Here is a 1140657-nt window from a genome sequence, read left to right on the forward strand (position 1 = left end):
CACAGGTCTGTCACACCTGCCAACATGTTTTGAGTCAGTCCTCGTGTGACCATCGAGTCAGTGCAAGGGAGTCAGGTGTGTCGGGACATCGGGGGTCTTTTGAAATGGTGACAGGACCCCTGGAGTTCCTCTCGAGTGTCAAGTGGAGACCGCCTCCTCTTGAGGTGCGATGGCAATGCCGGGATTCCCTCCCCGATGAAGAGGGAAATGGACGGATCTTGGAGTTCCTCTGGGGCGTCCACAGGGGAGTCAGGTCCTCTTCTCGTGTAAAGCCATGCAAAACCCCTCTCATCTCGAGCTGGAAAAGCAGTGTCAGTCTTCCTGTCGGGTTGACCTTAAGGATCAGTGGCTTCATCTCGAGGAGCCACAGGGCTCTGACACCTGCCATCGTGTTTTTAGTCAGTCCTCTGGGTGACCGTCGAGTCCGTGCAGGGGAGTCAGTTTTCTCTGGAGTGCACTGGGACATCGGGTGTCTTTTGAAATGGTGGCACGACTCCTGGAGTTCCTCTCGAGCGTCAAGTGGAGACTGCCTCCGCTTGAGGAGCGACGGGAACACTGGTATTCCCTCCCTGACGAAGCAGGGAAATGGACCCTCCTCTCGGGATGAGGAAGGAGAAACGGGGTTCTTCTTGAGTTGTGGAGGGACGCACGGTGTTCCTCTCAAGTGCTGACATGCATGTCAGGGAACGACCTGAGTGGCCTCAAGGGTGTCAAGTACCCTTTCTGGGCTCTGGAGGGAAGGTGGGATTTCTCACGAAATGCCACAGCTGAAAATGGCCTCAGCTCGCGTTGATAGGAGAATCTCCTGGTTTTTCTCGAGTAGCGGCAGGGTCCCTCTCGAGTTACGACGAGGACTTCAGGTACTCACTCGTGGGGCCTCACGGAGGTCCAGTCTCCACGCGAGTCGCAAGGGTCCCCTCAGAATTCCTCTGCAGTCGTTGCTGGACCGAGGTCCTCATCTGGAGTTGAGGTTGGAAACTCAGGGTTCCTCACCAGGGCCGACATTGAACTCGGGGTTTTCCTGTGGCATCCACAGGGGAGTCAGGGCTTCGTCTCGTGTGGAGCCATACAAGTTCGCTCTCCAGTCGCAGTGGAAAATCAGTGTCAGGCTTCCTGTCGGGTTGACCATAGGGATCGGTGGCTTTCTCTCAAGGGGCCACAGGGCTCTCACACCTGGCGTCATGTTCTGAGTCAGTCCTCGGGGTGACCATGGAGTCAGTGTAGGTGAGTCAGGTGTGGCTGGACTGCACTGGGACATCGGGGGTCTTTTGAAATGGTGGCACGACCCCTGGAGTTCCTCTCGAGTGTCAAGTAGAGACCGCCTCCTCTTGAGATGCGAGAGGAAAGCCAGGATACATTACCCGACGAGGCAGGGAAATGGACCCACCTCTCCGGATGAGGAGGTAGAACCGGGGCTATTCTTCAGTTGCGGCGGGATGCTCGGTGTTCTTCTTGAGTGCAGACGGGGATGTCGGGGAAATTCTTGAGTTGTCTCAAGGGTGTCAAGGACCCTTTCGGGGCTCAGGAGGGAAAGTGGGATTTCCCTCAAGATGCTGCAGCGGAAAAGGGCCTCAGCTCGCGTGGAGGGGAGAATCTCCTGGTTTTCATCACGTTGCAGAGGAGTTCCTCTCGAGTTACGACGGGGACCTCAGGGACCCACTCGTGGGGCCTCAGGGAGGTCCACTCTCCATGCGAGCCGCGATAGGCCCCTCGGGATTCCTCTGCAGTCATTGCCAGGACCGAGGTCCTCATCTGGAGGTGAGGCTGGAACCTCAGGATTCCTCTCCAAGGCCGACATGGATCTCGGGGATCCTCTGGGGCATCCACAGGGGAGTCAAGCATCGTCTCGTGTGGAGCCATGCAAGCTCGCTTTCATCTCCAGCCGGAAAAGCAGTCTCAGGCTTCCTGTCTGGTTGAACATAGGGATCGGTGGCTTTCTCTCGAGGTGCCACAAGGCTGTCACAACTGCCATCGTGTTTAGAGTCGGTCCTCAGGGTGACTGTCGAGTCAGTGCATGGCAGTCAGGTGTATCTGGAGTGCACTGGGACATCAGGGGTCTTTTGAAACAGTGGCACGACACCTGGAGTTCTTCTCGAGGGTAAGGAGGGGACCGCCACCTCTTGAGGTGTGCCGGGAACCCCGGGATTCCCTCCCCAAAGTAGCAGGGTAATGAACCCTCCTCTCGGGATGAGGAGGGAGAACTGGGGCTCTTCTTCAGTTGTGCCCGGAAACTCGGTGTACCTCTCGAATGCAGACGTGGATGTCAGGGAACTGCTTGAATTGCCTCAAGGGTGCCAAGGAACCTTTCGGGGCTCAGGTGGGAAGGTGGGATTTCTCTTGAGATGCCGCAGCGGAAAAGGGCTTCAGCTCGCCTTGAGGGGAGAATCTCCTGGTTTTTCTTGACTTGAGGCGTAGTTCCTCTCGAATTAAGACCTGGACCTCAGGGACCAGCTCGTGGTGGCTTAGGGAGGTCCAGTCTCCTCGCGATTCACGAGGGGCCCCTAGGGATTCCTCTGCAGTCGCTGCTGGAGCAGAGGTCCTCATCTGAAGTTGAGGCTGAAACCTCAGGGTTCCTTCCCAGGGCCGACTCAGATCTTGGAATTCCTCTGGGGCGTCCTCAGGGGAGTCAGGTCCTCGTCTCGTGTAAAGCCATGAAAAAACCCTCTCCTCTAGAGCCGGAAAAGCAGTGTCAGGCTTCCTGTCGTGTTGACCATAAGGATCATTTGCTTCCTCTCTAGGAGCCACAGGGCTCTGACACCTGTCATCGTGTTTTGAGTCGGTCCTCTGGGTGACCATCGAGTCCTTGCAGGGGAGTCAGTTGTGTCTGGGATGCACTGGGACATTGGGGGTCTTTTGAAATGGTGGCACGACTCCTGGAATTCCTCTTGAGCGTCATGCGGAGACCACCTCTGCTTGAGTAGCGACGGGAACACCGGGATTCCCTCCTCGACTAAGTAGGGAAACGGACCCTCCTCTCGGGATGAGGAAGGAGAAACGGGGTTCTTCTTGAGTTATGGCGGGACACACGGTGTTCCTCTTGAGTGCTGACGTGCATGTCAGGGAACAACCTGAGTGGCCTCAAGGGTGTCAAGGGCCTTTTCTGGGCTTAGGAGGGAAGGTGGGATTTCTCGTGAAACACCACAGCTGAAAACGGCCTCAGATCGTGTTGACAGGAGAATCTCCTGGTTTCTCTCGAGTGGCGGTGGGGTTCCTCTTGAGTTACAAGGAGGACTTCAGGTACTCACACGTGGGGCCTCAGGAAGGTCCAGTCTCCACGCAAGTCACGAGGGTCCCCTCGGAATTCCTCTGCAGTAGCTGCCGAGGCAGAGACGCTCATCTGGAGATGAGGCCAGAACCTCAGGGTTCCTCATCATGGCCGACATTGAACTCAGTGTTTTCCTGAGGCGTCCACAGGAGAGTCAGGGCCTCGTCTCGTGTGGAGCCATGCAAGTTCGCTCTACACTCAAGCCGGAAAATCAGTGTCAGGCTTCCTGTCGGGTTGACCATAGGGATTGGGAGCTTTCTCTCAAGGGCCCACAGGGCCTGCCATAGTGTTTTGATTCGGTCCGCGGGGTGACCATGGAGTCGGTGTAGGGGTGTCAGGTGTGTCTGGACTGCACTGGGACATCGGGGGTCTTTTGAAATGGTGGCACGACCCCTGGAGTTCCTTCCAGTGTCAAGTAGAGCCCGACCATCTTGAGATGTGAGAGGAATGCCGGGATACCTTCCCTGACGAAGCATGGAAATGGACCCACCTCTCGAGATGAGGAGGTAGAACTGGGGCTCTTCTTGTGTTGTGGTGGGACGCTTGGTGTTCTTGAGTGCAGACGGGGATGTCGGGGAAATTCTTGAGTTGCCTCAAGGGTGTCAAGGACCCTTTCGGGGCTCAGGAGGGAAGGTGGGATTTCTCTCGTGACGCTGCAGCAGAAAAGGGCCTCAGCTCGCGTTGAGGGGAAAATCTCCTGGTTTACGTCACGTTACGGAGCAGTTCCTCTCGAGTTACGATGGGAACCTCAGGGACCAGCTCGTGGGGTCTCAGGGATATCCTCTCTCCATGCGAGTCGCGATGGGCCCCTCGGGATTCCTCTGCAGTCGCTGCCAGGGCCGAGATCCTCATCTGGAGGTGAGGCCGGAACCTCAGAGTTCCTCTCCAAGGCCGATAAGGATCTCAGAGTTCCTCTGGGGCGTCCACAGGAGAGTCAAGCATCGTCTCGTGTGGAGCCATGCAAACTCGCTCTCATCTCCAGCCAGAAAAGCAGTCTCAGTCTTCCTGTCTGGTTGAACATAGGGATCAGTGGCTATCTCTCCAGGTACCACAAGGCTGTCACAACTGCCATTGTTTTTTGATTCGGTCCTCAGGGTGACCGTCGAGTCAGTGCATGGCAGTCAGGTGTATCTGGAGTGCACTGGGACATTGGAGGTCTTTTGAAATGGTGGCACGACACTTGGAGTTCCTCTCGAGCATCATGAGGGGACTGCCACCTCTTGAGGTGCGACAGGAACTCCAGGATTCCCTCCAAAAAGTAGCAGAGAAAAGGACCCTCCCCTCGGGATGAGGAGTGAGGTCCGGGGCTCTTCTTCAGTTGTGCCCGGAACCTCAGTGTACCTCTCAAATGCAGACGGGGATGTCGTTGAACTTCTTCAGTTGCCTCAAGGGTGTCAAGGACCCTTTCGGGGCTCGGGGGAAAGGTGGGATTTCTTTTGAGACACCACTGGGGAAAAGGGTCTCAGCTCACATTGAGGCGAGTATCTCCTGTTTGAACTCGAATTGAAGCAGGGTTCCACTCAAATTATGACGGGGACATCAAGGACTCACTCGTGGGGCATCAGGTAGGGCCAGTCTCCATGTGAGTCGCGAGGGGACCCTCGGAATTCCTTTGCAGTCGCAGCCGGGCCGGAGGTCCTCATCTGGAGTTGAGGCTGGAACCTCAGGCTTCCTCTCCAGGGCCAACATGGATCTCGGTGTTCATCTGGTGCATCCACAGGGGACTAAGGACTCGTCTCATGTGGACCCATGTAAGTCCGCTCTGCTCTCGAGCCAGAAAAGCAGTGTCAAACTTCCTGTCATGTTGACAATAGGGATCGGTGGCTTTCGCTCGAGGCACCACAGGGCTTTCACACCTGACATCTTGTTTTAAGTCGGTCCACGGGGTGAACATCGAGTTATTTCAGGGGAGTCAGGTGAGTCTGGAGTGCACTGGAACATCAGGGGTCTTTTGAAATGGTGGCACAGACCCTGGAGATCCTCTCGACCGTCAGTCGGAAACAGCCTCCTCTTGAGGTGCGACCGTAACTCTGGGATTCCCTCTCCGATGAAGCAGGGAATTGGACCCTGTTCTCGGGATGAGGAGGGAGAACCGGTGCTCTTCTTGAATTGTGGCAGGACCCTCGGTGTTCCTCTCGGGTGCAGATGAGGGTGTTGGGGAACTTCTTGAGTTGCCTCAAGGGTGTCAAGTACCCTTTCGGGGCTCAGGAGGGAAGGTCGGATTTCTCTCAAGATGCTGCATCGGAAAAGGGCCTGAGCTGGAGTTGAGGGGAGAATCTCCTTGTTGTTCTCGAGTTATGACGGGGTTCCTCTCGAGTTATGGTGACAAACTCTCGAGTTAGGACGCGGACTTCAGGGACCCGCTTGTGTGGCCTCAGGGAGGTCCAGTCTCCACGCGAGTTGCAAGGGGCCCCTTGGGATTCCTCTGCAGTCGCTGCCTGGCCCAAGGTCCTCATTTGGAGTTGAGGGCGGAACCTCAGGCTTCCTCTCCTGGGCTGACATGGATTTTGGGGTTCTTCTGGGGTGTTGACAGGGGAATCAGGCCTCATCTTGTGTGGAGCCATGCAAGTCCACTCTCCTCTCGTGCCGGAAAAGCAGTGACATGTTTCTAGTTGGGTTGACCATACGGATCAGTGGCTTTCTCTGGAAGCACCGCAGGGCTGTCACACCTGTCATTGTGTTTTGAGTTGGTCCTCGGCGTGACCGTCGAGTCAGTGCAGGGGAGTCAGGTGTGTCTGGAGTGCACTGGGACATCAAGGGTCTTTTGAAATGGTGGCACGACCCCTGGAGTTCCTCTCAAGCATCAAGTGGAGACTACCTCCTCTTGAGGTGCGATGGGAACACCAGATTTCCTCCCCATTGAAGCAGGGAAATGGACCATCCTCTCGGGATGAGGAGGGAGAACAGAGGCTCTTCTTGAATTGTGGCGGGACCTTCAGTGTTCGTCTCGAGTGCAGACGGTGATGTCACGGAACTTCTTCATTTGCCTCAAGGATGTCAAGGACCCTTTCGGGGCTCAGGAGGGAAGATCGGCTTTCTCTTGAGATGCAGCAGCAGAAAAGGGCCTCAGCTCACGTTGAGGGGAGAATCTTCTCGTTGTTCTCGAGTTGCAGTGGGGTTCCTCATGAGTTAAGATGGGGACCTCAGGGACCCACTCTTGGGGCCTCAGGGAGGTCCAGTCTCCAGGCGAGTCGCGATGGGACCCTCGGGATTCCTCTGCAGTCACTGCTGGGGACGAGGTCCTCATCTGGAGTTGAGGCCAAAACCTCAGGTTACCTCTCCAGGGCCAATGTGGATCTCGGGGTTCTTCTATAGCATACACAGGGGAGTCAGGCCACGTCTCGTGTGGAGCCATGCAAATATCCTCTCCTCTTAAGCCGGAAAAGCAGTGTCAGGCTTCCTGTCGGGTTGACTATAGGGAGCGGTGGCTTTCTCTCAAGGCGTCACAGGGCTGTTACTTCTGCCATCGGGTTTTGAGTCAGTCCTTGGGTGACCATCAAGTCAGTGCAGCGGAGTCAGGTGTGTCTGGACTGCACTGGGACATCGGGGGTCTTTTGAAATGGTGGCAAGACCCCTGGAGTTCCTCTCAAGCGTCAAGTGGAGACCGCCTCCTCTTGAGGTGCGACGGCAATGCCGGGATTCCCTCCCCGACGAAGCAGGGAAATGGATCCTCCTCTCAGAATGAGGATGGAGAACCAGGGCTCTTTTTGAGTTGTTGAGGGACCCTCGGTATTCCTCTTGATTGCAGACGTGTATGTTGGGGAGTTTCTTGAGTTGCCTCAAGGGTGTCAAGGACCCTTTCGGGGCTCAGGAGGGAAGGTGGGATTTCTCTCGAGACGCCAATGCGAAAAAGGTCCTCAGCTCGCGTTGAGGGGAGAATCTCCTGGTTTTTCTCGAGTTGTGTTGAGGTTCCTCTCGAGTTACAACTGGGAGCTAAGGAACCCGCTTGTGGGCCTCAGGGAGATCCAGTCTCCACCAAGTCACGAGGGCCTCTTTGGGATTCCTCTGCAGTCGCCGCCAGGCCCCAGGTCCTCATCTGGAGTTGAGGGCGGAAACTCAGGGTTCCTCTCCAGGGCCAACATATATCTCAGGATTCCTCTGGGGCGTTCACAGGGGAATCAGTCCTTGTCTTTTGTGGAGCCATGCAAGTCTGCTGTCCTCTCGCATCGGAAAAGTAGTGACACGCTTCCTGTTGTGTTGACCATAGGGATCGGTGTCTTTCTCTAGAGACGCCAAGGGCAGACACACCTGCCATTTTGTTTTGACTGGACCTCGGCGTGACCGCCGAATCAGTGCAGGGGAGTCATGTGTGGCTGGACTGCACTGGGACATCGGGGGTGTTTTGCAATGGTGGCACGACCCCTGGAGTTCCTCTCGAGGGTGAAGTGGAGACTGCCTCCTCTTGAGGTGCGACGGGCATGCCGGACTTCCCTCCCTGTTGAAGCAGGGAAATGGACCCTCCTCTCAGGATGAGGAGGGAGAACAGAGGCTCTCCTTGAAATGTGTCGGGACCCTCGGTGTTCCTCTCAAGTGCAGACGGGGATGTCGGGGAACATCTTGAGTTGCCTCAAGGGTGTCAAGGACCCTTATGCGCCTCAGGAGGGAAGGTGGGGTTTCTCTTGAGACGCTGCAGCGGAAAAGGGCCTCAGCTCGGGTTGAGGGGAGAATTGCCTTGTTGTCCTCGAGTTGCGGTGGTGTTCCTTTCGAGTTAAGATGGGGACCTCAGGGACCCGCTCTTGGGGCCTCAGGGAGGTCCAGTCTCCACGCCAGTCACAATGGGACCCTCCAGATTACTCTGCAGCCGCTGCCAGGGCCGAGGTCCTCATCTGGAAGTGAGTCCTGAAACTCAGGGTTCCTCTCCAAGGCCTACATGGATCTCGGGGTTCCTCTGGGACGTCCACAGTGGAGTCAGTCTTCTAATGTGGAGCCACGTAAGTTTGAGTCCTCCCCAACTGGAAAAGCAGTGTCAGGCTTCCAGTCTGGATGACCATAGGGATCGTTGGCTTTCTCTCGAGGAACCACAGGCCTGTCACAACTGCCATCGTATTTAGAGTCGGTCCTCGTCGTAACCGTCGAGTCAGTGCACGGCAGTCAGGTGTGTCTGGAGTGCACCTGGACATCAGGGGTCTTATGAAACAGTGGCATGACACCTGGAATTCCTCTCGAGCGTCAAGTGGAGACTGCCTGCTCTTGAGATGCCCTGGGAACGCCGAGATTCCCTCCCCAACGAACCAGGGAAACGAAACCTCCTCTCGGGAGGAGGAAGGAGAACCGGGGCTCTTCTGGAGTTGTGGCCAGAACCTTGGTGTTCCTCTCAAGTGCAGAAGGGGATGTCGGGGAACTACTTGAGTTACCTCAAGGGCGTCAAGGTCCCTTTCGGGGCTCAGGAGGGAAAATGGGATTTTGCTTGAGACGCTGCAGCGAAAAAGTGCCTCAGCTCACTTTGAGGAGAGAATCTTCATGTTTTTCTTGAGTCGCGGCAGGGTTCCTCTCGAGTTAGGATGGGGATATCAGCAACCCGCTCGTGGGTCCTCAGGGAGGTCCAGTCTCCACGAGAGTCGTGATGGGCCCCTCGGGATTCCTCTGAAGTCACTATCGGGGCCGAGGTCCTCATTTGGAGTTGAGGGTGGAACCTCAGGTTACCTCTCCATGGCCGACATGGATCTTGGGGTTCCTCTGTAGCTTCCACAGGGGAGTCAGGCCTCGTCTCGTGTGGAGCCATGCAAATCCACTCCCCTCTCAAGCCGGAAAAGCAGTGTGAGGCTTCCTGTCGAGTTGACTATAGGGATTGGTGACTTCCTCTCAAGGCGCCACAGGGCTGTCACTCCTGCCATCATCTTTTGAGTCAGTCCTCGGGTGACCGTTGAGTCAGATCAGGGAGTCAGGTGTGTCTGGAGTGCACTGGGACATCGGAGGTTTTTTGGAAATGGTGGCACGACCCCTGAGTTCCTCTCGAGCATCAAGTGGAGTCCGCCTCCTTTTGAGGTTCGACGGGTACACCGGGATTCCCTCCCTGAAGAAGCAGGGAAACGGACCCTCCTCTCTGGATGAGGAGGGAAAACCGGGGCTCTTCTTGAGTTCTCGCGGGACCCTCGGCATTGCTTTCGATTGCAGATGGGGATGTCGGGGAGCTTCTTGAGTTGCCTGAAGGGTGTCAAGAACTCTTTCGGGGCTCAGGAGGGTAGGTGGAATTTCCCTCGAGACACCGACGTGGAAAAGGACCTCAGCTAGCTTTGAGGGTAGAATCTTCTGGTTTTTCTCGAGTGTCGGCGGGGTTCCTCTCGAGTTACGTTGGGATCTAGGGACCAGCTTGTGGGGCCTCGGACGTTCAGTCTCCACGGACTCTCGAGTGGCCCCTCGGGATTCCTCCGCAGTCGCTGCTGGGGCAGTATTCCTCATCTGGAGTTGAGGCCGGAACCTCAGGGTTCCTCTCCAGGAACGACACGGATCTCAGAGTTCCTCTAGGCCGTCCACAGGGGAGTCAGGTCCTCGTCTCGTGTAAAGCCATGAAAAAACTCTCTCCTCTCGAGCCAGAAAAGCAATGTCAGGCTTCCTGTTGGGTTGACCATAAGGATCACTTGCTTCCTCTCGAAGAGCCACAGGGCTCTGACACCTGCTATCGTGTTTTTAGTCGGTCCTCTGGGTGACCGTCGAGTCCGTGCAGGGGAGTCAGTTGTGTCTGGAGTGCACTGGGACATCGGGGTCTTTTGAAATGGTGGCATGATCTCTGGTGTTCCTTTCAAGCGTCAAGTAGAGACCGCCTCCTCTTGAGATGCAAGAGGAGCACCGGGATACCTTCCCCTACGAAGCAGGGAAACGGACCCACCTCTCAGGATGAGGAGGGAGAACCGGGGCTCTTCTTAAGCTGTGGCGGCACGCGCGGTGTTCCTCTCAAGTGCAGTTGGGGATGTCGGGAACTTCTTGATTTTCCTCAAAGGTGTCTAGGACACTTTTTGGATCTCAGAAGTGAAAGTGGGATTTCTCTCAAGACGCCGCAGTGGAAACGGTCATCAGCTCGCGTTGAGGGGAGAATCTCCTGGTTTTTCACTAGATGCGGCAGGGTTACTATCGAGTTACGGTGGGGACCTCAGGAACCCGCTCGTGGGGCCTCAGGGAGGTCCAGTCTCCACCCGACTGGCGAGGGGCCCATCGGGATTCCTCTGCAGTCGCTGCCGGGGCAGAGGTCCTCATCTGGAGTTAAGGCCAGAACCTCAGGTTTCCTCTCCAAGGCCGACATGGATCTCGGTGTTCCTCTGGGTCGTCTACAGTAGAGTCATGCCTCATCTCGTGTGGAGCCATGCAAGTCCGCTCGCCTCTCGAGCCCGCAAAGTAGTGTCAGGTTTCCTTTCTTGTTGACCTTAGGGATTGGTGGCTTTCTTTCCAGGCGCCACAGGGCTGTCACACCTGCCATCATGTTTTGAGTCGGTCCTCGGGGTTACAGTCTAGTCAGTGCAGTGGAGTCAGGTGTGTCTGGAGTGCTCTGGGACATCGGGTGTGTTTTGAAATTGTGGCACGAACCATGGAGTTCCTCTCGAACGTCAAGTGGAGACCACATCCACTTGAGGTGCGACGGGAACTCTGGGATTACCTCCTCGATGAAGCAGGGAAACAGACCCTCTTCTTGGGATGAGGAAGGAGAACCGGGGCTCCTCTTGAGTTGTGGCATGACCCTCGGTGTTCCTCTCGATTGGAGACGGGTATATCGGGGATTTTCTTAAGTTCCAGCAAGGGTGTGAAGGACCCATTTAAGGTACAAGAGGGAAGGTGTGATTTCCCTCGAGACGCCACAGAGGAAAAGGGCCTCATCTCGCCTGGAAGGAGAATCTCCTGGTTTCTCTCGAGTTCCGGCAGGTCCCTCTCCGGTTACGATGGGGACCTCAGGGACCCACTCGTGTGGCCTGGGGAAAGGCCAGTCTCCATGGGAGTTGCGACGGGCCTCTCGGGATTCCTCTCCAGTCGGTGCCAGGTCCTAAGTCCTTGTCTGGAACTGAGGCTGGAACCTGAGGTTTCCTCTCCAGTGATGACATGGATCTTGGTGTTCTTCTAGAGTTTCCACCAGGAAGTCAGGCCTCGTCTCGAGTGCAGATGTGCACGTCCGCTTTCCTCCCGTGTTCCTCCCGTGTTGTAGCAGCAGTGTCAGGCTTCACGTCGAGTTGACACAGAGATCTGTGGCTTTCCCTCGGGGAGCCACAGGGCTGTCAAACGTGCCACCGTGGTGTAAGTCAAAACTCGGGGTGACAGTCGAGGCAGTGCAGGAATATCAGGTTCATCTGGAGTGGACTGAGACATTTTGGGGTCTTTGGGAATGGTGGCACGACTCCTGGAGTTCCTCTCGAATTTCCTGTTGAAAGGCCTCCTCTTGAGATGCGACGGGAACGCCGGGAATCCTTTCCCAACATAGCAGGGAAAGGAACCCTAATCTTGAGCTGAGGATGCGACAATGGGGCTCCTCTTGAGTTGTGGTGGGACCATCGGTGTTCCTCTCGAGTGGAGACGATTATGTCAGGGAACTTCTTGAGTTGCAGCAAGGGTGTGTAGGACCTTTTCCAGGTTCAAGAGGCAAGGTGTGATTTCCCTCGAGACATTGCAGCGGAAAAGGGCCTCATGTCTCCTGGAGGAGAGAATCTCCTGGTTTTTCTCGAGTTAAGGCAGGTTCCTCTGGAGTTACGACAGGGACCTCAGGGACCCTCTCGTGTGGCCTCCGGAAAGGCCAGTCTCCATGCAAGTTGCAAGGGGCCGCTCTGGATTCCTCTCCAGTCATCACCGGGTCCTAAGTCCTCATCTGGAGCTGAGGCCATAACCTTAGGATTCCTCTTAAGGTCTGACACAGATCTTGGTGTTCCTCTGGCGTCTCCACAGGGGAGTCAGACCTCATCTCGAGTGGAGACATGCACGTCCGCTCTCCTCCTGAGCGGTAGCAACTGTGTCAGGCTTCCCGTCGAGGTGACACAGGGATCTGTGGTTTTCGCTCGAGGTGCCAGAGGGCTGTCTCACATGCCACCATGGTGTGAGTCGTTATTCGGGGTGACAGTCGAGGCAGTGCAGGGAAATCAGGTTCATCTGGTGTGGACTGAGACATTTGGGGGTCTTTGGGAATGGTGGCACGTCCCCTGGAGTTCCTCTCGTCTTTCCTAATGAGAGCGCCTCCTCTTGAGATGCGACAGGAACGCTGGGAATCCTTCCCTGACGAAGCAGGGAAAGGAACCCTCATCTTGAGCTGAGGAAGCAAAAACGGGGCTCCTCTTGTGCCGGGGGCCAGCGTGAGGAATCCTGCTCGTGACAAGGTCATAAGGAAGGAAGCCTGACAAAACGCAAGGACGTGATCAGGTTTCAGGGGTTCCCCCTGGAATTTCCTGAGCATCCACCCCCCAAAAAATAAGAATCTGTTTGCCTTTCCACTCTTCTAATATTCTCTGGAAAAAGTCAAATCAGGGCTTTAGTATTCTGCATTTGAAAGGAATGTTTCAGTTATACCCCTCTGATAGCTCTCTAGCTTGACTAACATGTTCCCCAGACTTCTTACAGCTTGTGAATTGCTTATAGCCCCCCAACTGTGAGATGCACAAAGCTTAAAAGCATCTTAAGGATACAGAGCCTTTTCTAAAGAGTTAAAAATCATATTGGTGATGGGTTTTCACTGTTGACTCAATGATTGCCACCAGGCCTCCTTATTCTTTATCTTTTAGGCACCTAGGAGGATGTTAATCAATGTAAACAGGATATGAAAAAAAGATATATAGTAGTTTTGATGTTAGCAACACTAGACTTTTGAGTTAATTACTTTTCTTTTGTTATAAATCACTGTACTCCTTTCACTTGTTATAAATTGCTGTATCTTTGCTATGTAAGAATGTAACTTTATTTAGTGCTTTCTGAGAGTCGCACCAGACTTTGGGAAGATCAACACAAATAAGTCTTCTAGTTAACAAACTCTTATCAGAAAAAAAGGCTGCAAAATGTTAATTGGCACTTTTTGGCCAGAAGATGATGTAAATCACCTAAGACTTGTGTATACAATTAGGTATGTAGAGAGAAAAGCCTGCTTTTGATAAGAATCTGGGCTGCTAACACTGCATAACTGTGTTACCCATTGATCTCCATATATTACCAAAAGTATAAAAAGCCTTGTGAACAATAAAGGATGGACCAGTTTCTCAAGTAGGGTCATCAGCCCTATTGCTCCGAACATCTAGGGTCATCAGCCCTATTGTTCCCCCAGTGTTGAGTGTTCAGGATGGATAGGACCCCGCTCAGGGTGCCTCGGACCTCCCTGTAGGATAGACAGGGTGAGTAGGAGTGGGAAGTGTTGAAGGATTTAAGAGAAACTTGGTTCTCTAGAGGTTGAAAGAAACCTGCTATCTTAGGGTTGAAAAGAAAACCCCCATCGCCAACGGTAAAACCCTTGATGAGACAGAGTTCTGTAAGACTTAATTTTCTGACATGGGTAGCAGTGAATCAAAAGAAAGACAGCTTTTTATAGGAGTAATCTTGCAGTTGCTAACTAAACGAGGAATTAAAGTTAAGAAATCAAATGTTCATTCATTTTTTTCATTTGTACAAGAACAGTGTCCTTGGTTTCCAGAAAAGGGCACTGTTAACTTAGATACTTGGGAGAGCATAGGGAAACAATTAAAAACTTACCATGCTGAACATGGCTCAGAAAATGTGCCTACTGACGCCTTTTCCTTATGGGATATAATTAGGGACGCTCTAGACCCTACCCCTGAATCTGAAAAATTACGTCTTTAAGAGAAAAGTGCAGAGAAACAGGTATCTATCAAAGAGGAGAGTGAGGAAAAGGAGGCTATATCTAGCTATCGGCAGTTGAATGAAATGTTAGCTGCAATGACTGCCCAGGAAAAGGTAAAAGATAGAGATAAGAAAAAAGACCAGTTTTCAGATGAGGAAGATTTGGAAGAGGAAGTAATTCAAGATCATTCTGATGAGGATTGGCCTTTATTAAATAAAGATGCTCCAAGGAGTTTAAGAAAAACTTCCCCAACCAGACCACCTGCTCCCAGGAATTCAAGAGAAATTTCCTCAATTAAGCCTTCTGCTTCCAGAGGCTCAAGAGAAATGTCCCCTATCAGGTCATATGCATCTAGGAGCTTAAGGCAGACATCCCCAGATAAAACATCCATAAGATCTAAACACCAAACAGATAAGTAATCCCCAAAGTATGAAGAAAGTGACATAGGACACAGCTTGCCCCGCCCTCCCTATAAGGGTGAGGGGCCTCCACTAGAAGTTCCCCAAAGAAGGGTTTTCTCTAGCCCCAATGATGAATTTGTCCCCCACCTTGAGGCTTGTTTCCCCATAATATTTGATGGAAGTGGTGGGGGAAGAGACCCCCACTGGGAACCCATTCCAATGAAAATGATTAAAGAACTCAAACAGGCTTGTGCTTTGTATGGGCCTAAAACCCCATACACTGTATCACTTGATAGAGGCTTTAGCAGGCAGATGGATGACACCCCATGACTGGAAGACAGTCGCTAAAGCTTGTCTGTCTGGAGGGCAATATGTACTTTGGAGAGCTGAATATGAAGATCTTGCCCCAAAACAGGCTGATTCTAACCAAAAATATGGCCCAAGATATATTGTAAAAAGTATGTTGGCAGGGACTAATGATTTTGGAACACTTAGAGATCAGATGGGATTAGACAGAAACACTTTAGACCAAGTAACCGCCTGCACCCTTGGGGCTTGGCGCTTGTTGCCTGAAGGGAAAGAATCAACCTCTTCTCAAACGTTAAACAAAAACTAGAGCCATATGAGGACTTTATATCAAGACTTGCAGAGGCAATCCACAGAGCAATTTCCAATACTGAGGCGGCTGGAATACTGATAAAACAACTGGCATTTGAAAATGCTAATTCTACCTGCCAGGCCATTCTACGTCCTATTAAAAAAAAAAAAACTGGGCAAATAATAGATTATATCAGGCAATGTGCAGATGTAGGACCAGCAATGATGCAGGGCGTTGCCATAGCTGCAGCCATAAAGGGAAATTCCTATCAGCAGACAGTACAGTCCTTTTTTACAAACAGGAATAACCCGTCAGAGTCATTCCAGTAGTCCAGGCCAGAATATTGGTTTATCCAAGGCCTGCTTCTCTTGCGGACAGGAGGGGCACTTTGTGCGCGCTTGTCCCCAAAAAGCAGCCGGTTCTTCTCTGTCAAATTCTGCCTCCCCAGCTGTGTCTGCTAATCTCCCTAAGTCTCTCTGCCCTCGCTGTCAAAGAGGATATCATTGGGCAAGAGACTTCAGGTCAAGATTCCATAGAAATGGAACTCCTTTGGGCCCCAACCAGCAGTCGAAACGGATTGAGGGGCCAGCCCCAGGCCCCGACAACAATTGGGGCAGCCTCACTGAACCCATTCATTCCCTTTGTCCCGTCGCAGAACTCATCAGAGCAACCCCAGGCAGTGCAGGACTGGACCTCAGTTCCACCACCTCAACAATATTAACACCAGACAGACCCACTATAAAAATCCCTACAGGAGTTAAAGGCCCATTACCGACAGGTTTAGTGGGGATTATATTAGGCAAAAGTTCCTTAGCTATGCAAGGTCTCACAATTATCCCTGGAGTAGTTGACTCAGATTATACAGGAGAAATCCACATAATGATTTCACCCCCAACAAAAACTTTCCAAATTCATCAGGGACAAAGAATAGCACAGCTTTTGCTTTTGCCTCACTGTGCTGCCATAGGGCACACAGCTACTCAGAGTGAAAGGCAGGAGAAAGGATTTGGGTCTAGTGATATGGTTTTTTGGATAACAGAAATTACTCAGAAACGTCCTATGAAAACTATTCTGATTAATGGCAAGGCTATTGCGGGGTTATTAGACACAGGAGCAGATGCTTCTTGCATTTCAGGAAAAGACTGCCCCAGCTCCTGTCCCACACATACTACTGAAAATAACTTGGTGGGGATAGGAAGAGCCCCCACAGTGGCTAAAAGTGCAAAAATTTTATATTGGCAATTTGAGGATACCTGTGGAACTTTCCAACCTTATGTTGTACCTTTGCTCCCCTTACCCTGTGGGGGAGAGACATGCTGTCTCAAATGGGAGTGTTACTTTTTAGCCTTGATGATAAAGTGATCTCTCAGATGTTACAGATGGGCTATCATCCATCAAGAGGATTGAGTAAACAACAGACAGGAATAATCGAGCCAATTTGCCCAACTCCTCATAAGCTACGCGCTGGATTGGGATATCCAAATTTATAATGGAGGTCATTGTTTTTGCTGCCGACCCCATTACATGGAAATCTCAGGATCCGGTGTGGGTGGAACAATGGCCTCTGCCTAAAGAAAAATTACTGGCAGCTAAAGCGTTAATCTTTGAACAACTAGAAATGGGACATATTGAGACCTCCAATAGCCCCTGGAACACTCCTATTTTTGTCATTTAGAAAAAATCTGGTAAATGGCGACTTTTACAGGATTTGAGAGCTATTGATGCCACCATGGAGGACATGGGGGCCTTACAGCCTGGGCTCCCTTCTCCAGAGGGAATATAATATAATATAATATAATTGTGATTGATTTACAAGATTGTTTTTTCACTATTCCCTTAAATCCTGAGGATAAAAAGCGATGCCTTTAGTCTGCCATCAGAGAATCTTAAACAACCTTACTTACGGTTTCAGTGGAAGGTTTTGCCTCAGGGAATGAAAAATAGCCCCGCCTTATGCCAGAAATTTGTTAATGCCGCTCTAGAAGATACTAGGATTAAATATGAACAGGTATATATGATTCACTATATGGATGATATTTTAATAGCTCATCCTGATAGAACTCATTTGCAAACTGTCCTCCAGGATCTGACCCAGACATTGACAGACAGAGGTCTAAAAATTGTCCCGAAATAATTCAAATCAATCCACCCATAACTTACTTAGGAAGAATCATAAATTTGGAAACAGTGACTCATGCCCCGCTGCAATTGAGAAAAGACCATCTTATTACTTTATATGATTATCAAAAACTTTTAGGTGATGTTAATTGGATTAGACCATATTTAAAATTAACCACTGCTGAACTGAAACCTCTTTTTAACATCTTACGCGGGGATCCTGATCCAACTTCTAAAAGACAATTAACAACTGAGGCTCAGGAAGCCCTAGGCAAAGTAGAAGCAGCCTTATCGAATAGTTATGTAAAAAGAATTGATTTGACGATGACTTGGCAGTTCCTTTGTCTAGCTACTCCAACAACGCCTACGGGAGTTCTGTGGCAAAGCGGCCCTTTAAAATCTATCCATCTTCCCGCCCAAGCTAAAAAAGTCGTGGCTTCTTATCCCGGTCTAATTGCCACATTAATACTAAAAGGAAGGAAGCGGAGCATTGAATTGTTGGGTAAGGAGCCATCAGAGATTGTAATTCCATATAATAAGGAGCAGCTTGATGCACTTCTAATGTTTGATGATGATTGGCAGATTGCTATAGGGAACTATTGTGGTCAAATTTTGCATCATTTAGCCTCGCATGTTTTGCTAAATTTCATGTCCAAACATCCAGTTATTTTCCCTGTCAGATGTAAACAGTTCTCTATTCCAGATGCTCAGATAGCCTTTACTGATGGATCAGCTAAAGGTAAAGCCTCTATAGTCACAAGAGATCATCAGAAAGTTTTGGAAACAAAAGAAACTTCAGCTCAAAGAGCTGAAATCACAGCTGTTATTGAGGCTTTTGTTATGTTTGCAGAGGAGGAATTTAATCTTTACTCTGACTCTCAGCATGTGGTCAGGCTGTTTCCACATATTGAGACTGTAGTTCTGCCCGAAAAGAAAACTGCTATCTTCGATTTATTAATTAGACTGCAGCAGCAAATTTGGAAAAGAAATTGGGCATTCTTTATCGGCCACATTCGGGCTCATTCCGGTCTGCCTGGCCCTTTAAATGCCCTTAATGATCTGGTAGATTCGCTAACCAGGATTTCAGTAGCTTCTGTTTTCGAAGAAGCCTGAGCTTCTCACTCACTTCATCATCAGAATGCCACTGCCTTAGGATACCAGTTTCAAATTCCTCGAGAATCTGCCCGAGAGATTGTTCGCCCCTGTTTACATTGTCCTACTACCATGAATGCTTTGCCTCTGGGATTTAACCCTCGCGGTCTCAAACCTAATGCATTCTGGCAAATGGATGTAACCCATGTCTCTTCATTTGGAAAATTTTCTTTTGTTCATGTAACTGTGGATACCTTTTCTCATGTTATTATTGCTACTGCTCGTACAGGGGAAGCAGTTAAAGATGTAATACAATATCTTTTTACATGTTTTTCATATCTGGGCTTGCCAAAGTCTTTAAAAACTGATAATGCCCCTGCTTACACTTCTAAATCTTTTCAGCAATTCTGTACAAGGTTTCAAATTAAACATAACACCAGCATCCCTTATAATCCGTAGGGACAAGCCATCATGGAAAGAGCACATCAAACACTGAAAATCCCTATTCAAAAACTAAAAGAAGGGGAATTTAAATATAGTTACCCCCATCAGATTTTGCAACATGCTCTTTTCGTAATAAATAACTTAAATGCTGATTCATCCGGAAACACTGCAATGCTTCGCCATTGGTGCCCGGAGCAATTGAATGCAAAACCATTAGTAAAATGGAGGGACCTTCTCTCCGCACAACGGAAAGGTCCTGACCCCTTATTAACCAGTGGGCGAGGGTATGCTTGTATTTTTCCACAGGACGCAGACTCTCCAATTTGGGTTCCAGACAGACTGATTCGCCATGTCTCAGCTCCCCAGATACCAGATTCCCCCGCCACCGCGATCTCTAAAGAGGAAGAAGCCTCTTCCCCAGCTCCCTCCACCAGCACGGGAAGCGCCGCTGACCCCGGGACAGCTGACATCAGAGATCCCGGATGAGCAAGGAGTGGAGCCACCCACTGGACAGATGTCACGACTTCAGATACGGGATATTGCTCCTCCTAATTTTTTGCCTCGCAGGAGTCCACTAGGACGCCCAGCTCAGTCAACCCAACTAGCCTCCATACCCACCTGGGGACAGATTAAGGCGCTCTGTCACCAGGCACAGGGGATAATTTCCCTACAGGGATCTTCAGTCTCTCCTGAAAAGGTGTTATTTGCCATGCTTGCTTTGCTCTCTTGCCAGGTAAGAGCCTCTCCCATTCCAACCAAATATTGGGCGTTTCTCCCGGATCCTCCAACTTTCCAAGTTGTTACTTGGAACAGTGACCCCATACGGGTTAATACAGACCAATCTCGCCTTTTGGGAGGATCTTATACTTCCTATATAAAAGACCAATACCCTATTAATTTCAATTATACCTTTAAAGGACTAGCAGATGATTTCCTGTTTGCTTTAGTTTTCCTTCTGGCCATACAGGAAACTTCATTACCAAGAGAGGATGCGTTGGAGCCTCTACAAAAGCAGTTATGACAGATTCCCCAACCTCTAAATTTGCATCTAAAGGGGATCGGTCTGTTTGGATATTACAAACTCGTATGCCTGGGGTCCTTGACCCCTATAAGTCCTTGTCTCTCAAAGCTCCATCAGAATATCCAAATTGTGATGATGTTGCTCCCTCAGATGTCATATGGAAAACTATAGATGATCATTCAGGATATCCGACTGAGAAATCTTGTACTTATAATTCGAGAATTGATTACAGAATACAGGGAGGAAGAAATTGTACAATTCAGGACTGGAGCAACGCAAATCCAGGTCAGGACCCTGAGTCTGACAATGGCTCTTTATCAATAGATTGAACAATTGGAAAGAATATTCAGTTCCTTGGCCGTTAGTCTCCACTAGATGGCATCATAATCAATTTGTTCCCCCTATGCTGTCTTATACGGCTAAAGGTAAAACCTTTTGGCAGCCAGAAATTTGGAAAGCCCTTGCCGCTACCGCCCCTATTATTTTAACCCGATCAAAAAATACCTCTATTTACTCTATTTTAGCTTGTCTACCCTCTCCTTATGTTTTTCTTTTCACTGATTCTGGAAGACTTAACATACGATTAAATTATACAGGTGGCCCCCATGTAGTATCTTGTGAACAATGTATGCTTTCATCCTGCTTAACTCCTCAATATAATGTTTGCTCTTTCATGGTTTTAAAACGTCTGCCCTATCTCATGGTACCTGTAACTGTAGCCACGTATTGGTATGATAACCATGGCCTAGCTGTGCTGCAACAGCTACAAGATTTAATGCAGACACGACGGTTTGTGGGCTTACTTATTTTGGGAATATCAGCTTTGATAACTGCAATTACTTCTGTTACTGTGGCGGCATTATCACTGTCTCAACGAATGGATACCGCCCAATATGTTGATACTGTATCCAAAAAATGTTTCTTTAACGCTGGCAACACAGGAAGTTATAGAGAAGAAGCAATAATGCATATTGGGACTGAATTACAGAGTCTGAAAATAAAAATGGCTCTTTCATGTCATGCCAAATACCGGTGGATATGTGTTACATACCTGAAAGTAAACGAGACAGATTTTGAATGGGAAAGAATCAAAAATCATATTTTAGGTGTTTGGAACAGCTCAGATATTAGCTTAGACATAGGGAGACTTCACAATCAGATTCAGACCTTGGAACACTCCCGATTAGATTTTACTGCCGCAGGAGAACCCAATGACTTTTTCCACACCTTCTCTGACTTCATTTCTGGAAAGACTATTCTGTCTACGGTTTCTAGTTATGTTGCTGTGGGTGCCATAATCTTGCTCCTCATAATCATTCTTCCTTGTATTGTCAGGATTCTTCAGCAGAACATTGAGAATCTTGCAACTGAACTGCACCTGGTTTTTTTAAAAAGTAATAAAAAAGGGGGAGATGCCAGGGGCCAGTGTAAGGAATCCCGCCTGTGACAAGGTCATAAGGAAGGAAGCCTGACAAAATGCAAGGACGTGATCAGGTTTCAGGGGTCCCCCCTGGAATTTCCTGAGCATCCACCCCCCGAAAAATAAGAATCTGCCTGCCTTTCCACTCTTCTAATATTCTCTGGAAAAAGTCAAATCAGGGCTTTAGTCTTCTGCATTTGAAAGGGATGTTTCAGTTATACCCCTCTGATAGCTCTCTAGCTTGCCTAACAGGTTCCCCAGACTTCTTATAGCTTGTGAATTGCTTACAGCCCCCCAACTGCGAGATGCACAAAGCTTAAAAGCATCTTAAATATACAGAGCCTTTTCTAAAGAGTTAAAAATCATATTGGTGACGGGTTTTCACTGTTGACTCAATGATTGCCACCAGGTCTCCGTATTCTTTATCTTTTAGGCACCTGGGAGGATGTTAATCAATGTAAATGGGATATGGAAAAAGATATATAATAGTTTTGATAGTAGCAACACTAGACTTTTGAGTTAATTACTTTTCTTTTGTTATAAATCACTGTACTCCTTTCACTTGTTATAAATTGCTGTATCTTTGCTATGTAAGAATGTAACTTTATTTAGTGCTTTCTGAGAGTCGCACCAGACTTTGGGAAGATCAACACAAATAAGTCTTCTAGTTAATAAACCCTTATCAGAAAAAGGCTGCAAAATGTTAATTGGCACTTTTTGGCCAGAAGATGATGTAAATCACCTAAGACTTGTGTATACAATTAGGTATGCAGAGAGAAAAGCCTGGTTTTGATAGGGATCTGGGCTGCTAACGCTGCATAACTTTGTGTTACCCATTGATCTCCATGTATTACCAAAAGTATAAAAAGCCTTGTGAACAGTAAAGGATGGACCAGTTTCTTGGACTAGTCTCTCAGCCTAGTTTCTTGAGAATCTGGCTCCCCCCGTGTCTCTCTCTCTCTCTTTTTTTCCCTCTCCTCTTTTATCCTCTTTACTTTAATTTCAGGCTGAATACCCATCTGGAGTGGGGCGGCTCACCAAGTCTACTTACATGCCCTGGCTTTTAAGACCCGTGAGAAAGGGAGCCTAAGGTGGGGCACCCTTCGATAATCAGGTGGGCGCCGGTGGCCCAAAGTAGATGGTGCAAGCTCCTTGTCTGGAACTTTATTGGCCTTCCCCATAAGCCAAGTTCTTCAGCCTTCTTTCTCCACTAAAGTCTCCTACTATAATACTGTTTCTTAATCTAATCTTATATTAATAAACAAATAAGTCTTTCCTCGCCAGCACCATCCCAACGTCGAATACCCTGGTTTCAACAGGGCTGGACCACGGCACTCTTGAGTTGTGGCAGGACCCTCGGTATTCCTCTCGAGTGGAGACGATTATGTCGGTGAACATCTTGAGGTGAACTAAGGGTGTGAAGGACCCTTTCAAGGTTCAAGAGGGAAGGTGTGATTTCCCTCGAGAGGCCACAGCAGAAAAGGGCCTCATCTCACCTGGAGGGGACAAGCTCCTGGTTTTTCTTGAGTTGCGGCAGGTTCCTCTTGAGTTACGACGAGGACCTCAGGGACCCGCTCGTGTGGCCTTAGGAAAGGCCAGTTTCCATGCGAGTTGAGAGGGGCCTCTCAGGATACCTCTCCAGTCGGTGCCGGGTCCTAAGTCCTCATCTGGAGCTGAGGCTGGAACCTGAGGTTTCCTCTCCATTGCTGCCTGGGGTTCCTTTGGAGTCTCCACAGGAGACTCAGGCCTAGTCTCGAGTGGAGACATGGATGTCTGCTTTTCTCCCGAGCTGTGGCAGCAGCGTCAGGCTTCCCGTCGAGTTGAAACAGGGATCTGTGGCTTTCCATCAAGGTGCCACAGGGCTGTCACACGGGCCACTGTGGTGTGAGTCGATGCTCACGGTGACAGTCAAGGCAGTGCAGGGAAATCCGGTTCATCTGGAGTGGACTGAGATATTTAGGGGACTTTTGGAATGGTGGCACGACCCCTGGAGTTCCCCTCGACTTTCATGTGGAGAGTGCCTCCTCTTGAGATGTGACAGGAACGCCGGGAATCCTTTCCTGAAGAAGCAGGGATAGGAACCCTCATCACGAGCTGAGGAGGGGGAAATGGGGCTCTTCTTGAGTTGTGGCAGGACCATCGTTGTTCCTCTCGAGTGGAGACCAGTATGTCGGGTAACTTCTTGAGCTGAAGCAAGGGTGTGAAGGATCCTTTCGAGGTCCAAGAGGGAAGGTGTGATTTCCCTCGAGATGCCGCAGCGGAAAAGGGCCTCATCTCGACTGGAGGGGAGAACTTCCTGGTTGTTCTTGAGATGCTGCAGGTTCCTCTCGAGTTACACCAGGGACCTCAGGGACCTGCTCATGTGGCTTCAGGAAATGCCAGTCTCCATGCGAGTTGCCAGGGGCCTCTCGGAATTCCCCTCCAGTTGGTGCCGTGTTCTAAGGCCTCGTCTTGAGCCGAGGCCGGAACTTGAAGTTTCCTCTCCAGTGCTGACATGGATCTTGAGATTCCTCTGGAGTCTCCACAGGGAGACATGAACATCCACTTTCCTCCCGAGCTGTGGCAGCAGTGTCAGGCTTCCCGTCGAGTTGACACAGGGATCTGTGGCTTTCCCTTGAGGTGCCACATGGCTGTCACAACTGCACCCGTGGTGCGGGGTGATCCTCGGGGTGACAGTCGAGGCAGTGCAGGGAAATCAGGTTCTTCTGGAGTGGACTGAGACATTTGGGGGTCTTTTGGAATGTGGTCCACTGGAGAAGGTAATGGCAAGGCAGTTCAATATTCTTGCCTTGAGAACCCAATGAACAGTATGAAAAGGCAAAATGATAGGATACTGAAAGAGGAACTCTCCAGGTCATTAGGTGCCCAATGTGCTACTGGAGACCAGTGGAGAAATAACTTCAGAAAGAATGAAGGGATGGAGCCAAAGCAAAAACAATACCCAGTTGTGGATGTGACTGGTGATAGAAGCAAGATCCAATGCTGTAAATAGCAATATTGCTTAGGAACCTGGAATGTCAGGTCCGTGAATCAAGGCAAATTGGAAGTGGTCAAACAAGAGATGGAAAGGGTGAACGTCGACATTCTAGGAATCAGTGAACTAAAATGGACTGGAATGGGTGAATTTAACTCAGATGACCATTATATCTACTACTGTGGGCAGGAATCCCTCAGAAGAAATGGAGTAACCATCATGGTCAACAAAAGAGTCCGAAATGCAGTACTTGGATGCAATCTCAAAAACGACAGAATGATCACTTTTCGTTTCCAAGGCAAACCACTGAATATCATAGTAATCCAAGTTTATGCCCCAACCAGAAACGCTGAAGAAACTGAAGCTGAACAGTTTTATGAAGACTTACAAGACCTTTTAGAACTAACACCCAAACAAGATGTCCTTTTCATTATAGGGGACTGGAATGCAAAAGTAGGAAGTCAGGAAACACCTGGAGTAACAGGCAAATTTGGCCTTGGAATGCAGAATGAAGCAGGGCAAAGACTAATAGAGTTTTGCCAAGAAAATGCACTGGTCATAGCAAACACCCTCTTCCAACAACACAAGAGAAGACTCTATATACATGGACATCACCAGATGGTCAACACTGAAATCAGATTGATTATATTCTTTGCAGCCAAAGATGGAGAAGCTCTATACAGTCAACAAAAACAAAACCAGGAGCTGACTGTGGCTCAGATCATGAGCTCCTTATTGCCAAATTCAGACTGAACTTGAAGAAAATAGGGAAAACCGCAAGACCATTCAGGTATGACCTAAATCAAATCCCTTGTGATTAAACAGTGGAGGTGAGAAGTAGATTTAAGGGCCTATATCTGATAGATAGAGTGCCTGATGAACTATGGAAAGAGGTTCGTGACATTGTACAGGAGACAGGGATCAAGATCATTTCATTGAAAAGAAATGCAAAAAAGCAAAATGGCTGCCTGGGGAGGCCTTACAAATAGCTGTGAAAAGAAGAGAGGCAAAAAGCAAAGGAGAAAAGGAAAGATACAAGCATACGAATGCAGAGTTCCAAAGAATAGGAAGAAGAGAGAAGAAAACCTTCTTCAGCGATCAATGCAAAGAAATAGAGGAAAACAACAGAATGGGAAAGACTAGAGAGCTCTTCAAGAAAATTAGAGACACCAAGGGAACATTTCATGCAAAGATGGGCTCGATAAACGACAGAAATGGTATGGACCTAACAGAAGCAGAAGATATTAAGAACAGGTGGCAAGAATAAACAGAAGAACTGTACAAAAAAGATATTCACGACCCAGATCATCATGATGATGTGATCACTAATCTAGAGCCAGACATCTTGGAATGTGAAGTCAAGTGGGCCTTAGAAAGCATCACTACGAACAAAGCTAGTGGAGGTGATGGAATTCCAGTTGAGCTGTTTCAAATCCTGAAAGTGCTGTGAAAGTGCTGCACTCAATATGCCAGCAAATTTGGAAAAGTCAGCAGTGGCCACAGGACTGGAAAATGTCAGTTTTCATTCCAATTCTAAAGAAAGGCAATGCCAAGGAATGCTCAAACTATGGCACAATTGCACTCATCTCACAGGCTAGTAAATTAATGCTCAAAATTCTCCAAGCCAGGCTTCAGCAATATGTGAACCATGAACTCCCTGATGTTCAAGCTGGTTTTAGAAAAGGCAGAGGAACCAGAGATCAAGTTGCCAACATCTGCTGGATCATGGAAAAAGCAAGAGAGTTCGAGAAAAACATCTATTTCTGCTTTATTGACTATGCCAAAGCCTTTGACTGTGTGGATCACAATAAACTGTGGAAAATTCTGAAAGAGATGGGAATATCAGACCACCTAACCTGCCTCCTGAGAAATCTGTATGCAGGTCAGGAAGCAACAGTTAGAACTGGACATGGAACAACAGACTGGTTCCAAATAGGAAAAGGAGTACGTCAAGGCTGTATATTGTCACCCTGCTTATTTAACTTCTATGCAGAGTACATCATGAGAAACACTGGACTAGAAGAAACAAGCCAGAATCAAGATTGCCGGGAGAAATATCAATAACCTCAGATATGCAGTTGACACCACCCTTATGGCAGAAAGGGAAGAGGAGCTAAAAAGCCTCTTGATGACAGTGAAAGAGGAGAGCGAAAAAGTTGGCTTAAAGCTCAACATTCAGAAAACGAAGATCATGGCATCTGGTCCCATCACTTCATGGGAAATAGATGGGGAAACAGCAGAAACAGTGTCAGACTTTATTTTGGGGGGCTCCTGAATCACTGCAGATGGTGACTGCAGCCAAGAATTTAAAAGACGCTCACTCCTTGGAAGAAAAGTTTAGATAAACCTAGATAGTATATTCAAAAGCAGAGACATTAATTTTCCAACTAGGTTCCGTCTGGTCAAGGCTATGGTTTTTCCTGTGGTCATGTATGGATGTGAGAGTTGGACTGTGAAGAAGGCTGAGCGCCAAAGAATTGATGCTTTTGAAATGTGGTGTTGGAGAAGACTCTTGAGAGTCCTTTGGACTGCAAGGAGATCCAACCAGTCCATTCTGAAGGAGATCAACCCTGGGATTTCTTTGTAAGGAATGATGCTAAAGCTGAGGCTCCAGTACTTTGGTCACCTCATGCGAAGAGTTGATTCATTGGAAAAGACTCTGATGCTGGGAGAGATTGGGGGCAGGAGGAGAAGGGGACGACCGAGGATGAGATGGCTGGATGGAATCACGGACTCGATGGACGTGAGTCTGAGTGAACTTTGGGAGATGGTGATGGACAGGGAGGCCTGGCGTGCTGCAATTCATGGGGTCGCAAAGAGTCGGACACGACTGAGCGACTGAACTGAACTGAACTGAACTGAACATGGAATGGTGGCACGACATCAAGGGTTCCTCTCAACTTTCCTGTGGAAGGCGCCTCCTCTAGAGATGCGATGGGAACGCAGGAAATCCTTTCCCAATGAAGCAGTGAAAGAAACCCTCATCTCGAGTGGAGGAGGGGGAAACGGGGCTCTTCTTGAGTTGTGGCGGGACCCTCGGTGTTCCTCTCGAGTGGAGACCAGTATGTTGGGGGACTTCTTGTGTTGCTGCAAGGGTGTGAAGGACCCTTTCGAAGTTCAAGAGGGAAGGTGTAATTTCCCTTGAGTCGCCGCAGCAGAAAAGGGCCTCATCTCGCCTGGAGGGGAGAACCTCCTTGTTTTTCTCGAGTTGAGGCAGGTTCTTCTCGAGTTACGACGGGGACCTCAGGGACCCGCTCTTGCAGCCTCAGGAAAGGCTAAACTCCATTCGAGTTGTGAGGGGCCTCTCGGGATTCCTCTCCAGTCAGTGCCGGGTCCTAAGTACTCACCTGGAGCTGAGGTTGGAACCTGAAGTTTTCTCTCCAGTGCTGACATGGATCTTGGTGTTCCTCTGAAGTCTCCACAGGGGAGTCAGTTCTCATTTCGAGTGGAGACATGCATGTATGCTTTCTTCCCAAGTCGTAGCAGCAGGGTCACGTTTCTCAGCGAATTGACACAGGAATCTGTGGCTTTCCCTCGAGTTGCCACAGGGCAGTCACACGTGCCACCATGGTGTGAGTCCATAGTCGGGGTAACAATCGAGGCAGTGCAGTGAAATCAGAATCATCTGGAGTGGACTGAGACATTTGGGGGTCTTTTGGAATGGTGGCACGACCCCTGGAATTCCTCTCGACTTTCCTGTGGAGAGCACCTCCATTTGAGATGTGCAGTAATGCCGGGATCCATTCCTGATGAAGCAGGGAAAGGAACCCTCATCTCAAGCTGAGCAGGGGCAAATGGTTCTCCTCTTGAGTTGTGCCGGGAACCTCGATGTTCCTCTCGAGTGGAGACAGGTATTTCGGGGAACTTCTTGAGTTACAGCAAGGGTGTGAAGGATCCCTTCGAGGTTCAGGATGGAAGGTGTGATTTCCCTTGAGACGCCGCAGCAGAAAAGGGCCTCATCTTGCATGGAGGGGAGAACTTCCTGGTTTTTTTTTTTTTCGAGTTGCCGCAGGTTCTCCTCGACTTAGGACGGGGAGCTCAGGGACCCGCTTGTGTCACCTCTGGAGAGGCCAGTCTCCATGCAAGTTGCGAGGGGCCTCTCGGGATTCCTTCCACTTGGTGCCGGGTCCTAAGTCCTCCTCTTGGGATGAGGCCGGACCCTGAGGTTACCTCTCCAGTGCTGACATGGATCTTGGTGTTCCTCTGGAGTCTCCACAGGGGAGTCAGGCCTTGTCTCGAGTGGAGACATGCATGTCAGCTTTCCTCCCCAGCTGTAGCAGCAGTGTCACGCTTCCCATCGAGTTGACACAGGAATATGTGGTTTTCCCTCGAGGCTTTCCCACAGGGCTTTCACACGTGCCACCGTGATGTGAGTCGTTACTTGGTGTGATAGTCGAGGCAGTGCAAGGAAATCAGGTTCATCTGGAGTGGACTGAGACATTTGGGGGTCTTTAGGAATTGTGGCACGACCCCTGGAGTTCCTCTTGACATTCCTGTTGAGAGTGCCTGCACTTGAAATGTGACGGGAAAGCCAGGAATCCTTCCCCTATGAGGCAGGGAAAGGAACCCTCCTCTCGAGTTGAGTAGGCGGAAACGGGGCTCCTCTTGAGTTGTGGCGGGACGCTCGGTGTTCCTCTCGAGTGAAGAAGGGTATGTCGGGGAACTTCTTGTGTTGCAGTAAGGGTGAGAAGACCCTTTCGAGGTACAAGAGGTAAGGTGTGATTTCCCTCGATACGCCAGAGCAGAAAAGGGCCTCATCTAGCCTGGAGGGGAGAACCTTCTTGTTTTGCTCGAGTTGCGGCAGCTTCCTCTCCAGTTATGACGGGGACCTCACGGATCAGGTCGTGTTGCCTCTGGAAAGGCCAGTCTCCATGTGAGTTGCTAGGGGCCTCTCGGGATTCCCCTCAAGTCGGTGCCGGGTCCTAAGTCCCTGTCTGGAGCCGTGGCCGGAACATGAGGCTTCCTCTCCAATGCTGACATGCATTTTGGGGTTCCTCTGGAGTCTCCACAGGGGAGTCAGGCCTCGTCTTGAGTGGGGACATGCACGTCCACTTTCCTCCCCAGCGGTAGCAGCAGTGTCAGGCTTCCTGTTGCATTGACACAGGGATCTGTGTCTTTCCCTCGAGGCTTTCCCACAGGGCTCTCACACGTGCCACCGTGGTTCGAGTCTATATTCCGTGTTACAGTCGAGGCAGTGTAGGGAAATCAGGTTCCTCTGGAGTGGACTGAGATATTTGGGGGCCATTTGGAATGGTGGCACCCCCCTGGAGTTCCTCTCGACTTTCCTATGGAGAGCGCCCTTCTCTTGAGATGCGACGGGTACGCCGGGAATCCTTTCCAGACGAAGCAGGGAAAGGAACCGTCATCTTGAGCGGAGGAGGGGGAAACGTGCTTCTCTTGAGTTGTGGCAGGAACTTTGGTGTTCCTCTTGAGTGGAGACGTGTATGTCAGGGAACTTCTTGAGTTGCTGCAAGGGTGTGAAGGATCCTTTCGAGGTTCAAGAGGGAAGGTGTGATTTCCCTTGAGACGCCGTACTGGAAAAGGGCCTCATCTTGCCTGGAGGGGAGAACCTCCTGGATTTTCTCGAGCTGTGGCACGTTCCTCTTGAGTTACGACGGGGATCTCAGGGACTGGTTCGTGTGGCCTCAGGAAAGGCCAGTCTCCATACGAGTTGCGAGGGGCCTCTCAGGATTCCTCTCCAGTCGGTGCCGGGTCCTAAGTCCTCGTCTGGAGCCCAGGCCAGAACCTGAGTTTTCCTCTTCAGTGGGTAACAGGTAGAAAGGCCAGGGGTCTCCAAATGGAGGAAATAGCCTGCAAGTGTCGGACATTCTTATCTCTCTTAAGTGGCATAGGAAACAAAGTAGCGATATTTTTTCCTTCTCTATACAAATTTAAAAGGGAGTTTCTCTTAAAATTCTGTGTTGTCATGACACCTGGTTTCACCTGAGGTTAACCAATGCCTTTTTCTTATGGAAATGTTTATCTTAGGCTATGCTAATGTACTATGCATTTACCCCAAACTCTGTCTTCAAGTCGGTTCTGCCTTTTGGCTCAGAACCTACTTGATAAACCAGTTTGTTATTCTCTGATATTGTTCCTCTAATCTATGTAAATAACACTATTTGTATAGTGCTCTGCCCTTCTCAAGATTCAAGTTAATCCTTTTATGGCCCAAGATGAACCATTTCCAGCCAAGATTATTCCGAAATACATCCTATGGATGAGGGGCCTGGTGCCATTCTAAGTTTTGAGACATTCCTTTCTTTCATTAACAGACTGCTGATAACTATATAACATCCAGCTAAAGACTAGCAGGGGGTTACTCTTTCTGCCCCCTTCTGATGCCTATATCAGAAGCTTTCTCTATCTCCTTTATACTTTAATAAAACTTTGTTACACAAAAGCTCTAAGCGATCAAGCCTCGTCTCTGTCCCCTGATTGAATTCTTCTCCTCCGGGGTCCAGGAATCCCAGCGTCATAATTCAACAACAAGCTTTCATTTTGGGGGCTCATCCGGGATCCTTCAGGACAAGGTAAGGATGCTTAGAGCTCTAGTTCATTGTTCTCTTAGTTAACACGTTTTCTGCTGTGCTTTACTAACTCTACGGTGTGCTTGTGTGTGAATGACATGCCCTGTGTGAAGCAAGTGAGGAGCCCTGCTCTGCGGTTCCACGGTGATCTCATACGGCTTATGGAAGAAACCTGTCGGGGGTTTCTACTGACCTGCCAAGGCCAAGAGGCACCCAATGTCTCCTTTGGGAACAGACCAGAAATGGGCAAAGCGTGTGGACCGAACTCTCCTTTCTCAGTCACACTTTTTGGTCTCTTTGACCATTTCCTAACTCCTTGGGAATTAGAAATACTAACCTAATCTATTGGATCTTAGAATTTCAAGGTCTTGTGATCTATACTGTTACTGTGTACTGTGGCTTAGGTCCCAAACTTGGATTGGTAGTCAAGAAAGTGCCTAGCCTCACTAGGAATCAAAAGTTTGGAAGCTAGATGGAGCTTTAGCCCCAAGAACATCTCAGAGGTTAAAGGTTACTCAGATTGGGACTGCAATGGGTTTTTTCCCTTTGGTAACACTGGCTCTTAGTGGACCAGAGGAGGCTCTTATACTGGTGTGGTGATGCTTGAAGAGAACATCCCAGCGTTATGTTCATACCATTCTTATTGTGGTCAGGAATATACTCAGGGTCGTGCACAGGCACTCAGGTGACGAATGTTTTCCCCAGTGGTCTTAGCTTGGGAGGCATTCCGGAAGGTTACTCTGATTGCACCCCGGGTGGCATCAGAGGCAAGCAAGGTTAAAGGTGAAGAACGGGATGTCAGGTAGAGATGCTATCAGGTCTACCCTGGTACATCCCCACCCCATCTCGGTGATAGAACCGGGAGGGTCGAGACGGTGCCTGCGTCGGTAAGGGACCAGGCTAGACCAGGGACTAAGTCTGACCAGGAAGGAAAAGCTTTCGGTATAAAGTCTGTCTACACCCCCATCTAGAGCAGGGAGGGACGCCTCCGGTAGAAAAATGGCTCTGGTTGCTTTTTTTCTCTCTTACAGATGGGAGCTAACAATTCCAGCCTCACTCCTTTGAACTGTATCCTGAAAAACTGGGATAGATTCGATCCCCAGGCCTTAAAGAAGACACACCTGGTCTTCCTATATGATACTGCATGGCCACGGTATCCATTGGAGGACAGCAAACGGTGGCTGGTTGGAGGGTCTCTTAAGTATAATACTGTTTTACCATTAGACCGGTTCTGTAAGGAACAAGGGAAATGGGTATAAGTAGCATATGTGTTGCCCTTTTTCTCTCTGCGAAATATGCCAGACTTATGTCCTAAGGGTATAGATTTGTGCGTGAAACCTTCAGCTCCCTCCTGTCCTCCTACTTTGCCCCCATGCCTGGGGATCCAAGCTGAGCTAACTGAAATCCAGAAAACCCCCTCAAAACGGCTGCTTTGGTCTCAGTGGAAACCCAAACTGAGATTCAAACTGCTTTGGTCTCAGTGGAAATCCAAACTGAGATTCAAACCGCTTTGGTCTCAATGGAAACCCACACTGAGATTCAAACTGCCCACATGGAGGTCCAAACAACTCCTGTCCCAGTATGACCTCAGAGTACTCTGGTTTCAGTAGAAACTCAGACCATCGAAGTTAGAGATGAGATGGAGGACAGGAGACAAAGAGAAAAAGAAAAGCAGGTTTCTCCAGTCTATCCCTGGGATCATATGCGCAGAGCAGCCACAGAGACTGAGGAACAGCCACACAAGCTGTTGCCTCTTTATGAAACACCCACCGGGAGAAATAATCAGTCCATGAGAGTTAGTAAGCCTTTTTCTTATCAAGAAATACAAAGAATCAAGGAGGATCTGGGAGACTATTTAGAGGACCCAGAAAAATATATTAGAGCCTTTAAAGGTGTTACTCTGCTTTATGACCTTACTTGGAAGGATGTGATGTATATCTTGGGACAAACGCTGAGTCCCGACTCAAAGACTCGAGTTTTGGGTAAAGCGGTTGCTTATGGAGATGAATGGCTTGGTAATGAATCAGTAGGGAAGAGGGAGGATGAGATAGTGGCCCTCCCCACTGGGAATCAGGTGGTCCCAATTATAGAACCAGACTGGGACTACAACACAGCTAAAGGAAGATGGGATCAGAGTCATTTTGTCAGATGTATTCTTGAAGGACTCAGGCAGGTGCGTTCTAAGCCTTTAAACTATAGCAAACTGGCAGACATAGAACAGGAGGAGAAGGAAGCTCCTGGTAAATTCCTAGATAGACTAAGAGAAGCTCTTCGCAGATTCACTGAGATTGATCCCGAAAGTGAAGAAGGAAAAGTGATTTTAAAAGATAGATTTATCACTCAGTCGGCTCCAGATATCCACCATAAGCTACAAAAACGGGCGTTTGGATCAAATCAGTCTTTAGATACTCTGTTAAAACTGGCTCAGATGGTCTATTACGGTAGGGAATATGAGGAAAAGAAAGAAAGGCAAAGAAAGACAAAGGAAAAGGCGGAAGCCTTCGCAATGGCTATGAAAAACTCTCTTAAACAGCCGGAGAAAAATGCCCAGCGGGACCCAGGTGAAAAGGGATGGGCTTGCTATTCCTGTGGAAAGGAGGGGCACCTCAAGCGGGATTGCCCTCAGGCATCTTAGCCGCCCCCGGCTCCATGTTCGGTCTGCAAAGGACCAAACTGGAAGAGAGACTGCCCTCAGAGGCGTAGGTCTCCGGGGTCAGACTCTCAAGACAATCAGGACTGAAGGTGCCCGGGGGTCCCCACACATGCTCCTGTCCTAATTACACCTGAGGAACCCCGGGTATTAATAATTGTGGGGGATCAATCCATCGATTTCCTTTTAGATACTGGGGCAACTTACTCTGTGCTTATTGAAGCCCCTGGCCCACTTTCTTCCCGATCTGCTTCCATAATGGGACTGTCTGGACGAGCCAAAAGGTATTATTTCAGTTATTCTTTATCTTGGCAACTGGGATTCTGTGCTATTTTCACATGAGTTTCTGATCGTGCCAGAATCTCCCTCACCCCTTTTGCGGAGGGATATACTGAGCAAGGTCCATGCCTCTGTTTTTATGAATATGGAGCCCTCCCTTTCTCTTCCTCTAGTTGAACAAAATGTAAATCCTAGAGTATGGGCTGATGGAAAATCTGTGGGTCGAGCACAAAATGCTATTCCTGTAGTTGTCAAGCTCAAAGACCCACACTTATTTCCACATAAGAAGCAGTATCCTCTAAAACCTGAGGTTAAGGAAGGGTTAAAACCCATCATTGAAAATTTAAAGGAAAAGGGACTATTAATTCCCTGTAACAGTCCCTGCAACACTCCTATTTTGGGTATAAAGAAATCAAACGGTAAATGGAGACTAGTTCAAGATTTACATATAATAAATGAGGCTGTAGTTCCTTTACACCTCATGGTGCCCAATCCTTATACTCTATTGTCTGAAATTCCTGAACGAGCCAAATATTTCTCAGTAATTGATTTAAAAGATGCCTTCTATTCAGTGCCTTTTGCGGAGGAAAGCAAATTTCTATTTGCCTTTGAAGACCCTACGCAGCCATCTTCTCAGTTAACCTGGACAGTTTTGCCCCAGGGATTTCGTGACAGTCCTCATTTATTTGGACAAAGTTTGTCACGGGATCTCCAAAACTTTAATAGCTCTGAAGCAGTGGTGTTACAATATGTAGATGATATTTTGCTCCGTGCTGAGACAGAGGAAGCTTGTTTGCGAGCCTCAGAAGATTTCTTAAACTTTCTGGCAGGCCGTGGTTACAAGGCATCAAGAGAAAAGGCTCAGCTTTGTCAACAATCAGTTAGATATCTGGGCCTAGTCATATCAGAGGGGACTAGGGCCATAGGCCCTGAGAGAATTAAGCCTATACTAAATCATCCCCTACCTATGACTTTAAGACAATTGAGAAGATTTGGGGGAATCACAGGTCGCATTTGGATTCCAGGTTATGGGGAACTTGCCCGGCCTTTATATAAACTTATAGCTGAAACTCAGCAGGCCCAAACTGACAAACTGGTTTAGTCACCAGAAACTCGAAAGGCTTTTAAGGTTCTTCAGACTGCTCTCCTGCAAGCTCCTGCTCTGAGCTTGCCTACACGGTCAGAATTTAATTTGTTTGTCACCGAAAGGAAAGGTATGGCCTTGGGAGTTTTGACACAACCCTGAGGGCCTCACCAGCAACCTATTGCTTATCTAAGCAGAGAATTAGATGTAATTTCACGTGGGTGGCCCCACTGCCTAAGAGTAATTGGGGCAGCGGCTTTATTAGCACCTGAAGCTTTAAAAATAATTAATGGATGAAACATTACTGTACTGACTTCTCATGATGTGAGTGGAATCTTAAATTCTAAGGTTAATATTTGGATGACAGACAGTAGGCTTCTTAAATATCAGTCATTGTTGTTAGAAGGACCAGTAACTAAGCTTAAAGTTTGTGGAAATTTAAATCCTACCACTTTCCTTCCTGAGAAGGAAAATGAAACACCTGATCACGATTGTTCTCAATTCCTAACTTTAAACTATGCAGTTCTGGAAGATCTAGTGGATACCCCATTAGACAATCCTGACCTGGAAATATTTACAGATGGCAGTTCTTTTGTTTGGGATGGAAAGCGTAAAGCAGGTTATGCTGTGGTGACTGCTGAACAGGTTTTGGAAGCAAAATCTCTCCCCCAGGGAACCGATGCTCAGTTAGCAGAGCTTGTGGCTCTGACCCGAGCTCTAGAATTAAGCAAAGGGCAGAGGGTAAATATCTACACGGATTCTAAATATGCTTATTTGACTTTACATGCTCATGCTGTAATATGGAAAGAAAGAAAGTTTAAAACAGCAACAGGTGAACCTATTAAGCATTTCAGAGAGATCAAGAGACTTTTAAATGCTATATATTGTCCTAAAGAAGTAGCTGTTATGCATTGCAAAGGGCACAGCAGGGATGAGAGTAAAGTAGCCGAAGGTAATCAGTTGGCTGACTGTCAAGCCAGAAAAGTGGCACTTTACGAAACCCCTTCACTGCAGACGCCTTTGATCTGGACAGGTTCTGTGGAACAGGAAAAACCACAATATACTGAGGAAGAATTAGAAAGATATAAAAAAAAGAGGAGCACAGATTACTGATAAAGGATGGTTACAGTCTGAGGATGGATGATTAATAATTCCTGAAAATGCTCAATGGAAAATTCTTAAGGGTTTACATCAGAGTTTTCATTTGGGTGCAGAGAGTACTTACCAAATGGCTTCTCGTTTGTTTGAAGGTAAAAATGTAATGAAAACTTTAAAGAATATTATCAAAAGATGTGAGGTTTGTCAGAAAAATAACCCAAAGACTGAAAAGCTTGCAAAATCTGGATTACAAAGAAGTGGGAAGTGTCTGGAGAGGACTGGGAAATTTATTTCACTCATATGCTAAAAGCTAATGGCTATTCTTGCTTACAAATTTGGGTAGATACTTTTACTGGATGGATTGAAGCTTTTCCCTGTCGTAGTGAACAGGCTAAGGAGGTTATAAAGATCTTAATCCATGAAATTATCCCCAGGTTTGGGCTGTCACGGAGCCTTCAGAGTGACAATGGCTCCGCCTTTAAAGCTGCTGTAACTCAGGGGGTATCTAAAGCTCTAGGAATAGAATATCACTTACACTGTTCCTGGAGACCCCAATCCTCAGGAAAGGTTGAAAAAGCTAATGATATTATCAAAAGATATCTGTGCAAATTAACTCAAGAGACGCAGGACAATTGGATTAAAATCCTACCCATAGCTTTAATGAGGGCTCGAACTGCCCCCAGAAAGGAGGGACTATCCGCCTTTGAATGTATTTATGGAAGGCCTTTCTTATGCACAGACATTGTTATAGACCCTGAAGCCTTGGAATTAACTAGTTATGTAAATCAGCTCTCAGCTTTTCAACAGGCATTAACAGAATGCAGGGAGATGACTCCTGACCCCGCCTCTGGGTCAAGCAAGTCTCTATTTGAGCCAGGAACTGAGGTCCTCATAAAACCTTTGGGATCTGGGGGCCCATCCCTCGAGCCCCTCTGGGAAGGCCCTTACCAGGTTATTCTTTCTTCTCCCACAGCTGTCAAAGTGCCAGGAATTGATTCGTGGGTACATCACGCTCGAGTAAAGAGGTGGCACCCTGAACAAAACTAAATGACATCTTTTTATGTCTTTATTTTCTATGCTCTGACTTTGTACTTTTCAGATGGGCCTGATAACCTATGTGAGCTTACTTCTGCTCACTCCAAATATCCTGGGTCTGCAGTTTGATCCTCAGGACAATGCCTTCCTGTCCTGGGCTCACTCCTACGCTGCATTCCACAATCGGTCTAACTGCTGGGTCTGTGGAACACTCCCCTCTTCATCAGTGGAAGGCTTCCTGTGGTGGAAATCTCCACTTCAAGGAAAAGACTTTGCCAAGTGTGTAAATACCTTCGACAACAATTACATATGATGCCTCTTCTTCATCTGATGACATCTACCAAGCCTAAAATGGACTGGTGCAGCACTTTGTACTTTAACTGTGGACATAATGTGACTTTTAATTTTGATTATACATTGTCTCGGTTCAATGACTATTTTGCTACACTTACGGCAAATAGGTCTAGATCTAATGGTTTTTTACATGACGTTTATCAAATATGGAATGAGGTTATGTGGCTAACTCCAGAAAAAGGACTTTTAATATCTACTGCCCCAAATGCTGGGAACAAACAGAGCCATCCCCAAAAGTTAGCCAACAACTGAATTACAATGATTGGAAACAATTGGGGTTTTTGCCTCAGGAAAGATGCAACGTAATCATTCCCGTGTTTTCCAACCCCAGTTCAGGTTCTCCCTTTGTGTGGCCGGGCACTAATTGGGACTGGATATCTCAGTCATGCTGGCTTGCTCCAAATGGGACTTATTGGATATGTGGCTCTTACCTATGGGCATGGCTTCCCCCTGGTTGGATAGGGAGATGCACCCTGGGTCTAGCCTTTACTCCCGGCTTTATATTTTCAGAGCTCCCAGAAAAGCCTGCTAATTTACCCCACCATAAAACTCGGTGGGCAAGGTCTGCATTTCACTGGTATGATTATTTGGCTGCAGTCTTTGTTCCCTCTTTGGGAACTACAGTTGTTATGCTATGAGTAGATGCTTTGACTAATTTTACTCAACAGGCATTACAAGATTCTCAAAAGGCTATTTCAGCTCTTAATGCTGAACAAGCACAAATTAAAAAGGTGGTTTTTACAAAACAGATTGGCTTTAGATATTCTGAGAGCTGCACAAGGAGGAACGTGTGCTATTATTCATACCCAATGCAGTACAAATATACCTGATATGAGCATGAATGTTACATATTTTACTAAACACATGAACAAGATGATTGAGGCCATGGATACTCCTGAAGCCTCAATTGCCTCACTTTGGGAGAGGTTAACTAGTTCCCCATGGTGGACAACTATCTTAATTACAATAATTCTGATTGTTTTGTTTTTATTGTTTGCTCCCTGCATCTGTAACTGTATAACTGGATTTGTTTCTAGCTGCATGAAAGCGTTCAAGTTACAAATGGTTGCTCAAACTCCTGCTACTGTTGCAGCTGCCTCCAACTACTATTTGGGGCCCCTGAATCAGATATCCTCAATATGAGGATTAGGAGAATATGTTGCCCCCCCAATTTAGGGACAATGCCCCTTCTCATCTCCGCAGCAGTTAAGGAATGAAAACGACACCCCTCTTCCCTAGGCAACATAATTCTCCTAAAAGAAAAGGGGGAATGAGAGAGTAACAGGCAGGAAGGCCGGGGTCTCCAAATGGAGGAAATAGCCTGCAAGTGTCAGACATTTTTATCTCTCTTAAGCGGCAGGAGGAAACGAAGTAGTGATTTTTTTTCCTTCTCTATACAAATTTAAAAGGGGGTTTCTCTTAAAATTCTGTGTTGTCATGACACCTGGTTTCACCTGAGGTTAACCAATGCCTTTTTCTTATGGAAATGTTTACCTTAGGCTATGCTAATGTACTATGCATTTACCCCAAACTCTGTCTTCAAGTCGGTTCTGCCTTTTGGCTCAGAACCTACTTGATAAACTAGTATTTTATACTCTGATATTGTTCCTCTAATCTATGTAAATAACACTATTTGTATGGTGCTCTGCCAATCTTCAAGATTCAAGTTAATCCTTTTATGGCCCAAGATGAACCATTTCCAGCCATGATTATCCCGAAATACATCCTATGGGTGAGGGGCCTGGTGTCATTCTAAGTTTTGAGACATTCCTTTCTCTCATTAACAGAATGCTGATAACAATATAACATCCACCTAAAGACTGGCAGGGGGGGTACTCTTTCTGCCCCCTTCTGATGCCTATATCAGAAGCTTTCTCTATCTCCTTTATACTTTAATAAAACTTTGTTACACAAAAGCTCTGAGCGATCAAGCCTCGTTTCTGGCCCCGGATGAATGCTTCTCCTCTGGGGACCAAGAATTCCGGCTTGATAATTCAACAACAACCTTTCACTCTCCAGTGCTGACATGGATCTTGGGCTTCCTCTGGAGTCTCCACACGGGAGTCAGGCCTCGTCTCGAGTGGAGACATGCACGTCCTCTTTCCTCCCGAGCTGTAGCAGCTGTGTCCGTCTTCCCGTTGAGTTGACACAGGGATCCGTGGCTTTCCCTAGAGGCTTTCCCACAGGGCTGTCACACGTGCCACTGTGGTGTGAGTTGACACTCGGGGTGACAGTCGAGGCAGTGCAGGGAAGTCAGGTTCCTCCGGAGTGGACTGAGATACTTGGGGGTCTTTTGGAATGGTGGCATGACCCCTGGAGTTCCTCTCGACTTTCCTGTAGAGAGCGCCTCCTCTTGAAATGCGACGGAAACGCCTGGGATCCTTTCCCAACGAAGCAGGGAAAGGAACCCTCATCTTGAGCGGAGGACAGGGAAATGGGGCTCTTCTGGAGTTTGGTGGGAACATCGGTGTTCCTCTCGAGTGGAGACGGGACTGTCCGGGAACTTCCTGAGTTGATGCAAGGATGTGAAGGACCCTTTCGAGGTTCAAGAGGGAAGATGTGATTTCCCTCGAGACGCTGCAGTGAAAAAGGGCCTCATCTCGCCTGGAGGGGAGAACCTCCTGGTTTTTCTTGAGTTGAGGCAGGTTCCTCTCGAGTTACGATGGGTACCTCAGGGACCCGCTCCTGCGGCCTCAGGAAAGGCCAGTCCTCCATGCTGAGGTTTCCTCTCCATTGCTGACATGGAACTTGGGGTTCCTATGGAGTCTCCACAGAGGAGTAAGGCCTCATCTCGAGTGCAGTCATGCACATCACTTTCCTCCCAAGCTGTAGCAGCAGTGTCAGGCTTCCCGTGGAGTTGACACAGGGGTCTGTGGCTTTCCTACAGGACTGTCACACGTTCCACCGTGGTGTGAGTCGATACTCGGGGTGACAGTCGAGGCAATGCAGGGAAATCAGGTTCCTCTGGAGTGTATTGAGACATTTGGGGGCCTTTTGGAATGGTGGTACGACCCCTGGAATTCCTCTCAACTTTCCGGTTGAGAGTGCCTCCTCTTGAGATTCGTCGGGAACTCTGGGAATCCTTTCCCAACGAAGCAGGGAAAGGAACTCTCATCTCGAGCAGAGGAGTTGAAGACGGGGCTCCTCTTGACTTGTGGCAGGACCCTCAGTGTTCCTCTCAAGTGGAGATGGGTATGTCGGGGAACTTCTTGAGTTGCAGCAAGGGTGTGAAGGACCCTTTCGAGGTTCACGAGGGAAGGTTTGATTTCCCTTGAGACGTTATGGCAGAAAAGAGCCTTATCTCGCCTGGAGGGGAGAACCTCCTGGTTTTTCTCGAGTTGCGGCAGGTTCCTCACGAGTTTCGACGGGGACACCAGGGACCTGCTCGTGTGCCTCAGGAAAGTCTAGTCTCCATGCGGGTTGCAAGAGGCCTCTCGGGATTCCTCTCCAGTCGGTGCCTGGTCCTAAGTCCTCATCTGGAGCCGAGGCCAGAACCTGAGGATTCCTCTCCAGTGCTGACATGGAACTTGGGGTTACTTTGGAGTCTCCACAGGGGAGTCAGGCCTCATCTCGAGTGGAGACATGCACGTCCTGTTTCCTCCCAAGCTGTAGCAGCAGTGTCCAGCTTCCTGTCGAGTTGACACAGGGATTTGTGGCTCTCCCTCTAGGCTTTCCCCCAGGGATGTCACACATGCCACCGTCGTGTGAGTCGATACTCGGGGTGACAGTCGAAGCAGTGCAGGGAAATCAGGTTCATCTGGAGTGGACTGAGACATTTGGAAGTCTTTTGGAATGGTGGCACGACCCCTGGAGTTCCTCTCGATTTTCCTGTTGAGAGCGCCTCCTCTTGAGATGCGACGGGAACACCGGGAATCCTTTCACGACGAAGCAGGGAAATGAAACCTGATTTCGACTGGAGGAGGGGAAAACGAGGCTCCTCTTGAGTTGTGGCGGGACCCTCGGTGGTCGTCTCGAGTGGAGACGTGTATGTCAGGGAACTTCTTGTATTGCAGCCAGGGTGTGAAGGACCCTTTCGAGGTTCAAGAGGGAAGTTGTGATTTCCCTTGAGAAGCCGCAGTGGAAAAGGCCTCATCTCGCCTGGAGGGGAGAACCTCCTGGCTTTTCTCGAGTCACAGCAGGTTCCTCTCGAGTTATGATGGGGACCTCAGGGACCCGCTCGTGTAGCCTCTGGAAAGGCCAGTCTCCATGCAAGTTTCGAGGGGCATCTTGGAATTCTTCTCCAGTCGGTGCCTGGTCCTAAGTCCTCCTCTGGAGCCGAGGCTGGACCCTGAGGTTTCCTCTCCAGTGCTGACATGGATCTTCAGGTTCCTCTGGAGTTCCACAGGGGAGTCAGGCCTCATCTCGAGTGGAGACATGCACATCCGCTTTTCTCCCGTGATGTTGCAACAGTGTCAGTCTTCCCATCTTGTTGACACATGAATCTTTGTCTTTCCCTCGAGGTGCCACAGGGCTGTCACACGTGCCACCATGGTGTGAGTTGATACTCGATGTGACAGTCGAGGCAGTGCAGGGAAATCAGGTTCATCTGCAGTGGACTTAGACATTTGGTGGTGTTTTGGAATGGTGGCATGCCGGAGGCCAGAGTGAGGAATTCCATCCCTGACAAGGTCATGGGGCAGAGATCTGATGGGCAGGGTCGAGTCAGATCTCAGGTTTTCCCCCTGGCATTTCCTGAGCATGATCCCCCCAAAATAAGAATCTGCCTGCTTTTCCGCTCTTCTGACATTCTCTGGAAAAAGTCAATTCAGGGCTTTTGTCTTCTGCATTTGAAAGAGTGTTTCAATCCAAAAACCCCTCTGATGGCTTTCTAGCCTGCCTGCAGGACTCGTACAGCTGCGCATGTGATTGTTTGAGGCCTCCTGACCGCAGAAGGCACAGGAAGCTTTAAACATCCTAGGAATGTAGGGATTTCCAAGGAGTGAAAATCATTAGAATAGGACTGATTAAAAGTTTCATTTGTTGAGCCAATACTTGCTGCCAAATTTTCATATCCTTTATTTTTAGATATAGTTGGTATATAGAAAAACAAGTACTAGACCTGATATTTTATTAGCAACATTAGATCTTTGAGTTAAGTACCTTCTTTGTTATAACCCACTGTGCCTTTGTTCTATAGAGATGTAACTTTAGTGCTTTAAGGAGATGCAGATTAAAGAAAAATACTTCAGGGAAAACGAGATTAGCATTCATTAAGAAAGAGAGCCAAAAAAGTGTTAGCAAGCCTCCTGGCCAGAAGATAATGTAAATCACCTGAGACCTTTTGTATAGAAAAAAGATATACAGAAAGGGTCAGGACTGCTGCCCCTGCGTGACTCTGTATCTTCCATTATGTAAAATTTAGGGTATATAAACACGTTTTAAATAATAAAGTTGGAGGGGGTTTTTGAAAAAGCCTGACCTTCCCCGTGTCGATTCTTTCTTGCTTCCTCCCTCTCCTTGTCAGGCTGATCCCTTGGAACGTGGAGGCTCACTGTGTCTACTTACTTGTCCCGGCTTCTAAGATCCATAATAGAGAGAGCCCAAGGCGGGGCACTCTCTGATATTCAAATGGGCGCCGGCGGCCTAACGTAGACCGTGCAAGTTCCTTGTCCGGAACTTGATTGGTTTTCCACATAAACCAAGTTAATCAGCCTCTTTTCTCCACTAAATTTTCCTACTACACTATTTCTTCCTAATCTAATATTATATTAATAAATAAATAAGTTTCTTCCTCGCCTACTCCGTCTCTCCTTCGAATCATCCTGGTTCCACCAGGGCTGGATCCCAGCATGGGCACGACCCCAGGAGTTCTTCTTGACTTTCGTGTTGAGAGTGCCTCCTTTTGAGATTCTACGGGAAGTTTCCCGAGGAAGCAGGGAAAGGAAACCTCATCTCGAGCTGAGGATGGGAAAACTGGGCTCCTCTTGACTTGTGGCAGGACCCTCAGTGTTCCTCTCGAGTGGAGACAGGTATGTCAGGGAACTTCTTGAGTTGAAGCAAGGGTATGAAGGACCCTTTGGAGATTCAAGAGGGGAAGTATGATTTGCCTCGAGATGCCGCAGCAGAAAAGGGCCTCATCTCACCTGGAGGGGAGAATCTCCTGGTTAGTTTTTGAGTTGCGGAAGGTTCCTCTGGAGTTACGATGGGACCTCAGGGTCCCGCTCAAGTGGTCTAAAGAAAGGCCAGTCTCCATGCGAGTTGCAAGGGGCCTCTCGGGATTCGTCTCTAGTCGGTGCCAGGCCCTAAGTCCTCATCTGGAGCAGAGGCCGGAACCTGAGGTCTCCTCTCCAGTGCTGACATGGATTTTGTGGTTCCTCTGGAGTCTCCACAAGGGAGTCAGACCTCGTCTCGAGTGGAGACATGCACCTCCGCTTTCCTCCCAAGCTGTAGCAGCAGTGTCAGGCTTCCCGTGGAGTTGAGACGGGGATCTGTGGCTTTCACTCGAGGTGCCACAGGTCTGTCACACGTGCCACCGTGGTGAGAGTCAATACTCGAGGAGACATTCGAGGCAGTGCAGGGAAATCAGGTTCATCTGGAGTGGACTGAGACATTTGGGAGTCTTTTGGAATGGTGGCACGACCCCTGGAGTTCCTCTTGACTTACCTGTGGAAAACGCCTTCTCTTGAGGTGCGACGGGAACAATGGGATTCCTTCCCTGATGAAGCAGGGAAACAGACCCTCCTCTCGGGATGAAGAGGGAGAACCGGGGCTCTTCTTGAGTTGCGGTGGGACCCTCGGTGTTCTTCTTGAATGCAAACGGTATATCGGGGAACTTCTTGAGCTGCCTCAAGGGTGTCAGGGAAACTGTCTGGGCCCAGGAGGGAAGGTGGGATTTCTCTCGAGATGCCACAGCGGAAAAGGGCCTCAGCTCCCATTGAGGGGAGAATCTCTTGGTTTTTCTGTAGTTGCGGTGGGGTTCCCCTCGAGTTAAAACGGGGACCTCAGGGACCCGCTCGTGGGGCCTCAGGGCAGTCCAGTCTCCACGCGAGTTGCGAGGGGCCCCTCAGGACACCTCTGCAGTTGCTGGCAGGCCAGAGGTCCTCATCTGGAGTTGAGGCCGGAACCTCAGTGTTCCTCTCCATGGCCGACATGGATCTCGGGGTTCCTGTGGGGCGTCCACAGGGGAGTTGGGGCCTTATCTCGTTTGGAGGCATGCTGGTCCGCTCTGCTTTTGAGCCAGAAAAGCAATGTAAGTTTTCCTGTTGACTTAACCATAGGGATCGGTGGCTTTCTGTTGTGGCACCATAGGGCTATCACACCTGCCACGTGTTTTGAGTAGGTCCTCAGGGTGACCGTCGAGTCTGTGTGGGGGAGTCAGGTGTGTCTGGAGTGCACTGGGACATCAGGGTTCTTTTGAAATTTTGCCACGATATCCTCTTGACCGACAAGTGGAGACCATCTCATGTTGACGAGCGACGGGAACTCTGGGATTTCCTTCCCGACGAAGCAGGGAAAGTGACCCTCCTCTCGGGATGAGGAGGGAGAACCGGGGCTCTTCTTGTGTTGTGGCAGGACCCTCGGTGTTCCTCTCGAGTGCAGACATGGATGTTGGGGAACTTCTTGAGTTGTCTAAAGGGTGTCAAGGAACATTTCAGGACTCTGGAGGAAAGGTGGCATTTCTCTCGAGACACTGCAGCGGAAAAGGGCCTCACCTCGCGTTGAGGGGAGAATCTACTGGTTTTTCTCGAGTTGAGGCACGGTTCCTCTCTAGTTATGACAGGCAACTCAGGGAGCTGCTCGTGGGGCTTCACGGAGGTCCAGTCTCCACGAGAGTCGCGAGGGGCCATTCGGGATTCCTCTGCAGTTGCTGCCAGGGCCAAGGTCCTCATCTGGAGTTGAGGCCGGAACCTCAGGGTTCCTCTCAAGGGCTGACATCGATCTCGGGGTTCCTCTGGGGCTTCCACAGGGGACTCAGGGCCTCGTCTTGTGTGGAGCCATGCAAGTCTGCTCTCCTCTCGAGTGGGAAAAGCAGTGTCAGCCTTCCTATCGGGTTGACTGTAGGGATCAGTGGCTTTCTCTCGAGGCACCACAGGGCTGTCACACCTGCCATCGTGTTTTGAGTCGGTGCTCGGGGTGACCATCGAGTCAGTGCAGGAGAGTCAAGTGTGTCTGAAGAGCACTAGGACATTGGGGGTCTTTTGAAATGGTGGCATGACCCCTGGAGTTCCTCTCGAGCATCAAGTGTAGAGTGCCTCTTCTTGAGGTGCGACAGGAAAGCCGAGATTCCCTCCCCGACGAAGCAGGGAAACGGACCCTCCTCTGAGGACGAGGAGAGAAAACTGGGGCTCTTCCTGAGTGTGGCGGGACCCTGGATGTTATCTGGAGTTTAGACGGGGATGTTGGGAAACTTCTTTAGTTGCCTGAAGGGGGTCAAGGGGCATTTCGGGGCTCTGGAGGCAAGGTGGGATTTCCCTTGAGACGCTGCAGCAGAAAAGGGCCTCAGCTCACGTTGAGGGGAGAATCTCATGGTTTTTCTCGAGTTGCGGCTGGGTTCCTCTAGAGTTAAGACGGGGACCTCAGGGACCCGCTCGTGGGGCATCAGGGAAGTCCAGTCTCCACGGGAGTCGCGAGGGGAACCTCAGGATTTCTCTGCAGTCACTGCGGGGGCCGAGGTCCTCATCTGGAGTTGAGGCCGGAACCTCAGGTGTCCTCAACAGGGCCGACATGAAATTCGTGGTTCCTCTGGGGCATCCACAGGGGAATCAGGGCCAAGTCTGGTGTGGAGCTATGCAAGTCAGCTCTCCTCTAGAGCCGGAAAAGCAGTGCCAGGCATCCTGTAGTGTTGAACATAGGGATCTGTGGCTTTGTCTCGATGTGCCACAGAGCTGTCACACCTGCCATCGTGGTTTGAGTCGGTCCTCGGGGTGACCATCGAGTAAGTGCAGAGGAGTCAGGTGTGTCTGAAGTGCACTGGGACATCAGGGGTATTTTGCATTGGTGGCACGACCCCTGGACTTCCTCTTGAGTGACAAGTGTAACCGCCTCCTCTTGAGGTGGGACGGGAATGCTGGGATTGCCTCCCCGACAAATCAGGGAAACTGACCCTCATCTCGGGATGAGGAAGGAGAACAGGGGCTTTTCTTGAGTTGAGGCGGGACCTTCGGTGTTCCTGTGGACTGCAGACGAGGATGTGGGGGAACTTCTTGATTTGCATCAAGGGTGTCAAGGACCCTTTCGGTGCTCATGAGGGAAGGTGGGATTTCTCGTGAGATGCCGCGGTGGAAAAGGGCCTCAGCTGGCATTGAGGGGAGAAGCTCCTGGTTTTTCTGCAATTGCGGCGGGTTCCTCTCGAGTTACGATGGGGACCTCAGGGACCCGCTCGTGGGGCCTGAGAGAGGTCCAGTCTCCATGCGAGTCGTGAGGGTCCCCTCGGGATTCCTCTGCAGTTACTGTCAGGACCGAGGTCCTCATCTGGAGTTGAGGCTCTAACCTCAGGGTTCCTCTCTAGGGTCGACATGGATCTCTGGGTACCTTTGGGGAGTCCACAGGGTTGTCAAGGCCTCATCTCGTGTGGAGCCATGCAAGTCCGCTCACCTCTCAAGCTGGAAAAGCAGTGTCCATCTTCCTGTAGGGTTGACCATAGGTATCGGTGGCTTTCTCTCGAGGTTCCACAGGGCTGTCACACTTGCCATCGTGTTTTGAGTCAGTCCTCGGGGTGACCTTCGAGTCAGTGCAGGGGAGTCAGGTGTGTCTGAAGTGCACTGGGACATTGGGGGTCTTTGAAGTGGTGTTACAAACCCTGGAGTTCCTCTCGAGCATCAAGTGGAGACTGCCTCCTTTTGAGGTGCAATGGGAACACCAGGATTCCCTCCCCGAGAAGCAAGGAAATGTACTGTCCTCTCGGGATGAGGAGGGAGAACCGGGGCTCTTCTTGAGTCGTGGCAGGACCCTCGGTGTTCCTCTCGAGTGCAGACGGGGATGTGGGGAACTTCTTGAGTTGCCTCAAGGGTGTCACGGACCCTTTCGAGGCTCAGAGGGAAAGTGGGATTTCTCTTGAGACGCTGCAGTGGAAAAGGTCCTCATCTCACACTGAGGGAGAATCACCTGGTTTTTCTTGAGTTGCAGCGGGGAACTTGGTATAATTCTTGAGTTACAACGGTGACGTCAGAGACCCACTCATCTTGTTTCAGAAAAGTCCAGTCGCCATGCGAGCTACACAGGGCCTCTCGGGATTCCTCTCCAGTCGCTGCGAGGTCCTAGGTTCTCATCTGGAGCTCACGCCTGAACCTAGGATTCCTCTCCAGCGCTGACATGGTGTTGGGGTTTCTATGGAGTTTCAGCAGGGGAGTTTGGCCTCATCTCGTTTTGAGACATGTAAGTCAGCTTTCCTCTTGAGCTGTAACGGTAGTGTCAGGCTTCCTGTTGAGTTGACATAAGGATCTGTGGCTTTCTCTCAATGTGTCTCAGGGCTGTCATACATGCCATCTTGTTTTCAGTCGATACTCAGGGTGACAGTCGAGTCAGTGCAGGGAATCAGGTGTATCTGGGGTGGATTGGGACATCGGGTGCTGGGGTCCAGCCCTGGTGGATCCAGGGAATTCGAAGGGGAGCCCAAGTTGGTGTCTTAAAAAAAATATTTAATTAGAAATATAAAGATTAGGAAAAGATAGTATAGTTGGAAAATTTGTGGAGAAAAGTGGCTGAATACCTTGGGTTATGCAGATAGCTAATAAAACTCCGAGATAAGAGGTTTGCACCATCTATGTAGGCCACCAGCACCCGCTTGAATAGTGTAGGGTGCCCCGCCTTGGGCTCCCTGTCACGTGGGTCTTAGAAGCCAGGGCAAGTAAGTAGACATGGTGAGCTTCCACGCCCCAGATGGAAATTCAGCCTGAAAAGGAGTGGGAATGAGAGGGATAAAGAGAGACAGCGAGAGTCAACACAGGAGAAACCAGTCTTTCCAGTGACTGGCCCATCTTTTATTGTCCACAAAGCCTTTGATCCTTTTGCTTGTACATAGAGATCAATGGATAATACAAAATTATGCAGCATCAGCAGCCCTGACTCTTATCGAGACCAGGCTTTCTCTCTGCATACACAGCTGTATACACAAGTCTTAGGTGATTTACATCATCTTCTGGCCAGAAGGCCAATTAACATTTACAGCCCTTTTCTGATAAGGGTCTGTCAACCAGAAAACTTATTTGCCTTAATAGTGTTGTTCTTCCCAAAGTCTGGTGCCACTCTCAGAAGGCACTAAATAAATTTACATTCTTACATAGCAAGGATACAACTATTTATAACAAGGAAATTGGATTACTGTGAATTCATTAACTCAATAGTCTAGTGTTGCTAACATTAAAAACTACTGTATTCCTTTTTCTATATCCCAATTACATTGATTAATATCCGTCAGGTGCCTAAAAGATAAAGAATATGGAAGCCTTGCAGCAGTCATTGACTCAACAGTGGAACCCATCACCAATATAATTTCTAGCTTTTAGAATAGGCTGTATATCTTTAAGATGTTCTAATCTGCATGCCTCTCATGGTTGTGGGGCTGTAAACAATTCACAAGTTGTAAATGTCTGGGGGAAACTGTCAGGTAAGTTAGAGAGCCATCAGAGGGATTTGAGCTGAGCCACTCCTTTCATATGCAGTAGACCTGCTGCAGCTCTAAGTTAACTTTTTCCAGAGAAAGGTGGTTGGGGATAGCCCCCTATAATACAGAAGAGAATAGTATAGCAGACAGTAAACAGACAGATTTTGGTTTCAGGGTAGATGCTCAGGCAGAGGACCCCTTGAGACCTGACTCACTCTGCCCTGTCAGGTCTCTCCGCATTTTCTTGTCATGGGTGGGATCTCCCATGCTGGCTCCCAGCATCTCCCCCCTTTATTTCTTAAGACAGCAACATGTAGTTCAGTTGTGAGCTTCTGAATGTCTGAAGAAGAATCCTCACAATAAAGGAAAAATGATTATGAGAAGCAAAAGGAGAGCACCTGTGGGGCCCTACGTGGGAAACCTTTTAAAAAAGAGGCTAGCTTTTGCGGTTGGAAGCCAAGATGGCGTCCGGCGGAAGAGATAGGGGCGTGGTCTATGTTAAAACTTTTGATTGGCTCTCTTGATTTCCGTGCACGTGGACAGCATGTGATAACCATAGACTCCTGTTACAATGAAGCATATGACGACTTGACCTTTAACGTGATTGGTGTAACTATGGCATATTATAATTTGACCTTTAACGTGATTAGTGCAACTATGGGAGGTCCCTCACAGAACCCCCTTGCTTGCCTATATAAACCAAGAATTTGTGGCAATAAAGCAGAACTGCTCATACGGAACCCCTGTCGCGTCTGATCATCTCTCACTCAATGAGGGGCTGGGTTGGTGGACAGCAGGCTCACCTCTCCTCGGGACCCCTCGGCTTTGCTGCGGGAAGTTCCACTGCCTCTCTCTTTCTGCGGAGCGCCCCCCACAGAAACTGGCACCCAACGTGGGGCACGCGAAGTGGACGGATGGAGGTGGTGTCACCGTGCCGCTTTGAAAGAGGAGCGACGAAGGACCCTAGGCTGGTCGCAGTGTGGAGCTCCCCTTTAGAGGAGTATCACCTGAGGTAATCCGGATTTCAAGGTGAGTCCCCCTCTGCTTTGGGGGAAGTGGCAAAAAACTCTCCTGACTTCTTTTTTTTTCTGATCTGTCCTTAATTCCTTTTTCTGGAGTTTCAGTGAACAGGCGAACGGTTGTGGAGGCAATTGATAAGTCCTGGCTAGGGCCACTCTCTGGCGGACTTTGAAGGCCCTGCAACAAGAGAGCCTCAGTAACTAGAGCCCGACTGGGTGAAACTCTCCTTTAATCTTTCTTCACTGAGGACGTGGCCTAAAATCTTCCTTGTAGGCATGGGTCAGGCACTTAAAGACCATTAGGGTGCCTGCCACTTGAAGACTCCTGTGACAGGATAAGGGGGTCATGGAACAGGCTAGAAACCTCTAGGGTGCCCGCCCCCAGCAAGAAAACTTCCGTGCAACAACACAGGCACATAAACAGTTTCAAAAGCATACCACAAGCCCAGCTTTCTGGCCACCACCACTCCCGGTAGGATTTTTGGTGGGTGTCCTTAGTGACTTTTCTTTCTACTCTCTTGGCAGCATGGGAAATAATATTGGGAAATCTGATGAGCCCGCACTCAGGGCACTGAGATATATGCTCATAAGCAGGGGACTTGAGATTTCTGATGCCCAGGCCATTAAGGTCTGGGGGACCATTGTACAGTTAGCTCCCTGGGTTGCTTTGGCCAGTCTGTTTCTTGGGACACTTGGGATGGAGTACAAACCCTTGCTAGGCAGCGAGAGGTTCAAAACGGTGAGGAGCCCCCCTTAGGGTTCTGTTTGACCATTTTGGCCCTCAAGCTCTGATTTTCACGGAGCGAGGAGCATGTCACTGATACGGGTACCCCCAATTCAAAATCAGAAAAACAATGGGAAAAATTTGACGAGGAACGAGTCTTGTCGGACCAAAATATAGCAAAAGAGACTATAGGGAATAAAGACTCTAGAGCGAATAGTGGGCCATGGGAGCCTTTTAGGGATAATAAAGGGGCAGAAGAGAATAGAGACCCCTCTGATGCCCCGAGACTGGGAGCCCAGGAGAGAGATCTGTGCCTCTCCCTGCCTCCTCCATTTGATGAAGTTTCAGGAGCACCTTGGGTGGGAAAGACAATGAGGTCACCTTGGAAAGGGAGAACCTATCCCGGGGACCCTTGGGGATCCTCGCTGCCCTTTATTGGCCTGACTCAAGCATTTCCTGTAAACGTTAACCCGGGGGGGGGGAATAGGCCAGCAGCCTGGTACCCCTGGGAGGCCAATGGTTTAAAAGAGCTCAAAAAGGCAGTGGCAGAGGATGGCCCAAACTCCCTGTGGGCAGAAACTATTCTCCAGGGCCTGGCTCATCAACCTTGTACGACCCAAGACTTGAAGATGCTATGTAAGGCAGTGTTTCCCAGCAATACCTATATCAAATGGTGTGCCTTTTTCAAGGAAGAGTGTCATACTCAGGCAGAAAGAAATCAAGCTGCCAACCCTGCTATCCCAGTGACTTTTGGGATGTTGTCAGGGACGGCAGATCAATGGAGTATGGGACCTCAACAGGCCACCATTCCTACTCCTTATACAGATCAGGTGCAGTCCATATGTCTGGCTGCCTGGAAAAAGCTTGCAGAGGGCCCCAGTGAGCCCCCTATATCGGGCATCACTCAAAAAAATAGTGAAGACCTCTCCACCTTCATAGATTGGGTGGAAAAGAGTATTCAGAGAAAATTCCCTCCGGGGCCCCTGAGAGATCAATTTGTTAGGCTATTAGTCTGGGAAGGGATGAACTCAGACCATAAGTTGGCTTGCGCAGGACAGAAAGACCGCTCTATGGAGCGATGGATTATAGCCACCAAAGACATGGGGACACAGAGCCATCAGACCCACTACTTGAATGAGTTAACCCCATTTATGTACACAATCTTAGGGGTCATCAAAATTTACCTGGATTGCTTTCAATGGGAAATTCCCTGGCCGATAGAGCGGCCTCTCTTACAATCCAAGCTTGTAACTTACAAGATGCTTATGATCTTCACAATCTTACTCATATAAATTGGAGAGGGCTACATAAAAGGTTTCCACAGATCCCTATTAGAGAATTAAAGAAAATTATACATACTTGTAAATCCTGTCTTCCTTATTTACAAGTACCGCATTTACAGCCCCCAGGAGTAAACCCTCAAGGGCTAAAACCCAGTGTGCTATGGCAAACTGATGTGACCCATTATTCTCTTTTTGGAAAACTTAAGTATGTTTTTGTTTCTATTGACACTTACTCGCATGACTGCTGGGCTACTGCCCACACAGGAGAAAAAGCAAAACATGCTCAAAGCCTTTTTTTTATAATGTTTTGTGACGTTGGGCCTACTCCATCAAATAAAAACACATAATGGCCCTTGCTTCATCAGCCAGAGCTTACAGAAATTCTTCCAACAATGGCACATTCGTCATAATACCGGAATCCCATATAACCCCCAGGGACAAGCCATAATTGAGCACCACCATCAAAATTTAAAGGCTCAATTACAAAAACAAAAAGGGGGAATAAGCCCTCACCAGCAACTTGGAATGGCACTCTTTACACTAAACATTTTAAATTTTTCAAAAAATGAACCGATACCATGTTTTCAAAAACATTGGTCTAACCAAGAAATAAAACCTGAAATACAAGTGAGATGGAAAGACCCCATCACTGTCCAGTGGAAGGGGCCTGATCCACTCCTTACAATGGGAAGAGGATTCGGATGCATATTCCCCATTGGGGACTCCAGCCCTATATGGGTGCCAGCAAGGAATCTTAAAGTTACACCACAAGAGAGAGGTCAAATCTCAAAATCTGACACAGATTAAAGAGACACTCATATATTGAGCCCAAGAACAAAAAGTTCTGGAGGCGATCTTTTCTTTCCTTTCAGATCATCAATCTGGCAACCCCGGTGGACACTGCTCCTGGCGATTGTTGGATTACCTATCCTCTCCTTACTGAACTTCGTCATTGCCACAGCTGTGCTACAGTTTTTAGAATCTTTAAAGTCTGGGTTTAATGACACACAAGGCCATCAACCATGAGGGTACAACAGTGTCAGCATCCATGCTGAGAATTCAACAAGCTCAGACCATCAAGGTTATAAACAACATATCCACTGTCTCTGCCCAAGGATTTCAAACCAGCTCGAACACCTGAGATTCGCCATAACGGGACTCCAACAACAGCTTGATCTCCACACCACAGTGATCAAGACATTGAGTGTCTTGGCGTGCATAGACTGCGATGTGAGATACCCCAGCTTTTGTTTGACAGCTTTTCCAGTGTTAAATGACTCGAACAGGTGAAAAAAGGGAGAAACGGATCTATGGGACTGGGTACAAAGTCCATTTACCTGGTTTAAACATGCCTTCTATTTGCTTGTTTTTGTTATTTTGTTTGTTGTAATGTTAAAGGTAAAAAATCTCACAGCCCGCAATAGGCGCTTACAGTAAAAAATAGTTATGCTTGCCCAGGTCATGGAAAAGGAGCCCCACGTTAGGCACCCACAAAACCCCTGGATTAATTTAGCCCTTCAAGAGATTAACTGAGACAGATAAATAGAGTTCTAGATACCCATCATCTAAAGAGATTCCGCCTAGCCCCCAAGAGGTGGCTGGATAGCCAATGACGGGTAAGACCCTCAGAGGAGGGCATCCTAAGACAGGCACAGCCACAAGAGGGGCTGGCGAGGCTGGAGGTTGGCCACCTACAGCTCTACGCCTTGCTCTACAGAACATCAATACAAATGTCTCGAAGGCTTAAATAAAATTAAAAAGGGGGAGATGTGGGGCCCTACGTGGGAAACCTTAAAAAAAAGGGGCTAGCTTTTGTGGTTGGAAGCCAAGATGGCGTCCGGCGGAAGAGATAGGGGCGTGGTCTATGTTAAAACTTTTGATTGGCTCTCTTGATTTCCGTGCACTCGGACAGCGCATGATCACCCTAGACTCCTGTTACAATGAAGCGTATGACGACTTGACCTTTATCGTGATTGGTGTAACTATGGCATATTATAATTTGACCTTTAACGTGATTGGTGCAACTATGGGAGGTCCCTTGCACAACCCCCTTGCTTGCCTATATAAACCAAGAGTTTGTGGCAATAAAGCGGAACTGCTCAGATGGAACCCCTGTCTCGTCTGATTGTCTCTCGCTCACCGAGGGGCTGGGTTGGCAGACAGCAGGCTCACCTCTCCTCAGGACCCCTCGGCTTTGCTGAGGGAAGTTCCACTGCCTCTCTCTTTCTGTGGAACACCCCCCACAAGCACCCACAGCGGCATAGCCAAAAATAGTAGACAAAATGTTCTTCCCCGAAATAAAGTTGGAGAAAGTGTGGAAAAAGTCATTAGCTGCTCCTGCAGCAGTAAAATCCAATCGGAAATTTTCCATGGCCTGTATCTGATTATGAAGTTTCCCTAAATCTAAACCAATATCTGAGCTGTTCCAAACACCTAAAATAAGATTTTTCAACATATTGGGCAGTATGCACTTGTTGAGTCAATGATATTGCTGCCAAAGTAACAGTAACAGTAATAGTGAGAGTAACAGTAGCAGTAACAGTAGTAATTGTTGTTATTAAAGCTGAATTCCCTAAGATTAGTAAGCCCACAAATCATCTTGATCGCATTAAATCTTGTTGTTTTAACACAGCAAGACCATTATTATCATACCAATAAGTAGTTACAGTTACAGGCACCATAATATAGGGTGGACATTTTAACACCACAAAAGAACAAACATATTGAAGAGTTAATCGAAATGAAAGCATACATTGTTCACAAGCCACTACTTTAGGTCCATTTGTACATTAAGTTTTCCGGAATCATTGGTGAAAAGAAATACATAAGGAACGGGTAGACAAACCAAAACAGAATAAGTAGAATTATTTTCTGGTCGGAGTTCATTCTGCAGCAGCTCTGTCAGTCCCGCTGGGATGTCGATGTTTATCTTGCCTCTCCTGCCGGCGGTCACAGTGCACTGGGTCCCATCAGTGAGGCTGGCCCTGCCCGCGGCTCCCGGTGTGTGGCTGTTTCGTACGGTGGCGGAGGCAGAGGAGTTCCCATTTTGTTTTTTGTGGTCGTGGCAGTGGAGGAACCAGGTGCCTGGGGGACTGCGACATGACGAATCAGCCTGTCTGGGATCCAAATTGGCGAATCTGCGTCCTGTGGAAAAAATACAAGCACATCCTCGACCGCCAGTTAATAATTGGTCGGGACCTTTCCATTGTCCGGAGAGGAGGTCCTTCCACTTTACCAACGGCTTTGCATTTTGTTCTTCCATACGAATCAGCATTTAAATTATCTATTACAAAGACAGCATGTTGTAAAATCTGATGGGGGGAACTATATGTATTTATATATGGCAATAAGAATAAACTTATTGACATATAATATATATAAATTAATATGCTTGAATTAATCTTTATAATTAACATATTAATTAATATATATTGCAGCAATACAACATGCACACAACTAATACCAACCAACACAAACCAATGCACTCTAATAATATATGTCACACACACACAATATAATTATACAGTATATATAATATGTTATCACAGCACACCAACCTATATCAATCAATATCAGCCACATACATATTATATTACCACAATATATATATTATATATATAATATAATTATACAGTATGTATTTAATATATATAGTATGCATATTAATTTATATACAAATTAAGTATAAATTTATAAATAGAATTAGGTATATCTATATTATATTTTATTTATACCCATACCTAACTAGTCAAACTGTAATTAGGTAAATATATTTATATTATGTATTTATAACAATACATAAAATATTGTTAACTATACCGCCTATTGATAACTAAGAAATTGTGAAATCCCTTTTCCGAGCAACTCCTATTTGAGACCGCACATCCCTCCCCCATACGGTAAAGGGGAGCGAAGGAACTACATAGACTTAGGGAAGTTTCACAGGTATCCTCAAACTGCCTATTTAATATTTTTGCGTGTTTAACTACTGTGGGGGCTTGAGGGCAAATGAAACAAAATTTGACCCCTGAAGTCTATCAGGGCAACTTGCCAATCATCACTATTTTGTAAAAGACTTGCAGTTGATCCTCCTTGAATGGAATTAATATATTTGCTACTTCTTTTCTAAAAAGTTCCACACTTCTTTTTCTTCGTTTTAAAATTAATTGTGCCACTGGGATAAGATGAAAGTCTTTTTCTTGGGGTCACTGGTAGATGGAACCAATGGGCCTTCTTGTCACAAGCATCCTGTAGGTGTATGTTTTGTGGCAAGAATAATTTAATCTCATCTTTTGGTAATATTAATCTTAATTAACTGATCATTTAAAGCCTCATCCACTTTAACAAGAGCCGACACTGTCTCATTATTCAACTTTCTCTTAGAACTGGGATTAGGATTGTGTTTTAAGCAATCAAACAAAAGGCTTTAAATCTGCAGTAGTCAGTTTCAAATGTGGGCGTGTCCAATTAATATCCCCTAATAATTTTTGGAAATCATTTAAAGTTAGTAAACAATCTCTCTGCAGCTTCAAAGGGACATTATCAGTTTTCAAAACTTTTGGCAGACCTAACTATGAGAAGCAAATAAAGAGGTGTTGCACACTAACTTTATAAGCTTCTCCAGTTATCCTTCCATAACCCAAATCTGGTCTATAGCTTTTTAGATGACAAGCAACCATCTAATCTTTGCTTGAATACTTCCAGCAACGGGGAACTCACTACTTGCCAAGGTTTTCAACTCTCCCTTACTTTCTCCTCTGCAGCATTCCCAACCCGCATATCACTTTCTCTAATCCCACCAACTCATTTTCAGTAGTATGTGTTGGCCAGGAGCTGGGACAGTCTTTCCCAGCAATGCAAGAATCGTCTGTTCTAGAGTCTAACAGCCCTGACATTTTATATCCTTGAATTAAAAGATCTTTTAAAGGCCTAGAAGCTGTAATTCCCTGCACCCAAAAAGCTAGATCACTAGATCCAAATATTCTGAGGCCCCTAGCTTGAGAAGTCACATTTTTGCTTGTCTAATACGGTAAAGGCAAAAGCTGTGTTATTCTTAATCTTTATTATTTTGCACAGTTTTAGTAGGTGGAGAGACCAAAACTGTAATTTTTCAGTATAATCAGAATCTACTACACCAGACACCACCAAAATTCCTTGAATAGAAAGCAAGCAACGCCCTAGCACAAGTCCTACAATGCCCTCAGGCAGGGGGTCAGCCACTCCCATTGGAATCAGAGTAACCGGCACATCAGGAGTTAATATTGTTTGGGTAGTGGAGCTGAGGTCCAGTCCTAAGCTACCTGGGGTTGATTGGCATGGCTTGTTGTCTCTGTTTAGCAGGACATTGCTGGCAAAAATGTTATATTTGGCCATAAGAGAAACATTTTATTTGTAGAATCCTTTTTATTATGATTATTTTTCTTTCTTTCTCTCTCTCTCTCTTTTTTTTTTTTTGCTTGGGCGAGGCCCACCTTGAGGGGTTTTTATGCAAGTACCAGTCTCTGTTTTAAAAGCTCCTTTGTTAAAAAATATTCCCCTATCTTTTTCAACCTTAAGGAATGTTCTGGGAGGATTTGGATGCAAAGTTGGGAGTTTTTAAGCCCTGGGGAGGCACAAGCAGAGGTGGGGTGGTCGCCTTAAATCAGAAAGTGTTGGATAAATTTTTAAAGGTTTGCATAGCTGGGGAGGGGGCTCGCCAGGGCGCTCCAGCCACAGCGTCCTGTAAACCCTCTCCTTCCTCAGGAGGTAGAGCACAATATCCCTCCTTTTCTTCATCAATTGCAGGAAATATGATCTGCTCAGAAGATGGAGAGCCATTAAAATCCACCGCTATAGCCTCTCCCATAGGCTATCTAACAGCTTCATGACGGGGGTCCAGAACATTTCTAATCATATTCCACGGAGCAAAAGCATTTACAAGCCCATGCAAAGTATAATAAGTTTTTAGCTGTTTTGCTAGCTTCACCCAAGTATCTAAATTAACAGTGCCCTTTTCTGGAAACCAAGGACATTGCTCTTATACAAATTTAAAAAAGAATTGAACACTAACTTTTTTAACTTTAATTTTTCTTTTGTTTAAGAGTTGCAAAATTAGTTCTAGGAAGAGTTGTCAGTCTTTTAACTCACTGTTACCCGTGTCAGAAAATTAAGATTTATCGAAATGTCTGCCTTGTCAAGGGTTTTACCTTAGCCAAGGGGGGTTTTCATCTCTACCCATAAAAGACTGCCTTGTCAAGGTTTCTATCCTTGCCAAAAGGGGTTTCCTTCAACCCGTAGAAAGTCTGCCTTGTCAAGGTTTCTACCCTTGCCAAGGGGGGTTTATTTCAACCCGTCTACCCTTCATTAAGGGGGGGGTTTCTTTCAACTCGTCAGTTTCTTTCAACCCTTAAACACTTCCCTCTCCTTCTAACCGTACCTGTCGTATGCAGGGGTGTCCTAGGAACCTGAGTGGCATCCTATCCATCCTGAATTGCTGAGCACTTCTGAGACCTACCTTCAAATAGCCTGTTCTGGGTGCCACTTGCCAGGGTTCAGCCCCAGTTGATCCAGGGAATTTGAAGGGGAGACGGAGATAGCATCTTAGAAAACATTATTTCATTAGAAACATAAAGATCAGAATAGAATAGTATAGTAGGAAAATTAGTGGAGAAAAGATGCTGAATACTTTGGGTTACATGGATAGCTAATAAAACTCCGAGACAAGAGGTTTGCACCATCTACGTAAGCCACTGGTGCCCACTTGAATAGCGGAGGGTGCCCCACCTTGGGCTCCCTGTCTCGTGGGTCTTAGAAGCCAGGGCAACTAAGTAGACATGGTGAGCCCCCATGCCCAGATGGAAATTCAGCCTGTAAAGGAGAGGGAGGGAGAGGGAGAAAGAGAGAAAGAGAGTCGACACGGGGGAAACCAGTCTTTCCAGTGACTGGCCCAACTTTTATTGTCCGGAACAGCTCTTTATAATTTTGGGTGTACATAGAGATCAATGGATATTACAAAATTATGCAGCATCAGCAGCCCTGACTCTTATCGAGACCAGGCTTTCTCTCTATATACCTAGCTGTATACACAATTCTTAGGTGATTTACATCATTTTCTGGCCAGAAGGCCAATTAACATTTTATGGCCCTTTTCTGATAAGGGTCTGTCAACCAGAAAACTTATTTGCCTTAATAATGTTGTTCTTCCCAAAGTCTGGTACCACTCTCAGAAAGCATTAAATAAATTTACATTCTTACATAGCAAGGACACAACCATTTATAACAAGGAAAGTGGAGTACAGTGATTTATAACAAAGAGAAAATTCATTAACTCAAAAGTCTAGTGTTGCTAACATTAAAACTACTGTATTCCTTTTTCTATATCACAATTGCATTGATTAATATCCTTCAGGTGCCTAGAAGATAAAGAATATGGAGGCTTGGCCGCAGGCTTTGACTCAACATTGAAACCCGTCCCCAATATAATTTCTAGCATTTTAGGAAAGGCTCTATATCTTTAAGATGCTTTAAGCTGCCTGCCTTTCATGGTAGGGGGGCTGTAAACAATTCACAAGTTGTAAAAGTCCGGGGGAACCTGTCAGGCAAGGTAGAGAGCCATCAGAGGGTTTTGAGCTGAGACACTCCTTTCATAGGCAGGAGACCAGTTGGAGCCCTAACTTAACTTTTTCCAGAGAAAGGTGGTTGGGGATAGCCCCCTGTAATGTCAGAAGAGTATACTATAGCAGACAGTAAACAGACAGATTTTGGTTTGGGGGTAGATGCTCAGGCAGAGGACCACTTCAGACCTGACTCGCCTTGCCCCTTCAGGTCTCTCCCCAAGAACTTGTCATGGATGGGATCCCCCGTGGTGGCTCCCGGCAATTGGGGTCTTTTGGAATGGTGGCACGATCCCTGGCATTCCTCTCGACTTTCAAGTTGAGACCGCCTCCTCTTGAGCTGCCACTGGAAGGCCGGGATTCCTATCCCAACGAAGCAGGGAAATAGACACTCATCTCAAGATGAGGAGGGGAAAACAGGGCTCTTTTCGAGTTGTGGCAGGACCCTCGGTGTTCCTCTCGAGTGGAGACGGGTATGTCGGGGAACTTCTTGAGTTGCATCAAAGCTGTCAAGGACGCTTTCAAGGCTCACGAGGGAAGGTGGGAGTTCTCTCGAGACGCCGCAGTGGAAAAGGGCCTCATTTCGCTTGGAGGGGAAGATCTCCTGGTTTTTCTCGAGTTGCTGCAGGAAATTTGGGGTTCCTCTCGAGTTACGACGGGGACCTCAGGGAACCGCTGTTGTTGCCTCAGGCAAGTCCAGTCTCCATTCGAGTTGCGAGGGGTCTTTCGTGATTCCTCTCCAGTCACTGATGGGTCCTATGTCCTCATCTGGAGCTGAGGCCGGAACCCAGGTTACCTCGCCAGTTCTGACATGGATTTCCGGGATCCTATGGAGTTTCAAAAGGTGAGTAAGGCCTCGTCTACTGTGGAGATGTGCAGGTCCGCTTCCCTCTTGAGCTATAACACCAGTGTCAGGCTTCCTGTCGAGTTGACATCGGGATCGGTGGCTTTCTCTCAAGGTGCCACAGAGCTATCACACCTGGCATCATGTTTTGAGACCATCCTTGTGGTGACCGTGGAGTCAGTGCAGGGGAGTCAGGTGTATCTGCAGTGGACTGGGACATCGGGGTCTTTTGGAATGGCGGCACGACCCCTGAATTTCCTCTCGAGGGTCAATTTGAGACCGCCTCTTCTTGAGGTGTGATGGGAATGCCAGAATTCCTTCCCCGCAGAAGCACGGAAATGGACCCTCATCTCGAGATGAGGAGGGAAAACCGGGAATCTTCTTGAGTTCTGATGGGACCCTCGGTGTTCCTCTCAAGTGGAGAAGGGTATCTCGGGGAACTTTTGAGTTACCTCAAGCCTGTCAAGGACCCTTTCCAGGCTCAGGAGGGAAGGTGGCTTTTCTCTAGAAATGCCGCAGCGGAAAAGGGCCTCATCTCGCGTTGAGGGAAGAAACTCCTGGTTTTTCTCGAGTTACAGCCGTAAACTTGGAGTTTCTCTTGAGTTATGATGGGGACCTCAGCGACCTGCTCCTGTGGCCTCAGGAAAGTCTACTCTCCTTGCGAGTTGCGAGAGGCCACTCGGGATTCCTCTGCAGTCTCTGCCGGGGCTGAGGTCCTCATCTGGAATTGAGGACAGAACCTCAGGGTTCCTCTCCAGTGTTGACATGGATCTCGGTGTTCCTCTGGAGTTTCCACAGGGAATTCAGGCCTCGTTTCGTGTAGGGACATGCAATTCCACTTTCCTCTCCAGCTGGAAAAGCAGTGTCAGGCTTCCTGTCGAGTTGACATAGGGATAGGAGGCTTTCTGTTGAGGTGCCACAGGTCTGTTCACACCTGTCATCGTATTTGGAGATGATCCTCGGGGTTACCGTCGAGTCAGTGCCAGGGAGTCAGGCGTATCTGGAGTGGATTGGGGCATCGGGGTCTTTTGGAATGGTGGAAAGACCCCTGGAGTTCCTGTCGAGTGTCAACTTGAGACCGCCTCCACTTGAGATGAGATGGAACACAGGGATACCTTTCCCGACGAAGCAGGGAAATGGACCCTCATGTCGAGATGAGGAGGGAAAACCAGGGCTCTTCTTGAGTTGTGGTGGGACCCTCGGTGTTCCTCTAGAGTGGAGATGGGTATGTTGGGGAACTTCTTGAGTTACCTCAAGGATGTCAAGGACCCTTTCGAGGCTAAAGAGGGAAGGTGGGATTTCTCTCGAGACACCACAGCGGAAAAGGGCCTCATCTCGCGTTGAGGGGAGAATCTCCTGCTTTTTCTCAAGTTGTGGCAGGAAACTACAGGTTCCTCTCAAGTTACGACAGGGACCTCAGGGAGCCGCTCATGTAGCCTCAGGAAAGTCCAGTCTCCATGCGAGTTGCGAGGGGCCTCTCGGCATTCCTCTCCAGTCACTGCTGGGGCCGAGGTCCTCATCTGGATTTGTGGCCTGAACCCTAGTGTTCCACTCCAGTGCTGACATGGATCTTGGGGTTCCTCTGGAGTTTCCACATGGGACTCAGGCCTCGTCTCGTGTGGAGACATGCAAGTCTGCCTCCTCTCCAGCTGGAAAAGCAGTGTCAGGCTTCCTGTCATGTTGACATAGGGATCAGTGGCTTTCCCTCGAGGTGCCACAGAGCTGTCACACGTGCCATCTTATTTTGAGTTGATACTGGGTGTGACAGTTGAGTCAGTGCCGGGGAATCAGGTGTATGTCGAGTGGATTGGGACATCGGGGTCTTTTGGAATGGTGGCATGGCCCCTAGAGTTCCTCTCGACCTTCAAGTTGACACCTCATCCTCTTGGGGTACAATGGGAACGCTGGGATTCCTTTCCAAGTGAAGCAGGGAAATGTACCCTCATCTCCAGATGAGGAGGCAAATCGGGGCTCTTCTTGAGTTGTGCCGGGACCCTCGGTGTTTCTCTCGAGTAGAGACGGCTATGTCGGGGAACTTCTTGAGTTGCATCAAGGGTGCCGACACACCCATCGGGGAACTTCTTGAGTTGGATCAAGGGTGTCAAGGACCCTTCTGAGGCTCAAGAGAGAAGGTGCGATTTCTCTCGAGACCCTGCAGCAGTAAAGGGCCTCATCTCGCATTGAGGGGAGAATCTCCTGGTTTTTCTCGAGTTGCAGCAGGAAACTTGGGGTTCCACTCGAGTTACAAAGGGGACCTCAGTACCTGCTCGTGTTGCCTCAGGAATGTCCAGACTCCATGCGAGTTGCGAAGGGCCTCTCGGGATACCTCTCCAGTCGGTGCCGGGTCCTAGGTCCTCATCTGGAGCTGAGTCTGAAAACTGAGGGTTCCACTCCCATGCTGATATGGATCTCCGGGTTTCTTTGGAGTTTCCACAGGGGAGTTAGGCCTTGTCTCATGTGGAGACAGGCAAGTCCGCTTTCCTCCCAAGCTTTAACAGTAGTGTCAGGATTCCTGTTGAGTTGACATAAGGATCTGTGAATATCTCCCTAGGTGCCACAGGGCTGTCACACGTGCCATCATGGTGTGAGTCAATACTCGGGGTGACAGACGAGTCAGTGAGGTGGAATCAGGTGTATCTGGAGTGAACTGGGACATCGGGGTCTTTTGGAATTGTCACACGATCCCTGGAGTTCCTCTCAACTTTCAAGTTGAGACCGTCTACTCTTGAGGTTTGACGGGAATGCCAGGATTCCTTTCCCGACGAAGCAGGAAAACGGATCCTAATCTCGAGATGAGGAGGGAAAGACGGGGCTCTTCTTGAGTCGTGGAGGAACTTCGGTGTTCCTCTCATGTGGAGACGGGTATGTTGGGGAACTTCCTGAGTTGCATCAAGGGTGTCAAGGCCCATTACGAGGCTCAAATGGGAAGGTGGGATTGCTCTCGAGACACCGCTGTGAAAAAGGGCCTCATCTCCCATTGATGTGAGAATCTCCTGCTTTTTCTCGAGTTGCGGCAGGAAACTTGGGGTTCCTCTCGAGTTATGACGGGGACCTCAGAAACTCACTCGTGTTGCTTCAGGAAAGTCCAGTCTCCATGCGAGTTGCAGGGGGCCTCTCGGGATTCCTCTCCAGTCTATGCCAGGTCCTAGGTCCTCCTCTGGAGCTGACATCAGAACCTCAGGGTCTATCTCCAGTGCTGACATGGATCTCAGGGTTCCTATCAAGTTTCAACACAGGAGTCAGGCCTCCTCTCCCTGAAGAAATGCAAGTCTGCTTTCCTCTCAAGCTGTAACAGCAGTGTCAGGCTTCCTGTCGAGTTGATATAGGGGTCTGTGGCTTTGTCTCGAGGTGCCACAAGGGTGTCACACGAGCCATCGTGTTTTGAGTCAATACTTGGGGTGACAATCGAGACAGTGCAGGGGAATCAGGTGTATCGGAAGTGTATTGGGATATTAGGATCTTTGGAATGGTGGCACGACCACTGGAGTTCCTCTCGACTTTGAAGTTGAGACCGCCTCCTCTTGATGTGTGATCGGAACGCCGGAATTCTTTTCCCGATGAAGCAGGGAAATGGACCGTCATCTCGAGATGAGGAGGGAAAAACGGGGCTCTTCTTGAGTTGTGGAGGGACCCTCGGTGTTCCTCTCGAGTGGAGACGGGTATGTCGGGGAAATTTTTGAGTTGCTTCAAGGGTGTCAAGGACCCTTTCAAGGCTCAAGAGTGAAGGTAGGATTTCTCTCAAGACACCAAAGTGGATAAGGGGATAAACTCGCGTTGAGGGGAGAATCTCTTGGTTTTTCTCAAGTTGCGGCAGGAAACTTTGGGTTCCTCTCGACTTATGACCGTGACCTCAGGGACCCACTCGTGTGGCCTCAGGAAAGTTCAGTCTCCATTAATGTTGCAAGGGACCTCTCGAGATTCCTCTCCAGTAGGTGCCAGGTCCTATGTCCTCCTCTGGAGCTGAGGCTGGAATATCAGTGTTCCTCTCCAGTGCTGACATGGATTTCGGGGTTCCTATGAAGTTTCTACAGGGGATTCAGGCCTCCTCTAGTGAGAAGACATGCAAGTCTGCTTTCCTCTCGAGTTATGACTGTAGTTCAGGCTTCCTTTCTAGTTGACATAGGGATTTGTGGCTTTCTCTCAAGATGCCACAGGGCTGTCATACATGCCATCGCATTGTGAGTCAATACTCAGGGTGACAGTTGAGTCAGTGCAGGAGAATCAGGTGTATCTGGAGAGGATTCGGACTTTTAGGTCTTTTGGAATGGTGGCATGACCCCTGGCGTTCATCTCGACTTTAAAGTTGAGACCACCTACTCTTGAGGTGCGATGGGAACGCTGGGATTCCATTCTCGACGAAGCAGGAAAATGAACCCTCATCTCGAGATGAGGATGGAAAAACAGGGCTCTTCTTGAGTTGCGGTGGGACCCTCAGTGTTCCTCTCAAGTGGAGATGGGTATGGCGGGGAACTTGTTGAGTTGCATCAAAGGTGTCAAGGATCCTTTTGAGGCTCAAGATGGAAGGTGGGATTTCTCTAGAGATGCCACAGTGGAAAAGGGCCTCATCTCCCGTTGAGGGGAGAATCTCCTGGTTTTTCTCGAGTTGTGGCAGGAAACTTGGGGTTCCTCTCGACTTACGACGGGGACCTCAGGCACATGCTTGTGTGACTCAGGAAAGTCCAGTCTCCATGCGAGTTGCCAGGATCCTCTCGGGATTCTTCTCCAGTCGGTGCCAGATCCTAGATCCTCCTAAGGATCTGAGGCCAGAACTTCGGGTTTCCTCTCCAGTGCTAACATGGATCTCGGGATTCCTATGGAGTTTCAACAGGGGTGTCAGGCCTCGTCTCGTGTGGAGACATGCAAGTCCGCTTTCCTCTCGAGCTGCAACAGTAGTGTCAGTCTTCCTGTCGAGTTGACATAGGGATCTGTGTCTATCTCTTGAGGTGCCACAGGGCTGTCACACTTGCCATTGTATTGTGAGTCGATACTCAGGGAGACAGTCCAGTCAGCAGGGGAATCAGGTGTATCTGGAGGGGAATGGGACATTGGGGTCTTTTGGAATGGTGGCACGATGGCTGGAGTTCCTCTTGACTTTCAAGTGGAGACCGCCTCCACTTGAGGTGCAATGGGAACACCGGGATTCCTTTCCCAAAGAAGCAGGAAAATGGACCCTCATCTCAAGATGAGGTGGGAAAAACAGGGCTCTTCTTTAGTTATGGCAGGATCCTCGGTGTTCCACTCAAATGGAGATGGGAATGTCGGGGAACTTGTTGAGTTACATCAAGGGTGTCAAGGATCCTTTTGAGGCTCAAGATGGAAGGTGGGATTTCTCTAGAGACGCCACAGTGGGAAAGGGCCTCATCTCGTGTTGAGGGGAGAATCTCCTGGTGTTTCTCCAGTTGCAGCAGGAAACTTAGGGTTCCTCTCGACTTACGACGGTGACCTCAGGGACCCTCTCGTGTGGCCTCAAGAAAGTCCACTCTCCATCCGTGTTGAGGGGCCTCTCGGGATTCCTCTCAAGTCAGTATTGGGTCTGAGGTCCTCATCTGGAGCTGAGTCTGGAACCTCAGGCTTCCTCTCCAGTGCTGACATGGATCTCGGGGTTCTTATGTAGTTTCCACAGGGGAGTCAGGCCTCGTCTCGTGTGGAGACATGCAACTCAGCTTAACTCTCGAGCTGTAACTGTACTGTCAGGCTTCCTGTCATGTTGACCTTAGGATCTGTGGCTTTCTCTCAAGGTGCCACAGGGCTGTCACACGTGCCATCATGTTTTGTGTCGACACTCGGGGTGAGAGTCGAGACAGTGCAGGGGAATCTGGAGTATCTGGAGTGGATTTGGACATTGGGGTCTTTTGGAAGGGTGGCATGATCCCTGGAGTTCCTCTCGACTTCAAGTTCAGATCGCCTGTTCCTGAGGTGTGACTGAACGCCTGGATTCATTTCCCGAAGAAGCAGGGAAATGGACCCTCTTCTCGAGATGAGGAGGGAAAAACGGGACTATTCTTGAGTTGAGGTGGGACCCTCAGTGTTCCTCTCGGTTGCAGATGGGTATGTCGGGGAACATCTTGAGTTGCATCAAGTGTGTCAAGGACCCTTTTGAGGCTCAAGAGGGAAGGTGGGATTTTTCTTGAGAGGCAGCAGCAGAAAAGGCATCTCGCATTGAGGGGAGAATCTCCTGGTTTTTCTCGAGTTGCGGTAGGAAACCTGGTGTTCCTCTCGACTTAAGACATGGACCTCAATGACCCGGTCGTGTTGCCTCTGGAAAGTCCAGTCTCCATGCAAGTTGCGAGGGACCTCTCAGGATCCCTCTTCAGTCAGTTCCGGGTTCTAGGTCCTCATCTGGAGCTGAGGCCAGAACCTCAGGTTTCCTCTCCAGTGCTGACATGGATCTCGGGGTTCCTATGGAGTTTCAACAGGGCAGTCAGGCCTCGTCTGCTGTGGAGACATGCAAACCCGCTTTCCTCTCCAGCTATAACAGTACTGAATGGCTTCCTGTCAAGTTGACATAGGGATCTGTGGCTTTTTCTCGAGGTACCACAGGGCTGTCACACGTGCTATTTTGTTGAGTCGATACTCAGTGTGACACTCGAGTCAGTGCAGGGGAATCACGTGTATCTGGAGTGGGTTGGAACATCGGGGTCTTTTGCAATGGTGGCACGACCCCTGGAGGTCCTCTCGACTTTCAAGTGGAGACCACCTCCTCTTGAGGTGCGACGGGAATGCCGGGATTCCTTTCTCGGCGAAGAAGGGAAATGGACCCTCATCACGAGGTCAAGAGGGAAAAACGAACTCTTCATGATTTGTGGCAGGACCCTCAGTGTTCCTCTCGAGTGGAGACGGGTATGTCAGGCAACTTCTTGAGTTGCATCAAGGGTGTCAAGGACCCTTTCTGTCGGGGTCCAGCCCCGGTGGATCCAGTGTAATTTGAAGTGGAGATGGTGTGGCAAGGAAACACTTATTTATTTAGAAATATAAAGAGAGATTAGGAAGAAATAGTGTAGTGGGAAATTTAGTGGAGAAAAGATGCTGAATAACTTGGTTTACATGAAAACTAATAAAATTCCAAGACAAGGAACATGCACTGTCTATGTTAAGCCACCAGCACCCACTGGAATAGCTGAGGGTTCCCCATCTTACACTCCCTCTCCCGTGGATCTTAAAAGCCAGGTAAGTAAGTAGACTCAGAGAGCCTCCACGCCCCACATAGGAATTCAGCCTGAAAAGAAGAGGGATGGAGGACAGAGAGAGAGAGAGACTCGACACGGGGGAAACCAGTCTTTCCAGTGACTGGCCCATCCTCTATTGTCCGGAAAGGACTTATATACTTTTGATTTTACATAGAGATCAATGGATAATACAAAATTATGCAGCATCAGCAGCCCTGACTCTTACGGAGGTCGGGCTTTCTCTCTGCATACCTAGTTGTATACATGTCTTAGGTGATTTACATCATCTTCCAGCCAGAAGGCCAATTAGCATTTTACAGCCCTTTTCTGTTAAGGGTAATAGTGTTCTTCTTCCCAAAGTCTGGTGCCACTCTCAGAAAGCACTAAATAAAGTTACATTCTTCCATAGCAAGGGCACAACAATTTATAACAAGGAAAAGGTGTACAGTGATTTATAACAAAGAGAAAAGTAATTAACTCAAAAGTCTAGTGTTGCCAACATCAAAACTACTATATTCCATTTTCTGCATCCTGTTTACGTTGGCTAATATCCTCCCAGGTGGCTAAAAGATAAAGGATATGGAGGCCTGGCGGCAAACATTAACTCAACAATGGAACCCTTCACCAAATAAATTCTTAGATCTAAAAGGCTCTGTATCTCTAAGGTGTTTTAAGCTTCGTGCCTCTCATGGTTGGGGGCTGTAAACAATCCACAAGTTTTAAAGGTCTTGGCAGACTGGACAGATAAGTTAGAAAGCCATCAAAGGGATTTAAACTGAGACATTCTTTTTATATGCAGGAGACTGTAAACTGGAGCTCTGAATTAACTCACTCGGGGATAGCACCCTGTTATGTCAGAAGAGTATTGTATAGCAGACAGTAAACAGACATATTTCGGTTTCAGGGTAGATGCTCAATCAGAGGACCCATGGAGACCTGATTCACCTTGCCCATCAGGCCTCTCCACATGACCTTGTCATGGGTGAGATCCCCTGTGCTGGCTCCCAGCATCTCCCCCTTTTTTATTTCTTAAGACAGCCAGATGTAGTTCAGTTGTGAGCTTCTGAACGCTCTGTCGAGGAATTCTGAGAATACAAGGAAGAATAATTATGAGAAGCAGAATCACAGTATCTACAGCAGTATAGCTAAAAATAGTAGATAGAATGTTTTTTCCAGAAATAAATTTAGAGAAGGTGTGGAAAGAGTCATTAGCTGCTCCTGTGGCAGTAAAATCTAATCGGGAGTGTTCCAAGGTCTGAATCTGATTATGAAGTTTCCCTAAGTCTAAACTAATATCTGAGCTATTCCAAACACCTGAAATATGATTTTTTAACATATTGGGCAGTATGTACTTGTTGAGTCAATGATATTGCTGCCACAGTAACAATAACAGTAATAGTAACAGTAACAGTTGTTGTTATTAAAGCTGAATTCCCTAAGATTAGTAAGCCCACAAATCATCTTCATAGCATTAAATCTTGTAGTTGTTTTATCACAGCAAGACCATAATTATCATACCAATGAGTAGTTACAGTTATGGGCACCATAAGATAGGGTGGACATTTTAACACCACAAAAGAGCAAACATTATATTGAGGAGTTAAACAAGATGAAAGCATGCATTGTTCACAAGACACTACATTAGGTCCACCTGAAAGATTCATTCGTATATTAAATCTTCTGGAGTCATTAGTGAAAGGAAAAACTTAAGGAGAGGATAAACAAGCCAAAATAGAGTAAACAGAGTTATTTTCCAGTCGGAGTTTGTGCTGCAGCAGCTGTCAGTCCCGCCAGGATCTCGATGTTTATCTTGCCTCTCCTGCTGGCGCACACGGCAGCCAAGCGAGCACAGACTGACGCTGGCGGGGCTACTGGCTGCGAGCGTGGTGCACTGAGTCCCGTGAGTCAGTCAGGCTGCCCTCTCCCCCCATGGCTCCCAGCACATGGCTGTTTAATGCGGCAGCGGTGGCAGAGGAACCAGGTGCCTGGGGGACTGCAACATGACGAATCAGCCTGTCCAGGATCTAAATTGGTGAATCCGTGTCTGGTGGAAAAAATACAAGCACATCCTTGACCACCAGTTAATAATGGGTCCCCGTCGTAACTCGAGAACACCTGCTGCAACTGGGGAAAATGCAGGAGGTTCTCCCCTCCAGGCGAGATGAGGCCCATTTCCGCTGAGACGCCCCGAGGCTAATCACACCTAATCTCTGGAACTTCGAAAGGGTCCTTCACACCCTTGCTGCAACTCAAGAAGTTCTCCGACATACCCGTCTCCACTCGAGAGGAAGCACGAGGGTCACGCCCACATCCAGAGGAGCCCCGTTTCCACCTCGTAGCTCGAGATGAGGGATCATTTCCCTGCTTCGTCGGGAAAGAATTCCCGGCGTTCCCCTCACATCTCAAGAGGAGGCGCTCTCAATAGGAAATGCAAGAGGAACTCCAGGGTCGTGCCACCATTCCAAGAGTCCCCCATATGTCTCAGTCCATTCCAGAGGAACCTCTTTTCCCTTCACTGGCTCGTCTTTCACGCTGAGGATCGACTCACACCATGGTGGCACATGGCACAGTCCTGTGGGAAAGCTTCATGGGAAAGCCTCGAGGGAAAGCCACAGATCCCATGATTCACGTGACAGGAAGCGTGACACTGCTGCTACAGCTCGGATGGAAAGCGCATGTGCATGCCCCCACTCGAGACAAGGCCTGACTCCCCTGGGGAGACTCCAGAAGTACCCCAAGATCCATGTCAGCACTGGAGAGGAATCCTCAGGTTCCGGCCCCGACTCTACACAAGGTCTTAGGCCTCGGCATCGATGGGAGAGGAATCCCCAGAGGCCTCCTAGCAACTCACATGGGGACTGGCCTTTCCTGAGGCCACCCGAGTGGGTCCCTGAGGTCCCCGTAGTAACTCGAGAACACCTGCCCCAACTTGAGAAAATCCAGGAGGTTCTACCCTCCAGGCGAGATGAGGCCCATTTCCGCTGAGGCGTCTAGAGGCTAATCACACCTAAGCTCTGAAACTTCGAAAGGGTCCTTCACACCCTTGCTGCAAGTCAAGAAGTTCCCCGACATACCTGTCTCCACTCGAGATGAAGCACCGGGGTCCTGCCCAGATTCAGAGGAGCCCAGTTTCCACCTCGTAGCTCGAGATGAGGGATCCTTTCCCTGGTTCGTTGGTTAAAAATTCCCCGCGTTCCCGTCGCATCTCAAGAGAAGGCGCTCTCCAAAGGAAAGGTGAGAGGATTTCCAGGCTTGTGCCACCATTTTAAGAGTCACCCAGAATTCGCAGTCCATTCCAGAGGAACCTGTTTTCTGTGCACTGTCTCGACTTTCTCGCCGAGGATCGACTTACACCACGGTGGCTCAGGGCACAGCCCTGTGGGAAAGCCTCTTGGGAAAGCCTCGAGGGAAAGCTACAGATCCCTTGATCCACGTGACGGGAAGCGTGGCACTGCTGCAACAGCTCGGGAGGAAAGCGCACGTGCATGCCCCCACTCGAGACGAGGCCTGACTCCCCTGAGGAGCCTCCAGAAGTACCCCAAGGTCCATGTCGGCACGGGAGAGGAATCCTCAGATTCCGACCCCGACTCCACACACGGTCTTAGGCCCCGGCATCGACGGGAGATGATTCCCGAGATGCTCCCTAGTAACTCTCATGGGGACTGACCTGTTCTGAGGCCACCGGAGCGGGTCCCTGAGGTCCCGTTCGTAACTCGAGAACACCTGCTGCAACTCGAGAAAATCCAGGGGGTTCTCCCCTCCAGCCGAGATGAGGCCAATTTCCGCTGAGGCGTCTAGAGCCTAATCACACCTAACCTCTGGAACTTCGAAAGGGTCCTTCACACCCTTGCTGCAACTTAAGAAGTTCTCCGACATACCCGTCTCCACTCAAGAGGAAGCACGAGGGTCCCGCCCACATCCAGAGGAGCCCCGTTTCCGCCTCGTAGCTCGAGATGAGGGATCATTTCCCTGCTTCTTCGGGAAAGAATTCCCGGCATTCCGGTCGCATCTCAAGAGGAGGTGCTCTCAACAGGAAAGGCGAGAGGAACTCCAGGGTCGTGCCACCATTGTAAGAGTCCCCCAGATGTCTCAGTCCATTGCAGAGGAACCTCTTTTCCTTTCACTGGCTCGTCTTTCAGGCCGAGGATGGACTCACAGCACGGTGGCACGTTGCACAGCCCTGTGGGAAAGCCTCGTGGGAAAGCCTCGACGGAAAGCCACAGATCCCTTGATCCACGTGACAGGAAGCGTGACACTGCTGCTAAAGCTCGGGAGAAAAGCTCACGTGCATGCCCCCACTCGAGACGAGGCCTGACTCCCCTGGGGAGACTCCAGAAGTACCCCAATACCAATGTCAGCACTGGAGAGGTATCCTCAGGTTCCGGCCCCGACTCCACAAAAGGTCTTAGGCCCCGGCATCGACAGGAGAGGAATCCCGAGATGTCAACTAGCAGCTCGCATGGGGACTGGCCTTTCCTGAGGCCACAAGAGCGGGTCCCTGAGTTCCCCATCGCAACTCGAGAACCCCTGCCCCAACTCGAGAAAATCTAGAAGGTTCTCCCCTCCAGGTGAGATGAGGCCCATTTCTGCTGAGGCGTCTCGAGGCTAATCACACCACAACTCTGTAACTTCGGAAGGGTCATTCACACCCTTGCTGCAACTTCAGAATTTCCCCGACATACCCGTCTCCACTCGAGAGGAAGCAAGAGGGTCCCGCCCACATCCAGAGGAGCCCGGTTCCCACCTCGTAGCTCGAGATGAGGGATCCTGTCCCTGCTTCATCGGGAAAGAATTCCTGGCGTTCCCGTCGCATTTCAAGAGGAGGCGCTCTAAACAGCAACGTCGAGAAGAAATCCAGTGTCGTGCCACCATTCCAAGAGTCCCCCAGATGTCTCAGCCCATTCGAAAGGAACCTCTTTTCCCTGCACTGCCTCGACGTTCATGCCGAGGATCGACTCACATCACGGTGGCACATGGCACAGCCCTGTGGGAAAGCCTCGTGGGAAAGCCTCGAGGGAAAGCCACAGATCCATTGATCCAAGTGACGGGATGCGTCACACTGCTGCTACAGCTCAGAAGGAAAGCGCACGTGCATGTCCCCACTCTAGACGAGAATTGACGCCCCTGGGGAGTCTTCAGAAGGACCCCAAGATCCATGTCAGCACAGGAGAGGAATCCTCAGGTTCCGGCCCCGACTCCAAACAAGGTTTTGGGCCTGGAATCGACGGAAGAAGAATCCCGAGATGCCCCCTAGCAACTCGCATGGGGAATGGCCTTTCCTGAGGCCACCAGAGCGGGTCCCTGAGGTCCCCGTCGTAACTCGAGAACACCTGCCGCAACTCGAGAAAATTCAGCAGGTTCTCCCCTCCAGGCGAGATGAGGCCCATTACCGCTGAGGCGACTCTAGGCTAATCACACCTGACCTCTGGAACTTCGAAAGCGTCTTTACAACCTTGTTGCAACTCAAGAAGTTCCTGGACATCCCCGTCTCCACTCGAGAGGAAGCACGAGGGTCCCGCCCACATCCAGAGGAGCCCTGTTTCCACCTCGTAGCTCCAGATCAGGGATCCTTTCCCTGCCTCGTCGGGAAAGAAATCCCGGGGTTCCTGTCGCATCTCAAGAGGAGGCGCTCTCAACAGGAAAGGCGAGAGGAAATCCAGGGTCGTGCCACCATTGTAAGAGTCCCCCAGATGTCTCAGTCCATTCCAGAGGAACCTCTTTTCCATTCACTGGCTCGTCTTTCACGCCGAGGATTGACTCACACCATGGTGGCACGTGGCACAGCCTTGTGGGACAGCCTCGTGGGAAAGTCTCGAAGGAAAGCCACAGATCCGTTGATCCACGTGACGCGAAGCGTGACACTGCTGCTACAGCTCGGGAGGAAAGCGCACGTGAATGTCCCCACTCGAGACGAGGCCTGACTCCCCTGGGGAGACTCCAGAAGTACCCCAAGATCCATGTTAGCACTGGAGGGGAATCCTCAGGTTTTGGCCCCGACTCCACACAAGGTCTTAGGCCCCGGCATCGACGGGAGAGGAATCCCGAGATGCCCCCTAGCAACTCGCATGGGGAATGGCCTTTCCTGAGGCCACAAGAGCGGGTCCCTGAGGTCCCCGTCGTAACTCAAGAACACCTGCCTCAACTCGAGAAAATTCAGCAGGTTCTCCCCTCCAGGCGAGATGAGGCCCATTTCCACTGAGGCGACTCGAGGCTAATCACACCTGACCTCTGGAACATCGAAAGTGTCTTTACAACCTTGCTGCAACTCAAGAAGTTCCTGGACATCCCCGTCTCCACTCGAGAGGAAGCACGAGGGTCCCGCCCACATCCAGAGGAGCCCCGTTTCCACCTCGTAGCTCCAGATCAGGGATCCTTTCCCTGCTTCGTCGGGAAAGAAATCCCGGCGTTCCTGTCGCATCTCAAGAGGAGGTGCTCTCAACTAGAAAGGCGAGAGGAAATCCAGGGTCGTGCCACCATTGTAAGAGTCCCCCAGATGTCTCAGTCCATTCCAGAGGTACCTCTTTTCCGTTCACTGGCTCGTCTTTCACGCCGAGGATTGACTCACACCACGGTGCCACGTGGCACAGCCTTGTGGGACAGCCTCGTGGGAAAGTCTCAACGGAAAGCCGCAGATCCCTTGAACCGTGTGACGGGAAGCGTGACACTGCTGCTAAAGCTCGGGAGAAAAGCGCACGTGCATGCCCCCACTGGAGACGAGGCCTGACTTCCCTGGGGAGACTCCAGAAGTACCCCAATACCAATGTCAGCACTGGAGAGGAATCCTCAGGTTCCGGCCCCGACTCCACAAAAGGTCTTAGGCCCCGGCATCGACAGGAGAGGAATCCCGAGATGTCCCCTAGCATCTCGCATGGGGACTGGCCTTTCCTGAGGCCTCTAGAGAGGGACCCTGAGGTCCCTGTCGTAATTTGAGAACACCTGCCGCAACTCGAGAAAATCCAGGAGGTTCTCCCCTCCAGGCGAGATGAGGCCCATTTCCGCTGAGGCGTCTCGAGGCTAATCACACCTAAACTCTGGAACTTTGAAAGGGTCCTTCTCACCCTTGCTGCAACTCAAGAAGTTCCTCGACATACCCGTCTCCACTCGAGAGGAAGCACGAGGGTCCCGCCCACATCCAGAGGAGCCCCGTTTCCGCCTCGTAGCTCGAGATGAGGGATCCTTTCCCTGCTTCGTCGGAAGAGAATTCCCGGCGTTCCCGTCGCATCTCGAGAGGAGGCCCTCTCAACAGGTATGGCGAGAGGAACTCCAGGGTCGTCCCACCATTCCAAGAGTCCCCCATATGTCTCAGTCCATTCCAGTGGGTCCTCTTTTCCCTGCACTGCCTCGACATTCACGCCGAGGATCGACTCACACCACGGTGGCACGTGGCACAGACCTGTGGGAAGGCCTCGTGGGAAAGCCTCGATGGAAAGCCACAGATCCCTTGATCCACGTGACGGGAAGCTTGACACTGCTGCTACAGCTGGGGAGGGAAGCGCACCTGCATGCCCCCACTCGAGACGAGGCCTGACTCCCCTGGGGAGACTCCAGAAGTACACCAAGATCCATGTAAGCACTATAGACGAATCCTGAGGTTCTGGCCCCGACTCCACACAAGGTCTTAGGCCCCAGCTTCGAAGGGGGAGGAATCCCGAGATGCCCACTAGAAACTCGCATGGGGACTGGCTTTTCCTGAGGCGTTCAGAGAGGGTCCCTGAGGTCCCCGTCGTAGTTCGAGAACACCTGCCACAACTCGAGAAAATCCAGGAGGTTCTCCCCTCCAGGAGAGATGAGGCCCATTTCCGCTGAGGCGTCTCGAGGCTAATCACACCTAACCTCTGGAATGTCGAAAGGGTCTTTCACACCCTTGCTGCATCTCAAGAAGTTCCCTGACTTACCCGTCTTCACTCGAGAGGAAGCACGAGGCTCCCGCCCACATCCAGAGGAGCCTCGTTTCCGCCTCGTAGCTCGAGATGAGGGATCTTATCCCTGCTTCGTCGGAAGAATTCCCGGCGTTCCCTTCGCATGTCAAGTGCAGTCACACACAACAGGAAAGGCGAGAGGAACTCCAGGGTCGTGCCACCATACCAAGAGTCCCCCAGATGTCTCAGTCCATTGCAGAAGAATCTCTTTCCCCTGCACTGCCTCGACTTTCACGCAGAGGATCGAATCACACCACGGTGGCACGTGGGACAGCCATGTGGGAAAGCCTCGTGGGAAAGCCTCGACGGAAAGCAACAGATCCCTTGATCCACTTGACCCGAATCGTGACACCTCTGCTACAGCTCGGGAGGAAAGCGCACGTGCATGCCCCGACTCGAGACGAAGCCTGACTCCCCTGGGGGTACTCCAGAAGTACCCCAAGATCCATGTCAGCAATGGAGAGGAATCCTCAGGTTCCAGCCCTGACTCCACACAAGGTTTTAGGCCCCGAAATCCACAAGAGAGGAATCCCAAGATGAACACTAGCAATTTGCATGGGGACTGGGCTTTCCTGAGGCCACCAGAGCGGCTTCCTGACTTCCCGTTGTAATTCCAGAGCACCTGCCACAACTCGAGAGATTCCAGGAAGTCCTCCCCTCCAGGCGAGATGACGCCCATTTCCACTGAGGCGTCTCGAGGCTAAAAACATCTAACCTCTGGAACACCGAAAGGGTCCTTCACACCCTAGCTGCAACTCAAGAAGTTCCCCGACATACCCGTCTCCACTCGAGAGGAAGCACGAGGGTCCCGCCCACATCCAGAGGAGCCCCGTTTCTGCCTCGTAGCTCGAGATAAGGGATCCTTTCCCTGCTTCGTCGGGAAAGAATTCCCGGCGTTCCCGTCGCATCTCAAGAGGAGGCGCTCTCAACAGGAAAGGCGAGAGGAACTCCAGGGTCGTGCCGCCATTCCAAGAGTCCCCCCGGTATCTCAGTCCTTTCCAGAGGAGCCTCTTTTCCCTGCACTGGCTCGTTTTTCTCGACGAGGATCGACTCACACCACGGTGGCAAGTGGAACAGCCCTGTTGGAAAGCCTCGTGGGAAAGCCTCGAAGGAAAGCCACAGATGCCATGATCCATGCGACGGGAAGTGTGACACTGCTGCTACAGCTCGGGAGGAAAGCGCACGTCCATGCCCCAGCTGAGACGAGGACTGACTCCCCTGGGGAGACTTGAGAAGTACCGCAAGTTCCAAATCATCACCGGAAAGGAATCCTCAGATTCTGTCCACAACTTCACACAAGCTCTTAGGCACGTGCATCGACGGGAGAGGAATCCGGAGATGCCCCCTATCAACTCGCATGGGGACTGCCTTTTACTGAGGCCAACAAAGCAGGTCCCTGAGGTCCCCGTCGTAACTCGAGAACACCTGCCGCGTCTTGAGAAAATCCAGGAAGTTCTTCCCTCCAGGCCAGATGAGGCAAGTTTCCGGTAAGGTGCCTCAAGGCTAATCACACCTAACCTCTGAAAGTTCGAAAGGGTCCTTCAAACCCTTGCTGCAACCCAAGAAGTTCCCCGACATACCCGTCTCCACTTGAGAGGAAGTACGAGGGTCCCGTCCACATCCAGAGGAGCCCCGTTTCGGCCTCCTGACTCGAGATGAGGGATCCTTTCGCTGCTTCGTCGGGAAAGAATTCCCGGCGATCCCGTCCCATCTCAAGAGGAGGCGCTCCCAACAGGAAAGGCCAGAGGAACTCCAGGGTCGTGCTTCCATTCCAAGAGTCCCCCAGATGTCTCAGTCCTTTCCAGAGGAACCTGTTTCCCTGCACTGGCTCGTCTTTCACGCCGAGGATCGACTCACAGCACGGCGGCACGTGGCACATCCCTGTGGGAAAGCCTCGTGGGAAAACCTCAAGGAAAAGCCACAGATCCCATGATCCACGTGACGGGAAGCGTGACACTGCTGCTACAGCTCGGTAGGAAAGCACACGTGCATACCCCCAAAAGAGACAAGGCCTGACTCCCCTGGGGTGACTTCAGAGGTACCCCAAGATCCATGACAACACTGGAGAGGAATCCTCAGGTTCCGGCCCCGAATACGCACAAGGTCTTAGAATCCGGCTTCGACGGGAGAGCAAACCCGAGATGCCCCCTAGCAACTCGCATGGGGACTGGCCTTTCCTGAGGCCACCAGAGCGGGTCCCTGAGGTCCCGGTCGTAACTCGAGAAGACCTGCCGAAACTCGAGAAAATCCAGGAGGTTCTCCACTCCAGGAGAGATGAGGCCCATTTCCGCTGAGGCGTCTCGAGGCTAATCACACCTAACCTCTGGAATGTCGAAAGGGTCCGACACACCCTTCCTGCAACTCAAGAAGTTCCCCGACATACCCGTCTCCACTCGAGAGGAAGCACGAGGGTCCCGCCCACATCCAGAGGAGCCCTGTTTCCGCCTCGTAGGTTGAGATGAGGGATCCTTTCCCTGCTCCTTAGGGAAAGAATTCCCAGCGTTCCCGTCGCATCTCAAGAGGAGGCACTCACAACAGGAAAGGCGAGAGGAACTCCAGGGTCGTGCCACCATTCCAAGAGTCCCCCAGATGTCTCAGTCCATTCCAGAGGAAACTCTTTTCCCTTCACTGGCTCCTCTTTCACGCCGAGGATCGACCCACACCACGGTGGCACGTGGCACAGCCCTGTGGGAAAGCCTCCTGGGAAAGCCTCGAGGGAAAGCCACAGATCCCTTGATCCACGTGACGGGATGAGTGACACTGCTGCTACAGCTTGGGAGGAAAGCACACGTGCATGCACCCACACGAGACGAGGCCTGACCCCCCTGGTGAGATTCCACAAGTACCCAAGGATCCATATCGGCACTGGAGAGGAATCCTCAGGTTCCAGCCCCGACTCCACACAAGGTCGTAGGCCCCGGCATCGACAGGAGAGGAATGCCTAGAGGCCCCCTAGCAACTCGCATGGGGACTGGCCTGTCCTGAGGCCACAAGAGCGGGTCCCTGAGGTCCCCGTTGTAACTCGAGAACACCTGCCACAACTCGAGAAAATCCAGGAGGTTCTCCCCTCCAGGCGAGATGAGGCCCATTTCCTCTGAGGCGAATAGAGGGTAATCACATCTAAACTCTGGAACTTTGAGAGGGTCCTTCACACCTTGCTGCAACTCGAGTAGTTCCTCGACAGACCCGTCTCTACTGGAGAGGAAGCACGAGAGTCCCGCCCACATCCAGAGGAGCCCCGTTTCCGCTTCGTAGCTTGAGATGAGGGATCCTTTCCCTGCTTCGTCGGGAAAAATTTCCCGGCGATTCCGTCTAATCTCAAGAGGAGGCGCTCTCAAGAGGAAAGGCCAGAGGAACTCCAGAGTCATGCCACCATTCAAAGTTTCCCGCAGAGGTCTCAGTCCTTTCGAGAGGAACCTCTTATCCCTTCACTGGCTCGTCTTTCACGACGAGGATCGAACCACACCACGGTGGCACGTGGCACAGCCCTGTGGGAAAGCCACGTGGGAAAGCCTCGAGGGAAAGAGACAGATCCTTTGATCCACGTGACGGGAAGCGTGACACTGCTGCTAAAGCTCGGGAGGAAATCGCCCGTGCAGGCACCCACACGAGACGAGGCCTGACCCCCCTGGTGAGATACCAGAAGTACCAAAGGATCCATGTCGGTACCGGAGAGGAATCCTCAGGTTCCGGCCCGACTCCACACAAGTCTTAGGCCCCAGCATCGACGGGAGAGGAATCCCGAGATGGCCCCTAACAACTCGCATGGGGACTGGCCTTTCCTGAGGCCACCAGAGCGGGTCCCTGAGGTCCCCATCGTAACTCGAGAAGACCTGCCGCAACTCGAGAAAATCCAGGAGGTTCTCCCCGCCAGGCGAGATGAGGCCCATTTCCGCTGAGGCGTCTCGAGGCTAATCACACCTCACCTCTGGAACTTCGAAAGGGTCCTTCACACCCTTGGTGCAAATCAAGAAGTTCCCCGACATACCCGTGTCCACTCGAGAGGAAAAACGAGCGTCTCGCCCACATCCAGAAGAGCCCCGTTTCCGCCTCGTAGCTCGAGATGAGGGATCCTTTCCCTGCTTCGTCGGGAAAGAATTCCCAGCGTTCCCGTCGCATCTCAAGAGGAGGGCCTCTCAACGGGAACGGCGAGAGGAACTCCAGGGTCGTGCCACCATTCCAAGAGTCCCCCAGATGTCTCAGTCCATTGCCGAGGAACGTCTTTTCCCTTCACCGGCTCGTCTTTGACGCCGAGGATCGACTCACACCAAAGTGGCACGTGGCACAGCCCTGTGGGAAAGCCTCGTGGGAAAGCCTCGAGGGAAAGCCTCGAGGGAGAGCCGCAGATCCCTTGATCCACGTGACAGGAACCGTGACACTACTGCTGCAGCTCGCGAGGAAACGAACGTACAGGCCCTCACACGAGTCGAGGCCTGAGTCCCCTGGGGAGACTCAGAAGTACCCCAAGATCCATGTCAACACTGGAGAGGAATCCTCAGGTTCCGGCCCTGACTCAACACAAGGTGTCAGGCCCAGGCATCGACGGGAGAGGAATCCCGAGATGGCCCCTAGCAACTCGCATGGGGACTGGCCTTTCCTGAGGCCAGCAGAGCGGGTCCCTGAAGTCCCCATCGTAACTCGAGAAGACCTGCCGCAACTCGAGAAAATCCAGCAGGTTCTCCCCTCCACGCGAGATGAGGCCCATTTCCGCTGAGGCGTCTCGAGGCTAATGACACCTCACGTTTGGAACTTCGAAAGGGTCCTTCACAGCCTTGGTGCAAATCAAGAAGTTCCCCGACATACCCGTCTCCACTCGAGAGGAAACACGAGGGTCCCGCCCACATCCAGAGGAGCCCCGTTTCCCCCTCGTAGCTCGAGATGAGGGATCCTTTCCCTGCGTAGTCGGGAAAGAATTCCCAGCGTTCCGTCGCATCTCAAGAGGAGGCCCTCTCAACAGGAACGGCGAGAGGAACTTCAGGATCGTGCCACCATTCCAAGAGTCCCCCAGATGTCTCAGTCCATTCCAGAGGAACCACTTTTCCCTTCACCGGCTCGTCTTTGACGCCGAGAATCGACTCACACCAAGGTGGCACGTGGCACAGCCCTGTGGGAAAGCCTCGTGGGAAAGCCTCGAGGGAAATCTTCGAGGGAGAGCCGCAGATCCCTTTATCCACGTGACAGGAAGCATGTCACTGCTGCTGCAGCTCGGGAGGAAAGCACACGTGCATGCCCCCACTCGAGACGAGGCCTGGTTCCCCTGGGTAGACTCAGAAGTACCCCAAATCCATGTCAACACTGGAGAGGAATCCTCACGTTCCTGCCCCGACTCCACACAAGGTCTTAGGCCCTGGCATCGACGGGAGAGGAATCCCGAGATGGCCCGTAGCAACTCGCATGGAGACTGGCCTTTCCTAAGGCCACCAGAGCGGGTCCCTGAGGTCCCCGTCGTAACTCGAGAAGACTTGCCGCAACTGCAGTAAATCCAGGAGGTTCTCCCCTCCAGGTGAGATGAGGCCCATTTCCGCTGAGGCGTCTCGAAGCTGATCACACCTCACCTCTGGAACTTCCAAAGGGTCCTTCACACCCTTGGTGCAAATCAAGAAGTTCCCCGACATACCCGTCTCCACTCGAGAGGAAACACGAGGGTCCCGCCCACATCCAGAGGAGCCCCATTTCCGCCTCGTAGCTCGAGATGAGGGATCCTTTCCCTGCTTCGTCGGGAAAGAATTCCCGGCGTTCCCGTCGCATCTCAAGAGGAGTCCCTCTCAACAGGAACGGCGAGAGGAACTCCAAGGTCGTGCCACCATTCCAAGAGTCCCCCAGATGTCTCAGTCCATTCCAGAGGAACCTCTTTTCCCTTTACCGTCTCGTCTTTGACGCCGAGGATCGACTCACACCGAGATGGCACGTGGCACAGCCCTGTGGGAAAGCCTCGTGGGAAAGCCTCGAGGGAAAGCCTCGAGGGAGAGCCGCAGATCCCTTGATCCACGTGACAGCAAGCGTGACACTACTGCTGCAGCTCGGGAGGAAAGCGCACGTGCATGCCCCCACTTTAGACGAGGCCTGAGTCCCCTGGGGAGACTCAGATATACCCCAAGATCCATGTCAACAGTGGATCAGTATCCTCAGGTTCCGGCCCCGACGCCACACAAGGTCTCAGGCCCCGCCATCGACGGGAGAGGAATCCCGAGATGGCCCCTAGCATCTCGCATGGGGACTGGACTTTCCTGAGCCAACCAGAGCGGGTCCCTGAGGTCCCCGTCGTAACGCGAGAAGACCTGCCGCAACTCGAGAAAATCCAGGAGGTTCTCCCCTTCAGGCGAGATGAGGCCCATTTCCACTGCGGCATCTAGAGGCTAATCACACCTCACCTCTGAAACGTCCAAAGGGTCCTTCACACCCTTGGTGCAACTCAAGAAGTTGACCGACATACCCGTCTCCACTCGAGAGTAAACACGAGGGTCCCGCCCACATCCAGAGGAGCCCCGTTTCTGTCTCATAGCTCGAGATGAGGGACCCTTTCCCTGCTTCGTCGGGAAATAGTTCCCGGCGATCCCGTCGCATCTCAAGAGGAGGCCCTCTCAACAGGAACGGCGAGAGGAATTCCAGGGTCGTGCCACCATTTCAAGAATCCCCCAGATGTCTCAGTCCATTCCAGAGGAACCTCTTTCCCCTTCACCGGCTGGTCTTTCACGCCGAGGAGCGACTCACACCAAGGTGACACGTGCCACAGCCCTGTGGGAAAGCCTCGAGGGAAAGCGTCGAGGGAAAGCCTCGAGGGAAAGCCACAGATCCCTTGATCCACGTGCCAGGAAGCGTAACACTACTGCTGCAGCTCGGGAGGAAAGCGCACGTGCATGCCCCCACTCGAGACGAGGCCTGACTCCCCTGGGGAGACTCAGAGCAACACCAAGATCCAAGTCAACACTGGAGAGGAATCCTCAGGTTCCGGCCACGACTCCACACAAGGTCTTAGGCCCCGGCATCGACGGGAGAGGATTCCCGAGATGGCCTCTAGCAACTCGCATGGGGACTGGCCTGTCCTGAGGCCACCAGAGCGGGTCCCTGAGGTCCCCGTCGTAACTCGAGGAGACCTGCCGCAACTCGAGAAAATCCAGAAGGCCCTCCCCTCCAGGCGAGATGTGGCCCATTTCCGCTGAGGCGTCTCGAGTCTAATAACACCTCACTCCTGGAACTTCGAAAGGGTCCTCACAGCCTTGGTGCAACTCAAGAAGTTCCCCGACATACCCGTCTCCACTCGAGAGGAAATACGAGGGGCCCCCCCACATCCAGAGGAGCCCCGTTTCCGCCTCCTTTCTCGAGATGAGGGATCCTTTCCCTGCTTCATCGGGAAAGAATTCCCGGCGTTCCCATCGCATCTCAAGAGTAGGCCCTGTCAACAAGAACGGTGAGAGGAACTCCAGGGTCGTGTCACCATTTCAAGTGTCCCCCGATGTCTCAGTCCATTCCAGAGGAACCTCTTTTCCCTTCACCGGCTCGTCTTTCACGCCGAGGTTCGACTCACACCAAGGTGGCACGTGGCACAGCCCTGGGGGAAAGCCTCGTGGGAAAGCTTCGAGGGAAAGCCTCGAGAGAAAGACACAGATCCCTTGATCTACGTGCCAGGAAGCGTGACACTACTGCTGCAGCTCGGGAGGAAAGCGCACGTTCATGCCCCCACTCGAGACGAGGCCTGACTCCCCTGGGGAGACTCAGAGGCACCCCAAGATCCATGTCAGCACTCGAGAGGAATCCTCAGGTTTCGGCCCGACTCCAAAAAAGGTCTTTGTCCCCGGCATCGATGGGAGAGGAATCCCGAGATGGCCCCTAGCAACTCGCATCGGGACTGGCCTTTCCTGAGGCCACCAGAGCGGGTCCCTGAAGTCCCCATCGAAACTCGAGAAGACCTGCCACAACTCGAGTAAATCCAGGTGGTTCTCCCCTCCAGGCGAGTTGAGGCCCATTTCCGCTGACGCGTCTCGAGGCCAATCACACCTCACCTCACCTCTGGAACTTCGAAAGGGTCCTTAACACCCCTGGTGCAACTCAAGAAGTTCCCCGACATACCCGTCTCCACTCGAGAGGAAACACGAGGGTCCCGCCCACATCCAGAGGAACCCCGTTTCCGCCTCGTAGCTCGAGATGAGGGATCCTTTCCCTGCTTCGTCGGGAAATAGTTCCCGGCGATCCCGTCGCATCTCAAGAGGAGGCCCTCTCAACAGGAACGGCGAGAGGAATTCCAGGGTCGTGCCACCATTTCAAGAATCCCCCAGATATCTCAGTCCATTCCAGAGGAACCACATTCCCTTCACCGGATCGCATTTCACGCCGAGGATAGACTCACACCAGGTGGCACGTGGCATAGCCCTGTGGGAAAGCTTCGTGCGAAAGCCTCGAGGGAAAGCCACAGATCCCTTGATCCACGTGACAGAAGGCGTGACACTACTGCTGCAGCTCGGGAGGAAAGCTCAAGGGCATGCCCCCACTCGAGACGAGGCCTGACTCCCCTGGGGAGACTCAGAAGCACCCCAAGATCCATGGCAACACTGGAGAGGAATCCTCAGGTTCCGGCCCCGACTCCACACAAGGTCTTAGGCACCGGCATCGACGGGAGAGGAATCCCGAGATGGCCCGTAGCAACTCGCATGGGGCCTGGCCTTTCCTGAGGCCACCAGAGCGGGTCCCTGAAGTCCCCATCGAAACTCGAGAAGACCTGCGGCAACTCGAAAAAATCCAGGAGGTTCTCCCATCCAGGCGAGATGAGGCCCATTTCCGCTGAGGCGTCTCGAGGCTGACCACACCTCAGCTCTGGAACTTCGAATGGGACCTTCACACCCTTGGTGCAAATCAAGAAGTTCCAAGACATACCCGTCTCCACTCGAGAGGAAACACGAGGGTCCCGCGCACATCCAGAGGAGACCCGTTTCCGCCTCATAGCTCGAGATGAGGGATCCTTTCCCTGCTACGCCGGGTTCCCGTCGCATCTCAAGTGGAGGCCCTCTCAACAGCAACGGCGAGAGGAACTCCAGGGTCGTGCCACCATTCCAAGAGTCCCCCAGATGTCTCAGTCCATTCCAGAGGAACCTCTTTTCCCTTCACCGGCTCGTCATTCATGCCGAGGATCGACTCACACCAAGGGGGCACGCGGCACAGCCCTGTGGGAAAGCCTCTTGGGAGAGCCTCGAGGGAAAGCCTCGAGGGAAAGCCAAAGAAGCCTTGATCCACGTAAAAGGAAGCGTGACCCTACTGCTGCAGCTCGGGAGGAAAGCGCACGTGCATGCCCCCACTCGAGTCGAGGCCTGACTCCCCTGGGGAGACCCAGAGACACCCCAAGATCCATGTTAACACTGGAGAGGAATCCTCAGGTTCTGGCCCCAACTCCACACAAGGTCTTACGCCCCGGCATCGACGCGAGAGGAATCCCGAGATGGCCCCTAGCAACTCGCATGTGGACAGGCCTTTCCTCAGGCCACCAGAACGGGTCCCTGAGGTCCCCGTCGTTACTCGAGAAGACCTGCCACAACTCGAGAAAATCCAGGAGGTTCTCCCCTCCAGGCGAGATGAGGCCCATTTCCGCTGAGGCGTCTCGAGGCTAATCACAAATCACCTCTGGAACTTAGAATGGATCATCCACAGCCTTGGTGCAACACAAGAAGTTTCCCGATATACCCGTCTCCACTCGAGGGGAAACACGAGGTTCCCGCCCACATCCACAGGAGCCCCGTTTCCGCCTCGCAGCTCGAGATGAGGGATCCTTTCCCTGCTTCGTCGGAAAAGAATTCCAGGCATTCCCGTCGCATCTCAAGAGGAGGCCCTCTCAACAGGAACGGCGAGAGGAACTCCAGGGTCGTGCCACCATTCCAAGAGTCCCCCAGATGTCTCAGTCCATTCCAGAGGAACCACTTTTCCCTTCACCGGCTCGTCTTTGACGCCGAGGATCGACTCACACCAAGGTGGCACGTGGCACAGCCCTGTGGGAAAGCCTCGAGGGAAAGCCTCGAGGGCAAGCCACAGATGCCTTTTTCCACGTGCGAGGAAGCGTGACACTACTGCTTCAGCTCGGGAGGAAAGCGCACGTGCATGCACCCACTCGAGACAAGGCCTGACTCCCCTGGGGAGACTCAGCGGTTCCCCAAGATCCATGTCAACACTGGAGAGGAATCCTCAGGTTCCGGCCCCGACTCCACACGAGGTCTTAGGCCCTGGCATCGACGGGAGAGGAATCCTGAGATGGCCCTTAGCAACTCGCATGGGGACTGGTCTTTCCTGAGGCCACCAGAGCGGGTACCTGCGGTCCCGGTCGCAACTCGAGAAGACCTGCCGCAACTCGAAAAAATCCAGGAGGTTCTCCCCTCCAGGCGAGATGAAGCCCATTTCCGCTGCGGCGTCTCGAGGTAATCACAACTCACTTCTGGAACTTCGATAGGGTCCTTCACACCCATGATGCAACTCAAGAAGTTCCCCGACTTACTCGTCTCCACTCGAGAGGAAACACGAGAGTCCCGCCCACATCCAGAGGAGCCCCGTTTCTGCCTCGTAGCTCGAGATGAGGGATCCTTTCCCTGCTTCGTCAGGAGAGAATTCCCCGGGTTCCCGTCGCATCTCAAGTGGAGGCCCTCTCAACAGGAACAGCGAGAGGAACTCCAGGGTCGTGCCACCATTCCAAGAGTCCCCCAGATGTCTCAGTCCATTCCAGAGGAACCTCTTTTCCTTCACCGGCTCGTCTTTCACGCCGAGGATCGACTCACACCAAGGTAGCACGTGGCACAGCCCTGTGGGAAAGCCTCGTAGGAAAGCCTCGAGGGAAAGCCTCGAGGGAAAGGCACAGATCCCTTGATTCACGTGCCAGGAAGCGTGACCCTACTGCTGCAGCTCGGGAGGAAAGCGCACCTGCATGCCCCCACTCGAGATGAGGCGTGACTCCCCTGGGGAGACTCAGAGGCTCCCCTGATCCATGTCAACACTGGAGAGGAATCCTCAGGATCCGGTCCCGACTCCACACAAGGTCTTAGGCCCCGGCATCGACGGGAGAGGAACCCCGAGATGGCCCCTAGCAAGTCGCATGGGGACTGGCCTTTCCTGAGGCCAGCCGAGCGGGTCCCTGAGGTGTCCGTCGTAACTCGAGAAGACCTGCCGCAACTCGAGAAAATCCAGGAGGTTCTCCCCTCCAGGCGAGATGAGGCCCATTTCCAATGAGGCGTCTCGAGGCTGATCAAACCTCACCTCTGGAACTTCGAAAGGGTCCTTCACAGCCTTGGTGCAAATGAAGAAGTTCGACGACATACCGGTCTCCATTCGAGAGGAAACACGAGGGTCCCGCCCTCATCCAGAGGAGCCCTGTTTCGGCCTCGTAGCTCGAGATGAGGGATCCTTTCCCTGCTTCGTCGGGAAAGAATTCCCGGCGTTCCCGTCGCATCTCAAGAGGAGGCCCTCTCAACAGGAACGCCGAGAGGAACTCCAGGGTCGGGCCACCATTCCAAGAGTCCCCCAGATGCCTCAGTCCATTCCAGAGGAACCTATTTTCCCTTCACCGGCTCGTCTTTCACGCCGAGGATCTACTGACACCAAGGTGGCACGTGGCACAGCCCTGTGGGAAAGCTTCGTGGGAATGCCTCGTGGGAAAGCCTCGAAGGAAAGCCACAGATCCCTTGATCCACGTGCCAGGTAGCGTGACACCACTGCTGCAGGTCGGGAGGAAAGCGCACGTGCATGCCCCCACTCGAGACAAGGCCTGACTCCCCTGGGGAGACTCAGAAGCACCCCTAGATCCATGTCAACACTGGAGACGAAACCTCAGGTTCCGGCACTGACTCCACACAAGGTCTTAGGCCCCGGCATCGACGGGAGAGGAATCCCGAGATGGCCCCTAGCAACTCGCACGGGGAATGGCCTTTCCTGAGGCCACCAGAGCGGGTCCCTGAGGTCTGCTTCGTAACTCGAGAAGACTTGCCACAACTCGAGAAAATCCAGGAGGTTCTCCCCTCCAGGCGAGATGAGGACCATTTCCGCTGAGGCGTCTCGAGGCAGATCACACCTCACCTCTGGAACTTCGAAAGCGTCCTTCACACCCTTGGTGAAACTCAAAAAGTTCCAAGACATACCGATCTCCACTCGAGAGGAAACACGAGGGTCCCGCCCTCATCCAGAGGAGCCCCGTTTCCGCCTCGTAGCTCGAGATGAGGGATCCTTTCCCTGCTTCTTCGGGAAAGAATTCCGGGCCTTCCGGTCGCATCTCAAGAGGAGGCCCTCTCAACAGGAACGGCGAGAGGAACTCCAGGGTCATGCCACCATTCTAAGAGTCCCCCAAATGTCTCAGTCCATTCCAGAGGAAACTCTTTTCCCTTCACCGGCTCGTCTTTCACGCCGAGGATCGACTCACACCAAGGTGGCACGTGGCACAGCCCTGTGGGAAAGCCTCGTAGGAAAGCCTCGAGGGAAAGCCTCAAGGGAAAGGCACAGATACCTTGATTCACGTGCCAGGAAGCGTGACCCTACTGCTGCAGCTCGGGAGGAAAGCGCACGTGCATGCCCCCACTCGAGATGAGGCGTGACTCCCCTGGGGAGACTCAGAGGCTCCCCAAGATCCATGTCAACACTGGAGAGGAATCCTCAGGTTCCGGCCCCGATTCCACACAAGGTCTTAGGCCCCGGCATCGACAGGAGAGGAATCCCGAGATGGCCCCTAGCAAGACGCATGGGGACTGGCCTTTCCTGAGGCCAGCCGAGCGGGTCCCTGAGGTCCCCGTCGTAACTCGAGAAGACGTGCCGCAACTCGAGAAAATCCAGGAGGTTCTCCCCTCCAGGCGAGATGAGGCCCATTTCCGCTGAGGCATCTCGAGGCTAATCACACCTCACCTCTGGAACTTCGAAAGGGTCCTTCACAGCCTTGGTGCAACTCAAAAAGTTCCCCGACATACCCGTCTCCTCTCGAGAGGAAACACGAGGGTCCCGCCCACATCCAGAGGAGCCCCGTTTCCGCCTCGTAGCTCGAGATGAGGGATCCTGTCCCTGCTTCGTCGGGAAAGAATTCCCGGCGTTCCCGTCGCATCTCAAGAGGAGGCCCTCTCAACAGGAACGGCGAGAGGAAATTTAGGGTCGTGCCACCATTCCAAGAGTCCCCCAGATGTCTCAGTCCATTCCAGAGGAACCTCTTTTCCCTTCACCGGCTCGTCTTTCACGCCGAGGATCGACTTACACCAAGGTGGCACGTGGCTCAGCCCTGTGGGAAGGCCTCGTGGGAAAGCCTCGTGGGAAAACCTCGAGGGAATGCCACAGATCCCTTGATCCACGTGCCAGGAAGTGTGACACCACTGTTGCTGATCGGGAGGAAAGCGCACGTGCATGCCCCCACTCGATACGAGGCCTGACTCCCCTGGGGAGACTAAGAGGCACCCCACGATCCATGTCAACACGGGGGAGGCATCCTCAGGTTCCGGCCCCGACTCCACACAAGGTCTTAGGCCCCGGAATGGACGGGAGAGGAATCCCGAGATGGCCCCTAGCAACTCGCAAGGAGACTGGCCTTTCCTGAGGCCACCAGAGCGGGTCTCTGAGGTGCCCGTCGGAACTCGAGAATAACTGCCGCAACTCGAGAAAATCCAGGAGAGTCTCCCCTCCAGGCGAGATGAGGCCCATTTCCGCTGAGGCGTCTCGAGGCTAATGACACCTCACGTTTGGAACTTCGAAAGGGTTCTTCACAGCCTTGGTGCAACTCAAGAAGTTCCAAGACATACCGATCTCCACTCGAGAGGAAACACGAGGGTCCCGCCCTCATCCAGAGGAGCCCCGTTTCGGCCTCGTAGCTCGAGATGAGGGATCCTTTCCCTGCTTCGTCAGGAAAGAATTCCCGGCGTTCCCGTCGCATCTCAAGAGGAGGCCCTCTCAACAGGAACGGCGAGAGGAACTCCAGGGTCATGCCACCATTCCAAGAGTCCCCCAAATGTCTCAGTCCATTCCAGAGGAACCTCTTTTCCCTTCACCGGCTCGTCTTTCACGCCGAGGATCGACTCACACCAAGGTGGCACGTGGCACAGCCCTGTGGGAAAGCCTCGTAGGAAAGCCTCGAGGGAAAGCCTCGAGGGAAAGGCACAGATCCCTTGATTCACGTGCCAGGAAGCGTGACCCTACTGCTGCAGCTCGGGAGGAAAGCGCACGTGCATGCCCCCACTCGAGTTGAGGCGTGACTCCCCTGGGGAGACTCAGAGGCTCCTCAAGATCCATGTCAACACTGGAGAGGAATCCTCAGGTTCCGGCCCCGACTCCACACAAGGTCTTAGGCACCGGCATCGACGGGAGAGGAATCCCGAGATGGCCCCTAGCAAGTCGCATGGGGACTGGCCTTTCCTGAGGCCACCAGAGCGAGTCCCTGAGGTCCCCGTCGTAACTCGAGAAGACCTGCCGCAACTCGAGAAAATCCAGGAGGTTCTCCCCTCCAGGCGAGATGAGGCCCATTTCCGCTGAGGCGTCTCGAGGCTGATCACACCTCACCTCTGGAACTTCGAAAGGGTCCTTCACAGCCTTGGTGCAACTCAACAAGTTCCCCGACATACCCGTCTCCTCTCGAGAGGAAACACGAGGGTCCCGCCCACATCCAGAGGAGCCCCGTTTCCGCCTCGTAGCTCGAGATGAGGGATCCTGTCCCTGCTTCTTTGGAAAAGAATTCCCGGCGTTCCCGTCGCATCTCAAGAGGAGGCCCTCTCAACAAGAACGGCGAGAGGAACTCCAGGGTCGTGCCACCATTCCAAGATTCCCCCGGATGTCTCAGTCCATTCCAGAGGAACCTCTTTTCCCTTCACCGGCTCGTCTTTCACGCCGAGGATCGACTTACACCAAGGTGGCACGTGGCACAGCCCTGTGGGAAGGCCTCGTGGGAAAGCCTCGTGGGAAAACCTCGAGGAAAAGCCACAGATCCCTTGATCCACGTGCCAGGAAGTGTGACACCACTGCTGCTGATCGGGAGGAAAGCGCACGTGCATGCCCCCACTCGAGACGAGGCCTGACTCCCCTGGGGAGACTAAGAGGCACCCCAAGATCCATGTCAACACGGGGGAGGAATCCTCAGGTTCCGGCCCCGACTCCACACAAGGTCTTAGGCCCCGGAATGGACGGGTGAGGAATCCCGAGATGGCCCCTAGCAGCTCTCAAGGAGACTGGCCTTTCCTGAGGCCACCAGAGCGGGTCTCTGAGGTGCCCGTCGGAACTCGAGAATAACTGCCGCAACTCGAGAAAATCCAGGAGAGTCTCCCCTCCAGGCGAGATGAGGCCCATGTCCACTGCGGCGTCTCGAGGCTAATCACACCTCACCTGTGGAACTTCGAAAGGGTCCTTCAAACCCTTGGTGCAACTCAAGAAGTTCCCCGACATACCCGTCTCCACTCGAGAGGAAATACGAGGGTTCCGCCCACATCCAGAGGAGACCAGTTTCCGCCTCATAGCTCGAGATGAGGGATCCTTTCCCTGCTTCGTCGGGAAAGAATTCCCGGCGTTCCCGTCGCATCTCAAGAGGAGGCCCTCTCAACAGGAACGGCGAGAGGAACTTCAGGGTCATGCCACCATTCCAAGAGTCCCCCAAATGTCTCAGTCCATTCCAGAGGAAACTCTTTTCCCTTCACCCGCTCGTCTTTCACGCCGAGGATCGACTCACACCAAGGTGGCACGTGGCACAGCCCTGTGGGAAAGCCTCGTGGAAATCCTCGTGGGAAAGCGTCGAAGGAAAGCCACAGATCCCTTGATCCACGTGCTAGGAAGATTCACACCACTGCTGCTGCTCGGGAGGAAAGCGCACGTGCATGCCCCCACTCGAGACAAGGCCTGACTCCCCTGGGGAGACTCAGGAGCACCCCTAGATCCATGTCAACAGTGGAGACGAAACCTCAGGTTACGGCACCGACTCCACACAAGGTCTTAGGCCCCGGCATCGACGGGAGAGCAATCCCGAGATGGCCCCTAGCAACTCGCACGGGGAATGGCCTTTCCTGAGGCCACCAGAGCGGTTCCCTGAGGTCTGCTTCGTAACTCGAGAAGACTTGCCGCAACTCGAGAAAATCCAGGAGGTTCTCCCCTCCAGGCGAGATGAGGACCATTTCCGCTGAGGCGTCTCGAGGCAGATCACACCTCACCTCTGGAACTTCGAAAGCGTCCTTCACACCCTTGGTGAAACTCAAGAAGTTCCCCGACACACCCGTCTCCACTCGACACGAAACACGAGGGTCCCGACCACATCCAGAGGAGCCTCGTTTCCGCCACGTAGCTCGAGATGAGGGATCCTTTACCTGCTTCCTCGGGAAAGAATTCCCGGCTTTCCCGTCCCATCTCAAGAGGAGGCCCTCTCAACAGGAACGGCGAGAGGAACTCCAGGGTCGTGCCACCATTCCAAGAGTCCCCCAGATGTCTCAGTCTATACCAGAGGAACCTTTTTTTCCTTCAGTGGCTCGTCTTTCATGCCGAGGATCGACTCACACCAAGGTGGCACGTGGCACAGCCCTCTGGGAAAGCCTCGTGGGAAAGCCTAGAGGGAAAGCCTCGAGAGAAAGCCACAGATCCCTTGATCCACGTGCCAGGAAGCGTGACCCTACTGATGCAGCTCGGGAGGAAAGAGCACGTGCATGCCCCCACTCGAGATGCTGCCTGACTCCCCTCGGGAGACACAGAGGCACCCCAAGATCCATGGCAACACTGGAGAGGAATCCTCAGGTTCCGGCCCCGACTCCACACAAGGTCTTAGGCCCCGGCATCGACGGGAGAGGAATCCCGAGATGGCCCCTAGCAACTCGCATGGGGACTGGCCTTTCCTGAGGCCACCAGAGCGGGTCCCTGAGGTGTCCGTCGTAACTCGAGAAGACCTGCCGCAACTCGAGAAAATCCAGGAGGTTCTCCCCTCCAGGCGAGATGAGGCCCATTACCGCTGAGGCGTCTCGAGGCTCATCACACATCACCTCTGGAACCTAGAAAGGGTCCTTCACAGCCTTGGTGCAACTCAAGAAGTTCCCCGAATTACACGTCTCCACTCGAGAGGAAACATGAGGGTCCCGCCCACCTCCAGAGGAGCCCCGTTTCCGCCTCGTAGCTCGAGATGAGGGATCCTTTCCCTGCTTCCTCGCGAAAGATTTCCCGGCGTTCCCGTCGCATCTCAAGAGGAGGCCCTCTAAACAGAAACGGCGAGAGGAACTCCAGGGTCGTGCCACCATTCCAGGATTCCGCCAGATGTCTCAGTCCATTCCAGAGGAACCAATTTTCCCTTCACCGGCTCGTCTTTCACGCCGAGGATCGAATCACACCAAAGTGGCACGTGGCACAGCCCTGTGGGAAAGCCTCATGGGAAAGCCTCGAGGGAAAGCCACAGATCCCTTGATCCACTTTCCTGGAAGCGTGACCCTACTGCTGCAGCTCGGGAGGAAAGAGCACGTGCATGCCCCCACTCGAGACGAGGCCTGACTCCCCTGGGGAGACTCAGAGGCACCGCAAGATCCATGTCAACATGGGAGAGGAATCCTCAGGTTCCGGCCCCGACTCCACACAAGGTCTTAGGCCCCGGCATCGACGGGAGAGGAATCCCGAGATGGCCCCTAGCAAGTCGCATGGGGACTGGCCTTTCCTGAGGCCAGCAGAGCGGGTCCCTGAGGTGCCCGTCGTAACTCGAGAAGACCTGCCGCAACTCGAGAAAATCCAGGAGGTTCTCCCCTATAGGCGAGATGAGGCCCATTTCCGCTGAGGCGTCTCGAGGCTAATGACACCTCACGTTTGGAACTTCGAAAGGGTTCTTCACAGCCTTGGTGCAACTCAAGAAGTTCCAAGACATACCGATCTCCACTCGAGAGGAAACACGAGGGTCCCGCCCTCATCCAGAGGAGCCCCGTTTCGGCCTCGTAGCTCGAGATGAGGGATCCTTTCCCTGCTTCGTCAGGAAAGAATTCCCGGCGTTCCCGTCGCATCTCAAGAGGAGGCCCTCTCAACAGGAACGGCGAGAGGAACTCCAGGGTCATGCCACCATTCCAAGAGTCCCCCAATGTCTCAGTCCATTCCAGAGGAACCTCTTTTCACTTCACCGGCTCGTCTTTCACGCCGAGGATCGACTCACACCAAGGTGGCACGTGGCACAGCCCTGTGGGAAAGCCTCGTAGGAAAGCCTCGAGGGAAAGCCTCGAGGGAAAGGCACAGATCCCTTGATTCACGTGCCAGGATGCGTGACCCTACTGCTGCAGCTCGGGAGGAAAGCGCACGTGCATGCCCCCACTCGAGATGAGGCGTGACTCCCCTGGGGAGACTCAGAGGCTCCTCAAGATCCATGTCAACACTGGAGAGGAATCCTCAGGTTCCGGCCCCGACTCCACACAAGGTCTTAGGCACCGGCATCGACGGGAGAGGAATCCCGAGATGGCCCCTAGCAAGTCGCATGGGGACTGGCCTTTCCTGAGGCCACCAGAGCGGGTCCCTGAGGTCCCCGTCGTAACTCGAGAAGACCTGCCGCAACTCGAGAAAATCCAGGAGGTTCTCCCCTCCAGGCGAGATGAGGCCCATTTCCGCTGAGGCGACTCGAGGCTGACCACACCTCACCTCTGGAACTTCGAAAGGGTCCTTCACAGCCTTGGTGCAACTCAAGAAGTTCCCCGACATACCCGTCTCCTCTCGAGAGGAAACACGAGGGTCCCGCCCACATCCAGAGGAGCCCCGTTTCCGCCTCGTAGCTCGAGATGAGGGATCCTGTCCCTGCTTCTTTGGAAAAGAATTCCCGGCATTCCCGTCGCATCTCAAGAGGAGGCCCTCTCAACAAGAACGGCGAGAGGAACTCCAGGGTCGTGCCACCATTCCAAGAGTCCCCCGGATGTCTCAGTCCATTCCAGAGGAACCTCTTTTCCCTTCACCGGCTCGTCTTTCACGCCGAGGATCGACTTACACCAAGGTGGCACGTGGCACAGCCCTGTGGGAAGGCCTCGTGGGAAAGCCTCGTGGGAAAACCTCGAGGAAAAGCCACAGATCCCTTGATCCACGTGCCAGGAAGTGTGACACCACTGCTGCTGATCGGGAGGAAAGCGCACGTGCATGCCCACACTCGAGACGAGGCCTGACTCCCCTGGGGAGACTTAGAGGCACCCCAAGTTCCATGTCAACACCGGGGTGGAATCCTCAGGTTCCGGCCCCGACTCCACACAAGGTCTTAGACCCCGGCATCGATGGGAGAGGAATCCCGAGATAGCCCCTAGCAACTCGAACGGGGACTGGCCTTTCCTGAGGCCACAAGAGCGGGTCCCTGAGGTCCCCATCGTAACTCGAGAAGACCTGACGCAACTCAAGGAAATCCAGAAGGTTCTCCCCTCCAGGCGAGATGAGGCCCATTTCTGCTGAGGCGTCTCGAGGCTAATTACACCTCACCTCTGGAACTTCGAAAGGGTCCTTCACAGCCTTGGTGCAACTCAAGAAGTTCCCCGCCATATCCGTCTCCACTCGAGAGGAAACACGAGGATCCCTCCCACAAGCAGAGGAGCCCCGTTTCCACCTCGTAGCTTGAGATGAGGGATCCTTTCCCTGCTTTGTCGGGAAAGAATTCCCGGCGTTCCCGTCGAATCTCAAGAGGAGGCCCTCTCAACAGGAACGGCGAGAGGAACTCCAGGGTCGTGCCACCATTCCAAGAGTCCCCAGATGTCTCAGTCCATTCCAGAGGAACCTCTTTTCCCTTCACCGGCTCGTCTTTCACGCCGAGGATCGACTCACACCAACGTGGCACGTTTCACAGCCCTGTGGGAAAGCCTCGTGGGAAAGCCTCGAGGTAAATCCTCGAGGGAAAGACACAGATCCCTTGATCCACGTGCCATGAAGCGTGACCCTACTGCTGCAGCTCGGGAGGAAAGCGCACGTGCATGCCCCCACTCGAGACGAGGCCTGACTCCCCTGGGGAGACTCAGAGGCACACCAAGATCCATCTCAACAATGGAGAGGAATCCTCAGGTTCCGTCCCCGACTCCACACAAGGTCTTAGGCCCCGGCATCGACGGGAGAGGAATCCCGAGATGGCCCCTAGCAAGTCGCATGGGGACTTGCCTTTCCTGAGGCCAAAAGAGCGGGTCCCTGAGGTTCCCGTCGTAACTCGAGAACACCTGCCGCAACTCGAGAAAATCCAGGAGGTTCTCCCCTCCTGGGGAAATGAGTCCCATTTCCTCTGAGGCGTCTCGAGGCTTATCACACCTCACCTCTGGAACTTCGAATGGGTCCCTGTCACCCTTGGTGCAAATCAAGAAGTTCCCCGACATACCCCTCTCCACTCGAGAGGAAACACGAGGGTCCCGCCCACATCCAGAGGAGCCCCGATTCGGCCTCGTAGCTCGAGATGAGGGATCCTTTCCCTGCTTCGTCGGGAAAGAGTTCCCGGCCTTCCCGTCGCATCTCAAGAGGAGGCCCTCTCAACAGGAACGGCGAGAGGAACTCCAGGGTCGTGCCACCATTCCAAGAGTCCCCCAGATGTCTCAGTCCATTCCAGAGGAACCTCGTTTCCCTTCACCGGCTCGCATTTCACACCGAGGATCGATCACTGCAATGTGGCACGTGGCACAGCCCTGTGGGTAAGCCTCGTGGGAAAGACTCGAGGGAAAGCCACAGATCCCTTGATCCACGTGACAGTAAGCGTGACAGTACTGCTGCAGCTCGGGAGGAAAGCACACGTGCATGCCCCCACTCGAGACGAGGCCTGACTCCCCTGGGGAGACTCAGAAGCACCCCAAGAAACATGGCAACAATGGAGAGGAATCCTCAGGTTCCGGCCCCGACTCCACACAAGGTCTTAGGCCCCGGCATGGCCGGGAGAGGAATCCCGAGAGGGCCCATAGCAACTCGCATGGGGACTGGCCTTTCCTGAGGCCACCAGAGCGGGTCCCTGAGGTCCCCGTCGTAACTCGAGAAGACCTGCTGCAACTCGAGAAAATCCAGGAGGTTCTCCCCTCCAGGCGAGATGAGGCCCATTTCCGCTGAGGCGTCTCGAGGCTGATCACACCTCACCTCTGGAAATTCGAAAGGGTCCTTCACACCCTTGGTGCAAATCAAGAAGTTCCCCGACATACCCGTCTCCACTCGAGAGGAAACACGAGGGTCCCGCCCACATCCAGAGGAGCCCCGTTTCCGCCTCGTAGCTCGAGATGAGGGATCCTGTCCCTGCTTCTTTGGAAAAGAATTCCCGGCGTTCCCGTCGCATCTCAAGAGGAGGCCCTCTCAACAAGAACGGCGAGAGGAACTCCAGGGTCGTGCCACCATTCCAAGATTCCCCCGGATGTCTCAGTCCATTCCAGAGGAACCTCTTTTCCCTTCACCGGCTCGTCTTTCACGCCGAGGATCGACTTACACCAAGGTGGCACGTGGCACAGCCCTGTGGGAAGGCCTCGTGGGAAAGCCTCGTGGGAAAACCTCGAGGAAAAGCCACAGATCCCTTGATCCACGTGCCAGGAAGTGTGACACCACTGCTGCTGATCGGGAGGAAAGCGCACGTGCATGCCCCCACTCGAGACGAGGCCTGACTCCCCTGGGGAGACTAAGAGGCACCCCAAGATCCATGTCAACACGGGGGAGGAATCCTCAGGTTCCGGCCCCGACTCCACACAAGGTCTTAGGCCCCGGAATGGACGGGTGAGGAATCCCGAGATGGCCCCTAGCAGCTCTCAAGGAGACTGGCCTTTCCTGAGGCCACCAGAGCGGGTCTCTGAGGTGCCCGTCGGAACTCGAGAATAACTGCCGCAACTCGAGAAAATCCAGGAGAGTCTCCCCTCCAGGCGAGATGAGGCCCATGTCCACTGCGGCGTCTCGAGGCTAATCACACCTCACTTGTGGAACTTCGAAAGGGTCCTTCAAACCCTTGGTGCAACTCAAGAAGTTCCCCGACATACCCGTCTCCACCCGAGAGGAAATACGAGGGTTCCGCCCACATCCAGAGGAGACCAGTTTCCGCCTCATAGCTCGAGATGAGGGATCCTTTCCCTGCTTCGTCGGGAAAGAATTCCCGGCGTTCCCGTCGCATCTCAAGAGGAGGCCCTCTCAACAGGAACGGCGAGAGGAACTTCAGGGTCATGCCACCATTCCAAGAGTCCCCCAAATGTCTCAGTCCATTCCAGAGGAAACTCTTTTCCCTTCACCCGCTCGTCTTTCACGCCGAGGATCGACTCACACCAAGGTGGCACGTGGCACAGCCCTGTGGGAAAGCCTCGTGGAAATCCTCGTGGGAAAGCGTCGAAGGAAAGCCACAGATCCCTTGATCCACGTGCTAGGAAGATTCACACCACTGCTGCTGCTCGGGAGGAAAGCGCACGTGCATGCCCCCACTCGAGACAAGGCCTGACTCCCCTGGGGAGACTCAGGAGCACCCCTAGATCCATGTCAACAGTGGAGACGAAACCTCAGGTTACGGCACCGACTCCACACAAGGTCTTAGGCCCCGGCATCGACGGGAGAGGAATCCCGAGATGGCCCCTAGCAACTCGCACGGGGAATGGCCTTTCCTGAGGCCACCAGAGCGGTTCCCTGAGGTCTGCTTCGTAACTCGAGAAGACTTGCCGCAACTCGAGAAAATCCAGGAGGTTCTCCCCTCCAGGCGAGATGAGGACCATTTCCGCTGAGGCGTCTCGAGGCAGATCACACCTCACCTCTGGAACTTCGAAAGCGTCCTTCACACCCTTGGTGAAACTCAAGAAGTTCCCCGACACACCCGTCTCCACTCGACACGAAACACGAGGGTCCCGACCGCATCCAGAGGAGCCTCGTTTCCGCCACGTAGCTCGAGATGAGGGATCCTTTACCTGCTTCCTCGGGAAAGAATTCCCGGCTTTCCCGTCCCATCTCAAGAGGAGGCCCTCTCAACAGGAACGGCGAGAGGAACTCCAGGGTCGTGCCACCATTCCAAGAGTCCCCCAGATGTCTCAGTCTATACCAGAGGAACCTTTTTTTCCTTCAGTGGCTCGTCTTTCATGCCGAGGATCGACTCACACCAAGGTGGCACGTGGCACAGCCCTCTGGGAAAGCCTCGTGGGAAAGCCTAGAGGGAAAGCCTCGAGAGAAAGCCACAGATCCCTTGATCCACGTGCCAGGAAGCGTGACCCTACTGATGCAGCTCGGGAGGAAAGAGCACGTGCATGCCCCCACTCGAGATGCTGCCTGACTCCCCTCGGGAGACACAGAGGCACCCCAAGATCCATGGCAACACTGGAGAGGAATCCTCAGGTTCCGGCCCCGACTCCACACAAGGTCTTAGGCCCCGGCATCGACGGGAGAGGAATCCCGAGATGGCCCCTAGCAACTCGCATGGGGACTGGCCTTTCCTGAGGCCACCAGAGCGGGTCCCTGAGGTGTCCGTCGTAACTCGAGAAGACCTGCCGCAACTCGAGAAAATCCAGGAGGTTCTCCCCTCCAGGCGAGATGAGGCCCATTACCGCTGAGGCGTCTCGAGGCTCATCACACATCACCTCTGGAACCTAGAAAGGGTCCTTCACAGCCTTGGTGCAACTCAAGAAGTTCCCCGAATTACACGTCTCCACTCGAGAGGAAACATGAGGGTCCCGCCCACCTCCAGAGGAGCCCCGTTTCCGCCTCGTAGCTCGAGATGAGGGATCCTTTCCCTGCTTCCTCGGGAAAGATTTCCCGGCGTTCCCGTCGCATCTCAAGAGGAGGCCCTCTAAACAGAAACGGCGAGAGGAACTCCAGGGTCGTGCCACCATTCCAGGATTCCGCCAGATGTCTCAGTCCATTCCAGAGGAACCAATTTTCCCTTCACCGGCTCGTCTTTCACGCCGAGGATCGAATCACACCAAAGTGGCACGTGGCACAGCCCTGTGGGAAAGCCTCATGGGAAAGCCTCGAGGGAAAGCCACAGATCCCTTGATCCACTTTCCTGGAAGCGTGACCCTACTGCTGCAGCTCGGGAGGAAAGAGCACGTGCATGCCCCCACTCGAGACGAGGCCTGACTCCCCTGGGGAGACTCAGAGGCACCGCAAGATCCATGTCAACATGGGAGAGGAATCCTCAGGTTCCGGCCCCGACTCCACACAAGGTCTTAGGCCCCGGCATCGACGGGAGAGGAATCCCGAGATGGCCCCTAGCAAGTCGCATGGGGACTGGCCTTTCCTGAGGCCAGCAGAGCGGGTCCCTGAGGTGCCCGTCGTAACTCGAGAAGACCTGCCGCAACTCGAGAAAATCCAGGAGGTTCTCCCCTATAGGCGAGATGAGGCCCATTTCCGCTGAGGCGTCTCGAGGCTAATGACACCTCACGTTTGGAACTTCGAAAGGGTTCTTCACAGCCTTGGTGCAACTCAAGAAGTTCCAAGACATACCGATCTCCACTCGAGAGGAAACACGAGGGTCCCGCCCTCATCCAGAGGAGCCCCGTTTCGGCCTCGTAGCTCGAGATGAGGGATCCTTTCCCTGCTTCGTCAGGAAAGAATTCCCGGCGTTCCCGTCGCATCTCAAGAGGAGGCCCTCTCAACAGGAACGGCGAGAGGAACTCCAGGGTCATGCCACCATTCCAAGAGTCCCCCAATGTCTCAGTCCATTCCAGAGGAACCTCTTTTCACTTCACCGGCTCGTCTTTCACGCCGAGGATCGACTCACACCAAGGTGGCACGTGGCACAGCCCTGTGGGAAAGCCTCGTAGGAAAGCCTCGAGGGAAAGCCTCGAGGGAAAGGCACAGATCCCTTGATTCACGTGCCAGGATGCGTGACCCTACTGCTGCAGCTCGGGAGGAAAGCGCACGTGCATGCCCCCACTCGAGATGAGGCGTGACTCCCCTGGGGAGACTCAGAGGCTCCTCAAGATCCATGTCAACACTGGAGAGGAATCCTCAGGTTCCGGCCCCGACTCCACACAAGGTCTTAGGCACCGGCATCGACGGGAGAGGAATCCCGAGATGGCCCCTAGCAAGTCGCATGGGGACTGGCCTTTCCTGAGGCCACCAGAGCGGGTCCCTGAGGTCCCCGTCGTAACTCGAGAAGACCTGCCGCAACTCGAGAAAATCCAGGAGGTTCTCCCCTCCAGGCGAGATGAGGCCCATTTCCGCTGAGGCGACTCGAGGCTGACCACACCTCACCTCTGGAACTTCGAAAGGGTCCTTCACAGCCTTGGTGCAACTCAAGAAGTTCCCCGACATACCCGTCTCCTCTCGAGAGGAAACACGAGGGTCCCGCCCACATCCAGAGGAGCCCCGTTTCCGCCTCGTAGCTCGAGATGAGGGATCCTGTCCCTGCTTCTTTGGAAAAGAATTCCCGGCATTCCCGTCGCATCTCAAGAGGAGGCCCTCTCAACAAGAACGGCGAGAGGAACTCCAGGGTCGTGCCACCATTCCAAGAGTCCCCCGGATGTCTCAGTCCATTCCAGAGGAACCTCTTTTCCCTTCACCGGCTCGTCTTTCACGCCGAGGATCGACTTACACCAAGGTGGCACGTGGCACAGCCCTGTGGGAAGGCCTCGTGGGAAAGCCTCGTGGGAAAACCTCGAGGAAAAGCCACAGATCCCTTGATCCACGTGCCAGGAAGTGTGACACCACTGCTGCTGATCGGGAGGAAAGCGCACGTGCATGCCCACACTCGAGACGAGGCCTGACTCCCCTGGGGAGACTTAGAGGCACCCCAAGTTCCATGTCAACACCGGGGTGGAATCCTCAGGTTCCGGCCCCGACTCCACACAAGGTCTTAGACCCCGGCATCGATGGGAGAGGAATCCCGAGATAGCCCCTAGCAACTCGAACGGGGACTGGCCTTTCCTGAGGCCACAAGAGCGGGTCCCTGAGGTCCCCATCGTAACTCGAGAAGACCTGACGCAACTCAAGGAAATCCAGAAGGTTCTCCCCTCCAGGCGAGATGAGGCCCATTTCTGCTGAGGCGTCTCGAGGCTAATTACACCTCACCTCTGGAACTTCGAAAGGGTCCTTCACAGCCTTGGTGCAACTCAAGAAGTTCCCCGCCATATCCGTCTCCACTCGAGAGGAAACACGAGGATCCCTCCCACAAGCAGAGGAGCCCCGTTTCCACCTCGTAGCTTGAGATGAGGGATCCTTTCCCTGCTTTGTCGGGAAAGAATTCCCGGCGTTCCCGTCGAATCTCAAGAGGAGGCCCTCTCAACAGGAACGGCGAGAGGAACTCCAGGGTCGTGCCACCATTCCAAGAGTCCCCAGATGTCTCAGTCCATTCCAGAGGAACCTCTTTTCCCTTCACCGGCTCGTCTTTCACGCCGAGGATCGACTCACACCAACGTGGCACGTTTCACAGCCCTGTGGGAAAGCCTCGTGGGAAAGCCTCGAGGTAAATCCTCGAGGGAAAGACACAGATCCCTTGATCCACGTGCCATGAAGCGTGACCCTACTGCTGCAGCTCGGGAGGAAAGCGCACGTGCATGCCCCCACTCGAGACGAGGCCTGACTCCCCTGGGGAGACTCAGAGGCACACCAAGATCCATCTCAACAATGGAGAGGAATCCTCAGGTTCCGTCCCCGACTCCACACAAGGTCTTAGGCCCCGGCATCGACGGGAGAGGAATCCCGAGATGGCCCCTAGCAAGTCGCATGGGGACTTGCCTTTCCTGAGGCCAAAAGAGCGGGTCCCTGAGGTTCCCGTCGTAACTCGAGAACACCTGCCGCAACTCGAGAAAATCCAGGAGGTTCTCCCCTCCTGGGGAAATGAGTCCCATTTCCTCTGAGGCGTCTCGAGGCTTATCACACCTCACCTCTGGAACTTCGAATGGGTCCCTGTCACCCTTGGTGCAAATCAAGAAGTTCCCCGACATACCCCTCTCCACTCGAGAGGAAACACGAGGGTCCCGCCCACATCCAGAGGAGCCCCGATTCGGCCTCGTAGCTCGAGATGAGGGATCCTTTCCCTGCTTCGTCGGGAAAGACTTCCCGGCCTTCCCGTCGCATCTCAAGAGGAGGCCCTCTCAACAGGAACGGCGAGAGGAACTCCAGGGTCGTGCCACCATTCCAAGAGTCCCCCAGATGTCTCAGTCCATTCCAGAGGAACCTCGTTTCCCTTCACCGGCTCGCATTTCACACCGAGGATCGATCACTGCAATGTGGCACGTGGCACAGCCCTGTGGGTAAGCCTCGTGGGAAAGACTCGAGGGAAAGCCACAGATCCCTTGATCCACGTGACAGTAAGCGTGACAGTACTGCTGCAGCTCGGGAGGAAAGCACACGTGCATGCCCCCACTCGAGACGAGGCCTGACTCCCCTGGGGAGACTCAGAGGCACCGCAAGATCCATGTCAACATGGGAGAGGAATCCTCAGGTTCCGGCCCCGACTCCACACAAGGTCTTAGGCCCCGGCATCGACGGGAGAGGAATCCCGAGATGGCCCCTAGCAAGTCGCATGGGGACTGGCCTTTCCTGAGGCCAGCAGAGCGGGTCCCTGAGGTGCCCGTCGTAACTCGAGAAGACCTGCCGCAACTCGAGAAAATCCAGGAGGTTCTCCCCTATAGGCGAGATGAGGCCCATTTCCGCTGAGGCGTCTCGAGGCTAATGACACCTCACGTTTGGAACTTCGAAAGGGTTCTTCACAGCCTTGGTGCAACTCAAGAAGTTCCAAGACATACCGATCTCCACTCGAGAGGAAACACGAGGGTCCCGCCCTCATCCAGAGGAGCCCCGTTTCGGCCTCGTAGCTCGAGATGAGGGATCCTTTCCCTGCTTCGTCAGGAAAGAATTCCCGGCGTTCCCGTCGCATCTCAAGAGGAGGCCCTCTCAACAGGAACGGCGAGAGGAACTCCAGGGTCATGCCACCATTCCAAGAGTCCCCCAATGTCTCAGTCCATTCCAGAGGAACCTCTTTTCACTTCACCGGCTCGTCTTTCACGCCGAGGATCGACTCACACCAAGGTGGCACGTGGCACAGCCCTGTGGGAAAGCCTCGTAGGAAAGCCTCGAGGGAAAGCCTCGAGGGAAAGGCACAGATCCCTTGATTCACGTGCCAGGATGCGTGACCCTACTGCTGCAGCTCGGGAGGAAAGCGCACGTGCATGCCCCCACTCGAGATGAGGCGTGACTCCCCTGGGGAGACTCAGAGGCTCCTCAAGATCCATGTCAACACTGGAGAGGAATCCTCAGGTTCCGGCCCCGACTCCACACAAGGTCTTAGGCACCGGCATCGACGGGAGAGGAATCCCGAGATGGCCCCTAGCAAGTCGCATGGGGACTGGCCTTTCCTGAGGCCACCAGAGCGGGTCCCTGAGGTCCCCGTCGTAACTCGAGAAGACCTGCCGCAACTCGAGAAAATCCAGGAGGTTCTCCCCTCCAGGCGAGATGAGGCCCATTTCCGCTGAGGCGACTCGAGGCTGACCACACCTCACCTCTGGAACTTCGAAAGGGTCCTTCACAGCCTTGGTGCAACTCAAGAAGTTCCCCGACATACCCGTCTCCTCTCGAGAGGAAACACGAGGGTCCCGCCCACATCCAGAGGAGCCCCGTTTCCGCCTCGTAGCTCGAGATGAGGGATCCTGTCCCTGCTTCTTTGGAAAAGAATTCCCGGCATTCCCGTCGCATCTCAAGAGGAGGCCCTCTCAACAAGAACGGCGAGAGGAACTCCAGGGTCGTGCCACCATTCCAAGAGTCCCCCGGATGTCTCAGTCCATTCCAGAGGAACCTCTTTTCCCTTCACCGGCTCGTCTTTCACGCCGAGGATCGACTTACACCAAGGTGGCACGTGGCACAGCCCTGTGGGAAGGCCTCGTGGGAAAGCCTCGTGGGAAAACCTCGAGGAAAAGCCACAGATCCCTTGATCCACGTGCCAGGAAGTGTGACACCACTGCTGCTGATCGGGAGGAAAGCGCACGTGCATGCCCACACTCGAGACGAGGCCTGACTCCCCTGGGGAGACTTAGAGGCACCCCAAGTTCCATGTCAACACCGGGGTGGAATCCTCAGGTTCCGGCCCCGACTCCACACAAGGTCTTAGACCCCGGCATCGATGGGAGAGGAATCCCGAGATAGCCCCTAGCAACTCGAACGGGGACTGGCCTTTCCTGAGGCCACAAGAGCGGGTCCCTGAGGTCCCCATCGTAACTCGAGAAGACCTGACGCAACTCAAGGAAATCCAGAAGGTTCTCCCCTCCAGGCGAGATGAGGCCCATTTCTGCTGAGGCGTCTCGAGGCTAATTACACCTCACCTCTGGAACTTCGAAAGGGTCCTTCACAGCCTTGGTGCAACTCAAGAAGTTCCCCGCCATATCCGTCTCCACTCGAGAGGAAACACGAGGATCCCTCCCACAAGCAGAGGAGCCCCGTTTCCACCTCGTAGCTTGAGATGAGGGATCCTTTCCCTGCTTTGTCGGGAAAGAATTCCCGGCGTTCCCGTCGAATCTCAAGAGGAGGCCCTCTCAACAGGAACGGCGAGAGGAACTCCAGGGTCGTGCCACCATTCCAAGAGTCCCCAGATGTCTCAGTCCATTCCAGAGGAACCTCTTTTCCCTTCACCGGCTCGTCTTTCACGCCGAGGATCGACTCACACCAACGTGGCACGTTTCACAGCCCTGTGGGAAAGCCTCGTGGGAAAGCCTCGAGGTAAATCCTCGAGGGAAAGACACAGATCCCTTGATCCACGTGCCATGAAGCGTGACCCTACTGCTGCAGCTCGGGAGGAAAGCGCACGTGCATGCCCCCACTCGAGACGAGGCCTGACTCCCCTGGGGAGACTCAGAGGCACACCAAGATCCATCTCAACAATGGAGAGGAATCCTCAGGTTCCGTCCCCGACTCCACACAAGGTCTTAGGCCCCGGCATCGACGGGAGAGGAATCCCGAGATGGCCCCTAGCAAGTCGCATGGGGACTTGCCTTTCCTGAGGCCAAAAGAGCGGGTCCCTGAGGTTCCCGTCGTAACTCGAGAACACCTGCCGCAACTCGAGAAAATCCAGGAGGTTCTCCCCTCCTGGGGAAATGAGTCCCATTTCCTCCGAGGCGTCTCGAGGCTTATCACACCTCACCTCTGGAACTTCGAATGGGTCCCTGTCACCCTTGGTGCAAATCAAGAAGTTCCCCGACATACCCCTCTCCACTCGAGAGGAAACACGAGGGTCCCGCCCACATCCAGAGGAGCCCCGATTCGGCCTCGTAGCTCGAGATGAGGGATCCTTTCCCTGCTTCGTCGGGAAAGACTTCCCGGCCTTCCCGTCGCATCTCAAGAGGAGGCCCTCTCAACAGGAACGGCGAGAGGAACTCCAGGGTCGTGCCACCATTCCAAGAGTCCCCCAGATGTCTCAGTCCATTCCAGAGGAACCTCGTTTCCCTTCACCGGCTCGCATTTCACACCGAGGATCGATCACTGCAATGTGGCACGTGGCACAGCCCTGTGGGTAAGCCTCGTGGGAAAGACTCGAGGGAAAGCCACAGATCCCTTGATCCACGTGACAGTAAGCGTGACAGTACTGCTGCAGCTCGGGAGGAAAGCACACGTGCATGCCCCCACTCGAGACGAGGCCTGACTCCCCTGGGGAGACTCAGAAGCACCCCAAGAAACATGGCAACAATGGAGAGGAATCCTCAGGTTCCGGCCCCGACTCCACACAAGGTCTTAGGCCCCGGCATGGCCGGGAGAGGAATCCCGAGAGGGCCCATAGCAACTCGCATGGGGACTGGCCTTTCCTGAGGCCACCAGAGCGGGTCCCTGAGGTCCCCGTCGTAACTCGAGAAGACCTGCTGCAACTCGAGAAAATCCAGGAGGTTCTCCCCTCCAGGCGAGATGAGGCCCATTTCCGCTGAGGCGTCTCGAGGCTGATCACACCTCACCTCTGGAAATTCGAAAGGGTCCTTCACACCCTTGGTGCAAATCAAGAAGTTCCCCGACATACCCGTCTCCACTCGAGAGGAAACACGTGGGTCCCTCCCTCATCCAGAGGAGCCCCGTATCCGCCTCGTAGCTCGAGATGAGGGATCCTTTCCCAGCATCATCGGGAAAGAGTTCCCGGCCTTCCCGTCGCATCTCAAGAGGAGGCCCTCTCAACAGGAACGGCGAGAGGAACTCCAGAGTGGTGCCACCATTCCAAGAGTCCCGCAGATGTCTCAGTCCATTCCAGAGGAACCTCTTTTCCCTTCACCGGCTCGTCTTTCACGCCGAGGATCGACTCACACCAAGGTTGCACTTGGCACAGCCCTGTGTGAAAGCCTCCTGGGAAAGCCTCTAGGGAAAGCTTCGAGGGAAAGCCACAGATCCTTTGATCCTCGTGACAGGAAGCGTGACACTACTGCTGCAGCTCGGGAGGAAAGCGCACGTGCATGACCCCACTCGAGACGAGGCCTGACTCCCCTGGGGAGACTCAGAAGCACCCCAAGATCCATGGCAACACTGGAGAGGAATCCTGAGGTTCCGGCCCCGACTCCACACAAGGACTTAGACCCCAGCATGGACGGGAGAGGAATCCCGAGATGGCCCCTAGCAACTCGCATGGGGACTGTCCTTTCCTGAGCCCACCAGAGCGGGTCCCTGATGTTCCCGTCGTAACTCGAGAAGACCTGCCGCAACTCGAGAAAATCCAGGAGGTTCTCCCATCCAGGCGAGATGAGGCCCATTTCTGCTGAGGCGTCTCGAGGCTGATCACACCTCACCTCTGGAACTTCGTAAGGGTCCTTCACACCCTTGGTGCAAATCAAGAAGTTCCCCGCCATATCCGTCTCCACTGGAGAGGAAACACGTGGGTCCCTCCCTCATCCAGAGGAGCCCCGTATCCGCCTCGTAGCTCGAGATGAGGGATCCTTTCCCAGCATCATCGGGAAAGAGTTCCCTGCCTTCCCGTCGCATCTCAAGAGGAGGCCCTCTCAACAGGAATGGCGAGAGGAACTCCAGAGTGGTGCCACCATTCCAAGAGTCCCGCAGATGTCTCAGTCCATTCCAGAGGAACCTCTTTTCCCTTCACCGGCTCGTCTTTCACGCCGAGGATCGACTCACACCAAGGTGGCATGTGGCATAGCCCTGTGGGAAAGCCTTCTGGGAAAGCCTCTAGGGAAAGCTTCGAGGGAAAGCCACAGATCCTTTGATCCTCGTGACAGGAAGCGTGACACTACTGCTGCAGCTCGGGAGGAAAGCGCACGTGCATGACCCCACTCGAGACGAGGCCTGACTCCCCTGGGGAGACTCAGAAGCACCGCAAGATCCATGGGAACACTGGAGAGCAATCCTCAGGTTCCGGCCCCGACTCCCCACAAGGTCTTAGGCCCCGGCATGGCTGGGAGAAGAATCCCGTGAGGACCCCTAGCAACTCGCATGGGTACTGGCCTTTCCTGAGGCCACCAGAGCGGGTCCCTGAGGTCCCCGTCGTAACTAGAGAAGACCTGCCGCAACTCGAGAAAATCCAGGAGGTTCTCCCCTCCAGGCGAGATGAGGCCCATTTCTGCTGAGGCGTCTCGAGGCTGATCACACCTCACCTCTGGAACTTCGAAAGGGTCCTTCACACCCTTGGTGCAAATCAAGAAGTTCCCCGACATACCCGTCTCCACTCGAGAGGAAACACGAGGGTCCCGCCCTCATCCAGAGGAGCCCCGTATCCGCCTCGTCGCTCGAGATAAGGGATCCTTTCCCAGCATCATCGGGAAAGAATTCCCGGCTTTCCCGTGGCATCTCAAGAGGAGGCCCTCTCAACAGGAACGGCGAGAGGAACTCCAGGGTCGTGCCACCATTCCAAGAGTCCCCCAGATGTCTCAGTCCATTCCAGAGGAACCTCTTTTCCCTTCACCGGCTCGTCTTTCACGCCGAGGATCGACTCACAGCAATGTGGCATGTGGCACAGCCCTGTGGATAAGGCTCGTGGGAAAACCTCGAGGGAAAGCCACGAGGGAAAGCCACAGATCCCTTGATCCACGTGACAGGAAGCGTGACACTACTGCTGCAGCTCGGGAGGAAAGCACACGTGCATGCCCCCACACGAGACGAGGCCTGACTCCCCTGGGAAGACTCAGAAGCACCCCAAGTTCCATGGCAACACTGGAGAGGAATCCTCAGGTTCCGGCCCCGACTCCACCCAAGGTTTTAGGCCCCGGCATCGACGGGAGAGGAATCCCGAGAGGGCCCCTAGCAACTCGCATGGGGACTGGCCTTTCCTGAGGCCACCAGAGCGGGTCCCTGAGGTCCCCGTCGTAACTCGAGAAGACCTGCCGCAACTCGAGAAAATCCAGGAGGTTCTCCCCACTAGGCGAGATGAGGCCCATCTCCGCTTAGGCGTCTCGAGGCTGATCACACCTCACCTCTGGAACTTTGAAAGGGTCCTTCACACCGTTGGTGGAAATCAAGAAGTTCCCCGACATACCATTCTCCACTCGAGAGGAAACACGAGGGTCCCGCCCTCATCCAGTGGTGCCCTGTCTCCGCCTCGTAGCTCGAGATGAGGGATCCTTTCCCTGCTTCGTCTGGAAATAGTTCCCGGCGTTCCCGTCGCATCTCAAGAGGAGGCCCTCTCAACAGGAACGGCGAGAGGAACTCCAGGGTCGTGCCACCATTCCAAGAGTCCCCCAGATGTCTCAGTCCATTCCAGAGGAACCTCTTTTCCCTTCACCGGCTCGTCTTTCACGCCGAGGATCGACTCACACCAAGGTGGCACGTGGTACAGCCCTGTGGCAAAGACTCGTGGGAAATCTTCGAGGGAAAGCCTCGAGGGAAAGCCACAGATCCCTTGATCCACGTGACAGGAAGCGTGACACTACTGCTGCAGCTCGGGAGGAAAGCGCACGTGCATGCCCACACTCGAGACGAGGGCTGACTCCCCTGGGGTGACTCAGAAGCACCCCAAGATCCATGTCAACACTGGAGAGCAATCCTCAGGGTCCGTTCCAGACTCCACACAAGGTCTTAGGCCCCGGCATGGCCGGGAGAGGAATCCCGAGATGGCCCCTAGCAACTCGCATGGGGACTGTCCTTTCCTGAGCCCACCAGAGCGGGTTCCTGATGTCCCAGTCGTAACTCGAAAAGACCTGCCGCAGCTCGAGAAAATCCAGGAGGTTCTCCCCTCCAGGCGAGATGAGGCCCATCTCCGCTTAGGCGTCTCGAGGCTGTTCACACCTCACCTCTTGAACTTCGAATGGGTCCCTCACACCCTTGGTGCAAATCAAGAAGTTCCCCGACATAACCCTCTCCACTCGAGAGGAAACACGAGGGTCCCGCCCACATCCAGAGGAGCCCCGTTTCCGCCTCGTAGCTCGAGATGAGGGATCCTCTCACTGCTTAGTCGGGAAAGAGTTCCCGGCCTTCCCGTCGCATCTCAAAAGGAGGCCCTCAGAACAGGAACGGCGAGAGGAACTCCAGGGTCGTGCCACCATTCCAAGAGTCCCCCAGATGTCTCAGTCCATTCCAGAGGAACCTCTTTTCCCTTCACCGGCTTGTCTTTCAGGCCGAGGATCGACTCACACCAAGGTGGCACGTGGCACAGCCCTATGGGAAAGCCTCGTGGGAATGCCTCGAAGGAAAGCCTCGAGGGAAAGCCACAGATCCCTTGATCCACGTGACAGGAAGCGTGACACTACTTCTGCAGCTCGGGAGGAAAGCGCACGTTCATGCCCCCACCCGAGACGACGCCTGACTCCCCTGGGGAGACTCAGAACTACCCCAAGGTCCATGTCAACACTGGAGAGGAATCCTCAGGTTCTGGCTCCGACTCCAGACAAGGTCTTAGGCCCTGGCATGGACGGGAGACGAATCCCGAGAGGGCCCCTAGCAACTCGCATGGGGACTGGCCTTTTCTGAGGCCATCAGAGTGGGTCCCTGAGGTCCCCGTCGTAACTCGAGAAGACATGCCGCAACTCGAGAAAATCCAGGAGGTTCTCCCCTCCAGGCGAGATGAGGCCCATCTCTGCTGAGGCGTCTCGAGGCTGATCACACCTCACCTCTGGAACTTCGAAAGGGTCCTTCACACCCTTGGTGCAAATCAAGAAGTTCCCCGACATAGCTGTCTCCACTCGAGAGGAAACACGAGGGTCCCGCCCTCATCCAGAGGTGCCTCGTTTCCGCCTCGTAGCTCGAGATGAGGGATCCTTTCCCTGCTTCCTAGGGAAAGATTTCCCGGCCTTCCCGTCGCATCTCAAGAGGAGGCCCTCTCAACAGGAACGGCGATAGGAACTCCAGTCTCGTGCCACCATTCCAAGAGTCCCCCAGACGTCTCAGTCCATTCCAGAGGAACCTCTTTTCCCTTCACCGGCTCGTCTTTCACTCTGATGATCGACTCACATCAAGGTGGCACGTGGCACAGCCCTGTGGGAAATCCTCGTGGGAAAGCCTCGAGGGAAAGCCACAGATCCCTTGATCCACGTGACAGGAAGCGTGACACTACTGCTGCAGCTCGGGAGGAAAGCGCACGTGCATGACCCCACTCGAGACGAGGCCTGACTCCCCTGGGGAGACTCAGATGCCCCCCAAGATCCATGTCAACACTGGAGAGGGATCGTCAGGTTCCAGCCCCGACTCCACACAAGGTCTTAGGCCCCGGCATCGACGGGAGAGGAATCCCGAGATGGCCCCTTGCAACTCGCATGGGGACTGGCCTTTCCTGAGGCCACCAGAGCGGGTCCCTGAGGTCCCCGTCGTAACTCGAGAAGACCTGCCGCAACTCGAGAAAATCCAGGAGGTTCTCCCCTCCAGGCGAGATGAGGCCCATTTCCGCTGAGGCGTTTCGAGGCTAATCACACCTCAGCTCTGGAACTTCGAAAGTGTCCATCACAACCCTTGGTGCAACTCAGGATTTTCCCCTACATACCCGTCTCCACTCGAGAGGAAACACGAGGATCCCGCCCACATGCAGAGGAGCCCTGTTTCCGCCTCGTAGCTCGACATGAGGGATCCTTTCCCTGCTTCATCGGGAAAGAATTCCCGGCGTTCCCGTCGCATCTCAAGAGGAGGCCCTCTCAACAGGAACGGCGAGAGGAACTCCAGGGTCGTGCCACCATTCCAAGAGTCCCCCAGATGTCTCAGTCCATTCCAGAGGAACCTCTTTTCCCTTCAGTGGCTCGCCTTTCACGCTGAGGATCGACTCACACCAAGGTGGCATGTGGCATAGCCCTGTGGGAAAGCCTTGTGGGAAAGCCTCTAGGGAAAGCTTCGAGGGAAAGCCACAGATCCTTTGATCCTCGTGACAGGAAGCGTGACACTACTGCTGCAGCTCGGGAGGAAAGCGCACGTGCATGACCCCACTCGAGACGAGGCCTGACTCCCCTGGGGAGACTCAGAAGCACCCCAAGATCCATGGCAACACTGGAGAGGAATCCTGAGGTTCCGGCCCCGACTCCACACAAGGACTTAGACCCCAGCATGGACGGGAGAGGAATCCCGAGATGACCCCTAGCAACTCGCATGGGGACTGTCCTTTCCTGAGGCCACCAGAGCGGGTCCCTGATGTTCCCGTCGTAACTCGAGAAGACCTGCCGCAACTCGAGAAAATCCAGGAGGTTCTCCCCTCCAGGCGAGATGAGGCCCATTTCCGTTAAGGCGTCTCGAGGCTGATCACACCTCACCTCTGGAACTTCGAATGGGTCCCTGTCACCCTTGGTGCAAATCAAGAAGTTCCCTGACATACCCCTCTCCGCTCGAGAGGAAACACGAGGGTCCCGCCCACATCCAGAGGAGCCCCGTTTACGCCTCGTAGCTCGAGATGAGGGATCCTTTCCCTGCTTCGTCGGGAAAGACTTCCCGGCCTTCCCGTCGCATCTCAAGAGGAGGCCCTCTCAACAGGAACGGCGAGAGGAACTCCAGAGTGGTGCCACCATTCCAAGAGTCCCCCAGATGTCTCACTCCATTCCAGAGGAACCTCTTTTCCCTTCACCGGCTCGTCTTTCACGCCGAGGATCGACTCACACCAAGGTGGCACGTGGCACTGCCCTGTGGGAAAGCCTCGTGGGAAAGCCTCTAGGGAAAGCTTCGAGGGAAAGCCACAGATCCTTTGATCCTCGTGACAGGAAGGGTGACACTACTGCTGCAGCACGGGAGGAAAGCGCACGTGCATGACCCCACTCGAGACGAGGCCTGACTCCCCTGGGGAGACTCAGAAGCACCCCAAGATCCATGGCAACACTGGAGAGGGATCCTCAGGTTTCGGCTCCGACTCCACACAAGGTCTGAGGCCCCGGCATGGATGGGAGAGGAATCCCTAGATGGCCCGCAGCAACCTGCACGGGGACTGGCCTTTCCTGAGGCCACCAGAGTGGGTCCCTGAGGTCCCCGTCGTAACTCGAGAAGACCTGCCGCAACTCGAGAAAATCCAGGAGGTTCTCCCCTCCAGGCGAGGTGAGGCCCATTTCCGCTGAGGCGTCTCGAGGCTGATCACACCTCACCTCTGGAACTTCGAAAGGGTCCTTCATACCCTTGGTGCAAATCAAGAAGTTCCCCGACATACCCGTCTCCACTCGAGAGGAACCACGAGGGTCCCGCCCTCATCCAGAGGTGCCTCTTTTCCTCCTCGTAGCTCGAGTTGAGGGATCCTTTCCCTGCTTCCTCGGGAAAGAGTTCCCGGCCTTCCCGTCGCATCTCAAGAGGAGGCCCTCTCAACAGGAACGGCGAGAGGAACTCTAGGTTCGTGTCACCATTCCAAGAGTCCCCCAGATGTCTCAGTCCATTCCAGAGGAACCTCTTTTCCCTTCACCGGCTCGTCTTTCACGCCGAGGATAGACTCACACCAAAGTGGCACGTGGCACAGCCCTGTGGGGAAGGCTCGTGGGAAATCCTCGAGGGAAAGCCTCTTGGGAAAGCCACAGATCCCTTGATCCACGTGACAGGAAGCGTGACACTACTGCTGCAGCTCGGGAGGAAAGCGCACGTGCATGCCCCCTCTCGAGATGAGGCCTGACTCACCTGGGGAGACTCAGAAGCACCACAAGGTTCATGGCAACACTGGAGAGCAATCCTCAGGTTCCGGCCCCGACTCCACACAAGGTCTTAGGCCCCGGCATGGCTGGGAGAAGAATCCCGAGAGGACCCCTAGCAACTCGCATGGGTACTGGCCTTTCCTGAGGCCACCAGAGCGGGTCCCTGAGGTCCCCGTCGTAACTAGAGAAGACCTGCCGCAACTCGAGAAAATCCAGGAGGTTCTCCCCTCCAGGCGAGATGAGGCCCATTTCTGCTGAGGCGTCTCGAGGCTGATCACACCTCACCTCTGGAACTTCGAAAGGGTCCTTCACACCCTTGGTGCAAATCAAGAAGTTCCCCGACATACCCGTCTCCACTCGAGAGGAAACACGAGGGTCCCGCCCTCATCCAGAGGAGCCCCGTATCCGCCTCGTCGCTCGAGATAAGGGATCCTTTCCCAGCATCATCGGGAAAGAATTCCCGGCTTTCCCGTGGCATCTCAAGAGGAGGCCCTCTCAACAGGAACGGCGAGAGGAACTCCAGGGTCGTGCCACCATTCCAAGAGTCCCCCAGATGTCTCAGTCCATTCCAGAGGAACCTCTTTTCCCTTCACCGGCTCGTCTTTCACGCCGAGGATCGACTCACAGCAATGTGGCACGTGGCACAGCCCTGTGGATAAGGCTCGTGGGAAAACCTCCAGGGAAAGCCACGAGGGAAAGCCACAGATCCCTTGATCCACGTGACAGGAAGCATGACACTACTGCTGCAGCTCGGGAGGAAATCACACGTGCATGCCCCCACACGAGACGAGGCCTGACTCCCCTGGGAAGACTCAGAAGCACCCCAAGTTCCATGGCAACACTGGAGAGGAATCCTCAGGTTCCGGCCCCGACTCCACCCAAGGTTTTAGGCCCCGGCATCGACGGGAGAGGAATCCCGAGAGGGCCCCTAGCAACTCGCATGGGGACTGGCCTTTCCTGAGGCCACCAGAGCGGGTCCCTGAGGTCCCCGTCGTAACTCGAGAAGACCTTCCGCAACTCCAGAAAATCCAGGAGGTTCTCCCCACTAGGCGAGATGAGGCCCATCTCCGCTTAGGCGTCTCGAGGCTGATCACACCTCACCTCTGGAACTTCGAAAGGGTCCTTCACACCGTTGGTGGAAATCAAGAAGTTCCCCGACATACCATTTTCCACTCGAGAGGAAACACGAGGGTCCCGCCCACATCCAGTGGTGCCCTGTCTCCGCCTCGTAGCTCGAGATGAGGGATCCTTTCCCTGCTTCGTCTGGAAATAGTTCCCGGCGTTCCCGTCGCATCTCAAGAGGAGGCCCTCTCAACAGGAACGGCGAGAGGAACTCCAGGGTCGTGCCACCATTCCAAGAGTCCCCCAGATGTCTCAGTCCATTCCAGAGGAACCTCTTTTCCCTTCACCGGCTCGTCTTTCACGCCGAGGATCGACTCACACCAAGGTGGCACGTGGTACAGCCCTGTGGCAAAGACTCGTGGGAAATCCTCGAGGGAAAGCCTCGAGGGAAAGCCACAGATCCCTTGATCCACGTGACAGGAAGCGTGACACTACTGCTGCAGCTCGGGAGGAAAGCGCACGTGCATGCCCACACTCGAGACGAGGGCTGACTCCCCTGGGGTGACTCAGAAGCACCCCAAGATCCATGTCAACACTGGAGAGCAATCCTCAGGGTCCGTTCCAGACTCCACACAAGGTCTTAGGCCCCGGCATGGCCGGGAGAGGAATCCCGAGATGGCCCCTAGCAACTCGCATGGGGACTGTCCTTTCCTGAGCCCACCAGAGCGGGTTCCTGATGTCCCAGTCGTAACTCGAAAAGACCTGCCGCAGCTCGAGAAAATCCAGGAGGTTCTCCCCTCCAGGCGAGATGAGGCCCATCTCCGCTTAGGCGTCTCGAGGCTGTTCACACCTCACCTCTTGAACTTCGAATGGGTCCCTCACACCCTTGGTGCAAATCAAGAAGTTCCCCGACATAACCCTCTCCACTCGAGAGGAAACACGAGGGTCCCGCCCACATCCAGAGGAGCCCCGTTTCCGCCTCGTAGCTCGAGATGAGGGATCCTCTCACTGCTTAGTCGGGAAAGAGTTCCCGGCCTTCCCGTCGCATCTCAAAAGGAGGTCCTCAGAACAGGAACGGCGAGAGGAACTCCAGGGTCATGCCACCATTCCAAGAGTCCCCCAGATGTCTCAGTCCATTCCAGAGGAACCTCTTTTCCCTTCACCGGCTTGTCTTTCAGGCCGAGGATCGACTCACACCAAGGTGGCACGTGGCACAGCCCTATGGGAAAGCCTCGTGGGAATGCCTCGAAGGAAAGCCTCGAGGGAAAGCCACAGATCCCTTGATCCACGTGACAGGAAGCGTGACACTACTTCTGCAGCTCGGGAGGAAAGCGCACGTTCATGCCCCCACCCGAGACGACGCCTGACTCCCCTGGGGAGACTCAGAACTACCCCAAGGTCCATGTCAACACTGGAGAGGAATCCTCAGGTTCTGGCTCCGACTCCAGACAAGGTCTTAGGCCCTGGCATGGACGGGAGACGAATCCCGAGAGGGCCCCTAGCAACTCGCATGGGGACTGGCCTTTTCTGAGGCCATCAGAGTGGGTCCCTGAGGTCCCCGTCGCAACTCGAGAAAATCCAGGAGGTTCTCCCCTCCAGGCGAGATGAGGCCCATCTCTGCTGAGGCGTCTCGAGGCTGATCACACCTCACCTCTGGAACTTCGAAAGGGTCCTTCACACCCTTGGTGCAAATCAAGAAGTTCCCCGACATAGCCGTCTCCACTCGAGAGGAAACACGAGGGTCCCGCCCTCATCCAGAGGTGCCTCGTTTCCGCCTCGTAGCTCGAGATGAGGGATCCTTTCCCTGCTTCCTAGGGAAAGATTTCCCGGCCTTCCCGTCGCATCTCAAGAGGAGGCCCTCTCAACAGGAACGGCGATAGGAACTCCAGTCTCGTGCCACCATTCCAAGAGTCCCCCAGACGTCTCAGTCCATTCCAGAGGAACCTCTTTTCCCTTCACCGGCTCGTCTTTCACTCTGATGATCGACTCACATCAAGGTGGCACGTGGCACAGCCCTGTGGGAAATCCTCGTGGGAAAGCCTCGAGGGAAAGCCACAGATCCCTTGATCCACGTGACAGGAAGCGTGACACTACTGCTGCAGCTCGGGAGGAAAGCGCACGTGCATGACCCCACTCGAGACGAGGCCTGACTCCCCTGGGGAGACTCAGATGCCCCCCAAGATCCATGTCAACACTGGAGAGGGATCGTCAGGTTCCAGCCCCGACTCCACACAAGGTCTTAGGCCCCGGCATCGACGGGAGAGGAATCCCGAGATGGCCCCTTGCAACTCGCATGGGGACTGGCCTTTCCTGAGGCCACCAGAGCGGGTCCCTGAGGTCCCCGTCGTAACTCGAGAAGACCTGCCGCAACTCGAGAAAATCCAGGAGGTTCTCCCCTCCAGGCGAGATGAGGCCCATTTCCGCTGAGGCGTTTCGAGGCTAATCACACCTCAGCTCTGGAACTTCGAAAGTGTCCTTCACAACCCTTGGTGCAACTCAGGATTTTCCCCTACATACCCGTCTCCACTCGAGAGGAAACACGAGGATCCCGCCCACATGCAGAGGAGCCCTGTTTCCGCCTCGTAGCTCGACATGAGGGATCCTTTCCCTGCTTCGTCGGGAAAGAATTCCCGGCGTTCCCGTCGCATCTCAAGAGGAGGCCCTCTCAACAGGAACGGCGAGAGGAACTCCAGGGTCGTGCCACCATTCCAAGAGTCCCCCAGATGTCTCAGTCCATTCCAGAGGAACCTCTTTTCCCTTCAGTGGCTCGCCTTTCACGCTGAGGATCGACTCACACCAAGGTGGCACGTGGCACAGCCCTGTGGGAAAGCCTCGTGGGAAAGCCTCGAGGGAATGCCACAGATCCGTTGATCCACGTGCCAGGAAGCGTGACACTACTGCTGCAGCCCGGGAGGAAAGCGCACGTGCATGCCCCCACTCGAGACGAGGCCTGACTCCCCTGGGGAGTCTCAGTGGCACCCCAAGATCCATGGCAACACTGGAGAGGAATCCTCAGGTTCCGGTCCCGACTCCACACAAGGTCTTAGGCCCCGGCATGGATGGGAGAGGAATCCCGAGATGGCCCACAGCAACTCGCATGGGGACTGGCCTTTCCTGAGGCCAGCAGAGCGGGTCCCAGAGGTCCCCATCGTAACTCGAGAAGACCTGCCGCAACTCGAGAAAATCCAGGAGGTTCTCCCCTCCAGGCGAGATGAGGCCCATTTCCGCTGAGGCGTCTCGAGGCTGATCACACCTCACCTCTGGAACTTCGAAAGGGTCCTTCACACCCTTGGTGCAAATCAAGAAGTTCCCCGACATACCCGTCTCTACTCGTGAGGAAACACGAGGGTCCCTCCCACATCCAGAGGAGCCCCGTTTCCGCCTCGTAGCTCGAGATGAGGGATCCTTTCCCTGCTTCTTCGGGAAAGAGTTCCCGGCCTTCCCGTCGCATCTCAAAAGGAGGTCCTCAGAACAGGAACGGCGAGAGGAACTCCAGGGTCGTGCCACCATTCCAAGAGTCCCCCAGATGTCTCAGTCCATTCCAGAGGAACCTCTTTTCCCTTCACCGGCTTGTCTTTCAGGCCGAGGATCGACTCACACCAAGGTGGCACGTGGCACAGCCCTATGGGAAAGCCTCGTGGGAATGCCTCGAAGGAAAGCCTCGAGGGAAAGCCACAGATCCCTTGATCCACGTGACAGGAAGCGTGACACTACTTCTGCAGCTCGGGAGGAAAGCGCACGTTCATGCCCACACCCGAGACGACGCCTGACTCCCCTGGGGAGACTCAGAACTACCCCAAGGTCCATGTCAACACTGGAGAGGAATCCTCAGGTTCTGGCTCCGACTCCAGACAAGGTCTTAGGCCCTGGCATGGACGGGAGACGAATCCCGAGAGGGCCCCTAGCAACTCGCATGGGGACTGGCCTTTTCTGAGGCCATCAGAGTGGGTCCCTGAGGTCCCCGTCGTAACTCGAGAAGACATGCCGCAACTCGAGAAAATCCAGGAGGTTCTCCCCTCCAGGCGAGATGAGGCCCATCTCTGCTGAGGCGTCTCGAGGCTGATCACACCTCACCTCTGGAACTTCGAAAGGGTCCTTCACACCCTTGGTGCAAATCAAGAAGTTCCCCGACATAGCCGTCTCCACTCGAGAGGAAACACGAGGGTCCCGCCCTCATCCAGAGGTGCCTCGTTTCCGCCTCGTAGCTCGAGATGAGGGATCCTTTCCCTGCTTCCTAGGGAAAGATTTCCCGGCCTTCCCGTCGCATCTCAAGAGGAGGCCCTCTCAACAGGAACGGCGATAGGAACTCCAGTCTCGTGCCACCATTCCAAGAGTCCCCCAGACGTCTCAGTCCATTCCAGAGGAACCTCTTTTCCCTTCACCGGCTCGTCTTTCACTCTGATGATCGACTCACATCAAGGTGGCACGTGGCACAGCCCTGTGGGAAATCCTCGTGGGAAAGCCTCGAGGGAAAGCCACAGATCCCTTGATCCACGTGACAGGAAGCGTGACACTACTGCTGCAGCTCGGGAGGAAAGCGCACGTGCATGACCCCACTCGAGACGAGGCCTGACTCCCCTGGGGAGACTCAGATGCCCCCCAAGATCCATGTCAACACTGGAGAGGGATCGTCAGGTTCCAGCCCCGACTCCACACAAGGTCTTAGGCCCCGGCATCGACGGGAGAGGAATCCCGAGATGGCCCCTTGCAACTCGCATGGGGACTGGCCTTTCCTGAGGCCACCAGAGCGGGTCCCTGAGGTCCCCGTCGTAACTCGAGAAGACCTGCCGCAACTCGAGAAAATCCAGGAGGTTCTCCCCTCCAGGCGAGATGAGGCCCATTTCCGCTGAGGCGTTTCGAGGCTAATCACACCTCAGCTCTGGAACTTCGAAAGTGTCCTTCACAACCCTTGGTGCAACTCAGGATTTTCCCCTACATACCCGTCTCCACTCGAGAGGAAACACGAGGATCCCGCCCACATGCAGAGGAGCCCTGTTTCCGCCTCGTAGCTCGACATGAGGGATCCTTTCCCTGCTTCGTCGGGAAAGAATTCCCGGCGTTCCCGTCGCATCTCAAGAGGAGGCCCTCTCAACAGGAACGGCGAGAGGAACTCCAGGGTCGTGCCACCATTCCAAGAGTCCCCCAGATGTCTCAGTCCATTCCAGAGGAACCTCTTTTCCCTTCAGTGGCTCGCCTTTCACGCTGAGGATCGACTCACACCAAGGTGGCACGTGGCACAGCCCTGTGGGAAAGCCTCGTGGGAAAGCCTCGAGGGAATGCCACAGATCCGTTGATCCACGTGCCAGGAAGCGTGACACTACTGCTGCAGCCCGGGAGGAAAGCGCACGTGCATGCCCCCACTCGAGACGAGGCCTGACTCCCCTGGGGAGTCTCAGTGGCACCCCAAGATCCATGGCAACACTGGAGAGGAATCCTCAGGTTCCGGTCCCGACTCCACACAAGGTCTTAGGCCCCGGCATGGATGGGAGAGGAATCCCGAGATGGCCCACAGCAACTCGCATGGGGACTGGCCTTTCCTGAGGCCAGCAGAGCGGGTCCCAGAGGTCCCCATCGTAACTCGAGAAGACCTGCCGCAACTCGAGAAAATCCAGGAGGTTCTCCCCTCCAGGCGAGATGAGGCCCATTTCCGCTGAGGCGTCTCGAGGCTGATCACACCTCACCTCTGGAACTTCGAAAGGGTCCTTCACACCCTTGGTGCAAATCAAGAAGTTCCCCGACATACCCGTCTCTACTCGTGAGGAAACACGAGGGTCCCTCCCACATCCAGAGGAGCCCCGTTTCCGCCTCGTAGCTCGAGATGAGGGATCCTTTCCCTGCTTCTTCGGGAAAGAGTTCCCGGCCTTCCCGTCGCATCTCAAAAGGAGGTCCTCAGAACAGGAACGGCGAGAGGAACTCCAGGGTCGTGCCACCATTCCAAGAGTCCCCCAGATGTCTCAGTCCATTCCAGAGGAACCTCTTTTCCCTTCACCGGCTTGTCTTTCAGGCCGAGGATCGACTCACACCAAGGTGGCACGTGGCACAGCCCTATGGGAAAGCCTCGTGGGAATGCCTCGAAGGAAAGCCTCGAGGGAAAGCCACAGATCCCTTGATCCACGTGACAGGAAGCGTGACACTACTTCTGCAGCTCGGGAGGAAAGCGCACGTTCATGCCCACACCCGAGACGACGCCTGACTCCCCTGGGGAGACTCAGAACTACCCCAAGGTCCATGTCAACACTGGAGAGGAATCCTCAGGTTCTGGCTCCGACTCCAGACAAGGTCTTAGGCCCTGGCATGGACGGGAGACGAATCCCGAGAGGGCCCCTAGCAACTCGCATGGGGACTGGCCTTTTCTGAGGCCATCAGAGTGGGTCCCTGAGGTCCCCGTCGTAACTCGAGAAGACATGCCGCAACTCGAGAAAATCCAGGAGGTTCTCCCCTCCAGGCGAGATGAGGCCCATCTCTGCTGAGGCGTCTCGAGGCTGATCACACCTCACCTCTGGAACTTCGAAAGGGTCCTTCACACCCTTGGTGCAAATCAAGAAGTTCCCCGACATAGCCGTCTCCACTCGAGAGGAAACACGAGGGTCCCGCCCTCATCCAGAGGTGCCTCGTTTCCGCCTCGTAGCTCGAGATGAGGGATCCTTTCCCTGCTTCCTAGGGAAAGATTTCCCGGCCTTCCCGTCGCATCTCAAGAGGAGGCCCTCTCAACAGGAACGGCGATAGGAACTCCAGTCTCGTGCCACCATTCCAAGAGTCCCCCAGACGTCTCAGTCCATTCCAGAGGAACCTCTTTTCCCTTCACCGGCTCGTCTTTCACTCTGATGATCGACTCACATCAAGGTGGCACGTGGCACAGCCCTGTGGGAAATCCTCGTGGGAAAGCCTCGAGGGAAAGCCACAGATCCCTTGATCCACGTGACAGGAAGCGTGACACTACTGCTGCAGCTCGGGAGGAAAGCGCACGTGCATGACCCCACTCGAGACGAGGCCTGACTCCCCTGGGGAGACTCAGATGCCCCCCAAGATCCATGTCAACACTGGAGAGGGATCGTCAGGTTCCAGCCCCGACTCCACACAAGGTCTTAGGCCCCGGCATCGACGGGAGAGGAATCCCGAGATGGCCCCTTGCAACTCGCATGGGGACTGGCCTTTCCTGAGGCCACCAGAGCGGGTCCCTGAGGTCCCCGTCGTAACTCGAGAAGACCTGCCGCAACTCGAGAAAATCCAGGAGGTTCTCCCCTCCAGGCGAGATGAGGCCCATTTCCGCTGAGGCGTTTCGAGGCTAATCACACCTCAGCTCTGGAACTTCGAAAGTGTCCTTCACAACCCTTGGTGCAACTCAGGATTTTCCCCTACATACCCGTCTCCACTCGAGAGGAAACACGAGGATCCCGCCCACATGCAGAGGAGCCCTGTTTCCGCCTCGTAGCTCGACATGAGGGATCCTTTCCCTGCTTCGTCGGGAAAGAATTCCCGGCGTTCCCGTCGCATCTCAAGAGGAGGCCCTCTCAACAGGAACGGCGAGAGGAACTCCAGGGTCGTGCCACCATTCCAAGAGTCCCCCAGATGTCTCAGTCCATTCCAGAGGAACCTCTTTTCCCTTCAGTGGCTCGCCTTTCACGCTGAGGATCGACTCACACCAAGGTGGCACGTGGCACAGCCCTGTGGGAAAGCCTCGTGGGAAAGCCTCGAGGGAATGCCACAGATCCGTTGATCCACGTGCCAGGAAGCGTGACACTACTGCTGCAGCCCGGGAGGAAAGCGCACGTGCATGCCCCCACTCGAGACGAGGCCTGACTCCCCTGGGGAGTCTCAGTGGCACCCCAAGATCCATGGCAACACTGGAGAGGAATCCTCAGGTTCCGGTCCCGACTCCACACAAGGTCTTAGGCCCCGGCATGGATGGGAGAGGAATCCCGAGATGGCCCACAGCAACTCGCATGGGGACTGGCCTTTCCTGAGGCCAGCAGAGCGGGTCCCAGAGGTCCCCATCGTAACTCGAGAAGACCTGCCGCAACTCGAGAAAATCCAGGAGGTTCTCCCCTCCAGGCGAGATGAGGCCCATTTCCGCTGAGGCGTCTCGAGGCTGATCACAGGTCACCTCTGGAACGTCGAAAGGGTCCTTCACACCCTTGGTTCAAATCAAGAAGTTCCCCGGCATACCCGTCTCCACTCGAGAGGAAACACGAGTGTCCCGCCCTCATCCAGTGGTGCCCCGTTTCCGCCTCGTAGCTCGAAATGAGAGATCCTTTCTCTGCTACGTCGGGAAAGAGTTCCCGGCATTCCCGTCGCATCTCAAGGGGAGGCCCTCTCAACAGGAACGACGAGAGGAACTCCAGGTTCAGGCCAAAATTCCAAGAGTCCCCAAGATGTCTCAGTCCATTCCGGAGGAACCTCTTTTCCCTTCACCGGCTAGCCTTTCACGCCGAGGATAAACTCACACCAAGGTGGCACGTGGCACAGCCCTGTGGGTAAGCCTCCTGGGAAAGCCTCGAGGGAAAGCCACAGATCCCTTGATCCACGTGCCAGGAAGCGTGACACTACTGCTGCAGCTCGGGAGGGAAGCGCACGTGCATGCCCACACTCGAAACGAGGGCTGACTCCCCTGGGGAGACTCAGAAGCACCCCAAGATCCATGTCAATACTGGAGAGCAATCCTCAGGGTCCATTCCCGACTCCACACAAGGTCTTAGGCCCCGGCATGGCCGGGAGAGGAATCCCGAGATGGCCCCTAGCAACTCGCATGGGGACTGTCCTTTCCTGAGGCCACCAGAGCGGGTCCCTGATGTCCCCGTCGTAACTCGAAAAGACCTGCCGCAACTCGAGAAAATCCAGGAGGTTCTCCCCTCCAGGCGAGATGAGGCCCATCTCCGCTTAGGCGTCTCGAGGCTGATCACACCTCACCTCTTGAACTTCGAATGGGTCCCTCACACCCTTGGTGCAAATCAAGAAGTTCCCCGACATAACCCTCTCCACTCGAGAGGAAACACGAGGGTCCCGCCCACATCCAGAGGAGCCCCGTTTCCGCCTCGTAGCTCGAGATGAGGGATCCTCTCACTGCTTCGTCGGGAAAGAGTTCCCGGCCTTCCCGTCGCATCTCAAAAGGAGGCCCTCAGAACAGGAACGGCGAGAGGAACTCCAGGGTCGTGCCACCATTCCAAGAGTCCCCCAGATGTCTCAGTCCATTCCAGAGGAACCTCTTTTCCCTTCACCGGCTTGTCTTTCACGCCGAGGATCGACTCACACCAAGGTGGCACGTGGCACAGCCCTATGGGAAAGCCTCGTGGGAATGCCTCGAAGGAAAGCCTCGAGGGAAAGCCACAGATCCCTTGATCCACGTGACAGGAAGCGTGACACTACTTCTGCAGCTCGGGAGGAAAGCGCACGTGCATGCCCCCACCCGAGACGAGGCCTGACTCCCCTGGGGAGACTCAGAAGTACCCCAAGGTCCATGTCAACACTGGAGAGGAATCCTCAGGTTCCGGCCCCGACTCCACACAAGGAGTTAGGCCCCGGCATCCATGGGAGAGGAATCCCGAGATGGCCCCTAGCAACTCGCATGGGGACTGTCCTTTCCTGAGGCCACCAGAGCGGGTCCCTGATGTCCCCGTCGTAACTCGAAAAGACCTGCCGCAACTCGAGAAAATCCAGGAGGTTCTCCCCTCCAGACGAGATGAGGCCCATCTCCGCTTAGGCGTCTCGAGGCTGATCACACCTCACCTCTGGAACTTCGAAAGGGTCCTTCACACCCTTGGTGCAAATCAAGAAGTTCCCCGACATAGCCGTCTCCACTCGAGAGGAAACACGAGGGTCCCGCCCTCATCCAGAGGTGCCTCGTTTCCGCCTCGTAGCTCGAGATGAGGGATCCTTTCCCTGCTTCCTAGGGAAAGAGTTCCTTGCCTTCCCGTCACATCTCAAGAGGAGGCCCTCTCAACAGGAACGGCGAGAGGAACTCTAGGTTCGTGCCACCATTCCAAGAGTCCCTCAGATGTCTCAGTCCATTCCAGAGGAACCTCTTTTGCCTTCACCGGCTCGTCTTCCACGCCGAGGATCGACTCACAACAAGGTGGCACGTGGCAGAGCCCTGAGGGAAAGCCTCGTGTAAAGCCTCGAGGGAAAGCCTCGATGAAAATCCACGAGGGAAAGCCACAGACCCCTTAATACACGTGACAGGAAGCGTGACACTACTCCTGCAGCTCGGGAGGAAATCGCACGTGCATGCCCCCACTCGAGACGAGGCCTGACTCCCCTGGGGAGACTCAAAAGCACCCCAAGAACCATGGCAACACTGGAGAGGAATCCTCAGGTTCCGGCCCCGACTCCACACAAGGTCTTAGGCCCCGGCATCGACGGGAGAGGTATCCCGAGTGGGCCCCTAGCAACTCGCATGGGGACTGGCCTTTCCTGAGGCCACCAGAGCGGGTCGCTGACGTCCCCGTCGTAACTCGAGAAGACCTGCCGCAACTCGAGGAAATCCAGGAGGTTCTCCCCTCCAGGCGAGGTGAGGCCCATTTCCGCTGAGGCGTCCTGAGGCATATCACACCTCACCTCTGGAACTTCGAAAGGATCCTTCACACCCTTGGTGCAAATCAAGAAGTTCCCCGACATACCCGTCTCCACTCGAGAGGAAACACGAGAGTGCCACCCACATCCAGAGGAGCCCCGTTTCCGCCTCATAGCTCGAGTTGAGGTATCCTTTCCCTGCTTCGTCGGGAAACAGTTCCCGGCGTTCCCGTCGCATCTCAAGAGGAGGCCATCTCGACAGGAACGGCAAGCGGAACTCCAGGGTCGTGCCACCATTCCAAGAGTCCCCCAGATATCTCAGTCCATTCCAGAGGAACCTCTTTTCCCTTCACCGGCTCATCTTTCACGCCGAGGATCGACTCACACCAAGGTGGCACGTGGCACAGCCCTGTGGGAAAGCCTCGTGGGAAAGACAAGAGGAAAAGCCACAGATCCCTTGATCCACGTGACAGGAAGCGTGACACTACTGCTGCAGCTCGGGAGGAAAGTGCACGTGCATGCCCCCACTCGAGACGAGGCCTGACTCCCCTGGGGAGACTCAGAAGTACCCCAAGGTCCATATCAACACTGGAGAGGAATCCTCAGGTTCTGGCTCCGGCTCCACACAAGGTCTTAGGCGCTGGCATGGACGAGAGAGGAATCCCGAGAGGGCCCCTAGCAACTCGCATGGGGACTGGCCTTTTCTGAGGCCACCAGAGTGGGTCCCTGAGGTCCCCGTCGTAACTCGAGAAGACATGCCGCAACTCGAGAAAATACAGGAGTTTCTCCCCTCCAGGAGAGATGAGGCCCATTTCCACTGAGGCGTCTCGAGGCTGATCAAACCTCACCTCTGGAACTTCGAAAAGGTCCTTCACACCCTTGGTGCAAATCAAGAAGTTCCGCGACATACCCGTCTCCACTCGAGAGGAAACACGAGGGTCCCGCCCTCATCCAGAGGTGCCTCGTTTCCGCCTCGTAGCTCGAGATAGGGATCCTTTCCCTGCTTCCTAGGGAAAGATTTCCCGGCCTTCCCGTCGCAACTCAAGAGGAGGCCCTCTCAACAGGAACGGCGAGAAGAACTCTTGGTTCGTGCCACCATTCCAAGAGTCCCTCAGATGTCTCAGTCCATTCCAGAGGAACCTCTTTTGCCTTCACCGGCTCGTCTTTCACGCCGAGGATAGACGTACACCAAGGTGGCAGGTGGCACAGCCCTGTGGGAAAGCCTCGTGGGAAAGCCTCGAGGGAAAGCCTCGAGGGAAAGCCACAGATCCTTTGATCCACGTGACAGGAAGCGTGACACTACTGCTGCAGCTCGGGAGGAAAGCACACGTGATGCCCCCACTCGAGACGAGGCCTGACTCCCCTGGGGAGACTCAGAAGCACCCCAAGATCCATGGCAACACTGGAGAGGAATCCTCAGGTTCCGGCCCCGACTCCACACAAGGTCTTAGGCCCCGGCAAGGACGGGAGAGGAATCCCGAGAGGTCCCCTAGCAACTCGCATGGGGACTGGCCTTTCCTGAGGCCACCAGAGCGGGTCCCTGAGGTCCCCGTCGTAACTCGAGAAGACCAGCCGCAACTCGAGAAAATCCAGGAGGTTTTCCCCTCCAGGGGAGATGAGGCCCATTTCCGCTGAGGCGTCTCGAGGCTGATGACACCTCACGTCAGGAACGTCGAAAGGGTCCTTCACACCCTTGGTGCAAATCAAGAAGTTCCCCGACATACCCGTCTCCACTCGAGAGGAAACACGACGGTCCCGCCCACATCCAGAGGAGCCCCATATCCGCCTCGCAGCTCGAGATGAGGGATCCTTTCCCTGCTTCGTCGGGAAAGAGTTCCTGGCGTTCCCGTCGCATCTCAAGAGGCGGCCTTCTCAACAGGAACGGCGAGAGGAACTCCAGGGTCGTGCCACCATTCCAAGAGTCCCCCAGATGTCTCAGTCCATTCCAGAGGAACCTCATCTCCCTTCAACGGCTCGCCTTTCACGCCGAGGATCGACTCACACCAAGGTGGCACGTGGCACAGCCCTGTGGGAAAGACTCGTGGGAAAGCCTCGAGGGAAAGCCACAGATCCCTTGATCCACGTGACAGGAAGCGTGACACTACTGCTGCAGCTCGGGAGGAAAGCGCACGTGCATGCCCACACACGAGACGAGGCCTGACTCCCCTGGGGGGACTCAGAGGCACCCCAAGATCCATGGCAACACTGGAGAGGAATCCTCAGGTTCCGAACCCGACTCCACACAAGGTCTTAGGCCCCGGCAATGACGGGAGAGGAATCCCGAGATGGCCCCTAGCAACTCGAATGGGGACAGGCCTTTCCTGAGGCCACCAGAGCGGGTCCCTGAGGTCCCCGTTGTAACTCGAGAAGACCTGCTGCAACTCGAGGAAATCCAGGAGGTTCTCCCCTCCAGGTGAGATGAGGCCCATTTCCGATGAGGCCTCTCAAGGCTGATCACACCTCACCTCTGGAACTTTGAAAGGGTCCTTCACACCCTTGGTGTAAATCAAGAAGTTCCCCGACATACCCGTTTCCACTCGAGAGGAAACACGAGGGTCCCGCCCACATCCAGAGGAGCCCCGTTTCCGCCTCGTAGCTCGAGATGAGGGATCCTTTCCCTGCTTCGTCGGGAAAGAGTTCCCGGCCTTCCCGTCGCATCTCAAGAGGAGGCCCTCTCAACAGGAATGACGAGAGGAACTCCAGGGTCGTGGCACCATTCCAAGAGTCCCCCAGAGGTCTCAGTCCATTCCAGAGGAAACTCTTTTCCTTCAACGGCTCTTCTTTCATGCCAAGGATCGACTCACACCTAGGTGGCACGTGGCACAGCCCTGTGGGAAAGCCTCGTGGGAAAGCCTCAAGGGAAAGCCTCGAGGGAAAGCCACAGATCACTTGTGCCACGTGACAGGATGCGTGACACGCCTGCTGCAGCTCGGGAGGAAAGCGCACGTGCATGCCCCCACTCGAGACTAGGCCTGACTCCCCTGGGGAGACTCAGAAGCACCCCAAGATCCATGGCAACACTGGAGAGGAATCTTCAGGTTCCGGCCCCGACTCCACACAAGCTCTTAGGCCCTGGCATGGACGGGAGAGGAATCCCAAGAGGGCGCCTAGCAACGCGCATGGGGACTGGCCTATCCTGAGGCCACCAGAGCGGGTCCCTGAGGTCCCCGTCGTAACTCTAGAAGACCAGCCGCACCTCAAGAAAATCCAGGAGGTTCTCCCCTCCAGGCGAGATGAGGCCCATTTCCGCTGAGGCCTTTCGAGGCTAATCACACCTCAGCTCTGGAACTTCGAAAGGGTCCTTCAAACCCTTGGTGCAACTCAAGATGTTCCTCGACATACCCGTCTCCACTCGAGAGGAATCACGAGGGTCCCGCCCACATCCAGAGGAGCCCCGTTTCTGCCTCGTAGCTCAAGATGAGGGATCCTTTCCCTGCTTCGTCGGGAAAGAATTCCCGGCGTTCCCGTCGCATCTCAAGAGGAGGCCCTCTCTACAGGAATGTCGAGAGGAACTCCAGGGCCCTGCCATCATTCTAAGAGTCCCCCAGATGTCTCTGTCCATTCCAGAGGAACCTCTTTTCCCTTCACCAGCTCGTCTTTCACACCGAGGACCGACTCACACAAAGGTGGCACATGGCACAGCCCTGTGGGAAAGCCTCGTGGGACAGCGTCGAGGGAAAGCCTCGAGGGAAAGCCACAGATCCCTTGATCCACGTGCCAGGAAGCGTGGCACTACTGCTGCAGCTCGGGAGGAAAGTGCACGTGCCTGACCCCACTCGAGACGAGGCCTGACTCCCCTGGGGAGGCTCAGATGCCCCCCAAGATCCATGTCAACACTGGAGAGGAATCGTCAGGTTCCGGCCCCGACTCCAGACAAGGTCTTAGGCCCCGGCATCGACCGGAGAGGAATCCTGAGATGGAACCTAGCAACTCGCATGGGGACTGGCCTTTCCTGAGGCCACCAGAGCGGGTCCCTGAGGTCCCCGTCGTAACTCGAGAAGACCTGCCGCAACTCGAGAAAATCCAGGAGGTTCTCCCCTCCAGGCGAGATGAGGCCCATTTCCGCTGAGGCGTTTCGAGGCTAATCACACCTCAGCTCTGGAACTTCGAAAGGGTCCTTCACAACCTTTCGTGCAACTCAGGATTTTCCCCTACATACCCGTCTCCACTCGAGAGGAAACACGAGGATCCCGCCCACATGCAGAGGAGCCCTGTTTCCGCTTCGTAGCTCGACATGAGGGATCCTTTCCCTGCTTCGTCGGGAAAGAATTCCCGGCGTTCCCGTCGCATCTCAAGAGGAGGCCCTCTCAACAGGAACGGCAAGAGGAACTCCAGGGTCGTGGCACCATTCCAAGAGTCCCCCAGATGTCTCAGTCCATTCCAGAGGAACCTCTTTTCCCTTCACTGGCTCGTCTTTCACGCTGAGGATCGACTCACACCAAGGTGGCACGTGGCACAGCCTTGTCGGAAAGCCTCGTGGGAAAGCCTCGAGGGAAAGCCACAGATCCCTTGATCCACGTGCCAGGAAGTGTGACACTACTGCTGCAGTTCGGGAGGAAAGCGCACGTGCATGCCCCCACTCGAGACGAGGCCTGACTCCCCTGGGGAGTCTCAGTGGCACCCCAAGATCCATGTCAACACTGGAGAGGAATCCTCAGGTTCCGGCCCCGACTCCACACAAGGTCTTAGGCCCCGGCAATGACGGGAGAGGAATCCCGAGATGGCCCCTAGCAACTCGAATGGGGACAGGCCTTTCTGAGGCCACCAGAGCGGGTCCCTGTGGTCCCCGTTGTAACTCGAGAAGACCTGCTGCAACTCGAGGAAATCCAGGAGGTTCTCGCCTCCAGGTGAGATGAGGCCCATTTCCGATGAGGCCTCTCAAGGCTGATCACCCCTCACCTCTGGAACTTTGAAAGGGTCCTTCACACCCTTGGTGTAAATCAAGAAGTTCCCCGACATACCCGTTTCCACTCGAGAGGAAACACGAGGGTCCCGCCCACATCCAGAGGAGCCCCGTTTCCGCCTCGTAGCTCGAGATGAGGGATCCTTTCCCTGCTTCGTCGGGAAAGAGTTCCCGGCCTTCCCGTCGCATCTCAAGAGGAGGCCCTCTCAACAGGAATGACCAGAGGAACTCCAGGGTCGTGGCACCATTCCAAGAGTCCCCCAGAGGTCTCAGTACATTCCAGAGGAAACTCTTTTCCTTCAACCGCTCTTCTTTCATGCCGAGGATCGACCCACACCTAGGTGGCACGTGGCACAGCCCTGTGGGAAAGCCTCGTGGGAAAGCCTCAAGGGAAAGCCTCGAGGGAATGCCACAGATCCCTTGTCCCACGTGACAGGATGCGTGACACGCCTGCTGCAGCTCGGGAGGAAAGCGCACGTGCATGCCCCCACTCGAGACTAGGCCTGACTCCCAAGGGGAGACTCAGAAGCACCCCAAGATCCATGGCAACACTGGAGAGGAATCTTCAGGTTCCGGCCCCGACTCCACACAAGCTCTTAGGCCCCGGCATCGACGGGAGAGGAATCCCGAGATGGCCCCTTGCAACTCGCATGGGGACTGGCCTTTCCTGAGGCCACCAGAGCGGGTCCCTGAGGACCCCGTCGTAACTCGAGAAGACCTGCCGCAACTCGAGAAAATCCAGGAGGTTCTCCCCTCCAGGCGAGATGAGGCCCATTTCCGCTGAGGCGTTTCGAGGCTAATCACACCTCACCTCTGGAACTTCGAAAGGGTCCTTCACAACCTTTCGTGCAACTCAGGATTTTCCCCTACATACCCGTCTCCACTCGAGAGGAAACACGAGGATCCCGCCCACATGCAGAGGAGCCCTGTTTCCGCCTCGTAGCTCGACATGAGGGATCCTTTCCCTGCTTCGTCGGGAAAGAATTCCCGGCGTTCCCGTCGCATCTCAAGAGGAGGCCCTCTCAACAGGAACGGCGAGAGGAACTCCAGGGTCGTGCCACCATTCCAAGAGTCCCCCAGATGTCTCAGTCCATTCCAGAGGAACCTCTTTTCCCTTCACTGGCTCGCCTTTCACGCTGAGGATCGACTCACACCAAGGTGGCACGTGGCACAGCCCTGTCGGAAAGCCTCGTGGGAAAGCCTCGAGGGAAAGCCACAGATCCGTTGATCCACGTGCCAGGAAGCGTGACACTACTGCTGCAGCCCGGGAGGAAAGGGGACGTGCATGCCCAAACACGAGACGAGGCCTGACTCCCCTGGGGAGTCTCAGTGGCACCCCAAGATCCATGGCAACACTGGAGAGGAATCCTCAGGTTCCGGTCCCGACTCCACACAAGGTCTTAGGTCCCGGCATGGATGGGAGAGGAATCCGGAGATGGCCCACAGCAACTCGCATGGGGACTGGCCTTTCCTGTGGCCAGCAGAGCGGGTCCCAGAGGTCCCCATCGTAACTCGAGAAGACCTGCCGCAACTCGAGAAAATCCAGGAGGTTCTCCCCTCCAGGCGAGATGAGGCCCATTTCCACTGCGGGGTCTCGAGGCTGATCACACCTCACATCTGGAACTTCCAAAGGGTCCTTCACACCCTTGGTGCAAATCAAGAAGTTCCCCGACATACCCGTCTCCACTCGTGAGGAAACACGAGGGTCCCTCCCACATCCAGAGGAGCCCCGTTTCCACCTCGTAGCTCGAGATGAGGGATCCTTTCCCTGCTTCTTCGGGAAAGAGTTCCGGGCCTTCCCGTCGCATCTCAAGAGGAGGCCCTCTCAACAGGAACGGCGAGAGGAACTCCAGGGTCGTGCCGCCATTCCAAGAATCCCCCAGATGTCTCAGTCCATTCCAGAGGAACCTCTTTCCCTTCACCGGCTCGTCTTTCACGCCGATGATCGACTCACACCAAGGTGGCACGTGGCACAGCCCTGTGGGAAATCCTCGTGGGAAAGCCTCGAGGGAAAGCCACAGATCCGTTGATCCACGTGACAGGAAGCGTGACACTACTGCTGCAGCTCGGGAGGAAAGCGCACGTGCATGCCCCCACTCGAGTTGAGGCCTGATTCCCCTGGGGAGACTCAGAAGCACCCCAAAATCCATGGCAACAATGGAGAGGAATCCTCAGGTTCCGGCGCCGACTATACACAGGGCCTTAGGCCCCGGGATGGACGGGAGATGAATCCCAAGAGGGCCCTTAGCAACTCGCATGGGGACTGGCCTTTCCTGAGGCCACCAGAGCGGGTCCCTGAGGTCCCCGTCGTAACTCGAGAAGACCTGCCGCAACTCGAGGAAATCCAGGAGGTTCTCCCCTCCAGGCGAGATGAGGCCCATTTCCGCTGAGGCGTCTCGAGGCTGATCACACCTCACCTCTGGAACTTCGAAAGGGTCCTTCACACCCTTGGTGCAATTCAAGAAGTTGCTCGATATACCCGTCTCCACTCGAGAGGAAACACGAGGGTCCCGCCCTCATCCAGAGGAGACCCGTTTCCGCCTCGTAGCTCGAGATGAGGGATCCTTTCCCTGCTTCCTCGGGAAAGAGTTCCCGGCGTTCCTGTCGCATCTCAAGAGGAGGCCCTCTCAACAGGAACGCCGAGAGGAACTCCAGGGTGGTGCCACCATTCCAAGAGTCCCCCAGATGTCTCAGTCCATTCCAGAGGAACCTCTTTTCCCTTCACCGGCTCGTCTTTCACGCTGAGGATCGACTCACACCAAGGTGTCACGTGGCACAGCCCTGTGGGAAAGCCTCGTGGGAAAGCCACAGATCCCTTGATCCACGTGAAGGAAGCGTGACACTACTGCTGCAGCTCGGGAGGAAAGCGCACGTGCATGCCCCCACTCGAGACGAGGCCTGACTCCCCTGGGGAGACTCAGAAGCACCCCAAGATCCATGGCAACACTGGAGAGGAATCCTCAGGTTTGGGCCCCGACTCCACACAAGGTTTTAGGCCCCTAAATCGACGGGAGAGGAATCCCGAGAAGGCCCATAGCAACTCGCTTGGGGACTGGCCTTTCCTGAGGCCACCAGAGCGGGTCCCTGAGATCCCCATCGTAACTCGAGAAGACCTGCCGCAACTCGAGAAAATCCAGGAGGTTCTCCCCTCCAGGCGAGGTGAGGCCCATTTCCGCTGAGGCGTCTCGAGGCTGATCACACCTCACCTCTGAAACTTCCAAAGGGTCCTTCACACCCTTGGTTCAAATCAAGAAGTTCCCAGGCATACCCGTCTCCACTCGAGAGGAAACACGAGTGTCCCGCCCTCATCCAGTGGTGCCCCGTTTCCGCCTCGTAGCTCGAAATGAGAGATCTTTCTCTGCTTCGTCGGGAAAGAGTTCCCGGCATTCCCGTCGCATCTCAAGGGGAGGCCCTCTCAACAGGAACGGCGAGAGGAACTCCAGGTTCAGGCCAAAATTCCAAGAGTCCCCAAGATTTCTCAGTCCATTCCGGAGGAACCTCTTTTCCCTTCACCGGCTAGCCTTTCACGCCGAGGATAAACTCACACCAAGGTGGCACGTGGCACAGCCCTGTGGGAAAGCCTCGAGGGAAAGCCTCGAGGGAAAGCCACAGATCCCTTGATCCACGTGACAGGAAACGTGACACTACTTCTGCAGCTCGGGAGGAAAGCGCACGTGCAAGCCCCCACTCGAGACAAGGCCTAACTCCCCTGGGGAGACTCAGAAACAACCCAAGATCCATCGCAACACCGGAGAGGGATCCTCAGGTTCCGGCCCCAACTCCACACAAGGACTTAGGCCCCAGCATGAACGGGAGAGGAATCCCGAGATGGTCCCTAGCAACTCGCATGGGGACTGGCCTTTCCTGAGGCCACCAGAGCGGGTCCCTGAGGTCCCTGTCGTAACTCGAGAAGACCTGCCGCAACTCGAGAAAATCCAGGAGGTTCTCCCCTCCAGGCGAGGTGAGGCCCGTTTCCGCTGAGGCCTCTCGAGGCTGATCACACCTCACCTCTGGAACTTCGAAAGGGTCCTTCACACCCTTGGTGCAAATCAAGAAGTTCCCCGACATACCCGTCTCCACTCGAGAGGAAACACGAGTGTCCCGCACTCATCCAGTGGTTCCCCGTTTCCGCCTCGTAGCTCGAGATGAGGGATCCTTTCCCTGCTTCCTCGGGAAAGAGTTCCCGGCGTTCACGTCGCATCTCAAGAGGAGACCCTCTCAACAGGTACGGCGAGAGGAACTCCAGGGTCGTGCCACCATTCCAAGAGTCCCCCAGATGTCTCAGTCCATTCCAGATTAACCTCTTTTCCCTTCACCGGCTCGTCTTTCACGGCGAGGATCGACACACCAAGGTGGCACGTGGCACAGCCCTGTGGGAAAGCCTCGTGGGAAAGCCTCAAGGGAAAGTCTCAAGGGAAAGCCACAGATCTCTTGATACATGGGCCAGGAAGCGTGACACTACTGCTGCAGCTCGGGAGGAAAGCGCACGTGCATGCCCCCTCTGGAGACGAGGCCTGACTCCCCTGGGGAGTCTCAGTGGCACTCCAAGATCCATGTCAACACTGGAGAGGATTCCTAAGGTTCCGGCCCCGACTCCACACAAGGTCTTAGGCCCCGGCATCGACGGGAGAGGCAACCCGAGCGGGCCCCTAGCAACTCGCATGGGGACTGGCCTTTCCTGAGGCCACCAGAGTGGGTCACTGAGGTCCCCGTCGTAACTCGAGAAGACCTGCCGCAACTCGAGGAAATCCAAGAGGTTCTCCCCTCCAGGCGATATGAGGCCCATTTCCGCTGAGGCGTCTCGAGGCTGATCACACCTCACTTCTGGAACTTCGAAAGGGTCCTTCACACCCTGGGTGCAATTCAAGAAGTTGCTCGATATACCCGTCTCCACTCGAGAGGAAACACGAGGGTCCCGCCCTCATCCAGAGGAGACCCGTTTCCGCCTCGTAGCTCGAGATGAGGGATCCTTTCCCTGCTTCCTCGGGAAAGAGTTTCCGGCGTTCCAGTCGCTTCTCTAGAGGAGGCCCTCTCAACAGGAACGCCGAGAGGAACTCCAGGGTGGTGCCACCATTCCAAGAGTCCCCCAGATGTCTCAGTTCATTCCAGAGGAACCTCTTTTCCCTTCACCGGCTCGTCTTTCACGCTGAGGATCGACTCACACCAAGGTGGCACGTGGCACAGCCCTGTGGGTAAGCCTCCTGGGAAAGCCTCGAGGGAAAGCCACAGATCCCTTGATCCACGTGACAGGAAGCGTGACACTACTGCTGTAGCTCGGGAGGAAAGCGCACGTGCATGCCCCCACTCGAGACGAGGCCTGACTCCCCTGGGGAGTCTCAGTGGCACCCCAATATCCATGTCAACACTGGAGAGGAATCCTCAGGTTCCGGCCCCGACTCCACACATGGTCTTAGGCCCCGGCATCGACGGGAGAGGAATCCCGAGATGGACCCTAGCAACTCGCATGGGGACTGGCCTTTCCTCAGGCCACCAGAGAGGGTCCCTGAGGTCCGTGTCGTAACTCGAGAAGACCTGCCGCAACTCGAGAAAATCCAGGAGGTTCTCCCCTCCAGGCGAGATGAGGCCCATTTCCGCTGAGGCGTCTCGCGGCTAATCACACCTCACCTCTGGAACTTCGAAAGGGTCCTTCAAACCCTTGGTGCAACTCAAGATGTTCCTCGACATACCCGTCTCCACTCGAGAGGAATCACGAGGGTCCCGCCCACATCCAGAGGAGCCCCGTTTCCGCCTCGTAGCTCGAGATGAGGGATCCTTTCCCTGCTTCGTCGGGAAATAGTTACCGGCGTTCCCGTGGCATCTCAAGAGGAGGCCCTCTCAACAGGAATGTCGAGAGGAACTCCAGGGCCCTGCCATCATTCCAAGAGTCCCCCAGAAGTCTCTGTCCATTCCAGAGGAACCTCTTTTCCCTTCACCAGCTCGTCTTTCACGCCGAGGATCGACTCACACCAAGGTGTCACCTGGCACAGCCCTGTGGGAAAGCCTCATGGGAAAGCCTCAAGGGAAAGCCTCGAGGGAAAGCGACAGATCTCTTGATCCACGTGCCAGGAAGCGTGGCACTACTGCTGCAGCTCGGGAGGAAAGCGCACGTGCATGACCCCACTCGAGACGAGACCTGACTCCCCAGGGGAGACTCAGATGCCCCCCAAGACCCATGTCAACACTGGAGAGGAATCGTCAGGTTCCGGCCCCGACTCCACACAAGGTCTTAGGCCCCGGCATCGACGGGAGAGGAATCCTGAGATGGCCCCTAACACCTCGCATGGGGACTGGCCTTTCCTGAGGCCACCAGAGCGGGTCCCTGAGGTCCCCGTCGTAACTCGAGATGACCTGCCGCAACTCGAGAAAAGTCAGGAGGTTCTCCCCTCCAGGCGAGATGAGGCCCATTTCCGCTGAGGCATTTCGAGACTAATCACACCTCAGCTCTGGAACTTCGAAAGGGTCCTTCACAACCTTTCGTGCAACTCAGGAATTTCCCCTACATACCCGTCTCCACTCGAGAGGAAACACGAGGATCCCGCCCACATGCAGAGGAGTGCTGTTTCCGCCTCGTAGCTCGACATGAGGGATCTTTTTCCTGCTTCCTCGGGAAAGAGTTCCCGGCGTTCCCGTCGCATCTCAAGAGGAGGCCCTCTCAACAGGAACGGCGAGAGGAACTCCAGGGTCGTGCCACCATTCCAAGAGTCCCTCAGATGTCTCAGTCCATTCCAGAGGAACCTCTTTTCCCTTCAGTGGCTCGTCTTTCACGCTGAGGATCGACTCACACCAAGGTGGCACGTGGCACAGCCCTGTGGGAAAGCCTCGTGGGAAAGCCTCAAGGGAAAGCCTGGAGGGAAAGCCACAGATCTCTTGATCCACGGGCCAGGAAGCGTGACACTACTGCTGCAGCTCGGGAGGAAAGCGCACGTGCATGCCCACACTCGAGACGAGGCCTGACTCCCCTGGGGAGTCTCAGTGGCACCCCAAGATCCATGTCAACACTGGAGAGGAATCCTCAGCTTCCGGCCCCGACTCCACACAAGGCCTTAGGCCCCGGCATGGACGGGAGAGGAATCCCGAGATGGCCCCTAGCAACTCGCATGGGGTCTGGCCTTTCCTGAGGCCACGAGAGCGGGTCCCTGAGGTCCCCATCGTAACCCCAGAAGAGTGGCCGCAACTCGAGAAAATCCAGGAGGTTCTCCCCTCCAGGCGAAATGAGGCCCATTTGCGCTGAGGCGTCTTGAGGCTGATCACACCTCACCTCTTGAACTTCGAAAGGGTCTTTCACACCCTTGGTGTAAATCAAGAAGATCCCCAACATACCCGTCTCCACTCGAGAGGAAACACGTGGGTCCCGCCCACATCCAGAGGAGCCCCGTTTCCACCTCGTAGCTCGAGATGAGGAATCCTTTCCCTGCATCGTCGGGAAAGAATTCCTAGCGTTCCCGTCGCATCTCAAGAGGAGGCACTCTGAACAGGAACTGCGAGAGGAACTCCAGGGTCGTGCCACCAATCCAAGAGTCCCCCAGATGTCTCAGTCCATTCCAGAGGAACGTCTTTTCCCTTCATCGGCTCATCTTTCACGCCGAGGATCGACTCACACCAAGGTGGCACGTGGCACAGCCCTGGTGGAAAGCCTCGTGGGAAAGCCTCGAGGGAATTCCTCCAGGGAAAGCCTCACGGGAAAGACACAGATCCCTTGATCCACGTGCCAGGAAGAGTGACACTACTGCTGCAGCTCGGGAGGAAAGCGCACGTGCATGCCCCCACTCGAGACGAGGCCTGACTCCCCTGGGGAGACTCAGAAGCACCCGAAGATCCATGGCAACACTGGAGAGGAATCCTCAAGTTCCGGCCCCGACCGCACACAAGGTCTTAGGCCCCGCCATCGACGGGAGAGGAATCCCGAGATGTCCCCTAGCAACTCGCATGGGGACTGGCCTTCCTGAGGCCACCAGAGCCGGTCCCTGAGGTCCCCGTCGTATCTCCAGAAGACCTGCCGCAACTCGAGAAAATCCAGGAGGTTCTCCCATCCAGGCGAGATGAGGCCCATTTCCGCTGAGGCGTCTTGAGGCTGATCACACCTCACCTCTGGAACTTCGAAAGGGTCCTTCACACCCTTGGTGCAAATCAAGAATTTCCCCGACATACCCGTCTCCACTGGAGAGGAAACAGGAGGGTCCCACCCACATCCAGAGGAGCCCCGTTTCCGCCTCGTAGGTCGAGATGAGGGATCCTTTCCCTGCTTCGTCGGGAAAGAGTTCCCAGCGTTCCCGTCGCATCTCAAGAGGAGGCACTCTGAACAGGAACGGCGACAGGAACACCAGGGACGTGCCACCATTCCAAGAGTCCCCCAGATGTCTCAGTCCATTCCAGAGGAATGTCTTTTCCCTTCACCGGCTCATCTTTCACGCCGAGGATCGACTCACAGCAAGGTGGCACGTGGCACAGCCCTGTGGGAAATCCTGGAGGGACAGCCTCGATGGAAAGCCACAGACCCCTTGATCCACCTGACAGGAAGCGTGACACTACTGCTGCAGCTCGGGAGGAAAGCGCACGTGCATTCCCCCACTCGAGACGAGGCCTGACTCCCCTGGGGAGACTCAGAAGCCCCCCAAGATCCATGTAAACACTGGAGAGGAATCCTCAGGTTCCGGTCCCGACTCCACACAAGGTCTTAGGCCCCGGCATGGATGGGAGAGGAATCCCGAGATGGCCCACAGAAACTCGCATGGAGACTGGCCTTTTCTGAGGCCCCCAGAGCGGGTCACTCAGGTCCCTGTCGTAACTCCAGAAGACCTGCCGCAACTGGAGAAAATCCAGGACGTTCTCCCCTCCAGGCGAGATGAGGGCCATTCCGTTGAGGCGTCTCGAGGCTGATCACACCTCACCTCTGGAACTTCGAAAGGGTCCTTCACACCCTTGGTGCAAATCAAGAAGTTCCACGACATACCCGTCTCCACTTGAGAGGAAAGACGAAGGTCCCGCCCTCATCCAGTGGTGCCCCGTTTCCGCCTGGTAGCTCGAGATGAGGGATTCATTCCCTGCTTCGTCAGGAAAGAGTTCCCGGCTTTCCCATCACATATCAAGAGGAGGCAATCTCAACAGGAACGGCGAGAGGAACTCCAGGGTCGTGCCAACATTCCAAGAGTCGCCCAGATGTCTCAGTCCATTCCAGAGGAACCTCTTTTCCCTTCACCGGCTCGTCTTTCACGCCGAGGATCGACTCACACCAAGGTGACACGTGGCACAGCCCTGTGGAAAGCCTCGTGGGAAAGCCTCCAGGGAAAGCCTCGAGGGAAAGCCACAGATCCCTTGATCACGTGACAGGAAGCGTGACACTACTGCTGCAGCTCGGGAGGAAAGCGCACGTGCATTCCCCCACCCGAGATTAGGCCTGACTCCACTGGGGAGACTCAGAAGCTCCCCAAGATCCATGGCAACACTAGAGCGGAATCCTCACGTTTCGGTCCCGACTCCACACAAGGTCTTAGTCCCCGTCATGGATGGGAGAGGAATCCCGAGATGGCCCACGGCAACTCGCATGGGGACTGGCCTTTCCTGAGGCCAAAAGAGCGGGTCCCTGAGGTCCCCGTCGTACCTCGAGAAGACCTGCCGCAACTCGAGAAAATCCAGGAGGTTCTCCCCTCCAGGCGAGATGAGGCCCATTTCCGCTGCGGCGTCTCGAGGCTAATCACACCTCACCTCTGGAACTTCGAAAGGGACCTTCACACCCTTGGTGCAACTCAAGAAGTTCCCCGACATACCGGTCTCAACTCAAGAGGAAACACGAGGGTCCCGCCCACATCCAGAGGAGCCCCGTTTCCGCCTCATAGCTCGAGATGAGGGATCCTTTCCCTGCTTCTTCGGGAAAGAATTCCCGGCGTTCCCATCGAATCTCAAGAGGAGGCCCTCTCAACAGGAACGGCGAGAGGAACTCCAGGGACGTGCCACCATTCCAAGAGTCCCCCAGATGTCTCAGTCGATTCCAGAGGAACCTCTTTTCCCTTCACCGGCTCGTCTTTCACGCCGATGAACGACTCACACCAAGGTGGAACGTGGCACAGCCCTCTGGGAAATTCTCCTGGGAAAGACTCAAGAGAAAGCCACAGATCACTTGATCCACGTGCCAGGAAGCGTGACACTACTGCTGCAGCTTGGGAGTAAAGCGCACGTGCATGCCCCCACTCGAGACGAGGCCTGACTCCCCTGGGGAGACTCAGAGGCACCCCAAGATCCATGTCAACACTGGAGAGGAATCCTCAGGTTCCGGCCCTGACTCCACACAAGGTCTTAGGCCCCAGCATCGACGGGAGAGGAATCCCGACATGGCCCCTAGCAACTCGCATGGCGAGTGGCCTTTCCTGAGGCCACGAGAGCGGATCCCTGAAGTCCCCGTCGTAACTCGAGAAGACCTGCCACAACTCGAGAAAATCCAGGAGGTTCTCCCCTCCAGGCGAGATGAGGCCCATTTCCGCTGCGGCGTCTCGAGGCTAATCACACCTCACCTCTGTAACTTCGAAAGGGTCCTTCACACCCTTGGTGCAACTCAAGACGTTCCCCGACATACCCGTCTCCACTCGAGAGGAAACAGGAGGGTCGCGCCCACATCCAGAGGAGCCCCGTTTCCGCCTCGTAGCTCGAGGTGAGGGATCCTTTCCCTGCTTCGTCGGGAAAGAATTCCCGGCGTTCCCGTCGCATCTCAAGAGGAGGCCCTCTCAACAGGAACGGCGAGAAGAACTCCAGGGTCGTGCCACCATTCCAAAAGTCCCCCAGATGTCTCACTCCATTCCAGAGGAACCTGTTTTCCCTTCACTGGCTCGTCTTTCACGCCGAGGATCGACTCACACCAAGGTGGCACGTGGCACAGCCCTGTGGGAAAGCCTCGTGGGAAAGCCTGGAGGGAAAGCCTCTAGGGAAAGCCACAGATCCCTTGATCCACGTGCCAGGTAGCGTACACCAGTGCTGCTGCTCGGGAGGAAAGCGCACGTGCATGTCCCCACTCGAGACGAGGCCTGAATCCCCTGGGGAGACTCAGAGGCACCCCAAGATCCATGTCAGCACGGGAGAGGAATCCTCAGGTTCCGGCCCCGACTCCACACAAGGTCTTAGGCCCCGCCAGCGACGGGAGAGGGATTCCGTGATGGCCCCTAGCAAGTTGCACGGGGACTCGCCTTTCCTGAGGCCACCAGAGTGGGTCCCTGATGTCCCCGTCGTAACTCGAGAAGACCTGCCGCAACTAGAGAACATCCAGGAGGTTCTCCCCTCCAGGCGAGATGAGGCCCATTTCCGCTGCGGCATCACGAGGCTAATCACACCTCACCTCTGGAACTTCGAAAGGGTCATTCACAGCCTTGGTGCAACTCAAGAAGTTCCCCGACATACCCGTCTCCACTCGAGAGGAAACACGAGGGTCCTGCCCACATCCAGAGGAGCCCCGTTTCCGCTTCGTAGCTCGAGATGAGGGATCCTTTCCCTGCTTCCTCGGGAAAGAATTCCCGGCGTTCCCGTCGCATCTCAAGAGGAGGCCCTGTCAACAGGAACGGCGAGAGGAACTCCAGGGTCGTGCCACCATTCCAAGAGTCCCCCAGATGTCTCAGTCCATTTCTGAGGAACCTCTTTTCCCTTCATCGGCTCGTCTTTCACGCCGGTGATCGACTCACACCAAGGTGGCACGTGGCACAGCCCTGTGGGAAAGCCTCGAGGAAAGACACAGATCCCTTGATCCACGTGACAGGAAGCGTGACACTACTGCTGCAGCTCGGGAGGAAAGCACACGTGCATGCCCCCACTCGAGACGAGGCCTGACTCCCCTGGGGAGTCTCAGTGGAACCCCAAGATCCATGTCAACACTGGAGAGGAATCCTGAGGTTCTGGCCCCGACTCCACACAAGGTCTTAGGCACCGGCATCGACGGGAGAGGAATCCTTAGATGGCCCCTAGCAACTCGCATGGGGACTGGCCTTTCCTCAGGCCACCAGAGCGGGTCCCTGAGGTCCGCGTCGAAACTCGAGAAGACCTGCCGCAACTCGAGAAAATCCAGGAGGTTCTCCCCTCCAGGCGAGATGAGGCCCATTTCCGCTGAGGCGTCTCGCGGCTAATCACACCTCACCGCTGGAACTTCGAAAGGGTCCTTCAAACCCTTGGTGCAACTCAAGATGTTCCTCGACATGCCCGTCTCCACTCGAGACGAATCACGAGGGTCCCGCCCACATCCAGAGGAGCCCCGTTTCCGCCTCGTAGCTCGAGATGAGGGATCCTTTCCCTGCTTCGTCGGGAAAGAATTCCCGGCGTTCCCGTCGCATCTCAAGAGGAGGCCCTCTCTACAGGAATGTCGAGAGGAACTCCAGGGCCCTGCCATCATTCCAAGAGTCCCCCAGATGTCTCTGTCCATTCCAGAGGAACCTCTTCTCCCTTCACCAGCTCGTCTTTCACGCCGAGGATCGACTCACACCAAGGTGGCACGTGGCACAGCCCTCTGGGAAAGCCTCGTGGGAATGCCTCGAGGGAAAGCCTCGAGGGAAAGCCACAGATCCCTTGATCCACGTGACAGGAAGCGTGACACTACTGCTGCAGCTCGGGAGGAAAGCGCACGTGCATGCCCCCACTCGAGACGAGGCCTGACTCCCCTGGGGAGACTCAGAAGCACCCCAAGATCCATGGCAACACTGGAGAGGAATCCTCAGGTTCCGGCCCTGACTCCACACAAGGTTTTAGGGCCTGGCATCGACGGGAGCGGAATCCCGAGATGGCCCCTAGCAACTCGCATGGGGACTGGCCTTTCCTGAGGCCACCAGAGCGGGTCCCTGAGGTCCCCGTTGTAACTCGAGAAGACCTGCCGCAACTCGAGAAAATCCAGGAGGTTCACCCTCCATGCGAGATGAGGCCCATTTCCGCTGAGGCGTCTCGAGGCTGATCACACCTCACCTCTGGAACTTCGAAAGGGTCCTTCACACCCTTGGTGCAATTCAAGAAGTTCCCCGACATACCCATCTCCACTCGAGACGAAACACCGGGGTCCCTCCCTCATCTAGTGGTGCCCCGTTTCCGCCTCGTAGCTCGAGATGAGAGATCCTTTCCCTGTATCGTCGGGAAAGAGTTCCCGGCGTTCCCGTCGAATCTCAAGAGGAGGCCCTCTCAACAGGAACGGCGAGAGGAACTCCAGGTTGGTGCCACCATTCCAAGAGTCCCTCAGATGTCTCAGTCCATTCCATAGGAAACCTTTCTCCCTGCACCGGCTCGTCTTTCACGCTGAGGATCGACTCACACCAAGGTGGCACGTGGCACAGCCCTGTGGGAAAGCCTCGTGGGAAAGCGTCGAGGGAAAGCCTCGATGGAAAGCTACAGATCCCTTGATCCACGTGCCATAAAGCGTGACACTACTGCTGCAGCTCGGGAGGAAAGCGCACGTGCATGCCCCCACTCGAGACGAGGCCTGACTACCCTGGGGAGTCTCAGTGGCACCCCAAGATCCATGTCAACACTGGAGAGGAATCCTCAGGTTCCGACCCCGACTCCACACAAAGACTTAGGCCCCGGCATCGACGGGAGAGGAATCCCGAGATGGCTCCTAGCACCTTGCATGGGGACTGGCCTTTCCTGAGGCCACCAGAGCGGGTCCCTGAGGTCCCCGTCGTAACTCGAGAAGACCTGCCGCAACTGGAGAAAATCCAGGAGGTTCTCCCCTCCAGGCGAGATGAGGCCCATTTCCGCTGAGGCGTTTCGAGGCTAATCACACCTCAGCTCTGGAACTTCGAAAGGGTCCTTCACAGCCTTGGTGCAACTCAAGAAGTTCCCCGACATACCCGTCTCCACTCGAGAGGAAACCCGAGGGTCCCGCCCACATCCAGAGGAGCCCCGTTTCCGCCTCGTAGCTCGAGGTGAGGGATCCTTTCCCTGCTTCGTCGGGAAAGAATTCCCGGCATTCCCGTCGCATCTCAAGAGGAGGCCCTCTCAACAGGAACGGCGAGAGGAACTCCAGGGTCGTGCCACCATTCCAGGAGTCCCAGAGATATCTCAGTCCATTCCAGAGGAACGTCTTTCCCTGCACTGTATCGTCTCTCACGCCGAGGATCGACTTACACTACGGTGGCACGTTGCACAGCCCTGTGGGAAATCCTCGTGGGAAAGCCTCGAGGGAAAGCCACAGATCCCTTGATCCACGTGACGGGAAGAGTGACACCGCTGCTCCAGCTCGGGAGGAAAGCACACGTGCATACCCCCACTAGAGACGAGGCCTGACTCCCCTGGGGAGACTCCAGAAGTATCCAAAGATCCATGTCAGCACTGGAGAGGAATCCTCAGGTTCCTGCCCCGCCTCCACACAAGGTCTTAGGGCCCGACACCGACGGGAGAGGAATCCCGAGATGCCCCCTAGCAAGTCGAATCGGGAGTGTCCTTTCTTGAGGCCACAAGAGCGGGTCCGTGAGGTCCCTTTCGGAACTCGAGAACACCTGCTGCAACTCGAGAAAATCCAGGAGGTTCTCCCCTCCAGGCGAGATGAGGCCCATTTCCATTGAGGCGTCTCGAGAATAATCACACCTAATCTCTGGAACATCGATAGGGTCCTTCACACCCTTCCTGCAACTCAGGAAGTTCCCCGAAATACCCGTCTCCACTCGAGAGGAAGCAAGAGGGTCCCGCCCACATTCAGAGGAGCCCCGTTTCCGCCTCGTAGCTCGACATGAGGGATCCTTTTCCTGCTTCGTCGGGAAAGAATTCCCAGCGTTCCCTTCACATCTCAAGAGGAGGCGCTCTGAACAGGAAAGGCCAGAGGAACTCCAGGGTCGTGTCACCATTCCAAGAGTCCCCCAGATGTCTCAGTCCATTCCAGAGGATCCTCTTTTCCCTTCTCTGGCTCGTGTTTCACGCCGAGGATAGACTCACCCCACGGTGGCACGTGGCACAGCCCTTTGGGAAAGCCTCGTGGGAAAGCCTCGCGGGAAAGCCTCGAGGGCAAGCCACAGATCCCTTGTTCCACATGACGGGAAGCGTGACACTGCTGCTACAGATCAGAAGGAAAGCAGACGTGCATGCCCCCACTCGAGATGAGGCTTCACTCCTCTGGAGAGACTCCAGAAGTACTCTAATATCCATGTCCGCACTGGAGAGGAATCCTCAGTTTCCGGCCCCGATTCAACACAAGGTCTTAGGCCCCGGCATCGCCGGGGAGGGAATCCCTAGAGGCCCCCTAGCAACTCGCCTGGGGACTGGCCGTTCCTGAGGCCACCAAAGCGCGTCGCTGAGGTCCCCGTCGTAACTCAAGAACACCTGCTGCAACTCGAGAAAGTCCAGGAGGTTCTCCCCTCCAGGCGAGATGAGGCCCATTTCCGCTGAGCGCCTCGAGGCTAATCACACCTAACGTCTGGAACTTCGAGAGGGTCACTCACACCCTTGCTGCAGTTCAAGAAATTCCTCGACATACCCGTCTCCACTCGAAAGGAACTACGAGGGTCCTGCCCACATCCAGAGGAGAACCGATTCCGCCTCGTAGCTCGAGATGAGGGAACCATTCCCTGCTTCGTCGGGAAAGAATTCCCGGCGTTCCCATCGCATCTCAATAAGAGGCGCTCTCAACAGGAAAGGCGAGAGGAATTCCAGGTTCGTGTCACCATTCCAGGACTCACCCAGATGTCTCAGTCCATTCCAGAGGAACCTCTATTGCCTGCACTGGCTCGTCTTTCACGCCGAGGATAGACTCACACCGCGGTGGCACGTGGCACAGCCCTGTGGGAAATCCTCGTGGGAAAGCCTCAAGGGAAAGCCACAGATCCCTGGATCCACGTGACGAGAAGCGTGACACTGCTGCTACAGCTTGGGAAGAACGCGCAAGTGCATGCCTCCACGCGAAAAGAGGCCTGACTCCCCTGTGGAGACTCCAGAAGTACTCCAAGGTCCATGTTCGCACTGGAGAGGAATCCTCAGCTTCCGAACCCGAGTACACACAAGGTCTTAGGCCCCGGCATCGAAGGGAGAGGAATCCCGAGTGGCCCCATAGCAACTCGCATGGGGACTGGCCTTTCCTGAGGCCACCAGAGCGGGTCCCTGAGGTCCCCGTCGTAACTCGAGAAGACCTGCCGCAACTCGAGAAAATCCAGGAGGTTCACCCTCCATGCGAGATGAGGCCCATTTCCGCTGAGGCGTCTCGAGGCTGATCACACCTCACCTCTGGAACTTCGAAAGGGTCCTTCACACCCTTGGTGCAAATCAAGAAGTTCCCCGACATACCCATCTCCACTCGAGAGGAAACACGAGGGTCCCGCCCTCATCCAGTGGTGCCCCGTTTCCGCCTCGTAGCTCGAGATGAGAGATCCTTTCCCTGTATCGTCGGGAAAGAGTTCCCAGCGTTCCCGTCGCATATCAAGAGGAGGCCCTCTCAACAGGAATGGCGAGAGGAACTCCAGGTTGGTGCCACCATTCCAAGAGCCCCCAGATGTCTCAGTCCATTCCAGAGGAAACTTTTCTCCCTGCAACGGCTCGTTTTTCACGCTGAGGATCGACTCACACCAAGATGGCACGTGGCACAGCCCTGTGGGAAAGCCTCGTGGGAAAGCCTCGAGGGAAAGCTACAGATCCCTTGATCCACGTGACAGGAAGCATGACACCACTGCTGCAGATCGGGAGGAAAGCGCGCGTGCATGCCCCCACTCGAGACGATGCCTGACTCCCCTGGGGAGACTCAGAAGCACCCCAAGATCCATGGCAACACTGGAGAGGAATCCTAAGGTTCTGGCCCCAACTCCACACAAGGTTTAGGCGCCGGCATCGACGGGAGAGGAATCCCGAGATGGCCCCTAACAAGTCGCATGGGGACTGGCCTTTCCTGAGGCCACCAGAGCGGGTCCCTGAGGTCCCCGTCGTAACTCGAGAAGACCTGCCGCAACTAGAGATAATACAGGAGGTTCTCCCCTCCAGGCGAGGTGAGGCCCGTTTCCACTGAGGCGTCTCGAGCCTGACCACACCTCACTTCTGGAACTTCGAAAGGGTCCTTCACACCCTTGGTGCAAATCAAGAAGTTCCCCGACATACCCGTCTCCACTCGAGGGGAAACACGAGGGTGCCGCCCACATCCAGAGGAGCCCCATTTCCGCCTCGTAGCTCGAGATGAGGGATCCTTTCCCTGCTTCGTCGGGAAAGAGTTCCAGGCGTTCCCGTCGCATCTCAAGAGGAGGCCCTCTCAACAGGAACGGTGAGAGGAACTCCAGGGCGGTGACACCATTCCAAGAGTCCCCCAGATGTCTCAGTCCATTCCAGAGGAACCTCTTTTCCCTTCACCGGCTCGCCTTTCACGCCGATGATAAACTCACACCAAGGTGGCACGTGGCACAGCCCTGTGGGTAAGCCTCGTGGGAAAGCCTCGAGGGAAAGCCACAGATCCCTTGATCCACCTGATTGGAAGCGTGACACTACTGCTGCAGTTCGGGAGGAAAGCGCACGTGCATGCCCCAACTCGAGACGAGGCCTGACTCCCCTGGGGAGACTCAGAAGCACCCCAAGATCCATGGCAACACTGGAGAGGAATCCTCAGGTTCTGGTCCTGACTCCACACAAGGTCTTAGGCCCCGGCATCGACGGGAGAGGAATTCCGAGAGGGCCCCTAGCAACTCGCATGGGGACTGGCCTTTTCTGAGGCCCCCAGAGCGGGTCACTGAGGTCCCTGTCGTAACTCGAGAAGACCTGCCGCAACTGGAGAAAATCCAGGACGTTCTCCCCTCCAGGTGAGATGAGGGCCATTCCGCAGAGGAGTCTCGAGGCTGATCACACCTCACCTCTGGAACTTCGAAAGGGTCCTTCACACCCTTGGTGCAAATCAAGAAGTTCCACGACATACCCGTCTCCACTTGAGAGGAAAGACGAGGGTTCCGCCCTCATCCAGTGGTGCCCCGTTTCCGCCTCGTAGCTCGAGATGAGGGATTCATTCCCTGCTTCGACAGGAAAGAGTTCCCGGCCTTCCCATCACATATCAAGAGGAGGCCCTCTCAACAGAAACGGCGAGATGAACTCCAGGGTCGTGCCAACATTCCAAGAGTCGCCCAGATGTCTCAGTCCATTCCAGAGGAACCTCTTTTCCCTTCACCGGCTCGTCTTTCACGCAGAGGATCGACTCACACCAAGGTGGCACGTGGCACAGCCCTGTGGAAAGCCTCGTGGGAAAGCCTCGAGGGAAAGCCTCGAGGGAAAGCCACAGATCCCTTGATCACGTGACAGGAAGCATGACACTACTGCTGCAGCTCGGGAGGAAAGCGCACGTGCATTCCCCCACTCGAGATTAGGCCTGACTCCACTGGGGAGACTCAGAAGCTCCCCAAGATCCATGGCAACACTGGAGCGGAATCCTCACGTTCCGGTCCCGACTCCACACAAGGTCTTAGGCCCCAGCATGGATGGGAGAGGAATCCCGAGATGGCCCACAGCAACTCGCATGGGGACTGGACTTTCCTGAGGCCACCAGAGCGGGTCCCTGAGGTCCCCGTCATAACTCGAGAAGACCTGCCGCAACTCGAGAAAATCCAGGAAGTTCTCCCCTCCAGGCGAGATGAGGCCCATTTCCGTTGAGGCGTCTCGAGGCTGATCACACCTCACCTCTGGAACTTCGATAGGGTCCTTCACACCCTTGGTTGAAATCAAGAAGTTCCCCGACATACCCGTCTCCACTCGAGAGGATACACGATGGTCCCGCCCTCATCCAGAGGAGCCCCGTTTCCGCCTCGTAGCTCGAGATGAGGGATCCTTTCCCTGCTTCGTCGGGAAAGAATTCTTGGCATTCCCGTCGCATCTCAAGAGGAGGCCCTCAAACAGGAACGGCGAGAGGAACTCCAGGTTCGTGCCACCATTCCAAGAGTCCCCCAGATGTCTCAGTCCATTCCAGAGGAACCTCTTTACCCTTCACCGGCTCGTCTTTCACGCCGAGGATAAACTCACACGAAGGTGGCACGTGGCACAGCCCTGTGGGTAAGCCTCGTGGGAAAGCCTCGAGGGAAAGCCACAGATCCCTTGATCCACGTTCCAGGAAGCGTGACACTACTGCTGCATCTCGGGAGGAAAGCGCGCGTGCATGCCCCCACACGAGATGACGCCTGACTCCCCTGGGGAGTCTCAGTGGCACCCCAAGATCCATGTCAACACTGGAGAGGAATACTCAGGTTCCGGCCCCGACTCCACACAAGGTCTTAGGCCCCGGCATCGACGGGAGAAGAATCCCGAGATGGCCCCTAGCAACTCGCATGGGCACTGGCCTTTCCTGAGGCCACCAGAACGGGTCTCTGAGGTCCCCGTCGTAACTCGAGAAGACCTGCAGCAACTCGAGAAAATCCAGGAGGTTCCCCCTCCAGGCGAGATGAGTCCCATTTCCGCTGAGACGTCTCGAGGCTAATCACACCTCAACTCTGGAACTTCGAAAGGGTACTTCACACCCTTGGTGCAACTCAAGAAGTTCCCCGACATACCTGTCTCCACTCGAGAGGAAACACGAGGGTCCCACCCACATGCAGAGGAGCCCCGTTTCCGCCTCGTAGCCCGACATGTGGGATCCTTTCCCTGCTTCGTCAGCAAAGAATTCCCGGCGTTCCCGTCGCATCTCAAGAGGAGGCCCTCTCAACAGGAACGGCGAGAGGAACTCCAGGGTCGTGCCACCATTCCAAAAGTCCCCAAGATGTCTCAGTCCTTTCCAGAGGAACCTCTTTTCCCTTCACCGGCTCGTCTATCACGCCGAGGATCGACTCACACCAAGGTGGCACGTGGCACAGCCCTGTCGGAAAGCCTCGAGGGAAAGCCACAGATCCCTTGATCCACGTGCCAGCAAGCGTGACACTACTGCTGCAGCTCGGGAGGAAAGCGCACGTGCATGCCTCCACTCGAGACGAGGCCTGACTCCCCTGGGGAGACTCAGAGGCACCACAAGATCCATGTCAACACTGGAGAGGAATCGTCATGTTCCGGTCCCGACTCCACACAAGGTCTTAGGCCCCGGCATCGACGGGAGAGGAATCCCGAAATGGCCCCTAGCAACTCGCATGGGGACTGGCCTTTCCTGAGGCCATCAGAGCAGGTCGCTGAGGTCCCGTAGTAACTCGAGAAGACCTGCCGCAACTCGAGAAAATCCAGGAGGTTCACCCCTCCAGGCGGGGTGAGGCCCATTTCCGCTGAGACGTCTCGAGGCTAATCACACCTCAACTCTGGAACTTCGAAAGGGTACTTCACACCCTTGGTGCAACTCAAGAAGTTCCCCGACATACCCGTCTCCACTCGAGAGGAAACACGAGGGTCCCACCCACATGCAGAGGAGCCCCGTTTCCGCCTCGTAGCCCGACATGTGGGATCCTTTCCCTGCTTCGTCAGCAAAGAATTCCCGGCGTTCCCGTCGCATCTCAAGAGGAGGCCCTCTCAACAGGAACGGCGAGAGGAACTCCAGGGTCGTGCCACCATTCCAAAAGTCCCCAAGATGTCTCAGTCCTTTCCAGAGGAACCTCTTTTCCCTTCACCGGCTCGTCTATCACGCCGAGGATCGACTCACACCAAGGTGGCACGTGGCACAGCCCTGTGGAAAGCCTCGTGGGAAAGCCTCGAGGGAAAGCCTCGAGGGAAAGCCACAGATCCCTTGATCACGTGACAGGAAGCATGACACTACTGCTGCAGCTCGGGAGGAAAGCGCACGTGCATGCCCCCACTCGAGATTAGGCCTGACTCCACTGGGGAGACTCAGAAGCTCCCCAAGATCCATGGCAACACTGGAGCGGAATCGTCATGTTCCGTTCCCGACTCCACACAAGGTCTTAGGCCCCGGCATGGATGGGAGAGGAATCCCGAGATGGCCCACAGCAACTCGCATGGGGACTGGCCTTTCCTGAGGCCACCAGAGCGGGTCCCTGAGGTCCCCGTCATAACTCGAGAAGACCTGCCGCAACTCGAGAAAATCCAGGAGGTTCTCCCCTCCAGGCGAGATGAGTCCCATTTCCGTTGAGGCGTCTCGAGGCTGATCACACCTCACCTCTGGAACTTCGATAGGGTCCTTCACACCCTTGGTTGAAATCAAGAAGTTCCCCGACATACCCGTCTCCACTCGAGAGGATACACGATGGTCCCGCCCTCATCCAGAGGAGCCCCGTTTCCGCATCGTAGCGCGAGATGAGGGATCCTTTCCCTGCTTCGTCGGGAAAGAATTCTTGGCATTCCCGTCGCATCTCAAGAGGAGGCCCTCTCAACAGGAACGGCGAGAGGAACTCCAGGTTCGTGCCACCATTCCAAGAGTCCCCCAGATGTCTCAGTCCATTCCAGAGGAACCTCTTTTCCCTTCACCGGCTCGTCTTTCATGCCGAGGATAAACTCACACGAAGGTGGCACGTGGCACAGCCCTGTGGGTAAGCCTCGTGGGAAAGCCTCGAGGGAAAGCCACAGATCCCTTGATCCACGTGACAGGAAGCGTGACACTACTGCTGCATCTCGGGAGGAAAGCGCGCGTGCATGCCCCCACACGAGATGACGCCTGACTCCCCTGGGGAGACTCAGAATCACCCCAATATCCATGGCAACACTGAAGAAGAATCCTCAGGTTCCGGGCCCGACTCCACACAAGGTCTTAGGCCCCGGCATCGACGGGAGAGGAATCCCGAAATGGCCCCTAGCAACTCACATGGGGACTGGCCTTTCCTGAGGCCATCAGAGCAGGTCGCTGAGGTCCCGTAGTAACTCGAGACGACCTGCCGCAACTCGAGAAAATCCAGGAGGTTCACCCCTCCAGGAGAGGTGAGGCCCATTTCCGCTGAGGCGTCTCGAGGCTGATCACACCTCACCTCTGGAACTTCGAAAGGGTCCTTCACACCCTTGGTTGAAATCAAGAAGTTCCCCGACATACCCGTCTCCACTCGAGAGGAAACACGAGGGTCCCGCCCTCATCCAGAGGAGCCCCGTTTCTGCCTCGTAGCTCGAGATGAGGGATCCTTTCCCTGCTTCATCGGGAAAGAGTTCCCGGCCTTCCCATCGCATCTCAAGAGGAGGACCTCTCAACAGGAACGGCGAGAGGAACTCCAGTGTCGTGCCACCATTCCAAGAGTCCCCCAGATGTCTCAGTCCATTGCTGAGGAATCTCTTTTACCTTCATCGGCTCGTCTTTCACGCCGAGGATCGACTCACAGCAAGGTGGCACGCGGCACAGCCGTGTGGGAAAGCCTCGTGGGAAAGCCTGGAGGGAAAGCCTCGAGGGAAAGCCACAGATCTCTTGATCCACGGGCCAGGAAGCGTGACACTACTGCTGCAGCTCGGGAGGAAAGCGCACGTGCATGCCCCCACTCGAGACGAGGCCTGACTCCCCTGGGGAGTCTCAGAGGCACACCAAGATCCATGTCAACACGGGAGAGGAATCCTCAGGTTCCGGCCCCGACTCCACACAAGGTCTTAGGCCCCGGGATTGACGGGAGAGGAATCCCGAGATGGCCCCTAGCAACTCGCATGGGGACTGGCCTTTCCTGAGGCCACCAGAGCGGGTCCCTGAGGTCCCCGTCGTACCTCGAGAAGACCTGCCGCAACTCTAGAAAATCCAGGAGGTTCTCCCCTCCCGGCGAGATGAGGCCCATTTCCGCTGCGGCGTCTCGAGGCTAATCACACCTCACCTCTGGAACTTCGAAAGGGCCCTTCACACCCTTGGTGCAACTCAAGAAGTTCCGCGACATACCCGTCTCAACTCAAGAGGAAACACGACGGTCCCGCCCACATCCAGAGGAGCCCCGTTTCCGCCTCATAGCTCGAGATGAGGGATCCTTTCCCTGCTTCTTCGGGAAAGAATTCCCGGCGTTCCCGTCGCATCTCAAGAGGAGGACCTCTCAACAGGAACGGCCAGAGGAATTCCAGGATCGTGCCACAATTCTAAGAGTCCCCCAGATGTCTCAGCCCATTCCCGAGGAACCTCTTTTCCATTTTTCGGCTCATCTTTCACACCGAGGATCGACTCACACTAAGGTGGCACGTGGCATAGCCCTGTGGGAAAGCCTCGTGGGAAAGCCTGGAGGGAAAGCCTCGATGGAAAGCCACAGATCCCTTGATCCACGTGCCAAAAAGCGTGACACTACTGCTGCAGCTCGGGAGGAAAGCGCACGTGCATGCCCCCACTCGAGACGAGGCCTGACTCCCCTGGGGAGTCTCAGTGGCACCCCAAGATCCATGTCAACACTGGAGAGGAATACTCAGGTTCCGGCCCCGACTCCACACAAGGTCTTAGGCCCCGGCATCGACGGGAGAAGAATCCCGAGATGGCCCCTAGCAACTCGCATGGGGACTGGCCTTTCCTGAGGCCACCAGAACGGGTCTCTGAGGTCCCCGTCGTAACTCGAGAAGACCTGCAGCAACTCGAGAAAATCCAGGAGGTTCCCCCTCCAGGCGAGATGAGGCCCATTTCCGCTGAGGCGTCTCGAGGCTAATCACACCTCAACTCTGGAACTTCGAAAGGGTACTTCACACCCTTGGTGCAACTCAAGAAGTTCCCCGACATACCCGTCTCCACTCGAGAGGAAACACGAGGGTCCCACCCACATGCAGAGGAGCCCCGTTTCCGCCTCGTAGCTCGACATGTGGGATCCTTTCCCTGCTTCGTCAGCAAAGAATTCCCGGCGTTCCCTTCGCATCTCAAGAGGAGGCCCTCTCAACAGGAATGGCGAGAGGAACTCCAGGGTCGTGCAACCATTCCAGAAGTCCCCAAGATGTCTCAGTCCTTTCCAGAGGAACCTCTTTTCCCTTCACCGGCTCGTCTATCACGCCGAGGATCGACTCACACCAAGGTGGCACGTGGCACAGCCCTGTCGGAAAGCCTCGAGGGAAAGCCACAGATCCCTTGATCCACGTGCCAGCAAGCATGACACTACTGCTGCAGCTCGGGAGGAAAGCGCACGTGCATGCCTCCACTCGAGACGAGGCCTGACTCCCCTGGGGAGACTCAGAGGCACCACAAGATCCATGTCAACACTGGAGAGGAATCGTCATGTTCCGGTCCCGACTCCACACAAGGTCTTAGGCCCCGGCATCGACGGGAGAGGAATCCCGAAATGGCCCCTAGCAACTCGCATGGGGACTGGCCTTTCCTGAGGCCATCAGAGCAGGTCGCTGAGGTCCTGTAGTAACTCGAGAAGACCTGCCGCAACTCGAGAAAATCCAGGAGGTTCACCCCTCCAGGCGGGGTGAGGCCCATTTCCGCTGAGGCGTCTCGAGGCTAATCACACCTCAACTCTGGAACTTCGAAAGGGTACTTCACACCCTTGGTGCAACTCAAGAAGTTCCCCGACATACCCGTCTCCACTCGAGAGGAAACACGAGGGTCCCACCCACATGCAGAGGAGCCCCGTTTCCGCCTCGTAGCTCGACATGTGGGATCCTTTCCCTGCTTCGTCAGCAAAGAATTCCCGGCGTTCCCGTCGCATCTCAAGAGGAGGCCCTCTCAACAGGAACGGCGAGAGGAACTCCAGGGTCGTGCCACCATTCCAAAAGTCCCCAAGATGTCTCAGTCCTTTCCAGAGGAACCTCTTTTCCCTTCACCGGCTCGTCTATCACGCCGAGGATCGACTCACACCAAGGTGGCACGTGGCACAGCCCTGTGGAAAGCCTCGTGGGAAAGCCTCGAGGGAAAGCCTCGAGGGAAAGCCACAGATCCCTTGATCACGTGACAGGAAGCATGACACTACTGCTGCAGCTCGGGAGGAAAGCGCACGTGCATTCCCCCACTCGAGATTAGGCCTGACTCCACTGGGGAGACTCAGAAGCTCCCCAAGATCCATGGCAACACTGGAGCGGAATCGTCATGTTCCGGTCCCGACTCCACACAAGGTCTTTGGCCCCGGCATGGATGGGAGAGGAATCCCGAGATGGCCCACAGCAACTCGCATGGGGACTGGCCTTTCCTGAGGCCACCAGAGCGGGTCCCTGAGGTCCCCGTCATAACTCGAGAAGACCTGCCGCAACTCGAGAAAATCCAGGAGGTTCTCCCCTCCAGGCGAGATGAGTCCCATTTCCGTTGAGGCGTCTCGAGGCTGATCACACCTCACCTCTGGAACTTCGATAGGGTCCTTCACACCCTTGGTTGAAATCAAGAAGTTCCCCGACATACCCGTCTCCACTCGAGAGGAAACACGAGGGTCCCGCCCTCATCCAGAGGAGCCCTGTTTCTGCCTCGTAGCTCGAGATGAGGGATCCTTTCCCTGCTTCATCAGGAAAGAGTTCCCGGCCTTCCCGTCGCATCTCAAGAGGAGGACCTCTCAACAGGAACGGCGAGAGGAACTCCAGGGTCGTGCCACCATTCCAAGAGTCCCCCAGATGTCTCAGTCCATTGCTGAGGAATCTCTTTTACCTTCATCGGCTCGTCTTTCACGCAGAGGATCGACTCACAGCAAGGTGGCACGCGGCACAGCCGTGTGGGAAAGCCTCGTGGGAAAGCCTGGAGGGAAAGCCTCGAGGGAAAGCCACAGATCTCTTGATCCATGGGCCAGGAAGCGTGACACTACTGCTGCAGCTCGGGAGGAAAGCGCACGTGCATGCCCCCACTCGAGACGAGGCCTGACTCCCCTGGGGAGACTCAGAAGCACCCCAAGATCCATGTCAACACGGGAGAGGAATCCTCAGGTTCCGGACCCGACTCCACACAAGGTCTTAGGCCCCGGCATTGACGGGAGAGGAATCTCGAGATGGCCCCTAGCAACTCGCATGGGGACTGGCCTTTCCTGAGGCCACCAGAGCGGGTCCCTGAGGTCCCCGTCGTACCTCGAGAAGACCTGCCGCAACTCTAGAAAATCCAGGAGGTTCTCCCCTCCAGGCGAGATGAGGCCCATTTCCGCTGCGGCGTCTCGAGGCTAATCACACCTCACCTCTGGAACTTCGAAAGGGCCCTTCACACCCTTGGTGCAACTCAAGAAGTTCCCCGACATACCCCTCTCCACTCGAGAGGAAACACGAGGGTCGCGCCCACATCCAGAGGAGCCCCGTTTCCCCTCATAGCTCGAGATGAGGGATCCTTTCCCTGCTTCTTCGGGAAAGAGTTCCCGGCCTTCCTGTCGCATCTCAAGAGGAGGCCCTCTCAACAGGAACGGCGAGAGGAACTCCAGGGTCGTGCCACCATTCCAAGAGTCCCCCGATGTCTCAGTTCATTCCAGAGGAACCTCTTTTCCCTTCACCGGCTCGTCTTTCACGCCGATGATCGACTCACACCAAGGTGGCAAGTGGCACAGCCCTGTGGGAACGCCTCGTGGGAAAGCCTCGAGGGAAAGCCACAGATCCCTTGATCCACGTGACAGGAAGCGTGACACTACTGCTGCAACTCGGGAGGAAAGGGTACGTGAATGCCCCCACTCGAGACGAGGCCTGACTCCCCAGGGGAGACTCAGAAGCACCCCAAGATCCACGGCAACACTGGAGAGGAATCCTCGGGTTCGGCCCCGACTCCACACAAGGACTTAGGCCCCGGCATGGACGGGAGAGGAATCCCGAGAGGGCCCCTAGGAACTTGCATGGGGACTGGCCTTTCCTGAGGGCACCAGAGCGGGTCCCTGAGGTCCCCGTCGTAACTCGAGAAGACCTGCCGCAACTCGAGAAAATCCAGGAGGTTCTCCCCTCCAGGCGAGATGAGGCCCATTTCCGCTGAATCGTTTCGAGGCTAATCACACCTCAGCTCTGGAACTTCGAAAGGGTCCTTCACACCCTTGGTACAAATCAAGAAGTTCCCCAACATACCCGTCTCCACTCGAGAGGAAACACGAGGGTGCCGCACACATCCAGAGGAGCCTCGTTTCCGCCTCGCGTAGCTCGAGATGAGGGATCCTTTCCCTGCTTCTTCCGGAAAGAATTCCCGGCCTTACCGTCGCATTTCAAGAGGAGGCCCTGTCAACAGGAACGGCGATAGGAACTCCAGGTTCGTGCCACCATTCCAAGAGTCCCCCAGATGTCTCAGTCCATTCCAGAGGAACCTCTTTTCCCTTCACCGGCTCGTGTTTCTCGCCGATGATCAACTCACACCAAGGTGGCACGTGGCAGAGCCCTGTGGGAAATCCTCGTGGGAAAGCCTCGAGGGAAAGCCACAGATCCCTTGATCCACGTGACAGGAAGCGTGACACTACTGCTGCAGCTTGGGAGGGAAGCGCACGTTCATGTCCCCCTCGAGTCGAGGCCTGACTCCCCTGGGGAGACTCAGAAGCACCCCATAATCCATGGCAACACTGGAGAGGAATCCTCAGGTTCCGGCCCTGACTCCACACAAGATCTTAGGCCTCGGCATGGACGGGAGAGGAATCCCGAGAGGGCCCCTAGGAATTCCCATGGGGACTGGCCTTTCCTGAGGCCACCAGAGCAGGTCCCTGAGGTCCCCGTCGTAACTCGAGAAGACCTGCCGCAACTCGAGAAAACCCAGGAGGTTCTCCCCTCCAGGCGAGGTGAGGCCCATTTCCGCTGAGGCGTCTCGAGGCTGATTCCACCTCACCTCTGGAACTTTGAATAGGTCCTTCACACCCTTGGTGCAAATCAAGAAGTTGCTCGACATACTCGTCTGCACTCGAGAGGAAAGATGAGCGTCACGCCCACATCCAGAGGAGCCCCGTTTCCGCCTCGTAGCTCGAGATGTGGGATCCTTCCCCTGCTTCGTTGGAAAAGAGTTAGCGGCCTTCCCGTCGAATCTCAAGAGGAGGCCCTCTCAACAGGAACACCGAGAGGAACTCCAGGGTCGTGCCACCATTCCAAGACTCCCCCAGATGTTCAGTCCATTCCAGAGGAACCTCTTTTCTCTTCACCGGCTCGTCTTTCACGCCGAGGATCGACTCACACCAAGGTGGCACGTGGCACAGCCCTGTGGGAAAGCGTCGTGGTAAAGCCTCCAGGGAAAGCCTCGAGGGAAAGCCACAGATCCCTTGATCCACGTGCCAGGAAGCGTGACACTACTGCTGCAGCTCGGGAGGAAATCGCACGTGCATTCCCCCACTCGAGACGAGGCCTGACTCCCCTGGGGAGACTCAGAAGCACCCCAAGATCCATGGCAACACTGGAGAGGAATCCTCAGGTTCCGGTCCCGACTCCACACAAGGCCTTCCGCCCCGGGATGGATGGGAGAGGAATCCCGAAATGGCCCCTAGCAACTCGCATGGGGACTGGCCTTTCCTGACGCCACCAGAGCGGGTCCCTGAGGTCCCCGTCGTAACTCGAGAAGAACTGCCGCAACTCGAGAAAATCCAGGAGGTTCTCCCCTTCAGTCGAGATGAGGCCCATTTCCACTTAGGCGTCTCGAGGCTGATGACACCTCACGTCTGGAACTTCGAAAGGGTCCTTCACACCCTTGGTGCAAATCAAGAAGTTCCCCGACATACCCGTCTCCATTCGAGAGGAAACACGAGGGTCCCGCCCTCATCCAGAGGAGCCCCGTTTCCGCCTCGTAGCTCGAGGTGAGGGATCCTTTCCCTGCTTCATCGGGAAAGAATTCCCGGCGTTCCCGACGCATCTCAAGGGGAGGCCCTCTCCACAGGACGGCGAGAGGAACTCCAGGGTCGTGCCACCATTCCAAGAGTCCCCCAGATGTCTCAGTCCATTCCAGAGGAACCTCTTTTCCCTTCCCGGGCTCGTCTTTCACGCCGAGGATCGACTCACACCAAGGTGGCACATGGCACAGCCCTGTGGGAAAGCCTCGTGGGAAAGCCTCCAGGGAAAGTCACAGATCCCTTGATCCACGTGCCAGGAATCGTGACACTACAGCTGCAGCTCGGGAGGAAAGCGCACGAGCATGCCCCCACTCGAGACGAGGCCTGACTCCACTGGGGAGACTCAGAGGCACCCCAAGATCTATGTCAACACTGGACAGAAATCCTCAGGTTCCGGCCCCGACTCCACACAAGGTCTTAGGCCCCGGCATCGACGGGAGAGGAATCCCGAGATGGCACCTAGCAACTAGCATGGGGACTGGCCTTTCCTGAGGCCACCAGAGCGGGTCCCTGAGGTCCCCGTTGTAACTCGAGAAGACCTGCCACAACTCGAGAAATCCAGGAGGTTCTCCCCTCCAGTCGAGATGAGGCCCATTTCCGCTGAGGCGTCTCGAGGCTAATCACACCTCACTTCTGGAACTTCGAAAGGGTCCTTCACACCCTTGGTTCAAGTGAAGAAGTTCCCCGACATACCCGTCTCCACTCGAGAGGAAACACGAGGGTCCCACCTACATCCAGAGGAGCCCCGTTTCCGCCTCGGAGCTCGAAATGAGGGATCCTTTCCCTGCTTCGTCGGGAAAGAATTCCCGGCGTTCCCGTCGCATCTCAAGAGGAGGCCCTCTCAACAGGAACGGCGAGAGGAACTCCAGGGTCGTGCCACCATTCCAAGAGTCCCCCAGATGTCTCAGTCCATTCCAGAGGAACCTCTTTTCCCTTCTCAGGCTCGTCTTTCACGCCGAGGATCGACTCACACCAAGGTGGCACGTGGCAGATCCCTGTGGGAAGCCTCGTGGGAAATCCTGGAGGGAAAGTCTCGAGGGAAAGCCACAGATCCCGTGATCCACGTGCCAGGAAGCGTAACACTACTGCTGCAGCTCGGGAGGAAAGCGCACGTGCATGCCCCCACTCGAGACGAGGCCTGAGTCCCCTGGGGAATCTCAGTGGCACCCCAAGATCCATGTCAACACTGGAGAGGAATCCTCAGGTTCCGGCCCCGACTCCACACAAGGTCTTAGGCCCCTGCATCGACGGGAGAGGAATCCTGAGATGGCCCCTAGCAACTCGCATGGGGACTGGCCTTTCCTGAGGCCACCAGAGCGGGTCCCTGAGGTCCCCGTCGTAACTCGAGAAGACCTGCCACAACTCAAGAAAATCCAGGAGGTTCTCCCCTCCAGGCGAGATGAGGCCCATTTCCGCTGAGGCGTCTCGCGGCTTATCACACCTCACCTCTGGAACTTCGAAAGGGTCCTTCACACCCTTGGTGCAACTCAAGATGTTCCTCAACATACCCGTCTCCACTCGAGAGGAATCACGAAGGTCCCGCCCACATCCAGAGGAGCCCCGTTTCCGCCTCGTAGCTCGAGATGAGGGATCCTTTCCCTGCTTCTTCGGGAAAGAATTCCCGGCGTTCCCGACGCATCTCAAGAGGAGGCCCTCTCAACAGGAACGGCGATAGGAACTCCAGGGTCGTGCCACCATTCCAAGAGTCCCCCAGATGTCTCAGTCCATTCCAGAGGATCCTCTTTTCCCTTCCCCGGCTCGTCTTTCACGCCGAGGATTGACTCACACCAAGGTGGCACGAGGCACAGCCCTATGAGAAAGCCTCGTGGGAAAGCCTCGAGGGAAAGCCTCGAGGGAAAGCCACAGATCCCTTGATCCACGTGCCAGAAAGCATGGCACTACTGCTGCAGCTCGGGAGGAAAGCACACGTGCATGCCCCCACTCGAGACTAGGCCTGACTCCCCTGGGGAGACTAAGAGGCACCCCAAGGTCCATGTCAACACTGGAGAGGAATCCTCAGGTTCCGGCCCCGACTCCACACAAGGTCTTAGGCCCCTGCATCGACGAGAGTGGAATCCCGAGATGGCCCCTAGCAACTCGCATGGGGACTGGCCTTTCCTGAGGCCACCAGAGCGGGTCCCTGAGGTCCCCGTCATAACTAGAGAAGATCTGCCGCAACTCGAGAAAATCCAGGAGGTTCTCCCCTCCAGGCGAGATGAGGCCCATTTCCGCTGATGCGTCTCGAGGCTAATCACACCTCACCTCGGGAACTTCGAAAGGGTCCTTCACACCCTTGGTGCAACTCAAGAAGTTCCCCAACATACTCGTCTCCACTCGAGAGGAAACACAAGGGTCCCGCCCACATGCAGAGTAGCCCTTTTTCCGCCTCGTAACTCTAGATGAGGGATCCTTTCCCTGCTTCGTCGGGAATGAATTCCCGGCGTTCTCGTCGCATCTCAAGAGGAGGCCCTCTCCACAGGGTCGACGAGAGGAACTCCAGGGTCATGCCACCATTCCAAGAGTCCTCCAGATGTCTCAGTCCATTCCTGAGGAATCTCTTTTCCCTTCATCGGCTCGTCTTTCACGCCGAGGATCGACTCACACCAAGGTGGCACGCGGCAGAGCCCTGTGGGAAGCCTCGTGGGAAAGCCTCGAGGGAAAGTCTCGAGGGAAAGCCACAGATCCCTTGATCCACGTGCCATGAAGCGTGACACTACTGCTGCAGCTCGGGAGGAAAGCGCACTTGAATGCACCCACTCGAGACGAGGCCTGACTCCCCTGGGGGGATTCAGAAGCACCCCAAGATCCATGCCAACACTGGAGAGGAATCCTCAGGTTCCGGCCCCGACTCCACAAAGGTCTTAGGCCTCGGCATGGACCTCAGAGGCATCCCGAGATGGCCCCTAGCAACTCGCATGGGGACAGGCCATTCCTGAGGCCACCAGAGCGGGTCCCTGTGGTCCCCGTAATAACTCGTGAAGACCTGCCGCAACTCGAGAAAATCCAGGAGGTTCTCCCCTCCAGGCGAGATGAGGCCCATTTCCGCTGAGTCGTCTTGAGGCTGATCACATCTCAACTCTGGAACTTCGAAAGGGTCCTTCATACCCTTGTTGCAAATCAAGAAGTTCCCCGACATACCCGTCTCCACTCGAGAGGAAACCCGAGGGTCCCTCCCACATCCAGAGGAGCCCCGTTTCCACCTCTTGGCTCGAGATGAGGGATCCTTTCCCTGCTTCGTCGGGAAAGCGTTCCCAGGGTTCCCATCGCATCTCAAGAGGAGGCCCTCTCAACAGGAAGGGCGAGAGGAACTCCAGGGTAACGTGCCACCATTCCAAGAGTCCCCCAGATGTCTCAGTCCATTCCAGAGGAATCTCTTTTCCCTTCACCGGCTCGTCTTTCACGCCGAGGATCGACTCACACCAAGGTGGCACGTGGCACAGCCCTGGGGGAAAGCCTCGTGGGAAAGCCTCGATGGAAAGACGCAGATCCCTTGATCCACGTGACAGGAAGTGTGACACTACTGCTGCAGCTCGGGAGGAAAGCACACGTGCATGCCCCCACTCGAGACGAGGCCTGACTCCCCTGGGGAGACTCCGAAGCACACCAAGATCTACGGCAACACTGGAAAGGAATCCTCAGGTTCTGTCCCCAACTCCACACAAGGTCTGAGGCCCCGGCATGGACAGGAGAAGAATCCCGAGAGGGCCCCTAGCCACTCGCATAGGGACTGGCCTTTCCTGAGGCCACCAGAGCGGGTCCCTGAGGTCCCCGTCGTAACTCGAGAAGACCTGCCGCAACTCGTGAAAATCCAGGAGGTTCTCCCCTCCAGGCGAGATGAGGCCCATTTCTGCTGAGGCGTCTCGAGGCTGATCACACCTCACCTCTGGAACTTCGAAACGGTCCTTAACACCCTTGGTGCAAATCAAGAAGTTCACCGACTTACCCGTCTCCACTCGAGAGGAAACACGAGGGTCCCGCCCTCATCCAGAGGAGCCCCGTTTCCGCCTCGTAGCTCGAGATGAGGGATCCTTTCCCTGCGTCGTCGGGAAAGAGTTCCCCGCGTTCCCGTCGCATCTCAAGAGGAGGCCTTCTGAACAGGAACAGCGAGAGGAACTCCAGGGTCGTGCCACCGTTCCAGGAGTCCCCCAGATGTGTCAGTCCATTCCAGAGGAACCTCTTTTCCCTTCACCGGCTCGTCTTTCACGCCAAGGATCGATTCACACCAAGGTGGCACGTGACACAGCCCTGTGGGAAGGCCTCGAGGGAAAGCCTCGAGGGAAAGACACAGATCCCTTGATCCACGTGCCAGGAAGCGTGACACTACTGCTGCAGCTCGGGAAGAAATCGCACGTGCATTCCCCCACTCGAGACGAGGCCTGACTCCCCTGGGGAGACTCAGAAGCACCCCAAGATCCATGGCAACACTGGAGAGGAATCCTCAGGTTCTGGCCCCGACTCCACACAAGGCCTTCCGCCCCGGGATGGATGGGAGAGGAATCCCGAAATGGCCCCTAGCAACTCGCATGGGGACTGGCCTTTCCTGAGGCCATCAGAGCGGGTCGCTGAGGTCCCGTAGTAACTCGAGAAGACCTGCCGCAACTCGAGAAAATCCAGGAGGTTCACCCCTCCAGGCGGGGTGAGGCCCATTTCCGCTGAGGCGTCTCGAGGCTGATCACACCTCACATCTGGAACTTCGAAAGGGTCCTTCACACCCTTCGTGCAAACCAAGAAGTTCCCCGACATACCCGTCTCCACTCGAGGGGAAACACGAGGGTGCCGCCCACATCCAGAGGAGCCCCGTTTCTGCCTCGTAGCTCGAGATGAGGGATCCTTTCCCTGGTTCGTCGGGAAAGAGTTCCAGGCGTTCCCGTCGCATCTCAAGAGGAGGCCCTCTCAACAGGAACGGCGAGAGGAACTCCAGGGCGGTGCCCCCATTCCAAGAGTCCCCCAGATGTCTCAGTCCATTCCAGAGGAACCTCTTTTCCCTTCACCGGCTCGCCTTTCACGCCGATGATAAACTCACACCAAGGTGGCACGTGGCACAGTCCTGTGGGTAAGCCTCGTGGGAAAGCCTCGAGGGAAAGCCACAGATCCCTTGATCCACCTGATAGGAAGCGTGACACTACTGCTGCAGTTCGGGAGGAAAGCGCACGTGCATGCCCCAACTCGAGACGAGGCCTGACTCCCCTGGGGAGACTCAGAAGCACCCCAAGATCCATGTAAACACTGGAGAGGAATCCTCAGGTTCTGGCCCTGACTCCACACAAGGTCTTAGGCTCCGGCATCGACGGGAGAGGAATTCTGAGAGGGCCCCTAGCAACTCGCATGGGGACTGGCCTTTTCTGAGGTCCCCAGAGCGGGTCACTGAGGTCCCTGTCGTAACTCGAGAAGACCTGCCGCAACTGGAGAAAATCCAGGACGTTCTCCCCTCCAGGTGAGATGAGGGCCATTCCGCTGAGGCGTCTCGAGGCTGATCACACCTCACCTCTGGAACTTCGAAAGGGTCCTTCACACCCTTGGTGCAAATCAAGAAGTTCCACGACATACCCGTCTCCACTTGAGAGGAAAGACGAGGGTCCCGCCCTCATCCAGTGGTGCCCCGTTTCCGCCTCGTAGCTCGAGATGAGGGATTCATTCCCTGCTTCGTCAGGAAACAGTTCCCGGCCTTCCCATCACATATCAAGAGGAGGCCCTTTCAACAGGAACAGCGAGAGGAACTCCAGGGTCGTGCCACCATTCCAAGAGTCGCCCAGATGTCTCAGTGCATTCCAGAGGAAACTCTTTTCCCTTCAGCGGCTCGTCTTTCACGCCGAGGATCGACTCACACCAAGGTGGCACGTGGCACAGCCCTGTGGGAAAGCCTCGTGGGAAAGCCTCGAGGGAATGTCTCGACGGAAAGCCACAGATCCCTTGATCCACATGACATGAAGCGTGACACTACTGCTGCAGCTTGGGAGGAAAGCGCACGTGCAAGCCCCCACACGAGACGAGGCCTAACTACCCTGGGGAGACTCAGAAACACCCCAAGATCTATCGCAACACCGGAGAGGGATCCTCAGGTTCCGGCCCCGACTCCACACAAGGACTTAGGCCCCAGCATCGACGGGAGAGGAATCTGGAGATGGTCCCTAGCAACTCGCATGGGGACTGGCCTTTCCTGACGCCACCAGAGCGGGTCCCTGAGGTCCCCGTCGTAACTCGAGAAGAACTGCCGCAACTCGAGAAAATCCAGGAGGTTCTCCCCTTCAGTCGAGATGAGGCCCATTTCCACTTAGGCGTCTCGAGGCTGATCACACCTCACTTCTGGAACTTCGAAAGGGTCCTTCACACCCTTGGTGCAAATCAAGAAGTTCCCCGACATACCCGTCTCCATTCGAGAGGAAACACGAGGGTCCCGCCCTCATCCAGAGGAGCCCCGTTTCCGCCTCGTAGCTCGAGGTGAGGGATCCTTTCCCTGCTTCGTCGGGAAAGAATTCCCGGCGTTCCCGACGCATCGCAAGGGGAGGCCCTCTCCACAGGGACGGCGAGAGGAACTCCAGGGTCGTGCCACCATTCCAAGAGTCCCCCAGATGTCTCAGTCCATTCCAGAGGAACCTCTTTTCCCTTCCCCGGCTCGTCTTTCACGCCGAGGATCGACTCACACCAAGGTGGCACATGGCACAGCCCTGTGGGAAAGCCTCGTGGGAAAGCCTCCAGGGAAAGTCACAGATCCCTTGATCCACGTGCCAGGAATCGTGACACTACAGCTGCAGCTCGGGAGGAAAGCACACGAGAATGCCCCCACTCGAGACGAGGCCTGACTCCACTGGGGAGACTCAGAGGCACCCCAAGATCTATGTCAACACTGGACAGGAATCCTCAGGTTCTGGCCCCGACTCCACACAAGGTCTTAGGCCCCGGCATCGACGGGAGAGGAATCCCGAGATGGCACCTAGCAACTAGCATGGGGACTGGCCTTTCCTGAGGCCACCAGAGCGGGTCCCTGAGGTCCCCGTTGTAACTCGAGAAGACCTGCCGCAACTCGAGAAATCCAGGAGGTTCTCCCCTCCAGTCGAGATGAGGCCCATTTCCGCTGAGGCGTCTCGAGGCTAATCACAGCTCACTTCTGGAACTTCGAAAGGGTCCTTCACACCCTTGGTTCAAGTGAAGAAGTTCCCCGACATACCCGTCTCCCTCGAGAGGAAACACGAGGGTCCCGCCTACATCCAGAGTAGCCCCGTTTCCGTCTCGTAACTCGAAATGAGGGATACTTTCCCTGCTTCGTCGGGAAAGAATTCCCGGCGTTCCCGTCGCATCTCAAGAGGAGGCCCTCTCAACAGGAACGGCGAGAGGAACTCCAGGGTCGTGCCACCATTCCAAGAGTCCCCCAGATGTCTCAGTCCATTCCAGAGGAACCTCTTTTCCCTTCACCGGGTCGTCTTTCACGCCGAGGATCGACTCACACCAAGGTGGCACGTGGCACTGCCCTGTGAGAAAGCCTCGTGGGAAAGCCTCGAGGGAAAGCCTGCAGGGAAAGCCTCAAGGGAAAGCCACAGATCCCTTGATCCACGTGACAGGAAGCGTGACACTACTGCTGCAGCTCGGGACGAAAGCGCACGTGCATGCCCCCTCTCCAGACAAGGCCTGACTCCCCTGGGGATGCTCAGAAGCACGCCAAGATCCATGGCAACACTGGAGAGGAATCCTCAGGTTCCGGCCCCGACTCCACACAAGGTCTTAGGCCCCGCCATCGAAAGGAGAGGAATCCCGAGATGGCCCCTAGCAACTCGCATGGGGACTGGCCTTTCCTGAGGCCACCAGAGCGGGTCCCTGAGGTCCCCGTCGTAACTCGAGAAGACCTGCCGCAACTCGAGAAAATCCAGGAGGTTCTCCCCTCCAGGCGAGATGAGGCCCATTTCCGCTGAGGCGTCTTGAGGCTGATCACACCTCACCTCTGGAACTTCGAAAGGGTCTTTCACACCCTTGGTGTAAATCAAGAAGATCCCCAACATACCCGTCTCCACTCGAGAGGAAACACGAGGGTGCCGCCCATATCCAGAGGAGACCCGTTTCCGCCTCGTAGCTCTAGATGAGGGATCCTTTCCCTGCTTCCTCGGGAAAGAGTTCCCGGCGTTCCTCTCGCATCTCAAGAGGAGGCCCTCTCAACAGGAACGGCGAGAGGAACTCCAGGGTCGTGCCACCATTCCAAGAGTCCCGCAGATGTCTCAGTCCATTCCAGAGGAACCTCTTTTCCCTTCACCGGCTCGTCTTTCACGCCGAGGATCGACTCACACCCAGGTGGCACGTGGCACAGCCCTGGGGGAAAGCCTCGTGGGAAAGCCTCGAGGGAAAGCCTCGAGGGAAAGCCTCAAGGGAAAGCCACAGATCCCTTGAACCACGTGACAGGAATCGTGACACTACTGCTGCAGCTCGGGAGGAAATCCCACGTGCATGCCCCCTCTCGAGACGGGGCCTGACTCCACTGGGGAGACTCAGAAGCACCCCAAGATACACGCAACACTGGAGAGGATTCCTAACCTTCGGGCCCCGACTCTACACAAGGACTTAGGCCCCGGCATGGACGGAAGTGGAATCCCGAGATGGCCCCTAGCAACTCGCATGGGGACTGGCCTTTCCTAAGGCCACTAGAGCGGGTCCCTGAGGTCTCCGTCGTAACTCGAGAAGACCTGCCGCAACTCGAGAAAATCCAGGAGGTTCTCCCGTCCAGGCGAGATGAGGCCCATTTCTGCTGAGGCGTCTCGAGGCTGATCACACCTCACCTCTGCAACTTCGAAAGAGTCCTTCACACCCTTGGTGCAAATCAAGAAGTTCCCCGACATACCAGGCTCCACTAGAGAGGAAACACGAGGGTTCTGCGCACATCCAGAGGCGCCCCATTTCCGCCTCATAGCTCGAGATGAGGGATCCTTTCCCTGCTTCGTCGGGAAAGAATTCTCGGCGTTCCCGTCGCATCTCAAGAGGAGGCCCTCTCAACAGGAACGGCGAGAGGAACTCCAGGGTCGTGCCACCATTCCAAGAGTCCCCCAGATATCTCAGTCCATTCCAGAGGAACCTCTTTTCCCTTCACCGGCTCGTCTTTCACGCCGAGGATGGACTCACACCAAGGTGGCACGTGGCACAGCCCTGGGGGAAAGCCTCGTGGGAAAGCCTCGAGGGAAAGCCTCCAGGGAAAGCCACAGATCCCTTGATCCACGTGATAGGAAGCGTGACACTACTGCTGCAGCTCGGGAGGGAAGCGCACGTTCATGTCCCCCTCGAGTCGAGGCCTGACTCCCCTGGGGAGACTCAGAAGCACCCCAGGATACATGTCAACACTGGAGAGGAATCCTCAGGTTCCGGCCCCGACTTCACACAAGGTCTTAGGCCCCGGCATGGATGGGAGAGGAATCCCGAGATGGCCCCTAGCAACTCGCATGTGGACTGGCCTTTCCTGAGGCCACCAGAGCGGGTCCCTGAGGTCCCCGTCGTAACTCGAGAAGACCTGCCGCAACACGAGAAAATGCAGCAGGTTCTCCCCTCCAGGCGAGATGAGGCCCATTTCCGCTGAGGCGTATCTAGGCCAATCACACCTCACCTCTGGAAATTCGAAAGGGTCCTTCACACCCTTGGTGCAAATCAAGAAGTTCCCCGACATACCCGTCTCCACTCGAGAGGAACCACGAGGGTCCCACAAACATGCAGAGGAGCCCCGTTTCCGCCTCGTAGCTCGAGATCAGGGATCCTTTCCATGCGACGTCAGGAAAGAATTCCCTTCATTCCCATCGCATCTCAACAGGATGCCCTATCAACAGGATCGGCGAGAGGATCTCCAGGGCCGTGCCACCATTCCAAGAGTCCCCCAGATATCTCAGTGCATTCCAGAGGAACCCCTTTTCCCTTCACTGGCTCGTCTTTCACGCTGAGGATCGACTCACACGAAGGTGGCACGTGGAACAGCCCTGTGGGAAAGCCTCGTGGGAAAGCCTCGAGGGAAAGCCTCGAGGGAAAGCCACAGATCCCTTGATCCACGTGACAGGAAGCGTGACACTACTGCTGCAGCTCGGGAGGAAATCTCACGTGCATGCCCACACTCGAGACGAGGCCTGACTCCCCTGGTGAGACGCAGAAGCACCCCAAATTCCATGGCAACACTGGAGAGGAATCCTCAGGTTCCCGCCCTGACTCCACACAAGGTGTTAGGCCCCGGCCTGGACGGGAGAGGAATCCCGAGTTGGCCCCTAGCAACTCGCATGGGGACTGGCTCTTCCTGAGGCCACAAGAGCGGTTCCCTGACGTCCACGTCATAACATGAGAAGACCTGCCGCAACTCGAGAAAATCCAGGAGGTTGTCCCCTCCAGGCGAGATGAGGCCCATTTCCGCTTAGGCGTCTGAAGGCTGATTACACCTCACCTCTGGAACTTCGAAAGGGTCCTTCACACCCTTGGTGCAAATCAAGAATTTTCCCGACATACCCGTCTCCACTCGAGAGGAAACACGAGGGTGCCGCCCACATCTGGAGGAGCCCCGTTTCCGCCTCATAGCACGAGATGAGGGATCCTTTCCCTGCTTCGTCGGGAAAGAATTCCCGGCATTCCCGTCGCATCTCAAGAGGAGGCCCTCTCAACAGGAACGGCGAGAGGAACTCCAGGGTCGTGCCACCATTCCAAGAGTCCCCCAGATGTCTCAGTCCATTCCAGAGGAACCGCTTTTCCCTTCACCGGCTCGTCTTTCACGCCGAGGATCGACTCACACCCAGGTGGCACGTGGCACAGCCCTCTGGGAAAGCCTCGTGGGAAAGCATCGAGGGAAAGCCACAGATCCCTTGATCCACGTGACAGGAAGCGTGACACTACTGCTGCACCCAGGGAGGAAAGCACACGTGCATGCCCACACTCGAGATAAGGCCTGACTCCCCAGAGGAGAGTGAGAGGCACCCCAAGATCCATGGCATCACTGGAGAGGAATCCTCAGGTTCCGGCCCCGACTCCACACAAGGTCTTAGGCCCCGGCATGGACGGGAGAGGATTCCCGAGATGGCCGCCAGCAACTCGCATGGGGACTGGCCTTTCCTGAGGCCACAAGAGCGGGTCCCTGAGGTCCCCTTCGTAACTCCAGAAGACCTTCCGCATCTCGAGAAAATCCAGGAGGATCTCCCCTCCAATCGAGATGAGGCCCAATTCCTCCGAGGCGTCTCGAGGGTGATCACACCTCACCTCTGGAACTTCGAAAGTGTCCTTCACACCCTTGTGCAAATCGAGAAGTTTCCCGACATACCCGTCTCCACTCGAGAGGAAACACGAGGGTCCCCCACACATCCATAGGAGCCCCGTTTCCGCCTCGTAGCTCGAGATGAGGGTTCCTATCAATGCTTCGTCTGGAAGGAGTTCAAGGCCTTCCCATCGCAATTCAAGAGGAGGCCCTCTCAACAGGAACGGGGAGAGGAACTCCAGGGTCGTGCCACCATTCCACGAGTGCCTCAGATGTCTGAGTCCACTCCAGAGGAACCTCTTTTCCCTTCACCGGCTCGTCTTTCACGCCGAGGATGGACTCACACCAAGGTGGCACGTGGCACAGCCCTGTGGGAAAGCCTCGTGGGAAAGCCTCGAGGGAAAGCCTCGAGGGAAAGCCACAGATCCCTTGATCCACGTGACTGGAAGCGTGACACTACTACTGCATCTCCGGAGGAAAGCGCATGTGCATGCCCACACTCGAGACGAGGCCTGACTCCCCTGAGGAGACTCAGAGGCACCCCAAATCCATGGCAACACTGGAGAGGAATCCTCAGGTTCCGGGCCCGACTGCACACAAGGTCTTAGGCCCCGGCATCGACGGGAGAGGAATCCCGAGATGGCCCCTAGCAATTCGCATAGGGAGTGGCCTTTCCTGAGGCCACCAGAGCGGGTCGCTGAGGTCCCCGTCGTAACTCGAGAAGACCTGCCGCAACTCGAGAAAATCCAGGAGGTTCTCCCCTCCAGGCGAGGTGAGGCCCATTTCCGCTGAAGCGTCTGGAGGGTGATCACACCTCACCTCTGGAACTTCGAAAGTGTCCTTCACACCCTTGGTGCAAATCAAGAAGTTCCCCGACATACCCGTCTCCACTCGAGAGGAAACACGAGGGTCTCGCCCACATCCAGAGGAGCCTCGTTTGAGCCTCGTAACTCAAGATGAGGGATCCTTTCCCTGCTTCGGCGGGAAAGAGTTCCCGGCGTTCCCGTCGCATCTCAAGAGGAGGCCCTCTCAACAGGAACGGCGAGAGGAACTCCAGGGTCGTGCCACCATTCCAAGAGTCCCCCAGATGTCTCAGTCCATTCCAGAGCAACCTCTTTTCCCTTCACGGGCTCGTCTTTCACGCCGAGGATCAACTCACACCAAGGTGGCTGGTGGCACAGCCCTGGGGGAAAGCCTCGTGGGAAAGCCTCGAGGGAAAGCCTCGAGGGAAAGCAACAGATCCCTTGATCCACGTGACAGGAAGCGTGACACTACTGCTGCAGCTCGGGAGGAAAGCGCACGTGCATGCCCCCACTCGAGATAAGGCCTGACTCCCCTGGGGAGACTCAGAAACACCCCAAGATCCATGGCAACACTGGAGAGGAATCCTCAGGTTCTGGCCCCGACTTCACACAAGGTCTTAGGCCCCGGCATCGACGGGAGAGGAATCCCGATATAGCCCCTAACAACTCGCAAGGGGACTGGCCTTTCCTGAGGCCACCAGAGCGGGTCCATGAGGTCCCCGTCGTAACTCGAGAAGACCTGCCGCAACTCGAGAAAATCCAGGAGGTTCTCCCCTCCAGGCGAGATGAGGCCCATGTCCGCTGAGCCGTCTCGTGGCTGATCACACCTCACCTCTGGAACTTCCAAAGGGGCCTTCACACCCTTGGTGCAAATCAAGAAGTTCCCCGACATACCCGTCTCCACTCGAGAGGAAACACGAGGGTCCCGCCCTCATCCAGTGGTGTCCCGTTTCCGCCTCGTAGCTCGAGATGAGAGATCCTTTCCCTGCTTCGTCGGGAAAGAGTTCCCGGCGTTCCCGTCGCATCTCAAGAGGAGGCCCTCTCAATTGGAACTACGAGAGGAACTCCAGGTTCGTGCCACCATTCCAAGAGTCCCTCAGATATCTCAGTCCATTCCAGAGGAACCTCTTTTCCCTTCACGGGCTCGTCTGTCAAGCCGAGGATCGACTCACACCAAGGTGGCACGTGGCACAGCCCTGTTGGAAAGCCTCGTGGGAAAGCCACAGATCCCTTGATCCACGTGACAGGAAACGTGACACTACTGCTGCAGCTAGGGAGGAAAGCGCGCGTGCAAGCCCCCACTCAAGACGAGGCCTTACTCCCCTGGGGAGACTCAGAAGCACCCCAAGATCCATGGCAACACTGAAGAGGAATCCTCAGGTTCCGGCCCCGACTCAACACAAGGTGTTAGGCCCGGCATGGATGGGAGAGGAATCCCAAGATGGCCCCTAGGAACACGCATGGGGACTGGCCTTTCCTGAGGCCACCAGAGCGGGTCCCTGAGGTCCCCGTCGTACCTGGAGAAGACCTGCCGCAACTCGAGAAAATCCAGGAGATTCTGCCCTCCAGCCGACCTGAGGCCCATTTCTGCTGAGGCGTCTCCAGGCTGATCACACCTCACCTCTGGAACTTCGAAAGGGTCCTTCACACCCTTGGTGCAAATCAAGAAGTTCCCCGACTTACCCGTCTCCACTCAAGAGGAAACACGAGGGTCCCGCCCACATCCAGACGAGCCCCGTTTCCGCCTCGTAGCTCGAGATGAGGGATCCTTTCCCTGCTTCCTCGGGAAAGAGTTCCCGGCGTTCCCGTCGCATTTCAAGAGGAGGCCCTCTCAACAGGAACGGCGAGAGGAATTCCAGGGTCGTGCCACATTTCGAAGAGTCCCCCAGATGTCTCAGTCCATTCCAGCGGAACCTCTTTTACCTTCACCGGCTTGCCTTTCACGCCGAGCATAAACTCACACCAAGGTGGCACGTGGCACAGCCCTGTGGGTAAGCCTCGAGGGTAAGCCTCGAGGGAAAGCCACAGATCCCTTGATCCACGTGACAGGAAGCGTGACACTACTGCTACAGCTCGGGCGGAAAGCGCAGGTGCATGCCCCCACGCGAGACGAGGCCTGACTCCCCTGGGGAGACTCAGAAGCACAACAAGATCCATGGCAACACTGGAGAGGAATCGTCAGGTTCCAGCCCCGACTACACACAAGGTCTTAGGTCCCGGCATCGACGGGAGAGGAATCCCGAGATGGCCCCTAGCAACTCGCATGGGGACTGGCCTTTCCTCAGGCCACCAGAGCTGGTCGCTGAGGTCCCCGTCGTAACTCGAGAAGACCTGCCGCAACTCGAGAAAATCCAGGAGGTTCTCAGCTCCAGTCGAGTTGAGGCCCATTTCCGCTGAGGCGTCTCGAGGCTGATCACACCTCACCTCTGAAACTTCGAAAGGGTCCTTCACACCCTTGGTGCAAATCAGGAACTTCCCCGACATACCCGTCTCCACACGAGAGGAAACACGAGGGTGCCGCCCACATCCAGAGGAGCCCCGTTTCCGCCTCGTAGCTCGAGATGAGGGATCCTTTCCCTGTTCGTCGGGAAAGAGTTCCCGGCGTTTCTGTCGCATCTCAAGAGGAGGCCCTCTCAACAGGAACGGCGAGAGGAAATCCAGTGTAGTGCCACCATTCCAAGAGTCCCCCAGATGTCTCAGTCCATTCCAGAGGAACCTCTTTTCCCTTCACCGGCTCGTCTTTCACGCCGAGGATCGACTCTCAGCAAGGTGGCACGTGGCACAGGCCTGTGAGTAAGCCTCGTGGGAAAGCCTCGAGGGAAAGCCACAGATCCCTTGATCCACGTGACAGGAAGCGTGACACTACTGCTGCAGCTCGGGAGGAAAGCACACGTGCATGCCCCCACTCGAGACGAGGCCTGACTCCCCTGGGGAGACTCAGAAGCACCCCAAGATCCATGGCAACACTGGAGAGGAATCCTCAGGTTAGGGCCCCGACTCCACACAAGGTGTTAGGCCCCGGGATGGATGGGAGAGGAATCCCGAGATGGCCCCTAGGAACTCGCATGGGGACTGGCCTTTCCTGAGGCCACCAGAACGGGTCCCTGAGGTCCCTGTCGTAACTCGAGAAGACCTGCCGCAACTCGAGAAAATCCAGGAGGTTCTCCCCTCCAGGCGAGATGAGGCCCATTTCCACTTAGGCGTCTCGTGGCTGATCACACCTCACCTCTGGAACTTCCAAAGGGGCCTTCACACCCTTGGTGCAAATCAAGAAGTTCCCCGACATACCCGTCTCCACTCGAGAGGAAACACGAGGGTCCCGCCCTCATCCAGTGGTGTCCCGTTTCCGCCTCGTAGCTCGAGATGAGAGATCCTTTCCCTGCTTCGTCGGGAAAGAGTTCCCGGCGTTCCCGTCGCATCTCAAGAGGAGGCCCTCTCAATTGGAACGACGAGAGGAACTCCAGGTTCGTGCCACCATTCCAAGAGTCCCTCAGATATCTCAGTCCATTCCAGAGGAACCTCTTTTCCCTTCACGGGCTCGTCTGTCAAGCCGAGGATCGACTCACACCAAGGTGGCACGTGGCACAGCCCTGTTGGAAAGCCTCGTGGGAAAGCCACAGATCCCTTGATCCACGTGACAGGAAACGTGACACTACTGCTGCAGCTAGGGAGGAAAGCGCGCGTGCAAGCCCCCACTCAAGACGAGGCCTTACTCCCCTGGGGAGACTCAGAAGCACCCCAAGATCCATGGCAACACTGAAGAGGAATCCTCAGGTTCCGGCCCCGACTCAACACAAGGTGTTAGGCCCGGCATGGATGGGAGAGGAATCCCAAGATGGCCCCTAGGAACACGCATGGGGACTGGCCTTTCCTGAGGCCACCAGAGCGGGTCCCTGAGGTCCCCGTCGTAACTGGAGAAGACCTGCCGCAACTCGAGAAAATCCAGGAGATTCTGCCCTCCAGCTGACCTGAGGCCCATTTCTGCTGAGGCGTCTCCAGGCTGATCACACCTCACCTCTGGAACTTCGAAAGGGTCCTTCACACCCTTGGTGCAAATCAAGAAGTTCCCCGACTTACCCGTCTCCACTCAAGAGGAAACACGAGGGTCCCGCCCACATCCAGACGAGCCCCGTTTCCGCCTCGTAGCTCGAGATGAGGGATCCTTTCCCTGCTTCCTCGGGAAAGAGTTCCCGGCGTTTCCGTCGCATCTCAAGAGGAGGCCCTCTCAACAGGAACGGCGAGAGGAAATCCAGTGTAGTGCCACCATTCCAAGAGTCCCCCAGATGTCTCAGTCCATTCCAGAGGAACCTCTTTTCCCTTCACCGGCTCGTCTTTCACGCCGAGGATCGACTCTCAGCAAGGTGGCACGTGGCACAGGCCTGTGAGTAAGCCTCGTGGGAAAGCCTCGAGGGAAAGCCACAGATCCCTTGATCCACGTGACAGGAAGCGTGACACTACTGCTGCAGCTCGGGAGGAAAGCACACGTGCATGCCCCCACTCGAGACGAGGCCTGACTCCCCTGGGGAGACTCAGAAGCACCCCAAGATCCATGGCAACACTGGAGAGGAATCCTCAGGTTAGGGCCCCGACTCCACACAAGGTGTTAGGCCCCGGCATGGATGGGAGAGGAATCCCGAGATGGCCCCTAGGAACTCGCATGGGGACTGGCCTTTCCTGAGGCCACCAGAACGGGTCCCTGAGGTCCCTGTCGTAACTCGAGAAGACCTGCCGCAACTCGAGAAAATCCAGGAGGTTCTCCCCTCCAGGCGAGATGAGGCCCATTTCCGCAAAGAGGTCTCGAGGCTGATCACACGTCACCTCTGGAACTTCGAAAGGGTCCTTGACACCCTTGGTGCAAATCAAGAAATTCCCCGACATACCCGTCTCCACTCGAGAGGAAACACGAGGGTCCCGCCCTCATCCAGAGGAGCCCCGTTTCCGCCTCGTAGCTCGAGATGAGGGATCGTTTCCCTGCTTCGTCGGGAAAGAGTTCCCGGCCTTCCCCTCGCATCTCAAGAGCAGGCCCTCTCAACAGGAACGGCGAGAGGAACTCCAGGGTCGTGCCACAATTCCAAGAGTCCCCCAGATGTCTCAGTCCATTCCATAGGAACCTCTTTTCCCTTAACCGGCTCGTCTTTCACGCCGAGGATCGACTGACACCAAGGTGGCAGGTGGCATAGCCCTGTGGGAAAGCCTCGAAGGAAAGCCTCGAGGGAAAGCCACAGATCCCTTGATCCACGTGACAGGAAGCGTGACATTACTGCTGCAGCTCGGCACGAAAGCGCACGTGCATGCCCCCACTCGAGACGAGGCCTGACTCCCCTGGGGAAACTCAGAAGCACCCCAAGATCCATGGCAACACTGGAGAGGAATCCGCAGGTTCCGACCCCGACTCCACACAAGGACTTAGGCCCCAGCGTGGACGGTAGAGGAATCCCGAGATGGCCCCTAGCAACTCGCATGGGGACTGGTCTTTCCTGAGGTTACCAGAGCGGGTCCCTGATGTCCCAGTCGTAACTCGAGAAGACCTGCCACAGCTCAAGAAAATCCAGGAAGTTCTCCCCTCCTGGCGAGATGAGGCCCATTTCTGCTGAGGCGTCTCGAGGCTGATCACACCTCACCTCTGGAAATTCGAAAGGGTCCTTCACACCCTTGGTGCAAATCAAGAAGTTCCTCGACATATCGCTCTGCACTCCAGAGGAAACACGAGGGTCCCGGCCACATCCAGAGGAGCCCCGTTTCCGCCTCGTAGCTCGAGATGAGGGATCCTTTCCCTGCTTCCTCGGGAAAGAGTTCCCGGCGTTCCGGTCCCTTCTCAAGAGGAGGCCCTCTCAACAGGAACGGCGAGAGGAACTCCAGGGTGGTGCCACCATTCCAGGAGTCCCCCAGATATCTCAGTCCATTCCAGAGGAACCTCTTTTCCCTTCACCGGCTTGCCTTTCACGCCGAGGATAAACTCACACCAAGGTGGCACGTGGCACAGCGCTGTGGGTAAGCCTCGTGGGAAAGCCTCGAGGGAAAGCCTCGAGGGAAAGCCACAGATCCCTTCATCCACGTGTCAGGAAGCGTGACACTACTGCTGCAGCTCGGGAGGAAAGCGCACGTGCAAGCCCACACTCGAGACGAGGCCTAACTCCCCTGGGGAGACTCAGAAACACCCCAAGAGGCATGGCAACACTGGAAAGGGATCCTCAAGTTCCGACCCCAACTCCACACAAGGACTCAGGCCCCGGCAAGGACGGGAGAGGAATACCGAGATGGTCTCTAGCAACTCGCATGGGGACTGGCCTTTCCTGAGGCCACCAGAGCGGGTCCCTGAGGTCCCCGTCGTCACTCGAGAAGACCTGCCCAAACTCGAGAAAATCCAGGAGGTTCTCCCCTCCAGGCGAGATGAGGCCCATTTCCGCTGAGGCGTCTCGAGGCTGATCACACCTCACCTCTGGAACTTCGAAAGGGTCCTTCACACCCTTGGTGCAAATCAAGAAGTTCCCCGACATACCCGTCTCCACACGAGAGGAAACACCAGGGTCCAGCCCTCATCCAGAGGAGCCACGTTTCCTCCTCGTAGCTCGAGATGAGGGATCCTTTCCCTGCTTCGTCGGCAAAGAGTTCCCTGCATTCCCGTCGCATCTCAAGAGGAGGCCCTCTCAACAGGAACGGCGAGAGGAATTCCAGGGTCGTGCCACCATTCGAAGAGTCCCCCAGATGTCTCAGTCCATTCCAGCGGAACCTCTTTTCCCTTCACCGGCTTGCCTTTCACGCCGAGGATAAACTCACACCAAGGTGGCACGTGGCACAGCGCTGTGGGTAAGCCTCGTGGGAAAGCCTCGAGGGAAAGCCTCGAGGGAAAGCCACAGATCCCTTGATCCACGTGTCAGGAAGCGTGACACTACTGCTGCAGCTCGGGAGGAAATCGCACGTGCATGCCCCCACTCGAGATAAGGCCTGACTCCCCTGGGGAGACTCAGAAGCACCCCAAGATCCATGGCAACACTGGAGAGGAATCCTCAGGTTCTGGCCCCGACTTCACACAAGGTCTTAGGCCCCGGCATCGACGGGAGAGGAATCCCGATATAGCCCCTAACAACTCGCAAGGGGACTGGCCTTTCCTGAGGCCACCAGAGCGGGTCCATGAGGTCCCCGTCGTAACTCGAGAAGACCTGCCGCAACTCGAGAAAATCCAGGAGGTTCTCCCCTCCAGGCGAGATGAGGCCCATGTCCGCTGAGCCGTCTAGTGGCTGATCACACCTCACCTCTGGAACTTCCAAAGGGGCCTTCACACCCTTGGTGCAAATCAAGAAGTTCCCCGACATACCCGTCTCCATTCGAGAGGAAACACGAGGGTCCCGCCCTCATCCAGTGGTGTCCCGTTTCCACCTCGTAGCTCGAGATGAGAGATCCTTTCCCTGCTTCGTCGGGAAAGAGTTCCCGGCGTTCCCGTCGCATCTCAAGAGGAGGCCCTCTCAATTGGAACGACGAGAGGAACTCCAGGTTCGTGCCACCATTCCAAGAGTCCCTCAGATATCTCAGTCCATTCCAGAGGAACCTCTTTTCCCTTCACGGGCTCGTCTGTCAAGCCGAGGATCGACTCACACCAAGGTGGCACGTGGCACAGCCCTGTTGGAAAGCCTCGTGGGAAAGCCACAGATCCCTTGATCCACGTGACAGGAAGCGTGACACTACTGCTACAGCTCGGGAGGAAAGCGCAGGTGCATGCCCCCACGCGAGACGAAGCCTGACTCCCCTGGGGAGACTCAGAAGCACAACAAGATCCATGGCAATACTGGAGAGGAATCGTCAGGTTCCGGCCCCGACTACACACAAGGTCTTAGGTCCCGGCATCGACGGGAGAGGAATCCCGAGATGGCCCCTAGCAACTCGCATGGGGACTGGCCTTTCCTCAGGCCACCAGAGCTGGTCGCTGAGGTCCCCGTCGTAACTCGAGAAGACCTGCCGCAACTCGAGAAAATCCAGGAGGTTCTCCCCTCCAGTCGAGTTGAGGCCCATTTCCGCTGAGGCGTCTCGAGGCTGATCACACCTCACCTCTGGAACTTCGAAAGGGTCCTTCACACCCTTGGTGCAAATCAGGAACTTCCCCGACATACCCGTCTCCACACGAGAGGAAACACGAAGGTGCCGCCCACATCCAGAGGAGCCCCGTTTCCGCCTCGTAGCTCGAGATGAGGGATCCTTTCCCTGTTCGTCGGGAAAGAGTTCCCGGCGTTTCCGTCGCATCTCAAGAGGAGGCCCTCTCAACAGGAACGGCGAGAGGAAATCCAGTGTAGTGCCACCATTCCAAGAGTCCCCCAGATGTCTCAGTCCATTCCAGAGGAACCTCTTTTCCCTTCACCGGCTCGTCTTTCACGCCGAGGATCGACTCTCAGCAAGGTGGCACGTGGCACAGGCCTGTGAGTAAGCCTCGTGGGAAAGCCTCGAGGGAAAGCCACAGATCCCTTGATCCACGTGACAGGAAGCGTGACACTACTGCTGCAGCTCGGGAGGAAAGCACACGTGCATGCCCCCACTCGAGACGAGGCCTGACTCCCCTGGGGAGACTCAGAATCACCCCAAGATCCATGGCAACACTGGAGAGGAATCCTCAGGTTAGGGCCCCGACTCCACACAAGGTGTTAGGCCCCGGGATGGATGGGAGAGGAATCCCGAGATGGCCCCTAGGAACTCGCATGGGGACTGGCCTTTCCTGAGGCCACCAGAACGGGTCCCTGAGGTCCCTGTCGTAACTCGAGAAGACCTGCCGCAACTCGAGAAAATCCAGGAGGATCTCCCCTCCAGGCGAGATGAGGCCCATTTCCGCTGAGCCGTCTCGTGGCTGATCACACCTCACCTCTGGAACTTCCAAAGGGGCCTTCACACCCTTGGTGCAAATCAAGAAGTTCCCCGACATACCCGTCTCCACTCGAGAGGAAACACGAGGGTCCCGCCCTCATCCAGTGGTGTCCCGTTTCCGCCTCGTAGCTCGAGATGAGAGATCCTTTCCCTGCTTCGTCGGGAAAGAATTCCCGGCGTTCCCGTCGCATCTCAAGAGGAGGCCCTCTCAATTGGAACGACGAGAGGAACTCCAGGTTCGTGCCACCATTCCAAGAGTCCCTCAGATATCTCAGTCCATTCCAGAGGAACCTCTTTTCCCTTCACGGGCTCGTCTGTCAAGCCGAGGATCGACTCACACCAAGGTGGCACGTGGCACAGCCCTGTTGGAAAGCCTCGTGGGAAAGCCACAGATCCCTTGATCCACGTGACAGGAAACGTGACACTACTGCTGCAGCTAGGGAGGAAAGCGCGCGTGCAAGCCCCCACTCAAGACGAGGCCTTACTCCCCTGGGGAGACTCAGAAGCACCCCAAGATCCATGGCAACACTGAAGAGGAATCCTCAGGTTCCGGCCCCGACTCAACACAAGGTGTTAGGCCCGGCATGGATGGGAGAGGAATCCCAAGATGGCCCCTAGGAACACGCATGGGGACTGGCCTTTCCTGAGGCCACCAGAGCGGGTCCCTGAGGTCCCCGTCGTAACTGGAGAAGACCTGCCGCAACTCGAGAAAATCCAGGAGATTCTGCCCTCCAGCTGACCTGAGGCCCATTTCTGCTGAGGCGTCTCCAGGCTGATCACACCTCACCTCTGGAACTTCGAAAGGGTCCTTCACACCCTTGGTGCAAATCAAGAAGTTCCCCGACTTACCCGTCTCCACTCAAGAGGAAACACGAGGGTCCCGCCCACATCCAGACGAGCCCCGTTTCCGCCTCGTAGCTCGAGATGAGGGATCCTTTCCCTGCTTCCTCGGGAAAGAGTTCCCGGCGTTTCCGTCGCATCTCAAGAGGAGGCCCTCTCAACAGGAACGGCGAGAGGAAATCCAGTGTAGTGCCACCATTCCAAGAGTCCCCCAGATGTCTCAGTCCATTCCAGAGGAACCTCTTTTCCCTTCACCGGCTCGTCTTTCACGCCGAGGATCGACTCTCAGCAAGGTGGCACGTGGCACAGGCCTGTGAGTAAGCCTCGTGGGAAAGCCTCGAGGGAAAGCCACAGATCCCTTGATCCACGTGACAGGAAGCGTGACACTACTGCTGCAGCTCGGGAGGAAAGCACACGTGCATGCCCCCACTCGAGACGAGGCCTGACTCCCCTGGGGAGACTCAGAAGCACCCCAAGATCCATGGCAACACTGGAGAGGAATCCTCAGGTTAGGGCCCCGACTCCACACAAGGTGTTAGGCCCCGGCATGGATGGGAGAGGAATCCCGAGATGGCCCCTAGGAACTCGCATGGGGACTGGCCTTTCCTGAGGCCACCAGAACGGGTCCCTGAGGTCCCTGTCGTAACTCGAGAAGACCTGCCGCAACTCGAGAAAATCCAGGAGGTTCTCCCCTCCAGGCGAGATGAGGCCCATTTCCGCAAAGAGGTCTCGAGGCTGATCACACGTCACCTCTGGAACTTCGAAAGGGTCCTTGACACCCTTGGTGCAAATCAAGAAATTCCCCGACATACCCGTCTCCACTCGAGAGGAAACACGAGGGTCCCGCCCTCATCCAGAGGAGCCCCGTTTCCGCCTCGTAGCTCGAGATGAGGGATCGTTTCCCTGCTTCGTCGGGAAAGAGTTCCCGGCCTTCCCCTCGCATCTCAAGAGCAGGCCCTCTCAACAGGAACGGCGAGAGGAACTCCAGGGTCGTGCCACCATTCCAAGAGTCCCCCAGATGTCTCAGTCCATTCCATAGGAACCTCTTTTCCCTTCACCGGCTTGCCTTTCACGCCGAGGATAAACTCACACCAAGGTGGCACGTGGCACAGCGCTGTGGGTAAGCCTCGTGGGAAAGCCTCGAGGGAAAGCCTCGAGGGAAAGCCACAGATCCCTTGATCCACGTGTCAGGAAGCGTGACACTACTGCTGCAGCTCGGGAGGAAAGCGCACGTGCAAGCCCACACTCGAGACGAGGCCTAACTCCCCTGGGGAGACTCAGAAACACCCCAAAATGCATGGCAACACTGGAAAGGGATCCTCAGGTTCCGACCCCAACTCCACACAAGGACTTAGGCCCCGGCAAGGACGGGAGAGGAATACCGAGATGGTCTCTAGCAACTCGCATGGGGACTGGCCTTTCCTGAGGCCACCAGAGCGGGTCCCTGAGGTCCCCGTCGTCACTCGAGAAGACCTGCCCAAACTCGAGAAAATCCAGGAGGTTCTCCCCTCCAGGCGAGATGAGGCCCATTTCCGCTGAGGCGTCTCGAGGCTGATCACACCTCACCTCTGGAACTTCGAAAGGGTCCTTCACACCCTTGGTGCAAATCAAGAAGTTCCCCGACATACCCGTCTCCACACGAGAGGAAACACCAGGGTCCAGCCCTCATCCAGAGGAGCCACGTTTCCTCCTCGTAGCTCGAGATGAGGGATCCTTTCCCTGCTTCGTCGGCAAAGAGTTCCCTGCATTCCCGTCGCATCTCAAGAGGAGGCCCTCTCAACAGGAACGGCGAGAGGAAATCCAGTGTAGTGCCACCATTCCAAGAGTCCCCCAGATGTCTCAGTCCATTCCAGAGGAACCTCTTTTCCCTTCACCGGCTCGTCTTTCACGCCGAGGATCGACTCTCAGCAAGGTGGCACGTGGCACAGGCCTGTGAGTAAGCCTCGTGGGAAAGCCTCGAGGGAAAGCCACAGATCCCTTGATCCACGTGACAGGAAGCGTGACACTACTGCTGCAGCTCGGGAGGAAAGCACACGTGCATGCCCCCACTCGAGACGAGGCCTGACTCCCCTGGGGAGACTCAGAATCACCCCAAGATCCATGGCAACACTGGAGAGGAATCCTCAGGTTAGGGCCCCGACTCCACACAAGGTGTTAGGCCCCGGGATGGATGGGAGAGGAATCCCGAGATGGCCCCTAGGAACTCGCATGGGGACTGGCCTTTCCTGAGGCCACCAGAACGGGTCCCTGAGGTCCCTGTCGTAACTCGAGAAGACCTGCCGCAACTCGAGAAAATCCAGGAGGATCTCCCCTCCAGGCGAGATGAGGCCCATTTCCGCTGAGCCGTCTCGTGGCTGATCACACCTCACCTCTGGAACTTCCAAAGGGGCCTTCACACCCTTGGTGCAAATCAAGAAGTTCCCCGACATACCCGTCTCCACTCGAGAGGAAACACGAGGGTCCCGCCCTCATCCAGTGGTGTCCCGTTTCCGCCTCGTAGCTCGAGATGAGAGATCCTTTCCCTGCTTCGTCGGGAAAGAATTCCCGGCGTTCCCGTCGCATCTCAAGAGGAGGCCCTCTCAATTGGAACGACGAGAGGAACTCCAGGTTCGTGCCACCATTCCAAGAGTCCCTCAGATATCTCAGTCCATTCCAGAGGAACCTCTTTTCCCTTCACGGGCTCGTCTGTCAAGCCGAGGATCGACTCACACCAAGGTGGCACGTGGCACAGCCCTGTTGGAAAGCCTCGTGGGAAAGCCACAGATCCTTGATCCACGTGACAGGAAACGTGACACTACTGCTGCAGCTAGGGAGGAAAGCGCGCGTGCAAGCCCCCACTCAAGACGAGGCCTTACTCCCCTGGGGAGACTCAGAAGCACCCCAAGATCCATGGCAACACTGAAGAGGAATCCTCAGGTTCCGGCCCCGACTCAACACAAGGTGTTAGGCCCGGCATGGATGGGAGAGGAATCCCAAGATGGCCCCTAGGAACACGCATGGGGACTGGCCTTTCCTGAGGCCACCAGAGCGGGTCCCTGAGGTCCCCGTCGTAACTGGAGAAGACCTGCCGCAACTCGAGAAAATCCAGGAGATTCTGCCCTCCAGCTGACCTGAGGCCCATTTCTGCTGAGGCGTCTCCAGGCTGATCACACCTCACCTCTGGAACTTCGAAAGGGTCCTTCACACCCTTGGTGCAAATCAAGAAGTTCCCCGACTTACCCGTCTCCACTCAAGAGGAAACACGAGGGTCCCGCCCACATCCAGACGAGCCCCGTTTCCGCCTCGTAGCTCGAGATGAGGGATCCTTTCCCTGCTTCCTCGGGAAAGAGTTCCCGGCGTTTCCGTCGCATCTCAAGAGGAGGCCCTCTCAACAGGAACGGCGAGAGGAAATCCAGTGTAGTGCCACCATTCCAAGAGTCCCCCAGATGTCTCAGTCCATTCCAGAGGAACCTCTTTTCCCTTCACCGGCTCGTCTTTCACGCCGAGGATCGACTCTCAGCAAGGTGGCACGTGGCACAGGCCTGTGAGTAAGCCTCGTGGGAAAGCCTCGAGGGAAAGCCACAGATCCCTTGATCCACGTGACAGGAAGCGTGACACTACTGCTGCAGCTCGGGAGGAAAGCACACGTGCATGCCCCCACTCGAGACGAGGCCTGACTCCCCTGGGGAGACTCAGAAGCACCCCAAGATCCATGGCAACACTGGAGAGGAATCCTCAGGTTAGGGCCCCGACTCCACACAAGGTGTTAGGCCCCGGCATGGATGGGAGAGGAATCCCGAGATGGCCCCTAGGAACTCGCATGGGGACTGGCCTTTCCTGAGGCCACCAGAACGGGTCCCTGAGGTCCCTGTCGTAACTCGAGAAGACCTGCCGCAACTCGAGAAAATCCAGGAGGTTCTCCCCTCCAGGCGAGATGAGGCCCATTTCCGCAAAGAGGTCTCGAGGCTGATCACACGTCACCTCTGGAACTTCGAAAGGGTCCTTGACACCCTTGGTGCAAATCAAGAAATTCCCCGACATACCCGTCTCCACTCGAGAGGAAACACGAGGGTCCCGCCCTCATCCAGAGGAGCCCCGTTTCCGCCTCGTAGCTCGAGATGAGGGATCGTTTCCCTGCTTCGTCGGGAAAGAGTTCCCGGCCTTCCCCTCGCATCTCAAGAGCAGGCCCTCTCAACAGGAACGGCGAGAGGAACTCCAGGGTCGTGCCACCATTCCAAGAGTCCCCCAGATGTCTCAGTCCATTCCATAGGAACCTCTTTTCCCTTCACCGGCTTGCCTTTCACGCCGAGGATAAACTCACACCAAGGTGGCACGTGGCACAGCGCTGTGGGTAAGCCTCGTGGGAAAGCCTCGAGGGAAAGCCTCGAGGGAAAGCCACAGATCCCTTGATCCACGTGTCAGGAAGCGTGACACTACTGCTGCAGCTCGGGAGGAAAGCGCACGTGCAAGCCCACACTCGAGACGAGGCCTAACTCCCCTGGGGAGACTCAGAAACACCCCAAAATGCATGGCAACACTGGAAAGGGATCCTCAGGTTCCGACCCCAACTCCACACAAGGACTTAGGCCCCGGCAAGGACGGGAGAGGAATACCGAGATGGTCTCTAGCAACTCGCATGGGGACTGGCCTTTCCTGAGGCCACCAGAGCGGGTCCCTGAGGTCCCCGTCGTCACTCGAGAAGACCTGCCCAAACTCGAGAAAATCCAGGAGGTTCTCCCCTCCAGGCGAGATGAGGCCCATTTCCGCTGAGGCGTCTCGAGGCTGATCACACCTCACCTCTGGAACTTCGAAAGGGTCCTTCACACCCTTGGTGCAAATCAAGAAGTTCCCCGACATACCCGTCTCCACACGAGAGGAAACACCAGGGTCCAGCCCTCATCCAGAGGAGCCACGTTTCCTCCTCGTAGCTCGAGATGAGGGATCCTTTCCCTGCTTCGTCGGCAAAGAGTTCCCTGCATTCCCGTCGCATCTCAAGAGGAGGCCCTGTCAACAGGAACGGCGAGAGGAACTCCAGGGTGGTGCCACCATTCCAAGAGTCCCCCAGATGTCTCAGTCCATTCCAGAGGAACCTCTTTTCCCCTCACCGGCTCGTCTTTCACGCCGAGGATCGACTCACACCAAGGTGGCACGTGGCACAGCCCTTTGGGAAAGCCTCGTGGGAAAGCCTCGATGGAAAGCCTCGAGGGAAAGTCACAGATCCCTTGATCCACGTGACAGGAAGCGTGACACTACTGCTGCAGCTCGGAAGGAAAGCGCACGTGCATGTCCCTACTCGAGACGAAGCCTGACTCCCCTGGGGAGACTCAGAAACAAACCAAGATTCATGGCAACACTGGAGAGGAATTCTCAGGTTACAGGCCCGACTCCACACAAGGTCATAGGCACCGGCATGGACGGGAGAGGAATCCTGAGATGGCCCCTAGCAACTCGCATGGGGACTGGCCTTTCCTGAGGCCACCAGAGCGTTTCCCTGAGGTCCCCGTCGTAACTCGAGAAGACCTGCCGCAACTCGAGAAAATCCAGGAGGTTCCCCCTCTAGGCGAGATGAGGCCCATTTGCGCTGAGGCATCTCGAGGCTGATCACACCTCACCTCTGGAACTTCGAAAGGGTGTTTCACACCCTTGGTGCAAATCAAGAAGTTCCCCGACATACCCGTCTCCACACGAGAGGAAACACGAGGGTGCCGCCCACATCCAGAGGAGCCCCGTTTCCGCCTCGTAGCTCGAGATGAGGGATCATTTCCCTGTTCATCGGGAAAGAGATCCCGGCGTTTCCTTCGCATCTCACGAGGAGTCCCTCTCAACAGGAACGGCGAGAGGAACTCCAGGTTCGTGCCACCATTCCAAGAGTCCCCCAGATGTCTCAGTACATTCCAGAGGAACCTCTTTTCCCTTCACCGGTTCGTCTTTCACGCCGAGGATCGACTCTCAGCAAGGTGGCACCTGGCACAGCCCTGTGGGTAAGCCTCGTGCGTAAGCCTCGTGGGAAAGCCTCGAGGGAAAGCCACAGATCCCTTGATCCACGTGACAGGAAGCGTGACACTACTGCTGCAGCTCGGGAGGAAAGCGCACGTGCATGCCCCCACTCGAGACGACGCCTGACTCCCCTGGGGAGACTCAGAAGCACCCCAAGGTCCATAGCAACACTGGAGAGGAATCTTCAGGTTCCGGCCCCGACTCCACACAAGGTCTTAGGCCCCGGCATGGATGGGAGAGGAATCCCGAGATGGCCCCTAGGAACTGGCATGGGCACTGGCCTTTCCTGAGGCCACCGGAGCGGGTCCCTGAGGTCCCCGTCGTATCTCGAGATGACCTGCCGCAACTCGAGAAAATCCAGGAGGTTATCCCCTCCAGGCGAGGTGAGGCCCATTTGCGCTGAGGCATCTCGAGGCTGATCACACCTCACCTCTGGACTTCGAAAGGGTCCTTCACACCCTTGTTGCATATCAAGAAGTTCCCCGACATACCCGTCTCCACTCGAGAGGATTCACGACGGTCCCTCCCACATCCAGAGGAGCCCGGTTTCCGCCTCGTAGCTCGAGATGAGGGATCCTTTCCCTGCTTCCTCGGGAAAGAGATCCCGGCCTTTCCTTCGCTTCTCAAGAGGAGGCCCTCTCAACAGGAATGGCGAGAGGAACTCCAGGGTCGTGTCACCATTCCAAGAGTCACCCAGATGTCTCAGTCCATTCCAGAGGAACCGCTTTTCCCTTCACCGGGTCGTCTTTCACGCCGAGGATCGACTCACACCAAGGTGGCACGTGGCACAGCCCTGTGGGAAAGCCTCGTGGGAAAGCTTCTAGGGATAGCCTCGAGGGAAAGCCACAGATCCCTTGATCCACGTGACAGGAAGCATGACACTACTGTTGCAGCTCGGGAGGAAAGCGCACGTGCATGCCCCCACTCGAGACGAGGCCTGACTCCCCTGGGGAGACTCAGAGGCACCCCAAGATCCATGGCCACACTGGAGAGGAATCCTCAGGTTTCGGCCCCGACTCCACACAATGTCTTAGGCCCCGGCATTGACGGGAGAGGAATCCCTAGATGGCCCCTAACAACTCGCATGGGGAATGGCCTTTCCTGAGGCCACCAGAGCGGGTCGCTGTGGTCCCCGTCATAACTCGAGAAGACCTGCCGCAACTCGAGAAATCCAGGAGGTTCTGCCCTCCAGGCGAGATGAGGCCCATTTCCGCTGAGCTGTCTCGAGGCTGATCACACCTCACCTCTGGAACTTCAAAAGGGTCCTTCACACCCTTGGTGCAAATGAAGAAGTTCCCCGACATACCCGTCTCCACTCGAGAGGAAACACGAGGGTGCCGCCCACATCCAGAGTAGCCCCGTTTCCGCCTCGAAGCTCGAGATGGGGGATCCTTTCCCTGCTTCGTCGGGAAAGAGTTCCCGGCCTTCCCGTCGCATCTCAAGAGGAGGCCCTCTCAACAGGAACGGCGAGAGGAACTCCAGGGTCGTGCCACAATTCCAAGAGTCGCCCAGATGTCTCAGTAAATTCCAGAGGAACCTCTTTTCCCTTCAGGGGCTCGCCTTTCACGCCGAGGATAAACTCACACCAAGGTGGCACGTGGCACAGCCCTGTGGCTAAGCCTCGTGGGAAAGCCTCAAGGGAAAGACACAGATCCCTTGATCCACGTGACAGGAAGCGTGACACTACTGCTGCAGCTCAGGAGGAAAGCGCGCGTGCATGTCCCCACTCGAGATGACGCCTGACTCCCCTGGGGAGTCTCAGAAGAACCCCAAGATCCATGGCAACACTGGAGAGGAATCCTCAGGTTCCGGCCCCGACTCCACACAAGGTCTTAGGCCCCGGCATGGATGGGAGAGGAATCCCGCGATGGCCCCTAGGAATTCGCATGGGGATTGGCCTTTCGTGAGGCCAGCAGAGCGGGTCCCTGACGTCCCCGTCGTTACTCCATAATACCTGCCACAACACGAGAAAATCCAGGAGGTTCTCCCCTCCAGGCGAGATGAGGCCCATTTGCGATGAGGCCTCTCCAGGCTGAGCACACCTCACTTCTGGAACTTCGAAAGGGTCCTTCACACCCTTGGTGCAAATCAAGAAGTTACCCGACATAAGCGTCTCCACTCGACAGGATACACGACGGTCCCTCCCACATCCAGAGGAGCCCCGTTTCCGCCTCGTAGCTCGAGATGAGGGATCCTTTCCCTGCTTCCTCGGGAAAGTGTTCCCGGCCTTCCCGTGGCATCTCAAGAGCAGGCCCTCTCATCAGGAATTGCGGGAGGAACTCAAGTGTCGTGTCACCATTCCAAGAGTCACCCAGATATCTCAGTCCATTCCAGAGGAACCTCTTTTCCCTTCACTGGCTCGTCTTTCACGAAGAGGATCGACTCACACCAAGGTGGCACGTGGCACAGCCCTGTGGGAAAGTCTCGAGGGAAAGCCACAAATCCCTTGATCCACGTCACAGGAAGCGTGACACTACTGCTGCAGCTCGGGAGGAAAGCGCACGTGCATGCCCCCACTCGAGACGAGGCCTGACTCCCCTGGGGTGACTCAGAAGCACCCCAAGATCCTGGGCAACACTGGAGAGGAACCCTCAGGTTCCGGCCCCTACTCCACACAAGGTCTTAGGCTCCGGCATCGACGAGAGAGGAATCCCGAGAGGGCCCCTAGCAACTCGCATGGGGACTGGCCTTTCCTGAGGCCACCAGAGTGGGTCGTTGTGGTCCCCGTCGTAAGTCGAGAAGACCTGCCGCAACTCAAGAAAACCCAGGAGGTTCTCCCCTCCAGGCGAGGTGAGGCCCATTTGCGCTGAGCCGTCTCGAGGCTGATCACACCTCACCTCTGGAACTTCGAAAGGGTCCTTCACACCCTTGGTGCAAATCAAGAAGCTCACCGACATACCCGTCTCCACTCGAGAGGAAACACGAGGGTTCCGCCCACACCCAGAGGAGCCCCGTTTCCGCCTCGTAGCTCGATATGAGGGATCCTTTCCCTGCTTTGTCGGGAAAGAGTTCCCGGCCTTCCCGTCGCATCTCAAGAGGAGGCCTTCTCAACAGGAACGGCGAGAGGAACTGCAGGGTGGTGCCACCATTCTAAGAGTCCCCCAGATGTCTCAGTCCATTCCAGAGGAACCTCTTTTCCCTTCTCCGGCTCGTCTTTCATGCCGAGGATCGACTCACAGTAAGGTGGCAGGTGGCACAGCGCTGTGGGTAAGCCTCGTGGGAAAGCCTCGAGGGAAAGCAACAGATCCTTTGATCCACGTGACAGGAAGCGTGACACTACTCCTGCAGCTCGGGAGGAAAGCGCTCGTGCATGCCCCCACTCGAGACGAGGCCTGAATCCCCTGGGGAGACTCAGTAGCACCCCAAGATCCATGGCAACACTGGAGAGGAATCCTCAGGTTCCGGCCCCGACTCCACACAAGGTCTTAGGCCCCGGCACCGACGGGAGAGGAATCCCGAGATGGCCCATAACAACTCGCATGGAGACTGGCCTTTCCTGAGGACACCAGAGCGGGTCCCTGAGGTCCCCGTCGTAACTCGAGAAGACCTGCCCAAACTCGAGAAAATCCAGGAGGTTCTCCCCTCCAGGCGAGATGAGGCCCATTTCCGCTGAGGCGTCTCGAGGCTGATCACACCTCACCTCTGGAACTTCGAAAGGGACCTTCACACCCTTGGTGCAAATCAAGAAGTTCCCCTACATACCCGTCTCAACTCGAGAGGAAACACGAGGGTCCCGCCCACATCCAGTGGAGCCCCGTTTCCAACTCGTAGCTCGTGATGAGGGATCCTCTCCCTTCTTTGTCGGGAAAGATTTCCCGGCGTTCCCATCGCATCTCAAGAGGAGGCCCTCTCAACAGGAACGGCGAGAGGAACTCCAGGGTCGTGCCACCATTCCAAGAGTCCCACAGATGTCTCAGTAAATTCCAGAGGAACCTCTTTTCCCTTCAGCGGCTCCCCTTTCACGCCGAGGATAAACTCACACCAAGGTGGCACGTGGCACAGCCCTGTGGGTAAGCCTCGTGGGAAAGCCTCGAGGGAAAGCCACAGATCCCTTGATCCACGTGACAGGAAGTGTGACACTACTGCTGCAGCTCAGGAGGAAAGCCCGCGTGCATGTCCCCACTCGAGATGACTCCTGACTCCCCTGGGGAGACTCAGAAGCACCCCAAGATCCATGGCAACACTGGAGAGGAATCCTCAGGTTCCGGCCCCGACTGCACACAAGGTCTTAGGCCCCGGCATGGATGGGAGAGGAATCCCGCGATGGCCCCTAGGAATTCGCATGGGGACTGGCCTTTCCTGAGGCCAGCAGAGCGGGTCCCCGAGGTCCCCGTCGTTACTCGAGAATACCTGCCACAACACGAGAAAATCCAGGAGGTTCTCCCCTCCAGGCGAGATGAGGCCCATTTGCGCTGCGGCCTCTCCAGGCTGAGCACACCTCACTTCTGGAACTTCGAAAGGGTCCTTCACACCCTTGGTGCAAATCAGGAAGTTCCCCGACATACCCGTCTCCACTCGAGAGGATACACAACGGTCCCTCCCACATCCAGAGGAGCCCCGTTTCCACCTCGTAGCTCGAGATGAGGGATCCTTTCCCTGCTTCCTCGGGAAAGTGTTCCCGGCCTTCCCGTGGCATCTCAAGAGGAGGCCCTCTCAACAGGTATGGCGAGAATAACTCCAGGGTCGTGTCACCATTCCAAGAGTCACCCAGATATCTCAGTCCATTCCAGAGAAACCTCTTTTCCCTTCACTGGCTCGTCTTTCACGCCGAGGATCGACTCACACCAAGGTGGCACGTGGCACAGCCCTGTGGGAAAGTCTCGAGGGAAAGCCACAGATCCCTTGATCCACGTCACAGGAAGCGTGACACTACTGCTGCAGCTCACGAGGAAAGCGCACGTGCATGCCCCCAATCGAGACGAGGCCTGACTCCCCTGGGGAGATTCAGAAGCACCCCAAGATCCATGGCAACAAGGAGAGGAATCCTCAGGTTCCGGCCCCGACTCCACACAAGGACTTAGGCCCCAGCTTCGACGGGAGAGGAATCCCGAGAGGGCCCATAGCAACTCGCATGGGGACTGGCCTTTCCTGAGGCCACCAGAGCGGGTCGCTGTTGTCCCCGTCGTAACTCGAAAAGACCTGCCGCAACTCGAGAAAATCCAGGAGGTTCTCCCCTCCAGGCGAAGTGAGGCCCATTTGCGCTGAGCCGTCTCGAGGCTGATCACACGTCACCTCTGGAACTTCGAAAGGGTCCTTCACACCCTTGGTGCAAATCAAGAAGCTCCCCGACATACCCGTCTCCACTAGAGAGGAAACACCACGGTCCCGCCCTCATCCAGAGGAGCCCCTTTTCGGCCTCGTAGCTCGAGATGAGGGTTCCTTTCCCTGCTTCGTGGGGAAAGCGTTCCCGGCCTTCCCGTCGCATCTCAAGAGTAGGCCCTCTCAACAGGAATGGCGAGAGGAACTCCAGGGTCGTGTCACCATTCCAAGAGTCACCCAGATGTCTCAGTACATTCCATAGGAACCTCCTTTCCCTTCACCGGCTCGTCTTTCACGCCGAGGATCGACTCACACCAAGGTGGTACGTGGCACAGCCCTGTGGGAAAGCCTCTTGTGAAAGCTTCGAGGGAAAGCCTCGAGGGAAAGCAACAGATCCCTTGATCCACGTGACAGGAAGCATGACACTACTGCTGCAGCTCGGGAGGAAAGCGCACGTGCATGCCCCCACTCGAGACGAGGCCTGACTCCCCTGGGGTGACTCAGAAGCACCCCAAGATCCATGGCAACACTGCAGAGGAACCCTCAGGTTCCGGCCCCTACTCCACACAAGGTCTTAGGCCCCGGCATCGACGAGAGAGGAATCCCGAGAGGGCCCCTAGCAACTCGCATGGGGACTGGCCTTTCCTGAGGCCACCAGAGTGGGTCGTTGTGGTCCCCGTCGTAAGTCGAGAAAACCTGCCGCAACTCGAGAAAACCCAGGAGGTTCTCCCCTCCAGGCGAGGTGAGGCTCATTTGCGCTGAGCCGTCTCGAGGCTGATCACACCTCACCTCTGGAACTTCGAAAGGGTCCTTCACACCCTTGGTGCAAATCAAGAAGCTCACCGACATACCCGTCTCCACTCGAGAGGAAACACGAGGGTTCCGCCCACACCCAGAGGAGCCCCGTTTCCGCCTCGTAGCTCGAGATGAGGGATCCTTTCCCTGCTTTGTCGGGAAAGAGTTCCCGGCCTTCCCGTCGCATCTCAAGAGGAGGCCTTCTCAACAGGAACGGCGAGAGGAACTGCAGGGTGGTGCCACCATTCCAAGAGTCCCCCAGATGTCTCAGTCCATTCCAGAGGAACCTCTTTTCCCTTCTCCGGCTCGTCTTTCATGCCGAGGATCGACTCACAGTAAGGTGGCAGGTGGCACAGCGCTGTGGGTAAGCCTCGTGGGAAAGCCTCGAGGGAAAGCAACAGATCCTTTGATCCACGTGACAGGAAGCGTGACACTACTCCTGCAGCTCGGGAGGAAAGCGCTCGTGCATGCCCCCACTCGAGACGAGGCCTGAATCCCCTGGGGAGACTCAGTAGCACCCCAAGATCCATGGCAACACTGGAGAGGAATCCTCAGGTTCCGGCCCCGACTCCACACAAGGTCTTAGGCACCAGCATGTATGGAAGAGGAATCCCCTGATGGCCCCTAGCAACTCGCATGGGGACTGGCCTTTCTTGAGGCCACCAGAGCGGGTCCCTGAGGTCCCCGTGGTAACTCGAGCAGACCTGCGGCAACTCGCGAAAATCCAGGAGGTTCCCCCTCCACGCGAGATGAGGCCCATTTCCGCTGAGGCTTCTCGAGGCTAATCACACCTCACCTCTGGAACTTCGAAAGAGTCCTTCTCACCCTTGGTGCAACTCAAGAAGTTCCCCGACATACCCGTCTCCACTCGAGAGGAAACACGAGGGTCCCGCCCACATCCAGAGGAGCCCCATTTCCGCCTCGTAGCTCGAGGTGAGGGATCCTTTCCCTGCTTCGTCGGGAAAGAATACCCGGCATTCCCGTCGCATCTCAAGAGGAGGCGTCTCAACAGGGTCGGCGAGAGGAACTCCAGGGTCGTGCCACCATTCCAAGAGTCCCCCAGATGTCTCAGTCCATTCCAGAGGAACCTTTTTCCATTCACCGGCTCGTCTTTCACGCCAAGGATCGACTCACACCAAGGTGGAACGGGAACAGCCCTCTGGGAAAGCCTCGTGGGAAAGCCTCGAGGGAAAGCCTCGAGGGAAAGCTACAGATCCCTTGATCCACGTACCAGGCAGCGTGACAATAGTGTTGCAGCTCGGGTGGAAAGTGCACTTGCCTGCCCCCACTTGAGATGAGGCCTGACTCCCTTCGGAGACTCAGAGGCACCCCAAGATCCATGTGAACACTGAAGAGGAATCCTCAGGTTCCGGCCCCGACTCCACACAAGGTCTTAGGCCCAGGCATCGACGGGAAAGGAATCCCGAGATGGCCACTAGCAACTCGGATGGGGACTGGCCTTTCCTGAGGCCACCAGAGCGGGTCCCTGAGGTCACCGTCGTAACTCGAGAAGACCTGCCGCAACACGAAAAAATCCAGGAGGTTCTCCCCCCCAGGCGCGATGAGGGCGATTTCCGCTAAGTCGTCTCCAGGATAATCACACCTCACCTCTGGAACTTCGAAAGGGTCTTTCACACCCTTGGTGCAAATCAATAAGTTCACCGACATACCCGTCTCCACTGGAGAGAAAACACGAGGGTCCCGCCCACATCCAGAGGAGCTCCGTTTCCGCCTCGTACCTCGAGATGAGGGATCCTTTCCCTTCTTCGTTGGTTAAGAATTCCCGGTGTTCCCGTCGTATCTCAAGAGGAGGCCCTCTCAACAGGGACGGCGAGAGCAACTCCAGGGTCGTGCCACAATTCCAAGAGTCCCCCAGATGTCTCAGTGCATTCCAGAGGAACCTCTTTTCCCTTCACCGGCTCGTCTTTCACGTCGAGTATCGACTCACACCATGGTGGCACGTGGCACAGCCCTGTGGGATAGCCTCGTGGGAAAGCACTGAGCGAAAGCCACAGATCCCTTGATCCACGTGCCAGGAGGCGGGACACTACTGCTGCAGCTCGGGAGGAAAGCGCACGTGCATGCCCCCACTCGAGACGAGGCCTGACTCCGCTGGGGAGACTCAGAATCACCCCAAGATCCATGGCAATACTGGAGAGGAATCCTCAGGTTCCGGCCCCTACTCCACACAAGGTCTTAGGCACCAGCATGGACGGAAGAGGAATCCCGAGATGGCCCCTAGCAACTCGCATGGGGACTGGCCTTTCTTGAGGCCACCAGAGCGGGTCCCTGAGGTCCCCGTGGTAATTCGAGCAGACCTGCCGCAGCTCGCGAAAATCCAGGAGGTTCCCCCTCCAGGCGAGATGAGGCCCATTTCCGCTGAGGCGTCTCGAGGCTAATCACACCTCACCTCTGGAACTTCGAAAGAGTCCTTCACACCCTTGGTGCAACTCAAGAAGTTCCCCGACATACCCGTCTCCACTCGAGAGGAAACACGAGGGTCCCGCCCACATCCAGAGGAGCCCCGTTTCCGCCTCGTAGCTCGAGGTGAGGGATCCTTTCCCTGTTTCGTCGGGAAAGAATACCCGGCAATCCCGTCGCATATCAAGAGGAGGCCCTCTCAACAGGGACGGCGAGAGGAACTCCAGGGTCGTGCCACCATTCCAAGAGTCCCCAGATGTCTCAGTCCATTCCAGAGGAAACTTTTTCCATTCACCGGCTCGTCTTTCACGCCGAGGTTCGACTCACACCAAGGTGGCACGTGGCACAGCCCTGTGGGAAAGCCTCGGGGGAAGCTTCGAGTGAAAGCCTCGTGGGAAAGCCTCGAGGGAAAGCCACAGATCCCTTGATCCACGTGACAGGAAGCGTGACACTACTGCTGCAGCTCGGGAGTAAAGTGCACGTGCATGAGCCAACCCGAGACGAGGCCTGACTCCCTTGGGGAGACTCAGAAGCACCCCAAGACCCATGGCAACACTGGAGAGGAATCCTCAGGTTTTGGCCCCGACTCCACACAAGGTCTTAGGCCCCGGCATCGAAGGGAGACGAACCCGAGAGGGCCCCTAGCAACAAGCACGGGGACTGGCCCTTCCTGAGGCCACCAGAGCGGGTCCCTGATGTCCCCGTCGTAACTCGAGAAGACCTGCCGCAACTCGAGAAAATCCAGGAGGTTCTCCCCTCCAGGCGAGATGAGGCCCATTTCCGCTGAGGCGTCTCGAGGCTGATCACACCTCACCTCTGGAACTTCGAATGGGTCCCTCTCACCCTTGGTGCAAATCAAGAAGTTCCCCGACATACCCCTCTCCACTCGAGAGGAAACACGAGGGTCCCGCCCTCATCCAGAGGAGCCCCGTTTCCGCCTAGAAGCTCGAGATGAGGGATCCTTTCCCTGCTTCGTCGGGAAAAATTTCCCGGCCTTCCCGTCGCATCTCAAGAGGAGGCCCTCTCAACAGGAACGGCGAGAGGAACTCCAGGGTCGTGCCACCATTCCAAGAGTCCCCCAGATGTCTCAGTCCTTTCCAGAGGAACATCTTTTCCCTACACCGGCTCGTCTTTCACGCCGAGGATCGACTCACACCACGGTGGCACGTGGCACAGCCCTGTGGGAAAGCCTCGTGGGAAAGCCTCTAGGGAAAGCTTCGAGGGAAAGCCACAGATCCTTTGATCCACGTGACAGGAAGCGTGACACTACTGCTGCAGCTCGGGTGGAAAGCGCACGTGCATGACCCCACTCGAGACGAAGCCTGACTCCCCTGGGGAGACTAAGAAGCACCCCAAGATCCATGGCAACACTGGAGAGGAATCCTGAGGTTTCGGACCCGACTCCACACAAGGACTTAGACCCCAGCATTGACGAGAGAGGAATCCCGAGATGGCCCCTAGCAACTTGCATGGGGACTGGCTTTTCCTGAGGCCAGCAGAGCGGGTCCCTGAGGTCCCCGTCGTAACTCGAGAAGACCTGCCGCAACTCGAGAAAATCCAGGAGGTTCTCCCCTCCAGGCGAGATGAGGCCCATTTCCCCTGAGGCGTCTGGAGACTGATCACACCTCAACTCTGGAACTTCGAAAGGGTCCTTCACACCCTTGGTGCAAATCAAGCAGTTCCCCGACATACCCGTCTCCACTCGAGAGGAAACACGAGGTCCCGCCCACATCCAGAGGCGCCCTGTTTCCGCCTCGTAGCTCGAGACGAGGTATCCTTTCCCTGCTTCGTCTGGAAAGAGTTCTCGGCGTTCCCGTCGCATCTCAAGAGGAGGCCCTCTCAACAGGAACGGCGAGAGGAACTCCAGGGTCGTGCCACCATTCCAAGAGTCCCCCAGATGGCTTAGTCCATTCCAGAGGAAACTCTTTTCCCTTCACCGGCTCGTCTTTCACGCCGAGGATCGACTCACACCAAGGTGGCATGTGGCACAGCCCTGTGGGAAAGCCTTGTGGGAAAGCCTGGAGGGAAAGCCACAGATCCTTTGATCCACGTGACAGGAAGCGTGACACTACGGCTGCAGCTCGGGAGTAAAACGCACGTGCATGCGCCAACCCGAGACGAGGCCTGACTCCCCTGGGGAGACTCAGAAGCACCCCAAGATCCATGGCAACACTGGAGAGGAATCCTCAGGTTTTGGCCCCGACTCCAAACAAGGTCTTAGGCCCCGGCATGGCTGGGAGAGGAATCCCGAGAGGAACCCTAGCAACTCGCATGTGGACTGGCCTTTCCTGAGGCCACCAGAGCGGGTCCCGGAGGTCCCCGACGTAACTCGAGAAGACCTGCCGCAACTCGAGAAAATCCAGGAGGTTCTCCCCTCCAGGCGAGATGAGGCCCATTTCCGCTGAGTCGTCTCGAGGCTGATCACACCTCACCTCTGGAACTTCGAAAGGGTCCTTCACACCCTTGGTGCAAATCAAGAAGTTCCCCGACATACCTGTCTCCACTCGAGAGGAAACACGAGGGTCCCGCCCTCATCCAGAGGAGCCCCGTATCCGCCTCGTCGCTCGAGATGAAGGATCCTTTCCCAGCATCATCGGGAAAGAATTCCCGGCTTTCCCGTCGCATCTCAAGAGGAGGCCCTCTCAACAGGAACGGCGAGAGCAACTCCAGGGTCGTGCCACCATTCCAAGAGTCCCCCAGATGTCTCAGTCCTTTCCAGAGGAACATCTTTTCCCTACACCGGCTCGTCGTTCACGCCGAGGATCGATTCACACCAAGGTGGCACGTGGCACTGCCCTGTGGGAAAGCCTCGTGGGAAAGCCTCTAGGGAAAGCTTCGAGGGAAAGCCACAGATCCTTTGATCCTCGTGACAGGAAGCGTGACACTACTGCTGCATCTCGGGAGGAAAGCGCACGTGCATGACCCCACTCGAGACGAGGCCTGACTCCCCTGGGGAGACTCAGAAGCACCCCAAGATCCATGTCAACACTGGAGAGGAATCCTGAGGTTCCGGCTCCGACTCCACACAAGGACTTAGACCCCAGCATGGACGGGAGAGGAATCCCGAGATGGCCCCTAGCAACTCGCATGGGGACTGGCCTTTCCTGAGGCCACCAGAGCGGGTCCCTGAGGTCCCCGTCGTAACTCGAGAAACCTGCCGCAACTCGAGAAAATCCAGGAGGTTCTCCCCTCCAGGAGAGATGAGGCCCGTTTCCGCTGAGGCGTCTCGAGGCTGATCACACCTCACATCTGGAACTTCGAATGGGTCTTTCACACCCTTGGTGCAAATCATGAAGTTCCCCGACATACCCGTTTCCACTCGAGACGAAACACGAGGAACCCGCCCACATCCAGAGGAGCCCCGTTTCCACCTCGTAGCTCGAGATGAGGGATCCTTTCCCTGCTTCGTCGGGAAAGAATTCCCGGCGTTCCCGTCGCATCTCAAGAGGAGGCCCTCTCAACAGGAACGGCGAGAGGAACTCCAGGGTCGTGCCACCATTCCAAGAGTCCCCCAGATGTCTCAGTCCATTCCAGAGGAACCTCTTTTCCCTTCACCGGCTCCCATTTCACGCCGAGGATCGACTCACACCAAGGTGGCACGCGGCACAGCCCTGTGGGAAAGCCTCATGTGGAAGCCTCGAGGGAAAGCCTCGAGGGAGAGCCACAGATCCCTTGATCCAAGTGACAGGAAGCGTGACACTACTGCTGCAGCTCGGGAGGAAAGCGCACGTGCATGCCCGCACTCGAAACGCAGCCCGATTCCGCTGGGGAGACTAAGAAGCACCTCAAGATCCATGGCAACACTGGAGAGGAATTCTCAGGTTCCGGCCCCGACTCCACACAAGGTCTTAGGCCCCGGCATGGACGGGAGAGGAATACCGAGATGGCTCCTAGCAACTCACATGGGGACTGGCCTTTCATGGGGCCATCAGAGCGCGTCCCTGAGGTCCCCGTCGTAACTCGAGAATACCTGCTGCAACTCGAGAAAATCCTGGAGGTTCTCTCCTCCTGGCGAGATGAGGCCCATTTCCGCTGAGGCGTCTCGAGGCTGATCACACCTCACCTCTGGAAGTTCGAAAGGATCCTTCACACGCTTGGTGCAAATCAAGACGTTCCCGACATATCCGTCTCCACTCGAGACGAAACATGAGGTTCCCGCCCACATCCAGAGGAGCCCCGTTTCTGCCTCGTAGCTCGAGATGAGGGATCCCTGCCCTGCTTCGTCGGGAAAGAGATACCGACATTCCCGTAGCATCTCAAGAGGAGGCCCTCTCAACTGGAACGGCGAGAGGAACTCCAGGGTCGTGCCACCATTCCAAGAGTCCCCCAGATGTATCAGTCCATTCCAGAGGAAACTCTTTTCCCTTCACCGGCTCGTCTTTCACGCCGAGGATCAACTCACAACAAGGTGGCACGTGGCACAGCCCTGTGGGATAGCCTCGTGGGAAAGCCTCGAGGGAAAGCCTGGAGGGAAAGCCACAGAACCCTTGATCCACGTGACAGGAAGCGTGACACTCCTGCTGCAACTCGGGAGGAAAGCACACGTGCATGCCCACACTCGAGACGAGGCCTGACTCCCCTGGGGAAAATCCGAAGCACCTCAAGATCCATGGCAACACTGGAGAGGAATCCTCAGGTTCCGGCCCCGACTGCACAGAAGGAGTTAGACCCCGGCCTGGACGGCAAAAGAGTCCCGAGATGGCCCCAAGCAACGCGCATGGGGACTGGCCTTTCCTGAGGCCACCAGAGCGGGTCCCTGAGGTCCCCGTCGTAACTCGAGAAGACCTGCCGCAACTAGAGAAAATCCAGGAGGTTCTCCCTTCCAGGCGAGATGATGCCCATTTCAGCTGAGGCGTCTCGAGGCTGATCACACCTCACCTCTGGAACTTCGAAAGGGTCCTTCACACCCTTGGTGCAAATCAAGAAGTTCCCCGACATACCCGTCTCCAATCGAGAGGAAACACGAGGGTCCCGCCCTCATCCAGAGGAGCCCTGTTTCCCCCTCGTAGCTCGAGATGCGGGATCCTTTCCCTGCTTCGTCGGGAAAGAGTTACCGGCGTTCCCGTGTCATCTCAAGAGGAGGCCCTCTCAACAGGAACGGCGAGAGGAACTCCAGGGTCGTGTCACCATTCCAAGAGTCCCCCAGATGTCTCAGTCCATTCCAGAGGAACCTCTTTTCCCTTCACCGGCTCGTCTTTCACGCCGAGGAACAAGTCACGGCAAGGTGGCACGTGGCACAGCTCTGAGGGAAAGCCTCGTGGGAAAGCCTCGAGGGAAAGCCTCGAGGGAAAGCCACAGACCCTTGAGCCACGTCAAAGGAAGCATGACACTACTGCTGCAGCTCGGGAGGAAAGCGCACGTGCAAGCCCCCATTCGAGACGCGGCCTGACTCCCCTGGGGAGACTCAGAAGCACCCCAAGATCCACGGCAACACTGGAGAGGAATCCTCAGGGTCCGGCCCCGAATCCACACAAGGTCTTAGGCCCCGGCATGGACAGGAGAGGAATCCCGAGATGGCCCCTAGCAACTCGCATGGGGACTGGCCTTTCCTGAGGCCACCAGAGCGTGTGCCTGAGGTCCCCGTCGTAACTCGAGAAGACCTGCCGCAACTCGAGAGAATCCAGGAGGTACTCCCCTACAGTCGAGATAAGGCCCATTTCCGCTGAGGCGTCTCGAGGCTGATCACACCTCAAATCTGGAAATTCGAACGGGTCCTTCACACCCTTGGTGCAAATGAAGAAGTTCCCCGACATACCCGTCTCCACACGAGAGGAAACATGAGGGTCCCGCCCACATCCAGAGGAGTCCCGTTTCCTCCTCGTAGCTCGAGTTGAGGATCCTTTCCCTGCTTCGTCAGGAAAGAGTTCCCGGCCTTCCCGTCGCATCTCAAGAGGAGGCCCTCTCAACAGGAAAGGCGAGAGGAACTCCAGGGTCGTGCCACAATTCCAAGAGTCCGCCAGATGTCTCAGTCCATTCCAGAGGAACCTCTTTTCCCTTCACCGGCTCGTCTTTCACGCCGAGGAACAACTCACGCCTGATGGCACGCGGCACAGCCCTGTGGGAAAGCCTCATGTGGAAGCCTCGAGGGAAAGCCTCGAGGTAAAGCCACAGATCCTTTGATCCACGTGACAGGAAGCGTGACACTACTGCTGCAGCTCGGGAGGAAAGCGCACGTGAATACCCCCACTCCAGACGAAGCCTGACTCCGAAGGGGAGGCTAAGAAGTACCCAAAGATCCATGGCAACACTGGAGAGGAATTCTCAGGTTCCGGCCCCGACTCCACACAGTCTTAGGCCCTGGCATGGACGGGAGAGGAATATCGAGATGGCCCCTAGCAACTCGCATGGGGACTGGCCTTTCATGGGGCCATCAGAGCGGGTCCCTGAGGTCCCCGTCGTAACTCGAGAAGACCTGCCACAACTCGAGAAAATCCAGGAGGTTCTCCCCTCCAGGCGAGATGAGGCCCATTTCCACTGAGGCGTCTCGAGGCTGATCACACCTCACCTCTGGAACTTCAAAAGGGTCCTTCACACCCGTGGTGCAAATAAAGAAGTTCCCCGACATACCCGTCTCCACTCGAGAGGAAACACGAGGGTGCCGCCCACATCCAGAGGAGCCCCGTTTCCGCCTCGCAGCTCGAGATGAGGGATTCTTTCCCTGCTTCGTCGGGAAAGAGTTCCCGAGGTTCCCGTCGCATCTCAAGAGGAGGCCCTCTCAGCAGGAACGGCGAGAGGAACTCCAGGGTCGTGCCACCATTCCAAGAGTCCCCCAGATGTCTCAGTCCATTCCAGAGGAACCTCTTTTCCCTTCACCGGCTCGTCTTTCACGCCGAGGATCGACTCACACCAAGGTGGAACGTGGCACAGCCCTGTGGGAATGCCTCGTGGGAAAGGTTCGAGGGAAAGCCTCCAGGGAAAGCCACAGATCCCTTGATCCACGTGACAGGTAGCGTGACACTACTGCTGCAGCTCCGGAGGAAAGCGCACATGCAAGCCCCCATTCGAGACGAGGCCTGACTCCCCTGGGGAGACTCAGAAGCACCCCAAGATCCATGGCAACACTGCAGAGGGATCCTCAGGTTCCGGCCCCGACTCCACACAAGGTCTTAGGCCCCGGCATGGACGGGAGAGGAATACCGAGATGGCCCCTAGCAACTCGTATGGGGACTGGCCTTTCATGGGGCCATCAGAGCGGGTCCCTGAGGTCCCCGTCGTAACTCGAGAATACCTGCTGCAACTCGAGAAAATCCAGGAGGTTCTCCCCTCCAGGCGAGATGAGGCCCATTTCCGCTGAGGCGTCTGGACGCTGATCACACCTCACCTCTGGAACTTTGAAAGGGTCCTTCACACGCTTGGTGCAAATCAAGAAGTTCCCGACATACCCGTCTCCACTCGAGAGGAAACATGAGGGTCCGGCCCACATCCAGAGGAGCCCCGTTTCCGCCTCGTAGCTCGAGATGAGGGATCCCTGCCCTGCTTCGTCGGGAAAGAGATACCGGCATTCCCGTAGCATCTCAAGAGGAGGCCCTCTCAACAGGAATGGCGAGAGGAACTCCAGGGTCGTGCCACCATTCCAAGAGTCCCCCAGATGACTCAGTCCATTCCAGAGGAACCTCGTTTCCCTTCACCGGCTCGTCTTTCACGCCGAGGATCGACTCACACCAAGGTGGCACGTGGCACAGCCCTTTGGGAAAGCCTCGTGGGAAAGCCTCGAGGGAAAGCCGCAGATCCCTTGATCCACGTGACAGGAAGCGTGACACTACTGCTGCAGCTCGGGAGGAAAGCTCACGTGCATGCCCCCACTCGAGACGAGGCCTGACTCCCCTGGGGAGACTCAGAAGTACCCCAAGATCCATGTCAACACTGGAGAGGAATCCTCAGATTCAGGCCCTGACTCCACACAAGCTCTCAGGCCCCGGCATTGGCGGGAGAGGAATCCCAAGATGGCCCCTAGCAACTCGCATGGGGACTGGCCTTTCCTGAGGCCACCAGAGCGGGTCCCTGAGGTCCCCGTCGTAACTCGAGAAGACCTGCCGCAACTCGAGAAAATCCAGGAGGTTCTCCCCTCCAGGCGAGATGAGGCCCAATTCCGCTGAGCCGTCTCGAGGCTGATCACACCTCACCTCTGGAACTTCGAAAGGGTTGTTCACACCCTTGGTGCAAATCAAGAAATTCCCCGACATACCCGTCTCCACATGAGACGAAATTCGAGGGTGCCGCCCACAGCCAGAGGAGCCCCGTTTCCTCCTCATAGCTCGAGATGAGGGATCTTGTCCCTGCTTCGTCGAGAAAGAGTTCTCGGCGTTTCCGTCACATTTCAAGAGGAGACCCTCTAAACAGGAAAGGCAAGAGTAACTCCAGGTTCGTGCCACCATTTCAAGAGTCCCTCAGATGTCTCAGTCCATTCCAGAGGAACCTCTTTTCCCTTCTCCGGCTCGTCTTTCACGCCGAGGATCGACTCACACCAAGGTGGAACGTAGCACAGCCCTGTGGGAAAGCCTCGTGGGAAAGCTTCAAGGGAAAGCCTCGAGGGAAAATCACAGATCCCTTGATCCACGTGACAGGAAGCGTGACACTACTGCTGCAGCTCGGGAGGAAAGCGCACGTGCATGCCCCCACTCGAGACGAGGCCTGACTCCCCTGGGGAGACTCAGAAGCACCCCAAGATCCATGGCAACACTGGAGAGGAATCCTCAGGTTCTGTCCCCGACTCCACACAAGGGCTTAGTCCCCGGCACCGACGGGAGAGGAATTCCGAGATGGCCCCTAGCAACTCACATGGGGACTGGCCTTTCCTGAGGCCACCAGAGCGGGTCCCTGATGTCCCCGTCGTAACTCGAGAAGACGTGCCGCAACTCGAGAAAATCCAGGAGGTTCTCCCCTCCAGGCGAGATGAGGCCCATTTCCGCTCAGACGTCACAAGACTTAGCACACCTCACCTCTGCAACTTCGAAAGGGTCCTTCACACCCTTGGTGCAAATCAAGAAGTTCCCCGACATACCCGTCTCCACTCGAGAGGAAACACGAGGGTGCCGCCCATTTCCACAGAAGCCCTGTTTCCGCCTCGTAGCTCGAGATGAGGGATCCTTTCCCTGCTTCATCGAGAAAGAGTTCCCAGCCTTCCCGTCGCATCTCAAGAGGAGGCCCTCTCAACAGGAACGGCGAGAGGAACTCCAGGGTCGTGCCACCATTCCAAGAGTCCCCCAGATGTCTCAATCCATTCCAGAGGAACCTCTTTTCCCTTCACCGGCTCGTCTTTCACGCCGAGGAAACACTCACACCAAGGTGGCACGTGGCACAGGCCTGAGTGAAAGTCTCGTGGGAAAGCTTCGAGGGAAAGCCTCGAGGGAAAGCCACAGATCCCTTGATCCACGTGACAGGAAGCGTGACACTACTGCTGCAGCTCGGGAGGAAAGCGCACGTGCATGCCCCCACTCGAGACGAGGCCTGACTCCCCTGGGGAGACTCAGAAGCACCCCAAGATCCATGGCAACACTGGAGAGGAATCCTCAGTTTCCGGCCCCGACTCCACACAAGGTCTTAGGCCCCGGCATGGATGGGAGAGGAATCCCGAGAAGGCCCATTGTAATTCACATGGGGACGGGCCTTTCCTGACGCCTCCACAGCTGGTCCCCGAGGTCCCCGTCGTAACTCGAGAAGACCTGCCGCAACTCGAGAAAATCCAGGAGGTTCTCCCTTCCAGGCTAGATGATGCCCATTTCCGCTGAGGCATCTCGAGGCTGATCACACCTCACCTCTGGAACTTCGAAAGGGTCCTTCACACCCTTGGTGCAAATCAAGAAGTTCCCCGAAATACCCGTCTCCACTCGAGCGGAAACACGAGGGTCCCGCACTCATCCAGAGGAGCCCCGTTTCCGCCTCGTAGCTCCAGATGAGGGATCCTTTCCCTGCTTCGTCGGGAAAGAGTTCCCGGCGTTCCCGTCGCATCTGAAGTGGAGGCCCTCTCAACAGGAACGGCGAGAGGAACTCCAGGGTCGTGCCAACATTCCAAGAGTCCCCCAGATGTCTCAGTCCATTCCAGAGGAATTTCTTCTCCCTTCACCGGCTCGTCTTTCACGCAGAGGATCGACTCACACCATGGTGGCACGTGGCACAGCCCTGTGGGAAAGCCTCCTGGGAAAGAGTCGAGGGAAAGCCTCGTGGGAAAGCCTCTTGGGAACGCCTCGAGGAAAAGCCTCGTGGGAAAGCCTCGAGGGAATGCCTCGAGGGAAAGCCACAGATCCCTTGATTCACACTACAGGAAGCGTGACACAACTGCTGCAGCTCGGGAGGAAAGCGCACGTGCATGCCCCCACTCAAGAGGAGGCGAGACTCCCCTGGGCAGACTCAGAAGCACCCCAAGATCCATGGCAACACTGGAGAGGAATCCTCAGGTTCCGGACCCGACTCCACACAAGGTCTTAGGCCCCAGCATGGAAGGGAGTGGAATCCCGAGATGGCCCCTAGCAACTCGCATGGGGACTGGCCTGTCCTGAGGCCACCAGAGCGGGTCCCTGAGGTCCCCGTCGTAACTCGAGAAGACCTGCCGCAACTCGAGAAAATACAGTAGGTTCTCCCCTCCAGGCGAGATGAGGCCCATTTCCGCTGAGGCATCTCGAGGCTGATCACACCTCACCTCTGGAACTTCGAAAGGGTCCTTCACACCCTTTGTGAAAATCAAGAAGTTCCCCGACATACCTGTGTCCACTCGAGAGCACACACGAGGGTCCCGCCCACTTCCAGAGGTGCCCCGTTTCCGCCTCGTATCTCGAGATGAGGGATCCTTTCCCTGGTTAGTCGGGAAAGAGTTTCCGGCTTTCCCGTCGCATCTCAATAGGAGGCCCTCTCAACAGGAACGGCGAGAGGAACTCCAGGGTCGAGCCACCATTCCAAGAGTTCCCCAGATGTCTCAGTCGATTCCAGAGGAACCACTTTTCCCTTCACCTGCTCGTCTTTCACGCCGAGGATCCACTCACACCAAGGTGGCACGTGGCACAGCCCTGAGTGAAAGCCTCGTGGGAACGCTTCGAGGGAAAGCCACAGATCCCTTGATCCACGTGACAGGAAGCGTGACACTACTGCTGCAGCTCGGGAGGAAGGCCCACGTGCATTCCCCCACTCGAGACGAGGCCTGACTCCCCTGGGCAGACTCAAAGGCACTCCAATATCCATGGCAACACTGGAGAGGAATCCTCAGGTTCCGGCCCCGACTCCACACAAGGTCTTAGGTCCCGGCATGGACAAAAGTGGAAAGCCGCGATGGCCCCTAGCAACTCGCATGGGGACTGGCCTTTCCTGAGGCCACCAGAGTGGGTCCCTGAGATCCCCGTTGTAAGTCGAGAAGACCTGCCGCATCTCGAGAAAATCCAGGAGGTTCTCCCCTCCAGGCGAGATGAGGCCCATTTCCGCTGAGGCGTCTCCAGGCTGATCACACCTCACCTCTGGAACTTCGAAAGGGTCCTTCACACCCTTGGTGCAAATCAAGTAGTTCCCCGACATTTCCGTCTCCACTCGAGAGGAAACACGAGGGTCCCGTCCACATCCAGAGGCGCCCTGTTTCCGCCTCGTAGCTCGAGATGAGGGATCCTTTCCCTGCTTCGTCGGGAAAGAGTTCCCAGCCTTCCCGTCGCATCTCAAGAGGAGGCCCTCTCAACAGGAACGGCGAGAGGATCTCCAGGGTCATGCCACCATTCCAAGAGTCCCCCAGATGTCTCAGCCCATTCCAGAGGAACCTCTTTTCCCTTCACCGGCTCGTCTTTCAGGCCGAGGATCGACTCACACCAAGGTGGCACTTGGCACAGCTCTGTGGGAAAGCCTCGTGGGAAAGCCTCGAGGGACAGCCTCGAGGGAAAGCCACAGATCCCTTGATCCAAGTGACAGGAAGCGTGACACTACTGCTGCAACTCGGGTGGAAACCGCACGTGCATGCCCCCACTCGAGACGAGGCCTGACTCCCCTGGGGAGACTCAGAAGCACCCCAAGATCCATGGCAACAGTGCAGAGGAAACCTCAGGTTCCGGCCCCGACTCCACACAAGGTCTTAGGCCCCGGCATGGACGGGAGAGGAATCCCGAGATGGCCCCTAACAACTCTCATGGGGACTGGCCTTTCCTGAGGCCAACAGAGCGGGTCCCTGAGGTCCCCGTCGTAACTCGTGAAGACCTGCCGCAACTCGAGAAAATCCAGGAGGTTCTCCCCTCCAGGCGAGATGAGGCCCATTTCCGCTGAGCGTCTCGAGGCTGATCACACCACACCTCTGGAACTTCGAAAGTGTCCTTCTCCCCCTTGGTGCAAATCAAGAAGTTCCCATACATACCCGTCTCCACTCGAGAGGAAACACGAGAGTGCCGCCCTCATCCAGAGGAGCCCCGTTTCCGCCTCGTACCTCGAGATGAGGAATCCTTTCCCTGCTTCGTCGGGAAAGACTTCCCGGCGTTTCCGTCTCATCTTAAGAGGAGGCCTTCTCAACAGGAACGGCGAGAGGAACTCCAGGGTCGTGCCACCATTCCAAGAGTCCCACAGATGTCTCAGTCCATTCCATAGGAACCTCTTTTCCCTTCACCAGCTTGCCTTTTATGCCGAGGATCGACTCACACCAAGGTGGCACGTGGCACAGCCCTGTGGGAAAGCCTCGTGGGAAGGCCTCGAGGGAAAGCCACAGATCACTTGATCCACGTGACAGGAAGCGAGAAACTACTGCTACAGCTCGGGAGGTAAACGCACGTGGATGCCCCCACTCGGGATGAGGTCTGACTCCCCTGGGGAGACTCAGAAGCACCCCAAGATCCATGGCAACACTGGAGAGGAATCGTCAGGTTCCGGCCCCGACTCCACACAAGGTCTTAGGCCCCAGCATGGTCGGGAGAGGAATCCCGAGAGGGCGCCTAGCAACTCACATGGGGACTGGCCTTTCCTGAGGCCACCAGAGTGGGTCCCTGAGGTCCCCGTCGTAACTCGAGAAGACCTGCCGCAACTCGAGAAAATCCAGGAGTTTCTCCCCTCCAGGCGAGATGAGGCCCATTTCCGCAGAGGCATCTCTAGCCTGATCACACCTCACCTCTGGAACTTCGAAAGGGTACTTAACACCCCTGGTGCAACTCAAGAAGTTCCCCGACATACCCGTCTCCACTCGAGAGGAAACACGAGGGTCCCGCCCACATCCAGAGGAACCCCGTTTCCGCCTCGTAGCTCGAGATGAGGGATCCTTTCCCTGCTTCGTCGGGAAATAGTTCCCGGCGATCCCGTCGCATCTCAAGAGGAGGCCCTCTCAACAGGAATGGCGAGAGGAATTCCAGGGTCGTGCCACCATTTCAAGAATCCCCCAGATATCTCAGTCCATTCCAGAGGAACCACATTCCCTTCACCGGATCGCATTTCACGCCGAGGATAGACTCACACCAGGTGGCACGTGGCATAGCCCTGTGGGAAAGCTTCGTGCGAAAGCCTCGAGGGAAAGCCACAGATCCCTTGATCCACGTGACAGAAGGCGTGACACTACTGCTGCAGCTCGGGAGGAAAGCTCAAGGGCATGCCCCCACTCGAGACGAGGCCTGACTCCCCTGGGGAGACTCAGAAGCACCCCAAGATCCATGGCAACACTGGAGAGGAATCCTCAGGTTCCGGCCCCGACTCCACACAAGGTCTTAGGCACCGGCATCGACGGGAGAGGAATCCCGAGATGGCCCGTAGCAACTCGCATGGGGCCTGGCCTTTCCTGAGGCCACCAGAGCGGGTCCCTGAAGTCCCCATCGAAACTCGAGAAGACCTGCGGCAACTCGAAAAAATCCAGGAGGTTCTCCCATCCAGGCGAGATGAGGCCCATTTCCGCTGAGGCGTCTCGAGGCTGACCACACCTCAGCTCTGGAACTTCGAATGGGACCTTCACACCCTTGGTGCAAATCAAGAAGTTCCAAGACATACCCGTCTCCACTCGAGAGGAAACACGAGGGTCCCGCGCACATCCAGAGGAGACCCGTTTCCGCCTCATAGCTCGAGATGAGGGATCCTTTCCCTGCTACGCCGGGTTCCCGTCGCATCTCAAGTGGAGGCCCTCTCAACAGGAAAGGCGAGAGGAACTCCAGGGTCGTGCCACCATTCCAAGAGTCCCCCAGATGTCTCAGTCCATTCCAGAGGAACCTCTTTTCCCTTCACCGGCTCGTCATTCATGCCGAGGATCGACTCACACCAAGGGGGCACGCGGCACAGCCCTGTGGGAAAGCCTCTTGGGAGAGCCTCGAGGGAAAGCCTCGAGGGAAAGCCAAAGAAGCCTTGATCCACGTAAAAGGAAGCGTGACCCTACTGCTGCAGCTCGGGAGGAAAGCGCACGTGCATGCCCCCACTCGAGTCGAGGCCTGACTCCCCTGGGGAGACCCAGAGACACCCCAAGATCCATGTTAACACTGGAGAGGAATCCTCAGGTTCTGGCCCCAACTCCACACAAGGTCTTACGCCCCGGCATCGACGCGAGAGGAATCCCGAGATGGCCCCTAGCAACTCGCATGTGGACAGGCCTTTCCTCAGGCCACCAGAACGGGTCCCTGAGGTCCCCGTCGTTACTCGAGAAGACCTGCCACAACTCGAGAAAATCCAGGAGGTTCTCCCCTCCAGGCGAGATGAGGCCCATTTCCGCTGAGGCGTCTCGAGGCTAATCACAAATCACCTCTGGAACTTAGAATGGATCATCCACAGCCTTGGTGCAACACAAGAAGTTTCCCGATATACCCGTCTCCACTCGAGGGGAAACACGAGGTTCCCGCCCACATCCACAGGAGCCCCGTTTCCGCCTCGCAGCTCGAGATGAGGGATCCTTTCCCTGCTTCGTCGGAAAAGAATTCCAGGCGTTCCCGTCGCATCTCAAGAGGAGGCCCTCTCAACAGGAACGGCGAGAGGAACTCCAGGGTCGTGCCACCATTCCAAGAGTCCCCCAGATGTCTCAGTCCATTCCAGAGGAACCACTTTTCCCTTCACCGGCTCGTCTTTGACGCCGAGGATCGACTCACACCAAGGTGGCACGTGGCACAGCCCTGTGGGAAAGCCTCGAGGGAAAGCCTCGAGGGCAAGCCACAGATGCCTTGTTCCACGTGCGAGGAAGCGTGACACTACTGCTTCAGCTCGGGAGGAAAGCGCACGTGCATGCACCCACTCGAGACAAGGCCTGACTCCCCTGGGGAGACTCAGCGGTTCCCCAAGATCCATGTCAACACTGGAGAGGAATCCTCAGGTTCCGGCCCCGACTCCACACGAGGTCTTAGGCCCTGGCATCGACGGGAGAGGAATCCTGAGATGGCCCTTAGCAACTCGCATGGGGACTGGTCTTTCCTGAGGCCACCAGAGCGGGTACCTGCGGTCCCGGTCGCAACTCGAGAAGACCTGCCGCAACTCGAAAAAATCCAGGAGGTTCTCCCCTCCAGGCGAGATGAAGCCCATTTCCGCTGCGGCGTCTCGAGGTAATCACAACTCACTTCTGGAACTTCGATAGGGTCCTTCACACCCATGATGCAACTCAAGAAGTTCCCCGACTTACTCGTCTCCACTCGAGAGGAAACACGAGAGTCCCGCCCACATCCAGAGGAGCCCCGTTTCTGCCTCGTAGCTCGAGATGAGGGATCCTTTCCCTGCTTCGTCAGGAGAGAATTCCCCGGGTTCCCGTCGCATCTCAAGTGGAGGCCCTCTCAACAGGAACAGCGAGAGGAACTCCAGGGTCGTGCCACCATTCCAAGAGTCCCCCAGATGTCTCAGTCCATTCCAGAGGAACCTCTTTTCCTTCACCGGCTCGTCTTTCACGCCGAGGATCGACTCACACCAAGGTAGCACGTGGCACAGCCCTGTGGGAAAGCCTCGTAGGAAAGCCTCGAGGGAAAGCCTCGAGGGAAAGGCACAGATCCCTTGATTCACGTGCCAGGAAGCGTGACCCTACTGCTGCAGCTCGGGAGGAAAGCGCACCTGCATGCCCCCACTCGAGATGAGGCGTGACTCCCCTGGGGAGACTCAGAGGCTCCCCTGATCCATGTCAACACTGGAGAGGAATCCTCAGGATCCGGTCCCGACTCCACACAAGGTCTTAGGCCCCGGCATCGACGGGAGAGGAACCCCGAGATGGCCCCTAGCAAGTCGCATGGGGACTGGCCTTTCCTGAGGCCAGCCGAGCGGGTCCCTGAGGTGTCCGTCGTAACTCGAGAAGACCTGCCGCAACTCGAGAAAATCCAGGAGGTTCTCCCCTCCAGGCGAGATGAGGCCCATTTCCAATGAGGCGTCTCGAGGCTGATCAAACCTCACCTCTGGAACTTCGAAAGGGTCCTTCACAGCCTTGGTGCAAATGAAGAAGTTCGACGACATACCGGTCTCCATTCGAGAGGAAACACGAGGGTCCCGCCCTCATCCAGAGGAGCCCTGTTTCGGCCTCGTAGCTCGAGATGAGGGATCCTTTCCCTGCTTCGTCGGGAAAGAATTCCCGGCGTTCCCGTCGCATCTCAAGAGGAGGCCCTCTCAACAGGAACGCCGAGAGGAACTCCAGGGTCGGGCCACCATTCCAAGAGTCCCCCAGATGCCTCAGTCCATTCCAGAGGAACCTATTTTCCCTTCACCGGCTCGTCTTTCACGCCGAGGATCTACTGACACCAAGGTGGCACGTGGCACAGCCCTGTGGGAAAGCTTCGTGGGAATGCCTCGTGGGAAAGCCTCGAAGGAAAGCCACAGATCCCTTGATCCACGTGCCAGGTAGCGTGACACCACTGCTGCAGGTCGGGAGGAAAGCGCACGTGCATGCCCCCACTCGAGACAAGGCCTGACTCCCCTGGGTAGACTCAGAAGCACCCCTAGATCCATGTCAACACTGGAGACGAAACCTCAGGTTCCGGCACTGACTCCACACAAGGTCTTAGGCCCCGGCATCGACGGGAGAGGAATCCCGAGATGGCCCCTAGCAACTCGCACGGGGAATGGCCTTTCCTGAGGCCACCAGAGCGGGTCCCTGAGGTCTGCTTCGTAACTCGAGAAGACTTGCCACAACTCGAGAAAATCCAGGAGGTTCTCCCCTCCAGGCGAGATGAGGACCATTTCCGCTGAGGCGTCTCGAGGCAGATCACACCTCACCTCTGGAACTTCGAAAGCGTCCTTCACACCCTTGGTGAAACTCAAAAAGTTCCAAGACATACCGATCTCCACTCGAGAGGAAACACGAGGGTCCCGCCCTCATCCAGAGGAGCCCCGTTTCCGCCTCGTAGCTCGAGATGAGGGATCCTTTCCCTGCTTCTTCGGGAAAGAATTCCGGGCCTTCCGGTCGCATCTCAAGAGGAGGCCCTCTCAACAGGAACGGCGAGAGGAACTCCAGGGTCATGCCACCATTCTAAGAGTCCCCCAAATGTCTCAGTCCATTCCAGAGGAAACTCTTTTCCCTTCACCGGCTCGTCTTTCACGCCGAGGATCGACTCACACCAAGGTGGCACGTGGCACAGCCCTGTGGGAAAGCCTCGTAGGAAAGCCTCGAGGGAAAGCCTCAAGGGAAAGGCACAGATACCTTGATTCACGTGCCAGGAAGCGTGACCCTACTGCTGCAGCTCGGGAGGAAAGCGCACGTGCATGCCCCCACTCGAGATGAGGCGTGACTCCCCTGGGGAGACTCAGAGGCTCCCCAAGATCCATGTCAACACTGGAGAGGAATCCTCAGGTTCCGGCCCCGATTCCACACAAGGTCTTAGGCCCCGGCATCGACAGGAGAGGAATCCCGAGATGGCCCCTAGCAAGACGCATGGGGACTGGCCTTTCCTGAGGCCAGCCGAGCGGGTCCCTGAGGTCCCCGTCGTAACTCGAGAAGACGTGCCGCAACTCGAGAAAATCCAGGAGGTTCTCCCCTCCAGGCGAGATGAGGCCCATTTCCGCTGAGGCATCTCGAGGCTAATCACACCTCACCTCTGGAACTTCGAAAGGGTCCTTCACAGCCTTGGTGCAACTCAAAAAGTTCCCCGACATACCCGTCTCCTCTCGAGAGGAAACACGAGGGTCCCGCCCACATCCAGAGGAGCCCCGTTTCCGCCTCGTAGCTCGAGATGAGGGATCCTGTCCCTGCTTCGTCGGGAAAGAATTCCCGGCGTTCCCGTCGCATCTCAAGAGGAGGCCCTCTCAACAGGAACGGCGAGAGGAAATTTAGGGTCGTGCCACCATTCCAAGAGTCCCCCAGATGTCTCAGTCCATTCCAGAGGAACCTCTTTTCCCTTCACCGGCTCGTCTTTCAAGCCGAGGATCGACTTACACCAAGGTGGCACGTGGCTCAGCCCTGTGGGAAGGCCTCGTGGGAAAGCCTCGTGGGAAAACCTCGAGGGAATGCCACAGATCCCTTGATCCACGTGCCAGGAAGTGTGACACCACTGTTGCTGATCGGGAGGAAAGCGCACGTGCATGCCCCCACTCGAGACGAGGCCTGACTCCCCTGGGGAGACTAAGAGGCACCCCACGATCCATGTCAACACGGGGGAGGAATCCTCAGGTTCCGGCCCCGACTCCACACAAGGTCTTAGGCCCCGGAATGGACGGGAGAGGAATCCCGAGATGGCCCCTAGCAACTCGCAAGGAGACTGGCCTTTCCTGAGGCCACCAGAGCGGGTCTCTGAGGTGCCCGTCGGAACTCGAGAATAACTGCCGCAACTCGAGAAAATCCAGGAGAGTCTCCCCTCCAGGCGAGATGAGGCCCATTTCCGCTGAGGCGTCTCGAGGCTAATGACACCTCACGTTTGGAACTTCGAAAGGGTTCTTCACAGCCTTGGTGCAACTCAAGAAGTTCCAAGACATACCGATCTCCACTCGAGAGGAAACACGAGGGTCCCGCCCTCATCCAGAGGAGCCCCGTTTCGGCCTCGTAGCTCGAGATGAGGGATCCTTTCCCTGCTTCGTCAGGAAAGAATTCCCGGCGTTCCCGTCGCATCTCAAGAGGAGGCCCTCTCAACAGGAACGGCGAGAGGAACTCCAGGGTCATGCCACCATTCCAAGAGTCCCCCAAATGTCTCAGTCCATTCCAGAGGAACCTCTTTTCCCTTCACCGGCTCGTCTTTCACGCCGAGGATCGACTCACACCAAGGTGGCACGTGGCACAGCCCTGTGGGAAAGCCTCGTAGGAAAGCCTCGAGGGAAAGCCTCGAGGGAAAGGCACAGATCCGTTGATTCACGTGCCAGGATGCGTGACCCTACTGCTGCAGCTCGGGAGGAAAGCGCACGTGCATGCCCCCACTCGAGTTGAGGCGTGACTCCCCTGGGGAGACTCAGAGGCTCCTCAAGATCCATGTCAACACTGGAGAGGAATCCTCAGGTTCCGGCCCCGACTCCACACAAGGTCTTAGGCACCGGCATCGACGGGAGAGGAATCCCGAGATGGCCCCTAGCAAGTCGCATGGGGACTGGCCTTTCCTGAGGCCACCAGAGCGAGTCCCTGAGGTCCCCGTCGTAACTCGAGAAGACCTGCCGCAACTCGAGAAAATCCAGGAGGTTCTCCCCTCCCGGCGAGATGAGGCCCATTTCCGCTGAGGCGTCTCGAGGCTGATCACACCTCACCTCTGGAACTTCGAAAGGGTCCTTCACAGCCTTGGTGCAACTCAACAAGTTCCCCGACATACCCGTCTCCTCTCGAGAGGAAACACGAGGGTCCCGCCCACATCCAGAGGAGCCCCGTTTCCGCCTCGTAGCTCGAGATGAGGGATCCTGTCCCTGCTTCTTTGGAAAAGAATTCCCGGCGTTCCCGTCGCATCTCAAGAGGAGGCCCTCTCAACAAGAACGGCGAGAGGAACTCCAGGGTCGTCCCACCATTCCAAGATTCCCCCGGATGTCTCAGTCCATTCCAGAGGAACCTCTTTTCCCTTCACCGGCTCGTCTTTCACGCCGAGGATCGACTTACACCAAGGTGGCACGTGGCACAGCCCTGTGGGAAGGCCTCGTGGGAAAGCCTCGGGGGAAAACCTCGAGGAAAAGCCACAGATCCCTTGATCCACGTGCCAGGAAGTGTGACACCACTGCTGCTGATCGGGAGGAAAGCGCACGTGCATGCCCCCACTCGAGACGAGGCCTGACTCCCCTGGGGAGACTAAGAGGCACCCCAAGATCCATGTCAACACGGGGGAGGAATCCTCAGGTTCCGGCCCCGACTCCACACAAGGTCTTAGGCCCCGGAATGGACGGGAGAGGAATCCCGAGATGGCCCCTAGCAGCTCTCAAGGAGACTGGCCTTTCCTGAGGCCACCAGAGCGGGTCTCTGAGGTGCCCGTCGGAACTCGAGAATAACTGCCGCAACTCGAGAAAATCCAGGAGAGTCTCCCCTCCAGGCGAGATGAGGCCCATGTCCACTGCGGCGTCTCGAGGCTAATCACACCTTACCTCTGGAACTTCGAAAGGGTCCTTCAAACCCTTGGTGCAACTCAAGAAGTTCCCCGACATACCCGTCTCCACTCGAGAGGAAATACGAGGGTTCCGCCCACATCCAGAGGAGACCAGTTTCCGCCTCATAGCTCGAGATGAGGGATCCTTTCCCTGCTTCGTCGGGAAAGAATTCCCGGCGTTCCCGTCGCATCTCAAGAGGAGGCCCTCTCAACAGGAACGGCGAGAGGAACTTCAGGGTTATGCCACCATTCCAAGAGTCCCCCAAATGTCTCAGTCCATTCCAGAGGAAACTCTTTTCCCTTCACCCGCTCGTCTTTCACGCCGAGGATCGACTCACACCAAGGTGGCACGTGGCACAGCCCTGTGGGAAAGCCTCGTGGAAATCCTCGTGGGAAAGCGTCGAAGGAAAGCCACAGATCCCTTGATCCACGTGCTAGGAAGAGTGACACCACTGCTGCTGCTCGGGAGGAAAGCGCACGTGCATGCCCCCACTCGAGACAAGGCCTGACTCCCCTGGGGAGACTCAGGAGCACCCCTAGATCCATGTCAACAGTGGAGACGAAACCTCAGGTTACGGCACCGACTCCACACAAGGTCTTAGGCCCCGGCATCGACGGGAGAGCAATCCCGAGATGGCCCCTAGCAACTCGCACGGGGAATGGCCTTTCCTGAGGCCACCAGAGCGGTTCCCTGAGGTCTGCTTCGTAACTCGAGAAGACTTGCCGCAACTCGAGAAAATCCAGGAGGTTCTCCCCTCCAGGCGAGATGAGGACCATTTCCGCTGAGGCGTCTCGAGGCAGATCACACCTCACCTCTGGAACTTCGAAAGCGTCCTTCACACCCTTGGTGAAACTCAAGAAGTTCCCCGACACACCCGTCTCCACTCGACACGAAACACGAGGGTCCCGACCACATCCAGAGGAGCCTCGTTTCCGCCACGTAGCTCGAGATGAGGGATCCTTTACCTGCTTCCTCGGGAAAGAATTCCCGGCTTTCCCGTCCCATCTCAAGAGGAGGCCCTCTCAACAGGAACGGCGAGAGGAACTCCAGGGTCGTGCCACCATTCCAAGAGTCCCCCAGATGTCTCAGTCTATACCAGAGGAACCTTTTTTTCCTTCAGTGGCTCGTCTTTCATGCCGAGGATCGACTCACACCAAGGTGGCACGTGGCACAGCCCTCTGGGAAAGCCTCGTGGGAAAGCCTAGAGGGAAAGCCTCGAGAGAAAGCCACAGATCCCTTGATCCACATGCCAGGAAGCGTGACCCTACTGATGCAGCTCGGGAGGAAAGAGCACGTGCATGCCCCCACTCGAGATGCTGCCTGACTCCCCTCGGGAGACTCAGAGGCACCCCAAGATCCATGGCAACACTGGAGAGGAATCCTCAGGTTCCGGCCCCGACTCCACACAAGGTCTTAGGCCCCGGCATCGACGGGAGAGGAATCCCGAGATGGCCCCTAGCAACTCGCATGGGGACTGGCCTTTCCTGAGGCCACCAGAGCGGGTCCCTGAGGTGTCCGTCGTAACTCGAGAAGACCTGCCGCAACTAGAGAAAATCCAGGAGGTTCTCCCCTCCAGGCGAGATGAGGCCCATTACCGCTGAGGCGTCTCGAGGCTCATCACACATCACCTCTGGAACCTAGAAAGGGTCCTTCACAGCCTTGGTGCAACTCAAGAAGTTCCCCGAATTACACGTCTCCACTCGAGAGGAAACATGAGGGTCCCGCCCACCTCCAGAGGAGCCCCGTTTCCGCCTCGTAGCTCGAGATGAGGGATCCTTTCCCTGCTTCCTCGGGAAAGATTTCCCGGCGTTCCCGTCGCATCTCAAGAGGAGGCCCTCTAAACAGAAACGGCGAGAGGAACTCCAGGGTCGTGCCACCATTCCAGGATTCCGCCAGATGTCTCAGTCCATTCCAGAGGAACCAATTTTCCCTTCACCGGCTCGTCTTTCACGCCGAGGATCGAATCACACCAAAGTGGCACGTGGCACAGCCCTGTGGGAAAGCCTCATGGGAAAGCCTCGAGGGAAAGCCACAGATCCCTTGATCCACTTTCCTGGAAGCGTGACCCTACTGCTGCAGCTCGGGAGGAAAGAGCACGTGCATGCCCCCACTCGAGACGAGGCCTGACTCCCCTGGGGAGACTCAGAGGCACCGCAAGATCCATGTCAACATGGGAGAGGAATCCTCAGGTTCCGGCCCCGACTCCACACAAGGTCTTAGGCCCCGGCATCGACGGGAGAGGAATCCCGAGATGGCCCCTAGCAAGTCGCATGGGGACTGGCCTTTCCTGAGGCCAGCAGAGCGGGTCCCTGAGGTGCCCGTCGTAACTCGAGAAGACCTGCCGCAACTCGAGAAAATCCAGGAGGTTCTCCCCTATAGGCGAGATGAGGCCCATTTCCGCTGAGGCGTCTCGAGGCTAATGACACCTCACGTTTGGAACTTCGAAAGGGTTCTTCACAGCCTTGGTGCAACTCAAGAAGTTCCAAGACATACCGATCTCCACTCGAGAGGAAACACGAGGGTCCCGCCCTCATCCAGAGGAGCCCCGTTTCGGCCTCGTAGCTCGAGATGAGGGATCCTTTCCCTGCTTCGTCAGGAAAGAATTCCCGGCGTTCCCGTCGCATCTCAAGAGGAGGCCCTCTCAACAGGAACGGCGAGAGGAACTCCAGGGTCATGCCACCATTCCAAGAGTCCCCCAATGTCTCAGTCCATTCCAGAGGAACCTCTTTTCACTTCACCGGCTCGTCTTTCACGCCGAGGATCGACTCACACCAAGGTGGTACGTGGCACAGCCCTGTGGGAAAGCCTCGTAGGAAAGCCTCGAGGGAAAGCCTCGAGGGAAAGGCACAGATCCCTTGATTCACGTGCCAGGATGCGTGACCCTACTGCTGCAGCTCGGGAGGAAAGCGCACGTGCATGCCCCCACTCGAGATGAGGCGTGACTCCCCTGGGGAGACTCAGAGGCTCCTCAAGATCCATGTCAACACTGGAGAGGAATCCTCAGGTTCCGGCCCCGACTCCACACAAGGTCTTAGGCACCGGCATCGACGGGAGAGGAATCCCGAGATGGCCCCTAGCAAGTCGCATGGGGACTGGCCTTTCCTGAGGCCACCAGAGCGGGTCCCTGAGGTCCCCGTCGTAACTCGAGAAGACCTGCCGCAACTCGAGAAAATCCAGGAGGTTCTCCCCTCCAGGCGAGATGAGGCCCATTTCCGCTGAGGCGACTCGAGGCTGACCACACCTCACCTCTGGAACTTCGAAAGGGTCCTTCACAGCCTTGGTGCAACTCAAGAAGTTCCCCGACATACCCGTCTCCTCTCGAGAGGAAACACGAGGGTCCCGCCCACATCCAGAGGAGCCCCGTTTCCGCCTCGTAGCTCGAGATGAGGGATCCTGTCCCTGCTTCTTTGGAAAAGAATTCCCGGCATTCCCGTCGCATCTCAAGAGGAGGCCCTCTCAACAAGAACGGCGAGAGGAACTCCAGGGTCGTGCCACCATTCCAAGAGTCCCCCGGATGTCTCAGTCCATTCCAGAGGAACCTCTTTTCCCTTCACCGGCTCGTCTTTCACGCCGAGGATCGACTTACACCAAGGTGGCACGTGGCACAGCCCTGTGGGAAGGCCTCGTGGGAAAGCCTCGTGGGAAAACCTCGAGGAAAAGCCACAGATCCCTTGATCCACGTGCCAGGAAGTGTGACACCACTGCTGCTGATCGGGAGGAAAGCGCACGTGCATGCCCACACTCGAGACGAGGCCTGACTCCCCTGGGGAGACTTAGAGGCACCCCAAGTTCCATGTCAACACCGGGGTGGAATCCTCAGGTTCCGGCCCCGACTCCACACAAGGTCTTAGACCCCGGCATCGATGGGAGAGGAATCCCGAGATAGCCCCTAGCAACTCGAACGGGGACTGGCCTTTCCTGAGGCCACAAGAGCGGGTCCCTGAGGTCCCCATCGTAACTCGAGAAGACCTGACGCAACTCAAGGAAATCCAGAAGGTTCTCCCCTCCAGGCGAGATGAGGCCCATTTCTGCTGAGGCGTCTCGAGGCTAATTACACCTCACCTCTGGAACTTCGAAAGGGTCCTTCACAGCCTTGGTGCAACTCAAGAAGTTCCCCGCCATATCCGTCTCCACTCGAGAGGAAACACGAGGATCCCTCCCACAAGCAGAGGAGCCCCGTTTCCACCTCGTAGCTTGAGATGAGGGATCCTTTCCCTGCTTTGTCGGGAAAGAATTCCCGGCGTTCCCGTCGAATCTCAAGAGGAGGCCCTCTCAACAGGAACGGCGAGAGGAACTCCAGGGTCGTGCCACCATTCCAAGAGTCCCCAGATGTCTCAGTCCATTCCAGAGGAACCTCTTTTCCCTTCACCGGCTCGTCTTTCACGCCGAGGATCGACTCACACCAACGTGGCACGTTTCACAGCCCTGTGGGAAAGCCTCGTGGGAAAGCCTCGAGGTAAATCCTCGAGGGAAAGACACAGATCCCTTGATCCACGTGCCATGAAGCGTGACCCTACTGCTGCAGCTCGGGAGGAAAGCGCACGTGCATGCCCCCACTCGAGACGAGGCCTGACTCCCCTGGGGAGACTCAGAGGCACACCAAGATCCATCTCAACAATGGAGAGGAATCCTCAGGTTCCGTCCCCGACTCCACACAAGGTCTTAGGCCCCGGCATCGACGGGAGAGGAATCCCGAGATGGCCCCTAGCAAGTCGCATGGGGACTTGCCTTTCCTGAGGCCAAAAGAGCGGGTCCCTGAGGTTCCCGTCGTAACTCGAGAACACCTGCCGCAACTCGAGAAAATCCAGGAGGTTCTCCCCTCCTGGGGAAATGAGTCCCATTTCCTCTGAGGCGTCTCGAGGCTTATCACACCTCACCTCTGGAACTTCGAATGGGTCCCTGTCACCCTTGGTGCAAATCAAGAAGTTCCCCGACATACCCCTCTCCACTCGAGAGGAAACACGAGGGTCCCGCCCACATCCAGAGGAGCCCCGATTCGGCCTCGTAGCTCGAGATGAGGGATCCTTTCCCTGCTTCGTCGGGAAAGACTTCCCGGCCTTCCCGTCGCATCTCAAGAGGAGGCCCTCTCAACAGGAACGGCGAGAGGAACTCCAGGGTCGTGCCACCATTCCAAGAGTCCCCCAGATGTCTCAGTCCATTCCAGAGGAACCTCGTTTCCCTTCACCGGCTCGCACTTCACACCGAGGATCGATCACTGCAATGTGGCACGTGGCACAGCCCTGTGGGTAAGCCTCGTGGGAAAGACTCGAGGGAAAGCCACAGATCCCTTGATCCACGTGACAGTAAGCGTGACAGTACTGCTGCAGCTCGGGAGGAAAGCACACGTGCATGCCCCCACTCGAGACGAGGCCTGACTCCCCTGGGGAGACTCAGAAGCACCCCAAGAAACATGGCAACAATGGAGAGGAATCCTCAGGTTCCGGCCCCGATTCCACACAAGGTCTTAGGCCCCGGCATGGCCGGGAGAGGAATCCCGAGAGGGCCCATAGCAACTCACATGGGGACTGGCCTTTCCTGAGGCCACCAGAGCGGGTCCCTGAGGTCCCCGTCGTAAGTCGAGAAGCCCTGCCGCAACTCGAGAAAATCCAGGAGTTTCTCCCCTCCAGGCGAGATGAGGCCCATTTCCGCAGAGGCATCTCTAGCCTGATCACACCTCACCTCTGGAACTCCGAAAGGGTCCTTCACACCCTTGGTGCAAATCAAGAAGTTCCCCAACATACCCGTCTCCACTCGAGAGGAAACACGAGGATCCCGCCCACATCCAGAGGAGCCCCGTTTCCGCCTCGTAGCTCGAGATGAGGGATCCTTTCCCTGCTTCGTCGGGAAAGAATTCCCGGCATTCCCGTCGCATCCCAAGAGGAGGACCTCTCAACAGGAACGGCGAGAGGAACTCCAGGGTCGTGCCACCATTCCAAGAGTCCCCAAGATGTCTCAGTCCATTCCAGAGCAACCTCTTTTCCCTTCACCTGCTCGTCTTTCACGCCGAGGATCGACTCACACCAAGGTGGCAGGTGGCACAGCCCTGTGGGAAATCCTCGTGGGAAAGCCTGGAGGGAAACCTTGAGGGAGAGCCGCAGATCGCTTGATCCACGTGACAGCAAGCGTGACACTACTGCTGTAGATCGGGAGGAATGTGCACGTGCATGCCCCCATGAGATGAGGCCTGAGTCCCCTGGGGAGACTCAGAGGTACCCCAAGATCCATGTCAACACTGGAGAGGAATCCTCAAGTTCCGGCGCCGACTCCACACAAGGTCTTAGGCCCCGGCATCGACGGGAGAGGAATCCCGAGATGGCCGATAGCAACTCGCATGGGGACTGGCCTTTCCTGAGGCCACCAGAGCGGGTCCCTGAGGTCCCCGTCGTAAGTCGAGAAGCCCTGCCACAACTCGACAAAATCCAGGAGGTTCTCCCCTCCAGGCGAGGTGAGGCCCATTTCCGCTGAGGCGTCTCGAGGCCAATCACACCTCACCTCTGGATCTTCGAAAGGGTCCTTCACACCCTTGCTGCAAATATAGAAGTTCCCCGACATACCCGTCTCCACTCGAGAGGAAACAGGAGGGTCCTGCCCACATCCAGAGGAGCCCCGTTTCTGCCTCGTAGCTCGAGATGAGGGATCCTTTCCCTGCTTCGTCGGGAAAGATTTCCCGGCGTTCTCGTCGCATCCCAAGAGGAGGTCCTCTCAACAGGAACGGTGAGAGAAACTCCAGGGTCGTGCCACCATTCCAAGAGTCCCCAAGATGTCTCAGTCCATTCCAGGGGAACCTTTTTTCCCTTCACCGGCTCGTCTTTGACGCCGAGGATCGACTCACACCAAGGTGGCACGTGGCACAGCCATGTGAAAAAGCCTCGTGGGAAAGCCTCGAGGGAAAGCCTCGAGGGAGAGTCGCAGATCCCTTGATCCACGTCACAGGAAGAATGATACTACAGCTGCAGTCGGGAGGAAAGCACACGTGCATGCCCCCACTCGAGACGAGACCTGAGTCCCCTGGGGAGACTCAGAAGTACCCCAAGATCCATGTCAACACTGGAGAGGAATCCTCAGATTCAGGCCCCGACTCCACACAAGCTCTCAGGCCCCGGCATTGGCGGGAGAGGAATCCCAAGATGGCCCCTAGCAACTCGCATGGGGACTGGCCTTTCCTGAGGCCACCAGAGCGGGTCCCTGAGGTCCCCGTCGTAACTCGAGAAGACCTGCCGCAACTCGAGAAAATCCAGGAGGTTCTCCCCTCCAGGCGAGATGAGGCCCAATTCCGCTGAGCCGTCTCGAGGCTGATCACACCTCACCTCTGGAACTTCGAAAGGGTCGTTCACACCCTTGGTGCAAATCAAGAAATTCCCCGACATACCCGTCTCCACATGAGACGAAATTCGAGGGTGCCGCCCACAGCCAGAGGAGCCCCGTTTCCTCCTCATAGCTCGAGATGAGGGATCTTGTCCCTGCTTCGTCGAGAAAGAGTTCTCGGCGTTTCCGTCACATTTCAAGAGGAGACCCTCTAAACAGGAAAAGCAAGAGTAACTCCAGGTTCGTGCCACCATTTCAAGAGTCCCTCAGATGTCTCAGTCCATTCCAGAGGAACCTCTTTTCCCTTCTCCGGCTCGTCTTTCACGCCGAGGATCGACTCACACCAAGGTGGAACGTAGCACAGCCCTGTGGGAAAGCCTCGTGGGAAAGCTTCAAGGGAAAGCCTCGAGGGAAAATCACAGATCCCTTGATCCACGTGACAGGAAGCGTGACACTACTGCTGCAGCTCGGGAGGAAAGCGCACGTGCATGCCCCCACTCGAGACGAGGCCTGACTCCCCTGGGGAGACTCAGAAGCACCCCAAGATCCATGGCAACACTGGAGAGGAATCCTCAGGTTCTGTCCCCGACTCCACACAAGGGCTTAGTCCCCGGCACCGACGGGAGAGGAATTCCGAGATGGCCCCTAGCAACTCACATGGGGACTGGCCTTTCCTGAGGCCACCAGAGCGGGTCCCTGATGTCCCCGTCGTAACTCGAGAAGACGTGCCGCAACTCGAGAAAATCCAGGAGGTTCTCCCCTCCAGGCGAGATGAGGCCCATTTCCGCTCAGACGTCACAAGACTTAGCACACCTCACCTCTGCAACTTCGAAAGGGTCCTTCACACCCTTGGTGCAAATCAAGAAGTTCCCCGACATACCCGTCTCCACTCGAGCGGAAACACGAGGGTCCCGCACTCATCCAGAGGAGCCCCGTTTCCGCCTCGTAGCTCCAGATGAGGGATCCTTTCCCTGCTTCGTCGGGAAAGAGTTCCCGGCGTTCCCGTCGCATCTGAAGTGGAGGCCCTCTCAACAGGAACGGCGAGAGGAACTCCAGGGTCGTGCCAACATTCCAAGAGTCCCCCAGATGTCTCAGTCCATTCCAGAGGAATTTCTTCTCCCTTCACCGGCTCGTCTTTCACGCAGAGGATCGACTCACACCATGGTGGCACGTGGCACAGCCCTGTGGGAAAGCCTCCTGGGAAAGAGTCGAGGGAAAGCCTCGTGGGAAAGCCTCTTGGGAACGCCTCGAGGAAAAGCCTCGTGGGAAAGCCTCGAGGGAATGCCTCGAGGGAAAGCCACAGATCCCTTGATTCACACTACAGGAAGCGTGACACAACTGCTGCAGCTCGGGAGGAAAGCGCACGTGCATGCCCCCACTCAAGAGGAGGCGAGACTCCCCTGGGCAGACTCAGAAGCACCCCAAGATCCATGGCAACACTGTTGAGGAATCCTCAGGTTCCGGACCCGACTCCACACAAGGTCTTAGGCCCCAGCATGGAAGGGAGTGGAATCCCGAGATGGCCCCTAGCAACTCGCATGGGGACTGGCCTGTCCTGAGGCCACCAGAGCGGGTCCCTGAGGTCCCCGTCGTAACTCGAGAAGACCTGCCGCAACTCGAGAAAATACAGTAGGTTCTCCCCTCCAGGCGAGATGAGGCCCATTTCCGCTGAGGCATCTCGAGGCTGATCACACCTCACCTCTGGAACTTCGAAAGGGTCCTTCACACCCTTTGTGAAAATCAAGAAGTTCCCCGACATACCCGTGTCCACTCGAGAGCACACACGAGGGTCCCGCCCACTTCCAGAGGTGCCCCGTTTCCGCCTCGTATCTCGAGATGAGGGATCCTTTCCCTGGTTAGTCGGGAAAGAGTTTCCGGCTTTCCCGTCGCATCTCAATAGGAGGCCCTCTCAACAGGAACGGCGAGAGGAACTCCAGGGTCGTGCCACCATTCCAAGAGTTCCCCAGATGTCTCAGTCGATTCCAGAGGAACCACTTTTCCCTTCACCGGCTCGTCTTTCACGCCGAGGATCCACTCACACTAAGGTGGCACGTGGCACAGCCCTGAGTGAAAGCCTCGTGGGAACGCTTCGAGGGAAAGCCACAGATCCCTTGATCCACGTGACAGGAAGCGTAACACTACTGCTGCAGCTCGGGAGGAAGGCCCACGTGCATTCCCCCACTCGAGACGAGGCCTGACTCCCCTGGGCAGACTCAAAGGCACTCCAATATCCATGGCAACACTGGAGAGGAATCCTCAGGTTCCGGCCCCGACTCCACACAAGGTCTTAGGTCCCGGCATGGACAAAAGTGGAAAGCCGCGATGGCCCCTAGCAACTCGCATGGGGACTGGCCTTTCCTGAGGCCACCAGAGTGGGTCCCTGAGATCCCCGTTGTAAGTCGAGAAGACCTGCCGCATCTCGAGAAAATCCAGGAGGTTCTCCCCTCCAGGCGAGATGAGGCCCATTTCCGCTGAGGCGTCTCCAGGCTGATCACACCTCACCTCTGGAACTTCGAAAGGGTCCTTCACACCCTTGGTGCAAATCAAGAAGTTCCCCGACATTTCCGTCTCCACTCGAGAGGAAACACGAGGGTCCCGTCCACATCCAGAGGCGCCCTGTTTCCGCCTCGTAGCTCGAGATGAGGGATCCTTTCCCTGCTTCGTCGGGAAAGAGTTCCCAGCCTTCCCGTCGCATCTCAAGAGGAGGCCCTCTCAACAGGAACGGCGAGAGGATCTCCAGGGTCATGCCACCATTCCAAGAGTCCCCCAGATGTCTCAGCCCATTCCAGAGGAACCTCTTTTCCCTTCACCGGCTCGTCTTTCAGGCCGAGGATCGACTCACACCAAGGTGGCACTTGGCACAGCTCTGTGGGAAAGCCTCGTGGGAAAGCCTCGAGGGACAGCCTCGAGGGAAAGCCACAGATCCCTTGATCCAAGTGACAGGAAGCGTGACACTACTGCTGCAACTCGGGTGGAAACCGCACGTGCATGCCCCCACTCGAGACGAGGCCTGACTCCCCTGGGGAGACTCAGAAGCACCCCAAGATCCATGGCAACAGTGCAGAGGAAACCTCAGGTTCCGGCCCCGACTCCACACAAGGTCTTAGGCCCCGGCATGGACGGGAGAGGAATCCCGAGATGGCCCCTAACAACTCTCATGGGGACTGGCCTTTCCTGAGGCCAACAGAGCGGGTCCCTGAGGTCCCCGTCGTAACTCGTGAAGACATGCCGCAACTCGAGAAAATCCAGGAGGTTCTCCCCTCCAGGCGAGATGAGGCCCATTTCCGCTGAGCGTCTCGAGGCTGATCACACCACACCTCTGGAACTTCGAAAGTGTCCTTCTCCCCATTGGTGCAAATCAAGAAGTTCCCATACATACCCGTCTCCACTCGAGAGGAAACACGAGAGTGCCGCCCTCATCCAGAGGAGCCCCGTTTCCGCCTCGTACCTCGAGATGAGGAATCCTTTCCCTGCTTCGTCGGGAAAGACTTCCCGGCGTTTCCGTCTCATCTTAAGAGGAGGCCTTCTCAACAGGAACGGCGAGAGGAACTCCAGGGTCGTGCCACCATTCCAAGAGTCCCACAGATGTCTCAGTCCATTCCATAGGAACCTCTTTTCCCTTCACCAGCTTGCCTTTTATGCCGAGGATCGACTCACACCAAGGTGGCACGTGGCACAGCCCTGTGGGAAAGCCTCGTGGGAAGGCCTCGAGGGAAAGCCACAGATCACTTGATCCACGTGACAGGAAGCGAGAAACTACTGCTACAGCTCGGGAGGTAAACGCACGTGGATGCCCCCACTCGGGATGAGGTCTGACTCCCCTGGGGAGGCTCAGAAGCACCCCAAGATCCATGGCAACACTGGAGAGGAATCGTCAGGTTCCGGCCCCGACTCCACACAAGGTCTTAGGCCCCAGCATGGTCGGGAGAGGAATCCCGAGAGGGCGCCTAGCAACTCACATGGGGACTGGCCTTTCCTGAGGCCACCAGAGTGGGTCCCTGAGGTCCCCGTCGTAACTCGAGAAGACCTGCCGCAACTCGAGAAAATCCAGGAGTTTCTCCCCTCCAGGCGAGATGAGGCCCATTTCCGCAGAGGCATCTCTAGCCTGATCACACCTCACCTCTGGAACTTCGAAAGGGTCCTTCACACCCTTGGTGCAAATCAAGAAGTTCCCCAACATACCCGTCTCCACTCGAGAGGAAACACGAGGGTCCCGCCCACATCCAGAGGAGCCCCGTTTCCGCCTCGTAGCTCGAGATGAGGGATCCTTTCCCTGCTTCGTCGGGAAAGAATTCCCGGCATTCCCGTCGCATCCCAAGAGGAGGACCTCTCAACAGGAACGGCGAGAGGAACTCCAGGGTCGTGCCACCATTCCAAGAGTCCCCAAGATGTCTCAGTCCATTCCAGAGCAACCTCTTTTCCCTTCACCGGCTCGTCTTTCACGCCGAGGATCGACTCACACCAAGGTGGCAGGTGGCACAGCCCTGTGGGAAATCCTCGTGGGAAAGCCTGGAGGGAAACCTTGAGGGAGAGCCGCAGATCGCTTGATCCACGTGACAGCAAGCGTGACACTACTGCTGTAGATCGGGAGGAAAGTGCACGTGCATGCCCCCATGAGTTGAGGCCTGAGTCCCCTGGGGAGACTCAGAGGTACCCCAAGATCCATGTCAACACTGGAGAGGAATCCTCAAGTTCCGGCGCCGACTCCACACAAGGTCTTAGGCCCCGGCATCGACGGGAGAGGAATCCCGAGATGGCCGATAGCAACTCGCATGGGGACTGGCCTTTCCTGGGCCACCAGAGCGGGTCCCTGAGGTCCCCATCGTAAGTCGAGAATCCCTGCCACAACTCGACAAAATCCAGGAGGTTCTCCCCTCCAGGCGAGATGAGGCCCATTTCCGCTGAGGCGTCTCGAGGCCAGTCACACCTCACCTCTGGATCTTCGAAAGGGTCCTTCACACCCTTGCTGCAAATATAGAAGTTTCCCGACATACCCGTCTCCACTCGAGAGGAAACAGGAGGGTCCTGCCCACATCCAGAGGAGCCCCGTTTCTGCCTCGTAGCTCGAGATGAGGGATCCTTTCCCTGCTTCGTCGGGAAAGATTTCCCGGCGTTCTCGTCGCATCCCAAGAGGAGGTCCTCTCAACAGGAACGGTGAGAGGAACTCCAGGGTCGTGCCACCATTCCAAGAGTCCCCAAGATGTCTCAGTCCATTCCAGGGGAACCTTTTTTCCCTTCACCGGCTCGTCTTTGACGCCGAGGATCGACTCACACCATGGTGGCACGTGGCACAGCCATGTGAAAAAGCCTCGTGGGAAAGCCTCGAGGGAAAGCCTCGAGGGAGAGTCGCAGATCCCTTGATCCACGTCACAGGAAGAATGATACTACAGCTGCAGTCGGGAGGAAAGCACACGTGCATGCCCCCACTCGAGACGAGACCTGAGTCCCCTGGGGAGACTCAGAAGTACCCCAAGATCCATGTCAACACTGGAGAGGAATCCTCAGATTCAGGCCCCGACTCCACACAAGCTCTCAGGCCCCGGCATTGGCGGGAGAGGAATCCCAAGATGGCCCCTAGCAACTCGCATGGGGACTGGCCTTTCCTGAGGCCACCAGAGCGGGTCCCTGAGGTCCCCGTCGTAACTCGAGAAGACCTGCCGCAACTCGAGAAAATCCAGGAGGTTCTCCCCTCCAGGCGAGATGAGGCCCAATTCCGCTGAGCCGTCTCGAGGCTGATCACACCTCACCTCTGGAACTTCGAAAGGGTCGTTCACACCCTTGGTGCAAATCAAGAAATTCCCCGACATACCCGTCTCCACATGAGACGAAATTCGAGGGTGCCGCCCACAGCCAGAGGAGCCCCGTTTCCTCCTCATAGCTCGAGATGAGGGATCTTGTCCCTGCTTCGTCGAGAAAGAGTTCTCGGCGTTTCCGTCACATTTCAAGAGGAGACCCTCTAAACAGGAAAGGCAAGAGTAACTCCAGGTTCGTGCCACCATTTCAAGAGTCCCTCAGATGTCTCAGTCCATTCCAGAGGAACCTCTTTTCCCTTCTCCGGCTCGTCTTTCACGCCGAGGATCGACTCACACCAAGGTGGAACGTAGCACAGCCCTGTGGGAAAGCCTCGTGGGAAAGCTTCAAGGGAAAGCCTCGAGGGAAAATCACAGATCCCTTGATCCACGTGACAGGAAGCGTGACACTACTGCTGCAGCTCGGGAGGAAAGCGCACGTGCATGCCCCCACTCGAGACGAGGCCTGACTCCCCTGGGGAGACTCAGAAGCACCCCAAGATCCATGGCAACACTGGAGAGGAATCCTCAGGTTCTGTCCCCGACTCCACACAAGGGCTTAGTCCCCGGCACCGAAGGGAGAGGAATTCCAAGATGGCCCCTAGCAACTCACATGGGGACTGGCCTTTCCTGAGGCCACCAGAGCCGGTCCCTGATGTCCCCGTCGTAACTCGAGAAGACCTGCCGCAACTCGAGAAAATCCAGGAGGTTCTCCCCTCCAGGCGAGATGAGGCCCATTTCCGCTCAGACGTCACAAGACTTAGCACACCTCACCTCTGCAACTTCGAAAGGGTCCTTCACACCCTTGGTGCAAATCAAGAAGTTCCCCGACATACCCGTCTCCACTCGAGAGGAAACACGAGGGTGCCGCCCATTTCCACAGAAGCCCTGTTTCCGCCTCGTAGCTCGAGATGAGGGATCCTTTCCCTGCTTCATCGAGAAAGAGTTCCCAGCCTTCCCGTCGCATCTCAAGAGGAGGCCCTCTCAACAGGAACGGCGAGAGGAACTCCAGGGTCGTGCCACCATTCCAAGAGTCCCCCAGATGTCTCAATCCATTCCAGAGGAACCTCTTTTCCCTTCACCGGCTCGTCTTTCACGCCGAGGAAACACTCACACCAAGGTGGCACGTGGCACAGGCCTGAGTGAAAGTCTCGTGGGAAAGCTTCGAGGGAAAGCCACAGATCCCTTGATCCACGTAACAAGAATCGTGACACTACTGCTACAGCACGGGAGGAAAGCGCACGTGCATGCCCCCACTCGAGATGAGGCCTGACTCCACTGGGGAGACTCAGAAGCACCCCAAGATCCATGGAAACACTGGAGAGGAATCCTCAGGTTCCGGCCCCGACTCCACACAAGGTCTTAGGCCCCGGCATGGACGGGAGAGGAATCCAAAGATGGCCCCTAGCAACTCGCATGGGGACTGGCCTCTCCTGAGGCCACCAGAGCGGGTCCCTGAGGTCCCCGTTGTAACTCGAGAAGACCTGCCGCAACTCGAGAAAATCCAAGAGGTTCTCCCCTCCAGGCGAGATGAGGCCCATTTCCGATGAGGCGTCTAGAAGCTGATCACACCTCACCTCTGGAACTTCGAAAGGGTCCTTCACACCTTTGGTGCAAATCAAGAAGTTCCCCGACATACCCGTCTCCACTCGAGAGGAAACACGAGGGTCCCGCCCACATCCAGAGGAGCCCCGTTTCCGCCTCGTAGCTCGAGATGAGGGATCCTTTCCCTGCTTCATCGGGATAGAATTCCGGCATTCCCGTCGCATCTCAAGAGAAGGCCCTCTCAACAGGAACGGCGAGAGGAACTCCAGGGTCGTGCCACCATTCCAAGAGTCCCCCAGATGTCTCAGTCCATTCCAGAGGAACCTCTTTTCCCTTCACCGGCTCGTCTTTCACGCCGAGGATCGACTCACACCAAGGTGGCACGTGGCACAACCTTGTGAGAAAGCCTCGTGGGAAAGCCTCGAGGGACAGTCTCGAGGGAAAGCCACAGATCCCTTGATCCACGTGCCAGGAAGCGTGACACTACTGCTGCAGCTCGGGAGGAAAGCGCACGTGCATGCCCCCACTCGAGGCGAGGCCTGACTCCCCTGGGGAGACTAAGAAGCACCCTAAGATCCATAGCAACACTGGAGAGGAAACCTCAGGTTCCGGCCCCGACACCACACAAGGTCTTAGTCCCCGTCATTGACGGGAGAGGGATCCCGAGATGGCCCTTAGCAACTCGCATGGGGACTGGCCTTTCGTGAGGCCACCAGAGCGGGTCCCCGAGGTCCCCGTCGTAACTCAAGAAGACCTGCCGCAACTCGAGAAAATCCAGGAGGTTCTTCCCTCCAGGGGAGATGAGGCCCATTTCCGCTGAGGCGTCTCGAGGCTGATCACACCTATCCTCTGGAAGTTCGAAAGGGTACTTCACACCCTTGGTGCAAATCAAGAAGTTCCCCGACATACCCGCCTCCACTCGAGAGGAAACACGAGGGTCCCGCCCACATCCAGAGGAGCCCCGTTTCCGCCTCGTAGCTCGAGATGAGGTATCCTTTCCCTGCTTCGTGGGGCAAGAGTTCCCGGCGTTCCCCTCGAATCTCAAGAGGAGGCCCTCTCAACAGGAAAGGCGAGAGGAACTCCAGGGTCGTGCCACCATTCCAAGAGTCCCCCAGATATCTCAGTCGATTCCAGAGGAACCTCTTTTCCCTTCAGCGGCTCGCCTTTCCCGCCGAAGATCGACTCACACCAAGGTGGCACGTGGCACAGCCCTGTGGGAAAGCCTCGTGGGAAAGCCTCGAGAAAAGCCACAGATCCCTTGATCCACGTGATAGGAAGCGTGACACTACTGCTGCAGCTCGGGAGGAAAACGCACGTGCATGCCCCCACTCGAGACGAGGCCTGACTCCCCTGGGGAGACTCAGAGGCACCCCAAGATACATGGCAACACTGGAGAGGAATCCTCAGGTTCCGGCCCCGACTCCACACAAGGTCTTAGGCCCCGGCATGGACGGGAGAGGAATCCCGAGATGGAACCTAGCAACTTGCATGGGGACTGGCCTTTCCTGAGGCCAACAGAGCGGGTCCCTGAGGTCCCCGTCGTAACTCGAGAAGACCTGCCGCAACTCGAGAAAATCCAGGAGGTTCTCCCCTCCAGGCGAGATGAGGCCCATTTCCGCTGAGCGTCTCGAGGCTGATCACACCACACCTCTGGAACTTCGAAAGTGTCCTTCTCCCCATTGGTGCAAATCAAGAAGTTCCCATACATACCCGTCTCCACTCGAGAGGAAACACGAGAGTGCCGCCCTCATCCAGAGGAGCCCCGTTTCCGCCTCGTACCTCGAGATGAGGAATCCTTTCCCTGCTTCGTCGGGAAAGACTTCCCGGCGTTTCCGTCTCATCTTAAGAGGAGGCCTTCTCAACAGGAACGGCGAGAGGAACTCCAGGGTCGTGCCACCATTCCAAGAGTCCCCCAGATGTCTCAGTCCATTCCATAGGAACCTCTTTTCCCTTCACCAGCTTGCCTTTTACGCCGAGGATCGACTCACACCAAGGTGGCACGTGGCACAGCCCTGTGGGAAAGCCTCGTGGGAAGGCCTCGAGGGAAAGCCACAGATCACTTGATCCACGTGACAGGAAGCGAGAAACTACTGCTACAGCTCGGGAGGAAAACGCACGTGGATGCCCCCACTCGGGATGAGGTCTGACTCCCCTGGGGAGGCTCAGAAGCACCCCAAGATCCATGGCAACACTGGAGAGGAATCGTCAGGTTCCGGCCCCGACTCCACACAAGGTCTTAGGCCCCAGCATGGTCGGGAGAGGAATCCCGAGAGGGCGCCTAGCAACTCGCATGGGGACTGGCCTTTCCTGAGGCCACCAGAGCGGGTCCCTGAGGTCCCCGTCGTAACTCGAGAAGACCTGCCGCAACTGGAGAAAATCCAGGAGTTTCTCCCATCCAGGCGAGATGAGGCCCATTTCCGCAGAGGCATCTCTAGCCTGATCACACCTCACCTCTGGAACTTCGAAAGGGTCCTTCACACCCTTGGTGCAAATCAAGAAGTTCCCCAACATACCCGTCTCCACTCGAGAGGAAACACGAGGGTCCCGCCCACATCCAGAGGAGCCCCGTTTCCGCCTCGTAGCTCGAGATGAGGGATCCTTTCCCTGCTTCGTCGGGAAAGAATTCCCAGCGTTCCCGTCGCATTCCAAGAGGAGGACCTCTCAACAGGAACGGCGAGAGGAACTCCAGGGTCGTGCCACCATTCCAAGAGTCCCCAAGATGTCTCAGTCCATTCCAGAGCAACCTCTTTTCCCTTCACCGGCTCGTCTTTCACGCCGAGGATCGACTCACACCAAGGTGGCAGGTGGCACAGCCCTGTGGGAAATCCTCGTGGGAAAGCCTGGAGGGAAACCTTGAGGGAGAGCCGCAGATCGCTTGATCCACGTGACAGCAAGCGTGACACTACTGCTGTAGATCGGGAGGAAAGTGCACGTGCATGCCCCCATGAGATGAGGCCTGAGTCCCCTGGGGAGACTCAGAGGTACCCCAAGATTCATGTCAACACTGGAGAGGAATCCTCAAGTTCCGGCGCCGACTCCACACAAGGTCTTAGGCCCCGGCATCGACGGGAGAGGAATCCCGAGATGGCCGATAGCAACTCGCATGGGGACTGGCCTTTCCTGAGGCCACCAGAGCGGGTCCCTGAGGTCCCCGTCGTAAGTCGAGAAGCCCTGCCGCAACTCGACAAAATCCAGGAGGTTCTCCCCTCCAGGCGAGATGAGGCCCATTTCCGCTGAGGTGTCTCGAGGCCAATCACACCTCACCTCTGGATCTTCGAAAGGGTCCTTCACACCCTTGCTGCAAATATAGAAGTTCCCCGACATACCCGTCTCCACTCGAGAGGAAACAGGAGGGTCCTGCCCACATCCAGAGGAGCCCCGTTTCCGCCTCGTAGCTCGAGATGAGGGATCCTTTCCCTGCTTCGTCGGGAAAGATTTCCCGGCGTTCTCGTCGCATCCCAAGAGGAGGTCCTCTCAACAGGAACGGTGAGAGGAACTCCAGGGTCGTGCCACCATTCCAAGAGTCCCCAAGATGTCTCAGTCCATTCCAGGGGAACCTTTTTTCCCTTCACCGGCTCGTCTTTGACGCCGAGGATCGACTCACACCAAGGTGGCACGTGGCACAGCCATGTGAAAAAGCCTCGTGGGAAAGCCTCGAGGGAAAGCCTCGAGGGAGAGTCGCAGATCCCTTGATCCACGTCACAGGAAGAATGATATTACAGCTGCAGTCGGGAGGAAAGCACACGTGCATGCCCCCACTCGAGACGAGACCTGAGTCCCCTGGGGAGACTCAGAAGTACCCCAAGATCCATGTCAACACTGGAGAGGAATCCTCAGATTCAGGCCCCGACTCCACACAAGCTCTCAGGCCCCGGCATTGGCGGGAGAGGAATCCCAAGATGGCCCCTAGCAACTCGCATGGGGACTGGCCTTTCCTGAGGCCACCAGAGCGGGTCCCTGAGGTCCCCGTCGTAACTCGAGAAGACCTGCCGCAACTCGAGAAAATCCACGAGGTTCTCCCCTCCAGGCGAGATGAGGCCCTATTCCGCTGAGCCGTCTCGAGGCTGATCACACCTCACCTCTGGAACTTCGAAAGGGTCGTTCACACCCTTGGTGCAAATCAAGAAATTCCCCGACATACCCGTCTCCACACGAGACGAAATTCGAGGGTGCCGCCCACAGCCAGAGGAGCCCCGTTTCCTCCTCATAGCTCGAGATGAGGGATCTTGTCCCTGCTTCGTCGAGAAAGAGTTCTCGGCGTTTCCGTCACATTTCAAGAGGAGACCCTCTAAACAGGAAAGGCAAGAGTAACTCCAGGTTCGTGCCACCATTTCAAGAGTCCCTCAGATGTCTCAGTCCATTGCAGAGGAACCTCTTTTCCCTTCTCCGGCTCGTCTTTCACGCCGAGGATCGACTCACACCAAGGTGGAACGTAGCACAGCCCTGTGGGAAAGCCTCGTGGGAAAGCTTCAAGGGAAAGCCTCGAGGGAAAATCACAGATCCCTTGATCCACGTGACAGGAAGCGTGACACTACTGCTGCAGCTCGGGAGGAAAGCGCACGTGCATGCCCCCACTCGAGACGAGGCCTGACTCCCCTGGGGAGACTCAGAAGCACCCCAAGATCCATGGCAACACTGGAGAGGAATCCTCAGGTTCTGTCCCCGACTCCACACAAGGGCTTAGTCCCCGGCACCGACGGGAGAGGAATTCCGAGATGGCCCCTAGCAACTCACATGGGGCCTGGCCTTTCCTGAGGCCACCAGAGCGGGTCCCTGATGTCCCCGTCGTAACTCGAGAAGACGTGCCGCAACTCGAGAAAATCCAGGAGGTGCTCCCCTCCAGGCGAGATGAGGCCCATTTCCGCTCAGACGTCACAAGACTTAGCACACCTCACCTCTGCAACTTCGAAAGGGTCCTTCACACCCTTGGTGCAAATCAAGAAGCTCCCCGACATACCCGTCTCCACTCGAGAGGAAACACGAGGGTGCCGCCCATTTCCACAGAAGACCTGTTTCCGCCTCGTAGCTCGAGATGAGGGATCCTTTCCCTGCTTCATCGAGAAAGAGTTCCCAGCCTTCCCGTTGCATCTCAAGAGGAGGCCCTCTCAACAGGAACGGCGAGAGGAACTCCAGGGTCGTGCCACCATTCCAAGAGTCCCCCAGATGTCTCAATCCATTCCAGAGGAACCTCTTTTCCCTTCACCGGCTCGTCTTTCACGCCGAGGAATCACTCACACCAAGGTGGCACGTGGCACAGGCCTGAGTGAAAGTCTCGTGGGAAAGCTTCGAGGGAAAGCCACAGATCCCTTGATCCACGTAACAAGAATCGTGACACTACTGCTACAGCACGGGAGGAAAGCGCACGTGCATGCCCCCACTCGAGATGAGGCCTGACTCCACTGGGGAGACTCAGAAGCACCCCAAGATCCATGGAAACACTGGAGAGGAATCCTCAGGTTCCGGCCCCGACTCCACACAAGGTCTTAGGCCCCGGCATGGACGGGAGAGGAATCCAAAGATGGCCCCTAGCAACTCGCATGGGGACTGGCCTCTCCTGAGGCCACCAGAGCGGGTCCCTGAGGTCCCCGTTGTAACTCGAGAAGACCTGCCGCAACTCGAGAAAATCCAAGAGGTTCTCCCCTCCAGGCGAGATGAGGCCCATTTCCGATGAGGCGTCTAGAAGCTGATCACACCTCACCTCTGGAACTTCGAAAGGGTCCTTCACACCTTTGGTGCAAATCAAGAAGTTCCCCGACATACCCGTCTCCACTCGAGAGGAAACACGAGGGTCCCGCCCACATCCAGAGGAGCCCCGTTTCCGCCTCGTAGCTCGAGATGAGGGATCCTTTCCCTGCTTCATCGGGATAGAATTCCGGCATTCCCGTCGCATCTCAAGAGAAGGCCCTCTCAACAGGAACGGCGAGAGGAACTCCAGGGTCGTGCCACCATTCCAAGAGTCCCCCAGATGTCTCAGTCCATTCCAGAGGAACCTCTTTTCCCTTCACCGGCTCGTCTTTCACGCCGAGGATCGACTCACACCAAGGTGGCACGTGGCACAACCTTGTGAGAAAGCCTCGTGGGAAAGCCTCGAGGGACAGTCTCGAGGGAAAGCCACAGATCCCTTGATCCACGTGCCAGGAAGCGTGACACTACTGCTGCAGCTCGGGAGGAAAGCGCACGTGCATGCCCCCACTCGAGGCGAGGCCTGACTCCCCTGGGGAGACTAAGAAGCACCCTAAGATCCATGGCAACACTGGAGAGGAAACCTCAGGTTCCGGCCCCGACACCACACAAGGTCTTAGTCCCCGTCATTGACGGGAGAGGGATCCCGAGATGGCCCTTAGCAACTCGCATGGGGACTGGCCTTTCGTGAGGCCACCAGAGCGGGTCCCCGAGGTCCCCGTCGTAACTCGAGAAGACCTGCCGCAACTCGAGAAAATCCAGGAGGTTCTTCCCTCCAGGGGAGATGAGGCCCATTTCCGCTGAGGCGTCTCGAGGCTGATCACACCTCACCTCTGCAACTTCGAAAGGGTCCTTCACACCCTTGGTGCAAATCAAGAAGCTCCCCGACATACCCGTCTCCACTCGAGAGGAAACACGAGGGTGCCGCCCATTTCCACAGAAGACCTGTTTCCGCCTCGTAGCTCGAGATGAGGGATCCTTTCCCTGCTTCATCGAGAAAGAGTTCCCAGCCTTCCCGTTGCATCTCAAGAGGAGGCCCTCTCAACAGGAACGGCGAGAGGAACTCCAGGGTCGTGCCACCATTCCAAGAGTCCCCCAGATGTCTCAATCCATTCCAGAGGAACCTCTTTTCCCTTCACCGGCTCGTCTTTCACGCCGAGGAATCACTCACACCAAGGTGGCACGTGGCACAGGCCTGAGTGAAAGTCTCGTGGGAAAGCTTCGAGGGAAAGCCACAGATCCCTTGATCCACGTAACAAGAATCGTGACACTACTGCTACAGCACGGGAGGAAAGCGCACGTGCATGCCCCCACTCGAGATGAGGCCTGACTCCCCTGGGGAGACTCAGAAGCACCCCAAGATCCATGGAAACACTGGAGAGGAATCCTCAGGTTCCGGCCCCGACTCCACACAAGGTCTTAGGCCCCGGCATGGACGGGAGAGGAATCCAAAGATGGCCCCTAGCAACTCGCATGGGGACTGGCCTCTCCTGAGGCCACCAGAGCGGGTCCCTGAGGTCCCCGTTGTAACTCGAGAAGACCTGCCGCAACTCGAGAAAATCCAAGAGGTTCTCCCCTCCAGGCGAGATGAGGCCCATTTCCGATGAGGCGTCTAGAAGCTGATCACACCTCACCTCTGGAACTTCGAAAGGGTCCTTCACACCTTTGGTGCAAATCAAGAAGTTCCCCGACATACCCGTCTCCACTCGAGAGGAAACACGAGGGTCCCGCCCACATCCAGAGGAGCCCCGTTTCCGCCTCGTAGCTCGAGATGAGGGATCCTTTCCCTGCTTCATCGGGATAGAATTCCGGCATTCCCGTCGCATCTCAAGAGAAGGCCCTCTCAACAGGAACGGCGAGAGGAACTCCAGGGTCGTGCCACCATTCCAAGAGTCCCCCAGATGTCTCAGTCCATTCCAGAGGAACCTCTTTTCCCTTCACCGGCTCGTCTTTCACGCCGAGGATCGACTCACACCAAGGTGGCACGTGGCACAACCTTGTGAGAAAGCCTCGTGGGAAAGCCTCGAGGGACAGTCTCGAGGGAAAGCCACAGATCCCTTGATCCACGTGCCAGGAAGCGTGACACTACTGCTGCAGCTCGGGAGGAAAGCGCACGTGCATGCCCCCACTCGAGGCGAGGCCTGACTCCCCTGGGGAGACTAAGAAGCACCCTAAGATCCATGGCAACACTGGAGAGGAAACCTCAGGTTCCGGCCCCGACACCACACAAGGTCTTAGTCCCCGTCATTGACGGGAGAGGGATCCCGAGATGGCCCTTAGCAACTCGCATGGGGACTGGCCTTTCGTGAGGCCACCAGAGCGGGTCCCCGAGGTCCCCGTCGTAACTCGAGAAGACCTGCCGCAACTCGAGAAAATCCAGGAGGTTCTTCCCTCCAGGGGAGATGAGGCCCATTTCCGCTGAGGCGTCTCGAGGCTGATCACACCTATCCTCTGGAAGTTCGAAAGGGTCCTTCACACCCTTGGTGCAAATCAAGAAGTTCCCCGACATACCCGCCTCCACTCGAGAGGAAACACGAGGGTCCCGCCCACATCCAGAGGAGCCCCGTTTCCGCCTCGTAGCTCGAGATGAGGTATCCTTTCCCTGCTTCGTCGGGGAAGAGTTCCCGGCGTTCCCCTCGAATCTCAAGAGGAGGCCCTCTCAACAGGAAAGGCGAGAGGAACTCCAGGGTCGTGCCACCATTCCAAGAGTCCCCCAGATATCTCAGTCGATTCCAGAGGAACCTCTTTTCCCTTCAGCGGCTCGCCTTTCCCGCCGAAGATCGACTCACACCAAGGTGGCACGTGGCACAGCCCTGTGGGAAAGCCTCGTGGGAAAGCCTCGAGAAAAGCCACAGATCCCTTGATCCACGTGATAGGAAGCGTGACACTACTGCTGCAGCTCGGGAGGAAAACGCACGTGCATGCCCCCACTCGAGACGAGGCCTGACTCCCCTGGGGAGACTCAGAGGCACCCCAAGATACATGGCAACACTGGAGAGGAATCCTCAGGTTCCGGCCCCGACTCCACACAAGGTCTTAGGCCCCGGCATGGACGGGAGAGGAATCCCGAGATGGAACCTAGCAACTTGCATGGGGACTGGCCTTTCCTGAGGCCAACAGAGCGGGTCCCTGAGGTCCCCGTCGTAACTCGAGAAGACCTGCCGCAACTCGAGAAAATCCAGGAGGTTCTCCCCTCCAGGCGAGATGAGGCCCATTTCCGCTGAGCGTCTCGAGGCTGATCACACCACACCTCTGGAACTTCGAAAGTGTCCTTCTCCCCATTGGTGCAAATCAAGAAGTTCCCATACATACCCGTCTCCACTCGAGAGGAAACACGAGAGTGCCGCCCTCATCCAGAGGAGCCCCGTTTCCGCCTCGTACCTCGAGATGAGGAATCCTTCCCCTGCTTCGTCGGGAAAGACTTCCCGGCGTTTCCGTCTCATCTTAAGAGGAGGCCTTCTCAACAGGAACGGCGAGAGGAACTCCAGGGTCGTGCCACCATTCCAAGAGTCCCACAGATGTCTCAGTCCATTCCATAGGAACCTCTTTTCCCTTCACCAGCTTGCCTTTTACGCCGAGGATCGACTCACACCAAGGTGGCACGTGGCACAGCCCTGTGGGAAAGCCTCGTGGGAAGGCCTCGAGGGAAAGCCACAGATCACTTGATCCACGTGACAGGAAGCGAGAAACTACTGCTACAGCTCGGGAGGAAAACGCACGTGGATGCCCCCACTCGGGATGAGGTCTGACTCCCCTGGGGAGGCTCAGAAGCACCCCAAGATCCATGGCAACACTGGAGAGGAATCGTCAGGTTCCGGCCCCGACTCCACACAAGGTCTTAGGCCCCAGCATGGTCGGGAGAGGAATCCCGAGAGGGCGCCTAGCAACTCGCATGGGGACTGGCCTTTCCTGAGGCCACCAGAGCGGGTCCCTGAGGTCCCCGTCGTAACTCGAGAAGACCTGCCGCAACTCGAGAAAATCCAGGAGTTTCTCCCCTCCAGGCGAGATGAGGCCCATTTCCGCAGAGGCATCTCTAGCCTGATCACACCTCACCTCTGGAACTTCGAAAGGGTCCTTCACACCCTTGGTGCAAATCAAGAAGTTCCCCAACATACCCGTCTCCACTCGAGAGGAAACACGAGGGTCCCGCCCACATCCAGAGGAGCCCCGTTTCCGCCTCGTAGCTCGAGATGAGGGATCCTTTCCCTGCTTCGTCGGGAAAGAATTCCCAGCGTTCCCGTCGCATCCCAAGAGGAGGACCTCTCAACAGGAACGGCTAGAGGAACTCCAGGGTCGTGCCACCATTCCAAGAGTCCCCAAGATGTCTCAGTCCATTCCAGAGCAACCTCTTTTCCCTTCACCGGCTCGTCTTTCACGCCGAGGATCGACTCACACCAAGGTGGCAGGTGGCACAGCCCTGTGGGAAATCCTCGTGGGAAAGCCTGGAGGGAAACCTTGAGGGAGAGCTGCAGATCGCTTGATCCACGTGACAGCAAGCGTGACACTACTGCTGTAGATCGGGAGGAAAGTGCACGTGCATGCCCCCATGAGATGAGGCCTGAGTCCCCTGGGGAGACTCAGAGGTACCCCAAGATCCATGTCAACACTGGAGAGGAATCCTCAAGTTCCGGCCCCGACTCCACACAAGGTCTTAGGCCCCGGCATCGACAGGAGAGGAATCCCGAGATGGCCGATAGCAACTCGCATGGGGACTGGCCTTTCCTGAGGCCACCAGAGCGGGTCCCTGAGGTCCCCGTCGTAAGTCGAGAAGCCCTGCCGCAACTCGACAAAATCCAGGAGGTTCTCCCCTCCAGGCGAGATGAGGCCCATTTCCGCTGAGGCGTCTCGAGGCCAATCACACCTCACCTCTGGATCTTCGAAAGGGTCCTTCACACCCTTGCTGCAAATATAGAAGTTCCCCGACATACCCGTCTCCACTCGAGAGGAAACAGGAGGGTCCTGCCCACATCCAGAGGAGCCCCGTTTCCGCCTCGTAGCTCGAGATGAGGGATCCTTTCCCTGCTTCGTCGGGAAAGATTTCCCGGCGTTCTCGTCGCATCCCAAGAGGAGGTCCTCTCAACAGGAACGGTGAGAGGAACTCCAGGGTCGTGCCACCCTTCCAAGAGTCCCCAAGATGTCTCAGTCCATTCCAGGGGAACCTTTTTTCCCTTCACCGGCTCGTCTTTGACGCCGAGGATCGACTCACACCAAGATGGCACGTGGCACAGCCATGTGAAAAAGCCTCGTGGGAAAGCCTCGAGGGAAAGCCTCGAGGGAGAGTCGCAGATCCCTTGATCCACGTCACAGGAAGAATGATATTACAGCTGCAGTCGGGAGGAAAGCACACGTGCATGCCCCCACTCGAGACGAGACCTGAGTCCCCTGGGGAGACTCAGAAGTACCCCAAGATCCATGTCAACACTGGAGAGGAATCCTCAGATTCAGGCCCCGACTCCACACAAGCTCTCAGGCCCCGGCATTGGCGGGAGAGGAATCCCAAGATGGCCCCTAGCAACTCGCATGGGGACTGGCCTTTCCTGAGGCCACCAGAGCGGGTCCCTGAGGTCCCCGTCGTAACTCGAGAAGACCTGCCGCAACTCGAGAAAATCCAGGAGGTTCTCCCCTCCAGGCGAGATGAGGCCCTATTCCGCTGAGCCGTCTCGAGGCTGATCACACCTCACCTCTGGAACTTCGAAAGGGTCGTTCACACCCTTGGTGCAAATCAAGAAATTCCCCGACATACCCGTCTCCACACGAGACGAAATTCGAGGGTGCCGCCCACAGCCAGAGGAGCCCCGTTTCCTCCTCATAGCTCGAGATGAGGGATCTTGTCCCTGCTTCGTCGAGAAAGAGTTCTCGGCGTTTCCGTCACATTTCAAGAGGAGACCCTCTAAACAGGAAAGGCAAGAGTAACTGCAGGTTCGTGCCACCATTTCAAGAGTCCTTCAGATGTCTCAGTCCATTGCAGAGGAACCTCTTTTCCCTTCTCCGGCTCGTCTTTCACGCCGAGGATCGACTCACACCAAGGTGGAACGTAGCACAGCCCTGTGGGAAAGCCTCGTGGGAAAGCTTCAAGGGAAAGCCTCGAGGGAAAATCACAGATCCCTTGATCCACGTGACAGGAAGCGTGACACTACTGCTGCAGCTCGGGAGGAAAGCGCACGTGCATGCCCCCACTCGAGACGAGGCCTGACTCCCCTGGGGAGACTCAGAAGCACCCCAAGATCCATGGCAACACTGGAGAGGAATCCTCAGGTTCTGTCCCCGACTCCACACAAGGGCTTAGTCCCCGGCACCGACGGGAGAGGAATTCCGAGATGGCCCCTAGCAACTCACATGGGGACTGGCCTTTCCTGAGGCCACCAGAGCGGGTCCCTGATGTCCCCGTCGTAACTCGAGAAGACGTGCCGCAACTCGAGAAAATCCAGGAGGTTCTCCCCTCCAGGCGAGATGAGGCCCATTTCCGCTCAGACGTCACAAGACTTAGCACACCTCACCTCTGCAACTTCGAAAGGGTCCTTCACACCCTTGGTGCAAATCAAGAAGTTCCCCGACATACCCGTCTCCACTCGAGAGGAAACACGAGGGTGCCGCCCATTTCCACAGAAGCCCTGTTTCCGCCTCGTAGCTCGAGATGAGGGATCCTTTCCCTGCTTCATCGAGAAAGAGTTCCCAGCCTTCCCGTCGCATCTCAAGAGGAGGCCCTCTCAACAGGAACGGCGAGAGGAACTCCAGGGTCGTGCCACCATTCCAAGAGTCCCCCAGATGTCTCAGTCCATTCCAGAGGAACCTCTTTTCCCTTCACCGGCTCGTCTTTCACGCCGAGGATCCACTCACACCAAGGTGGCACGTGGCACAGGCCTGAGTGAAAGTCTCGTGGGAAAGCTTCGAGGGAAAGCCACAGATCCCTTGATCCACGTAACAAGAATCGTGACACTACTGCTACAGCACGGGAGGAAAGCGCACGTGCATGCCCCCACTCGAGATGAGGCCTGACTCCACTGGGGAGACTCAGAAGCACCCCAAGATCCATGGAAACACTGGAGAGGAATCCTCACGTTCCGGCCCCGACTCCACACAAGGTCTTAGGCCCAGGCATGGACGGGAGAGGAATCCAAAGATGGCCCCTAGCAACTCGCATGGGGACTGGCCTCTCCTGAGGCCACCAGAGCGGGTCCCTGAGGTCCCCGTTGTAACTCGAGAAGACCTGCCGCAACTCGAGAAAATCCAAGAGGTTCTCCCCTCCAGGCGAGATGAGGCCCATTTCCGATGAGGCGTCTAGAAGCTGATCACACCTCACCTCTGGAACTTCGAAAGGGTCCTTCACACCTTTGGTGCAAATCAAGAAGTTCCCCGACATACCCGTCTCCACTCGAGAGGAAACACGAGGGTCCCGCCCACATCCAGAGGAGCCCCGTTTCCGCCTCGTAGCTCGAGATGAGGGATCCTTTCCCTGCTTCATCGGGATAGAATTCCGGCATTCCCGTCGCATCTCAAGAGAAGGCCCTCTCAACAGGAACGGCGAGAGGAACTCCAGGGTCGTGCCACCATTCCAAGAGTCCCCCAGATGTCTCAGTCCATTCCAGAGGAACCTCTTTTCCCTTCACCGGCTCGTCTTTCACGCCGAGAATCGACTCACACCAAGGTGGCACGTGGCACAACCTTGTGAGAAAGCCTCGTGGGAAAGCCTCGAGGGACAGTCTCGAGGGAAAGCCACAGATCCCTTGATCCACGTGCCAGGAAGCGTGACACTACTGCTGCAGCTCGGGAGGAAAGCGCACGTGCATGCCCCCACTCGAGGCGAGGCCTGACTCCCCTGGGGAGACTAAGAAGCACCCTAAGATCCATGGCAACACTGGAGAGGAAACCTCAGGTTCCGGCCCCGACACCACACAAGGTCTTAGTCCCCGTCATTGACGGGAGAGGGATCCCGAGATGGCCCTTAGCAACTCGCATGGGGACTGGCCTTTCGTGAGGCCACCAGAGCGGGTCCCCGAGGTCCCCGTCGTAACTCGAGAAGACCTGCCGCAACTCGAGAAAATCCAGGAGGTTCTTCCCTCCAGGGGAGATGAGGCCCATTTCCGCTGAGGCGTCTCGAGGCTGATCACACCTATCCTCTGGAAGTTCGAAAGGGTCCTTCACACCCTTGGTGCAAATCAAGAAGTTCCCCGACATACCCGCCTCCACTCGAGAGGAAACACGAGGGTCCCGCCCACATCCAGAGGAGCCCCGTTTCCGCCTCGTAGCTCGAGATGAGGTATCCTTTCCCTGCTTCGTCGGGCAAGAGTTCCCGGCGTTCCCCTCGAATCTCAAGAGGAGGCCCTCTCAACAGGAAAGGCGAGAGGAACTCCAGGGTCGTGCCACCATTCCAAGAGTCCCCCAGATATCTCAGTCGATTCCAGAGGAACCTCTTTTCCCTTCAGCGGCTCGCCTTTCCCGCCGAGGATCGACTCACACCAAGGTGGCACGTGGCACAGCCCTGTGGGAAAGCCTCGTGGGAAAGCCTCGAGAAAAGCCACAGATCCCTTGATCCACGTGATAGGAAGCGTGACACTACTGCTGCAGCTCGGGAGGAAAACGCACGTGCATGCCCCCACTCGAGACGAGGCCTGACTCCCCTGGGGAGACTCAGAGGCACCCCAAGATACATGGCAACACTGGAGAGGAATCCTCAGGTTCCGGCCCCGACTCCACACAAGGTCTTAGGCCCCGGCATGGACGGGAGAGGAATCCCGAGATGGAACCTAGCAACTTGCATGGGGACTGGCCTTTCCTGAGGCCAACAGAGCGGGTCCCTGAGGTCCCCGTCGTAACTCGAGAAGACCTGCCGCAACTCGAGAAAATCCAGGAGGTTCTCCCCTCCAGGCGAGATGAGGCCCATTTCCGCTGAGCGTCTCGAGGCTGATCACACCACACCTCTGGAACTTCGAAAGTGTCCTTCTCCCCATTGGTGCAAATCAAGAAGTTCCCATACATACCCGTCTCCACTCGAGAGGAAACACGAGAGTGCCGCCCTCATCCAGAGGAGCCCCGTTTCCGCCTCGTACCTCGAGATGAGGAATCCTTTCCCTGCTTCGTCGGGAAAGACTTCCCGGCGTTTCCGTCTCATCTTAAGAGGAGGCCTTCTCAACAGGAACGGCGAGAGGAACTCCAGGGTCGTGCCACCATTCCAAGAGTCCCCAAGATGTCTCAGTCCATTCCAGGGGAACCTTTTTTCCCTTCACCGGCTCGTCTTTGACGCCAAGGATCGACTCACACCAAGGTGGCACGTGGCACAGCCATGTGAAAAAGCCTCGTGGGAAAGCCTCGAGGGAAAGCCTCGAGGGAGAGTCGCAGATCCCTTGATCCACGTCACAGGAAGAATGATACTACAGCTGCAGTCGGGAGGAAAGCGCACGTGCATGCCCCCTCTCGAGACGAGACCTGAGTCCCCTGGGGAGACTCAGAAGTACCCCAAGATCCATGTCAACACTGGAGAGGAATCCTCAGATTCAGGCCCCGACTCCACACAAGCTCTCAGGCCCCGGCATTGGCGGGAGAGGAATCCCAAGATGGCCCCTAGCAACTCGCATGGGGACTGGCCTTTCCTGAGGCCACCAGAGCGGGTCCCTGAGGTCCCCGTCGTAACTCGAGAAGACCTGCCGCAACTCGAGAAAATCCAGGAGGTTCTCCCCTCCAGGCGAGATGAGGCCCAATTCCGCTGAGCCGTCTCGAGGCTGATCACACCTCACCTCTGGAACTTCGAAAGGGTCGTTCACACCCTTGGTGCAAATCAAGAAATTCCCCGACATACCCGTCTCCACATGAGACGAAATTCGAGGGTGCCGCCCACAGCCAGAGGAGCCCCGTTTCCTCCTCATAGCTCGAGATGAGGGATCTTGTCCCTGCTTCGTCGAGAAAGAGTTCTCGGCGTTTCCGTCACATTTCAAGAGGAGACCCTCTAAACAGGAAAGGCAAGAGTAACTCCAGGTTCGTGCCACCATTTCAAGAGTCCCTCAGATGTCTCAGTCCATTGCAGAGGAACCTCTTTTCCCTTCTCCGGCTCGTCTTTCACGCCGAGGATCGACTCACACCAAGGTGGAACGTAGCACAGCCCTGTGGGAAAGCCTCGTGGGAAAGCTTCAAGGGAAAGCCTCGAGGGAAAATCACAGATCCCTTGATCCACGTGACAGGAAGCGTGACACTACTGCTGCAGCTCGGGAGGAAAGCGCACGTGCATGCCCCCACTCGAGACGAGGCCTGACTCCCCTGGGGAGACTCAGAAGCACCCCAAGATCCATGGCAACACTGGAGAGGAATCCTCAGGTTCTGTCCCCGACTCCACACAAGGGCTTAGTCCCCGGCACCGACGGGAGAGGAATTCCGAGATGGCCCCTAGCAACTCACATGGGGCCTCGCCTTTCCTGAGGCCACCAGAGCGGGTCCCTGATGTCCCCGTCGTAACTCGAGAAGACGTGCCGCAACTCGAGAAAATCCAGGAGGTGCTCCCCTCCAGGCGAGATGAGGCCCATTTCCGCTCAGACGTCACAAGACTTAGCACACCTCACCTCTGCAACTTCGAAAGGGTCCTTCACACCCTTGGTGCAAATCAAGAAGTTCCCCGACATACCCGTCTCCACTCGAGAGGAACCACGAGGGTGCCGCCCACATCCAGAGGACCCCTGCTTCCGCCTCGTAGTTCGAGGTGAGGGATCCTTTCCCTGCTTGGTCGGGCAGGAGTTCCCGGCCTTCCGGTCGCATCTCAAGAGGAGGCCCTCTCAACAGGAACGGCGAGAGGAACTCCAGGGTCGGGCCACCATTCCAAGAGTCCCGCAGATGTCTCAGTCCATTCCAGAGGAACCTCTTTTCCCTTCACGGGCTCGCCTTTCATGCCGAGGATAAACTCACACCAAGGTGGCACGTGGCACAGCCCTGTGGGAAAGCCTCGAGGAAAAGCCACAGATCCCTTGATCCACGTGACAGAAAGCGTGACACTACTGCTGCAGCTCGGGAGAAAAGCGTACGTGCATGCCCCCATACGAGATGAGGCCTGATTCCCCTGGGGAGACTCAGAAGCACCCCAAGATCCATGGCAACACTGGAGAGGAATCCTCAAGTTTTGGCCCCGACTCCACACAAGGTCTTAGGCCCAAGCATCGACGGGATAGGAATCCCGAGATGGAACCTAGCAACTTGCATGGGGACTGGCCTTTCCTGAGGCCACCAGAGCGGGTCCCTGAGGTCCCCGTCGTAACTCGAGAAGACCTGCCGCAACTCGAGAAAATCGAGGAGGTTCTCCCCTCCAGGAGTTTTAAGGCCCATTTCCGCCGAGGCGTCTCGAGGCTGATCACACCTCACCTCTGGAACTTCGAAAGGGTCCTTCACACCCTTGGTGCAAATCAAGAAGTTCCCCGACATACCCGTCTCCACACGAGAGTACACACGAGGGTGCCGCCCACATCCAGAGGAGCCCCGTTTCCGCCTCGTAGCTCGAGACGAGGGATCCTTTCCCTGCTTCGTCGGGAAAGAGTTCCCGGCCTTCCCGTCGCATCTCAAGAGGAGGCCCTCTCAACAGGAACGGCGAGAGGATCTCCAGGGTGGTGCCACCATTCAAAGAATCCCCCAGCTGTCTCAGTCCATTCCAGAGGAACCTCTTTTCCCTTCACCGCTCGTCTTTCATGCGAAGGATCGACTCACAGCAAGGTGGCACGTGGCACAGCCCTGTGGGTAAGCCTCTTGGGAAAGCCTCGAGGGAAAGCCACAGATCCCTTGATCCACGTGACGGGAAGCTTGACACTACTGCTGCAGCTCGGGAGGAAAGTGCACGTGCATGCCCCCACTCGAGACGAGGCCTGACTCCCCTGGGGAGACTCAGAAGCACCCCAAGATCCATGGCAACACTGGAGAGGAATCCTCAGGTTCCGGCCCCGACTCCACACAAGGTCTTAGGCCCCGGCATGGACGGGAGAGGAATCCCGAGAGGGCCCCTATCAACTCCCATGGGGACTGGCGTATCCTGAGGCCCCCAGAGCGGGTCCCTGAGGTCCCCGTCGTAACTCGAGAAGACCTGCCGCAACTCGAGAAAATCCAGGAGGTTCTCCCCTCCAGGCGAGATGAGGCCCATTTGCGCTGAGGCGACTCGGGGCTGATCACACCTCACCTCTGGAACTTCGAAAGGGTCCTTCACACCCTTGGTGCAAATCAAGAAGTTTCGCGACATACCCGTCTCCACTCGAGAGGAAACACGAGGGTCCCGCCCACATCCAGAGGAGCCCCGTTTCCACCTCGTAGCTCGAGATGAGGGATCCTTTCGCTGCTTCGTTGGGAGAGAATTCCCGGCGTTCCCGTCGCATCTCAAGAGGAGGCCCTCTCAACAGGAACGGGGAGAGTAACTCCACGGTCGTGCCACCATTCCAAGAGTCCCCCAGACGTCTCAGTTCATTCCAGTGGAACCTCTTTTCCCTTCACCGGCTCGTCTTTCACGCCAAGGATCGACTCACACCAAGGTGGCACGTGGCACAGCCCTGTGGGAAAGCCTCGTGGGAAAGCCTCGAGGGAAAGTCACAGTTCCCTTGATCCACGTGCCAGGAAGCGTGACACTACTGCTGAAGCTCGGGAGGAAAGCGCACGTGCATGCCCCCACTCGAGACGAGGCCTGAGTCCCCTGGGGAGACTCAGAAGTACTCCAAGATCCATGTCAACACTGGATAGGAATCCTCAGGTTCCGCCCCCGACTCCACACAAGGTCTCAGGCCCCGGCATCGACGGGAGAGGAATCCCGCGATGGCTCCTAGCACCTCGCATGGGGACTGGCCATTCCTGAGGCCACCAGAGCGGGTCCCTGAAGTCCCGGTCGTAACTCGAGAAGACCTGCCGCAACTCGAGAAAATCCAGGAGGTTCTCCCCTCCAGGCAAGATGTGGCCCTTTTCCACTAAGGTGTCTCGAGGCTATCCACATCTCAACTCTGGAACTTCGAAAGGGTCCTTCACACCCTTGCTGCAAATCTAGAAGTTCCCCGACCTACCCGTCTCCACTCGAGAGGAAACACGAAGGTCCCGCCCACATCCAGAGGAGACGCGTTTCCGCCTCGTAGCTCGTGATGAGGGATCCTTTCCCTGCTTCTTCGGGAAAGAATTCCCGGCCTTCCCGTCGCATCTCAGGAGGAGGCCCTCTCAACAGGAACGGCGAGAGGATCTCCAGGGTCATGCCACCATTCGAAGAGTCCCCCAGCTGTCTCAGTCCATTCCAGAGGAACCTCTTTTCCCTTCACCGGCTCGTCTTTCACGCCGAGGAACGACTCACACTACAGTGGCACTTGGCACAGCCCTGTGGGAAAGCCTCGTGGGAAATACTCGAGGGAAACCCTCGAGGGAAAGCCACAGATCCCTTGATCCACGTGACAGGAAGCGAGACACTACTGCTGCAGCTCGGGAGGAAAGCGCACGTGCATGCCCCCACTCGATACGAGGCCTGACCAGCTGGGGAGACTCAGAGGCACCCAAAGATCAATGTCAACACTGCAGAGGAATCCTCAGGTTCTGGCCCCGACTCCACACAAGGTCTTAGGCCACAGCATGGAAGGGAGAGGAATCCCAAGGTGGCCCCTAGCAACTCGCATTGGGACTGGCCTTTCCTGAGGCCACCAGAGCGGGTCCCTGAGGTCCCCGTCCTTAGTCGAGAAGACCTGCCGCAACAGGAGAAAATCCAAGAGGTTGTCCCCTCCAGGCGACGTGAGACTCATTTACGCTGAGGCGTCTCGAGGCTAATAACACGTCACCTCTGGAACTTCGAAAGGGTCCTTCACACCCTTGGTGCAAATCAAGAAGTTCCGCGACATACCCGTCTCCACTCGAGAGGAAACACGAGGGTCCCGCCCACATCCAGAGGATCCCCGTTTCGGCCTCGTAGCTCGAGATGAGGGATCCTTTCGCTGCTTCGTTGGGAGAGAATTCCCGGCGTTCCCGTCGCATGTCAAGAGAAGGCCATCTCAACAGGAAAGGAGAGAGGAACTCCAGGGTCGTGCCACCATTCCAAGAGTCCCTCAGATGTCTCAGTCCATTTCAGAGGAACCTCCTTTCCCTTTACCGGCTCGCCTTTCAGGCCGAGGATAAACTCACACCAATGTGGCACGTGGCACAGACCTGTGGGTAAGCCTCGTGGGAAAGCCTCGAGGGAAAGCCACAGATCCCTTGCTCCACCTAATGGGAAGGTTGACACTACTGCTGCAGCTCGGGAGGAAAGAGCACGTGCATGCCCCCCTCGAGACGAGGATTGACTCCCCTGGGGAGACTCAGAATAACCCCAAGATCCATGGCAACACTGGAGAGGAATCCTCAGGTTCCGAACCCTACTCCACACAAGCTCTTAGGCCCCGGCATGGACGGGAGAGGAATCCTGAGACGGCCCCTAGCAACTCGCATGGGGACTGGCCTTTCCTGAGGCACCCAGAGCGGGTCCCTGAGGTCCCGGTCGTAAATCGAGAAGACCTGCCGCAACTCGAGAAAATCCAGGAGGTTCTCCCCTCCAGGCGATATGAAGACCATTTCGGCTGAGGCGTCTCGAGGCTAATGACACCTCACCTTTGGAACTTCGAAAGGGTCCTTCACACCCTTGGTGCAAATCAAGAAGTTCCCCGACATACCCGTCTCCACTCGAGAGGAAGCACGAGGGTCCCGCCCACATCCAGAGGATCCCCGTTTCCGCCTCGTAGCTCGAGATGAGGGATCCTTACACTGCATCGTCGGGAAAGAGTTCCCGGCGTTCCCGTCTCATCTCAAGAGGAGGCCCTCTCAACAGGAACGGCGAGAGGAACTCCAGGGTGGTGCCACCATTCCAAGAGTCCCCCAGATGTCTCAGTGCATTCCAGAGGAACCTCTTTTCCCTTCACCGCCTCGTCTTTCACGCCAAGGATCGTCTCACAACAAGGTGGCACGTGGCACAGCCCTGTGGGAAAGCCTCGTGGGAAAGCCTGGAGGGAAAGCCTCGAGGGAAAGCCACAGATCCCTTGATCCACGTGATGGGAAGCTTGACACTACTGCTGCAGCTCGGGAGGAAAGTGCACGTGCATGCCCCCACTCGAGACGAGGCCTGACTCCCCTGGGGAGACTCAGAAGCACCCCAAGATCCATGGCAACACTGGAGAGGAATCCTCAGGTTCCGGCCCCGACTCCACACAAGGTCTTAGGCCCCGGCATGGACGGGAGAGGAATCCCGAGAGGGCCCCTAGCAACTCGCATGGGGATTGGCCTTTCCTGAGGCCCCCAGAGCGGGTCCCTGAGGTCCCCGTCGTAACTCGAGAAGACCTGCCGCAACTCGAGAAAATCCAGGAGGTTCTCCCCTCCAGGCGAGATGAGGCCCATTTCCGCTGAGCGTCTCGAGGCTGATCACACCACACCTCTGGAACTTCGAAAGTGTCCTTCTCCCCATTGGTGCAAATCAAGAAGTTCCCATACATACCCGTCTCCACTCGAGAGGAAACACGAGAGTGCCGCCCTCATCCAGAGGAGCCCCGTTTCCGCCTCGTACCTCGAAATGAGAAATCCTTTCCCTGCTTCGTCGGGAAAGACTTCCCGGCGTTTCCGTCTCATCTTAAGAGGAGGCCTTCTCAACAGGAACGGTGAGAGTAACTCCAGGGTCGTGCCACCATTCCAAGAGTCCCACAGAAGTCTCAGTCCATTCCATAGGAACCTCTTTTCCCTTCACCAGCTTGCCTTTTACGCCGAGGATCGACTCACACCAAGGTGGCACGTGGCACAGCCCTGTGGGAAAGCCTCGTGGGAAGGCCTCGAGGGAAAGCCACAGATCACTTGATCCACGTGACAGGAAGCGAGAAACTACTGCTACAGCTCGGGAGGAAAACGCACGTGGATGCCCCCACTCGGGATGAGGTCTGACTCCCCTGGGGAGGCTCAGAAGCACCCCAAGATCCATGGCAACACTGGAGAGGAGTCATCAGGTTCCGGCCCCGACTCCACACAAGGTCTTAGGCCCCAGCATGGTCGGGAGAGGAATCCCGAGAGGGCGCCTAGCAACTCGCATGGGGACTGGCCTTTCCTGAGGCCACCAGAGCGGGTCCCTGAGGTCCCCGTCGTAACTCGAGAAGACCTGCCGCAACTCGAGAAAATCCAGGAGTTTCTCCCCTCCAGGCGAGATGAGGCCCATTTCCGCAGAGGCATCTCTAGCCTGATCACACCTCACCTCTGGAACTTCGAAAGGGTCCTTCTCACCCTTGCTGCAAATATAGAAGTTCCCCGACATACCCGTCTCCACTCGAGAGGAAACAGGAGGGTCCTGCCCACATCCAGAGGAGCCCCGTTTCTGCCTCGTAGCTCGAGATGAGGGATCCTTTCCCTGCTTCGTCGGAAAAGATTTCCCGGCGTTCTCGTCGCATCCCAAGAGGAGGTCCTCTCAACAGGAACGGTGAGAGGAACTCCAGGGTCGTGCCACCATTCCAAGAATCCCCAAGATGTCTCAGTCCATTCCAGGGGAACATTTTTTCCCTTCACCGGCTCGTCTTTGACGCCGAGGATCGACTGACACCAAGGTGGCACGTGGCACAGCCATGTGAAAAAGCCTCGTGGGAGAGCCTCGAGGGAAAGCCTCGAGGGAGAGTCTCAGATCCCTTGATCCACGTCACAGGAAGAATGATACTACAGCTGCAGTCGGGAGGAAAGCGCACGTGCATGCCCCCACTCGAGACGAGACCTGAGTCCCCTGGGGAGACTCAGAAGTACCCCAAGATCCATGTCAACACTGGAGAGGAATCCTCAGATTCAGGCCCCGACTCCACACAAGCTCTCAGGCCCCGGCATTGGCGGGAGAGGAATCCCAAGATGGCCCCTAGCAACTCGCATGGGGACTGGCCTTTCCTGAGGCCACCAGAGCGGGTCCCTGAGGTCCCCGTCGTAACTCGAGAAGACCTGCCGCAACTCGAGAAAATCCAGGAGGTTCTCCCCTCCAGGCGAGATGAGGCCCAATTCCGCTGAGCCGTCTCGAGGCTGATCACACCTCACCTCTGGAACTTCGAAAGGGTCGTTCACACCCTTGGTGCAAATCAAGAAATTCCCCGACATACCCGTCTCCACACGAGACGAAATTCGAGGGTGCCGCCCACAGCCAGAGGAGCCCCGTTTCCTCCTCATAGCTCGAGATGAGGGATCTTGTCCCTGCTTCGTCGAGAAAGAGTTCCCGGCGTTTCCGTCACATTTCAAGAGGAGACCCTCTAAACAGGAAAGGCAAGAGTAACTCCAGGTTCGTGCCACCATTTCAAGAGTCCCTCAGATGTCTCAGTCCATTCCAGAGGAACCTCTTTTCCCTTCTCCGGCTCGTCTTTCACGCCGAGGATCGACTCACACCAAGGTGGAACGTAGCACAGCCCTGTGGGAAAGCCTCGTGGGAAAGCTTCAAGGGAAAGCCTCGAGGGAAAATCACAGATCCCTTGATCCAATTGACAGGAAGCGTGACACTACTGCTGCAGCTCGGGAGGAAAGCGCGCGTGCATGCCCCCATTCGAGACGACGCCTGACTCCCCTGGGGAGACTCAGAAGCACCCCAAGATCCATGGCAACTCTGGAGAGGAATCCTCAGGTTCTGTCCCCGACTCCACACAAGGGCTTAGTCCCCGGTACCGACGGGAGAGGAATTCCGAGATGGCCCCTAGCAACTCACATGGGGACTGGCCTTTCCTGAGGCCACCAGAGCGGGTCCCTGATGTCCCCGTCGTAACTCGAGAAGACGTGCCGCAACTCGAGAAAATCCAGGAGGTTCTCCCCTCCAGGCGAGATGAGGCCCATTTCCGCTCAGACGTCACAAGACTTAGCACACCTCACCTCTGCAACTTCGAAAGGGTCCTTCACACCCTTGGTGCAAATCAAGAAGTTCCGCGACATACCCGTCTCCACTCGAGAGGAAACACGAGGGTCCCGCCCACATCCAGAGGAGCCCCGTTTCCGCCTCGTAGCTCGAGATGAGGGATCCTTTCGCTGCTTCGTTGGGAGAGAATTCCCGGCGTTCCCGTCGCATGTCAAGAGAAGGCCATCTCAACAGGAAAGGTGAGAGGAACTCCAGGGTCGTGCGACCATTCCAAGAGTCCCTCAGATGTCTCAGTCCATTTCAGAGGAACCTCCTTTCCCTTTACCGGCTCGCCTTTCAGGCCGAGGATAAACTCACACCAAGGTGGCACGTGGCACAGACTTGTGGGTAAGCGTCGTGGGAAAGCCTCGAGGGAAAGCCACAGATCCCTTGATCCACGTGACCGAAAGCGTGACACTACTGCTGAAACTCGGGAGGAAATCGCACGTGCATGCCCCCGCTCGAGACGAGGCCTGACTCTCCTGGGGAGTCTCAGAAGCACCCTAACATCCATGGCAACACTGGAGAGGAATCCTCACGGTCCGGCCCCGACTCAACACAATGTCTTAGGCCCCGGCATCGACGGGAGAGGAATCTCGAGATGGCCCCTAGCAACTCGCATGGGGACTGGCCTTTCCTGAGGCCACCTGAGCGGGTCGCTGAGGTCCCCGTCGTAACTCGAGAAGAAATGCCGCAACTCGAGAAAATCCAGGAGGTTCTCCCCTCCAGGCGAGGTGATGCCCATTTCCGCTGAGGCGTCTCGAGTCTGATCAAACCTCACCTCTGGAACTTCGAAAGGGTCCTTCACACCCTTCGTGCAAATCAAGAAGTTCCCCGACATACCCGTCTCCACTCGAAAGGAAACACGAGGGTGCCGCCCACATCCAGAGGAGCCCCGTTTCCGCCTCATAGCTGGAGATGAGGGATCCTTTCCCTGCTTCCTCGGGAAAGAGTTCCCGGCGTTCCCGTCGCATCTCAAGAGGAGGCCCTCTCAACAGGAACGGCGAGAGGAACTCCAGGGTCGTGCCACCATTCCAAGAGTCCCCCAGATGTCTCAGTCCATTCCAGAGGAACCTCTTTTCCCTTCACCGGCTCGTCTTTCACGCCGAGGATCGACTCACACCAAGGTGGCACGTGGCACAGCCCTGTGGGAAAGCCTCCTGGGAAAGCCTGGAGGGAAAGCCTCAAGGGAAAGCCACAGATTCCTTGCTCCACGTGACAGGAAGCGTGACACTACTGCTGCAGTTCGGGAGGAAAGAACATGTGCATGCCCCCCTAGAGACGAGGATTGACTCCCCTGGGGAGACTCAGAAGAACCCCAAGATCCATGGCAACACTGGAGCGGAATCCTCAGGTTCCGGACCCTACTCCACACAAGTTCTTTGGCCCCGGCATGGACGGGAGAGGAATCCCGAGACGGCCCCTAGCAACTCGCATGGGGACTGGCCTTTCCTGAGGCCCCCAGAGCAGGTCCCTGAGGTCCTCGTCGTAAATCGAGAAGACCTGCCGCAACTCGAGAAAATCCAGGAGGTTCTCCCCTCCAGGCGAGATGGGGCCCATATCCGCTGAGGCGTCTCGAGGCTGATCACGCGTCACCTCTGGAACTTCGAAAGGGTCCTTCACACCCTTGGTGCAAATCAAGAAGTTCCCCGTCATACCCGTCTCCACTCGAGAGGAAACACGAGGTCCCGCCCGCATCCAGTGGTGCCCCGTTTCCACCTCGTAGCTCGAGATGAGGGATCCTTTCCCTGCTTCGTCTGGAAAGAGTTCCCGGCGTTCCCGTCACATCTCAAGAGGAGGCCCTCTCAACAGGAACGGCGAGAGGAACTCCAGGTTTGTGCCACCATTCCAAGAGTCCCTCAGATGTCTCAGTCCATTCCAGAGGAACCTCTTTTCCCTTCACCGACTCGTCTTTCATGCCGAGGATTGACTCACACCAAGGTGGCACGTGGCACAGCCCTGTGGGAAAGCCTCGTGGGAAAGCCTCGAGGGAAAGCCTCAATGTAAAGCCACAGATCCCTTGCTCCACGTGACAGGAAGCGTGACACTACTGCTGCAGTTCGGGAGGAAAGAGCACGTGCATGCCCCCCTCGAGACGAGGATTGACTCCCCTGGGGAGACTCAGAATAACCCCAAGATCCATGGCAACACTGGAGAGGAATCCTCAGGTTCCGAACCCTACTCCACACAAGCTCTTAGGCCCCGGCATGGACGGGAGAGGAATCCCGAGACGGCCCCTAGCAACTCGCATGGGGACTGGCCTTTCCTGAGGCACCCAGAGCGGGTCCCTGAGGTCCCGGTCGTAAATCGAGAAGACCTGCCGCAACTCGAGAAAATCCAGGAGGTTCTCCCCTCCAGGCGATATGAAGACCATTTCAGCTGAGGCGTCTCGAGGCTAATCACACCTCACCTTTGGAACTTCGAAAGGGTCCTTCACACCCTTGGTGCAAATCAAGAAGTTCCTCGACATACCCGTCTCCACTCGAGAGGAAGCACGAGGGTCCCGCCCATATCCATAGGAGCCCCGTTTTCGCCTCGTAGCTCGAGATGAGGGATCCTTACCCTGCTTCGTCGGGAAAGAGTTCCCGGCCTTCCCGTCGCATCTCAAGAGGAGGCCCTCTCAACAGGAACGGCGAGAGGAACTCCAGGGTCGTGCCACCATTCCAAGAGTCCCCCAGATGTCTCAGTTCATTACCTCTTTTCCCTTCACCGGCTCGTCTTTCACGCCGAGGATCGTCTCACAACAAGGTGGCACGTGGCACAGCCCTGTGGGAAAGCCTCGTGGGAAAGCCTGGAGGGAAAGCCTCGAGGGAAAGCCACAGATCCCTTGATCCACGTGATGGGAAGCTTGACACTACTGCTGCAGCTCGGGAGGAAAGTGCACCTGCATGCCCCCACTCGAGACGAGGCCTGACTCCCCTAGGGAAACTCAGAAGCACCCCAAGATCCATGGCAACACTGGAGAGGAATCCTCAGGTTCCGGCCCCGACTCCACACAAGGTCTTAGGCCCCGGCATGGACGGGAGAGGAATCCCGAGAGGGCCCCTAGCAACTCGCATGGGGATTGGCCTTTCCTGAGGCCCCCAGAGCGGGTCCCTGAGGTCCCCGTCGTAACTCGAGAAGACCTGCCACAACTCGACAAAATCCAGGAGGTTCTCCCCTCCAGGCGAGGTGAGGCCCATTTCCGCTGAGGCGTCTCGAGTCTGATCACACCTCACCTCTGGAACTTCGAAAGGGTCCTTCACACCCTTGGTGCAAATCAAGAAGTTCCCCGACATACCCGTCTCCACGAGAGAGGAAACACGAGGGTGCCGCCCACATCCAGAGGAGCCCCGTTTCCGCCTCATAGCTGGAGATGAGGGATCCTTTCCCTGCTTCGTCGGGAAAGAGTTCCCGGCCTTCCCGTCGCATCTCAAGAGGAGGCCCTCAAACAGGAACGGCGAGAGGAACTCCAGGGTCGTGCCACCAATCCAAGAGTCCCCCAGATGTCTCAGTCCATTCCAGAGGAAACTCTTTTCCCTTCACCGGCTCGTGTTTCACTCCGAGCTTTGACTCACACCAAGGTGACACGTGGCACAGCCCTGTGGGAAAGCCTCGTGGGAAAGCCACAGATCCCTTCATCCACGTGACAGGAAGCGTGACACTACTGCTGCAGCTCGGGAGGAAGGCCCACGTGCATTCCCCCACTCGAGACGAGGCCTGACTCCCCTGGGCAGACTCAAAGGCACTCCAATATCCATGGCAACTCTGGAGAGGAATCCTCAGGTTCCGGCCCCGACTCCACACAAGGTCTTAGGCCCCGGCATGGACAAAAGTGGAAAGCCGAGATGGCCCCTAGCAACTCGCATGGGGACTGGCCTTTCCTGAGGCCACCAGAGTGGGTCCCTGAGGTCCCCGTTGTAAGTCGAGAAGACCTGCCGCAACTCGAGAAAATCCAGGAGGTTCTCCCCTCCAGGCGAGATGAGGCCCATTTCCGCTGAGGCATCTCCAGGCTGATCACACCTCACCTCTGGAACTTAGAAAGGGTCCTTCACACCCTTGGTGCAAATCAAGAAGTTCCCCGACATTTCCGTCTCCACTCGAGAGGAAACACGAGGGTCCCGCCCACATCCAGAGGCGCCCCGTTTCCGCCTCGTAGCTCGAGATGAGGGATCCTTTCCCTGCTTCGTCGGGAAAGAGTTCCCAGCCTTCCCGTTGCATCTCAAGAGGAGGCCCTCTCAACAGGAACGGCGAGAGGAACTCCAGGGTCGTGCCACCATTCCAAGAGTCCCCCAGATGTCTCAGCCCATTCCAGAGGAACCTCTTTTCCCTTCACCGGCTCGTCTTTCATGCCGAGGATCGACTCACACCAAGGTGGCACGTGACACAGCCCTGTGGGAAAGCCTCGTGGGAAAGCCTCGAGGGACAGCCTCGAGGGAAAGCCACAGATCCCTTGATCCAAGTGACAGGAAGCGTGACACTACTGCTGCAACTCGGGAGGAAACCGCACGTGCATGCCCCCACTCGAGACGAGGCATGACTCCCCTGGGGAGACTCAGAAGCACCCCAAGATCCATGGCAACACTGCAGAGGAAACCTCAGGTTCCGGCCCCGACTCCACACAAGGTCTTAGGCCCCGGCATGGACGGGAGAGGAATCCCGAGATGGCCCCTAACAACTCTCATGGGGACTGGCCTTTCCTGAGGCCAACAGAGCGGGTCCCTGAGGTCCCCGTCGTAACTCGTGAAGACCTGCCGCAACTCGAGAAAATCCAGGAGGTTCTCCCCTCCAGGCGAGATGAGGCCCATTTCCGCTGAGCGTCTCGAGGCTGATCACACCACACCTCTGGAACTTCGAAAGTGTCCTTCTCCCCATTGGTGCAAATCAAGAAGTTCCCATACATACCCGTCTCCACTCGAGAGGAAACACGAGAGTGCCGCCCTCATCCAGAGGAGCCCCGTTTCCGCCTCGTACCTCGAGATGAGGAATCCTTTCCCTGCTTCGTCGGGAAAGACTTCCCGGCGTTTCCGTCTCATCTTAAGAGGCGGCCTTCTCAACAGGAACGGCGAGAGGAACTCCAGGGTCGTGCCACCATTCCAAGAGTCCCACAGATGTCTCAGTCCATTCCATAGGAACCTCTTTTCCCTTCACCAGCTTGCCTTTTACGCCGAGGATCGACTCACACCAAGGTGGCACGTGGCACAGCCCTGTGGGAAAGCCTCGTGGGAAGGCCTCGAGGGAAAGCCACAGATCACTTGATCCACGTGACAGGAAGCGAGAAACTACTGCTACAGCTCGGGAGGAAAACGCACGTGGATGCCCCCACTCGGGATGAGGTCTGACTCCCCTGGGGAGGCTCAGAAGCACCCCAAGATCCATGGCAACACTGGAGAGGAGTCATCAGGTTCCGGCCCCGACTCCACACAAGGTCTTAGGCCCCAGCATGGTCGGGAGAGGAATCCCGAGAGGGCGCCTAGCAACTCGCATGGGGACTGGCCTTTCCTGAGGCCACCAGAGCGGGTCCCTGAGGTCCCCGTCGTAACTCGAGAAGACCTGCCGCAACTCGAGAAAATCCAGGAGTTTCTCCCCTCCAGGCGAGATGAGGCCCATTTCCGCAGAGGCATCTCTAGCCTGATCACACCTCACCTCTGGAACTTCGAAAGGGTCCTTCTCACCCTTGCTGCAAATATAGAAGTTCCCCGACATACCCGTCTCCACTCGAGAGGAAACAGGAGGGTCCTGCCCACATCCAGAGGAGCCCCGTTTCTGCCTCGTAGCTCGAGATGAGGGATCCTTTCCCTGCTTCGTCGGAAAAGATTTCCCGGCGTTCTCGTCGCATCCCAAGAGGAGGTCCTCTCAACAGGAACGGTGAGAGGAACTCCAGGGTCGTGCCACCATTCCAAGAGTCCCCAAGATGTCTCAGTCCATTCCAGGGGAACATTTTTTCCCTTCACCGGCTCGTCTTTGACGCCGAGGATCGACTGACACCAAGGTGGCACGTGGCACAGCCATGTGAAAAAGCCTCGTGGGAGAGCCTCGAGGGAAAGCCTCGAGGGAGAGTCTCAGATCCCTTGATCCACGTCACAGGAAGAATGATACTACAGCTGCAGTCGGGAGGAAAGCGCACGTGCATGCCCCCACTCGAGACGAGACCTGAGTCCCCTGGGGAGACTCAGAAGTACCCCAAGATCCATGTCAACACTGGAGAGGAATCCTCAGATTCAGGCCCCGACTCCACACAAGCTCTCAGGCCCCGGCATTGGCGGGAGAGGAATCCCAAGATGGCCCCTAGCAACTCGCATGGGGACTGGCCTTTCCTGAGGCCACCAGAGCGGGTCCCTGAGGTCCCCGTCGTAACTCGAGAAGACCTGCCGCAACTCGAGAAAATCCAGGAGGTTCTCCCCTCCAGGCGAGATGAGGCCCAATTCCGCTGAGCCGTCTCGAGGCTGATCACACCTCACCTCTGGAACTTCGAAAGGGTCGTTCACACCCTTGGTGCAAATCAAGAAATTCCCCGACATACCCGTCTCCACACGAGACGAAATTCGAGGGTGCCGCCCACAGCCAGAGGAGCCCCGTTTCCTCCTCATAGCTCGAGATGAGGGATCTTGTCCCTGCTTCGTCGAGAAAGAGTTCCCGGCGTTTCCGTCACATTTCAAGAGGAGACCCTCTAAACAGGAAAGGCAAGAGTAACTCCAGGTTCGTGCCACCATTTCAAGAGTCCCTCAGATGTCTCAGTCCATTCCAGAGGAACCTCTTTTCCCTTCTCCGGCTCGTCTTTCACGCCGAGGATCGACTCACACCAAGGTGGAACGTAGCACAGCCCTGTGGGAAAGCCTCGTGGGAAAGCTTCAAGGGAAAGCCTCGAGGGAAAATCACAGATCCCTTGATCCAATTGACAGGAAGCGTGACACTACTGCTGCAGCTCGGGAGGAAAGCGCGCGTGCATGCCCCCATTCGAGACGACGCCTGACTCCCCTGGGGAGACTCAGAAGCACCCCAAGATCCATGGCAACTCTGGAGAGGAATCCTCAGGTTCTGTCCCCGACTCCACACAAGGGCTTAGTCCCCGGTACCGACGGGAGAGGAATTCCGAGATGGCCCCTAGCAACTCACATGGGGACTGGCCTTTCCTGAGGCCACCAGAGCGGGTCCCTGATGTCCCCGTCGTAACTCGAGAAGACGTGCCGCAACTCGAGAAAATCCAGGAGGTTCTCCCCTCCAGGCGAGATGAGGCCCATTTCCGCTCAGACGTCACAAGACTTAGCACACCTCACCTCTGCAACTTCGAAAGGGTCCTTCACACCCTTGCTGCAAATCTAGAAGTTCCCCGACCTACCCGTCTCCACTCGAGTGGAAACACGAGGGTCCCGCCCACACCTAGAGGAGCCCCGTTTCCGCCTCGTAGCTCGAGATGAGGGATCCTTTCCCTGCTTCTTTGGGAAAGAATTCCCGGCCTTCCGGTCGCATCTCAAGAGGAGACCCTCTCAACAGGAACGGCGAGAGGAACTCCAGGGTCGGGCCACCATTCCAAGAGTCCCGCAGATGTCTCAGTCCATTCCAGAGGAACCTCTTTTCCCTTCACCGGCTCGCCTTTCACGCCGAGGATAAACTCACACCAAGGTGGCACGTGGCACAGCCCTGTGGGAAAGACTCGAGGAAAAGCCACAGATCCCTTGATCCACGTGACAGGAAGCGTGACACTACTGCTGCAGCTCGGGAGGAAAGCGCACGTGCATGCCCCCACTCGAGACGAGGCCTGACTCCCCGGGGGACACTCAGAGGCACCCAAAGATCAATGTCAACACTGCAGAGGAATCCTCAGGTTCTGGCTCCGACTCCACACAAGGTCTTAGGCCACAGCATGGAAGGGAGAGGAATCCCAAGGTGGCCCCTAGCAACTAGCATTGGGACTGGCCTTTCCTGAGGCCACCAGAGCGGGTCCCTGAGGTCCCCGTCCTTAGTCGAGAAGACCTGCCACAACACGAGAAAATCCAGGAGGTTATCCCCTCCAGGCGACGTGAGACTCATTTCCGCTGTGGCGTCTCGAGGCTAATCACACGTCACCTCTGGAACTTCGAAAGGGTCCTTCACACCCTTGGTGCAAATCAAGAAGTTCCGCGACATACCCGTCTCCACTCGAGAGGAAACACGAGGGTCACGCCCACATCCAGAGGAGCCCCGTTTCCGCCTCGTAGCTCGAGATGAGGGATCCTTTCGCTGCTTCGTTGGGAGAGAATTCCCGGCGTTCCCGTCGCATGTCAAGAGAAGGCCATCTCAACAGGAAAGGTGAGAGGAACTCCAGGGTCGTGCGACCATTCCAAGAGTCCCTCAGATGTCTCAGTCCATTTCAGAGGAACCTCCTTTCCCTTTACCGGCTCGCCTTTCAGGCCGAGGATAAACTCACACCAAGGTGGCACGTGGCACAGACCTGTGGGTAAGCCTCGTGGGAAAGCCTCGAGGGAAAGCCACAGATCCCTTGATCCACGTGACCGGAAGCGTGACACTACTGCTGAAACTCGGGAGGAAATCGCACGTGCATGCCCCCGCTCGAGACGAGGCCTGACTCTCCTGGGGAGTCTCAGAAGCACCCTAACATCCATGGCAACACTGGAGAGGAATCCTCAGGGTCCGGCCCCGACTCAACACAATGTCTTAGGCCCCGGCATCGACGGGAGAGGAATCTCGAGATGGCCCCTAGCAACTCGCATGGGGACTGGCCTTTCCTGAGGCCACCTGAGCGGGTCGCTGAGGTCCCCGTCGTAACTCGAGAAGAAATGCCGCAACTCGAGAAAATCCAGGAGGTTCTCCCCTCCAGGCGAGGTGATGCCCATTTCCGCTGAGGCGTCTCGAGTCTGATCAAACCTCACCTCTGGAACTTCGAAAGGGTCCTTCACACCCTTCGTGCAAATCAAGAAGTTCCCCGACATACCCGTCTCCACTCGAAAGGAAACACGAGGGTGCCGCCCACATCCAGAGGAGCCCCGTTTCCGCCTCATAGCTGGAGATGAGGGATCCTTTCCCTGCTTCCTCGCGAAAGAGTTCCCGGCGTTCCCGTCGCATCTCAAGAGGAGGCCCTCTCAACAGGAACGGCGAGAGGAACTCCAGGGTCGTGCCACCATTCCAAGAGTCCCCCAGATGTCTCAGTCCATTCCAGAGGAACCTCTTTTCCCTTCACCGGCTCGTCTTTCACGCCGAGGATCGACTCACACCAAGGTGGCACGTGGCACAGCCCTGTGGGAAAGCCTCCTGGGAAAGCCTGGAGGGAAAGCCTCAAGGGAAAGCCACAGAATCCTTGCTCCACGTGACAGGAAGCGTGACACTACTGCTGCAGTTCGGGAGGAAAGAACATGTGCATGCCCCCCTAGAGACGAGGATTGACTCCCCTGGGGAGACTCAGAAGAACCCCAAGATCCATGGCAACACTGGAGCGGAATCCTCAGGTTCCGGACCCTACTCCACACAAGTTCTTTGGCCCCGGCATGGACGGGAGACGAATCCCGAGACGGCCCCTAGCAACTCGCATGGGGACTGGCCTTTCCTGAGGCCCCCAGAGCAGGTCCCTGAGGTCCTCGTCGTAAATCGAGAAGACCTGCCGCAACTCGAGAAAATCCAGGAGGTTCTCCCCTCCAGGCGAGATGGGGCCCATATCCGCTGAGGCGTCTCGAGGCTGATCACACCTCACCTCTGGAACTTCGAAAGGGTCCTTCACACCCTTGGTGCAAATCAAGAAGTTCCCCGTCATACCCGTCTCCACTCGAGAGGAAACACGAGGTCCCGCCTGCATCCAGTGGTGCCCCGTTTCCGCCTCGTAGCTCGAGATGAGGGATCCTTTCCCTGCTTCGTCTGGAAAGAGTTCCCGGCGTTCCCGTCACATCTCAAGAGGAGGCCCTCTCAACAGGAACGGCGAGAGGAACTCCAGGTTTGTGCCACCATTCCAAGAGTCCCTCAGATGTCTCAGTCCATTCCAGAGGAACCTCTTTTCCCTTCACCGACTCGTCTTTCATGCCGAGGATTGACTCACACCAAGGTGGCACGTGGCACAGCCCTGTGGGAAAGCCTCGTGGGAAAGCCTCGAGGGAAAGCCTCAATGTAAAGCCACAGATCCCTTGCTCCACGTGACAGGAAGCGTGACACTACTGCTGCAGTTCGGGAGGAAAGAGCACGTGCATGCCCCCCTCGAGACGAGGATTGACTCCCCTGGGGAGACTCAGAATAACCCCAAGATCCATGGCAACACTGGAGAGGAATCCTCAGGTTCCGAACCCTACTCCACACAAGCTCTTAGGCCCCGGCATGGACGGGAGAGGAATCCCGAGACGGCCCCTAGCAACTCGCATGGGGACTGGCCTTTCCTGAGGCACCCAGAGCGGGTCCCTGAGGTCCCGGTCGTAAATCGAGAAGACCTGCCGCAACTCGAGAAAATCCAGGAGGTTCTCCCCTCCAGGCGATATGAAGACCATTTCAGCTGAGGCGTCTCGAGGCTAATCACACCTCACCTTTGGAACTTCGAAAGGGTCCTTCACACCCTTGGTGCAAATCAAGAAGTTCCTCGACATACCCGTCTCCACTCGAGAGGAAGCACGAGGGTCCCGCCCATATCCAGAGGAGCCCCGTTTTCGCCTCGTAGCTCGAGATGAGGGATCCTTACCCTGCTTCGTCGGGAAAGAGTTCCCGGCCTTCCCGTCGCATCTCAAGAGGAGGCCCTCAAACAGGAACGGCGAGAGGAACTCCAGGGTCGTGCCACCAATCCAAGAGTCCCCCAGATGTCTCAGTCCATTCCAGAGGAAACTCTTTTCCCTTCACCGGCTCGTGTTTCACTCCGAGCTTTGACTCACACCAAGGTGACACGTGGCACAGCCCTGTGGGAAAGCCTCGTGGGAAAGCCACAGATCCCTTCATCCACGTGACAGGAAGCGTGACACTACTGCTGCAGCTCGGGAGGAAGGCCCACGTGCATTCCCCCACTCGAGACGAGGCCTGACTCCCCTGGGCAGACTCAAAGGCACTCCAATATCCATGGCAACTCTGGAGAGGAATCCTCAGGTTCCGGCCCCGACTCCACACAAGGTCTTAGGCCCCGGCATGGACAAAAGTGGAAAGCCGAGATGGCCCCTAGCAACTCGCATGGGGACTGGCCTTTCCTGAGGCCACCAGAGTGGGTCCCTGAGGTCCCCGTTGTAAGTCGAGAAGACCTGCCGCAACTCGAGAAAATCCAGGAGGTTCTCCCCTGCAGGCGAGATGAGGCCCATTTCCGCTGAGGCGTCTCCAGGCTGATCACACCTCACCTCTGGAACTTCGAAAGGGTCCTTCACACCCTTGGTGCAAATCAAGAAGTTCCCCGACATTTCCGTCTCCACTTGAGAGGAAACACGAGGGTTCCGCCCACATCCAGAGGCGCCCCGTTTCCGCCTCGTAGCTCGAGATGAGGGATCCTTTCCCTGCTTCGTCGGGAAAGAGTTCCCAGCCTTCCCGTTGCATCTCAAGAGGAGGCCCTCTCAACAGGAACGGCGAGAGGAACTCCAGGGTCGTGCCACCATTCCAAGAGTCCCCCAGATGTCTCAGCCCATTCCAGAGGAACCTCTTTTCCCTTCACCGGCTCGTCTTTCACGCCGAGGATCGACTCACACCAAGGTGGCACGTGGCACAGCTCTGTGGGAAAGCCTCGTGGGAAAGCCTCGAGGGACAGCCTCGAGGGAAAGCCACAGATCCCTTGATCCAAGTGACAGGAAGCGTGACACTACTGCTGCAACTCGGGAGGAAACCGCACGTGCATGCCCCCACTCGAGACGAGGCATGACTCCCCTGGGGAGACTCAGAAGCACCCCAAGATCCATGGCAACACTGCAGAGGAAACCTCAGGTTCCGGCCCCGACTCCACACAAGGTCTTAGGCCCCGGCATGGACGGGAGAGGAATCCCGAGATGGCCCCTAACAACTCTCATGGGGACTGGCCTTTCCTGAGGCCAACAGAGCGGGTCCCTGAGGTCCCCGTCGTAACTCGTGAAGACCTGCCGCAACTCGAGAAAATCCAGGAGGTTCTCCCCTCCAGGCGAGATGAGGCCCATTTCCGCTGAGCGTCTCGAGGCTGATCACACCACACCTCTGGAACTTCGAAAGTGTCCTTCTCCCCATTGGTGCAAATCAAGAAGTTCCCATACATACCCGTCTCCACTCGAGAGGAAACACGAGAGTGCCGCCCTCATCCAGAGGAGCCCCGTTTCCGCCTCGTACCTCGAGATGAGGAATCCTTTCCCTGCTTCGTCGGGAAAGACTTCCCGGCGTTTCCGTCTCATCTTAAGAGGAGGCCTTCTCAACAGGAACGGCGAGAGGAACTCCAGGGTCGTGCCACCATTCCAAGAGTCCCACAGATGTCTCAGTCCATTCCATAGGAACCTCTTTTCCCTTCACCAGCTTGCCTTTTACGCCGAGGATCGACTCACACCAAGGTGGCACGTGGCACAGCCCTGTGGGAAAGCCTCGTGGGAAGGCCTCGAGGGAAAGCCACAGATCACTTGATCCACGTGACAGGAAGCGAGAAACTACTGCTACAGCTCGGGAGGAAAACGCACGTGGATGCCCCCAATCGGGATGAGGTCTGACTCCCCTGGGGAGGCTCAGAAGCACCCCAAGATCCATGGCAACACTGGAGAGGAGTCGTCAGGTTCCGGCCCCGACTCCACACAAGGTCTTAGGCCCCAGCATGGTCGGGAGAGGAATCCCGAGAGGGCGCCTAGCAACTCGCATGGGGACTGGCCTTTCCTGAGGCCACCAGAGCGGGTCCCTGAGGTCCCCGTCGTAACTCGAGAAGACCTGCCGCAACTCGAGAAAATCCAGGAGTTTCTCCCCTCCAGGCGAGATGAGGCCCATTTCCGCAGAGGCATCTCTAGCCTGATCACACCTCACCTCTGGAACTTCGAAAGGGTCCTTCTCACCCTTGCTGCAAATATAGAAGTTCCCCGACATACCCGTCTCCACTCGAGAGGAAACAGGAGGGTCCTGCCCACATCCAGAGGAGCCCCGTTTCTGCCTCGTAGCTCGAGATGAGGGATCCTTTCCCTGCTTCGTCGGAAAAGATTTCCCGGCGTTCTCGTCGCATCCCAAGAGGAGGTCCTCTCAACAGGAACGGTGAGAGGAACTCCAGGGTCGTGCCACCATTCCAAGAGTCCCCAAGATGTCTCAGTCCATTCAAGGGGAACATTTTTTCCCTTCACCGGCTCGTCTTTGACGCCGAGGATCGACTGACACCAAGGTGGCACGTGACACAGCCATGTGAAAAAGCCTCGTGGGAGAGCCTCGAGGGAAAGCCTCGAGGGAGAGTCTCAGATCCCTTGATCCACGTCACAGGAAGAATGATACTACAGCTGCAGTCGGGAGGAAAGCGCACGTGCATGCCCCCACTCGAGACGAGACCTGAGTCCCCTGGGGAGACTCAGAAGTACCCCAAGATCCATGTCAACACTGGAGAGGAATCCTCAGATTCAGGCCCCGACTCCACACAAGCTCTCAGGCCCCGGCATTGGCGGGAGAGGAATCCCAAGATGGCCCCTAGCAACTCGCATGGGGACTGGCCTTTCCTGAGGCCACCAGAGCGGGTCCCTGAGGTCCCCGTCGTAACTCGAGAAGACCTGCCGCAACTCGAGAAAATCCAGGAGGTTCTCCCCTCCAGGCGAGATGAGGCCCAATTCCGCTGAGCCGTCTCGAGGCTGATCACACCTCACCTCTGGAACTTCGAAAGGGTCGTTCACACCCTTGGTGCAAATCAAGAAATTCCCCGACATACCCGTCTCCACACGAGACGAAATTTGAGGGTGCCGCCCACAGCCAGAGGAGCCCCGTTTCCTCCTCATAGCTCGAGATGAGGGATCTTGTCCCTGCTTCGTCGAGAAAGAGTTCCCGGCGTTTCCGTCACATTTCAAGAGGAGACCCTCTAAACAGGAAAGGCAAGAGTAACTCCAGGTTCGTGCCACCATTTCAAGAGTCCCTCAGATGTCTCAGTCCATTCCAGAGGAACCTCTTTTCCCTTCTCCGGCTCGTCTTTCACGCCGAGGATCGACTCACACCAAGGTGGAACGTAGCACAGCCCTGTGGGAAAGCCTCGTGGGAAAGCTTCAAGGGAAAGCCTCGAGGGAAAATCACAGATCCCTTGATCCAATTGACAGGAAGCGTGACACTACTGCTGCAGCTCGGGAGGAAAGCGCGCGTGCATGCCCCCATTCGAGACGACGCCTGACTCCCCTGGGGAGACTCAGAAGCACCCCAAGATCCATGGCAACTCTGGAGAGGAATCCTCAGGTTCTGTCCCCGACTCCACACAAGGGCTTAGGCCCCGGTACCGACGGGAGAGGAATTCCGAGATGGCCCCTAGCAACTCACATGGGGACTGGCCTTTCCTGAGGCCCCCAGAGCGGGTCCCTGATGTCCCCGTCATAACTCGAGAAGACGTGCCGCAACTCGAGAAAATCCAGGAGGTTCTCCCCTCCAGGCGAGATGAGGCCCATTTCCGCTCAGACGTCACAAGACTTAGCACACCTCACCTCTGCAACTTCGAAAGGGTCCTTCACACCCTTGCTGCAAATCTAGAAGTTCCCCGACCTACCCGTCTCCACTCGAGTGGAAACACGAGGGTCCCGCCCACACCTAGAGGAGCCCCGTTTCCGCCTCGTAGCTCGAGATGAGGGATCCTTTCCCTGCTTCTTCGGGAAAGAATTCCCGGCCTTCCGGTCGCATCTCAAGAGGAGACCCTCTCAACAGGAACGGCGAGAGGAACTCCAGGGTCGGGCCACCATTCCAAGAGTCCCGCAGATGTCTCAGTCCATTCCAGAGGAACCTCTTTTCCCTTCACCGGCTCGCCTTTCACGCCGAGGATAAACTCACACCAAGGTGGCACGTGGCACAGCCCTGTGGGAAAGCCTCGAGGAAAAGCCACAGATCCCTTGATCCACGTGACAGGAAGCGTGACACTACTGCTGCAGCTCGGGAGGAAAGCGCACGTGCATGCCCCCACTCGATACGAGGCCTGACTCCCCGGGGGACACTCAGAGGCACCCAAAGATCAATGTCAACACTGCAGAGGAATCCTCAGGTTCTGGCTCCGACTCCACACAAGGTCTTAGGCCACAGCATGGAAGGGAGAGGAATTCCAAGGTGGCCCCTAGCAACTAGCATTGGGACTGGCCTTTCCTGAGGCCACCAGAGCGGGTCCCTGAGGTCCCCGTCCTTAGTCGAGAAGACCTGCCACAACACGAGAAAATCCAAGAGGTTATCCCCTCCAGGCGACGTGAGACTCATTTCCGCTGTGGCGTCTCGAGGCTAATCACACGTCACCTCTGGAACTTCGAAAGGGTCCTTCACACCCTTGGTGCAAATCAAGAAGTTCCGCGACATACCCGTCTCCACTCGAGAGGAAACACGAGGGTCCCGCCCACATCCAGAGGAGCCCCGTTTCCGCCTCATAGCTCGAGATGAGGGATCCTTTCGCTGCTTCGTTGGGAGAGAATTCCCGGCGTTCCCGTCGCATGTCAAGAGAAGGCCATCTCAACAGGAAAGGTGAGAGGAACTCCAGGGTCGTGCGACCATTCCAAGAGTCCCTCAGATGTCTCAGTCCATTTCAGAGGAACCTCCTTTCCCTTTACCGGCTCGCCTTTCAGGCCGAGGATAAACTCACACCAAGGTGGCACGTGGCACAGACCTGTGGGTAAGCCTCGTGGGAAAGCCTCGAGGGAAAGCCACAGATCCCTTGATCCACGGGACCGGAAGCGTGACACTACTGCTGAAACTCGGGAGGAAATCGCACGTGCATGCCCCCGCTCGAGACGAGGCCTGACTCTCCTGGGGAGTCTCAGAAGCACCCTAACATCCATGGCAACACTGGAGAGGAATCCTCAGGTTCCGGCCCCGACTCCACACAAGGTCTTAGTCCCCGGCATGGACGGGAGAGGAATCCCGAGAGGGCCCCTAGCAACTCGCATGGGGATTGGCCTTTCCTGAGGCCCCCAGAGCGGGTCCCTGAGGTCCCCGTCGTAACTCGAAAAGACCTGCCGCAACTCGAGAAAATCCAGGAGGTTCTCCCCTCCAGGCGAGTTGAGGCCCATTTCCGCTGAGGCGTCTCGAGTCTGATCACACCTCACCTCTGGGACTTCGAAAGGGTCCTTCACACCCTTGGTGCAAAGCAAGAAGTTCCCCGACATACCCGTCTCCACTCGAAAGGAAACACGAGGGTGTCGCCCACATCCAGAGGAGCCCCGTTTCCGCCTCATTGCCGGAGATGAGGGATCCTTTCCCTGCTTCGTCGGGAAAGAGTTCCCGGCGTTCCCGTCGCATCTCAAGAGGAGGCCCTCTCAACAGGAACGGCGAGAGGAACTCCAGGGTCGTGCCACCATTCCAAGAGTCCCCCAGATGTCTCAGTCCATTCCAGAGGAACCTCTTTTCCCTTCACCGGCTCGTCTTTCACGCCAAGGATCGACTCACAACAAGGTGGCACGTGCACAGCCCTTTGGGAAAGCCTCGTGGGAAAGCCTCGAGGGAAAGCCTCAAGGGAAAGCCACAGATCCCTTGCTCCACGTGACAGGAAGCGTGACACTACTGCTGAAGTTCGGGAGGAAAGAGCACGTGCATGGCCCCCTCGAGACGAGGATTGACTCCCCTGGGGAGACTCAGAAGAACCCCAAGATCCATGGCAACACTGGAGAGGAATCCTCAGGTTCCGGACCCTACTCCACACAAGTTTTTAGGCCCCGGCACGGACGGGAGAGGAATCCCGAGACGGCCCCTATCAACTCGCATGGGGACTGGCCTTTCCTGAGTCCCCCAGAGCGGGTCCCTGAGGTCCCCGTAATAATTCGAGAAGACCTGCCGCAACTCGAGAAAATCCAGGAGGTTCTCCCCTCCAGGCGAGATGAGGCCCTTTTCCGCTGAGGCGTCTCGAGGCTGATCACACCTTACCTCTGGAACTTCGAAAGGGTCCTTCACACCCTTGGTGGAAATCAAGAAGTTCCCCGACATACCCGTCTCCACTCGAGAGGAAACACGAGGGCCCCGCCCTCATTCAGTGGTGCCCCGTTTCCGCCTCATTGCTCGAGATGAGGGATCCTTTCCCTGCTTCGTCTGGAAAGAGTTCCCGGGGTTCCCGTCGAATCTCAGGAGGAGGCCCTCTCAACAGGAACGGCGAGAGGAACTCCAGGTTTGTGCCACCATACCAAGAGTCCCTCAGATGTCTCAGTACATTCCAGAGGAACCTCTTTTCCCTTCACCAGCTTGTCTTTCACGCCGAGGATCGACTCACACCAAGGTGGCACGTGGCACAGCCCTGTGGGAAAGCCTCGTGGGAAAGCCTGGAGGGAAAGCCTCAAGGGAAAGCCACAGATTCCTTGCTCCACGTGACAGGAAGCGTGACACTACTGCTGCAGTTCGGGAGGAAAGAACATGTGCATGCCCCCCTAGAGACGAGGATTGACTCCCCTGGGGAGACTCAGAAGAACCCCAAGATCCATGGCAACACTGGAGCGGAATCCTCAGGTTCCGGACCCTACTCCACACAAGTTCTTTGGCCCCGGCATGGACGGGAGAGGAATCCCGAGACGGCCCCTAGCAACTCGCATGGGGACTGGCCTTTCCTGAGGCCCCCAGAGCAGGTCCCTGAGGTCCTCGTCGTAAATCGAGAAGACCTGCCGCAACTCGAGAAAATCCAGGAGTTTCTCCCCTCCAGGCGAGATGGGGCCCATATCCGCTGAGGCGTCTCGAGGCTGATCACACCTCACCTCTGGAACTTCGAAAGGGTCCTTCACACCCTTGGTGCAAATCAAGAAGTTCCCCGTCATACCCGTCTCCACTCGAGAGGAAACACGAGGTCCCGCCCGCATCCAGTGGTGCCCCGTTTCCGCCTCGTAGCTCGAGATGAGGGATCCTTTCCCTGCTTCGTCTGGAAAGAGTTCCCGGCGTTCCCGTCACATCTCAAGAGGAGGCCCTCTCAACAGGAACGGCGAGAGGAACTCCAGGTTTGTGCCACCATTCCAAGAGTCCCTCAGATGTCTCAGTCCATTCCAGAGGAACCTCTTTTCCCTTCACCGACTCGTCTTTCATGCCGAGGATTGACTCACACCAAGGTGGCACGTGGCACAGCCCTGTGGGAAAGCCTCGTGGGAAAGCCTCGAGGGAAAGCCTCAATGTAAAGCCACAGATCCCTTGCTCCACGTGACAGGAAGCGTGACACTACTGCTGCAGTTCGGGAGGAAAGAGCACGTGCATGCCCCCCTCGAGACGAGGATTGACTCCCCTGGGGAGACTCAGAATAACCCCAAGATCCATGGCAACACTGGAGAGGAATCCTCAGGTTCCGAACCCTACTCCACACAAGCTCTTAGGCCCCGGCATGGACGGGAGAGGAATCCCGAGACGGCCCCTAGCAACTCGCATGGGGACTGGCCTTTCCTGAGGCACCCAGAGCGGGTCCCTGAGGTCCCGGTCGTAAATCGAGAAGACCTGCCGCAACTCGAGAAAATCCAGGAGGTTCTCCCCTCCAGGCGAGATGAGGCCCATTTCCGCTGAGGCGTCTCGAGGCTGATCACACCTCACCTCTGGAACTTCGAAAGGGTCCTTCACACCCTTGGTGCAAATCAAGAAGTTCCCCGACATACCCGTCTCCACACGAGACGAAATTTGAGGGTGCCGCCCACAGCCAGAGGAGCCCCGTTTCCTCCTCATAGCTCGAGATGAGGGATCTTGTCCCTGCTTCGTCGAGAAAGAGTTCCCGGCGTTTCCGTCACATTTCAAGAGGAGACCCTCTAAACAGGAAAGGCAAGAGTAACTCCAGGTTCGTGCCACCATTTCAAGAGTCCCTCAGATGTCTCAGTCCATTCCAGAGGAACCTCTTTTCCCTTCTCCGGCTCGTCTTTCACGCCGAGGATCGACTCACACCAAGGTGGAACGTAGCACAGCCCTGTGGGAAAGCCTCGTGGGAAAGCTTCAAGGGAAAGCCTCGAGGGAAAATCACAGATCCCTTGATCCAATTGACAGGAAGCGTGACACTACTGCTGCAGCTCGGGAGGAAAGCGCGCGTGCATGCCCCCATTCGAGACGACGCCTGACTCCCCTGGGGAGACTCAGAAGCACCCCAAGATCCATGGCAACTCTGGAGAGGAATCCTCAGGTTCTGTCCCCGACTCCACACAAGGGCTTAGGCCCCGGTACCGACGGGAGAGGAATTCCGAGATGGCCCCTAGCAACTCACATGGGGACTGGCCTTTCCTGAGGCCCCCAGAGCGGGTCCCTGATGTCCCCGTCATAACTCGAGAAGACGTGCCGCAACTCGAGAAAATCCAGGAGGTTCTCCCCTCCAGGCGAGATGAGGCCCATTTCCGCTCAGACGTCACAAGACTTAGCACACCTCACCTCTGCAACTTCGAAAGGGTCCTTCACACCCTTGCTGCAAATCTAGAAGTTCCCCGACCTACCCGTCTCCACTCGAGTGGAAACACGAGGGTCCCGCCCACACCTAGAGGAGCCCCGTTTCCGCCTCGTAGCTCGAGATGAGGGATCCTTTCCCTGCTTCTTCGGGAAAGAATTCCCGGCCTTCCGGTCGCATCTCAAGAGGAGACCCTCTCAACAGGAACGGCGAGAGGAACTCCAGGGTCGGGCCACCATTCCAAGAGTCCCGCAGATGTCTCAGTCCATTCCAGAGGAACCTCTTTTCCCTTCACCGGCTCGCCTTTCACGCCGAGGATAAACTCACACCAAGGTGGCACGTGGCACAGCCCTGTGGGAAAGCCTCGAGGAAAAGCCACAGATCCCTTGATCCACGTGACAGGAAGCGTGACACTACTGCTGCAGCTCGGGAGGAAAGCGCACGTGCATGCCCCCACTCGATACGAGGCCTGACTCCCCGGGGGACACTCAGAGGCACCCAAAGATCAATGTCAACACTGCAGAGGAATCCTCAGGTTCTGGCTCCGACTCCACACAAGGTCTTAGGCCACAGCATGGAAGGGAGAGGAATTCCAAGGTGGCCCCTAGCAACTAGCATTGGGACTGGCCTTTCCTGAGGCCACCAGAGCGGGTCCCTGAGGTCCCCGTCCTTAGTCGAGAAGACCTGCCACAACACGAGAAAATCCAAGAGGTTATCCCCTCCAGGCGACGTGAGACTCATTTCCGCTGTGGCGTCTCGAGGCTAATCACACGTCACCTCTGGAACTTCGAAAGGGTCCTTCACACCCTTGGTGCAAATCAAGAAGTTCCGCGACATACCCGTCTCCACTCGAGAGGAAACACGAGGGTCCCGCCCACATCCAGAGGAGCCCCGTTTCCGCCTCATAGCTCGAGATGAGGGATCCTTTCGCTGCTTCGTTGGGAGAGAATTCCCGGCGTTCCCGTCGCATGTCAAGAGAAGGCCATCTCAACAGGAAAGGTGAGAGGAACTCCAGGGTCGTGCGACCATTCCAAGAGTCCCTCAGATGTCTCAGTCCATTTCAGAGGAACCTCCTTTCCCTTTACCGGCTCGCCTTTCAGGCCGAGGATAAACTCACACCAAGGTGGCACGTGGCACAGACCTGTGGGTAAGCCTCGTGGGAAAGCCTCGAGGGAAAGCCACAGATCCCTTGATCCACGGGACCGGAAGCGTGACACTACTGCTGAAACTCGGGAGGAAATCGCACGTGCATGCCCCCGCTCGAGACGAGGCCTGACTCTCCTGGGGAGTCTCAGAAGCACCCTAACATCCATGGCAACACTGGAGAGGAATCCTCAGGTTCCGGCCCCGACTCCACACAAGGTCTTAGTCCCCGGCATGGACGGGAGAGGAATCCCGAGAGGGCCCCTAGCAACTCGCATGGGGATTGGCCTTTCCTGAGGCCCCCAGAGCGGGTCCCTGAGGTCCCCGTCGTAACTCGAAAAGACCTGCCGCAACTCGAGAAAATCCAGGAGGTTCTCCCCTCCAGGCGAGTTGAGGCCCATTTCCGCTGAGGCGTCTCGAGTCTGATCACACCTCACCTCTGGGACTTCGAAAGGGTCCTTCACACCCTTGGTGCAAAGCAAGAAGTTCCCCGACATACCCGTCTCCACTCGAAAGGAAACACGAGGGTGTCGCCCACATCCAGAGGAGCCCCGTTTCCGCCTCATTGCCGGAGATGAGGGATCCTTTCCCTGCTTCGTCGGGAAAGAGTTCCCGGCGTTCCCGTCGCATCTCAAGAGGAGGCCCTCTCAACAGGAACGGCGAGAGGAACTCCAGGGTCGTGCCACCATTCCAAGAGTCCCCCAGATGTCTCAGTCCATTCCAGAGGAACCTCTTTTCCCTTCACCGGCTCGTCTTTCACGCCAAGGATCGACTCACAACAAGGTGGCACGTGCACAGCCCTTTGGGAAAGCCTCGTGGGAAAGCCTCGAGGGAAAGCCTCAAGGGAAAGCCACAGATCCCTTGCTCCACGTGACAGGAAGCGTGACACTACTGCTGAAGTTCGGGAGGAAAGAGCACGTGCATGGCCCCCTCGAGACGAGGATTGACTCCCCTGGGGAGACTCAGAAGAACCCCAAGATCCATGGCAACACTGGAGAGGAATCCTCAGGTTCCGGACCCTACTCCACACAAGTTTTTAGGCCCCGGCACGGACGGGAGAGGAATCCCGAGACGGCCCCTATCAACTCGCATGGGGACTGGCCTTTCCTGAGTCCCCCAGAGCGGGTCCCTGAGGTCCCCGTAATAATTCGAGAAGACCTGCCGCAACTCGAGAAAATCCAGGAGGTTCTCCCCTCCAGGCGAGATGAGGCCCTTTTCCGCTGAGGCGTCTCGAGGCTGATCACACCTTACCTCTGGAACTTCGAAAGGGTCCTTCACACCCTTGGTGGAAATCAAGAAGTTCCCCGACATACCCGTCTCCACTCGAGAGGAAACACGAGGGCCCCGCCCTCATTCAGTGGTGCCCCGTTTCCGCCTCATTGCTCGAGATGAGGGATCCTTTCCCTGCTTCGTCTGGAAAGAGTTCCCGGGGTTCCCGTCGAATCTCAGGAGGAGGCCCTCTCAACAGGAACGGCGAGAGGAACTCCAGGTTTGTGCCACCATACCAAGAGTCCCTCAGATGTCTCAGTACATTCCAGAGGAACCTCTTTTCCCTTCACCAGCTTGTCTTTCACGCCGAGGATCGACTCACACCAAGGTGGCACGTGGCACAGCCCTGTGGGAAAGCCTCGTGGGAAAGCCTGGAGGGAAAGCCTCAAGGGAAAGCCACAGATTCCTTGCTCCACGTGACAGGAAGCGTGACACTACTGCTGCAGTTCGGGAGGAAAGAACATGTGCATGCCCCCCTAGAGACGAGGATTGACTCCCCTGGGGAGACTCAGAAGAACCCCAAGATCCATGGCAACACTGGAGCGGAATCCTCAGGTTCCGGACCCTACTCCACACAAGTTCTTTGGCCCCGGCATGGACGGGAGAGGAATCCCGAGACGGCCCCTAGCAACTCGCATGGGGACTGGCCTTTCCTGAGGCCCCCAGAGCAGGTCCCTGAGGTCCTCGTCGTAAATCGAGAAGACCTGCCGCAACTCGAGAAAATCCAGGAGTTTCTCCCCTCCAGGCGAGATGGGGCCCATATCCGCTGAGGCGTCTCGAGGCTGATCACACCTCACCTCTGGAACTTCGAAAGGGTCCTTCACACCCTTGGTGCAAATCAAGAAGTTCCCCGTCATACCCGTCTCCACTCGAGAGGAAACACGAGGTCCCGCCCGCATCCAGTGGTGCCCCGTTTCCGCCTCGTAGCTCGAGATGAGGGATCCTTTCCCTGCTTCGTCTGGAAAGAGTTCCCGGCGTTCCCGTCACATCTCAAGAGGAGGCCCTCTCAACAGGAACGGCGAGAGGAACTCCAGGTTTGTGCCACCATTCCAAGAGTCCCTCAGATGTCTCAGTCCATTCCAGAGGAACCTCTTTTCCCTTCACCGACTCGTCTTTCATGCCGAGGATTGACTCACACCAAGGTGGCACGTGGCACAGCCCTGTGGGAAAGCCTCGTGGGAAAGCCTCGAGGGAAAGCCTCAATGTAAAGCCACAGATCCCTTGCTCCACGTGACAGGAAGCGTGACACTACTGCTGCAGTTCGGGAGGAAAGAGCACGTGCATGCCCCCCTCGAGACGAGGATTGACTCCCCTGGGGAGACTCAGAATAACCCCAAGATCCATGGCAACACTGGAGAGGAATCCTCAGGTTCCGAACCCTACTCCACACAAGCTCTTAGGCCCCGGCATGGACGGGAGAGGAATCCCGAGACGGCCCCTAGCAACTCGCATGGGGACTGGCCTTTCCTGAGGCACCCAGAGCGGGTCCCTGAGGTCCCGGTCGTAAATCGAGAAGACCTGCCGCAACTCGAGAAAATCCAGGAGGTTCTCCCCTCCAGGCGATATGAAGACCATTTCAGCTGAGGCGTCTCGAGGCTAATCACACCTCACCTTTGGAACTTCGAAAGGGTCCTTCACACCCTTGGTGCAAATCAAGAAGTTCCCCGACATACCCGTCTCCACTCGAGAGGAAGCACGAGGGTCCCGCCCATATCCAGAGGAGCCCCGTTTCCGCCTCGTAGCTCGAGATGAGGGATCCTAACCCTGCTTCGTCGGGAAAGAGTTCCCGGCGTTCCCGTCACATCTCAAGAGGAGGCCCTCTCAACAGGAACGGCGAGAGGAACTCCAGGGTCGTGCCACCATTCCAAGAGTCCCCCAGATGTCTCAGTCCATTCCAGAGGAACCTCTTTTCCCTTCACCGACTCGTCTTTCATGCCGAGGATTGACTCACACCAAGGTGGCACGTGGCACAGCCCTGTGGGAAAGCCTCGTGGGAAAGCCTCGAGGGAAAGCCTCAATGTAAAGCCACAGATCCCTTGCTCCACGTGACAGGAAGCGTGACACTACTGCTGCAGTTCGGGAGGAAAGAGCACGTGCATGCCCCCCTCGAGACGAGGATTGACTCCCCTGGGGAGACTCAGAATAACCCCAAGATCCATGGCAACACTGGAGAGGAATCCTCAGGTTCCGAACCCTACTCCACACAAGCTCTTAGGCCCCGGCATGGACGGGAGAGGAATCCCGAGACGGCCCCTAGCAACTCGCATGGGGACTGGCCTTTCCTGAGGCACCCAGAGCGGGTCCCTGAGGTCCCGGTCGTAAATCGAGAAAACCTGCCGCAACTCGAGAAAATCCAGGAGGTTCTCCCCTCCAGGCGATATGAAGACCATTTCAGCTGAGGCGTCTCGAGGCTAATCACACCTCACCTTTGGAACTTCGAAAGGGTCCTTCACACCCTTGGTGCAAATCAAGAAGTTCCCCGACATACCCGTCTCCACTCGAGAGGAAGCACGAGGGTCCCGCGCATATCCAGAGGAGCCCCGTTTCCGCCTCGTAGCTCGAGATGAGGGATCCTTACCCTGCTTCGTCGGGAAAGAGTTCCCGGCGTTCCCGTCGCATCTCAAGAGGAGGCCCTCTCAACAGGAACGGCGAGAGGAACTCCAGGGTCGTGCCACCATTCCAAGAGTCCCCCAGATGTCTCAGTCCATTCCAGAGGAACCTCTTTTCCCTTCACCGCCTCGTCTTTCACGCCAAGGATCGTCTCACAACAAGGTGGCACGTGGCACAGCCCTGTGGGAAAGCCTCGTGGGAAAGCCTGGAGGGAAAGCCTCGAGGGAAAGCCACAGATCCCTTGATCCACGTGATGGGAAGCTTGACACTACTGCTGCAGCTCGGGAGGAAAGTGCACCTGCATGCCCCCACTCGAGACGAGGCCTGACTCCCCTAGGGAGACTCAGAAGCACCCCAAGATCCATGGCAACACTGGAGAGGAATCCTCAGGTTCCGGCCCCGACTCCACACAAGGTCTTAGGCCCCGGCATGGACGGGAGAGGAATCCTGAGAGGGCCCCTAGCAACTCGCATGGGGATTGGCCTTTCCTGAGGCCCCCAGAGCGGGTCCCTGAGGTCCCCGTCGTAACTCGAGAAGACCTGCCGCAACTCGAGAAAATCCAGGAGGTTCTCCCCTCCAGGCGAGGTGAGGCCCATTTCCGCTGAGGCGTCTCGAGTCTGATCACACCTCACGTCTGGAACTTCGAAAGGGTCCTTCACACCCTTGGTGCAACTCAAGAAGTTCCCCGACATACCCGTCTCCACGAGAGAGGAAACACGAGGGTGCCGCCCACATCCAGAGGAGCCCCGTTTCCGCCTCATAGCTGGAGATGAGGGATCCTTTCCCTGCTTCGTCGGGAAACAGTTCCCGGCGTTCCCGTCGCAACTCAAGAGGAGGCCCTCTCAACAGGAATGGCGAGAGGAACTCCAGGGTCGTGCCACCATTCCAAGAGTCCCCCAGATGTCTCAGTTCATTCCAGGGGAACCTCTTTTCCCTTCACCGGCTCGTCTTTCACGCCGAGGATCAACTCACACCACGGTGGCACGTGGCTTAGCCCTGTGGGAAAGCCTCGGGTGAAAGCCTCGAGGGACAGCCTCGAGGGAAAACCACAGATCCCTTGATCCAAGTGACAGGAAGCATGACACTACTGCTGCAGCTCAGGAGAAAAGCGCACGTGCATGCCCCCACTCGAGATGAGGCCTGACTCCCCTGGGGAGACTCAGAAGCACCGCACGATCCATAGCAACACTGGAGAGGAATCCTCAGGTTCCGGCCCCGAATCCACACAAGGTCTTTGGCCCCGGCATCGACGGGAGAGGAATCCCGAGATGGCCCCTAGCAGCTCGCATGGGGACTGGCCTTTCCTGAGGCCAACAGAGCGGGTCCCTGAGGTCCCCGTCGTAACTCGAGAAGACCTGCCGCAACTCGAGATAATCCAGGAGGTTCTCCCCTCCAGGCGAGATGAGGCCCATTTCCGCTGAGGCGTCTCGAGGCTGATCACACCTCACCTCTGGAACTTCGATAGGGTCCTTCACACCCTTGGTGCAAATGAAGAAGTTCCCCGACATACCCGTCTCCACTCGAGAGGAAACACGAGGGTGCCGCCCATTTCCACAGAAGCCCTGTTTCCGCCTCGTAGCTCGAGATGAGGGATCCTTTCCCTGCTTCATCGAGAAAGTGTTCCCAGCCTTCCCGTCGCATCTCAAGAGGAGGCCCTCTCAACAGGAACGGCGAGAGGAACTCCCGGGTCGTGCCACCATTCCAAGAGTCCCCCAGATGTCTCAGTCCATTCCAGAGGAACCTCTTTTCACTTCACCGGCTCGTCTTTCACGCCGAGGATCCACTCACTCCAAGGTGGCACGTGGCACAGCCCTGAGTGAAAGTCTCGTGGGAAAGCTTCGAGGGCAAGCCACAGATCCCTTGATCCACGTAACAAGAATCGTGACAGTACTGCTACAGCACGGGAGGAAAGCGCACGTGCATGCCCCCACTCGAGACGAGGTCTGACTCCACTGGGGAGACTCAGAAGCACCCCAAGATCCATGGAAACACTGGAGAGGAATCCTCAGGTTCCGGCCCCGACTCTACACAAGGTGTTAGGCCCCGGCATGGACGTGAGAGGAATCCCGAGATGGCCCCTAGCAACTCGCATGGGGACTGGCCTTTCCTGAGGCCACTAGAGCGGGTCCCTGAGGTCCCCGTCGTAACTCGAGAAGACCTGCCAAATGGAGAAAATCCAGGAGGTTCTCCCCTCCAGGCGAGATGAAGCCAATTTCCGCTGATGCATCTCGAGGCTGATCACAGTTCACCTCTGGAACTTCGAAAGGGTCCTTCACACCCTTGGTGCAAATCAAGAAATTCCCCAACATACCCGTCTCCACTAGAGAGGAAGCACGAGGGTCCCGCCCACATCCAGAGGAGCCCCGTTTCCGCCTCGTAGCTCGAGATGAGGGATCCTTTCCCTGCTTCGTCGGGAAAGAATTCCCGGCGTTCCCGTCGCAACTCAACAGGAGTCCCTCTCAACAGGAATGGCGAGAGGAATTCCAGGGTCGTGCCACCATTCCAAAAGTCCCCCAAATGTCTCAGTCCATTCCAGAGAAACCTCTTTTCCCTTCACCGGCTCGTCTTTCACGCCGAGGATCGACTCACACCAAGGTGGAACGTGGCACAGCTCTGTGCGATAGACTCGTGGGAAAGCCTCGAGGGAAAGCCTCGAGGGAACGCCGCAGATCCCTTGATCCACGTTACAGGAAGCGTGACACTACTGCTGCAGCACGGGAGGAAACCACACGTGCATGCCCCCACTCTAGACGAGGCCTGACTCCCCTGGGGAGACTCAGAATCACCCCAAGATCCATGGCAACACTGGAGAGGAATCCTCAGGTTCCGAACCCTACTCCACACAAGGTCTTAGGCCCCGGCATCGACGGGAGAGGAATCCAAAGATGGCCCCTAGCAACTCGCATGGGGAATGGCCTTCCCTGAAGCCTCCAGAGCGGGTCCCTGAGGTCCCCGTCGTAACTCGAGAAGAACTGCGGCAATTCGAGAAAATCCAGGAGGTTCTCCCCTCCAGGCGAAATGAGGCCCATTTCCGCTGAGGCGTCTCGAGCCTGATCACACCTCACCTCTGGAAGTATGAAAGGGTCCTTCACACCCGTGGTGCAAATCAAGAAGTTCCCCGACAAACCCGTTTCCACTCGAGAGGAAACACGAGGGTCCCGCCTTCATCCAGAGGAGCCCCGTTTCCTCCTCGTAGCTCGAGATGAGGACCCTTTCCCTGCTTCGTCGGGAAAGAGTTCCCGGCCTTCCCGTCGCATCTCAAGAGGAGGCCCTCTCAACAGGAACGGCGAGAGGAACTCCAGGGTCGTGCCACCATTCCAAGAGTCCCCCAGATGTCTCAGTTCATTACCTCTTTTCCCTTCACCGGCTCGTCTTTCACGCCGAGGATCGACTCACACCACGGTGGCACGTGGCTTAGCCCTGTGGGAAAGCCTCGGGTGAAAGCCTCGAGGGACAGCCTCGAGGGAAAGCCACAGATCCCTTGATCCAAGTGACAGGAAGCATGACACTACTGCTGCAGCTCAGGAGAAAAGCGCACGTGCATGCCCCCACTCGAGACGAGGCCTGACTCCCCTGGGGAGACTCAGAAGCACCCCACGATCCATAGCAACACTGGAGAGGAATCCTCAGGTTCCGGCCCCGAATCCACACAAGGTCTTTGGCCCCGGCATCGACGGGAGAGGAATCCCGAGATGGCCCCTACCAGCTCGCATGGGGACTGGCGTTTCGTGAGGCCACCAGAGCGGGTCCCCGAGGTTCCCGTCGTAACTCGAGAAGACCTGCCGCAACTCGAGAAAATCCAGGAGGTTCTTCCCTCCAGGCGAGATGAGGCCCATTTCCGCTGAGGCATCTCGAGGCTGATCACACCTATCCTCTTGAAGTTCGAAAGGGTCCTTCACACCCTTGGTGCAAATCAAGAAGTTCCCCGACATACCCGCCTCCACTCGAGAGGAAACACGAGGGTCCCGCCCACATCCAGAGGAGCCCCGTTTCCGCCTCGTAGGTCGAGATGAGGGATCCTTTCCCTGCTTCATCGGGCAAGAGTTCCCGGCGTTCCCCTCGAATCTCAAGAGGAGGCCCTCTCAACAGGAAAGGCGAGAGGAACTCCAGGGTCGTGCCACCATTCCAAGAGTCCCCCAGATATCTCAGTCGATTCCAGAGGAACCTCTTTTCCCTTCAGCGGCTCGCCTTTCCCGCCGAGGATCGACTCACACCAAGGTGGCACGTGGCACAGCCCTGTGGGAAAGCCTCGTGGCAAAGCCTCGAGAAAAGCCACAGATCCCTTGATCCACGTGATAGGAAGCGTGACACTACTGCTGCAGCTCGGGAGGAAAACGCACGTGCATGCCCCCACTCGAGACGAGGCCTGACTCCCCTGGGGAGACTCAGAGGCACCCCAAGATCCATGGCAACACTGGAGAGGAATCCTCAGGTTCCGGCCCCGACTCCACACAAGGTCTTAGGCCCCGGCATGGACGGGAGAGGAATCCCGAGATGGAACCTAGCAACTTGCATGGGGACTGGCCTTTCCTGAGGCCAACAGAGCGGGTCCCTGAGGTCCCCGTCGTAACTCAAGAAGACCTGCCGCAACTCGACAAAATCCAGGAGGTTCTCCCCTCCAGGCGAGATGAGGCCCATTTCCGCTGAGACGTCCCGAGGCTCATTACACCTCACCTCTGGAACTTCGAAAGAGTCCTTCACACCCTTGGTGCAAATCAAGAAGTTCCCCGACATACCCGTCTCCACTGGAGAGGAAACACGAGGGTCCCGCCCACATCCAGAGGAGCCCGGTTTCCGCCTCGTAGCTCGAGATGAGGGATCCTTTCCCTGCTTCTTCGGCAGAGAATTCCCGGCGTTCCCGTCGCATCTCAAGAGGAGGCCCTCAAACAGGAACGGCGAGAGGAACTCCAGGGTCGTGCCACCAATCCAAGAGTCCCCCAGATGTCTCAGTCCATTCCAGAGGAACCTCTTTTCCCTTCACCGGCTCGTGTTTCACTCCGAGCTTTGACTCACACCAAGGTGACACGTGGCACAGCCCTGTGGGAAAGCCTCGTGGGAAAGCCACAGATCCCTTCATCCACGTGACAGGAAGCGTGACAGGACTGCTGCAGCTCGGGCGGAAGGCCCACGTGCATTCCCCCACTCGAGACGAGGCCTGACTCCCCTGGGCAGACTCAAAGGCACTCCAATATCCATGGCAACACTGGAGAGGAATCCTCAGGTTCCGGCCCCGACTCCACACAAGGTCTTAGGCCCCGGCATGGACAAAAGTGGAAAGCCGAGATGGCCCCTAGCAACTCGCATGGTGACTGGCCTTTCCTGAGGCCACCAGAGTGGGTCCCTGAGGTCCCCGTTGTAAGTCGAGAAGACCTGCCGCAACTCGAGAAAATCCAGGAGGTTCTCCCCTCCAGGCGAGATGAGGCCCATTTCCGCTGAGGCGTCTCGAGGCTGATCACACCTCACCTCTGGAACTTCGAAAGAGTCCTTCACACCCTTGGTGCAAATCAAGAAGTTCCCCGACATTTCCGTCTCCACTCGAGAGGAAACACGAGGGTCCCGCCCACATCCAGAGGCGCCCCGTTTCTGCCTCGTAGCTCGAGATGAGGGATCCTTTCCCTGCTTCGTCGGGAAAGAGTTCCCAGCCTTCCCGTTGCATCTCAAGAGGAGGCCCTCTCAACAGGAACGGCGAGAGGAACTCCAGGGTCGTGCCACCATTCCAAGAGTCCCCCAGATGTCTCAGCCCATTCCAGAGGAACCTCTTTTCCCTTCACCGGCTCGTCTTTCACCCCGAGGATCGACTCACACCAAGGTGGCACGTGGCACAGCCCTGTGGGAAAGCCTCGATGGACAGCCTCGAGGGAAAGTCACAGATCCCTTGATCCAAGTGACAGGAAGCGTGACACTACTGCTGCAACTCGGGAGGAAACCGCACGTGCATGCCCCCACTCGAGACGAGGCCTGACTCCCCTGGGGAGACTCAGAAGCACCCCAAGATCCATGGCAACACTGGAGAGGAATCCTCAGGTTCCGGCCCCGACTCCACACAAGGTCTTAGGCCCCGGCATCGACGGGAGAGGAATCCAAAGATGGCCCCTAGCAACTCGCATGGGGAATGGCCTTCCCTGAAGCCTCCAGAGCGGGTCCCTGAGGTCCCCGTCGTAACTCGAGAAGAACTGCGGCAATTCGAGAAAATCCAGGAGGTTCTCCCCTCCAGGCGAGATGAGGCCCATTTCCGCTGAGGCGTCTCGAGCCTGATCACACCTCACCTCTGGAAGTATGAAAGGGTCCTTCACACCCGTGGTGCAAATCAAGAAGTTCCCCGACAAACCCGTTTCCACTCGAGGGGAAACACGAGGGTCCCGCCTTCATCCAGAGGAGCCCCGTTTCCTCCTCGTAGCTCGAGATGAGGACCCTTTCCCTGCTTCGTCGGGAAAGAGTTCTCGGCCTTCCCGTCGCATCTCAAGAGGAGGCCCTCTCAACAGGAACGGCGAGAGGAACTCCAGGGTCGTGCCACCATTCCAAGAGTCCCCCAGATGTCTCAGTTCATTACCTCTTTTCCCTTCACCGGCTCGTCTTTCACGCCGAGGATCGACTCACACCACGGTGGCACGTGGCTTAGCCCTGTGGGAAAGCCTCGGGTGAAAGCCTCGAGGGACAGCCTCGAGGGAAAGCCACAGATCCCTTGATCCAAGTGACAGGAAGCATGACACTACTGCTGCAGCTCAGGAGAAAAGCGCACGTGCATGCCCCCACTCGAGACGAGGCCTGACTCCCCTGGGGAGACTCAGAAGCACCCCACGATCCATAGCAACACTGGAGAGGAATCCTCAGGTTCCGGCCCCGAATCCACACAAGGTCTTTGGCCCCGGCATCGACGGGAGAGGAATCCCGAGATGGCCCCTACCAGCTCGCATGGGGACTGGCGTTTCGTGAGGCCACCAGAGCGGGTCCCCGAGGTTCCCGTCGTAACTCGAGAAGACCTGCCGCAACTCGAGAAAATCCAGGAGGTTCTTCCCTCCAGGCGAGATGAGGCCCATTTCCGCTGAGGCATCTCGAGGCTGATCACACCTATCCTCTTGAAGTTCGAAAGGGTCCTTCACACCCTTGGTGCAAATCAAGAAGTTCCCCGACATACCCGCCTCCACTCGAGAGGAAACACGAGGGTCCCGCCCACATCCAGAGGAGCCCCGTTTCCGCCTCGTAGGTCGAGATGAGGGATCCTTTCCCTGCTTCGTCGGGCAAGAGTTCCCGGCGTTCCCCTCGAATCTCAAGAGGAGGCCCTCTCAACAGGAAAGGCGAGAGGAACTCCAGGGTCGTGCCACCATTCCAAGAGTCCCCCAGATATCTCAGTCGATTCCAGAGGAACCTCTTTTCCCTTCAGCGGCTCGCCTTTCCCGCCGAGGATCGACTCACACCAAGGTGGCACGTGGCACAGCCCTGTGGGAAAGCCTCGTGGGAAAGCCTCGAGAAAAGCCACAGATCCCTTGATCCACGTGATAGGAAGCGTGACACTACTGCTGCAGCTCGGGAGGAAAACGCACGTGCATGCCCCCACTCGAGACGAGGCCTGACTCCCCTGGGGAGACTCAGAGGCACCCCAAGATCCATGGCAACACTGGAGAGGAATCCTCAGGTTCCGGCCCCGACTCCACACAAGGTCTTAGGCCCCGGCATGGACGGGAGAGGAATCCCGAGATGGAACCTAGCAACTTGCATGGGGACTGGCCTTTCCTGAGGCCAACAGAGCGGGTCCCTGAGGTCCCCGTCGTAACTCAAGAAGACCTGCCGCAACTCGACAAAATCCAGGAGGTTCTCCCCTCCAGGCGAGATGAGGCCCATTTCCGCTGAGACGTCCCGAGGCTCATTACACCTCACCTCTGGAACTTCGAAAGAGTCCTTCACACCCTTGGTGCAAATCAAGAAGTTCCCCGACATACCCGTCTCCACTGGAGAGGAAACACGAGGGTCCCGCCCACATCCAGAGGAGCCCGGTTTCCGCCTCGTAGCTCGAGATGAGGGATCCTTTCCCTGCTTCTTCGGCAGAGAATTCCCGGCGTTCCCGTCGCATCTCAAGAGGAGGCCCTCAAACAGGAACGGCGAGAGGAACTCCAGGGTCGTGCCACCAATCCAAGAGTCCCCCAGATGTCTCAGTCCATTCCAGAGGAACCTCTTTTCCCTTCACCGGCTCGTGTTTCACTCCGAGCTTTGACTCACACCAAGGTGACACGTGGCACAGCCCTGTGGGAAAGCCTCGTGGGAAAGCCACAGATCCCTTCATCCACGTGACAGGAAGCGTGACAGGACTGCTGCAGCTCGGGCGGAAGGCCCACGTGCATTCCCCCACTCGAGACGAGGCCTGACTCCCCTGGGCAGACTCAAAGGCACTCCAATATCCATGGCAACACTGGAGAGGAATCCTCAGGTTCCGGCCCCGACTCCACACAAGGTCTTAGGCCCCGGCATGGACAAAAGTGGAAAGCCGAGATGGCCCCTAGCAACTCGCATGGTGACTGGCCTTTCCTGAGGCCACCAGAGTGGGTCCCTGAGGTCCCCGTTGTAAGTCGAGAAGACCTGCCGCAACTCGAGAAAATCCAGGAGGTTCTCCCCTCCAGGCGAGATGAGGCCCATTTCCGCTGAGGGGTCTCGAGGCTGATCACACCTCACCTCTGGAACTTCGAAAGAGTCCTTCACACCCTTGGTGCAAATCAAGAAGTTCCCCGACATTTCCGTCTCCACTCGAGAGGAAACACGAGGGTCCCGCCCACATCCAGAGGCGCCCCGTTTCTGCCTCGTAGCTCGAGATGAGGGATCCTTTCCCTGCTTCGTCGGGAAAGAGTTCCCAGCCTTCCCGTTGCATCTCAAGAGGAGGCCCTCTCAACAGGAACGGCGAGAGGAACTCCAGGGTCGTGCCACCATTCCAAGAGTCCCCCAGATGTCTCAGCCCATTCCAGAGGAACCTCTTTTCCCTTCACCGGCTCGTCTTTCACGCCGAGGATCAAATCTCACCAAGGTGGCACGTGGCACAGCCCTGTGGAAAAGCGTCGTGGGAAAGCCTCGAGGAGAAGCCTCGAGGGAAAGCCACAGATCCCTTGATCCACGTGACAGGAAGCGTGACACTACTGCTGCAGCTCGGGAGGAAAGCACACGTGCATGCCCCCACTCGAGACGAGGCCTGACTCCCCTGGGGAGACTTAGAAGTCCCCCAAGATCCATGTCAACACTGCAGAGGAATCCTCAGGTTCTGGCCCCGACTCCACACATGGTCTTAGGCCCCGGCATCAATGGGAGAGGAATCCCGAGAGGGCCCCTAGCAACTCGCATGGGGACTGGCCTTTCCTGAGGCCATAAGAGCGGGTCCCTGAGGTCCCTGTCGTAACACGAGAAGACCTGCCGCAACTCGAGAAAATCCAGGAGGTTCTCCACTCCAGGCGTGATGAGGCCCATTTCCGCTTAGGCGTCTCGAGGCTGATCACACCTCACCTCTCGAACTTCGAAAGGGTCCTTCACACCCTTGGTGCAAATCAAGAAGTTCCCGGACATACCCGTCTCCACACGAGGGGAAACACGAGGGTGACGCCCACATCCAGAAGAGCCCCGTTCCGGCCTCGGAGCTCGAGATGAGGGATCCTTTCCTTTGTTCGTCGAGAAAGAGTTCCCGGCCTTTCCGTCGCACCTCAAGAGGAGGCCCTCTAAACAGGAACAGCGAGAGGAACTCCAGGCTCGTGCCACCATTCCAAGAGTCCCCCAGATGTCTCAGTCCATTCCAGAGGAACCTCTTTTCCCTTCACCGGCTCGTCTTTCACGCCGAGGATCGACTCACCCCAAGGTGGCACGTGGCACAGCCCTGTGGGAAAGCCTCGTGCGAAAGCCTCGAGGAAAAGCCTCGAGGGAAAGCCACAGAACCCTTGATCCACGTGAGATGAAGCGTGACAATACTGCTGCAGCTCGGGAGGAAAGCACACGTGCATGCCCCCACTCGAGACGAGGCCTGACTCCCCTGGGGAGACTCAGAAGCACCCCATGATCCGTGGCAACACTGGAGAGGAATCCTCAGGTTCCGGCCCCGACTCCACACAAGGTCTTAGGCCCCGGCATGGACGGGAGAGGAATCCCGAGATGGCCACTAGGAATTCGCATGGGGACTGGCCTTTTCTGAGGCCACCAGAGCGGGTCCCTGAGGTCCCCGTCGTAACTCGAGAAGACCTGCCGCAACTCGAGAAAATCCAGGAGGTTCTCCCCTCCAGCGAGATGAGTCCCATTTCTGCTGAGGCATCTCGAGGCTGATCACACCTCACCTCTGGAACTTCGAAAGGGTCCTTCACACCCTTGGTGCAAATCAAGAAGTTCCCCGACATACACGTCTCCACTCGAGAGGAAACACGAGGGTCCCGCCCACATCCAGAGGAGCCCTGTTTCGTCCTCGTAGCTCGAGATGAGGGATCCTGTCCCTGCTTCCTCGGGAAAGAGTTCCCGGCGTTCCCGTCGCATCTCAAGAGGAGGCCCTCTCAACAGGAAAGGCGAGAGGAACTCCAGGGTCGTGCCACCATTCCAAGAGTCCCCCAGATGTCACAGTCCATTCCGGAGGATCCTCTTTTCCCTTCACCGGATCGCCTTTCACGCCGAGGATAAACTCACACCAAGGTGGCACGTGGCACAGCCATGTGGGTAAGCCTCGTGGGAAAGCCTCGAGGGAAAGCAACAGATCCCTTGATCCACGTGACAGGAAGCGTGAATCTACTGCTGCAGCTCGGGAGGAAAGCGCGCGTGCATGCCCGCCTCGAGGGAAAGCAACAGATCCCTTGATCCACGTGACAGGAAGCGTGAATCTACTGCTGCAGCTCGGGAGGAAAGCGCGCGTGCATGCCCCCACTCGAGACGACGCCTGACTCCCCTGGGGAGACTCAGAAGCACCCCAAGATCCATGGCAACACTGGAGAGGAATCCTCAGGTGCCTGCACCGACTCCACACAAGGTCTTAGGCCCCGGCATGGTCGGGAGAGGAATCCCGAGATGGCCCCTAGCAACTCGCATGTGGACTGGCCTATACTAAGGCCACCAGAGCGGGTCCGTGAGGGCCCCGTCGTAACTCGAGAAGACGTGCCGCAACTCGAGAATATCCAGGAGGTTCTCCCCTCCAGGAGTGATGAGGCCCATTTCCACTGAGGCGTATCGAGGCTGATCACACCTCACCTCTGGAACTTCGAAAGGGTCCTTCACACCCTTGGTGCAAATCAAGAAGTTCCCCGACATACCCGTCTCCACTCGAGAGGAAACAAGAAGGTGCCCCCACATCCAGAGGAACCCCGTTTCCGCCTCGTAACTCGAGATGAGGGATCCTTTCCCTGCTTCGTCGGGAAAGAGTTCCCGGCGTTCCCGTCGCACCTCAAGAGGAGGCCCTCTCAACAGGAACGGCGAGAGGAACTCCAGGGTCGTACCACCATTCCAAGAGTCCCGCAGATGTCTCAGTCCATTCCAGAGGAAACTCTTTTCCCTTCAGCGGCTCGTCTTTCACGTCGAGGATCGACTCACACCAAGGTGGCACGTGGCACAGCCCTGTGGGAAAGCCTCGTGGGAAAGCCTCCAGGGAAAGCCTCAAGGGAAAGCCACAGATCCCTTGATCCACATGACAGGAAGTGTGACACTACTGCTGCAGATTGGGAGGAAAGCGAACGTGCATGCCCCCACTGAGACGAGGCCTGACTCCCCTGGGGAGACTCAGAAGCACCCCAAGATCCATGGCAACACTGGAGAGGAGCCCTCAGGTTCCGGCCCCGACTCCACACAAGGTCTTAGGCCCCGGTATGGACGGCAGAGGAATCCCGAGATGGCCCCTACCAACTCGCATGGGTACTGGCTTTTCCTGAGGCCGCCAGAGCGGGCCCCTGAGGTCCCCGTCGTAACTCGAGAAGACCTGCTGCAACTCGACAAAATCCAGGAAGTTCTCCCCTCCAGGCGAGATGAGGCCCATTTCCGCTGAGGCGTCTCGAGGCTGATCACACCTCACCTCTGGAATTTCGAAAGGGTCTTTCACACGCTTGGTGCAAATCCAGAAGTTCCCCGACATTCCCGTCTCCACTCGAGAGGAAACACGAGGGTCCCGCCCACATCCAGAGGAGCCCTGTCTCTTCCTCGTAGCTCGAGATGAGGTATCCTTTCCCTCCTTCGTCGGGAAAGAGTTCCCGGCGTTCCCGTCGCATCTCAATAGGAGGCCCTCTCAACAGGAACAGCGAGAGGAGCTCCAGGGTCGTGCCACCATTCCAAGAGTCCCCCAGATGTCTCAGCCCATTCCAGAGGAACCTCTTTTCCCTTCACCGGCTCGTCTTTCACCCCGAGGATCGACTCACACCAAGGTGGCACGTGGCACAGCCCTGTGGGAAAGCCTCGATGGACAGCCTCGAGGGAAAGTCACAGATCCCTTGATCCAAGTGACAGGAAGCGTGACACTACTGCTGCAACTCGGGAGGCAACCGCACGTGCATGCCCCCACTCTAGACAAGGCATGACTCCCCTGGGGAGACTCAGAAGCACCCCAACATCCATGGCAACACTTCAGAGGAAACCTCAGGTTCCGGCCCCGACTCCACACAAGGTCTTAGGCCCCGGCATGGACGGGAGAGGAATCCCGAGATGGCCCCTAACAACTCTCATGGGGACTGGCCTTTCCTGAGGCCAACAGAGCGGGTCCCTGAGGTCCCCGTCGTAACTCGTGAAGACCTGCCGCAACTCGAGAAAATCCAGGAGGTTCTCCCCTCCAGGCGAGATGAGGCCCATTTCCGCTGAGCGTCTCGAGGCTGATCACACCACACCTCTGGAACTTCGAAAGTGTCCTTCTCCCCATTGGTGCAAATCAAGAAGTTCCCATACATACCCGTCTCCACTCGAGAGGAAACACGAGAGTGCTGCCCTCATCCAGAGGAGCCCCGTTTCCGCCTCGTACCTCGAGATGAGGAATCCTTTCCCTGCTTCGTCGGGAATGACTTCCCGGCGTTCCCGTCTCATCTTAAGAGGAGGCCTTCTCAACAGGAACGGCGAGAGGAACTCCAGGGTCGTGCCACCATTCCAAGAGTCCCCAAGATGTCTCAGTCCATTCCAGGGGAACCTTTTTTCCCTTCACCGGCTCGTCTTTTACGCCGAGGATCGACTCACAACAAGGTGGCACGTGGCACAGCCATGTGAAAAAGCCTCGTGGGAAAGCCTCGAGGGAAAGCCTCGAGGGAGAGTCGCAGATCCCTTGATCCACGTCACAGGAAGAATGATACTACAGCTGCAGTCGGGAGGAAAGCGCACGTGCATGCCCCCTCTCGAGACAAGACCTGAGTCCCCTGGGGAGACTCAGAAGTACCCCAAGATCCATGTCAACACTGGAGAGGAATCCTCAAATTCAGGCCCCGACTCCACACAAGCTCTCAGGCCCCGGCATTGGCGGGAGAGGAATCCCAAGATGGCCCCTAGCAACTCGCATGGGGACTGGCGTTTCCTGAGGCCACCAGAGCGGGTCCCTGAGGTCCCTGTCGCAACTCGAGAAGACCTGCCGCAACTCGAGAAAATCCAGGAGGTTCTCCCCTCCAGGCGAGATGAGGCCCAATTCCGCTGAGCCGTCTCGAGGCTGATCACACCTCACCTCTGGAACTTCGAAAGGGTCGTTCACACCCTTGGTGCAAATCAAGAAATTCCCCGACATACCCGTCTCCACACGAGACGAAATTCGAGGGTGCCGCCCACAGCCAGAGGAGCCCCGTTTCCTCCTCATAGCTCGAGATGAGGGATCTTGTCCCTGCTTCGTCGAGAAAGAGTTCCCGGCGTTTCCGTCACATTTCAAGAGGAGACCCTCTAAACAGGAAAGGCAAGAGTAACTCCAGGTTCGTGCCACCATTTCAAGAGTCCCTCAGATGTCTCAGTCCATTCCAGAGGAACCTCTTTTCCCTTCTCCTGCTTGTCTTTCACGCCGAGGATCGACTCACACCAAGGTGGAACGTAGCACAGTCCTGTGGGAAAGCCTCGTGGGAAAGCTTCAAGGGAAAGCCTCGAGGGAAAATCACAGATCCCTTGATCCACGTGACAGGAAGCGTGACACTACTGCTGCAGCTCGGGAGGAAAGCGCACGTGCATGCCCCCACTCGAGACGAGGCCTGACTCCCCTGGGGAGACTCAGAAGCACCCCAAGATCCATGGCAACACTGGAGAGGAATCCTCAGGTTCTGTCCCCGATTCCACACAAGGGCTTAGTCCCCGGCACCGACGGGAGAGGAATTCCGAGATGGCCCCTAGCAACTCACATGGGGACTGGCCTTTCCTGAGGCCACCAGAGCGGGTCCCTGATGTCCCCGTCGTAACTCGAGAAGACGTGCCGCAACTCGAGAAAATCAAGGAGGTTCTCCCCTCCAGGCGAGATGAGGCCCATTTCCGCTCAGACGTCACAAGACTTAGCACACCTCACCTCTGCAACTTCGAAAGGGTCCTTCACACCCTTGCTGCAAATCAAGAAGTTCCCCGACATACCCGTCTCCACTCGAGTGGAAACACGAGGGTCCCGCCCACACCTAGAGGAGCCCCGTTTCCGCCTCGTAGCTCGAGATGAGGGATCCTTTCCCTGCTTCTTCGGGAAAGAATTCCCAGCCTTCCAGTCGCATCTCAAGAGGAGGCCCTCTCAACAGGAACGGCGAGAGGATCTCCAGGGTCATGCCACCATTCGAAGCGTCCCCCAGCTGTCTCAGTCCATTCCAGAGGAACCTCTTTTCCCTTCACCGGCTCGTCTTTCACGCCGAGGATCGACTCACACTACAGTGGCACTTGGCACAGCCCTGTGGGAAAGATTCGTGGGAAATACTCGAGGGAAAGCCTCGAGGGAAAGCCACAGATCCCTTGATCCACGTGACAGGAAGGGTGACACTACTGCTGCAGCTAGGGAGGAAAGCACACGTGCATGCCCCCACTCGAGACGAGGCCTGACTCCCCTGGGGAGACTCAGAGGCACCCCAAGATCCATGTCAACACTGGAGAGGAATCCTCAGGTTCCGGCCCCGATTCCACACAAGGTCTTCGGCCCCGGCATCCACGGGAGAAGAATCCTGAGATGGCCCCTAGCAACTCGCATGGGGACTGGCGTTTCCTGAGGCCACCAGAGCGGGTCCCTGAGGTGCCCGTCGTAACTCGAGAAGACCTGCCCCAAGTCGAGCAAACCCAGTAGGTTCTCCCCTCTAGGCGAGATGAGGCCCATTTCCGCTGAGGCATCTCGAGGCTGATCACACCTCACCTCTGGAACTTCGAAAGGGTCCTTCACACCCTTGGTGCAACTCAAGAAGTTCCCCGACATACCCGTCTCCACTCGAGAGGAAACACAAGGATCCCGCCCACATCCAGAGGAGCCCCGTTTCCGCCTTGTAGTTCGAGATGAGGGATCCTTTCCGTGCTTCGTCGGGAGAGAATTCCCGGCGTTCCCGTCGCATCTCAAGAGGAGGCCCTCTCAACAGGAAGGGCGAGAGGAACTCCAGGGTCGTGCCGCCATTCCAAGAGTCCACCAGATTTCTCAGTCCATTCCAGAGGAACCTCTTTTCCCTTCACCGGCTCGTCTTTCACGCCGAGGATCGACTCAAACCAAGGTGGCACGTGTCACAGCCCTATGGGAAAGCCTCGTGGGAAAGCCTGGAGGGAAAGCCTCGACGGAAAGCCACAGATCCCTTGATCCACGTGCCAGGAATCGTGACACTACTGCTGCAGCTAGGGAGGAAAGCACACGTGCATGCCCCCACTCGAGACGAGGCCTGACTCCCCTGGGGAGACTCAGAGGCACCCCAAGATCCATGTCAACACTGGCGAGGAATCCTCAGGTTCCGGCCCCGATTCCACACAAGGTCTTCGGCCCCGGCATCCACGGGAGAGGAATCCCGAGATGGCCCCTAGCAACTCGCATGGGGACTGGCGTTTCCTGAGGCCACCAGAGCGGGTCCCTGAGGTGCCCGTCGTAACTCGAGAAGACCTGCCGCAACTCGAGCAAACCCAGTAGGTTCTCCCCTCTAGGCGAGATGAGGCCCATTTCCGCTGAGGCGTCTCGAGGCTGATCACACCTCACCTCTGGAACTTCTAAAGGGTCCTTCACACCCTTGGTGCAAATCAAGAAGTTCCCCGACATACCCGTCTCCACAGGAGAGGAAACACGAGGGTGTCGCCCACATCCAGAGCAGCCCCGTTTCCGCCTCGTAGCTCGAGATGAGGGATCCTTTCCCTGTTCGTTGGGAAAGAGTTCCCGGCGTTTCCGTCGCATCTCAAGAGGAGGCCCTCTCAACAGGAAAGGCGAGAGGAACTCCAGGGTAGTGTCACCATTCCAAGAGTCCCCCAGATGTCTCAGTCCAATCCAGAGGAACGTCTTTTCCCTTCACCGGCTCGTCTTTCACGCCAAGGTTCGACTCACACCAAGGTGGCACGTGGCACAGCCCTGTGGGTAAGCCTCGTGGGAAAGCATCGAGGGAAAGCCACAGATCCATTGATCCACGTGACAGGAAGCGTGACACTACTGCTGCAGCTCGGAAGGAAAGCGCACGGGCATGCCCCCAACTCGAGACGAGGCCTGACTCCCCTGGGGAGTCTTAGAAGCATGCCAAAATCCATGGCAACACTGGAGAGGAATCCTCAGGTTCTGGCCCCGACTCCACACAAGGTCTTAGGCCCTGGCATCAATGGGAGAAGAATCCCGAGAGGGCCCCTAGCAACTCACATGGGGACTGGCCTTTCCTGAGGCCACCAGAGCGAGTCCCTGAGGTCCGCGTCGTAACTCGAGAAGACCTTCCTCAACTCGAGAAAATCCAGGAGGTTCTCCCCTCCAGGCGAGATGAGGCCCATTTCCGCTGAGGCGTCTCGAGGCTGATCACACCTCACCTCTGGAACTTCGAAATGGTCCTTCACACCCTTGGTGCAAATCAAGAAGTTCCCCGACATACCCGTTTCCACTCGAGAGGAAACACGAGGGTCCCGCCCTCATCCAGTGTGCCCCGTTTCCGCCTCGTAGCTCGAGATGAGGGATCCTTTCCCTGCTTCATCGGGAAAGAGTTCCCGGCGTTCCCGACGCATCTCAAGAGGAGGCCCTCTCAACAGGAACGGAGAGAGGAACACCAGGTTCGTGTCACCATTCCAAGAGTCCCTCAGATGTCTCAGTCCAATCCAGAGGAACGTCTCTTCCCTTCACCGGCTCGTCTTTCACGCCGAGGATCGACTCACATCAAGGTGGCACGTGGCACAGCCCTGTGGGAAATCCTCGTGGGAAAGCCTGGAGGGAAAGCCTCGAAGGAAAGCCACAGATCCCTTGATCCACGTGACAGGAAGCGTGACAGTACTGCTGCAGCTCGGGAGGACATCGCACTTGCATGTCCACACTCGAGACGAGGCCTGAATCCCCTGGGGAGACTAAGAAGCACCCCAAGATCCATGGCAACACTGGAGAGGAATCCTCAGTTTCCGGCCCGGGTCCACACAAGGACTTAGGCCCCGGCATCGACCTGAGAGGAATCCCGAGATGGCACCTAGCAACTCGCATGGGGACTGGCCTTTCCTGACGTCACCAGAGCGGGTCCCTGAGGTCCCCGTCGTAACTCGAGAAGACCTCCCGCAACTCGAGAAAATCCAGGAGGTTCTCCCCTCCAGGCGAGATGAGGCCCATTTCCGCTGAGGCGTCTCGAGGCTGATCACACCTCACCTCTGGAACTTCGAAAGGGTCCTTCACACCCTTGGTGCAAATCAAGAAGTTCCCCGACATACCCGTCTCCACTCAGCGGAAACCCGAGGTTCCCGCCCACATCCAGAGGAGCCCCGTTTCCGCCTCGTAGCTCGAGATGAGGGATCCTTTCCCTGCTTCTCGGGAAAGAGTTCCCAGCGTTCCCGTCGCATCTCAAGAGGAGGCCCTATCAACAGGAACGGCGAGAGGATCTCCAGGGTCGTACCACCATTCCAGGAGTCCCCCAGATGTCTCAGTCCATTCCGGAGAAACCTCTTTTCCCTTCACCGGCTCGTCTTTCACGCCGAGGATCGACTCACACCCAGGTGGCACGTGGCACAGCCCTGTGGGAAAGCCTCGTGGGAAAGCCTCGAGGGAAAGCCACAGATCCCTCGATCCACGTGACAGGAAGCGTGACACAACTGCTGCAGCTCGGGAGGAAAGCGCACGTGCATGCCCCCACTCGAGACGAGGCCTGACTCCCCTGGGGAGACTCAGAAGCACCACAAGATCCATGGCAACACTGGAGAGGAATCCTCAGGTTCCGGCCCCGACTCCACACAAGGTCTTAGGCCCCAGCATGGACGGTAGAGGAATCCCGAGAGGGCCCTTAGCAACTCGCATGGGGACTGGCCTTTCCTGAGGCCACCAGAGCGGGTCCCTGAGGTCCCTGTCATAAATCGAGAAGACCTGCCGCAACTCCAGTAAATCCAGGAGGTTCTTCCCTCCAGGCGAGACGAGGCCCATTTCCGCTGAGGCGTCTCGAGGCTGATCACACCTAACCTCTGGAACTTCGAAAGGGTCCTTCACACCCTTGGTGCAAATCAAGAAGTTCCCCGACATACCCGTCTCCACTCGAGAGGAAACACGAGGTTGCCGCCCACATCCACAGGCGCCCTGTTTCCGCCTCGTAGCTCGAGATGAGGTATCCTTTCCGTGCTTCCTCGGGAAAAAGTTCCCGGCCTTCCCGTCGCATCTCAAGAGGAGGCCCTCTAAACAGGAACGGCGAGAGGAACTCCAGGGTCGTGCCACCATTCCAAGAGTCCCCCAGATGTCTCAGTCCATTCCAGAGCAACCTCTTTTCCCTTCACCGGCTCGTCTTTCACGCCGAGGATCGACTCACACCAAGGTGGCACGTGGCACAGCCCTGAGGGAAAGCCTCGTGGGAAAGCCTCGAGGGAAAGCCACAGATCCCTTGATCCACGTGACAAGAAGCGTGACACTACTGCTGCAGCTCGGGAGGAAAGCGCACGTGCATGCCCCCACTCGAGACAAGGCCTGACTTCCCTGGGCAGACTCAGAAGCACCCCCAAGATCCATGGCAACACTGGACAGGAATACTCAGGTTCCAGCCCCGACTCCACACAAGGTCTTAGGCCCCGGCATCGACGGGAGAGGAATCCCGAGAGGGCCCCTAGCAACTCGCATGGGGACTGGCCTTTCCTGAGGACACCAGAGCGGGTCCCTGAGGTCCCTGTCGTAACACGAGAAGACCTGCCGCAACTAGAGAAAATCCAGGAGGTTCTCCCCTCCAGGCGAGATGAGGCCCATTTCCGCTGAGGCGTCTCGAGGCTGATCACACCTCACCTCTGGAGCTTCGAAAGGGTCCTTCACACCCTTGGTGCAAATCAAGAAGTTCCCCGACGTACCCGTCTCCACTCGAGAGGAAACACGAGGGTCCCGCCCACATCCAGAGGAGCCCAGTTTCCGCCTCGTAGCTCGAGATGAGGAATCCTTTCCCTGCTTCGTTGGGAAAGAGTTCCCGTCGTTCCCGTCGCATCTTAAGAGGAGGCCCTATGAACAGGAACGGCGAGAGGAACTCCAGGGTCGTGCCACCATTCCAAGAGTCCACCAGATGTCTCAGTCCATTCCAGAGGAACCTCTTTTCCCTTCACCAGCTCGCCTTTTCGCCGAGGATCGACTCACACCAAGGTGGCACGTGGCACAGCCCTGTGGGAAAGCCTCGTGGGAAAGCCTCGAGGGAAACCACAGATCCCTTGATCCACATAACCGGAAACGTGACGCTACTGCTGCAGCTCGGGCGGAAATCGCACGTGCATGCCCCCACTCCAGACGAGGCCTGAGTCCCCTGGGGAGACTCAGAAGCACCCCAAGATCCAAGGCAACACTGGAGAGGAAACCTCAGGTTCCGGCCCCGAATCCACTCTAGGTCTTAGGCCCCGGCATGGACGGGAGAGGAATCCCGAGATGGCCCCCAGCAACTCGCATGGGGACTGGCCTTTCCTGAGGCCACCAGAGCGGGTCCCTGAGGTCCCCGGTGTAACTTGAGAAGACCTGCCGCAACTCGGGAAAATCCAGGAGGTTCTCCCCTCCAGGCGAGATGAGGCCCATTTCCGCTGAGGCGTCTCGAGGCTGATCACACCTTACGTCTGGAACTTCGAAAGGGTCCTTCACAGCCTTGGTGCAAATCAAGAAGTTCCTCGACATACCCGTCTCCACTCGAGAGGAAACACGAGGGTCCCGCCCACATCCAGAGGAGCCCCGTTATCGCGACGTAGCTCGAGATGAGGGATCTTCTCCCTGCTTCGTCGGGAAAGAGTTCCCGGCCTTCCCGTCGCATCTCAAGAGGAGGTCCTCTCAACAGGAACGGCGAGAGGAACTCCAGGGCTGTGCCACCATTCCAAGAGTCCCTCAGATGTCTCAGTCCATTCCTGAAGAACCCCTTTTCCCTTCACCGGCTCGTCTTTCACGCCGAGGATCAAATCTCACCAAGGTGGCACGTGGCACAGCCCTGTGGAAAAGCGTCGTGGGAAAGCCTCGAGGAGAAGCCTCGAGGGAAAGCCACAGATCCCTTGATCCACGTGACAGGAAGCGTGACACTACTGCTGCAGCTCGGGAGGAAAGCACACGTGCATGCCCCCACTCGAGACGAGGCCTGACTCCCCTGGGGAGACTTAGAAGTCCCCCAAGATCCATGTCAACACTGCAGAGGAATCCTCAGGTTCTGGCCCCGACTCCACACATGGTCTTAGGCCCCGGCATCAATGGGAGAGGAATCCCGAGAGGGCCCCTAGCAACTCGCATGGGGACTGGCCTTTCCTGAGGCCATAAGAGCGGGTCCCTGAGGTCCCTGTCGTAACACGAGAAGACCTGCCGCAACTCGAGAAAATCCAGGAGGTTCTCCACTCCAGGCGTGATGAGGCCCATTTCCGCTTAGGCGTCTCGAGGCTGATCACACCTCACCTCTCGAACTTCGAAAGGGTCCTTCACACCCTTGGTGCAAATCAAGAAGTTCCCGGACATACCCGTCTCCACACGAGGGGAAACACGAGGGTGACGCCCACATCCAGAAGAGCCCCGTTCCGGCCTCGGAGCTCGAGATGAGGGATCCTTTCCTTTGTTCGTCGAGAAAGAGTTCCCGGCCTTTCCGTCGCACCTCAAGAGGAGGCCCTCTAAACAGGAACAGCGAGAGGAACTCCAGGCTCGTGCCACCATTCCAAGAGTCCCCCAGATGTCTCAGTCCATTCCAGAGGAACCTCTTTTCCCTTCACCGGCTCGTCTTTCACGCCGAGGATCGACTCACCCCAAGGTGGCACGTGGCACAGCCCTGTGGGAAAGCCTCGTGCGAAAGCCTCGAGGAAAAGCCTCGAGGGAAAGCCACAGAACCCTTGATCCACGTGAGATGAAGCGTGACAATACTGCTGCAGCTCGGGAGGAAAGCACACGTGCATGCCCCCACTCGAGACGAGGCCTGACTCCCCTGGGGAGACTCAGAAGCACCCCATGATCCGTGGCAACACTGGAGAGGAATCCTCAGGTTCCGGCCCTGACTCCACACAAGGTCTTAGGCCCCGGCATGGACGGGAGAGGAATCCCGAGATGGCCACTAGGAATTCGCATGGGGACTGGCCTTTCCTGAGGCCACCAGAGCGGGTCCCTGAGGTCCCCGTCGTAACTCGAGAAGACCTGCCGCAACTCGAGAAAATCCAGGAGGTTCTCCCCTCCAGCGAGATGAGTCCCATTTCTGCTGAGGCATCTCGAGGCTGATCACACCTCACCTCTGGAACTTCGAAAGGGTCCTTCACACCCTTGGTGCAAATCAAGAAGTTCCCCGACATACACGTCTCCACTCGAGAGGAAACACGAGGGTCCCGCCCACATCCAGAGGAGCCCTGTTTCGTCCTCGTAGCTCGAGATGAGGGATCCTGTCCCTGCTTCCTCGGGAAAGAGTTCCCGGCGTTCCCGTCGCATCTCAAGAGGAGGCCCTCTCAACAGGAAAGGCGAGAGGAACTCCAGGGTCGTGCCACCATTCCAAGAGTCCCCCAGATGTCACAGTCCATTCCGGAGGATCCTCTTTTCCCTTCACCGGATCGCCTTTCACGCCGAGGATAAACTCACACCAAGGTGGCACGTGGCACAGCCATGTGGGTAAGCCTCGTGGGAAAGCCTCGAGGGAAAGCAACAGATCCCTTGATCCACGTGACAGGAAGCGTGAATCTACTGCTGCAGCTCGGGAGGAAAGCGCGCGTGCATGCCCCCACTCGAGACGACGCCTGACTCCCCTGGGGAGACTCAGAAGCACCCCAAGATCCATGGCAACACTGGAGAGGAATCCTCAGGTGCCTGCACCGACTCCACACAAGGTCTTAGGCCCCGGCATGGTCGGGAGAGGAATCCCGAGATGGCCCCTAGCAACTCGCATGTGGACTGGCCTATACTAAGGCCACCAGAGCGGGTCCGTGAGGGCCCCGTCGTAACTCGAGAAGACGTGCCGCAACTCGAGAATATCCAGGAGGTTCTCCCCTCCAGGAGTGATGAGGCCCATTTCCACTGAGGCGTATCGAGGCTGATCACACCTCACCTCTGGAACTTCGAAAGGGTCCTTCACACCCTTGGTGCAAATCAAGAAGTTCCCCGACATACCCGTCTCCACTCGAGAGGAAACAAGAAGGTGCCCCCACATCCAGAGGAACCCCGTTTCCGCCTCGTAACTCGAGATGAGGGATCCTTTCCCTGCTTCGTCGGGAAAGAGTTCCCGGCGTTCCCGTCGCACCTCAAGAGGAGGCCCTCTCAACAGGAACGGCGAGAGGAACTCCAGGGTCGTACCACCATTCCAAGAGTCCCGCAGATGTCTCAGTCCATTCCAGAGGAAACTCTTTTCCCTTCACCGGCTCGTCTTTCACGTCGAGGATCGACTCACACCAAGGTGGCACGTGGCACAGCCCTGTGGGAAAGCCTCGTGGGAAAGCCTCCAGGGAAAGCCTCAAGGGAAAGCCACAGATCCCTTGATCCACATGACAGGAAGTGTGACACTACTGCTGCAGATTGGGAGGAAAGCGAACGTGCATGCCCCCACTGAGACGAGGCCTGACTCCCCTGGGGAGACTCAGAAGCACCCCAAGATCCATGGCAACACTGGAGAGGAGCCCTCAGGTTCCGGCCCCGACTCCACACAAGGTCTTAGGCCCCGGTATGGACGGCAGAGGAATCCCGAGATGGCCCCTACCAACTCGCATGGGTACTGGCTTTTCCTGAGGCCGCCAGAGCGGGCCCCTGAGGTCCCCGTCGTAACTCGAGAAGACCTGCTGCAACTCGACAAAATCCAGGAAGTTCTCCCCTCCAGGCGAGATGAGGCCCATTTCCGCTGAGGCATCTCGAGGCTGATCACACCTCACCTCTGGAATTTCGAAAGGGTCTTTCACACGCTTGGTGCAAATCCAGAAGTTCCCCGACATTCCCGTCTCCACTCGAGAGGAAACACGAGGGTCCCGCCCACATCCAGAGGAGCCCTGTCTCTTCCTCGTAGCTCGAGATGAGGTATCCTTTCCCTCCTTCGTCGGGAAAGAGTTCCCGGCGTTCCCGTCGCATCTCAATAGGAGGCCCTCTCAACAGGAACAGCGAGAGGAGCTCCAGGGTCGTGCCACCATTCCAAGAGTCCCCCAGATGTCTCAGCCCATTCCAGAGGAACCTCTTTTCCCTTCACCGGCTCGTCTTTCACCCCGAGGATCGACTCACACCAAGGTGGCACGTGGCACAGCCCTGTGGGAAAGCCTCGATGGACAGCCTCGAGGGAAAGTCACAGATCCCTTGATCCAAGTGACAGGAAGCGTGACACTACTGCTGCAACTCGGGAGGCAACCGCACGTGCATGCCCCCACTCTAGACAAGGCATGACTCCCCTGGGGAGACTCAGAAGCACCCCAACATCCATGGCAACACTTCAGAGGAAACCTCAGGTTCCGGCCCCGACTCCACACAAGGTCTTAGGCCCCGGCATGGACGGGAGAGGAATCCCGAGATGGCCCCTAACAACTCTCATGGGGACTGGCCTTTCCTGAGGCCAACAGAGCGGGTCCCTGAGGTCCCCGTCGTAACTCGTGAAGACCTGCCGCAACTCGAGAAAATCCAGGAGGTTCTCCCCTCCAGGCGAGATGAGGCCCATTTCCGCTGAGCGTCTCGAGGCTGATCACACCACACCTCTGGAACTTCGAAAGTGTCCTTCTCCCCATTGGTGCAAATCAAGAAGTTCCCATACATACCCGTCTCCACTCGAGAGGAAACACGAGAGTGCTGCCCTCATCCAGAGGAGCCCCGTTTCCGCCTCGTACCTCGAGATGAGGAATCCTTTCCCTGCTTCGTCGGGAATGACTTCCCGGCGTTCCCGTCTCATCTTAAGAGGAGGCCTTCTCAACAGGAACGGCGAGAGGAACTCCAGGGTCGTGCCACCATTCCAAGAGTCCCCAAGATGTCTCAGTCCATTCCAGGGGAACCTTTTTTCCCTTCACCGGCTCGTCTTTTACGCCGAGGATCGACTCACAACAAGGTGGCACGTGGCACAGCCATGTGAAAAAGCCTCGTGGGAAAGCCTCGAGGGAAAGCCTCGAGGGAGAGTCGCAGATCCCTTGATCCACGTCACAGGAAGAATGATACTACAGCTGCAGTCGGGAGGAAAGCGCACGTGCATGCCCCCTCTCGAGACGAGACCTGAGTCCCCTGGGGAGACTCAGAAGTACCCCAAGATCCATGTCAACACTGGAGAGGAATCCTCAAATTCAGGCCCCGACTCCACACAAGCTCTCAGGCCCCGGCATTGGCGGGAGAGGAATCCCAAGATGGCCCCTAGCAACTCGCATGGGGACTGGCGTTTCCTGAGGCCACCAGAGCGGGTCCCTGAGGTCCCTGTCGCAACTCGAGAAGACCTGCCGCAACTCGAGAAAATCCAGGAGGTTCTCCCCTCCAGGCGAGATGAGGCCCAATTCCGCTGAGCCGTCTCGAGGCTGATCACACCTCACCTCTGGAACTTCGAAAGGGTCGTTCACACCCTTGGTGCAAATCAAGAAATTCCCCGACATACCCGTCTCCACACGAGACGAAATTCGAGGGTGCCGCCCACAGCCAGAGGAGCCCCGTTTCCTCCTCATAGCTCGAGATGAGGGATCTTGTCCCTGCTTCGTCGAGAAAGAGTTCCCGGCGTTTCCGTCACATTTCAAGAGGAGACCCTCTAAACAGGAAAGGCAAGAGTAACTCCAGGTTCGTGCCACCATTTCAAGAGTCCCTCAGATGTCTCAGTCCATTCCAGAGGAACCTCTTTTCCCTTCTCCTGCTCGTCTTTCACGCCGAGGATCGACTCACACCAAGGTGGAACGTAGCACAGTCCTGTGGGAAAGCCTCGTGGGAAAGCTTCAAGGGAAAGCCTCGAGGGAAAATCACAGATCCCTTGATCCACGTGACAGGAAGCGTGACACTACTGCTGCAGCTCGGGAGGAAAGCGCACGTGCATGCCCCCACTCGAGACGAGGCCTGACTCCCCTGGGGAGACTCAGAAGCACCCCAAGATCCATGGCAACACTGGAGAGGAATCCTCAGGTTCTGTCCCCGATTCCACACAAGGGCTTAGTCCCCGGCACCGACGGGAGAGGAATTCCGAGATGGCCCCTAGCAACTCACATGGGGACTGGCCTTTCCTGAGGCCACCAGAGCGGGTCCCTGATGTCCCCGTCGTAACTCGAGAAGACGTGCCGCAACTCGAGAAAATCAAGGAGGTTCTCCCCTCCAGGCGAGATGAGGCCCATTTCCGCTCAGACGTCACAAGACTTAGCACACCTCACCTCTGCAACTTCGAAAGGGTCCTTCACACCCTTGCTGCAAATCAAGAAGTTCCCCGACATACCCGTCTCCACTCGAGTGGAAACACGAGGGTCCCGCCCACACCTAGAGGAGCCCCGTTTCCGCCTCGTAGCTCGAGATGAGGGATCCTTTCCCTGCTTCTTCGGGAAAGAATTCCCAGCCTTCCAGTCGCATCTCAAGAGGAGGCCCTCTCAACAGGAACGGCGAGAGGATCTCCAGGGTCATGCCACCATTCGAAGCGTCCCCCAGCTGTCTCAGTCCATTCCAGAGGAACCTCTTTTCCCTTCACCGGCTCGTCTTTCACGCCGAGGATCGACTCACACTACAGTGGCACTTGGCACAGCCCTGTGGGAAAGATTCGTGGGAAATACTCGAGGGAAAGCCTCGAGGGAAAGCCACAGATCCCTTGATCCACGTGACAGGAAGGGTGACACTACTGCTGCAGCTAGGGAGGAAAGCACACGTGCATGCCCCCACTCGAGACGAGGCCTGACTCCCCTGGGGAGACTCAGAGGCACCCCAAGATCCATGTCAACACTGGAGAGGAATCCTCAGGTTCCGGCCCCGATTCCACACAAGGTCTTCTGCCCCGGCATCCACGGGAGAAGAATCCTGAGATGGCCCCTAGCAACTCGCATGGGGACTGGCGTTTCCTGAGGCCACCAGAGCGGGTCCCTGAGGTGCCCGTCGTAACTCGAGAAGACCTGCCCCAAGTCGAGCAAACCCAGTAGGTTCTCCCCTCTAGGCGAGATGAGGCCCATTTCCGCTGAGGCATCTCGAGGCTGATCACACCTCACCTCTGGAACTTCGAAAGGGTCCTTCACACCCTTGGTGCAACTCAAGAAGTTCCCCGACATACCCGTCTCCACTCGAGAGGAAACACAAGGATCCCGCCCACATCCAGAGGAGCCCCGTTTCCGCCTTGTAGTTCGAGATGAGGGATCCTTTCCGTGCTTCGTCGGGAGAGAATTCCCGGCGTTCCCGTCGCATCTCAAGAGGAGGCCCTCTCAACAGGAACGGCGAGAGGAACTCCAGGGTAGTGTCACCATTCCAAGAGTCCCCCAGATGTCTCAGTCCAATCCAGAGGAACGTCTTTTCCCTTCACCGGCTCGTCTTTCACGCCAAGGTTCGACTCACACCAAGGTGGCACGTGGCACAGCCCTGTGGGTAAGCCTCGTGGGAAAGCATCGAGGGAAAGCCACAGATCCATTGATCCACGTGACAGGAAGCGTGACACTACTGCTGCAGCTCGGAAGGAAAGCGCACGGGCATGCCCCCAACTCGAGACGAGGCCTGACTCCCCTGGGGAGTCTTAGAAGCATGCCAAAATCCATGGCAACACTGGAGAGGAATCCTCAGGTTCTGGCCCCGACTCCACACAAGGTCTTAGGCCCTGGCATCAATGGGAGAAGAATCCCGAGAGGGCCCCTAGCAACTCACATGGGGACTGGCCTTTCCTGAGGCCACCAGAGCGAGTCCCTGAGGTCCGCGTCGTAACTCGAGAAGACCTTCCTCAACTCGAGAAAATCCAGGAGGTTCTCCCCTCCAGGCGAGATGAGGCCCATTTCCGCTGAGGCGTCTCGAGGCTGATCACACCTCACCTCTGGAACTTCGAAAGGGTCCTTCACACCCTTGGTGCAAATCAAGAAGTTCCCCGACATACCCGTCTCCACTCAGCGGAAACCCGAGGTTCCCGCCCACATCCAGAGGAGCCCCGTTTCCGCCTCGTAGCTCGAGATGAGGGATCCTTTCCCTGCTTCTCGGGAAAGAGTTCCCAGCGTTCCCGTCGCATCTCAAGAGGAGGCCCTCTCAACAGGAACGGCGAGAGGATCTCCAGGGTCGTACTACCATTCCAGGATTGCCCAGATGTCTCAGTCCATTCCGGAGAAACCTCTTTTCCCTTCACCGGCTCGTCTTTCACGCCGAGGATCGACTCACACCCAGGTGGCACGTGGCACAGCCCTGTGGGAAAGCCTCGTGGGAAAGCCTAGAGGGAAAGCCACAGATCCCTCGATCCACGTGACAGGAAGCGTGACACTACTGCTGCAGCTCGGGAGGAAAGCGCACGTGCATGCCCCCACTCGAGACGAGGCCTGACTCCCCTGGGGAAACTCAGAAGCACCCCAAGATCCATGGCAACACTGGAGAGGAATCCTCAGGTTCCTGGCCCGACTCCACACAAGGTCTTAGGCCCCGGCATGGACGGGAGAGGAATCCCGAAATCCCCCTAGCAACTCGCATGGGGACTGGCTTTTCCTGAGGCCACCAGAGCGGATCCCTGAGGTCCCCGTCGTAATTCGAGAAGACCTGTTGCAACTCGAGAAAATCCAGGAGGTTCTCCCCTCCAGCCGATATGAGGCCCATTTCCGCTGAGGCGTCTCGAGGCTGATGACACCTCACCTCTGGAACTTCGAAAGGGTCCTTCACACCCTTGGTGCAAATCAAGAAGTTCCCCGACATACCGCTCTCCACTCGAGAGGAAACACGAGGGTGCCGCCCACATCCAGAGGACCCCGTTTCCGCCTTGTAGCTCGAGATGAGGGATCTTTTGCCTGCTTCGTCGGGAAAGAGTTCCCTGCGTTCCCGTCGCATCTCAAGAGGAGGCCCTCTCAACAGGAACGGCAAGAGGAACTCCAGGGTCGTGCCACCATTCCAAGAGTCCCCCAGATGTCTCAGTCCATTCCAGAGGAACCTCTTTTCCCTTCTCCGGCTCGACTTTCATGCCGAGGATCGACTCACACCAGCGTGGGGCGTGGCACAGCCCTGTGGGTAAGCCTCGTGGGAAAGCCTCGGGGGAAAGTCACAGATCCCTTGATCCACGTGACAGGAAGCATGACACTACGGCTGCAGCTCGGGAGGAAAGCGCACGTGCATGCCCCCACTCGAGACGAGGCCTGACTCCCCTGGGGAGACTCAGAAGCACCACAAGATCCATGGCAACACTGGAGAGGAATCCTCAGGTTCCGGCCCCGACTCCACACAAGGTCTTAGGCCCCAGCATGGACGGTAGAGGAATCCCGAGAGGGCCCTTAGCAACTCGCATGGGGACTGGCCTTTCCTGAGGCCACCAGAGCGGGTCCCTGAGGTCCCTGTCATAAATCGAGAAGACCTGCCGCAACTCCAGTAAATCCAGGAGGTTCTTCCCTCCAGGCGAGACGAGGCCCATTTCCGCTGAGGCGTCTCGAGGCTGATCACACCTAACCTCTGGAACTTCGAAAGGGTCCTTCACACCCTTGGTGCAAATCAAGAAGTTCCCCGACATACCCGTCTCCACTCGAGAGGAAACACGAGGTTGCCGCCCACATCCACAGGCGCCCTGTTTCCGCCTCGTAGCTCGAGATGAGGTATCCTTTCCGTGCTTCCTCGGGAAAAAGTTCCCGGCCTTCCCGTCGCATCTCAAGAGGAGGCCCTCTAAACAGGAACGGCGAGAGGAACTCCAGGGTCGTGCCACCATTCCAAGAGTCCCCCAGATGTCTCAGTCCATTCCAGAGCAACCTCTTTTCCCTTCACCGGCTCGTCTTTAACGCCGAGGATCGACTCACACCAAGGTGGCACGTGGCACAGCCCTGAGGGAAAGCCTCGTGGGAAAGCCTCGAGGGAAAGCCACAGATCCCTTGATCCACGTGACAAGAAGCGTGACACTACTGCTGCAGCTTGGGAGGAAAGCGCACGTGCATGCCCCCACTCGAGACGAGGCCTGACTTCCCTGGGGAGACTCAGAAGCACCCCCAAGATCCATGGCAACACTGGACAGGAATACTCAGGTTCCAGCCCCGACTCCACACAAGGTCTTAGGCCCCGGCATCGACGGGAGAGGAATCCCGAGAGGGCCCCTAGCAACTCGCATGGGGACTGGCCTTTCCTGAGGACACCAGAGCGGGTCCCTGAGGTCTCTGTCGTAACACGAGAAGACCTGCCGCAACTAGAGAAAATCCAGGAGGTTCTCCCCTCCAGGCGAGATGAGGCCCATTTCCGCTGAGGCGTCTCGAGGCTGATCACACCTCACCTCTGGAGCTTCGAAAGGGTCCTTCACACCCTTGGTGCAAATCAAGAAGTTCCCCGACGTACCCGTCTCCACTCGAGAGGAAACACGAGGGTCCCGCCCACATCCAGAGGAGCCCAGTTTCCGCCTCGTAGCTCGAGATGAGGAATCCTTTCCCTGCTTCGTTGGGAAAGAGTTCCCGTCGTTCCCGTCGCATCTTAAGAGGAGGCCCTATGAACAGGAACGGCGAGAGGAACTCCAGGGTCGTGCCACCATTCCAAGAGTCCACCAGATGTCTCAGTCCATTCCAGAGGAACCTCTTTTCCCTTCACCAGCTCGCCTTTTCGCCGAGGATCGACTCACACCAAGGTGGCACGTGGCACAGCCCTGTGGGAAAGCCTCGTGGGAAAGCCTCGAGGGAAACCACAGATCCCTTGATCCACATAACCGGAAACGTGACGCTACTGCTGCAGCTCGGGCGGAAATCGCACGTGCATGCCCCCACTCCAGACGAGGCCTGAGTCCCCTGGGGAGACTCAGAAGCACCCCAAGATCCAAGGCAACACTGGAGAGGAAACCTCAGGTTCCGGCCCCGAATCCACACTAGGTCTTAGGCCCCGGCATGGACGGGAGAGGAATCCCGAGATGGCCCCCAGCAACTCGCATGGGGACTGGCCTTTCCTGAGGCCACCAGAGCGGGTCCCTGAGGTCCCCGGTGTAACTTGAGAAGACCTGCCGCAACTCGGGAAAATCCAGGAGGTTCTCCCCTCCAGGCGAGATGAGGCCCATTTCCGCTGAGGCGTCTCGAGGCTGATCACACCTTACGTCTGGAACTTCGAAAGGGTCCTTCACAGCCTTGGTGCAAATCAAGAAGTTCCTCGACATACCCGTCTCCACTCGAGAGGAAACACGAGGGTCCCGCCCACATCCAGAGGAGCCCCGTTATCGCGACGTAGCTCGAGATGAGGGATCTTCTCCCTGCTTCGTCGGGAAAGAGTTCCCGGCCTTCCCGTCGCATCTCAAGAGGAGGTCCTCTCAACAGGAACGGCGAGAGGAACTCCAGGGCTGTGCCACCATTCCAAGAGTCCCCCAGATGTCTCAGTCCATTCCTGAAGAACCCCTTTTCCCTTCACCGGCTCGTCTTTCACGCCGAGGATCAAATCTCACCAAGGTGGCACGTGGCACAGCCCTGTGGAAAAGCGTCGTGGGAAAGCCTCGAGGAGAAGCCTCGAGGGAAAGCCACAGATCCCTTGATCCACGTGACAGGAAGCGTGACACTACTGCTGCAGCTCGGGAGGAAAGCACACGTGCATGCCCCCACTCGAGACGAGGCCTGACTCCCCTGGGGAGACTTAGAAGTCCCCCAAGATCCATGTCAACACTGCAGAGGAATCCTCAGGTTCTGGCCCCGACTCCACACATGGTCTTAGGCCCCGGCATCAATGGGAGAGGAATCCCGAGAGGGCCCCTAGCAACTCGCATGGGGACTGGCCTTTCCTGAGGCCATAAGAGCGGGTCCCTGAGGTCCCTGTCGTAACACGAGAAGACCTGCCGCAACTCGAGAAAATCCAGGAGGTTCTCCACTCCAGGCGTGATGAGGCCCATTTCCGCTTAGGCGTCTCGAGGCTGATCACACCTCACCTCTCGAACTTCGAAAGGGTCCTTCACACCCTTGGTGCAAATCAAGAAGTTCCCGGACATACCCGTCTCCACACGAGGGGAAACACGAGGGTGACGCCCACATCCAGAAGAGCCCCGTTCCGGCCTCGGAGCTCGAGATGAGGGATCCTTTCCTTTGTTCGTCGAGAAAGAGTTCCCGGCCTTTCCGTCGCACCTCAAGAGGAGGCCCTCTAAACAGGAACAGCGAGAGGAACTCCAGGCTCGTGCCACCATTCCAAGAGTCCCCCAGATGTCTCAGTCCATTCCAGAGGAACCTCTTTTCCCTTCACCGGCTCGTCTTTCACGCCGAGGATCGACTCACCCCAAGGTGGCACGTGGCACAGCCCTGTGGGAAAGCCTCGTGCGAAAGCCTCGAGGAAAAGCCTCGAGGGAAAGCCACAGAACCCTTGATCCACGTGAGATGAAGCGTGACAATACTGCTGCAGCTCGGGAGGAAAGCACACGTGCATGCCCCCACTCGAGACGAGGCCTGACTCCCCTGGGGAGACTCAGAAGCACCCCATGATCCGTGGCAACACTGGAGAGGAATCCTCAGGTTCCGGCCCCGACTCCACACAAGGTCTTAGGCCCCGGCATGGACGGAAGAGGAATCCCGAGATGGCCACTAGGAATTCGCATGGGGACTGGCCTTTCCTGAGGCCACCAGAGCGGGTCCCTGAGGTCCCCGTCGTAACTCGAGAAGACCTGCCGCAACTCGAGAAAATCCAGGAGGTTCTCCCCTCCAGCGAGATGAGTCCCATTTCTGCTGAGGCATCTCGAGGCTGATCACACCTCACCTCTGGAACTTCGAAAGGGTCCTTCACACCCTTGGTGCAAATCAAGAAGTTCCCCGACATACACGTCTCCACTCGAGAGGAAACACGAGGGTCCCGCCCACATCCAGAGGAGCCCTGTTTCGTCCTCGTAGCTCGAGATGAGGGATCCTGTCCCTGCTTCCTCGGGAAAGAGTTCCCGGCGTTCCCGTCGCATCTCAAGAGGAGGCCCTCTCAACAGGAAAGGCGAGAGGAACTCCAGGGTCGTGCCACCATTCCAAGAGTCCCCCAGATGTCACAGTCCATTCCGGAGGATCCTCTTTTCCCTTCACCGGATCGCCTTTCACGCCGAGGATAAACTCACACCAAGGTGGCACGTGGCACAGCCATGTGGGTAAGCCTCGTGGGAAAGCCTCGAGGGAAAGCAACAGATCCCTTGATCCACGTGACAGGAAGCGTGAAACTACTGCTGCAGCTCGGGAGGAAAGCGCGCGTGCATGCCCCCACTCGAGACGACGCCTGACTCCCCTGGGGAGACTCAGAAGCACCCCAAGATCCATGGCAACACTGGAGAGGAATCCTCAGGTGCCTGCACCGACTCCACACAAGGTCTTAGGCCCCGGCATGGTCGGGAGAGGAATCCCGAGATGGCCCCTAGCAACTCGCATGTGGACTGGCCTATACTAAGGCCACCAGAGCGGGTCCGTGAGGGCCCCGTCGTAACTCGAGAAGACGTGCCGCAACTCGAGAATATCCAGGAGGTTCTCCCCTCCAGGAGTGATGAGGCCCATTTCCATTGAGGCGTATCGAGGCTGATCACACCTCACCTCTGGAACTTCGAAAGGGTCCTTCACACCCTTGGTGCAAATCAAGAAGTTCCCCGACATACCCGTCTCCACTCGAGAGGAAACAAGAAGGTGCCCCCACATCCAGAGGAACCCCGTTTCCGCCTCGTAACTCGAGATGAGGGATCCTTTCCCTGCTTCGTCGGGAAAGAGTTCCCGGCGTTCCCGTCGCATCTCAAGAGGAGGCCCTCTCAACAGGAACGGCGAGAGGAACTCCAGGGTCGTACCACCATTCCAAGAGTCCCGCAGATGTCTCAGTCCATTCCAGAGGAAACTCTTTTCCCTTCACCGGCTCGTCTTTCACGTCGAGGATCGACTCACACCAAGGTGGCACGTGGCACAGCCCTGTGGGAAAGCCTCGTGGGAAAGCCTCCAGGGAATGCCTCAAGGGAAAGCCACAGATCCCTTGATCCACATGACAGGAAGTGCGACACTACTGCTGCAGATTGGGAGGAAAGCGAACGTGCATGCCCCCACTGAGACGAGGCCTGACTTCCCTGGGGAGACTCAGAAGCACCCCAAGATCCATGGCAACACTGGAGAGGAGCCCTCAGGTTCCGGCCCCGACTCCACACAAGGTCTTAGGCCCCGGTATGGACGGCAGAGGAATCCCGAGATGGCCCCTACCAACTCGCATGGGTACTGGCTTTTCCTGAGGCCGCCAGAGCGGGCCCCTGAGGTCCCCGTCGTAACTCGAGAAGACCTGCTGCAACTCGACAAAATCCAGGAAGTTCTCCCCTCCAGGCGAGATGAGGCCCATTTCCGCTGAGGTGTCTCGAGGCTGATCACACCTCACCTCTGGAATTTCGAAAGGGTCTTTCACACGCTTGGTGCAAATCCAGAAGTTCCCCGACATTCCCGTCTCCACTCGAGAGGAAACACGAGGGTCCCGCCCACATCCAGAGGAGCCCTGTCTCTTCCTCGTAGCTCGAGATGAGGTATCCTTTCCCTCCTTCGTCGGGAAAGAGTTCCCGGCGTTCCCGTCGCATCTCAATAGGAGGCCCTCTCAACAGGAACAGCGAGAGGAGCTCCAGGGTCGTGCCACCATTCCAAGAGTCCCCCAGATGTCTCAGCCCATTCCAGAGGAACCTCTTTTCCCTTCACCGGCTCGTCTTTCACCCCGAGGATCGACTCACACCAAGGTGGCACGTGGCACAGCCCTGTGGGAAAGCCTCGATGGACAGCCTCGAGGGAAAGTCACAGATCCCTTGATCCAAGTGACAGGAAGCGTGACACTACTGCTGCAACTCGGGAGGAAACCGCACGTGCATGCCCCCACTCGAGACAAGGCATGACTCCCCTGGGGAGACTCAGAAGCACCCCAACATCCATGGCAACACTGCAGAGGAAACCTCAGGTTCCGGCCCCGACTCCACACAAGGTCTTAGGCCCCGGCATGGACGGGAGAGGAATCCCGAGATGGCCCCTAACAACTCTCATGGGGACTGGCCTTTCCTGAGGCCAACAGAGCGGGTCCCTGAGGTCCCCGTCGTAACTCGTGAAGACCTGCCGCAACTCGAGAAAATCCAGGAGGTTCTCCCCTCCAGGCGAGATGAGGCCCATTTCTGCTGAGCGTCTCGAGGCTGATCACACCACACCTCTGGAACTTCGAAAGTGTCCTTCTCCCCATTGGTGCAAATCAAGAAGTTCCCATACATACCCGTCTCCACTCGAGAGGAAACACGAGAGTGCTGCCCTCATCCAGAGGAGCCCCGTTTCCGCCTCGTACCTCGAGATGAGGAATCCTTTCCCTGCTTCGTCGGGAATGACTTCCCGGCGTTCCCGTCTCATCTTAAGAGGAGGCCTTCTCAACAGGAACGGCGAGAGGAACTCCAGGGTCGTGCCACCATTCCAAGAGTCCCCAAGATGTCTCAGTCCATTCCAGGGGAACCTTTTTTCCCTTCACCGGCTCGTCTTTTACGCCGAGGATCGACTCACACCAAGGTGGCACGTGGCACAGCCATGTGAAAAAGCCTCGTGGGAAAGCCTCGAGGGAAAGCCTCGAGGGAGAGTCGCAGATCCCTTGATCCACGTCACAGGAAGAATGATACTACAGCTGCAGTCGGGAGGAAAGCGCACGTGCATGCCCCCTCTCGAGACGAGACCTGAGTCCCCTGGGGAGACTCAGAAGTACCCCAAGATCCATGTCAACACTGGAGAGGAATCCTCAAATTCAGGCCCCGACTCCACACAAGCTCTCAGGCCCCGGCATTGGCGGGAGAGGAATCCCAAGATGGCCCCTAGCAACTCGCATGGGGACTGGCGTTTCCTGAGGCCACCAGAGCGGGTCCCTGAGGTCCCTGTCGTAACTCGAGAAGACCTGCCGCAACTCGAGAAAATCCAGGAGGTTCTCCCCTCCAGGCGAGATGAGGCCCAATTCCGCTGAGCCGTCTCGAGGCTGATCACACCTCACCTCTGGAACTTCGAAAGGGTCGTTCACACCCTTGGTGCAAATCAAGAAATTCCCCGACATACCCGTCTCCACACGAGACGAAATTCGAGGGTGCCGCCCACAGCCAGAGGAGCCCCGTTTCCTCCTCATAGCTCGAGATGAGGGATCTTGTCCCTGCTTCGTCGAGAAAGAGTTCCCGGCGTTTCCGTCACATTTCAAGAGGAGACCCTCTAAACAGGAAAGGCAAGAGTAACTCCAGGTTCGTGCCACCATTTCAAGAGTCCCTCAGATGTCTCAGTCCATTCCAGAGGAACCTCTTTTCCCTTCTCCTGCTCGTCTTTCACGCCGAGGATCGACTCACACCAAGGTGGAACGTAGCACAGTCCTGTGGGAAAGCCTCGTGGGAAAGCTTCAAGGGAAAGCCTCGAGGGAAAATCACAGATCCCTTGATCCACGTGACAGGAAGCGTGACACTACTGCTGCAGCTCGGGAGGAAAGCGCACGTGCATGCCCCCACTCGAGACGAGGCCTGACTCCCCTGGGGAGACTCAGAAGCACCCCAAGATCCATGGCAACACTGGAGAGGAATCCTCAGGTTCTGTCCCCGATTCCACACAAGGGCTTAGTCCCCGGCACCGACGGGAGAGGAATTCCGAGATGGCCCCTAGCAACTCACATGGGGACTGGCCTTTCCTGAGGCCACCAGAGCGGGTCCCTGATGTCCCCGTCGTAACTCGAGAAGACGTGCCGCAACTCGAGAAAATCAAGGAGGTTCTCCCCTCCAGGCGAGATGAGGCCCATTTCCGCTCAGACGTCACAAGACTTAGCACACCTCACCTCTGCAACTTCGAAAGGGTCCTTCACACCCTTGCTGCAAATCAAGAAGTTCCCCGACATACCCGTCTCCACTCGAGTGGAAACACGAGGGTCCCGCCCACACCTAGAGGAGCCCCGTTTCCGCCTCGTAGCTCGAGATGAGGGATCCTTTCCCTGCTTCTTCGGGAAAGAATTCCCAGCCTTCCAGTCGCATCTCAAGAGGAGGCCCTCTCAACAGGAACGGCGAGAGGATCTCCAGGGTCATGCCACCATTCGAAGCGTCCCCCAGCTGTCTCAGTCCATTCCAGAGGAACCTCTTTTCCCTTCACCGGCTCGTCTTTCACGCCGAGGATCGACTCACACTACAGTGGCACTTGGCACAGCCCTGTGGGAAAGATTCGTGGGAAATACTCGAGGGAAAGCCTCGAGGGAAAGCCACAGATCCCTTGATCCACGTGACAGGAAGGGTGACACTACTGCTGCAGCTAGGGAGGAAAGCACACGTGCATGCCCCCACTCGAGACGAGGCCTGACTCCCCTGGGGAGACTCAGAGGCACCCCAAGATCCATGTCAACACTGGAGAGGAATCCTCAGGTTCCGGCCCCGATTCCACACAAGGTCTTCGGCCCCGGCATCCACGGGAGAAGAATCCTGAGATGGCCCCTAGCAACTCGCATGGGGACTGGCGTTTCCTGAGGCCACCAGAGCGGGTCCCTGAGGTGCCCGTCGTAACTCGAGAAGACCTGCCCCAAGTCGAGCAAACCCAGTAGGTTCTCCCCTCTAGGCGAGATGAGGCCCATTTCCGCTGAGGCATCTCGAGGCTGATCACACCTCACCTCTGGAACTTCGAAAGGGTCCTTCACACCCTTGGTGCAACTCAAGAAGTTCCCCGACATACCCGTCTCCACTCGAGAGGAAACACAAGGATCCCGCCCACATCCAGAGGAGCCCCGTTTCCGCCTTGTAGTTCGAGATGAGGGATCCTTTCCGTGCTTCGTCGGGAGAGAATTCCCGGCGTTCCCGTCGCATCTCAAGAGGAGGCCCTCTCAACAGGAAGGGCGAGAGGAACTCCGGGGTCGTGCCGCCATTCCAAGAGTCCACCAGATTTCTCAGTCCATTCCAGAGGAACCTCTTTTCCCTTCACCGGCTCGTCTTTCACGCCGAGGATCGACTCAAACCAAGGTGGCACGTGTCACAGCCCTATGGGAAAGCCTCGTGGGAAAGCCTGGAGGGAAAGCCTCGACGGAAAGCCACAGATCCCTTGATCCACGTGCCAGGAATCGTGACACTACTGCTGCAGCTAGGGAGGAAAGCACACGTGCATGCCCCCACTCGAGACGAGGCCTGACTCCCCTGGGGAGACTCAGAGGCACCCCAAGATCCATGTCAACACTGGCGAGGAATCCTCAGGTTCCGGCCCCGATTCCACACAAGGTCTTCGGCCCCGGCATCCACGGGAGAGGAATCCCGAGATGGCCCCTAGCAACTCGCATGGGGACTGGCGTTTCCTGAGGCCACCAGAGCGGGTCCCTGAGGTGCCCGTCGTAACTCGAGAAGACCTGCCGCAACTCGAGCAAACCCAGTAGGTTCTCCCCTCTAGGCGAGATGAGGCCCATTTCCGCTGAGGCGTCTCGAGGCTGATCACACCTCACCTCTGGAACTTCGAAAAGGTCCTTCACACCCTTGGTGCAAATCAAGAAGTTCCCCGACATACCCGTCTCCACAGGAGAGGAAACACGAGGGTGTCGCCCACATCCAGAGCAGCCCCGTTTCCGCCTCGTAGCTCGAGATGAGGGATCCTTTCCCTGTTCGTCGGGAAAGAGTTCCCGGCGTTTCCGTCGCATCTCAAGAGGAGGCCCTCTCAACAGGAAAGGCGAGAGGAACTCCAGGGTAGTGTCACCATTCCAAGAGTCCCCCAGATGTCTCAGTCCAATCCAGAGGAACGTCTTTTCCCTTCACCGGCTCGTCTTTCACGCCAAGGTTCGACTCACACCAAGGTGGCACGTGGCACAGCCCTGTGGGTAAGCCTCGTGGGAAAGCATCGAGGGAAAGCCACAGATCCATTGATCCACGTGACAGGAAGCGTGACACTACTGCTGCAGCTCGGAAGGAAAGCGCACGGGCATGCCCCCAACTCGAGACGAGGCCTGACTCCCCTGGGGAGTCTTAGAAGCATGCCAAAATCCATGGCAACACTGGAGAGGAATCCTCAGGTTCTGGCCCCGACTCCACACAAGGTCTTAGGCCCTGGCATCAATGGGAGAAGAATCCCGAGAGGGCCCCTAGCAACTCACATGGGGACTGGCCTTTCCTGAGGCCACCAGAGCGAGTCCCTGAGGTCCGCGTCGTAACTCGAGAAGACCTTCCTCAACTCGAGAAAATCCAGGAGGTTCTCCCCTCCAGGCGAGATGAGGCCCATTTCCGCTGAGGCGTCTCGAGGCTGATCACACCTCACCTCTGGAACTTCGAAATGGTCCTTCACACCCTTGGTGCAAATCAAGAAGTTCCCCGACATACCCGTTTCCACTCGAGAGGAAACACGAGGGTCCCGCCCTCATCCAGTGTGCCCCGTTTCCGCCTCGTAGCTCGAGATGAGGGATCCTTTCCCTGCTTCATCGGGAAAGAGTTCCCGGCGTTCCCGACGCATCTCAAGAGGAGGCCCTCTCAACAGGAACGGAGAGAGGAACACCAGGTTCGTGTCACCATTCCAAGAGTCCCTCAGATGTCTCAGTCCAATCCAGAGGAACGTCTCTTCCCTTCACCGGCTCGTCTTTCACGCCGAGGATCGACTCACATCAAGGTGGCACGTGGCACAGCCCTGTGGGAAATCCTCGTGGGAAAGCCTGGAGGGAAAGCCTCGAAGGAAAGCCACAGATCCCTTGATCCACGTGACAGGAAGCGTGACAGTACTGCTGCAGCTCGGGAGGACATCGCACTTGCATGTCCACACTCGAGACGAGGCCTGAATCCCCTGGGGAGACTAAGAAGCACCCCAAGATCCATGGCAACACTGGAGAGGAATCCTCAGTTTCCGGCCCGGGTCCACACAAGGACTTAGGCCCCGGCATCGACCTGAGAGGAATCCCGAGATGGCACCTAGCAACTCGCATGGGGACTGGCCTTTCCTGACGTCACCAGAGCGGGTCCCTGAGGTACCCGTCGTAACTCGAGAAGACCTCCCGCAACTCGAGAAAATCCAGGAGGTTCTCCCCTCCAGGCGAGATGAGGCCCATTTCCGCTGAGGCGTATCGAGGCTGATCACACCTCACCTCTGGAACTTCGAAAGGGTCCTTCACACCCTTGGTGCAAATCAAGAAGTTCCCCGACATACCCGTCTCCACTCAGCGGAAACCCGAGGTTCCCGCCCACATCCAGAGGAGCCCCGTTTCCGCCTCGTAGCTCGAGATGAGGGATCCTTTCCCTGCTTTGTCGGGAAAGAGTTCCCAGCGTTCCCGTCGCATCTCAAGAGGAGGCCCTCTCAACAGGAACGGCGAGAGGATCTCCAGGGTCGTACCACCATTCCAGGAGTCCTCCAGATGTCTCAGTCCATTCCGGAGAAACCTCTTTTCCCTTCACCGGCTCGTCTTTCACGCCGAGGATCGACTCACACCCAGGTGGCACGTGGCACAGCCCTGTGGGAAAGCCTCGTGGGAAAGCCTCGAGGGAAAGCCACAGATCCCTCGATCCACGTGACAGGAAGCGTGACACTACTGCTGCAGCTCGGGAGGAAAGCGCACGTGCATGCCCCCACTCGAGACGAGGCCTGACTCCCCTGGGGAAACTCAGAAGCACCCCAAGATCCATGGCAACACTGGAGAGGAATCCTCAGGTTCCTGGCCCGACTCCACACAAGGTCTTAGGCCCCGGCATGGACGGGAGAGGAATCCCAATATCCCCCTAGCAACTCGCATGGGGACTGGCTTTTCCTGAGGCCACCAGAGCGGATCCCTGAGGTCCCCGTCGTAATTCGAGAAGACCTGTTGCAACTAGAGAAAATCTAGGAGGTTCTCCCCTCCAGCCGAGATGAGGCCCATTTCCGCTGAGGCGTCTCGAGGCTGATGACACCTCACCTCTGGAACTTCGAAAGGGTCCTTCACACCCTTGGTGCAAATCAAGGAGTTCCCCGACATACCGCTCTCCACTCGAGAGGAAACACGAGGGTGCCGCCCACATCCAGAGGAGCCCCGTTTCCGCCTTGTAGCTCGAGATGAGGGATCTTTTGCCTGCTTCGTCGGGAAAGAGTTCCCGGCGTTCCCGTCGCATCTCAAGAGGAGGCCCTCTCAACAGGAACGGCAAGAGGAACTCCAGGGTCGTGCCACCATTCCAAGAGTCCCCCAGATGTCTCAGTCCATTCCAGAGGAACCTCTTTTCCCTTCTCCGGCTCGACTTTCACGCCGAGAATCGACTCACACCAGCGTGGGGCGTGGCACAGCCCTGTGGGTAAGCCTCGTGGGAAAGCCTCGGGGGAAAGTCACAGATCCCTTGATCCACGTGACAGGAAGCGTGACACTACGGCTGCAGCTCGGGAGGAAAGCGCACGTGCATGCCCCCACTCGAGACGAGGCCTGACTCCCCTGGGGAGACTCAGAAGCACCACAAGATCCATGGCAACACTGGAGAGGAATCCTCAGGTTCCGGCCCCGACTCCACACAAGGTCTTAGGCCCCAGCATGGACGGTAGAGGAATCCCGAGAGGGCCCTTAGCAACTCGCATGGGGACTGGCCTTTCCTGAGGCCACCAGAGCGGGTCCCTGAGGTCCCTGTCATAAATCGAGAAGACCTGCCGCAACTCCAGTAAATCCAGGAGGTTCTTCCCTCCAGGCGAGACGAGGCCCATTTCCGCTGAGGCGTCTCGAGGCTGATCACACCTAACCTCTGGAACTTCGAAAGGGTCCTTAACAGCCTTGGTGCAAATCAAGAAGATCCCCGACATTCCCGTCTCCACTCGAGAGGAAACACGAGGGTCCCGCCCACATCGAGAAGAGCCCCGTTTCCGCCTCGTAGCTCGAGATGAGGGATCCTTTCCCTGCTTCGTCGGGAAAGAGTTCCCGGGCTTTGTGTCGCATCTCAAGAGGAGGCCCTCTCAACAGGAACGGCGAGAGGAACTCCAGGGTCCTGTCACCATTCCAAGAGTCCCCCAGATGTCTCAGTCCATTCCAGAGGAAACTGTTTTTCCTTCACCAGCTCGTCTTTCACGCCGAGGATGGACTCACACCAAGGTGACACGTGGAACAGCCCTGTGGGAAAGCCTCGTGGGAAAGCCTCGGGGGACAGCCTCGAGGGAAAGCCGCAGATCCCTTGATCCACGTGATAGGAAGCATGATACTACTGCTGCAGATCGGGAGGAAAGCGGACTTGCATGCCCCCACTCGAGACGAGGCCTGACTTCCCTGGGGAGTCTCAGAAGCACCCCAAGATCCATGGCAACACTGGAGAGGAATCCTCAGGTTCCGGCCCCGACTCCACACAAGGTCTGAGACCCCGGCATGGACGGGAGAGGAATCCCGAGAGGGCCCCTAGAAACTCGCATGGGATTTGGCCTTTCCTGAGGCCACCAGAGCGGGTCGCAGATGTCCCCGTCATAACTCGAGAAGACTTGCCGCAACTCGAGAAAATCCAGGAGCTTCTCCCCTCCCGGCGAGATGAGGCCCATTTGCGCTGAGGCGTCTCGAGGCTGATCACACCTCACCTCTGGAACTTCGAAAGGGTCCTTCACACCCTTGGTGCAAATCCAGAAGTTCCCCGACATATCCGTCTCCACTCGAGAGGAAACACGAGGGTCCCGCCCACATTCAGAGTAGCCCTGTTTCTTCTTCGAAGCTCGAGATGAGGGATCCTTTCCCTCCTTCATCGGAAAAGAGTTCCCGGCGTTCCCGTCGCACCTCAATTTGAGGCCCTCTCAACAGGAACAGCGAGAGGAGCTCCAGGGTCCTGCCACCATTCCAAGAGTCCCCCAGATGTCTCAGTCCACTCCAGAGGAACGTCTTTTCCCTTCACCGGCTCGTCTTTCACGCCGAGGATCGACTCACACCAAGGTGGCACGTGGCACAACCCTGTGGGTAAGCCGTGTGGGAAAGCCTCGAGGGAAAGCCTCGAGGGAAAGCCACAGATCCCTTGATCCACGTGACAGGAAGCGTGACACTACTGCTGCAGCTCGGGAGGAAAAAGCAGATGCATGCCCCCACTCGAGACGAGGCCTGACGTGCCTGGGGAGACTCAGAAGCACCCCAAGATCCATGGCAACGCTGGAGAGGAATCCTCAGGTTCCGGCCCCGACTCCACACAAGGCCTGAGGCCCCGGCATGGACGGGAGAGTTATCCCGAGATGGCCCTTAGCAGCTCGCATGGGGACTGGCCTTTCCTGAGGCCACCAGAGCGGGTCCTGGAGGTCCCCGTCGTAACTCGAGAAGACCTGCCGCAACACGAGAAAATCCAGGAGGTTCTCCCCTCCAGGCGAGATGAGGCCGATTTCCGCTAAGGCGTCTGGAGGCTATCCACACGTCATGTCTGGATCTTCGAAAGGGTCTTTCACACCTTTGAGCAACAGAAGAAGTTCCCTGATATACCCGTCTCCACTTGAGAGGAAACACGAGGGTCCCGCCCAGATCCAGAGGAGCCCCGTTTCCACCTCGTAGCTCGAGATGTGGGATCCTTTCCCTGCTTCAACGGCAAAGAGTTCCCGGCGTTCCTGTCGCATCTCAAGGGGAGGCCCTTTCAACCGGAACGGCGAGAGGAACTCCCGGGTCGTGCCACCATTCCAGGAGTGCCCAAGATGACTCAGTCCATTCCAGAGGAAACTCTTTTCCCTTCACCGGCTCGTCTTTCACGCCGAGGATCGACTCACACCAAGGTGGCACGTGGCACAGCCCTGTAGGAAAGCCTCGTGGGAAAGCCTCCAGGGAAAGCCTCGAGGGAGAGCCGCAGATCCCTTGATCCACGTGACAGGAAGCGTGACACTACTGCTGCAGCTTGGGAGGTAACCGCACAGGCCTGCCCCCACTCGAGACGAGGCCTGACTCCCCTGGGGAGACTCAGAAGTACCCGAAGATTCATGGCAACACTGGAGAGGAATCCTCAGGTTCCAGGCCCGACTCTACACAAGGTTTTAGGCCCCGACATGGATGGAGAGGAATCCCGAGATGGACGCTAGCAACTCGCATGGGGACTGGCCTTTCCTGAGGCCACCAGAGCGGGTCCCAGAGGTCCCCTCGGAACTCGAGAAGACCTGCCGCAACTCGAGAAAATCCAGGAGGTTCTCCCCTGCAGGCGAGATGAGACCGATTTCCGCTAAGGCGTCTCGAGGCCAATCACACCTCACCTCTGGAACTTCGAAAGGGTACTTCACACCCAAGGTGCAACTCAAGAAGTTCCCCGACATACCCGTCTCCACTCGAGAGGAAACACCAGGGTCCCGCCCACATCCAGAGGAGCCCCGTTGCCGCCTCGTAGCTCGAGATGAGGGATCCTTTCCCTGCTTCGTCGCGAAAGAGTTCCCGGCGTTCCCGTCGCATCTCAAGAGGAGGGCCTGTCAACAGGAACGGCAAGAGGAACTCCAGGGTCCTGCCACCATTCCAACAGTCCCCCAGCTGTCTCAGTCCATTCCAGAGGAACCTCTTTTCCCTTCACGGGCTCGTGTTTCACCCCGAGGGTCCACTCACCCCAAGGTGGCACGTGGCACAGCCCTTTGGGAAAGCCTCTTGGGAAAGCCTCGAGGGAAAGCCCAAGGGAAAGCCACAGATCCCTTGATCCACGTGACAGGAAGCGTGACACTACTGCTGCAGCTCCTGAGGAAAGCGCACGTGAAAGCCCCACTCGAGACGAGGCCGAACTCCCCTGGTGTGACTCAGAAAAACCCAAAGATCCATGGCAACACCAGAGAGCGATCCTCAGTTTCCCGCCCCGACTCCACACAAGGACTTAGGCCCCGGCATGGACGGGAGAGGAATCCCGAGATGGCCCCTAGCAACTCGCATGGGGACTGGCCTTTCCTGAGGCCACCAGAGCGGGTCCCTGAGGTCCCCGTCGTAACTCGAGAAGACCTGCCGCAACTCGAGAAAATCCAGGAGGTTGTCCCCTCCAGGCGAAATGAGGCCCATTTCCGCTGAGGCGTCTTGAGGCTGATCACACCTCACCTCTGGAACTTCGAAAGGGTCTTTCACACCCTTGGTGTAAATCAAGAAGACCCCCAACATACCCGTCTCCACTCGAGAGGAAACACGAGGGTGCCGCCCATATCCAGAGGAGCCCCGTTTCCGCCTCGTAGCTCGAGATGAGGGATCCTTTCCCTGCTTCCTCGGGAAAGAGTTCCCGGCGTTCCTGTCGCATCTCAAGAGGAGGCCCTCTCAACAGGAACGGCGAGAGGAACTCAGGGTCGTGCCACCATTCCAAGAGTCCCCCAGATGTCTCAGAACATTCCAGAGGAACCTCTTTTCCCTTCACCGGCTCGTCTTTCACGCCGAGAATCGACTCACACCAAGGTGGCACGTGGCACAGCCCTGAGGGAAAGCCTCGTGGGAAAGCCTCGAGGGAAAGCCACAGATCCCTTGATCCACGTGACAAGAAGCGTGACACTACTGCTGCAGCTCGGGAGGAAAGCGCACGTGCATGCCCCCACTCGAGACAAGGCCTGACTTCCCTGGGGAGACTCAGAAGCACCCCCAAGATCCATGGCAACACTGGACAGGAATACTCAGGTTCCAGCCCCGACTCCACACAAGGTCTTAGGCCCCGGCATCGACGGGAGAGGAATCCCGAGAGGGCCCCTAGCAACTCGCATGGGGACTGGCCTTTCCTGAGGACACCAGAGCGGGTCCCTGAGGTCCCCGTCGTAACACGAGAAGACCTGCCGCAACTAGAGAAAATCCAGGAGGTTCTCCCCTCCAGGCGAGATGAGGCCCATTTCCGCTGAGGCGTCTCGAGGCTGATCACACCTCACCTCTGGAGCTTCGAAAGGGTCCTTCACACCCTTGGTGCAAATCAAGAAGTTCCCCGACGTACCCGTCTCCACTCGAGAGGAAACACGAGGGTCCCGCCCACATCCAGAGGAGCCCCGTTTCCGCCTCGTAGCTCGAGATGAGGAATCCTTTCCCTGCTTCGTTGGGAAAGAGTTCCCGTCGTTCCCGTCGCATCTTAAGAGGAGGCCCTATGAACAGGAACGGCGAGAGGAACTCCAGGGTCGTGCCACCATTCCAAGAGTCCACCAGATGTCTCAGTCCATTCCAGAGGAACCTCTTTTCCCTTCACCAGCTCGCCTTTTCGCCGAGGATCGACTCACCCCAAGGTGGCACGTGGCACAGCCCTGTGGGAAAGCCTCGTGCGAAAGCCTCGAGGAAAAGCCTCGAGGGAAAGCCACAGAACCCTTGATCCACGTGAGATGAAGCGTGACAATACTGCTGCAGCTCGGGAGGAAAGCACACGTGCATGCCCCCACTCGAGACGAGGCCTGACTCCCCTGGGGAGACTCAGAAGCACCCCATGATCCGTGGCAACACTGGAGAGGAATCCTCAGGTTCCGGCCCCGACTCCACACAAGGTCTTAGGCCCCGGCATGGACGGGAGAGGAATCCCGAGATGGCCACTAGGAATTCGCATGGGGACTGGCCTTTCCTGAGGCCACCAGAGCGGGTCCCTGAGGTCCCCGTCGTAACTCGAGAAGACCTGCCGCAACTCGAGAAAATCCAGGAGGTTCTCCCCTCCAGCGAGATGAGTCCCATTTATGCTGAGGCATCTCGAGGCTGATCACACCTCACCTCTGGAACTTCGAAAGGGTCCTTCACACCCTTGGTGCAAATCAAGAAGTTCCCCGACATACACGTCTCCACTCGAGAGGAAACACGAGGGTCCCGCCCACATCCAGAGGAGCCCTGTTTCGTCCTCGTAGCTCGAGATGAGGGATCCTGTCCCTGCTTCCTCGGGAAAGAGTTCCCGGCGTTCCCGTCGCATCTCAAGAGGAGGCCCTCTCAACAGGAAAGGCGAGAGGAACTCCAGGGTCGTGCCACCATTCCAAGAGTCCCCCAGATGTCACAGTCCATTCCGGAGGATCCTCTTTTCCCTTCACCGGATCGCCTTTCACGCCGAGGATAAACTCACACCAAGGTGGCACGTGGCACAGCCATGTGGGTAAGCCTCGTGGGAAAGCCTCGAGGGAAAGCAACAGATCCCTTGATCCACGTGACAGGAAGCGTGAAACTACTGCTGCAGCTCGGGAGGAAAGCGCGCGTGCATGCCCCCACTCGAGACGACGCCTGACTCCCCTGGGGAGACTCAGAAGCACCCCAAGATCCATGGCAACACTGGAGAGGAATCCTCAGGTGCCTGCACCGACTCCACACAAGGTCTTAGGCCCCGGCATGGTCGGGAGAGGAATCCCGAGATGGCCCCTAGCAACTCGCATGTGGACTGGCCTATACTAAGGCCACCAGAGCGGGTCCGTGAGGGCCCCGTCGTAACTCGAGAAGACGTGCCGCAACTCGAGAATATCCAGGAGGTTCTCCCCTCCAGGCGAGATGAGGCCCTTTTGCGCTGAGTCGTCTTGAGGCTGATCACACCTCACCTCTGGAACTTCGAAAGGGTCCTTAACAGCCTTGGTGCAAATCAAGAAGATCCCCGACATTCCCGTCTCCACTCGAGAGGAAACACGAGGGTCCCGCCCACATCGAGAAGAGCCCCGTTTCCGCCTCGTAGCTCGAGATGAGGGATCCTTTCCCTGCTTCGTCGGGAAAGAGTTCCCGGGCTTTGTGTCGCATCTCAAGAGGAGGCCCTCTCAACAGGAACGGCGAGAGGAACTCCAGGGTCCTGTCACCATTCCAAGAGTCCCCCAGATGTCTCAGTCCATTCCAGAGGAAACTGTTTTTCCTTCACCAGCTCGTCTTTCACGCCGAGGATGGACTCACACCAAGGTGACACGTGGAACAGCCCTGTGGGAAAGCCTCGTGGGAAAGCCTCGGGGGACAGCCTCGAGGGAAAGCCGCAGATCCCTTGATCCACGTGATAGGAAGCATGATACTACTGCTGCAGATCGGGAGGAAAGCGCACTTGCATGCCCCCACTCGAGACGAGGCCTGACTTCCCTGGGGAGTCTCAGAAGCACCCCAAGATCCATGGCAACACTGGAGAGGAATCCTCAGGTTCCGGCCCCGACTCCACACAAGGTCTGAGGCCCCGGCATGGACGGGAGAGGAATCCCGAGAGGGCCCCTAGAAACTCGCATGGGATTTGGCCTTTCCTGAGGCCACCAGAGCGGGTCGCAGAGGTCCCCGTCATAACTCGAGAAGACTTGCCGCAACTCGAGAAAATCCAGGAGCTTCTCCCCTCCCGGCGAGATGAGGCCCATTTGCGCTGAGGCGTCTCGAGGCTGATCACACCTCACCTCTGGAACTTCGAAAGGGTCCTTCACACCCTTGGTGCAAATCCAGAAGTTCCCCGACATACCCGTCTCCACTCGAGAGGAAACACGAGGGTCCCGCCCACATACAGAGTAGCCCTGTTTCTTCTTCGTAGCTCGAGATGAGGGATCCTTTCCCTCCTTCATCGGAAAAGAGTTCCCAGCGTTCCCGTCGCACCTCAATTTGAGGCCCTCTCAACAGGAACAGCGAGAGGAGCTCCAGGGTCCTGCCACCATTCCAAGAGTCCCCCAGATGTCTCAGTCCACTCCAGAGGAACGTCTTTTCCCTTCACCGGCTCGTCTTTCACGCCGAGGATCGACTCACACCAAGGTGGCACGTGGCACAACCCTGTGGGTAAGCCGTGTGGGAAAGCCTCGAGGGAAAGCCTCGAGGGAAAGCCACAGATCCCTTGATCCACGTGACAGGAAGCGTGACACTACTGCTGCAGCTCGGGAGGAAAAAGCAGATGCATGCCCCCACTCGAGACGAGGCCTGACGTGCCTGGGGAGACTCAGAAGCACCCCAAGATCCATGGCAACGCTGGAGAGGAATCCTCAGGTTCCGGCCCCGACTCCACACAAGGCCTGAGGCCCCGGCATGGACGGGAGAGTTATCCCGAGATGGCCCTTAGCAGCTCGCATGGGGACTGGCCTTTCCTGAGGCCACCAGAGCGGGTCCTGGAGGTCCCCGTCGTAACTCGAGAAGACCTGCCGCAACACGAGAAAATCCAGGAGGTTCTCCCCTCCAGGCGAGATGAGGCCGATTTCCGCTAAGGCGTCTGGAGGCTATCCACACGTCATGTCTGGATCTTCGAAAGGGTCTTTCACACCTTTGAGCAACAGAAGAAGTTCCCTGATATACCCGTCTCCACTTGAGAGGAAACACGAGGGTCCCGCCCAGATCCAGAGGAGCCCCGTTTCCACCTCGTAGCTCGAGATGTGGGATCCTTTCCCTGCTTCAACGGCAAAGAGTTCCCGGCGTTCCTGTCGCATCTCAAGGGGAGGCCCTTTCAACCGGAACGGCGAGAGGAACTCCCGGGTCGTGCCACCATTCCAGGAGTGCCCAAGATGACTCAGTCCATTCCAGAGGAAACTCTTTTCCCTTCACCGGCTCGTCTTTCACGCCGAGGATCGACTCACACCAAGGTGGCACGTGGCACAGCCCTGTAGGAAAGCCTCGTGGGAAAGCCTCCAGGGAAAGCCTCGAGGGAGAGCCGCAGATCCCTTGATCCACGTGACAGGAAGCGTGACACTACTGCTGCAGCTTGGGAGGTAACCGCACAGGCCTGCCCCCACTCGAGACGAGGCCTGACTCCCCTGGGGAGACTCAGAAGTACCCGAAGATTCATGGCAACACTGGAGAGGAATCCTCAGGTTCCAGGCCCGACTCTACACAAGGTTTTAGGCCCCGACATGGATGGAGAGGAATCCCGAGATGGACGCTAGCAACTCGCATGGGGACTGGCCTTTCCTGAGGCCACCAGAGCGGGTCCCAGAGGTCCCCTCGGAACTCGAGAAGACCTGCCGCAACTCGAGAAAATCCAGGAGGTTCTCCCCTGCAGGCGAGATGAGACCGATTTCCGCTAAGGCGTCTCGAGGCCAATCACACCTCACCTCTGGAACTTCGAAAGGGTACTTCACACCCAAGGTGCAACTCAAGAAGTTCCCCGACATACCCGTCTCCACTCGAGAGGAAACACCAGGGTCCCGCCCACATCCAGAGGAGCCCCGTTGCCGCCTCGTAGCTCGAGATGAGGGATCCTTTCCCTGCTTCGTCGGGAAAGAGTTCCCGGCGTTCCCGTCGCATCTCAAGAGGAGGGCCTGTCAACAGGAACGGCGAGAGGAACTCCAGGGTCCTGCCACCATTCCAACAGTCCCCCAGCTGTCTCAGTCCATTCCAGAGGAACCTCTTTTCCCTTCACGGGCTCGTGTTTCACACCGAGGGTCCACTCACCCCAAGGTGGCACGTGGCACAGCCCTTTGGGAAAGCCTCTTGGGAAAGCCTCGAGGGAAAGCCCAAGGGAAAGCCACAGATCCCTTGATCCACGTGACAGGAAGCGTGACACTACTGTTGCAGCTCCTGAGGAAAGCGAACGTGAAAGCCCCACTCGAGACGAGGCCGAACTCCCCTGGTGTGACTCAGAAAAACCCAAAGATCCATGGCAACACCAGAGAGCGATCCTCAGTTTCCCGCCCCGACTCCACACAAGGACTTAGGCCCCGGCATGGACGGGAGAGGAATCCCGAGGTGGCCCCTAGCAACTCGCATGGGGACTGGCCTTTCCTGAGGCCACCAGAGCGGGTCCCTGAGGTCCCCGTCGTAACTCGAGAAGACCTGCCGCAACTCGAGAAAATCCAGGAGGTTGTCCCCTCCAGGCGAAATGAGGCCCATTTCCGCTGAGGCGTCTTGAGGCTGATCACACCTCACCTCTGGAACTTCGAAAGGGTACTTCACACCCTTGGTGTAAATCAAGAAGACCCCCAACATACCCGTCTCCACTCGAGAGGAAACACGAGGGTGCCGCCCATATCCAGAGGAGCCCCGTTTCCGCCTCGTAGCTCGAGATGAGGGATCCTTTCCCTGCTTCCTCGGGAAAGAGTTCCCGGCGTTCCTGTCGCATCTCAAGAGGAGGCCCTCTCAACAGGAACGGCGAGAGGAACTCAGGGTCGTGCCACCATTCCAAGAGTCCCCCAGATGTCTCAGAACATTCCAGAGGAACCTCTTTTCCCTTCACCGGCTCGTCTTTCACGCCGAGGATCGACTCACACCCAGGTGGCACGTGGCAAAGCCCTGGGGGAAAGCCTCGTGGGAAAGCCTCGAGGGAAAGCCTCCAGGGAAAGCCTCAAGGGAAAGCCACAGATCCCTTGATCCACGTGACAGGAAGCGTGACACTACTTCTGCAGCTCGGGAGGAAAGCGCACGTGCATGCCCCCACCCGAGACGAGGCCTGACTTCCCTGGGGAGACTCAGAAGCACCCGAAGATCCATGGCAACACTGGAGAGGAATCCTCAGGTTCCGGCCCCGACTCCACACAAGGTCTTAGCCCCGCCATCGACGGGAGAAGAATCCCGAGATGGCCTCTAGCAACTCGCATGGGGACTGGCCTTCCTGAGGCCACCAGAGCCGGTCCCTGAGGTCCCCGTCGTATCTCGAGAAGACCTGCCGCAACTCGTGAAAATCCAGGAGGTTCTCCCCTCCAGGCGAGATGAGGCCCATTTCTGCTGAGGCGTCTCGAGGCTGATCACACCTCACCTCTGGAACTTCGAAAGGGTCCTTCACACCCTTGGTGCAAATCAAGAATTTCCCCGACATACCCGTCTCCACTCGAGAGGATACACGAGGGTCCCGCCCACATCTAGAGGAGCCCCGTTTCTGCCTCGTAGCTCGAGATGAGGGATCCTTTCCCTGCTTCGTCGGGAAAGAGTTCCCATCGTTCCCGTAGCATCTCAAGAGGAGGCACTGTGAACAGGAACGGCGAGAGGAACTCCAGGGTCGTGCCACCATTCCAAGAGTCCCCCAGATGTCTCAGAACATTCCAGAGGAACCTCTTTTCCCTTCACCGGCTCGTCTTTCACGCCGAGGATCGACTCACACCCAGGTGGCACGTGGCAAAGCCCTGGGGGAAAGCCTCGTGGTAAAGCCTCGAGGGAAAGCCTCCAGGGAAAGCCTCAAGGGAAAGCCACAGATCCCTTGATCCACGTGACAGGAAGCGTGACACTACTTCTGCAGCTCGGGAGGAAAGCGCACGTGCATGCCCCCACCCGAGACGAGGCCTGACTCCCCTGGGGAGACTCAGAAGCACCCGAAGATCCATGGCAACACTGGAGAGGAATCCTCAGGTTCCGGCCCCGACTCCACACAAGGTCTTAGGCCCCGCCATCGACGGGAGAGGAATCCCGAGATGGCCTCTAGCAACTCGCATGGGGACTGGCCTTCCTGAGGCCACCAGAGCCGTTCCCTGAGGTCCCCGTCGTATCTCGAGAAGACCTGCCGCAACTCGAGAAAATCCAGGAGGTTCTCCCCTCCAGGCGAGATGAGGCCCATTTCTGCTGAGGCGTCTCGAGGCTGATCACACCTCACCTCTGGAACTTCGAAAGGGTCCATCACACCCTTGGTGCAAATCAAGAATTTCCCCGACATACCCGTCTCCACTCGAGAGGAAACACGAGGGTCCCGCCCACATCCAGAGGAGCCCCGTTTCTGCCTCGTAGCTCGAGATGAGGGATCCTTTCCCTGCTTCGTCGGGAAAGAGTTCCCAGCGTTCCCGTAGCATCTCAAGAGGAGGCCCTCTCAAGAGGAACGGCGAGAGGAACTCCAGGGTCGTGCCACCATTCCAAGATTCCCTAGATGTCTCAGTCCATTCCAGAGGAACGTCTTTTCCCTTCACCGGCTCGTCTTTCACGCCGAGGATCGACTCACACCAAGATGGCACGAGGCACAGCCCTGTGGGAAATCCTGGAGGGTCAGCCTCGATGGAAAGCCACAGACCCCTTGATCCACCTGACAGGAAGCGTGACACTACTGCTGCAGCTCGGGAGGAAAGCGCACGTGCATGCCCCCTCTCGAGACGAGGCCTGACTCCCCTGGGGAGGCTCAGAAGCACGCCAAGGTCCATGGCAACACTGGAGAGGAATCCTCAGGTTCCGGCCCCGACTCCACACAAGGTCTTAGGCCCCGGCATGGACGGGAGAGGAATCCCGAGATGGCCCCTAGCAACTCGTATGGGGACTGGCCTTTCCTGAGGCCACCAGAGCGGGTCCCTGAGGTCCCCGTCGTAACTCGAGAAGACCTGCCGCAACTCGAGAAAATCCAGGAGGTTCTCCCCTCCAGGCGAGATGAGGCCCATTTCCGCTGAGGCGTCTCGAGGCTGATCACACCTCACCTCTGGAACTTCGAAAGGGTCCTTCACACCTTTGGTGCAAATCAAGAATTTCCCCGACATACCCGTCTTCACTCGAGGGGAAACACGAGGGTCCCGCATACATCCAGAGGAGCCCCGTTTCCGCCTCGTAGCTCGAGATGAGGGATCCTTTCCCTGCTTCGTCGGGGAAGAGTTCCCAGCGTTCCCGTAGCATCTCAAGAGGAGGCACTCTGAACAGGAACGGCGAGAGGAACTCCAGGGTCGTGCCACCATTTCAAGATACCCTAGATGTCTCAGTCCATTCCAGAGGAACGTCTTTCCCCTTCACCGGCTCGTCTTTCACGCCGAGGATCGACTCACACCAAGGTGACACGTGGCACAGCCCTGTGGGAAATCCTGGAGGGAAAGCCTCGATGGAAAGCCACAGACCCCTTGATCCACCTGACAGGAAGCGTGACACTAATGCTGCAGCTCGGGAGGAAAGCGCACGTCCATGCCCCCTCTCGAGACGCGGCCTGACTCCGCTGGGGAGGCTCAGAAGCACGCCAAGGTCCATGGCAACACTGGAGAGGAATCCTCAGGTTCCGGCCCCCACTCCACACAAGGTCTTAGGCCCCGGCATGGACGGGAGAGGAATCCCGAGATGGCCCCTAGCAACTCGCATGGGGACTGGCCTTTCCTGAGGCCACCAGAGCGGGTCCCTGAGGTCGCCGTCGTAACTCGAGAAGACCTGCCGCAACTCGAGAAAATCCAGGAGGTTCTCACCTCCAGGTGAGATGAGGCCCATTTCTGCTGAGGCGTCTCGAGGCCAATCACACCTCACCTCTGGAACTTCGAAAGGGTCCTTCACACCCTTGGTGCAAATCAAGAATTTCCCCGACATACCCGTCTCCACTCGAGAGGAAACACGAGGGTCCCGCCCACATCCAGAGGAGCCCCGTTTCTGCCTCGTAGCTCGAGATGAGGGATCCTTTCCCTGCTTCGTCGGGAAAGAGTTCCCAGCGTTCCCGTAGCATCTCAAGAGGAGGCACTGTGAACAGGAACGGCGAGCGGAACTCCAGGGTCGTGCCACCATTCCAAGATTCCCTAGATGTCTCAGTCCATTCCAGAGGAACGTCTTTTCCCTTCACCGGCTCGTCTTTCACGCCGAGGATCGACTCACACCAAGATGGCACGAGGCACAGCCCTGTGGGAAATCCTGGAGGGTCAGCCTCAATGGAAAGCCACAGACCCCTTGATTCACCTGACAAGAAGCGTGACACTACTGCTGCAGCTCGGGAGGAAAGCGCACGTGCATGCCCCCTCTCGAGACGAGGCCTGACTCCCCTGGGGAGGCTCAGAAGCACGCCAAGATCCACGGCAACACTGGAGAGGAATCCTCAGGTTCCGGCCCCGACTCCACACAATGTCTTAGGCCCCGGCATGGACGGGAGAGGAATCCCGAGATGGCCTCTAGAAACTCGCATGGGGACTGGCCTTTCCTGAGGCCACCAGAGCGGGTCCCTGAGGTCGACGTCGTAACTCGAGAAGACCTGCCGCAACTCGAGAAAATCCAGGAGGTTCTCCCCTCCAGGCGAGATGAGGCCCATTTCCGCTGAGGCGTCTTGAGGCTGATCACACCTCACCTCTGGAACTTCGAAAGGGTCTTTCACACCCTTTGTGTAAATCAAGAAGATCCCCAACATACCCGTCTCCACTCGAGAGGAAACACGAGGGTGCCGCCCATATCCAGAGGAGCCCCGTTTCCGCCTCGTAGCTCAAGATGAGGGATCCTTTCCCTGCTTCCTCGGGAAAGAGTTCCCGGGGTTCCTGTCGCATCTCAAGAGGAGGCCCTCTCAACAGGAACGGCGAGAGGAACTCCAGGGTCGTGCCACCATTCCAAGAGTCCCCGAGATATCTCAGTCCATTTCAGAGGTACCTCTTTTCCCTTCACCGGCTCGTCTTTCACGCCGAGGATCGACTCACACCCAGGTGGCACGTGGCACAGCCCTGGGGGAAAGCCTCGTGGGAAAGCCTCGAGGGAAAGCCTCTAGGGAAAGCCTCAAGGGAAAGCCACATATCCCTTGATCCACGTGACAGGAAGCGTGACACTACTGCTGAAGCTCGGGAGGAAAGCGCACGTGCATGCCCCCACTCAAGACGAGGCCTGACTCCCCTGGGGAGACTCAGAAGCACCCGAAGATCCATGGCAACACTGGAGAGGAATCCTCAGGTTCCGGCCCCGACTCCACACAAGGTCTTAGGCCCCGCCATCGACGGGAGAGGAATCCCGAGATGGCCTCTAGCAACTCGCATGGGGACTGGCCTTCCTGAGGCCACCAGAGCCGTTCCCTGAGGTCCCCGTCGTATCTCGAGAAGACCTGCCGCAACTCGAGAAAATCCAGGAGGTTCTCCCCTCCAGGCGAGATGAGGCCCATTTCTGCTGAGGCGTCTCGAGGCTGATCACACCTCACCTCTGGAACTTCGAAAGGGTCCTTCACACCCTTGGTGCAAATCAAGAATTTCCCCGACATACCCGTCTCCACTCGAGAGGAAACACGAGGGTGCCGCCCACATCCAGAGGAGCCCCGTTTCTGCCTCGTAGCTCGAGATGAGGGATCCTTTCCCTGCTTCGTCGGGAAAGAGTTCCCAGCGTTCCCGTAGCATCTCAAGAGGAGGCCCTCTCAAGAGGAACGGCGAGAGGAACTCCAGGGTCGTGCCACCATTCCAAGATTCCCTAGATGTCTCAGTCCATTCCAGAGGAACGTCTTTACCCTTCACTGGCTCGTCTTTCACGCCGAGGATCGACTCACACCAAGATGGCACGAGGCACAGCCCTGTGGGAAATCCTGGAGGGTCAGCCTCGATGGAAAGCCACAGACCCCTTGATTCACCTGACAGGAAGCGTGACACTACTGCTGCAGCTCGGGAGGAAAGCGCACGTGCATGCCCCCTCTCGAGACGAGGCCTGACTCCCCTGGGGAGGCTCAGAAGCACGCCAAGATCCACGGCAACACTGGAGAGGAATCCTCAGGTTCCCGCCCCGACTCCACACAATGTCTTAGGCCCCGGCATGGACGGGAGAGGAATCCCGAGATGGCCCCTAGCAACTCGCATGGGGACTGGCCTTTCCTGAGGCCACCAGAGCGGGTCCTTGAGGTCCCCGTCGTAAATCGAGAAGACCTGCCGCAACTCGACAAAATCCAGGAGGTTCTCCCCTCCAGGCGAGATGAGGCCCATTTCCGCTGAGGCGTCTCGAGGCTGATCACACCTCACCTCTGGAACTTCGAAAGGGTCCTTCACACCCTTGGTGCAAATCAAGAATTTCCCCGACATACCCGTCTCCACTCGAGAGGAAACACGAGGGTGCCGCCCACATCCAGAGGAGCCCCGTTTCTGCCTCGTAGCTCGAGATGAGGGATCCTTTCCCTGCTTCGTCGGGAAAGAGTTCCCAGCGTTCCCGTAGCATCTCAAGAGGAGGCACTGTGAACAGGAACAGCGAGAGGAACTCCAGGGTCGTGCCACCATTCCAAGATTCCCTAGATGTCTCAGTCCATTCCAGAGGAACGTCTTTTCCCTTCACCGGCTCGTCTTTCACACCGAGGATCGACTCACACCAAGATGGCACGAGGCACAGCCCTGTGGGAAATCCTGGAGGGTCAGCCTCGATGGAAAGCCACAGACCCCTTGATTCACCTGACAGGAAGCGTGACACTACTGCTGCAGCTCGGGAGGAAAGCGCACGTGCATGCCCCCACCCGAGACGAGGCCTGACTCCCCTGGGGAGACTCAGAAGCACCCCAAGATCCATGGCAACACTGGAGAGGAATCCTCACGTTCCGGCCCCGACTCCACACAAGGTCTTAGCCCCGCCATCGACGGGAGAGGAATCCCGAGATGGCCTCTAGCAACTCGCATGGGGAATGGCCTTCCTGAGGCCACCAGAGCCGGTCCCTGAGGTCCCCGTCGTATCTCGAGAAGACCTGCCGCAACTCGAGAAAATCCAGGAGGTTCTCCCCTCCAGGTGAGATGAGGCCCATTTCTGCTGAGGCGTCTCGAGGCTGATCACACCTCACCTCTGGAACTTCGAAAGGGTCCTTCACACCCTTGGTGCAAATCCAGAAGTTCCCCGACATACCCGTCTCCACTCGAGAGGAAACACGAGGGTCCCGCCCACATCCAGAGGAGCCCCGTTTCTGCCTCGTAGCTCGAGATGAGGGATCCTTTCCCTGCTTCGTCGGGAAAGAGTTCCCAGCGTTCCCGTAGCATCTCAAGAGGAGGCACTGTGAACAGGAACTGCGAGAGGAACTCCAGGGTCGTGCCACCATTCCAAGATTCCCTAGATGTCTCAGTCCATTCCAGAGGAACGTCTTTTCCCTTCACCGGCTCGTCTTTCATGCCGAGGATCGACTCACACCAAGATGGCACGAGGCACAGCCCTGTGGGAAATCCTGGAGTGTCAGCCTCGATGGAAAGCCACAGACCCCTTGATTCACCTGACAGGAAGCGTGACACTACTGCTGCAGCTCGGGAGGAAAGCACACGTGCATGCCCCCTCTCGAGACGAGGACTGACTCCCCTGGGGAGGCTCAGAAGCACGCCAAGATCCACGGCAACACTGGAGAGGAATCCTCAGGTTCCGGCCCCGACTCCACACAATGTCTTAGGCCCCGGCATGGACGGGAGAGGAATCCCGAGATGGCCTCTAGAAACTCGCATGGGGACTGGCCTTTCCTGAGGCCACCAGAGCGGGTCCCTGAGGTCCCCGTCGTAACTCGAGAAGACCTGCCGCAACTCGAGAAAATCCAGGAGGTTCTCCCCTCCAGGCGAGATTAGGCCCATTTCCGCTGAGGCGTCTTGAGGCTGATCACACCTCACCTCTGGAACTTCGAAAGGGTCTTTCACACCCTTGGAGTAAATCAAGAAGTTCCCCAACATACCCGTCTCCACTCGAGAGGAAACACGAGGGTGCCGCCCATATCCAGAGGAGCCCCGTTTCGGCCTCGTAGCTCAAGATGAGGGATCCTTTCCCTGCTTCCTCGGGAAAGAGTTCCCGGGGTTCCTGTCGCATCTCAAGAGGAGGCCCTCTCAACAGGAACGGCGAGAGGAACTCCAGGGTCGTGCCACCATTCCAAGAGTCCCCGAGATGTCTCAGTCCATTCCAGAGGAACCTCTTTTCCCTTCACCGTCTCGTCTTTCACGCCGAGGATCGACTCACACCCAGGTGGCACGTGGCACAGCCCTGGGGGAAAGCCTCGTGGGAAAGCCTCGAGGGAAAGCCTCCAGGGAAAGCCTCAAGGGAAAGCCACAGATCCCTTGATCCACGTGACAGGAAGCGTGACACTACTGCTGCAGCTCGGGAGGAAAGCGCACGTGCATGCCCCCACTCGAGACGAGGCCTGACTCCCCTGGGGAGACTCAGAAGCACCCGAAGATCCATGGCAACACTGGAGAGGAATCCTCAGGTTCCGGCCCCGACTCCACACAAGGTCTTAGACCCCGCCATCGACGGGAGAGGAATCCCGAGATGGCCTCTAGCAACTCGCATGGGGACTGGCCTTCCTGAGGCCACCAGAGCCGGTCCCTGAGGTCCCCGTCGTATCTCGAGAAGACCTGCCGCAACTCGAGAAAATCCAGGAGGTTCTCCCCTCCAGGCGAGATGAGGCCCATTTCTGCTGAGGCGTCTTGAGGCTGATCACACCTCACCTCTGGAACTTCGAAAGGGTCTTTCACACCCTTGGTGTAAATCAAGAAGACCCCCAACATACCCGTCTCCACTCGAGAGGAAACACGAGGGTGCCGCCCATATCCAGAGGAGCCCCGTTTCCGCCTCGTAGCTCGAGATGAGGGATCCTTTCCCTGCTTCCTCGGGAAAGAGTTCCCGGCGTTCCTGTCGCATCTCAAGAGGAGGCCCTCTCAACAGGAACGGCGAGAGGAACTCAGGGTCGTGCCACCATTCCAAGAGTCCACCAGATGTCTCAGAACATTCCAGAGGAACCTCTTTTCCCTTCACTGGCTCGTCTTTCACGCCGAGGATCGACTCACACCCAGGTGGCACGTGGCACAGCCCTGGGGGAAAGCCTCGTGGGAAAGACTCGAGGGAAAGCCTCCAGGGAAAGCCTCAAGGGAAAGCCACAGATCCCTTGATCCACGTGACAGCAAGCGTGACACTACTTCTGCAGCTCGGGAGGAAAGCGCACGTGCATGCCCCCACCCGAGACGAGGCCTGACTCCCCTGGGGAGACTCAGAAGCACCCCAAGATCTATGGCAACACTGGAGAGGAATCCTCAGGTTCCGGCCCCGACTCCACACAAGGTCTTAGCCCCGCCATCGACGGGAGAGGAATCCCGAGATGGCCTCTAGCAACTCGCATGTGGACTGGCCTTCCTGAGGCCACCAGAGCCGGTCCCTGAGGTCCCCGTCGTATCTCGAGAAGACCTGCCGCAACTCGAGAAAATCCAGGAGGTTCTCCCCTCCAGGTGAGATGAGGCCCATTTCTGCTGAGGCGTCTCGAGGCTGATCACACCTCACCTCTGGAACTTCGAAAGGGTCCTTCACACCCTTGGTGCAAATCAAGAATTTCCCCGACATACCCGTCTCCACTCGAGAGGAAACACGAGGGTCCCGCCCACATCCAGAGGAGCCCCGTTTCTGCCTCGTAGCTCGAGATGAGGGATCCTTTCCCTGCTTCGTCGGGAAAGAGTTCCCAGCGTTCCCGTAGCATCTCAAGAGGAGGCACTGTGAACAGGAACGGCGAGAGGAACTCCAGGGTCGTGCCACCATTCCCAGATTCCCTAGATGTCTCAGTCCATTCCAGAGGAACGTCTTTTCCCTTCACCGGCTCGTCTTTCACGCCGAGGATCGACTCACACCAAGATGGCACGTGGCACAGCCCTGGGGGAAAGGCTCGTAGGAAAGCCTCGAGGGAAAGCCTCGAGGGAAAGCCACAGATCCCTTGATCCTCGTGACAGGAAGCGTGACACTACTGCTGAAGCTCCTGAGGAAAGCGCACGTGAAAGCCCCACTCGAGACGACGCCTAACTCCCCTGGGGTGACTCAGAAACACCCAAAGATCCATGGCAACACCAGAGAGCGATCCTCAGTTTCCCGCCCCGACTCCACACAAGGACTTAGGCCCCGGCATGGACGGGAGAGGAATCCCGAGATGGCCCCTAGAAACTCGCATGGGGACTGGCCTTTCCTGAGGCCACCAGAGCGGGTCCCTGAAGTCCCCGTCGTAACTCGAGAAGACCTGCTGCAACTCCAAAAAATCCAGGAGGTTCTCCCCTCCAGGCGAGATGAGGCCCATTTCCGCTGAGGCGTCTTGAGGCTGATCACACCTCACCTCTGGAACTTCGAAAGGGTCTTTCACACCCTTGGTGTAAATGAAGAAGACCCCCAACATACCCGTCTCCACTCGAGAGGAAACACGAGGGTGCCGCCCATATCCAGAGGAGCCCCGTTTCCGCCTCGAAGCTCAAGATGAGGGATCCTTTCCCTGCTTCCTCTGGAAAGAGTTCCCGGGGTTCCTGTCGCATCTCAAGAGGAGGCCCTCTCAACAGGAACGGCGAGAGGAACTCCAGGGTCGTGCCACCATTCCAAGACTCCCCCAGATGTCTCAGTCCATTCCAGAGGAACCTCTTTTCCCTTCACCGGCTCGTCTTTCACGCCGAGGATCGACTCACACCAAGGTGGCGCTTGGCAGAGACCTGTGGGAAAGCCTCGTGCGAAACCCTCGAGGGAAAGCCACAGATCCCTCGATCCACGTGACAGGAAGCGTGACACTACTGCTGCAGCTCGGGAGGAAAGCTCAAGTGCATGCCCCCACTCGAGACGAGGCCTGACTCCCCTTGGGGAGACCCCAAGATCCATGGCAACACTGGAGAGGAATCCTCAGGTTCCGGCCCCGACTCCACACAAGGTCTTAGGCCCCGGCATGGACGGGAGAGGAATCCGGAGAGGGCCCCTAGCAACTCGCATGGGGACTGGCCTTTCCTGAGGACATCAGAGCGGGTCCCTGAGGGCACTGTCATAACTGGAGACGACCTCCCGCAACTCGAGAAAATCCAGGAGGTTCTCCAATCCAGCCGAGATTAGACCCATTTCCGCTGAGGCGTCTCGAGGCTGATCACACCTCACCTCTGGAACTTTGAAAGGGTCCTTCACACCCTTGGTGCAAATCAAGAAGTTCCCCGACATATCCGTCTCCACTTGAGAGGAAACACGAGGTTGCCGCCCACATCCAGAGGCGCCCTGTTTCCGCCTCGTAGTTCGAGATGAGGGATCCTTTCCCTGCTTCGTCGGGAAAGAGTTCCCGGCGTTCCCGTCACATCTCAAGAAGAGGCCCTCTCAACAGGAACGGAGAGAGGAACTCCAGGGTCGTGCGACCATTCCAACAGTCCCCTAGATGTCTCAGTCCATTCCAGAGGAGCCTCTTTTCCCTTCACCGGCTCGTCTTTCACGCCGAGGATCGACTCACACCAAGGAGGCACATGGCACAGCCCTGTGGGAAAGCGTCGTCGGAAAGCCTCAAGGGAAAGCCTCGAGGGAAAGCCACAGATCTCATGATCCACGTGACAGGAAGCGTGACACTACTGCTGCCGCTCGGGAGGAAAAAGCAGATGCATGCCCCCACTCGAGACGAGGCCTGACGTGCCTGGGGAGACTCAGAAGCACCCCAAGATCCATGGCAACGCTGGAGAGGAATCCTCAGGTTCCGGCCCCGACTCCACACAAGGCCTTAGGCCCCGGCATGGACGGGAGAGTTATCCCGAGATGGCCCTTAGCAGCTCGCATGGGGACTGGCCTTTCCTGAGGCCACCAGAGCGGGTCCTGGAGGTCCCCGTCGTAACTCGAGAAGACCTGCCGCAACTCGACAAAATCCAGGAGGTTCTCCCCTCCAGGCGAGATGAGGCCGATTTCCGCTAAGGCGTCTCGAGGCTATCCACACGTCATGTCTGGATCTTCGAAAGGGTCTTTCACACCTTTGAGCAACAGAAGAAGTTCCCCGATATACCCGTCTCCACTTGAGAGGAAACACGAGGGTCCCGCCCAGATCCAGAGGAGCCCCGTTTCCGCCTCGTAGCTCGAGATGTGGGATCCTTTCCCTGCTTCAACGGGAAAGAGTTCCCGGCGTTCCTGTCGCATCTCAAGGGGAGGCCCTTTCAACCGGAACGGCGAGAGGAACTCCCGGGTCGTGCCACCATTCCAGGAGTGCCCCAGATGACTCAGTCCATTCCAGAGGAACCTCTTTTCCCTTCACCGGCTCGTCTTTCACGCCGAGGATCGACTCACACCAAGGTGGCACGTGGCACAGCCCTGTAGGAAAGCCTCGTGGGAAAGCCTCCAGGGAAAGCCTCGAGGGAGAGCCGCAGATCCCTTGATCCACGTGACAGGAAGCGTGACACTACTGCTGCACCTTGGGAGGTAACCGCACAGGCCTGCCCCCACTCGAGACGAGGCCTGACTCCCCTGGGGAGACTCAGAAGCACCCGAGGTTTCATGGCAACACTGGAGAGGAATCCTCAGGTTCCAGGCCCGACTCTACAAAAGGGTTTAGGCCCCGGCATGGACGGGAGAGGAATCCCGAGATGGACGCTAGCAACTCGCATGGGGACTGGCCTTTCCTGAGGCCACCAGAGCGGGTCCCAGAGGTCCCCTCGGAACTCGAGAAGACATGCCGCAACACGAGAAAATCCAGGAGGTTCTCCCCTGCAGGCGAGATGAGACCGATTTCCGCTAAGGCGTCTCGAGGCCAATCACACCTCACCTCTGGAACTTCGAAAGGGTACTTCACACCCAAGGTGCAAATGAAGAAGTTCCCCGACATACCCGTCTCCACTCGAGACGAAACACCAGGGTCCCGCCCACATCCAGAGGAGCCCCGTTGCCGCCTCGTAGCTCGAGATGAGGGATCCTTTCCCTGCTTCGTCGGGAAAGAGTTCCCGGCTTTCCCGTCACATCTCAAGGGGAGGCCCTGTCAACAGGAACGGCGAGAGGAACTCCAGGGTCGTGCCACCATTCCAACAGTCCCCCAGCTGTCTCAGTCCATTCCAGAGGAACCTCTTTTCCCTTCACGGGCTCGTGTTTCACCCCAAGGGTCCACTCACCCCAAGGTGGCACGTGGCACAGCCCTTTGGGAAAGCATCGTGGGAAAGCCTCGAGGGAAAGCCTCCAGGGAAAGCCTCAAGGGAAAGCCACAGATCCCTTGATCCACGTGACAGGAAGCGTGACACTACTGCTGCAGCTCGGGAGGAAAGCGCACGTGCATGCCCCCACTCGAGACGAGGCCTGACTCCCCTGGGGAGACTCAGAAGCACCCGAAGATCCATGGCAACACTGGAGAGGAATCCTCAGGTTCCGGCCCCGACTCCACACAAGGTCTTAGGCCCCGCCATCGACGGGAGAGGAATCCTGAGATGGCCTCTAGCAACTCGCATGGGGACTGGCCTTCCTGAGGCCACCAGAGTCGGTCCCTGAGGTCCCCGTCGTATCTCGAGAAGACCTGCCGCAACTCGAGAAAATCCAGGAGGTTCTCCCCTCCAGGCGAGATGAGGCCCATTTCTGCTGAGGCGTCTCGAGGCCGATCACACCTCACCTCTGGAACTTCGAAAGGGTCCTTCACACCCTTGGTGCAAATCAAGAATTTCCCCGACATACCCGTCTCCACTCGAGAGGAAACACGAGGGTCCCGCCCACATCAAGAGGAGCCCCGTTTCCGCCTGGTAGCTCGAGATGCGGGATCCTTTCCCTGCTTCCTCGGGAAAGAGTTCCCGGGGCTCCTGTCGCATCTCAAGAGGAGGCCCTCTCAACAGGAACGGCGAGAGGAACTGCAGGGTCGCGCAACCATTCCAAGAGTCCCCCAGATGTCTCAGTGCATTCCAGAGGAACCTCTTTTCCATTCACGGGCTCGTGTTTCACACCGAGGATCCACTCACCCCAAGGTGGCACGTGGCACAGCCCTTTGGGAAAGCCTCGTGGGAAAGCCTCGAGGGAAAGCCTCGAGGGAAAGCCACAGATCCCTTGATCCACGTTACAGGAAGCGTGACACTACTGCTGAAGCTCCTGAGGAAAGCGCACGTGAAAGCCCCACTCGAGACGAGGCCTAACTCCCCTGGGGTGACTCAGAAACACCCAAAGATCCATGGCAACACCAGAGAGCGATCCTCAGTTTCCCGCCCCGACTCCACACAAGGACTTAGGCCCCGGCATGGACGGGAGAGGAATCCCGAGATGGCCCCTAGCAACTCGCATGGGGACTGGCCTTTCCTGAGGGCACTAGAGCGGGTCCCTGAGGCCGCCATCGTAACTCGAGAAGACCTGCCGCAACTCGAGAAAATCCAGGGGGTTCGCCCCTCCAGGCGAGATGAGGCCCATTTCCGCTGAGGCGTCTTGAGGCTGATCACACCTCACCTCTGGAACTTCGAAAGGGTCTTTCACACCCTTGGTGTAAATGAAGAAGACCCCCAACATACCCGTCTCCACTCGAGAGGAAACACGAGGGTGCCGCCCATATCCAGAGGAGCCCCGTTTCCGCCTCGTAGCTCAAGATGAGGGATCTTTTCCCTGCTTCCTCGCAAAAGAGTTCCCGGCGTTCCTGTCGCATCTCAAGAGGAGGCCCTCTCAACAGGAACGGCGAGAGGAACTCAGGGTCGTGCCACCATTCCAAGAGTCCCCCAGATGTCTCAGTCCATTCCAGAGGAACCTCTTTTCCCTTCACCGGCTCGTCTTTCACGCCGAGGATCGACTCACACCCAGGTGGCACGTGGCACAGCCCTGGGGGAAAGCCTCGTGGGAAAGCCTCGAGGGAAAGCCTCCAGGGAAAGCCTCAAGGGAAAGCCACAGATCCCTTGATCCACGTGACAGGAAGAGTAACACTACTTCTGCAGCTCGGGAGGAAAGCGCACGTGCATGCCCCCACCCGAGACGAGGCCTGACTCCCTTGGGGGGACTCAGAAGCACCCGAAGATCCATGGCAACACTGGAGAGGAATCCTCAGGTTCCGGCCCCGACTCCACACAAGGTCTTAGCCCCGCCATCGACGGGAGAGGAATCCCGAGATGGCCTCTAGCAACTCGCATGGTTACTGGCCTTCCTGAGGCCACCAGAGCCGGTCCCTGAGGTCCCCGTCGTATCTCGAGAAGACCTGCCACAACTCGAGAAAATGCAGGAGGTTCTCCCCTCCAGGCGAGATGAGGCCCATTTCTGCTGAGGCGTCTCGAGGCTGATCACACCTCACCTCTGGAACTTCGAAAGGGTCCTTCACACCCTTGGTGCAAATCAAGAATTTCCCCGACATACCCGTCTCCACTCGAGAGGAAACACGAGGGTCCCGCCCACATCCAGAGGAGCCCCGTTTCCGCCTCGTAGCTCGAGATGAGGGATCCTTTCCCTGCTTTGTCGGGAAAGAGTTCCCAGCGTTCCCGTAGCATCTCAAGAGGAGGCACTGTGAACAGGAACGGCGAGAGGAATTCCAGGGTCGTGCCACCATTCCAAGATTCCCTAGATGTCTCAGTCCATTCCAGAGGAACGTCTTTCCCCTTCACCGGCTCGTCTTTCACGCCGAGGATCGACTCACACCAAGGTGACACGTGGCACAGCCCTGTGGGAAATCCTGGAGGGAAAGCCTCGATGGAAAGCCACAGACCCCTTGATTCACCTGACAGGAAGCGTGACACTACTGCTGCAGCTCGGGAGGAAAGCGCACGTGCATGCCCCCTCTAGAGACGAGGCCTGACTCCCCTGGGGAAGCTCAGAAGCACGCCCAGATCCACGGCAACACTGGAGAGGAATCCTCAGGTTCCGGCCCCGACTCCACACAATGTCTTAGGCCCCGGCATGGACGGGAGAGGAATCCCGAGATGGCCCCCAGAAACTCGCATGGGGACTGGCCTTTCCTGAGGCCACCAGAGCGGGTCCCTGAGGTCCCCGTCGTAACTCGAGAAGACCTGCCGCAACTCGACAAAATCCAGGAGGTTCTCCCCTCCAGGCGAGATGAGGCCCATTTCCGCTGAGGCATCTTGAGGCTGATCACACCTCACCTCTGGAACTTCGAAAGGGTCTTTCACATCCTTGGTGTAAATCAAGAAGATCCCCAACATACCCATCTCCACTCGAGAAGAAACACGAGGGTCCCGCCCTCATCCAGAGGAGCCCCGTTTCGGCCTCGTAGCTCGAGATGAGGGATCCTTTCCCTGCTTCCTCGGGAAAGAGTTCCCGGCTTTCCTTTCGCATCTCAAGAGGAGGCCCTTTCAACAGGAACGGCGAGAGGAACTCCAGGGTCGTGCCACCATTCCAAGAGTCCCCCAGATGTCTCAGTCCATTCCAGAGGAACCTCTTTTCCCTTCACCGGCTCGTCTTTCACGCTGAGGATCGACTCACACTCCAGTGGCACGTGGCACAGCCCTGGTGGAAAGCCTCGTGGGAAAGCCTAGACGGAAAGCCTCCAGGGAAACCCTCAAGGGAAAGCCACAGATCCCTTGATCCACGTGACAGGAAGCGTGACACTGCTGCTGCAGCTCGGGAGGAAAGCGCACGTGCAAGCCCCCACTCGAGACGAAGCCTGACTCCCCTGGGGAGACTCAGAAGCGTCCGAAGATCCATGGCAACACTGGAGACGAATCCTCAGGTCCCGGCCCCGACTCCACACAAGGTCTTAGGCTCCGCCATCGACCGGAGAGGAATCCCGAGATGGCCCCTAGCAACTCGCATGGGGACTGGCCTTCCTGAGGCCACCAGAGCCGGTCCCTGAGGTCCCCGGCGTATCTCGAGGAGACCTGCCGCAACTCGAGAAAATCCAGGAGGTTCTCCCCTCCAGGCGAGATGAGGCCCATTTCTGCTGAGGCGTCTCGAGGCTGATCACACCTCACCTCTGGAACTTCGAAAGGGTCTTTCACACCCTTGGTGCAAATCAAGAATTTCCCCGACATACCCGTCTCCACTCGAGAGGAAACACGAGGGTCCCGCCCACATCCAGAGGAGCCCCTTTTCCGCCTCGTAGCTTAAGATGAGGGATCCTTTCCCTGCTTCCTCGGGAAAGAGTTCCCGGCGTTCCTGTCGCATCTCAAGAGGAGGCCCTCTCAACAGGAACGGCGAGAGGAACTCCAGGGTCGTGCCACCATTCCAAGACTCCCCCAGATGTCTCAGTCCATTCCAGAGGAACCTCTCTTCCCTTTTTCGGTTCGTCTTTCACACCTAGGATCGACTCACACCCAGGTGGCACGTGGCACAGCCCTGGGGCAAAGCCTCGTGGGAAAGCCTCGAGGGAAAGCCTCCAGGGAAAGCCTCAAGGGAAAGCCACAGATCCCTTGATCCACGTGACAGGAAGCGTGACAGTACTGCTGCAGCTCGGGAGGAAAGCGCACGTGCATGCCCCCACTCGAGACGAGGCCTGACTCCCCTGGGGAGACTCAGAAGCATCCGAAGATCCATGGCAACACTGGAGAGGAATCCTCAGGTCCCGGCCCCGACTCCACACAAGGTCTTAGGCCCCGCCATCGACCGGAGAGGAATCACGAGATGGCCCCTAGCAACTCGCATGGGGACTGGCCTTTCCTGAGGCCACCAGAGCGGGTCCCTGAGGTCCCCGTCGTAACTCGAGAAGACCTGCCGCAACTCGACAAAATCCAGGAGGTTCTCCCCTCCAGGCGAGATGAGGCCCATTTCCGCTGAGGCGTCCTGAGGCTGATCACACCTCACCTCTAGACATTCGAAAGGGTCTTTCACACCCTTGGTGTAAATCAAGAAGATCCCCAACATACCCGTCTCCACTCGAGAGGAAACACGAGGGTCCCGCCCTCATCCAGAGGAGCCCCGTTTCGTCCTCGTAGCTCGAGATGAGGGATCCTTTCACTGCTTCTTCGGGAAAGAGTTCCCGGCGATCCTGTCGCATCTCAAGAGGAGGCCCTCTCAACAGGAACGGCGAGAGGAACTCCAGGGTCGTGCCACCATTCCAAGAGTCCCCCAGATGTCTCAGTCCATTCCAGAGGAACCTCTTTTCCCTTCACCGGCTCGTCTTTCACGCCGAGGATTGACTCACACCCAGGTGGCACGTGGCACAGCCCTGGGGGAAAGCCTCATGGGAAAGCCTAGACGGAAAGCCTCCAGGGAAAGCCTCAAGGTAAAGCCACAGATCCCTTGATCCACCTGACAGGAAGCGTGACACTGCTGCTGCAGCTCGGGAGGAAAGCACACGAGCATGCCCCCTCTCGAGACGAGGCCTGACTCCCCTGGGGTGGCGCAGAAGCACGCCAAGATCCATGGCAACACTGGAGAGGAATCCTCAGGTTCCGGCCCCGAATCCACACTAGGTCTTAGGCCCCGGCATGGACGGGAGAGGAATCCTGAGATAGCCCCCAGCAACTCGCATGGGGACTGGACTTTCCTTAGGCCACCAGAGCGGGTCCCTGAGGTCCCCGTCGTAACTCGAGAAGACCTGCCGCAACTCGAGAAAATCCAAGAGGTTCTCCCCTCCAGGCGAGATAGGCCCTTTTCCGCTGAGGCGTCTTGAGGCTGATCACACCTCACCTCTGGATCTTCGAAAGGGTCCTTCACACCCTTGGTGCAAATCAAGAATTTCCCCGACATACCCGTCTCCACTCGAGAGGAAACACGAGGGTCCCCCCCACATCCAGAGGAGCCCCTTTTCCGCCTCGTAGCTCGAGATGAGGGATCCTTTCCCTGCTTCCTCCGGAAAGAGTTCCCTTCATTCCTGTCGCATCTCAAGAGGAGGCCCTCTCAACAGGAACGGCGAGAGGAACTCCAGGGTCGTGCCACCATTCCAAGACTCGCCCAGATGTCTCAGTCTAATCCAGAGGAACCTCTCTTCCCTTTTTCGGCTCGTCTTTCACACCTAGGATCGACTCACACCCAGGTGGCACGTGGCACAGCCCTGGGGCAAAGCCTCGTGGGAAAGCCTCGAGGGAAAGCCTCCAGGGAAAGCCTCAAGGGAAAGCCACAGATCCCTTGATCCACGTGACAGGAAGCGTGACACTACTGCTGCACCTCGGGAGGAAAGCGCATGTGCATGCCCCCACTCGAGACGAAGCCTGAGTCCCCTGGGGAGACTCAGAAGCATCCGAAGATCCATGGCAATACTGGATAGGAATCCTCAGGTCCCGGCCCCGACTCCACACAAGGCCTTAGGCTCCGCCATCGACCGGAGAGGAATCCCGAGTTGGCCCCTAGCAACTCGCATGGGGACTGGCCTTCCTGAGGCCACCAGAGCCGGTCCCTGAGGTCCCCGTCGTATCTCGAGGAGACCTGCCGCAACTCGAGAAAATCCAGGAGCTTCTCCCCTCCAGGCGAGATGAGGCCCATTTCCGCTGAGGCGTCTCGAGGCTAATCACACCTCACCTCTGGAACTTCGAAAGGGTTCTTCACACCCTTGGTGCAAATCAAGAATTTCCCCGACATACCCGTCTCCACTCGAGAGGAAACACGAGGGTCCCGCCCACATCCAGAGGAGCCCCTTTTCCGCCTCGTAGCTCGAGATGAGGGATCCTTTCCCTGCTTTCTCGGGAAAGAGTTCCCAGCGTTCCCGTCGCATCTCAAGAGGAGGCACTCTGAACAGGAACGGCGAGAGGAACTCCAGGGTCGTGCCACCATTCCAAGACTCCCCCAGATGTCTCAGTCCATTCCAGAGGAACATCTTTTCCCTTCACCGGCTCGTCTTTCACGCCGAGGATCGACACACACCAAGGTGGCACGAGGCACAGCCCTGTGGGAAATCCTGGAGGGACAGCCTAGATGGAAAGCCACAGACCCCTTGATCCACCTGACAGGAAGCGTGACACTACTTCTGCAGCTCGGGAGGAAAGCGCACGTGCATGCCCCCTCTCGAGACGAGGCCTGACTCCCCTGGGGATGCTCAGAAGCACCCCAAGATCCATGGCAACACTGGAGAGGAATCCTCGGACTCCGGCCCCGACTCCACACAAGGTCTTAGCCCCCGGCATGGACGGGAGAGGAATCCAGAGATGGCCCCTAGCAACTCGCATGGGGACTGGCCTTTCCTGAGCCCACCAGAGCGGGTCCCTGAAGTCCCCGTCGTAACTCTAGAAGACCTGCCGCAACTCGAGAAAATCCAGAAGGTTCTCCCCTCCAGGCGAGATGAGGCCCATTTCCGCTGAGGCGTCTTGAGGCTGATCACACCTCACCTCTGGAACTTCGAAAGGGTCTTTCACACCCTTGGTGTAAATCAAGAAGATCCCCAACATACCCGTCTCCACTCGAGAGGAAACAGGAGGGTCCCGCCCACATCCAGAGGAGCCCCGTTTCCGCCTCGTAGCTCGAGATGAGGGATCCTTTCCCTGTTTCCTCGGGAAAGAGTTCCCGGCGTTCCTGTCGCATCTCAAGAGGAGGGCCTCTCAACAGGAACGGCGAGAGGAACTCCAGGGTGGTGCCACCATTCCAAGAGTCCCCCAGATGTCTCAGTCCACTCCAGAGGAACCTCCTTTCCCTTCACCGGCTCATCTTTCACGCCGAGGATCGACTCACACCCAGGTGGCACGTGGCACAGCCCTGGGGCAAAGCCTCGTGGGAAAGCTTCGAGGGAAAGCCTCCAGGGAAAGCCTCAAGGGAAAGCCACAGATCCCTTGATCCAGGTGACAGGAATCGTGACACTACTGCTGCAGCTCGTAAGGAAAGCGCACGTGCATGCCCCCACTCGAGACGAAGCCTGACTCCCCTGGGTAGACTCAGAAGCACCCGAAGATCCATGGCAACACTGGAGAGGAATCCTCAGGTCCCGGCCCCGACTCCACACAAGGTCTTAGGCTCCGCCATCGACCGGAGAGGAATCCCGAGATGGCCCCTAGCAACTCGCATGGGGACTGGCCTTCCTGTGGCCACCAGAGCCGGTCCCTGAGGTCCCCGTCGTATCTCGAGAAGACCTGCCACCACTCGAGAAAATCCAGGAGGTTCTCCCCTCCAGGCGAGATGAGGCCCATTTCCGCTGAGGCGTCTCGAGGCTGATCACACCTCACATCTGGAACTTCGAAAGGGTCTTTCACACCCTTGGTGTAAATCAAGAAGATCCCCGACATACCCGTCTCCACTCGAGAGGAAACACGAGGGTCCCGCCCACATCCAGAGGAGCCCCGTTTCCGCCTCGTAGGTCGAGATGAGGGATCCTTTCCCTGTTTCCTCGGGAAAGAGTTCCCGGTGTTCCTGTCGCATCTCAAGAGGAGGCCCTCTCAACAGGAACGGCGAGAGGAATTCCAGGGTCGTGCCACCATTCCAAGACTCCCCCAGATTTCTCAGTCCATTCCAGAGGAACCTCTTTTCCCTTCACCGGCTCTTCTTTCACGCCGAGGATCGACTCACACCCAGGTGGCACGTGGCACAGCCCTGGGGGAAAGCCTCGTGGGAAAGCTTCGAGGGAAAGCCTCCAGGGAAAGCCTCAAGGGAAAGCCACAGATCCCTTGATCCACGTGACAGCAAGCGTGACACTACTGCGGTAGCTCCGGAGGTAAGCGCACGTGCATGCCCCCACTCGAGACGAGGCCTGACTCCCCTGGGGAGACTCAGAAGCACCCGAAGATCCATGGCAACACTGGAGAGGAATCCTCAGGTTCCGGCCCCGACTCCACACAAGGTCTTCGGCCCCGCCATCGAAGGGAGAGGAATCCCGAGATGGCCCCTCGCAACTTGCATGGGGACTGGCCTTCCTGAGGCCACCAGAGCCGGTCCCTGAGGTCCCCGTCGTATCTCGAGAAGACCTGCCGCAACTCGAGAAAATCCAGGAGGTTCTCTCCTCCAGACGAGATGAGGCCCATTTCTGCTGAGGCGTCTCGAGGCTGATCTCACCTCACCTCTGGAACTTCGAAAGGGTCCTTCACACCCTTTGTGCAAATGAAGAATTTCCCCGACATACCCGTCTCCACTCGAGAGGAAACACGAGGGTCCCGCCCACATCCAGAGGAGCCACGTATCCGCCTCGTAGCTCGAGATGAGGGATCCTTTCCCTGCTTCCTCGGGAAAGAGTTCCCGGCGTTCCTGTCGCATCTCAAGAGGAGGCCCTCTCTACAGGAACGGCGCGAGGAACTCCAGGGTGGTGCCACCATTCCAAGAGTCCCCCAGATGTCTCAGTCCATTCCAGAGGAACCTCTTTTCCCTTCACCGGCTCGTCTTTCACGCCGAGGATCGACTCACACCCAGGTGGCACGTGGCACAGCCCTGGGGGAAAGCCTCGTGGGAAAGCTTCGAGGGAAAGCCTCCAGGGAAACCCTCAAGGGAAAGCCACAGATCCCTTGATCCACGTGACAGCAAGCGTGACAGTACTGCGGCAGCTCCGGAGGAAAACGCACGTGCATGCCCCCACTCGAGACGAGGCCTGACTCCCCTGGGGAGACTCAGAAGTACCCGAAGATCCATGGCGACACTGGAGAGGAATCCTCAGGTTCCTGCCCCGACTCCACACAAGGTCTTCGGCCCCGCCATCGAAGGGAGAGGAATCCCGAGATGGCCCCTAGCAACTCGCATGGGTACTGGCATTCCTGAGGCCACCAGAGCCGGTCCCTGAGGTCCCCGTCGTATCTCGAGAAGACCTGCCGCAACTCGAGAAAATCCAGGAGGTTCTCCCCTCCAGACGAGATGAGGCCCATTTCTGCTGAGGGGTCTCGAGGCTGATCTCACCTCACCTCTGGAACTTCGAAAGGGTCCTTCACACCCCTGGTGCAAATCAAGAATTTCCCCGACATACCCGTCTCCACTCGAGAGGAAACACGAGGGTCCCGCCCACATCCAGAGGAGCCCCGTTTCCGCCTCGTAGCTCGAGATGAGGGATCCTTTCCCTGCTTCCTCGGGAAAGAGTTCCCGGCGTTCCTGTCGCATCTCAAGAGGAGGCCCTCTCAACAGGAACGGCGAGAGGAACTCCAGGTTCGTGCCACCATTCCAAGACTCCCCCAGACGTCTCAGTCCATTCCAGAGGAAACTCTTTTCCCTTCAACGGCTCGTCTTTCACACCTAGGATCGACTCACACCCAGGTGGCACGTGGCACAGCCCTGGGGCAAAGCCTCGTGGGAAAGCCTCGAGGGAAAGCCTCCAGGGAAAGCCTCAAGGGAAAGCCACAGATCCCTTGATCCACGTGACAGGAATCGTGACACTACTGCTGCAGCTCGGGAGGAAAGCGCACGTGCATGCCCCCACACGAGACGAAGCCTGACTCCCCTGGGGAGACTCAGAAGCATCCGAAGATCCCTGGCAACACTGGAGAGGAATCCTCAGGTCCCGGCCCCGACTCCACACAAGGTCTTAGGCTCCGCCATCGACCGGAGAGGAATCCCGAGGTGGCCCCTAGCAACTCTCATGGGGACTGGCCTTCCTGTGGCCACCAGAGCCGGTCCCTGAGGTCCCCGTCGTATCTCGAGGAGACCTGCCACAACTCGAGAAAATCCAGGAGGTTCTCCCATCCAGGCGAGATGAGGCCCATTTCCGCTGAGGCGTCTCGAGGCTGATCACACCTCACCTCTGGAACTTCGAACGGGTCCTTCACACCCTTGGTGCAAATCAAGAATTTCCCCGACATACCCGTCTCCACTCGAGAGGAAACACGAGGGTCCCGCCCACATCCAGAGGAGCCCCGTTTCTGCCTCGTAGCTCGAGATGAGGGATCCTTTCCCTGCTTCGTCGGGAAAGAGTTCCCAGCGTTCCCGTCGCATCTCAAGAGGAGGCACTCTGAGCAGGAACGGCGAGAGGAACTCCAGGGTCGTGCCACCATTCCAAGACTCCCCCGATGTCTCAATCCCTTCCAGAGGAACGTCTTTTCCCTTCACCGGCTCGTCTTTCACGCCGAGGATCGACTCACACCAAGGTGGCACGAGGCACAGCCCTGTGGGAAATCCTGGAGGGACAGCCTCGATGGCAACCCACAGACCCCTTAATCGACCTGACAGGAAGCGTGACACTACTTCTGCAGCTCGGGAGGAAAGCGCACGTGCATGCCCCCTCTCGAGACGAGGCCTGACTCCCCTGGGGAGGCTCAGAAGCACGCCGAGATCCATGGCAACACTGGAGAGGAATCCTCAGGTTCCGGCCCCGACTCCACACAAGGTCTTAGTCCCCGGTATGGACGGGAAAGGAATCCCGAGATGGCCCCTAGCAACTCGCATGGGGACTGGCCTTTCCTGAGGCCACCAGAGCGGGTCCCTGAGGTCCCTGTCGTAACTCGAGAAGACCTGCCGCAACTCGAGAAAATCCAGGAGGTTCTCCCCTCCAGGCGAGATGAGGCCCATTTCCGCTGAGGCGTCTTGAGGCTGATCACACCTCACCTCTGGAACTTTGGAAGGGTCTTTCACACCCTTGGTCTAAATCAAGAAGATCCCCAACATACCCGTCTCCACTCGAGAGGAAACACGAGGGTCCCGCCCACATCCAGAGGAGCCCCGTTTCCGCCTCGAAGCTCGAGATGAGGGATCCTTTCCCTGCTTCCTCGGGAAAGAGTTCCCGGCGTTCCTGTCGCATCTCAAGACGAGGCCCTCTCAACAGGAACGGCGAGAGGAACTGCAGTGTCATGCCACCATTCCAAGACTCCCCCAGATGTCTCAGTCCATTCCAGAGGAACCTCTTTTCCCTTCCCCTCCTCGTCTTTCACACCTAGGATGGACTCACACCCAGGTGGCACGTGGCACAGCCCTGGGGCAAAGCCTCGTGGGAAAGCCTCGAGGGAAAGCCTCCAGGGAAAGCCTCTAGGGAAAGCCACAGATCCCTTGATCCACGTGACAGGAAGCGTGACACTACTTCTGCAGCTCGGGAGGAAAGCGCACGTGCATGCCCCCACCCGAGACGAGGCCTGACTCCCCTGGGGAGACTCAGAAGCACCCCAAGATCCATGGCAACACTGGAGAGGAATCCTCAGGTTCCGGCCCCGACTCCACACAAGGTATTAGCCCCGCCATCGACGGGAGAGGAATCCCGAGATGGCCTCTAGCAACTCGCATGGGGACTGGCCTTCCTGAGGCCACCAGAGCCGGTCCCTGAGGTCCCCGTCGTATCTCGAGAAGACCTGCCGCAACTCGAGAAAATCCAGGAGGTTCTCCCCTCCAGGTGAGATGAGGCCCATTTCTGCTGAGGCGTCTCGAGGCTGATCACACCTCACCTCTGGAACTTCGAAAGGGTCCTTCACACCCTTGGTGCAAATCAAGAATTTCCCCGACATACCCGTCTCCACTCGAGAGGAAACACGAGGGTCCCGCCCACATCCAGAGGAGCCCCGTTTCTGCCTCGTAGCTCGAGATGAGGGATCCTTTCCCTGCTTCGTCGGGAAAGAGTTCCCAGCGTTCCCGTAGCATCTCAAGAGGAGGCACTGTGAACAGGAACGGCGAGAGGAACTCCAGGGTCGTGCCACCATTCCAAGAGTCCCCCGATGTCTCAATCCATTCCAGAGGAACGTCTTTTCCCTTCACCGGCTCGTCTTTCACGCCGAGGATCGACTCACACCAAGGTGGCACGAGGCACAGCCCTGTGGGAAATCCTGGAGGGACAGCCTCGATGGCAACCCACAGACCCCTTAATCGACCTGACAGGAAGCGTGACACTACTTCTGCAGCTCGGGAGGAAAGCGCACGTGCATGCCCCCTCTCGAGACGAGGCCTGACTCCCCTGGGGAGGCTCAGAAGCACGCCGAGATCCATGGCAACACTGGAGAGGAATCCTCAGGTTCCGGCCCCGACTCCACACAAGGTCTTAGGCCCCGGTATGGACGGGAAAGGAATCCCGAGATGGCCGCTAGCAACTCGCATGGGGACTGGCCTTTCCTGAGGCCACCAGAGCGGGTCCCTGAGGTCCCTGTCGTAACTCGAGAAGACCTGCCGCAACTCGAGAAAATCCAGGAGGTTCTCCCCTCCAGGCGAGATGAGGCCCATTTCCGCTGAGGCGTCTTGAGGCTGATCACACCTCACCTCTGGAACTTTGGAAGGGTCTTTCACACCCTTGGTCTAAATCAAGAAGATCCCCAACATACCCGTCTCCACTCGAGAGGAAACACGAGGGTCCCGCCCACATCCAGAGGAGCCCCGTTTCTGCCTCGAAGCTCGAGATGAGGGATCCTTTCCCTGCTTCCTCGGGAAAGAGTTCCCGGCGTTCCTGTCGCATCTCAAGACGAGGCCCTCTCAACAGGAACGGCGAGAGGAACTCCAGGGTCGTGCCACCATTCCAAGACTCCCCCAGATGTCTCAGTCCATTCCAGAGGAACCTCTTTTCCCTTCCCCTCCTCGTCTTTCACACCTAGGATGGACTCACACCCAGGTGGCACGTGGCACAGCCCTGGGGCAAAGCCTCGTGGGAAAGCCTCGAGGGAAAGCCTCCAGGGAAAGCCTCTAGGGAAAGCCACAGATCCCTTGATCCACGTGACAGGAAGCGTGACACTACTTCTGCAGCTCGGGAGGAAAGCGCACGTGCATGCCCCCACCCGAGACGAGGCCTGACTCCCCTGGGGAGACTCAGAAGCACCCGAAGATCCATGGCAACACTGGAGAGGAATCCTCAGGTCCCGGCCCCGACTCCACACAAGGTATTAGCCCCGCCATCGACGGGAGAGGAATCCCGAGATGGCCTCTAGCAACTCGCATGGGGACTGGCCTTCCTGAGGCCACCAGAGCCGGTCCCTGAGGTCCCCGTCGTATCTCGAGAAGACCTGCCGCAACTCGAGAAAATCCAGGAGGTTCTCCCCTCCAGGTGAGATGAGGCCCATTTCTGCTGAGGCGTCTCGAGGCTGATCACACCTCACCTCTGGAACTTCGAAAGGGTCCTTCACACCCTTGGTGCAAATCAAGAATTTCCCCGACATACCCGTCTCCACTCGAGAGGAAACACGAGGGTCCCGCCCACATCCAGAGGAGCCCCGTTTCTGCCTCGTAGCTCGAGATGAGGGATCCTTTCCCTGCTTCGTCGGGAAAGAGTTCCCAGCGTTCCCGTAGCATCTCAAGAGGAGGCACTGTGAACAGGAACGGCGAGAGGAACTCCAGGGTCGTGCCACCATTCCAAGATTCCCTAGATGTCTCAGTCCATTCCAGAGGAACGTCTTTTCCCTTCACCGGCTCGTCTTTCACGCCGAGGATCGACTCACACCAAGATGGCACGAGGCACAGCCCTGTGGGAAATCCTGGAGGGTCAGCCTCGATGGAAAGCCACAGACCCCTTGATTCACCTGACAGGATGCGTGACACTACTGCTGCAGCTCAGGAGGAAAGCGCACGTGCATGCCCCCTCTCGAGACGAGGCCTGACTCCCCTGGGGAGGCTCAGAAGCACGCCAAGATCCACGGCAACACTGGAGAGGAATCCTCAGGTTCCGGCCCCGACTCCAAACAATGTCTTAGGCCCCGGCATGGACGGGAGAGGAATCCCGAGATGGCCTCTAGAAACTCGCATGGGGACTGGCCTTTCCTGAGGCCACCAGAGCGGGTCCCTGAGGTCGCCGTCGTAACTCGAGAAGACCTGCCGCAACTCGAGAAAATCCAGGAGGTTCTCCCCTCCAGGCGAGATGAGGCCCATTTCCGCTGAGGCGTCTTGAGGCTGATCACACCTCACCTCTGGAACTTCGAAAGGGTCTTTCACACCCTTGGTGTAAATCAAGAAGTTCCCCAACATACCCGTCTCCACTCGAGAGGAAACACGAGGGTGCCGCCCATATCCAGAGGAGCCCCGTTTCCGCCTCGTAGCTCAAGATGAGGGATCCTTTCCCTGCTTCCTCGGGAAAGAGTTCCCGGGGTTCCTGTCGCATCTCAAGAGGAGGCCCTCTCAACAGGAACGGCGAGAGGAACTCCAGGGTCGTGCCACCATTCCAAGAGTCCCCGAGATGTCTCAGTCCATTCCAGAGGAACCTCTTTTCCCTTCACCGTCTCGTCTTTCACGCCGAGGATCGACTCACACCCAGGTGGCACGTGGCACAGCCCTGGGGGAAAGCCTCGTGGGAAAGCCTCGAGGGAAAGCCTCCAGGGAAAGCCTCAAGGGAAAGCCACAGATCCCTTGATCCACGTGACAGGAAGCGTGACACTACTGCTGCAGCTCGGGAGGAAAGCGCACGTGCATGCCCCCACTCGAGACGAGGCCTGACTCCCCTGGGGAGACTCAGAAGCACCCGAAGATCCATGGCAACACTGGAGAGGAATCCTCAGGTTCCGGCCCCGACTCCACACAAGGTCTTAGACCCCGCCATCGACGGGAGAGGAATCCCGAGATGGCCTCTAGCAACTCGCATGGGGACTGGCCTTCCTGAGGCCACCAGAGCCGGTCCCTGAGGTCCCCGTCGTATCTCGAGAAGACCTGCCGCAACTCGAGAAAATCCAGGAGGTTCTCCCCTCCAGGCGAGATGAGGCCCATTTCTGCTGAGGCGTCTCGAGGCTGATCACACCTCACCTCTGGAACTTCGAAAGGGTCTTTCCCACCCTTGGTGTAAATCAAGAAGACCCCCAACATACCCGTCTCCACTCGAGAGGAAACACGAGGGTGCCGCCCATATCCAGAGGAGCCCCGTTTCCGCCTCGTAGCTCGAGATGAGGGATCCTTTCCCTGCTTCCTCGGGAAAGAGTTCCCGGCGTTCCTGTCGCATCTCAAGAGGAGGCCCTCTCAACAGGAACGGCGAGAGGAACTCAGGGTCGTGCCACCATTCCAAGAGTCCCCCAGATGTCTCAGAACATTCCAGAGGAACCTCTTTTCCCTTCACTGGCTCGTCTTTCACGCCGAGGATCGACTCACACCCAGGTGGCACGTGGCACAGCCCTGGGGGAAAGCCTCGTGGGAAAGCCTCGAGGGAAAGCCTCGAGGGAAAGCCACAGATCCCTTGATCCACGTGACAGGAAGCGTCACACTACTGCTGAAGCTCCTGAGGAAAGCGCACGTGAAAGCCCCACTCGAGACGACGCCTAACTCCCCTGGGGAGACTCAGAAACACCCAAAGATCCATGGCAACACCAGAGAGCGATCCTCAGTTTCCCGCCCCGACTCCACACAAGGACTTAGGCCCCGGCATGGACGGCAGAGGAATCCCGAGATGGCCCCTAGAAACTCGCATGGGGACTGGCCTTTCCTGAGGCCACCAGAGCGGGTCCCTGAGGTCCCCGTCGTAACTCGAGAAGACCTGCTGCAACTCCAAAAAATCCAGGAGGTTCTCCCCTCCAGGCGAGATGAGGCCCATTTCCGCTGAGGCGTCTTGAGGCTGATCACACCTCACCTCTGGAACTTCGAAAGGGTCTCTCACACCCTTGGTGTAAATGAAGAAGACCCCCAACATACCCGTCTCCACTCGAGGGGAAACACGAGGGTGCCGCCCATATCCAGAGGAGCCCCGTTTCCGCCTCGTAGCTCGAGATGAGGGATCCTTTCCCTGCTTCCTCGGGAAAGAGTTCCCGGCGTTCCTGTCGCATCTCAAGAGGAGGCCCTCTCAACAGGAACGGCGAGAGGAACTCAGGGTCGTGCCACCATTCCAAGAGTCCCCCAGATGTCTCAGAACATTCCAGAGGAACCTCTTTTCCCTTCACTGGCTCGTCTTTCACGCCGAGGATCGACTCACACCCAGGTGGCAAGTGGCACAGCCCTGGGGGAAAGCCTCGTGGGAAAGCCTCGAGGGAAAGCCTCGAGGGAAAGCCACAGATCCCTTGATCCACGTGACAGGAAGCGTCACACTACTGCTGAAGCTCCTGAGGAAAGCGCACGTGAAAGCCCCACTCGAGACGACGCCTAACTCCCCTGGGGAGACTCAGAAACACCCAAAGATCCATGGCAACACCAGAGAGCGATCCTCAGTTTCCCGCCCCGACTCCACACAAGGACTTAGGCCCCGGCATGGACGGCAGAGGAATCCCGAGATGGCCCCTAGAAACTCGCATGGGGACTGGCCTTTCCTGAGGCCACCAGAGCGGGTCCCTGAGGTCCCCGTCGTAACTCGAGAAGACCTGCTGCAACTCCAAAAAATCCAGGAGGTTCTCCCCTCCAGGCGAGATGAGGCCCATTTCCGCTGAGGCGTCTTGAGGCTGATCACACCTCACCTCTGGAACTTCGAAAGGGTCTCTCACACCCTTGGTGTAAATGAAGAAGACCCCCAACATACCCGTCTCCACTCGAGGGGAAACACGAGGGTGCCGCCCATATCCAGAGGAGCCCCGTTTCCGCCTCGAAGCTCAAGATGAGGGATCCTTTCCCTGCTTCCTCTGGAAAGAGTTCCCGGGGTTCCTGTCGCATCTCAAGAGGAGGCCCTCTCAACAGGAACGGCGAGAGGAACTCCAGGGTCGTGCCACCATTCCAAGAGTCCCCGAGATGTCTCAGTCCATTCCAGATGAACCTCTTTTCCCTTCACCGGCTCGTCTTTCACGCCGAGGATCGACTCACACCCAGGTGGCACGTGGCACAGCCCTCGGGGAAAGCCTCGTGGGAAAGCCTCGAGGGAAAGCCTCCAGGGAAAGCCTCAAGGGAAAGCCACAGATCCCTTGATCCACGTGACAGGAAGCGTGACACTACTGCTGCAGCTCGGGAGGAAAGCGCACGTGCATGCCCCCACTCGAGACGAGGCCTGACTCCCCTGGGGAGACTCAGAAGCACCCGAAGATCCATGGCAACACTGGAGAGGAATCCTCAGGTTCCGGCCCCGACTCCACACAAGGTCTTAGACCCCGCCATCGACGGGAGAGGAATCCCGAGATGGCCTCTAGCAACTCGCATGGGGACTGGCCTTCCTGAGGCCACCAGAGCCGGTCCCTGAGGTCCCCGTCGTATCTCGAGAAGACCTGCCGCAACTCGAGAAAATCCAGGAGGTTCTCCCCTCCAGGCGAGATGAGGCCCATTTCTGCTGAGGCGTCTCGAGGCTGATCACACCTCACCTCTGGAACTTCGAAAGGGTCTTTCCCACCCTTGGTGTAAATCAAGAAGACCCCCAACATACCCGTCTCCACTCGAGAGGAAACACGAGGGTGCCGCCCATATCCAGAGGAGCCCCGTTTCCGCCTCGTAGCTCGAGATGAGGGATCCTTTCCCTGCTTCCTCGGGAAAGAGTTCCCGGCGTTCCTGTCGCATCTCAAGAGGAGGCCCTCTCAACAGGAACGGCGAGAGGAACTCAGGGTCGTGCCACCATTCCAAGAGTCCCCCAGATGTCTCAGAACATTCCAGAGGAACCTCTTTTCCCTTCACTGGCTCGTCTTTCACGCCGAGGATCGACTCACACCCAGGTGGCACGTGGCACAGCCCTGGGGGAAAGCCTCGTGGGAAAGCCTCGAGGGAAAGCCTCGAGGGAAAGCCACAGATCCCTTGATCCACGTGACAGGAAGCGTCACACTACTGCTGAAGCTCCTGAGGAAAGCGCACGTGAAAGCCCCACTCGAGACGACGCCTAACTCCCCTGGGGTGACTCAGAAACACCCAAAGATCCATGGCAACACCAGAGAGCGATCCTCAGTTTCCCGCCCCGACTCCACACAAGGACTTAGGCCCCGGCATGGACGGCAGAGGAATCCCGAGATGGCCCCTAGAAACTCGCATGGGGACTGGCCTTTCCTGAGGCCACCAGAGCGGGTCCCTGAGGTCCCCGTCGTAACTCGAGAAGACCTGCTGCAACTCCAAAAAATCCAGGAGGTTCTCCCCTCCAGGCGAGATGAGGCCCATTTGCGCTGAGGCGTCTTGAGGCTGATCACACCTCACCTCTGGAACTTCGAAAGGGTCTCTCACACCCTTGGTGTAAATGAAGAAGACCCCCAACATACCCGTCTCCACTCGAGAGGAAACACGAGGGTGCCGCCCATATCCAGAGGAGCCCCGTTTCCGCCTCGAAGCTCAAGATGAGGGATCCTTTCCCTGCTTCCTCTGGAAAGAGTTCCCGGGGTTCCTGTCGCATCTCAAGAGGAGGCCCTCTCAACAGGAACGGCGAGAGGAACTCCAGGGTCGTGCCACCATTCCAAGAGTCCCCGAGATGTCTCAGTCCATTCCAGAGGAACCTCTTTTCCCTTCACCGGCTCGTCTTTCACGCCGAGGATCGACTCACACCCAGGTGGCACGTGGCACAGCCCTGGGGGAAAGCCTCGTGGGAAAGCCTCGAGGGAAAGCCTCCAGGGAAAGCCTCAAGGGAAAGCCACAGATCCCTTGATCCCCGTGACAGGAAGCGTCACACTACTGCTGCAGCTCGGGAGGAAAGCGCACGTGCATGCCCCCACTCGAGACGAGGCCTGACTCCCCTGGGGAGACTCAGAAGCACCCGAAGATCCATGGCAACACTGGAGAGGAATCCTCAGGTTCCGGCCCCGACTCCACACAAGGTCTTAGACCCCGCCATCGACGGGAGAGGAATCCCGAGATGGCCTCTAGCAACTCGCATGGGGACTGGCCTTCCTGAGGCCACCAGAGCCGGTCCCTGAGGTCCCCGTCGTATCTCGAGAAGACCTGCCGCAACTCGAGAAAATCCAGGAGGTTCTCCCCTCCAGGCGAGATGAGGCCCATTTCTGCTGAGGCGTCTCGAGGCTGATCACACCTCACCTCTGGAACTTCGAAAGGGTCTTTCCCACCCTTGGTGTAAATCAAGAAGACCCCCAACATACCCGTCTCCACTCGAGAGGAAACACGAGGGTGCCGCCCATATCCAGAGGAGCCCCGTTTCCGCCTCGTAGCTCGAGATGAGGGATCCTTTCCCTGCTTCCTCGGGAAAGAGTTCCCGGCGTTCCTGTCGCATCTCAAGAGGAGGCCCTCTCAACAGGAACGGCGAGAGGAACTCAGGGTCGTGCCACCATTCCAAGAGTCCCCCAGATGTCTCAGAACATTCCAGAGGAACCTCTTTTCCCTTCACTGGCTCGTCTTTCACGCCGAGGATCGACTCACACCCAGGTGGCACGTGGCACAGCCCTGGGGGAAAGCCTCGTGGGAAAGCCTCGAGGGAAAACCTCGAGGGAAAGCCACAGATCCCTTGATCCACGTGACAGGAAGCGTCACACTACTGCTGAAGCTCCTGAGGAAAGCGCACGTGAAAGCCCCACTCGAGACGACGCCTAACTCCCCTGGGGTGACTCAGAAACACCCAAAGATCCATGGCAACACCAGAGAGCGATCCTCAGTTTCCCGCCCCGACTCCACACAAGGACTTAGGCCCCGGCATGGACGGGAGAGGAATCCCGAGATGGCCCCTAGAAACTCGCATGGGGACTGGCCTTTCCTGAGGCCACCAGAGCGGGTCCCTGAGGTCCCCGTCGTAACTCGAGAAGACCTGCTGCAACTCCAAAAAATCCAGGAGGTTCTCCCCTCCAGGCGAGATGAGGCCCATTTCCACTGAGGCGTCTTGAGGCTGATCACACCTCACCTCTGGAACTTCGAAAGGGTCTCTCACACCCTTGGTGTAAATGAAGAAGACCCCCAACATACCCGTCTCCACTCGAGGGGAAACACGAGGGTGCCGCCCATATCCAGAGGAGCCCCGTTTCCGCCTCGAAGCTCAAGATGAGGGATCCTTTCCCTGCTTCCTCTGGAAAGAGTTCCCGGGGTTCCTGTCGCATCTCAAGAGTAGGCCCTCTCAACAGGAACGGCGAGAGGAACTCCAGGGTCGTGCCACCATTCCAAGAGTCCCCGAGATGTCTCAGTCCATTCCAGAGGAACCTCTTTTCCTTTCACCGGCTCGTCTTTCACGCCGAGGATCGACTCACACCCAGGTGGCACGTGGCACAGCCCTGGGGGAAAGCCTCGTGGGAAAGCCTCGAGGGAAAGCCTCCAGGGAAAGCCTCAAGGGAAAGCCACAGATCCCTTGATCCACGTGACAGGAAGCGTGACACTACTGCTGCAGCTCGGGAGGAAAGCGCACGTGCATGCCCCCACTCGAGACGAGGCCTGACTCCCCTGGGGAGACTCAGAAGCACCCGAAGATCCATGGCAACACTGGAGAGGAATCCTCAGGTTCCGGCCCCGACTCCACACAAGGTCTTAGACCCCGCCATCGACGGGAGAGGAATCCCGAGATGGCCTCTAGCAACTCGCATGGGGACTGGCCTTCCTGAGGCCACCAGAACCGGTCCCTGAGGTCCCCGTCGTATCTCGAGAAGACCTGCCGCAACTCGAGAAAATCCAGGAGGTTCTCCCCTCCAGGCGAGATGAGGCCCATTTCTGCTGAGGCGTCTCGAGGCTGATCACACCTCACCTCTGGAACTTCGAAAGGGTCTTTCCCACCCTTGGTGTAAATCAAGAAGACCCCCAACATACCCGTCTCCACTCGAGAGGAAACACGAGGGTGCCGCCCATATCCAGAGGAGCCCCGTTTCCGCCTCGTAGCTCGAGATGAGGGATCCTTTCCCTGCTTCCTCGGGAAAGAGTTCCCGGCGTTCCTGTCGCATCTCAAGAGGAGGCCCTCTCAACAGGAACGGCGAGAGGAACTCAGGGTCGTGCCACCATTCCAAGAGTCCCCCAGATGTCTCAGAACATTCCAGAGGAACCTCTTTTCCCTTCACTGGCTCGTCTTTCACGCCGAGGATCGACTCACACCCAGGTGGCACGTGGCACAGCCCTGGGGGAAAGCCTCGTGGGAAAGCCTCGAGGGAAAGCCTCGAGGGAAAGCCACAGATCCCTTGATCCACGTGACAGGAAGCGTCACACTACTGCTGAAGCTCCTGAGGAAAGCGCACGTGAAAGCCCCACTCGAGACGACGCCTAACTCCCCTGGGGAGACTCAGAAACACCCAAAGATCCATGGCAACACCAGAGAGCGATCCTCAGTTTCCCGCCCCGACTCCACACAAGGACTTAGGCCCCGGCATGGACGGGAGAGGAATCCCGAGATGGCCCCTAGAAACTCGCATGGGGACTGGCCTTTCCTGAGGCCACCAGAGCGGGTCCCTGAGGTCCCCGTCGTAACTCGAGAAGACCTGCTGCAACTCCAAAAAATCCAGGAGGTTCTCCCCTCCAGGCGAGATGAGGCCCATTTCCGCTGAGGCGTCTTGAGGCTGATCACACCTCACCTCTGGAACTTCGAAAGGGTCTCTCACACCCTTGGTGTAAATGAAGAAGACCCCCAACATACCCGTCTCCACTCGAGAGGAAACACGAGGGTGCCGCCCATATCCAGAGGAGCCCCGTTTCCGCCTCGAAGCTCAAGATGAGGGATCCTTTCCCTGCTTCCTCTGGAAAGAGTTCCCGGGGTTCCTGTCGCATCTCAAGAGGAGGCCCTCTCAACAGGAACGGCGAGAGGAACTCCAGGGTCGTGCCACCATTCCAAGAGTCCCCGAGATGTCTCAGTCCATTCCAGAGGAACCTCTTTTCCCTTCACCGGCTCGTCTTTCACGCCGAGGATCGACTCACACCCAGGTGGCACGTGGCACAGCCCTGGGGGAAAGCCTCGTGGGAAAGCCTCGAGGGAAAGCCTCGAGGGAAAGCCTCAAGGGAAAGCCACAGATCCCTTGATCCACGTGACAGGAAGCGTGACACTACTGCTGCAGCTCGGGAGGAAAGCGCACGTGCATGCCCCCACTCGAGACGAGGCCTGACTCCCCTGGGGAGACTCAGAAGCACCCGAAGATCCATGGCAACACTGGAGAGGAATCCTCAGGTTCCGGCCCCGACTCCACACAAGGTCTTAGACCCCGCCATCGACGGGAGAGGAATCCCGAGATGGCCTCTAGCAACTCGCATGGGGACTGGCCTTCCTGAGGCCACCAGAGCCGGTCCCTGAGGTCCCCGTCGTATCTCGAGAAGACCTGCCGCAACTCGAGAAAATCCAGGAGGTTCTCCCCTCCAGGCGAGATGAGGCCCATTTCTGCTGAGGCGTCTCGAGGCTGATCACACCTCACCTCTGGAACTTCGAAAGGGTCTTTCCCACCCTTGGTGTAAATCAAGAAGACCCCCAACATACCCGTCTCCACTCGAGAGGAAACACGAGGGTGCCGCCCATATCCAGAGGAGCCCCGTTTCCGCCTCGTAGCTCGAGATGAGGGATCCTTTCCCTGCTTCCTCGGGAAAGAGTTCCCGGCGTTCCTGTCGCATCTCAAGAGGAGGCCCTCTCAACAGGAACGGCGAGAGGAACTCAGGGTCGTGCCACCATTCCAAGAGTCCCCCAGATGTCTCAGAACATTCCAGAGGAACCTCTTTTCCCTTCACTGGCTCGTCTTTCACGCCGAGGATCGACTCACACCCATGTGGCACGTGGCACAGCCCTGGGGGAAAGCCTCGTGGGAAAGCCTCGAGGGAAAGCCTCGAGGGAAAGCCACAGATCCCTTGATCCACGTGACAGGAAGCGTCACACTACTGCTGAAGCTCCTGAGGAAAGCGCACGTGAAAGCCCCACTCGAGACGACGCCTAACTCCCCTGGGGTGACTCAGAAACACCCAAAGATCCATGGCAACACCAGAGAGCGATCCTCAGTTTCCCGCCCCGACTCCACACAAGGACTTAGGCCCCGGCATGGACGGGAGAGGAATCCCGAGATGGCCCCTAGAAACTCGCATGGGGACTGGCCTTTCCTGAGGCCACCAGAGCGGGTCCCTGAGGTCCCCGTCGTAACTCGAGAAGACCTGCTGCAACTCCAAAAAATCCAGGAGGTTCTCCCCTCCAGGCGAGATGAGGCCCATTTCCGCTGAGGCGTCTTGAGGCTGATCACACCTCACCTCTGGAACTTCGAAAGGGTCTCTCACACCCTTGGTGTAAATGAAGAAGACCCCCAACATACCCGTCTCCACTCGAGAGGAAACACGAGGGTGCCGCCCATATCCAGAGGAGCCCCGTTTCCGCCTCGAAGCTCAAGATGAGGGATCCTTTCCCTGCTTCCTCTGGAAAGAGTTCCCGGGGTTCCTGTCGCATCTCAAGAGGAGGCCCTCTCAACAGGAACGGCGAGAGGAACTCCAGGGTCGTGCCACCATTCCAAGAGTCCCCGAGATGTCTCAGTCCATTCCAGAGGAACCTCTTTTCCCTTCACCGGCTCGTCTTTCACGCCGAGGATCGACTCACACCCAGGTGGCACGTGGCACAGCCCTGGGGGAAAGCCTCGTGCGAAAGCCTCGAGGGAAAGCCTCCAGGGAAAGCCTCAAGGGAAAGCCACAGATCCCTTGATCCACGTGACAGGAAGCGTGACACTACTGCTGCAGCTCGGGAGGAAAGCGCACGTGCATGCCCCCACTCGAGACGAGGCCTGACTCCCCTGGGGAGACTCAGAAGCACCCGAAGATCCATGGCAACACTGGAGAGGAATCCTCAGGTTCCGGCCCCGACTCCACACAAGGTCTTAGACCCCGCCATCGACGGGAGAGGAATCCCGAGATGGCCTCTAGCAACTCGCATGGGGACTGGCCTTCCTGAGGCCACCAGAGCCGGTCCCTGAGGTCCCCGTCGTATCTCGAGAAGACCTGCCGCAACTCGAGAAAATCCAGGAGGTTCTCCCCTCCAGGCGAGATGAGGCCCATTTCTGCTGAGGCGTCTCGAGGCTGATCACACCTCACCTCTGGAACTTCGAAAGGGTCTTTCCCACCCTTGGTGTAAATCAAGAAGACCCCCAACATACCCGTCTCCACTCGAGAGGAAACACGAAGGTGCCGCCCATATCCAGAGGAGCCCCGTTTCCGCCTCGTAGCTCGAGATGAGGGATCCTTTCCCTGCTTCCTCGGGAAAGAGTTCCCGGCGTTCCTGTCGCATCTCAAGAGGAGGCCCTCTCAACAGGAACGGCGAGAGGAACTCAGGGTCGTGCCACCATTCCAAGAGTCCCCCAGATGTCTCAGAACATTCCAGAGGAACCTCTTTTCCCTTCACTGGCTCGTCTTTCACGCCGAGGATCGACTCACACCCAGGTGGCACGTGGCACAGCCCTGGGGGAAAGCCTCGTGGGAAAGCCTCGAGGGAAAGCCTCGAGGGAAAGCCACAGATCCCTTGATCCACGTGACAGGAAGCGTCACACTACTGCTGAAGCTCCTGAGGAAAGCGCACGTGAAAGCCCCACTCGAGACGACGCCTAACTCCCCTGGGGTGACTCAGAAACACCCAAAGATCCATGGCAACACCAGAGAGCGATCCTCAGTTTCCCGCCCCGACTCCACACAAGGACTTAGGCCCCGGCATGGACGGGAGAGGAATCCCGAGATGGCCCCTAGAAACTCGCATGGGGACTGGCCTTTCCTGAGGCCACCAGAGCGGGTCCCTGAGGTCCCCGTCGTAACTCGAGAAGACCTGCTGCAACTCCAAAAAATCCAGGAGGTTCTCCCCTCCAGGCGAGATGAGGCCCATTTCCGCTGAGGCGTCTTGAGGCTGATCACACCTCACCTCTGGAACTTCGAAAGGGTCTCTCACACCCTTGGTGTAAATGAAGAAGACCCCCAACATACCCGTCTCCACTCGAGAGGAAACACGAGGGTGCCGCCCATATCCAGAGGAGCCCCGTTTCCGCCTCGAAGCTCAAGATGAGGGATCCTTTCCCTGCTTCCTCTGGAAAGAGTTCCCGGGGTTCCTGTCGCATCTCAAGAGGAGGCCCTCTCAACAGGAACGGCGAGAGGAACTCCAGGGTCGTGCCACCATTCCAAGAGTCCCCGAGATGTCTCAGTCCATTCCAGAGGAACCTCTTTTCCCTTCACCGGCTCGTCTTTCACGCCGAGGATCGACTCACACCCAGGTGGCACGTGGCACAGCCCTGGGGGAAAGCCTCGTGGGAAAGCCTCGAGGGAAAGCCTCCAGGGAAAGCCTCAAGGGAAAGCCACAGATCCCTTGATCCACGTGACAGGAAGCGTGACACTACTGCTGCAGCTCGGGAGGAAAGCGCACGTGCATGCCCCCACTCGAGACGAGGCCTGACTCCCCTGGGGAGACTCAGAAGCACCCGAAGATCCATGGCAACACTGGAGAGGAATCCTCAGGTTCCGGCCCCGACTCCACACAAGGTCTTAGACCCCGCCATCGACGGGAGAGGAATCCCGAGATGGCCTCTAGCAACTCGCATGGGGACTGGCCTTCCTGAGGCCACCAGAGCCGGTCCCTGAGGTCCCCGTCGTATCTCGAGAAGACCTGCCGCAACTCGAGAAAATCCAGGAGGTTCTCCCCTCCAGGCGAGATGAGGCCCATTTCTGCTGAGGCGTCTCGAGGCTGATCACACCTCACCTCTGGAACTTCGAAAGGGTCTTTCCCACCCTTGGTGTAAATCAAGAAGACCCCCAACATACCCGTCTCCACTCGAGAGGAAACACGAGGGTGCCGCCCATATCCAGAGGAGCCCCGTTTCCGCCTCGTAGCTCGAGATGAGGGATCCTTTCCCTGCTTCCTCGGGAAAGAGTTCCCGGCGTTCCTGTCGCATCTCAAGAGGAGGCCCTCTCAACAGGAACGGCGAGAGGAACTCAGGGTCGTGCCACCATTCCAAGAGTCCCCCAGATGTCTCAGAACATTCCAGAGGAACCTCTTTTCCCTTCACTGGCTCGTCTTTCACGCCGAGGATCGACTCACACCCAGGTGGCACGTGGCACAGCCCTGGGGGAAAGCCTCGTGGGAAAGCCTCGAGGGAAAGCCTCGAGGGAAAGCCACAGATCCCTTGATCCACGTGACAGGAAGCGTCACACTACTGCTGAAGCTCCTGAGGAAAGCTCACGTGAAAGCCCCACTCGAGACGACGCCTAACTCCCCTGGGGTGACTCAGAAACACCCAAAGATCCATGGCAACACCAGAGAGCGATCCTCAGTTTCCCGCCCCGACTCCACACAAGGACTTAGGCCCCGGCATGGACGGCAGAGGAATCCCGAGATGGCCCCTAGAAACTCGCATGGGGACTGGCCTTTCCTGAGGCCACCAGAGCGGGTCCCTGAGGTCCCCGTCGTAACTCGAGAAGACCTGCTGCAACTCCAAAAAATCCAGGAGGTTCTCCCCTCCAGGCGAGATGAGGCCCATTTCCGCTGAGGCGTCTTGAGGCTGATCACACCTCACCTCTGGAACTTCGAAAGGGTCTTTCACACCCTTGGTGTAAATGAAGAAGACCCCCAACATACCCGTCTCCACTCGAGAGGAAGCACGAGGGTGCCGCCCATATCCAGAGGAGCCCCGTTTCCGCCTCGAAGCTCAAGATGAGGGATCCTTTCCCTGCTTCCTCTGGAAAGAGTTCCCGGGGTTCCTGTCGCATCTCAAGAGGAGGCCCTCTCAACAGGAACGGCGAGAGGAACTCCAGGGTCGTGCCACCATTCCAAGAGTCCCCGAGATGTCTCAGTCCATTCCAGAGGAACCTCTTTTCCCTTCACCGGCTCGTCTTTCACGCCGAGGATCGACTCACACCCAGGTGGCACGTGGCACAGCCCTGGGGGAAAGCCTCGTGGGAAAGCCTCGAGGGAAAGCCTCCAGGGAAAGCCTCAAGGGAAAGCCACAGATCCCTTGATCCACGTGACAGGAAGCGTGACACTACTGCTGCAGCTCGGGAGGAAAGCGCACGTGCATGCCCCCACTCGAGACGAGGCCTGACTCCCCTGGGGAGACTCAGAAGCACCCGAAGTTCCATGGCAACACTGGAGAGGAATCCTCAGGTTCCGGCCCCGACTCCACACAAGGTCTTAGACCCCGCCATCGACGGGAGAGGAATCCCGAGATGGCCTCTAGCAACTCGCATGGGGACTGGCCTTCCTGAGGCCACCAGAGCCGGTCCCTGAGGTCCCCGTCGTATCTCGAGAAGACCTGCCGCAACTCGAGAAAATCCAGGAGGTTCTCCCCTTCAGGCGAGATGAGGCCCATTTCTGCTGAGGCATCTTGAGGCTGATCACACCTCACCTCTGGAACTTCGAAAGGGTCTTTCCCACCCTTGGTGTAAATCAAGAAGACACCCAACATACCCGTCTCCACTCGAGAGGAAACACGAGGGTGCCGCCCATATCCAGAGGAGCCCCGTTTCCGCCTCGTAGCTCGAGATGAGGGATCCTTTCCCTGCTTCCTCGGGAAAGAGTTCCCGGCGTTCCTGTCGCATCTCAAGAGGAGGCCCTCTCAACAGGAACGGCGAGAGGAACTCAGGGTCGTGCCACCATTCCAAGAGTCCCCCAGATGTCTCAGAACATTCCAGAGGAACCTCTCTTCCCTTTTTCGGCTCGTCTTTCACACCTAGGATCGACTCACACCCAGGTGGCACGTGGCACAGCCCTGGGGCAAAGCCTCGTGGGAAAGCCTCCAGGGAAAGCCTCCAGGGAAAGCCTCAAGGGAAAGCCACAGATCCCTTGATCCACGTGACAGGAAGCGTGACAGTACTGCTGCAGGTCGGGAGGAAAGCGCACGTGCATGCCCCCACTCGAGACGAAGCCTGACTCCCCTGGGGAGACTCAGAAGCATCCGAAGATCCATGGCAACACTGGAGAGGAATCCTCAGGTCCCGGCCCCGACTCCACACAAGGTCTTAGGCTCCGCCATCGACCGGAGAGGAATCCCGAGATGGCCCCTAGCAACTCGCATGGGGACTGGCCTTCCTGAGGCCACCAGAGCCGGTCCCTGAGGTCCCCGTCGTATCTCGAGGAGACCTGCCGCAACTCGAGAAAATCCAGGAGGTTCTCCCCTCCAGGCGAGATGAGGCCCATTTCCGCTGAGACGTCTCGAGGCTGATCACACCTCACCTCTGGATCTTCGAAAGGGTCCTTCACACCCTTGGTGCAAATCAAGAATTTCCCCGACATACCCGTCTCCACTCGAGAGGAAACACGAGGGTCCCCCCCACATCCAGAGGAGCCCCTTTTCCGCCTAGTAGCTCGAGATGAGGGTTCCTTTCCCTGCTTCCTCGGGAAAGAGTTCCCGGCATTCCTGTCGCATCTCAAGAGGAGGCCCTCTCAACAGGAACGGCGAGAGGAACTCCAGGGTCGTGCCACCATTCCAAGACTCGCCCAGATGTCTCAGTCCAATCCAGAGGAACCTCTCTTCCCTTTTTCGGCTCGACTTTTACACCTAGGATCGACTCACACCCAGGTGGCACGTGGCACAGCCCTGGGGCAAAGCCTCGTGGGAAAGCCTCGAGGGAAAGCCTCCAGGGAAAGCCTCAAGGGAAAGCCACAGATCCCTTGATCCACGTGACAGGAAGCGTGACACTACTGCTGCAGCTCGGGAGGAAAGCCCACGTGCATGCCCCCACTCGAAACGAAGCCTGAGTCCCCTGGGGAGACTCAGAAGCATCCGAAGATCCATGGCAATACTGGATAGGAATCCTCAGGTCCCGGCCCCGACTCCACACAAGGTCTCAGGCTCCGCCATCGACCGGAGAGGAATCCCGAGATGGCCCCTAGCAACTCGCATGGGGACTGGCCTTCCTGAGGCCACCAGAGCCGGTCCCTGAGGTCCCCGTCGTATCTCGAGGAGACCTGCCGCAACTCGAGAAAATCCAGAAGGTTCTCCCCTCCAGGCGAGATGAGGCCCATTTCCGCTGAGGCGTCTTGAGGCTGATCACACCTCACCTCTGGAACTTCGAAAGGGTCTTTCACACCCTTGGTGTAAATCAAGAAGATCCCCAACATACCCGTCTCCACTCGAGAGGAAACAGGAGGGTCCTGCCCACATCTAGAGGAGCCCCGTTTCCGCCTCGTAGCTCGAGATGAGGGATCCTTTCCCTGTTTCCTCGGGAAAGAGTTCCCGGCGTTCCTGTCGCATCTCAAGAGGAGGGCATCTCAACAGCAATGGCGAGAGGAACTCCAGGGTGGTGCCACCATTCCAAGACTCCCCCAGATGTCTCAGTCCATTCCAGAGGAACCTCTTTTCCCTTCACCGGCTCGTCTTTCATACCTAGGATCGACTCACACCCAGGTGGCACGTGGCACAGCCCTGGGGCAAAGCCTCGTGGGAAAGCCTCGAGGGAAAGCCTCCAGGGAAAGCCTCAAGGGAAAGCCACAGATCCCTTGATCCAGGTGACAGGAATCGTGACACTACTGCTGCAGCTCGGGAGGAAAGCGCACGTGCATGCCCCCACTCGAGACGAAGCCTGACTCCCCTGGGGAGACTCAGAAGCACCCGAAGATCCATGGCAACACTGGAGAGGAATCCTCAGGTCCCGGCCCCGACTCCACACAAGGTCTTAGGCTCCGCCATCGACCGGAGAGGAATCCCGAGATGGCCCCTAGCAACTCGCATGGGGACTGGCCTTCCTGTGGCCACCAGAGCCGGTCCCTGAGGTCCCCGTCGTATCTCGAGGAGACCTGCCACCACTCGAGAAAATCCAGGAGGTTCTCCCCTCCAGGCGAGATGAGGCCCATTTCCGCTGAGGCGTCTCGAGGCTGATCACACCTCACATCTGGAACTTCGAAAGGGTCTTTCACACCCTTGGTGTAAATCAAGAAGATCCCCGACATACCCGTCTCCACTCGAGAGGAAACACGAGGGTCCCGCCCACATCCAGAGGAGCCCCGTTTCCGCCTCGTAGGTCGAGATGAGGGATCCTTTCCCTGTTTCCTCGGGAAAGAGTTCCCGGTGTTCCTGTCGCATCTCAAGAGGAGGCCCTCTCAACAGGAACTGCGAGAGGAATTCCAGGGTCGTGCCACCATTCCAAGACTCCCCCAGATGTCTCAGTCCATTCCAGAGGAACCTCTTTTCCCTTCACCGGCTCGTCTTTCACACCTAGGATCGACTCACACCCAGGTGGCACGTGGCACAGCCCTGGGGCAAAGCCTCGTGGGAAAGCCTCGAGGGAAAGCCTCCAGGGAAAGCCTCAAGGGAAAGACACAGATCCCTTGATTCACGTGACAGGAAGCGTGACACTACTGCTGCAGCTCGGGAGGAAAGCGCACGTGCATGCCCCTACTCGAGACGAAGCCTGACTCCCCTGGGGAGACTCAGAAGCATCCGAAGATCCCTGGCAACACTGGAGAGGAATCCTCAGGTCCCGGCCCCGACTCCACACAAGGTCTTAGGCACCGCCATCGACCGGAGAGGAATCCCGAGATGGCCCCTAGCAACTCGCATGGGGACTGGCCTTCCTGTGGCAACCAGAGCCGGTCCCTGAGGTCCCCGTCGTATCTCGAGGAGACCTGCCACAACTCGAGAAAATCCAGGAGGTTCTCCCATCCAGGCGAGATGAGGCCCATTTCCGCTGAGGCGTCTCGAGGCTGATCACACCTCACATCTGGAACTTCGAAAGGGTCCTTCACACCCTTGGTGCAAATCAAGAATTTCCCCGACATACCCGTCTCCATTCGAGAGGAAACACGAGGGTCCCGCCCACATCCAGAGGAGCCTCGTTTCCGCCTCGTAGCTCGAGATGAGGGATCCTTTCCCTGCTTCGTCGGGAAAGAGTTCCCAGCGTTCCCGTCGCATCTCAAGAGGAGGCACTCTGAGCAGGAACGGCGAGAGGAACTCCAGGGTCTTGCCACCATTCCAAGACTCCCCCAGATGTCTCAGTCCATTCCAGAGGAACGTCTTTTCCCTTCACCGGCTCGTCTTTCACGCCGAGGATCGACTCACACCAAGGTGGCACGAGGCACAGCCCTGTGGGAAATCCTGGAGGGACAACCTCGATGGAAACCCACAGACCCCTTGATCCACCTGACAGGAAGCGTGACACTGCTGCTGCAGCTCGGGAGGAACGCGCACGTGCATGCCCCCTCTCGAGACGAGGCCTGACTTCCATGGGGAGGCTCAGAAGCACGCCGAGATCCATGTCAGCACTGGAGAGGAATCCTCAGGTTCCGGCCCCGACTCCACACAAGGTCTTAGGCCCCGGTATGGACGGGAGAGGAATCCCGAGATGGCCGCTAGCAACTCGCATGGGGACTGGCCTTTCCTGAGCCCACCAGAGCGGGTACCTGAGGTCCCCGTCGTAACTCGAGAAGACCTGCCGCAACTCGAGAAAATCAAGGAGGTTCTCCCCTCCAGGCGAGATGAGGCCCATTTCCGCTGAGGCGTCTTGAGGCTGATCACACCTCACCTCTGGAACTTCGGAAGGGTCTTTCACACCGTTGGTCTAAATCAACAAGATCCCCAACATACCCGTCTCCACTCGAGAGGAAACACGAGGGTCCCGCCCACATCCAGAGGAGCCCCGTTTCCGCCTCGTAGCTCGAGATGAGGGATCCTTTCCCTGCTTCCTCGGGAAAGAGTTCCCGGCGTTCCTGTCGCATCTCAAGAGGAGGCCCTCTCAACAGGAACGGCGAGAGGAGCTCCAGGGTCGTGCCACCATTCCAAGACTCCCCCAGATGTCTCAGTCCATTCCAGAGGAACCTCTTTTCCCTTCCCCGGCTCGTCTTTCACACCTAGGATGGACTCACACCCAGGTGGCACGTGGCACAGCCCTGGGGCAAAGCCTCGTGGGAAAGCCTCGAGGGAAAGCCTCCAGGGAAAGCCTCAAGGGAAAGCCACAGATCCCTTGATCCACGTGACAGGAAGCGTGACACTACTGCTGCAGCTCGGAAGGAAAGCGCACGTGCATGTCCCCACTCGAGACGAAGCCTGACTCCCCTGGGGAGACTCAGAAGCACCCGAAGATCCATGGCAACACTTGAGAGTTATCCTCAGGTCCCGGCCCCGACTCCACACAAGGTCTTAGGCTCCGCCATCGACCGGAGAGGAATCCCGAGATGGCCCCTAGCAACTCGCATGGGGACTGACTTTCCTGAGGCCAACAGAGCCGGTCCCTGAGGTCCCCGTCGTATCTCGAGGAGACCTGCCACAACTCGAGAAAATCCAGGAGGTTCTCCCCTCCAGGCGAGATGAGGCCCATTTCCGCTGAGGCGTCTCGAGGCTGATTACACCTCACCTCTGGAACTTCGAAAGGGTCCTTCAAACCCTTGGTGCAAATCAAGAATTTCCCCGACATACCCGTCTTCACTCAAGAGGAAACACGAGGGTCCCGCCCACATCCAGAGGAGCCCCGTTTCCGCCTCGTAGCTCGAGATGAGGGATCCTTTCCCTGCTTCGTCGGGAAAGAGTTCCCGGCGTTCCTGTCGCATCTCAAGAGGAGGCCCTCTCAACAGGAACGGCGAGAGGAACTCCAGGGTCTTGCCACCATTCCAAGACTCCCCCAGATGTCTCAGTCCATTCCAGAGGAACCTCTTTTCCCTTCAACGGCTCGTCTTTCATACCTAGGATCGACTCACACCCAGGTGGCACGTGGCACAGCCCTGGGGCAAAGCCTCGTGGGAAAGCCTCGAGGGAAAGCCTCCAGGGAAAGCCTCAAGGGAAAGCCACAGATCCCTTGATCCAGGTGACAGGAAGCGTGACACTACTGCTGCAGCTCGGGAGGAAAGCGCACGTGCATGCCCCCACTCGAGACGAAGCCTGACTCCCCTGGGGAGACTCAGAAGCACCCGAAGATCCATGGCAACACTGGAGAGGAATCCTCAGGTCCCGGCCCCGACTCCACACAAGGTCTTAGGCTCCGCCATCGACCGGAGAGGAATCCCGAGATGGCCCCTGGCAACTCGCATGGGGACTGGCCTTCCTGTGGCCACCAGAGCCGGTCCCTGAGGTCCCCGTCGTATCTCGAGGAGACCTGCCACCACTCGAGAAAATCCAGGAGGTTCTCCCCTCCAGGCGAGATGAGGCCCATTTCCGCTGAGGCATCTTGAGGCTGATCACACCTCACCTCTGGAACTTCGAAAGGGTCTTTCACACCCTTGGTGTAAATCAAGAAGATCCCCGACATACCCGTCTCCACTCGAGAGGAAACACGAGGGTCCCGCCCACATCCAGAGTTGCCCCGTTTCCGCCTCGTAGGTCGAGATGAGGGATCCTTTCCCTGTTTCCTCGGGAAAGAGTTCCCGGTATTCCTGTCGCATCTCAATAGGAGGCCCTCTCAACAGGAACGGCGAGAGGAATTCCAGGGTCGTGCCACCATTCCAAGACTCCCCCAGATTTCTCAGTCCATTCCAGAGGAACCTCTTTTCCCTTCACCGGCTCATCTTTCACGCCGAGGATCGACTCACACCCAGGTGGCACGTGTCACAGCACTGGGGGAAAGCCTCGTGGGAAAGCTTCGAGGGAAAGCCTCCAGGGAAAGCCTCAAGGGAAAGCCACAGATCCCTTGATCCACGTGACAGCAAGCGTGACACTACTGCGGCAGCTCCGGAGGAAAGCGCACGTGCAGGCCCCCACTCGAGACGAAGCCTGACTCCCCTGGGGAGACTCAGAAGCACCCGAAGATCCATGGCAACACTGGAGAGGAATCCTCAGGTTACGGCCCCGACTCCACACAAGGTCTTCGGCCCCGCCATGGAAGGGAGAGGAATCCCGAGATGGCCCCTAGCAACTCGCATGGGGACTGGCCTTCCTGAGGCCACCAGAGCCGGTCCCTGAGGTCCCCGTCGTATCTCGAGAAGACCTGCCGCAACTCGAGAAAATCCAGGAGGTTCTCCCCTCCAGACGAGATGAGGCCCATTTCTGCTGAGGCGTCTTGAGGCTGATCTCACCTCACCTCTGGAACTTCGAAAGGGTTCTTCACACCCTTTGTGCAAATAAAGAATTTCCCCGACATACCCGTCTCCACTCGAGAGGAAACACGAGGGTCCCGCCCACATCCAGAGGAGCCACGTATCCGCCTCGTAGCTCGAGATGAGGGATCCTTTCCCTGCTTCCTCGGGAAAGAGTTCCCGGCGTTCCTGTCGCATCTCAAGAGGAGGCCCTCTCTACAGGAACGGCGAGAGGAACTCCAGGGTGGTGCCACCATTCCAAGAGTCCCCCAGATGTCTCAGTGCATTCCAGAGGAACCTCTTTTCCCTTCACCGGCTCGTCTTTCACGCCGAGGATCGACTCACACCCAGGTGGCACGTGGCACAGCCCTGGGGGAAAGCCTCGTGGGAAAGCTTCGAGGGAAAGCCTCCAGGGAAACCCTCAAGGGAAAGCCACAGATCCCTTGATCCACGTGACAGCAAGCGTGACACTACTGCGGCAGCTCCGGAGGAAAACGCACGTGCATGCCCCCACTCGAGACGAGGCCTGACTCCCATGGGGAGACTCAGAAGCACCCGAAGATCCATGGCAACACTGGAGAGGAATCCTCAGGTTCCGGCCCCGACTCCACACAAGGTCTTCGGCCCCGCCATCGAAGGGAGAGGAATCCCGAGATGGCCCCTAGCAACTCGCATGGGGACTGGCCTTCCTGAGGCCACCAGAGCCGGTCCCTGAGGTCCCCGTCATATATCGAGAAGACTTGCCGCAACTCGAGAAAATCCAGGAGGTTCTCCCCTCCAGACGAGATGAGGCCCATTTCTGCTGAGGCGTCTCGAGGCTGATCTCACCTCACCTCTGGAACTTCGAAAGGGTCCTTCAAACCCTTGGTGCAAATCAAGAATTTCCCCGACATACCCGTCTTCACTCAAGAGGAAACACGAGGGTCCCGCCCACATCCAGAGGAGCCCCGTTTCCGCCTCGTAGCTCGAGATGAGGGATCCTTTCCCTGCTTCCTCGGGAAAGAGTTCCCGGCGTTCCTGTCGCATCTCAAGAGGAGGCCCTCTCAACAGGAACGGCGAGAGGAACTCCAGGGTCTTGCCACCATTCCAAGACTCCCCCAGATTTCTCAGTCCATTCCAGAGGAACCTCTTTTCCCTTCAACGGCTCGTCTTTCATACCTAGGATCGACTCACACCCAGGTGGCACGTGGCACAGCCCTGGGGCAAAGCCTCGTGGGAAAGCCTCGAGGGAAAGCCTCCAGGGAAAGCCTCAAGGGAAAGCCACAGATCCCTTGATCCAGGTGACAGGAAGCGTGACACTACTGCTGCAGCTCGGGAGGAAAGCGCACGTGCATGCCCCCACTCGAGACGAAGCCTGACTCCCCTGGGGAGACTCAGAAGCACCCGAAGATCCATGGCAACACTGGAGAGGAATCCTCAGGTCCCGGCCCCGACTCCACACAAGGTCTTAGGCTCCGCCATCGACCGGAGAGGAATCCCGAGATGGCCCCTAGCAACTCGCATGGGGACTGGCCTTCCTGTGGCCACCAGAGCCGGTCCCTGAGGTCCCCGTCGTATCTCGAGGAGACCTGCCACCACTCGAGAAAATCCAGGAGGTTCTCCCCTCCAGGCGAGATGAGGCCCATTTCCGCTGAGGCGTCTCGAGGCTGATCACACCTCACCTCTGGAACTTCGAAAGGGTCTTTCACACCCTTGGTGTAAATCAAGAAGATCCCCGACATACCCGTCTCCACTCGAGAGGAAACACGAGGGTCCCGCCCACATCCAGAGTTGCCCCGTTTCCGCCTCGTAGGTCGAGATGAGGGATCCTTTCCCTGTTTCCTCGGGAAAGAGTTCCCGGTATTCCTGTCGCATCTCAATAGGAGGCCCTCTCAACAGGAACGGCGAGAGGAATTCCAGGGTCGTGCCACTATTCCAAGACTCCCCCAGATTTCTCAGTCCATTCCAGAGGAACCTCTTTTCCCTTCACCGGCTCATCTTTCACGCCGAGGATCGACTCACACCCAGGTGGCACGTGTCACAGCACTGGGGGAAAGCCTCGTGGGAAAGCTTCGAGGGAAAGCCTCCAGGAAAAGCCTCAAGGGAAAGCCACAGATCCCTTGATCCACGTGACAGCAAGCGTGACACTACTGCGGCAGCTCCGGAGGAAAGCGCACGTGCAGGCCCCCACTCGAGACGAAGCCTGACTCCCCTGGGGAGACTCAGAAGCACCCGAAGATCCATGGCAACACTGGAGAGGAATCCTCAGGTTACGGCCCCGACTCCACACAAGGTCTTCGGCCCCGCCATCGAAGGGAGAGGAATCCCGAGATGGCCCCTAGCAACTCGCATGGGGACTGGCCTTCCTGAGGCCACCAGAGCCGGTCCCTGAGGTCCCCGTCGTATCTCGAGAAGACCTGCCGCAACTCGAGAAAATCCAGGAGGTTCTCCCCTCCAGACGAGATGAGGCCCATTTCTGCTGAGGCGTCTTGAGGCTGATCTCACCTCACCTCTGGAACTTCGAAAGGGTCCTTCACACCCTTTGTGCAAATCAAGAATTTCCCCGACATACCCGTCTCCACTCGAGAGGAAACACGAGGGTCCCGCCCACATCCAGAGGAGCCACGTATCCGCCTCGTAGCTCGAGATGAGGGATCCTTTCCCTGCTTCCTCGGGAAAGAGTTCCCGGCGTTCCTGTCACATCTCAAGAGGAGGCCCTCTCTACAGGAACGGCGAGAGGAACTCCAGGGTGGTGCCACCATTCCAAGAGTCCCCCAGATGTCTCAGTGCATTCCAGAGGAACCTCTTTTCCCTTCACCGGCTCGTCTTTCACGCCGAGGATCGACTCACACCCAGGTGGCACGTGGCACAGCCCTGGGGGAAAGCCTCGTGGGAAAGCTTCGACGGAAAGCCTCCAGGGAAACCCTCAAGGGAAAGCCACAGATCCCTTGATCCACGTGACAGCAAGCGTGACACTACTGCGGCAGCTCCGGAGGAAAACGCACGTGCATGCCCCCACTCGAGACGAGGCCTGACTCCCATGGGGAGACTCAGAAGCACCCGAAGATCCATGGCAACACTGGAGAGGAATCCTCAGGTTCCGGCCCCGACTCCACACAAGGTCTTCGGCCCCGCCATCGAAGGGAGAGGAATCCCGATCTGGCCCCTAGCAACTCGCATGGGGACTGGCCTTCCTGAGGCCACCAGTGCCGGTCCCTGAGGTCCCCGTCATATATCGAGAAGACTTGCCGCAACTCGAGAAAATCCAGGAGGTTCTCCCCTCCAGACGAGATGAGGCCCATTTCTGCTGAGGCGTCTCGAGGCTGATCTCACCTCACCTCTGGAACTTCGAAAGGGTCCTTCAAACCCTTGGTGCAAATCAAGAATTTCCCCGACATACCCGTCTTCACTCAAGAGGAAACACGAGGGTCCCGCCCACATCCAGAGGAGCCCCGTTTCCGCCTCGTAGCTCGAGATGAGGGATCCTTTCCCTGCTTCGTCGGGAAAGAGTTCCCGGCGTTCCTGTCGCATCTCAAGAGGAGGCCCTCTCAACAGGAACGGCGAGAGGAACTCAGGGTCGTGCCACCATTCCAAGAGTCCCCCAGATGTCTCAGAACATTCCAGAGGAACCTCTTTTCCCTTCACTGGCTCGTCTTTCACGCCGAGGATCGACTCACACCCAGGTGGCACGTGGCACAGCCCTGGGGGAAAGCCTCGTGGGAAAGCCTCGAGGGAAAGCCTCGAGGGAAAGCCACAGATCCCTTGATCCACGTGACAGGAAGCGTCACACTACTGCTGAAGCTCCTGAGGAAAGCGCACGTGAAAGCCCCACTCGAGACGACGCCTAACTCCCCTGGGGTGACTCAGAAACACCCAAAGATCCATGGCAACACCAGAGAGCGATCCTCAGTTTCCCGCCCCGACTCCACACAAGGACTTAGGCCCCGGCATGGACGGGAGAGGAATCCCGAGATGGCCCCTAGAAACTCGCATGGGGACTGGCCTTTCCTGAGGCCACCAGAGCGGGTCCCTGAGGTCCCCGTCGTAACTCGAGAAGACCTGCTGCAACTCCAAAAAATCCAGGAGGTTCTCCCCTCCAGGCGAGATGAGGCCCATTTGCGCTGAGGCGTCTTGAGGCTGATCACACCTCACCTCTGGAACTTCGAAAGGGTCTCTCACACCCTTGGTGTAAATGAAGAAGACCCCCAACATACCCGTCTCCACTCGAGAGGAAACACGAGGGTGCCGCCCATATCCAGAGGAGCCCCGTTTCCGCCTCGAAGCTCAAGATGAGGGATCCTTTCCCTGCTTCCTCTGGAAAGAGTTCCCGGGGTTCCTGTCGCATCTCAAGAGGAGGCCCTCTCAACAGGAACGGCGAGAGGAACTCCAGGGTCGTGCCACCATTCCAAGAGTCCCCGAGATGTCTCAGTCCATTCCAGAGGAACCTCTTTTCCCTTCACCGGCTCGTCTTTCACGCCGAGGATCGACTCACACCCAGGTGGCACGTGGCACAGCCCTGGGGGAAAGCCTCGTGGGAAAGCCTCGAGGGAAAGCCTCCAGGGAAAGCCTCAAGGGAAAGCCACAGATCCCTTGATCCACGTGACAGGAAGCGTGACACTACTGCTGCAGCTCGGGAGGAAAGCGCACGTGCATGCCCCCACTCGAGACGAGGCCTGACTCCCCTGGGGAGACTCAGAAGCACCCGAAGATCCATGGCAACACTGGAGAGGAATCCTCAGGTTCCGGCCCCGACTCCACACAAGGTCTTAGACCCCGCCATCGACGGGAGAGGAATCCCGAGATGGCCTCTAGCAACTCGCATGGGGACTGGCCTTCCTGAGGCCACCAGAGCCGGTCCCTGAGGTCCCCGTCGTATCTCGAGAAGACCTGCCGCAACTCGAGAAAATCCAGGAGGTTCTCCCCTCCAGGCGAGATGAGGCCCATTTCTGCTGAGGCGTCTCGAGGCTGATCACACCTCACCTCTGGAACTTCGAAAGGGTCTTTCCCACCCTTGGTGTAAATCAAGAAGACCCCCAACATACCCGTCTCCACTCGAGAGGAAACACGAGGGTGCCGCCCATATCCAGAGGAGCCCCGTTTCCGCCTCGTAGCTCGAGATGAGGGATCCTTTCCCTGCTTCCTCGGGAAAGAGTTCCCGGCGTTCCTGTCGCATCTCAAGAGGAGGCCCTCTCAACAGGAACGGCGAGAGGAACTCAGGGTCGTGCCACCATTCCTAGAGTCCCCCAGATGTCTCAGAACATTCCAGAGGAACCTCTTTTCCCTTCACTGGCTCGTCTTTCACGCCGAGGATCGACTCACACCCAGGTGGCACGTGGCACAGCCCTGGGGGAAAGCCTCGTGGGAAAGCCTCGAGGGAAAGCCTCGAGGGAAAGCCACAGATCCCTTGATCCACGTGACAGGAAGCGTCACACTACTGCTGAAGCTCCTGAGGAAAGCGCACGTGAAAGCCCCACTCGAGACGACGCCTAACTCCCCTGGGGTGACTCAGAAACACCCAAAGATCCATGGCAACACCAGAGAGCGATCCTCAGTTTCCCGCCCCGACTCCACACAAGGACTTAGGCCCCGGCATGGACGTGAGAGGAATCCCGAGATGGCCCCTAGAAACTCGCATGGGGACTGGCCTTTCCTGAGGCCACCAGAGCGGGTCCCTGAGGTCCCCGTCGTAACTCGAGAAGACCTGCTGCAACTCCAAAAAATCCAGGAGGTTCTCCCCTCCAGGCGAGATGAGGCCCATTTGCGCTGAGACGTCTCGAGGCTGATCACACCTCACCTCTGGATCTTCGAAAGGGTCCTTCACACCCTTGGTGCAAATCAAGAATTTCCCCGACATACCCGTCTCCACTCGAGAGGAAACACGAGGGTCCCCCCCACATCCAGAGGAGCCCCTTTTCCGCCTCGTAGCTCGAGATGAGGGTACCTTTCCCTGCTTCCTCGGGAAAGAGTTCCCGGCATTCCTGTCGCATCTCAAGAGGAGGCCCTCTCAACAGGAACGGCGAGAGGAACTCCAGGGTCGTGCCACCATTCCAAGACTCGCCCAGATGTCTCAGTCCAATCCAGAGGAACCTCTCTTCCCTTTTTCGGCTCGACTTTTACACCTAGGATCGACTCACACCCAGGTGGCACGTGGCACAGCCCTGGGGCAAAGCCTCGTGGGAAAGCCTCGAGGGAAAGCCTCCAGGGAAAGCCTCAAGGGAAAGCCACAGATCCCTTGATCCACGTGACAGGAAGCGTGACACTACTGCTGCAGCTCGGGAGGAAAGCCCACGTGCATGCCCCCACTCGAAACGAAGCCTGAGTCCCCTGGGGAGACTCAGAAGCATCCGAAGATCCATGGCAATACTGGATAGGAATCCTCAGGTCCCGGCCCCGACTCCACACAAGGTCTCAGGCTCCGCCATCGACCGGAGAGGAATCCCGAGATGGCCCCTAGCAACTCGCATGGGGACTGGCCTTCCTGAGGCCACCAGAGCCGGTCCCTGAGGTCCCCGTCGTATCTCGAGGAGACCTGCCGCAACTCGAGAAAATCCAGAAGGTTCTCCCCTCCAGGCGAGATGAGGCCCATTTCCGCTGAGGCGTCTTGAGGCTGATCACACCTCACCTCTGGAACTTCGAAAGGGTCTTTCACACCCTTGGTGTAAATCAAGAAGATCCCCAACATACCCGTCTCCACTCGAGAGGAAACAGGAGGGTCCCGCCCACATCTAGAGGAGCCCCGTTTCCGCCTCGTAGCTCGAGATGAGGGATCCTTTCCCTGTTTCCTCGGGAAAGAGTTCCCGGCGTTCCTGTCGCATCTCAAGAGGAGGGCCTCTCAACAGCAATGGCGAGAGGAACTCCAGGGTGGTGCCACCATTCCAAGACTCCCCCAGATGTCTCAGTCCATTCCAGAGGAACCTCTTTTCCCTTCACCGGCTCGTCTTTCATACCTAGGATCGACTCACACCCAGGTGGCACGTGGCACAGCCCTGGGGCAAAGCCTCGTGGGAAAGCCTCGAGGGAAAGCCTCCAGGGAAAGCCTCAAGGGAAAGCCACAGATCCCTTGATCCAGGTGACAGGAATCGTGACACTACTGCTGCAGCTCGGGAGGAAAGCGCACGTGCATGCCCCCACTCGAGACGAAGCCTGACTCCCCTGGGGAGACTCAGAAGCACCCGAAGATCCATGGCAACACTGGAGAGGAATCCTCAGGTCCCGGCCCCGACTCCACACAAGGTCTTAGGCTCCGCCATCGACCGGAGAGGAATCCCGAGATGGCCCCTAGCAACTCGCATGGGGACTGGCCTTCCTGTGGCCACCAGAGCCGGTCCCTGAGGTCCCCGTCGTATCTCGAGGAGACCTGCCACCACTCGAGAAAATCCAGGAGGTTCTCCCCTCCAGGCGAGATGAGGCCCATTTCCGCTGAGGCATCTCGAGGCTGATCACACCTCACATCTGGAACTTCGAAAGGGTCTTTCACACCCTTGGTGTAAATCAAGAAGATCCCCGACATACCCGTCTCCACTCGAGAGGAAACACGAGGGTCCCGCCCACATCCAGAGGAGCCCCGTTTCCGCCTCGTAGGTCGAGATGAGGGATCCTTTCCCTGTTTCCTCGGGAAAGAGTTCCCGGTGTTCCTGTCGCATCTCAAGAGGAGGCCCTCTCAACAGGAACTGCGAGAGGAATTCCAGGGTCGTGCCACCATTCCAAGACTCCCCCAGATGTCTCAGTCCATTCCAGAGGAACCTCTTTTCCCTTCACCGGCTCGTCTTTCACACCTAGGATCGACTCACACCCAGGTGGCACGTGGCACAGCCCTGGGGCAAAGCCTCGTGGGAAAGCCTCGAGGGAAAGCCTCCAGGGAAAGCCTCAAGGGAAAGACACAGATCCCTTGATTCACGTGACAGGAAGCGTGACACTACTGCTGCAGCTCGGGAGGAAAGCGCACGTGCATGCCCCTACTCGAGACGAAGCCTGACTCCCCTGGGGAGACTCAGAAGCATCCGAAGATCCCTGGCAACACTGGAGAGGAATCCTCAGGTCCCGGCCCCGACTCCACACAAGGTCTTAGGCTCCGCCATCGACCGGAGAGGAATCCCGAGATGGCCCCTAGCAACTCGCATGGGGACTGGCCTTCCTGTGGCAACCAGAGCCGGTCCCTGAGGTCCCCGTCGTATCTCGAGGAGACCTGCCACAACTCGAGAAAATCCAGGAGGTTCTCCCATCCAGGCGAGATGAGGCCCATTTCCGCTGAGGCGTCTCGAGGCTGATCACACCTCACCTCTGGAACTTCGAAAGGGTCCTTCACACCCTTGGTGCAAATCAAGAATTTCCCCGACATACCCGTCTCCATTCGAGAGGAAACACGAGGGTCCCGCCCACATCCAGAGGAGCCCCGTTTCCGCCTCGTAGCTCGAGATGAGGGATCCTTTCCCTGCTTCGTCGGGAAAGAGTTCCCAGCGTTCCCGTCGCATCTCAAGAGGAGGCACTCTGAGCAGGAACGGCGAGAGGAACTCCAGGGTCTTGCCACCATTCCAAGACTCCCCCAGATGTCTCAGTCCATTCCAGAGGAACGTCTTTTCCCTTCACCGGCTCGTCTTTCACGCCGAGGATCGACTCACACCAAGGTGGCACGAGGCACAGCCCTGTGGGAAATCCTGGAGGGACAACCTCGATGGAAACCCACAGACCCCTTGATCCACCTGACAGGAAGCGTGACACTGCTGCTGCAGCTCGGGAGGAACGCGCACGTGCATGCCCCCTCTCGAGACGAGGCCTGACTTCCATGGGGAGGCTCAGAAGCACGCCGAGATCCATGTCAGCACTGGAGAGGAATCCTCAGGTTCCGGCCCCGACTCCACACAAGGTCTTAGGCCCCGGTATGGACGGGAGAGGAATCCCGAGATGGCCGCTAGCAACTCGCATGGGGACTGGCCTTTCCTGAGCCCACCAGAGCGGGTACCTGAGGTCCCCGTCGTAACTCGAGAAGACCTGCCGCAACTCGAGAAAATCAAGGAGGTTCTCCCCTCCAGGCGAGATGAGGCCCATTTCCGCTGAGGCGTCTTGAGGCTGATCACACCTCACCTCTGGAACTTCGGAAGGGTCTTTCACACCGTTGGTCTAAATCAACAAGATCCCCAACATACCCGTCTCCACTCGAGAGGAAACACGAGGGTCCCGCCCACATCCAGAGGAGCCCCGTTTCCGCCTCGTAGCTCGAGATGAGGGATCCTTTCCCTGCTTCCTCGGGAAAGAGTTCCCGACGTTCCTGTCGCATCTCAAGAGGAGGCCCTCTCAACAGGAACGGCGAGAGGAGCTCCAGGGTCGTGCCACCATTCCAAGACTCCCCCAGATGTCTCAGTCCATTCCAGAGGAACCTCTTTTCCCTTCCCCGGCTCGTCTTTCACACCTAGGATGGACTCACACCCAGGTGGCACGTGGCACAGCCCTGGGGCAAAGCCTCGTGGGAAAGCCTCGAGGGAAAGCCTCCAGGGAAAGCCTCAAGGGAAAGCCACAGATCCCTTGATCCACGTGACAGGAAGCGTGACACTACTGCTGCAGCTCGGAAGGAAAGCGCACGTGCATGTCCCCACTCGAGACGAAGCCTGACTCCCCTGGGGAGACTCAGAAGCACCCGAAGATCCATGGCAACACTTGAGAGTTATCCTCAGGTCCCGGCCCCGACTCCACACAAGGTCTTAGGCTCCGCCATCGACCGGAGAGGAATCCCGAGATGGCCCCTAGCAACTCGCATGGGGACTGACTTTCCTGAGGCCAACAGAGCCGGTCCCTGAGGTCCCCGTCGTATCTCGAGGAGACCTGCCACAACTCGAGAAAATCCAGGAGGTTCTCCCCTCCAGGCGAGATGAGGCCCATTTCCGCTGAGGCGTCTCGAGGCTGATTACACCTCACCTCTGGAACTTCGAAAGGGTCCTTCAAACCCTTGGTGCAAATCAAGAATTTCCCCGACATACCCGTCTCCACTCAAGAGGAAACACGAGGGTCCCGCCCACATCCAGAGGAGCCCCGTTTCCGCCTCGTAGCTCGAGATGAGGGATCCTTTCCCTGCTTCATCGGGAAAGAGTTCCCGGCGTTCCTGTCGCATCTCAAGAGGAGGCCCTCTCAACAGGAACGGCGAGAGGAACTCCAGGGTCTTGTCACCATTCCAAGACTCCCCCAGATGTCTCAGTCCATTCCAGAGGAACCTCTTTTCCCTTCAACGGCTCGTCTTTCATACCTAGGATCGACTCACACCCAGGTGGCACGTGGCACAGCCCTGGGGCAAAGCCTCGTGGGAAAGCCTCGAGGGAAAGCCTCCAGGGAAAGCCTCAAGGGAAAGCCACAGATCCCTTGATCCAGGTGACAGGAAGCGTGACACTACTGCTGCAGCTCGGGAGGAAAGCGCACGTGCATGCCCCCACTCGAGACGAAGCCTGACTCCCCTGGGGAGACTCAGAAGCACCCGAAGATCCATGGCAACACTGGAGAGGAATCCTCAGGTCCCGGCCCCGACTCCACACAAGGTCTTAGGCTCCGCCATCGACCGGAGAGGAATCCCGAGATGGCCCCTGGCAACTCGCATGGGGACTGGCCTTCCTGTGGCCACCAGAGCCGGTCCCTGAGGTCCCCGTCGTATCTCGAGGAGACCTGCCACCACTCGAGAAAATCCAGGAGGTTCTCCCCTCCAGGCGAGATGAGGCCCATTTCCGCTGAGGCGTCTCGAGGCTGATCACACCTCACCTCTGGAACTTCGAAAGGGTCTTTCACACCCTTGGTGTAAATCAAGAAGATCCCCGACATACCCGTCTCCACTCGAGAGGAAACACGAGGGTCCCGCCCACATCCAGAGTTGCCCCGTTTCCGCCTCGTAGGTCGAGATGAGGGATCCTTTCCCTGTTTCCTCGGGAAAGAGTTCCCGGTATTCCTGTCGCATCTCAATAGGAGGCCCTCTCAACAGGAACGGCGAGAGGAATTCCAGGGTCGTGCCACCATTCTAAGACTCCCCCAGATTTCTCAGTCCATTCCAGAGGAACCTCTTTTCCCTTCACCGGCTCATCTTTCACGCCGAGGATCGACTCACACCCAGGTGGCACGTGTCACAGCACTGGGGGAAAGCCTCGTGGGAAAGCTTCGAGGGAAAGCCTCCAGGGAAAGCCTCAAGGGAAAGCCACAGATCCCTTGATCCACGTGACAGCAAGCGTGACACTACTGCGGCAGCTCCGGAGGAAAGCGCACGTGCAGGCCCCCACTCGAGACGAAGCCTGACTCCCCTGGGGAGACTCAGAAGCACCCGAAGATCCATGGCAACACTGGAGAGGAATCCTCAGGTTACGGCCCCGACTCCACACAAGGTCTTCGGCCCCGCCATCGAAGGGAGAGGAATCCCGAGATGGCCCCTAGCAACTCGCATGGGGACTGGCCTTCCTGAGGCCACCAGAGCCGGTCCCTGAGGTCCCCGTCGTATCTCGAGAAGACCTGCCGCAACTCGAGAAAATCCAGGAGGTTCTCCCCTCCAGACGAGATGAGGCCCATTTCTGCTGAGGCGTCTTGAGGCTGATCTCACCTCACCTCTGGAACTTCGAAAGGGTCCTTCACACCCTTTGTGCAAATCAAGAACTTCCCCGACATACCCGTCTCCACTCGAGAGGAAACACGAGGGTCCCGCCCACATCCAGAGGAGCCACGTATCCGCCTCGTAGCTCGAGATGAGGGATCCTTTCCCTGCTTCCTCGGGAAAGAGTTCCCGGCGTTCCTGTCGCATCTCAAGAGGAGGCCCTCTCTACAGGAACGGCGAGAGGAACTCCAGGGTGGTGCCACCATTCCAAGAGTCCCCCAGATGTCTCAGTGCATTCCAGAGGAACCTCTTTTCCCTTCACCGGCTCGTCTTTCACGCCGAGGATCGACTCACACCCAGGTGGCACGTGGCACAGCCCTGGGGGAAAGCCTCGTGGGAAAGCTTCGAGGGAAAGCCTCCAGGGAAACCCTCAAGGGAAAGCCACAGATCCCTTGATCCACGTGACAGCAAGCGTGACACTACTGCGGCAGCTCCGGAGGAAAACGCACGTGCATGCCCCCACTCGAGACGAGGCCTGACTCCCATGGGGAGACTCAGAAGCACCCGAAGATCCATGGCAACACTGGAGAGGAATCCTCAGGTTCCGGCCCCGACTCCACACAAGGTCTTCGGCCCCGCCATCGAAGGGAGAGGAATCCCGAGATGGCCCCTAGCAACTCGCATGGGGACTGGCCTTCCTGAGGCCACCAGAGCCGGTCCCTGAGGTCCCCGTCATATATCGAGAAGACTTGCCGCAACTCGAGAAAATCCAGGAGGTTCTCCCCTCCAGACGAGATGAGGCCCATTTCTGCTGAGGCGTCTCGAGGCTGATCTCACCTCACCTCTGGAACTTCGAAAGGGTCCTTCAAACCCTTGGTGCAAATCAAGAATTTCCCCGACATACCCGTCTTCACTCAAGAGGAAACACGAGGGTCCCGCCCACATCCAGAGGAGCCCCGTTTCCGCCTCGTAGCTCGAGATGAGGGATCCTTTCCCTGCTTCGTCGGGAAAGAGTTCCCGGCGTTCCTGTCGCATCTCAAGAGGAGGCCCTCTCAACAGGAACGGCGAGAGGAACTCCAGGGTCTTGCCACCATTCCAAGACTCCCCCAGATTTCTCAGTCCATTCCAGAGGAACCTCTTTTCCCTTCAACGGCTCGTCTTTCATACCTAGGATCGACTCACACCCAGGTGGCACGTGGCACAGCCCTGGGGCAAAGCCTCGTGGGAAAGCCTCGAGGGAAAGCCTCCAGGGAAAGCCTCAAGGGAAAGCCACAGATCCCTTGATCCAGGTGACAGGAAGCGTGACACTAATGCTGCAGCTCGGGAGGAAAGCGCACGTGCATGCCCCCACTCGAGACGAAGCCTGACTCCCCTGGGGAGACTCAGAAGCACCCGAAGATCCATGGCAACACTGGAGAGGAATCCTCAGGTCCCGGCCCCGACTCCACACAAGGTCTTAGGCTCCGCCATCGACCGGAGAGGAATCCCGAGATGGCCCCTAGCAACTCGCATGGGGACTGGCCTTCCTGTGGCCACCAGAGCCGGTCCCTGAGGTCCCCGTCGTATCTCGAGGAGACCTGCCACCACTCGAGAAAATCCAGGAGGTTCTCCCCTCCAGGCGAGATGAGGCCCATTTCCGCTGAGGCGTCTCGAGGCTGATCACACCTCACCTCTGGAACTTCGAAAGGGTCTTTCACACCCTTGGTGTAAATCAAGAAGATCCCCGACATACCCGTCTCCACTCGAGAGGAAACACGAGGGTCCCGCCCACATCCAGAGTTGCCCCGTTTCCGCCTCGTAGGTCGAGATGAGGGATCCTTTCCCTGTTTCCTCGGGAAAGAGTTCCCGGTATTCCTGTCGCATCTCAATAGGAGGCCCTCTCAACAGGAACGGCGAGAGGAATTCCAGGGTCGTGCCACTATTCCAAGACTCCCCCAGATGTCTCAGTCCATTCCAGAGGAACCTCTTTTCCCTTCACCGGCTCATCTTTCACACCGAGGATCGACTCACACCCAGGTGGCACATGTCACAGCACTGGGGGAAAGCCTCGTGGGAAAGCTTCGAGGGAAAGCCTCCAGGGAAAGCCTCAAGGGAAAGCCACAGATCCCTTGATCCACGTGACAGCAAGCGTGACACTACTGCGGCAGCTCCGGAGGAAAGCGCACGTGCAGGCCCCCACTCGAGACGAAGCCTGACTCCCCTGGGGAGACTCAGAAGCACCCGAAGATCCATGGCAACACTGGAGAGGAATCCTCAGGTTACGGCCCCGACTCCACACAAGGTCTTCGGCCCCGCCATCGAAGGGAGAGGAATCCCGAGATGGCCCCTAGCAACTCGCATGGGGACTGGCCTTCCTGAGGCCACCAGAGCCGGTCCCTGAGGTCCCCGTCGTATCTCGAGAAGACCTGCCGCAACTCGAGAAAATCCAGGAGGTTCTCCCCTCCAGACGAGATGAGGCCCATTTCTGCTGAGGCGTCTTGAGGCTGATCTCACCTCACCTCTGGAACTTCGAAAGGGTCCTTCACACCCTTTGTGCAAATCAAGAATTTCCCCGACATACCCGTCTCCACTCGAGAGGAAACACGAGGGTCCCGCCCACATCCAGAGGAGCCACGTATCCGCCTCGTAGCTCGAGATGAGGGATCCTTTCCCTGCTTCCTCGGGAAAGAGTTCCCGGCGTTCCTGTCGCATCTCAAGAGGAGGCCCTCTCTACAGGAACGGCGAGAGGAACTCCAGGGTGGTGCCACCATTCCAAGAGTCCCCCAGATGTCTCAGTGCATTCCAGAGGAACCTCTTTTCCCTTCACCGGCTCGTCTTTCACGCCGAGGATCGACTCACACCCAGGTGGCACGTGGCACAGCCCTGGGGGAAAGCCTCGTGGGAAAGCTTCGAGGGAAAGCCTCCAGGGAAAGCCTCAAGGGAAAGCCACAGATCCCTTGATCCACGTGACAGCAAGCGTGACACTACTGCGGCAGCTCCGGAGGAAAACGCACGTGCATGCCCCCACTCGAGACGAGGCCTGACTCCCATGGGGAGACTCAGAAGCACCCGAAGATCCATGGCAACACTGGAGAGGAATCCTCAGGTTACGGCCCCGACTCCACACAAGGTCTTCGGCCCCGCCATCGAAGGGAGAGGAATCCCGAGATGGCCCCTAGCAACTCGCATGGGGACTGGCCTTCCTGAGGCCACCAGAGCCGGTCCCTGAGGTCCCCGTCATATATCGAGAAGACTTGCCGCAACTCGAGAAAATCCAGGAGGTTCTCCCCTCCAGACGAGATGAGGCCCATTTCTGCTGAGGCGTCTCGAGGCTGATCTCACCTCACCTCTGGAACTTCGAAAGGGTCCTTCAAACCCTTGGTGCAAATCAAGAATTTCCCCGACATACCCGTCTTCACTCAAGAGGAAACACGAGGGTCCCGCCCACATCCAGAGGAGCCCCGTTTCCGCCTCGTAGCTCGAGATGAGGGATCCTTTCCCTGCTTTGTCGGGAAAGAGTTCCCGGCGTTCCTGTCGCATCTCAAGAGGAGGCCCTCTCAACAGGAACGGCGAGAGGAACTCCAGGGTCGTGCCACCATTCCAAGACTCCCCCAGATTTCTCAGTCCATTCCAGAGGAACCTCTTTTCCCTTCAACGGCTCGTCTTTCATACCTAGGATCGACTCACACCCAGGTGGCACGTGGCACAGCCCTGGGGCAAAGCCTCGTGGGAAAGCCTCGAGGGAAAGCCTCCAGGGAAAGCCTCAAGGGAAAGCCACAGATCCCTTGATCCAGGTGACAGGAAGCGTGACACTACTGCTGCAGCTCGGGAGGAAAGCGCACGTGCATGCCCCCACTCGAGACGAAGCCTGACTCCCCTGGGGAGACTCAGAAGCACCCGAAGATCCATGGCAACACTGGAGAGGAATCCTCAGGTCCCGGCCCCGACTCCACACAAGGTCTTAGGCTCTGCCATCGACCGGAGAGGAATCCCGAGATGGCCCCTAGCAACTCGCATGGGGACTGGCCTTCCTGTGGCCACCAGAGCCGGTCCCTGAGGTCCCCGTCGTATCTCGAGGAGACCTGCCACCACTCGAGAAAATCCAGGAGGTTCTCCCCTCCAGGCGAGATGAGGCCCATTTCCGCTGAGGCGTCTCGAGGCTGATCACACCTCACCTCTGGAACTTCGAAAGGGTCTTTCACACCCTTGGTGTAAATCAAGAAGATCCCCGACATACCCGTCTCCACTCGAGAGGAAACACGAGGGTCCCGCCCACATCCAGAGTTGCCCCGTTTCCGCCTCGTAGGTCGAGATGAGGGATCCTTTCCCTGTTTCCTCGGGAAAGAGTTCCCGGTATTCCTGTCGCATCTCAATAGGAGGCCCTCTCAACAGGAACGGCGAGAGGAATTCCAGGGTCGTGCCACTATTCCAAGACTCCCCCAGATGTCTCAGTCCATTCCAGAGGAACCTCTTTTCCCTTCACCGGCTCATCTTTCACGCCGAGGATCGACTCACACCCAGGTGGCACGTGTCACAGCACTGGGGGAAAGCCTCGTGGGAAAGCTTCGAGGGAAAGCCTCCAGGGAAACCCTCAAGGGAAAGCCACAGATCCCTTGATCCACGTGACAGCAAGCGTGACACTACTGCGGCAGCTCCGGAGGAAAGCGCACGTGCAGGCCCCCACTCGAGACGAAGCCTGACTCCCCTGGGGAGACTCAGAAGCACCCGAAGATCCATGGCAACACTGGAGAGGAATCCTCAGGTTACGGCCCCGACTCCACACAAGGTCATCGGCCCCGCCATCGAAGGGAGAGGAATCCCGAGATGGCCCCTAGCAACTCGCATGGGGACTGGCCTTCCTGAGGCCACCAGAGCCGGTCCCTGAGGTCCCCGTCGTATCTCGAGAAGACCTGCCGCAACTCGAGAAAATCCAGGAGGTTCTCCCCTCCAGACGAGATGAGGCCCATTTCTGCTGAGGCGTCTTGAGGCTGATCTCACCTCACCTCTGGAACTTCGAAAGGGTCCTTCACACCCTTTGTGCAAATCAAGAATTTCCCCGACATACCCGTCTCCACTCGAGAGGAAACACGAGGGTCCCGCCCACATCCAGAGGAGCCCCGTTTCTGCCTCGTAGCTCGAGATGAGGGATCCTTTCCCTGCTTCGTCTGGAAAGAGTTCCCAGCGTTCCCGTCGCATCTCAAGAGGAGGCACTCTGAGCAGGAACGGCGAGAGGAACTCCAGGGTCGTGCCACCATTCCAAGACTCCCCCAGATGTCTCAATCCATTCCAGAGGAACGTCTTTTCCCTTCACCGGCTCGTCTTTCACGCCAAGGATTGACTCACACCAAGGTGGCACGAGGCACAGCCCTGTGGGAAATCCTGGAGGGACAGCCTCGATGGCAACCCACAGACCCCTTGATCCACCTGACAGGAAGCGTGACACTACTTCTGCAGCTCGCAGGAAAGCGCACGTGCATGCCCCCTCTCGAGACGAGGCCTGACTCCCCTGGGGAGGCTCAGAAGCACGCCGAGATCCATGGCAACACTGGAGAGGGATCCTCAGGTTCCGGCCCCGACTCCACACAAGGTCTTCGGCCCCGCCATCGAAGGGAGAGGAATCCCGAGATGGCCCCTAGCAACTCGCATGGGGACTGGCCTTCCTGAGGCCACCAGAGCCTGTCCCTGAGGTTCCCGGCGTATCTCGAGAAGACCTGCCGCAACTCGAGAAAATCCAGGAGGTTCTCCCCTCCAGACGAGATGAGGCCCATTTCTGCTGAGGCGTCTCGAGGCTGATCTCACCTCACCTCTGGAACTTCGAAAAGGTCCTTCACACCCTTTGTGCAAATAAAGAATTTCCCCGACATACCCGTCTCCACTCGAGAGGAAACACGAGGGTCCCGCCCACATCCAGAGGAGCCACGTATCCGCCTCGTAGCTCGAGATGAGGGATCCTTTCCCTGCTTCCTCGGGAAAGAGTTCCCGGCGTTCCTGTCACATCTCAAGAGGAGGCCCTCTCTACAGGAACGGCGAGAGGAACTCCAGGGTGGTGCCACCATTCCAAGAGTCCCCCAGATGTCTCAGTCCATTCCAGAGGAACCTCTTTTCCCTTCACCGGCTCGTCTTTCACGCCGAGGATCGACTCACACCCAGGTGGCACGTGGCACAGCCCTGGGGGAAAGCCTCGTGGGAAAGCTTCGAGGGAAAGCCTCCAGGGAAAGCCTCAAGGGAAAGCCACAGATCCCTTGATCCACGTGACAGCAAGCGTGACACTACTGCGGCAGCTCCGGAGGAATACGCACGTGCATGCCCCCACTCGAGACGAGGCCTGACTCCCCTGGGGAGACTCAGAAGCACCCGAAGATCCATGGCAACACTGGAGAGGAATCCTCAGGTTCCAGCCCCGACTCCACACAAGGTCTTCGGCCCCGCCATCGAAGGGAGAGGAATCCCGAGATGGCCCCTAGCAACTCGCATGGTTACTGGCATTCCTGAGCCCACAAGAGCGGGTCCCTGAGTTCCCCGTCGTATCTCGAGAAGACCTGCCGCAACTCGAGAAAATCCAGGAGGTTCTCCCCTCCAGACGAGATGAGGCCCATTTCTGCTGAGGCGTCTCGAGGCTGATCTCACCTCACCTCTGGAACTTCGAAAGGGTCCTTCACACCCTTTGTGCAAATAAAGAATTTCCCCGACATACCCGTCTCCACTCGAGAGGAAACACGAGGGTCCCGCCCACATCCAGAGGAGCCCCGTTTCCGCCTCGTAGCTCGAGATGAGGGATCCTTTCCCTGCTTCCTCGGGAAAGAGTTCCCGGCGTTCCTGTCGCATCTCAAGAGGAGGCCCTCTCAACAGGAACGGCGAGAGGAACTCCAGGGTCGTGCCACCATTCCAAGAGTCCCCCAAGATGTCTCAGTCCATTCCAGAGGAACCTCTTTTCCCTTCACTGGCTCGTCTTTCACACCTAGGATCGACTCACACCCAGGTGGCACGTGGCACAGCCCTGGGGCAAAGCCTCGTGGGAAAGCCTCGAGGGAAAGCCTCCAGGGAAAGCCTCAAGTGAAAGCCACAGATCCCTTGATCCACGTGACAGGAATCGTGACACTACTGCTGCAGCTCGGGAGGAAAGCGCACGTGCATGCCCCCACTCGAGACGAAGCCTGACTCCCCTGGGGAGACTCAGAAGCATCCGAAGATCCCTGGCAACACTGGAGAGGAATCCTCAGGTCCCGGCCCCGACTCCACACAAGGTCTTAGGCTCCGCCATCGACCGGAGAGGAATCCCGAGATGGCCTCTAGCAACTCGCATGGGGACTGGCCTTCCTGTGGCCACCAGAGCCGGTCCCTGAGGTCCCCTTCGTATCTCGAGGAGACCTGCCACAACTCGAGAAAATCCAGGACGTTCTCCCATCCAGGCGAGATGAGGCCCATTTCCGCTGAGGCGTCTCGAGGCTGATCACACCTCACCTCTGGAACTTCGAATGGGTCCTTCACACCCTTGGTGCAAATCAAGAATTTCCCCGACATACCCGTCTCCACTCGAGAGGAAACACGAGAGTCCCGCCCACATCCAGAGGAGCCCCGTTTCCGCCTCGTAGCTCGAGATGAGGGATCCTTTCCCTGCTTCGTCGGGAAAGAGTTCCCAGGTTCCCGTCGCATCTCAAGAGGAGGCACTCTGAGCAGGAACGGCGAGAGGAACTCCAGGGTCGTGCCACCATTCCAAGACTCCCCCAGATGTCTCAGTCCATTCCAGAGGAACGTCTTTTCCCTTCACCGGCTCGTCTTTCACGGCGAGGATCGACTCACACCAAGGTGGCACGAGGCACAGCCCTGGGGGAAAGCCTCGTGGGAAAGCTTCGAGGGAAAGCCTCCAGGGAAAGCCTCAAGGGAAAGCCACAGATCCCTTGATCCACGTGACAGCAAGCGTGACACTACTGCGGCAGCTCCGGAGGAAAACGCACGTGCATGCCCCCACTCGAGACGAGGCCTGACTCCCCTGGGGAGACTCAGAAGCACCCGAAGATCCATGGCAACACTGGAGAGGAATCCTCAGGTCCCGGCCCCCACTCCACACAAGGTCTTAGGCTCCGCCATCGACCGGAGAGGAATCCCGAGATGGCCCCTAGCAACTCGCATGGGGACTGGCCTTCCTGAGGCCACCAGAGCCGGTCCCTGAGGTCCCCGTCGTATCTCGAGGAGACCTGCCACCACTCGAGAAAATCCAGGAGGTTCTCCCCTCCAGGCGAGATGAGGCCCATTTCCGCTGAGGCGTCTCGAGGCTGATCACACCTCACCTCTGGAACTTCGAAAGGGTCTTTCACACCCTTGGTGTAAATCAAGAAGATCCCCGACATACCCGTCTCCACTCGAGAGGAAACACGAGGGTCCCGCCCACATCCAGAGTTGCCCCGTTTCCGCCTCGTAGGTCGAGATGAGGGATCCTTTCCCTGTTTCCTCGGGAAAGAGTTCCCGGTATTCCTGTCGCATCTCAATAGGAGGCCCTCTCAACAGGAACGGCGAGAGGAATTCCAGGGTCGTGCCACTATTCCAAGACTCCCCCAGATTTCTCAGTCCATTCCAGAGGAACCTCTTTTCCCTTCACCGGCTCATCTTTCACGCCGAGGATCGACTCACACCCAGGTGGCACGTGTCACAGCACTGGGGGAAAGCCTCGTGGGAAAGCTTCGAGGGAAAGCCTCCAGGAAAAGCCTCAAGGGAAAGCCACAGATCCCTTGATCCACGTGACAGCAAGCGTGACACTACTGCGGCAGCTCCGGAGGAAAGCGCACGTGCAGGCCCCCACTCGAGACGAAGCCTGACTCCCCTGGGGAGACTCAGAAGCACCCGAAGATCCATGGCAACACTGGAGAGGAATCCTCAGGTTACGGCCCCGACTCCACACAAGGTCTTCGGCCCCGCCATCGAAGGGAGAGGAATCCCGAGATGGCCCCTAGCAACTCGCATGGGGACTGGCCTTCCTGAGGCCACAAGAGCCGGTCCCTGAGGTCCCCGTCGTATCTCGAGAAGACCTGCCGCAACTCGAGAAAATCCAGGAGGTTCTCCCCTCCAGACGAGATGAGGCCCATTTCTGCTGAGGCGTCTTGAGGCTGATCTCACCTCACCTCTGGAACTTCGAAAGGGTCCTTCACACCCTTTGTGCAAATCAAGAATTTCCCCGACATACCCGTCTCCACTCGAGAGGAAACACGAGGGTCCCGCCCACATCCAGAGGAGCCCCATTTCTGCCTCGTAGCTCGAGATGAGGGATCCTTTCCCTGCTTCGTCTGGAAAGAGTTCCCAGCGTTCCCGTCGCATCTCAAGAGGAGGCACTCTGAGCAGGAACGGCGAGAGGAACTCCAGGGTCGTGCCACCATTCCAAGACTCCCCCAGATGTCTCAATCCATTCCAGAGGAGCGTCTTTTCCCTTCACCGGCTCGTCTTTCACGCCGAGGATTGACTCACACCAAGGTGGCACGAGGCACAGCCCTGTGGGAAATCCTGGAGGGACAGCCTCGATGGCAACCCACAGACCCCTTGATCCACCTGACAGGAAGCGTGACACTACTTCTGCAGCTCGGGAGGAAAGCGCACGTGCATGCCCCCTCTCGAGACGAGGCCTGACTCCCCTGGGGAGGCTCAGAAGCACGCCGAGATCCATGGCAACACTGGAGAGGGATCCTCAGGTTCCGGCCCCGACTCCACACAAGGTCTTCGGCCCCGCCATCGAAGGGAGAGGAATCCCGAGATGGCCCCTAGCAACTCGCATGGGGACTGGCCTTCCTGAGGCCACCAGAGCCGGTCCCTGAGGTTCCCGGCGTATCTCGAGAAGACCTGCCGCAACTCGAGAAAATCCAGGAGGTTCTCCCCTCCAGACGAGATGAGGCCCATTTCTGCTGAGGCGTCTCGAGGCTGATCTCACCTCACCTCTGGAACTTCGAAAGGGTCCTTCACACCCTTTGTGCAAATCAAGAATTTCCCCGACATACCCGTCTCCACTCGAGAGGAAACACGAGGGTCCCGCCCACATCCAGAGGAGCCACGTATCCGCCTCGTAGATCGAGATGAGGGATCCTTTCCCTGCTTCCTCGGGAAAGAGTTCCCGGCGTTCCTGTCGCATCTCAAGAGGAGGCCCTCTCTACAGGAACGGCGAGAGGAACTCCAGGGTGGTGCCACCATTCCAAGAGTCCCCCAGATGTCTCAGTCCATTCCAGAGGAACCTCTTTTCCCTTCACCGGCTCGTCTTTCACGCCGAGGATCGACTCACACCCAGGTGGCACGTGGCACAGCCCTGGGGGAAAGCCTCGTGGGAAAGCTTCGAGGGAAAGCCTCCAGGGAAAGCCTCAAGGGAAAGCCACAGATCCCTTGATCCACGTGACAGCAAGCGTGACACTACTGCGGCAGCTCCGGAGGAATACGCACGTGCATGCCCCCACTCGAGACGAGGCCTGACTCCCCTGGGGAGACTCAGAAGCACCCGAAGATCCATGGCAACACTGGAGAGGAATCCTCAGGTTCCAGCCCCGACTCCACACAAGGTCTTCGGCCCCGCCATCGAAGGGAGAGGAATCCCGAGATGGCCCCTAGCAACTCGCATGGTTACTGGCATTCCTGAGCCCACAAGAGCGGGTCCCTGAGTTCCCCGTCGTATCTCGAGAAGACCTGCCGCAACTCGAGAAAATCCAGGAGGTTCTCCCCTCCAGACGAGATGAGGCCCATTTCTGCTGAGGCGTCTCGAGGCTGATCTCACCTCACCTCTGGAACTTCGAAAGGGTCCTTCACACCCTTTGTGCAAATAAAGAATTTCCCCGACATACCCGTCTCCACTCTAGAGGAAACACGAGGGTCCCGCCCACATCCAGAGGAGCCCCGTTTCCGCCTCGTAGCTCGAGATGAGGGATCCTTTCCCTGCTTCCTCGGGAAAGAGTTCCCGGCGTTCCTGTCGCATCTCAAGAGGAGGACCTCTCAACAGGAACGGCGAGAGGAACTCCAGGGTCGTGCCACCATTCCAAGAGTCCCCCAAGATGTCTCAGTCCATTCCAGAGGAACCTCTTTTCCCTTCACTGGCTCGTCTTTCACACCTAGGATCGACTCACACCCAGGTGGCACGTGGCACAGCCCTGGGGCAAAGCCTCGTGGGAAAGCCTCGAGGGAAAGCCTCCAGGGAAAGCCTCAAGGGAAAGCCACAGATCCCTTGATCCACGTGACAGGAATCGTGACACTACTGCTGCAGCTCGGGAGGAAAGCGCACGTGCATGCCCCCACTCGAGACGAAGCCTGACTCCCCTGGGGAGACTCAGAAGCATCCGAAGATCCCTGGCAACACTGGAGAGGAATCCTCAGGTCCCGGCCCCGACTCCACACAAGGTCTTAGGCTCCGCCATCGACCGGAGAGGAATCCCGAGATGGCCTCTAGCAACTCGCATGGGGACTGGCCTTCCTGTGGCCACCAGAGCCGGTCCCTGAGGTCCCCTTCGTATCTCGAGGAGACCTGCCACAACTCGAGAAAATCCTGGACGTTCTCCCATCCAGGCGAGATGAGGCCCATTTCCGCTGAGGCGTCTCGAGGCTGATCACACCTCACCTCTGGAACTTCGAATGGGTCCTTCACACCCTTGGTGCAAATCAAGAATTTCCCCGACATACCCGTCTCCACTCGAGAGGAAACACGAGAGTCCCGCCCACATCCAGAGGAGCCCCGTTTCCGCCTCGTAGCTCGAGATGAGGGATCCTTTCCCTGCTTCGTCGGGAAAGAGTTCCCAGGTTCCCGTCGCATCTCAAGAGGAGGCACTCTGAGCAGGAACGGCGAGAGGAACTCCAGGGTCGTGCCACCATTCCAAGACTCCCCAGATGTCTCAGTCCATTCCAGAGGAACGTCTTTTCCCTTCACCGGCTCGTCTTTCACGGCGAGGATCGACTCACACCAAGGTGGCACGAGGCACAGCCCTGGGGGAAAGCCTCGTGGGAAAGCTTCGAGGGAAAGCCTCCAGGGAAAGCCTCAAGGGAAAGCCACAGATCCCTTGATCCACGTGACAGCAAGCGTGACACTACTGCGGCAGCTCCGGAGGAAAACGCACGTGCATGCCCCCACTCGAGACGAGGCCTGACTCCCCTGGGGAGACTCAGAAGCACCCGAAGATCCATGGCAACACTGGAGAGGAATCCTCAGGTTCCGGCCCCGACTCCACACAAGGTCTTCGGCCCCGCCATCGAAGGGAGAGGAATCCCGAGATGGCCCCTAGCAACTCGCATGGGGACTGGCCTTCCTGAGGCCACCAGAGCCGGTCCCTGAGTTTCCCGTCGTATCTCGAGAAGACCTGCCGCAACTCGAGAAAATCCAGGAGGTTCTCCCCTCCAGACGAGATGAGGCCCATTTCTGCTGAGGCGTCTCGAGGCTGATCTCACCTCACCTCTGGAACTTCGAAAGGGTCCTTCACACCCTTTGTGCAAATCAAGAATTTCCCCGACATACCCGTCTCCACTCGAGAGGAAACACGAGGGTCCCGCCCACATCCAGAGGAGCCACGTATCCGCCTCGTAGATCGAGATGAGGGATCCTTTCCCTGCTTCCTCGGGAAAGAGTTCCCGGCGTTCCTGTCGCATCTCAAGAGGAGGCCCTCTCTACAGGAACGGCGAGAGGAACTCCAGGGTGGTGCCACCATTCCAAGAGTCCCCCAGATGTCTCAGTCCATTCCAGAGGAACCTCTTTTCCCTTCACCGGCTCGTTTTTCACGCCGAGGATCGACTCACACCCAGGTGGCACGTGGCACAGCCCTGGGGGAAAGCCTCGTGGGAAAGCTTCGAGTGAAAGCCTCCAGGGAAACCCTCAAGGGAAAGCCACAGATCCCTTAATCCACGTGACAGCAAGCGTGACATTACTGCGGCAGCTGCGGAGGAAAAGGCACGTGCATGCCCCCACTCGAGATGAGGCCTGACTCCCCTGGGGAGACTCAGAAGCACCCGAAGATCCATGGCAACACTGGAGAGGAATCCTCAGGTTCCGGCCCCGACTCCACACAAGGTCTTCGGCCCTGCCATCGAAGGGAGAGGAATCCCGAGATGGCCCCTAGCAACTCGCATGGGTACTGGCATTCCTGAGGCCACCAGAGCCGGTCCCTGAGGTCCCCGTCGTATCTCGGGAAGACCTGCCGCAACTCGAGAAAATCCAGGAGGTTCTCCCCTCCAGACGAGATGAGGCCCATTTCTGCTGAGGCGTCTCGAGGCTGATCTCACCTCACCTTTGGAACTTCGAAAGGGTCCTTCACACCCTTTGTGCAAATCAAGAATTTCCCCGACATACCCGTCTCCACTCGAGAGGAAACACGAGGGTCCCGCCCACATCCAGAGGAGCCCCGTTTCCGCCTCGTAGCTCGAGATGAGGGATCCTTTCCCTGCTTCCTCGGGACAGAGTTCCCGGCGTTCCTGTTGCATCTCAAGAGGAGGCACTCTGAGCAGGAACGGCGAGAGGAACTCCAGGGTCGTGCCACCATTCCAAGAGTCCCCCAGATGTCTCAGTCCATTCCAGAGGAACCTCTTTTCCCTTCACCGGCTCGTCTTTCACGCCGAGGATCGACTCACACCAAGGTGGCACAAGGCACAGCCCTGTGGGAAATCCTGGAGGGACAGCCTCGATGGAAAGCCACAGACCCCTTGATCCACCTGACAGGAAGCGTGACACTGCTGCTGCAGCTCGGGAGGAAAGCACACGAGCATGCCCCCTCTCGAGACGAGGCCTGACTCCCCTGGGGTGGCGCAGAAGCACGCCAAGATCCATGGCAACACTGGAGAGGAATCCTCAGGTTCCGGCCCCGAATCCACACTAGGTCTTAGGCCCCGGCATGGACGGGAGAGGAATCCTGAGATAGCCCCCAGCAACTCGCATGGGGACTGGACTTTCCTTAGGCCACCAGAGCGGGTCCCTGAGGTCCCCGTCGTAACTCGAGAAGACCTGCCGCAACTCCAGAAAATCCAGGAGGTTCTCCCCTCCAGGCGAGATGAGGCCCATTTCCGCTGAGGCGTCTTGAGGCTGATCACACCTCACCTCTGAAATTTCGAAAGGGTCTTTCACACCCTTGGTGTAAATCAAGAAGATCCCCAACATTCCCGTCTCCACTCGAGAGGAAACACGAGGGTCCCGCTCACATCCAGAGGAACCCCGTTTCCGACTCTTAGCTCGAGATGAGGGATCCTTTCCCTGCTTCCTCGGGAAAGAGTTCCCGGCGTTCCTGTCGCATCTCAAGAGGAGGCCCTCTCAACAGGAACGGCGAGAGGAACTCCAGGGTCGTGCCACCATTCCAAGACTCCCCCAGATGTTTCAGTCCATTCCAGAGGAACCTCTCTTCCCTTTTTCGGCTCGTCTTTCACACCTAGGATCGACTCACACCCAGGTGGCACGTGGCACAGTCCAGGGGCAAAGCCTCGTGGGAAAGCCTCGAGGGAAAGCCTCCAGGGAAAGCCTCAAGGGAAAGCCACAGATCCCTTGATCCACGTGACAGGAAGCGTGACAGTACTGCTGCAGCTCGGGAGGAAAGCGCACGTGCATGCCCCCACTCGAGACGAAGCCTGAGTCCCCTGGGGAGACTCAGAAGCATCGGAAGATCCATGGCAACACTGGAGAGGAATCCTCAGGTCCCGGCCCCGACTCCACACAAGGTCTTAGGCTCCGCCATCGACCGGAGAGGAATCCCGAGATGGCCCCTAGCAACTCGCATGGGGACTGGCCTTCCTGAGGCCACCAGAGCCGGTCCCTGAGGTCCCCGTCGTATCTCGAGGAGACCTGCCGCAACTCGAGAAAATCCAGGAGGTTCTCCCCTCCAGGCGAGATGAGGCCCATTTCCGCTGAGACGTCTCGAGGCTGATCACACCTCACCTCTGGATCTTCGAAAGGGTCCTTCACACCCTTGGTGCAAATCAAGAATTTCCCCGACATACCCGTCTCCACTCGAGAGGAAACACGAGGGTCCCCCCCACATCCAGAGGAGCCCCTTTTCCGCCTCGTAGCTCGAGATGAGGGATCCTTTCCCTGCTTCCTCGGGAAAGAGTTCCCGGCATTTCTGTCGCATCTCAAGAGGAGGCCCTCTCAACAGGAACGGCGAGAGGAACTCCAGGGTCGTGCCACCATTCCAAGACTCGCCCAGATGTCTCAGTCCAATCCAGAGGAACCTCTCTTCCCTTTTTCGGCTCGTCTTTCACACCTAGGATCGACTCACACCCAGGTGGCACGTGGCACAGCCCTGGGGCAAAGCCTCGTGGGAAAGCCTCGAGGGAAAGCCTCCAGGGAAAGCCTCAAGGGAAAGCCACAGATCCCTTGATCCACGTGACAGGAAGCGTGACACTACTGCTGCAGCTCGGGAGGAAAGCGCACGTGCATGCCCCCACTCGAGACGAAGCCTGAGTCCCCTGGGGAGACTCAGAAGCATCCGAAGATCCATGGCAATACTGGATAGGAATCCTCAGGTCCCGGCCCCGACTCCACACAAGGTCTTAGGCTCCGCCATCGACCGGAGAGGAATCCCGAGTTGGCCCCTAGCAACTCGCATGGGGACTGGCCTTCCTGAGGCCACCAGAGCCGGTCCCTGTGGTCCCCGTCGCATCTCGAGGAGACCTGCCGCAACTCGAGAAAATCCAGGAGCTTCTCCCCTCCAGGCGAGATGAGGCCCATTTCCGCTGAGGCGTCTCGAGGCTAATCACACCTCACCTCTGGAACTTCGAAAGGGTTCTTCACACCCTTGGTGCAAATCAAGAATTTCCCCGACATACCCGTCTCCACTCGAGAGGAAACACGAGGGTTCCGCCCACATCCAGAGGAGCCCCTTTTCAGCCTCGTAGCTCGAGATGAGGGATCCTTTCCCTGCTTCCTCGGGAAAGAGTTCCCAGCGTTCCCGTCGCATCTCAAGAGGAGGCACTCTGAACAGGAACGGCGAGAGGAACCTCAGGGTCGTGCCAGCATTCCAAGACTCCCCCAGATGTCTCAGTCCATTCCAGAGGAACCTCTCTTCCCTTTTTCGGCTCGTCTTTCACACCTAGGATCGACTCACACCCAGGTGGCACGTGGCACAGCCCTGGGGCAAAGCCTCGTGGGAAAGCCTCGAGGGAAAGCCTCCAGGGAAAGCCTCAAGGGAAAGCCACAGATCCCTTGATCCACGTGACAGGAAGCGTGACACTACTGCTGGAGCTCGAGAGGAAAGCGCACGTGCATGCCCCCACTCGAGACGAAGCCTGACTCCCCTGGGGAGTCTCAGAAGCATCCCGAAGATCCATGGCAACACTGGAGAGGAATCATCAGGACCCGGCCCCGAATAAACACAAGGTCTTAGGCTCCGCCATCGACCAGAGAGGAATCCCGAGATGGCCCCTAGCAACTCGCATGGGGACTGGCCTTCCTGAGGCCACCAGAGCCGGTCCCTGAGGTCCCCGTCGTATCTCGAGGAGACCTGCCGCAACTCGAGAAAATCCAGGAGCTTCTCCCCTCCAGGCGAGATGAGGCCCATTTCCGCTGAGGCGTCTCGAGGCTAATCACACCTCACCTCTGGAACTTCGAAAGGGTTCTTCACACCCTTGGTGCAAATCAAGAATTTCCCCGACATACCCGTCTCCACTCGAGAGGAAACACGAGGGTCCCGCCCACATCCAGAGGAGCCCCTTTTCCGCCTCGTAGCTCGAGATGAGGGATCCTTTCCCTGCTTTCTCGGGAAAGAGTTCCCAGCGTTCCCGTCGCATCTCAAGAGGAGGCACTCTGAACAGGAACGGCGAGAGGAACTCCAGGGTCGTGCCACCATTCCAAGACTCCCCCAGATGTCTCAGTCCATTCCAGAGGAACGTCTTTTCCCTTCACCGGCTCGTCTTTCACGCCGAGGATCGACACACACCAAGGTGGCACGAGGCACAGCCCTGTGGGAAATCCTGGAGGGACAGCCTAGATGGAAAGCCACAGACCCCTTGATCCACCTGACAGGAAGCGTGACACTGCTGCTGCAGCTCGGGAGGAAAGCGCACGTGCATGCCCCCTCTCGAGACGAGGCCGGACTCCCCTGGGGAGGCTCAGAAGCCCGCCGAGATCCATGGCAACACTGGAGAGGAATCCTCGGGCTCCGGCCCCGACTCCACACAAGGTCTTAGCCCCCGGCATGGACGGGAGAGGAATCCCGAGATGGCCCCTAGCAACTCGCATGGGGACTGGCCTTTTCTGAGCCCACCAGAGCGGGTACCTGAGGTCCCCGTCGTAACTCGAGAAGACCTGCCGCAACTCGAGAAAATCAAGGAGGTTCTCCCCTCCAGGCGAGATGAGGCCCATTTCCGCTGAGGCGTCTTGAGGCTGATCACACCTCACCTCTGGAACTTCGGAAGGGTCTTTCACACCGTTGGTCTAAATCAACAAGATCCCCAACATACCCGTCTCCACTCGAGAGGAAACACGAGGGTCCCGCCCACATCCAGAGGAGCCCCGTTTCCGCCTCGTAGCTCGAGATGAGGGATCCTTTCCCTGCTTCCTCGGGAAAGAGTTCCCGGCGTTCCTGTCGCATCTCAAGAGGAGGCCCTCTCAACAGGAACGGCGAGAGGAACTCCAGGGTCTTGCCACCATTCCAAGACTCCCCCAGATTTCTCAGTCCATTCCAGAGGAACCTCTTTTCCCTTCACCGGCTCGTCTTTCACACCTAGGATCGACTCACACCCAGGTGGCACGTGGCACAGCCCTGGGGCAAAGCCTCGTGGGAAAGCCTCGAGGGAAAGCCTCCAGGGAAAGCCTCAAGGGAAAGCCACAGATCTCTTGATCCACGTGACAGGAAGCGTGACACTACTGCTGCAGCTCGGGAGGAAAGCGCACGTGCATGCCCCCACTCGAGACGAAGCCTGACTCCCCTGGGGAGACTCAGAAGCACCCGAAGATCCATGGCAACACTGGAGAGGAATCCTCAGGTCCCGGCCCCGACTCCACACAAGGTCTTAGGCTCCGCCATCGACCGGAGAGGAATCCCGAGATGGCCCCTAGCAACTCGCATGGGGACTGGCCTTCCTGAGGCCACCAGAGCCGGTCCCTGAGGTCCCCGTCGTATCTCGAGGAGACCTGCCGCAACTCGAGAAAATCCAGGAGGTTCTCCCCTCCAGGCGAGATGAGGCCCATTTCCGCTGAGACGTCTCGAGGCTGATCACACCTCACCTCTGGATCTTCGAAAGGGTCCTTCACACCCTTGGTGCAAATCAAGAATTTCCCCGACATACCCGTCTCCACTCGAGAGGAAACACGAGGGTCCCCCCCACATCCAGAGGAGCCCCTTTTCCGCCTCGTAGCTCGAGATGAGGGATCCTTTCCCTGCTTCCTCGGGAAAGAGTTCCCGGCATTCCTGTCGCATCTCAAGAGGAGGCCCTCTCAACAGGAACGGCGAGAGGAACTCCAGGGTCGTGCCACCATTCCAAGACTCGCCCAGATGTCTCAGTCCAATCCAGAGGAACCTCTCTTCCCTTTTTCGGCTCGTCTTTCACACCTAGGATCGACTCACACCCAGGTGGCACGTGGCACAGCCCTGGGGCAAAGCCTCGTGGGAAAGCCTCGAGGGAAAGCCTCCAGGGAAAGCCTCAAGGGAAAGCCACAGATCCCTTGATCCACGTGACAGGAAGCGTGACACTACTGCTGCAGCTCGGGAGGAAAGCGCACGTGCATGCCCCCACTCGAGACGAAGCCTGAGTCCCCTGGGGAGACTCAGAAGCATCCGAAGATCCATGGCAATACTGGATAGGAATCCTCAGGTCCCGGCCCCGACTCCACACAAGGTCTTAGGCTCCGCCATCGACCGGAGAGGAATCCCGAGTTGGCCCCTAGCAACTCGCATGGGGACTGGCCTTCCTGAGGCCACCAGAGCCGGTCCCTGTGGTCCCCGTCGCATCTCGAGGAGACCTGCCGCAACTCGAGAAAATCCAGGAGCTTCTCCCCTCCAGGCGAGATGAGGCCCATTTCCGCTGAGGCGTCTCGAGGCTAATCACACCTCACCTCTGGAACTTCGAAAGGGTTCTTCACACCCTTGGTGCAAATCAAGAATTTCCCCGACATACCCGTCTCCACTCGAGAGGAAACACGAGGGTTCCGCCCACATCCAGAGGAGCCCCTTTTCAGCCTCGTAGCTCGAGATGAGGGATCCTTTCCCTGCTTCCTCGGGAAAGAGTTCCCAGCGTTCCCGTCGCATCTCAAGAGGAGGCACTCTGAACAGGAACGGCGAGAGGAACCTCAGGGTCGTGCCAGCATTCCAAGACTCCCCCAGATGTCTCAGTCCATTCCAGAGGAACCTCTCTTCCCTTTTTCGGCTCGTCTTTCACACCTAGGATCGACTCACACCCAGGTGGCACGTGGCACAGCCCTGGGGCAAAGCCTCGTGGGAAAGCCTCGAGGGAAAGCCTCCAGGGAAAGCCTCAAGGGAAAGCCACAGATCCCTTGATCCACGTGACAGGAAGCGTGACACTACTGCTGGAGCTCGAGAGGAAGCGCACGTGCATGCCCCCACTCGAGACGAAGCCTGACTCCCCTGGGGAGTCTCAGAAGCATCCCGAAGATCCATGGCAACACTGGAGAGGAATCATCAGGACCCGGCCCCGAATCCACACAAGGTCTTAGGCTCCGCCATCGACCAGAGAGGAATCCCGAGATGGCCCCTAGCAACTCGCATGGGGACTGGCCTTCCTGAGGCCACCAGAGCCGGTCCCTGAGGTCCCCGTCGTATCTCGAGGAGACCTGCCGCAACTCGAGAAAATCCAGGAGCTTCTCCCCTCCAGGCGAGATGAGGCCCATTTCCGCTGAGGCGTCTCGAGGCTAATCACACCTCACCTCTGGAACTTCGAAAGGGTTCTTCACACCCTTGGTGCAAATCAAGAATTTCCCCGACATACCCGTCTCCACTCGAGAGGAAACACGAGGGTCCCGCCCACATCCAGAGGAGCCCCTTTTCCGCCTCGTAGCTCGAGATGAGGGATCCTTTCCCTGCTTTCTCGGGAAAGAGTTCCCAGCGTTCCCGTCGCATCTCAAGAGGAGGCACTCTGAACAGGAACGGCGAGAGGAACTCCAGGGTCGTGCCACCATTCCAAGACTCCCCCAGATGTCTCAGTCCATTCCAGAGGAACGTCTTTTCCCTTCACCGGCTCGTCTTTCACGCCGAGGATCGACACACACCAAGGTGGCACGAGGCACAGCCCTGTGGGAAATCCTGGAGGGACAGCCTAGATGGAAAGCCACAGACCCCTTGATCCACCTGACAGGAAGCGTGACACTGCTGCTGCAGCTCGGGAGGAAAGCGCACGTGCATGCCCCCTCTCGAGACGAGGCCGGACTCCCCTGGGGAGGCTCAGAAGCCCGCCGAGATCCATGGCAACACTGGAGAGGAATCCTCGGGCTCCGGCCCCGACTCCACACAAGGTCTTAGCCCCCGGCATGGACGGGAGAGGAATCCCGAGATGGCCCCTAGCAACTCGCATGGGGACTGGCCTTTCCTGAGCCCACCAGAGCGGGTACCTGAGGTCCCCGTCGTAACTCGAGAAGACCTGCCGCAACTCGAGAAAATCAAGGAGGTTCTCCCCTCCAGGCGAGATGAGGCCCATTTCCGCTGAGGCGTCTTGAGGCTGATCACACCTCACCTCTGGAACTTCGGAAGGGTCTTTCACACCGTTGGTCTAAATCAACAAGATCCCCAACATACCCGTCTCCACTCGAGAGGAAACACGAGGGTCCCGCCCACATCCAGAGGAGCCCCGTTTCCGCCTCGTAGCTCGAGATGAGGGATCCTTTCCCTGCTTCCTCGGGAAAGAGTTCCTGGCGTTCCTGTCGCATCTCAAGAGGAGGCCCTCTCAACAGGAACGGCGAGAGGAACTCCAGGGTCTTGCCACCATTCCAAGACTCCCCCAGATTTCTCAGTCCATTCCAGAGGAACCTCTTTTCCCTTCACCGGCTCGTCTTTCACACCTAGGATCGACTCACACCCAGGTGGCACGTGGCACAGCCCTGGGGCAAAGCCTCGTGGGAAAGCCTCGAGGGAAAGCCTCCAGGGAAAGCCTCAAGGGAAAGCCACAGATCTCTTGATCCACGTGACAGGAAGCGTGACACTACTGCTGCAGCTCGGGAGGAAAGCGCACGTGCATGCCCCCACTCGAGACGAAGCCTGACTCCCCTGGGGAGACTCAGAAGCACCCGAAGATCCATGGCAACAGTGGAGAGGAATCCTCAGGTCCCGGCCCCGACTCCACACAAGGTCTTAGGCTCCGCCATCGACCGGAGAGGAATCCCGAGATGGCCCCTATCAACTCGCATGGGTAGTGGCCTTTCTGTGGCCACCAGAGCCGGTCCCTGAGGTCCCCGTCGCTCTCGAGGAGACCTGCCACCACTCGAGAAATTCCAGGAGGTTCTCCCCTCCAGGCGAGATGAGGCCCATTTCCGCTGAGGCGTCTCGAGGCTGATCACACCTCACCTCTGGAACTTCGAAAGGGTCTTTCACACCCTTGGTGTAAATCAAGAAGATCCCCGACATACCCGTCTCCACTCGAGAGGAAACACGAGGGTCCCGCCCACATCCAGAGGAGCCCCGTTTCCCGCCTCGTAGGTCGAGATGAGGGATCCTTTCCCTGTTTCCTCGGGAAAGAGTTCCCGGTATTCCTGTCGCATCTCAAGAGGAGGCCCTCTCAACAGGAACGGCGAGAGGAATTCCAGGGTCGTGCCACCATTCCAAGACTCCCCCAGATTTCTCAGTCCATTCCACAGGAACCTCTTTTCCCTTCACCGGCTCGTCTTTCACGCCGAGGATCGACTCACACCCAGGTGGCACGTGGCACAGCACTGGGGGAAAGCCTCGTGGGAAAGCTTCGAGGGAAAGCCTCCAGGGGAAGCCTCAAGGGAAAGCCACAGATCCCTTGATCCACGTGACAGCAAGCGTGACACTACTGCGGCAGCTCCGGAGGAAAGCGCACGTGCATGCCCCCACTCGAGACGAAGCCTGACTCCCCTGGGGAGACTCAGAAGCACCCGAAGATCCATGGCAACACCTGAGAGGAATCCTCAGGTTACGGCCCCGACTCCACACAAGGTCTTCGGCCCCGCCATCGAAGGGAGAGGAATCCCGAGATGGCCCCTAGCAACTCGCATGGGGACTGCCTTCCTGAGGCCACCAGAGCCGGTCCCTTAGGTCCCCGTCATATCTCGAGAAGACCTGCCGCAACTCGAGAAAATCCAGGAGGTTCTCCCCTCCAGACGAGATGAGGCCCATTTCTGCTGTGGCGTCTCGAGGCTGATCTCACCTCACCTCTGGAACTTCGAAAGGGTCCTTCACACCCTTTGTGCAAATATAGAATTTCCCCGACATACCCGTCTCCACTCGAGAGGAAACACGAGGGTCCCGCCCACATCCAGAGGAGCCACGTATCCGCCTCATAGCTCGAGATGAGGGATCCTTTCCCTGCTTCCTCGGGAAAGAGTTCCCGGCGTTCCTGTCGCATCTCAAGAGGAGGCCCTCTCTACAGGAACGGCGAGAGGAACTCCAGGGTGGTGCCACCATTCCAAGAGTCCCCCAGATGTCTCAGTCCATTCCAGAGGAACCTCTTTTCCCTTCACCGGCTCGTCTTTCACGCCGAGGATCGACTCACACCCAGGTGGCACGTGGCACAGCCCTGGGGGAAAGCCTCGTGGGAAAGCCTCGAGGGAAAGCCTCCAGGGAAACCCTCAAGGGAAAGCCACAGATCCCTTGATCCACGTGACAGCAAGCGTGACACTACTGCGGCAGCTCCGGAGGAAAACGCACGTGCATGCCCCCACTCGAGACGAGGCCTGACTCCCCTGGGGAGACTCAGAAGAACCCATGGCAACACTGGAGAGGAATCCTCAGGTTCCGGCCCCGACTCCACACAAGGTCTTCGGCCCCGCCATCGAAGGGAGAGGAATCCCGAGATGGCCCCTAGCAACTCGCATGGGGACTGGCCTTCCTGAGGCCACCAGAGCCGGTCCCTGAGGTCCCCGTCGTATCTCGAGAAGACCTGCCGCAACTCGAGAAAATCCAGGAGGTTCTCCCCTCCAGGCGAGATGAGGCCCATTTCTGCTGAGGCGTCTCGAGGCTGATCTCACCTCACCTCTGGAACTTCGAAAGGGTCCTTCACACCCTTTGTGAAAATAAAGAATTTCCCCGACATACCCGTCTCCACTCGAGAGGAAACACGAGGGTCCCGCCCACATCCAGAGGAGCCCCGTTTCCGCCTCGTAGCTCGAGATGAGGGATCCTTTCCCTGCTTCCTCGGGAAAGAGTTCCCGGCGTTCCTGTCGCATCTCAAGAGGAGGCCCTCTCAACAGGAACGGCGAGAGGAACTCCAGGGTGTGCCACCATTCCAAGACTCCCCCAGATGTCTCAGTCCATTCCAGAGGAACCTCTTTTCCCTTCACTGGCTCGTCTTTCACACCTAGGATCGACTCACACCCTGGTGGCACGTGCAACAGCCCTGGGGCAAAGCCTCGTGGGAAAGCCTCGAGGGAAAGCCTCCAGGGAAAGCCTCAAGGGAAAGCCACAGATCCCTTGATCCACGTGACAGGAATCGTGACACTACTGCTGCAGCTCGGGAGGAAAGCGCACGTGCATGCCCCCACTCGAGACGAAGCCTGACTCCCCTGAGGAGACTCAGAAGAACCCGAAGATCCCTGGCAACACTGGAGAGGAATCCTCAGGTCCCGGCCCAGACTCCACACAAGGTCTTAGGCTCCGCCATCGAAGGGAGAGGAATCCCGAGATGGCCCCTAGCAGCTCGCATGGGGAGTGGCCTTCCTGTGGCCACCAGAGCCGGTCCCTGAGGTCCACTTCGTATCTCGAGGAGACCTGCCACAACTCGAGAAAATCCAGGAGGTTCTCCCATCCAGGCGAGATGAGGCCCATTTCCGCTGAGGCGTCTCGAGGCTGATCACACCTCACCTCTGGAACTTCGAAAGGGTCCTTCACACCCTTGGTGCAAATCAAGAATTTCCCCGACATACCCGTCTCCACTCGAGAGGAAACACGAGGGTCCCGCCCACATCCAGAGGAGCCCCGTTTCCGCCTCGTAGCTCGAGATGAGGGATCCTTTCCCTGCTTCGTCGGGAAAGAGTTCCCAGCGTTCCCGTCGCATCTCAAGAGGGGCACTCTTAGCAGGAACGGCGAGAGGAACTCCAGGGTCGTGCCACCATTCCAAGACTCCCCCAGATGTCTCAGTCCATTCCAGAGGAACGTCTTTTCCCTTCACCGGCTCGTCTTTCACGCCGAGGATCGACTCACACCAAGGTGGCACGAGGCACAGCCATGGGGGAAAGCCTCGTGGGAAAGCTTCGAGGGAAAGCCTCCAGGGAAAGCCTCAAGGGAAAGCCACAGATCCCTTGATCCACGTGACAGCAAGCGTGACACTACTGCGGCAGCTCCGGAGGAAAACGCACGTGCATGCCCCCACTCGAGACGAGGCCTGACTCCCCTGGGGAGACTCAGAAACACCCGAAGATCCATGGCAACACTGGAGAGGAATCCTCAGGTTCCGGCCCCGACTCCACACAAGGTCTTCGGCCCCGCCATCGAAGGGAGAGGAATCCCGAGATGGCCCCTAGCAACTCGCATGGGGACTGGCCTTCCTGAGGCCACCAGAGCCGGTCCCTGAGGTTCCCGTCGCATCTCGAGAAGACCTGCCGCAACTCGAGAAAATCCAGGAGGTTCTCCCCTCCAGACGAGATGAGGCCCATTTCTGCTGAGGCGTCTCGAGGCTGATCTCACCTCACCTCTGGAACTTCGAAAGGGTCCTTCACACCCTTTGTGCAAATCAAGAATTTCCCCGACATACCCGTCTCCACTCGAGAGGAAACACGAGGGTCCCGCCCACATCCAGAGGAGCCCCGTTTCCGCCTCGTAGCTCGAGATGAGGGATCCTTTCCCTGCTTCCTCGGGAAAGAGTTCCCGGCGTTCCTGTTGCATCTCAAGAGGAGGCCCTCTCAACAGGAACGGCGAGAGGAACTCCAGGGTCGTGCCACCATTCCAAGACTCCCCCAGATGTCTCAGTCCATTCCAGAGGAACCTCTTTTCCCTTCACCGGCTCGTTTTTCACGCCGAGGATCGACTCACACCCAGGTGGCACGTGGCACAGCCCTGGGGCAAAGCCTCGTGGGAAAGCCTCGAGGGAAAGCCTCCAGGGAAAGCCTCAAGGGAAAGCCACAGATCCCTTGATCCACGTGACAGGAATCGTGACACTACTGCTGCAGCTCGGGAGGAAAGCGCACGTGCATGCCCCCACACGAGACGAAGCCTGACTCCCCTGGGGAGACTCAGAAGCATCCGAAGATCCCTGGCAACACTGGAGAGGAATCCTCAGGTCCCGGCCCCGACTCCACACAAGGTCTTAGGCTCCGCCATCGACTGGAGAGGAATCCCGAGATGGCCCCTAGCAACTCGCATGGGACTGGCCTTCCTGTGGCCACCAGAGCCGGTCCCTGAGGTCCCCTTCCTATCTCGAGGAGACCTGCCACAACTCGAGAAAATCCAGGAGGTTCTCCCATCCAGGCGAGATGAGGCCCATTTCCGCTGAGGCGTCTCGAGGCTGATCACACCTCACCTCTGGAACTTCGAAAGGGTCCTTCACACCCTTTGTGCAAATCAAGAATTTCCCCGACATACCCGTCTCCACTCGAGAGGAAACACGAGGGTCCCGCCCACATCCAGAGGAGCCCCGTTTCCGCCTCGTAGCTCGAGATGAGGGATCCTTTCCCTGCTTCGTCGGGAAAGAGTTCCCAGCGTTCCCGTCGCATCTCAAGAGGAGGCACTCTGAGCAGGAACGGCGAGAGGAACTCCAGGGTCGTGCCACCATTCCAAGACTCCCCCAGATGTCTCAGTCCATTCCAGAGGAACGTCTTTTCCCTTCACGGGCTCGTCTTTAACGCCGAGGATCGACTCACACCAAGGTGGCACGAGGCACAGCCCTGTGGGAAATCCTGGAGGGACAGCCTCGATGGAAACCCACAGTCCCCTTGATCCACCTGACAGGAAGCGTGACACTACTTCTGCAGCTCGGGAGGAAAGCGCACGTGCATGCCCCCTCTCGAGACGAGGCCTGACTCCCCTGGGGAGGCTCAGAAGCACGCCGAGATCCAAGGCAACACTGGAGAGGAATCCTCAGGTTCCGGCCCCGACTCCACACAAGGTCTTCGGCCCCGCCATCGAAGGGAGAGGAATCCCGAGATGGCCCCTAGCAACTCGCATGGGGACTGGCCTTCCTGAGGCCACCAGAGCCGGTCCCTGAGGTCCCCGTCGTATCTCGAGAAGACCTGCCGCAACTCGAGAAAATCCAGGAGGTTCTCCCCTCCAGACGAGATGAGGCCCATTTCTGCTGAGGCGTCTCGAGGCTGATCTCACCTCACCTCTGGAACTTCCAAAGGGTCCTTCACACCCTTTGTGCAAATAAAGAATTTCCCCGACATACCCGTCTCCACTCGAGAGGAAACACGAGGGTCCCGCCCACATCCAGAGGAGCCACGTATCCGCCTCGTAGCTCGAGATGAGGGATCCTTTCCCTGCTTCCTCGGGAAAGAGTTCCCGGCGTTCCTGTCGCATCTCAAGAGGAGGCCCTCTCTACAGGAACGGCGAGAGGAACTCCAGGGTGGTGCCACCATTCCAAGAGTCCCCCAGATGTCTCAGTCCATTCCAGAGGAACCTCTTTTCCCTTCACCGGCTCGTCTTTCACGCCGAGGATCGACTCACACCCAGGTGGCACGTGGCACAGCCCTGGGGGAAAGCCTCGTGGGAAAGCCTCGAGGGAAAGCCTCCAGGGAAAGCCTCAAGGGAAAGCCACAGATCCCTTGATCCACGTGACAGGAAGCGTGACACTACTGCTGCAGCTCGGAAGGAAAGCGCACGTGCATGCGCCCACTCGAGACGAAGCCTGACTCCCCTGGGAAGACACAGAAGCACCCGAAGATCCATGGCAACACTGGAGAGGAATCCTCAGGTCCCGGCCCCGACTCCACACAAGGTCTTAGGCTCCGCCATCGACCGGAGAGGAATCCCGAGATGGCCCCTAGCAACTCGCATGGGGACTGACTTTCCTGAGGCAACCAGAGCCGGTCCCTGAGGTCCCCGTCGTATCTCGAGGAGACCTGCCACAACTCGAGAAAATCCAGGAGGTTCTCCCCTCCAGGCGAGATGAGGCCCATTTCCACTGAGGCGTCTCGAGGCTGATCACACCTCACCTCTGGAACTTCGAAAGGGTCCTTCAAACCCTTGGTGCAAATCAAGAATTTCCCCGACATACCCGTCTTCACTCAAGAGGAAACACGAGGGTCCCGCCCACATCCAGAGGAGCCCCGTTTCCGCCTCGTAGCTCGAGATGAGGGATCCTTTCCCTGCTTCCTCGGGAAAGAGTTCCCGGCGTTCCTGTCGCATCTCAAGAGGAGGCCCTCTCAACAGGAACGGCGAGAGGAACTCCAGGGTCTTGCCACCATTCCAAGACTCCCCCAGATTTCTCAGTCCAGTCCAGAGGAACCTCTTTTCCCTTCACCGGCTCGTCTTTCACACCTAGGATCGACTCACACCCAGGTGGCACGTGGCACAGCCCTGGGGCAAAGCCTCGTGGGAAAGCCTCGAGGGAAAGCCTCCAGGGAAAGCCTCAAGGGAAAGCCACAGATCTCTTGATCCACGTGACAGGAAGCGTGACACTACTGCTGCAGCTCGGGAGGAAAGCGCACTTGCATGCCCCCACTCGAGACGAAGCCTGACTCCCCTGGGGAGACTCAGAAGCACCCGAAGATCCATGGCAACACTGGAGAGGAATCCTCAGGTCCCGGCCCCGACTCCACACAAGGTCTTAGGCTCCGCCATCGACCGGAGAGGAATCCCGAGATGGCCCCTAGCAACTCGCATGGGTAGTGGCCTTCCTGTGGCCACCAGAGCCGGGCCCTGAGGTCCCCGTCGTATCTCGAGGAGACCTGCCACCACTCGAGAAAATCCAGGAGGTTCTCCCCTCCAGGCGAGATGAGGCCCATTTCCGCTGAGGCGTCTCGAGGCTGATCACACCTCACCTCTGGAACTTCGAAAGGGTCTTTCACACCCTTGGTGTAAATCAAGAAGATCCCCGACATACCCGTCTCCACTCGAGAGGAAACACGAGGGTCCCGCCCACATCCAGAGTTGCCCCGTTTCCGCCTCGTAGGTCGAGATGAGGGATCCTTTCCCTGTTTCCTCGGGAAAGAGTTCCCGGTATTCCTGTCGCATCTCAAGAGGAGGCCCTCTCAACAGGAACGGCGAGAGGAATTCCAGGGTCGTGCCACCATTCCAAGACTCCCCCAGATTTCTCAGTCCATTCCAGAGGAACCTCTTTTCCCTTCACTGGCTCGTCTTTCACGCCAAGGATCGACTCACACCCAGGTGGCACGTGGCACAGCCCTGGGGGAAAGCCTCGTGGGAAAGCTTCGAGGGAAAGCCTCCAGGGAAAGCCTCAAGGGAAAGCCACAGATCCCTTGATCCACGTGACAGCAAGCGTGACACTACTGCGGCAGCTCCGGAGGAAAGCGCACGTGCATGCCCCCACTCGAGACGAAGCCTGACTCCCCTGGGGAGACTCAGAAGCACCCGAAGATCCATGGCAACACTGGAGAGGAATCCTCAGGTTACGGCCCCGACTCCACACAAGGTCTTCGGCCCCACCATCGAAGGGAGAGGAATCCCGAGATGGCCCCTAGCAACTCGCATGGGGACTGGCCTTCCTGAGGCCACCAGAGCCGGTCCCTTAGGTCCCCGTCATATCTCGAGAAGACCTGCCGCAACTCGAGAAAATCCAGGAGGTTCTCCCCTCCAGACGAGATGAGGCCCATTTCTGCTGAGGCGTCTCGAGGCTGATCTCACCTCACCTCTGGAACTTCGAAAGGGTTCTTCACACCCTTTGTGCAAATAAAGAATTTCCCCGACATACCCGTCTCCACTCGAGAGGAAACACGAGGGTCCCGCCCACATCCAGAGGAGCCACGTATCCGCCTCGTAGCTCGAGATGAGGGATCCTTTCCCTGCTTCCTCGGGAAAGAGTTCCCGGCGTTCCTGTCGCATCTCAAGAGGAGGCCCTCTCTACAGGAACGGCGAGAGGAACTCCAGGGTGGTGCCACCATTCCAAGAGTCCCCCAGATGTCTCAGTCCATTCCAGAGGAACCTCTTTTCCCTTCACCGGCTCGTCTTTCACGCCGAGGATCGACTCACACCCAGGTGGCACGTGGCACAGCCTTGGGGGAAAGCCTCGTGGGAAAGCCTCGAGGGAAAGCCTCCAGGGAAACCCTCAAGGGAAAGCCACAGATCTCTTGATCCACGTGACAGCAAGCGTGACACTACTGCGGCAGCTCCGGAGGAAAACGCACGTGCATGCCCCCACTCAAGACGAGGCCTGACTCCCCTGGGGAGACTCAGAAGAACCCGAAGATCCATGGCAACACTGGAGAAGAATCCTCAGGTTCCGGCCCCGACTCCACACAAGGTCTTCGGCCCCGCCATCGAAGGGAGAGGAATCCCGAGATGGCCCCCAGCAACTCGCATGGGGACTGGCCTTCCTGAGGCCACCAGAGCCGGTCCCTGAGGTCCCCGTCGTATCTCGAGAAGACCTGCCGCAACTCGAGAAAATCCAGGAGGTTCTCCCCTCCAGACGAGATGAGGCCCATTTCTGCTGAGGCGTCTCGAGGCTGATCTCACCTCACCTCTGGAACTTCGAAAGGGTCCTTCACACCCTTTGTGCAAATCAAGAATTTCCCCGACATACCCGTCTCCACTCGAGAGGAAACACGAGGGTCCCGCCCACATCCAGAGGAGCTCCGTTTCCGCCTAGTAGCTCGAGATGAGGGATCCTTTCCCTGCTTCCTCGGGAAAGAGTTCCCGGCGTTCCTGTCGCATCTCAAGAGGAGGCCCTCTCAACAGGAACGGCGAGAGGAACTCCAGGGTGTGCCACCATTCCAAGACTCCCCCAGATGTCTCAGTCCATTCCAGAGGAACCTCTTTTCCCTTCACTGGCTCGTCTTTCACACCTAGGATCGACTCACACCCAGGTGGCACGTGGCACAGCCCTGGGGCAAAGCCTCGTGGGAAAGCCTCGAGGGAAAGCCTCCAGGGAAAGCCTCAAGGGAAAGCCACAGATCCCTTGATCCACCTGACAGGAAGCGTGACACTGCTGCTGCACCTCGGGAGGAAAGCACACGAGCATGCCCCCTCTCGAGACGAGGCCTGACTCCCCTGGGGTGGCGCAGAAGCACGCCAAGATCCATGGCAACACTGGAGAGGAATCCTCAGGTTCCGGCCCCGAATCCACACTAGGTCTTAGGCCCCGGCATGGACGGGAGAGGAATCCTGAGATAGCCCCCAGCAACTCGCATGGGGACTGGACTTTCCTTAGGCCACCAGAGCGGGTCCCTGAGGTCCCCGTCGTAACTCGAGAAGACCTGCCGCAACTCCAGAAAATCCAGGAGGTTCTCCCCTCCAGGCGAGATGAGGCCCATTTCCGCTGAGGCGTCTTGAGGCTGATCACACCTCACCTCTGAAATTTCGAAAGGGTCGTTCACACCCTTGGTGTAAATCAAGAAGATCCCCAACATTCCCGTCTCCACTCGAGAGGAAACAAGAGGGTCCCGCTCACATCCAGAGGAACCCCGTTTCCGACTCTTAGCTCGAGATGAGGGATCCTTTCCCTGCTTCCTCGGGAAAGAGTTCCTGGCGTTCCTGTCGCATCTCAGAGGAGGCCCTCTCAACAGGAACGGCGAGAGGAACTCCAGGGTCGTGCCACCATTCCAAGACTCGCCCAGATGTCTCAGTCCAATCCAGAGGAACCTCTCTTCCCTTTTTCGGCTCGTCTTTCACACCTAGGATCGACTCACACCCAGGTGGCACGTGGCACAGCCCTGGGGCAAAGCCTCGTGGGAAAGCCTCGAGGGAAAGCCTCCAGGGAAAGCCTCAAGGGAAAGCCACAGATCCCTTGATCCACGTGACAGGAAGCGTGACACTACTGCTGCAGCTCGGGAGGAAAGCGCATGTGCATGCCCCCACTCGAGACGAAGCCTGAGTCCCCTGGGGAGACTCAGAAGCATCCGAAGATCCATGGCAATACTGGATAGGAATCCTCAGGTCCCGGCCCCGACTCCACACAAGGTCTTAGGCTCCGCCATCGACCGGAGAGGAATCCCGAGTTGGTCCCTAGCAACTCGCATGGGGACTGGCCTTCCTGAGGCCACCAGAGCCGGTCCCTGAGGTCCCCGTCGCATCTCGAGGAGACCTGCCGCAACTCGAGAAAATCCAGGAGCTTCTCCCCTCCAGGCGAGATGAGGCCCATTTCCGCTGAGGCGTCTCGAGGCTAATCACACCTCACCTCTGGAACTTCGAAAGGGTTCTTCACACCCTTGGTGCAAATCAAGAATTTCCCCGACATACCCGTCTCCACTCGAGAGGAAACACGAGGGTTCCGCCCACATCCAGAGGAGCCCCTTTTCAGCCTCGTAGCTCGAGATGAGGGATCCTTTCCCTGCTTCCTCGGGAAAGAGTTCCCAGCGTTCTCGTCGCATCTCAAGAGGAGGCACTCTGAACAGGAACGGCGAGAGGAACTCCAGGGTCGTGCCAGCATTCCAAGACTCCCCCAGATGTCTCAGTCCATTCCAGAGGAACCTCTCTTCCCTTTTTCGGCTCGTCTTTCACACCTAGGATCGACTCACACCCAGGTGGCACGTGGCACAGCCCTGGGGCAAAGCCTCGTGGGAAAGCCTCGAGGGAAAGCCTCCAGGGAAAGCCTCAAGGGAAAGCCACAGATCCCTTGATCCACGTGACAGGAAGCGTGACACTACTGCTGGAGCTCGAGAGGAAAGCGCACGTGCATGCCCCCACTCGAGACGAAGCCTGACTCCCCTGGGGAGTCTCAGAAGCATCCCGAAGATCCATGGCAACACTGGAGAGGAATCATCAGGACCCGGCCCCGAATCCACACAAGGTCTTAGGCTCCGCCATCGACCAGAGAGGAATCCCGAGATGGCCCCTAGCAACTCGCATGGGGACTGGCCTTCCTGAGGCCACCAGAGCCGGTCCCTGAGGTCCCCGTCGTATCTCGAGGAGACCTGCCGCAACTCGAGAAAATCCAGGAGCTTCTCCCCTCCAGGCGAGATGAGGCCCATTTCCGCTGAGGCGTCTCGAGGCTAATCACACCTCACCTCTGGAACTTCGAAAGGGTTCTTCACACCCTTGGTGCAAATCAAGAATTTCCCCGACATACCCGTCTCCACTCGAGAGGAAACACGAGGGTCCCGCCCACATCCAGAGGAGCCCCTTTTCCGCCTCGTAGCTCGAGATGAGGGATCCTTTCCCTGCTTTCTCGGGAAAGAGTTCCCAGCGTTCCCGTCGCATCTCAAGAGGAGGCACTCTGAACAGGAACGGCGAGAGGAACTCCAGGGTCGTGCCACCATTCCAAGACTCCCCCAGATGTCTCAGTCCATTCCAGAGGAACGTCTTTTCCCTTCACCGGCTCGTCTTTCACGCCGAGGATCGACACACACCAAGGTGGCACGAGGCACAGCCCTGTGGGAAATCCTGGAGGGACAGCCTAGATGGAAAGCCACAGACCCCTTGATCCACCTGACAGGAAGCGTGACACTGCTGCTGCAGCTCGGGAGGAAAGCGCACGTGCATGCCCCCTCTCGAGACGAGGCCGGACTCCCCTGGGGAGGCTCAGAAGCCCGCCGAGATCCATGGCAACACTGGAGAGGAATCCTCGGGCTCCGGCCCCGACTCCACACAAGGTCTTAGCCCCCGGCATGGACGGGAGAGGAATCCCGAGATGGCCCCTAGCAACTCGCATGGGGACTGGCCTTTCCTGAGCCCACCAGAGCGGGTACCTGAGGTCCCCGTCGTAACTCGAGAAGACCTGCCGCAACTCGAGAAAATCAAGGAGGTTCTCCCCTCCAGACGAGATGAGGCCCATTTCTGCTGAGGCGTCTCGAGGCTGATCTCACCTCACCTCTGGAACTTCGAAAGGGTCCTTCACACCCTTTGTGCAAATAAAGAATTTCCCCGACATACCCGTCTCCACTCGAGAGGAAACACGAGGGTCCCGCCCACATCCAGAGGAGCCACGTATCCGCCTCATAGCTCGAGATGAGGGATCCTTTCCCTGCTTCCTCGGGAAAGAGTTCCCGGCGTTCCTGTCGCATCTCAAGAGGAGGCCCTCTCTACAGGAACGGCGAGAGGAACTCCAGGGTGGTGCCACCATTCCAAGAGTCCCCCAGATGTCTCAGTCCATTCCAGAGGAACGTCTTTTCCCTTCACCGGCTCGTCTTTCACGCCGAGGATCGACTCACACCCAGGTGGCACGTGGCACAGCCCTGGGGGAAAGCCTCGTGGGAAAGCCTCGAGGGAAAGCCTCCAGGGAAACCCTCAAGGGAAAGCCACAGATCCCTTGATCCACGTGACAGCAAGCGTGACACTACTGCGGCAGCTCCGGAGGAAAACGCACGTGCATGCCCCCACTCGAGACGAGGCCTGACTCCCCTGGGGAGACTCAGAAGCATCCGAAGATCCCTGGCAACACTGGAGAGGAATCCTCAGGTCCCGTCCCCGACTCCACACAAGGTCTTAGGCTCCGCCATCGACTGGAGAGGAATCCCGAGATGGCCCCTAGCAACTTGCATGGGACTGGCCTTCCTGTGGCCACCAGAGCCGGTCCCTGAGGTCCACTTCCTATCTCGATGAGACCTGCCACAACTCGAGAAAATCCAGGAGGTTCTCCCATCCAGGCGAGATGAGGCCCATTTCCGCTGAGGCGTCTCGAGGCTGATCACACCTCACCTCTGGAACTTCGAAAGGGTCCTTCACACCCTTGGTGCAAATCAAGAATTTCCCCGACATACCCGTCTCCACTCGAGAGGAAACACGAGGGTCCCGCCCACATCCAGAGGAGCCCCGTTTCCTCCTCGTAGCTCGAGATGAGGGATCCTTTCCCTGCTTCGTCGGGAAAGAGTTCCCAGCGTTCCCGTCGCATCTCAAGAGGAGGCACTCTGAGCAGGAACGGCGAGAGGAACTCCAGGGTCGTGCCACCATTCCAAGACTCCCCCAGATGTCTCAGTCCATTCCAGAGGAACGTCTTTTCCCTTCACCGGCTCGTCTTTAACGCCGAGGATCGACTCACACCAAGGTGGCACGAGGCACAGCCCTGTGGGAAATCCTGGAGGGACAGCCTCGATGGAAACCCACAGTCCCCTTGATCCACCTGACAGGAAGCGTGACACTATTTCTGCAGCTCGGGAGGAAAGCGCACGTGCATGCCCCCTCTCGAGACGAAGCCTGACTCCCCTGGTGAGGCTCAGAAGCACGCCGAGATCCATGCCAACACTGGAGAGGAATCCTCAGGTTCCGGCCCCGACTCCACACAAGGTCTTCGGCCCCGCCATCGAAGGGAGAGGAATCCCGAGATGGCCCCTAGCAACTCGCATGGGGACTGGCCTTCCTGAGGCCACCAGAGCCGGTCCCTGAGGTCCCCGTCGTATCTCGAGGAGACCTGCCGCAACTCGAGAAAATCCAGGAGCTTCTCCCCTCCAGGCGAGATGAGGCCCATTTCCGCTGAGGCGTCTCGAGGCTAATCACACCTCACCTCTGGAACTTCGAAAGGGTTCTTCACACCCTTGGTGCAAATCAAGAATTTCCCCGACATACCCGTCTCCACTCGAGAGGAAACACGAGGGTCCCGCCCACATCCAGAGGAGCCCCTTTTCCGCCTCGTAGCTCGAGATGAGGGATCCTTTCCCTGCTTTCTCGGGAAAGAGTTCCCAGCGTTCCCGTCGCATCTCAAGAGGAGGCACTCTGAACAGGAACGGCGAGAGGAACTCCAGGGTCGTGCCACCATTCCAAGACTCCCCCAGATGTCTCAGTCCATTCCAGAGGAACGTCTTTTCCCTTCACCGGCTCGTCTTTCACGCCGAGGATCGACACACACCAAGGTGGCACGAGGCACAGCCCTGTGGGAAATCCTGGAGGGACAGCCTAGATGGAAAGCCACAGACCCCTTGATCCACCTGACAGGAAGCGTGACACTGCTGCTGCAGCTCGGGAGGAAAGCGCACGTGCATGCCCCCTCTCGAGACGAGGCCGGACTCCCCTGGGGAGGCTCAGAAGCCCGCCGAGATCCATGGCAACACTGGAGAGGAATCCTCGGGCTCCGGCCCCGACTCCACACAAGGTCTTAGCCCCCGGCATGGACGGGAGAGGAATCCCGAGATGGCCCCTAGCAACTCGCATGGGGACTGGCCTTTCCTGAGCCCACCAGAGCGGGTACCTGAGGTCCCCGTCGTAACTCGAGAAGACCTGCCGCAACTCGAGAAAATCAAGGAGGTTCTCCCCTCCAGACGAGATGAGGCCCATTTCTGCTGAGGCGTCTCGAGGCTGATCTCACCTCACCTCTGGAACTTCGAAAGGGTCCTTCACACCCTTTGTGCAAATAAAGAATTTCCCCGACATACCCGTCTCCACTCGAGAGGAAACACGAGGGTCCCGCCCACATCCAGAGGAGCCACGTATCCGCCTCATAGCTCGAGATGAGGGATCCTTTCCCTGCTTCCTCGGGAAAGAGTTCCCGGCGTTCCTGTCGCATCTCAAGAGGAGGCCCTCTCTACAGGAACGGCGAGAGGAACTCCAGGGTGGTGCCACCATTCCAAGAGTCCCCCAGATGTCTCAGTCCATTCCAGAGGAACCTCTTTTCCCTTCACCGGCTCGTCTTTCACGCCGAGGATCGACTCACACCCAGGTGGCACGTGGCACAGCCCTGGGGGAAAGCCTCGTGGGAAAGCCTCGAGGGAAAGCCTCCAGGGAAACCCTCAAGGGAAAGCCACAGATCCCTTGATCCACGTGACAGCAAGCGTGACACTACTGCGGCAGCTCCGGAGGAAAACGCACGTGCATGCCCCCACTCGAGACGAGGCCTGACTCCCCTGGGGAGACTCAGAAGCATCCGAAGATCTCTGGCAACACTGGAGAGGAATCCTCAGGTCCCGTCCCCGACTCCACACAAGGTCTTAGGCTCCGCCATCGACTGGAGAGGAATCCCGAGATGGCCCCTAGCAACTTGCATGGGACTGGCCTTCCTGTGGCCACCAGAGCCGGTCCCTGAGGTCCCCTTCCTATCTCGAGGAGACCTGCCACAACTCGAGAAAATCCAGGAGGTTCTCCCATCCAGGCGAGATGAGGCCCATTTCCGCTGAGGCGTCTCGAGGCTGATCACACCTCACCTCTGGAACTTCGAAAGGGTCCTTCACACCCTTGGTGCAAATCAAGAATTTCCCCGACATACCCGTCTCCACTCGAGAGGAAACACGAGGGTCCCGCCCACATCCAGAGGAGCCCCGTTTCCTCCTCGTAGCTCGAGATGAGGGATCCTTTCCCTGCTTCGTCGGGAAAGAGTTCCCAGCGTTCCCGTCGCATCTCAAGAGGAGGCACTCTGAGCAGGAACGGCGAGAGGAACTCCAGGGTCGTGCCACCATTCCAAGACTCCCCCAGATGTCTCAGTCCATTCCAGAGGAACGTCTTTTCCCTTCACCGGCTCGTCTTTAACGCCGAGGATCGACTCACACCAAGGTGGCACGAGGCACAGCCCTGTGGGAAATCCTGGAGGGACAGCCTCGATGGAAACCCACAGTCCCCTTGATCCACCTGACAGGAAGCGTGACACTATTTCTGCAGCTCGGGAGGAAAGCGCACGTGCATGCCCCCTCTCGAGACGAAGCCTGACTCCCCTGGTGAGGCTCAGAAGCACGCCGAGATCCATGCCAACACTGGAGAGGAATCCTCAGGTTCCGGCCCCGACTCCACACAAGGTCTTCGGCCCCGCCATCGAAGGGAGAGGAATCCCGAGATGGCCCCTAGCAACTCGCATGGGGACTGGCCTTCCTGAGGCCACCAGAGCCGGTCCCTGAGGTCCCCGTCGTATCTCGAGAAGACCTGCCGCAACTCGAGAAAATCCAGGAGGTTCTCCCCTCCAGACGAGATGAGGCCCATTTCTGCTGAGGTGTCTCGAGGCTGATCTCACCTCACCTCTGGAACTTCGAAAGGGTCCTTCACACCCTTTGTGCAAATAAAGAATTTCCCCGACATACCCGTCTCCACTCGAGAGGAAACACGAGGGTCCCGCCCACATCCAGAGGAGCCACGTATCCGCCTCGTAGATCGAGATGAGGGATCCTTTCCCTGCTTCCTCGGGAAAGAGTTCCCGGCGTTCCTGTCGAATCTCAAGAGGAGGCCCTCTCTACAGGAACGGCGAGAGGAACTCCAGGGTGGTGCCACCATTCCAAGAGTCCCCCAGATGTCTCAGTCCATTCCAGAGGAACCTCTTTTCCCTTCACCGGCTCGTCTTTCTCGCCGAGGATCGACTTACACCCAGGTGGCACGTGGCACAGCCCTGGGGGAAAGCCTCGTGGGAAAGCTTCGAGGGAAAGCCTCCAGGGAAACCCTCAAGGGAAAGCCACAGATCCCTTGATCCACGTGACAGCAAGCGTGACACTACTGCGGCAGCTCCGGAGGAAAATGCACGTGCATGCCCCCACTCGAGATGAGGCCTGACTCCCCTGGGGAGACTCAGAAGCACCCGAAGATCCATGGCAACACTGGAGAGGAATCCTCAGGTTCCGGCCCCGACTCCACACAAGGTCTTCGGCCCCGCCATCGAAGGGAGAGGAATCCCGAGATGGCCCCTAGCAACTCGCATGGGGACTGGCATTCCTTAGGCCACCAGAGCCGGTCCCTGAGGTCCCCGTCGTATCTCGAGAAGACCTGCCGCAACTCGAGAAAATCCAGGAGGTTCTCCCCTCCAGACGAGATGAGGCCCATTTCTGCTGAGGCGTCTCGAGGCTGATCTCACCTCACCTCTGGAACTTCGAAAGGGTCCTTCACACCCTTTGTGAAAATAAAGAATTTCCCCTACATACCCGTCTCCACTCGAGTGGAAACACGAGGGTCCCGCCCACATCCAGAGGAGCCACGTATCCGCCTCGTAGCTCGAGATGAGGGATCCTTTCCCTGCTTCCTCGGGAAAGAGTTCCCGGCGTTCCTGTCGCATCTCAAGAGGAGGCCCTCTCTACAGGAACGGCGAGAGGAACTCCAGGGTGGTGCCACCATTCCAAGAGTCCCCCAGATGTCTCAGTCCATTCCTGAGGAACCTCTTTTCCCTTCACCGGCTCGTCTTTCACGCCGAGGATCGACTCACACCAAGGTGGCACGAGGCACAGCCCTGGGGGAAAGCCTCGTGGGAAAGCTTCGAGGGAAAGCCTCCAGGGAAACCCTCAAGGGAAAGCCACAGATCCCTTGATCCACGTGACAGCAAGCGTGACACTACTGCGGCAGCTCCGGAGGAAAACGCACGTGCATGCCCCCACTCGAGATGAGGCCTGACTCCCCTGGGGAGACTCAGAAGCACCCGAAGATCCATGGCAACACTGGAGAGGAATCCTCAGGTTCCGGCCCCGACTCCACACAAGGTCTTCGGCCCCGCCATCGAAGGGGGAGGAATCCCGAGATGGCCCCTAGCAACTCGCCTGGGTACTGGCATTCCTGAGGCCACCAGAGCCGGTCCCTGAGGTCCCCGTCGTATCTCGAGAAGACCTGCCGCAACTCGAGAAAATCCAGAAGGTTCTCCCCTCCAGACGAGATGAGGCCCATTTCTGCTGAGGCGTCTCGAGGCTGATCTCACCTCACCTTTGGAACTTCGAAAGGGTCCTTCACACCCTTTGTGCAAATAAAGAATTTCCCCGACATACCCGTCTCCACTCGAGTGGAAACACGAGGGTCCCGCCCACATCCAGAGGAGCCACGTATCCGCCTCGTAGATCGAGATGAGGGATCCTTTCCCTGCTTCGTCGGGAAAGAGTTCCCAGCGTTCCCGTCGCATCTCAAGAGGGGCACTCTGAGCAGGAACGGCGAGAGGAACTCCAGGGTCGTGCCACCATTCCAAGACTCCCCCAGATGTCTCAGTCCATTCCAGAGGAACGTCTTTTCCCTTCACCGGCTCGTCTTTCACGCCGAGGATCGACTCACACCAAGGTGGCACGAGGCACAGCCCTGGGGGAAAGCCTCGTGGGAAAGCTTCGAGGGAAAGCCTCCAGGGAAACCCTCAAGGGAAAGCCACAGATCCCTTGATCCACGTGACAGCAAGCGTGACACTACTTCTGCAGCTCGGGAGGAAAGCGCACGTGCATGCCCCCTCTCGAGACGGGGCCTGACTCCCCTGGGGAGGCTCAGAAGCACGCCGAGATCCATGCCAACACTGGAGAGGAATCCTCAGGTTCCTGCCCCGACTCCACACAAGGTCTTCGGCCCCACCATCGAAGGGAGAGGAATCCCGAGATGGCCCCTAGCAACTCGCATGGGGACTGGCCTTCCTCAGGCCACCAGATCCGGTCTCTGAGGTCCCCGTCGTATCTCGAGAAGACCTGCCGCAACTCGAGAAAATCCAGGAGGTTCTCCCCTCCAGACGAGATGAGGCCCATTTCTGCTGAGGCGTCTCGAGGCTGATCTCACCTCACCTCTGGAACTTCGAAAGGGTCCTTCACACCCTTTGTGAAAATAAAGAATTTCCCCGACATACCCGTCTCCACTCGAGAGGAAACACGAGGGTCCCGCCCACATCCAGAGGAGCCCCGTTTCCGCCTCGTAGCTCGAGATGAGGGATCCTTTCCCTGCTTCCTCGGGAAAGAGTTCCCGGCGTTCCTGTCGCATCTCAAGAGGAGGCCCTCTCTACAGGAACGGCGAGAGTAACTCCAGGGTGGTGCCACCATTCCAAGAGTCCCCCAGATGTCTCAGTCCATTCCAGAGGAACCTCTTTTCCCTTCACCGGCTCGTCTTTCACGCCGAGGATCGACTCACACCCAGGTGGCACGTGGCACAGCCCTGGGGGAAAGCCTCGTGGGAAAGCTTCGAGGGAAAGCCTCCAGGGAAACCCTCAAGGGAAAGCCACAGATCCCTTGATCCACGTGACAGCAAGCGTGACACTACTGCGGCAGCTTCGGAGGAAAACGCACGTGCATGCCCCCACTCGAGACGAGGCCTGACTCCCCTGGGGAGACTCAGAAGCACCCGAAGATCCATGGCAACACTGGAGAGGAATCCTCAGGTTCCGGCCCCGACTCCACACAAGGTCTTCGGCCCCGCCATCGAAGGGAGAGGAATCCCGAGATGGCCCCTAGCAACTCGCATGGGTACTGGCATTCCTGAGGCCACCAGAGCCGGTCCCTGAAGTCCCCGTCGTATCTCGAGAAGACCTGCAGCAACTCGAGAAAATCCAGGAGGTTCTCCCCTCCAGACGAGATGAGGCCCATTTCTGCTGAGGCGTCTCGAGGCTGATCTCACCTCACCTCTGGAACTTCGAAAGGGTCCTTCACACCCTTTGTGCAAATAAAGAATTTCCCCGACATACCCGTCTCCACTCGAGAGGAAACACGAGGGTCCCGCCCACATCCAGAGGAGCCCCGTTTCCGCCTCGTAGCTCGAGATGAGGGATCCTTTCCCTGCTTCCTCGGGAAAGATTTCCCGGCGTTCCTGTCGCATCTCAAGAGGAGGCCCTCTCAACAGGAACGGCGAGAGGAACTCCAGGGTCGTGCCACCATTCCAAGACTCCCCCAAATGTCTCAGACCATTCCAGAGGAACCTCTTTTCCCTTCACTGGCTCGTCTTTCACACCTAGGATCGACTCACACCCAGGTGGCTCGTGGCACAGCCCTGGGGGAATGCCTTGTGGGAAAGCCTCGAGGGAAAGCCTCCAGGGAAAGCCTCAAGGGAAAGCCACAGATCCCTTGATCCACGTGACAGGAATCGTGACACTACTGCTGCAGCTCGGGAGGAAAGAGCACGTGCATGCCCCCACTCGAGACGAAGCCTGACTCCCCTGGGGAGACTCAGAAGCATCCGAAGATCCCTGGCAACACTGGAGAGGAATCCTCAGGTCCCGGCCCCGACTCCACACAAGGTCTTAGGCTCCGCCATCGACCGGAGAGGAATCCCGAGATGGCCCCTAGCAACTCGCATGGGGACTGGCCTTCCTGTGGCCACCAGAGCCGGTCCCTGAGGTCCCCTTCGTATCTCGAGGAGACCTGCCACAACTCGAGAAAATCCAGGAGGTTCTCCCATCCAGGCGAGATGAGGCCCATTTCCGCTGAGGCGTCTCGAGGCTGATCACACCTCACCTCTGGAACTTCGAAAGGGTCCTTCACACCCTTGGTGCAAATCAAGAATTTCCCCGACATACCCGTCTCCACTCGAGAGGAAACACGAGGGTCCCGCCCACATCCAGAGGAGCCCCGTTTCCGCCTCGTAGCTCGAGATGAGGGATCCTTTCCCTGCTTCGTCGGGAAAGAGTTCCCAGCGTTCCCGTCGCATCTCAAGAGGAGGCACTCTGAGCAGGAACGGCGAGAGGAACTCCAGGGTCGTGCCACCATTCCAAGACTCCCCCAGATGTCTCAGTCCATTCCAGAGGAACGTCTTTTCCCTTCACCGGCTCGTCTTTCACGCCGAGGATCGACACACACCAAGGTGGCACGAGGCACAGCCCTGTGGGAAATCCTGGAGGGACAGCCTAGATGGAAAGCCACAGACCCCTTGATCCACCTGACAGGAAGCGTGACACTACTTCTGCAGCTCGGGAGGAAAGTGCACGTGCATGCCCCCTCTCGAGACAAGGCCTGACTCCCCTGGGGAGGCTCAGAAGCAGGCCGAGATACATGGCAACACTGGAGAGGAATCCTCAGGTTCCGGCCCCGACTCCACACAAGGTGTTAGGCCCCGGTATGGACGGGAGAGGAATCCCGAGATGGCCGCTAGCAACTCGCATGGGGACTGGCCTTTCCTGAGCCCACCAGAGCGGGTCCCTGAGGTCCCCGTCGTAACTCGAGAAGACCTGCCGCAACTCGAGAAAATCCAGGAGGTTCTCCCCTCCAGGCGAGATGAGGCCCATTTCCGCTGAGGCGTCTTGAGGCTGATTACACCTCACCTCTGGAACTTCGGAAGGGTCTTTCACACCCTTGGTCTAAATCAAGAAGATCCCCAACATACCCGTCTCCACTCGAGAGGAAACACGAGGGTCCTGCCCACATCCAGAGGAGCCCCGTTTCCGCCTCGTAGCTCGAGATGAGGGATCCTTTCCCTGCTTCCTCGGGAAAGAGTTCCCGGCGTTCCTCTCGAATCTCAAGAGGAGGCCCTCTCAACAGGAACGGCGAGAGGAACTCCAGGGTCGTGCCACCATTCCAAGACTCCCCCAGATGTCTCAGTCCATTCCAGAGGAACCTCTTTTCCCTTCCCCGGCTCGTCTTTCACACCTAGGATGGACTCACACCCAGGTGGCACGTGGCACAGCCCTGGGGCAAAGCCTCGTGGGAAAGCCTCGAGGGAAAGCCTCCAGGGAAACCCTCAAGGGAAAGCCACAGATCCCTTGATCCACGTGACAGCAAGCGTGACACTACTGTGGCAGCTCCGGAGGAAAACGCACGTGCATGCCCCCACTCGAGACGAGGCCTGACTCCCCTGGGGAGACTCAGAAGCACCCGAAGATCCATGGCAACACTGGAGAGGAATCCTCAGGTTCCGGCCCCGACTCCACACAAGGTCTTCGGCCCCGCCATCGAAGGGAGAGGAATCCCGAGATGGCCCCTAGCAACTCGCATGGGGACTGGCCTTCCTGAGGCCACCAGAGCCGGTCCCTGAGGTCCCCGTCGTATCTCGAGAAACCTGCCGCAACTCGAGAAAATCCAGGAGGTTCTCCCCTCCAGACGAGATGAGGCCCATTTCTGCTGAGGCGTCTCGAGGCTGATCTCACCTCACCTCTGGAACTCCGAAAGGGTCCTTCACACCCTTTGTGCAAATAAAGAATTTCCCCGACATACCCGTCTCCACTCGAGAGGAAACACGAGGGTCCCGCCCACATCCAGAGGAGCCCCGTTTCCGCCTCGTAGCTCGAGATGAGGGATCCTTTCCCTGCTTCCTCGGGAGAGTTCCCGGCGTTCCTGTCGCATCTCAAGAGGAGGCCCTCTCAACAGGAACGGCGAGAGGAACTCCAGGATCGTGCCACCATTCCAAGACTCCCCCAGATGTCTCAGTCCATTCAAGAGGAAACTCTTTTCCCTTCACTGGCTCGTCTTTCACACCTAGGATCGACTCACACCCAGGTGGCACGTGGCACAGCCCTGGGGCAAAGCCTCGTGGGAAAGCCTCGAGGGAAAGCCTCCAGGGAAAGCCTCAAGGGAAAGCCACAGATCCCTTGATCCACGTGACAGGAATCGTGACACTACTGCTGCAGCTCGGGAGGAAAGAGCACGTGCATGCCCCCACTCGAGACGAAGCCTGACTCCCCTGGGGAGACTCAGAAGCATCCGAAGATCCCTGGCAACACTGGAGAGGAATCCTCAGGTCCCGGCCCCGACTCCACACAAGGTCTTAGGCTCCGCCATCGACCGGAGAGGAATCCCGAGATGGCCCCTAGCAACTCGCATGGGGACTGGCCTTCCTGTGGCCACCAGAGCCGGTCCCTGAGGTCCCCTTCGTATCTCGAGGAGACCTGCCACAACTCGAGAAAATCCAGGAGGTTCTCCCATCCAGGCGAGATGAGGCCCATTTCCGCTGAGGCGTCTCGAGGCTGATCACACCTCACCTCTGGAACTTCGAAAGGGTCCTTCACACCCTTGGTGCAAATCAAGAATTTCCCCGACATACCCGTCTCCACTCGAGAGGAAACACGAGGGTCCCGCCCACATCCAGAGGAGCCCCGTTTCCGCCTCGTAGCTCGAGATGAGGGATCCTTTCCCTGCTTCGTCGGGAAAGAGTTCCCAGCGTTCCCGTCGCATCTCAAGAGGAGGCACTCTGAGCAGGAACGGCGAGAGGAACTCCAGGGTCGTGCCACCATTCCAAGACTCCCCCAGATGTCTCAGTCCATTCCAGAGGAACGTCTTTTCCCTTCACCGGCTCGTCTTTCACGCCGAGGATCGACACACACCAAGGTGGCACGAGGCACAGCCCTGTGGGAAATCCTGGAGGGACAGCCTAGATGGAAAGCCACAGACCCCTTGATCCACCTGACAGGAAGCGTGACACTACTTCTGCAGCTCGGGAGGAAAGTGCACGTGCATGCCCCCTCTCGAGACAAGGCCTGACTCCCCTGGGGAGGCTCAGAAGCAGGCCGAGATACATGGCAACACTGGAGAGGAATCCTCAGGTTCCGGCCCCGACTCCACACAAGGTGTTAGGCCCCGGTATGGACGGGAGAGGAATCCCGAGATGGCCGCTAGCAACTCGCATGGGGACTGGCCTTTCCTGAGCCCACCAGAGCGGGTCCCTGAGGTCCCCGTCGTAACTCGAGAAGACCTGCCGCAACTCGAGAAAATCCAGGAGGTTCTCCCCTCCAGGCGAGATGAGGCCCATTTCCGCTGAGGCGTCTTGAGGCTGATTACACCTCACCTCTGGAACTTCGGAAGGGTCTTTCACACCCTTGGTCTAAATCAAGAAGATCCCCAACATACCCGTCTCCACTCGAGAGGAAACACGAGGGTCCTGCCCACATCCAGAGGAGCCCCGTTTCCGCCTCGTAGCTCGAGATGAGGGATCCTTTCCCTGCTTCCTCGGGAAAGAGTTCCCGGCGTTCCTCTCGAATCTCAAGAGGAGGCCCTCTCAACAGGAACGGCGAGAGGAACTCCAGGGTCGTGCCACCATTCCAAGACTCCCCCAGATGTCTCAGTCCATTCCAGAGGAACCTCTTTTCCCTTCCCCGGCTCGTCTTTCACACCTAGGATGGACTCACACCCAGGTGGCACGTGGCACAGCCCTGGGGCAAAGCCTCGTGGGAAAGCCTCGAGGGAAAGCCTCCAGGGAAACCCTCAAGGGAAAGCCACAGATCCCTTGATCCACGTGACAGCAAGCGTGACACTACTGTGGCAGCTCCGGAGGAAAACGCACGTGCATGCCCCCACTCGAGACGAGGCCTGACTCCCCTGGGGAGACTCAGAAGCACCCGAAGATCCATGGCAACACTGGAGAGGAATCCTCAGGTTCCGGCCCCGACTCCACACAAGGTCTTCGGCCCCGCCATCGAAGGGAGAGGAATCCCGAGATGGCCCCTAGCAACTCGCATGGGGACTGGCCTTCCTGAGGCCACCAGAGCCGGTCCCTGAGGTCCCCGTCGTATCTCGAGAAACCTGCCGCAACTCGAGAAAATCCAGGAGGTTCTCCCCTCCAGACGAGATGAGGCCCATTTCTGCTGAGGCGTCTCGAGGCTGATCTCACCTCACCTCTGGAACTCCGAAAGGGTCCTTCACACCCTTTGTGCAAATAAAGAATTTCCCCGACATACCCGTCTCCACTCGAGAGGAAACACGAGGGTCCCGCCCACATCCAGAGGAGCCCCGTTTCCGCCTCGTAGCTCGAGATGAGGGATCCTTTCCCTGCTTCCTCGGGAGAGTTCCCGGCGTTCCTGTCGTATCTCAAGAGGAGGCCCTCTCAACAGGAACGGCGAGAGGAACTCCAGGATCGTGCCACCATTCCAAGACTCCCCCAGATGTCTCAGTCCATTCAAGAGGAACCTCTTTTCCCTTCACTGGCTCGTCTTTCACACCTAGGATCGACTCACACCCAGGTGGCACGTGGCACAGCCCTGGGGCAAAGCCTCGTGGGAAAGCCTCGAGGGAAAGCCTCCAGGGAAAGCCTCAAGGGAAAGCCACAGATCCCTTGATCCACGTGACAGGAAGCGTGACACTACTGCTGCAGCTCGGGAGGAAAGCGCACGTGCATGCCCCCACTCGAGACGAAGCCTGACTCCCCTGGGGAGACTCAGAAGCACCCGAAGATCCATGGCAACACTGGAGAGGAATCCTCAGGTCCCGGCCCCGACTCCACACAAGGTCTTAGGCTCCGCCATCGACCGGAGAGGAATCCCGAGTTGGCCCCTAGCAACTTGCATGGGGACTGACCTTCCTGAGGCCACCAGAGCCGGTCCCTGAGGTCCCCGTCGTATCTCGAGGAGACCTGCCACAACTCGAGAAAATTCAGGTTCTCCCCTCCAGGCGAGATGAGGCCCATTTCCGCTGAGGCGTCTCGAGGCTGATCACACCTCACCTCTGGAACTTCGAAAGGGTCCTTCACACCCTTGGTGCAAATCAAGAATTTCCCCGACATACCCGTCTTCACTCAAGAGGAAACACGAGGGTCCCGCCCACATCCAGAGGAGCCCCGTTTCCGCCTCGTAGCTCGAGATGTGGGATCCTTTCCCTGCTTCGTCGGGAAAGATTTCCCAGCGTTCCCGTCGCATCTCAAGAGGAGGCACTCTGAACAGGAACGGCGAGAGGTACTCCAGGGTCGTGCCACCATTCCAAGACTCCCCCAGATGTCTCAGTCCATTCCAGAGGAACGACTTTTCCCTTCACCGGCTCGTCTTTCACGCCGAGGATCGACTCACACCAAGGTGGCACGAGGCACAGCCCTGTGGGAAATCCTGGAGGGACAGCCTCGATGGAAACCCACAGTCCCATTGATCCACCTGACAGGAAGCGTGACACTACTTCTGCAGCTCGGGAGGAAAGCGCACGTGCATGCCCCCTCTCGAGACGAGGCCTGACTCCCCTGGGGAGGCTCAGAAGCACGCCGAGATCCATGGCAACACTGGAAAGGAATCCTCAGGTTCCGGCCCCGACTCCACACAAGGTCTTAGGCCCCGGTATGGACGGGAGAGGAATCCCGAGATGGCCGCTAGCAACTCGCATGGGGACTGGCCTTTCCTGAGCCCACCAGAGCGGGTCCCTGAGGTCCCCGTCGTAACTCGAGAAGACCTGCCGCAACACGAGAAAATCCAGGAGGTTCTCCCCTCCAGGCGAGATGAGGCCCATTTCCGCTGAGGCGTCTTGAGGCTGATCACACCTCACCTCTGGAACTTCGGAAGGGTCATTCACACCCTTGGTCTAAATCAAGAAGATCCCCAACATACCCGTCTCCACTCGAGAGGAAACACGAGGGTCCCGCCCACATCCAGAGGAGCCCCGTTTCCGCCTCGTAGCTCGAGATGAGGGATCCTTTCCCTGCTTCCTCGGGAAAGAGTTCCCGGCGTTCCTGTCGAATCTCAAGAGGAGGCCCTCTCAACAGGATCGGCGAGAGGAACTCCAGGGTCGTGCCACCATTCCAAGACTCCCCCAGATGTCTCAGTCCATTCCAGAGGAACCTCTTTTCCCTTCCCCGGCTCGTCTTTCACACCTAGGATGGACTCACACCCAGGTGGCACGTGGCGCAGCCCTGGGGCAAAGCCTCGTGGGAAAGCCTCGAGGGAAAGCCTCCAGGGAAAGCCTCAAGGGAAAGCCACAGATCCCTTGATCCACGTGACAGGAAGCGTGACACTACTGCTGCAGCTCGGGAGGAAAGCGCACGTGCATGCCCCCACTCGAGACGAAGCCTGACTCCCCTGGGGAGACTCAGAAGCACCCGAAGATCCATGGCAACACTGGAGAGGAATCCTCAGGTCCCGGCCCCGACTGCACACAAGGTCTTAGGCTCCGCCATCGACCGGAGAGGAATCCCGAGATGGCCCCTAGCAACTCGCATGGGGACTGGCCTTCCTGTGGCCACCAGAGCCGGTCCCTGAGGTCCCCTTCGTATCTCGAGGAGACCTGCCACAACTCGAGAAAATTCAGGTTCTCCCCTCCAGGCGAGATGAGGCCCATTTCCGCTGAGGCGTCTCGAGGCTGATCACACCTCACCTCTGGAACTTCGAAAGTGTCTTTCACACCCTTGGTGTAAATCAAGAAGATCCCCGACATACCCGTCTCCACTCGAGAGGAAACACGAGGGTCCCGCCCACATCTAGAGGAGCCCCGTTTCCGCCTGGTAGCTCGAGATGAGGGATCCTTTCCCTGTTTCCTCGGGAAAGAGTACCCGGCGTTCCTGTCGCATCTCAAGACGAGGCCCTCTCAACAGGAACGGCGAGAGGAACTCCAGGGTCGTGCCACCATTCCAAGACTCCCCCAGATGTCTCAGTCCATTCCAGAGAAACCTCTTTTCCCTTCACCGGCTCGTCTTTCACGCCGAGGATCGACTCACACCCAGGTGGCACGTGGCACAGCCCTGGGGGAAAGCCTCGTGGGAAAGCCTCGAGGGAAAGCCTCCAGGGAAAGCCTCAAGGGAAAGCCACAGATCCCTTGATCCACGTGACAGCAAGCGTGACCCTACTGCTGCAGCTCGGGAGGAAAGCGCACGTCCATGCCCCCTCTCGAGACGAGGCCTGACTCCCCTGGGGATGCTCAGAAGCTCGCCAAGATCCATGGCAACACTGGAGAGGAATCCTCAGGTTCCGGCCCCGACTCCACACAAGGTCTTCGGCCCCGCCATCGAAGGGAGAGGAATCCCGAGATGGCCCCTAGCAACTCGCATGGGTACTGGCATTCCTGAGGCCACCAGAGCCGGTCCCTGGGGTCCCCGTCGTATCTCGAGAAGACCTGCCACAACTCGAGAAAATCCAGGAGGTTCTCCCCTCCAGACGAGATGAGGCCCATTTCTGCTTAGGCGTCTCGAGGCTGATCTCACCTCACCTTTGGAACTTCGAAAGGGTCCTTCACACCCTTTGTGCCAATAAAGAATTTCCCCGACATACCCGTCTCCACTCGAGAGGAAACACGAGGGTCCCGCCCACATCCAGAGGAGCCCCGTTTCTGCCTCATAGCTCGAGATGAGGGATCCTTTCCCTGCTTTTTCAGGAAAGAGTTCCCAGCGTTCCCGTAGCATCTCAAGAGGAGGCACTGTGAACAGGAACGGCGAGAGGAACTCCAGGGTCGTGCCACCATTCCAAGATTCCCTAGATGTCTCAGTCCATTCCAGAGGAACGTCTTTTCCCTTCACCGGCTCCTCTTTCACGCCGAGGATCGCCTCACACCAAGGTGACACGTGGCACAGCCCTGTGGGAAATCCTGGAGGGAAAGCCTCGATGGAAAGCCACAGACCCCTTGATTCACCTGACAGGAAGCGTGACACTACTGCTGCAGCTCGGGAGGAAAGCGCACGTACATGCCCCCTCTCGAGACGAGGACTGACTCCCCTGGGGAGGCTCAGAAGCACGCCAAGATCCACGGCAACACTGGAGAGGAATCCTCAGGTCCCGGCCCCGACTCCACACAATGTCTTAGGCCCTGGCATGGACGGGAGAGGAATCCCGAGATGGCCCCTGGAAACTCGCATGGGGACTGGCCTTTCCTGAGGCCACCAGAGCGGGTCCCTGAGGTCCCCGTCGTAACTCGAGAAGACCTGCCGCAACTCGACAAAATCCAGGAGGTTCTCCCCTCCAGGCGAGATGAGGCCCATTTCCGCTGAGGCATCTTGAGGCTGATCACACCTCACCTCTGGAACTTCGAAAGGGTCTTTCACACCCTTGGTGTAAATCAAGAAGATCCCAAACATACCCATCTCCACTCGAGAGGAAACACGAGGGTCCCGCCCTCATCCAGAGGAGCCCCGTTTCCGCCTCGTAGCTCGAGATGAGGGATCCTTTCCCTGCTTCCTCGGGAAAGAGTTCCCGGCGTTCCTGTCGCATCTCAAGAGGAGGCCCTCTCTACAGGAACGGCGAGAGTAACTCCAGGGTGGTGCCACCATTCCAAGAGTCCCCCAGATGTCTCAGTCCATTCCAGAGGAACCTCTTTTCCCTTCACCGGCTCGTCTTTCACGCCGAGGATCGACTCACACCCAGGTGGCACGTGGCACAGCCCTGGGGGAAAGCCTCGTGGGAAAGCTTCGAGGGAAAGCCTCCAGGGAAACCCTCAAGGGAAAGCCACAGATCCCTTGATCCACGTGACAGCAAGCGTGACACTACTGCGGCAGCTTCGGAGGAAAACGCACGTGCATGCCCCCACTCGAGACGAGGCCTGACTCCCCTGGGGAGACTCAGAAGCACCCGAAGATCCATGGCAACACTGGAGAGGAATCCTCAGGTTCCGGCCCCGACTCCACACAAGGTCTTCGGCCCCGCCATCGAAGGGAGAGGAATCCCGAGATGGCCCCTAGCAACTCGCATGGGTACTGGCATTCCTGAGGCCACCAGAGCCGGTCCCTGAAGTCCCCGTCGTATCTCGAGAAGACCTGCAGCAACTCGAGAAAATCCAGGAGGTTCTCCCCTCCAGACGAGATGAGGCCCATTTCTGCTGAGGCGTCTCGAGGCTGATCTCACCTCACCTCTGGAACTTCGAAAGGGTCCTTCACACCCTTTGTGCAAATAAAGAATTTCCCCGACATACCCGTCTCCACTCGAGAGGAAACACGAGGGTCCCGCCCACATCCAGAGGAGCCCCGTTTCCGCCTCGTAGCTCGAGATGAGGGATCCTTTCCCTGCTTCCTCGGGAAAGATTTCCCGGCGTTCCTGTCGCATCTCAAGAGGAGGCCCTCTCAACAGGAACGGCGAGAGGAACTCCAGGGTCGTGCCACCATTCCAAGACTCCCCCAAATGTCTCAGACCATTCCAGAGGAACCTCTTTTCCCTTCACTGGCTCGTCTTTCACACCTAGGATCGACTCACACCCAGGTGGCTCGTGGCACAGCCCTGGGGGAATGCCTTGTGGGAAAGCCTCGAGGGAAAGCCTCCAGGGAAAGCCTCAAGGGAAAGCCACAGATCCCTTGATCCACGTGACAGGAATCGTGACACTACTGCTGCAGCTCGGGAGGAAAGAGCACGTGCATGCCCCCACTCGAGACGAAGCCTGACTCCCCTGGGGAGACTCAGAAGCATCCGAAGATCCCTGGCAACACTGGAGAGGAATCCTCAGGTCCCGGCCCCGACTCCACACAAGGTCTTAGGCTCCGCCATCGACCGGAGAGGAATCCCGAGATGGCCCCTAGCAACTCGCATGGGGACTGGCCTTCCTGTGGCCACCAGAGCCGGTCCCTGAGGTCCCCTTCGTATCTCGAGGAGACCTGCCACAACTCGAGAAAATCCAGGAGGTTCTCCCATCCAGGCGAGATGAGGCCCATTTCCGCTGAGGCGTCTCGAGGCTGATCACACCTCACCTCTGGAACTTCGAAAGGGTCCTTCACACCCTTGGTGCAAATCAAGAATTTCCCCGACATACCCGTCTCCACTCGAGAGGAAACACGAGGGTCCCGCCCACATCCAGAGGAGCCCCGTTTCCGCCTCGTAGCTCGAGATGAGGGATCCTTTCCCTGCTTCGTCGGGAAAGAGTTCCCAGCGTTCCCGTCGCATCTCAAGAGGAGGCACTCTGAGCAGGAACGGCGAGAGGAACTCCAGGGTCGTGCCACCATTCCAAGACTCCCCCAGATGTCTCAGTCCATTCCAGAGGAACGTCTTTTCCCTTCACCGGCTCGTCTTTCACGCCGAGGATCGACACACACCAAGGTGGCACGAGGCACAGCCCTGTGGGAAATCCTGGAGGGACAGCCTAGATGGAAAGCCACAGACCCCTTGATCCACCTGACAGGAAGCGTGACACTACTTCTGCAGCTCGGGAGGAAAGTGCACGTGCATGCCCCCTCTCGAGACAAGGCCTGACTCCCCTGGGGAGGCTCAGAAGCAGGCCGAGATACATGGCAACACTGGAGAGGAATCCTCAGGTTCCGGCCCCGACTCCACACAAGGTGTTAGGCCCCGGTATGGACGGGAGAGGAATCCCGAGATGGCCGCTAGCAACTCGCATGGGGACTGGCCTTTCCTGAGCCCACCAGAGCGGGTCCCTGAGGTCCCCGTCGTAACTCGAGAAGACCTGCCGCAACTCGAGAAAATCCAGGAGGTTCTCCCCTCCAGGCGAGATGAGGCCCATTTCCGCTGAGGCGTCTTGAGGCTGATTACACCTCACCTCTGGAACTTCGGAAGGGTCTTTCACACCCTTGGTCTAAATCAAGAAGATCCCCAACATACCCGTCTCCACTCGAGAGGAAACACGAGGGTCCTGCCCACATCCAGAGGAGCCCCGTTTCCGCCTCGTAGCTCGAGATGAGGGATCCTTTCCCTGCTTCCTCGGGAAAGAGTTCCCGGCGTTCCTCTCGAATCTCAAGAGGAGGCCCTCTCAACAGGAACGGCGAGAGGAACTCCAGGGTCGTGCCACCATTCCAAGACTCCCCCAGATGTCTCAGTCCATTCCAGAGGAACCTCTTTTCCCTTCCCCGGCTCGTCTTTCACACCTAGGATGGACTCACACCCAGGTGGCACGTGGCACAGCCCTGGGGCAAAGCCTCGTGGGAAAGCCTCGAGGGAAAGCCTCCAGGGAAACCCTCAAGGGAAAGCCACAGATCCCTTGATCCACGTGACAGCAAGCGTGACACTACTGTGGCAGCTCCGGAGGAAAACGCACGTGCATGCCCCCACTCGAGACGAGGCCTGACTCCCCTGGGGAGACTCAGAAGCACCCGAAGATCCATGGCAACACTGGAGAGGAATCCTCAGGTTCCGGCCCCGACTCCACACAAGGTCTTCGGCCCCGCCATCGAAGGGAGAGGAATCCCGAGATGGCCCCTAGCAACTCGCATGGGGACTGGCCTTCCTGAGGCCACCAGAGCCGGTCCCTGAGGTCCCCGTCGTATCTCGAGAAACCTGCCGCAACTCGAGAAAATCCAGGAGGTTCTCCCCTCCAGACGAGATGAGGCCCATTTCTGCTGAGGCGTCTCGAGGCTGATCTCACCTCACCTCTGGAACTCCGAAAGGGTCCTTCACACCCTTTGTGCAAATAAAGAATTTCCCCGACATACCCGTCTCCACTCGAGAGGAAACACGAGGGTCCCGCCCACATCCAGAGGAGCCCCGTTTCCGCCTCGTAGCTCGAGATGAGGGATCCTTTCCCTGCTTCCTCGGGAGAGTTCCCGGCGTTCCTGTCGCATCTCAAGAGGAGGCCCTCTCAACAGGAACGGCGAGAGGAACTCCAGGATCGTGCCACCATTCCAAGACTCCCCCAGATGTCTCAGTCCATTCAAGAGGAAACTCTTTTCCCTTCACTGGCTCGTCTTTCACACCTAGGATCGACTCACACCCAGGTGGCACGTGGCACAGCCCTGGGGCAAAGCCTCGTGGGAAAGCCTCGAGGGAAAGCCTCCAGGGAAAGCCTCAAGGGAAAGCCACAGATCCCTTGATCCACGTGACAGGAATCGTGACACTACTGCTGCAGCTCGGGAGGAAAGAGCACGTGCATGCCCCCACTCGAGACGAAGCCTGACTCCCCTGGGGAGACTCAGAAGCATCCGAAGATCCCTGGCAACACTGGAGAGGAATCCTCAGGTCCCGGCCCCGACTCCACACAAGGTCTTAGGCTCCGCCATCGACCGGAGAGGAATCCCGAGATGGCCCCTAGCAACTCGCATGGGGACTGGCCTTCCTGTGGCCACCAGAGCCGGTCCCTGAGGTCCCCTTCGTATCTCGAGGAGACCTGCCACAACTCGAGAAAATCCAGGAGGTTCTCCCATCCAGGCGAGATGAGGCCCATTTCCGCTGAGGCGTCTCGAGGCTGATCACACCTCACCTCTGGAACTTCGAAAGGGTCCTTCACACCCTTGGTGCAAATCAAGAATTTCCCCGACATACCCGTCTCCACTCGAGAGGAAACACGAGGGTCCCGCCCACATCCAGAGGAGCCCCGTTTCCGCCTCGTAGCTCGAGATGAGGGATCCTTTCCCTGCTTCGTCGGGAAAGAGTTCCCAGCGTTCCCGTCGCATCTCAAGAGGAGGCACTCTGAGCAGGAACGGCGAGAGGAACTCCAGGGTCGTGCCACCATTCCAAGACTCCCCCAGATGTCTCAGTCCATTCCAGAGGAACGTCTTTTCCCTTCACCGGCTCGTCTTTCACGCCGAGGATCGACACACACCAAGGTGGCACGAGGCACAGCCCTGTGGGAAATCCTGGAGGGACAGCCTAGATGGAAAGCCACAGACCCCTTGATCCACCTGACAGGAAGCGTGACACTACTTCTGCAGCTCGGGAGGAAAGTGCACGTGCATGCCCCCTCTCGAGACAAGGCCTGACTCCCCTGGGGAGGCTCAGAAGCAGGCCGAGATACATGGCAACACTGGAGAGGAATCCTCAGGTTCCGGCCCCGACTCCACACAAGGTGTTAGGCCCCGGTATGGACGGGAGAGGAATCCCGAGATGGCCGCTAGCAACTCGCATGGGGACTGGCCTTTCCTGAGCCCACCAGAGCGGGTCCCTGAGGTCCCCGTCGTAACTCGAGAAGACCTGCCGCAACTCGAGAAAATCCAGGAGGTTCTCCCCTCCAGGCGAGATGAGGCCCATTTCCGCTGAGGCGTCTTGAGGCTGATTACACCTCACCTCTGGAACTTCGGAAGGGTCTTTCACACCCTTGGTCTAAATCAAGAAGATCCCCAACATACCCGTCTCCACTCGAGAGGAAACACGAGGGTCCTGCCCACATCCAGAGGAGCCCCGTTTCCGCCTCGTAGCTCGAGATGAGGGATCCTTTCCCTGCTTCCTCGGGAAAGAGTTCCCGGCGTTCCTCTCGAATCTCAAGAGGAGGCCCTCTCAACAGGAACGGCGAGAGGAACTCCAGGGTCGTGCCACCATTCCAAGACTCCCCCAGATGTCTCAGTCCATTCCAGAGGAACCTCTTTTCCCTTCCCCGGCTCGTCTTTCACACCTAGGATGGACTCACACCCAGGTGGCACGTGGCACAGCCCTGGGGCAAAGCCTCGTGGGAAAGCCTCGAGGGAAAGCCTCCAGGGAAACCCTCAAGGGAAAGCCACAGATCCCTTGATCCACGTGACAGCAAGCGTGACACTACTGTGGCAGCTCCGGAGGAAAACGCACGTGCATGCCCCCACTCGAGACGAGGCCTGACTCCCCTGGGGAGACTCAGAAGCACCCGAAGATCCATGGCAACACTGGAGAGGAATCCTCAGGTTCCGGCCCCGACTCCACACAAGGTCTTCGGCCCCGCCATCGAAGGGAGAGGAATCCCGAGATGGCCCCTAGCAACTCGCATGGGGACTGGCCTTCCTGAGGCCACCAGAGCCGGTCCCTGAGGTCCCCGTCGTATCTCGAGAAACCTGCCGCAACTCGAGAAAATCCAGGAGGTTCTCCCCTCCAGACGAGATGAGGCCCATTTCTGCTGAGGCGTCTCGAGGCTGATCTCACCTCACCTCTGGAACTCCGAAAGGGTCCTTCACACCCTTTGTGCAAATAAAGAATTTCCCCGACATACCCGTCTCCACTCGAGAGGAAACACGAGGGTCCCGCCCACATCCAGAGGAGCCCCGTTTCCGCCTCGTAGCTCGAGATGAGGGATCCTTTCCCTGCTTCCTCGGGAGAGTTCCCGGCGTTCCTGTCGTATCTCAAGAGGAGGCCCTCTCAACAGGAACGGCGAGAGGAACTCCAGGATCGTGCCACCATTCCAAGACTCCCCCAGATGTCTCAGTCCATTCAAGAGGAACCTCTTTTCCCTTCACTGGCTCGTCTTTCACACCTAGGATCGACTCACACCCAGGTGGCACGTGGCACAGCCCTGGGGCAAAGCCTCGTGGGAAAGCCTCGAGGGAAAGCCTCCAGGGAAAGCCTCAAGGGAAAGCCACAGATCCCTTGATCCACGTGACAGGAAGCGTGACACTACTGCTGCAGCTCGGGAGGAAAGCGCACGTGCATGCCCCCACTCGAGACGAAGCCTGACTCCCCTGGGGAGACTCAGAAGCACCCGAAGATCCATGGCAACACTGGAGAGGAATCCTCAGGTCCCGGCCCCGACTCCACACAAGGTCTTAGGCTCCGCCATCGACCGGAGAGGAATCCCGAGTTGGCCCCTAGCAACTTGCATGGGGACTGACCTTCCTGAGGCCACCAGAGCCGGTCCCTGAGGTCCCCGTCGTATCTCGAGGAGACCTGCCACAACTCGAGAAAATTCAGGTTCTCCCCTCCAGGCGAGATGAGGCCCATTTCCGCTGAGGCGTCTCGAGGCTGATCACACCTCACCTCTGGAACTTCGAAAGGGTCCTTCACACCCTTGGTGCAAATCAAGAATTTCCCCGACATACCCGTCTTCACTCAAGAGGAAACACGAGGGTCCCGCCCACATCCAGAGGAGCCCCGTTTCCGCCTCGTAGCTCGAGATGTGGGATCCTTTCCCTGCTTCGTCGGGAAAGATTTCCCAGCGTTCCCGTCGCATCTCAAGAGGAGGCACTCTGAACAGGAACGGCGAGAGGTACTCCAGGGTCGTGCCACCATTCCAAGACTCCCCCAGATGTCTCAGTCCATTCCAGAGGAACGACTTTTCCCTTCACCGGCTCGTCTTTCACGCCGAGGATCGACTCACACCAAGGTGGCACGAGGCACAGCCCTGTGGGAAATCCTGGAGGGACAGCCTCGATGGAAACCCACAGTCCCATTGATCCACCTGACAGGAAGCGTGACACTACTTCTGCAGCTCGGGAGGAAAGCGCACGTGCATGCCCCCTCTCGAGACGAGGCCTGACTCCCCTGGGGAGGCTCAGAAGCACGCCGAGATCCATGGCAACACTGGAAAGGAATCCTCAGGTTCCGGCCCCGACTCCACACAAGGTCTTAGGCCCCGGTATGGACGGGAGAGGAATCCCGAGATGGCCGCTAGCAACTCGCATGGGGACTGGCCTTTCCTGAGCCCACCAGAGCGGGTCCCTGAGGTCCCCGTCGTAACTCGAGAAGACCTGCCGCAACACGAGAAAATCCAGGAGGTTCTCCCCTCCAGGCGAGATGAGGCCCATTTCCGCTGAGGCGTCTTGAGGCTGATCACACCTCACCTCTGGAACTTCGGAAGGGTCATTCACACCCTTGGTCTAAATCAAGAAGATCCCCAACATACCCGTCTCCACTCGAGAGGAAACACGAGGGTCCCGCCCACATCCAGAGGAGCCCCGTTTCCGCCTCGTAGCTCGAGATGAGGGATCCTTTCCCTGCTTCCTCGGGAAAGAGTTCCCGGCGTTCCTGTCGAATCTCAAGAGGAGGCCCTCTCAACAGGATCGGCGAGAGGAACTCCAGGGTCGTGCCACCATTCCAAGACTCCCCCAGATGTCTCAGTCCATTCCAGAGGAACCTCTTTTCCCTTCCCCGGCTCGTCTTTCACACCTAGGATGGACTCACACCCAGGTGGCACGTGGCGCAGCCCTGGGGCAAAGCCTCGTGGGAAAGCCTCGAGGGAAAGCCTCCAGGGAAAGCCTCAAGGGAAAGCCACAGATCCCTTGATCCACGTGACAGGAAGCGTGACACTACTGCTGCAGCTCGGGAGGAAAGCGCACGTGCATGCCCCCACTCGAGACGAAGCCTGACTCCCCTGGGGAGACTCAGAAGCACCCGAAGATCCATGGCAACACTGGAGAGGAATCCTCAGGTCCCGGCCCCGACTGCACACAAGGTCTTAGGCTCCGCCATCGACCGGAGAGGAATCCCGAGATGGCCCCTAGCAACTCGCATGGGGACTGGCCTTCCTGTGGCCACCAGAGCCGGTCCCTGAGGTCCCCTTCGTATCTCGAGGAGACCTGCCACAACTCGAGAAAATTCAGGTTCTCCCCTCCAGGCGAGATGAGGCCCATTTCCGCTGAGGCGTCTCGAGGCTGATCACACCTCACCTCTGGAACTTCGAAAGTGTCTTTCACACCCTTGGTGTAAATCAAGAAGATCCCCGACATACCCGTCTCCACTCGAGAGGAAACACGAGGGTCCCGCCCACATCTAGAGGAGCCCCGTTTCCGCCTGGTAGCTCGAGATGAGGGATCCTTTCCCTGTTTCCTCGGGAAAGAGTACCCGGCGTTCCTGTCGCATCTCAAGACGAGGCCCTCTCAACAGGAACGGCGAGAGGAACTCCAGGGTCGTGCCACCATTCCAAGACTCCCCCAGATGTCTCAGTCCATTCCAGAGAAACCTCTTTTCCCTTCACCGGCTCGTCTTTCACGCCGAGGATCGACTCACACCCAGGTGGCACGTGGCACAGCCCTGGGGGAAAGCCTCGTGGGAAAGCCTCGAGGGAAAGCCTCCAGGGAAAGCCTCAAGGGAAAGCCACAGATCCCTTGATCCACGTGACAGCAAGCGTGACCCTACTGCTGCAGCTCGGGAGGAAAGCGCACGTCCATGCCCCCTCTCGAGACGAGGCCTGACTCCCCTGGGGATGCTCAGAAGCTCGCCAAGATCCATGGCAACACTGGAGAGGAATCCTCAGGTTCCGGCCCCGACTCCACACAAGGTCTTCGGCCCCGCCATCGAAGGGAGAGGAATCCCGAGATGGCCCCTAGCAACTCGCATGGGTACTGGCATTCCTGAGGCCACCAGAGCCGGTCCCTGGGGTCCCCGTCGTATCTCGAGAAGACCTGCCACAACTCGAGAAAATCCAGGAGGTTCTCCCCTCCAGACGAGATGAGGCCCATTTCTGCTTAGGCGTCTCGAGGCTGATCTCACCTCACCTTTGGAACTTCGAAAGGGTCCTTCACACCCTTTGTGCCAATAAAGAATTTCCCCGACATACCCGTCTCCACTCGAGAGGAAACACGAGGGTCCCGCCCACATCCAGAGGAGCCCCGTTTCTGCCTCATAGCTCGAGATGAGGGATCCTTTCCCTGCTTTTTCAGGAAAGAGTTCCCAGCGTTCCCGTAGCATCTCAAGAGGAGGCACTGTGAACAGGAACGGCGAGAGGAACTCCAGGGTCGTGCCACCATTCCAAGATTCCCTAGATGTCTCAGTCCATTCCAGAGGAACGTCTTTTCCCTTCACCGGCTCCTCTTTCACGCCGAGGATCGCCTCACACCAAGGTGACACGTGGCACAGCCCTGTGGGAAATCCTGGAGGGAAAGCCTCGATGGAAAGCCACAGACCCCTTGATTCACCTGACAGGAAGCGTGACACTACTGCTGCAGCTCGGGAGGAAAGCGCACGTACATGCCCCCTCTCGAGACGAGGACTGACTCCCCTGGGGAGGCTCAGAAGCACGCCAAGATCCACGGCAACACTGGAGAGGAATCCTCAGGTCCCGGCCCCGACTCCACACAATGTCTTAGGCCCTGGCATGGACGGGAGAGGAATCCCGAGATGGCCCCTGGAAACTCGCATGGGGACTGGCCTTTCCTGAGGCCACCAGAGCGGGTCCCTGAGGTCCCCGTCGTAACTCGAGAAGACCTGCCGCAACTCGACAAAATCCAGGAGGTTCTCCCCTCCAGGCGAGATGAGGCCCATTTCCGCTGAGGCATCTTGAGGCTGATCACACCTCACCTCTGGAACTTCGAAAGGGTCTTTCACACCCTTGGTGTAAATCAAGAAGATCCCAAACATACCCATCTCCACTCGAGAGGAAACACGAGGGTCCCGCCCTCATCCAGAGGAGCCCCGTTTCCGCCTCGTAGCTCGAGAGGAGGGATCCTTTCCCTGCTTCCTCGGGAAAGAGTTCCCGGCCTTCCCGTCGCGTCTCAAGAGGAGGCCCTCTCAACAGGAACGGCGAGAGGAACTCCAGGGTGGTGCCACCATTCCAAGAATCCCCCAGATGTCTCAGTCCATTCCAGAGGAACCTCTTTTCCCTTCACCGGCTCGTCTTTCACGCCGAGGATCGACTCACACCAAGGTGGCACGAGGCACAGCCCTGGGGGAAAGCCTCGTGGGAAAGCTTCGAGGGAAAGCCTCCAGGGAAACCCTCAAGGGAAAGCCACAGATCCCTTGATCCACGTGACAGCAAGCGTGACACTACTGCGGCAGCTCCGGAGGAAAACGCACGTGCATGCCCCCACTCGAGACGAGGCCTGACTCCCCTGGGGAGACTCAGAAGCACCCGAAGATCCATGGCAACACTGGAGAGGAATCCTCAGGTTCCGGCCCCGACTCCACACAAGGTCTTCGGCCCCGCCATCGAAGGGAGAGGAATCCCGAGATGGCCCCTAGCAACTCGCATGGGCACTGGCATTCCTGAGGCCACCAGAGCCGGTCCCTGAGGTCCCCGTCGTATCTCGAGAAGACCTGCTGCAACTCCAAAAAATCCAGGAGGTTCTCCCCTCCAGGCGAGATGAGGCCCATTTCTGCTGAGGCGTCTTGAGGCTGATCACGCCTCACCTCTGGAACTTCGAATGGGTCTTTCACACCCTTGGTGTAAATCAAGAAGATCCCCAACATACCTGTCTCCACTCGAGAGGAAACACGAGGGTGCCGCCCATATCCAGAGGAGCCCCGTTTCCGCCTCGTAGCTCAAGATGTGGGATCCTTTCCCTGCTTCCTAGGGAAAGAGTTCCCAGCGTTCCTGTCACATCTCAAGAGGAGGCCCTCTCAACAGGAACGGCGAGAGGAACTCCAGGGTCGTGCCACCATTCTAAGAGTCCCCCAGATGTCTCAGTCCATTCCAGAGGAACCTCTTTTCCCTTCACCGGCTCGTCTTTCACGCCGAGGATCGAATCACACCCAGGTGGCACGTGGCACAGCCCTGGGGGAAAGCATAGTGGGAAAGCTTCGAGGGAAAGCCTCCAGGGAAAGCCTCAAGGGAAAGCCACAGATCCCTTGATCCACGTGACAAGAAGCGTGACACTACTGCTGCAGCTCGGGAGGAAAGCGCACGTGCATGCCCCCACTCGAGACGAGGCCTGACTCCCCTGGGGAGACTCAGAAGCACCCGAAGATCCATGGCAACACTGGAGAGGAATCCTCAGGTTCCGGCCCCGACTCCACACAAGGTCTTAGGCCCCGCCATCGAAGGGAGAGGAATCCCGAGATGGCCTCTAGCAACTCGCATGGGGAGTGGCCTTCCTGAGGCCACCAGAGCCAGTCCCTGAGGTCCCCGTCGTATCTCGAGAAGACCTGCTGCAACTCGAGAAAATCCAGGAGGTTCTCCCCTCCAGGCGAGATGAGGCCCATTTCTGCTGAGGCGTCTCGAGGCTGATCACACCTCACCTCTGGAACTTCGAAAGGGTCCTTCACACCCTTGGTGCAAATCAAGAATTTCCCCGACATACCCGTCTCCACTCGAGAGGAAACACGAGGGTCCCGCCCACATCCAGAGGAGCCCCGTTTCCGCCTCGTAGCTCGAGATGAGGGATCCTTTCCCTGCTTCCTCGGGAAAGAGTTCCCGGCGTTCCTGTTGCATCTCAAGAGGAGGCCCTCTCAACAGGAACGGCCAGAGGAACTCCAGGGTCGTGCCACCATTCCAAGACTCCCCCAGATGTCTCAGTCCATTCCAGAGGAACCTCTTTTCCCTTCACCGGCTCGTCTTTCACACCTAGGATCGACTCACACCCAGGTGGCACGTGGCACAGCCCTGGGGCAAAGCCTCGTGGGAAAGCCTCGAGGGAAAGCCTCCAGGGAAACCCTCAAGGGAAAGCCACAGATCCCTTGATCCACGTGACAGGAATCGTGACACTACTGCTGCAGCTCGGGAGGAAAGAGCACGTGCATGCCCCCACTCGAGACGAAGCCTGACTCCCGTGGGGAGACTCAGAAGCATCCGAAGATCCCTGGCAACACTGGAGAGGAATCCTCAGGTCCCGGCCCCGACTCCACACAAGGTCTTAGGCTCCGCCATCGACCGGAGAGGAATCCCGAGATGGCCCCTAGCAACTCGCATGGGGACTGGCCTTCCTGTGGCCACCAGAGCCGGTCCCTGAGGTCCCCTTCGTATCTCGAGGAGACCTGCCACAACTCGAGAAAATCCAGGAGGTTCTCCCATCCAGGCGAGATGAGGCCCATTTCTGCTGAGGCGTCTCGAGGCTGATCACACCTCACCTCTGGAACTTCGAAAGGGTCCTTCACACCCTTGGTGCAAATCAAGAATTTCCCCGACATACCCGTCTCCACTCGAGAGGAAACACGAGGGTCCCGCCCACATCCAGAGGAGCCCCGTTTCCGCCTCGTAGCTCGAGATGAGGGATCCTTTCCCTGCTTCGTCGGGAAAGAGTTCCCAGCGTTCCCGTCGCATCTCAAGAGGAGGCACTCTGAGCAGGAACGGCGAGAGGAACTCCAGGGTCGTGCCACCATTCCAAGACTCCCCCAGATGTCTCAGTCCATTCCAGAGGAACGTCTTTTCCCTTCACCGGCTCGTCTTTCACGCCGAGGATCGACTCACACCAAGGTGGCACGAGGCACAGCCCTGTGGGAAATCCTGGAGGGACAGCCTCGATGGAAATCCACAGTCCCCTTGATCCACCTGACAGGAAGCATGACACTTCTTCTGCAGCTCGGGAGGAAAGCGCACGTGCATGCCCCCTCTCGAGACGAGGCCTGACTCCCCTGGGGAGACTCAGAAGCACCCGAAGATCCATCGCAACAATGGAGAGGAATCCTCAGGTTCCGGCCCCGACTCCACACAAGGTCTTCGGCCCCGCCATCGAAGGGAGAGGAATCCCGAGATGGCCCCTAGCAACTCGCATGGGGACTGGCCTTCCTGAGGCCACCAGAGCCGGTCCCTGAGGTCCCCGTCGTATCTCGAGAAGACCTGCCGCAACTCGAGAAAATCCAGGAGGTTCTCCCCTCCAGACGAGATGAGGCCCATTTCTGCTGAGGCGTCTCGAGGCTGATCTCACCTCACCTCTGGAACTTCGAAAGGGTCCTTCACACCCTTTGTGCAAATAAAGTATTTCCCCGACATACCCGTCTCCACTCGAGAGGAAACACGAGGGTCCCGCCCACATCCAGAGGAGCCACGTATCCGCCTCGTAGATCGAGATGAGGGATCCTTTCCCTGCTTCCTCGGGAAAGAGTTCCGGCGTTCCTGTCGCATCTCAAGAGGAGGCCCTCTCAACAGGAACGGCGAGAGGAACTCCAGGGCGGTGCCACCATTCCAAGAGTCCCCCAGATGTCTCAGTCCATTCCAGAGGAACCTCTTTTCCCTTCACCGGCTCGTTTTTCACGCCGAGGATCGACTCACACCCAGGTGGCACGTGGCACAGCCCTGGGGGAAAGCCTCGTGGGAAAGCTTCGAGGGAAAGCCTCCAGGGAAACCCTCAAGGGAAAGCCACAGATCCCTTAATCCACGTGACAGCAAGCGTGACATTACTGCGGCAGCTCCGGAGGAAAAGGCACGTGCATGCCCCCACTCGAGACGAGGCCTGACTCTCCTGGGGAGGCTCAGAAGCATGCCAAGATCCATGGCAACACTGGAGAGGAATCCTCAGGTTCCGGCCCCGACTCCACACAAGGTCTTAGGCCCCGGCATGGACGGGAGAGGAATCCCGAGATGGCCCCTAGCAACTCGCATGGGGACTGGCCTTTCCTGAGCCCACAAGAGCGGGTCCCTGAGGTCCCCGTCGTAACTCGAGAAAACCTGCCGCATCTCGAGAAAATCCAGGAGGTTCTCCCCTCCAGGCGAGATGAGGCCCATTTCCGCTGAGGCGTTTTGAGTCTGATCACACCTCACCTCTGGAACTTCGAAAGGGTCTTTCACACCCTTGGTGTAAATCAAGAAGATCCCCAACATACCCGTCTCCACTCGAGAGGAAACACGAGGGTCCCGCCCACATCCAGAGGAGCCCCGTTTCCGCCTCGTAGCTCGAGATGAGGGATCCTTTCCCTGTTTCCTCGGGAAAGAGTTCCCGGCGATCCTGTCGCATCTCAAGAGGAGGCCCTCTCAACAGGAACGGCGAGAGGAACTCCAGGGTCGTGCCACCATTCCAAGAGTCCCCCAGATGTCTCAGTCCATTCCAGAGGAACCTATTTTCCCTTCACCGGCTCGTCTTTCACGCCGAGAATCGACTCACACCCAGGTGGCACGTGGCACAGCCCTGGGGGAAAGCCTCGTGGGAAAGCCTCGAGGGAAAGCCTCCAGGGAAAGCCTCAAGGGAAAGCCACAGATCCCTTGATCCACGTGACAGCAAGCGTGACCCTACTGCTGCAGATCGGGAGGAAAGCGCACGTGCATGCTCCCACTCGAGACGAAGCCTGACTCCCCTGGGGAGACTCAGAAGCACCCGAAAATCCATGGCAACACTGGAGAGGAATCCTCAGGTCCCGTCCCCGACTCCTCACAAGGTCTTAGGCCCCGGCATGGACGGGAGAGGAATCCCGAGATAGCCCCTAGCAACTCGCATGGGGACTGACCTTCCTGAGGCCACCATAGCCGGTCCCTGAGGTCCCCGTCGTATCTCGAGGAGACCTGCCACAACTCGAGAAAATCCAGGAGGTTCTCCCCTCCAGGCGAGATGAGGCCCATTTCCGCTGAGGTGTCTCGAGGCTGATCACACCTCACCTCTGGAACTTCGAAAGGGTCTTTCACACCCTTGGTGTAAATCAAGAAGATCCCCAAAATACCCGTCTCCACTCGAGAGGAAACACGAGGGTCCCGCCCACATCCAGAGGAGCCACGTATCCGCCTCGTAGATCGAGATGAGGGATCCTTTCCCTGCTTCCTCGGGAAAGAGTTCCCGGCGTTCCTGTCGCATCTCAAGAGGAGGCCCTCTCAACAGGAACGGCGAGAGGAACTCCAGGGTGGTGCCACCATTCCAAGAGTCCCCCAGATGTCTCAGTCCATTCCAGAGGAAACTCTTTTCCCTTCACCGGCTCGTCTTTCACGCCGAGGATCGACTCCCACCAAAGTGGCACGAGGCACAGCCCTGTGGGAAAGCCTCGTGGGAAATCCTCGAGGGAAAGCCTCGAGGGAAAGCCACAAATCCCTTGATCATCGTGACAGGAAGCATGACACTACTGCTGCAGCGCGGGAGGAAAGCGCACGTGCATGCCCCCACACGAGACGAGGCCTGACTCCCCTGGGGAGACTCAGAAGCACCCCAAGATCCATGGCAACACTGGAGAGGAAAACTCAGGTTCCGGCCCCGACTCCACACAAGGTCTTAGGCCCCGGCATGGACGGGAGAGGAATCCCGATATGGCCCCTAGCAACTCGCATGGGGACTGGCCTTTCCTGAGGCCACCAGAGCGGGTCCGTGAGGTCCCCGTTGTAACTCGAGAAGACATGCCGCAACTCGAGAAAATCCCGGAGGTTCTCCCCTCCGGACGAGATGAGGCCCATTTCCGCTGAGGCGTCTCGAGGCTGATCACACCTAACCTCTGGAACTTCGAAAGGGTCCTTCACACCCTTGGTGCAAATCAAGAAGTTCCCCGACATACCCGTCTCCACTCGAGAGGAAACACGAGGGTCCAGCCCACATCCAGAGGAGCCCTGTTTCCGCCTCGTAGCTCGAGATGAGGGATCCTTTCCCTGCTTCGTCGGGAAAGAGTTCCCGGCGGTCCCGTCGCATCTCAAGTAGAGGCCCTCTCAACAGGAACGGCGAGAGGAACTCCAGGGTCGTGCCACCATTCCAAGAGTCCCCCAGGTGTCTCTGTCCATTCCAGAGGAACCTTGTTTCCCTTCACCGGCTCGTCTTTCACGCCGAGGATCAACCCACACCAAGGTGGCACGTGGCACAGCCCTGTGGGAAAGCCTGGTGGGAAAGCCTCGAGAGACAGCCTCGATGGAAAGCCACAGATCCCTTGATCCACGTAACAGGAAGCAGGACACTCCTGCTGCAGCTTGGGAGGAAAGCGCACGTGCATGCCCACACTCGAGACGAGGCCTGACTCCCGTGGGGAGACTCAGAAGCACCCCAAATTCCATGGCAACACTGGAGAGGAATCCTCAGGTTCCGGCCCCGACTCCACACAAGGTCTTAGGCCCCGGCATGGACGGGAGAGGAATCCCGAGATGGCGTATAGCAACTCGGATGGAGACTGGCCTTTCCTGAGGCCACCAGAGCCGGTCACTGAGGTCCCCGTAGTAACTCGAGAAGACCTGCCGCAACTCGAGAAAATCCAGGAGGTTTCCCCTCCAGGCGAGATGAGGCCCATTTCCGCTGATGCGTCTGGTGGCTGATCACACCTCACCTCTGGAACTTCGAAAGGGTCCTTCACACCCTTGGTGCAAATCAAGAAGTTCCCCGACATACCCGTCTCCACTCGAGAGGAAACACGAGGGTGCAGCCCACATCTAGAGGAGCCCCGTTTCAGCCTCGTAACTCGCGATTAGAGATCCTTTCCCTGCTTCATCGGGAAAGAGTTCCCGGCGTTCCCGTCGCATCTCAAGAGGAGGCCCTCTCAACAGAAACGGCGAGAGGAACTCCAGGGTCGTGCCACCATTCCAAGAGTCCCCCAGATGTCTCAGTCCATTCCAGAGGACCGCTTTTCCCTTCACCGGCTCGTCTTTCACGCCGAGGATCGACTCACACCAAGGTGGCACGTGGCACAGCCCTGTGGGAAAGCCTCTTGGGAAAGCCTCGAAGGAAAGCCTCGAGGGAAAGCCACAAATCCCTTGATCAACGTGACAGGAAGCGTGACACTACTGCTGCACCCCGGGAGGAAAGCGCACGTGCATGCCCCCACTCGAGACGAGACCTGACTCCCCTGGGGAGACTCAGAGGCACCCCAAGATCCATGGCAACACTGGAGAGGAATCCTTAGGTTCCGGCCCCGACTCCACACAAGGTCTTAGGCCCCGGCATCGATGGGTGAGGAATCCCGAGATGGCCCCTAGCAACTCGCATGGGGACTGGCCTTTAAGAGGCCACCAGAGCGGGTCCCTGACGTTCCCGTCGTAACTCGAGAAGACCTTCGCAACTCGAGAAAATCCAGGAGGTTCTCCCCTCCAGGAGAGATGAGGCCCAATTCCGCTGAGGCATCTCCAGGCTGATCACACCTCACCTCTGGAACTTCGAAAGTGTCCATCCCACCCTTGGTGCAAATCAAGAAGTTCCCCGACATACCCGTCTCCACTTGAGAGGAATCACTAGGGTCCCCCCCGCATCCAGAGGAGCCACGTTTCCGTCTCGTAGCTCGAGATGAGGGTTCCTTTCCCTGCTTCGTCGGGAAAGAGTTCCCGGCCTTCCCGTCGCATCTCAAGAATTGGCCCTCTCAACAGGAACGGCAAGAGGAACTCCAGGGTGGTGCCACCATTCCAAGAGTCCCCCAGATGTCTCAGTCCATTCCAGAGGAACCTCTTTTCCATTCACCGGCTCGTCTTTCACGCCGAGGATTGACTCACACCAAGGTGGCACGTGGCACAGCCCTGTGGGAAAGCCTCGAGGGAAAGCCCCAGATCCCTTGATCGACGTGCCAGGAAGCGTGACACTACTGCTGCAGCTCGGGAGGAAAGCGCACGGGCATGCCCCAACTCGAGACGAGGCCTGACTCCCGTGGGGAGACTCAGAGGCACCCCAAAATCCATGACTACACTGGAGAGGAATCCTCAGGTTCTGGCCCCAACTCCACACAAGGTCTTAGGCAACGGAATGGACGGGAGAGGAATCCCGAGATGGCCACTAGCAACTCGAATGGGGAGTGGCCTTTCCTGAGGCCACCAGAGCAGGTCCCTGAGGTCCCCGTCGTAACTCGAGAAGACCTGCCGGAACTCGACAAAATCCAGGAGGTTCTCCCCTCCAGGCGAGATGAGGCCCATTTCTGCTGAGACGTCTCGAGGCTCATCACACCTCACCTCTGGAACGTCGAAAGGGTCCTTCACACCCTTGGAGCAAATCAAGAAGTTCCTCGACCTACCCGTCTCCACTCGAGAGGAAACACGAGGGTCCCGCCCACATCCAGAGGAGCCCCGTTTCCGCCTCGTAGCTTGAGATGAGGGATCCTTTCCCTGCTTCCTCGGGAAAGAGTTCCCGGCGTTCCCGTCGCATCTCAAGAGGAGGCCCTCTCAATAGGAACGGCGAGAGGAACTCCAGGGTCGTGCCACCATTCCAAGAGTCCCCCAGATGTCTCAGTCCATTCCAGAGGAACCTCTTTTCCCTTCACCGGCTCGTCTTTCACGCCGATGATCGACTCACACCAAGGTGGCACGTGGCACAGCCCTGTGGGAAAGCCTCGTGGGAAAGCCTGAGGGAAAGCCTCGAAGGAAAGCCACAGATCCCTTGATCCACGTGACAGAAAGCGTGACACTACTGCTGCAGCTCGGGAGGAAAGCGCACGTGCATGCCCCCACTCGAGACGAGGCCTGACTCCCCTGGGGAGACTCAGAAGCACCCCAAGATCCATGGCAACACTGGAGAGGAATCCTCAGGTTCCAGTCCCGACTCCACACAAGGTCTTAGGCCCCGGCATGGACGGGAGAGGAATCCCGAGATGGCCCCTAGCAATTCACATCGGGACTGCATTTTCCTGAGGCCACCAGTGTTGGTCCCTGTTGTCCCCGTCGTAACTCGAGAAGACCTGCCGCAACTCGAGAAAATCCAGGAGGTTCTCCCCTCCAGGCGAGATGAGGCCCATTTCCGCTGAGGCGTCTCGAGGCTGATCACACCTTACCTCTGGAACTTCGATAGGGTCCTTCTCACCCTTGGTGCAAATCAAGAAGTTCCCCGACATACCCGTCTCCACTCGAGAGGAAACACGAGGGTCCCGCCCACATCCAGAGGTGCCCCGTTTCCGCCTCGTCGCTCCAGATGATGGATCCTTTCCCTGGTTCGTCGGGAAAGAGTTCCCGGCGTTCCCGTCGCATCTCAAGAGGAGGCCCTCTCAACAGGAACGGCGAGAGGAACTCCAGGTTCGTGCCACCATTCCAAGAGTCCCCCAGATGTCACAGTCCATTCCAGAGGAACCTCTTTTCCATTCACCGGCTCGTCTTTCACGCCGAGGATTGACTCACACCAAGGTGGCACGTGGCACAGCCCTGTGGGAAAGCCTCTTGGGAAAGCCTTGAGGGAAAGCCTCGAGGGAAAGACACAGATCCCCTGATCCACGTGACAGGAAGCGTGACACTAGTGCTGCAGCTCGGGAGGAAAGCGCACGGGCATGCCCCAACACGAGACAAGGCCTGACTCCCGTGGGGAGACTCAGAAGCACCCCAAAATTCATGACTACACTGGAGAGGAATCCTCAGGTTCTGGCCCCGACTCCACACAAGGTCTTAGGCAACGGCATGGACGGGAGAGGAATCCCGAGATGGCCGCTAGCAACTCGAATGGGGAGTGGCCTTTCCTGAGGCCACCAGAGCGGGTCCCTGAGGTCCCCGTCGTAACTCGAGAAGACGTGCCACAACTCGAGAAAATCCAGGAGGTTCTCCCCTCCAGGCGAGATAAGGCCCTTTTCCGCTGAGACGTCTCGATGCTCATCACACCTCACCTCTGGAACGTCGAAAGGGTCCTTCACACCCTTGGTGCAAATCAAGAAGTTCCTCGACCTACCCGTCTCCACTGGAGACGAAACGCGAGGTTCCCGCCCACATCCAGAGGAGCCCCGTTTCCGCCTCGTAGCTCAAGATGAGGGATCCTTTCCCTGCTTCCTCGGGAAAAAGTTCCCGGCCTTCCCGTCGCATCTCAAGAGGAGGCCCTCTCAATAGGAACGGCGAGAGGAACTCCATGGTCGTGCCACCATTCCAAGAGTCCCCCAGATGTCTCAGTCCTTTCCAGAGGAAACTCTTTTCCCTTCACCGGATCGTCTTTCACGCCGATGATCGACTCACACCAAGGTGGCACGTGGCACAGCCCTGTGGGAAAGCCTCGTGGGAAAGCCTGAGGGAAAGCCTCGAAGTAAAGCCACAGATCCCTTGATCCACGTGACAGAAAGCGTGACACTACTGCTGCAGCTCGGGAGGAAATCGCACGTGCATGCCCCCACTCGAGACGAGGCCTGACTCCCCTGGGGAGACTCAGAAGCACCCCAAGATCCATGGCAACACTGGAGAGGAATCCTCAGGTTCCAGTCCCGACTCCACACAAGGTCTTAGGCCCCGGCATGGACGGGAGAGGAATCCCGAGATGGCCCCTAGCAATTCACATCGGGACTGCATTTTCCTGAGGCCACCAGTGTTGGTCCCTGTTGTCCCCGTCGTAACTCGAGAAGACCTGCCGCAACTCGAGAAAATCCAGGAGGTCTCCCCTCCAGGCGAGATGAGGCCCATTTCCGCTGAGGCGTCTCGAGGCTGATCACACCTTACCTCTGGAACTTCGATAGGGTCCTTCACACCCTTGGTGCAAATCAAGAAGTTCCCCGACATACCCGTCTCCACTCGAGAGGAAACACGAGGGTCCCGCCCACATCCAGAGGTGCCCCGTTTCCGCCTCGTCGCTCCAGATGATGGATCCTTTCCCTGGGTCGTCGGGAAAGAGTTCCCGGCGTTCCCATCGCATCTCAAGAGGAGGCCCTCTCAACAGGAACGGCGAGAGGAACTCCAGGTTCGTGCCACCATTCCAAGACTCCCCCAGATGTCTCAGTCCATTCCAGAGGAACCTCTTTTTCCTTCACCGGCTCGCCTTTCACGCCGAGGATCGACTCACACCAAGGTGGCACGTGGCACAGCACTGTTGGAAAGCCTCTTGGAAAAGCCTCGAGGGAAAGCCTAGAGGGAAAGACACAGATCCCCTGATCCACATGACAAGAAGCGTGACACTAGTGCTGCAGCTCGGGAGGAAAGCGCACGTGCAGGCTCCCACTCGAGACGAGGCCTGACTCCTCTGGGGAGACTCAGAAGGACCCAAAGATCCAAGGCAACACTGGAGAGGAATCTTCTGGTTCCAGCCCTGACTCCAAACAAGGTCTTAGGCCCCGGCATGGACGGGAGAAGAATCTCGAGATGGCCCCTAGCAAGTCGCATGGGGACTGGCCTTTCCTGAGGCCACCAGAGCGTGTCCCTGAGGTCCCCGTCGTATCTCGAGAAGACCTGCCGCAACTCGAGAAAATCCAGGAGGTTCTCCCCTCCAGGCGAGATGAGGCCCATTTCCGCTGAGGCGTCTCGAGGCTGATCACACCTCACCTCTGGAACTTCGAAAGGGTCCTTCACACCCTTGGTGCAAATCAAGAAGTTCCCCGACATACCCGTCTCCACTCAGGAGGAAACACGAGGGTCCCGCCCACATCCAGAGGAGCCCCGTTTCCGGTTCGTAGCTCGAGATGAGGGATCCTTTCCCTGCTTCGTCGGGAAAGAGTTCCCGGCGAACCCGTCGCATCTCAAGAGGAAGCCCTCTCAACAGGAACGGCGAGAGGAACTCCAGGGTCATGCCACCATTTCAAGAGTCCCCCAGATGTCTCAGTCCATTCCAGAGGAACCTCTTTTCCATTCACCGGCTCGTCTTTCACGCCGAGGATTGACTCACACCAAGGTGGCACGTGGCACAGCCCTGTGGGAAAGCCTCTTGGGAAAGCCTTGAGGGAAAGCCTCGAGGGAAAGCCCCAGATCCCTTGATCGACATGCCAGGAAGCGTGACACTACTGCTGCAGCTCGGGAGGAAAGCGCACAGGCATGCCCCAACTCGAGACGAGGCCTGACTCCCGTGGGGAGACTCAGAGGCACCCCAAAATCCATGACTACACTGGGGAGGAATCCTCAGGTTCTGGCCCCGACTCCACACAAGGTCTTAGGCAACGGCATGGACGGGAGAGGAATCCCGAGATGGCCACTAGCAACTCGAATGGGGAGTGGCCTTTCCTGAGGCCACCAGAGCGGGTCCCTGAGGTCCCCGTCGTAACTCGAGAAGACATGCCGCAACTCGAGAAAATCCTGGAGGTTCTCCCCTCCAGGCGAGATGAGGCCCATTTCTACTGAGACGTCTCGAGGCTCTTCACACCTCACCTCAGGATCGTCGAGAGGGTCCTTCACACCCTTGGTGCAAATCAAGAATTTCCTCGACCTACCCGTCTCCACTGGAGACAAAACACGAGGTTCCCGCCCACATCCAGAGGAGCCCCGTTTCCGCCTCGTAGCTCGAGATGAAGGATCGTTTCCCTGCTTCCTCGGGAAAGAGTTCCCGGCGTTCCCGTCGCATCTCAAGAGGAGGCCCTCTCAACAGGAACGGCGAGAGGAACTCCAGGTTCGTGCCACGATTCCAAGAGTCCCCCAGATGTCTCAGTCCATTCCAGAGGAACCTCTTTTTCCTTCACCGGCTCGCCTTTCACGCCGAGGATCGACTCACACCAAGGTGGCACGTGGCACAGCCCTGAGGGAAAGCCTCGTGGGAAAGCCTCGAGGGAAGGCCACAGATCCCTTGATCCACGTGACAGGAAGCGTGACACTACTGCTGCAGCTCGGGAGGAAAGCGCACGTGCATGCCCCCACTCGAGACGAGGCCTGACTCCCCTGGGGAATCTCAGAAGCACCCCAAGATCCGTGGCAACCCTGGAGAGGAATCCTCATCTTCCGGCCCCGACTCCACACAAGGTCTTAGGCCCCGGCATGGACGGGAGAGGAATCCCGAGAGGGCCCCTAGCAACTCGCATGGGGACTGGCCTTTCCTGAGGACACCAGAGCGGGTCCCTGAGGTACCAGTCGTATCTCGAGAAGACCTGCCGCAACTCGAGAAAATCCAGGAGGTTCTCCCCTCCAGGCGAGATGAGGCCCATTTCCGCTGAGGCGTCTCGAGGCTGATCACACCTCACCTCTCCAACTTCGAAAGGGTCCTTCACACCCTTGGTGCAAATCAAGAGGTTCCCCGACATACCCGTCTCCACTCGAGAGGAAACACGAGGGTTCCGCCCACATCCAGAGGTGCCCCGTTTCCGCCTCGTCGCTCCAGATGATGGATCCTTTCCCTGGGTCGTCGGGAAAGAGTTCCCGGCGTTCCCGTCGCATCTCAAGAGGAGGCCCTCTCAACAGGAATGGCGAGAGGAACTCCAGGTTCGTGCCACCATTCCAAGAGTCCCCCAGATGTCTCAGTCCATTCCAGAGGAACCTCTTTTTCCTTCACCGGCTCGCCTTTCACGCCGAGGATCGACTCACACCAAGGTGGCACGTGGCACAGCCCTGTGGGAAAGCCTCTTGGAAAAGCCTCGAGGGAAAGCCTAGAGGGAAAGACACAGATCCCCTGATCCACGTGACAGGAAGCGTGACACTAGTGCTGCAGCTCGGGAGGAAAGCGCACGTGCATGCTCCCAATCGAGACGAGGCCTGACTCCTCTGGGGAGACTCAGAAGGACCCAAAGATCCAAGGCAACACTGGAGAGGAATCTTCAGGTTCCGGCCCTGACTCCAAACAAGGTCTTAGGCCCCGGCATGGACGGGAGAAGAATCCCGAGATGGCCCCTAGCAATTCGCATGGGGACTTGCCATTCCTGAGGCCACCAGAGCGTGTTCCTGAGGCCACCAGAGCGTGTCCCTGAGGTCCCCGTCGTAACTCGAGAAGACCTGCCGCAACTCGACAAAATCCAGGAGGTTCTCCCCTCCAGGCGAGATGAGGCCCATTTCCGCTGAGGCGTCTCGAGGCTGATCACACCTCACCTCTGGAACTTCGAAAGGGTCCTTCACACCCTTGGTGCAAATCAAGAAGTTCCCCGACATACCCGTCTCCACTCGAGAGGAAACACGAGGGTCCCGCCCACATCCAGAGGAGCCCCGTTTCCGGTTCGTAGCTCGAGATGAGGGATCCTTTCCCTGCTTCGTCGGGAAAGAGTTCCCGGCGAACCCGTCGCATCTCAAGAGGAGGCCCTCTCAATAGGAACGGCGAGAGGAACTCCAGGGTCGTGCCACCATTCCAAGAGTGCCCCAGATGTCTCAGTCCATTCCAGAGGAAACTCTTTTCCCTTCACCGGCTCGTCTTTCACGCCGATGATCGACTCATACCAAGGTGGCACGTGGCACAGCCCTGTGGGAAAGCCTCGTGGGAAAGCCTGAGGGAAAGCCTCGAAGGAAAGCCACAGATCCCTTGATCCACGTGACAGAAAGCGTGACACTACTGCTGCAGCTCGGGAGGAAAGCGCACGTGCATGCCCCCACTCGAGACGAGGCCTGACTCCCCTGGGGATACTCAGAAGCACCCCAAGATCCATGGCAACACTGGAGAGGAATCCTCAGGTTCCAGTCCCGACTCCACACAAGGTCTTAGGCCCCGGCATGGACGGGAGAGAAATCCCGAGATGGCCCCTAGCAATTCACATCGGGACTGGATTTTCCTGAGGCCACCAGTGTTGGTCCCTGTTGTCCCCGTCGTAACTCGAGAAGACCTGCCGCAACTCGAGAAAATCCAGGAGGTTCTCCCCTCCAGGCGAGATGAGGCCCAATTCCCCTGAGGCGTCTCGAGGCTGATCACACCTTACCTCTGGAACTTCGATAGGGTCCTTCACACCCTTGGTGCAAATCAAGAAGTTCCCCGACATACCCGTCTCCACTCGAGAGGAAACACGAGGGTCCCGCCCACATCCAGAGGTGCCCCGTTTCCGCCTCGTCGCTCCAGATGATGGATCCTTTCCCTGGGTCGTCGGGAAAGAGTTCCCGGCGTTCCCGTCGCATCTCAAGAAGAGGCCCTCTCAACAGGAACGGCGAGAGGAACTCCAGGTTCGTGCCACCATTCCAAGAGTCCCCCAGATATCTCAGTCCATTCCAGAGGAACCTCTTTTTCCTTCACCGGCTCGCCTTTCACGCCGAGGATCGACTCACACCAAGGTGGCACGTGGCACAGCACTGTTGGAAAGCCTCTTGGAAAAGCCTCGAGGGAAAGCCTAGAGAGAAAGACACAGATCCCCTGATCCACGTGACAAGAAGCGTGACACTAGTGCTGCAGCACGGGAGGAAAGCGCACGTGCAGGCTCCCACTCGAGACGAGGCCTGACTCCTCTGGGGAGACTCAGAAGGACCCAAAGATCCAAGGCAACACTGGAGAGGAATCTTCTGGTTCCGGCCCTGACTCCAAACAAGGTCTTAGGCCCCGGCATGGACGGGAGAAGAATCTCCAGATGGCCTCTAGCAAGTCGCATGGGGACTGGCCTTTCCTGAGGCCACCAGAGCGTGTCCCTGAGGTCCCCGTCGTAACTCGAGAAGACCTGCCGCAACTCGACAAAATCCAGGAGGTTCTCCCCTCCAGGCGAGATGAGGCCCATTTCCGCTGAGGCGTCTCGAGGCTGATCACACCTCACCTCTGGAACTTCGAAAGGGTCCTTCACACCCTTGGTGCAAATCAAGAAGTTCCCCGACATACCCGTCTCCACTCAGGAGGAAACACGAGGGTCCCGCCCACATCCAGAGGAGCCCCGTTTCCGCCTCGTAGCTCCAGATGAGGGATCCTTTCCCTGCTTCGTCGGGAAAGAGTTCCCGGCGAACCCGTCGCACCTCAAGAGGAAGCCCTCTCAACAGGAACGGCGAGAGGAACTCCAGGGTCATGCCACCATTTCAAGAGTCCCCCAGATGTCTCAGTCCATTCCAGAGGAACCTCTTTTCCATTCACCGGCTCGTCTTTCACGCCGAGGATTGACTCACACCAAGGTGGCACGTGGCACAGCCCTGTGGGAAAGCCTCTTGGGAAAGCCTTGAGGGAAAGCCTCGAGGGAAAGCCCCAGATCCCTTGATCGACATGCCAGGAAGCGTGACACTACTGCTGCAGCTCGGGAGGAAAGCGAACGGGCATGCCCCAACTCGAGACGAGGCCTGACTCCCGTGGGGAGACTCAGAGGCACCCCAAAATCCATGACTACACTGGAGAGGAATCCTCAGGTTCTGGCCCCGACTCCACACAAGGTCTTAGGCAACGGCATGGACGGGAGAGGAATCCCGAGATGGCCTCTAGCAACTCGAATGGGGAGTGGCCTTTCCTGAGGCCACCAGAGCGGGTCCCTGAGGTCCCCGTCGTAACTTGAGAAGACATGCCGCAACTCGAGAAAATCCTGGAGGTTCTCCCCTCCAGGCGAGATGAAGCCCATTTCTACTGAGACGTCTCGAGGCTCATCACAGCTCACCTCTGGAACGTTGAAAGGGTCCTTCACACCCTTGGTGCAAATCAAGAAGTTCCTCAACCTACCCGTCTCCACTGCAGACGAAACACTAGGTTCCCGCCCACATCCAGAGGAGCCCTGTTTCCGCCTCGTAGCTCGAGATGAGGGATCGTTTCCCTGCTTCCTCGGGAAAGAGTTCCCGGCGTTCCCGTCGCATCTCAAGAGGAGGCCCTCTCAACAGGAACGGCGAGAGGAACTCCAGGTTCGTGCCACCATTCCAAGAGTCCCCCAGATGTCTCAGTCCATTCCAGAGGACCTCTTTTTCCTTCACCGGCTCGCCTTTCACGCCGAGGATCGACTCACACCAAGGTGGCACGTGGCACAGCCCTGAGGGAAAGCCTAGAGGGAAAGCCACAGATCCCTTGATCGACGTGCCAGGAAGCGTGACAGTACTGCTCCAGCTCGGGAGGAAAGCGCACGTGCATGCCCCCACTAGAGACGAAGCCTGACTCCCCTGGGGAATCTCAGAAGCACCCCAAGATCCAAGGTAACCCTCGAGAGGAATCCTCAGGTTCTGGCCCCGACTCCAAACAAGGTCTTAGGCAACGGCATGGACGGGAGAGGAATCCCGAGATGGCCCCTAGCAACTCACATGGGGACTGGATTTTCCTGAGGCCACCAGTGTTGGTCTCTGTTGTCCCCGTCGTAACTCGAAAAGACCTGCCGCAACTCGAGAATATACAGCAGGTTCTCCCCTCCAGGCGAGATGAAGCCCATTTCCGCTGAGGCGTCTCGAGGCTGATCACACCTCACCTCTGGAACTTCGATAGGGTCCTTCACACCCTTGGTGCACATTAAGAAGTTCCCCTACATATCGGTCTCCACTCGAGAGGAAACACGAGGGTCCCGCCCACATCCAGAGGTGCCCCGTTTCCGCCTCGTAGCTCCAGATGATGGATCCTTTCCCTGCTTCGTCGGGAAAGAGTTCCTGGTGTTCCCGTCGCATCTCAAGAGGAGGCCCTCTCAACAGGAATGGCGACAGGAACTCGAGGGTCGTGCCACCATTCCAAGAGTCCCCCAGATGTCTCAGTCCTTTCCAGAGGAACCTCTATTCCCTTCACCGGCTCTTCTTTCATGCCGAGGATCGACTCACACCAAGGTGGCACGTGGCACGGCCCTGTGGGAAAGCCTCGTGGGAAAGCCTCAAGGGAAAGCCTCGAGGGAAAGCCACAGATCACTTGACCCACGTGACAGGAAGTGTGACACGCCTGCTGCAGCTCGGGAGGAAAGCGCACGTGCATGCCCCCACTCGAGACGAGGCCTGACTACCCTGGGGAAACTCAGAAGCACCCAAGATCCATGGCAACACTGGAGAGGAATCCTCAGGTTCCGGCCCCGACTCCACACAAGGTATTAGGCCCTGGGATGGACGGGAGAGGAATCCCAAGAGGGCCCCTAGCAACTCGCATGGGGACTGGCCTATCCTGAGGCCACCAGAGCGGGTCCCTGAGGTGCCCGTCGTAACTCGAAAAGACCTGCCGAAACTCGAGAAAATCCAGGAGGTTCTCCCCTCCAGTTGAGATGAGGCCCATTTCCGCTGAAACGTCTCTAGGCTGATCACACCTCACCTCTGGAACTTCGAAAGGGTCCTTCATACCCTTGGTACAAATCAAGAAGTTGCCCGACATACCCGACTCCACTCGAGAGGAAACACGAGGGTGCCGCCCACATCCAGAGGTGCCCCATTTCTGCCTCGTAGCTCGAGATGAGGGATCCTTTCCCTGCTTCGTCGGGAAAGAGTTCCCGGCATTCCCGTCGCATCTCAAGAGCAGGCCCTCTCAACAGGAACGGCGAGAGGAACTCCAGGGTCGTGCCACCATTCCAAGAGTCCCCCAGATGTCTCAGTCCATTCGACAGAAACCTGTTTTCCCTCACCGGCTCGTCTTTCACGCCGAGGATTGACTCACACCAAGGTGGCACGTGGCACAGCCCTGAGGGAAAGCCTCGAGGGAAAGCCACAGATCCCTTGATCCACGTGACAGGAAGCGTGACACTACTGCTGCAGCTCGGGAGGAAAGCGCACGTGCATGCCCCCACTCGAGACGAGGCCTGACTCCCCTGGGGAGACTCAGAAGCACCCCAAGATCCATGGCAACACTGGAGAGGAATCATCAGGTTCCGGCCCCGACTCCACACAAGGTCTTAGGCCTAGGCATGGACGGGAGAGGAATCCCGAGATGGCCCCTAGTAACTCGCATGGGGAATGGCCTTTCCTGAGGCCACCAGAGCGGGTCCCTGCAGACCCCGTCGTAACTCAAGAAGACCTGCCGTAACTCGAGAAAATCCAGGAGGTTCTCCCATTCAGGCGAGATGAGGCCCATTTCCGCTGAGGCGTCTCGAGGCTGATCACACCTCACCTCTGGAACTTCGAAAGGATCCTTCACACCCTTGGTGCAAATCAAGAAGTTCCCCGACATACCCGTCTCCAATCGAGAGGAAACAGGAGGGTCCCATCCACATCCAGAGGTGCCCCGTTTCCGCCTCGTAGCTCGAGATGAGGGATCCTTTCCCTGCTTCGTTGGGCAAGGTTCCCGGCCTTCCCGTCGCATCTCAAGAGGAGTCCCTATAAACAGGAACGGCGAGAGATACTCCAGAGTTGTGCCACCATTCCAAGAGTCCCCCAGATGTCTCAGTCCATTCCAGAGGAAGCTCTTTTCCCTTCACCGGCTCGTCTTTCACGCCGAGGATCGACTCACACCAAGGTGGCACGTGGCACAGCCCTGAGGGAAAGCCTCGTGGGAAAGCCTCCAGGGAAAGCCACGGATCCCTTGATCCACGTGACAGGAAGCGTGACACTACTGCTGCAGCTCGGGAGGAAAGCGCTCGTGCATGCCCCCACTCGAGACGAGGCCTGACTCCACTGGGGAGACTCAGAAGCACCCCAAGATCCATGGCAACACTGGACAGGAATCCTCAGATTCCGGCCCCGACTCCACACAAGGTCTTAGGCCTCGTCATGCACCGGAGATTATCCCGAGTTGGCCCCTAGCAACTCGCATGGGGACTGGCCTTTCCTGCGGCCAGCAGAGCGGGTCCCTGAGGTCCCCGTCGTAACTCGAGAAGACCTGACGCAACTCGAGAAAATCCAGGAGGTTCTCCCCTCCAGGCAAGATGAGGCCCATTTCCGCTGAGACGTCTCTAGGCTGATCACACCTCACCTCTGGAACTTCGACAGGGTCCTTCACACCCTTGGTGCACATTAAGAAGTTCCCCTACATATCGGTCTCCACTCGAGAGGAAACACGAGGGTCCCGCCCACATCCAGAGGAGCCCCGTTTCCGCCTCGTAGCTCGAGATGAGGGATCCTTTCAATGCTTCTTAGGAAAAGAGTTCCCAGCCTTCCCTTCGCATCTCAAGAGGAGGCCCTCTCAACAGGAACGGCGAGAGGAACTCCAGGGCCGTGCCACCATTCCAAGAGTCCCCCAGATGTCTCAGTCCATTCCAGAGGAACCTCTTTTCCCTTCACCGGCTCGTCTTTCACGCCGAGGATCGGCTCACACCAAGGTGGCACGTGGCACAGCAATGTGGGAAAGCCTCGTGGGAAAGCCTCGAGGGAAAGCCTAGAGGGAAAGCCACAGATCCCTTGATGCACGTGCCAGGAAGCGTGACACTACTGCTGCAGCTCGGGAGGAAAGCGCACGTGCATGCCCCCACGCGAGACAAGGCCTGACTCCCCTGGGGAGACTCAGAGGCACCCCAAGATCCATGTCAACACTCGAGAGGAATCCTCAGGTTCCGGCCCCGACTCCACACAAGGTCTTAGGCCCTGGCATGGACGGGAGAGGAATCCCGAGGTGGCCCCTAGCAACTCGCATGGGGACTGGCCTTTCCTGAGGCCACAAGAGCGGGTCCCTGAGGTCCCCGTTGTAACTCGAGAAGACCTGCCGCACCTCGAGAAAATCAAGGAGGTTCTCCCCTTCAGGCGAGATGAGGCCCATTTCTGCTGAGGCGTCTCGAGGCTAATCACACCTCACCTCTGGAACTTCGAAAGGGTCCTTCACAATCTTGGTGCAACTCAAGAATTTCCCCGACATACCCGTCTCCAGTCGAGAGGAAACACGAGGTTCCCGCCGACATGTAGAGGAGCCCCGTTTCCGCCTCGTAGCTCGAGATGAGGGATCCTTTTCCTGCTTCGTCGGGAAAGAATTCCCGACATTCCTGTCGCATCTCAAGAGGAGGCCCTCACAACAGGAACAGCAAGAGGAACTCCTGGGTCGTGCCACCATTTCAAGAGTCTCCTAGATGTCTCAGTCCATTCCAGAGGAACCTCTTTTCCCTTCACCGGCTCCTCTTTCATGCCGAGGATCGATTCACACCTAGGTGCAACGTGGCACGGCCCTGTGGGAAAGCCTCGTGGGAAAGCCTCAAGGGAAAGCCTCGAGGGAAAGCCACAGATCACTAGACCCACGTGACAGGAAGTGTGACACGCCTGCTGCAGATCGGGAGGAAAGCGCACGTGCATGCCCCCACTCGAGACGAGGCCTGACTCCCCTGGGGAAACTCAGAAGCACCCCAAGATCCATGGCAACACTGGAGAGGAATCCTCAGGTTCCGGCCCCGACTCCACACAAGCTATTAGGCCCTGGCATAGCCGGGAGAGAAATCCCAAGAGGGCCCCTGGCAACTCGCATGGGGACTGGCCTATCCTGAGGCCACCAGAGCGGGTCCCTGAAGTCCCCGTCGTAACTCGAAAAGACCTGCCGCAACTCGAGAAAATCCAGGAGGTTCTCCCCGCCAGGCGAGATGAGGCCCATTTCCGCTGAGACGTCTCTAGGCTGATTACACCTCACCTCTGGAACTTCGAAAGGGTCCTTCACACCCTTGGTGCAAATCAAGAAGTTGCCCGACATACCCGAATCCACTCGAGAGGAAACACGAGGGTGCCGCCCACATCCAGAGGTGCCCCTTTTCCGCCTCGTAGCTCGAGATGAGGGATCCTTTCCCTGCTTCGTCGGGAAAGAGTTCCCGGCGTTCCCGTCGCCTCTCAAGAGGAGGCCCTCTCACCAGGAACGGCGAGAGGAACTCCAGGGTCGTGCCACCATTCCAAGAGTCCCCCAGATGTCTCAGACCATTCCAGAGGAACCTCTTTTCCCTTCACCGGCTCGTCTTTCACGCCGAGGATTGACTCACACCAACGTGGCACGTGGCACAGCCCTGTGGGAAAGCCTCGTGGGAAAGCCTCGAGGGAAAGCCTCAAAGGAAAGCCACAGATCCCTTGATCCACGTGACAGAAAGCGTGACACTACTGCTGCAGCTCGGGAGGAAAGCGCACGTGCATGCCCCCACTCGAGACGAGGCCTGACTCCCCTGGGGAGACTCAGAAGCACCCCAAGATCCATGGCAACACTGGAGAGGAATCATCAGGTTCCGGCCCCGACTCCACACAAGGTCTTAGGCCTAGGCATGGACCGGAGAGGAATCCCGAGATGGCCCCTAGTAACTCGCATGGGGAATGGCCTTTCCTGAGGCCACCAGAGCGGGTCCCTGCGGACCCCGTCGTAACTCGAGAAGACCTGCCGCAACTCGAGAAAATCCAGGAGGTTCTCCCATCCAGGCGAGATGAGGCCCATTTCCGCTGAGGCGTCTCGAGGCTGATCACACCTCACCTCTGGAACTTCGAAAGGATCCTTCACACCCTTGGTGCAAATCAAGAAGTTCCCCGACATACCCGTCTCCAATTGAGAGGAAACAGGAGAGTCCCATCCACATCCAGAGGTGCCCCGTTTCCGCCTCGTAGCTCGAGATGAGGGATCCTTTCCCTGCTTCGATGGGCAAGGTTCCCGGCCTTCCCGTCGCATCTCAAGAGTAGGCCCTATAAACAGGAACGGCGAGAGATACTCCAGAGTTGTGCCACCATTCCAAGAGTCCCCCAGATGTCTCAGTCCATTCCAGAGGAACCTCTTTTCCCTTCACCGGCTCGTCTTTCACGCCGAGGATCGACTCACACCAAGGTGGCACGTGGCACAGCCCTGTGCGAAAGCCTCGTGGGAAAGCCTCGAGGGAAAGCCACGGATCCCTTGATCCACGTGCCAGGAAGCGTGACACTACTGCTGCAGCTCGGGAGGAAAGCGCTCGTGCATGCCCCCACTCAAGACGAGGCCTGACTCCCCTGGGGAGACTCAGAAGCACCCCAAGTTCCATGGCAACACTGGACAGGAATCCTCAGATTCCGGCCCCGACTCCACACAAGGTCTTAGGCCTCGTCATGCACCGGAGATAATCCCGAGTTGGCCCCTAGCAACTCGCATGGGGACTGGCCTTTCCTGCGGCCAGCAGAGCGGGTCCCTGAGGTCCCCGTCGTAACTCGAGAAGACCTGACGCAACTCGAGAAAATCCAGGAGGTTCTCCCCTCCAGGCAAGATGAGGCCCATTTCCGCTGAGACGTCTCTAGGCTGATCACACCTCACCTCTGGAACTTCGACAGGGTCCTTCACACCCTTGGTGCACATTAAGAAGTTCCCCTACATATCGGTCTCCACTCGAGAGGAAACACGAGGGTCCCGCCCACATCCAGAGGAGCCCCGTTTCCGCCTCGTAGCTCCAGATGAGGGATCCTTTCAATGCTTCGTAGGAAAAGAGTTCCCAGCCTTCCCTTCGCATCTCAAGAGGAGGCCCTCTCAACAGGAACGGCGAGAGGAACTCCAGGGCCGTGCCACCATTCCAAGAGTCCCCCAGATGTCTCAGTCCATTCCAGAGGAACCTGTTTTCCCTTCACCGGCTCGTCTTTCACGCCGAGGATCGGCTCACACCAAGGTGGCACGTGGCACAGCAATGTGGGAAAGCCTCGTGGGAAAGCCTCGAGGGAAAGCCTAGAGGGAAAGCCACAGATCCCTTGATGCACGTGCCAGGAAGCGTGACACTACTGCTGCAGCTCGGGAGGAAAGCGCACGTGCATGCCCCCACGCGAGACAAGGCCTGACTCCCCTGGGGAGACTCAGAGGCACCCCAAGATCCATGTCAACACTCGAGAGGAATCCTCAGGTTCCGGCCCCGACTCCACACAAGCTATTAGGCCCTGGCATGGACGGGAGAGGAATGACAAGAGGGCCCCTAGCAACTCCCATGGGGACTGGCATATACTGAGGCCACCAGAGCGGGTCCCTGAGGTCCCCGTCATATCTCGAAAAGACCTGCCGCAACTCGAGAAAATCCAGGAGGTTCTCCCCTCCAGGCGAGATGAGGCCCATTTCAGCTGAGACGTCTCTAGGCTGATCACACCTCACCTCTGGAACTTCGAAAGGGTCCTTCACACCCTTGGTGCAAATCAAGAAATTGCCCGACATACCCGACTCCACTCGAGAGGAAACACGAGGGTGCCGCCCACATCCAGAGGTGCCCCTTTTCCGCCTCGTAGCTCGAGATGAGGGATCCTTTCCCTGCTTCTTCGGGAAAGAGTTCCCGGCGTTCCCGTCGCCTCTCAAGAGGAGGCCCTCTCACCAGGAACGGCGAGAGGAACTCCAGGGTCGTGCCACCATTCCAAGACTTCCCCAGATGTCTCAGTCCATTCCAGAGGAACCTCTTTTCCCTTCACCGGCTCGTCTTTCACGCCGAGGATCGACTCACACCAAGGTGGCACGTGGCACAGCCCTGAGGGAAAGCCTCGTGGGAAAGCCTCGAGGGAAAGACACAGATCCCTTGATCCACGTGACAGGAAGCGTGACACTACTGCTGCAGCTCGGGAGGAAAGCGCACGTGCATGCCCCCACTCGAGACGAGGTCTGACTCCCCTGGGGAGACTCAGAAGCACCCCAAGTTCCATGGCAAAACTGGAGAGGAATCCTCAGGTTCCGGCCCCGACTCCACACAAGGTCTTAGGCCGCAGCATGGAAGGGAGAGGAATCCCGAGAGGGCCCCTAGCAACTCGCATGGGGACAGGCCTTTCCTGAGGACACATAAGCGGATCCCTGAGGTCCCCGTCGTAACTCGAGAAGACCTGCCGCAACTCGAGAACATCCAGGAGGTTCTCCCCTCCAGGCGAGATGAGGCCCATTTCCGCTGAGGCGTCTCGAGGCTGATCACACCTCACCTCTGGAACTTGGAAAGGTTCCTACACACCCTTGGTGCAAATCAAGAAGTTCCCCGACATACCCGTCTCCACTCGAGCGGAAACACGAGGGTCCCGCCCACATCCAGAGGTGCCCCGTTTCCGCCTCGTAGCTCCAGATGTTGGATCCTTTCCCTGCATCGTCGGGAAAGAGTTCCCGGCGTTCCCGTCGCATTTCAAGAGCAGGCCCTCTCACCAGGAACGGCGATAGGAACTTCAGGGTCCTGCCACCATTCCAAGAGTCCCCCAGATGTCTCAGTCCATTCCACAGGAAACTCTTTTCCCTTCACCGGCTCGTCTTTCACGCCGAGGATCGACTCACACCAAGGTGGCACTTGGCACAGCCCTGTGCGAAAGTATCGTGGGAAAGCCTCGAGGGAAAGCCACGGATCCCTTGATCCACGTGACAGGAAGCGTGACACTACTGCTGCAGCTCGGGAGGAAAGCGCACGTGCATGCCCCCACTCGAGACGAGGCCTGACTCCCCTGGGGAGACTCAGAAGCACCCCAAGATCCATGGCAACACTGGACAGGAATCCTCAGATTCCCGCCCCGGATCCACACAAGGTCTTAGGCCTCGGCATGCACCGGAGAGGAATCCCGAGATGGCCCCTAGCAACTCGTATGGGGAATGGCCTTTCCTGAGGCCACCAGAGCGGGTCCCTGCGGACCCCGTCGTAACTCGAGAAGACCTGCCGCAACTCGAGAAAATCCAGGAGGTTCTGCCCTCCAGGCAAAATGAGGCACATTTCCGCTGAGGCGTCTGGAGGCTAATCACACCTCACCTCTGGCACTTCGAAAGGGTTCTTCACACCCTTGGTGCAACTCAAGAAGTTCCCCGACATAACCGTCTCCACTCGAGAGGAAACACGAGTGTCCCGCCCACATCCAGAGGAGCCCCGTTTCCGCCTCGTAGCTCCAGATGATGGATCCTTTCCCTGCATTGTCGGGAAAGAGTTCCCGGCGTTCCCGTCGCATCTCAAGAGCAGGCCCTCTCACCAGGAACGGCGAGAGGAACTCCAGGGTACTGCCACCATTCCAAGAGTCCCCCAGATGTCTCAGTCCATTCCACAGGAAACTCTTTTCCCTTCACCGGCTCGCCTTCAAGCCGAGGATCGACTCACACCAAGGTGGCACGTGGCACAGCCCTGTGGGAAAGCCTCGTGGGAAAGCCTCGAGGGAAAGCCTCAAAGGAAAGCCACAGATCCCTTGATCCACGTGACAGAAAGCGTGACACTACTGATGCAGCTCGGAAGGAAAGCGCACGTGCATGCCCCCACTCGAGACGAGGCCTGACTCCCCTGGGGAGACTCAGAAGCACCCCAAGATCCATGGCAACACTGGAGAGGAATCCTCAGGTTCCGTTCCCGACTCCACACAAGGTCTTAGGCCCCGGCATGGATGGGAGAGGAATCCCGAGATGGTCCCTAGCAACTCGCACAGGGACTGGCCTCTACTGAAGCAACAAGAGCGGGTCCCTGAGGTCCCCGTCGTAACTCGAGAAGACCTGCCGCAACTCGAGAAAATCCAGGAGGTTCTGCCCTCCAGGCGAGATGAGGCCCATTTCTGCTGAGGGGTCTCGAGGCTGATCACACCTCACCTCTGGAACTTCGAAAGGGTCCTTCACACCCTTGGTGCAAATCAAGAAGTTCCCCGACATACGCGTCTCCACTCGAGAGGAAACACGAGAGTCCCGCCCACATCCAGAGGAGCCCGTTTCCGCCTCGTAGCTCGAGATGAGGGATCCTTTCCCTGCTTCGTCGGAAAAGAGTTCCCAGCCTTCCCTTCGCATCTCAAGAGGAGGCCCTCTCAACAGGAACGGCGAGAGGAACTCGAGGGTCGTGCCACCATTCCAAGAGTCCCCCAGATTTCTCAGTCCATTCCAGAGGAACCTCTTTTCCCTTCACCGGCTCGTCTTTCACGCCGAGGATCGACTCACACCAAGGTGGCACGTGGCACAGCCCTGTGGGAATGCCTCGTTGGAAAGCCTCGAGGGACAGCCTCGAGGGAAAGCCACAGATCCCTTAATCCAAGTGACAGGAAGCGTGACACTACTGCTGCAGCTCGGGAGGAAAGCGCACGTGCATGCCCCCACTCGAGACGAGGCCTGACTCCCCTGGGGAGACTCGGAAGCACCCCAAGATCCATGGCAACACTGGACAGGAACCCTCAGATTCCGGCCCAGACTCCACACAAGGTCTTAGGCCTCGGCATGCACCGGAGAGGAATCCCGAGATGGCCCCTAGCAACTCGCATGGGGACTGGCCTTTCCTGCGGCCACCAGAGCGGGTCCCTGAGGTCCCCGTCGTAACTCGAGAAGACCTGACGCAACTCGAGAAAATCCAGGAGGTTCTCCCCTCCAGGCAAGATGAGGCCCATTTCCGCTGAGACGTCTCTAGGCTGATCACACCTCACCTCTGGAACTTCGAAAGGGTCCTTCACACCCTTGGTGCACACTAAGAAGTTCCCCTACATATCGGTCTCCACTCGAGAGGAAACACGAGGGTCCCGCCCACATCCAGAGGAGCCGCGTTTCCGCCTCGTAGCTCGAGATGAGGGATCCTTTCAATGCTTCTTAGGAAAAGAGTTCCCAGCCTTCCCTTCGCATCTCAAGAGGAGGCCCTCTCAACAGGAACGGCGAGAGGAACTCCAGGGCCGTGCCACCATTCCAAGAGTCCCCCAGATGTCTCAGTCCATTCCAGAGGAACCTCTTTTCCCTTCACCGGCTCGTCTTTCACGCCGAGGATCGGCTCACACCAAGGTGGCACGTGGCACAGCAATGTGGGAAAGCCTCGTGGGAAAGCCTCGAGGGAAAGCCTCGAGGGAAAGCCACAGATCCCTTGATGCACGTGCCAGGAAGCGTGACACTACTGCTGCAGCTCGGGAGGAAAGCGCACGTGCATGCCCCCACTCGAGACGAGGCCTGACTCCCCTGGGGAGACTCAGAGGCACCCCAAGATCCATGTCAACACTGAAGAGGAATCCGCAGGTTCCGGCCCCGACTCCACACAAGGTCTTAGGTCCTGGCATGGACGGGAGAGGAATCCCGAGTTGGCCCCTAGCAACTCGCATGGGGACTGGCCTTTCCTGAGGCCACCAGAGCGGGTCCCTGAGGTCCCCATTGTAACTCGAGAAGACCTGCCGCACCTCGAGAAAATCCAGGAGGTTCTCCCCTTCAGGCGAGATGAGGCCCATTTCTGCTGAGGCGTCTCGAGGCTAATCACACCTCACCTCTGGAACTTCGAAAGGGTCCTACACAATCTTGGTGCAACTCAAGAAGTTCCCCGACATACCCGTCTCCACTCAAGAGGAAACACGAGGTTCCCGCCGACATGTAGAAGAGCCCCGTTTCCGCCTCGTAGCTCGAGATAGGGATCCTTTCCCTGCTTCGTCGGGAAAGAATTCCCGGCGTTCCCGTCGCATCTCAAGAGGAGGCCCTCACAACAGGAACGGCGAGAGGAACTCCTGGGTCGTGCCACAATTTCAAGAGTCTCCTAGATGTCTCAGTCCATTCCAGAGGAACCTCTTTTCCCTTCACCGGCTCGTCTTTCACGCCGAGGATCGACTCACACCAAGGTGGCACGTGGCACACCCCTGTGGTAAAGCCTCGAGGGAAAGCCTCGAGGGAAAGCCTCGAGGGAAAGCCACAGATCCCTTTATCCACGTGCCAGGAAGCGTGACACTACTGCTGCAGCTCGATAGGAAGGTCACGTGCATGCCCCCACTCGAGACGAGGCCTGACTCCCCTAGGGAGACTCAGAAGCAACCCAAGATCCATGGCAACACTGGACAGGAATCCTCAGATTCCGGCCCCGACTCCACACAAGGTCTTAGGCCTCGGCATGCACCGGAGAGGAATCCCGAGATGGCCCCTAGCAACTCGCATGGGGACTGGCCTTTCCTGCGGCCACCAGAGCGGGTCCCTGAGGTCCCCGTCGTAACTCGAGAAGACCTGACGCAACTCGAGAAAATCCAGGAGGTTCTCCCCTCCAGGCAAGATGAGGCCCATTTCCGCTGAGACGTCTCTAGGCTGATCACACCTCACCTCTGGAACTTCGAAAGGGTCCTTCACACCCTTGGTGCACACTAAGAAGTTCCCCTACATATCGGTCTCCACTCGAGAGGAAACACGAGGGTCCCGATCACATCCAGAGGAGCCCCGTTTCCGCCTCGTAGCTCGAGATGAGGGATCCTTTCAATGCTTCGTAGGATAAGAGTTCCCAGCCTTCCCTTCGCATCTCAAGAGGAGGCCCTCTCAACAGGAACGGCGAGAGGAACTCCAGGGCCGTGCCACCATTCCAAGAGTCCCCCAGATGTCTCAGTCCATTCCAGAGGAACCTCTTTTCCCTTCACCGGCTCGTCTTTCACGCCGAGGATCGACTCACACCAAGGTGGCACGTGGCACAGCAATGTGGGAAAGCCTCGTGGGAAAGCCTAGAGGGAAAGCATAGAGGGAAAGCCACAGATCCCTTGATGCACTTGCCAGGTAGCGTGACACTACTGCTGCAGCTCGGGAGGAAAGCGCACGTGCATGCCCCCACTCGAGACGAGGCCTGACTCCCCTGGGGAGACTCAGAGGCACCCCAAGATCCATGTCAACACTGGAGAGGAATCCTCAGGTTCCGGCCCCGACTCCACACAAGGTCTTAGGCCGCAGCATGCACCGGAGAGGAATCCCGAGATGGCCCCTAGCAACTCGCATGGGGACTGGCCTTTCCTGCGGCCACCAGAGCGGGTCCCTGCGGTCCCGGTCGTAGCTCGAGAAGACCTGCCGCAACTCGAGAAAATCCAGGAGGTTCTCCCCTCCAGGCGAGATGAGGCCCATTTCAGCTGAGACGTCTCTAGGCTGATCACACCTCACCTCTGGAACTTCGAAAGGGTCCTTCACACCCTTGGTGCAAATCAAGAAATTGCCCGACATACCCGACTCCACTCGAGAGGAAAAACGAGGGTGCCGCCCACATCCAGAGGTGCCCCTTTTCCGCCTCGTAGCTCGAGATGAGGGATCCTTTCCCTGCATCGTCGGGAAAGAGTTCCCGGCGTTCCCGTCGCCTCTCAAGAGGAGACCCTCTCACCAGGAACGGCGAGAGGAACTCCAGGGTCGTGCCACCATTCCAAGACTCCCCCAGATGTCTCAGTCCATTCCAGAGGAACCTCTTTTCCCTTCACCGGCTCGTCTTTCACGCCGAGGATCGACTCACACCAAGGTGGCACGTGGCACAGCCCTGAGGGAAAGCCTCGTGGGAAAGCCTCGAGGGAAAGACACAGATCCCTTGATCCACGTGACAGGAAGCGTGACACTACTGCTGCAGCTCGGGAGGAAAGCGCACGTGCATGCCCCCACTCGAGACGAGGTCTGACTCCCCTGGGGAGACTCAGAAGCACCCCAAGTTCCATGGCAAAACTGGAGAGGAATCCTCAGGTTCCGGCCCCGACTCCACACAAGGTCTTAGGCCGCAGCATGGAAGGGAGAGGAATCCCGAGAGGGCCGATAGCAACTCGCATGGGGACAGGCCTTTCCTGAGGACACATAAGCGGATCCCTGAGGTCCCCGTCGTAACTCGAGAAAACCTGCCGCAACTCGAGAAAATCCAGGAGGTTCTCCCCTCCAGGCGAGATGAGGCCCATTTCCGCTGAGGCGTCTCGAGGCTGATCACACCTCACCTCTGGAACTTGGAAAGGTTCATACACACCCTTGGTGCAACTCAAGAAGTTCCCCGACATAACCGTCTCCACTCGAGAGGAAACACGAGTGTCCCGCCCACATCCAGAGGAGCCCCGTTTCCGCCTCGTAGCTCCAGATGATGGATCCTTTCCCTGCATTGTCGGGAAAGAGTTCCCGGCGTTCCCGTCGCATCTCAAGAGCAGGCCCTCTCACCAGGAACGGCGAGAGGAACTCCAGGGCCGTGCCACTATTCCAAGAGTCCCCCAGATGAATCAGTCCATTCCAGAGGAACCTCTTTTCCCTTCACCGGCTCGTCTTTCACGCCGAGGATCGACTCACACCAAGGTGGCACGTGGCACAGCAATGTGGGAAAGCCTCGTGGGAAAGCCTCGAGGGAAAGCCTAGAGGGAAAGCCACAGATCCCTTGATGCACGTGCCAGGAAGCGTGACACTACTGCTGCAGCTCGGGAGGAAAGCGCACGTGCATGCCCCCACTCGAGACGAGGCCTGACTCCCCTGGGGAGACTCAGAAGCACCACAAGATCCATGGCAACACTGGAGAGGAATCCTCAGATTCCGGCCCAGACTCCACACAAGGTCTTAGGCCTCGGCATGCACCGGAGAGGAATCCCGAGATGGCCCCTAGCAACTCGCATGGGGACTGGCCTTTCCTGCGGCCACCAGAGCGGGTCCCTGAGGTCCCCATCGTAACTCGAGAAGACCTGACGCAACTCGAGAAAATCCAGGAGGTTCTCCCCTCCAGGCAAGATGAGGCCCATTTCCGCTGAGACGTCTCTAGGCTGATCACACCTCACCTCTGGAACTTCGAAAGGGTCCTTCACACCCTTGGTGCACACTAAGAAGTTCCCCTACATATCGGTCTCCACTCGAGAGGAAACACGAGGGTGCCGCCCACATCCAGAGGAGCCCCGTTTCCGCCTCGTAGCTCGAGATGAGGGATCCTTTCAATGCTTCTTAGGAAAAGAGTTCCCAGCCTTCCCTTTGCATCTCAAGAGGAGGCCCTCTCAACAGGAACGGCGAGAGGAACTCCAGGGCCGTGCCACCATTCCAAGAGTCCCCCAGATGTCTCAGTCCATTCCAGAGGAACCTCTTTTCCCTTCACCGGCTCGTCTTTCACGCCGAGGATCGACTCACACCAAGGTGGCACGTGGCACAGCAATGTGGGAAAGCGTCGTGGGAAAGCCTCGAGGGAAAGCCTAGAGGGAAAGCCACAGATCCCTTGATGCACGTGCCAGGAAGCGTGACACTACTGCCTCAGCTCGGGAGGAAAGCGCACGTGCATGCCCCCACTCGAGACGAGGCCTGACTCCCCTGGGGAGACTCAGAAGCACCCCAAGATCCATGGCAACACTGGACAGGAATCCTCAGATTCCGGCCCCGACTCCACACAAGGTCTTAGGCCTCGGCATGCACCGGAGAGGAATCCCGAGATGGCCCCTAGCAACTCGCATGGGGACTGGCCTTTCCTGCGGCCACCAGAGCGGGTCCCTGAGGTCCCCATTGTAACTCGAGAAGACCTGCCGCACCTCGAGAAAATCCAGGAGGTTCTCCCCTTCAGGCGAGATGAGGCCCATTTCTGCTGAGGCGTCTCGAGGCTAATCACACCTCACCTCTGGAACTTCGAAAGGGTCCTACACAATCTTGGTGCAACTCAAGAAGTTCCCCGACATACCCGTCTCCACTCGAGAGGAAACACGAGGTTCCCGCCGACATGTAGAGGAGCCCCGTTTCCGCCTCGTAGCTCGAGATAGGGATCCTTTCCCTGCTTCGTCGGGAAAGAATTCCCGGCGTTCCCGTCGCATCTCAAGAGGAGGCCCTCACAACAGGAACGGCGAGAGGAACTCCTGGGTCGTGCCACAATTTCAAGAGTCTCCTAGATGTCTCAGTCCATTCCAGAGGAACCTCTTTTCCCTTCACCGGCTCGTCTTTCACGCCGAGGATCGACTCACACCAAGGTGGCACGTGGCACACCTCTGTGGTAAAGCCTCGAGGGAAAGCCTCGAGGGAAAGCCTCGAGGGAAAGCCACAGATCCCTTGATCCACGTGCCAGGAAGCGTGACACTACTGCTGCAGCTCGATAGGAAGGTCACGTGCATTCCCCCACTCGAGACGAGGCCTGACTCCCCTGGGGAGACTCAGAAGCACCCCAAGATCCATGGCAACACTGGACAGGTATCCTCAGATTCCGGCCCCGACTCCACACAAGGTCTTAGGCCTCGGCATGCACCGGAGAGGAATCCCGAGATGGCCCCTAGCAACTCGCTTGGGGACTGGCCTTTCCTGCGGCCACCAGAGCGGGTCCCTGAGGTCCCCGTCGTAACTCGGGAAGACCTGACGCAACTCGAGAAAATCCAGGAGGTTCTCCCCTCCAGGCACGATGAGGCCCATTTCCGCTGAGACATCTCTAGGCTGATCACACCTCACCTCTGGAACTTCGAAAGGGTCCTTCACTCCCTTGGTGCACATTAAGAAGTTCCCCTACATATCGGTCTCCACTCGAGAGGAAACACGAGGGTCCCGCCCACATCCAGAGGAGCCCCGTTTCCGCCTCGTAGCTCGAGATGAGGGATCCTTTCAATGCTTCGTAGGAAAAGAGTTCCCAGCCTTCCCTTCGCATCTCAAGAGGAGGCCCTCTCAACAGGAACGGCGAGAGGAACTCCAGGGCCGTGCCACCATTCCAAGAGTCCCCCAGATGTCTCAGTCCATTCCAGAGGAACCTCTTTTCCCTTCACCGGCTCGTCTTTCACGCCGAGAATCGACTCACACCAAGGTGGCACGTGGCACAGCAATGTGGGAAAGCGTCGTGGGAAAGCCTCGAGGGAAAGCCTAGAGGGAAAGCCACAGATCCCTTGATGCACGTGCCAGGAAGCGTGACACTACTGCTGCAGCTCGGGAGGAAAGCGCACGTGCATGCCCCCACTCGAGACGAGGCCTGACTCCCCTGGGGAGACGCAGAAGCACCCCAAGATCCATGGCAACACTGGACAGGAATCCTCAGATTCCGGCCCCGACTCCACACAAGGTCTTAGGCCTCGGCATGCACCGGAGAGGAATCCCGAGATGGCCCCTAGCAACTCGCATGGGGACTGGCCTTTCCTGCGGCCACCAGAGCGGGTCCCTGAGGTCCCCGTCGTAACTCGAGAAGATCTGACGCAACTCGAGAAAATCCAGGAGGTTCTCCCCTCCAGGCAAGATGAGGCCCATTTCCGCTGAGACGTCTCTAGGCTGATCACACCTCACCTCTGGAACTTCGAAAGGGTCCTTCACACGCTTGGTGCACACAAAGAAGTTCCCCTACATATCGGTCTCCACTCGAGAGGAAACACGAGGGTCCCGCCCACATCAAGAGGAGCCCCGTTTCCGCCTCGTAGCTCGAGATGTGGGATCCTTTCAATGCTTCGTAGGAAAAGAGTTCCCAGCCTTCCCTTCGCATCTCAAGAGGAGGCCCTCTCAACAGGAACGGCGAGAGGAACTCCAGGGCCGTGCCACCATTCCAAGAGTCCCCCAGATGTCTCAGTCCATTCCAGAGGAACCTCTTTTCCCTTCACCGGCTCGTCTTTCACGCCGAGGATCGACTCACACCAAGGTGGCACGTGGCACAGCAATGTGGGAAAGCCTCGTGGGAAAGCCTCGAGGGAAAGCCTCGAGGGAAAGCCACAGATCCCTTGATGCACGTGCCAGGAAGCGTGACACTACTGCTGCAGCTCGGGAGGAAAGCGCACGTGCATGCCCCCACTCGAGACGAGGCCTGACTCCCCTGGGGAGACTCAGAAGCACCCCAAGATCCATGGCAACACTGGAGAGGAATCCTCAGATTCCGGCCCAGACTCCACACAAGGTCTTAGGCCTCGGCATGCACCGGAGAGGAATCCCGAGATGGCCCCTAGCAACTCGCATGGGGACTGGCCTTTCCTGCGGCCACCAGAGCGGGTCCCTGCGGTCCCCGTCGTAACTCGAGAAGACCTGACGCAACTCGAGAAAATCCAGGAGGTTCTCCCCTCCAGGCAAGATGAGGCCCATTTCCGCTGAGACGTCTCTAGGCTGATCACACCTCACCTCTGGAACTTCGAAAGGGTCCTTCACACCCTTGGTGCACACAAAGAAGTTCCCCTACATATCGGTCTCCACTCGAGAGGAAACACGAGGGTCCCGCCCACATCCAGAGGAGCCGCGTTTCCGCCTCGTAGCTCGAGATGAGGGATCCTTTCAATGCTTCTTAGGAAAAGAGTTCCCAGCCTTCCCTTCGCATCTCAAGAGGAGGCCCTCTCAACAGGAACGGCGAGAGGAACTCCAGGGCCGTGCCACCATTCCAAGAGTCCCCCAGATGTCTCAGTCCATTCCAGATGAACCTCTTTTCCCTTCAACGGCTCGTCTTTCACGCCGAGGATCGACTCACACCAAGGTGGCACGTGGCACACCCCTGTGGGAAAGCCTCGAGGGAAGCCACAGATCCCTTGATGCACGTGCCAGGAAACGTGACACTACTGCTGCAGCTCGGGAGGAAAGCGCACGTGCATGCCCCCATTCGAGACGAGGCCTGACTCCCCTGGGGAGACTCAGAAGCACCCCAAGATCCATGGCAACACTGGAGAGGAATTCTCAGGTTCCAGCCCCGACTCCACACAAGGTCTTAGGCCCCGGCATGGACGGGAGAGGAATCCCGAGAGGGCCCCTAGCAACTCGCATGGGGACTGAATTTTCCTGCGGCCACCAGAGCTGGTCCATGTTGTCCCCGTCCTAACTCGAGAAGACCTGCCGCAACTCGAGAAAATCCAGCAGGTTCTCCCCTCCAGGCGAGATGAGGCCCATTTCCGCTGAGGCGTCTCGAGGCTGATCACACCTCACCTCCGGAACTTCGAAAGGGTCCTTCACACCCTTGGTGCAAATCAAGAAGTTCCCCGACATAACCGTCTCCACTCGAGAGGAAAGACGGGGCTCCCGGCCACATCCAGAGGAGCCCCGTTTCCGCCTCGTAGCTCAGGATGAGGGATCCTTTCCCTACTTGCTCGGAAAAGAGTTCCCAGCCTTCCCTTCGCATCTCAAGAGGAGGCCCTCTCAACAGGAACGGCGAGAGGAACTCCAGGGCCGTGCCACCATTCCAAGAGTCCCCCAGATGTCTCAGTCCATTCCAGAGGAACCTCTTTTCCCTTCACCGGCTCGTCTTTCACGCCGAGGATCGGCTCACACCAAGGTGGCACGTGGCACAGCAATGTGGGAAAGCCTCGTGGGAAAGCCTCGAGGGAAAGCCTCGAGGGAAAGCCACAGATCCCTTGATGCACGTGCCAGGAAGCGTGACACTACTGCTGCAGCTCGGGAGGAAAGCGCACGTGCATGCCCCCACTCGAGACGAGGCCTGACTCCCTTGGGGAGACTCAGAGGCACCCCAAGATCCATGTCAACACTGAAGAGGAATCCGCAGGTTCCGGCCCCGACTCCACACAAGGTCTTAGGCCCTGGCATGGACGGGAGAGGAATCCCGAGGTGGCCCCTAGCAACTCGCATGGGGACTGGCCTTTCCTGAGGCCACCAGAGCGGGTCCCTGAGGTCCCCATTGTAACTCGAGAAGACCTGCCGCACCTCGAGAAAATCCAGGAGGTTCTCCCCTTCAGGCGAGATGAGGCCCATTTCTGCTGAGGCGTCTCGAGGCTAATCACACCTCACCTCTGGAACTTCGAAAGGGTCCTACACAATCTTGGTGCAACTCAAGAAGTTCCCCGACATACCCGTCTCCACTCGAGAGGAAACACGCGGTTCCCGCCGACATGTAGAGGAGCCCCTTTTCCGCCTCGTAGCTCGAGATAGGGATCCTTTCCCTGCTTCGTCGGGAAAGAATTCCCGGCGTTCCCGTCGCATCTCAAGAGGAGGCCCTCTCAACAGGAACGGCGAGAGGAACTCCAGGGCCGTGCCACCATTCCAAGAGTCCCCCAGATGTCTCAGTCCATTCCAGAGGAACCTCTTTTCCCTTCACCGGCTCGTCTTTCACACCGAGGATCGACTCACACCAAGGTGGCATGTGGCACAGCAATGTGGGAAAGCGTCGTGGGAAAGCCTCGAGGGAAAGCCACAGATCACTTGACCCACGTGACAGGAAGTGTGACACCCCTGCTGCAGCTCGGGAGGAAAGCGCACCTGCATGCCCCCAATCGAGACGAGGCCTGACTCCCCTGGGGAAACTCAGAAGCACCCCACGATCCATGGCAACACTGGAGAGGAATCCTCAGGTTCCGGCCCCGACTCCACACAAGCTATTAGGCCCTGGCATAGACGGGAGAGAAATCCCAAGAGGGCCCCTAGCAACTCGCATGGGGACTGGCCTATCCTGAGGCCACCAGAGCGGGTCCCTGAGGTCCCCGTCGTAACTCGAAAAGACCTGCCGCAACTCGAGAAAATCCAGGAGGTTCTCCCCTGCAGGCGACATGAGGCCCATTTCCGCTGAGACGTCACTAGGCTGATTAAACCTCACCTCTGGAACTTCGAAAGGGTCCTTCACACCCTTGGTGTAAATCAAGAAGTTGCCCGACATATCCGACTCCACTCGAGAGGAAACACGAGGGTGCCGCCCACATCCAGAGGTTCCCCTTTTCCGCCTCGTAGCTCGAGATGAGGGATCCTTTCCCTGCTTCGTCGGGAAAGAGTTCCCGGCGTTCCCGTCGCCTCTCAAGAGGAGGCCCTCTCACCAGGAACGGCAAGAGGAACTCCAGGGTCGTGCCACCATTCCAAGAGTCCCCCAGATGTCTCAGTCCATTCCAGAGGAACCTCTTTTCCCTTCACCGGCTCGTCTTTCACGCCGAGGATCGACTCACACCAAAGTGGCACGTGGCACAGCCCTGAGGGAAAGCCTCGTGGGAAAGCCTCGAGGGAAAGCCACAGATCCCTTGATGCACGTGCCAGGAAGCGTGACACTACTGCTGCAGCTCGGGAGGAAAGCGCACGTGCATGCCCCCACTCGAGACGAGGCCTGACTCCCCTGGGGATACTCAGAAGCACCCCAAGATCCATGGCAACCCTGGAGAGGAATCCTCAGCTTCCGGCACCGACTCCACAAAAGGACTTAGGCCCCGGCATGGACGGGAGAGGAATCCCGAGAGGGCCCCTAGCAACTCGCATTGGGACTGGCCTTTCCTAAGGCCACCAGAGCGGGTCCCTGCGGTCCCGGTCGTAGCTCGAGAAGACCTGCCGCAACTCGAGAAAATCCAGGACGTTCTGCCCTCCAGGCAAAATGAGGCACATTTCCGCTGAGGCGTCTCGAGTCTAATCACACCTCACCTCTGGAACTTCGAAAGGGTTCTTCACACCCTTGGTGCAACTCAAGAAGTTCCCCGACATAACCGTCTCCACTCGAGAGGAAACACGAGGTTCCCGCCCACATGTAGAGGAGCCCCGTTTCCGCCTCGTAGCTCGAGATGAGGGATCCTTTCCCTGCTTCGTCGGGAAAGAGTTCCTGGCGTTCCCGTCTCATCTCAAGAGGAGGCCCTCTCAACAGGAATGGCGAGAGGAACTCCAGGGTCGTGCCACCATTCCAAGAGTCCCCCAGATGTTTCAGTCCATTCCAGAGGAACCTATTTTGCCTACACCGGCTCTTCTTTCAAGCCGAGGATCGACTCACACCTAGGTGCAACGTGGCACGGCCCTGTGGGAAAGCCTCGTGGGAAAGCCTCAAGGGAAAGCCTCGAGGGAAAGCCACAGATAACTAGACCCACGTGACAGGAAGTGTGACACGCCTGCTGCAGCTCGGGAGGAAAGGGCACGTGCATGCCCCCACTCGAGACGAGGCCTGACTCCCCTGGGGAAATTCAGAAGCACCCCAAGATCCATGGCAACACTGGAGAGGAATCCTCAGGTTCCGGCCCCGACTCCACACAAGCTATTAGGCCCTGGCATAGACGGGAGAGAAATCCCAAGAGGGCCCCTAGCAACTCGCATGGGGACTGGCCTATCCTGAGGCCACCAGAGCGGGTCCCTGAGGTCCCCGTCGTAACTCGAAAAGACCTGCCGCAACTCGAGAAAATCCAGGAGGTTCTCCCCGCCAGGCGAGATGAGGCCCATTTCCGCTGAGACGTCTCTAGGCTGATTACACCTCACCTCTGGAACTTCGAAAGGGTCTTTCACACCCTTGGTGCAAATCAAGAAGTTGCCCGACATACCCGACTCCACTCGAGAGGAAACACGAGGGTGCCGCCCACATCCAGAGGTTCCCCTTTTCCGTCTCGTAGCTCGAGATGAGGGATCCTTTCCCTGCTTCGTCGGGAAAGAGTTCCCGGCGTTCCCGTCGCCTCTCAAGAGGAGGCCCTCTCACCAGGAACGGCAAGAGGAACTCCAGGGCCGTGCCACCATTCCAAGAGTCCCCCAGATGTCTCAGTCCATTCCAGAGGAACCTCTTTTCCCTTCACCGGCTCGTCTTTCACGCCGAGGATCGGCTCACACCAAGGTGGCACGTGGCACAGCAATGTGGGAAAGCCTCGTGGGAAAGCCTCGAGGGAAAGCCTCGAGGGAAAGCCACAGATCCCTTGATGCACGTGCCAGGAAGCGTGACACTACTGCTGCAGCTCGGGAGGAAAGCGCACGTGCATGCCCCCACTCGAGACGAGGCCTGACTCCCTTGGGGAGACTCAGAGGCACCCCAAGATCCATGTCAACACTGAAGAGGAATCCGCAGGTTCCGGCCCCGACTCCACACAAGGTCTTAGGCCCTGGCATGGACGGGAGAGGAATCCCGAGGTGGCCCCTAGCAACTCGCATGGGGACTGGCCTTTCCTGAGGCCACCAGAGCGGGTCCCTGAGGTCCCCATTGTAACTCGAGAAGACCTGCCGCACCTCGAGAAAATCCAGGAGGTTCTCCCCTTCAGGCGAGATGAGGCCCATTTCTGCTGAGGCGTCTCGAGGCTAATCACACCTCACCTCTGGAACTTCGAAAGGGTCCTACACAATCTTGGTGCAACTCAAGAAGTTCCCCGACATACCCGTCTCCACTCGAGAGGAAACACGCGGTTCCCGCCGACATGTAGAGGAGCCCCTTTTCCGCCTCGTAGCTCGAGATAGGGATCCTTTCCCTGCTTCGTCGGGAAAGAATTCCCGGCGTTCCCGTCGCATCTCAAGAGGAGGCCCTCTCAACAGGAACGGCGAGAGGAACTCCAGGGCCGTGCCACCATTCCAAGAGTCCCCCAGATGTCTCAGTCCATTCCAGAGGAACCTCTTTTCCCTTCACCGGCTCGTCTTTCACACCGAGGATCGACTCACACCAAGGTGGCATGTGGCACAGCAATGTGGGAAAGCGTCGTGGGAAAGCCTCGAGGGAAAGCCACAGATCACTTGACCCACGTGACAGGAAGTGTGACACCCCTGCTGCAGCTCGGGAGGAAAGCGCACCTGCATGCCCCCAATCGAGACGAGGCCTGACTCCCCTGGGGAAACTCAGAAGCACCCCACGATCCATGGCAACACTGGAGAGGAATCCTCAGGTTCCGGCCCCGACTCCACACAAGCTATTAGGCCCTGGCATAGACGGGAGAGAAATCCCAAGAGGGCCCCTAGCAACTCGCATGGGGACTGGCCTATCCTGAGGCCACCAGAGCGGGTCCCTGAGGTCCCCGTCGTAACTCGAAAAGACCTGCCGCAACTCGAGAAAATCCAGGAGGTTCTCCCCTCCAGGCGACATGAGGCCCATTTCCGCTGAGACGTCACTAGGCTGATTAAACCTCACCTCTGGAACTTCGAAAGGGTCCTTCACACCCTTGGTGTAAATCAAGAAGTTGCCCGACATATCCGACTCCACTCGAGAGGAAACACGAGGGTGCCGCCCACATCCAGAGGTTCCCCTTTTCCGCCTCGTAGCTCGAGATGAGGGATCCTTTCCCTGCTTCGTCGGGAAAGAGTTCCCGGCGTTCCCGTCGCCTCTCAAGAGGAGGCCCTCTCACCAGGAACGGCAAGAGGAACTCCAGGGTCGTGCCACCATTCCAAGAGTCCCCCAGATGTCTCAGTCCATTCCAGAGGAACCTCTTTTCCCTTCACCGGCTCGTCTTTCACGCCGAGGATCGACTCACACCAAAGTGGCACGTGGCACAGCCCTGAGGGAAAGCCTCGTGGGAAAGCCTCGAGGGAAAGCCACAGATCCCTTGATGCACGTGCCAGGAAGCGTGACACTACTGCTGCAGCTCGGGAGGAAAGCGCACGTGCATGCCCCCACTCGAGACGAGGCCTGACTCCCCTGGGGATACTCAGAAGCACCCCAAGATCCATGGCAACCCTGGAGAGGAATCCTCAGCTTCCGGCACCGACTCCACAAAAGGACTTAGGCCCCGGCATGGACGGGAGAGGAATCCCGAGAGGGCCCCTAGCAACTCGCATTGGGACTGGCCTTTCCTAAGGCCACCAGAGCGGGTCCCTGCGGTCCCGGTCGTAGCTCGAGAAGACCTGCCGCAACTCGAGAAAATCCAGGACGTTCTGCCCTCCAGGCAAAATGAGGCACATTTCCGCTGAGGCGTCTCGAGTCTAATCACACCTCACCTCTGGAACGTCGAAAGGGTTCTTCACACCCTTGGTGCAACTCAAGAAGTTCCCCGACATAACCGTCTCCACTCGAGAGGAAACACGAGGTTCCCGCCCACATGTAGAGGAGCCCCGATTCCGCCTCGTAGCTCGAGATGAGGGATCCTTTCCCTGCTTCGTCGGGAAAGAGTTCCTGGCGTTCCCGTCTCATCTCAAGAGGAGGCCCTCTCAACAGGAATGGCGAGAGGAACTCCAGGGTCGTGCCACCATTCCAAGAGTCCCCCAGATGTTTCAGTCCATTCCAGAGGAACCTATTTTGCCTACACCGGCTCTTCTTTCAAGCCGAGGATCGACTCACACCTAGGTGCAACGTGGCACGGCCCTGTGGGAAAGCCTCGTGGGAAAGCCTCAAGGGAAAGCCTCGAGGGAAAGCCACAGATAACTAGACCCACGTGACAGGAAGTGTGACACGCCTGCTGCAGCTCGGGAGGAAAGGGCACGTGCATGCCCCCACTCGAGACGAGGCCTGACTCCCCTGGGGAAATTCAGAAGCACCCCAAGATCCATGGCAACACTGGAGAGGAATCCTCAGGTTCCGGCCCCGACTCCACACAAGCTATTAGGCCCTGGCATAGACGGGAGAGAAATCCCAAGAGGGCCCCTAGCAACTCGCATGGGGACTGGCCTATCCTGAGGCCACCAGAGCGGGTCCCTGAGGTCCCCGTCGTAACTCGAAAAGACCTGCCGCAACTCGAGAAAATCCAGGAGGTTCTCCCCGCCAGGCGAGATGAGGCCCATTTCCGCTGAGACGTCTCTAGGCTGATTACACCTCACCTCTGGAACTTCGAAAGGGTCTTTCACACCCTTGGTGCAAATCAAGAAGTTGCCCGACATACCCGACTCCACTCGAGAGGAAACACGAGGGTGCCGCCCACATCCAGAGGTTCCCCTTTTCCGCATCGTAGCTCGAGATGAGGGATCCTTTCCCTGCTTCGTCGGGAAAGAGTTCCCGGCGTTCCCGTCGCCTCTCAAGAGGAGGCCCTCTCACCAGGAACGGCAAGAGGAACTCCAGGGCCGTGCCACCATTCCAAGAGTCCCCCAGATGTCTCAGTCCATTCCAGAGGAACCTCTTTTCCCTTCACCGGCTCGTCTTTCACGCCGAGGATCGACTCACACCAAAGTGGCACGTGGCACAGCCCTGAGGGAAAGCCTCGTGGGAAAGCCTCGAGGGAAAGCCACAGATCCCTTGATGCACGTGCCAGGAAGCGTGACACTACTGCTGCAGCTCGATAGGAAAGCGCACATGCATGCCCCCACTCGAGACGAGGCCTGACTCCCCTGGGGAGACTCAGAAGCACCCCAAGATCCATGGCAACACTGGAGAGGAATCCTCAGGTTCCGGCCCCGACTCCACACAAGGTCTTAGGCCCCGGCATGGACAGGAGAGGAATCCCGAGAGGGCCCCTAGCATCTAGCATGGGGACTGGCCTTTCCTGAGGACACAAGAGCGGGTCGCTGAGGTCCCCGTCGTAACTCGAGAAGACCTGCCGCAACTCGAGAAAATCCAGGAGGTTCTCCCCTCCAGGCGAGATGAGGCCCATTTCCGCTGAGGCGTCTCGAGGCTGATCACACCTCACCTCTGGAACTTCGAAAGGGTCCTTCACACCCTTGGTGCAAATCAAGAAGTTCCCCGACATACCCGTCTCCACTCGAGAGGAAACACGAGGGTCCCGCCCACATCCAGAGGTGGCCCGTTTCTGCCTCGTAGCTCCAGATGATGGATCCTTTCCCTGCATCGTCGGGAAAGAGTTCCCGGCGTTCCCGTCGCATCTCAAGAGAAGGCCCTCTCACCAGGAACGGCGAGAGGAACTCCAGGGTCCTGCCACCATTCCAAGAGTCCCCCAGATGTCTCAGTCCATTCCACAGGAAACTCTTTTCCCTTCACCGGCTCGTCTTTCACGCCGAGGATCGACTCACACCAAGGTGGCACGTGGCACAGCCCTGTGGGAAAGCCTCGTGGGAAAGCCTCGAGGGAAAGCCTCAAAGGAAAGCCACATATCCCTTGATCCACGTGACAGAAAGCGTGACACTACTGCTGCAGCTCGGGAGGAAAGCGCACGTGCATGCCCCCACTCGAGACGAGGCCTGACTCCCCTGGGGAGACTCAGAAGCACCCCAAGATCCATGGCAACACTGAACAGGAATCCTCAGATTCCGGCCCCGACTCCACACAAGGTCTTAGGCCTCGGCATGCACCGGAGAGGAATCCCGAGATGGCCCCTAGCAACTCGCATGGGGACTGGCCTTTCCTGAGTCCACCAGAGCGGGTCCCTGAGGTCCCCATCGTAACTCGAGAAGACCTGACGCAACTCGAGAAAATCCAGGAGGTTCTCCCCTCCAGGCAAGATGAGGCCCATTTCCGCTGAGACGTCTCTAGGCTGATCACACCTCACCTCTGGAACTTCGAAAGGGTCCTTCACACCCTTGGTGCACATTAAGAAGTTCCCCTACATATCGGTCTCCACTCGAGAGGAAACACGAGGGTCCCGCCCACATCCAGAGGAGCCCCGTTTCCGCCTCGTAGCTCGAGATGAGGGATCCTTTCAATGCTTCGTAGGAAAAGAGTTCCCAGCCTTCCCTTCGCATCTCAAGAGGAGGCCCTCTCAACAGGATCGGCGAGAGGAACTCCAGGGCCGTGCCACCATTCCAAGAGTCCCCCAGATGTCTCAGTTCATTCCAGAGGAACGTCTTTTCCCTTCACCAGCTCGTCTTTCACGCCGAGGATCGACACACACCAAGGTTGCACGTGGCACAGCCCTGTGGGAAAGCCTCGAGGGAAAGCCTCGAGGGAAAGCCTCCAGGGAAAGCCTCGAGGGAAAGCCACAGATCCCTTGATCCACGTGACAGGAAGTGTGACACTAATGCTGCAGCTCGGGAGGAAAGCGCACGTGCACCCCCCACTCGAGACGAGGCCTGACTCCCCTGGGGAGACTCAGAAGCACCCGAAGATCCATGGCAACTCTGGAGAGGAATCCTCAGGTTCCGGCCCCGACTCCACACAAGGTCTTAGGACCCGCCATCGATGGGAGAGGAATCCCGAGATGGACCCTAGCAACTCGCATGGGGACTGGCCTTCCTGAGGACACCAGAGCCGGTCCCTGAGGTCCCCGTCGTATATCGAGGAGACCTGCCGAACTCGAGAAAATCCAGGAGGATCTCCCATCCAGGCGAGATGAGGCCCATTTCCTCCGAGGCGTCTCGAGGCTGATCAGACCTCACCTCTGGAACTTCGAAAGGGTCCTTCACACCATTGGTGCAAATCAAGAAGTTCCCCGACATACCCGTCTCCACTCGAGAGGAAACACGAGGGTCCCACCCACATCCAGAGGAGCCCCGTTTCCGCCTCGTAGCTCGAGATGAGGGATCCTTTCCCTGCTTCGTCGGGAAAGAGTTCCCAGCGTTCCCGTAGCATCTCAAGAGGAGGCACTGTGAACAGGAACGGCGACAGGAACTCCAGGGTCGTGCCACCATTCCAAGATTCCCTAGATGTCTCAGTCCATTCCAGAGGAACGTCTTTTCCCTTCACCGGCTCATCTTTTACGCCGAGGATCGACTCACACCAAGGTGGCACGTGGCACAGCCCTGTGGGAAATCCTGGAGGGACAGCCTCGATGGAAAGCCACAGACCCCTTGATCCACCTGACAGGAAGCGTGACACTACTGCTGCAGCTCGGGAGGAAAGCGCACGTGCATGCCCCCTCTCGAGACGAGGCCTGACTCCCCTGGGGAGGCTCAGAAGCACGCCAAGATCCATGGCAACACTGGTGAGGAATATTCAGGTTCCGGCCCCGACTCCACACAAGGTCTTAGACCCCGGCATGGACAGGAGCGGAATCCCGAGATGGCCCCTAGCAACTCGCATGGGGACTGGCGTTTCCTGAGGCCACCAGAGCGGGTCCCTGAGGTCCCCGTGGTAACTCGAGAAGACTAGCCGCAACTCGAGCAAATCCAGGAGGTTCTCCCCTCCAGGGAGATGAGGCCCATTTCCGCTGAGGCGTCTTGAGGCTGATCACACCTCACCTCTGGAACTTCGAAAGGGTCTTTCACACACTTGGTGTAAATCAAGAAGATCCCCAACATACCCGTCTCCACTCGAGAGGAAACACGAGGGTCCCGCCCACATCCAGAGGAGCCCCGTTTCCGCCTCGTAGCTCCAGATGAGGGATCCTTTCCCTGCTTCGTCGGGAAACAGTTCCCGGCCTTCCCCTCGCATCTCAAGAGGAGGCCCTCTCAACAGAAACGGCGAGAGGAACTCCAGGGTCGTGCCACCATTCCAAGAGTCCCCCAGATATCTCAGTCCATACCAGAGGAAACTCTTTTCCCTTGCCGGCTCGTCTTTGAAGCCGAGGATCGACTCACACCAAGGTGGGACATGGCACAGCCCTGTGGGAAAGCCACTTTGGAAAGCCTCGAGGGAAAGCCTTGAGAGAAAGCCACAGATCCCTTGATCCACGTGACAGGAAGCGTAACACTACTGCTGCAGCTTGGGAGGAAAGCGCACGTGCATGCCCCCACTCGAGACGAGGCCTGACTCCCCTGGGGAGGTTCAGAAGCACCCCAAGTTCCATGGCAACACTGGAGAGGAATCCTCAGGTTCCGGCCCCGACTCCACACAAGGTCTTAGGCCCCGGCATGGACGGGAGAGGAATCCCGAGATGGCCCCTAGTAACTCGCATGGGGACTGGCCTTTCCTGAGGCCACCAGAGCGGGTCCCTGAGGTCCCCGTCGTAACTCGAGAAGACCTGCCGCAACTCGAGAAAATCCAGGAGCTTCTCCCCTACAGGCGAGATGAGGCCCATTTCCGCTGAGGCGTCTTGAGGCTGATCACACCTCACCGCTGGAACTTCGAAAGGGTCTTTCACACCCTTGGTGTAAATCAAGAAGGTCCCCAACATATCCGTCTCCAATCGAGAGGAAACACGAGGGTCCCGCCCACATCCAGAGGAGCCCCGTTTCCGCCTCGTAGCTCGAGATGAGGGATCCTTTCCCTGCTTCCTCGGAAAAGAGTTCCCGGCGATCCCGTCGCATCTCAAGAGGAGGCCCTCTCAACAGGAACGGCGAGAGGAACTCCAGGGTCGTGCCACCATTCCAAGAGTCTCCCAGATTTCTCAGTCCATGCCAGAGGAACCTCTTTTCCCTTCACCGGCTCGTCTTTCACGCCGAGGATCTACTCACACCAAGGTGGCACGTGGCACAGCCCTGGGGGAAAGCCTCGTGGGAAAGCCTCGACGGAAAGCCTCCAGGGAAAGCCTCAAGGGAAAGCCACAGATCCCTTGATCCACGTGAGAGGAAGCGTGACACTACTGCTGCAGCTCGGGAGGAAAACGCACGTGCATGCCCCACTCGAGACGAGGCCTAACTCCCCTGGGGAGACTCAGAAGAACCCGAAGATCCATGGCAACACTGGAGAGGAATCCTCAGGTTCCGGCCCCGACTCCACACAAGGTCTTAGTCCCCGACATGGACTGGAGAGGAATCCCGAGATGGCCCCTAGCAACTCGCATGGGGACTGGCCTTTCCTGAGGCCACCAGAGCGGGTCCCTGAGGTCCCCATCGTAACTCGAGAAGACCTGCCGCAACTCGAGAAAATCCAGGAGGTTCTCCCCTCCAGGCGAGATGAAGCCCATTTCCGCTGAGGCATCTCGAGGCTGATCACACCTCACCTCTGGAACTTCGAAAGGGTCCTTCACACCCTTGGTGCAAATCAAGAAGTTCCGCGACATACCCGTCTCCACTCGAGAGGAAACACGACTGTCTCGCCCACATCCAGAGGAGCCCCGTTTCCGCCTCGTAGCTCGAGATGAGGGATCCTTTCCCTTCTTCGTCGGGAAACAGTTCCCGGCCTTCCCCTCGCATCTCAAGAAGAGGCCCTCTCAACAGAAACGGCGAGAGGAACTCCAGGGTCGTGCCACCATTCCAAGAGTCCCCCAGGTATCTCAGTCCATTCCAGAGGAAAGTCTTTTCCCTTGCCGGCTCGTCTTTGAAGCCGAGGATCGACTCACACCAAGGTGGGACGTGGCACAGCCCTGTGGGAAAGCCTCTTTGGAAAGCCTCTTTGGAAAGCCTCGAGGGAAAGCCACAGATCCCTTGATCCACGTGACAGGAAGCGTGACACTACTGCTGCAGCTTGGGAGGAAAGCGCACGTGCATGGGCCCACTCGAGACGAGGCCTGACTCCCCTGGGGAGGTTCAGAAGCACCCCAAGATCCATTGCAACACTGGAGAGGAATCCTCAGGTTCCGTTCCCGACTCCACACAAGGTCTTAGGCCCCGGCATGGACGGGAGAGGAATCCCGAGATGGCCCCTAGCAACTCGCATGGGGACTGGCCTTTCCTGAGGCCACCAGAGCGGGTCCCTGAGGTCCCCGTCGTAACTTGAGAAGACCTGCCGCAACTCGAGAAAATCCAGGAGGTTCTCCGCTACAGGCGAGATGAGGCCCATTTCCGCTGAGGGGTCTCGAGGCTGATCACACCTCACCTCTGGAACTTCGAAAGGGTCCTTCACACCCTTGGTGCAAATCAAGAATTTCCCCGACATACCCGCCTCCACACGAGAGGAAACACGAGGGTCCCGCCCACATCCAGAGGAGCCCCGTTTTCGCCTCGTAGCTCGAGATGAGGGAGTCTTTCCCTGTTCGTCGGGAAAGAGTTCCCGGCGTTTCCGTCGCATCTCAAGAGGAGTCCCTGTCAATAGGAACGGTGAGAGGAACTCCAGGGTCGTTCCACCATTCCAAGTGTCCCCCAGATGTCTCAGTCCATTCCATAGGAACCTCTTTTCCCTTCACCGGCTCGTCTTTCTCGTCGAGGATCGACTCACACCAAGGTGGCACGTGGCACAGCCCTGTGGGAAAGCCTCGTGGGAAAGCCTCGAGGGAAAGCCTCGAAGGAAAGCCACAGATCCCTGGATCCACGTGCCAGGAAGCGTGACACTAATGCTGCAGCTCGGGAGGAAAGCGCACGTGCATGCCCACACTCGAGACGAGGCCTGACTCCCCTGGGGAGACTCAGAGGCACCCCAAGATCCATGTCAACACTGGAGAGGAATCCTCAGGTTCTGGGACCGACTCCACACAAAGTGTCAGGCCCCGGCATAGACTGGAGAGGAATCCCGATATGGCCCCTAGTGTCTCGCATGGGGATTGGCCTTTCCTGAGGCCACCAGAGCGGGTCCCTGAGGTCCCCGTCGTAACTCGAGAAGACCTGCCGCAAGTTGAGAAAATCCAGGAGGTTCTCCCCTCCAGGCGAGAGGAGGCCCATTTCCGCTGAGGCGTCTTGAAGGTAATCACAACTCACATCTGGAACTTCGAAAGGGTCCTTCACACCCTTGGTGCAAGTCAAGAAGTTCCCCGACATACCCGTCTCCACTCGAGAGGCAACACGAGGGTTCCGCCCACATTAAGAGGCGGCCCGTTTCCGCCTCGTAGCTAGAAATGAGGGATCCGTTCCCTGCTTCGTCAGGAAAGAATTCCCGGCGTTCCCGTCGCATCTCAAGAAGAGGCCCTCTCCACAGGAACGGCGAAAGGAACTCCAGGGTCTTGCCACCATTCCAAGAGGCACCCAGATGTTTCAGTCTATTCCAGAGGAACCTCTTTTCCCTTCACCGGTTCGTCTTTCACGCCGAGGATCGACTCACACCAAGGTGCCAGGTGGCACAGCCCTGTGGGAAAGCCTCGTGGGAAAGCCTGGAGGGGAAGCCTCGAGGGAGAGCCGCAGATCCCTTGATCCTCGTGACAGGAAGCATGACACTACTGCTGCAGATCGGGAGGAAAATTCACGTGCATGCCCCAATGAGACGAGCCCTGAGTCCCCTGGCGAGACTCAGAAGTACCCCAAAATCCATGTCAACACTGGAGAGGAATCCTCAGGTTCCGTCCCCGACTCCACACAAGGTCTTAGGGCACGGCATCAACGGCAGAGGAATCCCGAGATTGCCCCTAGCAACTCTCATGGGGACTGGCCTTTCCTGAGGCCATCAGAACGGGTCCCTGAGGTCCCCATCGTAACTCGAGAAGACCAGCCGCAACTCGAGAAAATCCAGGAGGTTCTCCCCTCCAGGCGAGATGAGGCCCATTTCCACTGAGGCCTCTCGAGGCTGATCACACCTCACCTCTGGAACTTCGAAAGGGTCCTTCACACCCTTCGTGCAAATCAAGAAGTTCCCCGACATACCCGTCTCCACTCGAGAGGAAACACGACTGTCCCGCCCACATCCAGAGGAGCCCCGTTTCCGTCTCGTAGCTCGAGATGAGGGATCCTTTCCCTGCTTCGTCGGGAAAGAGTTCCCGGCGTTCCCGTCGCATCTCAAGAGGAGGCCCTCTTAACAGGAACGGCGAGAGGAACTCCAGGGTCGTGCCACCATTCCAAGAGTCCCCCAGATGTCTCATTCCATTCCAGAGGAACCTCTTTTCCCTTCACAGGCTCGTCTTTAATGCCGAGGATCGACTCACTCCAAGGTGGCTCGTGGCACAGCCCTGTGGGAAAGCCTCGTGGGAAAGCCTCGAGGGAAAGCCTCGAGAGAAAGCCACAGATCTCTTGATCCACGTGACAGGAAGCGTGACACTACTGCTGCAGCTCGTGAGGAAAGCGCACATGCATGCCCCCACTCGAGACGAGGCCTGACTCCCCTGGGGAGACTCAGAGGCACCCCAAGATCCATGTCAACACTGGAGAGGAATACTCAGGTTCCGGCCCCGACTCCACACAAAGGGTCAGGCCCCGGCATCGACCGGAGAGCAATCCCGAGATGGACCCTAGCGTCTCGCATGGGGACTGGCCTTTCTTGAGGCCACCAGAGCGGGTCTCTGAGGTCCCCGTCTTAACTCGGGAAGACCTGCCGCAACTCGATAAAATCCAGGAGGTTCTCCGCTCCAGGCGAGAGGAGGCCCATTTCCTCTGAGGCTTCTCGAGGGTAATCACAACTCACCTCTGGAACTTCGAAAGGGTCCTTCACACCCTTGGTGCAACTCAAGAAGTTCTCCGACATACCCGTCTCCACTCGAGAGGAAACACGAGGGTCCCGCCCACATCCAGAGGCGGCCCGTTTCCGCCTCGTAGCTCGAGATGAGGGATCCTTTCCCTGCTTCATCGGGAAAGAATTCCCGGCGTTCCCGTCGCATCTCAAGAGGAGGCCCTCTCAATAGGAATGGCGAGAGGAACTCCAGGGTCGTGCCACCATTCCAAGAGTCCCCCAGATGTCTCAGTCCAACCAGAGAAACCTCTTTTCCCTTCACCCGCTCGTCTTTCACGCCGAGGATCGACTCACACCAAGGTGGCACGTGGCAAAGTCCTGTGGGAAAGCCTCGTGTGAGGGCCTCGAGAGAAAACCTCGAGGGAAAGCCACAGATCCCTTGATCCACGTGACAGGAAGCATGACACTACTGCTGGAGCTCGAGAGGAAAGCGCACGTGCATGCCCCCACTCGAGACGAGGCCTGACTCCCCTGGGGAAACTCAGAGGCACCCCAAGATCCATGGCAACACTGGATAAGAATCCTCAGGTTCCGTCCCCGACTCCACACAAGGTCTTAGGCCCCGGCATCGACGGGAGAGGAATCCCGAGATGGCCCCTAGCAACTCGCATCGGGTCTGGCCTTTCCTGAGGCCACCAGAGCGGGTTCCTGAGGTCCCCGTCGTAACTCGAGAAGACCTGCCGCAATTCGAGAAAATCTAGGAGGTTCTCCCCTCCAGGCGAGAGGAGGCCCATTTCCGCTGAGGCGTCTCGAGGCTGATCACAACTTACCTCTGGAACTTCGAAAGGGTCCTTCACACCCTTGGTGCAACTCAAGAAGTTCCCCGACATACACGTCTTCACTCGAGAGGAAATACGAGGGTCCCGCCCATATCCAGAGGAGCCCCGTTTCCGCCTCGTAGCTCGAGATGAGGGATCCTTTCTCTGCGTTGTCGGGAAAGAATTCCCTGTGTTCCCGTCGCATCTCAAGAGGAGGCCCTCTCAACAGGAAGGGCGAAAGAAACTCCAGGGTTGTGCCCCCATTCCAAGAGACCCCCAGATGTCTCAGTCCATCCAGAGGAACCTTGTTTCCCTTCACCGGCTCGTCTTTCACGCCGAGGATCGACTCACACCAAGGTGGCACGTGGCACAGTCCTGTGGGAAAGCCTCTTGTGAGGGCCTCGAGGGAAAGCCTCAAGAGAAAGCCACAGATCCCTTGATCCACGTGACAGGAAGCATGACACTACAGCTGCAGCTCGAGAGGAAAGCGCACATGCATGCCCCCACACGAGACGAGGCCTGACTCCCCTGGGGAGACTCAGAGGCACCCCAAGATCCATGTCAACACTGGAGAGGAATCCTCAGGTTCTGGCACCGACTCCACACAAAGTGTCAGGCCCCGGCATAGACTGGAGAGGAATCCCGATATGGCCCCTAGCGTCTCGCATGGGGACTGGCCTTTCCTGAGGCCACCAGAGCGGTTCCCTGAGGTCCCCGTCGTAACTCGAGAAGACCTGCCGCAGGTCGAGAAAATCCAGGAGTTTCTCCCCTCCAGGCGAGAGGAGGCCCATTTCCGCTGAGGCGTCTAGAAGGTAATCACAACTCACATCTGGAACTTCGAAAGGGTCCTTCACACCCTTGGTGCAAGTCATGAAGTTCCCCGACATACCCGTCTCCACTCGAGAGGCAACACGAGGGTTCCGCCCACATTAAGAGGCTTCCCGTTTCGGCCTCGTAGCTAGAAATGAGGGATCCGTTCCCTGCTTCATCAGGAAAGAATTCCCGGCGTTCCCGTCGCATCTCAAGAAGAGGCCCTCTCCACAGGAACGGCGAAAGGAACTCCAGGGTCGTGCCACCATTCCAAGAGGCCCCCAGATGTCTCAGTCTATTCCAGAGGAACCTCTTTTCCCTTCACCGGTTCGTCTTTCACGCCGAGGATCGACTCACACCAAGGTGCCAGGTGGCACAGCCCTGTGGGAAAGCCTCGTGGGAGTGCCTCGAGGGAAAGCCTCGAGGGAAAGCCACAGATCCGTTGATCCACGTGAAAGGAAGCGTGACACTACTGCTGCAGATCGGGAGGAAAGTGCCCGTGCATGCCCCCATGAAACGAGGCCTGAGTCCCCTGGGGAGACTCAGAAGTACCCCAAGATCCAGGTCAACACTGGAGAGGAATCCTCAGGTTCCGGCCCCGACTCCACATAAGGTATTAGGCCCCGGCATCGACGGGAGAGGAATCTCGAGATGGACCATAGCAACTGGCAGGGGGACTGGCCTTTCCTGAGGCCACCAGAGCGGGTCCCTGAGGTCCCCATCGTAACTCGAGAAGACCTGCCGCACCTCGAGAAAATCCAGGAGGTTCTCCCATCCAGGCGAGATGAGGCCCATTTCCGCTGAGGCCTCTCGAGGCTGATCACACCTCACCTCTGGAACTTCGAAAGGGTCCTTCACACCCTTCGTGCAAATCAAGAAGTTCCCCGACATACCCGTCGCCACTCGAGAGGAAACACGTGGGTCCCGCCCACATCCAGAGGAGCCCCGTTTCCGTCTCGTAGCTCGAGATGAGGGATCCTTTCCCTGCTTCGTCGGGAAAGAGTTCCCGGCGTTCCCGTCGCATCTCAAGAGGAGGCCCTCTCAACAGGAACGGCGAGAGGAACTCCAGGGTCGTGCCACCATTCCAAGAGTCCCCCAGATGTCTCAGTCCATTCCAGAGGAACCTCTTTTCCCTTCACAGGCTCGTCTTTAATGCCGAGGATCGATTCACACCAAGGTGGCACGTGGCACAGCCCTGTGGGAAAGCCTCGTGGGAAAGCCTCGAGGGAAAACCTCGAGAGAAAGCCACAGATCTCTTGATCCACGTGACAGGAAGCGTGACACTACTGCTGCAGCTCGTGAGGAAAGCGCACATGCATGCCCCCACTCGAGACGAGGCCTGACTCCCCTGGGGAGACTCAGAGGCACCCCAAGATCCATGTCAACACTGGAGAGGAATACTCAGGTTCCGGCCCCGACTGCACACAGAGGGTCAGGCCCCGGCATCGACGGGAGAGCAATCCCGAGATGGGCCCTAGCGTCTCGCATGGGGACTGGCCTTTCTTGAGGCCACCAGAGCGGGTCTCTGAGGTCCCCGTCTTAACTCGGGAAGACCTGCCGCAACTCGATAAAATCCAGGAGGTTCTCCGCTCCAGGCGAGAGGAGGCCCATTTCCTCTGAGGCTTCTCGAGGGTAATCACAACTCACCTCTGGAACTTCGAAAGGGTCCTTCACACCCTTGGTGCAACTCAAGAAGTTCTCCGACATACCCGTCTCCACTCGAGAGGAAACACGAGGGTCTCGCCCAATCCAGAGGCGGCCCGTTTCCGCCTCGTAGCTCGAGATGAGGGATCCGTTCCCTGCTTCATCGGGAAAGAATTCCCGGCGTTCCCGTCGCATCTCAAGAGGAGGCCCTCTCAACAGGAACGGCGAGAGGAACTCCAGGGTCGTGCCACCATTCCAAGAGTCCCCCAGATGTCTCAGTCCATTCCAGAGGAACCTCTTTTCTCTTCACCGGCTCGTCTTTCACGCCGAGGATCGATTCACACCAAGGTGGCAGGTGGCAAAGTCCTGTGGGAAAGCCTCGTGTGAGGGCCTCGAGAGAAAACCTCGAGGGAAAGCCACAGATCCCTTGATCCACGTGACAGGAAGCATGACACTACTGCTGGAGCTCGAGAGGAAAGCGCACGTGCATGCCCTACTCGAGACGAGGCCTGACTCCCCTGGGGAGACTCAGAGGCACCCCAAGATACATGGCAACACTGGATAAGAATCCTCAGGTTCCGGCCCCGACTCCACACAAGGTCTTAGGCCCTGGCATGGACGGGAGAGGAATCCCGAGAGGGCCCCTAGCAACTCGCATGGGTACTGGCCTTTCCTGAGGCCGCCAGAGCGGGTCCCTGAGGTCCCTGTCGTAACTCGAGAAGACCTGCCGCACCTCGAGAAAATCCAGGAGATTCACCCCTCCAGGTGAGGTGAGGCCCATTTCCGCTGACGCGTCTCGAGGCTGGTCACACCTCACCTCTGAAACTTCGAAAGGGTCCTTCACACCCTTCTTGCAAATCAAGAAGTTCCCCAACATACCCGTCTCCACTCGAGAGGAAACACGAGGGTGCCGCCCACATCCAGAGGAGCCATGTTTCCGCCTCGTCGCTCGAGATGAGGGATCCTTTCCCTGCTTCCTCGGGAAAGAGTTCCCGGCATTCCCGTCGCATCTCAAGACCAGGCCCTCTCAACAGGAACGGCGAGAGGAACTCCAGGGTGGTGCCACAATTCCAAGAGTCCCCCAGATGTCTCAGTCCATTCCAGAGGAACCTCTTTTCCCTTCACCAGCTCGTCTTTCACGCGTAGGATCGACTCACACCAAGGTGGCACGGGAACAGCCCTGTGGGAATGCCGCGTGGGAAAGCCTCGAGTGAAAGCCTCGAGGGAAAAAAACAGATCCCTTGATCCACGTGACAGGAAGCGTGACACTACTGCTGCAGCTCGGGAGGAAAGAGCACGTGTATGCCCCCACTCGAGACGAGGCCTGACTCCCCTGGGGAGACTCAGAGGCACCCCAAGATCCATGTCAACACTGGAGAGGAATCCTCTGTTTCGGCCCCGACTCCACACAAGGTCTTAGGCCCTGGTATCGACGGGAGAGGAATCCCGAGGTGGCCCCTAGCAACTCGCATCGGGACTGGCCTTTCCTGAGGCCACCAGAGCGGGTACCTGAGGTCCCCGTAGTAACTCCAGAAGACCTGCCGCAATTCGAGAAAATCTAGGAGGTTCTCCCCTCCAGGCGAGAGGAGGCCCATTTCCGCTGAGGCGTCTCGAGGCTGATCACAACACACCTCTGGAACTTCGAAAGGGTCCTTACACCCTTGGTGCAACTCAAGAAGTTCCCCGACATACACGTCTTCACTCGAGAGGAAATACGAGGGTCCCGCCCATATCCAGAGGAGCCCCGTTTCCGCCTCGTAGCTATAGATGAGGGATCCTTTCTCTGCGTCGTCGGGAAAGAATTACCTGGGTTCCCGTCGCATCTCAAGAGGAGGCCCTCTCAACAGGAAGGGCGAAAGAAACTCCAGGGTTGTGCCCCCATTCCAAGAGACCCCCAGATGTCTCAGTCCATCCAGAGGAACCTCTTTTCCCTTCACCGGCTCGTCTTTCACGCCGAGGATCGACTCACACCAATGTGCCAGGTGGCACAGCCCTGTGGGAAAGCCTCGTGGGAGGGCCTCAATGGAAAGCCTCGAGGGAAAGCCACAGATCCCTTGATCCACGTGAAAGGAAGCGTGACACTACTGCTGCAGATCGGGAGGAAATTGCACGTGCATGCCCCCATGAGACGAGGCCTGAGTCCCCTGGGGAGACTCAGAAGTACCCCAAGATCCAGGTCAACACTGGAGAGGAATCCTCAGGTTCCGGCCCCGACTCCACATAAGGTATTAGGCCCCGGCATCGACGGGAGAGGAATCTCGAGATGGACCATAGCAACTGGCAGGGGGACTGGCCTTTCCTGAGGCCACCAGAGCGGGTCCCTGAGGTCCCCATCGTAACTCGAGAAGACCTGCCGCACCTCGAGAAAATCCAGGAGGTTCTCCCCTCCAGGCGAGATGAGGCCCATTTCCACTGAGGCGTCGCGAGGCTAATCACACCTCACCTCTGGAACTTCGAAAGGGTCTTTCACAGCCTTGGTCCAAATTAAGAAGTTCCCCGACATACCCGTCTCCACTAGAGAGGAAACACGAGGGTCCCGCCCACATCCAGAGGAGCCCCGTTTCCGCCTCGTAGCTCGAGATGAGGGATCCTTTCCCTGCGTCGTCGGGAAAGAATTCCCGGCGTTCCCGTCGCATCTCAAGAGGAGGCCCTCTCACCAGGAACGGCGAGAGGAACTGCATTGTCATGCCACCATTCCAAGAGTCCCCCAGATGTCTCAGTCCATTCAAGAGGAACCTCTTTTCCCTTCACCGGCTCGTCTTTCACGCCGAGGATGGACTCACACCGAGGTGGCAGGTGGCACAGCCCTGTGGGAAAGCCTCGTGGGAAAGCCTGGAGGGGAAGCCTCGAGGGAGAGCCGCAGATCCCTTAATCCTCGTGACAGGAAGCGTGACACTACTGCTGCAGATCGGGAGGAAAGTTCACGTGCATGCCCCAATGAGACGAGTCCTAAGTCCCCTGGCGAGACTCAAAAGTACCCCAAAATCCATGTCAACACTGGAGAGGAATCCTCAGGTTCCGTCCCCGATTCCACACAAGGTCTTAGGGCCCGGCATCGCCGGGAGAGGAATCCCGAGATTGCCCCTAGCAACTCTCATGGGGACTGGCCTTTCCTGAGGCCACCAGAGCGGGTCCCTGAGATCCCCGTCGTAACTCGAGAATACCTGCCGCAACTCGAGAAAATCCAGGAGGTTCTCCCCTCTACGAGAGATGCCGCCCATTTCCGCTTAGGCCTCTCGAGGCTGATCACACCTCACCTCTGGAACTTCCAAAGGGTACTTCACACCCTTGGTGCAAATCAAGAAGTTCCACGACATACCCGACTCCACTCGAGAGGAAACACGAGGGTCCCGCCCACATCCAGAGGAGCCCCGTTTCCACCTCGTAGCTCGAGATGAGGGATCCTTTCCCTGCATCGTCGGGAAAGAGTTCCCGGCCTTCCCGTCGCATCTCAAGAGGAGACCCTCTCAACAGGAACGGCAAGAGGAACTCCAGGGTCGTGCCACCATTCCAAGAGTCCCCCAGATGTCTCAGTCCATTCCAGAGGAACCTATTTTCCCTTCAACGGCTCGCCTTTCACGCCGAGGATCGACTCACACCAACGTGGCACGTGGCACAGCCCTGTGGGTAAGCCTCGTGGGAAAGCCTCGAGGGAAAGCCACAGATCCCTTGATCCACGTGACAGGAAGCGTGACACTACTGCTGCAGCTCGGGAGGAAAGCGCACGTGCATGCTCCCACTGGAGACGAGGCCTGTCTCCCCTGGGGAGACTCAGAAGCACCCCAAGATCCATGGCAACACTGGAGAGGAATCCTCAGGTTCCGGCCCCGACTCCACACAAGGTCTTAGGCCCCGGCATCGACGGGAGAGGAATCCCGAGATGGCCCCTAGCAACTCGCATGGGGACTGGCGTTTCCTGAGGCCACCAGAGCGGGTTCCTGAGGTCCCCGTCGTAACTCGAGGAGACCTGCCGCAACTCGAGAAAATCCAGGAGGTTCTCCCCTCCAGCGAGATGAGTCCCATTTCCCCTGAGGCGTCTCGAGGCTGATCACACCTCACCTCTGGAACTTCGAAAGGGTCCTTCACACCCTTGGCGCAAATCAAGAAGTTCCGAGACATACCCGTCTCCACTCGAGAGGAAACACGACGGTCGCGCCCACATCCAGAGGAGCCCCGTGTCTGCCTCGTAGCTCGAGAAGAGGGATCCTTTCCCTGCTTCATCGGGAAAGAGTTCCCGGGCTTCCTGTCGCATCTCAAGAGGAGGCCCTCTGAAAGGAACTGAGAGAGGAACTCCAGGGTCGTGCCACCATTCCAAGAGTCCGCCAGATCTCTCAGACCATTCCAGAGGAACCTCTTTTCCCTTCACTGGCTCGTCTTTCACGCCGAGGATCGACTCACACGAAGGTGGCACGTGGCACAGCCCTGTGGGAAATCCTCGAGGGACAGCCTCGAGGGAAAGCCTCCAGGGAAAGCCTCAAGGGAAAGCCAGTGATCCCTTGATCCACGTAACAGGACGCGTGACACTACTGCTGCAGCTCGGGAGGAAAGCGCACATGCATGCCCTCACTCGAGACGAGGCCTGACTCCCCTGGGGAGACTCAGAAGCACCCCAAATTCCATGGCAACACTGGAGAGCATTCCTCAGGTTCCGGCCCCGACTCCACACAAGGTCTTAGGCCCCGGCATGGACGGGAGAGGAATCCCGAGATGGTCCCTAGCAACTCGCATGGGGACTGGCCTTTCCTGAGGCCACCAGAGCGGGCCCCTGAGGTCCCCGAAGTAACTCGAGAAGACCTGCCGCCACTCGAGAAAATCCAGAAGATTCTCCCCTACAGTCGAGATAAGGCCCATTTCCAATGAGGAGTCTCGAGGCTGATCACACCTCACCTCTGGAACTTTGAAAGGGTCCTTCACACCCTTGGTGCAACTCAAGAAGTTCCCCGACATGCACGTCTTCACTCGAGAGGAAATACGAGGGTCCCGCCCATATCCAGAGGAGCCCCGTTTCCGCCTCGTAGCTCGAGATGAGGGATCCTTTCTCTGCTTCGTCGGGAAAGAATTCCCTGTGTTCCCGTCGCATCTCAAGAGGAGGCCCTCTCAACAGGAAGGGCGAAAGAAACTCCAGGGTTGTGCCCCCATTCCAAGAGACCCCCAGATGTCTCAGTCCATCCAGAGGAACCTTGTTTCCCTTCACCGGCTCGTCTTTCACGCCGAGGATCGACTCACACCAAGGTGGCACGTGGCACAGTCCTGTGGGAAAGCCTCTTGTGAGGGCCTCGAGGGAAAGCCTCAAGAGAAAGCCACAGATCCCTTGATCCACGTGACAGGAAGCATGACACTACAGCTGCAGCTCGAGAGGAAAGCGCCCATGCATGCCCCCACACGAGACGAGGCCTGACTCCCCTGGGGAGACTCAGAGGCACCCCAAGATCCATGTCAACACTGGAGAGGAATCCTCAGGTTCTGGCACCGACTCCACACAAAGTGTCAGGCCCCGGCATAGACTGGAGAGGAATCCCCATATGGCCCCTAGCGTCTCGCATGGGGACTGGCCTTTCCTGAGGCCACCAGAGCGGGTCCCTGAGGTCCCCGTCGTAACTCGAGAAGACCTGCCGCAGGTCGAGAAAATCCAGGAGGTTCTCCCCTCCAGGCGAGAGGAGGCCCATTTCCGCTGAGGCGTCTAGAAGGTAATCACAACTCACATCTGGAACTTCGAAAGGGTCCTTCACACCCTTGGTGCAAGTCAAGAAGTTCCCCGACATACCCGTCTCCACTCGAGAGGCAACACGAGGGTTCCGCCCACATTAAGAGGCTTCCCGTTTCGGCCTCGTAGCTAGAAATGAGGGATCCGTTCCCTGATTCGTCAGGAAAGAATTCCCGGCGTTCCCGTCGCATCTCAAGAAGAGGCCCTCTCCACAGGAACGGCGAAAGGAACTCCAGGGTCGTGCCACCATTCCAAGAGGCCCCCAGATGTCTCAGTCTATTCCAGAGGAACCTCTTTTCCCTTCACCGGTTCGTCTTTCACGCCGAGGATCGACTCACACCAAGGTGCCAGGTGGCACAGCCCTGTGGGAAAGCCTCGTGGGAGTGCCTCGAGGGAAAGCCTCGAGGGAAAGCCACAGATCCGTTGATCCACGTGAAAGGAAGCGTGACACTACTGCTGCAGATCGGGAGGAAAGTGCCCGTGCATGCCCCCATGAAACGAGGCCTGAGTCCCCTGGGGAGACTCAGAAGTACCCCAAGATCCAGGTCAACACTGGAGAGGAATCCTCAGGTTCCGGCCCCGACTCCACATAAGGTATTAGGCCCCGGCATCGACGGGAGAGGAATCTCGAGATGGACCATAGCAACTGGCAGGGGGACTGGCCTTTCCTGAGGCCACCAGAGCGGGTCCCTGAGGTCCCCATCGTAACTCGAGAAGACCTGCCGCACCTCGAGAAAATCCAGGAGGTTCTCCCATCCAGGCGAGATGAGGCCCATTTCCGCTGAGGCGTCTCGAGGCTAATCACACCTCACCTCTGGAACTTCGAAAGGGTCTTTCACAGCCTTGGTGCAAATTAAGAAGTTCCCCGACATACCCGTCTCCACTAGAGAGGAAACACGAGGGTCCCGCCCCCATCCAGAGGAGCCCCGTTTCCGCCTCGTAGCTCGAGATGAGGGATCCTTTCCCTGCGTCGTCGGGAAAGAATTCCCGGCGTTCCCGTCGCATCTCAAGAGGAGGCCCTCTCACCAGGAACGGCGAGAGGAACTGCAGTGTCATGCCACCATTCCAAGAGTCCCGCAGATGTCTCAGTCCATTCAAGAGGAACCTCTTTTCCCTTCACCGGCTCGTCTTTCACGCCGAGGATCGACTCACACCGAGGTGGCAGGTGGCACAGCCCTGTGGGAAAGCCTCGTGGGAAAGCCTGGAGGGGAAGACTCGAGGGAGAGCCGCAGATCCCTTGATCCTCGTGACAGGAAGCGTGACACTAATGCTGCAGATCGGGAGGAAAGTTCACGTGCATGCCCCAATGAGACGAGCCCTGAGTCCCCTGGCGAGACTCAGAAGTACCCCAAAATCCATGTCAACACTGGAGAGGAATCCTCAGGTTCCGTCCCCGACTCCAAACAAGGTCTTAGGGCCCGGCATCGACGGCAGAGGAATCCCGAGATTGCCCCTAGCAACTCTCATGGGGACTGGCCTTTCCTGAGGCCACCAGAACGTGTCCCTGAGGTCCCCGTCGTAACTCGAGAAGACCAGCCGCAACTCGAGAAAATCCAGGAGGTTCTCCCCTCCAGGCGAGAGGAGGCCCATTTCCGCTGAGGCCTCTCGAGGCTGATCACACCTCACCTCTGGAACTTCGAAAGGGTCCTTCACACCCTTCGTGCAAATCAAGAAGTTCCCCGACATACCCGTCGCAACTCGAGAGGAAACACGTGGGTCCCGCCCACATCCAGAGGAGCCCCGTTTCCGTCTCGTAGCTCGAGATGAGGGATCCTTTCCCTGCTTCGTCGGGAAAGAGTTCCCGGCGTTCCCGTCGCATCTCAAGAGGAGGCCCTCTCAACAGGAATGGCGAGAGGAACTCCAGGGTCGTGCCACCATTCCAAGAGTCCCCCAGATGTCTCAGTCCATTCCAGAGGAACCTCTTTTCCCTTCACAGGCTCGTCTTTAATGCCGAGGATCGATTCACACCAAGGTGGCACGTGGCAAAGCCCTGTGGGAAAGCCTCGTGGGAAAGCCTCGAGGGAAAGCCTCGAGAGAAAGCCACAGATCTCTTGATCCACGTGACAGGAAGCGTGACACTACTGCTGCAGCTCGTGAGGAAAGCGCACATGCATGCCCCCACTCGAGACGAGGCCTGACTCCCCTGGGGAGACTCAGAGGCACCCCAAGATCCATGTCAACACTGGAGAGGAATACTCAGGTTCCGGCCCCGACTGCACACAGAGGGTCAGGCCCCGGCATCGACGGGAGAGCAATCCCGAGATGGGCCCTAGCGTCTCGCATGGGGACTGGCCTTTCTTGAGGCCACCAGAGCGGGTCTCTGAGGTCCCCGTCTTAACTCGGGAAGACCTGCCGCAACTCGAGAAAATCCAGGAGGTTCTCCGCTCCAGGCGAGAGGAGGCCCATTTCCTCTGAGGCTTCTCGAGGGTAATCACAACTCACCTCTGGAACTTCGAAAGGGTCCTTCACACCCTTGGTGCAACTCAAGAAGTTCTCCGACATACCCGTCTCCACTCGAGAGGAAACACGAGGGTCCCGCCCACATCCAGAGGCGGCCCGTTTCCGCCTCGTAGCTCGAGATGAGGGATCCGTTCCCTGCTTCATCGGGAAAGAATTCCCGGCGTTCCTGTCGCATCTCAAGAGGAGGCCCTCTCAACAGGAACGGCGAGAGGAACTCCAGGGTCGTGCCACCATTCCAAGAGTCCCCCAGATGTCTCAGTCCATTCCAGAGGAACCTCTTTTCCCTTCACCGGCTCGTCTTTCACGCCGAGGATCGATTCACACCAAGGTGGCAGGTGGCAAAGTCCTGTGGGAAAGCCTCGTGTGAGGGCCTCGAGAGAAAACCTCGAGGGAAAGCCACAGATCCCTTGATCCACGTGACAGGAAGCATGACACTACTGCTGGAGCTCGAGAGGAAAGCGCACGTGCATGCCCCCACTCGAGACGAGGCCTGACTCCCCTGGGGAGACTCAGAGGCACCCCAAGATACATGGCAACACTGGATAAGAATCCTCAGGTTCCGGCCCCGACTCCACACAAGGTCTTAGGCCCCGGCATGGACGGGAGAGGAATCCCGAGAGGGCCCCTAGCAACTCGCATGGGTACTGGCCTTTCCTGAGGCCGCCAGAGCGGGTCCCTGAGGTCCCTGTCGTAACTCGAGAAGACCTGCCGCACCTCGAGAAAATCCAGGAGATTCACCCCTCCAGGTGAGGTGAGGCCCATTTCCGCTGACGCGTCTCGAGGCTGGTCACACCTCACCTCTGAAACTTCGAAAGGGTCCTTCACACCCTTCTTGCGAATCAAGAAGTTCCCCAACATACCCGTCTCCACTCGAGAGGAAACACGAGGGTGCCGCCCACATCCAGAGGAGCCATGTTTCCGCCTCGTCGCTCGAGATGAGGGATCCTTTCCCTGCTTCCTCGGGAAAGAGTTCCCGGCATTCCCGTCGCATCTCAAGACGAGGCCCTCTCAACAGGAACGGCGAGAGGAACTCCAGGGTGGTGCCACAATTCCAAGAGTCCCCCAGATGTCTCAGTCCATTCCAGAGGAACCTCTTTTCCCTTCACCAGCTCGTCTTTCACGCCTAGGATCGACTCACACCAAGGTGGCACGGGAACAGCCCTGTGGGAATGCCGCGTGGGAAAGCCTCGAGTGAAAGCCTCGAGGGAAAAAAACAGATCCCTTGATCCACGTGACAGGAAGCGTGACACTACTGCTGCAGCTCGGGAGGAAAGAGCACGTGTATGCCCCCACTCGAGACGAGGCCTGACTCCCCTGGGGAGACTCAGAGGCACCCCAAGATCCATGTCAACACTGGAGAGGAATCCTCTGTTTCGGCCCCGACTCCACACAAGGTCTTAGGCCCTGGTATCGACAGGAGAGGAATCCCGAGGTGGCCCCTAGCAACTCGCATGGGGACTGGCCTTTCCTGAGGCCACCAGAGCGGGTCCCTGAGGTCCCCGTCGTAACTCGAGAAGACCTGCCGCAATTCGAGAAAATCTAGGAGGTTCTCCCCTCCAGGCGAGAGGAGGCCCATTTCCGCTGAGGCGTCTCGAGGCTGATCACAACACACCTCTGGAACTTCGAAAGGGTCCTTCACACCCTTGGTGCAACTCAAGAAGTTCCCCGACATACACGTCTTCACTCGAGAGGAAATACGAGGGTCCCGCCCATATCCAGAGGAGCCCCGTTTCCGCCTCGTAGCTATAGATGAGGGATCCTTTCTCTGCGTCGTCGGGAAAGAATTACCTGGGTTCCCGTCGCATCTCAAGAGGAGGCCCTCTCAACAGGAAGGGCGAAAGAAACTCCAGGGTTGTGCCCCCATTCCAAGAGACCCCCAGATGTCTCAGTCCATCCAGAGGAACCACTTTTCCCTTCACCGGCTCGTCTTTCACGCCGAGGATCGACTCACACCAAGGTGGCACGTGGCACAGTCCTGTGGGAAAGCCTCTTGTGAGGGCCTCGAGGGAAAGCCTCCAGAGAAATCCACAGATCCCTTGATCCACGTGACAGGAAGCATGACACTACAGCTGCAGCTCGGGAGGAAAGCGCACATGCATGCCCCCACTCGAGACGAGGCCTGACTCCCCTGGGGAGACTCAGAGGCACCCCAAGATCCATGTCAACACTGGAGAGGAATCCTCAGGTTCCGGCACTGACTCCACACAAAGTGTCAGGCCCCGGCATAGCCTGGAGAGGAATCCCGATATGGCCCCTAGCGTCTCGCATGGGGACTGGCCTTTCCTGAGGCCACCAGAGCGGGTCCCTGAGGTCCCCGTCGTAACTCGAGAAGACCTGCCGCAAGTCGAGAAAATCCAGGAGGTTCTCCCCTCCAGGCGAGAGGAGGCCCATTTCCGCTGAGGCGTCTCGAAGGTAATCACAACTCACATCTGGAACTTCGAAAGGGTCCTTCACACCCTTGGTGCAAGTCAAGAAGTTCCCCGACATACCCGTCTCCACTCGAGAGGCAACACGAGGGTCCCGCCCACATTAAGAGGCGGCCCGTTTCCGCCTCATAGCTAGAAATGAGGGATCCGTTCCCTGCTTCGTCGGGAAAGAATTCCCGGCGTTCCCGTCGCATCTCAAGAAGAGGCCCTCTCCACAAGAACGGCGAAAGGAACTCCAGGGTCGTGCCACCATTCCTAGAGGGCCCCAGATGTCTCAGTCTATTCCAGAGGAACCTCTTTTCCCTTCACCGGTTCGTCTTTGACGCCGATGATCGACTCACACCAAGGTGCCAGGTGGCACAGCCCTGTGGGAAAGCCTCGTGGGAGGGCCTCAATGGAAAGCCTCGAGGGAAAGCCACAGATCCCTTGATCCACGTGAAAGGAAGCGTGACACTACTGCTGCAGATCGGGAGGAAATTGCACGTTCATGCCCCCATGAGACGAGGCCTGAGTCCCCTGGGGAGACTCAGAAGTACCCCAAGATCCAGGTCAACACTGGAGAGGAATCCTCAGGTTCCGGCCCCGACTCCACATAAGGTATTAGGCCCCGGCATCGACGGGAGAGGAATCTCGAGATGGACCATAGCAACTGGCAGGGGGACTTGCCTTTCCTGAGGCCACCAGAACGGGTCCCTGAGGTCCCCATCGTAACTCGAGAAGACCTGCCGCACCTCGAGAAAATCCAGGAGGTTCTCCCATCCAGGCGAGATGAGGCCCATTTCAACTGAGGCGTCTCGAGGCTGATCACACCTCACCTCTGGAACTTCGAAAGGGTCTTTCACAGCCTTGGTGCAAATTAAGAAGTTCCCCGACAAACCCGTCTCCACTAGAGAGGAAACACGAGGGTCCCGCCCACATCCAGAGGAGCCCCGTTTCCGCCTCGTAGCTCGAGATGAGGGATCCTTTCCCTGCGTCGTCGGGAAAGAATTCCCGGCGTTCCCGTCGCATCTCAAGAGGAGGCCCTCTCACCAGGAACGGCGAGAGGAACTGCAGTGTCATGCCACCATTCCAAGAGTCCCCCAGATGTCTCAGTCCATTCAAGAGGAACCTCTTTTCCCTTCACCGGCTCGTCTTTCACGCCGAGGATGGACTCACACCGAGGTGGCAGGTGGCACAGCCCTGTGGGAAAGCCTCGTGGGAAAGCCTGGAGGGGAAGCCTCGAGGGAGAGCCGCAGATCCCTTAATCCTCGTGACAGGAAGCGTGACACTACTGCTGCAGATCGGGAGGAAAGTTCACGTGCATGCCCCAATGAGACGAGTCCTGAGTCCCCTGGCGAGACTCAAAAGTACCCCAAAATCCATGTCAACACTGGAGAGGAATCCTCAGGTTCCGTCCCCGACTCCACACAAGGTCTTAGGGCCCGGCATCGCCGGGAGAGGAATCCCGAGATTGCCCCTAGCAACTCTCATGGGGACTGGCCTTTCCTGAGGCCACCAGAGCGGGTCCCTGAGATCCCCGTCGTAACTCGAGAATACCTGCCGCAACTCGAGAAAATCCAGGAGGTTCTCCCCTCTACGAGAGATGCCGCCCATTTCTGCTTAGGCCTCTCGAGGCTGATCACACCTCACCTCTGGAACTTCCAAAGGGTACTTCACACCCTTGGTGCAAATCAAGAAGTTCCACGACATACCCGACTCCACTCGAGAGGAAACACGAGGGTCCCGCCCACATCCAGAGGAGCCCCGTTTCCACCTCGTAGCTCGAGATGAGGGATCCTTTCCCTGCATCGTCGGGAAAGAGTTCCCGGCCTTCCCGTCGCATCTCAAGAGGAGACCCTCTCAACAGGAACGGCAAGAGGAACTCCAGGGTCGTGCCACCATTCCAAGAGTCCCCCAGATGTCTCAGTCCATTCCAGAGGAACCTATTTTCCCTTCAACGGCTTGCCTTTCACGCCGAGGATCGACTCACACCCAGGTGGCACGTGGCACAGCCCTGGGGGAAAGTCTCGTGGGAAAGTCTCGAGGGAAAGCCGCCAGGGAAAGCCTCAAGGGAAAGCCACAGATCCCTTGATCCACGTGACAGGAAGCGTGACACTACTGCTGCAGCTCGGGAGGAAAGCGCACGTGCATGCCCCCACTCGAGACGAGGCCTGACTCCCCTGGGGAGACTCAGAAGCACCCGAAGATCCATGGCAACACTGGAGAGGAATCCTCAGGTTCCGGCCCCGACTCCACACAAGGTCTTAGGCCCCGGCATGGACGGGAGAGGAATCCCGAGATGGCCCCTAGCAACTCGCATGGGGACTGGCCTTTCCTGAGGCCACCAGAGCGGGTCCCTGAGGTCCCCGTCGTAACTCGAGAAGACCTGCCGCAACTTGAGAAAATCCGGGAGGTTCTCCCCTCCAGGCGAGATGAGGCCCATTTCCGCTGAGGCGTCTTGAGGCTGATCACACCTCACCTCTGGAACTTCGAAAGGGTCTTTCACACCCTTGGTGTAAATCAAGAAGATCCCCAACATACCCGTCTCCACTCGAGAGGAAACACGAGGGTGCCGCCCATATTCAGAGGAGCCCCGTTTCCGCCTCGTAGCTCGAGATGAGGGATCCTTTCCCTGCTTCCTCGGGAAAGAGTTCCCGGCATTCCTGTCGCATCTCAAGAGGAGGCCCTCTTAACAGGAACGGCGAGAGGAAGTCCAGGGTCGTGCCACCATTCCAAGAGTCCCCCAGATGTCTCAGTCCATTCCAGAGGAACCTCTTTTCCCTTCACCGGCTCGTCTTTCACGCCTAGGATCGACTCACACCCAGGTGGCACGTGGCACAGCCCTGGGGGAAAGCCTCGTGGGAAATCCTAGAGGGAAAGCCTGCAGGGAAAGCCTCAAGGGAAAGCCACAGATCCCTTGATCCACGTGACAGGAAGCGTGACACTACTGCTGCAGCTCGGGAGAAACGCGCACGTGCATGCCCCCACTCGAGACGAGGCCTGACTCCCCAGGGGTGACTCAGAAGCACGCGAAGATCCATGGCAACACTGGAGAGGAATCCTCAGGTTCCGGCCCCGAATCCACACAAGGTCTTAGGCCCCGCCATCGACGGCAGAGGAATCCCGAGATGGCCCCTAGCAACTCGCATTGGGACTGGTCTTCCTGAGGCCACCAGAGCCGGTCCCTGAGGTCCCCGTCGTATCCCGAGAAGACCTGCCGCACCTCGAGAAGATCCAGGAGGTTCTCCCCTCCAGGCGAGATGAGGCCCATTTCTGCTGAGGCGTCTCGAGGCTGATCACACCTCACCTCTGGAACTTCGAAAGGGTCCTTCATACTCTTGGTGCAAATCAAGAATTTCCCCGACATACCCGTCTCCACTCGAGAGGAAACACGAGGGTCCCGCCCACATCCAGAGGAGCCCCGTTTCCGCCTCGTAGCTCGAGATGAGCGATCCTTTACCTGCTTCGTCGGGAAAGAGTTCCCAGCGTTCCCGTCGCATCTCAAGAGGAGGCACTCTGAACAGGAACGGCGAGAGGAACTCCAGGGTGGTGCCACCATTCCAAGACTCCCCCAGATGTCTCAGTCCATTCCAGAGGAACGTCTTTTCCCTTCACCGGCTCGTCTTTCACGCCGAGGATCGACTCACACCAAGGTGGCACCAGGCACAGCCCTCTGGGAAATCCGGGAGGGACAGCCTCAATGGAAAGCCACAGACCCCTTGATCCACCCGACAGGAAGCGTGACACTGCTGCTACATCTCGGGAGGAAAGCGCACGTGCATGCCCCCTCTCGAGACGAGGCCTGACTCCCCTGGGGAGGCTCAGAAGCACCCCAAGATCCATGGCAACACTGGAGAGGAATCCTCAGCTTCCGGCCCCGACTCCACACAAGGTCTTAGGCCCCGGCATGGACGGGAGAGGAATCCCGAGATGGCCCCTACCAACTCGAATGGGGACTGGCCTTTAATGAGGCCACCAGATCGGGTCCCTGAGGTCCCATCGTAACTCGAGAAGACCTGCCGCAACTCGAGAAAATCCAGGAGGTTCTGCCCTCCAGGCGAGATGAGGCCCATTTCCGCTGAGGTGTCTTGAGGCTGATCACACCTCACCTCTGCAACTTTGAAAGGGTCTTTCACACCCTTGGTGTAAATCAAGAAGATCCCCAACATACCCGTCTCCACTTGAGAGGAAACACGAGGGTGCCGCCCATATCCAGAGGAGCCCCGTTTCCGCCTCGTAGCTCGAGATGAGGAATCCTTTCCCTGCTTCCTCGGGAAAGAGTTCCCGGCGTTCCTGTCGCATCTCAAGAGGAGGCCCTCTCAACAGGAACGGCGCTAGGAACTCCAGGGTCGTGCCACCATTCCAAGAGTCCCCCAGATGTCTCAGTCCATTCCAGAGGAACCTCTTTTCCCTTCACCGGCTCGTCTTTCACGCCGAGGATCGACTCACACCCAGGTGGCACGTGGCACAGCCCTGGCGGAAAGCCTCGTGGGAAAGCCTCGAGGGAAAGCCTCCAGGGAAAGCCTCAAGGGAAAGCCACAGATCCCTTGATCCACGTGACAGGAAGCGTGACACTGCTGCTGCAGCTCGGGAGGAAAGCGCACGTGCGTGCCCCCTCTCGAGACGAGGCCTGACTCCCCTGGGGAGGCTCAGAAGCACCCGAAGATCCATGGCAACACTGGAGAGGAATCCTCAGGTTCCGGCCCCGACTCCACCCAAGGTCTTAGGCCCCGGCATGGACAGGAGAGGAATCCCGAGATGGCCCCTAGCAACTCGCATGGGGACTGGCCTTTCCTGAGGCCACCAGAGCGGGTCCCTGAGGTCCCCGTCGTAACTCGAGAAGACCTGCCACAACTCGAGAAAATCCAGGAGGTTCTCCCCTCCAGGCGAGATGAGGCCCATTTCCGCTGAGGGGTCTTGAGGCTGATCACACCTCACCTCTGGAACGTCGAAAGGGTCTTTCACACCCTTGGTGTAAATCAAGAAGATCCCCAACATACCCGTCTCCACTCGAGAGGAAACATGAGGGTGCCGCCCATATCCAGAGGAGCCCCGTTTCCTCATCGTAGCTCGAGATGAGAGATCCTTTCCCTGCTTCCTCGGGAAAGAGTTCCCGGCATTCCTGTCGCATCTCAAGAGGAGGCCCTCTCAACAGGAACGGCGAGAGGAACTCCAGGGTGGTGCCACCATTCCAAGACTCCCCCAGATGTCTCAGTCCATTCCAGAGGAACCTATTTTCCCTTCACCGGCTCGACTTTCACGCCGAGGATCGACTCACACCCAGGTGGCACGTGGCACAGCCCTGGTTGAAAGCCTCGTGGGAAAGCCTCGAGGGAAAGCCTCCAGGGAAAGCCTCAAGGGAAAGCCACAGATCCCTTGATCCACGTGACAGGAAGCGTGACACTACTGCTGCAGCTCGGGAGGAAAGCCCACGTGCATGCCCCCACTCGAGAGGAGGCCTGACTCCCCTGGGGAGACTCAGAAGAACCCCAAGATCCATGGCAACACTGGAGAGGAATCCTCAGGTTCCGGCCCCGACTCCACACAAGGTCTTAGGCCCCGGCATGGACGGGAGAGGAATCCCGAGATGGCCCCTAGCAACTCGCATGGGGACTGGCCTTTCCTGAGGCCACCAGAGCGGGTCCCTGAGGTCCCCGTCGTAACTCGAGAAGACCTGCCGCAAACACGAGAAAATCCAGGAGGTTCTCCCCTCCAGGAGTGATGAGGCCCATTTCCACTGAGGCGTATCGAGTCTGATCACACCTCACCTCTGGAACTTCGAAAGGGTCATTCTCACCCTTGGTGCAAATCAAGAAGTTCCCCGACATACCCGTCTCCACTCGAGAGGAAACACGAGGGTGCCGCCCATATCCAGAGGAGCCCCGTTTCCGCCTCGTAGCTCGAAATGAGAGATCCTTTCCCTGCTTCGTCGGGAAAGAGTTCCTGGCGTTCCTGTCGCATCTCAGGAGGAGGCCCTCTCAACAGAAACGGCGAGAGGAACTCCAGGGTCGTGCCACCATTCCAAGAGTCCCGCGGATGTCTCAGTCCATTCCAGAGGAACCTCTTTTCCCTTCACCGGCTCGTCTTTCATGCCGAGGATCGACTCACACCAAGGTGGCACGTGGCACAGCTCTGTGGGAAATCCTGGAGGGACAGCCTCGATGGAAAGCCACAGATCCCTTGATCCACCTGACAGGAAGCGTGACACTGCTGCTGCAGCTCGGGAGGAAAGCGCACGTGCATGCCCCCTCTCGAGACGAGGCCTGACTCCCCTGGGGAGGCTCAGACCACCCGAAGATCCATGGCAACACTGGAGAGGAATCCTCAGGTTCCGGCCCCGACTCCACCCAAGGTCTTAGGCCCCGGCATGGACAGGAGAGGAATCCCGAGATGGCCCCTAGCAACTCGCATGGGGACTGGCCTTTCCTGAGGCCACCAGAGCGGGTCCCTGAGGTCCCCGTCGTAACTCGAGAAGACCTGCCGCAACTCGAGAAAATCCAGGAGGTTCTCCCCTCCAGACGAGATGAGGCCCATTTCCGCTGCGGGGTCTTGAGGCTGATCACACCTCACCTCTGGAACGTCGAAAGGGTCTTTCACACCCTTGGTGTAAATCAAGAAGATCCCCAACATACCCGTCTCCACTCGAGAGGAAACACGAGGGTGCCGCCCATATTCAGAGGAGCCCCGTTTCCGACTCATAAATCGAGATGAGAGATCCTTTCCCTGCTTCCTCGGGAAAGACTTCCCGGTGTTCCTGTCGCATCTCAAGAGGAGGCCCTCTCAACAGGAACGGCGAGAGGAACTCCAGGGTCGTGCCACCATTCCAAGAATCCCCCAGATGTCTCAGTCCATTCCAGAGGAGCCTCTTTGCCCTTCCCCGGCTCGTCTTTCACGCCGAGGATCGAGTCACACCCAGGTGGCACGTGGCACAGCCCTGGGGGAAAGCCTCGTGGGAAAGGCTCGAGGGAAAGCCTCCAGGGAAAGCCTCAAGGGAAAGCCACAGATCCCTTGATCCACGTGACAGGAAGCGTGACACTACTGCTGCAACTCGGGAGGAAAGTGCATGTGCATGCCCCCACTCGAGACGAGGCCTGACTCCCCTGGGGAGACTCAGAAGCACCCCAAATTCCATGGCAACACTGGAGAGGAATCCTCAGGTTCCAGCCCCGACTCCACACAAGGTCTTAGGCCCTGGCATGGACGGGAGAGGAATCCCGAGATGGCCCCTAGCAACTCGCATGGGGACAGGCCTTTCCTGAGGCCACCAGAGCGGGTCCCTGTGGTCCCCGTAGTAACTCGAGAAGACCTGCCGCAACTCGAGAAAATCCAGGAGGTTCTCCGCTCCATGCGAGATGAGGCCCATTTCCGCTGAGGGGACTCGAGCCTGATGACACCTCACCTCTCGAACTTCGAAAGAGTCCTTCACACCCTTGGTGCAAATCAAGAATTTCCCCGACATACCCATCTCCACTCGAGAGGAAACACGAGGGTCCCGCCCACATCCAGAGGAGGACCGTTTCCGGCTCATAGCTGGAGATGAGGGATCCTTTCCCTGCTCCGTCGGGAAAGAGTTCCCGGCCTTCCCGTCGAATCTCAAGAGGAGGCCATCTCAACAGGAACGGTGAGACGAACTCCAGGGTCGTGCCACCATTCCAAGAGTCCCCCAGATGTCTCAGTCCATTACAGAGGAACCTCTTTTCCCCTGACCGGCTCGTCTTTCACACCGAGGATCGACTCACACCAAGGTGTCACGTGGCACAGCCATGTGGGTAAGCCTCGTGGCAAAGCCTCGAGGGAAAGCCACAGATCCCTTGATCCACGTGACAGGAAGCGTGACACTACTGCTGCAGCTCGAGAGGAAAGCACAAGTGCATGCCCACACTCGAGACGAGGCCTGACTCACCTGGGGAGACTCAGAAGCACCCCAAATTCCATGGCAACACTGGAGAGGAAACCTCAGGTTCCGGCCCCGACTCCACACAAGGTCTTAGGCCCCGCCATCGACGGGAGAGGAATCCCGAGATGGCCCCTAGCAACTCGCATGGGGACTGGCCTTCCTGAGGCCACCAGAGCCGGTCCCTGAGGTCCACGTCGTATCTCGAGAAGACCTGCCGCCACTCGAGAAAATCCAGGAGGTTCTCCCCTCCAGGCGAGATGAGGCCCATTTCCGCTGAGGCGTCTCGAGGCTGATCACACCTCACCTCTGGAACTTCGAAAGGGTCCTTCACACCCTTGGGGCAAATCAAGAATTTCCCCGACATACCCGTCTCCACTCTAGAGGAAAGACGAGGGTCCCGCCCACATCCAGAGGAGCCCCGTTTCCGCCTCGTAGCTCGAGATGAGGGATCCTTTCCCTGCTTCTTCGGGAAAGAGTTCCCAGCGTTCCCGTCACATCTCAAGAGGAGGCACTCTGAACAGGTACGGCGAGAGGAACTCCAGGGTCTTGCCACCATTCCAAGTCTCCCCCAGATGTCTCAGTCCATTCCAGATTAACCTCTTTTCCCTTCCCCGGCTCGTCTTTCACGCCGAGGATCGACTCACACCCAGGTGGCACGTGGCACAGCCCTGTGGGAAATCCTGGAGGGACAGCCTCGATGGAAAGCCACAGACCACTTGATCCACCTGACAGGAAGCATGACACTACTGCTGCAGCTCGGGAGGAAAGCGCACGTGCATGCCCCCTCTGGAGACGAGGCCTGACTCCCGTGGGGAGGATCAGAAGCACGCCAAGATCCATGGCAACACTGGAGAGGATTCCTCAGGTTCCGGCCCCGACTCCACACAAGGTCTTAGGCCCCGGCACGGACGGGAGAGGAATCCCGAGATGGCCCCTAGCAACTCGCATGGGGACTGGCCTTTCCTGAGGCCACCAGAGCGGGTCCCTGAGGTCCCCGTCATAACTCGAGAAAACCTGCCGCAATTCGAGAAAATCCATGAGGTTTTCCCGTACAGGCGAGATGAGGCCCATTTCCGCTGAGGCGTCTTGAGGCTGATCACACCTCACCTCTGGAACTTCGAAAGGGTCTTTCACACCCTTGCTGTAAATCAAGAAGATCCCCAACATACCCGTCTCCACTCGAGAGGAAACACGAGGGTCCAGCCCATATCCAGAGGAGCCCCGTTTCCGCCTCGTAGCTTGTGATGTGGGATCCTTTCCTGCTTCGTCGGAAAGAGTTCCCGGCGTTCCCGTCGCATCTCAAGAGTAGGCCCTCTCAACAGGAACGGCGAGAGGAACTCCAGGGTCGTGCCACCATTCCAAGAGTCCCCCACATGTCTCAGTCCATTTCAGAGGAACCTCTTATCCCTTCACCGGCTCGTATTTCACGCCGAGGATCGACTCACACCAAGGTGGCACGTGGCACACCCCTGGGGGAAAGCCTCGTGGGAAAGCCTCGAGGGAAAGCCGCAGATCCCTTGATCCACGTGACAGGAAGCATGACACTACTGCTGCAGCTCGGGAGGAAAGCGCACGTGCATGCCTACACTCGAGACGAGGCCTGACTCCCCTGTGGAGACTCAGAAGCACCCCAACATCCATGGCAACTCTGGAGAGGAAACCTCAGGTTCCGGCCCCGACTCCACACAAGGTCTTAGGCCCTGGCATGGACGGGAGAGGAATCCCGACATGGACCCTAGCAACTAGCATGGGGACTGGCCTTTCCTGAGGCCACCAGAGCGGGTCCCTGAGGTCCCCGTTGTAACTCAAGAAGACCTGCTGCAACTCGAGAAAATCCAGGAGGTTCTCCCCTCCAGACGAGATGAGGCTCATTTCCGCTGAGGCGTCTCGAGGCTGATCACACCTCACCTCTGGAACTTCTATAGGCTCCTTCACACCCTTGGTGCAAATCAAGAACTTCCCCGACATACCCGTCTCCACTCGAGGGGAATCACGTGGGTCCAGCCCACATCCAGAGGAGCCCCGTTTCCGCCTCGTAGTTCGAGATGAGGGATCCTTTCCCTGTTTCGTCGGGAAAGACTTCCCGGCGTTCCCGTCGCATCTCAAGAGGAGGCCCTCTCAACAGGAACGGCGAGAGGAACTCCAAGGTCGTGCCACCATTCCAAGAGTCCCCCAGATGTCTCAGTCCATTCCAGAGGAACCTCTTTTCCCTTCACCGGCTCGTCTTTCACGCCGAGGATCGACTCACACCAAGGTGGCACGTGGCACAGCCCTCTGGGAAAGCCTCGTGGGAAAGCCTCGTGGGAAAGCTTCGAGGGAAAACTACAGATCCCTTGATCCACGTGACAGGAAGCGTGACACTACTGCTGCAGCGCGGGAGGAAATCTCACGTGCATGCCCCCACTCGAGACGAGGCCTGACTCCCCTGGGGAGACTCAGAAGCACCCCAAGATCCATGGCAACACTGGAGAGGAATCCTCAGGTTCCGGCCCCGACTCCACACAAGGTCTTAGGCCCCGGCATGGACGGGAGAGGAATCCCGAGAGGGCCCCTAGCAACTCGCACGGGGACTGGCGTTTCCTGAGGCCACCAGAGCGGGTCCCTGAGGTCCCCCTCGTAACTCGAGAAGACCTGCCGCAATTCGAGAAAATCCAGGAGGTTCTCCCCTCCAGGCGAGATGAGGCCCATTTCCGCTGAGGCGTCTCGAGGCTGATCACACCTCACCTCTGGAACTTCCAAAGGGTCCTTCACACCCTTGGTGCAAATCAAGAAGTTCCGCGACATACCCGTCTCCACTCGAGAGGAAACACGAGGGTCCCGCCCACATTCAGAGGAGCCCCGTTTCCGCCTCGTAGCTCGAGATGAGGGATCCTTTCCCTGATTCGTCGGGAAAGAGTTCCCGGCCTTCCCGTCGCATCTCAAGAGGAGGCCCTCTGAACTGGAACTGAGAGAGGAACTCCAGGGTCGTGCCACCATTCCAAGAGTCCCGCAGATGTCTCAGTCCATTCCAGAGGAACCTCTTTTCCCTTCACCGGGTCGTCTTTCACGCCGAGGATCGACTCACAACAAGGTTGCACGTGGCACAGCCCTGTGGGTAAGCCTCGTGGGAAAGCCTCGAGGGAAAGCCACAGATCACTTGATCCACGTGACAGGAAGCGTGACACTACTGCTGCAGCTCGGGAGGAAAGCGCGCGTGCATGCCCCCACTCGAGACGAGGCCTGACTCCCCTGGGGAGACTCAGAAGCACCCCAAGATCCATGGCAACACGGGAGAGGATCCCTCAGGTTCCGGCCCCGACTCCACACAAGGACTTAGTCCCCGGCATCGACGGGAGAGGAATCCCGAGATGGCCCCGAGGAACTCGCATGGGGACTGGCCTTTCCTGAGGCCACCAGAGCGGGTCGCTGAGGTCCCCGTTGTAACTCGAGAAGACCTGACGCAACTCTAGAAAATCCAGGAGGTTCTCCCCTCCAGGCGAGATGAGGCCCATTTGCGCTGAGGCGTCTGGAGGCTGATCACACCTCACCTCTGGAACTTCCAAAGGGTCCTTCACACCCTTGGTGCAAATCAAGAAGTTCCCCGACATATCTGTCTCCACTCGAGAAGAAACACGAGGGTCCCGCCCTCATCCAGAGGATCCCCGTTTCCCCCTCGTAGCTCAAGATGAGGGATCCTTTCCCTCCTTCGTCGGGAAAGAGTTCCCGGCGTTCCTGTCACATTTCAAGAGGAGACCCTCTAAACAGGATAGGTGAGAGTAACTCCAGTTTCGTGCCACCATTCCAAGAGTCCCTCTGATTTCTCAGTCCATTCCAGAGGAATCTCTTTTCCCTTCTCCGGCTCGTCTTTCACGCCGAGGATAGACTCACAACAAGGTGGAACGTGGCACAGCCCTGTGGGAAAGCCTCGTGGGAAAGCTTAAAGGGAAAGCCTCGAGGGAAAGCCGCAGATCCCTTGATCCACGTGATAGGAAGCGTGATACTACTGCTGCAGATTGGGAGGAAAGCGCACGTGCATGCCCCCACTCGAGACGAGGCCTGACTTCCCTGGGGAGTCTCAGAAGCACCCCAAGATCCATGGCAACACTGGAGAGGAATCCTCAGGTTCCGGCCCCGACTCCACACAAGGTCTGAGGCCCCGGCATGGACGGGAGAGGAATCCCGAGAGGGCCCCTAGAAACTCACATGGGATTTGGCCTTTCCTGAGGCCACCAGAGCGGGTCGCAGAGGTCCCCGTCATAACTCGAGAAGACTTGCCGCAACTCGAGAAAATCCAGGAGGTTCTCCCCTCCCGGTGAGATGAGGCCCATTTGCGCTGAGGCATCTCGAGGCTGATCACACCTCACCTCTGGAACTTCCAAAGGGTCCTTCACACCCTTGGTGCAAATCCAGAAGTTCCCCGACATACCCGTTTCAACTCGAGAGGAAACACGAGGGTCCCGCCCACATACAGAGGAGCCCTGTTTCTTCTTCGTAGCTCGAGATGAGGGATCCTTTCCCTCCTTCATCGGAAAAGAGTTCCCGGCGTTCCCGTCGCACCTCAATTTGAGGCCCTCTCAACAGGAACAGCGAGAGGAGCTCCAGGGTCCTGCCACCATTCCAAGAGTCCCCCAGATGTCTCAGTCCACTCCAGAGGAACGTCTTTTCCCTTCACCGGCTCGTCTTTCACGCCGAGGATCGACTCACAACAAGGTGGCACGTGGCACAGCCCTGTGGGAAAGCCTCTTGGGAAAGCCTCGAGGGACAGCCGCAGATCTCTTGATCCACGTGACAGGAAGCGTGACACTACTGCTGCAGCTCGGGAGGAAATCGCACGTGCATGTCCTCACTCGAGACGAGGCCTGACTCCGCTGGGGAGACTCAGAAGCACCCCAAGATCCATGGCAACACTGGAGAGGAATCCTCAGGTTCCGGCCCCGACTCCACACAAGGTCTGAGGCCCCGGTATGGACGGGAGAGGAATCCCGAGAGGGCCCCTAGCAACTCGCATGGGGACTGTTCTTTCCTGAGGCCACCAGAGCGGGTCCCTGAGATCCCCGTCCTAACTCGAGAAGACCTGCCCCAACTCGAGAACATCCAGGAGGTTTTCCCCTCCAGGCGAGATGAGGCCCATTTCCGCTGAGGCGTCTCGAGGCGCATCACACCTCACCGCTGGAACTTCGAAAGGGTCCTTCACACCCTTGGTGCAAATCAAGACGTTCCCCGACATACCCGTCTCCACTCGAGAGGAAACACGAGGGTCCCGCCCACATCCAGAGGAGCCCCGTTTCCGCCTCGTAGCTCGAGATGAGGGATCCTTGCCCTGCTTCGTCGGGAAAGAGTTCCCGGCGTTCCCGTAGCATCTCAAGAGGAGGCCCTCTCAACAGGAACGGCCAGAGGAACTCAAGGGTCGTACCACCATTCCAAGAGTCCCCCAGATGTCTCAGTCCATTCCAGAGGAACCTCTTTGCCTTCACCGGCTCGTCTTTCACGGCGAGGATCGACTCACAACAAGGTGGCACGTGGCACAGCCCTGTGGGAAAGCCTCTTGGGAAAGCCTCGAGGGACAGCCGCAGATCTCTTGATCCACGTGACAGGAAGCGTGACACTACTGCTGCAGCTCTGGCGGAAATCGCACGTGCATGTCCTAACTCGAGACGAGGCCTGACTCCGCTGGGGAGACTCAGAAGCACCCCAAGATCCATGGCAACACTGGAGAGGAATCCTCAGGTTCCGGCCCCGACTCCACACAAGGTCTTAGGCCCTGGCATGGACGGGAGAGGAATCTCGAGATGTCCCCTAGCAACTCGCATGGGGACGGGCCTTTCCTGAGGCCACCAGAGCGGGTCCCTGAGGTCCCCGTCGTAACTCGAGAAGACCTGCCGCAACTCGAGAAAATCCAGGAGGTTCTCCCCTCCAGTCGAGATAAGGCCCATTTCCGCTGAGGTGTCTCGATGCTGATCACACCTGAAATCTGGAAATTCGAAAGGGTCCTTCACACCCTTCGTGCAAATCCAGAAGTTCCCCGAAATACCAGTCTCCACTCGAGAGCAAACACGAGGGTACCGCCCACATCCAGAGGAGCCCCGTTTCGGCCTCGTAGCTCGAGTTGAGGGTCCATTCCCTGCATCGTCGGGAAAGAGTTCCCGGCTTTCCCGTCGCATCTCAAGAGGAGGACCTCTCAACAGGAACGGCGAGAGGAACTCCAGGGTGCTGCCACCATTCCAAGAGTCCCCCAATGTCTCAGTCCATTCCTGAGGAACCTCTTTTCCCTTCACCGGTTCGTATTTCACGCCGAGGATCGACTCACACCAAGGTGGCACGTGGCACAGCCCTGTGGGAAAGCCTCGTGGGAAAGCCTCGAGGGAAAGTCTCGTGGGAAAGCCTTGAGGGAAAGTCTCGAGGGAAAGCCACAGATCCCTTGATCCACGTGACAGGAAGCATGACACTACTGCTGCAGCTCGGGAGGAAAGCACACATGCATGCCCCCATTGGAGACGAGGCCTCACTCCCTGGGGAGACACAGCAGCACCACAAGATCCATGTCAACACTGGAGAGGAATCCTCAGGTTCCGGCCCCTACCCCACACAAGGTCTTAGGCCCCGGCATGGACGGGAGAGGAATCCCGAAATGGCCCCTAGCAACTCGCATAGGGACTGGCCGTTCCTGAGACAACCAGAGCGGGTCCCTGAGGTCCCCGTCGTAACTCGAGAAGACGTGCCGAAACTCGAAAAAATCCAGGAGGTTCTCCCCTCCAGGCGAGATGAGGCCCATTTCCGCTGAGGCGTCTCGAGGCTGATCACACCTCACCTCTGGAACTTCGAAAGGGTCCTTCACACCCTTGGTGCAAATCAAGAAGTTCCCCGACATACCCGTCTCCACTCGAGAGGAACCACGAGGGTCCCGCCCACATCCAGAGGAGCCCCGTTTCTGCCTCGTAGCTCGAGATGAGGGATCCTCTCCCTGCGTCGACGGGAAAGAGTTCCCGGCGTTCCCGTCGCATCTCAAGAGGAGGCCCTCTCAACAGGAATGGCGAGAGGAACTCCAGGGTCGTGCCACCATTCCAAGAGTCCCCTAGATATCTCAGTCCATTCCAGAGGAACCTCTTTTCCCTTCACCGGCTCGTCTTTCACGCCGAGGATCGACTCACACCAAGGTGGCACGTGGCACAGCCCTGTGGGAAAGCCTCGTGGGAAAGCCTCGAGGGAGAGCCTCGAGGGAAAGACTCAAGCGAAAGCCACAGATCCCTTGTTCCACGTGACAGGATGCGTGACACTACTGCTTCAGGTCGGGAGGAAAGCAAACGTGCATGCCCCCACTCGAGACGAGGCCTGACTCCCCCGGGGAGACTCAGAAGCACCCCAAGATCCATGGCAACACTGGCGAGGAATCCTCAGGTTCCGGCCCCGGCTCCACACAAGGTCTTAGGCCCCGGCATGGACAGGAGAGGAATCTCGAGAGGGCCCCTAGCAACTCGCAAGGGGACTGGCCTTTCATACGGCCACCAGATCGGGTTCCTGAGGCCCCCGTCGTACCTCAAGAAACCTGCCGCAACTCGAGAAAATCCAGGAGGTTCTCCCCTCCAGGCGAGATGAGGCCCAGTTCCGCTGAGGCGTCGCGAGGCTGATCACACCTCGCCTCTGGAACTTCGAAAAGGTCCTTCACACCCTTGGTGCAAATCAAGAAGTTCCCCAACATACCCGTCTCCACTCGAGAGGAAATACGATGGTGCCGCCCACATCCAGAGGAGCCCCGTTTCCGCCTGGTAGCTCGAGATGAGGGATCCTTTCCCTGCTTCGTCGGGAAAGAGTTCCCGGCGTTCCCGTCGCATCTCAAGAGGAGGCCCTCTCAACAGGAACGGCGAGAGGAACTACAGGGTCGTTTCACCATTCCAAGAGTCCCCCAGATGTCTCAGTCCATTCCAGAGGAACCTCTTTTCCCTTCAACAGCTCGTCTTTCAAGCCAGTATCGACTCACACCAAGGTGGAACGTGGCACAGCCCTGTGGGTAAGCCGTGTGGGAAAGCCTCGAGGGAAAGCCTCGAGGGAAAGCCACAGATCCCTTGATCCACGTGACAGGAAGCGTGACACTACTGCTGCAGCTCGGGAGGAAATCGCACGTGCATGCCCCCACTCGAGATGAGGCCTGACTCCCCTGGGGAGACTCAGAAGCACCCCAAGATCCATGGCAACACTGGAGAGGAATCCTCAGGTTCCTGCCCCGACTCCACACAAAGTCTTAGGCCCCAGCATGGACGGGAGAGGAATCCCGAGAGGGCCCCTAGCAACTCGCATGGGGACTGTTCTTTCCTGAGGCCACCAGAGCGGGTCCCTGAGATCCCCGTCGTAACTCGAGAAGACCTGCCGCAACTCGAGAACATCCAGGAGGTTTTCCCCTCCAGGCGAGATGAGGCCCATTTCCGCTGAGGCGTCTCGAGGCTGATCACACCTCACCTCTGGAACTTCTATAGGCTCCTTCACACCCTTGGTGCAAATCAAGAACTTCCCCGACATACCCGTCTCCACTCGAGGGGAATCACGTGGGTCCAGCCCACATCCAGAGGAGCCCCGTTTCCGCCTCGTAGTTCGAGATGAGGGATCCTTTCCCTGTTTCGTCGGGAAAGACTTCCCGGCGTTCCCGTCGCATCTCAAGAGGAGGCCCTCTCAACAGGAACGGCGAGAGGAACTCCAAGGTCGTGCCACCATTCCAAGAGTCCCCCAGATGTCTCAGTCCATTCCAGAGGAACCTCTTTTCCCTTCACCGGCTCGTCTTTCACGCCGAGGATCGACTCACACCAAGGTGGCACGTGGCACAGCCCTCTGGGAAAGCCTCGTGGGAAAGCCTCGTGGGAAAGCTTCGAGGGAAAACTACAGATCCCTTGATCCACGTGACAGGAAGCGTGACACTACTGCTGCAGCGCGGGAGGAAATCTCACGTGCATGCCCCCACTCGAGACGAGGCCTGACTCCCCTGGGGAGACTCAGAAGCACCCCAAGATCCATGGCAACACTGGAGAGGAATCCTCAGGTTCCGGCCCCGACTCCACACAAGGTCTTAGGCCCCGGCATGGACGGGAGAGGAATCCCGAGAGGGCCCCTAGCAACTCGCACGGGGACTGGCGTTTCCTGAGGCCACCAGAGCGGGTCCCTGAGGTCCCCCTCGTAACTCGAGAAGACCTGCCGCAATTCGAGAAAATCCAGGAGGTTCTCCCCTCCAGGCGAGATGAGGCCCATTTCCGCTGAGGCGTCTCGAGGCTGATCACACCTCACCTCTGGAACTTCCAAAGGGTCCTTCACACCCTTGGTGCAAATCAAGAAGTTCCGCGACATACCCGTCTCCACTCGAGAGGAAACACGAGGGTCCCGCCCACATTCAGAGGAGCCCCGTTTCCGCCTCGTAGCTCGAGATGAGGGATCCTTTCCCTGATTCGTCGGGAAAGAGTTCCCGGCCTTCCCGTCGCATCTCAAGAGGAGGCCCTCTGAACTGGAACTGAGAGAGGAACTCCAGGGTCGTGCCACCATTCCAAGAGTCCCGCAGATGTCTCAGTCCATTCCAGAGGAACCTCTTTTCCCTTCACCGGGTCGTCTTTCACGCCGAGGATCGACTCACAACAAGGTTGCACGTGGCACAGCCCTGTGGGTAAGCCTCGTGGGAAAGCCTCGAGGGAAAGCCACAGATCACTTGATCCACGTGACAGGAAGCGTGACACTACTGCTGCAGCTCGGGAGGAAAGCGCGCGTGCATGCCCCCACTCGAGACGAGGCCTGACTCCCCTGGGGAGACTCAGAAGCACCCCAAGATCCATGGCAACACGGGAGAGGATCCCTCAGGTTCCGGCCCCGACTCCACACAAGGACTTAGTCCCCGGCATCGACGGGAGAGGAATCCCGAGATGGCCCCGAGGAACTCGCATGGGGACTGGCCTTTCCTGAGGCCACCAGAGCGGGTCGCTGAGGTCCCCGTTGTAACTCGAGAAGACCTGCCGCAACTCTAGAAAATCCAGGAGGTTCTCCCCTCCAGGCGAGATGAGGCCCATTTGCGCTGAGGCGTCTGGAGGCTGATCACACCTCACCTCTGGAACTTCCAAAGGGTCCTTCACACCCTTGGTGCAAATCAAGAAGTTCCCCGACATATCTGTCTCCACTCGAGAAGAAACACGAGGGTCCCGCCCTCATCCAGAGGATCCCCGTTTCCCCCTCGTAGCTCAAGATGAGGGATCCTTTCCCTCCTTCGTCGGGAAAGAGTTCCCGGCGTTCCTGTCACATTTCAAGAGGAGACCCTCTAAACAGGATAGGTGAGAGTAACTCCAGTTTCGTGCCACCATTCCAAGAGTCCCTCTGATTTCTCAGTCCATTCCAGAGGAATCTCTTTTCCCTTCTCCGGCTCGTCTTTCACGCCGAGGATAGACTCACAACAAGGTGGAACGTGGCACAGCCCTGTGGGAAAGCCTCGTGGGAAAGCTTAAAGGGAAAGCCTCGAGGGAAAGCCGCAGATCCCTTGATCCACGTGATAGGAAGCGTGATACTACTGCTGCAGATTGGGAGGAAAGCGCACGTGCATGCCCCCACTCGAGACGAGGCCTGACTTCCCTGGGGAGTCTCAGAAGCACCCCAAGATCCATGGCAACACTGGAGAGGAATCCTCAGGTTCCGGCCCCGACTCCACACAAGGTCTGAGGCCCCGGCATGGACGGGAGAGGAATCCCGAGAGGGCCCCTAGAAACTCACATGGGATTTGGCCTTTCCTGAGGCCACCAGAGCGGGTCGCAGAGGTCCCCGTCATAACTCGAGAAGACTTGCCGCAACTCGAGAAAATCCAGGAGGTTCTCCCCTCCCGGTGAGATGAGGCCCATTTGCGCTGAGGCATCTCGAGGCTGATCACACCTCACCTCTGGAACTTCCAAAGGGTCCTTCACACCCTTGGTGCAAATCCAGAAGTTCCCCGACATACCCGTTTCAACTCGAGAGGAAACACGAGGGTCCCGCCCACATACAGAGGAGCCCTGTTTCTTCTTCGTAGCTCGAGATGAGGGATCCTTTCCCTCCTTCATCGGAAAAGAGTTCCCGGCGTTCCCGTCGCACCTCAATTTGAGGCCCTCTCAACAGGAACAGCGAGAGGAGCTCCAGGGTCCTGCCACCATTCCAAGAGTCCCCCAGATGTCTCAGTCCACTCCAGAGGAACGTCTTTTCCCTTCACCGGCTCGTCTTTCACGCCGAGGATCGACTCACAACAAGGTGGCACGTGGCACAGCCCTGTGGGAAAGCCTCTTGGGAAAGCCTCGAGGGACAGCCGCAGATCTCTTGATCCACGTGACAGGAAGCGTGACACTACTGCTGCAGCTCGGGAGGAAATCGCACGTGCATGTCCTCACTCGAGACGAGGCCTGACTCCGCTGGGGAGACTCAGAAGCACCCCAAGATCCATGGCAACACTGGAGAGGAATCCTCAGGTTCCGGCCCCGACTCCACACAAGGTCTGAGGCCCCGGTATGGACGGGAGAGGAATCCCGAGAGGGCCCCTAGCAACTCGCATGGGGACTGTTCTTTCCTGAGGCCACCAGAGCGGGTCCCTGAGATCCCCGTCCTAACTCGAGAAGACCTGCCCCAACTCGAGAACATCCAGGAGGTTTTCCCCTCCAGGCGAGATGAGGCCCATTTCCGCTGAGGCGTCTCGAGGCGCATCACACCTCACCGCTGGAACTTCGAAAGGGTCCTTCACACCCTTGGTGCAAATCAAGACGTTCCCCGACATACCCGTCTCCACTCGAGAGGAAACACGAGGGTCCCGCCCACATCCAGAGGAGCCCCGTTTCCGCCTCGTAGCTCGAGATGAGGGATCCTTGCCCTGCTTCGTCGGGAAAGAGTTCCCGGCGTTCCCGTAGCATCTCAAGAGGAGGCCCTCTCAACAGGAACGGCCAGAGGAACTCAAGGGTCGTACCACCATTCCAAGAGTCCCCCAGATGTCTCAGTCCATTCCAGAGGAACCTCTTTGCCTTCACCGGCTCGTCTTTCACGGCGAGGATCGACTCACAACAAGGTGGCACGTGGCACAGCCCTGTGGGAAAGCCTCTTGGGAAAGCCTCGAGGGACAGCCGCAGATCTCTTGATCCACGTGACAGGAAGCGTGACACTACTGCTGCAGCTCTGGCGGAAATCGCACGTGCATGTCCTAACTCGAGACGAGGCCTGACTCCGCTGGGGAGACTCAGAAGCACCCCAAGATCCATGGCAACACTGGAGAGGAATCCTCAGGTTCCGGCCCCGACTCCACACAAGGTCTTAGGCCCTGGCATGGACGGGAGAGGAATCTCGAGATGTCCCCTAGCAACTCGCATGGGGACGGGCCTTTCCTGAGGCCACCAGAGCGGGTCCCTGAGGTCCCCGTCGTAACTCGAGAAGACCTGCCGCAACTCGAGAAAATCCAGGAGGTTCTCCCCTCCAGTCGAGATAAGGCCCATTTCCGCTGAGGTGTCTCGATGCTGATCACACCTGAAATCTGGAAATTCGAAAGGGTCCTTCACACCCTTCGTGCAAATCCAGAAGTTCCCCGAAATACCAGTCTCCACTCGAGAGCAAACACGAGGGTACCGCCCACATCCAGAGGAGCCCCGTTTCGGCCTCGTAGCTCGAGTTGAGGGTCCATTCCCTGCATCGTCGGGAAAGAGTTCCCGGCTTTCCCGTCGCATCTCAAGAGGAGGACCTCTCAACAGGAACGGCGAGAGGAACTCCAGGGTGCTGCCACCATTCCAAGAGTCCCCCAATGTCTCAGTCCATTCCTGAGGAACCTCTTTTCCCTTCACCGGTTCGTATTTCACGCCGAGGATCGACTCACACCAAGGTGGCACGTGGCACAGCCCTGTGGGAAAGCCTCGTGGGAAAGCCTCGAGGGAAAGTCTCGTGGGAAAGCCTTGAGGGAAAGTCTCGAGGGAAAGCCACAGATCCCTTGATCCACGTGACAGGAAGCATGACACTACTGCTGCAGCTCGGGAGGAAAGCACACATGCATGCCCCCATTGGAGACGAGGCCTCACTCCCTGGGGAGACACAGCAGCACCACAAGATCCATGTCAACACTGGAGAGGAATCCTCAGGTTCCGGCCCCTACCCCACACAAGGTCTTAGGCCCCGGCATGGACGGGAGAGGAATCCCGAAATGGCCCCTAGCAACTCGCATAGGGACTGGCCGTTCCTGAGACAACCAGAGCGGGTCCCTGAGGTCCCCGTCGTAACTCGAGAAGACGTGCCGAAACTCGAAAAAATCCAGGAGGTTCTCCCCTCCAGGCGAGATGAGGCCCATTTCCGCTGAGGCGTCTCGAGGCTGATCACACCTCACCTCTGGAACTTCGAAAGGGTCCTTCACACCCTTGGTGCAAATCAAGAAGTTCCCCGACATACCCGTCTCCACTCGAGAGGAACCACGAGGGTCCCGCCCACATCCAGAGGAGCCCCGTTTCTGCCTCGTAGCTCGAGATGAGGGATCCTCTCCCTGCGTCGACGGGAAAGAGTTCCCGGCGTTCCCGTCGCATCTCAAGAGGAGGCCCTCTCAACAGGAATGGCGAGAGGAACTCCAGGGTCGTGCCACCATTCCAAGAGTCCCCTAGATATCTCAGTCCATTCCAGAGGAACCTCTTTTCCCTTCACCGGCTCGTCTTTCACGCCGAGGATCGACTCACACCAAGGTGGCACGTGGCACAGCCCTGTGGGAAAGCCTCGTGGGAAAGCCTCGAGGGAGAGCCTCGAGGGAAAGACTCAAGCGAAAGCCACAGATCCCTTGTTCCACGTGACAGGATGCGTGACACTACTGCTTCAGGTCGGGAGGAAAGCAAACGTGCATGCCCCCACTCGAGACGAGGCCTGACTCCCCCGGGGAGACTCAGAAGCACCCCAAGATCCATGGCAACACTGGCGAGGAATCCTCAGGTTCCGGCCCCGGCTCCACACAAGGTCTTAGGCCCCGGCATGGACAGGAGAGGAATCTCGAGAGGGCCCCTAGCAACTCGCAAGGGGACTGGCCTTTCATACGGCCACCAGATCGGGTTCCTGAGGCCCCCGTCGTACCTCAAGAAACCTGCCGCAACTCGAGAAAATCCAGGAGGTTCTCCCCTCCAGGCGAGATGAGGCCCAGTTCCGCTGAGGCGTCGCGAGGCTGATCACACCTCGCCTCTGGAACTTCGAAAAGGTCCTTCACACCCTTGGTGCAAATCAAGAAGTTCCCCAACATACCCGTCTCCACTCGAGAGGAAATACGATGGTGCCGCCCACATCCAGAGGAGCCCCGTTTCCGCCTGGTAGCTCGAGATGAGGGATCCTTTCCCTGCTTCGTCGGGAAAGAGTTCCCGGCGTTCCCGTCGCATCTCAAGAGGAGGCCCTCTCAACAGGAACGGCGAGAGGAACTACAGGGTCGTTTCACCATTCCAAGAGTCCCCCAGATGTCTCAGTCCATTCCAGAGGAACCTCTTTTCCCTTCAACAGCTCGTCTTTCAAGCCAGTATCGACTCACACCAAGGTGGAACGTGGCACAGCCCTGTGGGTAAGCCGTGTGGGAAAGCCTCGAGGGAAAGCCTCGAGGGAAAGCCACAGATCCCTTGATCCACGTGACAGGAAGCGTGACACTACTGCTGCAGCTCGGGAGGAAATCGCACGTGCATGCCCCCACTCGAGATGAGGCCTGACTCCCCTGGGGAGACTCAGAAGCACCCCAAGATCCATGGCAACACTGGAGAGGAATCCTCAGGTTCCTGCCCCGACTCCACACAAAGTCTTAGGCCCCAGCATGGACGGGAGAGGAATCCCGAGAGGGCCCCTAGCAACTCGCATGGGGACTGTTCTTTCCTGAGGCCACCAGAGCGGGTCCCTGAGATCCCCGTCGTAACTCGAGAAGACCTGCCGCAACTCGAGAACATCCAGGAGGTTTTCCCCTCCAGGCGAGATGAGGCCCATTTCCGCTGAGGGGTCTCGAGGCGCATCACACCTCACCGCTGGAACTTCGAAAGGGTCCTTCACACCCTTGGTGCAAATCAAGACGTTCCCCGACATACCCGTCTCCACTCGAGAGGAAACACGAGGGTCCCGCCCACATCCAGAGGAGCCCCGTTTCCGCCTCGTAGCTCGAGATGAGGGATCCTTGCCCTGCTTCGTCGGGAAAGAGTTCCCGGCGTTCCAGTAGCATCTCAAGAGGAGGCCCTCTCAACAGGAACGGCCAGAGGAACTCAAGGGTCGTACCACCATTCCAAGAGTCCCCCAGATGTCTCAGTCCATTCCAGAGGAACCTCTTTTCCTTCACCGGCTCGTCTTTCACGGCGAGGATCGACTCACAACAAGGTGGCACGTGGCACAGCCCTGTGGGAAAGCCTCTTGGGAAAGCCTCGAGGGACAGCCGCAGATCTCTTGATCCACGTGACAGGAAGCGTGACACTACTGCTGCAGCTCGGGAGGAAATCGCACGTGCATGTCCTCACTCGAGACGAGGCCTGACTCCGCTGGGGAGACTCAGAAGCACCCCAAGATCCATGGCAACACTGGAGAGGAATCCTCAGGTTCTGGCCCCGACTCCACACAAGGTCTGAGGCCCCGGCATGGACGGGAGAGGAATCCCGAGAGGGCCCCTAGAAACTCGCATGGGATTTGGCCTTTCCTGAGGCCACCAGAGCGGGTCGCAGAGGTCCCCGTCATAACTCGAGAAGACTTGCCGCAACTCGAGAAAATCCAGGAGGTTCTCCCCTCCCGGTGAGATGAGGCCCATTTGCGCTGAGGCGTCTCGAGGCTGATCACACCTCACCTCTGGAACTTCCAAAGGGTCCTTCACACCCTTGGTGAAAATCCAGAAGTTCCCCGACATACCCGTTTCAACTCGAGAGGAAACACGAGGGTCCCGCCCACATACAGAGGAGCCCTGTTTCTTCTTCGTAGCTCGAGATGAGGGATCCTTTCCCTCCTTCATCGGAAAAGAATTCCCGGCGTTCCCGTCGCACCTCAATTTGAGGCCCTCTCAACAGGAATGGCGAGAGGAGCTCCAGGGTCCTGCCACCATTCCAAGAGTCCCCCAGACGTCTCAGTCCACTCCAGAGGAACGTCTTTTCCCTTCACCGGCTCGTCTTTCACGCCGAGGATCGACTCACACCAAGGTGGCACGTGGCACAGCCCTGTGGGAAAGCCTCGTGGGAAAGCCTCGAGGGAGAGCCTCGAGGGAAAGACTCAAGCGAAAGCCACAGATCCCTTGTTCCACGTGACAGGATGCGTGACACTACTGCTTCAGGTCGGGAGGAAAGCAAACGTGCATGCCCCCACTCGAGACGAGGCCTGACTCCCCCGGGGAGACTCAGAAGCACCCCAAGATCCATGGCAACACTGGCGAGGAATCCTCAGGTTCCGGCCCCGGCTCCACACAAGGTCTTAGGCCCCGGCATGGACAGGAGAGGAATCTCGAGAGGGCCCCTAGCAACTCGCAAGGGGACTGGCCTTTCATACGGCCACCAGATCGGGTTCCTGAGGCCCCCGTCGTACCTCAAGAAACCTGCCGCAACTCGAGAAAATCCAGGAGGTTCTCCCCTCCAGGCGAGATGAGGCCCAGTTCCGCTGAGGCGTCGCGAGGCTGATCACACCTCGCCTCTGGAACTTCGAAAAGGTCCTTCACACCCTTGGTGCAAATCAAGAAGTTCCCCAACATACCCGTCTCCACTCGAGAGGAAATACGATGGTGCCGCCCACATCCAGAGGAGCCCCGTTTCCGCCTGGTAGCTCGAGATGAGGGATCCTTTCCCTGCTTCGTCCGGAAAGAGTTCCCGGCGTTCCCGTCGCATCTCAAGAGGAGGCCCTCTCAACAGGAACGGCGAGAGGAACTACAGGGTCGTTTCACCATTCCAAGAGTTCCCCAGATGTCTCAGTCCATTCCAGAGGAACCTCTTTTCCCTTCAACAGCTCGTCTTTCAAGCCGGTATCGACTCACACCAAGGTGGAACGTGGCACAGCCCTGTGGGTAAGCCGTGTGGGAAAGCCTCGAGGGAAAGCCTCGAGGGAAAGCCACAGATCCCTTGATCCACGTGACAGGAAGCGTGACACTACTGCTGCAGCTCGGGAGGAAATCGCACGTGCATGCCCCCACTCGAGATGAGGCCTGACTCCCCTGGGGAGACTCAGAAGCACCCCAAGATCCATGGCAACACTGGAGAGGAATCCTCAGGTTCCGGCCCCGACTCCACACAAAGTCTTAGGCCCCAGCATGGACGGGAGAGGAATCCCGAGAGGGCCCCTAGCAACTCGCATGGGGACTGTCCTTTCCTGAGGCCACCAGAGCGGGTCCCTGAGATCCCCGTCGTAACTCGAGAAGACCTGCCGCAACTCGAGAACATCCAGGAGGTTTTCCCCTCCAGGCGAGATGAGGCCCATTTCCGCTGAGGGGTCTCGAGGCGCATCACACCTCACCGCTGGAACTTCGAAAGGGTCCTTCACACCCTTGGTGCAAATCAAGACGTTCCCCGACATACCTGTCTCCACTCGAGAGGAAACACGAGGGTCCCGCCCACATCCAGAGGAGCCCCGTTTCCGCCTCGTAGCTCGAGATGAGGGATCCTTGCCCTGCTTCGTCGGGAAAGAGTTCCCGGCGTTCCAGTAGCATCTCAAGAGGAGGCCCTCTCAACAGGAACGGCCAGAGGAACTCAAGGGTCGTACCACCATTCCAAGAGTCCCCCAGATGTCTCAGTCCATTCCAGAGGAACCTCTTTTCCTTCACCGGCTCGTCTTTCACGGCGAGGATCGACTCACACCAAGGAGGCACATGGCACAGCCCTGTGGGAAAGCGTCGTGGGAAAGCCTCAAGGGAAAGCCTCGAGGGAAAGCCACAGATCCCTTGATCCACGTGACAGAAAACGTGACACTACTGCTGCAGCTCGGGAGGAAAAAGCAGATGCATGCCCCCACTCGAGACGAGGCCTGACGTGCCTGGGGAGACTCAGAAGCACCCCAAGATCCATGGCAACGCTGGAGAGGAATCCTCAGGTTCCAGGCCCGACTCTACACAAGGTTTTAGTCCCCGGCATGGACGGGAGAGGAATCCCGAGATGGACGCTAGCAACTCGCATGGGGACTGGCCTTTCCTGAGGCCACCAGAGCGGGTCCCAGAGGTCCCCTCGGAACTCGAGAAGACCTGCCGCAACACGAGAAAATCCAGGAGGTTCTCCCCTACAGGCGAGATGAGACCGATTTCCGCTAAGGCGTCTCGAGGCCAATCACACCTCACCTCTGGAACTTCGAAAGGGTACTTCACACCCAAGGTGCAAATCAAGAAGTTCCCCGACATACCCGTCTCCACTCGAGAGGAATCACCAGGGTCCCGCCCACATCGAGAGGAGCCCCGTTGCCGCCTCGTAGCTCGAGATGAGGGATCCTTTCCCTGCTTCCTCGGGAAAGAGTTCCCGGCGTTCCTGTCGCATCTCAAGAGGAGGCCCTCTCAACAGGAACGGCGAGAGGAACTCAGGGTCGTGCCACCATTCCAAGAGTCCCCCAGATGTCTCAGTCCATTGCAGAGGAACCTCTTTTCCCTTCACCGGCTCGTCTTTCACGCCGAGGATCGACTCACACCCAGGTGGCATGTGGCACAGCCCTGGGGGAAAGCCTCTTGGGAAAGCCTCCAGGGAAAGCCTCAAGGGAAAGCCACAGATCCCTTGATCCACGTGACAGGAAGCGTGACACTACTTCTGCAGCTCGGGAGGAAAGCGCACGTGCATGCCCCCACCCGAGACGAGGCCTGACTCCCCTGGCGAGACTCAGAAGCACCCGAAGATCCATCGCAACACTGGAGAGGAATCATCAGGTTCCGGCCCCGACTCCACACAAGGTCTTAGCCCTGCCATCGACGGGAGAGGAATCCCGAGATGGCCTCTAGCAACTCGCATGGGGACTGGCCTTCCTGAGGCCACCAGAGCCGGTCCCAGAGATCCCCATCGTATCTCGAGAAGACCTGCCACAAATCGAGAAAATCCAGGAGGTTCTCCCCTCCAGGCGAGATGAGGCCCATTTCCGCTGAGGCATCTCGAGGCTGATCACACCTCACCTCTGGAACTTCGAAAGGGTCCTTCACACCCTTGGTGCAAATCAAGAATTTCCCCGACATACCCGTCTCCACTCGAGAGGAAACACGAGGGTCCCGCATACATCCAGAGGAGCCCCGTTTCCGCCTCGTAGCTCGAGATGAGGGATCCTTTCCCTGCTTCGTCGGGGAAGAGTTCCCAGCGTTCCCGTAGCATCTCAAGAGGAGGCACTCTGAACAGGAACGGCGAGAGGAACTCCAGGGTCGTGCCACCATTCCAAGATTCCCTAGATGTCTCAGTCCATTCCAGAGGAACGTCTTTTCCCTTCACCGGCTCCTCTTTCACGCCGAGGATCGACTCACACCAAGGTGACACGTGGCACAGCCCTGTGGGAAATCCTGGAGGGAAAGCCACAGACCCCTTGATCCACCTGACAGGAAGCGTGACACTACTGCTGCAGCTCGGGAGGAAAGCGCACTTCCATGCCCCCTCTCGAGCCGAGGCCTGACTCCGCTAGGGAGGCTCAGAAGCACGCCAAGGTCCATGGCAACACTGGAGAGGAATCCTCAGGTTCCGGCCCCCACTCCACACAAGGTCTTAGGCCCCGGCATGGACGGGAGAGGAATCCCGAGATGGCCCCTAGCAACTCGCATGGGCACTGGCCTTTCCGGAGGCCACCAGAGCGGGTCCCTGAGGTCGCCGTCGTAACTCGAGAAGACCTGCCGCATCTCGAGAAAATCCAGGAGGTTCTCCCCTCCAGGCGAGATGAGGCCCATTTCCGCTGAGGCGTCATGAGGCTGATCACACCTCACCTCTGGAACTTCGAATGGGTCTTTCACACCCTTGGTGTAAATCAAGAAGATCCCCAACATACCCGTCTCCACTCGAGAGGAAACACGAGGGTGCCGCCCATATCCAGAGGAGTCCCGTTTCCGCCTCGTAGCTCAAGATGAGGGATCCTTTCCCTGCTTCCTCGGAAAAGAGTTCCCGGGGTTCCTGTCACATCTCAAGAGGAGGCCCTCTCAACAGGAACGGCGAGAGGAACTCCAGGGTGGTGCCACCATTCCAAGAGTCCCCCAGATGTCTCAGTCCATTCCAGAGGAACCTCTTTTCCCTTCACCGGCTCGTCTTTCACGCCGAGGATCGACTCACACCCAGGTGGCATGTGGCACAGCCCTGGGGGAAAGCCTCTTGGGAAAGCCTCCAGGGAAAGCCTCAAGGGAAAGCCACAGATCCCTTGATCCACGTGACAGGAAGCGTGACACTACTTCTGCAGCTCGGGAGGAAAGCGCACGTGCATGCCCCCACTCGAGACGAGGCCTGACTCCCCTGGCGAGACTCAGAAGCACCCGAAGATCCATGGCAACACTGGAGAGGAATCCTCAGGTTCCGGCCCCGACTCCACACAAGGTCTTAGCCCTGCCATCGACGGGAGAGGAATCCCGAGATGGCCTCTAGCAACTCGCATGGGGACTGGCCTTCCTGAGGCCACCAGAGCCGGTCCCAGAGATCCCCATCGTATCTCGAGAAGACCTGCCACAACTCGAGAAAATCCAGGAGGTTCTCCCCTCCAGGCGAGATGAGGCCCATTTCCGCTGAGGCATCTCGAGGCTGATCACACCTCACCTCTGGAACTTCGAAAGGGTCCTTCACACCCTTGGTGCAAATCAAGAATTTCCCCGACATACCCGTCTCCACTCGAGAGGAAACACGAGGGTCCCGCATACATCCAGAGGAGCCCCGTTTCCGCCTCGTAGCTCGAGATGAGGGATCCTTTCCCTGCTTCGTCGGGGAAGAGTTCCCAGCGTTCCCGTAGCATCTCAAGAGGAGGCACTCTGAACAGGAACGGCGAGAGGAACTCCAGGGTCGTGCCACCATTCCAAGATTCCCTAGATGTCTCAGTCCATTCCAGAGGAACGTCTTTTCCCTTCACCGGCTCCTCTTTCACGCCGAGGATCGACTCACACCAAGGTGACACGTGGCACAGCCCTTTGGGAAATCCTGGAGGGAAAGCCACAGACCCCTTGATCCACCTGACAGGAAGCGTGACACTACTGCTGCAGCTCGGGAGGAAAGCGCACTTCCATGCCCCCTCTCGAGCCGAGGCCTGACTCCGCTAGGGAGGCTCAGAAGCACGCCAAGGTCCATGGCAACACTGGAGAGGAATCCTCAGGTTCCGGCCCCCACTCCACACAAGGTCTTAGGCCCCGGCATGGACGGGAGAGGAATCCCGAGATGGCCCCTAGCAACTCGCATGGGCACTGGCCTTTCCGGAGGCCACCAGAGCGGGTCCCTGAGGTCGCCGTCGTAACTCGAGAAGACCTGCCGCATCTCGAGAAAATCCAGGAGGTTCTCCCCTCCAGGCGAGATGAGGCCCATTTCCGCTGAGGCGTCATGAGGCTGATCACACCTCACCTCTGGAACTTCGAATGGGTCTTTCACACCCTTGGTGTAAATCAAGAAGATCCCCAACATACCCGTCTCCACTCGAGAGGAAACACGAGGGTGCCGCCCATATCCAGAGGAGTCCCGTTTCCGCCTCGTAGCTCAAGATGAGGGATCCTTTCCCTGCTTCCTCGGAAAAGAGTTCCCGGGGTTCCTGTCACATCTCAAGAGGAGGCCCTCTCAACAGGAACGGCGAGAGGAACTCCAGGGTGGTGCCACCATTCCAAGAGTCCCCCAGATGTCTCAGTCCATTCCAGAGGAACCTCTTTTCCCTTCACCGGCTCGTCTTTCACGCCGAGGATCGACTCACACCCAGGTGGCATGTGGCACAGCCCTGGGGGAAAGCCTCTTGGGAAAGCCTCCAGGGAAAGCCTCAAGGGAAAGCCACAGATCCCTTGATCCACGTGACAGGAAGCGTGACACTACTTCTGCAGCTCGGGAGGAAAGCGCACGTGCATGCCCCCACTCGAGACGAGGCCTGACTCCCCTGGCGAGACTCAGAAGCACCCGAAGATCCATGGCAACACTGGAGAGGAATCCTCAGGTTCCGGCCCCGACTCCACACAAGGTCTTAGCCCTGCCATCGACGGGAGAGGAATCCCGAGATGGCCTCTAGCAACTCGCATGGGGACTGGCCTTCCTGAGGCCACCAGAGCCGGTCCCAGAGATCCCCATCGTATCTCGAGAAGACCTGCCACAACTCGAGAAAATCCAGGAGGTTCTCCCCTCCAGGCGAGATGAGGCCCATTTCCGCTGAGGCATCTCGAGGCTGATCACACCTCACCTCTGGAACTTCGAAAGGGTCCTTCACACCCTTGGTGCAAATCAAGAATTTCCCCGACATACCCGTCTCCACTCGAGAGGAAACACGAGGGTCCCGCATACATCCAGAGGAGCCCCGTTTCCGCCTCGTAGCTCGAGATGAGGGATCCTTTCCCTGCTTCGTCGGGGAAGAGTTCCCAGCGTTCCCGTAGCATCTCAAGAGGAGGCACTCTGAACAGGAACGGCGAGAGGAACTCCAGGGTCGTGCCACCATTCCAAGATTCCCTAGATGTCTCAGTCCATTCCAGAGGAACGTCTTTTCCCTTCACCGGCTCCTCTTTCACGCCGAGGATCGACTCACACCAAGGTGACACGTGGCACAGCCCTGTGGGAAATCCTGGAGGGAAAGCCACAGACCCCTTGATCCACCTGACAGGAAGCGTGACACTACTGCTGCAGCTCGGGAGGAAAGCGCACTTCCATGCCCCCTCTCGAGCCGAGGCCTGACTCCGCTAGGGAGGCTCAGAAGCACGCCAAGGTCCATGGCAACACTGGAGAGGAATCCTCAGGTTCCGGCCCCCACTCCACACAAGGTCTTAGGCCCCGGCATGGACAGGAGAGGAATCTCGAGAGGGCCCCTAGCAACTGGCAAGGGGACTGGCCTTTCATACGGCCACCAGATCGGGTTCCTGAGGCCCCCGTCGTACCTCAAGAAACCTGCCGCAACTCGAGAAAATCCAGGAGGTTCTCCCCTCCAGGCGAGATGAGGCCCAGTTCCGCTGAGGCGTCGCGAGGCTGATCACACCTCGCCTCTGGAACTTCGAAAAGGTCCTTCACACCCTTGGTGCAAATCAAGAAGTTCCCCAACATACCCGTCTCCACTCGAGAGGAAATACGATGGTGCCGCCCACATCCAGAGGAGCCCCGTTTCCGCCTGGTAGCTCGAGATGAGGGATCCTTTCCCTGCTTCGTCGGGAAAGAGTTCCCGGCGTTCCCGTCGCATCTCAAGAGGAGGCCCTCTCAACAGGAACGGCGAGAGGAACTACAGGGTCGTTTCACCATTCCAAGAGTCCCCCAGATGTCTCAGTCCATTCCAGAGGAACCTCTTTTCCCTTCAACAGCTCGTCTTTCAAGCCGGTATCGACTCACACCAAGGTGGAACGTGGCACAGCCCTGTGGGTAAGCCGTGTGGGAAAGCCTCGAGGGAAAGCCTCGAGGGAAAGCCACAGATCCCTTGATCCACGTGACAGGAAGCGTGACACTACTGCTGCAGCTCGGGAGGAAATCGCACGTGCATGCCCCCACTCGAGATGAGGCCTGACTCCCCTGGGGAGACTCAGAAGCACCCCAAGATCCATGGCAACACTGGAGAGGAATCCTCAGGTTCCTGCCCCGACTCCACACAAAGTCTTAGGCCCCAGCATGGACGGGAGAGGAATCCCGAGAGGGCCCCTAGCAACTCGCATGGGGACTGTTCTTTCCTGAGGCCACCAGAGCGGGTCCCTGAGATCCCCGTCGTAACTCGAGAAGACCTGCCGCAACTCGAGAACATCCAGGAGGTTTTCCCCTCCAGGCGAGATGAGGCCCATTTCCGCTGAGGGGTCTCGAGGCGCATCACACCTCACCGCTGGAACTTCGAAAGGGTCCTTCACACCCTTGGTGCAAATCAAGACGTTCCCCGACATACCCGTCTCCACTCGAGAGGAAACACGAGGGTCCCGCCCACATCCAGAGGAGCCCCGTTTCCGCCTCGTAGCTCGAGATGAGGGATCCTTGCCCTGCTTCGTCGGGACAGAGTTCCCGGCGTTCCAGTAGCATCTCAAGAGGAGGCCCTCTCAACAGGAACGGCCAGAGGAACTCAAGGGTCGTACCACCATTCCAAGAGTCCCCCAGATGTCTCAGTCCATTCCAGAGGAACCTCTTTTCCTTCACCGGCTCGTCTTTCACGGCGAGGATCGACTCACAACAAGGTGGCACGTGGCACAGCCCTGTGGGAAAGCCTCTTGGGAAAGCCTCGAGGGACAGCCGCAGATCTCTTGATCCACGTGACAGGAAGCGTGACACTACTGCTGCAGCTCGGGAGGAAATCGCACGTGCATGTCCTCACTCGAGACGAGGCCTGACTCCGCTGGGGAGACTCAGAAGCACCCCAAGATCCATGGCAACACTGGAGAGGAATCCTCAGGTTCTGGCCCCGACTCCACACAAGGTCTGAGGCCCCGGCATGGACGGGAGAGGAATCCCGAGAGGGCCCCTAGAAACTCGCATGGGATTTGGCCTTTCCTGAGGCCACCAGAGCGGGTCGCAGAGGTCCCCGTCATAACTCGAGAAGACTTGCCGCAACTCGAGAAAATCCAGGAGGTTCTCCCCTCCCGGTGAGATGAGGCCCATTTGCGCTGAGGCGTCTCGAGGCTGATCACACCTCACCTCTGGAACTTCCAAAGGGTCCTTCACACCCTTGGTGAAAATCCAGAAGTTCCCCGACATACCCGTTTCAACTCGAGAGGAAACACGAGGGTCCCGCCCACATACAGAGGAGCCCTGTTTCTTCTTCGTAGCTCGAGATGAGGGATCCTTTCCCTCCTTCATCGGAAAAGAATTCCCGGCGTTCCCGTCGCACCTCAATTTGAGGCCCTCTCAACAGGAACAGCGAGAGGAGCTCCAGGGTCCTGCCACCATTCCAAGAGTCCCCCAGACGTCTCAGTCCACTCCAGAGGAACGTCTTTTCCCTTCACCGGCTCGTCTTTCACGCCGAGGATCGACTCACACCAAGGTGGCACGTGGCACAGCCCTGTGGGAAAGCCTCGTGGGAAAGCCTCGAGGGAGAGCCTCGAGGGAAAGACTCAAGCGAAAGCCACAGATCCCTTGTTCCACGTGACAGGATGCGTGACACTACTGCTTCAGGTCGGGAGGAAAGCAAACGTGCATGCCCCCACTCGAGACGAGGCCTGACTCCCCCGGGGAGACTCAGAAGCACCCCAAGATCCATGGCAACACTGGCGAGGAATCCTCAGGTTCCGGCCCCGGCTCCACACAAGGTCTTAGGCCCTGGCATGGACAGGAGAGGAATCTCGAGAGGGCCCCTAGCAACTCGCAAGGGGACTGGCCTTTCATACGGCCACCAGATCGGGTTCCTGAGGCCCCCGTCGTACCTCAAGAAACCTGCCGCAACTCGAGAAAATCCAGGAGGTTCTCCCCTCCAGGCGAGATGAGGCCCAGTTCCGCTGAGGCGTCGCGAGGCTGATCACACCTCGCCTCTGGAACTTCGAAAAGGTCCTTCACACCCTTGGTGCAAATCAAGAAGTTCCCCAACATACCCGTCTCCACTCGAGAGGAAATACGATGGTGCCGCCCACATCCAGAGGAGCCCCGTTTCCGCCTGGTAGCTCGAGATGAGGGATCCTTTCCCTGCTTCGTCGGGAAAGAGTTCCCGGCGTTCCCGTCGCATCTCAAGAGGAGGCCCTCTCAACAGGAACGGCGAGAGGAACTACAGGGTCGTTTCACCATTCCAAGAGTCCCCCAGATGTCTCAGTCCATTCCAGAGGAACCTCTTTTCCCTTCAACAGCTCGTCTTTCAAGCCGGTATCGACTCACACCAAGGTGGAACGTGGCACAGCCCTGTGGGTAAGCCGTGTGGGAAAGCCTCGAGGGAAAGCCTCGAGGGAAAGCCACAGATCCCTTGATCCACGTGACAGGAAGCGTGACACTACTGCTGCAGCTCGGGAGGAAATCGCACGTGCATGCCCCCACTCGAGATGAGGCCTGACTCCCCTGGGGAGACTCAGAAGCACCCCAAGATCCATGGCAACACTGGAGAGGAATCCTCAGGTTCCGGCCCCGACTCCACACAAAGTCTTAGGCCCCAGCATGGACGGGAGAGGAATCCCGAGAGGGCCCCTAGCAACTCGCATGGGGACTGTTCTTTCCTGAGGCCACCAGAGCGGGTCCCTGAGATCCCCGTCGTAACTCGAGAAGACCTGCCGCAACTCGAGAACATCCAGGAGGTTTTCCCCTCCAGGCGAGATGAGGCCCATTTCCGCTGAGGGGTCTCGAGGCGCATCACACCTCACCGCTGGAACTTCGAAAGGGTCCTTCACACCCTTGGTGCAAATCAAGACGTTCCCCGACATACCTGTCTCCACTCGAGAGGAAACACGAGGGTCCCGCCCACATCCAGAGGAGCCCCGTTTCCGCCTCGTAGCTCGAGATGAGGGATCCTTGCCCTGCTTCGTCGGGAAAGAGTTCCCGGCGTTCCAGTAGCATCTCAAGAGGAGGCCCTCTCAACAGGAACGGCCAGAGGAACTCAAGGGTCGTACCACCATTCCAAGAGTCCCCCAGATGTCTCAGTCCATTCCAGAGGAACCTCTTTTCCTTCACCGGCTCGTCTTTCACGGCGAGGATCGACTCACACCAAGGAGGCACATGGCACAGCCCTGTGGGAAAGCGTCGTGGGAAAGCCTCAAGGGAAAGCCTCGAGGGAAAGCCACAGATCCCTTGATCCACGTGACAGAAAACGTGACACTACTGCTGCAGCTCGGGAGGAAAAAGCAGATGCATGCCCCCACTCGAGACGAGGCCTGACGTGCCTGGGGAGACTCAGAAGCACCCCAAGATCCATGGCAACGCTGGAGAGGAATCCTCAGGTTCCAGGCCCGACTCTACACAAGGTTTTAGTCCCCGGCATGGACGGGAGAGGAATCCCGAGATGGACGCTAGCAACTCGCATGGGGACTGGCCTTTCCTGAGGCCACCAGAGCGGGTCCCAGAGGTCCCCTCGGAACTCGAGAAGACCTGCCGCAACACGAGAAAATCCAGGAGGTTCTCCCCTACAGGCGAGATGAGACCGATTTCCGCTAAGGCGTCTCGAGGCCAATCACACCTCACCTCTGGAACTTCGAAAGGGTACTTCACACCCAAGGTGCAAATCAAGAAGTTCCCCGACATACCCGTCTCCACTCGAGAGGAATCACCAGGGTCCCGCCCACATCGAGAGGAGCCCCGTTGCCGCCTCGTAGCTCGAGATGAGGGATCCTTTCCCTGCTTCCTCGGGAAAGAGTTCCCGGCGTTCCTGTCGCATCTCAAGAGGAGGCCCTCTCAACAGGAACGGCGAGAGGAACTCAGGGTCGTGCCACCATTCCAAGAGTCCCCCAGATGTCTCAGTCCATTGCAGAGGAACCTCTTTTCCCTTCACCGGCTCGTCTTTCACGCCGAGGATCGACTCACACCCAGGTGGCATGTGGCACAGCCCTGGGGGAAAGCCTCTTGGGAAAGCCTCCAGGGAAAGCCTCAAGGGAAAGCCACAGATCCCTTGATCCACGTGACAGGAAGCGTGACACTACTTCTGCAGCTCGGGAGGAAAGCGCACGTGCATGCCCCCACCCGAGACGAGGCCTGACTCCCCTGGCGAGACTCAGAAGCACCCGAAGATCCATCGCAACACTGGAGAGGAATCATCAGGTTCCGGCCCCGACTCCACACAAGGTCTTAGCCCTGCCATCGACGGGAGAGGAATCCCGAGATGGCCTCTAGCAACTCGCATGGGGACTGGCCTTCCTGAGGCCACCAGAGCCGGTCCCAGAGATCCCCATCGTATCTCGAGAAGACCTGCCACAACTCGAGAAAATCCAGGAGGTTCTCCCCTCCAGGCGAGATGAGGCCCATTTCCGCTGAGGCATCTCGAGGCTGATCACACCTCACCTCTGGAACTTCGAAAGGGTCCTTCACACCCTTGGTGCAAATCAAGAATTTCCCGGACATACCCGTCTCCACTCGAGAGGAAACACGAGGGTCCCGCATACATCCAGAGGAGCCCCGTTTCCGCCTCGTAGCTCGAGATGAGGGATCCTTTCCCTGCTTCGTCGGGGAAGAGTTCCCAGCGTTCCCGTAGCATCTCAAGAGGAGGCACTCTGAACAGGAACGGCGAGAGGAACTCCAGGGTCGTGCCACCATTCCAAGATTCCCTAGATGTCTCAGTCCATTCCAGAGGAACGTCTTTTCCCTTCACCGGCTCCTCTTTCACGCCGAGGATCGACTCACACCAAGGTGACACGTGGCACAGCCCTGTGGGAAATCCTGGAGGGAAAGCCACAGACCCCTTGATCCACCTGACAGGAAGCGTGACACTACTGCTGCAGCTCGGGAGGAAAGCGCACTTCCATGCCCCCTCTCGAGCCGAGGCCTGACTCCGCTAGGGAGGCTCAGAAGCACGCCAAGGTCCATGGCAACACTGGAGAGGAATCCTCAGGTTCCGGCCCCCACTCCACACAAGGTCTTAGGCCCCGGCATGGACGGGAGAGGAATCCCGAGATGGCCCCTAGCAACTCGCATGGGCACTGGCCTTTCCGGAGGCCACCAGAGCGGGTCCCTGAGGTCGCCGTCGTAACTCGAGAAGACCTGCCGCATCTCGAGAAAATCCAGGAGGTTCTCCCCTCCAGGCGAGATGAGGCCCATTTCCGCTGAGGCGTCATGAGGCTGATCACACCTCACCTCTGGAACTTCGAATGGGTCTTTCACACCCTTGGTGTAAATCAAGAAGATCCCCAACATACCCGTCTCCACTCGAGAGGAAACACGAGGGTGCCGCCCATATCCAGAGGAGTCCCGTTTCCGCCTCGTAGCTCAAGATGAGGGATCCTTTCCCTGCTTCCTCGGAAAAGAGTTCCCGGGGTTCCTGTCACATCTCAAGAGGAGGCCCTCTCAACAGGAACGGCGAGAGGAACTCCAGGGTGGTGCCACCATTCCAAGAGTCCCCCAGATGTCTCAGTCCATTCCAGAGGAACCTCTTTTCCCTTCACCGGCTCGTCTTTCACGCCGAGGATCGACTCACACCCAGGTGGCACGTGGCACAGCCCTGGGGGAAAGCCTTGTGGGAAAGCCTCGAGGGAAAGCCTCCAGGGAAAGCCTCAAGGGAAATCCACAGATCCCTTGATGCACGTGACAGGAAGCGTGACACTACTGCTGCAGCTCGGGAGGAAAGCACACGTGCATGCCCCCACTCGAGACGAGGCCTGACTCCCCTGGGGAGACTCAGAAGCACCCGAAGATCCATGGCAACACTGGAGAGGAATCCTCAGGTTCCGGCCCCGACTCCACACAAGGTCTTAGGCCCCGCCATCGACGGGAGAGGAATCCTGAGATGGCCTCTAGCAACTCGCATGGGGACTGGCCTTCCTGAGGCCACCAGAGCCGGTCCCTGAGGTCCCCGTCGTATCTCGAGAAGACCTGCCGCAACTCGAGAAAATCCAGGAGGTTCTCCCCTCCAGGCGAGATGAGGCCCATTTCCGCTGAGGCATCTCGAGGATGATCACACCTCACCTCTGGAACTTCGAAAGGGTCCTTCACACCCTTTGTGAAAATAAAGAATTTCCCCGACATACCCGTCTCCACTCGAGAGGAAACACGAGGGTCCCGCATACATCCAGAGGAGCCCCGTTTCCGCCTCGTAGCTCGAGATGAGGGATCCTTTCCCTGCTTCGTCGGGGAAGAGTTCCCAGCGTTCCCGTAGCATCTCAAGAGGAGGCACTCTGAACAGGAACGGCGAGAGGAACTCCAGGGTCGTGCCACCATTCCAAGATTCCCTAGATGTCTCAGTCCATTCCAGAGGAACGTCTTTTCCCTTCACCGGCTCCTCTTTCACGCCGAGGATCGACTCACACCAAGGTGACACGTGGCACAGCCCTGTGGGAAATCCTGGAGGGAAAGCCACAGACCCCTTGATCCACCTGACAGGAAGCGTGACACTACTGCTGCAGCTCGGGAGGAAAGCGCACTTCCATGCCCCCTCTCGAGCCGAGGCCTGACTCCGCTAGGGAGGCTCAGAAGCACGCCAAGGTCCATGGCAACACTGGAGAGGAATCCTCAGGTTCCGGCCCCCACTCCACACAAGGTCTTAGGCCCCGGCATGGACGGGAGAGGAATCCCGAGATGGCCCCTAGCAACTCGCATGGGCACTGGCCTTTCCGGAGGCCACCAGAGCGGGTCCCTGAGGTCGCCGTCGTAACTCGAGAAGACCTGCCGCATCTCGAGAAAATCCAGGAGGTTCTCCCCTCCAGGTGAGATGAGGCCCATTTCCGCTGAGGCGTCTTGAGGCTGATCACACCTCACCTCTGGAACTTCGAAAGGGTCTTTCACACCCTTGGTGTAAATCAAGAAGATCCCCAACATACCCGTCTCCACTCGAGAGGAAACACGAGGGTGCCGCCCATATCCAGAGGAGTCCCGTTTCCGCCTCGTAGCTCAAGATGAGGGATCCTTTCCCTGCTTCCTCGGAAAAGAGTTCCCGGGGTTCCTGTCACATCTCAAGAGGAGGCCCTCTCAACAGGAACGGCGAGAGGAACTCCAGGGTGGTGCCACCATTCCAAGAGTTCCCCAGATGTCTCAGTCCATTCCAGAGGAACCTCTTTTCCCTTCACCGGCTCGTCTTTCACGCCGAGGATCGACTCACACCCAGGTGGCACGTGGCACAGCCCTGGGGGAAAGCCTCGTGGGAAAGCCTCGTGGGAAAGCCTCGAGGGAAAGCCTCGAGGGAAAGCCACAGATCCCTTGATCCACGTGACAGGAAGCGTGACACTACTGCTGAAGCTCCTGAGGAAAACGCACGTGAAAGCCCGGCTCGAGACGAGGCCTAACTCCCCTGGGGTGACTCAGAAACACCCAAAGATCCATGGCAACACCAGAGAGCGATCCTCAGTTTCCCGCCCCGACTCCACACAAGGACTTAGGCCCCGGCATGGACGGGAGAGGAATCCCGAGATGGCCCCTAGCAACTCGCATGGGGACTGGCCTTTCCTGAGGCCACCAGAGCGGGTCCCTGAGGTCCCCGTCGTAACTCGAGAAGACCTGCCGCAACTCCAAAAAATCCAGGAGGTTCTCCCCTCCAGGCGAGATGAGGCCCATTTCCGTTGAGGCGTCTTGAGGCTGATCACACCTCACCTCTGGAACTTCGAAAGGGTCTTTCACACCCTTGGTGTAAATGAAGAAGACCCCCAACATACCCGTCTCCACTCGAGAGGAAACACGAGGGTGCCGCCCATATCCAGAGGAGCCCCGTTACCGCCTCGTAGCTCAAGATGAGGGATCTTTTCCCTGCTTCCTCGGGAAAGAGTACCCGGCGTTCCTGTCGCATCTCAAGAGGAGGCCCTCTCAACAGGAACGGCGAGAGGAACTCCAGGTTCGTGCCACCATTCCAAGAGTCCCTCTGGTTTCTCAGTCCGTTCCAGAGGAATTTCATTTCCCTTCACCGACTCGTCTTTCACGCCGAGGATCGACTCACACCAAGGTGGCACGTGGCACAGCCCTGTGGGAAAGCCTCGTGGGAAAGCCTCGAGGGAAAGCCTCGAGGGAAAGCCACAACTCCCTTGATCCACGTGACAGGAAGCGTGACACTACTGCTGCACCCCGGGAGGAAAGCGCACGTGCATACCCCCACTCGAGACGAGGCCTGACTCCCCTGGAGAAACTGAGAAGCACCCCAAGAACCATGGCAACACTGGAGAGGAATCCTCAGGTTCCTGGCCCGACTCCACACAAGGTCTTAGGCCCCGGCATGGACGGGAGAGGAATCCCGATATTGCCCCTAGCATCTCGCATGGGGACTGGCTTTTCCTGAGGCCACCAGAGCGGATCCCTAAGGCCCCCGTCGTAATTCGAGAAGACCTGCCGCAACTCGACAAAATCCAGGAGGTTCTCCCCTCCAGGCGAGATGAGGCCCATTTCCGCTGAGGCGTCTCGAGGCTGATCACACCTCACCTCTGGAACTTCGAAAGGGTCCTTCACACCCTTGGTGCAAATCAAGAAGTTCCCCGCCATACCCGTCTCCACACGAGAGGAAACACGAGGGTGCCGCCCATATCCAGAGGAACCCCGTTTCTGCCTCGTAGCTCGAGATGAGGGATCCTTTCCCTGTTTGTCGGGAAAGAGTTACCGGCGTTTCCGTCGCATCTCAAGAGGAGGCCCTCTCAACAGGAAAGGCGAGAGGAACTCCAGGGTAGTGTCACCATTCCAAGAGTCCCCCAGATGTCTCAGTCCAATCCAGAGGAACGTCTTTTCCCTTCACCGTCTCGTCTTTCACGCCGAGGATCGATTCACACCAAGGTGGCACGTGGCACAGCCCTGTGGGAAAGCCTCGTGGGAAAGCCTCGAGGGAAAGCCTCGAGGGAAAGCCACAGATCCCTTGATCCACGTGACAGGAATCGTCACAGTACTGCTGCAGCTCGGGAGGACATCGCACGTGCATGTCCACACTCGAGACGAGGCCTGAATCCACTGGGGAGTCTCAGAAGCACCCCAAGAGCAATGGCAACACTGGAGAGAAATCCTCAGTTTCCGGCCCGGGTCCACACAAGGACTTAGGCCCCAGCATCGACCTTAGAGGAATCCCGAGATGGCACCTAGCCACTCGCATGGGGACTGGCCTTTCCTGAGGCCACCAGAACGGGTCCCTGAGGTCCCCGTCGTAACTCGAGAAGACCTCCCGCAACTAGAGAAAATCCAGGAGGTTCTCCCATCCAGGCGAGATGAGGCCCATTTCCGCTGAGGCGTCTCGAGGCTGATCACACCTCACCTCTGGAACTTCGAAAGGGTCCTTCACATCCTTGGTGCAAATCAAGAAGTTCCCCGACATACCCGTCTTCACTCATCGGAAACACGAGGTTCCCGCCCACATCCAGAGGAGCCCCGTTTCCGCCTCGTAGCTCGAGATGAGGGATCCTTTCCCTGCTTCGTCGGGAAAGAGTTCCCAGCGTTCCCGTCGCATCTCAAGAGGAGGCCCTCTCAACAGGAACGGCGAGAGGAACTCCAGGGTCGTGTCACCATTCCAGAAGTCCCCCAGATGTCTCAGTCCATTCCAGAGGAACCTCTTTTCCCTTCACCGGCTCGTCTTTCACGCCGAGGATCGACTCACACCAAGGTGGCGCGTGGCACAGACCTGTGGGAAAGCAGCGTGCGAAAGCCTCGAGGGAAAGCCACAGATCCCTCGATCCACGTGACAGGAAGCGTGACACTACTGCTGCAGCTCGGGAGGAAAGCTCAAGTGCATGCCCCCACTCGAGACGAGGCCTGACTCCCCTGGGGAAACTGAGAAGCACCCCAAGAACCAGGGCAACACTGGAGAGGAATCCTCAGGTTCCTGGCCCGACTCCACACAAGGTCTTAGGCCCCGGCATGGACGGGAGAGGAATCCCGATATTGCCCCTAGCAACTCGCATGGGGACTGGCTTTTCCTGAGGCCACCAGAGCGGATCCCTGAGGTCCCCGTCGTAATTCGAGAAGACCTGCCGCAACTAGAGAAAATCCAGGAGGTTCTCCCCTCCAGCCGAGATGAGGCCCATGTCCGCTGAGGCGTCTCGAGGCTGATCACACCTCACCTCTGGAACTTCGAAAGGGTCCTTCACACCCTTGGTGCAAATCAAGAAGTTCCCCGCTATACCCGTCTCCACACGAGAGGAAACACGAGGGTGCCGCCCAAATCCAGAGGAACCCCGTTTCCGCCTCGTAGCTCGAGATGAGGGATCCTTTCCCTGTTGGTCGGGAAAGAGTTCCCGGCGTTTCCGTCGCAAGTCAAGAGGAGGCCCTCTCAACAGGAACGGCGAGAGGTACTCCAGGGTCGTGTCACCATTCCAAGAATCCCCCAGATGTCTCAGTCCATTCCAGAGGAAACTCTTTTCCCTTCACCGGCTCGTCTTTCACGCCGAGGAACAAGTCACACCAAGGTGGCACGTGGCACAGCCCTGTGGGAAAGCCTCGTGTGAAAGCCTCGAGGGAAAGCCCAGACGGAAAGCAGAGATCCCTTGATCCACGTGACAGGAAGCGTGACACTACTGCTGCACCCCAGGAGTAAAGCGCACGTGCATACCCCCACTTGAGACGAGGCCTGACTCCCCTGGGGAAACTCAGAAGCATCCCAAGATCCATGGCAACACTGGAGAGGAATCCTCAGGTTTCTGGCCCGAATCCACACAAGATCTTAGGCCCCGGCATGGACGGGAGAGGAATCCCGATATGGCCCCTAGCAACTCGCATGGCGTCTGGCTTTTCCTGAGGCCACCAGAGCGGATTCCTGAGGTCCTCGTCGTAACAAGAGAAGACCTGCCGCAACTAGAGAAAATCCAGGAGGTTCTCCCCTCCAGGCGAGATGAGGCCCATTTCCGTTGAGGCGTCTCGAGGCTGATCACACCTCACCTCTCGAACTACGAAAGGGTCCCTCACACCCTTGGTGCAAATCAAGAAGTTCCCCGCCATACCCGTCTCCACTCGAGAGGAAACACTAGGGTCCCGCCCTCATCCAGTGTGCCCCGTTTCCGCCTCGTAGCTCGAGATGAGAGATCTTTTCCCTGCTTCATAGGGAAAGAGTTCCCGGCGTTCCCGTCGCATCTCAAGAGGTGGCCCTCTCAACAGGAACGGCGAGAGGAACTCCAGGGTCGGGCCACTATTCCAAGAGTCCCCCAGATGTCTCAGTCCATTCCAGAGGAACCTCTTTTCCCTTCACCAGCTCGCCTTTCACGCCGAGGATCGACTCACACCAACGTGGCACGTGGCACAGCCCTGTGGGTAAGCCTCGTGGGAAAGCCTCGAGGGAAAGTCACAGATCCCTTGTTCCGCGTGACAGGAAGCATGACACTACTGCTGCAGCTCGGGAGGAAAGCGCACGTGCATGCTCCCACTCGAGACGAGGCCTGACTCCCCTGGGGAGACTCAGAAGCACCCCAATATCCATGGCAACACTGGAGAGGAATCCTCAGTTTCCGGCCCCGACTCCACACAAGGTCTTATGCCCCGGCATCGACGGGAGAGGAATCCCGAGATGGCCCCTAGCAACTCGCATGGGGACTGGCGTTTCCTGAGGCCGCCAGAGCGGGTTCCTGAGGTCCCCGTCGTAACTCGAGAAGACCTGCCGCAACTCGAGCAAATCCAGGAGGTTCTCCCCTCCAGGCGAGATGAAGCCCATTTCCGCTGAGGCGTCTCGAGGCTGATCACACCTCACCTGTGGAACTTCGAAAGGGTTCTTCACACCCTTGGTGCAAATCAAGACGTTCCCCGACATACCCGACTCCACTCGAGAGGAAACACGAGGGTCCCGCCCACATCCAGAGGAGCCCCGTTTCCGCCTCGTAGCTCGAGATGAGGGATCCTTTCCCTGCTTCGTCGGGAAAGAGTTCCCGGCGTTCCCGTCACATCTCAAGAAGAGGCCCTCTCAACAGGAACGACGAGAGGAACTCCAGGGTCGTGCGACCATTCCAACAGTCCCCTAGATGTCTCAGTCCATTCCAGAGGAGCCTCTTTTCCCTTCACCGGCTCGTCTTTCACGCCGAGGATCGACTCACACCAAGGAGGCACATGGCACAGCCCTGTGGGAAAGCGTCGTGGGAAAGCCTCAAGGGAAAGCCTCTAGGGAAAGCCACAGATCCCTTGATCCACGTGACAGGAAACGTGACACTACTGCTGCAGCTCGGGAGGAAAAAGCAGATGCATGCCCCCACTCGAGACGAGGCCTGACGTGCCTGGGGAGACTCAGAAGCACCCCAAGATCCATGGCAACGCTGGAGAGGAATCCTCAGGTTCCAGGCCCGACTCTACACAAGGTTTTAGGCCCCGGCATGGACGGGAGAGGAATCCCGAGATGGACGCTAGCAACTCGCATGGGGACTGGCCTTCCCTGAGGCCACCAGAGCGGGTCCCAGAGGTCCCCTCGGAACTCGAGAAGACCTGCCGCAACTCGAGAAAATCCAGGAGGTTCTCCCCTACAGGCGAGATGAGACCGATTTCCGCTAAGGCGTCTCGAGGCCAATCACACCTCACCTCTGGAACTTCGAAAGGGTACTTCACACCCAAGGTGCAAATCAAGAAGTTCCCCGACATACCCGTCTTCACTCGAGAGGAAACACCAGGGTCCCGCCCACATCGAGAGGAGCCCCGTTGCCGCCTCGTAGCTCGAGATGAGGGATCCTTTCCCTGCTTCGTCGGGAAAGAGTTCCCGGCGTTCCCGTCGCATCTCAAGAGGAGGCCCTGTCAACAGGAACGGCGAGAGGAAATCCAGGGTCGTGCCACCATTCCAACAGTCCCCCAGCTGTCTCAGTCCATTCCAGAGGAACCTCTTTTCCCTTCACGGGCTCGTGTTTCACCCCGAGGGTCCACTCACCCCAAGGTGGCACGTGGCACAGCCCTTTGGGAAAGCCTCGTGGGAAAGCCTCGAGGGAAAGCCTCGAGGGAAAGCCACAGATCCCTTGATCCACGTGACAGGAAGCGTGACACTACTGCTGCAGCTCCTGAGGAAAGCGCACGTGAAAGCCCCACTCGAGACGAGGCCTAACTCCCCCTGGTGTGACTCAGAAACACCCAAAGATCCATGGCAACACCAGAGAGCGATCCTCAGTTTCCCCGCCCCCCGGCTCCACACACAAAGACTTAGGCCCCGGCATGGACGGGAGAGGAATCCCGAGATGGACCCTAGCAACTCGCATGGGGACTGGCCTTTCCTGAGGCCACCAGAGCGGGTCCCTGAGGTCCCCCGTCGTAACTCGAGAAGACCTGCCCGCAAACTCGAGAAAATCCAGGAGGTTGTCCCCCTCCAGGCGAAATGAGGCCCATTTCCGCTGAGGCGTCTTGAGGCTGATCACACCTCACCTCTGGAACTTCGAAAGGGTCCTTCACACCCTTGGTGTAAATCAAGAAGACCCCCAACATACCCCGTCTCCACTCGAGAGGAAACACGAGGGTGCCGCCCATATCCAGAGGAGCCCCGTTTCCGCCTCGTAGCTCGAGATGAGGGATCCTTTCCCTGCTTCCTCGGGAAAGAGTTCCCGGCGTTCCTGTCGCATCTCAAGAGGAGGCCCTCTCAACAGGAACGGCGAGAGGAACTCAGGGTCGTGCCACCATTCCAAGAGTCCCCCAGATGTCTCAGTCCATTCCAGAGGAACCTCTTTTCCCTTCACCGGCTCGTCTTTCACGCCGAGGATCGACTCACACCCAGGTGGCACGTGGCACAGCCCTGGGGGAAAGCCTCGTGGGAAAGCCTCGAGGGAAAGCCTCCAGGGAAAGCCTCAAGGGAAAGCCACAGATCCCTTGATCCACGTGACAGGAAGCGTGACACTACTTCTGCAGCTCGGGAGGAAAGCGCACGTGCATGCCCCCCACCCGAGACGAGGACTGACCTCCCCTGGCGAGACTCAGAAGCACCCGAAGATCCATGGGCAACACTGGAGAGGAATCCTCAGGTTCCGGCCCCGACTACACACAAGGTCTTAGCCCCCGCCATCGACGGGAGAGGAATCCCGAGATGGCCTCTAGCAACTCGCATGGGGACTGGCCTTCCTGAGGCCACCAGAGCCGGTCCCTGAGATCCCCATCGTATCTCGAGAAGACCTGCCCACAACTCGAGAAAATCCAGGAGGTTCTCCCCTCCATGCGAGATGAGGCCCATTTCCCGCTGAGGCAACTCGAGGCTGATCACACCTCACCTCTGGAACTTCGAAAGGGTCCTTCACACCCTTGGTGCAAATCAAGAATTTCCCCGACATACCCGTCTCCACTCGAGAGGAAACACGAGGGTCCCCGCATACATCCAGAGGAGCCGCGTTTCCGCCTCGTAGCTCGAGATGAGGGATCCTTTCCCTGCTTCGTCGGGGAAGAGTTCCCAGCGTTCCCGTAGCATCTCAAGAGGAGGCACTCTGAACAGGAACGGCGAGAGGAACTCCAGGGTCCGTCGCCACCCATTCTAAGATTCCCTAGATGTCTCAGTCCATTCCAGAGGAACGTCTTTTCCCTTCACCGGCTCCTCTTTCACGCCGAGGATCGACTCACACCAAGGTGACACGTGGCACAGCCCTGTGGGAAATCCTGGAAGGAAAGCCACAGGACCCCTTGATCCCACCTGACAGGAAGCGTGACACTACTGCTGCAGCTCGGGAGGAAAGCGCACGTGCATGCCCACACTCGAGACGAGGCCTGACTCCCCTGGGGAGGCTCAGAAGCACGCCAAGATCCACGGCAACACTGGAGAGGAATCCTCAGGTACCGGCCCCGACTCCACACAATGTCTTTGGCCCCGGCAAGGACGGGAGAGGAATCCCGAGATGGCCCCTAGAAACTCGCATGGGGACTGGCCTTTCCTGAGGCCACCAGAGCGGGTCCCTGAGGTCCCCGTCATAACTCGAGAAGACCTGCCGCAACTCGACAAAATCCAGGAGGTTCTCCCCTCCAGGCGAGATGAGGCCCATTTCCGCTGAGGCGTCTTGAGGCTGATCACACCTCACCTCTGGAACTTCGAAAGGGTCTTTCACACCCTTGGTGTAAATCAAGAAGATCCCCAACATACCCATCTCCACTCGAGAGGAAACACGAGGGTCCCCGCCCTCATCCAGAGGAGCCCCGTTTCCGCCTCGTAGCTCGAGATGAGGGATCCTTTCCCTGCTTCATCGGGAAAGAGTTCCCGGCTTTCCTGTCGCATCTCAAGAGGAGGCCCTCTCAACAGGAACGGCGAGAGGAACTCCAGGGTCGTGCCACCATTCCAAGAGTCCCCCAGATGTCTCAGTCCATTCCAGAGGAACCTCTTTTCCCTTCTCGGGCTCGTGTTTCACCCCGAGGATCCACTCACCCCAAGGTGGCACGTGGCACAGCCCTTTGGGAAAGCCTCGTGGGAAAGCCTCGAGGGAAAGCCTCGAGGGAAAGCCACAGATCCCTTGATCCACGTGACAGGAAGCGTGACACTACTGCTGAAGCTACTGAGGAAAACGCACGTGAAAGCTCCGCTCGAGACGAGGCCTAACTCCCCTGGGGTGACTCAGAAACACCCAAAGATCCATGGCAACACCAGAGAGCGATCCTCAGTTTCCCGCCCCGACTCCACACAAGGACTTAGGCCCCGGCATGGACGGGAGAGGAATACCGAGATGGCCCCTAGCAACTCGCATGGGGACTGGCCTTTCCTGAGGCCACCAGAGCGGGTCCCTGAGGTCCCCGTCGTAACTCGAGAAGACCTGCCGCAACTCCAAAAAATCCAGGAGGTTCTCCCCTCCAGGCGAGATGAGGCCCATTTCCGTTGAGGCGTCTTGAGGCTGATCACACCTCACCTCTGGAACTTCGAAAGGGTCTTTCACACCCTTGGTGTAAATGAAGAAGACCCCCAACATACCCGTCTCCACTCGAGAGGAAACACGAGGGTGCCGCCCATATCCAGAGGAGCCCCGTTTCCGCCTCGTAGCTGAAGATGAGGGATCTTTTCCCTGCTTCCTCGGGAAAGAGTACCCGGCATTCCTGTCGCATCTCAAGAGGAGGCCCTCTCAACAGGAACGGCGAGAGGAACTCCAGGTTCGTGCCACCATTCCAAGAGTCCCTCTGATTTCTCAGTCCATTCCAGAGGAATTTCATTTCCCTTCACCGGCTCGTCTTTCACGCCGAGGATCGACTCACACCAAGGTGGAACGTGGCACAGCCCTGTGTGAAAGCCTCGTGGGAAAGCCTCGAGGGAAAGCCTCGAGGGAAAGCCACAACTCCCTTGATCCACGTGACAGGAAGCGTGACACTACTGCTGCACCCCGGGAGGAAAGCGCACGTGCATACCCCCACTCGAGACGAGGCCTGACTCCCCTGGGGAGACTCAGAAGCACCCGAAGATCCATGGCAACACTGGAGAGGAATCCTCAGGTTCCTGGCCCGACTCCACACAAGGTCTTAGGCCCCGGCATGGACGGGAGAGGAATCCCGATATTGCCCCTAGCAACTCGCATGGGGACTGGCTTTTCCTGAGGCCACCAGAGCGGATCCCTGAGGCCCCCGTCGTAATTCGAGAAGACCTGCCGCAACTAGAGAAAATCCAGGAGGTTCTCCCCTCCAGGCGAGATGAGGCCCATTTCCGCTGAGGCGTCTCGAGGCTGATCACACCTCACCTCTGGAACTTCGAAAGGGTCCTTCACACCCTTGGTGCAAATCAAGAAGTTCCCCGCCATACCCGTCTCCACACGAGAGGAAACACGAGGGTGCCGCCCACATCCAGAGGAACCCCGTTTCTGCCTCGTAGCTCGAGATGAGGGATCCTTTCCCTGTTCGTCGGGAAAGAGTTACCGGCGTTTCCGTCGCATCTCAAGAGGAGGCCCTCTCAACAGGAAAGGCGAGAGGAACTCCAGGGTAGTGTCACCATTCCAAGAGTCCCCCAGATGTCTCAGTCCAATCCAGAGGAACGTCTTTTCCCTTCACCGTCTCGTCTTTCACGCCGAGGATCGACTCACACCAAGGTGGCACGTGGCACAGCCCTGTGGGAAAGCCTCGTGGGAAAGCCTCGAGGGAAAGCCTCGAGGGAAAGCCACAGATCCCTTGATCCACGTGACAGGAATCGTCACAGTACTGCTGCAGCTCGGGAGGACATCGCACGTGCATGTCCACACTCGAGACGAGGCCTGAATCCCCTGGGGAGTCTCAGAAGCACCCCAAGATCAATGGCAACACTGGAGAGAAATCCTCAGTTTCCGGCCCGGGTCCACACAAGGACTTAGGCCCCGGCATCGACCTGAGAGGAATCCCGAGATGGCACCTAGCCACTCGCATGGGGACTGGCCTTTCCTGAGGCCACCAGAACGGGTCCCTGAGGTCCCCGTCGTAACTCGAGAAGACCTCCCGCAACTAGAGAAAATCCAGGAGGTTCTCCCCTCCAGGCGAGATGAGGCCCATTTCCGCTGAGGCGTCTCGAGGCTGATCACACCTCACCTCTGGAACTTCGAAAGGGTCCTTCACACCCTTGGTGCAAATCAAGAAGTTCCCCGACATACCCGTCTTCACTCAGCGGAAACACGACGTTCCCGCCCACATCCAGAGGAGCCCCGTTTCCGCCTCGTAGCTCGAGATGAGGGATCCTTTCCCTGCTTCGTCGGGAAAGAGTTAGAGGAGGCCCTCTCAACAGGAACGGCGAGAGGAACTCCAGGGTCGTGTCACCATTTCAGAAGTCCCCCAGATGTCTCAGTCCATTCCAGAGGAACCTCTTTTCCCTTCACCGGCTCGTCTTTCACGCCGAGGATCGACTCACACCAAGGTGGCGCGTGGCACAGACCTGTGGGAAAGCCTCGTGCGAAAGCCTCGAGGGAAAGCCACAGATCCCTCGATCCACGTGACAGGATGCGTGAAACTACTGCTGCAGCTCGGGAGGAAAGCTCAAGTGCATGCCCCCACTCGAGACGAGGCCTGACTCCCCTTGGGGAGACCCCAAGTTCCATGGCAACACTGGAGAGGAATCCTCAGGTTCCGGCCCCGACTCCACACAAGGTCTTAGGCCCCGGCATGGACGGGAGAGGAATCCCGAGAGGGCCCCTAGCAACTCGCATGGGGACTGGCCTTTCCTGAGGACACCAGAGTGGGTCCCTGAGGGCACTGTCGTAACTCGAGACGACCTCCCGCAACTCGAGAAAATCCAGGAGGTTCTCCAATCCAGCCGAGATTAGGCCCATTTCCGCTGAGGCGTCTCGAGGCTGATCACACCTCACCTCTGGAACTTCGAAAGGGTCCTTCACACCCTTGGTGCAAATCAAGAAGTTCCCCGACATATCCGTCTCCACTCGAGAGGAAACACGAGGGTTCCACCCACATCCAGAGGAGCCCCTTTTCCGCCTCGTAGCTCGAGATGTGGGATCCTTTCCCTGCTTCGTCGGGAAAGAGTTCCCGGCGTTCCCATGGCAAATCAACACGAATCCCTCTCAACAGGAACGGCGAGAGGAACTCCAGGGTCGTGTCACCATTCCAGAAGTCCCCCAGATGTCTCAGTCCATTCCAGAGGAACCTCTTTTCCCTTCACCGGCTCGTCTTTCACGCCGAGGATCGACTCACACCAAGGTGGCACGTGGCACAGTCCTGTGGGAAAGCCTCGTGTGAAAGCCTCGAGGGAAAGCCTCGACGGAAAGCCAGAGATCCCTTGATCCACGTGACAGGAAGCGTGACACTACTGCTGCACCCCAGGAGTAAAGCGCACGTGCATACCCCCACTTGAGACGAGGCCTGACTCCCCTGGGGAAACTCAGAAGCACCCCAAGATCCATGGCAACACTGGAGAGGAATCCTCAGGTTTCTGGCCCGACTCCACACAAGATCTTAGGCCACGGCATGGACGGGAGAGGAATCCCGATATGGCCCCTAGCAACTCGCATGGCATCTGGCTTTTCCCGAGGCCACCAGAGCGGATTCCTGAGTTCCTCGTCGTAACAAGAGAAGACCTGCCGCAACTAGAGAAAATCCAGGAGGTTCTCCCCTCCAGACGAGATGAGGCCCATTTCCGTTGAGGCGTCTCGAGGCTGATCACACCTCACCTCTCGAACTACGAAAGGGTCCTTCACACCATTGGTGCAAATCAAGAAGTTCCCCGCCATACCCGTCTCCACTCGAGAGGAAACACTAGGGTCCCGCCCTCATCCAGTGTGCCCCGTTTCCGCCTCGTAGCTCGAGATGAGGGATCTTTTCCCTGCTTCGTAGAGAAAGAGTTCCCGGCGTTCCCGTCGCATCTCAAGAGGAGGCCCTCTCAACAGGAACGGCGAGAGGAACTCCAGGGTCGGGCCACTATTCCAAGAGTCCCCCAGATGTCTCAGTCCATTCCAGAGGAACCTCTTTTCCCTTCACCAGCTCGCCTTTCACGCCGAGGATCGACTCACACCAACGTGGCACGTGGCACAGCCCTGTGGGTAAGCCTCGTGGGAAAGCCTCGAGGGAAAGTCACAGATCCCTTGATCCGCGTGACAGGAAGCATGACACTACTGCTGCAGCTCGGGAGGAAAGCGCACGTGCATGCCTCCACTCGAGACGAGGCCTGACTCCCCTAGGGAGACTCAGAAGCACCCCAATATCCATGGCAACACTGGAGAGGAATCCTCAGTTTCCGGCCCCGACTCCACACAAGGTCTTAGGCCCCGGCATCGACGGGAGAGGAATCCCGAGATGGCCCCTAGCAACTCGCATGGGGACTGGCGTTTCCTGAGGCGACAGAGCGGGTTCCTGAGGTCCCCGTCATAACTCGAGAAGACCTGCCGCAACTCGAGCAAATCCAGGAGGTTCTCCCCTCCAGGCGAGATGAGGCCCATTTCCGCTGAGGCATCTCGAGGCTGATCACACCTCACCTCTGGAATTCGAAAGGGTCCTTCACACCCTTGGTGCAAATCAAGAAGTTCCCCGACATACCCGTCTCCACAAGAGAGGAAACACGAGGGTGCCGCCCACATCCAGAGGAGCCCCGTTTCCGCCTCGTAGCTCGAGATGACGGATCCTTTCCCTGCTTCGTCGGGAAAGAGTTCCGGGCGTTACCGTCGCATCTCAAGAGGAGGCCCTCTCAACATGAACGGAGAGAGGAACTCCAGGTTCGTGCCACCATTCCAAGAGTCCCTCTGATTTCTCAGTTCATTCCAGAGGAATTTCTTTTCCCTTCACCGGCTCGTCTTTCATGCAGAGGATCGACTCACACCAAGGTGGCACGTGGCACAGCCCTGTGGGAAAGCCTCGTGGGAAAGCCTCGAGGGAAAGCCTCGAGGGAAAGCCACAACTCCCTTGATCCACGTGACAGGAAGCGTGACACTACTGCTGCACCCCGGGAGGAAAGCGCACGTGCATACCCCCATTCGAGACGAGGCCTGACTCCCCTGGGGAAACTGAGATGCACCCCAAGAACCATGGCAACACTGGAGAGGAATCCTCAGGTTCCTGGCCCGACTCCACACAAGGTCTTAGGCCCCGGCATGGACGGGAGAGGAATCCCGATATTGCCCCTAGCAACTCGCATGGGGACTGGCTTTTCCTGAGGCCACCAGAGCGGATCACTGAGGTCCCCATCGTAATTCGAGAAGACCTGCCGCAACTAGAGAAAATCCAGGAGGTTCTCCCCTCCAGCCGAGATGAGGCCCATTTCCGCTGAGGCGTCTCGAGGCTGATCACACCTCACCTCTGGAACTTCGAAAGGGTCCTTCACACCCTTGGTGCAAATCAAGAAGTTCCCCGCCATACCCGTCTCCACACGAGAGGAAACACGAGGGTGCCGCCCACATCCAGAGGAACCCCGTTTCCGCCTCGTAACTCGAGATGAGGGATCCTTTCCCTGTTGGTCGGGAAAGAGTTCCCGGCGTTTCCGTCGCACCTCAAGAGGAGGCCCTCACAACAGGAAAGGCGAGAGGAACTCCAGGATAGTGTCACCATTCCAAGAGTACTCCAGATATCTCAGTCCAATCCAGAGGAACGTCTTTTCCCTTCTCCGGCTCGTCTTTCACGCCGAGGATCGACTCACACCAAGGTGGCACGTGGCACAGCCCTCTGGGAAAGCCTCGTGGGAAAGCCTCGAGGGAAAGCCTCGAGGGAAAGCCACAACTCCCTTGATCCACGTGACAGGAAGCGTCACACTACTGCTGCACCCCGGGAGGAAAGCGCACGTGCATACCCCCACTCGAGACGAGGCCTGACTCCCCTGGGGAAACTGAGAAGCACCCCAAGAACCAAGGCAACACTGGAGAGGAATCCTCAGGTTCCTGGCCCGACTCCACACAAGGTCTTAGGCCCCGGCATGGACGGGAGAGGAATCCCGATATTGCCCCTAGCAACTCGCATGGGGACTGGCTTTTCCTGAGGCCACCAGAGAGGATCCCTGAGGTCCCCGTCGTAATTCGAGAAGACCTGCCGCAACTAGAGAAAATCCAGGAGGTTCTCCCCTCCAGCCGAGATGAGGCCCATGTCCGCTGAGGCGTCTCGAGGCTGATCACACCTCACCTCTGGAACTTCGAAAGGGTCCTTCACACCCTTGGTGCAAATCAAGAAGTTCCCCGCCATACCCGTCTCCACACGAGAGGAAACACGAGGGTGCCGCCCACATCCAGAGGAACCCCGTTTCCGCCTCGTAGCTCGAGATGAGGGATCCTTTCCCTGTTGGTCGGGAAAGAGTTCCCGGCGTTTCCTTCGCAACTCAAGAGGAGGCCCTCTCAACAGGAACGGCGAGAGGAACTCCAGGGTCGTGTCACCATTCCAAGAATCCCCCAGATGTCTCAGTCCATTCCAGAGGAAACTCTTTTCCCTTCACCGGCTCGTCTTTCACGCCGAGGAACAAGTCACACCAAGGTGGCACGTGGCACAGCCCTGTGGGAAAGCCTCGTGTGAAAGCCTCGGGGGACAGCCTCGAGGGAAAGCCGCAGATCCCTTGATCCACGTGATAGGAAGCGTGATACTACTGCTGCAGATCGGGAGGAAAGCGCACGTGCATGCCCCCACTCGAGACGAGGCCTGACTTCCCTGGGGAGTCTCAGAAGCACCCCAAGATCCATGGCAACACTGGAGAGGAATCCTCAGGTTCCGGCCCCGACTCCACACAAGGTCTGAGGCCCCGGCATGGACGGGAGAGGAATCCCGAGAGGGCCCCTAGAAACTCACATGGGATTTGGCCTTTCCTGAGGCCACCAGAGCGGGTCGCAGAGGTCCCCATCATAACTCGAGAAGACTTGCCGCAACTCGAGAAAATCCAGGAGGTTCTCCCCTCCCGGTGAGATGAGGCCCATTTGCGCTGAGGCGTCTCGAGGCTGATCACACCTCACCTCTGGAACTTCCAAAGGGTCCTTCACACCCTTGGTGCAAATCCAGAAGTTCCCCGACATACCCGTTTCAACTCGAGAGGAAACACGAGGGTCCCGCCCACATACAGAGGAGCCCTGTTTCTTCTTCGTAGCTCGAGATGAGGGATCCTTTCCCTCCTTCATCGGAAAAGAGTTCCCGGCGTTCCCGTCGCACCTCAATTTGAGGCCCTCTCAACAGGAACAGCGAGAGGAGCTCCAGGGTCCTGCCACCATTCCAAGAGTCCCCCAGATGTCTCAGTCCACTCCAGAGGAACGTCTTTTCCCTTCACCGGCTCGTCTTTCACGCCGAGGATCGACTCACAACAAGGTGGCACGTGGCACAGCCCTGTGGGAAAGCCTCTTGGGAAAGCCTCGAGGGACAGCCGCAGATCTCTTGATCCACGTGACAGGAAGCGTGACACTACTGCTGCAGCTCGGGAGGAAATCGCACGTGCATGTCCTCACTCGAGACGAGGCCTGACTCCGCTGGGGAGACTCAGAAGCACCCCAAGATCCATGGCAACACTGGAGAGGAATCCTCAGGTTCCGGCCCCGACTCCACACAAGGTCTGAGGCCCCGGCATGGACGGGAGAGGAATCCCGAGAGGGCCCCTAGCAACTCGCATGGGGACTGTTCTTTCCTGAGGCCACCAGAGCGGGTCCCTGAGATCCCCGTCGTAACTCGAGAAGACCTGCCCCAACTCGAGAACATCCAGGAGGTTTTCCCCTCCAGGCGAGATGAGGCCCATTTCCGCTGAGGCGTCTCGAGGCGCATCACACCTCACCGCTGGAACTTCGAAAGGGTCCTTCACACCCTTGGTGCAAATCAAGACGTTCCCCGACATACCCGTCTCCACTCGAGAGGAAACACGAGGGTCCCGCCCACATCCAGAGGAGCCCCGTTTCCGCCTCGTAGCTCGAGATGAGGGATCCTTGCCCTGCTTCGTCGGGAAAGAGTTCCCGGCGTTCCCGTAGCATCTCAAGAGGAGGCCCTCTCAACAGGAACGGCCAGAGGAACTCAAGGGTCGTACCACCATTCCAAGAGTCCCCCAGATGTCTCAGTCCATTCCAGAGGAACCTCTTTGCCTTCACCGGCTCGTCTTTCACGGCGAGGATCGACTCACAACAAGGTGGCACGTGGCACAGCCCTGTGGGAAAGCCTCTTGGGAAAGCCTCGAGGGACAGCCGCAGATCTCTTGATCCACGTGACAGGAAGCGTGACACTACTGCTGCAGCTCTGGCGGAAATCGCACGTGCATGTCCTAACTCGAGACGAGGCCTGACTCCGCTGGGGAGACTCAGAAGCACCCCAAGATCCATGGCAACACTGGAGAGGAATCCTCAGGTTCCGGCCCCGACTCCACACAAGGTCTTAGGCCCTGGCATGGACGGGAGAGGAATCTCGAGATGTCCCCTAGCAACTCGCATGGGGCCTGGCCTTTCCTGAGGCCACCAGAGCGGGTCCCTGAGGTCCCCGTCGTAACTCGAGAAGACCTGCCGCAACTCGAGAAAATCCAGGAGGTTCTCCCCTCCAGTCGAGATAAGGCCCATTTCCGCTGAGGTGTCTCGATGCTGATCACACCTGAAATCTGGAAATTCGAAAGGGTCCTTCACACCCTTCGTGCAAATCCAGAAGTTCCCCGAAATACCAGTCTCCACTCGAGAGCAAACACGAGGGTACCGCCCACATCCAGAGGAGCCCCGTTTCGGCCTCGTAGCTCGAGTTGAGGGTCCATTCCCTGCATCGTCGGGAAAGAGTTCCCGTCGCATCTCAAGAGGAGGACCTCTCAACAGGAACGGCGAGAGGAACTCCAGGGTGCTGCCACCATTCCAAGAGTCCCCCAATGTCTCAGTCCATTCCAGAGGAACCTCTTTTCCCTTCACCGGTTCGTATTTCACGCCGAGGATCGACTCACACCAAGGTGGCACGTGGCACAGCCCTGTGGGAAAGCCTCGTGGGAAAGCCTCGAGGGAAAGTCTCGTGGGAAAGCCTTGAGGGAAAGTCTCGAGGGAAAGCCACAGATCCCTTGATCCACGTGACAGGAAGCATGACACTACTGCTGCAGCTCGGGAGGAAAGCACACATGCATGCCCCCATTGGAGACGAGGCCTCACTCCCCTGGGGAGACACAGCAGCACCACAAGATCCATGTCAACACTGGAGAGGAATCCTCAGGTTCCGGCCCCTACCCCACACAAGGTCTTAGGCCCCGGCATGGACGGGAGAGGAATCCCGAAATGGCCCCTAGCAACTCGCATAGGGACTGGCCGTTCCTGAGAGAACCAGAGCGGGTCCCTGAGGTCCCCGTCGTAACTCGAGAAGACGTGCCAAAACTCGAGAAAATCCAGGAGGTTCTCCCCTCCAGGCGAGATGAGGCCCATTTCCGCTGAGGGGTCTCGAGGCTGATCACACCTCACCTCTGGTACTTCGAAAGGGTCCTTCACACCCTTGGTGCAAATCAAGAAGTTCCCCGACATACCCGTCTCCACTCGAGAGGAACCACGAGGGTCCCGCCCACATCCAGAGGAGCCCCGTTTCTGCCTCGTAGCTCGAGATGAGGGATCCTCTCCCTGCGTCGACGGGAAAGAGTTCCCGGCGTTCCCGTCGCATCTCAAGAGGAGGCCCTCTCAACAGGAATGGCGAGAGGAACTCCAGGGTCGTGCCACCATTCCAAGAGTCCCCTAGATATCTCAGTCCATTCCAGAGGAACCTCTTTTCCCTTCACCGGCTCGTCTTTCACGCCGAGGATCGACTCACACCAAGGTGGCACGTGGCACAGCCCTGTGGGAAAGCCTCGTGGGAAAGCCTCGAGGGAGAGCCTCGAGGGAAAGCCTCGAGGGACAGCCGCAAATCTCTTGATCCACGTGACAGGAAGCGTGACACTACTGCTGCAGCTCGGGAGGAAATCGCACGTGCATGTCCTCACTCGAGACGAGGCCTGACTCCGCTGGGGAGACTCAGAAGCACCCCAAGATCCATGGCAACACTGGAGAGGAATCCTCAGGTTCCGGCCCCGACTCCACACAAGGTCTGAGGCCCCGGCATGGACGGGAGAGGAATCCCGAGATGGCCCCTAGAAACTCGCATGGGATTTGGCCTTTCCTGAGGCCACCAGAGCGGGTCGCAGAGGTCCCCGTCATAACTCGAGAAGACTTGCCACAACTCGAGAAAATCCAGGAGGTTCTCCCCTCCCGGTGAGATGAGGCCCATTTGCGCTGTGGCGTCTCGAGGCTGATCACACCTCACCTCTGGAACTTCCAAAGGGTCCTTCACACCCTTGGTGAAAATCCAGAAGTTCCCCGACATACCCGTTTCAACTCGAGAGGAAACACGAGGGTCCCGCCCACATACTGAGGAGCCCTGTTTCTTCTTCGTAGCTCGAGATGAGGGATCCTTTCCCTCCTTCATCGGAAAAGAATTCCCGGCGTTCCCGTCGCACCTCAATTTGAGGCCCTCTCAACAGGAACAGCGAGAGGAGCTCCAGGGTCCTGCCACCATTCCAAGAGTCCCCCAGACGTCTCAGTCCACTCCAGAGGAACGTCTTTTCCCTTCACCGGCTCGTCTTTCACGCCGAGGATCGACTCACACCAAGGTGGCACGTGGCACAGCCCTGTGGGAAAGCCTCGTGGGAAAGCCTCGAGGGAGAGCCTCGAGGGAAAGACTCAAGCGAAAGCCACAGATCCCTTGTTCCACGTGACAGGATGCGTGACACTACTGCTTCAGGTCGGGAGGAAAGCAAACGTGCATGCCCCCACTCGAGACGAGGCCTGACTCCCCCGGGGAGACTCAGAAGCACCCCAAGATCCATGGCAACACTGGCGAGGAATCCTCAGGTTCCAGCCCCGGCTCCACACAAGGTCTTAGGCCCCGGCATGGACAGGAGAGGAATCTCGAGAGGGCCCCTAGCAACTCGCAAGGGGACTGGCCTTTCATACGGCCACCAGATCGGGTTCCTGAGGCCCCCGTCGTACCTCAAGAAACCTGCCGCAACTCGAGAAAATCCAGGAGGTTCTCCCCTCCAGGCGAGATGAGGCCCATTTCCGCTGAGGCGTCGCGAGGCTGATCACACCTCGCCTCTGGAACTTCGAAAAGGTCCTTCACACCCTTGGTGCAAATCAAGAAGTTCCCCAACATAGCCGTCTCCACTCGAGAGGAAATACGATGGTGCCGCCCACATCCAGAGGAGCCCCGTTTCCGCCTCGTAGCTCGAGATGAGGGATCCTTTCCCTGCTTCGTCCGGAAAGAGTTCCCGGCGTTCCCGTCGCATCTCAAGAGGAGGCCCTCTCAACAGGAACGGCGAGAGGAACTACAGGGTCGTTTCACCATTCCAAGAGTCCCCCAGATGTCTCAGTCCATTCCAGAGGAACCTCTTTTCCCTTCAACAGCTCGTCTTTCAAGCCGGTATCGACTCACACCAAGGTGGAACGTGGCACAGCCCTGTGGGTAAGCCGTGTGGGAAAGCCTCGAGGGAAAGCCTCGAGGGAAAGCCACAGATCCCTTGATCCACGTGACAGGAAGCGTGACACTACTGCTGCAGCTCGGGAGGAAATCGCACGTGCATGCCCCCACTCGAGATGAGGCCTGACTCCCCTGGGGAGACTCAGAAGCACCCCAAGATCCATGGCAACACTGGAGAGGAATCCTCAGGTTCCGGCCCCGACTCCACACAAAGTCTTAGGCCCCAGCATGGACGGGAGAGGAATCCCGAGAGGGCCCCTAGCAACTCGCATGGGGACTGTCCTTTCCTGAGGCCACCAGAGCGGGTCCCTGAGATCCCCGTCGTAACTCGAGAAGACCTGCCGCAACTCGAGAACATCCAGGAGGTTTTCCCCTCCAGGCGAGATGAGGCCCATTTCCGCTGAGGGGTCTCGAGGCGCATCACACCTCACCGCTGGAACTTCGAAAGGGTCCTTCACACCCTTGGTGCAAATCAAGACGTTCCCCGACATACCCGTCTCCACTCGAGAGGAAACACGAGGGTCCCGCCCACATCCAGAGGTGCCCCTTTTCCGCCTCGTAGCTCGAGATGAGGGATCCTTGCCCTGCTTCGTCGGGAAAGAGTTCCCGGCGTTCCAGTAGCATCTCAAGAGGAGGCCCTCTCAACAGGAACGGCCAGAGGAACTCAAGGGTCGTACCACCATTCCAAGAGTCCCCCAGATGTCTCAGTCCATTCCAGAGGAACCTCTTTTCCTTCACCGGCTCGTCTTTCACGGCGAGGATCGACTCACACCAAGGAGGCACATGGCACAGCCCTGTGGGAAAGCGTCGTGGGAAAGCCTCAAGGGAAAGCCTCGAGGGAAAGCCACAGATCCCTTGATCCACGTGACAGAAAACGTGACACTACTGCAGCAGCTCGGGAGGAAAAAGCAGATGCATGCCCCCACTCGAGACGAGGCCTGACGTGCCTGGGGAGACTCAGATGCACCCCAAGATCCATGGCAACGCTGGAGAGTAATCCTCACGTTCCAGGCCCGACTCTACACAAGGTTTTAGGCCCCGGCATGGACGGGAGAGGAATCCCGAGATGGACGCTAGCAACTCGCATGGGGACTGGCCTTTCCTGAGGCCACCAGAGCGGGTCCCAGAGGTCCCCTCGGAACTCGAGAAGACCTGCCGCAACACGAGAAAATCCAGGAGGTTCTCCCCTACAGGCGAGATGAGACCGATTTCCGCTAAGGCGTCTCGAGGCCAATCACACCTCACCTCTGGAACTTCGAAAGGGTACTTCACACCCAAGGTGCAAATCAAGAAGTTCCCCGACATACCCGTCTCCACTCGAGAGGAAACACCAGGGTCCCGCCCACATCGAGAGGAGCCCCGTTGCCGCCTCGTAGCTCGAGATGAGGGATCCTTTCCCTGCTTCCTCGGGAAAGAGTTCCCGGCGTTCCTGTCGCATCTCAAGAGGAGGCCCTCTCAACAGGAACGGCGAGAGGAACTCAGGGTCGTGCCACCATTCCAAGAGTCCCCCAGATGTCTCAGTCCATTGCAGAGGAACCTCTTTTCCCTTCACCGGCTCGTCTTTCACGCCGAGGATCGACTCACACCCAGGTGGCATGTGGCACAGCCCTGGGGGAAAGCCTCTTGGGAAAGCCTCCAGGGAAAGCCTCAAGGGAAAGCCACAGATCCCTTGATCCACGTGACAGGAAGCGTGACACTACTTCTGCAGCTCGGGAGGAAAGCGCACGTGCATGCCCCCACCCGAGACGAGGCCTGACTCCCCTGGCGAGACTCAGAAGCACCCGAAGATCCATGGCAACACTGGAGAGGAATCCTCAGGTTCCGGCCCCGACTACACACAAGGTCTTAGCCCCGCCATCGACGGGAGAGGAATCCCGAGATGGCCTCTAGCAACTCGCATGGGGACTGGCCTTCCTGAGGCCACCAGAGCCGGTCCCTGAGATCCCCATCGTATCTCGAGAAGACCTGCCACAACTCGAGAAAATCCAGGAGGTTCTCCCCTCCATGCGAGATGAGGCCCATTTCCGCTGAGGCAACTCGAGGCTGATCACACCTCACCTCTGGAACTTCGAAAGGGTCCTTCACACCCTTGGTGCAAATCAAGAATTTCCCCGACATACCCGTCTCCACTCGAGAGGAAACACGAGGGTCCCGCATACATCCAGAGGAGCCGCGTTTCCGCCTCGTAGCTCGAGATGAGGGATCCTTTCCCTGCTTCGTCGGGTAAGAGTTCCCAGCGTTCCCGTAGCATCTCAAGAGGAGGCACTCTGAACAGGAACGGCCAGAGGAACTCCAGGGTCGTGCCACCATTCTAAGATTCCCTAGATGTCTCAGTCCATTCCAGAGGAACGTCTTTTCCCTTCACCGGCTCCTCTTTCACGCCGAGGATCGACTCACACCAAGGTGACACGTGGCACAGCCCTGTGGGAAATCCTGGAAGGAAAGCCACAGACCCCTTGATCCACCTGACAGGAAGCGTGACACTACTGCTGCAGCTCGGGAGGAAAGCGCACGTGCATGCCCACACTCGAGACGAGGCCTGACTCCCCTGGGGAGGCTCAGAAGCACGCCAAGATCCACGGCAACACTGGAGAGGAATCCTCAGGTACCGGCCCCGACTCCACACAATGTCTTTGGCCCCGGCATGGACGGGAGAGGAATCCCGAGATGGCCCCTAGAAACTCGCATGGGGACTGGCCTTTCCTGAGGCCACCAGAGCGGGTCCCTGAGGTCCCCGTCATAACTCGAGAAGACCTGCCGCAACTCGACAAAATCCAGGAGGTTCTCCCCTCCAGGCGAGATGAGGCCCATTTCCGCTGAGGCGTCTTGAGGCTGATCACACCTCACCTCTGGAACTTCGAAAGGGTCTTTCACACCCTTGGTGTAAATCAAGAAGATCCCCAACATACCCATCTCCACTCGAGAGGAAACACGAGGGTCCCGCCCTCATCCAGAGGAGCCCCGTTTCCGCCTCGTAGCTCGAGATGAGGGATCCTTTCCCTGCTTCCTCGGGAAAGAGTTCCCGGCTTTCCTGTCGCATCTCAAGAGGAGGCCCTCTCAACAGGAACGGCGAGAGGAACTCCAGGGTCGTGCCACCATTCCAAGAGTCCCCCAGATGTCTCAGTCCATTCCAGAGGAACCTCTTTTCCCTTCTCGGGCTCGTGTTTCACCCCGAGGATCCACTCACCCCAAGGTGGCACGTGGCACAGCCCTTTGGGAAAGCCTCGTGGGAAAGCCTCGAGGGAAAGCCTCGAGGGAAAGCCACAGATCCCTTGATCCACGTGACAGGAAGCGTGACACTACTGCTGAAGCTACTGAGGAAAACGCACGTGAAAGCTCCGCTCGAGACGAGGCCTAACTCCCCTGGGGTGACTCAGAAACACCCAAAGATCCATGGCAACACCAGAGAGCGATCCTCAGTTTCCCGCCCCGACTCCACACAAGGACTTAGGCCCCGGCATGGACGGGAGAGGAATACCGAGATGGCCCCTAGCAACTCGCATGGGGACTGGCCTTTCCTGAGGCCACCAGAGCGGGTCCCTGAGGTCCCCGTCGTAACTCGAGAAGACCTGCCGCAACTCCAAAAAATCCAGGAGGTTCTCCCCTCCAGGCGAGATGAGGCCCATTTCCGTTGAGGCGTCTTGAGGCTGATCACACCTCACCTCTGGAACTTCGAAAGGGTCTTTCACACCCTTGGTGTAAATGAAGAAGACCCCCAACATACCCGTCTCCACTCGAGAGGAAACACGAGGGTGCCGCCCATATCCAGAGGAGCCCCGTTTCCGCCTCGTAGCTGAAGATGAGGGATCTTTTCCCTGCTTCCTCGGGAAAGAGTACCCGGCATTCCTGTCGCATCTCAAGAGGAGGCCCTCTCAACAGGAACGGCGAGAGGAACTCCAGGTTCGTGCCACCATTCCAAGAGTCCCTCTGATTTCTCAGTCCATTCCAGAGGAATTTCATTTCCCTTCACCGGCTCGTCTTTCACGCCGAGGATCGACTCACACCAAGGTGGCACGTGGCACAGCCCTGTGTGAAAGCCTCGTGGGAAAGCCTCGAGGGAAAGCCTCGAGGGAAAGCCACAACTCCCTTGATCCACGTGACAGGAAGCGTGACACTACTGCTGCACCCCGGGAGGAAAGCGCACGTGCATACCCCCACTCGAGACGAGGCCTGACTCCCCTGGGGAGACTCAGAAGCACCCGAAGATCCATGGCAACACTGGAGAGGAATCCTCAGGTTCCTGGCCCGACTCCACACAAGGTCTTAGGCCCCGGCATGGACGGGAGAGGAATCCCGATATTGCCCCTAGCAACTCGCATGGGGACTGGCTTTTCCTGAGGCCACCAGAGCGGATCCCTGAGGCCCCCGTCGTAATTCGAGAAGACCTGCCGCAACTAGAGAAAATCCAGGAGGTTCTCCCCTCCAGGCGAGATGAGGCCCATTTCCGCTGAGGCGTCTCGAGGCTGATCACACCTCACCTCTGGAACTTCGAAAGGGTCCTTCACACCCTTGGTGCAAATCAAGAAGTTCCCCGCCATACCCGTCTCCACACGAGAGGAAACACGAGGGTGCCGCCCACATCCAGAGGAACCCCGTTTCTGCCTCGTAGCTCGAGATGAGGGATCCTTTCCCTGTTCGTCGGGAAAGAGTTACCGGCGTTTCCGTCGCATCTCAAGAGGAGGCCCTCTCAACAGGAAAGGCGAGAGGAACTCCAGGGTAGTGTCACCATTCCAAGAGTCCCCCAGATGTCTCAGTCCAATCCAGAGGAACGTCTTTTCCCTTCACCGTCTCGTCTTTCACGCCGAGGATCGACTCACACCAAGGTGGCACGTGGCACAGCCCTGTGGGAAAGCCTCGTGGGAAAGCCTCGAGGGAAAGCCTCGAGGGAAAGCCACAGATCCCTTGATCCACGTGACAGGAATCGTCACAGTACTGCTGCAGCTCGGGAGGACATCGCACGTGCATGTCCACACTCGAGACGAGGCCTGAATCCCCTGGGGAGTCTCAGAAGCACCCCAAGATCAATGGCAACACTGGAGAGAAATCCTCAGTTTCCGGCCCGGGTCCACACAAGGACTTAGGCCCCGGCATCGACCTGAGAGGAATCCCGAGATGGCACCTAGCCACTCGCATGGGGACTGGCCTTTCCTGAGGCCACCAGAACGGGTCCCTGAGGTCCCCGTCGTAACTCGAGAAGACCTCCCGCAACTAGAGAAAATCCAGGAGGTTCTCCCCTCCAGGCGAGATGAGGCCCATTTCCGCTGAGGCGTCTCGAGGCTGATCACACCTCACCTCTGGAACTTCGAAAGGGTCCTTCACACCCTTGGTGCAAATCAAGAAGTTCCCCGACATACCCGTCTTCACTCAGCGGAAACACGAGGTTCCCGCCCACATCCAGAGGAGCCCCGTTTCCGCCTCGTAGCTCGAGATGAGGGATCCTTTCCCTGCTTCGTCGGGAAAGAGTTCCCAGCGTTCCCGTCGCATCTCAAGAGGAGGCCCTCTCAACAGGAACGGCGAGAGGAACTCCAGGGTCGTGTCACCATTTCAGAAGTCCCCCAGATGTCTCAGTCCATTCTAGAGGAACCTCTTTTCCCTTCACCGGCTCGTCTTTCACGCCGAGGATCGACTCACACCAAGGTGGCGCGTGGCACAGACCTGTGGGAAAGCCTCGTGCGAAAGCCTCGAGGGAAAGCCACAGATCCCTCGATCCACGTGACAGGATGCGTGAAACTACTGCTGCAGCTCGGGAGGAAAGCTCAAGTGCATGCCCCCACTCGAGACGAGGCCTGACTCCCCTTGGGGAGACCCCAAGTTCCATGGCAACACTGGAGAGGAATCCTCAGGTTCCGGCCCCGACTCCACACAAGGTCTTAGGCCCCGGCATGGACGGGAGAGGAATCCCGAGAGGGCCCCTAGCAACTCGCATGGGGACTGGCCTTTCCTGAGGACACCAGAGTGGGTCCCTGAGGGCACTGTCGTAACTCGAGACGACCTCCCGCAACTCGAGAAAATCCAGGAGGTTCTCCAATCCAGCCGAGATTAGGCCCATTTCCGCTGAGGCGTCTCGAGGCTGATCACACCTCACCTCTGGAACTTCGAAAGGGTCCTTCACACCCTTGGTGCAAATCAAGAAGTTCCCCGACATATCCGTCTCCACTCGAGAGGAAACACGAGGGTTCCACCCACATCCAGAGGAGCCCCTTTTCCGCCTCGTAGCTCGAGATGTGGGATCCTTTCCCTGCTTCGTCGGGAAAGAGTTCCCGGCGTTCCCATGGCAAATCAACACGAATCCCTCTCAACAGGAACGGCGAGAGGAACTCCAGGGTCGTGTCACCATTCCAGAAGTCCCCCAGATGTCTCAGTCCATTCCAGAGGAACCTCTTTTCCCTTCACCGGCTCGTCTTTCACGCCGAGGATCGACTCACACCAAGGTGGCACGTGGCACAGTCCTGTGAGAAAGCCTCGTGTGAAAGCCTCGAGGGAAAGCCTCGACGGAAAGCCAGAGATCCCTTGATCCACGTGACAGGAAGCGTGACACTACTGCTGCACCCCAGGAGTAAAGCGCACGTGCATACCCCCACTTGAGACGAGGCCTGACTCCCCTGGGGAAACTCAGAAGCACCCCAAGATCCATGGCAACACTGGAGAGGAATCCTCAGGTTTCTGGCCCGACTCCACACAAGATCTTAGGCCCCGGCATGGACGGGAGAGGAATCCCGATATGGCCCCTAGCAACTCGCATGGCATCTGGCTTTTCCCGAGGCCACCAGAGCGGATTCCTGAGTTCCTCGTCGTAACAAGAGAAGACCTGCCGCAACTAGAGAAAATCCAGGAGGTTCTCCCCTCCAGACGAGATGAGGCCCATTTCCGTTGAGGCGTCTCGAGGCTGATCACACCTCACCTCTCGAACTACGAAAGGGTCCTTCACACCATTGGTGCAAATCAAGAAGTTCCCCGCCATACCCGTCTCCACTCGAGAGGAAACACTAGGGTCCCGCCCTCATCCAGTGTGCCCCTTTTCCGCCTCGTAGCTCGAGATGAGGGATCTTTTCCCTGCTTCGTAGAGAAAGAGTTCCCGGCGTTCCCGTCGCATCTCAAGAGGAGGCCCTCTCAACAGGAATGGCGAGAGGAACTCCAGGGTCGGGCCACTATTCCAAGAGTCCCCCAGATGTCTCAGTCCATTCCAGAGGAACCTCTTTTCCCTTCACCAGCTCGCCTTTCACGCCGAGGATCGACTCACACCAACGTGGCACGTGGCACAGCCCTGTGGGTAAGCCTCGTGGGAAAGCCTCGAGGGAAAGTCACAGATCCCTTGATCCGCGTGACAGGAAGCATGACACTACTGCTGCAGCTCGGGAGGAAAGCGCACGTGCATGCCTCCACTCGAGACGAGGCCTGACTCCCCTAGGGAGACTCAGAAGCACCCCAATATCCATGGCAACACTGGAGAGGAATCCTCAGTTTCCGGCCCCGACTCCACACAAGGTCTTAGGCCCCGGCATCGACGGGAGAGGAATCCTGAGATGGCCCCTAGCAACTCGCATGGGGACTGGCGTTTCCTGAGGCGACAGAGCGGGTTCCTGAGGTCCCCGTCATAACTCGAGAAGACCTGCCGCAACTCGAGCAAATCCAGGAGGTTCTCCCCTCCAGGCGAGATGAGGCCCATTTCCGCTGAGGCATCTCGAGGCTGATCACACCTCACCTCTGGAATTCGAAAGGGTCCTTCACACCCTTGGTGCAAATCAAGAAGTTCCCCGACATACCCGTCTCCACAAGAGAGGAAACACGAGGGTGCCGCCCACATCCAGAGGAGCCCCGTTTCCGCCTCGTAGCTCGAGATGAGGGATCCTTTCCCTGCTTCGTCGGGAAAGAGTTCCGGGCGTTACCGTCGCATCTCAAGAGGAGGCCCTCTCAACATGAACGGAGAGAGGAACTCCAGGTTCGTGCCACCATTCCAAGAGTCCCTCTGATTTCTCAGTTCATTCCAGAGGAATTTCTTTTCCCTTCACCGGCTCGTCTTTCATGCAGAGGATCGACTCACACCAAGGTGGCACGTGGCACAGCCCTGTGGGAAAGCCTCGTGGGAAAGCCTGGAGGGAAAGCCTCGAGGGAAAGCCACAACTCCCTTGATCCACGTGACAGGAAGCGTGACACTACTGCTGCACCCCGGGAGGAAAGCGCACGTGCATACCCCCATTCGAGACGAGGCCTGACTCCCCTGGGGAAACTGAGATGCACCCCAAGAACCATGGCAACACTGGAGAGGAATCCTCAGGTTCCTGGCCCGACTCCACACAAGGTCTTAGGCCCCGGCATGGACGGGAGAGGAATCCCGATATTGCCCCTAGCAACTCGCATGGGGACTGGCTTTTCCTGAGGCCACCAGAGCGGATCACTGAGGTCCCCATCGTAATTCGAGAAGACCTGCCGCAACTAGAGAAAATCCAGGAGGTTCTCCCCTCCAGCCGAGATGAGGCCCATTTCCGCTGAGGCGTCTCGAGGCTGATCACACCTCACCTCTGGAACTTCGAAAGGGTCCTTCACACCCTTGGTGCAAATCAAGAAGTTCCCCGCCATACCCGTCTCCACACGAGAGGAAACACGAGGGTGCCGCCCACATCCAGAGGAACCCCGTTTCCGCCTCGTAACTCGAGATGAGGGATCCTTTCCCTGTTGGTCGGGAAAGAGTTCCCGGCGTTTCCGTCGCACCTCAAGAGGAGGCCCTCACAACAGGAAAGGCGAGAGGAACTCCAGGATAGTGTCACCATTCCAAGAGTCCTCCAGATATCTCAGTCCAATCCAGAGGAACGTCTTTTCCCTTCTCCGGCTCGTCTTTCACGCCGAGGATCGACTCACACCAAGGTGGCACGTGGCACAGCCCTGTGGGAAAGCCTCGTGGGAAAGCCTCGAGGGAAAGCCTCGAGGGAAAGCCACAACTCCCTTGATCCACGTGACAGGAAGCGTGACACTACTGCTGCACCCCGGGAGGAAAGCGCACGTGCATACCCCCACTCGAGACGAGGCCTGACTCCCCTGGGGAAACTGAGAAGCACCCCAAGAACCAAGGCAACACTGGAGAGGAATCCTCAGGTTCCTGGCCCGACTCCACACAAGGTCTTAGGCCCCGGCATGGACGGGAGAGGAATCCCGATATTGCCCCTAGCAACTCGTATGGGGACTGGCTTTTCCTGAGGCCACCAGAGAGGATCCCTGAGGTCCCCGTCGTAATTCGAGAAGACCTGCCGCAACTAGAGAAAATCCAGGAGGTTCTCCCCTCCAGCCGAGATGAGGCCCATGTCCGCTGAGGCGTCTCGAGGCTGATCACACCTCACCTCTGGAACTTCGAAAGGGTCCTTCACACCCTTGGTGCAAATCAAGAAGTTCCCCGCCATACCCGTCTCCACACGAGAGGAAACACGAGGGTGCCGCCCACATCCAGAGGAACCCCGTTTCCGCCTCGTAGCTCGAGATGAGGGATCCTTTCCCTGTTGGTCGGGAAAGAGTTCCCGGCGTTTCCTTCGCAACTCAAGAGGAGGCCCTCTCAACAGGAACGGCGAGAGGAACTCCAGGGTCGTGTCACCATTCCAAGAATCCCCCAGATGTCTCAGTCCATTCCAGAGGAAACTCTTTTCCCTTCACCGGCTCGTCTTTCACGCCGAGGAACAAGTCACACCAAGGTGGCACGTGGCACAGCCCTGTGGGAAAGCCTCGTGTGAAAGCCTCGGGGGACAGCCTCGAGGGAAAGCCGCAGATCCCTTGATCCACGTGATAGGAAGCGTGATACTACTGCTGCAGATCGGGAGGAAAGCGCACGTGCATGCCCCCACTCGAGACGAGGCCTGACTTCCCTGGGGAGTCTCAGAAGCACCCCAAGATCCATGGCAACACTGGAGAGGAATCCTCAGGTTCCGGCCCCGACTCCACACAAGGTCTGAGGCCCCGGCATGGACGGGAGAGGAATCCCGAGAGGGCCCCTAGAAACTCACATGGGATTTGGCCTTTCCTGAGGCCACCAGAGCGGGTCGCAGAGGTCCCCGTCATAACTCGAGAAGACTTGCCGCAACTCGAGAAAATCCAGGAGGTTCTCCCCTCCCGGTGAGATGAGGCCCATTTGCGCTGAGGCGTCTCGAGGCTGATCACACCTCACCTCTGGAACTTCCAAAGGGTCCTTCACACCCTTGGTGCAAATCCAGAAGTTCCCCGACATACCCGTTTCAACTCGAGAGGAAACACGAGGGTCCCGCCCACATACAGAGGAGCCCTGTTTCTTCTTCGTAGCTCGAGATGAGGGATCCTTTCCCTCCTTCATCGGAAAAGAGTTCCCGGCGTTCCCGTCGCACCTCAATTTGAGGCCCTCTCAACAGGAACAGCGAGAGGAGCTCCAGGGTCCTGCCACCATTCCAAGAGTCCCCCAGATGTCTCAGTCCACTCCAGAGGAACGTCTTTTCCCTTCACCGGCTCGTCTTTCACGCCGAGGATCGACTCACAACAAGGTGGCACGTGGCACAGCCCTGTGGGAAAGCCACTTTGGAAAGCCTCGAGGGAAAGCCTTGAGAGAAAGCCACAGATCCCTTGATCCACGTGACAGGAAGCGTAACACTACTGCTGCAGCTTGGGAGGAAAGCGCACGTGCATGCCCCCACTCGAGACGAGGCCTGACTCCCCTGGGGAGGTTCAGAAGCACCCCAAGTTCCATGGCAACACTGGAGAGGAATCCTCAGGTTCCGGCCCCGACTCCACACAAGGTCTTAGGCCCCGGCATGGACGGGAGAGGAATCCCGAGATGGCCCCTAGTAACTCGCATGGGGACTGGCCTTTCCTGAGGCCACCAGAGCGGGTCCCTGAGGTCCCCGTCGTAACTCGAGAAGACCTGCCGCAACTCGAGAAAATCCAGGAGCTTCTCCCATACAGGCGAGATGAGGCCCATTTCCGCTGAGGCGTCTTGAGGCTGATCACACCTCACCGCTGGAACTTCGAAAGGGTCTTTCACACCCTTGGTGTAAATCAAGAAGATCCCCAACATATCCGTCTCCAATCGAGAGGAAACACGAGGGTCCCGCCCACATCCAGAGGAGCCCCGTTTCCGCCTCGTAGCTCGAGATGAGGGATCCTTTCCCTGCTTCGTCGGGAAAGAGTTCCCGGCCTTCCCGTCGCATCTCAAGAGGAGGCCCTCTCAACAGGAACGGCGAGAGGAACTCCAGGGTCGTGCCACCATTCCAAGAGTCCCTCACATGTCTCAGTCCTTTCCAGAGGAACGTCTTTTCCCTTCACCGGCTCATCTTTCACGCTGAGGATCGACTCACACCAAGGTGGTACGTGGCACAGCCCTTTGGGAAAGCCTCGAGGAAAAGCCACAGATCCCTTGATCCACGTCACAGGAAGCGTGACACTACTGCTGCAGCTCGGGAGGAAAGCGCACGTGCATGCCCACATTCGCGACGAGGCCTGACTCCCCTGGGGAGACTCAGAAGCACCCCAAGATCCATGGCAACACTGGAGAGGAATCGTCAGGTTCCGGCCCCGACTCCACACAAGGTCTTAGGCCCCGGCATCGACGGGAGAGGAATCCCGAGATGGCCCCTAGCAACTCGCATGGGGACTGGCCTTTCCTGAGGCCACCAGAGCGGGTCCCTGAGGTCCCCATCGTAACTCGAGAAGACCTGCCGCAACTCGAGAAAATCTAGGAGGTTCTCCCCTCCAGGCGAGATGAGCCCCATTTCCGCTGAGGCATCTTGAGGCTGATCACACCTCACCTCTGGAACTTCGAAAGGGTCTTTCACACCCTTGGTGTAAATCAAGAAGATCCCCAACATAACCGTCTCCACTCGAGAGGAAACACGAGGGTCCCACCCACATCCAGAGGAGCCCCGTTTCCGCCTCGTAGCTCGAGATGAGGGATCCTTTCCCTGCTTCCTCGGGAAAGAGTTCCCGGCGATCCCGTCGCATCTCAAGAGGAGGCCCTCTCAACAGGAACGGCGAGAGGAACTCCAGGGTCGTGCCACCATTCCAAGAGTCTCCCAGATTTCTCAGTCCATGCCAGAGGAACCTCTTTTCCCTTCACCGGCTCGTCTTTCACGCCGAGGATCTACTCACACCAAGGTGGCACGTGGCACAGCCCTGGGGGAAAGCCTCGTGGGAAAGCCTCGACGGAAAGCCTGCAGGGAAAGCCTCAAGGGAAAGCCACAGATCCCTTGATCCACGTGAGAGGAAGCGTGACACTACTGCTGCAGCTCGGGAGGAAAACGCACGTGCATGCCCTACTCGAGACGAGGCCTAACTCCCCTGGGGAGACTCAGAAGAACCCGAAGATCCATGGCAACACTGGAGAGGAATCCTCAGGTTCCGGCCCCGACTCCACACAAGGTCTTAGTCCCCGACATGGACTGGAGAGGAATCCCGAGATGGCCCCTAGCAACTCGCATGGGGACTGGCCTTTCCTGAGGCCACCAGAGCGGGTCCCTGAGGTCCCCATCGTAACTCGAGAAGACCTGCCGCAACTCGAGAAAATCCAGGAGGTTCTCCCCTCCAGGCGAGATGAAGCCCATTTCCGCTGAGGCATCTCGAGGCTGATCACACCTCACCTCTGGAACTTCGAAAGGGTCCTTCACACCCTTGGTGCAAATCAAGAAGTTCCGCGACATACCCGTCTCCACTCGAGAGGAAACACGACTGTCTCGCCCACATCCAGAGGAGCCCCGTTTCCGCCTCGTAGCTCGAGATGAGGGATCTTTTCCCTTCTTCGTCGGGAAACAGTTCCCGGCCTTCCCCTCGCATCTCAAGAAGAGGCCCTCTCAACAGAAACGGCGAGAGGAACTTCAGGGTCGTGCCACCATTCCAAGAGTCCCCCAGGTATCTCAGTCCATTCCAGAGGAAACTCTTTTCCCTTGCCGGCTCGTCTTTGAAGCCGAGGATCGACTCACACCAAGGTGGGACGTGGCACAGCCCTGTGGGAAAGCCTCTTTGGAAAGCCTCTTTGGAAAGCCTCGAGGGAAAGCCCCAGATCCCTTGATCCACGTGACAGGAATCGTGACACTACTGCTGCAGCTTGGGAGGAAAGCGCACGTGCATGCCCCCACTCGAGACGAGGCCTGACTCCCCTGGGGAGGTTCAGAAGCACCCCAAGATCCATTGCAACACTGGAGAGGAATCCTCAGGTTCCGTTCCCGACTCCACACAAGGACTTAGGCCCCGGCATGGACGGGAGAGGAATCCCGAGATGGCCCCTAGCAACTCGCATGGGGACTGGCCTTTCCTGAGGCCACCAGAGCGGGTCCCTGAGGTCCCCGTCGTAACTTGAGAAGACCTGCCGCAACTCGAGAAAATCCAGGAGTTTCTCCGCTACAGGCGAGATGAGGCCCATTTCCGCTGAGGGGTCTCGAGGCTGATCACACCTCACCTCTGGAACTTCGAAAGGGTCCTTCACACCCTTGGTGCAAATCAAGAATTTCCCCGACATACCCGCCTCCACACGAGAGGAAACACGAGGGTCCCGCCCACATCCAGAGGAGCCCCGTTTTCGCCTCGTAGCTCGAGATGAGGGAGTCTTTCCCTGTTCGTCGGGAAAGAGTTCCCGGCGTTTCCGTCGCATCTCAAGAGGAGTCCCTGTCAACAGGAACGGTGAGAGGAACTCCAGGGTCGTTCCACCATTCCAAGTGTCCCCCAGATGTCTCAGTCCATTCCATAGGAACCTCTTTTCCCTTCACCGGCTCGTCTTTCTCGTCGAGGATCGACTCACACCAAGGTGGCACGTGGCACAGCCCTGTGGGAAAGCCTCGTGGGAAAGCCTCGAGGGAAAGCCTCGAAGGAAAGCCACAGATCCCTGGATCCACGTGCCAGGAAGCGTGACACTAATGCTGCAGCTCGGGAGGAAAGCGCACGTGCATGCCCACACTCGAGACGAGGCCTGACTCCCCTGGGGAGACTCAGAAGCACCCCAAGATCCATGGCAACACTGGAGAGGAATCCTCAGGTTCTGGCCCCGACTCCACACAAGGTCTTAGGCCCCGGCATCGACGGGAGAGGAATCCTGAGATGGCCCCTAGCAACTCGCATCGGGTCTGGCCTTTCCTGAGGCCACCAGAGCGGGTCCCTGAGGTCCCCGTCGTAACTCGAGAAGACCTGCCGCAATTCGAGAAAATCTAGGAGGTTCTCCCCTCCAGGCGAGAGGAGGCCCATTTCCGCTAGGCGTTTCGAGGCTGATCACAACTTACCTCTGGAACTTCGAAAGGGTCCTTCACACCCTTGGTGCAACTCAAGAAGTCCCCCGACATACACGTCTTCACTCGAGAGGAAATACGAGGGTCCCGCCCATATCCAGAGGAGCCCCGTTTCCGCCTCGTAGCTCGAGATGAGGGATCCTTTCTCTGCGTCGTCGGGAAAGAATTCCCTGTGTTCCCGTCGCATCTCAAGAGGAGGCCCTCTCAACAGGAAGGGCGAAAGAAACTCCAGGGTTGTGCCCCCATTCCAAGAGACCCCCAGATGTCTCAGTCCATCCAGAGGAACCTTGTTTCCCTTCACCGGCTCGTCTTTCACGCCGAGGGTCGACTCACACCAAGGTGGCACGTGGCACAGTCCTGTGGGAAAGCCTCTTGTGAGGGCCTCGAGGGAAAGCCTCTAGAGAAAGCCACAGATCCCTTGATCCACGTGACAGGAAGCATGACACTACACCTGCAGCTCGAGAGGAAAGCGCACATGCATGCCCCCACTCGAGACGAGGCCTGACTCCCCTGGGGAGACTCAGAGGCACCCCAAGATCCATGTCAACACTGGAGAGGAATCCTCAGGTTCTGGCACCGACTCCACACAAAGTGTCAGGCCCCGGCATAGACTGGAGAGGAATCCCGATATGGCCCCTAGCGTCTCGCATGGGGACTGGCCTTTCCTGAGGCCACCAGAGCGGGTCCCTGAGGTCCCCGTCGTAACTCGAGAAGACCTGCCGCAAGTTGAGAAAATCCAGGAGGTTCTCCCCTCCAGGCGAGAGGAGGCCCATTTCCGCTGAGGCGTCTTGAAGGTAATCACAACTCACATCTGGAACTTCGAAAGGGTCCTTCACACCCTTGGTGCAAGTCAAGAAGTTCCCCGACATACCCGTCTCCACTCGAGAGGCAACACGAGGGTCCCGCCCACATTAAGAGGCGGCCCGTTTCCGCCTCGTAGCTAGAAATGAGGGATCCGTTCCCTGCTTCGTCAGGAAAGAATTCCCGGCGTTCCCGTCACATCTCAAGTAGAGGCCCTCTCCACAGGAACGGCGAAAGGAACTCCAGGGTCGTGCCACCATTCCAAGAGGCACCCAGATGTCTCAGTCTATTCCAGAGGAACCTCTTTTCCCTTCACCGGTTCGTCTTTCACGCCGAGGATCGACTCACACCAAGGTGCCAGGTGGCACAGCCCTGTGGGAAAGCCTCGTGGGAAAGCCTGGAGGGGAAGCCTCGAGGGAGAGCCGCAGATCCCTTGATCCTCGTGACAGGAAGCATGACACTACTGCTGCAGATCGGGAGGAAAATTCACGTGCATGCCCCAATGAGACGAGCCCTGAGTCCCCTGGCGAGACTCAGAAGTACCCCAAAATCCATGTCAACACTGGAGAGGAATCCTCAGGTTCCGTCCCCGACTCCACACAAGGTCTTAGGGCACGGCATCAACGGCAGAGGAATCCCGAGATTGCCCCTAGCAACTCTCATGGGGACTGGCCTTTCCTGAGGCCACCAGAACGGGTCCCTGAGGTCCCCATCGTAACTCGAGAAGACCAGCCGCAACTCGAGAAAATCCAGGAGGTTCTCCCCTCCAGGCGAGATGAGGCCCATTTCCGCTGAGGCCTCTCGAGGCTGATCACACCTCACCTCTGGAACTTCGAAAGGGTCCTTCACACCCTTGGTGCAAATCAAGAAGTTCCCCGACATACCCGTCGCCACTCGAGAGGAAACACGTGGGTCCCGCCCACATCCAGAGGAGCCCCGTTTCCGTCTCGTAGCTCGAGATGAGGGATCCTTTCCCTGCTTCGTCAGGAAAGAGTTCCCGGCGTTCCCGTCGCATCTCAAGAGGAGGCCTTCTCAACAGGAACGGCGAGAGGAACTCCAGGGTCGTGCCACCATTCCAAGAGTCCCCCAGGTATCTCAGTCCATTCCAGAGGAAACTCTTTTCCCTTGCCGGCTCGTCTTTGAAGCCGAGGATCGACTCACACCAAGGTGGGACGTGGCACAGCCCTGTGGGAAAGCCTCTTTGGAAAGCCTCTTTGGAAAGCCTCGAGGGAAAGCCCCAGATCCCTTGATCCACGTGACAGGAATCGTGACACTACTGCTGCAGCTTGGGAGGAAAGCGCACGTGCATGCCCCCACTCGAGACGAGGCCTGACTCCCCTGGGGAGGTTCAGAAGCACCCCAAGATCCATTGCAACACTGGAGAGGAATCCTCAGGTTCCGTTCCCGACTCCACACAAGGACTTAGGCCCCGGCATGGACGGGAGAGGAATCCCGAGATGGCCCCTAGCAACTCGCATGGGGACTGGCCTTTCCTGAGGCCACCAGAGCGGGTCCCTGAGGTCCCCGTCGTAACTTGAGAAGACCTGCCGCAACTCGAGAAAATCCAGGAGGTTCTCCGCTACAGGCGAGATGAGGCCCATTTCCGCTGAGGGGTCTCGAGGCTGATCACACCTCACCTCTGGAACTTCGAAAGGGTCCTTCACACCCTTGGTGCAAATCAAGAATTTCCCCGACATACCCGCCTCCACACGAGAGGAAACACGAGGGTCCCGCCCACATCCAGAGGAGCCCCGTTTTCGCCTCGTAGCTCGAGATGAGGGAGTCTTTCCCTGTTCGTCGGGAAAGAGTTCCCGGCGTTTCCGTCGCATCTCAAGAGGAGTCCCTGTCAACAGGAACGGTGAGAGGAACTCCAGGGTCGTTCCACCATTCCAAGTGTCCCCCAGATGTCTCAGTCCATTCCATAGGAACCTCTTTTCCCTTCACCGGCTCGTCTTTCTCGTCGAGGATCGACTCACACCAAGGTGGCACGTGGCACAGCCCTGTGGGAAAGCCTCGTGGGAAAGCCTCGAGGGAAAGCCTCGAAGGAAAGCCACAGATCCCTGGATCCACGTGCCAGGAAGCGTGACACTAATGCTGCAGCTCGGGAGGAAAGCGCACGTGCATGCCCACACTCGAGACGAGGCCTGACTCCCCTGGGGAGACTCAGAAGCACCCCAAGATCCATGGCAACACTGGAGAGGAATCCTCAGGTTCTGGCCCCGACTCCACACAAGGTCTTAGGCCCCGGCATCGACAGGAGAGGAATCCTGAGATGGCCCCTAGCAACTCGCATCGGGTCTGGCCTTTCCTGAGGCCACCAGAGCGGGTCCCTGAGGTCCCCGTCGTAACTCGAGAAGACCTGCCGCAATTCGAGAAAATCTAGGAGGTTCTCCCCTCCAGGCGAGAGGAGGCCCATTTCCGCTGAGGCGTCTTGAAGGTAATCACAACTCACATCTGGAACTTCGAAAGGGTCCTTCACACCCTTGGTGCAAGTCAAGAAGTTCCCCGACATACCCGTCTCCACTCGAGAGGCAACACGAGGGTCCCGCCCACATTAAGAGGCGGCCCGTTTCCGCCTCGTAGCTAGAAATGAGGGATCCGTTCCCTGCTTCGTCAGGAAAGAATTCCCGGCGTTCCCGTCGCATCTCAAGTAGAGGCCCTCTCCACAGGAACGGCGAAAGGAACTCCAGGGTCGTGCCACCATTCCAAGAGGCACCCAGATGTCTCAGTCTATTCCAGAGGAACCTCTTTTCCCTTCACCGGTTCGTCTTTCACGCCGAGGATCGACTCACACCAAGGTGCCAGGTGGCACAGCCCTGTGGGAAAGCCTCGTGGGAAAGCCTGGAGGGGAAGCCTCGAGGGAGAGCCGCAGATCCCTTGATCCTCGTGACAGGAAGCATGACACTACTGCTGCAGATCGGGAGGAAAATTCACGTGCATGCCCCAATGAGACGAGCCCTGAGTCCCCTGGCGAGACTCAGAAGTACCCCAAAATCCATGTCAACACTGGAGAGGAATCCTCAGGTTCCGTCCCCGACTCCACACAAGGTCTTAGGGCACGGCATCAACGGCAGAGGAATCCCGAGATTGCCCCTAGCAACTCTCATGGGGACTGGCCTTTCCTGAGGCCACCAGAACGGGTCCCTGAGGTCCCCATCGTAACTCGAGAAGACCAGCCGCAACTCGAGAAAATCCAGGAGGTTCTCCCCTCCAGGCGAGATGAGGCCCATTTCCGCTGAGGCCTCTCGAGGCTGATCACACCTCACCTCTGGAACTTCGAAAGGGTCCTTCACACCCTTGGTGCAAATCAAGAAGTTCCCCGACATACCCGTCGCCACTCGAGAGGAAACACGTGGGTCCCGCCCACATCCAGAGGAGCCCCGTTTCCGTCTCGTAGCTCGAGATGAGGGATCCTTTCCCTGCTTCGTCAGGAAAGAGTTCCCGGCGTTCCCGTCGCATCTCAAGAGGAGGCCTTCTCAACAGGAACGGCGAGAGGAACTCCAGGGTCGTGCCACCATTCCAATAGTCCCCCAGATGTCTCAGTCCATTCCAGAGGAACCTCTTTTCCCTTCACAGGCTCGTCTTTAATGCCGAGGATCGATTCACACCAAGGTGGCACGTGGCACAGCCCTGTGGGAAAGCCTCGTGGGAAAGCCTCGAGGGAAAACCTCGAGAGAAAGCCACAGATCTCTTGATCCACGTGACAGGAAGCGTGACACTACTGCTGCAGCTCGTGAGGAAAGCGCACATGCATGCCCCCACTCGAGACGAGGCCTGACTCCCCTGGGGAGACTCAGAGGCACCCCAAGATCCATGTCAACACTGGAGAGGAATTCTCAAGTTCCGGCCCCGACTGCACACAGAGGGTCAGGCCCCGGCATCGCCGGGAGAGCAATCCCGAGATGGGCCCTAGCGTCTCGCATGGGGACTGGCCTTTCTTGAGGCCACCAGAGCGGGTCTCTGAGGTCCCCGTCTTAACTCGGGAAGACCTGCCGCAACTCGATAAAATCCAGGAGGTTCTCCGCTCCAGGCGATAGGAGGCCCATTTCCTCTGAGGCTTCTCGAGGGTAATCACAACTCACCTCTGGAACTTCGAAAGGGTCCTTCACACCCTTGGTGCAACTCAAGAAGTTCTCCGACATACCCGTCTCCACTCGAGAGGAAACACGAGGGTCTCGCCCACATCCAGAGGCGGCCCGTTTCCGCCTCGTAGCTCGAGATGAGGGATCCGTTCCCTGCTTCATCGGGAAAGAATTCCCGGCGTTCCCGTCGCATCTCAAGAGGAGGCCCTCTCAACAGGAACGGCGAGAGGAACTCCAGGGTCGTGCCACCATTCCAAGAGTCCCCCAGATGTCTCAGTCCATTCCAGAGGAACCTCTTTTCCCTTCACCGGCTCGTCTTTCACGCCGAGGATCGATTCACACCAAGGTGGCAGGTGGCAAAGTCCTGTGGGAAAGCCTCGTGTGAGGGCCTCGAGAGAAAACCTCGAGGGAAAGCCACAGATCCCTTGATCCACGTGACAGGAAGCATGACACTACTGCTGGAGCTCGAGAGGAAAGCGCACGTGCATGCCCTACTCGAGACGAGGCCTGACTCCCCTGGGGAGACTCAGAGGCACCCCAAGATACATGGCAACACTGGATAAGAATCCTCAGGTTCCGGCCCCGACTCCACACAAGGTCTTAGGCCCTGGCATGGACGGGAGAGGAATCCCGAGAGGGCCCCTAGCAACTCGCATGGGTACTGGCCTTTCCTGAGGCCGCCAGAGCGGGTCCCTGAGGTCCCTGTCGTAACTCGAGAAGACCTGCCGCACCTCGAGAAAATCCAGGAGATTCACCCCTCCAGGTGAGGTGAGGCCCATTTCCGCTGACGCGTCTCGAGGCTGGTCACACCTCACCTCTGAAACTTCGAAAGGGTCCTTCACACCCTTCTTGCAAATCAAGAAGTTCCCCAACATACCCGTCTCCACTCGAGAGGAAACACGAGGGTGCCGCCCACATCCAGAGGAGCCATGTTTCCGCCTCGTCGCTCGAGATGAGGGATCCTTTCCCTGCTTCCTCGAGAAAGAGTTCCCGGCATTCCCGTCGCATCTCAAGACGAGGCCCTCTCAACAGGAACGGCGAGAGGAACTCCAGGGTGGTGCCACAATTCCAAGAGTCCCCCAGATGTCTCAGTCCATTCCAGAGGAACCTCTTTTCCCTTCACCAGCTCGTCTTTCACGCCTAGGATCGACTCACACCAAGGTGGCACGGGAACAGCCCTGTGGGAATGCCGCGTGGGAAAGCCTCGAGTGAAAGCCTCGAGGGAAAAAAACAGATCCCTTGATCCACGTGACAGGAAGCGTGACACTACTGCTGCAGCTCGGGAGGAAAGAGCACGTGTATGCCCCCACTCGAGACGAGGCCTGACTCCCCTGGGGAGACTCAGAGGCACCCCAAGATCCATGTCAACACTGGAGAGGAATCCTCTGTTTCGGCCCCGACTCCACACAAGGTCTTAGGCCCTGGTATCGACGGGAGAGGAATCCCGAGGTGGCCCCTAGCAACTCGCATCGGGACTGGCCTTTCCTGAGGCCACCAGAGCGGGTACCTGAGGTCCCCGTAGTAACTCCAGAAGACCTGCCGCAATTCGAGAAAATCTAGGAGGTTCTCCCCTCCAGGCGAGAGGAGGCCCATTTCCGCTGAGGCGTCTCGAGGCTGATCACAACACACCTCTGGAACTTCGAAAGGGTCCTTACACCCTTGGTGCAACTCAAGAAGTTCCCCGACATACACGTCTTCACTCGAGAGGAAATACGAGGGTCCCGCCCATATCCAGAGGAGCCCCGTTTCCGCCTCGTAGCTATAGATGAGGGATCCTTTCTCTGCGTCGTCGGGAAAGAATTACCTGGGTTCCCGTCGCATCTCAAGAGGAGGCCCTCTCAACAGGAAGGGCGAAAGAAACTCCAGGGTTGTGCCCCCATTCCAAGAGACCCCCAGATGTCTCAGTCCATCCAGAGGAACCTCTTTTCCCTTCACCGGCTCGTCTTTCACGCCGAGGATCGACTCACACCAAGGTGCCAGGTGGCACAGCCCTGTGGGAAAGCCTCGTGGGAGGGCCTCAATGGAAAGCCTCGAGGGAAAGCCACAGATCCCTTGATCCACGTGAAAGGGAGCGTGACACTACTGCTGCAGATCGGGAGGAAATTGCACGTGCATGCCCCCATGAGACGAGGCCTGAGTCCCCTGGGGAGACTCAGAAGTACCCCAAGATCCAGGTCAACACTGGAGAGGAATCCTCAGGTTCCGGCCCCGACTCCACATAAGGTATTAGGCCCCGGCATCGACGGGAGAGGAATCTCGAGATGGACCATAGCAACTGGCAGGGGGACTGGCCTTTCCTGAGGCCACCAGAGCGGGTCCCTGAGGTCCCCATCGTAACTCGAGAAGACCTGCCGCACCTCGAGAAAATCCAGGAGGTTCTCCCATCCAGGCGAGATGAGGCCCATTTCCACTGAGGCGTCTCGAGGCTAATCACACCTCACCTCTGGAACTTCGAAAGGGTCTTTCACAGCCTTGGTGCAAATTAAGAAGTTCCCCGACATACCCGTCTCCACTAGAGAGGAAACACGAGGGTCCCGCCCCCATCCAGAGGAGCCCCGTTTCCGCCTCGTAGCTCGAGATGAGGGATCCTTTCCCTGCGTCGTCGGGAAAGAATTCCCGGCGTTCCCGTCGCATCTCAAGAGGAGGCCCTCTCACCAGGAATGGCGAGAGGAACTGCATTGTCATGCCACCATTCCAAGAGTCCCCCAGATGTCTCAGTCCATTCAAGAGGAACCTCTTTTCCCTTCACCGGCTCGTCTTTCACGCCGAGGATGGACTCACACCGAGGTGGCAGGTGGCACAGCCCTGTGGGAAAGCCTCGTGGGAAAGCCTGGAGGGGAAGCCTCGAGGGAGAGCCGCAGATCCCTTAATCCTCGTGACAGGAAGCGTGACACTACTGCTGCAGATCGGGAGGAAAGTTCACGTGCATGCCCCAATGAGACGAGTCCTAAGTCCCCTGGCGAGACTCAAAAGTACCCCAAAATCCATGTCAACACTGGAGAGGAATCCTCAGGTTCCGTCCCCGACTCCACACAAGGTCTTAGGGCCCGGCATCGCCGGGAGAGGAATCCCGAGATTGCCCCTAGCAACTCTCATGGGGACTGGCCTTTCCTGAGGCCACCAGAGCGGGTCCCTGAGATCCCCGTCGTAACTCGAGAATACCTGCCGCAACTCGAGAAAATCCAGGAGGTTCTCCCCTCTACGAGAGATGCCGCCCATTTCCGCTTAGGCCTCTCGAGGCTGATCACACCTCACCTCTGGAACTTCCAAAGGGTACTTCACACCCTTGGTGCAAATCAAGAAGTTCCACGACATACCCGACTCCACTCGAGAGGAAACACGAGGGTCCCGCCCACATCCAGAGGAGCCCCGTTTCCACCTCGTAGCTCGAGATGAGGGATCCTTTCCCTGCATCGTCGGGAAAGAGTTCCCGGCCTTCCCGTCGCATCTCAAGAGGAGACCCTCTCAACAGGAACGGCAAGAGGAACTCCAGGGTCGTGCCACCATTCCAAGAGTCCCCCAGATGTCTCAGTCCATTCCAGAGGAACCTATTTTCCCTTCAACGGCTCGCCTTTCACGCCGAGGATCGACTCACACCAACGTGGCACGTGGCACAGCCCTGTGGGTAAGCCTCGTGGGAAAGCCTCGAGGGAAAGCCACAGATCCCTTGATCCACGTGACAGGAAGCGTGACACTACTGCTGCAGCTCGGGAGGAAAGCGCACGTGCATGCTCCCACTGGAGACGAGGCCTGTCTCCCCTGGGGAGACTCAGAAGCACCCCAAGATCCATGGCAACACTGGAGAGGAATCCTCAGGTTCCGGCCCCGACTCCACACAAGGTCTTAGGCCCCGGCATCGACGGGAGAGGAATCCCGAGATGGCCCCTAGCAACTCGCATGGGGACTGGCGTTTCCTGAGGCCACCAGAGCGGGTTCCTGAGGTCCCCGTCGTAACTCGAGGAGACCTGCCGCAACTGGAGAAAATCCAGGAGGTTCTCCCCTCCAGCGAGATGAGTCCCATTTCCCCTGAGGCGTCTCGAGGCTGATCACACCTCACCTCTGGAACTTCGAAAGGGTCCTTCACACCCTTGGCGCAAATCAAGAAGTTCCGAGACATACCCGTCTCCACTCGAGAGGAAACACGAGGGTCGCGCCCACATCCAGAGGAGCCCCGTGTCTGCCTCGTAGCTCGAGAAGAGGGATCCTTTCCCTGCTTCATCGGGAAAGAGTTCCCGGGCTTCCTGTCGCATCTCAAGAGGAGGCCCTCTGAAAGGAACTGAGAGAGGAACTCCAGGGTCGTGCCACCATTCCAAGAGTCCGCCAGATCTCTCAGACCATTCCAGAGGAACCTCTTTTCCCTTCACTGGCTCGTCTTTCACGCCGAGGATCGACTCACACGAAGGTGGCACGTGGCACAGCCCTGTGGGAAATCCTCGAGGGACAGCCTCGAGGGAAAGCCTCCAGGGAAAGCCTCAAGGGAAAGCCAGTGATCCCTTGATCCACGTAACAGGACGCGTGACACTACTGCTGCAGCTCGGGAGGAAAGCGCACATGCATGCCCTCACTCGAGACGAGGCCTGACTCCCCTGGGGAGACTCAGAAGCACCCCAAATTCCATGGCAACACTGGAGAGCAATCCTCAGGTTCCGGCCCCGACTCCACACAAGGTCTTAGGCCCCGGCATGGACGGGAGAGGAATCCCGAGATGGTCCCTAGCAACTCGCATGGGGACTGGCCTTTCCTGAGGCCACCAGAGCGGGCCCCTGAGGTCCCCGAAGTAACTCGAGAAGACCTGCCGCCACTCGAGAAAATCCAGAAGATTCTCCCCTACAGTCGAGATAAGGCCCATTTCCAATGAGGAGTCTCGAGGCTGATCACACCTCACCTCTGGAACTTTGAAAGGGTCCTTCACACCCTTGGTGCAACTCAAGAAGTTCCCCGACATACACGTCTTCACTCGAGAGGAAATACGAGGGTCCCGCCCATATCCAGAGGAGCCCCGTTTCCGCCTCGTAGCTCGAGATGAGGGATCCTTTCTCTGCGTTGTCGGGAAAGAATTCCCTGTGTTCCCGTCGCATCTCAAGAGGAGGCCCTCTCAACAGGAAGGGCGAAAGAAACTCCAGGGTTGTGCCCCCATTCCAAGAGACCCCCAGATGTCTCAGTCCATCCAGAGGAACCTTGTTTCCCTTCACCGGCTCGTCTTTCACGCCGAGGATCGACTCACACCAAGGTGGCACGTGGCACAGTCCTGTGGGAAAGCCTCTTGTGAGGGCCTCGAGGGAAGGCCTCAAGAGAAAGCCACAGATCCCTTGAGCCACGTGACAGGAAGCATGACACTACAGCTGCAGCTCGAGAGGAAAGCGCACATGCATGCCCCCACACGAGACGAGGCCTGACTCCCCTGGGGAGACTCAGAGGCACCCCAAGATCCATTGCAACACTGGAGAGGAATCCTCAGGTTCCGTTCCCGACTCCACACAAGGACTTAGGCCCCGGCATGGACGGGAGAGGAATCCCGAGATGGCCCCTAGCAACTCGCATGGGGACTGGCCTTTCCTGAGGCCACCAGAGCGGGTCCCTGAGGTCCCCGTCGTAACTTGAGAAGACCTGCCGCAACTCCAGAAAATCCAGGAGGTTCTCCGCTACAGGCGAGATGAGGCCCATTTCCGCTGAGGGGTCTCGAGGCTGATCACACCTCACCTCTGGAACTTCGAAAGGGTCCTTCACACCCTTGGTGCAAATCAAGAATTTCCCCGACATACCCGCCTCCACACGAGAGGAAACACGAGGGTCCCGCCCACATCCAGAGGAGCCCCGTTTTCGCCTCGTAGCTCGAGATGAGGGAGTCTTTCCCTGTTCGTCGGGAAAGAGTTCCCGGCGTTTCCGTCGCATCTCAAGAGGAGTCCCTGTCAACAGGAACGGTGAGAGGAACTCCAGGGTCGTTCCACCATTCCAAGTGTCCCCCAGATGTCTCAGTCCATTCCATAGGAACCTCTTTTCCCTTCACCGGCTCGTCTTTCTCGTCGAGGATCGACTCACACCAAGGTGGCACATGGCACAGCCCTGTGGGAAAGCCTCGTGGGAAAGCCTCGAGGGAAAGCCTCGAAGGAAAGCCACAGATCCCTGGATCCACGTGCCAGGAAGCGTGACACTAATGCTGCAGCTCGGGAGGAAAGCGCACGTGCATGCCCACACTCGAGACGAGGCCTGACTCCCCTGGGGAGACTCAGAAGCACCCCAAGATCCATGGCAACACTGGAGAGGAATCCTCAGGTTCTGGCCCCGACTCCACACAAGGTCTTAGGCCCCGGCATCGACGGGAGAGGAATCCTGAGATGGCCCCTAGCAACTCGCATCGGGTCTGGCCTTTCCTGAGGCCACCAGAGCGGGTCCCTGAGGTCCCCGTCGTAACTCGAGAAGACCTGCCGCAATTCGAGAAAATCTAGGAGGTTCTCCCCTCCAGGCGAGAGGAGGCCCATTTCCGCTAGGCGTTTCGAGGCTGATCACAACTTACCTCTGGAACTTCGAAAGGGTCCTTCACACCCTTGGTGCAACTCAAGAAGTCCCCCGACATACACGTCTTCACTCGAGAGGAAATACGAGGGTCCCGCCCATATCCAGAGGAGCCCCGTTTCCGCCTCGTAGCTCGAGATGAGGGATCCTTTCTCTGCGTCGTCGGGAAAGAATTCCCTGTGTTCCCGTCGCATCTCAAGAGGAGGCCCTCTCAACAGGAAGGGCGAAAGAAACTCCAGGGTTGTGCCCCCATTCCAAGAGACCCCCAGATGTCTCAGTCCATCCAGAGGAACCTTGTTTCCCTTCACCGGCTCGTCTTTCACGCCGAGGGTCGACTCACACCAAGGTGGCACGTGGCACAGTCCTGTGGGAAAGCCTCTTGTGAGGGCCTCGAGGGAAAGCCTCTAGAGAAAGCCACAGATCCCTTGATCCACGTGACAGGAAGCATGACACTACACCTGCAGCTCGAGAGGAAAGCGCACATGCATGCCCCCACTCGAGACGAGGCCTGACTCCCCTGGGGAGACTCAGAGGCACCCCAAGATCCATGTCAACACTGGAGAGGAATCCTCAGGTTCTGGCACCGACTCCACACAAAGTGTCAGGCCCCGGCATAGACTGGAGAGGAATCCCGATATGGCCCCTAGCGTCTCGCATGGGGACTGGCCTTTCCTGAGGCCACCAGAGCGGGTCCCTGAGGTCCCCGTCGTAACTCGAGAAGACCTGCCGCAAGTTGAGAAAATCCAGGAGGTTCTCCCCTCCAGGCGAGAGGAGGCCCATTTCCGCTGAGGCGTCTTGAAGGTAATCACAACTCACATCTGGAACTTCGAAAGGGTCCTTCACACCCTTGGTGCAAGTCAAGAAGTTCCCCGACATACCCGTCTCCACTCGAGAGGCAACACGAGGGTCCCGCCCACATTAAGAGGCGGCCCGTTTCCGCCTCGTAGCTAGAAATGAGGGATCCGTTCCCTGCTTCGTCAGGAAAGAATTCCCGGCGTTCCCGTCACATCTCAAGTAGAGGCCCTCTCCACAGGAACGGCGAAAGGAACTCCAGGGTCGTGCCACCATTCCAAGAGGCACCCAGATGTCTCAGTCTATTCCAGAGGAACCTCTTTTCCCTTCACCGGTTCGTCTTTCACGCCGAGGATCGACTCACACCAAGGTGCCAGGTGGCACAGCCCTGTGGGAAAGCCTCGTGGGAAAGCCTGGAGGGGAAGCCTCGAGGGAGAGCCGCAGATCCCTTGATCCTCGTGACAGGAAGCATGACACTACTGCTGCAGATCGGGAGGAAAATTCACGTGCATGCCCCAATGAGACGAGCCCTGAGTCCCCTGGCGAGACTCAGAAGTACCCCAAAATCCATGTCAACACTGGAGAGGAATCCTCAGGTTCCGTCCCCGACTCCACACAAGGTCTTAGGGCACGGCATCAACGGCAGAGGAATCCCGAGATTGCCCCTAGCAACTCTCATGGGGACTGGCCTTTCCTGAGGCCACCAGAACGGGTCCCTGAGGTCCCCATCGTAACTCGAGAAGACCAGCCGCAACTCGAGAAAATCCAGGAGGTTCTCCCCTCCAGGCGAGATGAGGCCCATTTCCGCTGAGGCCTCTCGAGGCTGATCACACCTCACCTCTGGAACTTCGAAAGGGTCCTTCACACCCTTGGTGCAAATCAAGAAGTTCCCCGACATACCCGTCGCCACTCGAGAGGAAACACGTGGGTCCCGCCCACATCCAGAGGAGCCCCGTTTCCGTCTCGTAGCTCGAGATGAGGGATCCTTTCCCTGCTTCGTCAGGAAAGAGTTCCCGGCGTTCCCGTCGCATCTCAAGAGGAGGCCTTCTCAACAGGAACGGCGAGAGGAACTCCAGGGTCGTGCCACCATTCCAAGAGTCCCCCAGGTATCTCAGTCCATTCCAGAGGAAACTCTTTTCCCTTGCCGGCTCGTCTTTGAAGCCGAGGATCGACTCACACCAAGGTGGGACGTGGCACAGCCCTGTGGGAAAGCCTCTTTGGAAAGCCTCTTTGGAAAGCCTCGAGGGAAAGCCCCAGATCCCTTGATCCACGTGACAGGAATCGTGACACTACTGCTGCAGCTTGGGAGGAAAGCGCACGTGCATGCCCCCACTCGAGACGAGGCCTGACTCCCCTGGGGAGGTTCAGAAGCACCCCAAGATCCATTGCAACACTGGAGAGGAATCCTCAGGTTCCGTTCCCGACTCCACACAAGGACTTAGGCCCCGGCATGGACGGGAGAGGAATCCCGAGATGGCCCCTAGCAACTCGCATGGGGACTGGCCTTTCCTGAGGCCACCAGAGCGGGTCCCTGAGGTCCCCGTCGTAACTTGAGAAGACCTGCCGCAACTCGAGAAAATCCAGGAGGTTCTCCGCTACAGGCGAGATGAGGCCCATTTCCGCTGAGGGGTCTCGAGGCTGATCACACCTCACCTCTGGAACTTCGAAAGGGTCCTTCACACCCTTGGTGCAAATCAAGAATTTCCCCGACATACCCGCCTCCACACGAGAGGAAACACGAGGGTCCCGCCCACATCCAGAGGAGCCCCGTTTTCGCCTCGTAGCTCGAGATGAGGGAGTCTTTCCCTGTTCGTCGGGAAAGAGTTCCCGGCGTTTCCGTCGCATCTCAAGAGGAGTCCCTGTCAACAGGAACGGTGAGAGGAACTCCAGGGTCGTTCCACCATTCCAAGTGTCCCCCAGATGTCTCAGTCCATTCCATAGGAACCTCTTTTCCCTTCACCGGCTCGTCTTTCTCGTCGAGGATCGACTCACACCAAGGTGGCACGTGGCACAGCCCTGTGGGAAAGCCTCGTGGGAAAGCCTCGAGGGAAAGCCTCGAAGGAAAGCCACAGATCCCTGGATCCACGTGCCAGGAAGCGTGACACTAATGCTGCAGCTCGGGAGGAAAGCGCACGTGCATGCCCACACTCGAGACGAGGCCTGACTCCCATGGGGAGACTCAGAAGCACCCCAAGATCCATGGCAACACTGGAGAGGAATCCTCAGGTTCTGGCCCCGACTCCACACAAGGTCTTAGGCCCCGGCATCGACAGGAGAGGAATCCTGAGATGGCCCCTAGCAACTCGCATCGGGTCTGGCCTTTCCTGAGGCCACCAGAGCGGGTCCCTGAGGTCCCCATCGTAACTCGAGAAGACCTGCCGCAATTCGAGAAAATCTAGGAGGTTCTCCCCTCCAGGCGAGAGGAGGCCCATTTCCGCTGAGGCGTCTTGAAGGTAATCACAACTCACATCTGGAACTTCGAAAGGGTCCTTCACACCCTTGGTGCAAGTCAAGAAGTTCCCCGACATACCCGTCTCCACTCGAGAGGCAACACGAGGGTCCCGCCCACATTAAGAGGCGGCCCGTTTCCGCCTCGTAGCTAGAAATGAGGGATCCGTTCCCTGCTTCGTCAGGAAAGAATTCCCGGCGTTCCCGTCGCATCTCAAGTAGAGGCCCTCTCCACAGGAACGGCGAAAGGAACTCCAGTGTCGTGCCACCATTCCAAGAGGCACCCAGATGTCTCAGTCTATTCCAGAGGAACCTCTTTTCCCTTCACCGGTTCGTCTTTCACGCCGAGGATCGACTCACACCAAGGTGCCAGGTGGCACAGCCCTGTGGGAAAGCCTCGTGGGAAAGCCTGGAGGGGAAGCCTCGAGGGAGAGCCGCAGATCCCTTGATCCTCGTGACAGGAAGCATGACACTACTGCTGCAGATCGGGAGGAAAATTCACGTGCATGCCCCAATGAGACGAGCCCTGAGTCCCCTGGCGAGACTCAGAAGTACCCCAAAATCCATGTCAACACTGGAGAGGAATCCTCAGGTTCCGTCCCCGACTCCACACAAGGTCTTAGGGCACGGCATCAACGGCAGAGGAATCCCGAGATTGCCCCTAGCAACTCTCATGGGGACTGGCCTTTCCTGAGGCCACCAGAACGGGTCCCTGAGGTCCCCATCGTAACTCGAGAAGACCAGCCGCAACTCGAGAAAATCCAGGAGGTTCTCCCCTCCAGGCGAGATGAGGCCCATTTCCGCTGAGGCCTCTCGAGGCTGATCACACCTCACCTCTGGAACTTCGAAAGGGTCCTTCACACCCTTGGTGCAAATCAAGAAGTTCCCCGACATACCCGTCGCCACTCGAGAGGAAACACGTGGGTCCCGCCCACATCCAGAGGAGCCCCGTTTCCGTCTCGTAGCTCGAGATGAGGGATCCTTTCCCTGCTTCGTCAGGAAAGAGTTCCCGGCGTTCCCGTCGCATCTCAAGAGGAGGCCTTCTCAACAGGAACGGCGAGAGGAACTCCAGGGTCGTGCCACCATTCCAAGAGTCCCCCAGATGTCTCAGTCCATTCCAGAGGAACCTCTTTTCCCTTCACAGGCTCGTCTTTAATGCCGAGGATCGATTCACACCAAGGTGGCACGTGGCACAGCCCTGTGGGAAAGCCTCGTGGGAAAGCCTCGAGGGAAAACCTCGAGAGAAAGCCACAGATCTCTTGATCCACGTGACAGGAAGCGTGACACTACTGCTGCAGCTCGTGAGGAAAGCGCACATGCATGCCCCCACTCGAGACGAGGCCTGACTCCCCTGGGGAGACTCAGAGGCACCCCAAGATCCATGTCAACACTGGAGAGGAATTCTCAAGTTCCGGCCCCGACTGCACACAGAGGGTCAGGCCCCGGCATCGCCGGGAGAGCAATCCCGAGATGGGCCCTAGCGTCTCGCATGGGGACTGGCCTTTCTTGAGGCCACCAGAGCGGGTCTCTGAGGTCCCCGTCTTAACTCGGGAAGACCTGCCGCAACTCGATAAAATCCAGGAGGTTCTCCGCTCCAGGCGAGAGGAGGCCCATTTCCTCTGAGGCTTCTCGAGGGTAATCACAACTCACCTCTGGAACTTCGAAAGGGTCCTTCACACCCTTGGTGCAACTCAAGAAGTTCTCCGACATACCCGTCTCCACTCGAGAGGAAACACGAGGGTCTCGCCCACATCCAGAGGCGGCCCGTTTCCGCCTCGTAGCTCGAGATGAGGGATCCGTTCCCTGCTTCATCGGGAAAGAATTCCCGGCGTTCCCGTCGCATCTCAAGAGGAGGCCCTCTCAACAGGAACGGCGAGAGGAACTCCAGGGTCGTGCCACCATTCCAAGAGTCCCCCAGATGTCTCAGTCCATTCCAGAGGAACCTCTTTTCCCTTCACCGGCTCGTCTTTCACGCCGAGGATCGATTCACACCAAGGTGGCAGGTGGCAAAGTCCTGTGGGAAAGCCTCGTGTGAGGGCCTCGAGAGAAAACCTCGAGGGAAAGCCACAGATCCCTTGATCCACGTGACAGGAAGCATGACACTACTGCTGGAGCTCGAGAGGAAAGCGCACGTGCATGCCCTACTCGAGACGAGGCCTGACTCCCCTGGGGAGACTCAGAGGCACCCCAAGATACATGGCAACACTGGATAAGAATCCTCAGGTTCCGGCCCCGACTCCACACAAGGTCTTAGGCCCTGGCATGGACGGGAGAGGAATCCCGAGAGGGCCCCTAGCAACTCGCATGGGTACTGGCCTTTCCTGAGGCCGCCAGAGCGGGTCCCTGAGGTCCCTGTCGTAACTCGAGAAGACCTGCCGCACCTCGAGAAAATCCAGGAGATTCACCCCTCCAGGTGAGGTGAGGCCCATTTCCGCTGACGCGTCTCGAGGCTGGTCACACCTCACCTCTGAAACTTCGAAAGGGTCCTTCACACCCTTCTTGCAAATCAAGAAGTTCCCCAACATACCCGTCTCCACTCGAGAGGAAACACGAGGGTGCCGCCCACATCCAGAGGAGCCATGTTTCCGCCTCGTCGCTCGAGATGAGGGATCCTTTCCCTGCTTCCTCGAGAAAGAGTTCCCGGCATTCCCGTCGCATCTCAAGACGAGGCCCTCTCAACAGGAACGGCGAGAGGAACTCCAGGGTGGTGCCACAATTCCAAGAGTCCCCCAGATGTCTCAGTCCATTCCAGAGGAACCTCTTTTCCCTTCACCAGCTCGTCTTTCACGCCTAGGATCGACTCACACCAAGGTGGCACGGGAACAGCCCTGTGGGAATGCCGCGTGGGAAAGCCTCGAGTGAAAGCCTCGAGGGAAAAAAACAGATCCCTGATCCACGTGACAGGAAGCGTGACACTACTGCTGCAGCTCGGGAGGAAAGAGCACGTGTATGCCCCCACTCGAGACGAGGCCTGACTCCCCTGGGGAGACTCAGAGGCACCCCAAGATCCATGTCAACACTGGAGAGGAATCCTCTGTTTCGTCCCCGACTCCACACAAGGTCTTAGGCCCTGGTATCGACGGGAGAGGAATCCCGAGGTGGCCCCTAGCAACTCGCATCGGGACTGGCCTTTCCTGAGGCCACCAGAGCGGGTACCTGAGGTCCCCGTAGTAACTCCAGAAGACCTGCCGCAATTCGAGAAAATCTAGGAGGTTCTCCCCTCCAGGCGAGAGGAGGCCCATTTCCGCTGAGGCGTCTCGAGGCTGATCACAACACACCTCTGGAACTTCGAAAGGGTCCTTACACCCTTGGTGCAACTCAAGAAGTTCCCCGACATACACGTCTTCACTCGAGAGGAAATACGAGGGTCCCGCCCATATCCAGAGGAGCCCCGTTTCCGCCTCGTAGCTATAGATGAGGGATCCTTTCTCTGCGTCGTCGGGAAAGAATTACCTGGGTTCCCGTCGCATCTCAAGAGGAGGCCCTCTCAACAGGAAGGGCGAAAGAAACTCCAGGGTTGTGCCCCCATTCCAAGAGACCCCCAGATGTCTCAGTCCATCCAGAGGAACCTCTTTTCCCTTCACCGGCTCGTCTTTCACGCCGAGGATCGACTCACACCAAGGTGCCAGGTGGCACAGCCCTGTGGGAAAGCCTCGTGGGAGGGCCTCAATGGAAAGCCTCGAGGGAAAGCCACAGATCCCTTGATCCACGTGAAAGGGAGCGTGACACTACTGCTGCAGATCGGGAGGAAATTGCACGTGCATGCCCCCATGAGACGAGGCCTGAGTCCCCTGGGGAGACTCAGAAGTACCCCAAGATCCAGGTCAACACTGGAGAGGAATCCTCAGGTTCCGGCCCCGACTCCACATAAGGTATTAGGCCCCGGCATCGACGGGAGAGGAATCTCGAGATGGACCATAGCAACTGGCAGGGGGACTGGCCTTTCCTGAGGCCACCAGAGCGGGTCCCTGAGGTCCCCATCGTAACTCGAGAAGACCTGCCGCACCTCGAGAAAATCCAGGAGGTTCTCCCATCCAGGCGAGATGAGGCCCATTTCCACTGAGGCGTCTCGAGGCTAATCACACCTCACCTCTGGAACTTCGAAAGGGTCTTTCACAGCCTTGGTGCAAATTAAGAAGTTCCCCGACATACCCGTCTCCACTAGAGAGGAAACACGAGGGTCCCGCCCCCATCCAGAGGAGCCCCGTTTCCGCCTCGTAGCTCGAGATGAGGGATCCTTTCCCTGCGTCGTCGGGAAAGAATTCCCGGCGTTCCCGTCGCATCTCAAGAGGAGGCCCTCTCACCAGGAACGGCGAGAGGAACTGCATTGTCATGCCACCATTCCAAGAGTCCCCCAGATGTCTCAGTCCATTCAAGAGGAACCTCTTTTCCCTTCACCGGCTCGTCTTTCACGCCGAGGATGGACTCACACCGAGGTGGCAGGTGGCACAGCCCTGTGGGAAAGCCTCGTGGGAAAGCCTGGAGGGGAAGCCTCGAGGGAGAGCCGCAGATCCCTTAATCCTCGTGACAGGAAGCGTGACACTACTGCTGCAGATCGGGAGGAAAGTTCACGTGCATGCCCCAATGAGACGAGTCCTAAGTCCCCTGGCGAGACTCAAAAGTACCCCAAAATCCATGTCAACACTGGAGAGGAATCCTCAGGTTCCGTCCCCGACTCCACACAAGGTCTTAGGGCCCGGCATCGCCGGGAGAGGAATCCCGAGATTGCCCCTAGCAACTCTCATGGGGACTGGCCTTTCCTGAGGCCACCAGAGCGGGTCCCTGAGATCCCCGTCGTAACTCGAGAATACCTGCCGCAACTCGAGAAAATCCAGGAGGTTCTCCCCTCTACGAGAGATGCCGCCCATTTCCGCTTAGGCCTCTCGAGGCTGATCACACCTCACCTCTGGAACTTCCAAAGGGTACTTCACACCCTTGGTGCAAATCAAGAAGTTCCACGACATACCCGACTCCACTCGAGAGGAAACACGAGGGTCCCGCCCACATCCAGAGGAGCCCCGTTTCCACCTCGTAGCTCGAGATGAGGGATCCTTTCCCTGCATCGTCGGGAAAGAGTTCCCGGCCTTCCCGTCGCATCTCAAGAGGAGACCCTCTCAACAGGAACGGCAAGAGGAACTCCAGGGTCGTGCCACCATTCCAAGAGTCCCCCAGATGTCTCAGTCCATTCCAGAGGAACCTATTTTCCCTTCAACGGCTCGCCTTTCACGCCGAGGATCGACTCACACCAACGTGGCACGTGGCACAGCCCTGTGGGTAAGCCTCGTGGGAAAGCCTCGAGGGAAAGCCACAGATCCCTTGATCCACGTGACAGGAAGCGTGACACTACTGCTGCAGCTCGGGAGGAAAGCGCACGTGCATGCTCCCACTGGAGACGAGGCCTGTCTCCCCTGGGGAGACTCAGAAGCACCCCAAGATCCATGGCAACACTGGAGAGGAATCCTCAGGTTCCGGCCCCGACTCCACACAAGGTCTTAGGCCCCGGCATCGACGGGAGAGGAATCCCGAGATGGCCCCTAGCAACTCGCATGGGGACTGGCGTTTCCTGAGGCCACCAGAGCGGGTTCCTGAGGTCCCCGTCGTAACTCGAGGAGACCTGCCGCAACTGGAGAAAATCCAGGAGGTTCTCCCCTCCAGCGAGATGAGTCCCATTTCCCCTGAGGCGTCTCGAGGCTGATCACACCTCACCTCTGGAACTTCGAAAGGGTCCTTCACACCCTTGGCGCAAATCAAGAAGTTCCGAGACATACCCGTCTCCACTCGAGAGGAAACACGAGGGTCGCGCCCACATCCAGAGGAGCCCCGTGTCTGCCTCGTAGCTCGAGAAGAGGGATCCTTTCCCTGCTTCATCGGGAAAGAGTTCCCGGGCTTCCTGTCGCATCTCAAGAGGAGGCCCTCTGAAAGGAACTGAGAGAGGAACTCCAGGGTCGTGCCACCATTCCAAGAGTCCGCCAGATCTCTCAGACCATTCCAGAGGAACCTCTTTTCCCTTCACTGGCTCGTCTTTCACGCCGAGGATCGACTCACACGAAGGTGGCACGTGGCACAGCCCTGTGGGAAATCCTCGAGGGACAGCCTCGAGGGAAAGCCTCCAGGGAAAGCCTCAAGGGAAAGCCAGTGATCCCTTGATCCACGTAACAGGACGCGTGACACTACTGCTGCAGCTCGGGAGGAAAGCGCACATGCATGCCCTCACTCGAGACGAGGCCTGACTCCCCTGGGGAGACTCAGAAGCACCCCAAATTCCATGGCAACACTGGAGAGCAATCCTCAGGTTCCGGCCCCGACTCCACACAAGGTCTTAGGCCCCGGCATGGACGGGAGAGGAATCCCGAGATGGTCCCTAGCAACTCGCATGGGGACTGGCCTTTCCTGAGGCCACCAGAGCGGGCCCCTGAGGTCCCCGAAGTAACTCGAGAAGACCTGCCGCCACTCGAGAAAATCCAGAAGATTCTCCCCTACAGTCGAGATAAGGCCCATTTCCAATGAGGAGTCTCGAGGCTGATCACACCTCACCTCTGGAACTTTGAAAGGGTCCTTCACACCCTTGGTGCAACTCAAGAAGTTCCCCGACATACACGTCTTCACTCGAGAGGAAATACGAGGGTCCCGCCCATATCCAGAGGAGCCCCGTTTCCGCCTCGTAGCTCGAGATGAGGGATCCTTTCTCTGCGTTGTCGGGAAAGAATTCCCTGTGTTCCCGTCGCATCTCAAGAGGAGGCCCTCTCAACAGGAAGGGCGAAAGAAACTCCAGGGTTGTGCCCCCATTCCAAGAGACCCCCAGATGTCTCAGTCCATCCAGAGGAACCTTGTTTCCCTTCACCGGCTCGTCTTTCACGCCGAGGATCGACTCACACCAAGGTGGCACGTGGCACAGTCCTGTGGGAAAGCCTCTTGTGAGGGCCTCGAGGGAAGGCCTCAAGAGAAAGCCACAGATCCCTTGAGCCACGTGACAGGAAGCATGACACTACAGCTGCAGCTCGAGAGGAAAGCGCACATGCATGCCCCCACACGAGACGAGGCCTGACTCCCCTGGGGAGACTCAGAGGCACCCCAAGATCCATGTCAACACTGGAGAGGAATCCTCAGGTTCTGGCACCGACTCCACACAAAGTGTCAGGCCCCGGCATAGACTGGAGAGGAATCCCGATATGGCCCCTAGCGTCTCGCATGGGGACTGGCCTTTACTGAGGCCACCAGAGCGGGTCCCTGAGGTCCCCGTCGTAACTCGAGAAGACCTGCCGCAGGTCGAGAAAATCCAGGAGGTTCTCCCCTCCAGGCGAGAGGAGGCCCATTTCCGCTGAGGCGTCTAGAAGGTAATCACAACTCACATCTGGAACTTCGAAAGGGTCCTTCACACCCTTGGTGCAAGTCAAGAAGTTCCCCGACATACCCGTCTCCACTCGAGAGGCAACACGAGGGTTCCGCCCACATTAAGAGGCTTCCCGTTTCGGCCTCGTAGCTAGAAATGAGGGATCCGTTCCCTGCTTCGTCAGGAAAGAATTCCCGGCGTTCCCGTCGCATCTCAAGAAGAGGCCCTCTCCACAGGAACGGCGAAAGGAACTCCAGGGTCGTGCCACCATTCCAAGAGGCCCCCAGATGTCTCAGTCTATTCCAGAGGAACCTCTTTTCCCTTCACCGGTTCGTCTTTCACGCCGAGGATCGACTCACACCAAGGTGCCAGGTGGCACAGCCCTGTGGGAAAGCCTCGTGGGAGTGCCTCGAGGGAAAGCCTCGAGGGAAAGCCACAGATCCCTTGATCCACGTGAAAGGAAGCGTGACACTACTGCTGCAGATCGGGAGGAAAGTGCCCGTGCATGCCCCCATGAAACGAGGCCTGAGTCCCCTGGGGAGACTCAGAAGTACCCCAAGATCCAGGTCAACACTGGAGAGGAATCCTCAGGTTCCGGCCCCGACTCCACATAAGGTATTAGGCCCCGGCATCGACGGGAGAGGAATCTCGAGATGGACCATAGCAACTGGCAGGGGGACTGGCCTTTCCTGAGGCCACCAGAGCGGGTCCCTGAGGTCCCCATCGTAACTCGAGAAGACCTGCCGCACCTCGAGAAAATCCAGGAGGTTCTCCCATCCAGGCGAGATGAGGCCCATTTCCGCTGAGGCGTCTCGAGGCTAATCACACCTCACCTCTGGAACTTCGAAAGGGTCTTTCACAGCCTTGGTGCAAATTAAGAAGTTCCCCGACATACCCGTCTCCACTAGAGAGGAAACACGAGGGTCCCGCCCCCATCCTGAGGAGCCCCGTTTCCGCCTCGTAGCTCGAGATGAGGGATCCTTTCCCTGCGTCGTCGGGAAAGAATTCCCGGCGTTCCCGTCGCATCTCAAGAGGAGGCCCTCTCACCAGGAACGGCGAGAGGAACTGCAGTGTCATGCCACCATTCCAAGAGTCCCGCAGATGTCTCAGTCCATTCAAGAGGAACCTCTTTTCCCTTCACCGGCTCGTCTTTCACGCCGAGGATCGACTCACACCGAGGTGGCAGGTGGCACAGCCCTGTGGGAAAGCCTCGTGGGAAAGCCTGGAGGGGAAGACTCGAGGGAGAGCCGCAGATCCCTTGATCCTCGTGACAGGAAGCGTGACACTAATGCTGCAGATCGGGAGGAAAGTTCACGTGCATGCCCCAATGAGACGAGCCCTGAGTCCCCTGGCGAGACTCAGAAGTACCCCAAAATCCATGTCAACACTGGAGAGGAATCCTCAGGTTCCGTCCCCGACTCCAAACAAGGTCTTAGGGCCCGGCATCGACGGCAGAGGAATCCCGAGATTGCCCCTAGCAACTCTCATGGGGACTGGCCTTTCCTGAGGCCACCAGAACGTGTCCCTGAGGTCCCCGTCGTAACTCGAGAAGACCAGCCGCAACTCGAGAAAATCCAGGAGGTTCTCCCATCCAGGCGAGATGAGGCCCATTTCCGCTGAGGCCTCTCGAGGCTGATCACACCTCACCTCTGGAACTTCGAAAGGGTCCTTCACACCCTTGGTGCAAATCAAGAAGTTCCCCGACATACCCGTCGCCACTCGAGAGGAAACACGTGGGTCCCGTCCACATCCAGAGGAGCCCCGTTTCCGTCTTGTAGCTCGAGATGAGGGATCCTTTCCCTGCTTCGTCGGGAAAGAGTTCCCGGCGTTCCCGTCGCATCTCAAGAGGAGGCCCTCTCAACAGGAACGGCGAGAGGAACTCCAGGGTCGTGCCACCATTCCAAGAGTCCCCCAGATGTCTCAGTCCATTCCAGAGGAACCTCTTTTCCCTTCACAGGCTCGTCTTTAATGCCGAGGATCGATTCACACCAAGGTGGCACGTGGCACAGCCCTGTGGGAAAGCCTCGTGGGAAAGCCTCGAGGGAAAGCCTCGAGAGAAAGCCACAGATCTCTTGATCCACGTGACAGGAAGCGTGACACTACTGCTGCAGCTCGTGAGGAAAGCGCACATGCATGCCCCCACTCGAGACGAGGCCTGACTCCCCTGGGGAGACTCAGAGGCACCCCAAGATCCATGTCAACACTGGAGAGGAATCCTCTGTTTCGGCCCCGACTCCACACAAGGTCTTAGGCCCTGGTATCGACGGGAGAGGAATCCCGAGGTGGCCCCTAGCAACTCGCATCGGGACTGGCCTTTCCTGAGGCCACCAGAGCGGGTACCTGAGGTCCCCGTAGTAACTCCAGAAGACCTGCCGCAATTCGAGAAAATCTAGGAGGTTCTCCCCTCCAGGCGAGAGGAGGCCCATTTCCGCTGAGGCGTCTCGAGGCTGATCACAACACACCTCTGGAACTTCGAAAGGGTCCTTACACCCTTGGTGCAACTCAAGAAGTTCCCCGACATACACGTCTTCACTCGAGAGGAAATACGAGGGTCCCGCCCATATCCAGAGGAGCCCCGTTTCCGCCTCGTAGCTATAGATGAGGGATCCTTTCTCTGCGTCGTCGGGAAAGAATTACCTGGGTTCCCGTCGCATCTCAAGAGGAGGCCCTCTCAACAGGAAGGGCGAAAGAAACTCCAGGGTTGTGCCCCCATTCCAAGAGACCCCCAGATGTCTCAGTCCATCCAGAGGAACCTCTTTTCCCTTCACCGGCTCGTCTTTCACGCCGAGGATCGACTCACACCAAGGTGCCAGGTGGCACAGCCCTGTGGGAAAGCCTCGTGGGAGGGCCTCAATGGAAAGCCTCGAGGGAAAGCCACAGATCCCTTGATCCACGTGAAAGGAAGCGTGACACTACTGCTGCAGATCGGGAGGAAATTGCACGTGCATGCCCCCATGAGACGAGGCCTGAGTCCCCTGGGGAGACTCAGAAGTACCCCAAGATCCAGGTCAACACTGGAGAGGAATCCTCAGGTTCCGGCCCCGACTCCACATAACGTATTAGGCCCCGGCATCGACGGGAGAGGAATCTCGAGATGGACCATAGCAACTGGCAGGGGGACTGGCCTTTCCTGAGGCCACCAGAGCGGGTCCCTGAGGTCCCCATCGTAACTCGAGAAGACCTGCCGCACCTCGAGAAAATCCAGGAGGTTCTCCCATCCAGGCGAGATGAGGCCCATTTCCACTGAGGCGTCTCGAGGCTAATCACACCTCACCTCTGGAACTTCGAAAGGGTCTTTCACAGCCTTGGTGCAAATTAAGAAGTTCCCCGACATACCCGTCTCCACTAGAGAGGAAACACGAGGGTCCCGCCCCCATCCAGAGGAGCCCCGTTTCCGCCTCGTAGCTCGAGATGAGGGATCCTTTCCCTGCGTCGTCGGGAAAGAATTCCCGGCGTTCCCGTCGCATCTCAAGAGGAGGCCCTCTCACCAGGAACGGCGAGAGGAACTGCATTGTCATGCCACCATTCCAAGAGTCCCCCAGATGTCTCAGTCCATTCAAGAGGAACCTCTTTTCCCTTCACCGGCTCGTCTTTCACGCCGAGGATGGACTCACACCGAGGTGGCAGGTGGCACAGCCCTGTGGGAAAGCCTCGTGGGAAAGCCTGGAGGGGAAGCCTCGAGGGAGAGCCGCAGATCCCTTAATCCTCGTGACAGGAAGCGTGACACTACTGCTGCAGATCGGGAGGAAAGTTCACGTGCATGCCCCAATGAGACGAGTCCTAAGTCCCCTGGCGAGACTCAAAAGTACCCCAAAATCCATGTCAACACTGGAGAGGAATCCTCAGGTTCCGTCCCCGACTCCACACAAGGTCTTAGGGCCCGACATCGCCGGGAGAGGAATCCCGAGATTGCCCCTAGCAACTCTCATGGGGACTGGCCTTTCCTGAGGCCACCAGAGCGGGTCCCTGAGATCCCCGTCGTAACTCGAGAATACCTGCCGCAACTCGAGAAAATCCAGGAGGTTCTCCCCTCTACGAGAGATGCCGCCCATTTCCGCTTAGGCCTCTCGAGGCTGATCAAACCTCACCTCTGGAACTTCCAAAGGGTACTTCACACCCTTGGTGCAAATCAAGAAGTTCCACGACATACCCGACTCCACTCGAGAGGAAACACGAGGGTCCCGCCCACATCCAGAGGAGCCCCGTTTCCACCTCGTAGCTCGAGATGAGGGATCCTTTCCCTGCATCGTCGGGAAAGAGTTCCCGGCCTTCCCGTCGCATCTCAAGAGGAGACCCTCTCAACAGGAACGGCAAGAGGAACTCCAGGGTCGTGCCACCATTCCAAGAGTCCCCCAGATGTCTCAGTCCATTCCAGAGGAACCTATTTTCCCTTCAACGGCTCGCCTTTCACGCCGAGGATCGACTCACACCAACGTGGCACGTGGCACAGCCCTGTGGGTAAGCCTCGTGGGAAAGCCTCGAGGGAAAGCCACAGATCCCTTGATCCACGTGACAGGAAGCGTGACACTACTGCTGCAGCTCGGGAGGAAAGCGCACGTGCATGCTCCCACTGGAGACGAGGCCTGTCTCCCCTGGGGAGACTCAGAAGCACCCCAAGATCCATGGCAACACTGGAGAGGAATCCTCAGGTTCCGGCCCCGACTCCACACAAGGTCTTAGGCCCCGGCATCGACGGGAGAGGAATCCCGAGATGGCCCCTAGCAACTCGCATGGGGACTGGCGTTTCCTGAGGCCACCAGAGCGGGTTCCTGAGGTCCCCGTCGTAACTCGAGGAGACCTGCCACAACTGGAGAAAATCCAGGAGGTTCTCCCCTCCAGCGAGATGAGTCCCATTTCCCCTGAGGCGTCTCGAGGCTGATCACACCTCACCTCTGGAACTTCGAAAGGGTCCTTCACACCCTTGGCGCAAATCAAGAAGTTCCGAGACATACCCGTCTCCACTCGAGAGGAAACACGAGGGTCGCGCCCACATCCAGAGGAGCCCCGTGTCTGCCTCGTAGCTCGAGAAGAGGGATCCTTTCCCTGCTTCATCGGGAAAGAGTTCCCGGGCTTCCTGTCGCATCTCAAGAGGAGGCCCTCTGAAAGGAACTGAGAGAGGAACTCCAGGGTCGTGCCACCATTCCAAGAGTCCGCCAGATCTCTCAGACCATTCCAGAGGAACCTCTTTTCCCTTCACTGGCTCGTCTTTCACGCCGAGGATCGACTCACACGAAGGTGGCACGTGGCACAGCCCTGTGGGAAATCCTCGAGGGACAGCCTCGAGGGAAAGCCTCCAGGGAAAGCCTCAAGGGAAAGCCAGTGATCCCTTGATCCACGTAACAGGAAGCGTGACACTACTGCTGCAGCTCAGGAGGAAAGCGCACATGCATGCCCTCACTCGAGACGAGGCCTGACTCCCCTGGGGAGACTCAGAAGCACCCCAAATTCCATGGCAACACTGGAGAGGAATCCTCAGGTTCCGGCCCCGACTCCACACAAGGTCTTAGGCCCCGGCATGGACGGGAGAGGAATCCCGAGATGGTCCCTAGCAACTCGCATGGGGACTGGCATTTCCTGAGGCCACCAGAGCGGGCCCCTGAGGTCCCCGAAGTAACTCGAGAAGACCTGCCGCCACTCGAGAAAATCCAGAAGATTCTCCCCTACAGTCGAGATAAGGCCCATTTCCAATGAGGAGTCTCGAGGCTGATCACACCTCACCTCTGGAACTTTGAAAGGGTCCTTCACACCCTAGTGCAAATCAAGAAGTTCCCCGACATACGCGTCTCCACTCGAGAGGAAACACGAGGATCCCACCCACATCAAGAGGAGCCCCGTTTCCGCCTCGTAGCTCGAGATGAGGGATCCATTCCATGCTTCGTCGGCAAAGAGTACCCGACGTTCCAGTCGCATCTCAAGAGGAGGCCCTGTCAACAGGAACGGCGAGAGGAATTCCAGGGTCTTGCCACCATGCCAAGAGTCCCCCAGATGTCTCAGTCCATTCCAGAGGAACCTCTTTTCCCCTCACCGTCTCGTTTTTCACGCCGAGGATCGACTCACACCAAGGTGGCACGTGGTACAGCCCTGTGGGAAAGCCTCGTGGGAAAACCTCGAGGGAAAGCCTCGAGGGAAAGCCACAGATCCCTTGATCCACGTGACAGGAAGCGTGACACTACTGCTGCAGCTCGGGAGGAAGGCGCACGTGCAGTCCCACACTCGAGACGAGGCCTGACTCCCCTGGGGAGACTCAGAAGCACGCCAAGATCCATGGCAACACTCGAGAGGAATCCTCAGGTTCCGGCCCCGACTCCACACAAGGTCTCAGGCCCCGGCATGGACAGGAGAGGAATCCCGAGATGGCCCCTAGCAACTCGCATGGGGACTGGTCTTCCTGAGGCCAACACAGCGGGTCCCTGAGGTCTCCGTCGTATCTCGAGAAGACCTGCCGCACCTCGAGAAGATCCAGGAGGTTCTCCCTCCAGGCGAGATGAGGCCCATTTCCGCTGAGGCGTCTCGAGGCTGATCACACCTCACCTCTGGAACTTCGAAAGGGTCCTTCATACTCTTGGTGCAAATCAAGAATTTCCCCGACATACCCGTCTCCACTCGAGAGGAAACACGAGGGTCCCGCCCACATCCAGAGGAGCCCCGTTTCCGCCTCGTAGCTCGAGATGAGGGATCCTTTCCCTGCTCTGTCGGGAAAGAGTTCCCGGCGTTCCCGTCGCATCTCAAGAGGAGGCACTCTGAACAGGAACGGCGATAGGAACTCCAGGGTCGTGCCACCATTCCAAGAGTCCCCCAGATGTCTCAGTCCATTCCCGAGGAACCTCTTTTCCCTTCACCGGCTCGTCTTTCACGCCGAGGATCGACTCACACCCAGGTGGCACGTGGCACAGCCCTGGGGGAAAGTCTCGTGGGAAAGTCTCGAGGGAAAGCCGCCAGGGAAAGCCTCAAGGGAAAGCCACAGATCCCTTGATCCACGTGACAGGAAGCGTGACACTACTGCTGCAGCTCGGGAGGAAAGCGCACGTGCATGCCCCCACTCGAGACGAGGCCTGACTCCCCTGGGGAAACTCAGAAGCACCCGAAGATCCATGGCAACACTGGAGAGGAATCCTCAGGTTCCGGCCCCGACTCCACACAAGGTCTTAGGCCCCGGCATGGACGGGAGAGGAATCCCGAGATGGCCCCTAGCAACTCGTATGGGGACTGGCCTTTCCTGAGGCCACCAGAGCGGGTCCCTGAGGTCCCCGTCGTAACACGAGAAGACCTGCCGCAACTCGAGAAAATCCAGGAGGTTCTCCCCTCCAGGCGAGATGAGGCCCATTTCCGCTGAGGCGTCTTGAGGCTGATCACACCTCACCTCTGGAACTTCGAAAGGGTCTTTCACACCCTTGGTGTAAATCAAGAAGATCCCCAACATACCCGTCTCCACTCGAGAGGAAACACGTGGGTACCGCCCATATCCAGAGGAGCGCCGTTTCCGCCTCGTAGCTCGAGATGAGGGATCCTTTCCCTGCTTCCTCGGGAAAGAGTTCCCGGCATTCCTGTCGCATCTCAAGAGGAGGCCCTCTTAACAGGAACGGCGAGAGGAAGTCCAGGGTCGTGCCACCATTCCAAGAGTCATCCAGATATCTCAGGCCATTCCAGAGGAACCTCTTTTCCCTTCACCGGCTCGTCTTTCACGCCGAGGATCGACTCACACCCAGGTGGCACGTGGCACAGCCCTGTGGGAAAGCCTCGTGGGAAAGCCTGGAGGGGAAGCCTCGAGGGAGAGCCGCAGATCCCTTGATCCTCGTGACAGGAAGCGTGACACTACTGCTGCAGATCGGGAGGAAAGTTCACGTGCATGCCCCAATGAGACGAGCCCTGAGTCCCCTGGCGAGACTCAGAAGTACCCCAAAAATCCATGTCAACACTGGAGAGGAATCCTCAGGTTCCGTCCCCGACTCCAAACAAGGTCTTAGGGCCCGGCATCGACGGCAGAGGAATCCCGAGATTGCCACTAGCAACTCTCATGGGGACTGGCCTTTCCCGAGGCCACCAGAACGGGTCCCTGAGGTCCCCGCCGTAACTCGAGAAGACCATCCGCAACTCGAGAAAATCCAGGAGGTTCTCCCCTCCAGGCGAGATGAGGCCCATTTCCGCTGAGGCCTCTCGAGGCTGATCACACCTCACCTCTGGAACTTCGAAAGGGTCCTTCACACCCTTGGTGCAAATCAAGAAGTTCCCCGACATACCCGTCGCCACTCGAGAGGAAACACGTGGGTCCCGCCCACATCCAGAGGAGCCCCGTTTCCGTCTCGTAGCTCGAGATGAGGGATCCTTTCCCTGCTTCGTCGGGAAAGAGTTCCCTGTGTTCCCGTCGCATCTCAAGAGGAGGCCCTCTCAACAGGAACGGCGAGAGGAACTCCAGGGTCGTGCCACCATTCCAAGAGTCCCCCAGATGTCTCAGTCCATTCCAGAGGAACCTCTTTTCCCTTCACAGGCTCGTCTTTAATGCCGAGGATCGATTCACACCAAGGTGGCACGTGGCACAGCCCTGTGGGAAAGCCTCGTGGGAAAGCCTCGAGGGAAAGCCTCGAGATAAAGCCACAGATCTCTTGATCTACGTGACAGGAAGCGTGACACTACTGCTGAAGCTCGTGAGGAAAGCGCACATGCATGCCCCCACTCGAGACGAGGCCTGACTCCCCTGGGGAGACTCAGAGGTACCCCAAGATCCATGTCAACACTGGAGAGGAATACTCAGGTTCCGGCCCCGACTGCACACAGAGGGTCAGGCCCCGGCATCGACGGGAGAGCAATCCCGAGATGGGCCCTAGCGTCTCGCATGGGGACTGGCCTTTCTTGAGGCCACCAGAGCGGGTCTCTGAGGTCCCCGTCTTAACTCGGGAAGACCTGCCGCAACTCGAGAAAATCCAGGAGGTTCTCCGCTCCAGGCGAGAGGAGGCCCATTTCCTCTGAGGCTTCTCGAGGGTAATCACAACTCACCTCTGGAACTTCGAAAGGGTCCTTCACACCCTTGGTGCAACTCAAGAAGTTCTCCGACATACCCGTCTCCACTCGAGAGGAAACACGAGGGTCCCGCCCACATCCAGAGGCGGCCCGTTTCCGCCTCGTAGCTCGAGATGAGGGATCCGTTCCCTGCTTCATCGGGAAAGAATTCCCGGCGTTCCCGTCGCATCTCAAGAGGAGGCCCTCTCAACAGGAACGGCGAGAGGAACTCCAGGGTCGTGCCACCATTCCAAGAGTCCCCCAGATGTCTCAGTCCATTCCAGAGGAACCTCTTTTCCCTTCACCGGCTCGTCTTTCACGCCGAGGATCGATTCACACCAAGGTGGCAGGTGGCAAAGTCCTGTGGGAAAGCCTCGTGTGAGGGCCTCGAGAGAAAACCTCGAGGGAAAGCCACAGATCCCTTGATCCACGTGACAGGAAGCTGACACTACTGCTGGAGCTCGAGAGGAAAGCGCACGTGCATGCCCCCACTCGAGACGAGGCCTGACTCCCCTGGGGAGACTCAGAGGCACCCCAAGATACATGGCAACACTGGATAAGAATCCTCAGGTTCCGGCCCCGACTCCACACAAGGTCTTAGGCCCCGGCATGGACGGGAGAGGAATCCCGAGAGGGCCCCTAGCAACTCGCATGGGTACTGGCCTTTCCTGAGGCCGCCAGAGCGGGTCCCTGAGGTCCCTGTCGTAACTCGAGAAGACCTGCCGCACCTCGAGAAAATCCAGGAGATTCACCCCTCCAGGTGAGGTGAGGCCCATTTCCGCTGACGCGTCTCGAGGCTGGTCACACCTCACCTCTGAAACTTCGAAAGGGTCCTTCACACCTTCTTGCAAATCAAGAAGTTCCCCAACATACCCGTCTCCACTCGAGAGGAAACACGAGGGTGCCGCCCACATCCAGAGGAGCCATGTTTCCGCCTCGTCGCTCGAGATGAGGGATCCTTTCCCTGCTTCCTCGGGAAAGAGTTCCCGGCATTCCCGTCGCATCTCAAGACGAGGCCCTCTCAACAGGAACGGCGAGAGGAACTCCAGGGTGGTGCCACAATTCCAAGAGTCCCCCAGATGTCTCAGTCCATTCCAGAGGAACCTCTTTTCCCTTCACAGCTCGTCTTTCACGCCTAGGATCGACTCACACCAAGGTGGCACGGGAACAGCCCTGTGGGAATGCCGCGTGGGAAAGCCTCGAGTGAAAGCCTCGAGGGAAAAAAACAGATCCCTTGATCCACGTGACAGGAAGCGTGACACTACTGCTGCAGCTCGGGAGGAAAGAGCACGTGTATGCCCCCACTCGAGACGAGGCCTGACTCCCCTGGGGAGACTCAGAGGCACCCCAAGATCCATGTCAACACTGGAGAGGAATCCTCTGTTTCGGCCCCGACTCCACACAAGGTCTTAGGCCCTGGTATCGACGGGAGAGGAATCCCGAGGTGGCCCCTAGCAACTCGCATGGGGACTGGCCTTTCCTGAGGCCACCAGAGCGGGTCCCTGAGGTCCCCGTTGTAACTCGAGAAGACCTGCCGCAATTCGAGAAAATCTAGGAGGTTCTCCCCTCCAGGCGAGAGGAGGCCCATTTCCGCTGAGGCGTCTCGAGGCTGATCACAACACACCTCTGGAACTTCGAAAGGGTCCTTCACACCCTTGGTGCAACTCAAGAAGTTCCCCGACATACACGTCTTCACTCGAGAGGAAATACGAGGGTCCCGCCCATATCCAGAGGAGCCCCGTTTCCGCCTCGTAGCTATAGATGAGGGATCCTTTCTCTGCGTCATCGGGAAAGAATTACCTGGGTTCCCGTCGCATCTCAAGAGGAGGCCCTCTCAACAGGAAGGGCGAAAGAAACTCCAGGGTTGTGCCCCCATTCCAAGAGACCCCCAGATGTCTCAGTCCATCCAGAGGAACCTCTTTTCCCTTCACCGGCTCGTCTTTCACGCCGAGGATCGACTCACACCAAGGTGGCACGTGGCACAGTCCTCTGGGAAAGCCTCTTGTGAGGGCCTCGAGGGAAAGCCTCCAGAGAAATCCACAGATCCCTTGATCCACGTGACAGGAAGCATGACACTACAGCTGCAGCTCGGGAGGAAAGCGCACATGCATGCCCCCACTGGAGACGAGGCCTGACTCCCCTGGGGAGACTCAGAGGCACCCCAAGATCCATGTCAACACTGGAGAGGAATCCTCAGGTTCCGGCACTGACTCCACACAAAGTGTCAGGCCCCGGCATAGCCTGGAGAGGAATCCCGATATGGCCCCTAGCGTCTCGCATGGGGACTGGCCTTTCCTGAGGCCACCAGAGCGGGTCCCTGAGGTCCCCGTCGTAACTCGAGAAGACCTGCCGCAAGTCGAGAAAATCCAGGAGGTTCTCCCCTCCAGGCGAGAGGAGGCCCATTTCCGCTGAGGCGTCTCGAAGGTAATCACAACTCACATCTGGAACTTCGAAAGGGTCCTTCACACCCTTGGTGCAAGTCAAGAAGTTCCCCGACATACCCGTCTCCACTCGAGAGGCAACACGAGGGTCCCGCCCACATTAAGAGGCGGCCCGTTTCCGCCTCATAGCTAGAAATGAGGGATCCGTTCCCTGCTTCGTCGGGAAAGAATTCCCGGCGTTCCCGTCGCATCTCAAGAAGAGGCCCTCTCCCCAAGAACGGCGAAAGGAACTCCAGGGTCGTGCCACCATTCCTAGAGGGCCCCAGATGTCTCAGTCTATTCCAGAGGAACCTCTTTTCCCTTCACCGGTTCGTCTTTGACGCCGAGGATCGACTCACACCAAGGTGCCAGGTGGCACAGCCCTGTGGGAAAGCCTCGTGGGAGGGCCTCAATGGAAAGCCTCGAGGGAAAGCCACAGATCCCTTGATCCACGTGAAAGGAAGCGTGACACTACTGCTGCAGATCGGGAGGAAATTGCACGTGCATGCCCCCATGAGACGAGGCCTGAGTCCCCTGGGGAGACTCAGAAGTACCCCAAGATCCAGGTCAACACTGGAGAGGAATCCTCAGGTTCCGGCCCCGACTCCACATAAGGTATTAGGCCCCGGCATCGACGGGAGAGGAATCTCGAGATGGACCATAGCAACTGGCAGGGGGACTGGCCTTTCCTGAGGCCACCAGAACGGGTCCCTGAGGTCCCCATCGTAACTCGAGAAGACCTGCCGCACCTCGAGAAAATCCAGGAGGTTCTCCCATCCAGGCGAGATGAGGCCCATTTCAACTGAGGCGTCTCGAGGCTGATCACACCTCACCTCTGGAACTTCGAAAGGGTCTTTCACAGCCTTGGTGCAAATTAAGAAGTTCCCCGACATACCCGTCTCCACTAGAGAGGAAACACGAGGGTCCCGCCCACATCCAGAGGAGCCCCGTTTCCGCCTCGTAGCTCGAGATGAGGGATCCTTTCCCTGCGTCGTCGGGAAAGAATTCCCGGCGTTCCCGTCGCATCTCAAGAGGAGGCCCTCTCACCAGGAACGGCGAGAGGAACTGCAGTGTCATGCCACCATTCCAAGAGTCCCCCAGATGTCTCAGTCCATTCAAGAGGAACCTCTTTTCCCTTCACCGGCTCGTCTTTCACGCCGAGGATGGACTCACACCGAGGTGGCAGGTGGCACAGCCCTGTGGGAAAGCCTCGTGGGAAAGCCTGGAGGGGAAGCCTCGAGGGAGAGCCGCAGATCCCTTAATCCTCGTGACAGGAAGTGTGACACTACTGCTGCAGATCGGGAGGAAAGTTCACGTGCATGCCCCAATGAGACGAGTCCTGAGTCCCCTGGCGAGACTCAAAAGTACCCCAAAATCCATGTCAACACTGGAGAGGAATCCTCAGGTTCCGTCCCCGACTCCACACAAGGTCTTAGGGCCCGGCATCGCCGGGAGAGGAATCCCGAGATTGCCCCTAGCAACTCTCATGGGGACTGGCCTTTCCTGAGGCCACCAGAGCGGGTCCCTGAGATCCCCGTCGTAACTCGAGAATACCTGCCGCAACTCGAGAAAATCCAGGAGGTTCTCCCCTCTACGAGAGATGCCGCCCATTTCCGCTTAGGCCTCTCGAGGCTGATCACACCTCACCTCTGGAACTTCCAAAGGGTACTTCACACCCTTGGTGCAAATCAAGAAGTTCCACGACATACCCGACTCCACTCGAGAGGAAACACGAGGGTCCCGCCCACATCCAGAGGAGCCCCGTTTCCACCTCGTAGCTCGAGATGAGGGATCCTTTCCCTGCATCGTCGGGAAAGAGTTCCCGGCCTTCCCGTCGCATCTCGAGAGGAGACCCTCTCAACAGGAACGGCAAGAGGAACTCCAGGGTCGTGCCACCATTCCAAGAGTCCCCCAGATGTCTCAGTCCATTCCAGAGGAACCTATTTTCCCTTCAACGGCTTGCCTTTCACGCCGAGGATCGACTCACACCAACGTGGCACGTGGCACAGCCCTGTGGGTAAGCCTCGTGGGAAAGCCTCGAGGGAAAGCCACAGATCCCTTGATCCACGTGACAGGAAGCGTGACACTACTGCTGCAGCTCGGGAGGAAAGCGCACGTGCATGCTCCCACTGGAGACGAGGCCTGTCTCCCCTGGGGAGACTCAGAAGCACCCCAAGATCCATGGCAACACTGGAGAGGAATCCTCAGGTTCCGGCCCCGACTCCACACAAGGTCTTAGGCCCCGGCATCGACGGGAGAGGAATCCCGAGATGGCCCCTAGCAACTCGCATGGGGACTGGCGTTTCCTGAGGCCACCAGAGCGGGTTCCTGAGGTCCCCGTCGTAACTCGAGGAGACCTGCCGCAACTCGAGAAAATCCAGGAGGTTCTCCCCTCCAGCGAGATGAGTCCCATTTCCCCTGAGGCGTCTCGAGGCTGATCACACCTCACCTCTGGAACTTCGAAAGGGTCCTTCACACCCTTGGCGCAAATCAAGAAGTTCCGAGACATACCCGTCTCCACTCGAGAGGAAACACGAGGGTCGCGCCCACATCCAGAGGAGCCCCGTGTCTGCCTCATAGCTCGAGAAGAGGGATCCTTTCCCTGCTTCATCGGGAAAGAGTTCCCGGGCTTCCTGTCGCATCTCAAGAGGAGGCCCTCTGAAAGGAACTGAGAGAGGAACTCCAGGGTCGTGCCACCATTCCAAGAGTCCGCCAGATCTCTCAGACCATTCCAGAGGAACCTCTTTTCCCTTCACTGGCTCGTCTTTCACGCCGAGGATCGACTCACACGAAGGTGGCACGTGGCACAGCCCTGTGGGAAATCCTCGAGGGACAGCCTCGAGGGAAAGCCTCCAGGGAAAGCCTCAAGGGAAAGCCAGTGATCCCTTGATCCACGTAACAGGACGCGTGACACTACTGCTGCAGCTCGGGAGGAAAGCGCACATGCATGCCCTCACTCGAGACGAGGCCTGACTCCCCTGGGGAGGCTCAGAAGCACCCCAAGATCCATGGCAACACTGGAGAGGAATCCTCAGGTTCCGGCCCCAACTCCACACAAGGTCTTAGGCCCCGGCATGGACGGGAGAGGAATCCCGAGATGGTCCTTAGCAACTCACATGGGGACTGGCCTTTCCTGAGGCCACCAGAGCGGGTCCCTGAGGTCTCCGTCATAACTCGAGAAGACCTGCCGCAACTCGAGAAAATCCAGGAGGTTCTCCCCTACAGGCGAGATGAGGCCCATTCCCGCTGAGGCGTCTTCAGGCTGATCATACCTCACCTCAGGAACTTCGAAAGGGTCTTTCACACCCTTGGTGTAAATCAAGAAGATCCCCAACATACCCGTCTCCACTCGAGAGGAAACACGAAGGTGCCGCCCATATCCAGAGTAGCCCCGTTTCCGCCTCGTAGCTCGAGATGAGGGATCCTTTCCCTGCTTCCTCGGGAAAGAGTTCCCGGCGTTCCTGTCGCATCTCAAGAGGAGGCCCTCTCAACAGGAACGGCGAGAGGAACTCCAGGTTCGTGCCACCATTCCAAGAGTCCCCCAGATGTCTCAGTCCATTCCAGAGGAACCTCTTTTCCCTTCACCGGCTCGTCTTTCACGCCGAGGATCGACTCACACCCAGGTGGCACGTGGCACAGCCCTGGGCGAAAGTCTCGTGGGAAAGTCTCGAGGGAAAGCCGCCAGGGAAAGCCTCAAGGAAAAGCCACAGATCCCTTGATCCACGTGACAGGAAGCGTGACACTACTGCTGCAGCTCGGGAGGAAAGCGCACGTGCATGCCTCCACTCGAGACGAGGCCTGACTCCCCTGGGGAGACTCAGAAGCACCCCAAGATCCATGGCAACACTGGAGAGGAATCCTCAGGTTCCGGCCCCGACTCCACACAAGGTCTTAGGCCCCGGCATGGACGGGAGAGGAATCCCGAGATGGCCCCTAGCAACTCGCATGGGGACTGGCCTTTCCTGAGGCCACCAGAGCGGGTCCCTGAGGTCCCCGTCGTAACTCGAGAAGACCTGCCGCAACTTGAGAAAATCCGGGAGGTTCTCCCCTCCAGGCGAGATGAGGCCCATTTCCGCTGAGGCGTCTTGAGGCTGATCACACCTCACCTCTGGAACTTCGAAAGGGTCTTTCACACCCTTGGTGTAAATCAAGAAGATCCCCAACATACCCGTCTCCACTCGAGAGGAAACACGAGGGTGCCGCCCATATTCAGAGGAGCCCCGTTTCCGCCTCGTAGCTCGAGATGAGGGATCCTTTCCCTGCTTCCTCGGGAAAGAGTTCCCGGCATTCCTGTCGCATCTCAAGAGGAGGCCCTCTTAACAGGAACGGCGAGAGGAAGTCCAGGGTCGTGCCACCATTCCAAGAGTCCCCCAGATGTCTCAGTCCATTCCAGAGGAACCTCTTTTCCCTTCACCGGCTCGTCTTTCACGCCTAGGATCGACTCACACCCAGGTGGCACGTGGCACAGCCCTGGGGGAAAGCCTCGTGGGAAATCCTAGAGGGAAAGCCTGCAGGGAAAGCCTCAAGGGAAAGCCACAGATCCCTTGATCCACGTGACAGGAAGCGTGACACTACTGCTGCAGCTCGGGAGGAAAGCGCACGTGCATGCCCCCACTCGAGACGAGGCCTGACTCCCCAGGGGTGACTCAGAAGCACCCGAAGATCCATGGCAACACTGGAGAGGAATCCTCAGGTTCCGGCCCCGACTCCACACAAGGTCTTAGGCCCCGCCATCGACGGCAGAGGAATCCCGAGATGGCCCCTAGCAACTCGCATTGGGACTGGTCTTCCTGAGGCCACCAGAGCCGGTCCCTGAGGTCCCCGTCGTATCTCGAGAAGACCTGCCGCACCTCGAGAAGATCCAGGAGGTTCTCCCCTCCAGGCGAGATGAGGCCCATTTCCGCTGAGGCGTCTCGAGGCTGATCACACCTCACCTCTGGAACTTCGAAAGGGTCCTTCATACTCTTGGTGCAAATCAAGAATTTCCCCGACATACCCGTCTCCACTCGAGAGGAAACACGATGGTCCCGCCCACATCCAGAGGAGCCCCGTTTCCGCCTCGTAGCTCGAGATGAGCGATCCTTTACCTGCTTCGTCGGGAAAGAGTTCCCAGCGTTCCCGTCGCATCTCAAGAGGAGGCACTCTGAACAGGAACGGCGAGAGGAACTCCAGGGTGGTGCCACCATTCCAAGACTCCCCCAGATGTCTCAGTCCATTCCAGAGGAACGTCTTTTCCCTTCACCGGTTCGTCTTTCACGCCGAGGATCGACTCACACCAAGGTGGCACCAGGCACAGCCCTCTGGGAAATCCGGGAGGGACAGCCTCAATGGAAAGCCACAGACCCCTTGATCCACCCGACAGGAAGCGTGACACTGCTGCTACATCTCGGGAGGAAAGCGCACGTGCATGCCCCCTCTCGAGACGAGGCCTGACTCCCCTGGGGAGGCTCAGAAGCACCCCAAGATCCATGGCAACACTGGAGAGGAATCCTCAGCTTCCGGCCCCGACTCCACACAAGGTCTTAGGCCCCGGCATGGACGGGAGAGGAATCCCGAGATGGCCCCTAGCAACTCGAATGGGGACTGGCCTTTAATGAGGCCACCAGATCGGGTCCCTGAGGTCCCGTCGTAACTCGAGAAGACCTGCCGCAACTCGAGAAAATCCAGGAAGTTCTGCCCTCCAGGCGAGATGAGGCCCATTTCCGCTGAGGTGTCTTGAGGCTGATCACACCTCACCTCTGCAACTTTGAAAGGGTCTTTCACACCCTTGGTGTAAATCAAGAAGATCCCCAACATACCCGTCTCCACTTGAGAGGAAACACGAGGGTGCCGCCCATATCCAGAGGAGCCCCGTTTCCGCCTCGTAGCTCGAGATGAGGAATCCTTTCCCTGCTTCCTCGGGAAAGAGTTCCCGGCGTTCCTGTCGCATCTCAAGAGGAGGCCCTCTCAACAGGAACGGCGCTAGGAACTCCAGGGTCGTGCCACCATTCCAAGAGTCCCCCAGATGTCTCAGTCCATTCCAGAGGAACCTCTTTTCCCTTCACCGGCTCGTCTTTCACGCCGAGGATCGACTCACACCCAGGTGGCACGTGGCACAGCCCTGGCGGAAAGCCTCGTGGGAAAGCCTCGAGGGAAAGCCTCCAGGGAAAGCCTCAAGGGAAAGCCACAGATCCCTTGATCCACGTGAAAGGAAGCGTGACACTGCTGCTGCAGCTCGGGAGGAAAGCGCACGTGCGTGCCCCCTCTCGAGACGAGGCCTGACTCCCCTGGGGAGGCTCAGAAGCACCCGAAGATCCATGGCAACACTGGAGAGGAATCCTCAGGTTCCGGCCCCGACTCCACCCAAGGTCTTAGGCCCCGGCATGGACAGGAGAGGAATCCCGAGATGGCCCCTAGCAACTCGCATGGGGACTGGCCTTTCCTGAGGCCACCAGAGCGGGTCCCTGAGGTCCCCGTCGTAACTCGAGAAGACCTGCCACAACTCGAGAAAATCCAGGAGGTTCTCCCCTCCAGGCGAGATGAGGCCCATTTCCGCTGAGGGGTCTTGAGGCTGATCACACCTCACCTCTGGAACGTCGAAAGGGTCTTTCACACCCTTGGTGTAAATCAAGAAGATCCCCAACATACCCGTCTCCACTCGAGAGGAAACATGAGGGTGCCGCCCATATCCAGAGGAGCCCCGTTTCCTCATCGTAGCTCGAGATGAGGGATCCTTTCCCTGCTTCCTCGGGAAAGAGTTCCCGGCGTTCCTGTCGCATCTCAAGAGGAGGCCCTCTCAACAGGAACGGCGAGAGGAACTCCAGGGTGGTGCCACCATTCCAAGACTCCCCCAGATGTCTCAGTCCATTCCAGAGGAACCTATTTTCCCTTCACCGGCTCGACTTTCACGCCGAGGATCGACTCACACCCAGGTGGCACGTGGCACAGCCCTGGTTGAAAGCCTCGTGGGAAAGCCTCGAGGGAAAGCCTCCAGGGAAAGCCTCAAGGGAAAGCCACAGATCCCTTGATCCACGTGACAGGAAGCGTGACACTACTGCTGAAGCTCGGGAGGAAAGCCCACGTGCATGCCCCCACTCGAGAGGAGGCCTGACTCCCCTGGGGAGACTCAGAAGAACCCCAAGATCCATGGCAACACTGGAGAGGAATCCTCAGGTTCCGGCCCCGACTCCACACAAGGTCTTAGGCCCCGGCATGGACGGGAGAGGAATCCCGAGATGGCCCCTAGCAACTCGCATGGTGACTGGCCTTTCCTGAGGCCACCAGAGCGGGTCCCTGAGGTCCCCGTCGTAACTCGAGAAGACCTGCCGCAACACGAGAAAATCCAGGAGGTTCTCCCCTCCAGGAGTGATGAGGCCCATTTCCACTGAGGCGTATCGAGTCTGATCACACCTCACCTCTGGAACTTCGAAAGGGTCATTCTCACCCTTGGTGAAAATCAAGAAGTTCCCCGACATACCCGTCTCCACTCGAGAGGAAACACGAGGGTGCCGCCCATATCCAGAGGAGCCCCGTTTCCGCCTCGTAGCTCGAAATGAGAGATCCTTTCCCTGCTTCGTCGGGAAAGAGTTCCTGGCGTTCCTGTCGCATCTCAGGAGGAGGCCCTCTCAACAGAAACGGCGAGAGGAACTCCAGGGTCGTGCCACCATTCCAAGAGTCCCGCGGATGTCTCAGTCCATTCCAGAGGAACCTCTTTTCTCTTCACCGGCTCGTCTTTCATGCCGAGGATCGACTCACACCAAGGTGGCACGTGGCACAGCCCTGTGGGAAATCCTGGAGGGACAGCCTCGATGGAAAGCCACAGATCCCTTGATCCACCTGACAGGAAGCGTGACACTGCTGCTGCAGCTCGGGAGGAAAGCGCACGTGCATGCCCCCTCTCGAGACGAGGCCTGACTCGCCTGGGGAGGCTCAGACCACCCGAAGATCCATGGCAACACTGGAGAGGAATCCTCAGGTTCCGGCCCCGACTCCACCCAAGGTCTTAGGCCCCGGCATGGACAGGAGAGGAATCCCGAGATGGCCCCTAGCAACTCGCATGGGGACTGGCCTTTCCTGAGGCCACCAGAGCGGGTCCCTGAGGTCCCCGTCGTAACTCGAGAAGACCTGCCGCAACTCGAGAAAATCCAGGAGGTTCTCCCCTCCAGGCGAGATGAGGCCCATTTCCGCTGAGGGGTCTTGAGGCTGATCACACCTCACCTCTGGAACGTCGAAAGGGTCTTTCACACCCTTGGTGTAAATCAAGAAGATCCCCAACATACCCGTCTCCACTCGAGAGGAAACACGAGGGTGCCGCCCATATTCAGAGGAGCCCCGTTTCCGCCTCGTAAATCGAGATGAGAGATCCTTTCCCTGCTTCCTCGGGAAAGAGTTCCCGGTGTTCCTGTCGCATCTCAAGAGGAGGCCCTCTCAACAGGAACGGCGAGAGGAACTCCAGGGTCGTGCCACCATTCCAAGAATCCCCCAGATGTCTCAGTCCATTCCAGAGGAGCCTCTTTGCCCTTCCCCGGCTCGTCTTTCACGCCGAGGATCGAGTCACACCCAGGTGGTACGTGGCACAGCCCTGGGGGAAAGCCTCGTGGGAAAGCCTCGAGGGAAAGCCTTCAGGGAAAGCCTCAAGGGAAAGCCACAGATCCCTTGATCCACGTGACAGGAAGCGTGACACTACTGCTGCAACTCGGGAGGAAAGTGCATGTGCATGCCCCCACTCGAGACGAGGCCTGACTCCCCTGGGGAGACTCAGAAGCACCCCAAATTCCATGGCAACACTGGAGAGGAATCCTCAGGTTCTGGCCCCGACTCCACACAAGGTCTTAGGCCCTGGCATGGACGGGAGAGGAATCCCGAGATGGCCCCTAGCAACTCGCATGGGGACAGGCCTTTCCTGAGGCCACCAGAGCGGGTCCCTGTGGTCCCCGTCGTAACTCGAGAAGACCTGCCGCAACTCGAGAAAATCCAGGAGGTTCTCCGCTCCATGCGAGATGAGGCCCATTTCCGCTGAGGGGACTCGAGCCTGATGACACCTCACCTCTCGAACTTCGAAAGAGTCCTTCACACCCTTGGTGCAAATCAAGAAGTTCCCCGACATACCCATCTCCACTCGAGAGGAAACACGAGGGTCCCGCCCACATCCAGAGGAGGACCGTTTCCGGCTCATAGCTGGAGATGAGGGATCCTTTCCCTGCTCCGTCGGGAAAGAGTTCCCGGCCTTCCCGTCGAATCTCAAGAGGAGGCCATCTCAACAGGAACGGTGAGACGAACTCCAGGGTCGTGCCACCATTCCAAGAGTCCCCCAGATGTCTCAGTCCATTACAGAGGAACCTCTTTTCCCCTGACCGGCTCGTCTTTCACACCGAGGATCGACTCACACCAAGGTGGCACGTGGCACAGCCATGTGGGTAAGCCTCGTGGCAAAGCCTCGAGGGAAAGCCACAGATCCCTTGATCCACGTGACAGGAAGCGTGACACTACTGCTGCAGCTCGAGAGGAAAGCACAAGTGCATGCCCACACTCGAGACGAGGCCTGACTCACCTGGGGAGACTCAGAAGCACCCCAAATTCCATGGCAACACTGGAGAGGAAACCTCAGGTTCCGGCCCCGACTCCACACAAGGTCTTAGGCCCCGCCATCGACGGGAGAGGAATCCCGAGATGGCCCCTAGCAACCCTCATGGGGACTGGCCTTCCTGAGTCCACCAGAGCCGGTCCCTGAGGTCCACGTCGTATCTCGAGAAGACCTGCCGCCACTCGAGAAAATCCAGGAGGTTCTCCCCTCCAGGCGAGATGAGGCCCATTTCCGCTGAGGCGTCTCGAGGCTGATCACACCTCACCTCTGGAACTTCGAAAGGGTCCTTCACACCCTTGGGGCAAATCAAGAATTTCCCCGACATACCCGTCTCCACTCGAGAGGAAAGACGAGGGTCCCGCCCACATCCAGAGGAGCCCCGTTTCCGCCTCGTAGCTCGAGATGAGGGATCCTTTCCCTGATTCGTCGGGAAAGAGTTCCCGGCCTTCCCGTCGCATCTCAAGAGGAGGCCCTCTGAACTGGAACTGAGAGAGGAACTCCAGGGTCGTGCCACCATTCCAAGAGTCCCGCAGATGTCTCAGTCCATTCCAGAGGAACCTCTTTTCCCTTCACCGGCTCGTCTTTCACGCCGAGGATCGACTCACAACAAGGTTGCACGTGGCACAGCCCTGTGGGTAAGCCTCGTGGGAAAGCCTCGAGGGAAAGCCACAGATCACTTGATCCACGTGACAGGAAGCGTGACACTACTGCTGCAGCTCGGGAGGAAAGCGCGCGTGCATGCCCCCACTCGAGACGAGGCCTGACTCCCCTGGGGAGACTCAGAAGCACCCCAAGATCCATGGCAACACGGGAGAGGATCCCTCAGGTTCCGGCCCCGACTCCACACAAGGACTTAGTCCCCGGCATCGACGGGAGAGGAATCCCGAGATGGCCCCGAGGAACTCGCATGGGGACTGGCCTTTCCTGAGGCCACCAGAGCGGGTCGCTGAGGTCCCCGTTGTAACTCGAGAAGACCTGCCGCAACTCGAGAAAATCCAGGAGGTTCTCCCCTCCAGGCGAGATGAGGCCCATTTGCGCTGAGGCGTCTGGAGGCTGATCACACCTCACCTCTGGAACTTCCAAAGGGTCCTTCACACCCTTGGGGCAAATCAAGAAGTTCCCCGACATATCTGTCTCCACTCGAGAAGAAACACGAGGGTCCCGCCCTCATCCAGAGGATCCCCGTTTCCCCCTCGTAGCTCAAGATGAGGGATCCTTTCCCTCCTTCGTCGGGAAAGAGTTCCCGGCGTTCCTGTCACATTTCAAGAGGAGACCCTCTAAACAGGAAAGGTGAGAGTAACTCCAGTTTCGTGCCACCATTCCAAGAGTCCCTCTGATTTCTCAGTCCATTCCAGAGGAATCTCTTTTCCCTTCTCCGGCTCGTCTTTCACGCCGAGGATAGACTCACAACAAGGTGGAACGTGGCACAGCCCTGTGGGAAAGCCTCGTGGGAAAGCTTAAAGGGAAAGCCTCGAGGGAAAAACACAGATCCCTTGATCCACGTGACAGGAAGCGTGACACTACTGTTGCAGCTCGGGAGGAAAGCGCACGTGCATGCCCACACTCGAGACGAGGCCTGACTCCCCTGGGGAGACTCAGAAGAACCCCAAGATCCATGGCAACACTGGAGAGGAAACCTAATGTTCCGACCCCGACTCCACACAAGGTCTTAGGCCGCGGCATGGACGGGAGAGGAATCCCGAGATGGCCCCTAGCAACTCGCATGGGGACTGGCCTTTCCTGAGGCCACCAGAGCGGGTCGCTGAGGTCCCCGTCGTAACTCGAGAAGACCTGCCGCATCTCGAGAAAATCCAGGAGGTTCTCCCCTCCAGGGGAGATGAGGCCCATTTCCGCTGAGTCATCTCGAGGCTGATCACACCTCACCTCTGGAACTTCTATAGGCTCCTTCACACCCTTGGTGCAAATCAACAAGTACCCCGACATACACGTCTCCACTCGAGAGGAAACACGAGGGTGCCACCCACATCCAGAGGAGCCCTGTTTCGTCCTCGTAGCTCGAGATGAGGGATCCTTTCCCTGCTTCGTCGGGAAAGAGTTCCCGGCGTTCCCGTCGCATCTCAAGAGGAGGCCCTCTCAACAGGAACGGCGAGAGGAACTCCAGGGTCGTGCCACCATTCCAAGAGTCCCCCAGATGTCTCAGTCCATTCCAGAGGATCCTCTTCTCCCTTCACCAGCTCGCCTTTCACGCCGAGGATCGACTCACACCAAGGTGGCACGTGGCACAGCCATGTGGGTAAGCCTCGTGGGAAAGCCTCCAGGGAAAGCAACAGAACCCTTGATCCACGTGACAGGAAGCGTGACACTACTGCTACAGCTCGGGAGGAAAGCGCACGTGCATGCCGCCACTCGAGACGAGGCCTGACTCCCCTGGGGAGACTCAGAAGCACCCCAAGATCCATGGCAACACTGGCGAGGAATCCTCAGGTTTTGGCCCCGACTCCACACAAGGTCTTAGGCCCTGGCATCGACGGGAGAGGAATCCCGAGAGGGCCCCTAGCAATTCACATGGGTACTGGCCTTCCTGAGGCCACCAGAGCGGGTCCCTGAGGTCCCCGTCGTAACGCGAGAAGACCTGCCACAACTCGAGAATATCCAGGAGGTTCTCCCCTCCAGGAGTGATGAGGCCCATTTCCACTGAGGCATATCGAGGCTGATCACACCTCACCTCTGGAACTTCGAAAGGGTCATTCTCACCCTTGGTGCAAATCAAGAAGTTCCCCGACATACCCGACTCCACTCGAGAGGAAACAAGAGGGTGCCCCGACATCCAGAGGAGCCCCGTTTCCGCCTCGTAACTCGAGATGAGGGATCCTTTCCCTGCTTCGTCGGAAAGGAGTTCCCGGCGTTCCCGTCGCATCTCAAGAGGAGGCCCTCTCAACAGGAACGACGAGAGGAACTCCAGGGTGGTGCCAACGTGCAAAGAATCCCCCAGATGTCTCAGTCCATTCCAGAGGAACCTCTTTTCCCTTCACCGGCTCGACTTTCACGCCGAGGATCGACTCACACCCAGGTGGCACGTGGCACAGCCCTGGTTGAAAGCCTCGTGGGAAAGCCTCGAGGGAAAGCCTCCAGGGAAAGCCTCAAGGGAAAGCCACAGATCCCTTGATCCACGTGACAGGAAGCGTGACACTACTGCTGAAGCTCGGGAGGAAAGCCCACGTGCATGCCCCCACTCGAGAGGAGGCCTGACTCTCCTGGGGAGACTCAGAAGAACCCCAAGATCCATGGCAACACTGGAGAGGAATCCTCAGGTTCCGGCCCCGACTCCACACAAGGTCTTAGGCCCCGGCATGGACGGGAGAGGAATCCCGAGATGGCCCCTAGCAACTCGCATGGGGACTGGCCTTTCCTGAGGCCACCAGAGCGGGTCCCTGAGGTCCCCGTCGTAACTCGAGAAGACCTGCCGCAACACGAGAAAATCCAGGAGGTTCTCCCCTCCAGGAGTGATGAGGCCCATTTCCACTGAGGCGTATCTAGGCTGATCACACCTCACCTCTGGAACTTCGAAAGGGTCATTCTCACCCTTGGTGCAAATCAAGAAGTTCCCCGACATACCCGTCTCCACTCGAGAGGAAACACGAGGGTCCCGCCCACATCCAGAGGAGCCCCGTTTCCGCCTCGTAGCTCGAGATGAGCGATCCTTTACCTGCTTCGTCGGGAAAGAGTTCCCAGCGTTCCCGTCGCATCTCAAGAGGAGGCACTCTGAACAGGAACGGCGAGAGGAACTCCAGGGTGGTGCCACCATTCCAAGACTCCCCCAGATGTCTCAGTCCATTCCAGAGGAACGTCTTTTCCCTTCACCGGCTCGTCTTTCACGCCGAGGATCGACTCACACCAAGGTGGCACCAGGCACAGCCCTCTGGGAAATCCGGGAGGGACAGCCTCAATGGAAAGCCACAGACCCCTTGATCCACCCGACAGGAAGCGTGACACTGCTGCTACATCTCGGGAGGAAAGCGCACGTGCATGCCCCCTCTCGAGACGAGGCCTGACTCCCCTGGGGAGGCTCAGAAGCACCCCAAGATCCATGGCAACACTGGAGAGGAATCCTCAGCTTCCGGCCCCGACTCCACACAAGGTCTTAGGCCCCGGCATGGACGGGAGAGGAATCCCGAGATGGCCCCTAGCAACTCGAATGGGGACTGGCCTTTAATGAGGCCACCAGATCGGGTCCCTGAGGTCCCGTCGTAACTCGAGAAGACCTGCCGCAACTCGAGAAAATCCAGGAGGTTCTGCCCTCCAGGCGAGATGAGGCCCATTTCCGCTGAGGTGTCTTGAGGCTGATCACACCTCACCTCTGCAACTTTGAAAGGGTCTTTCACACCCTTGGTGTAAATCAAGAAGATCCCCAACATACCCGTCTCCACTTGAGAGGAAACACGAGGGTGCCGCCCATATCCAGAGGAGCCCCGTTTCCGCCTCGTAGCTCGAGATGAGGAATCCTTTCCCTGCTTCCTCGGGAAAGAGTTCCCGGCGTTCCTGTCGCATCTCAAGAGGAGGCCCTCTCAACAGGAACGGCGCTAGGAACTCCAGGGTCGTGCCACCATTCCAAGAATCCCCCAGATGTCTCAGTCCATTCCAGAGGAACCTCTTTTCCCTTCACCGGCTCGTCTTTCACGCCGAGGATCGACTCACACCCAGGTGGCACGTGGCACAGCCCTGGCGGAAAGCCTCGTGGGAAAGCCTCGAGGGAAAGCCTCCAGGGAAAGCCTCAAGGGAAAGCCACAGATCCCTTGATCCACGTGACAGGAAGCGTGACACTGCTGCTGCAGCTCGGGAGGAAAGCGCACGTGCGTGCCCCCTCTCGAGACGAGGCCTGACTCCCCTGGGGAGGCTCAGAAGCACCCGAAGATCCATGGCAACACTGGAGAGGAATCCTCAGGTTCCGGCCCCGACTCCACCCAAGGTCTTAGGCCCCGGCATGGACAGGAGAGGAATCCCGAGATGGCCCCTAGCAACTCGCATGGGGACTGGCCTTTCCTGAGGCCACCAGAGCGGGTCCCTGAGGTCCCCGTCGTAACTCGAGAAGACCTGCCACAACTCGAGAAAATCCAGGAGGTTCTCCCCTCCAGGCGAGATGAGGCCCATTTCCGCTGAGGGGTCTTGAGGCTGATCACACCTCACCTCTGGAACTTCGAAAGGGTCTTTCACACCCTTGGTGTAAATCAAGAAGATCCCCAACATACCCGTCTCCACTCGAGAGGAAACATGAGGGTGCCGCCCATATCCAGAGGAGCCCCGTTTCCTCATCGTAGCTCGAGATGAGAGATCCTTTCCCTGCTTCCTCGGGAAAGAGTTCCCGGCGTTCCTGTCGCATCTCAAGAGGAGGCCCTCTCAACAGGAACGGCGAGAGGAACTCCAGGGTGGTGCCACCATTCCAAGACTCCCCCAGATGTCTCAGTCCATTCCAGAGGAACCTATTTTCCCTTCACCGGCTCGACTTTCACGCCGAGGATCGACTCACACCCAGGTGGCACGTGGCACAGCCCTGGTTGAAAGCCTCGTGGGAAAGCCTCGAGGGAAAGCCTCCAGGGAAAGCCTCAAGGGAAAGCCACAGATCCCTTGATCCACGTGACAGGAAGCGTGAAACTACTGCTGAAGCTCGGGAGGAAAGCCCACGTGCATGCCCCCACTCGAGAGGAGGCCTGACTCCCCTGGGGAGACTCAGAAGAACCCCAAGATCCATGGCAACACTGGAGAGGAATCCTCAGGTTCCGGCCCCGACTCCACACAAGGTCTTAGGCCCCGGCATGGACGGGAGAGGAATCCCGAGATGGCCCCTAGCAACTCGCATGGGGACTGGCCTTTCCTGAGGCCACCAGAGCGGGTCCCTGAGGTCCCCGTCGTAACTCGAGAAGACCTGCCGCAACACGAGAAAATCCAGGAGGTTCTCCCCTCCAGGAGTGATGAGGCCCATTTCCACTGAGGCGTATCGAGGCTGATCACACCTCACCTCTGGAACTTCGAAAGGGTCATTCTCACCCTTGGTGCAAATCAAGAAGTTCCCCGACATACCCGTCTCCACTCGAGAGGAAACACGAGGGTGCCGCCCATATCCAGAGGAGCCCCGTTTCCGCCTCGTAGCTCGAAATGAGAGATCCTTTCCCTGCTTCGTCGGGAAAGAGTTCCTGGCGTTCCTGTCGCATCTCAGGAGGAGGCCCTCTCAACAGAAACGGCGAGAGGAACTCCAGGGTCGTGCCACCATTCCAAGAGTCCCGCGGATGTCTCAGTCCATTCCAGAGGAACCTCTTTTCTCTTCACCGGCTCGTCTTTCATGCCGAGGATCGACTCACACCAAGGTGGCACGTGGCACAGCCCTGTGGGAAATCCTGGAGGGACAGCCTCGATGGAAAGCCACAGATCCCTTGATCCACCTGACAGGAAGCGTGACACTGCTGCTGCAGCTCGGGAGGAAAGCGCACGTGCATGCCCCCTCTCGAGACGAGGCCTGACTCCCCTGGGGAGGCTCAGACCACCCGAAGATCCATGGCAACACTGGAGAGGAATCCTCAGGTTCCGGCCCCGACTCCACACAAGGTCTTAGGCCCCGGCATGGACAGGAGAGGAATCCCGAGATGGCCCCTAGCAACTCGCATGGGGACTGGCCTTTCCTGAGGCCACCAGAGCGGGTCCCTGAGGTCCCCGTCGTAACTCGAGAAGACCTGCCGCAACTCGAGAAAATCCAGGAGGTTCTCCCCTCCAGGCGAGATGAGGCCCATTTCCCCTGAGGGGTCTTGAGGCTGATCACACCTCACCTCTGGAACGTCGAAAGGGTCTTTCACACCCTTGGTGTAAATCAAGAAGATCCCCAACATACCCGTCTCCACTCGAGAGGAAACACGAGGGTGCCGCCCATATTCAGAGGAGCCCCGTTTCCGCCTCGTAAATCGAGATGAGAGATCCTTTCCCTGCTTCCTCGGGAAAGAGTTCCCGGTGTTCCTGTCGCATCTCAAGAGGAGGCCCTCTCAACAGGAACGGCGAGAGGAACTCCAGGGTCGTGCCACCATTCCAAGAATCCCCCAGATGTCTCAGTCCATTCCAGAGGAGCCTCTTTGCCCTTCCCCGGCTCGTCTTTCACGCCGAGGATCGAGTCACACCCAGGTGGCACGTGGCACAGCCCTGGGGGAAAGCCTCGTGGGAAAGCCTCGAGGGAAAGCCTCCAGGGAAAGCCTCAAGGGAAAGCCACAGATCCCTTGATCCACGTGACAGGAAGCGTGACACTACTGCTGCAACTCGGGAGGAAAGTGCATGTGCATGCCCCCACTCGAGACGAGGCCTGACTCCCCTGGGGAGACTCAGAAGCACCCCAAATTCCATGGCAACACTGGAGAGGAATCCTCAGGTTCCGGCCCCGACTCCACACAAGGTCTTAGGCCCTGGCATGGACGGGAGAGGAATCCCGAGATGGCCCCTAGCAACTCGCATGGGGACAGGCCTTTCCTGAGGCCACCAGAGCGGGTCCCTGTGGTCCCCGTCGTAACTCGAGAAGACCTGCCGCAACTCGAGAAAATCCAGGAGGTTCTCCGCTCCATGCGAGATGAGGCCCATTTCCGCTGAGGGGACTCGAGCCTGATGACACCTCACCTCTCGAACTTCGAAAGAGTCCTTCACACCCTTGGTGCAAATCAAGAAGTTCCCCGACATACCCATCTCCACTCGAGAGGAAACACGAGGGTCCCGCCCACATCCAGAGGAGGACCGTTTCCGGCTCATAGCTGGAGATGAGGGATCCTTTCCCTGCTCCGTCGGGAAAGAGTTCCCGGCCTTCCCGTCGAATCTCAAGAGGAGGCCATCTCAACAGGAACGGTGAGACGAACTCCAGGGTCGTGCCACCATTCCAAGAGTCCCCCAGATGTCTCAGTCCATTACAGAGGAACCTCTTTTCCCCTGACCGGCTCGTCTTTCACACCGAGGATCGACTCACACCAAGGTGGCACGTGGCACAGCCATGTGGGTAAGCCTCGTGGCAAAGCCTCGAGGGAAAGCCACAGATCCCTTGATCCACGTGACAGGAAGCGTGACACTACTGCTGCAGCTCGAGAGGAAAGCACAAGTGCATGCCCACACTCGAGACGAGGCCTGACTCACCTGGGGAGACTCAGAAGCACCCCAAATTCCATGGCAACACTGGAGAGGAAACCTCAGGTTCCGGCCCCGACTCCACACAAGGTCTTAGGCCCCGCCATCGACGGGAGAGGAATCCCGAGATGGCCCCTAGCAACTCGCATGGGGACTGGCCTTCCTGAGGCCACCAGAGCCGGTCCCTGAGGTCCACGTCGTATCTCGAGAAGACCTGCCGCCACTCGAGAAAATCCAGGAGGTTCTCCCCTCCAGGCGAGATGAGGCCCATTTCCGCTGAGGCGTCTCGAGGCTGATCACACCTCACCTCTGGAACTTCGAAAGGGTCCTTCACACCCTTGGGGCAAATCAAGAATTTCCCCGACATACCCGTCTCCACTCGAGAGGAAAGACGAGGGTCCCGCCCACATCCAGAGGAGCCCCGTTTCCGCCTCGTAGCTCGAGATGAGGGATCCTTTCCCTGCTTCTTCGGGAAAGAGTTCCCAGCGTTCCCGTCACATCTCAAGAGGAGGCACTCTGAACAGGTACGGCGAGAGGAACTCCAGGGTCTTGCCACCATTCCAAGTCTCCCCCAGATGTCTCAGTCCATTCCAGATTAACCTCTTTTCCCTTCCCCGGCTCGTCTTTCACGCCGAGGATCGACTCACACCCAGGTGGCACGTGGCACAGCCCTGTGGGAAATCCTGGAGGGACAGCCTCGATGGAAAGCCACAGACCACTTGATCCACCTGACAGGAAGCATGACACTACTGCTGCAGCTCGGGAGGAAAGCGCACGTGCATGCCCCCTCTGGAGACGAGGCCTGACTCCCGTGGGGAGGATCAGAAGCACGCCAAGATCCATGGCAACACTGGAGAGGATTCCTCAGGTTCCGGCCCCGACTCCACACAAGGTCTTAGGCCCCGGCATGGACGGGAGAGGAATCCCGAGATGGCCCCTAGCAACTCGCATGGGGACTGGCCTTTCCTGAGGCCACCAGAGCGGGTCCCTGAGGTCCCCGTCATAACTCGAGAAAACCTGCCGCAATTCGAGAAAATCCATGAGGTTTTCCCGTACAGGCGAGATGAGGCCCATTTCCGCTGAGGCGTCTTGAGGCTGATCACACCTCACCTCTGGAACTTCGAAAGGGTCTTTCACACCCTTGCTGTAAATCAAGAAGATCCCCAACATACCCGTCTCCACTCGAGAGGAATCACGAGGGTCCAGCCCATATCCAGAGGAGCCCCGTTTCCGCCTCGTAGCTTGTGATGTGGGATCCTTTCCTGCTTCGTCGGAAAGAGTTCCCGGCGTTCCCGTCCAATCTCAAAAGTAGGCCCTCTCAACAGGAACGGCGAGAGGAACTCCAGGGTCGTGCCACCATTCCAAGAGTCCCCCACATGTCTCAGTCCATTTCAGAGGAACCTCTTATCCCTTCACCGGCTCGTATTTCACGCCGAGGATCGACTCACACCAAGGTGGCACGTGGCACACCCCTGGGGGAAAGCCTCGTGGGAAAGCCTCGAGGGAAAGCCACAGATCCCTTGATCCACGTGACAGGAAGCATGACACTACTGCTGCAGCTCGGGAGGAAAGCGCACGTGCATGCCTACACTCGAGACGAGGCCTGACTCCCCTGGGGAGACTCAGAAGCACCCCAAATTCCATGGCAACTCTGGAGAGGATACCTCAGGTTCCGGCCCCGACTCCACACAAGGTCTTAGGCCCTGGCATGGACGGGAGAGGAATCCCGACATGGACCCTAGCAACTAGCATGGGGACTGGCCTTTCCTGAGGCCACCAGAGCGGGTCCCTGAGGTCCCCGTTGTAACTCGAGAAGACCTGCTGCAACTCGAGAAAATCCAGGAGGTTCTCCCCTCCAGACGAGATGAGGCTCATTTCCGCTGAGGCGTCTCGAGGCTGATCACACCTCACCTCTGGAACTTCTATAGGCTCCTTCACACCCTTGGTGCAAATCAAGAACTTCCCCGACATACCCGTCTCCACTCGAGGGGAATCACGTGGGTCCAGCCCACATCCAGAGGAGCCCCGTTTCCGCCTCGTAGTTCGAGATGAGGGATCCTTTCCCTGTTTCGTCGGGAAAGACTTCCCGGCGTTCCCGTCGCATCTCAAGAGGAGGCCCTCTCAACAGGAACGGCGAGAGGAACTCCAAGGTCGTGCCACCATTCCAAGAGTCCCCCAGATGTCTCAGTCCATTCCAGAGGAACCTCTTTTCCCTTCACCGGCTCGTCTTTCACGCCGAGGATCGACTCACACCAAGGTGGCACGTGGCACAGCCCTCTGGGAAAGCCTCGTGGGAAAGCCTCGTGGGAAAGCTTCGAGGGAAAACTACAGATCCCTTGATCCACGTGACAGGAAGCGTGACACTACTGCTGCAGCGCGGGAGGAAATCTCACGTGCATGCCCCCACTCGAGACGAGGCCTGACTCCCCTGGGGAGACTCAGAAGCACCCCAAGATCCATGGCAACACTGGAGAGGAATCCTCAGGTTCCGGCCCCGACTCCACACAAGGTCTTAGGCCCCGGCATGGACGGGAGAGGAATCCCGAGTGGGCCCCTAGCAACTCGCACGGGGACTGGCGTTTCCTGAGGCCACCAGAGCGGGTCCCTGAGGTCCCCCTCGTAACTCGAGAAGACCTGCCGCAATTCGAGAAAATCCAGGAGGTTCTCCCCTCCAGGCGAGATGAGGCCCATTTCCGCTGAGGCGTCTCGAGGCTGATCACACCTCACCTCTGGAACTTCCAAAGGGTCCTTCACACCCTTGGTGCAAATCAAGAAGTTCCGCGACATACCCGTCTCCACTCGAGAGGAAACACGAGGGTCCCGCCCACATTCAGAGGAGCCCGGTTTCCGCCTCGTAGCTCGAGATGAGGGATCCTTTCCCTGATTCGTCGGGAAAGAGTTCCCGGCCTTCCCGTCGCATCTCAAGAGGAGGCCCTCTGAACTGGAACTGAGAGAGGAACTCCAGGGTCGTGCCACCATTCCAAGAGTCCCGCAGATGTCTCAGTCCATTCCAGAGGAACCTCTTTTCCCTTCACCGGGTCGTCTTTCACGCCGAGGATCGACTCACAACAAGGTTGCACGTGGCACAGCCCTGTGGGTAAGCCTCGTGGGAAAGCCTCGAGGGAAAGCCACAGATCACTTGATCCACGTGACAGGAAGCGTGACACTACTGCTGCAGCTCGGGAGGAAAGCGCGCGTGCATGCCCCCACTCGAGACGAGGCCTGACTCCCCTGGGGAGACTCAGAAGCACCCCAAGATCCATGGCAACACGGGAGAGGATCCCTCAGGTTCCGGCCCCGACTCCACACAAGGACTTAGTCCCCGGCATCGACGGGAGAGGAATCCCGAGATGGCCCCGAGGAACTCGCATGGGGACTGGCCTTTCCTGAGGCCACCAGAGCGGGTCGCTGAGGTCCCCGTTGTAACTCGAGAAGACCTGCCGCAACTCGAGAAAATCCAGGAGGTTCTCCCCTCCAGGCGAGATGAGGCCCATTTGCGCTGAGGCGTCTGGAGGCTGATCACACCTCACCTCTGGAACTTCCAAAGGGTCCTTCACACCCTTGGGGCAAATCAAGAAGTTCCCCGACATATCTGTCTCCACTCGAGAAGAAACACGAGGGTCCCGCCCTCATCCAGAGGATCCCCGTTTCCCCCTCGTAGCTCAAGATGAGGGATCCTTTCCCTCCTTCGTCGGGAAAGAGTTCCCGGCGTTCCTGTCACATTTCAAGAGGAGACCCTCTAAACAGGAAAGGTGAGAGTAACTCCAGTTTCGTGCCACCATTCCAAGAGTCCCTCTGATTTCTCAGTCCATTCCAGAGGAATCTCTTTTCCCTTCTCCGGCTCGTCTTTCACGCCGAGGATAGACTCACAACAAGGTGGAACGTGGCACAGCCCTGTGGGAAAGCCTCGTGGGAAAGCTTAAAGGGAAAGCCTCGAGGGAAAAACACAGATCCCTTGATCCACGTGACAGGAAGCGTGACACTACTGTTGCAGCTCGGGAGGAAAGCGCACGTGCATGCCCACACTCGAGACGAGGCCTGACTCCCCTGGGGAGACTCAGAAGCACCCCAAGATCCATGGCAACACTGGAGAGGAGCCCTCAGGTTCCGGCCCCGACTCCACACAAGGTCTTAGGCCCCGGTATGGACGGCAGAGGAATCCCGAGATGGCCCCTACCAACTCGCATGGGTACTGGCTTTTCCTGAGGCCGCCAGAGCGGGCACCTGAGGTCCCCGTTGTAACTCGAGAAGACCTGCTGCAACTCGAGAAAATCCAGGAGGTTCTCCCCTCCAGACGAGATGAGGCTCATTTCCGCTGAGGCGTCTCGAGGCTGATCACACCTCACCTCTGGAACTTCTATAGGCTCCTTCACACCCTTGGTGCAAATCAAGAACTTCCCCGACATACCCGTCTCCACTCGAGGGGAATCACGTGGGTCCAGCCCACATCCAGAGGAGCCCCGTTTCCGCCTCGTAGTTCGAGATGAGGGATCCTTTCCCTGTTTCGTCGGGAAAGACTTCCCGGCGTTCCCGTCGCATCTCAAGAGGAGGCCCTCTCAACAGGAACGGCGAGAGGAACTCCAAGGTCGTGCCACCATTCCAAGAGTCCCCCAGATGTCTCAGTCCATTCCAGAGGAACCTCTTTTCCCTTCACCGGCTCGTCTTTCACGCCGAGGATCGACTCACACCAAGGTGGCACGTGGCACAGCCCTCTGGGAAAGCCTCGTGGGAAAGCCTCGTGGGAAAGCTTCGAGGGAAAACTACAGATCCCTTGATCCACGTGACAGGAAGCGTGACACTACTGCTGCAGCGCGGGAGGAAATCTCACGTGCATGCCCCCACTCGAGACGAGGCCTGACTCCCCTGGGGAGACTCAGAAGCACCCCAAGATCCATGGCAACACTGGAGAGGAATCCTCAGGTTCCGGCCCCGACTCCACACAAGGTCTTAGGCCCCGGCATGGACGGGAGAGGAATCCCGAGTGGGCCCCTAGCAACTCGCACGGGGACTGGCGTTTCCTGAGGCCACCAGAGCGGGTCCCTGAGGTCCCCCTCGTAACTCGAGAAGACCTGCCGCAATTCGAGAAAATCCAGGAGGTTCTCCCCTCCAGGCGAGATGAGGCCCATTTCCGCTGAGGCGTCTCGAGGCTGATCACACCTCACCTCTGGAACTTCCAAAGGGTCCTTCACACCCTTGGTGCAAATCAAGAAGTTCCGCGACATACCCGTCTCCACTCGAGAGGAAACACGAGGGTCCCGCCCACATTCAGAGGAGCCCGGTTTCCGCCTCGTAGCTCGAGATGAGGGATCCTTTCCCTGATTCGTCGGGAAAGAGTTCCCGGCCTTCCCGTCGCATCTCAAGAGGAGGCCCTCTGAACTGGAACTGAGAGAGGAACTCCAGGGTCGTGCCACCATTCCAAGAGTCCCGCAGATGTCTCAGTCCATTCCAGAGGAACCTCTTTTCCCTTCACCGGGTCGTCTTTCACGCCGAGGATCGACTCACAACAAGGTTGCACGTGGCACAGCCCTGTGGGTAAGCCTCGTGGGAAAGCCTCGAGGGAAAGCCACAGATCACTTGATCCACGTGACAGGAAGCGTGACACTACTGCTGCAGCTCGGGAGGAAAGCGCGCGTGCATGCCCCCACTCGAGACGAGGCCTGACTCCCCTGGGGAGACTCAGAAGCACCCCAAGATCCATGGCAACACGGGAGAGGATCCCTCAGGTTCCGGCCCCGACTCCACACAAGGACTTAGTCCCCGGCATCGACGGGAGAGGAATCCCGAGATGGCCCCGAGGAACTCGCATGGGGACTGGCCTTTCCTGAGGCCACCAGAGCGGGTCGCTGAGGTCCCCGTTGTAACTCGAGAAGACCTGCCGCAACTCTAGAAAATCCAGGAGGTTCTCCCCTCCAGGCGAGATGAGGCCCATTTGCGCTGAGGCGTCTGGAGGCTGATCACACCTCACCTCTGGAACTTCCAAAGGGTCCTTCACACCCTTGGGGCAAATCAAGAAGTTCCCCGACATATCTGTCTCCACTCGAGAAGAAACACGAGGGTCCCGCCCTCATCCAGAGGATCCCCGTTTCCCCCTCGTAGCTCAAGATGAGGGATCCTTTCCCTCCTTCGTCGGGAAAGAGTTCCCGGCGTTCCTGTCACATTTCAAGAGGAGACCCTCTAAACAGGAAAGGTGAGAGTAACTCCAGTTTCGTGCCACCATTCCAAGAGTCCCTCTGATTTCTCAGTCCATTCCAGAGGAATCTCTTTTCCCTTCTCCGGCTCGTCTTTCACGCCGAGGATAGACTCACAACAAGGTGGAACGTGGCACAGCCCTGTGGGAAAGCCTCGTGGGAAAGCTTAAAGGGAAAGCCTCGAGGGAAAAACACAGATCCCTTGATCCACGTGACAGGAAGCGTGACACTACTGTTGCAGCTCGGGAGGAAAGCGCACGTGCATGCCCACACGCGAGACGAGGCCTGACTCCCCTGGGGAGACTCAGAAGCACCCCAAGATCCATGGCAACACTGGAGAGGAGCCCTCAGGTTCCGGCCCCGACTCCACACAAGGTCTTAGGCCCCGGTATGGACGGCAGAGGAATCCCGAGATGGCCCCTACCAACTCGCATGGGTACTGGCTTTTCCTGAGGCCGCCAGAGCGGGCACCTGAGGTCCCCGTCGTAACTCGAGAAGACCTGCTGCAACTCGACAAAATCCAGGAAGTTCTCCCCTCCAGGCGAGATGAGGCCCATTTCCGCTGAGGCGTCACGAGGCTGATCACACCTCACCTCTGGAACTTCGAAAGGGTCTTTCACACGCTTGGTGCAAATCCAGAAGTTCCCCGACATTCCCGTCTCCACTCGAGAGGAAACACGAGGGTCCCGCCCACATCCAGAGGAGCCCTGTCTCTTCCTCGTAGCTCGAGATGAGGTATCCTTTCCCTCCTTCGTCGGGAAAGAGTTCCCGGGCTTTGTGTCGCATCTCAAGAGGAGGCCCTCTCAACAGGAACGGCGAGAGGAACTCCAGGGTCCTGCCACCATTCCAAGAGTCCCCCAGATGTCTCAGTCCATTCCAGAGGAACCTGTTTTTCCTTCACCACCTCGTCTTTCACGCCGAGGATCGACTCACACCAAGGTGACACGTGGAACAGCCCTGTGGGAAAGCCTCGTGGGAAAGCCTCGGGGGACAGCCTCGAGGGAAAGCCGCAGATCCCTTGATCCACGTGATAGGAAGCGTGATACTACTGCTGCAGCTCGGGAGGAAAGCGCACGTGCATGCCACCACTCGAGACGAGGCCTGACTTCCCTGGGGAGTCTCAGAAGCACCCCAAGATCCATGGCAACACTGGAGAGGAATCCTCAGGTTCCGGCCCCGACTCCACACAAGGTCTGAGGCCCCGGCATGGACGGGAGAGGAATCCCGAGAGGGCCCCTAGAAACTCACATGGGATTTGGCCTTTCCTGAGGCCACCAGAGCGGGTCGCAGAGGTCCCCGTCATAACTCGAGAAGACTTGCCGCAACTCGAGAAAATCCAGGAGGTTCTCCCCTCCCGGTGAGATGAGGCCCATTTGCGCTGAGGCGTCTCGAGGCTGATCACACCTCACCTCTGGAACTTCCAAAGGGTCCTTCACACCCTTGGTGCAAATCCAGAAGTTCCCCGACATACCCGTTTCAACTCGAGAGGAAACACGAGGGTCCCGCCCACATACAGAGGAGCCCTGTTTCTTCTTCGTAGCTCGAGATGAGGGATCCTTTCCCTCCTTCATCGGAAAAGAGTTCCCGGCGTTCCCGTCGCACCTCAATTTGAGGCCCTCTCAACAGGAACAGCGAGAGGAGCTCCAGGGTCCTGCCACCATTCCAAGAGTCCCCCAGATGTCTCAGTCCACTCCAGAGGAACGTCTTTTCCCTTCACCGGCTCGTCTTTCACGCCGAGGATCGACTCACAACAAGGTGGCACGTGGCACAGCCCTGTGGGAAAGCCTCTTGGGAAAGCCTCGAGGGACAGCCGCAGATCTCTTGATCCACGTGACAGGAAGCGTGACACTACTGCTGCAGCTCGGGAGGAAATCGCACGTGCATGTCCTCACTCGAGACGAGGCCTGACTCCGCTGGGGAGACTCAGAAGCACCCCAAGATCCATGGCAACACTGGAGAGGAATCCTCAGGTTCCGGCCCCGACTCCACACAAGGTCTGAGGCCCCGGCATGGACGGGAGAGGAATCCCGAGAGGGCCCCTAGCAACTCGCATGGGGACTGTGCTTTCCTGAGGCCACCAGAGCGGGTCCCTGAGATCCCCGTCGTAACTCGAGAAGACCTGCCCCAACTCGAGAACATCCAGGAGGTTTTCCCCTCCAGGCGAGATGAGGCCCATTTCCGCTGAGGCGTCTCGAGGCGCATCACACCTCACCGCTGGAACTTCGAAAGGGTCCTTCACACCCTTGGTGCAAATCAAGACGTTCCCCGACATACCCGTCTCCACTCGAGAGGAAACACGAGGGTCCCGCCCACATCCAGAGGAGCCCCGTTTCCGCCTCGTAGCTCGAGATGAGGGATCCTTGCCCTGCTTCGTCGGGAAAGAGTTCCCGGCGTTCCAGTAGCATCTCAAGAGGAGGCCCTCTCAACAGGAATGGCGAGAGGAACTCCAGGGTCGTGCCACCATTCCAAGAGTCCCCCAGATGTCTCAGTCCATTCCAGAGGAACCTCTTTTCCTTCACCGGCTCGTCTTTCACGGCGAGGATCGACTCACAACAAGGTGGCACGTGGCACAGCCCTGTGGGAAAGCCTCTTGGGAAAGCCTCGAGGGACAGCCGCAGATCTCTTGATCCACGTGACAGGAAGCGTGACACTACTGCTGCAGCTCTGGCGGAAATCGCACGTGCATGTCCTAACTCGAGACGAGGCCTGACTCCGCTGGGGAGACTCAGAAGCACCCCAAGATCCATGGCAACACTGGAGAGGAATCCTCAGGTTCCGGCCCCGACTCCACACAAGGTCTTAGGCCCTGGCATGGACGGGAGAGGAATCTCGAGATGTCCCCTAGCAACTCGCATGGGGACGGGCCTTTCCTGAGGCCACCAGAGCGGGTCCCTGAGGTCCCCGTCGTAACTCGAGAAGACCTGCCGCAACTCGAGAAAATCCAGGAGGTTCTCCCCTCCAGTCGAGATAAGGCCCATTTCCGCTGAGGTGTCTCGATGCTGATCACACCTGAAATCTGGAAATTCGAAAGGGTCCTTCACACCCTTCGTGCAAATCCAGAAGTTCCCCGAAATACCAGTCTCCACTCGAGAGCAAACACGAGGGTACCGCCCACATCCAGAGGAGCCCCGTTTCGGCCTCGTAGCTCGAGTTGAGGGTCCATTCCCTGCATCGTCGGGAAAGAGTTCCTGGCTTTCCCGTCGCATCTCAAGAGGAGGACCTCTCAACAGGAACGGCGAGAGGAACTCCAGGGTGCTGCCACCATTCCAAGAGTCCCCCAATGTCTCAGTCCATTCCAGAGGAACCTCTTTTCCCTTCACCGGTTCGTATTTCACGCCGAGGATCGACTCACACCAAGGTGGCACGTGGCACAGCCCTGTGGGAAAGCCTCGTGGGAAAGCCTCGAGGGAAAGTCTCGTGGGAAAGCCTTGAGGGAAAGTCTCGAGGGAAAGCCACAGATCCCTTGATCCACGTGACAGGAAGCATGACACTACTGCTGCAGCTCGGGAGGAAAGCACACATGCATGCCCCCATTGGAGACGAGGCCTCACTCCCCTGGGGAGACACAGCAGCACCACAAGATCCATGTCAACACTGGAGAGGAATCCTCAGGTTCCGGCCCCTACCCCACACAAGGTCTTAGGCCCCGGCATGGACGGGAGAGGAATCCCGAAATGGCCCCTAGCAACTCGCATAGGGACTGGCCGTTCCTGAGACAACCAGAGCGGGTCCCTGAGGTCCCCGTCGTAACTCGAGAAGACGTGCCAAAACTCGAGAAAATCCAGGAGGTTCTCCCCTCCAGGCGAGATGAGGCCCATTTCCGCTGAGGCGTCTCGAGGCTGATCACACCTCACCTCTGGAACTTCGAAAGGGTCCTTCACACCCTTGGTGCAAATCAAGAAGTTCCCCGACATACCCGTCTCCACTCGAGAGGAACCACGAGGGTCCCGCCCACATCCAGAGGAGCCCCGTTTCTGCCTCGTAGCTCGAGATGAGGGATCCTCTCCCTGCGTCGACGGGAAAGAGTTCCCGGCGTTCCCGTCGCATCTCAAGAGGAGGCCCTCTCAACAGGAATGGCGAGAGGAACTCCAGGGTCGTGCCACCATTCCAAGAGTCCCCTAGATATCTCAGTCCATTCCAGAGGAACCTCTTTTCCCTTCACCGGCTCGTCTTTCACGCCGAGGATCGACTCACACCAAGGTGGCACGTGGCACAGCCCTGTGGGAAAGCCTCGTGGGAAAGCCTCGAGGGAGAGCCTCGAGGGAAAGCCACAGATCCCTTGATCCACGTGACAGGAAGCGTGACACTACTGCTGCAGCTCGGGAGGAAATCGCACGTGCATGCCCCCACTCGAGATGAGGCCTGACTCCCCTGGGGAGACTCAGAAGCACCCCAAGATCCATGGCAACACTGGAGAGGAATCCTCAGGTTCCTGCCCCGACTCCACACAAAGTCTTAGGCCCCAGCATGGACGGGAGAGGAATCCCGAGAGGGCCCCTAGCAACTCGCATGGGGACTGTTCTTTCCTGAGGCCACCAGAGCGGGTCCCTGAGATCCCCGTCGTAACTCGAGAAGACCTGCCGCAACTCGAGAACATCCAGGAGGTTTTCCCCTCCAGGCGAGATGAGGCCCATTTCCGCTGAGGGGTCTCGAGGCGCATCACACCTCACCGCTGGAACTTCGAAAGGGTCCTTCACACCCTTGGTGCAAATCAAGACGTTCCCCGACATACCCGTCTCCACTCGAGAGGAAACACGAGGGTCCCGCCCACATCCAGAGGAGCCCCGTTTCCGCCTCGTAGCTCGAGATGAGGGATCCTTGCCCTGCTTCGTCGGGAAAGAGTTCCCGGCGTTCCCGTAGCATCTCAAGAGGAGGCCCTCTCAACAGGAACGGCCAGAGGAACTCAAGGGTCGTACCACCATTCCAAGAGTCCCCCAGATGTCTCAGTCCATTCCAGAGGAACCTCTTTTCCTTCACCGGCTCGTCTTTCACGGCGAGGATCGACTCACAACAAGGTGGCACGTGGCACAGCCCTGTGGGAAAGCCTCTTGGGAAAGCCTCGAGGGACAGCCGCAGATCTCTTGATCCACGTGACAGGAAGCGTGACACTACTGCTGCAGCTCGGGAGGAAATCGCACGTGCATGTCCTCACTCGAGACGAGGCCTGACTCCGCTGGGGAGACTCAGAAGCACCCCAAGATCCATGGCAACACTGGAGAGGAATCCTCAGGTTCCGGCCCCGACTCCACACAAGGTCTGAGGCCCCGGCATGGACGGGAGAGGAATCCCGAGAGGGCCCCTAGAAACTCGCATGGGATTTGGCCTTTCCTGAGGCCACCAGAGCGGGTCGCAGAGGTCCCCGTCATAACTCGAGAAGACTTGCCGCAACTCGAGAAAATCCAGGAGGTTCTCCCCTCCCGGTGAGATGAGGCCCATTTGCGCTGAGGCGTCTCGAGGCTGATCACACCTCACCTCTGGAACTTCCAAAGGGTCCTTCACACCCTTGGTGAAAATCCAGAAGTTCCCCGACATACCCGTTTCAACTCGAGAGGAAACACGAGGGTCCCGCCCACATACAGAGGAGCCCTGTTTCTTCTTCGTAGCTCGAGATGAGGGATCCTTTCCCTCCTTCATCGGAAAAGAATTCCCGGCGTTCCCGTCGCACCTCAATTTGAGGCCCTCTCAACAGGAACAGCGAGAGGAGCTCCAGGGTCCTGCCACCATTCCAAGAGTCCCCCAGACGTCTCAGTCCACTCCAGAGGAACGTCTTTTCCCTTCACCGGCTCGTCTTTCACGCCGAGGATCGACTCACACCAAGGTGGCACGTGGCACAGCCCTGTGGGAAAGCCTCGTGGGAAAGCCTCGAGGGAGAGCCTCGAGGGAAAGACTCAAGCGAAAGCCACAGATCCCTTGTTCCACGTGACAGGATGCGTGACACTACTGCTTCAGGTCGGGAGGAAAGCAAACGTGCATGCCCCCACTCGAGACGAGGCCTGACTCCCCCGGGGAGACTCAGAAGCACCCCAAGATCCATGGCAACACTGGCGAGGAATCCTCAGGTTCCGGCCCCGGCTCCACACAAGGTCTTAGGCCCCGGCATGGACAGGAGAGGAATCTCGAGAGGGCCCCTAGCAACTCGCAAGGGGACTGGCCTTTCATACGGCCACCAGATCGGGTTCCTGAGGCCCCCGTCGTACCTCAAGAAACCTGCCGCAACTCGAGAAAATCCAGGAGGTTCTCCCCTCCAGGCGAGATGAGGCCCAGTTCCGCTGAGGCGTCGCGAGGCTGATCACACCTCGCCTCTGGAACTTCGAAAAGGTCCTTCACACCCTTGGTGCAAATCAAGAAGTTCCCCAACATAGCCGTCTCGACTCGAGAGGAAATACGATGGTGCCGCCCACATCCAGAGGAGCCCCGTTTCCGACTGGTAGCTCGAGATGAGGGATCCTTTCCCTGCTTCGTCCGGAAAGAGTTCCCGGCGTTCCCGTCGCATCTCAAGAGGAGGCCCTCTCAACAGGAACGGCGAGAGGAACTACAGGGTCGTTTCACCATTCCAAGAGTCCCCCAGATGTCTCAGTCCATTCCAGAGGAACCTCTTTTCCCTTCAACAGCTCGTCTTTCAAGCCGGTATCGACTCACACCAAGGTGGAACGTGGCACAGCCCTGTGGGTAAGCCGTGTGGGAAAGCCTCGAGGGAAAGCCTCGAGGGAAAGCCACAGATCCCTTGATCCACGTGACAGGAAGCATGACACTACTGCTGCAGCTCGGGAGGAAATCGCACGTGCATGCCCCCACTCGAGATGAGGCCTGACTCACCTGGGGAGACTCAGAAGCACCCCAAGATCCATGGCAACACTGGAGAGGAATCCTCAGGTTCCGGCCCCGACTCCACACAAAGTCTTAGGCCCCAGCATGGACGGGAGAGGAATCCCGAGAGGGCCCCTAGCAACTCGCATGGGGACTGTTCTTTCCTGAGGCCACCAGAGCGGGTCCCTGAGATCCCCGTCGTAACTCGAGAAGACCTGCCGCAACTCGAGAACATCCAGGAGGTTTTCCCCTCCAGGCGAGATGAGGCCCATTTCCGCTGAGGGGTCTCGAGGCGCATCACACCTCACCGCTGGAACTTCGAAAGGGTCCTTCACACCCTTGGTGCAAATCAAGACGTTCCCCGACATACCTGTCTCCACTCGAGAGGAAACACGAGGGTCCCGCCCACATCCAGAGGAGCCCCGTTTCCGCCTCATAGCTCGAGATGAGGGATCCTTGCCCTGCTTCGTCGGGAAAGAGTTCCCGGCGTTCCAGTAGCATCTCAAGAGGAGGCCCTCTCAACAGGAACGGCCAGAGGAACTCAAGGGTCATACCACCATTCCAAGAGTCCACCAGATGTCTCAGTCCATTCCAGAGGAACCTCTTTTCCTTCACCGGCTCGTCTTTCACGGCGAGGATCGACTCACACCAAGGAGGCACATGGCAGAGCCCTGTGGGAAAGCGTCATGGGAAAGCCTCAAGGGAAAGCCTCGAGGGAAAGCCACAGATCCCTTGATCCACGTGACAGAAAACGTGACACTACTGCTGCAGCTCGGGAGGAAAAAGCAGATGCATGCCCCCACTCGAGAGGAGGCCTGACGTGCCTGGGGAGACTCAGAAGCACCCCAAGATCCATGGCAACGCTGGAGAGGAATCCTCAGGTTCCAGGCCCGACTCTACACAAGGTTTTAGGCCCCGGCATGGACGGGAGAGGAATCCCGAGGTGGACGCTAGCAACGCGCATGGGGACTGGCCTTTCCTGAGGCCACCAGAGCGGGTCCCAGAGGTCCCCTCGGAACTCGAGAAGACCTGCCGCAACACGAGAAAATCCAGGAGGTTCTCCCCTACAGGCGAGATGAGACCGATTTCCGCTAAGGCGTCTCGAGGTCAATCACACCTCACCTCTGGAACTTCGAAAGGGTACTTCACACCCAAGGTGCAAATCAAGAAGTTCCCCGACATACCCGTCTCCACTCGAGAGGAAACACGAGGGTGCCGCCCATATCCAGAGGAGTCCCGTTTCCGCCTCGTAGCTCAAGATGAGGGATCCTTTCCCTGCTTCCTCGGAAAAGAGTTCCCGGGGTTCCTGTCACATCTCAAGAGGAGGCCCTCTCAACAGGAACGGCGAGAGGAACTCCAGGGTGGTGCCACCATTCCAAGAGTCCCCCAGATGTCTCAGTCCATTCCAGAGGAACCTCTTTTCCCTTCACCGGCTCGTCTTTCACGCCGAGGATCGACTCACACCCAGGTGGCACGTGGCACAGCCCTGGGGGAAAGCCTCGTGGGAAAGCCTCGTGGGAAAGCCTCGAGGGAAAGCCTCGAGGGAAAGCCACAGATCCCTTGATCCACGTGACAGGAAGCGTGACACTACTGCTGAAGCTCCTGAGGAAAACGCACGTGAAAGCCCGGCTCGAGACGAGGCCTAACTCCCCTGGGGTGACTCAGAAACACCCAAAGATCCATGGCAACACCAGAGAGCGATCCTCAGTTTCCCGCCCCGACTCCACACAAGGACTTAGGCCCCGGCATGGACGGGAGAGGAATCCCGAGATGGCCCCTAGCAACTCGCATGGGGACTGGCCTTTCCTGAGGCCACCAGAGCGGGTCCCTGAGGTCGCCGTCGTAACTCGAGAAGACCTGCCGCAACTCCAAAAAATCCAGGAGGTTCTCCCCTCCAGGCGAGATGAGGCCCATTTCCGTTGAGGCGTCTTGAGGCTGATCACACCTCACCTCTGGAACTTCGAAAGGGTCTTTCACACCCTTGGTGTAAATGAAGAAGACCCCCAACATACCCGTCTCCACTCGAGAGGAAACACGAGGGTGCCGCCCATATCCAGAGGAGCCCCGTTACCGCCTCGTAGCTCAAGATGAGGGATCTTTTCCCTGCTTCCTCGGGAAAGAGTACCCGGCGTTCCTGTCGCATCTCAAGAGGAGGCCCTCTCAACAGGAACGGCGAGAGGAACTCCAGGTTCGTGCCACCATTCCAAGAGTCCCTCTGATTTCTCAGTCCGTTCCAGAGGAATTTCATTTCCCTTCACCGACTCGTCTTTCACGCCGAGGATCGACTCACACCAAGGTGGCACGTGGCACAGCCCTGTGGGAAAGCCTCGTGGGAAAGCCTCGAGGGAAAGCCTCCAGGGAAAGCCTCAAGGGAAAGCCACAGATCCCTTGATCCACGTGACAGGAAGCGTGACACTACTGCTGCAGCTCGGGAGGAAAGCGCACGTGCATGCCCCCACTCGAGACGAGGACTGACTCCCGTGGGGAGACTCAGAAGCACCCGAAGATCCATGGCAACACTGGAGAGGAATCCTCAGGTTTTGGCCCCGACTCCACACAAGGTCTTAGGCCCCGCCATCGACGGGATAGGAATCCTGAGATGGCCTCTAGCAACTCGCATGGGGACTGGCCTTCCTGAGGCCACCAGAGCCGGTCCCTGAGGTCCCCGTCGTATCTCGAGAAGACCTGCCGCAACTCGAGAAAATCCAGGAGGTTCTCCCCTCCAGGCGAGATGAGGCCCATTTCTGCTGAGGCGTCTCGAGGCTGATCACACCTCACCTCTGGAACTTCGAAAGGGTCCTTCACACCCTTTGTGAAAATAAAGAATTTCCCCGACATACCCGTCTCCACTCGAGAGGAAACACGAGGGTCCCGCCCACATCCAGAGGAGCCCCGTTTCTGCCTCGTAGCTCGAGATGAGGGATCCTTTCCCTGCTTCGTCGCGAAAGAGTTCCCAGCGCTCCCGTAGCATCTCAAGAGGAGGCACTCTGAACAGGGTCGGCGAGAGGAACTTCAGGGTCGTGCCACCATTCCAAGATTCCCTAGATGTCTCAGTCCATTCCAGAGGAACGTCTTATCCCTTCACCAGCTCGTCTTTCACGCCGAGGATCGACTCACACCAAGATGGCACGAGGCGCTGCCCTGTGGGAAATCCTGGAGGGTCAGCCTCGATGGAAAGCCACAGACCCCTTGATTCACCTGACAGGAAGCGTGACACTACTGCTGCAGCTCGGGAGGAAAGCGCACGTGCATGCCCCCTCTCGAGACGAGGCCTGACTCCCCTGGGGAGGCTCAGAAGCACGCCAAGATCCACGGCAACACTGGAGAGGAATCCTCAGGTTCCGGCCCCGACTCCACACAATGTCTTAGGCCCCGGCATGGACGGGAGAGGAATCCCGAGATGGCCCCTAGAAACTCGCATGGGGACTGGCCTTTCCTGAGGCCACCAGAGCGGGTCCCTGAGGTCCCCGTCGTAACTCGAGAAGACCTGCCGCAACTCGACAAAATCCAGGAGGTTCTCCCCTCCAGGCGAGATGAGGCCCATTTCCGCTGAGGCATCTCGAGGCTGATCACACCTCACCTCTGGAACTTCGAAAGGGTCCTTCACACCCTTGGTGCAAATCAAGAAGTTCCCCGCCATACCCGTCTCCACACGAGAGGAAACACGAGGGTGCCGCCCACATCCAGAGGAACCCCGTTTCCGCCTCGTAGCTCGAGATGAGGGATCCTTTCCCTGCTTCCTCGGGAAAGAGTTCCTGGCGTTCTTGTCGCATCTCAAGAGGAGGCCCTCTCAACAGGAACGGCGAGAGGAACTCCAGGGTCGTGCCACCATTCCAAGAGTCCCCCAGATGTCTCAGCCCATTCCAGAGGAACCTCTTTTCCCTTCACCGGCTCGTCTTTCACGCCGAGGATCGACTCACACCAAGGTGGCGCGTGGCACAGACCTGTGGGAAAGCCTCGTGCGAAAGCCTCGAGGGAAAGCCACAGATCTCTCGATCCACGTGACAGGAAGCGTGACACTACTGCTGCAGCTCGGGAGGAAAGCTCAAGTGCATGCCCCCACTCGAGACGAGGCCTGACTCCCCTTGGGGAGACCCCAAGATCCATGGCAACACTGGAGAGGAATCCTCAGGTTCCGGCCCCGACTCCACACAAGGTCTTAGGCCCCGGCATGGACGGGAGAGGAATCCCGAGAGGGCCCCTAGCAACTCGCATGGGGACTGGCCTTTCCTGAGGACACCAGAGCGGGTCCCTGAGGGCACTGTCGTAACTCGAGACGACCTCCCGCAACTCGAGAAAATCCAGGAGGTTCTCCCCTCCAGGCGAGATGAGGCCCATTTCCGCTGAGGCGTCTCGAGGCTGATCACACCTCACCTCTGGAACTTCGAAAGGGTCCTTCACACCATTGGTGCAAATCAAGAAGTTCCCCGCCATACCCGTCTCCACTCGAGAGGAAACACTAGGGTCCCGCCCTCATCCAGTGTGCCCCGTTTCCGCCTCGTAGCTCGAGATGAGGGATCTTTTCCCTGCTTCGTAGAGAAAGAGTTCCCGGCGTTCCCGTCGCATCTCAAGAGGAGGCCCTCTCAACAGGAACGGCGAGAGGAACTCCAGGGTCAGGCCACTATTCCAAGAGTCCCCCAGATGTCTCAGTCCATTCCAGAGGAACCTCTTTTCCCTTCACCAGCTCGCCTTTCACGCCGAGGATCGACTCACACCAACGTGGCACGTGGCACAGCCCTGTGGGTAAGCCTCGTGGGAAAGCCTCGAGGGAAAGTCACAGATCCCTTGATCCGCGTGACAGGAAGCATGACACTACTGCTGCAGCTCGGGAGGAAAGCGCACGTGAATGCCTCCACTCGAGACGAGGCCTGACTCCCCTAGGGAGACTCAGAAGCACCCCAATATCCATGGCAACACTGGAGAGGAATCCTCAGTTTCCGGCCCCGACTCCACACAAGGTCTTAGGCCCTGGCATCGACGGGAGAGGAATCCCGAGATGGCCCCTAGCAACTCGCATGGGGACTGGCGTTTCCTGAGGCCGCCAGAGCGGGTTCCTGAGGTCCCCGTCGTAACTCGAGAAGACCTGCCGCAACTCGAGCAAATCCAGGAGGTTCTCCCCTCCAGGCGAGATGAGGCCCATTTCCGCTGAGGCGTCTCGAGGCTGATCACACCTCACCTCTGGAATTCGAAAGGGTCCTTCACACCCTTGGTGCAAATCAAGAAGTTCCCCGACATACCCGTCTCCACAAGAGAGGAAACACGAAGGTGCCGCCCACATCCAGAGGAGCCCCGTTTCTGCCTCGTAGCTCGAGATGAGGGATCCTTTCCCTGCTTCGTCGGGAAAGAGTTCCGGGCGTTACCGTCAAGAGGAGGCCCTCTCAACATGAACGGAGAGAGGAACTCCAGGTTCGTGCCACCATTCCAAGAGTCCCTCTGATTTCTCAGTTCATTCCAGAGGAATTTCTTTTCCCTTCACCGGCTCGTCTTTCATGCAGAGGATCGACTCACACCAAGGTGGCACGTGGCACAGCCCTGTGGGAAAGCCTCGTGGGAAAGCCTCAAGGGAAAGCCTCGAGGGAAAGCCACAACTCCCTTGATCCACGTGACAGGAAGCGTGACACTACTGCTGCACCCCGGGAGGTAAGCGCACGTGCATACCCCCACTCGAGATGAGGCCTGACTCCCCTGGGGAAACTGAGATGCACCCCAAGAACCATGGCAACACTGGAGAGGAATCCTCAGGTTCCTGGCCCGACTCCACACAAGGTCTTAGGCCCCGGCATGGACGGGAGAGGAATCCCGATATTGCCCCTAGCAACTCGCATGGGGACTGGCTTTTCCTGAGGCCACCAGAGCGGATCCCTGAGGTCCCCGTCGTAATTCGAGAAGACCTGCCGCAACTAGAGAAAATCCAGGAGGTTCTCCCCTCCAGCCGAGATGAGGCCCATTTCCGCTGAGGCGTCTCGAGGCTGATCACACCTCACCTCTGGAACTTCGAAAGGGTCCTTCACACCCTTGGTGCAAATCAAGAAGTTCCCCGCCATACCCGTCTCCACACGAGAGGAAACACGAGGGTGCCGCCCACATCCAGAGGAACCCCGTTTCCGCCTCGTAGCTCGAGATGAGGGATCCTTTCCCTGTTGGTCGGGAAAGAGTTCCCGGCGTTTCCGTCGGATCTCAAGAGGAGGCCCTCACAACAGGAAAGGCGAGAGGAACTCCAGGGTAGTGTCACCATTCCAAGAGTCCTCCAGATGTCTCAGTCCAATCCAGAGGAACGTCTTTTCCCTTCTCCGGCTCGTCTTTCACGCCGAGGATCGACTCACACCAAGGTGGCACGTGGCACAGCCCTGTGGGAAAGCCTCGTGGGAAAGCCTCGAGGGAAAGCCTCGAGGGAAAGCCACAACTCCCTTGATCCACGTGACAGGAAGCGTGACACTACTGCTGCACCCCGGGAGGAAAGCGCACGTGCATACCCCCACTCGAGGCGAGGTCTGACTCCCCTGGGGAAACTGAGAAGCACCCCAAGAACCAGGGCAACACTGGAGAGGAATCCTCAGGTTCCTGGCCCGACTCCACACAAGGTCTTAGGCCCCGGCATGGACGGGAGAGGAATCCCGATATTGCCCCTAGAAACTCGCATGGGGACTGGCTTTTCCTGAGGCCACCAGAACGGATCCCTGAGGTCCCCGTCGTAATTCGAGAAGACCTGCCGCAACTAGAGAAAATCCAGGAGGTTCTCCCCTCCAGCCGAGATGAGGCCCATTTCCGCTGAGGCGTCTCGAGGCTGATCACACCTCACCTCTGGAACTTCGAAAGGGTCCTTCATACCCTTGGTGCAAATCAAGAAGTTCCCCGCCATACCCGTCTCCACACGAGAGGAAACACGAGGGTGCCGCCCACATCCAGAGGAACCCCGTTTCCGCCTCGTAGCTCGAGATGAGGGATCCTTTCCCTGTTGGTCGGGAAAGAGTTCCCGGCGTTTCCGTCGCAACTCAAGAGGAGGCCCTCTCAACAGGAACGGCGAGAGGAACTCCAGGGTCGTGTCACCATTCCAAGAATCACCCAGATGTCTCAGTCCATTCCAGAGGAAACTCTTTTCCCTTCACCGGCTCGTCTTTCACGCCGAGGAACAAGTCACACAAAGGTGGCACGTGGCACAGCCCTGTGGGAAAGCCTCGTGTGAAAGCCTCGAGGGAAAGCCCAGACGGAAAGCCAGAGATCCCTTGATCCACGTGACAGGAAGCGTGACACTACTGCTGCACCCCCGGAGTAAAGCGCTCGTGCATACCCCCACTTGAGACGAGGCCTGACTCCCCTGGGGAAACTCAGAAGCATCCCAATATCCATGGCAACACTGGAGAGGAATCCTCAGTTTCCGGCCCCGACTCCACACAAGGTCTTAGGCCCCGGCATCGACGGGAGAGGAATCACGAAATGGCCCCTAGCAACTCGCATGGGGACTGGCGTTTCCTGAGGCCGCCAGAGCGGGTTCCTGAGGTCCCCGTCGTAACTCGAGAAGACCTGCCGCAACTCGAGCAAATCCAGGAGGTTCTCCCCTCCAGGCGAGATGAAGCCCATTTCCGCTGAGGCGTCTCGAGGCTGATCACACCTCACCTCTAGAACTTCGAAAGGGTACTTCACACCCAAGGTGCAAATCAAGAAGTTCCCCGACATACCCGTCTCCACTCGAGAGGAAACACCAGGGTCCCGCCCACATCCAGAGGAGCCCCGTTGCCGCCTCGTAGCTCGAGATGAGGAATCCTTTCCCTGCTTCGTCGGGAAAGAGTTCCCGGCGTTCCGGTCGCATCTCAAGAGGAGGCCCTGTCAACAGGAACGGCGAGAGGAACTCCAGGGTCGTGCCACCATTCCAACAGTCCCCCAGCTGTCTCAGTCCATTCCAGAGGAACCTCTTTTCCCTTCACGGGCTCGTGTTTCACCCCGAGGTTACACTCACCCCAAGGTGGCACGTGGCACAGCCCTTTGGGAAAGCCTCGTGGGAAAGCCTCGAGGGAAAGCCTCGAGGGAAAGCCACAGATCCCTTGATCCACGTGACAGGAAGCGTGACACTACTGCTGCAGCTCCTGAGGAAAGCGCACGTGAAAGCCCCACTCGAGACGAGGCCTAACTCCCCTGGTGTGACTCAGAAACACCCAAAGATCCATGGCAACACCAGAGAGCGATCCTCAGTTTCCCGCCCCGACTCCACACAAGGACTTAGGCCCCGGCATGGACGGGAGAGGAATCCCGAGATGGCCCCTAGCAACTCGCATGGGGACTGGCCTTTCCTGAGGCCAACAGAGCGGGTCCCTGAGGTCCCCGTCGTAACTCGAGAAGACCTGCCGCAACTCGAGAAAATCCAGGAGGTTGTCCCCTCCAGGCGAAATGAGGCCCATTTCCGCTGAGGCATCTTGAGGCTGATCACACCTCACCTCTGGAACTTCGAAAGGGTCTTTCACACCCTTGGTGTAAATCAAGAAGAACCCCAACATACCCGTCTCCACTCGAGAGGAAACACGAGGGTGCCGCCCATATCCAGAGGAGCCCCGTTTCTGCCTCGTAGCTCGAGATGAGGGATCCTTTCCCTGCTTCCTCGGGAAAGAGTTCCCGGCGTTCCTGTCGCATCTCAAGAGCAGGCCCTCTCAACAGGAACGGCGAGAGGAACTCAGGGTCGTGCCACCATTCCAAGAGTCCCCCAGATGTCTCAGTCCATTTCAGAGGAACCTCTTTTCCCTTCACCGGCTCGTCTTTCACGCCGAGGATCGACTCACACCCAGGTGGCACGTGGCACAGCCCTGGGGGAAAGCCTCTTGGGAAAGCCTCCAGGGAAAGCCTCAAGGGAAAGCCACAGATCCCTTGATCCACGTGACAGGAAGCGTGACACTACTTCTGCAGCTCGGGAGGAAAGCGCACGTGCATGCCCCCACCCGAGACGAGGCCTGACTCCCCTGGCGAGACACAGAAGCACCCGAATATCCATGGCAACACTGGAGAGGAATCCTCAGGTTCCGGCCCCGACTCCACACAAGGTCTTAGCCCCGCCATCGACGGGAGAGGAATCCCGAGATGGCCTCTAGCAACTCGCATGGGGACTGGCCTTCCTGAGGCCACCAGAGCCGGTCCCTGAGATCCCCATCGTATCTCGAGAAGACCTGCCACAACTCGAGAAAATCCAGGAGGTTCTCCCCTCCATGCGAGATGAGGCCCATTTCCGCTGAGGCAACTCGAGGCTGATCACACCTCACCTCTGGAACTTCGAAAGGGTCCTTCACACCCTTGGTGCAAATCAAGAATTTCCCCGACATACCCGTCTCCACTCGAGAGGAAACACGAGGGTCCCGCATACATCCAGAGGAGCCCCGTTTCCGCCTCGTAGCTCAAGATGAGGGATCCTTTCCCTGCTTCGTCGGGGAAGAGTTCCCAGCGTTCCCGTAGCATCTCAAGAGGAGGCACTCTGAACAGGAACGGCGAGAGGAACTCCAGGGTCGTGCCACCATTCCAAGATTCCCTAGATGTCTCAGTCCATTCCAGAGGAACGTCTTTTCCCTTCACCGGCTCCTCTTTCACGCCGAGGATCGACTCACACCAAGGTGACACGTGGCACAGCCCTGTGGGAAATCCTGGAAGGAAAGCCACAGACCCCTTGATCCACCTGACAGGAAGCGTGACACTACTGCTGCAGCTCGGGAGGAAAGCGCACGTGCATGCCCACACTCGAGACGAGGCCTGACTCCCCTGGGGAGGCTCAGAAGCACGCCAAGATCCACGGCAACACTGGAGAGGAATCCTCAGGTTCCGGCCCCGACTCCACACAATGTCTTTGGCCCCGGCATGGACGGGAGAGGAATCCCGAGATGGCCCCTAGAAACTCGCATGGGGACTGGCCTTTCCTGAGGCCACCAGAGCGGGTCCCTGAGGTCCCCGTCATAACTCGAGAAGACCTGCCGCAACTCGACAAAATCCAGGAGGTTCTCCCCTCCAGGCGAGATGAGGCCCATTTCCGCTGAGGCGTCTTGAGGCTGATCACACCTCACCTCTGGAACTTCGAAAGGGTCTTTCACACCCTTGGTGTAAATCAAGAAGATCCCCAACATACCCATCTCCACTCGAGAGGAAACACGAGGGTCCCGCCCTCATCCAGAGGAGCCCCGTTTCCGCCTCGTAGCTCGAGATGAGGGATCCTTTCCCTGCTTCATCGGGAAAGAGTTCCCGGCTTTCCTGTCGCATCTCAAGAGGAGGCCCTCTCAACAGGAACGGCGAGAGGAACTCCAGGGTCGTGCCACCATTCCAAGAGTCCCCCAGATGTCTCAGTCCATTCCAGAGGAACCTCTTTTCCCTTCTCGGGCTCGTGTTTCACCCCGAGGATCCACTCACCCCAAGGTGGCACGTGGCACAGCCCTTTGGGAAAGCCTCGTGGGAAAGCCTCGAGGGAAAGCCTCGAGGGAAAGCCACAGATCCCTTGATCCACGTGACAGGAAGCGTGACACTACTGCTGAAGCTACTGAGGAAAACGCACGTGAAAGCTCCGCTCGAGACGAGGCCTAACTCCCCTGGGGTGACTCAGAAACACCCAAAGATCCATGGCAACACCAGAGAGCGATCCTCAGTTTCCCGCCCCGACTCCACACAAGGACTTAGGCCCCGGCATGGACGGGAGAGGAATCCCGAGATGGCCCCTAGCAACTTGCATGGGGACTGGCCTTTCCTGAGGCCACCAGAGCGGGTCCCTGAGGTCCCCGTCGTAACTCGAGAAGACCTGCCGCAACTCCAAAAAATCCAGGAGGTTCTCCCCTCCAGGCGAGATGAGGCCCATTTCCGTTGAGGCGTCTCGAGGCTGATCACACCTCACCTCTGGAACTTCCAAAGGGTCCTTCACACCCTTGGTGCAAATCAAGAAGTTCCCCGACATACCCGTCTCCACTCGAGAGGAAACACGAGGGTCCCGCCCACATCCAGAGGAGCCCCGTTTCCGCCTCGTAGCTCGAGATGAGGGATCCTTGCCCTGCTTCCTCGGGAAAGAGTTCCCGGTGTTCCTGTCGCATCTCAAGAGGAGGCCCTCTCAACAGGAACGGCGAGAGGAACTCCAGGGTCGTGCCACCATTCCAAGAATCCCCCAGATGTCTCAGTCCATTCCAGAGGAGCCTCTTTGCCCTTCCCCGGCTCGTCTTTCACGCCGAGGATCGAGTCACACCCAGGTGGCACGTGGCACAGCCCTGGGGGAAAGCCTCGTGGGAAAGCCTCGAGGGAAAGCCTCAAGGGAAAGCCACAGATCCCTTGATCCACGTGACAGGAAGCGTGACACTACTTCTGCAGCTCGGGAGGAAAGCGCACGTGCATGCCCCCACCCGAGACGAGGCCTGACTCCCCTGGCGAGACTCAGAAGCACCCGAAGATCCATGGCAACACTGGAGAGGAATCCTCAGGTTCCGGCCCCGACTCCACACAAGGTCTTAGCCCCGCCATCGACGGGAGAGGAATCCCGAGATGGCCTCTAGCAACTCGCATGGGGACTGGCCTTCCTGAGGCCACCAGAGCCGGTCCCTGAGATCCCCATCGTATCTCGAGAAGACCTGCCACAACTCGAGAAAATCCAGGAGGTTCTCCCCTCCATGCGAGATGAGGCCCATTTCCGCTGAGGCAACTCGAGGCTGATCACACCTCACCTCTGGAACTTCGAAAGGGTCCTTCACACCCTTGGTGCAAATCAAGAATTTCCCCGACATACCCGTCTCCACTCGAGAGGAAACACGAGGGTCCCGCATACATCCAGAGGAGCCCCGTTTCCGCCTCGTAGCTCAAGATGAGGGATCCTTTCCCTGCTTCGTCGGGGAAGAGTTCCCAGCGTTCCCGTAGCATCTCAAGAGGAGGCACTCTGAACAGGAACGGCGAGAGGAACTCCAGGGTCGTGCCACCATTCCAAGATTCCCTAGATGTCTCAGTCCATTCCAGAGGAACGTCTTTTCCCTTCACCGGCTCCTCTTTCACGCCGAGGATCGACTCACACCAAGGTGACACGTGGCACAGCCCTGTGGGAAATCCTGGAAGGAAAGCCACAGACCCCTTGATCCACCTGACAGGAAGCGTGACACTACTGCTGCAGCTCGGGAGGAAAGCGCACGTGCATGCCCACACTCGAGACGAGGCCTGACTCCCCTGGGGAGGCTCAGAAGCACGCCAAGATCCACGGCAACACTGGAGAGGAATCCTCAGGTTCCGGCCCCGACTCCACACAATGTCTTTGGCCCCGGCATGGACGGGAGAGGAATCCCGAGATGGCCCCTAGAAACTCGCATGGGGACTGGCCTTTCCTGAGGCCACCAGAGCGGGTCCCTGAGGTCCCCGTCATAACTCGAGAAGACCTGCCGCAACTCGACAAAATCCAGGAGGTTCTCCCCTCCAGGCGAGATGAGGCCCATTTCCGCTGAGGCGTCTTGAGGCTGATCACACCTCACCTCTGGAACTTCGAAAGGGTCTTTCACACCCTTGGTGTAAATCAAGAAGATCCCCAACATACCCATCTCCACTCGAGAGGAAACACGAGGGTCCCGCCCTCATCCAGAGGAGCCCCGTTTCCGCCTCGTAGCTCGAGATGAGGGATCCTTTCCCTGCTTCATCGGGAAAGAGTTCCCGGCTTTCCTGTCGCATCTCAAGAGGAGGCCCTCTCAACAGGAACGGCGAGAGGAACTCCAGGGTCGTGCCACCATTCCAAGAGTCCCCCAGATGTCTCAGTCCATTCCAGAGGAACCTCTTTTCCCTTCTCGGGCTCGTGTTTCACCCCGAGGATCCACTCACCCCAAGGTGGCACGTGGCACAGCCCTTTGGGAAAGCCTCGTGGGAAAGCCTCGAGGGAAAGCCTCGAGGGAAAGCCACAGATCCCTTGATCCACGTGACAGGAAGCGTGACACTACTGCTGAAGCTACTGAGGAAAACGCACGTGAAAGCTCCGCTCGAGACGAGGCCTAACTCCCCTGGGGTGACTCAGAAACACCCAAAGATCCATGGCAACACCAGAGAGCGATCCTCAGTTTCCCGCCCCGACTCCACACAAGGACTTAGGCCCCGGCATGGACGGGAGAGGAATCCCGAGATGGCCCCTAGCAACTTGCATGGGGACTGGCCTTTCCTGAGGCCACCAGAGCGGGTCCCTGAGGTCCCCGTCGTAACTCGAGAAGACCTGCCGCAACTCCAAAAAATCCAGGAGGTTCTCCCCTCCAGGCGAGATGAGGCCCATTTCCGTTGAGGCGTCTCGAGGCTGATCACACCTCACCTCTGGAACTTCCAAAGGGTCCTTCACACCCTTGGTGCAAATCAAGAAGTTCCCCGACATACCCGTCTCCACTCGAGAGGAAACACGAGGGTCCCGCCCACATCCAGAGGAGCCCCGTTTCCGCCTCGTAGCTCGAGATGAGGGATCCTTGCCCTGCTTCCTCGGGAAAGAGTTCCCGGTGTTCCTGTCGCATCTCAAGAGGAGGCCCTCTCAACAGGAACGGCGAGAGGAACTCCAGGGTCGTGCCACCATTCCAAGAATCCCCCAGATGTCTCAGTCCATTCCAGAGGAGCCTCTTTGCCCTTCCCCGGCTCGTCTTTCACGCCGAGGATCGAGTCACACCCAGGTGGCACGTGGCACAGCCCTGGGGGAAAGCCTCGTGGGAAAGCCTCGAGGGAAAGCCTCCAGGGAAAGCCTCAAGGGAAAGCCACAGATCCCTTGATCCACGTGACAGGAAGCGTGACACTACTGCTGCAACTCGGGAGGAAAGTGCATGTGCATGCCCCCACTCGAGACGAGGCCTGACTCCCCTGGGGAGACTCAGAAACACCCCAAATTCCATGGCAACACTGGAGAGGAATCCTCAGGTTCCGGCCCCGACTCCACACAAGGTCTTAGGCCCTGGCATGGACGGGAGAGGAATCCCGAGATGGCCCCTAGCAACTCGCATGGGGACAGGCCTTTCCTGAGGCCACCAGAGCGGGTCCCTGTGGTCCCCGTCGTAACTCGAGAAGACCTGCCGCAACTCGAGAAAATCCAGGAGGTTCTCCGCTCCATGCGAGATGAGGCCCATTTCCGCTGAGGGGACTCGAGCCTGATGACACCTCACCTCTCGAACTTCGAAAGAGTCCTTCACACCCTTGGTGCAAATCAAGAAGTTCCCCGACATACCCATCTCCACTCGAGAGGAAACACGAGGGTCCCGCCCACATCCAGAGGAGGACCGTTTCCGGCTCATAGCTGGAGATGAGGGATCCTTTCCCTGCTCCGTCGGGAAAGAGTTCCCGGCCTTCCCGTCGAATCTCAAGAGGAGGCCATCTCAACAGGAACGGTGAGACGAACTCCAGGGTCGTGCCACCATTCCAAGAGTCCCCCAGATGTCTCAGTCCATTACAGAGGAACCTCTTTTCCCCTGACCGGCTCGTCTTTCACACCGAGGATCGACTCACACCAAGGTGGCACGTGGCACAGCCATGTGGGTAAGCCTCGTGGCAAAGCCTCGAGGGAAAGCCACAGATCCCTTGATCCACGTGACAGGAAGCGTGACACTACTGCTGCAGCTCGAGAGGAAAGCACAAGTGCATGCCCACACTCGAGACGAGGCCTGACTCACCTGGGGAGACTCAGAAGCACCCCAAATTCCATGGCAACACTGGAGAGGAAACCTCAGGTTCCGGCCCCGACTCCACACAAGGTCTTAGGCCCCGCCATCGACGGGAGAGGAATCCCGAGATGGCCCTTAGCAACTCGCATGGGGACTGGCCTTCCTGAGGCCACCAGAGCCGGTCCCTGAGGTCCACGTCGTATCTCGAGAAGACCTGCCGCCACTCGAGAAAATCCAGGAGGTTCTCCCCTCCAGGCGAGATGAGGCCCATTTCCGCTGAGGCGTCTCGAGGCTGATCACACCTCACCTCTGGAACTTCGAAAGGGTCCTTCACACCCTTGGGGCAAATCAAGAATTTCCCCGACATACCCGTCTCCACTCGAGAGGAAAGACGAGGGTCCCGCCCACATCCAGAGGAGCCCCGTTTCCGCCTCGTAGCTCGAGATGAGGGATCCTTTCCCTGCTTCTTCGGGAAAGAGTTCCCAGCGTTCCCGTCACATCTCAAGAGGAGGCACTCTGAACAGGTACGGCGAGAGGAACTCCAGGGTCTTGCCACCATTCCAAGTCTCCCCCAGATGTCTCAGTCCATTCCAGATTAACCTCTTTTCCCTTCCCCGGCTCGTCTTTCACGCCGAGGATCGACTCACACCCAGGTGGCACGTGGCACAGCCCTGTGGGAAATCCTGGAGGGACAGCCTCGATGGAAAGCCACAGACCACTTGATCCACCTGACAGGAAGCATGACACTACTGCTGCAGCTCGGGAGGAAAGCGCACGTGCATGCCCCCTCTGGAGACGAGGCCTGACTCCCGTGGGGAGGATCAGAAGCACGCCAAGATCCATGGCAACACTGGAGAGGATTCCTCAGGTTCCGGCCCCGACTCCACACAAGGTCTTAGGCCCCGGCATGGACGGGAGAGGAATCCCGAGATGGCCCCTAGCAACTCGCATGGGGACTGGCCTTTCCTGAGGCCACCAGAGCGGGTCCCTGAGGTCCCCGTCATAACTCGAGAAAACCTGCCGCAATTCGAGAAAATCCATGAGGTTTTCCCGTACAGGCGAGATGAGGCCCATTTCCGCTGAGGCGTCTTGAGGCTGATCACACCTCACCTCTGGAACTTCGAAAGGGTCTTTCACACCCTTGCTGTAAATCAAGAAGATCCCCAACATACCCGTCTCCACTCGAGAGGAAACACGAGGGTCCAGCCCATATCCAGAGGAGCCCCGTTTCCGCCTCGTAGCTTGTGATGTGGGATCCTTTCCTGCTTCGTCGGAAAGAGTTCCCGGCGTTCCCGTCGCATCTCAAGAGTAGGCCCTCTCAACAGGAACGGCGAGAGGAACTCCAGGGTCGTGCCACCATTCCAAGAGTCCCCCACATGTCTCAGTCCATTTCAGAGGAACCTCTTATCCCTTCACCGGCTCGTATTTCACGCCGAGGATCGACTCACACCAAGGTGGCACGTGGCACACCCCTGGGGGAAAGCCTCGTGGGAAAGCCTCGAGGGAAAGCCACAGATCCCTTGATCCACGTGACAGGAAGCATGACACTACTGCTGCAGCTCGGGAGGAAAGCGCACGTGCATGCCTACACTCGAGACGAGGCCTGACTCCCCTGGGGAGACTCAGAAGCACCCCAAATTCCATGGCAACTCTGGAGAGGAAACCTCAGGTTCCGGCCCCGACTCCACACAAGGTCTTAGGCCCTGGCATGGACGGGAGAGGAATCCCGACATGGACCCTAGCAACTAGCATGGGGACTGGCCTTTCCTGAGGCCACCAGAGCGGGTCCCTGAGGTCCCCGTTGTAACTCGAGAAGACCTGCTGCAACTCGAGAAAATCCAGGAGGTTCTCCCCTCCAGACGAGATGAGGCTCATTTCCGCTGAGGCGTCTCGAGGCTGATCACACCTCACCTCTGGAACTTCTATAGGCTCCTTCACACCCTTGGTGCAAATCAAGAACTTCCCCGACATACCCGTCTCCACTCGAGGGGAATCACGTGGGTCCAGCCCACATCCAGAGGAGCCCCGTTTCCGCCTCGTAGTTCGAGATGAGGGATCCTTTCCCTGTTTCGTCGGGAAAGACTTCCCGGCGTTCCCGTCGCATCTCAAGAGGAGGCCCTCTCAACAGGAACGGCGAGAGGAACTCCAAGGTCGTGCCACCATTCCAAGAGTCCCCCAGATGTCTCAGTCCATTCCAGAGGAACCTCTTTTCCCTTCACCGGCTCGTCTTTCACGCCGAGGATCGACTCACACCAAGGTGGCACGTGGCACAGCCCTCTGGGAAAGCCTCGTGGGAAAGCCTCGTGGGAAAGCTTCGAGGGAAAACTACAGATCCCTTGATCCACGTGACAGGAAGCGTGACACTACTGCTGCAGCGCGGGAGGAAATCTCACGTGCATGCCCCCACTCGAGACGAGGCCTGACTCCCCTGGGGAGACTCAGAAGCACCCCAAGATCCATGGCAACACTGGAGAGGAATCCTCAGGTTCCGGCCCCGACTCCACACAAGGTCTTAGGCCCCGGCATGGACGGGAGAGGAATCCCGAGAGGGCCCCTAGCAACTCGCACGGGGACTGGCGTTTCCTGAGGCCACCAGAGCGGGTCCCTGAGGTCCCCCTCGTAACTCGAGAAGACCTGCCGCAATTCGAGAAAATCCAGGAGGTTCTCCCCTCCAGGCGAGATGAGGCCCATTTCCGCTGAGGCGTCTCGAGGCTGATCACACCTCACCTCTGGAACTTCCAAAGGGTCCTTCACACCCTTGGTGCAAATCAAGAAGTTCCGCGACATACCCGTCTCCACTCGAGAGGAAACACGAGGGTCCCGCCCACATTCAGAGGAGCCCCGTTTCCGCCTCGTAGCTCGAGATGAGGGATCCTTTCCCTGATTCGTCGGGAAAGAGTTCCCGGCCTTCCCGTCGCATCTCAAGAGGAGGCCCTCTGAACTGGAACTGAGAGAGGAACTCCAGGGTCGTGCCACCATTCCAAGAGTCCCGCAGATGTCTCAGTCCATTCCAGAGGAACCTCTTTTCCCTTCACCGGGTCGTCTTTCACGCCGAGGATCGACTCACAACAAGGTTGCACGTGGCACAGCCCTGTGGGTAAGCCTCGTGGGAAAGCCTCGAGGGAAAGCCACAGATCACTTGATCCACGTGACAGGAAGCGTGACACTACTGCTGCAGCTCGGGAGGAAAGCGCGCGTGCATGCCCCCACTCGAGACGAGGCCTGACTCCCCTGGGGAGACTCAGAAGCACCCCAAGATCCATGGCAACACGGGAGAGGATCCCTCAGGTTCCGGCCCCGACTCCACACAAGGACTTAGTCCCCGGCATCGACGGGAGAGGAATCCCGAGATGGCCCCGAGGAACTCGCATGGGGACTGGCCTTTCCTGAGGCCACCAGAGCGGGTCGCTGAGGTCCCCGTTGTAACTCGAGAAGACCTGCCGCAACTCTAGAAAATCCAGGAGGTTCTCCCCTCCAGGCGAGATGAGGCCCATTTGCGCTGAGGCGTCTGGAGGCTGATCACACCTCACCTCTGGAACTTCCAAAGGGTCCTTCACACCCTTGGGGCAAATCAAGAAGTTCCCCGACATATCTGTCTCCACTCGAGAAGAAACACGAGGGTCCCGCCCTCATCCAGAGGATCCCCGTTTCCCCCTCGTAGCTCAAGATGAGGGATCCTTTCCCTCCTTCGTCGGGAAAGAGTTCCCGGCGTTCCTGTCACATTTCAAGAGGAGACCCTCTAAACAGGAAAGGTGAGAGTAACTCCAGTTTCGTGCCACCATTCCAAGAGTCCCTCTGATTTCTCAGTCCATTCCAGAGGAATCTCTTTTCCCTTCTCCGGCTCGTCTTTCACGCCGAGGATAGACTCACAACAAGGTGGAACGTGGCACAGCCCTGTGGGAAAGCCTCGTGGGAAAGCTTAAAGGGAAAGGCTCGAGGGAAAAACACAGATCCCTTGATCCACGTGACAGGAAGCGTGACACTACTGTTGCAGCTCGGGAGGAAAGCGCACGTGCATGCCCACACTCGAGACGAGGCCTGACTCCCCTGGGGAGACTCAGAAGAACCCCAAGATCCATGGCAACACTGGAGAGGAAACCTAATGTTCCGACCCCGACTCCACACAAGGTCTTAGGCCGCGGCATGGACGGGAGAGGAATCCCGAGATGGCCCCTAGCAACTCGCATGGGGACTGGCCTTTCCTGAGGCCACCAGAGCGGGTCGCTGAGGTCCCCGTCGTAACTCGAGAAGACCTGCCGCAACTCGAGAAAATCCAGGAGGTTCTCCCCTCCAGCGAGATGAGGCCCATTTCCGCTGAGTCATCTCGAGGCTGATCACACCTCACCTCTGGAACTTCTATAGGCTCCTTCACACCCTTGGTGCAAATCAACAAGTACCCCGACATACACGTCTCCACTCGAGAGGAAACACGAGGGTGCCACCCACATCCAGAGGAGCCCTGTTTCGTCCTCGTAGCTCGAGATGAGGGATCCTTTCCCTGCTTCGTCGGGAAAGAGTTCCCGGCGTTCCCGTCGCATCTCAAGAGGAGGCCCTCTCAACAGGAAAGGCGAGAGGAACTCCAGGGTCGTGCAACCATTCCAAGAGTCCCCCTGATGTCTCAGTCCATTCCAGAGGATCCTCTTCTCCCTTCACCAGCTCGCCTTTCACGCCGAGGATCGACTCACACCAAGGTGGCACGTGGCACAGCCATGTGGGTAAGCCTCGTGGGAAAGCCTCCAGGGAAAGCAACAGAACCCTTGATCCACGTGACAGGAAGCGTGACACTACTGCTACAGCTCGGGAGAAAAGCGCACGTGCATGCCCCCACTCGAGACGAGGCCTGACTCCCCTGGGGAGACTCAGAAGCACCCCAAGATCCATGGCAACACTGGCGAGGAATCCTCAGGTTTTGGCCCCGACTCCACACAAGGTCTTAGGCCCTGGCATCGACGGGAGAGGAATCCCGAGAGGGCCCCTAGCAATTCACATGGGTACTGGCCTTCCTGAGGCCACCAGAGCGGGTCCCTGAGGTCCCCGTCGTAACGCGAGAAGACCTGCCACAACTCGAGAATATCCAGGAGGTTCTCCCCTCCAGGAGTGATGAGGCCCATTTCCACTGAGGCATATCGAGGCTGATCACACCTCACCTCTGGAACTTCGAAAGGGTCATTCTCACCCTTGGTGCAAATCAAGAAGTTCCCCGACATACCCGACTCCACTCGAGAGGAAACAAGAGGGTGCCCCCACATCCAGAGGAGCCCCGTATCCGCCTCGTAACTCGAGATGAGGGATCCTTTCCCTGCTTCGTCGGAAAGGAGTTCCCGGCGTTCCCGTCGCATCTCAAGAGGAGGCCCTCTCAACAGGAACGACGAGAGGAACTCCAGGGTGGTGCCAACGTGCAAAGAATCCCCCAGATGTCTCAGTCCATTCCAGAGGAACCTCTTTTCCCTTCACCGCTCATCTTTCACGCGAACGATCGACTCACAGCAAGGTGGCATGTGGCACAGCCATGAGGGAAAGCCTCGTGGGAAAGCCTCGAGGGAAAGCCACAGATCCCTTGATCCTCTTGACAGGAAGCGTGACAGTACTGTCGCAGCTCGGGAGGAAAGCGCACGTGCAAGCCCACACTCGACACGAGGCCTGACTCCCCTGGGGAGACTCAGAAGCACCCCAAGATCCATGGCAACACTGGAGAGGAATCCTCAGGTTCCAGCCCCGACTCCACACAAGGTTTGAGGGCCCGGCATCGACGGGAGAGGAATCCCGAGATGGCCCCTAGCAACGCGCATGGGGACTGGCCTTTGCTGAGGCCACCAGAGCGGGTCCCTGAGGTCCCCGTCGTAACTCGAGACGACCTGCCGCAACTCGAGAAAATCCAGGAGGTTCTTCCCTCCAGGCGAGGTGAGGCCCATTTGTGCTGAGGCGTCTCGAGGCTGATCACACCTCACCTCTGGAACTTCGAAAGTGTCCTTCACACCCTTGGTGCAAATCAAGAAGTTCCCCGACATACCCGTCTCCACTCGAGAGGAAACACGAAGGTGCCCCCACATCCAGAGGAGACCCGTTTCCGCCTCGGAGCTCGAGATGGGGGATCCTTTCCCTGCTTCGTCGGGATAGAGTTCCCTGCCTTCCCGTCGCAACTCAAGAGGAGGCCCTCTCAACAGGAAGGGCGAGAGTAACTCCAGGGTGGTGCCACCAATCCAAGAGTCCCCCAGATGTCTCAGTCCATTCCAGAGGAACCTCTTTTCCCTTCACCACTCCTCTTTCACGCGAAGGATCGACTCACAGCAAGGTGGCACGTGGCACAGCCCTGTGGGAAAGCCTCGTGGGAAAGCTTCGAGGGAAAGACTCGAGGGAAGGCCACAGATCCCTTGATCCACGTGACAGGAAGCGTGACACTACTGCTGCAGCGCGGGAGGAAATCTCACGTGCATGCCCCCACTCGAGATGAGGCCTGACTCCCCTGGGGAGACTCAGAAGCACCCCAAGATCCATGGCAACACTGGAGAGGAATCCTCAGGTTCCAGCCCCGACTCCACACAAGGTCTTAGGCACCGGCATGGACGGGAGAGCAATCCCGAGATGGCCCCTAGCAACTCGCACGGGGACTGGCCTTTCCTGAGGCCACCAGAGCGGGTCCCTGAGGTCCCCCTCGTAACTCGAGAAGACCTGTCACAATTCGAGAAAATCCAGGAGGTTCTCCCCTCCAGGCGAGATGAGGCCCATTTCCGCTTAGGCGTCTCGAGGCTGATCACACCTCACCTCTGGAACTTCCAAAGGGTCCTTCACACCCTTGGTGCAAATCAAGAAGTTCCGCGACATACCCGTCTCCACTCGAGAGGAAACACGAGGGTCCCGCCCACATTCAGAGGAGCCCCGTTTCCGCCTCGTAGCTCGAGATGAGGGATCCTTTCCCTGATTCGTCGGGAAAGAGTTCCCGGCCTTCCCGTCGCATCTCAAGAGGAGGCCCTCTGAACTGGAACTGAGAGAGGAACTCCAGGGTCGTGCCACCATTCCAAGAGTGCCCCAGATGTCTCAGTCCATTCCAGAGGAACCTCTTTTCCCTTCACCGGGTCGTGTTTCACGCCGAGGATCGACTCACAACAAGGTTGCACGTGGCACAGCCCTGTGGGTAAGCCTAGTGGGAAAGCCTCGAGGGAAAGCCACAGATCACTTGCTCCACGTGACAGGAAGCGTGACACTACTGCTGCAGCTCGGGAGGAAAGCGCGCGTGCATGCCCCCACTCGAGACGAGGCCTGACTCCCCTGGGGAGACTCAGAAGCACCCCAAGATCCATGGCAACACGGGAGAGGATCCCTCAGGTTCCGGCCCCGACTCCACACAAGGACTTAGTCCCCGGCATCGACGGGAGAGGAATCCCGAGATGGCCCCGAGGAACTCGCATGGGGACTGGCCTTTCCTGAGGCCACCAGAGCGGGTCGCTGAGGTCCCCGTTGTAACTCGAGAAGACCTGCCGCTACTCGAGAAAATCCAGGAGGTTCTCCCCTCTAGGCGAGATGAGGCCCATTTGCGCTGAGGCGTCTGGAGGCTGATCACACCTCACCTCTGGAACTTCCAAAGGGTCCTTCACACCATTGGTGCAAATCAACAAGTTCCCCGACATATCTGTTTCCACTCGAGAAGAAACACGAGGGTCCCGCCCTCATCCAGAGGATCCCCGTTTCCACCTCGTAGCTCAAGATGAGGGATCCTTTCTCTGCTTCGTCGGGAAAGAGTTCCCGGCGTTCCCGTCGCATCTCAAGAGGAGGCCCTCTCAACAGGAACGGCGAGAGGAACTCCAGTTTCGTGCCACCATTCCAAGAGTCCCTCTGATTTCTCAGTCCATTCCAGAGGAATCTCTTTTCCCTTCTCAGGCTCGTCTTTCACGCCGAGGATAGACTCACAACAAGGTGGAACGTGGCACAGCCCTGTGGGAAAGCCTCGTGGGAAAGCTTAAAGGGAAAGCCTCGAGGGAAAAACACAGATCCCTTGATCCACGTGACAGGAAGCGTGACACTACTGTTGCAGCTCGGGAGGAAAGCGCACGTGCATGCCCACACTCGAGACGAATCCTGACTCCCCTGGGGAGACTCAGAAGGACCCCAAGATCCATGGCAACACTGGAGAGGAAACCTAATGTTCCGGCCCCGACTCCACACAAGGTCTTAGGCCCCGGCATGGACGGGAGAGGAATCCCGAGATGGCCCCTAGCAACTCGCATGGGGACTGGCCTTTCCTGAGGCCACCAGAGCGGGTCGCTGAGGTCCCCGTAGTAACTCGAGAAGACCTGCCGCAACTCGAGAAAATCCAGGAGGTTCTCCCCTCCAGCGAGATGAGGCCCATTTCTGCTGAGTCATCTCGAGGCTGATCACACCTCACCTCTGGAACTTCGAAAGGGTCCTTCACACCCTTGGTGCAAATCAACAAGTATCCCGACATACACGTCTCCACTCGAGAGGAAACACGAGGGTGCCACCCACATCCAGAGGAGCCCTGTTTCGTCCTCGTAGCTCGAGATGAGGGATCCTTTCCCTGCTTCGTCGGGAAAGAGTTCCCGGCGTTCCCGTCGCATCTCAAGAGGAGGCCCTCTCAACAGGAACGGCGAGAGGAACTCCAGGGTCGTGCCACCATTCCAAGAGTCCCCCAGATGTCTCAGTCCATTCCAGAGGATCCTCTTTTCCCTTCACCAGCTCGCCTTTCACGCCGAGGATCGACTCACACCAAGGTGGCACGTGGCACAGCCATGTGGGTAAGCCTCGTGGGAAAGCCTCGAGGGAAAGCCACAGATCCCTTGATCCACGTGACAGGAAGCGTGACACTTCTGCTACAGCTCGGGAGGAAAGCGAACGTGCATGCCCCCACTGAGACGAGGCCTGACTCCCCTGGGGAGACTCAGAAGCACCCCAAGATCCATGGCAACACTGGAGAGGAGCCCTCAGGTTCCGGCCCCGACTCCACACAAGGTCTTAGGCCCCGGTATGGACGGCAGAGGAATCCCGAGATGGCCCCTACCAACTCGCATGGGTACTGGCTTTTCCTGAGGCCGCCAGAGCGGGCACCTGAGGTCCCCGTCGTAACTCGAGAAGACCTGCTGCAACTCGACAAAATCCAGGAAGTTCTCCCCTCCAGGCGAGATGAGGCCCATTTCCGCTGAGGCGTCACGAGGCTGATCACACCTCACCTCTGGAACTTCGAAAGGGTCTTTCACACGCTTGGTGCAAATCCAGAAGTTCCCCGACATTCCCGTCTCCACTCGAGAGGAAACACGAGGGTCCCGCCCACATCCAGAGGAGCCCTGTCTCTTCCTCGTAGCTCGAGATGAGGTATCCTTTCCCTCCTTCGTCGGGAAAGAGTTCCCGGGCTTTGTGTCGCATCTCAAGAGGAGGCCCTCTCAACAGGAACGGCGAGAGGAACTCCAGGGTCCTGCCACCATTCCAAGAGTCCCCCAGATGTCTCAGTCCATTCCAGAGGAACCTGTTTTTCCTTCACCACCTCGTCTTTCACGCCGAGGATCGACTCACACCAAGGTGACACGTGGAACAGCCCTGTGGGAAAGCCTCGTGGGAAAGCCTCGGGGGACAGCCTCGAGGGAAAGCCGCAGATCCCTTGATCCACGTGATAGGAAGCGTGATACTACTGCTGCAGATCGGGAGGAAAGCGCACGTGCATGCCCCCACTCGAGACGAGGCCTGACTTCCCTGGGGAGTCTCAGAAGCACCCCAAGATCCATGGCAACACTGGAGAGGAATCCTCAGGTTCCGGCCCCGACTCCACACAGGTCTGAGGCCCCGGCATGGACGGGAGAGGAATCCCGAGAGGGCCCCTAGAAACTCACATGGGATTTGGCCTTTCCTGAGGCCACCAGAGCGGGTCGCAGAGGTCCCCGTCATAACTCGAGAAGACTTGGCGCAACTCGAGAAAATCCAGGAGGTTCTCCCCTCCCGGTGAGATGAGGCCCATTTGCGCTGAGGCGTCTCGAGGCTGATCACACCTCACCTCTGGAACTTCCAAAGGGTCCTTCACACCCTTGGTGCAAATCCAGAAGTTCCCCGACATACCCGTTTCAACTCGAGAGGAAACACGAGGGTCCCGCCCACATACAGAGGAGCCCTGTTTCTTCTTCGTAGCTCGAGATGAGGGATCCTTTCCCTCCTTCATCGGAAAAGAATTCCCGGCGTTCCCGTCGCACCTCAATTTGAGGCCCTCTCAACAGGAACAGCGAGAGGAGCTCCAGGGTCCTGCCACCATTCCAAGAGTCCCCCAGACGTCTCAGTCCACTCCAGAGGAACGTCTTTTCCCTTCACCGGCTCGTCTTTCACGCCGAGGATCGACTCACACCAAGGTGGCACGTGGCACAGCCCTGTGGGAAAGCCTCGTGGGAAAGCCTCGAGGGAGAGCCTCGAGGGAAAGACTCAAGCGAAAGCCACAGATCCCTTGTTCCACGTGACAGGATGCGTGACACTACTGCTTCAGGTCGGGAGGAAAGCAAACGTGCATGCCCCCACTCGAGACGAGGCCTGACTCCCCCGGGGAGACTCAGAAGCACCCCAAGATCCATGGCAACACTGGCGAGGAATCCTCAGGTTCCGGCCCCGGCTCCACACAAGGTCTTAGGCCCCGGCATGGACAGGAGAGGAATCTCGAGAGGGCCCCTAGCAACTCGCAAGGGGACTGGCCTTTCATACGGCCACCAGATCGGGTTCCTGAGGCCCCCGTCGTACCTCAAGAAACCTGCCGCAACTCGAGAAAATCCAGGAGGTTCTCCCCTCCAGGCGAGATGAGGCCCAGTTCCGCTGAGGCGTCGCGAGGCTGATCACACCTCGCCTCTGGAACTTCGAAAAGGTCCTTCACACCCTTGGTGCAAATCAAGAAGTTCCCCAACATAGCCGTCTCGACTCGAGAGGAAATACGATGGTGCCGCCCACATCCAGAGGAGCCCCGTTTCCGACTGGTAGCTCGAGATGAGGGATCCTTTCCCTGCTTCGTCCGGAAAGAGTTCCCGGCGTTCCCGTCGCATCTCAAGAGGAGGCCCTCTCAACAGGAACGGCGAGAGGAACTACAGGGTCGTTTCACCATTCCAAGAGTCCCCCAGATGTCTCAGTCCATTCCAGAGGAACCTCTTTTCCCTTCAACAGCTCGTCTTTCAAGCCGGTATCGACTCACACCAAGGTGGAACGTGGCACAGCCCTGTGGGTAAGCCGTGTGGGAAAGCCTCGAGGGAAAGCCTCGAGGGAAAGCCACAGATCCCTTGATCCACGTGACAGGAAGCGTGACACTACTGCTGCAGCTCGGGAGGAAATCGCACGTGCATGCCCCCACTCGAGATGAGGCCTGACTCCCCTGGGGAGACTCAGAAGCACCCCAAGATCCATGGCAACACTGGAGAGGAATCCTCAGGTTCCGGCCCCGACTCCACACAAAGTCTTAGGCCCCAGCATGGACGGGAGAGGAATCCCGAGAGGGCCCCTAGCAACTCGCATGGGGACTGTCCTTTCCTGAGGCCACCAGAGCGGGTCCCTGAGATCCCCGTCGTAACTCGAGAAGACCTGCCGCAACTCGGGAACATCCAGGAGGTTTTCCCCTCCAGGCGAGATGAGGCCCATTTCCGCTGAGGGGTCTCGAGGCGCATCACACCTCACCGCTGGAACTTCGAAAGGGTCCTTCACACCCTTGGTGCAAATCAAGACGTTCCCCGACATACCTGTCTCCACTCGAGAGGAAACACGAGGGTCCCGCCCACATCCAGAGGAGCCCCGTTTCCGCCTCGTAGCTCGAGATGAGGGATCCTTTCCCTGCTTCGTCGGGAAAGAGTTCCCGGCGTTCCAGTAGCATCTCAAGAGGAGGCCCTCTCAACAGGAACGGCCAGAGGAACTCAAGGGTCGTACCACCATTCCAAGAGTCCAACAGATGTCTCAGTCCATTCCAGAGGAACCTCTTTTCCTTCACCGGCTCGTCTTTCACGGCGAGGATCGACTCACACCAAGGAGGCACATGGCACAGCCCTGTGGGAAAGCGTCGTGGGAAAGCCTCAAGGGAAAGCCTCGAGGGAAAGCCACAGATCCCTTGATCCACGTGACAGAAAACGTGACACTACTGCTGCAGCTCGGGAGGAAAGCACACGTGCATGCCCCCACTCGAGACGAGGCCTGACTCCCCTGGGGAGACTCAGAAGCACCCGAAGATCCATGGCAACACTGGAGAGGAATCCTCAGTTTCCGGCCCCGACTCCACACAAGGTCTTAGGCCCCGCCATCGACGGGAGAGGAATCCTGAGATGGCCTCTAGCAACTCGCATGGGGACTGGCCTTCCTGAGGCCACCAGAGCCGGTCCCTGAGGTCCCCGTCGTATCTCGAGAAGACCTGCCGCAACTCGAGAAAATCCAGGAGGTTCTCCCCTCCAGGCGAGATGAGGCCCATTTCCGCTGAGGCATCTCGAGGCTGATCACACCTCACCTCTGGAACTTCGAAAGGGTCCTTCACACCCTTGGTGCAAATCAAGAATTTCCCCGACATACCCGTCTCCACTCGAGAGGAAACACGAGGGTCCCGCATACATCCAGAGGAGCCCCGTTTCCGCCTCGTAGCTCGAGATGAGGGATCCTTTCCCTGCTTCGTCGGGGAAGAGTTCCCAGCGTTCCCGTAGCATCTCAAGAGGAGGCACTCTGAACAGGAACGGCGAGAGGAACTCCAGGGTCGTGCCACCATTCCAAGATTCCCTAGATGTCTCAGTCCATTCCAGAGGAACGTCTTTTCCCTTCACCGGCTCCTCTTTCACGCCGAGGATCGACTCACACCAAGGTGACACGTGGCACAGCCCTCTGGGAAATCCTGGAGGGAAAGCCACAGACCCCTTGATCCACCTGACAGGAAGCGTGACACTACTGCTGCAGCTCGGGAGGAAAGCGCACTTCCATGCCCCCTCTCGAGCCGAGGCCTGACTCCGCTAGGGAGGCTCAGAAGCACGCCAAGGTCCATGGCAACACTGGAGAGGAATCCTCAGGTTCCGGCCCCCACTCCACACAAGGTCTTAGGCCCCGGCATGGACGGGAGAGGAATCCCGAGATGGCCCCTAGCAACTCGCATGGGCACTGGCCTTTCCGGAGGCCACCAGAGCGGGTCCCTGAGGTCGCCGTCGTAACTCGAGAAGACCTGCCGCATCTCGAGAAAATCCAGGAGGTTCTCCCCTCCAGGTGAGATGAGGCCCATTTCCGCTGAGGCGTCTTGAGGCTGATCACACCTCACCTCTGGAACTTCGAAAGGGTCTTTCACACCCTTGGTGTAAATCAAGAAGATCCCCAACATACCCGTCTCCACTCGAGAGGAAACACGAGGGTGCCGCCCATATCCAGAGGAGTCCCGTTTCCGCCTCGTAGCTCAAGATGAGGGATCCTTTCCCTGCTTCCTCGGAAAAGAGTTCCCGGGGTTCCTGTCACATCTCAAGAGGAGGCCCTCTCAACAGGAACGGCGAGAGGAACTCCAGGGTGGTGCCACCATTCCAAGAGTCCCCCAGATGTCTCAGTCCATTCCAGAGGAACCTCTTTTCCCTTCACCGGCTCGTCTTTCACGCCGAGGATCGACTCACACCCAGGTGGCACGTGGCACAGCCCTGGGGGAAAGCCTCGTGGGAAAGCCTCGTGGGAAAGCCTCGAGGGAAAGCCTCGAGGGAAAGCCACAGATCCCTTGATCCACGTGACAGGAAGCGTGACACTACTGCTGAAGCTCCTGAGGAAAACGCACGTGAAAGCCCGGCTCGAGACGAGGCCTAACTCCCCTGGGGTGACTCAGAAACACCCAAAGATCCATGGCAACACCAGAGAGCGATCCTCAGTTTCCCGCCCCGACTCCACACAAGGACTTAGGCCCCGGCATGGACGGGAGAGGAATCCCGAGATGGCCCCTAGCAACTCGCATGGGGACTGGCCTTTCCTGAGGCCACCAGAGCGGGTCCCTGAGGTCCCCGTCGTAACTCGAGAAGACCTGCCGCAACTCCAAAAAATCCAGGAGGTTCTCCCCTCCAGGTGAGATGAGGCCCATTTCCCTTGAGGCGTCTTGAGGCTGATCACACCTCACCTCTGGAACTTCGAAAGGGTCTTTCACACCCTTGGTGTAAATGAAGAAGACCCCCAACATACCCGTCTCCACTCGAGAGGAAACACGAGGGTGCCGCCCATATCCAGAGGAGCACCGTTACCGCCTCGTAGCTCAAGATGAGGGATCTTTTCCCTGCTTCCTCGGGAAAGAGTACCCGGCGTTCCTGTCGAATCTCAAGAGGAGGCCCTCTCAACAGGAACGGCGAGAGGAACTCCAGGTTCGTGCCACCATTCCAAGAGTCCCTCTGATTTCTCAGTCCGTTCCAGAGGAATTTCATTTCCCTTCACCGACTCGTCTTTCACGCCGAGGATCGACTCACACCAAGGTGGCACGTGGCACAGCCCTGTGGGAAAGCCTCGTGGGAAAGCCTCGAGGGAAAGCCTCGAGGGAAAGCCACAACTCCCTTGATCCACGTGACAGGAAGCGTGACACTACTGCTGCACCCCGGGAGGAAAGCGCACGTGCATACCCCCACTCGAGACGAGGCCTGACTCCCCTGGAGAAACTGAGAAGCACCCCAAGAACCATGGCAACACTGGAGAGGAATCCTCAGGTTCCTGGCCCGACTCCACACAAGGTCTTAGGCCCCGGCATGGACGGGAGAGGAATCCCGATATTGCCCCTAGCATCTCGCATGGGGACTGGCTTTTCCTGAGGCCACCAGAGCGGATCCCTGAGGCCCCCGTCGTAATTCGAGAAGACCTGCCGCAACTCGACAAAATCCAGGAGGTTCTCCCCTCCAGGCGAGATGAGGCCCATTTCCGCTGAGGCGTCTCGAGGCTGATCACACCTCACCTCTGGAACTTCGAAAGGGTCCTTCACACCCTTGGTGCAAATCAAGAAGTTCCCCGCCATACCCGTCTCCACACGAGAGGAAACACGAGGGTGCCGCCCACATCCAGAGGAACCCCGTTTCTGCCTCGTAGCTCGAGATGAGGGATCCTTTCCCTGTTCGTCGGGAAAGAGTTACCGGCGTTTCCGTCGCATCTCAAGAGGAGGCCCTCTCAACAGGAAAGGCGAGAGGAACTCCAGGGTAGTGTCACCATTCCAAGAGTCCCCCAGATGTCTCAGTCCAATCCAGAGGAACGTCTTTTCCCTTCACCGTCTCGTCTTTCACGCCGAGGATCGATTCACACCAAGGTGGCACGTGGCACAGCCCTGTGGGAAAGCCTCGTGGGAAAGCCTCGAGGGAAAGCCTCGAGGGAAAGCCACAGATCCCTTGATCCACGTGACAGGAATCGTCACAGTACTGCTGCAGCTCGGGAGGACATCGCACGAGCATGTCCACACTCGAGACGAGGCCTGAATCCCCTGGGGAGTCTCAGAAGCACCCCAAGATCAATGGCAACACTGGAGAGAAATCCTCAGTTTCCGGCCCGGGTCCACACAAGGACTTAGGCCCCAGCATCGACCTGAGAGGAATCCCGAGATGGCACCTAGCCACTCGCATGGGGACTGGCCTTTCCTGAGGCCACCAGAACGGGTCCCTGAGGTCCCCGTCGTAACTCGAGAAGACCTCCCGCAACTAGAGAAAATCCAGGAGGTTCTCCCATCCAGGCGAGATGAGGCCCATTTCCGCTGAGGCGTCTCGAGGCTGATCACACCTCACCTCTGGAACTTCGAAAGGGTCCTTCACACCCTTGGTGCAAATCAAGAAGTTCCCCGACATACCCGTCTTCACTCAGCGGAAACACGAGGTTCCCGCCCACATCCAGAGGAGCCCCGTTTCCGCCTCGTAGCTCGAGATGAGGGATCCTTTCCCTGCTTCGTCGGGAAAGAGTTCCCAGCGTTCCCGTCGCATCTCAAGAGGAGGCCCTCTCAACAGGAACGGCGAGAGGAACTCCAGGGTCGTGTCACCATTCCAGAAGTCCCCCAGATGTCTCAGTCCATTCCAGAGGAACCTCTTTTCCCTTCACCGGCTCGTCTTTCACGCCGAGGATCGACTCACACCAAGGTGGCGCGTGGCACAGACCTGTGGGAAAGCCTCGTGCGAAAGCCTCGAGGGAAAGCCACAGATCCCTCGATCCACGTGACAGGAAGCGTGACACTACTGCTGCAGCTCGGGAGGAAAGCTCAAGTGCATGCCCCCACTCGAGACGAGGCCTGACTCCCCTTGGGGAGACCCCAAGATCCATGGCAACACTGGAGAGGAATCCTCAGGTTCCGGCCCCGACTCCACACAAGGTCTTAGGCCCCGGCATGGACGGGAGAGGAATCCCGAGAGGGCAACTAGCAACTCGCATGGGGACTGGCCTTTCCTGAGGACACCAGAGCGGGTCCCTGAGGGCACTGTCGTAACTCGAGACGACCTCCCGCAACTCGAGAAAATCCAGGAGGTTCTCCAATCCAGCCGAGATGAGGCCCATTTCCGCTGAGGCGTCTCGAGGCTGATCACACCTCACCTCTGGAACTTCGAAAGGGTCCTTCACACCCTTGGTGCAAATCAAGAAGTTCCCCGACATATCCGTCTCCACTCGAGAGGAAACACGAGGTTGCCGCCCATATCCAGAGGCGCCCTGTTTCCGCCTCGTAGCTCGAGATGAGGGATCCTTTCCCTGTTGCTCGGGAAAGAGTTCCCGGCATTTCCGTCGCATCTCAAGAGGAGGCCCTCACAACAGGAAAGGCGAGAGGAACTCCAGGGTAGTGTCACCATTCCAAGAGTCCTCCAGATGTCTCAGTCCAATCCAGAGGAACGTCTTTTCCCTTCTCCGGCTCGTCTTTCACGCCGAGGATCGACTCACACCAAGGTGGCACGTGGCACAGCCCTGTGGGAAAGCCTCGTGGGAAAGCCTCGAGGGAAAGCCTCGAGGGAAAGCCACAACTCCCTTGATCCACGTGACAGGAAGCGTGACACTACTGCTGCACCCCGGGAGGAAAGCGCACGTGCATACCCCCACTCGAGACGAGGCCTGACTCCCCTGGGGAAACTGAGAAGCACCCCAAGAACCAGGGCAACACTGGAGAGGAATCCTCAGGTTCCTGGCCCGACTCCACACAAGGTCTTAGGCCCCGGCATGGACGGGAGAGGAATCCCGATATTGCCCCTAGCAACTCGCATGGGGACTGGCTTTTCCTGAGGCCACCAGAGCGGATCCCTGAGGTCCCCGTCGTAATTCGAGAAGACCTGCCGCAACTAGAGAAAATCCAGGAGGTTCTCCCCTCCAGCCGAGATGAGGCCCATGTCCGCTGAGGCGTCTCGAGGCTGATCACACCTCACCTCTGGAACTTGGAAAGGGTCCTTCACACCCTTGGTGCAAATCAAGAAGTTCCCCGCTATACCCGTCTCCACACGAGAGGAAACACGAGGGTGCCGCCCAAATCCAGAGGAACCCCGTTTCCGCCTCATAGCTCGAGATGAGGGATCCTTTCCCTGTTGGTCGGGAAAGAGTTCCCGGCGTTTCCGTCGCAACTCAAGAGGAGGCCCTCTCAACAGGAACGGCGAGAGGTACTCCAGGGTCGTGTCACCATTCCAAGAATCCCCCAGATGTCTCAGTCCATTCCAGAGGAAACTCTTTTCCCTTCACCGGCTCGTCTTTCACGCCGAGGAACAAGTCACACCAAGGTGGCACGTGGCACAGCCCTGTGGGAAAGCCTCGTGTGAAAGCCTCGAGGGAAAGCCCAGACGGAAAGCCAGAGATCCCTTGATCCACGTGACAGGAAGCGTGACACTACTGCTGCACCCCCGGAGTAAAGCGCACGTGCATACCCCCACATGAGACGAGGCCTGACTCCCCTTGGGAAACTCAGAAGCATCCCAAGATCCATGGCAACACTGGAGAGGAATCCTCAGGTTTCTGGCCCGAATCCACACAAGATCTTAGGCCCCGGCATGGACGGGAGAGGAATCCCGATATGGCCCCTAGCAACTCGCATGGCGTCTGGCTTTTCCTGAGGCCACCAGAGCGGATTCCTGAGGTCCTCGTCGTAACAAGAGAAGACCTGCCGCAACTAGAGAAAATCCAGGAGGTTCTCCCCTCCAGGCGAGATGAGGCCCATTTCCGTTGAGGCGTCTCGAGGCTGATCACACCTCACCTCTCGAACTACGAAAGGGTCCTTCACACCCTTGGTGCAAATCAAGAAGTTCCCCGCCATACCCGTCTCCACTCGAGAGGAAACACTAGGGTCCCGCCCTCATCCAGTGTGCCCCGTTTCCGCCTCGTAGCTCGAGATGAGGGATCTTTTCCCTGCTTCATAGGGAAAGAGTTCCCGGCGTTCCCGTCGCATCTCAAGAGGTGGCCCTCTGAACAGGAACGGCGAGAGGAACTCCAGGGTCGGGCCACTATTCCAAGAGTCCCCCAGATGTCTCAGTCCATTCCAGAGGAACCTCTTTTCCCTTCACCAGCTCGCCTTTCACGCCGAGGATCGACTCACACCAACGTGGCACGTGGCACAGCCCTGTGGGTAAGCCTCGTGGGAAAGCCTCGAGGGAAAGTCACAGATCCCTTGTTCCGCGTGACAGGAAGCATGACACTACTGCTGCAGCTCGGGAGGAAAGCGCACGTGCATGCTCCCACTCGAGACGAGGCCTGACTCCCCTGGGGAGACTCAGAAGCACCCCAATATCCATGGCAACACTGGAGAGGAATCCTCAGTTTCCGGCCCCGACTCCACACAAGGTCTTAGGCCCCGGCATCGACGGGAGAGGAATCCCGAGATGGCCCCTAGCAACTCGCATGGGGACTGGCGTTTCCTGAGGCCGCCAGAGCGGGTTCCTGAGGTCCCCGTCGTAACTCGAGAAGACCTGCCGCAACTCGAGCAAATCCAGGAGGTTCTCCCCTCCAGGCGAGATGAAGCCCATTTCCGCTGAGGCGTCTCGAGGCTGATCACACCTCACCTGTGGAACTTCGAAAGGGTTCTTCACACCCTTGGTGCAAATCAAGACGTTCCCCGACATACCCGACTCCACTCGAGAGGAAACACGAGGGTCCCGCCCACATCCAGAGGAGCCCCGTTTCCGCCTCGTAGCTCGAGATGAGGGATCCTTTCCCTGCTTCGTCGGGAAAGAGTTCCCGGCGTTCCCGTCGCATCTCAAGAGGAGGCCCTGTCAACAGGAACGGCGAGAGGAACTCCAGGGTCGTGCGACCATTCCAACAGTCCCCCAGCTGTCTCAGTCCATTCCAGAGGAACCTCTTTTCCCTTCACGGGCTCGTGTTTCACCCCGAGGGTCCACTCACACCAAGGAGGCACATGGCACAGCCCTTTGGGAAAGCCTCGTGGGAAAGCCTCGAGGGAAAGCCTCGAGGGAAAGCCACAGATCCCTTGATCCACGTGACAGGAAGCGTGACACTACTGCTGCAGCTCCTGAGGAAAGCGCACGTGAAAGCCCCACTCGAGACGAGGCCTAACTCCCCTGGTGTGACTCAGAAACACCCAAAGATCCATGGCAACACCAGAGAGCGATCCTCAGTTTCCCGCCCCGGCTCCACACAAAGACTTAGGCCCCGGCATGGACGGGAGAGGAATCCCGAGATGGCCCCTAGCAACTCGCATGGGGACTGGCCTTTCCTGAGGCCACCAGAGCGGGTCCCTGAGGTCCCCGTCGTAACTCGAGAAGACCTGCCGCAACTCGAGAAAATCCAGGAGGTTGTCCCCTCCAGGCGAAATGAGGCCCATTTCCGCTGAGGCGTCTTGAGGCTGATCACACCTCACCTCTGGAACTTCGAAAGGGTCCTTCACACCCTTGGTGCAAATCAAGACGTTCCCCGACATACCCGTCTCCACTCGAGAGGAAACACGAGGGTCCCGCCCACATCCAGAGGAGCCCCGTTTCCGCCTCGTATCTCGAGATGAGGGATCCTTGCCCTGCTTCGTCGGGAAAGAGTTCCCGGCGTTCCCGTAGCATCTCAAGAGGAGGCCCTCTCAACAGGAACGGCCAGAGGAACTCAAGGGTCGTACCACCATTCCAAGAGTCCCCCAGATGTCTCAGTCCATTCCAGAGGAACCTCTTTTCCCTTCACCGGCTCGTCTTTCACGCCGAGGATCGACTCACACCCAGGTGGCACGTGGCACAGCCCTGGGGGAAAGCCTCGTGGGAAAGCCTCGAGGGAAAGCCTCCAGGGAAAGCCTCAAGGGAAAGCCACAGATCCCTTGATCCACGTGACAGGAAGCGTGACACTACTGCTGCAGCTCGGGAGGAAAGCGCACGTGCATGCCCCCACTCGAGACGAGGACTGACTCCCGTGGGGAGACTCAGAAGCACCCGAAGATCCATGGCAACACTGGAGAGGAATCCTCAGGTTCCGGCCCCGACTCCACACAAGGTCTTAGGCCCCGCCATCGACGGGAGAGGAATCCTGAGATGGCCTCTAGCAACTCGCATGGGGACTGGCCTTCCTGAGGCCACCAGAGCCGGTCCCTGAGGTCCCCGTAGTATCTCGAGAAGACCTGCCGCAACTCGAGAAAATCCAGGAGGTTCTCCCCTCCAGGCGAGATGAGGCCCATTTCTGCTGAGGCGTCTCGAGGCTGATCACACCTCACCTCTGGAACTTCGAAAGGGTCCTTCACACCCTTTGTGAAAATAAAGAATTTCCCCGACATACCCGTCTCCACTCGAGAGGAAACACGAGGGTCCCGCCCACATCCAGAGGAGCCCCGTTTCTGCCTCGTAGCTCGAGATGAGGGATCCTTTCCCTGCTTCGTCGCGAAAGAGTTCCCAGCGCTCCCGTAGCATCTCAAGAGGAGGCACTCTGAACAGGGACGGCGAGAGGAACTTCAGGGTCGTGCCACCATTCCAAGATTCCCTAGATGTCTCAGTCCATTCCAGAGGAACGTCTTATCCCTTCACCAGCTCGTCTTTCACGCCGAGGATCGACTCACACCAAGATGGCACGAGGCGCTGCCCTGTGGGAAATCCTGGAGGGTCAGCCTCGATGGAAAGCCACAGACCCCTTGATTCACCTGACAGGAAGCGTGACACTACTGCTGCAGCTCGGGAGGAAAGCGCACGTGCATGCCCCCTCTCGAGACGAGGCCTGACGTGCCTGGGGAGGCTCAGAAGCACCCCAAGATCCATGGCAACACTGGAGAGGAATCCTCAGGTTCCGGCCCCGACTCCACACAATGTCTTAGGCCCCGGCATGGACGGGAGAGGAATCCCGAGATGGCCCCTAGAAACTCGCATGGGGACTGGCCTTTCCTGAGGCCACCAGAGCGGGTCCCTGAGGTCCCCGTCGTAACTCGAGAAGACCTGCCGCAACTCGACAAAATCCAGGAGGTTCTCCCCTCCAGGCGAGATGAGGCCCATTTCCGCTGAGGCATCTCGAGGCTGATCACACCTCACCTCTGGAACTTCGAAAGGGTCCTTCACACCCTTGGTGCAAATCAAGAAGTTCCCCGCCATACCCGTCTCCACACGAGAGGAAACACGAGGGTGCCGCCCACATCCAGAGGAACCCCGTTTCTGCCTCGTAGCTCGAGATGAGGGATCCTTTCCCTGTTCGTCGGGAAAGAGTTACCGGCGTTTCCGTCGCATCTCAAGAGGAGGCCCTCTCAACAGGAAAGGCGAGAGGAACTCCAGGGTAGTGTCACCATTCCAAGAGTCCCCCAGATGTCTCAGTCCAATCCAGAGGAACGTCTTTTCCCTTCACCGTCTCGTCTTTCACGCCGAGGATCGACTCACACCAAGGTGGCACGTGGCACAGCCCTGTGGGAAAGCCTCGTGGGAAAGCCTCGAGGGAAAGCCTCGAGGGAAAGCCACAGATCCCTTGATCCACGTGACAGGAATCGTCACAGTACTGCTGCAGCTCGGGAGGACATCGCACGTGCATGTCCACACTCGAGACGAGGCCTGAATCCCCTGGGGAGTCTCAGAAGCACCCCAAGATCAATGGCAACACTGGAGAGAAATCCTCAGTTTCCGGCCCGGGTCCACACAAGGACTTAGGCCCCGGCATCGACCTGAGAGGAATCCCGAGATGGCACCTAGCCACTCGCATGGGGACAGGCCTTTCCTGAGGCCACCAGAACGGGTCCCTGAGGTCCCCGTCGTAACTCGAGAAGACCTGCCGCAACTAGAGAAAATCCAGGAGGTTCTCCCCTCCAGGCGAGATGAGGCCCATTTCCGCTGAGGCGTCTCGAGTCTGATCACACCTCACCTCTGGAACTTCGAAAGGGTCCTTCACACCCTTGGTGCAAATCAAGAAGTTCCCCGACATACCCGTCTTCACTCAGCGGAAACACGAGGTTCCCGCCCACATCCAGAGGAGCCCCGTTTCCGCCTCGTAGCTCGAGATGAGGGATCCTTTCCCTGCTTCCTCGGGAAAGAGTTCCTGGCGTTCCTGTCGCATCTCAAGAGGAGGCCCTCTCAACAGGAACGGCGAGAGGAACTCCAGGGTCGTGTCACCATTTCAGAAGTCCCCCAGATGTCTCAGTCCATTCCAGAGGAACCTCTTTTCCCTTCACCGGCTCGTCTTTCACGCCGAGGATCGACTCACACCAAGGTGGCGCGTGGCACAGACCTGTGGGAAAGCCTCGTGCGAAAGCCTCGAGGGAAAGCCACAGATCCCTCGATCCACGTGACAGGAAGCGTGAAACTACTGCTGCAGCTCGGGAGGAAAGCTCAAGTGCATGCCCCCACTCGAGACGAGGCCTGACTCCCCTTGGGGAGACCCCAAGATCCATGGCAACACTGGAGAGGAATCCTCAGTTTCCGGCCCCGACTCCACACAAGGTCTTAGGCCCCGGCATCGACGGGAGAGGAATCCCGAGATGGCCCCTAGCAACTCGCATGGGGACTGGCGTTTCCTGAGGCCGACAGAGCGGGTTCCTGAGGTCCCCGTCGTAACTCGAGAAGACCTGCCGCAACTCGAGCAAATCCAGGAGGTTCTCCCCTCCAGGCGAGATGAGGCCCACTTCCGCTGAGGCGTCTCGAGGCTGATCACACCTCACCTCTGGAATTCGAAAGGGTCCTTCACACCCTTGGTGCAAATCAAGAAGTTCCCCGACATACCCGTCTCCACAAGAGAGGAAACACGAGGGTGCCGCCCACATCCAGAGGAGCCCCGTTTCCGCCTCGTAGCTCGAGATGAGGGATCCTTTCCCTGCTTCGTCGGGAAAGAGTTCCGGGCGTTCCCGTCGCATCTCAAGAGGAGGCCCTCTCAACATGAACGGAGAGAGGAACTCCAGGTTCGTGCCACCATTCCAAGAGTCCCTCTGATTTCTCAGTTCATTCCAGAGGAATTTCTTTTCCCTTCACCGGCTCGTCTTTCATGCAGAGGATCGACTCACACCAAGGTGGCACGTGGCACAGCCCTGTGGGAAAGCCTCGTGGGAAAGCCTCGAGGGAAAGCCTCGAGGGAAAGCCACAACTCCCTTGATCCACGTGACAGGAAGCGTGACACTACTGCTGCACCCCGGGAGGAAAGCGCACGTGCATACCCCCATTCGAGACGAGGCCTGACTCCCCTGGGGAAACTGAGATGCACCCCAAGAACCATGGCAACACTGGAGAGGAATCCTCAGGTTCCTGGCCCGACTCCACACAAGGTCTTAGGCCCCGGCATGGACGGGAGAGGAATCCCGATATTGCCCCTAGCAACTCGCATGGGGACTGGCTTTTCCTGAGGCCACCAGAGCGGATCACTGAGGTCCCCATCGTAATTCGAGAAGACCTGCCGCAACTAGAGAAAATCCAGGAGGTTCTCCCCTCCAGCCGAGATGAGGCCCATTTCCGCTGAGGCGTCTCGAGGCTGATCACACCTCACCTCTGGAACTTCGAAAGGGTCCTTCACACCCTTGGTGCAAATCAAGAAGTTCCCCGCCAAACCCGTCTCCACACGAGAGGAAACACGAGGGTGCCGCCCACATCCAGAGGAACCCCGTTTCCGCCTCGTAACTCGAGATGAGGGATCCTTTCCCTGTTGGTCGGGAAAGAGTTCCCGGCGTTTCCGTCGCACCTCAAGAGGAGGCCCTCACAACAGGAAAGGCGAGAGGAACTCCAGGATAGTGTCACCATTCCAAGAGTCCTCCAGATATCTCAGTCCAATCCAGAGGAACGTCTTTTCCCTTCTCCGGCTCGTCTTTCACGCCGAGGATCGACTCACACCAAGGTGGCACGTGTCACAGCCCTGTGGGAAAGCCTCGTGGGAAAGCCTCGAGGGAAAGCCTCGAGGGAAAGCCACAACTCCCTTGATCCACGTGACAGGAAGCGTGACACTACTGCTGCACCCCGGGAGGAAAGCGCACGTGCATACCCCCACTCGAGACGAGGCCTGACTCCCCTGGGGAAACTGAGAAGCACCCCAAGAACCAAGGCAACACTGGAGAGGAATCCTCAGGTTCCTGGCCCGACTCCACACAAGGTCTTAGGCCCCGGCATGGACGGGAGAGGAATCCCGATATTGCCCCTAGCAACTCGCATGGGGACTGGCTTTTCCTGAGGCCACCAGAGAGGATCCCTGAGGTCCCCGTCGTAATTCGAGAAGACCTGCCGCAACTAGAGAAAATCCAGGAGGTTCTCCCCTCCAGCCGAGATGAGGCCCATGTCCGCTGAGGCGTCTCGAGGCTGATCACACCTCACCTCTGGAACTTCGAAAGGGTCCTTCACACCCTTGGTGCAAATCAAGAAGTTCCCCGCCATACCCGTCTCCACACGAGGGGAAACACGAGGGTGCCGCCCACATCCAGAGGAACCCCGTTTCCGCCTCGTAGCTCGAGATGAGGGATCCTTTCCCTGTTGGTCGGGAAAGAGTTCCCGGCGTTTCCTTCGCAACTCAAGAGGAGGCCCTCTCAACAGGAACGGCGAGAGGAACTCCAGGGTCGTGTCACCATTCCAAGAATCCCCCAGATGTCTCAGTCCATTCCAGAGGAAACTCTTTTCCCTTCACCGGCTCGTCTTTCACGCCGAGGAACAAGTCACACCAAGGTGTCACGTGGCACAGCCCTGTGGGAAAGCCTCGTGTGAAAGCCTCGAGGGAAAGCCCAGACGGAAAGCCAGAGATCCCTTGATCCACGTGACAGGAAGCGTGACACTACTGCTGCACCCCCGGAGTAAAGCGCACGTGCATACCCCCACTTGAGACGAGGCCTGACTCCCCTGGGGAAACTCAGAAGCATCCCAAGATCCATGGCAACACTGGAGAGGAATCCTCAGGTTTCTGGCCCGAATCCACACAAGATCTTAGGCCCTGGCATGGACGGGAGAGGAATCCCGATATGGCCCCTAGCAACTCGCATGGCGTCTGGCTTTTCCTGAGGCCACCAGAGCGGATTCCTGAGGTCCTCGTCGTAACAAGAGAAGACCTGCCGCAACTAGAGAAAATCCAGGAGGTTCTCCCCTCCAGGCGAGATGAGGCCCATTTCCGTTGAGGCGTCTCGAGGCTGATCACACCTCACCTCTCGAACTACGAAAGGGTCCTTCACACCCTTGGTGCAAATCAAGAAGTTCCCCGCCATACCCGTCTCCACTCGAGAGGAAACACTAGGGTCCCGCCCTCATCCAGTGTGCCCCGTTTCCACCTCGTAGCTCGAGATGAGGGATCTTTTCCCTGCTTCATAGGGAAAGAGTTCCCGGCGTTCCCGTCGCATCTCAAGAGGTGGCCCTCTCAACAGGAACGGCGAGAGGAACTCCAGGGTCGGGCCACTATTCCAAGAGTCCCCCAGATGTCTCAGTCCATTCCAGAGGAACCTCTTTTCCCTTCACCAGCTCGCCTTTCACGCCGAGGATCGACTCACACCAACGTGGCACGTGGCACAGCCCTGTGGGTAAGCCTCGTGGGAAAGCCTCGAGGGAAAGTCACAGATCCCTTGATCCGCGTGACAGGAAGAATGACACTACTGCTGCAGCTCGGGAGGAAAGCGCACGTGCATGCTCCCACTCGAGACGAGGCCTGACTCCCCTGGGGAGACTCAGAAGCACCCCAATATCCATGGCAACACTGGAGAGGAATCCTCAGGTTCCGGCCCCGACTCCACACAAGGTCTTAGGCCCCGGCATCGACGGGAGAGGAATCCCGAGATGGCCCCTAGCAACTCGCATGGGGACTGGCGTTTCCTGAGGCCGCCAGAGCGGGTTCCTGAGGTCCCCGTCGTAACTCGAGAAGACCTGCCGCAACTCGAGCAAATCCAGGAGGTTCTCCCCTCCAGGCGAGATGAAGCCCATTTCCGCTGAGGCGTCTCGAGGCTGGTCACACCTCACCTCTGGAACTTCGAAAGGGTACTTCACACCCAAGGTGCAAATCAAGAAGTTCCCCGACATACCCGTCTCCACTCGAGAGGAAACACCAGGGTCCCGCCCACATCCAGAGGAGCCCCGTTTCCGCCTCGTAGCTCGAGATGAGGGATCCTTTCCCTGCTTCGTCGGGAAAGAGTTCCCGGTGTTCCCGTCGCATCTCAAGAGGAGGCCCTGTCAACAGGAACGGCGAGAGGAACTCCAGGGTCGTGCCACCATTCCAACAGTCCCCCAGCTGTCTCAGTCCATTCCAGAGGAACCTCTTTTCCCTTCACGGGCTCGTGTTTCACCCCGAGGGTCCACTCACCCCAAGGTGGCACGTGGCACAGCCCTTTGGGAAAGCCTCGTGGGAAAGCCTCGAGGGAAAGCCTCGAGGGAAAGCCACAGATCCCTTGATCAACGTGACAGGAAGCGTGACACTACTGCTGCAGCTCCTGAGGAAAGCGCACGTGAAAGCCCCACTCGAGACGAGGCCTAACTCCCCTGGTGTGACTCAGAAACACCCAAAGATCCATGGCAACACCAGAGGGCGATCCTCAGTTTCCCGCCCCGACTCCACACAAGGACTTAGGCCCCGGCATGGACGGGAGACGAATCCCGAGATGGCCCCTAGCAACTCGCATGGGGACTGGCCTTTCCTGAGGCCACCAGAGCGGGTCCCTGAGGTCCCCGTCGTAACTCGAGAAGACCTGACGCAACTCGAGAAAATCCAGGAGGTTGCCCCTCCAGGCGAAATGAGGCCCATTTCCGCTGAGGCGTCTTGAGGCTGATCACACCTCACCTCTGGAACTTCGAAAGGGTCTTTCACACCCTTGGTGTAAATCAAGAAGACCCCCAACATACCCGTCTCCACTCGAGAGGAAACACGAGGGTGCCGCCCATATCCAGAGGAGCCCCGTTTCCGCCTCGTAGCTCGAGATGAGGGATCCTTTCCCTGCTTCCTCGGGAAAGAATTCCCGGCGTTCCTGTCGCATCTCAAGAGGAGGCCCTCTCAACAGGAACGGCGAGAGGAACTCAGGGTCGTGCCACCATTCCAAGAGTCCCCCAGATGTCTCAGTCCATTCCAGAGGAACCTCTTTTCCCTTCACCGGCTCGTCTTTCATGCCGAGGATCGACTCACACCCAGGTGGCACGTGGCACAGCCCTGGGGGAAAGCCTCCAGGGAAAGCCTCAAGGGAAAGCCACAGATCCCTTGATCCACGTGACAGGAAACGTGACACTACTTCTGCAGCTCGGGAGGAAAGCGCACGTGCATGCCCCCACCCGAGACGAGGCCTGACTGCCCTGGCGAGACTCAGAAGCACCCGAAGATCCATGGCAACACTGGAGAGGAATCCTCAGGTTCCGGCCCCGACTCCACACAAGGTCTTAGCCCCGCCATCGACGGGAGAGGAATCCCGAGATGGCCTCTAGCAACTCGCATGGGGACTGGCCTTCCTGAGGCCACCAGAGCCGGTCCCTGAGATCCCCATCGTATCTCGAGAAGACCTGCCGAAACTCGAGAAAATCCAGGAGGTTCTCCCCTCCAGGCGAGATGAGGCCCATTTCCGCTGAGGCATCTCGAGGCTGATCACACCTCACCTCTGGAACTTCGAAAGGGTCCTTCACACCCTTGGTGCAAATCAAGAATTTCCCCGACATACCCGTCTCCACTCGAGAGGAAACACGAGGGTCCCGCATACATCCAGAGGAGCCCCGTTTCTGCCTCGTAGCTCGAGATGAGGGATCCTTTCCCTGCTTCGTCGGGGAAGAGTTCCCAGCGTTCCCGTAGCATCTCAAGAGGAGGCACTCTGAACAGGAACGGCGAGAGGAACTCCAGGGTCGTGCCACCATTCCAAGATTCCCTAGATATCTCAGTCCATTCCAGAGGAACGTCTTTTCCCTTCACCGGCTCCTCTTTCACGCCGAGGATCGACTCACACCCAGGTGGCACGTGGCACAGCCCTGGGGGAAAGCCTCGTGGGAAAGCCTCGAGGGAAAGCCTCCAGGGAAAGCCTCAAAGGAAAGCCACAGATCCCTTGATCCACGTGACAGGAAGTGTGACACTACTGCTGCAGCTCGGGAGGAAAGCGCACGTGCATGCCCCCACTCGAGACGAGGCCTGACTCCCCTGGGGAGACTCAGAAGCACCCGAAGATCGATGGCAACACTGGAGAGGAATCCTCAGGTTCCGGCCCCGACTCCACACAAGGTCTTAGGCCCCGCCATCGACGGGAGAGGAATCCTGAGATGGCCTCTAGCAACTCGCATGGGGACTGGCCTTCCTGAGGCCACCAGAGCCGGTCCCTGAGGTCCCCGTCGTATCTCGAGAAGACCTGCCGCAACTCGAGAAAATCCAGGAGGTTCTCCCCTCCAGGCGAGATGAGGCCCATTTCTGCTGAGGCGTCTCGAGGCTGATCACACCTCACCTCTGGAACTTCGAAAGGGTCCTTCACACCCTTCGTGAAAATAAAGAATTTCCCCGACATACCCGTCTCCACTCGAGAGGAAACACGAGGGTCCCGCCCACATCCAGAGGAGCCCCGTTTCTGCCTCGTAGCTCAAGATGAGGGATCCTTTCCCTGCTTCGTCGCGAAAGAGTTCCCAGCGCTCCCGTAGCATCTCAAGAGGAGGCACTCTGAACAGGGACGGCGAGAGGAACTTCAGGGTCGTGCCACCATTCCAAGATTCCCTAGATGTCTCAGTCCATTCCAGAGGAACGTCTTATCCCTTCACCAGCTCGTCTTTCACGCCGAGGATCGACTCACACCAAGATGGCACGAGGCGCTGCCCTGTGGGAAATCCTGGAGGGTCAGCCTCGATGGAAAGCCACAGACCCCTTGATTCACCTGACAGGAAGCGTGACACTACTGCTGCAGCTCGGGAGGAAAGCGCACGTGCATGCCCCCTCTCGAGACGAGGCCTGACGTGCCTGGGGAGGCTCAGAAGCACCCCAAGATCCATGGCAACACTGGAGAGGAATCCTCAGGTTCCGGCCCCGACTCCACACAATGTCTTAGGCCCCGGCATGGACGGGAGAGGAATCCCGAGATGGCCCCTAGAAACTCGCATGGGGACTGGCCTTTCCTGAGGCCACCAGAGCGGGTCCCTGAGGTCCCCGTCGTAACTCGAGAAGACCTGCCGCAACTCGACAAAATCCAGGAGGTTCTCCCCTCCAGGCGAGATGAGGCCCATTTCCGCTGAGGCATCTCGAGGCTGATCACACCTCACCTCTGGAACTTCGAAAGGGTCCTTCACACCCTTGGTGCAAATCAAGAAGTTCCCCGCCATACCCGTCTCCACACGAGAGGAAACACGAGGGTGCCGCCCACATCCAGAGGAACCCCGTTTCTGCCTCGTAGCTCGAGATGAGGGATCCTTTCCCTGTTCGTCGGGAAAGAGTTACCGGCGTTTCCGTCGCATCTCAAGAGGAGGCCCTCTCAACAGGAAAGGCGAGAGGAACTCCAGGGTAGTGTCACCATTCCAAGAGTCCCCCAGATGTCTCAGTCCAATCCAGAGGAACGTCTTTTCCCTTCACCGTCTCGTCTTTCACGCCGAGGATCGACTCACACCAAGGTGGCACGTGGCACAGCCCTGTGGGAAAGCCTCGTGGGAAAGCCTCGAGGGAAAGCCTCGAGGGAAAGCCACAGATCCCTTGATCCACGTGACAGGAATCGTCACAGTACTGCTGCAGCTCGGGAGGACATCGCACGTGCATGTCCACACTCGAGACGAGGCCTGAATCCCCTGGGGAGTCTCAGAAGCACCCCAAGATCAATGGCAACACTGGAGAGAAATCCTCAGTTTCCGGCCCGGGTCCACACAAGGACTTAGGCCCCGGCATCGACCTGAGAGGAATCCCGAGATGGCACCTAGCCACTCGCATGGGGACAGGCCTTTCCTGAGGCCACCAGAACGGGTCCCTGAGGTCCCCGTCGTAACTCGAGAAGACCTGCCGCAACTAGAGAAAATCCAGGAGGTTCTCCCCTCCAGGCGAGATGAGGCCCATTTCCGCTGAGGCGTCTCGAGTCTGATCACACCTCACCTCTGGAACTTCGAAAGGGTCCTTCACACCCTTGGTGCAAATCAAGAAGTTCCCCGACATACCCGTCTTCACTCAGCGGAAACACGAGGTTCCCGCCCACATCCAGAGGAGCCCCGTTTCCGCCTCGTAGCTCGAGATGAGGGATCCTTTCCCTGCTTCCTCGGGAAAGAGTTCCTGGCGTTCCTGTCGCATCTCAAGAGGAGGCCCTCTCAACAGGAACGGCGAGAGGAACTCCAGGGTCGTGTCACCATTTCAGAAGTCCCCCAGATGTCTCAGTCCATTCCAGAGGAACCTCTTTTCCCTTCACCGGCTCGTCTTTCACGCCGAGGATCGACTCACACCAAGGTGGCGCGTGGCACAGACCTGTGGGAAAGCCTCGTGCGAAAGCCTCGAGGGAAAGCCACAGATCCCTCGATCCACGTGACAGGAAGCGTGAAACTACTGCTGCAGCTCGGGAGGAAAGCTCAAGTGCATGCCCCCACTCGAGACGAGGCCTGACTCCCCTTGGGGAGACCCCAAGATCCATGGCAACACTGGAGAGGAATCCTCAGTTTCCGGCCCCGACTCCACACAAGGTCTTAGGCCCCGGCATCGACGGGAGAGGAATCCCGAGATGGCCCCTAGCAACTCGCATGGGGACTGGCGTTTCCTGAGGCCGACAGAGCGGGTTCCTGAGGTCCCCGTCGTAACTCGAGAAGACCTGCCGCAACTCGAGCAAATCCAGGAGGTTCTCCCCTCCAGGCGAGATGAGGCCCACTTCCGCTGAGGCGTCTCGAGGCTGATCACACCTCACCTCTGGAATTCGAAAGGGTCCTTCACACCCTTGGTGCAAATCAAGAAGTTCCCCGACATACCCGTCTCCACAAGAGAGGAAACACGAGGGTGCCGCCCACATCCAGAGGAGCCCCGTTTCCGCCTCGTAGCTCGAGATGAGGGATCCTTTCCCTGCTTCGTCGGGAAAGAGTTCCGGGCGTTCCCGTCGCATCTCAAGAGGAGGCCCTCTCAACATGAACGGAGAGAGGAATTCCAGGTTCGTGCCACCATTCCAAGAGTCCCTCTGATTTCTCAGTTCATTCCAGAGGAATTTCTTTTCCCTTCACCGGCTCGTCTTTCATGCAGAGGATCGACTCACACCAAGGTGGCACGTGGCACAGCCCTGTGGGAAAGCCTCGTGGGAAAGCCTCGAGGGAAAGCCTCGAGGGAAAGCCACAACTCCCTTGATCCACGTGACAGGAAGCGTGACACTACTGCTGCACCCCGGGAGGAAAGCGCACGTGCATACCCCCATTCGAGACGAGGCCTGACTCCCCTGGGGAAACTGAGATGCACCCCAAGAACCATGGCAACACTGGAGAGGAATCCTCAGGTTCCTGGCCCGACTCCACACAAGGTCTTAGGCCCCGGCATGGACGGGAGAGGAATCCCGATATTGCCCCTAGCAACTCGCATGGGGACTGGCTTTTCCTGAGGCCACCAGAGCGGATCACTGAGGTCCCCATCGTAATTCGAGAAGACCTGCCGCAACTAGAGAAAATCCAGGAGGTTCTCCCCTCCAGCCGAGATGAGGCCCATTTCCGCTGAGGCGTCTCGAGGCTGATCACACCTCACCTCTGGAACTTCGAAAGGGTCCTTCACACCCTTGGTGCAAATCAAGAAGTTCCCCGCCAAACCCGTCTCCACACGAGAGGAAACACGAGGGTGCCGCCCACATCCAGAGGAACCCCGTTTCCGCCTCGTAACTCGAGATGAGGGATCCTTTCCCTGTTGGTCGGGAAAGAGTTCCCGGCGTTTCCGTCGCACCTCAAGAGGAGGCCCTCACAACAGGAAAGGCGAGAGGAACTCCAGGATAGTGTCACCATTCCAAGAGTCCTCCAGATATCTCAGTCCAATCCAGAGGAACGTCTTTTCCCTTCTCCGGCTCGTCTTTCACGCCGAGGATCGACTCACACCAAGGTGGCACGTGTCACAGCCCTGTGGGAAAGCCTCGTGGGAAAGCCTCGAGGGAAAGCCTCGAGGGAAAGCCACAACTCCCTTGATCCACGTGACAGGAAGCGTGACACTACTGCTGCACCCCGGGAGGAAAGCGCACGTGCATACCCCCACTCGAGACGAGGCCTGACTCCCCTGGGGAAACTGAGAAGCACCCCAAGAACCAAGGCAACACTGGAGAGGAATCCTCAGGTTCCTGGCCCGACTCCACACAAGGTCTTAGGCCCCGGCATGGACGGGAGAGGAATCCCGATATTGCCCCTAGCAACTCGCATGGGGACTGGCTTTTCCTGAGGCCACCAGAGAGGATCCCTGAGGTCCCCGTCGTAATTCGAGAAGACCTGCCGCAACTAGAGAAAATCCAGGAGGTTCTCCCCTCCAGCCGAGATGAGGCCCATGTCCGCTGAGGCGTCTCGAGGCTGATCACACCTCACCTCTGGAACTTCGAAAGGGTCCTTCACACCCTTGGTGCAAATCAAGAAGTTCCCCGCCATACCCGTCTCCACACGAGGGGAAACACGAGGGTGCCGCCCACATCCAGAGGAACCCCGTTTCCGCCTCGTAGCTCGAGATGAGGGATCCTTTCCCTGTTGGTCGGGAAAGAGTTCCCGGCGTTTCCTTCGCAACTCAAGAGGAGGCCCTCTCAACAGGAACGGCGAGAGGAACTCCAGGGTCGTGTCACCATTCCAAGAATCCCCCAGATGTCTCAGTCCATTCCAGAGGAAACTCTTTTCCCTTCACCGGCTCGTCTTTCACGCCGAGGAACAAGTCACACCAAGGTGTCACGTGGCACAGCCCTGTGGGAAAGCCTCGTGTGAAAGCCTCGAGGGAAAGCCCAGACGGAAAGCCAGAGATCCCTTGATCCACGTGACAGGAAGCGTGACACTACTGCTGCACCCCCGGAGTAAAGCGCACGTGCATACCCCCACTTGAGACGAGGCCTGACTCCCCTGGGGAAACTCAGAAGCATCCCAAGATCCATGGCAACACTGGAGAGGAATCCTCAGGTTTCTGGCCCGAATCCACACAAGATCTTAGGCCCTGGCATGGACGGGAGAGGAATCCCGATATGGCCCCTAGCAACTCGCATGGCGTCTGGCTTTTCCTGAGGCCACCAGAGCGGATTCCTGAGGTCCTCGTCGTAACAAGAGAAGACCTGCCGCAACTAGAGAAAATCCAGGAGGTTCTCCCCTCCAGGCGAGATGAGGCCCATTTCCGTTGAGGCGTCTCGAGGCTGATCACACCTCACCTCTCGAACTACGAAAGGGTCCTTCACACCCTTGGTGCAAATCAAGAAGTTCCCCGCCATACCCGTCTCCACTCGAGAGGAAACACTAGGGTCCCGCCCTCATCCAGTGTGCCCCGTTTCCACCTCGTAGCTCGAGATGAGGGATCTTTTCCCTGCTTCATAGGGAAAGAGTTCCCGGCGTTCCCGTCGCATCTCAAGAGGTGGCCCTCTCAACAGGAACGGCGAGAGGAACTCCAGGGTCGGGCCACTATTCCAAGAGTCCCCCAGATGTCTCAGTCCATTCCAGAGGAACCTCTTTTCCCTTCACCAGCTCGCCTTTCACGCCGAGGATCGACTCACACCAACGTGGCACGTGGCACAGCCCTGTGGGTAAGCCTCGTGGGAAAGCCTCGAGGGAAAGTCACAGATCCCTTGATCCGCGTGACAGGAAGAATGACACTACTGCTGCAGCTCGGGAGGAAAGCGCACGTGCATGCTCCCACTCGAGACGAGGCCTGACTCCCCTGGGGAGACTCAGAAGCACCCCAATATCCATGGCAACACTGGAGAGGAATCCTCAGGTTCCGGCCCCGACTCCACACAAGGTCTTAGGCCCCGGCATCGACGGGAGAGGAATCCCGAGATGGCCCCTAGCAACTCGCATGGGGACTGGCGTTTCCTGAGGCCGCCAGAGCGGGTTCCTGAGGTCCCCGTCGTAACTCGAGAAGACCTGCCGCAACTCGAGCAAATCCAGGAGGTTCTCCCCTCCAGGCGAGATGAAGCCCATTTCCGCTGAGGCGTCTCGAGGCTGATCACACCTCACCTCTGGAACTTCGAAAGGGTACTTCACACCCAAGGTGCAAATCAAGAAGTTCCCCGACATACCCGTCTCCACTCGAGAGGAAACACCAGGGTCCCGCCCACATCCAGAGGAGCCCCGTTTCCGCCTCGTAGCTCGAGATGAGGGATCCTTTCCCTGCTTCGTCGGGAAAGAGTTCCCGGTGTTCCCGTCGCATCTCAAGAGGAGGCCCTGTCAACAGGAACGGCGAGAGGAACTCCAGGGTCGTGCCACCATTCCAACAGTCCCCCAGCTGTCTCAGTCCATTCCAGAGGAACCTCTTTTCCCTTCACGGGCTCGTGTTTCACCCCGAGGGTCCACTCACCCCAAGGTGGCACGTGGCACAGCCCTTTGGGAAAGCCTCGTGGGAAAGCCTCGAGGGAAAGCCTCGAGGGAAAGCCACAGATCCCTTGATCAACGTGACAGGAAGCGTGACACTACTGCTGCAGCTCCTGAGGAAAGCGCACGTGAAAGCCCCACTCGAGACGAGGCCTAACTCCCCTGGTGTGACTCAGAAACACCCAAAGATCCATGGCAACACCAGAGGGCGATCCTCAGTTTCCCGCCCCGACTCCACACAAGGACTTAGGCCCCGGCATGGACGGGAGACGAATCCCGAGATGGCCCCTAGCAACTCGCATGGGGACTGGCCTTTCCTGAGGCCACCAGAGCGGGTCCCTGAGGTCCCCGTCGTAACTCGAGAAGACCTGACGCAACTCGAGAAAATCCAGGAGGTTGCCCCTCCAGGCGAAATGAGGCCCATTTCCGCTGAGGCGTCTTGAGGCTGATCACACCTCACCTCTGGAACTTCGAAAGGGTCTTTCACACCCTTGGTGTAAATCAAGAAGACCCCCAACATACCCGTCTCCACTCGAGAGGAAACACGAGGGTGCCGCCCATATCCAGAGGAGCCCCGTTTCCGCCTCGTAGCTCGAGATGAGGGATCCTTTCCCTGCTTCCTCGGGAAAGAATTCCCGGCGTTCCTGTCGCATCTCAAGAGGAGGCCCTCTCAACAGGAACGGCGAGAGGAACTCAGGGTCGTGCCACCATTCCAAGAGTCCCCCAGATGTCTCAGTCCATTCCAGAGGAACCTCTTTTCCCTTCACCGGCTCGTCTTTCATGCCGAGGATCGACTCACACCCAGGTGGCACGTGGCACAGCCCTGGGGGAAAGCCTCCAGGGAAAGCCTCAAGGGAAAGCCACAGATCCCTTGATCCACGTGACAGGAAACGTGACACTACTTCTGCAGCTCGGGAGGAAAGCGCACGTGCATGCCCCCACCCGAGACGAGGCCTGACTGCCCTGGCGAGACTCAGAAGCACCCGAAGATCCATGGCAACACTGGAGAGGAATCCTCAGGTTCCGGCCCCGACTCCACACAAGGTCTTAGCCCCGCCATCGACGGGAGAGGAATCCCGAGATGGCCTCTAGCAACTCGCATGGGGACTGGCCTTCCTGAGGCCACCAGAGCCGGTCCCTGAGATCCCCATCGTATCTCGAGAAGACCTGCCGAAACTCGAGAAAATCCAGGAGGTTCTCCCCTCCAGGCGAGATGAGGCCCATTTCCGCTGAGGCATCTCGAGGCTGATCACACCTCACCTCTGGAACTTCGAAAGGGTCCTTCACACCCTTGGTGCAAATCAAGAATTTCCCCGACATACCCGTCTCCACTCGAGAGGAAACACGAGGGTCCCGCATACATCCAGAGGAGCCCCGTTTCTGCCTCGTAGCTCGAGATGAGGGATCCTTTCCCTGCTTCGTCGGGGAAGAGTTCCCAGCGTTCCCGTAGCATCTCAAGAGGAGGCACTCTGAACAGGAACGGCGAGAGGAACTCCAGGGTCGTGCCACCATTCCAAGATTCCCTAGATATCTCAGTCCATTCCAGAGGAACGTCTTTTCCCTTCACCGGCTCCTCTTTCACGCCGAGGATCGACTCACACCCAGGTGGCACGTGGCACAGCCCTGGGGGAAAGCCTCGTGGGAAAGCCTCGAGGGAAAGCCTCCAGGGAAAGCCTCAAGGGAAAGCCACAGATCCCTTGATCCACGTGACAGGAAGTGTGACACTACTGCTGCAGCTCGGGAGGAAAGCGCACGTGCATGCCCCCACTCGAGACGAGGCCTGACTCCCCTGGGGAGACTCAGAAGCACCCGAAGATCGATGGCAACACTGGAGAGGAATCCTCAGGTTCCGGCCCCGACTCCACACAAGGTCTTAGGCCCCGCCATCGACGGGAGAGGAATCCTGAGATGGCCTCTAGCAACTCGCATGGGGACTGGCCTTCCTGAGGCCACCAGAGCCGGTCCCTGAGGTCCCCGTCGTATCTCGAGAAGACCTGCCGCAACTCGAGAAAATCCAGGAGGTTCTCCCCTCCAGGCGAGATGAGGCCCATTTCTGCTGAGGCGTCTCGAGGCTGATCACACCTCACCTCTGGAACTTCGAAAGGGTCCTTCACACCCTTGGTGCAAATCAAGAATTTCCCCGACATACCGTCTCCACTCGAGAGGAAACACGAGGGTCCCGCCCACATCCAGAGGATCCCCGTTTCTGCCTCGTAGCTCGAGATGAGGGATCCTTTCCCTGCTTCGTCGCGAAAGAGTTCCCAGCGCTCCCGTAGCATCTCAAGAGGAGGCACTCTGAACAGGAACGGCGAGAGGAACTCCAGGGGCGTGCCACCATTCCAAGATTCCCTAGATGTCTCAGTCCATTCCAGAGGAACGTCTTTTCCCTTCACCAGCTCGTCTTTCACGCCGAGGATCGACTCACACCAAGATGGCACGAGGCGCTGCCCTGTGGGAAATCCTGGAGGGTCAGCCTCGATGGAAAGCCACAGACCCCTTGATTCACCTGACAGGAAGCGTGACACTACTGCTGCAGCTCGGGAGGAAAGCGCACGTGCATGCCCCCTCTCGAGACGAGGCCTGACTCCCCTGGGGAGGCTCAGAAGCACGCCAAGATCCACGGCAACACTGGAGAGGAATCCTCAGGTTCCGGCCCCGACTCCACACAATGTCTTAGGCCCCGGCATGGACGGGAGAGGAATCCCGAGATGGCCCCTAGAAACTCGCATGGGGACTGGCCTTTCCTGAGGCCACCAGAGCGGGTCCCTGAGGTCCCCGTCGTAACTCGAGAAGACCTGCCGCAACTCGAGAAAATCCAGGAGGTTCTCCCTTCCAGGCGAGATGAGGCCCATTTCCGCTGAGGCGTCTCGAGGCTGATCACACCTCACCTCTGGAACTTCGAAAGGCTCTTTGACACCCTTGGTGTAAATCAAGAAGATCCCCAACATACCCATCTCCACTCGAGAGGAAACACGAGGGTCCCGCCCTCATCCAGAGGAGCCCCGTTTCCGCCTCGTCGCTCGAGATGAGGGATCCTTTCCCTGCTTCCTCGGGAAAGTTTCCGGCTTTCCTGTCGCATCTCAAGAGGAGGCCCTCTCAACAGGAACCCCGAGAGGAACTCCAGGGTCGTGCCACCATTCCAAGAGTCCCTCAGATGTCTCAGTCCATTCCAGAGGAACCTCTTTTCCCTTCACCGGCTCGTGTTTCACCCCGAGGATCCACTCACCCCAAGGTGGCACGTGGCACAGCCCTTTGGGAAAGCCTCGAGGGAAAGCCACAGATCCCTTGATCCACGTGACAGGAAGCGTGACACTACTGCTGAAGCTCCTGAGGAAAGCGCACGTGAAAGCCCCACTCGAGACGAGGCCTAACTCCCCTGGGGTGACTCAGAAACACCCAAAGATCCATGGCAACACCAGAGAGCGATCCTCAGTTTCCCGCCCCGACTCCACACAAGGACTTAGGCCCCGGCATGGACGGGAGAGGAATCCCGAGATGGCCCCTAGCAACTCGCATGGGGACTGGCCTTTCCTGAGGCCACCAGAGCGGGTCCCTGAGGTCCCCGTCGTAACTCGAGAAGACCTGCCGCAACTCCAAAAAATCCAGGAGGTTCTCCCCTCCAGGCGAGATGAGGCCCATTTCCACTGAGGCGTCTTGAGGCTGATCACACCTCACCTCTGGAACTTCGAAAGGGTCTTTCACACCCTTGGTGTAAATGAAGAAGACCCCCAACATACCCGTCTCCACTCGAGAGGAAACACGAGGGTGCCGCCCATATCCAGAGGAGCCCCGTTTCCGCCTCGTAGCTCGAGATGAGGGATCCTTTCCCTGCTTCCTCGGGAAAGAGTTCCCGGCGTTCCTGTCACATCTCAAGAGGAGGCCCTCTCAACAGGAACGGCGAGAGGAACTCAGGGTCGTGCCACCATTCCGAGAGTCCCCCAGATGTCTCAGTCCATTCCAGAGGAACCTCTTTTCCCTTCACCGGCTCGTCTTTCACGCCGAGGATCGACTCACACCCAGGTGGCACGTGGCACAGCCCTGGGGGAAAGCCTCGTGGGAAAGCCTCGAGGGAAAGCCTCCAGGGAAAGCCTCAAGGGAAAGCCACAGATCCCTTGATCCACGTGACAGGAAGCGTGACACTACTGCTGCAGCTCGGGAGGAAAGCACACGTGCATGCCCCCACTCGAGACGAAGCCTGACTCCCCTGGGGAGACTCAGAAGCCTCCGAAGATCCATGGCAACACTGGAGAGGAATCCTCAGGTCCCGGCCCCGACTCCACACAAGGTCTTAGGTTCCGCCATCGACCGGAGAGGAATCCCGAGATGGCCCCTAGCAACTCGCATGGGGACTGGCCTTTCCTGAGGCCACCAGAGAGGGTCCCTGAGGTCCCCGTCGTAACTCGAGAAGACCTGCCGCAACTCGACAAAATTCAGGAGGTTCTCCCCTCCAGGGGAGATGAGGCCCATTTCCGCTGAGGCGTCCTGAGGCTGATCACACCTCACCTCTGGAACTTCGAAAGGGTCTTTCACACCCTTGGTGTAAATCAAGAAGATCCCCAACATACCCGTCTCCACTCGAGAGGAAACACGAGGGTCCCGCCCTCATCCAGAGGAGCCCCGTTTCCGCCTCGTAGCTCGAGATGAGGGATCCTTTCCCTGCTTCTTCGGGAAAGAGTTCCCGGCGTTCCTGTCGCATCTCAAGAGGAGGCCCTCTCAACAGGAACGGCGAGAGGAACTCCAGGGTCGTGCCACCATTCCAAGAGTCCCCCAGATGTCTCAGTCCATTCCAGAGGAACCTCTTTTCCCTTCACTGGCTCGTCTTTCACGCCGAGGATCGACTCACACCCAGGTGGCACGTGGCACAGCCCTGGGGGAAAGCCTCGTGGGAAAGCCTAGACGGAAAGCCTCCAGGGAAAGCCTCAAAGGAAAGCCACAGATCCCTTGATCCACGTGACAGGAAGCGTGACACTGTTGCTGCAGCCCGGGAGGAAAGCGCATGTGCTTGCCTCCACTCGAGACGAGGCCTGAGTCCCCTGGGGAGACTCAGAAGCACCCGAAGATCCATGACAACACCAGAGAGGAATCCTCAGGTTCCGGCCCCGACTCCACACAAGGTCTTAGGCCCCGCCATCGACGGGAGAGGAATCCCGAGGCGGCCCCTAGCAACTCGCATGGGGACTGGCCTTCCTGATGCCACCAGAGCAGGTCCCTGAGGTCCCCGTAGTATCTCGAGAAGACCTGCCGCAACTCGAGAAAATCCAGGAGGTTCTCCCCTCCAGACGAGATGAGGCCCATTTCTGCTGAGGTGTCTCGAGGCTGATCACACCTCACCTCTGGCACTTCGAAAGGGTCCTTCACACGCTTTGTGCCAATCAAGAATTTCCCCGACATACCCGTCTCCACTCGAGAGGAATTACGAGGGTCCCGCCCACATCCAGAGGAGCCACGTATCCGCCTCGTAGCTCGAGATGAGGGATCCTTTCCCTGCTTCCTCGGGAAAGAGTTCCCGGCGTTCCTGTCGCATCTCAAGAGGAGGCCCTCTCAACAGGAACGGCGAGAGGAACTCCAGGGTCGTGCCACAATTCCAAGACTCCCCCAGAAGTCTCAGTCCATTCCAGAGGAACCTCTCTTCCCTTTTTCGGCTCGTCTTTCACACCTAGGATCGACTCACACCCAGGTGGCACGTGGCACAGTCCTGGGGCAAAGCCTCGTGAAAAAGCCTCGAGGGAAAGCCACCGATTCCTTGATCCACGTGACAGCAAGCGTGACACTACTGCGGCAGCTCCGGAGGAAAACGCACGTGCATGCCCCCACTCGAGACGAGGCCTGACTCCCCTGGGGAGACTCAGAAGCACCCGAAGATCCATGGCAACACTGGAGAGGAATCCTCAGGTTCCGGCCCCGACTCCACACAAGGTCTTCGGCCCCGCCATCGAAGGGAGAGGAATCCCGAAATGGCCCCTAGCAACTCGCATGGGGACTGGCATTCCTGAGGCCACCAGAGCCGGTCCCTGAGGTCCCCGTCGTATCTCGAGAAGACCTGCCGCAACTCGAGAAAATCCAGGAGGTTCTCCCCTCCAGACGAGATGAGGCCCATTTCTGCTGAGGCGTCTCGAGGCTGATCTCACCTCACCTCTGGAACTTCGAAAGGGTCCTTCACACCCTTTGTGAAAATAAAGAATTTCCCCGACATACCCGTCTCCACTCGAGAGGAAACACGAGGGTCCCGCCCACATCCAGAGGAGCCCCGTTTACGCCTCGTGGCTCGAGATGAGGGATCCTTTCCCTGCTTCCTCGGAAAAGAGTTCCCGGCGTTCCTGTCGCATCTCAAGAGGAGGCCCTCTGAACAGGAACGGCGAGAGGAACTCCAGGGTCGTGCCACCATTCCAAGAGTCCCCCAGATGTCTCAGTCCATTCCAGAGGAACCTCTTTTCCCTTCACCGGCTCGTCTTTCACGCCGAGGATCGACTCACACCCAGGTGGCACGTGGCACAGCCCTGGGGGAAAGCCTCGTGGGAAAGCCTAGACGGAAAGCCTCCAGGGAAAGCCTCAAAGGAAAGCCACAGATCCCTTGATCCACGTGACAGGAAGCGTGACACTGTTGCTGCAGCCCGGGAGGAAAGTGCATGTGCTTGCCTCCACTCGAGACGAGGCCTGAGTCCCCTGGGGAGACTCAGAAGCACCCGAAGATCCATGGCAACACCAGAGAGGAATCCTCAGGTTCCGGCCCCGACTCCACACAAGGTCTTAGGCCCCGCCATCGACGGGAGAGGAATCCCGAGATGGACCCTAGCAACTCGCATGGGGACTGGCCTTCCTGAGGCCACCAGAGCCAGTCCCTGAGGTCCCCGTCGTATCTCGAGGAGACCTGCCGCAACTCGAGAAAATCCAGGAGGTTCTCCCCTCCAGGCGAGATGAGGCCCATTTCCGCTGAGACGTCTCGAGGCTGATCTCACCTCACCTCTGGAACTTCGAAAGGGTCCTTCACACCCTTGGTGCAAATCAAGAATTTCCCCGACATACCCGTCTCCACTCGAGAGGAAACACGAGGGTTCCACCCACATCCAGAGGAGCCCCTTTTCCGCCTCGTAGCTCGAGATGAGGGATCCTTTCCCTGCTTCGTCGGGAAAGAGTTCCCAGCATTCCCGTCGCATCTCAAGAGGAGGCACTCTGAACAGGAACGGCGAGAGGAACTCCAGGGTCGTGCCACCATTCCAAGACTCCCCCAGATGTCTCAGTCCATTCCAGAGGAACGTCTTTTCCCTTCACCGGCTCGTCTTTCACGCCGAGGATCGACTCACACCAAGGTGGCACGAGGCACAGCCCTGTGGGAAATCCTGGAGGGACAGCCTAGATGGAAAGCCACAGACCCCTTGATCCACCTGACAGGAAGCGTGACACTACTTCTGCAGCTCGGGAGGAAAGCGCACGTGCATGCCCCCTCTCGAGACGAGGCCTGACTCCCCTGGGGAGGCTCAGAAGCACCCCAAGATCCATGGCAACACTGGAGAGGAATCCTCGGGTTCCGGCCCCGACTCCACACAAGGTCTTAGCCCCCGGCATGGACGGGAGAGGAATCCCGAGATGGCCCCTAGCAACTCGCATGGGGACTGGCCTTTCCTGAGCCCACCAGAGCGGGTCCCTGAAGTCCCCGTCGTAACTCAAGAAGACCTGCCGCAACTCGAGAAAATCCAGAAGGTTCTCCCCTCCAGGCGAGATGAGGCCCATTTCCGCTGAGGCGTCTCGAGGCTGATCACTCCTCACCTCTGGAACTTCGAAAGGGTCTTTCACACCCTTGGTGTAAATCAAGAAGATCCCCAACATACCCATCTCCACTCGAGAGGAAACACGAGGGTCCCGCCCTCATCCAGAGGAGCCCCGTTTCCGCCTCGTCGCTCGAGATGAGGGATCCTTTCCCTGCTTCCTCGGGAAAGTTTCCGGCTTTCCTGTCGCATCTCAAGAGGAGGCCCTCTCAACAGGAACCCCGAAAGGAACTCCAGGGTCGTGCCACCATTCCAAGAGTCCCACAGATGTCTCAGTCCATTCCAGAGGAACCTCTTTTCCCTTCACCGGCTCGTGTTTCACCCCGAGGATCCACTCACCCCAAGGTGGCACGTGGCACAGCCCTTTGGGAAAGCCTCGAGGGAAAGCCACAGATCCCTTGATCCACGTGACAGGAAGCGTGACACTACTGCTGAAGCTCCTGAGGAAAGCGCACGTGAAAGCCCCACTCGAGACGAGGCCTAACTCCCCTGGGGTGACTCAGAAACACCCAAAGATCCATGGCAACACCAGAGAGCGATCCTCAGTTTCCCGCCCCGACTCCACACAAGGACTTAGGCCCCGGCATGGACGGGAGAGGAATCCCGAGATGGCCCCTAGCAACTCGCATGGGGACTGGCCTTTCCTGAGGCCACCAGAGCGGGTCCCTGAGGTCCCCGTCGTAACTCGAGAAGACCTGCCGCAACTCCAAAAAATCCAGGAGGTTCTCCCCTCCAGGCGAGATGAGGCCCATTTCCACTGAGGCGTCTTGAGGCTGATCACACCTCACCTCTGGAACTTCGAAAGGGTCTTTCACACCCTTGGTGTAAATGAAGAAGACCCCCAACATACCCGTCTCCACTCGAGAGGAAACACGAGGGTGCCGCCCATATCCAGAGGAGCCCTGTTTCCGCCTTGTAGCTCGAGATGAGGGATCCTTTCCCTGCTTCCTCGGGAAAGAGTTCCCGGCGTTCCTGTCACATCTCAAGAGGAGGCCCTCTCAACAGGAACGGCGAGAGGAACTCAGGGTCGTGCCACCATTCCGAGAGTCCCCCAGATGTCTCAGTCCATTCCAGAGGAACCTCTTTTCCCTTCACCGGCTCGTCTTTCACGCCGAGGATCGACTCACACCCAGGTGGCACGTGGCACAGCCCTGGGGGAAAGCCTCGTGGGAAAGCCTCGAGGGAAAGCCTCCAGGGAAAGCCTCAAGGGAAAGCCACAGATCCCTTGATCCACGTGACAGGAAGCGTGACACTACTGCTGCAGCTCGGGAGGAAAGCACACGTGCATGCCCCCACTCGAGACGAAGCCTGACTCCCCTGGGGAGACTCAGAAGCCTCCGAAGATCCATGGCAACACTGGAGAGGAATCCTCAGGTCCCGGCCCCGACTCCACACAAGGTCTTAGGTTCCGCCATCGACCGGAGAGGAATCCCGAGATGGCCCCTAGCAACTCGCATGGGGACTGGCCTTTCCTGAGGCCACCAGAGAGGGTCCCTGAGGTCCCCGTCGTAACTCGAGAAGACCTGCCGCAACTCGACAAAATTCAGGAGGTTCTCCCCTCCAGGGGAGATGAGGCCCATTTCCGCTGAGGCGTCCTGAGGCTGATCACACCTCACCTCTGGAACTTCGAAAGGGTCTTTCACACCCTTGGTGTAAATCAAGAAGATCCCCAACATACCCGTCTCCACTCGAGAGGAAACACGAGGGTCCCGCCCTCATCCAGAGGAGCCCCGTTTCCGCCTCGTAGCTCGAGATGAGGGATCCTTTCCCTGCTTCTTCGGGAAAGAGTTCCCGGCGTTCCTGTCGCATCTCAAGAGGAGGCCCTCTCAACAGGAACGGCGAGAGGAACTCCAGGGTCGTGCCACCATTCCAAGAGTCCCCCAGATGTCTCAGTCCATTCCAGAGGAACCTCTTTTCCCTTCACTGGCTCGTCTTTCACGCCGAGGATCGACTCACACCCAGGTGGCACGTGGCACAGCCCTGGGGGAAAGCCTCGTGGGAAAGCCTAGACGGAAAGCCTCCAGGGAAAGCCTCAAAGGAAAGCCACAGATCCCTTGATCCACGTGACAGGAAGCGTGACACTGTTGCTGCAGCCCGGGAGGAAAGCGCATGTGCTTGCCTCCACTCGAGACGAGGCCTGAGTCCCCTGGGGAGACTCAGAAGCACCCGAAGATCCATGACAACACCAGAGAGGAATCCTCAGGTTCCGGCCCCGACTCCACACAAGGTCTTAGGCCCCGCCATAGACGGGAGAGGAATCCCGAGGCGGCCCCTAGCAACTCGCATGGGGACTGGCCTTCCTGATGCCACCAGAGCCGGTCCCTGAGGTCCCCGTAGTATCTCGAGAAGACCTGCCGCAACTCGAGAAAATCCAGGAGGTTCTCCCCTCCAGACGAGATGAGGCCCATTTCTGCTGAGGCGTCTCGAGGCTGATCACACCTCACCTCTGGCACTTCGAAAGGGTCCTTCACACGCTTTGTGCCAATCAAGAATTTCCCCGACATACCCGTCTCCACTCGAGAGGAATTACGAGGGTCCCGCCCACATCCAGAGGAGCCACGTATCCGCCTCGTAGCTCGAGATGAGGGATCCTTTCCCTGCTTCCTCGGGAAAGAGTTCCCGGCGTTCCTGTCGCATCTCAAGAGGAGGCCCTCTCAACAGGAACGGCGAGAGGAACTCCAGGGTCGTGCCACAATTCCAAGACTCCCCCAGATGTCTCAGTCCATTCCAGAGGAACCTCTCTTCCCTTTTTCGGCTCGTCTTTCACACCTAGGATCGACTCACACCCAGGTGGCACGTGGCACAGTCCTGGGGCAAAGCCTCGTGAAAAAGCCTCGAGGGAAAGCCACCGATTCCTTGATCCACGTGACAGCAAGCGTGACACTACTGCGGCAGCTCCGGAGGAAAACGCACGTGCATGCCCCCACTCGAGACGAGGCCTGACTCCCCTGGGGAGACTCAGAAGCACCCGAAGATCCATGGCAACACTGGAGAGGAATCCTCAGGTTCCGGCCCCGACTCCACACAAGGTCTTCGGCCCCGCCATCGAAGGGAGAGGAATCCCGAAATGGCCCCTAGCAACTCGCATGGGGACTGGCATTCCTGAGGCCACCAGAGCCGGTCCCTGAGGTCCCCGTCGTATCTCGAGAAGACCTGCCGCAACTCGAGAAAATCCAGGAGGTTCTCCCCTCCAGACGAGATGAGGCCCATTTCTGCTGAGGCGTCTCGAGGCTGATCTCACCTCACCTCTGGAACTTCGAAAGGGTCCTTCACACCCTTTGTGAAAATAAAGAATTTCCCCGACATACCCGTCTCCACTCGAGAGGAAACACGAGGGTCCCGCCCACATCCAGAGGAGCCCCGTTTCCGCCTCGTAGCTCGAGATGAGGGATCCTTTCCCTGCTTCCTCGGGAAAGAGTTCCCGGCGTTCCTGTCGCATCTCAAGAGGAGGCCCTCTGAACAGGAACGGCGAGAGGAACTCCAGGGTCGTGCCACCATTCCAAGAGTCCCCCAGATGTCTCAGTCCATTCCAGAGGAACCTCTTTTCCCTTCACCGGCTCGTCTTTCACGCCGAGGATCGACTCACACCCAGGTGGCACGTGGCACAGCCCTGGGGGAAAGCCTCGTGGGAAAGCCTAGACGGAAAGCCTCCAGGGAAAGCCTCAAAGGAAAGCCACAGATCCCTTGATCCACGTGACAGGAAGCGTGACACTGTTGCTGCAGCCCGGGAGGAAAGTGCATGTGCTTGCCTCCACTCGAGACGAGGCCTGAGTCCCCTGGGGAGACTCAGAAGCACCCGAAGATCCATGGCAACACCAGAGAGGAATCCTCAGGTTCCGGCCCCGACTCCACACAAGGTCTTAGGCCCCGCCATCGACGGGAGAGGAATCCCGAGATGGACCCTAGCAACTCGCATGGGGACTGGCCTTCCTGAGGCCACCAGAGCCAGTCCCTGAGGTCCCCGTCGTATCTCGAGGAGACCTGCCGCAACTCGAGAAAATCCAGGAGGTTCTCCCCTCCAGGCGAGATGAGGCCCATTTCCGCTGAGACGTCTCGAGGCTGATCTCACCTCACCTCTGGAACTTCGAAAGGGTCCTTCACACCCTTGGTGCAAATCAAGAATTTCCCCGACATACCCGTCTCCACTCGAGAGGAAACACGAGGGTTCCACCCACATCCAGAGGAGCCCCTTTTCCGCCTCGTAGCTCGAGATGAGGGATCCTTTCCCTGCTTCGTCGGGAAAGAGTTCCCAGCATTCCCGTCGCATCTCAAGAGGAGGCACTCTGAACAGGAACGGCGAGAGGAACTCCAGGGTCGTGCCACCATTCCAAGACTCCCCCAGATGTCTCAGTCCATTCCAGAGGAACGTCTTTTCCCTTCACCGGCTCGTCTTTCACGCCGAGGATCGACTCACACCAAGGTGGCACGAGGCACAGCCCTGTGGGAAATCCTGGAGGGACAGCCTAGATGGAAAGCCACAGACCCCTTGATCCACCTGACAGGAAGCGTGACACTACTTCTGCAGCTCGGGAGGAAAGCGCACGTGCATGCCCCCTCTCGAGACGAGGCCTGACTCCCCTGGGGAGGCTCAGAAGCACCCCAAGATCCATGGCAACACTGGAGAGGAATCCTCGGGTTCCGGCCCCGACTCCACACAAGGTCTTAGCCCCCGGCATGGACGGGAGAGGAATCCCGAGATGGCCCCTAGCAACTCGCATGGGGACTGGCCTTTCCTGAGCCCACCAGAGCGGGTCCCTGAAGTCCCCGTCGTAACTCAAGAAGACCTGCCGCAACTCGAGAAAATCCAGAAGGTTCTCCCCTCCAGGCGAGATGAGGCCCATTTCCGCTGAGGCGTCTCGAGGCTGATCACTCCTCACCTCTGGAACTTCGAAAGGGTCTTTCACACCCTTGGTGTAAATCAAGAAGATCCCCAACATACCCATCTCCACTCGAGAGGAAACACGAGGGTCCCGCCCTCATCCAGAGGAGCCCCGTTTCCGCCTCGTCGCTCGAGATGAGGGATCCTTTCCCTGCTTCCTCGGGAAAGTTTCCGGCTTTCCTGTCGCATCTCAAGAGGAGGCCCTCTCAACAGGAACCCCGAAAGGAACTCCAGGGTCGTGCCACCATTCCAAGAGTCCCACAGATGTCTCAGTCCATTCCAGAGGAACCTCTTTTCCCTTCACCGGCTCGTGTTTCACCCCGAGGATCCACTCACCCCAAGGTGGCACGTGGCACAGCCCTTTGGGAAAGCCTCGAGGGAAAGCCACAGATCCCTTGATCCACGTGACAGGAAGCGTGACACTACTGCTGAAGCTCCTGAGGAAAGCGCACGTGAAAGACCCACTCGAGACGAGGCCTAACTCCCCTGGGGTGACTCAGAAACACCCAAAGATCCATGGCAACACCAGAGAGCGATCCTCAGTTTCCCGCCCCGACTCCACACAAGGACTTAGGCCCCGGCATGGACGGGAGAGGAATCCCGAGATGGCCCCTAGCAACTCGCATGGGGACTGTCCTTTCCTGAGCCCACCAGAGCGGGTCCCTGAAGTCCCCGTCGTAACTCAAGAAGACCTGCCGCAACTCGAGAAAATCCAGAAGGTTCTCCCCTCCAGGCGAGATGAGGCCCATTTCCGCTGAGGCGTCTTGAGGCTGATCACACCTCACCTCTGGAACTTCGAAAGGGTCTTTCACACCCTTGGTGTAAATCAAGAAGATCCCCAACATACCCGTCTCCACTCGGGAGGAAACAGGAGGGTCCCGCCCACATCCAGAGGAGCCCCGTTTCCGCCTCGTAGCTCGAGATGAGGGATCCTTTCCCTGTTTTCTCGGGAAAGAGTTCCCGGCGTTCCTGTCGCATCTCAAGAGGAGGCCCTCTCAACAGGAACGGCGAGAGGAACTCCAGGGTGGTGCCACCATTCCAAGAGTCCCCCAGATGTCTCAGTCCATTCCAGAGGAACCTCCTTTCCCTTCACCGGCTCGTTTTTCACGCCGAGGATCGACTCACACCCAGGTGGCACGTGGCACAGACCTGGGGGAAAGCCTCGTGGGAAAGCTTCGAGGGAAAGCCTCCAGGGAAACCCTCAAGGAAAGCCACAGATCCTTTGATCCACGTGACAGCAAGCGTGACACTACTGCGGCAGCTCCGGAGGAAAACGCACGTGCATGCCCCCACTCGAGACGAGGCCTGACTCCCCTGGGGAGACTCAGAAGCACCCGAAGATCCATGGCAACACTGGAGAGGAATCCTCAGGTTCCGGCCCCGACTCCACACAAGGTCTTCGGCCCCGCCATCGAAGGGAGAGGAATCCCGAGATGGCCCCTAGCAACTCGCATGGGGACTGGCATTCCTGAGGCCACCAGAGCCGGTCCCTGAGGTCCCCGTCGTATCTCGAGAAGACCTGCCGCAACTCGAGAAAATCCAGGAGGTTCTCCCCTCCAGACGAGATGAGGCCCATTTCTGCTGAGGCGTCTCGAGGCTGATCTCACCTCACCTCTGGAACTTCGAAAGGGTCCTTCACACCCTTTGTGAAAATAAAGAATTTCCCCGACATACCCGTCTCCACTCGAGAGGAAACACGAGGGTCCCGCCCACATCCAGAGGAGCCCCGTTTCCGCCTCGTAGGTCGAGATGAGGGATCCTTTCCCTGTTTCCTCGGGAAAGAGTTCCCGGTGTTCCTGTCGCATCTCAAGAGGAGGCCCTCTCAACAGGAACGGCGAGAGGAATTCCAGGGTCGTGCCACCATTCCAAGACTCCCCCAGATTTCTCAGTCCATTCCAGAGGAACCTCTTTTCCCTTCACCGGCTCGTCTTTCACGCCGAGGATCGACTCCACCCAGGTGGCACGTGGCACAGCACTGGGGGAAAGCCTCGTGGGAAAGCTTCGAGGGAAAGCCTCCAGGGAAAGCCTCAAGGGAAAGCCACAGATCCCTTGATCCACGTGACAGCAAGCGTGACACTACTGCGGCAGCTCCGGAGGAAAGCGCACGTGCATGCCCCCACTCGAGACGAAGCCTGACTCCCCTGGGGAGAATCAGAAGCACGCGAAGATCCATGGCAACACTGGAGAGGAATCCTCAGGTTCCGGCCCCGACTCCACACAAGGTCTTCGGCCCCGCCATCGAAGGGAGAGGAATCCCGAGATGGCCCCTAGCAACTCGCATGGGGACTGGCCTTCCTGAGGCCACCAGAGCCGGTCCCTGAGGTCCCCGTCGTATCTCGAGGAGACCTGCCGCAACTCGAGAAAATCCAGGAGGTTCTCCCCTCCAGACGAGATGAGGCCCGTTCCTGCTGAGGCGTCTCGAGGCTGATCTCACCTCATCTCTGGAACTTCGAAAGGGTCCTTCACACCCTTTGTGCAAATAAAGAATTTCCCCGACATACCCGTCTCCACTCGAGAGGAAACAGGAGGGTCCCGCCCACATCCAGAGGAGCCACGTATCCGCCTCGTAGATCGAGATGAGGGATCCTTTCCCTGCTTCCTCGGGAAAGAGTTCCCGGCGTTCCTGTCGCATCTCAAGAGGAGGCCCTCTCAACAGGAACGGCGAGAGGAACTCCAGCGTGGTGCCACCATTCCAAGAGTCCCCCAGATGTCTCAGTCCATTCCAGAGGAACCTCTTTTCCCTTCACCGGCTCGTCTTTCACGCCGAGGATAGACTCACACCCAGGTGGCACGTGGCACAGCCCTGGGGGAAAGCCTCGTGGGAAAGCTTCGAGGGAAAGCCTCCAGGGAAACCCTCAAGGGAAAGCCACAGATCCCTTAATCCACGTGAGAGCAAGCGTGATATTACTGCGGCAGCTCCGGAGGAAAAGGCACGTGCATGCCCCCACTCGAGACGAGGCCTGACTCCCCTGGGGAGACTCAGAAGCACCCGAAGATCCATGGCAACACCAGAGAGGAATTCTCAGGTTCCGGCCCCGACTCCACACAAGGTCTTAGGCCCCGCCATCGACGGGAGAGGAATCCCGAGACGGCCCCTAGCAACTCGCATGGGGACTGGCCTTCCTGAGGCCACCAGAGCCGGTCCCTGAGGTCCCCGTAGTATCTCGAGAAGACCTGCCGCAACTCGAGAAAATCCAGGAGGTTCTCCCCTCCAGACGAGATGAGGCCCATTTCTGCTGAGGCGTCTCGAGGCTGATCACACCTCACCTCTGGAACTTCGAAAGGGTCCTTCACACGCTTTGTGCCAATCAAGAATTTCCCCGACATACCCGTCTCCACTCGAGAGGAAATACGAGGTTCCCGCCCACATCCAGAGGAGCCACGTATCCGCCTCGTAGCTCGAGATGAGGGATCCTTTCCCTGCTTCCTCGGGAAAGAGTTCCCGGCGTTCCTGTCGCATCTCAAGAGGAGGCCCTCTCAACAGGAACGGCGAGAGGAACTCCAGGGTCGTGCCACCATTCCAAGACTCCCCCAGATGTCTCAGTCCATTCCAGAGGAACCTCTCTTCCCTTTTTCCGCTCCTCTTTCACACCTAGGATCGACTCACACCCAGGTGGCACGTGGCACAGCCCTGGGGCAAAGCCTCGTGAGAAAGCCTCGAGGGAAAGCCACAGATCCCTTGATCCACGTGACAGGAAGCGTGACACCACTGCTGCAGCTCGGGAGGAAAGCGCACGTGCATGCCCCCACTCGAGACGAAGCCTGACTCCCCTGGGGAGACTCAGAAGCATCTGAAGATCCATGGCAACACTGGAGAGGAATCCTCAGGTACCGGCCCCAACTCCACACAAGGTCTTAGGCTCCGCCATCGACCGGAGAGGAATCCCGAGATGGCCCCTAGCAACTCGCATGGGGACTGGCCTTCCTGAGGCCACCAGAGCCGGTCGCTGAGGTCCCCGTCGTATCTCGAGGAGACCTGCCGCAACTCGAGAAAATCCAGGAGGTTCTCCCCTCCAGGCGAGATGAGGCCCATTTCCGCTGAGACGTCTCGAGGCTGATCACACTTCACCTCTGGAACTTCGAAAGGGTCCTTCACACCCTTGGTGCAAATCAAGAATTTCCCCGACATACCCGTCTCCACTCGAGAGGAAACACGAGGGTTCCACCCACATCCAGAGGAGCCCCTTTTCCGCCTCCTAGCTCGAGATGAGGGCTCCTTTCCCTGCTTCGTCGGGAAAGAGTTCCCAGCGTTCCCGTCGCATCTCAAGAGGAGGCACTCTGAACAGGAACGGCGAGAGGAACTCCAGGGTCGTGCCACCATTCCAAGACTCCCCCAGATGTCTCAGTCCATTCCAGAGGAACGTCTTTTCCCTTCACCGGCTCGTCTTTCACGCCGAGGATCGACTCACACCAAGGTGGCACGAGGCACAGCCCTGTGGGAAATCCTGGAGGGACAGCCTAGATGGAAAGCCACAGACCCCTTGATCCACCTGACAGGAAGCGTGACACTACTTCTGCAGCTCGGGAGGAAAGCGCACGTGCATGCCCCCTCTCGAGACGAGGCCTGACTCCCCTGGGGAGGCTCAGAAGCACCCCAAGATCCATGGCAACACTGGAGAGGAATCCTCGGGTTCCGGCCCCGACTCCACACAAGGTCTTAACCCCGGCATGGACGGGAGAGGAATCCCGAGATGGCCCCTAGCAACTCGCATGGGGACTGGCCTTTCCTGAGCCCACCAGAGCGGGTCCCTGAAGTCCCCGTCGTAACTCAAGAAGACCTGCCGCAACTCGAGAAAATCCAGAAGGTTCTCCCCTCCAGGCGAGATGAGGCCCATTTCCGCTGAGCCGTCTTGAGGCTGATCACACCTCACCTCTGGAACTTCGAAAGGGTCTTTCACACCCTTGGTGTAAATCAAGAAGATCCCCAACATACCCGTCTCCACTCGGGAGGAAACAGGAGGGTCCCGCCCACATCCAGAGGAGCCCCGTTTCCGCCTCGTAGCTCGAGATGAGGGATCCTTTCCCTGTTTTCTCGGGAAAGAGTTCCCGGCGTTCCTGTCGCATCTCAAGAGGAGGCCCTCTCAACAGGAACGGCGAGAGGAACTCCAGGGTGGTGCCACCATTCCAAGAGTCCCCCAGATGTCTCAGTCCATTCCAGAGGAACCTCCTTTCCCTTCACCGACTCGTTTTTCACGCCGAGGATCGACTCACACCCAGGTGGCACGTGGCACAGACCTGGGGGAAAGCCTCGTGGGAAAGCTTCGAGGGAAAGCCTCCAGGGAAACCCTGAAGGAATGCCACAGATCCCTTGATCCACGTGACAGCAAGCGTGACACTACTGCGGCAGCTCCGGAGGAAAACGCACGTGCATGCCCCCACTCGAGACGAGGCCTGACTCCCCTGGGGAGACTCAGAAGCACCCGAAGATCCATGGCAACACTGGAGAGGAATCCTCAGGTTCCGGCCCCGACTCCACACAAGGTCTTCGGCCCCGCCATCGAAGGGAGAGGAATCCCGAGACGGCCCCTAGCAACTCGCATGGGGACTGGCATTCCTGAGGCCACCAGAGCCGGTCCCTGAGGTCCCCGTCGTATCTCGAGAAGACCTGCCGCAACTCGAGAAAATCCAGGAGGTTCTCCCCTCCAGACGAGATGAGGCCCATTTCTGCTGAGGCGTCTCGAGGCTGATCTCACCTCACCTCTGGAACTTCGAAAGGGTCCTTCACACCCTTTGTGAAAATAAAGAATTTCCCCGACATACCCGTCTCCACTCGAGAGGAAACACGAGGGTCCCGCCCACATCCAGAGGAGCCCCGTTTCCGCCTCGTAGGTCGAGATGAGGGATCCTTTCCCTGTTTCCTCGGGAAAGAGTTCCCGGTGTTCCTGTCGCATCTCAAGAGGAGGCCCTCTCAACAGGAACGGCGAGAGGAATTCCAGGGTCGTGCCACCATTCCAAGACTCCCCCAGATTTCTCAGTCCATTCCAGAGGAACCTCTTTTCCCTTCACCGGCTCGTCTTTCACGCCGAGGATCGACTCCACCCAGGTGGCACGTGGCACAGCACTGGGGGAAAGCCTCGTGGGAAAGCTTCGAGGGAAAGCCTCCAGGGAAAGACTCAAGGGAAAGCCACAGATCCCTTGATCCACGTGACAGCAAGCGTGACACTACTGCGGCAGCTCCGGAGGAAAGCGCACGTGCATGCCCACACTCGAGACGAAGCCTGACTCCCCTGGGGAGAATCAGAAGCACGCGAAGATCCATGGCAACACTGGAGAGGAATCCTCAGGTTCCGGCCCCGACTCCACACAAGGTCTTCGGCCCCGCCATCGAAGGGAGAGGAATCCCGAGATGGCCCCTAGCAACTCGCATGGGGACTGGCCTTCCTGAGGCCACCAGAGCCGGTCCCTGAGGTCCCCGTCGTATCTCGAGGAGACCTGCCGCAACTCGAGAAAATCCAGGAGGTTCTCCCCTCCAGACGAGATGAGGCCCGTTCCTGCTGAGGCGTCTCGAGGCTGATCTCACCTCACCTCTGGAACTTCGAAAGGGTCCTTCACACCCTTTGTGCAAATAAAGAATTTCCCCGACATACCCGTCTCCACTCGAGAGGAAACAGGAGGGTCCCGCCCACATCCAGAGGAGCCACGTATCCGCCTCGTAGATCGAGATGAGGGATCCTTTCCCTGCTTCCTCGGGAAAGAGTTCCCGGCGTTCCTGTCGCATCTCAAGAGGAGGCCCTCTCAACAGGAAAGGCGAGAGGAACTCCAGCGTGGTGCCACCATTCCAAGAGTCCCCCAGATGTCTCAGTCCATTCCAGAGGAACCTCTTTTCCCTTCACCGGCTCGTCTTTCACGCCGAGGATCGGCTCACACCCAGGTGGCACGTGGCACAGCCCTGGGGGAAAGCCTCGTGGGAAAGCTTCGAGGGAAAGCCTCCAGGGAAACCCTCAAGGGAAAGCCACAGATCCCTTAATCCACGTGACAGCAAGCGTGATATTACTGCGGCAGCTCCGGAGGAAAAGGCACGTGCATGCCCCCACTCGAGACGAGGCCTGACTCCCCTGGGGAGACTCAGAAGCACCCGAAGATCCATGGCAACACCAGAGAGGAATTCTCAGGTTCCGGCCCCGACTCCACACAAGGTCTTAGGCCCCGCCATCGACGGGAGAGGAATCCCGAGACGGCCCCTAGCAACTCGCATGGGGACTGGCCTTCCTGAGGCCACCAGAGCCGGTCCCTGAGGTCCCCGTAGTATCTCGAGAAGACCTGCCGCAACTCGAGAAAATCCAGGACGTTCTCCCCTCCAGACGAGATGAGGCCCATTTCTGCTGAGGCGTCTCGAGGCTGATCACACCTCACCTCTGGAACTTCGAAAGGGTCCTTCACACGCTTTGTGCCAATCAAGAATTTCCCCGACATACCCGTCTCCACTCGAGAGGAAATACGAGGTTCCCGCCCACATCCAGAGGAGCCACGTATCCGCCTCGTAGCTCGAGATGAGGGATCCTTTCCCTGCTTCCTCGGGAAAGAGTTCCCGGCGTTCCTGTCGCATCTCAAGAGGAGGCCCTCTCAACAGGAACGGCGAGAGGAACTCCAGGGTCGTGCCACCATTCCAAGACTCCCCCAGATGTCTCAGTCCATTCCAGAGGAACCTCTCTTCCCTTTTTCGGCTCCTCTTTCACACCTAGGATCGACTCACACCCAGGTGGAACGTGGCACAGCCCTGGGGCAAAGCCTCGTGAGAAAGCCTCGAGGGAAAGCCACAGATCCCTTGATCCACGTGACAGGAAGCGTGACACCACTGCTGCAGCTCGGGAGGAAAGCGCACGTGCATGCCCCCACTCGAGACGAAGCCTGACTCCCCTGGGGAGACTCAGAAGCATCTGAAGATCCATGGCAACACTGGAGAGGAATCCTCAGGTACCGGCCCCAACTCCACACAAGGTCTTAGGCTCCGCCATCGACCGGAGAGGAATCCCGAGATGGCCCCTAGCAAATAGCATGGGGACTGGCCTTCCTGAGGCCACCAGAGCCGGTCGCTGAGGTCCCCGTCGTATCTCGAGGAGACCTGCCGCAACTCGAGAAAATCCAGGAGGTTCTCCCCTCCAGGCGAGATGAGGCCCATTTCCGCTGAGACGTCTCGAGGCTGATCACACTTCACCTCTGGAACTTCGAAAGGGTCCTTCACACCCTTGGTGCAAATCAAGAATTTCCCCGACATACCCGTCTCCACTCGAGAGGAAACACGAGGGTTCCACCCACATCCAGAGGAGCCCCTTTTCCGCCTCGTAGCTCGAGATGAGGGATCCTTTCCCTGCTTCGTCGGGAAAGAGTTCCCAGCGTTCCCGTCGCATCTCAAGAGGAGGCACTCTGAACAGGAACGGCGAGAGGAACTGCAGGGTCGTGCCACCATTCCAAGACTCCCCCAGATGTCTCAGTCCATTCCAGAGGAACGTCTTTTCCCTTCACCGGCTCGTCTTTCACGCCGAGGATCGACTCACACCAAGGTGGCACGAGGCACAGCCCTGTGGGAAATCCTGGAGGGACAGCCTAGATGGAAAGCCACAGACCCCTTGATCCACCTGACAGGAAGCGTGACACTACTTCTGCAGCTCGGGAGGAAAGCGCACGTGCATGCCCCCTCTCGAGACGAGGCCTGACTCCCCTGGGGAGGCTCAGAAGCACCCCAAGATCCATGGCAACACTGGAGAGGAATCCTCGGGTTCCGGCCCCGACTCCACACAAGGTCTTAGCCCCCGGCATGGACGGGAGAGGAATCCCGAGATGGCCCCTAGCAACTCGCATGGGGACTGGCCTTTCCTGAGCCCACCAGAGCGGGTCCCTGAAGTCCCCGTCGTAACTCAAGAAGACCTGCCGCAACTCGAGAAAATCCAGAAGGTTCTCCCCTCCAGGCGAGATGAGGCCCATTTCCGCTGAGGCGTCTTGAGGCTGATCACACCTCACCTCTGGAACTTCGAAAGGGTCTTTCACACCATTGGTGTAAATCAAGAAGATCCCCAACATACCCGTCTCCACTCGGGAGGAAACAGGAGGGTCCCGCCCACATCCAGAGGAGCCCCGTTTCCGCCTCGTAGCTCGAGATGAGGGATCCTTTCCCTGTTTTCTCGGGAAAGAGTTCCCGGCGTTCCTGTCGCATCTCAAGAGGAGGCCCTCTCAACAGGAACGGCGAGAGGAACTCCAGGGTGGTGCCACCATTCCAAGAGTCCCCCAGATGTCTCAGTCCATTCCAGAGGAACCTCCTTTCCCTTCACCGGCTCGTTTTTCACGCCGAGGATCGACTCACACCCAGGTGGCACGTGGCACAGACCTGGGGGAAAGCCTCGTGGGAAAGCTTCGAGGGAAAGCCTCCAGGGAAACCCTCAAGGAAAGCCACAGATCCCTTGATCCACGTGACAGCAAGCGTGACACTACTGCGGCAGCTCCGGAGGAAAACGCACGTGCATGCCCCCACTCGAGACGAGGCCTGACTCCCCTGGGGAGACTCAGAAGCACCCGAAGATCCATGGCAACACTGGAGAGGAATCCTCAGGTTCCGGCCCCGACTCCACACAAGGTCTTCGGCCCCGCCATCGAAGGGAGAGGAATCCCGAGATGGCCCCTAGCAACTCGCATGGGGACTGGCATTCCTGAGGCCACCAGAGCCGGTCCCTGAGGTCCCCGTCGTATCTCGAGAAGACCTGCCGCAACTCGAGAAAATCCAGGAGGTTCTCCCCTCCAGACGAGATGAGGCCCATTTCTGCTGAGGCGTCTCGAGGCTGATCTCACCTCACCTCTGGAACTTCGAAAGGGTCCTTCACACCCTTTGTGAAAATAAAGAATTTCCCCGACATACCCGTCTCCACTCGAGAGGAAACACGAGGGTCCCGCCCACATCCAGAGGAGCCCCGTTTCCGCCTCGTAGGTCGAGATGAGGGATCCTTTCCCTGTTTCCTCGGGAAAGAGTTCCCGGTGTTCCTGTCGCATCTCAAGAGGAGGCCCTCTCAACAGGAACGGCGAGAGGAATTCCAGGGTCGTGCCACCATTCCAAGACTCCCCCAGATTTCTCAGTCCATTCCAGAGGAACCTCTTTTCCCTTCACCGGCTCGTCTTTCACGCCGAGGATCGACTCCACCCAGGTGGCACGTGGCACAGCACTGGGGGAAAGCCTCGTGGGAAAGCTTCGAGGGAAAGCCTCCAGGGAAAGCCTCAAGGGAAAGCCACAGATCCCTTGATCCACGTGACAGCAAGCGTGACACTACTACGGCAGCTCCGGAGGAAAGCGCACGTGCATGCCCCCACTCGAGACGAAGCCTGACTCCCCTGGGGAGACTCAGAAGCACGCGAAGATCCATGGCAACACTGGAGAGGAATCCTCAGGTTCCGGCCCCGACTCCACACAAGGTCTTCCGCCCCGCCATCGAAGGGAGAGGAATCCCGAGAGGGCCCCTAGCAACTCGCATGGGGACTGGCCTTCCTGAGGCCACCAGAGCCGGTCCCTGAGGTCCCCGTCGTATCTCGAGGAGACCTGCCGCAACTCGAGAAAATCCAGGAGGTTCTCCCCTCCAGACGAGATGAGGCCCATTTCTGCTGAGGCGTCTCGAGGCTGATCTCACCTCACCTCTGGAACTTCGAAAGGGTCCTTCACACCCTTTGTGAAAATAAAGAATTTCCCCGACATACCCGTCTCCACTCGAGAGGAAACACGAGGGTCCCGCCCACATCCAGAGGAGCCCCGTTTCCGCCTCGTAGGTCGAGATGAGGGATCCTTTCCCTGTTTCCTCGGGAAAGAGTTCCCGGTGTTCCTGTCGCATCTCAAGAGGAGGCCCTCTCAACAGGAACGGCGAGAGGAATTCCAGGGTCGTGCCACCATTCCAAGACTCCCCCAGATTTCTCAGTCCATTCCAGAGGAACCTCTTTTCCCTTCACCGGCTCGTCTTTCACGCCGAGGATCGGCTCACACCCAGGTGGCACGTGGCACAGCCCTGGGGGAAAGCCTCGTGGGAAAGCTTCGAGGGAAAGCCTCCAGGGAAACCCTCAAGGGAAAGCCACAGATCCCTTAATCCACGTGACAGCAAGCGTGATATTACTGCGGCAGCTCCGGAGGAAAAGGCACGTGCATGCCCCCACTCGAGACGAGGCCTGACTCCCCTGGGGAGACTCAGAAGCACCCGAAGATCCATGGCAACACCAGAGAGGAATTCTCAGGTTCCGGCCCCGACTCCACACAAGGTCTTAGGCCCCGCCATCGACGGGAGAGGAATCCCGAGACGGCCCCTAGCAACTCGCATGGGGACTGGCCTTCCTGAGGCCACCAGAGCCGGTCCCTGAGGTCCCCGTAGTATCTCGAGAAGACCTGCCGCAACTCGAGAAAATCCAGGACGTTCTCCCCTCCAGACGAGATGAGGCCCATTTCTGCTGAGGCGTCTCGAGGCTGATCACACCTCACCTCTGGAACTTCGAAAGGGTCCTTCACACGCTTTGTGCCAATCAAGAATTTCCCCGACATACCCGTCTCCACTCGAGAGGAAATACGAGGTTCCCGCCCACATCCAGAGGAGCCACGTATCCGCCTCGTAGCTCGAGATGAGGGATCCTTTCCCTGCTTCCTCGGGAAAGAGTTCCCGGCGTTCCTGTCGCATCTCAAGAGGAGGCCCTCTCAACAGGAACGGCGAGAGGAACTCCAGGGTCGTGCCACCATTCCAAGACTCCCCCAGATGTCTCAGTCCATTCCAGAGGAACCTCTCTTCCCTTTTTCGGCTCCTCTTTCACACCTAGGATCGACTCACACCCAGGTGGAACGTGGCACAGCCCTGGGGCAAAGCCTCGTGAGAAAGCCTCGAGGGAAAGCCACAGATCCCTTGATCCACGTGACAGGAAGCGTGACACCACTGCTGCAGCTCGGGAGGAAAGCGCACGTGCATGCCCCCACTCGAGACGAAGCCTGACTCCCCTGGGGAGACTCAGAAGCATCTGAAGATCCATGGCAACACTGGAGAGGAATCCTCAGGTACCGGCCCCAACTCCACACAAGGTCTTAGGCTCCGCCATCGACCGGAGAGGAATCCCGAGATGGCCCCTAGCAAATAGCATGGGGACTGGCCTTCCTGAGGCCACCAGAGCCGGTCGCTGAGGTCCCCGTCGTATCTCGAGGAGACCTGCCGCAACTCGAGAAAATCCAGGAGGTTCTCCCCTCCAGGCGAGATGAGGCCCATTTCCGCTGAGACGTCTCGAGGCTGATCACACTTCACCTCTGGAACTTCGAAAGGGTCCTTCACACCCTTGGTGCAAATCAAGAATTTCCCCGACATACCCGTCTCCACTCGAGAGGAAACACGAGGGTTCCACCCACATCCAGAGGAGCCCCTTTTCCGCCTCGTAGCTCGAGATGAGGGATCCTTTCCCTGCTTCGTCGGGAAAGAGTTCCCAGCGTTCCCGTCGCATCTCAAGAGGAGGCACTCTGAACAGGAACGGCGAGAGGAACTGCAGGGTCGTGCCACCATTCCAAGACTCCCCCAGATGTCTCAGTCCATTCCAGAGGAACGTCTTTTCCCTTCACCGGCTCGTCTTTCACGCCGAGGATCGACTCACACCAAGGTGGCACGAGGCACAGCCCTGTGGGAAATCCTGGAGGGACAGCCTAGATGGAAAGCCACAGACCCCTTGATCCACCTGACAGGAAGCGTGACACTACTTCTGCAGCTCGGGAGGAAAGCGCACGTGCATGCCCCCTCTCGAGACGAGGCCTGACTCCCCTGGGGAGGCTCAGAAGCACCCCAAGATCCATGGCAACACTGGAGAGGAATCCTCGGGTTCCGGCCCCGACTCCACACAAGGTCTTAGCCCCCGGCATGGACGGGAGAGGAATCCCGAGATGGCCCCTAGCAACTCGCATGGGGACTGGCCTTTCCTGAGCCCACCAGAGCGGGTCCCTGAAGTCCCCGTCGTAACTCAAGAAGACCTGCCGCAACTCGAGAAAATCCAGAAGGTTCTCCCCTCCAGGCGAGATGAGGCCCATTTCCGCTGAGGCGTCTTGAGGCTGATCACACCTCACCTCTGGAACTTCGAAAGGGTCTTTCACACCATTGGTGTAAATCAAGAAGATCCCCAACATACCCGTCTCCACTCGGGAGGAAACAGGAGGGTCCCGCCCACATCCAGAGGAGCCCCGTTTCCGCCTCGTAGCTCGAGATGAGGGATCCTTTCCCTGTTTTCTCGGGAAAGAGTTCCCGGCGTTCCTGTCGCATCTCAAGAGGAGGCCCTCTCAACAGGAACGGCGAGAGGAACTCCAGGGAGGTGCCACCATTCCAAGAGTCCCCCAGATGTCTCAGTCCATTCCAGAGGAACCTCCTTTCCCTTCACCGGCTCGTTTTTCACGCCGAGGATCGACTCACACCCAGGTGGCACGTGGCACAGACCTGGGGGAAAGCCTCGTGGGAAAGCTTCGAGGGAAAGCCTCCAGGGAAACCCTCAAGGAAAGCCACAGATCCCTTGATCCACGTGACAGCAAGCGTGACACTACTGCGGCAGCTCCGGAGGAAAACGCACGTGCATGCCCCCACTCGAGACGAGGCCTGACTCCCCTGGGGAGACTCAGAAGCACCCGAAGATCCATGGCAACACTGGAGAGGAATCCTCAGGTTCCGGCCCCGACTCCACACAAGGTCTTCGGCCCCGCCATCGAAGGGAGAGGAATCCCGAGATGGCCCCTAGCAACTCGCATGGGGACTGGCATTCCTGAGGCCACCAGAGCCGGTCCCTGAGGTCCCCGTCGTATCTCGAGAAGACCTGCCGCAACTCGAGAAAATCCAGGAGGTTCTCCCCTCCAGACGAGATGAGGCCCATTTCTGCTGAGGCGTCTCGAGGCTGATCTCACCTCACCTCTGGAACTTCGAAAGGGTCCTTCACACCCTTTGTGAAAATAAAGAATTTCCCCGACATACCCGTCTCCACTCGAGAGGAAACACGAGGGTCCCGCCCACATCCAGAGGAGCCCCGTTTCCGCCTCGTAGGTCGAGATGAGGGATCCTTTCCCTGTTTCCTCGGGAAAGAGTTCCCGGTGTTCCTGTCGCATCTCAAGAGGAGGCCCTCTCAACAGGAACGGCGAGAGGAATTCCAGGGTCGTGCCACCATTCCAAGACTCCCCCAGATTTCTCAGTCCATTCCAGAGGAACCTCTTTTCCCTTCACCGGCTCGTCTTTCACGCCGAGGATCGACTCCACCCAGGTGGCACGTGGCACAGCACTGGGGGAAAGCCTCGTGGGAAAGCTTCGAGGGAAAGCCTCCAGGGAAAGCCTCAAGGGAAAGCCACAGATCCCTTGATCCACGTGACAGCAAGCGTGACACTACTACGGCAGCTCCGGAGGAAAGCGCACGTGCATGCCCCCACTCGAGACGAAGCCTGACTCCCCTGGGGAGACTCAGAAGCACGCGAAGATCCATGGCAACACTGGAGAGGAATCCTCAGGTTCCGGCCCCGACTCCACACAAGGTCTTCCGCCCCGCCATCGAAGGGAGAGGAATCCCGAGAGGGCCCCTAGCAACTCGCATGGGGACTGGCCTTCCTGAGGCCACCAGAGCCGGTCCCTGAGGTCCCCGTCGTATCTCGAGGAGACCTGCCGCAACTCGAGAAAATCCAGGAGGTTCTCCCCTCCAGACGAGATGAGGCCCATTTCTGCTGAGGCGTCTCGAGGCTGATCTCACCTCACCTCTGGAACTTCGAAAGGGTCCTTCACACCCTTTGTGAAAATAAAGAATTTCCCCGACATACCCGTCTCCACTCGAGAGGAAACACGAGGGTCCCGCCCACATCCAGAGGAGCCCCGTTTCCGCCTCGTAGGTCGAGATGAGGGATCCTTTCCCTGTTTCCTCGGGAAAGAGTTCCCGGTGTTCCTGTCGCATCTCAAGAGGAGGCCCTCTCAACAGGAACGGCGAGAGGAATTCCAGGGTCGTGCCACCATTCCAAGACTCCCCCAGATTTCTCAGTCCATTCCAGAGGAACCTCTTTTCCCTTCACCGGCTCGTCTTTCACGCCGAGGATCGACTCCACCCAGGTGGCACGTGGCACAGCACTGGGGGAAAGCCTCGTGGGAAAGCTTCGAGGGAAAGCCTCCAGGGAAAGCCTCAAGGGAAAGCCACAGATCCCTTGATCCACGTGACAGCAAGCGTGACACTACTACGGCAGCTCCGGAGGAAAGCGCACGTGCATGCCCCCACTCGAGACGAAGCCTGACTCCCCTGGGGAGACTCAGAAGCACGCGAAGATCCATGGCAACACTGGAGAGGAATCCTCAGGTTCCGGCCCCGACTCCACACAAGGTCTTCCGCCCCGCCATCGAAGGGAGAGGAATCCCGAGAGGGCCCCTAGCAACTCGCATGGGGACTGGCCTTCCTGAGGCCACCAGAGCCGGTCCCTGAGGTCCCCGTCGTATCTCGAGGAGACCTGCCGCAACTCGAGAAAATCCAGGAGGTTCTCCCCTCCAGACGAGATGAGGCCCGTTCCTGCTGAGGCGTCTCGAGGCTGATCTCACCTCACCTCTGGAACTTCGAAAGGGTCCTTCACACCCTTTGTGCAAATAAAGAATTTCCCCGACATACCCGTCTCCACTCGAGAGGAAACAGGAGGGTCCCGCCCACATCCAGAGGAGCCACGTATCCGCCTCGTAGATCGAGATGAGGGATCCTTTCCCTGCTTCCTCGGGAAAGAGTTCCCGGCGTTCCTGTCGCATCTCAAGAGGAGGCCCTCTCAACAGGAACGGCGAGAGGAACTCCAGCGTGGTGCCACCATTCCAAGAGTCCCCCAGATGTCTCAGTCCATTCCAGAAAAACCTCTTTTCCCTTCACCGGCTTGTCTTTCACGCCGAGGATCGACTCCACCCAGGTGGCACGTGGCACAGCACTGGGGGAAAGCCTCGTGGGAAAGCTTCGAGGGAAAGCCTCCAGGGAAAGCCTCAAGGGAAAGCCACAGATCCCTTGATCCACGTGACAGCAAGCGTGACACTACTGCGGCAGCTCCGGAGGAAAGCGCACGTGCATGCCCCCACTCGAGACGAGGCCTGACTCCCCTGGGGAGACTCAGAAGCACCCGAAGATCCATGGCAACACTGGAGAGGAATCCTCAGGTTCCGGCCCCGACTCCACACAAGGTCTTCGGCCCCGCCATCGAAGGGAGAGGAATCCCGAGACGGCCCCTAGCAACTCGCATGGGGACTGGCATTCCTGAGGCCACCAGAGCCGGTCCCTGAGGTCCCCGTCGTATCTCGAGAAGACCTGCCGCAACTCGAGAAAATCCAGGAGGTTCTCCCCTCCAGACGAGATGAGGCCCGTTCCTGCTGAGGCGTCTCGAGGCTGATCTCACCTCACCTCTGGAACTTCGAAAGGGTCCTTCACACCCTTTGTGCAAATAAAGAATTTCCCCGACATACCCGTCTCCACTCGAGAGGAAACAGGAGGGTCCCGCCCACATCCAGAGGAGCCACGTATCCGCCTCGTAGATCGAGATGAGGGATCCTTTCCCTGCTTCCTCGGGAAAGAGTTCCCGGCGTTCCTGTCGCATCTCAAGAGGAGGCCCTCTCAACAGGAACGGCGAGAGGAACTCCAGGGTCGTGCCACCATTCCAAGACTCCCCCAGATGTCTCAGTCCATTCCAGAGGAACCTCTCTTCCCTTTTTCGGCTCCTCTTTCACACCTAGGATCGACTCACACCCAGGTGGAACGTGGCACAGCCCTGGGGCAAAGCCTCGTGAGAAAGCCTCGAGGGAAAGCCACAGATCCCTTGATCCACGTGACAGGAAGCGTGACACCACTGCTGCAGCTCGGGAGGAAAGCGCACGTGCATGCCCCCACTCGAGACGAAGCCTGACTCCCCTGGGGAGACTCAGAAGCATCTGAAGATCCATGGCAACACTGGAGAGGAATCCTCAGGTACCGGCCCCAACTCCACACAAGGTCTTAGGCTCCGCCATCGACCGGAGAGGAATCCCGAGATGGCCCCTAGCAAATAGCATGGGGACTGGCCTTCCTGAGGCCACCAGAGCCGGTCGCTGAGGTCCCCGTCGTATCTCGAGGAGACCTGCCGCAACTCGAGAAAATCCAGGAGGTTCTCCCCTCCAGGCGAGATGAGGCCCATTTCCGCTGAGACGTCTCGAGGCTGATCACACTTCACCTCTGGAACTTCGAAAGGGTCCTTCACACCCTTGGTGCAAATCAAGAATTTCCCCGACATACCCGTCTCCACTCGAGAGGAAACACGAGGGTTCCACCCACATCCAGAGGAGCCCCTTTTCCGCCTCGTAGCTCGAGATGAGGGATCCTTTCCCTGCTTCGTCGGGAAAGAGTTCCCAGCGTTCCCGTCGCATCTCAAGAGGAGGCACTCTGAACAGGAACGGCGAGAGGAACTGCAGGGTCGTGCCACCATTCCAAGACTCCCCCAGATGTCTCAGTCCATTCCAGAGGAACGTCTTTTCCCTTCACCGGCTCGTCTTTCACGCCGAGGATCGACTCACACCAAGGTGGCACGAGGCACAGCCCTGTGGGAAATCCTGGAGGGACAGCCTAGATGGAAAGCCACAGACCCCTTGATCCACCTGACAGGAAGCGTGACACTACTTCTGCAGCTCGGGAGGAAAGCGCACGTGCATGCCCCCTCTCGAGACGAGGCCTGACTCCCCTGGGGAGGCTCAGAAGCACCCCAAGATCCATGGCAACACTGGAGAGGAATCCTCGGGTTCCGGCCCCGACTCCACACAAGGTCTTAGCCCCCGGCATGGACGGGAGAGGAATCCCGAGATGGCCCCTAGCAACTCGCATGGGGACTGGCCTTTCCTGAGCCCACCAGAGCGGGTCCCTGAAGTCCCCGTCGTAACTCAAGAAGACCTGCCGCAACTCGAGAAAATCCAGAAGGTTCTCCCCTCCAGGCGAGATGAGGCCCATTTCCGCTGAGGCGTCTTGAGGCTGATCACACCTCACCTCTGGAACTTCGAAAGGGTCTTTCACACCATTGGTGTAAATCAAGAAGATCCCCAACATACCCGTCTCCACTCGGGAGGAAACAGGAGGGTCCCGCCCACATCCAGAGGAGCCCCGTTTCCGCCTCGTAGCTCGAGATGAGGGATCCTTTCCCTGTTTTCTCGGGAAAGAGTTCCCGGCGTTCCTGTCGCATCTCAAGAGGAGGCCCTCTCAACAGGAACGGCGAGAGGAACTCCAGGGTGGTGCCACCATTCCAAGAGTCCCCCAGATGTCTCAGTCCATTCCAGAGGAACCTCCTTTCCCTTCACCGGCTCGTTTTTCACGCCGAGGATCGACTCACACCCAGGTGGCACGTGGCACAGACCTGGGGGAAAGCCTCGTGGGAAAGCTTCGAGGGAAAGCCTCCAGGGAAACCCTCAAGGAAAGCCACAGATCCCTTGATCCACGTGACAGCAAGCGTGACACTACTGCGGCAGCTCCGGAGGAAAACGCACGTGCATGCCCCCACTCGAGACGAGGCCTGACTCCCCTGGGGAGACTCAGAAGCACCCGAAGATCCATGGCAACACTGGAGAGGAATCCTCAGGTTCCGGCCCCGACTCCACACAAGGTCTTCGGCCCCGCCATCGAAGGGAGAGGAATCCCGAGATGGCCCCTAGCAACTCGCATGGGGACTGGCATTCCTGAGGCCACCAGAGCCGGTCCCTGAGGTCCCCGTCGTATCTCGAGAAGACCTGCCGCAACTCGAGAAAATCCAGGAGGTTCTCCCCTCCAGACGAGATGAGGCCCATTTCTGCTGAGGCGTCTCGAGGCTGATCTCACCTCACCTCTGGAACTTCGAAAGGGTCCTTCACACCCTTTGTGAAAATAAAGAATTTCCCCGACATACCCGTCTCCACTCGAGAGGAAACACGAGGGTCCCGCCCACATCCAGAGGAGCCCCGTTTCCGCCTCGTAGGTCGAAATGAGGGATCCTTTCCCTGTTTCCTCGGGAAAGAGTTCCCGGTGTTCCTGTCGCATCTCAAGAGGAGGCCCTCTCAACAGGAACGGCGAGAGGAATTCCAGGGTCGTGACACCATTCCAAGACTCCCCCAGATTTCTCAGTCCATTCCAGAGGAACCTCTTTTCCCTTCACCGGCTCGTCTTTCACGCCGAGGATCGACTCCACCCAGGTGGCACGTGGCACAGCACTGGGGGAAAGCCTCGTGGGAAAGCTTCGAGGGAAAGCCTCCAGGGAAAGCCTCAAGGGAAAGCCACAGATCCCTTGATCCACGTGACAGCAAGCGTGACACTACTACGGCAGCTCCGGAGGAAAGCGCACGTGCATGCCCCCACTCGAGACGAAGCCTGACTCCCCTGGGGAGACTCAGAAGCACGCGAAGATCCATGGCAACACTGGAGAGGAATCCTCAGGTTCCGGCCCCGACTCCACACAAGGTCTTCCGCCCCGCCATCGAAGGGAGAGGAATCCCGAGAGGGCCCCTAGCAACTCGCATGGGGACTGGCCTTCCTGAGGCCACCAGAGCCGGTCCCTGAGGTCCCCGTCGTATCTCGAGGAGACCTGCCGCAACTCGAGAAAATCCAGGAGGTTCTCCCCTCCAGACGAGATGAGGCCCGTTCCTGCTGAGGCGTCTCGAGGCTGATCTCACCTCACCTCTGGAACTTCGAAAGGGTCCTTCACACCCTTTGTGCAAATAAAGAATTTCCCCGACATACCCGTCTCCACTCGAGAGGAAACAGGAGGGTCCCGCCCACATCCAGAGGAGCCACGTATCCGCCTCGTAGATCGAGATGAGGGATCCTTTCCCTGCTTCCTCGGGAAAGAGTTCCCGGCGTTCCTGTCGCATCTCAAGAGGAGGCCCTCTCAACAGGAACGGCGAGAGGAACTCCAGCGTGGTGCCACCATTCCAAGAGTCCCCCAGATGTCTCAGTCCATTCCAGAAAAACCTCTTTTCCCTTCACCGGCTCGTCTTTCACGCCGAGGATCGACTCCACCCAGGTGGCACGTGGCACAGCACTGGGGGAAAGCCTCGTGGGAAAGCTTCGAGGGAAAGCCTCCAGGGAAAGCCTCAAGGGAAAGCCACAGATCCCTTGATCCACGTGACAGCAAGCGTGACACTACTGCGGCAGCTCCGGAGGAAAGCGCACGTGCATGCCCCCACTCGAGACGAGGCCTGACTCCCCTGGGGAGACTCAGAAGCACCCGAAGATCCATGGCAACACTGGAGAGGAATCCTCAGGTTCCGGCCCCGACTCCACACAAGGTCTTCGGCCCCGCCATCGAAGGGAGAGGAATCCCGAGACGGCCCCTAGCAACTCGCATGGGGACTGGCATTCCTGAGGCCACCAGAGCCGGTCCCTGAGGTCCCCGTCGTATCTCGAGAAGACCTGCCGCAACTCGAGAAAATCCAGGAGGTTCTCCCCTCCAGACGAGATGAGGCCCATTTCTGCTGAGGCGTCTCGAGTCTGATCTCACCTCACCTCTGGAACTTCGAAAGGGTCCTTCACACCCTTTGTGAAAATAAAGAATTTCCCCGACATACCCGTCTCCACTCGAGAGGGAACACGAGGGTCCCGCCCACATCCAGAGGAGCCCCGTTTCCGCCTCGTAGGTCGAGATGAGGGATCCTTTCCCTGTTTCCTCGGGAAAGAGTTCCCGGTGTTCCTGTCGCATCTCAAGAGGAGGCCCTCTCAACAGGAACGGCGAGAGGAATTCCAGGGTCGTGCCACCATTCCAAGACTCCCCCAGATTTCTCAGTCCATTCCAGAGGAACCTCTTTTCCCTTCACCGGCTCGTCTTTCACGCTGAGGATCGACTCCACCCAGGTGGCACGTGGCACAGCACTGGGGGAAAGCCTCGTGGGAAAGCTTCGAGGGAAAGCCTCCAGGGAAAGCCTCAAGGGAAAGCCACAGATCCCTTGATCCACGTGACAGCAAGCGTGACACTACTGCGGCAGCTCCGGAGGAAAGCGCACGTGCATGCCCCCACTCGAGACGAAGCCTGACTCCCCTGGGGAGAATCAGAAGCACGCGAAGATCCATGGCAACACTGGAGAGGAATTCTTAGGTTCCGGCCCCGACTCCACACAAGGTCTTCGGCCCCGCCATCGAAGGGAGAGGAATCCCGAGATGGCCCCTAGCAACTCGCATGGGGACTGGCCTTCCTGAGGCCACCAGAACCGGTCCCTGAGGTCCCCGTCGTATCTCGAGGAGACCTGCCGCAACTCGAGAAAATCCAGGAGGTTCTCCCCTCCAGACGAGATGAGGCCCGTTTCTGCTGAGGCTCTCGAGGCTGATCTCACCTCACCTCTGGAACTTCGAAAGGGTCCTTCACACGCTTTGTGCCAATCAAGAATTTCCCCGACATACCCGTCTCCACTCGAGAGGAAACACGAGGGTTCCACCCACATCCAGAGGAGCCCCTTTTCCGCCTCGTAGCTCGAGATGAGGGATCCTTTCCCTGCTTCGTCGGGAAAGAGTTCCCAGCGTTCCCGTCGCATCTCAAGAGGAGGCACTCTGAACAGGAACGGCGAGAGGAACTCCAGGGTCGTGCCACCATTCCAAGACTCCCCCAGATGTCTCAGTCCATTCCAGAGGAACGTCTTTTCCCTTCACCGGCTCGTCTTTCACGCCGAGGATCGACTCACACCAAGGTGGCACGAGGCACAGCCCTATGAGAAATCCTGGAGGGACAGCCTAGATGGAAAGCCACAGACCCCTTGATCCACCTGACAGGAAGCGTGACACTACTTCTGCAGCTCGGGAGGAAAGCGCACGTGCATGCCCCCTCTCGAGACGAGGCCTGACTCCCCTGGGGAGGCTCAGAAGCACCCCAAGTTCCATGGCAACACTGGAGAGGAATCCTCGGGTTCCGGCCCCGACTCCACACAAGGTCTTAGCCCCCGGCATGGACGGGAGAGGAATCCCGAGATGGCCCCTAGCAACTCGCATGGGGACTGGCCTTTCCTGAGCCCACCAGAGCGGGTCCCTGAAGTCCCAGTCGTAACTCAAGAAGACCTGCCGCAACTCGAGAAAATCCAGAAGGTTCTCCCCTCCAGGCGAGATGAGGCCCATTTCCGCTGAGGCGTCTTGAGGCTGATCACACCTCACCTCTGGAACTTCGAAAGGGTCTTTCACACCCTTGGTGTAAATCAAGAAGATCCCCAACATACCCGTCTCCACTCGGGAGGAAACAGGAGGGTCCCGCCCACATCCAGAGGAGCCCCTTTTCCGCCTCGTAGCTCGAGATGAGGGATCCTTTCCCTGTTTCCTCGGGAAAGAGTTCCCGGCGTTCCTGTCACATCTCAAGAGGAGGCCCTCTCAACAGGAACGGCGAGAGGAACTCCAGGGTGGTGCCACCATTCCAAGAGTCCCCCAGATGTCTCAGTCCATTCCAGAGGAACCTCCTTTCCCTTCACCGGCTCGTTTTTCACGCCGAGGATCGACTCACACCCAGGTGGCACGTGGCACAGACCTGGGGGAAAGCCTCGTGGGAAAGCTTCGAGGGAAAGCCTCCAGGGAAACCCTCAGGAAAGCCACAGATCCCTTGATCCACGTGACAGCAAGCGTGACACTACTGCGGCAGCTCCGGAGGAAAACGCACGTGCATGCCCCCACTCGAGACGAGGCCTGACTCCCCTGGGGAGACTCAGAAGCACCCGAAGATCCATGGCAACACTGGAGAGGAATCCTCAGGTTCCGGCCCCGACTCCACACAAGGTCTTCGGCCCCGCCATCGAAGGGAGAGGAATCCCGAGATGGCCCCTAGCAACTCGCATGGGGACTGGCATTCCTGAGGCCACCAGAGCCGGTCCCTGCGGTCCCCGTCGTATCTCGAGAAGACCTGCCGCAACTCGAGAAAATCCAGGAGGTTCTCCCCTCCAGACGAGATGAGGCCCATTTCTGCTGAGGCGTCTCGAGGCTGATCTCACCTCACCTCTGGAACTTCGAAAGGGTCCTTCACACACTTTGTGAAAATAAAGAATTTCCCCGACATACCCGTCTCCACTCGAGAGGAAACAGGAGGGTCCCGCCCACATCCAGAGGAGCCACGTATCTGCCTCGTAGATCGAGATGAGGGATCCTTTCCCTGCTTCCTCGGGAAAGAGTTCCCGGCGTTCCTGTCGCATCTCAAGAGGAGGCCCTCTCAACAGGAACGGCGAGAGGAACTCCAGTGTGGTGCCACCATTCCAAGAGTCCCCCAGATGTCTCAGTCCATTCCAGAGGAACCTCTTTTCCCTTCACCGGCTCGTCTTTCACGCCGAGGATCGACTCACACCCAGGTGGCACGTGGCACAGCCCTGGGGGAAAGCCTCGTGGGAAAGCTTCGAGGGAAAGCCTCCAGGGAAACCCTCAAGGGAAAGCCACAGATCCCTTAATCCACGTGACAGCAAGCGTGATATTACTGCGGCAGCTCCGGAGGAAAAGGCACGTGCATGCCCCCACTCGAGACGAGGCCTGACTCCCCTGGGGAGACTCAGAAGCACCCGAAGATCCATGGCAACACTGGAGAGGAATCCTCAGGTTCCGGCCCCGACTCCACACAAGGTCTTCGGCCCCGCCATCGAAGGTAGAGGAATCCCGAGATGGCCCCTAACAACTCGCATGGGGACTGGCATTCCTGAGGCCACCAGAGCCGGTCCCTGAGGTCCCCGTCGTATCTCGAGAAGACCTGCCGCAACTCGAGAAAATCCAGGAGGTTCTCCCCTCCAGACGAGATGAGGCCCATTTCTGCTGAGGCGTCTCGAGGCTGATCTCACCTCACCTCTGGAACTTCGAAAGGGTCCTTCACACACTTTGTGAAAATAAAGAATTTCCCCGACATACCCGTCTCCACTCGAGAGGAAACAGGAGGGTCCCGCCCACATCCAGAGGAGCCACGTATCTGCCTCGTAGATCGAGATGAGGGATCCTTTCCCTGCTTCCTCGGGAAAGAGTTCCCGGCGTTCCTGTCGCATCTCAAGAGGAGGCCCTCTCAACAGGAACGGCGAGAGGAACTCCAGCGCGGTGCCACCATTCCAAGAGTCCCCCAGATGTCTCAGTCCATTCCAGAGGAACCTCTTTTCCCTTCACCGGCTCGTCTTTCACGCCGAGGATCGACTCACACCCAGGTGGCACGTGGCACAGCCCTGGGGGAAAGCCTCGTGGGAAAGCTTCGAGGGAAAGCCTCCAGGGAAACCCTCAAGGGAAAGCCACAGATCCCTTAATCCACGTGACAGCAAGCGTGATATTACTGCGGCAGCTCCGGAGGAAAAGGCACGTGCATGCCCCCACTCGAGACGAGGCCTGACTCCCCTGGGGAGACTCAGAAGCACCCGAAGATCCATGGCAACACTGGAGAGGAATCCTCAGGTTCCGGCCCCGACTCCACACAAGGTCTTCGGCCCCGCCATCGAAGGGAGAGGAATCCCGAGATGGCCCCTAACAACTCGCATAGGGACTGGCATTCCTGAGGCCACCAGAGCCGGTCCCTGAGGTCCCCGTCGTATCTTGAGAAGACCTGCCGCAACTCGAGAAAATCCAGGAGGTTCTCCCCTCCAGACGAGATGAGGCCCATTTCTGCTGAGGCGTCTCGAGGCTGATCACACCTCACCTCTGGAACTTCGAAAGGGTCCTTCACACGCTTTGTGCCAATCAAGAATTTCCCCGACATACCCGTCTCCACTCGAGAGGAAATACGAGGGTCCCGCCCACATCCAGAGGAGCCACGTATCCGCCTCGTAGCTCGAGATGAGGGATCCTTTCCCTGCTTCCTCGGGAAAGAGTTCCCGGCGTTCCTGTCGCATCTCAAGAGGAGGCCCTCTCAACAGGAACGGCGAGAGGAACTCCAGGGTCGTGCCACCATTCCAAGAGTCCCCCAGATGTCTCAGTCCATTCCAGAGGAACCTCTTTTCCCTTCACCGGCTCGTCTTTCACGCCGAGGATCGACTCACACCCAGGTGGCACGTGGCACAGCCCTGGGGGAAAGCCTCGTGGGAAAGCCTAGAAGGAAAGCCTCCAGGGAAAGCCTCAAAGGAAAGCCACAGATCCCTTGATCCCCGTGACAGGAAGCGTGACACTGTTGCTGCAGCCCGGGAGGAAAGCGCATGTGCTTGCCTCCACTCGAGACGAGGCCTGAGTCCCCTGGGGAGACTCAGAAGCACCCGAAGATCCATGGCAACACCAGAGAGGAATCCTCAGGTTCCGGCCCCGACTCCACACAAGGTCTTAGGCCCCGCCATCGAAGGGAGAGGAATCCCGAGATGGCCCCTAGCAACTCGCATGGGGACTGGCATTCCTGAGGCCACCAGAGCCGGTCCCTGAGGTCCCCGTCGTATCTCGAGAAGACCTGCCGCAACTCGAGAAAATCCAGGAGGTTCTCCCCTCCAGACGAGATGAGGCCCATTTCTGCTGAGGCGTCTCGAGGCTGATCTCACCTCACCTCTGGAACTTCGAAAGGGTCCTTCACACACTTTGTGAAAATAAAGAATTTCCCGACATACCCGTCTCCACTCGAGAGGAAACAGGAGGGTCCCGCCCACATCCAGAGGAGCCACGTATCTGCCTCGTAGATCGAGATGAGGGATCCTTTCCCTGCTTCCTCGGGAAAGAGTTCCCGGCGTTCCTGTCGCATCTCAAGAGGAGGCCCTCTCAACAGGAACGGCGAGAGGAACTCCAGGGTGGTGCCACCATTCCAAGAGTCCCCCAGATGTCTCAGTCCATTCCAGAGGAACCTCTTTTCCCTTCACCGGCTCGTCTTTCACGCCGAGGATCGACTCACACCCAGGTGGCACCTGGCACAGCCCTGGGGGAAAGCCTCGTGGGAAAGCTTCGAGGGAAAGCCTCCAGGGAAACCCTCAAGGGAAAGCCACAGATCCCTTAATCCACGTGACAGCAAGCGTGATATTACTGCGGCAGCTCCGGAGGAAAAGGCACGTGCATGCCCCCACTCGAGACGAGGCCTGACTCCCCTGGGGAGACTCAGAAGCACCCGAAGATCCATGGCAACACTGGAGAGGAATCCTCAGGTTCCGGCCCCGACTCCACACAAGGTCTTCGGCCCCGCCATCGAAGGGAGAGGAATCCCGAGATGGCCCCTAACAACTCGCATGGGGACTGGCCTTCCTGAGGCCACCAGAGCCGGTCCCTGAGGTCCCCGTCGTATCTCGAGAAGACCTGCCGCAACTCGAGAAAATCCAGGAGGTTCTCCCCTCCAGACGAGATGAGGCCCATTTCTGCTGAGGCGTCTCGAGGCTGATCTCACCTCACCTCTGGAACTTCGAAAGGGTCCTTCACACCGTTTGTGAAAATAAAGAATTTCCCCGACATACCCTTCTCCACTCGAGAGGAAATACGAGGGTCCCGCCCACATCCAGAGGAGCCACGTATCCGCCTCGTAGCTCGAGATGAGGGATCCTTTCCCTGCTTCCTCGGGAAAGAGTTCCCGGCGTTCCTGTCGCATCTCAAGAGGAGGCCCTCTCAACAGGAACGGCGAGAGGAACTCCAGGGTCGTGCCACCATTCCAAGACTCCCCCAGATATCTCAGTCCATTCCAGAGGAACCTCTCTTCCCTTTTTCGGCTCGTCTTTCACACCTAGGATCGACTCACACCCAGGTGGCACGTGGCACAGCACTGGGGCAAAGCCTCGTGAGAAAGCCTCGAGGGAAAGCCTCCAGGGAAAGCCTCAAGGGAAAGCCACAGATCCCTTGATCCACGTGACAGGAAGCGTGACACTACTGCTGCAGCTCGGGAGGAAAGCGCACGTGCATGCCCCCACTCGAGACGAAGCCTGACTCCCCTGGGGAGACTCAGAAGCATCCGAAGATCCATGGCAACACTGGAGAGGAATCCTCAGGTCCCGGCCCCGACTCCACACAAGGTCTTAGGCTCCGCCATCGACCGGAGAGGAATCCCGAGATGTCCCCTAGCAACTCGCATGGGGACTGGCCTTCCTGAGGCCACCAGAGCCGGTCCCTGAGGTCCCCGTCGTATCTCGAGGAGACCTGCCGCAACTCGAGAAAATCCAGGAGGTTCTCCCCTCCAGGCGAGATGAGGCCCATTTCCGCTGAGACGTCTCGAGGCTGATCACACCTCACCTCTCGAACTACGAAAGGGTCCTTCACACCCTTGGTGCAAATCAAGAATTTCCCCGACATACCCGTCTCCACTCGAGAGGAAACAGGAGGGTCCCGCCCACATCCAGAGGAGCCACGTATCCGCCTCGTAGATCGAGATGAGGGATCCTTTCCCTGCTTCCTCGGGAAAGAGTTCCCGGCGTTCCTGTCGCATCTCAAGAGGAGGCCCTCTCAACAGGAATGGCGAGAGGAACTCCAGCGTGGTGCCACCATTCCAAGAGTCCCCCAGATGTCTCAGTCCATTCCAGAGGAACCTCTTTTCCCTTCACCGGCTCGTCTTTCACGCCGAGGATCGACTCACACCCAGGTGGCACGTGGCACAGCCCTGGGGGAAGCCTCGTGGGAAAGCTTCGAGGGAAAGCCTCCAGGGAAACCCTCAAGGGAAAGCCACAGATCCCTTAATCCACGTGACAGCAAGCGTGACATTACTGCGGCAGCTCCGGAGGAAAAGGCACGTGCATGCCCCCACTCGAGACGAGGCCTGACTCCCCTGGGGAGACTCAGAAGCACCCGAAGATCCATGGCAACACTGGAGAGGAATCCTCAGGTTCCGGCCCCGACTCCACACAAGGTCTTAGTCCCCGCCATCGACGGGAGAGGAATCCCGAGACGGCCCCTAGCAACTCGCATGGGGACTGGCCTTCCTGAGGCCACCAGAGCCGGTCCCTGAGGTCCCCGTAGTATCTCGAGAAGACCTGCCGCAACTCGAGAAAATCCAGGAGGTTCTCCCCTCCAGACGAGATGAGGCCCATTTCTGCTGAGGCGTCTCGAGGCTGATCACACCTCACCTCTGGAACTTCGAAAGGGTCCTTCACACGCTTTGTGCCAATCAAGAATTTCCCCGACATACCCGTCTCCACTCGAGAGGAATTACGAGGGTCCCGCCCTCATCCAGAGGAGCCACGTATCCGCCTCGTAGCTCGAGATGAGGGATCCTTTCCCTGCTTCCTCGGGAAAGAGTTCCCGGCGTTCCTGTCGCATCTCAAGAGGAGGCCCTCTCAACTGGAACGGCGAGAGGAACTCCAGGGTCGTGCCACCATTCCAAGAGTCCCCCAGATGTCCCAGTCCATTCCAGAGGAACCTCTTTTCCCTTCACCGGCTCGTCTTTCACGCCGAGGATCGACTCACACCCAGGTGGCACGTGGCACAGCCCTGGGGGAAAGCCTCGTGGGTAAGCCTAGAAGGAAAGCCTCCAGGGAAAGCCTCAAAGGAAAGCCACAGATCCCTTGATCCACGTGACAGGAAGCGTGACACTGTTGCTGCAGCCCGGGAGGAAAGCGCATGTGCTTGCCTCCACTCAAGACGAGGCCTGAGTCCCCTGGGGAGACTCAGAAGCACCCGAAGATCCATGGCAACACCAGAGAGGAATCCTCAGGTTCCGGCCCCGACTCCACACAACGTCTTAGGCCCCGCCATCGACGGGAGAGGAATCCCGAGACGGCCCCTAGCAACTCGCATGGGGACTGGCCTTCCTGAGGCCACCAGAGCCGGTCTCTGAGGTCCCCGTAGTATCTCGAGAAGACCTGCCGCAACTCGAGAAAATCCAGGAGGTTCTCCCCTCTAGACGAGATGAGGCCCATTTCTGCTGAGGCGTCTCGAGGCTGATCACACCTCACCTCTGGAACTTCGAAAGGGTCCTTCACACGCTTTGTGCCAATCAAGAATTTCCCCGACATACCCGTCTCCACTCGAGAGGAATTACGAGGGTCCCGCCCACATCCAGAGGAGCCACGTATCCGCCTCGTAGATCGAGATGAGGGATCCTTTCCCTGCTTCCTCGGGAAAGAGTTCCCGGCGTTCCTGTCGCATCTCAAGAGGAGGCCCTCTCAACAGGAACGGCGAGAGGAACTCCAGGGTCGTGCCACCATTCCAAGACTCCCCCAGATGTCTCAGTCCATTCCAGAGGAACCTCTCTTCCCTTTTTCGGCTCGTCTTTCACACCTAGGATCGACTCACACCCAGGTGGCACGTGGCACAGCCCTGGGGCAAAGCCTCGTGAGAAAGCCTTGAGGGAAAGCCTCCAGGGAAAGCCTCAAGGGAAAGCCACAGATCCCTTGATCAACGTGACAGCAAGCGTGACACCACTGCTGCAGCTCGGGAGGAAAGCGCACGTGCATGCCCCCACTCGAGACGAAGCCTGACTCCCCTGGGGAGACTCAGAAGCATCCGAAGATCCATGGCAACACTGGAGAGGAATCCTCAGGTCCCGGCCCCGACTCCACACAAGGTCTTAGGCTCCGCCATTGACCGGAGAGGAATCCCGAGATGGCCCCTAGCAACTCGCATGGGGTCTGGCCTTCCTGAGGCCACCAGAGCCGGTCCCTGAGGTCCCCGTCGTATCTCGAGGAGACCTGCCGCAACTCGAGAAAATCCAGGAGGTTCTCCCCTCCAGGCGAGATGAGGCCCATTTCCGCTGAGACGTCTCGAGGCTGATCACACCTCACCACTGGAACTTCGAAAGGGTCCTTCACACCCTTGGTGCAAATCAAGAATTTCCCCGACATACCCGTCTCCACTCGAGAGGAAACACGAGGGTTCCACCCACATCCAGAGGAGCCCCTTTTCCGCCTCGTAGCTCGAGATGAGGGATCCTTTCCCTGCTTCCTCGGGAAAGAGTTCCCAGCGTTCCCGTCGCATCTCAAGAGGAGGCACTCTGAACAGGAACAGCGAGAGGAACTCCAGGGTCGTGCCACCATTCCAAGACTCCCCCAGATGTCTCAGCCCATTCCAGAGGAACGTCTTTTCCCTTCACCGGCTCGTCTTTCACGCCGAGGATCGACTCACACCAAGGTGGCACGAGGCACATCTCTGTGGGAAATCCTGGAGGGACAGCCTCGATGGAAAGCCACAGACCCCTTGATCCACCTGACAGGAAGCGTGACACTACTTCTGCAGCTCGGGAGGAAAGCGCACGTGCATGCCCCCTCTCGAGACGAGGCCTGACTCCCCTGGGGAGGCTCAGAAGCACCCCAAGATCCATGGCAACACTGGAGAGGAATCCTCGGGATCCGGCCCCGACTCCACACAAGGTCTTAGCCCCCGGCATGGACGGGAGAGGAATCCCGAGATGGCCCCTAGCAACTCGCATGGGGACTGGCCTTTCCTGAGCCCACCAGAGCGGGTCCCTGAAGTCCCCGTCGTAACTCAAGAAGACCTGCCGCAACTCGAGAAAATCCAGAAGGTTCTCCCCTCCAGGCGAGATGAGGCCCATTTCCGCTGAGGCGTCTTGAGGCTGATCACACCTCACCTCTGGAACTTCGAAAGGGTCTTTCACACCCTTGGTGTAAATCAAGAAGATCCCCAACATACCCGTCTCCACTCGGGAGGAAACAGGAGGGTCCCGCCCACATCCAGAGGAGCCCCTTTTCCGCCTCGTAGCTCGAGATGAGGGATCCTTTCCCTGTTTCCTCGGGAAAGAGTTCCCGGCGTTCCTGTCGCATCTCAAGAGGAGGCCCTCTCAACAGGAACGGCGAGAGGAACTCCAGGGTGGTGCCACCATTCCAAGAGTCCCCCAGATGTCTCAGTCCATTCCAGAGGAACCTCCTTTCCTTTCAACGGCTCGTTTTTCACGCCGAGGATCGACTCACACCCAGGTGGCACGTGGCACAGACCTGGGGGAAAGCCTCGTGGGAAAGCTTCGAGGGAAAGCCTCCAGGGAAACCCTCAAGGAAAGCCACAGATCCCTTGATCCACGTGACAGCAAGCGTGACACTACTGCGGCAGCTCCGGAGGAAAAGGCACGTGCATGCCCCCACTCGAGACGAGGCCTGACTCCCCTGGGGAGACTCAGAAGCACCCGAAGATCCATGGCAACACTGGAGAGGAATCCTCAGGTTCCGGCCCCGACTCCACACAAGGTCTTCGGCCCCGACATCGAAGGGAGAGGAATCCCGAGATGGCCCCTAGCAACTCGCATGGGGACTGGCATTCCTGAGGCCACCAGAGCCGGTCCCTGAGGTCCCCGTCGTATCTCGAGAAGACCTGCCGCAACTCGAGAAAATCCAGGAGGTTCTCCCCTCCAGACGAGATGGGGCCCATTTCTGCTGAGGCGTCTCGAGGCTGATCTCACCTCACCTCTGGAACTTCGAAAGGGTCCTTCACACCCTTTGTGCAAATAAAGAATTTCCCCGACATACCCATCTCCACTCGAGAGGAAACACGAGGGTCCCGCCCACATCCAGAGGAGCCACGTATCCGACTCGTAGATCGAGATGAGGGATCCTTTCCCTGCTTCCTCGGGAAAGAGTTCCCGGCGTTCCTGTCGCATCTCAAGAGGAGGCCCTCTCAACAGGAACGGCGAGAGGAACTCCAGCGTGGTGCCACCATTCCAAGAGTCCCCCAGATGTCTCAGTCCATTCCAGAGGAACCTCTTTTCCCTTCACCGGCTCGTCTTTCACGCCGAGGATCGACTCACACCCAGGTGGCACGTGGCACAGCCCTGGGGGAAAGCCTCGTGGGAAAGCTTCGAGGGAAAGCCTCCAGGGAAACCCTCAAGGGAAAGCCACAGATCCCTTAATCCACGTGACAGCAAGCGTGATATTACTGCGGCAGCTCCGGAGGAAAAGGCACGTGCATGCCCCCACTCGAGACGAGGCCTGACTCCCCTGGGGAGACTCAGAAGCACCCGAAGATCCATGGCAACACTGGAGAGGAATCCTCAGGTTCCGGCCCCGACTCCACACAAGGTCTTCGGCCCCGCCATCGAAGGGAGAGGAATCCCGAGATGGCCCCTAGCAACTCGCAAGGGAACTGGCCTTCGTGAGGCCACCAGAGCCGGTCCCTGAGGTCCCCGTCGTATCTCGAGAAGACCTGCCGCAACTCGAGAAAATCCAGGAGGTTCTCCCCTCCAGACGAGATGAGGCCCATTTCTGCTGAGGTGTCTCGAGGCTGATCTCACCTCACCTCTGGAACTTCGAAAGGGTCCTTCACACCCTTTGTGAAAATAAAGAATTTCCCCGAAATACCCGTCTCCACTCGAGAGGAAACACGAGGGTCCCGCCCACATCCAGAGGAGCCCCGTTTCCGCCTCGTAGCTCGAGATGAGGGATCCTTTCCCTGCTTCCTCGGTAAAGAGTTCCCGGCGTTCCTGTCGCATCTCAAGAGGAGGCCCTCTCAACAGGAACGGCGAGAGGAACTCCAGGGTCGTGCCACCATTCCAATACTCCCCCAGATGTCTCAGTCCATTCCAGAGGAACCTCTTTTCCCTTCACCGGCTCGTCTTTCACACCTAGGATCGACTCACACCCAGGTGGCACGTGGCACAGCCCTGGGGCAAAGCCTCGTGGGAAAGCCTCGAGGTAAAGCCTCCAGGGATAGCCTCAAGGGAAAGCCACAGATCCCTTGATTCACGTGACAGGAATCGTGACACTACTGCTGCAGCTCGGGAGGAAAGCGCACGTGCATGCCCCCACTCGAGACGAAGCCTGACTCCCCTGGGGAGACTCAGAAGCATCCGAAGATCCCTGGCAACACTGGAGAGGAAGCCTCAGGTCCCGGCCCCGACTCCACACAAGGTCTTAGGCTCTGCCATCGACCGGAGAGGAATCCCGAGATGGCCCCTAGCAACTCGCATGGGGACTGGCCTTCCTGTGGCCCCACCAGACCCGGACCCTGAGGTCCCCGTCGTATCTCGAGGAGACCTGCCACAACTCGAGAAAATCCAGGAGGTTCTCCCATCCAGGCGAGATTAGGCCCATTTCCCCTGAGGCGTCTCGAGGCTGATCACACCTTACCTCTGGAACTTCGAAAGGGTCCTTCACACCCTTGGTGCAAATCAAGAATTTCCCCGACATACCCGTCTCCACTCGAGAGGAAACACGAGGGTCCCGCCCACATCCAGAGGAGCCCCGTTTCCGCCTCGTAGCTCGAGATGAGGGATCCTTTCCCTGCTTCGTCGGGAAAGAGTTCCCAGCGTTCCCGTCGCATCTCAAGAGGAGGCACTCTGAGCAGGAACGGCGAGAGGAACTCCAGGGTCGTGCCACCATTCCAAGACTCCCCCAGATGTCTCAGTCCATTCCAGAGGAAACTCTTTTCCCTTCACCGGCTCGTCTTTCACACCAAGGATCGACTCACACCCAGGTGGCACGTGGCACAGCCCTGGGGCAAAGCCTCGTGGGAAAGCCTCGAGGGAAAGCCTCCAGGAAAAGCCTCAAGGGAAAGCCACAGATCCCTTGATCCACGTGACGGGAATCGTGACACTACTGCTGCAGCACGGGAGGAAAGCGCACGTGCATGCCCTCACTCGAGACGACGCCTGACTCCCCTGGGGAGACTCAGAAGCACCCGAAGATCCATGGCAACACTGGAGAGGAATCCTCAGGTCCCGGCCCCGACTCCACACAAGGTCTTAGGCTCCGCCATCGACCGGAGAGGAATCCCGAGATGGCCCCTAGCAACTCGCATGGGGACTGGCCTTCCTGAGGCCACCAGAGCCGGTCCCTGAGGTCCCCGTCGTATCTCGAGGAGACCTGCCACCACTCGAGAAAATCCAGGAGGTTCTCCCCTCCAGGCGAGATGAGGCCCATTTCCGCTGAGGCGTCTCGAGGCTGATCACACCTCACCTCTGGAACTTCGAAAGGGTCTTTCACACCCTTGGTGTAAATCAAGAAGATCCCCGACATACCCGTCTCCACTCGAGAGGAAACACGAGGGTCCCGCCCACATCCAGAGGAGCCCCGTTTCCGCCTCGTAGCTCGAGATGAGGGATCCTTTCCCTGTTTCCTCGGGAAAGAGTTCCCGGTGTTCCTGTCGCATCTCAAGAGGAGGCCCTCTCAACAGGAACGGCGAGAGGAATTCCAGGGTCGTGCCACCATTCCAAGACTCCCCCAGATTTCTCAGTCCATTCCAGAGGAACCTCTTTTCCCTTCACCGGCTCGTGTTTCACGCCGAGGATCGAGTCACACCCAGGTGGCACGTGGCACAGCACTGGGGGAAAGTCTCGTGGGAAAGCTTCGAGGGAAAGCCTCCAGGGAAAGCCTCAAGGGAAAGCCACAGATCCCTTGATCCACGTGACAGCAAGCGTGACACTACTGCGGCAGCTGCGGAGGAAAGCGCACGTGCATGCCCCCACTCGAGACGAAGCCTGACTCCCCTGGGGAGACTCAGAAGCACCCGAAGATCCATGGCAACACTGGAGAGGAATCCTCAGGTTCCGGCCCCGACTCCACACAAGGCCTTCGGCCCCGCCATCGAAGGGAGAGGAAAACCGAGATGGCCCCTAGCAACTCGCATGGGTACTGGCATTCCTGAGGCCACCAGAGCCGGTCCCTGAGGTCCCCGTCGTATCTCGAGAAGACCTGCCGCAACTCGAGAAAATCCAGGAGGTTCTCCCCTCCAGACGAGATGAGGCCCATTTCTGCTGAGGCGTCTCGAGGCTGATCTCACCTCACCTCTGGAACTTCGAAAGGGTCCTTCACACCCTTTGTGAAAATAAAGAATTTCCCCGACATACCCGTCTCCACTCGAGAGGAAACACGAGGGTCCCGCCCACATCCAGAGGAGCCCCGTTTCCGCCTCGTAGCTCGAGTTGAGGGATCCTTTCCCTGCTTCCTCGGGAAAGAGTTCCCGGCGTTCCTGTCGCATCTCAAGAGGAGGCCCTCTCAAGAGGAACGGCGAGAGGAACTGCAGGGTCGTGCCACCATTCCAAGACTCCCCCAGATGTCTCAGTCCATTCCAGAGGAACCTCTTTTCCCTTCACCGGCTCGTCTTTCACGCCGAGGATCGACTCACACCAAGGTGGCACGAGGCACAGCCCTGTGGGAAATCCTGGAGGGTCAGCCTCGATGGAAAGCCACAGACCCCTTGATCCACCTGACAGGAAGCGTGACACTACTTCTGCAGCTAGGGAGGAAAGCGCACGTGCATGCCCCCTCTCGAGACGAGGCCTGACTCCCCTGGGGAGGCTCAGAAGCACGCCGAGATCCATGGCAACACTGGAGAGGAATCCTCAGGTTCCGGCCCCGACTCCACACAAGGTCTTAGGCCCCGGTATGGACGGGAGAGGAATCCCGAGATGGCTGCTAGCAACTCGCATGGGGACTGGCCTTTCCTGAGCCCACCAGAGCGGGTCCCTGAGGTCCCCGTCGTAACTCGAGAAGACCTGCCGCAACTCGAGAAAATCCAGGAGGTTCTCCCCTCCAGGCGAGATGAGGCCCATTTCCGCTGAGGCGTCGAGGCTGATCACACCTCACCTCTGGAACTTCGGAAGGGTCTTTCACACCCTTGGTCTAAATCAAGAAGTTCCCCAACATACCCGTCTCCACTCGAGAGGAAACACGAGGGTCCCACCCACATCCAGAGGAGCCCCGTTTCCGCCTCGTAGCTCGAGATGAGGGATCCTTTCCCTGCTTCCTCGGGAAAGAGTTCCCGGCGTTCCTGTCGCGTGTCAAAACGAGGCCCTCTCAACAGGAACGGCGAGAGGAACTCCAGGGTCGTGCCACCATTCCAAGACTCCCCCAGATGTCTCAGTCCATTCCAGAGGAAACTCTTTTCCCTTCCCCGGCTCGTCTTTCACACCTAGGATGGACTCACACCCAGGTGGTACGTGGCACAGCCCTGGGGCAAAGCCTCGTGGGAAAGCCTCGAGGGAAAGCCTCCAGGGAAAGCCTCAAGGGAAAGCCACAGATCCCTTGATCCACGTGACAGCAAGCATGACACTACTGCGGCAGCTCCGGAGGAAAACGCACGTGCATGCCCCCACTCGAGACGAGGCCTGACTCTCCTGGGGAGACTCAGAAGCACCCGAAGATCCATGGCAACACTGGAGAGGAATCCTCAGGTTCCGGCCCCAACTCCACACAAGGTCTTCGGCCCCGCCATCGAAGGGAGAGGAATCCCGAGATGGCCCCTAGCAACTCGCATGGGGACTGGCCTTCCTGAGGCCACCAGAGCCGGTCCCTGAGGTCCCCGTCGTATCTCGAGAAGACCTGCCGCAACTCGAGAAAATCCAGGAGGTTCTCCCCTCCAGACGAGATGAGGCCCATTTCTGCTGAGGTGTCTCGAGGCTGATCTCACCTCACCTCTGGAACTTCGAAAGGGTCCTTCACACCCTTTGTGCAAATAAAGAATTTCCCCGACATACCCGTCTCCACTCGAGAGGAAACACGAGGGTCCCGCCCACATCCAGAGGAGCCACGTATCCGCCTCGTAGCTCGAGATGAGGGATCCTTTCCCTGCTTCCTCGGGAAAGAGTTCCCGGCGTTCCTGTCGCATCTCAAGAGGAGGCCCTCTCTACAGGAACGGCGAGAGGAACTCCAGGGTGGTGCCACCATTCCAAGAGTCCCCCAGATGTCTCAGTCCATTCCAGAGGAACCTCTTTTCCCTTCACCGGCTCGTCTTTCACGCCGAGGATCGACTCACACCCAGGTGGCACGTGGCACAGCCCTGGGGGAAAGCCTCGTGGGAAAGCTTCGAGGGAAAGCCTCCAGGGAAACCCTCAAGGGAAAGCCACAGATCCCTTGATCCACGTGACAGCAAGCGTGACACTACTGTGGCAGCTCCGGAGGAAAACGCACGTGCATGCCCCCACTCGAGACGAGGCCTGACTCCCCTGGGGAGACTCAGAAGCACCCGAAGATCCATGGCAACACTGGAGATGAATCCTCAGGTCCCGGCCCCGACTCCACACAAGGTCTTAGGCTCCGCCATCGACCGGAGAGGAATCCCGAGATGGCCCCTAGCAACTCGCATGGGGTCTGGCCTTCCTGAGGCCACCAGAGCCGGTCCCTGAGGTCCCCGTCGTATCTCGAGGAGACCTGCCACCACTCGAGAAAATCCAGGAGGTTCTCCCCTCCAGGCGAGATGAGGCCCATTTCCGCTGAGGCTTCTTGAGGCTGATCACACCTCACCTCTGGAACTTCGAAAGGGTCTTTCACACCCTTGGTGTAAATCAAGAAGATCCCCGACATACCCGTCTCCGCTCGAGAGGAAACACGAGGGCCCCGCCCACATCCAGAGGAGCCCCGTTTCCGCCTCGTAGCTCGAGATGAGGGATCCTTTCCCTGTTTCCTCGGGAAAGAGTTCCCGGTGTTCCTGTCGCATCTCAAGAGGAGGCCCTCTCAACAGGAACGGCGAGAGGAATTCCAGGGTCGTGCCACCATTCCAAGACTCCCCCAGATTTCTCAGTCCATTCCAGAGGAACCTCTTTTCCCTTCACCGGCTCGTGTTTCACGCCGAGGATCGACTCACACCCAGGTGGCATGTGGCACAGCACTGGGGGAAAGTCTCGTGGGAAAGCTTCGAGGGAAAGCCTCCAGGGAAAGCCTCAAGGGAAAGCCACAGATCCCTTGATCCACGTGACAGCAAGCGTGACACTACTGCGGCAGCTCCGGAGGAAAGCGCACGTGCATGCCCCCACTCGAGACGAAGCCTGACTCCCCTGGGGAGACTCAGAAGCACCCGAAGATCCATGGCAACACTGGAGATGAATCCTCAGGTTCCGGCCCCGACTCCACACAAGGTCTTCGGCCCCGCCATCGAAGGGAGAGGAATCCCGAGATGGCCCCTAGCAACTCGCATGGGTACTGGCATTCCTGAGGCCACCAGAGCCGGTCCCTGAGGTCCCCGTCGTATCTCGAGAAGACCTGCCGCAACTCGAGAAAATCCAGGAGGTTCTCCCCTCCAGACGAGATGAGGCCCATTTCTGCTGAGGCGTCTCGAGGCTGATCTTACCTCACCTCTGGAACATCGAAAGGGTCCTTCACACCCTTTGTGCAAATAAAGAATTTCCCCGACATACCCGTCTCCACTCGAGAGGAAACACGAGGGTCCCGCCCACATCCAGAGGAGCCCCGTTTCCGCCTCGTAGCTCGAGATGAGGGATCCTTTCCCTGCTTCCTCGGGAAAGAGTTCCCGGCGTTCCTGTCACATCTCAAGAGGAGGCCCTCTCAACAGGAACGGCGAGAGGAACTCCAGGGTCGTGCCACCATTCCAAGACTCCCCCAGATGTCTCAGTCCATTCCAGAGGAACCTCTTTTCCCTTCCCCGGCTCGTCTTTCACACCTAGGATGGACTCACACCCAGGTGGCACGTGGCACAGCCCTGGGGAAAAGCCTCGTGGGAAAGCTTCGAGGGAAAGCCTCCAGGGAAACCCTCAAGGGAAAGCCACAGATCCCTTGATCCACGTGACAGCAAGCGTGACACTACTGTGGCAGCTCCGGAGGGAAACGCACGTGCATTCCCCCACTCGAGACGAGGCCTGACTCCCCTGGGGAGACTCAGAAGCACCCGAAGATCCATGGCAACACTGGAGAGGAATCCTCAGGTTCCGGCCCCGACTCCACACAAGGTCTTCGGCCCCGCCATCGAAGGGAGAGGAATCCCGAGATGGCCCCTAGCAACTCGCATGGGGACTGGCCTTCCTGAGGCCACCAGAGCCGGTCCCTGAGGTCCCCGTCGTATCTCGAGAAGACCTGCCGCAACTCGAGAAAATCCAGGAGGTTCTCCCATCCAGGCGAGATGAGGCCCATTTCCGCTGAGGCGTCTCCAGGCTGATCACACCTCACCTCTGGAACTTCGAAAGGGTCCTTCACACCCTTGGTGCAAATCAAGAACTTCCCCGACATACCCGTCTCCACTCGAGAGGAAACACGAGGGTCCCGCCCACATCCAGAAGAGCCCCGTTTCCGCCTCGTAGGTCGAGATGAGGGATCCTTTCCCTGTTTCCTCGGGAAAGAGTTCCCGGTGTTCCTGTCGCAACTCAAGAGGAGGCCCTCTCAACAGGAACGGCGAGAGGAACTCCAGGGTGGTGCCACCATTCCAAGAGTCCCCCAGATGTCTCAGTCCATTCAAGAGGAACCTCTTTTCCCTTCACCGGCTCGTCTTTCACGCCGAGGATAGACTCACACCCAGGTGGCACGTGGCACAGCCCTGGGGGAAAGCCTCGTGGGAAAGCTTCGAGGGAAAGCCTCCAGGGAAACCCTCAAGGGAAAGCCACAGATCCCTTAATCCACGTGACAGCAAGCGTGACATTACTGCGGCAGCTCCGGAGGAAAAGGCACGTGCATGCCCCCACTCGAGACGAGGCCTGACTCCCCTGGGGAGACTCAGAAGCACCCGAAGATCCATGGCAACACTGGAGAGGAATCCTCAGGTTCCGGCCCCGACTCCACACAAGGTCTTCGGACCCGCCATCGAAGGGAGAGGAATCCCGAGATGGCCCCTAGCAACTCGCATGGGGACTGGCATTCCTGAGGCCACCAGAGCCGGTCCCTGAGGTCCCCGTCGTATCTCGAGAAGACCTGCCGCAACTCGAGAAAATCCAGGAGGTTCTCCCCTCCAGACGAGATGAGGCCCATTTCTGCTGAGGCGTCTCGAGGCTGATCTCACCTCACCTCTGGAACTTCGAAAGGGTCCTTCACACACTTTGTGAAAATAAAGAATTTCCCCGACATACCCGTCACCACTCGAGAGGAAACACGAGGGTCCCGCCCACATCCAGAGGAGCCCCGTTTCCGCCTCGTAGCTCAAGATGAGGGATCCTTTCCCTGCTTCCTCGGGAAAGAGTTCCCGGCGTTCCTGTCGCATCTCAAGAGGAGGCCCTCTCAACAAGAACGGCGAGAGGAACTCCAGGGTGGTGCCACCATTCCAAGAGTCCCCCAGATGTCTCAGTCCATTCCAGAGGAACCTCTTTTCCCTTCACCGGCTCGTCTTTCACGCCGAGGATCGACTCACACCCAGGTGGCACGTGGCACAGCCCTGGGGGAAAGCCTCGTGGGAAAGCTTCGAGGGAAAGCCTCCAGGGAAACCCTCAAGGGAAAGCCACAGATCCCTTAATCCACGTGACAGCAAGCGTGACATTACTGCGGCAGCTCCGGAGGAAAAGGCACGTGCATGCCCCCACTCGAGACGAGGCCTGACTCCCCTGGGGAGACTCAGAAGCACCCGAAGATCCATGGCAACACTGGAGAGGAATCCTCAGGCTCCGGCCCCGACTCCACACAAGGTCTTAGGCCCCGGTATGGACGGGAGAGGAATCCCGAGATGGCCCCTAGCAACTCGCATGGGGACTGGCCTTTCTTGAGCCCACCAGAGCGGGTCCCTGAGGTCCCCGTCGAAACTCGAGAAGACCTGCCGCAACTCGAGAAAATCCAGGAGGTTCTACACTCCAGGCGAGATGAGGCCCATTTCCGCTGAGGCTTCTTGAGGCTGATCACACCTCACCTCTGGAACTTCGAAAGGGTCTTTCACACCCTTGGTGTAAATCAAGAAGATCCCCGACATACCCGTCTCCACTCGAGAGGAAACACGAGGGCCCCGCCCACATCCAGAGGAGCCCCGTTTCCGCCTCGTAGCTCGAGATGAGGGATCCTTTCCCTGTTTCCTCAGGAAAGAGTTCCCGGTGTTCCTGTCGCATCTCAAGAGGAGGCCCTCTCAACAGGAACGGCGAGAGGAATTCCAGGGTCGTGCCACCATTCCAAGACTCCCCCAGATTTCTCAGTCCATTCCAGAGGAACCTCTTTTCCCTTCACCGGCTCGTGTTTCACGCCGAGGATCGACTCACACCCAGGTGGCATGTGGCACAGCACTGGGGGAAAGTCTCGTGGGAAAGCTTCGAGGGAAAGCCTCCAGGGAAAGCCTCAAGGGAAAGCCACAGATCCCTTGATCCACGTGACAGCAAGCGTGACACTACTGCGGCATCTGCGGAGGAAAGCGCACGTGCATGCCCCCACTCGAGACGAAGCCTGACTCCCCTGGGGAGACTCAGAAGCACCCGAAGATACATGGCAACACTGGAGAGGAATCCTCAGGTTCCGGCCCCGACTCCACACAAGGTCTTCGGCCCCGCCATCGAAGGGAGAGGAATCCCGAGATGGCCCCTAGCAACTCACATGGGTACTGGCATTCCTGAGGCCACCAGAGCCGGTCCCTGAGGTCCCCGTCGTATCTCGAGAAGACCTGCCGCAACTCGAGAAAATCCAGGAGGTTCTCCCCTCCAGACGAGATGAGGCCCATTTCTGCTGAGGCGTCTCGAGGCTGATCTCACCTCACCTCTGGAACTTCGAAAGGGTCCTTCACACCCTTTGTGCCAATCAAGAATTTCCCCGACATACCCGTCTCCACTCGAGAGGAAACACGAGGGTCCCGCCCACATCCAGAGGAGCCCCGTTTCCGCCTCGTAGCTCGAGATGAGGGATCCTTTCCCTGCTTCCTCGGGAAAGAGTTCCCGGCGTTCCTGTCGCATCTCAAGAGGAGGCCCTCTCAACAGGAACGGCGAGAGGAACTCCAGGGTCGTGCCACCATTCCAAGACTCCCCCAGATGTCTCAGTCCATTCCAGAGGAACCTCTTTTCCCTTCCCCGGCTCGTCTTTCACACCTAGGATGGACTCACACCCAGGTGGCACGTGGCACAGCCCTGGGGAAAAGCCTCGTGGGAAAGCTTCGAGGGAAAGCCTCCAGGGAAACCCTCAAGGGAAAGCCACAGATCCCTTGATCCACGTGACAGCAAGCGTGACACTACTGTGGCAGCTCCGGAGGGAAACGCACGTGCATTCCCCCACTCGAGACGAGGCCTGACTCCCCTGGGGAGACTCAGAAGCACCCGAAGATCCATGGCAACACTGGAGAGGAATCCTCAGGTTCCGGCCCCGACTCCACACAAGGTCTTCGGCCCCGCCATCGAAGGGAGAGGAATCCCGAGATGGCCCCTAGCAACTCGCATGGGGACTGGCATTCCTGAGGCCACCAGAGCCGGTCCCTGAGGTCCCCGTCGTATCTCGAGAAGACCTGCCGCAACTCGAGAAAATCCAGGAGGTTCTCAACTCCAGACGAGATGAGGCCCATTTCTGCTGAGGCGTCTCGAGGCTGATCTCACCTCACCTCTGGAACTTCGAAAGGGTCCTTCACACGCTTTGTGCAAATAAAGAATTTCCCCGACATACCCGTCTCCACTGGAGAGGAATTACGAGGGTCCCGCCCACATCCAGAGGAGCCACGTATCCGTCTCGTAGCTCGAGATGAGGGATCCTTTCCCTGCTTCCTCGGGAAAGAGTTCCCGGCGTTCCTGTCGCATCTCAAGAGGAGGCCCTCTCAACAGGAACGGCGAGAGGAACTCCAGGGTGGTGCCACCATTCCAAGAGTCCCCCAGATGTCTCAGTCCATTCCAGAGGAACCTCTTTTCCCTTCACCGGCTCGTCTTTCACACCGAGGATCGACTCACACCCAGGTGGCACGTGGCACAGCCCTGGGGGAAAGCCTCGTGGGAAAGCTTCGAGGGAAAGCCTCCAGGGAAACCCTCAAGGAAAAGCCACAGATCCCTTGATCCACGTGACAGCAAGCGTGACACTACTGTGGCAGCTCCGGAGGAAAACGCACGTGCATGCCCCCACTCGAGACGAGGCCTGACTCCCCTGGGGAGACTCAGAAGCACCGGAAGATCCATGGCAACACTGGAGAGGAATCCTCAGGTTCCGGCCCCGACTCCACACAAGGTCTTCGGCCCCGACATCGAAGGGAGAGGAATCCCGAGATGGCCCCTAGCAACTCGCATGGGGACTGGCCTTCCTGAGGCCACCAGAGCGGGTCCCTGAGGTCCCCGTCGTATCTCGAGAAGACCTGCCGCAACTCGAGAAAATCCAGGAGGTTCTCCCCTCCAGACGAGATGGGGCCCATTTCTGCTGAGGCGTCTCGAGGCTGATCTCACCTCACCTCTGGAACTTCGAAAGGGTCCTTCACACCCTTTGTGCAAATAAAGAATTTCCCCGACATACCCGTCTCCACTCGAGAGGAAACACGAGGGTCCCGCCCACATCCAGAGGAGCCACGTATCCGCCTCGTAGCTCCAGATGAGGGATCCTTTCCCTGCTTCCTCGGGAAAGAGTTCCCGGCGTTCCTGTCGCATCTCAAGAGGAGGCCCTCTCAACAGGAACGGCGAGAGGAACTCCAGGGTGGTGCCACCATTCCAAGAGTCCCCCAGATGTCTCAGTCCATTCCAGAGGAACCTCTTTTCCCTTTACCGGCTCGTCTTTCACGCCGAGGATCGACTCACACCCAGGTGGCACGTGGCACAGCCCTGGGGCAAAGCCTCGTGGGAAAGCCTCGAGGGAAAGCCTCCAGGGAAAGCCTCAAGGGAAAGCAACAGATCCCTTGATCCACGTGACAGGAATCGTGACACTACTGCTGCAGCTCGGGAGGAAAGCGCACGTGCATGCCCCCACTCGAGACGAAGCCTGACTCCCCTGGGGAGACTCAGAAGCATCCGAAGATCCCTGGCAACACTGGAGAGGAATCCTCAGGTCCCGGCCCCGACTCCACACAAGGTCTTAGGCTCCGCCATCGACGGGAGAGGAATCCCGAGATGGCCCCTAGCAACTAGCATGGGGACTGGCCTTCCTGTGGCCACCAGAGCCGATCCCTGAGGTCCCCGTCGTATCTCGAGGAGACCTGCCACAACTCGAGAAAATCCAGGAGGTTCTCCCATCCAGGCGAGATGAGGCCCATTTCCGCTGAGGCGTCTCCAGGCTGATCACACCTCACCTCTGGAACTTCGAAAGGGTCCTTCACACCCTTGGTGCAAATCAAGAACTTCCCCGACATACCCGTCTCCACTCGAGAGGAAACACGAGGGTCCCGCCCACATCCAGAAGAGCCCCGTTTCCGCCTCGTAGGTCGAGATGAGGGATCCTTTCCCTGCTTCCTCGGGAAAGAGTTCCCGGCGTTCCTGTCGCGTGTCAAAACGAGGCCCTCTCAACAGGAACGGCGAGAGGAACTCCAGGGTCGTGCCACCATTCCAAGACTCCCCCAGATGTCTCAGTCCATTCCAGAGGAAACTCTTTTCCCTTCCCCGGCTCGTCTTTCACACCTAGGATGGACTCACACCCAGGTGGTACGTGGCACAGCCCTGGGGCAAAGCCTCGTGGGAAAGCCTCGAGGGAAAGCCTCCAGGGAAAGCCTCAAGGGAAAGCCACAGATCCCTTGATCCACGTGACAGCAAGCATGACACTACTGCGGCAGCTCCGGAGGAAAACGCACGTGCATGCCCCCACTCGAGACGAGGCCTGACTCTCCTGGGGAGACTCAGAAGCACCCGAAGATCCATGGCAACACTGGAGAGGAATCCTCAGGTTCCGGCCCCGACTCCACACAAGGTCTTCGGCCCCGCCATCGAAGGGAGAGGAATCCCGAGATGGCCCCTAGCAACTCGCATGGGGACTGGCCTTCCTGAGGCCACCAGAGCCGGTCCCTGAGGTCCCCGTCGTATCTCGAGAAGACCTGCCGCAACTCGAGAAAATCCAGGAGGTTCTCCCCTCCAGACGAGATGAGGCCCATTTCTGCTGAGGTGTCTCGAGGCTGATCTCACCTCACCTCTGGAACTTCGAAAGGGTCCTTCACACCCTTTGTGCAAATAAAGAATTTCCCCGACATACCCGTCTCCACTCGAGAGGAAACACGAGGGTCCCGCCCACATCCAGAGGAGCCACGTATCCGCCTCGTAGCTCCAGATGAGGGATCCTTTCCCTGCTTCCTCGGGAAAGAGTTCCCGGCGTTCCTGTCGCATCTCAAGAGGAGGCCCTCTCTACAGGAACGGCGAGAGGAACTCCAGGGTGGTGCCACCATTCCAAGAGTCCCCCAGATGTCTCAGTCCATTCCAGAGGAACCTCTTTTCCCTTCACCGGCTCGTCTTTCACGCCGAGGATCGACTCACACCCAGGTGGCACGTGGCACAGCCCTGGGGGAAAGCCTCGTGGGAAAGCTTCGAGGGAAAGCCTCCAGGGAAACCCTCAAGGGAAAGCCACAGATCCCTTGATCCACGTGACAGCAAGCGTGACACTACTGTGGCAGCTCCGGAGGAAAACGCACGTGCATGCCCCCACTCGAGACGAGGCCTGACTCCCCTGGGGAGACTCAGAAGCACCCGAAGATCCATGGCAACACTGGAGATGAATCCTCAGGTCCCGGCCCCGACTCCACACAAGGTCTTAGGCTCCGCCATCGACCGGAGAGGAATCCCGAGATGGCCCCTAGCAACTCGCATGGGGTCTGGCCTTCCTGAGGCCACCAGAGCCGGTCCCTGAGGTCCCCGTCGTATCTCGAGGAGACCTGCCACCACTCGAGAAAATCCAGGAGGTTCTCCCCTCCAGGCGAGATGAGGCCCATTTCCGCTGAGGCTTCTTGAGGCTGATCACACCTCACCTCTGGAACTTCGAAAGGGTCTTTCACACCCTTGGTGTAAATCAAGAAGATCCCCGACATACCCGTCTCCGCTCGAGAGGAAACACGAGGGCCCCGCCCACATCCAGAGGAGCCCCGTTTCCGCCTCGTAGCTCGAGATGAGGGATCCTTTCCCTGTTTCCTCGGGAAAGAGTTCCCGGTGTTCCTGTCGCATCTCAAGAGGAGGCCCTCTCAACAGGAACGGCGAGAGGAATTCCAGGGTCGTGCCACCATTCCAAGACTCCCCCAGATTTCTCAGTCCATTCCAGAGGAACCTCTTTTCCCTTCACCGGCTCGTGTTTCACGCCGAGGATCGACTCACACCCAGGTGGCATGTGGCACAGCACTGGGGGAAAGTCTCGTGGGAAAGCTTCGAGGGAAAGCCTCCAGGGAAAGCCTCAAGGGAAAGCCACAGATCCCTTGATCCACGTGACAGCAAGCGTGACACTACTGCGGCAGCTCCGGAGGAAAGCGCACGTGCATGCCCCCACTCGAGACGAAGCCTGACTCCCCTGGGGAGACTCAGAAGCACCCGAAGATCCATGGCAACACTGGAGATGAATCCTCAGGTTCCGGCCCCGACTCCACACAAGGTCTTCGGCCCCGCCATCGAAGGGAGAGGAATCCCGAGATGGCCCCTAGCAACTCGCATGGGTACTGGCATTCCTGAGGCCACCAGAGCCGGTCCCTGAGGTCCCCGTCGTATCTCGAGAAGACCTGCCGCAACTCGAGAAAATCCAGGAGGTTCTCCCCTCCAGACGAGATGAGGCCCATTTCTGCTGAGGCGTCTCGAGGCTGATCTTACCTCACCTCTGGAACATCGAAAGGGTCCTTCACACCCTTTGTGCAAATAAAGAATTTCCCCGACATACCCGTCTCCACTCGAGAGGAAACACGAGGGTCCCGCCCACATCCAGAGGAGCCCCGTTTCCGCCTCGTAGCTCGAGATGAGGGATCCTTTCCCTGCTTCCTCGGGAAAGAGTTCCCGGCGTTCCTGTCACATCTCAAGAGGAGGCCCTCTCAACAGGAACGGCGAGAGGAACTCCAGGGTCGTGCCACCATTCCAAGACTCCCCCAGATGTCTCAGTCCATTCCAGAGGAACCTCTTTTCCCTTCCCCGGCTCGTCTTTCACACCTAGGATGGACTCACACCCAGGTGGCACGTGGCACAGCCCTAGGGAAAAGCCTCGTGGGAAAGCTTCGAGGGAAAGCCTCCAGGGAAACCCTCAAGGGAAAGCCACAGATCCCTTGATCCACGTGACAGCAAGCGTGACACTACTGTGGCAGCTCCGGAGGGAAACGCACGTGCATTCCCCCACTCGAGACGAGGCCTGACTCCCCTGGGGAGACTCAGAAGCACCCGAAGATCCATGGCAACACTGGAGAGGAATCCTCAGGTTCCGGCCCCGACTCCACACAAGGTCTTCGGCCCCGCCATCGAAGGGAGAGGAATCCCGAGATGGCCCCTAGCAACTCGCATGGGGACTGGCCTTCCTGAGGCCACCAGAGCCGGTCCCTGAGGTCCCCGTCGTATCTCGAGAAGACCTGCCGCAACTCGAGAAAATCCAGGAGGTTCTCCCATCCAGGCGAGATGAGGCCCATTTCCGCTGAGGCGTCTCCAGGCTGATCACACCTCACCTCTGGAACTTCGAAAGGGTCCTTCACACCCTTGGTGCAAATCAAGAACTTCCCCGACATACCCGTCTCCACTCGAGAGGAAACACGAGGGTCCCGCCCACATCCAGAAGAGCCCCGTTTCCGCCTCGTAGGTCGAGATGAGGGATCCTTTCCCTGTTTCCTCGGGAAAGAGTTCCCGGTGTTCCTGTCGCAACTCAAGAGGAGGCCCTCTCAACAGGAACGGCGAGAGGAACTCCAGGGTGGTGCCACCATTCCAAGAGTCCCCCAGATGTCTCAGTCCATTCAAGAGGAACCTCTTTTCCCTTCACCGGCTCGTCTTTCACGCCGAGGATAGACTCACACCCAGGTGGCACGTGGCACAGCCCTGGGGGAAAGCCTCGTGGGAAAGCTTCGAGGGAAAGCCTCCAGGGAAACCCTCAAGGGAAAGCCACAGATCCCTTAATCCACGTGACAGCAAGCGTGACATTACTGCGGCAGCTCCGGAGGAAAAGGCACGTGCATGCCCCCACTCGAGACGAGGCCTGACTCCCCTGGGGAGACTCAGAAGCACCCGAAGATCCATGGCAACACTGGAGAGGAATCCTCAGGTTCCGGCCCCGACTCCACACAAGGTCTTCGGACCCGCCATCGAAGGGAGAGGAATCCCGAGATGGCCCCTAGCAACTCGCATGGGGACTGGCATTCCTGAGGCCACCAGAGCCGGTCCCTGAGGTCCCCGTCGTATCTCGAGAAGACCTGCCGCAACTCGAGAAAATCCAGGAGGTTCTCCCCTCCAGACGAGATGAGGCCCATTTCTGCTGAGGCGTCTCGAGGCTGATCTCACCTCACCTCTGGAACTTCGAAAGGGTCCTTCACACCCTTTGTGAAAATAAAGAATTTCCCCGACATACCCGTCACCACTCGAGAGGAAACACGAGAGTCCCGCCCACATCCAGAGGAGCCCCGTTTCCGCCTCGTAGCTCAAGATGAGGGATCCTTTCCCTGCTTCCTCGGGAAAGAGTTCCCGGCGTTCCTGTCGCATCTCAAGAGGAGGCCCTCTCAACAAGAACGGCGAGAGGAACTCCAGGGTGGTGCCACCATTCCAAGAGTCCCCCAGATGTCTCAGTCCATTCCAGAGGAACCTCTTTTCCCTTCACCGGCTCGTCTTTCACGCCGAGGATCGACTCACACCCAGGTGGCACGTGGCACAGCCCTGGGGGAAAGCCTCGTGGGAAAGCTTCGAGGGAAAGCCTCCAGGGAAACCCTCAAGGGAAAGCCACAGATCCCTTAATCCACGTGACAGCAAGCGTGACATTACTGCGGCAGCTCCGGAGGAAAAGGCACGTGCATGCCCCCACTCGAGACGAGGCCTGACTCCCCTGGGGAGACTCAGAAGCACCCGAAGATCCATGGCAACACTGGAGAGGAATCCTCAGGCTCCGGCCCCGACTCCACACAAGGTCTTAGGCCCCGGTATGGACGGGAGAGGAATCCCGAGATGGCCCCTAGCAACTCGCATGGGGACTGGTCTTTCTTGAGCCCACCAGAGCGGGTCCCTGAGGTCCCCGTCGAAACACGAGAAGACCTGCCGCAACTCGAGAAAATCCAGGAGGTTCTACACTCCAGGCGAGATGAGGCCCATTTCCGCTGAGGCTTCTTGAGGCTGATCACACCTCACCTCTGGAACTTCGAAAGGGTCTTTCACACCCTTGGTGTAAATCAAGAAGATCCCCGACATACCCGTCTCCACTCGAGAGGAAACACGAGGGCCCCGCCCACATCCAGAGGAGCCCCGTTTCCGCCTCGTAGCTCGAGATGAGGGATCCTTTCCCTGTTTCCTCAGGAAAGAGTTCCCGGTGTTCCTGTCGCATCTCAAGAGGAGGCCCTCTCAACAGGAACGGCGAGAGGAATTCCAGGGTCGTGCCACCATTCCAAGACTCCCCCAGATTTCTCAGTCCATTCCAGAGGAACCTCTTTTCCCTTCACCGGCTCGTGTTTCACGCCGAGGATCGACTCACACCCAGGTGGCATGTGGCACAGCACTGGGGGAAAGTCTCGTGGGAAAGCTTCGAGGGAAAGCCTCCAGGGAAAGCCTCAAGGGAAAGCCACAGATCCCTTGATCCACGTGACAGCAAGCGTGACACTACTGCGGCATCTGCGGAGGAAAGCGCACGTGCATGCCCCCACTCGAGACGAAGCCTGACTCCCCTGGGGAGACTCAGAAGCACCCGAAGATACATGGCAACACTGGAGAGGAATCCTCAGGTTCCGGCCCCGACTCCACACAAGGTCTTCGGCCCCGCCATCGAAGGGAGAGGAATCCCGAGATGGCCCCTAGCAACTCACATGGGTACTGGCATTCCTGAGGCCACCAGAGCCGGTCCCTGAGGTCCCCGTCGTATCTCGAGAAGACCTGCCGCAACTCGAGAAAATCCAGGAGGTTCTCCCCTCCAGACGAGATGAGGCCCATTTCTGCTGAGGCGTCTCGAGGCTGATCTCACCTCACCTCTGGAACTTCGAAAGGGTCCTTCACACCCTTTGTGCCAATCAAGAATTTCCCCGACATACCCGTCTCCACTCGAGAGGAAACACGAGGGTCCCGCCCACATCCAGAGGAGCCCCGTTTCCGCCTCGTAGCTCGAGATGAGGGATCCTTTCCCTGCTTCCTCGGGAAAGAGTTCCCGGCGTTCCTGTCGCATCTCAAGAGGAGGCCCTCTCAACAGGAACGGCGAGAGGAACTCCAGGGTCGTGCCACCATTCCAAGACTCCCCCAGATGTCTCAGTCCATTCCAGAGGAACCTCTTTTCCCTTCCCCGGCTCGTCTTTCACACCTAGGATGGACTCACACCCAGGTGGCACGTGGCACAGCCCTGGGGAAAAGCCTCGTGGGAAAGCTTCGAGGGAAAGCCTCCAGGGAAACCCTCAAGGGAAAGCCACAGATCCCTTGATCCACGTGACAGCAAGCGTGACACTACTGTGGCAGCTCCGGAGGGAAACGCACGTGCATTCCCCCACTCGAGACGAGGCCTGACTCCCCTGGGGAGACTCAGAAGCACCCGAAGATCCATGGCAACACTGGAGAGGAATCCTCAGGTTCCGGCCCCGACTCCACACAAGGTCTTCGGCCCCGCCATCGAAGGGAGAGGAATCCCGAGATGGCCCCTAGCAACTCGCATGGGGACTGGCCTTCCTGAGGCCACCAGAGCCGGTCCCTGAGGTCCCCGTCGTATCTCGAGAAGACCTGCCGCAACTCGAGAAAATCCAGGAGGTTCTCAACTCCAGACGAGATGAGGCCCATTTCTGCTGAGGCGTCTCGAGGCTGATCTCACCTCACCTCTGGAACTTCGAAAGGGTCCTTCACACGCTTTGTGCCAATCAAGAATTTCCCCGACATACCCGTCTCCACTGGAGAGGAATTACGAGGGTCCCGCCCACATCCAGAGGAGCCACGTATCCGTCTCGTAGCTCGAGATGAGGGATCCTTTCCCTGCTTCCTCGGGAAAGAGTTCCCGGCGTTCCTGTCGCATCTCAAGAGGAGGCCCTCTCAACAGGAACGGCGAGAGGAACTCCAGGGTGGTGCCACCATTCCAAGAGTCCCCCAGATGTCTCAGTCCATTCCAGAGGAACCTCTTTTCCCTTCACCGGCTCGTCTTTCACACCGAGGATCGACTCACACCCAGGTGGCACGTGGCACAGCCCTGGGGGAAAGCCTCGTGGGAAAGCTTCGAGGGAAAGCCTCCAGGGAAACCCTCAAGGAAAAGCCACAGATCCCTTGATCCACGTGACAGCAAGCGTGACACTACTGTGGCAGCTCCGGAGGAAAACGCACGTGCATGCCCCCACTCGAGACGAGGCCTGACTCCCCTGGGGAGACTCAGAAGCACCGGAAGATCCATGGCAACACTGGAGAGGAATCCTCAGGTTCCGGCCCCGACTCCACACAAGGTCTTCGGCCCCGACATCGAAGGGAGAGGAATCCCGAGATGGCCCCTAGCAACTCGCATGGGGACTGGCCTTCCTGAGGCCACCAGAGCGGGTCCCTGAGGTCCCCGTCGTATCTCGAGAAGACCTGCCGCAACTCGAGAAAATCCAGGAGGTTCTCCCCTCCAGACGAGATGGGGCCCATTTCTGCTGAGGCGTCTCGAGGCTGATCTCACCTCACCTCTGGAACTTCGAAAGGGTCCTTCACACCCTTTGTGCAAATAAAGAATTTCCCCGACATACCCGTCTCCACTCGAGAGGAAACACGAGGGTCCCGCCCACATCCAGAGGAGCCACGTATCCGCCTCGTAGCTCCAGATGAGGGATCCTTTCCCTGCTTCCTCGGGAAAGAGTTCCCGGCGTTCCTGTCGCATCTCAAGAGGAGGCCCTCTCAACAGGAACGGCGAGAGGAACTCCAGGGTGGTGCCACCATTCCAAGAGTCCCCCAGATGTCTCAGTCCATTCCAGAGGAACCTCTTTTCCCTTTACCGGCTCGTCTTTCACGCCGAGGATCGACTCACACCCAGGTGGCACGTGGCACAGCCCTGGGGCAAAGCCTCGTGGGAAAGCCTCGAGGGAAAGCCTCCAGGGAAAGCCTCAAGGGAAAGCAACAGATCCCTTGATCCACGTGACAGGAATCGTGACACTACTGCTGCAGCTCGGGAGGAAAGCGCACGTGCATGCCCCCACTCGAGACGAAGCCTGACTCCCCTGGGGAGACTCAGAAGCATCCGAAGATCCCTGGCAACACTGGAGAGGAATCCTCAGGTCCCGGCCCCGACTCCACACAAGGTCTTAGGCTCCGCCATCGACGGGAGAGGAATCCCGAGATGGCCCCTAGCAACTAGCATGGGGACTGGCCTTCCTGTGGCCACCAGAGCCGATCCCTGAGGTCCCCGTCGTATCTCGAGGAGACCTGCCACAACTCGAGAAAATCCAGGAGGTTCTCCCATCCAGGCGAGATGAGGCCCATTTCCGCTGAGGCGTCTCCAGGCTGATCACACCTCACCTCTGGAACTTCGAAAGGGTCCTTCACACCCTTGGTGCAAATCAAGAACTTCCCCGACATACCCGTCTCCACTCGAGAGGAAACACGAGGGTCCCGCCCACATCCAGAAGAGCCCCGTTTCCGCCTCGTAGGTCGAGATGAGGGATCCTTTCCCTGCTTCCTCGGGAAAGAGTTCCCGGCGTTCCTGTCGCGTGTCAAAACGAGGCCCTCTCAACAGGAACGGCGAGAGGAACTCCAGGGTCGTGCCACCATTCCAAGACTCCCCCAGATGTCTCAGTCCATTCCAGAGGAAACTCTTTTCCCTTCCCCGGCTCGTCTTTCACACCTAGGATGGACTCACACCCAGGTGGTACGTGGCACAGCCCTGGGGCAAAGCCTCGTGGGAAAGCCTCGAGGGAAAGCCTCCAGGGAAAGCCTCAAGGGAAAGCCACAGATCCCTTGATCCACGTGACAGCAAGCATGACACTACTGCGGCAGCTCCGGAGGAAAACGCACGTGCATGCCCCCACTCGAGACGAGGCCTGACTCTCCTGGGGAGACTCAGAAGCACCCGAAGATCCATGGCAACACTGGAGAGGAATCCTCAGGTTCCGGCCCCGACTCCACACAAGGTCTTCGGCCCCGCCATCGAAGGGAGAGGAATCCCGAGATGGCCCCTAGCAACTCGCATGGGGACTGGCCTTCCTGAGGCCACCAGAGCCGGTCCCTGAGGTCCCCGTCGTATCTCGAGAAGACCTGCCGCAACTCGAGAAAATCCAGGAGGTTCTCCCCTCCAGACGAGATGAGGCCCATTTCTGCTGAGGTGTCTCGAGGCTGATCTCACCTCACCTCTGGAACTTCGAAAGGGTCCTTCACACCCTTTGTGCAAATAAAGAATTTCCCCGACATACCCGTCTCCACTCGAGAGGAAACACGAGGGTCCCGCCCACATCCAGAGGAGCCACGTATCCGCCTCGTAGCTCCAGATGAGGGATCCTTTCCCTGCTTCCTCGGGAAAGAGTTCCCGGCGTTCCTGTCGCATCTCAAGAGGAGGCCCTCTCTACAGGAACGGCGAGAGGAACTCCAGGGTGGTGCCACCATTCCAAGAGTCCCCCAGATGTCTCAGTCCATTCCAGAGGAACCTCTTTTCCCTTCACCGGCTCGTCTTTCACGCCGAGGATCGACTCACACCCAGGTGGCACGTGGCACAGCCCTGGGGGAAAGCCTCGTGGGAAAGCTTCGAGGGAAAGCCTCCAGGGAAACCCTCAAGGGAAAGCCACAGATCCCTTGATCCACGTGACAGCAAGCGTGACACTACTGTGGCAGCTCCGGAGGAAAACGCACGTGCATGCCCACACTCGAGACGAGGCCTGACTCCCTGGGGAGACTCAGAAGCACCCGAAGATCCATGGCAACACTGGAGAGGAATCCTCAGGTCCCGGCCCCGACTCCACACAAGGTCTTAGGCTCCGCCATCGACCGGAGAGGAATCCCGAGATGGCCCCTAGCAACTCGCATGGGGACTGGCCTTCCTGAGGCCACCAGAGCCGGTCCCTGAGGTCCCCGTCGTATCTCGAGGAGACCTGCCACCACTCGAGAAAATCCAGGAGGTTCTCCCCTCCAGGCGAGATGAGGCCCATTTCCGCTGAGGCTTCTTGAGGCTGATCACACCTCACCTCTGGAACTTCGAAAGGGTCTTTCACACCCTTGGTGTAAATCAAGAAGATCCCCGACATACCCGTCTCCACTCGAGAGGAAACACGAGGGCCCCGCCCACATCCAGAGGAGCCCCGTTTCCGCCTCGTAGCTCGAGATGAGGGATCCTTTCCCTGTTTCCTCGGGAAAGAGTTCCCGGTGTTCCTGTCGCATCTCAAGAGGAGGCCCTCTCAACAGGAACGGCGAGAGGAATTCCAGGGTCGTGCCACCATTCCAAGACTCCCCCAGATTTCTCAGTCCATTCCAGAGGAACCTCTTTTCCCTTCACCGGCTCGTGTTTCACGCCGAGGATCGACTCACACCCAGGTGGCATGTGGCACAGCACTGGGGGAAAGTCTCGTGGGAAAGCTTCGAGGGAAAGCCTCCAGGGAAAGCCTCAAGGGAAAGCCACAGATCCCTTGATCCACGTGACAGCAAGCGTGACACTACTGCGGCAGCTGCGGAGGAAAGCGCACGTGCATGCCCCCACTCGAGACGAAGCCTGACTCCCTGGGGAGACTCAGAAGCACCCGAAGATCCATGGCAACACTGGAGATGAATCCTCAGGTTCCGGCCCCGACTCCACACAAGGTCTTCGGCCCCGCCATCGAAGGGAGAGGAATCCCGAGATGGCCCCTAGCAACTCACATGGGTACTGGCATTCCTGAGGCCACCAGAGCCGGTCCCTGAGGTCCCCGTCGTATCTCGAGAAGACCTGCCGCAACTCGAGAAAATCCAGGAGGTTCTCCCCTCCAGACGAGATGAGGCCCATTTCTGCTGAGGCGTCTCGAGGCTGATCTTACCTCACCTCTGGAACATCGAAAGGGTCCTTCACACCCTTTGTGCAAATAAAGAATTTCCCCGACATACCCGTCTCCACTCGAGAGGAAACACGAGGGTCCCGCCCACATCCAGAGGAGCCCCGTTTCCGCCTCGTAGCTCGAGATGAGGGATCCTTTCCCTGCTTCCTCGGGAAAGAGTTCCCGGCGTTCCTGTCACATCTCAAGAGGAGGCCCTCTCAACAGGAACGGCGAGAGGAACTCCAGGGTCGTGCCACCATTCCAAGACTCCCCCAGATGTCTCAGTCCATTCCAGAGGAACCTCTTTTCCCTTCCCCGGCTCGTCTTTCACACCTAGGATGGACTCACACCCAGGTGGCACGTGGCACAGCCCTGGGGAAAAGCCTCGTGGGAAAGCTTCGAGGGAAAGCCTCCAGGGAAACCCTCAAGGGAAAGCCACAGATCCCTTGATCCACGTGACAGCAAGCGTGACACTACTGTGGCAGCTCCGGAGGGAAACGCACGTGCATTCCCCCACTCGAGACGAGGCCTGACTCCCCTGGGGAGACTCAGAAGCACCCGAAGATCCATGGCAACACTGGAGAGGAATCCTCAGGTTCCGGCCCCGACTCCACACAAGGTCTTCGGCCCCGCCATCGAAGGGAGAGGAATCCCGAGATGGCCCCTAGCAACTCGCATGGGGACTGGCCTTCCTGAGGCCACCAGAGCCGGTCCCTGAGGTCCCCGTCGTATCTCGAGAAGACCTGCCGCAACTCGAGAAAATCCAGGAGGTTCTCCCATCCAGGCGAGATGAGGCCCATTTCCGCTGAGGCGTCTCCAGGCTGATCACACCTCACCTCTGGAACTTCGAAAGGGTCCTTCACACCCTTGGTGCAAATCAAGAACTTCCCCGACATACCCGTCTCCACTCGAGAGGAAACACGAGGGTCCCGCCCACATCCAGAAGAGCCCCGTTTCCGCCTCGTAGGTCGAGATGAGGGATCCTTTCCCTGTTTCCTCGGGAAAGAGTTCCCGGTGTTCCTGTCGCAACTCAAGAGGAGGCCCTCTCAACAGGAACGGCGAGAGGAACTCCAGGGTGGTGCCACCATTCCAAGAGTCCCCCAGATGTCTCAGTCCATTCAAGAGGAACCTCTTTTCCCTTCACCGGCTCGTCTTTCACGCCGAGGATAGACTCACACCCAGGTGGCACGTGGCACAGCCCTGGGGGAAAGCCTCGTGGGAAAGCTTCGAGGGAAAGCCTCCAGGGAAACCCTCAAGGGAAAGCCACAGATCCCTTAATCCACGTGACAGCAAGCGTGACATTACTGCGGCAGCTCCGGAGGAAAAGGCACGTGCATGCCCCCACTCGAGACGAGGCCTGACTCCCCTGGGGAGACTCAGAAGCACCCGAAGATCCATGGCAACACTGGAGAGGAATCCTCAGGTTCCGGCCCCGACTCCACACAAGGTCTTCGGACCCGCCATCGAAGGGAGAGGAATCCCGAGATGGCCCCTAGCAACTCGCATGGGGACTGGCATTCCTGAGGCCACCAGAGCCGGTCCCTGAGGTCCCCGTCGTATCTCGAGAAGACCTGCCGCAACTCGAGAAAATCCAGGAGGTTCTCCCCTCCAGACGAGATGAGGCCCATTTCTGCTGAGGCGTCTCGAGGCTGATCTCACCTCACCTCTGGAACTTCGAAAGGGTCCTTCACACCCTTTGTGAAAATAAAGAATTTCCCCGACATACCCGTCACCACTCGAGAGGAAACACGAGGGTCCCGCCCACATCCAGAGGAGCCCCGTTTCCGCCTCGTAGCTCAAGATGAGGGATCCTTTCCCTGCTTCCTCGGGAAAGAGTTCCCGGCGTTCCTGTCGCATCTCAAGAGGAGGCCCTCTCAACAAGAACGGCGAGAGGAACTCCAGGGTGGTGCCACCATTCCAAGAGTCCCCCAGATGTCTCAGTCCATTCCAGAGGAACCTCTTTTCCCTTCACCGGCTCGTCTTTCACGCCGAGGATCGACTCACACCCAGGTGGCACGTGGCACAGCCCTGGGGGAAAGCCTCGTGGGAAAGCTTCGAGGGAAAGCCTCCAGGGAAACCCTCAAGGGAAAGCCACAGATCCCTTAATCCACGTGACAGCAAGCGTGACATTACTGCGGCAGCTCCGGAGGAAAAGGCACGTGCATGCCCCCACTCGAGACGAGGCCTGACTCCCCTGGGGAGACTCAGAAGCACCCGAAGATCCATGGCAACACTGGAGAGGAATCCTCAGGCTCCGGCCCCGACTCCACACAAGGTCTTAGGCCCCGGTATGGACGGGAGAGGAATCCCGAGATGGCCCCTAGCAACTCGCATGGGGACTGGCCTTTCCTGAGCCCACCAGAGCGGGTCCCTGAGGTCCCCGTCGAAACTCGAGAAGACCTGCCGCAACTCGAGAAAATCCAGGAGGTTCTACCCTCCAGGCGAGATGAGGCCCATTTCCGCTGAGGCTTCTTGAGGCTGATCACACCTCACCTCTGGAACTTCGAAAGGGTCTTTCACACCCTTGGTGTAAATCAAGAAGATCCCCGACATACCCGTCTCCACTCGAGAGGAAACACGAGGGCCCCGCCCACATCCAGAGGAGCCCCGTTTCCGCCTCGTAGCTCGAGATGAGGGATCCTTTCCCTGTTTCCTCGGGAAAGAGTTCCCGGTGTTCCTGTCGCATCTCAAGAGGAGGCCCTCTCAACAGGAACGGCGAGAGGAACTCCAGGGTCGTGCCACCATTCCAAGAGACCCCCAGATGTCTCAGTCCATTCCAGAGGAAACTCTTTTCCGTTGCCGGCTCGTCTTTGAAGCCGAGGATCGACTCACACCAAGGTGGGACGTGGTACAGCCCTGTGGGATAGCCTCGAGGGAAAGCCTCGAGGGAAAGCCACAGATCCCTTGATCCAAGTGACAGGAAGCGTGACAATACTGCTGCAGTTCGGGAGGAAAGCGCACGTGCATGCCGCCACTCGAGAGGAGGCCTGACTCCCTGGGGAGACTCAGAAGCACCCCAAGATCCATGGCAACACTGGAGAGGAATCCTCAGGTTCCAGCCCCGACTCCACACAAGGTCTTAGTCCCCGGCATGGACGGGAGAGGAATCCCGAGATCACCCCTAGCAACTCGCATGTGGACTGGCCTATCCTAAGGCCACAAGAGCGGGTCCCTGAGGTCCCCGTCGTAACTTGAGAACACCTGCCGCAACTCGAGAAAATCCAGGAAGTCCTCCCCTCCAGGCGAGATGAGGCCGATTTCCGTTGAGTCTTCTCGAGGCTGATAACACCGCGCCTCTGGAACTTCGAAAGGGTCCTTCACACCCTTGGTGCAAATCAAGAAGTTCTCCGACGTACCCATCTCCACTCGAGAGGAAACACGAGGGTCCCGCCCACATCCAGAGGAGCCCCGTTTCCGCCTCGTAGCTCCAGATGAGGGATCCTTTCCCTGCTTCATCGGGAAAGAGTCCCCGGCGTTCCCATCGCATCTCAAGAGTAGGCCCTCTCAACAGGAACGGCGAGAGGTACTCCAGGGTCGTGCCACCATTCAAAGAGACCCCCAGATGTCTCAGTCCATTCCAGAGGAACCTCTTTTCCCTTCACCGGGTTGTCTTTCACGTCGAGGATAGACTCACACGAAGGTGGCACGTGGCACAGCAATGTGGGAAAGCCTCGTGGGATATCCTCGAGGGAAAGCCTCGAGGGAAAGCCACAGATCCCTTTATCCACATGAAAGGAAGCGTGCCACTACTGCTGCAGCTCGGGAGGAAAGCGAACGTGCATGCCCCCATTCGACACGAGGCCTGACTCCCCTGGGGAGACTCAGAAGCACCCCAAGATCCATGGCAACACTGAAGAGGAATCCTCAGGTTCCGGCCCCGATTCCACACAAGGCCTTAGGCCCCAGCATGGACGGGACAGGAATCCCGAGATGGCCCCTAGCAACTCGTGTGGGGAATGGCCTTTCCAGAGGCCACCAGAGCGGGTCCCTGAGGTCCCCGTCATAACTTGAGAAGACCTGCCGCAACTCGAGAAAATCCAGGAGGTTCTCCCCTCCACGCGAGATGCCGCCCATTTCCGCTGAGGCGTCTCGAGAATGATCACACCTCACCTCTGGAACTTTGAAAGGGTCCTTCACACCCTTGGTGCAAATCAAGAAGTTCCCAGACATACCCGTCTCCACTCGAGAGGAAACACGAGGGTCCCGCCACATCCAGAGGAGCCCCGTTTCCGCCTCGTAGCTCGAGATGAGGGATCCTTTCCCTGCTTCGTCGGGAAACAGTTCCCGGCGTTTCCGTCGCATCTCAAGAGGAGGCCCTCTCAACAGGAACGGCGAGAGGTACACCAGGGTCGTGCCACCATTCCAAGAGTCCCCCAGATGTCTCAGTCCATTCCAGAGGAACCTCTTTTCCCTTCACCGGCTCGTCTTTCACGCCGAGGATCGACTCACACCAAGGTGGCACGTGGCACAGCCCTGTGGGAAATCCTCGAGGGAGAGGCTCGATGGAACGTCACAGATCCCTTGATCCACGTGACAGGAAGCGTGACACTACTGCTGTAGCTTGGGAGGAAAGTGCACGTGCATGCTCCCACTCGAGACGAGGCCTGACTCCCCTGGGGAGGTTCAGAAGCACCCCAAGATCCATGGCAACACTGGAGAGGAATCCTCAGGTTCCATCCCCGACTCCACACAAGGTCTTAGGCCCCGGCACGGTCGGGAGAGGAATCCCAAGATGGCCCCTAGCAACTCGCATGGGGACTGGCCTTTCCTGAGGCCACCAGAGCGGGTCCTTGAGGTCCCCGTCGTAACTCGGGAAGACCTGCCGCACCTCGAGAAAATCCAGGAGGTTCTCCCCTCCAGGCGAGATGAGGCCCATTTCCGCTGAGGCGTCTCGAGGCTGATCACACCTCACCTCTGGAACTTCGAAAGGGTCCTTCACACCCTTGGTGCAAATCAAGAAGTTCCCCGACATACCCGTCTCCACTCGAGAGGAAACACGAGGGTGCCGCCCACATCCAGAGGAGCCCCGTTTACCCCTCGTAGCTCGAGATGAGGGATCCTTTCCCTGCTTCGTCGGGAAAGAGTTCCCGGCGTTTCCGTCGCATCTCAAGAGGAGGCCCTCTCAACAGGAACGGCGAGAGGAACTCCAAGGTCGTGCCACCATTCCAAGAGTCCCCGAGATGTCTCAGTGAATTCCAGATGAACCTCTTTTCCCTTCACCGGCTCGTCTTTTGCGCGTGGATCTACTCACACCAAGGTGGCACGTGGCACAGCCCTGTGGGTAAGCCTCGTGGGAAATCTTCGAGGGAAAGCCTCGAGGGAAAGCCACAAATCCCTTGATCTACGTGACAGGAAGCGTGACACTACTGCTGCAGCGCGGGAGGAAAGCGCACGTGCATGCCCCCACACGAGACGAGGCCTGACTCCCCTGGGAAACTCAGAAGCACCCCAAGATCCATGGCAACACTGGAGAGGAAAACTCAGGTTCCGACCCCGATTCCACACAAGGTCTTAGCCCCGGCATGGACGGGAGAGGAATCTCGAGATGGCCCCTAGGAACTCGCATGGGGACTGGCCTTTCCTGAGGCCACCAGAGCGGGTCTGTGAGGTCCCCGTTGTAACTCGAGAAGACCTGCCGCAACTCGAGAAAATCCAGGAGGTTCTCCCATCCGGGCGAGATGAGGCCCATTTCCGCTGAGGCGTCTCGAGGCTGATCACACCTAACCTCTGGAACTTCGAAAGGGTCCTTCAGACCGTTGGTGCAAATCAAGAAGTTCCCCGACATACCCGTCTCCACTCGAGAGGAAACACGAGGGTCCAGCCCACATCCAGAGGAGCCCCGTTTCCGCCTCGTAGCTCGAGATGAGGGATCCTTTCCCTGCTTCGTCGAGAAAGAGTTCCCGGCGTTCCCGTCGCATCTCAAGAGGAGGCCCTCTCAACAGGAACGGCGAGAGGAACTCCAGGGTCGTGCCACCATTCCAAGAGTCCCCCAGGTGTCTCTGTCGATTCCAGAGGAACCTTGTTTCCCTTCAGCGGCTCGTCTTTCACGCCGAGGATCGACTCACACCAAGGTGGCACGTGGCACAGCCCTGTGGGAAAGCCTGGTGTGAAAGCCTCGAGGGACAGCCTCGATGGAAACCACAGATCCCTTGATCCACGTAACAGGAAGCAGGACACTCCCGTTGCAGCTTGGGAGGAAAGCGCACGTGCATGCCCACACTCGAGACGAGGCCTGACTCCCCTGGGGAGACTCAGAAGCACCCCAAATTCCATGGCAACACTGGAGAGGAATCCTCAGGTTCCGGCCCCGACTCCACACGAGGTCTTAGGCCCCGTCATGGACGGGAGAGGAATCCCGAGATGGCCTAGAGCAACCGGATGGAGACTGGCCTATCCTGAGGCCACCAGAGCCGGTCCCTGAGGTCCCCGTCGTAACTCGAGAAGGCCTGCCGCAACTCGAGAAAATCCGGGAGGTTTCCCCTCCAGGCGAGGTGAGGCCCATTTCCGCTGATGCGTCTGGTGGCTGATCACACCTCACCTCTGGAACTTCGAAAGGGTCCTTCACACCCTTGGTGCAAATCAAGAAGATCCCCGACATACCCGTCTCCACTCGAGAGGAAACACGAGGGTGCAGCCCACATCTGGAGGAGCCCCGTTTCAGCCTCGTAACTCGCGATTAGAGATCCTTTCCCTGCTTCACCGGGAAAGAGTTCCCGGCGTTCCCGTCGCATCTCAAGAGGAGGCCCTCTCAACAGGAACGGCGAGAGGAACTCCAGGGTCGTGCCACCATTCCAAGAGTCCCCCAGATGTCTCAGTCCATTCCAGAGGACTGCTTTTCCCTTCACCGTCTCGTCTTTCACGCCGAGGATCGACTCACACCAAGGTGGCACGTGGCACAGCCCTGTGGGAAAGCCTCTTGGGAAAGCCTCGAAGGAAAGCCTCGAGGGAAAGCCACAAATCCCTTGATCAACGTGACAGGAAGCGTGACACTACTGCTGTACCCCGGGAGGAAAGCGCACGTGCATGCCCCCACTCGAGACGAGACCTGACTCCCCTGGGGAGACTCAGAGGCACCCCAAGATCCATGGCAACACTGGAGAGGAATCCTTAGGTTCCGGCCCCGACTCCACACAAGGTCTTAGGCCCCGGCATCGATGGGTGAGGAATCCCGAGATGGCCCCTAGCAACTCGCATGGGGACTGGCCTTTAAGAGGCCACCAGAGCGGGTCCCTGACGTTTCCCGTCGTAACTCGAGAAGACCTTCGCAACTCGAGAAAATCGAGGAGGTTCTCCCCTCCAGGCGAGATGAGGCCAATTCCGCTGAGGCATCTCGAGCTGATCACACCTCACCTCTGGAACTTCGAAAGTGTCCATCCACCCTTGGTGCAAATCAAGAAGTTCCCCGACATACCCGTCTCCACTTGAGAGAAATCACTAGGGTCACCCCGCATCCAGAGGAGCCACGTTTCCGCCTCGTAGCTCGAGATGAGGGTTCCTTTCCCTGCTTCGTAGGGAAAGAGTTCCCGGCCTTCCCGTCACATCTCAAGAATTGGCCCTCTCAACAGGAATGGCGAGAGGAACTCCAGGGTGGTGCCACAATTCCAAGAGTCCCCCAGATGTCTCAGTCCATTCCAGAGGAACCTCTTTTCCATTCACCGGCTCGTCTTTCACGCCGAGGATTGACTCACACCAAGGTGGCACGTGGCACAGCCCTGTGGGAAAGCCTCTTGGGAAAGCCTTGAGGGAAAGCCTCGAGGGAAAGCCCCAGATCCCTTGATCGACGTGCCAGGAAGCGTGACACTACTGCTGCAGCTCGGGAGGAAAGCGCACGGGCATGCCCCAACTCGAGACGAGGCCTGACTCCCGTGGGGTGACTCAGAGGCACCCCAAAATCCATGGCAACACAGGAGAGGAATCCTCAGGTTCCAGTCCCGACTCCACACAAGGTCTTAGGTCCCGGCATGGACGGGAGAGGAATCCCGAGATGGCCCCTAGCAATTCATATCGGGACTGGATTTTCCTGAGGCCACCAGTGTTGGCCCCTGTTGTCCCCGTCGTAACTCGAGAAGACCTGCCGCAACTCGAGAAAATCCAGGAGGTTCTCCCCTCCAGGCGAGATGAGGCCCATTTCCGCTGAGGCGTCTCGAGGCTGATCACACCTTACCTCTGGAACTTCGATAGGGTCCTTCACACCCTTGGTGCAAATCAAGAAGTTCCCCGACATACCCGTCTCCGATCGAGAGGAAACACGAGGGTCCCGCCCACATCCAGAGGTGCCCCGTTTCCGCCTCGTCGCTCCAGATGATGGATCCTTTCCCTGGTTCGTCGGGAAAGAGTTCCCGGCGTTCCCGTCGCATCTCAAGAGGAGGCCCTCTCAACAGGAACGGCGAGAGGAACTCCAGGTTCGTGCCACCATTCCAAGAGTCCCCCAGATGTCTCAGTCCATTCCAGAGGAACCTCTTTTTCCTTCACCGGCTCGCCTTTCAAGCCGATGATCGACTCACACCAAGGTGGCACTTGGCACAGCACTATTGGAAAGCCTCTTGGAAAAGCCTCGAGGGAAAGCCTAGAGGGATACACACAGATCCCCTGATCCACGTTACAGGATGCGTGACACTACTGCTGCAGCTCGGGAGGAAAGCGCACGTGCATGCCCCCACTCGAGACGAGGCCTGACTCCCCTGGGGAATCTCAGAAGCACCCCAAGATCCATGGGAACCCTGGAGAGGATTCCTCAGGTTCCGGCCCCGACTCCACACAAGGTCTTAGGCCCCGGCATGGACGGGAGAGGAATCCCGAGAGGGCCCCTAGCAACTCGCATGGGGACTGGCCTTTCCTGAGGACACATGAGCGGGTCCCTGAGGTCCCAGTCGTATCTCGAGAAGACCTGCCGCAACTCGAGAAAATCCAGGAGGTTCTCCCATCCAGGCGAGATGAGGCCCATTTCCGCTGAGGCGTCTCGAGGCTGATCACACCTCACCTCTCCAACTTCGAAAGGGTCCTTCACACCCGTGGTGCAAATCAAGAGGTTCCCCGACATACCCGTCTCCACTCGAGAGGAAACACGAGGGTGCCGCCCACATCCAGAGGAGCCCCGTTTCCGGTTCATAGCTCGAGATGAGGGATCCTTTCCCTGCTTCGTCCGGAAAGGGTTCCCGGCGTTCCCGTCGCATCTCAAAACGAGGCCCTATCAACAGGAAAGGCGAGAGGAACTCCAGGGTCTTGCCACCATTCCTAGATTCCACAGATGTCTCAGTCCATTCCAGAGGAACCTCTTTTCCCTTCACCGGCTCGTCTTTCACGCCGAGGATCGACTCACACCAAGGTGGCACGTGGCACAGCCCGGTGGGAAAGCCTCCTGGGAAAGAGTCGAGTGAAAGCCAGAGATCCCTTGATCCACATGACAGGAAGCGTGACACTACTGCTGCAGCTCGGGAGGAAAGCGCACGTGCGTGCCCCCACTAGAGATGAGGCCTGACTCCCCTGGGGAGACTCAGAAGCACCCCAAGATCCATGGCAACCCTGGAGAGGAATCCTCAGCTTCCGGCCCCGACTCCACACAAGGTCTTAGGCCCCGGCATGGACGGGAGAGGAATCACGAGAGGGCCCCTGGCAACTCGCACGGGGTCTGTCCTTTCCTGAGGCCAACAGAGCGGGTCCCTGAGGTCCCCGTCGTAACTCGAGAAGACCTGCCGCAACTCGAGAAAATCCAGGAGGTTCTCCCCTCCAGGCGAGATGAGGCCCATTTCCGCTGAGGCGTCTCGAGGCTGATCACAACTCACCTCTGGAACTTCGAAAGGTTCCTTCACACCCTGGGTGCAACTCAAGAAGTTCCCCGACATAACCGTCTTCACTCGAGCGGAAACACGAGGGTCCCGCCCACATCCAGAGATGCTCCGTTTCCGACTCGTAGCTCCAGATGATGGATCCTTTCCCTGCTTCGTCGGGAAAGAGTTCCCGGCGTTCCTGTCGCATCTCAAGAGGATGCCCTCTCAACAGGAACGGCGAGAGGAACTCCAGGGTCCTGCCACCATTCCAAGAGTCCCCCAGAAGTCTCAGTCCATTCCACAGGAACCTCTTTTCCCTTCACCGGCTCGTCTTTCACGCCGAGGATCGACTCACACCAAGGTGCCACGTGGCACAGCCCGGTGGGAAAGCCTCGTAGGAAAGCCTCGTGTGAAAGCCTCAGGGACAGCCTCGAGGGAAAGCCACAGATTTTTTGATCCACTTGACAGGAAGCGTGACACTACTGCTACAGCACGGCAGGAAACCGCACGTGCATGCCCTCACTCGAGACGAGGCCTGACTCCCCTTGGGAGACTCAGAAGCACCCCAATATCCATGGCAACACTGGAGAGGAATCCTCAGGTTCCGGCCCCAACTCCACACAAGGTCTTGGCCCCGGCATGGACGGGAGAGGAATCCCGAGAGGGCCCCTAGAACTCGCATGGGGACTGGCCTTCCTGAGGCCACCAGAGCCGGTCCCTGAGGTCCCCGTCGTATCTCGAGAAGACCTGCCGCAACTCGAGAAAATCCAGGAAGTTCTCCCCTCCAGACGAGATGAGGCCCATTTCTGCTGAGGCGTCTCAAGGCTGATCTCACCTCACCTCTGGAACTTCGAAAGGGTCCTTCACACCCTTTGTGAAAATAAAGAATTTCCCCGACATACCCGTCTCCACTCGAGAGGAAACACGAGGGTCCCGCCCACATCCAGAGGAGCCCCGTTTCCGCCTCGTAGCTCGAGATGAGGGATCCTTTCCCTGCTTCCTCGGGAAAGAGTTCCCGGCGTTCCTGTCGCATCTCAAGAGGAGGCCCTCTCAACAGGAACGGCGAGAGGAACTCCAGGGTCGTGCCACCATTCCAAGACTCCCCCAGATGTCTCAGTCCATTCCAGAGGAACCTCTTTTCCCTTCACCGGCTCGTCTTTCACGCCGAGGATCGACTCACACCAAGGTGGCACGAGGCACAGCCCTGTGGGAAATCCTGGAGGGTCAGCCTCGATGGAAAGCCACAGACCCCTTGATCCACCTGACAGGAAGCGTGACACTACTTCTGCAGCTCGGGAGGAAAGCGCACGGGCATGCCCCCTCTCGAGACGAGGCCTGACTCCCCTGGGGAGGCACAGAAGCACGCCGAGATCCATGGCAACACTGGAGAGGAATCCTCAGGTTCCGGCCCCGACTCCACACAAGGTCTTAGGCCCCGGTATGGACGGGAGAGGAATCCCGAGATGGCCGCTAGCAACTCGCATGGGGACTGGCCTTTCCTGAGCCCAACAGAGCGGGTCCCTGAGGTCCCCGTCGTAACTCGAGAAGACCTGCCGCAACTCGAGAACATCCAGGAGGTTCTCCCCTCCAGGCGAGATGAGGCCCATTTCTGCTGAGGCGTCGAGGCTGATCACACCTCACCTCTGGAACTTCGGAAGGGTCTTTCACACCCTTGGTTTAAATCAAGAAGATCCCCAACATACCCGTCTCCACTCGAGAGGAAACACGAGGGTCCCACCCACATCCAGAGGAGCCCCGTTTCCGCCTCGTAGCTCGAGATGAGGGATCCTTTCCCTGCTTCCTCGGGAAAGAGTTCCCGGCGTTCCTGTCGCGTGTCAAAACGAGGCCCTCTCAACAGGAACGGCGAGAGGAACTCCAGGGTCGTGCCACCATTCCAAGACTCCCCCAGATGTCTCAGTCCATTCCAGAGGAAACTCTTTTCCCTTCCCCGGCTCGTCTTTCACACCTAGGATGGACTCACACCCAGGTGGTACGTGGCACAGCCCTGGGGCAAAGCCTCGTGGGAAAGCCTCGAGGGAAAGCCTCCAGGGAAAGCCTCAAGGGAAAGCCACAGATCCCTTGATCCACGTGACAGCAAGCATGACACTACTGCGGCAGCTCCGGAGGAAAACGCACGTGCATGCCCCCACTCGAGACGAGGCCTGACTCTCCTGGGGAGACTCAGAAGCACCCGAAGATCCATGGCAACACTGGAGAGGAATCCTCAGGTTCCGGCCCCGACTCCACACAAGGTCTTCGGCCCCGCCATCGAAGGGAGAGGAATCCCGAGATGGCCCCTAGCAACTCGCATGGGGACTGGCCTTCCTGAGGCCACCAGAGCCGGTCCCTGAGGTCCCCGTCGTATCTCGAGAAGACCTGCCGCAACTCGAGAAAATCCAGGAGGTTCTCCCCTCCAGACGAGATGAGGCCCATTTCTGCTGAGGTGTCTCGAGGCTGATCTCACCTCACCTCTGGAACTTCGAAAGGGTCCTTCACACCCTTTGTGCAAATAAAGAATTTCCCCGACATACCCGTCTCCACTCGAGAGGAAACACGAGGGTCCCGCCCACATCCAGAGGAGCCACGTATCCGCCTCGTAGCTCGAGATGAGGGATCCTTTCCCTGCTTCCTCGGGAAAGAGTTCCCGGCGTTCCTGTCGCATCTCAAGAGGAGGCCCTCTCTACAGGAACGGCGAGAGGAACTCCAGGGTGGTGCCACCATTCCAAGAGTCCCCCAGATGTCTCAGTCCATTCCAGAGGAACCACTTTTCCCTTCACCGGCTCGTCTTTCACGCCGAGGATCGACTCACACCCAGGTGGCACGTGGCACAGCCCTGGGGGAAAGCCTCGTGGGAAAGCTTCGAGGGAAAGCCTCCAGGGAAACCCTCAAGGGAAAGCCACAGATCCCTTGATCCACGTGACAGCAAGAGTGACACTACTGTGGCAGCTCCGGAGGAAAACGCACGTGCATGCCCCCACTCGAGACGAGGCCTGACTCCCCTGGGGAGACTCAGAAGCACCCGAAGATCCATGGCAACACTGGAGAGGAATCCTCAGGTCCCGGCCCCGACTCCACACAAGGTCTTAGGCTCCGCCATCGACCGGAGAGGAATCCCGAGATGGCCCCTAGCAACTCGCATGGGGACTGGCCTTCCTGAGGCCACCAGAGCCGGTCCCTGAGGTCCCCGTCGTATCTCGAGGAGACCTGCCACCACTCGAGAAAATCCAGGAGGTTCTCCCCTCCAGGCGAGATGAGGCCCATTTCCGCTGAGGCTTCTTGAGGCTGATCACACCTCACCTCTGGAACTTCGAAAGGGTCTTTCACACCCTTGGTGTAAATCAAGAAGATCCCCGACATACCCGTCTCCACTCGAGAGGAAACACGAGGGCCCCGCCCACATCCAGAGGAGCCCCGTTTCCGCCTCGTAGCTCGAGATGAGGGATCCTTTCCCTGTTTCCTCGGGAAAGAGTTCCCGGTGTTCCTGTCGCATCTCAAGAGGAGGCCCTCTCAACAGGAACGGCGAGAGGAATTCCAGGGTCGTGCCACCATTCCAAGACTCCCCCAGATTTCTCAGTCCATTCCAGAGGAACCTCTTTTCCCTTCACCGGCTCGTGTTTCACGCCGAGGATCGACTCACACCCAGGTGGCATGTGGCACAGCACTGGGGGAAAGTCTCGTGGGAAAGCTTCGAGGGAAAGCCTCCAGGGAAAGCCTCAAGGGAAAGCCACAGATCCCTTGATCCACGTGACAGCAAGCGTGACACTACTGCGGCAGCTGCGGAGGAAAGCGCACGTGCATGCCCCCACTCGAGACGAAGCCTGACTCCCCTGGGGAGACTCAGAAGCACCCGAAGATCCATGGCAACACTGGAGAGGAATCCTCAGGTTCCGGCCCCGACTCCACACAAGGTCTTCGGCCCCGCCATCGAAGGGAGAGGAATCCCGAGATGGCCCCTAGCAACTCACATGGGTACTGGCATTCCTGAGGCCACCAGAGCCGGTCCCTGAGGTCCCCGTCGTATCTCGAGAAGACCTGCCGCAACTCGAGAAAATCCAGGAGGTTCTCCCCTCCAGACGAGATGAGGCCCATTTCTGCTGAGGCGTCTCGAGGCTGATCTTACCTCACCTCTGGAACATCGAAAGGGTCCTTCACACCCTTTGTGCAAATAAAGAATTTCCCCGACATACCCGTCTCCACTCGAGAGGAAACACGAGGGTCCCGCCCACATCCAGAGGAGCCCCGTTTCCGCCTCGTAGCTCGAGATGAGGGATCCTTTCCCTGCTTCCTCGGGAAAGAGTTCCCGGCGTTCCTGTCACATCTCAAGAGGAGGCCCTCTCAACAGGAACGGCGAGAGGAACTCCAGGGTCGTGCCACCATTCCAAGACTCCCCCAGATGTCTCAGTCCATTCCAGAGGAACCTCTTTTCCCTTCCCCGGCTCGTCTTTCACACCTAGGATGGACTCACACCCAGGTGGCACGTGGCACAGCCCTGGGGAAAAGCCTCGTGGGAAAGCTTCGAGGGAAAGCCTCCAGGGAAACCCTCAAGGGAAAGCCACAGATCCCTTGATCCACGTGACAGCAAGCGTGACACTACTGTGGCAGCTCCGGAGGGAAACGCACGTGCATTCCCTCACTCGAGACGAGGCCTGACTCCCCTGGGGAGACTCAGAAGCACCCGAAGATCCATGGCAACACTGGAGAGGAATCCTCAGGTTCCGGCCCCGACTCCACACAAGGTCTTCGGCCCCGCCATCGAAGGGAGAGGAATCCCGAGATGGCCCCTAGCAACTCGCATGGGGACTGGCCTTCCTGAGGCCACCAGAGCCGGTCCCTGAGGTCCCCGTCGTATCTCGAGAAGACCTGCCGCAACTCGAGAAAATCCAGGAGGTTCTCCCATCCAGGCGAGATGAGGCCCAATTCTGCTGAGGCGTCTCCAGGCTGATCACACCTCACCTCTGGAACTTCGAAAGGGTCCTTCACACCCTTGGTGCAAATCAAGAACTTCCCCGACATACCCGTCTCCACTCGAGAGGAAACACGAGGGTCCCGCCCACATCCAGAAGAGCCCCGTTTCCGCCTCGTAGGTCGAGATGAGGGATCCTTTCCCTGTTTCCTCGGGAAAGAGTTCCCGGTGTTCCTGTCGCAACTCAAGAGGAGGCCCTCTCAACAGGAACGGCGAGAGGAACTCCAGGGTGGTGCCACCATTCCAAGAGTCCCCCAGATGTCTCAGTCCATTCAAGAGGAACCTCTTTTCCCTTCACCGGCTCGTCTTTCACGCCGAGGATAGACTCACACCCAGGTGGCACGTGGCACAGCCCTGGGGGAAAGCCTCGTGGGAAAGCTTCGAGGGAAAGCCTCCAGGGAAACCCTCAAGGGAAAGCCACAGATCCCTTAATCCACGTGACAGCAAGCGTGACATTACTGCGGCAGCTCCGGAGGAAAAGGCACGTGCATGCCCCCACTCGAGACGAGGCCTGACTCCCCTGGGGAGACTCAGAAGCACCCGAAGATCCATGGCAACACTGGAGAGGAATCCTCAGGTTCCGGCCCCGACTCCACACAAGGTCTTCGGACCCGCCATCGAAGGGAGAGGAATCCCGAGATGGCCCCTAGCAACTCGCATGGGGACTGGCATTCCTGAGGCCACCAGAGCCGGTCCCTGAGGTCCCCGTCGTATCTCGAGAAGACCTGCCGCAACTCGAGAAAATCCAGGAGGTTCTCCCCTCCAGACGAGATGAGGCCCATTTCTGCTGAGGCGTCTCGAGGCTGATCTCACCTCACCTCTGGAACTTCGAAAGGGTCCTTCACACCCTTTGTGAAAATAAAGAATTTCCCCGACATACCCGTCACCACTCGAGAGGAAACACGAGGGTCCCGCCCACATCCAGAGGAGCCCCGTTTCCGCCTCGTAGCTCAAGATGAGGGATCCTTTCCCTGCTTCCTCGGGAAAGAGTTCCCGGCGTTCCTGTCGCATCTCAAGAGGAGGCCCTCTCAACAGGAACGGCGAGAGGAATTCCAGGGTCGTGCCACCATTCCAAGACTCCCCCAGATTTCTCAGTCCATTCCAGAGGAACCTCTTTTCCCTTCACCGGCTCGTGTTTCACGCCGAGGATCGACTCACACCCAGGTGGCATGTGGCACAGCACTGGGGGAAAGTCTCGTGGGAAAGCTTCGAGGGAAAGCCTCCAGGGAAAGCCTCAAGGGAAACCCACAGATCCCTTGATCCACGTGACAGCAAGCGTGACACTACTGCGGCATCTGCGGAGGAAAGCGCACGTGCATGCCCCCACTCGAGACGAAGCCTGACTCCCCTGGGGAGACTCAGAAGCACCCGAAGATACATGGCAACACTGGAGAGGAATCCTCAGGTTCCGGCCCCGACTCCACACAAGGTCTTCGGCCCCGCCATCGAAGGGAGAGGAATCCCGAGATGGCCCCTAGCAACTCACATGGGTACTGGCATTCCTGAGGCCACCAGAGGCGGTCCCTGAGGTCCCCGTCGTATCTCGAGAAGACCTGCCGCAACTCGAGAAAATCCAGGAGGTTCTCCCCTCCAGACGAGATGAGGCCCATTTCTGCTGAGGCGTCTCGAGGCTGATCTCACCTCACCTCTGGAACTTCGAAAGGGTCCTTCACACCCTTTGTGCAAATAAAGAATTTCCCCGACATACCCGTCTCCACTCGAGAGGAAACACGAGGGTCCCGCCCACATCCAGAGGAGCCCCGTTTCCGCCTCGTAGCTCGAGATGAGGGATCCTTTCCCTGCTTCCTCGGGAAAGAGTTCCCGGCGTTCCTGTCGCATCTCAAGAGGAGGCCCTCTCAACAGGAACGGCGAGAGGAACTCCAGGGTCGTGCCACCATTCCAAGACTCCCCCAGATGTCTCAGTCCATTCCAGAGGAACCTCTTTTCCCTTCCCCGGCTCGTCTTTCACACCTAGGATGGACTCACACCCAGGTGGCACGTGGCACAGCCCTGGGGAAAAGCCTCGTGGGAAAGCTTCGAGGGAAAGCCTCCAGGGAAACCCTCAAGGGAAAGCCACAGATCCCTTGATCCACGTGACAGCAAGCGTGACACTACTGTGGCAGCTCCGGAGGGAAACGCACGTGCATTCCCCCACTCGAGACGAGGCCTGACTCCCCTGGGGAGACTCAGAAGCACCCGAAGATCCATGGCAACACTGGAGAGGAATCCTCAGGTTCCGGCCCCGACTCCACACAAGGTCTTCGGCCCCGCCATCGAAGGGAGAGGAATCCCGAGATGGCCCCTAGCAACTCGCATGGGGACTGGCCTTCCTGAGGCCACCAGAGCCGGTCCCTGAGGTCCCCGTCGTATCTCGAGAAGACCTGCCGCAACTCGAGAAAATCCAGGAGGTTCTCAACTCCAGACGAGATGAGGCCCATTTCTGCTGAGGCGTCTCGAGGCTGATCTCACCTCACCTCTGGAACTTCGAAAGGGTCCTTCACACGCTTTGTGCCAATCAAGAATTTCCCCGACATACCCGTCTCCACTGGAGAGGAATTACGAGGGTCCCGCCCACATCCAGAGGAGCCACGTATCCGCCTCGTAGCTCGAGATGAGGGATCCTTTCCCTGCTTCCTCGGGAAAGAGTTCCCGGCGTTCCTGTCGCATCTCAAGAGGAGGCCCTCTCAACAGGAACGGCGAGAGGAACTCCAGGGTGGTGCCACCATTCCAAGAGTCCCCCAGATGTCTCAGTCCATTCCAGAGGAACCTCTTTTCCCTTCACCGGCTCGTCTTTCACGCCGAGGATCGACTCACACCCAGGTGGCACGTGGCACAGCCCTGGGGGAAAGCCTCGTGGGAAAGCTTCGAGGGAAAGCCTCCAGGGAAACCCTCAAGGAAAAGCCACAGATCCCTTGATCCACGTGACAGCAAGCGTGACATTACTGCGGCAGCTCCGGAGGAAAACGCACGTGCATGCCCCCACTCGAGACGAGGCCTGACTCCCCTGGGGAGACTCAGAAGCACCCGAAGATCCATGGCAACACTGGAGAGGAATCCTCAGGTTCCGGCCCCGACTCCACACAAGGTCTTCGGCCCCGACATCGAAGGGAGAGGAATCCCGAGATGGCCCCTAGCAACTCGCATGGGGACTGGCCTTCCTGAGGCCACCAGAGCGGGTCCCTGAGGTCCCCGTCGTATCTCGAGAAGACCTGCCGCAACTCGAGAAAATCCAGGAGGTTCTCCCCTCCAGACGAGATGGGGCCCATTTCTGCTGAGGCGTCTCGAGGCTGATCTCACCTCACCTCTGGAACTTCGAAAGGGTCCTTCACACCCTTTGTGCAAATAAAGAATTTCCCCGACATACCCGTCTCCACTCGAGAGGAAACACGAGGGTCCCGCCCACATCCAGAGGAGCCACGTATCCGCCTCGTAGCTCCAGATGAGGGATCCTTTCCCTGCTTCCTCGGGAAAGAGTTCCCGGCGTTCCTGTCGCATCTCAAGAGGAGGCCCTCTCAACAGGAACGGCGAGAGGAACTCCAGGGTGGTGCCACCATTCCAAGAGTCCCCCAGATGTCTCAGTCCATTCCAGAGGAACCTCTTTTCCCTTTACCGGCTCGTCTTTCACGCCGAGGATCGACTCACACCCAGGTGGCACGTGGCACAGCCCTGGGGCAAAGCCTCGTGGGAAAGCCTCGAGGGAAAGCCTCCAGGGAAAGCCTCAAGGGAAAGCAACAGATCCCTTGATCCACGTGACAGGAATCGTGACACTACTGCTGCAGCTCGGGAGGAAAGCGCACGTGCATGCCCCCACTCGAGACGAAGCCTGACTCCCCTGGGGAGACTCAGAAGCATCCGAAGATCCCTGGCAACACTGGAGAGGAATCCTCAGGTCCCGGCCCCGACTCCACACAAGGTCTTAGGCTCCGCCATCGACGGGAGAGGAATCCCGAGATGGCCCCTAGCAACTAGCATGGGGACTGGCCTTCCTGTGGCCACCAGAGCCGATCCCTGAGGTCCCCGTCGTATCTCGAGGAGACCTGCCACAACTCGAGAAAATCCAGGAGGTTCTCCCATCCAGGCGAGATGAGGCCCATTTCCGCTGAGGCGTCTCCAGGCTGATCACACCTCACCTCTGGAACTTCGAAAGGGTCCTTCACACCCTTGGTGCAAATCAAGAACTTCCCCGACATACCCGTCTCCACTCGAGAGGAAACACGATGGTCCCGCCCACATCCAGAAGAGCCCCGTTTCCGCCTCGTAGGTCGAGATGAGGGATCCTTTCCCTGTTTCCTCGGGAAAGAGTTCCCGGTGTTCCTGTCGCATCTCAAGAGGAGGCCCTCTCAACAGGAACGGCGAGAGGAATTCCAGGGTCGTGCCACCATTCCAAGACTCCCCCAGATTTCTCAGTCCATTCCAGAGGAACCTCTTTTCCCTTCACCGGCTCGTCTTTCACGCCGAGGATCGACTCACACCCAGGTGGCACGTGGCACAGCACTGGGGGAAAGCCTCGTGGGAAAGCTTCGAGGGAAAGCCTCCAGGGAAAGCCTCAAGGGAAAGCCACAGATCCCTTGATCCACGTGACAGCAAGCGTGACACTACTGCGGCAGCTCCGGAGGAAAGCGCACGTGCATGCCCCCAATCGAGACGAGGTCTGACTCCCCTGGGGAGACTCAGAAGCACCCGAAGATCCATGGCAACACTGGAGAGGAATCCTCAGGTTCTGGCCCCGACTCCACACAAGGTCTTCGGCCCCGCCATCGAAGGGAGAGGAATCCCGAGATGGCCCCTAGCAACTCGCATGGGGACTGGCCTTCCTGAGGCCACCAGAGCCGGTCCCTGAGGTCCCCGTCGTATCTCGAGAAGACCTGCCGCAACTCGAGAAAATCCAGGAGGTTCTCCCCTCCAGACGAGATGAGGCCCATTTCTGCTGAGGCGTCTCGAGGCTGATCTCACCTCACCTCTGGAACTTCGAAAGGGTCCTTCACACCCTTTGTGCAAATCAAGAATTTCCCCGACATACCCGTCTCCACTCGAGAGGAAACACGAGGGTCCCGCCCACAATCAGAGGCGCCACGAATCCGCCTCGTAGATCGAGATGAGGGATCCTTTCCCTGCTTCCTCGGGAAAGAGTTCCCGGCGTTCCTGTCGCATCTCAAGAGGAGGCCCTCTCAACAGGAACGGCGAGAGGAACTCCAGGGTGGTGCCACCATTCCAAGAGTCCCCCAGATGTCTCAGTCCATTCCAGAGGAACCTCTTTTCCCTTCACCGGCTCGTCTTTCACGCCGAGGATAGACTCACACCCAGGTGGCACGTGGCACAGCCCTGGGGGAAAGCCTCGTGGGAAAGCTTCGAGGGAAAGCCTCCAGGGAAACCCTCAAGGGAAAGCCACAGATCCCTTAATCCACGTGACAGCAAGCGTGACATTACTGCGGCAGCTCCGGAGGAAAAGGCACGTGCATGCCCCCACTCGAGACGAGGCCTGACTCCCCTGGGGAGACTCAGAAGCACCCGAAGATCCATGGCAACACTGGAGAGGAATCCTCAGGTTCCGGCCCCGACTCCACACAAGGTCTTCGGCCCCGCCATCGAAGGGAGAGGAATCCCGAGATGGCCCCTAGCAACTCGCATGGGGACTGGCATTCCTGAGGCCACCAGAGCCGGTCCCTGAGGTCCCCGTCGTATCTCGAGAAGACCTGCCGCAACTCGAGAAAATCCAGGAGGTTCTCCCCTCCAGACGAGATGAGGCCCATTTCTGCTGAGGCGTCTCGAGGCTGATCTCACCTCACCTCTGGAACTTCGAAAGGGTCCTTCACACCCTTTGTGAAAATAAAGAATTTCCCCGACATACCCGTCACCACTCGAGAGGAAACACGAGGGTCCCGCCCACATCCAGAGGAGCCCCGTTTCCGCCTCGTAGCTCAAGATGAGGGATCCTTTCCCTGCTTCCTCGGGAAAGAGTTCCCGGCGTTCCTGTCGCATCTCAAGAGGAGGCCCTCTCAACAAGAACGGTGAGAGGAACTCCAGGGTCGTGCCACCATTCCAAGACTCCCCCAGATGTCTCAGTCCATCCCAGAGGAACCTCTTTTCCCTTCACCGGCTCGTCTTTCACACCTAGGATCGACTCACACCCAGGTGGCACGTGGCACAGCCCTGGGGCAAAACTTCGTGGGAAAGCCTCGAGGGAAAGCCTCCAGGGAAAGCCTCAAGGGAAAGCCACAGATCCCTTGATCCACGTGACAGGAATCGTGACACTACTGCTGCAGCTCGGGAGGAAAGCGCACGTGCATGCCCCCACTCGAGACGAAGCCTGACTCCCCTGGGGAGACTCAGAAGCATCCGAAAATCCCTGGCAACACTGGAGAGGAATCCTCAGGGCCCGGCCCCGACTCCACACAAGGTCTTAGGCTCCGCCATCGACCGGAGAGGAATCCCGAGATGGCCCCTAGCAACTCGCATGGGGACTGGCCTTCCTGTGGCCACCAGAGCCGGTCCCTGAGGTCCCCGTCGTATCTCGAGGAGACCTGCCACAACTCGAGAAAATCCAGGAGGTTCTCCCCTCCAGGCGAGATGAGGCCCATTTCCGCTGAGGCGTCTCGAGGCTGATCACACCTCACCTCTGGAACTTCGAAAGGGTCCTTCACACCCTTGGTGCAAATCAAGAATTTCCCCGACATACCCGTCTTCACTCGAGAGGAAACACGAGGGTCCCGCCCACATCCAGAGGAGCCCCGTTTCCGCCTCGTAGCTCGAGATGAGGGATCCTTTCCCTGCTTCCTCGGGAAAGAGTTCCCGGCATTCCCGTCGCATCTCAAGAGGAGGCCCTCTCAACAGGAACGGCGAGAGGAACTCCAGGGTCGTGCCACCATTCCAAGACTCCCCCAGATGTCTCAGTCCATTCCAGAGGAACCTCTTTTCCCTTCACCGGCTCGTCTTTCACGCCGAGTATCGACTCACACCAAGGTGGCATGAGGCACAGCCCTGTGGGAAATCCTGGAGGGACAGCCTCGATGGAAAGCCACAGACCCCTTGATCCACCTGACAGGAAGCGTGACACTACTTCTGCAGCTCGGGAGGAAAGCGCACTTGCATGCCCCCTCTCGAGACGAGGCCTGACTCCCCTGGGGAGGCTCAGAAGCATGCCAAGATCCATGGCAACACTGGAGAGGAAACCTCAGGTTCCGGCCCCGACTCCACACAAGGTCTTAGGCCCCGGCATGGACGGGAGAGGAATCCCGAGATGGCCCCTAGCAACTCGCATGGGGACTGGCCTTTCCTGAGCCCACAAGAGCGGGTCCCTGAGGTCCCTGTCGTAACTCGAGAAGACCTGACGCAACTCGAGAAAATCCAGGAGGTTCTCCCCTCCAGGCGAGATGAGGCCCATTTCCGCTGAGGCGTCTTGAGGCTGATCACACCTCACCTCTGGAACTTCGAAAGGGTCTTTCACACCCTTGGTGTAAATCAAGAAGATCCCCAACATACCCGTTTCCACTCGAGAGGAAACACGAGGGTCCCGCCCACATCCAGAGGAGCCCCGTTTCCGCCTCGTAGCTCGAGATGAGGGATCCTTTCCCTGCTCCGTCGGGAAAGAGTTCCCTGCGTTCCCGTCGTATCTCAAGAGGAGGCCCTCTCAACAGGAATGGCGAGAGGAACTCCAGGGTCGTGCCACCATTCCAAGAGACCCCCAGATGTCTCAGTCCATTCCAGAGGAAACTCTTTTCCGTTGCCGGCTCGTCTTTGAAGCCGAGGATCGACTCACACCAAGGTGGGACGTGGTACAGCCCTGTGGGATAGCCTCGAGGGAAAGCCTCGAGGGAAAGCCACAGATCCCTTGATCCAAGTGACAGGAAGCGTGACAATACTGCTGCAGTTCGGGAGGAAAGCGCACGTGCATGCCGCCACTCGAGAGGAGGCCTGACTCCCTGGGGTGACTCAGAAGCACCCCAAGATCCATGGCAACACTGGAGAGGAATCCTCAGGTTCCAGCCCCGACTCCACACAAGGTCTTAGTCCCCGGCATGGACGGGAGAGGAATCCCGAGATCACCCCTAGCAACTCGCATGTGGACTGGCCTATCCTAAGGCCACAAGAGCGGGTCCCTGAGGTCCCCGTCGTAACTTGAGAACACCTGCCGCAACTCGAGAAAATCCAGGAAGTCCTCCCCTCCAGGCGAGATGAGGCCGATTTCCGTTGAGTCTTCTCGAGGCTGATAACACCGCGCCTCTGGAACTTCGAAAGGGTCCTTCACACCCTTGGTGCAAATCAAGAAGTTCTCCGACGTACCCATCTCCACTCGAGAGGAAACACGAGGGTCCCGCCCACATCCAGAGGAGCCCCGTTTCCGCCTCGTAGTTCCAGATGAGGGATCCTTTCCCTGCTTCATCGGGAAAGAGTCCCCGGCGTTCCCATCGCATCTCAAGAGTAGGCCCTGTCAACAGGAACGGCGAGAGGTACTCCAGGGTCGTGCCACCATTCAAAGAGACCCCCAGATGTCTCAGTCCATTCCAGAGGAACCTCTTTTCCCTTCACCGGGTTGTCTTTCACGCCGAGGATAGACTCACACGAAGGTGGCACGTGGCACAGCAATGTGGGAAAGCCTCGTGGGATATCCTCGAGGGAAAGCCTCGAGGGAAAGCCACAGATCCCTTTATCCACATGACAGGAAGCGTGCCACTACTGCTGCAGCTCGGGAGGAAAGCGAACGTGCATGCCCCCATTCGACACGAGGCCTGACTCCCCTGGGGAGACTCAGAAGCACCCCAAGATCCATGGCAACACTGAAGAGGAATCCTCAGGTTCCGGCCCCGATTCCACACAAGGCCTTAGGCCCCAGCATGGACGGGACAGGAATCCCGAGATGGCCCCTAGCAACTCGCGTGGGGAATGGCCTTTCCAGAGGCCACCAGAGCGGGTCCCTGAGGTCCCCGTCATAACTTGAGAAGACCTGCCGCAACTCGAGAAAATCCAGGAGGTTCTCCCCTCCACGCGAGATGCCGCCCATTTCCGCTGAGGCGTCTCGAGAATGATCACACCTCACCTCTGGAACTTTGAAAGGGTCCTTCACACCCTTGGTGCAAATCAAGAAGTTCCCAGACATACCCGTCTCCACTCGAGAGGAAACACGAGGGTCCCGCCACATCCAGAGGAGCCCCGTTTCCGCCTCGTAGCTCGAGATGAGGGATCCTTTCCCTGCTTCGTCGGGAAACAGTTCCCGGCGTTCCCGTCGCATCTCAAGAGGAGGCCCTCTCAACAGGAACGGCGAGAGGTACACCAGGGTCGTGCCACCATTCCAAGAGTCCCCCAGATGTCTCAGTCCATTCCAGAGGAACCTCTTTTCCCTTCACCGGCTCGTCTTTCACGCCGAGGATCGACTCACACCAAGGTGGCACGTGGCACAGCCCTGTGGGAAATCCTCGAGGGAGAGGCTCGATGGAACGTCACAGATCCCTTGATCCACGTGACAGGAAGCGTGACACTACTGCTGTAGCTTGGGAGGAAAGTGCACGTGCATGCTCCCACTCGAGACGAGGCCTGACTCCCCTGGGGAGGTTCAGAAGCACCCCAAGATCCATGGCAACACTGGAGAGGAATCCTCAGGTTCCATCCCTGACTCCACACAAGGTCTTAGGCCCCGGCACGGTCGGGAGAGGAATCCCAAGATGGCCCCTAGCAACTCGCATGGGGACTGGCCTTTCCTGAGGCCACCAGAGCGGGTCCTTGAGGTCCCCGTCGTAACTCGGGAAGACCTGCCGCACCTCGAGAAAATCCAGGAGGTTCTCCCCTCCAGGCGAGATGAGGCCCATTTCCGCTGAGGCGTCTCGAGGCTGATCACACCTCACCTCTGGAACTTCGAAAGGGTCCTTCACACCCTTGGTGCAAATCAAGAAGTTCCCCGACATACCCGTCTCCACTCGAGAGGAAACACGAGGGTGCCGCCCACATCCAGAGGAGCCCCGTTTACCCCTCGTAGCTCGAGATGAGGGATCCTTTCCCTGCTTCGTCGGGAAAGAGTTCCCGGCGTTTCCGTCGCATCTCAAGAGGAGGCCCTCTCAACAGGAACGGCGAGAGGAACTCCAAGGTCGTGCCACCATTCCAAGAGTCCCCGAGATGTCTCAGTGAATTCCAGATGAACCTCTTTTCCCTTCACCGGCTCGTCTTTTGCGCCGTGGATCTACTCACACCAAGGTGGCACGTGGCACAGCCCTGTGGGTAAGCCTCGTGGGAAATCTTCGAGGGAAAGCCTCGAGGGAAAGCCACAAATCCCTTGATCTACGTGACAGGAAGCGTGACACTACTGCTGCAGCGCGGGAGGAAAGCGCACGTGCATGCCCCCACACGAGACGAGGCCTGACTCCCCTGGGGAAACTCAGAAGCACCCCAAGATCCATGGCAACACTGGAGAGGAAAACTCAGGTTCCGACCCCGATTCCACACAAGGTCTTAGGCCCCGGCATGGACGGGAGAGGAATCTCGAGATGGCCCCTAGGAACTCGCATGGGGACTGGCCTTTCCTGAGGCCACCAGAGCGGGTCTGTGAGGTCCCCGTTGTAACTCGAGAAGACCTGCCGCAACTCGAGAAAATCCAGGAGGTTCTCCCATCCGGGCGAGATGAGGCCCATTTCCGCTGAGGCGTCTCGAGGCTGATCACACCTAACCTCTGGAACTTCGAAAGGGTCCTTCAGACCGTTGGTGCAAATCAAGAAGTTCCCCGACATACCCGTCTCCACTCGAGAGGAAACACGAGGGTCCAGCCCACATCCAGAGGAGCCCCGTTTCCGCCTCGTAGCTCGAGATGAGGGATCCTTTCCCTGCTTCGTCGAGAAAGAGTTCCCGGCGTTCCCGTCGCATCTCAAGAGGAGGCCCTCTCAACAGGAACGGCGAGAGGAACTCCAGGGTCGTGCCACCATTCCAAGAGTCCCCCAGGTGTCTCTGTCGATTCCAGAGGAACCTTGTTTCCCTTCAGCGGCTCGTCTTTCACGCCGAGGATCGACTCACACCAAGGTGGCACGTGGCACAGCCCTGTGGGAAAGCCTGGTGTGAAAGCCTCGAGGGACAGCCTCGATGGAAACCACAGATCCCTTGATCCACGTAACAGGAAGCAGGACACTCCCGTTGCAGCTTGGGAGGAAAGCGCACGTGCATGCCCACACTCGAGACGAGGCCTGACTCCCCTGGGGAGACTCAGAAGCACCCCAAATTCCATGGCAACACTGGAGAGGAATCCTCAGGTTCCGGCCCCGACTCCACACGAGGTCTTAGGCCCCGTCATGGACGGGAGAGGAATCCCGAGATGGCCTAGAGCAACTCGGATGGAGACTGGCCTATCCTGAGGCCACCAGAGCCGGTCCCTGAGGTCCCCGTCGTAACTCGAGAAGGCCTGCCGCAACTCGAGAAAATCCGGGAGGTTTCCCCTCCAGGCGAGGTGAGGCCCATTTCCGCTGATGCGTCTGGTGGCTGATCACACCTCGCCTCTGGAACTTCGAAAGGGTCCTTCACACCCTTGGTGCAAATCAAGAAGATCCCCGACATACCCGTCTCCACTCGAGAGGAAACACGAGGGTGCAGCCCACATCTGGAGGAGCCCCGTTTCAGCCTCGTAACTCGCGATTAGAGATCCTTTCCCTGCTTCACCGGGAAAGAGTTCCCGGCGTTCCCGTCGCATCTCAAGAGGAGGCCCTCTCAACAGGAACGGCGAGAGGAACTCCAGGGTCCTGCCACCATTCCAAGAGTCCCCCAGATGTCTCAGTCCATTCCAGAGGACTGCTTTTCCCTTCACCGTCTCGTCTTTCACGCCGAGGATCGACTCACACCAAGGTGGCACGTGGCACAGCCCTGTGGGAAAGCCTCTTGGGAAAGCCTCGAAGGAAAGCCTCGAGGGAAAGCCACAAATCCCTTGATCAACGTGACAGGAAGCGTGACACTACTGCTGTACCCCGGGAGGAAAGCGCACGTGCATGCCCCCACTCGAGACGAGACCTGACTCCCCTGGGGAGACTCAGAGGCACCCCAAGATCCATGGCAACACAGGAGAGGAATCCTCAGGTTCCAGTCCCGACTCCACACAAGGTCTTAGGTCCCGGCATGGACGGGAGAGGAATCCCGAGATGGCCCCTAGCAATTCATATCGGGACTGGATTTTCCTGAGGCCACCAGTGTTGGCCCCTGTTGTCCCCGTCGTAACTCGAGAAGACCTGCCGCAACTCGAGAAAATCCAGGAGGTTCTCCCCTCCAGGCGAGATGAGGCCCATTTCCGCTGAGGCGTCTCGAGGCTGATCACACCTTACCTCTGGAACTTCGATAGGGTCCTTCACACCCTTGGTGCAAATCAAGAAGTTCCCCGACATACCCGTCTCCGATCGAGAGGAAACACGAGGGTCCCGCCCACATCCAGAGGTGCCCCGTTTCCGCCTCGTCGCTCCAGATGATGGATCCTTTCCCTGGTTCGTCGGGAAAGAGTTCCCGGCGTTCCCGTCGCATCTCAAGAGGAGGCCCTCTCAACAGGAACGGCGAGAGGAACTCCAGGTTCGTGCCACCATTCCAAGAGTCCCCCAGATGTCTCAGTCCATTCCAGAGGAACCTCTTTTTCCTTCACCGGCTCGCCTTTCAAGCCGATGATCGACTCACACCAAGGTGGCACTTGGCACAGCATTATTGGAAAGCCTCTTGGAAAAGCCTCGAGGGAAAGCCTAGAGGGATACACACAGATCCCCTGATCCACGTTACAGGATGCGTGACACTACTGCTGCAGCTCGGGAGGAAAGCGCACGTGCATGCCCCCACTCGAGACGAGGCCTGACTCCCCTGGGGAGACTCAGAAGCACCCCAAGATCCATGGCAACACTGGAGAGGAATCCTCAGATTCCGGCCCAGACTCCACACAAGGTCTTAGGCCTCGGCATGCACCGGAGAGGAATACCGAGATGGCCCCTAGCAACTCGCATGGGGACTGGCCTTTCCTGCGGCCAACAGAGCGGGTCCCTGAGGTCCCCGTCGTAACTCGAGAAGACCTGCCGCAACTCGAGAAAATCCAGGAGGTTCTCCCCTCCAGGCGAGATGAGGCCCATTTCCGCTGAGGCGTCTCGAGGCTGATCACAACTCACCTCTGGAACTTCGAAAGGTTCCTTCACACCCTGGGTGCAACTCAAGAAGTTCCCCGACATAACCGTCTTCACTCGAGCGGAAACACGAGGGTCCCGCCCACATCCAGAGATGCTCCGTTTCGGACTCGTAGCTCCAGATGATGGATCCTTTCCCTGCTTCGTCGGGAAAGAGTTCCCGGCGTTCCTGTCGCATCTCAAGAGGATGCCCTCTCAACAGGAACGGCGAGAGGAACTCCAGGGTCCTGCCACCATTCCAAGAGTCCCCCAGAAGTCTCAGTCCATTCCACAGGAACCTCTTTTCCCTTCACCGGCTCGTCTTTCACGCCGAGGATCGACTCACACCAAGGTGCCACGTGGCACAGCCCGGTGGGAAAGCCTCGTAGGAAAGCCTCGTGTGAAAGCCTCAGGGACAGCCTCGAGGGAAAGCCACAGATTTTTTGATCCACTTGACAGGAAGCGTGACACTACTGCTACAGCACGGCAGGAAACCGCACGTGCATGCCCTCACTCGAGACGAGGCCTGACTCCCCTTGGGAGACTCAGAAGCACCCCAATATCCATGGCAACACTGGAGAGGAATCCTCAGGTTCCGGCCCCAACTCCACACAAGGTCTTGGCCCCGGCATGGACGGGAGAGGAATCCCGAGAGGGCCCCTAGAACTCGCATGGGGACTGGCCTTTCCTGAGGACACATGAGCGGGTCCCTGAGGTCCCCGTCGTAACTCGAGAAGACCTGCCGCAACTCGAGAAAATCCAGGAGGTTCTCCCCTCCAGGCGAGATGAGGCCCATTTCCGCTGAGGCGTCTCGAGGCTGATCACACCTCACCTCTGGAACTTCGAAAGGTTCCTTCACACCTTGGGTGCAAATCAAGAAGTTCCCCGACATACCCGTCTCCACTCGAGCGGAAACACGAGGGTCCCGCCCACATCCAGAGGTGCCCCGTTTCCACCTCGTAGCTCCAGATGAGGGATCCTTTCCCTGCATCGTCGGGAAAGAGTTCCCGGCGTTCCCGTCGCATCTCAAGAGCAGGCCCTCTCACCAGGAACGGCGAGAGGAACTCCAGGATACTGCCAGCATTCCAAGAGTCCCCCAGATATCTCAGTCCATTCCACAGGAAACTCTTTTCCCTTCACCGGCTCGTCTTTCATGCCGAGGATCGATTCACACCAAGGTGGCACGTGGCACAGCCCTGTGGGAAAGCCTCGTGGGAAAGCCTCGAGGGAAAGCCTCAAAGAAAGCCACAGATCCCTTGATCCACGTGACAGAAAGCGTGACACTACTGCTGCAGCTCGGGAGGAAAGCGCACATGCATGCCCCCACTCGAGACGAGGCCTGACTCCCCTGGGGAGACTCAGAAGCACCCGAAGATCCATGGCAACACTGGAGAGGAATCATCAGGTTCCGGCCCCGACTCCACACAAGGTCTTAGGCCTAGGCATGGACCGGAGAGGAATCCCGAGATGGCCCCTAGTAACTCGCATGGGGAATGGCCTTTCCTGAGGCCACCAGAGCGGGTCCCTGCGGACATCGTCGTAGCTCTAGAAGACCTGCCGCAACTCGAGAAAATCCAGGAGGTTCTCCCATCCAGGCGAGATGAGGCCCATTTCCGCTGAGGCGTCTCGAGGCTGATCACACCTCACCTTGGAACTTCGAAAGGATCCTTCACACCCTTGGTGCAAATCAAGAAGATCCCCGACATACCCGTCTCCAATCGAGAGGAAACAGGAGGGTCCCATCCACATCCAGAGGTGCCCCGTTTCCGCCTCGTAGCTCGAGATGAGGGATCCTTTCCCTGCTTCGTTGGGCAAGGTTCCCGGCCTTCCCGTCGCAACTCAAGAGGAGGCCCTATAAACAGGAATGGCGAGAGATACTCCAGAGTTGTGCCACCATTCGAAGAGTCCCCCAGATGTCTCAGTCCATTCCAGAGGAACCTCTTTTCCCTTCACCGTCTCGTCTTTCACGCCGAGGATCGACTCACACCAAGGTGGCACGTGGCACAGCCCTGTGCGAAAGCCTCGTGGGAAAGCCTCGAGGGAAAGCCACGGATCCCTTGATCCACGGGCCAGGAAGCGTGACACTACTGCTGCAGCTCGGGAGGAAAGCGCACGTGCATGCCCCCACTCGAGACGAGGCCTGACTCCCCTGGGGAGACTCAGAGGCAATCCAAGATCCATGTCAACATTGGAGAGGAATCCTCAGGTTCCGGCCCCGACTCCACACAAGGTCTTAGGCCCTGGCATGGACGGGAGAGGAATCCCGAGATGGCCCATAGCATCTAGCATTGGGACTGGCCTTTCCTGAGGCCACCAGAGCGGGTCCCTGCGGTCCTGGTCGTAGCTCGAGAAGACCTGCCGCAACTCGAGAAAATCCAGGAGGTTCTGCCCTCCAGGCAAAATGAGGCACATTTCCGCTGAGGCGTCTCGAGGCTAATCACACCTCACCTCTGGCACTTGGAAAGGGTTCTTCACACCCTTGGTGCAACTCAAGAAGTTCCCCGACATAACCGTCTCCACTCGAGAGGAAACACGAGGGTCCCGCCCACATCCAGAGGAGCCCCGTTTCCGCCTCGTAGCTCGAGATGAGGGATCCTTTCCCTGCTTCGTCGGGAAAGAGTTTCTGGCGTTCCCGTCGCATCTCAAGAGGAGGCCCTCTCAACAGGAATGGCGAGAGGAACTCCTGGGTCGTGCCACCATTCCAAGAGTCCCCCAGATGTCTCAGTCCATTCCAGAGGAACCTCTTTTCCCTTCACCGGCGCTTCTTTCATGTCGAGGATCGACTCACACCTAGGTGCAACGTGGCACGGCCCTGTGGGAAAGCCTCGTGGGAAAGCCTCAAGGGAAAGCCTCGAGGGAAAGCCACAGATCCCTTGATCCACGTGACAGGAAGCGTGACACTACTGCTGCAGCTCGGGAGGAAAGCGCATGTGCATGCCCCCACTCGAGACGAGGCCTTACTCCCCTGGGGAGACTCAGAAGCACCCCAAGATCCATGGCAACACTGGAGAGGAATCATCAGGTTCCGGCCCCGACTCCACACAAGGTCTTAGGCCTAGGCATGGACCGGAGAGGAATCCTGAGATGGGCCCTAGTAACTCGCATGGGGAATGGCCTTTCCTGAGGCCACCAGAGCGGGTCCCTGCGGACCCCGTCGTAACTCGAGAAGACCTGCCGCAACTCGAGAAAATCCAGGAGGTTCTCCCCTCCAGGCGAGATGAGGCCCATTTCCGCTGAGGCGTCTCGAGGCTGATCACACCTCACCTCTGGAACTTCGAAAGGATCCTTCACACCCTTGGTGCAAATCAAGAAGTTCCCCGACATACCCGTCTCCAATCGAGAGGAAACAGGAGGGTCCCATCCACATCCAGAGGTGCCCCGTTTCCGCCTCGTAGCTCGAGATGAGGGATCCTTTCCCTGCTTCGTTGGGCAAGGTTCCCGGCCTTCCCGTCGCATCTCAAGAGGAGGCCCTATAAACAGGAACGGCGAGAGATACTCCAGAGTTGTGCCACCATTCCAAGGGTCCCCCAGATGTCTCAGTCCATTCCAGAGGAACCTCTTTTCCCTTCACCGGCTCGTCTTTCACGCCGAGGATCGACTCACACCAACGTGGCACGTGGCACAGCCCTGTGCGAAAGACTCGTGGGAAAGCCTCGAGGGAAAGCCACGGATCCCTTGATCCACGTGACAGGAAGCGTGACACTACTGCTGCAGCTCGGTAGGAAAGTGCACGTGCATTCCCCCACTCGAGACGAGGCCTGACTCCCCTGGGGAGACTCAGAAGCACCCCAAGATCCATGGCAACACTGGACAGGAATCCTCAGATTCCGGCCCCGACTCCACACAAGGTCTTAGGCCTCGGCATGCACCGGAGAGGAATCCCGAGATGGCCCCTAGCAACTCGCATGGGGACTGGCCTTTCCTGCGGCCACCAGAGCGGGTCCCTGAGGTCCCCGTCGTAAATCGAGAAGACCTGACGCAACTCGAGAAAATCCAGGAGGTTCTCCCCTCCAGGCAAGATGAGGCCCATTTCCGCTATGACGTCTCTAGGCTGATCACACCTCACCTCTGGAACTTCGAAAGGGTCCTTCACACCCTTGGTGCACATTAAGAAGTTCCCCTACATATCGGTCTCCACTCGAGAGGAAACACGAGGGTCCCGCCCACATCCAGAGGAGCCCTGTTTCCCCCTCGTAGCTCGAGATGAGGGATCCTTTCAATGCTTCGTAGGAAAAGAGTTCCCAGCCTTCCCTTCGCATCTCAAGAGGAGGCCCTCTCAACAGGAACGGCGAGAGGAACTCCAGGGCCGTGCCACCATTCCAAGAGTCCCCCAGATGTCTCAGTCCATTCCAGAGGAACCTCTTTTCCCTTCACCGGCGCTTCTTTCACGCCGAGGATCGACTCACACCAAGGTGGCACGTGGCACAGCAATGTGGGAAAGCCTCGTGGGAAAGCCTCGAGGGAAAGCCTAGAGGGAAAGCCACAGATCCCTTGATGCACGGGCCAGGAAGCGTGACATTACTGCTGCAGCTCGGGAGGAAAGCGCACGTGCATGCCCCCACTCGAGACAAGGCCTGACTCCCCTGGGGAGACTCAGAGGCACCATAAGATCCATGTCAACACTGGAGAGGAATCCTCAGGTTCCGGCCCCGACTCCACACAAGGTCTTAGGCCCTGGCATGGACGGGAGAGGAATCCCGAGATGGCCGCTAGCAACTCGCATGGGGACTGGCCTTTCCTGAGGCCACCAGAGCGGGTCCCTGAGGTCTCCGTTGTAACTCGAGAAGACCTGCCACACCTCGAGAAAATCCAGGAGGTTCTCCCCTTCAGGCGAGATGAGGCCCATTGCTGCTGAGGCATCTCGAGGCTAATCACACCTCACCTCTGGAACTTCGAAAGGGTCCTTCACAATCTTGGTGCAACTCAAGAAGTTCCCCGACATACCCGTCTCCACTCGAGAGGAAACACGAGGTTCCCGCCCACATGTAGAGGAGCCCCGTTTTCACCTCGTAGCTCGAGATGAGGGATTCTTTCCCTGCTTCGTCGGGAAAGAATTCCCGGCATTCCCGTCGCATCTCAAGGGGAGGCCCTCACAACAGGAACGGCGAGAGGAACTCCTGGGTCGTCCCACCATTTCAAGAGTCTCCTAGATGTCTCAGTCCATTCCAGAGGAACCTCTTTTCCATTCACCGGCTCCTCTTTCACGCCGAGGATCGACTCACACCATAGTGGCACGTGGCACACCCCTGTGGGAAAGCCTCGAGGGAAAGCCTCGAGGGAAAGCCTCGAGGGAAAGCCACAGATCCCTTCATCCACGTGACAGGAAGCGTGACACTACTGCTGCAGCTCGGGAGGAAAGCGCACGTGAATGCCCCCACTCGAGACGAGGCCTGACTCCCCTGGGGAGACTCAGAAGCACCCCAAGATCCATGGCAACACTGGAGAGGAATCCTCAGGTTCTGGCCCCGACTACACACAAGGTCTTAGGCCCCGGCATGGACGGGAGAGGAATCCCGAGAGGGCCCCTAGGAACTCGCATGGGGACTGGCCTTTCCTGAGGACACAAGAGCGGGTCGCTGAGGTCCCCGTCGTAACTCGAGAAGACCTACCGCAATTGAGAAAATCCAGGAGGTTCTCCCCTCCAGGCGAGATGAGGCCCATTTCCGCTGAGGCGTCTCGAGGCTGATCACACCTCACCTCTGGAACTTGGAAAGGTTCCTTCACACCTTGGGTGCAAATCAAGAAGTTCCCCGACATACCCGTCTCCACTCGAGCGGAAACACGAGGGTCCCGCCCACATCCAGAGGTGCCCCGTTTCCGCCTCGTACCTCCAGATGATGGATCCTTTCCCTGCATCGTCGGGAAAGAGTTCCCGGCGTTCCCGTCGCATCTCAAGAGCAGGCCCTCTCACCAGGAACGGCGAGAGGAACTCCAGGATACTGCCACCATTCCAAGAGTCCCCCAGATATCTCAGTCCATTCCACAGGAAACTCTTTTCCCTTCACCGGCTCGTCTTTCACGCCGAGGATCGACTCACACCAAGGTGGCACGTGGCACAGCCCTGTGGGAAAGCCTCGTGGGAAATCCTCGAGGGAAAGCCTCAAAGAAAGCCACAGATCCCTTGATCCACGTGACAGAAAGCGTGACACTACTGCTGCAGCTCGGGAGGAAAGCGCACATGCATGCCCCCACTCGAGACGAGGCCTGACTCCCCTGGGGAGACTCAGAAGCACCCGAAGATCCATGGCAACACTGGAGAGGAATCATCAGGTTCCGGCCCCGACTCCACACAAGGTCTTAGGCCTAGGCATGGACCGGAGAGGAATCCCGAGATGGCCCCTAGTAACTCGCATGGGGAATGGCCTTTCCTGAGGCCACCAGAGCGGGTCCCTGCGGACATCGTCGTAGCTCTAGAAGACCTGCCGCAACTCGAGAAAATCCAGGAGGTTCTCCCATCCAGGCGAGATGAGGCCCATTTCCGCTGAGGCGTCTCGAGGCTGATCACACCTCACCTTGGAACTTCGAAAGGATCCTTCACACCCTTGGTGCAAATCAAGAAGTTCCCCGACATACCCGTCTCCAATCGAGAGGAAACACGAGGGTCCCGCCCACATCCAGAGGTGCCCTTTTTCCGCCTCGTAGCTCCAGATGAGGGATCCTTTCCCTGCATCGTCGGGCAAGGTTCCCGGCCTTCCCGTCGCAACTCAAGAGGAGGCCCTATAAACAGGAACGGCGAGAGGAACTCCAGGGTCCTGCCACCATTCCAAGAGTCCCCCAGATGTCTCAGTCCATTCCACAGGAACCTCTTTTCCCTTCACCGTCTCGTCTTTCACGCCGAGGATCGACTCACACCAAGGTGGCACGTGGCACAGCCCTGTGCGAAAGCCTCGTGGGAAAGCCTCGAGGGAAAGCCACGGATCCCTTGATCCACGGGCCAGGAAGCGTGACACTACTGCTGCAGCTCGGGAGGAAAGCGCACGTGCATGCCCCCAGTCGAGACGAGGCCTGACTCCCCTGGGGAAACTCAGAAGCACCCCAAGATCCATGGCAACACTGGAGAGGAATCCTCAGGTTCCGGCCCCGACTCCACACAAGCTATTAGGCCCTGGCATGGACGGGAGAGGAATCCCAAGAGGGCCCCTAGCAACTCGCATGGGGACTGGCCTATCCTGAGGCCACCAGAGCGGGTCCCTGAGGTCCCCGTCATAACTCGAAAAGACCTGCCGCAACTCGAGAAAATTCAGGAGGTTCTCCCCTCCAGGCGAGATGAGGCCAATTTCAGCTGAGTCGTCTCTAGGCTGATCACACCTCACCTCTGGAACTTAGAAAGGGTCCTTCACACCCTTGGTGCAAATCAAGAAATTGCCCGACATACCCGACTCCACTCGAGAGGAAACACGAGGGTGCCGCCCACATCCAGAGGTGCCCCTTTTACGCCTCGTAGCTCGAGATGATGGATCCTTTCCCTGCTTCGTCGGGAAAGAGTTCCCGGCATTCCCGTCGCCTCTCAAGAGGAGGCCCTCTCACCAGGAACGGCGAGAGGAACTCCAGGGTCGTGCCACCATTCCAAGAGTCCCCCAGATGTCTCAGTCCATTCCAGAGGAACCTCTTTTCCCTTCACCGGCTCGTCTTTCACGCCGAGGATCGACTCACACCAAGGTGGCACGTGGCACAGCCCTGAGGGAAAGCCTCGTGGGAAAGCCTCGAGGGAAAGCCACAGATCCCTTGATCCACGTGACAGGAAGCGGGACACTACTGGTGCAGCTCGGGAGGAAAGCGCACGTGCATGCCCCCACTCGAGACGAGGTCTGACTCCCCTGGGGAGACTCAGAAGCACCCCAAGTTCCATGGCAAAACTGGAGAGGAATCCTCAGGTTCCAGTCCCGACTCCACACAAGGTCTTAGGCCCCGGCATGGACGGGAGAGGAATCCCAAGAGGGCCCCTAGCAACTCGCATGGGGACTGGCCTTTCCTGAGGACACATGAGCGGGTCCCTGAGGTCCCCGTCGTAACTCGAGAAGACCTGCCGCAACTCGAGAAAATCCAGGAGGTTCTCCTCTCCAGGCGAGATGAGGCCCATTTCCGCTGAGGCGTCTCGAGGCTGATCACACCTCACCTCTGGAACTTGGAAAGGTTCTTTCACACCCTTGGTGCAAATCAAGAAGTTCCCCGACATACCCGTCTCCACTCGAGCGGAAACACGAGGGTCCCGCCCACATCCAGAGGTGCCCCGTTTCCGCCTCGTAGCTCCAGATGTTGGATCCTTTCCTTCCATCGTCGGGAAAGAGTTCCCGGCGTTCCCGTCGCATCTCAAGAGCAGGCCCTCTCCCCAGGAACGGCGAGAGGAGCTCCAGGGTCCTGCCACCATTCCAAGAGTCACCCAGATGTCTCAGTCCATTCCACAGGAAACACTTTTCCCTTCACCGGCTCGTCTTTCACGCCGAGGATCGACTCACATCAAGTTGGCACGTGGCACAGCCCTGTGGGAATGCCTCGTGGGAAAGCCTCGAGGGACAGCCTCGAGGGAAAGCCACAGATCCCTTGATCCAAGTGACAGGAAGCGTGACACTACTGCTGCAGCTCGGGAGGAAAGCGCACGTGCATGCCCCCACTCGAGACGAGGCCTGACTCCCCTGGGGAGACTCAGAAGCACCCCAAGATCCATGGCAACACTGGAGAGGAATCCTCAGGTTCCGGCCCCGACTCCACACAAGGTCTTAGGCCCTGGCATGGACGGGAGTGGAATCCCGAGGTGGCCCCTAGCAACTCGCAGGGGGACTGGCCTTTCCTGAGGCCACCAGATCGGGACCCTGAGGTCCCCGTTGTAACTCGAGAAGACCTGCCGCACCTCGAGAAAATCCAGGAGGTTCTCCCCTTCAGGCGAGATGAGGCCCATTTCTGCTGAGGCGTCTCGAGGCTAATCACACGTCACCTCTGGAACTTCGAAAGGGTCCTTCACAATCTTGGTGCAACTCAAGAAGTTCCCCGACATACCCGTCTCCACTCGAGAGGAAACACGAGGTTCCCGCCCACATGTAGAGGAGCCCCGTTTCCGCCTCGTAGCTCGAGATGAGGGATCCTTTCCCTGATTCGTCGGGAAAGATTTCCCGGCATTCCCGTCGCATCTCAAGAGGAGGCCCTCAAAACAGGAACGGCGAGAGGAACTCATGGGTAGTGCCACCATTTCGAGAGTCTCCTAGATGTCTCAGTCCATTCCAGAGGAACCTCTTTTACCTTCACCGGCTCCTCTTTCACGCCGAGGATCGACTCACACCAAGGTGGCACGTGGCACACCCCTGTGGGAAAGCCTCGAGGGAAAGCCTCGAGGGAAAGCCACAGATTCCTTGATCCACGTGCCAGGAAGTGTGACACTACTGCTGCAGTTCGATAGGAAAGCGCACGTGCATGCACCCACTCGAGACGAGGCCTGACTCCCCTGGGGAGACTCAGAAGCACCCCAAGATCCATGGCAACACTGGAGAGGAATCATCAGGTTCCGGCCCCGACTCCACACAAGGACTTAGGCCTAGGCATGAACCGGAGAGGAATCCCGAGATGGCCCCTAGTAACTCGCATGGGGAATGGCCTTTCCTGAGGCCACCAGAGCGGGTCCCTGCGGACCCCGTCGTAACTCGAGAAGACCTGCCGCAACTCGAGAAAATCCAGGAGGTTCTCCCATCCAGGCGAGATGAGGCCCATTTCCGCTGAGGCGTCTCGAGGCTGATCACACCTCACCTCTGGAACTTCGAAAGGATCCTTCACACCCTTGGTGCAAATCAAGAAGTTCCCCGACATACCCGTCTCCAATCGAGAGGAAACAGGAGGGTCCCATCCACATCCAGAGGTGCCCCGTTTCCGCCTCGTAGCTCGAGATGTGGGATCCTTTCCCTGCTTCGTTGGGAAAGGTTCCCGGCCTTCCCGTCGCATCTCAAGAGGAGGCCCTATAAACAGGAACGGCGAGAGATACTCCAGAGTTGTGCCACCATTCCAAGTGTCCCCCAGATGTCTCAGTCCATTCTAGAGGAACCTCTTTTGCCTTCACCGGCTCGTCTTTCACGCCGAGGATCGACTCACACCAAGGTGGCACGTGGCACAGCCCTGTGCGAAAGCCTCATGGGAAAGCCTCGAGGGAAAGCCACGGATCCCTTGATCCACCTGACAGGAAGCGTGACACTACTGCTGCAGCTCGGGAGGAAAGCGCTCGTGCATGCCCCAACTCGAGACGAGGCCTGAATCCCCTGGGGAGACTCAGAAGCACCCCAAGATCCATGGCAACACTGGACAGGAATCCTCAGATTCCGGCCCCGACTCCACACAAGGTCTTAGGCCTCGGCATGCACCGGAGAGGAATCCCGAGATGGCCCCTAGCAACTCGCATGGGGACTGGCCTTTACTGCGGCCACCAGAGCGGGTCCCTGAGGTCCCCGTCGTAACTCGAGAAGACCTGACGCATCTCGAGAAAATCAAGGAGGTTCTCCCCTCCAGGCAAGATGAGGCCCATTTCCGCTGAGACGTCTCTAGGCTGATCACACCTCACCTCTGGAACTTCGAAAGGGTCCTTCACACGCTTGGTGCACACAAAGAAGTTCCCCTACATATCGGTCTCCACTCGAGAGGAAACACGAGGGTCCCGCCCACATCCAGAGGAGCCCCGTTTCCGCCTCGTAGCTCGAGATGTGGGATCCTTTCAATGCTTCGTAGGAAAAGAGTTCCCAGCCTTCCCTTCGCATCTCAAGAGGAGGCCCTCTCAACAGGAACGGCGAGAGGAACTCCACGGCCGTGCCACCATTCCAAGTGTCCCCCAGATGTCTCAGTCCATTCCAGAGGAACCTCTTATCCCTTCACCGGCTTGTCTTTCACGCCGAGGATCGACTCACACCAAGGTGGCACGTGGCACAGCAATGTGGGAAAGCCTCGTGGGAAAGCCTCGAGGGAAAGCCTAGAGGGAAAGCCACAGATCCCTTGATGCACGTGCAAGGAAGCGTGACACTACTGCTGCAGCTCGGGAGGAAAGTGCACGTGCATGCCCCCACTCGAGACGAGGCCTGAGTCCCCTGAGGAGACTCAGAAGCACCCCAATATCCCTGGCAACACTGGACAGGAATCCTCAGATTCCGGCCCAGACTCCACACAAGGTCTTAGGCCTCGGCATGCACCGGAGAGGAATCCCGAGATGGCCCCTAGCAACTCGCATGGGCACTGGCCTTTCCTGCGGCCACCAGAGCGGGTCCCTGAGGTCCCCGTCGTAACTCGAGAAGACCTGACGCAACTCGAGAAAATCCAGGAGGTTCTCCCCTCCAGGCAAGATGAGGCCCATTTCCGCTGAGACGTCTCTAGGCTGATCACACCTCACCTCTGGAAGTTCGAAAGGGTCCTTCACACCCTTGGTGCACACTAAGAAGTTCCCCTACATATCGGTCTCCACTCGAGAGGAAACACGAGGGTCCCGCCCACATCCAGAGGAGCCCCGTTTCCGCCTCGTAGCTCGAGATGAGGGATCCTTTCAATGCTTCGTAGGAAAAGAGTTCCCAGCCTTCCCTTCGCATCTCAAGAGGAGGCCCTCTCAAAAGGAACGGCGAGAGGAACTTCAGGGCCGTGCCACCATTCCAAGAGTCCCCCAGATGTCTCAGTCCATTCCAGAGGAACCTCTTTTCCCTTCACCGTCTCGTCTTTCACGCCGAGGATCGACTCACACCAAGGTGGCACGTGGCACAGCAATGTGGGAAAGCCTCGTGGGAAAGCCTCGAGGGAAAGCCTAGAGGGAAAGCCACAGATCCCTTGATGCACGTGCCAGGAAGCGTGACACTACTGCTGCAGCTCGGGAGGAAAGTGCACGTGCATGCCCCCACTCGAGACGAGGCCTGACTCCCCTGGGGAGACTCAGAGGCACCCCAAGATCCATGTCAACACTGGAGAGGAATCCTCAGGTTCCGGCCCCGACTCCACACAAGGTCTTAGGCCCTGCCATGGACGGGAGAGGAATCCCGAGGTGGCCGCTAGCAACTCGCATGGGGACTGGCCTTTCCTGAAGCCACCAGAACGGGTCCCTGAGGTCCCCGTTGTAACTCGAGAAGACCTGCCGCACCTCGAGAAAATCCAGGAGGTTCTCCCCTGCAGGCGAGATGAGGCCCATTTCTGCTGAGGCGTCTCGAGGCTAATCACACCTCACCTCTGGAACTTCGAAAGGGTCCTTCACAATCTTGGTGCAACTCAAGAAGTTCCCCGACATACCCGTCTCCACTCGAGAGGAAACACGAGGTTCCCGCCCACATGTAGGCGAGCCCCGTTTCCGCCTCGTAGCTCGAGATGAGGGATCCTTTCCCTGCTTCGTCGGGAAAGAATTCCCGGCATTCCCGTCGCATCTCAAGAGGAGGCCCTCACAACAGGAACGGCGAGAGGAACTCCTGGGTCGTGCCACCATTTCAAGAGTCTCCTAGATGTCTCAGTCCATTCCAGAGGAACCTCTTTTCCCTTCACCGGCTCGTCTTTCACGCCGAGGATCGACTCACACCAAGGTTGCACGTGGCACACCCCTGTGGGAAAGCCTCGAGGGAAAGCCTCGAGGGAAAGCCTCGAGGGAAAGCCACAGATCCCTTGATGCACGTGCCAGGAAGCGTGACACTACTGCTGCAGCTCGATAGGAAAGCGCACGTGCATGCCCCAACTCGAGACGAGGCCTGACTCCCCTGGGGAGACTCAGAAGCACCCCAAGATCCATGGCAACACTGGAGAGGAATCCTCAGGTTCCAGCCCCAACTCTACACAAGGTCTTCGGCCCCGGCATCGACGGGAGAGGAATCCCGAGATGGCCCATAGCATCTAGCATTGGGACTGGCCTTTCCTGAGGCCACCAGAGCGGGTACCTGCAGTCCCGGTCGTAGCTCGAGAAGACCTGCCGCAACTCGAGAAAATCCAGGAGGTTCTGCCCTCCAGGCAAAATGAGGCACATTTCCGCTAGGCGTCTCGAGGCTAATCACACCTCACCTCTGGCACTTCGAAAGGGTTCTTCACACCCTGGGTGCAACTGAAGAAGTTCCCCGACATAACCGTCTCCACTCGAGAGGAAACACGAGGGTCCCGCCCACATCCAGAGGAGCCCCGTTTCCGCCTCGTAGCTCGAGATGAGGGATCCTTTCCCTGCTTCGTCGGGAAAGAGTTCCTGGCGTTCCCGTCGCATCTCAAGAGGAGGCCCTCTCAACAGGAATGGCGAGAGGAACTCCAGGGTCGTGCCACCATTCCAAGAGTGCCCCAGATGTCTCAGTCCATTCCAGAGGAAACTCTTTTCCCTTCACCGGCTCGTTTTTCACGCCGAAGATCGACTCACATCTAGGTGCAACGTGGCACGGCCCTGAGGGAAAGCCTCGTTGGAAAGCCTCAAGGGAAAGCCTCGAGGGAAAGCCACAGATCACTTGACCCACGTGACAGGAAGTGTGACACCCCTGGTGCAGCTCGGGAGGAAAGCGCACCTGCATGCCCCCAATCGAGACGAGGCCTGACTCCCCTGGGGAAACTCAGAAGCACCCCAAGATCCATGGCAACACTGGAGAGGAATCCTCAGGTTCCGGCCCCGACGCCACACAAGCTATTAGGCCCTGGCATGGACGGGAGAGGAATCCCAAGAGGGCCCCTAGGAACTCGCATCGGGCCTGGCCTATCCTGAGGCCACCAGAGCGGGTCCCTGAGGTCCCCGTCGTGACTCGAAAAGACCTGACGCAACTCGAGAAAATCCAGGAGGTTCTCCCCTCCAGGCGAGATGAGGCCCATTTCCGCTGAGACGTCTCTAGGCTGATCACACCTCACCTCTGGAACTTCGAAAGGGTCCTTCACACCCTTGGTGCAAATCAAGAAGTTGCCCGACATACCCGACTCCACTCGACAGGAAACACGAGGGTGCCGCCCACATCCAGAGGTGCCCCTTTTCCGCCTCGCAGCTCGAGATGAGGGATCCTTTCCCTGCTTCGTCGGGAAAGAGTTCCCGGCATTCCCGTCGTATCTCAAGAGCAGGCCCTCTCAACAGGAACGGCGAGAGGAACTCCAGGGTCCTGCCACCATTCCAAGAGTCACCCAGATGTCTCAGTCCATTCCACAGGAAACTCTTTTCCCTTCACCGGCTCGTCTTTCACGCCGAGGATCGACTCACACCAAGGTGGCACGTGGCACAGCCCTGTGGGAATGCCTCGTGGGAAAGCCTCGAGGGACAGCCTCGAGGGAAAGCCACAGATCCCTTGATCCAAGTGACAGGAAGCGTGACACTACTGTTGCAGCTCGGGAGGAAAGCGCACGTGCATGCCCACACTCGAGACGAGGCCTGACTCCCCTGGGGAGACTCAGAAGCACCCCAAGATCCATGGCAACACTGGAGAGGAATCCTCAGGTTCCGGCCCCGACTCCACACAAGGTCTTAGGCCCTGGCATGGACGGGAGAGGAATCCCGAGGTGGCCCCTAGCAACTCGCATGGGGACTGGCCTTTCCTGAGGCCACCAGATCGGGTCCCTGAGGTCCCCGTTGTAACTCGAGAAGACCTGCCGCACCTCGAGAAAATTCAGGAGGTTCTCCCCTTCAGGCGAGATGAGGCCCATTTCTGCTGAGGCGTCTCGAGGCTAATCACACGTCACCTCTGGAACTTCGAAAGGGTCCTTCACAATCTTGGTGCAACTGAAGAAGTTCCGCGACATACCGTCTCCACTCGAGAGGAAACACGAGGTTCCCGCCCACATGTAGAGGAGCCCCGTTTCCGCCTCGTAGCTCGAGATGAGGGATCCTTTCCCTGCTTCGTCGGGAAAGAATTCCCGGCATTCCCGTCGCATCTCAAGAGGAGGCCCTCACAACAGGAACGGCGAGAGGAACTCATGGGTCGTGCCACCATTCCAAGAGTCCCCCAGATATCTCAGTCCATTCCAGAGGAACCTCTTTTCCCTTCCCCGGCTCGTTTTTCACGCCGAGAATCGACTCACACCAAGGTTGCACGTGGCACACCCCTGTGGGAAAGCCTCGAGGGAAAGCCTCGAGGGAAAGCCTCGAGGGAAAGCCACAGATCCCTTGATGCACGTGCCAGGAAGCGTGACACTACTGCTGCAGCTCGATAGGAAAGCGCACGTGCATGCCCCAACTCGAGACGAGGCCTGACTCCCCTGGGGAGACTCAGAAGCACCCCAAGATCCATGGCAACACTGGAGAGGAATCCTCAGATTCCGGCCCCGACTCCACACAAGGTGTTAGGCCTCGGCATGCACCGGAGAGGAATACCGAGATGGCCCCTAGCAACTCGCATGGGGACTGGCCTTTCCTGCGGCCACCAGAGCGGGTCCCTGAGGTCCCCGTCGTAACACGGGAAGACCTGACGCAACTCGAGAAAATCCAGGAGGTTCTCCCCTCCAGGCAAGATGAGGCCCATTTCCGCTGAGACGTCTCGAGGCTGATCACACCTCACCTCTGGAACTTCGAAAGGGTCCTTCACACCCTTGGTGCACATTAAGAAGTTCCCCTACATATCGGTCTCCACTCGAGAGGAAACACGAGGCTCCCGCCCACATCCAGAGGAGCCCCGTTTCCGCCTCGTAGCTCGAGATGAGGGATCCTTTCAATGCTTCTTAGGAAAAGAGTTCCCAGCCTTCCCTTTGCATCTCAAGAGGAGGCCCTCTCAACAGGAACGGCGAGAGGAACTCCAGGGTCGTGCCAACATTCCAAAAGTCCCCCAGATGTCTCAGTCCATTCCAGAGGAACCTCATTTCCCTTCACCGGCTCGTCTTTCACGCCGAGGATCGACTCACACCAAGGTGGCACGTGGCACAGCCCTGAGGGAAAGCCTCGTGGGAAAGCCTCGTGGGAAAGCCACAGATCCCTTGATGCACGTGCCAGGAAGCGTGACACTACTGCTGCAGCTCGGGAGAAAAGCGCACGTGCATGCCCCCACTCGAGACGAGGCCTGACTCCCCTGGGGATACTCAGAAGCACCCCAAGATCCATGGCAACCCTGGAGAGGAATCCTCAGCTTCCGGCACCGACTCCACAAAAGGACTTAGGCCCCGGCATGGACGGGAGAGGAATCCCGAGAGGGCCCCTAGCAACTCGCATGGGGACTGTCCTTTCCTGAGGCCACCAGAGCGGGTCCCTGAGGTCCCCGTCGTAACTCGAGAAGACCTGCCGCAACTCGAGAAAATCCAGGAGGTTCTCCCCTCCAGGCGAGATGAGGCCCATTTCCGCTGAGGCGTCTCGAGGCTGATCACACCTCACCTCTAGAACTTCGAAAGGTTCTTTCACACCCTTGGTGCAAATCAAGAAGTTCCCCGACATACCCGTCTCCACTCGAGCGGAAACACGAGGGTCCCGCCCACATCCAGAGGTGCCCCGTTTCCACCTCGTAGCTCCAGATGATGGATCCTTTCCCTGCTTCGTCGGGAAAGAGTTCCCGGCGTTCCCGTCGCACCTCAAGAGGAGGCCCTCTCAACAGGAACGGCGAGAGGAACTCCAGGGTCCTGCCACCATTCAAAGAGTCCCCCAGATGTCTCAGTCCATTCCAGAGGAACCTCTTTTCCCTTCACCGGCTCGTCTTTCACGCCGAGGATCGACTCACACCAAGGTGGCACGTGGCACAGCCCGGTGGGAAAGCCTCCTGGGAAAGCCTCGAGTGAAAGCCAGAGATCTCTTGATCCACGTGATAGGAAGCGGGACACTACTGCTGCAGCTCGGGAGGAAAGCGCACGTGCGTGCCCCCACTCGAGACGAGGCCTGAATCCCCTGGGGAGACTCAGAAGCACCCCAAGATCCATGGCAACCCTGGAGAGGAATCCTCAGCTTCCGGCCCCGACTGCACACAAGGTCTTAGGCCCCAGCATGGACGGGAGAGGAATCCCGAGAGGGCCCCTAGCAACTCGCATGGGGTCTGTCCTTTCCTGAGGCCACGAGAGCGGGTCCCTGAGGTCCCCGTCGTAACTCGAGAAGACCTGCCGCAACTTGAACAAATCCAGGAGGTTCTCCACTCCAGGCGAGATGAGGCCATTTCCACTGAGGCGTCTCGAGGCTGATCACACCTCACCTCTGGAACTTCGAAAGGTTCCTTCACACCCTGGGTGCAACTCAAGAAGTTCCCCGACCTAACCGTCTTCACTCGAGTGGAAACACGAGGGTCCCGCCCACATCCAGAGGTGCTCCGTTTCCGCCTCGTAGCTCCAGATGAGGGATCCTTTCCCTGCTTCGTCGGGAAAGAGTTCCCAGCGTTCCTGTCGCATCTCAAGAGGAGGCACTCTCAACAGGAACGGCGAGAGGAACTCCAGGGTCCTGCCACCATTCCAAGAGTCCCCCAGAACTCTCAGTCCATTCCACAGGAACCTCTTTTCCCTTCACCGGCTCGTCTTTCACGCCGAGGATCGACTCACACCAAGGTGGCACGTGGCACAGCCCGGTGGGAAAGCCTCGTGGGAAAGCCTCGTGTGAAAGCCTCAGGGACAGCCTCAAAGGAAAGCCACAGATCCCTTGATCCACGTGACAGAAAGCGTGACACTACTGCTGCAGCTCGGGAGGAAAGCGCACGTGCATGCCCCCACTCGAGACGAGGCCTGACTCCCCTGGGGAGACTCAGAAGCACCCCAAGATCCATGGCAACACTGGAGAGGAATCATCAGGTTCCGGCCCCGACTCCACACAAGGTCTTAGGCCTAGGCATGGACCGGAGAGGAATCCCGAGATGGCCCATAGCATCTAGCATTGGGACTGGCCTTTCCTGAGGCCACCAGAGCGGGTCCCTGCTGACCCCGTCGTAACTCGAGAAGACCTGCCGCAACTCGACAAAATCCAGGAGGTTCTCCCATCCAGGCGAGATGAGGCCCATTTCCGCTGAGGCGTCTCGAGGCTGATCACACCTCACCTCTGGCACTTCGAAAGGGTTCTTCACACCCTTGGTGCAACTCAAGAAGTTCCCCTACATAACTGTCTCCACTCGAGAGGAAACACGAGGGTCCCGCCCACATCCAGAGGAGCCCCGTTTCCGCCTCGTAGCTCGAGATGAGGGATCCTTTCCCTGCTTCGTCGGGAAAGAGTTCCCGGCGTTCCCGTCGCCTCTCAAGAGGAGGCCCTATAAACAGGAACGGCGAGAGATACTCCAGAGTTGTGCCACCATTCCAAGAGTCCCCCAGATGTCTCAGTCCATTCCAGAGGAACCTCTTTTCCCTTCACCGGCTCGTCTTTCACGCCGAGGATCGACTCACACCAAGGTAGCACGTGGCACAGCCCTGTGCGAAAGCCTCGTGGGAAAGCCTCGAGGGAAAGCCACGGATCCCTTGATCCACGTGCCAGGAAGCGTGACACTACTGCTGCAGCTCGGGAGGAAAGCGCTCGGGCATGCCCCCACACGAGACGAGGCCTGACTTCCCTGGGCAGACTCAGAAGCACCCCAAGATCCATGGCAACACGGGACAGGAATCCTCAGACTCTGGCCCCGACTCCACTCAAGGTCTTAGGCCTCGGCATGCACCGGAGAGGAATCCCGAGATGGCCCCTAGCAACTCGCATGGTGACTGGCCTTTCCTGCGGCCACCAGAACGGGTCCCTGAGGTCCCCGTCGTAACTCGAGAAGACCTGACGCAACTCGAGAAAATCCAGGAGGTTCTCCCCTCCAGGCTAGATGAGGCCCATTTCCGCTGAGACGTCTCTAGGCTGATCACACCTCACCTCTGGAACTTCGAAAGGGTCCTTCACACCCTTGGTGCACACTAAGAAGTTCCCCTACATATCGGTCTCCACTCGAGAGGAAACACGAGGGTCCCGCCCACATCCAGAGGAGCCCCGTTTCCGCCTCGTAGCTCGAGATGAGGGATCCTTTCAATGCTTCGTAGGAAAAGAGTTCCCAGCCTTCCCTTCGCATCTCAAGAGGAGGCCCTCTCAACAGGAACGGCGAGAGGAACTCCAGGGCCGTGCCACCATTCCAAGAATCCCCCAGATGTCTCAGTCCATTCCAGAGGAACATCTTTTCCCTTCACCGGCTCGTGTTTCACGCCGAGGATCGACTCACACCAAGGTGGCACGTGGCACAGCCCTGAGGGAAAGCCTCGTGGGAAAGCCTCGAGGGAAAGCCTAGAGGGAAAGCCACAGATCCCTTGATGCACGTGCCAGGAAGCGTGACACTACTGCTGCAGCTCGGGAGGAAAACGCACGTGCATGCCCCCACTTGAGAGGAGGCCTGACTCCCCTGGTGAGACTCAGAGGCACCCCAAGATCCATGTCAACACTGGAGAGGAATCCTCAGGTTCCGGCCCCGACTCCACACAAGGTCTTAGGCCCTGGCATGGACGGGAGAGGAATCCCGAGATGGCCCATAGCATCTAGCATTGGGACTGGCCTTTCCTGCGGCCACCAGAGCGGGTCCCTGCGGTCCCGGTCGTAGCTCGAGAAGACCTGCCGCAACTCGACAAAATCCAGGAGGTTCTGCCCTCCAGGCGAGATGAGGCACATTTCCGCTGAGGCGTCTCGAGGCTAATCACACCTCACCTCTGGCACTTCGAAAGGGTTCTTCACACCCTTGTTGCAACTCAAGAAGTTCCCCTACATAACCGTCTCCACTCGAGAGGAAACACGAGGGTCCCGCCCACATCCAGAGGAGCCCCGTTTCCGCCTCGTAGCTCGAGATGAGGGATCCTTTCCCTGCTTCGTCGGGAAAGAGTTCCTGGCGTTCCCGTCGCATCTCAAAAGGAGGCCCTCTCAACAGGAATGGCGAGAGGAACTCCAGGGTCGTGCCACCATTCCAAGAGTCCCCCAGATGTCTCAGTCCATTCCAGAGGAATCTCTTTTCCCTTCACCGGCTCTTCTTTCATGCCGAGGATCGACTCACACCTAGGTGCAACGTGGCACGGCCCTGTGGGAAAGCCTCGTGGGAAAGCCTCAAGGGAAAGCCTCGAGGGAAAGCCACAGATCACTTGACCCACGTGACAGGAAGTGTGACACGCCTGCTGCAGCTCGGGAGGAAAGCGCACGTGCATGCCCCCACTCGAGACGAGGCCTGACTCCCCTGGGGAAACTCAGAAGCACCCCAAGATCCATGGCAACACTGGAGAGGAATCCTCAGGTTCCGGCCCCGACTCCACACAAGCTATTAGGCCCTGGCATGGACGGGAGAGGAATCCCAAGGGGGCCCTTAGCAACTCGCATGGGGACTGGCCTATCCTGAGGCCACCAGAGCGGGTCCCTGAGGTCCCCGTCGTAACTCGAAAAGACCTGCCGCAACTCGAGAAAATCCAGGAGGTTCTCCCATCCAGGCGAGATGAGGCCCATTTCCGCTGAGACGTCTCTAGGCTGATTACACCTCACCTCTGGAACTTCGAAAGGGTCCTTCACACCCTTGGTCCAAATCAAGAAGTTGCCCGACATACCCGACTCCACTCGAGAGGAAACACGAGGGTGCCGCCCACATCCAGAGGTGCCACTTTTCCGCCTCGTAGCTCGAGATGAGGGATCCTTTCCCTGCTTCTTCGGGAAAGAGTTCCCGGCGTTCCCGTCGCCTCTCAAGAGGAGGCCCTCTCACCAGGAACGGCGAGAGGAACTCCAGGGTCGTGCCACCATTCCAAGAGTCCCCCAGATGTCTCAGTCCATTCCAGAGGAACCTCTTTTCCCTTCACCGGCTCGTCTTTCACGCCGAGGATCGACTCACACCAAGGTGGCACGTGGCACAGCCCTGAGGGAAAGCCTCGTGGGAAAGCCTCGAGGGAAAGCCACAGATCCCTTGATCAACGTGACAGGAAGCGTGACACTACTGCTGCAGCTCGGGAAGAAAGCCCCTAGCAACTCGCATGGGGACTGGCCTATCCTGAGGCCACCAGAGCGGGTCCCTGAGGTCCCCGTCGTAACTCGAAAAGACCTGCCGCAACTAGAGAAAATCCAGGAGGTTCTCCCATCCAGGCGAGATGAGGCCCATTTCCGCTGAGGCGTCTCGAGGCTGATCACACCTCACCTATGGATCTTCGAAAGGGTCCTTCACACCCTTGGTGCAAATCAAGAATTTCCCCGACATACCCGTCTCCACTCGAGCGGAAACACGAGGGTCCCGCCCACATCCAGAGGTGGCCCGTTTCCGCCTCGTAGCTCCAGATGATGGATCCTTTCCCTGCATCGTCGGGAAAGAGTTCCCGGCGTTCCCGTCACATCTCAAGAGGAGGCCCTGTCACCAGGAACGGCGAGAGGAACTCCAGGGTCCTGCCACCATTCCAAGAGTCCCCCAGATGTCTCAGTCCATTCCACAGGAAACTCTTTTCCCTTCACCGGCTCGTCTTTCACGCCGAGGATCGGCTCACACCAAGGTGGCACGTGGCACAGCCCTGTGGGAAAGCCTCGTGGGAAAGCCTCGAGGAACAGCCTCGAGGGAAAGCCACAGATCCCTTGATCCAAGTGACAGGAAGCGTGACACTACTGCTGCAGCTCGGGAGGAAAGCGCACGTGCATGCCCCCACTCGAGACGAGGCCTGACTCCCCTGGGGAGACTCAGAAGCACCCCAAGATCCATGGCAACACTGGAGAGGAATCCTCAGGTTCCGGCCCCGACTCCACACAAGGTCTTAGGCCCTGGCATGGACGGGAGAGTAATCCCGAGGTGGCCCCTAGCAACTCGCATGGGGACTGGCCTTTCCTGAGGCCACCAGAGCGGGTCCCTGAGATCCCCGTTGTAACTCGAGAAGACCTGCCGCACCTCGAGAAAATCCAGGAGGTTCTCCCCTTCAGGCGAGATGAGGCCCATTTCTGCTGAGGCGTCTCGAGGCTAATCACACGTCACCTCTGGAACTTCGAAAGGGTCCTTCACAATCTTGGTGCAACTCAAGAAGTTCCCCGACATACCCGTCTCCACTCGAGAGGAAACACGAGGTTCCCGCCCACATGTAGAGGAGCCCCGTTTCCGCCTCGTAGCTCGAGATGAGGGATCCTTTCCTTTGTTCGTCGAGAAAGAGTTCCCAGCGTTTCCGTCGCACCTCAAGAGGAGGCCTTCTCAACAGGAATGGCGAGAGGAACTCCAGGGTCGTGCCACCATTCCAAGAGTCCCCCAGATGTCTCAGTCCATTCCAGAGGAAACTCTTTTCCCTTCACCGGCTCTTCTTTCATGCTGAGGATCGACTCACACCTAGGTGCAACGTGGCACGGCCCTGTGGGAAAGCCTCGTGGGAAAGCCTCAAGGGAAAGCCTCGAGGGAAAGCCACAGATCACTTGACCCACGTGACAGGAAGTGTGACACGCCTGCTGCAGCTCGGGAGGAAAGCGCACGTGCATGCCCCCAGTCGAGACGAGGCCTGACTCCCCTGGGGAAACTCAGAAGCACCCCAAGATCCATGGCAACACTGGAGAGGAATCCTCAGGTTCCGGCCCCGACTCCACACAAGCTATTAGGCCCTGGCATGGACGGGAGAGGAATCCCAAGAGGGCCCCTAGCAACTCGCATGGGGACTGGCCTATCCGGAGGCCACCAGAGCGGGTCCCTGAGGTCCCCGTCATAACTCGAAAAGACCTGCCGCAACTCGAGAAAATTCAGGAGGTTCTCCCCTCCAGGCGAGATGAGGCCAATTTCAGCTGAGTCGTCTCTAGGCTGATCACACCTCACCTCTGGAACTTAGAAAGGGTCCTTCACACCCTTGGTGCAAATCAAGAAATTGCCCGACATACCCGACTCCACTCGAGAGGAAACACGAGGGTGCCGCCCACATCCAGAGGTGCCCCTTTTACGCCTCGTAGCTCGAGATGATGGATCCTTTCCCTGCTTCGTCGGGAAAGAGTTCCCGGCATTCCCGTCGCCTGTCAAGAGGAGGCCCTCTCACCAGGAACGGCGAGAGGAACTCCAGGGTCGTGCCACCATTCCAAGAGTCCCCCAGATGTCTCAGTCCATTCCAGAGGAACCTCTTTTCCCTTCACCGGCTCGTCTTTCACGCCGAGGATCGACTCACACCAAGGTGGCACGTGGCACAGCCCTGAGGGAAAGCCTCGTGGGAAAGCCTCGAGGGAAAGCCACAGATCCCTTGATCCACGTGACAGGAAGCGGGACACTACTGGTGCAGCTCGGGAGGAAAGCGCACGTGCATGCCCCCACTCGAGACGAGGTCTGACTCCCCTGGGGAGACTCAGAAGCACCCCAAGTTCCATGGCAAAACTGGAGAGGAATCCTCAGGTTCCAGTCCCGACTCCACACAAGGTCTTAGGCCCCGGCATGGACGGGAGAGGAATCCCGAGAGGGCCCCTAGCAACTCGCATGGGGACTGGCCTTTCCTGAGGACACATGAGCGGGTCCCTGAGGTCCCCGTCGTAACTCGAGAAGACCTGCCGCAACTCGAGAAAATCCAGGAGGTTCTCCTCTCCAGGCGAGATGAGGCCCATTTCCGCTGAGGCGTCTCGAGGCTGATCACACCTCACCTCTGGAACTTGGAAAGGTTCCTTCACACCCTTGGTGCAAATCAAGAAGTTCCCCGACATACCCGTCTCCACTCGAGCGGAAACACGAGGGTCCCGCCCACATCCAGAGGTGCCCCGTTTCCGCCTCGTAGCTCCAGATGTTGGATCCTTTCCTTCCATCGTCGGGAAAGAGTTCCCGGCGTTCCCGTCGCATCTCAAGAGCAGGCCCTCTCCCCAGGAATGGCGAGAGGAGCTCCAGGGTCCTGCCACCATTCCAAGAGTCACCCAGATGTCTCAGTCCATTCCACAGGAAACACTTTTCCCTTCACCGGCTCGTCTTTCACGCCGAGGATCGACTCACATCAAGTTGGCACGTGGCACAGCCCTGTGGGAATGCCTCGTGGGAAAGCCTCGAGGGACAGCCTCGAGGGAAAGCCACAGATCCCTTGATCCAAGTGACAGGAAGCGTGACACTACTGCTGCAGCTCGGGAGGAAAGCGCACGTGCATGCCCCCACTCGAGACGAGGCCTGACTCCCCTGGGGAGACTCAGAAGCACCCCAAGATCCATGGCAACACTGGAGAGGAATCCTCAGGTTCCGGCCCCGACTCCACACAAGGTCTTAGGCCCTGGCATGGACGGGAGTGGAATCCCGAGGTGGCCCCTAGCAACTCGCAGGGGGACTGGCCTTTCCTGAGGCCACCAGATCGGGACCCTGAGGTCCCCGTTGTAACTCGAGAAGACCTGCCGCACCTCGAGAAAATCCAGGAGGTTCTCCCCTTCAGGCGAGATGAGGCCCATTTCTGCTGAGGCGTCTCGAGGCTAATCACACGTCACCTCTGGAACTTCGAAAGGGTCCTTCACAATCTTGGTGCAACTCAAGAAGTTCCCCGACATACCCGTCTCCACTCGAGAGGAAACACGAGGTTCCCGCCCACATGTAGAGGAGCCCCGTTTCCGCCTCGTAGCTCGAGATGAGGGATCCTTTCCCTGATTCGTCGGGAAAGATTTCCCGGCATTCCCGTCGCATCTCAAGAGGAGGCCCTCAAAACAGGAACGGCGAGAGGAACTCATGGGTAGTGCCACCATTTCGAGAGTCTCCTAGATGTCTCAGTCCATTCCAGAGGAACCTCTTTTACCTTCACCGGCTCCTCTTTCACGCCGAGGATCGACTCACACCAAGGTGGCACGTGGCACACCCCTGTGGGAAAGCCTCGAGGGAAAGCCTCGAGGGAAAGCCACAGATTCCTTGATCCACGTGCCAGGAAGTGTGACACTACTGCTGCAGTTCGATAGGAAAGCGCACGTGCATGCACCCACCCGAGACGAGGCCTGACTCCCCTGGGGAGACTCAGAAGCACCCCAAGATCCATGGCAACACTGGAGAGGAATCATCAGGTTCCGGCCCCGACTCCACACAAGGACTTAGGCCTAGGCATGAACCGGAGAGGAATCCCGAGATGGCCCCTAGTAACTCGCATGGGGAATGGCCTTTCCTGAGGCCACCAGAGCGGGTCCCTGCGGACCCCGTCGTAACTCGAGAAGACCTGCCGCAACTCGAGAAAATCCAGGAGGTTCTCCCATCCAGGCGAGATGAGGCCCATTTCCGCTGAGGCGTCTCGAGCCTGATCACACCTCACCTCTGGAACTTCGAAAGGATCCTTCACACCCTTGGTGCAAATCAAGAAGTTCCCCGACATACCCGTCTCCAATCGAGAGGAAACAGGAGGGTCCCATCCACATCCAGAGGTGCCCCGTTTCCGCCTCGTAGCTCGAGATGAGGGATCCTTTCCCTGCTTCGTTGGGAAAGGTTCCTGGCCTTCCCGTCGCATCTCAAGAGGAGGCCCTATAAACAGGAACGGCGAGAGATACTCCAGAGTTGTGCCACCATTCCAAGAGTCCCCCAGATGTCTCAGTCCATTCTAGAGGAACCTCTTTTGCCTTCACCGGCTCGTCTTTCACGCCGAGGATCGACTCACACCAAGGTGGCACGTGGCACAGCCCTGTGCGAAAGCCTCATGGGAAAGCCTCGAGGGAAAGCCACGGATCCCTTGATCCACCTGACAGGAAGCGTGACACTACTGCTGCAGCTCGGGAGGAAAGCGCTCGTGCATGCCCCAACTCGAGACGAGGCCTGACTCCCCTGGGGAGACTCAGAAGCACCCCAAGATCCATGGCAACACTGGACAGGAATCCTCAGATTCCGGCCCCGACTCCACACAAGGTCTTAGGCCTCGGCATGCACCGGAGAGGAATCCCGAGATGGCCCCTAGCAACTCGCATGGTGACTGGCCTTTCCTGAGGTCACCAGAGCGGGTCCCTGAGGTCCCCGTCGTAACTCGAGAAGACCTGCCGCAACTCGAGAAAATCCAGGAGGTTGTCCCCTCCAGGCGAAATGAGGCCCATTTCCGCTGAGGCGTCTTGAGGCTGATCACACCTCACCTCTGGAACTTCGAAAGGGCTTTTCACACCCTTGGTGTAAATCAAGAAGACCCCCAACATACCCGTCTCCACTCGAGAGGAAACACGAGGGTGCCGCCCATATCCAGAGGAGCCCCGTTTCGGCCTCGTAGCTCGAGATGAGGGATCCTTTCCCTGCTTCCTCGGGAAAGAGTTCCCGGCTTTCCTGTCGCATCTCAAGAGGAGGCCCTCTCAACAGGAACGGCGAGAGGAACTCAGGGTCGTGCCACCATTCCAAGAGTCCCCCAGATGTCTCAGAACATTCCAGAGGAACCTCTTTTACCTTCACCGGCTCGTCTTTCACGCCGAGGATCGACTCACACCCAGGTGGCACGTGGCAAAGCCCTGGGGGAAAGCCTCGTGGTAAAGCCTCGAGGGAAAGCCTCCAGGGAAAGCCTCAAGGGAAAGCCACAGATCCCTTGATCCACGTGACAGGAAGCGTGACACTACTTCTGCAGCTCGGGAGGAAAGCGCACGTGCATGCCCCCACCCGAGACGAGGCCTGACTCCCCTGGGGAGACTCAGAAGCACCCGAAGATCCATGGCAACACTGGAGAGGAATCCTCAGGTTCCGGCCCCGACTCCACACAAGGTCTTAGCCCCGCCATCGACGGGAGAAGAATCCCGAGATGGCCTCTAGCAACTCGCATGAGGACTGGCCTTTCCTGAGGCCACCAGAGCGGGTCCCTGAGGTCGCCGACGTAACTCGAGAAGACCTGCCGCAACTCGAGAAAATCCAGGAGGTTCTCCCCTCCAGGCGAGATGAGGCCCATTTCCGCTGAGGCGTCTTGAGGCTGATCACACCTCACCTCTGGAACTTCGAAAGGGTCTTTCACACCCTTTGTGTAAATCAAGAAGATCCCCAACATACCCGTCTCCACTCGAGAGGAAACACGAGGGTGCCGCCCATATCCAGAGGAGCCCCGTTTCGGCCTCGTAGCTCAAGATGAGGGATCCTTTCCCTGCTTCCTCGGGAAAGAGTTCCCGGGGTTCCTGTCGCATCTCAAGAGGAGGCCCTCTCAACAGGAACGGCGAGAGGAACTCCAGGGTCGTGCCACCATTCCAAGAGTCCCCGAGATATCTCAGTCCATTCCAGAGGAACCTCTTTTCCCTTCACCGGCTCGTCTTTCACGCCGAGGATCGACTCACACCCAGGTGGCACGTGGCACAGCCCTGGGGGAAAGCCTCGTGGGAAAGCCTCGAGGGAAAGCCTCCAGGGAAAGCCTCAAGGGAAAGCCACATATCCCTTGATCCACGTGACAGGAAGCGTGACACTACTGCTGCAGCTCGGGAGGTAAGCGCACGTGCATGCCCCCACTCGAGACGAGGCCTGACTCCCCTGGGGAGACTCAGAAGCACCCGAAGATCCATGGCAACACTGGAGAGGAATCCTCAGGTTCCGGCCCCGACTCCACACAAGGTCTTAGGCCCCGCCATCGACGGGAGAGGAATCCCGAGATGGCCTCTAGCAACTCGCATGGGGACTGGCCTTTCCTGAGGCCACCAGAGCGGGTCCCTGAGGTCGCCGTCGTAACTCGAGAAGACCTGCCGCAACTCGAGATAATCCAGGAGGTTCTCCCCTCCAGGCGAGATGAGGCCCATTTCCGCTGAGGCGTCTTGAGGCTGATCACACCTCACCTCTGGAACTTCGAAAGGGTCTTTCACACCCTTGGTGTAAATCAAGAAGTTCCCCAACATACCCGTCTCCACTCGAGAGGAAACACGAGGGTGCCGCCCATATCCAGAGGAGCCCCGTTTCCGCCTCGTAGCTCAAGATGAGGGATCCTTTCCCTGCTTCCTCGGGAAAGAGTTCCCGGGGTTCCTGTCGCATCTCAAGAGGAGGCCCTCTCAACAGGAACGGCGAGAGGAAGTCCAGGGTCGTGCCACCATTCCAAGAGTCCACGAGATGTCTCAGTCCATTCCAGAGGAACCTATTTTCCCTTCACCGTCTCGTCTTTCACGCCGAGGATCGACTCACACCCAGGTGGGACGTGGCACAGCCCTGGGGGAAAGCCTCGTGGGAAAGCCTCGAGGGAAAGCCTCCAGGGAAAGCCTCAAGGGAAAGCCACAGATCCCTTGATCCACGTGATAGGAAGCGTGACACTACTGCTGCAGCTCGGGAGGAAAGCGCACGTGCATGCCCCCACTCGAGACGAGGCCTGACTCCCCTGGGGAGACTCAGAAGCACCCGAAGATCCATGGCAACACTGGAGAGGAATCCTCAGGTTCCGGCCCCGACTCCACACAAGGTCTTAGACCCCGCCATCGACGGGAGAGGAATCCCGAGATGGCCTCTAGCAACTCGCATGGGGACTGGCCTTCCTGAGGCCACCAGAGCCGGTCCCTGAGGTCCCCGTCGTATCTCGAGAAGACCTGCCGCAACTCGAGAAAATCCAAGAGGTTCTCCCCTCCAGGCGAGATGAGGCCCATTTCTGCTGAGGCGTCTTGAGGCTGATCACACCTCACCTCTGGAACTTCGAAAGGGTCCTTCACACCCTTGGTGCAAATCAAGAATTTCCCCGACATACCCGTCTCCACTCGAGAGGAAACACGAGGGTGCCGCCCACATCCAGAGGAGCCCCGTTTCTGCCTCGTAGCTCGAGATGAGGGATCCTTTCCCTGCTTCGTCGGGAAAGAGTTCCCAGCGTTCCCGTAGCATCTCAAGAGGAGGCACTGTGAACAGGAACGGCGAGAGGAACTCCAGGGTCATGCCACCATTCCCAGATTCCCTAGATGTCTCAGTCCATTCCAGAGGAACGTCTTTTCCCTTCACCGGCTCGTCTTTCACGCCGAGGATCGACTCACACCAAGATGGCACGAGGCACAGCCCTGTGGGAAATCCTGGAGGGTCAGCCTCGATGGAAAGCCACAGACCCCTTGATTCACCTGACAGGAAGCGTGACACTACTGCTGCAGCTCGGGAGGAAAGCGCACGTGCATGCCCCCACCCGAGACGAGGCCTGACTCCCCTGGGGAGACTCAGAAGCACCCCAAGATCCATGGCAACACTGGAGAGGAATCCTCAGGTTCCGGCCCCGACTCCACACAAGGTCTTAGCCCCGCCATCGACGGGAGAGGAATCCCGAGATGGCCCCTAGCAACTCGCATGGGGACTGGCCTTTCCTGAGGCCACCAGAGCGGGTCCTTGAGGTCCCCGTCGTAACTCGAGAAGACCTGCCGCAACTCGACAAAATCCAGGAGGTTCTCCACCAGGCGAGATGAGGCCCATTTCCGCTGAGGTGTCTCGAGGCTGATCACACCTCACCTCTGGAACTTCGAAAGGGTCCTTCACACCCTTGGTGCAAATCAAGAATTTCCCCGACATACCCGTCTTCACTCGAGAGGAAACACGAGGGTCCCGCATACATCCAGAGGAGCCCCGTTTCCGCCTCGTAGCTCGAGATGAGGGATCCTTTCCCTGCTTCGTCGGGGAAGAGTTCCCAGCGTTCCCGTAGCATCTCAAGAGGAGGCACTCTGAACAGGAACGGCGAGAGGAACTCCAGGGTCGTGCCACCATTTCAAGATACCCTAGATGTCTCAGTCCATTCCAGAGGAACGTCTTTCCCCTTCACCGGCTCGTCTTTCACGCCGAGGATCGACTCACACCAAGGTGACACGTGGCACAGCCCTGTGGGAAATCCTGGAGGGAAAGCCTCGATGGAAAGCCACAGACCCCTTGATCCACCTGACAGGAAGCGTGACACTAATGCTGCAGCTCGGGAGGAAAGCGCACGTCCATGCCCCCTCTCGAGACGAGGCCTGACTCCGCTGGGGAGGCTCAGAAGCACGCCAAGATCCACGGCAACACTGGAGAGGAATCCTCAGGTTCCGGCCCCGACTCCACACAATGTCTTAGGCCCCGGTATGGACGGGAGAGGAATCCCGAGATGGCCCCTAGCAACTCGCATGGGGACTGGCCTTTCCTGAGGCCACCAGAGCGGGTCCTTGAGGTCCTCGTCGTAACTCGAGAAGACCTGCCGCAACTCGACAAAATCCAGGAGGTTCTCCACCAGGCGAGATGAGGCCCATTTCCGCTGAGGTGTCTCGAGGCTGATCACACCTCACCTCTGGAACTTCGAAAGGGTCCTTCACACCCTTGGTGCAAATCAAGAATTTCCCCGACATACCCGTCTTCACTCGAGAGGAAACACGAGGGTCCCGCATACATCCAGAGGAGCCCCGTTTCCGCCTCGTAGCTCGAGATGAGGGATCCTTTCCCTGCTTCGTCGGGGAAGAGTTCCCAGCGTTCCCGTAGCATCTCAAGAGGAGGCACTCTGAACAGGAACGGCGAGAGGAACTCCAGGGTCGTGCCACCATTTCAAGATACCCTAGATGTCTCAGTCCATTCCAGAGGAACGTCTTTCCCCTTCACCGGCTCGTCTTTCACGCCGAGGATCGACTCACACCAAGGTGACACGTGGCACAGCCCTGTGGGAAATCCTGGAGGGAAAGCCTCGATGGAAAGCCACAGACCCCTTGATCCACCTGACAGGAAGCGTGACACTAATGCTGCAGCTCGGGAGGAAAGCGCACGTCCATGCCCCCTCTCGAGACGAGGCCTGACTCCGCTGGGGAGGCTCAGAAGCACGCCAAGGTCCATGGCAACACTGGAGAGGAATCCTCAGGTTCCGGCCCCCACTCCACACAAGGTCTTAGACCCCGGCATGGACGGGAGAGGAATCCCGAGATGGCCCCTAGCAACTCGCATGGGGACTGGCCTTTCCTGAGGCCACCAGAGCGGGTCCCTGAGGTCGCCGTCGTAACTCGAGAAGACCTGCCGCAACTCGAGAAAATCCAGGAGGTTCTCCCCTCCAGGTGAGATGAGGCCCATTTCTGCTGAGGCGTCTCGAGGCCAATCACACCTCACCTCTGGAACTTCGAAAGGGTCCTTCACACCCTTGGTGCAAATCAAGAATTTCCCCGACATACCCGTCTCCACTCGAGAGGAAACACGAGGGTCCCGCCCACATCCAGAGGAGCCCCGTTTCTGCCTCGTAGCTCGAGATGAGGGATCCTTTCCCTGCTTCGTCGGGAAAGAGTTCCCAGCGTTCCCGTAGCATCTCAAGAGGAGGCACTGTGAACAGGAACGGCGAGAGGAACTCCAGGGTCGTGCCACCATTCCAAGATTCCCTAGATGTCTCAGTCCATTCCAGAGGAACGTCTTTTCCCTTCACCGGCTCGTCTTTCACGCCGAGGATCGACTCACACCAAGATGGCACGAGGCACAGCCCTGTGGGAAATTCTGGAGGGTCAGCCTCAATGGAAAGCCACAGACCCCTTGATTCACCTGACAAGAAGCGTGACACTACTGCTGCAGCTCGGGAGGAAAGCGCACGTGCATGCCCCCTCTCGAGACGAGGCCTGACTCCCCTGGGGAGGCTCAGAAGCACGCCAAGATCCACGGCAACACTGGAGAGGAATCCTCAGGTTCCGGCCCCGACTCCACACAATGTCTTAGGCCCCGGCATGGACGGGAGAGGAATCCCGAGATGGCCTCTAGAAACTCGCATGGGGACTGGCCTTTCCTGAGGCCACCAGAGCGGGTCCCTGAGGTCGCCGTCGTAACTCGAGAAGACCTGCCGCAACTCGAGAAAATCCAGGAGGTTCTCCCCTCCAGGCGAGATGAGGCCCATTTCCGCTGAGGCGTCTTGAGGCTGATCACACCTCACCTCTGGAACTTCGAAAGGGTCTTTCACACCCTTGGAGTAAATCAAGAAGTTCCCCAACATACCCGTCTCCACTCGAGAGGAAACACGAGGGTGCCGCCCATATCCAGAGGAGCCCCGTTTCCGCCTCGTAGCTCAAGATGAGGGATCCTTTCCCTGCTTTCTCGGGAAAGAGTTCCCGGGGTTCCTGTCGCATCTCAAGAGGAGGCCCTCTCAACAGGAACGGCGAGAGGAACTCCAGGGTCGTGCCACCATTCCAAGAGTCCCCGAGATGTCTCAGTCCATTCCAGAGGAACCTCTTTTCCCTTCACCGTCTCGTCTTTCACGCCGAGGATCGACTCACACCCAGGTGGCACGTGGCACAGCCCTGGGGGAAAGCCTCGTGGGAAAGCCTCGAGGGAAAGCCTCCAGGGAAAGCCACAAGGGAAAGCCACAGATCCCTTGATCCACGTGACAGGAAGCGTGACACTACTGCTGCAGCTCGGGAGGAAAGCGCACGTGCATGCCCCCACACGAGACGAGGCCTGACTCCCCTGGGGAGACTCAGAAGAACCCGAAGATCCATGGCAACACTGGAGAGGAATCCTCAGGTTCCGGCCCCGACTCCACACAAGGTCTTAGACCCCGCCATCGACGGGAGAGGAATCCCGAGATGGCCTCTAGCAACTCGCATGGGGACTGGCCTTCCTGAGGCCACCAGAGCCGGTCCCTGAGGTCCCCATCGTATCTCGAGAAGACCTGCCGCACCTCGAGAAAATCCAGGAGGTTCTCCCCTCCAGGCGAGATGAGGCCCATTTCTGCTGAGGCGTCTTGAGGCTGATCACACCTCACCTCTGGAACTTCGAAAGGGTCTTTCACACCCTTGGTGTAAATCAAGAAGACCCCCAACATACCCGTCTCCACTCGAGAGGAAACACGAGGGTGCCGCCCATATCCAGAGGAGCCCCGTTTCCGCCTCGTAGCTCGAGATGAGGGATCCTTTCCCTGCTTCCTCAGGAAAGAGTTCCCGGCGTTCCTGTCGAATCTCAAGAGGAGGCCCTCTCAACAGGAACGGCGAGAGGAACTCAGGGTCGTGCCACCATTCCAAGAGTCCCCCAGATGTCTCAGAACATTCCAGAGGAACCTCTTTTCCCTTCACTGGCTCGTCTTTCACGCCGAGGATCGACTCACACCCAGGTGGCACGTGGCACAGCCCTGGGGGAAAGCCTCGTGGGAAAGCCTCGAGGGAAAGCCTCCAGGGAAAGCCTCAAGGGAAAGCCAAAGATCCCTTGATCCACGTGACAGGAAGCGTGACACTACTTCTGCAGCTCGGGAGGAAAGCGCACGTGCATGCCCCCACCCGAGACGAGGCCTGACTCCCCTGGGGAGACTCAGAAGCACCCCAAGATCTATGGCAACACTGGAGAGGAATCCTCAGGTTCCGGCCCCGACTCCACACAAGGTCTTAGCCCTGCCATCGACGGGAGAGGAATCCCGAGATGGCCTCTAGCAACTCGCATGGGGACTGGCCTTCCTGAGGCCACCTGAGCCGGTCCCTGAGGTCCCCGTCGTATCTCGAGAAGACCTGCCGCAACTCGAGAAAATCCAGGAGGTTCTCCCCTCCAGGTGAGATGAGGCCCATTTCTGCTGAGGCGTCTCGAGGCTGATCACACCTCACCTCTGGAACTTCGAAAGGGTCCTTCACACCCTTGGTGCAAATCAAGAATTTCCCCGAGATACCCGTCTCCACTCGAGAGGAAACACGAGGGTCCCGCCCACATCCAGAGGAGCCCCGTTTCTTCCTCGTAGCTCGAGATGAGGGATCCTTTCCCTGCTTCGTCGGGAAAGAGTTCCCAGCGTTCCCGTAGCATCTCAAGAGGAGGCACTGTGAACAGGAACGGCGAGAGGAACTCCAGGGTCATGCCACCATTCCCAGATTCCCTAGATGTCTCAGTCCATTCCAGAGGAACGTCTTTTCCCTTCACCGGCTCGTCTTTCACGCCGAGGATCGACTCACACCAAGATGGCACGAGGCACAGCCCTGTGGGAAATCCTGGAGGGTCAGCCTCGATGGAAAGCCACAGACCCCTTGATTCACCTGACAGGAAGCGTGACACTACTGCTGCAGCTCGGGAGGAAAGCGCACGTGCATGCCCCCACCCGAGACGAGGCCTGACTCCCCTGGGGAGACTCAGAAGCACCCCAAGATCCATGGCAACACTGGAGAGGAATCCTCAGGTTAGGGCCCCGACTCCACACAAGGTCTTAGCCCCGCCATCGACGGGAGAGGAATCCCGAGATGGCCTCTAGCAACTCGCATGGGGACTGGCCTTCCTGAGGCCACCAGAGCCGGTCCCTGAGGTCCCCGTCGTATCTCGAGAAGACCTGCCGCAACTAGAGAAAATCCAGGAGGTTCTCCCCTCCAGGTGAGATGAGGCCCATTTCTGCTGAGGCGTCTCGAGGCTGATCACACCTCACCTCTGGAACTTCGAAAGGGTCCTTCACACCCTTGGTGCAAATCAAGAATTTCCCCGACATACCCGTCTCCACTCGAGAGGAAACACGAGGGTGCCGCCCACATCCAGAGGAGCCCCGTTTCTGCCTCGTAGCTCGAGATGAGGGATCCTTTCCCTGCTTCGTCGGGAAAGAGTTCCCAGCGTTCCCGTAGTATCTCAAGAGGAGGCACTGTGAACAGGAACAGCGAGAGGAACTCCAGGGTCGTGCCACCATTCCAAGATTCCCTAGATGTCTCAGTCCATTCCAGAGGAACGTCTTTTCCCTTCACCGGCTCGTCTTTCACACCGAGGATCGACTCACACCAAGATGGCACGAGGCACAGCCCTGTGGGAAATCCTGGAGGGTCAGCCTCGATGGAAAGCCACAGACCCCTTGATTCACCTGACAGGAAGCGTGACACTACTGCTGCAGCTCGGGAGGAAAGCGCACGTGCATGCCCCCACCCGAGACGAGGCCTGACTCCCCTGGGGAGACTCAGAAGCACCCCAAGATCCATGGCAGCACTGGAGAGGAATCCTCACGTTCCGGCCCCGACTCCACACAAGGTCTTAGCCCCGCCATCGATGGGAGAGGAATCCCGAGATGGCCTCTAGCAACTCGCATGGGGAATGGCCTTCCTGAGGCCAACAAGGCCGGTCCCTGAGGTCCCCGTCGTATCTCGAGAAGACCTGCCCCAACTCGAGAAAATCCAGGAGGTTCTCCCCTCCAGGTGAGATGAGGCCCATTTCTGCTGAGGCGTCTCGAGGCTGATCACACCTCACCTCTGGAACTTCGAAAGGGTCCTTCACACCCTTGGTGCAAATCAAGAATTTCCCCGACATACCCGTCTCCACTCGAGAGGAAACACGAGGGTCCCGCCCACATCCAGAGGAGCCCTGTTTCTGCCTCGTAGCTCGAGATGAGGGATCCTTTCCCTGCTTCGTCGGGAAAGAGTTCCCAGCGTTCCCGTCGCATCTCAAGAGGAGGCACTGTGAACAGGAACGGCGAGAGGAACTCCAGGGTCGTGCCACCATTCCAAGATTCCCTAGATGTCTCAGTCCTTTCCAGAGGAACGTCTTTTCCCTTCACCGGCTCGTCTTTCACGCCGAGGATCGACTCACACCAAGATGGCACGAGGCACAACCCTGTGGGAAATCCTGGAGGGTCAGCCTCGATGGAAAGCCACAGACCCCTTGATTCACCTGACAGGAAGCGTGACACTACTGCTGCAGCTCGGGAGGAAAGCACACGTGCATGCCCCCTCTCGAGACGAGGACTGACTCCCCTGGGGAGGCTCAGAAGCACGCCAAGATCCACGGCAACACTGGAGAGGAATCCTCAGGTTCCGGCCCCGACTCCACACAATGTCTTAGGCCCCGGCATGGACGGGAGAGGAATCCCGAGATGGCCTCTAGAAACTCGCATGGGGGACTGGCCTTTCCTGAGGCCACCAGAGCGGGTCCCTGAGGTCCCCGTCGTAACTCGAGAAGACCTGCCGCAACTCGAGAAAATCCAGGAGGTTCTCCCCTCCAGGCGAGATGAGGCCCATTTCCGCTGAGGCGTCTTGAGGCTGATCACACCTCACCTCTGGAACTTCGAAAGGGTCTTTCACACCCTTGGAGTAAATCAAGAAGTTCCCCAACATACCCGTCTCCACTCGAGAGGAAACACGAGGGTGCCGCCCATATCCAGAGGAGCCCCGTTTCGGCCTCGTAGCTCAAGATGAGGGATCCTTTCCCTGCTTCCTCGGGAAAGAGTTCCCGGGGTTCCTGTCGCATCTCAAGAGGAGGCCCTCTCAACAGGAACGGCGAGAGGAACTCCAGGGTCGTGCCACCATTCCAAAAGTCCCCGAGATGTCTCAGTCCATTCCAGAGGAACCTCTTTTCCCTTCACCGTCTCGTCTTTCACGCCGAGGATCGACTCACACCCAGGTGGCACGTGGCACAGCCCTGGGGGAAAGCCTCGTGGGAAAGCCTCGAGGGAAAGCCTCCAGGGAAAGCCTCAAGGGAAAGCCACAGATCCCTTGATCCACGTGACAGGAAGCGTGACACTACTGCTGCAGCTCGGGAGGAAAGCGCACGTGCATGCCCCCACTCGAGACGAGGCCTGACTCCCCTGGGGAGACTCAGAAGCACCCGAAGATCCATGGCAACACTGGAGAGGAATCCTCAGGTTCCGGCCCCGACTCCACACAAGGTCTTAGACCCTGCCATCGACGGGAGAGGAATCCCGAGATGGCCTCTAGCAACTCGCATGGGGACTGGCCTTCCTGAGGCCACCAGAGCCGGTCCCTGAGGTCCCCGTCGTATCTCGAGAAGACCTGCCGCAACTCGAGAAAATCCAGGAGGTTCTCCCCTCCAGGCGAGATGAGGCCCATTTCTGCTGAGGCGTCTTGAGGCTGATCACACCTCACCTCTGGAACTTCGAAAGGGTCTTTCACACCCTTGGTGTAAATCAAGAAGACCCCCAACATACCCGTCTCCACTCGAGAGGAAACACGAGGGTGCCGCCCATATCCAGAGGAGCCCCGTTTCCGCCTCGTAGCTCGAGATGAGGGATCCTTTCCCTGCTTCCTCGGGAAAGAGTTCCCGGCGTTCCTGTCGCATCTCAAGAGGAGGCCCTCTCAACAGGAACGGCGAGAGGAACTCAGGGTCGTGCCACCATTCCAAGAGTCCACCAGATGTCTCAGAACATTCCAGAGGAACCTCTTTTCCCTTCACTGGCTCGTCTTTCACGCCGAGGATCGACTCACACCCAGGTGGCACGTGGCACAGCCCTGGGGGAAAGCCTCGTGGGAAAGACACGAGGGAAAGCCTCCAGGGAAAGCCTCAAGGGAAAGCCACAGATCCCTTGATCCACGTGACAGCAAGCGTGACACTACTTCTGCAGCTCGGGAGGAAAGCGCACGTGCATGCCCCCACCCGAGACGAGGCCTGACTCCCCTGGGGAGACTCAGAAGCACCCCAAGATCTATGGCAACACTGGAGAGGAATCCTCAGGTTCCGGCCCCGACTCCACACAAGGTCTTAGCCCCGCCATCGACGGGAGAGGAATCCCGAGATGGCCTCTAGCAACTCGCATGTGGACTGGCCTTCAAAAGGCCACCAGAGCCGGTCCCTGAGGTCCCCGTCGTATCTCGAGAAGACCTGCCGCAACTCGAGAAAATCCAGGAGGTTCTCCCCTCCAGGTGAGATGAGGCCCATTTCTGCTGAGGCGTCTCGAGGCTGATCACACCTCACCTCTGGAACTTCGAAAGGGTCCTTCACACCCTTGGTGCAAATCAAGAATTTCCCCGACATACCCGTCTCCACTCGAGAGGAAACACGAGGGTCCCGCCCACATCCAGAGGAGCCCCGTTTCTGCCTCGTAGCTCGAGATGAGGGATCCTTTCCCTGCTTCGTCGGGAAAGAGTTCCCAGCGTTCCCGTAGCATCTCAAGAGGAGGCACTGTGAACAGGAACGGCGAGAGGAACTCCAGGGTCGTGCCACCATTCCCAGATTCCCTAGATGTCTCAGTCCATTCCAGAGGAACGTCTTTTCCCTTCACCGGCTCGTCTTTCACGCCGAGGATCGACTCACACCAAGATGGCACGTGGCACAGCCCTGGGGGAAAGGCTCGTAGGAAAGCCTCGAGGGAAAGCCTCGAGGGAAAGCCACAGATCCCTTGATCCACGTGACAGGAAGCGTGACACTACTGCTGAAGCTCCTGAGGAAAGCGCACGTGAAAGCCCCACTCGAGACGACACCTAACTCCCCTGGGGTGACTCAGAAACACCCAAAGATCCATGGCAACCCCAGAGAGCGATCCTCAGTTTCCCGCCCCAACTCCACACAAGGACTTAGGCCCCGGCATGGACGGGAGAGGAATCCCGAGATGGCCCCTAGAAACTCGCATGGGGACTGGCCTTTCCTGAGGCCACCAGAGCGGGTCCCTGAGGTCCCCGTCGTAACTCGAGAAGACCTGCTGCAACTCCAAAAAATCCAGGAGGTTCTCCCCTCCAGGCGAGATGAGGCCCATTTCCGCTGAGGCGTCTTGAGGCTATTCACACCTCACCTCTGGAACTTCGAAAGGGTCTTTCACACCCTTGGTGTAAATGAAGAAGACCCCCAACATACCCGTCTCCACTCGAGAGGAAACACGAGGGTGCCGCCCATATCCAGAGGAGCCCCGTTTCCGCCTCGAAGCTCAAGATGAGGGATCCTTTCCCTGCTTCCTCTGGAAAGAGTTCCCGGGGTTCCTGTCGCATCTCAAGAGGAGGCCCTCTCAACAGGAACGGCGAGAGGAACTCCAGGGTCGTGCGACCATTCCAAGACTCCCCCAGATGTCTCAGTCCATTCCAGAGGAGCCTCTTTTCCCTTCACCGGCTCGTCTTTCACGCCGAGGATCGACTTACACCAAGGAGGCACATGGCACAGCCCTGTGGGAAAGCGTCGTCGGAAAGCCTCAAGGGAAAGCCTCGAGGAAAAGCCACAGATCCCATGATCCACGTGACAGGAAGCGTGACACTACTGCTGCCGCTCGGGAGGAAAAAGCAGATGCATGCCCCCACTCGAGACGAGGCCTGACGTGCCTGGGGAGACTCAGAAGCACCCCAAGATCCATGGCAACGCTGGAGAGGAATCCTCAGGTTCCGGCCCCGACTCCACACAAGGCCTTAGGCCCCGGCATGGACGGGAGAGTTATCCCGAGATGGCCCTTAGCAGCTCGCATGGGGACTGGCCTTTCCTGAGGCCACCAGAGCGGGTCCTGGAGGTCCCCGTCGTAACTCGAGAAGACCTGCCGCAACTCGACAAAATCCAGGAGGTTCTCCCCTCCAGGCGAGATGAGGCCGATTTCCGCTAAGGCGTCTCGAGGCTATCCACACGTCATGTCTGGATCGTCGAAAGGGTCTTTCACACCTTTGAGCAACAGAAGAAGTTCCCCGATATACCCGTCTCCACTTGAGAGGAAACACGAGGGTCCCGCCCAGATCCAGAGGAGCCCCGTTTCCGCCTCGTAGCTCGAGATGTGGGATCCTTTCCCTGCTTCAACGGGAAAGAGTTCCCGGCGTTCCTGTCGCATCTCAAGGGGAGGCCCTTTTCAACCGGAACGGCGAGAGGAACTCCCGGGTCGTGCCACCATTCCAGGAGTGCCCCAGATGACTCAGTCCATTCCAGAGGAACCTCTTTTCCCTTCACCGGCTCGTCTTTCACGCCGAGGATCGACTCACACCCAGGTGGCACGTGGCACAGCCCTGGGGGAAAGCCTCGTGGGAAAGCCTCGAGGGAAAGCCTCCAGGGAAAGCCTCAAGGGAAAGCCACAGATCCCTTGATCCACGTGACAGGAAGAGTAACACTACTTCTGCAGCTCGGGAGGAAAGCGCACGTGCATGCCCCCACCCGAGACGAGGCCTGACTCCCCTGGGGGGACTCAGAAGCACCCGAAGATCCATGGCAACACTGGAGAGGAATCCTCAGGTTCCGGCCCCGACTCCACACAAGGTCTTAGCCCCGCCATCGACGGGAGAGGAATCCCGAGATGGCCTCTAGCAACTCGCATGGTTACTGGCCTTCCTGAGGCCACCAGAGCCGGTCCCTGAGGTCCCCGTCGTATCTCGAGAAGACCTGCCACAACTCGAGAAAATGCAGGAGGTTCTCCCCTCCAGGCGAGATGAGGCCCATTTCTGCTGAGGCGTCTCGAGGCTGATCACACCTCACCTCTGGAACTTCGAAAGGGTCCTTCACACCCTTGGTGCAAATCAAGAATTTCCCCGACATACCCGTCTCCACTCGAGAGGAAACACGAGGGTCCCGCCCACATCCAGAGGAGCCCCGTTTCCGCCTCGTAGCTCGAGATGAGGGATCCTTTCCCTGCTTTGTCGGGAAAGAGTTCCCAGCGTTCCCGTAGCATCTCAAGAGGAGGCACTGTGAACAGGAACGGCGAGAGGAATTCCAGGGTCGTGCCACCATTCCAAGATTCCCTAGATGTCTCAGTCCATTCCAGAGGAACGTCTTTCCCCTTCACCGGCTCGTCTTTCACGCCGAGGATCGACTCACACCAAGGTGACACGTGGCACAGCCCTGTGGGAAATCCTGGAGGGAAAGCCTCGATGGAAAGCCACAGAACCCTTGATTCACCTGACAGGAAGCGTGACACTACTGCTGCAGCTCGGGAGGAAAGCGCACGTGCATGCCCCCTCTAGAGACGAGGCCTGACTCCCCTGGGGAAGCTCAGAAGCACGCCCAGATCCACGGCAACACTGGAGAGGAATCCTCAGATTCCGGCCCCGACTCCACACAATGTCTTAGGCCCCGGCATGGACGGGAGAGGAATCCCGAGATGGCCCCCAGAAACTCGCATGGGGACTGGCCTTTCCTGAGGCCACCAGAGCGGGTCCCTGAGGTCCCCGTCGTAACTCGAGAAGACCTGCCGCAACTCGACAAAATCCAGGAGGTTCTCCCCTCCAGGCGAGATGAGGCCCATTTCCGCTGAGGCATCTTGAGGCTGATCACACCTCACCTCTGGAACTTCGAAAGGGTCTTTCACACCCTTGGTGTAAATCAAGAAGATCCCCAACATACCCATCTCCACTCGAGAAGAAATACGAGGGTCCCGCCCTCATCCAGAGGAGCCCCGTTTCGGCCTCGTAGCTCGAGATGAGGGATCCTTTCCCTGCTTCCTCGGGAAAGAGTTCCCGGCTTTCCTGTCGCATCTCAAGAGGAGGCCCTTTCAACAGGAACGGCGAGAGGAACTCCAGGGTCGTGCCACCATTCCAAGAGTCCCCCAGATGTCTCAGTCCATTCCAGAGGAACCTCTTTTCCCTTCACCGGCTCGTCTTTCACACCGAGGATCGACTCACACCCCAGTGGCACGTGGCACAGCCCTGGTGGAAAGCCTCGTGGGAAAGCCTAGACGGAAAGCCTCCAGGGAAACCCTCAAGGGAAAGCCACAGATCCCTTGATCCACGTGACAGGAAGCGTGACACTGCTGCTGCAGCTCGGGAGGAAAGCGCACGTGCAAGCCCCCACTCGAGACGAAGCCTGACTCCCCTGGGGAGACTCAGACGCGTCCGAAGATCCATGGCAACACTGGAGACGAATCCTCAGGTCCCGGCCCCGACTCCACACAAGGTCTTAGGCCCCGCCATCGACCGGAGAGGAATCCCGAGATGGCCCCTAGCAACTCGCATGGGGACTGGCCTTTCCTGAGGCCACCAGAGCGGGTCCCTGAGGTCCCCGTCGTAACTCGAGAAGACCTGCCGCAACTCGACAAAATCCAGGAGGTTCTCCCCTCCAGGCGAGATGAGGCCCATTTCCGCTGAGGCGTCCTGAGGCTGATCACACCTCACCTCTAGACATTCGAAAGGGTCTTTCACACCCTTGGTGTAAATCAAGAAGATCCCCAACATACCCGTCTCCACTCGAGAGGAAACACGAGGGTCCCGCCCTCATCCAGAGGAGCCCCGTTTCGGCCTCGTAGCTCGAGATGAGGGATCCTTTCACTGCTTCTTCGGGAAAGAGTTCCCGGCGTTCCCGTCGCATCTCAAGAGGAGGCCCTCTCAACAGGAACGGCGAGAGGAACTCCAGGGTCGTGCCACCATTCCAAGAGTCCCCCAGATGTCTCAGTCCATTCCAGAGGAACCTCTTTTCCCTTCACCGGCTCGTCTTTCACGCCGAGGATCGACTCACACCCAGGTGGCACGTGGCACAGCCCTGGGGGAAAGCCTCGTGGGAAAGCCTAGACGGAAAGCCTCCAGGGAAAGCCTCAAGGTAAAGCCACAGATCCCTTGATCCACCTGACAGGAAGCGTGACACTACTGCTGCAGCTCGGGAGGAAAGCGCACGTGCATGCCCCCGCTCGAGACGAAGCCTGACTCCCCTGGGGAGACTCAGAAGCACCCGAAGATCCATGGCAACACTGGAGAGGAATCCTCAGGTCCCGGCCCCGACTCCACACAAGGTCTTAGGCTCCACCATCGACCGGAGAGGAATCCCGAGATGGCCCCTAGCCACTCGCATGGGGACTGGCCTTCCTGTGGCCACCAGAGCCGGTCCCTGAGGTCCCCGTCGTATCTCGAGGAGATCTGCCACCACTCGAGAAAATCCAGGAGGTTCTCCCCTCCAGGCGAGATGAGGCCCATTTCCGCTGAGGCGTCTCGAGGCTGATCACACCTCACATCTGGAACTTCGAAAGGGTCTTTCACACCCTTGGTGTAAATCAAGAAGATCCCCGACATACCCGTCTCCACTCGAGAGGAAACACGAGGGTCCCGCCCACATCCAGAGGAGCCCCGTTTCCGCCTCGTAGGTCGAGATGAGGGATCCTTTCCCTGTTTCCTCGGGAAAGAGTTCCCGGTGTTCCTGTCGCATCTCAAGAGGAGGCCCTCTCAACAGGAACGGCGAGAGGAATTTCAGGGTCGTGCCACCATTCCAAGACTCCCCCAGATTTCTCAGTCCATTCCAGAGGAACCTCTTTTCCCTTCACCGGCTCTTCTTTCACGCCGAGGATCGACTCACACCCAGGTGGCACGTGGCACAGCCCTGGGGGAAAGCCTCGTGGGAAAGCCTCAAGGGAAAGCCACAGATCCCTTGATCCACGTGACAGCAAGCGTGACACTACTGCGGCAGCTCCAGAGGTAAGCGCACGTGCATGCCCCCACTCGAGACGAGGCCTGACTCCCCTGGGGAGACTCAGAAGCACCCGAAGATCCATGGCAACACTGGAGAGGAATCCTCAGGTTCCGGCCCCGACTCCACACAAGGTCTTCGGCCCCGCCATCGAAGGGAGAGGAATCCCGAGATGGCCCCTAGCAACTCGCATGGGTACTGGCATTCCTGAGGCCACCAGAGCCGGTCCCTGAGGTCCCCGTCGTATCTCGAGAAGACCTGCCACAACTCGAGAAAATCCAGGAGGTTCTCCCCTCCAGACGAGATGAGGCCCATTTCTGCTGAGGGGTCTCGAGGCTGATCTCACCTCACCTCTGGAACTTCGAAAGGGTCCTTCACACCCCTGGTGCAAATCAAGAATTTCCCCGACATACCCGTCTCCACTCGAGAGGAAACACGATGGTCTCGCCCACATCCAGAGGAGCCCCGTTTCCGCCTCGTAGCTCGAGATGAGGGATCCTTTCCCTGCTTCCTCGGGAAAGAGTTCCCGGCGTTCCCGTCGCATCTCAAGAGGAAGCCCTCTCAACAGGAACGGCGAGAGGAACTCCAGGGTCGTGCCACCATTCCAAGACTCCCCCAGATGTCTCAGTCCATTCCAGAGGAACCTCTTTTCCCTTCCCCGGCTCGTCTTTCACACCTAGGATCGACTCACACCCAGGTGGCACGTGGCACAGCCCTGGGGCAAAGCCTCGTGGGAAAGCCTCGAGGGAAAGCCTCCAGGGAAAGCCTCAAGGGAAAGACACAGATCCCTTGATTCACGTGACAGGAAGCGTGACACTACTGCTGCAGCTCGGGAGGAAAGCGCACGTGCATGTCCCCACTCGAGACCAAGCCTGACTCCCCTGGGGAGACTCAGAAGCATCCGAAGATCCCTGGCAACACTGGAGAGGAATCCTCAGGTCACGGCCCCGACTCCACACAAGGTCTTAGGCTCGGCCGTCGACCGGAGAGGAATCCCGAGATGGCCCCTAGCAACTCGCATGGGGACTGACCTTCCTGAGGCCACCAGAGCCGGTCCCTGAGGTCCCCGTCGTATCTCGAGGAGACCTGCCACAACTCGAGAAAATCCAGGAGGTTCTCCCCTCCAGGCGAGATGAGGCCCATTTCCGCTGAGGTGTCTCGAGGCTGATCACACCTCACCTCTGGAACTTCGAAAGGGTCCTTCACACCCTTGGTGCAAATCAAGAATTTTCCCGACATACCCGTCTTCACTCAAGAGGAAACACGAGGGTCCCGCCCACATCCAGAGGAGCCCCGTTTCCGCCTCGTAGCTCGAGATGAGGGATCCTTTCCCTGCTTCCTCGGGAAAGAGTTCCCGGCGTTCCTGTTGCATCTCAAGAGGAGGCCCTCTCAACAGGAACGGCGAGAGGAACTCCAGGTTCGTGCCACCATTCCAAGACTCCCCCAGACGTCTCAGTCCATTCCAGAGGAAACTCTTTTCCCTTCACCGGCTCGTCTTTCACACCTAGGATCGACTCACACCCAGGTGGCACGTGGCACAGCCCTGGGGCAAAGCCTCGTGGGAAAGCCTCGAGGGAAAGCCTCCAGGGAAAGCCTCAAGGGAAAGCCACAGATCCCTTGATCCACGTGACAGGAATCGTGACACTACTGCTGCAGCTCGGGAGGAAAGCGCACGTGCATGCCCCCACACGAGACGAAGCCTGACTCCCCTGGGGAGACTCAGAAGCATCCGAAGATCCCTGGCAACACTGGAGAGGAATCCTCAGGTCCCGGCCCCGACTCCACACAAGGTCTTAGGCTCCGCCATCGACCGGAGAGGAATCCCGAGATGGCCCCTAGCAACTCTCATGGGGACTGGCCTTCATGTGGCCACCAGAGCCGGTCCCTGAGGTCCCCGTCGTATCTCGAGGAGACCTGCCACAACTCGAGAAAAAGCAGGAGGTTCTCCCATCCAGGCGAGATGAGGCCCATTTCCGCTGAGGCGTCTCGAGGCTGATCACACCTCACCTCTGGAACTTCGAACGGGTCCTTCACACCCTTGATGCAAATCAAGAATTTCCCCGACATACCCGTCTCCACTCGAGAGGAAACACGAGGGTCCCGCCCACATCCAGAGGAGCCCCGTTTCTGCCTCGTAGCTCGAGATGAGGGATCCTTTCCCTGCTTCGTCGGGAAAGAGTTCCCAGCGTTCCCGTCGCATCTCAAGAGGAGGCACTCTGAGCAGGAACGGCGAGAGGAACTCCAGGGTCGTGCCACCATTCCAAGACTCCCCCGATGTCTCAATCCATTCCAGAGGAACGTCTTTTCCCTTCACCGGCTCGTCTTTCACGCCGAGGATCGACTCACACCAAGGTGGCACGAGGCACAGCCCTGTGGGAAATCCTGGAGGGACAGCCTCGATGGCAACCCACAGACCACTTGATCGACCTGACAGGAAGCGTGACACTACTTCTGCAGCTCGGGAGGAAAGCGCACGTGCATGCCCCCTCTCGAGACGAGGCCTGACTCCCCTGGGGAGGCTCAGAAGCACGCCGAGATCCATGGCAACACTGGAGAGGAATCCTCAGGTTCCGGCCCCGATTCCACACAAGGTCTTAGGCCCCGGTATGGACGGGAAAGGAATCCCGAGATGGCCGCTAGCAACTCGCATGGGGACTGGCCTTTCCTGAGGCCACCAGAGCGGGTCCCTGAGGTCCCTGTCGTAACTCGAGAAGACCTGCCGCAACTCGAGAAAATCCAGGAGGTTCTCCCCTCCAGGCGAGATGAGGCCCATTTCCGCTGAGGCGTGTTGAGGCTGATCACACCTCACCTCTGGAACTTTGGAAGGGTCTTTCACACAATTGGTCTAAATCAAGAAGATCCCCAACATACCCGTCTCCACTCGAGAGGAAACACGAGGGTCCCGCCCACATCCAGAGGAGCCCCGTTTCCGCCTCGAAGCTCGAGATGAGGGATCCTTTCCCTGCTTCCTCGGGAAAGAGTTCCCGGCGTTCCTGTCGCATCTCAAGACGAGGCCCTCTCAACAGGAACGGCGAGAGGAACTCCAGGGTCGTGCCACCATTCCAAGACTCCCCCAGATGTCTCAGTCCATTCCAGAGGAACCTCTTTTCCCTTCCCCTCCTCGTTTTTCACACCTAGGATGGACTCACACCCAGGTGGCACTTGGCACAGCCCTGGGGCAAAGCCTCGTGGGAAAGCCTCGAGGGAAAGCCTCCAGGGAAAGCCTCTAGGGAAAGCCACAGATCCCTTGATCCACGTGACAGGAAGCGTGACACTACTTCTGCAGCTCGGGAGGAAAGCGCACGTGCATGCCCCCACCCGAGACGAGGCCTGACTCCCCTGGGGAGACTCAGAAGCACCCCAAGATCCATGGCAACACTGGAGAGGAATCCTCAGGTTCCGGCCCCGACTCCACACAAGGTATTAGCCCCGCCATCGACGGGAGAGGAATCCCGAGATGGCCTCTAGCAACTCGCATGGGGACTGGCCTTCCTGAGGCCACCAGAGCCGGTCCCTGAGGTCCCCGTCGTATCTCGAGAAGACCTGCCGCAACTCGAGAAAATCCAGGAGGTTCTCCCCTCCAGGTGAGATGAGGCCCATTTCTGCTGAGGCGTCTCGAGGCTGATCACACCTCACCTCTGGAACTTCGAAAGGGTCCTTCACACCCTTGGTGCAAATCAAGAATTTCCCCGACATACCCGTTTCCACTCGAGAGGAAACACGAGGGTCCCGCCCACATCCAGAGGAGCCCCGTTTCTGCCTCGTAGCTCGAGATGAGGGATCCTTTCCCTGCTTCGTCGGGAAAGAGTTCCCAGCGTTCCCGTAGCATCTCAAGAGGAGGCACTGTGAACAGGAACGGCGAGAGGAACTCCAGGGTCGTGCCACCATTCCAAGATTCCCTAGATGTCTCAGTCCATTCCAGAGGAACGTCTTTTCCCTTCACCGGCTCGTCTTTCACGCCGAGGAACGACTCACACCAAGATGGCACGAGGCACAGCCCTGTGGAAAATCCTGGAGGGTCAGCCTCGATGGAAAGCCACAGACCCCTTGATTCACCTGACAGGAAGAGTGACACTACTGCTGCAGCTCAGGAGGAAAGCGCACGTGCATGCCCCCTCTCGAGACGAGGCCTGACTCCCCTGGGGAGGCTCAGAAGCACGCCAAGATCCACGGCAACACTGGAGAGGAATCCTCAGGTTCCGGCCCCGACTCCAAACAATGTCTTAGGCCCCGGCATGGACGGGAGAGGAATCCCGAGATGGCCTCTAGAAACTCGCATGGGGACTGGCCTTTCCTGAGGCCACCAGAGCGGGTCCCTGAGGTCGCCGTCGTAACTCGAGAAGACCTGCCGCAACTCGAGAAAATCCAGGAGGTTCTCCCCTCCAGGCGAGATGAGGCCCATTTCCGCTGAGGCGTCTTGAGGCTGATCACACCTCACCTCTGGAACTTCGAAAGGGTCTTTCACACCCTTGGTGTAAATCAAGAAGTTCCCCAACATACCCGTCTCCACTCGAGAGGAAACACGAGGGTGCCGCCCATATCCAGAGGAGCCCCGTTTCCGCCTCGTAGCTCAAGATTAGGGATCCTTTCCCTGCTTCCTCGGGAAAGAGTTCCCGGGGTTCCTGTCGCATCTCAAGAGGAGGCCCTCTCAACAGGAACGGCGAGAGGAAGTCCAGGGTCGTGCCACCATTCCAAGAGTCCACGAGATGTCTCAGTCCATTCCAGAGGAACCTCTTTTCCCTTCACCGTCTCGTCTTTCACGCCGAGGATCGACTCACACCCAGGTGGCACGTGGCACAGCCCTGGGGGAAAGCCTCGTGGGAAAGCCTCGAGGGAAAGCCTCCAGGGAAAGCCTCAAGGGAAAGCCACAGATCCCTTGATCCACGTGATAGGAAGCGTGACACTACTGCTGCAGCTCGGGAGGAAAGCGCACGTGCATGCCCCCACTCGAGACGAGGCCTGACTCCCCTGGGGAGACTCAGAAGCACCCGAAGATCCATGGCAACACTGGAGAGGAATCCTCAGGTTCCGGCCCCGACTCCACACAAGGTCTTAGACCCCGCCATCGACGGGAGAGGAATCCCGAGATGGCCTCTAGCAACTCGCATGGGGACTGGCCTTCCTGAGGCCACCAGAGCCGGTCCCTGAGGTCCCCGTCGTATCTCGAGAAGACCTGCCGCAACTCGAGAAAATCCAAGAGGTTCTCCCCTCCAGGCGAGATGAGGCCCATTTCTGCTGAGGCGTCTTGAGGCTGATCACACCTCACCTCTGGAACTTCGAAAGGGTCCTTCACACCCTTGGTGCAAATCAAGAATTTCCCCGACATACCCGTCTCCACTCGAGAGGAAACACGAGGGTGCCGCCCACATCCAGAGGAGCCCCGTTTCTGCCTCGTAGCTCGAGATGAGGGATCCTTTCCCTGCTTCGTCGGGAAAGAGTTCGCAGCGTTCCCGTAGCATCTCAAGAGGAGGCACTGTGAACAGGAACGGCGAGAGGAACTCCAGGGTCATGCCACCATTCCCAGATTCCCTAGATGTCTCAGTCCATTCCAGAGGAACGTCTTTTCCCTTCACCGGCTCGTCTTTCACGCCGAGGATCGACTCACACCAAGATGGCACGAGGCACAGCCCTGTGGGAAATCCTGGAGGGTCAGCCTCGATGGAAAGCCACAGACCCCTTGATTCACCTGACAGGAAGCGTGACACTACTGCTGCAGCTCGGGAGGAAAGCGCACGTGCATGCCCCCACCCGAGACGAGGCCTGACTCCCCTGGGGAGACTCAGAAGCACCCCAAGATCCATGGCAACACTGGAGAGGAATCCTCAGGTTCCGGCCCCGACTCCACACAAGGTCTTAGCCCCGCCATCGACGGGAGAGGAATCCCGAGATGGCCTCTAGCAACTCGCATGGGGACTGGCTTTCCTGAGGCCACCAGAGCCAGTCCCTGAGGTCCCCGTCGTATCTCGAGAAGACCTGCCGCAACTCGAGAAAATCCAGGAGGTTCTCCCCTCCAGGTGAGATGAGGCCCATTTCTGCTGAGGCGTCTCGAGGCTGATCACACCTCACCTCTGGAACTTCGAAAGGGTCCTTCACACCCTTGGTGCAAATCAAGAATTTCCCCGACATACCCGTCTCCACTCGAGAGGAAACACGAGGGTCCCGCCCACATCCAGAGGAGCCCCGTTTCTGCCTCGTAGCTCGAGATGAGGGATCCTTTCCCTGCTTCGTCGGGAAAGAGTTCCCAGCGTTCCCGTAGCATCTCAAGAGGAGGCACTGTGAACAGGAACGGCGAGAGGAAATCCAGGGTCGTGCCACCATTCCAAGATTCCCTAGATGTCTCAGTCCATTCCAGAGGAACGTCTTTTCCCTTCACCGGCTCGTCTTTCACGCCGAGGATCGACTCACACCAAGATGGCACGAGGCACAGCCCTGTGGGAAATCCTGGAGGGTCAGCCTCGATGGAAAGCCACAGACCCCTTGATTCACCTGACAGGAAGCGTGACACTACTGCTGCAGCTCGGGAGGAAAGCGCACGTGCATGCCCCCTCTCGAGACGAGGTCTGACTCCCCTGGGGAGGCTCAGAAGCAGGCCAAGATCCACGGCAACACTGGAGAGGAATCCTCAGGTTCCGGCCCCGACTCCACACAATGTCTTAGGCCCCGGCATGGACGGGAGAGGAATCCCGAGATGGCCTCTAGAAACTCGCATGGGGACTGGCCTTTCTGAGGCCACCAGAGCGGGTCCCTGAGGTCGCCGTCGTAACTCGAGAAGACCTGCCGCAACTCGAGAAAATCCAGGAGGTTCTCCCCTCCAGGCGAGATGAGGCCCATTTCCGCTGAGGCGTCTTGAGGCTGATCACACCTCACCTCTGGAACTTCGAAAGGGTCTTTCACACCCTTGGTGTAAATCAAGAAGTTCCCCAACATACCCGTCTCCACTCGAGAGGAAACACGAGGGTGCCGCCCATATCCAGAGGAGCCCCGTTTCCGCCTCGTAGCTCAAGATGAGGGATCCTTTCCCTGCTTCCTCGGGAAAGAGTTCCCGGGGTTCCTGTCGCATCTCAAGAGGAGGCCCTCTCAACAGGAACGGCGAGAGGAACTCCAGGGTCGTGCCACCATTCCAAGAGTCCCCGAGATGTCTCAGTCCATTCGAGAGGGACCTCTTTTCCCTTCACCGTCTCGTCTTTCACGCCGAGGATCGACTCACACCCAGGTGGCACGTGGCACAGCCCTGGGGGAAAGCCTCGTGGGAAAGCCTCGAGGGAGAGCCTCGAGGGAAAGCCACAGATCCCTTGATCCACGTGACAGGAAGCGTCACACTACTGCTGAAGCTCCTGAGGAAAGCGCACGTGAAAGCCCCACTCGAGACGATGCCTAACTCCCCTGGGGTGACTCAGAAACACCCAAAGATCCATGGCAACACCAGAGAGCGATCCTCAGTTTCCCGCCCCGACTCCACACAAGGACTTAGGCCCCGGCATGGACGGGAGAGGAATCCCGAGATGGCCCCTAGAAACTCGCATGGGGACTGGCCTTTCCTGAGGCCACCAGAGCGGGTCCCTGAGGTCCCCGTCGTAACTCGAGAAGACCTGCTGCAACTCCAAAAAATCCATGAGGTTCTCCCCTCCAGGCGAGATGAGGCCCATTTCCGCTGAGGCGTCTTGAGGCTGATCACACCTCACCTCTGGAACTTCGAAAGGGTCTTTCACACCCTTGGTGTAAATGAAGAAGACCCCCAACATACCCGTCTCCACTCGAGAGGAAACACGAGGGTGCCGCCCATATCCAGAGGAGCCCCGTTTCCGCCTCGAAGCTCAAGATGAGGGATCCTTTCCCTGCTTCCTCTGGAAAGAGTTCCCGGGGTTCCTGTCGCATCTCAAGAGGAGGCCCTCTCAACAGGATCGGCGAGAGGAACTCCAGGGTCGTGCCACCATTCCAAGAGTCCCCGAGATGTCTTAGTCCATTCCAGAGGAACCTCTTTTCCCTTCACCGGCTCGTCTTTCACGCCGAGGATCGACTCACACCCAGGTGGCACGTGGCACAGCCCTGGGGGAAAGCCTCGTGGGAAAGCCTCGAGGGAAAGCCTCCAGGGAAAGCCTCAAGGGAAAGCCACAGATCCCTTGATCCACGTGACAGGAAGCGTGACACTACTGCTGCAGCTCGGGAGGAAAGCGCACGTGCATGCCCCCACTCGAGACGAGGCCTGACTCCCCTGGGGAGACTCAGAAGCACCCGAAGATCCATGGCAACACTGGAGAGGAATCCTCAGGTTCCGGCCCCGACTCCACACAAGGTCTTAGACCCTGCCATCGACGGGAGAGGAATCCCGAGATGGCCTCTAGCAACTCGCATGGGGACTGGCCTTCCTGAGGCCACCAGAGCCGGTCCCTGAGGTCCCCGTCGTATCTCGAGAAGACCTGCCGCAACTCGAGAAAATCCAGGAGGTTCTCCCCTCCAGGCGAGATGAGGCCCATTTCTGCTGAGGCGTCTCGAGGCTGATCACACCTCACCTCTGGAACTTCGAAAGGGTCTTTCCCACCCTTGGTGTAAATCAAGAAGACCCCCAACATACCCGTCTCCACTCGAGAGGAAACACGAGGGTGCCGCCCATATCCAGAGGAGCCCCGTTTCCGCCTCGTAGCTCGAGATGAGGGATCCTTTCCCTGCTTCCTCGGGAAAGAGTTCCCGGCGTTCCTGTCGCATCTCAAGAGGAGGCCCTCTCAACAGGAACGGCGAGAGGAACTCAGGGTCGTGCCACCATTCCAAGAGTCCCCCAGATGTCTCAGAACATTCCAGAGGAACCTCTTTTCCCTTCACTGGCTCGTCTTTCACGCCGAGGATCGACTCACACCCAGGTGGCACGTGGCACAGCCCTGGGGGAAAGCCTCGTGGGAAAGCCTCGAGGGAAAGCCTCGAGGGAAAGCCACAGATCCCTTGATCCACGTGACAGGAAGCGTCACACTACTGCTGAAGCTCCTGAGGAAAGCGCACGTGAAAGCCCCACTCGAGACGACGCCTAACTCCCCTGGGGTGACTCAGAAACACCCAAAGATCCATGGCAACACCAGAGAGCGATCCTCAGTTTCCCGCCCCGACTCCACACAAGGACTTAGGCCCCGGCATGGACGGGAGAGGAATCCCGAGATGGCCCCTAGAAACTCGCATGGGGACTGGCCTTTCCTGAGGCCACCAGAGCGGGTCCCTGAGGTCCCCGTCGTAACTCGAGAAGACCTGCTGCAACTCCAAAAAATCCAGGAGGTTCTCCCCTCCAGGCGAGATGAGGCCCATTTCCGCTGAGGCGTCTTGAGGCTGATCACACCTCACCTCTGGAACTTCGAAAGGGTCTCTCACACCCTTGGTGTAAATGAAGAAGACCCCCAACATACCCGTCTCCACTCGAGGGGAAACACGAGGGTGCCGCCCATATCCAGAGGAGCCCCGTTTCCGCCTCGAAGCTCAAGATGAGGGATCCTTTCCCTGCTTCCTCTGGAAAGAGTTCCCGGGGTTCCTGTCGCATCTCAAGAGGAGGCCCTCTCAACAGGAACGGCGAGAGGAACTCCAGGGTCGTGCCACCATTCCAAGAGTCCCCGAGATGTCTCAGTCCATTCCAGAGGAACCTCTTTTCCCTTCACCGGCTCGTCTTTCACGCCGAGGATCGACTCACACCCAGGTGGCACGTGGCACAGCCCTGGGGGAAAGCCTCGTGGGAAAGCCTCGAGGGAAAGCCTCCAGGGAAAGCCTCAAGGGAAAGCCACAGATCCCTTGATCCACGTGACAGGAAGCGTGACACTACTGCTGCAGCTCGGGAGGAAAGCGCACGTGCATGCCCCCACTCGAGACGAGGCCTGACTCCCCTGGGGAGACTCAGAAGCACCCGAAGATCCATGGCAACACTGGAGAGGAATCCTCAGGTTCCGGCCCCGACTCCACACAAGGTCTTAGACCCCGCCATCGACGGGAGAGGAATCCCGAGATGGCCTCTAGCAACTCGCATGGGGACTGGCCTTCCTGAGGCCAGCAGAGCCGGTCCCTGAGGTCCCCGTCGTATCTCGAGAAGACCTGCCGCAACTCGAGAAAATCCAGGAGGTTCTCCCCTCCAGGCGAGATGAGGCCCATTTCTGCTGAGGCGTCTCGAGGCTGATCACACCTCACCTCTGGAACTTCGAAAGGGTCTTTCCCACCCTTGGTGTAAATCAAGAAGACCCCCAACATACCCGTCTCCACTCGAGAGGAAACACGAGGGTGCCGCCCATATCCAGAGGAGCCCCGTTTCCGCCTCGTAGCTCGAGATGAGGGATCCTTTCCCTGCTTCCTCGGGAAAGAGTTCCCGGCGTTCCTGTCGCATCTCAAGAGGAGGCCCTCTCAACAGGAACGGCGAGAGGAACTCAGGGTCGTGCCACCATTCCAAGAGTCCCCCAAATGTCTCAGAACATTCCATAGGAACCTCTTTTCCCTTCACTGGCTCGTCTTTCACGCCGAGGATCGACTCACACCCAGGTGGCACGTGGCACAGCCCTGGGGGAAAGCCTCGTGGGAAAGCCTCGAGGGAAAGCCTCGAGGGAAAGCCACAGATCCCTTGATCCACGTGACAGGAAGCGTCACACTACTGCTGAAGCTCCTGAGGAAAGCGCACGTGAAAGCCCCACTCGAGACGACGCCTAACTCCCCTGGGGTGACTCAGAAACACCCAAAGATCCATGGCAACACCAGAGAGCGATCCTCAGTTTCCCGCCCCGACTCCACACAAGGACTTAGGCCCCGGCATGGACGGGAGAGGAATCCCGAGATGGCCCCTAGAAACTCGCATGGGGACTGGCCTTTCCTGAGGCCACCAGAGCGGGTCCCTGAGGTCCCCGTCGTAACTCGAGAAGACCTGCTGCAACTCCAAAAAATCCAGGAGGTTCTCCCCTCCAGGCGAGATGAGGCCCATTTCCGCTGAGGCGTCTTGAGGCTGATCACACCTCACCTCTGGAACTTCGAAAGGGTCTCTCACACCCTTGGTGTAAATGAAGAAGACCCCCAACATACCCGTCTCCACTCGAGAGGAAACACGAGGGTGCCGCCCATATCCAGAGGAGCCCCGTTTCCGCCTCGAAGCTCAAGATGAGGGATCCTTTCCCTGCTTCCTCTGGAAAGAGTTCCCGGGGTTCCTGTCGCATCTCAAGAGGAGGCCCTCTCAACAGGAACGGCGAGAGGAACTCCAGGGTCGTGCCACCATTCCAAGAGTCCCCGAGATGTCTCAGTCCATTCCAGAGGAACCTCTTTTCCCTTCACCGGCTCGTCTTTCACGCCGAGGATCGACTCACACCCAGGTGGCACGTGGCACAGCCCTGGGGGAAAGCCTCGTGGGAAAGCCTCGAGGGAAAGCCTCCAGGGAAAGCCTCAAGGGAAAGCCACAGATCACTTGATCCACGTGACAAGAAGCGTGACACTACTGCTGCAGCTCGGGAGGAAAGCGCACGTGCATGCCCCCACTCGAGACGAGGCCTGACTCCCCTGGGGAGACTCAGAAGCACCCGAAGATCCATGGCAACACTGGAGAGGAATCCTCAGGTTCCGGCCCCGACTCCACACAAGGTCTTAGACCCTGCCATCGACGGGAGAGGAATCCCGAGATGGCCTCTAGCAACTCGCATGGGGACTGGCCTTCCTGAGGCCACCAGAGCCGGTCCCTGAGGTCCCCGTCGTATCTCGAGAAGACCTGCCGCAACTCGAGAAAATCCAGGAGGTTCTCCCCTCCAGGCGAGATGAGGCCCATTTCTGCTGAGGCGTCTCGAGGCTGATCACACCTCACCTCTGGAACTTCGAAAGGGTCTTTCCCACCCTTGGTGTAAATCAAGAAGACCCCCAACATACCCGTCTCCACTCGAGAGGAAACACGAGGGTGCCGCCCATATCCAGAGGAGCCCCGTTTCCGCCTCGTAGCTCGAGATGAGGGATCCTTTCCCTGCTTCCACGGGAAAGAGTTCCCGGCGTTCCTGTCGCATCTCAAGAGGAGGCCCTCTCAACAGGAACGGCGAGAGGAACTCAGGGTCGTGCCACCATTCCAAGAGTCCCCCAGATGTCTCAGAACATTCCAGAGGAACCTCTTTTCCCTTCACTGGCTCGTCTTTCACGCCGAGGATCGACTCACACCCAGGTGGCACGTGGCACAGCCCTGGGGGAAAGCCTCGTGGGAAAGCCTCGAGGGAAAGCCTCGAGGGAAAGCCACAGATCCCTTGATCCACGTGACAGGAAGCGTCACACTACTGCTGAAGCTCCTGAGGAAAGCGCACGTGAAAGCCCCACTCGAGACGACGCCTAACTCCCCTGGGGTGACTCAGAAACACCCAAAGATCCATGGCAACACCAGAGAGCGATCCTCAGTTTCCCGCCCCGACTCCACACAAGGACTTAGGCCCCGGCATGGACGGGAGAGGAATCCCGAGATGGCCCCTAGAAACTCGCATGGGGACTGGCCTTTCCTGAGGCCACCAGAGCGGGTCCCTGAGGTCCCCGTCGTAACTCGAGAAGACCTGCTGCAACTCCAAAAAATCCAGGAGGTTCTCCCCTCCAGGCGAGATGAGGCCCATTTCCGCTGAGGCGTCTTGAGGCTGATCACACCTCACCTCTGGAACTTCGAAAGGGTCTCTCACACCCTTGGTGTAAATGAAGAAGACCCCCAACATACCCGTCTCCACTCGAGAGGAAACACGAGGGTGCCGCCCATATCCAGAGGAGCCCCGTTTCCGCCTCGAAGCTCAAGATGAGGGATCCTTTCCCTGCTTCCTCTGGAAAGAGTTCCCGGGGTTCCTGTCGCATCTCAAGAGGAGGCCCTCTCAACAGGAACGGCGAGAGGAACTCCAGGGTCGTGCCACCATTCCAAGAGTCCCCGAGATGTCTCAGTCCATTCCAGAGGAACCTCTTTTCCCTTCACCGGCTCGTCTTTCACGCCGAGGATCGACTCACACCCAGGTGGCACGTGGCACAGCCCTGGGGGAAAGCCTCGTGGGAAAGCCTCGAGGGAAAGCCTCCAGGGAAAGCCTCAAGGGAAAGCCACAGATCCCTTGATCCACGTGACAGGAAGCGTGACACTACTGCTGCAGCTCGGGAGGAAAGCGCACGTGCATGCCCCCACTCGAGACGAGGCCTGACTCCCCTGGGGAGACTCAGAAGCACCCGAAGATCCATGGCAACACTGGAGAGGAATCCTCAGGTTCCGGCCCCGACTCCACACAAGGTCTTAGACCCCGCCATCGACGGGAGAGGAATCCCGAGATGGCCTCTAGCAACTCGCATGGGGACTGGCCTTCCTGAGGCCACCAGAGCCGGTCCCTGAGGTCCCCGTCGTATCTCGAGAAGACCTGCCGCAACTCGAGAAAATCCAGGAGGTTCTCCCCTCCAGGCGAGATGAGGCCCATTTCTGCTGAGGCGTCTCGAGGCTGATCACACCTCACCTCTGGAACTTCGAAAGGGTCTTTCCCACCCTTGGTGTAAATCAAGAAGACCCCCAACATACCCGTCTCCACTCGAGAGGAAACACGAGGGTGCCGCCCATATCCAGAGGAGCCCCGTTTCTGCCTCGTAGCTCGAGATGAGGGATCCTTTCCCTGCTTCCTCGGGAAAGAGTTCCCGGCGTTCCTGTCGCATCTCAAGAGGAGGCCCTCTCAACAGGAACGGCGAGAGGAACTCAGGGTCGTGCCACCATTCCAAGAGTCCCCCAGATGTCTCAGAACATTCCAGAGGAACCTCTTTTCCCTTCACTGGCTCGTCTTTCACGCCGAGGATCGACTCACACCCAGGTGGCACGTGGCACAGCCCTGGGGGAAAGCCTCGTGGGAAAGCCTCGAGGGAAAGCTTCGAGGGAAAGCCACAGATCCCTTGATCCACGTGACAGGAAGCGTCACACTACTGCTGAAGCTCCTGAGGAAAGCGCACGTGAAAGCCCCACTCGAGACGAGGCCTAACTCCCCTGGGGTGACTCAGAAACACCCAAAGATCCATGGCAACACCAGAGAGCGATCCTCAGTTTCCCGCCCCGACTCCACACAAGGACTTTGGCCCCGGCATGGACGGCAGAGGAATCCCGAGATGGCCCCTAGAAACTCGCATGGGGACTGGCCTTTCCTGAGGCCACCAGAGCGGGTCCCTGAGGTCCCCGTCGTAACTCGAGAAGACCTGCTGCAACTCCAAAAAATCCAGGAGGTTCTCCCCTCCAGGCGAGATGACGCCCATTTCCGCTGAGGCGTCTCGAGGCTAATCACACCTCACCTCTGGAACTTCGAAAGGGTTCTTCACAGCCTTGGTGCAAATCAAGAATTTCCCCGACATACCCGTCTCCACTCGAGAGGAAACACGAGGGTCCCGCCCACATCCAGAGGAGCCCCTTTTCCGCCTCGTAGCTCGAGATGAGGGATCCTTTCCCTGCTTCCTCGGGAAAGAGTTCCCAGCGTTCCCGTCGCATCTCAAGAGGAGGCACTCAAAACAGGAACGGCGAGAGGAACTCCAGGGTCGTGCCACCATTCCAAGACTCCCCCAGATGTCTCAGTCCATTCCAGAGGAACCTCTCTTCCCTTTTTCGGCTCGTCTTTCACACCTAGGATCGACTCACACCCAGGTGGCACGTGGCACAGCCCTGGGGCAAAGCCTCGTGGGAAAGCCTCGAGGGAAAGCCTCCAGGGAAAGCCTCAAGGGAAAGCCATAGATCCCTTGATCCACGTGACAGGAAGCGTGACACTACTGCTGCAGCTCGAGAGGAAAGCGCACGTACATGCCCCCACACGAGACGAAGACTGACTCCCCTGGGGAGTCTCAGAAGCATCCCGAAGATCCATGGCAACACTGGAGAGGAATCATCAGGACCCGGCCCCGACTCCACACAAGGTCTCAGGCTCCGCCATCGACCGGAGAGGAATCCCGAGATGGCCCCTAGCAACTCGCATGGGGACTGGCCTTCCTGAGGCCACCAGAGCCGGTCCCTGAGGTCCCCGTCGTATCTCGAGGAGACCTGCCGCAACTCGAGAAAATCCAGGAGGTTCTCCCCTCCAGGCGAGATGAGGCCCATTTCCGCTGAGACGTCTCGAGGCTGATCACACCTCACCTCTGGATCTTCGAAAGGGTCCTTCACACCCTTGGTGCAAATCAAGAATTTCCCCGACATTCCCGTCTCCACTCGAGAGGAAACACGAGGGTCCCGCCCACATCCAGAGGAGCCCCTTTTCCGCCTTGTAGCTCGAGATGAGGGATCCTTTCCCTGCTTCCTCGGGAAAGAGTTCCCGGCGTTCCTGTCGCATCTCAAGAGGAGGCCCTCTCAACAGGAACGGCGAGAGGAACTCTAGGGTCGTGCCACCATTCCAAGACTCCCCCAGATGTCTCAGTCCATTCCAGAGGAACGTCTTTTCCCTTCACCGGCTCGTCTTTCACGCCGAGGATCGACACACACCAAGGTGGCACGAGGCACAGCCCTGTGGGAAATCCTGGAGGGACAGCCTAGATGGAAAGCCACAGACCCCTTGATCCACCTGACAGGAAGCGTGACACTGCTGCTGCAGCTCGGGAGGAAAGCGCACGTGCATGCCCCCTCTCGAGACGAGGCCGGACTCCCCTGGGGAGGCTCAGAAGCCCGCCGAGATCCATGGCAACACTTTAGAGGAATCCTCGGGCTCCGGCCCCGACTCCACACAAGGTCTTAGCCCCCGGCATGGACGGGAGAGGAATCCCGAGATGGCCCCTAGCAACTCGCATGGGGACTGGCCTTTCCTGAGCCCACCAGAGCGGGTACCTGAGGTCCCCGTCGTAACTCGAGAAGACCTGCCGCAACTCGAGAAAATCAAGGAGGTTCTCCCCTCCAGGCGAGATGAGGCCCATTTCCGCTGAGGCGTCTTGAGGCTGATCACACCTCACCTCTGGAACTTCGGAAGGGTCTTTCAAACCGTTGGTCTAAATCAACAAGATCCCCAACATACCCGTCTCCACTCGAGAGGAAACACGAGGGTCCCGCCCACATCCAGAGGAGCCCCGTTTCCGCCTCGTAGCTCGAGATGAGGGATCCTTTCCCTGCTTCCTCGGGAAAGAGTTCCCGGCGTTCCTGTCGCATCTCAAGAGGAGGCCCTCTCAACAGGAACGGCGAGAGGAACTCCAGGGTCTTGCCACCATTCCAAGACTCCCCCAGATTTCTCAGTCCATTCCAGAGGAACCTCTTTTCCCTTCACCGGCTCGTCTTTCACACCTAGGATCGACTCACACCCAGGTGGCACGTGGCACAGCCCTGGGGCAAAGCCTCGTGGGAAAGCCTCGAGGGAAAGCCTCCAGGGAAAGCCTCAAGGGAAAGCCACAGATCTCTTGATCCACGTGACAGGAAGCGTGACACTACTGCTGCAGCTCGGGAGGAAAGCGCACGTGCATGCCCCCACTCGAGACGAAGCCTGACTCCCCTGGGGAGACTCAGAAGCACCCGAAGATCCATGGCAACACTGGAGAGGAATCCTCAGGTCCCGGCACCGACTCCACACAAGGTCTTAGGCTCCGCCATCGACCGGAGAGGAATCCCGAGATGGCCCCTATCAACTCGCATGGGTAGTGGCCTTTCTGTGGCCACCAGAGCCGGTCCCTGAGGTCCCCGTCGTATCTCGAGGAGACCTGCCACCACTCGAGAAATTCCAGGAGGTTCTCCCCTCCAGGCGAGATGAGGCCCATTTCCGCTGAGGCGTCTCGAGGCTGATCACACCTCACCTCTGGAACTTCGAAAGGGTCTTTCACACCCTTGGTGTAAATCAAGAAGATCCCCGACATACCCGTCTCCACTCGAGAGGAAACACGAGGGTCCCGCCCACATCCAGAGGAGCCCCGTTTCCACCTCGTAGCTCGAGATGAGGGATCCTTTCCCTGCTTCCTCGGGAAAGAGTTCCCGGCGTTTCTGTCCCATCTCAAGAGGAGGCCCTCTCAACAGGAACGGCGAGAGGAACTCCAGGGTGGTGCCACCATTCCAAGAGTCCCCCAGATGTCTCAGTCCATTCCAGAGGAACCTCTTTTCCCTTCACCGGCTCGTCTTTCACGCCGAGGATCGACTCACACCAAGGTGGCACAAGGCACAGCCCTGTGGGAAATCCTGGAGGGACAGCCTCGATGGAAAGCCACAGACCCCTTGATCCACCTGACAGGAAGCGTGACACTGCTGCTGCAGCTCGGGAGGAAAGCACACGAGCATGCCCCCTCTCGAGACGAGGCCTGACTCCCCTGGGGTGGCGCAGAAGCACGCCAAGATCCATGGCAACACTGGAGAGGAATCCTCAGGTTCCGGCCCCGAATCCACACTAGGACTTAGGCCCCGGCATGGACGGGAGAGGAATCCTGAGATAGCCCCCAGCAACTCGCATGGGGACTGGACTTTCCTTAGGCCACCAGAGCGGGTCCCTGAGGTCCCCGTCGTAACTCGAGAAGACCTGCCGCAACTCGAGAAAATCCAGGAGGTTCTCCCCTCCAGGCGAGATGAGGCCCATTTCCGCTGAGGCGTCTTGAGGCTGATCACACCTCACCTCTGAAATTTCGAAAGGGTCTTTCACACCCTTGGTGTAAATCAAGAAGATCCCCAACATTCCCGTCTCCACTCGAGAGGAAACACGAGGGTCCCGCTCACATCCAGAGGAACCCCGTTTCCGACTCTTAGCTCGAGATGAGGGATCCATTCCCTGCTTCCTCGGGAAAGAGTTCCCGGCGTTCCTGTCGCATCTCAAGAGGAGGCCCTCTCAACAGGAACGGCGAGAGGAACTCCAGGGTCGTGCCACCATTCCAAGACTCCCCCAGATGTCTCAGTCCATTCCAGAGGAACCTCTCTTCCCTTTTTCGGCTCGTCTTTCACACCTAGGATCGACTCACACCCAGGTGGCACGTGGCACAGCCCTGGGGCAAAGCCTCGTGGGAAAGCCTCGAGGGAAAGCCTCCAGGGAAAGCCTCAAGGGAAAGCCACAGATCCCTTGATCCACGTGACAGGAAGCGTGACACTACTGCTGCAGCTCGGGAGGAAAGCGCACGTGCATGCCCCCACTCGAGACGAAGCCTGACTCCCCTGGGGAGACTCAGAAGCATCCGAAGATCCATGGCAACACTGGAGAGGAATCCTCAGGTCCCGGCCCCGACTCCACACAAGGTCTTAGGCTCCGCCATCGACCGGAGAGGAATCCCGAGATGGCCCCTAGCAACTCGCATGGGGACTGGCCTTCCTGAGGCCACCAGAGCCGGTCCCTGAGGTCCCCGTCGTATCTCGAGGAGACCTGCCGCAACTCGAGAAAATCCAGGAGGTTCTCCCCTCCAGGCGAGATGAGGCCCATTTCCGCTGAGACGTCTCGAGGCTGATCACACCTCACCTCTGGATCTTCGAAAGGGTCCTTCACACCCTTGGTGCAAATCAAGAATTTCCCCGACATACCCGTCTCCACTCGAGAGGAAACACGAGGGTCCCCCCCACATCCAGAGGAGCCCCTTTTCCGCCTCGTAGCTCGAGATGAGGGATCCTTTCCCTGCTTCCTCGGGAAAGAGTTCCCGGCATTCCTGTCGCATCTCAAGAGGAGGCCCTCTCAACAGGAACGGCGAGAGGAACTCCAGGGTCGTGCCACCATTCCAAGACTCGCCCAGATGTCTCAGTCCAATCCAGAGGAACCTCTCTTCCCTTTTTCGGCTCGTCTTTCACACCTAGGATCGACTCACACCCAGGTGGCACGTGGCACGGCCCTGGGGCAAAGCCTCGTGGGAAAGCCTCGAGGGAAAGCCTCCAGGGAAAGCCTCAAGGGAAAGCCACAGATCCCTTGATCCACGTGACAGGAAGCGTGACACTACTGCTGCAGCTCGGGAGGAAAGCGCACGTGCATGCCCCCACTCGAGACGAAGCCTGAGTCCCCTGGGGAGACTCAGAAGCATCCGAAGATCCATGGCAATACTGGATAGGAATCCTCAGGTCCCGGCCCCGACTCCACACAAGGTCTTAGGCTCCGCCATCGACCGGAGAGGAATCCCGAGTTGGCCCCTAGCAACTCGCATGGGGACTGGCCTTCCTGAGGCCACCAGAGCCGGTCCCTGAGGTCCCCGTCGCATCTCGAGGAGACCTGCCGCAACTCGAGAAAATCCAGGAGCTTCTCCCCTCCAGGCGAGATGAGGCCCATTTCCGCTGAGGCGTCTCGAGGCTAATCACACCTCACCTCTGGAACTTCGAAAGGGTTCTTCACACCCTTGGTGCAAATCAAGAATTTCCCCGACATACCCGTCTCCACTCGAGAGGAAACACGAGGGTCCCGCCCACATCCAGAGGAGCCCCTTTTCCGCCTCGTAGCTCGAGATGAGGGATCCTTTCCCTGCTTTCTCGGGAAAGAGTTCCCAGCGTTCCCGTCGCATCTCAAGAGGAGGCACTCTGAACAGGAACGGCGAGAGGAACTCCAGGGTCGTCCCACCATTCCAAGACTCCCCCAGATGTCTCAGTCCATTCCAGAGGAACGTCTTTTCCCTTCACCGGCTCGTCTTTCACGCCGAGGATCGACACACACCAAGGTGGCACGAGGCACAGCCCTGTGGGAAATCCTGGAGGGACAGCCTAGATGGAAAGCCACAGACCCCTTGATCCACCTGACAGGAAGCGTGACACTGCTGCTGCAGCTCGGGAGGAAAGCGCACGTGCATGCCCCCTCTCGAGACGAGGCCGGACTCCCCTGGGGAGGCTCAGAAGCCCGCCGAGATCCATGGCAACACTGGAGAGGAATCCTCGGGCTCCGGCCCCGACTCCACACAAGGTCTTAGCCCCCGGCATGGACGGGAGAGGAATCCCGAGATGGCCCCTAGCAACTCGCATGGGGACTGGCCTTTCCTGAGCCCACCAGAGCGGGTACCTGAGGTCCCCGTCGTAACTCGAGAAGACCTGCCGCAACTCGAGAAAATCAAGGAGGTTCTCCCCTCCAGGCGAGATGAGGCCCATTTCCGCTGAGGCGTCTTGAGGCTGATCACACCTCACCTCTGGAACTTCGGAAGGGTCTTTCAAACCGTTGGTCTAAATCAACAAGATCCCCAACATACCCGTCTCCACTCGAGAGGAAACACGAGGGTCCCGCCCACATCCAGAGGAGCCCCGTTTCCGCCTCGTAGCTCGAGATGAGGGATCCTTTCCCTGCTTCCTCGGGAAAGAGTTCCCGGCGTTCCTGTCGCATCTCAAGAGGAGGCCCTCTCAACAGGAACGGCGAGAGGAACTCCAGGGTCTTGCCACCATTCCAAGACTCCCCCAGATTTCTCAGTCCATTCCAGAGGAACCTCTTTTCCCTTCACCGGCTCGTCTTTCACACCTAGGATCGACTCACACCCAGGTGGCACGTGGCACAGCCCTGGGGCAAAGCCTCGTGGGAAAGCCTCGAGGGAAAGCCTCCAGGGAAAGCCTCAAGGGAAAGCCACAGATCTCTTGATCCACGTGACAGGAAGCGTGACACTACTGCTGCAGCTCGGGAGGAAAGCGCACGTGCATGCCCCCACTCGAGACGAAGCCTGACTCCCCTGGGGAGACTCAGAAGCACCCGAAGATCCATGGCAACACTGGAGAGGAATCCTCAGGTCCCGGCACCGACTCCACACAAGGTCTTAGGCTCCGCCATCGACCGGAGAGGAATCCCGAGATGGCCCCTATCAACTCGCATGGGTAGTGGCCTTTCTGTGGCCACCAGAGCCGGTCCCTGAGGTCCCCGTCGTATCTCGAGGAGACCTGCCACCACTCGAGAAATTCCAGGAGGTTCTCCCCTCCAGGCGAGATGAGGCCCATTTCCGCTGAGGCGTCTCGAGGCTGATCACACCTCACCTCTGGAACTTCGAAAGGGTCTTTCACACCCTTGGTGTAAATCAAGAAGATCCCCGACATACCCGTCTCCACTCGAGAGGAAACACGAGGGTCCCGCCCACATCCAGAGTTGCCCCGTTTCCGCCTCGTAGGTCGAGATGAGGGATCCTTTCCCTGTTTCCTCGGGAAAGAGTTCCCGGTATTCCTGTCGCATCTCAAGAGGAGGCCCTCTCAACAGGAACGGCGAGAGGAATTCCAGGGTCGTGCCACCATTCCAAGACTCCCCCAGATGTCTCAGTCCATTACAGAGGAACCTCTTTTCCCTTCACCGGCTCGTCTTTCACGCCGAGGATCGACTCACACCCAGGTGGCACGTGGCACAGCCCTGGGGGAAAGCCTCGTGGGAAAGCCTCGAGGGAAAGCCTCCAGGGAAACCCTCAAGGGAAAGCCACAGATCCCTTGATCTACGTGACAGCAAGCGTGACACTACTGCTGCAGCTCGGGAGGAAAGCGCACGTGCATGCCCCCACTCGAGACGAGGCCTGACTCCCCTGGGGAGACTCAGAAGCACCCGAAGATCCATGGCAACACTGGAGAGGAATCCTCAGGTTCCGGCCCCGACTCCACACAAGGTCTTCGGCCCCACCATCGAAGGGAGAGGAATCCCGAGATGGCCCCTAGCAACTCGCATGGGTACTGGCATTCCTTAGGCCACCAGAGCCGGTCCCTGAGGTCCCCGTCGTATCTCGAGAAGACCTGCCGCAACTCGAGAAAATCCAGGAGGTTCTCCCCTCCAGACGAGATGAGGCCCATTTCTGCTTAGGCGTCTCGAGGCTGATCTCACCTCACCTTTGGAACTTCGAAAGGGTCCTTCACACCCTTTGTGCAAATAAAGAATTTCCCCGACATACCCGTCTCCACTCGAGAGGAAATACGAGGGTCCCGCCCACATCCAGAGGAGCCCCGTTTCCGCCTCGTAGCTCGAGATGAGGGATCCTTTCCCTGCTTCCTCGGGAAAGAGTTCCCGGCGTTCCTCTCGAATCTCAAGAGGAGGCCCTCTCAACAGGAACGGCGAGAGGAACTCCAGGGTCGTGCCACCATTCCAAGACTCCCCCAGATGTCTCAGTCCATTCCAGAGGAACCTCTTTTCCCTTCACCGGCTCGTTTTTCACGCCGAGGATCGACTCACACCCAGGTGGCACGTGGCACAGCCCTGGGGCAAAGCCTCTTGGGAAAGCCTCGAGGGAAAGCCTCCAGGGAAAGCCTCAAGGGAAAGCCACAGATCCCTTGATCCACGTGACAGGAATCGTGACACTACTGCTGCAGCTCGGGAGGAAAGCGCACGTGCATGCCCCCACTCGAGACGAAGCCTGACTCCCCTGGGGAGACTCAGAAGCATCCGAAGATCCCTGGCAACACTGGAGAGGAATCCTCAGGTCCCGGCCCCGACTCCACACAAGGTCTTAGGCTCCGCCATCGACCGGAGAGGAATCCCGAGATGGCCCCTAGCAACTCGCATGGGACTGGCCTTCCTGTGGCCACCAGAGCCGGTCCCTGAGGTCCCCTTCCTATCTCGAGGAGACCTGCCACAACTCGAGAAAATCCAGGAGGTTCTCCGATCCAGGCGAGATGAGGCCCATTTCCGCTGAGGCGTCTCGAGGCTGATCACACCTCACCTCTGGAACTGCGAAAGGGTCCTTCATACCCTTGGTGCAAATCAAGAATTTCCCCGACATACCCGTCTCCACTCGAGAGGAAACACGAGGGTCCCGCCCACATCCAGAGGAGCCCCGTTTCCGCCTCGTAGCTCGAGATGAGGGATCCTTTCCCTGCTTCGTCGGGAAAGAGTTCCCAGCGTTCCCGTCGCATCTCAAGAGGAGGCACTCTGAGCAGGAACGGCGAGAGGAACTCCAGGGTCGTGCCACCATTCCAAGACTCCCCCAGATGTCTCAGTCCATTCCAGAGGAACGTCTTTTCCCTTCACCGGCTCGTCTTTCACGCCGAGGATCGACTCACACCAAGGTGGCACGAGGCACAGCCCTGTGGGAAATCCTGGAGGGACAGCCTCGATGGAAACCCACAGTCCCCTTGATCCACCTGACAGGAAGCGTGACACTACTTCTGCAGCTCGGGAGGAAAGCGCACGTGCATGCCCCCTCTCGAGACGGGGCCTGACTCCCCTGGGGAGGCTCAGAAGCACGCCGAGATCCATGCCAACACTGGAGAGGAATCCTCAGGTTCCGGCCCCGACTCCACACAAGGTCTTCGGCCCCACCATCGAAGGGAGAGGAATCCCGAGATGGCCCCTAGCAACTCGCATGGGGACTGGCCTTCCTGAGGCCACCAGATCCGGTCTCTGAGGTCCCCGTCGTATCTCGAGAAGACCTGCCGCAACTCGAGAAAATCCAGGAGGTTCTCCCCTCCAGACGAGATGAGGCCCATTTCTGCTGAGGCGTCTCGAGGCTGATCTCACCTCACCTCTGGAACTTCGAAAGGGTCCTTCACACCCTTTGTGAAAATAAAGAATTTCCCCGACATACCCGTCTCCACTCGAGAGGAAACACGAGGGTCCCGCCCACATCCAGAGGAGCCCCGTTTCCGCCTCGTAGCTCGAGATGAGGGATCCTTTCCCTGCTTCCTCGGGAAAGAGTTCCCGGCGTTCCTGTCGCATCTCAAGAGGAGGCCCTCTCTACAGGAACGGCGAGAGGAACTCCAGGGTGGTGCCACCATTCCAAGAGTCCCCCAGATGTCTCAGTCCATTCCAGAGGAACCTCTTTTCCCTTCACCGGCTCGTCTTTCACGCCGAGGATCGACTCACACCCAGGTGGCACGTGGCACAGCCCTGGGGGAAAGCCTCGTGGGAAAGCTTCGAGGGAAAGCCTCCAGGGAAACCCTCAAGGGAAAGCCACAGATCCCTTGATCCACGTGACAGCAAGCGTGACACTACTGCGGCAGCTCCGGAGGAAAACGCACGTGCATGCCCCCACTCGAGATGAGGCCTGACTCCCCTGGGGAGACTCAGAAGCACCCGAAGATCCATGGCAACACTGGAGAGGAATCCTCAGGTTCCGGCCCCGACTCCACACAAGGTCTTCGGCCCCGCCATCGAAGGGGGAGGAATCCCGAGATGGCCCCTAGCAACTCGCATGGGTACTGGCATTCCTGAGGCCACCAGAGCCGGTCCCTGAGGTCCCCGTCGTATCTCGAGAAGACCTGCCGCAACTCGAGAAAATCCAGAAGGTTCTCCCCTCCAGACGAGATGAGGCCCATTTCTGCTTAGGCGTCTCGAGGCTGATCTCACCTCACCTTTGGAACTTCGAAAGGGTCCTTCACACCCTTTGTGCAAATAAAGAATTTCCCCGACATACCCGTCTCCACTCGAGAGGAAACACGAGGGTCCCGCCCACATCCAGAGGAGCCCCGTTTCCGCCTCGTAGCTCGAGATGAGGGATCCTTTCCCTGCTTCCTCGGGAAAGAGTTCCCGGCGTTCCTGTTGCATCTCAAGAGGAGGCCCTCTCAACAGGAACGGCGAGAGGAACTCCAGGGTCGTGCCACCATTCCAAGACTCCCCCAGATGTCTCAGTCCATTCCAGAGGAACCTCTTTTCCCTTCACCGGCTCGTTTTTCACGCCGAGGATCGACTCACACCCAGGTGGCACGTGGCACAGCCCTGGGGCAAAGCCTCGTGGGAAAGCCTCGAGGGAAAGCCTCCAGGGAAAGCCTCAAGGGAAAGCCACAGATCCCTTGATCCACGTGACAGGAAGCGTGACACTACTGCTGCAGCTCGGGAGGAAAGCGCACGTGCATGCCCCCACTCGAGACGAAGCCTGACTCCCCTGGGGAGACTCAGAAGCATCCGAATATCCCTGGCAACACTGGAGAGGAATCCTCAGGTCCCGGCCCCGACTCCACACAAGGTCTTAGGCTCCGCCATCGACCGGAGAGGAATCCCGAGATGGCCCCTAGCAACTCGCATGGGACTGGCCTTCCTGTGGCCACCAGAGCCGGTCCCTGAGGTCCCCTTCCTATCTCGAGGAGACCTGCCACAACTCGAGAAAATCCAGGAGGTTCTCCGATCCAGGCGAGATGAGGCCCATTTCCGCTGAGGCGTCTCGAGGCTGATCACACCTCACCTCTGGAACTGCGAAAGGGTCCTTCATACCCTTGGTGCAAATCAAGAATTTCCCCGACATACCCGTCTCCACTCGAGAGGAAACACGAGGGTCCCGCCCACATTCAGAGGAGCCCCGTTTCCGCCTCGTAGCTCGAGATGAGGGATCCTTTCCCTGCTTCGTCGGGAAAGAGTTCCCAGCGTTCCCGTCGCATCTCAAGAGGAGGCACTCTGAGCAGGAACGGCGAGAGGAACTCCAGGGTCGTGCCACCATTCCAAGACTCCCCCAGATGTCTCAGTCCATTCCAGAGGAACGTCTTTTCCCTTCACCGGCTCGTCTTTCACGCCGAGGATCGACTCACACCAAGGTGGCACGAGGCACAGCCCTGTGGGAAATCCTGGAGGGACAGCCTCGATGGAAACCCACAGTCCCCTTGATCCACCTGACAGGAAGCGTGACACTACTTCTGCAGCTCGGGAGGAAAGCGCACGTGCATGCCCCCTCTCGAGACGGGGCCTGACTCCCCTGGGGAGGCTCAGAAGCACGCCGAGATCCATGCCAACACTGGAGAGGAATCCTCAGGTTCCGGCCCCGACTCCACACAAGGTCTTCGGCCCCACCATCGAAGGGAGAGGAATCCCGAGATGGCCCCTAGCAACTCGCATGGGGACTGGCCTTCCTGAGGCCACCAGATCCGGTCTCTGAGGTCCCCGTCGTATCTCGAGAAGACCTGCCGCAACTCGAGAAAATCCAGGAGGTTCTCCCCTCCAGACGAGATGAGGCCCATTTCTGCTGAGGCGTCTCGAGGCTGATCTCACCTCACCTCTGGAACTTCGAAAGGGTCCTTCACACCCTTTGTGAAAATAAAGAATTTCCCCGACATACCCGTCTCCACTCGAGAGGAAACACGAGGGTCCCGCCCACATCCAGAGGAGCCCCGTTTCCGCCTCGTAGCTCGAGATGAGGGATCCTTTCCCTGCTTCCTCGGGAAAGAGTTCCCGGCGTTCCTGTCGCATCTCAAGAGGAGGCCCTCTCTACAGGAACGGCGAGAGGAACTCCAGGGTGGTGCCACCATTCCAAGAGTCCCCCAGATGTCTCAGTCCATTCCAGAGGAACCTCTTTTCCCTTCACCGGCTCGTCTTTCACGCCGAGGATCGACTCACACCCAGGTGGCACGTGGCACAGCCCTGGGGGAAAGCCTCGTGGGAAAGCTTCGAGGGAAAGCCTCCAGGGAAACCCTCAAGGGAAAGCCACAGATCCCTTGATCCACGTGACAGCAAGCGTGACACTACTGCGGCAGCTCCGGAGGAAAACGCACGTGCATGCCCCCACTCGAGATGAGGCCTGACTCCCCTGGGGAGACTCAGAAGCACCCGAAGATCCATGGCAACACTGGAGAGGAATCCTCAGGTTCCGGCCCCGACTCCACACAAGGTCTTCGGCCCCGCCATCGAAGGGGGAGGAATCCCGAGATGGCCCCTAGCAACTCGCATGGGTACTGGCATTCCTGAGGCCACCAGAGCCGGTCCCTGAGGTCCCCGTCGTATCTCGAGAAGACCTGCCGCAACTCGAGAAAATCCAGAAGGTTCTCCCCTCCAGACGAGATGAGGCCCATTTCTGCTTAGGCGTCTCGAGGCTGATCTCACCTCACCTTTGGAACTTCGAAAGGGTCCTTCACACCCTTTGTGCAAATAAAGAATTTCCCCAACATACCCGTCTCCACTCGAGAGGAAACACGAGGGTCCCGCCCACATCCAGAGGAGCCCCGTTTCCGCCTCGTAGCTCGAGATGAGGGATCCTTTCCCTGCTTCCTCGGGAAAGAGTTCCCGGCGTTCCTGTTGCATCTCAAGAGGAGGCCCTCTCAACAGGAACGGCGAGAGGAACTCCAGGGTCGTGCCACCATTCCAAGACTCCCCCAGATGTCTCAGTCCATTCCAGAGGAACCTCTTTTCCCTTCACCGGCTCGTTTTTCACGCCGAGGATCGACTCACACCCAGGTGGCACGTGGCACAGCCCTGGGGCAAAGCCTCGTGGGAAAGCCTCGAGGGAAAGCCTCCAGGGAAAGCCTCAAGGGAAAGCCACAGATCCCTTGATCCACGTGACAGGAATCGTGACACTACTGCTGCAGCTCGGGAGGAAAGAGCACGTGCATGCCCCCACTCGAGACGAAGCCTGACTCCCCTGGGGAGACTCAGAAGCATCCGAAGATCCCTGGCAACACTGGAGAGGAATCCTCAGGTCCCGGCCCCGACTCCACACAAGGTCTTAGGCTCCGCCATCGACCGGAGAGGAATCCCGAGATGGCCCCTAGCAACTCGCATGGGGACTGGCCTTCCTGTGGCCACCAGAGCCGGTCCCTGAGGTCCCCTTCGTATCTCGAGGAGACCTGCCACAACTCGAGAAAATCCAGGAGGTTCTCCCATCCAGGCGAGATGAGGCCCATTTCCGCTGAGGCGTCTCGAGGCTGATCACACCTCACCTCTGGAACTTCGAAAGGGTCCTTCACACCCTTGATGCAAATCAAGAATTTCCCCGACATACCTGTCTCCACTCGAGAGGAAACACGAGGGTCCCGCCCACATCCAGAGGAGCCCCGTTTCCGCCTCGTAGCTCGAGATGAGGGATCCTTTCCCTGCTTCGTCGGGAAAGAGTTCCCAGCGTTCCCGTCGCATCTCAAGAGGAGGCACTCTGAGCAGGAACGGCGAGAGGAACTCCAGGGTCGTGCCACCATTCCAAGACTCCCCCAGATGTCTCAGTCCATTCCAGAGGAACGTCTTTTCCCTTCACCGGCTCGTCTTTCACGCCGAGGATCGACTCACACCAAGGTGGCACGAGGCACAGCCCTGTGGGAAATCCTGGAGGGACAGCCTCGATGGAAACCCACAGTCCCCTTGATCCACCTGACAGGAAGCGTGACACTACTTCTGCAGCTCGGGAGGAAAGTGCACGTGCATGCCCCCTCTCGAGACAAGGCCTGACTCCCCTGGGGAGGCTCAGAAGCAGGCCGAGATACATGGCAACACTGGAGAGGAATCCTCAGGTTCCGGCCCCGACTCCACACAAGGTCTTAGGCCCCGGTATGGACGGGAGAGGAATCCCGAGATGGCCGCTAGCAACTCGCATGGGGACTGGCCTTTCCTGAGCCCACCAGAGCGGGTCCCTGTGGTCCCCGTCGTAACTCGAGAAGACCTGCCGTAACTCGAGAAAATCCAGGAGGTTCTCCCCTCCAGGCGAGATGACGCCCATTTCCGCTGAGGCGTCTTGAGGCTGATCACACCTCACCTCTGGAACTTCGGAAGGGTCTTTCACACCCTTGGTCTAAATCAAGAAGATCCCCAACATACCCGTCTCCACTCGAGAGGAAACACGAGGGTCCCGCCCACATCCAGAGGAGCCCCGTTTCCGCCTCGTAGCTCGAGATGAGGGATCCTTTCCCTGCTTCCTCGGGAAAGAGTTCCCGGCGTTCCTCTCGAATCTCAAGAGGAGGCCCTCTCAACAGGAACGGCGAGAGGAACTCCAGGGTCGTGCCACCATTCCAAGAGTCCCCCAGATGTCTCAGTCCATTCCAGAGGAACCTCTTTTCCCTTCCCCGGCTCGTCTTTCACACCTAGGATGGACTCACACCCAGGTGGCACGTGGCACAGTCCTGGGGCAAAGCCTCGTGGGAAAGCCTCGAGGGAAAGCCTCCAGGGAAAGCCTCAAGGTAAAGCCACAGATCCCTTGATCCACGTGACAGGAAGCGTGACACTACTGCTGCAGCTCGGGAGGAAAGCGCACGTGCATGCCCCCACTCGAGACGAAGCCTGACTCCCCTGGGGAGACTCAGAAGCACCCGAAGATCCATGGCAACACTGGAGAGGAATCCTCAGGTCCCGGCCCCGACTCCACACAAGGTCTTAGGCTCCGCCATCGACCGGAGAGGAATCCCGAGATGGCCCCTAGCAACTTGCATGGGGACTGACCTTCCTGAGGCCACCAGAGCCGGTCCCTGAGGTCCCCGTCGTATCTCGAGGAGACCTGCCACAACTCGAGAAAATCCAGGAGGTTCTCCCCTCCAGGCGAGATGAGGCCCATTTCCGCTGAGGCGTCTCGAGGCTGATCACACCTCACCTCTGGAACTTCGAAAGGGTCCTTCACACCCTTGGTGCAAATCAAGAATTTCCCCGACATACCCGTCTTCACTCAAGAGGAAACACGAGGGTCCCGCCCACATCCAGAGGAGCCCCGTTTCCGCCTCGTAGCTCGAGATGAGGGATCCTTTCCCTGCTTCGTCGGGAAAGATTTCCCAGCGTTCCCGTCGCATTTCAAGAGGAGGCACTCTGAACAGGAACGGCGAGAGGTACTCCAGGGTCGTGCCACCATTCCAAGACTCCCCCAGATGTCTCAGTCCATTCCAGAGGAACGACTTTTCCCTTCACCGGCTCGTCTTTCACGCCGAGGATCGACTCACACCAAGGTGGCACGAGGCACAGCCCTGTGGGAAATCCTGGAGGGACAGCCTCGATGGAAACCCACAGTCCCCTTGATCCACCTGACAGGAAGCGTGACACTACTTCTGCAGCTCGGGAGGAAAGCGCACGTGCATGCCCCCTCTCGAGACGAGGCCTGACTCCCCTGGGGAGGCTCAGACGCACGCCGAGATACATGGCAACACTGGAGAGGAATCCTCAGGTTCCGGCCCCGACTCCACACAAGGTCTTAGGCCCCGGTATGGACGGGAGAGGAATCCCGAGATGGCCGCTAGCAACTCGCATGGGGACTGGCCTTTCCTGAGCCCACCAGAGCGGGTCCCTGAGGTCCCCGTCGTAACTCGAGAAGACCTGCCGCAACTCGAGAAAATCCAGGAGGTTCTCCCCTCCAGGCGAGATGAGGCCCATTTCCGCTGAGGCGTCTTGAGGCTGATCACACCTCACCTCTGGAACTTCGGAAGGGTCTTTCACACCCTTGGTCTAAATGAAGAAGATCCCCAACATACCCGTCTCCACTCGAGAGGAAATACGAGGGTCCCGCCCACATCCAGAGGAGCCCCGTTTCCGCCTCGTAGCTCGAGATGAGGGATCCTTTCCCTGCTTCCTCGGGAAAGAGTTCCCGGCGTTCCTGTCGAATCTCAAGAGGAGGCCCTCTCAACAGGAACGGCGAGAGGAACTCCAGGGTCGTGCCACCATTCCAAGACTCCCCCAGATATCTCACTCCATTCCAGAGGAACGTCTTTTCCCTTCACCGGCTCGTCTTTCACGCCGAGGATCGACTCACACCAAGGTGGCACGAGGCACAGCCCTGGGGGAAAGCCTCGTGGGAAAGCTTCGAGGGAAAGCCTCCAGGGAAACCCTCAAGGGAAAGCCACAGATCCCTTGATCCACGTGACAGCAAGCGTGACACTACTGCGGCAGCTCCGGAGGAAAACGCACGTGCATGCCCCCACTCGAGACGAGGCCTGACTCCCCTGGGGAGACTCAGAAGCACCCGAAGATCCATGGCAACACTGGAGAGGAATCCTCAGGTTCCGGCCCCGACTCCACACAAGGTCTTCGGCCCCGCCATCGAAGGGAGAGGAATCCCGAGATGGCCCCTAGCAACTCGCATGGGGACTGGCCTTCCTGAGGCCACCAGAGCCGGTCCCTGAGGTCCCCGTCGTATCTCGAGAAGACCTGCCGCAACTCGAGAAAATCCAGGAGGTTCTCCCCTCCAGACGAGATGAGGCCCATTTCTGCTGAGGCGTCTCGAGGCTGATCTCACCTCACCTCTGGAACTCCGAAAGGGTCCTTCACACCCTTTGTGAAAATAAAGAATTTCCCCGACATACCCGTCTCCACTCGAGAGGAAACACGAGGGTCCCGCCCACATCCAGAGGAGCCCCGTTTCCGCCTCGTAGCTCGAGATGAGGGATCCTTTCCCTGCTTCCTCGGGAGAGTTCCCGGCGTTCCTGTCGCATCTCAAGAGGAGGCCCTCTCAACAGGAACGGCGAGAGGAACTCCAGGATCGTGCCACCATTCCAAGACTCCCCCAGATGTCTCAGTCCATTCAAGAGGAACCTCTTTTCCCTTCACTGGCTCGTCTTTCACACCTAGGATCGACTCACACCCAGGTGGCACGTGGCACAGCCCTGGGGCAAAGCCTCGTGGGAAAGCCTCGAGGGAAAGCCTCCAGGGAAAGCCTCAAGGGAAAGCCACAGATCCCTTGATCCACGTGACAGGAATCGTGACACTACTGCTGCAGCTCGGGAGGAAAGAGCACGTGCATGCCCCCACTCGAGACGAAGCCTGACTCCCCTAGGGAGACTCAGAAGCATCCGAAGATCCCTGGAAACACTGGAGAGGAATCCTCAGGTCCCGGCCCCGGCTCCACACAAGGTCTTAGGCTCCGCCATCGACCGGAGAGGAATCCCGAGATGGCCCCTAGCAACTTGCATGGGGACTGACCTTCCTGAGGCCACCAGAGCCGGTCCCTGAGGTCCCCGTCGTATCTCGAGGAGACCTGCCACAACTAGAGAAAATCCAGGAGGTTCTCCCCTCCAGGCGAGATGAGGCCCATTTCCGCTGAGGCGTCTCGAGGCTGATCACACCTCACCTCTGGAACTTCGAAAGGGTCCTTCACACCCTTGGTGCAAATCAAGAATTTCCCCGACATACCCGTCTTCACTCAAGAGGAAACACGAGGGTCCCGCCCACATCCAGAGGAGCCCCGTTTCCGCCTCGTAGCTCGAGATGAGGGATCCTTTCCCTGCTTCGTCGGGAAAGATTTCCCAGCGTTCCCGTCGCATTTCAAGAGGAGGCACTCTGAACAGGAACGGCGAGAGGTACTCCAGGGTCGTGCCACCATTCCAAGACTCCCCCAGATGTCTCAGTCCATTCCAGAGGAACGACTTTTCCCTTCACCGGCTCGTCTTTCACGCCGAGGATCGACTCACACCAAGGTGGCACGAGGCACAGCCCTGTGGGAAATCCTGGAGGGACAGCCTCGATGGAAACCCACAGTCCCATTGATCCACCTGACAGGAAGCGTGACACTACTTCTGCAGCTCGGGAGGAAAGCGCACGTGCATGCCCCCTCTCGAGACGAGGCCTGACTCCCCTGGGGAGGCTCAGAAGCACGCCGAGATACATGGCAACACTGGAGAGGAATCCTCAGGTTCCGGCCCCGACTCCACACAAGGTCTTAGGCCCCGGTATGGACGGGAGAGGAATCCCGAGATGGCCGCTAGCAACTCGCATGGGGACTGGCCTTTCCTGAGCCCACCAGAGCGGGTCCCTGAGGTCCCCGTCGTAACTCGAGAAGACCTGCCACAACTCGAGAAAATCCAGGAGGTTCTCCCCTCCAGGCGAGATGAGGCCCATTTCCGCTGAGGCGTCTTGAGGCTGATCACACCTCACCTCTGGAACTTCGGAAGGGTCTTTCACACCCTTGGTCTAAATGAAGAAGATCCCCAACATACCCGTCTCCACTCGAGAGGAAACACGAGGGTCCCGCCCACATCCAGAGGAGCCCCGTTTCCGCCTCGTAGCTCGAGATGAGGGATCCTTTCCCTGCTTCCTCGGGAAAGAGTTCCCGGCGTTCCTCTCGAATCTCAAGAGGAGGCCCTCTCAACAGGAACGGCGAGAGGAACTCCAGGGTCGTGCCACCATTCCAAGACTCCCCCAGATGTCTCAGTCCATTCCAGAGGAACCTCTTTTCCCTTCCCCGGCTCGTCTTTCACACCTAGGATGGACTCACACCCAGGTGGCACGTGGCACAGCCCTGGGGCAAAGCCTCGTGGGAAAGCCTCGAGGGAAAGCCTCCAGGGAAAGCCTCAAGGGAAAGCCACAGATCCCTTGATCCACGTGACAGGAAGCGTGACACTACTGCTGCAGCTCGGGAGGAAAGCGCACGTGCATGCCCCCACTCGAGACGAAGCCTGACTCCCCTGGGGAGACTCAGAAGCACCCGAAGATCCATGGCAACACTGGAGAGGAATCCTCAGGTCCCGGCCCCGACTCCACACAAGGTCTTAGGCTCCGCCATCGACCGGAGAGGAATCCCGAGATGGCCCCTAGCAACTTGCATGGGGACTGACCTTCCTGAGGCCACCAGAGCCGGTCCCTGAGGTCCCCGTCGTATCTCGAGGAGACCTGCCACAACTAGAGAAAATCCAGGAGGTTCTCCCCTCCAGGCGAGATGAGGCCCATTTCCGCTGAGGCGTCTCGAGGCTGATCACACCTCACCTCTGGAACTTCGAAAGGGTCCTTCACACCCTTGGTGCAAATCAAGAATTTCCCCGACATACCCGTCTTCACTCAAGAGGAAACACGAGGGTCCCGCCCACATCCAGAGGAGCCCCGTTTCCGCCTCGTAGCTCGAGATGAGGGATCCTTTCCCTGCTTCGTCGGGAAAGATTTCCCAGCGTTCCCGTCGCATTTCAAGAGGAGGCACTCTGAACAGGAACGGCGAGAGGTACTCCAGGGTCGTGCCACCATTCCAAGACTCCCCCAGATGTCTCAGTCCATTCCAGAGGAACGACTTTTCCCTTCACCGGCTCGTCTTTCACGCCGAGGATCGACTCACACCAAGGTGGCACGAGGCACAGCCCTGTGGGAAATCCTGGAGGGACAGCCTCGATGGAAACCCACAGTCCCCTTGATCCACCTGACAGGAAGCGTGACACTACTTCTGCAGCTCGGGAGGAAAGCGCACGTGCATGCCCCCTCTCGAGACGAGGCCTGACTCCCCTGGGGAGGCTCAGACGCACGCCGAGATACATGGCAACACTGGAGAGGAATCCTCAGGTTCCGGCCCCGACTCCACACAAGGTCTTAGGCCCCGGTATGGACGGGAGAGGAATCCCGAGATGGCCGCTAGCAACTCGCATGGGGACTGGCCTTTCCTGAGCCCACCAGAGCGGGTCCCTGAGGTCCCCGTCGTAACTCGAGAAGACCTGCCGCAACTCGAGAAAATCCAGGAGGTTCTCCCCTCCAGGCGAGATGAGGCCCATTTCCGCTGAGGCGTCTTGAGGCTGATCACACCTCACCTCTGGAACTTCGGAAGGGTCTTTCACACCCTTGGTCTAAATGAAGAAGATCCCCAACATACCCGTCTCCACTCGAGAGGAAACACGAGGGTCCCGCCCACATCCAGAGGAGCCCCGTTTCCGCCTCGTAGCTCGAGATGAGGGATCCTTTCCCTGCTTCCTCGGGAAAGAGTTCCCGGCGTTCCTGTCGAATCTCAAGAGGAGGCCCTCTCAACAGGAACGGCGAGAGGAACTCCAGGGTCGTGCCACCATTCCAAGACTCCCCCAGATATCTCAGTCCATTCCAGAGGAACGTCTTTTCCCTTCACCGGCTCGTCTTTCACGCCGAGGATCGACTCACACCAAGGTGGCACGAGGCACAGCCCTGGGGGAAAGCCTCGTGGGAAAGCTTCGAGGGAAAGCCTCCAGGGAAACCCTCAAGGGAAAGCCACAGATCCCTTGATCCACGTGACAGCAAGCGTGACACTACTGCGGCAGCTCCGGAGGAAAACGCACGTGCATGCCCCCACTCGAGACGAGGCCTGACTCCCCTGGGGAGACTCAGAAGCACCCGAAGATCCATGGCAACACTGGAGAGGAATCCTCAGGTTCCGGCCCCGACTCCACACAAGGTCTTCGGCCCCGCCATCGAAGGGAGAGGAATCCCGAGATGGCCCCTAGCAACTCGCATGGGGACTGGCCTTCCTGAGGCCACCAGAGCCGGTCCCTGAGGTCCCCGTCGTATCTCGAGAAGACCTGCCGCAACTCGAGAAAATCCAGGAGGTTCTCCCCTCCAGACGAGATGAGGCCCATTTCTGCTGAGGCGTCTCGAGGCTGATCTCACCTCACCTCTGGAACTCCGAAAGGGTCCTTCACACCCTTTGTGAAAATAAAGAATTTCCCCGACATACCCGTCTCCACTCGAGAGGAAACACGAGGGTCCCGCCCACATCCAGAGGAGCCCCGTTTCCGCCTCGTAGCTCGAGATGAGGGATCCTTTCCCTGCTTCCTCGGGAGAGTTCCTGGCGTTCCTGTCGCATCTCAAGAGGAGGCCCTCTCAACAGGAACGGCGAGAGGAACTCCAGGATCGTGCCACCATTCCAAGACTCCCCCAGATGTCTCAGTCCATTCCAGAGGAACCTCTTTTCCCTTCCCCGGCTCGTCTTTCACACCTAGGATGGACTCACACCCAGGTGGCACGTGGCACAGCCCTGGGGCAAAGCCTCGTGGGAAAGCCTCGAGGGAAAGCCTCCAGGGAAAGCCTCAAGGGAAAGCCACAGATCCCTTGATCCACGTGACAGGAAGCGTGACACTACTGCTGCAGCTCGGGAGGAAAGCGCACGTGCATGCCCCCACTCGAGACGAAGCCTGACTCCCCTGGGGAGACTCAGAAGCACCCGAAGATCCATGGCAACACTGGAGAGGAATCCTCAGGTCCCGGCCCCGACTCCACACAAGGTCTTAGGCTCCGCCATCGACCGGAGAGGAATCCCGAGATGGCCCCTAGCAACTTGCATGGGGACTGACCTTCCTGAGGCCACCAGAGCCGGTCCCTGAGGTCCCCGTCGTATCTCGAGGAGACCTGCCACAACTCGAGAAAATCCCGGAGGTTCTCCCCTCCAGGCGAGATGAGGCCCATTTCCGCTGAGGCGTCTCGAGGCTGATCACACCTCACCTCTGGAACTTCGAAAGGGTCCTTCACACCCTTGGTGCAAATCAAGAATTTCCCCGACATACCCGTCTTCACTCAAGAGGAAACACGAGGGTCCCGCCCACATCCAGAGGAGCCCCGTTTCCGCCTCGTAGCTCGAGATGAGGGATCCTTTCCCTGCTTCGTCGGGAAAGATTTCCCAGCGTTCCCGTCGCATCTCAAGAGGAGGCACTCTGAACAGGAACGGCGAGAGGTACTCCAGGGTCGTGCCACCATTCCAAGACTCCCCCAGATGTCTCAGTCCATTCCAGAGGAACGACTTTTCCCTTCACCGGCTCGTCTTTCACGCCGAGGATCGACTCACACCAAGGTGGCACGAGGCACAGCCCTGTGGGAAATCCTGGAGGGACAGCCTCGATGGAAAGACACAGACCCCTTGATCCACCTGACAGGAAGCGTGACACTACTTTTGCAGCTCGGGAGGAAAGCGCACGTGCATGCCCCCTCTCGAGACGAGGCCTGACTCCCCTGGGGAGGCTCAGAAGCACGCCGAGATCCATGGCAACACTGGAGAGGAATCCTCAGGTTCCGGCCCCGACTCCACACAAGGTCTTAGGCCCCGGTATGGACGGGAGAGGAATCCCGAGATGGCCGCTAGCAACTCGCATGGGGACTGGCCTTCCCTGAGCCCACCAGAGCGGGTCCCTGAGGTCCCCGTCGTAACTCGAGAAGACCTGCCGCAACTCGAGAAAATCCAGGAGGTTCTCCCCTCCAGGCGAGATGAGGCCCATTTCCGCTGAGACGTCTCGAGGCTGATCACACCTCACCTCTGGATCTTCGAAAGGGTCCTTCACACCCTTGGTGCAAATCAAGAATTTCCCCGACATACCCGTCTCCACTCGAGAGGAAACACGAGGGTCCCGCCCACATCCAGAGGAGCCCCTTTTCCGCCTCGTAGCTCGAGATGAGGGATCCTTTCCCTGCTTCCTCGGGAACGATTTCCCAGCGTTCCCGTCGCATTTCAAGAGGAGGCCCTCTCAACAGGAACGGCGAGAGGAACTCCAGGGTCGTGCCACCATTCCAAGACTCGCCCAGATGTGTCAGTCCAATCCAGAGGAACGACTTTTCCCTTTTTCGGCTCGTCTTTCACACCTAGGATCGACTCACACCCAGGTGGCACGTGGCACAGCCCTGGGGCAAAGCCTCGTGGGAAAGCCTCGATGGAAACCCACAGTCCCCTTGATCCACCTGACAGGAAGCGTGACACTACTTCTGCAGCTCGGGAGGAAAGCGCACGTGCATGCCCCCTCTCGAGACGAGGCCTGACTCCCCTGGGGAGGCTCAGACGCACGCCGAGATACATGGCAACACTGGAGAGGAATCCTCAGGTTCCGGCCCCGACTCCACACAAGGTCTTAGGCCCCGGTATGGACGGGAGAGGAATCCCGAGATGGCCGCTAGCAACTCGCATGGGGACTGGCCTTTCCTGAGCCCACCAGAGCGGGTCCCTGAGGTCCCCGTCGTAACTCGAGAAGACCTGCCGCAACTCGAGAAAATCCAGGAGGTTCTCCCCTCCAGGCGAGATGAGGCCCATTTCCGCTGAGGCGTCTTGAGGCTGATCACACCTCACCTCTGGAACTTCGGAAGGGTCTTTCACACCCTTGGTCTAAATGAAGAAGATCCCCAACATACCCGTCTCCACTCGAGAGGAAACACGAGGGTCCCGCCCACATCCAGAGGAGCCCCGTTTCCGCCTCGTAGCTCGAGATGAGGGATCCTTTCCCTGCTTCCTCGGGAAAGAGTTCCCGGCGTTCCTGTCGAATCTCAAGAGGAGGCCCTCTCAACAGGAACGGCGAGAGGAACTCCAGGGTCGTGCCACCATTCCAAGACTCCCCCAGATATCTCAGTCCATTCCAGAGGAACGTCTTTTCCCTTCACCGGCTCGTCTTTCACGCCGAGGATCGACTCACACCAAGGTGGCACGAGGCACAGCCCTGGGGGAAAGCCTCGTGGGAAAGCTTCGAGGGAAAGCCTCCAGGGAAACCCTCAAGGGAAAGCCACAGATCCCTTGATCCACGTGACAGCAAGCGTGACACTACTGCGGCAGCTCCGGAGGAAAACGCACGTGCATGCCCCCACTCGAGACGAGGCCTGACTCCCCTGGGGAGACTCAGAAGCACCCGAAGATCCATGGCAACACTGGAGAGGAATCCTCAGGTTCCGGCCCCGACTCCACACAAGGTCTTCGGCCCCGCCATCGAAGGGAGAGGAATCCCGAGATGGCCCCTAGCAACTCGCATGGGGACTGGCCTTCCTGAGGCCACCAGAGCCGGTCCCTGAGGTCCCCGTCGTATCTCGAGAAGACCTGCCGCAACTCGAGAAAATCCAGGAGGTTCTCCCCTCCAGACGAGATGAGGCCCATTTCTGCTGAGGCGTCTCGAGGCTGATCTCACCTCACCTCTGGAACTCCGAAAGGGTCCTTCACACCCTTTGTGAAAATAAAGAATTTCCCCGACATACCCGTCTCCACTCGAGAGGAAACACGAGGGTCCCGCCCACATCCAGAGGAGCCCCGTTTCCGCCTCGTAGCTCGAGATGAGGGATCCTTTCCCTGCTTCCTCGGGAGAGTTCCCGGCGTTCCTGTCGCATCTCAAGAGGAGGCCCTCTCAACAGGAACGGCGAGAGGAACTACAGGATCGTGCCACCATTCCAAGACTCCCCCAGATGTCTCAGTCCATTCAAGAGGAACCTCTTTTCCCTTCACTGGCTCGTCTTTCACACCTAGGATCGACTCACACCCAGGTGGCACGTGGCACAGCCCTGGGGCAAAGCCTCGTGGGAAAGCCTCGAGGGAAAGCCTCCAGGGAAAGCCTCAAGGGAAAGCCACAGATGCCTTGATCCACGTGACAGGAATCGTGACACTACTGCTGCAGCTCGGGAGGAAAGAGCACGTGCATGCCCCCACTCGAGACGAAGCCTGACTCCCCTAGGGAGACTCAGAAGCATCCGAAGATCCCTGGAAACACTGGAGAGGAATCCTCAGGTCCCGGCCCCGGCTCCACACAAGGTCTTAGGCTCCGCCATCGACCGGAGAGGAATCCCGAGATGGCCCCTAGCAACTTGCATGGGGACTGACCTTCCTGAGGCCACCAGAGCCGGTCCCTGAGGTCCCCGTCGTATCTCGAGGAGACCTGCCACAACTCGAGAAAATCCAGGAGGTTCTCCCCTCCAGGCGAGATGAGGCCCATTTCCGCTGAAGCGTCTCGAGGCTGATCACACCTCACCTCTGGAACTTCGAAAGGGTCCTTCACACCCTTGGTGCAAATCAAGAATTTCCCCGACATACCCGTCTTCACTCAAGAGGAAACACGAGGGTCCCGCCCACATCCAGAGGAGCCCCGTTTCCGCCTCGTAGCTCGAGATGAGGGATCCTTTCCCTGCTTCGTCGGGAAAGATTTCCCAGCGTTCCCGTCGCATTTCAAGAGGAGGCACTCTGAAGAGGAACGGCGAGAGGTACTCCAGGGTCGTGCCACCATTCCAAGACTCCCCCAGATGTCTCAGTCCATTCCAGAGGAACGACTTTTCCCTTCACCGGCTCGTCTTTCACGCCGAGGATCGACTCACACCAAGGTGGCACGAGGCACAGCCCTGTGGGAAATCCTGGAGGGACAGCCTCGATGGAAACCCACAGTCCCATTGATCCACCTGACAGGAAGCGTGACACTACTTCTGCAGCTCGGGAGGAAAGCGCACGTGCATGCCCCCTCTCGAGACGAGGCCTGACTCCCCTGGGGAGGCTCAGAAGCACGCCGAGATACATGGCAACACTGGAGAGGAATCCTCAGGTTCCGGCCCCGACTCCACACAAGGTCTTAGGCCCCGGTATGGACGGGAGAGGAATCCCGAGATGGCCGCTAGCAACTCGCATGGGGACTGGCCTTTCCTGAGCCCACCAGAGCGGGTCCCTGAGGTCCCCGTCGTAACTCGAGAAGACCTGCCACAACTCGAGAAAATCCAGGAGGTTCTCCCCTCCAGGCGAGATGAGGCCCATTTCCGCTGAGGCGTCTTGAGGCTGATCACACCTCACCTCTGGAACTTCGGAAGGGTCTTTCACACCCTTGGTCTAAATGAAGAAGATCCCCAACATACCCGTCTCCACTCGAGAGGAAACACGAGGGTCCCGCCCACATCCAGAGGAGCCCCGTTTCCGCCTCGTAGCTCGAGATGAGGGATCCTTTCCCTGCTTCCTCGGGAAAGAGTTCCCGGCGTTCCTCTCGAATCTCAAGAGGAGGCCCTCTCAACAGGAACGGCGAGAGGAACTCCAGGGTCGTGCCACCATTCCAAGACTCCCCCAGATGTCTCAGTCCATTCCAGAGGAACCTCTTTTCCCTTCCCCGGCTCGTCTTTCACACCTAGGATGGACTCACACCCAGGTGGCACGTGGCACAGCCCTGGGGCAAAGCCTCGTGGGAAAGCCTCGAGGGAAAGCCTCCAGGGAAAGCCTCAAGGGAAAGCCACAGATCCCTTGATCCACGTGACAGGAAGCGTGACACTACTGCTGCAGCTCGGGAGGAAAGCGCACGTGCATGCCCCCTCTCGAGACGAGGCCTGACTCCCCTGGGGAGACTCAGAAGCACCCGAAGATCCATGGCAACAATGGAGAGGAATCCTCAGGTTCCGGCCCCGACTCCACACAAGGTCTTCGGCCCCGCCATCGAAGGGAGAGGAATCCCGAGATGGCCCCTAGCAACTCGCATGGGGACTGGCCTTCCTGAGGCCACCAGAGCCGGTCCCTGAGGTCCCCGTCGTATCTCGAGAAGACCTGCCGCAACTCGAGAAAATCCAGGAGGTTCTCCCCTCCAGACGAGATGAGGCCCATTTCTGCTGAGGCGTCTCGAGGCTGATCTCACCTCACCTCTGGAACTTCGAAAGGGTCCTTCACACCCTTTGTGCAAATAAAGTATTTCCCCGACATACCCGTCTCCACTCGAGAGGAAACACGAGGGTCCCGCCCACATCCAGAGGAGCCACGTATCCGCCTCGTAGATCGAGATGAGGGATCCTTTCCCTGCTTCCTCGGGAAAGAGTTCCGGCGTTCCTGTCGCATCTCAAGAGGAGGTCCTCTCAACAGGAACGGCGAGAGGAACTCCAGGGCGGTGCCACCATTCCAAGAGTCCCCCAGATGTCTCAGTCCATTCCAGAGGAACCTCTTTTCCCTTCACCGGCTCGTTTTTCACGCCGAGGATTGACTCACACCCAGGTGGCACGTGGCACAGCCCTGGGGGAAAGCCTCGTGGGAAAGCTTCGAGGGAAAGCCTCCAGGGAAACCCTCAAGGGAAAGCCACAGATCCCTTAATCCACGTGACAGCAAGCGTGACATTACTGCGGCAGCTCCGGAGGAAAAGGCACGTGCATGCCCCCACGCGAGACGAGGCCTGACTCCCCTGGGGAGACTCAGAAGCACCCGAAGATCCATGGCAACACTGGAGAGGAATCCTCAGGTTCCGGCCCCGACTCCACACAAGGTCTTCGGCCCCGCCATCGAAGGGAGAGGAATCCCGAGATGGCCCCTAGCAACTCGCATGGGGACTGGCATTCCTGAGGCCACCAGAGCCGGTCCCTGAGGTCCCCGTCGTATCTCGAGAAGACCTGCCGCAACTCGAGAAAATCCAGGAGGTTCTCCCCTCCAGACGAGATGAGGCCCATTTCTGCTGAGGCGTCTCGAGGCTGATCTCACCTCACCTCTGGAACTTCGAAAGGGTCCTTCACACCCTTGGTGCAAATCAAGAATTTCCCCGACATACCCGTCTCCACTCGAGAGGAAACACGAGGGTCCCGCCCACATCCAGAGGAGCCCCGTTTCCGCCTCGTAGCTCGAGATGAGGGATCCTTTCCCTGTTTCCTCGGGAAAGAGTTCCCGGGGTTCCTGTCGCATCTCAAGAGAAGGCCCTGTCACCAGGAACGGCGAGAGGAACTCCAGGGACGTGCCACCATTCCAAGAGTCCCCCAGATGTCTCAGTCCATTCCAGAGGATCCTATTTTCCCTTCACCGGCTCGTCTTTCACGCCGAGAATCGACTCACACCCAGGTGGCACGTGGCACAGCCCTGGGGGAAAGCCTCGTGGGAAAGCCTCGAGGGAAAGCCTCCAGGGAAAGCCTCAAGGGAAAGCCACAGATCCCTTGATCCACGTGACAGCAAGCGTGACCCTACTGCTGCAGATCGGGAGGAAAGCGCACGTGCATGCCCCCACTCGAGACGAAGCCTGACTCCCCTGGGGAGACTCAGAAGCACCCGAAAATCCATGGCAACACTGGAGAGGAATCCTCAGGTCCCGTCCCCGACTCCTCACAAGGTCTTAGGCCCCGGCATGGACGGGAGAGGAATCCCGAGATGGCCCCTAGCAACTCGCATGGGGACTGACCTTCCTGAGGCCACCATAGCCGGTCCCTGAGGTCCCCGTCGTATCTCGAGGAGACCTGCCACAACTGGAGAAAATCCAGGAGGTTCTCCCCTCCAGGCGAGATGAGGCCCATTTCCGCTGAGGCGTCTCGAGGCTGATCACACCTCACCTCTGGAACTTCGAAAGGGTCTTTCACACCCTTGGTGTAAATCAAGAAGATCCCCAAAATACCCGTCTCCACTCGAGAGGAAACACGAGGGTCCCGCCCACATCCAGAGGAGCCACGTATCCGCCTCGTAGATCGAGATGAGGGATCCTTTCCCTGCTTCCTCGGGAAAGAGTTCCCGGCGTTCCTGTCGCATCTCACGAGGAGGCCCTCTCAACAGGAACGGCGAGAGGAACTCCAGGGTGGTGCCACCATTCCAAGAGTCCCCCAGATGTCTCAGTCCATTCCAGAGGAACCTCTTTTCCCTTCACCGGCTCGTTTTTCACGCCGAGGATCGACTCACACCCAGGTGGCACGTGGCACAGCCCTGGGGGAAAGCCTCGTGGGAAAGCTTCGAGGGAAAGCCTCCAGGGAAACCCTCAAGGGAAAGCCACAGATCCCTTAATCCACGTGACAGCAAGCGTGACATTACTGCGGCAGCTCCGGAGGAAAAGGCACATGCATGCCCCCACTCGAGACGAGGCCTGACTCCCCTGGGGAGACTCAGAAGCACCCGAAGATCCATGGCAACACTGGAGAGGAATCCTCAGGTTCCGGCCCCGACTCCACACAAGGTCTTCGGCCCCGCCATCGAAGGGAGAGGAATCCCGAGATGGCCCCTAGCAACTCGCATGGGTACTGGCATTCCTGAGGCCACCAGAGCCGGTCCCTGAGGTCCCCGTCGTATCTCGAGAAGACCTGCAGCAACTCGAGAAAATCCAGGAGGTTCTCCCCTCCAGACGAGATGAGGCCCATTTCTGCTGAGGCGTCTCGAGGCTGATCTCACCTCACCTCTGGAACTTCGAAAGGGTCCTTCACACCCTTTGTGAAAATAAAGAATTTCCCCGACATACCCGTCTCCACAGGAGAGGAAACACGAGGGTGCCGCCCACATCCAGAGACGCCCCGTTTACGCCTCGTAGCTCGAGATGAGGGATCCTTTCCTGCTTCGTCGGGAAAGAGTTTCCGGCGTTCCCGTCACATCTCAAGAGGAGGCCCTCTCAACAGGAACGGCGAGAGGAACTCCAGGGTCGTGCCACCATTCCAAGAGTCCCCCAGATGTCTCAGTCCATACCAGAGGAACCTCTTTTCCCTTCACCGGCTCGTCTTTCACACCGAGGATCGACTCACACCAAGGTGGCACGTGGCACAGCCCTGTGGGAAAGCCTAGTGGGAAAGCCTCGAGGGAAAGCCTCGAGGGAAACCACAGATTCCTTGATCCACGTGACAGGAAGAGTTACACTACTGCTGCAGCTCGGGAGGAAAGCGCACGTGTATGCCCCCACTCGAGACGAGGACTGACTCCCCTGGGGAGACTCAGAAGCACCCGAAAATCCATGGCAACACTGGAGAGGAATCCTCAGGTCCCGGCCCCGACTCCTCACAAGGTCTTAGGCCCCGGCATGGACGGGAGAGGAATCCCGAGATGGCCCCTAGCAACTCGCATGGGGACTGACCTTCCTGAGGCCACCATAGCCGGTCCCTGAGGTCCCCGTCGTATCTCGAGGAGACCTGCCACAACTCGAGAAAATCCAGGAGGTTCTCCCCTCCAGGCGAGATGAGGCCAATTTCCGCTGAGGCCTCTCGAGGCTGATCACACCTCACCTCTGGAACTTCGAAAGGGTCTTTCACACCCTTGGTGTAAATCAAGAAGATCCCCAAAATACCCGTCTCCACTCGAGAGGAAACACGAGGTTCCCAACCACATCCAGAGAAGCCCCGTTTCCGCCTCGTAGCTCCAGATGAGGGATCCTTTCCCTGCTTCGTCGGGAAAGAGTTCCCGGGGTTCCCGTCGCATCTCAAGAGGAGGCCCTCTCAACAGGAACGGCGAGAGGAACTCCAGGGTCGTGCCACCATTCCAAGAGTCCCCCAGATGTCTCAGTCCATTCCAGAGGAAACTCTTTTCCCTTGCCGGCTCGTCTTTGAAGCCGAGGATCGACTCACACCAAGGTGGGACGAGGTACAGCCCTGTGGGAATGCCTCGAGGGAGAGCCTCGAGGGAAAGCCACAGATCCCTTGATCCACGTGACAGGAAGCGTGACACTACTGCTGCAGCTCGGGAGGAAAGCCCACGTGCATGCCCACACTTGAGACGAGGCCTGACTCCCCTGGGGAGACTCAGAAGCACCCCAAGAACCATGGCAACACTGGAGAGGAAACCTCAGGTTCCGGCCCCGACTCCACACAAGGTCTTAGTCCCCGGCATGGACGGGAGAGGAATCCCGAGATGGCACCTAGCAACTCGCATGTGGACTGGCCTATCCTAAGGCCACAAGAGCGGGTCCCTGAGGTCCCCGTCGTAACTCGAGAAGACCTGCCGCAACTCGAGAAAATCCAGGAGGTTCTCCCCTCCAGGCGAGATGAGGCCGATTTCCGTTGAGGCGTCTCGAGGCTGATCACACCGCGCCTCTGGAACTTCGAAAGGGTCCTTCACACCCTTGGTGCAAATCAAGAAGTTCTCCGACGTACCCGTCTCCACTCGAGAGGAAACACGAGGGTCCCGCCCACATCCAGAGGAGCCCCATTTACCCCTCGTAGCTCGAGATGAGGGATCCTTTCCCTGCTTCGTCGGGAAAGAGTTCCCGGCGATCCTGTCGCATCTCAAGAGGAGGCCCTCTCAACAGGAACCGCGAGAGGAACTCCAGGGTCGTGCCACCATTCCAAGAGTCCCCCAGATGTCTCAGTCCATTCCAGAGGAACCTATTTTCCCTTCACCGGCTCGTCTTTCACGCCGAGAATCGACTCACACCCAGGTGGCACGTGGCACAGCCCTGGGGGAAAGCCTCGTGGGAAAGACTCGAGGGAAAGCCTCCAGGGAAAGCCTCAAGGGAAAGCCACAGATCCCTTGATCCACGTGACAGCAAGCGTGACCCTACTGCTGCAGATCGGGAGGAAAGCGCACGTGCATGCCCCCACTCGAGACGAAGCCTGACTCCCCTTGGGAGACTCAGAAGCACCCGAAAATCCATGGCAACACTGGAGAGGAATCCTCAGGTCCCGGCCCCGACTCCTCACAAGGTCTTAGGCCCCGGCATGGACGGGAGAGGAATCCCGAGATGGCCCCTAGCAACTCGCATGGGGACTGACCTTCCTGAGGCCACCAGAGCCGGTCCCTGAGGTCCCCGTCGTATCTCGAGAAGACCTGCCACAACTCGAGAAAATCCAGGAGGTTCTCCCCTCCAGACGAGATGAGGCCCATTTCTGCTGAGGCGTCTCGAGGCTGATCTCACCTCACCTCTGGAACTTCGAAAGGGTCCTTCACACCCTTGGTCCAATCAAGAATTTCCCCGACATACCCGTCTCCACTCGAGAGGAAACACGAGGGTCCCGCCCACATCCAGAGGAGCCCCGTTTCCGCCTCGTAGCTCGAGATGAGGGATCCTTTCCCTGCTTCGTCGGGATAGAGTTCCCAGCGTTCCCGTCCCATCTCAAGAGGAGGCACTCTGAGCAGGAACGGCGAGAGGTACTCCAGGGTCGTGCCACCATTCCAAGAGTCCCCCAGATGTCTCAGTCCATTCCAGAGGAAACTCTTTTCCCTTCCCCGGCTCGTCTTTCACACCTAGGATGGACTCACACCCAGGTGGCACGTGGCACAGCCCTGGGGCAAAGCCTCGTGGGAAAGCCTCGAGGGAAAGCCTCCAGGGAAAGCCTCAAGGGAAAGCCACAGATCCCTTGATCCACGTGACAGGAAGCGTGACACTACTGCTGCGGCTCGGGAGGAAAGCGCACGTGCATGCCCCCACTCGAGACGAAGCCTGACTCCCCTGGGGAGACTCAGAAGCACCCGAAGATCCATGGCAACACTGGAGAGGAATCCTCAGGTCCCGGCCCCGACTCCACACAAGGTCTTAGGCTCCGCCATCGACCGGAGAGGAATCCCGAGATGGCCCCTAGCAACTCGCATGGGGACTGGCCTTCCTGAGGCCACCGGAGCCGGTTCCTGAGGTCCCCGTCGTATCTCGAGGAGACCTGCCACAACTCGAGAAAATCCAGGAGGTTCTCCCCTCCAGGCGAGATGAGGCCCATTTCCGCTGAGGCGTCTCGAGGCTGATCACACCTCACCTCTGGAACTTCGAAAGGGTCCTTCACACCCTTGGTGCAAATCAAGAATTTCCCCGACATACCCGTCTTCACTCAAGAGGAAACACGAGGGTTCCGCCCACATCCAGAGGAGCCCCGTTTCCGCCTCGTAGCTCGAGATGAGGGATCCTTTCCCTGCTTCGTCGGGAAACAGTTCCCGGCCTTCCCGTCGCATCTCAAGAGGAGGCCCTCTCAACAGGAACGGCGAGAGAAACTCCAGGGTCGAAACACCATTCCAAGAGTCCCCCAGATGTCTCAGTCCATTCCAGAGGAACCTCGTTTCCTTTCACTGGATCGTCTTTCACGCCGAGGATCTACACACACCAAGGTGGCACGTGGCACAGCCCTGTGGGAAAGCCTCGTGGGAAAGCCTACAGGGAAAGCCACAGATCTCTTGATCCACGTGACAGGAAGCGTGACACTACTGCTGCAGCTCGGGAGGAAATCGCACGTGCATGCCCCCACTCGAGACGAGGCTTGGCTTCCCTGGGGAGACTCAGAAGCACCCCATGATCCATGGCAATACTGCAGAGGAATCCTCAGGTTCTGGCCCCGACTCCACAGAATGTCTTAGGCCCCGGCATGGACGGGAGAGGAATCCCGAGATGGCCCCTAGCAACTCGCCTGGGGACTGGCCTTTCCTGAGGCCACCAGAGCGGGTCCCTGAGGTCCCCGTCGTAACTCGAGAAGACCTGCCGCAACTCGAGAAAATCCAGGAGGTTCTCCCCTGCACGCGAGATGCCGCCCATTTATGCTGAGGCGTCTCAAGGCTGATCACACCTCACCTCTGGAACTTCGAAATGGTCCATCACACCCTTGGTGCAAATCAAGAAGTTCCCCGACATACCCGTCTCCACAGGAGAGGAAACACGAGGGTGCCGCCCACATCCAGAGACGCCCCGTTAACGCCTCGTAGCTCGAGATGAGGGATCCTTTCCTGCTTCGTCGGGAAAGAGTTTCCGGCGTTCCCGTCACATCTCAAGAGGAGGCCCTCTCAACAGGAACGGCGAGAGGAACTCCAGGGTCGTGCCACCATTCCAAGAGTCCCCCAGATGTCTCAGTCCATACCAGAGGAACCTCTTTTCCCTTCACCGGCTCGTCTTTCACACCGAGGATCGACTCACACCAAGGTGGCACGTGGCACAGCCCTGTGGGAAAGCCTAGTGGGAAAGCCTCGAGGGAAAGCCTCGAGGGAAACCACAGATTCCTTGATCCACGTGACAGGAAGAGTTACACTACTGCTGCAGCTCGGGAGGAAATCGCACGTGCATGCCCCCACTCGAGACGAAGCCTGACTCCCCTTGGGAGACTCAGAAGCACCCGAAAATCCATGGCAACACTGGAGAGGAATCCTCAGGTCCCGGCCCCGACTCCTCACAAGGTCTTAGGCCCCGGCATGGACGGGAGAGGAATCCCGAGATGGCCCCTAGCAACTCGCATGGGGACTGACCTTCCTGAGGCCACCATAGCCGGTCCCTGAGGTCCCCGTCGTATCTCGAGGAGACCTGCCACAACTCGAGAAAATCCAGGAGGTTCTCCCCTCCAGGCGAGATGAGGCCCATTTCCGCTGAGGCGTCTCGAGGCTGATCACACCTCACCTCTGGAACTTCGAAAGGGTCTTTCACACCCTTGGTGTAAATCAAGAAGATCCCCAAAATACCCGTCTCCACTCGAGAGGAAACACGAGGGTCCCGCCCACATCCAGAGGAGCCCCGTTTCCGCCTTGTAGCTCGAGATGAGGGATCCTTTCCCTGCTTCGTCGGGAAAGAGTTCCCGGGTTTCCTGTCGCATCTCAAGAGGAGGCCCTCTCAACAGGAAAGGCGAGAGGAACTCCAGGGTCGTGCCACCATTCCAAGAGTCCCCCAGATGTCTCAGTCCATTCCAGAGGAAACTCTTTTCCCTTGCCGGCTCGTCTTTGAAGCCGAGGATCGACTCACACCAAGGTGGGACGAGGTACAGCCCTGTGGGAATGCCTCGAGGGAGAGCCTCGAGGGAAAGCCACAGATCCCTTGATCCACGTGACAGGAAGCGTGACACTACTGCTGCAGCTCGGGAGGAAAGCCCACGTGCATGCCCACACTTGAGACGAGGCCTGACTCCCCTGGGGAGACTCAGAAGCACCCCAAGAACCATGGCAACACTGGAGAGGAAACCTCAGGTTCCGGCCCCGACTCCACACAAGGTCTTAGTCCCCGGCATGGACGGGAGAGGAATCCCGAGATGGCACCTAGCAACTCGCATGTGGACTGGCCTATCCTAAGGCCACAAGAGCGGGTCCCTGAGGTCCCCGTCGTAACTCGAGAACACCTGCCGCAACTCGAGAAAATCCAGGAGGTTCTCCCCTCCAGGCGAGATGAGGCCGATTTCCGTTGAGGCGTCTCGAGGCTGATCACACCGCGCCTCTGGAACTTCGAAAGGGTCCTTCACACCCTTGGTGCAAATCAAGAAGTTCTCCGACGTACCCGTCTCCACTCGAGAGGAAACACGAGGGTCCCGCCCACATCCAGAGGAGCCCCGTTTACCCCTCGTAGCTCGAGATGAGGGATCCTTTCCCTGCTTCGTCGGGAAAGAGTTCCCGTCATTCCCGTCGCATCTCAAGAGGAGGCCCTCTCAACAGGAACGGCGAGAGGAACTCCAAGGTCGTGCCACCATTCCAAGAGTCCCCCAGATGTCTCAGTCCATTCCAGAGGAACCTCTTTTCCCTTCACCGGCTCGACTTTTACGCCGAGGATCGACTCACACCAAGGTGGCACGTGGCACAGCCCTGTGGGAAAGCCACGTGGGAAAGCCTCGTGGGAAAGCCTCGAGGGAAAGCCTCGAGGGAATGCTACAGATCCCTTGATCCACTTGACAGGAAGCGTGACACTACTGCTGCAGCGCGGGAGGAAAGCGCACGTGCATGCCCCCACTCGAGACGAGGCCTGACTCCCCTGGGGAGACTCAGAAGTACCCCAAGATCCATGGCAACACTGGAGAGGAATCCTCAGGTTCCGGCCCCGACTCCACACAAGGTCTTAGGCCCCGGCATGGACGGGAGAGGAATCCCGAGTTGAACCCTAGCAACTCGCATGGGGACTGGCCTATCCTAAGGCCACCAGAGCGGGTCCCTGAGGTCCCCGTCGTAACTCGAGAAGACCTGCCGCAACTCGAGAAAATCCAGGAGGTTCTCCCCTCCACGCGAGATGAGGCCGATTTCCGTTGAGGCGTCTCGAGCCTGATAACACCGCGCCTCTGGAGCTTCAAAGGGTCCTTCACACCCTTGGTGCAAATCAAGAAGTTCTCCGACGTACCCGTCTCCACTCGAGAGGAAACACGAGGTTCCCAACCACATCCAGAGAAGCCCCGTTTCCGCCTCGTAGCTCCAGATGAGGGATCCTTTCCCTGCTTCATCGGGAAAGAGTCCCCGGCGTTCCCGTCGCATCTCAAGAGTAGGCCCTCTCAACAGGAACGGCGAGAGGGACTCCAGGGTCGTGCCACCATTCCAAGAGTCCCCCAGATGTCTCAGTCCATTCCAGAGGAATCTCTTTTCCCTTCACCGGCTTGTCTTTCACGCCGAGGATCGACTCACACCAAGGTGGCACGTGGCACAGCCCTGGGGAAAGCCTCGTGGGAAATCCTCGAGGGAAAGCCTCAAGGGAAAGCCACATATCCCTTCATCCACGTGACAGGAAGCGTGACACTACTGCTACAGCTCGGGAGGAAAGCGAACGTGCCTGCCCCCACTCGAGACGAGGCCTGACTCCCCTGGGGAGACTCAGAAGCACCCCAAGATCCATGGCAACACTGGAGAGGAATCCTCAGGGTCCGGCCCCGATTCCACTCAAGGTCTTAGGCCCCGGCATGGACGGGAGAGGAATCCCGAGATGGCCCCTAGCAACTCGCATGGGGACTGGCCTTTCCTGAGGCCACCAGAGCGGGTCCCTGAGGTCCACGTCGTAACTCGAGAAGACCTGCCGCAACTCGAGAAAATCCAGGAGGTTCTCCCCTTCACGCGAGATGCTGCCCATTTCCGCTGAAGCGTCTCAAGGCTGACCACACCTCACATCTGGAACTTCGAAAGGGTCCTTCACACCCTTGGTGCAAATCAAGAAGTTCCCAGACATACCCGTCTCCACTCGAGAGGAGACACGAGGGTCCCGCCACATCAAGAGGAGCCCCGTTTCCGCCTCGTAGCTCGAGATGAGGGATCCTTTCCCTGCTTCGTCGGGAAACAGTTCCCGGCCTTCCCGTCGCATCTCAAGAGGAGGCCGTCTCAACAGGAACGGCGAGAGAAACTCCAGGGTCGAGACACCATTCCAAGAGTCCCCCAGATGTCTCAGTCCATTCCAGAGGAATCTCTTTTCCCTTCACCGGCTCGTCTTTCACGCCGAGGATCGACTCCCACCAAAGTGGCACGAGGCACAGCCCTGTGGGAAAGCCTCGTGGGAAATCCTCGAGGGAAAGCCTCGAGGGAAAGCCACAAATCCCTTGATCATCGTGACAGGAAGCATGACACTACTGCTGCAGCGCGGGAGGAAAGCGCACGTGCATGCCCCCACACGAGACGAGGCCTGACTCCCCTGGGGAGACTCAGAAGCACCCCAAGTTCCATGGCAACACTGGAGAGGAAAACTCAGGTTCCGGCCCCGACTCCACACAAGGTCTTAGGCCCCGGCATGGACGGGAGAGGAATCCCGATATGGCCCCTAGCAACTCGCATGGGGACTGGCCTTTCCTGAGGCCACCAGAGCGGGTCCGTGAGGTCCCCGTTGTAACTCGAGAAGACATGCCGCAACTCGAGAAAATCCCGGAGGTTCTCCCCTCCAGGCGAGATGAGGCCCATTTCCGCTGAGGCGTCTCGAGGCTGATCACACCTAACCTCTGGAACTTCGAAAGGGTCCTTCACACCCTTGGTGCAAATCAAGAAGTTCCCCGACATACCCGTCTCCACTCGAGAGGAAACACGAGGGTCCAGCCCACATCCAGAGGAGCCCCGTTTCCGCCTCGTAGCTCGAGATGAGGGATCCTTTCCCTGCTTCGTCGGGAAAGAGTTCCCGGCGGTCCCGTCGCATCTCAAGAGGAGGCCCTCTCAACAGGAACGGAGAGAGGAACTCCAGGGTCGTGCCACCATTCCAAGAGTCCCCCAGGTGTCTCTGTCCATTCCAGGGGAACCTTGTTTCCCTTCACCGGCTCGTCTTTCACGCCGAGGATCAACTCACACCAAGGTGGCACGTGGCACAGCCCTGTGGGAAAGCCTGGTGGGAAAGCCTCGAGGGACAGCCTCGATGGAAAGCCACAGATCCCTTGATCCACGTAACAGGAAGCAGGACACTCCTGCTGCAGCTTGGGAGGAAAGCGCACGTGCATGCCCACACTCGAGACGAGGCCTGACTCCCCTGGGGAGACTCAGAAGCACCCCAAATTCCATGGCAACACTGGAGAGGAATCCTCAGGTTCCGGCCCCGACTCCACACAAGGTCTTAGGCCCCGGCATGGACGGGAGAGGAATCCCGAGATGGCGTATAGCAACTCGGATGGAGACTGGCCTTTCCTGAGGCCACCAGAGCCGGTCACTGAGGTCCCCGTAGTAACTCGAGAAGACCTGCCGCAACTCGAGAAAATCCAGGAGGTTTCCCCTCCAGGCGAGATGAGGCCCATTTCCGCTGATGCGTCTGGTGGCTGATCACACCTCACCTCTGGAACTTCGAAAGGGTCCTTCACACCCTTGGTGCAAATCAAGAAGTTCCCCGACATACCCGTCTCCACTCGAGAGGAAACACGAGGGTGCAGCCCACATCTAGAGGAGCCCCGTTTCAGCCTCGTAACTCACGATTAGAGATCCTTTCCCTGTTTCATCGGGAAAGAGTTCCCGGCGTTCCCGTCGCATCTCAAGAGGAGGCCCTCTCAAAAGAAACGGCGAGAGGAACTCCAGGGTCGTGCCACCATTCCAAGAGTCCCCCAGATGTCTCAGTCCATTCCAGAGGACCGCTTTTCCCTTCACCGGCTCGTCTTTCACGCCGAGGATCGACTCACACCAAGGTGGCACGTGGCACAGCCCTGTGGGAAAGCCTCTTGGGAAAGCCTCGAAGGAAAGCCTAGAGGGAAAGCCACAAATCCCTTGATCAACGTGACAGGAAGCGTGACACTACTGCTGCACCCCGGGAGGAAAGCGCACGTGCATGCCCCCACTCGAGACGAGACCTGACTCCCCTGGGGAGACTCAGAGGCACCCCAAGATCCATGGCAACACTGGAGAGGAATCCTTAGGTTCCGGCCCCGACTCCACACAAGGTCTTAGGCCCCGGCATCGATGGGTGAGGAATCCCGAGATGGCCCCTAGCAACTCGCATGGGGACTGGCCTTTAAGAGGCCACCAGAGCGGGTCCCTGACGTTCCCGTCGTAACTCGAGAAGACCTTCGCAACTCGAGAAAATCCAGGAGGTTCTCCCCTCCAGGAGAGATGAGGCCCAATTCCGCTGAGGCATCTCCAGGCTGATCACACCTCACCTCTGGAACTTCGAAAGTGTCCATCCCACCCTTGGTGCAAATCAAGAAGTTCCCCGACATACCCGTCTCCACTTGAGAGGAATCACTAGGGTCCCCCCCGCATCCAGAGGAGCCACGTTTCCGCCTCGTAGCTCGAGATGAGGGTTCCTTTCCCTGCTTCGTCGGGAAAGAGTTCCCGGCCTTCCCGTCGCATCTCAAGAATTGGCCCTCTCAACAGGAACGGCAAGAGGAACTCCAGGGTGGTGCCACCATTCCAAGAGTCCCCCAGATGTCTCAGTCCATTCCAGAGGAACCTCTTTTCCATTCACCGGCTCGTCTTTCACGCCGAGGATTGACTCACACCAAGGTGGCACGTGGCACAGCCCTGTGGGAAAGCCTCGAGGGAAAGCCCCAGATCCCTTGAACGACGTGCCAGGAAGCGTGACACTACTGCTGCAGCTCGGGAGGAAAGCGCACGGGCATGCCCCAACTCGAGACGAGGCCTGACTCCCGTGGGGAGACTCAGAGGCACCCCAAAATCCATGACTACACTGGAGAGGAATCCTCAGGTTCTGGCCCCGACTCCACACAAGGTCTTAGGCAACGGCATGGACGGGAGAGGAATCCCGAGATGGCCACTAGCAACTCGAATGGGGAGTGGCCTTTCCTGAGGCCACCAGAGCAGGTCCCTGAGGTCCCCGTCGTAACTCGAGAAGACCTGCCGCAACTCGACAAAATCCAGGAGGTTCTCCCCTCCAGGCGAGATGAGGCCCATTTCTGCTGAGACGTCTCGAGGCTCATCACACCTCAACTCTGGAACGTCGAAAGGGTCCTTCACACCCTTGGAGCAAATCAAGAAGTTCCTCGACCTACCCGTCTCCACTCGAGAGGAAACACGAGGGTCCCGCCCACATCCAGAGGAGCCCCGATTCCGCCTCGTAGCTTGAGATGAGGGATCCTTTCCCTGCTTCCTCGGGAAAGAGTTCCCGGCGTTCCCGTCGCATCTCAAGAGGAGGCCCTCTCAATAGGAACGGCGAGAGGAACTCCAGGGTCGTGCCACCATTCCAAGAGTCCCCCAGATGTCTCAGTCCATTCCAGAGGAACCTCTTTTCCCTTCACCGGCTCGCCTTTCACGCCGATGATCGACTCACACCAAGGTGGCACGTGGCACAGCCCTGTGGGAAAGCCTCGTGGGAAAGCCTGAGGGAAAGCCTCGAAGGAAAGCCACAGATCCCTTGATCCACGTGACAGAAAGCGTGACACTACTGCTGCAGCTCGGGAGGAAAGCGCACGTGCATGCCCCCACTCGAGACGAGGCCTGACTCCCCTGGGGAGACTCAGAAGCACCCCAAGATCCATGGCAACACTGGAGAGGAATCCTCAGGTTCCAGTCCCGACTCCACACAAGGTCTTAGGCCCCGGCATGGACGGGAGAGGAATCCCGAGATGGCCCCTAGCAATTCACATCGGGACTGCATTTTCCTGAGGCCACCAGTGTTGGTCCCTGTTGTCCCCGTCGTAACTCGAGAAGACCTGCCGCAACTCGAGAAAATCCAGGAGGTTCTCCCCTCCAGGCGAGATGAGGCCCATTTCCGCTGAGGCGTCTCGAGGCTGATCACACCTTACCTCTGGAACTTCGATAGGGTCCTTCTCACCCTTGGTGCAAATCAAGAAGTTCCCCGACATACCCGTCTCCACTCGAGAGGAAACACGAGGGTCCCGCCCACATCCAGAGGTGCCCCGTTTCCGCCTCATCGCTCCAGATGATGGATCCTTTCCCTGGTTCGTCGGGAAAGAGTTCCCGGCGTTCCCGTCGCATCTCAAGAGGAGGCCCTCTCAACAGGAACGGCGAGAGGAACTCCAAGTTCGTGCCACCATTCCAAGAGTCCCCCAGATGTCACAGTCCATTCCAGAGGAACCTCTTTTCCATTCACCGGCTCGTCTTTCACGCCGAGGATTGACTCACACCAAGGTGGCACGTGGCACAGCACTGTGGGAAAGCCTCTTGGGAGAGCCTTGAGGGAAAGCCTCGAGGGAAAGACACAGATCCCCTGATCCACGTGACAGGAAGCGTGACACTAGTGCTGCAGCTCGGGAGGAAAGCGCACGGGCATGCCCCAACTCGAGACAAGGCCTGACTCCCGTGGGGAGACTCAGAGGCACCCCAAAATTCATGACTACACTGGAGAGGAATCCTCAGGTTCTGGCCCCGACTCCACACAAGCTATTAGGCCCTGGCATAGCCGGGAGAGAAATCCCAAGAGGGCCCCTGGCAACTCGAATGGGGAGTGGCCTTTCCTGAGGCCACCAGAGCGGGTCCCTGAGGTCCCCGTCGTAACTCGAGAAGACATGCCGCAACTCGAGAAAATCCTGGAGGTTCTCCCCTCCAGGCGAGATGAGGCCCATTTCTACTGAGACGTCTCGAGGCTCATCACACCTCACCTCTGGATCGTCGAGAGGGTCCTTCACACCCTTGGTGCAAATCAAGAATTTCCTCGACCTACCCGTCTCCACTGGAGACGAAACACGAGGTTCCCGCCCACATCCAGAGGAGCCCCGTTTCCGCCTCGTAGCTCGAGATGAAGGATCGTTTCCCTGCTTCCTCGGGAAAGAGTTCCCGGCGTTCCCGTCGCATCTGAAGAGGAGGCCCTCTCAACAGGAACGGCGAGAGGAACTCCAGGTTCGTGCCACGATTCCAAGAGTCCCCCAGATGTCTCAGTCCATTCCAGAGGAACCTCTTTTTCCTTCACCGGCTCGCCTTTCACGCCGAGGATCGACTCACACCAAGGTGGCACGTGGCACAGCCCTGAGGGAAAGCCTCGTGGGAAAGCCTCGAGGGAAGGCCACAGATCCCTTGATCCACGTGACAGGAAGCGTGACACTACTGCTGCAGCTCGGGAGGAAAGCGCACGTGCATGCCCCCACTCGAGACGAGGCCTGACTCCCCTTGGGAATCTCAGAAGCACCCCAAGATCCGTGGCAACCCTGGAGAGGAATCCTCATCTTCCGGCCCCGAATCCACACAAGGTCTTAGGCCCCGGCATGGACGGGAGAGGAATCCCGAGAGGGCCCCTAGCAACTCGCATGGGGACTGGCCTTTCCTGAGGCCACCAGAGCGGGTCCCTGAGGTACCAGTCGTATCTCGAGAAGACCTGCCGCAACTCGAGAAAATCCAGGAGGTTCTCCCCTCCAGGCGAGATGAGGCCCATTTCCGCTGAGGCGTCTCGAGGCTGATCACACCTCACCTCTCCAACTTCGAAAGGGTCCTTCACACCCTTGGTGCAAATCAAGAGGTTCCCCGACATACCCGTCTCCACTCGAGAGGAAACACGAGGGTTCCGCCCACATCCAGAGGTGCCCCGTTTCCGCCTCGTCGCTCCAGATGATGGATCCTTTCCCTGGGTCGTCGGGAAAGAGTTCCCGGCGTTCCCGTCGCATCTCAAGAGGAGGCCCTCTCAACAGGAATGGCGAGAGGAACTCCAGGTTCGTGCCACCATTCCAAGAGTCCCCCAGATGTCTCAGTCCATTCCAGAGGAACCTCTTTTTCCTTCACCGGCTCGCCTTTCACGCCGAGGATCGACTCACACCAAGGTGGCACGTGGCACAGCCCTGTGGGAAAGCCTCTTGGAAAAGCCTCGAGGGAAAGCCTAGAGGGAAAGACACAGATCCCCTGATCCACGTGACAGGAAGCGTGACACTAGTGCTGCAGCTCGGGAGGAAAGCGCACGTGCATGCTCCCAATCGAGACGAGGCCTGACTCCTCTGGGGAGACTCAGAAGGACCCAAAGATCCAAGGCAACACTGGAGAGGAATCTTCAGGTTCCGGCCCTGACTCCAAACAAGGTCTTAGGCCCCGGCATGGACGGGAGAAGAATCCCGAGATGGCCCCTAGCAATTCGCATGGGGACTGGCCATTCCTGAGGCCACCAGAGCGTGTTCCTGAGGCCACCAGAGCGTGTCCCTGAGGTCCCCGTCGTAACTCGAGAAGACCTGCCGCAACTCGACAAAATCCAGGAGGTTCTCCCCTCCAGGCGAGATGAGGCCCATTTCCGCTGAGGCGTCTCGAGGCTGATCACACCTCACCTCTGGAACTTCGAAAGGGTCCTTCACACCCTTGGTGCAAATCAAGAAGTTCCCCGACATACCCGTCTCCACTCGAGAGGAAACACGAGGGTCCCGCCCACATCCAGAGGAGCCCCGTTTCCGGTTCGTAGCTCGAGATGAGGGATCCTTTCCCTGCTTCGTCGGGAAAGAGTTCCCGGCGAACCCGTCGCACCTCAAGAGGAAGCCCTCTCAACAGGAACGGCGAGAGGAACTCCAGGGTCATGCCACCATTTCAAGAGTCCCCCAGATGTCTCAGTCCATTCCAGAGGAACCTCTTTTCCATTCACCGGCTCGTCTTTCACGCCGAGGATTGACTCACACCAAGGTGGCACGTGGCACAGCCCTGTGGGAAAGCCTCTTGGGAAAGCCTTGAGGGAAAGCCTCGAGGGAAAGCCCCAGATCCCTTTATCGACGTGCCAGGAAGCGTGACACTACTGCTGCAGGTCGGGAGGAAAGTGCACGGGCATGCCCCAACTCGAGACGAGGCCTGACTCCCGTGGGGAGACTCAGAGGCACCCCAAAATCCATGACTACACTGGAGAGGAATCCTCAGGTTCTGGCCCCGACCCAACACAAGGTCTTAGGCAACAGCATGGACGGGAGAGGAATCCCGAGATGGCCACTAGCAACTCGAATGGGGAGTGGCCTTTCCTGAGGCCACCAGAGCGGGTCCCTGAGGTCCCCGTCGTAACTCGAGAAGACCTGCCACAACTCGAGAAAATCCAGGAGGTTCTCCCCTCCAGGCGAGATGAGGCCCATTTCTGCTGAGACGTCTCGAGGCTCATCACACCTCACCTCTGGAACGTCGAAAGGGTCCTTCACACCCTTGGTGCAAATCAAGAAGTTCCTCGACCTACCCGTCTCCACTCGAGAGGAAACACGAGGGTCCCGCCCACATCCAGAGGAGCCCCGTTTCCGCCTCGTAGCTTGAGATGAGGGATCCTTTCCCTGCTTCCTCGGGAAAGAGTTCCCGGCGTTCCCGTCGCATCTCAAGAGGAGGCCCTCTCAATAGGAACGGCGAGAGGAACTCCAGGGTCGTGCCACCATTCCAAGAGTGCCCCAGATGTCTCAGTCCATTCCAGAGGAAACTCTTTTCCCTTCACCGGCTCGTCTTTCACGCCGATGATCGACTCATACCAAGGTGGCACGTGGCACAGCCCTGTGGGAAAGCCTCGTGGGAAAGCCTGAGGGAAAGCCTCGAAGGAAAGCCACAGATCCCTTGATCCACGTGACAGAAAGCGTGACACTACTGCTGCAGCTCGGGAGGAAAGCGCACGTGCATGCCCCCACTCGAGACGAGGCCTGACTCCCCTGGGGATACTCAGAAGCACCCCAAGATCCATGGCAACACTGGAGAGGAATCCTCAGGTTCCAGTCCCGACTCCACACAAGGTCTTAGGCCCCGGCATGGACGGGAGAGAAATCCCGAGATGGCCCCTAGCAATTCACATCGGGACTGGATTTTCCTGAGGCCACCAGTGTTGGTCCCTGTTGTCCCCGTCGTAACTCGAGAAGACCTGCCGCAACTCGAGAAAATCCAGGAGGTTCTCCCCTCCAGGCGAGATGAGGCCCAATTCCCCTGAGGCGTCTCGATGCTGATCACACCTTACCTCTGGAACTTCGATAGGGTCCTTCACACCCTTGGTGCAAATCAAGAAGTTCCCCGACATACCCGTCTCCACTCGAGAGGAAACACGAGGGTCCCGCCCACATCCAGAGGTGCCCCGTTTCCGCCTCGTCGCTCCAGATGATGGATCCTTTCCCTGGGTCGTCGGGAAAGACTTCCCGGCGTTCCCGTCGCATCTCAAGAGGAGGCCCTCTCAACAGGAACGGCGAGAGGAACTCCAGGTTCGTGCCACCATTCCAAGAGTCCCCCAGATATCTCAGTCCATTCCAGAGGAACCTCTTTTTCCTTCACCGGCTCGCCTTTCACGCCGAGGATCGACTCACACCAAGGTGGCACGTGGCACAGCACTGTGGGAAAGCCTCTTGGAAAAGCCTCGAGGGAAAGCCTAGAGAGAAAGACACAGATCCCCTGATCCAAGTGACAGGAAGCGTGACACTACTGCTGCAGCTCGGGAGGAAAGCGAACGGGCATGCCCCAACTCGAGACGAGGCCTGACTCCCGTGGGGAGACTCAGAGGCACCCCAAAATCCATGACTACACTGGAGAGGAATCCTCAGGTTCTGGCCCCGACTCCACACAAGGTCTTAGGCAACGGCATGGACGGGAGAGGAATCCCGAGATGGCCTCTAGCAACTCGAATGGGGAGTGGCCTTTCCTGAGGCCACCAGAGCGGGTCCCTGAGGTCCCCGTCGTAACTTGAGAAGACATGCCGCAACTCGAGAAAATCCTGGAGGTTCTCCCCTCCAGGCGAGATGAAGCCCATTTCTACTGAGACGTCTCGAGGCTCATCACAGCTCACCTCTGGAACGTTGAAAGGGTCCTTCACACCCTTGGTGCAAATCAAGAAGTTCCTCAACCTACCCGTCTCCACTGCAGACGAAACACTAGGTTCCCGCCCACATCCAGAGGAGCCCTGTTTCCGCCTCGTAGCTCGAGATGAGGGATCGTTTCCCTGCTTCCTCGGGAAAGAGTTCCCGGCGTTCCCGTCGCATCTCAAGAGGAGGCCCTCTCAACAGGAACGGCGAGAGGAACTCCAGGTTCGTGCCACCATTCCAAGAGTCCCCCAGATGTCTCAGTCCATTCCAGAGGACCTCTTTTTCCTTCACCGGCTCGCCTTTCACGCCGAGGATCGACTCACACCAAGGTGGCACGTGGCACAGCCCTGAGGGAAAGCCTAGAGGGAAAGCCACAGATCCCTTGATCGACGTGCCAGGAAGCGTGACACTACTGCTCCAGCTCGGGAGGAAAGCGCACGTGCATGCCCCCACTAGAGACGAAGCCTGACTCCCCTGGGGAATCTAAGAAGCACCCCAAGATCCAAGGTAACCCTCGAGAGGAATCCTCAGGTTCTGGCCCCGACTCCAAACAAGGTCTTAGGCAACGGCATGGACGGGAGAGGAATCCCGAGATGGCCCCTAGCAACTCACATGGGGACTGGATTTTCCTGAGGCCACCAGTGTTGGTCTCTGTTGTCCCCGTCGTAACTCGAAAAGACCTGCCGCAACTCGAGAAAATACAGCAGGTTCTCCCCTCCAGGCGAGATGAAGCCCATTTCCGCTGAGGCGTCTCGTGGCTGATCACACCTCACCTCTGGAACTTCGATAGGGTCCTTCACACCCTTGGTGCAAATCAAGAAGTTCCCCGACATACCCGTCTCCAATCGAGAGGAAACACGAGGGTCCCGCCCACATCCAGAGATGCCCCGTTTCCGCCTCGTAGCTCCAGATGATGGATCCTTTTTCTGGTTCGTCGGGAAAGAGTTCCCGGCGTTCCCGACGCATCTCAAGAGGAGGCCCTCTCAACAGGAATGGCGAGAGGAACTCCAGGGTCGTGCCACCATTCCAAGAGTTCCCCAGATGTCTGAGTCCATTCCAGAGGAACCTCTTTTTCCTTCAGCGGCTCGTCTTTCACGCCGAGGATCGACTCACACCAAGGTGGCACGTGGCACAGCCCTGTTGGAAAACCTCTTGGAAAAGCCTCGAGGGAAAGCCTAGAGGGAAAGACACAGATCCCCTGATCCACGTGACAGGAAGCGTGACACTACTGCTGCAGCTCGGGAGGAAAGCGCACGTGCATGCCCCCATTCGAGACGAGGCCTGACTCCCCTGGGGAGACTCAGAAGCACCCCAAGATCCATGGCAACACTGGAGAGGAATCCTCAGGTTCCAGCCCCGACTCCACACAAGGTCTTAGGCCCCGGCATGGACGGGAGAGGAATCCCGAGAGGGCCCCTAGCAACTCGCATGGGGACTGAATTTTCCTGCGGCCACCAGAGCTGGTCCATGTTTTCCCCGTCCTAACTCGAGAAGACCTGCCGCAACTCGAGAAAATCCAGCAGGTTCTCCCCTCCAGGCGAGATGAGGCCCATTTCCGCTGAGGCGTCTCGAGGCTGATCACACCTCACCTCCGGAACTTCGAAAGGGTCCTTCACACCCTTGGTGCAAATCAAGAAGTTCCCCGACATAACCGTCTCCACTCGATAGGAAAGACGGGGCTCCCGGCCACATCCAGAGGAGCCCCGTTTCCGCCTCGTAGCTCAGGATGAGGGATCCTTTCCCTGCTTGCTCGGGAAAGAGTTCCCGGCCTTCCCGTAGCAACTCAAGAGGAGGCCCTCTCAACAGGAATGGCGAAAGGAACTCCACTGTCCTGCCACCATTCCAAAAGTTCCTCAGTTGTCTCAGTCCATTCCAGAGGAACCTCGTTTCCCGTCACCGGCTCGTCTTTCACGCCGAGGATCGACTCAAACCAAGGTGGCATGTGGCACAGCCCTGTGGGAAAGCCTCGTGGGAAAGCCTCGAGGGAAAGCCACAAATCCCTTGATCCACGTGACAGGAAGCGTGACACTACTGCTGCAGCTCGGGAGGATCGCGCACGTGCATGCCCCCACACGAGACGAGGCCTGACTCCCCTGGGGAGACTCAGAAGCACCCCAAGATCCATGGCAACACTGGACAGGAATCCTCAGGTTCCGGCACCAACTCCACACAAGGTCTTAGGCCCCGGCATGGACGGGAGAGGAATCCCGAGAGTGCCCCTAGCAACTCGCATGGGGACTGGCCTTTCCTGAGGACACCAGAGCGGGTCCCTGAGGTCCACGTCGTAACTCGAGAAGACCTGCCGCAACTCGAGAAATTCCAGGAAGTTCTCTCCTCCAGGCGAGATGAGGCCCATTTCCGCTGAGGCGTCTCGAGGCTGATCACACCTCACCTCTCGAACTTCGAAAGGGTCCTTCACACACTTGGTGCAAATCAAGAAGTTCCCCGACATACCCGTCTCCACTCGAGAGGAAACAGGAGGGTCCATCCACATCCAGAGGTGCCCCGTTTCCACCTCGTAGCTCGAGATGAGGGATCCTTTCCCTGCTTCATTGGGCAAGGTTCCCGGCCTTTCCGTCGCATCTCAAGAGGAGGCCCTATAAACAGGAACGGCGAGAGATACTCCAGAGTTGTGCCACCATTCCAAGGGTCCCCCAGATGTCTCAGTCCATTCCAGAGGAACCTCTTTTCCCTTCACCGGCTCGTCTTCCACGCCGAGGATCGACTCACACCAAGGTGGCACGTGGCCAGGCCTGTGCGAAAGCCTCGTGGGAAAGCCTCGAGGGAAAGCCACGGATCCCTTGATCCACGTGACAGGAAGCATGACACTACTGCTGCAGCTCGGTAGGAAGCGCACGTGCATGCCCCCACTCGAGACGAGGCCTGACTCCCCTGGGGAGACTCAGAAGCACCCCAAGATCCATGGCAACACTGGACAGGAATCCTCAGATTCCGGCCCCGACTCCACACAAGGTCTTAGGCCTCGGCATGCACCGGAGAGCAATCCCGAGATGGCCCCTAGCAACTCGCATGGGGACTGGCCTTTCCTGCGGCCACCAGTGCGGGTCCCTGAGGTCCCCGTCGTAACTCGAGAAGACCTGACGCAACTCGAGAAAATCCAGGAGGTTCTCCCCTCCAGGCAAGGTGAGGCCCATTTCCGCTATGACGTCTCTAGGCTGATCACACCTCACCTCTGGAACTTTGAAAGGGTCCTTCACACCCTTGGTGCACATTAAGAAGTTCCCCTACATATCGGTCTCCACTCGAGAGGAAACACGAGGGTCCCGCCCACATCCAGAGGTGCCCCGTTTCCGCCTCGTAGCTCCAGATGATGGATCCTTTCCCTGCTTCGTCGGGAAAGAGTTCCTGGTGTTCCCGTCGCATCTCAAGAGGAGGCCCTCTCAACAGGAATGGCGACAGGAACTCCAGGGTCGTGCTACCATTCCAAGAGTCCCCCAGATGTCTCAGTCCATTCCAGAGGAACCTCTATTCCCTTCACCGGCTCTTCTTTCATGCCGAGGATCGACTCACACCAGGTGCAACGTGGCACGGCCCTGTGGGAAAGCCTCGTGGGAAAGCCTCAAGGGAAAGCCTCGAGGGAAAGCCACAGATCACTTGACCCACGTGACAGGAAGTGTGACACGCCTGCTGCAGCTCGGGAGGAAAGCGCACGTGCATGCCCCCACTCGAGACGAGGCCTGACTACCCTGGGGAAACTCAGAAGCACCCAAGATCCATGGCAACACTGGAGAGGAATCCTCAGGTTCCGGCCCCGACTCCACACAAGCTATTAGGCCCTGGCATGGACGGGAGAGGAATCCCAAGAGGGCCCCTAGCAACTCGCATGGGGAGTGGCCTATCCTGAGGCCACCAGAGCGGGTCCCTGAGGTGCCCGTCGTAACTCGAAAAGACCTGCCGAAACTCGAGAAAATCCAGGAGGTTCTCCCCTCCAGTTGAGATGAGGCCCATTTCCGCTGAGACGTCTCTAGGCTGATCACACCTCACCTCTGGAACTTCGAAAGGGTCCTTCATACCCTTGGTACAAATCAAGAAGTTGCCCGACATACCCGACTCCACTCGAGAGGAAACACGAGGGTGCCGCCCACATCCAGAGGTGCCCCATTTCTGCCTCGTAGCTCGAGATGAGGGATCCTTTCCCTGCTTCGTCGGGAAAGAGTTCCCGGCGTTCCCGTCGCATCTCAAGAGCAGGCCCTCTCAACAGGAACGGCGAGAGGAACTCCAGGGTCGTGCCACCATTCCAAGAGTCCCCCAGATGTCTCAGTCCATTCGACAGAAACCTTTTTTCCCTCACCGGCTCGTCTTTCACGCCGAGGATTGACTCACACCAAGGTGGCACGTGGCACAGCCCTGAGGGAAAGCCTCGAGGGAAAGCCACAGATCCCTTGATCCACGTGACAGGAAGCGTGACACTACTGCTGCAGCTCGGGAGGAAAGCGCACGTGCATGCCCCCACTCGAGACGAGGCCTGACTCCCCTGGGGAGACTCAGAAGCACCCCAAGATCCATGGCAACACTGGAGAGGAATCATCAGGTTCCGGCCCCGACTCCACACAAGGTCTTAGGCCTAGGCATGGACGGGAGAGGAATCCCGAGATGGCCCCTAGTAACTCGCATGGGGAATGGCCTTTCCTGAGGCCACCAGAGCGGGTCCCTGCAGACCCCGTCGTAACTCAAGAAGACCTGCCGTAACTCGAGAAAATCCAGGAGGTTCTCCCATCCAGGCGAGATGAGGCCCATTTCCGCTGAGGCGTCTCGAGGCTGATCACACCTCACCTCTGGAACTTCGAAAGGATCCTTCACACCCTTGGTGCAAATCAAGAAGTTCCCCGACATACCCGTCTCCAATCGAGAGGAAACAGGAGGGTCCCATCCACATCCAGAGGTGCCCCGTTTCCGCCTCGTAGCTCGAGATGAGGGATCCTTTCCCTGCTTCGTTGGGCAAGGTTCCCGGCCTTCCCGTCGCATCTCAAGAGGAGTCCCTATAAACAGGAACGGCGAGAGATACTCCAGAGTTGTCCCACCATTCCAAGAGTCCCCCAGATGTCTCAGTCCATTCCAGAGGAAGCTCTTTTCCCTTCACCGGCTCGTCTTTCACGCCGAGGATCGACTCACACCAAGGTGGCACGTGGCACAGCCCTGAGGGAAAGCCTCGTGGGAAAGCCTCCAGGGAAAGCCACGGATCCCATGATCCACGTGACAGGAAGCGTGACACTACTGCTGCAGCTCGGGAGGAAAGCGCTCGTGCATGCCCCCACTCGAGACGAGGCCTGACTCCCCTGGGGAGACTCAGAAGCACCCCAAGATCCATGGCAACACTGGACAGGAATCCTCAGATTCCGGCCCCGACTCCACACAAGGTCTTAGGCCTCGTCATGCACCGGAGATTATCCCGAGTTGGCCCCTAGCAACTCGCATGGGGACTGGCCTTTCCTGCGGCCAGCAGAGCGGGTCCCTGAGGTCCCCGTCGTAACTCGAGAAGACCTGACGCAACTCGAGAAAATCCAGGAGGTTCTCCCCTCCAGGCAAGATGAGGCCCATTTCCGCTGAGACGTCTCTCGGCTGATCACACCTCACCTCTGGAACTTCGACAGGGTCCTTCACACCCTTGGTGCACATTAAGAAGTTCCCCTACATATCGGTCTCCACTCGAGAGGAAACACGAGGGTCCCGCCCACATCCAGAGGAGCGCCGTTTCCGCCTCGTAGCTCGAGATGAGGGATCCTTTCAATGCTTCGTAGGAAAAGAGTTCCCAGCCTTCCCTTCGCATCTCAAGAGGAGGCCCTCTCAACAGGAACGGCGAGAGGAACTCCAGGGCCGTGCCACCATTCCAAGAGTCCCCCAGATGTCTCAGTCCATTCCAGAGGAACCTCTTTTCCCTTCACCGGCTCGTCTTTCACGCCGAGGATCGGCTCACACCAAGGTGGCACGTGGCACAGCAATGTGGGAAAGCCTCGTGGGAAAGCCTCGAGGGAAAGCCTAGAGGGAAAGCCACAGATCCCTTGATGCACGTGCCAGGAAGCGTGACACTACTGCTGCAGCTCGGGAGGAAAGCGCACGTGCATGCCCCCACGCGAGACAAGGCCTGACTCCCCTGGGGAGACTCAGAGGCACCCCAAGATCCATGTCAACACTCGAGAGGAATCCTCAGGTTCCGGCCCCGACTCCACACAAGGTCTTAGGCCCTGGCATGGACGGGAGAGGAATCCCGAGGTGGCCCCTAGCAACTCGCATGGGGACTGGCCTTTCCTGAGGCCACCAGAGCGGGTCCCTGAGGTCCCCGTTGTAACTCGAGAAGACCTGCCGCACCTCGAGAAAATCAAGGAGGTTCTCCCCTTCAGGCGAGATGAGGCATATTTCTGCTGAGGCGTCTCGAGGCTAATCACACCTCACCTCTGGAACTTCGAAAGGGTCCTTCACAATCTTGGTGCAACTCAAGAATTTCCCCGACATACCCGTCTCCAGTCGAGAGGAAACACGAGGTTCCCGCCGACATGTAGAGGAGCCCCGTTTCCGCCTCGTAGCTCGAGATGAGGGATCCTTTCCCTGCTTCGTCGGGAAAGAATTCCCGACATTCCTGTCGCATCTCAAGAGGAGGCCCTCACAACAGGAACAGCGAGAGGAACTCCTGGGTCGTGCCACCATTTCAAGAGTCTCCTAGATGTCTCAGTCCATTCCAGAGGAACCTCTTTTCCCTTCACCGGCTCCTCTTTCATGCCGAGGATCGACTCACACCTAGGTGCAACGTGGCACGGCCCTGTGGGAAAGCCTCGTGGGAAAGCCTCAAGGGAAAGCCTCGAGGGAAAGCCACAGATCACTAGACCCACGTGACAGGAAGTGTGACACGCCTGCTGCAGATCGGGAGGAAAGCGCACGTGCATGCCCCCACTCGAGACGAGGCCTGACTCCCCTGGGGAAACTCAGAAGCACCCCAAGATCCATGGCAACACTGGAGAGGAATCCTCAGGTTCCGGCCCCGACTCCACACAAGCTATTAGGCCCTGGCATAGCCGGGAGAGAAATCCCAAGAGGGACCCTGGCAACTCGCATGGGGACTGGCCTATCCTGAGGCCACCAGAGCGGGTCCCTGAGGTCCCCGTCGTAACTCGAAAAGACCTGCCGCAACTCGAGAAAATCCAGGAGGTTCTCCCCGCCAGGCGAGATGAGGCCCATTTCCGCTGAGACGTCTCTAGGCTGATTACACCTCACCTCTGGAACTTCGAAAGGGTCCTTCACACCCTTGGTGCAAATCAAGAAGTTGCCCGACATACCCGACTCCACTCGAGAGGAAACACGAGGGTGCCGCCCACATCCAGAGGTTCCCCTTTTCCGCCTCGTAGCTCGAGATGAGGGATCCTTTCCCTGCTTCGTCGGGAAAGAGTTCCCGGCGTTCCCGTCGCCTCTCAAGAGGAGGCCCTCTCACCAGGAACGGCGAGAGGAACTCCAGGGTCGTGCCACCATTCCAACACTCCCCCAGATGTCTCAGTCCATTCCAGAGGAACCTCTTTTCCCTTCACCGGCTCGTCTTTCACGCCGAGGATTGACTCACACCAAGGTGGCACGTGGCACAGCCCTGTGGGAAAGCCTCGTGGGAAAGCCTCGAGGGAAAGCCTCAAAGGAAAGCCACAGATCCCTTGATCCACGTGACAGAAAGCGTGACACTACTGCTGCAGCTCGGGAGGAAAGCGCACGTGCATGCCCCCACTCGAGACGAGGCCTCACTCCCCTGGGGAGACTCAGAAGCACCCCAAGATCCATGGCAACACTGGAGAGGAATCATCAGGTTCCGGCCCCGACTCCACACAAGGTCTTAGGCCTAGGCATGGACCGGAGAGGAATCCCGAGATGGCCCCTAGTAACTCGCATGGGGAATGGCCTTTCCTGAGGCCACCAGAGCGGGTCCCTGCGGACCCCGTCGTAACTCGAGAAGACCTGCCGCAACTCGAGAAAATCCAGGAGGTTCTCCCCTCCAGGCGAGATGAGGCCCATTTCAGCTGAGACGTCTCTAGGCTGATCACACCTCACCTCTGGAACTTCGAAAGGGTCCTTCACACCCTTGGTGCAAATCAAGAAATTGCCCGACATACCCGACTCCACTCGAGAGGAAACACGAGGGTGCCGCCCACATCCAGAGGTGCCCCTTTTCCGCCTCGTAGCTCGAGATGAGGGATCCTTTCCCTGCTTCGTCGGGAAAGAGTTCCCGGCGTTCCCGTCGCCTCTCAAGAGGAGGCCCTCTCACCAGGAACGGCGAGAGGAACTCCAGGGTCGTGCCACCATTCCAAGAGTCCCCCAGATGTCTCAGTCCATTCCAGAGGAACCTCTTTTCCCTTCACCGGCTCGTCTTTCACGCCGAGGATCGACTCACACCAAGGTGGCACGTGGCACAGCCCTGTGCGAAAGCCTCGTGGGAAAGCCTCGAGGGAAAGCCACGGATCCCTTGATCCACGTGCCAGGAAGCATGACACTACTGCTGCAGCTCGGGAGGAAAGCGCTCGTGCATGCCCCCACTCGAGACGAGGCCTGACTCCCCTGGGGAGACTCAGAAGCACCCCAAGTTCCATGGCAACACTGGACAGGAATCCTCAGATTCCGGCCCCGACTCCACACAAGGTCTTAGGCCTCGTCATGCACCGGAGATAATCCCGAGTTGGCCCCTAGCAACTCGCATGGGGACTGGCCTTTCCTGCGGCCAGCAGAGCGGGTCCCTGAGGTCCCCGTCGTAACTCGAGAAGACCTGACGCAACTCGAGAAAATCCAGGAGGTTCTCCCCTCCAGGCAAGATGAGGCCCATTTCCGCTGAGACGTCTCTAGGCTGATCACACCTCACATCTGGAACTTCGACAGGGTCCTTCACACCCTTGGTGCACATTAAGAAGTTCCCCTACATATCGGTCTCCACTCGAGAGGAAACACGAGGGTCCCGCCCACATCCAGAGGAGCCCCGTTTCCGCCTCGTAGCTCGAGATGAGGGATCCTTTCAATGCTTCGTAGGAAAAGAGTTCCCAGCCTTCCCTTCGCATCTCAAGAGGAGGCCCTCTCAACAGGAACGGCGAGAGGAACTCCAGGGCCGTGCCACCATTCCAAGAGTCCCCCAGATGTCTCAGTCCATTCCAGAGGAACCTCTTTTCCCTTCACCGGCTCGTCTTTCACGCCGAGGATCGGCTCACACCAAGGTGGCACGTGGCACAGCAATGTGGGAAAGCCTCGTGGGAAAGCCTCGAGGGAAAGCCTAGAGGGAAAGCCACAGATCCCTTGATGCACGTGCCAGGAAGCGTGACACTACTGCTGCAGCTCGGGAGGAAAGCGCACGTGCATGCCCCCACGCGAGACAAGGCCTGACTCCCCTGGGGAGACTCAGAGGCACCCCAAGATCCATGTCAACACTCGAGAGGAATCCTCAGGTTCCGGCCCCGACTCCACACAAGCTATTAGGCCCTGGCATGGACGGGAGAGGAATGACAAGAGGGCCCCTAGCAACTCCCATGGGGACTGGCATATACTGAGGCCACCAGAGCGGGTCCCTGAGGTCCCCGTCATATCTCGAAAAGACCTGCCGCAACTCGAGAAAATCCAGGAGGTTCTCCCCTCCAGACGAGATGAGGCCCATTTCAGCTGAGACGTCTCTAGGCTGATCACACCTCACCTCTGGAACTTCGAAAGGGTCCTTCACACCCTTGGTGCAAATCAAGAAATTGCCCGACATACCCGACTCCACTCGAGAGGAAACACGAGGGTGCCGCCCACATCCAGAGGTGCCCCTTTTCCGCCTCGTAGCTCGAGATGAGGGATCCTTTCCCTGCTTCGTCGGGAAAGAGTTCCCGGCGTTCCCGTCGCCTCTCAAGAGGAGGCCCTCTCACCAGGAACGGCGAGAGGAACTCCAGGGTCGTGCCACCATTCCAAGAGTCCCCCAGATGTCTCAGTCCATTCCAGAGGAACCTCTTTTCCCTTCACCGGCTCGTCTTTCACGCCGAGGATCGACTCACACCAAGGTGGCACGTGGCACAGCCCTGAGGGAAAGCCTCGTGGGAAAGCCTCGAGGGAAAGACACAGATCCCTTGATCCACGTGACAGGAAGCGTGACACTACTGCTGCAGCTCGGGAGGAAAGCGCACGTGCATGCCCCCACTCGAGACGAGGTCTGACTCCCCTGGGGAGACTCAGAAGCACCCCAAGTTCCATGGCAAAACTGGAGAGGAATCCTCAGGTTCCGGCCCCGACTCCACACAAGGTCTTAGGCCACAGCATGGAAGGGAGAGGAATCCCGAGAGGGCCCCTAGCAACTCGCATGGGGACAGGCCTTTCCTGAGGACACATAAGCGGATCCCTGAGGTCCCCGTCGTAACTCGAGAAGACCTGCCGCAACTCGAGAACATCCAGGAGGTTCTCCCCTCCAGGCGAGATGAGGCCCATTTCCGCTGAGACGTCTCGAGGCTGATCACACCTCACCTCTGGAACTTGGAAAGGTTCCTACACACCCTTGGTGCAAATCAAGAAGTTCCCCGACATACCCGTCTCCACTCGAGCGGAAACACGAGGGTCCCGCCCACATCCAGAGGTGCCCCCGTTTCCGCCTCGTAGCTCCAGATGTTGGATCCTTTCCCTGCATCGTCGGGAAAGAGTTCCCGGCGTTCCCGTCGCATTTCAAGAGCAGGCCCTCTCACCAGGAACGGCGAGAGGAACTTCAGGGTCCTGCCACCATTCCAAGAGTCCCCCAGATGTCTCAGTCCATTCCACAGGAAACTCTTTTCCCTTCACCGGCTCGTCTTTCACGCCGAGGATCGACTCACACCAAGGTGGCACGTGGCACAGCCCTGTGGGAAAGCCTCGTGGGAAAGCCTCGAGGGAAAGCCTCAAAGGAAAGCCACAGATCCCTTGATCCACGTGACAGAAAGCATGACACTACTGATGCAGCTCGGAAGGAAAGCGCACGTGCATGCCCCCACTCGAGACGAGGCCTGACTCCCCTGGGGAGACTCAGAAGCACCCCAAGATCCATGGCAACACTGGAGAGGAATCCTCAGGTTCCGTTCCCGACTTCACACAAGGTCTTAGGCCCCGGCATGGATGGGAGAGGAATCCCGAGATGGTCCCTAGCAACTCGCACAGGGACTGGCCTCTGCTGAAGCAACAAGAGCGGGTCCCTGAGGTCCCCGTCGTAACTCGAGAAGACCTGCCGCAACTCGAGAAAATCCAGGAGGTTCTGCCCTCCAGGCGAGATGAGGCCCATTTCTGCTGAGGGGTCTCGAGGCTGATCACACCTCACCTCTGGAACTTCGAAAGGGTCCTTCACACCCTTGGTGCAAATCAAGAAGTTCCCCGACAATACGCGTCTCCACTCGAGAGGAAACACGAGGGTCCCGCCCATATCCAGAGGAGCCCGTTTCCACCTCGTAGCTCGAGATGAGGGATCCTTTCCCTGCTTCGTCGGAAAAAGAGTTCCCAGCCTTCCCTTCGCATTCTCAAGAGGAGGCCCTCTCAACAGGAACGGCGAGAGGAACTCGAGGGTCGTGCCACCATTCCAAGAGTCCCCCAGATTTCTCAGTCCATTCCAGAGGAACCTCTTTTCCCTTCACCGGCTCGTCTTTCACGCCCGAGGATCGACTCACACCAAGGTGGCACGTGGCACAGCCCTGTGGGAATGCCTCGTTGGAAAGCCTCGAGGGACAGCCTCGAGGGAAAGCCACAGATCCCTTAATCCAAGTGACAGGAAGCGTGACACTACTGCTGCAGCTCGGGAGGAAAGCGCACGTGCATGCCCCCACTCGAGACGAGGCCTGACTCCCCTGGGGAGACCTCAGAAGCACCCCAAGATCCATGGCAACACTGGACAGGAACCCTCAGATTCCGGCCCAGACTCCACACAAGGTCTGAGGCCTCGGCATGCACCGGAGAGGAATCCCGAGATGGCCCCTAGCAACTCGCATGGGTACTGGCCTTTCCTGCGGCCACACCAGAGCGGGTCCCTGAGGTCCCCGTCGTAACTCGAGAAGACCTGACGCAACTCGAGAAAATCCAGGAGGTTCTCCCCCTCCAGGCAAGATGAGGCCCATTTCCGCTGAGACGTCTGTAGGCTGATCACACCTCACCTCTGGAACTTCGAAAGGGTCCTTCACACCCTTGGTGCACACTAAGAAGTTCCCCTACATATCGGTCTCCACTCGAGAGGAAACACGAGGGTCCCCGCCCACATCCAGAGGAGCCGCGTTTCCGCCTCGTAGCTCGAGATGAGGGATCCTTTCAATGCTTCTTAGGAAAAAGAGTTCCCAGCCTTCCCTTCGCATCTCAAGAGGAGGCCTCTCAACAGGAACGGCGAGAGGAACTCCAGGGCCGTGCCACCATTCCAAGAGTCCCCCAGATGTCTCAGTCCATTCCAGAGGAACCTCTTTTCCCTTCACTGGCTCGTCTTTCACGCCGAGGATCGGCTCACACCAAGGTGGCACGTGGCACAGCAATGTGGGAAAGCCTCGTGGGAAAGCCTCGAGGGAAAGCCTCGAGGGAAAGCCACAGATCCCTTGATGCACGTGCCAGGAAGCGTGACACTACTGCTGCAGCTCGGGGAGGAAAGCGCACGTGCATGCCCCCCACTCGAGACGAGGCCTGACTCCCCTGGGGAGACTCAGAGGCACCCCAAGATCCATTGTCAACACTGAAGAGGAATCCGCAGGTTCCGGCCCCGACTCCACACAAGGTCTTAGGTCCTGGCATGGACGGGAGAGGAATCCCGAGGTGGCCCCTAGCAACTCGCATGGGGACTGGCCTTTTCCTGAGGCCACCAGAGCGGGTCCCCTGAGGGTCCCCATTGTAACTCGAGAAGACCTGCCGCACCTCGAGAAAATCCAGGAGGTTCTCCCCTTCAGGCGAGATGAGGCCCATTTCTGCTGAGGCGTCTCGAGGGCTAATCACACCTCACCTCTGGAACTTCGAAAGGGTCCTACACAATCTTGGTGCAACTCAAGAAGTTCCCCGACATACCCGTCTCCACTCGAGAGGAAACACGAGGTTCCCGCCGACATGTAGAAGAGCCCCGTTTCCGCCTCGTAGCTCGAGATAGGGATCCTTTCCCTGCTTCGACGGGAAAGAATTCCCGGCATTCCCGTCGCATCTCAAGAGGAGGCCCTCACAACAGGAACGGCGAGAGGAACTCCTGGGTCGTGCCACAATTTTCAAGAGTCTCCCTAGATGTCTCAGTCCATTCCAGAGGAACCTCTTTTCCCTTCACCGGCTTCGTCTTTCACGCCGAGGATCGACTCACACCAAGGTGGCACGTGGCACACCCCCTGTGGTAAAGCCTCGAGGGAAAGCCTCGAGGGAAAGCCTCGAGGGAAAGCCACAGATCCCTTTATCCACGTGCCAGGAAGCGTGACACTACTGCTGCAGCTCTGGGAGGAAAGCGCACGTGCATGCCCCCACTCGAGACGAGGTCTGACTCCCCTGGGGAGACTCAGAAGCACCCCAAGTTCCATGGCAAAACTGGAGAGGAATGCTCAGGTTCCGGCCCCCGACTCCACACAAAGGTCTTAGGCCGCAGCATGGAAGGGAGAGGAATCCCGAGAGGGCCGCTAGCAACTCGCATGGGGACAGGCCTTTTCCTGAGGACACATAAGCGGATCCCTGAGGTCCCCGTCGTAACTCGAGAAAACCTGCCGCAACTCGAGAAAAATCCAGGAGGTTCTCCCCTCCAGGCGAGATGAGGCCCATTTCCGCTGAGGCGTCTCGAGGCTGATCACACCTCACCTCTGGAACTTGGAAAAGGTTTCCTACACACCCTTGGTGCAGCTCAAGAAGTTCCCCCGACATAACCGTCTCCACTCGAGAGGAAACACGAGTGTCCCGCCCACATCCAGAGGAGCCCCCGTTTCCACCTCGTAGCTCCAGATGATGGATCCTTTCCCTGCATTGTGGGGAAAGAGTTCCCCGGCGTTCCCGTCGCATCTCAAGAGCAGGCCCTCTCACCAGGAACGGCGAGAGGAACTCCAGGGCCGTGCCACTATTCCAAGAGTCCCCCAGATGTCTCAGTCCATTCCAGAGGAACCTCTTTTCCCTTCACCGGCTCGTCTTTCACGCCGAGGATCGACTCACACCAAGGTGGCACGTGGCACAGCAATGTGGGAAAGCCTCGTGGGGAAAGCCTCGAGGGAAAGCCTAGAGGGAAAGCCACAGATCCCTTGATGCACGTGCCAGGAAGCGTGACACTACTGCTGCAGCTCGGGAGGAAAGCGCACGTGCATGCCCCCCTACTCGAGACGAGGCCTGACTCCCCCTGGGGAGACTCAGAAGCACCCCAAGATCCATGGCAACACTGGAGAGGAATCCTCAGATTCCGGCCCAGACTCCACACAAGGTCTTAGGCCTCGGCATTCACCGGAGAGGAATACCGAGATGGCCCCTAGCAACTCGCATGGGGACTGGCCTTTCCTGCGGCCACCAGAGCGGGTCCCTGAGGTCCCCATCGTAACTCGAGAAGACCTGACGCAACTCGAGAAAATCCAGGAGGTTCTCCCCTCCAGGCAAGATGAGGCCCATTTCCGCTGAGAACGTCTCTAGGCTGATCACACCCTCACCTCTGGAACTTCGAAAGGGTCCTTCACACCCTTGGTGCACACTAAGAAGTTCCCCTACATATCGGTTCTCCACTCGAGAGGAAACACGAGGGTCCCCCGCCCACATCCAGAGGAGCCTCGTTTCCGCCTCGTAGCTCGAGATGAGGGATCCTTTCAATGCTTCTTAGGAAAAGAGTTCCCAGCCTTCCCTTCGCATCTCAAGAGGAGGCCCTCTCAACAGGAACGGCGAGAGGAACTCCAGGGCCGTGCCACCATTCCAAGAGTCCCCCAGATGTCTCAGTCCATTCCAGATGAACCTCTATTCCCTTCAACGGCTCGTCTTTCACGCCGAGGATCGACTCACACCAAGGTGGCACGTGGCACACCCCTGTGGGAAAGCCTCGAGGGAAGCCACAGATCCCTTGATGCACGTGCCAGGAAACGTGACACTACTGCTAGCAGCTCGGGAGGAAAGCGCAAGTGCATGCCCCCATTCGAGACGAGGCCTGACTCCCCCTGGGGAGACTCAGAAGCACCCCAAGATCCATGGCAACACTGGAGAGGAATCCTCAGGTTCCAGCCCCGACTCCACACAAGGTCTTAGGCCCCCGGCATGGACGGGAGAGAGAATCCCGAGAGGGCCCCTAGCAACTCGCATGGGGACTGAATTTTCCTGCGGCCACCAGAGCTGGTCCATGTTGTCCCCGTCCTAACTCGAGAAGGACCTGCCGCAACTCGAGAAAATCCAGCAGGTTCTCCCCTCCAGGCGAGATGAGGCCCATTTCCGCTGAGGCGTCTCGAGGCTGATCACACCTCACCTCCGGAACTTCGAAAGGGTCCTTCACACCCTTGGTGCAAATCAAGAAGTTCCCCCGACATAACCGTCTCCACTCGAGAGGAAAGACGGGGCTCCCCGGCCACATCCAGAGGAGCCCCGTTTCCCGCCTCGTAGCTCAGGATGAGGGATCCTTTCCCCTACTTGCTCGGGAAAGAGTTCCCAGCCTTCCCTTCGCATCTCAAGAGGAGGCCCTCTCAACAGGAACGGCGAGAGGAACTCCAGGGCCGTGCCACCATTCCAAGAGTCCCCCAGATGTCTCAGTCCATTCCAGAGGAACCTCTTTTTCCCTTCACCGGCTCGTCTTTCACGCCGAGGATCGGCTCACACCAAGGTGGCACGTGGCACAGCAATGTGGGAAAGCCTCGTGGGAAAGCCTCGAGGGAAAGCCTCGAGGGAAAGCCACAGATCCCCTTGATGCACGTGCCAGGAAGCGTGACACTACTGCTGCAGCTCGGGAGGAAAGCGCACGTGCATGCCCCCACTCGAGACGAGGCCTGACCTCCCCTGGGGGAGACTCAGAGGCACCCCAAGATCCATGTCAACACTGAAGAGGAATCCGCAGGTTCCGGCCCCCGGCTCCACACAAGGTCTTAGGCCCTGGCATGGACGGGAGAGGAATCCCGAGGTGGCCCCTAGCAACTCGCATGGGGGACTGGCCTTTCGTGAGGCCACAAGAGCGGGTCCCTGAGGTTCCCCATTGAAACTCGAGAAGACCTGCCGCAACTCGAGAAAATCCAGGAGGTTCTCCCCTTCAGGCGAGATGAGGCCCATTTCTGCTGAGGCGTCTCGAGGCTAATCACACCCTCACCTCTGGAACTTCGAAAGGGTCCTACACAATCTTGGTGCAACTCAAGAAGTTCCCCGACATACCCGTCTCCACTCGAGAGGAAACACGCGGTTCCCGCCGACATGTAGAGGAGCCCCGTTTCCGCCTCGTAGCTCGAGATAGGGATCCTTTCCCTGCTTCGTCGGGAAAGAATTCCCCGGCGTTCCCGTCGCATCTCAAGAGGAGGGCCCTCTCAACAGGAACGGGCGAGAGGAACTCCAGGGCCGTGCCAACCATTTCCAAGAGTCCCCCCAGATGTCTCAGTCCATTCCAGAGGAACCTCTTTTCCCTTCACCGGCTCGTCTTTCACGCCGAGGATCGACTCACACCAAGGTGGCATGTGGCACAGCAATGTGGGAAAGCGTCGTGGGAAGAAAGCCTCGAGGGAAAGCCACAGATCAACTTGACCCACGTGACAGGAAGTGTGACACCCCTGCTGCAGCTCGGGAGGAAAGCGCACCTGCATGCCCCCCAATCGAGACGAGGCCTGACTCCCCTGGGGAAACTCAGAAGCACACCCACGATCCATGGCAACACTGGAGAGGAATCCTCAGGTTCCGGCCCCCGACTCCACACAAGCTATTAGGCCCTGGCATAGACGGGAGAGAAATCGCAAGAGGGCCCCTAGCAACTCGCATGGGGGACTGGCCTATCCTGAGGCCACCAGAGCGGGTCCCCTGAGGTCCCCGTCGTAACTCGAAAAAGACCTGCCGCAACTCGAGAAAATCCAGGAGGTTCTCCCCTCCAGGCGAGATGAGGCCCCATTTCCCGCTGAGACGTCACTAGGCTGATTACACCTCACCTCTGGAACTTCGAAAGGGTCCTTCACACCCTTGGTGCAAATCAAGAAGTTGCCCGAACATATCCGACTCCACTCGAGAGGAAAACACGAGGGTGCCGCCCACATCCAGAGGTTCCCCTTTTCCGCCTCGTAGCTCGAGATGAGGGATCCTTTCCCTGCTTCGTCGGGAAAGAGTTCCCGGCGTTCCCGTCGCCTCTCAAGAGGAGGCCCTCTCTCACCAGGAACGGCAAGAGGAACTCCAGGGTCGTGCCACCATTCCAAGAGTCCCCCAGATGTCTCAGTCCATTCCAGAGGAACCTCTTTTCCCTTCACCGGCTCGTCTTTCACGCCGAGGATCGACTCACACCAAAGTGGCACGTGGCACAGCCCTGAGGGAAAGCCTCGTGGGAAAGCCTCTGAGGGAAAGCCACAGATCCCTTGATGCACGTGCCAGGAAGCGTGACACTACTGCTGCAGCTCGGGAGAAAAAGCGCACGTGCATGCCCCCACTCGAGACGAGGCCTGACTCCCCTGGGGATACTCAGAAGCACCCCACGATCCATGGCAACCCTGGAGAAGAATCCTCAGCTTCCGGCACCGACTCCACAAAAGGACTTAGGCCCCGGCATGGACGGGAGAGGAATCCCGAGAGGGCCCCTAGCAACTCGCATTGGGACTGGCCTTTCCTAAGGCCACCAGAGCGGGTCCCTGCGGTCCCGGTCGTAGCTCGAGAAGAACCTGCCGCAACTCGAGAAAATCCAGGACGTTCTGCCCCTCCAGGCAAAATGAGGCACATTTCCGCTGAGTGCGTCTCGAGGCTAATCACACCTCACCTCTGGAACTTCGAAAGGGTTCTTCACACCCTTGGTGCAAACTCAAGAAGTTCCCCGACATAACCGTCTCCACTCGAGAGGAAACACGAGGTTCCCGCCCACATGTAGAGGAGCCCCGTTTCCGCCTCGTAGCTCGAGATGAGGGATCCTTTCCCTGCTTCGTCGGGAAAGAGTTCCTGGCGTTCCCGTCTCATCTCAAGAGGAGGCCCCTCTCAACAGGAATGGCGAGAGGAACTCCAGGGTCGTGCCACCATTCCAAGAGTCCCCCAGATGTTTCAGTCCATTCCAGAGGAACCTATTTTGCCTACACCGGCTCTTCTTTCATGCCGAGGATCGACTCACACCTAGGTGCAACGTGGCACGGCCCTGTGGGAAAGCCTCGTGGGAAAGCCTCAAGGGAAAGCCACAGATCCCTTGATCCACGTGCCAGGAAGCGTGACACTACTGCTGCAGCTCGATAGGAAAGCGCACGTGCATGCCCCCCACTCGAGACGAGGCCTGACTCCCCTGGGGAGACTCAGAAGCAACCCCAAGATCCATGGCAACACTGGAGAGGAATCCTCAGGTTCCGGCCCCCGACTCCACACAAGGTCTTAGGCCCCCGGCATGGACAGGAGAGGAATCCCGAGAGGGCCCCTAGCATCTAGGATGGGGACTGGCCTTTCCTGAGGACACAAGAGCGGGTCGCTGAGGTCCCCGTCGTAACTCGAGAAGACCTGCCGCAACTCGAGAAAATCCAGGAGGTTCTCCCCTCCAGGCGAGATGAGGCCCATTTTCCGCTGAGGCGTCTCGAGGCTGATCACACCTCACCTCTGGAACTTCGAAAGGGTCCTTCACACCCTTGGTGCATAATCAAGAAGTTCCCCGACATACCCGTCTCCACTCGAGCGGGAAAACACGAGGGTCCCGCCCACATCCAGAGGTGGCCCGTTTCTGCCTCGTAGCTCCAGATGATGGATCCTTTCCCTGCATCGTCGGGAAAGAGTTCCCGGCGTTCCCGTCGCATCTCAAGAGAAGGCCCTCTCACCAGGAACGGCGAGAGGAACTCCAGGGTCCTGCCACCATTCCAAGAGTCCCCCAGATGTCTCAGTCCATTCCACAGGAAACTCTTTTCCCTTCACCGGCTCGTCTTTCACACGCCGAGGATCGACTCACACCAAGGTGGCACGTGGCACAGCCCTGTGGGAAAGCCTCGTGGGAAAGCCTCGAGGGAAAGCCTCAAAGGAAAGCCACATATCCCTTGATCCACGTGACAGAAAGCGTGACACTACTGCTGCAGCTCGGGAGGAAAGCGCACGTGCATGCCCCCACTCGAGATGAGGCCTGACTCCCCTGGGGAGACTCAGAAGCACCCCAAGATCCATGGCAACACTGAACAGGAATCCTCAGATTCCGGCCCCGACTCCACACAAGGTCTTAGGCCTCGGCATGCACCGGAGAGGAATCCCGAGATGGCCCCTAGCAACTCGCATGGGGACTGGCCTTTCCTGAGTCCACCAGAGCGGGTCCCTGAGGTCCCCATCGTAACTCGAGAAGACCTGACGCAACTCGAGAAAATCCAGGAGGTTCTCCCCTCCAGGCAAGATGAGGCCCATTTCCGCTGAGACGTCTCTAGGCTGATCACACCTCACCTCTGGAACTTCGAAAGGGTCCTTCACACCCTTGGTGCACATTAAGAAGTTCCCCTACATATCGGTCTCCACTCGAGAGGAAACACGAGGGTCCCGCCCACATCCAGAGGAGCCCCGTTTCCGCCTCGTAGCTCGAGATGAGGGATCCTTTCAATGCTTCGTAGGAAAAGAGTTCCCAGCCTTCCCTTCGCATCTCAAGAGGAGGCCCTCTCAACAGGATCGGCGAGAGGAACTCCAGGGCCGTGCCACCATTCCAAGAGTCCCCCAGATGTCTCAGTTCATTCCAGAGGAACGTCTTTTCCCTTCACCGGCTCGTCTTTCACGCCGAGGATCGACACACACCAAGGTTGCACGTGGCACAGCCCTGTGGGAAAGCCTCGAGGGAAAGCCTCGAGGGAAAGCCTCCAGGGAAAGCCTCGAGGGAAAGCCACAGATCCCTTGATCCACGTGACAGGAAGTGTGACACTAATGCTGCAGCTCGGGAGGAAAGCGCACGTGCACCCCCCACTCGAGACGAGGCCTGACTCCCCTGGGGAGACTCAGAAGCACCCGAAGATCCATGGCAACTCTGGAGAGGAATCCTCAGGTTCCGGCCCCGACTCCACACAAGGTCTTAGGACCCGCCATCGATGGGAGAGGAATCCCGAGATGGCCCCTAGCAACTCGCATGGGGACTGGCCTTCCTGAGGACACCAGAGCCGGTCCCTGAGGTCCCCGTCGTATATCGAGGAGACCTGCCGAACTCGAGAAAATCCAGGAGGTTCTCCCATCCAGGCGAGATGAGGCCCATTTCCTCCGAGGCGTCTCGAGGCTGATCACACCTCACCTCTGGAACTTCGAAAGGGTCCTTCACACCCTTGGTGCAAATCAAGAAGTTCCCCGACATACCCGTCTCCACTCGAGAGGAAACACGAGGGTCCCACCCACATCCAGAGGAGCCCCGTTTCCGCCTCGTAGCTCGAGATGAGGGATCCTTTCCCTGCTTCGTCGGGAAAGAGTTCCCAGCGTTCCCGTAGCATCTCAAGAGGAGGCACTGTGAACAGGAACGGCGACAGGAACTCCAGGGTCGTGCCACCATTCCAAGATTCCCTAGATGTCTCAGTCCATTCCAGAGGAACGTCTTTTCCCTTCACCGGCTCATCTTTCACGCCGAGGATCGACTCACACCAAGGTGGCACGTGGCACAGCCCTGTGGGAAATCCTGGAGGGACAGCCTCGATGGAAAGCCACAGACCCCTTGATCCACCTGACAGGAAGCGTGACACTACTGCTGCAGCTCGGGAGGAAAGCGCACGTGCATGCCCCCTCTCGAGACGAGGCCTGACTCCCCTGGGGAGGCTCAGAAGCACGCCAAGATCCATGGCAACACTGGTGAGGAATATTCAGGTTCCGGCCCCGACTCCACACAAGGTCTTAGACCCCGGCATGGACAGGAGCGGAATCCCGAGATGGCCCCTAGCAACTCGCATGGGGACTGGCGTTTCCTGAGGCCACCAGAGCGGGTCCCTGAGGTCCCCGTGGTAACTCGAGAAGACTAGCCGCAACTCGAGCAAATCCAGGAGGTTCTCCCCTCCAGGGGAGATGAGGCCCATTTCCGCTGAGGCGTCTTGAGGCTGATCACACCTCACCTCTGGAACTTCGAAAGGGTCTTTCACACACTTGGTGTAAATCAAGAAGATCCCCAACATACCCGTCTCCACTCGAGAGGAAACACGAGGGTCCCGCCCACATCCAGAGGAGCCCCGTTTCTGCCTCGTAGCTCCAGATGAGGGATCCTTTCCCTGCTTCGTCGGGAAACAGTTCCCGGCCTTCCCCTCGCATCTCAAGAGGAGGCCCTCTCAACAGAAACGGCGAGAGGAACTCCAGGGTCGTGCCACCATTCCAAGAGTCCCCCAGATATCTCAGTCCATACCAGAGGAAACTCTTTTCCCTTGCCGGCTCGTCTTTGAAGCCGAGGATCGACTCACACCAAGGTGGGACATGGCACAGCCCTGTGGGAAAGCCACTTTGGAAAGCCTCGAGGGAAAGCCTTGAGAGAAAGCCACAGATCCCTTGATCCACGTGACAGGAAGGGTAACACTACTGCTGCAGCTTGGGAGGAAAGCGCACGTGAATGCCCCCACTCGAGACGAGGCCTGACTCCCCTGGGGAGGTTCAGAAGCACCCCAAGTTCCATGGCAACACTGGAGAGGAATCCTCAGGTTCCGGCCCCGACTCCACACAAGGTCTTAGGCCCCTGCATGGACGGGAGAGGAATCCCTAGATGGCCCCTAGTAACTCGCATGGGGACTGGCCTTTCCTGAGGCCACCAGAGCGGGTCCCTGAGGTCCCCGTCGTAACTCGAGAAGACCTGCCGCAACTCGAGAAAATCCAGGAGCTTCTCCCCTACAGGCGAGATGAGGCCCATTTCCGCTGAGGCGTCTTGAGGCTGATCACACCTCACCGCTGGAACTTCGAAAGGGTCTTTCACACCCTTGGTGTAAATCAAGAAGATCCCCAACATATCCGTCTCCAATCGAGAGGAAACACGAGGGTCCCGCCCACATCCAGAGGAGCCCCGTTTCCGCCTCGTAGCTCCAGATGAGGGATCCTTTCCCTGCTTCGTCGGGAAACAGTTCCCGGCCTTCCCCTCGCATCTCAAGAGGAGGCCCTCTCACCAGGAACGGCGAGAGGAACTCCAGGGTCCTGCCACCATTCCAAGAGTCCCCCAGATGTCTCAGTCCATTCCACAGGAAACTCTTTTCCCTTCACCGGCTCGTCTTTCACGCCGAGGATCGACTCACACCAAGGTGGCACGTGGCACAGCCCTGTGGGAAAGCCTCGTGGGAAAGCCTCGAGGGAAAGCCTCAAAGGAAAGCCACATATCCCTTGATCCACGTGACAGAAAGCGTGACACTACTGCTGCAGCTCGGGAGGAAAGCGCACGTGCATGCCCCCACTCGAGATGAGGCCTGACTCCCCTGGGGAGACTCAGAAGCACCCCAAGATCCATGGCAACACTGAACAGGAATCCTCAGATTCCGGCCCCGACTCCACACAAGGTCTTAGGCCTCGGCATGCACCGGAGAGGAATCCCGAGATGGCCCCTAGCAACTCGCATGGGGACTGGCCTTTCCTGAGTCCACCAGAGCGGGTCCCTGAGGTCCCCATCGTAACTCGAGAAGACCTGACGCAACTCGAGAAAATCCAGGAGGTTCTCCCCTCCAGGCAAGATGAGGCCCATTTCCGCTGAGACGTCTCTAGGCTGATCACACCTCACCTCTGGAACTTCGAAAGGGTCCTTCACACCCTTGGTGCACACTAAGAAGTTCCCCTACATATCGGTCTCCACTCGAGAGGAAACACGAGGGTCCCGCCCACATCCAGAGGAGCCCCGTTTCCGCCTCGTAGCTCGAGATGAGGGATCCTTTCAATGCTTCGTAGGAAAAGAGTTCCCAGCCTTCCCTTCGCATCTCAAGAGGAGGCCCTCTCAACAGGATCGGCGAGAGGAACTCCAGGGCCGTGCCACCATTCCAAGAGTCCCCCAGATGTCTCAGTTCATTCCAGAGGAACGTCTTTTCCCTTCACCGGCTCGTCTTTCACGCCGAGGATCGACACACACCAAGGTTGCACGTGGCACAGCCCTGTGGGAAAGCCTCGAGGGAAAGCCTCGAGGGAAAGCCTCCAGGGAAAGCCTCGAGGGAAAGCCACAGATCCCTTGATCCACGTGACAGGAAGTGTGACACTAATGCTGCAGCTCGGGAGGAAAGCGCACGTGCACCCCCCACTCGAGACGAGGCCTGACTCCCCTGGGGAGACTCAGAAGCACCCGAAGATCCATGGCAACTCTGGAGAGGAATCCTCAGGTTCCGGCCCCGACTCCACACAAGGTCTTAGGACCCGCCATCGATGGGAGAGGAATCCCGAGATGGCCCCTAGCAACTCGCATGGGGACTGGCCTTCCTGAGGACACCAGAGCCGGTCCCTGAGGTCCCCGTCGTATATCGAGGAGACCTGCCGAACTCGAGAAAATCCAGGAGGTTCTCCCATCCAGGCGAGATGAGGCCCATTTCCTCCGAGGCGTCTCGAGGCTGATCACACCTCACCTCTGGAACTTCGAAAGGGTCCTTCACACCCTTGGTGCAAATCAAGAAGTTCCCCGACATACCCGTCTCCACTCGAGAGGAAACACGAGGGTCCCACCCACATCCAGAGGAGCCCCGTTTCCGCCTCGTAGCTCGAGATGAGGGATCCTTTCCCTGCTTCGTCGGGAAAGAGTTCCCAGCGTTCCCGTAGCATCTCAAGAGGAGGCACTGTGAACAGGAACGGCGACAGGAACTCCAGGGTCGTGCCACCATTCCAAGATTCCCTAGATGTCTCAGTCCATTCCAGAGGAACGTCTTTTCCCTTCACCGGCTCATCTTTCACGCCGAGGATCGACTCACACCAAGGTGGCACGTGGCACAGCCCTGTGGGAAATCCTGGAGGGACAGCCTCGATGGAAAGCCACAGACCCCTTGATCCACCTGACAGGAAGCGTGACACTACTGCTGCAGCTCGGGAGGAAAGCGCACGTGCATGCCCCCTCTCGAGACGAGGCCTGACTCCCCTGGGGAGGCTCAGAAGCACGCCAAGATCCATGGCAACACTGGTGAGGAATATTCAGGTTCCGGCCCCGACTCCACACAAGGTCTTAGACCCCGGCATGGACAGGAGCGGAATCCCGAGATGGCCCCTAGCAACTCGCATGGGGACTGGCGTTTCCTGAGGCCACCAGAGCGGGTCCCTGAGGTCCCCGTGGTAACTCGAGAAGACTAGCCGCAACTCGAGCAAATCCAGGAGGTTCTCCCCTCCAGGGGAGATGAGGCCCATTTCCGCTGAGGCGTCTTGAGGCTGATCACACCTCACCTCTGGAACTTCGAAAGGGTCTTTCACACACTTGGTGTAAATCAAGAAGATCCCCAACATACCCGTCTCCACTCGAGAGGAAACACGAGGGTCCCGCCCACATCCAGAGGAGCCCCGTTTCTGCCTCGTAGCTCCAGATGAGGGATCCTTTCCCTGCTTCGTCGGGAAACAGTTCCCGGCCTTCCCCTCGCATCTCAAGAGGAGGCCCTCTCAACAGAAACGGCGAGAGGAACTCCAGGGTCGTGCCACCATTCCAAGAGTCCCCCAGATATCTCAGTCCATACCAGAGGAAACTCTTTTCCCTTGCCGGCTCATCTTTGAAGCCGAGGATCGACTCACACCAAGGTGGGACATGGCACAGCCCTGTGGGAAAGCCACTTTGGAAAGCCTCGAGGGAAAGCCTTGAGAGAAAGCCACAGATCCCTTGATCCACGTGACAGGAAGGGTAACACTACTGCTGCAGCTTGGGAGGAAAGCGCACGTGCATGCCCCCACTCGAGACGAGGCCTGACTCCCCTGGGGAGGTTCAGAAGCACCCCAAGTTCCATGGCAACACTGGAGAGGAATCCTCAGGTTCCGGCCCCGACTCCACACAAGGTCTTAGGCCCCTGCATGGACGGGAGAGGAATCCCGAGATGGCCCCTAGTAACTCGCATGGGGACTGGCCTTTCCTGAGGCCACCAGAGCGGGTCCCTGAGGTCCCCGTCGTAACTCGAGAAGACCTGCCGCAACTCGAGAAAATCCAGGAGCTTCTCCCCTACAGGCGAGATGAGGCCCATTTCCGCTGAGGCGTCTTGAGGCTGATCACACCTCACCGCTGGAACTTCGAAAGGGTCTTTCACACCCTTGGTGTAAATCAAGAAGATCCCCAACATATCCGTCTCCAATCGAGAGGAAACACGAGGGTCCCGCCCACATCCAGAGGAGCCCCGTTTCCGCCTCGTAGCTCGAGATGAGGGATCCTTTCCCTGCTTCGTCGGGAAAGAGTTCCCGGCCTTCCCGTCGCATCTCAAGAGGAGGCCCTCTCAACAGGAACGGCGAGAGGAACTCCAGGGTCGTGCCACCATTCCAAGAGTCCCTCACATGTCTCAGTCCTTTCCAGAGGAACGTCTTTTCCCTTCACCGGCTCATCTTTCACGCTGAGGATCGACTCACACCAAGGTGGTACGTGGCACAGCCCTTTGGGAAAGCCTCGAGGAAAAGCCACAGATCCCTTGATCCACGTCACAGGAAGCGTGACACTACTGCTGAAGCTCGGGAGGAAAGCGCACGTGCATGCCCACATTCGCGACGAGGCCTGACTCCCCTGGGGAGACTCAGAAGCACCCCAAGATCCATGGCAACACTGGAGAGGAATCGTCAGGTTCCGGCCCCGACTCCACACAAGGTCTTAGGCCCCGGCATCGACGGGAGAGGAATCCCGAGATGGCCCCTAGCAACTCGCATGGGGACTGGCCTTTCCTGAGGCCACCAGAGCGGGTCCCTGAGGTCCCCATCGTAACTCGAGAAGACCTGCCGCAACTCGAGAAAATCTAGGAGGTTCTCCCCTCCAGGCGAGATGAGCCCCATTTCCGCTGAGGCGTCTTGAGGCTGATCACACCTCACCTCTGGAACTTCGAAAGGGTCTTTCACACCCTTGGTGTAAATCAAGAAGATCCCCAACATAACCGTCTCCACTCGAGAGGAAACACGAGGGTCCCGCCCACATCCAGAGGAGCCCCGTTTCCGCCTCGTAGCTCGAGATGAGGGATCCTTTCCCTGCTTCCTCGGGAAAGAGTTCCCGGCGATCCCGTCGCATCTCAAGAGGAGGCCCTCTCAACAGGAACGGCGAGAGGAACTCCAGGGTCGTGCCACCATTCCAAGAGTCTCCCAGATTTCTCAGTCCATGCCAGAGGAACCTCTTTTCCCTTCACCGGCTCGTCTTTCACGCCGAGGATCTACTCACACCAAGGTGGCACGTGGCACAGCCCTGGGGGAAAGCCTCGTGGGAAAGCCTCGACGGAAAGCCTGCAGGGAAAGCCTCAAGGGAAAGCCACAGATCCCTTGATCCACGTGAGAGGAAGCGTGACACTACTGCTGCAGCTCGGGAGGAAAACGCACGTGCATGCCCCACTCGAGACGAGGCCTAACTCCCCTGGGGAGACTCAGAAGAACCCGAAGATCCATGGCAACACTGGAGAGGAATCCTCAGGTTCCGGCCCCGACTCCACACAAGGTCTTAGTCCCCGACATGGACTGGAGAGGAATCCCGAGATGGCCCCTAGCAACTCGCATGGGGACTGGCCTTTCCTGAGGCCACCAGAGCGTGTCCCTGAGGTCCCCGTCGTAACTCGAGAAGACCTGCCGCAACTCGAGAAAATCCAGGAGGTTCTCCCCTCCAGGCGAGATGAAGCCCATTTCCGCTGAGGCATCTCGAGGCTGATCACACCTCACCTCTGGAACTTCGAAAGGGTCCTTCACACCCTTGGTGCAAATCAAGAAGTTCCGCGACATACCCGTCTCCACTCGAGAGGAAACACGACTGTCTCGCCCACATCCAGAGGAGCCCCGTTTCCGCCTCGTAGCTCGAGATGAGGGATCCTTTCCCTTCTTCGTCGGGAAACAGTTCCCGGCCTTCCCCTCGCATCTCAAGAAGAGGCCCTCTCAACAGAAACGGCGAGAGGAACTTCAGGGTCGTGCCACCATTCCAAGAGTCCCCCAGGTATCTCAGTCCATTCCAGAGGAAACTCTTTTCCCTTGCCGGCTCGTCTTTGAAGCCGAGGATCGACTCACACCAAGGTGGGACGTGGCACAGCCCTGTGGGAAAGCCTCTTTGGAAAGCCTCTTTGGAAAGCCTCGAGGGAAAGCCCCAGATCCCTTGATCCACGTGACAGGAATCGTGACACTACTGCTGCAGCTTGGGAGGAAAGCGCACGTGCATGCCCCCACTCGAGACGAGGCCTGACTCCCCTGGGGAGGTTCAGAAGCACCCCAAGATCCATTGCAACACTGGAGAGGAATCCTCAGGTTCCGTTCCCGACTCCACACAAGGACTTAGGCCCCGGCATGGACGGGAGAGGAATCCCGAGATGGCCCCTAGCAACTCGCATGGGGACTGGCCTTTCCTGAGGCCACCAGAGCGGGTCCCTGAGGTCCCCGTCGTAACTTGAGAAGACCTGCCGCAACTCGAGAAAATCCAGGAGGTTCTCCGCTACAGGCGAGATGAGGCCCATTTCCGCTGAGGGGTCTCGAGGCTGATCACACCTCACCTCTGGAACTTCGAAAGGGTCCTTCACACCCTTGGTGCAAATCAAGAATTTCCCCGACATACCCGCCTCCACACGAGAGGAAACACGAGGGTCCCGCCCACATCCAGAGGAGCCCCGTTTTCGCCTCGTAGCTCGAGATGAGGGAGTCTTTCCCTGTTCGTCGGGAAAGAGTTCCCGGCGTTTCCGTCGCATCTCAAGAGGAGTCCCTGTCAACAGGAACGGTGAGAGGAACTCCAGGGTCGTTCCACCATTCCAAGTGTCCCCCAGATGTCTCAGTCCATTCCATAGGAACCTCTTTTCCCTTCACCGGCTCGTCTTTCTCGTCGAGGATCGACTCACACCAAGGTGGCACGTGGCACAGCCCTGTGGGAAAGCCTCGTGGGAAAGCCTCGAGGGAAAGCCTCGAAGGAAAGCCACAGATCCCTGGATCCACGTGCCAGGAAGCGTGACACTAATGCTGCAGCTCGGGAGGAAAGCGCACGTGCATGCCCACACTCGAGACGAGGCCTGACTCCCCTGGGGAGCTCAGAAGCACCCCAAGATCCATGGCAACACTGGAGAGGAATCCTCAGGTTCTGGCCCCGACTCCACACAAGGTCTTAGGCCCCGGCATCGACGGGAGAGGAATCCTGAGATGGCCCCTAGCAACTCGCATCGGGTCTGGCCTTTCCTGAGGCCACCAGAGCGGGTCCCTGAGGTCCCCGTCGTAACTCGAGAAGACCTGCCGCAATTCGAGAAAATCTAGGAGGTTCTCCCCTCCAGGCGAGAGGAGGCCCATTTCCGCTAGGCGTTTCGAGGCTGATCACAACTTACCTCTGGAACTTCGAAAGGGTCCTTCACACCCTTGGTGCAACTCAAGAAGTCCCCCGACATACACGTCTTCACTCGAGAGGAAATACGAGGGTCCCGCCCATATCCAGAGGAGCCCCGTTTCCGCCTCGTAGCTCGAGATGAGGGATCCTTTCTCTGCGTCGTCGGGAAAGAATTCCCTGTGTTCCCGTCGCATCTCAAGAGGAGGCCCTCTCAACAGGAAGGGCGAAAGAAACTCCAGGGTTGTGCCCCCATTCCAAGAGACCCCCAGATATCTCAGTCCATCCAGAGGAACCTTGTTTCCCTTCACCGGCTCGTCTTTCACGCCGAGGGTCGACTCACACCAAGGTGGCACGTGGCACAGTCCTGTGGGAAAGCCTCTTGTGAGGGCCTCGAGGGAAAGCCTCTAGAGAAAGCCACAGATCCCTTGATCCACGTGACAGGAAGCATGACACTACACCTGCAGCTCGAGAGGAAAGCGCACATGCATGCCCCCACTCGAGACGAGGCCTGACTCCCCTGGGGAGACTCAGAGGCACCCCAAGATCCATGTCAACACTGGAGAGGAATCCTCAGGTTCTGGCACCGACTCCACACAAAGTGTCAGGCCCCGGCATAGACTGGAGAGGAATCCCGATATGGCCCCTAGCGTCTCGCATGGGGACTGGCCTTTCCTGAGGCCACCAGAGCGGGTCCCTGAGGTCCCCGTCGTAACTCGAGAAGACCTGCCGCAAGTTGAGAAAATCCAGGAGGTTCTCCCCTCCAGGCGAGAGGAGGCCCATTTCCGCTGAGGCGTCTTGAAGGTAATCACAACTCACATCTGGAACTTCGAAAGGCTCCTTCACACCCTTGGTGCAAGTCAAGAAGTTCCCCGACATACCCGTCTCCACTCGAGAGGCAACACGAGGGTCCCGCCCACATTAAGAGGCGGCCCGTTTCCGCCTCGTAGCTAGAAATGAGGGATCCGTTCCCTGCTTCGTCAGGAAAGAATTCCCGGCGTTCCCGTCACATCTCAAGAAGAGGCCCTCTCCACAGGAACGGCGAAAGGAACTCCAGGGTCGTGCCACCATTCCAAGAGGCACCCAGATGTCTCAGTCTATTCCAGAGGAACCTCTTTTCCCTTCACCGGTTCGTCTTTCACGCCGAGGATCGACTCACACCAAGGTGCCAGGTGGCACAGCCCTGTGGGAAAGCCTCGTGGGAAAGCCTGGAGGGGAAGCCTCGAGGGAGAGCCGCAGATCCCTTGATCCTCGTGACAGGAAGCATGACACTACTGCTGCAGATCGGGAGGAAAATTCACGTGCATGCCCCAATGAGACGAGCCCTGAGTCCCCTGGCGAGACTCAGAAGTACCCCAAAATCCATGTCAACACTGGAGAGGAATCCTCAGGTTCCGTCCCCGACTCCACACAAGGTCTTAGGGCACGGCATCAACGGCAGAGGAATCCCGAGATTGCCCCTAGCAACTCTCATGGGGACTGGCCTTTCCTGAGGCCACCAGAACGGGTCCCTGAGGTCCCCATCGTAACTCGAGAAGACCAGCCGCAACTCGAGAAAATCCAGGAGGTTCTCCCCTCCAGGCGAGATGAGGCCCATTTCCGCTGAGGCGTCTCGAGGCTGATCACACCTCACCTCTGGAACTTCGAAAGGGTCCTTCACACCCTTGGTGCAAATCAAGAAGTTCCCCGACATACCCGTCGCCACTCGAGAGGAAACACGTGGGTCCCGCCCACATCCAGAGGAGCCCCGTTTCCGTCTCGTAGCTCGAGATGAGGGATCCTTTCCCTGCTTCGTCGGGAAAGAGTTCCCGGCGTTCCCGTCGCATCTCAAGAGGAGGCCTTCTCAACAGGAACGGCGAGAGGAACTCCAGGGTCGTGCCACCATTCCAAGAGTCCCCCAGATGTCTCAGTCCATTCCAGAGGAACCTCTTTTCCCTTCACAGGCTCGTCTGTAATGCCGAGGATCGATTCACACCAAGGTGGCACGTGGCACAGCCCTGTGGGAAAGCCTCGTGGGAAAGCCTCGAGGGAAAACCTCGAGAGAAAGCCACAGATCTCTTGATCCACGTGACAGGAAGCGTGACACTACTGCTGCAGCTCGTGAGGAAAGCGCACATGCATGCCCCCACTCGAGACGAGGCCTGACTCCCCTGGGGAGACTCAGAGGCACCCCAAGATCCATGTCAACACTGGAGAGGAATTCTCAGGTTCCGGCCCCGACTGCACACAGAGGGTCAGGCCCCGGCATCGCCGGGAGAGTAATCCCGAGATGGGCCCTAGCGTCTCGCATGGGGACTGGCCTTTCTTGAGGCCACCAGAGCGGGTCTCTGAGGTCCCCGTCTTAACTCGGGAAGACCTGCCGCAACTCGAGAAAATCCAGGAGGTTCTCCGCTCCAGGCGAGAGGAGGCCCATTTCCTCTGAGGCTTCTCGAGGGTAATCACAACTCACCTCTGGAACTTCGAAAGGGTCCTTCACACCCTTGGTGCAACTCAAGAAGTTCTCCGACATACCCGTCTCCACTCGAGAGGAAACACGAGGGTCTCGCCCACATCCAGAGGCGGCCCGTTTCCGCCTCGTAGCTCGAGATGAGGGATCCGTTCCCTGCTTCATCGGGAAAGAATTCCCGGCGTTCCCGTCGCATCTCAAGAGGAGGCCCTCTCAACAGGAACGGCGAGAGGAACTCCAGGGTCGTGCCACCATTCCAAGAGTCCCCCAGATGTCTCAGTCCATTCCAGAGGAACCTCTTTTCCCTTCACCGGCTCGTCTTTCACGCCGAGGATCGATTCACACCAAGGTGGCAGGTGGCAAAGTCCTGTGGGAAAGCCTCGTGTGAGGGCCTCGAGAGAAAACCTCGAGGGAAAGCCACAGATCCCTTGATCCACGTGACAGGAAGCATGACACTACTGCTGGAGCTCGAGAGGAAAGCGCACGTGCATGCCCTACTCGAGACGAGGCCTGACTCCCCTGGGGAGACTCAGAGGCACCCCAAGATACATGGCAACACTGGATAAGAATCCTCAGGTTCCGGCCCCGACTCCACACAAGGTCTTAGGCCCTGGCATGGACGGGAGAGGAATCCCGAGAGGGCCCCTAGCAACTCGCATGGGTACTGGCCTTTCCTGAGGCCGCCAGAGCGGGCCCCTGAGGTCCCTGTCGTAACTCGAGAAGACCTGCCGCACCTCGAGAAAATCCAGGAGATTCACCCCTCCAGGTGAGGTGAGGCCCAGTTCCGCTGACGCGTCTCGAGGCTGGTCACACCTCACCTCTGAAACTTCGAAAGGGTCCTTCACACCCTTCTTGCAAATCAAGAAGTTCCCCAACATACCCGTCTCCACTCGAGAGGAAACACGAGGGTGCCGCCCACATCCAGAGGAGCCATGTTTCCGCCTCGTCACTCGAGATGAGGGATCCTTTCCCTGCTTCCTCGGGAAAGAGTTCCCGGCATTCCCGTCGCATCTCAAGACGAGGCCCTCTCAACAGGAACGGCGAGAGGAACTCCAGGGTGGTGCCACAATTCCAAGAGTCCCCCAGATGTCTCAGTCCATTCCAGAGGAACCTCTTTTCCCTTCACCAGCTCGTCTTTCACGCCTAGGATCGACTCACACCAAGGTGGCACGGGAACAGCCCTGTGGGAATGCCGCGTGGGAAAGCCTCGAGTGAAAGCCTCGAGGGAAAAAAACAGATCCCTTGATCCACGTGACAGGAAGCGTGACACTACTGCTGCAGCTCGGGAGGAAAGAGCACGTGTATGCCCCCACTCGAGACGAGGCCTGACTCCCCTGGGGAGACTCAGAGGCACCCCAAGATCCATGTCAACACTGGAGAGGAATCCTCTGTTTCGGCCCCGACTCCACACAAGGTCTTAGGCCCTGGTATCGACGGGAGAGGAATCCCGAGGTGGCCCCTAGCAACTCGCATCGGGACTGGCCTTTCCTGAGGCCACCAGAGCGGGTACCTGAGGTCCCCGTAGTAACTCCAGAAGACCTGCCGCAATTCGAGAAAATCTAGGAGGTTCTCCCCTCCAGGCGAGAGGAGGCCCATTTCCGCTGAGGCGTCTCGAGGCTGATCACAACACACCTCTGGAACTTCGAAAGGGTCCTTACACCCTTGGTGCAACTCAAGAAGTTCCCCGACATACACGTCTTCACTCGAGAGGAAATACGAGGGTCCCGCCCATATCCAGAGGAGCCCCGTTTCCGCCTCGTAGCTATAGATGAGGGATCCTTTCTCTGCGTCGTCGGGAAAGAATTACCTGGGTTCCCGTCGCATCTCAAGAGGAGGCCCTCTCAACAGGAAGGGCGAAAGAAACTCCAGGGTTGTGCCCCCATTCCAAGAGACCCCCAGATGTCTCAGTCCATCCAGAGGAACCTCTTTTCCCTTCACCGGCTCGTCTTTCACGCCGAGGATCGACTCACACCAAGGTGCCAGGTGGCACAGCCCTGTGGGAAAGCCTCGTGGGAGGGCCTCAATGGAAAGCCTCGAGGGAAAGCCACAGATCCCTTGATCCACGTGAAAGGGAGCGTGACACTACTGCTGCAGATCGGGAGGAAATTGCACGTGCATGCCCCCATGAGACGAGGCCTGAGTCCCCTGGGGAGACTCAGAAGTACCCCAAGATCCAGGTCAACACTGGAGAGGAATCCTCAGGTTCCGGCCCCGACTCCACATAAGGTATTAGGCCCCGGCATCGACGGGAGAGGAATCTCGAGATGGACCATAGCAACTGGCAGGGGGACTGGCCTTTCCTGAGGCCACCAGAGCGGGTCCCTGAGGTCCCCATCGTAACTCGAGAAGACCTGCCGCACCTCGAGAAAATCCAGGAGGTTCTCCCATCCAGGCGAGATGAGGCCCATTTCCACTGAGGCGTCTCGAGGCTAATCACACCTCACCTCTGGAACTTCGAAAGGGTCTTTCACAGCCTTGGTGCAAATTAAGAAGTTCCCCGACATACCCGTCTCCACTAGAGAGGAAACACGAGGGTCCCGCCCACATCCAGAGGAGCCCCGTTTCCGCCTCGTAGCTCGAGATGAGGGATCCTTTCCCTGCGTCGTCGGGAAAGAATTCCCGGCGTTCCCGTCGCATCTCAAGAGGAGGCCCTCTCACCAGGAACGGCGAGAGGAACTGCATTGTCATGCCACCATTCCAAGAGTCCCCCAGATGTCTCAGTCCATTCAAGAGGAACCTCTTTTCCCTTCACCGGCTCGTCTTTCACGCCGAGGATGGACTCACACCGAGGTGGCAGGTGGCACAGCCCTGTGGGAAAGCCTCGTGGGAAAGCCTGGAGGGGAAGCCTCGAGGGAGAGACGCAGATCCCTTAATCCTCGTGACAGGAAGCGTGACACTACTGCTGCAGATCGGGAGGAAAGTTCACGTGCATGCCCCAATGAGACGAGTCCTAAGTCCCCTGGCGAGACTCAAAAGTACCCCAAAATCCATGTCAACACTGGAGAGGAATCCTCAGGTTCCGTCCCCGACTCCACACAAGGTCTTAGGGCCCGGCATCGCCGGGAGAGGAATCCCGAGATTGCCCCTAGCAACTCTCATGGGGACTGGCCTTTCCTGAGGCCACCAGAGCGGGTCCCTGAGATCCCCGTCGTAACTCGAGAATACCTGCCGCAACTCGAGAAAATCCAGGAGGTTCTCCCCTCTACGAGAGATGCCGCCCATTTCCGCTTAGGCCTCTCGAGGCTGATCACACCTCACCTCTGGAACTTCCAAAGGGTACTTCACACCCTTGGTGCAAATCAAGAAGTTCCACGACATACCCGACTCCACTCGAGAGGAAACACGAGGGTCCCGCCCACATCCAGAGGAGCCCCGTTTCCACCTCGTAGCTCGAGATGAGGGATCCTTTCCCTGCATCGTCGGGAAAGAGTTCCCGGCCTTCCCGTCGCATCTCAAGAGGAGACCCTCTCAACAGGAACGGCAAGAGGAACTCCAGGGTCGTGCCACCATTCCAAGAGTCCCCCAGATGTCTCAGTCCATTCCAGAGGAACCTATTTTCCCTTCAACGGCTCGCCTTTCACGCCGAGGATCGACTCACACCAACGTGGCACGTGGCACAGCCCTGTGGGTAAGCCTCGTGGGAAAGCCTCGAGGGAAAGCCACAGATCCCTTGATCCACGTGACAGGAAGCGTGACACTACTGCTGCAGCTCGGGAGGAAAGCGCACGTGCATGCTCCCACTGGAGACGAGGCCTGTCTCCCCTGGGGAGACTCAGAAGCACCCCAAGATCCATGGCAACACTGGAGAGGAATCCTCAGGTTCCGGCCCCGACTCCACACAAGGTCTTAGGCCCCGGCATCGACGGGAGAGGAATCCCGAGATGGCCCCTAGCAACTCGCATGGGGACTGGCGTTTCCTGAGGCCGCCAGAGCGGGTTCCTGAGGTCCCCGTCGTAACTCGAGGAGACCTGCCGCAACTCGAGAAAATCCAGGAGGTTCTCCCCTCCAGCGAGATGAGTCCCATTTCCCCTGAGGCGTCTCGAGGCTGATCACACCTCACCTCTGGAACTTCGAAAGGGTCCTTCACACCCTTGGCGCAAATCAAGAAGTTCCGAGACATACCCGTCTCCACTCGAGAGGAAACACGAGGGTCGCGCCCACATCCAGAGGAGCCCCGTGTCTGCCTCGTAGCTCGAGAAGAGGGATCCTTTCCCTGCTTCATCGGGAAAGAGTTCCCGGGCTTCCTGTCGCATCTCAAGAGGAGGCCCTCTGAAAGGAACTGAGAGAGGAACTCCAGGGTCGTGCCACCATTCCAAGAGTCCGCCAGATCTCTCAGACCATTCCAGAGGAACCTCTTTTCCCTTCACTGGCTCGTCTTTCACGCCGAGGATCGACTCACACGAAGGTGGCACGTGGCACAGCCCTGTGGGAAATCCTCGAGGGACAGCCTCGAGGGAAAGCCTCCAGGGAAAGCCTCAAGGGAAAGCCAGTGATCCCTTGATCCACGTAACAGGACGCGTGACACTACTGCTGCAGCTCGGGAGGAAAGCGCACATGCATGCCCTCACTCGAGACGAGGCCTGACTCCCCTGGGGAGACTCAGAAGCACCCCAAATTCCATGGCAACACTGGAGAGCAATCCTCAGGTTCCGGCCCCGACTCCACACAAGGTCTTAGGCCCCGGCATGGACGGGAGAGGAATCCCGAGATGGTCCCTAGCAACTCGCATGGGGACTGGCCTTTCCTGAGGCCACCAGAGCGGACCCCTGAGGTCCCCGAAGTAACTCGAGAAGACCTGCCGCCACTCGAGAAAATCCAGAAGATTCTCCCCTACAGTCGAGATAAGGCCCATTTCCAATGAGGAGTCTCGAGGCTGATCACACCTCACCTCTGGAACTTTGAAAGGGTCCTTCACACCCTTGGTGCAACTCAAGAAGTTCCCCGACATACACGTCTTCACTCGAGAGGAAATACGAGGGTCCCGCCCATATCCAGAGGAGCCCCGTTTCCGCCTCGTAGCTCGAGATGAGGGATCCTTTCTCTGCGTTGTCGGGAAAGAATTCCCTGTGTTCCCGTCGCATCTCAAGAGGAGGCCTTCTCAACAGGAAGGGCGAAAGAAACTCCAGGGTTGTGCCCCCATTCCAAGAGACCCCCAGATGTCTCAGTCCATCCAGAGGAACCTTGTTTCCCTTCACCGGCTCGTCTTTCACGCCGAGGATCGACTCACACCAAGGTGGCACGTGGCACAGTCCTGTGGGAAAGCCTCTTGTGAGGGCCTCGAGGGAAGGCCTCAAGAGAAGGACACAGATCCCTTGATCCACGTGACAGGAAGCATGACACTACAGCTGCAGCTCGAGAGGAAAGCGCACATGCATGCCCCCACACGAGACGAGGCCTGACTCCCCTGGGGAGACTCAGAGGCACCCCAAGATCCATGTCAACACTGGAGAGGAATCCTCAGGTTCTGGCACCGACTCCACACAAAGTGTCAGGCCCCGGCATAGACTGGAGAGGAATCCCGATATGGCCCCTAGCGTCTCGCATGGGGACTGGCCTTTACTGAGGCCACCAGAGCGGGTCCCTGAGGTCCCCGTCGTAACTCGAGAAGACCTGCCGCAGGTCGAGAAAATCCAGGAGGTTCTCCCCTCCAGGCGAGAGGAGGCCCATTTCCGCTGAGGCGTCTAGAAGGTAATCACAACTCACATCTGGAACTTCGAAAGGGTCCTTCACACCCTTCGTGCAAGTCAAGAAGTTCCCCGACATACCCGTCTCCACTCGAGAGGCAACACGAGGGTTCCGCCCACATTAAGAGGCTTCCCGTTTCGGCCTCGTAGCTAGAAATGAGGGATCCGTTCCCTGCTTCGTCAGGAAAGAATTCCCGGCGTTCCCGTCGCATCTCAAGAAGAGGCCCTCTCCACAGGAACGGCGAAAGGAACTCCAGGGTCGTGCCACCATTCCTAGAGGGCCCCAGATGTCTCAGTCTATTCCAGAGGAACCTCTTTTCCCTTCACCGGTTCGTCTTTCACGCCGAGGATCGACTCACACCAAGGTGCCAGGTGGCACAGCCCTGTGGGAAAGCCTCGTGGGAGTGCCTCGAGGGAAAGCCTCGAGGGAAAGCCACAGATCCGTTGATCCACGTGAAAGGAAGCGTGACACTACTGCTGCAGATCGGGAGGAAAGTGCCCGTGCATGCCCCCATGAAACGAGGCCTGAGTCCCCTGGGGAGACTCAGAAGTACCCCAAGATCCAGGTCAACACTGGAGAGGAATCCTCAGGTTCCGGCCCCGACTCCACATAAGGTATTAGGCCCCGGCATCGACGGGAGAGGAATCTCGAGATGGACCATAGCAACTGGCAGGGGGACTGGCCTTTCCTGAGGCCACCAGAGCGGGTCCCTGAGGTCCCCATCGTAACTCGAGAAGACCTGCCGCACCTCGAGAAAATCCAGGAGGTTCTCCCATCCAGGCGAGATGAGGCCCATTTCCGCTGAGGCGTCTCGAGGCTAATCACACCTCACCTCTGGAACTTCGAAAGGGTCTTTCACAGCCTTGGTGCAAATTAAGAAGTTCCCCGACATACGCGTCTCCACTAGAGAGGAAACACGAGGGTCCCGCCCCCATCCAGAGGAGCCCCGTTTCCGCCTCGTAGCTCGAGATGAGGGATCCTTTCCCTGCGTCGTCGGGAAAGAATTCCCGGCGTTCCCGTCGCATCTCAAGAGGAGGCCCTCTCACCAGGAACGGCGAGAGGAACTGCAGTGTCATGCCACCATTCCAAGAGTCCCGCAGATGTCTCAGTCCATTCAAGAGGAACCTCTTTTCCCTTCACCGGCTCGTCTTTCACGCCGAGGATCGACTCACACCGAGGTGGCAGGTGGCACAGCCCTGTGGGAAAGCCTCGTGGGAAAGCCTGGAGGGGAAGACTCGAGGGAGAGCCGCAGATCCCTTGATCCTCGTGACAGGAAGCGTGACACTACTGCTGCAGATCGGGAGGAAATTGCACGTGCATGCCCCCATGAGACGAGGCCTGAGTCCCCTGGGGAGACTCAGAAGTACCCCAAGATCCAGGTCAACACTGGAGAGGAATCCTCAGGTTCCGGCCCCGACTCCACATAACGTATTAGGCCCCGGCATCGACGGGAGAGGAATCTCGAGATGGACCATAGCAACTGGCAGGGGGACTGGCCTTTCCTGAGGCCACCAGAGCGGGTCCCTGAGGTCCCCATCGTAACTCGAGAAGACCTGCCGCACCTCGAGAAAATCCAGGAGGTTCTCCCATCCAGGCGAGATGAGGCCCATTTCCACTGAGGCGTCTCGAGGCTAATCACACCTCACCTCTGGAACTTCGAAAGGGTCTTTCACAGCCTTGGTGCAAATTAAGAAGTTCCCCGACATACCCGTCTCCACTAGAGAGGAAACACGAGGGTCCCGCCCACATCCAGAGGAGCCCCGTTTCCGCCTCGTAGCTCGAGATGAGGGATCCTTTCCCTGCGTCGTCGGGAAAGAATTCCCGGCGTTCCCGTCGCATCTCAAGAGGAGGCCCTCTCACCAGGAACGGCGAGAGGAACTGCATTGTCATGCCACCATTCCAAGAGTCCCCCAGATGTCTCAGTCCATTCAAGAGGAACCTCTTTTCCCTTCACCGGCTCGTCTTTCACGCCGAGGATGGACTCACACCGAGGTGGCAGGTGGCACAGCCCTGTGGGAAAGCCTCGTGGGAAAGCCTGGAGGGGAAGCCTCGAGGGAGAGCCGCAGATCCCTTAATCCTCGTGACAGGAAGCGTGACACTACTGCTGCAGATCGGGAGGAAAGTTCACGTGCATGCCCCAATGAGACGAGTCCTAAGTCCCCTGGCGAGACTCAAAAGTACCCCAAAATCCATGTCAACACTGGAGAGGAATCCTCAGGTTCCGTCCCCGACTCCACACAAGGTCTTAGGGCCCGGCATCGCCGGGAGAGGAATCCCGAGATTGCCCCTAGCAACTCTCATGGGGACTGGCCTTTCCTGAGGCCACCAGAGCGGGTCCCTGAGATCCCCGTCGTAACTCGAGAATACCTGCCGCAACTCGAGAAAATCCAGGAGGTTCTCCCCTCTACGAGAGATGCCGCCCATTTCCGCTTAGGCCTCTCGAGGCTGATCACACCTCACCTCTGGAACTTCCAAAGGGTACTTCACACCCTTGGTGCAAATCAAGAAGTTCCACGACATACCCGACTCCACTCGAGAGGAAACACGAGGGTCCCGCCCACATCCAGAGGAGCCCCGTTTCCACCTCGTAGCTCGAGATGAGGGATCCTTTCCCTGCATCGTCGGGAAAGAGTTCCCGGCCTTCCCGTCGCATCTCAAGAGGAGACCCTCTCAACAGGAACGGCAAGAGGAACTCCAGGGTCGTGCCACCATTCCAAGAGTCCCCAGATGTCTCAGTCCATTCCAGAGGAACCTATTTTCCCTTCAACGGCTCGCCTTTCACGCCGAGGATCGACTCACACCAACGTGGCACGTGGCACAGCCCTGTGGGTAAGCCTCGTGGGAAAGCCTCGAGGGAAAGCCACAGATCCCTTGATCCACGTGACAGGAAGCGTGACACTACTGCTGCAGCTCGGGAGGAAAGCGCACGTGCATGCTCCCACTGGAGACGAGGCCTGTCTCCCCTGGGGAGACTCAGAAGCACCCCAAGATCCATGGCAACACTGGAGAGGAATCCTCAGGTTCCGGCCCCGACTCCACACAAGGTCTTAGGCCCCGGCATCGACGGGAGAGGAATCCCGAGATGGCCCCTAGCAACTCGCATGGGGACTGGCGTTTCCTGAGGCCACCAGAGCGGGTTCCTGAGGTCCCCGTCGTAACTCGAGGAGACCTGCCGCAACTGGAGAAAATCCAGGAGGTTCTCCCCTCCAGCGAGATGAGTCCCATTTCCCCTGAGGCGTCTCGAGGCTGATCACACCTCACCTCTGGAACTTCGAAAGGGTCCTTCACACCCTTGGCGCAAATCAAGAAGTTCCGAGACATACCCGTCTCCACTCGAGAGGAAACACGAGGGTCGCGCCCACATCCAGAGGAGCCCCGTGTCTGCCTCGTAGCTCGAGAAGAGGGATCCTTTCCCTGCTTCATCGGGAAAGAGTTCCCGGGCTTCCTGTCGCATCTCAAGAGGAGGCCCTCTGAAAGGAACTGAGAGAGGAACTCCAGGGTCGTGCCACCATTCCAAGAGTCCGCCAGATCTCTCAGACCATTCCAGAGGAACCTCTTTTCCCTTCACTGGCTCGTCTTTCACGCCGAGGATCGACTCACACGAAGGTGGCACGTGGCACAGCCCTGTGGGAAATCCTCGAGGGACAGCCTCGAGGGAAAGCCTCCAGGGAAAGCCTCAAGGGAAAGCCAGTGATCCCTTGATCCACGTAACAGGACGCGTGACACTACTGCTGCAGCTCGGGAGGAAAGCGCACATGCATGCCCTCACTCGAGACGAGGCCTGACTCCCATGGGGAGACTCAGAAGCACCCCAAATTCCATGGCAACACTGGAGAGGAATCCTCAGGTTCCGGCCCCGACTCCACACAAGGTCTTAGGCCCCGGCATGGACGGGAGAGGAAGCCCGAGATGGTCCCTAGCAACTCGCATGGGGACTGGCATTTCCTGAGGCCACCAGAGCGGGCCCCTGAGGTCCCCGAAGTAACTCGAGAAGACCTGCCGCCACTCGAGAAAATCCAGAAGATTCTCCCCTACAGTCGAGATAAGGCCCATTTCCAATGAGGAGTCTCGAGGCTGATCACACCTCACCTCTGGAACTTTGAAAGGGTCCTTCACACCCTGGTGCAAATCAAGAAGTTCCCCGACATACGCGTCTCCACTCGAGAGGAAACACGAGGATCCCACCCACATCAAGAGGAGCCCCGTTTCCGCCTCGTAGCTCGAGATGAGGGATCCATTCCATGCTTCGTCGGCAAAGAGTACCCGACGTTCCAGTCGCATCTCAAGAGGAGGCCCTGTCAACAGGAACGGCGAGAGGAATTCCAGGGTCTTGCCACCATGCCAAGAGTCCCCCAGATGTCTCAGTCCATTCCAGAGGAACCTCTTTTCCCCTCACCGTCTCGTTTTTCACGCCGAGGATCGACTCACACCAAGGTGGCACGTGGTACAGCCCTGTGGGAAAGCCTCGTGGGAAAACCTCGAGGGAAAGCCTCGAGGGAAAGCCACAGATCCCTTGATCCACGTGACAGGAAGCGTGACACTACTGCCTCAGCTCGGGAGGAAGGCGCACGTGCAGTCCCACACTCGAGACGAGGCCTGACTCCCCTGGGGAGACTCAGAAGCACGCCAAGATCCATGGCAAAACTCGAGAGGAATCCTCAGGTTCCGGCCCCGACTCCACACAAGGTCTCAGGCCCCGGCATGGACAGGAGAGGAATCGCGAGATGGCCCCTAGCAACTCGCATGGGGACTGGACTTCCTGAGGCCAACACAGCGGGTCCCTGAGGTCTCCGTCGTATCTCGAGAAGACCTGCCGCACCTCGAGAAGATCCAGGAGGTTCTCCCTCCAGGCGAGATGAGGCCCATTTCCGCTGAGGCGTCTCGAGGCTGATCACACCTCACCTCTGGAACTTCGAAAGGGTCCTTCATACTCTTGGTGCAAATCAAGAATTTCCCCGACATACCCGTCTCCACTCGAGAGGAAACACGAGGGTCCCGCCCACATCCAGAGGAGCCCCGTTTCCGCCTCGTAGCTCGAGATGAGGGATCCTTTCCCTGCTCTGTCGGGAAAGAGTTCCCGGCATTCCCGTCGCATCTCAAGAGGAGGCACTCTGAACAGGAACGGCGATAGGAACTCCAGGGTCGTGCCACCATTCCAAGAGTCCCCCAGATGTCTCAGTCCATTCCCGAGGAACCTCTTTTCCCTTCACCGGCTCGTCTTTCACGCCGAGGATCGACTCACACCCAGGTTGCACGTGGCACAGCCCTGGGGGAAAGTCTCGTGGGAAAGTCTCGAGGGAAAGCCGCCAGGGAAAGCCTCAAGGGAAAGCCACAGATCCCTTGATCCACGTGACAGGAAGCGTGACACTACTGCTGCAGCTCGGGAGGAAAGCGCACGTGCATGCCCCCACTCGAGACGAGGCCTGACTCCCCTGGGGAAACTCAGAAGCACCCGAAGATCCATGGCAACACTGGAGAGGAATCCTCAGGTTCCGGCCCCGACTCCACACAAGGTCTTAGGCCCCGTCATGGACGGGAGAGGAATCCCGAGATGGCCCCTAGCAACTCGTATGGGGACTGGCCTTTCCTGAGGCCACCAGAGCGGGTCCCTGAGGTCCCCGTCGTAACTCGAGAAGACCTGCCGCAACTCGAGAAAATCCAGGAGGTTCTCCCCTCCAGGCGAGATGAGGCCCATTTCCGCTGAGGCGTCTTGAGGCTGATCACACCTCACCTCTGGAACTTCGAAAGGGTCTTTCACACCCTTGGTGTAAATCTAGAAGATCCCCAACATACCCGTCTCCACTCGAGAGGAAACACGTGGGTACCGCCCATATCCAGAGGAGCGCCGTTTCCGCCTCGTAGCTCGAGATGAGGGATCCTTTCCCTGCTTCCTCGGGAAAGAGTTCCCGGCATTCCTGTCGCATCTCAAGAGGAGGCCCTCTTAACAGGAACGGCGAGAGGAAGTCCAGGGTCGTGCCACCATTCCAAGAGTCATCCAGATATCTCAGGCCATTCCAGAGGAACCTCTTTTCCCTTCACCGGCTCGTCTTTCACGCCGAGGATCGACTCACACCCAGGTGGCACGTGGCACAGCCCTGTGGGAAAGCCTCGTGGGAAAGCCTGGAGGGGAAGCCTCGAGGGAGAGCCGCAGATCCCTTGATCCTCGTGACAGGAAGCGTGACACTACTGCTGCAGATCGGGAGGAAAGTTCACGTGCATGCCCCAATGAGACGAGCCCTGAGTCCCCTGGCGAGACTCAGAAGTACCCCAAAAATCCATGTCAACACTGGAGAGGAATCCTCAGGTTCCGTCCCCGACTCCAAACAAGGTCTTAGGGCCCGGCATCGACGGCAGAGGAATCCCGAGATTGCCCCTAGCAACTCTCATGGGGACTGGCCTTTCCTGAGGCCACCAGAACGGGTCCCTGAGGTCCCCGCCGTAACTCGAGAAGACCAGCCGCAACTCGAGAAAATCCAGGAGGTTCTCCCCTCCAGGCGAGATGAGGCCCATTTCCGCTGAGGCCTCTCGAGGCTGATCACACCTCACCTCTGGAACTTCGAAAGGGTCCTTCACACCCTTGGTGCAAATCAAGAAGTTCCCCGACATACCCGTCGCCACTCGAGAGGAAACACGTGGGTCCCGCCCACATCCAGAGGAGCCCCGTTTCCGTCTCGTAGCTCGAGATGAGGGATCCTTTCCCTGCTTCGTCGGGAAAGAGTTCCCGGCGTTCCCGTCGCATCTCAAGAGGAGGCCCTCTCAACAGGAACGGCGAGAGGAACTCCAGGGTCGTGCCACCATTCCAAGAGTCCCCCAGATGTCTCAGTCCATTCCAGAGGAACCTCTTTTCCCTTCACAGGCTCGTCTTTAATGCCGAGGATCGATTCACACCAAGGTGGCACGTGGCACAGCCCTGTGGGAAAGCCTCGTGGGAAAGCCTCGAGGGAAAGCCTCGAGATAAAGCCACAGATCTCTTGATCTACGTGACAGGAAGCGTGACACTACTGCTGCAGCTCGTGAGGAAAGCGCACATGCATGCCCCCACTCGAGACGAGGCCTGACTCCCCTGGGGAGACTCAGAGGCACCCCAAGATCCATGTCAACACTGGAGAGGAATACTCAGGTTCCGGCCCCGACTGCACACAGAGGGTCAGGCCCCGGCATCGACGGGAGAGCAATCCCGAGATGGGCCCTAGCGTCTCGCATGGGGACTGGCCTTTCTTGAGGCCACCAGAGCGGGTCTCTGAGGTCCCCGTCTTAACTCGGGAAGACCTGCCGCAACTCGAGAAAATCCAGGAGGTTCTCCGCTCCAGGCGAGAGGATGCCCATTTCCTCTGAGGCTTCTCGAGGGTAATCACAACTCACCTCTGGAACTTCGAAAGGGTCCTTCACACCCTTGGTGCAACTCAAGAAGTTCTCCGACATACCCGTCTCCACTCGAGAGGAAACACGAGGGTCCCGCCCACATCCAGAGGCGGCCCGTTTCCGCCTCGTAGCTCGAGATGAGGGATCCGTTCCCTGCTTCATCGGGAAAGAATTCCCGGCGTTCCCGTCGCATCTCAACAGGAGGCCCTCTCAACAGGAACGGCGAGAGGAACTCCAGGGTCGTGCCACCATTCCAAGAGTCCCCCAGATGTCTCAGTCCATTCCAGAGGAACCTCTTTTCCCTTCACCGGCTCGTCTTTCACGCCGAGGATCGATTCACACCAAGGTGGCAGGTGGCAAAGTCCTGTGGGAAAGCCTCGTGTGAGGGCCTCGAGAGAAAACCTCGAGGGAAAGCCACAGATCCCTTGATCCACGTGACAGGAAGCTGACACTACTGCTGGAGCTCGAGAGGAAAGCGCACGTGCATGCCCCCACTCGAGACGAGGCCTGACTCCCCTGGGGAGACTCAGAGGCACCCCAAGATACATGGCAACACTGGATAAGAATCCTCAGGTTCCGGCCCCGACTCCACACAAGGTCTTAGGCCCCGGCATGGACGGGAGAGGAATCCCGAGAGGGCCCCTAGCAACTCGCATGGGGACTGGCCTTTCCTCAGGCCGCCAGAGCGGGTCCCTGAGGTCCCTGTCGTAACTCGAGAAGACCTGCCGCACCTCGAGAATATCCAGGAGATTCACCCCTCCAGGTGAGGTGAGGCCCATTTCCGCTGACGCGTCTTGAGGCTGGTCACACCTCACCTCTGAAACTTCGAAAGGGTCCTTCACACCCTTCTTGCAAATCAAGAAGTTCCCCAACATACCCGTCTCCACTCGAGAGGAAACACGAGGGTGCCGCCCACATCCAGAGGAGCCATGTTTCCGCCTCGTCGCTCGAGATGAGGGATCCTTTCCCTGCTTCCTCGGGAAAGAGTTCCCGGCATTCCCGTCGCATCTCAAGACGAGGCCCTCTCAACAGGAACGGCGAGAGGAACTCCAGGGTGGTGCCACAATTCCAAGAGTCCCCCAGATGTCTCAGTCCATTCCAGAGGAACCTCTTTTCCCTTCACCAGCTCGTCTTTCACGCCTAGGATCGACTCACACCAAGGTGGCACGGGAACAGCCCTGTGGGAATGCCGCGTGGGAAAGCCTCGAGTGAAAGCCTCGAGGGAAAAAAACAGATCCCTTGATCCACGTGACAGGAAGCGTGACACTACTGCTGCAGCTCGGGAGGAAAGAGCACGTGTATGCCCCCACTCGAGACGAGGCCTGACTCCCCTGGGGAGACTCAGAGGCACCCCAAGATCCATGTCAACACTGGAGAGGAATCCTCTGTTTCGGCCCCGACTCCACACAAGGTCTTAGGCCCTGGTATCGACGGGAGAGGAATCCCGAGGTGGCCCCTAGCAACTCGCATGGGGACTGGCCTTTCCTGAGGCCACCAGAGCGGGTCCCTGAGGTCCCCGTTGTAACTCGAGAAGACCTGCCGCAATTCGAGAAAATCTAGGAGGTTCTCCCCTCCAGGCGAGAGGAGGCCCATTTCCGCTGAGGCGTCTCGAGGCTGATCACAACACACCTCTGGAACTTCGAAAGGGTCCTTCACACCCTTGGTGCAACTCAAGAAGTTCCCCGACATACACGTCTTCACTCGAGAGGAAATACGAGGGTCCCGCCCATATCCAGAGGAGCCCCGTTTCCGCCTCGTAGCTATAGATGAGGGATCCTTTCTCTGCGTCATCGGGAAAGAATTACCTGGGTTCCCGTCGCATCTCAAGAGGAGGCCCTCTCAACAGGAAGGGCGAAAGAAACTCCAGGGTTGTGCCCCCATTCCAAGAGACCCCCAGATGTCTCAGTCCATCCAGAGGAACCTCTTTTCCCTTCACCGGCTCGTCTTTCACGCCGAGGATCGACTCACACCAAGGTGGCACGTGGCACAGTACTCTGGGAAAGCCTCTTGTGAGGGCCTCGAGGGAAAGCCTCCAGAGAAATCCACAGATCCCTTGATCCACGTGACAGGAAACATGACACTACAGCTGCAGCTCGGGAGGAAAGCGCACATGCATGCCCCCACTGGAGACGAGGCCTGACTCCCCTGGCGAGACTCAGAGGCACCCCAAGATCCATGTCAACACTGGAGAGGAATCCTCAGGTTCCGGCACTGACTCCACACAAAGTGTCAGGCCCCGGCATAGCCTGGAGAGGAATCCCGATATGGCCCCTAGCGTCTCGCATGGGGACTGGCCTTTCCTGAGGCCACCAGAGCGGGTCCCTGAGGTCCCCGTCGTAACTCGAGAAGACCTGCCGCAAGTCGAGAAAATCCAGGAGGTTCTCCCCTCCAGGCGAGAGGAGGCCCATTTCCGCTGAGGCGTCTCGAAGGTAATCACAACTCACATCTGGAACTTCGAAAGGGTCCTTCACACCCTTGGTGCAAGTCAAGAAGTTCCCCGACATACCCGTCTCCACTCGAGAGGCAACACGAGGGTCCCGCCCACATTAAGAGGCGGCCCGTTTCCGCCTCATAGCTAGAAATGAGGGATCCGTTCCCTGCTTCGTCGGGAAAGAATTCCCGGCGTTCCCGTCGCATCTCAAGAAGAGGCCCTCTCCACAAGAACGGCGAAAGGAACTCCAGGGTCGTGCCACCATTCCTAGAGGGCCCCAGATGTCTCAGTCTATTCCAGAGGAACCTCTTTTCCCTTCACCGGTTCGTCTTTGACGCCGAGGATCGACTCACACCAAGGTGCCAGGTGGCACAGCCCTGTGGGAAAGCCTCGTGGGAGGGCCTCAATGGAAAGCCTCGAGGGAAAGCCACAGATCCCTTGATCCACGTGAAAGGAAGCGTGACACTACTGCTGCAGATCGGGAGGAAAGTTCACGTGCATGCCCCAATGAGACGAGTCCTGAGTCCCCTGGCGAGACTCAAAAGTACCCCAAAATCCATGTCAACACTGGAGAGGAATCCTCAGGTTCCGTCCCCGACTCCACACAAGGTCTTAGGGCCCGGCATCGCCGGGAGAGGAATCCCGAGATTGCCCCTAGCAACTCTCATGGGGACTGGCCTTTCCTGAGGCCACCAGAGCGGGTCCCTGAGATCCCCGTCGTAACTCGAGAATACCTGCCGCAACTCGAGAAAATCCAGGAGGTTCTCCCCTCTACGAGAGATGCCGCCCATTTCCGCTTAGGCCTCTCGAGGCTGATCACACCTCACCTCTGGAACTTCCAAAGGGTACTTCACACCCTTGGTGCAAATCAAGAAGTTCCACGACATACCCGACTCCACTCGAGAGGAAACACGAGGGTCCCGCCCACATCCAGAGGAGCCCCGTTTCCACCTCGTAGCTCGAGATGAGGGATCCTTTCCCTGCATCGTCGGGAAAGAGTTCCCGGCCTTCCCGTCGCATCTCGAGAGGAGACCCTCTCAACAGGAACGGCAAGAGGAACTCCAGGGTCGTGCCACCATTCCAAGAGTCCCCCAGATGTCTCAGTCCATTCCAGAGGAACCTATTTTCCCTTCAACGGCTTGCCTTTCACGCCGAGGATCGACTCACACCAACGTGGCACGTGGCACAGCCCTGTGGGTAAGCCTCGTGGGAAAGCCTCGAGGGAAAGCCACAGATCCCTTGATCCACGTGACAGGAAGCGTGACACTACTGCTGCAGCTCGGGAGGAAAGCGCACGTGCATGCTCCCACTGGAGACGAGGCCTGTCTCCCCTGGGGAGACTCAGAAGCACCCCAAGATCCATGGCAACACTGGAGAGGAATCCTCAGGTTCCGGCCCCGACTCCACACAAGGTCTTAGGCCCCGGCATCGACGGGAGAGGAATCCCGAGATGGCCCCTAGCAACTCGCATGGGGACTGGCGTTTCCTGAGGCCACCAGAGCGGGTCCCTGAGGTCTCCGTCATAACTCGAGAAGACCTGCCGCAACTCGAGAAAATCCAGGAGGTTCTCCCCTACAGGCGAGATGAGGCCCATTCCCGCTGAGGCGTCTTCAGGCTGATCATACCTCACCTCAGGAACTTCGAAAGGGTCTTTCACACCCTTGGTGTAAATCAAGAAGATCCCCAACATACCCGTCTCCACTCGAGAGGAAACACGAAGGTGCCGCCCATATCCAGAGGAGCCCCGTTTCCGCCTCGTAGCTCGAGATGAGGGATCCTTTCCCTGCTTCCTCGGGAAAGAGTTCCCGGCGTTCCTGTCGCATCTCAAGAGGAGGCCCTCTCAACAGGAACGGCGAGAGGAACTCCAGGTTCGTGCCACCATTCCAAGAGTCCCCCAGATGTCTCAGTCCATTCCAGAGGAACCTCTTTTCCCTTCACCGGCTCGTCTTTCACGCCGAGGATCGACTCACACCCAGGTGGCACGTGGCACAGCCCTGGGGGAAAGTCTCGTGGGAAAGTCTCGAGGGAAAGCCGCCAGGGAAAGCCTCAAGGAAAAGCCACAGATCCCTTGATCCACGTGACAGGAAGCGTGACACTACTGCTGCAGCTCGGGAGGAAAGCGCACGTGCATGCCTCCACTCGAGACGAGGCCTGACTCCCCTGGGGAGACTCAGAAGCACCCCAAGATCCATGGCAACACTGGAGAGGAATCCTCAGGTTCCGGCCCCGACTCCACACAAGGTCTTAGGCCCCGGCATGGACGGGAGAGGAATCCCGAGATGGCCCCTAGCAACTCGCATGGGGACTGGCCTTTCCTGAGGCCACCAGAGCGGGTCCCTGAGGTCCCCGTCGTAACTCGAGAAGACCTGCCGCAACTTGAGAAAATCCGGGAGGTTCTCCCCTCCAGGCGAGATGAGGCCCATTTCCGCTGAGGCGTCTTGAGGCTGATCACACCTCACCTCTGGAACTTCGAAAGGGTCTTTCACACCCTTGGTGTAAATCAAGAAGATCCCCAACTTACCCGTCTCCACTCGAGAGGAAACACGAGGGTACCGCCCATATTCAGAGGAGCCCCGTTTCCGCCTCGTAGCTCGAGATGAGGGATCCTTTCCCTGCTTCCTCGGGAAAGAGTTCCCGGCATTCCTGTCGCATCTCAAGAGGAGGCCCTCTTAACAGGAACGGCGAGAGGAAGTCCAGGGTCGTGCCACCATTCCAAGAGTCCCCCAGATGTCTCAGTCCATTCCAGAGGAACCTCTTTTCCCTTCACCGGCTCGTCTTTCACGCCTAGGATCGACTCACACCCAGGTGGCACGTGGCACAGCCCTGGGGGAAAGCCTCGTGGGAAATCCTAGAGGGAAAGCCTGCAGGGAAAGCCTCAAGGGAAAGCCACAGATCCCTTGATCCACGTGACAGGAAGCGTGACACTACTGCTGCAGCTCGGGAGGAAAGCGCACGTGCATGCCCCCACTCGAGACGAGGCCTGACTCCCCAGGGGTGACTCAGAAGCACCCGAAGATCCATGGCAACACTGGAGAGGAATCCTCAGGTTCCGGCCCCGACTCCACACAAGGTCTTAGGCCCCGCCATCGACGGCAGAGGAATCCCGAGATGGCCCCTAGCAACTCGCATTGGGACTGGTCTTCCTGAGGCCACCAGAGCCGGTCCCTGAGGTCCCCGTCGTATCTCGAGAAGACCTGCCACACCTCGAGAAGATCCAGGAGGTTCTCCCCTCCAGGCGAGATGAGGCCCATTTCCGCTGAGGCGTCTCGAGGCTGATCACACCTCACCTCTGGAACTTCGAAAGGGTCCTTCATACTCTTGGTGCAAATCAAGAATTTCCCCGACATACCCGTCTCCACTCGAGAGGAAACACGAGGGTCCCGCCCACATCCAGAGGAGCCCCGTTTCCGCCTCGTAGCTCGAGATGAGCGATCCTTTACCTGCTTCGTCGGGAAAGAGTTCCCAGCGTTCCCGTCGCATCTCAAGAGGAGGCACTCTGAACAGGAACGGCGAGAGGAACTCCAGGGTGGTGCCACCATTCCAAGACTCCCCCAGATGTCTCAGTCCATTCCAGAGGAACCTCTTTTCCCTTCACCGGCTCGTCTTTCACGCCGAGGATCGACTCACACCAAGGTGGCACCAGGCACAGCCCTCTGGGAAATCCGGGAGGGACAGCCTCAATGGAAAGCCACAGACCCCTTGATCCACCCGACAGGAAGCGTGACACTGCTGCTACATCTCGGGAGGAAAGCGCACGTGCATGCCCCCTCTCGAGACGAGGCCTGACTCCCCTGGGGAGGCTCAGAAGCACCCCAAGATCCATGGCAACACTGGAGAGGAATCCTCAGCTTCCGGCCCCGACTCCACACAAGGTCTTAGGCCCCGGCATGGACGGGAGAGGAATCCCGAGATGGCCCCTAGCAACTCGAATGGGGACTGGCCTTTAATGAGGCCACCAGATCGGGTCCCTGAGGTCCCGTCGTAACTCGAGAAGACCTGCCGCAACTCGAGAAAATCCAGGAGGTTCTGCCCTCCAGGCGAGATGAGGCCCATTTCCGCTGAGGTGTCTTGAGGCTGATCACACCTCACCTCTGCAAATTTGAAAGGGTCTTTCACACCCTTGGTGTAAATCAAGAAGATCCCCAACATACCCGTCTGCACTTGAGAGGAAACACGAGGGTGCCGCCCATATCCAGAGGAGCCCCGTTTCCGCCTCGTAGCTCGAGATGAGGAATCCTTTCCCTGCTTCCTCGGGAAAGAGTTCCCGGCGTTCCTGTCGCATCTCAAGAGGAGGCCCTCTCAACAGGAACGGCGCTAGGAACTCCAGGGTCGTGCCACCATTCCAAGAGTCCCCCAGATGTCTCAGTCCATTCCAGAGGAACCTCTTTTCCCTTCACCGGCTCGTCTTTCACGCCGAGGATCGACTCACACCCAGGTGGCACGTGGCACAGCCCTGGCGGAAAGCCTCGTGGGAAAGCCTCGAGGGAAAGCCTCCAGGGAAAGCCTCAAGGGAAAGCCACAGATCCCTTGATCCACGTGAAAGGAAGCGTGACACTGCTGCTGCAGCTCGGGAGGAAAGCGCACGTGCGTGCCCCCTCTCGAGACGAGGCCTGAGTCCCCTGGGGAGGCTCAGAAGCACCCGAAGATCCATGGCAACACTGGAGAGGAATCCTCAGGTTCCGGCCCCGACTCCACCCAAGGTCTTAGGCCCCGGCATGGACAGGAGAGGAATCCCGAGATGGCCCCTAGCAACTCGCATGGGGACTGGCCTTTCCTGAGGCCACCAGAGCGGGTCCCTGAGGTCCCCGTCGTAACTCGAGAAGACCTGCCACAACTCGAGAAAATCCAGGAGGTTCTCCCCTCCAGGCGAGATGAGGCCCATTTCCGCTGAGGGGTCTTGAGGCTGATCACACCTCACCTCTGGAACGTCGAAAGGGTCTTTCACACCCTTGGTGTAAATCAAGAAGATCCCCAACATACCCGTCTCCACTCGAGAGGAAACATGAGGGTGCCGCCCATATCCAGAGGAGCCCCGTTTCCTCATCGTAGCTCGAGATGAGGGATCCTTTCCCTGCTTCCTCGGGAAAGAGTTCCCGGCGTTCCTGTCGCATCTCAAGAGGAGGCCCTCTCAACAGGAACGGCGAGAGGAACTCCAGGGTGGTGCCACCATTCCAAGACTCCCCCAGATGTCTCAGTCCATTCCAGAGGAACCTATTTTCCCTTCACCGGCTCGACTTTCACGCCGAGGATCGACTCACACCCAGGTGGCACGTGGCACAGCCCTGGTTGAAAGCCTCGTGGGAAAGCCTCGAGGGAAAGCCTCCAGGGAAAGCCTCAAGGGAAAGCCACAGATCCCTTGATCCATGTGACAGGAAGCGTGACACTACTGCTGAAGCTCGGGAGGAAAGCCCACGTGCATGCCCCCACTCGAGAGGAGGCCTGACTCCCCTGGGGAGACTCAGAAGAACCCCAAGATCCATGGCAACACTGGAGAGGAATCCTCAGGTTCCGGCCCCGACTCCACACAAGGTCTTAGGCCCCGGCATGGACGGGAGAGGAATCCCGAGATGGTCCCTAGCAACTCTCATGGGGACTGGCCTTTCCTGAGGCCACCAGAGCGGGTCCCTGAGGTCCCCGTCGTAACTCGAGAAGACCTGCCGCAACACGAGAAAATCCAGGAGGTTCTCCCCTCCAGGAGTGATGAGGCCCATTTCCACTGAGGCGTATCGAGTCTGATCACACCTCACCTCTGGAACTTCGAAAGGGTCATTCTCACCCTTGGTGAAAATCAAGAAGTTCCCCGACATACCCGTCTCCACTCGAGAGGAAACACGAGGGAGCCGCCCATATCCAGAGGAGCCCCGTTTCCGCCTCGTAGCTCGAAATGAGAGATCCTTTCCCTGCTTCGTCGGGAAAGAGTTCCTGGCGTTCCTGTCGCATCTCAGGAGGAGGCCCTCTCAACAGAAACGGCGAGAGGAACTCCAGGGTCGTGCCACCATTCCAAGAGTCCCGCGGATGTCTCAGTCCATTCCAGAGGAACCTCTTTTCTCTTCACCGGCTCGTCTTTCATGCCGAGGATCGACTCACACCAAGGTGGCACGTGGCACAGCCCTGTGGGAAATCCTGGAGGGACAGCCTCGATGGAAAGCCACAGATCCCTTGATCCACCTGACAGGAAGCGTGACACTGCTGCTGCAGCTCGGGAGGAAAGCGCACGTGCATGCCCCCTCTCGAGACGAGGCCTGACTCGCCTGGGGAGGCTCAGACCACCCGAAGATCCATGGCAACACTGGAGAGGAATCCTCAGGTTCCGGCCCCGACTCCACCCAAGGTCTTAGGCCCCGGCATGGACAGGAGAGGAATCCCGAGATGGCCCCTAGCAACTCGCATGGGGACTGGCCTTTCCTGAGGCCACCAGAGCGGGTCCCTGAGGTCCCCGTCGTAACTCGAGAAGACCTGCCGCAACTCGAGAAAATCCAGGAGGTTCTCCCCTCCAGGCGAGATGAGGCCCATTTCCGCTGAGGGGTCTTGAGGCTGATCACACCTCACCTCTGGAACGTCGAAAGGGTCTTTCACACCCTTGGTGTAAATCAAGAAGATCCCCAACATACCCGTCTCCACTCGAGAGGAAACACGAGGGTGCCGCCCATATTCAGAGGAGCCCCGTTTCCGCCTCGTAAATCGAGATGAGAGATCCTTTCCCTGCTTCCTCGGGAAAGAGTTCCCGGTGTTCCTGTCGCATCTCAAGAGGAGGCCCTCTCAACAGGAACGGCGAGAGGAACTCCAGGGTCGTGCCACCATTCCAAGAATCCCCCAGATGTCTCAGTCCATTCCAGAGGAGCCTCTTTGCCCTTCCCCGGCTCGTCTTTCACGCCGAGGATCGAGTCACACCCAGGTGGCACGTGGCACAGCCCTGGGGGAAAGCCTCGTGGGAAAGCCTCGAGGGAAAGCCTCCAGGGAAAGCCTCAAGGGAAAGCCACAGATCCCTTGATCCACGTGACAGGAAGCGTGACACTACTGCTGCAACTCGGGAGGAAAGTGCATGTGCATGCCCCCACTCGAGACGAGGCCTGACTCCCCTGGGGAGACTCAGAAGCACCCCAAATTCCATGGCAACACTGGAGAGGAATCCTCAGGTTCTGGCCCCGACTCCACACAAGGTCTTAGGCCCTGGCATGGACGGGAGAGGAATCCCGAGATGGCCCCTAGCAACTCGCATGGGGACAGGCCTTTCCTGAGGCCACCAGAGCGGGTCCCTGTGGTCCCCGTCGTAACTCGAGAAGACCTGCCGCAACTCGAGAAAATCCAGGAGGTTCTCCGCTCCATGCGAGATGAGGCCCATTTCCGCTGAGGGGACTCGAGCCTGATGACACCTCACCTCTCGAACTTCGAAAGAGTCCTTCACACCCTTGGTGCAAATCAAGAATTTCCCCGACATACCCATCTCCACTCGAGAGGAAACACGAGGGTCCCGCCCACATCCAGAGGAGGACCGTTTCCGGCTCATAGCTGGAGATGAGGGATCCTTTCCCTGCTCCGTCGGGAAAGAGTTCCCGGCCTTCCCGTCGAATCTCAAGAGGAGGCCATCTCAACAGGAACGGTGAGACGAACTCCAGGGTCGTGCCACCATTCCAAGAGTCCCCCAGATGTCTCAGTCCATTACAGAGGAACCTCTTTTCCCCTGACCGGCTCGTCTTTCACACCGAGGATCGACTCACACCAAGGTGGCACGTGGCACAGCCATGTGGGTAAGCCTCGTGGCAAAGCCTCGAGGGAAAGCCACAGATCCCTTGATCCACGTGACAGGAAGCGTGACACTACTGCTGCAGCTCGAGAGGAAAGCACAAGTGCATGCCCACACTCGAGACGAGGCCTGACTCACCTGGGGAGACTCAGAAGCACCCCAAATTCCATGGCAACACTGGAGAGGAAACCTCAGGTTCCGGCCCCGACTCCACACAAGGTCTTAGGCCCCGCCATCGACGGGAGAGGAATCCCGAGATGGCCCCTAGCAACTCGCATGGGGACTGGCCTTCCTGAGGCCACCAGAGCCGGTCCCTGAGGTCCACGTCGTATCTCGAGAAGACCTGCCGCCACTCGAGAAAATCCAGGAGGTTCTCCCCTCCAGGCGAGATGAGGCCCATTTCCGCTGAGGCGTCTCGAGGCTGATCACACCTCACCTCTGGAACTTCGAAAGGGTCCTTCACACCCTTGGGGCAAATCAAGAATTTCCCCGACATACCCGTCTCCACTCGAGAGGAAAGACGAGGGTCCCGCCCACATCCAGAGGAGCCCCGTTTCCGCCTCGTAGCTCGAGATGAGGGATCCTTTCCCTGCTTCTTCGGGAAAGAGTTCCCAGCGTTCCCGTCACATCTCAAGAGGAGGCACTCTGAACAGGTACGGCGAGAGGAACTCCAGGGTCTTGCCACCATTCCAAGTCTCCCCCAGATGTCTCAGTCCATTCCAGATTAACCTCTTTTCCCTTCCCCGGCTCGTCTTTCACGCCGAGGATCGACTCACACCCAGGTGGTACGTGGCACAGCCCTGTGGGAAATCCTGGAGGGACAGCCTCGATGGAAAGCCACAGACCACTTGATCCACCTGACAGGAAGCGTGACACTACTGCTGCAGCTCGGGAGGAAAGCGCACGTGCATGCCTACACTCGAGACGAGGCCTGACTCCCCTGGGGAGACTCAGAAGCACCCCAAATTCCATGGCAACTCTGGAGAGGAAACCTCAGGTTCCGGCCCCGACTCCACACAAGGTCTTAGGCCCTGGCATGGACGGGAGAGGAATCCCGACATGGACCCTAGCAACTAGCATGGGGACTGGCCTTTCCTGAGGCCACCAGAGCGGGTCCCTGAGGTCCCCGTTGTAACTCGAGAAGACCTGCTGCAACTCGAGAAAATCCAGGAGGTTCTCCCCTCCAGACGAGATGAGGCTCATTTCCGCTGAGGCCTCTCGAGGCTGATCACACCTCACCTCTGGAACTTCTATAGGCTCCTTCACACCCTTGGTGCAAATCAAGAACTTCCCCGACATACCCGTCTCCACTCGAGGGGAATCACGTGGGTCCAGCCCACATCCAGAGGAGCCCCGTTTCCGCCTCGTAGTTCGAGATGAGGGATCCTTTCCCTGTTTCGTCGGGAAAGACTTCCCGGCGTTCCCGTCGCATCTCAAGAGGAGGCCCTCTCAACAGGAACGGCGAGAGGAACTCCAAGGTCGTGCCACCATTCCAAGAGTCCCCCAGATGTCTCAGTCCATTCCAGAGGAACCTCTTTTCCCTTCACCGGCTCGTCTTTCACGCCGAGGATCGACTCACACCAAGGTGGCACGTGGCACAGCCCTCTGGGAAAGCCTCGTGGGAAAGCCTCGTGGGAAAGCTTCGAGGGAAAACTACAGATCCCTTGATCCACGTGACAGGAAGCGTGACACTACTGCTGCAGCGCGGGAGGAAATCTCACGTGCATGCCCCCACTCGAGACGAGGCCTGACTCCCCTGGGGAGACTCAGAAGCACCCCAAGATCCATGGCAACACTGGAGAGGAATCCTCAGGTTCCGGCCCCGACTCCACACAAGGTCTTAGGCCCCGGCATGGACGGGAGAGGAATCCCGAGAGGGCCCCTAGCAACTCGCACGGGGACTGGCGTTTCCTGAGGCCACCAGAGCGGGTCCCTGAGGTCCCCCTCGTAACTCGAGAAGACCTGCCGCAACTCGAGAAAATCCAGGAGGTTCTCCCCTCCAGGCGAGATGAGGCCCATTTCCGCTGAGGCGTCTCGAGGCTGATCACACCTCACCTCTGGAACTTCCAAAGGGTCCTTCACACCCTTGGTGCAAATCAAGAAGTTCCGCGACATACCCGTCTCCACTCGAGAGGAAACACGAGGGTCCCGCCCACATTCAGAGGAGCCCGGTTTCCGCCTCGTAGCTCGAGATGAGGGATCCTTTCCCTGATTCGTCGGGAAAGAGTTCCCGGCCTTCCCGTCGCATCTCAAGAGGAGGCCCTCTGAACTGGAACTGAGAGAGGAACTCCAGGGTCGTGCCACCATTCCAAGAGTCCCGCAGATGTCTCAGTCCATTCCAGAGGAACCTCTTTTCCCTTCACCGGGTCGTCTTTCACGCCGAGGATCGACTCACAACAAGGTTGCAGGTGGCACAGCCCTGTGGGTAAGCCTCGTGGGAAAGCCTCGAGGGAAAGCCACAGATCACTTGATCCACGTGACAGGAAGCGTGACACTACTGCTGCAGCTCGGGAGGAAAGCGCGCGTGCATGCCCCCACTCGAGACGAGGCCTGACTCCCCTGGGGAGACTCAGAAGCACCCCAAGATCCATGGCAACACGGGAGAGGATCCCTCAGGTTCCGGCCCCGACTCCACACAAGGACTTAGTCCCCGGCATCGACGGGAGAGGAATCCCGAGATGGCCCCGAGGAACTCGCATGGGGACTGGCCTTTCCTGAGGCCACCAGAGCGGGTCGCTGAGGTCCCCGTTGTAACTCGAGAAGACCTGCCGCAACTCTAGAAAATCCAGGAGGTTCTCCCCTCCAGGCGAGATGAGGCCCATTTGCGCTGAGGCGTCTGGAGGCTGATCACACCTCACCTCTGGAACTTCCAAAGGGTCCTTCACACCCTTGGGGCAAATCAAGAAGTTCCCCGACATATCTGTCTCCACTCGAGAAGAAACACGAGGGTCCCGCCCTCATCCAGAGGATCCCCGTTTCCCCCTCGTAGCTCAAGATGAGGGATCCTTTCCCTCCTTCGTCGGGAAAGAGTTCCCGGCGTTCCTGTCACATTTCAAGAGGAGACCCTCTAAACAGGAAAGGTGAGAGTAACTCCAGTTTCGTGCCACCATTCCAAGAGTCCCTCTGATTTCTCAGTCCATTCCAGAGGAATCTCTTTTCCCTTCTCCGGCTCGTCTTTCACGCCGAGGATAGACTCACAACAAGGTGGAACGTGGCACAGCCCTGTGGGAAAGCCTCGTGGGAAAGCTTAAAGGGAAAGCCTCGAGGGAAAAACACAGATCCCTTGATCCACGTGACAGGAAGCGTGACACTACTGTTGCAGCTCGGGAGGAAAGCGCACGTGCATGCCCACACTCGAGACGAGGCCTGACTCCCCTGGGGAGACTCAGAAGAACCCCAAGATCCATGGCAACACTGGAGAGGAAACCTAATGTTCCGACCCCGACTCCACACAAGGTCTTAGGCCGCGGCATGGACGGGAGAGGAATCCCGAGATGGCCCCTAGCAACTCGCATGGGGACTGGCCTTTCCTGAGGCCACCAGAGCGGGTCGCTGAGGTCCCCGTCGTAACTCGAGAAGACCTGCCGCAACTCGAGAAAATCCAGGAGGTTCTCCCCTCCAGCGAGATGAGGCCCATTTCCGCTGAGTCATCTCGAGGCTGATCACACCTCACCTCTGGAACTTCTATAGGCTCCTTCACACCCTTGGTGCAAATCAACAAGTACCCCGACATACACGTCTCCACTCGAGAGGAAACACGAGGGTGCCACCCACATCCAGAGGAGCCCTGTTTCGTCCTCGTAGCTCGAGATGAGGGATCCTTTCCCTGCTTCGTCGGGAAAGAGTTCCCGGCGTTCCCGTCGCATCTCAAGAGGAGGCCCTCTCAACAGGAACGGCGAGAGGAACTCCAGGGTCGTGCCACCATTCCAAGAGTCCCCCAGATGTCTCAGTCCATTCCAGAGGATCCTCTTCTCCCTTCACCAGCTCGCCTTTCACGCCGAGGATCGACTCACACCAAGGTGGCACGTGGCACAGCCATGTGGGTAAGCCTCGTGGGAAAGCCTCCAGGGAAAGCAACAGAACCCTTGATCCACGTGACAGGAAGCGTGACACTACTGCTACAGCTCGGGAGGAAAGCGCACGTGCATGCCCCCACTCGAGACGAGGCCTGACTCCCCTGGGGAGACTCAGAAGCACCCCAAGATCCATGGCAACACTGGCGAGGAATCCTCAGGTTTTGGCCCCGACTCCACACAAGGTCTTAGGCCCTGGCATCGACGGGAGAGGAATCCCGAGAGGGCCCCTAGCAATTCACATGGGTACTGGCCTTCCTGAGGCCACCAGAGCGGGTCCCTGAGGTCCCCGTCGTAACGCGAGAAGACCTGCCACAACTCGAGAATATCCAGGAGGTTCTCCCCTCCAGGAGTGATGAGGCCCATTTCCACTGAGGCATATCGAGGCTGATCACACCTCACCTCTGGAACTTCGAAAGGGTCATTCTCACCCTTGGTGCAAATCAAGAAGTTCCCCGACATACCCGACTCCACTCGAGAGGAAACAAGAGGGTGCCCCCACATCCAGAGGAGCCCCGTTTCCGCCTCGTAACTCGAGATGAGGGATCCTTTCCCTGCTTCGTCGGAAAGGAGTTCCCGGCGTTCCCGTCGCATCTCAAGAGGAGGCCCTCTCAACAGGAACGACGAGAGGAACTCCAGGGTGGTGCCAACGTGCAAAGAATCCCCCAGATGTCTCAGTCCATTCCAGAGGAACCTCTTTTCCCTTCACCGGCTCGACTTTCACGCCGAGGATTGACTCACACCCAGGTGGCACGTGGCACAGCCCTGGTTGAAAGCCTCGTGGGAAAGCCTCGAGGGAAAGCCTCCAGGGAAAGCCTCAAGGGAAAGCCACAGATCCCTTGATCCACGTGACAGGAAGCGTGACACTACTGCTGAAGCTCGGGAGGAAAGCCCACGTGCATGCCCCCACTCGAGAGGAGGCCTGACTCTCCTGGGGAGACTCAGAAGAACCCCAAGATCCATGGCAACACTGGAGAGGAATCCTCAGGTTCCGGCCCCGACTCCACACAAGGTCTTAGGCCCCGGCATGGACGGGAGAGGAATCCCGAGATGGCCCCTAGCAACTCGCATGGGGACTGGCCTTTCCTGAGGCCACCAGAGCGGGTCCCTGAGGTCCCCGTCATAACTCGAGAAGACCTGCCGCAACACGAGAAAATCCAGGAGGTTCTCCCCTCCAGGAGTGATGAGGCCCATTTCCACTGAGGCGTATCGAGGCTGATCACACCTCACCTCTGGAACTTCGAAAGGGTCATTCTCACCCTTGGTGCAAATCAAGAAGTTCCCCGACATACCCGTCTCCACTCGAGAGGAAACACGAGGGTCCCGCCCACATCCAGAGGAGCCCCGTTTCCGCCTCGTAGCTCGAGATGAGCGATCCTTTACCTGCTTCGTCGGGAAAGAGTTCCCAGCGTTCCCGTCGCATCTCAAGAGGAGGCACTCTGAACAGGAACGGCGAGAGGAACTCCAGGGTGGTGCCACCATTCCAAGACTCCCCCAGATGTCTCAGTCCATTCCAGAGGAACGTCTTTTCCCTTCACCGGCTCGTCTTTCACGCCGAGGATCGACTCACACCAAGGTGGCACCAGGCACAGCCCTCTGGGAAATCCGGGAGGGACAGCCTCAATGGAAAGCCACAGACCCCTTGATCCACCCGACAGGAAGCGTGACACTGCTGCTACATCTCGGGAGGAAAGCGCACGTGCATGCCCCCTCTCGAGACGAGGCCTGACTCCCCTGGGGAGGCTCAGAAGCACCCCAAGATCCATGGCAACACTGGAGAGGAATCCTCAGCTTCCGGCCCCGACTCCACACAAGGTCTTAGGCCCCGGCATGGACGGGAGAGGAATCCCGAGATGGCCCCTAGCAACTCGAATGGGGACTGGCCTTTAATGAGGCCACCAGATCGGGTCCCTGAGGTCCCGTCGTAACTCGAGAAGACCTGCCGCAACTCGAGAAAATCCAGGAGGTTCTGCCCTCCAGGCGAGATGAGGCCCATTTCCGCTGAGGTGTCTTGAGGCTGATCACACCTCACCTCTGCAACTTTGAAAGGGTCTTTCACACCCTTGGTGTAAATCAAGAAGATCCCCAACATACCCGTCTCCACTTGAGAGGAAACACGAGGGTGCCGCCCATATCCAGAGGAGCCCCGTTTCCGCCTCGTAGCTCGAGATGAGGAATCCTTTCCCTGCTTCCTCGGGAAAGAGTTCCCGGCGTTCCTGTCGCATCTCAAGAGGAGGCCCTCTCAACAGGAACGGCGCTAGGAACTCCAGGGTCGTGCCACCATTCCAAGAATCCCCCAGATGTCTCAGTCCATTCCAGAGGAACCTCTTTTCCCTTCACCGGCTCGTCTTTCACGCCGAGGATCGACTCACACCCAGGTGGCACGTGGCACAGCCCTGGCGGAAAGCCTCGTGGGAAAGCCTCGAGGGAAAGCCTCCAGGGAAAGCCTCAAGGGAAAGCCACAGATCCCTTGATCCACGTGACAGGAAGCGTGACACTGCTGCTGCAGCTCGGGAGGAAAGCGCACGTGCGTGCCCCCTCTCGAGACGAGGCCTGACTCCCCTGGGGAGGCTCAGAAGCACCCGAAGATCCATGGCAACACTGGAGAGGAATCCTCAGGTTCCGGCCCCGACTCCACCCAAGGTCTTAGGCCCCGGCATGGACAGGAGAGGAATCCCGAGATGGCCCCTAGCAACTCGCATGGGGACTGGCCTTTCCTGAGGCCACCAGAGCGGGTCCCTGAGGTCCCCGTCGTAACTCGAGAAGACCTGCCACAACTCGAGAAAATCCAGGAGGTTCTCCCCTCCAGGCGAGATGAGGCCCATTTCCGCTGAGGGGTCTTGAGGCTGATCACACCTCACCTCTGGAACGTCGAAAGGGTCTTTCACACCCTTGGTGTAAATCAAGAAGATCCCCAACATACCCGTCTCCACTCGAGAGGAAACATGAGGGTGCCGCCCATATCCAGAGGAGCCCCGTTTCCTCATCGTAGCTCGAGATGAGAGATCCTTTCCCTGCTTCCTCGGGAAAGAGTTCCCGGCGTTCCTGTCGCATCTCAAGAGGAGGCCCTCTCAACAGGAACGGCGAGAGGAACTCCAGGGTGGTGCCACCATTCCAAGACTCCCCCAGATGTCTCAGTCCATTCCAGAGGAACCTATTTTCCCTTCACCGGCTCGACTTTCACGCCGAGGATCGACTCACACCCAGGTGGCACGTGGCACAGCCCTGGTTGAAAGCCTCGTGGGAAAGCCTCGAGGGAAAGCCTCCAGGGAAAGCCTCAAGGGAAAGCCACAGATCCCTTGATCCACGTGACAGGAAGCGTGAAACTACTGCTGAAGCTCGGGAGGAAAGCCCACGTGCATGCCCCCACTCGAGAGGAGGCCTGACTCCCCTGGGGAGACTCAGAAGAACCCCAAGATCCATGGCAACACTGGAGAGAAATCCTCAGGTTCCGGCCCCGACTCCACACAAGGTCTTAGGCCCCGGCATGGACGGGAGAGGAATCCCGAGATGGCCCCTAGCAACTCGCATGGGGACTGGCCTTTCCTGAGGCCACCAGAGCGGGTCCCTGAGGTCCCCGTCGTAACTCGAGAAGACCTGCCGCAACACGAGAAAATCCAGGAGGTTCTCCCCTCCAGGAGTGATGAGGCCCATTTCCACTGAGGCGTATCGAGGCTGATCACACCTCACCTCTGGAACTTCGAAAGGGTCATTCTCACCCTTGGTGCAAATCAAGAAGTTCCCCGACATACGCGTCTCCACTCGAGAGGAAACACGAGGGTGCCGCCCATATCCAGAGGAGCCCCGTTTCCGCCTCGTAGCACGAAATGAGAGATCCTTTCCCTGCTTCGTCGGGAAAGAGTTCCTGGCGTTCCTGTCGCATCTCAGGAGGAGGCCCTCTCAACAGGAACGGCGAGAGGAACTCCAGGGTCGTGCCACCATTCCAAGAATCCCCCAGATGTCTCAGTCCATTCCAGAGGAGCCTCTTTGCCCTTCCCCGGCTCGTCTTTCACGCCGAGGATCGACTCACACCCAGGTGGCACGTGGCACAGCCCTGGCGGAAAGCCTCGTGGGAAAGCCTCGAGGGAAAGCCTCCAGGGAAAGCCTCAAGGGAAAGCCACAGATCCCTTGATCCACGTGACAGGAAGCGTGACACTAAGCTGCAACTCGGGAGGAAAGTGCATGTGCATGCCCCCACTCGAGACGAGGCCTGACTCCCCTGGGGAGACTCAGAAGCACCCCAAATTCCATGGCAACACTGGAGAGGAATCCTCAGGTTCCGGCCCCGACTCCACACAAGGTCTTAGGCCCTGGCATGGACGGGAGAGGAATCCCGAGATGGCCCCTAGCAACTCGCATGGGGACAGGCCTTTCCTGAGGCCACCAGAGCGGGTCCCTGTGGTCCCCGTCGTAACTCGAGAAGACCTGCCGCAACTCGAGAAAATCCAGGAGGTTCTCCGCTCCATGCGAGATGAGGCCCATTTCCGCTGAGGGGACTCGAGCCTGATGACACCTCACCTCTCGAACTTCGAAAGAGTCCTTCACACCCTTGGTGCAAATCAAGAAGTTCCCCGACATACCCATCTCCACTCGAGAGGAAACACGAGGGTCCCGCCCACATCCAGAGGAGGACCGTTTCCGGCTCATAGCTGGAGATGAGGGATCCTTTCCCTGCTCCGTCGGGAAAGAGTTCCCGGCCTTCCCGTCGAATCTCAAGAGGAGGCCATCTCAACAGGAACGGTGAGACGAACTCCAGGGTCGTGCCACCATTCCAAGAGTCCCCCAGATGTCTCAATCCATTACAGAGGAACCTCTTTTCCCCTGACCGGCTCGTCTTTCACACCGAGGATCGACTCACACCAAGGTGGCACGTGGCACAGCTATGTGGGTAAGCCTCGTGGCAAAGCCTCGAGGGAAAGCCACAGATCCCTTGATCCACGTGACAGGAAGCGTGACACTACTGCTGCAGCTCGAGAGGAAAGCACAAGTGCATGCCCACACTCGAGACGAGGCCTGACTCACCTGGGGAGACTCAGAAGCACCCCAAATTCCATGGCAACACTGGAGAGGAAACCTCAGGTTCCGGCCCCGACTCCACACAAGGTCTTAGGCCCCGCCATCGACGGGAGAGGAATCCCGAGATGGCCCCTAGCAACTCGCATGGGGACTGGCCTTCCTGAGGCCACCAGAGCCGGTCCCTGAGGTCCACGTCGTATCTCGAGAAGACCTGCCGCCACTCGAGAAAATCCAGGAGGTTCTCCCCTCCAGGCGAGATGAGGCCCATTTCCGCTGAGGCGTCTCGAGGCTGATCACACCTCACCTCTGGAACTTCGAAAGGGTCCTTCACACCCTTGGGGCAAATCAAGAATTTCCCCGACATACCCGTCTCCACTCGAGAGGAAAGACGAGGGTCCCGCCCACATCCAGATGAGCCCCGTTTCCGCCTCGTAGCTCGAGATGAGGGATCCTTTCCCTGCTTCTTCGGGAAAGAGTTCCCAGCGTTCCCGTCACATCTCAAGAGGAGGCACTCTGAACAGGTACGGCGAGAGGAACTCCAGGGTCTTGCCACCATTCCAAGTCTCCCCCAGATGTCTCAGTCCATTCCAGATTAACCTCTTTTCCCTTCCCCGGCTCGTCTTTCACGCCGAGGATCGACTCACACCCAGGTGGCACGTGGCACAGCCCTGTGGGAAATCCTGGAGGGACAGCCTCGATGGAAAGCCACAGACCACTTGATCCACCTGACAGGAAGCATGACACTACTGCTGCAGCTCGGGAGGAAAGCGCACGTGCATGCCCCCTCTGGAGACGAGGCCTGACTCCCGTGGGGAGGATCAGAAGCACGCCAAGATCCATGGCAACACTGGAGAGGATTCCTCAGGTTCCGGCCCCGACTCCACACAAGGTCTTAGGCCCCGGCATGGACGGGAGAGGAATCCCGAGATGGCCCCTAGCAACTCGCATGGGGACTGGCCTTTCCTGAGGCCACCAGAGCGGGTCCCTGAGGTCCCCGTCATAACTCGAGAAAACCTGCCGCAATTCGAGAAAATCCATGAGGTTTTCCCGTACAGGCGAGATGAGGCCCATTTCCGCTGAGGCGTCTTGAGGCTGATCACACCTCACCTCTGGAACTTCGAAAGGGTCTTTCACACCCTTGCTGTAAATCAAGAAGATCCCCAACATACCCGTCTCCACTCGAGAGGAAACATGAGGGTCCAGCCCATATCCAGAGGAGCCCCGTTTCCGCCTCGTAGCTTGTGATGTGGGATCCTTTCCTGCTTCGTCGGAAAGAGTTCCCGGCGTTCCCGTCGCATCTCAAGAGTAGGCCCTCTCAACAGGAACGGCGAGAGGAACTCCAGGGTCGTGCCACCATTCCAAGAGTCCCCCACATGTCTCAGTCCATTTCAGAGGAACCTCTTATCCCTTCACCGGCTCGTATTTCACGCCGAGGATCGACTCACACCAAGGTGGCACGTGGCACACCCCTGGGGGAAAGCCTCGTGGGAAAGCCTCGAGGGAAAGCCACAGATCCCTTGATCCACGTGACAGAAAGCATGACACTACTGCTGCAGCTCGGGAGGAAAGCGCACGTGCATGCCTACACTCGAGACGAGGCCTGACTCCCCTGGGGAGACTCAGAAGCACCCCAAATTCCATGGCAACTCTGGAGAGGATACCTCAGGTTCCGGCCCCGACTCCACACAAGGTCTTAGGCCCTGGCATGGACGGGAGAGGAATCCCGACATGGACCCTAGCAACTAGCATGGGGACTGGCCTTTCCTGAGGCCACCAGAGCGGGTCCCTGAGGTCCCCGTTGTAACTCGAGAAGACCTGCTGCAACTCGAGAAAATCCAGGAGGTTCTCCCCTCCAGACGAGATGAGGCTCATTTCCGCTGAGGCGTCTCGAGGCTGATCACACCTCACCTCTGGAACTTCTATAGGCTCCTTCACACCCTTGGTGCAAATCAAGAACTTCCCCGACATACCCGTCTCCACTCGAGGGGAATCACGTGGGTCCAGCCCACATCCAGAGGAGCCCCGTTTCCGCCTCGTAGTTCGAGATGAGGGATCCTTTCCCTGTTTCGTCGGGAAAGACTTCCCGGCGTTCCCGTCGCATCTCAAGAGGAGGCCCTCTCAACAGGAATGGCGAGAGGAACTCCAAGGTCGTGCCACCATTCCAAGAGTCCCCCAGATGTCTCAGTCCATTCCAGAGGAACCTCTTTTCCCTTCACCGGCTCGTCTTTCACGCCGAGGATCGACTCACACCAAGGTGGCACGTGGCACAGCCCTCTGGGAAAGCCTCGTGGGAAAGCCTCGTGGGAAAGCTTCGAGGGAAAACTACAGATCCCTTGATCCACGTGACAGGAAGCGTGACACTACTGCTGCAGCGCGGGAGGAAATCTCACGTGCATGCCCCCACTCGAGACGAGGCCTGACTCCCCTGGGGAGACTCAGAAGCACCCCAAGATCCATGGCAACACTGGAGAGGAATCCTCAGGTTCCGGCCCCGACTCCACACAAGGTCTTAGGCCCCGGCATGGACGGGAGAGGAATCCCGAGTGGGCCCCTAGCAACTCGCACGGGGACTGGCGTTTCCTGAGGCCACCAGAGCGGGTCCCTGAGGTCCCCCTCGTAACTCGAGAAGACCTGCCGCAATTCGAGAAAATCCAGGAGGTTCTCCCCTCCAGGCGAGATGAGGCCCATTTCCGCTGAGGCGTCTCGAGGCTGATCACACCTCACCTCTGGAACTTCCAAAGGGTCCTTCACACCCTTGGTGCAAATCAAGAAGTTCCGCGACATACCCGTCTCCACTCGAGAGGAAACACGAGGGTCCCGCCCACATTCAGAGGAGCCCGGTTTCCGCCTCGTAGCTCGAGATGAGGGATCCTTTCCCTGATTCGTCGGGAAAGAGTTCCCGGCCTTCCCGTCGCATCTCAAGAGGAGGCCCTCTGAACTGGAACTGAGAGAGGAACTCCAGGGTCGTGCCACCATTCCAAGAGTCCCGCAGATGTCTCAGTCCATTCCAGAGGAACCTCTTTTCCCTTCACCGGGTCGTCTTTCACGCCGAGGATCGACTCACAACAAGGTTGCACGTGGCACAGCCCTGTGGGTAAGCCTCGTGGGAAAGCCTCGAGGGAAAGCCACAGATCACTTGATCCACGTGACAGGAAGCGTGACACTACTGCTGCAGCTCGGGAGGAAAGCGCGCGTGCATGCCCCCACTCGAGACGAGGCCTGACTCCCCTGGGGAGACTCAGAAGCACCCCAAGATCCATGGCAACACGGGAGAGGATCCCTCAGGTTCCGGCCCCGACTCCACACAAGGACTTAGTCCCCGGCATCGACGGGAGAGGAATCCCGAGATGGCCCCGAGGAACTCGCATGGGGACTGGCCTTTCCTGAGGCCACCAGAGCGGGTCGCTGAAGTCCCCGTTGTAACTCGAGAAGACCTGCCGCAACTCTAGAAAATCCAGGAGGTTCTCCCCTCCAGGCGAGATGAGGCCCATTTGCGCTGAGGCGTCTGGAGGCTGATCACACCTCACCTCTGGAACTTCCAAAGGGTCCTTCACACCCTTGGGGCAAATCAAGAAGTTCCCCGACATATCTGTCTCCACTCGAGAAGAAACACGAGGGTCCCGCCCTCATCCAGAGGATCCCCGTTTCCCCCTCGTAGCTCAAGATGAGGGATCCTTTCCCTCCTTCGTCGGGAAAGAGTTCCCGGCGTTCCTGTCACATTTCAAGAGGAGACCCCCTAAACAGGAAAGGTGAGAGTAACTCCAGTTTCGTGCCACCATTCCAAGAGTCCCTCTGATTTCTCAGTCCATTCCAGAGGAATCTCTTTTCCCTTCTCCGGCTCGTCTTTCACGCCGAGGATAGACTCACAACAAGGTGGAACGTGGCACAGCCCTGTGGGAAAGCCTCGTGGGAAAGCTTAAAGGGAAAGCCTCGAGGGAAAAACACAGATCCCTTGATCCACGTGACAGGAAGCGTGACACTACTGTTGCAGCTCGGGAGGAAAGCGCACGTGCATGCCCACACTCGAGACGAGGCCTGACTCCCCTGGGGAGACTCAGAAGAACCCCAAGATCCATGGCAACACTGGAGAGGAAACCTAATGTTCCGACCCCGACTCCACACAAGGTCTTAGGCCGCGGCATGGACGGGAGAGGAATCCCGAGATGGCCCCTAGCAACTCGCATGGGGACTGGCCTTTCCTGAGGCCACCAGAGCGGGTCGCTGAGGTCCCCGTCGTAACTCGAGAAGACCTGCCGCAACTCGAGAAAATCCAGGAGGTTCTCCCCTCCAGCGAGATGAGGCCCATTTCCGCTGAGTCATCTCGAGGCTGATCACACCTCACCTCTGGAACTTCTATAGGCTCCTTCACACCCTTGGTGCAAATCAACAAGTACCCCGACATACACGTCTCCACTCGAGAGGAAACACGAGGGTGCCACCCACATCCAGAGGAGCCCTGTTTCGTCCTCGTAGCTCGAGATGAGGGATCCTTTCCCTGCTTCGTCGGGAAAGAGTTCCCGGCGTTCCCGTCGCATCTCAAGAGGAGGCCCTCTCAACAGGAACGGCGAGAGGAACTCCAGGGTCGTGCCACCATTCCAAGAGTCCCCCAGATGTCTCAGTCCATTCCAGAGGATCCTCTTCTCCCTTCACCAGCTTGCCTTTCACGCCGAGGATCGACTCACACCAAGGTGGCACGTGGCACAGCCATGTGGGTAAGCCTCGTGGGAAAGCCTCCAGGGAAAGCAACAGAACCCTTGATCCACGTGACAGGAAGCGTGACACTACTGCTACAGCTCGGGAGGAAAGCGCACGTGCATGCCCCAACTCGAGACGAGGCCTGACTCCCCTGGGGAGACTCAGAAGCACCCCAAGATCCATGGCAACACTGGCGAGGAATCCTCAGGTTTTGGCCCCGACTCCACACAAGGTCTTAGGCCCTGGCATCGACGGGAGAGGAATCCCGAGAGGGCCCCTAGCAATTCACATGGGTACTGGCCTTCCTGAGGCCACCAGAGCGGGTCCCTGAGGTCCCCGTCGTAACGCGAGAAGACCTGCCACAACTCGAGAATATCCAGGAGGTTCTCCCCTCCAGGAGTGATGAGGCCCATTTCCACTGAGGCATATCGAGGCTGATCACACCTCACCTCTGGAACTTCGAAAGGGTCATTCTCACCCTTGGTGCAAATCAAGAAGTTCCCCGACATACCCGTCTCCACTCGAGAGGAAACACGAAGGTGCCCCCACATCCAGAGGAGCCCCGTTTCCGCCTCGGAGCTCGAGATGGGGGATCCTTTCCCTGCTTCGTCGGGATAGAGTTCCCTGCCTTCCCGTCGCAACTCAAGAGGAGGCCCTCTCAACAGGAAGGGCGAGAGTAACTCCAGGGTGGTGCCACCAATCCAAGAGTCCCCCAGATGTCTCAGTCCATTCCAGAGGAACCTCTTTTCCCTTCTCCGCTCCTCTTTCACGCGAAGGATCGACTCACAGCAAGGTGGCACGTGGCACAGCCCTGTGGGAAAGCCTCGTGGGAAAGCTTCGAGGGAAAGACTCGAGGGAAGGCCACAGATCCCTTGATCCACGTGACAGGAAGCGTGACACTACTGCTGCAGCGCGGGAGGAAATCTCACGTGCATGCCCCCACTCGAGATGAGGCCTGACTCCCCTGGGGAGACTCAGAAGCACCCCAAGATCCATGGCAACACTGGAGAGGAATCCTCAGGTTCCAGCCCCGACTCCACACAAGGTCTTAGGCACCGGCATGGACGGGAGAGCAATCCCGAGATGGCCCCTAGCAACTCGCACGGGGACTGGCCTTTCCTGAGGCCACCAGAGCGGGTCCCTGAGGTCCCCCTCGTAACTCGAGAAGACCTGTCGCAATTCGAGAAAATCCAGGAGGTTCTCCCCTCCAGGCGAGATGAGGCCCATTTCCGCTTAGGCGTCTCGAGGCTGATCACACCTCACCTCTGGAACTTCCAAAGGGTCCTTCACACCCTTGGTGCAAATCAAGAAGTTCCGCGACATACCCGTCTCCACTCGAGAGGAAACACGAGGGTCCCGCCCACATTCAGAGGAGCCCCGTTTCAGCCTCGTAGCTCGAGATGAGGGATCCTTTCCCTGATTCGTCGGGAAAGAGTTCCCGGCCTTCCCGTCGCATCTCAAGAGGAGGCCCTCTGAACTGGAACTGAGAGAGGAACTCCAGGGTCGTGCCACCATTCCAAGAGTGCCCCAGATGTCTCAGTCCATTCCAGAGGAACCTCTTTTCCCTTCACCGGGTCGTCTTTCACGCCGAGGATCGACTCACAACAAGGTTGCACGTGGCACAGCCCTGTGGGTAAGCCTAGTGGGAAAGCCTCGAGGGAAAGCCACAGATCACTTGCTCCACGTGACAGGAAGCGTGACACTACTGCTGCAGCTCGGGAGGAAAGCGCACGTGCATGCCCCCACTCGAGACGAGGCCTGACTCCCCTGGGGAGACTCAGAAGCACCCCAAGATCCATGGCAACACGGGAGAGGATCCCTCAGGTTCCGGCCCCGACTCCACACAAGGACTTAGTCCCCGGCATCGACGGGAGAGGAATCCCGAGATGGCCCCGAGGAACTCGCATGGGGACTGGCCTTTCCTGAGGCCACCAGAGCGGGTCGCTGAGGTCCCCGTTGTAACTCGAGAAGACCTGCCGCTACTCGAGAAAATCCAGGAGGTTCTCCCCTCCAGGCGAGATGAGGCCCATTTGCGCTGAGGCGTCTGGAGGCTGATCACACCTCACCTCTGGAACTTCCAAAGGGTCCTTCACACCATTGGTGCAAATCAAGAAGTTCCCCGACATATCTGTTTCCACTCGAGAAGAAACACGAGGGTCCCGCCCTCATCCAGAGGATCCCCGTTTCCACCTCGTAGCTCAAGATGAGGGATCCTTTCCCTGCTTCGTCGGGAAAGAGTTCCCGGCGTTCCCGTCGCATCTCAAGAGGAGGCCCTCTCAACAGGAACGGCGAGAGGAACTCCAGTTTCGTGCCACCATTCCAAGAGTCCCTCTGATTTCTCAGTCCATTCCAGAGGAATCTCTTTTCCCTTCTCAGGCTCGTCTTTCACGCCGAGGATAGACTCACAACAAGGTGGAACGTGGCACAGCCCTGTGGGAAAGCCTCGTGGGAAAGCTTAAAGGGAAAGCCTCGAGGGAAAAACACAGATCCCTTGATCCACATGACAGGAAGCGTGACACTACTGTTGCAGCTCGGGAGGAAAGCGCACGTGCATGCCCACACTCGAGACGAGGCCTGACTCCCCTGGGGAGACTCAGAAGGACCCCAAGATCCATGGCAACACTGGAGAGGAAACCTAATGTTCCGGCCCCGACTCCACACAAGGTCTTAGGCCCCGGCATGGACGGGAGAGGAATCCCGAGATGGCCCCTAGCAACTCGCATGGGGACTGGCCTTTCCTGAGGCCACCAGAGCGGGTCGCTGAGGTCCCCGTAGTAACTCGAGAAGACCTGCCGCAACTCGAGAAAATCCAGGAGGTTCTCCCCTCCAGCGAGATGAGGCCCATTTCTGCTGAGTCATCTCGAGGCTGATCACACCTCACCTCTGGAACTTCGAAAGGGTCCTTCACACCCTTGGTGCAAATCAACAAGTATCCCGACATACACGTCTCCACTCGAGAGGAAACACGAGGGTGCCACCCACATCCAGAGGAGCCCTGTTTCGTCCTCGTAGCTCGAGATGAGGGATCCTTTCCCTGCTTCGTCGGGAAAGAGTTCCCGGCGTTCTCGTCGCATCTCAAGAGGAGGCCCTCTCAACAGGAACGGCGAGAGGAACTCCAGGGTCGTGCCACCATTCCAAGAGTCCCCCAGATGTCTCAGTCCATTCCAGAGGATCCTCTTTTCCCTTCACCAGCTCGCCTTTCACGCCAAGGATCGACTCACACCAAGGTGGCACGTGGCACAGCCATGTGGGTAAGCCTCGTGGGAAAGCCTCGAGGGAAAGCAACAGATCCCTTGATCCACGTGACAGGAAGCGTGACACTTCTGCTACAGCTCGGGAGGAAAGCGAACGTGCATGCCCCCACTGAGACGAGGCCTGACTCCCCTGGGGAGACTCAGAAGCACCCCAAGATCCATGGCAACACTGGAGAGGAGCCCTCAGGTTCCGGCCCCGACTCCACACAAGGTCTTAGGCCCCGGTATGGACGGCAGAGGAATCCCGAGATGGCCCCTACCAACTCGCATGGGTACTGGCTTTTCCTGAGGCCGCCAGAGCGGGCACCTGAGGTCCCCGTCGTAACTCGAGAAGACCTGCTGCAACTCGACAAAATCCAGGAAGTTCTCCCCTCCAGGCGAGATGAGGCCCATTTCCGCTGAGGCGTCACGAGGCTGATCACACCTCACCTCTGGAACTTCGAAAGGGTCTTTCACACGCTTGGTGCAAATCCAGAAGTTCCCCGACATTCCCGTCTCCACTCGAGAGGAAACACGAGGGTCCCGCCCACATCCAGAGGAGCCCTGTCTCTTCCTCGTAGCTCGAGATGAGGTATCCTTTCCCTCCTTCGTCGGGAAAGAGTTCCCGGGCTTTGTGTCGCATCTCAAGAGGAGGCCCTCTCAACAGGATCGGCGAGAGGAACTCCAGGGTCCTGCCACCATTCCAAGAGTCCCCCAGATGTCTCAGTCCATTCCAGAGGAACCTGTTTTTCCTTCACCACCTCGTCTTTCACGCCGAGGATCGACTCACACCAAGGTGACACGTGGAACAGCCCTGTGGGAAAGCCTCGTGGGAAAGCCTCGGGGGACAGCCTCGAGGGAAAGCCGCAGATCCCTTGATCCACGTGATAGGAAGCGTGATACTACTGCTGCAGATCGGGAGGAAAGCGCACGTGCATGCCCCCACTCGAGACGAGGCCTGACTTCCCTGGGGAGTCTCAGAAGCACCCCAAGATCCATGGCAACACTGGAGAGGAATCCTCAGGTTCCGGCCCCGACTCCACACAAGGTCTGAGGCCCCGGCATGGACGGGAGAGGAATCCCGAGAGGGCCCCTAGAAACTCACATGGGATTTGGCCTTTCCTGAGGCCACCAGAGCGGGTCGCAGAGGTCCCCGTCATAACTCGAGAAGACTTGCCGCAACTCGAGAAAATCCAGGAGGTTCTCCCCTCCCGGTGAGATGAGGCCCATTTGCGCTGAGGCGTCTCGAGGCTGATCACACCTCACCTCTGGAACTTCCAAAGGGTCCTTCACACCCTTGGTGCAAATCCAGAAGTTCCCCGACATACCCGTTTCAACTCGAGAGGAAACACGAGGGTCCCGCCCACATACAGAGGAGCCCTGTTTCTTCTTCGTAGCTCGAGATGAGGGATCCTTTCCCTCCTTCATCGGAAAAGAGTTCCCGGCGTTCCCGTCGCACCTCAATTTGAGGCCCTCTCAACAGGAACAGCGAGAGGAGCTCCAGGGTCCTGCCACCATTCCAAGAGTCCCCCAGATGTCTCAGTCCACTCCAGAGGAACGTCTTTTCCCTTCACCGGCTCGTCTTTCACGCCGAGGATCGACTCACAACAAGGTGGCACGTGGCACAGCCCTGTGGGAAAGCCTCTTGGGAAAGCCTCGAGGGACAGCCGCAGATCTCTTGATCCACGTGACAGGAAGCGTGACACTACTGCTGCAGCTCGGGAGGAAATCGCACGTGCATGTCCTCACTCGAGACGAGGCCTGACTCCGCTGGGGAGACTCAGAAGCACCCCAAGATCCATGGCAACACTGGAGAGGAATCCTCAGGTTCCGGCCCCGACTCCACACAAGGTCTGAGGCCCCGGCATGGACGGGAGAGGAATCCCGAGAGGGCCCCTAGCAACTCGCATGGGGACTGTTCTTTCCTGAGGCCACCAGAGCGGGTCCCTGAGATCCCCGTCGTAACTCGAGAAGACCTGCCCCAACTCGAGAACATCCAGGAGGTTTTCCCCTCCAGGCGAGATGAGGCCCATTTCCGCTGAGGCGTCTCGAGGCGCATCACACCTCACCGCTGGAACTTCGAAAGGGTCCTTCACACCCTTGGTGCAAATCAAGACGTTCCCCGACATACCCGTCTCCACTCGAGAGGAAACACGAGGGTCCCGCCCACATCCAGAGGAGCCCCGATTCCGCCTCGTAGCTCGAGATGAGGGATCCTTGCCCTGCTTCGTCGGGAAAGAGTTCCCGGCGTTCCAGTAGCATCTCAAGAGGAGGCCCTCTCAACAGGAACGGCCAGAGGAACTCAAGGGTCGTACCACCATTCCAAGAGTCCCCCAGATGTCTCAGTCCATTCCAGAGGAACCTCTTTTCCTTCACCGGCTCGTCTTTCACGGCGAGGATCGACTCACAACAAGGTGGCACGTGGCACAGCCCTGTGGGAAAGCCTCTTGGGAAAGCCTCGAGGGACAGCCGCAGATCTCTTGATCCACGTGACAGGAAGCATGACACTACTGCTGCAGCTCTGGCGGAAATCGCACGTGCATGTCCTAACTCGAGACGAGGCCTGACTCCGCTGGGGAGACTCAGAAGCACCCCAAGATCCATGGCAACACTGGAGAGGAATCCTCAGGTTCCGGCCCCGACTCCACACAAGGTCTTAGGCCCTGGCATGGACGGGAGAGGAATCTCGAGATGTCCCCTAGCAACTCGCATGGGGACGGGCCTTTCCTGAGGCCACCAGAGCGGGTCCCTGAGGTCCCCGTCGTAACTCGAGAAGACCTGCCGCAACTCGAGAAAATCCAGGAGGTTCTCCCCTCCAGTCGAGATAAGGCCCATTTCCGCTGAGGTGTCTCGATGCTGATCACACCTGAAATCTGGAAATTCGAAAGGGTCCTTCACACCCTTCGTGCAAATCCAGAAGTTCCCCGAAATACCAGTCTCCACTCGAGAGCAAACACGAGGGTACCGCCCACATCCAGAGGAGCCCCGTTTCGGCCTCGTAGCTCGAGTTGAGGGTCCATTCCCTGCATCGTCGGGAAAGAGTTCCTGGCTTTCCCGTCGCATCTCAAGAGGAGGACCTCTCAACAGGAACGGCGAGAGGAACTCCAGGGTGCTGCCACCATTCCAAGAGTCCCCCAATGTCTCAGTCCATTCCAGAGGAACCTCTTTTCCCTTCACCGGTTCGTATTTCACGCCGAGGATCGACTCACACCAAGGTGGCACGTGGCACAGCCCTGTGGGAAAGCCTCGTGGGAAAGCCTCGAGGGAAAGTCTCGTGGGAAAGCCTTGAGGGAAAGTCTCGAGGGAAAGCCACAGATCCCTTGATCCACGTGACAGGAAGCATGACACTACTGCTGCAGCTCGGGAGGAAAGCACACATGCATGCCCCCATTGGAGACGAGGCCTCACTCCCCTGGGGAGACACAGCAGCACCACAAGATCCATGTCAACACTGGAGAGGAATCCTCAGGTTCCGGCCCCTACCCCACACAAGGTCTTAGGCCCCGGCATGGACGGGAGAGGAATCCCGAAATGGCCCCTAGCAACTCGCATAGGGACTGGCCGTTCCTGAGACAACCAGAGCGGGTCCCTGAGGTCCCCGTCGTAACTCGAGAAGACGTGCCAAAACTCGAGAAAATCCAGGAGGTTCTCCCCTCCAGGCGAGATGAGGCCCATTTCCGCTGAGGCGTCTCGAGGCTGATCACACCTCACCTCTGGAACTTCGAAAGGGTCCTTCACACCCTTGGTGCAAATCAAGAAGTTCCCCGACATACCCGTCTCCACTCGAGAGGAACCACGAGGGTCCCGCCCACATCCAGAGGAGCCCCGTTTCTGCCTCGTAGCTCGAGATGAGGGATCCTCTCCCTGCGTCGACGGGAAAGAGTTCCCGGCGTTCCCGTCGTATCTCAAGAGGAGGCCCTCTCAACAGGAATGGCGAGAGGAACTCCAGGGTCGTGCCACCATTCCAAGAGTCCCCTAGATATCTCAGTCCATTCCAGAGGAACCTCTTTTCCCTTCACCGGCTCGTCTTTCACGCCGAGGATCGACTCACACCAAGGTGGCACGTGGCACAGCCCTGTGGGAAAGCCTCGTGGGAAAGCCTCGAGGGAGAGCCTCGAGGGAAAGCCACAGATCCCTTGATCCACGTGACAGGAAGCGTGACACTACTGCTGCAGCTCGGGAGGAAATCGCACGTGCATGCCCCCACTCGAGATGAGGCCTGACTCCCCTGGGGAGACTCAGAAGCACCCCAAGATCCATGGCAACACTGGAGAGGAATCCTCAGGTTCCTGCCCCGACTCCACACAAAGTCTTAGGCCCCAGCATGGACGGGAGAGGAATCCCGAGAGGGCCCCTAGCAACTCGCATGGGGACTGTTCTTTCCTGAGGCCACCAGAGCGGGTCCCTGAGATCCCCGTCGTAACTCGAGAAGACCTGCCGCAACTCGAGAACATCCAGGAGGTTTTCCCCTCCAGGCGAGATGAGGCCCATTTCCGCTGAGGGGTCTCGAGGCGCATCACACCTCACCGCTGGAACTTCGAAAGGGTCCTTCACACCCTTGGTGCAAATCAAGACGTTCCCCGACATACCCGTCTCCACTCGAGAGGAAACACGAGGGTCCCGCCCACATCCAGAGGAGCCCCGTTTCCGCCTCGTAGCTCGAGATGAGGGATCCTTGCCCTGCTTCGTCGGGAAAGAGTTCCCGGCGTTCCCGTAGCATCTCAAGAGGAGGCCCTCTCAACAGGAACGGCCAGAGGAACTCAAGGGTCGTACCACCATTCCAAGAGTCCCCCAGATGTCTCAGTCCATTCCAGAGGAACCTCTTTTCCTTCACCGGCTCGTCTTTCACGGCGAGGATCGACTCACAACAAGGTGGCACGTGGCACAGCCCTGTGGGAAAGCCTCTTGGGAAAGCCTCGAGGGACAGCCGCAGATCTCTTGATCCACGTGACAGGAAGCGTGACACTACTGCTGCAGCTCGGGAGGAAATCGCACGTGCATGTCCTCACTCGAGACGAGGCCTGACTCCGCTGGGGAGACTCAGAAGCACCCCAAGATCCATGGCAACACTGGAGAGGAATCCTCAGGTTCCGGCCCCGACTCCACACAAGGTCTGAGGCCCCGGCATGGACGGGAGAGGAATCCCGAGAGGGCCCCTAGAAACTCGCATGGGATTTGGCCTTTCCTGAGGCCACCAGAGCGGGTCGCAGAGGTCCCCGTCATAACTCGAGAAGACTTGCCGCAACTCGAGAAAATCCAGGAGGTTCTCCCCTCCCGGTGAGATGAGGCCCATTTGTGCTGAGGCGTCTCGAGGCTGATCACACCTCACCTCTGGAACTTCCAAAGGGTCCTTCACACCCTTGGTGAAAATCCAGAAGTTCCCCGACATACCCGTTTCAACTCGAGAGGAAACACGAGGGTCCCGCCCACATACAGAGGAGCCCTGTTTCTTCTTCGTAGCTCGAGATGAGGGATCCTTTCCCTCCTTCATCGGAAAAGAATTCCCGGCGTTCCCGTCGCACCTCAATTTGAGGCCCTCTCAACAGGAACAGCGAGAGGAGCTCCAGGGTCCTGCCACCATTCCATGAGTCCCCCAGACGTCTCAGTCCACTCCAGAGGAACGTCTTTTCCCTTCACCGGCTCGTCTTTCACGCCGAGGATCGACTCACACCAAGGTGGCACGTGGCACAGCCCTGTGGGAAAGCCTCGTGGGAAAGTCTCGAGGGAGAGCCTCGAGGGAAAGACTCAAGCGAAAGCCACAGATCCCTTGTTCCACGTGACAGGATGCGTGACACTACTGCTTCAGGTCGGGAGGAAAGCAAACGTGCATGCCCCCACTCGAGACGAGGCCTGACTCCCCCGGGGAGACTCAGAAGCACCCCAAGATCCATGGCAACACTGGCGAGGAATCCTCAGGTTCCGGCCCCGGCTCCACACAAGGTCTTAGGCCCCGGCATGGACAGGAGAGGAATCTCGAGAGGGCCCCTAGCAACTCGCAAGGGGACTGGCCTTTCATACGGCCACCAGATCGGGTTCCTGAGGCCCCCGTCGTACCTCAAGAAACCTGCCGCAACTCGAGAAAATCCAGGAGGTTCTCCCCTCCAGGCGAGATGAGGCCCAGTTCCGCTGAGGCGTCGCGAGGCTGATCACACCTCGCCTCTGGAACTTCGAAAAGGTCCTTCACACCCTTGGTGCAAATCAAGAAGTTCCCCAACATAGCCGTCTCGACTCGAGAGGAAATACGATGGTGCCGCCCACATCCAGAGGAGCCCCGTTTCCGACTGGTAGCTCGAGATGAGGGATCCTTTCCCTGCTTCGTCCGGAAAGAGTTCCCGGCGTTCCCGTCGCATCTCAAGAGGAGGCCCTCTCAACAGGAACGGCGAGAGGAACTACAGGGTGGTGCCACCATTCCAAGAGTCCCCCAGATGTCTCAGTCCATTCCAGAGGAACCTCTTTTCCCTTCACCGGCTCGTCTTTCACGCCGAGGATCGACTCACACCCAGGTGGCACGTGGCACAGCCCTGGGGGAAAGCCTCGTGGGAAAGCCTCGTGGGAAAGCCTCGAGGGAAAGCCTCGAGGGAAAGCCACAGATCCCTTGATCCACGTGACAGGAAGCGTGACACTACTGCTGAAGCTCCTGAGGAAAACGCACGTGAAAGCCCGGATCGAGACGAGGCCTAACTCCCCTGGGGTGACTCAGAAACACCCAAAGATCCATGGCAACACCAGAGAGCGATCCTCAGTTTCCCGCCCCGACTCCACACAAGGACTTAGGCCCCGGCATGGACCGGAGAGGAATCCCGAGATGGCCCCTAGCAACTCGCATGGGGACTGGCCTTCCTGAGGCCACCAGAGCCGGTCCCTGAGGTCTCCGTCGTATCTCGAGAAGACCTGCCGCAACTCGAGAAAATCCAGGAGGTTCTCCCCTCCAGGCGAGATGAGGCCCATTTCTGCTGAGGCGTCTCGAGGCTGATCACACCTCACCTCTGGAACTTCGAAAGGGTCCTTCACACCCTTTGTGAAAATAAAGAATTTCCCCGACATACCCGTCTCCACTCGAGAGGAAACACGAGGGTCCCGCCCACATCCAGAGGAGCCCCGTTTCCGCCTCGTAGCTCGAGATGAGGGATCCTTTCCCTGCTTCGTCGCGAAAGAGTTCCCAGCGCTCCCGTAGCATCTCAAGAGGAGGCACTCTGAACAGGGACGGCGAGAGGAACTTCAGGGTCGTGCCACCATTCCAAGATTCCCTAGATGTCTCAGTCCATTCCAGAGGAACGTCTTATCCCTTCACCAGCTCGTCTTTCACGCCGAGGATCGACTCACACCAAGATGGCACGAGGCGCTGCCCTGTGGGAAATCCTGGAGGGTCAGCCTCGATGGAAAGCCACAGACCCCTTGATTCACCTGACAGGAAGCGTGACACTACTGCTGCAGCTCGGGAGGAAAGCGCACGTGCATGCCCCCTCTCGAGACGAGGCCTGACTCCCCTGGGGAGGCTCAGAAGCACGCCAAGATCCACGGCAACACTGGAGAGGAATCCTCAGGTTCCGGCCCCGACTCCACACAATGTCTTAGGCCCCGGCATGGACGGGAGAGGAATCCCGAGATGGCCCCTAGAAACTCGCATGGGGACTGGCCTTTCCTGAGGCCACCAGAGCGGGTCCCTGAGGTCCCCGTCGTAACTCGAGAAAACCTGCCGCAACTCGACAAAATCCAGGAGGTTCTCCCCTCCAGGCGAGATGAGGCCCATTTCCGCTGAGGCATCTCGAGGCTGATCACACCTCACCTCTGGAACTTCGAAAGGGTCCTTCACACCCTTGGTGCAAATCAAGAAGTTCCCCGCCATACCCGTCTCCACACGAGAGGAAACACGAGGGTGCCGCCCACATCCAGAGGAACCCCGTTTCTGCCTCGTAGCTCGAGATGAGGGATCCTTTCCCTGTTCGTCGGGAAAGAGTTACCGGCGTTTCCGTCGCATCTCAAGAGGAGGCCCTCTCAACAGGAAAGGCGAGAGGAACTCCAGGGTAGTGTCACCATTCCAAGAGTCCCCCAGATGTCTCAGTCCAATCCAGAGGAACGTCTTTTCCCTTCACCGTCTCGTCTTTCACGCCGAGGATCGACTCACACCAAGGTGGCACGTGGCACAGCCCTGTGGGAAAGCCTCGTGGGAAAGCCTCGAGGGAAAGCCTCGAGGGAAAGCCACAGATCCCTTGATCCACGTGACAGGAATCGTCACAGTACTGCTGCAGCTCGGGAGGACATCGCACGTGCATGTCCACACTCGAGACGAGGCCTGAATCCCCTGGGGAGTCTCAGAAGCACCCCAAGATCAATGGCAACACTGGAGAGAAATCCTCAGTTTCCGGCCCGGGTCCACACAAGGACTTAGGCCCCGGCATCGACCTGAGAGGAATCCCGAGATGGCACCTAGCCACTCGCATGGGGACAGGCCTTTCCTGAGGCCACCAGAACGGGTCCCTGAGGTCCCCGTCGTAACTCGAGAAGACCTCCCGCAACTAGAGAAAATCCAGGAGGTTCTCCCCTCCAGGCGAGATGAGGCCCATTTCCGCTGAGGCGTCTCGAGGCTGATCACACCTCACCTTTGGAACTTCGAAAGGGTCCTTCACACCCTTGGTGCAAATCAAGAAGTTCCCCGACATACCCGTCTTCACTCAGCGGAAACACGAAGTTCCCGCCCACATCCAGAGGAGCCCCGTTTCCGCCTCGTAGCTCGAGATGAGGGATCCTTTCCCTGCTTCCTCGGGAAAGAGTTCCTGGCGTTCCTGTCGCATCTCAAGAGGAGGCCCTCTCAACAGGAACGGCGAGAGGAACTCCAGGGTCGTGCCACCATTCCAAGAGTCCCCCAGATGTCTCAGCCCATTCCAGAGGAACCTCTTTTCCCTTCACCGGCTCATCTTTCACGCCGAGGATCGACTCACACCAAGGTGGCGCGTGGCACAGACCTGTGGGAAAGCCTCGTGCGAAAGCCTCGAGGGAAAGCCACAGATCTCTCGATCCACGTGACAGGAAGCGTGACACTACTGCTGCAGCTCGGGAGGAAAGCTCAAGTGCATGCCCCCACTCGAGACGAGGCCTGACTCCCCTTGGGGAGACCCCAAGATCCATGGCAACACTGGAGAGGAATCCTCAGGTTCCGGCCCCGACTCCACACAAGGTCTTAGGCCCCGGCATGTACGGGAGAGGAATCCCGAGAGGGCCCCTAGCAACTCGCATGGGGACTGGCCTTTCCTGAAGACACCAGAGCGGGTCCCTGAGGGCACTGTCGTAACTCGAGACGACCTCCCGCAACTCGAGAAAATCCAGGAGGTTCTCCCCTCCAGGCGAGATGAGGCCCATTTCCGCTGAGGCGTCTCGAGGCTGATCACACCTCACCTCTGGAACTTCGAAAGGGTCCTTCAAACCCTTGGTGCAAATCAAGAAGTTCCCCGACATATCCGTCTCCACTCGAGAGGAAACACGAGGTTGCCGCCCACATCCAGAGGCGCCCTGTTTCCGCCTCGTAGTTCGAGATGTGGGATCCTTTCCCTGCTTCGTCGGGAAAGAGTTCCCGGCGTTCCCATGGCAAATCAACACGAATCCCTCTCAACAGGAACGGCGAGAGGAACTCCAGGGTCGTGTCACCATTCCAAGAATCCCCCAGATGTCTCAGTCCATTCCAGAGGAAACTCTTTTCCCTTCACCGGCTCGTCTTTCACGCCGAGGAACAAGTCACACAAAGGTGGCACGTGGCACAGCCCTGTGGGAAAGCCTCGTGTGAAAGCCTCGAGGGAAAGCCCAGACGGAAAGCCAGAGATCCCTTGATCCACGTGACAGGAAGCGTGACACTACTGCTGCACCCCCGGAGTAAAGCGCTCGTGCATACCCCCACTTGAGACGAGGCCTGACTCCCCTGGGGAAACTCAGAAGCATCCCAATATCCATGGCAACACTGGAGAGGAATCCTCAGTTTCCGGCCCCGACTCCACACAAGGTCTTAGGCCCCGGCATCGACGGGAGAGGAATCACGAAATGGCCCCTAGCAACTCGCATGGGGACTGGCGTTTCCTGAGGCCGCCAGAGCGGGTTCCTGAGGTCCCCGTCATAACTCGAGAAGACCTGCCGCAACTCGAGCAAATCCAGGAGGTTCTCCCCTCCAGGCGAGATGAAGCCCATTTCCGCTGAGGCGTCTCGAGGCTGATCACACCTCACCTCTAGAACTTCGAAAGGGTACTTCACACCCAAGGTGCAAATCAAGAAGTTCCCCGACATACCCGTCTCCACTCGAGAGGAAACACCAGGGTCCCGCCCACATCCAGAGGAGCCCCGTTGCCGCCTCGTAGCTCGAGATGAGGAATCCTTTCCCTGCTTCGTCGGGAAAGAGTTCCCGGCGTTCCGGTCGCATCTCAAGAGGAGGCCCTGTCAACAGGAACGGCGAGAGGAACTCCAGGGTCGTGCCACCATTCCAACAGTCCCCCAGCTGTCTCAGTCCATTCCAGAGGAACCTCTTTTCCCTTCACGGGCTCGTGTTTCACCCCGAGGGTACACTCACCCCAAGGTGGCACGTGGCACAGCCCTTTGGGAAAGCCTCGTGGGAAAGCCTCGAGGGAAAGCCTCGAGGGAAAGCCACAGATCCCTTGATCCACGTGACAGGAAGCGTGACACTACTGCTGCAGCTCCTGAGGAAAGCGCACGTGAAAGCCCCACTCGAGACGAGGCCTAACTCCCCTGGTGTGACTCAGAAACACCCAAAGATCCATGGCAACACCAGAGAGCGATCCTCAGTTTCCCGCCCCGACTCCACACAAGGACTTAGGCCCCGGCATGGACGGGAGAGGAATCCCGAGATGGCCCCTAGCAACTCGCATGGGGACTGGCCTTTCCTGAGGCCAACAGAGCGGGTCCCTGAGGTCCCCGTCGTAACTCGAGAAGACCTGCCGCAACTCGAGAAAATCCAGGAGGTTGTCCCCTCCAGGCGAAATGAGGCCCATTTCCGCTGAGGCATCTTGAGGCTGATCACACCTCACCTCTGGAACTTCGAAAGGGTCTTTCACACCCTTGGTGTAAATCAAGAAGACCCCCAACATACCCGTCTCCACTCGAGAGGAAACACGAGGGTGCCGCCCATATCCAGAGGAGCCCCGTTTCTGCCTCGTAGCTCGAGATGAGGGATCCTTTCCCTGCTTCCTCGGGAAAGAGTTCCCGGCGTTCCTGTCGCATCTCAAGAGCAGGCCCTCTCAACAGGAACGGCGAGAGGAACTCAGGGTCGTGCCACCATTCCAAGAGTCCCCCAGATGTCTCAGTCCATTTCAGAGGAACCTCTTTTCCCTTCACCGGCTCGTCTTTCACGCCGAGGATCGACTCACACCCAGGTGGCACGTGGCACAGCCCTGGGGGAAAGCCTCTTGGGAAAGCCTCCAGGGAAAGCCTCAAGGGAAAGCCACAGATCCCTTGATCCACGTGACAGGAAGCGTGACACTACTTCTGCAGCTCGGGAGGAAAGCGCACGTGCATGCCCCCACCCGAGACGAGGCCTGACTCCCCTGGCGAGACTCAGAAGCACCCGAAGATCCATGGCAACACTGGAGAGGAATCCTCAGGTTCCGGCCCCGACTCCACACAAGGTCTTAGCCCCGCCATCGACGGGAGAGGAATCCCGAGATGGCCTCTAGCAACTCGCATGGGGACTGGCCTTCCTGAGGCCACCAGAGCCGGTCCCTGAGATCCCCATCGTATCTCGAGAAGACCTGCCACAACTCGAGAAAATCCAGGCGGTTCTCCCCTCCATGCGAGATTAGGCCCATTTCCGCTGAGGCAACTCGAGGCTGATCACACCTCACCTCTGGAACTTCGAAAGGGTCCTTCACACCCTTGGTGCAAATCAAGAATTTCCCCGACATACCCGTCTCCACTCGAGAGGAAACACGAGGGTCCCGCATACATCCAGAGGAGCCCCGTTTCCGCCTCGTAGCTCAAGATGAGGGATCCTTTCCCTGCTTCGTCGGGGAAGAGTTCCCAGCGTTCCCGTAGCATCTCAAGAGGAGGCACTCTGAACAGGAACGGCGAGAGGAACTCCAGGGTCGTGCCACCATTCCAAGATTCCCTAGATGTCTCAGTCCATTCCAGAGGAACGTCTTTTCCCTTCACCGGCTCCTCTTTCACGCCGAGGATCGACTCACACCAAGGTGACACGTGGCACAGCCCTGTGGGAAATCCTGGAAGGAAAGCCACAGACCCCTTGATCCACCTGACAGGAAGCGTGACACTACTGCTGCAGCTCGGGAGGAAAGCGCACGTGCATGCCCACACTCGAGACGAGGCCTGACTCCCCTGGGGAGGCTCAGAAGCACGCCAAGATCCACGGCAACACTGGAGAGGAATCCTCAGGTTCCGGCCCCGACTCCACACAATGTCTTTGGCCCCGGCATGGACGGGAGAGGAATCCCGAGATGGCCCCTAGAAACTCGCATGGGGACTGGCCTTTCCTGAGGCCACCAGAGCGGGTCCCTGAGGTCCCCGTCATAACTCGAGAAGACCTGCCGCAACTCGACAAAATCCAGGAGGTTCTCCCCTCCAGGCGAGATGAGGCCCATTTCCGCTGAGGCGTCTTGAGGCTGATCACACCTCACCTCTGGAACTTCGAAAGGGTCTTTCACACCCTTGGTGTAAATCAAGAAGATCCCCAACATACCCATCTCCACTCGAGAGGAAACACGAGGGTCCCGCCCTCATCCAGAGGAGCCCCGTTTCCGCCTCGTAGCTCGAGATGAGGGATCCTTTCCCTGCTTCATCGGGAAAGAGTTCCCGGCTTTCCTGTCGCATCTCAAGAGGAGGCCCTCTCAACAGGAACGGCGAGAGGAACTCCAGGGTCGTGCCACCATTCCAAGAGTCCCCCAGATGTCTCAGTCCATTCCAGAGGAACCTCTTTTCCCTTCTCGGGCTCGTGTTTCACCCCGAGGATCCACTCACCCCAAGGTGGCACGTGGCACAGCCCTTTGGGAAAGCCTCGTGGGAAAGCCTCGAGGGACAGCCTCGAGGGAAAGCCACAGATCCCTTGACCCACGTGACAGGAAGCGTGACACTACTGCTGAAGCTACTGAGGAAAACGCACGTGAAAGCTCCGCTCGAGACGAGGCCTAACTCCCCTGGGGTGACTCAGAAACACCCAAAGATCCATGGCAACACCAGAGAGCGATCCTCAGTTTCCCGCCCCGACTCCACACAAGGACTTAGGCCCCGGCATGGACGGGAGAGGAATCCCGAGATGGCCCCTAGCAACTTGCATGGGGACTGGCCTTTCCTGAGGCCACCAGAGCGGGTCCCTGAGGTCCCCGTCGTAACTCGAGAAGACCTGCCGCAACTCCAAAAAATCCAGGAGGTTCTCCCCTCCAGGCGAGATGAGGCCCATTTCCGTTGAGGCGTCTTGAGGCTGATCACACCTCACCTCTGGAACTTCGAAAGGGTCTTTCACACCCTTGGTGTAAATGAAGAAGACCCCCAACATACCCGTCTCCACTCGAGAGGAAACACGAGGGTGCCGCCCATATCCAGAGGAGCCCCGTTTCCGCCTCGTAGCTGAAGATGAGGGATCTTTTCCCTGCTTCCTCGGGAAAGAGTACCCGGCATTCCTGTCGCATCTCAAGAGGAGGCCCTCTCAACAGGAACGGCGAGAGGAACTCCAGGTTCGTGCCACCATTCCAAGAGTCCCTCTGATTTCTCAGTCCATTCCAGAGGAATTTCATTTCCCTTCACCGGCTCGTCTTTCACGCCGAGGATCGACTCACACCAAGGTGGCACGTGGCACAGCCCTGTGTGAAAGCCTCGTGGGAAAGCCTCGAGGGAAAGCCTCGAGGGAAAGCCACAACTCCCTTGATCCACGTGACAGGAAGCGTGACACTACTGCTGCACCCCGGGAGGAAAGCGCACGTGCATACCCCCACTCGAGACGAGGCCTGACTCACCTGGGGAGACTCAGAAGCACCCGAAGATCCATGGCAACACTGGAGAGGAATCCTCAGGTTCCTGGCCCGACTCCACACAAGGTCTTAGGCCCCGGCATGGACGGGAGAGGAATCCCGATATTGCCCCTAGCAACTCGCATGGGGACTGGCTTTTCCTGAGGCCACCAGAGCGGATCCCTGAGGCCCCCGTCGTAATTCGAGAAGACCTGCCGCAACTAGAGAAAATCCAGGAGGTTCTCCCCTCCAGGCGAGATGAGGCCCATTTCCGCTGAGGCGTCTCGAGGCTGATCACACCTCACCTCTGGAACTTCCAAAGGGTCCTTCACACCCTTGGTGCAAATCAAGAAGTTCCCCGACATACCCGTCTCCACTCGAGAGGAAACACGAGGGTCCCGCCCACATCCAGAGGAGCCCCGTTTCCGCCTCGTAGCTCGAGATGAGGGATCCTTGCCCTGCTTCCTCGGGAAAGAGTTCCCGGTGTTCCTGTCGCATCTCAAGAGGAGGCCCTCTCAACAGGAACGGCGAGAGGAACTCCAGGGTCGTGCCACCATTCCAAGAATCCCCCAGATGTCTCAGTCCATTCCAGAGGAGCCTCTTTGCCCTTCCCCGGCTCGTCTTTCACGCCGAGGATCGAGTCACACCCAGGTGGCACGTGGCACAGCCCTGGGGGAAAGCCTCGTGGGAAAGCCTCGAGGGAAAGCCTCCAGGGAAAGCCTCAAGGGAAAGCCACAGATCCCTTGATCCACGTGACAGGAAGCGTGACACTACTGCTGCAACTCGGGAGGAAAGTGCATGTGCATGCCCCCACTCGAGACGAGGCCTGACTCCCCTGGGGAGACTCAGAAGCACCCCAAATTCCATGGCAACACTGGAGAGGAATCCTCAGGTTCCGGCCCCGACTCCACACAAGGTCTTAGGCCCTGGCATGGACGGGAGAGGAATCCCGAGATGGCCCCTAGCAACTCGCATGGGGACAGGCCTTTCCTGAGGCCACCAGAGCGGGTCCCTGTGGTCCCCGTCGTAACTCGAGAAGACCTGCCGCAACTCGAGAAAATCCAGGAGGTTCTCCGCTCCATGCGAGATGAGGCCCATTTCCGCTGAGGGGACTCGAGCCTGATGACACCTCACCTCTCGAACTTCGAAAGAGTCCTTCACACCCTTGGTGCAAATCAAGAAGTTCCCCGACATACTCATCTCCACTCGAGAGGAAACACGAGGGTCCCGCCCACATCCAGAGGAGGACCGTTTCCGGCTCATAGCTGGAGATGAGGGATCCTTTCCCTGCTCCGTCGGGAAAGAGTTCCCGGCCTTCCCGTCGAATCTCAAGAGGAGGCCATCTCAACAGGAACGGTGAGACGAACTCCAGGGTCGTGCCACCATTCCAAGAGTCCCCCAGATGTCTCAGTCCATTACAGAGGAACCTCTTTTCCCCTGACCGGCTCGTCTTTCACACCGAGGATCGACTCACACCAAGGTGGCACGTGGCACAGCCATGTGGGTAAGCCTCGTGGCAAAGCCTCGAGGGAAAGCCACAGATCCCTTGATCCACGTGACAGGAAGCGTGACACTACTGCTGCAGCTCGAGAGGAAAGCACAAGTGCATGCCCACACTCGAGACGAGGCCTGACTCACCTGGGGAGACTCAGAAGCACCCCAAATTCCATGGCAACACTGGAGAGGAAACCTCAGGTTCCGGCCCCGACTCCACACAAGGTCTTAGGCCCCGCCATCGACGGGAGAGGAATCCCGAGATGGCCCCTAGCAACTCGCATGGGGACTGGCCTTCCTGAGGCCACCAGAGCCGGTCCCTGAGGTCCACGTCGTATCTCGAGAAGACCTGCCGCCACTCGAGAAAATCCAGGAGGTTCTCCCCTCCAGGCGAGATGAGGCCCATTTCCGCTGAGGCGTCTCGAGGCTGATCACACCTCACCTCTGGAACTTCGAAAGGGTCCTTCACACCCTTGGGGCAAATCAAGAATTTCCCGGACATACCCGTCTCCACTCGAGAGGAAAGATGAGGGTCCCGCCCACATCCAGAGGAGCCCCGTTTCCGCCTCGTAGCTCGAGATGAGGGATCCTTTCCCTGCTTCTTCGGGAAAGAGTTCCCAGCGTTCCCGTCACATCTCAAGAGGAGGCACTCTGAACAGGTACGGCGAGAGGAACTCCAGGGTCTTGCCACCATTCCAAGTCTCCCCCAGATGTCTCAGTCCATTCCAGATTAACCTCTTTTCCCTTCCCCGGCTCGTCTTTCACGCCGAGGATCGACTCACACCCAGGTGGCACGTGGCACAGCCCTGTGGGAAATCCTGGAGGGACAGCCTCGATGGAAAGCCACAGACCACTTGATCCACCTGACAGGAAGCATGACACTACTGCTGCAGCTCGGGAGGAAAGCGCACGTGCATGCCCCCTCTGGAGACGAGGCCTGACTCCCGTGGGGAGGATCAGAAGCACGCCAAGATCCATGGCAACACTGGAGAGGATTCCTCAGGTTCCGGCCCCGACTCCACACAAGGTCTTAGGCCCCGGCATGGACGGGAGAGGAATCCCGAGATGGCCCCTAGCAACTCGCATGGGGACTGGCCTTTCCTGAGGCCACCAGAGCGGGTCCCTGAGGTCCCCGTCATAACTCGAGAAAACCTGCCGCAATTCGAGAAAATCCATGAGGTTTTCCCGTACAGGCGAGATGAGGCCCATTTCCGCTGAGGCGTCTTGAGGCTGATCACACCTCACCTCTGGAACTTCGAAAGGGTCTTTCACACCCTTGCTGTAAATCAAGAAGATCCCCAACATACCCGTCTCCACTCGAGAGGAAACACGAGGGTCCAGCCCATATCCAGAGGAGCCCCGTTTCCGCCTCGTAGCTTGTGATGTGGGATCCTTTCCTGCTTCGTCGGAAAGAGTTCCCGGCGTTCCCGTCGCATCTCAAGAGTAGGCCCTCTCAACAGGAACGGCGAGAGGAACTCCAGGGTCGTGCCACCATTCCAAGAGTCCCCCACATGTCTCAGTCCATTTCAGAGGAACCTCTTATCCCTTCACCGGCTCGTATTTCACGCCGAGGATCGACTCACACCAAGGTGGCACGTGGCACACCCCTGGGGGAAAGCCTCGTGGGAAAGCCTCGAGGGAAAGCCACAGATCCCTTGATCCACGTGACAGGAAGCATGACACTACTGCTGCAGCTCGGGAGGAAAGCGCACGTGCATGCCTACACTCGAGACGAGGCCTGACTCCCCTGGGGAGACTCAGAAGCACCCCAAATTCCATGGCAACTCTGGAGAGGAAACCTCAGGTTACGGCCCCGAATCCACACAAGGTCTTAGGCCCTGGCATGGACGGGAGAGGAATCCCGACATGGACCCTAGCAACTAGCATGGGGACTGGCCTTTCCTGAGGCCACCAGAGCGGGTCCCTGAGGTCCCCGTTGTAACTCGAGAAGACCTGCTGCAACTCGAGAAAATCCAGGAGGTTCTCCCCTCCTGACGAGATGAGGCTCATTTCCGCTGAGGCGTCTCGAGGCTGATCACACCTCACCTCTGGAACTTCTATAGGCTCCTTCACACCCTTGGTGCAAATCAAGAACTTCCCCGACATACCCGACTCCACTCGAGGGGAATCACGTGGGTCCAGCCCACATCCAGAGGAGCCCCGTTTCCGCCTCGTAGTTCGAGATGAGGGATCCTTTCCCTGTTTCGTCGGGAAAGACTTCCCGGCGTTCCCGTCGCATCTCAAGAGGAGGCCCTCTCAACAGGAACGGCGAGAGGAACTCCAAGGTCGTGCCACCATTCCAAGAGTCCCCCAGATGTCTCAGTCCATTCCAGAGGAACCTCTTTTCCCTTCACCGGCTCGTCTTTCACGCCGAGGATCGACTCACACCAAGGTGGCACGTGGCACAGCCCTCTGGGAAAGCCTCGTGGGAAAGCCTCGTGGGAAAGCTTCGAGGGAAAACTACAGATCCCTTGATCCACGTGACAGGAAGCGTGACACTACTGCTGCAGCGCGGGAGGAAATCTCACGTGCATGCCCCCACTCGAGACGAGGCCTGACTCCCCTGGGGAGACTCAGAAGCACCCCAAGATGCATGGCAACACTGGAGAGGAATCCTCAGGTTCCGGCCCCGACTCCACACAAGGTCTTAGGCCCCGGCATGGACGGGAGAGGAATCCCGAGAGGGCCCCTAGCAACTCGCACGGGGACTGGCGTTTCCTGAGGCCACCAGAGCGGGTCCCTGAGGTCCCCCTCGTAACTCGAGAAGACCTGCCGCAATTCGAGAAAATCCAGGAGGTTCTCCCCTCCAGGCGAGATGAGGCCCATTTCCGCTGAGGCGTCTCGAGGCTGATCACACCTCACCTCTGGAACTTCCAAAGGGTCCTTCACACCCTTGGTGCAAATCAAGAAGTTCCGCGACATACCCGTCTCCACTCGAGAGGAAACACGAGGGTCCCGCCCACATTCAGAGGAGCCCGGTTTCCCCCTCGTAGCTCAAGATGAGGGATCCTTTCCCTCCTTCGTCGGGAAAGAGTTCCCGGCGTTCCTGTCACATTTCAAGAGGAGACCCTCTAAACAGGAAAGGTGAGAGTAACTCCAGTTTCGTGCCACCATTCCAAGATTCCCTCTGATTTCTCAGTCCATTCCAGAGGAATCTCTTTTCCCTTCTCCGGCTCGTCTTTCACGCCGAGGATAGACTCACAACAAGGTGGAACGTGGCACAGCCCTGTGGGAAAGCCTCGTGGGAAAGCTTAAAGGGAAAGGCTCGAGGGAAAAACACAGATCCCTTGATCCACGTGACAGGAAGCGTGACACTACTGTTGCAGCTCGGGAGGAAAGCGCACGTGCATGCCCACACTCGAGACGAGGCCTGACTCCCCTGGGGAGACTCAGAAGAAACCCAAGATCCATGGCAACACTGGAGAGGAAACCTAATGTTCCGACCCCGACTCCACACAAGGTCTTAGGCCGCGGCATGGACGGGAGAGGAATCCCGAGATGGCCCCTAGCAACTCGCATGGGGACTGGCCTTTCCTGAGGCCACCAGAGCGGGTCGCTGAGGTCCCCGTCGTAACTCGAGAAGACCTGCCGCAACTCGAGAAAATCCAGGAGGTTCTCCCCTCCAGCGAGATGAGGCCCATTTCCGCTGAGTCATCTCGAGGCTGATCACACCTCACCTCTGGAACTTCTATAGGCTCCTTCACACCCTTGGTGCAAATCAACAAGTACCCCGACATACACGTCTCCACTCGAGAGGAAACACGAGGGTGCCACCCACATCCAGAGGAGCCCTGTTTCGTCCTCGTAGCTCGAGATGAGGGATCCTTTCCCTGCTTCGTCGGGAAAGAGTTCCCGGCGTTCCCGTCGCATCTCAAGAGGAGGCCCTCTCAACAGGAACGGCGAGAGGAACTCCAGGGTCGTGCCACCATTCCAAGAGTCCCCCAGATGTCTCAGTCCATTCTAGAGGATCCTCTTCTCCCTTCACCAGCTCGCCTTTCACGCCGAGGATCGACTCACACCAAGGTGGCACGTGGCACAGCCATGTGGGTAAGCCTCGTGGGAAAGCCTCCAGGGAAAGCAACAGAACCCTTGATCCACGTGACAGGAAGCGTGACACTACTGCTACAGCTCGGGAGGAAAGCGCACGTGCATGCCCCCACTCGAGACGAGGCCTGACTCCCCTGGGGAGACTCAGAAGCACCCCAAGATCCATGGCAACACTGGCGAGGAATCCTCAGGTTTTGGCCCCGACTCCACACAAGGTCTTAGGCCCTGGCATCGACGGGAGAGGAATCCCGAGAGGGCCCCTAGCAATTCACATGGGTACTGGCCTTCCTGAGGCCACCAGAGCGGGTCCCTGAGGTCCCCGTCGTAACGCGAGAAGACCTGCCACAACTCGAGAATATCCAGGAGGTTCTCCCCTCCAGGAGTGATGAGGCCCATTTCCACTGAGGCATATCGAGGCTGATCACACCTCACCTCTGGAACTTCGAAAGGGTCATTCTCACCCTTGGTGCAAATCAAGAAGTTCCCCGACATACCCGACTCCACTCGAGAGGAAACAAGAGGGTGCCCCCACATCCAGAGGAGCCCCGTTTCCGCCTCGTAACTCGAGATGAGGGATCCTTTCCCTGCTTCGTCGGAAAGGAGTTCCCGGCGTTCCCGTCGCATCTCAAGAGGAGGCCCTCTCAACAGGAACGACGAGAGGAATTCCAGGGTGGTGCCAACGTGCAAAGAATCCCCCAGATGTCTCAGTCCATTCCAGAGGAACCTCTTTTCCCTTCACCGCTCATCTTTCACGCGAACGATCGACTCACAGCAAGGTGGCATGTGGCACAGCCATGAGGGAAAGCCTCGTGGGAAAGCCTCGAGGGAAAGCCACAGATCCCTTGATCCTCTTGACAGGAAGCATGACAGTACTGTCGCAGCTCGGGAGGAAAGCGCACGTGCAAGCCCACACTCGAGACGAGGCCTGACTCCCCTGGGGAGACTCAGAAGCACCCCAAGATCCATGGCAACACTGGAGAGGAATCCTCAGGTTCCAGCCCCGACTCCACACAAGGTTTGAGGGCCCGGCATCGACGGGAGAGGAATCCCGAGATGGCCCCTAGCAACGCGCATGGGGACTGGCCTTTGCTGAGGCCACCAGAGCGGGTCCCTGAGGTCCCCGTCGTAACTCGAGACGACCTGCCGCAACTCGAGAAAATCCAGGAGGTTCTTCCCTCCAGGCGAGGTGAGGCCCATTTGTGCTGAGGCGTCTCGAGGCTGATCACACCTCACCTCTGGAACTTCGAAAGTGTCCTTCACACCCTTGGTGCAAATCAAGAAGTTCCCCGACATACCCGTCTCCACTCGAGAGGAAACACGAAGGTGCCCCCACATCCAGAGGGGCCCCGTTTCCGCCTCGGAGCTCGAGATGGGGGATCCTTTCCCTGCTTCGTCGGGATAGAGTTCCCTGCCTTCCCGTCGCAACTCAAGAGGAGGCCCTCTCAACAGGAAGGGCGAGAGTAACTCCAGGGTGGTGCCACCAATCCAAGAGTCCCCCAGATGTCTCAGTCCATTCCAGAGGAACCTCTTTTCCCTTCACCGCTCCTCTTTCACGCGAAGGATCGACTCACAGCAAGGTGGCACGTGGCACAGCCCTGTGGGAAAGCCTCGTGGGAAAGCTTCGAGGGAAAGACTCGAGGGAAGGCCACAGATCCCTTGATCCACGTGACAGGAAGCGTGACACTACTGCTGCAGCGCGGGAGGAAATCTCACGTGCATGCCCCCACTCGAGATGAGGCCTGACTCCCCTGGGGAGACTCAGAAGCACCCCAAGATCCATGGCAACACTGGAGAGGAATCCTCAGGTTCCAGCCCCGACTCCACACAAGGTCTTAGGCACCGGCATGGACGGGAGAGCAATCCCGAGATGGCCCCTAGCAACTCGCACGGGGACTGGCCTTTCCTGAGGCCACCAGAGCGGGTCCCTGAGGTCCCCCTCGTAACTCGAGAAGACCTGTCGCAATTCGAGAAAATCCAGGAGGTTCTCCCCTCCAGGCGAGATGAGGCCCATTTCCGCTTAGGCGTCTCGAGGCTGATCACACCTCACCTCTGGAACTTCCAAAGGGTCCTTCACACCCTTGGTGCAAATCAAGAAGTTCCGCGACATACCCGTCTCCACTCGAGAGGAAACACGAGGGTCCCGCCCACATTCAGAGGAGCCCCGTTTCCGCCTCGTAGCTCGAGATGAGGGATCCTTTCCCTGATTCGTCGGGAAAGAGTTCCCGGCCTTCCCGTCGCATCTCAAGAGGAGGCCCTCTGAACTGGAACTGAGAGAGGAACTCCAGGGTCGTGCCACCATTCCAAGAGTGCCCCAGATGTCTCAGTCCATTCCAGAGGAACCTCTTTTCCCTTCACCGGGTCGTCTTTCACGCCGAGGATCGACTCACAACAAGGTTGCACGTGGCACAGCCCTGTGGGTAAGCCTAGTGGGAAAGCCTCGAGGGAAAGCCACAGATCACTTGCTCCACGTGACAGGAAGCGTGACACTACTGCTGCAGCTCGGGAGGAAAGCGCGCGTGCATGCCCCCACTCGAGACGAGGCCTGACTCTCCTGGGGAGACTCAGAAGCACCCCAAGATCCATGGCAACACGGGAGAGGATCCCTCAGGTTCCGGCCCCGACTCCACACAAGGACTTAGTCCCCGGCATCGACGGGAGATGAATCCCGAGATGGCCCCGAGGAACTCGCATGGGGACTGGCCTTTCCTGAGGCCACCAGAGCGGGTCGCTGAGGTCCCCGTTGTAACTCGAGAAGACCTGCCGCTACTCGAGAAAATCCAGGAGGTTCTCCCCTCCAGGCGAGATGAGGCCCATTTGCGCTGAGGCGTCTGGAGGCTGATCACACCTCACCTCTGGAACTTCCAAAGGGTCCTTCACACCATTGGTGCAAATCAAGAAGTTCCCCGACATATCTGTTTCCACTCGAGAAGAAACACGAGGGTCCCGCCCTCATCCAGAGGATCCCCGTTTCCACCTCGTAGCTCAAGATGAGGGATCCTTTCCCTGCTTCGTCGGGAAAGAGTTCCCGGCGTTCCCGTCGCATCTCAAGAGGAGGCCCTCTCAACAGGAACGGCGAGAGGAACTCCAGTTTCGTGCCACCATTCCAAGAGTCCCTCTGATTTCTCAGTCCATTCCAGAGGAATCTCTTTTCCCTTCTCAGGCTCGTCTTTCACGCCGAGGATAGAATCACAACAAGGTGGAACGTGGCACAGCCCTGTGGGAAAGCCTCGTGGGAAAGCTTAAAGGGAAAGCCTCGAGGGAAAAACACAGATCCCTTGATCCACGTGACAGGAAGCGTGACACTACTGTTGCAGCTCGGGAGGAAAGCGCACGTGCATGCCCACACTCGAGACGAGGCCTGACTCCCCTGGGGAGACTCAGAAGGACCCCAAGATCCATGGCAACACTGGAGAGGAAACCTAATGTTCCGGCCCCGACTCCACACAAGGTCTTAGGCCCCGGCATGGACGGGAGAGGAATCCCGAGATGGCCCCTAGCAACTCGCATGGGGACTGGCCTTTCCTGAGGCCACCAGAGCGGGTCGCTGAGGTCCCCGTAGTAACTCGAGAAGACCTGCCGCAACTCGAGAAAATCCAGGAGGTTCTCCCCTCCAGCGAGATGAGGCCCATTTCTGCTGAGTCATCTCGAGGCTGATCACACCTCACCTCTGGAACTTCGAAAGGGTCCTTCACACCCTTGGTGCAAATCAACAAGTATCCCGACATACACGTCTCCACTCGAGAGGAAACACGAGGGTGCCACCCACATCCAGAGGAGCCCTGTTTCGTCCTCGTAGCTCGAGATGAGGGATCCTTTCCCTGCTTCGTCGGGAAAGAGTTCCCGGCGTTCCCGTCGCATCTCAAGAGGAGGCCCTCTCAACAGGAACGGCGAGAGGAACTCCAGGGTCGTGCCACCATTCCAAGAGTCCCCCAGATGTCTCAGTCCATTCCAGAGGATCCTCTTTTCCCTTCACCAGCTCGCCTTTCACGCCGAGGATCGACTCACACCAAGGTGGCACGTGGCACAGCCATGTGGGTAAGCCTCGTGGGAAAGCCTCGAGGGAAGCAACAGATCCCTTGATCCACGTGACAGGAAGCGTGACACTTCTGCTACAGCTCGGGAGGAAAGCGAACGTGCATGCCCCCACTGAGACGAGGCCTGACTCCCCTGGGGAGACTCAGAAGCACCCCAAGATCCATGGCAACACTGGAGAGGAGCCCTCAGGTTCCGGCCCCGACTCCACACAAGGTCTTAGGCCCCGGTATGGACGGCAGAGGAATCCCGAGATGGCCCCTACCAACTCGCATGGGTACTGGCTTTTCCTGAGGCCGCCAGAGCGGGCACCTGAGGTCCCCGTCGTAACTCGAGAAGACCTGCTGCAACTCGACAAAATCCAGGAAGTTCTCCCCTCCAGGCGAGATGAGGCCCATTTCCGCTGAGGCGTCACGAGGCTGATCACACCTCACCTCTGGAACTTCGAAAGGGTCTTTCACACGCTTGGTGCAAATCCAGAAGTTCCCCGACATTCCCGTCTCCACTCGAGAGGAAACACGAGGGTCCCGCCCACATCCAGAGGAGCCCTGTCTCTTCCTCGTAGCTCGAGATGAGGTATCCTTTCCCTCCTTCGTCGGGAAAGAGTTCCCGGGCTTTGTGTCGCATCTCAAGAGGAGGCCCTCTCAACAGGAACGGCGAGAGGAACTCCAGGGTCCTGCCACCATTCCAAGAGTCCCCCAGATGTCTCAGTCCATTCCAGAGGAACCTGTTTTTCCTTCACCACCTCGTCTTTCACGCCGAGGATCGACTCACACCAAGGTGACACGTGGAACAGCCCTGTGGGAAAGCCTCGTGGGAAAGCCTCGGGGGACAGCCTCGAGGGAAAGCCGCAGATCCCTTGATCCACGTGATAGGAAGCGTGATACTACTGCTGCAGATCGGGAGGAAAGCGCACGTGCATGCCCCCACTCGAGACGAGGCCTGACTTCCCTGGGGAGTCTCAGAAGCACCCCAAGATCCATGGCAACACTGGAGAGGAATCCTCAGGTTCCGGCCCCGACTCCACACAAGGTCTGAGGCCCCGGCATGGACGGGAGAGGAATCCCGAGAGGGCCCCTAGAAACTCACATGGGATTTGGCCTTTCCTGAGGCCACCAGAGCGGGTCGCAGAGGTCCCCGTCATAACTCGAGAAGACTTGCCGCAACTCGAGAAAATCCAGGAGGTTCTCCCCTCCCGGTGAGATGAGGCCCATTTGCGCTGAGGCGTCTCGAGGCTGATCACACCTCACCTCTGGAACTTCCAAAGGGTCCTTCACACCCTTGGTGCAAATCCAGAAGTTCCCCGACATACCCGTTTCAACTCGAGAGGAAACACGAGGGTCCCGCCCACATACAGAGGAGCCCTGTTTCTTCTTCGTAGCTCGAGATGAGGGATCCTTTCCCTCCTTCATCGGAAAAGAGTTCCCGGCGTTCCCGTCGCACCTCAATTTGAGGCCCTCTCAACAGGAACAGCGAGAGGAGCTCCAGGGTCCTGCCACCATTCCAAGAGTCCCCCAGATGTCTCAGTCCACTCCAGAGGAACGTCTTTTCCCTTCACCGGCTCGTCTTTCACGCCGAGGATCGACTCACAACAAGGTGGCACGTGGCACAGCCCTGTGGGAAAGCCTCTTGGGAAAGCCTCGAGGGACAGCCGCAGATCTCTTGATCCACGTGACAGGAAGCGTGACACTACTGCTGCAGCTCGGGAGGAAATCGCACGTGCATGTCCTCACTCGAGACGAGGCCTGACTCCGCTGGGGAGACTCAGAAGCACCCCAAGATCCATGGCAACACTGGAGAGGAATCCTCAGGTTCCGGCCCCGACTCCACACAAGGTCTGAGGCCCCGGCATGGACGGGAGAGGAATCCCGAGAGGGCCCCTAGCAACTCGCATGGGGACTGTTCTTTCCTGAGGCCACCAGAGCGGGTCCCTGAGATCCCCGTCGTAACTCGAGAAGACCTGCCCCAACTCGAGAACATCCAGGAGGTTTTCCCCTCCAGGCGAGATGAGGCCCATTTCCGCTGAGGCGTCTCGAGGCGCATCACACCTCACCGCTGGAACTTCGAAAGGGTCCTTCACACCCTTGGTGCAAATCAAGACGTTCCCCGACATACCCGTCTCCACTCGAGAGGAAACACGAGGGTCCCGCCCACATCCAGAGGAGCCCCGTTTCCGCCTCGTAGCTCGAGATGAGGGATCCTTGCCCTGCTTCGTCGGGAAAGAGTTCCCGGCGTTCCCGTAGCATCTCAAGAGGAGGCCCTCTCAACAGGAACGGCCAGAGGAACTCAAGGGTCGTACCACCATTCCAAGAGTCCCCCAGATGTCTCAGTCCATTCCAGAGGAACCTCTTTTCCTTCACCGGCTCGTCTTTCACGGCGAGGATCGACTCACAACAAGGTGGCACGTGGCACAGCCCTGTGGGAAAGCCTCTTGGGAAAGCCTCGAGGGACAGCCGCAGATCTCTTGATCCACGTGACAGGAAGCGTGACACTACTGCTGCAGCTCTGGCGGAAATCGCACGTGCATGTCCTAACTCGAGACGAGGCCTGACTCCGCTGGGGAGACTCAGAAGCACCCCAAGATCCATGGCAACACTGGAGAGGAATCCTCAGGTTCCGGCCCCGACTCCACACAAGGTCTTAGGCCCTGGCATGGACGGGAGAGGAATCTCGAGATGTCCCCTAGCAACTCGCATGGGGACGGGCCTTTCCTGAGGCCACCAGAGCGGGTCCCTGAGGTCCCCGTCGTAACTCGAGAAGACCTGCCGCAACTCGAGAAAATCCAGGAGGTTCTCCCCTCCAGTCGAGATAAGGCCCATTTCCGCTGAGGTGTCTCGATGCTGATCACACCTGAAATCTGGAAATTCGAAAGGGTCCTTCACACCCTTCGTGCAAATCCAGAAGTTCCCCGAAATACCAGTCTCCACTCGAGAGCAAACACGAGGGTACCGCCCACATCCAGAGGAGCCCCGTTTCGGCCTCGTAGCTCGAGTTGAGGGTCCATTCCCTGCATCGTCGGGAAAGAGTTCCTGGCTTTCCCGTCGCATCTCAAGAGGAGGACCTCTCAACAGGAACGGCGAGAGGAACTCCAGGGTGCTGCCACCATTCCAAGAGTCCCCCAATGTCTCCGTCCATTCCAGAGGAACCTCTTTTCCCTTCACCGGTTCGTATTTCACGCCGAGGATCGACTCACACCAAGGTGGCACGTGGCACAGCCCTGTGGGAAAGCCTCGTGGGAAAGCCTCGAGGGAGAGTCTCGTGGGAAAGCCTTGAGGGAAAGTCTCGAGGGAAAGCCACAGATCCCTTGATCCACGTGACAGGAAGCATGACACTACTGCTGCAGCTCGGGAGGAAAGCACACATGCATGCCCCCATTGGAGACGAGGCCTCACTCCCCTGGGGAGACACAGCAGCACAACAAGATCCATGTCAACACTGGAGAGGAATCCTCAGGTTCCGGCCCCTACCCCACACAAGGTCTTAGGCCCCGGCATGGACGGGAGAGGAATCCCGAAATGGCCCCTAGCAACTCGCATAGGGACTGGCCGTTCCTGAGACAACCAGAGCGGGTCCCTGAGGTCCCCGTCGTAACTCGAGAAGACGTGCCAAAACTCGAGAAAATCCAGAAGGTTCTCCCCTCCAGGCGAGATGAGGCCCATTTCCGCTGAGGCGTCTCGAGGCTGATCACACCTCACCTCTGGAACTTCGAAAGGGTCCTTCACACCCTTGGTGCAAATCAAGAAGTTCCCCGACATACCCGTCTCCACTCGAGAGGAACCACGAGGGTCCCGCCCACATCCAGAGGAGCCCCGTTTCTGCCTCGTAGCTCGAGATGAGGGATCCTCTCCCTGCGTCGACGGGAAAGAGTTCCCGGCGTTCCCGTCGCATCTCAAGAGGAGGCCCTCTCAACAGGAATGGCGAGAGGAACTCCAGGGTCGTGCCACCATTCCAAGAGTCCCCTAGATATCTCAGTCCATTCCAGAGGAACCTCTTTTCCCTTCACCGGCTCGTCTTTCACGCCGAGGATCGACTCACACCAAGGTGGCACGTGGCACAGCCCTGTGGGAAAGCCTCGTGGGAAAGCCTCGAGGGAGAGCCTCGAGGGAAAGCCACAGATCCCTTGATCCACGTGACAGGAAGCGTGACACTACTGCTGCAGCTCGGGAGGAAATCGCACGTGCATGCCCCCACTCGAGATGAGGCCTGACTCCCCTGGGGAGACTCAGAAGCACCCCAAGATCCATGGCAACACTGGAGAGGAATCCTCAGGTTCCTGCCCCGACTCCACACAAAGTCTTAGGCCCCAGCATGGACGGGAGAGGAATCCCGAGAGGGCCCCTAGCAACTCGCATGGGGACTGTTCTTTCCTGAGGCCACCAGAGCGGGTCCCTGAGATCCCCGTCGTAACTCGAGAAGACCTGCCGCAACTCGAGAACATCCAGGAGGTTTTCCCCTCCAGGCGAGATGAGGCCCATTTCCGCTGAGGGGTCTCGAGGCGCATCACACCTCACCGCTGGAACTTCGAAAGGGTCCTTCACACCCTTGGTGCAAATCAAGACGTTCCCCGACATACCCGTCTCCACTCGAGAGGAAACACGAGGGTCCCGCCCACATCCAGAGGAGCCCCGTTTCCGCCTCGTAGCTCGAGATGAGGGATCCTTGCCCTGCTTCGTCGGGAAAGAGTTCCCGGCGTTCCAGTAGCATCTCAAGAGGAGGCCCTCTCAACAGGAACGGCCAGAGGAACTCAAGGGTCGTACCACCATTCCAAGAGTCCCCCAGATGTCTCAGTCCATTCCAGAGGAACCTCTTTTCCTTCACCGGCTCGTCTTTCACGGCGAGGATCGACTCACAACAAGGTGGCACGTGGCACAGCCCTGTGGGAAAGCCTCTTGGGAAAGCCTCGAGGGACAGCCGCAGATCTCTTGATCCACGTGACAGGAAGCGTGACACTACTGCTGCAGCTCGGGAGGAAATCGCACGTGCATGTCCTCACTCGAGACGAGGCCTGACTCCGCTGGGGAGACTCAGAAGCACCCCAAGATCCATGGCAACACTGGAGAGGAATCCTCAGGTTCCGGCCCCGACTCCACACAAGGTCTGAGGCCCCGGCATGGACGGGAGAGGAATCCCGAGAGGGCCCCTAGAAACTCGCATGGGATTTGGCCTTTCCTGAGGCCACCAGAGCGGGTTGCAGAGGTCCCCGTCATAACTCGAGAAGACTTGCCGCAACTCGAGAAAATCCAGGAGGTTCTCCCCTCCCGGTGAGATGAGGCCCATTTGAGCTGAGGCGTCTCGAGGCTGATCACACCTCACCTCTGGAACTTCCAAAGGGTCCTTCACACCCTTGGTGAAAATCCAGAAGTTCCCCGACATACCCGTTTCAACTCGAGAGGAAACACGAGGGTCCCGCCCACATACAGAGGAGCCCTGTTTCTTCTTCGTAGCTCGAGATGAGGGATCCTTTCCCTCCTTCATCGGAAAAGAATTCCCGGCGTTCCCGTCGCACCTCAATTTGAGGCCCTCTCAACAGGAACAGCGAGAGGAGCTCCAGGGTCCTGCCACCATTCCAAGAGTCCCCCAGACGTCTCAGTCCACTCCAGAGGAACGTCTTTTCCCTTCACCGGCTCGTCTTTCACGCCGAGGATCGACTCACACCAAGGTGGCACGTGGCACAGCCCTGTGGGAAAGCCTCGTGGGAAAGCCTCGAGGGAGAGCCTCGAGGGAAAGACTCAAGCGAAAGCCACAGATCCCTTGTTCCACGTGACAGGATGCGTGACACTACTGCTTCAGGTCGGGAGGAAAGCAAACGTGCATGCCCCCACTCGAGACGAGGCCTGACTCCCCCGGGGAGACTCAGAAGCACCCCAAGATCCATGGCAACACTGGCGAGGAATCCTCAGGTTCCGGCCCCGGCTCCACACAAGGTCTTAGGCCCCGGCATGGACAGGAGAGGAATCTCGAGAGGGCCCCTAGCAACTCGCAAGGGGACTGGCCTTTCATACGGCCACCAGATCGGGTTCCTGAGGCCCCCGTCGTACCTCAAGAAACCTGCCGCAACTCGAGAAAATCCAGGAGGTTCTCCCCTCCAGGCGAGATGAGGCCCAGTTCCGCTGAGGCGTCGCGAGGCTGATCACACCTCGCCTCTGGAACTTCGAAAAGGTCCTTCACACCCTTGGTGCAAATCAAGAAGTTCCCCAACATAGCCGTCTCGACTCGAGAGGAAATACGATGGTGCCGCCCACATCCAGAGGAGCCCCGTTTCCGACTGGTAGCTCGAGATGAGGGATCCTTTCCCTGCTTCGTCGGGAAAGAGTTCCCGGCGTTCCAGTAGCATCTCAAGAGGAGGCCCTCTCAACAGGAACGGCCAGAGGAACTCAAGGGTCGTACCACCATTCCAAGAGTCCCCCAGATGTCTCAGTCCATTCCAGAGGAACCTCTTTTCCTTCACCGGCTCGTCTTTCACGGCGAGGATCGACTCACACCAAGGAGGCACATGGCACAGCCCTGTGGGAAAGCGTCGTGGGAAAGCCTCAAGGGAAAGCCTCGAGGGAAAGCCACAGATCCCTTGATCCACGTGACAGAAAACGTGACACTACTGCTGCAGCTCGGGAGGAAAGCACACGTGCATGTCCCCACTCGAGACGAGGCCTGACTCCCCTGGGGAGACTCAGAAGCACCCGAAGATCCATGGCAACACTGGAGAGGAATCCTCAGGTTCCGGCCCCGACTCCACACAAGGTCTTAGGCCCCGCCATCGACGGGAGAGGAATCCTGAGATGGCCTCTAGCAACTCGCATGGGGACTGGCCTTCCTGAGGCCACCAGAGCCGGTCCCTGAGGTCCCCGTCGTATCTCGAGAAGACCTGCCGCAACTCGAGAAAATCCAGGAGGTTCTCCCCTCCAGGCGAGATGAGGCCCATTTCCGCTGAGGCATCTCGAGGCTGATCACACCTCACCTCTGGAACTTCGAAAGGGTCCTTCACACCCTTGGTGCAAATCAAGAATTTCCCTGACATACCCGTCTCCACTCGAGAGGAAACACGAGGGTCCCGCATACATCCAGAGGAGCCCCGTTTCCGCCTCGTAGCTCGAGATGAGGGATCCTTTCCCTGCTTCGTCGGGGAAGAGTTCCCAGCGTTCCCGTAGCATCTCAAGAGGAGGCACTCTGAACAGGAACGGCGAGAGGAACTCCAGGGTCGTGCCACCATTCCAAGATTCCCTAGATGTCTCAGTCCATTCCAGAGGAACGTCTTTTCCCTTCACCGGCTCCTCTTTCACGCCGAGGATCGACTCACACCAAGGTGACACGTGGCACAGCCCTGTGGGAAATCCTGGAGGGAAAGCCACAGACCCCTTGATCCACCTGACAGGAAGCGTGACACTACTGCTGCAGCTCGGGAGGAAAGCGCACTTCCATGCCCCCTCTCGAGCCGAGGCCTGACTCCGCTAGGGAGGCTCAGAAGCACGCCAAGGTCCATGGCAACACTGGAGAGGAATCCTCAGGTTCCGGCCCCCACTCCACACAAGGTCTTAGGCCCCGGCATGGACGGGAGAGGAATCCCGAGATGGCCCCTAGCAACTCGCATGGGCACTGGCCTTTCCGGAGGCCACCAGAGCGGGTCCCTGAGGTCGCCGTCGTAACTCGAGAAGACCTGCCGCATCTCGAGAAAATCCAGGAGGTTCTCCCCTCCAGGTGAGATGAGGCCCATTTCCGCTGAGGCGTCTTGAGGCTGATCACACCTCACCTCTGGAACTTTGAAAGGGTCTTTCACACCCTTGGTGTAAATCAAGAAGATCCCCAACATACCCGTCTCCACTCGAGAGGAATCACGAGGGTGCCGCCCATATCCAGAGGAGTCCCGTTTCCGCCTCGTAGCTCAAGATGAGGGATCCTTTCCCTGCTTCCTCGGAAAAGAGTTCCCGGGGTTCCTGTCACATCTCAAGAGGAGGCCCTCTCAACAGGAACGGCGAGAGGAACTCCAGGGTGGTGCCACCATTCCAAGAGTCCCCCAGATGTCTCAGTCCATTCCAGAGGAACCTCTTTTCCCTTCACCGGCTCGTCTTTCACGCCGAGGATCGACTCACACCCAGGTGGCACGTGGCACAGCCCTGGGGGAAAGCCTCGTGGGAAAGCCTCGTGGGAAAGCCTCGAGGGAAAGCCTCGAGGGAAAGCCACAGATCCCTTGATCCACGTGACAGGAAGCGTGACACTACTGCTGAAGCTCCTGAGGAAAACGCACGTGAAAGCCCGGCTCGAGACGAGGCCTAACTCCCCTGGGGTGACTCAGAAACACCCAAAGATCCATGGCAACACCAGAGAGCGATCCTCAGTTTCCCGCCCCGACTCCACACAAGGACTTAGGCCCCGGCATGGACGGGAGAGGAATCCCGAGATGGCCCCTAGCAACTCGCATGGGGACTGGCCTTTCCTGAGGCCACCAGAGCGGGTCCCTGAGGTCCCCGTCGTAACTCGAGAAGACCTGCCGCAACTCCAAAAAATCCAGGAGGTTCTCCCCTCCAGGTGAGATGAGGCCCATTTCCCTTGAGGCGTCTTGAGGCTGATCACACCTCACCTCTGGAACTTCGAAAGGGTCTTTCACACCCTTGGTGTAAATGAAGAAGACCCCCAACATAACCGTCTCCACTCGAGAGGAAACACGAGGGTGCCGCCCATATCCAGAGGAGCACCGTTACCGCCTCGTAGCTCAAGATGAGGGATCTTTTCCCTGCTTCCTCGGGAAAGAGTACCCGGCGTTCCTGTCGCATCTCAAGAGGAGGCCCTCTCAACAGGAACGGCGAGAGGAACTCCAGGTTCGTGCCACCATTCCAAGAGTCCCTCTGATTTCTCAGTCCGTTCCAGAGGAATTTCATTTCCCTTCACCGACTCGTCTTTCACGCCGAGGATCGACTCACACCAAGGTGGCACGTGGCACAGCCCTGTGGGAAAGCCTCGTGGGAAAGCCTCGAGGGAAAGCCTCGAGGGAAAGCCACAACTCCCTTGATCCACGTGACAGGAAGCGTGACACTACTGCTGCACCCCGGGAGGAAAGCGCACGTGCATACCCCCACTCGAGACGAGGCCTGACTCCCCTGGAGAAACTGAGAAGCACCCCAAGAACCATGGCAACACTGGAGAGGAATCCTCAGGTTCCTGGCCCGACTCCACACAAGGTCTTAGGCCCCGGCATGGACGGGAGAGGAATCCCGATATTGCCCCTAGCATCTCGCATGGGGACTGGCTTTTCCTGAGGCCACCAGAGCGGATCCCTGAGGCCCCCGTCGTAATTCGAGAAGACCTGCCGCAACTCGACAAAATCCAGGAGGTTCTCCCCTCCAGGCGAGATGAGGCCCATTTCCGCTGAGGCGTCTCGAGGCTGATCACACCTCACCTCTGGAACTTCGAAAGGGTCCTTCACACCCTTGCTGCAAATCAAGAAGTTCCCCGCCATACCCGTCTCCACACGAGAGGAAACACGAGGGTGCCGCCCACATCCAGAGGAACCCCGTTTCTGCCTCGTAGCTCGAGATGAGGGATCCTTTCCCTGTTCGTCGGGAAAGAGTTACCGGCGTTTCCGTCGCATCTCAAGAGGAGGCCCTCTCAACAGGAAAGGCGAGAGGAACTCCAGGGTAGTGTCACCATTCCAAGAGTCCCCCAGATGTCTCAGTCCAATCCAGAGGAACGTCTTTTCCCTTCACCGTCTCGTCTTTCACGCCGAGGATCGATTCACACCAAGGTGGCACGTGGCACAGCCCTGTGGGAAAGCCTCGTGGGAAAGCCTCGAGGGAAAGCCTCGAGGGAAAGCCACAGATCCCTTGATCCACGTGACAGGAATCGTCACAGTACTGCTGCAGCTCGGGAGGACATCGCACGAGCATGTCCACACTCGAGACGAGGCCTGAATCCCCTGGGGAGTCTCAGAAGCACCCCAAGATCAATGGCAACACTGGAGAGAAATCCTCAGTTTCCGGCCCGGGTCCACACAAGGACTTAGGCCCCAGCATCGACCTGAGAGGAATCCCGAGATGGCACCTAGCCACTCGCATGGGGACTGGCCTTTCCTGAGGCCACCAGAACGGGTCCCTGAGGTCCCCGTCGTAACTCGAGAAGACCTCCCGCAACTAGAGAAAATCCAGGAGGTTCTCCCATCCAGGCGAGATGAGGCCCATTTCCGCTGAGGCGTCTCGAGGCTGATCACACCTCACCTCTGGAACTTCGAAAGGGTCCTTCACACCCTTGGTGCAAATCAAGAAGTTCCCCGACATACCCGTCTTCACTCAGCGGAAACACGAGGTTCCCGCCCACATCCAGAGGAGCCCCGTTTCCGCCTCGTAGCTCGAGATGAGGGATCCTTTCCCTGCTTCGTCGGGAAAGAGTTCCCAGCGTTCCCGTCGCATCTCAAGAGGAGGCCCTCTCAACAGGAACGGCGAGAGGAACTCCAGGGTCGTGTCACCATTCCAGAAGTCCCCCAGATGTCTCAGTCCATTCCAGAGGAACCTCTTTTCCCTTCACCGGCTCGTCTTTCACGCCGAGGATCGACTCACACCAAGGTGGCGCGTGGCACAGACCTGTGGGAAAGCCTCGTGCGAAAGCCTCGAGGGAAAGCCACAGATCCCTCGATCCACGTGACAGGAAGCGTGACACTACTGCTGCAGCTCGGGAGGAAAGCTCAAGTGCATGCCCCCACTCGAGACGAGGCCTGACTCCCCTTGGGGAGACCACAAGATCCATGGCAACACTGGAGAGGAATCCTCAGGTTCCGGCCCCGACTCCACACAAGGTCTTAGGCCCCGGCATGGACGGGAGAGGAATCCCGAGAGGGCAACTAGCAACTCGCATGGGGACTGGCCTTTCCTGAGGACACCAGAGCGGGTCCCTGAGGGCACTGTCGTAACTCGAGACGACCTCCCGCAACTCGAGAAAATCCAGGAGGTTCTCCAATCCAGCCGAGATGAGGCCCATTTCCGCTGAGGCGTCTCGAGGCTGATCACACCTCACCTCTGGAACTTCGAAAGGGTCCTTCAAACCCTGGGTGCAAATCAAGAAGTTCCCCGACATATCCGTCTCCACTCGAGAGGAAACACGAGGTTGCCGCCCATATCCAGAGGTGCCCTGTTTCCGCCTCGTAGCTCGAGATGAGGGATCCTTTCCCTGTTGGTCGGGAAAGAGTTCCCGGCGTTTCCGTCGCATCTCAAGAGGAGGCCCTCACAACAGGAAAGGCGAGAGGAACTCCAGGGTAGTGTCACCATTCCAAGAGTCCTCCAGATGTCTCAGTCCAATCCAGAGGAACGTCTTTTCCCTTCTCCGGCTCGTCTTTCACGCCGAGGATCGACTCACACCAAGGTGGCACGTGGCACAGCCCTGTGGGAAAGCCTCGTGGGAAAGCCTCGAGGGAAAGCCTCGAGGGAAAGCCACAACTCCCTTGATCCACGTGACAGGAAGCGTGACACTACTGCTGCACCCCGGGAGGAAAGCGCACGTGCATACCCCCACTCGAGACGAGGCCTGACTCCCCTGGGGAAACTGAGAAGCACCCCAAGAACCAGGGCAACACTGGAGAGGAATCCTCAGGTTCCTGGCCCGACTCCACACAAGGTCTTAGGCCCCGGCATGGACGGGAGAGGAATCCCGATATTGCCCCTAGCAACTCGCATGGGGACTGGCTTTTCCTGAGGCCACCAGAGCGGATCCCTGAGGTCCCCGTCGTAATTCGAGAAGACCTGCCGCAACTAGAGAAAATCCAGGAGGTTCTCCCCTCCAGCCGAGATGAGGCCCATGTCCGCTGAGGCGTCTCGAGGCTGATCACACCTCACCTCTGGAACTTGTAAAGGGTCCTTCACACCCTTGGTGCAAATCAAGAAGTTCCCCGCTATACCCGTCTCCACACGAGAGGAAACACGAGGGTGCCGCCCAAATCCAGAGGAACCCCGTTTCCGCCTCATAGCTCGAGATGAGGGATCCTTTCCCTGTTGGTCGGGAAAGAGTTCCCGGCGTTTCCGTCGCAACTCAAGAGGAGGCCCTCTCAACAGGAACGGCGAGAGGTACTCCAGGGTCGTGTCACCATTCCAAGAATCCCCCAGATGTCTCAGTCCATTCCAGAGGAAACTCTTTTCCCTTCACCGGCTCGTCTTTCACGCCGAGGAACAAGTCACACCAAGGTGGCACGTGGCACAGCCCTGTGGGAAAGCCTCGTGTGAAAGCCTCGAGGGAAAGCCCAGACGGAAAGCCAGAGATCCCTTGATCCACGTGACAGGAAGCGTGACACTACTGCTGCACCCCCGGAGTAAAGCGCACGTGCATACCCCCACTTGAGACGAGGCCTGACTCCCCTGGGGAAACTCAGAAGCATCCCAAGATCCATGGCAACACTGGAGAGGAATCCTCAGGTTTCTGGCCCGAATCCACACAAGATCTTAGGCCCCGGCATGGACGGGAGAGGAATCCCGATATGGCCCCTAGCAACTCGCATGGCGTCTGGCTTTTCCTGAGGCCACCAGAGCGGATTCCTGAGGTCCTCGTCGTAACAAGAGAAGACCTGCCGCAACTAGAGAAAATCCAGGAGGTTCTCCCCTCCAGGCGAGATGAGGCCCATTTCCGTTGAGGCGTCTCGAGGCTGATCACACCTCACCTCTCGAACTACGAAAGGGTCCTTCACACCCTTGGTGCAAATCAAGAAGTTCCCCGCCATACCCGTCTCCACTCGAGAGGAAACACTAGGGTCCCGCCCTCATCCAGTGTGCCCCGTTTCCGCCTCGTAGCTCGAGATGAGGGATCTTTTCCCTGCTTCATAGGGAAAGAGTTCCCGGCGTTCCCGTCGCATCTCAAGAGGTGGCCCTCTGAACAGGAACGGCGAGAGGAACTCCAGGGTCGGGCCACTATTCCAAGAGTCCCCCAGATGTCTCAGTCCATTCCAGAGGAACCTCTTTTCCCTTCACCAGCTCGCCTTTCACGCCGAGGATCGACTCACACCAACGTGGCACGTGGCACAGCCCTGTGGGTAAGCCTCGTGGGAAAGCCTCGAGGGAAAGTCACAGATCCCTTGTTCCGCGTGACAGGAAGCATGACACTACTGCTGCAGCTCGGGAGGAAAGCGCACGTGCATGCTCCCACTCGAGACGAGGCCTGACTCCCCTGGGGAGACTCAGAAGCACCCCAATATCCATGGCAACACTGGAGAGGAATCCTCAGTTTCCGGCCCCGACTCCACACAAGGTCTTAGGCCCCGGCATCGACGGGAGAGGAATCCCGAGATGGCCCCTAGCAACTCGCATGGGGACTGGCGTTTCCTGAGGCCGCCAGAGCGGGTTCCTGAGGTCCCCGTCGTAACTCGAGAAGACCTGCCGCAACTCGAGCAAATCCAGGAGGTTCTCCCCTCCAGGCGAGATGAAGCCCATTTCCGCTGAGGCGTCTCGAGGCTGATCACACCTCACCTGTGGAACTTCGAAAGGGTTCTTCACACCCTTGGTGCAAATCAAGACGTTCCCCGACATACCCGACTCCACTCGAGAGGAAACACGAGGGTCCCGCCCACATCCAGAGGAGCCCCGTTTCCGCCTCGTAGCTCGAGATGAGGGATCCTTTCCCTGCTTCGTCGGGAAAGAGTTCCCGGCGTTCCCGTCACATCTCAAGAAGAGGCCCTCTCAACAGGAACGACGAGAGGAACTCCAGGGTCGTGCGACCATTCCAACAGTCCCCTAGATGTCTCAGTCCATTCCAGAGGAGCCTCTTTTCCCTTCACCGGCTCGTCTTTCACGCCGAGGATCGACTCACACCAAGGAGGCACATGGCACAGCCCTGTGGGAAAGCGTCGTGGGAAAGCCTCAAGGGAAAGCCTCGAGGGAAAGCCACAGATCCCTTGATCCACGTGACAGGAAACGTGACACTACTGCTGCAGCTCGGGAGGAAAAAGCAGATGCATGCCCCCACTCGAGACGAGGCCTGACTCCCCTGGGGAGACTCAGAAGCACCCCAATATCCATGGCAACGCTGGAGAGGAATCCTCAGGTTCCAGGCCCGACTCTACACAAGGTTTTAAGCCCCGGCATGGACGGGAGAGGAATCCCGAGATGGACGCTAGCAACTCGCATGGGGACTGGCCTTCCCTGAGGCCACCAGAGCGGGTCCCAGAGGTCCCCTCGGAACTCGAGAAGACCTGCCGCAACTCGAGAAAATCCAGGAGGTTCTCCCCTACAGGCGAGATGAGACCGATTTCCGCTAAGGCGTCTCGAGGCCAATCACACCTCACCTCTGGAACTTCGAAAGGGTACTTCACACCCAAGGTGCAAATCAAGAAGTTCCCCGACATACCCGTCTTCACTCGAGAGGAAACACCAGGGTCCCGCCCACATCGAGAGGAGCCCCGTTGCCGCCTCGTAGCTCGAGATGAGGGATCCTTTCCCTGCTTCGTCGGGAAAGAGTTCCCGGCCTTCCCGTCGCATCTCAAGAGGAGGCCCTGTCAACAGGAACGGCGAGAGGAAATCCAGGGTCGTGCCACCATTCCAACAGTCCCCCAGCTGTCTCAGTCCATTCCAGAGGAACCTCTTTTCCCTTCACGGGCTCGTGTTTCACCCCGAGGGTCCACTCACCCCAAGGTGGCACGTGGCACAGCCCTTTGGGAAAGCCTCGTGGGAAAGCCTCGAGGGAAAGCCTCGAGGGAAAGCCACAGATCCCTTGATCCACGTGACAGGAAGCGTGACACTACTGCTGCAGCTCCTGAGGAAAGCGCACGTGAAAGCCCCACTCGAGACGAGGCCTAACTCCCCTGGTGTGACTCAGAAACACCCAAAGATCCATGGCAACACCAGAGAGCGATCCTCAGTTTCCGCCCCGGCTCCACACAAAGACTTAGGCCCCGGCATGGACGGGAGAGGAATCCCGAGATGGCCCCTAGCAACTCGCATGGGGACTGGCCTTTCCTGAGGCCACCAGAGCGGGTCCCTGAGGTCCCCGTCGTAACTCGAGAAGACCTGCCGCAACTCGAGAAAATCCAGGAGGTTGTCCCCTCCAGGCGAAATGAGGCCCATTTCCGCTGAGGCGTCTTGAGGCTGATCACACCTCACCTCTGGAACTTCGAAAGGGTCCTTCACACCCTTGGTGCAAATCAAGACGTTCCCCGACATACCCGTCTCCACTCGAGAGGAAACACGAGGGTCCCGCCCACATCCAGAGGAGCCCCGTTTCCGCCTCGTATCTCGAGATGAGGGATCCTTGCCCTGCTTCGTCGGGAAAGAGTTCCCGGCGTTCCCGTAGCATCTCAAGAGGAGGCCCTCTCAACAGGAACGGCCAGAGGAACTCAAGGGTCGTACCACCATTCCAAGAGTCCCCCAGATGTCTCAGTCCATTCCAGAGGAACCTCTTTTCCTTCACCGGCTCGTCTTTCACGGCGAGGATCGACTCACAACAAGGTGGCACGTGGCACAGCCCTGTGGGAAAGCCTCTTGGGAAAGCCTCGAGGGACAGCCGCAGATCTCTTGATCCACGTGACAGTAAGCGTGACACTACTGCTGCAGCTCTGGCGGAAATCGTACGTGCATGTCCTAACTCGAGACGAGGCCTGACTCCGCTGGGGAGACTCAGAAGCACCCCAAGATCCATGGCAACACTGGAGAGGAATCCTCAGGTTCCGGCCCCGACTCCACACAAGGTCTTAGGCCCTGGCATGGACGGGAGAGGAATCTCGAGATGTCCCCTAGCAACTCGCATGGGGACGGGCCTTTCCTGAGGCCACCAGAGCGGGTCCCTGAGGTCCCCGTCGTAACTCGAGAAGACCTGCCGCAACTCGAGAAAATCCAGGAGGTTCTCCCCTCCAGTCGAGATAAGGCCCATTTCCGCTGAGGTGTCTCGATGCTGATCACACCTGAAATCTGGAAATTCGAAAGGGTCCTTCACACCCTTCGTGCAAATCCAGAAGTTCCCCGAAATACCAGTCTCCACTCGAGAGCAAACACGAGGGTACCGCCCACATCCAGAGGAGCCCCGTTTCGGCCTCGTAGCTCGAGTTGAGGGTCCATTCCCTGCATCGTCGGGAAAGAGTTCCTGGCTTTCCCGTCGCATCTCAAGAGGAGGACCTCTCAACAGGAACGGCGAGAGGAACTCCAGGGTGCTGCCACCATTCCAAGAGTCCCCCAATGTCTCAGTCCATTCCAGAGGAACCTCTTTTCCCTTCACCGGTTCGTATTTCACGCCGAGGATCGACTCACACCAAGGTGGCACGTGGCACAGCCCTGTGGGAAAGCCTCGTGGGAAAGCCTCGAGGGAAAGTCTCGTGGGAAAGCCTTGAGGGAAAGTCTCGAGGGAAAGCCACAGATCCCTTGATCCACGTGACAGGAAGCATGACACTACTGCTGCAGCTCGGGAGGAAAGCACACATGCATGCCCCCATTGGAGACGAGGCCTCACTCCCCTGGGGAGACACAGCAGCACCACAAGATCCATGTCAACACTGGAGAGGAATCCTCAGGTTCCGGCCCCTACCCCACACAAGGTCTTAGGCCCCGGCATGGACGGGAGAGGAATCCCGAAATGGCCCCTAGCAACTCGCATAGGGACTGGCCGTTCCTGAGACAACCAGAGCGGGTCCCTGAGGTCCCCGTCGTAACTCGAAAAGACCTGCCGCAACTCGAGAAAATCCAGGAGGTTCTTCCCTCCAGGCGAGATGAGGCCCATTTCCGCTGAGGCGTCTCGAGGCTGATCACACCTCACCTCTGGAACTTCGAAAGGGTCCTTCACACCCTTGGTGCAAATCAAGAAGTTCCCCGACATACCCGTCTCCACTCGAGAGGAACCACGAGGGTCCCGCCCACATCCAGAGGAGCCCCGTTTCTGCCTCGTAGCTCGAGATGAGGGATCCTCTCCCTGCGTCGACGGGAAAGAGTTCCCGGCGTTCCCGTCGCATCTCAAGAGGAGGCCCTCTCAACAGGAATGGCGAGAGGAACTCCAGGGTCGTGCCACCATTCCAAGAGTCCCCAAGATATCTCAGTCCATTCCAGAGGAACCTCTTTTCCCTTCACCGGCTCGTCTTTCACGCCGAGGATCGACTCACACCAAGGTGGCACGTGGCACAGCCCTGTGGGAAAGCCTCGTGGGAAAGCCTCGAGGGAGAGCCTCGAGGGAAAGCCACAGATCCCTTGATCCACGTGACAGGAAGCGTGACACTACTGCTGCAGCTCGGGAGGAAATCGCACGTGCATGCCCCCACTCGAGATGAGGCCTGACTCCCCTGGGGAGACTCAGAAGCACCCCAAGATCCATGGCAACACTGGAGAGGAATCCTCAGGTTCCTGCCCCGACTCCACACAAAGTCTTAGGCCCCAGCATGGACGGGAGAGGAATCCCGAGAGGGCCCCTAGCAACTCGCATGGGGACTGTTCTTTCCTGAGGCCACCAGAGCGGGTCCCTGAGATCCCCGTCGTAACTCGAGAAGACCTGCCGCAACTCGAGAACATCCAGGAGGTTTTCCCCTCCAGGCGAGATGAGGCCCATTTCCGCTGAGGGGTCTCGAGGCGCATCACACCTCACCGCTGGAACTTCGAAAGGGTCCTTCACACCCTTGGTGCAAATCAAGACGTTCCCCGACATACCCGTCTCCACTCGAGAGGAAACACGAGGGTCCCGCCCACATCCAGAGGAGCCCCGTTTCCGCCTCGTAGCTCGAGATGAGGGATCCTTTCCCTGCTTCGTCGGGAAAGAGTTCCCAGCGTTCCCGTCGCATCTCAAGAGGAGGCCCTCTCAACAGGAACGGCGAGAGGAACTCCAGGGTCGTGTCACCATTCCAGAAGTCCCCCAGATGTCTCAGTCCATTCCAGAGGAACCTCTTTTCCCTTCACCGGCTCGTCTTTCACGCCGAGGATCGACTCACACCAAGGTGGCGCGTGGCACAGACCTGTGGGAAAGCCTCGTGCGAAAGCCTCGAGGGAAAGCCACAGATCCCTCGATCCACGTGACAGGAAGCGTGACACTACTGCTGCAGCTCGGGAGGAAAGCTCAAGTGCATGCCCCCACTCGAGACGAGGCCTGACTCCCCTTGGGGAGACCCCAAGATCCATGGCAACACTGGAGAGGAATCCTCAGGTTCCGGCCCCGACTCCACACAAGGTCTTAGGCCCCGGCATGGACGGGAGAGGAATCCCGAGAGGGCAACTAGCAACTCGCATGGGGACTGGCCTTTCCTGAGGACACCAGAGCGGGTCCCTGAGGGCACTGTCGTAACTCGAGACGACCTCCCGCAACTCGAGAAAATCCAGGAGGTTCTCCAATCCAGCCGAGATGAGGCCCATTTCCGCTGAGGCGTCTCGAGGCTGATCACACCTCACCTCTGGAACTTCGAAAGGGTCCTTCACACCCTTGGTGCAAATCAAGAAGTTCCCCGACATATCGGTCTCCACTCGAGAGGAAACACGAGGTTGCCGCCCATATCCAGAGGCGCCCTGTTTCCGCCTCGTAGCTCGAGATGAGGGATCCTTTCCCTGTTGGTCGGGAAAGAGTTCCCGGCGTTTCCGTCGCATCTCAAGAGGAGGCCCTCACAACAGGAAAGGCGAGAGGAACTCCAGGGTAGTGTCACCATTCCAAGAGTCCTCCAGATGTCTCAGTCCAATCCAGAGGAACGTCTTTTCCCTTCTCCGGCTCGTCTTTCACGCCGAGGATCGACTCACACCAAGGTGGCACGTGGCACAGCCCTGTGGGAAAGCCTCGTGGGAAAGCCTCGAGGGAAAGCCTCGAGGGAAAGCCACAACTCCCTTGATCCACGTGACAGGAAGCGTGACACTACTGCTGCACCCCGGGAGGAAAGCGCACGTGCATACCCCCACTCGAGACGAGGCCTGACTCCCCTGGGGAAACTGAGAAGCACCCCAAGAACCAGGGCAACACTGGAGAGGAATCCTCAGGTTCCTGGCCCGACTCCACACAAGGTCTTAGGCCCCGGCATGGACGGGAGAGGAATCCCGATATTGCCCCTAGCAACTCGCATGGGGACTGGCTTTTCCTGAGGCCACCAGAGCGGATCCCTGAGGTCCCCGTCGTAATTCGAGAAGACCTGCCGCAACTAGAGAAAATCCAGGAGGTTCTCCCCTCCAGCCGAGATGAGGCCCATGTCCGCTGAGGCGTCTCGAGGCTGATCACACCTCACCTCTGGAACTTGGAAAGGGTCCTTCACACCCTTGGTGCAAATCAAGAAGTTCCCCGCTATACCCGTCTCCACACGAGAGGAAACACGAGGTTGCCGCCCACATCCAGAGGCGCCCTGTTTCCGCCTCGTAGTTCGAGATGTGGGATCCTTTCCCTGCTTCGTCGGGAAAGAGTTCCCGGCGTTCCCATGGCAAATCAACACGAATCCCTCTCAACAGGAACGGCGAGAGGAACTCCAGGGTCGTGTCACCATTCCAAGAATCCCCCAGATGTCTCAGTCCATTCCAGAGGAAACTCTTTTCCCTTCACCGGCTCGTCTTTCACGCCGAGGAACAAGTCACACCAAGGTGGCACGTGGCACAGTCCTGTGGGAAAGCCTCGTGTGAAAGCCTCGAGGGAAAGCCTCGACGGAAAGCCAGAGATCCCTTGATCCACGTGACAGGAAGCGTGACACTACTGCTGCACCCCAGGAGTAAAGCGCACGTGCATACCCCCACTTGAGACGAGGCCTGACTCCCCTGGGGAAACTCAGAAGCACCCCAAGATCCATGGCAACACTGGAGAGGAATCCTCAGGTTTCTGGCCCGACTCCACACAAGATCTTAGGCCCCGGCATGGACGGGAGAGGAATCCCGATATGGCCCCTAGCAACTCGCATGGCATCTGGCTTTTCCCGAGGCCACCAGAGCGGTTTCCTGAGGTCCTCGTCGTAACAAGAGAAGACCTGCCGCAACTAGAGAAAATCCAGGAGGTTCTCCCCTCCAGACGAGATGAGGGCCATTTCCGTTGAGGCGTCTCGAGGCTGATCACACCTCACCTCTCGAACTACGAAAGGGTCCTTCACACCATTGGTGCAAATCAAGAAGTTCCCCGCCATACCCGTCTCCACTCGAGAGGAAACACTAGGGTCCCGCCCTCATCCAGTGTGCCCCGTTTCCGCCTCGTAGCTCGAGATGAGGGATCTTTTCCCTGCTTCGTAGAGAAAGAGTTCCCGGCGTTCCCGTCGCATCTCAAGAGGAGGCCCTCTCAACAGGAACGGCGAGAGGAACTCCAGGGTCAGGCCACTATTCCAAGAGTCCCCCAGATGTCTCAGTCCATTCCAGAGGAACCTCTTTTCCCTTCACCAGCTCGCCTTTCACGCCGAGGATCGACTCGCACCAACGTGGCACGTGGCACAGCCCTGTGGGTAAGCCTCGTGGGAAAGCCTCGAGGGAAAGTCACAGATCCCTTGATCCGCGTGACAGGAAGCATGACACTACTGCTGCAGCTCGGGAGGAAAGCGCACGTGAATGCCTCCACTCGAGACGAGGCCTGACTCCCCTAGGGAGACTCAGAAGCACCCCAATATCCATGGCAACACTGGAGAGGAATCCTCAGTTTCCGGCCCCGACTCCACACAAGGTCTTAGGCCCTGGCATCGACGGGAGAGGAATCCCGAGATGGCCCCTAGCAACTCGCATGGGGACTGGCGTTTCCTGAGGCCGCCAGAGCGGGTTCCTGAGGTCCCCGTCGTAACTCGAGAAGACCTGCCGCAACTCGAGCAAATCCAGGAGGTTCTCCCCTCCAGGCGAGATGAGGCCCATTTCCGCTGAGGCGTCTCGAGGCTGATCACACCTCACCTCTGGAATTCGAAAGGGTCCTTCACACCCTTGGTGCAAATCAAGAAGTTCCCCGACATACCCGTCTCCACAAGAGAGGAAACACGAGGGTGCCGCCCACATCCAGAGGAGCCCCGTTTCTGCCTCGTAGCTCGAGATGAGGGATCCTTTCCCTGCTTCGTCGGGAAAGAGTTCCGGGCGTTCCCGTCAAGAGGAGGCCCTCTCAACATGAACGGAGAGAGGAACTCCAGGTTCGTGCCACCATTCCAAGAGTCCCTCTGATTTCTCAGTTCATTCCAGAGGAATTTCTTTTCCCTTCACCGGCTCGTCTTTCATGCAGAGGATCGACTCACACAAAGGTGGCACGTGGCACAGCCCTGTGGGAAAGCCTCGTGGGAAAGCCTCAAGGGAAAGCCTCGAGGGAAAGCCACAACTCCCTTGATCCACGTGACAGGAAGCGTGACACTACTGCTGCACCCCGGGAGGTAAGCGCACGTGCATACCCCCACTCGAGATGAGGCCTGACTCCCCTGGGGAAACTGAGATGCACCCCAAGAACCATGGCAACACTGGAGAGGAATCCTCAGGTTCCTGGCCCGACTCCACACAAGGTCTTAGGCCCCGGCATGGACGGGAGAGGAATCCCGATATTGCCCCTAGCAACTCGCATGGGGACTGGCTTTTCCTGAGGCCACCAGAGCGGATCCCTGAGGTCCCCGTCGTAATTCGAGAAGACCTGCCGCAACTAGAGAAAATCCAGGAGGTTCTCCCCTCCAGCCGAGATGAGGCCCATTTCCGCTGAGGCGTCTCGAGGCTGATCACACCTCACCTCTGGAACTTCGAAAGGGTCCTTCACACCCTTGGTGCAAATCAAGAAGTTCCCCGCCATACCCGTCTCCACACGAGAGGAAACACGAGGGTGCCGCCCACATCCAGAGGAACCCCGTTTCCGCCTCGTAGCTCGAGATGAGGGATCCTTTCCCTGTTGGTCGGGAAAGAGTTCCCGGCGTTTCCGTCGGATCTCAAGAGGAGGCCCTCACAACAGGAAAGGCGAGAGGAACTCCAGGGTCGTGTCACCATTCCAAGAATCCCCCAGATGTCTCAGTCCATTCCAGAGGAAACTCTTTTCCCTTCACCGGCTCGTCTTTCACGCCGAGGAACAAGTCACACAAAGGTGGCACGTGGCACAGCCCTGTGGGAAAGCCTCGTGTGAAAGCCTCGAGGGAAAGCCCAGACGGAAAGCCAGAGATCCCTTGATCCACGTGACAGGAAGCGTGACACTACTGCTGCACCCCCGGAGTAAAGCGCTCGTGCATACCCCCACTTGAGACGAGGCCTGACTCCCCTGGGGAAACTCAGAAGCATCCCAATATCCATGGCAACACTGGAGAGGAATCCTCAGTTTCCGGCCCCGACTCCACACAAGGTCTTAGGCCCCGGCATGGATGGGAGAGGAATCCCGAGATGGCCCATAGTAATTCACATGGGGACGGGCCTTTCCTGACGCCACCAGAGCTGGTCCCCGAGGTCCCCGTCGTAACTCGAGAACACCTGCCGCAACTCGAGAAAATCCAGGAGGTTCTCCCCTCCAGGCGGGATGAGGCCCATTTCCGCTGAGGCGTCTCGAGGCTGATACATCTCACCTCTGAAACTTCGAAAGGGTCCTTCACACCCTTGGTGCAAATCAAGAAGTTCCCCGACATACCCGTCTCCACTCGAGAGGAAACACGAGGGTCCCGCCCACATCCTGAGGAGCCCCGTTATCGCGACGTAGCTCGAGATGAGGGATCTTCTCCCTGCTTCGTCGGGAAAGAGTTCCCGACCTTCCCGTCGCATCTGAAGAGGAGGCCCTCTCAACAGGTACGGCGAGAGGAACTCCAGGTCTGTGCCACCATTCCAAGAGTCCCCCAGATGTCTCAGTCCATTCCTGAAGAACCTCTTTTCCCTTCACCGGCTCGTCCTTCATGCCGAGGATGGACTCACACCAAGGTGGCACGTGGCAAAGCCCTGTGGGAAAGCCTCGTGGGAAAGCCTCGAGGAAAAGCCTCGAGGGAAAGCCACAGATCCCTTCATCCACGTGACAGGAAGCGTGACACTACTGCTGCAGCTCGAGAGGAAAGCGCACATGCATGCCCCCACTCGAGACGAGGCCTGACTCCCCTGGGGAGACTCAGAGGCACCCCAAGATCCATGTCAACAATGGAGAGGAATCCTCTGGTTCCGGCCCCGACTCCACACAAGGTCTTAGGCCCCGGCATGGACGGGACAGGAATCCCGAGAGGGCCCCTAGCAAGTCGCTTGGGGAATGGCCTTTTCTGAGGCCACTAGAGCGGGTCCCTTAGGTCCCCGTCGTAACTCGAGAAGACCTGCCGCAACTCGAGAAAATCCAGGAGGTTCTCCCCTCCAGGTGAGATGAGGCCCATTGCCGATGAGGCGTCTCGAGGCTGATCACACCTCACCTCTGGAACTTCGAAAGGGTCCTTCACACCCTTGGTGCAAATCAAGAAGATCCCCGACATTCCCGTCTCCACTCGAGAGGAAACACGAGGGTCCCGCCCACATCGAGAGGAGCCCCGTTTCCGCCTCGTAGCTCGAGATGAGGGATCCTTTCCCTGCTTCGTCAGGAAAGTGTTCCCGGGCTTTCTGTCGCATCTCAAGAGGAGGCCCTCTCAACAGGAACGGCGAGAGGAACTCCAGGGTCTTGCCACCCTTCCTAGATTCCCCAGATGTCTCAGTCCATTCCAGAGGAACCTCTTTTCCCTTCACCGGCTCGTCTTTCACGCCGAGGATCGACACACACCAAGGTGGCACGTAGCACCGCCCTGTGGGAAAGCCTCTTGGGAAAGCCTTGAGGGAAAGCCTCGAAGGAAAGCCCCAGATCGCTTGATCGACGTGCTAGGAGCGTGACACTACTGCTGCAGCTCGGGAGGAAAGCGCACGGGCAAGCCCCTACTCGAGACGAGGCCTGACTCCCCAGGGGAGACTCAGAGGCACCCCAAAATCCATGACTACACTGGAGAGGAATCCTCAGGTTCTGGTCCCGACTCCACACAAGGTCTTAGGCAACGGCATGGACGGGAGAGGAATACCGAGATGGCCGCTAGCAACTCGAATGGGGAGTGGCCTTTCCTGAGGCCACCAGAGCGGGTCCCCGAGGTCCCCGTCGTAACTAGAGAAGACCTGCCGCAACTCGAGAAAATCGGAGGTTCTCCCCACCAGGCGAGATGAGGCCCATTTCCGCTGAGACGTCTCTAGGCTCATCACACCTCACCTCTGGAACGTCGAAAGGGTCCTTCACACCCTTGGTGCAAATCAAGAAGTTCCTCGACCTGAAACACGAGGTTCCCGCCCACATCCAGAGGAGCCCCGTTTCCGCCTCGTAGCTCGAGATGAGGGATCCTTTCCCTGCTTCCTCGGGAAAGAGTTCCCGGCCTTCCCGTCGCATCTCAAGAGGAGGCCCCCTCAATAGGAACGGCGAGAGGAACTCCCGGGTCGTGCCACCATTCCAAGAGTCCCCCAGATGTCTCAGTCCATTCCAGAGGAAACTCTTTTCCCTTCACCGGCTCGTCTTTCACGCCGATGATCGACTCACACCAAGGTGGCACGTGGCACAGCCCTGTGGGAAAGCCTCGTTGGAAAGCCTGAGGGAAAGCCTCGAAGGAAAGCCACAGATCCCTTGATGCACGTGACAGAAAGCGTGACACTACTGCTGCAGCTCGGGAGGAAAGCGCACGTGCATGCCCCCACTCGAGACGAGGCCTGACTCCCCTGGGGAGACTCAGAAGCACCCCAAAACCCATGGCAACACTGGAGAGGAAACCTAAGGCTCTGGCCCCGACTCCACTCAAGGTCTTAGGCCGCGGCATCGACGAGAGAAGAATCCCGAGAGGGCCCCTAGCAACTCGCATGGGGACTGGCCTTTCCTGAGGTCACCAGAGCGGGTCCCTGAGGTCCCCGTCGTAACTCGAGAAGACCTGCCGCAACTCGAGAAAATCCAGGAGGTTCTCCCCTCCAGGCGAGATGAGGCCCATTTCCGCTGAGGCGTCTCGAGGCTGATCACACCTCACCTCTGGAACTTCGAAAGGGTCCTTCACACCCTTGGTGCAAATCAAGAAGTTGCCCGACATACCCGTCTCCACTCGAGAGGAAACACGAGGGTTCCGCCCACATCCAGAGGAGCTCCGTTTCCGCCTCGTAGCTCGAGATGTGGGATCCTTTCCGTGCTTCGTCGGGAAAGAGTTCCCGGCCTTCCGGTCGAATCTCAAGAGGAGGCCCTCTGAACAGGAACGGCGAGAGGAACTGCAGGGTCGTGCCACCATTCCAAGAGTCCCCCAGATGTCTCAGTCCATTCCAGAGGAACCTCTTTTCCCTTCACCGGCTCGTCTTTCACGCCGAGGATCGACTCACACCAAGGTGGCACGTGGCACAGCCCTGTGGGAAAGCCTCGTGGGAAAGCCTCGAGGGAAAGCCTCGTGGGAAAGCCACAGATCCTTTGATCCACGTGACAGGAAGCGTGACACTACTGCTGCAGCTCGGGAGGAAAGCGCACGTGCATGCCCCCATTCGAGACGACGCCTGACTCCCCTGGGGAGACTCAGAAGCACCCCAAGATCCATGGCAACACTGGAGAGGAATCATCAGGTTCCAGCCCCGACTCCACACAAGGTCTTAGGCCCCGGCATGGACGGGAGAGGAATCCCAAGAGGGCCCCTAGCAACACGCATGGGGACTGAATTTTCCTGCGGCCACCAGAGCTGGTCCATGTTGTCCCCGTCGTAACTCGAGCAGACCTGCCGCAACTCGAGAAAATCCAGCAGGTTCTCCCCTCCAGGCGAGATGAGGCCCATTTCCGCTGAGGCGTCTCGAGGCTGATCACACCTCACCTCTGGAACTTCGAAAGGGTCCTTCACAACCTTGGTGCAAATCAAGAAGTTCCCCGACATACCCGTCTCCACTCGATAGGAAAGACGGGGCTCCCGGCCACATCCAGAGAAGCCCCATTTCCGCCTCGTAGCTCAGGATGAGGGATCCTTTCCCTGCTTGCTCGGGAAAGAGTTCCCGGCCTTCCCGTAGCAACTCAAGAGGAGGCCCTCTCAATAGGAATGGCGAGAGGAAATCCAGGGTGGTGCCACCATTCCAAGAGACCCCAGATGTCTCAGTCCATTCCAAAGGAACCTCTTTTCCCTTCACCGGCTCGTCTTTCACGCCGAGGATCGACTCACACCAAGGTGGCACGTGGCACAGCCCTGAGGGAAAGCCTCGTGGGAAAGCCTCGAGGGAAAGCCACAGATCCCTTGATCCACGTGACAGGAAGCGTGACACTACTGCTGCAGTTCGGGAGAAAAGCGCACGTGAATGCCCCCACTCGAGACGAGGCCTGACTCCCCTGGGGATACTCAGAAGCACCCCAAGATCCATGGCAACCCTGGAGAGGAATCCTCAGCTTCCCGCACCGACTCCACAAAAGGACTTAGGCCCCGGCATGGACGGGAGAGGAATTCGGAGAGGGCCCCTAGCAACTCGCATGGGGACTGTCCTTTCCTGAGGCCACCAGAGCGGGTCCCTGAGGTCCCCGTCGTAACTCCAGAAGACCTGCCGCAATTCGAGAAAATCCAGGAGGTTCTCCCCTCCAGGCGAGATGAGGCCCATTTCCGCTGAGGCGTCTCGAGGCTGATCACACCTCACCTCTGGAACTTCGAAAGGTTCCTTCACACCCTTGGTGCAAATCAAGAAGTTCCCCGACATACCCGTCTCCACTCGAGCGGAAACACGAGGGTCCCGCCCACATCCAGAGGTGCCCCGTTTCCGCCTCGTAGCTCCAGATGATGGATCCTTTCCCTGCATCGTCGGGAAAGAGTTCCCGGCGTTCCCGTCGCACCTCAAGAGGAGGCCCTCTCAACAGGACCGGCGAGAGGAACTCCAGGGTCCTGCCACCATTCCAAGAGTCCCCCAGATGTCTCAGTCCATTCCAGAGGAACCTCTTTTCCCTTCACCGGCTCGTCATTCACGCCGAGGATCGACTCACACCAAGGTGGCACGTGGCACAGCCCGGTGGGAAAGCCTCTTGGGAAAGCCTCGAGGGAAAGCCAGAGATCCATTGATCCACGTGACAGGAAGCGTGACACTACTCTTGCAGCTCGGGAGGAAAGCGCATGTGCGTGCCCCCACTCGAGACGAGGCCTGACTCCCCTGGGGAGACTCAGAAGCACCCCAAGATCCATGGCAACCCTGGAGAGGAATCCTCAGCTTCCGGCCCCGACTCCACACAAGGTCTTAGGCCCCGGCATGGACGGGAGAGGAAACCCGAGAGGGCCCCTAGCAACTCGCATGGGGTCTGTCCTTTCCTGAGGCCACCAGAGCGGGTCCCTGAGGTCCCCATCGTAACTCGAGAAGACCTGCCGCAACTCGAGAAAATCCAGGAGGTTCTCCCCTCCAGGCGAGATGAGGCCCATTTCCTCTGAGGCGTCTCGAGGCTGATCACACCTCACCTCTGGAAATTCGAAAGGTTCCTTCACACCCTGGGTGCAACTCAAGAAGTTCCCCGACATACCCGTCTTCACTCGAGCGGAAACACGAGGGTCCCGCCCACATCCAGAGGTGCTCCGTTTCCGCCTCGTAGCTCCAGATGATGGATCCTTTCCCTTCTTCTTCGGGAAAGAGTTCCCGGTGTTCCTGTCGCATCTCAAGAGGAGGCCCTCTCAACAGGAACGGCGAGAGGAACTCCAGGGTCCTGCCACCATTCCAAGAGTCCCCAGGAAGTCTCAATCCATTCCACAGGAACCTCTTTTCCCTTCACCGGCTCGTCTTTCACGCTGCGGATCGACTCACACCAAGGTGGCACGTGGCACAGCCCGGTGGGAAAGCCTCGTGGGAAAGCCTCGTGTGAAAGCCTCGAGGGACAGCCTCGAGGGAAAGCCACAGATTTTTTGATCCACTTGACAGGAAGCGTGACACTACTGCTACAGCACGGCAGGAAAGCACACGTGCATGCCCCCACTCGAGACGAGGCCTGACTCCCCTTGGGAGACTCAAAAGCACCCCAATATCCATGGCAACACTGGAGAGGAATCCTCAGGTTCCGGCCCCAACTCCACCCAAGGTCTTAGGCCCCGGCATGGACGGGAGAGGAATCCCGAGAGGGCCCCTAGAACTCGCATGGGGACTGGCCTTTCCTGAGGCCACCAGAGCGGGTCCCTGAGGTCCCCGTCGTAACTCAAGAAGACCTGCTGCAACTCGAGAAAATCCAGGAGGTTCTCCCCTCCAGGCGAGATGAGGCCCATTTCCGCTGAGGCATCTCGAGGCTGATCACACCTCACCTCTGGAACTTCGAAAGGGTCCTTCACACCCTTGGTGCAAATCAAGAAGTTCCCCGACATACCCGTCTCCACTCGAGCGGAAACACGAGGGTCCCGCCCACATCCAGAGGTGCCCCGTTTCCGCCTCGTAGCTCCAGATGATGGATCCTTTCCCTGCATCGTCGGGAAAGAGTTCCCGGCGTTCCCTTCGCATCTCAAGAGGAGGCCCTCTCAACAGGAACGGCGAGAGGAATTCCAGGGTCGTGCCACCATTCCAAGACTCCCCCAGATGTCTCAGTCCATTCCACAGGAACCTCTTTCCCCTTCACCGGCTTGTCTTTCACGCCGAGGATAGACTCATACCAAGGTGGCACGTGGCACCGCCCTGTGGGAAAGCCTCGTGGGAAAGCCTCGAGGGAAAGCTTCGAGGGAAAGCCACAGATCGCTTGATCCACGTGCCAGGAAGCGTGACACTACTACTGCAGCTCGGGAGGAAAGCGCACGTGCATGTCCCCACTCGAGACGAGGCCTGACTCCCCTGGGGAGACTCAGAAGCACCCCAAGATCCATGTCAACACTGGAGAGGAATCCTCAGGTTCCGGCCCCGACTCCACAAAAGGTCTTAGGCCCCGGCTGCGACAGGAGAGGAATCCCGAGACGGCGCCTAGCAACTGGCATGGGGACTGGCCTTTCCTGAGGCCACCAGAGCGGGTCCCTGCAGTCCCCGTCGTAACTCGAGAAGACCTGCCGAAACTCGAGAGAATCCAGGAGGTTCTCCCCTCCAGTCGAGATGAGGCCCATTTCTGATGAGGCCTCTCAAGGCTGATCACACCTCACCCCTGGCACTTCGAAAGGGTTCTTCACACCCTTGGTGCAACTCAAGAAGTTCCCCGACATAACCGTCTCCACTCGAGAGGAAACACGAGGGTCCCGCCCACATCCAGAGGAGCCCCGTTTCCGCCTCGTAGCTCCAGATGATGGATCCTTTCCCTGCATCGTCGGGAAAGAGTTCCCGGCGTTCCCGTCGCATCTCAAGAGCAGGCCCTCTCACCAGGAACGGCGAGAGGAACTCCAGGGTACTGCCACCATTCCAAGAGTCCCCCAGATGACTCAGTCCATTCCACAGGAAACTCTTTTCCCTTCACCGGCTCGTCTTTCACGCCAAGGATCGACTCACACCAAGGTGGCACGTGGCACAGCCCTGTGGGAAAGCCTCGTGGGAAAGCCTCGAGGGAAAGCCTCGAGGGAAAGCCACAGATCCCTTGATCCACGTGACAGAAAGCGTGACACTACTGCTGCAGCTCGGGAGGAAAGCGCACGTGCATGCCCCGACTCGAGACGTGGCCTGACTCCCCTGGGGAGACTCAGAGGCACCCCAAGATCCATGGCAACACTGGAGAGGAATCCTCAGGTTCCGTTCCCGACTCCACACAAGGTCTTAGGCCCCGGCATGGATGGGAGAGGAATCCCGAGATGGTCCCTAGCAACTCGCACAGGGACTGACCTCTACTGAAGCAACCAGAGCGGGTCCCTGAGGTCCCCGTCGTAACTCGAGAAGACCTGCCGCAACTCGAGAAAATCCAGGAGGTTCTGCCCTTCAGACGAGATGAGGCCCATTTCTGCTGAGGCGTCTCGAGGCTGATCACACCTCACCTCTGGAACTTCCAAAGGGTCCTTCACACCCTTGGTGGAAATCAAGAAGTTCCCCGACATACTCGTCTCCACACGAGACGAAATACGGAGCTGCCGCCCACATCCAGAGGAGCCCCGTTTCTGCCTCGTAGCTCGAGATGAGGGATCCTTTCCCTGTTCGTCGGGAAAGAGTTCCCGGTGTTTCCGTCCATCTCAAGAGGAGGCCCTATCAACAGGAACGGCGAGAGGAACTCCAGGGTCGTGCCACCATTCCAAGAGTCCCTCAGATGTCTCAGTCCATTCCAGAGGAACCTCTTTTCCCTTCACCGGCTCGTCTTTCATGCCGAGGATCGACTCACACCAAGGTGGCACGTGGCACAGGCCTGTGGGTAAGCCTCGAGGAAAGCTTCGAGGGAAAGCCACAGATCCCTTGATCCACGTGACAGGAAGAGTGACACTACTGCTGCAGCTCGGGAGGAAAGCGCACGTGCATGCCCCCACTCGAGACGAAGCCTGACTCCCCTGGGGAGACTCAGAAGCACCCCAAGATCCATGTTAAACACTGGAGAGGAATCCTCAGTTTCCGGCCCCGACTCCACACAAGGACTTAGGCCCCAGCGTGGACGGTAGAGGAATCCCGAGATGGCCCCTAACAACTCGCATGGGGACTGGCCTTTCCTGAGGCCAGCAGAGCGGGTCCCTGAGGTCCCCGTCGTAACTCGAGGAGCCATGCCGCACTCGTGAAAATCCAGGAGGTTCTTCCCTCCAGGCGAGATGAGGCCCATTTCCGCTGAGGCGTCTGGAGGCTGATCACACCTCACCTCTGGAACTTCAAAAGGGTCCTTCACACGCTTGGTGCAAATCAAGAAGTACCCCGACATACCCGTCTCCACTCGAGAGGAAACACGAGGGTCCCGCCCACATCCAGAGGAGCCCCGTTTCCGCCTCGAAGCTAGAGATGAGGGATCCTTTCCCTGCTTCTTCGGGAAAGAGTTCTCGGCCTTCCCGTCGCATCTCAAGAGGAGGCCCTCTGAACAGGAAGGGCGAGAGGAACTCCAGGGTCGAGCCACCATTCCAAGAGTCCCCCAGATGTCTCAGTCCATTTCAGAGGAACCTCTTTTCCCTTCACCGGCTCGCCTTTCATGCCGAGGATCGACTCACACCAAGGTGGCACGGGAACAGCCCTGTGGGAAAGCCTCGTGGGAAAGCCTCGAAGGAAAGCCTCGAGGGAAAGCTTCGAGGGAATGCCACAGTTCCCTTGATCCAAGTGCCAGGAAGCGTGACCCTATTGCTGCAGCTCGGGAGGAAAGCGCACGTGCATGCCCCCACTCGAGACGAGGCCTGACTCCCTTGGGGAGACTCAGAGGCACCCCAAGATCCATGTCAACACTGGAGAGGTATCCTCAGTTTCCCGCCCCTACTCCACACAAGGTCTTAAGCACCAGCATGAATGGAAGAGAAATCCCGAGATGGCCCCTAGCAACTCCCATAGGGAATGGCCTTTACTGAGGCCACCATAGCGGGTCCATGAGGTCCCCGTCGTAACTCGAAAAGACCTGCCGCAACTCGACAAAATCCAGGAGGTTCTCCCCTCCAGGCGAGATGAGGCCCATTTCCGTTGAGGCGTCTGGAGGCTGATCACACCTCACCTCTGGAACATCGAAAGTGTCCTTAACAGCCTTGGTGCAAATCAAGACGTTCCCCGACATACCCGTCTCCACTCGAGAGGAAACACGAGGGTCCCGCCCACATCCAGCGGAGCCCCTATTCCGCCTCGTAGCTCGAGATGAGGTATCATTTCCCTGCTTCGTCGGGAAAGAATTCCCTGCCTTCCCGTCGCATCTCAAGAGGAGGCCCTCTCAACAGGAACGGCGAGAGGAACTCCAGGGTCGTGCCACCATTCCAAGTGTCCCCCAGATGTCTCAGTCCATTCCAGAGGAATTCTTTTACCTTCACCGGCTCGTCTTTCACGCCGAGGATCGACTCACACCAAGGTGGCAGGTGGCACAGCCCTGTGGGAAAGCCTCGTGGGAAAGAATCGAGGGAAAGCCTCGATGGAGAGCCGCAGATTCCTTGATCCACGTGACAAGAACCGTGACACTACTGCTGCAGCTCGGGCCGAAAACGCACGTGGATGCCCCAACTCGAGACGAGGCCTGAGTCCCTTGGGGAGACTTAGAAGTACCCCAAGATCCATGTCAACACTGGAGAGGAATCCTCAGGTTCCGGCCCGGACGCCACACAAGGTCTTCGGCCCCTGCATCGACGGGAGAGGAATCCCGAGGTGGCCCCTAGCAACTCGCATGGGGGCTGGCCTTTCTTGAGTCCACCTGAGCGGGTCCCTGAGGTCCCCGTCGTAACTTGAGAACACCTGCCGCAACTCGAGAAAATCCAGGAGGTTCTCCCCTCCAGGCGAGATGAGGCCCATTTCTGCTGAGGCATCTAGACGCCAATCACACCTCACATCTGGAACTTAGAAAGGGTCCTTCACACCCTTGGTGAAAATCTAGAAGTTCCCCGACATACCCGTCTCCACTGGAGAGGAAACACGAGGGTACCGCCCACATCCAGAGGATCCCCGTTTCCGCCTCGTAGCTCAAAATGAGGGATCCTTTCCCTTCTTCGTTGGGAAAGAATTCCCGGGGTTCCCGTCGAATCTCAAGAGGAGGCCCTCTCAACAGGAACGGCGAGAGGAACTGCAGGGTCGTGCCACCATTCCAAGAGTCCCCCAGATGTCTCAGTCCATTCCAGAGGAACCTCTTTTCCCTTCACTGGCTCATCTTTAATGCCCAGGATCGACTCACGCCAAGGTGGCAGGTGGCACAGCCCTGTGGGAAAGCCTCGTGGGAAAGCCTCGAGGGAAAGCCTCGAGTGAGAGACGCATATCCCTTGATCCACGTGACAGGAAGCGTGACACAACTGCTGCAACTCGGGAGGAAAGCGCACGTTCATGCCCCCATGAGACGAGGACTGAGTTCCCTTGGGAGACTCAGAAGTACCCCAAGATCCATGTCAACACTGGAGAGGAATCCTCAGGCTCCTGCCCCGACTGCACACAAGGCCTTAGGCCCCGGCATCGACGGGAGAGGAATCCCGAGATGGCCCCTAGCAACTCGCATGGGGACTGGCCTTTCCTGAGGCCAGCAGAGCGGGTCCCTGAGGTCCCCGTCGTAACTCGAGAAGGCCTGCCGCAACTCGAGAAAATCCAGGAGGTTCTCCCCTCCAGGCGAGATGAGGCCCATTTCTGCTGAGGCATCTCGACGCCAATCACACCTCACCTCTGGAACTTCGAAAGGGTCCTTCACTCCCTTGGTGAAAATCTAGAAGTTCCCCGACATACCCGTCTCCACTCGAGAGGAAACACGACGGTCCCGCCCACATCCAGAGGAGCCCCGTTTCCGCCTCGTAGCTCAAGATGAGGGATCCTTTCCCTGCTTCGTCGGGAAAGAATTCCCGGCATTCCCGTCGCATCTCAAGAGGATGCCCTCTCAACAGGAACGTCGAGAGAAACTCCAGGTTCGTGCCACCATTCCAGGAGTCCCCCAGATGTCTCAGGCCATTCCATAGGAACCTCTTTTCCCTTCACCGTCTCGTCTTTGAGGCCGAGGATCGACTCACACCAAGGTGGCACGTGGCACAGCCCTGTGGGAAACCCTCGTGGGAAAGCCTCGAGGGAAAACCTCGTGGGAGAAGCACAGATCTCTTGATCCACGTGCCAGGAAGCGTGACACTACTGCTGCAGCTCGGGAGGAAAGCGCACGTGCAGGCCCCACCCGAGACGAGGCCTGAGTCCCCTGGGGAGACTCAGAAGTACCCCCAAGATCCATATCAACACTGGAGAGGAATCCTCAGGTTCCGGCCCCGACTCCACACACGGTCTAACGCCCCGGCATCGACGGGAGAGGAATCCCGAGGTGGCCCCTAGCAACTCGCATGGGGTCTGGCCTTTCCTGAGGCCACCAGAGCGGGTCCCTGAGGTCCCCGTCGTAACTTGAGAACACCTGTCGCAACTCGAGAAAATCCAGGAGGTTCTCCCCTCCAGGCGAGATGAGGCCCATTTCTGCTGAGGCATCTAGACGCCAATCACACCTCATATCTGGAACTTCGAAAGGGTCCTTCACACCCTTGGTGAAAATCTAGAAGTTCCCCGACATACCCGTCTCCACTGGAGAGGAAACACGAGGGTACCGCCCAATCCAGAGGAGCCCCGTATCCGCCTCGTAGCTCGAGATGAGGGATCCTTTCCCTTCTTCGTTGGGAAAGAATTCCCGGGGTTCGCGTCGAATATCAAGAGGAGGCCCTCTCAACAGGAACGGCGAGAGGAACTGCAGGGTCGTGCCACCGTTCCAAGAGTCCCCCAGATGTCTCAGTCCATTCCAGAGGAACCTATTTTCCCTTCACTGGCTCATCTTTAACGCCGAGGATCGACTCACACCAAGGTGGCAGGTGGCACAGCCCTGTGGGAAAGCCTCGTGGGAAAGCCTCGAGGGAAAGCCTCGAGTGAGAGACGCAGATCCCTTGATCCACGTGAACGGAACTGTGACACTACTGCTGCAACTCGGGAGGAAAGTGCACGTGCATGCCCCCATGAGACGAGGACTGAGTCCCCTGGGGAGACTCAGAAGTACCCCAAGATCCATGACAACACTGGAGAGGAATCCTCAGGCTCCTGCCCCGACTGCACACAAGGTCTTAGGCCCCGGCATCGACGGGAGAGGAATCCCGAGATGGCCCCTAGCAACTTGCATGGGGACTGGCCTTTCCTGAGGCCAGCAGAGCGGGTCCCTGAGGTCCCCGTCGTAACTCGAGAAGACCTGCCGCAACTCGAGAAAATCCAGGAGGTTCTCCCCTCCAGGCGAGATGAGGCCCATTTCCACTGAGGCGTCTCGAGGCTAATCACACCTCACCTCTGGAACTTCGAAAGGTCCTTCACACCCTTGGTGCAACTCAGGAAGTTTCACGACATACCCGTCTCCACTCGAGAGAAAACTCGAGGGTCCCGCCCACATCCAGAGGAGCCCCGTTTCCGCCTCGTAGCTCGAGATGAGGGATCCTTTCCCTTCTTCGTTGGGAAAGAATTCCCGGGGTTCCCGTCGAATCTCAAGAGGAGACCCTCTCAACAGGAACGGCGAGAGGAACTCCAGGGTCGTGCCACCATTGCAAGAGTCCCCCAGATGTCTCAGTCCATTCCAGAGGAACCTCTTTTCCCTTCACCGGCTCGTCTTTGACGCCGAGGATCGACACACACCAAGGTGGCACGTGGCACAGCCCAGTGGGAAAGTCTCGTGGGAAAGCCTCGAGGGAAAGCCTCGAGGGAGAGCCGCAGATCCCTAGATCCTCGTAACAGGAAGCGTGACACTACTGCTGCAGCTCGGGAGGAAAGCGCACGTGCATGCCCCTATTCGAGACGAGGCCTGACTCCCCTGGGGAGACTCAGAGGCACCCCAAGATCCATGTCAACAGTGGAGAGAAATCCTCAGATTCCGTCCCCGTCTCCACACAAGGTCGTAGGCCCCGGCATCGATGGGAGAGGAATCCCGCGATGGCCACTAGCAAATCGCATGGAGACTGGCCTTTCCTGAGGACAACAGAGCGGGTCCCTGAGGTCCCCGTCGTAACTCGAGAAACCTGCCGCAACTCGAGAAAATCCAGGAGGTTCTCCCATCCAGGCGAGATGAGGCCCATTTCCGCTAAGGTGTGTCGAGGCTAATCACACCTCACCTCTGGAACTTCGAAAGGGCCCTTCACACCCTTGGTGCAAATCAAGAAGTTACCCGACATACCCGTCTCCACTCGAGAGAAAACTCGAGGGTCCCGCCCACATCCAGAGGAGCCCCGTTTCCGCCTCGTAGCTCGAGATGAGGGATCCTTTCCCTGCTTCGTCGGGGATGAATTCCCGGCGTTCCCGTCGCATCTCAAGAGGATGCCCTCTCAACAAGAACGGCGAGAGGAACTCCAGGTTCGTGCCACCATTCCAGGAGGCCCCCAGATGTCTCAGGCGATTCCATAGGAACCTCTTTTCCCTTCACTGTCTCGTCTTCGAGGCCGAGGATCGACTCACACCAATGTGGCACGTGGAACAGCCCTGTGGGAAAGCCTCGTGGGAAAGCCTCGAGGGAAAACTTCGAGTGAGAGGCACAGATCCCTTGATCCACATGACAGGAAGCGTGACACTACTGCTGCAGCTCGGGAGGAAAGCTCACGTGCGTGCCCCCACCCGAGACGAGGCCTGAGTCCCCTGGGGAGACTCAGAAGCAGCCCAAGACCCATGTCCACACTGGAGAGGAATCCTCAGGTTCCGGCCCCGACTCCACACACGGTCTTAGGCCCCGGCAGCTACGTGAGAGGAATCCCGAGATGGCCCCTACAAACTCGCATGGGGACTGGCCTTTCCTGAGGCCACCAGAGTGGGTCCCTGAGGTCCCCGTCGTAACTCGAGAAGACCTGCCACAACTCTAGAAAATCCTGGAGGTTCTCCCCTCCAGGCGAGATGAGGCCCATTTCCCCTGAGGCGACTCTAGGCTAATCACACCTCACCTCTGGAACTTCGAAAGTGTCCCTCACACCCTGGGTTGAACTCAAGTAGTTCCCCGACATGCCCGTCTCCACTCGAGAGGAAACACGAGGGTACCGCCCACATCCAGAGGAGCCCCGTTTCCGACTCGTAGCTCGAGATGAGGGATCCTCTCCCTGCTTCGTCGGGAAAGAATTCCCGGCGTTCCCGTCGCATCTCAAGAAGAGACCCTCACAACAGGAAAGGCGAGAGGAACTCCAGTGTCCTGCCACCATTCCAAGAGTCTCCCAGATGTCTCAGTCCATTCCAGAGGAAACTCTTTTCCCTTAACTGGCTCGTCTTTCACGCCGAGGATCTACTCACACCAAGGTGGCACGTGGCACAGCGCTGTGCGAAAGCCTCGTGGGAAAGCCTCAAGGAAAAGCCTCGAGGGAGAGCCGCAGATGTCTTGAACCACGTGACAGGAAGTGTGACACTACTGCTGCAGCTCGGGAGGAAAGCGAACGTGCATGCCCCCACTCGAGACGAAGTCTGACTCCCCTGGGGAGTCTCAGAGGTACCACAAGACCCATGTCAACACTGGAGAGGAATCCTCAGGTTCTGGCCCCGACTCAACACACGGTCTTCGGGCCCGGCATCGACGGGAGAGGAATCCAGAGATGGCCCCTACAAACTCGCATGGGGACTGGCCTTTCCTGAGGCCACCAGAGCGGATCTCTGAGGTCCCCGTCGTAACTCGAGAAGACCTGCCACAACTCGAGAAAATCCAGGAGGTTCTCCCCTCCAGGCGAGATGAGGCCCAGTTCTCCTGAGGCGTCTCGAGGCCAATCACACCTCACCTCTGGAAATTCGAAAGGGTCCTTCACACCCTTGGTGCAAATCTAGAAGTTCCCCGACATACCCGTCTCCACTGGAGAGGAAACAAGAGGGTCCCGCCCACATCCAGAGGAGCCCCGTTTCCGCCTCGTAGCTCGAGATGAGGGATCCTTTCCCTGCTTCGTCGGGAAAGAATTCCTGGCGTTTCCGTCGAATCTCAACAGGAGGCCATCTCAACAGGAACGGCGAGAGGAACTCCAGGGTCGTGCCACCACTCCAAGAGTCCCCAAATGTCTCAGTCCATTCCAGAGAAAGCTCTTTTCCCTTCACCGGCACGTCTTTCACGCCGATGTTCGACTCACACCAAGGTGGCACGTGGCACAGCCCTGTGGGAAAGCCTCGTGGGAAAGCCTCGAGGGAAAGCCTCGAGTGAGAGCCGCAGATCCCTTGATCCACGTGACAGGAAGCGTGACACTACTTCTGCAGCTCGGGCGGAAAACGCACGTGGATGCACCCACTTGAGACGAGGCCTGACTCCCCTGGGGAGACTCAGAAGTACCCGAAGATCCATATCAACACTGGAGAGGAATCCTCAGGTTCCGGCCCGGACGCCACACAAGGTCTTAGGCCCCGGCATCGACGGGAGAGGAATCCCGAGATGGCCCCTAGCAACTCGCATGGCGACTGGCCTCTCCTGAGGCCACCAGAGCGGGTCCCCGATGTCCCCGTAGGAACTCGAGAAGACCTGCCGCAACTCGAGAAAATCCAGGAGGTTCTCCCCTCCAGGCGAGATGAGGCCCATTTCTGCTGAGGCGTCACGAGGCTAATCACACCTCACCTCTGGAACTTCGAAAGGGTCCTTCACACCCTGGGTTGAACTCAAGAAGTTCCCCGACATGCCCATCTCCACTCGAGAGGAAACACTAGGGTCCCGCCCACATCCAGAGGAGCCCCGTTTCCGCCTCGTAGCTCGAGATGAGGGATCCTTTCCCTGCTTCGTCGGGAAAGAATTCCCGGCGTTCCCGTCGCATCTCAAGAGGATGCCCTCTCAACAAGAACGGCGAGAGGAACTCCAGGTTCGTGCCACCATTCCAAGAGTACCCCAGATATCTCAGGCCATTCCAGAGGAACCTCTTTTCCCTTCACCGTCTCGTTTTTGAGGCCGAGGATCGACTCACACCAAGGTGGCACGTGGCACAGCCCTGTGGGAAAGCCTCGTGGGAAAGCCTCGAGGGAATAACTTGAGGGAAAGGCACAGATCTCTTGATCCACGTGCCAGGAAGCGTGACACTACTGCTGCAGCTCGGGAGGAAAGCGCACGTGCAGGCCCCACCCGAGACGAGGCCTGAGTCCCCTGGGGAGACTCAGAAGTACCCCAAGATCCATATCAACACTGGAGAGGAATCCTCAGGTTCCGGCCCCGACTCCACACACGGTCTAACGCCCCGGCATCGACGGGAGAGGAATCCCGAGGTGGCCCCTAGCAACTCGCATGGGGTCTGGCCTTTCCTGAGGCCACCAGAGCGGGTCCCTGAGGTCCCCGTCGTAACTTGAGAACACCTGTCGCAACTCGAGAAAATCCAGGAGGTTCTCCCCTCCAGGCGAGATGAGGCCCATTTCTGCTGAGGCATCTAGACGCCAATCACACCTCATATCTGGAACTTCGAAAGGGTCCTTCACACCCTTGGTGAAAATCTAGAAGTTCCCCGACATACCCGTCTCCACTGGAGAGGAAACACGAGGGTACCGCCCAATCCAGAGGAGCCCCGTATCCGCCTCGTAGCTCGAGATGAGGGATCCTTTCCCTTCTTCGTTGGGAAAGAATTCCCGGGGTTCGCGTCGAATATCAAGAGGAGGCCCTCTCAACAGGAACGGCGAGAGGAACTGCAGGGTCGTGCCACCGTTCCAAGAGTCCCCCAGATGTCTCAGTCCATTCCAGAGGAACCTATTTTCCCTTCACTGGCTCATCTTTAACGCCGAGGATCGACTCACACCAAGGTGGCAGGTGGCACAGCCCTGTGGGAAAGCCTCGTGGGAAAGCCTCGAGGGAAAGCCTCGAGTGAGAGACGCAGATCCCTTGATCCACGTGAACGGAACTGTGACACTACTGCTGCAACTCGGGAGGAAAGTGCACGTGCATGCCCCCATGAGACGAGGACTGAGTCCCCTGGGGAGACTCAGAAGTACCCCAAGATCCATGACAACACTGGAGAGGAATCCTCAGGCTCCTGCCCCGACTGCACACAAGGTCTTAGGCCCCGGCATCGACGGGAGAGGAATCCCGAGATGGCCCCTAGCAACTTGCATGGGGACTGGCCTTTCCTGAGGCCAGCAGAGCGGGTCCCTGAGGTCCCCGTCGTAACTCGAGAAGACCTGCCGCAACTCGAGAAAATCCAGGAGGTTCTCCCCTCCAGGCGAGATGAGGCCCATTTCCACTGAGGCGTCTCGAGGCTAATCACACCTCACCTCTGGAACTTCGAAAGGTCCTTCACACCCTTGGTGCAACTCAGGAAGTTTCACGACATACCCGTCTCCACTCGAGAGAAAACTCGAGGGTCCCGCCCACATCCAGAGGAGCCCCGTTTCCGCCTCGTAGCTCGAGATGAGGGATCCTTTCCCTTCTTCGTTGGGAAAGAATTCCCGGGGTTCCCGTCGAATCTCAAGAGGAGACCCTCTCAACAGGAACGGCGAGAGGAACTCCAGGGTCGTGCCACCATTGCAAGAGTCCCCCAGATGTCTCAGTCCATTCCAGAGGAACCTCTTTTCCCTTCACCGGCTCGTCTTTGACGCCGAGGATCGACACACACCAAGGTGGCACGTGGCACAGCCCAGTGGGAAAGTCTCGTGGGAAAGCCTCGAGGGAAAGCCTCGAGGGAGAGCCGCAGATCCCTAGATCCTCGTAACAGGAAGCGTGACACTACTGCTGCAGCTCGGGAGGAAAGCGCACGTGCATGCCCCTATTCGAGACGAGGCCTGACTCCCCTGGGGAGACTCAGAGGCACCCCAAGATCCATGTCAACAGTGGAGAGAAATCCTCAGATTCCGTCCCCGTCTCCACACAAGGTCGTAGGCCCCGGCATCGATGGGAGAGGAATCCCGCGATGGCCACTAGCAAATCGCATGGAGACTGGCCTTTCCTGAGGACAACAGAGCGGGTCCCTGAGGTCCCCGTCGTAACTCGAGAAACCTGCCGCAACTCGAGAAAATCCAGGAGGTTCTCCCATCCAGGCGAGATGAGGCCCATTTCCGCTAAGGTGTGTCGAGGCTAATCACACCTCACCTCTGGAACTTCGAAAGGGCCCTTCACACCCTTGGTGCAAATCAAGAAGTTACCCGACATACCCGTCTCCACTCGAGAGAAAACTCGAGGGTCCCGCCCACATCCAGAGGAGCCCCGTTTCCGCCTCGTAGCTCGAGATGAGGGATCCTTTCCCTGCTTCGTCGGGGATGAATTCCCGGCGTTCCCGTCGCATCTCAAGAGGATGCCCTCTCAACAAGAACGGCGAGAGGAACTCCAGGTTCGTGCCACCATTCCAGGAGGCCCCCAGATGTCTCAGGCGATTCCATAGGAACCTCTTTTCCCTTCACTGTCTCGTCTTCGAGGCCGAGGATCGACTCACACCAATGTGGCACGTGGAACAGCCCTGTGGGAAAGCCTCGTGGGAAAGCCTCGAGGGAAAACTTCGAGTGAGAGGCACAGATCCCTTGATCCACATGACAGGAAGCGTGACACTACTGCTGCAGCTCGGGAGGAAAGCTCACGTGCGTGCCCCCACCCGAGACGAGGCCTGAGTCCCCTGGGGAGACTCAGAAGCAGCCCAAGACCCATGTCCACACTGGAGAGGAATCCTCAGGTTCCGGCCCCGACTCCACACACGGTCTTAGGCCCCGGCAGCTACGTGAGAGGAATCCCGAGATGGCCCCTACAAACTCGCATGGGGACTGGCCTTTCCTGAGGCCACCAGAGTGGGTCCCTGAGGTCCCCGTCGTAACTCGAGAAGACCTGCCACAACTCTAGAAAATCCTGGAGGTTCTCCCCTCCAGGCGAGATGAGGCCCATTTCCCCTGAGGCGACTCTAGGCTAATCACACCTCACCTCTGGAACTTCGAAAGTGTCCCTCACACCCTGGGTTGAACTCAAGTAGTTCCCCGACATGCCCGTCTCCACTCGAGAGGAAACACGAGGGTACCGCCCACATCCAGAGGAGCCCCGTTTCCGACTCGTAGCTCGAGATGAGGGATCCTCTCCCTGCTTCGTCGGGAAAGAATTCCCGGCGTTCCCGTCGCATCTCAAGAAGAGACCCTCACAACAGGAAAGGCGAGAGGAACTCCAGTGTCCTGCCACCATTCCAAGAGTCTCCCAGATGTCTCAGTCCATTCCAGAGGAAACTCTTTTCCCTTAACCGGCTCGTCTTTCACGCCGAGGATCTACTCACACCAAGGTGGCACGTGGCACAGCGCTGTTGGAAAGCCTCGTGGGAAAGCCTCAAGGAAAAGCCTCGAGGGAGAGCCGCAGATGTCTTGAACCACGTGACAGGAAGTGTGACACTACTGCTGCAGCTCGGGAGGAAAGCGAACGTGCATGCCCCCACTCGAGACGAAGTCTGACTCCCCTGGGGAGTCTCAGAGGTACCACAAGACCCATGTCAACACTGGAGAGGAATCCTCAGGTTCCGGCCCCGACTCAACACACGGTCTTCGGGCCCGGCATCGACGGGAGAGGAATCCAGAGATGGCCCCTACAAACTCGCATGGGGACTGGCCTTTCCTGAGGCCACCAGAGTGGATCTCTGAGGTCCCCGTCGTAACTCGAGAAGACCTGCCACAACTCGAGAAAATCCAGGAGGTTCTCCCCTCCAGGCGAGATGAGGACCAGTTCTCCTGAGGCGTCTCGAGGCCAATCACACCTCACCTCTGGAAATTCGAAAGGGTCCTTCACACCCTTGGTGCAAATCTAGAAGTTCCCCGACATACCCGTCTCCACTGGAGAGGAAACAAGAGGGTCCCGCCCACATCCAGAGGAGCCCCGTTTCCGCCTCGTAGCTCGAGATGAGGGATCCTTTCCCTGCTTCGTCGGGAAAGAATTCCCGGCTTTCCCATCGCATCTCAAGAGGACGCCCTCTCAACAGGCCAGCCCCATGCGAGTTGCTAGGGGCCATTTCGGGATTCCTCTCCCGTCGATGCCGGGGCCGAAGACCTTGTGTGGAGTCGGGGCCGGAACCTGAGGATTCCTCTCCAGTGTTGACATGGATCTTGGGGTTCTTCTGAGTCACCCCAGGGGCATCAGGCCTCGACTCGAGTGGGGGCATGCACGTGCGGTTTCCTCCCGAGCTGCAGCAGTAGTGTCGGGCTTCCTGGCATGTGGATCAAGGGATCTGTGGCTTTCCCTCGAGCCTTTCCCCCGAGGCTTTCCCACGAGGCTTTCCCACAGGGCTGTGCCACATGCCACCGTGGTGTGAGTCGATCCTCGGCATGAAAGACGAGCCGGTGAAGGGAAAAGAGATTCCTCTGGAATGGACTGAGACATCTGGGGGACTCTTGGAATGGTGGCACGACCTGGAGTTCCTCTCGCCGTTCCTGTTGAGATGGTCTCCTCTTGAGATGCAACGCGAACGCCGGGAATTCCTTCCCGACGAAGCAGGGAAAGGATCCCTCATCTCGAGCTACGAGGAGGAATCGGGTCTCCTCTGGATGTGGGCAGGACCCTCGTGTTTCATCTCGAGTGGAGACGGGTATGTCGGGAACTTCTTGATTTGCACCAAGGGTGTGACGGACCCTTTCGAAGTTCCAGAGGTGAGGTGTGATTAGCCTCGAGACGCCTCAGCGGAAATGGGCCTCATATCGCCTGGAGGGGAGAACCTCCTGGATTTTCTCGAGTTGCGGCAGGTCTTCTCGAGTTACGACCGGGATCTCAGGGACACGCTCTGGTGGCCTCAGGAAAGGCCAGTCCCCATGCGAGTTGCTAGGGGCCATCTCGGGATTCCTCTCCCTTCGATGGCGGGGCCTAAGACCTTGTGTGGAGTCGGGGCCGGAACCTGAGGATTCCTCTCCAGTGTTGACATCGATCGTGGGGTGCCTCTGAGTCTCCCCAGGGGAGTCAGGCCTCGTCTCGAGTGGGGGCATGCACGTGCGCTTTCCTCCCGAGCTGCAGCAGGAGTGTCACGCTTCCTGGCACGTGGATCAAGGGATCTGTGGCTTTCCCTCGAGGCTTTCCCACAGGGCTGTGCCACGTGCCACCTTGGTGTGAGTCGATTCTCGGCGTGAAAGACGAGCCGGTGAAGGGAAAAGAGGTTTCTCTGGAATGGACTGAGACATCTGGGGACAATTGGAATGAGGGCACGACCCTGGAGTTCCTCTCGCCGTTCCTGTTGAGAGGGCCTCCTCTTGAGATGCGACGGGAACGTCGGGAATTCTTTCCCGACGAAGCAGGGAAAGGATCTCTCATCTCGAGCTACGAGGCGGAAACAGGGCTCCTCTGGATGTGGGCGGGACCCTCGTGTTTCCTCTCGAGTGGAGACAGGTATGTCAGGGAACTTCTTGAGTTGCACCAAGGCTGTGAAGGACCCTTTCGAAGTTCCAGAGGTGAGGTGTTATTAGCCTCGAGACGCCTAATCGGCAATGGGCCTCATCTCGCCTGGAGGGGAGAACCTCCAGGATTTTCTTCGTTGCGGCAACTCTTCTCGAGTTACGACGGGGACCTCAGGGACCCGCTCTGGTGGCCTCAGGAAAGCCAGTCCCCATGCGAGTTGCTAGGAGCCATCTCGGGATTCCTCTCCGGTCGATGCCGGGGCCTAAAGCCTTGTGTGGAGTCGGGGCTGGAACCTGAGGTTTCCTCTCCAGTGTTGACATGGTTCTTGGGGTGCCTCTGAGTCTCCCCAGGGGAGTCAGGCCTCGTTGCGAGTTGGGGCATGCACGTGCGCTTTCCTCCCGAGCTGCAGCAGTAGTGTCACGCTTCCTGTCACGTGGATTATGGGATCTGTGGCTTTCCCTCGGGGCTTTACCTCGAGGCTTTCCCACGAGGCTTTGCCACAGGGCTTTTCCACGTGCCATGTTGGTGTGAGTCGATCCTCGGCGTGAAAGACGAGCCGGTGAAGGGAAAAGATGTTCCTCTGGAATGGACTGATTCATCTGGGGGACTCTTGGAATGGTGGCGCGACCCTGGAGTTCCTCTCGCCGTTCCTGTCGAGAGGGCCTCCTCTTGAGATGCGATGGGAACGCCGGGAATTCTTTCCCGACGGAGCAGTGAAAGGATCCCTCATCTCGAGCTACGAGGCGGAAATGGGGCTCCTCTGGATGTGGGCGGGACCCACGTGTTTCCTCTCAAGTGGAGACGGGTATGTCGGGGAACTTCTTGAGTTGCACCATGGCTGTGAAGGACCCTTTCAAAGTGCCAGAGATGAGGTGTGATTAGACTCGAGACGCCGCCGCGGAAATGGGCCTCATTACGCCTGGAGGGGAGAACCTCCTGGATTTTCTCGAGTTGCAGCAGGTCTTCTCGAGTTACGACGGGGACCTCAGGGACCCGCTCTGGTGGCCTCAGGAAAGGCCAGTCCCCATGCGAGTTGCTAGGGGACATCTCGGGATTCCACTCCCGTCAATGCCGGGGCCTAAGACCTTGTGTGGAGTCGGGGCCGGAACCTGAGGATTCCTCTCCAGTGTTGACATGGATCTTGGGATCCCTCTGAGTCTCCCCAGGGAAGTCAGGCCTCGTTTCGAGTGGGGGCATGCACTTGCGTTTTCCTCCCGAGCTGCAGCAGTAGTGTCACTCTTCCTGGCACGTGGATCAAGGGATCTGTGGCTTTCCCACGAGGCTTTCCCAAAGGGCTGTGCCACGTGCCACCTTGGTGTGAGTCGATCCTCGGCGTGAAAGACGAGCCAGTGAAGGGAAAAGAGGTTCCTCTGGAATGGACTGAGACATCTGGGGGACTCTTGGAATGGTGGCGCGACCCTGGAGTTCTTCTCGCCGTTCCTGTTGAGAGGGCCTCCTCTTGAGATGCGACGGGAAGGCCGGGAATTCTTTCCCGATGAAGCAGGGAAAGGATCCCTCATCTCGAGCTACGAGGCGGAAATGGGGCTCCTCTGCATGTGGGCGGGACCCTCGTGCTTCCTCTCGAGTGGAGACGGGTATGTCCGGGAACTTCTTGAGCTGCACCAAGGCTGTGAAGGACCCTTTCGAAGTGCCAGAGATGAGGTGTGATTAGACTCGAGACGCCGCCGCGGAAATGGGCCTCATCACGCCTGGAGGGGAGAACCTCCTGGATTTTCTCGAGTTGCGGCAGGTCTTCTCGAGTTACGACGGGGACCTCAGGGACCCGCTCTGGTGGCCTCAGTAAAGGCCAGTCCCCATGCGAGTTGCTAGTGGCCATCTCGGGATTCCTCTCCCGTCGATGCCGGGGCCTAAGACCTTGTGTAGAGTCGGGGAGGGAACCTGAGGATTCCTCTCCAGTGTTGACATTGATCTTGGGGTGCCTCTGAGTCTCCGAGGGGAGTCAGGCCTCGTCTCGAGTGGGGGCATGCACGTGCGCTTTCCTCCCGAGCTGCAGCAGGAGTGTCACGCTTCCTGGCACGTGGATCAAGGGATCTGTGGCTTTCCCTCGAGCCTTTCCCACAGGGCCGTGCCACGTGCCACCTTGGTAGGAATCGATCCTCGGCGTGAAAGACGAGCCGGTGAAGGGAAAAGAGTTTTCTCTGGAATGGGCTGAGACATCTGGGGACAATTGGAATGAGGGCACGACCCTGGAGTTCCTCTCGCCGTTCCTGTTTTGAGGGCCTTCTCTTGAGATGCGACGGGAACGTCGGGAATTCTTTCCCGACGAAGCAGGGAAAGGATCTCTCATCTCGAGCTACGAGGCGGAAACAGGGCTCCTCTGGATGTGGGCGGGACCCTCGTGTTTCCTCTCGAGTGGAGACAGGTATGTCAGGGAACTTCTTGAGTTGCACCAAGGCTGTGAAGGACCCTTTCGAAGTTCCAGAGGTGAGGTGTTATTAGCCTCGAGACGCCTAATCGGCAATGGGCCTCATCTCGCCTGGAGGGGAGAACCTCCAGGATTTTCTTCGTTGCGGCAACTCTTCTCGAGTTACGACGGGGACCTCAGGGACCCGCTCTGGTGGCCTCAGGAAAGCCAGTCCCCATGCGAGTTGCTAGGAGCCATCTCGGGATTCCTCTCCGGTCGATGCCGGGGCCTAAAGCCTTGTGTGGAGTCGGGGCTGGAACCTGAGGTTTCCTCTCCAGTGTTGACATGGTTCTTGGGGTGCCTCTGAGTCTCCCCAGGGGAGTCAGGCCTCGTTGCGAGTTGGGGCATGCACGTGCGCTTTCCTCCCGAGCTGCAGCAGTAGTGTCACGCTTCCTGTCACGTGGATTATGGGATCTGTGGCTTTCCCTCGGGGCTTTACCTCGAGGCTTTCCCACGAGGCTTTGCCACAGGGCTTTTCCACGTGCCATGTTGGTGTGAGTCGATCCTCGGGGTGAAAGACGAGCCGGTGAAGGGAAAAGATGTTCCTCTGGAATGGACTGATTCATCTGGTGGACTCTTGGAATGGTGGCGCGACCCTTGAGTTCCTCTCGCCGTTCCTGTCGAGAGGGCCTCCTCTTGAGATGCGATGGGAACGCCGGGAATTCTTTCCCGACGGAGCAGTGAAAGGATCCCTCATCTCGAGCTACGAGGCGGAAATGGGGCTCCTCTGGATGTGGGCGGGACCCACGTGTTTCCTCTCAAGTGGAGACGGGTATGTCGGGGAACTTCTTGAGTTGCACCATGGCTGTGAAGGACCCTTTCAAAGTGCCAGAGATGAGGTGTGATTAGACTCGAGACGCCACCGCGGAAATGGGCCTCATTACGCCTGGAGGGGAGAACCTCCTGGATTTTCTCGAGTTGCAGCAGGTCTTCTCGAGTTACGACGGGGACCTCAGGGACCCGCTCTGGTGGCCTCAGGAAAGGCCAGTCCCCATGCGAGTTGCTAGGGGACATCTCGGGATTCCACTCCCGTCAATGCCGGGGCCTAAGACCTTGTGTGGAGTCGGGGCCGGAACCTGAGGATTCCTCTCCAGTGTTGACATGGATCTTGGGATCCCTCTGAGTCTCCCCAGGGAAGTCAGGCCTCGTTTCGAGTGGGGGCATGCACTTGCGTTTTCCTCCCGAGCTGCAGCAGTAGTGTCACTCTTCCTGGCACGTGGATCAAGGGATCTGTGGCTTTCCCACGAGGCTTTCCCAAAGGGCTGTGCCACGTGCCACCTTGGTGTGAGTCGATCCTCGGCGTGAAAGACGAGCCAGTGAAGGGAAAAGAGGTTCCTCTGGAATGGACTGAGACATCTGGGGGACTCTTGGAATGGTGGCGCGACCCTGGAGTTCTTCTCGCCGTTCCTGTTGAGAGGGCCTCCTCTTGAGATGCGACGGGAAGGCCGGGAATTCTTTCCCGATGAAGCAGGGAAAGGATCCCTCATCTCGAGCTACGAGGCGGAAATGGGGCTCCTCTGCATGTGGGCGGGACCCTCGTGCTTCCTCTCGAGTGGAGACGGGTATGTCCGGGAACTTCTTGAGCTGCACCAAGGCTGTGAAGGACCCTTTCGAAGTGCCAGAGATGAGGTGTGATTAGACTCGAGACGCCGCCGCGGAAATGGGCCTCATCACGCCTGGAGGGGAGAACCTCCTGGATTTTCTCGAGTTGCGGCAGGTCTTCTCGAGTTACGACGGGGACCTCAGGGACCCGCTCTGGTGGCCTCAGGAAAGGCCAGTCCCCATGCGAGTTGCTAGTGGCCATCTCGGGATTCCTCTCCCGTCGATGCCGGGGCCTAAGACCTTGTGTGGAGTCGGGGAGGGAACCTGAGGATTCCTCTCCAGTGTTGACATTGATCTTGGGGTGCCTCTGAGTCTCCGAGGGGAGTCAGGCCTCGTCTCGAGTGGGGGCATGCACGTGCGCTTTCCTCCCGAGCTGCAGCAGGAGTGTCACGCTTCCTGGCACGTGGATCAAGGGATCTGTGGCTTTCCCTCGAGCCTTTCCCACAGGGCCGTGCCACGTGCCACCTTGGAAGGAATCGATCCTCGGCGTGAAAGACGAGCCGGTGAAGGGAAAAGAGTTTTCTCTGGAATAGGCTGAGACATCTGGGGACAATTGGAATGAGGGCACGACCCTGGAGTTCCTCTCGCCGTTCCTGTTTTGAGGGCCTTCTCTTGAGATGCGACGGGAACGTCGGGAATTCTTTCCCGACGAAGCAGGGAAAGGATCTCTCATCTCGAGCTACGAGGCGGAAACAGGGCTCCTCTGGATGTGGGCGGGACCCTCGTGTTTCCTCTCGAGTGGAGACAGGTATGTCGGGGAACTTCTTGAGTTGCACCAAGGCTGTGAAGGACCCTTTCGAAGTTCCAGAGGTGAGGTGTTATTAGCCTCGAGACGCCTAATCGGCAATGGGCCTCATCTCGCCTGGAGGGGAGAACCTCCAGGATTTTCTTGGGTTGCGGCAAGTCTTCTCGAGTTACGACGGGGACCTCAGGGACCGGCTCTGGTGGCCTCAGGAAAAGCCAGTCCCCATGCGAGTTACTAGGAGCCATCTCGGGATTCCTCTCCGGTCGATGCCGGGGCCTAAAGCCTTGTGTGGAGTCGGGGCTGGAACCTGAGGTTTCCTCTCCAGTGTTGACATGGTTCTTGGGGTGCCTCTGAGTCTCCCCAGGGGAGTCAGGCCTCGTTGCGATTTGGGGCATGCACGTGCGCTTTCCTCCCGAGCTGCAGCAGTAGTGTCACGCTTCCTGTCACGTGGATTATGTAATCTGTGGCTTTCCCTCGGGGCTTTACCTCGAGGCTTTCCCACGAGGCTTTCCCACAGGGCTGTGCCACGTGCCACCTTGGTGTGAGTCGATCCTCGGCGTGAAAGACGAGCCACTGAAGGGAAAAGAGGTTCCTCTGGAATGGACTGAGACATCTGGGGGTCTCTTGGAATGGTGGCACAACCCTGGAGTTCGTCTCGCCATTCCTGTTGAGAGGGCCTCCTCTTGAGATGCGACAGGAACGCCGGGAATTCTCTCCCGATGAAGCAGGGAAAGGATCCCTCATCTCGAGCTACGAGGCGGAATCGGGGATCCTCTGGATGTGGGCGGGACCCTCGTGCTTCCTCTCGAGTGGAGACGGGTATGTCGGGGAACTTCTTGAGTTGCACCAAGGCTGTGAAGGACCCTTTCGAATTTCCAGAGGTGAGGTGTTATTAGCCTCGAGAAGCCTCATCGGCAATGGGCCTCATCTCGCCTGGAGGGGAGAACCTCCAGGATTTTCTTGAGTTGCGGCAAGTCTTCTCGAGTTACGACGGGGACCTCAGGGACCAGCTCTGGTGGCCTCAGGAAAAGCCAGTCCCCATGCAAGTTGCTAGGGGCCATCTCGGGATTCGTCTCCGGTGGATGCCGGACTTTTAAACCTTGTGTGGAGTCGGGGCCGGAACCTGAGATTTCCTCTCCAGTTTTGACAAGGTTCTTGGGGTGCCTCTGAGTCTCCCCAGGGGAGTCAGGCCTCGTTGCGAGTTGGGGCATGCACGTGCGCTTTCCTCCCGAGCTGCAGCAGTAGTGTCACGCTTCCTGTTCACGTGGATTAAGGGATTTGTGGCTTTCCCTCGGGGCTTTACCACGAGGCTTTCCCACGAGGCTTTCCCACAGGGCTGTTCCACGTGCCATGTTGGTGTGAGTCGATCCTCGGCGTGAAAGACGAGCCAGTGAAGGGAAAAGATGTTCCTCTGGAATGGACTGATTCATCTGGGGGACTCTTGGAATGGTGGCGCGACCCTGGAGTTCCTCTCGCCGTTCCTGTTGAGAGGGCCTCCTCTTGAGATGCGACGGGAAGGCCGGGAATTCTCTCCCGATGAAGCAGGGAAAGGATCCCTCATCTCGAGCTACGAGGCGGAAATGGGGCTCCTCTGGATGTGGGCGGGACCCACGTGTTTCCTCTCAAGTGGAGACGGGTAGGTCGGGGAACTTCTTGAGCTGCACCAAGGCTGTGAAGGACCCTTTCGAAGTGCCAGAGCTGAGGTGTGATTAGACTCGAGACGCCGCCGCGGAAATGGGCCTCATCACGCCTGGAGGGGAGAACATCCTGGATATTCTCGAGTTGCGGCAGGTCTTCTCTAGTTACGACGGGGACCTCAGGGACCCGCACTGGTGGCCTCAGGAAAGGCCAGTCCCCATGCGAGTTTCTAGGGGCCATCTCGGGATTCCACTCCCGTCAATGCCGGGGCCTAAGACCTTGTGTGGAGTCGGGGCCGGAACCTGAGGATTCCTCTCCAGTGTTGACATGGATCTTGGGGTGCCTCTGAGTCTCCCCAGGGGAGTCAGGCCTCGTCTCGAGTGGGGGCATGCACGTGCGGTTTCCTCCCGAGCTGCAGCAGTAGTGTCACGCTTCCTGGCACGTAGATCAAGGGATCTGTGGCTTTCCCACGAGGCTTTCCCACAGGGCTGTGCCACGTGCCACCTTGGTGTGAGTCGATCCTCGGCGTGAAAGACGAGCCAGTGAAGGGAAAAGAGGTTCCTCTGGAATGGACTGAGACATCTGGGGGACTCTTGGAATGCTGGCACAACCCTGGAGTTCGTCTCGCCGTTCCTGTTGAGAGGGCCTCCTCTTGAGATGCGACAGGAACGCCGGGAATTGTCTCCCGACGAAGCAGGGAAAGGATCCCTCATCTCGAGCTACGAGGCAGAATCGGGGATCCTCTGGATGTGGGCGGGACCCTCGTGCTTCCTCTCGAGTGGAGACGGGTATGTCGGGGAACTTCTTGAGTTGCACCAAGGCTGTGAAGGACCCTTTCGAAGTTCCAGAGGTGAGGTGTTATTAGCCTCGAGACGCCTCATCGGCAATGGGCCTCATCTCGCCTGGAGGGGAGAACCTCCAGGATTTTCTTGAGTTGCGGCAAGTCTTCTCGAGTTACGACGGGGACCTCAGGGACCCGCTCTGGTGGCCTCAGGAAAAGCCAGTCCCCATGCAAGTTGCTAGGGGCCATCTCGGGATTCCACTCCCGTCAATGCCGGTGCGTAAGACCTTGTGTGGAGTCGGGGCCGGAACCTCAGGATTCCTCTCCAGTCTTGACATGGATCTTGGGGTGCCTCTGAGTCTCCCCAGGGGAGTCAGGCCTCGTCTCGAGTGGGGGCACGCACGTGCGCTTTCCTCCCGAGCTGCAGCCGTAGTGTCACGCTTCCTGGCACGTGGATCAAGGGATCTGTGGCTTTCCCTCGAGGCTTTCCCTCGAGGCTTTCCCACGAGGCTTTCCCACAGGGCTGTGCCACGTGCCACCTTGGTGTGAGTCGATCCTCGGCGTGAAAGACGAGCCACTGAAGGGAAAAGAGGTTCCTCTGGAATGGACTGAGACATCTGGGGGTCTCTTGGAATGGTGGCACAACCCTGGAGTTCGTCTCGCCGTTCCTGTTGAGAGGGCCTCCTCTTGAGATGCGACAGGAACGCCGGGAATTCTCTCCCGATGAAGCAGGGAAAGGATCCCTCATCTCGAGCTACGAGGCGGAATCGGGGATCCTCTGGATGTGGGCGGGACCCTCGTGCTTCCTCTCGAGTGGAGACGGGTATGTCGGGGAACTTCTTGAGTTGCACCAAGGCTGTGAAGGACCCTTTCGAATTTCCAGAGGTGAGGTGTTATTAGCCTCGAGAAGCCTCATCGGCAATGGGCCTCATCTCGCCTGGAGGGGAGAACCTCCAGGATTTTCTTGAGTTGCGGCAAGTCTTCTCGAGTTACGACGGGGACCTCAGGGACCAGCTCTGGTGGCCTCAGGAAAAGCCAGTCCCCATGCAAGTTGCTAGGGGCCATCTCGGGATTCGTCTCCGGTGGATGCCGGACTCTTAAACCTTGTGTAGAGTCGGGGCCGGAACCTGAGATTTCCTCTCCAGTTTTGACAAGGTTCTTGGGGTGCCTCTGAGTCTCCCCAGGGGAGTCAGGCCTCGTTGCGAGTTGGGGCATGCACGTGCGCTTTCCTCCCGAGCTGCAGCAGTAGTGTCACGCTTCCTGTTCACGTGGATTAAGGGATTTGTGGCTTTCCCTCGGGGCTTTACCACGAGGCTTTCCCACGAGGCTTTCCCACAGGGCTGTTCCACGTGCCATGTTGGTGTGAGTCGATCCTCGGCGTGAAAGACGAGCCAGTGAAGGGAAAAGATGTTCCTCTGGAATGGACTGATTCATCTGGGGGACTCTTGGAATGGTGGCGCGACCCTGGAGTTCCTCTCGCCGTTCCTGTTGAGAGGGCCTCCTCTTGAGATGCGACGGGAAGGCCGGGAATTCTCTCCCGATGAAGCAGGGAAAGGATCCCTCATCTCGAGCTACGAGGCGGAAATGGGGCTCCTCTGGATGTGGGCGGGACCCACGTGTTTCCTCTCAAGTGGAGACAGGTAGGTCGGGGAACTTCTTGAGCTGCACCAAGGCTGTGAAGGACCCTTTCGAAGTGCCAGAGATGAGGTGTGATTAGACTCGAGACGCCGCCGCGGAAATGGGCCTCATCACGCCTGGAGGGGAGAACCTCCTGGATATTCTCGAGTTGCGGCAGTTCTTCTCGAGTTACGACGGGGACCTCAGGGACCCGCACTGGTGGCCTCAGGAAAGGCCAGTCCCCATGCGAGTTTCTAGGGGCCATCTCGGGATTCCACTCCCGTCAATGCCGGGGCCTAAGACCTTGTGTGGAGTCGGGGCCGGAACCTGAGGATTCCTCTCCAGTGTTGACATGGATCTTGGGGTGCCTCTGAGTCTCCCCAGGGGAGTCAGGCCTCGTCTCGAGTGGGGGCATGCACGTGCGGTTTCCTCCCGAGCTGCAGCAGTAGTGTCACGCTTCCTGGCACGTAGATCAAGGGATCTGTGGCTTTCCCACGAGGCTTTCCCACAGGGCTGTGCCACGTGCCACCTTGGTGTGAGTCGATCCTCGGCGTGAAAGACGAGCCAGTGAAGGGAAAAGAGGTTCCTCTGGAATGGACTGAGACATCTCGGGGACTCTTGGAATGCTGGCACAACCCTGGAGTTCGTCTCGCCGTTCCTGTTGAGAGGGCCTCCTCTTGAGATGCGACAGGAACGCCGGGAATTGTCTCCTGACGAAGCAGGGAAAGGATCCCTCATCTCGAGCTACGAGGCAGAATCGGGGATCCTCTGGATGTGGGCGGGACCCTCGTGCTTCCTCTCGAGTGGAGACGGGTATGTCGGGGAACTTCTTGAGTTGCACCAAGGCTGTGAAGGACCCTTTCGAAGTTCCAGAGGTGAGGTGTTATTAGCCTCGAGACGCCTCATCGGCAATGGGCCTCATTTCGCCTGGAGGGGAGAACCTCCAGGATTTTCTTGAGTTGCGGCAAGTCTTCTCGAGTTACGACGGGGACCTCAGGGACCCGCTCTGGTGGCCTCAGGAAAAGCCAGTCCCCATGCAAGTTGCTAGGGGCCATCTCGGGATTCCACTCCCGTCAATGCCGGGGCCTAAGACCTTGTGTGGAGTCGGGGCCGGAACCTGAGGATTCCTCTCCAGTGTTGACATGGATCTTGGGGTGCCTCTGAGTCTCCCCAGGGGAGTCAGGCCTCGTCTCGAGTGGGGGCATGCACGTGCGGTTTCCTCCCGAGGTGCAGCAGTAGTGTCACGCTTCCTGGCACGTGGATCAAGGGATCTGTGGCTTTCCCTCGAGACTTTCCCTGGAGGCTTTCCCTCGAGGCTTTCCCACAGGGCTGTGCCACGTGCCACCTTGGTGTGAGTCGATCCTCGGCGTGAAAGACGAGCCAGTGAAGGGAAAAGAGGTTCCTCTGGAATGGACTGAGACATCTGGGGGACTCTTGGAATGGTGGCACAACCCTGGAGTTCGTCTCGCCGTTCCTGTTGAGAGGGCCTCCTCTTGAGATGCGACAGGAACGCCGGGAATTCTCTCCCGACGAAGCAGGGAAAGGATCCCTCATCTCGAGCTAGGAGGCGCAATCGGGGATCCTCTGGATGTGGGCGGGACCCTCGTGCTTCCTCTCGAGTGGAGACGGGTATGTCGGGGAACTTCTTGAGTTGCACCAAGGCTGTGAAGGACCCTTTCGAACTTCCAGAGGTGAGGTGTTATTAGCCTCGAGACGCCTCATCGGCAATGGGCCTCATCTCGCCTGGAGGGGAGAACCTCCAGGATTTTCTTGAGTTGCGGCAAGTCTTCTCGAGTTACGACGGGGACCTCAGGGACCCGCTCTGGTGGCCTCAGGAAAAGCCACTCCCCATGCAAGTTTCCAGGGGCCATCTCGGGATTCCACTCCCGTCAATGCCGGTGCCTAAGACCTTGTGTGGAGTCGGGGCCGGAACCTCAGGATTCCTCTCCAGTCTTGACATGGATCTTGGGGTGCCTCTGAGTCTCCCCAGGGGAGTCAGGCCTCGTCTCGAGTGGGGGCATGCACGTGCGCTTTCCTCCCGAGCTGCAGCCGTAGTGTCATGCTTCCTGGCACGTGGATCAAGGGATCTGTGGCTTTCCCTCGAGGCTTTCCCTCGAGGCTTTCCCACGAGGCTTTCCCACAGGGCTGTGCCACGTGCCACCTTGGTGTGAGTCGATCCTCGGCGTGAAAGACGAGCCACTGAAGGGAAAAGAGGTTCCTCTGGAATGGACTGAGACATCTGGGGGTCTCTTGGAATGGTGGCACAACCCTGGAGTTCGTCTCGCCGTTCCTGTTGAGAGGGCCTCCTCTTGAGATGCGACAGGAACGCCGGGAATTCTCTCCTGATGAAGCAGGGAAAGGATCCCTCATCTCGAGCTACGAGGCGGAATCGGGGATCCTCTGGATGTGGGCGAGACCCTCGTGCTTCCTCTCGAGTGGAGACGGGTATGTCGGGGAACTTCTTGAGTTGCACAAAGGCTGTGAAGGACCCTTTCGAAGTTCCAGAGGTGAGGTGTTATTAGCCCCGAGAAGCCTCATCGGCAATGGGCCTCATCTCGCCTGGAGGGGAGAACCTCCAGGATTTTCTTGAGTTGCGGCAAGTCTTCTCGAGTTACGACGGGGACCTCAGGGACCAGCTCTGGTGGCCTCAGGAAAAGCCAGTCCCCATGCAAGTTGCTAGGGGCCATCTCGGGATTCGGCTCCGGTGGATGCCGGACTCTTAAACCTTGTGTGGAGTCGGGGCCGGAACCTGAGGTTTCCTCTCCAGTTTTGACAAGGTTCTTGGGGTGCCTCTGAGTCTCCCCAGGGGAGTCAGGCTTCGTTGCGAGTTGGGGCATGCACGTGCGCTTTCCTCCCGAGCTGCAGCAGTAGTGTCACGCTTCCTGTTCACGTGGATTAAGGGATTTGTGGCTTTCCCTCGGGGCTTTACCACGAGGCTTTCCCACGAGGCTTTCCCACAGGGCTGTTCCACGTGCCATGTTGGTGTGAGTCGATCCTCGGCGTGAAAGACGAGCCAGTGAAGGGAAAAAATGTTCCTCTGGAATGGACTGATTCATCTGGGGGACTCTTGGAATGGTGGCGCGACCCTGGAGTTCCTCTCGCCGTTCCTGTTGAGAGGGCCTCCTCTTGAGATGCGACGGGAAGGCCGGGAATTCTCTCCCGATGAAGCAGGGAAAGGATCCCTCATCTCGAGCTACGAGGCGGAAATGGGGCTCCTCTGGATGTGGGCGGGACCCACGTGTTTCCTCTCAAGTGGAGACGGGTAGGTCGGGGAACTTCTTGAGCTGCACCAAGGCTGTGAAGGACCCTTTCGAAGTGCCAGAGATGAGGTGTGATTAGACTCGAGACGCCGCCGCGGAAATGGGCCTCATCACGCCTGGAGGGGAGAACCTCCTGGATATTCTCGAGTTGCGGCAGTTCTTCTCGAGTTACGACGGGGACCTCAGGGACCCGCACTGGTGGCCTCAGGAAAGGCCAGTCCCCATGCGAGTTGCTAGGGGCCATCTCGGGATTCCACTCCCGTCAATGCCGGGGCCTAAGACCTTGTGTGGAGTCGGGGCCGGAACCTGAGGATTCCTCTCCAGTGTTGACATGGTACTTGGGGTGCCTCTGAGTCTCCCCAGGGGAGTCAGGCCTCGACTCGAGTGGGGGCATGCACGTGCGGTTTCCTCCCGAGGTGCAGCAGTAGTGTCACGCTTCCTGTTCACGTGGATCAAGGGATCTGTGGCTTTCCCTCGAGACTTTCCCTCGAGGCTTTCCCACGAGGCTTTCCCACAGGGCTGTGCCACGTGCCACCTTGGTGTGAGTCGATCCTCGGCGTGAAAGACGAGCCAGTGAAGGGAAAAGAGGTTCCTCTGGAATGGACTGAGACATCTCGGGGACTCTTGGAATGCTGGCACAACCCTGGAGTTCCTCTCGCCGTTCCTGTTGAGAGGGCCTCATCTTGAGATGCGACAGCAACGCCGGGAATTCTCTCCCGACGAAGCAGGGAAAGGATCCCTCATCTCGAGATGCGAGGCGGAAATGGGGCTCCTCTGGATGTGGGCGGGACCCACGTGTTTCCTCTCAAGTGGAGACGGGTATGTCGGGGAACTTCTTGAGTTGCACCAAGGCTGTGAAGGACCCTTTCAAAGTGCCAGAGATGAGGTGTGATTAGACTCGAGACGCCGCCGTGGAAATGGGCCTCATTACGCCTGGAGGGGAGAACCTCCGGGATTTTCTCGAGTTGCAGCAGGTCTTCTCGAGTTACGACGGGGACCTCAGGGACCCGCTCTGGTGGCCTCAGGAAAGGCCAGTCCCCATGCGAGTTGCTAGGGGACATCTCGGGATTCCACTCCCGTCAATGCCGGGGCCTAAGACCTTGTGTGGAGTCGGGGCCGGAACCTGAGGATTCCTCTCCAGTGTTGACATGGATCTTGGGATGCCTCTGAGTCTCCCCAGGGGAGTCAGGCCTCGTTTCGAGTGGGGGCATGCACGTGCGCTTTCCTCCCGAGCTGCAGCAGTAGTGTCACGCTTCCTGGCACGTAGTTCAAGGGATCTGTGGCTTTCCCACGAGGCTTTCGCACAGGGCTGTGCCACGTGCCACCTTGGTGTGAGTCGATCCTCGGCGTGAAAGACGAGCCAGTGAAGGGTAAAGAGGTTCCTCTGGAATGGACTGAGACATCTGGGGGACTCTTGGAATGCTGGCACAACCCTGGAGTTCGTCTCGCCGTTCCTGTTGAGAGGGCCTCCTCTTGAGATGCGACAGGAACGCCGGGAATTGTCTCCCGACGAAGCAGGGAAAGGATCCCTCATCTCGAGCTACGAGGTAGAATCGGGGATCCTCTGGATGTGGGCGGGACCCTCGTGCTTCCTCTCGAGTGGAGACGGGTATGTCGGGGAACTTCTTGAGTTGCACCAAGGCTGTGAAGGACCCTTTCGAACTTCCAGAGGTGAGGTGTTATTAGCCTCGAGACGCCTCATCGGCAATGGGCCTCATCTCGCCTGGAGGGGAGAACCTCCAGGATTTTCTTGAGTTGCGGCAAGTCTTCTCGAGTTACGACGGGGACCTCAGGGACCCGCTCTGGTGGCCTCAGGAAAAGCCACTCCCCATGCAAGTTTCCAGGGGCCATCTCGGGATTCCACTCGCGTCAATGCCGGTGCGTAAGACCTTGTGTGGAGTCGGGGCCGGAACCTCAGGATTCCTCTCCAGTCTTGACATGGATCTTGGGGTGCCTCTGAGTCTCCCCAGGGGAGTCAGGCCTCGTCTCGAGTGGGGGCATGCACGTGCGCTTTCCTCCCGAGCTGCAGCCGTAGTGTCATGCTTCCTGGCACGTGGATCAGGGATCTGTGGCTTTCCCTCGAGGCTTTCCCTCGAGGCTTTCCCACGAGGCTTTCCCACAGGGCTGTGCCACGTGCCACCTTGGTGTGAGTCGATCCTCGGCGTGAAAGACGAGCCACTGAAGGGAAAAGAGGTTCCTCTGGAATGGACTGAGACATCTGGGGGTCTCTTGGAATGGTGGCACAACCCTGGAGTTCGTCTCGCCGTTCCTGTTGAGAGGGCCTCCTCTTGAGATGCGACAGGAGCGCCGGGAATTCTCTCCCGATGAAGCAGGGAAAGGATCCCTCATCTCGAGCTACGAGGCGGAATCGGGGATCCTCTGGATGTGGGCGGGACCCTCGTGCTTCCTCTCGAGTGGAGACGGGTATGTCGGGGAACTTCTTGAGTTGCACCAAGGCTGCGAAGGACCCTTTCGAAGTTCCAGAGGTGAGGTGTTATTAGCCTCGAGAAGCCTCATCGGCAATGGGCCTCATCTCGCCTGGAGGGGAGAACCTCCAGGATTTTCTTGAGTTGCGGCAAGTCTTCTCGAGTTACGACGGGGACCTCAGGGACCAGCTCTGGTGGCCTCAGGAAAAGCCAGTCCCCATGCAAGTTGCTAGGGGCCATCTCGGGATTCGTCTCCAGTGGATGCCGGACTCTTAAACCTTGTGTGGAGTCGGGGCCGGAACCTGAGATTTCCTCTCCAGTTTTGACAAGGTTCTTGGGGTGCCTCTGAGTCTCCCCAGGGGAGTCAGGCCTCGTTGCGAGTTGGGGCATGCACGTGCGCTTTCCTCCCGAGCTGCAGCAGTAGTGTCACGCTTCCTGTTCACGTGGATTAAGGGATTTTTGGCTTTCCCTCGGGGCTTTACCACGAGGCTTTCCCACGAGGCTTTGCCACAGGGCTGTTCCACGTGCCATGTTGGTGTGAGTCCATCCTCGGCGTGAAAGACGAGCCGGTAAAGGGAAAAGATGTTCCTCTGGAATGGACTGATTCATCTGGGGGACTCTTGGAATGGTGGCGCGACCCTGGAGTTCCTCTCGCCGTTCCTGTTGAGAGGGCCTCCTCTTGAGATGCGACGGGAAGGCCGGGAATTCTCTCCCGATGAAGCAGGGAAAGGATCCCTCATCTCGAGATGCGAGGTGGAAATGGGGCTCCTCTGGATGTGGGCGGGACCCACGTGTTTCCTCTCAAGTGGAGACGGGTAGGTTGGGGAACTTCTTGAGCTGCACCAAGGCTGTGAAGGACCCTTTCGAAGTGCCAGAGATGAGGTGTGATTAGACTCGAGACGCCACCGCGGAAATGGGCCTCATCACGCCTGGAGGGGAGAACCTCCTGGATATTCTCGAGTTGGGGCAGTTCTTCTCGAGTTACGACGGGGACCTCAGGGACCCGCACTGGTGGCCTCAGGAAAGGCCAGTCCCCATGCGAGTTGCTAGGGGCCATCTCGGGATTCCACTCCCGTCAATGCCGGGGCCTAAGGCCTTGTGTGGAGTCGGGGCCGGAACCTGAGGATTCCTCTCCAGTGTTGACATGGTACTTGGGGTGCCTCTGAGTCTCCCCAGGGGAGTCAGGCCTCGTCTCGAGTGGGGGCATGCACGTGCGGTTTCCTCCCGAGGTGCAGCAGTAGTGTCACGCTTCCTGGCACGTGGATCAAGGGATCTGTGGCTTTCCCTCGAGACTTTCCCTCGAGGCTTTCCCACGAGGCTTTCCCACAGGGCTGTGCCACGTGCCACCTTGGTGTGAGTCGATCCTCGGCGTGAAAGACGAGCCAGTGAAGGGAAAAGAGGTTCCTCTGGAATGGACTGAGACATCTCGGGGACTCTTGGAATGCTGGCACAACCCTGGAGTTCCTCTCGCCGTTCCTGTTGAGAGGGCCTCATCTTGAGATGCGACAGCAACGCCGGGAATTCTCTCCCGACGAAGCAGGGAAAGGATCCCTCATCTCGAGCTGCGAGGCGGAATCGGGGATACTCTGGATGTGGGCGGGACCCTCGTGCTTCCTCTCGAGTGGAGACGGGTATGTCGGGAAACTTCTTGAGTTGCACCAAGGGTGTGAAGGACCCTTTCGAAGTTCCAGAGGTGAGGTGTGATTAGCCTCGAGACGCCTCAGCGGAAATGGGCCTCATCTCCCCTGGAGGGGAAAACCTCCTGGATTTTCTTGAGTTGCGGCAGGTCTTCCCGAGTTACGACCGGGCCCTCAGGGACCCGCTCTGGTGGCCTCAGGAAAGGCCAGTCCCCATGCGAGTTGCTAGGGGCCATCTCAGGATTCCTCTCCCGTCGATGCCGGGGCCTAAGACCTTGTGTGGAGTCCGGGAGGGAACCTGAGGATTCCTCTCCAGTGTTGACATTGATCTTGGGGTGCCTCTGAGTCTCCGAGGGGAGTCAGGCCTCGTCTCGAGTGGGGGCATGCACGTGCGCTTTCCTCCCGAGCTGCAGCAGGAGTGTCACGCTTCCTGGCACGTGGATCAAGGGATCTGTGGCTTTCCCTCGAGCCTTTCCCACAGGGCCGTGCCACGTGCCACCTTGGTAGGAGTCGATCCTCGGCGTGAAAGACGAGCCGGTGAAGGGAAAAGAGGTTTCTCTGGAATGGACTGAGACATCTGGGGACAATTGGAATGAGGGCACGACCCTGGAGTTCCTCTCGCCGTTCCTGTTGAGAGGGCCTCCTCTTGAGATGCGACGGGAACGTCGGGAATTCTTTCCCGACGAAGCAGGGAAAGGATCTCTCATCTCGAGCTACGAGGCGGAAACAGGGCTCCTCTGGATGTGGGCGGGACCCTCCTGTTTCCTCTCGAGTGGAGACAGGTATGTCGGGGAACTTCTTGAGTTGCACCAAGGCTGTGAAGGACCCTTTCGAAGTTCCAGAGGTGAGGTGTTATTAGCCTCGAGACGCCTAATCGGCAATGGGCCTCATCTCGCCTGGAGGGGAGAACCTCCAGGATTTTCTTGGGTTGCGGCAACTCTTGTCGAGTTACGACGGGGACCTCAGGGACCGGCTCTGGTGGCCTCAGGAAAAGCCAGTCCCCATGCGAGTTGCTAGGAGCCATCTCGGGATTCCTCTCCGGTCGATGCCGGGGCCTAAAACCTTGTGTGGAGTCGGGGCTGGAACCTGAGGTTTCCTCTCCAGTGTTGACATGGTTCTTGGGGTGCCTCTGAGTCTCCCCAGGGAAGTCAGGCCTCGTTGCGAGTTGGGGCATGCTCGTGCGCTTTCCTCCCGAGCTGCAGCAGTAGTGTCACGCTTCCTGTCACGTGGATTGTGGGATCTGTGGCTTTCCCTCGGGGCTTTACCTCGAGGCTTTCCCACGAGGCTTTGCCACAGGGCTTTTCCACGTGCCATGTTTGTGTGAGTCGATCCTCGGCGTGAAAGACGAGCCGGTGAAGGGAAAAGATGTTCCTCTGGAATGGACTGATTCATCTGGGGCACTCTTGGAATGGTGGCGCGACCCTGGAGTTCCTCTCGCCGTTCCTGTCGAGAGGGCCTCCTCTTGAGATGCGATGGGAACGCCGGGAATTCTTTCCCGAAGGAGCAGGGAAAGGATCCCTCATCTCGAGCTACGAGGCGGAAATGGGGCTCCTCTGGATGTGGGCGGGACCCACGTGTTTCCTCTCAAGTGGAGACGGGTATGTCGGGGAACTTCTTGAGTTGCACCAAGGCTGTGAAGGACCCTTTCGAAGTGCCAGAGATGAGGTGTGATTAGACTCGAGACGCCGCCGCGGAAATGGGCCTCATTACGCCTGGAGGGGAGAACCTCCTGGATTTTCTCGAGTTGCGGCAGGTCTTCTCGAGTTACGACGGGGACCTCAGGGACCCGCTCTGGTGGCCTCAGGAAAGGCCAGTCCCCATGCGAGTTGCTAGGGGACATCTCGGGATTCCACTCCCGTCAATGCCGGGGCCTAAGACCTTGTGTGGAGTCGGGGCCGGAACCTGAGGATTCCTCTCCAGTGTTGACATGGATCTTGGGATGCCTCTGAGTCTCCCCAGGGGAGTCAGGCCTCGTTTCGAGTGGGGGCATGCACGTGCGCTTTCCTCCCGAGCTGCAGCAGTAGTGTCACGCTTCCTGGCACGTGGATCAAGGGATATGTGGCTTTCCCACGAGGCTTTCCCACAGGGCTCTGCCACGTGCCACCTTGGTGTGAGTCGATCCTCGGCGTGAAAGACGAGCCAGTGAAGGGAAAAGAGGTTCCTCTGGAATGGACTGAGACATCTGGGGGACTCTTGGAATGCTGGCACAACCCTGGAGTTCGTCTCGCCGTTCCTGTTGAGAGGGCCTCCTCTTGAGATGCGACAGGAACGCCGGGAATTCTCTCCCGAGGAAGCAGGGAAAGGATCTCTCATCTCGAGCTACGAGGCAGAATCGGGGATCCTCTGGATGTGGGCGGGACCCTCGTGCTTCCTCTCGAGTGGAGACGGGTATGTCGGGGAACTTCTTGAGTTGCACCAAGGCTGTGAAGGACCCTTTCGAAGTTCCAGAGGTGAGGTGTTATTAGCCTCGAGACACCTCATCGGCAATAGGCCTCATCTCGCCTGGAGGGGAGAACCTCCAGGATTTTCTTGAGTTGCGGCAAGTCTTCTCGAGTTACGACGGGGACCTCAGGGACCCGCTCTGGTGGCCTCAGGAAAAGCCAGTCCCCATGCAAGTTTCTAGGGGCCATCTCGGGATTCCTCTCCGGTGGATGCCGGGGCCTAAAACCTTGTGTGGAGTCGGGGCCGGAACCTGAGGTTTCCTCTCCAGTGTTGACAAGGTTCTTGGGGTGCCTCTGAGTCTCCCCAGGGGAGTCAGGCCTCGTTGCGAGTTGGGGCATGCACGTGCGCTTTCCTCCCGAGCTGCAGCAGTAGTGTCACGCTTCCTGTTCACGTGGATTAAGGGATTTGTGGCTTTCCCTTGGAGCTTTACCACGAGGCTTTCCCACGAGGCTTTCCCACAGGGCTGTTCCACGTGCCATGTTGGTGTGAGTCGATCCTCGGCGTGAAAGACGAGCCAGTGAAGGGAAAAAATGTTCCTCTGGAATGGACTGATTCATCTGGGGGACTCTTGGAATGGTGGCGCGACCCTGGAGTTCCTCTCGCCGTTCCTGTTGAGAGGGCCTCCTCTTGAGATGCGACGGGAAGGCCGGGAATTCTCTCCCGATGAAGCAGGGAAAGGATCCCTCATCTCGAGCTACGAGGCGGAAATGGGGCTCCTCTGGATGTGGGCGGGACCCACGTGTTTCCTCTCAAGTGGAGACGGGTAGGTCGGGGAACTTCTTGAGCTGCACCAAGGCTGTGAAGGACCCTTTCGAAGTGCCAGAGATGAGGTGTGATTAGACTCGAGACGCCGCCGCGGAAATGGGCCTCATCACGCCTGGAGGGGAGAACCTCCTGGATATTCTCGAGTTGCGGCAGTTCTTCTCGAGTTACGACGGGGACCTCAGGGACCCGCACTGGTGGCCTCAGGAAAGGCCAGTCCCCATGCGAGTTGCTAGGGGCCATCTCGGGATTCCACTCCCGTCAATGCCGGGGCCTAAGACCTTGTGTGGAGTCGGGGCCGGAACCTGAGGATTCCTCTCCAGTGTTGACATGGTACTTGGGGTGCCTCTGAGTCTCCCCAGGGGAGTCAGGCCTCGTCTCGAGTGGGGGCATGCACGTGCGGTTTCCTCCCGAGGTGCAGCAGTAGTGTCACGCTTCCTGGCACGTGGATCAAGGGATCTGTGGCTTTCCCTCGAGACTTTCCCTCGAGGCTTTCCCACGAGGCTTTCCCACAGGGCTGTGCCACGTGCCACCTTGGTGTGAGTCGATCCTCGGCGTGAAAGACGAGACAGTGAAGGGAAAAGAGGTTCCTCTGGAATGGACTGAGACATCTCGGGGACTCTTGGAATGCTGGCACAACCCTGGAGTTCCTCTCGCCGTTCCTGTTGAGAGGGCCTCATCTTGAGATGCGACAGCAACGCCGGGAATTCTCTCCCGACGAAGCAGGGAAAGGATCCCTCATCTCGAGCTGCGAGGCGGAATCGGGGATACTCTGGATGTGGGCGGGACCCTCGTGCTTCCTCTCGAGTGGAGACGGGTATGTCGGGAAACTTCTTGAGTTGCACCAAGGGTGTGAAGGACCCTTTCGAAGTTCCAGAGGTGAGGTGTGATTAGCCTCGAGACGCGTCAGCGGAAATGGGCCTCATCTCCCCTGGAGGGGAAAACCTCCTGGATTTTCTTGAGTTGCGGCAGGTCTTCCCGAGTTACGACCGGGCCCTCAGGGACCCGCTCTGGTGGCCTCAGGAAAGGCCAGTCCCCATGCGAGTTGCTAGGGGCCATCTCAGGATTCCTCTCCCGTCGATGCCGGGGCCTAAGACCTTGTGTGGAGTCCGGGAGGGAACCTGAGGATTCCTCTCCAGTGTTGACATTGATCTTGGGGTGCCTCTGAGTCTCCGAGGGGAGTCAGGCCTCGTCTCGAGTGGGGGCATGCACGTGCGCTTTCCTCCCAAGCTGCAGCAGGAGTGTCACGCTTCCTGGCACGCGGATCAAGGGATCTGTGGCTTTCCCTCGAGCCTTTCCCACAGGGCCGTGCCACGTGCCACCTTGGTAGGAGTCGATCCTCGGCGTGAAAGACGAGCCGGTGAAGGGAAAAGAGGTTTCTCTGGAATGGACTGAGACATCTGGGGACAATTGGAATGAGGGCACGACCCTGGAGTTCCTCTCGCCGTTCCTGTTGAGAGGGCCTCCTCTTGAGATGCGACGGGAACGTCGGGAATTCTTTCCCGACGAAGCAGGGAAAGGATCCCACATCTCGAGCTACGAGGCGGAAATGGGGCTCCTCTGGATGTGGGCGGGACCCACGTGTTTCCTCTCAAGTGGAGACGGGAATGTCGGGGAACTTCTTGAGTTGCACCAAGGCTGTGAAGGACCCTTTCGAAGTGCCAGAGATGAGGTGTGATTAGACTCGAGACGCCGCCGCGGAAATGGGCCTCATCATGCCTGGAGGGGAGAACCTCCTGGATTTTCTCGAGTTGCGGCAGGTCTTCTCGAGTTACGACGGGGACCTCAGGGACCCGCTCTGGTGGCCTCAGGAAAGGCCACTCCCCATGCGAGTTGCTAGGGGCCATCTCGGGAATCCACTCCCGTCAATGCCGGGGCCTAAGACCTTGTGTGGAGTCGGGGCCGGAACCTGAGGATTCCTCTCCAGTGTTGACATGGATCTTGGGGTGCCTCTGAGTCTCCCCAGGGGAGTCAGGCCTCGTCTCGAGTGGGGGCATGCACGTGCGGTTTCCTCCCGAGCTGCAGCCGTAGTGTCACGCTTCCTGGCACGTGGATCAAGGGATCTGTGGCTTTCCCTCGAGACTTTCCCTGGAGGCTTTCCCACGAGGCTTTCCCACAGGGCTGTGCCACGTGCCACCTTGGTGTGAGTCAATCCTCGGCGTGAAAGACGAGCCAGTGAAGGGAAAAGAGGTTCCTCTGGAATGGACTGAGATATCTGGGGGACTCTTGGAATGGTGGCACAACCCTGGAGTTCGTCTCTCCGTTCCTGTTGAGAGGGCCTCCTCTTGAGATGCGACAGGAACGCCGGGAATTCTCTCCCGACGAAGCAGGGAAAGGATCCCTCATCTCGAGCTACGAGGCGGAATCGGGGATCTGTGGATGTGGGCGGGACCCTCGTGCTTCCTCTCGAGTGGAGACGGGTATGTCGGGGAACTTCTTGAGTTGCACCAAGGCTGTGAAGGACCCTTTCGAAGTTCCAGAGGTGAGGTGTTATTAGCCTCGAGACGCCTCATCGGCAATGGGCCTCATCTCGCCTGGAGGGGAGAACCTCCAGGATTTTCTTGAGTTGCGGCAAGTCTTCTCGAGTTACGACGGGGACCTCAGGGACCCGCTCTGGTGGCCTCAGGAAAAGCCAGTCCCCATGCAAGTTTCTAGGGGCCATCTCGGGATTCCACTCCCGTCAATGCCGGGGCCTAAGACCTTGTGTGGAGTCGGGGCCGGAACCTCAGGATTCCTCTCCAGTCTTGACATGGATCTTGGGGTGCCTCTGAGTCTCCCCAGGGGAGTCAGGCCTCGTCTCGAGTGGGGGCATGCACGTGCGGTTTCCTCCCGAGGTGCAGCAGTAGTGTCACACTTCCTGGCACGTGGATCAAGGGATCTGTGGCTTTCCCTCGAGACTTTCCCTGGAGGCTTTCCCACGAGGCTTTCCCACAGGGCTGTGCCACGTGCCACCTTGGTGTGAGTCGATCCTCGGCGTGAAAGACGAGCCAGTGAAGGGAAAAGAGGTTCCTCTGGAATGGACTGAGACATCTGGGGGACTCTTGGAATGGTGGCACAACCCTGGAGTTCCTCTCGCCGTTCCTGTTGAGAGGGCCTCCTCTTGAGATGCGACAGGAACGCCGGGAATTCTCTCCCGACGAAGCAGGGAAAGGATCTCTCATCTCGAGCTACGAGGCAGAATCGGGGATCCTCTGGATGTAGGCGGGACCCTCGTGTTTCCTCTCAAGTGGAGACGGGTATGTCGGGGAACTTCTTGAGCTGCACCAAGGCTGTGAAGGACCCTTTCGAAGTGCCAGAGATGAGGTGTGATTAGACTCGAGACGCCGCCGTGGAAATGGGCCTCATCACGCCTGGAGGGGAGAACCTCCTGGATTTTCTCGAGTTGTGGCAGGTCTTCTCGAGTTACGACGGTGACCTCAGGGACCCGCTCTGGTGGCCTCAGGAAAGGCCAGTCCCCATGCGAGTTGCTAGGGGCCATCTCGGGATTCCACTCCCGTCAATGCCGGGGCCTAAGACCTTGTGTGGAGTCGGGGCCGGAACCTCAGGATTCCTCTCCAGTGTTGACATGGTACTTGGGGTGCCTCTGAGTCTCCCCAGGGGAGTCAGGCCTCGTCTCGAGTGGGGGCATGCACGTGCGCTTTCCTCCCGAGCTGCAGCAGGAGTGTCACGCTTCCAGGCACGTGGATCAAGGGATCTGTGGCTTTCCCTCGAGCCTTTCCCACAGGGCCGTGCCACATGCCACCTTGGTAGGAGTCGATCCTCGGCGTGAAAGACGAGCCGGTGAAGGGAAAAGAGGTTTCTCTGGAATGGACTGAGACATCTGGGGACAATTGGAATGAGGGCACGACCCTGGAGTTCCTCTCGCCGTTCCTGTTGAGAGGGCCTCCTCTTGAGATGCGACGGGAACGTCGGGAATTCTTTCCCGACGAAGCAGGGAAAGGATCTCTCATCTCGAGCTACGAGGCGGAAACAGGGCTCCTCTGGATGTGGGCGGGACCCTCCTGTTTCCTCTCGAGTGGAGACCGGTATGTCGGGGATCTTCTTGAGTTGCACCAAGGCTGTGAAGGACCCTTTCGAAGTTCCAGAGGTGAGGTGTTATTAGCCTCGAGACGCCTAATCGGCAATGGGCCTCATCTCGCCTGGAGGGGAGAACCTCCAGGATTTTCTTGGGTTGCGGCAACTCTTCTCGAGTTACGACGGGGACCTCAGGGACCTGCTCTGGTGGCCTCAGGAAAACCAGTCCCCATGCGAGTTGCTAGGAGCCATCTCGGGATTCCTCTCCGGTCGATGCCGGGGCCTAAAACCTTGTGTGGAGTCGGGGCTGGAACCTGAGGTTTCCTCTCCAGTGTTGACATGGTTCTTGGGGTGCCTCTGAGTTTCCCCAGGGGAGTCAGGCCTCGTTGCGAGTTGGGGCATGCACGTGCGCTTTCCTCCCGAGCGGCAGCAGTAGTGTCACGCTTCCTGTTCACGTGGATTAAGGGATTTGTGGCTTTCCCTCGGGGCTTTACCACGAGGCTTTCCCACGAGGCTTTCCCACAGGGCTGTTCCACGTGCCATGTTGGTGTGAGTCGATCCTCGGCGTGAAAGACGAGCCGGTGAAGGGAAAAGATGTTCCTCTTGAATGGACTGATTCATCTGGGGGACTCTTGGAATGGTGGCGCGACCCTGGAGTTCCTCTCGCCGTTCCTGTTGAGAGGGCCTCCTCTTGAGATGCGACGGGAAGGCCGGGAATTCTTTCCCGATGAAGCAGGGAAAGGATCCCTCATCTCGAGCTACGAGGCGGAAATGGGGCTCCTCTGGATGTGGGCGGGACCCACGTGTTTCCTCTCAAGTGGAGACGGGTATGTCGGGGAACTTCTTGAGCTGCACCAAGGCTGTGAAGGACCCTTTCGAAGTGCCACAGATGAGGTGTGATTAGACTCGAGACGCCGCCGTGGAAATGGGCCTCATCACGCCTGGAGGGGAGAACCTCCTGGATTTTCTCGAGTTGTGGCAGGTCTTCTCGAGTTACGACGGTGACCTCAGGGACCCGCTCTGGTGGCCTCAGGAAAGGCCAGTCCCCATGCGAGTTGCTAGGGGCCATCTCGGGATTCCACTCCCGTCAATGCCGGGGCCTAAGACCTTGTGTGGAGTCGGGGCCGTAACCTGAGGATTCCTCTCCAGTGTTGACATGGTACTTGGGGTGCCTCTGAGTCTCCCCAGGGGAGTCAGGCCTCGTCTCGAGTGGGGGCATGCACGTGCGGTTTCCTCCCGAGGTGCAGCAGTATTGTCACGCTTCCTGGCACGTGGATCAAGGCATCTGTGGCTTTCCCTCGAGACTTTCCCTCGAGGCTTTCCCACGAGGCTTTCCCACAGGGCTGTGCCACGTGCCACCTTGGTGTGAGTCGATCCTCGGCGTGAAAGACGAGCCAGTGAAGGGAAAAGACGTTCCTCTGGAATGGACTGAGACATCTGGGGGACTCTTGGAATGCTGGCACAACCCTGGAGTTCGTCTCGCCGTTCCCGTTGAGAGGGCCTCCTCTTGAGATGCGACGGGAACGCCGGGAATTCTCTCCCGACGAAGCAGGGAAAGGATCCCTCATCTCGAGCTACGAGGCGGAATCGGGGATCCTCTGGATGTGGGCGGGACCCCCGTGCTTCCTCTCGAGTGGAGACGGGTATGTCGGGGAACTTCTTGAGTTGCACCAAGGCTGTGAAGGACCCTTTCGAAGTTCCAGAGGAGAGGTGTTATTAGCCTCGAGACGCCTCATCGGCAATGGGCCTCATCTCGCCTGGAGGGGAGATCCTCCAGGATTTTCTTGAGTTGCGGCAAGTCTTCTCGAGTTACGACGGGGACCTCAGGGACCCGCTCTGGTGGCCTCAGGAAAAGCCAGTCCCCATGCAAGTTTCTAGGGGCCATCTTGGGATTCCTCTCCCGTGGATGCCGGGGCCTAAAACCTTGTGTGGAGTCGGGGCCAGAACCTGAGGTTTCCTCTCCAGTGTTGACAAGGATCTTGGGGTGCCTCTGAGTCTCCCCAGGGGAGTCAGGCCTCGTTGCGAGTTAGGGCATGCACGTGCGCTTTCCTCCCGAGCTGCAGCAGTAGTGTCACGCTTCCTGTCACGTGGATTAAGGGATCTGTGGCTTTCCCTCGGGGCTTTACCACGAGGCTTTCCTTCGAGGTTTCCCACAGGGTTGTTCCACGTGCCATGTTGGTGTGAGTCGACCGTCGGCGTGAAAGACGACCCGGTGAAGGGAAAAGATGTTCCTCTGGAATGGACTGATTCATCTGGGGGACTCTTGGAATGGTGGTGCGACCCTGGAGTTCCTCTCGCCGTTCCTGTTGAGAGGGCCTCCTCTTGAGGTGCGACGGGAAGGCCGGGAATTCTTTCCCGATGAAGCAGGGAAAGGATCCCTCATCTCGAGCTAAGAGGCGGAAATGGGGCTCCTCTGGATGTGGCCGGGACCCACGAGTTTCCTCTCAAGTGGAGACGGGTATGTCGGGGAACTTCTTGAGTTGCACTAAGGGTGTGAAGTACCCTTTCGAAGTGCCAGAGATGAGGTGTGATTAGACTCGAGACGCCGCTGCGGAAATGGGCCTCATCTCGCCTGGAGGGGAGAACCTCCTGGATTTTCTCGAGTTGCGGCAGGTCTTCTCGAGTTACGACGGGGACCTCAGGGACCCGCTCTTGTGGCCTCAGTAAAGGCCAGTCCCCATGCGAGTTGTTAGGGGCCATCTCAGGATTCCACTCCCGTCAATGCTGGGGCCTAAGACCTTGTGCGGAGTCGGAGCCGGTATCTGAGGTTTCCTCTCCAGTGTTGACATGGATCTTTGGGTGCCTCTGAGTCTCCCCAGGGGAGTCAGGCCTCGTCTCGTGTGGGGGCATGCATGTGCGCTTTCCTCCCGAGCTGCAGCAGTAGTGTCACGCTTCCAGGCACGTGGATCAAGGGATCTGTGGCTTTCCCTCGAGGCTTTCCCTCGAGGCGTTCCGTCGAGGCTTTCGCACGTGGCTTTCCCACAGGGCTTTGCCACGTGCCAGCTTGGTTTGATTCGATCCTCGGCGTGAAAGACGAGCCCGTGAAGGGAAAAAAGGTTCCTCTGGAATGGACTGAGACATCTGGGGGACTCTTGGAATAGTGGCACGACCCTGGAGTTCCTCTCGCCGTCCCTGTTGAGAGGGCCTCCTCTTGAGATGCGACGGGAAAGCCGGGAATTCTCTCCCGACGAAGCAGGGAAAGGATCTCTCATCTCGAGCTACGAGGCAGAAACAGGGCTCCTCTGGATGTGGGCGGGACCCTCGTGTTTCCTCTCGAGTGGAGACAGGTATGTCGGGGAACTTCTTGAGTTGCACCAAGGCTGTGAAGAACCCGTTCGAAGTTCCAGAGGTGAGGTGTTATTAGCCTCGAGACGCCTAATCGGCAATATGCCTCATCTCGCCTGGAGGGGAGAACCTCCAGGATTTTCTTGGGTTGCGGCAACTCTTCTCGAGTTACGACGGGAACCTCAGGGACCCGCTCTGGTGGCCTCAGGAAAAGCCAGTCCCCATGCGAGTTGCTAGGAGCCATCTCGGGATTCCTCTCCGGTCGATGCCGGGGCCTAAAACCTTGTGTGGAGTCGGGGCTGGAACCTGAGGTTTCCTCTCCAGTGTTGACATGGTTCTTGGGGTGCCTCTGAGTCTCCCCAGGGGAGTCAGGCCTCGTCTCGTGTCGGGGCATGCACGTGAGCTTTCCTCCCGAGCTGCAGCAGTAGTGTCACGCTTCCTGGCACGTGGATCAAGGGATCTGTGGCTTTCCCTCGAGACTTTCCCTGGAGGCTTTCCCACGAGGCTTTCCCACAGGGCTGTGCCACGTGCCACCTTGGTGTGAGTCAATCCTCGGCGTGAAAGACGAGCCAGTGAAGGGAAAAGAGGTTCCTCTGGAATGGACTGAGACATCTGGGGGACTCTTGGAATGGTGGCACAACCCTGGAGTTCGTCTCCCGTTCCTGTTGAGAGGGCCTCCTCTTGAGATGCGACAGGAACGCCGGGAATTCTCTCCCGACGAAGCAGGGAAAGGATCCCTCATCTCGAGCTACGAGGCGGAATCGGGGATCCTCTGGATGTGGGCGGGACCCTCGTGCTTCCTCTCGAGTGGAGACGGGTATGTCGGGGAACTTCTTGAGTTGCACCAAGGCTGTGAAGGACCCTTTCGAAGTTCCAGTGGTGAGGTGTTATTAGCCTCGAGACGCCTCATCGGCAATGGGCCTCATCTCGCCTGGAGGGGAGAACCTCCAGGATTTTCTTGAGTTGCGGCAAGTCTTCTCGAGTTACGACGGGGACCTCAGGGACCCTCTCTGGTGGCCTCAGGAAAAGCCAGTCCCCATGCAAGTTTCTAGGGGCCATCTCGGGATTCCTCTCCCGTGGATGCCGGGGCCTTAAACCTTGTGTGGAGTCGGGGCCAGAACCTGAGGTTTCCTCTCCAGTGTTGACAAGGATCTTGGGGTGCCTCTGAGTCTCCCCAGGGGAGTCAGGCCTCGTTGCGAGTTGGGGCATGCACGTGCGCTTTCTCCCCGAGCTGCAGCAGTAGTGTCACGCTTCCTGTCACGTGGATTAAGGGATCTGTGGCTTTCCCTCGGGGCTTTACCACGAGGCTTTCCCACGAGGTTTCCCACAGGGCTGTTCCACGTGCCATGTTGGTGTGAGTCGACCGTCGGCGTGAAAGACGACCCGGTGAAGGGAAAAGATGTTCCTCTGGAATGGACTGATTCATCTGGGGGACTCTTGGAATGGTGGCGCGACCCTGGAGTTGCTCTCGCCGTTCCTGTTGAGAGGGCCTCCTCTTGAGGTGCGACGGGAAGGCCGGGAATTCTTTCCCGACGAAGCAGGGAAAGGATCCCTCATCTCGAGCTAAGAGGCGGAAATGGGGCTCCTCTGGATGTGGCCGGGACCCACGAGTTTCCTCTCAAGTGGAGACGGGTATGTCGGGGAACTTCTTGAGTTGCACTAAGGGTGTGAAGTACCCTTTCGAAGTGCCAGAGATGAGGTGTGATTAGACTCGAGACGCCGCTGCGGAAATGGGCCTCATCTCGCCTGGAGGGGAGAACCTCCTGGATTTTCTCGAGTTGCGGCAGGTCTTCTCGAGTTACGACGGGGACCTCAGGGACCCGCTCTTGTGGCCTCAGTAAAGGCCAGTCCCCATGCGAGTTGCTAGGGGCCATCTCGGGATTCCACTCCCGTCAATGCTGGGGCCTAAGACCTTGTGTGGAGTCGGAGCCGGTATCTGAGGTTTCCTCTCCAGTGTTGACATGGATCTTGGGGTGCCTCTGAGTCTCCCCAGGGGAGTCAGGCCTCGTCTCGTGTGGGGGCATGCATGTGCGCTTTCCTCCCGAGCTGCAGCAGTAGTGTCACGCTTCCAGGCTCGTGGATCAAGGGATCGGTGGCTTTCCCTCGAGGCTTTCCCTCGAGGCGTTCCGTCGAGGCTTTCGCACGTGGCTTTCCCACAGGGCTGTGCCACGTGCCAGCTTGGTTTGATTCGATCCTCGGCGTGAAAGACGAGCCGGTGAAGGGAAAAGAGTTTCCTCTGGAATGGACTGAGACATCTGGGGGACTCTTGGAATGGTGGCACGACCCTGGAGTTCCTCTCGCCGTCCCTGTTGAGAGGGCCTCCTCTTGAGATGCGACGGGAAAGCCGGGAATTCTCTCCCGACGAAGCAGGGAAAGGATCCCTCATCTCGAGCTACGAGGCAGAAACAGGGCTCCTCTGGATGTGGGCGGGACCCTCGTGTTTCCTCTCGAGTGGAGACAGGTATGTCGGGGAACTTCTTGAGTTGCACCAAGGCTGTGAAGAACCCTTTCGAAGTTCCAGAGGTGAGGTGTGATCAGCCTCGAGACGCCTCAGCGGAAATGGGCCTTTTCTCGCCTGGAGGGGAGAAACTCCTGGATTTTCTCGAGTTCGGCTGGTCTTCTAGAGTTACTACCGGGACCTCAGGGACCCGCTCTGGTGGCCTCAGGAAAGGCCAGTCTGCATGCGAGATTCTAGGGGCCCTCTCGGGATTCCTCTCCCGTCGATGCAAGGGCCTAAGACGTTGTTGTGTAGTCGGGACCGGAACCTGAGGATTCTTCTCCAGTGTTGCCATGGATCTTGGGGTGCCTCTGAGTCTCCCCAGGGGCGTCAGGCCTCGTCTCGAGTTGGAACATGCACGTGCGCTTTCCTCCCGAGCTGCAGCAGTAGGGTCTCACTTCCTGGCACGTGAATCAATGGATCTGTGGCTTTCCCTCGAGGCTTTCCCTCCAGGCTTTCCCTCGAGCCTTTCCAACGAGGCTTTCCCACAGGGCTGTGCCACGTGCCACCTTGGTGTGAGTCGATCCTCTGCGTGAAAGACGAGCCGGTGAAGGGAAAAGAGGTTCCTCTGGAATGGACTGAGACATCTGGGGGACTCTTGGAATGGTGGCACGACCCTGGAGTTCCTCTCACCGTTCCTATTGAGAGGGCCTCCTCTTGAGCTGCGACGGGAACGCCGGGAACACTTGCCCGAGAAGCAGGGAAAGGATCCCTCATCTCGAGCTACGAGGCGGAAACGGGGCTCCTCTGGATGTGGGCGTGACCCTCGTGTTTCCTCTCGAGTGGATACGGGTATGTCGGGGAACTTCTTGATTTGCACCATGGGTGTGAAGGACCCTTTCAAAGTTCCAGAGGTGAGGTGTGATCAGCCTTGAGACACCGCAGCGGAAATGGGCCTCATCTCGCCAGGAGGGGAGAACCTCCTGGATTTTCTCGAGTTGCGGCAGGTCTTCTCGAGTTACGACGGGGACCTCAGGGACCCGCTCTGGTGGCCTCAGGAAAGCCCAGTCCCCAGGCGACTTTCTATGTGCCCTCTAGCTATTCCTCTCCCGTCCATGCCGGGGCCGCAGACCTTGTGTGGAGTCGGGGCCGGAACCTGAGGATTCCTCTCCAGTGTTGCCATGGATCTTGGGGTGCTTCTGAGTCTCCCCAGGGGAGTCAGGCCTCGTCTCGAGTGGGGGCATGCACCTGCGCTTTCCTCCCGAGCTGCAGCAGTAGTGTCCCGCTTCCTGTCACGTGGATCAAGGGATCTGCGGCTTTCCCTCGAGGCTTTCCCACGAGGCTTTCCCACAGGGCTGTGCCACGTGCCACCTTGGTGTGAGTCGATCCTCGGCATGAAAGACGAGCCAGTGAAGGGAAAAGAGGTTCCTCTGGAGTGGACTGAGACATCTGGGGGACTCTTGGAATGGTGGCACAACCCTGGAGTTCGTCTCGCCGTTCCTGTTGAGAGGGCCTCCTCTTGAGATGCGACAGGAACACCGGGAATTCTCTCCTGACGAAGCAGGGAAAGGATCCCTCATCTCGAGCTACGAGGCGGAATCGGGGATCCTCTGGATGTGGGCGGGACCCCCGTGCTTCCTCTCGAGTGGAGACGGGTATGTCGGGGAACTTCTTGAGTTGCACCAAGGCTGTGAAGGACCCTTTCGAAGTTCCAGAGGTGAGGTGTTATTAGCCTCGAGACGCCTCATCGGCAATGGGCCTCATCTCGCCTGGAGGGGAGAACCTCCAGGATTTTCTTGAGTTGCGGCAAGTCTTCTCGAGTTACGACGGGGACCTCAGGGACCCGCTCTGGTGGCCTCAGGAAAAGCCAGTCCCCATGCAAGTTGCTATGGGCCATCTCGGGATTCCTCTCCGGTGGATGCCGGGGCCTAAAACCTTGTGTGGATTCGGGGCCGGAACCTGAGGTTTCCTCTCCAGTGTTGACAAGGTTCTTGGGGTGCCTCTGAGTCTCCCCAGGGAAGTCAGGCCTCGTTGCGAGTTGGGGCATGCACGTGCGCTTTCCTCCCGAGCTGCAGCAGTAGTGTCACGCTTCCTGTCACGTGGATAAAGAGATCTGCGGCTTTCCCTCGGGGCTGTCCCACGAGGCTTTCCCACGGGGCTGTGCCACGTGCCACCTTGGTGTGAGTCGATCCTCGGCGTGAAAGACGAGCCGGTGAAGGGAAAAGAGGTTCCTCTGGAGTGGACTGAGACATCTGGGGGACTCTTGGAATGGTGGCACGACCCTGGAGTTCCTCTCGCCGTTCCTGTTGAGAGGGCCTCCTCTTGAGATGGGACGGGAACGCCGGGAACTCTTTCCCGACGAAGCAGGGAAAGGATCCCTCATCTCGCCCTACGAGGCGGAAACGGGGCTCCTCTGGATGTGGGCGGGACCCTCGTGTTCCTCTCGAGTGGAGACGGGTATGTCGCGGAACTTCTTGATTTGCACCAAGGGTGTGAAGGACCCTTTCGAACTTCCAGAGGTGAGGTGTGATCAGCCTCGAGACGCCTCAGCGGAAATGGGCCTCATCTCGCCTGGAGTGGAGAACCTCCTTGATTTTCTCGAGTTGCGGCACGTCTTCTCGTGTTACGACGGGGACCTCAGGGACCCGCTCTGGTGGCCTCAGGAAAGGCCAGTCCCCATGCGAGTTGCTAGGGGCCATCTCGGGATTCCTCTCCCGTCGATGCCGGGGCCTAAGTCCTTGGTGGAGTCGGGCCCAGAACCTGAGGATTCCTCTCCAGTGTTGACATGGATCTTGGGGTTCTTCTGAGTCTCCCCAGGGGAGTCAGGCCTCGTCTCGAGTGGGGGCATGCACGTGCGCTTTCCTCCCGAGCTGCAGCAGTAGTGTCACGCTTCCTGTCAGGTGGATCAAGGCATCTGTGTCTTTCCCTTGAGGCTTTCCCTCGAGGCTTTCCCACGAGGCTTTCCCACAGGGTTGTGCCACGTGCCACCTTGGTGTGAGTCGATCCTCGGCTTGAAAGACGAGGCGGTGAAGGGAAAAGATGTTCCTCTGGAATGGACTGAGACATCTGGGGGACTCTTGGAATGGTGGCACAAACCTGGAGTTCCTCTCGCCATTCCTGTTCAGAGGGCCTCCTCTTGAGATGCGACGGGAACGCCGGGAACTCTTTCCCGACGAAGCAGGGAAAGGATCCCTCATCTCTAGCTACGAGGCTGAATCGGGGCTCCTCTGGATGTGGGCGGGACCCTCGTGTTTCCTATCGAGTGGAGACGGGTATTTCGGGGAACTTCTTGATTTGCACCAAGGGTGTCAAGGTCCGTTTCGAAGTTCCAGAGGTTAGGTGTGATCAGCCTCGAGATGCCTCAGCGGAAATGGGCTTCATCTCGCCTGGAGGGGAGAACCTCCTGGATTTTCTCTAGTTGCGGAAGGTCCTCTCGAGTTACGACGGGGACCTCAGGGATCCGCTCTGGTGGCCTCAGGAAAGCCCAGTCCCCAGGCGACTTTCTATGGGCCCTCTCGCTATTCCTCTCCCGTCCATGCCGGGGCCTCAGACCTTGTGTGGAGTCGGGGCCGGAACCTGAGGATTCCTCTCCAGTGTTGCCATGGATCTTGTGGTGCTTCTGAGTCTCCCTAGGGGAGTCAGGCCTCGTCTCGAGTGGGGGCATGCACGTGCGCTTTCCTCCCGAGCTGCAGCAGTAGTGTCACGATTCCTGTCACGTGGATCAAGGGATCTGTGGCTTTCCATCGAGGCTTTCCCACGAGGCTTTCCCACAGGGCTGTGCCACGTTCCTCCTTGGTGTGAGTTGATCCTCGGCGTGAAAGTCGAGCCGGTGAAGGGAAAAGAGTTTCCTCTGGAATGGACTGAGACATCTGGGGGACTCTTGGAATGGTGGCACGACCCTGGAGTTCCTCTCGCCGTTCCTGTTGAGAGGGCCTCCTCTTGAGATGGGACGGGAACGCCGGGAACTCTTTCCCGACGAAGCAGGGAAAGGATCCCTCATCTCGCCCTACGAGGCGGAAACGGGGCTCCTCTGGATGTCGGCGGGACCCTCGTGTTTCCTCTCGAGTGGAGACGGGTATGTCGCGGAATTTCTTGATTTGCACCAAGGGTGTGAAGGACCCTTTCGAACTTCCAGAGGTGAGGTGTGATCAGCCTCGAGACGCCTCAGCGGAAATGGGCCTCATCTCGCCTGGAGTGGAGAACCTCCTTGATTTTCTCAAGTTGCGGCACGTCTTCTCGAGTTACGACGGGGACCTCAGGGACCCGCTCTGGTGGCCTCAGGAAAGGCCAGTCCCCATGCGAGTTGCTAGGGGCCATCTCGGGATTCCTCTCCCGTCGATGCCGGGGCCTAAGTCCTTGTGTGGAGTTGGGCCCGGCACCTGAGGATTCCTCTGCATTGTTGCCATGGATCTTGGGGGGTTTCTGAGTCACCCCAGGGGAGTCAGGCCTCGTCTCGAGTGGGGGCATGCACGTGCGCTTTCCTCCCGAGCTGCAGCAGTAGTGTCACGTTTTCTGTCAGGTGGATCAAGGCATCTGTGGCTTTCCCTCGAGGCTTTCCCTCGAGGCTTTCCCACGAGGCTTTCCCAGAGGGTTGTGCCACGTGCCACCTTGGTGTGAGTCGATCCTCGGCGTGAAAGACGAGGCGGTGAAGGGAAAAGATGTTCCTCTGGAATGGACTGAGACATCTGGGGGACTCTTGGAATGGTAGCACGAACCTGGAGTTCCTCTCGCCATTCCTGCTCAGAGGGCCTCCTCTTGAGATGCGACGGGAACGCCGGGAACTCTTTCCCGACGAAGCAGGGAAAGGATCCCTCATCTCTAGCTACAAGGCGGAAACGGGGCTCCTCTGGATGTGGGCGGGACCCTCGTGTTTCCTATCAAGTGGAGACGGGTATTTCGGGGAACTTCTTGATTTGCACCAAGGGTGTCAAGGTCCGTTTCGAAGTTCCAGAGGTTAGGTGTGATCAGCCTCGAGATGCCTCAGCGGAAATGGGCTTCATCTCGCCTGGAGGGGAGAACCTCCTGGATTTTCTCGAGTTGCGGCAGGTCCTCTCGTGTTACGACGGGGACCTCAGGGACCCGCTCTGGTGGCCTCAGGAAAGGCCAGTCCGCATGCGAGTTGCTAGGGGCCATCTCGGGATTCCTCTCCCGTCGATGCCGGGGCCTAAGTCCTTGTGTGGAGTCGGGCCCGGAACCTGAGGATTCCTCTCCATTGTTGCCATGGATCTTGGGGGGCTTCTGAGTTCCCCAGGGGAGTCAGGCCTCGTCTCGAGTGGGGGCATGCACGGGCGCTTTCCTCCCGAGCTGCAGCAGTAGTGTCACGCTTTCTGTCAGGTGGATCAAGGCATCTGTGGCTTTCCCTTGAGGCTTTCCCTCGAGGCTTTCCCACGAGGCTTTCCCACAGGGTTGTGCCACGTGCCACCTTGGTGTGAGTCGATCCTCGGCGTGAAAGACGAGGCGGTGAAGGGAAAAGATGTTCCTCTGGAATGGACTGAGACATCTGGTGGACTCTTGGAATGGTAGCACGAACCTGGAGTTCCTCTCGCCATTCCTGTTCAGAGGGCCTCCTCTTGAGATGCGACGGGAACGCCGGGAACTCTTTCCCGACGAAGCAGGGAAAGGATCCCTCATCTCTAGCTACGAGGCTGAAACGGGGCTCCTCTGGATGTGGGCGGGACCCTCGTGTTTCCTATCGAGTGGAGACGGGTATTTCGGGGAACTTCTTGATTTGCACCAAGGGTGTCAAGGTCCCTTTCGAAGTTCCAGAGGTTAGGTGTGATCAGCCTCGAGATGCCTCAGTGGAAATGGGCTTCATCTCGCCTGGAGGGGAGAACCTCCTGGATTTTCTCTAGTTGCGGAAGGTCCTCTCGTGTTACGACGGGGACCTCAGGGACCCGCTCTGGTGGCCTCAGGAAAGGCCAGTCCCCATGCGAGTTGCTTGGGGCAAACTCGGGATTCCTCTCCCTTCGATGCCGGGGCCTAAGACCTTGTGTGGAGTCAGGTCCGGAACCTGAGGTATCCTCTCCAGTGTTGCCATGGATCTTGGGGTGCTTCTGAGTCTCCCCAGGGGAGTCAGGCCTCGTCTCGAGTGGGGGCATGCACGTGCGCTTTCCTCCTGAGCTGCAGCAGTAGTGTCACGCTTCCTGTCACGTGGATCAAGGGATCTGTGGCTTTCCCTCGAGGCTTTCCCTCGAGGCTTTCCCACAGGACTGTGCCACGTGCCACCTTGGTGTAAGTCGATCCTCGGCGTGAAAGACGAGGCGGTGAAGGGAAAAGATGTTCCTCTGGAATGTACTGAGACATCTGGGGGACTCTTGGAATGGTGGCACGAACCTGGAGTTCCTCTCGCCATTCCTGTTCAGAGGGCCTCCTCTTGAGATGCGACGGGAACCCCGGGAACTCTTTCCCGACGAAGCAGGGAAAGGATCCCTCATCTCAAGCTACGAGGCGGAAACGGGGCTCCTCTGGATGTGGGCGGGACCCTCGTGTTACCTATCTAGTGGAGACGTGTATTTCGGGGAACTTCTTGATTTGCACCCAGGGTGTCAAGGTCCCTTTCGAAGTTCCAGAGGTCAGGTATGATCAGCCTCGATATGCCTCAGCGGAAATGGGCCTCATCTCGCCTGGAGGGGAGAGCCTCCTGGATTTTCTCGAGTTGCGGCAGGTCCTCTCGTGTTACGACGGGGACCTCAGGGACCCGCTCTGGTGGCCTCAGGAAAAGCCAGTCCCCATGCAAGTTTCTAGGGGCCATCTCGGGATTCCACTCCCGTCAATGCCGGGGCCTAAAAGCTTGTGTGGAGTCGGGGCCGGAACCTGAGGTTTCCTCTCCAGTGTTGACAATGTTCTAGGGGTGCCTCTGAGTCTCCCCACGGGAGTCAGGCCTCGTTGCGAGTTGGGGCATGCACGTGCGCTTTCCTCCCGAGCTGCAGCAGTAGTGTCACGCTTCCTGTCACGTGGATTAAGGGATCTGTGGCTTTCCCTCGAGGCTTTCTCACAGGGCTGTACCACGTGCCACCTTGGTGTGAATCGATCCTCTGCGCGAATGACGAGCCGGTGAAGGGAAAAGAGGTTCCTCTGGAATGGACTGAGACATCTGGGGCACTCTTGGAATGGTGGCACGACCGTGGAGTTCCTCTAGCCGTTCCTGTTCAGAGGACCTCCTCTTGAGATGCGACGGGAACGCCGGGATTCTTTCCCGACGAAGCAGGGAAAGGATCCCTCCTCTCGAGCTACGAGGCGGAATCGGGGCTCTTCTGGATGTGGGCGGGACCCTCGTGTTTCCTCTCAAGTGGAGACGGGTATGTCGGGGAACATCTTGAGTTGCACCAACGGTGTGAAGGACCCTTTCGAAGTTCGAGAGGTGAGGTGTGATTAGACTCGAGACGCCTCAGCGGAAATGGGCCTCATCACGCCTGGAAGGGAGAACCTCCTGGATTTCTCGAGTTGCGGCAGGTCTTCTCGAGTTACGACGGGGACCTCAGGGACCCGCTCTGGTGGCCTCAAGAAAGGCCAGTCCCCATACGAGTTGCTAGGGGCCATCTCGGGATTCCTCTCCCGTCGATGCCGGGGCCTAAGACCTTGTGTGGAGTCGGGGCCGGAACCTGAGGATTCCTCTCCAGTGTTGACATGGATCTTGGGGTGCCTCTGAGTCTCCCCAGGGGAGTCAGGCCTCGTCTCGAGTGGGGGCATGCACGTGCGCTTTCCTCCCGTGCTACAGGAGTAGTGTCACGCTTCCAGGCACGTGGATCGACGGATCTGTGGTTTTCCCTTGAGGCTTTCACTGGAGGCTTTCCCTCGAGGCTTTCCCCCGAGGCTTTCCCACAGGGCTGTGCCACGTGCCACCTTGTGGTGAATCGATCCTCGGCGTGAAAGACAAGCCGGTGAAGGGAAAAGAGGTTCCTCTGAAATGGACTGAGACATCTGGGGGACTCTTGGAATGGTGGCACGACCCTGGACTTCTTCTCGCGGTTCCTGTTGAGAGGTCCTCCTCTTGAGATGCGAAGGGAACGCCGGGAACTCTTGCCCGACGAAGCAGGGAAAGGATCCCTCACCTCCAGCTACGAGGCGGAAACGGGGCTCCTCTGGATGTGGGTGGGACCCTCGTGTTTCCTCTCGAGTGGAGACGGGTATGTTGGGCAACTTCTTGAGTTGCACCAAGGGTGTGAAGGACCCTTTCGAAATTCCAGAGATGAGGTGAGATTAGCCTCGAGACGCCGCAGCGGAAATGGGCCTCATTACGCCTGGAGGGGAGAACCTCCTGGATTTTCTCGAGTTGCGGCAGGTCTTCTCGAGTTACGACGGGGACCTCAGGGACCCGCTCTGGTGGCCTCAGGAAAGGCCAATCCCCATGCGAGTTGCTAGGGTCCATTTCGAGATACCTCTCCCGTCGATGCCGGGGCCTAAGACCTTGTGTGGAGTCGGGACCGGCACCTGAGGATTCCTCTCCAGTGTTGACATGGATCTTGGGGTGCCTCTGAGTCCCCCAGGGGAGTCAGGCCTCGTCTCGAGTTGGGGCATGCACGTGCGCTTTCCTCCCAAGCTGCAGCCGTAGTGTCACGCTACCTGGCACGTGGATCAAGGGATCTGTGGCTTTCCCTCGAGGCTTTCCCACGAGGCTTTCCCACAGGGCTGTGCCACATGCCACCTTGGTGTGAGTCGATCCTCGGCGTGAAAGACAAGCCAGTGAAGGGAAAAGAGGTTCCTCTGGAATGGACTGAGACATCTGGGGGACTCTTGGAATGGTGGCACGACCCTGGAGTTCCTCTCGCCGTTCCAGTTGAGAGGGCCTCCTCTTGAGATGCGACGGGAACGCCGGGAATTGTCTCCCGACGAAGCAGGGAAAGGATCCCTCATCTCGAGCTATGAGGTGGAAACGGGGCTCCTCTGGATGTGGGCGGGACTCTCGTGTTTCCTCTCGAATGGAGACCGGTGTGCCGGTGAACTTCTTGAGTTGCATCAAGGTTGTGAAGGACCCTTTCCAAGTTCCAGAGGTGAGGTGTGATTAGCCTCGAGACGCCACAGCGGAAACGGGGCTCATCTCGCCTGGAGGGGAGAACCTCCTGGATTTTCTCGAGTTGCGGCACGTCTTATCGAGTTACGACGGGGACCTCAGGGACCCGCTCTGGTGGCCTCACGAAAGGCCAGTCCCCATGTGAGTTGCTAGAGGCCATCTCGGGATTCCTCTCCCGTCGATGCCGGGGCCTAAGACCGTGTGTGGAGTAGGGGCCGGAAACTGAGGATTCCTCTCCACTGTTGACATGGACCTTGTGGTGCCTCTGAGTCTCCCCAGGGGAGTCAGGCCTCGTCTCAAGTGGGGGCATGCACGTGCACTTTCCTCCTGAGCTGCAGCAGTAGTGTCACGCTTCCTGGCACGTGGATCAAGGGATCTGTGGCTTTCCCTCGAGGCTCTCCCTCGAGGCTTTCCCACGAGGCTTTCCCACAGGGCTGTGCCACGTGCCAGCTTGGTGTGAGTTGATCCTCGGCATGAAAGACGAGTCGGTGAAGGGAAAAGAGGTTCCTCTGGAATGGACTGAGACATCTGGGGGACTCTTGGAATGGTGGCACGACCCTGGAGTTCCTCTCGCCGTTCCTGTTGAGAGGGCCTCCTCTTGAGATGCGACAGGAAAGCCGGGAACTCTTTCCCGATGAAGCAGGGAAAGGATCCCTCATCTCGAGCTATAAGGCGGAAATGGGGCTCCTCTGGATGTGGGCGGGACCCTCGTGTTTCCTCTCGAGTGGAGACTGGTATGTCAGGGAACTTCTTGATTTGCACCAAGGGTGTGAAGGACCCTTTCGAAGTTCCAGAGGTGAGGTGTGATCAGCCTCGAGTCGCCTCAGCAGAAATGGTACTCATCTCGCCTGGAGGGGAGAACCTCCTGGATTTTCTCGAGTTGCGGCAGGTCTTCTCGAGTTACGACGGGGACCTCAGGGACACGCTCTGGTGGCCTCAGGAAAGTCTAGTCCCCATGTGAGTTGCTAGGGGCCCTCTCAGGATTCCTCTCCCGTCCATGCCGGGGCCTAAGACCTTGTGTGGAGTCGGGGCCGGAACCTGAGGATTCCTCTCCAGTGTTGCCATGGATCTTGGGTTGCCTCTGAGTCTCCCCATGGGTGTCAGGCCTCGTCTCGAGTGGGGGCATGCACGTGCGCTTTCCTCCCGAGCTGCAGCAGTAGTGTCACGCTTCCTGTCACGTGGATCAAGGGATCTGTGGCTTTCCCTCGAAGCTTTCCCTCGAGGCTTTCCCCCGAGGCTTTCCCACAGGGCTGTGCCACGTGCCACCTTGTGGTGAATCGATCCTCGGCGTGAAAGACAAGCCGGTGAAGGGAAAAGAGGTTCCTCTGAAATGGACTGAGACATCTGGGGGACTCTTGGAATGGTGGCACGACCCTGGACTTCTTCTCGCGGTTCCTGTTGAGAGGTCCTCCTCTTGAGATGCGAAGGGAACGCCGGGAACTCTTGCCCGACGAAGCAGGGAAAGGATCCCTCATCTCGAGCTACGAGGCAGAAACGGGGCACCTGTGGATGTGGGAGGGACCCTCGTGTTTCCTCTCGAGTGGAGACGGGTATGTCGGGGAACTACTTGATTTGCAGCAAGGGTGTGAAGGACCCTTTCAAAGTTCCACAGGTTAGTTGTGATCAGTCTCGAGACGCCTCAGTGGAAATGGGCCTCATCTCGCCTGGAGGGGAGAACCGCCTGGATTTTCTCGAGTTGCGGCAGGTCTTCTCGAGTTACGACGGGGACCTCAGGGACCCGCTCTGGTGGCCTCAGGAAAGGCCAGTCCCCATGAGAGTTGCTAGGGGCCGTCTCGGGATTCCTCTCCCGTCCATGCCGGGGCCTAAGACCTTGTGTGCAGTCGGGGCCGGAGCCTGAGGATTCCTCTCCAGTGTTGCCATGGATCTTGGGGTGCTTCTGAGTCTCCCCAGGGGAGTCAGGCCTCGTCTCGAGTGGGGGCATGCACGTGCGCTTTCCTCCCGAGCTTCAGCAGTAGTGTCACGCTTCCTGGCACGTGGATCAAGGGATCTTTGGCTTTCCCTGAAGGCTTTCCCAAGAGGCTTTCCCACAGGGCTGTTCCAAGTGCCAACTTGGGGTGAGTCGATCCTCGGCGTGAATGACGAGCAGGTGAAGGGAAAAGAGGTTCCTCTGGAATGGACTGAGACATCTGGCGGACTCTTGGAATGGTGGCACGAACCTGGAGTTCCTCTCGCCGTTCCTGTTGAGAGGGCCTCCTCTTGAGATGCGACGGGAACACCGGGAATTTTTTCCGACGAAGCAGGGAAAGGATCCCTCACCTCCAGCTACGAGGCGGAAACGGGGCTCCTCTGGATATGGGCGGGACCCTCTTGTTTCCTCTCGAGTGGAGACGGGTATGTCGGGCATCTTCTTGAGTTGCACCATGGGTGTGGAGGACCCTTTCGATGTTCCAGAGATGAGGTGTGATTAGCCTCGAGACGCCGCAGTGGAAATGGGCCTCATCTCGCCTGGAGGGGAGAACCGCCTGGATTTTCTCGAGTTGCGGCAGGTCTTCTCGAGTTACGACGGGGACCTCAGGGACCCGCTCTGGTGGCCTCAGGAAAGGCCAATCCCCATGCGAGTTGCTAGGGTCCATTTCGAGATACCTCTCCCGTCGATGCCGGGGCCTAAGACCTTGTGTGGAGTCGGGACCGGAACCTGAGGATTCCTCTCCAGTGTTGACATGGATCTTGGGGTGCCTCTGAGTCCCCCAGGGGTGTCAGGCCTCGTCTCGAGTTGGGGCATGCACGTGCGCTTTCCTCCCAAGCTGCAGCAGTAGTGTCACGCTTCCTGGCACGTGGATCAAGGGATCTGTGGCTTTCCCTCGAGGCTCTCCCTCGAGGCTTTCCCACGAGGCTTTCCCACAGGGCTGTGCCACGTGCCACATTGGTGTGAGTCGATCCTCGGCGTGAAAGACGAGCCGGTAAAGGGAAAAGAGGTTCCTCTGGAATGGACTGAGACATCTGGGGGACTCTTGGAATGGTGGCACGACCCTGGAGTTCCTCTCGCCGTTCCTGTTCAGAGGGCCTAGTCTTGAGATGCGACGTGAAAGACGGGAATTCTTTCCCGACGAAGCAGGGAAAGGATCCCTCATCTCGAACTACGAGGCGGAAACGGGGCTCCTCTGGATGTGGGCGGGACCCTCGTGTTTCCTCTCGAGTGGAGACTGGTATGTCAGGGAACTTCTTGATTTGCACCAAGGGTGTGAAGGACCCTTTCGAAGTTCCAGAGGTGAGGTGTGATCAGCCTCGAGTCGCCTCAGCAGAAATGGTACTCATCTCGCCTGGAGGGGAGAACCTCCTGGATTTTCTCGAGTTGCGGCAGGTTTTCTCGGGTTACGACAGGGACCTCAGGGACACGCTCTGGTGGCCTCAGGAAAGTCTAGTCCCCATGTGAGTTGCTAGGGGCCCTCTCAGGATTCCTCTCCCGTCCATGCCGGGGCCTGAGACCTTGTGTGGAGTCGGGGCCGGAACCTGAGGATTCCTCTCCAGTGTTGACATGGATCTTGGGTTGCCTCTGAGTCTCCCCAGGGGTGTCAGGCCTCGTCTCGAGTGGGGGCATGCACGTGCGCTTTCCTCCCGAGCTGCAGCAGTAGTGTCACGCTTCCTGTCACGTGGATCAAGGGATCTGTGGCTTTCCCTCGAAGCTTTCCCTCGAGGCTTTCCCCGAGGCTTTCCCACAGGGCTGTGCCACGTACCACCTTGTGGTGAATCGATCCTCGGCGTGAAAGACAAGCCGGTGAAGGGAAAAGAGGTTCCTCTGAAATGGACTGAGACATCTGGGGGACTCTTGGAATGGTGGCACGACCCTGGACTTCTTCTCGCGGTTCCTGTTGAGAGGTCCTCCTCTTGAGATGTGAAGGGAACGCCGGGAACTCTTGCCCGACGAAGCAGGGAAAGGATCCCTCATCTCGAGCTACGAGGCAGAAAAGGGGCACCTGTGGATGTGGGAGGGACCCTCGTGTTTCCTCTCGAGTGGAGACGGGTATGTCGGGGAACTACTTGATTTGCACCAAGGGTGTGAAAGACCCTCTCAAAGTTCCACAGGTTAGTTGTGATCAGTCTCGAGACGCCTCAGTGGAAATGGGCCTCATCTCGCCTGGAGGGGAGAACCTCAAGGATTTTCTCGAGTTGCGGCAGGTCTTCTCGAGTTACGACGGGGACCTCAGGGACCCGCTCTGGTGGCCTCAGGAAAGGCCAGTCCCCATGAGAGTTGCTAGGGGCCGCCTCGGGATTCCTCTCCCGTCCATGCCGGGGCCTAAGACCTTGTGTGCAGTCGGGGCCGGAACCGGAGGATTCCTCTCCAGTGTTGCCATGGATCTTGGGGTGCTTTTGAGTCTCCCCAGGGGAGTCAGGCCTCGTCTCGAGTGGGGGCATGCACGTGCGATTTCCTCCCGAGCTGCAGCAGTAGTGTCACGCTTCCTGGCACGTGGATCAAGGGATCTTTGGCTTTCCCTGAAGGCTTTCCCAAGAGGCTTTCCCACAGGGCTGTTCCAAGTGCCAACTTGGTGTGAGTCGATCCTCGGCTTGAAAGACGAGCAGGTGAAGGGAAAAGAGGTTCCTCTGGAATGGACTGAGACATCTGGCGGACTCTTGGAATGGTGGCACGAACCTGGAGTTCCTCTCGCCGTTCCTGTTGAGAGGGCCTCCTCTTGAGATGCGACGGGAACACCGGGAATTTTTTCCGACGAAGCAGGGAAAGGATCCCTCACCTCCAGCTACGAGGCGGAAACGGGGCTCCTCTGGATATGGGCGGGACCCTCGTGTTTCCTCTCGAGTGGAGACGGGTATGTCGGGCAACTTCTTGAGTTGCACCATGGGTGTGAAGGACCCTTTCGAAGTTCCAGAGATGAGGTGTGATTAGCCTCGAGACGCCGCAGCGGAAATGGGCCTCATCTCGCCTGGAGGGGAGAACCGCCTGGATTTTCTCGAGTTGCGGCAGGTCTTCTCGTGTTACGACGGGGACCTCAGGGACCCGCTCTGGTGGCCTCAGGAAAGGCCAATCCCCATGCGAGTTGCTAGGGTCCATTTCGAGATACCTCTCCCGTCGATGCCGGGGCCTAAGACCTTGTGTGGAGTCGGGACCGGAACCTGAGGATTCCTCTCCAGTGCTGACATGGATCTTGGGGTGCCTCTGAGTCCCCCAGGGGTGTCAGGCCTCGTCTCGAGTTGGGGCATGCACGTGCGCTTTCCTCCCAAGCTGCAGCAGTAGTGTCAAGCTACCTGGCACGTGGATCAAGGGATCTGTGGCTTTCCCTCGAGGCTTTCCCACGAGGCTTTCCCACAGGGCTGTGCCACATGCCACCTTGGTGTGAGTCGATCCTCGGCGTGAAAGACGAGCCGGTGAAGGGAAAAGAGGTTCCTCTGGAATGGACTGAGACATCTGGGGGACTCTTGAAATGGTGGCACGACCCTGGAGTTCCTCTCGCCGTTCCTGTTGAGAGGGCCTCCTCTTGAGATGCGACGGGAACACCGGGAATTCTTTCCTACGAAGCAGGGAAAGGATCCCTCTTCTCGAGCTGCGAGGCGGAAACGGGGCTCCTCTACATGTGGGCGGGACCCTCGTGGTTCCTCTCGAGTGGAGACGGGTATGTCGGGGAACTTCTTGAGTTGCAGCAAGGGTGTGAAGGAACCTTTCAAAGTTCCAGAGGTGAGGTGTGATTGGACTCGATACGCCTCAGCGGAAACGGGCCTCATCTCGCCTGGATGGAAGAACCTCCTGGATATTCTCGAGTGCGGCAGGTCTTCTCGAGCTACGACGGGGACGTCAGGGAGCCGCTCTGTTGTCCTCAGGAAAGACCAGTCCCCATGCGAGTTGCTAGGGGCCATCTCGGGATGCCTCTCCCGTCGATGCCGGGGCCTAAGTCCTTGTGTGGAGTCGGGGCCGGAATCTGAGGATTTCTCTCCAGTGTTGACATGGATCTTGGGGTGCCTCTGAGTCTCACCAGGGGACTCAGGCCTCGTCTCATGGGGGCATGCACGTGCACTTCCCTCCCGAGCTGCAGCAGTAGTGTCACGCTTCCTGGCACGTGGATCAAGGGATCTGGGGCTATCCCTCGAGGCTTTCCCTCGAGGCTTTCCCATGTGGCTTTCCCACAGGGCTGTGCCACCTGCCCCCTTGGTGTGGGTCGATCCTCGGCGTCAAAGTCGAGCCCGTGAAGGGAAAAGAGGTTCCTCTGGAATGGACTGAGACATCTGGGGGACTCTTGCAATGGTGGCACGACCCTGGAGTTCCTCTCGTCATTCCTGTTGAGAAGGTCTCCTCTTGAGATACGACGGGAACGCCGGGAATTCTTTCCCGACGATGCAGGGAATGGATCCCACATCTCGGGCTACTAGGCGGAAACGGGGCTCCTCTGGATGTTGGCGGGATCCTCGTGTTTCCTCTCCAGTGGAGACGGGTATGTCGGGGAACTTCTAGATTTACACCAAGGGTGCGAAGGACCCTTTTGAAGTTCCAGAGCTGAGGTGTGATTGGCCTTGAGACGCCTCAGGAGAAATGGGCCTCATCTCACCTGGAGGGGAGAACATCCTGGATTTTCTCGAGTTGCTGCAAGTCTTCTCGAGTTACGACCGGGACCTTAGGGACCCGCTCAAGTGGCCTCAGGAAAGGCCAGTCCCCATGCGAGTTACTAGGGGCCAACTCGGGATTCCGCTCCCATCGATGCCGGGGACTAAGACCTTGCATGGAGTCGGGGCCGGACCCTGAGGATTCCTCTCCAGTGTTGACATGGATCTTGGGGTACTTCTGAGTCTCCCCAGGGGACTCAGGCCTCGTCTCGACTGGGGGCATGCACGAGCGCTTACCTCCCGAGCTGCAGCAGTAGTGTCACTCTTCCTGTCACGTGGATTAAGGAATCTGCAGGTCTCCCTCGAGGCATCCCTCGAGGCTTTCCCACGAGGCTTTCCCATATAGCTGTGCCACCTGCCACCTTGGTGTGAGTCGATCCTCGGTGTGAAAGACGAGCCGGTGAAGGGAAAAGCGGTTCCTCTGGAATGGACTGAGACATCTGGGAGACTCTTGGAATGGTGGCACGACCCTGGAGTTCCTCTCGCCATTCCTGGTGAGAGGGCCTCCTCTTGAGATGTGACGGGAACGCCGGGAATTCTTTCCCGACGAAGCAGGGAAAGGATCCCTCATCTCGAGCTACGAGGCGGAAACGGGACACCGCTGGATGTGGGCGTGAACCTCGTGCTTCCACTCGAGTGGAGACGGGTATGTCGGGGAACTTCTATATTTGCAGCAAGTTTGTGAAGGACCCTTTCGAAGTTCAAGAGGTGAGGTGTGATTGGCCACGAGGTGCCTCAGCGGAAATGGGCCTCATTTCGCCTGGAGGGGAGAACCTCCTGGATTTTCTCGAGTTGCGGCAGGTCTTCTCGTGTTACGACGGGGACCACAGGGACCCGCTCTGGTGGCCTCAGGAAAGGCCAGACCCCATGCCAGTTGCTAGGGGCCATCTCGAAATTCCTCTCCAGTCGATGCCGGGGCCTGAGACCTTGTGTGGAGTTGGGGCCGGAACCTGAGGATTCCTCTCCAGTGTTGACATGGATCTTGGGGTACTTCTGAGTCTCCCCAGGGGACTCAGGACTCCTCTACTCGGGGCATGCACGTGCACTTTCCTCCCGATCTGCAGCAGTAGTCTCACGCTTCCGGTCACATGGATCAAGGGATCTGCGGCTCTCCATCGAAGCTTCACCTCCAGGCTTTCCCACGAGGCTTTTCCACAGGGCTGTGCCACCTGCCACCTAGGTGTGAGTCGATCCTCGGCGTGAAAGATGATCCGGTGAAGGGAAAAAAGTTTCCTCTGGAATGGACTGAGATATCTGGGGGACTCTTGAAATGGTGGCACGACCTTGGAGTTCCTCTTGCCGATCCTGTTGATAGGCCCTCCTCTTGAGATACGACGGGAACGCCGGAAATTCTTTCCCGTCGAAGCCGGGAAAGTATCCCTCATCTCGAGCTACGAGGCGGAAAGGGGCACCTCTGGATGTGCGCGGGACCCTCGTGTTTCCTCTCGAGTGGAGACGGGTATGTCGGGGAACTCCTTGAGTAGCACCAAGGGTGTGAAGGACCCTTTCGAAGATCCAGAGTTGAGGTGTGATTAGCCTCGAGACGCCTCAGGGGGAATGGGCCTCTTCTCGCCTGGAGGGGAGAACCTCCTTGATTTTCTCGAGTTGCGGCAGGTGTTCTCGAGTTACAACGGGGACCTCAGGGACCCGCTCTGGTGACCTCAGGGACCCGCTCTGTTGGCCTCAGGAAAGGCCAGTCCCCATGGAGTTGCTGGGGGCCATCTCGGGATTCCTCTCCCGTCGCTGCTGGGGCCTAAGACCTTGTGTGGAATCGGGGCCGGAACCTGAGGATTCCTCTCCAGTGTTGACATGGATCTTGGGGTGCCTCTGAGTCTCCCCAGGGGAGTCAGGCCGCGTCTCGAATGGGGGCATGCACGTGCGCTTTCCTCCCGAGCTGCAGCAGTAGTGTCACGCTTCCTGTCACGTGGATCAAGGGATCTGTGGCTTTCCCTCGAGACTTTCCCTCGAGGCCCTCCCACGAGTGTTTCCCACAGGGCTGTGCCACGTGCCACCTTGGTGTGAGTCGAACCTCGGCGTGAAAAACGAGCCGGTGAAGGAAAAAGAGGTTCCTCTGGAATGGACTGAGACATCTGGGGGACTCTTGGAATGGTGGCACGACCCTGGAGTTCCTCTCGCCATTCCTGTTGAGAGGGCCTCCTCTTGAGATGCGACGGCAACGCCGGGAATTCATTCCCGACGAAGCAGGGAAAGGATCCCTCATCTCGAGCTACTAGGCGGAAACGGGGCTCCTCTGGAGGTGGGCGGGACCCTCGTGTTTCCTCTCCAGTGGAGACGGGTATGTCGGGGAACTTCTTGAGTTTCACCAAGGGTGTGAAGGACCCTTTCGAAGTTCCAGAGGTGAGGTGTGATTAGCCTCGAGACGCCTTAGCGGAAATCAGCCTCATCTCCCCTGGAGGGGAGAACCTCCTGGATTTTCTCGAGTTGCGGCAGGTCTTCTCGAGTTACGACGGGGACCTCAGGGACCCGCTCTGGTGGCCTCAGGGAAGGCCAGTCCCCATGCGAGTTGCTAGGGGCCAACTCAGGATTCCTCTCCCTTCGATGCCGGGGCCTAAGACCTTGTGTGGAGTCGGGCTGGAAACTGAGGATTCCTCTCCAGTGTTGCCATGGATCTTGGGGTGCCTCTGGGTCTCCCCAGGGGACTCAGGACTCGTCTCATCAGGGCATGCACGTGCACTTTCCTCCCGATCTGCAGCAGTAGTCTCACGCTTCCTGTCACGTGGATCAAGGGATCTGCGGCTCTGCCTTGAGGCTTCCCCTCCAGGCTTTCCCACGAGGCTTTCCCACAGGGCTGTGCCACCTGCCACCTAGGTGTGAGTCGATCCTCGGCGTGAAAGACGAGCCGGTGAAGGGAAAAGAGGTTCCTCTGGAATGGACTGAGACATCTGGGGGACTCTTTAAATGGTGGCACGACCTTGGAGTTCCTCTCGCCGATCCTGTTGTGAGGCCCTCCTCTTGAGATACGAGGGGAACGCCGGAAATTCTTTCCCGTCGAAGCCGGGAAAGTATCCCTCATCTCGAGCTACGAGGCGGAAACGCGGCACCTCTGGATGTGCGAGGGACCCTCGTGTTTCCTCTCGAGTGGAGACGGGTATGTCGGGGAACTCCTTGAGTAGCACCAAGGGTGTGAAAGACCCTTTCGAAGTTCCAGAGTTGAGGTGTGATTAGCCTCGAGACGCCTCAGGGGGAATGGGCCACTTCTGGCCTGGAGGCGAGAACCTCCTGGATTTTCTCGAGTTGCGGCAGATCTTCTCGAGTTACGACGGGGCCCTCAGGGACCTGCTCTGGTGACCTCAGAAAAGGCCAGTCCCCATGGAGTTGCTGGGGGCCATCTCGGGATTCCTCTCCCGTCGCTGCTGGGGCCTAAGACCTTGTGTGGAGTCGGGGCCAGAACCTGAGGATTCCTCTCCAGTGTTGACATGGATCTTGGGGTGCCTCTGAGTCTCCCCAGGGGAGTCAGGCCTCGTCTCGAATTGGGGCATGCACGTGCGCTTTCCTCCAGAGCTGGAGCAGTAGTGTCACGCTTCCTGTCACGTGGATCAAGGGATCTGTGGCTTTCCCTCGAGGCTTTCCCACGAGGCTTTCCCACAGGGCTGTGCCACGTGCCACCATAGTGTGAGTCGATCCTCGGCGTCAAAGCAAGCCAGTGAAGGGAAAAGAGGTTCCTCTAGAATGGACTGAGACATCTGGAGGTCTCTTGGAATGGTGGCACGACCCTGGAGTTCCTCTCGCCGTTCCTGTTGAGAGGGCCTCCTCTTGAGATGCGACAGGAACGCCGGGAAATCTTTTCCTAAGAAGCAGGGAAAGGATCCCTCATCTCGAGCTACGAGGCGGAAACGGGCCGCCTCTGGATGTGGGCGGGACCCTCGTGTTTCCTCTCGAGTGGAGACGGGTATGCCGGGGAACTTCTTGAGTTGCACCAAGGGTTTGAACGACCCTTTCGAAGTTCCAGAGGTGAGGTGTGATTAGCCTCGAGACGCCTCAGCGGAAATGGGCCTCATCTCCCCTGGAGGGGTCAACCTCCTCGATTTTCTCGTGTTGCGGCAGGTCTTCTCTAGATACGACGGGGACCTCAGGGACCCGCTCTGGAGGCCTCAGGAAAGGCCAGTTCCCATGCGAGTTGCTAGGGGCCATCTCGGGATTCCTCTCCCCTCGATGCTGGGGCCTAAGACCTTGTGTGGAGTCGGGGCCGGAACCTGAGGATTCCTCTCCAGTGTAGACATGGATCTTGGGGTGCTTCTGAGTCTCCCCAGGGGAGTCAGGCCTCGTCTCGAGTGGGGGCATGCACGTACGCTTTCCTCCCGAGCTGCAGCAGTAGTGTCACGCTTCCTGTCACGTGGATCAAGGGATCTGTGGCTTTCCCTCGAGGCTTTCCCACGAGGCGTTCCCACAGGTCTGTGCCACGTGCCACCTTGGTGTGAGTCGATCCTCGGTGTGAAAGACGATCCGGTGAAGGGAAAAGGGGTTCCTCCGGAATGGACTGAGACATCTGGGGGACTCTTGGAATGATGGCATGACCCTGGAGTTCCTCTCACCGTTCCTATTGAGAGGGCCTCCTCTTGAGATGCGACTGGAAGGCCGGGAATTCTTTCCCGACGAAGCAGGGAAAGGATCCCACATCTCGAGGAACGAGGCGGAAATGGGGCTCCTCTGGATGTGGGCGGGACCCTCGTGTTTCCTCTCGAGTGGAGATGGGTATGTCGGGGAACTTCTTGATTCACATCAAGGGTGAGAAGGACCCTTTCGAAGATCCAGAGGTGAGGTGTGATTAGCCTCGAGACCCTTCAGCGGAAATGGGCCTCTTCTCGCCTGGAGGGGAGAACCTCCTGGATTTTCTCGAGTTGCGGCAGGTCTTCTCGAGTTACGACAGGGACGTCAGGGCCCCGCTCTGGTGGCCTCAGGAAAGGCCAGTCCCCATGCCAGTTGCTAGGGGCCATCTCGGGATTCCTCTCCAGTCGATGCCGGGGCCTGAGACCTTGTGTGGAGTTGGGGCCGGAACCTGAGGATTCCTCTCCAGTGTTGCCATGGATCTTGGGGTGCCTCTGGGTCTCCCCAGGGGACTCAGGACTCGTCTCATCGGGGCATGCCGTGCACTTTCCTCCCGATCTGCAGCAGTAGTCTCACGCTTCCTGTCACGTGGATCAAGGGATCTGCGGCTCTGCCTCGAGGCTTCCCCTCCAGGCTTTCCCACGAGGCTTTCCCACAGGGCTGTGCCACCTGCCACCTAGGTGTGAGTCGATCCTCGGCGTGAAAGACGAGCCGGTGAAGGGAAAAGAGGTTCCTCTGGAATGGACTGAGACATCTGGGGGACTCTTGGAATGGTGGCACGACCTTGGAGTTCCTCTCGCCGATCCTGTTGAGAGGCCCTCCTCTTGAGATACGACGGGAACGCCGGAAATTCTTTCCCGTCGAAGCCGGGAAAGTATCCCTCATCTCGAGCTACGAGGCGGAAACGGGGCACCTCTGGATGTGCGAGGGACCATCGTGTTTCCTCTCGAGTGGAGACGGGTATGTCGGGGAACTCCTTGAGTAGCACCAAGGGTGTGAAGGACCCTTTCGAAGTTCCAGAGTTGAGGTGTGATTAGCCTCGAGACGCCTCAGGGGGAATGGGCCACTTCTCGCCTGGAGGGGAGAACCTCCTGGATTTTCTCGAGTTGCGGCAGGTCTTCTCGAGTTACGACGGGGCCCTCAGGGACCCGCTCTGGTGACCTCAGGAAAGGCCAGTCCCCATGGAGTTGCTGGGGGCCATCTCGGGATTCCTCTCCCGTCGCTGCTGGGGCCTAAGACCTTGTGTGGTGTCGGGGCCAGAACCTGAGGATTCCTCTCCAGTGTTGACATGGATCTTGGGGTGCCTCTGAGTCTCCCCAGGGGAGTCAGGCCTCGTCTCGAATTGGGGCATGCACGTGCGCTTTCCTCCAGAGCTGGAGCAGTAGTGTCACGCTTCCTGTCACGTGGATCAAGGGATCTGTGGCTTTCCCTCGAGGCTTTCCCACGAGGCTTTCCCACAGGGCTGTGCCACGTGCCACCGTAGTGTGAGTCGATCCTCGGCGTCAAAGACAAGCCGGTGAAGGGAAAAGAGGTTCCTCTAGAATGGACTGAGACATCTGGAGGTCTCTTGGAATGGTGGCACGACCCTGGAGTTCCTCTCGCCGTTCCTGTTGAGAGGGCCTCCTCTTGAGATGCGACAGGAACGCCGGGAAATCTTTTCCTAAGAAGCAGGGAAAGGATCCCTCATCTCGAGCTACGAGGCGGAAACGGGCCGCCTCTGGATGTGGGCGGGACCCTCGTGTTTCCTCTCGAGTGGAGACGGGTATGCCGGGGAACTTCTTGAGTTGCACCAAGGGTTTGAACGACCCTTTCGAAGTTCCAGAGGTGAGGTGTGATTAGCCTCGAGACGCCTCAGCGGAAATGGGCCTCATCTCCCCTGGAGGGGTCAACGTCCTCGATTTTCTCGTGTTGCGGCAGGTCTTCTCTAGATACGACGGGGACCTCAGGGACCCGCTCTGGTGGCCTCAGGAAAGGCCAGTTCCCATGCGAGTTGCTAGGGGCCATCTCGGGATTCCTCTCCCGTCCATGCCGGGGCCTAAGACCTTGTGTGGAGTCGGGGCCGGAACCTGAGGATTCCTCTCCAGTGTAGACATGGATCTTGGGGTGCTTTTGAGTCTCCCCAGGGGAGTCAGGCCTCGTCTCGAGTGGGGGCATGCACGTGCGCTTTCCTCCCGAGCTGCAGCAGTAGTGTCACGCTTCCTGTCACGTGGATCAAGGGATCTATGGCTTTCCCACGAGGATTTCCCACGGGGCTCTGCCATGTGCCACATTGGTGTGAGTCAATCCTCGGCATTAAAAAGAGCCGGTGAAGGGAAAAGAGGTTCCTCTGGAATGGACTGAGACATCTGGGGGACTCTTGGTATGGTGGCACGACCCTGGAGTTCCTCTCGCCGTTCCTGTTGAGAGGGCCTCCTCTTGAGATGGGACGAGAACGCCGGGAATTCTTTCCCGACGAAGCAGTTAAAGGATCCCTCATCTCGAGCTACGAGGCGGAAACGGGACACCGCTGGATGTGGGCGTGAACCTCGTGTTTCCACTCGAGTGGAGACGGGTATGTCGGGGAACTTCTATATTTGCAGCAAGTTTGTGAAGGACCCTTTCGAAGTTCCAGAGGTGAGGTGTGATTGGCCACGAGGTGCCTCAGCGGAAATGGGCCTCATCTCGCCTGGAGGGGAGAACCTCCTGGATTTTCTCGAGTTGCGGCAGGTCTTCTCGTGTTACGACGGGGACCACAGGGACCCGCTCTGGTGGCCTCAGGAAAGGCCAGACCCCATGCCAGTTGCTAGGGGCCATCTCGAAATTCCTCTCCAGTCGATGCCGGGGCCTGAGACCTTGTGTGGAGTTGGGGCCGGAACCTGAGGATTCCTCTCCAGTGTTGACATGGATCTTGGGGTACTTCTGAGTCTCCCCAGGGGACTCAGGACTCCTCTACTCGGGGCATGCACGTGCACTTTCCTCCCGATCTGCAGCAGTAGTCTCACGCTTCCGGTCACATGGATCAAGGGATCTGCGGCTCTCCATCGAAGCTTCACCTCCAGGCTTTCCCACGAGGCTTTTCCACAGGGCTGTGCCACCTGCCACCTAGGTGTGAGTCGATCCTCGGCGTGAAAGATGATCCGGTGAAGGGAAAAAAGTTTCCTCTGGAATGGACTGAGACATCTGGGGGACTCTTGGAATGGTGGCACGACCCTGGAGTTCCTCTCACCATTCCTGTTGAGAGGGCCTCCTCTTGAGATGCGACGGCAACGCCGGGAATTCATTCCCGACGAAGCAGGGAAAGGATCCCTCATCTCGAGCTACTAGGCGGAAACGGGGCTCCTCTGGATGTGGGCGGGACCCTCGTGTTTCCTCTCCAGTGGAGACGGGTATGTCGGGGAACTTCTTGAGTTTCACCAAGGGTGTGAAGGACCCTTTCGAAGTTCCAGAGTTGAGGTGTGATTAGCCTCGAGACGCCTTAGCGGAAATCAGCCTCATCTCCCCTGGAGGGGAGAACCTCCTGGATTTTCTCGAGTTGCGGTAGGTCTTCTCGAGTTACGACGGGGACCTCAGGGACCCGCTCTGGTGGCCTCAGGAAAGGCCAGTCCCCATGCGAGTTGCTAGGGGCCAACTCAGGATGCCTCTCCCTTCGATGCCGGGGCCTAAGACCTTGTGTGGAGTCGGGCTGGAAACTGAGGATTCCTCTCCAGTGTTGCCATGGATCTTGGGGTGCCTCTGGGTCTCCCCAGGGGACTCAGGACTCGTCTCATCGGGGCATGCACGTGCACTTTCCTCCCGATCTGCAGCAGTAGTCTCACGCTTCCTGTCACGTGGATCAAGGGATCTGCGGCTCTGCCTTGAGGCTTCCCCTCCAGGCTTTCCCACGAGGCTTTCCCACAGGGCTGTGCCACCTGCCACCTAGGTGTGAGTCGATCCTCGGCGTGAAAGACGAGCCGGTGAAGGGAAAAGAGGTTCCTCTGGAATGGACTGAGACATCTGGGGGACTCTTTAAATGGTGGCACGACCTTGGAGTTCCTCTCGCCGATCCTGTTGAGAGGCCCTCCTCTTGAGATACGAGGGGAACGCCGGAAATTCTTTCCCGTCGAAGCCGGGAAAGTATCCCTCATCTCGAGCTACGAGGCGGAAACGGGGCACCTCTGGATGTGCGAGGGACCATCGTGTTTCCTCTCGAGTGGAGACGGGTATGTCGGGGAACTCCTTGAGTAGCACCAAGGGTGTGAAAGACCCTTTCGAAGTTCCAGAGTTGAGGTGTGATTAGCCTCGAGACGCCTCAGGGGGAATGGGCCACTTCTCGCCTGGAGGCGAGAACCTCCTGGATTTTCTCGAGTTGCGGCAGATCTTCTCGAGTTACGACGGGGCCCTCAGGGACCTGCTCTGGTGACCTCAGGAAAGGCCAGTCCCCATGGAGTTGCTGGGGGCCATCTCGGGATTCCTCTCCCGTCGCTGCTGGGGCCTAAGACCTTGTGTGGAGTCTGGGCCAGAACCTGAGGATTCCTCTCCAGTGTTGACATGGATCTTGGGGTGCCTCTGAGTCTCCCCAGGGGAGTCAGGCCTCGTCTCGAATTGGGGCATGCACGTGCGCTTTCCTCCAGAGCTGGAGCAGTAGTGTCACGCTTCCTGTCACGTGGATCAAGGGATCTGTGGCTTTCCCTCGAGGCTTTCCCACGAGGCGTTCCCACAGGTCTGTGCCACGTGCCACCTTGGTGTGAGTCGATCCTCGGTGTGAAAGACGATCCGGTAAAGGGAAAAGGGGTTCCTCCGGAATGGACTGAGACATCTGGGGGACTCTTGGAATGATGGCATGACCCTGGAGTTCCTCTCACCGTTCCTATTGAGAGGGCCTCCTCTTGAGATGCGACGGGAAGGCCGGGAATTCTTTCCCGACGAAGCAGGGAAAGGATCCCACATCTCGAGGAACGAGGCGGAAATGGGGCTCCTCTGGATGTGGGCGGGACCCTCGTGTTTCCTCTCGAGTGGAGATGGGTATGTCGGGGAACTTCTTGATTCACATCAAGGGTGAGAAGGACCCTTTCGAAGATCCAGAGGTGAGGTGTGATTAGCCTCGAGACCCTTCAGCGGAAATGGGCCTCTTCTCGCCTGGAGGGGAGAACCTCCTGGATTTTCTCGAGTTGCGGCAGGTCTTCTCGAGTTACGACAGGGACGTCAGGGCCCCGCTCTGGTGGCCTCAGGAAAGGCCAGTCCCCATGCCAGTTGCTAGGGGCCATCTCGGGATTCCTCTCCAGTCGATGCCGGGGCCTGAGACCTTGTGTGGAGTTGGGGCCGGAACCTGAGGATTCCTCTCCAGTGTTGCCATGGATCTTGGGGTGCCTCTGGGTCTCCCCAGGGGACTCAGGACTCGTCTCATCGGGGCATGCCGTGCACTTTCCTCCCGATCTGCAGCAGTAGTCTCACGCTTCCTGTCACGTGGATCAAGGGATCTGCGGCTCTGCCTCGAGGCTTCCCCTCCAGGCTTTCCCACGAGGCTTTCCCACAGGGCTGTGCCACCTGCCACCTAGGTGTGAGTCGATCCTCGGCGTGAAAGACGAGCCGGTGAAGGGAAAAGAGGTTCCTCTGGAATGGACTGAGACATCTGGGGGACTCTTGGAATGGTGGCACGACCTTGGAGTTCCTCTCGCCGATCCTGTTGAGAGGCCCTCCTCTTGAGATACGACGGGAACGCCGGAAATTCTTTCCCGTCGAAGCCGGGAAAGTATCCCTCATCTCGAGCTACGAGGCGGAAACGGGGCACCTCTGGATGTGCGAGGGACCATCGTGTTTCCTCTCGAGTGGAGACGGGTATGTCGGGGAACTCCTTGAGTAGCACCAAGGGTGTGAAGGACCCTTTCGAAGTTCCAGAGTTGAGGTGTGATTAGCCTCGAGACGCCTCAGGGGGAATGGGCCACTTCTCGCCTGGAGGGGAGAACCTCCTGGATTTTCTCGAGTTGCGGCAGGTCTTCTCGAGTTACGACGGGGCCCTCAGGGACCCGCTCTGGTGACCTCAGGAAAGGCCAGTCCCCATGGAGTTGCTGGGGGCCATCTCGGGATTCCTCTCCCGTCGCTGCTGGGGCCTAAGACCTTGTGTGGTGTCGGGGCCAGAACCTGAGGATTCCTCTCCAGTGTTGACATGGATCTTGGGGTGCCTCTGAGTCTCCCCAGGGGAGTCAGGCCTCGTCTCGAATTGGGGCATGCACGTGCGCTTTCCTCCAGAGCTGGAGCAGTAGTGTCACGCTTCCTGTCACGTGGATCAAGGGATCTGTGGCTTTCCCTCGAGGCTTTCCCACGAGGCTTTCCCACAGGGCTGTGCCACGTCCCACCGTAGTGTGAGGCGATCCTCGGCGTCAAAGACAAGCCGGTGAAGGGAAAAGAGGTTCCTCTAGAATGGACTGAGACATCTGGAGGTCTCTTGGAATGGTGGCACGACCCTGGAGTTCCTCTCGCCGTTCCTGTTGAGAGGGCGTCCTCTTGAGATGCGACAGGAACGCCGGGAAATCTTTTCCTAAGAAGCAGGGAAAGGATCCCTCATCTCGAGCTACGAGGCGGAAACGGGCCGCCTCTGGATGTGGGCGGGACCCTCGTGTTTCCTCTCGAGTGGAGACGGGTATGTCGGGGAACTCCTTGAGTAGCACCAAGGGTGTGAAGGACCCTTTCGAAGTTCCAGAGGTGAGGTGTGATCAGCTTCGAAACGCCTCAGCGGAAATGGGCCTCATCTCCCCTGGAGGGGTCAACGTCCTCGATTTTCTCGTGTTGCGGCAGGTCTTCTCTAGATACGACGGGGACCTCAGGGACCCGCTCTGGTGGCCTCAGGAAAGGCCAGTCCCCATGCGAGTTGCTAGGGGCCATCTCGGGATACCTATCCCGTCCATGCCGGGGACTAAGACCTTGTGTGGAGTCGGGGCCGGAACCTGAGGATTCCTCTCCAGTGTTGCCATGGATCTTGGGGTGCTTCTGAGTCTCCCCAGGGGACTCAGGGATCGTTTCGAGTGGGGGCAAGCACGTGCGCTTTCCTCCCGAGCTGCAGCAGTAGTGTCACGCATCCTGTCACGTGGATCAAGGGATCTGTGGCTTCCCTTGAGGCTTTCCCTCGAGGCTTTCCCTCGAGCCTTTCCCACGAGGCTTTCCCCCAGGGCTGTGCCACGTGCCACCTTGGTTTGAGTCGATCCTCAGCGTGCAAGACGAGCCTGTGAAGGGAAAAGAGGTTCTTCTGGAATGGACTGAGACATCTGGGGGCCTCTTGGAATGGTGGCACGACCCTGGAGTTCCTCTCGCCCTTCCTGTTCAGAGGGCCTCCTCTTGAGATCGAGGGGAACGCCGGGAAATCTTTCCCGACGGAGCAGGGAAAGGATTCCTCATCTCGAGCTAGGAGGCGGAAACGGGGCTCCTCTGGATGTGGGCGGAACCTTCGTGTTTCCTCTCGAGTGGAGATGGGTATGTTGGGGCTCTTCTTGATTTGCACCAAGGGTGTGAAAGACCGTTTCGAAGTTTCAGAGGTGAGGTGTGATCAGCCTCCAGACGCCTCAGCGGAAATGGGCCTCATCTCGCCTGGAGGGGAGAACCTCCTGGATTTTCTCGAGTTGCGGCCAGTCTTCTCAAGTTACGACGGGGACCTCAGGGACCCGCTCTGGTGGCCTCAGGAAAGGCCAGTACCCATGCGAATTGCTAGGGACCAACTCGGGATTCCGCTCCCGTCCTTACCGGGGCCTAAGTCCTTGTGTGGAGTCGGAGCCGGAACCTGAGGATCTCTCTCCAGTGTTGCCATGGATTTTGGGGTGTTTCTGAGTCTCCCCAGGAGAGTTAGGCGTCGTCTCGTGTTGGGGCTTGCACGTGCGCTTTCCTCCCGAGAAGCAGCAGTAGTGTCACGCTTCCTGTCACGTGGATCAAGCGATCTGTGGCTTTCCCTCGAGGCTTTCCCACAGGGCTGTGCCACGTGCCACCTTGGTGTGAGTCGATCCTCGGCGTGAAAGACGAGCCAGTGAAGGGAAAAGAGGTTCCTCTGGAATGGACTGAGACATCTGGGGGACTCTTGGAATGCTGGCACGACCCTGGAGTTCCTCTCGCCGTTCCTGTTGAGAGGGCCTCCTCTTGAGATGCGACGGGAATGCCGGGAACTCTTTCCCGACGGAGCAGGGAAAGGATTCCTCATCTCGAGCTACGAGGCGGAAACGGGGCTCCTCTGGATGTGGTCGGGACCCTCGTGTTTCCTCTCGAGTGGAGACGGGTATGTCGGGGAACTTCGTGATTTGCACCAAGGGTGTGAAGGACCCTTTCGAAGTTCCAGAGGTGAGGTGTGATCAGCCTCGAGACGCCTCACCGGAAATGGGCCTCATTTGGCCTGGAGGGGAGAATCTCCTGGATTTTCTCGAGTTGCAGCAGGTCTTCTCCAGTTACGACGGGGACCTCAGGGACCCGCTCTGGTGGCCTCAGGAAAGGCCAATCCCCATGCGAGTTGCTAGGGGCCATCTCGGGATTCCTCTCCCGTCCATGCCGGGGCCTAAGACCTTGTGTGGCGTCGGGGCCGGAACTTGAGGATTCCTCTCCAGTGTTGTCATGGATTTTGGGGTGCTTCTGTGTCTCCCCATGGGAGTCAGGCCTCGTCTCGAGTGGGTGCATGCATGGGCGCTTTCCTCCCCAGCTGCAGCAGTAGTATCACGCTTCCTGTCACGTGGATCAAGGGATCTGTTGTTTCCATCGAGGCTTTCCTCGAGGCTTTCCCCCAGGGCTGTGCCACGTGCCACCTTGGTGTGATTCGATCCTCGGCGTGAAAGACGAGCCTGTGAAGGGAAAAGAGGTTCCTCTGGAATGGACTGAGACATCTGGGGGACTCTTGGAATGGTGGCACGACCCGGGAGTTCCTCTTGCCCTTCCTGTTCAGAGGGCCTCCTCTTGAGATCCGACGGGAACGCCGGGAACTCTTTCCCGACGGAGCAGGGAAAGGATTCCTCATCACGAGCTATGAGGCGGAAACGGGGCTCCTCTGGATGTGGGCGGCACCCTCGTGTTTCCTCTCGAGTGGAGACGGGTATGTTGGGGATCTTCTTGATTTACACCAAGGGTGTGAAAGTCCCTTTCGAAGTTCCAGAGGTGAGGTGTGATCAGCCTCCAGACGTCTCAGCGGAAATGGGCCTCATCTCGCCCGGAGGGGAGAACCTCCTGGATTTTCTCGAGTTGCGGCAGGTCTTCTCGAGTTACGACGGGGACCTCAGGGACCCGCTCTGGTGGCCTCAGGAAAGGCCACTCCCCATTCGAGTTGCTAATGGCCATCTCGGGATTCCTCTCCCGTCCATGCCGTTGCCTAAGACCTTGTGTGGAGTCGGGGCCAGAACCTGAGGATTCCTCTCCAGTGTAGTCATGGATTTTGGGGTGCCTCTGAGTCACCCCACGGGAGTCAGGCCTCGTCTCGAGTTGGGTCATGCCCGTGCGCTTTCCTCCCGAGCTGCAGCAGTAGTGTCACGCTTCCTGGCACGTCGATCAAGGGATCTGGGTCTTTCCCTCGAGGCTTTCCCTCAAGGCTTTCCCAAGAGGCTTTCCCACAGGGCTGTGCCACGTGCCACCTTGGTGTGAGTCAATCCTCGGCGTGAAAGACGAGCCGGTGAATGGAAAAGAGGTTCCTCTGGAATGGACTGAGACTTCTGGGGGACTCTTGGAATGGTGGCACCACCCTGGAGTTCCTCTCGCCGTTCCTGTTGAGAGGGTCAATTCTTGAGATGCGACAGGAACGCCGGGAACTCTTTCCCGACGAAGCAGGGAAATGATCCCTCATCTCGAGCTACGAGGCGTAAAAGGGGCTTCTCCGGATGTGGGCGGCACCCTCGTGTTTCCTCTCCTGTGGAGACGGGTATGTCGGGGAACTTCTTGATTTGCACCAAGGGTGTGAAGGACCCTTTCGAAGTTCCAGAGGTGAGGTGTGATCAGCCTCGAGACGCCTCAGCGGAAATGGGCGGCATCTCGCGTGCAGGGGAGAACCTCCTGGATTTTCTCGAGTTGCGGCAGGTCTTCTCGAGTTACGACGGGGACCTCAGGGACCCGCTCTGGTGGCCTCAGGAAAGGCCAGTCCCCATGCGAGTTGCTAGGGGCCATCTCGGGATTCCTCTCCCGTCCATGCCGGGGCCTAAGACATTCTGTGGAGTCGGGGCCAGAACCTGAGGATTCCTCTGCAGTGTTGCCATGGATCATGGGGTGCTTCTGAGTCTCCCCAGGGAAGCCAAGCCTCGTCTCGAGTGGGGGCATGCACGTGCGATTTCCTCCCGAGCTGCAGCAGTAGTGTCACACTTCCTGTCACGTGGATCAAGAGATCTGCGGCTTTCCCTGTAGGCTTTCCCACGAGGCTTTCCCACAGGGCTGTGCCACGTGCCACCTGGGTGTGTGTAGATCCTCGGTGTGAAAAACGATCCGGTGAAGGGAAACGAGGTTCCTCTGGAATGGACTGAGACATCTGGGGGACTCTTGGAATGGTGTCTCGACCCTGGAGTTTCTCTCGCCGTTCCTGTTGAGAGGGCCTCCTCTTGAGATGCGACGGGAAGGCCGGGAACTGTTTCCCGACGAAGCAGGGAAAGGATCCCTCATCTCGAGCTACGAGGCGGAAACGGGGCTCCTCTTGATGTGGCAGGACCCTCGTGTTTCCTCTCGAGTGGAGACGGGTATGTCTGGGAACTTCTTGATTTGCACCAAGGGTGTGAAGGACACTTTGAAGCTCCAGAGGCGCGGTGTTATCAGCCTCGAGACGCCTCAACGGAAATCGAACTCATCTCGCGTGGAGGGGAGAACCTCCTGGATTTTCTCGAGTTGCGGCAGGTCTTCTCGAGTTACGACGGGGACCTCAGGGACCCGCTCTGGTGGCCTTAGGATAGGCCAGTCCCCATGCGAGTTGCTAGGGGCCAACTCGGGATTCCTCTCCCGTCCATGCCGGGGCCTAAGACCTTGTGTGGAGTCAGGGCCGGAACCTGAGGATTCCTCTCCAGTGTTGCCATGGATCTTGGGGTGCTTCTGAGTCTCCCCAGGGGAGTCAGGCCTCGTCTCGATTGGGGGCATGCACGTGCGCTTTCCTCCCGCGCTGCAGCAGTAGTTTCACGCTTCCTGTCAAGTGGATCAAGGGATCTGTAGCATTTCCTCGAGGCTTTCCCTCGAGGCTTTCCCACAAGGCTTTCCCACGTGGCTTTCCCACAGGGCTGTGCCACGTGCCACCTTGGTGTGAGTCAATCCTCGGCGTGAAAGACGAGCCAGTGAAGGGAAAAGAGGTTCCTCTGGAATGGACTGAGACATCTGGGGGACTCTTGGAATGGTGGCACGACCTTGGAGTTCCTCTCGCCGTTCCTGTTGAGAGGGCCTCCTCTTGAGATGCGACGGGAACGCCGGGAACTCTTTCGCGACGAAGCAGGGAAAGGATCCCTCATCTGGAGCTACGAGGCGGAAACGGGGCTCCTCTGGATGTGGGCGGGACCCTCGTGTTTCCTCTCGAGTGGAGACGGGTATGTTGGGGACCTTCTGGATTTACACCTAGGGTGTGAAAGACCCTTTCGAAGTTCCAGAGGTGAGGTGTGATCAGCCTCAAGACGCCTCAGCGGAAATGGGCCTCATCTCTCCTGTAGGGGAGAAGCTCCTGGATTTTCTCGAGTTGCGGCCAGTAATCTCGAGTTACGACGGGGACCTCAGGGACCCGCTCTGGTGGCCTCAGGAAAGGCCAGTCCCCATGCGAGTTGCTAGGGGCCATCTCGGGATTCCTCTCCCGTCCATGCCGGGGCCTAAGACCTTGTGTGGAGTCGGGGATGGAACCTGAGGATTCCTCTCCAGTGTTGCCATGGATCTTGGGGTGCTTCTGAACCTCCCCAGGGGAGTCAGGCCTCGTCTCGAGTGGGAGCATGTACGTGCGGTTTCCTCCCAAGCTGCAGCAGTAGTGTCACGCTTCCTGTCACGTGGATCAATGGATCTGTGGCTTTCCCTCGAGGATTTCCCTCGAGGCTGTCCCTCGAGGACTTCACACAGGGCTGTGCCACGTGCCACCTTGGTGTGAGTCGATCCTCGGCCTCAAAGACGAGCCGGTGAAGGGAAAAGAGGTTCCTCTGGAATGGACTTAGACATCTGGGGGACTCTTGGAATGGTGTCTCGACCCTGGAGTTTCTCTCGCCGTTCCTGTTGAGAGGGCCTATTCTTGAGATGCGACGGGAAGGCCGGGAACTGTTTCCCGACGAAGCAGGGAAAGGATCCCTCATCTCGAGCTACGAGGCGGAAACGGGGCTCCTCTGGATGTGGCGGGACCCTCGTGTTTCCTCTCGAGTGGAGTCGGGTATGTCTGGGAACTTCTTGATTTGCACCAAGGGTGTGAAGGACCCTTTCGAAGTTCCAGAGGCGCGGTGTTATCAGACTCGAGACGCCTCAACGGAAATCGGCCTCATCTCGCCTGGAGGGGAGAACCTCCTGGATTTTCTCGAGTTGCGGCAGGTGTTCTCGAGTTACGACGGGGACCTCAGGGACCCGCTCTGGTGGCCTTAGGATAGGCCAGTCCACATGCGAGTTGTTAGGGGCGATCTCGGGATTCCTGTCCCGTCCATGCCGGGGACTAAGACCTTGTGTGGAGTCGGGGCCGGAACCTGAGGATTCCTCTCCAGTGTTGCCATGGATCTTGGGGTGCTTCTGAGTCTCCCCAGGGAGTCAGGCCTCGTCTCGAGTGGCGGCATGCACGTGCGCTTTCCTCCCGAGCTGCAGCAGTAGTGTCACGCTTCCTGTCACGTGGATCAAGGGATCTGTGGCTTTCCCTCGAGGCTTTCCCTCGAGGCATTCCCACAGGGCTGTACCACGTCCCACCTTGGTGTGAGTCGATCCTCGGCTTCAAAGACGAGCAGGCAAGGGAAAAGAGTTTCCTCTGGAATGGACTGAGACATCTGGGGGAGTCTTGGAATGGTGGCACGACCCTGGAGTTCCTCTCGCCATTCCTGTTGAGAGGGCCTCCTCTTGAGATACGACGGGAACGCCTGGAACTCTTTCCCGACGGAGCAGGGAAAGGATCCATCATCTGGAGCTACGAGGCGGAAACGGGGCTCCTCTGGATGTGGGCGGGACCCTCGTGTTTCCTCTCGAGTGGAGACGGGTATTTTGGGGATCTTCTTGATTTACACCAAGGGTGTGAAAGACCCTTTCGAAGTTCGAGAGGTGAGGTGTGATCAGCCTCAAGACGCCTCAGCGGAAATGGGCCTCATCTCGCCTGTAGGGGAGAAGCTCCTGGATTTTCTCGAGTTGCGGCAGGTCTTCTCGATTTACGACGGGGACCTCAGGGACCCGCTCTGGTGGCCTCAGGAAAGGCCAGTCCCCATGCGAGTTGCTAGGGCCCATCTCGGGATTCCTCTCCCGTCCATGCCGGGGCCTAAGACCTTGTGAGGAGTCGGGGCCGGAACCTGAGGATTCCTCTCCAGTGTTGCCATGGATCTGGGCGTGCTTCTGAGCATCCCCAGGGGAGTCAGGCCTCGTCTCGAGAGGGGGCATGCACGTGCGCTTTCCTCCCGAGCTGCAGCAGTAGGGTCACGCTTGCTGTCACGTGGATCAAGGGATCTGTGGCTTTCCCTTGAGGCTTTCCCTGGAGGCTTTCCCTCGAGGCTTTCCCACGAGGCTTTCCCCCAGGGCTGTGCCACGTGCCACCTGGGTGTGAGTCGATCCTCGGCGTGAAAGACGAGCCGGTGAAGGGAAAAGAGGTTCCTCTGGAATGGACTGAGACATCTGGGGGACTCTTGGAATGGTGGCACGACCCTGGAGTTCCTCTCGCCGTTCCTGTTGAGAGGGCCTCGTCTTGAGATGCGACAGGAACGCCGGGAACTCTTTCCCGAGGAAACAGGGAAAGGATCCCTCATCTCGACCTACGAGGCGGAAACGGGGCTCCTCTGGATGTGGGCGGGACCCTCGTGTTTCCTCTCGAGTGGAGACGGGTATGTCGGGGATCTTCTTGATTTACACCAAGGGTGTGAAAGACCCTTTCGAAGTTCCAGAGGTGAGGTGTGATCAGCCTCGAGACGACTCAGCGGAAATGGGCCTCATCTAGCCTGGAGGGGAGAACCTGGATTTTCTCGAGTTGCGGCAGGTCTCCTCGAGATACGACGGGGACCTCAGGGACCTGCTCTGGTGGCCTCAGGAAGGTCAGTCCCCATGCGAGTTGCTAGGGGCCATCTCGGGATTCCTCTCCGGTCGATGGCGGAGCCTAAGACCTTGTGAGGAGTCGGGGTCGGAACCTGAGGATTCCTCTCCACTGTTGCCATGGATCTTGGCGTGCTTCTGAGCATCCCCAGGGGAGTCAGGCCTCGTCTAGAGAGGGGGCATGCACGTGGGCTTTCCTCCCGAGCTGCAGCAGTAGGGTCACGCTTGCTGTCACGCGGATCAAGGGATCTGTGGCTTTCCCTTGAGGCTTTCCCTGGATTCTTTCCCTCGAGGCTTTCCCACGAGGCTTTCCCCCAGGGCTGTGCCGCGTGCCACCTGGGTGTGAGTCGATCCTAGGTGTGAAAGACGAGCCAGTGAAGGGAAAAGAGGTTCCTCTGGAATGGACTGAGACATCTGGGGGAGTCTTGGAATGGTGGCACGACCCTGGAGTCCTCTCGCCGTTCCTGTTGAGAGGGTCTCCTCTTGAGATGCGACAGGAACGCCGGGAACTCTTTCCCGAGGAAGCAGGGAAAGGATCCCTCATCTCGAGCTACGAGGCATAATCGGGGCTCCTCTGGATGTGGGCGGGACCCTCGTGTTTCCTCTCGAGTGGAGACGGGTATGTCGGGGAAATTCTTTATTTTCACAAAGGGTGTGAAGGACCCTTTCGAAGTTCCAGAGGTGAGGTGTGATCAGCCTCAAGACGCCTCAGCGGAAATGGGCCTCATCTCGCCTGGATGGGAGAACCTCCTGGATTTTCTCGAGTTGTGGCAGGTCTTCTCGAGTTACGACAGGGACCTCAGGGACCCGCTCTTGTGGGCTCAGGAAAGGCCAGTCCCCTTGCGAGTTGCTAGGGGCCATCTCGGGATTCCTCTCCCGTCCATGCCGGGGCCTAAGACCTTGTGTGGAGTCGGGGCCGGAACCTGAGGATTCCTCTCCAGTGTTGCCATGGATCTTGGCATGCTTCTGAGCCTCCCCAGTGGAGTCAGGCCTCGTCTCGTGAGGGGGCATGCACGTGCGCTTTCCTCCCGAGCTGCAGAAGTAGTGTCACGCTTCCTGTCAGGTGGATCAAGGGGTCTGTGTCTTTCCATCGAGGCTGTCACTCCAGGATTTCCCACAGGGCTGTGCCTCGTGCCACCTTGGTGTGAGTCGATCCTCGGCGTGAAAGACGAGCCGTGAAGGGAAAAGACGTTCCTCTGGAATGGACTGAGACATCTGGGGGAGTCTTGGAAAGGTGGCACGACCCTGGAGTTCCTCTCGCCGCTCCTGCTCAGAGTGCCTCCTCTTGAGATGCGACGGGAACGCTGGGAACTCTTTCCCGAGGAAGCAGGGAAAGGATCCCTCATCTCGATCTACGAGGCGGATACCTGGCTCCTCTGGAGGTGGGCGGGACCCTCGTGTTTCCTCTCGAGTGGAGACGGGTATGTCGGGGAAATTCTTTATTTGCACAAAGGGTGTGAATGACCCTTTCGAAGTTCCAGAGGTGAGGTGAGATCAGCCTCGAGACGCCTCAGCAGAAATGGGCCTCATCTCGTCTGGAGGGGAGAACCTCCTGGATTTTCTCGAGTTGCAGCAGGTCTTCTCGAGATACGACGGGGACCTCAGGGACCGGCTCTGGTGGCCTCAGGAAGGCCAGTCCCCATGCGAGTTGCTAGAGGCCATCTCGGGATTCCTCTCCCTTCGATGGCGGGGCCGAAGACCTTGTGTGGAGTCAGGGCCGGAACCTGAGGATTCCTCTCCAGTGTTGCCATGGATCTTCGGGTGCTTCTGAGTCTCCCCAGGGGAGTCAGGCCTCGTCTCGAGTAGGGGCATGCACGTGCGTTTTCCTCCGGAGCTCCCGCAGTAGTGTCACGCTTGCTGTCACGTGGATCAAGGGATCTGTGGCTTTCCCTTGAGGGTTTCCCTGGAGGCTTTCCCTCGAAGCTTTCCCACGAGGCTTTCCCCCAGGGCTGTGCCTCGTGCCACCTTGGTGTGAGTCGATCCTCGGCGTGAAAGACGAGCCGGTGAAGGGAAAAGACGTTCCTCTGGAATGGACTGAGACATCTGGGGGAGTCTTGGAATGGTGGCACGACCCTGGAGTTCCTCTAGCCGTTCCTGCTCTGAGTGTCTCCTCTTGAGATGCGACGGGAACGCTGGGAACTCTTTCCCGACGAAGCAGGGAAAGGATCCCTCATCTCGACCTACGAGGCGGAAACGGGGCTCCTCTGGATGTGGGCGGGACCCTCGTGTTTCCTCTCGAGTGGAGACGGGTATGTCGGGGAAATTCTTGATTTGCACCAAGGGTGTGAAGGACCCTTTCGAAGTTCCAGAGGTGAGGTGTGATCAGCCTCGAGACGCCTCAGCGGAAATGGGCCTCATCTCGCCTGGATGGGAGAACCTCCTGGATTTTCTCGAGTTGTGGCAGGTCTCCTCGAGATACGAAGGGGACCTCAGGGACCGGCTCTGGTGGCCACAGGAAGGCCAGTCCCCATGCGAGTTGCTAGGGGCCATCTCAGGATTCCTCTCCAGTCGATGGCGGAGCCTAAGACCTTGTGTGGAGTCGGGGCCGGGACCTGAGGATTCCTCTCCAGTGTTGTCAGGGATCTTCGGATGCTTCTGAGTCTCCCCAGGGGAGTCAGGCTTCGTCTCGAGTGGGGGCATGCACATGCGCTTTCCTCCCGAGCTGCAGCAGTAGTGTCACGATTCCTGTCACGTGGATCAAGGGATCTGTGGCTTTCCCTTGAGGCTTTCCCTGGAGGCTTTCCCTCGAGGCTTTCCCACGAGGCTTTGCCCCAGGGCTGTGCCACGTGCCACCTGGGTGTGAGTCGATCCTAGGTGTGAAAGACGAGCCAGTGAAGGGAAAAGAGGTTCCTCTGGAATGGACTGAGACATCTGGGGGAGTCTTGGAATGGTGGCACGACCCTGGAGTTCCTCTCGCCGTTCCTGTTGGGAGGGCCTCCTCTTGAGATGCGACAGGAACGCCGGGAACTCTTTCCCGAGGAAGCAGGGAAAGGATCCCTCATCTCGAGCTACGAGGCGTAATCGGGGCTCCTCTGGATGTGGGCGGGACCCTCGTGTTTCCTCTCGAGTGGAGACGGGTATGTCGGGGAAATTCTTTATTTTCACAAAGGGTGTGAAGGACCCTTTCGAAGTTCCAGAGGTGAGGTGAGATCAGCCTCGAGACGCCTCAGCAGAAATGGGCCTCATCTCGTCTGGAGGGGAGAACCTCCTGGATTTTCTCCAGTTGCAGCAGGTCTTCTCGAGATACGACGGGGACCTCAGGGACCGGCTCTGGTGGCCTCAGGAATGCCAGTACCCATGCGAGTTGCTGGGGGCCAACTCGGGATTCCTCTCCCTTCGATGGCGGGGCCGAAGACCTTGTGTGGAGTCGGGGCCGGAACCTGAGGATTCCTCTCCAGTGTTGCCATGGATCTTCGGGTGCTTCTGAGTCTCCCCAGGGGATTCAGGCCTCGACTCGAGTGGGGGCATGCACGTGCCTTTTCCTCCGGAGCTGCCGCAGTAATGTCACGCTTGCTGTCACGTGGATTAAGGGATCTGTGGCTTTCCCTTGAGGGTTTCCCTGGAGGCTTTCCCTCGAAGCTTTCCCACGAGGCTTTCCCCCAGGGCTGTGCCACGTGCCACCTGGGTGTGAGTCGATCCTCGGCGTGAAAAACGAGCCGGTGAAGGGAAAAGAGGTTCCTCTGGAATGGACTGAGACATCTGGGGGACTCTTGGAATGGTGGCACCACCCTGGAGTTCCTCTCGCCGTTCCTGTTGAGAGGGCCTCCTCTTGAGATGCGACAGGAACGCCGGGAACTCTTTCCCGAGGAAGCAGGGAAAGGATCCCTCATCTCGATCTACGAGGCGGATACGTGGCTCTTCTGGATGTGGGCGGGACCCTCGTGTTTCCTCTCGAGTGGAGACGGGTATGTCGGGGAAATTCTTTATTTGCACAAAGGGTGTGAAGGACCCTTTCGAAGTTCCAGAGGTGAGGTGAGATCAGCCTCGAGACGCCTCAGCAGAAATGGGCCTCATCTCGTCTGGAGGGGAGAACCTCCTGGATTTCTCGAGTTGCGGCAGGTCTTCTCGAGATACGACGGGGACCTCAGGGACCGGCTCTGGTGGCCTCAGGAAGGCCAGTCCCCATGCGAGTTGCTAGGGGCCATCTCGGGATTCCTCTCCCTTCGATGGCGGGGCCGAAGACCTTGTGTGGAGTCGGGGCCGTAACCTGAGGATTCCTCTCCAGTGTTGCCACGGATCTTCGGGTGCTTCTGAGTCTCCCCAGGGGAGTCAGGCTTCGTCTCGAGTGGGGGCATGCACGTGCGCTTTCCTCCGGAGCTGCTGCAGTAGTGTCACGCTTGCTGTCACGTGGATCAAGGGATCTGTGGCTTTCCCTTGAGGCTTTCCCTGGAGGCTTTCCCTCGAAGCTTTCCCACGAGGCTTTCCCCCAGTGCTGTGCCACGTGCCACCTGGGTGTGAGTCGATCCTCGGCGTGAAAGACGAGCCGGTGAAGGGAAAAGAGGTTCCTCTGGAATGGACTGAGACATCTGGGGGACTCTTGGAATGGTGGCACGACCCTGGAATTCCTCTCGCCGTTCCTGTTGAGAGGGCCTCCTCTTGAGATGCGACAGGAATACCGGGAAATCTTTCCCGAGGAAACAGGGAAAGGATCCCTCATCTCGACCTACGAGGCGGAAACGGGGCAACTCTGGATGTGGGCGGGACCCTCGTGTTTCCTCTCGAGTGGAGACGGGTATGTCGGGGATCTTCTTGATTTACACCAAGGGTGTGAAAGACCCTTTCGAAGTTCCAGAGGTGAGGTGTAATCAGCCTCGAGACGCCTCAGCGGAAATGGGCCTCATCTCGCCTGGAGGGGAGAACCTCCTGGATTTTCTCGAGTGGTGGCAGGTCTCCTCGAGATACGACGGGGACCTCAGGGACCGGCTCTGGTGGCCACAGGAAGGCCAGTCCCCATGCGAGTTGCTAGGGGCCATCTCGGGATTCCTCTCCGGTCGATGGCGGAGCCTAAGACCTTGTGTGGAGTCGGGGCCGGGACCTGAGGATTCCTCTCCAGTGTTGCCATGGATCTTCGGGTGCTTCTGAGTCTCCCCAGGGGAATCAGGCTTCGTCTCGAGTGGGGGCATGCACGTGCGCTTTCCTCCCGAGCTGCAGCAGTAGTGTCACGCTTCCTGTCACGTGAATCAAGGGATCTGTGGCTTTCCCTTGAGGCTTTCCCTGGAGGCTTTCCCTCGAGGCTTTCCCACGAGGCTTTGCCCCAGGGCTGTGCCACGTGCCACCTGGGTGTGAGTCAATCCTAGGTGTGAAAGACGAGCCGGTGAAGGGAAAAGAGGTTCCTCTGGAATGGACTGAGAAATCTGGGGGAGTCTTGGAATGGTGGCAAGACCCTGGAGTTCCTCTCGCCGTTCCTGTTGAGAGGGCCTCCTCTTGAGATGCGACAGGAACGCCGGGAACTCTTCCCCGAGGAAGCAGGGAAAGGATCCCTCATCTCGATCTACGAGGCGGAAACGGGGCTCCTCTGGATGTGGGCGGGACCCTCGTGTTTCCTCTTGAGTGAAGACGGGTATGTCGGGGAAATTCTTGATTTGCACCAAGGGTGTGAAGGACCCTTTCGAAGTTCCAGAGGTGAGGTGTGATCAGCCTCGAGACGCCTCAGCGGAAATGGGCCTCATCTCGCCTGGAGGGGAGAACCTCCTGGATTTTCTCGAGTTGTGGCAGGTCTCCTCGAGATACGACGGGGACCTCAGGGACCGGCTCTGGTGGCCTCAGGAAGGTCAGTCCCCATGCGAGTTGCTAGGGGCCATCTCGGGATTCCTCTCCGGTCGATGGCGGAGCCTAAGACCTTGTGTGGAGTCGGGGCCGGGACCTCAGGATTCCTCTCCAGTGTTGCCATGGATCTTAGGTGCTTCTGAGTCTCCCCAGGGGAGTCAGGCTTCGTCTCGAGTGGGGGCATGCACGTGCGCTTTCCTCCCGAGCTGCAGCAGTAGTGTCACGCTTCCTGTCACGTGGATCAAGGGATCTGTGGCTTTCCCTTGAGGCTTTCCCTGGAGGCTTTCCCTCGAGGCTTTCCCACGAGGCTTTGCCCCAGGGCTGTGCCACGTGCCACCTGGGTGTGAGTCCATCCTAGGTGTGAAAGACGAGCCGGGGAAGGGAAAAGAAGTTCCTCTGGAATAGAATGAGACATCTGGGGGAGTCTTGGAATGGTGGCACGACCCTGGAGTTCCTCTCGCCGTTCCTGTTGAGAGGGCCTCCTCTTGAGATGCGACAGGAACGCCGGGAACTCTTTCCCGAGGAAGCAGGGAAAGGATCCCTCATCTCGAGCTACGAGGCGGAAACGGGGCTCCTCTGGATTTGGGCGGGACCCTCGTGTTTCCTCTCGAGTGGAGACGGGTATGTTGGGGATCTTCTTGATTTAGACCAAGGGTGTGAAAGACCCTTCTGAAGTTCCAGAGGTGAGGTGTGATCAGCCTCAAGACGCCTCAGCGGAAATGGGCCTCATCTCGCCTGGAGGGGAGAACCTCCTGGATTTTCTCGAGTTGCGGCAGGTCTTCTCGAGTTACGACGGGGACTTCAGGGACCCGCTCTGGTGGGCTCAGGAAAGGCCAGTCCCCATGCGACTTGCTAGCGGCCATCTCGGGATTCCTCTCCCGTCCATGCCGGGGCCTAAGACCTTGTGTGGAGTGGGGGCCGGAACCTGAGGATTCCTCTCCAGTGTTGCCATGGATCTCGGCGTGCTTCTGAGCCTCCCCAGGGGAGTCAGGCCTCGTCTCGAGAGGGGGCATGCACGTGCGCTTTCCTCCCGAGTTGCAGAAGTAGTGTCACGCTTCCTGTCAGGTGGATCAAGGGGTCTGTGGGTTTCCATCGAGGCTGTCCCTCCAGGATTTCCCACAGGGCTGTGCCTCGTGCCACCTTGGTGTGAGTCGATCCTCGGCGTGAAAGACGAGCCGGTGAAGGGAAAAGACGTTCCTTTGGAATGGACTGAGACATCTGGGGGTGTCTTGGAATGGTGGCATGACCCTGGAGTTCCTCTTGCCGTTCCTGCTCAGAGTGCCTCCTCTTGAGATGCGACGGGAACGCTGGGAACTCTTTCCCGACGAAGCAGGGAAAGGATCCCTCATCTCGAGCTACGAGGCGGAAACGGGGCTCCTCTGGATGTGGGCGGGACCCTCGTGTTTCCTCTCGAGTGGAGACGGGTATGTCGGGGAAATTCTTGATTTGCACCAAGGGTGTGAAGGACCCTTTCGAAGTTCCAGAGGTGAGGTGTGATCAGCCTCGAGACGCCTCAGCGGAAATGGGCCTCATCTCGCCTGGATGGGAGAACCTCCTGGATTTTCTCGAGTTGTGGCAGGTCTCCTCGAGATACGACGGGGACCTCAGGGACCGGCTCTGGTGGCCACAGGAAGGCCAGTCCCCATGCGAGTTGCTAGGGGCCATCTCGGGATTCCTCTCCCTTCGATGGCGGGGCGGAAGACCTTGTGTGGAGTCGGGGCCGGAACCTGAGGATTCCTCTCCAGTGTTGCCGTGGATCTTCGGGAGCTTCTGAGTCTCCCCAGGGGAGTCAGGCCTCGTCTCGAGTGGGGGCATGCACGTGCGTTTTCCTCCGGAGCTGCCGCAGTAGTGTCACGCTTGCTGTCACGTGGATCAAGGGATCTGTGGCTTTCCTTGAGGGTTTCCCTGGAGGCTTTCCTTCGAAGCTTTCCCACGAGGCTTTCACCCAGGTCTGTGCCACGTGCCACCTGGGTGTGAGTCGATCCTCGGCGTGAAAGACGAGCCGGTGAAGGGAAAACAGGTTCCTTTGGAATGGACTGAGACATCTGGGGGACTCTTGGAATGGTGGCACCACCCAGGAGTTCCTCTCGCCGTTCCTGTAGAGAGGGCCTCCTCTTGAGATGCGACAGGAACGCCGGGAACTCTTTCCCGAGGAAGCAGGGAAAGGATCCCTCATCTCGAAATACGAGGCGGATATGTGGCTCCTCTGGATGTGGGCGGGACCGTCGTGTTTCCTCTCGAGTGGAGACGGGTATGTCGGGGAAATTCTTTATTTGCACAAAGGGTGTGAAGGACCCTTTCGAAGTTCCAGAGGTGAGGTGAGATCAGCCTCGAGACGCCTCAGCAGAAATGGGCCTCATCTCGTCTGGAGGGGAGAACCTCCTGGATTTCTCGAGTTGCGGCAGGTCTTCTCGAGATACGACGGGGACCTCAGGGACCGGCTCTGGTGGCCTCAGGAAGGCCAGTCCCCATGCGAGTTGCTAGGGGCCATCTCGGGATTCCTCTCCCTTCGATGGCGGGGCCGAAGACCTTGTGTGGAGTCGGGGCCGTAACCTGAGGATTCCTCTCCAGTGTTGCCACGGATCTTCGGGTGCTTCTGAGTCTCCCCAGGGGAGTCAGGCTTCGTCTCGAGTGGGGGCATGCACGTGCGCTTTCCTCCGGAGCTGCTGCAGTAGTGTCACGCTTGCTGTCACGTGGATCAAGGGATCTGTGGCTTTCCCTTGAGGCTTTCCCTGGAGGCTTTCCCTCGAAGCTTTCCCACGAGGCTTTCCCCCAGTGCTGTGCCACGTGCCACCTGGGTGTGAGTCGATCCTCGGCGTGAAAGACGAGCCGGTGAAGGGAAAAGAGGTTCCTCTGGAATGGACTGAGACATCTGGGGGACTCTTGGAATGGTGGCACGACCCTGGAATTCCTCTCGCCGTTCCTGTTGAGAGGGCCTCCTCTTGAGATGCGACAGGAATACCGGGAAATCTTTCCCGAGGAAACAGGGAAAGGATCCCTCATCTCGACCTACGAGGCGGAAACGGGGCAACTCTGGATGTGGGCGGGACCCTCGTGTTTCCTCTCGAGTGGAGACGGGTATGTCGGGGATCTTCTTGATTTACACCAAGGGTGTGAAAGACCCTTTCGAAGTTCCAGAGGTGAGGTGTAATCAGCCTCGAGACGCCTCAGCGGAAATGGGCCTCATCTCGTCTGGAGGGGAGAACCTCCTGGATTTTCTCGAGTGGTGGCAGGTCTCCTCGAGATACGACGGGGACCTCAGGGACCGGCTCTGGTGGCCACAGGAAGGCCAGTCCCCATGCGAGTTGCTAGGGGCCATCTCGGGATTCCTCTCCGGTCGATGGCGGAGCCTAAGACCTTGTGTGGAGTCGGGGCCGGGACCTGAGGATTCCTCTCCAGTGTTGCCATGGATCTTCGGGTGCTTCTGAGTCTCCCCAGGGGAATCAGGCTTCGTCTCGAGTGGGGGCATGCACGTGCGCTTTCCTCCCGAGCTGCAGCAGTAGTGTCACGCTTCCTGTCACGTGAATCAAGGGATCTGTGGCTTTCCCTTGAGGCTTTCCCTGGAGGCTTTCCCTCGAGGCTTTCCCACGAGGCTTTGCCCCAGGGCTGTGCCACGTGCCACCTGGGTGTGAGTCAATCCTAGGTGTGAAAGACGAGCCGGTGAAGGGAAAAGAGGTTCCTCTGGAATGGACTGAGAAATCTGGGGGAGTCTTGGAATGGTGGCAAGACCCTGGAGTTCCTCTCGCCGTTCCTGTTGAGAGGGCCTCCTCTTGAGATGCGACAGGAACGCCGGGAACTCTTCCCCGAGGAAGCAGGGAAAGGATCCCTCATCTCGATCTACGAGGCGGAAACGGGGCTCCTCTGGATGTGGGCGGGACCCTCGTGTTTCCTCTTGAGTGAAGACGGGTATGTCGGGGAAATTCTTGATTTGCACCAAGGGTGTGAAGGACCCTTTCGAAGTTCCAGAGGTGAGGTGTGATCAGCCTCGAGACGCCTCAGCGGAAATGGGCCTCATCTCGCCTGGAGGGGAGAACCTCCTGGATTTTCTCGAGTTGTGGCAGGTCTCCTCGAGATACGACGGGGACCTCAGGGACCGGCTCTGGTGGCCTCAGGAAGGTCAGTCCCCATGCGAGTTGCTAGGGGCCATCTCGGGATTCCTCTCCGGTCGATGGCGGAGCCTAAGACCTTGTGTGGAGTCGGGGCCGGGACCTCAGGATTCCTCTCCAGTGTTGCCATGGATCTTAGGTGCTTCTGAGTCTCCCCAGGGGAGTCAGGCTTCGTCTCGAGTGGGGGCATGCACGTGCGCTTTCCTCCCGAGCTGCAGCAGTAGTGTCACGCTTCCTGTCACGTGGATCAAGGGATCTGTGGCTTTCCCTTGAGGCTTTCCCTGGAGGCTTTCCCTCGAGGCTTTCCCACGAGGCTTTGCCCCAGGGCTGTGCCACGTGCCACCTGGGTGTGAGTCCATCCTAGGTGTGAAAGACGAGCCGGGGAAGGGAAAAGAAGTTCCTCTGGAATAGACTGAGACATCTGGGGGAGTCTTGGAATGGTGGCACGACCCTGGAGTTCCTCTCGCCGTTCCTGTTGAGAGGGCCTCCTCTTGAGATGCGACAGGAACGCCGGGAACTCTTTCCCGAGGAAGCAGGGAAAGGATCCCTCATCTCGAGCTACGAGGCGGAAACGGGGCTCCTCTGGATTTGGGCGGGACCCTCGTGTTTCCTCTCGAGTGGAGACGGGTATGTTGGGGATCTTCTTGATTTAGACCAAGGGTGTGAAAGACCCTTCCGAAGTTCCAGAGGTGAGGTGTGATCAGCCTCAAGACGCCTCAGCGGAAATGGGCCTCATCTCGCCTGGAGGGGAGAACCTCCTGGATTTTCTCGAGTTGCGGCAGGTCTTCTCGAGTTACGACGGGGACTTCAGGGACCCGCTCTGGTGGGCTCAGGAAAGGCCAGTCCCCATGCGACTTGCTAGCGGCCATCTCGGGATTCCTCTCCCGTCCATGCCGGGGCCTAAGACCTTGTGTGGAGTGGGGGCCGGAACCTGAGGATTCCTCTCCAGTGTTGCCATGGATCTCGGCGTGCTTCTGAGCCTCCCCAGGGGAGTCAGGCCTCGTCTCGAGAGGGGGCATGCACGTGCGCTTTCCTCCCGAGTTGCAGAAGTAGTGTCACGCTTCCTGTCAGGTGGATCAAGGGGTCTGTGGGTTTCCATCGAGGCTGTCCCTCCAGGATTTCCCACAGGGCTGTGCCTCGTGCCACCTTGGTGTGAGTCGATCCTCGGCGTGAAAGACGAGCCGGTGAAGGGAAAAGACGTTCCTTTGGAATGGACTGAGACATCTGGGGGTGTCTTGGAATGGTGGCATGACCCTGGAGTTCCTCTTGCCGTTCCTGCTCAGAGTGCCTCCTCTTGAGATGCGACGGGAACGCTGGGAACTCTTTCCCGACGAAGCAGGGAAAGGATCCCTCATCTCGAGCTACGAGGCGGAAACGGGGCTCCTCTGGATGTGGGCGGGACCCTCGTGTTTCCTCTCGAGTGGAGACGGGTATGTCGGGGAAATTCTTGATTTGCACCAAGGGTGTGAAGGACCCTTTCGAAGTTCCAGAGGTGAGGTGTGATCAGCCTCGAGACGCCTCAGCGGAAATGGGCCTCATCTCGCCTGGATGGGAGAACCTCCTGGATTTTCTCGAGTTGTGGCAGGTCTCCTCGAGATACGACGGGGACCTCAGGGACGGGCTCTGGTGGCCACAGGAAGGCCAGTCCCCATGCGAGTTGCTAGGGGCCATCTCGGGATTCCTCTCCCTTCGATGGCGGGGCGGAAGACCTTGTGTGGAGTCGGGGCCGGAACCTGAGGATTCCTCTCCAGTGTTGCCGTGGATCTTCGGGAGCTTCTGAGTCTCCCCAGGGGAGTCAGGCCTCGTCTCGAGTGGGGGCATGCACGTGCGTTTTCCTCCGGAGCTGCCGCAGTAGTGTCACGCTTGCTGTCACGTGGATCAAGGGATCTGTGGCTTTCCTTGAGGGTTTCCCTGGAGGCTTTCCTTCGAAGCTTTCCCACGAGGCTTTCACCCAGGTCTGTGCCACGTGCCACCTGGGTGTGAGTCGATCCTCGGCGTGAAAGACGAGCCGGTGAAGGGAAAACAGGTTCCTTTGGAATGGACTGAGACATCTGGGGGACTCTTGGAATGGTGGCACCACCCAGGAGTTCCTCTCGCCGTTCCTGTAGAGAGGGCCTCCTCTTGAGATGCGACAGGAACGCCGGGAACTCTTTCCCGAGGAAGCAGGGAAAGGATCCCTCATCTCGAAATACGAGGCGGATATGTGGCTCCTCTGGATGTGGGCGGGACCGTCGTGTTTCCTCTCGAGTGGAGACGGGTATGTCGGGGAAATTCTTTATTTGCACAAAGGGTGTGAAGGACCCTTTCGAAGTTCCAGAGGTGAGGTGAGATCAGCCTCGAGACGCCTCAGCAGAAATGGGCCTCATCTCGTCTGGAGGGGAGAACCTCCTGGATTTTCTCGAGTTGCGGCAGGTCTTCTCGAGATACGACGGGGACCTCAGGGACCGGCTCTGGTGGCCTCAGGAAGGCCAGTCCCCATGCGAGTTGCTAGGGGCCATCTCGGGATTCCTCTCCCTTCGATGGCGGGGCCGAAGACCTTGTGTGGAGTCGGGGCCGGAACCTGAGGATTCCTCTCCAGTGTAGCCATGGATCTTCGGGTGCTTCTGAGTCTCCCCAGGGGAGTCAGGCCTCGTCTCGAGTGGGGGCATGCACGTGCGCTTTCCTCCGGAGCTGCCGCAGTAGTGTCACGCTTGCTGTCACGTGCATCAAGGGATCTGTGGCTTTCCCTTGAGGCTTTCCCTGGAGGCTTTCCCTCGAAGCTTTCCCACGAGGCTTTCCCCCAGTACTGTGCCACGAGCCACCTGGGTGTGAGTCGATCCTCGGCGTGAAAGACGAGCCGGTGAAGGGAAAAGAGGTTCCTCTGGAATGGACTGAGAAATCTGGGGGAGTCTTGAAATGGTGGCACGACCCTGGAATTCCTCTCGCCGTTCCTGTTGAGATGGCCTCCTCTTGAGATGCGACAGGAACACCGGGAACACTTTCCCGAGGAAACAGGGAAAGGATCCCTCATCTCGACCTACGAGGTGGAAACGGGGCTCCTCCGGATGTGGGCGGGACCCCCGTGTTTCCTCTCGAGTGGAGACGGGTATGTCGGGGATCTTCTTGATTTACACCAAGGGTGTGAAAGACCCTTTCAAAGTTCCAGAGGTGAGGTGTGATCAGCCTCGAGACGCCTCAGCGGAAATGGGCCTCATCTCGCCTGGAGGGGAGAACCTCCTGGATTTTCTCGAGTGGTGGCAGGTCTCCTCGAGATACGACGGGGACCTCAGGGACCGGCTCTGGTGGCCTCAGGAAGGTCAGTCCCCATGCGAGTTGCTAGGGGCCATCTCGGGATTCCTCTCCGGTCGATGGCGGAGCCTAAGACCTTGTGTGGAGTCGGGGCCGGGACCTCAGGATTCCTCTCCAGTGTTGCCATGGATCTTAGGTGCTTCTGAGTCTCCCCAGGGGAGTCAGGCTTCGTCTCGAGTGGGGGCATGCACGTGCGCTTTCCTCCCGAGCTGCAGCAGTAGTGTCACGCTTCCTGTCACGTGGATCAAGGGATCTGTGGCTTTCCCTTGAGGCTTTCCCTGGAGGCTTTCCCTCGAGGCTTTCCCACGAGGCTTTGCCCCAGGGCTGTGCCACGTGCCACCTGGGTGTGAGTCCATCCTAGGTGTGAAAGACGAGCCGGGGAAGGGAAAAGAAGTTCCTCTGGAATAGACTGAGACATCTGGGGGAGTCTTGGAATGGTGGCACGACCCTGGAGTTCCTCTCGCCGTTCCTGTTGAGAGGGCCTCCTCTTGAGATGCGACAGGAACGCCGGGAACTCTTTCCCGAGGAAGCAGGGAAAGGATCCCTCATCTCGAGCTACGAGGCGGAAACGGGGCTCCTCTGGATTTGGGCGGGACCCTCGTGTTTCCTCTCGAGTGGAGACGGGTATGTTGGGGATCTTCTTGATTTAGACCAAGGGTGTGAAAGACCCTTCCGAAGTTCCAGAGGTGAGGTGTGATCAGCCTCAAGACGCCTCAGCGGAAATGGGCCTCATCTCGCCTGGAGGGGAGAACCTCCTGGATTTTCTCGAGTTGCGGCAGGTCTTCTCGAGTTACGACGGGGACTTCAGGGACCCGCTCTGGTGGGCTCAGGAAAGGCCAGTCCCCATGCGACTTGCTAGCGGCCATCTCGGGATTCCTCTCCCGTCCATGCCGGGGCCTAAGACCTTGTGTGGAGTGGGGGCCGGAACCTGAGGATTCCTCTCCAGTGTTGCCATGGATCTCGGCGTGCTTCTGAGCCTCCCCAGGGGAGTCAGGCCTCGTCTCGAGAGGGGGCATGCACGTGCGCTTTCCTCCCGAGTTGCAGAAGTAGTGTCACGCTTCCTGTCAGGTGGATCAAGGGGTCTGTGGGTTTCCATCGAGGCTGTCCCTCCAGGATTTCCCACAGGGCTGTGCCTCGTGCCACCTTGGTGTGAGTCGATCCTCGGCGTGAAAGACGAGCCGGTGAAGGGAAAAGACGTTCCTTTGGAATGGACTGAGACATCTGGGGGTGTCTTGGAATGGTGGCATGACCCTGGAGTTCCTCTTGCCGTTCCTGCTCAGAGTGCCTCCTCTTGAGATGCGACGGGAACGCTGGGAACTCTTTCCCGACGAAGCAGGGAAAGGATCCCTCATCTCGAGCTACGAGGCGGAAACGGGGCTCCTCTGGATGTGGGCGGGACCCTCGTGTTTCCTCTCGAGTGGAGACGGGTATGTCGGGGAAATTCTTGATTTGCACCAAGGGTGTGAAGGACCCTTTCGAAGTTCCAGAGGTGAGGTGTGATCAGCCTCGAGACGCCTCAGCGGAAATGGGCCTCATCTCGCCTGGATGGGAGAACCTCCTGGATTTTCTCGAGTTGTGGCAGGTCTCCTCGAGATACGACGGGGACCTCAGGGACCGGCTCTGGTGGCCACAGGAAGGCCAGTCCCCATGCGAGTTGCTAGGGGCCATCTCGGGATTCCTCTCCCTTCGATGGCGGGGCGGAAGACCTTGTGTGGAGTCGGGGCCGGAACCTGAGGATTCCTCTCCAGTGTTGCCGTGGATCTTCGGGAGCTTCTGAGTCTCCCCAGGGGAGTCAGGCCTCGTCTCGAGTGGGGGCATGCACGTGCGTTTTCCTCCGGAGCTGCCGCAGTAGTGTCACGCTTGCTGTCACGTGGATCAAGGGATCTGTGGCTTTCCTTGAGGGTTTCCCTGGAGGCTTTCCCTCGAAGCTTTCCCACGAGGCTTTCACCCAGGTCTGTGCCACGTGCCACCTGGGTGTGAGTCGATCCTCGGCGTGAAAGACGAGCCGGTGAAGGGAAAACAGGTTCCTCTGGAATGGACTGAGACATCTGGGGGACTCTTGGAATGGTGGCACCACCCAGGAGTTCCTCTCGCCGTTCCTGTAGAGAGGGCCTCCTCTTGAGATGCGACAGGAACGCCGGGAACTCTTTCCCGAGGAAGCAGGGAAAGGATCCCTCATCTCGAACTACGAGGCGGATATGTGGCTCCTCTGGATGTGGGCGGGACCGTCGTGTTTCCTCTCGAGTGGAGACGGGTATGTCGGGGAAATTCTTTATTTGCACAAAGGGTGTGAAGGACCCTTTCGAAGTTCCAGAGGTGAGGTGAGATCAGCCTCGAGACGCCTCAGCAGAAATGGGCCTCATCTCGTCTGGAGGGGAGAACCTCCTGGATTTTCTCGAGTTGCGGCAGGTCTTCTCGAGATACGACGGGGACCTCAGGGACCGGCTCTGGTGGCCTCAGGAAGGCCAGTCCCCATGCGAGTTGCTAGGGGCCATCTCGGGATTCCTCTCCCTTCGATGGCGGGGCCGAAGACCTTGTGTGGAGTCGGGGCCGTAACCTGAGGATTCCTCTCCAGTGTAGCCATGGATCTTCGGGTGCTTCTGAGTCTCCCCAGGGGAGTCAGGCCTCGTCTCGAGTGGGGGCATGCACGTGCGCTTTCCTCCGGAGCTGCCGCAGTAGTGTCACGCTTGCTGTCACGTGCATCAAGGGATCTGTGGCTTTCCCTTGAGGCTTTCCCTGGAGGCTTTCCCTCGAAGCTTTCCCACGAGGCTTTCCCCCAGTGCTGTGCCACGTGCCACCTGGGTGTGAGTCGATCCTCGGCGTGAAAGACGAGCCGGTGAAGGGAAAAGAGGTTCCTGTGGAATGGACTGAGAAATCTGGGGGAGTCTTGAAATGGTGGCACGACCCTGGAATTCCTCTCGCCGTTCCTGTTGAGATGGCCTCCTCTTGAGATGGGACAGGAACACCGGGAACACTTTCCCGAGGAAACAGGGAAAGGATCCCTCATCTCGACCTACGAGGTGGAAACGGGGCTCCTCCGGATGTGGGCGTGACCCCCGTGTTTCCTCTCGAGTGGAGACGGGTATGTCGGGGATCTTCTTGATTTACACCAAGGGTGTGAAAGACCCTTTCGAAGTTCCAGAGGTGAGGTGTGATCAGCCTCGAGACGCCTCAGCGGAAATGGGCCTCATCTCGCCTGGAGGGGAGAACCTCCTGGATTTTCTCGAGTGGTGGCAGGTCTCCTCGAGATACGACGGGGACCTCAGGGACCGGCTCTGGTGGCCACAGGAAGGCCCATCCCCATGCGAGTTGCTAGGGGCCATCTCGGGATTCCTCTCCCGTCCATGCCGGGGCCTAAGACCTTGTGTGGAGTCGGGGCCGGGACCTGAGGATTCCTCTCCAGTGTTGCCATGGATCTTCGGGTGCTTCTGAGCCTCCCCAGGGGAGTCAGCCTTCGTCTCGAGTGGGGGCATGCACGTGCGCTTTCCTCCCGAGCTGCAGCAGTAGTGTCACGATTCCTGCCACGTGGATCAAGGGATCTGTGGCTTTCCCTTGAGGCTTTCCCTGGAGGCTTTCCCTCGAAGCTTTCCCACGAGGCTTTGCCCCAGGGCTGTGCCACGTGCCACCTGTGTGTGAGTCGATCCTAGGTGTGAAAGACGAGCCGGTGAAGGGAAAAGAGGTTCCTCTGGAATGGACTGAGACATCTGGGGGAGTCTTGGAATGGTGGCACCACCCAGGAGTTCCTCTCGCCGTTCCTGTAGAGAGGGCCTCCTCTTGAGATGCGACAGGAACGCCGGGAACTCTTTCCCGAGGAAGCAGGGAAAGGATCCCTCATCTCGAACTACGAGGCTGATATGTGGCTCCTCTGGATGTGGGCGGGACCCTCGTGTTTCCTCTCGAGTGGAGACGGGTATGTCGGGGAAATTCTTTATTTGCACAAAGGGTGTGAAGGACCCTTTCGAAGTTCCAGAGGTGAGGTGAGATCAGCCTCGAGACGCCTCAGCAGAAATGGGCCTCATCTCGTCTGGAGGGGAGAACCTCCTGGATTTTCTCGAGTTGCGGCAGGTCTTCTCGAGATACGACGGGGACCTCAGGGACCGGCTCTGGTGGCCTCAGGAAGGCCAGTCCCCATGCGAGTTGCTAGGGGCCATCTCGGGATTCCTCTCCCTTTGATGGCGGGGCCGAAGACCTTGTGTGGAGTCGGGGCCGGAACCTGAGGATTCCTCTCCATTGTTGCCATGGATCTTCGGGTGCTTCTGAGTCTCCCCAGGGGAGTCAGGCCTCGTCTCGAGTGGGGGCATGCACGTGCGCTTTCCTCCGGAGCTGCCGCAGTAGTGTCACGCTTGCTGTCACGTGGATCAAGGGATCTGTGGCTTTCCCTTGAGGCTTTCCCTGGAGGCTTTCCCTCAAAGCTTTCCCACGAGGCTTTCCCCCAGTGCTGTGCCACGTGCCACCTGGGTGTGAGTCGATTCTCGGCGTGAAAGACGAGCCGGTGAAGGGAAAAGAGGTTCCTCTGGAATGGACTGAGAAATCTAGGGGAGTCTTGCAATGGTGGCACGACCCTGGAATTCCTCTCGCCGTTCCTGTTGAGAGGGCCTCCTCTTGAGATGCGACAGGAACACCGGGAACTCTTTCCCGAGGAAACAGGGAAAGGATCCCTCATCTCGACCTACGAGGCGGAAACGGGGCTCCTCTGGATGTGGGCGGGACCCTCGTGTTTCCTCTCGAGTGGAGACGGGTATGTCGGGGATCTTCTTGATTTACACCAAGGGTGTGAAAGACCCTTTCGAAGTTCCAGAGGTGAGGTGTGATCAGCCTCGAGACGCCTCAGCGGAAATGGGCCTCATCTCGCCTGGAGGGGAGAACCTCCTGGATTTTCTCGAGTGGTGGCAAGTCTCCTCGAGATACGACGGGGACCTCAGGGACCGGCTATGGTGGCCACAGGAAGGCCAGTCCCAATGCGAGTTGCTAGGGGCCATCTCGGGATTCCTCTCCGGTCGATGGCGGAGCCTAAGACCTTGTGTGGAGTCGGGGCCGGGACCTGAGGATTCGTCTCCAGTGTTGCCATGGATCTTCGGGTGCTTCTGAGCCTCCCCAGGGGAGTCAGGCTTCGTCTCGAGTGGGGGCATGCACGTGCGCTTTCCTCCCGAGCTGCAGCAGTAGTGTCACGATTCCTGTCACGTGGATCAAGGGATCTGTGGCTTTCCCTTTAGGCTTTCCATGGAGGCTTTCCCTCGAGGCTTTCCCACGAGGCTTTGCCCCAGGGCTGTGCCACGTGCCACCTGGGTGTGAGTCGATCCTAGGTGTGAAAGACGAGCCGGTGAAGGGAAAAGAGGTTCCTCTGGAATGGACTGAGACATCTGGGGGAGTCTTGGAATGGTGGCACGACCCTGGAGTTCCTCTCGCCGTTCCTGTTGAGAGGGCCTCCTCTTGAGATGCGACAGGAACGCCGGGAACTCTTTCCCGAGGAAGCAGGGAAAGGATCCCTCATCTCGAGCTACGAGGCGGAAACGGGGCTCCTCTGGATGTGGGCGGGACCCTCGTGTTTCCTCTCGAGTGGAGACGGGTATGTCGGGGAAATTCTTTATTTTCACAAAGGGTGTGAAGGACCCTTTCGAAGTTCCAGAGGTGAGGTGAGATCAGCCTCGAGACGCCTCAGCAGAAATGGGCCTCATCTCGTCTGGAGGGGAGAACCTCCTGGATTTTCTCGAGTTGCGGCAGGTCTTCTCGAGATACGACGGGGACCTCAGGGACCGGCTCTGGTGGCCTCAGGAATCCCAGTCCCCATGCGAGTTGCTAGGGGCCATCTCGGGATTCCTCTCCCTTCGATGGCGGGGCGGAAGACCTTGTGTGGAGTCGGGGCCGGAACCTGAGGATTCCTCTCCAGTGTTGCCATGGATCTTCGGGAGCTTCTGAGTCTCCCCAGGGGAGTCAGGCCTCGTCTCGAGTGGGGGCATGCACGTGCGTTTTCCTCCGGAGCTGCCGCAGTAGTGTCACGCTTGCTGTCACGTGGATCAAGGGATCTGTGGCTTTCCTTGAGGGTTTCCCTGAAGGCTTTCCCTCGAAGCTTTCCCACGAGGCTTTCCCCCAGGTCTGTGCCACGTGCCACCTGGGTGTGAGTCGATCCTCGGCGTGAAAGACGAGCCGGTGAAGGGAAAGGAGGTTCCTCTGGAATGGACTGAGACATCTGGGGGACTCTTGGAATGGTGGCACGACCCTGGAGTTCCTCTCGCCGTTCCTGTTGAGAGGGCCTCCTCTTGAGATGCGACAGGAACGCCGGGAACTCTTTCCCGAGGAAGCAGGGAAAGGATCCCTCATCTCGAGCTACGAGGCGGAAACGGGGCTCCTCTGGATGTGGGCGGGACCCTCGTGTTTCCTCTCGAGTGGAGACGGGTATGTCGGGGAAATTCTTTATTTTCACAAAGGGTGTGAAGGACCCTTTCGAAGTTCCAGAGGTGAGGTGAGATCAGCCTCGAGACGCCTCAGCGGAAATGGGCCTCATCTCGCCTGGAGGGGAGAACCTTCTGGATTTTCTCGAGTTGCGGCAGGTCTTCTCGAGATACGACGGGGACCTCAGGGACCGGCTCTGGTGGCCTCAGGAATGCCAGTACCCATGCCAGTTGCTAGGGGCCATCTCGGGATTCCTCTCCCGTCCATGCCGGGGCCTAAGACCTTGTGTGGAGTCGGGGCCGGAACCTGAGGATTCCTCTCCAGTGTTGCCATGGATCTTCGGGTGCTTCTGAGTCTCCCCAGGGGAGTCAGGCCTCGTCTCGAGTGGGGGCATGCACGTGCGTTTTCCTCCGGAGCTGCCGCAGTAGTGTCACGCTTGCTGTCACGTGGATCAAGGGATCTGTGGCTTTCCTTTGAGGCTTTCCCTGGAGGCTTTCCCTCGAAGCTTTCCCACGAGGCTTTGCCCCAGGGCTGTGCCACGTGCCACCTGGGTGTGAGTCGATCCTCGGCGTGAAAGACGAGCCGGTGAAGGGAAAACAGGTTCCTCTGGAATGGACTGAGACATCTGGGGGACTCTTGGAATGGTGGCACCACCCTGGAGTTCCTCTCGCCGTTCCTGTAGAGAGGGCCTCCTGTTGAGATGTGACAGGAACGCCGGGAACTCTTTCCCGAGGAAGCAGGGAAAGGATCCCTCATCTCGAACTACGAGGCGGATATGTGGCTCCTCTGGATGTGGGCGGGACCCTCGTGTTTCCTCTCGAGTGGAGACGGGTATGTCGGGGAAATTCTTTATTTGCACAAAGGGTGTGAAGGACCCTTTCGAAGTTCCAGAGGTGAGGTGAGATCAGCCTCGAGACGCCTCAGCAGAAATGGGCCTCATCTCGTCTGGAGGGGAGAACCTCCTGGATTTTCTCGAGTTGCGGCAGGTCTTCTCGAGATACGACGGGGACCTCAGGGACCGGCTCTGGTGGCCTCAGGAAGGCCAGTCCCCATGCGAGTTGCTAGGGGCCATCTCGGGATTCCTCTCCCTTTGATGGCGGGGCCGAAGACCTTGTGTGGAGTCGGGGCCGGAACCTGAGGATTCCTCTCCATTGTTGCCATGGATCTTCGGGTGCTTCTGAGTCTCCCCAGGGGAGTCAGGCCTCGTCTCGAGTGGGGGCATGCACGTGCGCTTTCCTCCGGAGCTGCCGCAGTAGTGTCACGCTTGCTGTCACGTGGATCAAGGGATCTGTGGCTTTCCCTTGAGGCTTTCCCTGGAGGCTTTCCCTCGAAGCTTTCCCACGAGGCTTTCCCCCAGTGCTGTGCCACGTGCCACCTGGGTGTGAGTCGATTCTCGGCGTGAAAGACGAGCCGGTGAAGGGAAAAGAGGTTCCTCTGGAATGGACTGAGAAATCTAGGGGAGTCTTGCAATGGTGGCACGACCCTGGAATTCCTCTCGCCGTTCCTGTTGAGAGGGCCTCCTCTTGAGATGCGACAGGAACACCGGGAACTCTTTCCCGAGGAAACAGGGAAAGGATCCCTCATCTCGACCTACGAGGCGGAAACGGGGCTCCTCTGGATGTGGGCGGGACCCCCGTGTTTCCTCTCGAGTGGAGACGGGTATGTCGGGGATCTTCTTGATTTACACCAAGGCTGTGAAAGACCCTTTCGAAGTTCCAGAGGTGAGGTGTGATCAGCCTCGAGACGACTCAGCGGAAATGGGCCTCATCTCGCCTGGAGGGGAGAACCTCCTGGATTTTCTCGAGTGGTGGCAGGTCTCCTCGAGATACGACGGGGACCTCAGGGACCGGCTCTGGTGGCCAAAGGAAGGCCAGTCCCCATGCGAGTTGCTAGGGGCCATCTCGGGATTCCTCTCCGGTCGATGGCGGAGCCTAAGACCTTGTGTGGAGTCGGGGCCGGGACCTGAGGATTCGTCTCCAGTGTTGCCATGGATCTTCGGGTGCTTCTGAGCCTCCCCAGGGGAGTCAGGCTTCGTCTCGAGTGGGGGCATGCACGTGCGCTTTCCTCCCGAGCTGCAGCAGTAGTGTCACGATTCCTGTCACGCGGATCAAGGGATCTGTGGCTTTCCCTTTAGGCTTTCCATGGAGGCTTTCCCTCGAGGCTTTCCCACGAGGCTTTGCCCCAGGGCTGTGCCACGTGCCACCTGGGTGTGAGTCGATCCTAGGTGTGAAAGACGAGCCGGTGAAGGGAAAAGAGGTTCCTCTGGAATACACTGAGACATCTGGGGGAGTCTTGGAATGGTGGCACGACCCTGGAGTTCCTCTCGCCGTTCCTGTTGAGAGGGCCTCCTCTTGAGATGCGACAGGAACGCCGGGAACTCTTTCCCGAGGAAGCAGGGAAAGGATCCCTCATCTCGAGCTACGAGGCGGAAACGGGGCTCCTCTGGATGTGGGCGGGACCCTCGTGTTTCCTCTTGAGTGGAGACGGGTATGTCGGGGAAATTCTTTATTTTCACAAAGGGTGTGAAGGACCCTTTCGAAGTTCCAGAGGTGAGGTGAGATCAGCCTCGAGACGCCTCAGCAGAAATGGGCCTCATCTCGTCTGGAGGGGAGAACCTCCTGGATTTTCTCGAGTTGCGGCAGGTCTTCTCGAGATACGACGGGGACCTCAGGGACCGGCTCTGGTGGCCTCAGGAATCCCAGTCCCCATGCGAGTTGCTAGGGGCCATCTCGGGATTCCTCTCCCTTCGATGGCGGGGCGGAAGACCTTGTGTGGAGTCGGGGCCGGAACCTGAGGATTCCTCTCCAGTGTTGCCATGGATCTTCGGGAGCTACTGAGTCTCCCCAGGGGAGTCAGGCTTCGTCTCGAGTGGGGGCATGCACGTGCGTTTTCCTCCGGAGCTGCCGCAGTAGTGTCACGCTTGCTGTCACGTGGATCAAGGGATCTGTGGCTTTCCCTTGAGGCTTTCCCTGGAGGCTTTCCCTCGAAGCTTTCCCACGAGGCTTTCCCCCAGGTCCGTGCCACGTGCCACCTGGGTGTGAGTCGATCCTCGGCGTGAAAGACGAGCCGGTGAAGGGAAAAGAGGTTCCTCTGGAATGGACTGAGACATCTGGGGGACTCTTGGAATGGTGGCACCACCCAGGAGTTCCTCTCGCCGTTCCTGTTGAGAGGGCCTCCTCTTGAGATGCGACAGGAACGCCGGGAACTCTTTCCCGAGGAAGCAGGGAAAGGATACCTCATCTCGAGCTACGAGGCGGAAACGGGGCTCCTCTGGATGTGGGCGGGACCCTCGTGTTTCCTCTCGAGTGGAGACGGGTATGTTGGGGATCTTCTTGATTTACACCAAGGGTGTGAAAGACCCTTTCGAAGTTCCAGAGGTGAGGTTTGGTCAGCCTCAAGACGCCTCAGCGGAAATGGGCCTCATCTCGCCTGGAGGGGAGAACCTTCTGGATTTTCTCGAGTTGCGGCAGGTCTTCTCGAGATACGATGGGGACCTCAGGGACCGGCTCTGGTGGCCTCAGGAATGCCAGTACCCATGCGAGTTGCTAGGGGCCATCTCGGGATTCCTCTCCCGTCCATGCCGGGGGCTAAGACCTTGTGTGGAGTCGGGGCCGGAACCCGAGGATTCCTCTCCAGTGTTGCCATGGATCTTGGGGTGCTTCTGAGCCTCCCCAGGGGAGTCAGGCCTCGTCTCGAGATGGGGCATGCACGTGCTCTTTCCTCCCGAGCTGCAGAAGTAGAGTCACGCTTCCTGTCAGTTGGATCAAGGGGTCTGTGGCTTTCCATCGAGGCTGTCCCTCCAGGATTTCCCACAGGGCTGTGCCTTGTGCCACCTTGGTGTGAGTCGATCCTCGGCGTGAAAGACGAGCCGGTGAAGGGAAAAGAGGTTCCTCTGGAATGGACTGAGATATCTGGGGGAGTCTTGGAATGGTGGCACGACCCTGGAGTTCCTCTCGCCGTTCCTGTTGAGAGGGCCTCCTCTTGAGATTGGACAGGAACGCCGGGATCTCTTTCCCGAGGAAGCAGGGAAAGGATCCCTCATCTCGAGCTACGAGGCGGAAACGGGGCTCCTCTGGATGTGGGCGGGACCCTCGTATTTCCTCTCGAGTGGAGACGGGTATGTCGGGGAAATTCTTGATTGGCACAAAGCGTGTGAAGGACCCTTTCGAAGTTCCAGAGGTGAGGTGTGATCAGCCTCGAGACGCCTCAGCGGAAATGGGCCTCATCTCGCCTGGAGGGGAGAACCTTCTGGAATTTCTCGAGTTGTGGCAGGTCTTCTCGAGATACGACGGGGATCTCAGGGGCCGGCTCTGGTAGCCTCAGGAAGGCCAGTCCCCATGCGAGTTGCTAGAGGCCATCTCGGGATTCGTCTCCCGTCGTTGGCGGGGCTAAGACCTTGTGTGGAGTCGGGGCCGGAACCTGAGGATTCCTCTCCAGTGTTGCCATGGATCTTCGGGTGCTTCTGAGTCTCCCCAAGGGAGTCAGGCCTCGTCTCGAGTGGGGGCATGCACGTGCGCTTTCCTCCCGAGCTGCAGCAGCAGTGTCACGCTTCCTGTCACGTTGATCAAGGGATCTGTGGCTTTCCCTTGAGGCTTTCCCTGGAGGCTTTCCCTCTAGGCTTTCCCACGTGGCTTTCCCCCAGGGCTGTGCCACGTGCCACCTGGGTGTGAGTCGATCCTCGGCGTGAAAGACGAGCCGGTGAAGGGAAAAGAGGTTTCTCTGAATGGACTGAGACATCTGGGGGACTCTTGGAATGGTGGCACGACCCTGGAGTTCCTCTCGCCGTTCCTGTTGAGAGGGCCTCCTCTTGAGATGCGACAGGAAAGCCGGGAACTCTTTCCCGAGGAAGCAGGGAAAGGATCCCTCATCTCGAGCTACGAGGCGGAAAAGGGGCTCCTCTGGATAAGGGCGGGACCCTCGTGTTTCCTCTCGAGTGGAGATGGGTATGTTGGGGATCTTCTTGATTTACACCAAGGGTGTGAAAGACCCTTTCGAAGTTCCAGAGGTGAGGTGTGATCAGCCTCAATATGCCTCAGCGGAAATGGGCCTCATCTCGCCTGGATGGGAGAACCTCCTGGATTTTCTCGAGTTGCGGCAGGTCTTCTCGAGTTACGACGGGGACCTCAGGGACCCGCTCTGGTGGCCTCAGGAAAGTCCAGTCCCCATGCGAGTTGCTAGGGGCCATCTCGGGATTCCTCTCCCGTCCATGCCGGGGCCTAAGACCTTGTGTGGAGTGGGGGCCGGAACCTGAGGATTCCTCTCCAGTGTTGCCATGGATCTTGGCGTGCTTCTGAGCCTCCCCAGCGGAGTCAGGCCTCGTCTCGAGAGGGGGAATGGACTTGCGCTTTCCTCCCGAGCTGCAGCAGTAGTGTCATGCTTCCTGTCAGGTGGATCAAGGGGTCTGTGGCTTTCCATCGAGGCTTTCCCTCCAGGATTTCCCACAGGGCTGTGCCACGTGCCACCTTGGTGTGAGTCGATCCTCGGCGTGAAGGACGAGCCGGTGAAGGGAAAAGACGTTCCTCTGGAATGGACTGAGACATCTAGGGAATCTTGGAATGGTGGCACGACCCTGGAGTTCCTCTCGCCGTTCCTGTTCACAGTGCCTCCTCTTGAGATGCTACGCGAACGCTGGGAACTCTTTCCCGACGAAGCAGGGAAAGGATCCCTCATCTCGAGCTACGAGGCGGAAACGGGGCTCCTCTGGATGTGGGCGGGACCCTCGTGTTTCCTCTCGAGTGGAGACGGGTATGTCGGGGAAATTCTTGATTTGCACCAAGGGTGTGAAGGACCCTTTCGAAGTTCCAGAGGTGAGGTGTGATCAGCCTCGAGACGCCTCAGCGGAAATGGGCCTCATTTCGCCTGGAGGGTAGAACCTCCTGGATTTTCTCGAGTTGTGGCAGGTCTTCTCGAGATACGACGGGGATCTCAGGGGCCGGCTCCGGTGGCCTCAGGAAGGCCAGTCCCCATGCGAGTTGCTAGAGGCCATCTCGGGATTCGTCTCCCGTCGATGGCGGGGCTAAGACCTTGTGTGGAGTCGGGGCCGGAACCTGAGGATTCCTCTCCAGTGTTGCCATGGATCTTCGGGTGCTTCTGAGTCTCCCCAGGGGAGTCAGGCCTCGTCTCGAGTGGGGGCATGCACGTGCCCTTTCCTCCCGAGCTGCAGCAGCAGTGTCACGCTTTCTGTCACGTGGATCATGGGATCTGTGGCTTTCCCTTGAGGCTTTCCCTGGAGGCTTTCCCTCTAGGCTTTCCCACGTGGCTTTCCCCCAGGGCTGTGCCACGTGCCACCTGGGTGTGAGTCGATCCTCGGCGTGAAAGACGAGCCGGTGAAGGGAAAAGAGGTTTCTCTGAATGGACTGAGACATCTGGGGGACTCTTGGAATGGTGGCACGACCCTGGAGTTCCTCTCGCCGTTCCTGTTGAGAGGGCCTCCTCTTGAGATGCGACAGGAAAGCCGGGAACTCTTTCCCGAGGAAGCAGGGAAAGGATCCCTCATCTCGAGCTACGAGGCGGAAAAGGGGCTCCTCTGGATAAGGGCGGGACCCTCGTGTTTCCTCTCGAGTGGAGATGGGTATGTTGGGGATCTTCTTGATTTACACCAAGGGTGTGAAAGACCCTTTCGAAGTTCCAGAGGTGAGGTGTGATCAGCCTCAATATGCCTCAGCGGAAATGGGCCTCATCTCGCCTGGATGGGAGAACCTCCTGGATTTTCTCGAGTTGCGGCAGGTCTTCTCGAGTTACGACGGGGACCTCAGGGACCCGCTCTGGTGGCCTCAGGAAAGTCCAGTCCCCATGCGAGTTGCTAGGGGCCATCTCGGGATTCCTCTCCCGTCCATGCCGGGGCCTAAGACCTTGTGTGGAGTGGGGGCCGGAACCTGAGGATTCCTCTCCAGTGTTGCCATGGATCTTGGCGTGCTTCTGAGCCTCCCCAGCGGAGTCAGGCCTCGTCTCGAGAGGGGGAATGGACTTGCGCTTTCCTCCCGAGCTGCAGCAGTAGTGTCATGCTTCCTGTCAGGTGGATCAAGGGGTCTGTGGCTTTCCATCGAGGCTTTCCCTCCAGGATTTCCCACAGGGCTGTGCCACGTGCCACCTTGGTGTGAGTCGATCCTCGGCGTGAAGGACGAGCCGGTGAAGGGAAAAGACGTTCCTCTGGAATGGACTGAGACATCTAGGGAATCTTGGAATGGTGGCACGACCCTGGAGTTCCTCTCGCCGTTCCTGTTCACAGTGCCTCCTCTTGAGATGCTACGCGAACGCTGGGAACTCTTTCCCGACGAAGCAGGGAAAGGATCCCTCATCTCGAGCTACGAGGCGGAAACGGGGCTCCTCTGGATGTGGGCGGGACCCTCGTGTTTCCTCTCGAGTGGAGACGGGTATGTCGGGGAAATTCTTGATTTGCACCAAGGGTGTGAAGGACCCTTTCGAAGTTCCAGAGGTGAGGTGTGATCAGCCTCGAGACGCCTCAGCGGAAATGGGCCTCATTTCGCCTGGAGGGTAGAACCTCCTGGATTTTCTCGAGTTGTGGCAGGTCTTCTCGAGATACGACGGGGATCTCAGGGGCCGGCTCCGGTGGCCTCAGGAAGGCCAGTCCCCATGCGAGTTGCTAGAGGCCATCTCGGGATTCGTCTCCCGTCGATGGCGGGGCTAAGACCTTGTGTGGAGTCGGGGCCGGAACCTGAGGATTCCTCTCCAGTGTTGCCATGGATCTTCGGGTGCTTCTGAGTCTCCCCAGGGGAGTCAGGCCTCGTCTCGAGTGGGGGCATGCACGTGCCCTTTCCTCCCGAGCTGCAGCAGCAGTGTCACGCTTTCTGTCACGTGGATCATGGGATCTGTGGCTTTCCCTTGAGGCTTTCCCTGGAGGCTTTCCCTCTAGCCTTTCCCACGTGGCTTTCCCCCAGGGCTGTGCCACGTGCCACCTGGGTGTGAGTCGATCCTCGGCGTGAAAGACGAGCCGGTGAAGGGAAAAGAGGTTCCTCTGGAATGGACTGAGACATCTGGGGGACTCTTGGAATGGTGGCACGACCCTGGAGTTCCTCTCTCCGTTCCTGTTCAGAGGGCCTCCTCTTGAGATGCGACAGGAAAGCCGGGAACTCTTTCCTGAGGAAGCAGGGAAAGGATCCCTCATCTCGAGCTATGAGGTGGAAAAGGGGCTCCTCTGGATAAGGGCGGGACCCTCGTGTTTCCTCTCGAGTGGAGATGGGTATGTTGGGGATCTTCTTGATTTACACCAAGGGTGTGAAAGACCCTTTCGAAGTTCCAGAGGTGAGGTGTTATCAGCCTCAATATGCCTCAGCGGAAATGGGCCTCATCTCGCCTGGAGGGGAGAACCTCCTGGATTTTCTCGAGTTGCGTCAGGTCTTCTCGAGTTACGACGGGGACCTCAGGGACCCGCTCTGGTGGCCACAGGAAAGTCCAGTCCCCATGCGAGTTGCTAGGGGCCATCTCGGGATTCCTCTCCCGTCCATACCGGGGCCTAAGACATTGTGTGGAGTCGGGGCCGGAACCTGAGGATTCCTCTCCAGTGTTGCCGTGGATCTTGGTGTGCTTCTGAGCCTCCCCAGGGGAGTCAGGCCTCGTCTCGAGAGGGAGCATGCACGTGCGCTTTCCTCCCGAGCTGCAGCAGTAGTGTCACGCTTCCTGTCAAGTGAATCAAGGGGTCTGTGGCTTTCCATCGAGGCTGACCCTCCAGGATTTCCCACAGGGCTGTGCCTCGTGCCATCTTGGTGTGAGTCGATCCTCGGCGTGAAAGACGAGCCGGTGAAGGGAAAAGACGTTCCTCTGGAATGGACTGAGACATCTAGGGAATCTTGGAATGGTGGCACCACCCTGGAGTTCCTCTTGCCGTTCCTGTTGAGAGGGCCTCCTCTTGAGATGCGACAGGAACGCCGGGAACTCTTTCCCGAGGAAGCAGGGAAAGGATCCCTCATCTCGAGCTACGAGGCGGATACATGGCTCCTCTGGATGTGGGCGGGAACCTCGTGTTTCCTCTCGAGTGGAGACGGGTATGTCGGGGAAATTCTTTATTTTCACAAAGGGTGTGAAGGACCCTTTCAAAGTTCCAGAGGTGAGGTGAGATCAGCCTCGAGAAGACTCAGCAGAAATGGGCCTCATCTCGTCTGGAGGGGAGAACCTCCTGGTTTTCTCGAGTTGCGGCAGGTCTTCTCGAGATACGACGGGGACCTCAGGGACCGGCTCTGGTGGCCTCAGGAAGGCCAGTCCCCATGCGAGTTGCTAGGGGCCATCTCGGAATTTCTCTCCCTTCGATGGCGGGGCCGAAGACCTTGTGTGGAGTCGGGGCCGGAACCTGAGGATTCCTCTCCAGTGTTGCCATGGATCTTCGGGTGCTTCTGAGTCTCCACAGGGGAGTTAGGCTTCGTCTCGAGTGGGGGCATGCACGTTCGCTTTCCTCCCGAGCTGCAGCAGTAGTGTCACGCTTCCTGTCACGTGAATCAAGGGATCTGTGGCTTTCCCTCGAGGCTGTCCCTCGAGGCTTTCCAACGAAGCTTTCCCCCAGGGCTGTGCCACGTGCCAGCTTGGTGTCAGTTGATCCTCGGCGTGAAAGACGAGTCGGTGAAGGGAAAAGAGGTTCCTCTGGAACGGACTGAGACATCTGAGGGACTCTTGGAATTGTGGCACGACCCTGGAGTTCTTCTCGCCGTTCTTGTTCAGAGGGCCTCCTCTTGAGATGCGACGGGACGCCGGGAAATCTGTCCCGACGAAGCAGGGAAAGGATCCCTCATCTCGAGCTTCGAGGTTTAAACGGGGCTCCTCTGGATGTGGGCGGGACCCTCGTGATTCCTCTCGAGTGGAGACGGGTTTGTCGGGGAACTTCTTGATTTGCACCAAGGGTGTGAAGACCCTTTCGAAGTTCCAGAGGTGAAGTGTGATCAGAATCGGGACGCCTCAGCGGAAATGGGCCTCATCTCGCCTGGAGGGGAGAACCTCCTGGATTTTCTCGAGTTGCGGCAGGTGTTCTCGAGTTACGACGGGGACCTCAGGGACCCGCTCTGGTGGCCTCAGGAAAGGCCAGTCCCCATGCGAATTCCTAGGGGCCGTCTCAGGATTCCTCTACCATCCATGCCGGGGCATAAGACCTTGCGTGAAGTCGGGGCCGGAACCTGAGGATTCCTCTCCAGTGTTGCCATGGATCTTGGGGTGCTTCTGAGACTCCCCAGGGGAGTCAGGCGTCGTCTCGAATGGGGGCATGCACGCGCGCTTTCCTCCCGAGCTGCAGCAGTAGTGTCACGCTTCCTGTGACGTGGATCAAGGCATCTGTGGCTTTCCCTCGAAGCTTTGCCACTAGGCTTACCCACAGGGCTGTGCCACGTGCCACCTTGGTGTGAGTTTATCCTTGGCATGAAAGGCGAGCCGGTGAAGGGAAAAGAGGTTCCTCTGGAATGGACTGAGACATCTGGGGGACTCTTGGAATGGTGGCACGACCCTGGAGTTCCTCTCGCCGTTCCTGTTGAGAGGGCCTCCTCTTGAGATGCGACTGGAAGGCCGGGAACTCTTTCCCGACGAAGCAGGGAAAGGATACCTCATCTCGAGGTACGAGGCGGAAACGGGGCTCCTCTGGATGTGAAGGCACCCACGTGTTTCCTCTCGAGTGGAGACGGGTATGTCGGGGAACTTCTTGATTTGCACCACGGGTGTGAAGGACACTTTCGAAGTTCCAGAGGTGAGGTGTGATCAGCCTCGAGACCCTTCAGCGCAAATGGGCCTCATCTCGCCTGGAGGGGAGAACCTCCTGGATTTTGTCGAGTTGCGGCAGGTCTTCTCGAGTTACGACGGGGACCTCAGGGACCCGCTCTGGTGGCCTCAGCAAAGGCCAGTCCCCATGCGAGTTCCTAGGGGCCATCTCGGGATTCCTCTCCCATCCATGCCGGGGCCTAAGACCTTGTGTGGAGTCGGGGCCGGAACCTGAGGAATCCTCTCCAGTGTTGCCATGGATCTTGGGGTGCTTCTGAGTCTCCCCAGGGGAGTCAGGCGTCGTCTCGAGTGGGGGCATGCACGCGCGCTTTCCTCCCGAGCTGTAGCAGTAGTGTCACGCTTCCTGTCACGTGGATCAAGGGATCTGTGGCTTTCCCTCGAAGCTTTCCCACGAGGCTTTCCCACAGGGCTGTGCCACATGCCACCTTGCTGTGAGTCGATCCTTCGCGTGAAAGACGAGCGGTGAAGGGAAAAGAAGTTCCTCTGGAATGGACTGAAACAACTGGGGGACTCTTGGAATGGTGGCACCACCCTGGAGTTCCTCTCGCCCTTCCTGTTGAGAGGGCCTCCTCTTGAGATGCGACGGGAAGGCCGGGAACTCTTTCCCGACGAAGCAGGGAAAGGATCCCTCATCTCGAGCTACGAGGCGGAAACGGGGCTCCTCTGGATGTGGGGGCACCCTCGTGTTTCCTCTCGAGTGGAGACTGGTATGTCGGGGAATTTCTTGATTTGCACCAAGGGTGTGAGGACACTTTCGAAGTTCCAGAGGTGAGGTGTGATCAGCCTCGAGACGCCTCAGCACAAATGGGCCTCACCTCGCCTGGAGGGGAGAACCTCCTGGATTTTCTCGAGTTGCGGCAGGTCGTCTCGAGTTACGACGGGGACCTCAGGGACCCGCTCTGGTGGCCTCAGCAAAGGCCAGTCCCCATGCGAGTTGCTAGGGGCCATCTCGGGATTCCTCTCCCGTCGATGCCGGGCCCTCAAACCTTGTGTGGAGTCGGGGCTGGAACCTGAGGATTCCTCTCCAGTGTTGCCATGGATCTTGGGGTGCTTCTGAGTCTCCTCAGCGGAGTCAGGCCTCGTCTCGAGTGGGGGCATGCACGTGCGCTTTCCTCCCGAGCTGCGGCAGTACTGTCACGCTTCCTGTCAAGAGGATCATGGGATCTGTGGCTTTCCCTCGAGGCTTTCCCAAGAGGCTTTCCCTCATGGCTGTGCCACATGCCACCTTGCTGTGAGTCGATCGTTCGCGTGAAAGATGAGCGGTGAAGGGAAAAAAGGTTCCTCTGGAATGGACTGAGACATCTGGGGGATTCTTTGCACGTTGGCACCACCCTGGAGTTCCTCTCGCCGTTCCTCTTGAGAGGGCCTCCTCTTGAGATGCGACGGGAACGCCGGGAACTCCTTCCCGACGAAGCAGGGATAGGATCCCTCATCTCGAGCTACGAGGCGGAAACGGGGCTCCTCTGGATGTGGGGGCACCCTCTTGTTTCCTCTCGAGTGGAGACGGGTATGTCGGGGAACTTCTTGATTTGCACCAAGGTTGTGAATGACCCTTTCGAAGTTCCAGAGGTGAGGTGTGAGCAGCCTCGATACGCCTCAGTGGAAATGGGCCTCATCACTCCTGGAGGGGAGAACCTCCTGGATATTCTCGAGTTGTGGCAGGTCTTCTCGAGTTACGACGGGGACCTCAGGGACCCGCTCTGGTGGCCTCAGGAAAGGCCAGTCCCCATGTGAATTGCTAGGGGCCCTCTCGGGATTCCTCTCCCGTCGATGCCAGGGCCTAAGACCTTGTGTGGAGTCGGGGCCAAAACCTGAGGATTCCTCTCCAGTGTTGCCATGGATCTTGGGGTGCTTCTGAGTCTCCCCAGGGGAGTCAGGCGTCGTCTCGAGTGGGGGCATGCACGCGCGCTTTCCTCCCGAGCTGCAGCAGTAGTGTCACGCTTCCTGTCACGTGGATCAAGGGATCTGTGGCTTTCCCTCGAGGCTTTCCCTAGAAGCTTTCAAACGAGGCTTTCCCACAGGGCTGTGCCACGTGCCACCTTGTTGTGAGTCGATCCTCGGCGTGAAAGACGAGCCCGAGAAGGGAAAGAGGTTCCTCTGTAATGGACTGAGACATCTGAGGGACTCTTGAAATGGTGGCACGAACCTGGAGTTACTCTCGCCTTTCCTGTTTAGATGGTCTCCTCTTGAAATGTGACGGGAACGCCAGGAACTCTTTCCCGACGAAGGAGGGAAAGGATCCCTCATCTCGAGCTACGAGGACGAAACGTGGCTCCTCTGGATGTGGGTGGCACCCTCGTGTTTCTTCTCGAGTGGAGACGTGTATGTCGGGGAACTTCTTGATTTGCACCAAGGGTGTGAAGGACCCTTTCGAAGTTCCAGAGGTGAGGTGTGATCAGCCTCGAGACGCCTCAGCAGAAATGGGCCTCATCTCGCTGGAGGGGAGAACCTCCTGGATTTTCTCGACTTGCGGCAGGTCTTCTCGAGTTACGACGGGGACCTCAGGGACCCACTCTGGCGGCCTCAGAAAGGTCAGTCCCCATGCGAGTTGCTTGGGGCCATCTCGGGATTCCTCAGCCGTCAATGCCGGTGCCTAAGACCTTGTGTGGATTCGGGCCGGAACCTGATTATTCCTCTCCAGTGTTGCCATGGATCTTGGGGTGCTTCTGAGCCTCCCCAGGGGAGTCAGTCCTCTTCTCGAGTGGGGGCATGCACGTGCGCTTTCCTCCCGAGCTGCAGCAGTAGTGTCACGCTTCCTGTCACGGGGATCAAGGGATCTGTGGCTTTCCCTCGAGGCTGTCCCTCGAGGCTTTCCAACGAAGCTTTCCCACAGGGCTGTGCCACGTGCCAGCTTGGTGTCAGTTGATCCTCGGCGTGAAAGACGAGCCGGTGAAGGGAAAAGAGGTTCCTCTGGAACGGACTGAGACATCTGGGGGACTCTTGGAATGTGGCACGACCCTGGAGTTCTTCTCGCCGTTCTTGTTGAGAGGGCCTCCTCTTGAGATGCGACGGGACGCCGGGAAATCTGTCCCGACGAAGCAGGGAAAGGATCCCTCATCTCGAGCTTCGAGGCTTAAACGGGGCTCCTCTAGATGTGGGCGGGACCCTCGTGATTCCTCTTGAGTGGAGACGGGTTTGTCGGGGAACTTCTTGATTTGCACCAAGGGTGTGAAGACCCTTTCGAAGTTCCAGAGGTGAAGTGTGATCAGACTCGGGACGCCTCAGCGGAAATGGGCCTCATCTCGCCTGGAGGGGAGAACCTCCTGGATTTTCTCGAGTTGCGGCAGGTGTTCTCGAGTTACGACGGGGACCTCAGGGACCCGCTCTGGTGGCCTCAGGAAAGGCCAGTCCCCATGCGAATTCCTAGGGGCCGTCTCAGGATTCCTCTACCATCCATGCCGGGGCATAAGACCTTGCGTGGAGTCGGGGCCGGAACCTGAGGATTCCTCTCCAGTGTTGCCATGGATCTTGGGGTGCTTCTGAGACTCCCCAGGGGAGTTAGGCGTCTTCTCGAATGGGGGCATGCACGCGCGCTTTCCTCCCGAGCTGCAGCAGTAGTGTCACGCTTCCTGTCACGTGGATCAAGGGATCTGTGGCTTTCCCTCCAGGCTTTCCCACAAGGCTTACCCACAGGGCTGTGCCACGTGCCACCTTGGTGTGAGTTTATCCTTGGCATGAAAGGCGAGCCGGTGAAGGGAAAAGAGGTCCCTCTGGAATGGACTGAGATATCTGGGGGACTCTTGGAATGGTGGCACGACCCTGGAGTTCCTCTCGCCGTTCCTGTTGATAGGGCCTCCTCTTGGGATGCGACGGAAACGCCGGGAACTCTTTCCCAACGAACAGGGAAAGGATCCCTCATCTCGAGCTACGAGGCGGAAACGGGGCTCCTCTGGATGTGGGCGGGACCCTCGTGTTTCCTCTCGAGTGGAGACGGGTATGTCGGGGAACTTCTTTATTTGCACCAAAGGTGTGAAGGACCCATTCGAAGTTCCAGAGGTGAGGTGTGATCAACCTCGAGACGCCTCAGCGGAAATGGGCCTCATCTCGCCTGGAGTGGAAAACCTCCTGGATTTCCTCGAGTTGTGGCAGGTCTTCTCGAGTTACGAAGGGGACCTCAGGGACCCGCTCTGGTGGCCTCAGGAAAGGCCAGTCCCCATGCGAGTTCCTAGGGGCCCTCTCGGGATTCCTCTCCCGTCCATGCCGGGGCCTAAGACCTTGTGTGGAGTCGGGGCCGGAACCTGAGGATTCCTCTCCAGTGTTGCCATGGACTTTGGGGGGCTTCTGAGTCTCCCCAGGGGAGTCAGGCCTCAACTCGAGTGGGGGCATGCACGTGCGCTTTCCTCCCGAGCTGCAGCAGTAGTGTCACGCTTCCTGTCACGTGGATCAAGGGATCTGTGGCTTTCACTCGAGGCTTTCCCTCGAGGCTTTCCCACGAGGCTTTCCCACAGGGCTGTGCCACGTGCCACCTTGGTGTGAGTCGATCCTCGGCGTGAAAGACAAGCCGGTGAAGGGAAAAGAAGTTCCTCTGGAATGTACTGAGACATCTGGGGGACTCTTTGAATGGTGGCACCATCCTGGAGTTCCTCTCGCCGTTCCTGTTGAGAGGGCCTCCTCTTGAGATGCGACGGGAAGGCCGGGAACTCTTCCCCGAAGAAGCAGTGAAAGGATCCCTCATCTTGAGCTACGAGGTGGAAACGGGGCTCCTCTGGATGAGGGCGGGACCCTCGTGTTTCCTCTCGAGTGGAGACGGTTATGTCGGGGAACTTCTTGATTTGCACCAAGGGTGTGTAGGACCCTTTTGAAGTTCCAGAGGTGAGGTGTAATCAGCCTCGAGACGCCTCAGCGGAAATGGGCCTCATCTCGCCTGGAGTGGAGAACCTCCTGGATTTCCTCGAGTTGCGGCAGGTCTTCTTGAGTTACGATGGGGACCTCAGGGACCCGCTCTACTGGCGTCAGAAAAGGCCAGTCCCCATGGGAGTTCCTAGGGGCCCTCTTGGGATTCCTCTACCGTCGATGCCAGGGCCTAAGACCTTGTGTGGAGTCGGGGCCAAAACCTGAGTATTCCTCTCCAGTGTTGCCATGGATCTTGGGGTGCTTCTGAGTCTCCCCAGGGGAGTCAGGCCTCGTCTCGAGTGGGGGCATGCACGTGCGCTTTCCTCCCGAGCTGTAGCAGTAGTGTCAAGCTTCCTGTCACGTGGATCAAGGGATCTGTGGCTTTCCCTCGAGGCTTTCCCTTGAAGCTTTCAAACGAGGCTTTCCCACAGGGCTGTGCCACGTGCCACCTTGTTGTGAGTCGATCCTCGGCGTGAAAGACGAGCCCGAGAAGGGAAATAGGTTCCTCTGGAATGGACTGAGACATATGAGGGACTCTTGAAATGGTGGCACGAACCTGGAGTTACTCTCGCCTTTCCTGTTTAGATGGTCTCCTCTTGAAATGTGACGGGAACGCCAGGAACTCTTTCCCGACGAAGGAGGGAAAGGATCCCTCATCTCGAGCTACGAGGCGGAAACGGGGCTCCTCTGGATGAGGGCGGGACCCTCGTGTTTCCTCTCGAGTGGAGACGGGTATGTCGGGGAACTTCTTGATTTGCACCAAGGGTGTGAAGGACCCTTTGGAAGTTCCAGAGGTGAGGTGTGATCAGCCTCGAGAGGCCTCAGCGGAAATGGGCCTCATCTCGCCTGGAGGGGAGAACCTCCTTGATTTTCTCGAGTTGCGGGAGGTCTTCTCGAGTTACGACGGGGACCTCAGGGACCCGCTCTGGTGGCCTCAGGAAAGGCCAGTCCCCATGCGAGTTGCTAGGGGCCATCTCGGGATTCCTCTCCCGTCCATGCCGGGGCCTAAGACCTTGTGTGGAGTCGGGGCCGGAACCTGAGGATTCCTCTCCAGTGTTGCCATGGATCTTGGCGTGCTTCTGAGCCTCCCCAGGGGAGTCAGGCCTCGTCTCGAGAGGGGGGAAGCACGTGCGCTTTCCTCCCGAGCTGCAGCAGCAGTGTCACGCTTCCTGTCAGGTGGATCAAGGGGTTTGTGGCTTTCCATCGAGGGTGTCCCTCCAGGATTTCCCACAGGGCTGTGCCTCGTGCCACCTTGGTGGGAGTCGATCCTCGGCGTGAAAGACGAGCCGGTGAAGGGAAAAGAGGTTCCTCTGGAATGGACTGAGACATCTGGGGGACTCTTGGAATGGTGGCACGACCCTGGAGTTCCTCTCGCCGTTCCTGTTGAGAGGGCCTCCTCTTGAGATGCGACAGGAACGCCAGCAACTCTTTCCCGAGGAAGCAGGGAAAGGATCTCTCATCTCGAGCTACGAGGCGGAAACGGGGCTCCTCTGGATATGGGCGGCACCCTCGTGTTTCCTCTCGAGTGGAGACGGGTATGTTGGGGATTTTCTTGATTTACAACAAGGGTGTGAAAGACCCTTTCGAAGTTCCAGAGGTGAGGTGTGATTAGCCTCGAGACGCCTCAGCGGAAATGGGCCTCATCTCGCCTGGAGGGGAGAACCTCCTGGATTTTCTCGAGGTGCGGCAGGTCTTCTCGAGTTACGATGGGGACCTCAGGGACCCGCTCTGGTGGCCTCAGGAAAGGCCAGTCCCCCTGCCAGTTGCTATGGTCCATCTCGAGATTCCTCTCCCGTCCATGCCGGGGCCTAAGACCTTATGTGGAGTCGGGGATGGAACCTGAGGATTCCTCTCCAGTGTTGACCTGGATCTTGGGGTACTTCTGAGTCTCCCCAGGGGACTCAGGGCTCGTCTCATGGGGGCATGCACGTGCACGTTCCTCCCGATCTGCAGCAGTAGTGTCACGCTTCCTTTCACGTGGATCAAGGGATCTGTGGCTTTCCCTCGAGGCTTTCCCTTGAGGCCTTCCCACGAGGCTTTCCCACAGGGCTGTGCCACCTGGAACCTTGGTGTGAGTCGATCCTCGGCGTGAAAGACGAACCGGTGAAGGGAAAAGAGGTTCCTCTGGAATAGACTGAGACATCTGGGGGCCTCTTGGAATGGTGGCACGACCCTGGAGTTCCTTTCGCCGTTCCTTGGAGAGGGCCTCTTCTTGAGATGCGACGGGAACGCCGGGAATTCTTTCCCGACGAAGCAGGGAACGGATCCCTCATTTCGAGCTACGAGGCGGAAACGGGCCACCTCTTAATGTGGGCGGGACCCTCCTGTTGCCTCTCGAGTGGAGACGGGTATGTCGGAGAAATTCTTGATTTGCACCAAGGGTGTGAAGGACCCTTTCGAAGTTCCAGAGGTGAGGTGTGACCAGCCTCGAGACGCGTCAGCGGAAATGGGCCTCACCTCACCTGGAGGGGAGTATCTCCTGGATTTTCTCGAGTTGCGGCAGGTCTTCTCGAGTTACGACAGGGACGTCAGGGACCCGCTCTGGCGGCCTCAGGAAAGGCCAGTACCCATGCGAGTTGCTAGGGGCCCTCTCGTGATTCCTCTCCCGTCCATGCCGGGGCCTAAGACCTTGTGCGGAGTCGGGGCCGGAACCTGAGGATTCCTATCCAGTGTTGCCATGGATCTTGGGGTGCCCCTGAGTCTCCCCATGGGAGTCAGGCCTCGTCTCGAGTTGGGGCATGCACGTGGGCTTTCCTCTCGAGCTCCAGTAGTAGTGTCATGCTTCCTGTCACGTGGATCAAGGGATCTGTGGCTTTCCCTCGAGGTTTTCCCTCGAGGCCCTCACACGAGGCTTTCCCACAGGACTTTGCGACGTGCCACCTTGGTGTGAGTTGATCCTCGGCGTGAAAGACGAGCCGGTGAAGGGAAAAGAGGTTCCTCTGGAATGGACTGAGACATCTGGGGGACTCTTGGAATGGTGGCACGACCCTGGAGTTCCTCTCGCCGTTCCTGTTGAGAGGGCCTCCTCTTGAGATGCGACGGGAACGCCGGGAATTCTTTCCCCATGAATCAGGGAACGGATCCCTCATCTCGAGCTACGAGGCGGAAACGGACCGCCTCTGGATGTGGGCGGGACCCTCGTGTTTCCTCTCGGGTGGGGACTGGTATGTCGGAGAACTTCTTGAGTTGCACCAAGGGTGTGAAGGACCCTTTCGAAGTTCCAGAGGTGAGTTGTGATTACCCTCGAGACGCCTCAGAGGAAATGGGCCTTCTCTCGCCTGGAGCGGAGAACCTCCTGGATTTTCTCGAGTTGCGGCAGGTCTTCCCGAGTTAAGACGGGGACCTCAGAGATCCGCTCTGATGGTCTCAGGAAAGGCCAGTCCCCATGCGAGACGATAGGGGCCATCTCGGGATTGCTCTCCCGTCGATCCCGGGGCCTGACCCTTTGTGTGGAGTCGGGGCCGGAACCTGAGTATTCCTCTCCAGTGTTGACATGGATCTTGGGCTGCCTCTGAGTCTCCCCAGGGGAGTCAGACCTCGTCTCGAGTGGCGGCATGCATGTGCGCTTTCCTCACGAGCTGCAGCAGTAGTGTCACGCTTCCTGTCACGTGGATCAAGAGATCTGTGGCTTTCTCTCGAGGCTTTCCCACGAGGCTTTCCCACAGGGCTGTGCCACGTGCCACCTTGGTGTGAGTCGATCCTCGGCATTAAAGACGAGCCTGTGAAGGGAAAAGAGTTTCCTCTGGAATGGACTGAGACATCTGGGTGACTCCTGGAATGGTGGCACGACCCTGGAGTTCCTGTCGCCGTTCCTGTGGAGAGGGCCTCCTCTTGAGATGCGGCGGGAAGGTCGGTAACTCTTTCCCGACGAAGCAGGGAGAAGATCCCTCATCTCGAGCTACGTCGCGATAACGGGGCTCCTCTGGATGTGGGCGGGACCCTCGTGTTTCCTCTCGAGTGGAGACGGGTATGTTGGGGAACTTCTTGATTTGCACCAAGGATGTGAAGGACCCTTTCGAAGTTCCAGACGTAAGGTGTGATCAGCCTCGAGACGCCTCAGCGGAAATGGGCCTCATCTCGCCTGGAGGGGAGAATCTCCTGGATTTTCCCGAGTTGCGGCAGGTCTTCTCGAGTTACGACGGGGACCTCAGGGACCCGCTCTGGTGGCCTCAGGAAAGGCCAGTCCCCATGCGACTTGCGGGGGCCATCTCGGGATTCCTCCCCGTCCATGCCGGGGCCTAAGACCTAGTGTGGATTCGAGGCTGGAACCTGAGGATTCCTCTCCAGTGTTGCCTTGGATCTTGGGGTGCTTTTGAGTCTCCCCAGGGGAGTCAGGCCTCGTCTCGAGTGGGGGCATGCACGAGCGCTTTCCTCCCGAGCTGCAGCAGTAGCGTCACGCTTCCGGTTACGTGGATCAAGTGATCTGTGGTTTCCCTCGAGGCTTTCCCACGAGGCTTTCCCACAGGGCTGTGCCACGTGCCACCTTGGTGTGAGTCGATCCTCGGCGGAAAAGGGGAGCTGGTGAAGGGAAAAGAGGTTCCTCTGGAATGGACTGAGACATCAGGGGGACTCTTGGAGTGGTGTCACGACGCTGGAGTTCCTCTCGCCGTTCCTGTTGAGAGGGCCTCCTCTTGAGATGCGACGGGAAGGCCGGGAACTCTTTCCCGAGGAAGCAGGGATGGATCCCTCATCTCGAGCTACGAGGCGGAAACGGGGCTCCTCTGGATGTGGGCGGGCCCCTCGTCTTTCCTCTCGAGTGGAGACGGGTATGTCGTGGAACTTCTTCATTTGCACCAAGGGTGTGAAGGACCCTTTGGAAGTTCCAGAGGTGAGGTGTGATCAGCCTCGAGACGCCTCAGCAGAAATGGGCTTCATGTCGCCTGGAGGGGAGAACCTCCTGGATTTTCTGGAGTTGCGGCAGGTCTTCTCGAGTTACGACGGGGACATCAGGGACCCGCTCTGGTGGCCTCACGAAAGGCCAGTCCCCATGCGAGGTGCTAGGGGCCCTCTCGGGATTCCTCTCCCATTGATGCCGGGGCCTAAGACCTTGTGTGGAGTCGGGGCAGGAACCTGAGTATTCCTCACCAGTGTTGCCATGGATCTTGGGGTGCTTCTGAGACTCCCCAGGGGAGTCAGGCCTCGTCTCGAGTGGGGGCATGCACGTGCGCTTTCCTCCCGAGCTGTAGCAGTAGTGTCACGCTTCCTGTCACGTGGATCAAGGGATCTGTTGCTTTCCCTCGAGGCTTTCCCACGAGGCTTACCCACAGGGCTGTGCCACGTGCCACCTTGGTGTAAGTCGATCCTCGGCGTGAAAGATGAGCCGTTGAAGGGAAAAGAGGTTCCTCTGGAATGGACTGAGACATCTGGGGGACTCTTGGAATGGTGGCACCACACTGGATTTCCTCTCGCCGTTCCTGTTGAGTGGGCCTCCTCTTGAGGTGCGACGGAAACGCCGGGAACTCTTTCTCGACGATCAAAGGAAAGGATCCCTCATCTCGAGCTCCGAGGCCGAAACGGGGCTCCTCTGGATGTGGGCGTCACCCTCGTGTTTCCCCTCATGTGGAGACGGGTATGTCGGGGAACTTCTTGATTTGCACCAAGGGTGTGAAGGACCCTTTCGAAGTTCCAGAGGTGAGGTGTGATCAGCCTCGAGACGCCTAAGCGGAAATGGGCCTCATCACGCCTGGCGTGGAGAACCTCCTGGATTTTCTCGAGTTGCGGCAGGTCTTCTCGTGTTACGACAGGGACCTCAGGGACCCGCTCTTATGGCCTCAGGAAAGGCCAGTCCCCATGCGAGTTGCTAGGGGCGCTCTCGGGATTCCTCTCCCATTGATGCCGGGGCCTAAGACCTTGTGTGCAGTCGGGGTCAGAACCTGAGGATTCCTCTCCAGTGTTGCCATGGATCTTGGGGTGCTTCTAAGTCTCCCCAGGGGAGTCAGGCCTCGTCTCGAGTGGGGGCTTGCACGTGCGCTTTCCTCCCGAGCTGCAGCAGTAGTGTCACACTTCCTGTCACGTGGATCAAAGGATCTGCGGCTTTCCCTCGAGGCTTTACCTCGTGGCTTTCTCACGAGGCTTTCCCACAGGGCTGTGCCACGTGCCACCTTGGTGTGATTTGATCCTCGGCGTGAAAAACGAGCCGGTGAAGGGAAAAAGGCTTCTTCAGGAATGGACTGAGATATCTGGGGGACTCTTGGAATGGTGGCACAGCCCTGGAGTTCCTCTCGCCGTTCCTGTTGAGAGGGCCTCCTCTTGAGATGCGACGGGAAGGTCGGGAACTCTTTCCCGACGAAGCAGGGAGAAGATCCCTCATCTCGAGCTATGTCGCGATAACGGGGCTCCTCTGGATGTGGGCGGGACCCTCGTGTTTCCTCTCGAGTGCAGACGGGTATGTCGGGGAACTTCTTGATTTGCACCAAGGATGTGAAGGACCCTTTCGAAGTTCCAGACGTAAGGTGTGATCAGCCTCGAGACGCCTCAGCGGAAATGGGCCTCATCTCGCCTGGAGGGGAGAACCTCCTGGATTTTCCCGAGTAGCGGCAGGTCTTCTCGAGTTACGACGGGGACCTCAGGGACCCGCTCTGGTGGCCTCACGAAAGGCCAGTCCCCATGCGAGTTGCTAGGGGCCCTCTCGGAATTCCTCTCCCATTGATGCCGGGGCCTAAGACCTTGTGTGGAGCCGGGGCGGGAACCTGAGGATTCCTCTCCAGTGTTGCCATGGATCTTGGGGTGCTTCTGAGTCTCCCCAGGGGAGTCAGGCCTCGTCTCGAGTGGGGGCATTCACGCGCGCTTTCCTCCCGAGCTGCAGCAGTAGTGTCACGCTTCCTGTCACGTGGATCAAGGGATCTGTTGCTTTCCCTCGAGGCTTTCCCACGAGGCTTACCCACAGGGCTGTGCCACGTGCCACCTTGGTGTAAGTCGATCCTCGGCGTGAAAGATGAGCCGGTGAAGGGAAAAGAGGTTCCTCTGGAATGGACTGAGACATCTGGGGGACTCTTGGAATTGTGGCACCACACTGGATTTCCTTTCGCCGTTCCTGTTGAGTGGGCCTCCTCTTGAGCTGCGACGGAAACGCCGGGAACTCTTTCTCGACGAACAAAGGAAAGGATCCCTCATCTCGAGCTCCGAGGCCGAAACGGGGCTCCTCTGGATGTGGGCGTCACCCTCGTGTTTCCCCTCATGTGGAGACGGGTATGTCGGGGAACTTCTTGATTTGCACCAAGCGTGTGAAGGACCCTTTCGAAGTTCCAGAGTTGAGGTGTGATCAGCCTCGAGACGCCTCAGCGGAAATGGGCCTCATCTCGCCTGGAGGGGAGAACCTCCTGGATTTTCTCGAGTTGCGGCAGGTCTTCTCGAGTTGCGACGGGGACCTCGGGGACCAGCTCTGGTGGCGTCAGGAAAGGCCCGTCACCATGTGAATTACTATGGGCCATCTCGGGATTCCTCTCCCATCCATGCCGGGGCCTAAGACCTTGTGTGGAGTCGGGGCCGGAACCTGAGGATTCCTCTCCAGTGTTGCCATGGATCTTGGGGTGCTTCTGAGTCTCCCCAGGGGAGTCAGGCCTCGTCTCGAGTGGGGGCATGCACGTGCGCTTTCCTCCCGTGCTGCAGCAGTAGCGTCACGCTTCCTGTTACGTGGATCAAGGGATCTGTGGCTTTCCCTCGAGGCTTTTCCTCGAGGCTTTCCCACGAGGCTTTCCCACAGGGCTGTGCCACGTGCCACCTTGGTGTGAGTCGATCCTCGGCGTGAAGGCCGAGCCGGTGAAGGGAAAGGAGGTTCTTCAGGAATGGACTGAGACATCTGGGGGACTCTTGGAATGGTGGCACAGACCTGGAGTTCCTCTCGCCGTACCTTTTGAAAGGGCCTCCTCTTCAGATGCGACGGGAAGGTTGGGAAATCTTTCCCGACGAAGCAGGGAGAAGATCCCTCATCTCGAGCTACGTCGCGATAACGGGGCTCCTCAGGATGTGGGCGGGACCCTCGTGTTTCCTCTCGAGTGGAGACGGCTATGTCGGGGAACTTCTTGATTTGCACCAAGGGTGTGAAGGACCCTTTCGAACTTTCAGAGGTGAGATGTATCAGCCTCGAGACGCCTCAGCGGAAATGGGCCTCATCTCGCCTGGAGGGGAGAACCTCCTGGATTTTCTCGAGTTGTGGCAGGTGTTCTCGAGTTACGACGGGGAACTCGGGGACCAGCTCTGGTGGCCTCAGGAAAGGCCCGTCCCCATGTGAATTACTATGGGCCATCTCGGGATTCCTCTCCCATCCATGCCGGGGCCTAAGACTTTGTGTGGAGTCAGGGCCGGAAACTGAGGATTCCTCTCCAGTGTTGCCATGGATCTTGGGGTGCTTCTGAGTCTCCCCAGGGGAGTCAGGCCTCGTCTCGAGTGGGGGCATGCACGTGCGCTTTCCTCCCGAGCTGCAGCAGTAGTGTCACGCTTCCTGTCATGTGAATCAAGGGATCTGCGGCTTTCCCTCGAGGCTTTCCCACGAGGCTTTCTCACAGGGCTGTGCCACGTGCCACCTTGGTGTGTGTCGATCCTCGGCGTGAAAGACGAGCCGGTGAAGGGAAAAGAGGTTCCTCTGGAATGGACTGAGACATCAGGGGGACTCTTGGAATGGTGTCACGACGCTGGAGTTCCTCTCGCCGTTCCTGTTGAGAGGGCCTCCTCTTGAGATGCGACGGGAAGGCCGGGAACTCTTTCCCGACGAAGCAGGGAAAGGATCCCTCATCTCGAGATACGAGGCGGAAACGGGGCTCCTCTGGATGTGGGCGGGCCCCACGTGTTTCCTCTCGAGTGGAGACGGGTATGTCGGGGAACTTCTTGATTTGCACCAAGGGTGTGAAGGACCCTTTCGAAGTTCGAGAGGTGAGGTGTGATCAGCCTCGAGACGCCTAAGCAGAAATGGGCCTCATCACGCCTGGAGTGGAGAACCTCCTGGATTTTCTCGAGTTGCGGCAGGTCTTCTCGTGTTACGACAGGGACCTCAGGGACACGCTCTTATGGCCTCAGGAAAGGCCAGTCCCCATGCGAGTTGCTAGGGGCCCTCTCGGGATTCCTCTCCCATGGATGCCGGGGCCTAAGACCTTGTGTGCAGTCGGGACCAGAACCTGAGGATTCCTCTCCAGTGTTGCCATGGAACTTGGGGTGCTTCTGAGCCTCCCCAGGGGAGTCAGGCCTCGTCTCGAGTGGGGGCATGCATGTGCGCTTTCCTCCCGAGCTGCAGCAGTAGTGTCACGCTTCCTGTCACGTGGATGAAGGGATCTGTGGCTTTCTCTTGAGGCTTTTCCTCGAGGCTTTCCCACGAGGCTTTCCCACAGGGCTGTGCCACGTGCCACCTTGGTGTGAGTCGATCCTCGGCGTGAAGGCCGAGCCGGTGAAGGGAAAAGAGGTTCTTCAGGAATGGACTGAGACATCTGGGTGACTCTTGGAATGGTGGCACAGACCTGGAGTTCCTCTCGCCGTACCTTTTGAAAGGGCCTCCTCTTCAGATGCGACGGGAAGGTCGGGAACTCTTTCCCGACGAAGCAGGGAGAAGATCCCTCATCTCGCGCTACGTCGCGATAACGGGGCTCCTCAGGATGTGGGCGGGACCCTCATGTTTCCTCTCGAGTGGAGACGGGTATGTCGGGGAACTTCTTGATTTTCACCAAGGGTGTGAAGGACCCTTTCGAAGTTTCAGATGTGAGATGTATCAGGCTCGAGACACCTCAGCGGAAATGGGCCTCATCTCGCCTGGAGGGGAGAACCTCCTGGATTTTCTCGAGTTGCGGCAGGTGTTCTCGAGTTACGACGGGGACCTCGGGGACCAGCTCTGGTGGCCTCAGGAAAGGCCCGTCCCCATGTGAATTACGATGGGCCATCTCGGGATTCCTCTCCCATCCATGCCGGGGCCTAAGACCTTGTGTGGAATCGGGGCCAGAAACTGAGGATTCCTCTCCTTGTTGCCATGGATCTTGGGGTGCTTCTGAGTCTCCCCAGGGGAGTCAGGCCTCGTCTCGAGTGGGGGCATGCACGTGCGCTTTCCTCCCGAGCTGCAGCAGTAGTGTCACGCTTCCTGTCACGTGGATCAAGGGATCTGTGGCTTTCCTTCGAGGCTTTTCCTCGAGGCTTTCCCACGAGGCTTTCCCACAGGGCTGTGCCACGTGCCACCTTGGTGTGTGTCGATCCTCGGCGTGAAAGACGAGCCGGTGAAGGGAAACGAGGTTCCTCTGGAATGGACTGAGACATCAGGCGGACTCTTGGAATGGTGTCACGACGCTGGAGTTCCTCTCGCCGTTCCTGTTGAGAGGGCCTCCTCTTGAGATGCGACGGGAAGGCCGGGAACTCTTTCCCGAGGAAGCAGGGAAAGGATCCCTCATCTCGAGCTACGAGGCGGAAACGGGGCTCCTCTGGATGTGGGCGGGCCCCAAGTGTTTCCTCTCGAGTGGAGACGGGTATGTCGGGGAACTTCTTGATTGCACCAAGGGTGTGAAGGACCCTTTGGAAGTTCCAGAGGTGAGGTCTGATCAGCCTCGAGACGCCTCAGCAGAAATGGGCTTCATGTCGCCTGGAGGGGAGAACCTCCTGGATTTTCTCGAGTTGCGGCAGGTCTTCTCGAGTTACGACGGGGACCTAGGGACCCGCTCTGGTGGACTCACGAAAGGCCAGTCCCCATGCGAGTTCCTAGGGGCCCTCTCGGGATTCCTCTCCCATTGATGCCGGGGCCTAAGACCTTGTGTGGAGTCGGGGCGGGAACCTGAGGATTCCTCACCAGTGTTGCCATGGATCTTGGGGTGCTTCTGAGTCTCCCCAGGGGAGTCAGGCCTCGTCTCGAGTGGGGGCATGCACGTGCGCTTTCCTCCCGAGCTGCAGCAGTAGTGTCACGCTTCCTGTCACGTGGATCAAGGGATCTGTTGCTTTCCCTCGAGGCTTTCCCACGAGGCTTACCCACAGGGCTGTGCCACGTGCCACCTTGGTGTAAGTCGATCCTCGGCGTGAAAGATGAGCCGGTGAAGGGAAAAGAGGTTCCTCTGGAATGGACTGAGACATCTGGGGGACTCTTGGAATGGTGGCACCACACTGGATTTCCTCTCGCCGTTCCTGTTGAGTGGGCCTCCTCTTGAGGTGCGACGGAAACGCCGGGAACTCCTTCTCGACGAACAAAGGAAAGGATCCCTCATCTCGAGCTCCGAGGTCGAAACGGGGCTCCTCTGGATGTGGGCGTCACCCTCGTGTTTCCCCTCATGTGGAGACGGGTATATCGGGGAACTTCTTGATTTGCACCAAGGGTGTGAAGGACCCTTTCGAAGTTCCAGAGTTGAGGTGTGATCAGCCTCGAGACGCCTCAGCGGAAATGGGCCTCATCTCGCCTGGAGGGGAGAACCTCCTGGATTTTCTCGAGTTGCGGCAGGTCTTCTCGAGTTGCGACGGGGACCTCGGGGACCAGCTCTGGTGGCGTCAGGAAAGGCCCGTCCCCATGTGAATTACTATGGGCAATCTCGGGATTCCTCTCCCATCCATGCCGGGGCCTAAGACCTTGTGTGGAGTCGGGGCAGGAACCTGAGTATTCCTCACCAGTGATGCCATGGATCTTGGGGTGCTTCTGAGACTCCCCAGGGGAGTCAGGCCTCGTCTCGAGTGGGGGCATGCACGTGCGCTTTCCTCCCGAGCTGCAGCAGTAGTGTCACGCTTCCTGTCACGTGGATCAAGGGATCTGTTGCTTTCCCTCGAGGCTTTCCCACGAGGCTTACCCACAGGGCTGTGCCACGTGCCACCTTGGTGTAAGTCGATCCTCGGCGTGAAAGATGAGCCGGTGAAGGGAAAAGAGGTTCCTCTGGAATGGACTGAGACATCTGGGGGACTCTTGGAATGGTGGCACCACACTGGATTTCCTCTCGCCGTTCCTGTTGAGTGGGCCTCCTCTTGAGGTGCGACGGAAACGCCGGGAACTCTTTCTCGACGAACAAAGGAAAGGATCCCTCATCTCGAGCTCCGAGGCCGAAACGGGGCTCCTCTGGATGTGGGCGTCACCCTCGTGTTTCCCCTCATGTGGAGACGGGTATGTCGGGGAACTTCTTGATTTGCACCAAGGGTGTGAAGGACCCTTTCGAAGTTCGAGAGGTGAGGTGTGATCAGCCTCGAGACGCCTAAGAGGAAATGGGCCTCATCACGCCTGGAGTGGAGAACCTCCTGGATTTTCTCGAGTTGCGGCAGGTCTTCTCGTGTTACGACAGGGACCTCAGGGACCCGCTCTTATGGCCTCAGGAAAGGCCAGTCCCCATGCGAGTTGCTAGGGGCGCTCTCGGGATTCCTCTCCCATTGATGCCGGGGCCTAAGACCTTGTGTGGAGTCGGGGTCAGAACCTGAGGATTCCTCTCCAGTGTTGCCATGGATCTTGGGGTGCTTCTAAGTCTCCCCAGGGGAGTCAGGCCTCGTCTCGAGTGGGGGCATGCACGTGCGCTTTCCTTCCGAGCTTCAGCAGTAGTGTCACGCTTCCTGACACGTGGATCAAACGATCTGCGGCTTTCCCTCGAGGCTTTTCCTCGTGGCTTTCCCACGAGGCTTTCCCACAGGGCTGTGCCACGAGCCACCTTGGTGTGATTTGATCCTCGTCGTGAATGACGAGCCGGTGAAGGGAAAAGGGGTTCTTCAGGAATGGACTGAGACATCTGGGGGACTCTTGGAATGGTGGCACAGCCCTGGAGTTCCTCTCGCCGTTCCTGTTGAGAGGGCCTCCTCTTGAGATGCGACGGGAAGGTCGGGAACTCTTTCCCGACGAAGCAGGGAGAAGATCCCTCATCTCGAGCTACGTCGCGATAACGGGGCTCCTCTGGATGTGGGCGGGACCCTCGTGTTTCCTCTCGAGTGGAGACGGGTATGTCGGGGAACTTCTTGATTTGCACCATGGGTGTGAAGGACCGTTTGGAAGTTCCAGAGGTGAGGTGTGATCAGCCTCGAGACGCCTCAGCAGAAATGGGCTTCATGTCGCCTGGAGGGGAGAACCTCCTGGATTTTCTCGAGTTGCAGCAGGTCTTCTCGAGTTACGACGGGGACCTCGGGGACCAGCTCTGGTGGCCTCAGGAAAGGCCCGTACCCATGTCAATTACTATGGGCCATCTCGGGATTCCTCTCCCATCCATGCCGGGGCCTAAGACCTTGTGTGGAGTCGGGGCCGGAAACTGAGGATTCCTCTCCAGTGTTGCCATGGATCTTGGGGTGCTTCTGAGTCTCCCCAGGGGAGTCAGGCCTCGTCTCGAGTGGGGGCATGCACGTGCGCTTTCCTCCCGAGCTGCAGCAGTAGTGTCACGCTTCCTGTCACGTGGATCAAAGGATCTGCGGCTTTCCCTCGAGGCTTTCCCACGAGGCTTTCCCACAGGGCTGTGCCACGTGCCACCTTGGTGTGAGTCGATCCTCGGCGTGAAAGACGAGCCGGTGAAGGGGAAAGATGTTCCTCTGGAATGGACTGAGACATCTGGGGGACTCTTGAAATGGTGGCACGACCCTGAAGTTCCTGTCGCCGTTCCTGTTCAGAGGGCCTCCTCTTGAGATGCGACGGGAACGCCGGGAACTCTTTCCCGACGAAGCAGGGAGAGGATCCCTCATCTCGAGCTACGAGGCGGAAACGGGGCTCCTCTGGATGTGGGCGGGACCCTCGTGTTTCCTCTCGAGTGGAGACGGGTATGTTAGGGCACTTCTTGATTTGCACCAAGGGTGTGAAGGACCCTTTCGAAGTTCCAGAGTTGAGGTGTGATCAGCCTCGAGACGCCTCAGCGGAAATGGGCCTCATCTCGCCTGGAGGGGAGAACCTCCTGGATTTTCCCGAGTTGCGGCAGGTCTTCTCGAGTTACGACGGGGACCTCAGGGACCCGCTCTGGTGGCCTCAGGAAAGGCCAGTCCCCATGCGAGTTGCTAGGGGCCATCTCGGGATTCCTTTCCCGTCCATGCCGGGGCCTAAGACCTAGTGTGGATTCGAGGCCGGAACCTGAGGATTCCTCTCCAGTGTTGCCTTGGATCTTGGGGTGCTTTTGAGTCTCCCCCGGGGAGTCAGGCCTCGTCTCGAGTGGGGGCATGCACGAGCGCTTTCCTCCTGAGCTGCAGCAGTAGCGTCACGCTTCCGGTTACGTGGATCAAGTGATCTGTGGTTTCCCTCGAGGCTTTCCCACGAGGCTTTCCCACAGGGCTGTGCCACGTGCCACCTTGGTGTGAGTCGATCCTCGGCGGAAAAGGGGAGCTGGTGAAGGGAAAAG

This window comes from Budorcas taxicolor, chromosome 1 (genome assembly GCF_023091745.1).
Source record: "Budorcas taxicolor isolate Tak-1 chromosome 1, Takin1.1, whole genome shotgun sequence".
Taxonomy (NCBI): domain Eukaryota; kingdom Metazoa; phylum Chordata; class Mammalia; order Artiodactyla; family Bovidae; genus Budorcas; species Budorcas taxicolor.